The sequence below is a fragment of the Lynx canadensis genome, chromosome B4 (genome assembly GCF_007474595.2).
Source record: "Lynx canadensis isolate LIC74 chromosome B4, mLynCan4.pri.v2, whole genome shotgun sequence".
Classification (NCBI taxonomy): domain Eukaryota; kingdom Metazoa; phylum Chordata; class Mammalia; order Carnivora; family Felidae; genus Lynx; species Lynx canadensis.
Genome location: NC_044309.1, coordinates 118,763,054 through 119,889,885, shown reverse-complemented (window position 1 = coordinate 119,889,885; position 1,126,832 = coordinate 118,763,054). Strand labels below are relative to the sequence as shown.

General features: G+C 37.5%; 6 protein-coding genes, 2 long non-coding RNA genes, 3 other non-coding genes and 1 pseudogene across 22 annotated transcripts; 2 read left to right on the top strand and 10 right to left on the bottom strand.

The window, feature by feature from the left end:
- Window positions 1–96,780: 96,780 nt before the first annotated feature.
- On the bottom strand, window positions 96,781–98,222 carry FAM71C (family with sequence similarity 71 member C). Its single transcript, XM_030323473.1, is given in 12 exon segments — window positions 96,781–96,816; window positions 96,818–96,855; window positions 96,858–96,894; window positions 97,612–97,752; window positions 97,754–97,807; window positions 97,809–97,857; window positions 97,859–97,967; window positions 97,970–98,027; window positions 98,029–98,086; window positions 98,088–98,181; window positions 98,184–98,204; window positions 98,207–98,222. Coding segments are annotated over 12 exon segments (711 nt in total).
- A 32,397-nt stretch (window positions 98,223–130,619) lies between these two features.
- LOC116738173 lies at window positions 130,620–141,376 on the bottom strand (annotated as a pseudogene).
- Window positions 141,377–426,853: 285,477 nt separating this feature from the next.
- On the top strand, window positions 426,854–875,729 carry ANKS1B (ankyrin repeat and sterile alpha motif domain containing 1B). The gene is given in 15 exon segments (XM_032594029.1): window positions 426,854–426,920; window positions 495,427–495,533; window positions 561,366–561,464; window positions 587,875–588,027; window positions 790,437–790,544; window positions 792,625–792,804; window positions 811,800–811,874; window positions 818,083–818,096; window positions 818,098–818,209; window positions 820,321–820,392; window positions 837,179–837,190; window positions 838,084–838,170; window positions 847,238–847,375; window positions 863,382–863,549; window positions 874,558–875,729. Coding segments are annotated over 15 exon segments (1,497 nt in total). The 5' UTR covers window positions 426,854–426,859; the 3' UTR covers window positions 874,669–875,729.
- Window positions 763,960–804,903, bottom strand: LOC115519479. Of its 3 annotated transcripts, XR_003970521.1 has the most exons (5): window positions 803,875–804,903; window positions 791,744–791,883; window positions 776,130–776,240; window positions 770,260–770,346; window positions 763,960–764,076 (listed from the first exon to the last, which is right to left on the bottom strand). It is a non-coding gene; the product is annotated as an uncharacterized LOC115519479 (long non-coding RNA). The 3 variants fall into 3 exon arrangements; XR_003970522.1 differs by lacking the exon at window positions 776,130–776,240; XR_003970523.1 differs by lacking the exons at window positions 770,260–770,346; window positions 776,130–776,240.
- A 1,990-nt stretch (window positions 875,730–877,719) lies between the features above and the next one.
- LOC115519475 lies at window positions 877,720–885,417 on the bottom strand. Its single transcript, XR_003970520.1, has 2 exons — window positions 883,883–885,417; window positions 877,720–877,938 (listed from the first exon to the last, which is right to left on the bottom strand). It is a non-coding gene; the product is annotated as an uncharacterized LOC115519475 (long non-coding RNA).
- Window positions 885,418–887,129: 1,712 nt separating this feature from the next.
- APAF1 (apoptotic peptidase activating factor 1) lies at window positions 887,130–978,891 on the bottom strand. Of its 4 annotated transcripts, XM_030323463.2 has the most exons (27): window positions 978,730–978,887; window positions 974,933–975,105; window positions 974,553–974,745; window positions 973,697–973,894; window positions 960,692–960,875; window positions 957,463–957,575; window positions 956,988–957,119; window positions 954,292–954,530; window positions 953,717–953,884; window positions 952,871–953,002; window positions 949,399–949,512; window positions 948,372–948,556; window positions 943,773–943,899; window positions 942,768–942,893; window positions 934,460–934,591; window positions 930,375–930,500; window positions 922,775–922,936; window positions 918,468–918,596; window positions 916,090–916,215; window positions 913,439–913,558; window positions 910,754–910,870; window positions 908,362–908,487; window positions 899,522–899,641; window positions 898,864–898,989; window positions 897,128–897,253; window positions 894,790–894,936; window positions 887,130–889,624 (listed from the first exon to the last, which is right to left on the bottom strand). In XM_030323463.2, exons 2-27 carry the CDS (start codon window positions 975,068–975,070, stop codon window positions 889,478–889,480), a joined length of 3,753 nt encoding a protein of 1,250 aa, XP_030179323.1. In that variant the 5' UTR covers window positions 975,071–975,105; window positions 978,730–978,887; the 3' UTR covers window positions 887,130–889,477. The 4 variants fall into 4 exon arrangements, with proteins under 4 accessions (XP_030179323.1, XP_030179324.1, XP_030179326.1 ...); XM_030323464.1 differs by lacking the exon at window positions 934,460–934,591 and having other exon boundaries at window positions 889,323–889,624; XM_030323466.1 differs by lacking the exons at window positions 887,130–889,624; window positions 894,790–894,936; window positions 897,128–897,253; ... (8 more) ...; window positions 934,460–934,591; window positions 943,773–943,899 and having other exon boundaries at window positions 930,419–930,500; window positions 978,730–978,891.
- A 161-nt stretch (window positions 978,892–979,052) lies between these two features.
- Window positions 979,053–1,000,558, top strand: LOC115519473 (IKBKB interacting protein). Of its 2 annotated transcripts, none has more exons than XM_030323467.1 (3): window positions 979,053–979,527; window positions 986,680–986,797; window positions 992,219–993,056. In XM_030323467.1, exons 1-3 carry the CDS (start codon window positions 979,352–979,354, stop codon window positions 993,053–993,055), a joined length of 1,131 nt encoding a protein of 376 aa, XP_030179327.1. In that variant the 5' UTR covers window positions 979,053–979,351; the 3' UTR covers window position 993,056. The 2 variants fall into 2 exon arrangements, with proteins under 2 accessions (XP_030179327.1, XP_030179328.1); XM_030323468.1 differs by lacking the exon at window positions 992,219–993,056 and adding an exon at window positions 999,266–1,000,558 and having other exon boundaries at window positions 979,230–979,527.
- Window positions 1,000,559–1,007,576: 7,018 nt separating this feature from the next.
- SLC25A3 (solute carrier family 25 member 3) lies at window positions 1,007,577–1,014,386 on the bottom strand. Of its 2 annotated transcripts, none has more exons than XM_030323469.1 (8): window positions 1,014,282–1,014,386; window positions 1,013,888–1,014,048; window positions 1,012,512–1,012,636; window positions 1,010,230–1,010,409; window positions 1,009,576–1,009,757; window positions 1,008,775–1,008,947; window positions 1,008,001–1,008,111; window positions 1,007,577–1,007,917 (listed from the first exon to the last, which is right to left on the bottom strand). In XM_030323469.1, the coding sequence occupies exons 2-8, from the start codon at window positions 1,014,042–1,014,044 to the stop codon at window positions 1,007,757–1,007,759; spliced, it is 1,089 nt and encodes a 362-aa protein (XP_030179329.1). In that variant the 5' UTR covers window positions 1,014,045–1,014,048; window positions 1,014,282–1,014,386; the 3' UTR covers window positions 1,007,577–1,007,756. The 2 variants fall into 2 exon arrangements, with proteins under 2 accessions (XP_030179329.1, XP_030179331.1); XM_030323471.1 differs by lacking the exon at window positions 1,012,512–1,012,636 and adding an exon at window positions 1,012,221–1,012,342.
- On the bottom strand, window positions 1,009,019–1,009,270 carry LOC115519604. The gene has a single exon (XR_003970599.1). It is a non-coding gene; the product is annotated as a small nucleolar RNA SNORA53 (small nucleolar RNA).
- Window positions 1,014,387–1,051,532: 37,146 nt separating the features above from the next.
- Window positions 1,051,533–1,083,897, bottom strand: TMPO (thymopoietin). 5 transcript variants are annotated; one of them, XM_030323458.2, is made up of 9 exons: window positions 1,083,349–1,083,895; window positions 1,074,599–1,074,725; window positions 1,069,484–1,069,642; window positions 1,063,628–1,063,725; window positions 1,056,739–1,056,858; window positions 1,056,544–1,056,639; window positions 1,056,019–1,056,129; window positions 1,054,874–1,054,962; window positions 1,051,533–1,054,059 (listed from the first exon to the last, which is right to left on the bottom strand). In XM_030323458.2, the coding sequence occupies exons 1-9, from the start codon at window positions 1,083,625–1,083,627 to the stop codon at window positions 1,053,774–1,053,776; spliced, it is 1,365 nt and encodes a 454-aa protein (XP_030179318.1). In that variant the 5' UTR covers window positions 1,083,628–1,083,895; the 3' UTR covers window positions 1,051,533–1,053,773. The 5 variants fall into 5 exon arrangements, with proteins under 5 accessions (XP_030179318.1, XP_030179319.1, XP_030179321.1 ...); XM_030323459.1 differs by lacking the exon at window positions 1,056,739–1,056,858 and having other exon boundaries at window positions 1,083,349–1,083,872; XM_030323461.1 differs by lacking the exons at window positions 1,056,544–1,056,639; window positions 1,056,739–1,056,858 and having other exon boundaries at window positions 1,083,349–1,083,870.
- Window positions 1,083,898–1,094,806: 10,909 nt separating this feature from the next.
- On the bottom strand, window positions 1,094,807–1,094,878 carry TRNAW-CCA. The gene has a single exon. It is a non-coding gene; the product is annotated as a tRNA-Trp (tRNA).
- Window positions 1,094,879–1,095,471: 593 nt separating this feature from the next.
- On the bottom strand, window positions 1,095,472–1,095,543 carry TRNAD-GUC. The gene has a single exon. It is a non-coding gene; the product is annotated as a tRNA-Asp (tRNA).
- Between the last annotated feature and the right edge of the window lie 31,289 nt (window positions 1,095,544–1,126,832).

The following is a 1,126,832-nucleotide window of genomic DNA, read 5'->3' as shown; positions in this document are numbered from 1 at the left end:
ATACTACAAGAGAAATTCAAGTAAGAAGGATACAGAATAAGTGTAAATAGAAGCTCTATTTTTTTTCCTTTTAACTCACTGAGTATCTAGTGCACCCTGGGGTCTGCACTGCACACTTTACTTGGAGACCAGGCTTACAGATTTCATGTAGTGATAGCAAGGATTTTAGTATTACGAAGGTAACATAGTTTAGGGGGACGTGGTCAAATATTTTTTTTGTAAGTCTAAGACTCTATTGTGATAGTAGCAAGAGAGAAATTAATTCTCATAAATTGAACTGAATATCTTACAATTCAAGCATCCTTTCATACAAGAAATCACTCTTTGTTCCTGTGACAAACCTTATATTGTGTTCCTTGAAAGTATTGTCATATTAAATAATAAATGTTACATGAGGCAGAAAAGCAGAGGGTACATATGAGTAAGGCAAGTAGTTTGATTTATCTGAAATTACTGATAGAGTTTATAAAGGGAGAATATGGGAGATAAAATTAGAAGGATAGGTTGAGGTCAGGCCATGGATGATTTTGAATGTCAGGATAAGAATTTTGGTATTTATTTTTTAGAAAGCTAGAGAAATCTAAAGGATTTGGGGCAGATAAAAGACATCATTGGAAGTGTCCTTTCAGAAGATTAATCTAATAAAAACTTGTTATCAATGTTTAAAAAGTAATCTGATTACTTTGACCCTTCTCAATAGTCTGTGTTTCATTTGGGTTCATTTGCATTTGTTGAATATTTCTGTTCATCAAAAATGTTTTTTCAGAGTTTGTCATGAATTGTACTCTCAAATTATGCAAAAAATTAAGTACTTATAGATCACCTAATATAGATGTTTGTTACCATGTTGTAAGTTATAGGGTTTATTTATTTATTTATTTATTTACGTATTTATTTATTTATTTAGAGAGTGTGCATGCACTCACATGTCCACAGTAGGGGGAGGGGCAAAGGGAGAGAGAGAGAACATTTTCAGCAGGTTCTACACCCAGCACAGAGCACAATGTGGGGCTTGATCTTGACCTGAGCTGAAATCAAGAGTTGGACTTATAACCTATTGAGTCACACAGGCACCTTACGTTATAGGATTTATGATAGAAGTAATGAAACATGATTCCTGACTTAAAGGAGTTCAGAATTCCTATTCTAAGAAGGCTTTAGTCACAGTGTACAGTAATAAGATTAACATGCAAAACACCAAATATATATTATGAGTGCTGACATTTATTAGGTGCTTGCTATTCAAATGCTTTATATGAATTAAGCCACTTAATCCTCATAGTAAAGCTAACTGTGGATTTATAGACTGGGGAAATGACTCAGCTGGCAAGTGGCAGATCTAGGATTCAAACTCAGAGCTAATATCTTTAATTTCCAGCTACATTTCTCATAATAAATTACCCGGTGGTCAAAGGAAATTTTTTTTAAAGGGAGAGACTAGTGAAGACTTACTGGTAGTCACTGAAGGCTTCATGGAGGTAGGGAGAGACCAAACTGGGCTCTAGTGGAAGAGGAGATATGTCTTGTACTTGTTTTGGAATGAATGAATGAGTGAAAGGGAAGATTCCAGCTTGCAGAAACAATATATGCAAAAGCAGAGGTGAGACATAGCATATGATTTGAAAAGAATGGTTTATTGTAAGAGTTGATTTTGGAAAGTAGTGGGAAACAAATTTGGGTAAGTAATGATAGTCCCTAACACTTATGGAGCACTTTATTTCTATTAACTGATCTAATCTTCACAATAACCCTATGAGATAGGTAGTATTATTCCTCCCATTTTACAGATGAGAAAATGGAGGCACAGAGGACTTTTATGATTTTCCCACATTTACACAGTAATTGCCAGACCCAGGATCTGAAAACCGGAAGTCTGAGGTTGGTGCTGTATCTGTTACTGCTCAACGGTTTTGTTTTGGGAAGATAATTAGATTTGGGAAGCTAGTCAGAAGTTTAATATTGTTGCTGAGGAGAATATACTCTTGAATAGGAGAGTTCTGTCTTATAGGTGACATTTTGGGAATATAAAAATGGTAATTATAGTCAGATGTTCTGGGAAGAGACTTGGAGATTCTCAGCAATGGATATATGTTAGACTTATCTGGAGAGGCTTCAACATATACTGATACCGTCAGGTACCATGTCCTGACCAAGTAGACCAATGAAATCAGAATTGTTTGAGGTGGCTCTGAGCCTTGTTTATTTAAAAAGCTATCATGCATACTGTTGGTCTACAGGACTAAAAATCTGCAGGGTCTTACTGAAGTAATTGAGGTAATTGAGACCTGAGATACTGAGTCAGAACTGAGATCTTGATAACACTGCAAAATTATAGAATTTTAGAGCTAGAATAAGTCTCATCATAGGTATCCAGCCCAATTCTCCCACTCCCCAGTGTAAGAGCTTCTAAAAAATCTCTTGAATTTGAAACATTTTCAGTTTATCATCAAGGAAAATTCCCAGTATGGTCCAGCCATAGTCCTAAATTAAAATTATTTCTGTGTTATATTGGAATGGTAAATGTGGAATAAGATTTTTGCTTATCATTCACATTATTGGCTGAAAGATGGGCATTTGGGTTCAGTTAAAATTTAATTTTAGGTGATAAGAAATACCCAACTTGTTCATTGTATTATGACAATTCCAAAAGTAATTTAAAAGAAATTAAAATGTAAGTAAAATGTTTTGTAGCATTTATATTATTAATAAATGTATTTTACACATTAATGATGTATTTGAATTTTGGGGATATTTTAACTGTTAGTTCAGTTTAGCTTTCATTGCCTTTTTTTCTTCCAATAGAGGGCACTCTAATTCAGTAATTTAAAATACAAAATCAGCTGTCTTATGTAAGAACTTTTACTTTTGAATAAGAGGTTTCTGGTTTTATTAAAATATTAGCCTTAGGTAGTAGCTTGAACAATTTTACTAATGCAAGTGAATTAAAAGTTAAATTCTTATTATGATTGAATGTATTTGATTGAAGGTTTTACATTTAACGTGGAGGCCAGCTCCAGTTAAAATCATATTTTCTCTTGCATAAATTTTAATTCAAAAGTCAGTCTGTTTTAAATGCTTTTATAATATGCATATGGAGCCATTTTCTAAGTTGAATTAGAACATTATATAATCTAGAATGTAAATTTTTAAGAAATATAAATATCTTCACATTCTTTAGCAACCCATGAAATTCAGAATTTTAAAAGAATATAAAATAATCCGAAAAAATGTTCTATTCCCTTCATTTATTTTCCCAAGTCATATATTCATTGCTTCCTCCATGTGTGTACACAATGTGCACAGCTCTTAAATGTGATTACACTGTGCCACAAAATTTGATTATAGCATACAGGTCATTAGAGCAGACTTCAGAATCTAGATTTTAGGAAAACTTTTTTTAAGATTTAAAATAGAAGAAGCATTATTGCCTCATTAGCTTATGTTTCTAAGAAGTAAATAGGAAGCTTATGGGATGAAATGCTTTATATGGTTTTTCTCCTAAGGGAAACTTGGATACAAACAGCATGTAAAACTTACTGTTTGAAAGGGATTGTATTGGCAGGTTATGTGCATTATAAATCAACCAGTACACTTCTTTTCTGTTCTTTCACTTTTTTTTTCCAATGTAAAATCTTTAATTACAGGTGAACCTTCTGAAGCAAGATGGTTTACTTTAGTATATCAAGATTTTAAGATTCAGCATTTCATTATTTTATACTAAGCTTCTATAATCTGCTTGAGAAAACTCTCAGGGGAGTTGTTGGGGGTTATCTACATAAAATATACTTAATTTGGCGCAAGAATTCATCAGGTCTTAAAGGTTAGTAGAATCAAACTAGGTTGCCTAGAATACAAATGGTGTTTCTAAAATTAAGTTTACTTTCAAAAATATAATTTCTAGAGCTTAATATCAGGAATGTACTAATTTCAGAATTGTGAGAGACTTTGGTGGTTGTGTCATCCAGTTATATTCAGAGCACTTTGGGAAATGAATTTTCTGAAACATAAGATAGAGCGTTCTTGCAGGATTATAATTGACTCTTCAGCACATGAGGTTTTTTTTTTTTTTTATAGTGGAACTGAATCTTAAGCAGCAGTAACTATTAATCTTACAGGGAGTATTCAGAATATTTCTAATTTAAATAATTCATACCTTTTATAGTTGAACAAATTTTTTTGGCAGCAGTGACTCAGGCTGCTCTGTACTAAACCTAGGCTTGGATTGTCCTAACAGATTTTTCAGGATTTAGGGAATGCATAGGTTCTGTTGACTTACATTAATATTTTGAAGTTAATAGTGTTAACTGTATGTGTGTACCATATGTACATACAAGGAGAACTTCGTAATCAGAATGGTAAGTCTTTTATCCCTCCTCTCATCCCAGGAAGAACTTGTACCTGTAGTGAATCTAGGAAGGTCATTGAGATATCCTTGGCTTCTAGAAGAGAAGAGTCATTTTTATGAACTTCCAACACAATTGCTTCTACCTTTCATGACACATCTCTTTGTTCTGCTTTGTGTTGTGTATGTACACATTTTTATATTGCTTCTTACAGACTTCTTGATTGTTGGGTCTATATTTGATTGATATCTATAATCACATCCTGCCTAGCACAGTACCTTGCATGTAGTGATCTATCAGTGAAATTTTATTGAATGAATAATTGCATGAAAAGGCAAACACTGCATGAAAGAGTACATATAAACCCATGTAAATAAACCATTTTTATTGAGAAACATGTTTAATTATTTGGACATGAATTACAGAGTCCAAGGACAGGTTTTTACTGTTCTGCCACTTACTAGGAGGGTGATATTTGAAAGTTGTGGATCTTTCCAAGTTTTAGTTTCCTCCTCAGTTAAAATAAAAAAAGTTTAACACGACTTTCTGTCAGTCACAGAAAAAGAGCTACTCTTTTTGTGCTGCTAAAGACATGCTATTTTTATTTTTGTTTCATAGATTTTTGTCCCAACTTTGTCCACACTTTCAAATAACTACTCAATATCAACATAAAGGGGATTTCTCTAGTGAAATGCGAAATGTTCTATTCTTGGATTGGTCTTCGTCAATATTTTGCCATGAAAAAAAGTCATCTATCATACTTAGGTCTGCAGATGTTAGAGAGGAATAGCAAACATGACAAATAATTGAATTTATATGAAAAATTACTTCAATAAACAGATTCTTGCTTCAAAGTAAAAACAGAATTCAGTGGGAGTTATAATAAAATAAAATCCTATATTTAGATTCCTAAAAATTCTATGGTTTAATTGTAAGATTAGAGAGATTTAATTGGGGAAGAAATGCATACAGAAAGTTCTGGGGTATTTAAATGACCACAGCTACAATGTGAACAGTGAGAAGTGGCTGCTAAAAATTAATAAACACTTTCCAAACTATCATCTCTGCAAATATAATACTAGAAGCTAACATTTATATTGTACTAAGTTTTAACTATGTTTTAGACGTTGTGTTAAGCATGCTAAAATCATTGTCTTTTTTTATTCCTCACAAAAGTGCCATGGGTAGGTTTTGTTATCCTCAGTGTAGAAATCAAGAGTAAAATAACTTGTCTAGGGTTATAGAGCTACCAAAAGGTAAAACTGGGATCTGAATTTAGGTCTGATGTCTTACAAGGTCTTGATCCTAACCCAGTGGTTAGTCATGAAAGTCATGTCATCAATGGTTATTAGTGACAGTCCTTAAGTCATTAATATCTTCCAGATTGACCTACCCTCACCTTTTCATCATGCTTGCCATTTTGCAGGTGCATACTCTTATTACTGCTCACTGAGTTACTTTGAGTCTTTTATTCTGTCCACATGCCTTTAGTGTCTCCTCTTCATTTGCTGCAGCTTTTTCTTAATACTACTGCCAAGTCAGTATGCCTTAAGTGCAGTTCTGATCATGCCAGTCTCCTTCTCAAAGCTAGACCTCGTCCTCACCGTAAAAATTAAATATAGACTTTTAACTCTGGCATTCAAGGCTCCATCTTCTAGCTTCATTATATGTTTCCAGCTTTCTCCCATTAATGTCTTAGAGAAATAGAATGTTTTGATAAAATGGGTGACTCTCCAGCACATCTGTCTTTACTTATCTCTGCCTGTGTTCACAATATTTCATTCATATATGATTCTTTTCTCTAGCTTCTACATATTGAAAACCATCCCTCACAAAACCATTATTAAAAATATTACAAGACCTGTTTTGATCCTCCTATTGAAAGCCAACTATTTGGATTGGATAACATTAACATTTTATTTACAAATGAGTTATGTAAATTTCATCATCTGCTATGTATTATTTATGCATGAATCTGTTTTGGCTTTGCTTATAAACCTCTTGATGACAGGAGAAATACTTATCCCTGTATTTGTGAGGAATTAAGCATAATTCTTCACCCGCACACTTAATAAATATTTGTTGAATTGATTTGATAGGCCATGGACATCAGAAACTGATAACTGAATGTAGATACAGACCTATGGATAAAGCTCTAAGATGGAGTCTTTCTTTTTTTTTTTTTTTTTTTTTTTAAATTTTTTTTTTTTAACGTTTATTTTATTTTTGGGACAGAGAGAGACAGAGCATGAATGGGGGAGGGGCAGAGAGAGAGGGAGACACAGAATCGGAAACAGGCTCCAGGCTCCGAGCCATCAGCCCAGAGCCCGACGCGGGGCTCGAGCTCACGGAGCGTGAGATCGTGACCTGGCTGAAGTCGGACGCTTAACCGACTGCGCCACCCAGGCGCCCCTAAGATGGAGTCTTTCTAATCTCCGAAGAACTCTCTCTATTGGTTATTTCAAATAATGAATGCCTCACCATTTATTTTGAAGATTACACGAAATACTTGGTCAAACTATATTATAAACTTCCTCACTTGGGGCACCTGGGTGGCTCAGTCGGTTGGGCGTACGACGTCGGCTCAGGTCATGATCTCGCGGTCCGTGAGTTCGAGCCCTGCATCGGGCTCTGGGCTGACAGCTCAGAGCCTGGAGCCTGTTTTGGATTCTGTGTCTCCCTCTCTCTCTGACCCTCCCCTGCTCATGCTCTGTCTCTCTCTGTCTCAAAAATAAATGTTAAAAAAATAAAATAAAATAAAATAAAATAAACTTCCTCAAAACATAAAAACACCAACATCTTAGACCAAGTCGTGTCTTCCTTTTGTAGTAATACATTTCTTTCACTGACAATAAGGAAATCTTACATTATAAATACCACATTTGGTTCCTGATAACATATATAATGAAAAATCTATAAGAATACAGGAACATATGTATCATTTATATTTTAATTTTAAAATTCTTTAGTATTCTTTTTTTTTTATACATATTTACTTATTTATTTATTTTTTGAGAGCATAAGAAAGCATATGCGCACAGCGGTAAAGCAGAGGGAGAGGGAAAGAGACAATCTTAAGCAGGCTCCATGCCCAGCACAGAGCCTGATTTAGGGCTCAATCTCAAGACTGTGAGATCATGACCTGAGCTGAAATTGAGTCAGTCACTTGATCAGCTAAGCCACCCAGGCACCCCAAATTCCTCAGTATTCTGTGATAAACATTTTTAAAATTCATCCCTGTTATTCTTTCTGTATGAGTTGAGACAGGCTATTTTTGAAGCAGTTTTTTTCCATTAATAATAAAGAAAAAGTGCCTAAGCAAACACCTTGTTTTTTCCTAATTGTTAATGATTCTTGCTGATTATGATGCACCCAACCAATGCAAAGCATTATTGTGTGCATGCACTTAAGATGTATTTGACACTAAAATATCTCTTAATATTATAAGCATTCTATTAAGGTATCCAAAGGCTGTAAAGTGCCTTCCTAAAGAATTCCTAAAGAAAAATATATTTAGAATATTTGAAATTTATGAAGCTTGTGATATTATCATTGTATTTACTTTGCAGCTGCAACATGTCAGTTTTTATTTCACTAGTTACATTTTCTCTGATCTCTCTCTAAACCAACTGGAATTTAATCTTACTAATAGAAGGGCCTAATTATTATGATTTCCCTAAGAATCTATACTTTACATTCAGGAGATTATTGTCATATTTTCTTGAAAGTTGAATAATGACTTTCTTCTAATCTCACTTTCTGGATAATGATGGTGTTAACTTTTGACAACTTTCAGCCACATGCTACAGTTACCTTGTGCATTTATCATAATGGAACTAATTTGTAATTCTATTTCAAGGTATGCTTTTGAGAATTCTTGATTCTCTTTTGGAGTAAAGGCCTTGGACAGCCTGCCGTTATCAAAGAATCCCATTTTGCTTCCTAATGCCATAGGATATCAGTCTGGAGCCTGAGCTTAAAGAGATATGTCAGTGATGATAATCACTTCAGTGTTCAGGGAAATGTTTTTCACCTTGAAGAGTAAAGTAATTCTAATGGAATTGTGGACTGGTAACCACACCCGCCCCCCCAAATTACTGAAAGCACTCATGCTTTCAGCGTGTTTTTTCATGTGACCATTTGCGATGTGATTACTGAATATTGGAATTCATTCACCCTCTAACAGTTGAAAAATTAAGATTCTCCATTATGCAATCAAAGTGAATAAAAGTAGATAGAAGAGATACTGTGTGGTCTGCTTTAATCTCAGGTCTAGATATTTAAAATTTCTCATGTTATTTTCACTTACCTTTGTCAGAATTTTTGTTTCAACCTTCTATGCTTTTTAAAGTTCAAGTGTTTCAGTTGCTTACAGTTTCACAATGGTTCTATGTAGTTGATAGCTGCCAGTCTATGCTATCAGATAACTAACAGTGAGAAACAAAGTTTGAATTTGGAGAAAGAATAAGGTAGTCAAGAAGATGAATTTGACAGGAAATGAAAAGCTCTAAAATGAACAAAGGTAATGAACCCAGTAAGAATTATGTATTAGTAAAGTGGACATTGCTTGCCCCCAAAATCAATGAGACAAACACTGACATGTTATATCATTTCCTATATTCATCCAATCTGTGTTGCTCAAATAAATCTATTCTTGAAGGCTTTAGAATATTTTCTTTTAGCCTTTACTCCTAGTTTTGTGCCAGTTTCCTGAACATTGGAAGTATCTTTATTGTCATAGTTATTATTATCATCCTCACTGAGACTCTGCATTAAAGCATTATGCTAATTTATTCAATAACATGTATTCATACCTTGTATTGGCATTATAGTATGGAGAACAAGAGTTTTGAACTCAAACAGACTTGTGTTTGAATCTCAATTCTACTTTTTAGATAAATATTACCCTGATCTTTATATTTGTCACTTGAATAATAATGTTTCTATAGTCTTTCTCATCTTGGCCTACTGAATCAGAATGTCTGGAAGTGGGTTATTTTTAATAAACTTCCTCAGTGGTTCTTACATTCAATAGTTTGTGCACTCTTCAATAGAATATTTTTTTAGAAAATTTAAAAAATGTTGGGGTGCCTGGGTGGCTCAGTCGGTTAAGCGTCTGACTTCAGCTCAGGTCACGATCTCGTGGTCCGTGAGTTCAAGCCCCGCGTCGGGCTCTGGGCTGATGGCTCAGAGCCTGGAGCCTGCTTCCGATTCTGTGTCTCCCTCTCTCTCTGCCCCTCCCCCGTTCATGCTCTGTCTCTCTCTGTCTCAAAACTAAATAAACGTTAAAAAAAAATGTTGACATCTTAGATAATCAACTACTCGCAATCATTTTCTTCTTGCCCTCACAAATCTGTGGATCTCAGATTACAGTGATATGACCCTAATTTGTCCTTGCCTTCTTTTTCTGCTCCTATGCATACAAATTTGATTGGTCATCAGGACAAAATAACTTACCTTTAAGGGTTGTTTCTTCTATTTCTATGAAAATTGCCATTGGAATTTTGAAAGAGATTACTTTGTGTAATATGGAACGTTTAATAATATTAATTCTTCCAGTCCATTAGCACAGATTATCTTCCCATTGCTTTGTGTCTTCTTTAATTTTTTCATCAAAGTCTTGTAGTTTTCGGTGTGCAGATCTTTCCCTCCTTGATTAAATTTATCCCTAAGTCTTTTATTTTTTTTTAAAGCTATTGTGAATAGGGTCGTTTCCTTTATTTATTTTTCAAATATTTTATTATTTGTGTATAGAAATGGAATTTATTTCTGCATGTTGGTTTTGCATACTGCAATTTTACTGAATTTGTTGATTAGTTCTAGTTTTTTGGTAGTCTTTAGGATTTTCTATATATAAAATCATATCCTTTGCAAACAAACAATTTTACCTTTTCCTTTTTTGATTTGGGTGACTTTTATTTCTTTTTCTTGCCTCATTGCTCTGGCTAGGACTTCCAGTACTGTGTTGAATAGGAGTGGTGAAGGTAGGCATCCTTGTCTTGTCCCTGCTCTTAGAGGAAAAACTTTCACCCTTTCACCACTGAGTATGATGTTAGCTGTGGACTGGTCATATATGGCCTTTATTCTGTTGAGGTATGTTTCTTCTATACCCAAGTTGTTGAGTGTTTTTATCATGAAAAAGGATATTTTGTCAGATATTTCTTATGCATCTATTGAGATGATCATATGATTTTTACCTTACATTCTATATAACTTAACTTTTAATTAATTCTTTTATACTTTAAATTAAATGACAATGTTGTTAAAGTACCAAATAAAGTATGAAAGTAGTATTTAAAGGGTTATCATTCTTCTCTTACTCTCATTTTCAGTTCTTCAAACCTATATTCACTGTTGCTCACTTGTTCCTTAAAGTTCTGTCTTCTCCCTCACAACCTGCCCCCAATACCTACTTCTCCCTTCTATCTTCATTTAAGTAAAATTCGCTAAGAATTTAATTGTAAACCGAAGAGCAGTGTTTTATTTATTTTTTTATTGTCCATCCCAAGTGCCTGTTATTCCTAGCGTATAGTAAGTGCTTAATAATTGTTTTTTGGTCATTGGACTGCTTTTTAAAAATTTGATAGTACCAGTGTCTTTCATCTCACTTATTATATCTAACCAGAACTCATTTTATCCTCTCACAGCTATGACTTCCAAAGCTCTGGACTATGTAAATTAAGATGAGGTCATTTTACCAACGTAATTTAAAAAAAAAATTTAATGTTTACTTGTGTTTGAAAGAGAGAGAGAAAGAGCATGAGTGAAGGAGGGGTGGAGAGAGGGAGACACAGAATCTGAAGCAGGCTCCAGGCTTCAAGCTGTCAGCACAGAGTCCATCACAGGGCTCAAACTCATGAACCGCGAGATCGTGATCTGAGCCGAAATTGGATGCTTAACTGACTAAGCCACTCAGGCACCCCTTTACCAACATAATTTTAAAAAATTGTATTGGCTCAGTGGCATCCTTCATAAGAGTTAAGCAAAGTGCCAGATGAGGCCTCAGTCAAATATTCTCAGAGTTTGTGTTTCACATTTATAATAACTTATTGTCTTTGTACTGGTGTTATCCCCCTTCTGATAGAATGTATAACCAGCACACCATACAGGACAGAAGTGTGTGTGCATGTGTGCGTGTGTGTGTGTGTGTGTGTGTGTGTGTGTGTGTGTGTATGTGTGTCAAGAAGGAGATAGAAAACAGAAGGGAAAATGGAAGAAGAGGAGAAGGGATCATATTATCATTAGGGGCTTGTGTCTTTGCCCTTTGATTTACAAGTTCGCTAATTTTATCTTATCCTTTGGAGCAAGTGGCATTTTATGGTTTTGGGAATCCAGCCATAAACACTGAAGAAAGTGATCTTTTCTAGACATAGTAATGTCACAGTCTAAAGCATAAAAATTCTAGATCATATACGAGAAGGTATACTTCAGATTTTTTTCTTGATGCTTTGATTGTTCATAAACCTAAAAGCATATTTAGTTAACCAAGATATTCTGATTTATGCTTAGTAATGAGATCAAGTAACTGAGAGTGGGGTGTGGTTGCTTACATATAGTGGATAAAGGAGGCCTCTCTGAGGAGTGTAGTATAAACTGTAATCTGAAGGAAGAGAAAGATTCAGTCACATAGATACCAAGAAAAGAAAATTTGGAATGAAAGGAAATTCTGTTTCCTGAGGTGAGAATGAGCTTGCTATGTTAAGTACCAGAAAAGAGGCCAGAGGCCATTGGTATAGAATGAGTATACTGAACTGGGTAGAGAATAAAATGGAATGAAGTTGGAATCCAGATTAGATAAGGTCTTGTAGGTCATGGAAAGTGGTTTGATTTTTTTTTAAGCAGGAAAGTGATATCATTTGATTTATGGGAGCAAAGTTGGAAAGTCTGTCTCTTCTAAATTCACTGATAATTCTATTTTAATATCAGATATCTGTATGGTATTTATTGCATAATACATTTTATAATATGGTCAGTGGTTATTTATCATATATTGGCTGTGTGCCACATTCTGTGCTAGGCCTTGAGATATATGTAGCAGTCAAGAAGAGTGATAGGGCCCCTATTATCACTGAACTTGTAGTTCAGCAGTGGACATAGACATGGACATAGGCTATTATGAAACAGTGTAGTAAGTAACAGGAAATACAAGGTAGTATTAAACACATGGGAAACATATTGGACTCAGATTTGGGTGATTAGGACAGAGTTTCCAAATTTGCTCATTTTCTCCTTTTTTAAAAAATTTAATTTATTTTTTAAATTTACATCCAAGTTAGTTAGCATATAGTGCAGCAGTGATTTCTGGAGTAGATTCCTTAATGCCCCTTACCCATTTAGCCCATCCCCCCTCCTACAGCCCCTCCAGTAACCCTCTGTTTGTTCTCCATATTTAAGAGTCTCTTATGTTTTGACCTCCCTCCCTGTTTGCTCCTTGAGTCTTCTGTCAACCATGCAACCACTACCTAATTGTTTATGTTCTCCTTAGCTGTCTCCTTTCTTCTCACATTCCCTTGGTTTTCTGTTCTTTCTTGGGCATTCTCTTCCACAGAGGGGGAACTGCTCTTTGAGTTCAGGTAGTAATAACTAAATGCTATTTATTTCCAAATCTGTAATTCTACTTTCAACTTCTCACTGCTCTCCAGTTCTGTATTACAATTGCTGATAAGGCCTCTTTTCCTAAACATCCCTCTGTGATTTAAAACTCAAACTGTGAAAATACACATTAATCATTTTCCCATCCAAATCTATACCTGTGCCCATGTTCCATCTTTATTTCATTCTTCCAGGACAAATAATTTCATATTATGTTTGATTCATTCCTGTTTCTTTCATTTTCCTGGTCTACCAGAGAGTTCCCATTTGTTTATTCTCATCATCCCTACTTGACCCCACTTCACCTTCCAGGAAATGCCACATTTCTTTATTCATTTTTACAATAAAACTCTAGAAGAATGTTTTTCTTTTTCCCGTGTCCCTCCTCTGTTTTCTCTTAAAACCAATTCAATCAGGCTTTCTCCTTCACCAGGTCCCAGAACTGCCTTGCTGAGGTCTACACTGACTTCCACATTGATAATTCCAGTAGACGTTTCTTACCCCTTTTCATACTTGATCTGTGAGGAACATTTGCCAATGCTGACCATGCTCTCCTCCTTCACGTGCATACTTTCTTCACTGGACTTCCTAGATACCACACTCTCCTGATTTTCTTCCTTCTTGGCTGGCTACCCCTTTTTAGTCTCCTTTGCTGGTTCTTCCTCAGCTCCCTGACCACTTAACACTTAAGGGCTCTAAGGCTCATTCCCTGGACATCTCTTTATCTGTACTGACTCTTTTGGCTGAGCATGCTGAATAGTCTCACAGCTTTAAATACCTACCTTGGACTAACATATCCCATGTTTACAGCTACAGCTTAGATGATCTTCTGAACTCCAAACTCTTATACTTAGTTTCCTATTTGACTTCCCCATTCATGTCAAATATCCTTTTCAAACTTAACATGGATAAAAATGAACTTCTGCATTTCATCTCCAAACCATCTGGACTTTCATTTTTCCCATTTCAGTAAATAGTGACTCTGTCCATCCAACTTCTGTCCTCCAAAAGGAGCACTCGCACACTCCTCTTTTTTTCATGCCTCACAAGCACTTGGTTTTGAAATCCTACTCACTCTTCCTTCGTAATATATCTAGAATGCAACCACTTCTTACCAGCCCTACTACTGCCACCGTGTTCTAAGCCACTATCATCCTTTGCCTGGATTATTAAACTGGCATTCCTGTTACCACCATTGTCCCTCCCTACAGTGTATTCTTAAAAAAGCTGCCAAAGAGATCCTATTGGAATGTAGGTTAAATTATGTCACATCTCTACTCAAAACCCTTCTGTGGTTTCTGATCTTGCTCTGAGGAAAAGGCAAAGTCCTTATACTGGCTCAAAAGGCCCTTCATGACCTGCATACCCACCCTTGCCCCATCCTTACCTCTCACACCTAATTTTCACTACTCTGTTCCCTACCCACGCTGTTCTAGCCACATTTGGTTCATTGCCATTGCTGGAAAACACCAGGAACACTGCTGCTTCAATATTCTTGTACTTGCTGGTCTTTCTTTCTGTAGTTATCTTTCCCAGGTATCTTTATGGCGTGTTCTCTCAGGTTTTTAATCAAACATCAACTTCTCAGTGTGGTCTTCCCTGATCACCCTATTCAAAATTAGCCACCTTGGCAATTCCTACCCCTCTTTTCTACTTTTTTTTCTCCACATTACTATCATCATCTAACATACCATGCATTTTACTTACTGTATTTGTTTGGGTCCTTTGGTTAAAATGTAGGCTTTACTGTGAGCAGAAGTTATTTTTTATTTTTGTTGTTGTTGACTATCCAGGGCTTAAAATGATATCTGGAACATAGTATTCAGGTAATAAATTTTATTGAATTAGATAATAAACTCACTCTACTATATGCCCTTAACTTTCTACATTTGGATTATAGTGTCTTGACCTGGTCATCTATAGAGCATAAAAAGCATGTATTTTAGAGTTGTACAAATCAGGATATGTATTTTGATGTTTCCTTTTACTACCTATATGTCTGGTTAGTTGCTTTCTTTGAGCTTCAGTTTCCTCTGCTGTAAAATGAACATAGTAATCCCTGCCTTAAAGAGTTGTCATGAAGACTAATATGTGAGAATGTGTCAAAGTGTTATGACCGATGCCTGTGTAACACTGCCAGATGAGCCTTCCTGAAATGTTTTTATTCTATGGTCTCTGTGGTCAAGAAATAGATGAGGATGTATTTTGACTACTATATAGTGTTGAATTCTTCTTCTTGGATTTCAAGAATGTCAAGATCTTCCCATTCTGTTCCTGTACCTCTTTATGACATTTTTTTTTCTTTTCTTCCTCCTCCCACCAACATACCTTATTCTTTTGTCATTTACCTAAATATATCACAAGCATTTCTTTCTCAGTGTCTCTACTCATTCTCTTTCATTCTTCTATCTTTCCTGTTTTTTTAAATGTTCATTTTCCAAGTTTTTCTTTCTCTATGTAGTAACCTCCTCACTTATTCCAGCTCAGAACAATTTTTGTTTGAACAGGTGGAACATCTCAGAAGAAAAATGGGAACTATTAAAAATTAAACAGAAATTCCAGAATTGAAAAGTATAAATATGTTACATTAAAAAACCCCAATGAACTTCAAATAAATTTGTAATCTGTATACTATGCAATTGCAAAATTTAGTAGCTAATCAGTCGTCATTTTAAAGTATATTATGAAATAGGATGTTGAGTGAAATTGTTCTTTTGCCACAGGATCTGGCTAGAGCTTAAAATTAAAAACAAAGAGAAGTTAATACAGTGTGGAAGGAGAACATTAAAAGGTGGGATGGCGGGGCGCCTGGGTGGCACTGTCGGTTAAGCGTCCGACTTCAGCCAGGTCACGATCTCGCGGTCCGTGAGTTCAAGCCCCGCGTCAGGCTCTGGGCTGATGGCTCAGAGCCTGGAGCCTGTTTCCGATTCTGTGTCTCCCTCTCTCTCTGCCCCTCCCCCGTTCATGCTCTGTCTCTCTCTGTCCCAAAAATAAATAAACATTGAAAAAAAAATTAAAAAAAAAAAAGGTGGGATGGCAATGATCATTTGACTATGAAATAAGGAAACTGAGGGGCATGTCATGAACTGACTTCTGTACAGTTGTGTCTTCTCACTTATTATTTTCCCCACTGACTAGTACTTCTATGAGTTTTCCATGCTCTTTTTTTACCTGTCTTTACATAGTTGAAGTTCTCACTAATTTCGCCATTTTTAATTCTCATCCATCAAACCTAGACCCTTAAAATCCTAGCTTATCCTTAAAACCTCTGCTTGGTCTGAATTAGGGGCTCCCCCAGTGCTTCATATGCTCTGTAAATAATACTTACTGTTACTGTGATTTTAGTAAGTAATTGTGAATTTTGTTGGTTTGTTGTTCTTGAAAATACTAGACAATGAACTCCTAAAAGTGTATCATCTGCACCTTTCATCTTTATATTAGCAGATTCTAATACTATGCCTATCAGAAAAGGAGACTAATATACATTTATTGAATCAGTGAACCAAAGAAAATAGATGGATGGATGGATGGATGGATGGATGGGCAGATGAATGGATGGGTAAATGTTAGAATACAAAATTGAGAAAATTGAGAAAAACTACTACCTCAAGATCTTGTCTAGGAATGGTTTCATTTTATTTTCATCTGTTTTTTTTCTGAATGCATGTTAATTCTTATCAAATGAAAGCTATGCTGATGAGAACATTTTTACTTCTTTTAAAGTTATTCTGGAGTTATTTTCTGGCAGTTTTCTTGAAACATTTTGTTACTTTTGAGATTCTTTATAGGAATGTGATAAAACTGATGACTAGTTTTTATTTTTATTTTTTAGTTTAGTAAAAGAGGCTACATTATTCTTATTAAAACATATATATTTTGGCCAAAAATTCAATTGATCACTAAAGCCATTAATAAGGTTAATGTTAATTCAAATGTTAAAAATTAGGATCTGTTAGGATTAAGCAAAATATAAACTTAAAAAAATTTTTATTTAAAATGTAGACTACTTATGAACATTAAAATATTTCACAATTTGAGGGCACCTGAGTGGCTCAGTCGGTTAAGCCACCGACTTCAGCTCAGGTCATGATCTCACAGTCTAAGTTTGAGCCCTGTGTCGGGCTCTGTGCAGACAGCTTAGTGCCTGGGGCCTGCTTCAGATTCTGTGTCTCCGTCTCTCTCTGCTCCTCCCCCACTCATGCTCTGTCTCTCTCACTCTCAAAAATAAACATAAAAAAATTTTTAAAAATATTTCTCAGTTTGAATTAAGTATTTGTGCTGAGTTTGGGGGATATTAAAATGTTTTAATTAGAGTAACAAAGCAAGTCATGAATATTCGTAGTCATATATTAATGGTATAATAATAAGCTGTGTTAAGGTAATCTAGCTGTTCAAAAAATTTGACAAATCATATAATAGCTCAAATATAATGGAGGTTTATTTATCACTCATTTATAATCCATAATAAGTGTTTTTGATCAGGAAGTGGCTCTCCAGATGTGAAGTCAGGAACCAAGACTCCATCTTTCTAGTGGTTCTGCCATCTTGAGCATAGGCTTCAAAAGGTCACTTGACTCATCTGTAAAAGGTGGCCAAGGGTAAACAAGATAGGGGATACAGATAGGAAGTTTTAGGGGATGGGTCTGAAAACAATAACTTCTCATATTCCATTGACCAGTGACCAGTACTCAGTCGTATAGTCACATGGCCATTCCAGTCTGCAAGGGAAGCTAAGAAATTAGTCTAGCTACATGCCCAAGAAGTAGAGAAAACAGGTTGGTAGTCACTTAACTGGAATTGGCTTCATAATATTTTTTATATTTTAAATAATTTTTATCCATATACATACTGATTTTTATAGTTCTCTGTCATAGAAAATTTTCATATAATTATACGTAGTTTCACATTTAAGCATGCATTTATTAATTAAAATCATCCCCATTAAAATTGTGGAGTATCTTTTAAAATATATTTTTTAATGTTTGTTTATTTACTTATTTATTGAGAGTGAGCATGAGTGACAGGAGGGGAAGAGAGAGAGAATAGAGAGAATACCAGGCAGGCTCTGCACTGACAGTGCAGAGCCCAATGCTGGGCTCCATTCCAAGAACGATGAGATCATGATCTGTGCCTAGATCAAAAATCAGAAGTTTAGCCGAATGAGCCACCCAGGTGCCCTTGGAGTATCTTTTATATAACAAAAATTAGGTCTTTATGTAAGAAAATTTCAAGTTCTAATTAATTCAGAAAGGATATTATAGTTATTTCTGAGCATTGGCTTATTATATAGATAATAGGTCCTTTATTTATAATTTAGAGTGATTATTATGAACACTTATACATAATTTTGATGCATTTATTTACATATCAAGTTATAAATATGTGCTTCATTCACCAATTTACACATTTAAATAAATAAAATCAGCAATTTTAATGTGTTTGAGTGAGAAAGAATCTGAGGTCTTGTTTTCCAAAAAATTAGTGAAAATGACTTGTTTCTTTTTGGCACTAATAAATCCCACTATGAAATAAAATGTTAATGATATTTGGTCTGGTAGAAAAGTCAATAATTACTTTAAACAATCATAATTAAAAGTTGGATTATACACTTGTACATGTGATAGTATTACCTTGATATGCTATTTTTGGATTCCTTCCCTATAGTGAACTATTTTTGCTTTCATTGATCTGCTTTAGAATTCCTCTTATTCTTTATACTGATTCCTCTCCCAAAGTGATATTTTTCATCTATCTGTCAAGATCTTTAAATCCTGAGAAACAGTTTCTGCAACACCAGCTTCTAATGGTCACAAATGTAGCCTTGGGCCTCATTTTGTTTACATTGACTTCCTTAAGGAGGATTAGATTATATTACTTTGAAATGGTTCTATGTTTACACTGTAGATTCATGGTGAAGTTTTCTCTGCTTCCATTGAAGAGAAGTGTCAAGCAGAAGACTGTGCACCCATTCCCAATGCCAGGGGAGGACTCTAACTACATGGAGGATAGCAGAGATTATCACTATGCTAGCCATCAGGAGTAGAAGTCAAACATTTCTGCCCATTACATCTTGATATTGGAGTTGCCAGGGAAGACACAATGTAGTCAAGCAGTGGATTGAACACTTTTACTTACATGGAGAAGAGACAGAGCAAAATCACTTCCAATAGTATGTCAGTCCCTATGGCCAGCAAGTCTCCCACCTGGCAGCCAGTGTAGAACACGAGGCCTACACACATCCCTCTTGTGCAACAGAAGGACCTTGCCACTTCTGTGGAGTCTGAAATACTGGAAGCCGGGGGTGTGCCCAAGGGCTATTGATACAAACACTTAGTAGAACAAGGGAAAACTCTCTGGGCCTGAAACAGGGGAAGATATTGCCTCACAAGGCCATAACTTGGCAGTGTTCCAGGCCCAGGGACCATTCTTATATGAACAAATAGGGGAAGACTGCATATGACTTTGCCTTTCCCAACAAAGTAACACCGATATATACAGATTATACCAGGTCAGTATTGGAAATAGGCGAACAAAATTTTCTAATTTCTGCAATATTTTATTTCTAATTTTCCATGTACCTCTTCAAAACCAATTGAAATTGGCTTAAGCAAAAAAGGAATATATTAGCACATATAAATGAAAAAATCAGGCTTTTATGTTGGCTGGATGAAGTACTCAAAACAGTGTAATCTGTTATCTGTCCCTTTCCATCTCTCAAATCAGTTTTCCCCTTTTTAAACAGAGTAGCATCATAAGCAAGCTTTCCCCACAGAGTGGCAAAGAATGTAATTAGCCCTTGGTTTATTATTTTTTTTCTATTTCATTTATTTTTATTTATTTTTTAAAATTTACATCCAAGTTAGCTAGCATATAGTGCAATAATGATTTCAGGAGTAGAATCCAGTGATTCATTCCCTGCATGAAACACCCAGTGCTCATCCCAACATGTTTCGTCCTTAATATCCCTTGCCCATTTACCCCATCCTCCCCACCCACAACCCTTCCAACAACCCTCAGTTTGTTCTCTTTATAAAGAGTCCCTTATGTTTTGCCCCCCTCCCTGTTTTTATATTATTTTTGCTTTCCTTCCCTTATGTTCATCTGTTTGGTACCTTAAACTCCACATATGAATGAAGTCATATGATATTTGTCTTTCTCTAATTTCGCTAAGCATAATACCCTCTAGTTCCATCCATGTTGTTGCAAATGGCAAGGTTTCATTCTTTTTGATTGCCGAGTAATACTCCATTATATGTATGTATGTATGTGTGTGTATGTATATGTATGTATGTGTATGAAAGAAGATGTGGTATGTATGTGTGGTATGTATGTATATATACATACATACATACCACATCTTTATCCATTCATCCGTCGATGGACATTTGGGCTCTTTCCATACTTTGGCTATTGTCGATAGCATTGGGGTGCATGTGCCCCTTCGAATCAGCACACCCGTATCCTTTGGATGAATGCCTAGTAGTGCAATTGCTGGGTTGTAGGGTAGTTCTATTTTTAACTTTTTGAGGAATCTCCACACTGGTTTCCAGAGTGGCTGCATCAGTTTGCATTCCCACCAGCAGTGCAAAAGTGTTCCTCTTTTCTCATCCTCATTACTATCTGTTGTTGCCTGCTGTTGTTACTTTTAGCCATTCTGACAGGTGTGAGATGGTATCTCATTGTGGTTTTGATTTGTATTTCCCTGATGATGAGTGACGTTGAACATTTTTTCGTGTGTCTATTAGCCATCTGGTTGTCTTTGGAAAAGTGTCTATTCATGTCTTTTGCCCAATAATCTTCACTGGATTATTTTTTTGTGGGGGTGTTGAGTTTGATAAGTTATTTGTAGATTTTGGATGCTAACCCTTTATCTGATATGTCATTTGCAAATATCTTCTCCCATTCTGTTGGTTGCCTTTTAGTTTTGCTGATTGTTTCCTATTCCGGGTAGAAGCTTTTTTATCTTGATGCATCCCAACAGTTCACTCTTCTGTTGTTTCCCTTACCTCCAGAGACATTGTGAGTGAGAAGTTGCTGTGGCTGAGGTCAAAGAGGTTGTTGCCTGTTTTCTCCTCTAGGATTTTGATGGCTTTCTGTCTTACATTTAGATCTTTCATCCATTGAGTTTATTTTTATGTACAGCATAAGAAAGTGGTCCAGTTTTCCAAACGCCATTGCTGAAAAGACTGTTTTTTTTCCATTGGATATTCTTTTCTGCTTTGTCAAAGATTGGTTGGCCATATGTTTGTGGGTCTATTTCTGGGTTCTCTATTCTGTTCCATTGATCTGTGTGTCTGTTTTTGTGCCAGTACCATACTTTCATGATGATTACAGCTTTGTAATACAGCTCGAAGTTCAGAATTGTGATGCCTCCAGCTTTGGTTTTCTTTTTCAGGATAGCTTTGGCTATTTGGGGACCTTTCTGGTTCCATACAAATTTTAGGATTGATTTTTCTATTTCAGTGAATAATTCTGGTGTTATTTTGATAGGGATTGCCTTGAGTGTATATATTTCTTTGGGTAGTGTCAACATTTTAACAATATTTGTTCTTCCAGTCCATGAAAATGGAACATTTTTTCCATTGTTTTGTGTCTTCTTCAGTTTCTTTCATGAGCTTTCTGTAGTTGTCAGTGTATAGATTTTTTACCTCTTTGGTTATTTATTCCTACGGTTTGTGGTGCAATTATAAATGAGATCAATTCCTTGATTTCTCTTTCTGTTGCTTCATTATTGGTATATAGGAATGCAGCCAATTTCTGTGCATTGATTTTATATCCTGCGACTTTGCTGAAATCATGGATCAGTTCTAGCAGTTTTTTTTTGTAGAATCTTTTGGGTGTTCCCATGGTGTTCCATCCATATCATGTCATCTGTGAAGAGTAAAGTTTGACTTCCTCCTGCTGATTTGGATGCCTTTTATTTCTTTGTCTTGTCTGATTGCTGAGGCTAGGACTTTCAATAATATGTTGAGTAACAGTGGTGAGAGTGGACATCCCTGTCTTATTGTTGACCTTAGGGGGAAAGCTCTCAGTTTTTCCCCATTGAGGATGTTATTATTGGTGGGTATTTGTATATGGCTTTTATGATCTTGAGGTATGATCTTTCTTTTTTTTAATTTTTATTTAATTTATATTTTTAATTTATATCCAAGTTAGTTAGCATATAGTGCAACAATGATTTCGGGAGTAGATTCCTTAATACCCTGTACCCATTTAGTCCATCCCCCCTCCCACAACCCTTCCAATAACCCTCTGTTCTCCATATTTAAGAATCTTTTATGTTTCTGTCCCCCTCCCTTTTTTATATTATTTTTGCTTCCCTTCCTTTATGTTCATCTAGTTTGTGTCTTAAAGTCCTCATATGAGTGAAGTCATATGATATTTGTCTTTCTCTGACTACTTTTGTTTAGCATATTACCCTCTAGTTCCATCCATGTAGTTGCAAATGGAAAGATTTCATTCTTTTTGGTTGCTGAGTAATACTCCGTTGTATATATATATACACCACATCTTCTTTATCTATTAATCCATTGATGGACATTTGTGCTCTTTCCATACTTTGGCTATTGTTGATAGTGCTGCCATAAACATTAGGGTGCATATGCCCCTTCAAAACAGCATACTTGTATCCCTTGGATAAATGCCTAGTAGTGCAATTGCTGCATCATAAGGTAGTTCTATTTTTAGTTTTTTGTGGTATTGAGTTATGGTCTTTCTATCCATCTTTTCTTGAAGGTTTTTATCAAGAAAGGATTCTGTATTTTGTCACATGCCTTCTCTGCATCTGTTGGGAGGATCATGTGGTTCTTGTCCTTTTTTTTTTTAAATAAATTATTTTTTAATGTTTATTTATATTTGAGAAAGAGAGAGACAGAGTGTAAGTGGGGCAGGGGCAGAGAGAGTGGGAGACACAGAATCTGAAGCAGGCTCCAGGCTCTGAGTTGTCAGCACAGAGCCTGAAGTGGGGCTTAAACTCACCGACTGCAAGATCACGACCCGAGCCAAAGTTGGACACCCAACCAGCTGAGCCACCCAGGCACCCCTCTTTTTCTTTCTTTTATTAATGTTTTGTCACATTGATTGATTTGCAGATGTTGAATCAGCCCTACATCGTAGGTATAAATCACACTTGATGGTGGTGAATGATTCTTTTAATGTATTGTTGGATATGGTTGGCTACTGTCTTGTTGAGAAATTTTGCATCCATGTTCATCAGGGAAATTGGTCTGTAGTTCTCTTTTTTTTAGTGGGGTCTTTGGTTTTGGAATCAAGGTGATGCTGGCCTCATAGAATGAATTTGCAAGTTTTCCTTCCATTTCTATTTTTCTGGAACAGCTTCAAAAGAATATGTGTTAACTCATCTTGAAATGTTTGATAGAATTTGGGGTGCTTAGGTAGATTAGTTGGTTAAGTGTCCAACTTCAGCTCAGGTCCTGATCTCCTGGTTCATGAGCTTGAGCCCCACATTGGACTCGGTGCTGACAGCTTAGAGCCTGGAGCCTGCTTTGGATTCTGTGTCTCCCTCTCTCTGCCCCCACCCCCCTTGCCCTCTCTCTGTCTCTGAAGAATAAATAAGCATTAAAAAAAAATTTAAATGCTTGATAGAATTCCCCTGGAAAGCCCTCTGGTCCTGGACTCTTGTTTTTTGGGAGATTTTTAATTACTAATTCAATTTCTTTACTGGTTATGGATCTGTTCAGATTTTCTATTTCTTCCCGTTTCAGTTTTGGTAGTTTGTATGTTTCTGGGAATTTGTCCATTTCTTCCAGATTGCCCAATTTATTGGCATATAATTGCTCATAATATTCTCTTATTTTTTGTATTTGTGCACTGTTGGTTGTGATCTCTCCTCTTTCATTCTTCATTTATTTATTTGGGTCCTTTCCTTTTTCTTTTTGATCAAACTGGCTAGGGGTTCTCAATTTTGTTAATTCTTTCAAAGAACCAGCTCCTGGTTTCTTTGGTCTGTTCTATTGGTTTTTTGTTTGTTTGTTTTTGTTTTGTTTTTGTTTTTGTTTTTGATAGCATTGATTTCTGCTCTAATCTTTCTTATTTCCTGTCTTCTGGTTTTGGGTTTTATTTGCTATTTTGATTTTCTAGATCTTTAAGGTGTAAGGTTAGGTTGTGTATCTGAGACCTTTCTTCTTTTTAGGAATTCCTGGATTGCTATATACTTCTCTCTTATGACAGCTTTTGCTGCATTCCAGAGGTTTTGGGCTGTGGTGTTATCATTTTTATTGGCTTCCATGTACTTTTTAATTTCCTCTTTAACTTCTAGGTTAACCCATTCATTCTTTTTTTTTTTTTTTAGTTTTTTTTTTTTTTAATGTGTGTTTTTAACAGAGAGAGAGCAGAGCATGAGCGGGGGAGGGGCAGAGAGAGAGAGGGAGACACAGAATCCGAAGCAGGCTCCAGGCTCTGAGCCGCCAGCACAGAGCCTGATGCGGGGCTCGAACTCACGCTGTGAGATCATGACCTGAGCCGAGGTCGGACGCTCAACCGACTGAGCCACCCAGGCGCCCCAACCCATTCATTCTTTAGTAGGATATTCTTTAATCTCTAAGTATTTGTTGTCTTTCCAAATTTTTTCTTGTGCTTGATTTTGAGTTTCATAGCATTGTGGCCTGAATATATGCATGGTATATCTCAATATTTTTGTACTTGTTGAGGGCTGATTTATGTCCCAGTATGTGATATATTCTGGAGAATGTTCCATGGGCACTCGAGAAGAATGTGTATTCCGCTGCTTTAGGATGAATGTCCTGAATATATCTGTTAAGTACATCCGGACCAGTGTGTCATTCAAAGCCATTATTTCCTTGTTGATTTTCTGTTTTGATGATCTGTCCATTGTTGTAGTTGGGGTGTTGAAGTCCTCTACTCTTATGGTGTTATTATCAGTGAGTTTCTTTATGTTTGTGATTAATTGATTTATATTATTTGGGTGCTTTCACATTTGGAGCATAAATGTTTATAATTGTTAGGTCTTCTTGGTGGATAGACCCATTACTTATGATATGATGCCCTTCTTCATCTCTTGTTACAGTCTTTATTGTAAAATATAGATATAAGTATGGCTACTCCAGCTTTCTTTTGGTTCTCCAAAAGATGGTTCTCCATCCCATTACTTTCAATCTGAAGGTGTTGTTAGGCCTAAAATGGGTCTCTTGAAAACATCATATAGATGGATCTTGTTTTCTTATCCATTCTGTTACCCTGTGTCTTTTGATTGGAGCATTTAGTCCATTGACATTTAGAGTGAGTACTGAAAGATATGAATTTACTGCCATTGTGTTGCTTGCAGAGTTGGAGTTTCTGGTGGTGTTCTCTGGTCCTTTCTTTTGTTGCTTTTGGTCTTTTTTGTTTTGTTTCATCTTTTCTCTCCTCAGAGGGTCCCCCTCAAAATATCTTGCAGAGCTGTTTTAGTGGTCACAAACTCCTTTAATTTTTGTTTGGGAAATTCTTTATCTCTCCTCCTATTTTGAATGACAGCCTTACTGGATAAAGAATTCTTGGCTGCATATTTTTCTGATTCAGCACGTTGAATATATCTTGCCACTCCTCTCTGACCTTACAAGTTTCTGTGTATATGTCTGCTGTGAACCTGATCTCTTTTCCCTCATAGGTTAAGGACTTTTTTTTTTTTTTTACCTCGCTGCTTTTATGATTCTTTCCTTGTCTGAGTATTTTGTGAATTTTACTATGATATGCCATGTTGATGGTCAGTTTTTGTTAAATCTAATGGGAGTCCTCTGTGCTTCCTGGATTTTGATGTCTGTGTCTGTCCCCAGTTTGGGAAAGTTTTCCACTATGATTTGCTCACATAACCCTTCTACCCCTTTTTCTTTCTCTTCATCTTCTGGAACCCCTATGATTCTGATGTTGTTCCTTTTTAATGAGTTAATGAATTCTTTAATTCTTATATCGTGCTCTTTTGCCTTAGTTTCCCTCTTTTTTTCTGCGTCATTCTCCATAATTTTGTCTTCTCTATTGCTAATTCGCTGCTCTGCTTCATCCATCCTTACTGCCATTGCATACGTTTGAGATTGCATTTCAGTTATAGCATTAAAAAATTTTTTTTTAATGTTTATTTATTATTAGTGAGAGAGAGACACAGAGAGTGAGCAGGGGAGGGGTAAAGATAGGGGGAGAACAGAATCTGAAGTAGCCTCCAGGCTCTGAGCTGTCAGCACAGAGCCCGATGTGGGGCTCAAACCCACAAACTGCGAGATCATGACCTGAGCCGAAGTCGGTCGCCTAGCCAACTGAGCCACCCAGATGCCCCTTCAGTTATAGCATTTTAAATTTCGTCCTGACTAGATTTTACTTCTTTTATTTCCACAGAAAGCGATTCTATGTGTTTTTCAGCCCCAGCTAGTATTTTATCATGATTCTAAATTCTAGTTCAAACATCTTGTTTATATCAGTTGATTAAGTCCCTGGTTGTCATTTCTTCCTGTTCTTTCTTTTGGGGTGAATTTCTTATTTTTTTCATTTTTAAGGAAGAAAAAAATTATTTTCAAAACAAAAAGTTAAAATTAAAAAATTAAAAACAACACAAAAAATCAAATAAAGGAAGCTAGATCCTTGGTGTATTTTGGTCTGGTTGGTGAAATAAGCTTGATAGACTAGAGAAAAAAGGGAAAGAAAAGAAAAGGGAAAAAAAAGAAATGTAAGAAAATTAGTAAAAATAAAAAAATATGTATACAATAAAATAGAATAAAATTAAATGAAGAAAGTAAAATAAAATTAAAAATTTTTCAAAACGAAAGTAAAATAATTAAAAACTTTTTTATGATATGAAAACAAATAAAAATTGCTTTTCTTTATCTAAGAATAAGTAAAGTAAAAGAAAAAAATGAACAGATCAGTGAAAGGAATGAAATATGAATGAAATTACATCCAGTTTTCCCTAGAAGTAAAACTATGAAGCACTTTATAGTCCATACACTATGCAGGTGGAGAGACTGTGGTCATTGTCTAGGGCTTGGTTGGAGCAGTTGGATGGGCTTGGTGTAATGGCTCTGTTCTCCACTAGGTGGCGCTTCCTAGCTTATTGGCATGGATCTGTGTGATGCCTGCACGTGTATGCACAGGCACTGGAGAGGTGAAAATGACATCACCCAGCTTCCCATTCTTTTGCCTCAGAACTCTGTGCTCATCGACCTTACATCGGGCAGCCCTCCTTTGTCTCCAGCTTCTCTCCAGTCCCCACTTCTACACTGCAACCAAGTTGTCAGTTTGCCTGGCAGCACCTCTCCCAAATTTTATCTCAGATGGGGCTGTGTTTCCAATCCCCTCACTTATGAGGGCCCTATTGCTAGGGCCTGTTCTGACCCTCTGGGGAGGGTCTTACCAAGCAATGGCTGGTGCCTGCTTTTCCACAGGAACTCGTGTGACTGTGCCACAGCAGAGGCCCAGAGACTACATCTGGGTGCTAGCCTGCCCCAGAAAACGTTCATGTGATCATGCGGCACCAGAGGTTCAGAGATTATGGAAAATCACAACACACAACTGGTGCCAGACTTCACCACACCCTAGTGTCCTTGCTCCAACCCAGCAAACATGGATGTTCTCTGGGGTCCTCTGGGACCTTTTCCTGTGGGGAGGCTGCATGGCCTCTACCAAATGTCCTCCCAAGCAGGGGAACTGCCTCTCCCCATGTGGCCAGAGGACTCCTCAGACCTTGCTGTCTGCTCCTGGGGATTCACGCTTCCCATCAGAGCCACCAGTTACCGAGCTGTGGAATTTCTGACTCTGCACTCCCCTGTTTATAGAGTCCCAGTAGTATTGACACCTTTCTCCCTTTCCTGTTCAGATCCTTATCAGTGTTTCCACTCTTTCTCTCCAGCTGCTTATGGGAGGAGTGCTTTTCCTGTACTCTCCCCACCTCCGCCGCCCCCGCCTCTGTCTTCTCTCTGCAAACAAAAACAGCTCCCTACCCTCTGCGACTTCTCTCTTTCCCAGTTCACCTCTCCGTACCACATACCTCCTGAGTTCTGTGGCTCAAATTATGCAGATTGTTGTGTTAATCCTCAGATCAATTTTCTAGGTGTGTAAAATAGTTTGTTGCTAATCTAGTTGTATTTCAGGGATGAGAGAAGCAGAGAACTTCCATGCTTGCCCATGGTTTATTTTTAAGGGTTTTTTTTGCTCAAAACTCCAGCCAAAAGAAAAAAAGTCTTTCCCTAAATTTCAGCAAAATTTCTAACTTTGGTCACACTTTGACCATGACTCAATTCCAGTGTCCAAAGAGATGGATACAGGATTAGTCAGGTCTGGATTATGTGCCCACATCAGAGCTTGGGTGATGAGGTAATCCTTCCTTGATCAGAAATGTTCAGTTACATATCAGTGGTTCCTTTTGAACTATATCCAGCAGAGTTGAAAATGGGCTTGTGTTGCACATGGTCAAAACAGACTAGCTTTGGGTATGAATCTGTTGCTGCTGAAGAGAGTTTGGAAAGATACAATTCTTGTATCAAGTTACTGAGAGTGACTGCATTTGCTTCTTACTCCTAGGTTTTCATGTTGCTTATTTCAGTAGGACAGAAAATGTTAATGAAATTACTAAGAATCATTAGAGTATCACATCTGTCTTGCCCAAATTTCGACTATGCTAATGTTCCATATTTTATGAGTAGTTGAAGTCATTAAAATCTCTACTCATATCTCGCATTATTGGTGAAGCCTGCCTCACTTCTCTCCCAAGAACTCTAATTTCTACTACACTGCTTTATCTTTCTTCATAGGACTTAGCACCGTTTGATATATTACATATTTGCTTACTTATTTTCTATCTCCTTCCACTAAAATGTAAACTTTTAAGGACAGCAGCTTCAGCTACTTAGTTTATTGCTCTATTCCTAATATCTGGGAAAAGTCTGGTATATAGCATATACTCACTGTGTATTGCTAAACGAATGAATAAATGAAGACTGAAAAGTTAGTTTGAAAGTAAATGGAATCCAAATGGATGATTTCTAATTTCTTAATGCTGAAAAATTAGAAAAGTATTTATTTTCATGGATAATATTTATTCCAAAGTCTAAAGAAAAATCACAGTATTAGAAGAAAGATTTACTTTGTGTTTTTTATAAAATAGTAATATTTAAAGTAACTGATAGTAAAATATTTGATTTCAAATCCAGCTAAATGAAAGCAGATCAGTGGAGCATTCACTTCAGGCTGTTTTTACTTTCACCTGATCATACACATTATCCTTGGTATTCATACTAAGATTTCTGGGAAGGATCAGAGTTGCACCTGATGGCACCCAAATAAAATGAAGTTATCTAGTCCATATGGACATTGAAACTTAACCTTAATACCATAATGCCTTTTCTACTAAGATGAAGTAGCTAGTCACAATAATAGGAAATGCATTGTCAACCTTAAGGGTTGTAGAGAAAATAGAATTAAGTTTCTACCTCTAATAATAGAAAGTGAACACATGGGGGCAAAAGTGCTTTGAGTACAGAAGGAAAAATTGCATTTATACATCATTATTCTTTACTTTGAGACTCTTGGTGTGCCTATGTGTATCTTTTTGATGGATTGTTTAGGAGTTTAGCTATTGTTTCTTGGCAAGCCACATGTGTAAATTTTTACACATGTGTGAAATGAGAGACACTTGAGATAGCAATGCAGTCTTAAAAGACCGGGCTTAGTTAAATGCAGAAGAGGAGAAAGCATTCATTCTAGGCCAAGGGAACTTCTAGAGCAAATCATATAAATGGGCTGCAAATATGTTTGCAGCAATATGACTGAGTTGGATGGCTGATGTACAGAGAGGGAAAGGGTTATAGAGACAGGAATCTGATGAGATTTTGAATACTTGGGTAAGCAGTGTGAAAGATATTTTTAAAATAACGGGGAGCCATTAAAGATTTTTGGAACAGGAGTTTAAGTATGAAATAGTTTGAGGAGAGGGAGGTAGTTTGCACAGAAACCAGTTAAGTGACAATTGCACTTCTTTGGGAAAGAAGATCCAGCTGAGAGTGGGGAGTTATCAGGAAAGAAATTTATGACTTTATTTGCCTGGTGGCTCTAGGATGTAGGAGAGAGGTGGAAGAGAGGAATCAGGGATCACTACCTTCTGCAGCTCAGAAAACCACTGATCTTAGTTTTTGTAGTTTTCTTAGGCAGACCTTATATTTTTTTTGTTCTTGGGATGAGAGTCTTTTCCCATATCTGTAGGCTTACAGTAATAGAAGTCCATTTTGTAGAGATTCTGATAATCATTACTTAATATAATTAAGTGCCTGTTGAGAGAGGTTACTTAAATCAGACACTGTCTGAATAATTAAGGCAAAGTTTCTGCCAGCTAGGTTATGCATTAGGGAAAGCACTTAGGGGAAGCTGATACAGTGTCATGAAGTCAGAGGATTTTGTTATCAAGGCTTCTTGGCCAGTTTAGTGAAAAGAAGACATTGCTAGTCATTGCCTGGAAAAATACAAGAATATGAAGATATGCTTGAAAATAGCTTCTAATATCCATGGTTGAAAAAAAATCAATTCAGAGAGTAAGAACTTAAACACTGGTGTGCATTTCAGTGTATATTTTCCTAGTTTGTTTTTTTTACCAATTTAGTAAACAGCAAGATACTTAGATTCAGCCTTTATACCACAGCCCTTGTCATATTGTTTCCTAAGTTGAATTACAAAATGTAGTTCTTAATGAACTCAGCCTCTTTTGGCACTTTTTTTTCTCTAAATCTGAATGCAGATCAATGGTTAATCTTCTAAATTATCAAATCTATAATAAAATGCATATAAATCCTCATAACAGTTTGTAGAGCCTTGGCTTTCTGATATTTAACAATCAATTTTTAAGTGTGCTGAAGTATCTACTTAGAAAATACATACTTTGCTCAATATTTAAAACTTCAAATTGATCATTTTTTTCAAATAGAACATAGGGAAAGAATAGGTTCAAAAGTAAATAGATTCTAAAATACTTTGTTTTTTACTTGCCATTTAATTTCTGGATTCTCTAACTTTGAGATGAAAACTTAAGAAATTCACCATTTTTGTGACTTTTTAACTTCACTAAATAAACATTTTTCTCTGCAAAGATATGAGTACACATTAGACACTTTGGGGATGCAAGCATTTATAAGATATACTTTCTGAGAACTTGAATTCTCAGCATTGTGTAATGACATACATTCAAATAAATATTTGTGGCCATACTTCTTAGTTACAGAATCTGTTTCCAAGTAGCTGTAATCTTTTGGGGATCACCAGGTTATAAGAGAGACTGGGATGTTTAATGGTTCATTAAATATTTCTGTAAATATTTTTATAAAAAAACTTTCAACAGTGGCTTCCTCTGACAAGGGAGCACGTTTCATTGCATGTAGTTTTTAAAATTCACAATCTTTAAAGAAAAATTGGTTTAAAGAAAAAAAGCATTAGTTGCCGTTTGAATAAACATGTTGAAAATACTGTGCTGGTGGCACATGATATATCCTCAGTTCCTCAGCTTTCACATATGCATGGCACATGCTCATGCTAACTCACTAGCTGCCCATGCCCAGCCTTTTATCTGTAGCTCCCACTATATTCTACAGTATGTTAACAAAAAAATCTGTACCACTCGTGTTTAGATGTTCTGTAATATTTTTGTGATTCTCTCTAAACTTCAAGGAAAATTTAGATATACTTTTGATTGTTACCTTTAGTTTATTCTTCCTTCTTTATATTGAAACTGAGATTTTAGAGGTAAGGATACATCATCCTTGAGACACTCTTTCTATCTACATGGAACAAAACTACCCCTAGAAAAGTGGAGCCAAGAAATGTGGTGTATTGGAGGAAGGTATTTGAACTGGGTCTTGAAAAATGGACATAAATAACTAGAGAATATTGAGAGAGATGGATTGGAGTAGTACATTTAGAAGGAATGACAAAAGAAAAAGAATAAGTTGTATCTGGAGGATGATGAGTGGTTTTTCTGGAACAGAGAATAAATGTAGGGAAATGTAGACAATAGGACTTCTCTCTAGTTCTTATCTAATTGGACTAATTTTTGTTGTTTATTTTTGAAGGTATTTCCTTTAGAAACTTTTGCTTTCTTGTTATCTGTGACACCACAGTTTCTTCTCTTTTTCAAACTACTACTTTTTGAATTATTCTCTAAACTTAGATCCTCTATTTAGACTCCTGATCCCACTTCTCATGGCTTGGACTATCACTTAAATAGCAAAAACCTCCAGTTCTACATCATCAGCCGTAGCCTTCTCTTGAACTTCATATGTACACTTTCGAATTCATCCTGGACATGCTTACCTGAATGTTTTTCAGGCTTTCAGAGTTCAACATTTCTAAAACCTAACTCAGCCTGTCCTGCTTTTCCTTACTTATCTCTTAATTCAAGTAATGTTATCACTATGTGCACAATTATACAAGCCAGAAATCTTACAGTAATCCTGTATTTTCCCTTTTCCCCTGTGTAATCATTTTGCTAAGTCTTATTGATTTTAAAATAGTATTCTCCTTCACTTACTTGGTTTTCTTTGGCAAAAAGCCTGATTTTTGTTCTTTATCTGTGATTTGTATGTGATAATTATCCTTTTGTCAAAATTCAGTCTTTCATTGTTCCCATTCATTATTGCTTATCTTTGTTTAACTCAAACAGTTTTGTCTTTAAATTGGTTTAGAGCACATTATGTGTTCAAATGTTTTCTCCTGTTTCTTGAATTGACTTTATGGGGCAATATTTATCTGACCCTCACATTGTTCCTCTTCTTATGAATTATAGTATGCTTCCACATTAGCTAATGATTTGCTTGTCTGACACACCCTTATGTCTGGTGTGCTGTGTGCAAGCCAGGAACAGTGCTGTGCTGCTGCTGGATATGATTCCTGGAATATTTTACAGAGGTCCTACAGTATAGTATTATAATAATAGCTAATATTTCTTGATAATGTTCTTCATGGAACTTACTTTTAAATGGGAGGAGAGAGAAAATGAAAATAAAAATGTGAAAATAGTATGAGAGAAGATGGTAAGTGCTATGGGGAAAAAATAAAGTATAGAAGGGGTTGAGGTAGAATGAGGGGTTTAAGTTAAACTGGATGCCCAGAGAAGGTCTCATTTCTCAATGAAAGTAATATTTAAGCAAAGACCTGTAAGAGATGGAGTCAGCTGTCCAAGGGATGAGTAGTCCAGGTGGAAGGAAAAGCAACAGCATACATCTTGAGCTGGAACAGGGCCTGACTTGATGAGAGAGACAGTAGTAGGAAAGGACAAGGTCTAAGAGATGTGGAAGAGGAAGTTATTGTAGGGCTTTTGTGGTTGGCTGTAAGTATTTTCAGTTTTTATTTAATCATCTCAGTTACCATAACCCAATGAAGACCTATCATTATTCTCATATCTAATCCCTAATCTCACGTAGAGATTAGAAAACTGAGGCCTAAAGTGCTAAATTACTTCCAAAACCCACACAGCTGTAATTATGAGTCAGGATTTGAATTATCCAGTATAACTTTTGGTGGTGTTTAAAGTTAAAAGGATTGGGGCGCCTGGGTGGCGCAGTCGGTTAAGCGTCCGACTTCAGCCAGGTCACGATCTCGCGGTCCGTGAGTTCGAGCCCCGCGTCTGGCTCTGGGCTGATGGCTTCAGAGCCTGGAGCCTGTTTCCGATTCTGTGTCTCCCTCTCTCTCTGCCCCTCCCCCGTTCAAAATAAATAAACGTTGAAAAAAAATTTAAAAAAAAAAGTTAAAAGGATTTTAGAGAGTTTTTAATCTTACCTTCGTGTAATGAGTGCCTTTTATTTTGTTTTTGGTTGTTCTGGGGGCCAAAAACAAAAACAATGAAAACATTACCCAGAGTATTAAAGTGATGATATTAAATGTAAGTTTCCTTTGAAACTCCAAGATAATGGATGCCATACTCCAAAGTGAAGTTGAAGGCCACAATGATTTAAAATTTATAAAGAAATTATAAATTTATAAAACTTATAAAGAAGTTAGTGTAGAATGGGTTAGACAGTACTTACACTCCTAAAACACATGAAGGGTGTAAATGTCCAGGAGATTGGGGGAGAAATTTTAGGGAGAGATATTGGAGTATGTGAATACTCTCTCCAAATTGGAGGAGGGAAATAGTTGTTATCCTTTGCCTGAAGTCTAGGAAATGGTGGCCTTAGACCACCCAGAGAACTTAATATCTGCCCTTATGGTTTAGAAGACACAGGAATTAGTATGTGATATCTACCTTGGGTTTTCAGTCATGATACTGCCTAGTTTCTGTTCACCCTTTCACCCCCAGCCTCACAGCCAAATTTGAGCATGTTTGAGGGAATCTGCTAGTCTTTACTTGCCTTCCAGATGAGTTATTAACAACCAGTGAGTTTTGGTTTGGGCCAATCCTTCCTTCAATTAAGTCCCATAGCTTACAAAAATTCTATAATTTTTTGATGTGAAATGCCATTCTTTGTAGTTTCTAGTACTAGTTTTACCCTATTAAAAATAGTTTCAGGGGCGCCTGGGTGGCGCAGTCGGTTGAGCGTCCGACTTCAGCCAGGTCACGATCTCGCGGTCCGTGGGTTCGAGCCCCGCGTCGGGCTCTGGGCTGATGGCTCAGAGCCTGGAGCCTGTTTCCGATTCTGTGTCTCCCTCTCTCTCTGCACCTCCCCCGTTCATGCTCTGTCTCTCTCTGTCGCAAAAATAAATAAACGTTGAAAAAAAAAATATTTAAAAAAAAAAAAAATAGTTTCACTGATCATTTTAATAGACATCTTAGGAAGTGGAGAAGGGAATTAATGGGTCTTATTTACTCTGATAGCCATCTTATTCAGAGGTCAGTCAGATGAATTTAGAAAAGAAACTCTGAAGAAATGGAATATAAGTTGCAGGGGACAGAACTGTGGGAAACAATAAGATGGCTATGGTAATACTGCACCAGAGAGACAGTTGTGATTCAAGAGATTTTTCAGACACTGACTGTGGCAAGTTAGAGGAGTTAAAGGTGGCTTGGAAGACGTCTGTATTGTTGCTGATAATAGTAGTGCCATGGATGGAGACAGGAATCATACAAGCAGGAATGATTTGGGTTTAGAAATAATAAAATGAGTGTTGAACTTGTTGATTTGGAGGAGTCTGGTAAGGAGTAGTAAATATTTCAGTGAAATGGTGCTTTCAGTGACCTGGACTTAAATCCCAGCTTCAGTGCCTCCTAACTATATGACTTTGAGCAAATTATGTACATTCTTAAAGGAAATAATTATCTTTACTATATTGTTGTGATGACTGAGAATACATATTAATGGATATGTATTCTGTTATGCATCTAGTACAATTGCTGGCATGTAGCAGTTTTTCAATAAATGAGTTATAATTATTGAGAGCAATAGAATGTCTGTGGAACTGTAATCTTAGATTGGGGTTTGTAGATTATGGACATTATTGGTCAGTAACTTAATTGGAGGTAGTGAAGTGAAAGGATGAGATTGTTCAGGATAGAACTGGTAAAGCTAGAAAAAGAAAAAGCAATGACTTGGGAAGCTGAAAACACTTGAGAAGAAATGCTGAAAGAGATTATACAGATAGCGAGAAAATAGTAAAAGGTGATGATATTAGAGGAACCAAATGTCATGTAAAACTAAAGAGGGCCTCTATTAGGATGACAACTGAGAGGATACCATTGATTTGGGCAATTAGGAAACTATCTTTATTTTTATTTTATTAGAGAGAGAGAGAGGGTGTCCAGGGGAGAGGGACAAAGAGAGAGAAAGAGAGAGAGAGAGGGAGAGAGAATCTTAAGCAGGCTCCATGCTCAGTGAGGAGCCCAAGGCAGGATTTGATCTCATTGACTGCCAGATCATGACCTGAGCCAAAATCAAGAGTTGGATGCTTTACCGACTGAGCCACCCAGGCACCCCTTGGAAAATATCTTATAATAAAAAGTACCTTGAGAGAATAATTTTTATAAAGTTTATAGAAGGGGACGCCAAATCCTAGTATTTCATTAAAGAATGAATTGGAGATGAAAGAGTGAATATAGCTGATACCGACAGTTTTGTCAAATAGTTTTGGTGGTGAAAGCAAGGGGGAAATACGTGTTGTTTGTTTGTGAGGGAATCAGGTTTGTGGAAAGAAAGGGTAGTTTAACATGTGGGAGGAATGAGTATTTAGGTTTTCCAGTAGAGAGAAAAAAGGAAGATGTTAAATAGATACAGTAAGGTAGAAGTAGGAAGAAAGAGTAACAAGAATATGGGGAAGGATTAGTCATCTGAAACATGAGAGTGACGGGTAATGAGAGGTAAAGATGGGTATAAGTCTGAGGGGAGAAAGGTTGATAAATATAATGCCTCATGAAAGATTCTTTATGAAATTGGAAGCAGGTCCTCTGCAAGTGAGGGGTGATACTGAAGTTAGGGCTTACATTGGTGATTAAAGTTAGAAAGCGGTATTGTGGGGAGTGAAAAAAAAGGAATGGACATGAATAGTAACACAAGTGCAAAATAATATGGAAGGCCCCATTAGCATTTTGAATCACATTGTAATGAAATCAAGGCAGTGTCATTTTCTCAGCCATAGACACCTAGAACAGGCTAGAATAAATAGATGGTTGTTCAGATGCAGCTGTAAAGATTGGCAGATTAGGTAGAGGAGAAGGAAGAATATGTGGGAATTAATGAGTATTATTAACCATTAAGGGGAAGGATATAATTATTTATTATTTATTTTAAATTTAATCCAGGTTAGCATATAGTGCAACAGTGATTTCAGGAGTAGATTCCTTAATGTCCCTGACTCATTTAGCCCATCCCCACTCCCACAACCCCTCCAATAAACCCTCTGTTTGTTCTCCATGTTTCAGAGGTCTCTTATGTTTTTTCCCCCTCCCTGTTTTTACATTATTTTTGCTTCCCTTCCCTTATGTTCATCTGTTTTGTATCTTAAAGTCCTCATATGAGTGAAGTCATATATTTGTCTTTCTCTGACTAATTTCATTTAGCATAATACCCTCTAGTTCCATCCATGTAGTTGCAAATGGCAAGATTTCATTCTTTTTGATTGCTGAGTAATACTCCATTGTAACTCCATTGTATATATATACCACATCTTCTTTATCCATTCATCCATCAATGGACATTTGGACTCTTTACATACTTTGGCTATTGTCGATAGTGCTGCTATAAACATTGGGGTGCATGTACCCCTTCGAAACAGCACACTCACATCCCTTGGATAAATACCTAGTAGTGCAATTGCTGGGTCGTAGGGTAGTTCTATTTTTAATTTCTTGAGGGACGTCCATACTGTTTTCCAGAGTAACTCTTCCAGTTTGCATTTCCACCAGCAGTGCAAAAGAGATCCTCTTTCTCTGCATCCTTGCCAACGTCTGTTGTTGCTTGAGTTGTTAATGTTAGCCATCTGACAAGTGTAAGATGATATCTCATTGTGGTTTTGATTTGTATTTCCCTGATGATGAGTGATGTTGAGCATTTTTTCATGTGTCTGTTATCCATCTGGATGTCTTCTTTGGAAAAGTGTCTATTCATGTCTTTGCCCATTTCTTCACTGGATTATTGTTTTTTGGGTGTTGAGTTTGATAAGTTCTTATAGATTTTGGATACCAACCCTTTATCTGTTATGTCATTTGCAGATATCTTCTCCCATTCTGTCGGTTGCCTTTTAGTTTTGTTGGATGTTTCCTTCTCTCTGCAGAAGCTTTTTATTGATGAGGTCCCATTAGTTCGTTTTTGCTTTTATTTCCCTTGCCTCTAGAGACTATGTTGAGTAAGAAGTTGCTGCGGCGGAGGTCAAAGAGGCCTGCTTTCTCCTCTAGGATTTTGATGGCTTCCTGTCTTACATTTAGGTCTTTCACCCATTTTGAGTTTATTTTTGTGTATGGTGTGAGAAAGTCTGCATGTCACTGTCCAGTTTTCCCACAACCGCTTGCTGAAGAGACTGTCTTTATTCCATTGGATATTCTTTCCTGCTTTGTCAAAGATTAGTTGACCATACATTTGTGGGTCCATTTCTGGGTTCTCTATTTTGTCCATTGATCTGAGTGTCCTTTTTTGTGCCAGTACTATACTGTCTTGATGATTATAGCTTTGTAATACATCTTGAAGTGCAGGATTGTGATGCCTCTAGCTTTGGTTTTCTTTTTCAAGATTTTTTTTGGCTATTTGGGGTTTTTCTGGTTCCATACAAATTTAGGATTGTTTGTTCTAGCTCTGTGAAGAATGCTGGTGTTATTTTGATAGGGATTGCAGGATACAATTTTTTAAAACCAACCGGGTCTTGATAGTGCGTTCACTGTGGTCTGATAGCATAATTTTCTTTTCAAATTACTGATAACACTCACTCTACTGCTACATTTTGGGCACTGATTAAATGCTCCATCTAACTAATTGAGCACAATGAATAAGAGTGTGTACTAGAGTTATAACATCCTGGGTTTAAATCCTGCTTGGTTGCTTATGAGCTCTAAGACTTTGGATAATGCAATTATCTTCTTTGTGCTATGGTTTTATCATGTGTTTAAAAAAAGACAATTAAAAATACTCTCTCTTACAGAGTCATTGTGATGATTAAATGGGTAGTACATGTGAAGTTTTTAGCTCAGTGCTGAGAACACTAAATTTTCCACAAGTGTTAGCTATTGCATTAGTCAACTATTGCCACAGTAATATTGTGTAACAAACTTCTGCCAAACTCATTATCATACCAAAGCAAACTTTTAATTTTCTCACTCATAAGTGACTCTTCTTTAGGCTGTGGTTTGTTTCTAGGCTTTGAGACAAGTTTAAGTTTGTTCCTTATCCCACATTGTGAGGTCCAGTTCAAAGGGGCATGGGGTACTTGGATTGTATTCATATGTTGATGTATGAGTTCAAGAGTAAGCCCAACTCTGCAAGCTTATATAAAACTCTTCAAATATCCTGCCTGCTTATATTCCAGTGGCCAAGCAAGTCATGTGGCTGAAGATAAAGGCAATGGGGGTGGGAAGTATACTCTGTTCCAAGGAAGAGAAGTGAATATCTCTGCTTGATAAAATTCCAGCTTAGCTATGACATTTCAATGCTTTTTAAAACAATGTTTATTTACTTATTTTGAAAGAGAGAGAGAGAGGGGTGGGGTGGGAGAGAGAGTAGGGAGGGGCACGGAGAGAGAGAGATCCCAAACAGGCTTCATGATCAGCACAGAGCCTGACATGGGGCTCAATTCCATGACCATGAGACCATGACCTGAGGTGAAAACAAGAGTTGAATGCTTAACTGATTGAGCCACCCAGGTGCCCTATATACCACCCCTCCCCCCTTTTTTTAATTAGCAGGCAAAAATAACACCCAGTTGAGATAATAGATTATTTTTGATGAATTTATTTATTATTATTTTTTACTCAAAGTATAATTGACATACAATGTTATATTAGTTTTAGGCGTACAACATAGTGACTCATTAATAGATGATTATTTTTAAACCTAATTTTCGCAAATCTGGTTTAAGAGAAATGTTGGTTTTATAGTGAAGAAAATGACTAACAAAAGAAATTTCACTTGAAATCTGCTACTATAATTTTAAAATCTTTGATGTTCAGTATATCATCTATTCAGAGTATGAGGACTGAATGCTTCAGTCTCTCTGATCTTTTCTAACTATTAAGCTATTTAATATTTTCATCCTATTGCTCCTTAAAGAAACTTTATTGAGATATAATTTGCATATAATAAAATTATCCACTTTAAGGATATAGTTAGATGAGTTTTGACAGATATATAATGATGTAACTAGAACTGCAGTAGTGATATAGAATATTTCCATCATCCCTCCAAAGATGTCTCATTTCCCTCTGCAGTCAGTTTTTACTCAACAAGTTCACCCCTGGGTGGCCAACAATTTGCTTCTTAATCACTATAATTTTGTCTTCTCTAGAATTTCATATAAATAGAATTGTATAGTCCTTAATGCTTGGCTTTTTCACTTATATATTCATTTTTTTTATTGCTGATTAGTATTCCATTGTATAGATATACCATATATGTTTATTCATATTCCTGTTGATGGACATTTGGCTATAATGGCTATAATGAATAAAGCTGTGAACATTTGCATGCAAGTCTTCGTGTTTTTATTTCTCTTGTAGGAGTGGTAAACCTGTAAGACTGGGATTATTGCATTGTATATTAGATGTTAACATTTAAAGAATTTCCAAAATGGCTGTGCCTTATTAACTTCTTACCAGTAATGTATAAATATTCCAGTTTCTCCCACTCCCGTGCCATGAATAGTATCATCAATCTTTCTAATTTTAGCCATTCTAATAGTGTATAGTAGTATCTTATTGTTGTTTGAATGGGCATTTCTCTGATGACTAATAATATTGAACATCACTTCATTTGCTTATTTGCCATTCATATATCTTCTTTGGTAAAATATCAGTTCAAACTTTTGCCCATTTTTAAATTGTTTATGTTCTTAATATTAAGTTGAAATTGTTCTTTACATATTTTGAAAACAAGTCCCTTATCACATTTATGTTTTCAAAGTTATTTTCACAGTCTTTGGCTTGTCATTCCTTTTTTCTAACAGTGTCTTTTGAAGGACAAGCTTTAATAAATTTTGATGAAGTCTACTTTTACATTTTTTTATGTGTATGATTCATGCTTTTTATATTCTAGTTAAGAAACTGCTTTTCCAAAGTCACAGTCACAAGGAGTTTCTATGTTTTATTCTAAGGTTTTATAGTTTTACATTTTGAGATATGATTTATTTCAAATTATTTTATATCTAGTATAAGGAAGGGGTTAAGTTTAATTTTTTTTCCATATCATTATCCACCACCATTTTTTGAAAAAGACTCTAGTTTCCTTCCTCATTGAACTACCACCTTGCCACTCTTGTTAATCTGTGGACCAGAGGGACTTCTGGTAGGACTGCATGAGGAGCGCAGTGGACTCAGTGCCCAGCATAACTGGTGAAAAAAAGAAAAAAACCACTTAACATCTCTGGAAATGGTCCTAAGGATATACAGTAAATGAAGAAATGTTTATCCAAGGAAATATGTATTTTGATAAAGAAGAGTGAGGCTCTATGGTATCTGAACTGAGACCCACTCCCTCCCTCTTTCATCCCAACTCAGCAAGCTGGAAATTCCACTCTAGTTTGGTGCAAACCAAAACATAGGGCTCCCTTTTCCCACAGTTCCCAGTAATAGGGCTATCTTCTGGCAGGGGCAGAACATCAGCATTTTTCATCCTTCCTCAGCTACCTGTTGCTGAGGCTAAATTCTGAGTGAGTTTAGCCACAAAATAGGGCCCCCTTCTTCTTAGTCATGGGATGAAGTGTATCTTGGGTGTGGCACTGCTGAGAATACTGGGGTCCTGATCAATCTGGACCTGACCTGTAAGATATATAGCTTTATTCTGGGTGGGGTAACTCAAGAAGATTGGAGGCTACTGTCCACCCTTTCCTCTCCTTGTCCCCAGTGAGTACTCAGCTCTTAAGTGCCACTTAGGAAGAAGTGTGCCATTGTCTTTACTCCTACATTCAGAGCCTAGGGTCAGAGATTTTGCCTGGGAGGAGAAGTAGAGAACCTGGGAAAAAGTTAGTTTGGAGGAGCCTGCAGATGTCAGAACAAATCTTAAAAACTGGCTTTGGGAATTACTCCTTCAAAGGAGCCTGTATTTGATTGGAGTAGTCTACAGAGCAATTCAGGTACCGGGGCATTGTTAAAAACAGCTCGATGTTTTCAGAGAAAAGACGAAGTCCTGCTAAAACCACTGCCATACCAAAGAGACTGTGGGCATCATATGTGCAGCTGCACCTCCTTGAGGGGCAGCATCAGAGTTCTGCTTCAGGGGTGAAATAGACTTCACAAAAATAATCCAGCCAATCACTAACAACCATGAAAATAACAATAAAAAGGCCCAGGGTGGGGGTGGTGGTGGTGGTGGTGGAGGAGTACCTAGTTTCTACAATATATTGCCTAACATGTTCAGTTTCCTATTAGAAATTGCAAGACATACAAAGAAGCAGGAAAACATGACTCATACTGGAATGAAGTGGGCAAAATAAACTGCCTGCAAGGGGGATTGTATGACATATTAATAGACAAAGCCTTCAAAATACACATTATAAATATATTCAAATAACTAAAGGAAACTATTATTAAATGCTTAAAGGAAGGTCTGATGACAGTTTCACATCAAATAGAGAGTATCATTAGTGATAGAAATGGTAACAACCAAGTGGAAATTCATGAGTTGAGAAGTTCAAATGCTGAAATTAAAAAAATCACTAGAAAAATTTACTAGAGGGGTTAGAAAGTAGATTTGAACTATCAGACGAAAGAACTAGCAAACTTGAAGATAGATTGATACAGATTATGCAATCTGAAGAGCAGAGAGAAAAGGATGAAGAAAATGAATGGATCCTCAGAGAAATGTGGAATAACACACAACAACGTACATGTAATGGGAATACCGAAATAGAGCGAAGAAAAGAGCAGAAAAGAATTTGAAGACTTTAATGGCTGAAGTTCTCAGATGTATTGAAAAATAATCTACACACCCAGAAAGCTCAACAACTTCAAGTAGTATAAATACAAAGAGATCCACAAACAGACATATCGCTAAAAAACTGAGAGCCAAAGGCAAGGAGAAAATCTTGAAAGCAGCAAGAGAAAAATGACTTGACAATTATAAGGGAAAAATTACAGCTATCTGCTAATGAAAAACATTAGAGGCTAGAAGTCAGTGGGACAATCATATTGAAAGTGTGCCTTAAAACCACAAAAAAAACCTCAGTCAAGAATCCTATCCTAAAGCTATCTTTAAAAATGAAGGTGAAATAGAAACAATTCATGATAAACAGAAAGTGAAAGAATTTGTTGCTACCTACAAGAAAAGATAAGGAAATTCTTCAGCCTGAAAGTAAGTGATCACAGGTATACTGAAGCCACACAAAAAACAAAGAGCACTGGTAAAGGTAATCATATAATTATAAAGGAAGTGTGATTGTAGTTTTTTTCATTTTTACTTTTGACCAATTTTAAAAAACAATTCTGTAAAACAATATACATATATAATGTATTGTTGGGCAGATAGAAGTAATATATTTGCAGTAACACCAGAAGAGGTAGGTGGGAGCAAAGCTATACTGGTCTAAGGAAATTATTTCAGATGTTAACTAGAATCTACAGGAACAAAGGAAAGCCAGAATTAAGCAGGTTACTATGACAAATATAACAAAAAATATGAATACATGCTTGATCTTTTTCTTTTAGTTTATTTAAAAGGTATGAAATTATATAAAGTAATAATTATAACAATGTATTGATGGATTTGTACCAATATGAATTTTAAATGGAGGGAAAGGAAAAGGAGTATCATTTTTTATACAAGTTAACATATCTGATTGGAATTAAGTTAGTGTAAATTTAAAGATGATTTGATAAGATGTAGATGGTAAGCCCTAGAGCAACCATTAAAAATATAATTCTTAAGATAGATAAAAGAATTATTAAAGACATTAAATGCCACATTATAAAAAATATTTGCTTGATGTAAAAGAAAACCATAAAGGCAGAATAAAGAGACAACAACTACAAACATAAGTACGTAGAAATAGAATAAAATGGTTGTCATAAATACACTTGCAAGGAATATTTGGAAAATGAAATGAAGAAAATAATTTCATTAACGGTAGCTTCCAAAGAATAAAATGTATAGGAATAGATTTTTGAAAAGATTCGTACTCTACAAATTCAATCACTTTTATAGATGAAGGGTTTATACATTTATCTATTTTATTGAGTGAGCTTTGGAAATTTATATTCTTTCAAGGAACTTACACTTTTCATCATATTTGTTGATTTATTGGTATAAATTATTCTTGTTTTATAGACTTTTTTAAATCTAGAAGATGTATATTGAGGACCTTTCATCTTGAGCTGCTAATTGGTGTCTCTCTCTCTTTTCTTCTTTGTCAGTCTGGCTTGACATTTAGCATTTTTTTTTCATCTTTTCAAAGAAACAGTTTTTTGATTTCATTGATTTCTTCTATGGGATTTCTGTTTTCTATTTTATTGTTTCATATTCCTTATTTTCTCTTTACCGCTTTAGTTTTACTTTGCTCTTCTTCTGGTTTCTTCATTTGAAGCTTAGAATAACAATTTAAGATATATCTTCTTTCTAATATAAGCATATAATGTGAGTTCCCCATAAGCATGCCTTAGCTGCTACTCACAGATTTTATGCACTGTTTTTTTATTTTCATTCAGTACCTAATGATTTTGAATGTTTTTCTAAACTGTGGGGTGATTTAAAAGCATGTTGTTTAATCTCCGTGTGTTTTATGACTTCTCAAATATTCTTATCATTTTATCTTTATCTAAAATAACCTCCTTAGGTTATTTTATATGTGGTCAGAGAGCATACTCTTTTAAATTTGAGATCTGTTTTATTGAATTACTATGTGTCTACCTTGGTGAATACTACATGAGCACTTAACAGAATACATATTCTGCATTTGTTGGCTAGAGTGCTGTGTAGGTAAATAGTATAACATACATAAAATTCATGTTCCAGTGGAATGGGAAACAAAAATAATATTTGAAGAAAAAAATGACCAAAATTTTTCCAAATTTTATAAAAATTATAAATCCATAGATTCAAGAAGCCCAGTAAACCCTAAGCAGAAGCTGCATAAAGAAAAAATACCTAAAATACCTGAAGGTACATAGTTTTCAATTTATTGAAAATCAGTGATATAGTGAAAAGCTTCCTTGCAAAGACAAACTCCTTAGTCACAGAGAAATGAAAATAAGAATTATAGTGGACTTCTCCACAAACTATGCAAATCAGAAGACAGTGGACTGTCTTTAAAGTGCTAAAAAAATGGCTGATTTTATATTCAGAAAAAATCAAGTATAAAGGCAAAATAAAAACTTTTTCCAAAAAAAATCTGTGAGGGATTTATTTGTATTTTCTCCCCAAGGAGGTTTCATATCTTATTCCCCAGAGAATATGTTACCTTATATAGCAGAAGGGACCTCACAGATATGATTAAGTTAGGTTTTTGAAATCAGGCAATTATCCTGGATTATCTGGGTAGGTCCAATGTAATAACAAGGGCCCTTCTAAGAAGGAGGCAGGAGAGGTATTGTCAGAAAAAAAGAGATATGATGATAGAAGCAGAGATGTGAGTGATGCAGCCATAAGCCATGAAATGTAGTCAGCTTTTTGAAGCAAGAAAAAGCGAGGGATGGGTTCTCCCCTGCCACATCCGGAAGGAATATTTTCTGACACCTTGGTTTTAGCCTTGTAAGACTCATGAATGTCATTATATTTTAAAAGTCATTTTGGATTTCTAACTTCTAGAAAAATACACTGTTGTAGGCCAAGTTTGTTTTAGGCCAATACGTTGTTTTAGGCCAAGTTTGTGGTAATTATTATAACACAAATAGGAAGCAAATGTAGATTTTGGTATCTGGAAGTGAGATGCTGCTGTAACAAATGCCTAAAAATGTGGAAGTGATTTTGTAATTCGGTAGTGGGTAGAACTGGAAGATTTTGAGGACCATGATAGAAAAAGCCTGGATTTCCTTGAACAGATTGTTAGTAGAAATATGGATATTAAAGACTCTGTTAGTGAAGGTTCAGAAGGAAGTGAGAATGTAATCCAAAAGTAATTATAAACAAAATTTTGGTAAAATTATAGGTGTTAAAAGAACTATTTGTGGGAGCTCAGAAGTAAGTGAGGGTCTCTTTGTTATTTAGTGGCAGAAAGCTTAGTGGAATCTTGTCCTATGATTATATAGGCAACAGAATTTGTAAGGTATAAATTTGGCTATTTACCTGAAATTTCAAAGCAAAGTGTTGAAGGTGTGGACTAGTTTCATCTTGCTGCTTGTAGTAAAATGTCAGAGGAAAGAGATAGGTTGAACAGTTAAACAAAAAGCTACCAGGACTTGATGATTTGGGAAATTCTCAGTCTATCCAACTTTTAAAAGATGCTAAAATTGGAAGATTTAATGTCAGGAGAATGTGCTTTGGAGTCAAAGGTGTGGCTCTGCAGTCTTTTTTCTAATGCTTTGGAAAGCCTTTAGTTTAAGTCATAGTTTTAATCACAAAGAGGGCTGTTTGAAGAGACTGACCATATGACTAATGGATCCCTTTACAATTCTCAGCAGAAACCAGAAATAAGGATGGGATCATCCAGTAAATATTTAAGATCTTGTTTAATGGAGTGAATCCTTGTGACAAATCCTGGAGACCCACAAGGTTCATAAGAATGTTACATTCTCAGAAACACTGTCAGTGTGGACTGCAGGGACAGAGAAAGAACAAAATTAGAAAAGGGGCTGTTGGGCTTCCACAAATCTACAGGTAGGAAACAGGCTAATAAAAACTACTGAGCTGCAAACACATGCTATCCTTCATGAAAAAAGGATTTCTCTGAGGTCAACGGGGGCCTATAACGCTGAGCCATGGGCCCACAAGGTGGAGTCTCCAACCACAGAGCTTTATTCTTGAGGCTTGAAACCTAATGGAGTTTGCCTGGTTGGATTTTGAAATTGCTCGGAACCAGTAAGAACCCTTTTCATAGAGAAGACCTCTTTCCATACAGACATAGAAATGTCTGTAATGCTTATTGCCAGATCCACAGAAGGAGAAGTATTTTGCCCCAGGGTAGATTATATTCAGAGCTACACTCATAGACTGATTTAGATGATGAAATTTGGGACTTTTGAGCTGAAAAGACTTAGATGAGATTTTACACTTGAGTTGGGCTATAATGGGTTGAGACTGTTGGGTCCCTTGCCTTCTCATCACCTTATTTGACTCTGACCCTCCTGCCTCCCTCTTATGAGGATCCTTGTGATTGCATTAGGCCATATAATCCAGAATAATCCTCCAATCTCAAGGTCTTTACCTTAATCATATCTGAAAAGTCTCTTTTGCTATATAATGGAAACTATAGGTTCTGGTGATTAAAATGTGGACATTTCCGAGGGTTGTTACTTCAGCCTATTGTAAACTGGCAATAATTTCAAACTGGAAATAATCCCTGTGCCTTTCAACAGAAGAATGGATAAGCAAATGTGATGTTCTACTCAGCATTTAAAGAGAATGGAACATTGACGTATGTAACAACATGGATGAGCCCAAAATTTTTTTTATTTTCAAAATAAGAAGTTAGATGAAATGGAGCATCTGCTATATAATTCCATTTATGTAAAATTCTTGAAAATGGAAACTAATCTATAGTGACAGCAAATCAGTGATTGTGGACTGGGAGTTGGGAGAGGAGTTGGGAGGGAGAGAGGGAGTTATTACAAGGGGGCATGAGGAAACTTTGGGGGTGATTGTTTATTATGTTGATGATAGTGATGATTTATATACATATGTATACATGTGTCAGAACATCAAATTAAACACTGCACATGTGTATTTTTTTATATGTCAATTATCACACAGTAAAAACTATTAATAATAGAGAAAGAAACACAGTCCATAAATTTATTGGCTACCTTTAGAGAATTTGGCATTCTCTCATCTCTAGTTAGATAGTATACACATGGCTAAATTTCACATCCCACAGTAATATCGTATGGCAGATACCATTTAATTACCCTATTTTCTAATTTAATCTTTTAAACAAGAGCTTTAAAAAAAAAGGATTAAATACAGATACAATTGAATTTTCTATTTTATCTTTGTCTCCAAAATCTTTTATATAGAGGAAATCAATAAATACTTTTCAAGTAAATATGAAAATAATAACATAGCATTCCAGTTTATAGGATTGTTTCATTATGCCTATGTTAGCTCTTTTCTTAATTGACCCCCTTTGTCTTTACTATTGATACAAATCCAAATAGACCTGGGAAAGTAGAATAAGGAAGTTAGATATAGATTCTGTTGGATTAGCCATTGGTTATGGGACTTGAAGGAGAGGGGCTTTGTTTGTTGATTCCTATATTTTTCAGCCTGGGTGGTTTGGACAGTGGTAATTTCAATTCTAAGAGAAGGGTTTGGGAGGTTATAAAATAGTAATTAACATAAAGCAAACAATTATACTTGATTGTGATGCACCCCTGAAGGGTACTGATATGAGTGACATTTGTCTCAGATTGCTTTTGGCCTGTATGGGTCTAAAAGTAAATAAACTGAAATATAAACAGGAGTTTTGGGAAACAGTTCTTATTGCATTGTATTTTCAGCTCTTATTAGATGTTGACTGAAAGGACCAGAGATGTATGCTTCCTTATGACTGTGTAGGATATAAAGGGACCATATTTATGAAGGAGGAGACTTGTGCTACTGGAGCATTATAAAGAAAACTTGGTTCTCAGTTCTTTTCATGACACGCCTTTCCTAACCCATTCCTAATGAAACACACATATATACAGATACATAGATTTGAGATCTCAGTCAAGGCTTGGCCTGGATTTATCATTCAAGTCTGTCTCTTTTATCCAGTGAAGTTTAGATTAGTTAAGCTGAATCAAAGTTCAAACAGTCATTTCTTTAAGTGTTCCTGGAGGGAATGGGCCCGAAAGCTTCGGTTGGAGGAATTACCTGTATCTTGATGGTTCTTTCTTCAGATTTCTTCCAAATATCCCATCATTGACAAAGAATGCTGGTCTAAAGTCAAAGGGAAGTCTGGTGAAATGACAGTTATGATGAGACCTTGTCTTTTTGATGGTACAATATCAACATCATAGTAAAATGCTTTCTCACTTTGGTAACGTCTCAGATTCCTGTCAGATCAGTTTTTAGCAGTCATCTCTGTAGTTGCCTGTGTTGGAATATTAGATCTCAGTTGAATCATTTAATTTTTTTTAATGTTTATTCATTTTTGAAAGACAGAGACAGAGCACAAGCAGGGGTGGGGCGGAGAGAGAGGGGGACACAGAATCTGAAGCAGGCTCCAGGCTCTGAGCTGTCAGCAGAGAGCCCGACACGGGGCTCGAAGTCACGAACCGTGAGATCATGACCTGAGGCAAAGTCGGATGCTCAACCAACTGAGCCACCCAGGCGCCCCATCAGTTGAATCATCTTTAGAAAGTAGATACTATAATAGGAAAAAGAAATGCCAGAACCCACAATGGAAAATCCATGCAGTTAATCTCAATTCAATTAAAGATATAAGGCTATGTATGAGATGAAGTGAGAAATTAGGCTGGTTGTAGAATACATTTTATGGGGAGAGATGATCCCATGAATTTTCTGTGTCTAGGCAAGTGGGGAGGGTCAGAACAGTGAAATGGAAACCTAGAAGTGTGAAACACTGTTGATTTAGTGTTATATATTGTGACATCGTCAGTGCAAAGGGTCCAACACATGGTTATTAAGCCATTATGACTACTCCTATTGTCAGTTCATGATTGTGTGAAATATTTCTTAATTTTCCCTTATCTAATCCTTTTTTTGGGTGGGTGGAGGAGCACTTCTGAAAGAACCATTGTTGTTTTCTTGACTCTTGACCTCTTCTGTATCTGTTACAGTATACTGGAAGGCCCATTATGGATTTTTAGATTTCAAGTAATGTAGGATTGAATTTCAGGTATACCATTTGCCAGCTGGCAAACTTGGAGAAATTACCTCATTCTCTCTGGGTATTATTTTCCTTTTCTTTGAATACCTACATCATCTGTTGTTGTGAGCCTTAATTGAATTAACATTAAAATTTGTAAAATCTGTAGCTTTGTGCCTGAGACATAGTACCATTTAATAAAGTGAGTTCCTTCTCCTCTCCACATCCCACACAGTTTTAAACATAGTTACACCCTCAGGTGTCAGAGCAACTGCTTCAAAACCTGCTCGAAGTCTTTTGGATTAAACTTGCCTGATGCTTACGTATATTCTAGCACCTATAGTTGTTATTATACCATGAATCATTCCATGCATACAGTTTGCAGGTATCATTGGAATCCTTCAAGTAGTCACCTCTAGTATGCTTTTATGCAGTACTCATGAGATTTCCAAGACAAAATAGATCCATTAAATTCGCTCTTGTTTTTTTTCCACATTGCACTTAATGTGAATCAGAAATTTTTTCATTTTTGTGCACAAAAATGAATCAGACATTTTTTTAAAGAGTTTGGGAGCCAAAATAATACTGATTTACAATCTCCAATCAGTTCAAATTTTATTGTATTTTGGATGGTTTTGTATGTGAATAATAGCTACCTTACCATGAGCAAAGAGGTTTGTATTAAGATATTTATGAGATAGAACCTGTGTGAGGCTGAACATTGGCTCTCCAAGATATCCAGGTCCTAATTCCTGGAAACTGTGAATGTTAGCTTATATGGCAAAAGGGGTTTGCGGATGTGGTTTCAATTAAGGATGTTAATATGCAGAGATAATGCTGGATTATCTGGATGGGCCTTGAATGGAATCACAACTGTCCTTATAAGAGGGAGGCAGAGAGAGAGCAGACTGCAGAAGACAGAAGGCCATGTGATGATGGAATTAGATACTTACACTGCTGGCTTTGAAGATGAAGGGAGGAACCATGAGCCACAGACAGTAAGGAATTCCTATGGCCTCTAGAAACTGTAAGAGGCAAGGACAGATTCTCCCCTGGAGCCTCCAGGGGAAGCAGCCCTGCCAACACTTTGACATTAGCCCAGTGAGACTGATTTTAGATTTCTGTCCTCCAGAACGGTAAGAGAATAAATTTGCATTGTTTTAAGTCACCAAGTTTGTGGTTATTTATTATAGCAGCAAAGTAAAAATAAGATCTAAATGGTATCTGCTGGGAATAATGTAAACCTATATTAACCCTCAATATAATGTTAAATACGAAGGATATGTATTTAGGTATTTGCTCTTTAGGCTTTATTCATGACAAGAGGTCATGATAGAGAGACTTCCACACTCTGCCTTCTGTCATTGCCAACCCCTTGTCACCAATTTTATTGTGAAACTGTCTAGGTAGAAACGCTGCTGTTGTCAAATTTCAGATTTTTCTTATGAGTGCCACTCAGTTCAATCTGGCTTGCAAGCATTATTTCAGGATGCAGACAGCTTGCCCAATTGTGACAGCTGCAAGAAGCTGACAGAGTCAGACCCCTGTGTTAACCTTCACATTGCTTACAGGAGTTTTTGATAAGTGACAGTCTGTCTCAGTGATTGCCCATTCAGCTCATTGTTCTTCAGGTGAATGATTCACAGCTGTATGTAGATTCTCTTTTGAAAGTTTTCCCACATACACACAATTCTGAGTCAGTGTTGTAAGGACATCTAAACAACAAATGGCCTTAGTTTTTCTTTAACAATGTAGTTATGATGACTCTAAAGCAATGAAGTCTATGAGAGCTAGTAGGTGGAGAGTCAAATGGCTACTGCTGCTTCCCTAGTTGTCACATCATTTTTCTGCTTCTATATTCTAGTTCCCTGCTGGCCCTTTCTTCCTGTACAATAATGTATGTTCTGTAAGCTTCACCAGTTTGCCACCCACATATCACCTTTTATTCTAGATTAAAAGCAAAGGAAAATTCCTTTCCATTCACCCAGAATCCAGGTTTGGATATTAAATCAAATTTAAATATTAATATTTAATATATTATAGAGTGGTATATACTTTTTGGAGGTTTAAGGCATTGCTTTTTAAAGAAATTTTTTTTAATGCTCATTTTATTTTGAGGGAGAGAGAGACAGAGTGTGAGCAGGGGAGGGACAGAGAGAGAGGGAGACACAGAATATGCAGCAGGCTTCAGGGCCGGAGCTGTCAGCACAGACCTAACATGGGGCTCGAACTCACCAACTGTGAGATCATGACCTGAGCTGAAGTCAGATCTTAACTTACTGAGCCACCCAGGTGCCCCAAGACATTGCTTTTTTTTCTTAACTGTTACATTTTATTAAATAGGAAGTTTCTGTCAGGGTTACCTCTTATGGCTTTTTTCCTCTAAAATACTAAAGTGAATATTACTTTATCTTTTGAGTGACATTTGATTGACACTACTAAAAATAGTAATTTGTTTAAATTCTTTAGTATTTAGGAGATAATTTGGTGGCTTCCTGATGATATAGCCCAGAATGAAGTCAACTGTGGTTGCAGTGCTGATCCTGGTGTGTGGAAGTATCAACTTAGGAGGCTGGAGATATAAACAAGCCAGAGGTTTGACCTTCATGATAAGGTTTCATATTTCTCTGACACGCAAAAGTCAACAACCTTTGTTTTATAACCCTAAAAGTTGTTGACATACTGAGGTCATGGTCTCTTCTGGTTAGGTCCTATATTAATCTTTTGCCAAAAATATTACTACAAATTTAGCGGCTTAAAGCAAAAAATAATTATTATCTTACTGTTTTTGTATCTCAGGAATCCAAGCATGGTTTGGGTGTTCTACTTTAGGGTCTCTCACAGGGTGTAATTGAGGTGTCAGTCACGGCTGGAGTTTTGGCTTGACTGGTGAAGGATCCACTTCTAAGCACACACATGTGTTGGCAGTTCCTTGTGGTTTGTCAGCTAAGGGTCTGCACTCCTTGCTGGCTTCCCTTAGTTCCTTGACTAAGGGGCTCGTTTGAAGGCTTCCCTTGTCTTCCAGCCACATGGACCTGTCCATATGACAGTTTACTTCATCAAAGCCAGAAAGGGAAAGAGTCAACAGAGAGAAACTACCAGCAAAATGGAAGTTACAAACTTCTGTAATATAACTGTGGAGGTGGTTCTCACCTTTGCCATATTATGTTGGTTAGAAGCAAATCTCAAGGGGATGGGATTATACAAAGGCATGAATACCACAAGGTAGGGGTAAATGGGGGTCATTTTAGAGTCCGTCTACCACAAGTTCCCAACACAGAAGGAAGTTACAAGGGATTACTGAACATTTCGTGTTTTAGCTTACCCAGGAGTATTCATGAGTAAGAATTGACACTTTAAATTTATGCAAATCATGTCAAAAGGAATAATAATCTTAACCCTGCTCTATATGTGGTAGGCACTCAAATGTTTGAAGAATAAAACTTATGCTATGTTTGTAAATCCATTTATACATAAAAAGCATTAGCTGACATTGTTTCATTTTTTTCCTCACAACATTTCTGTGAGGAAGTAAGACAGGCAGTCTTATGTTAGAGAAGTAGAAAATCATGGTAACAAAACCAGTAGCTGCTTAACACTGGGGTCCACATTTAGTGCCCTTTTTATCATAATTTTACCTTGGGTTCTTGGAGATGTGAGGAGGCTGCCATGCAGTTCTACCAGACCAAAGCCAGGCTGGATTTCTCAAGCCCTTTCTGCCACAGCAGTTATAGAATACTTTTGTCTTTAGTTTTAGGTCAAAATGACCACAGTGCCTTAAAGGACATGATTAAAGTGTCACATATTTCTATACAGTTTATTATTATTGAAAACAACAGTTTCCTGCCCATCTTCCTCTCATCTCCCCGTTACTTTCATCTTTCATATGATGATCCTGATAGTTCTCCTTTATTCTAACCTGTTTATTTTGCCACTTTTTATTTCTGGGTATTATCTTTTGACTTCCCACTGTGGAATATGAGGATTCATTTCCCTCCCCACACATCACATACACATACACATACACGTGTATCCCATTACCATCTTTCCAGTATATTAATTTCATAATTTGAGTTAGATCTTCTCCTTTTACTTTATTATGTTTGTTGAAAAACAGTATAATGTTTCCGTACACTAAACTCTGATTCCTTTTCCTTTCCTTTATAACTTGTTTCTCTAGAGTTAATAATTGTCTTTTTTTCATTGTGATTAGTTTTTTATGTATATATAGTCAATACAAATCCAATCTCATAGCTCCTTAAAATATTCAGATGTATTAGGTGTTCTATACATTTTATATCTCTGAAGAATGCCAACTACCTGTTTCTATTTGCTCAACTCAGGACTGGTCACCTCTTTTCCTTCTGCACAGGAATCTCCCTCAGAGTTCTCTTCATCATTCAGGGATTCCTATCACCTCTCTTGTATGTTGGATTCCTGATTTCTCTATCCCGTGCCTTTTCTTGTTTTTTATTTTTTCTTTTTGTTTTTATTTTAAGTTTACTTATTTATTTTGAGAGAGAGAGAGTACGCACATGTGCATGAGCAAAGGAAGGGCAGAGAGAGAGAGAGAGAGAGAGAGAGAGAGAGAATCCCATGCAGGTGCCTTGCTCTCAGCACAGAGCCCCACACAGGGCTCGATTCTACAAACTGTGGGATCATGACCTGAGCTGAAATCAAGTCAAGAGTTGGCTGCTAAACTGAGCCACCCAGTGTCCCTACTTTTCTTGTTTTGATAGAGCACATCTTCTAGTAATTTCCTGAAAATATCTTTATTCTATTCTTACCCCTGATTGTTACACTGGGTATACAATTCTAGAGTTGGAATTAAATTTCCCTGAAAAATTTAAAGCAGTTATCATACTGTCTTCTAGATACCATTATCACTGTGATTTTTGCTTTAGGTTGATTTAATTGAGCTGTTTTGTTGGGGAAACTGTGATGTTAGTATCTTTAGATCTTTCCTCTTGAGCTGGACGTATATCTTAGAAGGTCACTTTCAAGCTTCTAATGGGAAGTCTTAGAGCCAATTAGGGAAAGAGGACTCAGGAATGTCAGCACTCAATATGTCTGTTTTCTTAATCAACCTGTTTTCAGTACATTACCCTACCTGTAACTGTGACTGGTTTAGACAATTCTTTTACTCTTCCCAGAGAATAAACTTTCAGTCTTTTGCAAGATTGAGGGAGAGGTAGTTATCAGGCTATAAAGAATGAGGAAGGCATATGGCAATATGACTGCTATTTAAATATACTCTCAAATAGTTCTTTAGTTTTTTGCCTTTCTCTTCACCTCTGCTTCCAGACATACCTGGTATGAAATTCATGAGACATTTTGTATTGACAGGATGATTTTAGTTTTTCCTATGGCCTGATTGTGTTTTTCTCAAGTCTGAGTAATCCTTTGTCTACTTTACAGCTTCCAGAATTTTGTTACTATAATTTCCTATCCTGTTCTTGTCTTTAGATTTGTCTTTGCTTTTACATTTCTGTCATTTTAATGGTATTTTGAAAGGAAAGGAAAATAGCTATCTATTTGTGTGTGTGTGTGTGTGTGTGTGTGTGTGTGCGCGCGCCCGTGCATGTGTGAGTTTAATCTGCCATTTTTCCTACTAAGTCTTGGAAACTTACTTTAATTTAAAGGTCTGTCAGAGATGTATTACCCCTCTAGAGATTTAACTGGAGAATATCAGACTGCTTATTAGCTCCCACCTTCTTGGTCTGGCTTAGAATGCCAGTACTAATCTGGAGAACCTCATTTCCTAATGAGGCAGAATTGAAATCTGATTTAGCTTTATTTAGAAATTGGCACAGTTTCCCTTAGAAGGTATATATATATATATATATATATATATATATATATATACACACATATATATAATATTTATAAAGTATATATTTTTTAATATATTACATATGTTTATATTTATATATTATATATTAGCGCCCACCGTTACTGTATGTAGCAGGGTAAGTAGTATAAAAATGTTGAAATGTCTTGTCTTGGGTAAGTTAGTTCTCCCTGGGGATACTCATCTCATTCTATTTTGCAACCTAAGCCAAATACTATACTTTTCCACATGAACCTCCCAATCATGCCTCCTCATTGCATTCTCTGAAACTATGCAGAGGAAAAATGCCTCCATCTGCCTGTGGAGAAAAGAAGCCAAATTATCCTCCCACATTAGCCCATAGAGGACTTTCCTTACTGTTTTATGCATCCCAGCCTCCAACCCACCTGTCAGAGAATTGGGCTGATTATGTTCATACTTTCTGTTCTTATTTACACTTCTATTTTAATATTATTTAACTTCTATTTAGGAACAAGTTATAAACTTTGGGCTTACAGCAAAGTCAAGCTTGAAATTAACTTCTTTAAAGGCTAATTGTGTTACTGATTTAGCAATCCTGTTATTCTTCTTGATCCATTGTCTTTTGTAATTAAAACATTCATACAGTTGACCCTTGAACAACACAGAGGTTAGAGGAACAGACCCCCCTAACACACAGTTGACAGTCCATGTGTAACTTTTAACCCCCCCAAAAGTTAACTATAATAGCCTGTTGAGCAGAAGCCATACTGATAGCATAAACAGTTAACTAACACATATTTTGCATGTTATATGTATTATATATTGTATTCATGTAATAAATTAAGCTATTAAAAGGAGAATGTTATTAAAGTCATAAGGAAGACAACATACATTTACAGTACTGTACTATGGAAAAATTGTAAATAAGTATACCTGCACAGTTCAAACCCATGTTGTTCAAGGGTCAGCTGCAAAAATGTCATTTATAATGGCTATTATTCACAGACTGATCACAGAAATAATAATATAAAATACCTTATGCCAAAACCAAATTAAAAATATTCTTACTTTAGATTTCTTATTCAGTTTTATCAGACTATCATGATGCACTTATATTATGCCAGCTTTGGTAGTTACTGGGAATACAAAGTTTGGCCTGATGGACCTCACGGGATGGTGAGGAGACATAATTGTGAAGAAATTTTGTAATACAGCGTTGCTAAATAAATATAGAAGTGTATCCTGGGAATAGAGTACTAATAAGGAATCTCCCAGTGGGGGAGAGAGGGGTTCAGAATGACTTCACAAAAGTGGTGACTGGACTGAGTTTAAATGAAGAGGGGGATTATGACATATGAATAAGGAGGGAGGGGTAGGAATAGCATATGTGAAGACATGAGGCATGAACAGGATTGTGTGTTCTGGGAATAATGAAGTATAAAGGGAGATGCCCATATACATTACATATACCTATTAAAATATAGAGACATTTTGAGGAGACTCATGGAAGATATTTAGTTAATTTAATTTCTTTTTGAAAGATTTTAAGTACTCTGAACACATTAGACATGTTACATTACCATTACAAATAATCAACTGAAATCTTCTAGGTCAAAGTGTCTGTTAGCTTTTGTTGTGCAACATACCATCCTAAACTTCATAGCTTTATACAGCAACCATTTTTAAGCTTAATACCTACAGTTTGTCTGTCTAGGCTTGGATCAGCTGGGTAGTTCTTCTGGTGTGGGCTAGCTCGGCTGGTCTTAGCTGGCTTCATTTATGTGACTGTAGCCAGCTGGTGTGTCAGCTGAGGCTGCCAAATTAATGATGGCTTCAGCTGAGTGGGAACACCTAGGGTCACTCTCATGTGGTCTTGTGCCCTCCAGCAGGCTAACCAGGGATGGCTTATAATGTGGTCTCAGGTCTTAAGAGAGTGAGGATCTGTCAAAGCTTTCAAGAGGCATGGGCTTGGAACTAACACAGTATTGCTTTCACCACAGTTTTTGGCCAGAACATGTCCCAAGGTCAACCCACACTCAAGGGATAGAGAAATAGACTCCAGTTCTTAATGTAGCTCCAAAGTGCTGTGGCCACTGTGTAATATATCACAGCTTATCAGTAATTTTATCAAATTAGTGGACATCTATGACTTTGTCTATATAGTTATAGGAGCTTCTTACTACCTTGCCTCCCACTCCCTTGTAAACATATATCGACCTCCATACATGACTTAGTATGGCTAACCATCCTGGTTGCCCTGGACTATACAGGTTTTATCCCTGAAAATTCTGTGCTCAAGAAACTCCTTAGTTCCAAGTAGGCAAGAATAGTTGCTCATTATACCTTCTCAATGATAGTATATTTCAGATTGGCCTAATTCTACTCAGATAAGTCAGAATTATTTTCAGAAATTTTAAAACTGGAATTGAGAGAGTTAGTGTATCTTTCTGATGCCTGAATAAACTTTGAAATATAAAACTTATGTTTGTTGGTTATATTTTTTACCTTGTGGAGAAAGAAAATGCACAATAAGAAAGAATGAGCATAAACTGCAAGAAGAAGCAGGAACTTATCTTGTTGATTCATTTTTATTGAGGCTCATCTACATTTTATTGTTTAATCCTTTCCTGGATTCTGAGAGATAGTAAGTTTTGGTTTATGATTAAGCCAGTTCAAATTAGATTTCTGTCACTTGCAAACACAAAGTGTCTCTGTTGGTATCTGGAAGTGGGTAGATAACTGACAAATTCTAAAATAGGGAATAAGCAAAGTGAATCAGGAGCAGGTTCTTGAAGAACGTATTAGTTTGTCCCAGGTTGACAAACTAATAGTCTTGATAACAAAGTTAAACTGCAGCATTATTCTTAGGACTTTGCAGGCCACCAAAGCTCAACTTGTAGGAAATATTCAGAAAGTAGAGTTTGTAATTTCTTGCAGTCCTCATTAGATATTGCAGGTGAGAGATAAGCACCCTGTTCAGGCAGATAGGAGATGGAATTAGCAAACCTTTTCTCCTTCAAGCCAATGATCTGAGACCGTTGAGGGGCAGGTTTGCTGAAGGAAGCAGGTAAATTCTCTAGCATACTCTGAAGTTAGTTTTCTGATTAGGAACTTGGAGCATGGCAATTAGAATGGAAATATCTCAGAAATACTAGGAAAGGGGTGCCTGGGTGACTCAGTCGGTTGAGTGTCTGACTTCAGCTCAGGTCATGATCTTGCGGTCAGTGAGTTTGAGCCCCGCATCGTGCTCTGTTCTGACAGCTCAGAGCCTGGAGTCTGCTTCAGATTCTGTGTCTCCCTCTCTCTGCCCCTCCCTCACTCGTGCTTTGTCTTTTCAAAAATAAATAAACATTAAAAAAGTAAATACCAGAATATCATGGCTTTTGGATTCCCTAAGTTCATTCCAAGCACTTTGATGAGCATGCCCTGCCTGATGGAGGGGGTGCCTTCCTTTGTGAAATGTATCTCTTGGAGGAGTAATAACACAATAGAAAAATTACAGCATTAAAAAATAAAGCATCATTAAATATTTTAACCTTTAAAATATTATCTCCTATAAAACTTTGGTAAACTTACAATACATTGAAAAATTAAACATGAGTTATTTTGTTAGAAGGTTTAACCCTCTAAGCTCAAAATAATTCTATTACATCAGTTTCTTATTTACTAAAGACTGGGAGGGGGGTCTACTTTAGTTTCATTTTAAAGCAGCTGGATTTATAGTCCCTATTAAGAAGATGCTTTCAGGGTTATAATAATCATATGCAGGAAAATGCATACAGTTTATTTTAAATATGCTTGAAGGAGAAGATTTCACTGAATTAAATCTTCAGGTTCCATTTATCAGTGCTGGCACCTGTTTGCTGAAATTAAAATGCAGTAACTTTATCAAAATTCTTTCATTTTACTGTTCTATGTTTCATTTACTTGCATTGATGAATATACACTCTCTCCCTGAAGTGTAAAATCTTGAGCAAGTCTTACCAATTATTTAAATTTTGCATCTTTTAGCAAGTAAAGGGATTTGACCAGAAGTTATAAGATACTTAAAACTGCAACAGGAGGGCCCCTCCTTCAGCATCTTTCAAGGATATTATTTCCTTTCTGCCAGTCAACATTTATTGTGCATCCATTGTGCATAATGCTGCAGCATTATCCATCAAATATTACTGAAAGCCTTCTCAATTACTGGGCTAAGAACTTGGGGAAAGAAAAGGCATATTTTTTACTCTCTAGGATTTTATAGCTTAAGAAAGGCAACACTGAAGAGACAGAGATGAACAGAACTGGGTGAATACATGAATTAAATAAGTAAAATATTTCTCAAAATAATCAGTTGTTCGGGGCACCTGGGTGGCTCAGTCTGTTAAGCATTTAACTTTGGTTCAGGTGGTAATCTCATAGTTCGTGGGTTCAAGCCCCACATTGGGCTCTGTGCTGACAGCTCAAAGCCTGGAGCCTGCTTCAGATCCTGTGTCTCCCTCTCTCTCTGCTCGTCCTCCACTCGTGCTCTGTCTCTCCCTCCAAAAGATGAATAAACATTAAAAAAATTTAAAATAAAAAAAGAATCAGTTGTTTAAGAGGTAGATTCATGGGTACTGCAGTTTTAGTAAAACACACATGGGAAAGATGGTTACTTCTCTTCTGTTAATTAGAGAAGTCTTATGGAACCAGTAGAATTTGAAGACTGTATATATGTATTATGTATTTGTCTATGTGTGTGCATGCATGCGTGCATCCATGGTCAAGGAGGAGCATTGATGCATTTCCAAGTATAGGATGAAACTTGAGAGAATCATTAACACATTGCCGGTGTCGTTGAATGAATTTGAATGAATGAACAAATGAATGCATGATAAATTTTGGGAATAAGTCTGTTTAAAATAGTAAAAAGAACAAAGGCAGTAAGGGGGAAAAAAACAAGCTATATAGATAGTCCAGCAATAATCTGATAATTACCTCTGGGCGATCATGTGTATTTGGGGATCTATTAAATAGTGGGAAACTATCATAAGGCCTTAAATAAGCAATAAATAGATAATCATTTATTACATTCCAGAGTGGTCATATGTAGATGAACCATTGACAATGAATGAGTAAGCATCAAACACGTAAAGAGAGGGAAAAATTTTTCCCAGAAGGGAAGAATATGTTTACCTGCAGGTGGGAGAAGGTTAGGTTCATCAAAATAAGGGCTTAACATAAAAAGGAATTTACAAAAGGGTAGGTACTGAGGAAGTGAGGAAAAAGGAGCTGGAGAGATAAAGAATGACATGGAATCCTTGTGAAGCCATATAAAAAACTGAGACTTAGTTTTGAAGGCATTGGAAGGCACTGTCAGTTATACAACATTATCACATCTAATTTTAGGAACAGCACTCTGGCTGCCTTGTACAGGCTGGAATGGAGTGCGGAGACTAAAGACAAGCAGAGTATTTGGGAAGGCATTGCAGTTATCCAGATGCAAGATGCTGATGGCATCGAATGAAAATCCCAGTGCTGAGGGAAAGAAGTGAGCACATTTAAATAATACCTTAGAGGTTAGACATAGTTTTTGGCAAGAATTCTACATAGATGGACTCTAAATCCAACCAACTACAAATTTTATCTGGTGTTCAAACCAAAGAAATCATGATCTACTCTAACACTGGAGGAAAAAATACTGAGCAGCAATTGCTCATTGACAGTGTATCTATCCCCCATGGGGCCCCTCACAAAGAATGATCTGGACTCTGACTTTAGAACGTTACCTGTAAGACTCAGAAATAACTGTTTTTCTAAAAAATAAATCTCATTGTGTTTGATGTGAGTTTACTTTGTTGGTAGGAGTTCAAGGACAATTCTTATTAGCAAAATATTTTAATTTCTGATAACTCTATAAAAAGAGGTTGAGTCCCTAAAGTATAAATGAAAAAAACTGAGGCTTAAGGAAAAACGGGCAAGGCTAAAATATTTTGCAAAGTAGTAAGATAAAACTATATTTATATAACATATAATGTATAATACATTAGTATTAACAGAACATGGCCTATTCATTATCTGAAATTTATAATTATTTATATTAATATTCTTTGCAGTAACAGCAATTTATTTATCAAATCTTTTGGTATATTTCCTTAATGAGGTATGTGTTATATATAAAAGGATAGAAAATGAAATATGATCTAAATACAAAATAGAATTCTACATAGATTAATGTGTCCTCAAAACATCACTTCAGGTGGCTAGTCTCATCATGATAATGCTGATGTTGATCACTTGCTGACCTTCACTTGTATCTGCCACATTTCTTCATTAAATACTACATCTATACCCTAAGTTATAAAGTAATTTGTGGGAAATCCTTTGAGAAATTGTATGAATATCCTACCCCTCAAGTATTTTCTCCCAGTCTATAGCTTGTCTTTTCATTCTTTTAAGAGCATTTTTACTAGATCAGAACTTTTTCAATTTTAATGAAGTCCAGTGTATTAATTTGTTTCCTTTAATGGACCATGCTTTTAGCATTGTATCTAAAATAGCATCACTAGGGCGCCTGGGTGGCGCAGTCCGTAAGCGTCCGACTTCAGCCAGGTCACGATCTCGCGGTCCGTGAGTTCGAGCCCCGCGTCAGGCTCTGGGCTGATGGCTCGGAGCCTGGAGCCTGTTTCCGATTCTGTGTCTCCCTCTCTCTCTGCCCCTCCCCCGTTCATGCTCTGTCTCTCTCTGTCCCATATAAATAAACGTTGAAAAAAAAATTAAAAAAATAATAAATAAAATAGCATCACTAAGCCCATGGTCACCTAGACTTAATCCTGTTGTCTTCTAGAAGTTTTATAGTTTTATGTTTTACATTTAGTTTTTTAATCCATTTGAGTTAGTTTGTGAAAGGTAAGGCTTGTGTCTAATTTCACTTTTTTGCATGTGTATGTCCAGATGTTACAGCACCATTTGTTCAAAGATTATCCTTTCTCCATCGAATTGCTTTTGTGCTATTGTTCAAAGACTTGTTGACTATATTTGTGTGGGTCTATTTCTCAGCTCTCTATTCTGTTCCACAATTTATTTGTCTATTCTTTCACCAATACCACCACACTGTCTTCATTATTCTAGCTTATCATAAGTCTTAAAGGTGAGTATACATGAGATACATGAGGGTTTGTTTTTTATTTTCACTTAACAGTATATCCTGGAAGTCACTTCATATAATTTATGGATATCTTCTTCATGAAATTTGAAAGTTTTCTAAGAAATTTTACCATGTGATGAACAATGGACCATATATTCATTCATTCATAAATCATGAAATTTATGAAGCTTACTTTTAAATGGCATATCTTATTGAGTGTATGTAGATCTTTAAAAAATAGCTGAATTCATAATTAAATGTCACAAGCCATTTGTTATCTCACAGTTTCTGTAGGTCAGAGTTTAGGCATGGCTTAACTGAGTTTGCTGTTCATGGTCTCACAAGGCTGCAGTCAAGATGTCAGCCAGGACTGTAGTCTCATCTGAAACTCAGGTGTTCTTATCCAAGCTCATGTGTTGTTGGTAGAATTTATTTCTTTACAGTGGTAGGACTAAGATCCATGTTTTCTTATTGTCTGTTAGACTGGAATTGCTCTCACTTCTAGAAGCTGGTCCCAGATTCTAGCCACATGGCCTTCCCACAACACGGAAGCTTACTTTTTCAAAGCAAGTAAATCCTTCTGCTCTTAGGGACACCCCCATTCACTAACTTAAGTAGGTCTGGCCCCAACTAAGATAGTGTCCCCTTTTGGTTAATTCAGAGTCTACTAATTAGAGATCCTAGTTTACATCTACAAAATCATTTTGTTATATGTCATAATCATAGGAGTGATATCTCATTATTATATGATATATAATAATTATATATTAATATATTTATTATTATATAGTAACATAAGATAATACAATACAATATAAGGCTAACACACATTATGGAGGGTAATCTGCTTTACTCAAAGTCTACTGATTTAAGTTAGTCACATCTTAATATTATATGTGTATATTATATATTCATATATATTATATATGTATTATATGTGTGTATATATGTATTACGTGTAATATATATATTATATATAATCTGAAAGTTATACGGGGATATATTAACCAGGGAATGGAAATCTTAGGGGCTATCTTAGATCTGCCTACTACACACACAAAGCTTAGTTCTGTTTTCTCCTTTGCCTTATGTGTCCTTCTGCCTGTTTCTTAGTCTCTACATGGGTGACTCTAACTATTAGTTGGTTTCATCTTAAAAGGAACTTCTTACAGAGTTGTGTCCTAACAATATAATCTAAGGAGGCAATGCAGTCATTTTGAGTTTGGGTTCTCTGCATGAACTTTTAATTATCCGATAGTCTCTTTTATTTATTTACTGGTTTATTTGTCAATTGTTATGCTTTTATCCTCACAACTAGAGTGTAAACTACATTAAAATTAGTGGAGCGTCTATATTATTTACTGTTTTATATTACCTGTAGTCAAGTAGTACCTTCATCAGTATTTACTGCCTAAATGAATAAAATGAATGATGAATAGATGAATGATGTAGTTTAGAGCTTATTGTAGTGGCAGAATTTATTTAATTCCTCTGTAAATTAACTTACTTTGTTTTTGTTGTTGTTTGTTTGAGAGAGAGAGAGGGAGAGAGAGAAAGAGAGAGTGCAAGTCGTGGGGGTGGGAGGAACAGAGAGAGAGAGTGTAAACTGGCTCCGTGCTCAGTGTGAAGCCCAGTGCCAGGCTCCATCCCTGACCCTGGGATCATGATCTGAGCCAAAATCAAGAGTCAGATGCTAATGGACTGAGCCACCCAGGTGGCCCTGAATTACCATACTGTAAAAAAGGTGCACTTAGAGTCCAAATAAAACTTTCAGTTTTCAGATATGTTTTGCTTCATGCAAGGGGGGAAAATGACAGATTATTTCAGTTTCAAGAATTTGTAAATTCACAAAATTTCAGCCATATTCTTCAAAGTTAAAAGGTCTTTGTGTGTTCTCACTTTTGTGTGTATTTATTAGTCATTCTCCATTTGCACTCATATTTTATATTGGTTCATTCATAATAATCATACGTTTTATGTCATGCTTTTTATCTAACTTGCTATAGGCATTTATGTGCTGTTACATAGTTTTAACTAATTATCATCAATAATATTTGAATTGGAAGAAATACCTTTCTATAAGAGCAAGTACAATATAGTAAAAAGAACACTGATTTTGAAATCAAACAGACTTTGACTGAGTCTCATTTTGCCATATATTTATTGTGTGGTATAGGTCAAATTATTTACTTTTTCAATGCCCAGTTTCCTTTTCTGTAAAATGACGTTAATATATCTTGCTTTTGGAGTTGTTACGATAATTCAAGGAGTTATGAAAAATGCCCAGGATGTCATGGCTGCTTACTAGACATTAGTTGCTTTCCCTTTACTTGCCATTGTTTCTTTGATATATATCAATATTTTTATTCATCAATATTTGTATTAATTATGATAGATATAATTCAAGCAATAGTAACACTATGCATTCTTGAGTGTTTGCTATATTTAGGGAACTATACTTGGTACTTTATATATCTTATTAAATCTTGTGACACCCTATAAAAAAGGTATTATTAATCTTCATTTAACAATGACAAACTAAGAGAGAATTTAAGAAACTTGCTTAAGGCAAGTGGTAAGCCAAAATTAAAACACATATGTATAAGTTTCACCTTCTTTTGTATATTCTTAGGATACATTTTTATAAGTATATTCATCAGAGTTCTCAGAAATAGAACCAATAGAACATATGTGTCACACAAGCCTGGAAATTCTGTCAAGAGTTGATGTTGCAGTCTGAGTCTGAAAATAATCTGAAGGCAGAATTCCTTCCTTTTGGAGAGCCTCAGTCTTTTCTCTGAAGGCCTTCAACTGATTGGATGTGGCACACATACATTGTGTAGGAGTAATCTGCTTACTCAAAGTCTACTGATTTAAGTTAATCACATCCAAAACCAAAACAAACAAAAACAAAAAACAAAAGAAAAACAAAAACAGAACAAAACAAAACAAAAACCTTCACAGCACATCTAGGCTCTTTTGACCAAACAGCTGGGTATTATAGCTTAGCCAAGTTGATACACAGAATTAATCATCACAATAAGTATAGTATATCAGTTTTTAAAAAGCTTCATAGTCAGAAAGAACTGGTTTTAAACCTTAGCTTTCTAAAAAGTATTATACTGAATTCTACTGCCACCACCAGATTTTGCATATGTTATTATCATAATCTCACCAGTATATGTTTGTGTGTTTATACATATACATATATAATACAATGCATATATATGTATTAAAATTTGGAAGGAAAGTAGTATTATAAGAATTAAATGGTACTTCATTATTTAATTTCTATTTATTTGACAATTAGCAACCTTAGACATATATTGATATGTATAACAGTTGTATTTTTGTGTGATTTTTTTTCTGTTTTTTTTTTTTTTTTGTCTATTTATCCATTGGAGATATTAGTATTTCCCTTATTGGGTGTGGATTTTATATAAAAATAATTGGCAGCTTATGATAGATGTCTGCTGAAACTGTTTTTTTCCCCAAACTAAACACAATGATTCCAGATTTGTATACATTGCAACTCTATTTATCCAGAAAACATTTATTCACCACTTACTGTGTGTCACACTGGGCCATATACTAATGACATGAAGAAAGTGGCTTAGTTTTACAACTCACAGTAGTGCAAATGATGTACTGTATAATAATATGGAAGCATACAGAAGGACTCCCTTAATTCATCCTGGAGGAGTGAGAGATGAGAAATTTGGACTAAACACTGGCCCAAGGTCACATAGATAAGATTTTTTTTGTACATTGAATCATTAAATATTTTATATTGCTCCTAAGAAATTCATAACTTTTGTAATTTGTGTTTTCTGTAGATTGACATTTTGAAAAAAAAATCATTGTTTTGCCAAGAGAGATTAATTGTTCTGAAAATTACCTTCCCACTGTACAGAATTAGAAAAATGGACACGATCTATAAAACAGCTATTTCAGTTGTTGGATGTTAGGCAGCACAGGTCTGTGATCCCTGAAACAAGAGAAACAAATGAGGTGAGCTGTACCATCTTCCTGCTTTCTGTCTGGAGGCACTTTATGGGCAATAGCAGAGGCAGGAAACCTAAACAGAGCTCAGTGATCTCCATAAGTTGAGAAGACAGAGTTTAGATTTCAGTAGGTCAAAGTTGCCAGGATTCGTAGGATAGTGTACTGTAGAGGTGGGAAGTGTGTACAGTGAGACTTGAACATCTGCAGAAGGGTTCCAAGAGTTCTGGTTGAGTACTGATTTGCACATTCAAGAATGTGGAGAAAGAACAAGAGAGCAATTCTCTTGATTCTAGGAGATCACACAGAGTTGGAAATATTTGTATTTCTACTAGCCAGAAAAAATTTTCATCACTTCTAAGATACAGGGCACCTGATAGAGTACTCAGAAGAGTGTCACTTTAGTAAAGATGATAAAGCAGACTTAGAATAAAGATTGTTCTGGAACCATCCTAACAAAGCTTGAAAGGAAGACTTGAAATAATCAAGCTGATCTGGAAGTGAATTATGTATCAGTAAAAAGGAATATAACAAAATCCAGCACATAACAATGTGAAATTCACAATGTTCATCAAACATAAAAAAATTATTTGCATGCAAAGAAGCCATAACTCAGAGAAAATTAAAAAAGAATCAGTCAGATGGAGAAATGAAAGAGACAATGGATTTACCAGCCGTGGGCTTTAAGACAGCTATTGTATGTATAATAAATATGCTTAAGCATGCAAAGTGTATTCATGAACATGATGAGGAGGAAAACCTCAAATGGAACTTCTTGAGATAATAAATATTATAGACGAGTTGAAAAGTACACTGGATGAGATCGATTAAGTAGGAGTGAAGCAGAAAAGATCAAGAACTTAGAGACACAGTAATAGAAACTAAAATAAAGCACACAAAGTCAAAAAAAAAAAAAAAAAAAAAGACTGGCAAAAACATGACCAGAGCATTGGTGAGCTGTGGGACAATCTCAGGCATCTAAGATATGTATACTTGATGTCTAAGAAAGGGGTTGAAAGATAGAAAAATTAGCAGAGAAAAAAATGTGTGATTTTTTCAAAATTCAGTGAAAACTATAAAACTCATAGTTCCAGAAGCCCAACAAGCCATTAGTAGAGTAAACTTAAGACATACTAAAGTCACACCAAGGCATATAAAAATATAATTTCTGAGGTACCTGGTTGGCTCAGTCAGGTAAGTGTCCATCCAACTCTTAATTTCGACTCATGGGTTCGAGCCCTGTGTTGGGCTCTGCGCTGAAAATGCAGAGCCTGCTTGGGATTCTGTCTCTCTCCTTCTCTGTTCCTCCCCTGCTCATGCTCTCTGTCTCTCAAAATAAATATTAAAAATATAAAATGAAATTACTGAAAACCAGTGATGAAAGGAAAAATCCTAAAAGCATCCAGAGAAAAAAGACACATTAAATAAGAATGAAAGCTGACTTGTTATAAACTATATGACAAGATTGATATTGATGAGTATCAAATGACAAAATGATAAAATGACATCTTTAAAGCACTAAAAGAAATAGCTTCCAACCTAGATTTCTACTCTCAGTGAAAATATCTTTCAGGAATGAAGGTGAAATGAAAACCTTTCAGACAAACAAATAGAAAATTCTCTGTCAACACTCCTCTAGCATGAGAGATTAAAGAAAGTTTTTTAGGTAGAAGGCAAAAAGGTATCAGATGGAAATTTGATCCACCAAAAAATGAAAAGCTCCAGAATGATAAATGTGTGGGAAAACATAGACGGCAATTGTCTAATTATTTTTTGATTTCCTTAAAATATAATTGACCATTTAAAGCAAAGATAATAATGTATTGTGAGCTTTATAACATATGTAGAATTAATCTAGTTCTTTTTTGTCAATAACATGCCTTGTTTTTTTCTCTAGAAAGTAGTAAAATTTTCTGTTTAATTTTAGAGTTGAAACTTTCATCAAGTTACCTTTAAATATGTGTCACTTTTTAATTAATCCTTCTTGGAACTAGTAAACTCTTTTAATCTCAGTGTAAATTTAGACCAGAAAATTTTTTTCTATTATTTCTTTATTATTACATCTTTGTTTTTATTCTGTTGTTTACAAATGCTAAATTTGTGCTTGATACCTTTTAGGTTTTCTTTTTTTTTTTTTTTTTTTTAATTTTTTTTTCTTAAGTTTATTTATTTTTGAGACAGAGAGAGACAGAGCATGAACGGGGGAGGGGCAGAGAGAGAGGGAGACACAGAATCGGAAACAGGCTCCAGGCTCTGAGCTGTCAGCACAGAGCCCGACGCGGGGCTCGAACTCACGGACCGCGAGATCGTGACCTGGCTGAAGTCGGACGCTCAACCGACTGCGCCACCCAGGCGCCCCCCTTTTAGGTTTTCTATTTCTTTTTTATTCTGCATTGTCTCCACTTGGTTTTCTAAAACACTAAATTGCTTTTCGGCAGTGCCCTTTTCTTTTTAATTTTCTTGACTGATTTTTGAAATTCAAGTACCCTTTATTTTAGTTCTAGAGTCTCTTTTACATATTCTAATTGTGTATCCTTAGGGATCACAATAGATTTTTCTTAATTTTTCCCCCTATCCTCCATTATTTTTCTCCTCACTGTCTTGTTGATCATCTAAATTTGCTTCTTTTTAGCTGCATTGTCACTTAAAACGGCTTATTGATCCTTCTCTGCCTATTCATATAATTCAACACCTATACTGCTCAGGCTTTTGGAATCTTTTGGAAAGTGATAATTAAAAAATAGTAGGGCAGGATTTAACACTAGAGTGCTTTTAGTGGAAAAGCTTGTTTAGCTTATAAAGGGAGATCTATATTTTTCAGTGCAATCAGGGGTACATTGAACTTCGCCTAATATGATAATTCCTCTCTAATGAAAATTAACATCTGGCCTTTTTATACAAATAAGCCGGAGAAGCTTCCTTCCTAACCCAGTGATATCCACGGATCTGTGACATTTGTTTTAAGTTTTATGAGAGATGGAAACCTAAAGGCTATTCTCTCTGACTCCTGGCCAGTAAATGTCAAGCCAGAACTGTATTTTCCCTCTTAGGACTTGAGATACTAGGTATTCTAGGTTCTTCTCCGGCCTCCAGAGTAGGCATCAGTTCTTTTTGAGCTTGAGTGGCCCCACCAGGGACTTAGGAAAGAGAAGGAATGGAGAGTATGGACATAGGCTGTCATATTCCAAGAGTCATATTCCTTAACTTTCCAGCAGAAATTAGGTTCTGTCTTATTTGGTTGTCTGGTAAGATACATCACAGAATACTTGCGGAACATACCAAATATCCCTGCCTTTGGGGAAGTGTAACTTTGCCAAGAGAGAGTTGTTTTATTAGGTAGCTTTTAAGTGAACTTTTTTCTTTGGCATATCTATAAAAAAATGGAGAATTTATTCAGAGGAACAGAAGCAGAAGGAGATTTGACTGGGTCATTTTGATTCCCAGTAGGAGTTAACTGCAATTCAACAGTATTCTCAGCAGCAGACTTTCTTTACTTCAAAGTCCTAGCAGTTTCAGAAGAGAATCTAATTATAAGGTATTTTATGGAAAGCGTTTAGAAATTATTTCCCACTGGTGCAGTTTTAAACACAGTAATCACATTCCTTCCACACCCCCACTCCCCAAAAAAGTCCCCACTAAATTATGTATTTTTTAAAGGCTATATTATTTGCTGCTTTCTTGAATACCCTAAGGGTAAAAATATTTTGGGGGAGCAACTGATACTGCTGTTAAGACCTTACTCATACCAATTTTGTCATGATGTATGGCTCTCCTGATCACACTTCCGTTGAGCAGGGCCTGGAAACAGAGATGAGAATGAAAACTAGAAATGGGGTATAGGCCAAGAAAGATAGAGAAGAGGAAAGATTTGTGGAGCAAGGTGTTTTAGAAAAAAGCTAAAGATTCACTTTTATAAGTCCTTTTAAGTATTTTGGAATCTTGTTAAAGAATGTGTTAACATTATTTTTGGATAGATGTTATTAATCTGGACACATGCAGCATTGAGTTTGCTTTGATTCATTTGGCATATATGTTATCAAGATTTACACCTCACTTCTTCCTGTGTCTCACAACACATTTTCCTTCTCCCTTATACTCCTTCTTTTTTAAAAATCAAATTGTGTCATTTTATAATTTACATTTATAGAATAATACTTCTTGCCAACAGTAAGGATTACATTTTCTCATTGTTTTCCAGATTTTGCCTTCAGAGTAGCTAGATGGCACTTTGAAGTGGAAGTATATTTAGTAATCATGTTATTTTAACATTTCCAGAAGTGAAAGACCTAAAAAGAAATGAAAACCAAGAGTACATTTTATAAACTCAAGTTGGAAAGAACATTATTTGAATACTTCAAATTAACACACTTTATTTGATTTCTCTTAACAAGCCTAATGAAATTAAGTCTTGCTTATATTTATAAATTATTTGGAAAATAGAAAATGTGAAGATAAGATATGAAAATTATAAAATTTGCTTAAATTCTTATGATCACCTCTGCTTTCTAATAGACATTTAACCAACTTAGTATCATTACTGGAATAACAAAAGGAGTAATATTCTCTCATTTTTCTTTTTTTAAAAAAAGATACTTATTCTTTCTTACATTTTGGAAAATAGGCAATGTATGAAAATAAAATGAAAATTCACTTGTCATACAGAGATATGTTTTATTTTAATTTTTTTTCACATGTAGGTGACTAAAAATGAAACAGCAATTTAGGTCTTCATTTATCATGAGAATTTTTCCATGCCAATAACTTTTGCAAAAATTTTATTTATAATAATATTCCAGCATATGGAGGTAACATGATTTCATGCTACCTGTGGTTAGGGATTTAGTTTCCTTACAAATTTATTTGATCGTAAATATCCTACATAAATATCCTACCTTTTTTGTGATCAGATTGGTAGAGTTAAAATAAATTGCTAAAGCATATAGTCAGTAATATTTGCTGGCTTGTAAAGTATTTCCAGTTGATTGTAGAAAGTTTGCAAAATTCAGAAAAGTGTAAAGAAAAAATACTTGAATTGGCCATTATTTCACTATTAGAGATAACTTTTATAAAAAAATATTAAAAACCAAAATAATGTGCCCAGTGTTTGTTATACTGTTTTAAAAAATGTATTAAAATGAAAATTGTCCATATTATTAATTTATGAAAATATGTGTAAAGAGTTAAATATTTCATCTTATGAATATAACCTAATTTATTTAACATTGTTTTTTCTGTTACACGTTAGGTTCTTTCAATTATATAATCCTTTAACCTAAATATCACATTTTTCCTCTAGTATAGATACCTAGAAGTGGAATTTTTAAAAGAGATAAAAGAGAAAAAACTGTTTTTTAGGTTCTTTATACACACTGCCAACTTATTTTCAAAAGATTTAATCAATTTATACTCCTAAATGCCTCTCATCAGCATTGCATGTATGCTTAAAAAAAAAAAGTCCCAGTTTGATCAGCGAAAGCTAGCTCTTTGATATTTGAATTTCTGTTTCTCTGAATACTAATAAACACTTTTTATATGATCAGTGGCCAGTTTTATTACTTTTAAAATGATCTTTTCAAGCCTTTTACATGTTTTAAGAATACTATGCTATTTTACTTATTGATTTGTGGGGTCTTTGCATATTAAGGATGCTATTATTTTGTGGCATTTATTGTAAATAATTTTCCATGCTTGTAATTTATCTTAAAATTTTATTAAGAATGTTGTTCAAATACAGGGGTTAAATTTTTTATGAAATGATATCTCTAAATCATTTTTATGGATGTTTTACTATTTTATTAGAAAGTCCTTTAAAAGAAAGTGCTTTTCTTTCCCCTACAAAAGACTTTAATTTATATTGTTTCATTTGCTGTGGTGTGTAAAAAGAAGTTTAAGTTCTTTCCCCCCAGACATTTTAAATTTATTTCCGATCATAGTTTGTTGAGTAATCCACTCATTTTCTGTAGATTTTTGATGCTTCCTTTTCATGTATTAAGTATTTACATAATAAAGATTATGTATTAAGTTCTGAACTAGTGCTATTTTTTCTATCATTCTTGCACAAGTTCTATAGTGTTTACCTTTTATAGTACTTATCTTCTTTTTCATAATTTCCTTAGCTTTTTTCTCTTTATCCTGGTGAATTTTCAGTTCATTTTGCCACCTTTCCCCACAGACCCAACAAAGATCAATTTATTACTTTAACCACTCATCAAAAAGTATTTATTGTTCAACTATGATCTGTTATGTGCAGTTTTAGTCTCATGTAATTATATGTGATACAACTTCAGCCTTCATTTTACTTTAAATTACAGAAAGAGTCTATAGAGATTTTGATTATAATTATAACCAACATGCCTTTATTTGAGGATGATTTGTCAACTTGGGAACATTCAGTCTTCTCAGTCAAGATTATGGTATTTCTCTATTTTAACTAGTTTTCCTTTGTCTCTCAGACATGTAATAATACAATATAAAGGATAACCACGGGATATTTAACTCAAATAAAAATCCTAAGTATAATGTTTTTGTTAATATGGTTATAAAATTGAAAATAAAAGCCAAAAAAAGGTTTAAAGGATTAAAATAATTTTTATATTAAAAGGACTCTAGTCTCAGATCTAATTAACAATAACGTAGGATGGCAAATAAGGCAACTTATTAAAGGAAGCTAAATTTCAACCTAGATGTCTTTATGGAGAAGTGTTTTTTTTTTGTTTTTTGTTGTTGTTGTTGTTGTTTTTTAGTTTTATTAAGTAACTTTTTTGACATCTATTGAGGGAATTTACATTTTATTTGATCAGTCGCATTCCTGGTTTAAATCTATATTGTATTATATTATTATTTTCATTTTATGGGTCAATATTTATTTGACACCAAAACCTGAAAAAAATGCAACAAAAAGGAATTATACATTGTATTATTATTTATACTGCTATTGGGTTTTTCTTTTTTTTTTTTTTTTTTTTCAACGTTTATTTATTTTTGGGACAGAGAGAGACAGAGCATGAACAGGGGAGGGGCAGAGAGAGAGGGAGACACAGAATCGGAAACAGGCTCCAGGCTCTGAGCCATCAGCCCAGAGCCCGACGCGGGGCTCGAACTCACGGACCGCGAGATCGTGACCTGGCTGAAGTCGGACGCTTAACCGACTGCGCCACCCAGGCGCCCCGCTATTGGGTTTTTCATGCTAATATTTTACTTAGGATTTTTAGATGTAAAGTAATTTCATTCTATTTTTTAATAGTAAGATGCTTGATTTAACCTAAATCTATCATTGAGCTTTTCTTTGCAGTTTATTATAGGCTTTAACATACCAACTTCTTATTTTTAATCTTTAAACAATATATAATTATTGTCAGTTTTATCCCTCCCCTTCAGTCCAATAGTTACCACTTAGGTATTTAAAAGAGTGTTTTGAAATCTGCAGTAGGTAGGATTTTTTTTTCCCAAGCTTAATATGTATTAGTAATTTCCAGAGATTTTCTTTTGTTTGTTTTGCTTTGACATCATGATGAGAGGAAATAAAACTTATCCTTTTAAGGAATGGGTTTTTTTTATTGAATATTCTAAGGTAAATTTTTATAAATATTTCATGAATTTTTAAAATATTTTTTAAAATTTATTTATTTTGAGAGAGAGAGAGAGGGAGAGCAAGCATGGGAGAGGGGCAGAGAGAGAAGGAGAGAGAGAATCCCAAGCCGCAATGGAGAGTAGGATGCTTAACCAACTGAGCTACCCAGTTGCTCCTTCCATAAATGTTTAGTTGAGGGTTTTGTTTGCATCTACATCTTTGTTTGCAACAACTATACATGCTGTTAATTTTCATTGTTAATTCTGTTATTCAGTTGTCATATTTTATTTTGTTTGCTTTCTCTATCTTTCCTAGATTGACAGTAGGGTGGAATGCAGAATGGTCTCTCATTATAATTATTTATCTGTTATCTTTGTATTTTCACAATTTTGCTTTATATTTGATGCTGTTATTTGATTAAAATCACAATTTGTAAAAACTGTTACTTCACTTTATTTATAATTAATAATTCCCAATTTATTTTTGCTGTTGGTTTCTTATATACCCTCTGCATTTAAATTGTTGGCCTTTTTTCACTTTCATTACATAGGCAACATTTTATTTATTTTATTTTCAACTTACTACATGTCTTACGTATATTAATCATTCAGTAAATGGCAGTCTTTGGAACCTAATGTTTAGGATTGCTTTTTATAATTTTTAACTGTAGCATACAATAATTAGGCCCACTCTTTTAAAAACTATTTTTAAAGGGGCACCTGGGTGGCTCAGTCGGTTAAGTGTCTGACTTCAGCCCAGTTCATGATCTCACAGTCCGTTAGTTCAAGCCCTGTGTCAGGCTCTGTGCTGAAAGCCCAAGTCTGGAGCCTGCTTTGGATTCTGTGTCTCCCTCTTTCTGTCCCTCCCCTGCTTGCACTCTTTTTCTCTCTCTCTCAAAAATAAATAAACATTACAAAAAAATAAAGAATAAAAACTTTTTAAAAACTGTTATTTCACTTTACTTATAATTAATATTTCTAATTTTTTTTGTTGGTTTCTTTTATACCCTCTGCATTTTATTGTTGACTTTTTTTTTTTGCCTTTCATTACATAGGCAACATTTTATTTATTTTGTTTTTATAGTGAACTAGAATGTAGAAATTCTTATTTTACTTTTAATAGTTATTGGCTTACAGTTTATTCAATACTCTTTTTAAAACATATATTTCCAATTATCAAATTTAAGAACAAAACTAGAAATTTCACTAGGATGAGAAATTTAGCTTCCTTTAACAAGATGCCCTATTTGCCATCCTACATTATTGTTAATTAGATCTGAGACTAGAGTCCTTTTAACATAAAAATTCTTTTAATTCTTTAAACCTTTTTTTGGCTTTTATTTTCAATGTTATAACCATATTAACAAAAATACTATATTTAGAATTTTTATTTGAGTTAAATATTCCATGATTATCCTTATATTGTATTATTACATGTTTTTGATTCTCTAATTTGTATCTTGTTAGGATAGGATTTATTCTCAAATAGTATAAATTTGTTGTCTCAAGAATTACTCATGAGAGGTGAATTTCATAAGCCTTGCTTTTAAGTGCAATGAGTAACTTTGTTAGGTATAAATTCTTGAGTTACAACTCTGCACTCTGAATACTCTGTTAACATTTTCTATCATCTGATGCTTTTAGTAATGAAAATATTGCAAAAAATAAGGTCAGCATGTCCATTGGTAGATATGGTAGATATTGGGTTTTTAAATTTTCTTTGTTTTCTGGGTACTTAGGGTGTAAAGCTTTCCTTTTGGCAAAGATCTCCAAATTGCTTACTACAGTTAAAACAGAGTTGAGATTCCAGGGGTGTCTTCTTGTGCCTGAATTTTTATGCTTCTTATTGATTCTAAAAGCTACCTAAATACATAAATGTATTTTCTGCTTCATTTAACCAGAGTCAGTTTTGTTATTTGTATCCAAGAATTCTCACTAGTACAGTGCGCAGTCTGAATGCTCATTCTGAAAGCCTGAAGAGCTTTAAAAGAATTTTGCCAGAATATGTTCAGGCACAATTCTTCTCCAGGCATCTATAGACACCTGATCTTTCTTGATTCTAGAAAGTTTTCTGATATTCTATTTTTGATGATTTCCTCTGGATCCACTACTGAGATTTATTCATCTAGGATTAGCTGTTCTAGACTGCATTGGGGTTCTTGGTTTTTTTTTGATGCACCAGATTTTCTGACGTATTTTTATTCTTTTTCTGTGGATTTGGGCCAGTTTCTTCACTTTGCTGATCAAAGCACTAATGTGACATTTTGTAACATCAGTTTGGCTCTTAGAGACTTCCCAAAAAGAATATGAATTTTATAATCCATTATTTTCTGTTTTCAACCAGTTTTATTTGTATGTTTGTCTCAACATTAACCTTTTATTTTCTTGTCATTCCCTGCTTAGGTTTTTGTGTTGAAGGTCCCCAGGGTCACCTCCAGGTTTTACTAGGAGGACCTACAGGATTTAGCAAGTAGTTACACTCACAGTTATGATATATTACAGAGAAATATACAAAACAAAGTCAGACAAGGGAAAACATGCATGGGAAAGTTGGGAAGAAAACAAGCACTTGCTTCTAAGGGTTCTCTTCCAGGGAGGTTAGGAAGGATGCATTCAATTTTCCCAGCAGTGAGTTGTGACAGCACTTGTGAGATGTTGCCAGCTAGGGAAGCTCATTAGAGATTCAGATCCCAGATCTCTACTGGGGGCTAGTGATGTAGACACCCTCTGCTTAGCATGTACCACGATCTCACACTCCCAAAAGGAAATCAGATGGTGAGCAGAAATCATTTTTTTCAGTTTAGGCACAGTGAGCCACTCTTGTCAGAGTGATAGGAATTCCTCAGAGATCCAAGATCCCAGCAACCAGCCAAGGGGTGCCCTTGTAAGCAGATTTTCAAAGGATAGTCAGATATGCGATGCTACCTCTTTTATGCACAGTTTCATATGGCTACTTTTAAAAATGTTTTAAAAGATACTAGATCTATTTTTTTTTGTTCCTTATATAAAAGTAATTTCAGAGATAAAAACATATCCTGGAAAATATTTCCTTTGTATGCTGTAGCATGTTTTAATAGTCTCTTCCCATTTGAGAACCTTTTTGCCATTTGCTCATTTTTAAATGAAGTAAAGCTATATAAACCTCGTATTTCCAACTGGTCATTGATGTTATTAATCCCATCTTACTTTTGGGTCTAGTAGGTTCCCATTCTCACATCTAAACTTTAAGAATAGGTTGGTATGAGCACCTAATTTGTGATGTCTAGCAAGCATCCATTTAGAGAGATTATTTTCTAGAATGAAATTAACCTCTTACTCTATCTAGCTTTTGTTAGAATTAGCTAGGGAATCAAATACAGTTTTCTGTCTTTTGAAAAGTGTTGTACTTTAAATCAAATATACTTTGGTGTGAAGAGCTCCAGCTCTTCAGTATGCTTTTAAGTAACTGACTGAATTTTCCAGGATTCAGCACAATTCATTGCTTTCTGCTTTCAACCATGGCACATGCTTGGAGCTATCCTCACATAAAAAGTATTGTTTTAGTCTTAGTCACATTAGGAGACCGATGTCACATAGCAATTCAAACAGGTAAAGCTTAACATAAAAGATTGTAAGACTGGTAGAAGAGTAACTAAAAGATGTAGAACAAATATAAAGGTATTCTATGGCTGAAGGAGAATACCAAGGAAAGACAAACTTGGAAGAGAGGCCCTCTCACAAGATTATTATTCAGACCTCATTGGAGAAAGTAGAGTTGCAGCCCACTGGATGGTCCCTTAAGTCTTGGCCAACATCACAGGGAGCTCGGAAGCTGGGGCGGCCCTTCAGAGTTGTCCTAGGTTGGGAGAAGATGACTGGACTTTATCGACCAGTTATTAGATGCAGGCTGTTCCAGGAAGATACTTTGACTTTAGGCAATGATAGGATGGAACTCTCTGGTTATGTAAGTGACAGCTTTAATCGTACTCAGGCAGATCTGTTTGGAGTAGTTCTTTTTGGCCAGAACTGTGTGTCTCTGAAAGAGTTTTTCAGATGGTGGAAGTCCATAGCTGAGGAGCAGAAAAAAAATTTTTTTTGTAGATGAAATTAGTTCGCCATTAGGGTGAGCAAGGCAGAACACTGGGGGAATGAATCCGCAGTAGCATCTGGTAAATCAAAAATTGCTGATGTTTTTGATTGTCATGGGTACCCCCCACTTTAATATATCAGACAGTTGACTTATCCAGCATGGGTTCAGTGCCAGCTCTAGACAGAATGTGGCTCAGGCATTCCAATTCAGGTGTCTGATCTTGGATCTGGGAGATTCATTAATGCTACCAGATGGCAAAAATGTTGCACAGGTTGAAGGGTATTGCCATATTTTTTTTTAACTTGTCCTGGTGCATCTGGAAAGTTCTCTTTATTTAAAAAAATTACTTCAAGAAAGAGATGGGTTCTTAAAAATGCTCAAGCATTGTTTTATTTTGTTATTTTTTGTTTTGTTTTATTTTAACTATTTGAGAGAGAGAGAGAGAGAGAGAGAGAGAGAGAGAGAGAATATATGCTGGTGGAGGGAGGGGCACAGAGAGAGGAGAGAGAAAATCCTCCAGGCTCTGCTGTCCTGTGATGTGAGGCTCTATTTCACAAACTATGAGATCCTGACCTGAGCTGAAATCGAGTCAGATGCTTAACCGACTGAGCCACTCAGGTTCCCCTTAATTAAGCCCAAGCATTGTTATTCTGATTATTAATTAAAGATAGTTTTGGTGAGGGAGAAAACATTAGTTTTGTTCTTCTTTGCTAGTATAAATTAGTGAAATTTTGCAATAAAAAAATATTTGTTGGGTGCTGCTGAGCACATAGAAGAAGCATATTAAATCCAGCATTCAAATATCCACTCTGTGCCATATACTACTCCAGATCCTCAAAGTAAAACATAAGTAAGATATAGACCTCCCCCTTTACCAGCTGTTACCCCTGGCAAAGGATTCTATTTTAGATAGTATGTTTATGCCTTTAAGTCAACCAGGTAAAAGTTGGGCCTTGAGGTGAAAAATTAACCTCAAGGGTTTGCTTCTGAAGATTTCATTCAGACCCTTTCCTTTCTCCAGTATGCACACTCTCATGTTCACTGTGTTGGGCAGAATTGATGAAAATTCTTTTAGGATTAGAAAATATCCTAAATCTGAAGTTATTTTGAGCATGAGTTTATTATAAACCAAGAACACAGACCTAGAAAATTTCTGTCAAGACAAATGGCTTTAAAACCCTAATAAATAATATAACTTCTCTGCACTGGAAAACAAGCTCACCAGGTGTAATATATATATATATATATATATATATATATATGTATATACGTATATATATATATGTTGATATATATATTTGTATATACGTATTGTGATCTAGATCCAAATTGTAATCTAGATTCCAGTTTTTTACACATCTTTCACCTTTATATGCATACTTCAATCTATGGATTAGCATGATCTGTCTTTGTGTATAAACTGAAAAAATGGAAATAATATCTGTTGTTGAAGATGTTTTGAGATTTATTTTGCTAATATTTGCAAAACTTATGAAGATCCTGTAGGTTGTATGTTCTGATTGGCAAAGGATTATTTGGACATATAGTTGTTGTAACTCTATTATCCATAAAGAAAATTTGACTTGTTCTTTTGTAATTTTTTGAATTTCAGTTTTCATAGTTCTTTATGCAAATTAACTCATTAGGTCTGAAGTTGTGTAAATAAAAGTATTTTAAGTGAAACTGTTTTGCTATTAGAACCCAAAATACCCTACAATAGTAACATCAATTCATAGTAGTTCTCATCAGACATATTATGATTTTATTTCATTATGTTAATAAATATTTAGTAATTGTTAATGAAATCACTTGCAAATAATAAGCATTTTAAAAACATCCTAATTGGGTGTGTTTAAAGAGTCTGTATCGTTGTTCTTTGATCACTTATTGTTTTCTTTTGTTCTCCATGCATTTTTTAACTTCCTAGCTTCCCCCACCCCCACAAGATTTTGTCTATTGTTGTTAAAAGAATATTTTGATCCTGCAGTTCAATTTGCAAACGCTAACATGTCTAACGTATATTGTGTTTTTTTAATAATTTTTTCATGTTTTATTATTTTGAGAAAGAGAGAGAGAGAAAGTACGTCTGTGAGAGAGCAGGGGAGAGGCAAAGAGAGAGGGAGAGAGAGTCCCAAGCAGGCTCCACGCTGCCAGCCCAGAGCCTGATGTGGGGCTCAATCTCATGAACCATGAGACCTGAGACCTGAGAACCATGAGACCTGAGCTGAAATAAAGATTCAGATGCTTAACTGACTGAGCCACCAGGCGCCCCTAGCATCTATTGTATTTTTAAAACATTTAGTATTTTCTTCTTACTTTCTGTGGCTTTCTATTTTTCATGGGCCCAAACTCATTGTATTAGTCTTTTATTTCCATTCTCCTGTGAGATGATAAAGTTAAGAAATTATATTCTCCTGCAGTTAAATGTATTTTCTCATTTTAAGAATAAATTGAAGGCCATTGCTTATTATGTAATTTCCTCCAACCAATAATGTGAATCATGGTAGTTGCCCAATAGTATCAAGTTATTAGTCTAAACCATCTGTTACACATCTCTTAGCCGTGATGTGTCCTTAACCTACCCTTGGCTGTATTAATATTAACAGACTGTGAAAAATCCCTGATTTCTATCCTATTTTATTTACTCTACTTTGATTTAGTGTCATTATGACCTAGAGTTAATCAGTTTTCTGCTCATCTAACAAACTTAATGTCTAATTTGTATTCATTTACTTTTCAATAATGTAAAATGTTTTAGTTGTAAGTTTTGTTGCTTTATGATAGTTTAATTGATATACTTTCGATCACATTCTTTGCTTTTCCAAAATTTTACTTTCATATTACTGAACAACTGCTTCCCCCCCAAAATGGATGAAAATATAGTATAATAAAGTTAACAGTATATATAATATAAATGTGAGGACTAGCAAGTAAATGCTATTACATATGAAATGGTAAAATATTGCTATCTTATGTTTGGTTGTGGGGTTATTAAAAGCCTTTTTGGACCTGTTTCCCTGATCACAACAACCCTTTTATCTTCTGTGTATATGTCCAATGCATATACCACACATACACATGAGCATATACATATTTACTACATGACAGCACATTAGCATTTCTATTTTATAATTGTTCAAAGAAGAAATTAAAAGTGAGAAAGGACCAGAGTTGTTGAGTGAAAAGTGCATACACAGAATATGCCAGAACTGTGCTAGTCATTTTTCAGGTTTACACAAATAATAGGACATATTGGCTCTATAATCATAAGGATAAGATATACTTATGTGACATCTAACAGATAGTTCAAACAATAGATTGAGTTGTCAGGACCGTCTGCACTGTGGAATTCAGAAAAGAGAAATAGTTACTGTATCCTTCATACCTAGCATAGGGGCTTTCTGGTTTATCATCATCAGAGCATTAGTTGTAGAAAATTGTGCCTTGGCAAATGTTGAACTTGTTTTAAACTACCCATCCCTCAATAGAACTTCAATTTATTTTTTCTGTGTCATCATCTCACTATGCACTTCCTCATACCTAATTTGCCAAACAGAGTAAGCACTTGGCACTGCCGTGATCATGCAACCCCTCCACTTCACTCTTATTCCCCCTCTTCCCCTCTTGTCAGTTTTTTATCTCATGAGGTACTACTGCTGCTTAACTGCAAGCAGTTTTTTGAATTCTTTCTTCCACAAATGACTCCTTCTTTATGTTCTGCTAGTACTTTGTTTCTATATCTCTGTAAGGCTCATAATTTTGGCCTACTTTTACGTCTAGTTATTTATATACATATCTCTTTACACCTTGAGTTCTGAGTTGATGACATTTGCCTTTCTCTTTCCTCACCCTCAAGTTTAGCCTTATTGACAGTAGTTGTTGAACAACAGATAGCTTAACAATTAAATGAACATATTTGAAATGGTGGATATAAGCAATGAAATTTGAATTGAATAAATAAGTAATCAATTAATAAAATTGATTGTATACTTATGTAATATAATTACATTTATATACTTATATTAATTAAAATTTACCCACAAGGAAACCATCAGTGAACCATCAGCCTTGGATTGGTTCACTGATGAAAACCCTTTTAGAAAAATAAGGATTAGCATTGTTCCCAAGTATTATATGAAGTCAGCATTACTGCAATACTGAAGACAGGAAGAAAACTTTCTCCACAGGAAGAAAACTTTACAACAATATCACTCAGGAACACAGTACCAAAGATTCTTAACAAAACAGTAATAAATAAGTAATATATTGAAAAGATCATGGACCAAATGAGGTATATACTAGAAAGGTAGAGTTATTTTAACAATCTAAAATCAATTGATGTGATTTATCATATTAATAGAATAAAGAAGAAAATATATGATATATAAACAGTGTAGAAAAAGCATCTATTCCGATACAGACTTTCAGTAAACCAGAGAATAGAAGGACCTTCCTCAGCTTTATAAAGGGCCTCTACAAAAATGCTATAGTTAACATATTCATAATGCTGAAAGACTGAGTGCTTTTCTTTTTAATGAACAGCAGTCCAAAGTTATTAGAGTATAAGATTAGAACTTAAGAATAGTATGAAAGCTCTTTTTACAGAGCGCAGGCATTCAAAAGTGAATACCCAAAAGACTGAACACTTTTAACTTAGATTGGAGATAGGACAAAGATGTTTGCTCTTACCATTTCTATTCAATATTGTACTGGACCTTTTGGACAGTTTAATAAGGCAAAAGCAAGAAAAGCATACAGATTTTAAGGGAAAGGTAATTCACAGATTTTGTGATTGTCTACTTAAAAAATTCTTTAAAAAATATGCAAAAACCAGTCAGAACTAAAATGTATCTTTAGCAGGATGCAAGATCATAATAAAATGAATTCTACTTTTAAATGAATAAGTGAGGTTGAAATTAATCTGATAATGGCATTGAAAATGTTTTCCAAAATGGTGAAATACCTGTTTATTCCATGTGGATTTTAAAAGGTGTGTACAAGAGTAGTACACTGAAGACTATAAAAACACTGTAGATGAAATTAAAGAAGACCTAATTTATGTAGAAGTATATGTATTCTAAACCAGAAGACTAAATAATGTTAGATATCTCTTCCCCCAACTTGTACTGTGGATTTAGTGCAATTCCGATTAAAACCCAAGCAGGACTTTTTTTTTTTCCCAGATATTGACAGGTGCATTGTAATTTTTTTTTTTTTGCAAAGTCAGAGGTAATATAATAGTTAAAACAATTTTGAAAGAGCACAAATTTGGAGGATTCTAATTCAGGCTTACTATAAAGGTATAATAAGTCAATGTGGTATTGGCATGGGGAGAGAATTACAGATCAGTAGAACAGAATATAGAAATTGCAAAAATAGACCCACACATATATGGTCTATTGATTTTCAAAAAAGTTTTGGGGCACTTTAATGGGAAAGAGTAATCTTTTCACCGGGGCTAGAACAACTTGGTCCATATTTTAAAAAATGAATCTCAAACTTTACTTCCTACTCTACATGAATATTAACTCAAGGTGGATCAAAGACCAAAATGTAAAAATATAAACGTTAAATTTACAAAAGAAAATATAGGAGAATATCTTTATGACTTTGGGGTAAGCAAAGATTTCTTAGATATTAAGTAAATAACACAAAGGATATATAGTGAGAATATAGAATATTAAAAAAGCTTACAACTGTGGACGTTCACATGCAAAAAAATTAAGCTAGACACAGACCTTACACTCTTCACAAAGTTTAACTCAAAATGGATCATAGACCTAAACGTAAAACACATAACTATAAAATTCCTAGGTGAAAACATAGAAAATCTAGATGACCTTGGGTATGGTGATTACTTTTTAGATTTAACACTAAAAGTAGGATCCATGAAAGAAATAATTGATCAGCTGGAGTTTCTTAAGTTTAAAAACTTTTGCTCTTAATGAGAGGATAAGCCATAGACAAGGAACAAATATTTGTAAATCATGAATCTGATAAAGGACCATTATCAAAAACATATAAAGAACTCTTTAAGTTCAATGATAAGAAAACAAACAATAGACTAAAAATGGGCCAAAGACCTTCAAAGACAATGAAGATATATAGATGGCAACTAAGCATATGCAAAGATGCTGCACATGTCATCAGGGAAATGCAAAGTAAAACCACAAATCAAATCACCTACTAGAATGGTCAAAATCCAGAAGACTGACAAGGCCAGATGGTAAGTGTGTTGATCAAGAGGAACTCGCATTGTTGGTGGGAATGTGAAATGGTACAACCACTTTGGAAGGTAGTTTTGTAATTTCTTACAACATGAAATATATTCTTATTATATGATCCAGGATTCTCATGCCTTAGTATTTACCCAAAGAGTTGAAAACTTATGTCCACACAAACCTGCACACAGACATTTATAGCAGCTTTATTAATAATTTTCCAAACTTGGAAGAAACCAAGATGTTCTTTAGTAGGTGAATGGATAAATAAACTGTGGTACATCAAGACAGTGGAACATTATTCAGCACTAAAAAGAAATGAGCTGTCAAACCATGAAAAGACAGAAAGTAACCTCAAATATGTGTTACTACATGAAAAAAGCCAACCTGAAAGGGCTACATACCTTATAATTCCAACTATATGACATTCTGGAAAGAGCAAAACTATGGAGACAGTAAAAAACAAAAACAGTGGTTGTAATAGAAGGATGAATAGGTGGAGCACAGAGGATCTTTAGGGCAATGAAAATACTTTGTATGATACCATAATGAGGGATACATGTCATTATAAAAAATGTAATGTAAACTACAGGCTTGGGGGTGATTATGTTGTGTGAATGTAGGTTCATCAACGGTTACAAAGGTACCACTATGGTAGGAGATGTTGATAATGGCAGAAACTATGCATGTGTGAGGGTAGGGGGTATAGGAAATCTCTGTTCCTTTCTTAGTTTTGCTGTGAACCATAAACTTCTCTAAAAAAAAGAACCTCTTAAAATTCAAAATAAGAAATCAAATTACCCAATAAAAATAGGCAAAGGATTTGAAAGGATATTTCACCAAAAAACAAAATAAAAATAAAAAACCAAAAAACTGTATGTATTGCTTCCAAGCACAGAAAAAGACACTTAACATATTAGTAATCACAGAAATGGAAACTAAAACATGTGGTAAGTGTTCCACCCCCATTTCAATGGCTAAAATTCAGTGTTGCTAATAATGTGGAGGCACTTGAACTCTCATATACACCTAATGGGAATGTAAAATGGTACAAACACTTTGGAAAACATTATGACAATTTCTTAAAAAGTTTAAGATATACCATGTGACCTGGCATTTTAGGTATTTACCCAGAGAGAAACAAAAGTTTATGTCCACACACAGACTTTTACATGAAAGTTCACATCAACTTTATACATAATGACCCCAAACTGGAAACAACCTAAACGTCTATCAACAGACAACTGATAGACAACGTCTATCAACAGACAAGTGTAATCAACTTTAACGTATCCATTAAATGGAAAACTATCCATTTAATGGAAAACTACTTTTCATTAAAAGGAATAAACTATAGATACACGAAAAATAGAGATAAATCTCAAAAACGTTATGCTGAGTGAAAGAAGCCAGATATAAATTACATGCTTATGATCCCATTTTTGTGAAGTTTTAGAAAAGATGTGTCTAATTCAGTGACAGAAAAAAGGTTTCTGAGGCTTTACTCTTAGGAATAAAGTAAGTCTCTAAGGTATTTTGGAACCAAGTTTCCAGGACTTTGAGGGGCTAGCTATTGCTAGGGAAACACCATTTCTTACCATTTAATAAAATGTCAGTCATGAGACCCTTTAGATGTACATCAGGGCTCCATAGGCTTAGAGTATGATTGCTAGCATATATCTTGGGGCAGTTGAGATAAAGGAAGTAGATACACAGGATCCTTGAGGCTGGATAATGTTAAGCTTAAGGTTCTCTTTCTCCCCCAGCAAAGTGTCATCCTTGAGGCAGCTGAGCTCCTAGAGGGGGGTCACTCTGCCAGTTTCGAGGACTTGTCAGTGGGCTGTAGGCAGTAAGGGAATTTAATTTTTCATTTGCCCACATTACCATGGCAAGCAGTTAAACTCCTTACCTTTGTTGTTGGGTAGCCAGGAGTGTCCGAGGACTATCACACATATTCCACCTGGGGTGGGGGGGTGATGGGTATTGCCAACCTGTATTTTGCCCTCAGCTTGCCCTAAGGTCCCTCATCAGTATACATTTATTAAAAGTTGTCAAACTGTACATTTAAAATGAGTGCATACTATGGAATACTTTAATAAATTTGATTTTAAAAGGGAAACTCTGAGAATTAGTATTTGTTTCTATAAAATGATCTGTCCTGAAGAATAGTTTAAAAGTTATACATTTTGCTTTTTATGTTAAATCTTGCTGAAAAAACAGAGCTTGACTAAGTTTTTTAAAGTAACCTTAACTTATTTGAACTGTGCATAAACTTGTGCATAAACTTGACATCAGTTTAGACTTCTCTCTAATTTTGCAATAATAAACAGTATCAATTATTAAGCAAGAGACAGATAAGTAAAGTTTCAAGAGATAATAAGAATATGCAAACTGATTGTATGAAAGTAGAATAGCAAACTAAGTGCATTCTTCTTTGAAGCTTTCCAGGTGGCTATGCAAAGGATGTCAACCCTGTAAGCCGGTAGCAGGTAGGGACAAAATTAGCTGGAACTGAGCATTTTAGAAGAATTGCAATGTCTCAAAAAAGGTTAGAGTGGGAGAGAGCCAAAGCATAAGAGACTCTTAAAAACTGAGAACAAACTGAGGGTTGATGGGGGGTGGGAGGGAGGGGAGGGTGGGTGATGGGTTATTGAGGAGGGCACCTTTTGGGATGAGCACTGGGTGTTGTATGGAAACCAATTTGACAATAAATTTCATATATTGGAAAAAAATAAAAATAAAAAGAGAATTGCAATGTCCCATGTCCTATTAAAAAGAGAACAGCTCTCCTTAATCTATTCTTCAGTATTTCTTGCAACTGAAAATAATTGCTTTAATAGTAAGTCCATACTTCAGTAAGTGTGAAATACTTTTGATACTGGCAAATCTCCAAGTTTAAAATACTATTTATTGTACAGAAAAACATCATTTTGGTGTGTGGATACTAGGTGGACTCAGTGTGCTCGTTGGCATAAAGACTTGTTTTTCTTCTTCCTTTCTTTTCCTTGAAGATATAAATGCTATTCAGGATTCCCAGGTAACTCCATATAAATGTGAGAAAAATTTTGTTTTTCAGAGCACTTAAATATTATAGTTTTTGTGAATTTACACTGACCTGGAGTGACTGTGGTGCAAAGCTAGTGTAGGGTAACACTGCAGAGTTATTTTCAGAAAATCAAACAGATGTTTAAGTGTTGATAAGCTAATGAGGATATTTCATTTGACACTAAGTTTCTGAGCATTGCTATATATGAAATTGTAGCAGGTGGTCTCTTTCTCAAGACTGAATTTAAGATACGTGAGTTTGCTCCTTTTTGAGTAATATGATCATTGACCTGTATTTGTTCGATCATTGGCACTGTCATAGTTTTGGTGTAAATAACCAGTTTAACACTTTGCAATTTTCTTTCCTCTCTCAATATCCCAGTAGGCCCTTAGATCCCCAATTTTAAAATTCTATAAAAAAATAAAATATTTTTGATATATCTTTTTCTCTTGTCTTTCAAATTGACAAAAAATAATATTCCCTGTATAAGGTCACTTGTGTAATGGGATTAGTTGTGTAATTTGGAGATAATGTGTATTTCTTGTAGGATGAGTCTTGTCTATTCCATCATCCCATTTCCCCACACACATACCGCTGTCCTATATTCTGGCTAAGTCGAGCCCCTAAGGTCTCCTCCAGGAACATTTGGACAGGACATGGATATCCTTGACCTTTCCCTCCCCCTCTCACCACCATGTTTATAAAGACATGCATTAGAGAGTTGATTGATAAGGATTTAAAGGTCTCTATGAGATCATAACTGGCCCTTAATCCTATATTTTAACTGCATAGATTTATAGAATTTTAGAGTTAAAAAATAATTTAAAGGCCATCAATTACAAACTGTCACATAACAAAGAAATTTCTTTGTGGATATTCTGAACATCTTGAATTGAATATCCCTTGTACCTTTGAAGAGCTCTACTAATTAGGAGCTTGGTTCCATGGTGTGGAAGAAAGATTATAACACCTAGAGTCAAAGGACTTGGATTATAATCTAGCCTCATTTGTAGGATGATCTTGCAAATTGAATAACGTTGCAAGAGCATCAGCTTCTTCACTTGTAAAATAGGGATGGTCCCTACCCTACTTTATTGGACTATTCTGTATCTGAAATCATTTTTAAACTATAAAGCATCATTACAGATATTTAGTACATTATTATGTTTATGCCACAATGAAAAAATATGATTATATATCTATAAATACATATCCTCACCAAGAAATCACATTTCTTTAATGTTAGACTGAAATAATTGTTCAGAAGTATTTTTCTTTGAGTTCAAATTTGTCTTCCCATGGTATTTATGTATTGTGAGTTTGGTCCTTTGTGACAATGTAGAACTGGTCCAATCTTTCATTGACATAATTACTGTGTATTAAACAGGAAAGATAATAGGCTCAAACCATGACAATTTAGGTCTATATTCATGGAGGAATTTCTGGAACTTTAGGAACACAGTTGGATCTCCAATAAAAATATTCAAAGGTATTTGAAATAAAGGAAGCTCCCAAGTTTAAGTGTGTTTATGGGTTTTTTAAATAAATAATTGAAGATTATATTTAGCTTGATAAAAATCTTTTCCAGGCATATTAAATTGTAAAGCAGCAAGCGGAAAATTGTTTTACACAGTTAATTATATACTGTCTTTAGGGGGCAGTACTAAACCACTGATAAATTTTGTTATTTCTGCTAATGCTGCTGGTAATGGTTAATATAAAATAAAACCAAAGTAACTATAACGAGATTTGTGATGCAATTACATATACCCCTTAATATTAGTAAAATTTTCTAGGTAGTTAAATGAAAATGATAGTTTGAAATTCACTGATAATTCATTCAATAAATAATTATTAAATTCTATTATGCATACCCATTGTAGAGATACAAATGTAAGACATGTTTGCTTTCAAATAATTTACAATTGACTAGAGAAATAAGCTGGGGTTTGTGTGTGTGTGTGCGTGTGTGTGTATCTCAGGATAAAGATAATAATAAAATAGCAATATGTATTTATTATTTTTTATTTGCTAATCACTGTCATGCAATTACTTTTATCCTCATACAACCCTATCAAGGAGGAATTACTATTTTTCCTACTTTTCAGATAAGGAAACTAAGATTAATAAGATTACATGATTTGCTTGAAGTCACACAGCTTGGAAATGGCAGAGACAGGATTTAAATATGTATCTATCTGACTTCATAGACACTTGTTTTTGCCACTATGCCATCTATCATCTCAATGTATATGTGAAATATCATAATACTCAAACACAAAGGGCTATAGACATTTACAAAAGAGCCACATCATTTCTCTTTGTGGGAAATCTGGAAAGAAGTGAAATCTGAACTGTATTTAGAGGGATCAGTGTGATTATAGGAAGATATAGCTAAAATCATAGTTAATATTTGTTAAAACTTTATTATGTTTCAAGCACTTCATGTTCATTACCTCATTTAATTATCAGGAAAAAAATCTGAGAGGAGTCCTGCCATATTATTTTACATTGTGCAGATAAGGCAAGTGGGGCTGACAGTGGTCATATCTGATGAAAATCACCCTAATAAGCCAGGCTAATAAGTAGGCAAGTCAAAATTCAGAACTAATTTTAGAGCCTTATATGTTAACAGTACAATATGCTTCCTGGAGACATAAGATGGAAGACATGAATAAATGTATGAGCATGATTAAGGAAGGATAAGCAGTTCCACTTGGTTGGGTCTGGGGTGAGTACAGTAGAGTAAGTAAAGTGTTGAAAAATAGTTTGACCCTATAACCTTGAGGAATTTGGATATTGTTTACTGCACAGTGGGAAATAATTGGAGATGTATAAGTAGGGAAGAGACAAAAAGAGAATTTTTCTCTGGGTAGAGAAAGAGATAGAGGAAGTTCTCAGTAAGATTAGATCAATAAGTAATAGCACCATTAACAAAAATAGAAAAGAACTGATTAATCTGTGAAATGATAATACTATTCTTGCCATGTATATAATGATTTATAGTGCCATGCCATGTCAACATTGATGGCCAAACAAACCAACAACTGATCATGAGTTGGTGAATGAGATGCCTATTGGTTATTTTATTCTGGTTTGTACACAACATTGATCAGACATGATCAGACATTGATCTTGCTAGAATAAAGTTTTAGAGTGCTCGCTTCGGCAGCACATATACTAAAGTTTTAGATGCCCCAGGATTTTCTCACCAGGGTATCTGTAGGATGAAAAATCCCTGTGATAATCATCTTTTATTACTGATTTGAGAAATGTATTTTTATAAAAGTAGGGGCTACTATGTATCAAATTACAGAAAGTTTGGTTGTCACAGATAGCAAATTGCTTTCAGGCATATCCTTATGTAGCAGAAATATATTAACAAATATACTTTTGAAATTTAAACTGCAGTTGCCTCAGCTCAGTTATTCACTAATGTTGCTTTTTACAGCAACATTGTGCTGAATGAGAAGCCACGTAACATAGTGGTCAAGGGGGGGGGTCAGCTCTAGAGTCAGGTAGTCTGGATTAGAATCCTATTCTGCCACTAACAGTTCTGTGATCTTGGTTTTACTTGACCTCTCTGTGCCTTAGTTTGTGTGAATAATATGATCTTATAATGTCACATAGTAAATGTTCAATAGATTATAGCTGTTATTATTATTGTTACCTTATAAACTGTAACTGCTTAAGGAGCTTTTTAAGTTTATGATTTCTCAGTTACTGAAAATTGATGAAGGGAAATTTAAGATGTGAATGTAGAAAAACAAAATCTATATTTAAAGTCATATTTATTGCCTAAGGAACAACTTTTTGAGGGGCAAGTGGGCCATTTATAATTTAGTATATACAGTGTCTTAACTTCAATAATCATGATATATCAGTGTTGTGTCCAACTTTCTGAAGACTTTTACCTTTTTTTTCTTTAATTCAGTTTGCTGAGCATTCACCAGGCTCTTTGAATATGGAATTTTCATCAGTTCTGGCAAAATTCCTTGCATTGTTTCTTTGATAATTTCCTCCCATTATCTACATGGACCTCTTAGTTTGATCCCATAGTTTTCTTAACTTTATTTTCTCCTCATCTTTTGTTCTATCTTCTAGGGAGTTTCTGAAGCCTTATTTTCCATCTCTTCTATTGGGTTTTATGTGTTTATTAGTTTTGTAGCATTGTTCTTATTTGATGGATGCAAAGATCTTCTATTTCTTTGTGAATACTATTTTTTATTTTTTTCTGTATATTTATTTTGGTCTCTATTAAAGGCTTCCTTCAAATGTGTGATGGTGCTTGGATTCTTGTTCATATTTACCTAAAAAATTAGAAACTGTTTATATGAGTGTAGTTTTTTTGAGAGATGGGCTTCATAGTAGGATTTAAGGCATAGACCCCTATCATTTTACTAGGTACCTATAGATCTTTTTTTCTTGGGAGGTCATTTCTACAGAGGGGAGTACATTCTCATCTCCTACCTACTTGGGGATATAAACCTAGCTGCCATGTTCTTTAAGGCAAATGTAGGCAGACCCTGGGGTAGGTTGGGAGTCTACAGCTACTAGATATTCAGTTAATTTATTTGTTTTTAGAGACACCCCTCTGTTCACTGTACATGGATTGTTAGAATTCATAATCCGTTGCTTCAATCTCACCAGAAAATAAAACCTCCAATTTCTTGTTAGTGGTGAAGGTTTAGTTTCTTGGCCATTTGAGAAGATGGGTCTAAGTGTCTCTTTCAAATATAGAATTCTTAAGCCCTTTTAATGGTGTCAAGTCATACCTGGACATGCTTCTTATTCCTCCTCCTTGCCAACATTTTGTTTTCAGTTTTCCTCAAGTTTGCTAAATCAGGTAATACCTACCCATTTCTTTATCATCTCTTAAAATTTTCTTGTTATTGCTCTTCTAATCTTTTTCCTGTTGTCCTTGTCCTTATGCTTTAGACCATTTTTTACAAGCCCTTTTCTGTCATTTTAATGGGATTTGGGAAACAGCAAAAGTAAATATGCAGGTTCAACATGGAAATCCCACTATTAATTTAAAAAATATTACCCTTTATTACACGTATAATATAAAGTTTTATGAAGTTCATTTTTTTGAAAAGAAGACATTGTGAAAAAATGGGCTTTTTAGCAATTCCTGTTTCAGTAATGTATCTTCCTGCTACTCATCTGATTGCATTTAGAAATCATAAGATTTTCTCATTTGTTGCTATTGAGATATTTTCTTGGGTCATTTTCATGTCCTGTTCTTCATTATGAACCTTTTATATCCTATCCTTTTTCATCCGTTTTTTCACTTTCAATTTTTTAAACATTCATGTTGAATTATGCATGGTTTTGCTTAGTCACATGGCATAGCCACATAACTATGGTGAATATTAAGCTGATTTTGCTTGCTGACATACACTATAAGAATTAATATAATTTAATTGATATTAAGATATCTAAATAACATTGATATAATATATTGGTATATATACATTTAATTTCAGAGGACTTCATCTACAATAAATCTGTCACCAGGAGAGTGGAAGAAGATGATGATGATGAAAACACTTGTGGGCCCTCAGGACTCTGGGAAGCATTAACTCCTGTAATGGATGTAGGAACCTTGGCTTCCCAATTCTTGCACAGGTAACAGTTTGCTTTTCTTAAGATATAATAAATCACCAAAATAGTTATGTTTTTAGGGAAATCTTTTCTCTCTTCCTGGAAATCCAATTACTATCTTATTCACCCTGTAATTTTTCTTCGGTTAAAGGTCAGTAAGATGTTTATCTAACTTGCTGTACATGTATGCATATGCAAATACATATTTTACATCATTTTATGTGGTGGTTTTATTTTGATCATGATGCTACATTCCAGAAAAATTGAGTTGTTTATGAGGTTTTTCATATTTATGATCTAGAAACAGCTCATTTTAAGGAATGCTAGTTTTCAAATTATAAGTTTATTAAAATAATAAAAATTATTTACAAGGAAACATATTGGGGCTCTTTAAAAACATTGTCAGTGGTTTTTAATTTTTAGCACAATGAAACATTGTAGAATAATGTTTTCCACTGAAGATTATGTAGTACAATCCAAAATGATACCAGAACACTAAAAACATTGACTATAATTTTGAAATCATCTCATGATTCATTAAGTCAATTTTATTCTATTGTATCACCTTCAAATTCCTATTTATGTTTTGTACCACAAGTATTTGGAGGAATTTGAGAATTAAGTAAAATTAACCAGAGTTAGGAAATTGTAAAGCCACAATGAAAATACGAAAAAACACTTAATACAAAAGACAGTGTAATGGTAAAGGTATGTATGTGTAACTACTTAGTGCGTAGGTGGAAAAACAGTCTAGGACAGAAAATAATTCACAGTAATTGTCCAAGGATAGTGTTAAATTTCAAAAATACTATATTCTATTTGCAATAAGTAGAAGCAATTGTGTCCCAAGAAAAAAATCATATTTTTCATGTCTTATGTCCCAAATTGATCATAGCCACTCAAGTCCCATATGAATTTATTATGGAGATAATCAAATCAGCATATAGTACTTAAAGAATCTCTTCATCTTAACACGAACTATTTATAGGACTTTAAGACAGTATCCTATCCAATATGAATCAGAATTGTTATCAATATATACTGGACTATGAGTTCCATAATGGTAGAGACTATGTATTGCTTAATATCTGTTTCTAAGGCCGTAGTCCCTGACATATTGTCAGTATTAATAATTAGTAAAACAATGAAACAATGTGTATGTTAGATGCTTTCATTTCCTCACTTAAAGATCATATCTATAAAGAGTATAGGAGAAAGAACAGCAAGAAACATTGGTTTTATTTTATTAATATAACCTTATCTGCTTAACGTTTACCAGTAAATTGAGTGCCTTTATCTCTTTTTTTTCTGTTTCATAAAATAAAGTATTAGGGCTCTAAGCCATCAATAATATATGACTAGAATTTCCTTCTCTACCACCTTCCTAAACATTTATTTTTTTCATTTTATTAGGCTTGGTAGTAGGGTTGGTAGTAACTTGATTTTGGTTTACAATTTTTTATTACTGGATACTTTGATTTGGGCCATTTTCCTGTGAAGACTGGCAACTAATATTTAGTAGTTACATTACTACAAATGTTTCCCCAGGCTGTGGCTTTTCCCCCCTTACATTGTGTGTGTGAGTGTATTCTGTGTACTTTTTCAAACTATCAAGTTCATTAAACTTCTTAGTCTTATTTTTTTGTTTAATTCACCTTATCTAGAGATACTCTCATTCCTCTCATTATATCGCATCGTGTTTGGCTTGGGTGTTCTTCTGAAATCTCTTATTTCTGTTGTCCTATTTTTAAAACCACATGACTCAGTTTTGATATTTTTACATATAATGCATGGCAGGAGAATCTTGATTGCATTATTTAGCTGACATGATTGTCTGCTGTTAAAACATTTATATTTTATAAAAGTATCCTTATTGGTATTTTGTTACTGCATCACATCTATAAATTTACTTGAAATGTAGTATCTTTTTTTTTACTGTATTTAATATATATGAATCAAAAGTAGAATTCTTTACTAATATTCTCATCTGGACTTCTAATGTTTTCACTTTGTTGGTGGACTCTTCCTTTAACATATGTTATGTTTTACATAAAATTTAATACCTTTCTCGTGACATTGGAGACATATTCAAATGTAAATTTATCCGACAACTTGCAATAGCTTTGAACTCAGGATTTCCAGGCCAGCTTCAAAATTAAAATCTTCATAAATTTCATGAATAACAGGATTTTATTTTGAAGCTGTTTTTTTTTCAGACCTGAAATATTGTGTGTGTGTGGTGTGGGGTCATTAAAATCAATTTAAATATTTAAATATTTGTGATTTTATAAATAATAAATGATTTAAAATCATTTAAATTATTTAATATAGTGAGGGGTCATCAAAAATGAGGCCTCATATGCACAGTGCTTGGCTTAATGATTTTTAAGGCCTCATGGAAAACCATTACCTTACAGTTTGGTGTAGGAGCCTTTGGGATCAGTGGAATTAGTATGCTGCTATGCAAATTTCCATATACCCCAGACTTTTGGATTCGAATAATATGTAGTTATTTCACATTATAACCCTTAATTTAATTGGATCCAGCACATATGTGTCAAATATCTTCTTCATTCAAAGCATGGTGCTAAGCTTCAGAAACATGAGGATTATGGAAATACAGACTTAATTAAAACTATGTGATGTATTACTTTTAGAGTCTTAAATAGATTTTTTACTTGCAAAAATTAGAACATTGGCTGATCCTGTAGAATCTTACACTTCTAAGATTATCTAATCTCCAGTTTTTTGTCTAGATTTTAAATTGAGCTTTTATTCAGCTCAGTTTTCTGTTTTTCTAGTTTTAATATGGCATTTTATCCTTCCATTGTGACTAGATGTTATTTAGAATTCTAAGTTTTAGAATTTAAAAGGAATTGCTTCTTGTAAAAATTTCAAGAAAATTAGAATTTTAAATAACATCAAGGAATTAAATAAAGACTTATAGAATATGTTGGGTACTTTAGTATAATTTCAAAGCAGTTAAATAATATTTAAGTTGGGCAAAGAACAAGAATAAAGAGACTGAGGAATGAAGTTCTTTCTGTAAAGTATAATTAGTTTTTCAACATGCCTGACAATAATATCATCATCATCATCATCATCATCATCATCATCATCATCACTATCATTTGCTTTTGTTCTGGTTATGTATTTAGTAAATTTTAGACTTTTTTTTGGTGAATACATATTGATGATAATGGAGGAGGGTCTCTGAAAGTAATCTTAAACATTTTATTCTGTCATCTGCATGTAACCACAAATATCAAGTTAAGAGGAAGTTAAAGATAGTTCAGAGCCTGATAATAAATTGCCATTTGTTTTATTACTACCTTTCCCTATTAACAGAGCATATGTCATTAGAGCAAGAATCTGAGTCGAATTGTGTTAGGGTGGGTGATATTTCTTTCCTCCACAGTCTTGGATAAGGTGTCCATCTCTGCACCACGTGCAGTATAGGACTTTGAAGCTATTTCCGAAAGAGTCCAATCCTGCTGAGTGGAGGTCTCTGACTTCCATCCTGTTCACTCATGTAGCCTTCACTCTGCAAGATTGCAATAAAGGGTCCCAATACTGAGCTGTTAGCTGCCTTTGCAATGGGCTTGCCAGTAGTTTCTGTTCTTGGAATCACCATATTTATTCTGCCCTCTGGGAAGAGGCCAGTATCTCCTACTGATGTGCTGGAAGTACCCTCTCAAGACAAGAAAGGCTTGCAGCCCTTGCTAACAATAGTATTAAGACATGTTGAATGCACCCATTGTGGCTATTCTAGCTGTGCTTCCTCCTGGATCTGTAAAGGCTGCTCCTGTCGCCATCCCCTGCCCTTTTATCAAATGCTATAGGCTTTGTGACTGCAGAAGTATGTGAACTCTTGAATGCAGTATGTGTGGGAAGCTTGATGAATTCATTCCTCCCCAGCATAACCATAATAGGTGGTCCACAAACACTGTAGGGTTCATGTGAAGAGTCTTGATGCCACTTGATCTTGATCCCTTCCATAGACATGAATGACATTTGCCTGTGGGGGAAGACAACAAGTGAAATAAAGAAAGTGAGGGCAGAAAGGTCTGTTTCTTTTATTCCTATAGCTAAAGCAACAGGGGCTTATGATAAGAATTTTGAGGTCTCAATCCAATCTCCCATTTGTTGCAGGAATTACCCTCTTTAGTATCTCTACAATGACCATGATGAATCATTCCAGTTTTGCTCATACAATTCCAGTGCCAGTGAGAGCACTGTTATAATTCACCAGTGAATATCCCTCATAGACTACTTTTTATACCCTTATGTTAGTATTTCTTCTGGCCAAGTGGTATGCACTTTAATATTCTGATAGCTACTAAACATGCACACAAACACATCCCTCTGCCACTGATGTATGCAAAATCAGTACATGGCGGTAGAGGCATTACATCCCACAACATATGCAGCCTACCTGGATGTAGCAGTGTATGTTCAAGAATAGATGGTCAGGATGCCACACATGGCGACACAGTATTGGATATGAAATTAGAGTTAAGGAAGCTAAGGAAGCTCTGAAATACAGCCTTGGGGGAACACTCTGGAGCACTCCCCAATGTGACATGGCCTACAAATGGAGGCTCTTGTGGCCCTGAACCATCTACATGCAATGCATTTTCTAGGTAAGCCTCAGTACCAATGGCTCTGCAGGACTTTCATCTCTTCTCCTTCAGCACCTCTGCCCCCATCTTTTAGAGTCTTTGCACAGACTTACCCCTGGGCTCTTGTTCTTCTCTTCAAACCCAGTTATGTCCAGTGTGTTCCCAATTGGGATGGCCTGGGAACCACTGTAAGCCTCTACTGGTGGTCTCAGAATGTAAACGAGATTTTCCCAGTGGACAAAAAGATCTCTTGTTGTTGGAAGGGGGACACAACTGAAGGTAAAAAGAGCGGCCAGTGGCAAGCTTCAGGGTGGAGCTGTTGCTTTTTACCATTATGGATGGATATCGTTACAACTTCAAGGGAAGCACCTGGTTAGCTCTAAGATCTTTGTAGGCTTGTAACCTTTTTCCAGGGTGGCAGGGCCATATCTGTTATAGTCATCACACATAGCAGCTGGTCGGGCCAGCGCATGACATCAGGTAGTGTGAGGTGGGGGCTGGTGCGAACGATGCCCACAGTTACCATTCGGCGCACGGTTGTGCACATCAATCACTTCTCCTTTTTTGCTGACCTGTATAAAGTCCTCTCAAACATTGTGCATACTTGAATATACTATAACTCCCCCTGTACAGTTGTTGCTGCAGTTTCCCCATGGAGGTATTAAACATACCCATCGCAGGCTGCTTTGGGCTGTGTAATGTGGTACTTAAATTGGCTGTTCATGGCTATTTTTGCCACGACAGCTCCTAGGGGTCCTCCACACCTTACCACACTTTGCAGGGTGTCCTCTTTCCCTGGTTTCTCTAGCAAGTGGGCTAGCAGTGGTCTTCTGCAGGCTTTTTGTCTCTGAGCAACTGAGAACAGGGTGGGGGTGCTAATTACCAATTTCTCAGTGCTAGAGACTATTGTATCTGCACCATACTGCGCTCTGCCTAGAGAATGGAGATGTTGGGGTGCACAGATGCCAGGGCCCCAGTAGATGTTACCATATGCAGATGTTGAGGAGTAGAGGTCAGGGCTCCAATAGAATGTCAAGGTGCACAGATGTTTGGGACCCCAGTCGATGTCAGGGGTGCCAGATGTGGAGGCCCACAGAGGTTAGGCCCTAGTAGATGCTACAGTGTGCAGATGTGGAGAAGCAAGAGATCCAGACCCCAGTAGATGTCAGGGTTTGCAGATGCCAAGGCACGTAGATGTTTGGGATTCCAGTAATGTCAGAGTGCACAGATGTTGAGGCATGCAGATGTTGGTATTCACTTGGAGTGGGGAGGGGCCTCCTCTTGAGCCTGACACACTGGTTCACAATACCTTTGCTCTTTTGGATTCCACAACTCACCACCAATTGTATTCGTACTGCTCCTCTCCTCCCAAACCTAAGCCTCCACCTAGGCCTAAACCACCCTGAAGGACCCCTTATGTCCTTTCCTGCCCATTGTGACCTGTGCTTACCCCACACTCCTTTGTCTCTGTCGCCCACAGCCCCTCCCTCAGAGAAAGGACACTGTCCTCTCCACCTCACCCCACCTGTGCTCAGTACCCCCACCCTGCTTGCCACAGCTCAGCACACTTCCCGCCCCCAGGGATCTCCCTCCCCCATCTATGGATCTTAATACATATTGGCAAACTGGTTTCAAAAAGTTTTAGGTAAAGTTTCTGTTATACAGAAAATATACACTTCTCTTATCCAGTTTTGTAGCCAATTAGAACTAATTGTAGACAATTTACTTCAAGAGAGAATCGGACAAGTTGGTAAATAGGTTAGTACAGGGTGTTTATCAGGTTTATTGTTGCAAAAAAAGATTATAAACAAGATTAATATCTTACAATAAGGGTTTAGTTAAATAAATTATGGAGCATTCTATGCTAGAATCTCTGCAGTCATAAAATCATTATGCAGTTCCCTATTTGACATGAAAAGATTTTTTTTTCTTAAAAAGAGCAAAGCAAACATTTCAAACTACATAAATTGTGGTCCAATTATGTAAGATCATCTGTGTGCATGGTTGCATATGAGGGTATGTTCAGTGAAATGTTTAAAGTGCTTATCTCTGGGTGCTGTAATTTTTATTTTCTTTACGCTTTATATTTTTATTAGGATTATTATTTCTATTAGTGGGAAAAATAAAAATATTTTATTAACAATGTCTATTTTTTACAGCCACAATAAATTTTATGTTTGATACACCCTCACATTGCTGATGAGATATTTAAACTTTTTCCTAGACATCTGTATTCTGACTTTACAGTGAAAAGAGCCTTAAAGATTACATTTATGATCTGTCCTTACCCACTATCAGATTGTATGTGTGTGTGTGTATATATATATATGGTGTGTGTGTGTGGTGTGTGTGTGTGTATAAACTCTGAGAATTTTGCCAACTATTATAAATGTTGTCAATTGAATAAGATTAAAATCTCTCTATTGGCATGATGGTGTACATAACAACACACATACACATACATATGAAAAGCCATAGTTTTTGAGACTTTAGTTTTTTCTGTAGGTCAAAACAAACATTTTCTTCCCTTCATATTGAAATATCTGGTTATTTCTGTTAATATGAGTATTTTTACTTTAAAAGAAGATTTCACGTATCAATAACAATGTTTACTGGCCTGTTTAAGGTCTGTATGTCTTAATTTCTACTTTATGTTCATATTACTTATCTTATAATTAGAAAAATCAATAAGCCTAATATACATTTAGTAATCGAACTAACATTTTAAAGATATTGCACTAGTTTTGGTGTTTTTTGAAAAGAATAAGTAACATGGGCACTATATAATTTAATTTAGATGCTTTTAAAAAAATTAAGTGAAGATACACCTGTTTCTTAAAAGCACTTTTATGCCATGCACATGTATTAGCAAGATATTTATCTTAGGGTTCCATTAGAGCATGAGGTTAATTGCTTTGTCTCCAGGGAAATAAGAAACTATAATACTTATAGGGACTATGAACTTTCAGAAAATTTTCCAAACCAGTCATTAGTCCAACAACAGTAGAACTGCTATTAATCATCCTGATGATCATGATGTGTAGCATTCTGGAAAATATCTCTAATTTTCATTAGTCTGATATAGTTTATCAGACCCCCCCTAGCAATTTAGAAAAATACCTTATTAATATTTGCCTCAATATTTAAGAAGTTCAGATGGCTAAATAAAAGCTACCTAAACCTGAGATTAAGGAATTCTTTTTATGAGAATGCATCAGCTTTCTTTTTCTTTTTTTAATGTTTTATTTTTTATTTTAGAGAGAGAGTGAGAGGGGAAAGAGGGAGAGATTAGAGAGAGAGAGGAGAAAGGGAGTGAGAGAGAGAAAGAATCTTAAGCAGCCTCCACAGTCAGGCACAGAGCCCACTGCACTGAGGGTCTTGACTCCGTGACCCTGGGATCATGACCCGAGCCAAAATCAAGAGTCAGATACTCAACTGACTGAGCTACCCAGGTGCCCCAGGAATGCAGTAGCTTTTTTCAGGCTTGCTCTTAGAACAGATTTCCATGCAGTTCAGCATTAGATATTATTAAAATAAGTTTATTCTCACTGTCCTCTACATTAGAGTTTGTGTCATCTAGTAATCATTTAACTTCCCGAGGTCTTATTTTTCTCATCCTTGAAATTGAAATGATTCGTTAGGTATCTTTCAGCTTGAGAATAGTTATGATTTTATTATAGGGGTTTAACTTTTTCTGCCTGTAATGAAGCTTCTATGTACTTTGGAAATACTCCAAACAATAATAATTAGTCGAGGAATTATCAGATCTCAACAGCTCTTGGGAATTGTATGATTCAATATACAATCTTATTCTGTTGCTGAACTTCTTGCTGAAACTTTCAGAAGAATCAACATTCAAAATGTAAAAATGACAAAATATTACCTCAGTAATTTGGGCAGGTGAATGAGGGGAGTACTTAAAACAATGTAATTGAACATACGGGTTAAACATTTTAGATACAATTTAGTTAATGAACATTGTTTATCTGCTGTGGTAGGCAGATTAGTTTCCCAAAAGATTTCACATCTTGATCTTCACAACCTGACTCTGTGACATTACATGGGTAAAGGAGCTTTGCAGATGCAATTAGTTCAGGATCTTGAAATGCGGAGATACCATGGATTACCCACATGGGTCCAGTGTAATCACAATGGTCTTTATAAAAAAAAAAGGGTCAGAGTCAGAAGGATAAGTGATGATGGAAGCAGAGGTTGAGCGATACAACCACAAATCAGTGAATGCAGGTGGCCAAAAAGCAGGAAGTGAATTCTCCTCTGGAGCCTCCAGAAAGAACAAGCTCTGCCCAGTGAAAATCATTTTGGACTTCTAGATGGATTATACTCAGAACTTGACCCATACCTACTTAGATGATGAGATTTGGGACTTTTGAGCTGATAAGATTTAGAGGAGATTCTGAGTTTAAATTGATGCTTCAATGGGTTGAGACTTGGGAGAATGTTGAGATGGGGATGAATGGATTTTGCTGTGGATGAATGTGATCTTTGGGGGGAATGAAATATAATAAATAATAATGTCCCCCTCTCTTTATAAATGTCCATGTTCTAATATCTAGAAACTGTGGATATGTTAAACTTGTGTGGCAAAAGGGACTTTGCAGATGTGACTAAGGATCTTAAAATGGGGAGGATTATCCTGTATTGCCTGGGTGGACCAACATAATCATAAGGGTCCTTAAAATAGGGAAGATAATATGATGAGAAAGAGAAAAAAAATTTAAATATTACGTTGCTAGCTTCAAAGATGGAGGAAGGAGCTATGAGTCAAGGAATGTAGGTGGCGTCTTGAAAATGAAAAAGGCTGGAACAGATTCTCTCCTAGAGCCTCCAGAAGTAATAAGCCCTGCTGACTCCTTGATTTTAGCCCTGTAAAACTCCTTTCAGACTTCCAATCTCAGTAAACTGAGATTAAATTAATATTGTTTTAAGCTACTAAGTTTGTGGTGATTTGTTACAGTGGGTAATGGAGACTATATAGTGACTGTGGAAATTAGGTCAGTAGTAGACTTTTCATCTGTTACATACTCATTCAAATAACAGAAGCATGTTTTTTGTGTCTAGGCAGAAGGCATGAGATGTGGTGGGCATTTACAGAGGAATGTATTTAGCTTTAATATCAAGCATTCATTTGATCTAGGTTTTATGATTTTATGAGTAATTTAAATGACTTAAAATAATTGGACTAAAACTTTACCATTGGAAAGTCTTCATTTGTGTATTTTTAGGAAATTATTATCATACTGATAATGATAATAGTAATGCTAACAGTAGAAGCTAGCATGTGGGGTGCCTGGGTGACTCAGTCTGTTAAGCATCTGACCCTTGATTTCAGCTCAGATTATGATCTCATGGTTTGTGAGATAGAGCCCCACATTGGACTCCTTGCTGACAGTGCAGAGCCTGCTTGGGATTCTCTTTCCCTCTCTCTCTGACTCTCCCATCCCTCTCAAAACAACTAAATAACTTAAAAAAACCAATAATATCTGGCATTTATTGAATGACTAACCCATGCCAGGTATGGTGAGAGGCACTTTACATTCCTATATCTCCTAAATTTCACCACAATTCTATAAAATATTTTCACTTAACCTTGAGAAAATTGAGTTTCAAGAGATTAAGTAACTTCCCCAAGTTTGCATATCTATAATGCTTGATCCAAACCCATGTGAATACTTTGTTAAATTAAAAAAAAAGTTTAAAGGGCCCATTTTCTCACAGTAAGCTAAATCTGCATATTGTCTACTGTTCAGTATTTTCCACTGTAACATTTCTCTGTGAAGAGTATATCAGTAATTACTGATGTCACTCTTTCTAGTGTGTATTCAATTGATTATCATCTTACATTGTGTTTCCAGGTAGTTGATCTGTTAAATATATTTACTATTTATCTTAAAGATTAAAAAATTGTTGGCTTGATAGGAATCTCCGTTCATTTAGAATCCCTCCACATTTTTCTCTTCTTTTATACATTCATCCATGTATTTATTCTATAAATGTTTACTGACCATTTGTTACATGCATGGTATAGAGCACTAAACAATATAACATGCATCATGCCCTCATGGTTGTTTTAAATTTTGTGCCAGGTAACTGTGAATGATATAAAATAAGGATTATTATATATTTCTGCCCTGATTAACCTTAAGATTTAGTTCAGGTCATTATCCTGACTGCTATTTATTGGTTGTATAATCTTAGACAAGTAATTTATGCTTTGCTTCCTATAATTTAAAATGAGAAGGCTAATTTTCTGTTTATAGGATTGTTATAAATATTTTAAAACATAAGTGTAGTTTCTGTATAAATTCCTTCCTATACAAATGCAAACTGATCTTTTTCTGTTCAGTTCTTGGTTTTGAAAATAACAATCTGGCAATTTTAATAGGGTTTGCAGAAGAGTATGTACTAGTGCAAACTAACTTCATAATAAGTGCATTAAGAGAAGAATAATATTTATTTGTGTTTCGACAGCCTGGCAATATGTATACTATGCTAATACTATGTTAGTAGTAGTTATAGTTGTATCTAATAGTTAAATCTAATCCTTAATATTTCGAGGGACTCTAACTTCCTACTTTATATACTTAACATTGTTGGATTATTTATAATAAGCAATCTAATTTTTAATGAATGTTTTATATTTGTGAAAAAAATAAATGCCATGAGTCATGCCAATTCCTTATGTCACCATGAGTCCCCATAGAATAGTTTGAAATACTTGCTTGCATCTGTCCATCCATCTATTTATTCACCAATCCATCCATTCACTCATTCATTAATTAATTTTTCATGTAAATCTATACTTTTCGAGACATTTTTGGTGCAGTTGTCTTTAAATTTAAATTGCTCTTTTGAGAGGATTATGTAGAGACAGCTGGAAGACACTGTGGGATGAATTGTTTGTGGATTGTCTTTGCATAATTTTTATTAATGACATCAATGATTATTTCTCATTGTTTTAAATCACGTTTCCCTGATTATTAGTGAGAAGGAATTTTTTCCCCCAAATATTTTCGGACATTGGTATTCTTTTTGTGTGAATTACATGTTTATTTGGCTTGCCATTTTTAATTTTAATTTTATTTATTTAAAACAATTATTTATTTTGAGGGAGAAAGAGGACAAGTGCATGAACGTGTGTGCTAGCAGGGGAATGGCACAGAGAGGGGGAGGAGAAAGAATCTTAAGCAGGTTCTCCACTGTCAGCACAGAGCCAGACACATGGCTCAATCCATGAACCATGAGATCATGACCTTAGCCAAAATGAAGAGTCAGAAGTTCAATGGACCGAGCTACCCAGGCACCCCTAACATTTTTTATTTTTAAAAGAATTTATTTATAAATGTATTTTAATACAGCTAATCCTTGTTGTTGTGGATTATGTACTTGTGAATGTGCCTACTTGCTGAATTTATTTGTAACCCTCAAGTCAATACTTGTGATGCTTTCAGATCATTCATGGACATGCAGAGAGCACTGAAATTTGAGTCTCTTGCTGCACACATTTCCAGTTGAATAGGTAAAGCTCTGCCTTCTTGTTTCAGCTCTTAAACTGCATAAGCAGTTTTCATTTTCTCAGCCTATTTAGTGCCACTTAAACAATTTTTGTGCTGTTTGGGGGGGATTTCACTGTTTAAAATTACTCTCAGTATGGTGCTGAAGTTGTGCCTAGAGTTTCCCGGATCTCAAGAAGGCTGTGATTGATGTACCTTCTGAGAAAATATGTGTGTCAGATAAGCTTCATTCAGGCATAAGTTGTAGTGCTATTGGCTGTGAGTTGTGTTTATTAATCAAAAAATATATGTTGAATAAATTATCTTTAAATAAAAACACATATCTAACAAATTATATATTGATCAGTTGATGAAAATGCTGTGACCAAAGACTTGCAGGTACCTAACCCTGTATTACCCTAAGAGCAGTGATTCAGTATTTGCTAATTCAGTGGTCATGGTGACTTTGTGAAACAAAACTACTGTGAAAGTGAGAATTCACCTGTATAGTCGGGATATCAAACTTTGTGAAAATATTTCAAACAATGTTTCCTCAATTTGTTGCTTGCCCTTTAACTTTATGTTTCTTTTTTTGTGGTGCAGAAGTTTTCATCTTCATGAAGCCAAGATTTTAAAATACATTTATTTAACACTTCTGCGTTTGTGTCTTGTTTAGGCTGACCTTGACCAACTCCACAATCATAAAAATAGTTTGCCATCTTTTCTTTATGTGAAACCTTGGTTCGTGAGCATAACTCATTCTGGAAACATATTGTAATCCAAAGACTTGTATATCAAAGCAAATTTCAAGAACCATTGGTTCAGTTGTAATCATGTGATGTTTGGTGTCAGGTCTACTCGTATTGCAAGACGTTGCTCATTTATGAAGTTAAAATTTATTAGGAATGCTCATCTTGTGGAACACTCACAGAGCAAGTTACTCACAATCCAAAGTTTTACTGTATATGTGTATATATATATATATATATATCTATATATATACATATATATATATATATATAATATATATATGTATTTACATAGTAGTTTCTTTACCTGTGATTTTGCTTGCTGTGGTTTCAGGTACCCACAGTCAATCACAGTCCAAAAGCAGATGATCCTCTTCAGATGGATTTGTTAGAAGGTCAATAATAGCCTAACACTTATGTCACAATGCCTGCATCATTCACCCCACTTTATTTCATCATGTAGGCATTTTATCATCTCACATCATCACAAGAAGGATGAGGACAGTACAATTAGGTATTTAGACAGAGAGATCACATTCACATACCTTTATTATGGTATGTTGTTAAAATTGCTCGAATTTATTACTGTTGTTAATCTCTCACTGTGCCTAATTTATAAATTAACGTTATTATAGTTATGTATGTATAGCAAAACCATAGTTTATATAGGGTTTGGTACTATCCATGGTTTCAGGCATCCACTGGGCGTTTTGGAACATATGCCCTGTGGATAAAAGGGAACTACTATATGTAGTGTGTGTGTGTGTGTGTGCGTGTGTGTGTGTGTGTGTGTGTGTGTGTGTGTGTGTATATATATATATAATTTGGGGGTGAGGAGGAACCCAAGATAAATTATAGAATTAAAATACATATATATGTATAAATAAATACAATGTATAAATAATATATAATATAAGTGTATAATTATTAACTATAATATAAGTGTATAATTATTAACTTTGGAGAGATATACAAACAAACTTATCTATATAAATAAACACACACACATATATATATGTGTATTTTTAATTCTATAATTTATCTTGGATTCTTCCTCACCCCCAAATTAATAATTAGTTGTACCAGCACCATTTATTAATAGCCTAGCCTTTTGTTTTGATTTTAAATGTTATATTGCATTCATTTCCCTTTTTAAATTTTTTAAAAATTGTGGTAAATACCCATAACAGAGATATGCAATATTAGCCAGACAGTACAGTGATGTTAAGTTTATTAACATCATAGTTTAATCATTCTCTAGAACTTTTCAGTCGTGCAAAGCTGAAATTCTGTGCCCATTAAACAATAACTCCCCATTTCTTCCTACCTGTAGCGCCTGGCAACCACCATTCTGTTTTCTATATCTATGATTTTTACTACTCTACGTATCTCAAGTAAGTGGAATCATCTAGTATTTGTCTTTTTGTGACTCAATTCACTTAGCCTAATGTCCTCAAGATTATCCATGCTTTAGCATGTGTCAAATATCCTTTTTAAAGCTGCATAATATTCCATTGCATGTATATATCACATTATGCTTATCCATTAGTCATCAGTGGATACTTGGGTTACTTCACCGTTTGGCTCTTGCAAATAATGTTGCTGTGAATACGGATGTGCAAATACCTCTTCGAGACCTTGCTTTCAATTATTTTGGACATATACCCTGAAGTGAAATTGCTGGATCATATGGTAATTTTATTTGAAATTTTTTTAGGAACTGACATGCTGTTTTCCATAATGGCTGTAGCATTTCACATTTCCACCAATAGTACCCAGTGCCCAAGGGTTATAATTTTTTCACATCCACATCAATACTTTTATTGTATTTTATGTTCTTTTTTTTTTAAATTGTAGCCATCATAATAGGTGTCAGGTGACATCTCATTATGGTTTTGATTTGCATTTCTCTAATGATTAAGTGATGTTCAGCATCTTTTCATGTGCTTATTTATTGGCCCTTGTATATCTTCTCTGGAGAAATATCTATTTAAATTCTTTATTTTAAAAATTGGACTGTTTCTTTGTTGTTAAGTTGTAGGAGTTTTGGATAGTCTGGATATAATTCCTTGTCAGATATATGATTTGTGAATATTTTGTCCCTTTTCATAGATTGCCTTTTATTCTGTCAATTGTGTCCTTTGAAACACAGAAGTTTTAAATTTTGATGTAGTCCAGTTTATTGCTTTTGCCTTTGTTGCCTATACTTCTGGTTTCATATCCAGGAAATTATTGTCAAATCAAATGTCATGAAGATTTCACCCATTTTTTTCTAAGAGTTTTATAGTTTTAGATCTTACTTCCTGAGTTTTTGCTAGAAAAATGTCAAATTTAGAGATTAATTAGGAGAAAATTGGTGTTTTACAATATTGTATCTTCCCTCTCAGGAGTATAATAAATTTCTATGTTTTCAAGTCCTTTTTTATGTTGTTAAGTAACATCTAGTTTTTTTTATATGTAGTTTTTCTACATTTAATGGTTTATTTTTATTATTTCATATTTGTTTCTATTGTGAATATTTTTCCCATTGTATTTTCTAACTGGTTTCTGCTAGTAGATAGGAAAGCTGTTACTTTTCTACCTTTTTTTTTGTCATCTTAGGAATCACACCATGGTTTATATAAATATTCAAGTTGATTTCTGATTAGGAAATTATATAACCTGCAAATAATAGCCACTATGTCTCTGAATCTTCAATCTTTATGATCTTTTGATTTTTTTTTTCTCTTATTGAATTGATTGGACCCAGCATTACAGCATTAGATAATGATAGTGTGGACTCATCAGTCTAGAAACTAAACACCGCCATATATGTTTAAATAGTATCTCTAATATGACTCCTCTAAGTGTTATTCCATCTCTGTTCTTTCTCCTAGAGTTTTGGTTGTGGGGCATAAGTTTTAGGATCTCAATTTTATTTTGTGTGCACTATATGTTTAGTTTCTATGATAGTAAAGGCCTTTAACATTATTACTAAAATATCACTTGACATATTATGTTAATTTTCTAGTTATATAACTGAGCACTTCTATATTAATGTTTCATATTTGCCTATAAATCTTTGATACCTATCACAATACCTGCTTCATAGCAGGTATTCAATAACTATTGAATGTGTCACACACTAGAGTGAATCTCAAGCTTACCATATTTCTAAATAATATATCTCAATTCCTGATTGATCAGCTTTAAATGATGTATCTTATTCTCTGTGAGTAAGGATTTTAGCTCACTTGTATTATCTCTGTCTCCAATCCTTCTACATATGTTTGTTATTTTTTATGATAAATTTTAGGTGTGTGGTTTTTTGGTTTTTGTTTTTTTTACTGGTTAGCTTGGTGACTTCAAATAATATTATACTTAAAGAAGTTAAATAATACTTTTATATTCTATGTTATGTTTCATCAACTTTAGGCAGTATTTCTTGACTTGTTTAGATAATACTTTTATATTTCTGTGTTATTGTTCATCAACTTTAGGCAGTATTTCTTGACTTCCTATTTTGGAAATTAGATATTAGCTCCTGTGTTCCTTTTTTCCATGTTTCCTCCCCTTCTTCACCTGCTACCTTATAGACTTATAGACTGTCATGCTTGTTCACTTTATGTTCTATCCTGTGTCACTGGCCAAGTTTCCCATATTTTGTTCATAGGCTTACACTACAAAATTTTAGCGAGTGAATCACATTTACATATTTATGTTTACAAATAGCATGCTGAAATTAAATTTACTTTTCTATCAAGACTCAAGGTCCAGAGGAAGGAGAATATATCTAGCATTAATATTGAATGATTTATCTTTCTTCTCCATTCTATCATTTGCCATATCTTGCTATCATGTATATTTTTTTAATCTATTTGACTATGATATTGATTAGATTCACCTCATAAGCTCTATAGATGTTCTGTTGGTCATTTTTTGATCTGCATTTTTTTCTGAAGCCTCGTGGCTTGAATTTCTTATGTCATGCAGGCTGAGTCATATAGCTGATATTTAGAGAGGCTCTAGAGTCCAAAACCTTAGATCCTAGTTTATTTCAGCTGCTCTTTAGGTTGAGGTCTATATGCCATTGCTTGGTTCTGCAAATTGGTACTAGAAATGTGAGCTGAGACCAGAGTGGGTGATTACCTAGTGGTTGCTTTCAATGGGAGTTGCATAAATTGGTACCCTGAAAATCTTGGTACTCAAAATTTAAGTTTTTTTTTTAATTAAAAAATATTTTAGAGAGAGAGAGAGGCAGACTGCAGAGGGAGAGAGAGAAAATCTTAAGTAGGCTCCATGCTCAGCACAGAGCCTGATGTGGGGCTTGATCCATCACTCTGGGATCATGACCTAAGCCAAAATTGAGTTAGACATTCAACCGACTGAGCCACCTAGGTGCCCCTCAAGTTTTAAGTCTTGATAATATCATTTTGTGTAGTTTGTTAAAGTCCTGAATGTGATTTGTTTGATACTCACACTCAGTACCTCTTTTCAACATTTATTAACTCACCCATGCATAGTAGGTACACAGTGAATATTCTTGTCATGCCTTTCAAACCAAAAAGACATATGGAGTCTATATGCAGATTAAGAAAGGGAATGAGTAAGAAAATAATATTTTCTTTTGAAGACCTTCTCTGAGAAAAAATGATTGTATAACTGGGAGAATTCCTTGGGTTGAATGTATTGTAAGGAGGCATACTTGATGCCCTGTACAGCATTTCACACAAGCAGCATTATAGGTGAGAAAACCAAGGTGCAGAGAAGTCAATTAACTTGTTTATGGTGAAAATTATGAAGTAGCAGGGGTAAATATTCCAACTCAGGTCATTTGGACCTAATGCTCAGACCCTCTCCTTTTTTTTTTTTTTTTATCTCTTTAGCATTTGATCATGCCTTCTAAGAAAAGAGTATTGTTCACATTTACGTCTTCAGATGTTCCTTCAACAATAGTGTGGAAATGGGTTGACTGGGACTCTCCTCCCTTGGAAAAAGGGATATCTGATGATGTCAGAGATATCAGCTAAATGTTAATGGATCTTCATTTCTATTAGCAGAAGAATTAATAAAAATTTCCTTTAATGAAGGCTTAGTGTGTCCATCAAATTCTATTTTGACTTATTCTGAGTTTGATCTTAGCTGCAATTAGGAATGAATTCTATATTTATATTTAGAAATATATTTCATATTTCCCTATTTTTCTCTGCTATTTTAATTATATAGGTTATTCTTTCTTACTTTTCCTGCCTGATACTGCATTGTTTAACTAATGAATATCTGCTGCTTTCATTTTTAAAGGTGGTTCCTTTTCATATACGATGGAAGTACAGCTAGGGTTTTTAAAAAATGGAAATAGCTTGAGATAATCAAGAGAGTCAGGTAGAGCTAAGTTTTACTTAGCTTTACAACTTACTAGGTATATGTCTTTGGTAACCTGTCAATAGTTTTTCATTATTTTTAAAAGAGGGAACTTGTACCTACCTTGTAGGGTGATATGAAAATTGGAGAATGGGTTTAAAGCACATAGAACAATGCCAGACCCATATGGTAGTCATTATTATTTTTTTTGCTCTCTTTAAAAAATATAAACTATTATATCTTTTAAGAAGTTATCCAGTCTCTGCTTGAATATCTACATGGATGAAAGCATGTTCTGTAAATTTCCATGTCTAACAAATATAAGCTGTGGAATTTCAGAAATAAATCACCTTGAGTATTAATTTCATCATTTGTAAAATGAGGATAATAATAGTACCTACCCCCTAGGCTTGTGGTGAGGAATAAATGACATATATTGCTTCTATTAAGTGCTTACAATTGGGTCTAGCACTCAATAAATACTCAATAAATGTTAGCTCATAGTATAAATACTAAGAGTAGAGCACTTACAAATATATTACAGCCCGAGTCACCTACTGTATTTTTTTCCACAGCAAAAGTTGTTCAAGTTCTTACTTACATGTGATGATTGACTATAATGTAATGTGAACTTTTAACTTGGTTTGATGAGGCTACAGCCTTATAGGGAGCAACCCATACTAACCACCTACTAGCTTACCTATCCTTGTGGTTCCATAATAAATATTTGCTGAATTAATTGTCTTTGGCAGGGATCTGCACACTCTCTGTAAAGGGTCAGATAATAAATATTTTAAGTTTTAATGCTATATGATCTCCATCACAATTACTCAGTTCTGCCATTGTAGCATGTTTTCACAATATGAAAATTTATGGTCATGGCTGTGTATTAATTAAACCTTATTTATGAAAATGGATAGTAAGCTAGATTTTGCTGAAGTTTACTAATCTCAGGTCTATGCAATAAAGAAATTAGATCCTTAATACTTATAATAAAATTCATATAAAATCGTTCTATTTGGAAATATTTTCAGGTGAGAAAATGTTTTATCCTGTACAGAAAAAAAATGGAAGTGAAGCCTAGAGAAATGGCAAAAATGAACCCACAAAATGCATTCTCTGTGCATATGTAACAAGACTCCAAAGTTTAGCAAGCTAAACTTTTAAGCTCTACAGCACAATTTCACAGAGATTATTTTAGATATTCAGCTTAAACACATTTCTCAGCAACTGAAACCAGATTAGTGTTGGTATAGAACAACTCTGGACTTTTTTAGAAACTATTTTTTTATTTTTTTGAAAGTTTATTTAGTATTTTTGAGAGACAGAAAGAGACAGAGTGCAAGTGGGGGAGAGGCAGAGAGAGAGGGAGACACAGAAGCAGAAGCAGGCTCAGGCTCTGAGCCATCAGCCCAGAGTCCAAAGCGGGGCACGAACCCATGAATGTGAGGTCATGATCTGAGCTGAAGTCGAACACTGAACTGACTGAGTCACCCAGGTGCCTCTAGAAACTAATTTTTAAATGAGATGTATACCTTCTGTGGTATATCAGATGGGTACTTCTTCCAAATGCTAGCATGCAACCCGTTGCTACAAAACTGTTAATTCTATAGGCTTTAAGGTTCAATTTAAATGCCACTTCCTTCCTACAGTTTTATTTAATGCTCCCCTGCCAGAAACAATATCCTTCCTCTTAATATTCAACTAACTTATTTTTGACATCTGTGTTTTTCTTCCTTTTATTATAGTTATTTATATAGTTATCTGGTATCTATTCTTTTAGATTGTGAGCTGCCTGAAGGCAGTATCCATGTCACAAATATTTATGTTTTCCAGCACACTGTGCTTTATGCCTTGCATGCTGTAGGCACTCAGTCTATGCTTGTTTTCTGAATTTTTCTTTCAGTGTCTGTAGGGAGATATGCTGTAATGATGTAAAAAGTATTCTCTCTGGCAATCTGAGTTCTACTTCTGACTTGATCACTTGCTAACAATATACTCAACTTCTCTGAATCAAGGCTCTGTTTCCTCATCTATAAAATAAGGATCATTCCAACACTGCATTATTTTGTGAGGATTAAATGAGTTGACAAAAGTGCCTAAACAGAAAACCTGAGCACATAAAACATTAGCCTTTATTATATCTAATGGATGTATTAAATTTCTTTTTATTTCATTTTATATTATGATATAAATGTTCTAAAAATGAGTAGTTAATACATTAATAAGTAAATGTCAATGATGTGAAAAAGGCAGATAACATCTCTATTGAGTGTGAATTAAAGAGATGTTATTATGTTGTTTTCTGCATGTGTCAACAAATATTTTACCCAGTTCTTTTGACAGTTACCATTGTAGCAAAAATAAAGCTATATTTAATTTGAATGAATTCTTATAAGGAATTTTATTTCTTGCTTTGATTCTGTGGCCAAATTAGGACTTGTTTCTGCTTATTAGGCTCCTGCCTTCTGAAAATAGGTAAAATTAACAGCATTTATAAGAGAATTTATAGAAAAGGAAAAGTGGTGTCCATTATCTTTTTATAGCCTATTAATGACTAGTGCATATTTTATACTGAAAAGGAGAGACAGCCTTAAAGAGATGAAAAATATCACTAACCTTATTCTTTTCTTTATTTCTGGCGTGTTTATGTGTGTAGGTATGATAATGCACCATAACCCTTCTGTGAGACCCTGTAATCCAGCACTGATCAGGCTTAAGAATTTTATTTTTATATTAGTTTCAACATGAATTTTATGATTTCCTAAGTCTAACTTGTTTTCACAGTTTTTTTAAAATTTTTTTTTAACGTTTATTCACTTTTTGAGAGACAGAGATAGAGCACAAGCAGGAGAGAGACAGAGAGAGAGACATAGAATCCAAAGCAGGCTGTAGGCTCTGAGCTGTCAGCACAGAGCCCAAGGCGGGGCTTGAATCACAAACTGTGAGATCATGACCTGAGCTGAAGTTGTAGGCTTAACCAACCGAGCCACCCAGGCGCCCCCACAGTTTTTTAATTTATAGTCACTTTAAAATATATTCTTATATATTTTGTTTTTACTTCATTTAAAAAATTTTTTTTCACTAATTTTAAAAACACTTCCATAATAGCTTGATATTGGGGCACATGGCAAGATTAATTCTAGGGACATTGATCATTGTCCAGTATCCCAAAGGACCTGAGTCTTGTGGACTATAAGAAATGAGTTACACCATTCTGCTTCCTTTTTCATGTGGTTCTGCTTAATAGCATTGCAGACATAGCAGAAAACAAATCATAATATAGTCTGTATAACAGTTTGATAGACCATAAAAAAAGAATCCTTTGACTGAGGACTTTAAATGTCCTAATTTCAGCCATTCCTCTGGAGGTTTGAGTAAGAAGCTGCCTGACATGTGGCAGACCAAAGCATGGAACCAAATATCCACCCTCTGCAAGGAGTCTTTCTGAACTAATCCCATGCTTTAGTCACCACTAGAAACCAGTTCTCTCAGGTCATCTATCATCACCCAAACACTCACCCTTTTGTTGCTGTTATTGAACTGAGCTTCCATTCCTTCTCTACTCCCTACTGCCTGTGATAAACAAAACCCTTATGTTCCCATCATCTCCTTGTGAATGTTTCTTCATTTCTTGGCTTTATTTAGAAGTACTTACCTTTATTTTATACATATTAATTTATATCAGCTGCACCGTTACCATGATATTGGTTAAGACTGGAATCTATATATGTTTGTAAAAAGGGTCCTAAACCAAAATTTGTACCATGGACAATTGATATTCTTATCATTCCCTTTTTTTCAGTAATCATCCCTTCAACATGTATTTATTGTTTTCTTGCTATATATCAGACACTGTTTTAAGTAAGGAGGATACAGTGAGAAAATCTTGTATTCTAGTAAGGGAGTCAAATAATAGCAAGTAAAGAAAGAAGCAAGAACTTTTGATAGTGATAAATGCTGTGTGACAAAAGTTTTAAAGGTGATGGAAATGAGTGATGGGAGTGAGAAATAGATGAAACATTAAATTGTGTAGTCAAGGAAGGGCTCCTTGAGAAGGTGACATTTGAGTTGAAACCTAATGACAGGAAGGGACCAGCCACATGAAGAACTGTGTCAGGCAGGGTGAAGCACAAGTCAAAGGGCAGAGGGCTTCCCTAGAGTGATTTAGGGATGTGTTAGAGATTGAGGTCAAGATTGGGGCCAAATTTTATTGGGCTTTGTAGATCTGGGTAAAAAGTTTTGATTTTATTCTCATTCAAGTCAGATGTCATTAAGAGGGTTTTAAGCAAGGGTTTATATGACTTAATATAAATTTTTTAAAAAAATCAGGTAGTATATGCCTACCTGCTTATATTAAATATGTATCTGTGTTCATATGTATTTGTAAAGGCAAACTACCCAAGCAGAACATTAAATTGTTAGGAAGTTTTGGTTGGTGTTAGGGCTAGATTCAGAGAAATCCCAGTATTTTGGGAGAAAGTGATGTTTTGTTCCCTGCCTTGTAAGTTAATAGCCTACACAGTAAATGTTCTGTTTTTTTTTTATACTTAAAAGTATTATGTGCTTTTTTGGAAAAATGGGAAAATGAAGAAAAGTGTAAAGAAGAAAAAAATTATTGATAGTCATACTGTTCAAACAAAACACTTTTGATGAATTTCTTGATTTTTTTCTATGCAAGTGTGTATATATGTGTCTTTACAAATACATATGAACACAGATACATATTTAATATAATCAGGTAGGCATACATATATACCCATATACATACACATATATATTTGTCATTATATTGTATATACTCTTTGGAGTTCTGCTTTTTTATTGAACAGACATTTTCCATATGTTCATAGTTTTTATAAACCATTATTTCTAATGAGAGTGTATCACTAAGAGATGGAAACATTGCTGAAGAAGTATTTTCAAGATGGAGTACAAGGATAGATAAGAATTCTCCCTTTCATTGAACATCCTTTAGATTTTTTTATATTCATTTCCTAGTAGACTGGGGAAGACCAAACCAAAGCAACATTTTTTTTTCTGAGAAAGAATTCAGAGAACCAAAAAGTATATTTTCAGTCTGTTTTAATTATGGAAAACCTGGAAATATTACTGTTGATTTGAGATGAGGAGATAAATAATGAGACATGGGCAAAACATGATAGTAAACCATAAACATGATCATGTTTCATGTGTAAACATGTGTAGGGAGGTGTGATAGGAGAAAGGTTTCAGTGTAAACATACATGGTAGGGAGGTCAGACAGGAGAGAGCCCACAAAGGTGCTACGTGTAAAAGAAAAATCAATTTTCAAAAAAACGATGGAGCACATGTGTAGGAATAGTTTACCTGTGAATATAAAGTGGATATTCTCCACTGAGAGTGGCTTCCTTACTCAGAGGTAGGGAATTAATTTGGTTAGCTTCACTGAAAAGGAAGTGACTAAATCTACTTAGGAAAGGCAGGTGGTAATGCTACAAAGAGGTTTCTTCAGTTTTAAGGATGCCATGCTTTATTGCAGACACTTCAGTTAAACAGAGGATACATACTTAGTACATTGCTTTTGGCTCTGGGCTATCACTAGACAGAGCTTGTTAATCCATTCCTTGAAGTGCCTCTCTGCTTTTCCTTCTTTTGCAGCCTCACTCATTGAGTAAGCTGCATCCTGAGATATCTCTTTTTCTTATCTGCTTTCCTTCCCATAGCTACTTAATCAAAACAGGCCAGAGAAATATGAAGTGGGCAGCTTTTTCATACTTAAATATTTATGCAATACAGACAATAATGCCCCAACTTAACTTTTCAAATGGAACACAGCTGGTTTTAAATATATTAGAGATCTATTGATAAATTCAGGAATGTAGCCACATATCTTGCAAATGTGTAAATAAAAGAGAAACAAGTTTACAGTTGATTTTATTCTAAAAATAAAGTTAAATAAGCATATCAAAATAAAGTAAGGCAAAGAAGTTAGCATAGTGCTTGGCATATAGTAAGTGCTCAAACATTACAGACTCTGGAGCTAGACCTCTAGGATTCAGGTTCCATCTATATTTGTTTCTTTTCTTTTTTTTTTTTTTTAATTTTTTTTTCAACGTTTATTTATTTTTGGGACAGAGAGAGACAGAGCATGAACGGGGGAGGGGCAGAGAGAGAGGGAGACACAGAATCGGAAACAGGCTCCAGGCTCTGAGCCATCAGCCCAGAGCCTGACGCGGGGCTCGAACTCACGCACCGCGAGATCGTGACCTGGCTGAAGGCGGATGCTTAACCGACTGCGCCACCCAGGCGCCCCTATTTGTTTCTTTTCTTTCTTTTTTTTTTTTTAGCATTTTGACCATTTTTAAAAAATATGAAATTTATTGTCAAATTGGTTTCCATACAACACCCAGTGCTCATCCCAACAGGTGCCCTCCTCAATACCCATCACCCACCCTCCCCTCCCTCCCACCCCCCATCAACATCTATATTTGTTTCTTACTGGCTGTATGACTTTGGGCAAGTTACTAAAACTCCCTATGCCTCAGTTTCAATATCTGTAAAGTGAAGATAATCACAGTACTATCTCATAGGGTTGTTCTGAGAATTAAGTGAGTGACTGTATAGAAGGTATTTAGAATTGCACCTGGTACACAATGAGTCTTAGATGTGTTAGCTATTGTGTTGTAGCAGTAGGTGATATTCAAGAAGTCATAGATCATTTTTGTGACAATGATCTAAAATAAAATGAAGTGAAATACTGTGAAATAGTATTAAAGTGAAAACTATGTCAAATAGAAATATATCAGAAATCTTTTACCTTCATTAAAATGAAAGTTATTCCAAGGTAGAGCATGCGACTCTTGATCTCAAGTTGATGAGTTCAAGCCCAAGTTGGATGTAGAGCTTTAACAAATAAATAAAATGAAAGGTATTCTTACTTGGAATAAGAATTTTTCTCTATGAATTCTGTATTTCTTTCTCTCTTTTTTTTGAATGCATACATTTTATGACTTTACATTCTTTTTAGGCTTGAGAAAAGGAGGTGTTGGACTTCAGATCATGTTCCCCCAATCCAGCTAAATACCACTGGCAGTTTTTTCAGACTGACAAATTTGTTCTAATCATCTTGTTTAAATGAATATCATGAATACTAAATATATAGAATATTTTTCACACTACTGAAGTACAATTGGTTTAGACATTCAGAACATTTAAATGAGAACTCATGTGTGAAAAATTAAGTTACTGATGATAGGAATATCAGTTAAGTTATAAAATGAATTTCTTGTAGAATTTCACAGATTGATACTTCACTAATCTTGCTTTAAATAATAAATTCCTGGGACATACATTAAGTATGATGCATGGCTTCTCCAATCACAGAAACCTTCCTTCTGAATTCATGTTTTCTTGTATATTGCCAAATTAAGGATTCTGCTTCTAATGCCTTCATTAAATCTCTATCATTGTTTTAAAATCTCAAACTGGAATTAAAAATAATTTTATAAGTACTTTGTTATATTAAAATTCATCTGAGATTTTATCTGGATGGACACATCTTAAACCTAGTCTCAGGGGCTTCTGGTGCTGTCCCACTTATCACAAATGTCTCAGGATATTTGCTATCAGATTCAACCTTTTTAATTTTAAAAACAAAAAGAGAAATTTATGCAAAATGATAGATAAACTCTGGGTATGCTTGAAATACATATTAGTGTATGCTTTTTAAAAACTTGCATTTTAGCAGTGATGGAGAGACTTTGAATTGCAAAGTGATGGTTATATTAAATGTGTTTTGTATATATAACAAATGAGGCATGGAGGAAGGGTGGGATTAGGAGACCTGAGTTTGGTTGACTCTGCTGCTCTCCATAGTGTCTCACCTTGACAGCTATTTAACTGCTATGACTCTCATTTAAAAAAACCTATAAAATAAAAGTCTTATACTAGATCAGCATTTTCTAAATAGTATGATGACTAGTTCTGATTTCTAGTCTGTTAGCAGGCATTACTGGTATAAATGTTCCATGATCAAATATATTTCTGAAATTGAAGAGGTTTCTTTGCTTCTGAACTGCTCGCTGTTGTGTATATGCATCTCTAAAAGGGAGAAAAGAACAAGCAGAGTTTCCTAAACTTAGGTAGCTACAGTGTCACTTTTTGTAGTGACACTATTTTGGGAATACCATTTGTGAACTCCTGAGCTAGATTATCTTATACATACCTCCTGATTCTGATTCTATTGCATTTGCTAATATAACTTTAGGTAAGTTGTCGAATATATAAAGGCATAATCATTAATATTCTTGACTTCCTTGAAAATAGTTCTATAATAAAAATCTCTGTTTTCTGTTTTCATTCATTGTCACAAGCCTGTGCCCAGCTGGCATCTCTGATATAAAAAGATTGAATCTTATAAATTAACTTTTCAAATTAGGATGCATTATTTTTTGTGTAAAGCAAATTGTACTTGTAAAGTGCCACAAAAAGCAATCTCTTAGTTACTTTTATGCTTTTCCTAAATGCATTAACATAATGGGATACTGTGACATTAAGCTAAAGATACAATCTTACTCTGAAAAATGATCTTTCTTTTAGAGTAGTTATTAAAGGAAATATAGCAAGGAAGTCTCATTTATGAAAATAAAACTTTATTGGTAGGAAAGAAGTGGAAATTTTAATTGGAAAAGTTTACACAGAATACAAAGTTTGATTAAAAAGATCATCTTCATAGCCTAGAATGAAGGGCTGAAATATATTTTGGAATCTGCTTATAGGTGATCTTTATCATCCTCATTATTGAGACCTATTGGACACTGGTACTACAATAAGATATTATATGCTGACTCTATCCAAAAGGGCTTTACTTTATAGTAGCAATACTAAAGAGGCATTATGACTGATAGCTGACATGTTCCTAGAAAATTTCCAGGAATTAAGTAGAACCTAAGCTGAAGACTGAACTTTGAATGTAAAGACAAGGGAAGACATTTCAGATAGAAGGAGGGATGTGAGAAGGTAGGAAGGCATTCTTATGTCCTAAAGGAAGCAATTCATAAACCACTTTACATTGAGACAAAAGACTTTGTACTTGAAAAATAGAAGTAATAAAAATAGGGCTGAAGATGTAGGTAGGGAATTTGGAGGGAGTTAGAATTCCTTTGATTTTCTTAAACTTTAAATTAGATTAAGAAAACATACTTAGAAGCAATTTTTAACCCAGTTAAGTTTTGAATTCCTTCCGAGTTGTGTGTTGACATGAGTGACTGATGTCCCCTGGGGAAATGGCTGAGGCATTTTTCTCAGAACAGGAATCTCTGGCCCAGAACAACACATCTATGAATAGTGATTTGCTGACCACAGAACCACCTGCTTGTCAAATCCTCATGATCCACAGTCTTCCTGTAGCTTTTTTGTTGTCTGTCTGTGCCTGGTGCTCTTTTTCAACATTTATTGAGTGTACCCTGTGCTCTCATAAAAATGATAATCTCTTTCTTTCCTTCCCAGAAGCACAAAAATACTGCAGTTATGTGATTTGGTTTAAGAGAGAAAAGATGTAGGGATTGGGAAGTCATGGGATAGAAAAATTGTAAGGACCACTGGGCTAAGGTAATTTTTCATCAGTTCCCTAGAGGATTTATGTAAGTGGTAAGTTTTCATTTCCGAAGCCTTTTAGGATTGGTAGTTCTCCTCAGCATTTATGAGATCTCTAGCACCTGGACCCAAAGTACATATCATCAGACATAAATAGAACAATAAATGTTTTGTTTTCTCTGATGTAGACTTTAAGAATAATTTTCCAGAATGGTAGTCAGTATCTAAAGAAAGTTAGCTAATTGGATACAGTCTAGGTGGCCAAAACTCATAGCATAAAAATTATGGAGGAATTGCCTTGAAACACATTGGTACTAGCAATCAAATTCTACTAAAATTGATTATTTACCATTTAATAATTTAAAAATACTCATGGCCAATGATTCCTAAATCTAAGTTTCTAATTTCCAAATATATATGTACACAACTAAAAGTTGAAATCCTTCTCTTGTAATTATTCTAAATTACCCCCTTTTCTCTGCAGTCAGTCAGTGATAGTCATATTTATATCTTATCCATCCCTTCCTTTTATCCCTGAATAATTAAGAATCTTTTTATTCTTTACCCAAATTTTTATTTAAATTCCAGCTAGTTAACATACATAACTAGTAATATTAGTTTTGGGTAGAATTTAGTGATTCATCACTTACATCCAACACCCAGTACTCATCACAAGTGCCATCCTTAATACCCATTACCTATTTGACCCATATACCCTACCTCCCCTCCAGTAGCTCTCAGTTTCAGTTTGTTCTCTATAGTTAAAAGTCTGTTTCTTGATTTGTCTCTCCCCTCCTCTGGTCATTTGTTTTGTTTCTTAAATTCTATATATGAGTGAGATAATATGGTATTTGTCTTTCTCTGACTGACTTATTTCTCTTAGCATAATACACTCTAGTTCCATCCACATCATCGCAAATGGCAAAATTTCATTCTTTTTGATGGCTGAGTAATATTCCATTATATATATATCTTCTTTATTTATTTTTTTTTATGAAATTTATTGACAAATTGGCTTCCATACAACACCCAGTGCTCATCCCAAAAGGTGCCCTCCTCAATACCCATCACCCACCCTCTCCTCCCTCCCACCCCCCATCAACCCTCAGTTTGTTCTCAGTTTTTAACAGTCTCTTATGCTTTGGCTCTCTCCCACTCTAACTTCTTTTTTTTTTTTTTCCTTCCCCTCCCCCATGGGTTCCTGTTAAGTTTCTCAGGATCCACATAAGAGTGAAACCATATGGTATCTGTCTTTCTCTGTATGGCTTATTTCACTTAGCATTACACTCTCCAGTTCCATCCACGTTGCTACAAAGGGCCATATTTCATTTTTTCTCATTGCCATGTAGTACTCCATTGTGTATATATACCACAATTTCTTTATCCATTCATCAGTTGATGGACATTTAGGCTCTTTCCATAATTTGGCTATTGTTGAGAGTGCTGCTGTGAACATTGGGGTACAAGTGCCCCTATGCATCAGTACTCCTGTATCCCTTGGATAAATTCCTAGCAGTGCTATTGCTGGGTCATAGGGTAGGTCTATTTTTAATTTTCTGAGGAACCTCCACACTGTTTTCCAGAGCGGCTGCACCAATTTGCATTCCCACCAACAGTGCAAGAGGGTTCCCATTTCTCCACATCCTCTCCAGCATCTATAGTCTCCTGATTTGTTCATTTTGGCCACTCTGACTGGCGTGAGGTGATACCTGAGTGTGGTTTTGATTTGTATTTCCCTGATAAGGAGCGACGCTGAACATCTTTTCATGTGCCTGTTGGCCATCCGGATGTCTTCTTTAGAGAAGTGTCTATTCATGTTTTCTGCCCATTTCTTCACTGGGTTATTTGTTTTTCGGCTGTGGAGTTTGGTGAGCTCTTTATAGATTTTAGATACTAGCCCTTTGTCCGATATGTCATTTGCAAATATCTTTTCCCATTCCGTTGGTTGCCTTTTAGTTTTGTTGGTTGTTTCCTTTGCTGTGCAGAAGCTTTTTATATTCATAAGGTCCCAGTAATTCACTTTTGCTTTTAATTCCCTTGCCTTTGGGGATGTGTCGAATAAGAGATTGCTACGGCTGAGGTCAGAGAGATCTTTTCCTGCTTTCTCCTCTAAGGTTTTGATGGTTTCCTGTCTCACATTTAGGTCCTTTATCCATTTTGAGTTTATTTTTGTAAATGGTGTGAGAAAGTGGTCTAGTTTCAACCTTCTGCATGTTGCTGTCCAGTTCTCCCAGCACCATTTGTTAAAGAGGCTGTCTTTTTTCCATTGGATGTTCTTTCCTGCTTTGTCAAAGATGAGTTGGCCATACGTTTGTGGGTCTAGTTCTGGGGTTTCTATTCTATTCCATTGGTCTGTGTGTCTGTTTTTGTGCCATATATATCTTGTTTATCCATTCATCAGTCACTGGACAAATATTTGGGCTATTTCCATAATTTGCTATTGTTGATAATGGTGCTATAAGCATCAGGGTGCGTATATCCCTTTGAGTCAGTATTTTTGTGTCCTTTGGATAAATACCTAGTAGGGCAATTGCTGGGCCATAGGGTAGTTCTATTTTTAACTTTCTGAGGAACCTCCATACTGTTTTCCAGAGTGGCTGCACCAGTCTGCATTCTCACCAATAGCGTAAGAGTGTTTGCCTTTCTCCACATCCTTGCCAACACTTGTTTCCTGAGTTGTTAATTTTAGCCATTCTGACACTGTATTTCCCTGGTGATTAGTGATGTTGATTGTTTTTTGGATGTTGAATTTTATGCTTTTTATATATTTTGGCTACTAACCCTTTATCATATATGTCATTTGCAAATATCTTCTCCCATTCCATAGGTTACTTTTAGTTTATTTATTGTTTCCATGGCTGTGCAAAAGCTTTTTATTTTGATGTATTACCAATAGTTTATTTTTGCTTTTTTTCCTTTGCATCAGGAGACATATCTAGAAGGATATGTCAGAGAATTTGGCCAATGTCAGAGAAAGTACTTCCTGTGCTCTCTTCTAAGATTTTTATGGCTTCAGATCTCACATTTAGGTCTTTCATCCATTTTGAACTTATTTTTGTGCATAGTATAATAAAGTGGTCCAGTTTCATTCTTTTGCATGTAGCTGTCCAGTTTTCCCAACATCATTTGTTGAAAAGACTTTTTCCCATTGCATATTCTTGTCTCCTTTGTCAAAGATTAGTTGACCATGTAATTGGGGTTTATTTCTGGTATGTCTATTCTGTTCTTTTGACCTATGTGGCAGTTTTTGTGCCAGTACGATAGTGTTTTGATTAGTACAGCTTTGTAGTATGTCTTGAAATCTGGGATTGTGATTCCTTCAGTTTTTTTCTTTTTCAAGATTGCTTTGGCTATTTGGGGTCTTTTGTGGTTCCATACAAATTTTAGGATTGTTTGTTCTAGCTCTGTGAAGAGTGCTGGTGTTGTTTTGATAAGGAATGCATTGAATGTGTAGATCGGTTTGGGTAGTATAGACATTTTAACATTTGTCTGCTAATCCATGAGCATGGAATGCCTTTCCATTTTTGGATGCCATCTTCAGTTTCTTTCATCAGTGTTTTATAGTTTTCAAAGTACCGGTCTTTCAACTCCTTGGTTAAATTTATTCCAGGTATTTTATTATTTTTGGTGCAGTTGTAAATGGGATTTTCTTAATTTCTCTTTCTGCTACTTTAATATTAGTGTATAGAAATGCAACAGATATTTGTGTATTAATTTTGAGTCATGGAGCCTTACTGATTTCATTTACCTGTGCCAGTAGTTCTTTTGATGGAATCCAGGGTTTTCTATATATGGTATCATGTCATCTGTAAACATTGACAGTTTTATTCTTTACCAATTTGAATGCCTTTTACTTCTTTTTCTTGTCTGATTGCTGTAGCCGGGAACTTCCAGTACTATGTTGAATAAATAAAAGTAGTGAGAGTAGACATCCTTGTTTTGTTCCTGATATGAGGGGAAAAGCTCTCAGATTTTACCATTGAGGATGATGTTAGCCATGGGTTTTTATATATGACCTTTATTATGGTAAGGTATATTCCCTCTACTTGTTGTGGCTTTTTATCATGAATGAATGTTGTACAATGTCACCTGCTTTTTCTGCTTCTATTCCAATGATTGTATGCTTTTTATCCTTCTTGATGTGATGTATCATGTTGATTGATTTCCAAATATTGAAGCATGCTTACATCCTAGGAATGAATTGCAGTTGGTCATGGTGAATGATTTTTTAAATGTATTGTTAGGTTCGGATTGCTAATATTTTGTTCAGGATTTTTGCATTTATGTTCATCAAAGATATTGGCCTGTAGTTCTTGTTTTGTGTAGTATCTTTAATTGATTTTGGAATAAGGGTAATGCTGGCTTCATATAATAAATTCAGAAGTTTTTCTTCTATTTTTTTGGAATAATTTGAGAAGAATAGATATTAACTCTTCTTTAAATGTTTAGTAGAATTCGTCTGTGAAGTCTTCTGACCCTAGACTTTCTTGTTTCTTGAGGGTCTTTTGATTACTGATTCAATTTCATTGCTGGTAATCAATCTGTTCAAATTTTCTATTTCTTCCTGATTCAGTTTTGGGAGGTTATATATTTCTAGAAATTTATTCATTTCCTGTAGGTTGTCCATTCTGTTGGCATATAATTTTTTAATATTCTCTTATAATCATTTAGATTTCTGTGGCATTGGTTGTTATTTCTTCTCTTTCATTTCTGATTCTGAGTCCTCTCCTTTTTTTCATCAGTCTGGCTAAAGTTTTATCAATTTTGTTGATCTTTTCAAAGATCCAACTCCTGTTTTTGTTGATATGTTGTTTTTTTTTTTTTTTTAGTTTCTGTGTTGTTAATTTATGTTTTAATCTTTGTTAAAACATAACATTGCTTTGGAGTTTTAGTCTTTCTTTTTTTTTTTTTTTAGCTTTTTTGGGTATAAGTTTAAGCTGTTTATTTGAGATTTTTCTTGCTTCATGAGGTAGGCCTGTATTGCTATAACCTTCCCTCTTAGTACTGCTTTTGCTCTATCCCAAAGATTTTGGACCATTGTGTTTTCATTTTTATTTGTCTCCATGTATTTTTTTATTTCTTTATTGATTTCTTGTTGACCCATTCACTATTTAGTAGCATGTTATATCACCTCCATGTGTCGGTGTTCTTTCCAGATTTTCCCTTGTGGGTGATTTCTAGTTTCATAGCATTGTGGTCAGAAAACATGCATGGAATGGCTTTGATCTTTTTGGATTTCTTGAGACTGTTTTGTGGACTAACGTGATTTATTCTGGAGAATGTTCTATGTGCACTTGAAAAGAATGTGTATTCTGCTGTTTTAGGATGGAATGTTCTGAATGTATCTGTTATATTCATCTGTTGCAATGTGCCATTCAAAGCCACTCTTTCCTTGTTGATTCTCATTTTGGATGATCTATCCATTGATGTAAGTGAGGTGTTAAAGTCCCCTACTATTATTGTATTACTATTGATTACTTCCTTTATGTTTGTTATTGGGTGCTTTAGGTGTTAGGGTGCCTCCATGTTGGGTGAATAAAATTTACAAATGTTATATCTTCTGGTTGGATTATTCCCATGATAATTAGAGAGTGTTCTTTGTCTCTTACTAAAGTCATTGTTTTATTATATTTTTTAATATTTATTTATTTTGAGAGAGAAAAAGAGAGAGATTAAGAGAGAGCAAGGGAGGGACAGAGAGAATGGGAGAGAGAGAATCCTAAGCAGGCTCCACACTGTAAGTGTAGAGCCTGACATGGGGCTTGAACTGACAAACCACAAGATCATGACCTGAACCAAAATCAACAGTTGGACACTTAACCAACTGAGCCACTGAGGTGCTACTTAAAGTCCTTGTTTTAAAGTCCATTTTGTCCAAAATAAGTACTTCTACCCTGACTTCCTTTTCATTTCCATTTGTGAGATAAGTGCTTTCTCCATCTCTTCAGTTTCAATCTGCATGTGTTTTTAGTTCTGAAATGAGTTTTCTGTAGGCAGCATATACATGGGTGTTGCTTTTTTATCCTTTCCACCATTCTTTGTCTTTTCATTGGAGTGTTTAGTTTATTTACAGTTAAAAGTAATTATTGATGGATATGCATTTATTGCCATTTTGTTACTAGTTGTATGGTTGTTTTTGTAGTTCTCTATTCATTTCTTCTTTTGCTCTCTTCTCTCATCATTTGCCTTTTTTAGTGGTGTACTTGGATTCCTTGTTCTTTATTTTTTGCATATCTATTACTAGTTTTTGAGTTGTGGTTGCCATTAGGCTTATATATAACATCTTATGAATATAGCAGTCTATATTAGGTTGATGGTTGCTTAAATTTAAACCTATTCTAAAAGCACTAAATTTATTCCTCCAACCCTCCCCACCATTTTAGGTATATGGTATCATACTTTAAATTCTTTTATTTTGTGAGTCCCTTGACTGAATTTTATAGATATACTTAATTTTACTGCTTTGTGCTTCCTACTTAATCCTGCTTATGGTCTTTCCTTTCCATTCAAAGAGTTCCATTTAACATTTCTTGTAGGGCTGGTTTCATCATCATGAATTCCTTTAACTTTGTTTCTCTGGGAAAATTTTTTTCTTAAGTGCAAGTTATTTAACATATAGTGTAATGTTTTCAGGAGTAGAATTTAGTGATTCATTACTTACATATAACACCCAGTGCTCCTCCCAACAAGTGCCCTCCTAAATGCTCATCACCAGTTTAGCCCATCCTCCACTCAACCCTGCTTCAGCAACCCTGAGTTTGTTGTCTGGTATTTAAGAGTCTCTTATGGTTTGCCTCCTTCTCTGTTTTTATCTTAGTTTTCTTTCCCTTCCCCTATGTTCATCTGTTTTGTTATATATATATATATATATATATATATATATATATATCACATCTTTTTTATCCATTCATCAGTCCAAATGGACATTTGAGCTATTTTCATAATTTGGCTATCGGCTATTGTTTTTTTTTATTTTTTTAATGTTTATTTATTTTTGAGAGAGATAGAGAGACAGAGTACAAGCAGGAGAGGTGCAGAGACACAGAGAGAGAGAAAGAGAAAGAGAGAGAAAGAGACAGAGAGAGAGAGAGATGCACAAAATCAGAAGCAGGATCCAGGCTCTGAGCTGTCAGCACCTAGCCCAATGAGGGGCTCGAACCCATGAACCATGAGATCATGACCTGAGCCAAAGTCAGATGCTTATCCAACTGAGCCACCCAGGCGCCCCTGGCTATTGTCTATTGTTGATAGCACTCCTATAAATTTGAATCAGAAAGTTCAAATGCAGCCCCTTTGAATCAGCATTTTTATATCTTTTGTATCCTTTAGATATCCTAGTAGTACTATTGCTGGGTCTTAGGGTAGCTCTATTTTTAATTTTTTTAGGAGCCTCCATACTGTTTTCCAGAGTTGCTGCACCAGTTTGCATTCCCACCGGCAGTACAAAAGGGTTCTCCTTTTTCCACATCCTTGCCAACATCTGTTGTTCCTGAGTTGTTAATTTTAGCCATTCTGACAGGTGTGAGGTGGTATCTCATTGTGGTTTTGTATTTCCCTGATGATGCATGATGTTGAGCATCTTTTCATGTGTCTGTTACTTTCTGGATGTCTTCTTTTGAAAAGTGTCTGTTCATGTCTTTTGCACATTTCTTCATTGGATTATTTGGTTTTTGGGTGTTGAGTTTGATAAGTTATAGATTTTGGATAGTAACCCTTTATCTTATATATCATTTACAAATATCTTCTCCAATTCCATTGGTTGCCTTTTAGTTTTATTGATTGTTTCCTTCACTGTACAGATTTTTATCTTGATGTGATCCCAATAGATCATTTTTGTTTTTGTTTCCTTTACCTCCAAGACATGTCTATTAGGAATTTGCTGTGGCCGAATTCAAAGAGGTTGTTGCTTATTTTCTCCTCTAGGATTTTGATGGCTTCCATCTTCTACTTAGATCTTTCATGCATTTTGAGTTTGTTTTTATATATGAGGTAAGAAAGTGGTCTGGGTTCATTCTTCTGCATGTCACTGTCCAGTTTTCCCAACACCTTTTGCTGAAGAGACTGTTTTTTTTCCACTGCATATTCTTTCCTACTTTGCCAAAGATGAGTTGTTTATGTCTTTGTGGGTCCATTTCTGGGTTCTCTATTCTGTTCCACTGATCTGTGTGTTTGTTTTTGTGCCAGTACCATACTGTCTTGATGACTATAGCTTTATAATACAGCTTGAAGTATGGAATTGTGATGCCTCCAGATTTGATTTTCTTCTTCAATATTACTTTGTCTATTTGGGGTCTTTTCTGGTTCCATACAGATTTTAGAATTGTTTGTTGTAGCTCTGTGAAGAATGCTGGTGTTATTTTGATAGGGATTGCATTGAATGTGTAGATTGCTTTTAGGTAGTAAAGACATTTTAACAATATTTTTTCTTCCAATCCAGGAGCATCAATGTTTTTCCATTTCTTTGTGTCTTCTTTAATTTCTTTCAAAAGCATTCTATAGTTTTTAGTGTATAGATATTTTACCTTTTTTGTTAGGTTTATTCCTAGGTATTTTATGGTTTTTGGTGCAATTGTAAATGAGATTGATTCCTTCACTTTCCTTTCTGCTACTTCATTATTGATGTATAGAAATGCAACTGATTTCTATACATTGATTTTATATCCTACAACTTTGCTTAATTCATGTATCAGTTCTAGCAATATTTTGGTGGAGCCTTTCAGGTTTTCCACGTAGAGTATCATGTCGTCTGCAAAGAGTAAAAGTTTGACTTCTTCCTGGCTGACTCGGATGCCTTTTATTTCTTTTTGTTGTCTGATTGCAGAGGCTAGGACTTCCAGTACTATGTTGAACAGCAGTGATGAGAATGGACATCTGTCTGGAAAACTCTATATGTCCCATGTTCTGAATGATAACTTTGCTGGATAGAGTATTCTTGGTTTCTGGGTTTTTCCTTTCAGCACTTTGAATATATCATGAACTCCCTTCTGGCCTGCAAAGTTTCTGCTGAAAAATCAGCTGATAGCCTTATGGGGTTTCCCATGTATATATCTACTTCCTTTACTTTTGATGCTTTTAAAATTCTTTATTACTTTTTTTTTGCCATTTTAATTACTCTGTCTTCATGTGGACCTTCTTGGGTTGATTTTTTTTGGGTGTTCTCTGTGTCTCCTGGATCTGGATTCTGTTTCTTTCCCTAGTTTCAGGAAGTTTTCAGCTATTATTTCTTCAGATACATACTATGTCCCCCTTTCCTCTCTCTTCTCCTTCTGGGATCGCTATAATGTGAATGTTATTACACTTGATTATGTTGCTGAGTTCCCTATTTTCATTTTTCATTATTTATGATTTTTTCTCACTTTTGTTCATATTGATTGCTTTCCATTATTCTTTCTTATGGGTCACTGATTAATTTTTCTGCCTTTTCTAGTCTACTAATTATTCCATCCATTGTATCTTAAATTCAGTTATTGACTTCTTCCTCTTTGGTTGGTTTTGGTTCTTTTTTATATCTCTTTGTTAGGGTCTCAATAACATTGTCCACTGTTTTCTCAAGTCCAGTGAGTATCTTTATGACTATTACTTTAAATTCTCTATCAAGCACCTTACTTATATCTGTTTTGTTTAGCACTCCTGCTGTGATTTTTTCATTCTTTCATTTGAGACATATTCCTCTGTCTCCTCATTTTGGCTAACTTCCTATTGCTGTGTGTTAGGAAAGTCATTTATGTCTCTTACTTTTGAAAATAGTAGCCTCATGAAGAAAAGATCCTGTAGTGAGTGCCCTGTGGTGCAGTGTCCTCTGTTCATCAGAACCTCATGCTTTAAGGGAGTCTCCTGTGTGTATTGCATGCACCTTCGTGTTGTGCTGAGCCACTCTTGCCTTCAGTCTAGTTTTCTGTAATGGCTCTTGTTGTCTGTTGTGGGCAGGGTTTGGTCCCTGTGTTATTAGTGGGCCTGTCTGGGGTTGCCTTGGACTTGAGTTGAGTCAGACCAGGCATTTGCCAGAGATGCAGTAGCATGGAATTTCAGAGCACTTTCCTTGTGTTGTCCCTGAGAAGCTTTAATTGGTGAGCAGGGGTTACAGTCAGACCCAATGTCTGCCCCCTGCCTACTGCTGGGGCCATAGGAAGTGTGATTATCTTTCCCTCTCCTCCGAGCAGGAGTCACTGTGGAGTGGTGATGGCTCCCATTTTGTGGCACCACTTTGGTGATCTCTAACCAAGGAATTTTTGATAGGGACAGGTCCACAGGAGAATACGGGGTTGGAGTGTGGTGGTAGCAAGGTTTCTGCAGGTCTGGAGCCAGTTTAGAAAACTGCCACAGAGGTGTGCCTGGGTAGCTTAGTAGGTTGAGTGTCTGACTTCAGCTCAGGTTATGATCTCGTGGTTTTGGAGTTCCAGCCCTGCATTGGGCTCTGTGCTGACAGCTCAGAGCCTAGAGCCTGCTTCAGATTCTGTGTCTCCCTCTCTTTCTTCCCCTCCCCTACTTGCTCTCTCTCTCTCTTTATCAAAAATAAATAAACATTAAAAAAAAGAAAAAGAAAACTGCCACAGAGCTAGAGGGGATGGATCAGCAGAAGTGAGTCCTTAGGAAGGTGGGTAGGAGAATTTTTACACTGTCCCAGTTATCTGTGTATTTGAGCTGGCTGGCAAGCTAAGAAAATGGTCCCTGCCAACTCTTTTTCCTGGGGATGTCTCCCAATGATTTCAGTTCCTCCATCACCAGCTGTGAAGTTAGTAAGCAGTTTCTCTCCCCATACCCCAGACATATTTTCAAACTGCTGCTTCTATGCTGTATCTCCACAGGTGCTGTTTCTTTTGCTTTTTAAGGGTGGGGAATCAGTTCCTCTCACCCTTTAACTCTTCTAGAGTTGAACCCACTGATTCTTAAAGTTCCAGGTATTAAGCCCTGCCCGTTGTAGGAACTCAAGAAATTAGGCCCCTCTGGTTTTCAAAGCCAAATGTTATGGGGATTCGTCTTTTGTGTTTAGGTTCCCTATGCCTGGTGTGTGTTGTTAGGGTCTGTTTCCTTCTCCTCTCTGAGCCGGTAGCATCCTTCTCCTGTGGTTGGTCCTATGTGTCCCTTTAGCTTCTGACCACGTGTCCACCTTCTGTACCCTCAAATGTGGCCTTTTTCTGTACATTTACCTGTGGAGAGTCTGTTCCATTAGTCTTCACATTGTTTTCTGGATTATTTACACTGATGTGGATATTATCTAGGTGTATTCATGGGACAGGTGACCTTAGAATCTTCCTACTCTGCCATCTTCCCTGGCTTCCAGAACGGAGAATTATTTTTATGCCACATGCCTGTCTAATACTTTGATTAGTACTTAATGGATAAATGAATAAAATGTGTCTTTTGCCATAAGTCTTGCTGTTAAATCATTATTCTCTTACTTGGAACTCTCCACAAGCCTACTTTTGTTTTCTTCATTCTGCAAAGATGTGACCTTGTATTTTATATATACAGAATGTGGCAGTATATTAACTTTCATTTCTAATGGAGTTCCTATGGATATAAGACTCAGATGATAATTCTTATTTCTTGGTAGGGACATTAAGTATATTTTTCAACTTTGTATGTAATTCGAGAGATCCACATTTCCTTACCTCTATTTCACTTTATATTGGGTTCAGAGGTAGGCCATCTGAGGAAATTAAAACAAAAAGTAATTTAACATTTTGTTAAAATTATTCATGTGTACAACTCATTTGTATGGCTTTGAAATCAGAGTATAGAATTATTCAGTTTTATTTAACAGAAGTGTTCTATCATCTGCCTCAATCTCCATTTTATAGGACCCATCTGACTTTTTTAAAGGTCTAGCCAAAATGATTAATACCATTCACTAGAGAAACCTACTATTGTAGAGATCATCTTTCTGGAAATTCTCTTAAAATAATAATGGTCATTTTCCCCTAAGGAAACTTAAATGCAGTATTACTTTGTACTCTATACTATTGCATATGCCTTTCAAAGAAAATGAAGTAGTTGATAGAATGTCTTACATGATTGCTTTAAAGATCAGAAGTATATAGAAAAAATACTTGACAGGCTGATGACTTTAATATAATCTTAGGCTTTGTTTAGTTGAGTCTCCAGAATATTCTTTGTTTTTAAAGGAGTATGTTCAAGTTTCCTAAAACTATTTAGTAAAAAATATGATGTAATGGCATGTGTTCATTTAATGTGCTATTTTATTATCTCTTTACTTCTCTCTCTTTTTCTCTCTGACATTAAATAATGCTTTAAGGTCAGGGATTATGTGTTACTTACTTTTTTATACCTACTACCTAGCAGACTATCTGGCACATCATTATTCACTGGGGGATGCAATAAAAAAGGCAACACTATGTGTTAGCAATATTGTGGAGAAATTGGAACACTCATGCATTGTTGGTAGGAATATAAAATTGTATAGAGAGTTTTCTAAAATAGTTTGGTGGTTTCTTAAAAAGTTAAACATAAATTTACCATATGACCCAGAAACTCTATTCCTGGGAATCTGCCCAAGAGGAATGATCCCATTCTTTGCTGTACAGTATCTTCTCTTGGTTTGTCCTTTGTCCTCCACTTTAATCTCAACAATATAGACACTTTCTTACTTCTACTTTTTGTACTGTCCTGAGGTCAAAGTAATCTAGCTAAAAGATGTACATGAGTAAAGTCTAAAAGCATGAGCAGGTAGTGACATTTTTATATATAAAAACAATTTATTTGCTAATACACATTTTATGAAAAAAATTTGAGAAAATATCCAATGTACATTTTTGTGCTAGACATAGTTTAGTTTGTTTGGTCTCACAATCTCACAGCTGAATCATACTTTAAAGACTAAAATTACATGAAATAAATGTAAAGCTACTATACTGGGTTGAATAGCATTCCCCCCAAGTTTGTGTCTGCTGTAATCTCCAAAATGTGACTTTATTTGGAAATAGGGTCTTTGTAGATGTAATTCGTGGATGTGAAATCATAGTGGAGTAGGATGGACTCTAAAGTCAATATGACTTGTGTTTTTGTAACCAGAGGAGAGGACATAGAGACACACATACAGGAAAGAGGTCCATGTGATTATAGAGGCAGAGATTGGGGTAATGCAGGTATAAGCCAAGGAGCACCAAGGATTGCTGGTATCATGAGAAGTTAGGAAGGAGCAAGGAAGAACCTTTCTGTAAAGCATCTAGAAGAAGCATGGTTCTGCTGACATCTTGACTTCAGATCTGTGAGAGGATAAATTTCTATTGTGTCAAGCAACCCAATTTGTGGTATTTTGTTATGGCATTGCTAAGAAGCAAATATACATTTATTGAAAATAACAATATACATGTGTATTTATATCAAAGAATCTATTAAATGACTTGCTTTAGCATTCAAGTTTCTGGCTTTGAAATTATTTCATAGCTAGCTTTGGAGCCTAGCAACTCATATTACAGAGATGCTGTACATCTATTTAAATTTATGTCATAAACATTTACCAATGAATGAAGCTGGGTTGATCATTGACACTTACAAAAATTTATGCTGTAATTTAGAAATTGAAGAGAAAGTTTTCTAAGATTAATTTAGTGGTAGAATTGAAGGATTACATGTTTATGACTTTCAACACAGTAGAATATGTATGCCATGTACTATGCACAAAGCATATGTAGTTTATCTTAAAAGTATTAAAAGATGTCATATAGGGATACTTGCCTATCCCAGTAGATTTATTTAAAACATTCCTTTAATATGAGTTAATATATGGGATCATATGGTGTAGGGAAGAAAATCTTTTATTTTACCTTTTTAAAGTTTCTTCTAGCTAGTGTAAGAATTAAATTGACATGACACAGATTAAGAAGAGAAAATGAAATTTAATTTAATATGCATGAGAACCCCATATACATGAAGGTTTCACAAACAGAAAGGTAAAATGTGGTATGTATACCATCCTGAGCTAAGGAATGAGATAGGAGCTTGGGGCTTCAAAGGGGAGGATGACAATTCAGAGTACAGTAAGAAGAGCAGACGTTTCTGGTAATTAGATGTTTGGCCTGCCATACAGATGTGTCATTCAGATAAATTATCTCTGATAATAACTCTAATTCTGGGAAAGACCCCCAATTTGGATCCTTCTAAGGAGTTAAGGGAGAGGCAAAAATTTCTCTTGAGTCTGCAGGGTCTCAAATGCCTTTAGCTCAAAATAATCCCCCTGCCAAAGTTGTACATTTTGGGGAGACTTGCTTTGAACCCCAAATCAGTAATTAAAGGAACAGTCTTGGAATGCTTAGCTAGACTATGGCAGTGCTAATTTGTTAAATTGAACATAATTAGATTTGTATTTTCTAAAATGACTTGATATATAATAATATTGATAGGCTTTCTCATTTTCTGAAAAATACATATTGCATATTTCAACATTTAAAATGAGATATTTATCTCATTATTTTTTTCTAGGAAAATAATTTTTAAAATACACAAGCAATGATACTGTTTATCACACAATTTTATTTTTTTAATGTTTATTTATTTTTGAGAGAAAGCACAAGCCAGGGAGGGCCAGAGAGAGAAGGGGACTGAGGATAGGAAGTAGACTCTGCTGTCAGTGTGGAGCCCGATGTGGAGCTTGAACTCACAAACCATGAGATCATGACCTGAGTCAAAGTCAGATGCTTAACCAACTGATCCACCCAGGTGCCCCTCTCACACAATTTTCTAATAAAACCAGAGTAGATACTCATTAGAGTCCACTCATTAGAGTTTCTCAAAAACAGTTTTATCTATTGCAATAGGTAACAAATCTGTTAAAATCCTTCTAATTATATGTCCTATGTTGTGCTGGCAACTGTAACATCATAGGTTTTGGGAACTCTTAATTTAAAATATTTACAGCAAAGCCAAATATTTCAAAGAATCAATTTTCAGTTTATAATGTCCTTCCATTTTGATTTTAGGAAGTTGTCTCATTTAATCCTCATATGACTATATGAATTAGGTATTAATGTCTCTATTTCACAGATAGGTAAAACCAAGGCTAATTGTTATGTGACTTGCCCAAGTAGTTGGAGATATTATTTGAGCCCAAATTTGCACCAAAATCTATGCTCTTTCAAGAATAACATAACCTCATTTGGATTGGGTTAAAGCTTGCTTAAAATCAGGACTTTATGTGAAAGATTACAATTTGAATCCTGACTCTTCTGTTCATTTACTGGGTAGCATTAGGCCAGATCTCTTAACCTCAATTTTATCTGTAGTAATCATAGTAACTTCATTACTTACCACTTATTGTTCTAAGCATTTCACAGTTATTGACTCATTTAATCTTTATAACAACCCTATCAAGCAGATAAAACCCCATTTTACACATGAGGAAAATGAGATTAAGAGAGTTTAAATAACTTGCTCAGTCACAAACTACTCAGTGACAGAGCATCAAAGCCTGTGTTCTGTGCTGCCTCCCTGTGAAGATAGAGGTAAATAATACCCATCATGCAGCCGGTGGTTAGCATAAATGATATGTATGTAGGCATTTTGTAAATGGGAAAGGAGTAAAAAAAATATTAGATATTATGTATAAGAATGCTTTTTATTTTTTTTAACTGGGGAAATGTCAGGGTAGACAGTTTCCTCATAATAAGTTTTATGGAATTTAAATGCTATCATCACATCCTAATTCTAGTGATATATTTCTTGAAATATTCTTTGAAGCAAGTTATGCATTTTGCTTCATTTAACAAATAAAAGTAAATGTAAAAGTTGTCTGCTACTAGGTTAGCAATTCATGTTTTATAATTCTTGATTATTCTACTTGCTTTAACTAAGGATCATTTGCTGAAGTCAATTAGGGTTTTTTTTAAATTAGTATGCTACTAGTATTTGCATAAGAAGAATTCTTAAGTACTTTAAGAGTAAATTATTGCAGAGAACATCTGTTTCTTTTTGATATATTTAATTAATGAGATGATTTTGGGTATTCTTCATAAAGTATCTTATTGGACTTCTGAATTTCAAACATTTTTCAGTAAGACACTAAAATTCTGAATTGTAAAATTCTCACTGCTGTTATCTATATTCAGTCTCTGAGTTAATGTTTTAATTGACTATTATAATGCCACTTTACTTTCTGAGGATTTTCACAGTCTAGTGTCCTTTTTCTTCTTACAATATCATCTTCATCTGTATCTTCTTTTTTCCCTTCTCTTCCTCCAAGCCCCTTCCATGTTTTCTTCTTTGGTTCAAACTTTTGTTAACCTATATTACAAAAGCTCTTTTCTAATTTCTGGCCAAGGATAAAAAAAATATTTTTTTCACTTTTTTTTCACTTCTGATCTCTGTTCATGCACAAGTCAAGTACCCTCTTTGAGGGAGAGACAGCAGAATGAAATTCCCTCACCACTTAGTAGTGAGTTAATAGTTTCCCTCCATTTGGCACTTTGTCATGACAGGATCATTCACTTCAAATTGTAATGCTTTTAGAAATCATATTCACCTGTTTCTAGTTGTCATAGTAAAGGACATTTTCTTTGCTTTATATCATTTACTAAGATAGTTCTAATCATAGTTTCACTAAAATGAACAGAGCTAAGATCTCCTAGGTAGGAAAAGTCTTGCTCGTAGTAACAAAGTCACCATTATATTAGTATGAACAGAGGCAGTCTTAAAGTATAATAACATGCTCTACTTACCCACAGAGGGTTTTTTTGGAAATGTGAACCCATTTTCAATCTATTAGAGTATTAGTTTAAATAACTATACACATAATTTGCTCTATTTATGAAAGGTCATCCTAAATATGAGGATCTGTATTCCATTTGTGTGGAGGAGCAAGACTCATTGGCTTTGACTAAGACTGAACTATGCCTCCTCCCTGATAATTCCTGTTAAATTTGTGCTTCCCTTCATAACTGGTTGTGGAATGGTAACGCTGAAAATTATTACTTACCCTTGAGAGTGGAAAGAACAAGGTTAAAAAGGATTTATGATTTTAATATGACTTAATATTGACTTTAAATATTTAGCAATCCTAAATGTTTTGGAGGCAGGATACTTTTACTCCCTTAAGAGTTCTATACACTATGGAAAAATAATTACTCCTAGAAGGTACTTGTTGTTGGATTGACGAATAATTTTAAGCATTTTGTTGCAGTGTAAAAGGAAGATTCACCAAAACATATTTTATTTCTAAGAATAGATTATTATTTTAACCAACATAAAGTATATGAAAGTAACAGTTATGTGTCTTAAAACTGTAGTCATGGTTACTTTCCATCAGAGTATTTTCTTTTCCTCCACTTTATCCTGGAAAGAAATCAAAACATCTATTTCTGACATTTTAGGATAATAAATATCATTAAGTTTTGTTCCAATGCGAGAATAAAGTATTGTTGATATTAAAAAAAAAACCCAAATCCAGCTATTTTAGCAGCAAAAAGAGTTTATTAAAGAATAGCAGAGGAATTATAATTCAGGGCACGCAAACTGTGGCAAACTATAGGCAAGTTCAGAGAACAGAGAGGGGCTTGCTTTTTTGGAGGAAAGGAGGAAGTTGGGAGGGACTCTTTAGAAGAGTTCAGGGTGGTGATAGCTTCTCATTGGCTTAAGAGTGTAGTGGGCTACTCCTGAGCAAGGAGAAATTTTTTCTTTCTCTTATTGGGGTATGTAAAGTAAGCTTCTTCCTGTTGGGGAATGTCAGATATGCTTTTTACAAGGAGTGATAGTGTACGAGAGCCTCTTCAGGGCTTCCTGACTCCATTTTAAATAAGGTTTTCCTTATTTATTTTCACAGTATTGATATCAAATGAGATTTCCTCAACAAAAATATCTAAAGGGAAATTTAATAGTTCTCTTTGATTCCTCTGGGACTAGTTCTGCAAAGTCATTGGAAAAGTAACTAGTCATTAGATAATAAGATCAGAATTATGGGTTTTGTGTGTTCTCTTACTGTTTATATCTGTATATATGTGTTTTTTAACCAGCTTTTAAATACATATTGGGTACACAATATGGTACCAGTGCTACAGAAGATATAAAAGAAAAGAAAAAAATTATAATTCACCTAAAAGGAGTAGATTCTAGGAGGAAATATAAGATACTCCTAGAAGAGAACATTGAATTTGCAATAATTTCTTCAGTATTGTCTGTTAGGTGCAGAGACTATTGAAAGTAAGAAAATAAATATGTAGAGTCAAGGTGATTTCCAAGAAGTCAGAGATTTTAAATCTCTTTTGTTCAGAATATTGTTTCTCTGATTACCGCAAAAATACATGTTTAGTGAAGAAAATTTGAAAAATAAGTTGACTATAAACATTCACCCAAAATAACTAGTTTGCCTCTATGAATTCAGCTAACACTTTTCCTTTTATCTGTAGCCATTTTCTACCTGGAACAAGTTTCCCAACTCTCTTCACATGACTAATTCTTACTCATCCTTTAGGCTTTAGGCTTTAGGCTGTATGTATGTATGTATGTATGTATATATGTATTTCTTTATAGTTTATTTATTTCTATATTTATTTGAGAGAGAAAGTGTGAGTGGGAAAGGGGCAGAGAGAGAGAGAGAGAGAGGGAAAGAGAGAGAATACCAAGCAGGCTTTACACTTAGTGTGGAGTTCAGCCCACAAACCTTGAGATCATGACCTTAGTCTAAGTCGAATGCTTAACCGACTAAGCCACCCAGATGTCCCTAGGCTTTATTCTAAATGGCACTTGCCTTTAAAAAAGTTTTCAAACCTCCTAAATTATTTTAGGTTCTCCTACTAATGTTATCTTATTTAGTCTTTGGGCTTCCTCTACCTTCATAAAATATTTATGCTCTTGGATTCTGTGGTAGATGCTGGGAATACAGTGATAAACATGGTAAACAGAATGTCTATTACCATGGAGTTGGCAATTATGATGGAGACAGACAAGAAACAAATAAACAAATAAATCAATCTATATGACATTTTGTTCCAATTACTAGTAAATGTACTTCTCTCACTAGACCATCAACTCCATAGGATAAGTACTATGTTTTTTTAAAGAAGTTATCTAAACTAACTAAACACACTGTGTTTGTTTGAAATGAATGATTACTGAAACAATGAATGAATAAGTTGACACTTTTGTGTATTTTTCTCATAAATCACATACATAAACATACACTTTTCATATCTGGTCAAAATTGAAATCTTGTTATAAATACATACTATACATTTTTGACTTAACATATCTTGAACATATTCCTTTGTGAGTAAATGTTTTAATGGTCACATAATATTCCATTATAAGAATGTACCAGGATGATTAGTTAAGCCCCCCCCATTGAGATTCTTATTTTCACTCTTTTCCTGACTCAGAACCATACATGTAGATTTTTTCCAGTAGTTTACTATTACAGATTATGTTCTGATGATAATCTTTATGCATAAATCATTATATTTTTTTTGTTGTTGTTTTAAATCATTATATGTTTAATTATATTTACTCAGACATATTTGAATCACTGGACAGAGGTTATTATCTTTTTTAAGGTTTTTGTATGGATTGTCAAGTTGTATTACAGAAAGGTGAGGGACAATTTATATAATTTCCTTAGGTTTTGAAACTAGCAATGGATATGACCTAATCAAAAGGATGCTGGCTGGCAGGAGCAAGGACACAGAAGTGAGAAGTAGACAATTAAAAAAGAGAGAAGAATCACATGTGTTATGTTGTGTAGTCAAGAGGGATGGGGTTGGAAATCTTGGGACAGGTGAACACTAAATGAAAACTTTCAACTTTTAAAAACAGATAGTTGGAGCTACTGTAGGATCTTGAAAAGGAGTGGGATAAAACACTCTCTGGAGTCAAACATATCATAAGTCAAATTAATAACGTGGTGACTTTAAGCACTTGATTCATTAACTCTTAAATTTCAGCTGTATTTCATTCACCTTTCAAAGGGCTTTGGGAGTCTGGATACCTTTCTGGTTCTTTAAGCTGTCCCACTACAACTGTGGGAGATTTGTGAGGGGCTATTCTATGTTTACTCAGACCCCTCTCTGAACTGTTTTGTATATAGCTTTTCTTTTCTTTTCTTGGTTAAATTTATATTTATTAACAGCATGCATGATTCTGTGAAAAACAAGCTTGACCCCTGGTCATTCTGGCTCTCAAGGGCAATGTGTTCTGAGGACAACTGCCTGAAGTTCTGTCTCTTAAACTCCATTTGTGTCTTCACCTGGTTATACCTAGTATCTGACTCAGGGGGTTGGTAGTTGGACACTGGTGGCATGTAATCTGACCCTTCCCTCTCAAAGGGGAACAGACTGGGGTTAACAGAATGAGATTTGGCTTGATGGCCTTCACATGGAGATCCTAGGACATGAGTCACAGCTCTTACAAAGCTTCCTGCTAGGCCTCAAACATGGACCTGATAGCATCCTTCTCTATCTTGTGCTCTTGCTGCTTGTACCAGTACTTCTTTTTCAGAAGCAGAGTTCTCCTCTGGCCCTTCTCAAAAAGGAGCTCTACCTGGAGATACTCTCTTTAGCCAAGAACCTTACAGGGATAATAATATCTTCAGTGGAAATTAGCTCTTAGCCAGCCTTTTCCAGCCAAGACCTACAGATCCTTTTATTCAGATGGCCTTTTGGTGCTTAGTCTTTTTTAGGATTTACCTTCTTCTTTTGTAGAGGTTCTGATCTCATGAGAATGAGATCCCAGAAGGTCAACAATGAAGCTCACTGGTGGGTGTTCCTCATCTGTGCCTGCCAAGTTCCCAGAGCAGCTATGGCCCCTCTGGCAGCCATCTGGTGAAGAATGCCTTATCTAGCATTTTGTTGAGGAGAGTTTGAAATGTTTCTAGTTTGTGCCAGGGAAGATGAGGAATCAGCTTCACTGTCCAGAGATTTGTCTAATCCTATCTTATAGACTATGTGATAAATTAGGGAAATTCAAGGCATCATAATTCAGGGGAAATGGAAACATATGTACATTGGTTTAATATTTCCAAAATATTGTCTCTGTTACATTATTATTAGATACAGCATTTAAAAAGTTTATCATTTCTTACAGTTCATGGATTCATGCCCCATGTTGGGCTTCCCACTGACAGTGCAGAGCCTGCTTAGCATTCTCTTGTTTTCCCTCTCTCTCTGCCCCATCCCTGCTCACTCTTGCTCTCTCTCTCTCAAAATAAATTAATAAAAACTTAAGAAAAAGTTTATCATGGCACTAAACTCAAGGTGAGCAGAAAGTGTAAAAAGCCTGGAAGCAGGTTACCTGTGCTTACCTCCAGGTAAACATTTAATTAGAGTACAAAATGCTTCATGTAGGAAGGTTCTTAAAAATTCAATATAACTTGTAATTTCTCTGGCAAAAAAACAACTCAAAATATATTTTTTATTGATAGTTGGCCTGAAATATCATCTTTATATATAAAAGATTACATTTTTTTCTCTGAACACAAATTTCTAGAGCCCTCTATTATCATCATAAACTTTCTTCTGGAGTTCAAAAACCCTTTTAGAAAGAAGAGAAAAAAATGGCTATCTTCCCTCTATAGAATATGGATGAATATTTGGTATAAATTATGTGAACTTATATTGAATAACTAGATACTTAATTAATTCTAAGTGTGTTTAGCTCAAAGCATTTTTATGTGCACTATAATTTATCTTGAAGACTTAGTGGTAGCATTCTACTGTTCTTTTTCCATTTCCAGAGCTGAAACCTTCAGATAGTTATTCTTTTGTATGAACCTTGATTGTTTCATTATATTTACCCTTAATATTTCAAGACTTTCTCCACAACAGATAGGCTAGGCAACACACTATAGTATCTGACCCAGTGTACCTTGGACACATAGGCTGAAGATTTAGTTAATTCCAGTCATTCTCTCTCCTCTTTTGGCTCCTTTAATACTTATCTATTTTGGTTTTTTACTTAACTGCTGGACTGCATGCCCACTCTTTATCCTTTTAGTCCCTAAATGTTAATAATTCACTTCAATTCTATCCCGTGTTTTCAACTGTTTTCTACCTAGATCTTTTTCCTGAGCTACAGATACTATTTAAAACTACTTATGCTATCTGCATCTTGGTCTGGATTCTCCAGAAGTGCCTCATATTGCAACATATCCAAATGTGAAACTTCTGTTTCCCCCTAAATTGCCCTAAATGCTCATCATCCACCATCACGAAGCTAGCACACAGCATTTTCTGTGATCTGCCATTTTCATTGCTATTGCTACTGCCCTAATTTTAGGATCCATTTTATCTTTACCGAGGTCATAAATAAATTTAGAAGAGACTTTATTTAATATACAAGTTTGATTTACTAAAATATAACAATAACGACTGAATACTATCTAAACGATTAGAGATGACATATTGTACATTTTAATAATCATTAAGGAGCATGGTAAAATCATTCCATTTGTAATCAGTTGATCAATTAGAAACTTCCTCGCCTTTCTGTTTCACTCAGTTTCAGTGCCATGACTGTACATTTATTTTACTTTTTTGTAGGTAATATTTATGCTAAGAGGTTTTTTTCTGTATATGACCCTTTGTCAAATTCTGATGCTATGACTAGTGATTATTGACTTCCACTCTTCTACCGCGTCGCTGTCACTGTGACCCTTGTAAGATGATCTTTAAATATATTGGAAGCATCCTTCATGTGTTAGCTACCTCTCTTCTCATAAAACAAAAGTAGTAACATTCAATGCAAAAACTTCTTTACCTGCTCTGCCATTTTCTTTACCCCCTTTTTGTATTTCTGTTTCTAGCTCTCACTTTTTCTAATTATTCTTTTTTTTTTTAATTTTTTTTCAACGTTTATTTATTTTTGGGACAGAGAGAGACAGAGCATGAACGGGGGAGGAGCAGAGAGAGAGGGAGACACAGAATCGGAAACAGGCTCCAGGCTCTGAGCCATCAGCCCAGAGCCCGACGCGGGGCTCGAACTCCCGGACCGCGAGATCGTGACCTGGCTGAAGTCGGACGCTTAACCGACTGCGCCACCCAGGCGCCCCTAACTATTCTTAACAGTAACAGCTTAGAGTGCAATTAAAATAATTTTTAGCAAAAAGAAAAATAGTAGTATGTTTTAATTTTAATAACTAGAATTTCAGATAAAAGGAGTTTGAATTTGGAATGCAATACTGTATTTCTCAGGGCTTTGTGTTGTTAACCAAGTTTTCATATGATTATGCCTATGACATAAAATTAAGGTGGTAGTATTCTATTCAAGATAAATTGTTAAATGCCTCATTCACTCCTCTATTCTTTCTGTTTCCTTCCTTCTCTGTCTGCTCTTTTACCTTATTTCTTTGTTAAAGAGCAGAATGATACACTTCATTTTATTTTATTTTTTTTTCAGAGAAGGGGGTCTCAAGACGTCAATCCAAACATTGACAGGTAAATTTTAAACAGCCATGTAGATTTAAGGGAGCTAATTTATGTGCCAGTGTTGTCCTCAAAAAATGGTATTAGTAAGATATACCTGACTCTATGTCTGTGCTTTGTTCCCTCAACTAAAGTTAAAGTCCTTGGGATCCCACAATATTTTTGTCTATCCTCCCATGGAATATAGTGTTATTGAATATAGGTGTTTTATAATCATTTATAATCATGATCTAATTTGTCAGGGAGTTTTAGAAAATGCTGCATTTCCACAAGAAACAATTTGGCATTAATTCGGGAGAAAAAGAACCCTGAATTTATCTGTTGCTTATCTATGATTTACATAGTTTTATAAGTTTCTTCACAGTTATTTAATCTAAAAAGTCATTCATTAATGGAGTAATTCTTGTGAGGGAGAAAATTAGAACTGATCATAAAATAGTGTTATTCATTTATTGGAAATCTAAAGAAGCTAGGTGTAATGGGTTTTAAATCAGCCACATTCATATAGCCACTGTATTATTTATTACCTAGCCCACTGAGAATCTTAAATGTTTATAATTAATTATAGTAATTCTCCTTCCCTATTCAAGACCTACTTTGAAGAAAAGAAATGACAGTTTATATATTTCCATTTATATTATGTTTGTTAGATTTTTTTTATTACTTAGCTCATACACCAAGAATATTCAGTTGTATTTTATTTCTTGCATTGAGAAAAAAAAGCCCTCATAGTTTGGTTGCAATGATTAACTTTGGTGATCCCAAAGTAATGTGGTATACATGTAACAAAAAATTAGTGGTATAATTAATGGTTATACCCATATGTGCCTTAAATCTTAGAGCACTTGGTTCCTGACAAAGCACTATTTTTGGTCATGATATAATAAGCATTTCTCATTTGTGAAATTAAATGTGTCCCTGCAGAGGCTACATGTAAATAAAATCGTATTTAAATACACTAAAGGGGGCCAAATATTTCAGGAAAATGTAGAGTGAAATATTTTGTGAAATATAGCCTTGTCACCTTTCTGAAAATAATTACTAAACATTAATTTTGGTGCTTGATGCTTTCTTTCTGGTTTTTGTATTGACATGTAACTTAGTTACAATGAAATTAATATATTGTAATATATAATTTGATGAGTTTTCACAAGTATGTACTATATTACTACCAACACAATCAAGGTATAGAATATTCCTATCATTTGAATTAGTTTCCTTATGTATATTTGCAGTCAATCCCCTTTGTGCCAAGACTTTAAACGTTCTTTGAGGTTTGCTTTCATTATAGCTAAACATTTTCTAGATTTTCATATGAATAGAATCATATAGTGTGCATTTCTTTGGATCTTGGCTTTATTTAGCATATTGTTTTTGAAATTCACCCATTTGATAGTTGTCCATTCTTTTTGTTACTTGGTAGTGTTATTTTTTATGGGTATAGCACAATTTGGTTTTGTGTGGACCATAAGTTTTTAACTTCCTTAGGTAAATACCAAGGAGCACTATTGCTGGGTCACATGGTAAGAATATGTTTACTTTTATAAGAAACTGCCAAACTGCCTTCCAAAGTGGCTGTACCATTTTGCATTTCCACCAGCAATTAATGAGTGTTCCTATTTGTTCCACATCCTTCTCAGCATTTGGTGTTGTCAGTCTTTTGGATTTTGGCCATTCTAGTAGGTATGTAGTGGTATCTCATTTTTTTACTTTAATGAAATCAGCTTATTAATTCTTTTTTCATGGATTATGCCTCTGGTGTTTATTTGTTTGTTTGAAGTCATGACTGAACCCTAAGTCATTTAGATTTTCTCCTATTTTATCTTCTAGGAGGTTTTTAGTTTTCTGTTTTATATTTAGGTTTATGATCCATCTTGATTTAATTTTTGGAAAGGGTACAAAGTTTGTGTTAGGATTCATTTTTTTGTATGTTGATGTCCATTTGTTCTGGCACAATCTGTTGAAGGGACTACCTTTGCTCTACTCTGTTGCATTTGCTTCTATGTCAAGGATCAGTTGACTATATTTATATGGTTCTATTTCTGGACTTTCTATTCTACTCCATTCTGTTTGTCTTGTTTTCATAGATACCATACTGTCTTCTTCAACTTCTTTACTCTATTAACTTTATAACTTAAAAAAATTTTTTTAATGTTTTATTTATTTTTGAGAGACAGAGAGACAGACAGGCAGAATCCGAAGCAGGCTCCAGGTTCTGAGCTGTCAGTGCAGAGCCTGATGTGGGGCTCAAACTTATGGACCGCGAGATCATGACCTGAGCCAAAGTCGGACACTTTACCGACTGAGCCATGCAGGTGCCCCTAACTTTACAGTAAAACTGTATAATATCAGCCCTCCAATTTTGTTCTTCTCTTTCAATATTGGGTTGACTATTCTGGGTCTTTTGCCCCTTCAATTAAACTTTGGAATCAGTTTATTGATACTCACAAGATAGTTTGATGAAATTTTGATTTGGATTATGTTAAATCTATGGATCAAGCTAGGAAGAACTGATACCTTGTTAATATTGAGTCTTCCTATCCATGAACATAGAATATTTCTCCATTTCTTTAGTTTTTCTTTGATTTTTTCATCAGAGTTTTGTATTTTTTTCTCATACAGATCTTATATGTATTAGGTTTATACCTCAGTATTTCATTTTGGAGAATGCTATTGTAAATGGTTTTGTGTATTTACTTTCAAATTCCACTGTTTATTGCTGCTATATAGGGAAGCAGTTAACTTTTATATATTAACCTTGTATCCTGCAACCTTGCTATAATTATTTATTAGTTCTAGGAGTTTTTTGTCAGTTCTTTTGGATTTTCCACATAGATAATCATGTCATTTGCAAACAAAAATAGTTTTTTTTTTTAACTCAGAACCTGAACTCATGACCTTGAGACCAAGATCTGAGCTGAGATCAAGAGTCGGACACTTAACCAAATGAGCCACCAAGATGCCCACAAAGACAGTTTTAATTCTTCCTTCTAAATCTATATAACTTTATTTTTATTTTCTTGCCTAATTACATTGACAAGGGCTTCTAGTACGATGTTGAAAAACAGTGATGTGAAGGTCTTTCTTGCCTTGTTTGTTACCTTAGTGGGCAAGTTTTGAGTTTTTCATTAAGTGTATTAGCTGTAGGGTTTTTGTAACTATTCATTATAAAGTTGAGGAAGTTTTCTTCCATTTCTACTTTATTGAGAGTTTTTATTAAGAGTGGATGTTGGATTTTATTAAATGCTTTTTCTATATCTATTGATATAATCATCTGATTTTTCTTCCTTAGCCTGTTAATATGATGGATGACATTAATTGCCTTTTGAATGTTGAACTGGCCTTGCCTGGGATAAATACCACTTGGTTATGGTGTATAATTCTTTTTATACATTTTTGCATTTGATTTACTAATATTTTATTGAGGAATTTTGCAACTGTGTTCATGACATTATTGGTCTTTAGCTTTTGTTGTTGTTCTGTTTCTGCCTATTTTTGGTATTAGAACAATGCTAGTCTCATAGAATGAGTTAGATGTATTATCTCTCCTTATGTCTTCTAAAAGAAATTATAGAGAATTGGTTTGATTTCTTCCTAAATATTTGGGAGAATTCATCAATGAACCCATTCTGGGCCTAGTCCTTTAGTTTTGGGATATTATTAATTAGTAATTCAATTTCTTTAATACATACAAGTCTATTCTGATTGTCTATTTCTTCTTTTGTGAGTTTTGGCCAGTTGTGTCTTTCAAAGAGCTGGTCCATTTTATCTACGTTATCAAATTTGTGGGCATAGTGTAATTCATTGTATTCCTTGTTTGTACTTTTGATGTTCCATCTGTAGTGATGTCATCTCTTTCATATATTATTTTAGTAATTTTTTTCCTTTTTTAAAAAAATTGTTAACCAAGCTATAAGCCATATATTTTACTGATTTTTTTTAGAGAACCAGCTTTTGATTTTATTGATTTTCTCTATTGATTTCCTATTTTAATATCCATTGATTTCTGCTCCAGTCTTTATTATATCTTTTCTTTTGCTTACTTTGGCTTTAACTTGCTATTCTTTTTCTAGTTTCCTAGGTGGAATCTTAGATGATTGATTTTATGTCTTTCTTTTTTCTAATGTATGCATTCAATAGTATAAATTTCCCTTTACCTATTGCTTTCACTGAATCCTACAAATTTTGATAAGTTGTATTTTCATTTACATATAGTTCAAAGTATTTTGAAATGTCTCAAGATTTCTTCTTTGATCTATATGTTATTTAAAAGTGTGTTGTATAATTTCCAAATATTTGGAGGATTTTCCACCTATTTTTCTTTTATAGATTTCTAGTTTGAGCCATTGTAATCTTAGAGCAGATATTGTGTGATTTTTATTCTTACAAATTTTTTAAAGTACGTTTTATGGCTAAGAATGTAGTCTGTTTTGATGAAAGTCCATGTGAGCTTGAGAAAAATGTGTATTTTATTGTTGCATGAAGTTGTTTATAGATGTCTGGTATATACAGTTGGTTGATAGTACTATTGAGTTCATCCACTCCTTACTGATTTTCTCCTGCTGACTCTGTCCATTTCTGTTAGAGAGTATTGTGAAGTCTCCATATATAATAGTTAGTGCATTTATTTCTCCTTGTATTTCTATCAGTTTTTACCTCATATATTTTGATACTCTATTTTTAAGTGCATACACAATAAAAAAATTGTTAGGCCTTTTTGGAGAATTGACCCCCTTATCATTGTGTAATGTTCCTCTTTATCCCTGATAATTTTCTTTGCTCTAAAGAGGTTTTATTTTGATTTTATTTTTTTCAATGAAATAATAACATGGCCATTTATTGAGACTGATGTGGGAAATGGTGTGCTGGAGGAAAAAGAAGATGGTATGAAAGAGTCACCTTGAGGAGTGGAAAATAATTTTTCTCCAAACCATGTTAAGTTGCTCTGTTTTGTTTTAGTCAGAGAGCTAGATTTAGCCAGGATAGGGATTTGCCAGGTAAGTACAATAAAGAAAAAAGAGAATGATTGTGACAAGTGAACATCACTATATTATAAATTCTAAATTATTCCTGGATATAGAAAAATATAGTTTTATTGTATGAAACGAGTGTAATACTGACATCTAAACCCAATTAATATAGTGCCAAAATTTTAAACAATGAACTTTTTCACATATCTACACATGTTTAGGTACAATATTACATAAGAGAGTATAGCAGTTTAATCAAAGGATAATGCCTATGACCTAAGTAGCATTTATTCTAGGAATAGAAGGCTAGTTATACACCAGAAAATCAATCAGTATAATCTACTGCATCAATAAATTAAGGATAAGCAAAGCTATATTAGGTAATGAAAATGTATTTGGGCCTAAATATCATTTCAATATCTATTATGATTTATTGGCTAAGATTTCACTCTTTAAGAAAATTTCTTTTATTTGAGTCTAGTTCATATACAGGTGTTACATGCATTTTGGGTATACAACATACTGATTTAACATCTCTCTATATACATTATGCTAAGTTCACCACAAATGTAGCTATTGTCAGTCATCACACACTGTCACCATACCATTGACTCTATTCCCCATGCTGAGGCTTTTATTCCAATGACTTTTATTCCATAACTGGAACCAAAGTCTTCTACTCACCTTCACCCATTTTGCCCATCTACCCACCTCTCTTCCTTCTGGCAACCATCAGTTTGGTCTTGCATTTACAGGTCTGATTCTGCTTTCTGTTTGTTTGTTTGTTTATTCATTGTTTTGTTTTTTAGATTCCACATATATATGAAACCATATGGTGTTTGTCTTTCTCAGTCTGACTTATTTCACTTAGCATAATAAGTTGTTGTTATTGCAGGTAGCAAGATCTTATCCTTTTTTATGGCTGAGTAATATTGTGTGTGTGTGTGTGTGTGTGTGTGTGTGTGTGTGTGTGTACTATACATTACATCTTTATTCATTCATCTATCAATTGACCTTCAAGTTGCTTCCATATCTTGGGTATTGTTAATAATTCTGTAATAAACATAAGGGTGCATATATTTTTTGAATTAGTGTTTTCATTTTCTTTGGGTAAATACCCAGTAGTAGAATTACTAGATCATATGGTATTTCTATTTTTAATTTTTGAAGAACATTCACATTATTTTCCACAGTGGCTGTACCAATTTACATACCTACCAACAGTGCACAAGGATTCCTTTTTCTCCATATCCTCACCAATACTTGTTATTTCTTGTCTTTTTTGTTCTAGCCATTCTAACAGGTGTAAGATATCTCACTGTGGTTTTGATTTGCATTTCCCTGATGATGATTGATGTTGAGCATCTTTTCATGTCTCTGTTTGCCAGCTATATATCTTTGAAATATCTATTCAGGTTCTCTGCCCATTTTTTAAAATTGGATTATTTGGTTTTTGGTGTTGAGTTGTGTAAGTTCTTTATATCTTTTGGTATTAACTCTAATTGATAGATCATTTATAAATAACTTTTCCCCTTCAGTAGGTTATTTTTTCATTTTGCTGATAGTTTCCTTTGCTGTGCAAAGGGTTTTTATTTAGATTTAGTCCCAATAGTTTATTTTTGCTTTTGTTTCCCTTACCTCAGGAGAGATATCTAGAAAACGTTTCTTTGGTTAATGTCAAAGAAATTATTGCCTGTGTTCTCTTCTAGGATTTTTATGGTTTCAGGTTCAGCATCTATATCTCTAATCCATTTTGAGATTATTTTTGTGTATGATGTAAGAAAGTGGCCCAGTTTCATTCTTTTGCATGTAGCTGTCCAGTTTTCCTAGCACCATTTAATGAAGATACTGTCTTTTCCCCATTATATATTCTTGCCTCCCTTTTCATGGATTAACTGACCATATAAGTGTGGGTTTATATCTAACATTTTTATTGTTCATTTATCTCTGTGTCTGTGCCAGTACCATACTGTTTTGATTACTACAGCTGTGCAGTATATTCTGAAATCTGGAATTGTGATACCTTCAACCTTGTTAAATTTTTTTCAAGATTTCTTTGGCTATTTGGGGTCTTTTGTGGTTCCATACAAATTTTGTTATTTGTTCTAGTTCTGTGAAAAAAACGCTGTTGGTATTTTGATAGAGATTGCATTGAATCTGTAGATTGTTTTCGGTAATATGGACATTTTAATAATATTAATTCTTCTAATCCATGAGCATAGACTATCTTTCCATTTATTTGTGTCATCTTCAGTTTCTTTCATCAGTGTTTTATAGTTTTCAGAGTATAGAGCTTTCACCTCCTTGGTTAAGTTTATTCCTAAGTATTTTATTCTTTTTGGTGTAAGTGTAAATGGAATTGTTTTCTTAATTTCTCTTCCTGTTGTTTTGTTCTTAGTTTATAAAACACTACTGATTTCTGGGTGTTAATTTAATATCCTGCAACTTTACTGAGTCCAGTTACTACTATTAATAGTTTTTGGTGGAATCTTTAGGGTTTTCTGTGTATATTGTCATGTCATCTGAAAATAGAAACAGTTTAACTTCTTTACGAGTATGGATGCCTCTTATTTCTTTTTCTGGTCTTATGGCTGTGGCTAGGATTTCCATTACTTTATTGAATAAAAGTGAGAAGAATGGACATACCTGGGGCACCTGGGTGGCTCAGTCAGTTAAGCATCTGACTCTTAGTTTTGGCTCAGCTCGTGATCTCATGATTCTTGGGTTCAAGCCCCAAATTGGGCTCTGCGTTGGCAGTAACAAGACTACTTGGGATTCTCTCTCCCTCTCCCTCTTCTCTCTGCACTCCCCCTGCTGTCTTGCTCTCTCTGTCTCAAAATAAATAAATAAACCTTTTTTTTTTTAAAGTCAGGAGAGTGGACATTCTTGTCTTGTTTCTGATTTTAGAGGAAAAGCTCTTCAGTTTTTCACCATTGAGTATGATGTTAGTTGTGGGTTTGTCATATATGAACTTTATTATATTGAAGTATGTTCCCTCTAAATCTACTTTGTTGAGAGTTTTTATCATGAATGGTTGTTTAATTTTGTAAGGCTTATCTCATGGGAATTTTAGTAAGTATGCTTGATTTGCTTAGCACCATGTTCTCTCTGTCTGGTTAAGGCAACCTACTTGCTGTCTTAAAAGTTTTATATGATCAATTTTCTTATCCATAAATGGAGATTATAATAATGGATGGAGGTAATATGCCTAACTTCTGTTGTTATGACTTAAATGATATAGCATGTTCAAAATATGCTGTAAGAATTAGAGCCTGACACATATTATATATTTGATATATTGGAATGTAATTATTTGTATAAGTTAAAGCTTTACATGTCTATAATTCCTATTATCACAGATATAGGGCTTTTTATAATGTATAACAATAATTACATGTATCTACAGTTATCTTGGATAACTTATCACCTGAATTTTACCATTTTAATGTTACCTCAAAATTATATTACAGTGTAAAATTTTGTATTTATTTTACTAGCCTGCAGTAGTTTCCTTGTTGAGTAAGCCCACAAGTATCTAGAATGCAACACTTCAAGTTTTGTACACTGTGGTTAAAACTGACATTTCTAAGCATTAGAGACTCTGTTAAATTTGACTAATTATACTTTAGAATTATAAAATTGATTTAAATTATAAACTTATGTGACATATTTGAGATATCAAGTTTCTTTAGAGTCAGATTTGCAGAGCACCCATTGAATTGCATGGCATAAGGTCAATATCGTGTTCCTTCAGAAAATTTTAGGAAAATGTAGTATGGAAAACAGAACATATATGTTTGGAAACTTAAACTAATATAATGAATAACATTTATTTTCACATTTTGGAACAATTCCATTGACATTTTTATTTAATTTTTATTGAAGATTATTTTAATCCAATTGCTGAGAAAACATTTTTTAATTTTTATTTGAGAGAGAGAGAGAGAGAGAGAGAGAGAGAGAGAGAGAGAGTTGGGGGGAAAGGAGCAGAGGGAGAGAGAGAAAGAATCTTAAGAAAGCTCCACGCTCAGCACTGAGCCGACACAGGGCTTGATCCCATCACCCTGGGATCATGAGCTGAGCCAAAATTAAATTGGATGCTCAACCTACTGAGCCACTCAGGTGCCCCCAATTGCTGAAAATTTTTATGATTGCTTATTAACATTGTAAGTATAATACTTGAGGGGCACCTGGGTGGTGCAGTCATTTGGGCATGGGAGTCTTGATCTTGTGCATCAGGCTATGTGCTGATGATATGGAGCCTGCTTGGGATTCTGTCTCTAGGTTTTCTCTGCCCCTCCTCTGCTTGTGGTCTCTCACTCTGTCCCTCAAAATGAATAAATAAACTTAATTTTTTTAAAGTATAATACTTGATTCCTAAATCTTAGAATATAATAACTATAAGGAGCCTTCAGTTGGAGGCTGTTGGAGAAACAGAGAGGTAAAAGTGCTCAAGTCATAGAGCTAGTTAGTGATAAATCTAGGATTAGAATCTAATTTTCCTAATTGTCATCTTATCTCATTCTATTTTATTTTATACCAGATTCTCCTCAAATTCATCATGTTCCCTAAGGACTGGGCTCCACGTGGATATATTTTATGCATATTTGGGTATTATTTGCTTACTTGTGGGTAGTCCAAAGAGCTAGGTAAAATGCTGTGAAAATTCAGCTTTCACAGGCTATTAGACTAACTTCTAATTCATACCACTTATGTGTTTATCTGTAGAATGCTCCATTCCCTTCTTTTTGTTTCAGGTCCACCAAATCTTATCATACTTGGATATAATTATAACCTAGCTACAGAAAGCCCTTTGATCAGCTCTATAATTACTGCAATGATCACATCCCTTTGAGAAAAATCATTTTCCGGGTGATGGCATTCCCCTGTGATGGCTCAAATCACCTCAGATAAATGGGACTTCAAAATTCCGAAAGACCGTGAAATGTAAAAGAATACAAAGATAAGAAACATGTTTGTGTAGTATATTTGGGCACTTCTGTGTTTCCTCATCATAGCATACTTAAACATTTGAGACTTAAATAGGAATAATACCACTCCACACAGACTGAATGTGGAGTGATTCAGTCATATAATCATATAATAATATAATAATAATCATATAATCATATAATAACTCACATGTATTGTTTTGAAAAAAGACATTTAGAAAGCTGAGATTTTAGGGGCGCCTCACTGACCTCGGTCGGTTAAGCATCCCACTTCGGCTCAGGTCATTATTTCATGGTTCCTGAGTTTAGGTTCCTGAGTTTGGGCCCCACATCAGGTTCTGCCCTGCTGATTCTAGGGAGCTGGCTTATGATTTTCTCTCTCCCTCTATCTCTGCCCCTCCCCAACTTGCACTCTCTCTCTCTCTCTCTCTCTCTCTCTCTATTTCTCAAAATAGGTAACTAAAAAAATGAAAGTTGAGATTTTATAACTGCAATAATTTGCTATTACATAATAAAGTCTTCATAATCTAAAAGTCTGTACAATGCACGATATATACTGTACTTAAAAATGAAACATAAATTTCTTAAAAATCTCTTAAAATATAAATTTAGTTCGCAATGCCGTATGGGGTTTGCTTTTAAGGAAAGCCTCAGCAATTTTTAAAAATAAATTTGAGAACTACTTGGCAAGATGCCTAACAAGCTCTATTTTATCTACTTTGGAAAATCTAATTTTTTACATATTTTGATAGATTTATTTGCTTAACATAAGAAGAAGAGACTTTAGATATATTATTAAACTTATCTTAAAAATTTATTATTAAAGTATTATGTATTATATGTACTTTTATAAGGCATATTACTTCAATTTTTGTTATTGAAAATTCAAACACATACAGAAGTAGAGAAAATAGTGTAATAAAGTTTCATGTACCAATCATCCAGCTTCATCAGTGATCAACATTTTGCCAATTGTGTTTGATTTATACTCTTTTTTTGAAGCAAATCCCAGACAACAATAATTACTAATTAATATCACTCACTCTACAAATCATATTAAAATTTCCTCAATTGTGAGATAAACAACATTTCCAATGTAATAGGCTGAATCTTTACATGAACTAGTGAGTGAAAGATGTTCAGAAAGAGGAAAATAGATCTATGGCAGAGGGCCCGTACATTTCTGGCTTCTTGGTAAACAACAGCAGAAGTAATTTCATGGTTTAAGAATCCTTACTTTGCAATCCCTGCAAGAGCAATCTAACAGTGTATGGGTGTGTCATGTGTATTTGTGTCCTTATGGGGAATGGTGATGGCAAGGTCCATAGGAGAGGCTGAGCAACATTGTTGATGGGTGAGGCTCCCTGGGAAACCAACTCCCAATAATGACTAAGGAATAGGAGACTTACAGAGAGTACTGTTGAGATCAACACATGTGGAAGTGAAGTGAAAGAAAGGAGACAGGACTGGATAGAGGGAGAAGTTGAGATGGTAAGCTGTCTTAACAGAGACCACAGCCAACCCTCTGGAAAATTGTAATCAGGGATGATGGACCATCTGATCAGTCAGTCACTGGGAGCTAGTGACCCTGGAATCGGGTGGGCAGTGGGTGAGGAGGCTGTCTTCAGCCAAGGCAGTCCTCAGAGGGGCTGACAACAAATAGCTTTACATCAGTAGCACTGTCAACAGGTTGGAGAATAGATCCTTCCTTCCTGAACTGGAATCTGGGCAGCACATAAGAGTATCCACTCCAAACATTTTTTAGCAGGATAGTCTATTCCTATATTTTAGGTTTTTTCTAAGTAGCAAGTTATCAAATGCTTTTATATACCAGGTATTTTACATAAATTAATCTTTACATCAACTCTCTAAGATAGCTCTTATTTTCAGTATAAGGAATCTGAGAGGGTGGTTGGCTGCTCCAAGTTACACAGGTGATGGATGTGGAAGAATTGGGATTTCATCCAAATTCTGACTTCCAGCCCTTTCCACAAGGCAGCACAGGTGCTAGCTGCACTGTTCTGATGGAGTGCTTATAATTAAAGCCCTCAGACAGTACATGTATTATTACTCTGCTTTTTGCTTGTATCTACCAGTTAAGTTAGTGATGTATGTTTTTAAATTTTAAAGTCATGTTTATTTAAGACATTTCAAACCTATTTGAAATTCAACTAAAACAACTCAGGTTTGAGGGGTGCCTGGGTGGCTCAGTTGATTAAATGTCTGACTTTGGCTCAGGTCATGATCTCGCAGTACATGGGTTCGAGCCCTGTGTCAGGCTCTGCGCTAACAGCCTGGCACCTGCTTTGGATTCTGTGTCTCCCTTTCTCTCTGCCCCTCCACCATTCACTCCCTGTCTCTCAAAAATAAATACATAAATGGTAAAAAAAAATCAACAAATTTTGACAACTCAGGTTTGAGTAGATTTCCTGAACAGGTTGGAACATGTTCTCTGTACTTCTTTAAAGCTTTATTGAAATCATGAGATGAAAAACAAAAAACAACACACACACACACACAAAACCCTTCAAGAAAATAGCCAAAGGCATATTAATATCTTTATAATTATTTTTCTTTCTGATTTGCACTGCTTTGGGAAAGAAAACACTAGATAATCACTATGAATCATTGTAACCATTTTTCCTAGCCTTTCTGAATGGAAATAGGGAAAGCTGAGTTCTGTTCATGATCCTCCAGTATTCCTCCCTGAGTGATCTGGGGAAAGCTACTTAACTCATTTTATGCTTTAGTTTTCATACTTGAAAATGACTATAATAAAACTACTTTCCCCTTTATTTTTTTATGCTGAAAATATATGCTTATTTAAAATAAGTGTAAATGTGTGTAGTCTTTCACTCTCCCTTCATTCCAGGGTAGTTAACATACAATGTTTTAATAGTTTCAGGTGTACAAAATGTGATTCAACAATTCTGTATATTACTCAGTACTCATCAAGATAATCTCCTTACCTTAAATGACAAATATATGAATAGATTAGATGCCTTGTGATTGCTTTGAAGCAACTCCTTAAGAACATGATGTTTCTTAACACTTTCTGTTAGCTAATAGAATTTGTTAATTACTATCCCTTTACTAATTTTTTCAGAGAATATAAATATTTGTAGAAATATTTTACAAATGAAACGTTATAAGCAAACTCATTAAGGGGCGCCTGGGTGGCTCAGTCGGTTAAGCGTCCGACTTCAGCTCAGGTCATGATCTCGTGGTTTGTGAGTTTGAGCCCCGCGTCGGGCTCTTTGCTGACAGCTCAGAGCCTGGAGCCTGCTTCAGATTCTGTGTGTATCCCTCTCTCTCTGCCCCTCCTTCACTCACACTCTGTCTCTCTCTCCTTCAAAAATAAATAAACATTATAAGCAAACTCATTAAAACGTTACTGAGCATTTTGTCAGCAGCCAAATGAACTGATCAAATTTGATTATTAAGAAGGCATTTGACAGGTATGGTAAATAGAATAATGGCTCTCAAAGATGTCCACATTATTAATTCTCAAAACCTGTGAAATATTACCTTACATGACAAAAGGGGCTTTGTAGATGTGATTAAGCTAAGGATTTTGAGATGAGAATATCATCCTGGGCTATCTAGGTGGGGCCAATGTAATCACAAATGTCCTTATAAAATGGACATAGGAATATCAGAATGAGAGAGAGATTTGAGGATGCTATGCTGATGGCTTTGAAGGTAGAGGAAGGGACCATGAGCTAAGGAGTGCAGTTCACTTCTAGAAGCTGGAAAAGGCAAGAAAATAAATTCTACTGGAGCCTCCTTAAGGAATACAGCCCTAAGGATACTTTGATTTTAGTCCAGTGAGACTTCTGACAAACAGAACTAAAAATAATATATTTGTGTTTTTAAAGCCAATAAGTTATGGTAGGTTGTCCATAGCAACATTAGGAAACTAATGCAATAGTACTGTCATTCCATTTAACCAGTGGATCTTGGTCTGTATGAATAAGTTGTCCTTGTTGTCAAGTCTGAGAACCACACTTGGAAGAAGGTGGGGGCTCAGGTGTGTGTGCCTCAGGTTGCCTTAAAGGCCTCTGTCCATCTCCAGATTAAGCTCCGTCTCAGTTCATAAGCTTTTTCCTGGAAGGTTTGTCTGATTATCATTTCTTGATGAGTTAAAGTGTAGGATATGAACAGTTATGTTCTCTAATAACATCTTAGGAAAGCCTTCCCATTGAAGTTTCTGTTCCATTAAGACTACAGTTTGATTGGCTGCTCTTTATAGTATGTCAGTGTCTTGGTTCTGATGACTTTATCTATCCATGAGTGTCTGATGAAGACCCCTCCTCTTTTCTGAATGTCTCCTACTACTTCACTGAGAATCTTTTAGACACCTCTTTATCCTCTTTCTTTGGAGTTCTACCACCAACATTCACTGCTCCTAAACCAAGGCTGTTTAGCATCACTTGGAGAAAGTCAGAAAACCATAAAGATGTATTTAAGGAAAACTTTATGATCTACAACTAGATACGTGTTTGTGTATATATGTGTATGAGTGACATGATGGGGGAGAGGGGAGTGACATCATAATTTTCTTCCCAACTCAAAGGTGTATATACATATAAAGGGATTTTCAGATGTGACTAAGGCTCCTAATCAGTTAACTTTAAGTTAATCAAGTAATATTTTACTGGATGAGCTTAACCTAAGCACATAAGCTTTTACAGAGAGCCTCACTCCTAGAGTTGTAAGAAACAAAATTCTTCCAATTACCTGAATGAGCTTAGAAGAGATCCCTAAGCTCTAGATTAGAATCACATAACTGTAGCCCAGCTGATACTTTGAATGCAGTCCTCTGGGCAGAGGACTGATCTAAGTCATGCACGGGCTTCTGAGTCACAAAAACTGGAAGAAAATAATAATTTTGTTATCTTGTAATTTGCTACACAGTAATAGAGAAGTAGTATAGATTTTGGTACCAAGAGAGGCGTGCTGCCATAACATATACCTAAAATGTAGAAGTGACTTTGGGATTGGGCAATAGAGCCTATTGGAAAAAAATTGAGGAGCATAATGAAGAAATTATGAATCACTATCAACACTCTTAGAAACCTAGACTTTGAGAACACTGCCTTAAGGGCTCAGAAGTGAGGAGCATGTTATTAGAAACTGGAGGAAGAGGGATCCTTGTTGTGTCCTGGCAGAAATATTAATGAAATTGTATAATATGTGAAATATTAATTTACATATATAACTGAGGGGACCTCCAAGCAAAGTTTCAAAGATGTGTCTGATTTCCTCTTGTTGCTTATAATAACATGCAAACAGAGAGAGATAGATTAAAGGAAGAAATGTTAAACAAAAGTGAACTTGGACTGAATGATTTTGAAAATTCTCAGCCTCTCCAGATGGCAAAAGATGCTAAAATTCAGAAATGGCTGCCAAAAGTATGGCATTGAGAAACAGTTGAGTGTGTGACCATACAGCTTTTCACTAAAACCTCAGAAACATCAAATGTCAGAGTATTCAGTCACACAAAGACGTCTTTCAAGAAATTAAGGGTGTGCCTCATTGATCTTTTAGATCAAACCAGAGGACCTCTAGAGTCTTAAGGGCATTGTCCTTCAGCCATCCCTGCAGGAGGCCAAGACATAGAAAAGGAACAATCTTGAAAACATTCATGGATATGGCTTTTCTCTACTGGAGTGAATCCCTGGGAAATCCATGGAAGATTCACAAAGTTCTTGAGAAATTTATATCAGCAAAAATTTGCTAGCTTAGTATGAAAGGGACAGAGATAGTACAAAAGGAAAAGATGCTGTTGAATCCCCCAAATTTTACTGGCAGGAAGCAGGCTAATAAATCTACTGGGCAACAAACATGTGCTACCTTTCATAAAAAAGGAAACATGACCCATAAGGCAGAACCAAGAAGGATGAGACTTAAGAGAATAAAAGGGAGAGCCTAGGAGAATTTTTCCCAGTCTCTGAAGCCTAATCAAGAACCCCCCATTTGTTCACTGGATTTCAGAACTGCTTTGGAACAGTGACTCCTTTTTGTTTATCTTACATTCCAGCCCACCAGCCCCACCACCCTTCTGAACTGAAATGTTGATAGCTATTATCCTATACCTATCCCAGTATTATTTGTTATCAGGGTAGGTGAAGACCAGATAACTTGTCTCTTTAGTTCCACAAGTCCATAGATGAAGAGGAATTGTGCTCCAGGAGCTGAGAATAATGTATTATACCCAGAAGTCTCATCCCTACCTGAATTCAGATGACATGGTTTCGGACTTAGAGCTGATGAGATTTTGGACTTTTAGCTTATCTGTCTTATTTACCACAATGTGTTCAATTCCTCACACAGAGTGCCTGGTGAATAGCAGATTATGGAATATGTATAATTCTTTGTGAGCATTATTAGCTTGAATCAGTACCTATCATTCTGATCAATTTTGGAACAATAAGGAGGTTAAGTTTTATGATTCTTTAAGAATTAGAGTCTGATTACTAGATAATGGTTAATTCACCCAAGTAAATGCCAACCTAAGGAAACTTCATTGGGCTTCCACAAATATTTCTCCAGAGCAACTTTTCTATTTTGCTGCATACACCTTTAAACTTCTACAATTATATTTTCTTTACCTGAAATCCCATAATTGGTCTAGAAGGTAATTAGGATCCCAGCCTGAGAAGATGATGTTGTAGTGTCAGAAGGGTTCTTGGTAAAAGCAGTATTAGGAAATGTAATTAATTTTAAATTTGAGAAAGCTCAAGTCATAGCAGGAAGGAGAATGCAGTAATCTAGGTAAGCACAGATTCTGACTGGTTGTGCTAAAACCAGAAATGAGTTAGGAATTAGTGGAAGAAGTAGTTCATGTAAGGAATATTCATGGTCAGAAAATCAAAATGTGCCATTTTCAGGATAAGAATAAATTGTATTTATATATTTATTCTGGTTATAGGCATAGATTAAAATAATGTATACTTAACACTACAGAAATACAAAATAGAGAAAAATATAAGTCCATCTTATATACCATGGATAACCACTAACATGAATTTCCTAAATTGTCCTCTGGTTTTCTTTATATATATATATATATATATATATATATATATATATATTTAAATTTATATATATATTTAAAATTAATTTTTTATTTATTTGCATAAAATTGAGGTAATTTTATACATAGTTTTGTAACTTGATTTTTTTCACTGAGCAATCAATTTGAGGCATCCTTTTATATCAGTACATGTATATCTATCCCATTCTCTTTAGTTGCATTGCATACATATATTAAAATGTATATGTCTGTTCTGTTATTGATAGATACAGTTTGACTATTCCCAATTTTTGGCTTTGTAAACAGTACTGCAGTAAATATTTTTGTATGGGCATTTTGGCGTAATTTTGTGAACTCAGCAATTCTACACTTAGGTATGAATTCTAGAGAAACTTTCATTCAACATGCATAGAAGTATTAATTATAACACTGTACTAGTAAAAAAACCAGTTTGTAACAGTCCAAATTTCCATTTTTAAGGAACTGGATGAATAAATGATCAAATACCAATATCTAGAAAACTAAAAGCATATAAGAGGATATATACATATATATATAATATAAATAATATAAAATATTGTATATGTTATTATATATATAAACATATACCACATCTTCTTTATCCATTTATCAGTCAATGGACATTTGGGGTTTCTCCATAGCTTGGCTATTGTTGATAATGTTGCTATAAACATCAGGGTGCATGTACCCCTTCAAATCTATATTTTTGTATCTTTTGAGTAAATACCTAATAGTGCAATTGCTGGGTCATACAGTATTTCCATTTTTAACTTTCTGAGGAACCTCCATACTGTTTTCCAGAGTGGCTGCACCAGCCAGCATTCCCACTAACAGTGCAAGAGGGTTCCCCTTTCTCCACATCCTTACCAACACCTGTTGTTTCTTTAAGGAGACTTTTATCATGTGCCAGACACTGTGCTGGACAATGGAAATAAAGTGATGAATAAGAAAGAATGGAATCAGTCTTCATTTTGCTTAAAATGTAATTGGAATTAAAGAGCTTCACTCATTAATTTTTACTTGGTCATTAGATCAACAACTATTTATTGACCACTTTCTATGTGCTAGACACTATGATAGATATTGAAGAGGAAGTCATGGAAAAGATTGCTGCCTTGCTTTTTGAAGTTTATAATCTCTTTAGAAGACAGGAATTTCACAAATTGTTATTTCGTTATAACTGTGATAAATATAGGGTGCTGAGAGAGTATATGCTAGGTGACCTGACTTAGTTATTCCCAAGAAGATGATGTAAAAACTGAGTTCCATAGAAACTTATGTAGAAACTGAGTCCAGAAGGAACACTAGGAATTTTACAAGGAAAAATAAGAGTATTCATGGTGGAAAGGGCCAGAGGTAAAAAAAAAAAAAAAAAAATCACATGTGCCAGGAACTCTAAACATATGGTTAAAACACAGTGTTCCAAGTGGGGAGACCTGACTAGTGAATCAGGAGAGGTAAGCAGTAGCCAGTTATGAATAACCTTGCAACTTATAAGAGGCAAGCCATACTCAGATTTTCACTTTAGTAAGTGTGTTTCAGCTAAATTGTAGAAAATGGCTAGGAGACTGAAAATATTGAATGTAGTAAGCCTCAATTGATATCATCATTCAGGTCCAAGATTTTCGTGGTTTGAAAAGGTTACTGGCCATCATGATGGAGAGGAATATCTGTTCTCCCACTTAAGTTCCTCTACTCCATTTTCACTTTTCTGAAATTATTTCCTGCCTTTCTCAGATACTCCCACCTGTGACGTGAACTCCTATAGCATCCATCCATCCATCTTTCCAGCTCATAATAAGTATAAGAATCTGGCACTGTGCTAGCTTATGGGGATATATCATAAATATAGTTTCCTGCCATTATGAGGCTTAATGTTTTATTTATTTAATTTTATTTATTTATTTCTTAAATGTTTTATTTATTTTTGAGAGAGAGAGCATAAGTGGGGAGAGGAAGAGAGAAGAGGGAGACAAAGGATCTGAAGCGGACTCTGTGTTGACAGCAGCAGGCCTGATACAGGGATCAAATTCAGGAACTGTGAGATCATGACCTGAGCCAAAGTCAGACACTAAACTGACTGAGCCACCCAGGTGCCCCTATTTATTTATTTTTAAGTTTATTTATCATTTATTTTTGAGAGAAAGAAGGAGCAGGGGAGAGACTGAGAGAGAATCCTAAGCAGGGTCCACGGTGTCAACATGGAACCTGATGCAGGGCTTGAACTGACGAACTGTGAGATCCTAACCTGAACTGAAACCAAGAGTCAGACACTTAACCAACTGAGCCACCTGGGCCACCCCTCAAGGCTTAACTTTTAGTGGCGATCATAGTTAAGTGTGAAAAATGCTCTGATGGAGACAGAGGTCGCAAAGAAGTACAAATAGAAATTAAGCAGGAATTATAGTTTTCAGGAAAGATTTATTGGATGATATGATGTTATTGAGCATAATGATGCATTTGAAGAACTGCAAATTATTTTATGTGGTAATGAATGTGGAAATGAATGGTAATAGAGGTGGCAGTAGAAATGGTGAGAAAAATTAAAGTAGCCCAAAATTAGGTGTTTTAAGTGTCTGTTTACACCACTGAGGGTGGTATCACAATTATCAGTTTCCATGTGAATTGTCAGATGCCCCCAGAGGCTGAATCACTCAGAGGTAAGGTATTCTGGAGTCTGAGTGGAGCTTGAAGTAGAATACCATTTGGTGTGTGTGTGTGTGTGTGTGTGTGTGCGCGCGCGCGTTCGCGCACACGGGAGCATTAAAAAAACCCAACAACCTTAGAATAGAGGGGTCCTTCTGAACAAATAATATATTGGAGCATAGTATATAAAGTAATAATCAAAGGAACATCACAGAGGAGGTTAAGCAAGGACAAGTAGCAAGACAAAAGGCAACTGCAGGGCAAAAAAATTCCCTGAAACTTTGAGAACTTTTAAAAAAATTTTGTTTTTACATTTATTTATTTTTGAGAGACAGAGAAACAGAGCACACGTGCGGAGGGGCAGAGAGAGAAGGAGATAGAACCCAAAGCAGGCTCCAGTCTCCGAGCTGTCAGCACAGAGCCCAATGTGGGCCTCGAACTCAAACCATGAGATCATGACCTGAGCCGAAGTCAGACGCTTAACCAACTGAGCCACCCAGGTGCCCCTCTTTGAGAACTTTTAGTACTTCTCTGTAGATGCTTTTTTGCTCATGTTTGTTTTTTGAATTGGGCTCCTAGACACATGGGATTAGTGATTGGGGGTAGGGAACATGTCTTGAAGGTAAGGATTCCCAGACCTAAGTGTGCAAAATAATTAATGACACTATTTTTTAAAAAAAGAAACACAGGGGCGCCTGGGTGGCGCAGTCGGTTAAGCGTCCGACTTCAGCCAGGTCACGATCTCGCGGTCCGTGAGTTCGAGCCCCGCGTCAGGCTCTGGGCTGATGGCTCGGAGCCTGGAGCCTGTTTCCGATTCTGTGTCTCCCTCTCTCTCTGCCCCTCCCCCGTTCATGCTCTGTCTCTCTCTGTCCCAAAAATTAATAAACGTTGAAAAAAAAAATTTAAAAAAAGAAACACAGTTTCCTGGGGCACCTGGTGGCTCAGTTGGTTTCTGCCTCTTGATTTCAGCTTAGTCATGTTCTCACAGTCCTGAGACTGAGCCCCCATCCAGTTCCATGCACAGCATGGAGGTTGCTTGGGAGTCTCTCTCTTTCTCTCTTCCTGCCCCTCCCCCACTCATTCTCTCTCTCTCTCTCTCTCTCTCTCTCTCTCTCTCTCTCTGTCTCAAACCAAATAAACTTAACAAAGAAAACAAAACACCTCAACTTCCTATCAAGTAAATCTAGGGAGCAGCTAGGAGTATGATTTTGAGCAAGTATCCCTGGTGATCTCATAAAAGTGCTAGTAATCCTTCCACTGTTTTGTATAACCAATATGTCTATGATTCCTATAATTTTATCACAATGCTAAAAGAAATTATTACACAGAAGCTCAATGGACAGAGCACAATGGAAACCATTAGAGATCTTTATCTTTCATTAGCTAGTGAATGCATGTTCTTCAGACAAATTTGTTTTATCTCACTGCTATTACTAAACTCAATTTCTTCATCTTGTACACAATATTCTTTGTCAGATACTTTGGTTTAGCAAACATCTTGCTTCGTCAAACATTCTGTGTCAAGTATCCCTAGAGGTGTCAGGCACTTTTTGAGTAACAGAAATAAAAGAAGATAAGAATGAAAGAAGGAAGGGAAGAAGGAAAAAGGAAATAAATATCATAGCATAACCCAATTAAGCAAATTCCACTGGTTTTTATGAATACCTGTTTATTTACTAAGACCTTAAAATCCATCTGCCTAACTCAACAAAATTTGGCAGGGACTGATCTCAGACTTCCTACTCTTTGCCTCAAATTCTATTTTAAAAATTGGAATAAAAATTTGCCCATCTCTAGTCTTCTGTTATCTATCACATTCACTGTGATTTCTGAAGAACTACGGAAGATACAGCAATCAGTATATGTAAGTTCTTTTAGTGCACTGAGATATGGTACATGTGGGCTGGAGACTTGGACTTCACTTATGTGGGTTGATGCTCTTTAACTGTTATATGACCTGTCTTGAGTCTCAATTTCTTCTTTATATTAAATGATATTTCCAGTTTGAAGGTCACTCTTCTTCAAACATATGGAAGCAAAATAGGATTTGGTTAACTTTACCTGCTTGCTGTCATTTGTTAAAATCAAATTATTTTTTCCAAGCAGTATAGTTACCATAAGCCTTTCCTGTTCTTATAGCTATGAATATAACAAGAATTACAATGGCAAAGACTTTTTGTCAGACATAGTATTTTTACATCATTTATATAAATAATATAAAGGTTTCAAATTCTTGAGGAAAGTAGTCTAGTTTGGAAGACAGACACAACTATGAATTTGTTTTCAGAATATTTTATAAAACAACCTTAAATGAGCTCTAATAGCAGTTCTACAAAAAGCACTTGTTAACAATGAATTTTGCACTAAATACATTTTTGAAAATTTACATACTATTTTTCTTAAAGAAGTCCTGTTTGACTATGTGATGGTATCTTTTTTAAAAAAGTTATTATTGAAGTATAGTTGACATACAGTGTTATGTTAGTTTCAGGTGTGCAATATAGTGATTCAGCACTTCTCTACATTACACAATGTTCACCACAATAATACTTGTCACCACCTGTCAGAATACAATGTTATTACAATCTTATTCACTGTATTCCCTGTGCTATCCTTTTCATCCATATGATTTATTTATTTTATAACTGGAAGTTTGTAATCTTAATCCTCTTTACCTATTTTGCCCATCTCTCTACACTGACAACTACCAGTTCTTTGTATTTGTGAGTCTGTTTGTTTTTCTATTTGTTCATTTGTTTTGTTTCTTATATTCCACATAGTGAAATCATATGGTATTTGTCTTTCTCTGACTCATTTCACTTTGCATAATATAGTCTAGGTCCATCCATGCTTTTACAGATGGTAAGATTTCATTCTTTTTTGTGGCTGAGTCATATTTCATTATATATATATGATATATATGCAAATGTATACTTATATATGTGTTATATATATGTATATGTATATATCTATATATGTATATGCATATTATATATATGTATGTACATATATATGTATATATGTATGTATTATATATATATATAATTCATCTGTCAGTGGGCACTCAGTTTGCTTCCTTATCTTGGCTAGCATAAATGTTTCTGCAATAAACATAGAGGTTAATTTATCTTTTTAAATTAGTGTTTTTTATTTTCTTTGGGTATACCCAGTAGTGAAATTATTGGATTAAAAATATTTCTATTTTTAATTTTTTTGAGGAACCTCTATACTGGCTTCCACAGTGGCTGCACCAATTTATATTCCCACCAATAGTCCCTGAGGGCTCCCTTTTCTTGCCAACACTTGTTATTTCTTGTTTTGTTTTGTTTACAATAGCCATTCTGACAAGCGTGAAGTGGTAGCTCATTATGGTTTTGATTTGCATTTTTCTGATGATTAGTGATGTTGAGCATCTTTTCATGTGTCTGTGGCCATTTGTGTGTTTTCTTTGGAGAAATGTCTATTCATGTCCTCTGCCCATTTTTAAAACAGAATTAGGTTTTTGTTTTTGTTTGTTTTTGTTTTTGTTTGCTTTTTGGTATTGAGCTCTATATGTTCTTTACATATTTTGGATACTAACTCATTACTGATAGATCATTTATAAATATCTTCTCCCATTTAGTAGGCTGCCTTTTAATTTTGTTGATAGTCGCTTTTGCTGAGCTGTGATGGTATCTTTTTATTTGAAAGATTTTCTCTCTCTTCTCTCTTCTTCCCTTCTTGCCTGCCTGCCTGCCTTCCTTTCTTTCCTTTTCTTCCTTCCTTTCCTTGTTTCTCTTTTCTTTCTCTCTTCTTTCTTTCTTTCTTTCTTTCTTTCTTTCTTTCTTTCTTTCACAGTTAATTAACATATACCGTGGTATTGATTTTAGGAGTAGAATTTAGCGATTCATCACTTATCCCATGCTCATCACAAGTGCCCTCCTTCATGCCCTACACCCATTTACCCCATCTCCCCACCCACCTCCTCTCCAGCAACCCTCAGTTTGTTCTCTGTATGTAAGAGTCTCTTACGGTTTGCCTTCCTCTCTGTTTTTACCTTATTTTTCCTTCCCTTCCCCTGTGTTCATCTGTTTTGTTTCTTAAATTCCACATATAAGTGAAATCCTATGATATTTATCCTTTTCTGACTGACTTATTTCACTTAGTATAATGCCCTCCAGTTCTATCCATGTTGTTGCAAATGGCAAGATTTCATTCTTTTTGATTGCTGGGTAATATTCCATTGTATATATACACTGCATCTTCTTTATTCATTCTTCAGTCAATGGACATTTGGGTTCCTTCCATAATTTGGCTATTGTTGATAGTGCTACTGATTTTTTTCTAAGTAAGAATTTCCTCTTAAAATGAATAGCAAATCTAGATTTGTATATATTTAAATTTTATTTTTACATATTTTTATTTTACATATTGTATCACTCAATTTGGACATGGGCAATCTTATAAGCTATTGTGTAAACTGAAAATTCAGTTACTAATGGGGCAAAAGGAGAGAAATAAGCGGTCAGTTGGTGATGGTGAGCATTTTAAGGAAGGGTTGAAGGATTTGAGTTGATAGACATGACACAATTATGAATAATATCTGGTAAAAAAGATACCAGTAAATTGCTACCTATTAGTGATCTTCTCTGAGCCCCACCCCACCTCCATTTCCCACTATGTTGTCATGGCAGTTCTCCATTATTACACTCATCGCAATTGGAATTATTTATTTAGTGTTTACACTAAACACTAATTATTTATTTAGTGTTTACACTGGACAATCTTGTTCCCTACAGTGATGCACCTGGCATATAATAGGATCCCAATAATATTTGTAGAATGAATACTTTTATAACTTATAATAATCAGATTATGTATCCCTAGTTTATATGGTAACTAATAATTGTTGAATAACTGACCGAAGGAGTAAGTTTAACAAGAATGGAGGAAAAGAGCACTGTCTTTCCCAGAATACTCCCTTTGTGCATTACTTTTTCTCTTCACATATCTATTAGCCTCTCTAGTTTTGGCTCTGAACTTTTTCTTTTGAGCTAATTGGTGAGTAAATTGCTTTACAAATGTTCACCTTCCAAGAATATGTGGTAGAATACATCATTAATGATAAAATTGCATACACTTATCAGAGATGGGAAGAGTATTTTGTGGAATGGAGTGGGGTTCCTATTGTTCCTAAGAAACACATTCATAGTCCTGCCTCTCTTTCTCTTTCTTCCCTTATTTCCACAGATATTTTTTGAGCATCTAATATGCTAAACTGTTGGGGATTAGAAAGCAAAATGTTTTAAAAATTATGTAAGGGAAAGAGAAGGGTTATTTGGTAGAGAACTTTCCAAAACTGGGTGGAGGAATATTGACTTGATATTCCATGCCAAGGAGATACTGCCCTCTTCAGCTGGAGGGTGACAGGAAAATTTCTAGAAGTTATTTAGCCAGTCACTGGAATAAATTCTGATGATATGCCTTTATAATATTTCATGCTTACCTTTTAGAAGGCAAAAAAAATTATATAAGTGAATTGTTTTAGCTAAGCAGTATAAAATTTAATATTTTTCTGCAGTGGTCAGTACAATCAGTTTGGTTATTTTTATTTGATTATTTAAGATATATTTTGTTGCTATTACAAGTTTATAATTCATATATCATGTAACTATGATTTTTGTTTTAGTTCTTTGCAGCATAGGAGAAGATCAGAGAAGGGCAAGAAGTCATAATTTAAGAAGAAAACTAAACTCTCCTACAAACATTTTTGCAATTTGCAATCCCTTATTTATTTTACATGAAGGTATCCACTATAATACATGTAGAATATCCTCTGATACCATCTACTTTTAAGGCTTGCTTTTCTGGAATGTTAAGTGAAAAAGAAAAACAGTATTTGATATTTTAGAATATTTGAACAAGTATTTCTTGCAGACTTTATTTTATGCACATGGGACTTGAAGATAATTCATTTATTTGGTAATACCTGTTCAGTTCAACAAAAATTTAAGTCTAAAATGTTAGTATGTTGAAAAGGTACTTTGCCACTCAATAGAGTAGCTCATATTCCATACCCTAGAGTATAGAATACTCTCAGAGTTACCCATTGCCTCATTAGTAGATTAGAAAAGAGCACCTGTAGGCCTGGTGCCTCATGATCATACTCAGGGCCATTAGGTGTTTAAGTTCCCATGTTCTTCTTGTTTCTTTTTTTATGAAGATGGGGGCTGGGTCATCTCTCCCTGGTAGAAAGATAAACTTCTTAAGGTAAGACCTTATATTTTATATCAAAATTAAAGATAGAATGAATGAATAAATAGTACCAGGCATTTCTCAGTGTTATCTCATATAACCCTCACAAGAGTCCTTTGATGTATGCGTTATTACACAAAATTTAGTGACTAAGAAAATTATGTGTTGTGGTTAGGTGACTTGCCTAAAATAAACAAGGTAAAAAGCAAGTGGACAACTCAGATGCAAGAATACCTGCTGTAGGTTTATTCTGTCATCAAACAGCAAACAACCTTCAATAGCCCACTTACCCCTTTGCCCCCAAATAGTAAATTCACCTAAATCAGCAATCAAAACCCATCTAAACTCACAAGGTGCACACCAGGTGGCATGGTGAGAGAAAGCTTGAATAATTCACAGGAATAGTTTCTGTATTTCATTTCTCTTTTTAGGTTATTTATACCCTTAAGGGAAAATTCAAGAAATGAAAAACAGGAAAAGTTTTGGGCTTTCTTTTAGTCTCTGATGAAATAAGGAATCAATAATGTTGGTTGAATGTTGAATACATTTGCTACACTCCATCATAACTTAGATATGTGATATAACGCTTTAACTTGGGAGAAAGAAAAGAAAAACAGAGTCCAGTTGCTTTTTTAGATGTAGCAATAGAACTAGTCCACAGGTGCCTCGAGTGTCCTGTTTTTTGTCTTTTCAAGAAGAAAGGATCAAATAATTAAAATATCCCAGTGCCTTGGGAGTATGTCAATGGTTTGGTGAATTACAGTAACCTTCCCTCTCACTTCCAGTAAGATCACTTGATGGTAAATGGCGCCACATAATCAAAGAGACAAATAATTCTGCTAATCCTCAAAAGAGAGCTACAAGAATAAACAAATAAATAGAAAATATTTTGCAGAGGAAGGGTTAAAATAGCAAGCTTTTTCAGCTTAGGAAGAAAACAGAGGACTTTTCAGAGCATTTTTGAAAACTGTAAAAGACTTTATGCAGTAGAAGGTTACCAGCATGGACCCATAATGCATCAAAATAAGATGTGGAGTTTTACAAAAATACAGATGCTGAGGTTCCACCCCACCCAAGAGCTACTGAATTCAAATTACAGTGGGGATAGGGAGTGGGTGGGGTTCAGACCTATATGCTTTTTAAAAGCGTCACTGACGTTCCAGATGCACATCTAGGATGGGGAACAATTGCACTTGTTACTTAGTCTGTCATTATAACTAACTAAATATATATGTGCTTTATAACTAACTAAATATATAGGTGCTTGTAGACTCCTTATATTCCAGAAACTCTTGTCATGAAATACTTGGTAATTTGAAATGCTTGAAATGCTTGACTCATATGCAGTGGTAATGGAGTGTTCCTAAAAGGAAGCTCATATAGTGTTCTAGGAGTGGTGTTAGATCTTTTACATGGAATATTTTATTTCATTCTCAAAACAACCTTTTGGAAAGATATCATCTGCATTTTATAAATGAAGAAAAGAAGCTCTTAGGGCTTTTGTGATTTGCCACACATAATAAAGTATAGTAAACAGGATTTGGATCCAGGGGTGCTTGACTTCAAAACCTGATCGAGAAAATGAATGTGAAAATCTAAGGCATATTGGAATAAAAAATTTACCAGATTAATTGTTACTGATACAAGAATTGAGGAGGGAGAATTGAAATTATTGATAACATATGATTTATTGATTTCAATATTTGTTCATGGTAACAAACTATATCCACACTTATTACGATACTATTCAAATTATGGGTGGCATAATCCAAACACATAATGTTTGGGAAAATACTTTGCTTTTTTTCTTTTTCTCATAACATCTTGAATTTCATAGTTATTCCTTTTCTTTTCTTTTCTTTTCTTTTTTTTTTCTTTTCTTTTCTTTTCTTTTCTAAACGTAGTAGCAGCATCTTCAAATTCAGCTTACAAATCTTGGTTTCCAGTGAAATTCTGACTTGACTTTTCTTTTTAGGTCATTTGATCTTGGTCTTGCTAATGCCACAGGTTCCTCTGTGTTTACTGGACTAATAATTTAATTTTAGTGTATCTTGTTGGCTGTGGTGCCCCATAATGGTCTTCCTTTTTTCTACCAAGAGATTGCATGTATTTTTAGTGTCAGGAAAAGGTGAATGCCTAGAGACATTTTCTGACCTGACTGCCATGTCCACTGCAGTCATCATTAGCTATTTTTTTAATTGCTAACACACACATCTACATAAATACACTGAAGAATAATCACCTATATAATGCTTTTGACTAATTAACTACATCTTGTTCAGTTTTGTTGGTACTGAGCCTATTACATTATAACTGCTTTGGAAATACAGTTCAGTGATGAATTTATTGTATCATTGCCATGCTTTTTCTTAAGGGTATGTTGGAGTTACTGTTTTTCATATTCTTTTCTATCAGGGAATTATTGAAGACCTTCCTATTTAGGTGGGGAAGTTTGGCAATAAGTTTGCTTCTATGTTACCAGTGATGGTATTTAACTCTGTGACTATTAGTCTCATATTCTTAGTTTTTGATAGTTTTACCCTTTTAATTTTTAATATTCATCTTTCAGGTACATGATATAGTTTTTTAAAGAAATCTGAGCTCTAAGAAAAACATCTTATGTGGATCCTGAGAAACTAAACAGGAACCCATGGGGGAGGGGAAGGGAAAAAAAAAAAAAAAGAGGTTAGAGTGGGAGAGAGCCAAAGCATAAGAGACTGTTAAAAACTGAGAACAAACTGAGGGTTGATGGGGGGTGGGAGGGAGGGGAGGGTGGGTGATGGATATTGAGGAGGGCACCTTTTGGGATGAGCACTGGGTGTTGTATGGAAACCAATTTGTCAATAAATTTCATATATATAAAAAATAAAAAAAAAATAAAAAAAAAAAAAGAAAAACATCTTAGTTATTTCACAGAGGGTCTTAACTGAATTTTTAACTATCTTTTTTTTTATCATAAAACCAAAGCCGAGTTCAGTTATAATTTATATAGTTGAACTGTCCATGAATAGCTTTGAAAATAAATGTTTCTGTGTTCATATATCTTGAACTTGTAAGTTGTTGAAAAAATGTTTGTCTAGATTCATAAAGAGAAGTAGCTGCTGGTTTTTCCCCCTGATTGCAAGTGACTTTTGGAAGGGAAATTGAGCATTTTAGGATAATATGATTTTGTGATTCTGTAGCATACATGAAACTCAGGTCACTGTTCCAGAGACAATCAGAACAACCCAGAGATTCTAAGTATTATGAAAAAGAATAAAGCAAATTCTTTCACAAAACCATTTGGGAGTTTATAAGACTATTCTCTTTAATAAATTATATGACTTTATATAGAGATCTTATTTTCTGGTATGAATAAAGTTATAATTCTTTGTGTCTAAACTTCATTCTAATAGTTCTTTCTTTCACGGTTTGGGGGAGAAAAGCACGGTTTACTCATATCAGGTTATATAATACATTTAATTCCTCTAATACCCAGTTATGCCAGTCTATGCTCTGTGTCTATAAATGTTTTTTTTTAGATTCCACATATAAGTGTGATCATACAATATTTGTCTTTTGCTGTCTAATTTCACTAGCATAATGCTTTCAAGATCCATCCATGTTGTTGCAAATGGCAGGATTTTCTTTTTTATGGCTGAATGATATTCCATAATATGTATTTATTTAAATTAATTAAACTAAGACTGAGGTAGTTCTAATGCCCTGGAAACCTTTGTAAGCAAACCAAGATCTAAGCCTGTAAATGCCTCAAGGTTATGACATTGATACCTAAGGACAACCAATGACAAATAGCAAACTAGGCTTTAGGCTATAGCTAATCAATAATTTCCTTATTTTTCTTCTTCCTCTTCTCCATGAAAGTCTCCCCAAGTGTTTTTTTAGTGTAGCACTTTTAACAACTTCCAGTTTGGTGCTGCCTGATGATAATTGGTTTTCGGTCAGATAAACTGAAAATGTTTAATATGTGTCAGTTTATCCTTTAACTCATTCTGTATATATATCTCACATGTTCTTTATTCATCTGTCTACAGACACTTAGATGTTTCTATATCTTGACTATTATAAATAATATTGCAATAATCATGGGGATACATATATCTTTTTGGGATTGTGATTTCGTTTTCTTTAGAAAAATATCCAGAAATGAAATTGCTGGGTCGTATGGTAGCTCTATTTTTAATTTTTTTGAGGAACCTCTGTATTGTTTCCATAGTGGCTGAACCAATTTACATTTCCACTAATGTTGTGCAGGGTTTCCCTTTTCTCTAAACCCTCACTAGCCATGTCTCTTGTCTTTCTGATAATAGCCATTCTAACAGGTGTGAGGAACAATCTCATTTTTGTATTTCCCTGATAACTGTTGATGTTGAGCACCTTTTCATGTATCTGTTGGCCATTTGTATATTTTCTTGGGAAAAATGTTTAATCAGATCCTTTGCCCATTAAAAAATGTTTATTTATTTATTTTTGACAGAGATAGAGAGCAAGTGGCGGGGGGGGGGGGATAGAGAGAGAGAGGGAGAGGGAGAGAGAGAGAATCCCAAGCAGGCACTGTGCTGTCAGCACAGAGCCGGCATGGGGCTCGAACTCATGAACCATGAAATCATGACCTGAGCCAAAATCAAGAGTCAGACACTTAACCAACTGAGCCACCCAAGCATGCCTCCTTTGCCCACTTTTGCATTGGGTTATTTGTTTTTTTTCTACTGAGTTGTGTGAGTTTTTTTGTATATTTTGGGTATTAATCTTTCATCAGGTGTTTGTTCTTCTATTCTATGGGTTGCCTTTTCATTTTGCTGATTACTCCTTTTATGTAATTTAAAAGTTTGTGTAGGATTGGTATTAAGTCTTTTTTAAATGATTGATAGACTTCCATCATGAAAGCTATCTGGATCTGGCCTTATTTATATTTATGGGAAATTTTGAAAATTACTAATTATATTTCTTTACTAGATATAGATATGCTCACATTTTCTATTTCTTCTTTAGTCAGTTATGGTAGTTAGTATCTTTCCAGGAATTTGTCCATTTCATCTAGGTTATCTAATTTGTTGACATAGAGTTACTTGTTATTCTCATGTAATCCTATTTATTTCTGTAAGGTTGGTACTGCTGTCTCTTTCCTTTTTCATTCCTGATTTTAGTAATTTGAATCTTCTCTCTTTTATTTTGGGCACTCTAGCTAAAGTATTGTCAATTTTGTTGATCTTCTCAAAGATCCAGCTTTTGGATTTATTGATTTTTTCTATTGTTTTTCTATTCTCTATTTTCATTTCATCTAGTCTAAAGATATTCATCTCATTACTTCTGCATGCTTTGAGTGTCCTTTTTTTGTTTCTAGTTTTTGTATTCTGAAGATTATATCATTGATTTGAGAGTTTTCTTTTTTATTATAAGTTTACAAGTATGAATTTCCCTCCAAGAACTACTTTATCTGCATCCCATGCATTTTGGGATGTTGTGGGCTTTTTATCCCCTCATTTATCTGAAAGTATTTTCTAACTTAACTTGGGCTTTATTCTTTGAATCACTGGTTATTTGTGAATGTGTTTTTCAATTCTCACATATTTGTGAGTTTTCCAATTTCCTTCCATTATCAATTTCTAATTTCATTCTTTCATGGTAAGAGAATATCTTACCATGTATCATTTCAGTCTTTCAAATTTATGGGGACTTATTTTATGGTCTAACATAAAGTCTATTCTGGAGAATATTCTATGTGCGCTTGAGAGAAATATGCATTCTATTGTTTGGTAGAATGTTCTATAGATGTTTGTTAGATGTGGTTAGTTTATGGTACTGTTCAACTCTTTTATTTGCTTATTGATCTTCTGCCCAATTGTTCTATCCATTATTGAAAGTGGAGTATTGGATTCTCTAAGTATTATTGTTGAACTTCTTATTTCTCCCTTTGATTCCATCAGTTTTTATTTCATGTGTTTTGGGGCTCTGTCGTTAGGTGTATATATGTTTACATATGTTGTGTCTTCCTGATGGATTGACCATTTTTTAGAAAAATCTCTAATAACAATTTCTGTCTGAAAGTTTCTTTTGCCCAATATAACAACATGGGTTCGAGCTGCATGGGTCCACTTATCCATGGATTTTTTTACAATATAGTACTGTACATGTTTTTTCTCTGATTTTCTTAATAAAATTTTCTTTTCGTTCACTTTGTTGTAAGAATACAGTGTATGATACATATAACATACAAATATGTGTTTATTGACTATGTTATATCAGTAAGGCTTTTGGTCAACAGCAGACTATTAGTAGTTAAATTTTGGGGAAGTCAAAAGTTATATGCAGATTTTTGACTGCATAGAGAGTTGGCATCTCTAACCCCCACATTGTTCAAGGGTCAACTATATAGCCACTTCAGCTTTCTTTTGCTTACTGTTTTTATGGTGTATCTTTTTCTAACTTTTTACTTTAAACTTATTAGTGTCCTTGAGTGCAAAGTGTATCTCTTATAGGTAGTACATAATTGAATTATTAAAAACAATCTATTATGCCATTCTCTGCCTTTTGTTTGGATTACTAAATCCATTTACAGGTAATATAATAACTATTAAAGTAGGATTTATGTCTGCCATTTTGCTATTTGTTTTCTTATGTCACATCTTTTTTTCCCCTTTACTCATTTATTGCCTTTCTTCGTGCTAAATAGATATTTTTAGTTTATCATTTTAATTCCTTTTGTATTTCTTTTCTATTATTTTAGGGGGTATTCTATGATTACAGTTAACATAATTCCTTTTCCAGAGAGGCTATTAAATCTTGAGAGTTCTCTTTGGATGTGAGATTGCTTTTAATAGTTTGAAACCATTCAGCTTCCCTCTCCTCCCTGGCAATGGCTTGCTGCTGGTTTTAAGATTTACTATTATTATGAGGCTGCTAGTTTTCTCACTGTAGAACCGGGGAAAGGGAAATAGGAATGAGATAAGTTAAAATGTCTTAATGCTTACTGTTTGTACAAAGATTCTACTCATTTTCTGGACTAAGTTCCAAATTTTTTGTAACATGAATTGTCACAAGCTTTTAATTTCCAGAGTTTTATATGAGTTGATTTTGACAATTTTTTTTGTGTGTGTGTATGTGTACGAGTGTTCTTGCTTTTATGGAGGAGTGGACTTTTGGAGATGTTTACTTATTCCAGAAGTGCTTCTTCACTGGCCTTTAAGAGGTGGGGAGTTAGTCAGGTTCAAATTCAGTGTTAAGATGAATAAATAAGCAGATGAACTCAGGTGAAGAAGAGTACTGGCATAGAGTCACCTGGAAGGTGAAATAACATAGGTGAAATTGGTGAGTTGAAGGTTAAGGTGGAGAGTTTTGTTTAGATTAAAAAGCACTTGTAAGATACTTGATTTTTTTGGACCATGAAAAAGGTGAGGATAATGATGTTTGAAGATTATTCTAATCGTTGTACATAGAATGAAGTGAAGCTGTATAAAAACAGAAATGAGTTGAGAGATAATGGCAATAATCTGCATTGTGTGGTTCTGAACCCTGGTTTAACATGGCAGCTAAGGATATAGAAATGCAAGGGTGACTCATGGGATTTACTGATGATAGATGGGTCTGAGGAGTAAGGAACAGAGGAATTTCAAAAGATATAAATGTTGCTACTCTGCTTTGCAGAGATGCTGGTCGAGTAATGGTAATGAGAATAGTGGGAAAGCAGACAAGTGGAAAATTTTTATTTTGACATCTTTAAATTCCTTCATTTAACTAAAAGCCAGGGTTTTATGCTATCAAAGCTAAATATCATCAAGAGGCCTCTTAAATCACATTAATCTAGTAAAAGTAGAAAGAAAGGTTTTTCTTTTTTTTAAGTCTAAAGATATTCCAAAATGTTTATTATGTTAGCTTACTTTTCTAACATGTAATTCTCTGGGAAAGCAGATGTAAGAATTCTAAGGTTTTGTATTAATGGAGTTTAATTATGGTGTATAGAAATGATAGTTTCACAGCTTTGAGTGTGTATTCATAGTACATCTTTTATAAATAAAAGAGTCCTGGGTTCAAGCACTACTTGTACTTAGAACACAAAGGTTTTTTGTCAGCATGTGGATCATCATTATTTTTCAAATGATTTTCCTCCTTTATTTTTCCATAATCCTTGAGGAGAGAAAGCAATAAATGAAAAATGAGATGATTGTTAATGAAATGATCACTTTATATAATTGAAAAATATTATTTCCTGTGTGGGATTAAAGTCTGCTTTCTAAAAAAATTTTTTTTGAATGTTTTATTTATTTTTAAGACAGAGAGAGACAGAGCATGAGTGGGGATGGGGCAGAGAGAGAGGGAGACATAGAATTCTAAGCAGGCTCCAGGCTCTGAGCTGTGAGCACAGAGCCCAACACAGGGCTCAAACTCACGAACTGTGAGATCATGATCTGAACCAAAGTTGGATGCTTAACCAACTGAGCCCCCCGGCAACCCCTAAAGTCAGCTTTCTAGACTCTTCCCTAACCTATTTCTCATTCATTTGTTCACTTCTGTACATACTTCTAATAAGCTTGAACCTGGATATAGCAGTACATATTTCCATATTGCCATTGCACCAGTCTTCTTCAGTATTCTAAATAATTATATTATTCATCAATATGTGTGTTCTTCTAAACTTTTAAAGCATTAAGTCACAGATGTGTATCATTTACCTTTATTTGGAAGCTAAAATAACAAAAGTAAATTATGATGTTATCTTCCTTGTCTCTGTGAGTAGAGAAATAAATGATTACAAAAGCATTTCTTATAATTAAAGTTTCTGTTAAAATAGACGAGATGGGAAGGCTTTGGGAGGCCATTTAAGTTGTCCACCCTATTTTTAAGGCTTAATTTTCTTAATATTGGTTATTTATATTATTTATTTATTAATCCTTTTTAAATTGATCGATTCAGTCATTTAACATAAATAAAACATTTTGAGGGGTGCCTGGGTGGCTCACTCAGTTAAGCATCCGACTTTGGCTCAGGTCATGATCTCATGGTCTGTGGGTTTCAGCCCTGCATCAGGCTCTATGCTGACACTTAAGAGAGCCTGCTTTGGATTCTGTGTCTCCCTCTCTGTTTGCCCCTCCCCTGCTTATTCTCTCTCTCTCTCTCTCTCTCTCTCTCTTTCTCTCTCAAAAATAAATGAAAAACACGTAGGGCCGCCTGAGTGGCTCAGTCAGTTAAGTGTTTGACTTCAGCTCAGATCATGATCTCATGGTTTGTGGGTTCAAGCCTCGTTTGTGGCTCTGTGCTTACAGCTCAGAGCTTGGAGCCTACTTCAGATTCTGTGTGTCTCTCTCTGCCCCTCCCCTGCTCATGCTCTCTCTCTGTCTCTCAAAATAAATAAACTTAAGACATTAATTAAAAACATTTTTAAAAATCTAAAAAAAGTTGAAAATCTACTCTATGCAAGAATTGTGCTGCATTGAGTTCCATGAAATGAACAAAAAAAGCACTATATGGAAGCACTTGCTCTCTGGGAAAAAGAATTTAGAAGTAACTAAGAACATAAACACAAAATATGAATATAAGATCTGAAAACCTAGTGTGTCATGAGATACTGAATTATCTATACAGAATGTTACTGTCGTGTTTAGATTTAGAGAAGAAAGAAAGCCATATAGGCAAGAATAGTCCTGAAATGCTTCATGGACTAAGTAGAATTTTACAATTGGTTGTGAAAGAAAAGCAGTATTTCTTTGGGCCTAGAAGAGCCCCCTGATCCTCAGAAGTGATGTCAACAGCATAAGCAAAAAGGCAAAAGCAGAAGTGTGACATTCAGGATGGGAGCTACTGCACATATCAGCCTTAAGGGAGCAGAGAGTTTGTGTTGAAATGTATTTTTGGGGAGGCATTGAAAGCTTTAAAAGAGAATAATTCTTTAAAAATTCATATTATTTTTTAAAATTTTATTGTTTATTTATTTTTGAGAGAGACAGAGACAGAGACAGAGCACAAATTGGGGAGGGACAGAGAGAGAGGGAGACACAGAATCCGAAGCAGGCTCTAGGCTCCGAGCTGTCAGCACAGAGCCCAACGCAGGGCTCAAATCCACAAACTGTGAGAGATCATGACCTGAGCCGAAGTTGGTCGCTTAACTGACTGAACCAACCAGGCACCCCAAAATTCATATTCTTATTTAAAAAAAATTTATTGGATGATTACTATTGTCTTCTAATAATACTATGTCTGGGCTATAATACCTACTCTTTAGGAATGATATGAGCTATAGATCTCAAACTGGATCCTTTATGGAGATACTCTAAAGGGCTTTCAATTTCATATAGGCACCAAGCTTGTTTGTAGATTGCATCAATAATAGATCTTACATATCCATATCCATATTTATTATTTTCAAAAGTGCATAGTTTTGCTATGATTAATAAAATGGAAATTTATTGTTGCAGTTTGCTCTTGTATTTTTTTCAAATAATGAGATCCTAAAAGTATAAACTTACCTATTGGAGTTGGGCAGATTCTTTCTTTTTGCTTCATATTTTCATGTGGAGAGACTTCGGATTCATTTAACTGGGCTTTTCTCTATTTCTACTTACTCCTCAAGGGAGTTGATTCATTTGTAAATTTGGGAGCAGAAACCGAATATGTGTCACTAATTCTCTTTGTGATCTTCTTACCTGTTGAGAGGATGTTCAGTTAAGCTTAGTAAACAATCTGCTCAGCTTGGGAAACCTGATGCTAGTCTATTTAATTTTGGAAGATAGTGATAGGAAGCCTATATCTTGCATTGCACCTAAACCACATTTTCTAGTATCTGCTCTGTCACTAACCTAGTTGATATTTTAATCCATTGCATGAACCCTTTGTTTTATCCACAGGTTGGCTAACTGTCATCTTTGGGCCAAATTTGACCCAATCCAGGCCAAATCTGGACAAGCTCTTTCAATTACATATTGTGTGTGTTATGTTTTACTGGTACAACAGTAGCACTGGGTAGTTGCAACAGAGATCATATGGCCTGAAAAGCCTAAAATATTTACTCTTTGGCCCTTTACAGAAAAGACTTGTCATCCCAGGACTCTTATCTATAATTTGGTCAGAGGATAAGGAAGTCATTTATTGTACTTCCTAAATTCCTAAATTAATCCTAACATTATCATAGATGGGTTTGTGAACATTTTTACTTTGAGAGCTTGTTTTGCTATTCAAAATGGTAGAAACCCCTTTCCTTTTTTAAAAATGGAGTGGAGTCAGGGATGAGAGTCTGGAAGCTATTAAATAACATAGGTATGAGCCAATGAAGTTTGATACAGCTGGTTAATTACAGAAATAGAAAAGTAATACTGGGCTTAGGAGTTATTATGAAGTGCAGATTTTATAGAAGCTAATGACTGCTTCTTAACAATATTAGTAAGCATGACGGAACAGCATAAAGCAAATGTCTCCAAGAGTTTGAGCCTAGGTGACCAGGTAAAAATCCTGGGAGCAGAATATGGTGTATTTCTGATTCTGTCTGCCTTGCCACTGTTCCTTTAGGCCAATTCGCTAACTTTAGGAATAAAGGCTCCAAGCGTAGTTATAGTACAGTTACCCCTCACAATTATCAGAACTACCAACACTACACATATGTCTGTGCAACATCAACATCAAATCCAGCATTTTGTTCTTATGAACCTGATGATGTCCTTTGTCTTCCCAATACTTAAGTTAATTCTTAGTTATTTTTCTAACAGCTTGACATAGTTTATCTCTTAGTTGTAAAGCCTGTTTATTTACTTATGCTTGAATATTCAATTTTTTAGTTCATTTATTTAGTGTTTATCCATTTTTCTAATAATTTATTGTCTGCCTCTTTCCAAAAAAGAATATGAAGCCTTTGACTCCTCACACTGTAAAGAAAGTCTTTTATTTATATAATTTTGGTTTCTTTCTTTTCTTTTTCTTTTCTTCTCTTTTTAAACTACAAGTAATGCTTTGTGGACAATACACTCCTGTCTTTCAGCTTCAAATTTGCTTCATATGATGCAGTTTTCTCTTTGTCATCTTGTTTTGGTGAAATACATTCTATTTCTTTTGACTTCTTATGTAGATTATCTTGGTCTTTTATCGAGGCTTCGTACTGAGCTGATCCCTATTTAGTTTTGCTGGCATTTGGCGTGTTTTCAGTTGCATTTGTTGATTTATTAAGGAGATTATTCTTGCGATTTCACCATCTTCAATTTCACCTGGGATATGCAAATTTCTACATAATAGTACCAGAAATAAAAATTAAAGTTCATTTATATTTGAACCTTCCTCTGGTGGTATTTAGACATAGAATTTTTTTAATTAAAATAGCATGTATATATAGTTTTAAAAAAAGAGCAAGCAAAGCAAGAGAATATGGTCTCATTCCCCAGTATTGATCACTAAGTTTTAAATCATTCCTTCTGAAATATTCCTCACAAACACAACATATATGTACATACTTTTTGCACAGATATGAACATATATATTGTTCTTTTCTTTGTTTTAGCTCAAAATATCAGTACCTATACATTTATCTCATTGTTTTGAATGCCTAGTAATAATGGTTACATTTATTGAGCAGCTAGGCACTTAGGCACTATACAAAGCATTTTGTAAAATTCATTTCATTTTATTTCAAATTTATTTCATTAATTTTATCATCACATTCATAATCACCAACACTTTTATTTTGTTTTATTTTATTTTATTTTATTATTTTTTATTTTTTCCAACGACACTGTTAAGTAGATACTATTAGTAATGTAATCTTTGCTGAGGCATCTTTGCTGAAACAGACTTGGCCAAGACAACTTTGCTGAAAATGACAGAGCTGGAATTCTATCTTCACACTCTTTAACTACTGTTCCAGTGTTGTTCAAGTCTATTTCACCAACCAATTGCATTAATATGACCAGAGAAACTTGTAAAACGTAGATTTCCAGCTCACTGTCAGAGATTCTGATCATTTAAAAATTTGGAGGAGAGTAAGAACTCTGAACTATTAACAAATGGCCTAAGTAGATTTTATGTAGTCTAAAATCTGTGGATCTCTGCATTAGACTACATTGCCTCCTGTATGAATGATATTTATTAAACAGTCTCTTAATGATAATCTAAAAATAGTTTCCAGTCCTTTAATATTCTAAACAATACTTCAGTACACATCCTTATATGTACATTCTTATTTGTATTTATTGGTTTAATTGTAGGAAAGATTTCTAGAACTAGAATCCCTGGGTCAAAAAGAGCATGTCCATGTAAAATTTTGACACTTTTGGGAATTTTATCAAGAACAGAGATAATCCTCTTTACCTTGCTGTCCTTACTTAATCATTTGTTATTTTCCAAGGAGTAAAAATTTTAGAACACTGAAAAGTATTAAAAGTTTTTTTTTCAACCAGTTCTTTTTATTTATTCTTTTTAACCCTTGTATTAGTTTGTTAGGGCTGCCATAACAAAGTACCACAACCTGCATGGCTTAAGCAACAGAAATCCATTTTCTAGTAGCCCTGGAGGCTAGAAGTCCAAGATCAAGATATCAATAGGGTTTGTTCCTTCTTAGTATTATGAGAGAATCTGTCCTGTGCCATTCCCCTTGTTTCTGGTGGTTTGATGGCAGTCTTTGGTGTTCCTTGGTTGTTAGCAGCACAGCTCCAGTCTTCACATGGTGTTCTCCCTGTGTATGTGTCTGTCTCTAAATTTCCCTTCTTGGGGCACCTGGGTGGCTCAGTTGGTTAAGCATCAGGCTATTGATTTCAGCTCAAGTCATGATCTTATAGTTATGGAAATGGAGCCCTGCATTGTGCCCTGTGCTGTTAGCATGAAGCCTGCTTGGGATTTTCTCTCTTCTTCTCCCCCACTCATGCTCTCTGTCTCTCTCAAAGTAAATAAATAAGCATAAATTTAATTTCCCTTCTTTAGTGGGACACCAGTCATTGGATGAGGGTCTCACCCTAATGACTTCATCTTAATTTAACTAATTGCATCTGCAACAACTTTATTTCCAAATATGATCACATTCGGAGGTAGTGCAGGTTAAGACATTGACCCATGAATTTTGGGGAGACACAACTTACCCCATAATATACCCAAAGTGACATTCTTAGATAGTATCCACACTGGTTTCTCTACACTTTTCTGTTGACATTTCTGCTATGGTTTCAAATGTTTAATCAGCACCTTCAACTTTATTTATTTATTTATTTATTTATTTAATTTTATTTTTTATTTTTAAAAATTTACATACAAATTAGTATATAGTGAAACAATGATTTCAGGAGTAGATTCCTTAATGCCCCTTACCCATTTAGCCCATCCCCCCTCCCGAAACCCCTCCAGTAACCCTCAGTTTGTTCTCCATATTTATGAGTCTTCTGTTTTGTCCCCCTCCCTGTTTTTATATTATTTTTATTTCCCTTCCCTTATGTTCATCTGTTTTGTCTCTTAAAGTCCTCATATGAGTGAAGTCATATCATTTTTGTCTTTCTCTGACTAATTTCACCTAGCATAATACCCTCCAGTTCCATCCACGTAGTTGCAAATGGCAAGATTTCATTCTTTTTGATTGCTGAGTAATACTCCATTGTATATATATATGTACCACATTTTCCTTATCCATTCATCCATCGATGGACATTTGGGCTCTTTCCATACTTTGGCTATTGTTGATAGTGCTGCTATAAACATGGGATAGTGCTGCATATGTCCCTTCGAAACAGCACCCCTGTATCCCGTGGATAATGCCCTAGTAATGCAATTGCTGGGTCGTAGGGTAGTTCTATTTTTAGTTTTTTGAGGAACCTCCATACTGTTTTCCAGAGTGGCTGCACTAGCTTGCATTGCCACCAACAATGCAAAAGAGATCCTCTTTCTCCACATCCTTGCCAACATCTGTTGTTGCCTGCGTTGTTAATGTTAGCCATTCTGACAGGTGTAAGGTGCTATCTCAATGTGGTTTTGATTTGTATCTCCCTGATGATGAGTGATTTTGAGCATTTTTTCATGTGTCGGTTGGCCATCTGGATGTCTTCCTTGGAGAAGTGTCTATTGTCTTTTTCCCATTTCTTCACTGGATTATTTGTTTTGCGGGTGTTGAGTTGATATGTTCTTTATAGATTTTGGATACTAACCCTTTATCTGATATATCATTTGCAAATATCTTCTCCCATTCTGTCAGTTGCCTTTTAGTTTTGCTGATTGTTTCCTTCTCTTTGCAGAAGGTTTTTATTTTGATGAGGTCCCAATAGTTCATTTTTGCTTTTGTTTCCCTTGCCTCTGGAGACGTGTTGAGTTAGAAGTTGATGCGGGCAAGATCAAAGAGGTTTTTGCCTGCTTTCTCCTCAAGGATTTTGATGGCTTCCTGTCATACATTGAGGTCTTGCATCCATTTTGAGTTTATTTTTGTGTCTGGTGTAAGAAAGTGGTCCAGGTTCATTGTTCTGCATGTCACTGTCCAGTTTTCCCAGCACCATTTGCTGAAGAGACTGTCTTTATTCCATTGGATATTCTTTCCCACTTTGTCAAAGATTAGTTGGCCATATGTTTGTGGGTTAATTTCTGGGTTCTCTATTCTGTTCCATTGATCTGAGTGTCTGTTCTTGTGCCAGCACCATACTGTCTTGATGATTACAGCTTTGTAGTATAGCCTGAAGTCTTTGAAGGTATTGTGATGCCTCCTGCTTTGGTTTTCTTTTTCAAGATTGCTTTGGCTATTCGGGGTCTTTTCTGTTTCCATACAAATTTTAGGATTATTTGTTCTAGCTCTCTGAAGAATGCTGGTGTTATTTTGATAGGGATTGCATTGAATATGTAGATTTCTTTGGGTAGTATCGACATTTTCACAATATTTGTTCTTCCTATCTAGGAGCATGGAATCTTTTTCCATTTTTTTATGTCTTCTACAATTTCTTTCATAAGCTTTCTATAGTTTTCAGCATATAGATATTTCACCTCTTTGGTTAAATTTATTCCTAGGTATTTTATGGTTTTTGGTGCAACTGTAAATGGCATCGATTCCTTGATTTCTCTTTCTGTCACTTCATTGTTGGTGTACAGGAATGCAACGGATTTCTGGGCATTGATTTTACATCCTAAAACTTTGCTGAATTCATGAATCAATTCTAGCAGTTTTTGGTGGAATCTTTTGGGTTTTCCATATAAAGTATCATGTCATCTGCCAAGAGTGAAAGTTTGACCTCCTCCTGGCCAATTTGGATGCCTTTTATCTCTTTGTGTCATCTGATTGCAGAGGCTAAGACTTCCAATGCTATGTTGAATAACAGTGTCGAGAGTGGACATCCCTGTCTTGTTCCTGACCTTAGGGGGAAAGCTGTCAGTTTTTCCCCATTGAGGATGATATTAGCGTGGGGTCGTTCATATATGGCTTTTATGCTCCTTCTAGTCCTCCTTTCCTGAGGGTTTTTATCAAGAAAGGATGCTGTATTTTGTCAAATGCTTTCTCTGCATCTATTAAGAGGATCATATGGTTCTTGTCCTTTCTTTTATTGATGTGATAAATCACATTGATTTGTGGGTATTAATCCAGCCCTGCATCCCAGGTATAAATCCTACTTGGTCGTGGTGAATAATTTTTTTAATGTATTGTTGGATCTGGTTGTCTAATATCTTGTTGAGGATTTTTGCATCCATGTTCATCAGGGAAATTGGTCTGTAGGCCTCCTGTTTAGTGGGGTGTTTGTCTGGTTTTGGAATGAAGGTAATGCTGGCTTTATAGAAAGAGTTTGGAAGTTTTCCTTCCATTTCTAATTTTTGGAACAGCTTCAAGAGAATAGGTGTTAACTCTTCCTTAAATGTTTGATAGAATTCTCTTGGAAAGCCATCTGTCCCTGGACTCTTGTTTTTTGGCACATTTTTGATTACTAATTCGATTTCCTTACTGGTTATGGTCTGTTCAAATATTCTATTTCTTCCTGTTTCAGTTTTGGTAGTGTATATATTTCTAGGAATTTGTCCATTTCTTCCAGATTACCCATTTTATTGGCATATAATTTCTCATAATATTCCCTTATTATTGTTTTTATTTCTGTTGTGTTGGTTGTGATCTCTCCCTTTCATGCTTGATTTTATTTATTTGGGTCCTTTCCTTTTTCTTCTTGATCAAACTGTCTAGTGGTTTATCAATTTTGTTAATTCTTTCAAAGAACCAGCTTCTGTTTTCATTGATCTGTTCTACTGTTTTTTTGGTTTCAATAGCATTAATTTCTGCTCCAATCTTTATTATTTCCTGTCTTCTGCTGGTTTTGGGTTTTATTTGCTGTTCTTTTTCCAGCTCATTAAGTTGTATGGTTAGGTTGTGTACCTTAGATCTTTCTTCCTTCTTTAAGAAGGCCTGGATTGCTATCTACTTTCCCCTCATGACTGCCTTTGCTGTGTCCCAGAGGTTTTGGGTTGTGGTGTTATCATTTTCATTGACTTCCATATACTTTTTAATTTCCTCTTTAACTTCTTGGTTAGCCCATCCATTCTTTAGTAGGATGTTCTTCAGTCTCCAAGTATTTGTTACCTTTCCAAATGTTTTCTTGTGGTTGATTTTGAGTTTCATAGCGTTATGGTCTGAAAATATGCTCGGTGTGATCTCTATCTTTTTGTACTTACTTAGGGCTGATTTGTGTCTCAGTATATGGTCTATTCTGGAGAACGTTCCATGTGCACTGGAGAAGAATGTATATTCTGCGGCTTTAGGATGAAATGTTCTGAATGTATCTGTTAAGTCCATCTGGTCCGGTGTGTCATTCAAAGCCATTGTTTTCTTGTTGATTTTTTGATTAGATGATCTGTCCATTGCTGTGAGTGGGGTGTTGAAGTCTCCTACTATTATGGTATTACTATATTACTTTATTATATATTACTATATATATAATATACTATATAATATATATTATACTATATAATATACTATATAATATATATATAATATACTATATAATATATATTACTATATATATTTGGGTGCTCTCACATTTGGCGCATAAATGTTTACAATTGTTAGGTCTTCTTGGTGGATAGACCCCTTGATTATGATATAATGCCCTTCTGCATCTCTTGATACGGTCTTTATTTTAAAGTCTAGATTGTCTGATATAACTATGGCTACTCTGACTTTCTTTTGTTGACCATTAGCATGATAGATGGTTCTTCATCCCCTTATTTTCAATCTGAAGGTGTCTTTAGGTGTAGAGTGGGTCTCTTGTAAACAGCATTGTTTTCTTATCCATTCTGTTACCGTATGTCTTTTGATTGGAGCATTGAGTCCATTGATATTTACAGTGAGTACTGAAAGATAGGAATTTATTGCCATTATGATGCTTGTGGAGTTGGAATTTCTGGTGGTGTTCTCTGGTCCTTTCTAATCCTTTGTTGATTTTGGTGTGTGTGTGTGTGTGTGTGTGTGTGTATGTATGTATATACATATATACATATATGTACATATATATATATATATACACAACTTTTCTCCCCTCAGAAAGTCCCCCTTAAAATTTCTTGCAGGGCTGGTTTAGTGGTCACAACTCTTTAATTTTTGTTTGTCTGGGAAACTTATTATCTGTCCTTCTATTTTGAATGACAGCCTTGCTGGATAAAGAATTCTTGGCTGCATATTTTTCCGATTCAGCACACTGAATATATCCCACCACTCCTTTCTGGTCTGCCACGTTTCTGTGGATAGGTCTGCTGCAAACCTGATCTGTCTTCTCTTGTATGTTAGAGACTTTTTTTCCCTTGCTGCTTTCATGATTCTCTCCTTGCCTGAGTATTTTGTGAATTTGACTATGATATGCCTTGTTGATGGTTGGTTTTTGTTGAATCTAAATGGGGTCCTCTGTGCTTCCTGGATTTTGATGTCTGTGTCTTTCCCCAGGTTAGTTAAGTTTTCCGCTATGATTTGTTCACATAACCCTATTTCTCTCTCTTCCTCTTCTGGGACCCCTATGATTCTAATGTTGTTCCTTTTTAATGAGTCCCTGATTCTTAATTCTTAAATTGTGCTCTTTTGCCTTAATCTTCCTCTTTTTTTCTGCTTTGCTATTCTCTTTAAGTTTGTCCTCTCTATTTTTGATTCTCTGTTCTGCCTCGTCCATCCTTGCTGCCACTGCATCCATCCGTGATTGCAGGCCAGTTATAGCATTTTTAATTTCATTCTAGCTATTTTTTACTTCTTTTATCTCTGCAGGAAGGGATTCTAATCTATTTTTGACTCCAGCTAATATTCTTATTATCGTGATTCTAAATTCTGGTCCAGACATCTTGCTTGTATCTGTGTTGGTTAAATCCCTGGCTGTCATTTCTTCGTGCTCTTTCTTTTGGGGTGAATTCCTTTGTTTTGTCATTTTTAAGGAAGAAAAGGAATTAATGAGATAGAAAAATTGAAATTAAAGAAAATTAAAATAAAAAATATTAAAATTAAAAAAACACACACACATATTGAATAAATGATGCTAGATCTTAGGTGTGTTTTGGTTTGGGTGTTGAAAGTGGTTTGACAGATTAGAGAAAAAAAAGGGCGGGGGGAAAAAAGGAAATCATTTGAGAATTTGAAAAAATGAATAATACACTGCAGTAGACTAAAATGAGATGATGGGGGTAAAATAGAATTTGAAAATATATACACAAAAGTAAAGAATATAGTAGAAATATATTAAAGAAAAATATTTTTAATAAAATAAAAATAAATATGAATTTTTTAGCTTTCTGTATTTAAGAAAAAAGAAAAGAAACGAAAAAGAGAAAAAAGATAAAAAAAAAGGAATCATGTGAAAATTTGAAAAAGTGAATACATTGTAGTAGACTAAAATAAAACGATGGAAGTAAAATGGAATTGGAAAATATATACACAAAAGTAAAGAATATAGTAGAAAAAAATTAAAGAAAAATATTTTTAATAAAATTAAAAATAAATATGAATTTTTTAGTTTTCTGTATTTAAGGAAAAAGAAAAGAAACGAAAAAGAGAAAAAAGATAAAAAATAAAAAAGAAATCGTGAAAATTTGAAAAAGTGAATACATTGTAGTAGACTAAAATAAAATGATGGAAGTAAAATAGAATTTGAAAAAATTTACATAAAAGCAAAAATATAGTAATGACAATTAAATAAGAATATTTTTAATAGAAATTGAAAATAAAAATGAAGTCTTCCTCTTTCTGGATTCAAGAGAAAGAAAAGAAATGAAAAAGAGAAAAAAGAAAAAGAAAGGAAATTGTTTGAAAATTTGAAAAGGTGAATACACTGAAGTAGACTAAAATAAAATGATGGAAGTAAAGTAGAATTTGAAAAAATTTACACAAAAGTAAAAAATATAGTAATAAAAATTAAAGAAAGTTATTTTTAATAATAATTGAAAATAAAAATGAATTTTTTTCTATATTCAAGAAAAAGAAAAGAATTGTAAAAGAGAAAAATAAAAAAGAAAAAAAAAGAAAGAAAATTGAATAGATGAACCTGCTAACAGATTGCAGTAGAACTGAAATTGCTTCGTTTTCCCCTAGAAGTCAGTCTATGTTGCACTTTATAGTCCATAAATTAAGTCAGCGGTGAGACTTGTGTTCTTGAAGAGTGAATTTGGTCCAGTTGGGTGGGGTAACAGCTCTGCTCTCCACCAGATGGTGTTGCTAGCCTACTGGGGTGGATTGTTATGGAGCTCATAGGTGCGTATGCACATGTGTGGGAGTGGTGAAAATGGCGCCACCCATCTACCCAGTCTGTTCTCCCCAATCAGCAATCACGCACCCATCCTCTGTCTTCAGCTGTCGCCCACTCCCCGCTTTTTCACTCTCTGTGACCAGGCCCCAGGTAGTACCTCTCTCCTGAGTTTTGTCTCAGATGCGGCTGTTTTCCCAGCCCCTTATGTCCGAAGGACTGTGGCTTTGACTCGCTCCACCCCTCTGTGGGAGGGTTTCACCGAGCAATGGCCGAATGAACAATAGCCGAATATTGGCTGCACCCACGAATGCCCACTGGACCCTGTTGTTGCCGGTGCCCCGAGACTGTGGCCAGGTGCCAGTCTGTCCCAGAAAATGTTTGTAAGACAGTGTAGCAGCAGCGTTTCAGGGATTATGGAAAATCACAACACACATCAGCGCCAGGCTTCACCCTTAACAACCTTGCCCCAGCACCAGCAACTGTGGCCGCCTTCTGGGGTCAGCTGGGACTGGGTGGCTTCAACAGTCTCTGCCAGGTGTCCTTCCAGCAGTGGAACTGATTTTCCCCGTGTGGCCTGAGAACCTCCTGGACCCCACTCTGTTCCTGCGGATTCCCCTTTCCCACCAGAGCACTGCCAGTTATTGAGCTGCAGAGTTGCAGCCTTTGCGCTCCCCTTGTTTACAGTCTTAATGGAATTTAAACCCTCTCCTTTCTCCTTTCTCCCTTTTTAGTTTAGTCCCTGTGGCTGTTTCCAATTTTCCATTTTCTCTCCAGCTGCTTTTGGGGAGGGGTGCTTTTCCCGTATTCTCCCCCCCCCTCCAGTCTCTGTCCTCTCTCCACTCGCAAAAGCACCTCCCTTCCTGTGCCTTCTCGCTCCCCAAGTTCACCTCTCTGCGCCATGTACCTGCTCAATTCTGCGGTTCAGATTGTGTAGATTGTTGTGTTAATCCTCCAATCAGTTTTCTAGGTGTATAGGATGGTTTAGTGTTGGTCTGGCTGTATTTCAAGGACGTGAGACACACAAAAAACTTCCATACAGTTCTGCCACCTTGGCTCCTCTCCTCAGCACCTTCAACTTTGAAGTGACTGATCAAGAGAGTCTTAACTAAGAATAGATATACATGGACATTAACTGATAACACTTTCCAAAGGGGAACATTATCCTGACATCCTGACAACCATTTACAACTCAAATGATTGCTTCTGATTGCAACTTTTTTCATTCATGAGAGAGGCTTCATAGGAGACAGGGTTCCCTCTACATACCCCCCTACACACACACACACACACACACACACACACACACACACACACTTCATTATTTGATAGATAAAAAGTAGCAAATGTACATAATTTTTTAGAAAGTATAAGTGATAGTTATGCAATTCATATAAATAGTGCCTTATAATATCATGCTTTAGGAATAATAATGGCAGTTTATCAATCCCATCTGTTTCCAGGCAAAGGAAGAAAAATTTCAACATGGCAAAAGTCCAAAAGCTGATGCAATCTAAAGATTTGCTTTCTAAAGGTCTCCTGTAACAATTGACAAATTAGCTGGAAAGAGGTTTTAAGCCAATACAAACTTAAACTAACAGTACCCATTTTTCCAAACCCTCATTAACACTGTGTATTATCTATAGCAATTTGATCAAGAATGGTATACCCTGTGTTACTTTAATTTATATATATTTAATTATAAATTAGATCAAGCTCTTTTCATATAAGAAATTTCTAGCTGTTTCTCAACTACTCTTATCCTTTGTCCACTTTTCCCTAGGTTGATGATCTCTTTCATCTCGATTTGTAACTCTCTTTATATAATAAAGATATTAGCTCTTTATCATATGTGCCAAAGAATTTTCCAAATCTATCATTTGTATCTTAATTGTTTTTATATTTTAGTGCCTTAATAGAAAGTTATTATTTGCATGTACTCAAATTCATCAGTGTTGTTCTCTACAGCTCTGGTTGTATGTCTGGTTATAGCTCCTGTTCAAAGTTCATTCCTATTGTAAGCTTATTATTATAAGGGTATTTACTTATTATTTAAATACTTATCTGGAGTTTATTTTGTTATAAGGAATGAAATATTAATCCAGCTTTATTATTTCTTTTCTAATGACTTGTCAGTTATCTCACTGGCAATTATTAAATAACCCGTTTTTTTCTTGCTGATTTGAAATAACACCTTTGTAACATAATAAAATAAATTTTAACAAGTGTTGCAGCTTTGTTTTTTAAAATTCTCTCCTTTCTTGCATTTCAATTATTGTACAGAACCATTTATAATTTATTTAAATATCTGCTAGAGGCTTATCTCCACCCCCTCCATTACTTTTCTCTTTTCAAATTGATACCTGGCTATTGTCACACATTTATTTTTCCAGATTTACTGTAGGATTACTTGTCAAGATCCAAGATGCAGTAGGAGGAAAACTCTATTGCAATATTACTGCATCACATTTAAGATGAAGTGAAAGTGAAAGAATCACTTGTTAAAATATTGAATCATATCATAATATAACAAGGAGTATTTTTCCATTGGATTTTAGTTTTAATGTATCTCTCTCAATACTTGTTGCCTCCTGTGAGATGCCTTCTGCTAGGTTATTCTATCAGTTTTCCATTGCTGAGTAACAAATTACCATAAACTTAGTGGCTTAAAAAAGCACACAAATTTATTATTTTACATTTCTGGTAGTCCAAGATGGTGCCCACTGGGCTGAATTCAAGGTGTTGGTAAGACTGCATTTCTTTCTAGAGACTCTAAGGAAGAATCTATTTTCTTGCTTTTTCTAGTTTCTGTAAGCTCGCCCATTCCTTGACTCATGGCTGCCTTCCACCTTCAAAGCCAGTAATGGCTAGGCAAGTCTAACACATTGCATCACTCTGACACTGACTCTTTTCTCTTTACAATGACTATAATAATCCAGGATGATCTCTCCATCTCAAGTTTCTTAACTTAATCACATCTGCAAAGTCCCTTTTGCCATGTAATATAATATATTCACAGGTTCCAGGGATTAGGATGTGGCTATCTTTGACAGGCCATTATAGTGCCTACCACAATTATCAATGCTCCTTTTCCTACGGCTGTCCTGCTGTCACTCATTCTTCCCTCCTACCCAAAGATTCTCATTATTATTTTCTTATTATTCCATATTTGTATTGTAGTCTTCCATATTTGAATGTCATTGTAAGTCTCTAAGGGATAATTTTCTTGATAATTGTGAGACATGTCAGAACAGTTAAGACCACTTCCAAAAGCTTTTGCCTACTTTGAGTCATTTGGGATTGTGAGTCATCTCTAACTTTGAAAGAGCCATAAACCCACACTCCCTTGTGTTAGTATTACTGCTCTCATTATTAGAAAAAGGATTCAGAAAGCAGTAAAAGTATGCAGGTAGCTTATTATAATACTAAGCCAACACTTTTATTTTCATTGTCTTATTTACCTAACATCTTAAAACTCATCTAAGTCAAATCACCATTTTCTATTCTCAAGAGATGTCTTGTGTTGATCAGTGTAGGCTTGAAGACTTCCAGTAGCAGAGCTCAGCAGCCAGTTTCATACTGGAAAGCATTAATTGTTAGAAAGCCCATCCTGAGCTGAAATCTGTCTCCTTGTTACCATCTGTCCATCTATAGTCTTTCTACCCTCTCAGTGATAGAGAACAATTCTAATCACTCTTCTTTTCAAATACTTGTGATAAATGTTTTCCTGTACCTTTTCATCTTCAATCTTTTTTTCATATGACATGGGTTTGATACTCAAACTTTTCTTACCCATGTCTAGAGAAAACAGTCCATTTGGTCTTTGTATGTTTTCTAATGTAGGCCCCAGTACCAAATTGAGGGCACCAGGTGTGGTCACACTGAAGTGTTGGTTAAGCTGCTTTCATTTCCTCCATGTGGTTAAGAATAGAATCACATTCACAGAGATGCTGTGCCAAAGTAATCTAGAAAAGCACCTAAGGTGGCCTTATTTCTTTTCTCTCTTTTCTTTTCTTTTCTTTTCTTTTCTTTTCTTTTCTTTTCCCTTACCCTTCTCTTCTCTTCTCTTCTCTTCTCTTCTCTTCTCTTCTCTTCTCTCTTTTCTCTTTTCTTTTCTTTTCCTTTCCTTTCCTTTCCTTTCCTTTCCTTTCCTTTCCTTTCCTTTCCTTTTCTTTTCCTTTAGAGAGAGAGAGAGAGTGAGCAGGGGAGAGGGACAGAAAGAGAGAGAGAGAGACAGAGATGGAGAGGGAGAATCTCTCCACGCTCAGTGCAGAGCCTGATGCTGGGCTCAGTTCCATGATGCTAGGATCATGACCTGAGCCAAAAATCAAGAAATTAAGAGTCAGACGCTCAACTGAATGAGCCACCCACGCACTCTGGGTAGACTTATTTCTGATAAAAAGTCACATGATTGGTGCATTTGAGAAACAATTGTGCCTATATCTGGGTCCCAAGTTGTTGCTAAGGTTCTTCATAAGTCATAAAGTCAAGTATCCCTTTAATCCTTTTGATGAATAAAATCTGCACCACCTAATAAGGATGGTCAACATGATGCAGTTAGCCTGTCTTTTATGAAATTACTGAACAGGATAATTCCCAATTCTAATTAGCACAGATGAAGGAAGGGCTGTCACAATTGCTATCTAAATATCAAACTTGTATTAAATCAGTCAATGTCACATTATCTCTTGAGTATATTATATTGTCATTCATACTGTCAGCTGTACCTCCTAATTACTTTTTTCATGGTATTGCTTATCTATATACCCTCAAGCTAAATTTTTATAACTAATATATGTGCTAAACCAAAAGACTTTATATTTAATCACTAATAAATTTGACTTGTTAGATTTTTTTTTTTTAATTTTTTTTTCCAACGTTTATTTATTTTTTGGGACAGAGAGAGACAGAGCATGAATGGGCGAGGGGCAGAGAGAGAGGGAGACACAGAATCGGAAACAGGCTCCAGGCTCTGAGCCATCAGCCCAGAGCCCGACGCGTGGCTCGAACTCACGGACCGCGAGATCGTGACCTGGCTGAAGTCGGACGCTTAACCGACTGCGCCAGCCAGGCGCCCCTTGACTTGTTAGATTTAGCTTACCACTGGAATTTTGAAACTTTTGGGAGCACAGTGTAAGCAACACATGAAAGCATATTATTTAGGCATTTTATTACTCCTGTTTATTTTTGGGGGGGAGCATATGTTCTATTAATTTATTCAATGCTTATAGTATGCATCTTTTTGAAGAAGTATGGTTGGGTCCACACATTGCACAATCAACTATAGCAGGTACACTGAAGCTGACTAAGTAGACTAAACATGGAAGCCAGACATTCCCTCGGGAGCTGTCAAGTCAGACACTCAGGGCTTTAGGGACCTGTTCAGGATTCAGGGACAGAGCATTTTTAGTCCCTCAAGAGACAGCTGGCAAACACCAAGATAGAGAACACAATCCTAGGTATGCTACTCTTATTTAAAAAAAAACAAAAACAAAAACAAGAAACAAGCACAGAAACAAGTCTGGGATCCTGCAACCAGGCATTAGAATATAATTAGAGGCTAAATATCAAGAAAAAAAACAAAAACTGCTAACCAAATTGGAGCCCAATTATGCTAAATTAACTACAATGGAGCCTTGAAGGTGAGTCACAAATTGTAGGGCCAATTTTTTTAATTCATCTAGTCCATTACCAGGATTTATCATCAAAAGTATGTTGATAATTAGCTTGTATATCAAAGTCCAGGCTTCCCACTGTAAGGAAAAAGGCTTGCAAAGGTTAGGAAGTTGGCAAGGCTATATACTACCTAATAATATATGGAGGTTTTTTCTTTCCCTTAGTTCTGACAATAAAGATCTTGGCATAGTCCTTTTTTAAATCTGTGATACAATAATATGAACACTAAAATAGCTGTCACAAGACCTCAGTTGGAGCCCTGAAACTTCCATTAACCAGATGCTGAATATTGAAGAAGTCACTGAGGAATTCCAAGCCTTATTTTTTGGGTGGAGATACTAATAACATTGGTAGGCTGGTTGTGAGGGCTAATAAGAATCATCTGGGCAAATGAAGTACTATTCACTTTGCAGACTATAAAACAAGTGTAAATTGCTATTCTTACAGTGATTTGCATCTATGATAGTTTCTGAATGACATTGTTTCAGATTTCATTAATTCAACATATATTTATTAAGTGCATACTATATGAAAATCATGGTCATAGTCCTTGCCTCTATGGTTTTTTAATTCCAGTGGAGGATGTTGGCCTTAAAATACTAACTAAAATATTAATTATTTTATATATTCATTTTTAGTATGTATTGACAGAGTCCTAACATGAATATGGTACTTTGCTAGGTGATAGACAAGCATGTCTTTAGAAATTAACCTCACTTATCTTATAGATTAATGGGATTATGTTTAACCTCTGTTTTATTCTCCCAGATCTAGTTATTTCATTTAGCATGCTATCTGGATCATTAATGCATCTAATGAAATCATTTAGTATAGAAACTCTGATATCATGAAAAGCCATGTTAAATATTTAAAAAGAATCAACATGTATTATGACTAGAGCATTTTATGTTCTCTCTAAAAGTTATGATGAAAGTAAATGAGTTGATTTTGACATAATTTACTAGCATAACCTTATGCTAGTGTTTGAAAGTGAATTAATTGGAAGAGGAACAGAGAAGGCAAGGAGACTAGTTAAGAAGTTGTTATAGTAGTTCAAGTGAGATACAGTGGTGACCTGGACTTAGGGTGGTAGCAGGAATGGAGAGAAATGAATGTGTTTGAGGTATAATTCAATGATGAAGTAAGGGACTTGGGGATTGACTGGGTATAGCATTGAGGAAGAATGAGGATGGAAGAACAGCCCCCAAGTTGTTAGAGTGGCTGGTGTATGGCAGTACAATTTACTGACAGGAAACAAAGGAGAGGGAATGATTTGAGGAGAAGTTGACAAAATGTTTAAAGATTGTTTTTTAAAAATAAACATGAGGATAATCGTGAATGTTTTGACAGAGATGAACATGAGGAGAGACTTATCCTACCAGATAGTAAGATTAATTTTAAGGTTTCAGCAATCAAAACAGTGTGATTTTGGTACTAGAATAGATTGACATATGGAACCAATTAGAAAGTCTAGAAACAGATTCAATTAAATGTAAGCATATGGTATATACCTATTGTTACAGGAATTCTATTTCAAAAGAAATAGTTGAATATTTAAACACAGGTATATGCATAAGAATGTTCCCTTAAAATCAAAACATCGAAATTTCAATATGATAAGATTCACTAAAATAAATCATGACCATGTGTATACTGAGACTTAACCTTAAATTTATCATGTAGACACATATTTGTCATTGAAACTTGTTCAGAATGCATTATTAGAAGTAAATACATATCAGAATACAAAGCATTACCTATAATGCATATACATATTTATAGATAACATCTTGATATAAGGATATCTTGATATCAATCTCTAGCACTTAGCATAGTCCTAAGTATATATGATAGATTCCAAGTTAGTATCTGTTGACCAATAATGCCTTGTATATGAAATTAAGGTCTTGTGAAAAATCCCTTGAACCTTCATCCCACTTTGGGTGGGAAAATGCAGTGTCCTCCTCAAGATTTCTGTAGAACCTACAGGATATCCTGTCTTGGTTCTCCTGATCACCTCTTGCTGTAAACTCCTGTATGTGTAGAACTCTTGATTTCATTAATTTTTCTCACCTTGTGTCTGTTCTTGACTCTCTGCCCAATGACTACATACCTTGGTTAATTGTACAAAAAGACTCATTCAGAATGTTAATAGCAAATTGTGCTTAATAATAAAACACCTAGGAAATGTTTAAAAGTCCACTTTCAGGAGAATCTGTAAAGTATTATTGTATACCTATATAGTGAATTCCGTTACCACTTTGAAAACAAATGAAACTCAGAAACTTTATATTGATTGAAAAAGTCATAGAAGAGCAAGAATATTTTATACTATTCTTATGAAAGTCAAAAGCATGTAGTACAAAACAATTTATTCTTTATCAATGCTGCTTACATATATAGTTAAATTTCAACAACAACTCGAGGAACACAAAGTTCAGAACAAATATTAGCCATGGTTGGGGAGGGAGGAGGAGAAATTGGAAAGGGGAGCACAGGTGGGAAGCCTGGGTTTCATGGTAATGTTCTAAACTGAGTAGTGGACACACATAGATTCATCTCATTATTTTATTATATCACATATCCACCCCTCTGTTGAGGGATACTAGTCAGATATTTTGTTGAGTGTGCCTTCTTTAATGAGAAATGATGGCACTTTCTTAGTAAGCAGAAGAGGGTGTATTTCATTGTTGTTTAAAATATTTTTTTAAATATTCCTTTGCACACACTCACATGTCCACACATACATTTACAGAGGGAAGCAGTCTGGGAGGATATACAGCAAAATGTTACTATTAGTTTCCTGAGCATGCTGTGTTTTCATGTGATTTTTTTTCTTTCTTTATATTTTCTAATATTTCTCTAATAAATAATATACTTCATTTTTAAGGAGAAAGCAAAGTAACGCATTCTGTGTGGTTAAATTACAGAGCATTTTTCAAGGCCATTAAATATTCATAATTCTTTATAAACAGAGTAAAATTCATATCTAACTAAATCCATGAAGAATGGGTTGTTCTGATTAATTTGATTTTAAGATGAACTAGGGTTTAAGCTAGGGACTTTTTTCATGACTCTTTGTAATCTTATTATCATAAACTCAGTTTTTACTTTTGACATGTAAAACAGTAAGCAATACCAGTAACGGATAATAATAACCAAACTGAAGAGCAAAGTAATTTATATCTGAACAAGGCATAATCATTTCCCTAATTGATAGTTAGAATTTTTTAAAAAGGACATTAGAGAGTGTTCATTTGATCAGTATATATTTGTTGCCCCTATATGGCAGGACTTGTATTAGAATCTGGGGATAGAGTGGTGAACAAAACAATTTCCAGCCTTCATGGAGTTTACAGTCATCTGATATATTCGCTTTACAATGTGTTTTATAGATAATTTTATCAATACATAGTTCTACTTAAAGATTTCCAGTAATTAGGAGTTTCTTTTGTTGCTTTCTAGTGTATTTTCAGCTATTGTTACATTAGTGCATTTTTGTTTAAAAGAAAAAAAAAGAGGTTAGAGAGGGAGAGAGCCGAAGCATAAGAGACTCTTAAAAAACTGAGAACAAACTGAGGGTTGATGGGGGGTGGGACATATTAAAAATAATAATAAAAAATAAAGGATAAGGAATATTATTAATTCATAGAGCTTTTTTTGTTTTGACTCGGATTTGCCCCTTTTGACTTATAAATGTTGGTCTTTGTTCTGCCTTTAAGAACTCTGGAATAATCTACCATAGCAACTTCTCCCCATCCCCTGCTTTGTGGGAGAGCTCTTTAGGGATAGCCTTTCAAATGTGTTGAGAAAACTATGATGCTGCTGTAAGGCTTCTCCAGGATAGAACATGGCAGTTCCTTTCATCATTTCATCTGTGACATGATTTTCAAATCATATACCAGATTGATTGCTTTCCCCTGGATACTTTCTACTTTGTCACCCTTTGTTGTTACAAATAAATTACTCCCAATTTCCTGCTTTCAATAGAGTAGAGTGAACATAATTGATTCTTTGATGTGTGAGGGTCTGGTATGGTCTGAAAGCAATTACACTGACCTTGAATACTTATTCTACAGCACTGTAAATACCATTATAGAAAAAATAGGAGCTTATACTAAATCTTTACTGACGTTGGGTCATATCTTGGGAGATCTTTTTGAAAATGAGTTTATTTTTTTTCTTGTCTTTTTCTTTTGATAGTGAACTATGCTTTGTAAAAATAACAAACATCAAAAACAAAACATAATTAATAGTGAAATTCATTATGCAGGTATCTGTTTTTCTTCTCTAGTATACTGTGAACTTTCTGAGGGCAAGGATTGTACCTTATTAGGTTTTAAAAATCTCTAGCACTTAGTATAGTCCTAAGTAGATATGATAGATGCCAAATAATATCTGTTGACCAATTAATGCCTTGTATATGAAATTAAGATCTTGTGAAATGAAATGAATTCCTATTTTTAGAATGCTTAAAAGAATCAGTAGTATAGAATTGGACCTTCATTTTATCCTAACCTGAAATGACAAAATAAATAAATAAATAAATAAATAAATAAATAAATAAATAAAATCCCTATTAGCAATGGCTCAAACAACAAGGACTTTTTTATTTAAGAAGTCTGTAGTAACTAACCAGTCCTGGGGCTCTTTCAGTCCTGGGGCTCTTTCAGTAGCTCCGTGATATCATCAAGGTCCTAGGTGTGTTTTATCCTTCTCTTGCCATTCTTAGCCTATTACCTTTTTGATCTTAAGGTTATTACCTTATGGTCACAACACGCCTGTCCTGTGTGCAGACATCAAAATTGCATCCAGAGAGAGGAAACTGAGGGTGGCTAAGGCTCTGAAAGAGCCCCATTGCTTGTTTCTTTCTCTGGGGAAAATATTTTTCCAGAAGCCTCCCTTTTATCTAACTGGCCAAAATTGAGTCACATGGCTGGCTATCCCTAGGAAGCTGGCAAGGGAGTAGAGTCTTGGGAATAACTGTTGATTAAACGACAGTTTATGCCACAACTAGAAAATAGCCATATACTACAAAAAGAGATCATGACAAAGCATCATGAACTTTAGTATGTCAGTGATAAATTCAGGGGAACCGAACTGTCAGGACCCTTCGAAAAAGATCGCTGATAATATTGGGGTTACATGATGATATAACTTATTCAAACAGATGAATCAGCATCTCTTAATCAGTTTTGGAAGAACTGATGAATCTGATTATCTTTTCTAGTTTTTATAAATCAAACAAGCTGTGTCTTTATCACAAAGCTATTTTTATTTTTTCTCCTTCCTTTCAGGAGTCCTATCCAAAGAAGAGGAATTACACTATGGAAATTGTACCATCTGCTTCTCTCGATACATTTCCTTCAGAAAATGAGAACTTTCTATGTGATCTCACGGACATAGCAGTTACAAAGAAACCTTGCTCCTTAGAAATTGCAAGGGCCCCTTCTCCAAGAACTGGTAATATTTCCTTTTCTAATATTAATTTTTTTGTAGAACGGGTAATATTTCTTACATTGGACCAATTCAATTTGCATGCTTGTGTGTGTGAAGAGGCATCATTAATATTTTGATTTTCCACAATATTTTAAACATGAAAGTGCCCCAGTATAGTCACACTAATCATTTTTTGCATTTTGAAGTGAGTCCCAGAAGTCAGAGTTTTTGATACAATGTCTCTTAACTTCCTGACAAGAGTGGTACTGCCTTGGTGAAGGCACTTTGAAACCTTGCAAAAGTGAAAAACCTTTTAGGTCAGATGCAAAACTTGGGGTTCTTTAAGAAAAAAAACCTTGAGGTCCTTTAGAACTTCATAGCAGATTTGGTAGCAAGTCTTTTAATATAGTTTTCTGCATCCTGTTTTCAGTTTATTGAAATGTACTCAGGTACTTTGTATATTTTATATCTTTCATGCTATTTTCAGATCCATTATTTTATTTATTTTCATTATCAATTAGTGTACAAGTTAAGTAAATATTATGCCCATTTTACTGATAAGGAAATTGGAGCTAGTGTCTTATTTAAGATCAATACATAAGGGGGCCTTTCTTGAACATGAGTATTTGACTATCATTATACCTCTGTTACTTCACCACCGCCTCTAAGAAAGAATGCAAGATAGTAACATGAACTCTAATGATGGAGGAATGTTTCAAGTGGGTGGTCAATATATTCAATGCTGCAAAGAAGTTGTAAGAGAAACTTAATAGAGGGATTTTTGGTTTGACAATCCAATTGCTGCTTAATTTTGAAAAGTAAGTTTTATAAGTGATGAAATAAAATTTTCAGATTTCTGGAAGTTAACAGTGAGACACTGGAAAATGGGAGAGTACAGATTACCATTTCAAGAAGATTAGAAGAAGAGATAGGATAGTAACATGAGAAAAAAAGAGGTGCAAGGGAGAAATATCTAGTTTTATTTTAGAATAAGTAAGCCTTGGTCAAGTTCAGAGGTTAAAGCAATTTGCTGGTGGAGAGATTAAAGATAAAAACTAAGAAGAAAGAACACAATGGGTAGAGAAGACCCAGACATTACTTCCCCCAGAGAGAAGATAGACCATTGTTATGAATATAGAGAAATTCTGAACTGTGTATTTCCAAATGGATTACATTTCTGGATTCAGATAAAAAGTCATTGGCTGAAAAGAAGAGGTAGATCTTAAGAAGGATTAAAGTAAAATTCAGAAATGCCATTTTAGATAATAACTGAGAAATTTTATAGAAGTGGACAAATGAGAAAGCATTGAGACAAAGGGTGTTGTATGAATCATAAGCATGCAGAAGGAGGATTTTTAGGATGAGGTAAGAGCATAATAATGAAAATAGTTCAAATTTATTCAGCATTTACTAAGTGCCAGATACTGTTCTAAGTACTTTATATGCCTTATTACATGTAATTGTTACAATGCTATCAGGTAATAATATCATTATTACCATTTTACAAATGAAGAAACTGTAACACTGAAATGTTAGGTAACTTCCCAGAGTTCTTTATTAATAAGGGATAGGTCTTGGACTTGCATTTGGTTGTTCAACCTGTGCTTTTAAATACTATTTTATACTTTATATTGGGGGATGAAGTATAGTTGAAATCGTGAACCACATGCTGAAATTCTCAAGAAATGTGGAGGTATGACTGGAAGTTCACATAAGGTAGCAACAAAATCAGAAAAAGAATGTTATAATAGGATAGCATGATCTTCAGAAAAGCAGCAGATATTTGATAAAAGTGGAATAGTGAGTTATCAGAAGTAGTCACAAAAAGTGAAGTCAGTGCTGATCCCAAACTATGGCAGTTGACAAGAATGAAAACTGTTCCAGGGGCTCCTGGGTGACTCGGTTGGTTAAGCGACCAACTTTGGCTCAGGTCATGATCTCGTGGTTCGTGAGTTCAAGCCCCACTTTGGGCTCTGTGCTGACAGCTCAAAGCCTGGAGCCTGCTTCAGATTCTGTGACTCCCTCTCTCTCTGCCCCTCCCCTGCTCCTGCTCTGTCTCTCTTTCTCAAAAATAAATAAATGTTAAAAAAAAAAATTAAAAAAAAAAAAAGAATGAAAACTCTTCCATAGGAGAGGTAACCAGGAAATACTGGGGAGGTCAGGGCAAAGCTCAGTAAATATAGAAAAATAGAAGGCATACATGTATAAAATGTAAAAGAGCTTTAATTAGGGCACAGAAAATATGGATGTGTTGTGGGTGGTGGAGGCAGGAAAAAAGAGTCAAAGAAGACAGGGATTTATTCATTAAACAATCAAAAACTAATTGAGTTCCTTCATGTGCCAAGCAGTGTTCTATATGCTGAGGATACAGGGGTGAAAAAGACATTGACCCAGGTAACAAGGCTGATTAGGCTTCTCCTGCTAAAAACAATTAAATATGCTAGCTAAAAATACAGAAAAGAAAAACTTAAAAGCACAAAAAAGGTAACAGGAAAATTATAAAAATTGAATAACGTATAAATTAGGAAACTTTTTGGGGTTAGTAGGTTAGTAAGATATAATCAGACCAAAACATTTGTGAAGGTGGGAAACCAGTGGATTACTAAAGCTATTTTGTACTGAGGGAATTTTCTGAACCTGCTGTTGAATTCTGGTGCTTAATGCCTCATAAACCTCAAGGTTTATGTAGAGAAAAAAATCTCTGTGCCTGTCCAGCATGGAGACCCTAATAGGAAAATCTTCCTCCATACAGCTGGGACTCCAGGGGCTATACCTCACAGTAATCAGAAATAAACTTGTCCCATAACCCCCACCCCAAAGAAAGATGATTTGTTGTGAGAAGAACAAAGAGGGAAATTCCTGAGGTGTTATTACCAACAAACTGGTCCTCACACAAATATGTACCACAAATTTCTATCACCTAAATGGTCCAAAAACTGTCAACCCATGAATTTAATTTAAAGTAATACCCTCATTGAGCTCCTGCCCCACATTGGGTGAGCCCTGCTCCTCTCCCTCTCCCTCTCCCTCTCCCTCTCCCTCTCCCTCTCCCTCTCCCTCTCCCTCTCCCTCTCCCTCTCCCTCTCCCCCTTTCTCTCTCCCACTACCCCTCCTGGGATTCTCTCTCTGCCTCTAAAGAGGAATATACTCTTTTTATAGGCCCCAAATACTTTTCTGATTAATATTATCAGTGTACAATAATTAGTCTAAGGAAAGAAACCTTGAAACCAGAATCACAAAAACAAGAAATAAGAGATCCACATGTGAAAAGACTTCAAATATTGGAATTATCAGGTGCAGGCTGAAAAATGACCATGCTACTATAAACACACACACACACACACACACACACACACACACACACACACACAAACTACCTCAGATTTCAAACTCATTGGATAAGTGGAACATCAGATTAGATTCAGCTGAAGGGCGATTTAGTGAGCTGGAAATTAGGGCAGAAGAAGTTTCATAGAATGTTGCACAGAGAGACAGAGATGAAAAATTTAATGTGAAGGTAAGAGACTTGGAGGATACACTAGAAAATTCTAATTTGTTTATTTAAAGCTTCAGAAGGAGAGGAGAGGGAAAATGAGGCAAAAGTAACATATTTGAAGAGCTAATTTTTCCAGAAGGCACAGGCCTGTTCTTGCACTCTCATGGAAGCAGACAAGTGAATAGTTAATTTCAATAGAGTGTAATAAGTTTAAGTCAATGTTATACAAAGTATTTGGGGAACAGACAAAAGGAACTTAACTTCACCTAGGAGCTTGGGGAAGACTTCATGAAGATGATGTCTGTGTCAGTTATCTATTGCTATTTAAAAAGTCACCCCACTCAGTTGGTTAAGCGCCTGACTTCAGCTCAGGTCATGATGCCACAGTCCATGAGTTCGAGTACTGCATTGCATTCTGTGCTCACAGCTCAGAGCCTGGAGCCTGCTTTGAATTCTGTGTCTCCCTCTCTCTCTGCCCCTACCCCACTCATGCTCTGTCTCTGTTTCTCAAAAATGAATAAACGTTAAACAAAGTTTAAAAAGCCATCCCAAACTTACTTAGAGGAACATCAGTCATTTAATTTGTTCACAAACCTGCAAGTTTGGTGAGTTCATTTGACAGGGACAGCTTATCTGTGCCACTTGGTATGAGTTGGGGCTGCTCAAGTGGGGGATAAGGGACCTATTTTCAAGATGGCCCACAAATGGCTGGCAAGTTGGTGATAGCTTAGAGTTTGGCTAGGTTTATGGGCTGGGGACCATTTTTCCTCTCCATGGATTGCTTGGTTTCCTCATGACATACTGGCTAGATTATGAGAACAAGCATCTGAAAAAAAACAGGTGTTATTTTTACTATCTAGCCTTAGAAGTCACAGATAATCACTTATACTATATAATTCCATGTCTACTCAGATTCAAGGGGAGAGAATATGAACCCCACTTCTTAATGGAAGGAGTGTCAATGGTGCTTTGTAATAAAAATGGGAGATACTTTTGCTGTCAATTTTGGAAAATAAAATCTGCCGTCATCTGCCCTTTGGGCACAATAATTTATATCCTTTTCCAAAATGTCTTTTAAAATAATTGTTTTTAAATGTTTATTTATTTTTGAGAGAGAGAGAGAGAGAGAGAGAGAGGGCAAGTGGGGGAGGGGCAGAGAGAGAGACAGAGACAGAGACAGAGACAGAATCTGAGGCAGGCTCCAGACTCTGAGCTGTCAGCACAGAGCCTGATGCGGGGCTTGAACTCACAGAGCATGAGATCATGAGCTGAGCCGAAGTCAGACGCTTAACCGACTGAGCCACCCAGGTGCCCCAATATATCCTTTTCCTATGGAAATTATACTTGTTTATACCTTCAGGATTTCTAAACACTAGCCTATTATTACAAGCTCCAAATCAAGTTTCAGGTGTGCATGCATCTCCCTGGTGTAGTTCTGATGGTGCAGGTTCTTGACTGCCTTTGCTCTTGGCAGTGATGACCTGAGACCAGTTTTCAGTCTTCTTTCCTACATACCCAACATATAGTAGTGAATCAGGCATAGGGAAACCATAATTGATACTCCCATCCAAACACAGGGAGAACAAGGCATACAGTGGTCACTAGCCTGTGGCAATTCTGAATCTAATCAGGCATACACAGTTCCTTGATTAAGACTCAGTCTTGTGGCATAGGAGTTGTTCTCTGTGGCACTGGGTTCCACCCTCTGAATCATTCTTTATTTTCCATATAAAGTAGCCTGTGTTTACAGCTGAGTATCTTTCTTACCTGCTTTTTCTGTCCTTTAAAGATTAGGAGTCAAAGGGGCTCTGTTTTATATTTCTGTTCCTTCCAGTTCAAGCTGATAAAATTTCTCTTAAAACTTTGTGGACTTTTTGTGTTCCAATTGTATTTCACTTCATTAGACAAAAGCTTATGTTCCAGATTAGCTCTTCTCTACCTAGGACTCCTTATGAGAGCTCTGTGTGATAATATCCTTGAGACTCTTAGAAACCCTACTATTGAACAGGGAGAATCTGTGAGTCATGCCCTTAAAAATACTTAGAGGGTTTTTTTGTCCGACTTAAAGATTCTATACAACACCACCTGAGAGCTGTCTCAGGCCTTAATAAATAATCTTGCATCCCACTCAGAATTGGTCATTGGCCTTAATTTGAAAATTGTTTGCCATTTGGAGCAACTGCAAATAAGAAACCCAGAAATTCCTGACTCCTTTGTATTTGGTAGGTTATTCAGTTTTCTCTCTGCTTGCATGTTATCATAGGCAGCCAGACAAAGCCAGGTTGCTCTTTCAATATTCTTCCTGGAAACATCCTTAGATCATAGAGTTCATTTGGTTAATTTTCTATTTTCCATGTTACTTCAGATGTCAATGTTGCCAAACCTGCCACTACTACAACACAAATGATGCCTTACTTTCAGCTTCTGATTACATTTGCTCTCCTTTACACCTTCACCAACAGCTTCCTCATAGTTCTGTGGGCTTCCAGGAACCCTCTCCTTGGCCCTTATGGCTTCCCCAGTCATTCACTTTGAGACCCTTCTAGCTTTTGCCTGCTGCCCAGTCACAAAGTTCATGCCACATGTTTTAGATTTTTGTTATGGCAACACCCATTTCCAAATGTCAGAATCTATTCTGGTTATTGATGGCTGCATAACATCCAACATGTTGAGGTAGTTACCTCAACACTTAGTGAGTTCAAAAAAATTAGCCATTTATTTTGTTTGTAAATCTACAATTTGGGGACAACTCTACAGAGACAGTTTTTTTTCTGCCTCAAGTGATATCAGCTGTGGCAGCTTCAAGGCATGGGTGGGGCTGAAGGATCCATTCTCAATACTGATTCTTATTCATATGTCTGGTATGGCCTATGTAGACTTCCTCATGGTAAGTGATGGCCTTCCAAGAGCAAGTATCTTAAGAGAATGAGGCAGAAGCTGTTTTGCTTTTTGATTTAACTCAGAAGGCAATGTCACTTCTGTGGTATTTAAGGGCCTACATATATTTAAGTGCAAGGGATTTAATCACCTCTATCCTTTATGGAAAAGTGTTACTAAAGTCATGTTATAAGAAGATATTCTTGGGGCGCCTGGGTGGCTCGGTTGAGCCTCCAACTTCGCCTCAGGTCATGGTCTCACGGTCTGTGAGATCTACTGACAGCTCAGAGCCTTGAGCCTGCTTTGGATTCTGTGTCTCCCTCTCTCTCTGACCCTCCCCCATTCATGTTCTGTCTCTCTCTGTCTCAAAAATAAATAAACATTAAAAAAATTAAAAAAAAATAAGAAGATATTCTTATAGCCTCTTTTGGAAAATACAGATTCCCATAATGCCTGAGCTGTTTGTTGCTGTTACTGTTTTAAAAGAAAACAGTACTGTTTTCAAGGGGTAAGAGTTAATTTGCATGACTATATGATTTCCATGATTGTGTTCAGTCATCTGGTTTCAATATAAAAGAATCCAGTTCGCTCAGTTGACCCAGGTTAATTCATAATGATTGGTAGTCTGTACTTTTTACCACGATTGTAAATTCTAGAGGTGAGGGAGTCCAGAATTTAAATTGAAGAATTTTTCTTTTTAATGATAGGAATAGGGGTGAATACAAGTCAGAGCAGTTTCTGTTCTAATTCTAGATAGAACTTTATCAAGTGAAGCACACAAAATTCCCCTCCATAATTAACCTAGCAGGTGGAAGAGAAGATCAACATCACTGTTTGTCTTCTCTCTGGATGAGGACACAGTCTGTGTCATTTTCTTTTGTTGATTCCATTAACCTGTAGCTTAGGTTTTGTATGGATCCAATTACTTCTAGGTCTCAGTCTGCTATCGCTGATTCCTCATGACCCATACCTAGCTTTGCCTTTTCCCCTCAGGACCAACTAACTAAAGCTGATGAACTCAGGGAAGTCATTGACCTCTCTTGATGCCACTGATGTTTCCCATTTTACCAAGTCCTTTACTAATAAAGGGAGGACTTTCAGAATATGGAGACATCTCTTGATGCACATGAGTCTTTTAGAGGCCCTTAAACTGAACTGGGTAGGTAGCTACCCTACAGTTCCTTATCCACTCAGTAAACACTTACTGAGTACTTACAGTGTTCTAGGCATTGTGCTAAATGTTGCCGAAGAAACAGTGAAACTTCTGATATTTTGGAGCTTAAATTTGTGTTAAAATTAAGAGTAATTAAGTGTAATGAGAGAGGTGAGCATAAGTGCTCCAGGAGGATAGAAGGGGAGGGATCTTGTAGAAGCTTACTGTAGGAGTTTGCTGCCTGATCGGAGCCTCAGAGAAAGAGAATCAGATACATGAACAGGAGTTGTATGGTATATGGATGAATGAGAACTGTGTGCAGAGATCCAGAGGCATGGAAGAACACAGTTCATTCAGAGACTATGCCCAACTTAGCATGGTTAAAGTACAGAATGCTACTAAGGAAAAATGCATTAAAAGAACAAGAGGTGACATGCAGAAATTTGGATTTCACCTGACAGCAGAAGTGAACCATTGACAGACTTTAAGTGGGACTTCACGTGATAGGTTTTGTTCTAGAACAGTCTCTCTGGAAGCAATGTGAAGAATAGATTGGAAAGAGATGAAGCTTGAGACAGGAAGATTAATTAGGAGATTGATGTTTAGTTTCAGCAAAACATTATGGTGACCAGTACAAAGGCAATGCCAACAAAGAGGGGAAGGGGGAACAAAGAGGGAGGGTATAGAGGAGCAGTTATCCCTTCTCCCTTTGAAAATTCTACCACTTAGGAAATAAGTCGCCAAGGAAGCTAAATAATTATATTTGAGGGAATGCATTCTATAGTTTTTGGTTAACTGTGCTGGATAACATGGGTTAGGTTTACAGACAAAGTGAGGACTTCTACACACGCAAGAATTTCATTCTGAAGCTATCCTGGAGAGACTGAGAGAGAGGAAGAAATGATTGAGGGATGACTAGGTCTTTAGAGAAACTGGGGACTGTTATGGCTTGAATTATGCCCCCCTCCACTTTTTGTCTTTCAATCACTAGTATTTCAGAATGTGACCTTACTTGAAGAATTTGGAGATGGCATTTATAGAGGTAATCAAGTTAAAATGAAGTCATTAGGTGGGCTCTAATCCATCATGATGGGTATCCTTATAAGAGGAGGAAATTTAGACACAGAGACAGATATGCAAAGAGGGAAGACAATGTGAAAAAACACAGGGGGAAGATGGCCATCCACAAGCCAGAGAGGCCTCGAACAGATCTTTCCTTCACAGCCCACAGAATGAAACCAAACTTGATTTCAGACTTCTAGCCTCCAGACTGTGAGACAATAAATTTCTGTTGTTTAGGGCACCCAGGTAGCAGTACTTTGTTACAGTAGCCCTAAGAACTAATTGCAGGGACTAGAACTGAGCACACAAATTCAATACATAGAAGGGAGGGGCAAATAAGGATCCTGGGCCTCTGTGGGCAGACGTTGGCTACCTGCTCATTTCAGAGGCTATGCGCTTAAGGGTCTTGGCTGTGACTGGCAATGCCATTCATGGATATAGAATATGCATTTTCACAGAAAATCACAGTTAACTATGCATATCAGTTCCCTGTCTGTGGTCTTTTCTATTTATTAACTAGTTAAGCTAGTATAAAGTAGATCTCATTCTGAAAAAAAATTACATCATAGTCACTGGTTTAATTTAAATATGAAAGCAATTTATTAGTAAATCTATATTCAACAAGATTTTACAGTTCAACAAGAAAATGAGTGATACATTTGCAAGGAGCATTTCAGTAATGCTTCAGTGCCTACAGATTTCATATGAAATAAAGAATGCTCTAGTACTAGGCTCATTAAATAAAGATCAACAGAAGTACAGTCCTTGCTTGGTAAATTTGCTAAGACTCATGCTTATGCAGTCAATATTGAATCATGTTTGTTTGCCTTATTGCATCAAGCAAAGGATCTTACATAGTCATAGTGGGGACTCAATTACATAAATGAATGAAAATAAGTGAGTGAATGAATGAGTGAAAGACTGTTATCTTTAAGAGAAAATGGCTGTAATGGCAGAAAAAGTCCTGTGAAATAGTCAGATGCCATCAAAGATAATGTTTTCTTGTCTGCCTTTCATTTAATTTTAACCTTCACAGGGGAATTTTTCCATTTTATGGTAACTAGGCAACCTGTTATTTTGAATCACTTAGTGCAGGCTTTGCACACTATGGATGCCCAATAAATCCATTTTGATTAATGAGCAATTTATAACCACCAGTGAAGACTGTTTCCAATCCTGTTGGAAGAAAATAGATGATCTCTGATAAAAAGGACACAGTCAATAGTTTCATGCCAGGATAGTTTGGGTCTTGCTTACTTCTGTTCAATTTGCTAATGTGCCTACTGGTCTGTGGTCAACCTGAAATGAAGATGTCCTCTGGTGAATAATCCTCCACAACCCCCAACACCTCCCCCAACATCCTGAGAGAGGTAGTAGTGTGCGGGTGAGCCTGTAGCTTATTTATACCAAAATATTTTTTGAAATAGTGGAGCTTCCTTAATTCTAATGCCAAAATTTTGCAATTAAAATAATTCAGACTGGACTAGGACGAATGTTTATCTTTGCTAAGCAAGTAGGTAGTGTCAACATGATTTCTGTGGGTATGTTGAACTCATTTAAGAGAGCAAACTATTTTTAAGCCCCTTGGAAACACTCTTTTACATACAAATACTGGGCTTGCTGATAAGAACCGTTGTTATCAAACAGCAATTATTTGTTTGGCATTTGCTCTGTGCTCAGTGCTGTCTTAGCCATTTATTAAACTAGTAAATTGTAAATTTGTAAGCCACTATTGGTTTATAGAGGGGGCAAAGAGAGAAAACTAGGGCAGCAGTACCTACAGAGAAATCCTGGTAAATTAATTGCTTCCTTCATCCATATGGACAGCTTACCAATTTGAAAATGTAGTCATCTCAATTTGTTCAAATTGGTGGAAGTTGGCTATATTTGGAAAACATCATCTTAAACAAAAAGCAAATTATACTTTTTCTATCAAATCAAGTTTACCTGTACTATTATGAATAACATGAACTGTAGAATAATAAGATATCTAAAGATATAATAAACTCTTATTACAGTAATGATGGGGGGGTCTAGGTTTTTTATTATGTCATTTATTGTATCCTATAGAACAATGTGAGAATATGTATAAAAGGGGGTAAACATTCACTAATTCATAAATTCATGCTCACCACATTCAAGCAGGGCTTTCACACTAGATCACATTCCACTTTTTCTCTGTCGTACTCTCCTCAAACCTCAGATACTTTTTCCTACCTTTGTTTTTTAAAAATTTAATTTATTTATTTTGAGAGAGAGAGAAAGCACAGCAAGGATGGGTTAGAGAAAGAGGGAGAGAGCGAGCTGGCTCTGTGCTGCAAAGTTCCAACTCTGGAACCGTGAGATCATGACCTGAACCAAAATCAAGAGTCAGATGCTTAACTCACCGAGCCATCCAGGTGCCTGACTTTGTCTACCTTGTCTCTCACTGTCAGCAGGTGGCCTCATGTTCTAATTAATAAAGAAAATCGAAGCCATCAGAGGGAACTGTGTTGACATCCTCCACCAAGTCTATAAATACAACCTTTCCTGCACCCTTCTCTTGCTTGTACCTCCTGTTAAAGTGGAGGGATTTTCCTTTTAACAAGTTCCCTTTTCCTGTGCCTTCTCAGGAATGTGACTCTTTCATTAGGTGCTCTCTCCTGTTTTTAATTGTTCTTCTTCACTGGATCATACACATTAAAGATTTAAATCTGCTTAAGCCTTTTTCATCTGAAAAACAAAAACAACAATAGCAGCCATCAGTGAAATAGCAGCCAGCAGCAATTAACAACAACTAAAAAGTTCCCTGACTCCCTTCCCTGGACTCCTCAACTTCTGTCTATCCCTCCACATGCTCAGTACCTTCATTTTCTTCCTTTCCTTTCACTTCTCTGCCTATTTTAGTCAGGTTTCCATTCCTCACTGCTCTTTCCAAATGTACTTTCTAAAGGTACCAGTGACCTTAGTATCACAAAATTGAGAGGACATTTCTCCATCTTCATTTTTCTTAACCTGTCAGCAGCATTCCACAGGTTAGTGACACCTCCATTTTGATACCTTTTCTTCCCTTTGCTGTCCAAAGACAATTTTATCTTATTATGCTATTCCCTGTCTATGTTGACAGCTAACGTTTTTCTGTATGGCTTTAAAAGTTGAGAGTTCCTCAAGGCTCAAAGTCCTCCCTATTCTTTTTACTTTTTCTCTTCCTAAATTGTTTCATCCATAGTATGACTTCTGTTACAATCAACATGCTGAAGACTCCCAAATTTTCCCCCCAGTCGTTACCACTTCTCTCAATTCCACGCTCATCCATTGTTCCATCCATCTGCTGAATATCTCCACCTACATGTCTCAAAGTTGCCTTAACCTTAACATACACAGGACTACACTCATATCTTTCCCCACAAACTTGCTCTTCATGCAGAATTCCTTATCTTAGTAAGTGAGTTAATCATTCATCTGATTGCAGAAACCTGGGTGTCATTCTTGCCATCTCTGTTTCCACTAACTCCTAGATGCACTCAATCACTAGGTGTTATAATTTTTAGTGGCAATAGGTGTTAGGGTGAAGATAATTCTGTAACTTACTCTCTATCCCCAATTAAACCTCAAATCTACCTGTTCCTCTACTATTACCAAGTGCTCTTAGAGATTATTTTAATAAAAAAAATGTTCCTTCCTTGAATTTATTATTTATGTTGTAGCCAAAGTAATTTTAGAAATCATAAATCTGATTGCATCACTAAAACCTTTTAGTGACTTGTCATCGTTCTTAGAAAAATGACCCAAAACCCTAATAAGGTTCATAAGGCCCTGAATGATGTCCTTTTTCTTTCTTTCTTTCTTTCTTCCTTTTTTTTTTTTCATTTCTAGCTTCATCTGTCGTCAGTTTCCACCTTCCCACACTGGCCATTTTTAGTTCCTTTTATTCTTTAATAGAGATGAGCTCCTTCCTATCTGTGGGCTTCACATGCCTAAACCAATGTTGGATCCTACTCTCCCTTTTCCTTCTCTTTCCCCCAAGTAGATAACATCTATACTTCTTCAGGGAGAATCCCTTTACCCCACACACACTCATGCCCCAGACTAAATATATGGATGCCTCTGTTTTCTTCTTTCAACACCTTCTAATTTTCCTTTCTTCTGTAGTCCTTACTTTGAATGAAATTATGTAGTTGAGGTTATGTATTTTAATGTTTCCGTTGTTGTCTTAAAAAGTTCAAAATTTTGCCTGTTTACATTGTAATCAGAGCTTCTAGCAAAATCACTGCCATATAAATATTAATGAAAAAATAATAGTTAATGGTATTGAATACTTACTTACTTTGTACATCTTAGTTTATTTAATCTTAAGCTATATATGACGTAGCTAGTATTGTCATTCCCATTTTACAGATAAGGGAAACAAGTCACAAAAAGTTTAGAGACTGCTAGAAAATGGCAGCTTTGGAATTTGAATACCTGATATTCAGCTCTGGAGACCATATTCTTAACCACATTCACAGTTCATGAATTAATTATTTAATTAGTTAATCATGCCATTTTGGTATTATTTTGAATTTTCCAGGATAAATCTTGAATTTTTCCTTTCAAACAAAATAGGAAGAGTTGGAAACTTGTTCAGTGTTTTGTGATATATCGTGCCCATCTGTGGAATAGTACTAGAGGGTGTTCCAATCAATTTAAAATAAGTGGATGTGTTGGAGACAACCCAAAAGTGAAAACAAGTGAATAATTAAGTAATAATGATAAATTCAAAGAGTAGACTTACCTATAATCATTAATATTTTCAAATAATATCTAATTATTCAATTTTAATAATGGCATTAGTTGCCTCTCAATGAATATCTATTAAATGAATGAATGAATATTTACCATTTGATACAAATTTAGTTGAAAATAATATTAATGTGTATGTGCTTGGGGGAGAAAAAGGATCTTAAAGGTACTCTATAATCACGCTGTCTCTGAATGCTAAGATTACATGTTATTTTTGTTTTCTTCTTCATACTTTTTTGTATTGTCCAAATTTTCTACAACAAACACATATTGCTTTTATAATTAGAAAATAATTAAAAATAGCTTAGTAATTTAGAAAGTTGAAATAAATCATGTCAAAACAATTCATGTTTATCTAATTAATGTTAAATATGTAGGTGATCTTCCTCTTTGAAGAAAGAAAGTTGAATAGGTTAAGAATAGATACTGTCTCTAAAATACTGAACTTCTGCAATAAGACTTTATCTATTAAGGATATAGGTTTTAACTTCTCTTTTTGCTTATACTTCAGAATATTTTAATTTAGATTACCTTGTTTTGTATACTGGTTGAACATTTGACAAGTGTTATTCTCAGTGCTCCTAACAGAGGCAAATCGTTATAGCTCCTGGGAATTTATAGTTGTGTAATTTCAGTCCCTTCTAAAGATTAAGTTATTATTTCCTGGACTCACTCTTACTAATTTTGTTCTCTTTATCAGTTGCTACATACAGCATTAAGTTGAAAATAACATTATACTGAAAGTATAATATTAAAGAAATCTTGTATTAATGCTTGTAGTCTTGTATTTAATCTTTTCTCCCCCTACACTGTTTAGACATGTCAGATACATCAATTGGCACACTCACTAATTTATTTTATATTCTTTTCCATAGATGCTATGTTATTAATGTAATATTATACTAAAACTACTAGTTCTTTCTTTAGGTACTCCTACAGTCTTAATTAAGTAACATTAGCAAAATTAACTAACACCCAACTATAGTCACATTATACATTTAAAAAGTAAAAAAAAAATTGTTACTATATTTTATTCTAGGTTTCATCCAATGTATTACATTTCACATTTATATTAGAATACACATATTCAAGAAACTCATAATAGATTGTTCATTTGCCTCTCAGAGGCAATTTATTAAAAATGAAAAGACAAAAATAGCTTATTCTTAGGTTATTTTTGGGAATTAACAGACTAGGTTTGAATAGTTCAGAAAAATAGAGAATTAAAAGTATTTTCATTATTTAAACTCCACCAAGAATTAATGCACAAAATATTTCTAGATCTATCATTTCATCACATTTATCATCATATCTTCTATTGCAGTTGAGGAAACTAAGTCAGAATAGATGAATAGTTTGTTGAAAGAGATGATAATTCAAAAGTAAATCTGTCATTGAGAAGGGACTGTGATTCATAACTCTTCCTCCTGTGCTCCATCCTACTGTTTAAAACTGTATATTTTTAATAAGATCATTCATTCATTCATTTATTCCACAGCTATTTATTGAGGACTTACTCTTTTCCAAGGCCATAGGTGTATGAGACACAAAGAAAAAGGAGACATTAGGCATAAAGTAATAGGAGAGATTTTATCTACATTACAAAATAAAAGTCTAAAGCATTCTACATACCTCTTGAGTCAATCAGACTCAAATAGACCATTAGTGCATCCAGAATTATATATTTTACTGCCAAACTTGGCCACATCTGTTCTCTGTGGGTTATCGTATTCTGCTATTTATGCACAGAACCCAGAGAAAAAACTGTAGGTGCCGTTTAATCACATAGGTTTTTCTATGCTGTACATTTCTATAGAACCCTTCAATTAATTACTGAATAGTCATCTAGTGTCTTCTGGGTCTCCCACCTGTGAACAGAGGAAGCGAAAAGAAAATAATGGAATGCTAAAAACTGCGCTATAAACAAGTCAAGAGCAGTGAACCAGCTAACATTCTTTTCCTTAGAAAATTTTAAAAGTAAGCAGACATTAAGTCACAGGCAAGTTTGAGGATCCTGGATCATCATTTCAATAGAAGCATACTTAGATTATTGTAACCAAGTGTGGAAAGGAGTGATATGTCTAATTCTGAAACTAGCAACACAGAAATTCTTCTAAACCTCTGAAATCATTTTAATATCTTTTGTTTCCCTTAGGAAAACCTGTTATATTGATGTTATTATTTTTTAGTATAGTATAATAATTTTTAATATAGCTACTAATATAATGCTAATTTTTCTTCTAGTAGCTTTTTAAAAATAAGTTGATCATTATGAACTTATATAGAACTTATTATAATAAGCTCTCATTATAAAACTGAATAAATAATTTTGTTAATTTTGTTCACTATGTGAAAAGTAAAAAAAGTAAAAGTAAAGTATTTTACTGAATCTTACCTATCAGGGTAACTGATGTTAACATCCTGGTTTATTTCTTTCTTGTTTTTTTTTCCTGTGTATAGCTTTATATAAATGTGAATGAACATTAGATGTATACAGACTTGTATTATATTTATTTTTTAAATCAATTATACATTTTTCTGATTATAAAATTATAACATGACCTGTTAACTCAGCAAGGTCTTTCAGGTTTACTTTAAAGCAACTCTTCCCCTATTTTCCAGTGCATCAAAAACAATGATGAGGGTACAATATAAAATGAGAAAGTTACAAATTCTAGCTGTGCTAAAAAAAAAAAGAAAAAAGAAAAAAGAAAATATCTCTATTGTCAACTGGATCAGAGACACAAACTAGAAATTGGAACCTAAATGGCAATCCCACCTGGTGACTGGGCCCCAAAAGGGGCAGGATCCATAGGAAGACTGCATCCTTCAGGGATATGGAATCTAAAAGAGCCCCACTTCAAGAGGGAGCCAGAAATCATGCCTCCTTCTAAAAATGTACAGTCAGGTGTATTAAATTTTCAGACCAAAAAAACAAGGAAGACAGAGGGTTATGATCAGAGAGTAAGTAAAGTGGGCTAAGAAATTAGACAAAGATACTTAATAATTTTTAATTTTTTGTTACAAAATTTCTAGTAAAAATTTTGAGATAAACCAGTAAAAATTAGGAACATAATTTATATCTTCCAAACCAGTAGTATAAAATAAAATAATAAAGAAATTTTTATTAATTAAAATGTCCCTAAATATGGAAAAAAAGAGGCGAAGCCAAGAGTAAGCATGACAAACCAAAACCACAAAATAGAAAATAATTAATAAAAGACAAAGATAATCATACTGGATTCAGTTTTTAAAAATCTTTCTATACTAATTTTCCAGGAATTGAGCATAAGTAAAAATGACACAAAGGGGTTAAGAAACAAAAAATCAAGTGAAAACAACCTAAAGAAAGGCATTAAAGCAATATCATCCGTCCAAATATAGTTGAAACTTAAAACATTAAAAGAGATAAAGAGGGATACTACATAACAATAAAAGAATAAAGCACAGTATAGTAAGAAGTATAAAGTCACAAAATTTTTCAGTCGTTTTCACATACAACATTGCCTTGAAATATTAAAAGCCAAAACTGATAAGAGTTTGACGACAAATTGAAATCCACAATTTGTGAAAGATTTTAATATATCATATTTCACTGAGAATTTTGACAAATGAAGAAGCATAAGAATACACTTTGTTAGGGGCGCCTGAGTAGCTCAGTACGTTAAGTTAACTTCGGCTCAGGTCACCATCTCATGGTTCGTGAGTTCGAGCCTCATGTCAGGCTCTGCTAACAGCTGGGAGCCTGGAACCTGCTTTGGATTCTGTGTCTCCCTGTCTGCCCCAACCCTGCTGGTGCTCGCTCTCTCTCTCTCTCTCTCAAAAATAAATAAACAGTAAAGAAAATTTAAAAAAAAAGGAATATACTTTGTTAGTGGCACCTGGGTGGCTCAGTTGGTTGAGCATCTGTCTTGATTTCAGCTCAGGTCGTGATCTAAGGGTTGTGTAATCAAGCCTTGCGTTGGGCCCCAGGGTAAGATTCTCTCTCTCTCTCTCTCTCTCTCTCACTCTCTCCCTCCCTCCCTCCCTCCCTCCCTCCCTACTCATGCTTTGTCTCTCTAAAAAATACAAAAATAAATTTAAAAAGAATATATTATGTTGAATAATACAACTAACAATCATGATTTAATAGACATATTTAGAACTCTGTACCCATCAGTAGAGAATACATGTATTCTTTCACACATACATAAAGCACTTATAAAAACTGACTACTTAAGTAGGTCACAAGGGCAGTCTTAACATATCAGAGAATCAGGTCTCAATCTCAGATTATAATATAATGAAATTATGAACTAACAACAATAATAATAAATCATAGTATATTTGAAAAAGGTTTTTCCTGTATTGGATGGCTTACAAATGATAAATATATGTGTGTAGTACTGAATTAAAACCTATAATACAATGCATAATTTTATAAGGGCAATACTGATCATTTTCACCATTTTTCCTGACCCAGTTGTGCTAACTTCTTAACCCACCTTCATTTAGACAATGCTAACAGCTCAGTATATATCCTTTAGCTGTCTCCTTACACATACAAGCATAGACAAACATGTATATGTGTATACACATGGGCTTTATTTCTTTTTAAGGAAAATAAAACCAAAATAGAATCATGCCATACCTATTAGTTTGCAATTTTATTTTTTCTTTCATTGTATAAGGATTGTAGTTGTCTGCAAGCAAAGACTGTCCTTTCTGCTGTTGGTAATTAGGTGTAGAAACATGCAGATCCTCCCGATGTAGTTATACAGTTTTGGAGGGCCCCCATGCATAAGTTCCAGCGCACTAAGGAAGGACTGGGATTTTCCTACAATGACTAGGGTTTCCCCAGTTCCCTCACCTCATCTCCTTTTCCACTTTGCACACATTTTATGACTGAAGCATTCTTTTAAATGGAAAAAGGAGAGACTGGAATATGATATGTCACAAATTTCATGATGATGCCAGTTATAATTTGCCATGGCAGAGCAAACTGAAAAAGATGTTTGTTGTCTAAAAAATTTTTTTTTGAGATAATAAAGTGGAAAGTAGTAAGAGGTACATCCAGCAAATGCATAGTAAATTTGGTAAGAAGTTTGCTCTCAACAATGAAAATAGAATCAGTGAAAATTATTTCCTTAAAATTAGAATTAAATGTCCCATAAAACATTTTAAAACATTTTTAGCAGATTCCAAACTTATAATTTAAATGTATGCAATACCTCTTGACTTTTATATTAATAATTCTGACTCAGAGAACTTACTTAACTTGGGTAGATATAATTTTGAAGCTGAAACTATGTCAAAGTCAAATCAATTCTTCCAAAAGCGATGAAATAATTATATGAATGTGGATGCAAACACTAAAGGAAAAATAATTTTTGGCTACTCATTTCAGTTATCTGAAAACTTTTAAGTATGTTTAGACCAAGTTTGTTTACAGTTGAATCTACTTTTCCAAATGTAATTTTATAAAATCTAAATACAGATCATGTATTTCCAGTGAAAGTTTACTACCTGAATTCACAGGCTGAAAGTGTAAATTACACTTCAGATTATGAAGAGCTAGTACATAAAAAGGAAAGTAAAATATAATTATTAATAATTGAAAATGCAATATTTTTGATAAATTGAGAAATGATACATTATTTTTTTTAAATTTTTTTTAACGTTTCATTTATTTTTGAGACAGAGAGTGACAGAGAGAGACAGAGCATGAACGGGGGAGGGGCAGAGAGAGAGGGAGTCACAGCATCCGAAGCAGGCTCCAGGCTCTGAGCCATCAGCCCAGAGCCCGACTCGGGGCTCGAACTCAGGGACCGCGAGATCGTGACCTGAGCTGAAGTCGGACGCCCAACCGACTGAGCCACCCAGGCGCCCCAAATGATACATTATTAAAATTAATTTTATCTATTTTCAAAACTTTTAAAAATGTGGCTACTAGCAAATTTAAAGTTACATATGTGGCTCACATTATAGTTCTTTTAGACAATGCTAACGTAGAGAAAATAAAATAATTCAATCTTTCCTTGTTGAATTTTTTCCTCGTTTAGTATCATTGATCAAAATTAGGGCTTTTTTTTTTTTGTCTGTAGAAAATCTCCTTTCAGCTTTACAATCGCTTACTGGCACTGCCATGCTAGTTTTTAGGATTATTGTCAAATTTGATAAAAACCCTCTTTCATATCTAAGCTATAAGATTTGGAAGAACTTTCCATACACTAACTTCTGTACATACCAAATATTTCTGGTACACAAGTATTTCTAGGCCACACTCTTATCACAATATCACTCATATCATAGTAGTGCTCTAAACCTTATAGTCACATACCAGATGAGTTTGCACAGAAGATGTTAGGAGAATTTCTAGAAGCCATTTTAACATCTGGACTATACAAGGGAGTGACTTAAACCTTGCAAATATGTCCCACTAAACCCAAACTAAATTTATCCGAAACTAATCTTCTCCTTAGCCAGATTCCAAAAATGTCTGCAGCCATTTTAATACTACCAAAAACAAACAGAAGTGTGACATCAAGGAAATTGGAGTTGGAAGAAATTTGAAGAAATCTGAGCTTATTGCAATTAAAATATTTTACTTTTACCAAATTTACAAAAACATTTCCAGAGACCCTCCCAGCATCTTGGAATAGGCCCATGAAAGTTTGGGATCCTGAAGTTCAAGCTTCAGTATTTGCCTCTGAGTGTAAACCTTTTGTTTTACAAAAACGAAAGTCATAATATATTTTCCTGAATATTATTTTTCTCATTCAACAGTATTTCAAAGGACTTCCTTCAAGTCAGTTGTTATCCCTATAATTCACTCTTTTAAAGGTTGCATAAAATTTGATGGTATTATGTATCATGATTTATTCCACCTCTATTGATAAGCATTCACTTTATTTTGCATTATTTTTCCACCATTAAAAGAGTAGTAAACATCATTGTGCACTTGTCTTATATGGAGGTGCTTTTACTTCTATGAGATACATTTCAATGTAGGTCACATGTAAGGATCATATATCCCACTTTCCCTCAATATACTCTTTTATGCTTTTGACCTGGCATAATTGTTATTGGCACTCCCTTTCACTATCAAAAGTGTCCCGGTTTGGATAATAATTGTGTGTATACCCTAGTGAAAGGATATGTATATTTTAATATATTTAATATCATTGGGCACTTTTTATGTGCCATACATTGCTTTAAGCACTTTACATGTATTATCTCATTTAGTTTCCACAAATATGCTATTATTATTTTTATTTTACAGATAAGGAAACTGAGGCACAGAGAAATTAAGTAACTTACCCAAGTTCACATTGCTAGTAAGTGTGGAGTCATGATTTAAACCCCACAGCCTGGCTCCGTAGTAGGGTGACTAACCAAGGCCCAGGACTGAAGGGGTTCCCAGGATGTAGGACTTCCAGGTTTAAAACTGAGAAAGAACCTAGCAAACCAAGGTAAGTTGGCCGTGCTATCAAGAGACACTGATCTTAATGCTATTGCTTTCCAAAATGGCTGTATCCATTTCTGTTGCCATCAGTAGTTTGAGAGTAGCTTTTTCCTGCAGGACTGTGATATTAAGTCTCTAAGATAACTCCTAATTATCTCACCTACTGATATTTATGCCCTTGTGCAATTCCTACCCCCGATATGTGGACTGGACCTAGTGAGTTGTTTCTAATGAGTAGAAGATGGCAAAAATAATAGGTGTCACTTCCAAGATCAGGTTACAAAAGAGCTCTGGCTTCTGTCTTGCTAGTTTTCTCTTGCTCTCTGGCTTAATCACTCTGATGCAAGCCATTGTCCCATTGTGAGCCTCTGTAGAGAGACCCACATGGCAAGGAACAGGGAAGCTTCTAGTCAATAGCCAGAGAGAAAATAAGGCTCTCAGCCCAACAGTTCATGAAAATCCAGTGCTGCCAACAACCATGTGAGTGAAGCCAACTGTTCCCGGTCAAACCTGAGATGAAGCCACAGACCCAGCTGACACTAAATTGCAGCCATCTCTGTTTTTGTTGGGGGATAATTCTTTCCATAAGAACTGATGTCCAAAACTGACATACTTGATTTTATTACTTTCATTTTATGTTTCTTATTTATTTTAGTTTATTTTTTCTCTTTTATTCTTTTTTCTTATTTTTCTGGTTTCATTGACTTATTGGTAATTTTCCCCTTTGTTAGTTAGGATTTTTACCATTTTTTAATTAAAACAATAATGATTACCTTCCCTTATACAATGTCATAATCAAATATAAATTTCACTGGCATCAGATGAAAACAAGATAGCAAATGTTTACCCTGCTAAGACAGTCTACTCCCTCACTGATAGCTCTCTTGACCCATGCATTAGTTAGGATATAAATTTGACTGCTGTTACAGATATCCAAAATAATTATGGCTTTAACACCATAGAACATATTGCTCTCTCATATAACATTCTAGGCATGAGAAGCCCGGGGTTGGCTTGGTGGCTCCATAGCTCAAGGATCCAGTCTTCGAAATTGTTGAAGCTAGCCGTAGTTTGTTGTTCTCACTGACACCTTACTCTTACTGTATCACATCCCAGACAAACAAAAACTAAAGGAGTTCATCGCCACTAAACCAGTCCTACAAGAAATGTTAAAGGGTCTTCTTTAATCAGAAAAGAAAAGGCCCTAATTAGAAATAAGAAAATATATAAAAGAAAAAAATCTCATTGGTCAAGGCAAATATATATAACCACTTAAAAATCTAGTATGAAAATTAAAAGACAAAAATAGCAAAATCAACTACAAGTACATTGAGTAGCTAAGGGATACACAAAATAAAAGATGTAAAATATGATGTCAAAACATAAAATGTTGAGGGGAGGTGAAAAGCAGAAATGTAGTGCTATTAGAATGTGTTTAAGCAACTCTCAGCTTAAAATAGACTACACACACACACACACACACACACATATGCGCACGCACACATACATGCACACATGCTAGTACCTTATGGTAACCACAAACCAAAACCTACAATGGATACAAAAAAAAAATAAAGATAAAGAAACCTAAACATAACACTAAAGAAAACCACCAAATCACAAGGAAGGAGACCAGAAAAAAGAAAAATTGTTTCAAAAACAATTTGAAAACAATTAACAATTAACAAAATGTCAACAAGTACTCATCTATCAATGAATACTTCAAATGTTAATGGACTAAATATTCCAGTCAAAAGACATAAGGTGTCTGAAGGTTAAAAAAAATACCCATCTATATGCTGCCTACAAGAGATGCACTTCAGATCTGAAGGCACACATAGACTGAAAGTGAAGGCATTGAAACAAAAAGAAAGCTGGCATAGCAATACTCATATCACACCAGTCAGATTGGCTATTATTAAAAAGGCAAAAAATAACAAATGTTGCAAGATGTGGATCAATTAATGCAGCCACTATGGAAAACAATACCTCGCAAAGTTCCTCAAAAAATTAAAAATAGAACTGTCATGGAAGCCAGCAATTCCACTTCAGGATATTTGTACAAAGAAAATGAAAACACCAATTCAAATGGATATATGCACCCCTATGTTCATTGTAGCATTATTTACAATAGCCAAGATATGGAAACAACCCTTGGGTTGTGTGTCTGTAGATGAATTGATAAAAATGTATGGTGATAGTTGGTAACTATACTTACTGTGAGGATCATTTCATAATATGTAAAAATATTCAATCACTTTGATGTACACCAAATACTAATGGGGTATTGTATGTCAGTTATACTTCCATTAAAGAATATGGCAGGATTTCAGGTTAGGTTCGTCTGATTTCAAAGCTCAGGTGTGTTGTTTATGACCCTTCCATTTCTTGGTATTTCCTCCATGAATATCCTATTCAAACTGAACTCTTCTTTATTCCTTCCACAAATATGCCTAATTCTTTTCTATCTCTCTACCTTTTACTCATCATACTTCCAACTCTGGAATGCCCTTCCCTCTCATCTCTTCATGTATGAATTTTACTAATCTGTCAGAGACCTCTGCCATGACACTTTTCTTGAATTCCCAGCCAGAAGTAATCTCAGATCTGTTTGTCGGCTGCATACCAATTAGCATGGTTCCTGTGCTTTAACTGCTCAGTACACGCTAGTGAATGACGTTAAATTCTATTCTGTAACATTGTACATGAATTATTTCATATTCACAGAATACTTCTAAAAGCTTGGGGCGCCTAGGTGGCTCAGTTGGTTGAGCGTCCAACTTCGGCTCAGGTCATGATCTCACAGCTCGTGAGTTCAAGCCCCGCGTTAGGCTCTGTGCTGACAGCTCGGAGCCTGGAGCCTGCTTCAGATTCTGTGCCTCCCTTTCTCTGCTCCAGCCCACTCACATTCTGTCTCTGTCTCTCTCAAAAATAAATAAACATTAAAAAAAATTATAATTAAAAAAAATAAAAGCTCAAGTAAGTTAGAAGACTTTTTCTAAGCTTGTTATTTTAGAGAACGTGGACAGTCATAATGCTAATCTATGTGTAGTGAGAGAAACTGACTAAAAGATAGGTCTCTTATTTCAATTTGAAATTGCAGGTATGTTTAGTAATTTTCTCTAAGCAGTTTTTACACAACTCATTTCCTTTTCATCAGCAATGTTTTGTAGCTGCAGGTGTAAAATGTAGGTTGACCATGTAAAACTGTCTTGGATACAGGCTGTCATTTTGCAAATTCCACTGGATAATTGGTATTTTTATAAATTATATAATAAAGGATATATAAATTATGCTTCTCATTTGGATTTTCTCCAAAAAAAAAGCCATGGAATTACAAAAGCCAGATCACCTTTCTCCATTTAATCAAGGGCATTTTTGATGTTTGCCATTGACACACAGGTTTTGCTTTATTCACTTTATTTCATTTAGTATTTTTAAAGGCATTAATCTAAGGGCCATGGAGGGTATAAGGAAAATATAAGTGTCTGCAAAAATATAGCCTAGTCTGAAAGAGATAATGAACAATACAAGGTACTATGAAATCAAATTGTCAGTGTAATGGTACAGATTGTGGATTCAGAAGATGGAGACATTTATAGTCTTTTCTAAATAATTTAGTGCTTGATTACCCACTGTCTTGTACTATGTATTAAATTACTTATAAGAAACATTAAAAATCTTTTGCCTTATAGTCTGCATGAAATACGCCTCAGTTTTTCTGACTTTGTCACAAGGGTAGTCACCAGGACCAGCCCTTGCAGTGAATCATTCCTCAAGGGATTATCTCTTATCCCTGGAATTAAATTCTGTCTCTACCAATTTGTGTTAATAGCTAACAGATATTGGTCTCAAAATCTACCCAAGTAGTCACAGTCTTTACTCTAGATGTATTATCTGTAAAGCATTAGTGTTTAATTTTTTTTTTTTGCTTTTCTTTCTAAATTTTCTTTCCTCTTCTATGTTTTATTTTATTCTTTGATATTTGGCTTCATAGGGAAAAATAAAACCCATGCTATGTGCCTGATAGCATGCTATTTACTTTTCATATGTATTCTCTCATTTTATCTGCACACATAAACAATAACTTTCTTCTAGACAGTTATTAATCATTTTCATTTTTAAAGTTAAGAAAACTGAAGTCCAGAGAGGTTAAATAAATTGTCCAACATTGAGCAGACAAGTTTTCCACAGACTTCAGTATCTGGTATTAGAATGTAGGTTTGTATGCTTTTTTATAGTAGCATTTGCTAAAAGGCAAAGAATTGGATTTAGTGTTGTTTATCTTGTGCTAACAAAAGTTGAGTAGCAAATAGCACAGAATTGAAGATCAGACAGATAATGGAATGAAATACCATGAGTGAGAGCCAGAGATACAGAAACAGATCCATGAAGACTTCAGGTATTGGAATTATCAGGCACAGATTAACAACAACAACGGTAATTGCTTGCTATTTTCCACTAAATAAAAACAAGCTTGAAATTGTCAGGAAACTAGGGGCTCCTGGATGGCTCAGTTGGTTAAGCATCCGACTTCGGCCTAGGTCATGATCTTGCAATTTGTGAGTTCAAGCCCCATGTCAGGCTCTGTGCTGACAGCTCGGAGCCTGGAGCCTGCTTCAGATTCTGTGTCTCCCTCTCTCTCTGCTCCTCCCCTCTTCATGATGTGTCTCTGTCTCTCAAAAATATATAAATGTAAAAAAAAAAATTAAAAAAAAATTGTTAGGAAACTGAAAAATGCCAAATAGTGATGTTGCATATTTGAAAAAGAACCAAATAGAAATTTTAGAAATGTGAAGTATCAGTGAAATTAAGAAAATAGTTTGATAGCAGACTCGACATTGCCGAAAAAGAGCTAATAAACTGGAAAATGAGTATAAAAAGCTATTCAGAATGCAACACAGAAAGACAACAATGAATATACAAAAGAGAGAATAAATAATGAAAATAAAGACTCTGACATTATTTCACTGGAGTTCAGTAAACATTAGCTATTATTATTACTATATCACTTCAGAATTAAATATACACTATATACCAACAAAACTTCCTTTTACTTATTTAAACTTATCTCCAGCTTCTTCCTAACATAAAACAATATCTTTATCTATGCTCTTTTTATCTCCATGCCCTTATGTTTTATGATCTGTCCCAGTTTTCTTGCCTGAAAACTGAAGGCTTTCACAGCCTCTTCCTTCCCAGCCAGTCTGATGATTGTTCCTCCCTTGCTTTTTCATTAAGCTTCATTTATCTGTTATAAAATCTCAAGTTATATGGCATTATACTTTGTCTACAATTCTGATATCACATTTGACTGTATACTTCTTAAGGGCATGGATTTTTAAACATTTTATTAAACTTAATTTTTCAAAGCAGTTTTAGGTTTGTAGAAAAATTGAGCATCGGGTATCGAGGTTTCTCTTGTACTCTGCCCCCACACAAGCACAGCTTCCCCCACTATGGACATGACCCACCATACTGGTACATTTGTTACAATCAGTGAATCTACAATGACCCATCATTATCATCCAATGTCCATAGTTTATGCTAAGATTCACTCTTGATGGGTTTAGGCAAATGTATAATTACATGTATCCACTGTTATCATATCATACAGAATAGTTTTACTGCCCTAAAAGTCCTCTGTGCTCCACCTATCTTTCCCTACCCTCTACCCTCTGCCTAGAGGCTCTTTTCCATTTATCCTTAGAACATAACATAATACCTGATACATAGTTGCCCCCAAATAAATGATTTTAGATGTATGGTTGAATGAATGAAAAGGAGGGACAAATTGGAGAGAATCAGGACTTCTTTTCATTGTCTTGCTGACTGGTATTTTGTCTCTGTTTCAGTAGTTACTCATACCAATTATATCCTAGACAGAAGACCACCCCATATTACTGTCTTTTGGAACTCTGTGTTTCTTGAGATTCTAATTCAGATCTCACCTTATCCATTAAACCTGAGTCAAGAGTAAGCTCTGGACACTGTTAAGACTTATTTAATAAATGATCTATTTAATTCAATATATCACACTTATATATTTTTGTTTCATAAGCCTATGTCTGGACTCCCCATTGAAACTGAATTATGTTTTTATGTGGGTAGAGTTTTCATCCCCTCACTTTTTATGAGCAAGAGGCATCTTCATTACTTACTACTTTTTACTTGGGACTGTAGGCAATGGCCATAGAATACAAAACCTTGCAGGTCCATAAAGAATTGACAGTCTCAGTCTTTGCATCAGTTCAGCTGTCTAGAACAGAAAGTTATTGGGAACTAATTAAAAACATAACAAGGAAGTAATTTGTTTTAGATTTGAGCTTGCAACAGTTTCCAAACAAAGCTATAGAGGATTGTCAAATTGTTGTTAAAATAATATAACTTCTATGTGCTACCAAGAGTTATTTTTGGAACTTTCCCATCCTTTTCCAAGTGTTTTAAACATTATAAAACTGCATCTTTTTTGTTATTTTGTTTCAATAAAAATTTAAGAAGAGAGTTTTATGCATGTTGCTGATTTTAAAGTCATCACTTTATTTTTCCTTTGACCCTCATACTGAGCAAAAGAGAGAAATAATTTTGATTTTTGAAATTTCATTCGATTAGCTTGATTATAGAAGATGTGTTTATCTGGGTGTGATTGTTTTGTGTTAGTCTACATTGTAAAACCATTGTTCACACATGTCAGTTTTTCCTCAATTTTAATTCACCAGGATGGTTCTCTAATAGTTTGAGGGATTTCTGGGGGACGTGTTTCAGGAGGCTTGAATTTGGGTTTTATGACTCAGGAAGATATGAAACTTCCACTTTAATAAATATCAATACCCATTTGAAAGATTATGGGGAGAAGTTAGCCCAATCATATTAAAAAATCTTATTGTTTTTAGTTAAGGTGAAGTTTTGCCCTTTGTATAGTAAACGCAGTCTTAATAGCTGTGTTGGGTATCTATCATGAATTGAATAGTAATACTCTTCCTTTTTGGAATAATACTACAGGGTATGATATTTACCATTCCAAAAGAAAGTAAAGCATTCAGTAAACATTATCTTTAAAATATACTGCTATGCATATTCCTCATTATGATCTTGTAATTGATACCAGTTTTAAGCTGAATTCTCAATTCATGTTCACTAAAGTAATTTCAAGTCTTAAAAGGTAAACTGAGTGATAAGGTTTATGGCAGTTCTATTTTTATTCACAGATAATGCATCTGAGGTAGCAATTACTGCTCCAGGAAGTAGTAACCATAGAAACAGCTCAACAGGCCCAACACCCGACTGCTCACCTCCATCCCCTGACACTGCCCTCAAAAATATTGTAAAAGTTATTCGACCCCAGGTAAGTGCCCAGATGATATCACCTGCAGTAGTGTATTTTGTTTTGGAATCGTTGCATGTATACTGCTTATATTGCAGTGCTTGGACTATTTTATGATATACAAATAGATTTTTAGATTAAAAGAAGAGACTTGGAAGAGGATGTTTCCTAACCTTGGAGTTGATGACAGATACTGAAATCCATACTAGCTTTTGGAAAAATGAATTTATATATCACGTGAAAAAACAAGTGAAACTTAGAAAATTGACTATTTCATATCACTTTTCTCTCACTACATTTTAATAATTATGCTCCAATTATTAAACTATTACATGTTTTCTGGGTTTTCATGCTCCTTTTGTCTTCACTTCTCTCGACATGCTGCATTATTTGTGATCACCTCTCCATCTTCCAACCTAAGTTGTTTTGATATATTTTCTTTAAATTCTCTATTCCTTGTGGTTGCCTTTTGTCCTTGTTTTAAAATTTTCTTTTAATATTTATTTATTTTTGAAAGAGAGAGAGACAGAGTGTGAGAGGAGGAGGGGCAGAGAGAGAGGGAGACACAGAATCCAAAGCAGGCTCCACGTTCTGAGCTGTCAGCACAGAGCCTGATGCAGGGCTTGAACTCACAAACTGCGAGATCATTACTTGAGCTGAAGTCAGACACTTAACCAACTAAGCCACCCAGGCACCCCTCCTTTTGTCCATGTTTAATATTGCACCCCTCATTGCACCTTATTTTTCTCCAGTGCTCACTTTTCTCTAGCTTGTCTCTCTCTACCTTTTGTCCTTTTTTCATTTCTGTCACTTGTATGTATGGTTTCTTTCTCTTCCCTCTTCTCTTTCAGTTGGATTTTCCAGTAGGCGGTTTGCAGGCAAGCTTTAGAAATATCATTGGGACAAGCTGTTCTGTGATATTTCATTGAAAATAGCACTTATAAAGCTGTTTGCATTATATTTTTGCCAACAGATGGACTCAGAACATGGAATTGGTGGTGTTCTCAACCTGGCTCATTCTGAATGGGCCTCATAAAATCCAAGAGAGGGGGACTTTGGATCCAATCAATGCCATTCACCATCCACTTAGATATATAGTATGAGCAAATCCTTTGAGCCAATTTGTAAGACAATGTCTCTTTTTAAGACTGTTTTGGTCTAAATGAGCAATGATTTGCTTAATATCTTACCTTCTTCAGGATGATTTATTTTAGTTTATTTTCATTATAATCATCCTCATCAATAAATAGCATTTTGACCTAAATACTCACTATATTTATAGAACACTTTCATATAAATAGTTTCATTTAACCATCATTAATTTCAAGGGAATGTGATATTGTGTTATGAATAACGCTGTTGACACTACAAAGGGGCTAATTGTGCAACTGATTCAAGTTCCTTTTTTTCCCTTCAGTATAATAGTTGTCTCCTCCTGCTCAGAGGTTAGAAAAATCTTCTTGAGGTTGTACAACATCTGTATGAGGATGGAACTTACAAGTTCATTTTGGCAAGGTAACATTTCACAGTGTCCAACTGTGTGGAAGAGGAAGTGTCTTCAAAGATCCCTTCTTTTCTTCCAGAAAAATTTGATCTACTTCATTTGCTTCAAGACATAAACCTCATTAAAGCCAGATTTAGATGCTAAATGTCACATTTATCTTCACTTGTTCTCTCATTATATGAAGGTGTTTCTAGTGTTATTGTGCAGCCATTACATTTTCAGCATTTTTAATTACTTAGGTAGGAGATTATCTTATATATATGTTAACATCCATTACTAAACACATTTATTTTTACATCAGCATAAACTATCTAATGGAAATGCATTTAGCCACTCAGTGAATAAAAAGCAGATTTTCTTTCTACATATTTGTAATCTAACCAATTCTAAGGGATCTTATTCTGTAAATCCTTCTTTGCATTCTCTATTCTATTTTAGCTTATTTTAGGTAAACTGAAAAAAAGTATTGGTAGTATGAAAGCCAGAAATTCCTTTTGACTCTATTCCTTGGTTCTGTCCATTATTAAATGTTTATGAAGGCAACTGATTCTACCTTCCTTTCTTAGATGTTATAATGATGATTTAGGAAGGAAAAAAAAATGAAGTGAGAAATTCAGGAAACCAATGATGATGGTATTTAAATTTGAACCAGTGCAGCCTGAAAGTATGTATGTAATAGAACAGTAGCAGCTAAGGTGTATAGTTGGAAAATAATATAACCTCACTTGGACTACTCTTACTTTTGTCTCAAAGACTTTGGTGTTTTACTTATTTCTTCTGATCTTCTGGGCTCCATATTCATGGCAGAGAGCAGGAAGTAGAAGATTCAAGTGGAGGTAATTATGAGGGAGTATAGGTCAGACACATGATTTCAAGAAAGGGTTTGGAGACTAGAGGGCATGGATGGGGGATAGCTAGATGGACAGTGTAACAGACTCCCTGGTGTGCTCTGACAAGTCACAGGTGTATCAGAGATGGAACATTGTCAAGAGTTAACTGTTTCAAAGAAAAGATAATTATTGGTTAGCTTATATAAGAGCCTATATTTTGATCACAGATTTAATCCTCTAAAGTGTCTGCTAATTCTGGCTTTATGTGTGGAAATGTAGGAAATGTGAAGTTAGAATGACTTGTGGTAGTATTCAAATACGTTTTTTTATTTACTAATTAGAAATTAATAACATGGTTGAAATGATCATTTCACTCTTGAAACTGTTGATGAGCCTTGGAAACAAAAGTATAAATACAACTGTTATCCATGAATTTACATTTATTTGCCCAGGTGTTAGTAGTAGATGTATTCAGTCTTACTGTAAGAAGAATGAGAAAGAATAAATAGAAATGATAGAATAGATAGAAATGAAAACAGAACTTTCATCTCATTCACTGCAAACAAAGACTGCTTAGATAAAGCAAGTTAGGTTACTTCCCCTTTGCTTCATGCATGCCTTTACCTAACATACTTTCCATAACTACCTATTAATGGAGAATGTCCATTGTAACCAAAGAGTCCTTGCTGTCAAAATGAGGTAGGCCTGATTACACATTGCATGTGTTTCTGGTTGGTGTGTTAATTACTTGGAAGCTACCAACTTGCAGTGCTTTGTTGAGTTTGATTTATTTAGCATATTTATTAACTCACTAAGTCACAGCTGTTAGTTCTGCATCTTGTGTTTGATCTTTTTACCTTTGCCTCTTTGGGCTCTTTCGTATCTTAAAAATGTCCAGATTGGGGCGCCTGGGTGGCGCAGTCGGTTAAGCGTCCAACTTCAGCCAGGTCACCATCTCGCGGTCGGTGAGTTCGAGCCCCGTGTCAGGCTCTGGGCTGATGGCTCGGAGCCTGGAGCCTGTTTCCGATTCTGTGTCTCCCTCTCTCTCTGCCCCTCCCCCGTTCATGCTCTGTCTCTCTCTGTCCCAAAAATAAATAAACGTTGAAAAAAAAAATTAAAAAAAAAATGTCCAGATTATGAAGCATTCTATTTTCAATTAACAGACACTGAAATATTTATATGCTACTGGTTATTCTTTGTTTTTCTCCACTATATTGACCCACAAGGCTGAGTTTTTCTATTTAAATGAATTCACAAGGGTGGGTTTATTTACTTATATTTGAAAATAAAATTATTTTGAAACTCAAAAAAAGGATTTCAAAACACTTGAAAAAATATTGCCGTTGAAAAAAATTTTAGGTAAGTCTGTTGACACACCAAGTTTTCTTCTTTCTACTAATTACATGCTTCTTGCAATAACTTTTCTTCTTTTAAAATGTTTTCTTGGTGAAGCATCTTTTTTTTTTCTCCCCAACTGAAGAATAAAACAAAATTTAATGAATTTTGACCATTGCATATGTAGGTGTAATCACCACTCAAAGCAAGATATTAAAACATTGTCATCATCCCTGAAAGTTGCTTCATGCCCCTTTTCAATCAACTACCCCCATTCCCTCCTTGAAAGCAACTTCTTTCTTTCTTTCTTTTTTAATGTTTATTCATGTTTGAGAGACAGAGAGACACAGAGTGTGAGTGGGGGAGGGGCAGAGAGCGATGGAGACACAGAATCCCAAGCAGGCTCCAGGCTCTGAGCTGTCAGCACAGACTGACATGGGGCTTTAAACTCACAGCAAGAGATCATGACCTGAGTCGAAGTTGGTTCCTTAACCAACTGAGCCATCCAAGTGCCCCGAAAACAACTTCTTTCTGATTATTATTGCCATAGATTAGAATTGTCTATTCTTGGACTTTACATAAATGGAATCCTCCAGTGTGTGTGTGTTTTGTGTATGTCAATGTCTGACTTTTTTCACTCAACATAATGTTTTTGGGATTCACTCATATTGTTCCTTTATTGCTGAGTAGTATTCTCTTGGATTAATATAGTACGATTTGTTTATCCATTTTCCTGTTGATTGATACTTGTGTTGTTTTCCTGCTGTTTGATATTTTGAATGAATGTGCTGTGAATACTCACATTCAAATCCTTTTATGGGCATATGTTTTTGTATACATACCAAAGAGTGGAATTGTTGGGTCATAAAGTAGATGAGTAAATAACTTTATAAGAAACTTCCCAAGAACTTTTCAGAGTAGTTGTTCCATTTTATAATCACAAGAGAAAGGTGTGAGAATTTTAGTTTCTCCACATTCTCTCAGACTTTTGGTGTATTAGACTTTTAAATTTTTTTTACTTTAATCATTCTTATGGGTGTGAAAAGATTTCTCATTATAGTTTTAATTTGCATTTTTCTTGTAACTAATAATATTGAGCACCTTTTCCTGTGGCTATTGACCATTCTTAGATCTTTTGAGGAGTGCCTATTCAAGTTTTTTTTAATGGAGTTGTTTAAATTTCTGGTTGTAGTAATTATTTATAAATTGTCTTGTAATTCCTAAAGATATGAGTCCTTTGTCAGGTTTCTGCACTGCAAATATTTTTCCTCAGTCAGTGATTTACCTAAATATTTTTAATGGTGAATTTGGTGAACAGAATGTTTTAATTTTGGTGATATCCAATTTATCAATTGTCGTCTTTCATGGCTAGTGTTTTTTGGGTCTTGTCCAGGTAGTGAATATGTGCACCTATATTTTTTACAGAAGATTTCTGGTTCTTGCTTTTACATTTAGTTCTGTGATTCATCTCAAATTGTTGTTGTATGGTGTGAGGTAGGAGTTGAGATGCATTACTTTCCTACTCAGAAAAAGACTTTCTTGTCTTCATTGAGTTGATTTAATGCTTTAGTATTGTTTATTACTTTCACTTTCCATTTGTGTTGGTACATAGAAATGCAATTGAATTTTATTTTATCCTTGTATCCTACCACCTGGATAATTTCATTTAAAAGTTATAGTAGTTTCTTTTTAATTTCTTAGAGTTTTTTCTGTCATCGAGAATAATGATGGTTTTACTTCTTTTCTAGTCTTTATACCTTCTTTTTCTTTTTCTTACTGCTGTGACTACAATGCAATGATGTAGAAGTGGTAAAACTAAAAGTCCTTGTCTTGTTCTCTAACTTTGATGGAAAGAATTCAGTATTAAACATAATATCAACTATAAGTTTTTTGTATGTACCCTTATACTCCTATTTTGCTGAGAGTTTATAACATAAAAAGGTATTGATATTTTCTTTTTTTCTGTATATATTTATATAATCATATAATTTTTTTCTTTTGTTCCATCAATGTGATAAGTTACATTCTTTATTTACTAATGTTAATTCAACTTTGCATTTCTGGGATAAATATGACTTGGTTATGATGTTTTATCTTTTTTCTGTAGTATTTGATGCAAAAGACAATTTGGACAAAGCATTAGTGTACGGAGAGATGGATTAGATCTAAGGGAGTCAGAGATGACTAATGACTTGAACCCAGTCGGCTGGGATTTTGGAATGATATTTATAGATATAGGAAAGACTTGAGCAGAAGTTCATTTTGGTGAGGGAGAAGGATGATAAATTTGGTTTTGTAAATGTGTTGAATGTTGGACATGATATGCAAATTGGAAATACTGGAGTAGAGCTCTGGTGAGAGAGGTAGGAGTTTAGGGTAAAGATTTTACAGTCATTTATAGAATTTGCTGGTGAAGGGAGATAGTACCAAAGACAGAATGCTGGGAAATGTTTACACTTAAGGAATATAATATTTGTTGAGCACATAATATAATTTAATTTTCATAAATTTTTGGAATTGATATTATTATTTTAATTTTGTAGATGAGAAAATTGAGAACCAGGAAGTTTAAGTAACTTCTTCACATACACTTCAGGAAGAAGGCCTTAGCAAAAGAGAGAAGGAGCACTGAGAGATATAAAAGAGAAAAGGCCAAACATTATCATGAACATAAAAAGAGAAAAGAAAGTTGAAGAGATTAGTCAACATTGTCAAAACTTATAGGGTGATAAGGTAAGGGAGATCAAAATGTCACTTTATTTGGTGATTTTGAGGGCAAAGGCCTTCAAGAATACAATTTCCTTCAAGTGGAGAAGGTAGAAGCTTATGATATGGAGAGTTGAAGAGTTGGAGAAAAGCAGTACATTGACTGCAGATTAATCTTTTGAATAATTTGCTTGTAAAAGGAAAGAAAGTAGTATGGCAGTATGTTGAAGGAAGGGCAAAATTGATGAAATAGTTTTTCTTTTATTTTTGATGCAAGAAATTGAACTTGGTTGTAGAGAATGAGAAAGAGAAAACTAAAAGTTGATTTGGGAGACGAGTGATGGGGACTAAAATTTTAAATTTCATAATGGGAAGACTGACTAAATGTAATTAGCTTCCGGGGCGCCTGGGTGGCTCAGTTGGTTAAGCGGCCAACTTTGGCTCAGGTCATGATCTCACGGTCTGTGAGTTCGAGCCCCACGTCGGGCTCTGTGCTGACAGCTCAGAGCCTGGAGCCTGTTTCAGATTCTGTGTCTCCCTCTCTCTGACCCTCCCCCGTTCACGCTCTGTCTCTCTCTGTCTCAAAAATAAATAAACGTTAAAAAAAAATAAAAAAAAAATAAATGTAATTAGCTTCCTAATACAAACACTCTTGGCATTGCTGGATGCAAGAAACATGTTAGATAAAGCATTAACTGTCAGAACACTGGATTCTTGAGCTGTGCCCTTGGTGGTGGTTTTAGCCTGATGGGTTTTTCTGTTTCTTTCTCCTGTTTTATAACACACATCAAGTGTAAAATTACAGAGGAGGGCATTTGAGAAGTGGCTGTAGGTGGAGGCAGAAAAAGAGACTTAGTACAATAGTACTGAGATCATCCAAGCATGTACTTAATATTGAACATTATAACATTTTAATGAACATAGGTAGATGCTAACAAGAAGTCAACCTGATCAATATGAAAGTTCTGATCGTCTTGAGGTGTTCCTGGTATTGTCCAGATCCTACCACATAATTTAAATCCCATCCTAAGTAGAATTCAACAGAATGAAATTACTTTAGGCTGCATTCTTCTGTGAATAAGGAGGGACCCTATCAAAAAAAAAGCAAACAGGCCTAGGGATAAAGAAAAGAAAAAGTCAAGGGTCCAGTTCTCACAAGAGACTAAGGGAGATAGATAATTTAAAGAAAGATGAGCTTCTCAGGATCCTGAGAAACTTAACAGAAACCCATGGGGGAGGGGAAGGAAAAAAAAAAAGAGGTTAGAGTGGAAGAGAGCCAAAACTGAGAACAAACTGAGGGTTGATGGGGGGTGGAGGGAGGGGGGGGTGATGGGTACTGAGGAGGGCACCTTTTGGGATGAGCACTGGGTGCTGTATGGAAACCAGTTTGACAATAAACTTCATATATTGAAAAAGAAAACCTAAAAAAAAAAAAAAAGAAAGATGAGCTGCTTCTGAATTCCTGCTTATGATGGACTCTTTAAATCAGGTGATATATCAACCTCAAGGAATTAAATATTTCAGATATTCTTCTTTATTTTCTGTGTGTTTAATGAGGTAGTAATAAATTAATTTAATAATAAGCCATAGTATCTCTCCCTTCCATTATGGGGTTACATAAAATTCCTGCCAAATCTAGAATAACATTTTACTGGGCACTGGGGGTTATAGAATACATATGCTAAATTGTAAAATTAGAAATAAGAGTGGGTATGTAAAAAGCAAAGGCATATAACTCAGAGTACAGAACATTGTATTGGGTTGCCACAAAAATAGATAAAGAATAAAAAGACCTTCAAAGAAATAATCTTTAAATTTTTTTATTGTTGAGTATTGAGCCATTTATTTTTATTATTGTATGTGTGTTCATTTATTTCTTATAAAAACCCTACAAGGTAGGCACTTTTTTTCTTTATTTTACTGATTGGAGCCAAGATTAAGAAGGTCAAATAATTCCCAGGGTTACAAAGCCACTGACTGGAAGAGCTCTGGTCTCCTAAATCCAGTAGTCTATTAATGTTAATTAGCTCATTGTGGAGAAAATGATAAAGGTGGAATATTGATATTCCAGAGACTTGATGAAGTTTAAAAGGAGAATAATAGATTGGAAAAAGGAAGAAGAACAGAAACATAGATGGCAACGGTTTTACCCCAAAATTGGGAAACAAAGAAGACTGTATTTAATAATTTGGAGTCTTGCCACCAAAGCTAAGTGAAAGAAGGTTAAAGGCAGAAAGATAAGAAAATACAGAAAATAATCTTAGATGAAATAAATAACAATTTGGAAAGGGAAAAAAATGAAAAAGAATTTAGTGACCCCAACAATTGGCCAGTAGGCCTTGACAAATTAGAATTTCCTGGGATCTTTTAAAAAAATATCTCGTCCTAATCCCAGACCAATTAAATCAGTATCTCTAAAGGCAAGCATTTTTAACCCAGTATTTTTGGATAGGCTGTAGTTGGTCTATGAAACTCATGGAATCATATATAAAATTTTTCTCAGATATGACTTTTTATGGGAATTAAATTTTAATCACGCTTCTGTCACATACCTGCCTCTTATGTAACCTTTATGACCTCAATTTGTCAGTAAAGTCAGTGATATTTGCCTCATGTGATTACCTAGTAAAACTCAAACCGGATAAAATGTGCCACAGTGTGGTATAAATTGTAAAACCATATAGCAACCCAAATTGTTATTACAGTGGTGGTTAAATCATGTTTGCCCACATTTGAAATACAGCCTTTGACAGACAATCTTTTTACTCCTATGGTCTCATTCACAAATGAGATGATAGCAACTTTGGACTTTAACAAATGTAGGTGGGAGACTTTTAAAGTTTCCCAAGTCATTTGAATCTATCTAGGATGATGCTGGCCAAATATGGGGTAATCACTGACTCCAGAATTTCATTCCTAAGAGTTCTGGATAAGAGAGCAATAGGAAGTATAAACTCCTAAAATTTGGCATGTGAGAGAAGCCAATGAAGATAAATTGGCACAGTGTTGGGTCAGCGTGACCTAATGCAGGAGAGGAAAAAGCCAGAATCTAGAAAGCATCCTCTATGAACTGCATCTTCTATTAATGACTGAAATCACCATCATTCTATATGAAGGTCATGCCATTCATACACCAGTGGAATATTATTCATTTTCGTTTATCTTCTTTTGGTGAAATCCTTCATTATCTATCAGAAAAACAAGGAATTATTTGCTATTGATATTTTCTACATGTAAAAAATAATTTTCATCTCTTTTTCTAAGCAAGAAATGTAATCCTTGAATTTTGTACCCAGAATACCATTGACAGTGACAGCCCTTATTAAATGGGATCTTTCTTTTGTGTTATTCAGGGTTTTTCTTCCACATACATAAAAATCTCAGTGGATTCTATTATTTGACATGTGTTTCTCTAAGCGTCTCTAGGCAGTCTGAATAAGAATACATAGATGAAAAATTCTCTGGGAAAAATTATCTTAAAAATAAAATGCCAGTAATGAAGCAGCAGAAAAACAAATCAAGGAATTCAATCCCGTTTACAGTTACACCAAAAACAATATACCTAGGAATAGACATAACTAAAGAGGTAAAAGATCTTTACTCTGAAAACTATAGAAGACGTATGAAAGAAATTGAAGAGGACATAAAGAAATGGGAAGACATTCCATCCTCATGGATTGTAAGAACAAACATTGTTAAAATGTCTACACTACCCAAAGCAATCTACACATTTAATGCAATCCCTATCAAATACCACCAGCATTCTTCACAGAGCTAGAGCAAACACTTCTAAAAATTTGTATGGAACCACAAAACACACCAAACAGCCAAAGCAATCCTGAAAAAGAAAACAAAACTGGAATCATCATGATTCCGGATTTCAGGCTATATTACAAAGCTGTAGTCATCAAGACAGTATGGTTTTAGCACAAAAACAGACACATAGATCAATGGAACAGAATAGAAAACCCAGAAATGGACCCACAAATATCTGGTCAACTCTTCTGAGACAACGTAGGAAAGAATACCCAAAGGAAAAAAGACAGTCTCTTCAACAAATGGTGTTGGGAAAATTGGACAGTAACATGCAGAAGGATGAAACTGGACTACTTTCTTATACCATACACAAAAATAAGTTCAAAATGGATTGAAGACCTAAATGTGACACAGGAAACCATCAAAATCCTAGAGGAGAACATGAGGCAGCAACCTCTTTGAACTTGGCTGGAGCAACTTCTTACTAGATGTGTCTCTGGAGGCAAGGGAAACGAAAGCAAACATGAACTATTAGGACTTCATCAAGATAAAAAGCTTCTGCACAGTGAAGGAAACAATAAAGCTAAAAGTTAGCCTACAGAATAGGAAAAGATATTTGCAAATAACATCATATAAGGGTTAGTGTCCAAAATCTATAAAGAATTTATCAAACTCATTACCCAAAAAACAACCCAGTTAAGAAATGGGCAGAAGACATGAATAGACACTTTTCCAAAGAAGACATTTAGATGTCTAATAGACACATGAAAAGATGCTCAACATCACTCAACATGAGAGAAATACAAATCAAAATCACGATGAGATACCACCTCACACCTGTCAGAATGGATAAAATTAACAACACAATAAACATCATGTGTTGGCAAGGATGCAGAGAGAGGGTAATCCTTTTGCACTGCTAGTGGGAATGTAAACTGATGTAGTCATTCTGGAGAATAGTATGGAGGTTCCTCAAAAAATTAACAATGCAGATACCTTATGATTCAGCAATTGGACAATTGGGTACATGCACCCCAATGTTTATAGCAGTATTATCAACAACAGCCAAACTATGGCGAAAGCCCAAATGTCCATCAACTGATGAATGGATAAAGAAGACAGGCATATATATACAAAGAATATTACTCAGCCATCAAAAAGAATGAAATCTTGCCACTTGCAATAAAGTGGATGGAACTAGAATGTATTATGCTAAGCAAAATAAGGCAGTCAGAGAAAGACAAATACCATATGATTTCACCCATAGGTGGAATTTAAGAAACAAAATAGATGAACATATAGGAAGGGGAGGGGACAAAGGAGAGAAGGAGAGAAACCACAAGAGATTTGTAATGATAGAGAACAAATTGAGGGTTGATGGAGGGAGGTGGTGGGAGATGGGCTAGATGGGTGATGGGTATTAAGGAGGTCACATGTTATGAGGAACACTGGGTGTTGTATGTAAGTGATGAATCACTGAATTCTACTCCTGAAACCAATATTGCACTGAATATTAACTAAAATTTAAAAATAAATAAATAAATAAATAAATAAATATGTCCAGAAAGTAGAGTTGGTATTATTGCCTAAATGTCTTAAGTGGCAGGCCACAATTTGAATTCTACTCTCATATCTCCTGTTAGGTCACTTGTTACTGACTCACACTGGGTAAAGTTAAAAGCCCCCAGTTACCGCTGCCTCTAAATTCATGGAAACCTATTTGACCACATGAAGAATAGTATACCTGATGTATAAATCTGAAACTAATCACTTCAGTTTCCTAACCTTGTCTGTTCTAATATCATGAAATGTAGCTATGAAAGTACCACAGACTACTCTGTTACTTTATTTATTCATTAATTCAGTAAATATAGTTCAGTGCTTACTATATGCTGGGTGATTTGATTATGAAGATGCATAAAATAACATTTAATCAGTGGAGGGAGACTATGCTCTAAACAGATGTTTGGAATTTCACTGATGGAACTCATTGATTAAATGCCCCAGGGATCATTCTTAGACCTCTTGTTTCAATCTACACTCCCTCCCTATGTACTCACATCCAGTTCCAGAGCTTTAAGTGCTATCTGTATGCTGATTACTCCTAAATTTATATTTCCAGCCTTGACTACTTTCCTGACATCCAGGCCCATATCCAGCCACCTCCTCTAAATCTTAATTGATTGTCTAAAGAGCATTTTAACTTTAACATGGGTAGCACTAAAGTTTGTATTTCAGTTAATGGCAGCCCAGGCTAAAAGACTTGACGCCATCCTTGTTTCTTTTCTTTCTCTCACATCCCACCTCCAATTCTTCAGAAAACCCTATAGACCAGCAATTCCTAAGGTGTGGTTCAGGACTCCCTGATAGTTTCCAAGACCCTTTTAGAAGGTCTGTGAGGTCAAAACTATTTTCTTTTTTTTAAAAATTTTTTTTCAACGTTTATTTATTTTGGGGACACAGAGAGACAGAGCATGAACGGGGGAGGGGCAGAGAGAGAGGGAGACACAGAATCGGAAACAGGCTCCAGGCTCTGAGCCATCAGCCCAGAGCCCGACGCGGGGCTCAAACTCACGGACCGCGAGATCGTGACCTGGCTGAAGTCGGACGCTTAACCGACTGTGCCACCCAGGCGCCCCCAAAACTATTTTCATAGTAATACAAAGACATTTTGTCTTTTTCACTCTTGTTTGCTCCGTGGAGTTTTTCATCATTGTACTATGATGTGCCGTGGTATCATAGCTCTTATAGCTAACAAAATGTGCACTTGTATATTCTTAGGTTTTAAAAGTATCTCAGTTTTAGTTTTTAATATTTTAAGTACTTATGGACATGACCCTCATGAATAAAACCTTTTTAGTATTCTCAATAATTTTTAAGGATGCAAAAGGGTCCTGAAATCAAAAAGTTTAAAAATTGTCCTCTAGTTTTCCTTTCAAAATATTTCCTGACTCAGGACTCTCTTACCATCTCTTCTCTGTCACTCTCATATAAGCTATTAATACCTCTTGCCTGAACTTTTGAAAAAGCCTCTTACCCTGTTCCTGGCATTGAATGTTGTGCCCTTATTGTCCTTTTGCAAATCGGGAGAGTTTTATAAATTAGATCATGTCAATTCACCTGGCTGACCTTCCAATGTTTTCCCCTCTCACTCAGTGTAAAAGCATACAATGTCCTAAATAATTTGACTCTACTTAATCTCCTGATCTCTCTCCTTCCATTCTCTGCCTAGCTTACTTTATGCTGTCCATGCCATCTTGCCTGCATTACCTCAGATAAGCCAAACAGTTCCTGCTTTAGGAATTTTGTCCTCATCATTCACTTGTCTGGAGTGCCTTTCTCCCTGAGGCTTCATGGCTCATTATCTTTCTTTCTTTAGGTCATTATTCAGATGCCACCCTTCTGAGAGAAGCCTTCTCTGACCACTGAATAATTTCTATCGCCTTTATGCTATTTTTCCTTTATAGCATTTTTCACTCCTGAATTAGTATTTATGTGTTGATTTGTTCAGTGTCTTTCTTCCCGATTTGAATGGATGTTCCATGAGGAGAACTGTGTTGGATGATGATGATGATGATGATGATGATGATGTTTAATTAAATGCTCAGTCCCAGCACCTAGAACAATACCTCATACATAATTAATGGTCAATAGATGTATCTGAATAAATTCAGTGAGTATGGTTGGGTAAAGGGCAGTGAAACTATTTTTGGAAGGGAGTACTCAAACTGAACTTACATTTGAATAGGAATTTGTTAGATGACGTGGTAGATCTATGGTCTAGGGATAAGGATAGGAAAAGCAAGGCATTCACAATTTTTTGACTTAATGCTATGCCAAATTCACCAGAATATTCTAATAAATCTAGAAGTTGCCACCAGATATTCTACCTACTCCCCTCAATCATAATATCCTAATCTCTATGGAAACTAATTCTGAATAATAATCTTGAGGGCAAAAAAGATTTCCAAGGTCAAATATATTGGGGAAACACAGGGTTAAATACTTTTCTTCATGAAAGGATTCTTTATAGCCCTCTCCCACTACTACCCCTAGAAACCCATTAATATTTTTCACAACTAGTGATCCACAAAATACAATTTGGGAAACATGATCTAGGTCACTGGGTATGTTTCTTTATAACTTATCCTAGCAATTCTCTTCTGGTTTGGTTTTTCTACTCATTCTGCACAAATTCATGCTGTTGAGAAAGGAAGCCACGCTGACTCAGCAAGAAATATGTGTCATTCATTTAGCATGTTCAGAGTGGTAGCTATATCTCTTAATCTTCTGAGCAACCATGTGAGATAATAGGGCCATTATGATTCCTATCTCATGTATGAGGAAAAGTATAAAATAAGTATACCATATATTGTACCATGCTGAAAAACAAGTTTTAAATCAATGCTATTAAATGATTAAAACTGAAAAGCAAATAATTTGAAGGATCTATATTTTTCACTATAGTTTTCATCTGTATTTTTCAATATAGAAGCGTCTATATTTTCATTCATACTGTAATATAGTATTATTTTAGCATCATCTATCTTACATTGATTGAATTCAATTCAATAAGTTTCAGTCATTATACTAGGCACTATGAGGTATAAAAAAGTTTATGTAATAGGTTTCAGGAGACAAATTGCACTGCTTTCTTTCTCTCCCACATTCAGAACCAGTTGAGAGATGATTGCAGAAGTTGGACAAATTAAAATCAAATCTCATATTTTTTTATTATTACTGATAAAACTGATTTGAACAGTGTGATTCTAGATAAGTGGCCAAGGGTGCTTGCTGTAACTTTGCCCCTGAATTAAACATGCATTTACCCCATCACAGGCAATCTATAAGGTGAATTTGCCATGAAAGAGCAGATAATGTATACATTATGCTGACATATTAGACCTGACATATGCTCTGAGATGAGGCTGGGAAGATGGGGAACCAAGTAGGTCTGCAGATTTTATTCCAAGTACAGCTAGAGGCCAATAAAGAACTGTAAGCAAGGATATGACACGATTTGATTTACATTTTAAAAAGATCACTCTGGTTAGAGAATACTTTATGGAGAGCAATTGAAAGCAGGGGAAATAATTAGGGTTTTGTGGTTTGTTCAGGAGAGAGTGTAGTTGTTTGGATCTGGGGGGTAAAGTGGAGGTACAGAGAGGTAGATGGTTTTGAGACACCTTTTCAAAGTAGAAACCATACTATTTATTATTGAGTTGAATTCAGGGGATATAGGATATGAATCAAGCATGCCTAGGTTTATGGCTTTGAGCCACTGTACAAATTATGGTATCATTTACTGAAATGGCAAGATCTAGTTGAATCTAGGGATTTTTGGTGTGTTTGTTTTGTTTTGGTGTTGCTAGGGATTAGGAGCAAGGATCAAAATTGTGTTTTGGCTATACAAAGTTTGAGATACCTTCTAGGTATCAAGTAGATGGTTAGATGTAAGCATTTCTAGCCCTTCCACTATGTTCCTTAAGCATTATGTGTCTATTTCTATATCATTTTTATATGGGTATTATAAAAGTATATGCATCAAAGAGATGAGAAAATTTATGAAAAGTATATTAATTGTATTACTCTTTATAAAAGCATAAATTGAAAATAATCCCCCACTAGTCTGTGAAATTCCTCTTTTTTGCTTCCTGATGTTTAGTGAAGAACTTCACAATAACTATTTGCTGTGTGAACATAGGGTTAACTGATGTAATTTGACATGACTGCTTAGGAAAGTTGTATGTGACAGCAGGCCATAAATACTAAATTTAATTGAGCCAGGTACCAAATCATATTGCTATTTTAATTGCAATTACTTTTCTCTCACATGTCTCTTAAATATCAGAAAGACACTCTAAAACTGTCTTATATCTTTCATTGTATTCCATTAAAATGCAATAAAGATGCCAACACAAAAAGATATCTATGTAATAATTACAATTATTGAAATAATACATTAAGAGCATCATTAAGTTGATGAGAGACAAGACAAGACAAGACGTAATTTTAAATATGTTAAATTATATAAACAAACATTAGGCAATACACTCTAACAAAATATTGATAAGTGGTTAATAACTCTAAAGAGATATTTTCTATCTTCTCATCCTTATCCTTCCTTTTTCTCTTTTCTGTCAGAACAGTTACAAATGATTAGCTCAGCCATCATTTCTCTATTAACTAACAGAATGTTTGAAATGATAGAGATACCGTCAATATTTCAAACTTAATTTTAGAGACACTAGCATTCACTTAACATAAAAGCTGTGAAAGTAATCTCAAAGGAAAAGATAAATAGCCTTGACTACATAAAAATTGAAGGCTACACTGCATCAAAAAACCCCAATTAAAATAGGAAGCAAGTAAGGCACCTGGGTGGCTCAGTTGGTTATTTGTCCAACTCTTGATTTCATCCCAGGTCATGAAGCCATGGTGGTGAGATCAGCCCTTCATTGGGGTCAGTACAGAGCATGGACTCTGTTTGGGATGCTCTCTCTCTCCTCTGTCCCTCCCCTGCTCATTCTCTATCTCTTTCTCTCTCAAAATAAATAAATAAAGTTAAAAAATGGAAAACAAGTAACAAATGAGTTAGAGATATTTATGATAAATATAAACAATCAAATTGTTATTACTATAATATGCAAAGAGGTCTTGCAAGACCACAAGGAAGGCTAATATGTCCATGGAAAAGAACAGGCAAAAAATAGGAATAAATTATTCATGAAGAAAAAAATTAATATCTAACAAACAAAAGGAGAAATGTTTAGCAGCGCTGTATATCAAAGAAGTTCAAAATAAAATCATAACATTTTAGTTTAAGAAATGATTAAAACTTTTTCTAAAAAAATCCTGTGGTAAGTGTATGATAAAGGCATGGTGATACAGGCATTCAATAGACTGAAGGTGGAAATGTTTCTATAAATCTTCTTGGTAATGTGAATCAAGAACCATAAAAAAATATAGTATTTTATATCTAGTAATTTCTTATCCATGCCAATGAAATGCTCAGAAAGAGGAAAAAAATCTGTAAAATATATCGATCGCAGCACTATTTTTTAAAACTTTTTAAATTGAATTATAGATGACATACAATGTTATATTAGTTTTAGCTGTACAGCGTAGTGATATGACAGTTCCATATATTATACAATGTTCACAATAACTATAGTTATAATCAGTCACCGTTATGATGTCATTACAATGTTATTGACTATATTTCTTATACTATACTTTTTATCCTCATCCTTATTTATTTTATAACTGCACGTGTGTATCTCTTAATCCCCTTCACCTATTTTGCTTGTCCCTTCAGCCCCTTCCCTTCCAGCAAGGAATACCTTTCCATTTATTTGCATCATCTTTCATTTATCAGTACATTTTAGTTTAGTTTTCAGAGTATAGGTATTTTACCTCCTTGATCAGATTTTCTTAGTTCTTTTTCACTGATGCAATTATAACTGGGATTCTTTTAATTTCTCTTTCTGAGAGCTCAATATTAGTGTATAAAATGCAACCAATTTCTGTATGTTTTTTTTTTTATCACTTGTATCTGCTTTTGGTCACTCTCTAGTACCTCCAAATAGTGTTTTTTATATTTATATATTTTGGAGAATTTACAATTATCTAGGGAAAGTTTAGTCTATTATAAACTACTCCCCTTTTGAAAGTCAAATCAATTTGTATCATAAAAATATTTCTAGCTCCTAAAGCTAACCTATAATTAGGAGTAGCTTGTTTTGTGAAGTAGTGAGCTAAGTTAACCTGGAATATTCAAACCTATCACATGGTTATTTAGCACATAAGTATACAGCACATACTGCTAATAGAAATGAGTTTTGTATTAGATTAAAACTGGATGGGGTGTACTATGTATTCATCACTTCAAATTGTGTATGAAGGTCTGGATATTTTAGTCTTACAGTCAGCAAAATATTTTAAGTACTTGTTAGACAATTAAACCTTGGCCTCAATGCCACTAAAAGGTATTAAAAATTTTGCCGAAAGAAGTTGTACTTGTGTATTTTTAAAAAATGGTATGCTGTCCACACATACCTTCGTGGGTTACCTGAAAGTAAACCAGGGACAGCATAGTGTTTGCGTACAGATTATGGGATTACATTACCCAGGTTTGAATATGAACTCCTCTGCTTTCTGCCTAGGTGATCTGAGGCAAAATACTTAAACTTTCTGTATTCAGTTACCTAATTTAGAAAATAAGGATGAGAATAATAATCCTCAGAGTTGTTGTATTCAATGTGTAATACATGATAAGTGCTGGGGAAGTTTTTGGCATCTAGAAATTATTTAAAATGTTACCTATCACAACCAGAGATCTCAATGCCTGAACCCAGTTATGTTCTTGTCTCATAGACCTTCTTTCCATTATACTATCACTTTGCAGTAAGGCTCACTAAACAGTCTTTTTTTTTTTTGTATTTTTTATATGAAATTTATTGTCAATTTGTTTCCATACAACACCCAGTGCTCATCCCAAAAGATGCCCTCTTCAGTGCCCATAACCTACCCTCCCCTCCCTCCCAACCTCCATCAACCCTCAGTTTGTTCTCAGTTTTTAAGAGTCTCTTATGCTTTGGCTCTCTCTCCCACTCTAACCTCTTTTTTTTCTTTTTTTCCTTCCCCTCCCCCATGGGTTTCTGTTAAGTTTCTCAGGATCCACATAAGAGTGAAACCATATGGTATCTGTCTTTCTCTGTATGGCTTATTTCACTTAGCATCACACTCTCCAGTTCATTCCACGTTGCTACAAAGGGCCATATTTCATTCTTTCTCATTGCCATGTAGTACTCCATTGTGTATATAAACCACAATTTCTTTATCCATTCATCAGTTGATGGACATTTAGGCTCTTTCCACAATTTGGCTATTGTTGAGAGTGCTGCTATAAACATTGGGGTACAAGTGCCCCTATGCATCAGTACTCCTGTATCCCTTGGGTAAATTGCTAGCAGTGCTACAGCTGGGTCATAGGGTAGGTCTATTTTTAATTTTTTGAGGAACCTCCAGACTGTTTTCCAGAGTGGCTGCACCAGTTTGCATTCCCACCAACAGTGCAAGAGGGTTCCCATTTCTCCACATCCTCTCCAGCATCTATAGTCTCCTGATTTGTTCATTTTGGCCACTCTGACTGGCGTGAGGTGATATCTGAGTGCGGTTTTGATTTGTATTTCCCTGATGAGGAGCGATGTTGAGCATCTTTTCATGTGCCTGTTGGCCATCCGGATATCTTCTTTACAGAAGTGTCTATTCATGTTTTCTGCCCATTTCTTCACTGGGTTATTTGTTTTTCGGGTGTGGAGTTTGGTGAGATCTTTATAGATTTTGGATACTAGCCCTTTGTACGATATGTCATTTGCAAATATCTTTTCCCATTCTGTTGGTTGCCTTTTAGTTCTGTTGGTTGTTTCCTTTGCTGTGCAGAAGCTTTTTATCTTCATAAGGTCCCAGTAGTTCATTTTTGCTTTTAATTCCCTTGCCTTTGGGGATGTGTCAAGTAAGAGATTGCTACGGCTGAGGTCAGAGAGGTCTTTTCCTGCTTTCTCCTCTAGGGTTTTGATGGTTTCCTGTCTCACATTCAGGTCCTTTATCCATTTTGAGTTTATTTTTGTGAATAGTGTGAGAAAGTGGTCTAGTTTCAATCTTCTGCATGTTGCTGTCCAGTTCTCCCAGCACCATTTGTTAAAGACTGTCTTTGTTCCATTGGATATTTTTTGTCAAAGATTAGCTGGCCATACGTTTGTGGGTCTAGTTCTGGGGTTTCTATTCTATTCCATTGGTCTATGTGTCTGTTTTTGTGCCAGTACCATGCTGTCTTGATGATTACAGCTTTGTAGTAGAGGCTAAAGTCTGGGATTGTGATGCCTCCTGCTTTGGTCTTCTTCTTCAAAATTCCTTTGGCTATTCGGGGCCTTTTGTGGTTCCATATGAATTTTAGGATTGCTTGTTCTAGCTTCGAGAAGAATGCTGGTGCAATTTTGATTGGGATTGCATTGAATGTGTAGATAGCTTTGGATAGTATTGACATTTTGACAAAATTTATTCTTACAATCCATGAGCACGGAATGTTTTTCCATTTCTTTATATCTTCTTCAATTTCCTTCATAAGCTTTCTATAGTTTTCAGCATACAGATCTTGTACATCTTTGGTTAGATTTATCCCTAGGTATTTTATGCTTCTTGGTGCAATTGTGAATGGGATCAGTTTCTTTATTTGTCTTTCTGTTGCTTCATTATTAGTGTGTAAGAATGCAACTGATTTCTGTACATTGATTTTGTATCTTGCAACTTTGCTGAATTCATGTATCAGTTCTAGCAGAACTGTATGTTAATTTTGTATCCTGCAACTTTACTGGATCCATTTATTAGTTCAAATAGTGTTTTGGTGTAGTCTTTACAGTTCTATATATAATATCGTGTTATCTGTAAATAGTGGTGGTTTTACTTCTTCATTACCAATTTGGAAACCTTTTTCTTGCCTAACTGCTGTGACTAGGATTTCCAATATTATGTCAAATAAAAGTGCTGAGAGGAGGCAGCCTTGTCTTATTCCTGAACTTAGAGGAAAAGCTTTCACCTTTTTACCATTGAGTGGGTTTATTTCTGGGCTCTCTGTCCTATTCCATTGATCTCTGTGACTACTCTTTTGTACTGTACTATATTGTTTTGATTTATACAGCTTTGTAGTATATCTTGCAATCCCTGACAGCACTATTTTAATAGTGATAATTGGAGTGGAAATTTTTGTATTCGAATGGAAGATAGGCAATTGAAAAGATTATTTTCAAAAACTAATTAAATCAGATAAGAAACTATAAACTATATGATAGCTTCAAAAATATTAATTTTTTAACTGTAAAATAAACTGGAGTCTGAATATATTATTTGCAAATATGTAATATATAGGTATATATGTATATGTATATATGAGTGTATGTGTATAAAATAGGTGATTTAAATTTCTTGCTGTGTGTATTCATGCATGTGCATGCATGTGTAGGTGTTGTCTAAATCTCCTTCTGGTACCTATACAGGAAGTGAAATTTACTCAAATCAAATAGAACATGTAAAACCCAATTGTTTCTCCAAGTGCTGTACCATTTTTTCTCAGTCTGTTCATTCACTTTTTAAATTTAAAATCCTTAAAGCAGGTTTGATCACTATTGCCTCATCAAACTTAATGCCATTAAACTTACTAGGCCTTATGACTAGGATTCTATTTTTAAAAATTTTTTTTTTCAACGTTTATTTATTTTTGGGACAGAGAGAGACAGCATGAATGGGGGAGGGGCAGAGAGAGAGGGAGACACAGAATCGGAAACAGGCTCCAGGCTCCGAGCCATCAGCCCAGAGCCTGACGCGCGGCTCGAACTCATGGACCGCGAGATCGTGACCTGGCTGAAGTCGGACGCTTAACCGACTGCGCCACCCAGGCGCCCCTAGGATTCTATTTTTAGAGTGACATCTTGAGCCTTTCTCCTCTTCTCTTTTGTATACACTCACACCTTCATCCCAATTTTGAGCTCATTTTATTTTCTCCAAATCACCATGCTCTTTCTAAACGTATGTCAATGTTTCTCTTCCAAACTTTGTCCATACTCCATTTCTAATTCCTTGGTCTGACTATCTTTTATTTATACCTCAGATTCCACTTGAGATATCACTTTCTCAAGGAGACCTTCTCTGATGTCTCCAAACTGTGATACAATGCCCAAACTTACCCCCCCATTCCTACACAAGAAAGAGACTCCACGATTTTTGTAGAAAGAATGACTAAAGAAGTTGGCATAAATAAGTTTTGTGAGCATAAGGATATTTAATATTCAATAAAAAGCTTAAAGAAGTAGATAAATGCAAAGACTATAAATATGACTACAGTCCCTAACGTTTCCTTTAAACAGTTTAAAATGTAATTTAACACCATACCTCTACTCCCTCCTATCACTATGACTCCTTTTCCTGAGTTAACCTTTCCCAGGTACTAGAGTGTTTGTCACCATACTTTTTGAATTTTTAAGAACAAGTAACTTCTCCAAATGACACCCTAAAACTAAGCAGTTTATTATTATTCCTCTTTTCACCTGACACTGAATTTGAAGGTTTGATTTCTTCAAAAATTGTAACTTTTTATCCACTTAATCTGTTTGTTTTGCCCTCCACTTCAATTTATTTTGAAATATATATTTGTTGACTACGTGTATGTCTATTACCGGATATCTGCTGATTTCAATTTCCTCACTTACTTTGCTGCCCATATTTTAAAACTCTTCTGACAAGAGAGCCCCACCAAAATCAAGCAATAGCATCAAGTTACAGAAGAAAATTTTCTGTAAAAATCTAATTTTAACTAGAGAAATAGTCCAAGAAAATTAATATTATCCAATGAATAGTTTGCAACTAAAAGTATTCAGTTTGGTATGATGGAAAGGATAATTATACTCAGAAATGCATAAAGAAAAAAATCATCCCTCAGTTATAGTCATCATTAACAATTAGACTTGTTGCACACATATATATTAAGAAACATATATTATAATGTACATATTGCTTTGTAACTTGTTTTTCCACCTAAAGAATATATTCTCAGATTTATCATGATATATTCTCATATGATATAATTTTTAATACCTGCTTATGTGTCCATGATGTATTAATTCACTAAAATGTTTTAATCTTATGTCAGGAAATAAATATTATTTTCTTTGTTTTTGTTGCTAGATATAATAGTCCATAGTGCATGGTACTGATGATACTGTAAATCCCTTTCCTTTTTTAGGGAGCCTTGGGTAGAAATTGTCAAAGATGGAAATTTTCCACTAAATTGATAAATAAAAATGGGGAGAGACTCCATTGCAGCTAAGGATCTCTCTTTCTTTGGTGTTTTTTCTGAGGTTTGTGTTTCAGGAATCACATGGTTTCTGAAGCCAAATTCATTGCCATTATCAGGAAATAGCTTTAAAAGTAGTCTTTGAGGACAATGTCAGCCACAGAATCTGAGGCAAAAGAGAGGATATTATTATTAAAGTTATGTCACTGGAGACAACTTGGTCTTTAGTTTAGCCCAGGATGTTCCATAAGGGTCCCACTGAGATCTGCTTCACCACCTTCTTGGTGTTATTATATTTAGCAACTTTCTCCAGGTCAAATCCATAACAAACATGTTGACTTTGGGGACATGGAAGGCCATGTCTGTGGACTTTTAGCTCAGGAATCAGCTTACCCATAGCCTTTGCAATGTCAGTGATCAGTAGATACACTGATGATATATTGAGTAGCACTCGGGCCATATACTACAGTTGGCCCTCCATTGTCTTTTATGGGTGGTGATGGCATGCTCTGTGGTCACTGGTACTTACACAATGCTAAAGTTGTCATGGATGACCTTGGCAGAGGAGGAAGGCAAAGCAGTTAGTGATGCAGAAAGCATTGCTATCAATCTTGAGGGAGTTATCACAGTCCTCATAGTTCATTATAATCACAAACATGGGGACATCTGTACAGGGACAGAGATGGTGACCCTTTGACTTTATTCTTTAGGTGAGCCTCAGTCTTCTGTAGGGCATTGAAGGTAGCAGTGAACACGGCCATATATTCAGCACAAGCATTATAGTATTTGCTGCTGGTGGGAACTTGCTGCTAGAAAGAGATGGGTTTCCTATTTGTCACACGCTTTTGATTCTTAACTCGATCATGGTATTCTATTTGTATGGAGGAATCATACTGGGAAATGAAGATCATGTATTTAAAGTCAATAAAAAGGTCACAGGTAGTGACAATAGCCATGGAACATTATGGATATATAGTTTCTAATGTATTTTCCAAATAATCCTTAAGATTATGTTTAATGTCAGTGTTTAATGACATGGGGAAATTTAAAGCCACCATTTTTTTTTGAAATTTATTGTCAAATTGGTTTCCATACAACACCCAGTGCTCATCCCAAAAGGTGCCCTCCTCAATACCCATCACCCACCCTCCCTGCCCTCCCACCCCCATCAACTCTCAATTTGTTCTCAGTTTTTAAGAGTCTCTTATGCTTTTAAAGCCACTATTAATAGCAAAATAATAAGGATATCCAAATCATTTAGGAAAGAAAGAAGAAAGGAGGAAGGAAAGAAAAGGAGGGAAGGAGAAGGAAGAGGAAGGAAACAAAAGGAAAAAGCAAAAAAGGAAAACCAAAAATAATCATTATAAATTAAGAAGAAAGAAGTAAGATTAAACAGGGTAGCTATCACTATAAATGTAAATAAGTTAATCTCACTTTGAAAAAAAGGTTTTTGTATCAAAATGAAAACTCTAACTATGATGTTTACAAGTGACACATATTTTAAAAAGTGAAAGAAAAATGCTGAAAGCTTAATGTGGAAAAAGCATTTATATGCAAAAATGCAATTGTCAAAAATATTTAAAACAAAGTGGAATCCTAGATAAAAAGCATTAGTACAAAAATACTGATTCAAAGAGGCACATGCACTCAATGTTTATAGCAGCATTATCAACAATAGCCTCCAAATCTCCATTGACTGATGAATGGATAAAGATGTAGCATATATACACAGTGGAATATTACTCAGCTATCAAAAAGAATGAAATCTTTCCATCTGCAATGATGTGGATGGAGCTGGAGAGTATTGTGCTAAGTGCAATAAGTCAGAAAAAGACAAATACCATATGACTTCACTCATATGTGGAACTTAAGAAACTAAACAGATGAACATAGGGAAAAAAGAGAGAGAGGCAAACCAAAAAACAGAGAACAAACTGAAGGTTACTGGGAGGGAGGTGGGCAAGGAAATGGGTTTAAATGGGTGATGCATATTAAGGAAGGCACTTGTTGTGATGAACATTAGGTGTTGTATTTAAGTGATAAATCATTAAATTTTACACCTGGAACTAATATTACACTGTGTGTTAACTAGCTGGAATTTAGATAAAAACTTGAAAAATGGGGGAAAAGGCATTAGGAATGAACAGGATTTTTTAATATTAATAAAGTACATAGTCCATAATAAATATATAGTAACTGCAAACCTATTTCCCTGCCTATTACACTGAAAATAAATACAAGAGGAATAAGTTCATTTATATACACTGTTAACTTTAAAAAGTAAAACTGTCAGGGTGCCTGGGTGGCTCAGTTGGTTAGGTGTCTGACTCTTGGTTTCAGCACAGGTCATGATCTCCCAGTTTTGTGAGTTCAAGCCCCGCATCGGGCTCTATGCTGGCGGTGCAGAGCCTGCTTGGGATTCTCTCTCTCTCCCTTACTCTCTGCCCCTCCCCCACTCACTCTGTCTCTGATTCTCTCAAAAATAAATAAACTTAAAAAAAAGTCTACGACCCAGAAATAGCACTGCTAGGAATTTATTCAAGGGATACAGGAGTGCTGATGCATAGGGGCACATGTACCCCCAATGTTTTTAGCAGTGCTTTCAACAATAGCCAGATTATGGAAAGAGCCTAAATGTCCATCATCTGATGAATGGATAAAGAAGATGTGGTTTGTATATACAATGGAATACTACTTGGCAGTGAGAAAGAATGAAATAATGCCATTTGCAGCAATGTGGATGGAACTCGAAGGTATTTTGCTCAGTGAAATAAGTCAGTCAGAGGACAGATATCATGTGTTTCACTCATATGTGGATCTTGAGAAACTTAACAGAAGACCATGGGTGAAGGGAAGGGGAAAAAAATAGTTACAAACAGAGAGGGAGGGAGGCAAACCACAAGAGACTCTTAAATACAGAGAACAAACTGAGGGTGGATGGGAGGGGGGTGGGAGAGAGAAAATGGGTGATGGGCATTGAGGAAGGCACTTATTGGGATGAGCACTGGGTGTTGTTTGTAAGCCAATTTGACAATAAATTATATTAAAAAAATAAAAAGTAAAAAGTGAATTCAAAATCAAAAGAAAAGTAAAACTGTCAAATATTTTACCAGGAAAAATGGGTTTATTCAAGAAAAGCAGAGAATTGCAATTTCGGACATGTGAGCTACAGCAAAACCATTGGCAACTCTGGAGAACAAAGGATAGGAATGCTTTATTTATAGAGGAAAGGGGGAGTTGAGAGGGGCTCTTATAAACAAAAAGTCCATTAGAGTAAACAGTGTTCTAAGTAATAGTGGCTTTTCATTGGCTGAGTTGTGATAGTCTGCCATTGGCTGGGCTACTGCGGGGGTGGGGGTTGGAAGATAAAACATTTCTTCCTTTTGCTGGGGTAATAAAGTAGTATCAAATTGCAAGGTCCCTTTCTTCCTGTTGTTTCTGTAACTGAGGAAGAGTGGTAAGGTGTGAGAATTCCTCTGTTGGCCTCCCAACCCCATATATATATATATATATATATATATATATATATATATATATGTATATATATATGACACAAAATAAGTGAATAAAATACAAGAGTAAATAGTGAGAGACTAACAAGCCATTTTCAGATAAAATAGAAAAAATATCCATATAGAGAAATTAAGTAGATCACTATATATATATACGTACATATATATATATATATATATATATATATATATATATATATGTACGTATATATAGAGAGAGAAATTAAGTAGATCAACACATAATCTTAATTTACTGTTATAAATTTATGGTTCTCAGGCTGAGTTGGGCCCTTAACATTATTCAGCAGACTAAATTTCTCCAGGCAGATTGCAGGCAAACTTTCCCAAAGACTTTGGAGTTCTACTCTCTCAGATACCCAATTTTCCTCCTTGCCTCTTACAGATGGCAGCACCTCCACTTCATAGAGAAATTGGAAGCCATCGATGAGGTATTACCTCAACATTTTGCCAGAAAAAATTATAAAACCTTCCTGAACCCATCATTTCCTCTTCTTTCTTACTAAAATGGAGGTATTCCTCTACCTCTCTGAAGCCAAACTTCTAACATGTTTTTAAAATTACACCCATTGTCTCCCCAGGAAACTTGTACTCTCACTTCCTTTTGGTTCTTGTCTCTTTAACATCTTTTTATCACCTCTTTTCCATCAGCTCAAATCAATGCCATCATAAGAATATCTCTATTGGCCCTGGAGCATACCAATTTTCTTCTATTTTACATCCTGGAAAAAGGTCTCCTCACTCACTCTGCTCCCCACCTTTTTTTGTCTTCCAAACAGACCAACCACCTTCTCATTTCTTATATCTGCTGATTGTATTTTTTCCTGTTTCAGTATCATGGCATATTTATGATGTTCCCTCTGACTTCGACTCTTAATTTCAACCCCACTCATGCTACTTTTACTTAGCTAATTTCTACACCTCCTTCAGGTAGCAGTAGAAATATCACTTCTTTAAAGTTTTCTTATACCCCAAGTTAGGTCAGATCCCTCATTATATGTCTTCCCAGTACCCTCTACTTCGTCATAGCATTTTTCACTTATCCACTCCTTGTCTATCTTTTTCACGAGAATATGAGGCCCATGGAGGAAGGCACTGTGCCTATTTATTATTATTTAGTTATTATTGATTAGTACTCTTTAATCTGGTAAGTGGAGATAACAGAGCCAAGCATGAGCAGCCCTAGCAAGGAAACCATTTTCTACTGATTCTTCTCTGTTTGGTAAGCCAGTATACCAGAGAACAATATGTATTATTTGGGTTCAAAATGTATCTAACGACTAGCTTCTTTCTCCAAAGCTGCAACCTGGTGCCTGCTATTCAAACTCCTAACAACTTCTAACTTTTGCTTTGATAAAGTCATCACAGAGCCTCTTGAACTTCTGAATACCATGCTTTCTAAAATTGTTTATCCACAATGGAGTAATGGAGATTATTTGGAGTGCACATTCTCTTTCTTCTCTCCAGCACTATGGTCCATCATTGCCTTGAGCCATCATCCCTTCAAATCTGAGATGGATGGATGGTTAAAGAGGTTCTTCCAAGGTCTCTGCCACTTATTTTCCATCAGAGGCTCCCCTGACAGTTTTCTGCTGAAGGCAGTCATTACAGTTTTCATGGCCAGCTATTTTAAATACTGGTAAAATAAGTCATTTTGCTGTATTTTTCTCCAAACCTGATTCCCCTTTTCCCTTCAACTCTTACCTCTGCAAATTATAATGTATCAGTGGGATCCTGTCACTGTCTTCTGCACTTAATTTGGTGATTTTTGTCAGTTATCAGGATAGTTGTGTTGTGACTTAACTCACCAGTGCCTTCTTTCAGTCAGGTTCTACTATCCTGCAATAAAGGAAGAGAACGAATATTTTTCAATTATTCACTCTGAAGTACTAGTACTTCATTTACATTATCTCAATCCAGATAACAATTCTACAGGGCACGTTATATTATTCCCCATTTATAGATGCAAATACTGAACTGTAAATACTGGCATTAGGAATTGAATCCAATTCTATCTTGTTCCAAATCCCATTCTGACTTATAAACAGATGTCAATAAATTTTATCCATAGGAACTAAGAGGAAACTTACAGGTGCTTTTGAATTTGGGACACTAATGAATTGAGTGCTCAATTGCTCATTGATATTAAGATGAAGAAAGGGATTTTAGAATTTCAGAATGTTCCACAATTTAATGATTTTATTTCTTCAAGGGAACTTTAAGCAAAATTTATATATAAATCAAACCAATTCTTGATTATTTAGAAATTACTCAGTTTATTATTATTTTTAATATTTGTTTTATATCTGTATATACCTTTCTTTTTAAAAAAATATTTATGTATTTTTGGGAGAGCACCAGCAGGGGAGGGGCAGAAAGAGGGGCAACACAGGATCTGAAGCAGGCTCTGTGTTGACACAGAGCTGACAGCAGCAAGCCCAATGTGGGGTTCAAACTCACAAACTTCGAGATCATGACCTGAGCCAAATGCTCAACCAACTTAGTCACCCAGGTGCCCCCCCTTCCCCGTATATCCCTTTCTGTTAGCCTTTTGAGCATTCCTTTGCCAGAGATGGGACAAGGAAAAAGGAAAAACTTTTATTAAAATGTGTATTCTGGTAAGTGTTTTGGGAAAACACTTAATGGAAAGAGGAGTTGCAATCGTTAGCCAAAACTAATTTGGATACTTATCATCATTAAAAAACAAACAAACAAACAAACAAACAAACAAAAAATCCTTCATTATCCCATGACATAAATTCCTGTGACATGGATTGCATTTTGTTCCAAGGGAAGTTCTATGTATTTATTCTTAAAATGTTACATCATCTTAAATTCATCCATATAAGTAATTATATTGTCACATATTGCTGGTTTAAACCATAACTTCTTTTTTCTGTCTCCAATTTATTTACTTTTTGGTGATAAACTCTTTAAAAATTGCTTTTATAGATTCCCTGGGGAAAATGTTCTTTTAAACCTTCATTTTCTTACCAAACAAAAAAACACCATTATTTTTATCATATAGAAAAACATTTTGGGTAATTATAGAGAAGAGGCAGCATGGTGCAATAGAAAGTGTGTTCACTGTTTTGAAGTGTTGAGAGACTTAGATTCTAAAGCTGTCTTTGAAAGAAGAGTGTACTTTGGGAAGTTTTCTTTCACCCATTTTTAAAATGTGGTATTAACTTTTGCAGAGTTGTTGTGGTATTTATATGAAAAAGTATATATATGTGGGATACCTGGCATATCATGTATTAAATGAGAGATATTTTAGTAAAGTAATGATATAAATTAAGAATTAACTACACTGAATGACTTCTGATCAGTTAAAAAACAGTACACACTTCACCTTTGTTTGTAAAAACTTCCTCTCTCATACACACAATGATGTATGCTTCCTATTTTTGCTGATCAGAACATATCTTCTGTAAATTATTATATAATTACTTCCTACTATTCTTAAACTGAAACTGAAAAGAAAGACACCTAAGAAAGTACCTAAATCAGGAATGAAGCTGAGAATATCACTACAGACTCTGCAGACATCAAAAGGAATGTTGCAAACCACTCTCCCCACATAAATTTGACAATTTAACTTAAATGAACCAATTCTTCTTAAAACACAAACTACCACAATTCACCTAATATGAAAAAGGTAACATTAATAGTCCCATCACTATTAAGGCAATTTAATTCATAATTTAAAATTTTTCTAAAAAAGAAATCTCTAAGCCTATATGGTTTTCCTGGAGAACTGTAATAAGCATTTAAAGAATAGTAACTCCAATAGTAAATAATATTTTCTTGAAACAGAAGAGTAGGGAATATTTTGTAATTCATTTTCTGAAGCTAGCTAGTATTCCCCTGATACTTGAACCAGCTAGTACAAAACCAACCAACCAAAGAAAAAGCCCAACAACACCAAAAGCAACAACTAGAGAGCAGTATCAACTCATGAATATTGACACAAAATTCCTTAACAAAATATTAGTAAATTGAATTCAGCAATATAGAGAAAGAATTACACACCATGACCAAGTGTAATTTATTCCAGGGATACAAGACTGGTTCAATATTTGAAATTTAATAAAGAAAAAAAAAAACGATCACATCAATTGAAGCAGAAACAGAATTCAACAAGAATCAAGATACATTCATGATTAAAAACAAACAAACAAACTCCTAAAAGAATACAAATAAAGGAGAGCTTCCTGAATTTTTTTTTGAGCTTCCTGAATTTGATAAAGAACATCTACAAAAAATCTGCAACTGACATAATAGTTAATGGTGAAAATTTGAATGCATTCCTCCTAAGATTGGAAACAAAGTAAAGATGTCTGATCTCTTCACCACTATTATTCAGCATAGTATGAGAAGTTCTAGATTGTACAATAAGGGGAAAAAAGGAAATAAAAGTATACAGATTGGAAAGGAAGAAAAAAACTGTTTCTGTTTGTAGATGACATGATTGTCCATATAGGAGATACCAACAAATCTACAAACAACAACAACAACAGCTTCCTATAACTAATAAGTAAATTCAGCAAGGTCACAACATGCAAAATAAACATTAAAAAAGCAGTTGTATTGGGGCGCCTGGGTGGCTGAGTTGGTTGAGCATCCGACTTGGGCTCAGGTCATGGTCTCTCGTGAATTCGAGCCCTGCGTTGGGCTCTGTGCTGACAGCTCAGGGCCTGGAGCCTGCTTCGGATTCTATGTCTCCCTCTCTCTCTGCTCCTCCCCTGCTCACACTCTCTCTCTCAAAAATAAATAAAGATTAAAAAATTTTTTAAAAGCAATTGTATTTCCAAGAACTAGCAATGAACATGTAGACAATAAAATTAAAAATACAATACCATTTATAATCACACACAGAAAATTAAAAGAAATACTTAGATCTAAATCTAACATAAAGGACTTGTATGGACTTGTATACTGGAAAGTGCAAAATATTGGTGAGAGAAATAGAAAAAAATGTTAGTGGAAAGATAGTATTCATGAATTAGAAGACTCAGTGTAGTGAAGATGTAAATTCTTTCCAAATTGACGCACAAGTTTAATATAATTCCTGTCAAAATCCAAGCAAGATTTTTTGAAGACATAGTTAAGATTATTCTTGAATATATATGTAAATGTAATGGAACTAGGATAACTAAAACAATTTTGGAAGAGAATAAACTGGGAAGAATTAGTCTACCTAATTTTAAGATTTATAGTTACAATACTGAAGAGTGTATGGTATTATTAGCAGGGGGATAGACACATAGATCAATGGTACAGAAGAGAGAACCTGGAAATACACTCACATAAGTATACTCAATTATTGTTTGACAAAGTTGCAAAAGCAATTCAATGGAGGAAAGATAGCCTTTTCAACAAATGGTGCTAGAGTAATTGGGGATACATAAGCCAAAAAATGAAATTTGGCCTGAGTCTCACACCTTTTACAAAAATTAACTCAAATGGATAACCAACTTAAATGTAAAATGTTAAACTATAAAACTTTTAGAAAAAAAAAACATAGAAGAAAATCTTCAGGATCTAGAGCTAGGCAAAGAGTTCTTATACTTGACACCAGAACCATGATCTATAAAAGTAAAAATTGATAAGTTGTACTTCATCAAAATTAAAAATGTTTGCTCTGTGAAAAACTCTGTTAAGAAATGGAAAGACAAGTGCAGACTGAAGAAAATGTTTGTGAGCCACACCCTGATAAAGAACGAATATCTAGAACATGTAAAGAACATTATAAACAGTATAAAAACAAATAATCCAATTAAAAAATGGACAAAAGCCATGAAGAAACATTTCACTGCAGACGATATACAATGGAAAATAAGCAAATGAAAAGATTTTTGACATTACTAACAATTAGGGAAATACAAATGAAAACCACAATGAAATATCACTACACATCTATGAGAATGGCTAAAATAAAAATTAGTGACTGCATTAGCCAGGACATGGAGAAGCTCATATGTTGCTGGTGGAAATGTAACATGGTACCGCAAATCTGAAAACAGTTGGCAGTTTCTTAAAATATTAAATGCTTTACTACCATATCACCCAGAATTTGTACTCCCGAGAATTTATCCCAACTAAATTAAAATTTAAGTTCACCAAAAAACCTGTACACAAATATTTACAGAAGCATTATTCCTAATAGCTGAAAAATGGAAACAATCTAGATGTCCTTCAATAGCTGAATGTTTAAGTGAACTGTGGTACATTCATACCGTTGAATACTACCCAGCATAAAAAGGAACAAGCTATTGACACACGTAATAGCTTGGATGAATCCCCAGAGAATTATGCTGAGAAAAGCAATTCCAAAAATTGCATACTGTATGATTCTATTTATCATATATCTACTTATCTTATGTAATTTTTGACATGACATAATTATAGAAATAAGAGAACAGATTAGTGGTTGACAGGAGTTAAGGAAGAAGTGGAGACAGGAGACAAGTAGGTGTAACTATTAAAGGGCAATTAGAGGGATCCTTGTGGAATGGAATTATTACGTTTCTTGGCTGTATCAGTGTCAATATCCTGGTTGTGATGTTGTACTGTAGGTTAGTAAGATGATATACCATTAAGAAAACTACAAAAAGAGCACGGGATTTCTCTGTATTATTTTTCACAACTTCACGTTAATCAACAATTATTTCCAAAAAAAAATTTAATTATAAATGTTAAGTTGTAAAAATAAATAAATAAAATGGCAACTTGCACCTTAATTTGTAAAAATTCTTTCTTTCACCCACACAGTGATAAGAACTTCCTGTTTTGGCTGCTGAGAACATATATTCTATAACCCTTTGTATAATTACTTCCTTCTGCTCTTAAACTAAAACAAATTATTTAATTTTTTTTAAAGAACCTAAATGTAGGAAATAAAACTAGTCTTGTTTTTAATTTTACACACATTTGAATTTTACTTAAGCATCTCTGAAATATTAATGCATAAATATTTGAAATGCCTAATTTAAAAAATACTGTTGTGCAAGATAGTTATAAGTAGTTTATTTCTGGGAGAAGGGTCTACAAGAATTATCTTCATAGTCTGGCAGTCAAAGGCTCTCCTGTTCTTCAATATCTTCCTTGGGTCCAGAGCTATTTAACTCTTTTATCAAATAAAACTAGAATAAAAGCCACAGCCTTTATTAATCTCTCAGGGCTATATGTAGTCTTTCCAGTTAATGTTTGAATAACTTGTGTGAAGAAACTAGCTCATATGGAGAAATCTATATTATAGATTTTCCATTTTAAAAGTCTTAGACTCATTCCTATATATGCTACTAGGAATATACTGAGAGTTTTATAAATGTGTATCTTTTAATACAAGATGAATTTATATATTAATCCATAGGCAAATATCTCCATGTAAAAATGAAATAAAATGAAGTGGTAAAAGTAGAAAACATAATTTTTTTTTAATTTCTGCCTTTCTTTTAATTAAACACCTAGTGACTATAAGAGTTTAATATATAGCAGAGTTAGATTCTATTTGTTCCTCTTTTCCACCCATCTGAATTTTCTCCAACACTCTTTATTTTTCATTTTTAAAAATTAGTGTAAATTCAAGTTAGTTAACATACAGTGTAATATTGGTTTCAGTGGTAGAACTCAGTGATTCATCACTTACATATAACAACACTCAGAGTTCATCATAAATGCTCTCCTTCATGCCCATCACCCATTTATCCCATCCCCCTACCCAACTCCCCTCCAGCAACCCTCAGTTTGTTCTCTGTATTTAAGAGTCTCTTAATGTTTGCCTCCCTCTCTGTTTTTATCTTATTTTTCCTTCCCTTCCCCCATGTTCATTTGTTGTGTTTCTTAAATTCCACATATAAGTAAAATCATATGATATTTGTCTTTCTCTACCTGATTTATTTCATTTAGCATAATACACTCTAGTTCTATCCACATTGTAAATAGCAAGAGTTCATTCTTTTTGGTGGCTGAGTAGTATTATATTGTGTTTATATACCACATCTTTATCCATTCATTAGTTGATGGACATTTGAGCTCCTTCCATAATTTAGCTATTGTCAATAGTGCTGCTATAAACATTGGGGTGAATGTGCCCCTTCAAATCAGCATTTTAGTATCCTTTGGATAAATACCTAGTAGTGCAATTGCTGGGTCATAGGTGGTTCTATTTTAATTTTTTTGAGGAACCTCCATACTGTTTCCCAGAGTGGCTGCACCAGTATGCATTCCCACCAACAGTGCAAAAAGGTTCCCCTTTCTCTGCATCCTCACCAGCATCTATGTTTCCTCAGTTGTTAATTTTAGTCATTCTGACAGTTGTGAGGTAATATCTCATTGTAGTTTTGATTTGTATTTTTCTGATAATGAGTAATGGTGAGAATCTTTTCATGTGTCTATTAGCCATCTGGATGTCTTCTTTGGAAAAGTGTCTATTCATGTCTTCTGCCCATTTCTTAACTGGGTTATTTGTTTTTTGGCTGTTGAGTTTGATAAGTCCTTTATAGATTTTGGATACTAACCCTTTATCTGACGTGTCATTTGCAAATATCTTCTCCCATTCTGTCAGTTGTCTTTTAGTTTTGCTGATTATTTCCTTGGCTGTGCAGAAGCTTTTTATTGATGAGGTCCCATTAGTTCATTTTTGCTTTTATTTCCCTTCCCTCCAGAGACATGTATAATAAGAAGTTGCTGCCTGTTTCCTCCTCTAGGATTTTTATGGTTTCCTGTCTTACATTTAGGTCTTTCATTAATTTTGAACTTACTTTTGCGTATGGTGTAAGAAAGTGGTCCAGGTTCATTCTTCTGCATGACACTGTGCTTTTTTCCCAGCACCATTTGGTGAAGAGGCTGCCTTTTCTCCATTGCATATTCTTTCTTGCTTTGTCAAACATTAGTTGGCCATATATTTGTGGGTCCATTTCTGGGTTCTCTATTCTATTTCCATTGATCTATGTGTCTGCTTTTGTGCCGGTACCATACTGTCCTGATGATTATAGCTTTGTAATACAACTTGAAGTCCAGAATTGTGATGCCTCCAGCTTTGGTTTTCTTTTTAAATGTTACTTTGGCTATTCTGGGTCTTTTTTGGTTATATACAAATTTTAGGATTGTTTGTTCTAGCTCTGTGAAGAATGCATTGGGATTCTTGCATTGGGATCCCTTCAATGCAATAGGGATTGCATTGAATGTGTAGATTCCTTTGGGTAGTATAGACATTTTAACTTTGTTCTTCCAACCATAAACATGGACTGTTTTTCCACTTCTTTGTGTCTTCTTCAATTTCCTTCATAAGTATTCTACAGTTTTCAGCGTACAGATCTTTTACCTCTTTGGTTAGGTTTTTTCCTAGGTATCTTATGGGTTTTGGTGCAGTTGTAAATAGGATCAATTCCTTGATTTCTCTTTCTGCTGCTTCATTATTGGTGTATAGAAATGCAACTGATTTCTGTATGTTGATTTTTATATCTCATAACTTTGCCAAATTCATGTATCAGTTCTAGCAGTTTTTTGGTGGTCTTTCAGGTTTTCTATGTAGAGTATCATGTCATCTGCTAAAAGTGAAAGTTTGACTTCTTCTTTGCCAATTTGTATGACTTTTATTTCTTTTTGTTGTCTGATTGCTGAGTGTAGGACTTCCAGTACTATGTTGAACAACAGTGGGGAGAGTGGACTTTGTTGTCATGTTCCTGGCCTTAGGGTAAAAGCTCTCAGTTTTTCCTCATTGAAGATGATATTAGCTGTGGTGGGCCTTTCATATATGGCTTTTATGATCTTGAGGTATGTTCCTTCTATCCCTACTCTCTTGAGGGTTTTTATCAAGAAATATGTTGTATTTTGTCAAATGCTTTTTTTGCATCTATTGAAAGGATCATATGGTTCTTATCCTTTGTTTTATTAATGTGGTGTGTCACAATCATTTACTGGCAAATATTGAACTAGCCCTGCAGCCCAGGAATAAATCCCACTTGATCATGGTGAGTAATTCTTTTAATGTACTGTTGAATTTGATTTTTTAGTATCTTGTTGAGAATTGTTGCATCCAGGTGCATCATGGATATGGCCTGTAATTTTCCTTTTTAGTAGGGTCTTTATCTGGTTTTGGAATCAAGATGATACTGGCTTCATAGAATGAGTTTGGAAGGTTTCCTTCTGTTTCTATGTTTTGAACAGTTTGAGAAGAATAGGTATTAACTCTTCTTTAAATGTCTGATAGAATTCCCCTGGGAAGCCATCTGGCCCCAGACTCTTATTTGTTGGGAGATTTTGATAACTGATTCAATTTCTTTGCTGGAATGGGCCTATTCAAATTTTCTGTTTCTTCTTGTTTGAGTTTTGGTAGTGTGTGGGTGTCTAAGAATTTGTCCATTTCTTCCAAATTGTCCAGTATGTTGGCATATAATTTTTCATAGTACTCTCTTATAATTGTTTGTATTTCTGTAGTGTTGGTTGTGATCTTTCCTCTTTAATTCATGATTTTATCTATTTAGGTCCTCTGTATTTTCTTTTTTATGAGTCTTGCTAGGGGTTTAGTTTCATTGGTCTGTTCTGCTGGTTTTTTGTTTGTTTCTATATCATTTGTTTCCATTCTAATCTTTATTATTTCCCTTTTTTGCTGGCTTTGGGCTTTATTTGCTGCTCCTTTTCTAGCTCCTTTAGGTGTAAGTTTAGGTTGTATATTTGGTACCTTTCTTCAACACTGTTTAAAACAATGACTGTTAAAAAAATGCTTCCAATAGACAGAGTAGAAAAATGCTCATTGATGTAAAGATGAGATACTCGAGAGCTATTTGGTTCTTGGCTTTACTTGTAACTTTATGCTTACTCTTTTTTGCTTTATATGTAGTATGATGTCCTAGGGGAAATGCAATCAATCTGAAATTTCATAGACCATGTTTTAATTTCAGCTCTCCTACTTTTTAAGTGTGAGACTATCTCTAAATCTCAAATACATTGTAAAACAGAAAGAGTTAATAACTACTTCTAATACCAAGATTCTAGGCTTAAATGTGATAACAAATCTCAAGTTCCTAGAAGAATGTATATTCCTCTTAAGCACCTGGTATTTACTCACACCCACTTTATCTCCTTTTTAGTGTCATACTTTTTTTTTCTATGTTTGGCCATAACTGTACAGCAGAGTGGTATTTTGCGTACCTAAAGATAGGAAGCTCTACATTTTTAGAATAAGTCTTAATCATATTAATTATTGTATCCGTGATAAAAACATTTACCTCATTAAAAAGTTTTACTCCTTTAATTGAAAAGAAAAAAATAGGAATTGTTTTCAACTTGCATGACATATGTAATAAAAAGTTTGATAATTTCTACCCCTATTGAGTTATCTGTACTCCCTCAGATCCTTTCTTTTTGCTGTTTTAAAAGTGATCAACACAGAGAAGTATGAGAATTTTAACTCAGGAAGGTGAACTGATCTCAACTTTTTACATCTTCTCTTTCTGTACATGCAACTAAAATAGTAAAATAGATACAAAAATAAGAATAAAGCCATAGCAGTAATGAAGAACAGTGAGTGGTGCTATCAGAAGCATTTAGAACTTCTGAAAGATAAAGACAGATGGCATTGGATTTAGACAGAGATTAATCACAGCAACTGACGAACCTCAGCATCTTATACATGGAAAAATTGACTTTGTTGTTTTCCTACCAGATGTTAATACCTATTTCAGTAAGGGGAAGAGTCCACTGAAGCTCCTCCCTTGGGAATTGGAACAGGAGAGAGAAATTGGGTAGTGTCCTAGGTAATCAAAATGGTTGATGAAGAACACCAGACACTTGACGAAAATGAACAATTAAATGACCTTTGAGAAAACAATTAATGACTGAAAAAGTTGAAAATCAATATCCTTAGAAGATTTGAGAGGTTATGAACTCATAAAGAAGAGGTTACTTTTAAAATTGAATGCTTGGAAAAAAAACCATTTATTGAAAATTAAACAGGATCGTTACACCTAAAGACATAGTAAAATGACTAAAAGTTTTGTGCCTTGTCTTATTTGTTCACTGACATATCCCCAGAGCCTAGAACAGTGTCTAACACATAGCTGATGGTCAGTAGTATTTTTTGAACAGATTAATGAAAGTGCTTTAGAATACCAAATTGTAAAATACTCCCAGAATATAAAACAAAGGGGATCAAAGAGATCCAATATCCATTAACTAAGAGTTCTAGAAGTAGGAGGAGGAGCCAAAATAGTAATTATGAGAATGTGGTATTAGCATAGGAATAGACAGGTAGATCAATGGGAACATAGTTCAGTCCAAAAATGTAAGCCCAGTTTATATTTGGAAATTTAGTATATGATAAAGGTGACATTTCAAATCAGTGAAGAAATGATGCTGTTAAGCAGTAGGTTATCATTTGGGGAAAATGCTTAGAATTAAATTTTTCATTATATACACAAAATATTTCAGACTGATTAAAGTACTGAAAGAAAATACTACTGATCTAGCTTCCCATTTTTATCACCCATCTCATCCTCATTTTAAAAAGTATTTAAGAAGGCACCTAAATTTATTACCACTGACTTGACAGGACTTTGCTTCATATTGATATAATTTATCAATGGGCTAGTGTCTGGAAAGTCTGTCATTTCCACATATTTCTACTGATGTCACTTGCTAATTTACTGACATTCAGCTGTCTTTGGGAACTCATTTTGAATGCTCCTTTTGCTTGGATGATTTAATATAACCACTGACTTTTGCTAGTACTACTTTTTCTTTGTACTGACATCAGAGTATCCCTCTAGTCCTATTTGACATTTTATTAGGAGGTTGATGAGGTTCCTTTATAATTAAGTGCATTCAAATGATTTAAAATCCACTTAGATCTAAGCAAGTGGATTTTTAAAACATACAGTAGTTAACAATAGAAGAGGAAACATAAAAGTGGATATTTGAAACTTAGATTCCAATCTAGAGGATATTTGGAAGTAAATGTACACATTACCTAAATCTCATCCTAGTCAGGAATTATGTGTTCTCATTTAATTCATATGTGAATCACATCTAACTGGGTTGCAGAAATGCCATGAAATTTTTAAAGTTATATCAGAATATGTTATATTCCATTTATATCTTTATAGAGCATACAGATATTCATATGATAATAGTTTCTGATTAAGAGAATCCATAATAAGTGTAGGAAATTCATGCCATCCTGTACATTATATCAGTAAATTTACACATTTTCTTTTAGGGACTAAGATGGCACTGGCTTCATGGATGTGGGACCCCACATGAAGAAGGGTCCCATGCTTAGAGTTTAATGCTTTTGGGTTGCTGTCTAAAATTCTTACTGATTTTTATCTCTGAATTTGTGTTTTGTAAGTGAAGTCTGTGGGAAAATGGAGCCTGGGCTCATCTGTGTTCCCACCTCCTACCATCATCCCACTGTACTAGGTGGGATTCTTAGCCACCTGCTCCCCCAATCCTGGTGTTCCTGGCCAAGCTAGTAATTGCTGATATGGCAGTGAGACCTTGAGCGTGAGGAGGATGGAGGTTGGGTGCATGCACTGATGTGCAGGGCAGAACACCTGTGTGCCTATGAGGATGTGCTTTCACCCTGTGAATGTCCCCACGCCCAAGGGAATAAGATATTAAGTAGCAAATAAGACCATGGAAGACAGGAAAATGTTGTTTTTCCCTGTTTTGTAGAACAAAGGGCATCGCTCATGTTGCCACTGTTTCCAGCAACTCTATGGAGCTGGCTGTGACTATTTCAGTCATTTATGGAGCTGTTCCATTTCACCTCCTCAGAGATATCCTAATCAGTCTATAGAAGGGGTCACTAACTTTTTCTGTTAAAGAGTATAAAATTATTCAGGCTTTGTGGGTCATAAATCTCTGTTGTAACTACTCAACTTGCTATGATAGTGTGAAAACAGCCATAGACCACATGTAAATGAATGGGTGTGCCATTCATATGTTCCAGTAAAACTTTATTTATAGACCCTGAAATTTGAGCTTCATATAATTTTCACCTGTCACTAATGTTATTTTTGTTGTTTTTTTTTCAACCATTAAAAACGTATAAAAGCCATCCTTAGCTCACAGGCTTTACAAAAATAGAAGCCTGGATTTGGCCCATGATCTGTACTTTGCTGGCTCTGGTTAAGTAAATATGTGTGGGAACAAGTCCTTTGGAAAGTAGAGATACAAGTGTTGGACCACATGGGGACGATGTTTTAGAAGAGTAGCCATAGGGAACACAAGTGAAACTCATTTTACACATTGAAACTTGGCAAATTTTATTTGTAATTTCAGTGAATTTGTGAAAACACTTTTCTTTTGTACTGCATGGCTTAGCAAGATTCCATCAGAATAGTTAGAAAAATGGAATGTATTAAAATCTAAGTTTGAGTGAATATTCTAATCTCATCCTCTTTAATCTCCATTTTTAATAGAGCTACCATCTCTTTACTCTTTTTTCCCATTGCTGTTATTTCATTTTCCACATAGATATGTCTTTTTAATCCCACCTCTGTCTTTTGTGCTTTGAGGCACCATCCAATTGTCTCTAGATATGAACACATGAAACCTCCTTCTAATCTAAGCCCTCCTGCTAACTACTTATGTAATCTTGCATAAATTATTTAACCTCTCTGAGCCACTGCATTGTGCTAGTTAGGGTAAGTAATGCTAGCCGCCACAACAGACAAACCCAGAATCTCAGCAGTTTAACCTAAAGGAAATTTATTTCAACTTCTCTTAAAACCCAGTGTGAGGTGAATGACCCTCCTTCATCTTATAGCTACATCTTCTGGAGAGTAAAAGAGAGATAGAGACTAATAGTCATTTGGTCAGAATTAGTTACATGCCCCCAACCTAAATGCACATAGGCTAGGAAACAAATGGGAAGCTATACTTACGGTTTTGTTGACCACTAAAATGATGTGCAAAATGATCCTTTAGAACAGGGGTTTGCCAATTAATGTTTTCTCTAAAGGAAAAGATGGTAAATATTTTAAGAGTTGTGAATACTCTGGCCTCTGTCACAACTTCTCAACACTGCCATTGTAGCATGAGAACAGCCATAGACAATAAATTAATGAATGGACATAGCCGTGTCCCAATAAAACTTTATTTTCAGAAACAAGAGGCAGGTCAGATTGGGGCCAAAGGCCAGAGTTTTATAATCCCATTCTTAAAGCATGACTAACATATAATGATTCTCATTTTTCATCATCTCAGATACTCAGAGAGCTTTGGGTAATAACTCCCCCAATGACTTTTCCTTAAGCTGGCTAATAACCAATAGACAGCTCTGAAGAAGCAAATAATAATGCAGTTAGATGATCACAGATCCATGGTTCCTTCCCTTTGGAATTTCCATTCACCTGTCTCCCTCCCTCCATTTATTTTATTTGAAGCCATGTTACAGTGAGATTATAGCATTCTGCTCAAAGAAAGAAAGGGAAATTTCATGGAGATTTGCATAACCACATATTAAGCAGTCTATACTGAATCCCAATAGTATATCTTACATCTTGTATACTTCTGGCTTAGTATATTTCTGTTTCTCACACACACACAGACACACACACAAACTTGTCTTCCAGCATTCACCCAAGCAGAAATCTGTGAGTCGCCCTAGACTTCTTCCTTAAAATCAACCTTCACATCCAATCAGATGCCAAGACCTAAAGAGCTAACCTCATTAGCATCTCCTAAAAACATCTGCTATCTCCAACACTGTTGTCACTGCTTTACCTCAGGACCTCACTTTGTCTTGGCTGGAACTCTTTAATGTCTTCCTAATTAGTCTCTCTTCCTCTAATCCAGCCCTGACCAATCCATTTTCTAAACTGCTAAAATGAGTTTATTAAGATGCACGCCCAACCATGAAATCAAATCCTCTTGCTTAGAAATCATTCAGTGGTTCCTTAAAATATTCAAGCTAAAGTCAAATTCCTTAACATGGCATTAGAACCCTTTATCATTTGGACCCTGCAACTTGTAATATCTCATGGCTTGTACCTACCACTACCTCACATACTCTGCACTGTAGCCATTATGAACTTTATGCAGTCTGTATTTTTCTTCTCCCCATCCTCTTTTGTCTGCCTACCATCTCTGCTTCATTGAGATTCAACTCAGCCATCAATCACCTGCTTGTGGAAGCCTTTCCTGATCCCCTTTCTAAAGTAGAGACTCACCATTTATATTCTGTGCTTCCACTTACATTAGTCCTTATCACTGTATAGTACTGCACTAATGCATAATCCTTGGGTTGTTTCTTCCCTCATGCACCCTCCTTCTCCCACTTCAACTCTATAATCACCTGGAGAACAAGGACAATGTCTCATTAGTCTTATTCCTATCACACTGCTTGCCAAGGTATCTACAGTTTAGTAATACTAAACAAATATTTTTGGAAGGAATTAATGCAACAACAAAAAATAACCTGTTTGCTTTTGTGATTGCGTAACAAATTCTGATTTTAATATAATTAGAGCTTTGTGTAGTCAAGTTAAGAAACATGTATTTAAGAAACAGAAGTAAAGGGGTGCCTGGATGGCTCACTAGGTTAAACGTCCAACTCTTAGTTCTGGCTCAGGTCATGATCTCATGGTTTGTGAGTTTGAGCCCTGTATCAGGCTCTGTGCTGACAGTGCAGAGCCTGCTTTGGATTCTCTCTCTCCCTCTCTCTCTGCCCCTCCCCTGCTCGCTTGTGCTCTCTCTCTTTCTCTCTCACTCTCAAAATAAATAAATAAATAAACTTTAAAAAAAAGAAACAGCACTAAAGGAGCCATATGTATCAGTTGACTTGATCTTTATAAAGTTTATGAGAAGGAACATCATACAAATTTGGCCCGTTGCTTATATATGAAGTGAAACAAAATCACAACACAACACGATAAAACAAAACCAAGATGATGACCATACCTGAGTTTCCATTGGAGCTAGTGTCATATTTCATGCCTTTTAATTGCTGTTATATAGTCTAGTAGAAAGAACATGAATGTGAAATTGAGATTCAGTAGCCCTAAGGACAGAAATTTTGTGAAAAACCAAGCCTGACATTGTACCCCAATCTTTCATAATTCAAAAGCAACTGAATCCTATGGGAGTACTAATTTGAATTCTACTACTGAATTAATGTGTCATAATAATAAATGACTTGCTTGTATAACAGTGCCTCTAAAACTCTTTCATAAAAGTATTGCAATGATGAGATAATAAAGCATATTGTGATCATTTGTACCCCTTATATTAAAAAAAACTGTAAAATAGAGACCTTTTCATTATCATTGTTTATTTTAAATTATAGACTAAATTAAATGTTAAAAAAAAAACATGATGAGCTGGAAGAGACAGGGTAACTTGAATATTTTGCAGGAAAATAATCTATGGAGTACATTGGTTAAATAAACCAGTATTTGATGGCAGTGATTGAAATAAACCAAAAGTTTATTGTACTTTGGGGATAGTAAAGTACAGTAAAATTTATTGTAAAGAGATTGAAGTTAATCTCTTGTTAATTATTATAGGATATTGTTAATATTTAAGTAATATTAATGAGAATAAAAAGAAAGAAAACTTGGGTTGAATCTTGGGAAATGCACACAATTCTGAGCGCCAAAAAGACTGCCAAGGATAATGTTAGAAGCTCTGCTAGTCAGGAAGAAAAGTGTATGTAATTAAAACTATGGGAAATAAAAACAGAAAACTGCTATAGGGAGCAATTCATTACTGACAAAGGATGTAAATTATATCTATTACTCCATGATTTTAACTTTTATGTTTAAATTGACTTTTCTATTTGGGGATTAATTACAATCCTTAAAAAAGGAAATCAAAGTTCACTACAAATACCAAGTAGATTCTTAAGTCCTGGGAAATGTTCTATATAACTTAATTCTGATGATCAAATTCCAGCATATGGTACTTGGGGAAAATATCTAATGCTATCAATTCTTTGGACTATATAAAGAAGAAGAAGAAGAAGAAGAACAACAACAACAACAACAACAACAACAACAACAAAACAGAACTGCCTTAATTATGCTTCAACGTTTTAAAAGCTCTTTTATTATTAGACTCTATATCCTCAGGGTCTGGAAAAAGCCATATGCTTAATAAATGTTAGTTAAATGAAAGGTGTCTTTAAAATTTCAACTTTCTGAATTGATTATTAAGAAAAAAATTGGGTACTGTATCTGTACAGTCTTCTGGGGAATTCTAACAAAAAGTCTAAGTTATTTAATCAGCTATGCCAAAATATGTTTTCAGTAAACAATTTTTTTTATTATTTAATTAATCAAGGGGTTATTTAGTGTCTCTCTGTAAAGTACAATTATATTTTGAGTATAAAAACCAGATAGTTTGATAAAATCATCAGTTAGATTAAATCAATGGGGAGATTAGGCTGAAGATGAACATGATCATATTAATACTCTCATCATGCCCATTTATTTTAGCCTAAACAACGAACATCTATTGTGTCTTCTCTGGATTTTCATCGAATGAATCACAACCAAGAATATTTTGAAATCAACACATCTGCAGGGTGTGCAAGCTTTACTTCCAGCCCTCCTGTTAGTCCGCCCACCTCTTCTGTGGGAACCACAGAAGTCAAGAACAACGGAACTAGCCATACAGGTAAAGCAGTTCACTTTATGCAGCTATATTTTTGAACTTTTAAAACTAAAGCCTTAATGAGTTCAAGGAATTAAGAGGAATCTTCCTACAAATTGCACTGTGCTTTTCGTTCACCCACATGTATAACAATGTAGGGCATTACAATTTTTGTCAGAGTGTGAATATAATATTCGTGTTGAATACATTAATGGTCTTTCAGGTATTACATATTAAAGGATGATAATTTAATGGTATTATGGCAGTAAAAGAACCAGAGACCTGGAAATGCTTTTCTTCTACTGCTGTTTACCCCTTTCCATACAGTGGTATCAACTCAATATAGGATTTTATTAATAGCTGATTTGAGGCCACAGAACCTGCATCAACCTGGTAAGATTGAGTTGGACGGTTTGGCCTAAGTGCGCTTTCAATCTACTTGAACCAAAGTGAACTTGGAGAGGAGAAGTGTGAGGAAATAAGGCTGGGGGTAAGGAGAAGATTAAGGAAAGTAACCACACCCACTGTTAACACATAACTGGTTCCACCCAATTGGATTTGCAATGTTTCCTTTCTCTGGGGGCAAGAAGCTAATAATTGTAAGTCCAAATGACAGAAATATGAGAAGTGGGACCTAAAGAATTTCCTCCCTTTATATTAAAGTAAGTGAACTATTCTACTTTCCCTCAAAGAGATATGATTTTTAAATCCACTAGATATGATTAATATGGATTTTAGAATCATAAGGTATCATTTATATGGGTATTCCGTATAACCTTTGTTCAAAATGAGTATTGTGTATGTGTATAAATGTATGCACTCTACGTAAGTCCTTTACTCTGACTGTACTTTTAAGAACACTGATACAAAACAGTCCAAAAATATCCAGAAAATTATTTTCCCCTAGGAAAACTAAGATTTAAAAAGTAATGATTAATGAAAGTGGTGACATTGATATTTTATGGAAGCTGTTATCTAATCTTTTCATGGCAACCAGAGTGATATTTATAGAAGGTAAATCAAAGTATGTTATCATCATTAAGCTCAGTGGCTTCTCACTGAACTTTGAATAAAATTCAACTTCTCACCATGGCCAGTGAAGTTCAATATAACCTAGCTCTGACCAGCTCTTTAACCTAAGCTCTAGCAAACTATCTTGGACCACACTGGCCTTCTTTTCTAGGCATTCTAGTTGTGGGGCTTTTGTACATTGGTTCCTGCTGCCTGGAATCTCTGTCTTCAAATTTTCATGTGTCTGAGTGTCATTTGAGTTTTGGCTCAAATACACTTTCTCATAGAGGCCTGCCCAGATCACCTTATTTCGAGTAAGGCCCTCAATGTGATGACAATTATAATAGCAAAGATGCAAAAAGAACAATCATAGTAACATCAATAACCAATAAGTTTCAAGCAAATACTTTAACGTTATGTATCACAGACTATTTTAGGCATTTTATGTGTATTAACTCATTTAAATCTCATAACTGATATGTGAATTAGGTATTATTATGATAGACAAGGAAACACAGATAGAGGATAAATAGCTAACTAGCCCATAATGGCAGACCTGGGATTCAAACTTGGTGGTAGTGTCCATGTTCTTAACCACTTTTCAACGTTGTTTTTGGCACTTCGGTCAAATTTTCCTCTTTCCTTTTTCCAGATTCTTATTTATTACATAAAATTACATCCTTCATTTGTTTATTTCTTTATTATCTTCTCTCCTCTTTCTAGAATTGTAAGCTAAAATGAATGGATCCCTGATACATTGTGGGCACTGAAGTCAGGCTACCTAAGTTTGTTTACTAACCATGAACTAAATATCATACCTAGCTATAAGACTTAACCTCTTTATGCTATTGTGTTCTTAGGTGTAGAATTAAACTACCAATTAATTAATTATATTAACTTACTCTATAGCCTGGTAATGCACATAAGGTAATTAGCACTGTGTCTGGCACATAGTTAATGCTCAATACATGTTAGTAGTAGTCATTATGATATTAATGAAGACTAGCATTAATTCCTTGAACGTGAGCATTTATTGTATGTCTGCCATGCACCAGATTCAACTTTATAGGAGAGGAAGGATGGGATATGATTTGTGAATAAAAATGATATGTGGATCCCAGAAAGTGTCTGTATATATAATTATTACTCAATTAACACTGATTTGAATGACTATTACCAGATTTAAAATTCTAAAATGGGAGAGATGACAAGTACTCTGATTCTTGCTTTAAAAAAATCTCAGCTTCATTTCAGTTAGTACACCAAGTGTTTCTTTGGATGATTAATTTTTGAGTTTTTTCAACAGTCCTTTGAGGTAGATAGAAAATTAATTAATTAATTTATTTATTTATTTACTTAAAAATTAAGACTAAAAGAAATGATAGGTCTATTCCCAAACCTCTGAGCACCAGAGTAAGAAGATAAAAACACACACGTTTTACTGCTTCCAGGACTCCACTGGTACCATCCAAAATGTGTGGAGAAATTGTAATTTGCCACACATTCCAAAATTGGTATTTTCAGGTCTGACCTTTGAACAGAATTGAAATCTAACCTTTTAAAGGTTGAAATGGTTTCAAACAGCATGTTACTATGGTTTCCTAATGTAAGATGTCACCTCCATATTACATTAAAATTTTTAGAATAAACTAATATTTAGTAATAGTGTGGTAGGACAATGCTGATTTGTTTTATATGAAGAGATAAAACTTTGAATTTTATACTAAAACTTTTAAGGTAGACATTCATCAACTTAAAATGTCTTATACATAGATGATTTATTATATTTTGTATTTAAAAACCTGCACATATAGGCACTACCACATAATATGCTTTGAAAGAGAGTGAATTCCAGAGTCAATAGTGTCACTGATTTGCTGGATATTTTTCATCAAATCACCTATCTTCTGTGATCTCCAATTTGCTCATCTGAAAAGGGGAAATAATATCTACTCCTTGAGTACTTGTAGTAATAAATTAGCTTTATTTATGTAAATACATTTTGTAAACTATAGAAACTAATATTCTTCTTTAATACTATCATCATTGTTGTTTAATATTATTATTTTTCTTCCATAGTATTATTGTTTGAAATCTATAGTAACCTTAAGATAGAAATAGCCTAGGTCTGTACATAGGTCTGTACTTATGCCAGGGTAGCTGACCTTTTCTTGAATTAAAAAAATAATCTAAATTATTAGATAAATCTATAGTTTATTTTATAAATGATGACATGCACAAGAATTAATCTTGACAAAATGTTATTTACAGAACAAAGACTAATATACCCTCAAAAAAGGAATTTTATGCTGTAAAAAACACTTTGAATAAATGACCCAATGAGTTTATTATAATAGACATTTCAAAAGTAGCTTGAATTATAACTAAAGCTTTCTACTTGAAAGGCACTGTCTTATATAATCCAAGTATCAATTTATGAATCATCAAAGAAAGTTGTTAGAGTGAAAGACCTTTGGAATTGTACAGACTCGTGAATGATATAAATAGGTTTACATTTAACTAGGAAGATCACTTTAGTATTAAATGTGGTAGATAGATTTGAGATAGATTTGCCTGGAGGTGGGGAGAAACAGTGTCATCAGGAATGGAAAAATGTAAATGGATTTGAAAGATATAGGAAAAGAGTCATCAACAGGGTGTGATAAATGATTGGACGTATGATGGTAAAGGGAAAAAGTTCAAGGAAGCCTCTAAAGTTTCTGATGCTTAAGCACACTTGTCAAATCAAGTTACCATTCCCTGAAATATATAATATTTGTAGGTAAGAAGGGGGTGCAGTTAGATCATGTAGGACTTAATAGACCATTATAAGGACTTTGGCTTTTACTCGGAGTGAAATGAGGAGCACATTCAGGTCTTTGAGAAGAGTGACATTATCTAACTTCAATTTATGAGTTTTATTCTATTGTGTTGAGACTGGATTGAAGAAGGGGAACAGAGTGGAAGCAAGAAGGCCGATTTGGAGGTTATTATAGTGGTAAGTTGAGAGATAAAGCCAACTCAGATCAAAGGTGAAAAGTGGAGGTATAGAGAAATGGGTGGATATTAGTCATGTTTTTAAGGTAAATCCAATAGGATTTCATGATGGAGTGGATGTAGTATATGAGAAACAAAGAAATAAGGAAAACTGCAAGATTTTTATCTAAAACAACTGTCAGAATGGATTTACTATGGTCTGAATGTAAGAGGTTGTCAGAAAAGCAGATTTGGTGAACAGGGAGAAATTTGGTGTACCAGGAGCACACTTTAAGTTTGACTACTTGGTATCTGAATAGATGTGTCAAGTAGGCAGCTGAAGGTCCAGTCTGAAGATACAAATATCAGTATATAGATGATATGGAATGAGTGTAGATAGAAGATCAAAACCCGAACTCGATGAAAGGGGGGATAAAAGGCAATACCAGCAAAGGATACTGAGAAGGAATAACCTGTTAGGTTGGAGGAAATATTTTGATGAGTGTTGTGTTCTGAATTCAGATGAAGAGAGTTATTAAGAAAGAAAGAGTTATCATCTCTGTCAAATGTAGCTAACAAGTTGAATAGGATAAGGACTGGGTCAGAATTGGCTAGCAGGTTTAACAATGTGGAGGTTATTACTGACCTTGACAAGAGCAATTTTATTGAAATTGATGGGGCAAAAGCTGAACATAATTGATTTAAGAGACAACGGGAGGATGAAAAAAAAGTCTTTTCAAAAAGGGGACACCTGGGTGGCTTAGTCGGTTAAACATCCGACTCTATTTTGGCTCAGGTCATGATCTCGCATTCCATAAGATCAAGCTGTCATTGGGCTCCGTGCTGACAGCATGGAGCCTGCTTGGGATTTACTCTCTCCTTCTCCCTCTGCCCCTCCCCTGCCTGCTCTCTCTCTCTCAAGATAAATAAACATGAAAAAAAATTAAGAGGGAATGGGAGGAAAGGACTTCTAGAGCAAATATAAACTGCCTTTTCAAGAAATTTCTTCCAAGGAGAATTATAAAGTTGTGATGAAGGAGGAGAAAGAGAAAATGGGTTCCTAAGAGGAGAGACTGGCTTTAGACAGGAGCATGGGAAACAGGCAGCTGTTTTCAGTGTGAGTACAAATGCTGGACAGGATCCATGTGGTGAGAATCTGAGGAACATGTGTTCTGATAGTTTCTATTTTCTCTATAAAGAGGCAAGCAGCAGTATCAGTTGAGAACAAGGATAGAGAAGAAGATGTGGAGTTTGAGGAAAGAGAAGAGGGAATAAAAGAGTTATTTGGGAGAAAGAGACAGTGAATGGAAAAGGAAGGTGTGGTGTAATTGCCTGGCAGCATTAAGGTCCCATTTGAGGTTCGTGTTCATGAACTCAAAGTTGGATTGGCCAATGTGGTTCTCTGTTTTTCTCCAGTTCAGTTCAGGTGGAGGAGCACAGGTACATCGTTTTTGTAGAGTTGAACTTTACATTATGATTTGTCAAATGGATATATTGAAGTAAAGAACAAGGAAATATGAATGCAAGAAGATGAGAGTAATATTTGACTATAAAATTTAAGATGGAGAAGTAAGAAAAAGAGGACAATAAGGGAACAAGTAACAGTGAAAAATTTAAAGGATCTTTGGATTGGAGATTCCAGTGGGGTCAAAGAATTGCTGGAGTCAAGGTACTAAAGAAGTGGACTGGAATAATAAGAGGGAAATTCAGAGAGGGGGTGCACCAGAAACCAGCAACAATTATAATTACTGGTAATTACAGAGTCTTAGGACTATGAAGGTGAGCACCTGAGTTAGCCTATCCCTCCACAAAATGGCCTTAAATAATGTGATTAAATCAGTACAATTTTTAGATGAAATATTTGATGTATTTTTACATTGATCTGCATGCATAATATTTAAATTAGTCTTTCCATTTGTCTAGGTTCACCTCTTCTGTACTTTTTCCCACCCTTCCCTGAGATGCCAAGACCTCTTATGTTATTCCTTGGCTGCCTAGGCCCCCCTGAGAGTGGTATTCCATTGAGGATTGCTCCTTTAGGGGACTTGTTCTCTTGACCACCATGCATCTTCCTCTCAAATGAAACTTTTGAATGACCTGAGAGCCCATCTGATAAGGTATTTCAGTCTTTGGGGTACTCTTAATAGTTGCCAATGTGTTCTTTTTGCTCAGGTAGCAGGGTTTTTTTTTTTAATAGAGACAGTGAGAGGTGGTAGAATTCTGCATCTATTTTAAAGGTAGAGGCAACATATTTTTTTTTTGATGGATTGGATGTAGAATGTGAGAAAATCAGAGACCAAAGGCGTAACTCAAGTATTTGGGGTGCTTCTGACCATTGGAAGGATGGAGTTTATATTAATTTAGGTATTTAAATTTGAGACACTATTGGGTATCTATGTAGACAAGCCAAGTAGATAGTTGAAACAGTGGGGTAGGGTATGGTGGGAGGAAGCTATGTGATAAATTTATGTTTATCAAGAGTAAAGAGTATCTGTTTTAAAAGATTGAGAAACAGTGCTTTACCTCACAAAGAGTGACCTGTGAGATCTGAGTTCCGCAATGAAGATGTCCTGGACAGGTGGGTTGTGAGTTACTGGGGGAAAAGAAGCTAGGAATTACCAGTCATAAAGATAGTTCCACTTTATGAAAAGTTATATCCAGAAGGCTCTATGTATAAAAAATTTTGTGGGCTAGCCCCTTTGGGGACTTGCTGAGAAAGTTAACAACCCTAGGTAATTAATTAGCTCTAGTTTTGTTAGTAATTTCAAACATCATCTCCTGCTGAAGAAAACCTTTGGGGGGAGGGGATCTAAAAAGAGTAAGGTAAAAAAGTGCTTTAACCCAAATGGAAGAAATAAGAAAAAACAAAAGCTTTTGAGTGCTTAGCAGTTCAGGATGCTTTTCTGCAAGGGAGAAGAAACATTAGAGGAAAACTAAAATTAGAACAGAGAGGGTGGCATGGACCTTTCACGCTGCTCAGGGATTGCCAGAAAGACAAACGAAGGCCTTCCTTTTAATTAGTTCACCAGACTGAAAATAGACCTCCTGAAAGCTGAGACAATGTTATTCCAGGAGCCACTGGACATAGGCAGCTGAGGGGGACTTTGGTCTCCAGCTGGCATGAAGACCAAAGCCAGGCTGCTGAGGTGATTGTTAAGCTCCATGCTGAGATTTAGGGTGAGCTGATACAGAGGAAGTTAAGGGCTAGTGAAAATGATGTGTAATCTTATCTTCGAGGTTTATTTCCTTAAAAATATGCAATAAACAAATTGCTTGAATTATTGATTGTTAAATTCAGTGCTTTCAATACACCATGATTTTAGGTAGCCAAAGGAAAGCTTTTTTTTTCAATATATGAAGTTTATTGTCAAATTGGTTTCATATAAAACCCAGTGCTCATCCCAAAAGGTGCCCTCCCTCCTACCCCCTATCAACCCTCAGTTTGTTCTCAGTTTTTTTTTTTAATTTTTTTTTAACGTTTATTTATTTTTGGGACAGATAGAGACAGAGCATGAACGGGGGAGGGGCAGAGAGAGAGGGAGACACAGAATCGGAAACAGGCTCCAGGCTCCGAGCCATCAGCCCAGAGCCTGACACGGGGCTCGAACTCACGGACCGCGAGATCGTGACCTGGCTGAAGTCGGACGCTTAACCGACTGCGCCACCCAGGCGCCCCTGCTCTCGGTTTTTAAGAGTCTCTTATGCTTTGGCTCTCTCTCCCACTCTAACCTCTTTTTTTTTTCCTTCCCCTCCCCCATGGGTTTCTGTTAAGTTTCTCAGGATCCACATAAGAGTGAAACCATATGGTATCTGTCTTTCTCTGTATGGCTTATTTCACTTAGCATCACACTCTCCAGTTCCATCCATGTTGCTACAAAGGGCCATATTTCATTCTTTCTCATTGCCACGTAGTACTCCATTGTGTATATAAACCACAATTTTTTTTATCCATTCATCAGTTGACGGACATTTAGGCTCTTTCCATAATTTGGCTATTGTTGAGAGTGCTGCTATAAACATTGGGGTACAAGTGTCCCTATGCATCAGGATTCCTGTATCCCTTGGGTAAATTCCTAGCAGTGCTACTGCTGGGTCATAGGGTAGGTCTATTTTTAATTTTCTGAGGAACTTCCACACTGTTTTCCAGAGTGGCTGCACCAGTTTGCATTCCCACCAACAGTGCAAGAGGGTTCCCATTTCTCCACATCCTCTCCAGCATCTATAGTCTCCTGATTTGTTCATTTTGGCCACTCTGCCTGGCGTGAGGTGATACCTGAGTGTGGTTTTGATTTGTATTTCCCTGATGAGGAGCGACGTTGAGCATCTTTTCATGTGCCTGTTGGCCATCTCGATGTCTTCTTTAGAGAAGTGTCTATTCATGTTTTCTGCCCATTTCTTCACTGGGTTATTTGTTTTTCGGGTGTGGAGTTTGGTGAGATCTTTATAGATTTTGGATACTAGCCCTTTGTACGATATGTCATTTGCAAATATCTTTTCCCATTCTGTTGGTTGCCTTTTAGTTCTGTTGGTTGTTTCCTTTGCTGTGCAGAAGCTTTTTATCTTCATAAGGTCCCAGTAGTTCATTTTTGCTTTTAATTCCCTTGCCTTTGGGGATGTGTCAAGTAAGAGATTGCTACGGCTGAGGTCAGAGAGGTCTTTTCCTGCTTTCTCCTCTAGGGTTTTGATGGTTTCCTGTCTCACATTCAGGTCCTTTATCCATTTTGAGTTTATTTTTGTGAATGGTGTGAGAAAGTGGTCTAGTTTCAACCTTCTGCATGTTGCTGTCCAGTTCTCCTAGCACCATTTGTTAAAGAGACTGTCTTTGTTCCATTGGATGTTTTTTGTCAAAGATGAGTTGGCCATACGTTTGTGGGTCTAGTTCTGGGGTTTCTATTCTATTCCATTGGTCTATGTGTCTGTTTTTGTGCCAACACCATGCTGTCTTGATGATTACAGCTTTGTAGTAGAGGCTAAAGTCTGGGATTGTGATGCCTCCTGCTTTGGTCTTCTTCTTCAAAATTCCTTTGGCTATTCAGGGCCTTTTGTGGTTCCATATGAATTTTAGGATTGCTTGTTCTAGCTTCGAGAAGAATGCTGGTGCAATTTTGATTGGGATTGCATTGAATGTGTAGATAGCTTTGGGTAGTATTGACATTTTGACAAAATTTATTCTTCCAATCCATGAGCACGGAATGTTTTCCATTTCTTTATATCTTCTTCAATTTCCTTCATAAGCTTTCTATAGTTTTCAGCATACAGATCTTGTACATCTTTGGTTAGATTTATCCCTAGGTATTTTATGCTTCTTGGTGCAATTGTGAATGGGATCAGTTTCTTTATTTGTCTTTCTGTTGCTTCATTATTAGCGTGTAAGAATGCAACTGATTTCTGTACATTGATTTTGTATCCTGCGACTTTGCTGAATTCATGTATCAGTTCTAGCAGACTTCTGGTGGAGTCTATCGGATTTTCCATGTATAATATCATGTCATCTGCAAAAAGTGAAAGCTTAACTTCATCTTTGCCAATTTTGATGCCTCTGATTTCCTTTTGTTGTCTGATTGCTGATGCTAGAACTTCCAACACTATGTTAAACAACAGTGGTGAGAGTGGGCATCCCTGTCGTGTTCCTGATCTCAGGGAAAAAGCTCTCAGTTTTTCCCCGTTGAGGATGATGTTAGCTGTGGGCTTTTCATAAATGGCTTTTTGATCTCTAAGTATGTTCCTTCTATCCCGACTTTCTGAAGGGTTTTTATTGTTGCTGGATTTTGTCAAAGGCCTTTTCTGCATCGATTGACAGGATCATATGGTTCTTATCTTTTCTTTTATTAATGTGATGTATCACGTTGATTGATTTGTGAATGTTGAACCAGCCCTGCATGCCAGGAATGAATCCCACTTGGTCATGGTGAATAATTCTTTTTATATGCTGTTGAATTCGATTTGCTAGTATCTTATTGAGAATTTTTGCATCCATATTCATCAGGGATATTGGCCTGTAGTTCTCTTTTTTTACTGGGTCTCTGTCTGGTTTAGGAATCAAAGTAATACTGGCTTCATAGAATGAATCTGCAAGTTTTCCTTCGCTTTCTATTTTTTGGAATAGCTTGAGAAGGATAGGTATTATCTCTGCTTTAAACGTCTGGTAGAACTCCCTGGGAAGCCATCTGGTCCTGGACTCTTATTTGTTGGGAGATTTTTGATGACTGATTCAATTTCTTCGCTGGTTATGGGTCTGTTCAAGCTTTCTATTTCCTCCTGTTTGAGTTTTGGAAGCGTGTGGGTGTTTAGGAATTTGTCCATTTCTTCCAGGTTGTCCAGTTTGTTGGCATATAATTTTTCATAGTATTCCCTGATAATTGCTTGTGTCTCTGAGGGATTGGTTGTAATAATTCCATTTTCATTCATGATTTTATCTATTTGGGTCCTCTCCCTTTTCTTTTTGAGAAGCCTGGCTAGAGGTTTATCAATTTTGTTTATTTTTTCAAAAAACCAACTCTTGGTTTCGTTGATCTGCTCTACAGTTTTTTTAGATTCTATATTGTTTATTTCTGCTCTGATCTTTATTATTTCTCTTCTTCTGCTGGGTTTGGGGTGTCTTTTGCTGCTCTGCTTCTATTTCCTTTAGGTGTGCTGTTAGATTTTGTATGTGGGATTTGTCTTGTTTCTTGAGATAGGCCTGGATTGCAATGTATTTTCCTCTCAGGACTGCCCTCGCTGCATCCCAAAGCATTTGGATTGTTGTATTTTCATTTTCATTTGTTTCCATATATTTTTTAATTTCTTCTCTAATTGCCTGGTTGACCCATTCATTCTTTAGTAGGGTGTTCTTTAACCTCCATGCTTTTGGAGGTTTTCCAGACTTTCCTGTGGTGGATTTCAAGCTTCATAGTATTGTGGTCTGAAAGTATGCATGGTATGATTTCAATTCTTGTATACTTATGAAGGGCTGTTTTGTGACCCAGTATGTGATCTATCTTGGAGAATGTTCCATGTGCACTCGAGAAGAAAGTATATGCTGTTGCTTTGGGATGCAGAGTTCTAAATATATCTGTCAAGTCCATCTGATCCAATGTAGCATTCAGGGCCCTTGTTTCTTTATTGACCGTGTGTCTAGATGATCTATCCATTTCTGTAAGTGGAGTGTTAAAGTCCCCTGCAATTACTACATTCTTATCAATAAGGTTGCTTATGTTTATGAGTAATTGTTTTATATATATGGGGCTCCCGTGTTCGGCGCATAGACATTTATAATTGTTAGCTCTTCCTGATGGATAGACCCTGTGATTATTATAGAATCCCCTTCTTCATTTCTTGTTACAGCCTTTAATTTAAAGTCTAGTTTGTCTGAGATAAGTATGGCTACTCCAGCTTTCTTTTGACTTCCAGTGGCATGATAAATAGTTCTCCATCCCCTCGCTCTCAATCTGAAGGTGTCCTCAGGTCTAAAATGAGTCTCTTGTAGATAGCAAATAGATGGGTCTTGTTTTTCTATTCATTCTGATACCCTATGTCTTTTGGTTGGCGCATTTAGTCCATTTACATTCAGTGTTATTATAGAAAGATATGGGTTTAGAGTCATTGTGATGTCCGTAGGTTTCATGCTTGTAGCGATGTCTCTGATACTTTGTCTCACAGGATCCCCCTTAGGATCTCTTGTAGGGCTGGTTTAGTGGTGACAAATTCCTTCAGTTTTTGTTTGTTTGGGAAGACCTTTATCTCTCCTTCTATTCTAAATGACAGACTTGCTGGAGAAGGGATTCTCGGCTGCATATTTTTTCTTTTCATCACATTGAAGATATCCAGCCATTCCTTTCTAGCCTGCCAAGTTTCAGAAGAGAGATCAGTCACAAGTCTTATAGGTCTCCCTGAATATGTTAGGGCACGTTTATCTCTAGCTGCTTTCAGAAGTTTCTCTTTATCCTTGTATTTTGCCAGTTTCACTATGATATATCATGCAGATCGATTCAAGTTATGTCTGAAGGGAGTTCTCTGTGCCTCTTGGATTTCAATGCCTTTTTCCTTCCCCAGATCTTGGAAGTTCTCAGCTATTATTTCTTCAAGTACACCTTCAGCACCTTTTCCTCTCTCTTCCTCCTCTGGAATACCAATTATGCGTAGATTATTTCTCTTTAGTGCATCACTTAGTTCTCTAATTTTCCCTTCATACTCCTGGATTTTTTATCTTCTTCTCAGCTTCTTCTTTTTCCATTATTTTATCTTCTAGTTCACCTATTCTCTCCTCTGCCTCTTCAATCCGAGCTGTAGTTGTCTCCATTTTATTTTGCAGCTCGTTTATCGAATATTTTAGCTTCTCCTGGCTGTTCCTCAGTCCTTGATCTCTGTAGCAAGAGATTCTCTGCTGTCCTCTATACTGTTTTCAAGCCCAGCGATTAATTTTATGACTATTATTCTAAATTCACTTTCTGTTATATTGTTTAAATCTTTTTTGATCAGTTCGTTAGCTGTTGTTATTTCATGGACGTTTTTCTGAGGGGAATTCTTCCGTTTCATCATTTTGGATAGTCCCTAGAGTGGTGCGGTACTGCGGGGCACTTCCCCTGTGCTGTCTTGAATAACTTGCGTTGATGGGCAGGGCCACAGTCCGACCTGATGTCTGCCCCCAGCCCATCGCTGGGGCCACAGTCAGACTGGTGTGTGCCTTCTCTTCCCCTCTCCTAGGGGCAGGATTCACTGTGGGGTGGCGTGGCCCGTCTGGGCTACTTGCACACTGCCAGGCTTGTGGTGCTGGGGATCTGGCGTATTAGCTGGGATGGATCGGCAAGGTGCACAGGGGCGGGAGGGGCAGGTTCAGCTCGCTTTTCCTCCAGAGATCCACTTCGGGGGGGGGGGGGGTTCTGTGGCACCAGGAGGGAGTCCAGCCCGCCGGAGGGATGGATCCGCAGAAGCACAGCTTTGGGTGTTTGCGTGGTGCCAGCAAGTTCCCTGGCAGGAACTGGTTCCCTTTGGGATTTTGGCTGGGGGATGGGCGAGGGAGATGGCGCTGGCAAGCACCTTTGTTCCCCACCAAGCTGAGCTCTGTCGTCTGGGGCTCAACAACTCTCCCTCCCATTGTCCTCCAGCCCTCCCATTCTCTGAGCAGAGCTGTTAGCTTATAACCTTCCAGATGTCAAGTCCTGCTTGCTGTCGGAACACACTCCATCCGGCCCCTCCGCTTTTGCAAGCCAAACTCGGGGGCTCTGCTTGGTCGGCGGGCCACCCCTCTGCCCCGGCTCCCTCCTGCCAGTCTGTGTAGCGCGCTCTGCCTCGCCGCCCTTCCTACCCTCTTCCGTGGGCCTCTCGCCTGTGCTTGGCTCCAGAGACTCCGTTCTGCTAGTCTTCTGGCGGTTTTCTGGATTATTTAGGCAGGTGTAGGTGGAATCGAAGTGATCAGCAGGATGCGCTGTGAGCCCAGCGTCCTCCTACGCCGCCATCTTCCCAGCTGTTATCTCTCGTAAAGCTTTTAATCTCAAACATCATATATATGTAATAGTACAAATATATTCTTATCAGTTTTTGATAAATCATAAAATGCCTCTTCTATACTTACTCTTTTCCTATTTCCCCTCTGGAATCTCATGAATTTTCTCCAGTGCCTTTCTACACACATCACACATCACACAGAAGGCAAGAAATAGAAGTTAGTAGATGCTTGACAAAGAAAATATTGACTGTTTTTTGATACTTAAAAATATGAAAATACCTTACATAGTTAAATGGTGGGGTAATATGGCTTAGTGCAAACTATCAGGTTGGGAACTTATTATTCGCAATAAAATTAGTTGAAAGAAGACTATTGATATATTTGGGCCTCATAAAATAAATATATTAACTCAGAGTGTGGCTGGGAGACTTTCTGAATGACTGATCTCGTACAAGAATCTGCAGAGCTTTGCCAGGAAGAGTTGAGCTCTGAGAGACAAAATAGAATTAACTAGACCAAAGTGGGGTGGGAAGATTATTCTTCAAAGGAGGACTAGCATATTGAAAACAAATCCCTGTGGTAGAAATTAACACGAAACTAGAGGTTCCAGACAAAGGGGAGAGGTGGCAGGAGCTGAGGCCACAGAGGAAGTAAAAGGCCAATCACGCAGCCCTTATAAGCTATGTTCAGAATTTGGGTCTTTATCCTAAGACCAAAAGAGACTTAAAAGAGCAATGACAGCAATGGAAGGCTGATAAGCAGAGAGAAATGATCTAATTTGCATTTTACTGTCTGATGGCTCCTATTTTCTCTATGAACTAGAAGCAAAGTCATCCTTGGTAAGGGGTCAATGAGGGCAAAGATCAGACCATTGAAGAAAGTGGAAAAAGTTTAAATTAGCTTTTTGTTCAGATTCCTAACAAATGGTTAATATGTGGGCCCTGAAGGCAACATAGAAGGGACAGTAGGATGTGAGTATCCCTCCCAGTGTACCTACAGCCTGTGGGTGATATATATAGGCCAAGATCATTGCCACCAGGGCCAGCTCTTTTTGGCTGCTCGCCTCAGCTCATCTCTCACTAGTAAGGTGGAGCCTCTACATCAGCCACATCTGCCATCTGTCTACTCTGGCCTCTGCTGCAGTCTCCTCTCTCCTTGCCAAGCTGGCCCCATGGCAGCCTACTTGGCTTTTAGCCCAGATGCCTCTGAGGCCCCCTTCTGGAGGCCACAGGAACCTCTGAGCTTCATTCAAAGGACACTGAACAGGGCTCAGAAAAATTTATTGTTAAGACCTTGCCAGTCCATACCACCAAGTTTACTCAGAATTGGCCATGCCCAGAATGTAGATGGGATTTGGATTCTAGGTCCCTCTTTCTTCATGTTCTTCCAATACCTATTATATTACAGGCTTTCCAGATAAAGCTTGGAAAGAAAAGTTTAGGACACAAATGTTGAACTATTTTCCTATCCTCCCTATCTCATTCAGCATTTTTCTTCCCAAAATTTTCCAGAAACTTGTATGTCCTTCCTCTTCTGGGCATTAAGTCTCCAGTATAGACTTGGGGGAAGAGAGGTTCACAATGAACAAAATTTAAGAATGGAGACATATCAATATCTTCTTTGAAAAATGCTATTTCTATTACATTGAGCCAGTGCCACTAAATGAGAAAATACATGAATGTAACACATGCTTAATTAATGTAGCTTCATAAAGGCTTAATAACTGTGGCCATTATTATTATTTGTATTGCTGCTATTACTGTATGTTTAGGCAACAAACAGAGCCCAGACTCTAAGAATTCAGTACAAATATAGAGCAGCCAGGTGCTAGGAGTCCAGCCGGCAACCAGAATCTTAAATCCACAAAGTTGCTTGGAACTGGCAGGTTGACCTGCTGAGGCGCAGAATTGGAATTTCTGTTTGTTCTGTTTTATGTGTTCTAGTGTGTGAGGGCAGCAAAAGCTAGAGTTGTGTTACTGCTGGAGAAAGCCAGACTTCTACAAGTGCTAATCTATCCAAAATTACAGCAGAAGCAAGAGAGCAACTGTTCCAGAGTTTTTGTGTTGAAAATATTTTTTTAATTAATCTTTCATTAACTCAATTTTCTCTTGCTTTTACCCTGTGTTAATTCGTGTGAAAATACAACTGTTTTGTTATCTGGAATTTTCTTTGCGATTCAGATCCATTGCTACATAGATCTAATTATCTTGTCTGCTTTAGTTTGCTTGATAGATTTTCTTTACCAGACTGTTTATATCTCTTGAAAAATCTCCCTGCTATCAGTTATATATTATATTATTATATATAATATGGTAGGAAAAAAGGTAATTTTTTTCTTTAATGGAGGGAAAAAGTTATTTCCAGGTCTATGCTATGGAGAATTCCCCTCTCTACCCTCAATTGAAAACAGTTTCCAAACTGCTAGATCTTTTCCTCTATTTACATCTTCTATCTCTACAATCTTCTTTGGGAGAACATTTTCCCTTTTCTTCTCTATACTTTGTCTATTTGGGGTGGTGCCTGTGTGGGATCTACCTGGGCCCTAGCTCCTTAGAGGGAGGCTTCTCTTTCATGCATCGTGACATTGTGAGCAAGCCCATGACGGGGCTTGTTCCACATATTCTCCCAAGTAACTTCCTACCTACTTGATAGACCAGTTGTTCCCTGCCTACCTGGCTCTAGGCTCTAGTAATCTCAACTTTTGTACTTAACTTGTGGAAGCTGTTATTAGGCAGAATTCTAAGATGACCCCGGATTCCTGCTCCCTCTTTGAGTTTGTATGCAGCCCTGGCCAACCCCTGAATTGCAGCCTGATTGAGACCCTTCTCGGAGGACCCATTCATGTGTGCTCAGACTCCTGACTCATGTAAAATGTGAGATAATAAATACATGTTGTTGTAAGAAACTGTTTTTTTATTTGTTATACAGAGGTAGACAACAAATACAATGTCCAGTGTTCCCTTGATTTGGGAGAAAAGAAGACTGTCTCCATCTTCCCTGGCTCCAGAGGAACCTCCCTGATCAGCATCCCTTGCTCTCATTGAAGTCATAAACATGGTTGAGACTGAAAATTTTAATAATTTAATAATAAATTTAATAATTGTCTCTGTCACCTCACATTGAGTCCAACTCAATTAATGCATTTATGTATTATCTGTAATACCATTTTCTAGCTAATAAAATACCGTAGCTTTTATTTTAATCTGTACTAGTTGTGAAGCTACTAAAAGCGAAATCTTATGACATAAGCCAGAGGGTGGGAGACTATATTAGGGATTATACAAACCTGAAGTTCTTAAATTATTGATGTCTCCTCCCAGAGCTAGCTTTTTCTTAAAGCTAGCAGCGTTAATTTTGTAAGCATATCTGACCATGCCACTTCATTGCTTAAGATCATCTTATATCTCATCACTATATAAGAATGTCCAAATGCCTTAGCATGTACAACAGGTCCTTGATAACCTGGCTCTAACTTGAGTTTATTTACCTCTACCCAAATATACTATGTACTCCTAAGTACACTGTTCTTAGAGTTCATGATTCTTTATTCATAGAGTACTTTTCTGTCACCTTGGAATGTCTTCTCATCTAATTTACCTGGTAAACTTTAGTTCCTGTGATGAATTAGGCTAAGGGTTACCTCCTTTGTGAAGTCTTCTCTAATTCCAACAACTCTTTCATCCACGTGCCCCCCTAGCACCCTTCACAAAACTCTGCTAGTAGATATTTTATAGTATTTGTTTAGATGTCTGTGGGCTCCCAAATGAAGGGATTATGTCTCAAATAAGATGTATCTCCAGTGCCTAGCAGAGTGACTGACTTACAATAGTTGCTCCCTAAATGGTAAATGATTGGACAACTGAATGTTTGCTTTGTTGGAATTCTCCTACCTACTATCTACTACTAGGTACCATCTCTATCTCTATAATAAGGCCAGACCAGCTTTTCTTTAACTACATTGCTTTTTCTGAGCCATGGAGACCACCTTTCATTGGTTATTTTATAAAATGCCTCAGAGAGAAATGTCATTTTTAATGTAAATTTTTGTTACATAATTGATCTGATTTCACAGATGAAAAGATAGCAGTTATTTACATTGAGAGGCTATTCAGTTTTCTTATATAATTATAAAGTACTTGACCCGGCATTGTCAAAATCATTAATATCACTCTAGGAAGCAATGCATCTGACAATGTACACTAATTTATAATTTTCTTCCCCTTTTTCTTTTAGTAGGCCAATTTCTAAGGCTTCATGTAAAAAATAACAATAATAACTTTAATGCTCCCTGTTCTTTCACAATGTCAGAGCAAGGCATAGCATGACTTTCCTTTTTCCTTTTCCCAGAACTAATTTTTTCTTCACCATTTCTTGTGCTAGTTTCTTCATTAGCCATGTGTGAGGTTGAGAATATTGTATGAGGACCTGGAGGCTTGAGAATGAGAACTTTCAACATATTAGTGATGATCAGAATCCAGTGTGCAGAATGAATACCACTGACAGAATTCTAACCTCTGGCAAGCAGTTCCCAGGATCTAGAGGGAATTCTTACTTGTGTGTTTATGTGAGTTTTCCATAGCATAGTTCTTAGAAAAGCTAATAGAGTATAGTAGAAGACAAATATGCTGCAAAGAATCAGCATTTCCTCCGGAGTCAAAGATATAATTTTTGTATTATTCACCCTTTTAGATCTAAAACAGGTGTATTATATGTCTGTGTTCTTTGTATTAGCACAGACGTCTATGTTCTTTTTATTAACTCAGATAAACATGCATTGACTATGTAAAGCTAATAATAGATTTCATATTTCCTTCTGGAAAGCACATAGCACACATGAAAGGAAGCATTATCAACCAAACAAACCTTTCAGTTCCTAATGATTAGCATTTTGACAAGCTGTTGTCTCAGATGAAGGATTTATATTACATATTGCATAGCTTCAAAGTATTTTTTTGTATTTCTTCTTGATTTGAGTATTGAGTAAATAGTATTCATCTTCATTTAAATGTAAAGGAAACCTTCAATTCTGTTTTAGTCTCTTAGCCCACTGATGTGCTATCGGCCACTAATTTGCAACTGGGTTTTGTTTCTACTATTATAATCCTCTAGAACAGGATAACATTATAATAAATAATATGTCAAATTCTCTAAGCTAAATAATTTGCTATTTACTAGCAATATATTTGTTTCCTGAAGTTTCCACATAGAAAATTTAAAATAGAGTATCAAATTCAAAGTAAACCTGAATGATTTATCCATACCTCATATTTGATATATTCCCTTTCAGGCAATTATTAGCTTGTCTTTAAAATAGTCTTAGGGGCACCTGGGTGGCTCAGTCGGATAAGCGTCCAACTTCGGCTCAGGTCATGATCTCATAGTTCACGAGTTTGAGCCCTCCATCGGGCTCTGTGCTGACAGCTCAGAGCCTAGAGCCCGCTTCAGATTCTGTCTCCCTCTGTCTCTGCCTCTCCCCCACTCTCACTCTGTATCTCTCTCTCTCTCAAAAACAAATAAAAACATTTAAAAATTCTTTAAATGATCTTAAATATGGACACCTGGGTGGCTCAGTTGGTTGAGTGTTTGACTTTGGCTCAAGTCACCATCCCGCAGTTCATGAGTTCAAGCCCCATGTCAGGCTCTGTGCTGACAGCTCAGAGCCTGGAGCCTGCTTCAGATTCTGTTTCTCTCTCTCTGTACCTCTCCCCTGTTTGTGCTCTGTCTCTCTAAAATAAAAAATAATAATCTTAAATATATTTATCTAAAACCAGATCTTTATGATTTGGTAGGAACTGGTGTCATATGTTTATTACACTATCTTAGCAACCTGAAGCATATGAGCAATTATGGTTGAGAGATTAATATTTGTTGGTTATGTATAAAATGTAAAACTACATATCAACACTAAAGAAAAATTAGTTGTATTATCAAATTTATGAATAATACTAGATAGAGAATGTTCATTTATTCATTTAACCAATACTCATTTAGCACTTACAATGTACTAATGCCCAGTCAAGATACTAGGTATACAACAATGGAAAGATATGGTCCCTTTTCTGAAAAACTTTGTGGTATGCAAATAACCAAAGTATAATGTTATTATATTAGTATACCATGAACTTAGAGATAGGAGCATATAAATCTACCTAAGAGAGTTAGAGATGGTTTCACAGAACAAATAATACTTGTCCTATGAGTTGAAGAATTTATCAATGGATTTTGAAGGAACATGGTGAAGAAGAAAAGGAATAGAGAAAGAGGCAGAGAAAGTAGAGCCTTTAGAACCAGAGAAATTTGGATGTAAGTCCGTGTGTTGCCATTTACTGTGATCTTTAGGTCAATGATAATCTTTTAGAGATTTGCCTTATTTCTTTCGAGATAATGTAAATGGCCATCCTTAGCATAGGACTTTGCACATGGTAGGCACTCAATAAATATTGTCCTTTCTTACCTCCTTCGAGCTTCTTGTAGGTAGATAGGACAGATGGTATTATAGCATTCTAATTATGAGGAAAGTGGGTTTACAATGGTTAAGGAAACCTGCTTAATGTTATACAACTAAGTAGTTAGTGGCAGAGCCAGGATTAAAACCTGTATCTTCTGACAAACTTTCCCCACTATACTGCAACAAGGATTCCAGGTGTTTCCCATGCATTTAATTATTTTTTTGCCCAGTAAATATTTCTCTAACATCTATTAAGTGTCAGACATGTTATTATACATAGAAAATACAGTGGGAAGCAAATAAACAAAGCCTTCCTTCATTGAACAGAGAGTCCATCAGAAAAGGCAGACTTTGTATCAGCAGTTTCAATAAATCCTATTGAGTGTTATGCAAGTGCACATTTAGGTGCTCTAGGAAAGTGTGTGGCAAGAAGACTTATTTTAACAGAGGGGGTCTGGGAAGTCCTATAAAGGAGGGGTAATAGTTTTTCCAAGACCTAAAGAATGAGAAGGTGTTATCTGGACAGAAAGGAGCAGAGTTTTTTTTCTAAACAGTGGAAGGTTTGGCAAAGGTTAAATGAGAATATGGCATGTTCAAGGAACTGAAACTGTTCAAGGATAGCAGGATCAGAGAGCATGAATAAAAGTATGACAAAAGGTGACTCTACAGAGATTGACAGAAACAAGGTTATAGAGGGCTGTACAAACCTTCTTAAAGAGCCTGGATTTTATTCTAAGGACAAAGGGCATCATAGTTTCTGCACTGCATAAAAGCCTGACCAGGGGAGAAAATTGGGTCTGAAATCTAACTCTGCCTATCCCAGAAAGGGAATGATTACCCTTTTCTTTCTTTTTTTTTTTTTTTTCTTTTTTCAAATTCCTCACAAAGGCCCATACAGGCTTGCTGTGGCCCTATTGGGAAACCACCTAAGGTTTTAATCAGCAGGATGGTATCTAATTTCTATTTTTCCTTCCTCAGTCTAGCTGTGCTATAGCTTCTTTTAGAGGGTGCAAGACAGGATAAGTGAGACTTGGCATAGGTGAGTCAGTGGCAGCTTAGATCAGAGCTGTAGCTCTGGGGAAGAAGATAAGTGAGAGATGTTTAAGAAGTAGAATTTATAGGACTTATGATTGACTTTGGAAGCAAGAGGTAGGAGAACAGGAGGAGACAGGGATGCTCCTCACTCTCCTGGCTTGGGCAGAAAACCATAGGAGCCTCCGGTACAGTATCTAAGATTTCAGTGTTGAGGAGAAGCTATTGGAGATATTCCACAGTGGGAAGGTGTCCAAAGAAGCTGAAATAGAGAACACAATAAAAACATTTACAAGTCCTTTGGAGCCAGTGGGCATGACATTACACTTAAAGTAATGGTTCTTTCTTTACTGGAAAAACTGGGTCCCTTTGATATTCTCATTTACTTCTGAGGCCATTGTATATTTCCATTTGGCTAAATTTGTTCTACAGGGACATTAGTTGTTACCTGACTAGTTTTAATTTAAAAGGGGGGAAACCTGTAGTTATGAAGAAGATTGGGCATGTGGGCACCTGATTCATTTCCCTGGGTGGCATCATGACTCACCCTCATTAAAGTAGTTTTGCTGTGCAATGTCTGATGCCTTATCGGTTTTGAATTTTCTCTACCCTGTATGAACAATAAGATAAGTTTCTCTCATGGGTCATTCAGTGCTCTTCATCTCTACTGTGAGTCAGATGTTTTGCATTTCAAAACATTATCCTGCCTACAATTTCCCTCTTTATAAATTATGCAGAAAACTTCTACCAACAACAGATTCCCATTTACTGACTTTTTAGATTTATATCTGTAAAACATGTTCTAGTTGTTTTGCTATAACTTAGTGAGCAGTGTTATGGTCAACAATAAGGTGCCATTCTACTTGTTTTATTATCACTGTCTAAATATCAAGGTGCCTCATTAGAAAAAAGCACAAGCATCTAGAAGTAAACTCAAATACAATTAAAGCATGTGAAAAGACTTTCCTTGATCCTCTGTCTGCATCTAGTTACAGTAGATTTCCTCCCTTTCACCTTCAGCCTCTCAGAAAGAGTTGTCTACACTTCCTGGACTCACTTTTTCATCTCTCAGTGACTCCTCAAAAGCTATTCCACTATTGCACTGGAATCTGTTAGGTCCCTAGGATTATCTCTTCCTAAACATAATGGACAAAGCCTTTATCTTACTTGACCAATCTGCCACACTGAACTTGTGAAGCACCTTCTGCATGAGGCTCTGACACCACACTCTCCTGGTCTTCCTTCTACCTCTCTAGTCTTGGTCTCCCTTTGTAAGTACCTCTATCTCTCTACCCACTAATACAAGGTTACTCTTCTTCAGGGTTCTAGACTAGTTTCTCTTCCCTTACTCTACAGACTGCCCCGGGATGATCTCAGCTACTTATTTATATGTCTTCATTGCTCAATCATATGCTGATGTTCCTCCAAGTTTTGTCTCCAGTCCAAACTTGAGTTCCAAACCTCCAAATTCATCTTCTTCCTTGACCCCTCCACTTAGATGTTCCACAGATACTTCAAAGTCCACATGTCTGTGTCATTTTCCCAGGGCTGCTGCAAAACACTATCACAAACTGGATGGCTTGAAACAGTAGAAATTTATTTTCTCACAGGTATGAATGCTAGAGGTTTGAAATAAAGTTGTCAGCAGGACCATGCTACCTCTGAAGGCTCTCAGGAAGATCCTTCCTTTCCTCTGCAGCTTCCAGGTGTTGCTTGGCTTGTAGCAGCATGAGTCCAGTCTCTGTCCTTATCTCCTTGGGCCCTTCCCTGTGTTTCTATGTCCTTTCCTCTTCTTATAAACACACCAGCCATTGGATGTGGGGTCCCGCCCTAGGTATCTTTATTTATTTGTTTTGTTTGTATTATATCATAAGCTTCATGATTATAGAGATTATGCCTTTCCACTGTATCTCTGGCACCTACTACAGTGTCAGTAAATGAATTGTTACCTAACAAATATTTTTTAAAGAGAAGGATGAAGGAAAGAAGTAAAGCAATTAATCAACAAGAGCTAATAAAAAAAAATGATAAGCAAACCAAAGTAAGTTTAGGTGTGAATTTTTAAAATGTTGCCAAATATTATTTTTTCTAGTCACTGTACTAGCAAAATACATTAAGAATTAGTCAGACCTGAGGTGCCTGGCTGGCTCAGTTGGTTGAGTGTCTGGATCTTGATTTCGGCTCAGGTCATGACCTCATGATTCATGGGTTCAATCTCCATATTGGACTCTGCACTGATAGTGTGGAGCCTGCTTGGGATTCTCTCTCCCTCTTTCTCTGTACCTCCCACACTGTTCTCTCTCAGTCTGTCTCTCTCTCTCTCTCTCTCTCTCTCTGTCTCTCAAAACAAATAAATAAATGTAAAACAATTAAAAACAAAAATAATTAGTCAAACCTTACTTTAAGCTCATTCAATAATTTCTTCTATATTCTAGAAAAAAATGCTGTGGTTACCACAGATGTTGGGAAATACAGTTATATTTCCCACTGACTATTTTTGTAACTGGATCCTTTCACCCCTTCTTTATTAATGAAAAAATTCCTGCTTTTGTTGATAGTACAGGATATGATACTGTTTCCTAAATTTTTCTTGAACATATCTCCAACAAAGACAAGGTTAAGCAATCACTAGCAGTCTAATTACAAAAGAAAAAAAAAAGAAAAGGAAAGAAAAAGAAAGAAAAAAAACCTATTTATATGCTAACAAAATATCTCCAGATGTCAGCCTGAAATAATGACAGAAAGTACCACTTTTAATTTGTATCTGCTTCCTTTTAAAACATTTATCCCTCTCGACATATATAACTGGCAAAGGCTCTTATTGAATATTTAGGTAGCCAAGAAGTTAAAAGGGGTCAGACATGCAGAGTTGTAACCACTTTGCCTACACTAATAAATTTTCTCCCATGGGAGAATCTGTGGTAGACCCCTGTGCTTGTAATTACTGAAAATGCCCTAGGTTCAACTAAATAAGACTCGGTCATATAAGTATTGATGAGAAGAAAAGTAGGAAGTGCTTCACTCTCCCACAGCATTCATTATGTAGGCAAATAAGGATTACTCTAGGGAGTTAATTGTATTCTTTTCAAGAAGACAAGTCCTCAAAAGAAATTCTGTCTTGGTATTTTGCTTTACTTTGCTTTAGTGCTACTTGATGGTATTAAATTCATATAACTTTCAGAGCACATAATTATAATATTCACTAATTAAACAGAACAAGTCAACCAAATTAGATTCAGTTAGGAAAATGTCTTGGCATAACCCAGTGGGTCTGCTTAGATTTATTGTCACTAAATTATCCCAAGTAGACACTAGCATTCACGGCTTAGTATTTATTATTCTCCATCTATTTTTACTTCATTTTGACAAATTCAAGGCAGAGGATTCTAGCTTTACCGTATTGTGTGGGGGCCTCTAGGTACTTATGTAACCACTTCTAAGGCCTGGTATAGCAATTTCCTTCATGCAACAAGATTCATTTTTGAATTCTGAGTAATGTTAGAGTAGTTAAAATGTTTTCCTTCACTTTAGCAATAAAAATTGTCATTTTCAATTAGATTTTTGTAAGCAAATAATCTCTATTATTACTAAGAAATGTTTTACATGTTTTGCATATATTAACTCACTTAATCCTTACAACAGTAGTACCTAGGTAAGTACTATTGACACTATAGTAAGTACTATATATCAAGTATTATTGATTTATAGATAGGGATTTAAAGCATGGAGTCTTTGCCTACCTTTATATGGCCAGAAGAGAATGGAACAGGAATTTGCTTCCATACATTCTGACTTGGGGCCCGTGCTCTTAACCACTGTGTTATCCTGCCTATCAATAATTTTATTATATCATATTTGTGATATACTTTATTAAAATTTTTTTTAGATAGAGCATGTGAGGGGGCAGAGAAAGAGAAAGACAGAGAGAGAGAGGGAGAGAGAGAATCTTAAGCAGGCACCACACATAGTGTGGAGTCAGTGGTGGAGCTCAGTTCCACAACCCTGGGATCGTGACATGAGCTGAATTCAAGAGTTTGACACTTAAACAACTGAGCCACCCAAGTACCCCATATTTCTAATATACTTAAAAAAATACATACCAGTTTTGCTAACTGCAATTATTATTAATTCATGTAAACTTGATCCCTTATTTCAGAATTCTTGAGAGTGTAAGTAGACCTAAAGAAGCAGACCTCTTCTTTTTGATTCCCATAATGCTGGTAGCACCTGAGTATGTTTAGGAAGGAACTTCTAGTTACAGAACTACTTTTTCCTTTATTCAGCCAGTATTTATGGAGCACTTCCTTTGCTTTAGTCACTATTAGGCACTGTGATACAGACATAAAAGTTTAGTCCTTGCCTAAAGGGAATTCAAAGTCCAAGAAGTTTTGCTTACTGGAGAGATGAAATAGCTCATTGCTGACAGAGTGAAGGGAAGAAACGTCTGGTACTTTAAATAAAGGAATAAGATAATATGACAGCTCACTGATGAAGTGCCATTGCCTCTATTCATCTCCCTCCATTGCATATGCCATCTTGATGACATGTGTCTTTTGCCTAGAGATATCCCAGTGGATTGTCACCAGGTAGACCCTAGAACTGAGTCAGGTAGTTATGTGTCAGACACCTTGTAGGGGTCTTTCCCATGTATTAATCAATCAATTTAATCTATATGCTAATTGTCTCTAATAGATGTTACCACCAATTAGCAGATGGGAAAACAAAATATTAAGTAACTTTCTGTGGTCCATGGTAATAACTGATAATAATAAAAAAGAGGATTCAAACCTATTTTGACCTCAAATTTAGAGCTCCTGGTGGCAGATACCTAATTTTTAAAAATCTTACACACAGGCCCAAATAAAGCTGTGTAATGAACATCTAGAATCTACAGGTGTGTTCTCTTATTTTAAAGAAGTGGAATTAAACTTAAAATCTCTTTTTAATTTGGAAGAGGTGTTTCAGTTACCATTGCTATACAATAAATCACCCCCAAAACTTAATAGATTAAAACTACAGGAATTATTATATTATAGTTTCAGGACAGGCTTCACTGGTTGATACAGCTTCAGGGCTCTTATACAGTTGTAATCAGATTGTAACTGGAGCTAAAATGGTGGGGGCCTGGAGAAGCTGGAAACTAGCCATGTATCTCTTTCTTTTAAGTAGTCCACTTCATGAGCTTCTTCATGAGGTCTCTCTGCATATCTCTGCATAGGGGAGCTTGAGTTTCCTCAAGGCATGTTGGTCTCAGGGCAGTTGGACTATGTACATGGTGATGCAGGGCTCCATTGCTAGTGTTCCAGATGCAAGGTGAAGGTAGCATTGCCTTTCTGACTTAACCTCAGAAGTCATACAGCATCACTTCCACCACATTCTACTAGTTCCAAGTGAAGCACAAATCTACCCAGATTCAGTAGGAAAGGAAGTAGACTCTACTTCATAATGGGGGAGTGGCAGGGTTCTAGATGAACATGTGAGGTTGGGGATATAGCTGTGGCTATCACTATAAAATTCAGTTTTCCACAGTATACCCTCTAGACTAACAATTCACATCCCTCCCATAGGCAAAATATGCTCACCTCTTCCCAAGATCTCTCAAAAGTATCATCCCATTTAGCATTAGTCTCAGGCGTGAGATTCATCATCTCAATTGAATCTATATACAGTTGAGTCTCCTTAGGTAAGGTACCTTAAACAAAGCACTTAAGTACCATTCCTCTTGGTCAGAAGACCCGTGAACTAATGAACTAAAGAGCAGGTTTTCCGCCACTGACATATCCATCATAAAGTGATCAGACAAGCATAGATTAACCACAGTAGGCACTTCCATTTAAAAAAATATGGAAAAGTCTCCAGTCCAAAGAAATTCTGAATTCCAGCCAAGTACACATTGCCTGTTCTGTGAATAGGGCTCAGTTCTGCTCCCTGTGAGTTGTTCTCCATGGCTCTTGGCTCTGCTCTCTGGGTTCTTATCCCTTCTTAGTCATTCTTTTTATAATAAATGACCTCTGTATAAAACTAAATAACATTCTCTGTTTGATTCTTGCCCATACTAGTTCTAGGGTCCAAAGACTTCCTTTCATTTTGTACTATCACTATTCCTTTTATGTTTAAAATGACAGTTGGTATCTGAAAAGAAATACATTTTTACCTCCATGCTACTGTTGTCAGTCTTTAGACACTTGTAGAAACACAAAATGAAAATGGCAATGGCAATCTCCTTTATGGACCACTTTAGTTTATTACTTTACTAGTTAGAATAACTATGCAATATCAGCAGAGAAATAAGTCCTTTTTAAAAGTTGTATTATATTTTCAAGGTTGGTCTTTAAGGAATTGCATGACAGTCATTATCATGGTACATTAAGAGAAGGTGAGTTTTCTGTCAAATAAGTACTTGCACCTGACGTACATGACAGCAGACTTTTCTGATTGCTTTAAAAGCTGTCTAAAAAAAATGAAGATGTTTTAAAACTTACTCTTTTATAAAAATGTTACAATGCTTATACTAAAACCTTCTGTGATTTTTAAAAATCAGTATTTAATCAACATACTAATGTTATTCCAAATGAAAAATGACTTATTGCAATTTTTTAAAATTATGATCAGTCCTAATAAGCTTTATTACAGAAAAAGTGACTTGGTTTGTCCATGATTTTCTTGGTTTCAAAACTGAAAGTTCCATCTCCTGGGAATGTCCCCCCAGGCACAGGTCATTTAATACATGTTGCCATAAATACACAAATACAAAACCAAAAATAAGACTGTGAATATGACTCATAAAGTTTAAAATTTAAGTTAAAGGGGGCAACATTGAATTAGTTATACTGGTTATAAGAGTATAGTGTTTGTGCAAAGTCTCTTTAAAAGAAAAAAATTAAGTGCTGCTTAATATAGGTTATAGTAATAATCAAAATTTACCTTAATAAGATACTTACTTCTGTAAAAATTCTTCACAGCCACATATACTTAGGTTATCTTTGGGGAATAGCTGGTAATTTGTGCAAAAATGTAGAATTTATGCAGTTAGGTTATTTTATTGAGCTCACCTGTTTTTACCAGGGTTAGTAAAGTAATACATAAAACCCTGAGAGGGGGGGATGTAAATAAATATGATAATAGATAGATAGGCACACATTACACATATACTTACACTTATATTGATATATTGAAACAGTGTTCTCAAACTTTAATGTGCATACAAGTCACTTGAGTATCTTTTAAATATTCTGGCTTATTAGGTCTGAGCTGGAGCTGAGACTCTGCATTTATAACAAGCTTCTGGGTGATGCTGATACTGATGATCCATAGTTCACATTTCAAGTAGCAAGATATTAGAGGCCAGGGATATTAATGACCTAATAATTTAACCTAGGAGAAATGGATAAATTCCTAGAAACATACAATCTTCCAAAACTGAATCTGGAAGAAATAGAAAATTAGAACAGACCAATTACTAGTAATGAAATTGATTTGTTAATTTAAAAAAAATGTTAATACATCTCCCAACAAACCAAAGTCCAGGACCAGATGGGTTTACAGGTTAATTCTACCAAACACTTAAAAAAGAGTTAATACCTATTATTTTCAATCTACTCCAAAAAATAGACGAGGGAGGAAAACTTCCAAATTCATTCTATGAGGCCAGCATTATCCCAATACCAAAACTAGACAAATATCACAAAAAAGAAAACTACAGGCCAATATCTCTGATGAAAATAGATGTACAAATCTCCAACAAAATATAGGCAAGCCGAACTGACAATACCTTAATAAAATCATTAACTATGATCAAACGGGATTTCTTCCAGGAATGCAAGGGTGGTTCAATATTTGCAAACCAATCAGTGTGATACATCACATTAAAAACAGGAAAGATAAAAAACATATGATCACTGCAACAGATGCAGAAAAAGCATTTGACAATATACAGCATCCCTTCATAATAAAAACTTTCAACAAAGTGAGTTTAGAGAGAACATACCTCAACACAATAAAGTCCATATATAAAAAACCCATAGCTAACATTATATCAATAGTGAAGTGATTTATGGAATTGTTGAATCAATGTTGTGCATCTAAAACTAATGTAACACTGTATGTGAATTATACTTCAATTAAAAAAAAGAATGATATATAAAGAACAATAACAAAGTGCTTTAATCATTTGACACTTCAGCTAAATGAGAAGTTAAGTATCACTAAATTATACACCTGAAACTAATGTAACATTGTGTGTCAACTATAATCGAATGTTTAAAAAGTTAAATAAAGATATATGCATAGGTGGTATATGTGAGATGAAGGATGTCCTAGATTAAATGAATATGTAAACTTTTTTCATCAAATCGATCAATGTGTTTTATGATTTAATCACCAACCCAGAACTGGGATGGGATTCAGGCGTGTGTTTTCTGGACAAACTCTGCAATTAAGTAGCTGTGTGACTTTAAAGATTTTGCAACTTCATTTTAATTTGCTGAATTGAGGGGAGATGGGACTGTCATCAAGAATTGTTTGTTGAATATCTTTTATTTAAAAGGCATCCTTGTGAAATTTAGTGTTTTAGTGTAAAACAAGTTTAATCATGGCACAAGTCATAGTAGGAGAGTAGCACATTACTTGGACCATGAAATTTACTTTCATGGAGAATATTTCTAATATTATTCATTGTTATGTAAAGTCTCAGGTGACTTGTTTCTGAAAGGCCCTATTATTGGTATACTTGCAAGCACAAGGCAAGAATTAGAATTTCTCTTCTCAGCAGAATCTCCTAACAAAATATTTAAGCTTCTCATAGCTTACCCTTTCCACAACCCTCCAAATGAAAGCATTATCTGAACATCCCCAGACAAAGTGAACTTGGAATTAAAAAGGCTATACAACCACCCCTTTAGAACAACCATTTGTTTATGGTTAACAGCTGTACTTACCTGAGTGTGCACCAGAATCCAGGAGGAAAGTATATAAAATTCCCAGATGGTTGAATTTTATGCTAAGGTAATTTAAATTAGCATTTTAAATGTCATTCTACTCGGGATTTTTTTCACAGTCTCAAAACTTGGCATGGAATTGTTGTTTCATGTGCATTAAGTTCTGATGAATGTCTGAGGTCATAAGTGAGTGAAGAAAGGATTTTCTATTGAGCAAAACACTAAAGTTCAGAAGTTTATTTTTGTACAGCAAGTCCTTTGACAATCCATGTATTCATCTGTTATTTCTCTAATTTTGTGGTTGAGAGCATTTGAGGTGCACACATACAAAATTTCTTCATTTAAGTTTTGTCTTTGGTTGTACTTCTTATGTTAGTTCCGTGTGACAATATTCTACATTCTAGTTCTTCATTTTCTTGGTGTCTTTCACTGCTAACACCTAAGGATTTAGAGGAAGAGGAAGGAAATCAAGGTTTTCTTCTTAGGTCCTAGAGCTTTGGTTATACAACTCTTATTCAATTTCCTCTCTCCTAGCTATGCTTTTCCTCAGCAGTCATGTATGGAAAGCAATATTACTCCAGTCATTTCTCTGTATATGGTTTAAAGTTCAAAGAGTTAACTACAAAGGTCATCTGTGTCCTATTTAGGAATTAATTGTATTTAGAGCTTAGTTTACTTATATTAAAGTTTTAGTTCATTATACCTTTATAAAACAACACAATTAAGAATGTGATTAGTCAGGGGCTCCTGGGTGGCTCAGCCAGTTGAGCGTCCGACTTCGACTCAGGTCATGATCTCACACTCATGTGTTTGAGCCCCATCAGGCTCTGTGCTGACAGCTCAGAGCCTGGAGCCTTGCTTTGGATTCTGTGTCTCCCTCTCTCTCTGCTCCTCCCCCACTCATGCTCTGTCTCTCTGTCTCTCAAAAAATAAATAAAGATAATAATAAAAAAATTTTTTAAGAAAATGCAATTAGTCATTATTATGCAGATTTGAGTCAGGGAATTTTTATTTAGGATCAGGAATTATGATATAGGTGCTATTAATGACAATGATTACTTTTATTGAGTTTTTACTATGAGTAAATCACCAAGCTAAGTGCGTTGCCTTATCTCATCCAAGTATTGTAGGAGGTGGCCATACTACAATCAGCATTTCACAAATGCAGAAAATTAGTAATTTCCCAGGTCAACGGTGAACAAGTAGCAGACCTGGGAGTGGAGCTCAGATTTGTCAGGCTCTAAAACCAACATGCTGAACCACCATGAGACACACCAGTGGTTCTCAACTGGGGACAACTTTTCTGTCTCCTCCCAGGGAACATTTGGCAGCTAAGGGGGTTGCTACTGGCATCTAGTGGGTGCAGACCAGGGATACCAGAAAACAGTCTACAGTGCACAAGACAGCCACTCATAGCAAAGAATTATCCAGCTCCAAAAATCAATAGTGCCAAGGTTGAGAAACCCTTATATACCCAAACACTTTTCTAAGTCAACTAACGGATTATCCTGAAACTTTGTCTTTGTTTACTATGTCTTTGTTTACCATGTAAACTTTGTCAAGGTAAAACCTATGTAAATGTATAGGCTACAGGTAAATTTGAATTCTTGGACTCTGGAAAATAGAGTATGTTCCATTGTGAAATAGCCATCTTTATTGTTTGACAACAGAAAATATACTTTTAAATATTTATAAACATATGAGTTGCAGTTTAATCAAGTACAAGAACCCAAGTCAAATTTATATTAAGTTTACATTATAAAACTGTAAAAGACAAAACTGAAAATAGCAGAAAGACAAAGAAGGTATGTGAATTTAGATATTTTAAGATGAAGTTAGGAAAGCTTCCATTGCTATAATTTTTTCAGCTAGAAAATTGTGTTTTCCCCCATTGATTTATATTATTTTCCAAGACTTTCTATACTTAGGTAAATCGTATGATTAGTTCTAAATATTCCAACAAATTTATCAACAGCACATTCTTTGACTTAAAATAAGTTAGTCCAGACCAGAGTTACTGGAACAGAAAATATACAAGGAACTAACAGCATAATGTAAACCCAAACACCTCAGTAAGAACACAGTGCAGCTGGCATATGGCTTTTTTTTTTTTTTTAATTTTTTTTTTCAATGTTTATTTATTTTTGGGACAGAGAGAGACAGAGCATGAACGGGGGAGGGGCAGAGAGAGAGGGAGACACAGAATCGGAAACAGGCTCCAGGCTCCGAGCCATCAGCCCGGAGCCTGACGCGGGGCTCGAACTCACGGACCGCGAGATCGTGACCTGGCTGAAGTCGGACGCTTAACCGACTGCGCCACCCAGGCGCCCCCGGCATATGGCTTTTTTAAAGAAGGAAGCAGAGCATTGATTTACATTCTGGCTTAGTTTTCTTATCTCAAGGTGGACTAGAGGTCCAGTTCATTTCTGGACAAAGTCCTTCCCTACTATTTTACACAACGTCCCCATTCTTTAGTCTACCTTTTATCACAGTTAGTTTTTTTTTTTCTAACTTCTCCATATCACTAAAGAGAACTAGTTTCTTGGTCTGGATGTATCAGTTAGAGATGTAACATTGCAAGCAACAGGCATCAGTAGGATCAAAAAACAAGGCTTCAAAGAGAACAGTAACTAGAGCAACAAGGGATATCTAGGGAATAGACACTGATGGGAAAGTCTCTTAAAAATACTATTGTTGAGATAAGTGAGGTTGAAAAATCTTGCTTCTTCGTGTCCCTAAATTAAAGGAAAATTGAAAAATCTGATTTGCCTTGGTCAGGCCAAATCTGTACTCTTTGCCAGGTGAGAAAAAGGTACTGAAATTGAGACCCTCACCCATCTCATAGGATAGGGGTAGTTTCTCAGAGAAGAATCATGATGTTGTTTCTAGATGAAGGAGGATTCTAGTCAAGCAAAAATACTAGCTGTCCACTATACTGGCATTTTTTTTCCTCTCTTGATTATCTTGAAACTTGTAAAAATATATTTCTGCATCTTCCCATTTTCATACTACACTCCTTTTTTTTTTAGAAGGTTTTTTAATGTTTATTTTTGAGAGAGAGAGCATGAGCAGCGGAGGGGCAGAGAGAGAGAAGGACAGACAGAGAATCGAAAGCAGGCTCTACACTGTCAGTGCAAAGCCTGACGTGGGGCTCAAACCCATGAACCATGAGGTCATGACCTGAGCCTCCCTCAGACATTCAACTGACTGAGCCACCCAGGCACCCCTCATACTACACTTCTTGATGCTTCTACTAGTCTTTTCCTGTCACGTGCACACAGTGATCTATTCCTGTCTTCTCCTTATATTACCCCATGTTCCCTCCTTTTTTCTCACTAGTGGAAATGCCTGGAACCACCTTCTCTGTGGAAATCCAAGGATAGGAATTGGGTATATGTAATACTTATAAAATAAGGGTGAAACTACAGCTGACATTTAATAATTGCCTTTCTAGATATTTGAGAAGGTGTTTTTCACATCATGTTTCATGGTACTTCAAAATTCCATGCTATATGTAGAAGGAATATGTTTAATTTTAACACAAACCCTCACTGTGATATCCATGACTGATTCCAGTATCACAAAGAAATTAGAGAATCAAAGCAGGAAAAATATTGCATCCCAGAGTAATATAGAAGGCACACATCATGAGGGATTGCAGACATTCAAATATTCTGCTGAGATATGATCCTTAATTTCAAAATAACCACTAAAATGAAAAAAACTAAAAGAAGCAATAGTGCACCTGAGACCTTGGCCATGGTACCAAAGTAGAAACGTAAAAAGCTGAGAAAACCTGACACAATGCACTTTTTGCATTAACATCTTATGAAGAGCCAGAAATTGTCATGTATAAAACTAATGTGTGTAAATGCTGTGTATGCATGTATAGAGATGGAAGAGGAAGAAGAAAAGAAAACTAATATGTAGCAATTTTTCAATGTATGATAAAACCATATTTAACAACCTTGTTTAAGATTTGAAATGATGGGAAAACATATTGTAAAATACCATTTACAAAGAAAGGAATTTCAAAAAGCAGAGATAATGAAACATTTTCTCTATATAAACATCTCATTCTTCCTTGAAATCACAAGCAGCTGCAGTATATTCTGACTAATTACAACTGAATCATAAGGAACGCAGCATGATAGGAACCCCAAGTGGTATCAGTATGGTGCAAGTTGATTTTAAACCCTGAAGTTCTATGTAATTCAGCTTTTATTCATACTTGGGTTATCACTTTTAAAAGAATAATACTGGTGTTAATTTGGGTCATTTGCTAATGTGGCTACATGTCTTTAGCACTGTGGAATATTTTAACAAATGGTAAAGCATTATTAATTAAGATGCTGCTTAATAAGAATTTATGGTTACTATATGCTGGTGTATTTTCCTTGCATTATCAGTAGAAATGGAAAAAATTTTTCATAGAAATTCTTGTGTCCTCAATAGTGAGGGCTATTTTCAGTCACGAATTTAGCAGCAAAGATTTGTTCTTTTAGTATAAAACTGAAGACTTTGTAGGGTCCTTACAGATGAGAAAGCTTACCAAGAAGGTAAATTTACTTATCTAATAAATAGACTAGTAACTAACTTATTTGATCCGTAGTCCTTGCCTTTGCAAATACACCTCTCCTCATTAATCTTATCTCTTAAACTATGAATTTACAAGGATCTCTAAGGCTCATGGACCAGGAAAAATCTAGTCCTGCTCTCCCATATTCATCAAGCTATCACCAAGACTCTAGAACTTCCTATGAGCCCAATCTTGTGTTGAAATGTAGATACAACAGGCAGTACAATATGTTACCCTGAACACATATGGTGTCAGACAAAGACAACTAAGTTAAAACCTGGAAAACAATCCAAAGCCCTATATAACTAAGAGGTAAAGTAGGACAGACAGGCTCCAAATGCCACACAGAGCCAGCTAACTCTGAAAAAGAAGCGGGGATAATTTCACAAAGAACAACTTCATCCACCTTCAGATTTTTCCTAGAATCCAAAACAAACTAGACTGCAAAACGTGAAGACAATAGAGAATTTTGAAGCTCAGTTCATTCTTGTCACTTAAACAGAATCTTCTTTTTCACCTAAACTTCAATAAGGGTCCATCTAAGTACTTTCAAGTCTCCTCAACCTAGAATTAGTTATATTCCAATACCTATGCTGTTTCAATACACAGTTTTCCACCAAGATTCTGATAGATTATGGTCATTTAAAAAAGATACTAAAATGTCATGAGACGGGAACCCTCTTGCACTGTTGGTGGGAATGCAAATTGGTGCAGCCGCTCTGGAAAGCAGTGTGGAGGTTCCTCAGAAAATTAAAAATAGACCTACCCTATGACCCAGGAATAGCACTGCTAGGAATTTATCCAAGGGATACAGGAGTACTGATGCATAGGGGCACTTGTACCCCAATGTTCATAGCAGCACTCTCAACAATAGCCAACTTATGGAAAGAGCCTAAATGTCCATCAACTGATGAATGGATAAAGAAATTGTGGTATATATACACAATGGAATACTATGTGGCAATGAGAAAAAATTAAATATGGCCTTTTGTAGCAACGTGGATGGAACTGGAGAGTGTAATGCTAAGTGAAATAAGCCATACAGAGAAAGACAGATACCATATGGTTTCACTCTTATGTGGATCCTGAGAAACTTAACAGGAACCCATGGGGGAGGGGAAGGAAAAAAAAAAGAGGTTAGAGTGGGAGAGAGCCAAAGCATAAGAGACTGTTAAAAACTGAGAACAAACTGAGGGTTGATGGGGGGTGGGAGGGAGGGGAGGGTGGGTGATGGGTATTGAGGAGGGCACCTTTTGGGATGAGCACTGGGTGTTGTATGGAAACCAATTTGTCAATAAATTTCATATATATTAAAAAAAATAAAATAAAATAAAATGTCATGAGAATGTGATATCTTACCTGTACGGTTCTGGCAGGTAGTTAAATTCCAGATACGAAATTTTCAACTAGTCAATTAAACTAATATTTCCTTTTATCCCTGAAACTAATGTGTGATGAAGCCACGTATTTACTAACAAACCATTCATTACCTTTCACCCAGAGGGGAAAAACCATCTGGAACTAGGAAAGTGAACTTTAACTACATAATTTTAAATATACACTTATACAATTAATAAATAATCAATTTAATTATACTACATTATTTTAACAATGAATTAATTGCCTGTATTTTAAAGAGATTCTCAGGACCTATCTGGATCTATCAGCCTTCCTAGGTTTCTATCTAGTTCATTTATACCCTTTGTTTGAATCTCAGCCTAAATCCCTCCAGTGAATAGGTCTCCCAATGACAGTTACTCCCCTCTAGATTTCTTGCTGTTGTTTGCTAGCACTGTGTCCATAAACCATAACAATAGTAGCTAAGGTAGACTCTCCCCTACAAACATGACCACTTACTGCTACCTATTTTTGTAAGTCATTACCAGATGCTCTAGATCCATACATATCTGTCTAATCAGTTTCATTGTCAGCACCAACAGCTAAGACAGCTCCCAGTGCCTTTGTGGCTCTAGAAGCTGAATATAGTGCCACCCTAGCATCTCCATACCATCAGCTGTCTCAGACTAAGTAATTTTTTGTGCCTCTTTTAATAGTCTAGGGATAGAATAATCATGTCCCACTAACCCCCTACACACTCAAGTCTTCTTTGTGTTCAGCCATAGCTCATCCTATATTTGTATGATGTTTTAAACCATATTTGTATTACAAAAATTTTTGAACAGAAAAGCTAAAAAAAAGTAGTACAATGATCATATGCCCACCATCCAACAACCTATATTCAACAGTCAACATTTGCCATATTTGCTTTAGCTATCTAGCTATCATCTATATCTCTCTTGCTGAATCACATGAAACTAAATTTCAGAGGTAATGTTACTCCTAAATATTTCAAAATGCATACAGAAGTGGGGAATTTTCCTACATAAACACAATACTGTGTAGCACATAAGATAATTAGTAATGATTTGTTAATCAACTGATATGTAATCAGTATATCTAATCTACCAGTCTATATAATTTACCCAGTTTCCCCCTCCAAATACCCTTTAAGCTGCTTTTTCAAACCAGGATTCAGTCAAAATTCACATATTTCATTTGGTTGCTACATCACTTTAGTTTCTTTCAGTCTAGAAAAAATCCTCAACATTATTTTTTTTTCAATTTTTTTTAATGTTTCAAGTTTTTACTTAGTTTCATGTGTAGAATTTAGTGATTCATCACTTACATATAATACCCAGTGCTCATCCCAACAAGTGTCCTCCTTAGTACCCATCAACCATCTAGCGCATTCCCCCACCTCCCCTCTAGCAACCCTGTTTGTTCTCTATCTTTAAGAGTCTCTCTTATGGTTTGTCTCTCTCTCTCTCTCTTTTTTATTTTCCCCTATGTTAATCTGTTTTGTTTCTTAAATTCCACATATGAGTGAAATCATATGATATTTGTCTTTCTATGCCTGACCTATTTCACTTAGCATAATAACTCTATCTCCATCCACGTCATTACAAATGGCAAAATATCATTATTTTTGATGGCTGAGTAATATCCCAATACACACACACACACACACACACACACACACACACCACATCTTCTTTATCCATATGGCTCTCTCCATAGTTTGGCTATTGTTGATAATGCTACTATAAACAGTGGGGTGCATATACCTCTTCAAATCAGTATTTTTGTATCCTTTGGGTAAATAACCTAGCAGTGCAATTGCTGGGTCATAGAGTAGTTCTATTTTTAACTTTCTGAGGAACCTCCATACTGTTTTCCAAAGGGGCTGTACCAGTTTGCATTCCACCAATGGTGTAAGAAGATTACCCTGTCTCTGCATTCTGCCAACATCTGTTGTTTCCCGTGTTGTTAATTTTAGCTATTCTGACAGGTGTGAGGTGGTATCTCATTGTAGTTTTGATTTGTATTTCCCTGATGATGAGTGATGTTAAGTATCTTTTCATATGTACATTAGCCATCTGTACGTCTTCTTTGGAAAAATGTCTGTTCATGTCTTCTGCCCATTTCTTAACTGGATTATCTGGTTTTTGTGTACTGAGTTTGTTAAGTTCTTTATAGATTTTTGATACTATTTTTTTTCATGACTTTGACTTAAGTTAATGTTAAGTTCTTAACATTAAAAGTGAACACATGAATGATAAGAAAACAAAACAGCCTTCTTGCTAATACAGAGAAAGTCTGAGTGAGTGGTCTGGATAGAAGATCCAACACCCACAACATTCCCTTAAGCCAAAGCCTAATCCAGAGCAAGACCCCAACTCCCCAATTCTATGAGGGCTGAGAGAGGTGAGGAAGCTGCTGAAGAAAAGTTTGAAGCTAACAGAGAGTTTGGTTTATGAAGTTTAAGGAAAGAAGTTGTCTCCATAATATAAAAGGTGAATAAACAAGTACTGATATAAAAGTTGCAACAAGTTATCCAGAAGATCTAGCTGACTAATGTAGCTATACTAAACAACAGATTGTCAGTGTTGGTAAAACAACCTTTTATTGGAAGAAGAAGCCATCGAGGACTTTAATAAAGAAGTCAATGCCTGGCTTCAAAGCTTCAAAGGACAGACCGACTCTTCTTAGGGGCTAATGCAGCTGGTGACTTTAAGTAAAAACCAATACTCATCTACCACTATGAAAATCCTAAGATCTTAAGAATTATGCTAAATTTTCCCTGTGCTCTATCGCTGGAATAATAAGGCCAGAATGACAGCATATCTGTTTACAACATGGTTTGCTGAATATTTTAAGCCCACTGTTGAGACCTACTGCTCAAGAAAAAAGATTCCTTTCAAATTATTCTGCTCATTGACAATGCATCTGGTCACTCAAGAGTTCTGACACAGATGGATGAGATTAATGTTGTTTTCATGCTGCTAACACAGCATCTATTCTGTAGCCCATGGATCAAGAAATAATTTTGACTTTCAAGTCTTATTATTTAAAAATACATTTTGTAAAGCTGTAACTGCCATATATAGGATTCTTCTGATGGATCTTCACAAAGTAAATTAAAAATCTTCTGCAAAGGATTCACCCTTTAGATGCCTTTAAGAATATGCAAGATTCATGGGAAGAGGTGAAAAAAATTGATATCAATAGAAGTTTGAAAGAAGTTGATTCCAACCCTCATGGGTGACTTTGAGCGGTTCAAGACTTCAGTGGAGGAAGAAACTGCAGATGTGGTAGAAAAAGCAAGAGAACTAGAATTAGAAGTAGAGCCTGAAGATGTGACAAATTGCTGAAATCTCGTGGTAAAACTTTAGTGGATGAGGAGTTGGCTTTTTATGGATGAGCAAAGAAAATGGTTTCTTGAGATAAAATCTATTCCTGCTGATGACATAAAGTTTGTTGAAATGACAACAAAAGATTCAGAACATTACATAAACTTAGTTGATAAAGCAGAGGCAGGGTTTGAGAGGATTGACTCCAATTTTGAACAAAGTTCTGCTGTGAGTAAAAAGGTTTTAAGCACCGTTGTGTGCTACATAGAAATTGTTCGTGAAAGGAAGAGTTGATCAATGTGGCAAACTTCAGTGTTGTTTTATTTTAAGAAATTACCACAGCCACCCCAACCTTCAGCAACCATCACCCTGGTCAGTCTGCAGCCATCGACATCAAGGCAAAACCTTCCACCAGCAAAAAGATTATGACAGCCAGATGATGGCTAGCATTTTTTAGCAATAGAATATTTAGACATAATGCTATTGCACATTTACTAGATCACAGTATCATGTAAACATAACTGTTATATACACTGAGAAACCAAAAAATTCATTTGAATCACTTTTTTGCAATATTCACTTTATTGCAGTGGTCTGGGATGAAATCCGCAGTACCTCAGAGATACTGCGGATTTCATCCCAGACCACTGCAATAAAGTGGCCTGTACTGTATCAAAAGTCACTTGAAATGATTTTTCTAAGTTATATCACTAATTTAAAATAGAGTTACATGTATTTATTTTATTTTTTCTCTCCAATGTTAGGGTTTAACTTTTCCAGGTTTTAAAATCTTTTATATATTTGATATTTAGGTAGTTCAAAATTCAAAAACTGTGAGAAGGAAGATGTACTTAATAAATGCTTGCTTCCTTCCATCTACCCCCTACTTCATTCTTCTCATTCATCTGCTGGAGGTTATTAAAAGTTTTGTTTTTGCAACACAAGAAACACGCTGTTCTGCACCTTTTTTTTCCCATTTAACAATATATCCTGGACCTTATTCTATATCAATACAGAGAGATAGTCTTCGTTTCCTTTAATGTCTGCAGTGTACTTCCTTGGGTGTATATGTCATAGTTTATGATAGTTTGTTAGATATTGTTAAATTCTGTTTCCAAGAGGTTATGCTGTTTTGTACTCCCATCAGTAATCTATGTCTCATCGAGTTGTTTCCAGTGTTTTCATATGTGCCAATCTGATAGGTGAGAAATATCTCAGTGTAGTTTTAATTTGCATTTTTCTTATTATGAGTGAGGTTAAGCATCCTTTCAGGTGCTCAAGAGCCACTTGAGTCATTTTATCCACTATCTATGCCTTTTGTTCAATTTTCTATTAGGATTTTGAGATCTTTTTATATATTATAACAGAGTAGTGATTCTCAACTGGAAATGATTTGCCTCCTTCTTTTCCCCCCTCCCCAGGACATTTGGCTGTGTCTGGAAGCATTTTTGGTTGTTACACCTGGGGAATGGGTACTATTGGCATGTAGAAGATGGAGGCCAAAGAGGCTGGTAAACATTCCACAATGCACAGGATGACCCCCACAACAAAGAATTATGTAGCCCAAATGTCAAAAGTGCTAAGGTTGAAAAACACTGGGTTAGATTTTTGTGATATAAATTGCAAATATTTCCTCTTGATTTGTCCTCTGATTTTGCTTCTACTAGCATGTTTTGTCTTTTTTAAGTAGCTCATTTTCTCACTCTTTTCTTATTCATATTTTAATTATAGTTAGAAGACTTCCCCAACTCTCAGGTAATAATAGAATTCATTATTTTCTTCTTGAACATGTGTAATTTTATATTTATGTAAAATTCATCTTTGAATTAACTTTGAGGTAATATGTGAAGTATGATTCAATTGTTTTTGCTTTTTTAAAATGGCTATCAAGCTGTACCAATACGATTTGCTCTAAAGGTCATCCTTTCCTGCAGTGATTTGAGGTGCCAACTTTATCATATACCCAATTTCCATATATATCTGAGTCTATTTCTGGACTTTTCATTTGTTTCATTGTCCTTCTGTCTACCCATGGAGCAATTCCACACTGTTTTAATTATAGAGGCTTTACAACAGAGGGAATATGAAGCAGAGGACTAGTTATACAGATGATGGAAGAGTAGAGAAGCCAAACAGGTGACCTAGAGGCTAACAAAAGCAGGAAGCCATTAGCAACCCTAGGCTGAGAGACAAAAGGAGTTCAAGGTATTGTCAGAGCCCAGGGACCAACAAAACCAAGGATATAATAATGGAAACGCTGGAAAAGAAACAGTCCTAATGGAGATGCTTCCCAAGGCAGAAAGAGAAGGAAAGAAATATCCCTGGCTTCTCCCTTCCTAAGAGCTTCCCATTGGCTGTTAAATTCTACCCAGAAACCAGCTGATTTGGAATTCTGGGAAAAACAGCCCACAGGGGTCAGCCTCATGTGATACAGAGAACAGAAGAGCAAAGGCAGGTAAGTCCAGGCCCAGCAATATTGGCTTTCTTAGTTCAGAGGCCACTTCTGTGGATATGTGATATATTTTTTTTGTCTGTTTTGTTTTTCTTTCGTGGATTTTTGTGATTATCTTTTGTTAATTTTTTACCTATTTTTATTTCAGTATGCCCCTTCTTTTAATCTTTTCTTTTTCCCCATTTATAACTGAATCTTCAAGGAACACCTGAACTATCTAGAGTGCCACCTTCTCCATCAGGAGAGGTACCTGATAGAGACATCTTCCAATCTTGCCACTGTCTAAGTTCCTTTCTTCCAACTTTCCAGTATTCGGCACTCAGAGCTACCAGATCTCAGTCTTGTTCTGAATATTTCTCACTTAGAATTGGAATTAGAATTCAAAAATTTTCTAAGTTTCTCCTTAGTGCCTTGGATTGACCAGAGCTGACAGTGTCTGACAATGTTATCTGGCCTTGGCTCCCTGAACCAGTGAGCCCTGGTCCCCATTGCTTGCCTTTGAAGCACTCTGTAACTCTCTATTCTGCACATGAAATCATCGGATGCCCCCAAGGAACTCTGGAACTGACATACTTCTGAGTTGTCCCAAGGACCTATGGCCAGTCCCAGTTCTAGGAGAGTGGCCTGGTGAGTGAATCATTCCTGCTTGCCACCACAATGTCTTTTGTGAGGTCACATGAAACTGATCTACCAAAATAGTGCCGACATGCTGATTTAGTTGACAGTCACTCACATCAGACACAGGGCAACTTTTAGAGCTCTGGGCTACCAACTGTCTGTCACTCACCCTTGGGCATGAGCTCTGGTGTGGGTCTGTGCATAAGCTATCATTGGTTTGTGTTTGACCACTGTGCTGCCTCCAGTCCACAGCACTTGGGGACTGGAGGGACTGTAGGAAGAAGCATCCTTGACCCTATGTACTCCTGGCCACTCGCATCCAGTATGCTTACCCCAACTCTGCAGGCTCCATGGCACATGTTAGGTAGCCTTCTGGGGTTGGCCATGCTGCTGTCCCTTGAGACTTTTCCAGATTATCATGGGCCCTTCTGACCAGTGTTCTCCAATTGCAGTGATGTGCTCTTCAGGGACAAGTCTATGCCATGCTGAATGAAGGATGGACATCCCTTTTGCACAAATAGAACTTCTTTTCTCACACTGTCTATAGGCCCCTTGCTTATCTTCACCATTGGTGGCATTTTGTGGAAGATGAGAGTATAGACAATATTGAAAGATACCGTTTTAAGGAATGCAGTGATTTTAGCATAAGCAGTTCAGGAGAAACATAGTTGGAAGATACACTGAATTTATGCTATAAAATTGCAGTCAGTAAGTTTAATATAACTCAAAAACAAACTATCATTCTCATTTTCTGGAATAGCCTGCGAATGCCTTGCATTCATTATCATCATCAGTGAATCACAGTAACAACTTTGAGAGAGTCATTGACGTCAGAATTCACAAATGATGCAGTGTAATGGGTAATGGTATAACCTATATTAAGTAAATGGTGTTATGACTGCATGTGAAAAAGGGTATGTATTGTTTAAATATACACAGACTCTAAAGAGCCATAATGATAACAACCATATTATTACCTTTTCTCATGGTGGGAGATAAGAAATGGTACATATAACAATAAAGAATATGAGGAAATGGTTCCTGGATCTGAACAGAAAGAGGTAATGACCAGACACTATAAAGAATCTTCATGTGCACTGATTATACAATAAATAAGGATGTAAGTACCTCTTCTCTATCCATCATTCTAAATCTTTGTTGATAAATCACTGTAATTTACATGGATCCATGCATTTTTGTAACGCGTTTAAATTAAGCCCTATATATAGACAAGAGCTCCCCCCAGATCTAAAATATTTAACTGAGGCCTTACATACCTTATGGATGGTCCTAATTGGACCTTCTTCTTTTGGGAGAAATGCTTATTGGTGCCTTGTGTTTTACTACTATGGGAAATTGACCTTACTCCCCTCTTGTATGTGCAAATTCCCACCAGGTGAGGACTCTGAAGCTAACATGGTTGGTTTCCGATGATTATTTCTTCCACTTACACATAAGTAGACTCTGTGTCCAAATTATACTCTTGCATGAGTTATGGTGATTTTATTTACTCTCCTTCGTTTGATATAAAAGATTTGTTGTGTAACAGTGGAGTGATCCAGTAAGGCAGCTTATATTATCCTGTGAGAATTGAAACTCAAGTGTAAATTTGGATTTTGTGAGGACTGGAACTTATATAATTTTGAAGGTCCTCTTCAAGAATAAAAATATAAAAAGGAAGAAAATATTACATAAATAACTGGGTACAGGGCTCTGGAAGGTCTTGGTGTAAATCAGAGGCTCTGAAGCGTAAGCATCATGAGCTTCACAGTAAATCTGCCTTTGCTGGAATGACAATTTTGTTTAATTCTCAATCAGTGCAAAATGTTTATCTCTTTGAAATTTCATCTTGAAATCCTGTATCTGTTATACACTATATAATTTATTCCTCTTGGCTTCAGGTCATTTGTAAACTAACATTTCATCTGTGATTTCACTTAAGTCACTATAAAATAACACATACATCTGTTGAATATTTATGGAATAAATTTTATTTAAATATTTGTTATAAGGGAAATAATTTCTTCCTTTTTTCTTCCCCAGTTTTATTTTCTCCTTTAACATCGACCTTCCTACCCTACTATATTTACCTTTTTTACTAAAAGTAGAATTTTGGAACTCTGCTAAAGATTTATTTATGGCAAATTAAAGGAATGTGTCTTTCATCTGCATTGGCCATAGAGAGGGGAGAGGAAAATCCACTTAATCATTGTAAAATATTTGGTGATTTTTAGAGGAGATTTTTAGTAATCTTCCAGGTTCTAGTACTTCTCAGACATCATTGAGATATATAATTTGACTCTAGGGGAATGCATAATTATTTAATCTGAGATAACCTTACTTCGGGCATGTATCTCACAATTTCCTTAATTTAGTAATCAAATATGAATAAAATAACAAAGACATTTTAAGAATTCATTATTTTCATACTCTTAGACTCCTGCTGGGATAAAATGTGTCTGTTAGAGGTTATTGAACTCTTCACAGGATAAATTGTATAAATTAGCAGATAAATTGATTGATTCTATTAAGGTATGTGACTATAAAAATTATATTTAAGCTTGGTAGATAGCATACACATTTAGAAATAAACTTGCAAGACCTTTATAGAAGATACATTCATAAATATGCGATATAATGTGTTAGAAGGCCTTGGAGGGGAATGCCTCATGTTCTTGTTTATTTCTGATTCTAATTACCTGTATAATTTTGGATATGATATTTGGTTATGAATTTTAGGCTTATGACCTTAAAGGACATATTTATTTCTTCCATTCATTAGGATGCGCTTTAACGTGAAGAGTTTGATTCTGATATCATATTTCCTGATCTGCAGCCACTTATTACCTTGAGCAAAGTAGTTTATGTCTCTAAGCTTCCATTGCCTTATCTGTAAAGTAAGGATCTACTTCATAGATGTTTTGGGAGCAGATTAGATGAGATAATATATGTAAAGTGTTTAGCAGAGAGACTGGCAAATAATTGGAGGTCATTCAGTGGTACCAGTTATAAGGTTTTATTGTGTCAGGTTATTTCCTAGGCAGAAATAAAATTGCTAAGGCTATAGCTGCCATTAAATACCCTCTACTTTTGAATGTGCTAATCAGTTTTAGCAATATGCCATTTCATTTCACTGAACTATACAATCAATAGCTTTGTGATGCTTTAGGATATTATCTATAGTGATGTAGAATATTAAGAATTTCCTTATAATTATTTCAGAATGATAACATTCTTAGAAAATGTCTAATTGTTATCTTTCCTATGTAATATATATGTTTGGCTTCACCTTTTTTCCTGTCATTTGGAATGTATAGAATCTTTTGTATATTGACATAGGTACTTAGTCATCTCCTTGGTTACATATGCAAATATAAAGGAAATATGAAGATAAATATATAACACACAATTTACAATTAATATTTTTGGAAATAAGTGAAGTCAAATGCTTAGCATTTCTCTTACTGGCAGTGCTGTTATACAGAATAAACCACCAATTATCCCAAAGATTATATAATTTTAGAGGTTTCACTAATGAATTTCATCCAATTAATTAGAAAAAACTATATAGATATTCAAATTTGACCATTCAGGCAGAGAAAATTCATTAAATCACTAATCACTAAATCACTAAATTTTTCAGCCAAATCATATTGGCTGTATGTTGATAATAGTACTAAATTATTGACACCAAACTTTCTGTTTGTACCATTAACACCTAAATGTTTAAAGAATTAATTCTGAGAAATAGTTTTAGATACATCTGGTAACTTTCCTACAAGTATACCTTTCCTTCCCTTCTTTCCTATGGCTTATTTTAGCTGATACAGTACAATACCAGGCATCAAGGAAGGAACAAAAGCCCTGATAATAAGGAGTTGCTTAATAAAGTGTTAGGAATGAGACTTTCAAAAATAGTTTCTTTTCATTAGTTTAATAAAAAGTACATTTAGCACTTGATCAGTCAGCTTTTATTGTGACAACAAACCACAAAATCTTGACTTACAACAATGAAGATTTATTTCTTGCTCACAGTTTTGCAATTTAGCTGGACTCTACTGGGCAAGGCTAGGCTCAGATGCGTTTGGGTCTGTTTGCGTTGTTCTATTCCACGTGTCTTGACTCAGGGACCTAGGCTGAAAAAGCAACCACTATTTTGGACATGCTGTGCTTATGGCAGAGGGAATAATCTTAAGAGAGTGAGGAGAGGCATGTAGTGCTTCTTAAAGCCTCTCCTTGGATCACTATAATGGCCCTTCTACCACACTCTATAGGTTAAAGCAAGTCACATGGCTAAGCACTAAGTCAGTGGTGCACAGAACTATGGTTTGTACACTGAGAAGTATGCTGAAGGAGGAGATAAATAATTGTGAACAAATACTGCAGTCTTCTGGAGTACCTATATTATGTCACGTAAGACATTTGGTCTTCAGGAACCCCAGATTCAAACTTGAAACATCAGGTCTTTTTATGTACAAGATAGAGTCATAGAATTTTACATTTTGGAGGTGAAGGGACTTTGAAGAGTCTATAATCTTATTGCTTCATTTTATAGATAAAATAGTTGGAGACATTGAAAGACTTTTGCCCATGATTAGATTCTGTTCCTGACAAAGATGGATGTGAAACCCAACTTACCATTACTCACAGTTAATGCATTATGCTGCCAATTGGTTAATTATTTAGTCTAGACCCAGGTACTCTTTGAGAAGTAAAAAAGAATTAAAATTCAAATTCATAGTGGGAAAGCTAAGAGTTTACCAGACCTCCCTTCTCATCCTGGCAAGATTTAACAATTCAATTTCAGTTCTTCTAAAATTAATTGACCACTTAGAGTGAGCTGAATTCTGCACCAAGCTCTCTATACAAGTCAAAAATATAAACTATTGGAAGAATAGAAAAATAAGACAGGATAAAGTACAATTGATATTTATATGACTATCAGGGTTATAAAATAAAAAATAATTAAAAGTTGTTTACATTGAGATTAACTACTATACTGCTTGAAACAAATAAATAAAAAGCAGAGTCTATTAAATGTTGACTGATACTTGGAGAATTAATTTTCTTTGGGAACATTTGGTTAGAGTGGTTAAAACATCATGTTACACATTCCCATTACATAAATTGAGTGCTACCTCTGTGAAAGCAAACAATTTTCAAAGGTACTATAAAGTTGATTATACATAAGGAAAATACTCATTTACAAGCCTTTTAAATCTCTCTTTTAATAGTAAGAAACCATTTTCATAAGCCTCAGAATTTCTATAGCAATAATAATCATATCATTCTGATTGGCTTAATTTTCATGCTCTTGGCACATTTGACTATGAATAATTTTTCAATCTTTTAAAAATGATTATCTGTGATTTCATGCAAGTCACATGGGAAGCAAGCAATAGACTCAGGAGAACAGTGAGGAGTGCAAGACTGCACTCCTATCTAAACAGCACTCTAGGTTAAGTACAACAATAGGAAGATATGGAAAGGGGAGAAAGCATGTAGATGCCATATGTAGAATAGTAGATAAGCTTACTCCAAGTGCCTGAATTGTAGAGGGAACGCATAAAGTTGGATAATAGAGGGGTATTTCATTCTTAGTCTCCAAAACAAAATAAGAAACTGGGTCATCAAAGCATCTTGAATGAGCGGATGGATTAATATGTTTAAGAAAAGTTTTTAAAAGAAGAGAGATCAACTTCATTTTACTAATGTTGACATTTCGCCCAGCCAATTCCTCTTCACACTTTACACCCTTTTGATTTTAGCTTTAATTTTAATTCTTTGGTAAGCTTTTCTTTCTCTCTATGACCAGTTGCTGTCCATAGCATCCTATACTTGCCCTATGATAGCCTATCTGTTATATAATTGCCCACTTGTTTGTCTAGTCCCATATCTACATTCTTTTAGCTCCATAGAGAAGAGACCATGTCAATTTTATCAGCTGTTTTATTCATGGCATTTGACACAATTCCTAGCTACATATAAGGTATTATAAAGTATTTGCTGGATGAATTAAGTGTGATGGAGTGGAACTGTGCATAAGTGTGCACATACTTGTGCACACAAGGGCAGGTGCACACATGCACACAAACATACATGATGAGAGTTAGAGAGTCTCCTACAAGATATTAGAATGAATCAAACTTACCACATTAAAAAATGTGATAGAGTAGAGCCTAGAAATTTATGGAATCTAATAGAATTCAAAGATCTTACTAAAAATAAAAATAGATTGAATTAACCACTTTAAAAATTATGGTACCAGTAAATTGTAGAAATCTATGAAACTTAACAGATAGAATCCAAAGACCTTATTAAATATAAAAAATATAATATTTTATAAGGAAAATGTCAGCATTCCATGAGAAGGATGAATTACTATATAAATAATATTGGTAATAGTCACAATTTAGAGAATTAAAATTGTATTGGATCAAATATTTATGTTCAAAACAACACTGAATGAAGTATGGATGACATTTTTGATTTACATAGGGAAGAATTTCTCATAACAAAAGCAGTAGAGTTAATCACAAATAAAATGATCAATATGTTAGACTACAAAAGTTTGAGATCATTTAGATGCCACAAAGCAACATATGAAAATTAAGAGACAAATGTTTACACTATAAAAATTTTTTTTTTAATTTTTTTTTCAACGTTTTTTATTTTATTTTTGGGACAGAGAGAGACAGAGCATGAACGGGGGAGGGGCAGAGAGAGAGGGAGACACAGAATCGGAAACAGGCTCCAGGCTCTGAGCCATCAGCCCAGAGCCCGACGCGGGGCTCAAACTCACGGACCGCGAGATCGTGACCTGGCTGAAGTCGGACGCTCAACCGACTGCGCCACCCAGGCGCCCCTACACTATAAAAAATTTTAACACATAGTTACTATCTTAATAAAAGGAGTTCTAAAAAATCAGTAAGAAAAATACCTACATGCCAGTAGGAAGTTAGGTTAAAAAAAAAAGACAATTCCACGAATATATTCAATTGGACAAACATATTTCACTTCACTAGTAATTAAATAATTAATAAATACAAATTAAGGCAGCAATATAATATTAAAAATTAGAACAATTTTTTAAATTGTAATAGTGCTGATAGGAGTAGGCTAAGTACTATATTCTTTTCATGTACTATGGTTGGAATAGAAATTGATACTTTTCTGTAATATAATTTAGCAAATGTCAAAATCCTTGAAAATGCTCATATTCTTTGAACTAGCAATTCCACTTTTAGGAATTCATCCTATCACAGCCTAAGATGTGGTTTATAAATGGAAAGTTTTTTTAATGTAATTTGTTGAATAAATTTTTATTAAATTCCAACTATGAATGGGGCAGTGTTAGATGTTAGGGATATAATGGTAAACAAAACAAGGTACTTGCATCACAGACGGCCATCCAGACACATAAACAGATGATAAGTATAATAGCTAATATTTAAATAGGTTAAGTTTTCAGGCACTGTTCTAGGTGCTTTCCACATATTAACTATTTTATCTTCCCAACAACCTGATAAGCAAGTGCTATTACAATCTTATTTAAAGACAGAGGAGTTAAATGATTTTCCTCAAGGTCACTCAGCCTATGCTGGAGATGGGATTTAAATCCAGGAGTATCATTAAACTCACACTGTTAACAGCTATGCAGGGATACATAATGCTACAAAGTTATCCAATAACAGAAAAAAGTTAAAGAGATTAATCTATATTTAAATAATATAATTTTATTCAGCCATGATAAGAAAAAATGACTTAAAGTCTTCTGTGATGTGAGAAATATTTGTAAACAATATTAAATAAAGTTGAATACAAATCAACAGATACAATGAATCCACTTTTATTATTAAAAAGTATTATATAGAGATGTGTATACTATATATATTTATATATTCACAAATAACATTTCGGTATGGATACTCATTTAACATTTGTATCCCACACTAGATTCCGAGTTGATGAGATAGTGCTTGGTTGGTTTACCACTGTCCACCTAACAATTACCACCGTTCCTGGACCTAATAAATAATAAATAGGTTTTAATGGAATGAATGAATAAATGGCCAAAGAAAGCCTAAAAGAATATCCATCTTAAATTGCTAGCAGTAATTCTCTCTAAATTCTGGAATTGTGGCTTAGTATATTTTTCTTTGTTACGCTTCTTAGTATAAATTTCTAAATTAGTATAAAATAAAAACTGTCTAGTGAACATGTATAGAGTTAACTGATTTCGGTTTTTAGAGCAAAGCAGATTCTAAAGAGAACCTGTATTTAAACAGAATTAACAACCATCAGTCTTCCATGGCTTAGGCATCAGTCTGCTCTAAGATAGGAAATTGAAGTAGATGATCCTCTGAGATTTCTGTTAGATACAGGTTGCCTGGTATGCCAGGCATTAATTTATCATCTCTTAGCTGCAAATTCATATCCCATTGGCTGCTCTGCAAAACTGGAGATAAGCCCTTTAAATATTTTTCCTTTGCCAGCCTGCACAGTGTTAGCCTTTGTCAGTTGAGGGCACTGCAGACAGATAATAGGAGAAAGTGGTGGGCTCTCTCTTCCTGGTTTTGTAGAGCTTGCTGAGCCGACTCCTGCAGTGTGAGGATGCTCCAGCATTAGGCCCCTGCAGTGCATGGTAGGCAGCAGCACTCAGCAGCCTGCAGCTTATTACAGCACCCATCTTGGGCAGTTTCAACAGTGGAGTGACTCCAGAAAGATACCTCCCTATGAACAGTTTTGGCTGGCATCCTAGAGAGCAGATTCCCAGCAAGTCCTGGAGCACAGATCTTCAACAACTTACTCTGGCATGGCACCCTATACAGTACCTATTATTCCGTGAGTGATGGCTGTGCCCTTCCTGACAGGTCTGGATCAGCCTTAGGTATTCCATCTCAGCCATAGACTACAGTGGCTGCCCCTTATGTTTGCAATTCCTGTATTCTTTAGATTTCCTTCTCCTCTTCACTAGCCAGTCCTACAATATGCCAATCCCCTGTTACAATAAATCTTTATATATTAAACTTTTCATTTTCAGATTACTGTATAGTTTCTGTCTTCTGATTGGACCATGACTGATACACCTGGATTTTGTAAATTTTGATAATTTTATTGTAATTTTCATTTTCCTCTTTTCGCTAAAAAAACAGGTGAAGGATATCACTAAAACATTGCAAGAGGCATATTTTTTTTAACGTTTATTCATTTTTGAGACAGAGAGAGACAGAGCATGAATGGGGGAGGGTCAGAGAGAGAGGGAGACACAGAATCTGAAACAGGCTCCAGGCTCTGAGCTGTCAGCACAGAGCCCTACGCGGGGCTGGAACTCACGGACCGCGAGATCATGACCTGAGCCCAAGGCGGATGCCCAACCGACTGAGCCACCCAGGCGCCCTGCAAGGGGCATATTTATCACAGAAGTCAAGAACCATAATTATACAAGTATGGAAAAGGAGATATAAAGAAAGTCTCCACAAAGTGTATAAAATTCCAAAGGGGCAAGTACATGGTGTAAGCTGGGTAAATATCTCTTAAGCACGGAGGGAGGAAATATAAGGTATTAAAGAAAAATATTTTCTTCTGCAATGGTAAGCAGCATGAAAACAGAGCTATTAGCAAACAAAGTATTAGAGGGAAGAAACTATCAGAAGACAAAATGATATATGCAAATGAGAAATAAAATCTGAATCTCCATGCAGAGTCCACCAAATCGGAATACCAAGCAAACAAAAGTGAGCTCCTTTTTTGCAGGGCAGTGGTGCTTATCTAATTCTGAATATGATTCTCTCAAATTAGTATTACTCACCTTTTATTTAAAGGAAACTAAAAAGAACAGAATGAACCTGAACTTTTGTTAAGGAATAAATTTGCCACAAGAGAAATAAATAAATAAAATTGCAAATGCAGATCTGAAGTAATTATTGAAATGAATTACACAGAGAAATTTACATAAAAACTAAGGAAATAATTCTAGCACTGTCCTAATCTGCAGTTACCAATTATGAAACCTGAAGCACATTTACCTTATTTCATGGGAGTTATTGTGATAATGTAGAAATTCCACTGGATGAGGCTTCATATGGCCTGGGTTTAAAATTGGGGATTCAAAGAAGTGATTATTTGCAAGGATTTTGAGATAAAATGTTTATCAATTAAAGGAAAAAATATATATGAAACAGTTAACATATTACATTGCATGGAATGTGCACACAATAATATTAAAAATATACTATTGGTAATTAATACAGCCAAAGATCATATTGACCTTTTATTGGCATCACCCATTGTTATTTATTTGTTCAAAATGCCTTTGAGGTTTTTTTCCAATAAAGAAACTGTACTAGGAGTGGTGGAAGACATAAAGATTATATCTTATATCTCCCAACTTCTTTTTTTTTAAGTTTTATTTTAATTCCAGGTAGTTAACATACAGTGTTATATTAGTTTCAGGTGTACAATATAGTGATTCAGTAATTCCATGCATCACCTGGTGCTCATCACAAGCACACTTCTTAATCCCCATTATCTGCTTAATGCATCCCCCCAATCCGTTTCCCTCTAGTAACCATGAATTAGTTCTCTATAATTAAGAGTCTGTTTCTTGATTTGTCTCTCTTTTTCTTTTTTCCCCCTTCGCTCATTTGTTTTGTTTCTTAAATTCTGCATGAGTGAAACCATATGGTATCTGTGTGTCTTTGACTTATTTCATTTAGTGTTATATTCTCTAGCTCCATCCATGTCCATGCAAATGGCAAGATTTCATTCTGTTTTAATCGGGCACTTAGGCTGCTCCCCTATCTTGGCTATTGTAGATAACACTGCTATAAACATAGAGGTGCATGTATCCCTTTGAATTAATGTTTTTAAATCTTTGGGTAAATATCCAGTAGTGTAATTGCTGGATCGTAGGGTAGTTCTACGTTTAACTTTGTGAGGAACCTCTATACTGTTCTCCAGAGTGGCTGCACCAGTTTGCATTCCACCAACAGTTAGAATATTCCCTTTTCTCAACATCCTTATATGTTGTGTTTCTTGCGTTGTTGATTTTAGCCATTCTGACAGGTATGAGGTGATATCTCATTGTAGTTTTGATTTGCATTTTCCTGATGCAACGTGATGATGAATGCCTTTTCACGTGTCTGTTGGCCATCTGTATGTCTTTTTTGGAAAAATGCCTTTTCATGTCTTCTGCCCATTTTTTAAGTGGCTTATTTTGTGTGTGTGTGTTGAGTTTGATAAGTTCTTTATAGATTTTAGATACTAACCCTTTATTGGACAACACATTTGCAAATATCTTCTCCCATTCAGTAGGTTTCTTTTAGTTTTGTAGATTGTTTCATTTGCTGTGCAGCAGCTTTTTATTTTAATGTCGTCCCAATAGTTTATTTTTGCTTTTGCTTCCCTTGCCTCAGGAGGCATATCTGGAAAAACGTTGCTAAGGCTGATGTCAAGGAGGTTACTGCCTGTGTTCTCTTCTAGGACTTTTGTGGTTTCAGGTCTCACATTTAGGTCTTTAATCCATTTTGAATTTATTTTTATGTATGGTGTAATAAAGTGATCCAGTTTCTTGCTTTTGTGGGTTGCTGTCCAATGTTCCTAACACCATTTGTTGAAGAGACTGTCCCTTTCTTGCTTGCTTTGTTGAAGATCACTTGACCATGTAATCGTGATTTTAGGGTTTTCTATGCCATTCTTTTGTTCTATGTGGCTATTTTTGAGCCAGTACCATACTGTTTTGATTACTGCAGCTTTGTAATATAACTTAAAGTCCAGAATTGTGATGCCCCAAGCTTTGCTTTGCTTTTTCAAGATTGTTTTGACTATTTGGGGTCTTTTGTGGTTCCATACACATTTTAGAATTGTTTGTTCTATTTCTGTGAAAAATGATGTTGGTATTTTGGTAGGGATTACATTAAATGTATAGATTACTTTGGGAGGTGTAAACATTTTAAGGATATTTGTTCTTACAATCCATGAGCATGGAATGTCTTTCCATTGCTTTGTGTCATTTTTAATTTCTTTCATCATTGTTTATAGTTTTCAGAGTACAGATCTTTCACTTCTTCAGTTAGATTTATTCTTAGGTATCTTATTATTTTTGATGCAGTTATAAATGAGATTGATTCCTTAATTTCTCTTTCTGCTGCTTCATTATTGGCGTATAGAAATGCAACAGATTTCCGTACAGTGACTTTGTATCCTACAACTTTACTGAATTCATTTATTAGTTCTAGCAGGTTTTTGGTGGAGTCTTTGGGTTTTATATATTTAGTATCATGTCATCAGCAAATAGGGAGTTTTACTTCTTCATTACCAATTTGTATTCATTTTATTTCTTTTTTTTTAAATTTTTTTTTTTTTGAGAGAGAAAGAGAGACAGCATGAGCAGGGGAGGGGAGAGAGAGGGCGAGACACAGAATCCAAAGCAGATTCCAGGCTCTGAACTGTCTGCACAGAGCCTGACGCAGGGCTCGAACCCACAAACCATGAGATCATGACCTGAGCTGAAGTCAGATGCTTAAGCAACTGAGCCACCCAGGCACCTCAGATTCCTTTTATTTCTTTTTGTTGTCTGATTGCTGTGACTAGGACTTCTGGTACTATGTTGAATAAAAGTGATGACAGTGGACATCCTTGTTTTGTTCCTGACCTCAGGAGAAAATCTCTTAGTGTTTTCCCATTGAGGATGATATTAGCTGTGGGATTTTCATGTATGGCCTTTATTATGTTGAGTTATATTCCCTCTAAACCCTACTTTGTTGAGGGTTTTAATCATGAATGGATGTTGTACTTTGTCAAATGCTTCTGTGTCTATTGAAATGATCATATCGTTCTTATCCTTTCTCTTACTACTGTGATTTATCACATGGATTGATTTGCAAATATTTAACCATACTTACATCTCAGTAAAAAATCCCCCTTGATCATGGCAAATGATTTTTTTAATGTATTGTTGAATTCAGTTTGCGAGTATTTTGTTGAGGACTTTTGCATCTATGTTCATCTGAGATATTGGCCTATAGCTCTGTTGTTTAGTGGAGCCTTTATTTGGTTTCCTTCATATATATATATATATATATATATATATATATATATATATATATACAAAAAGTTTATTTATGGGGCGCCTGGGTGGCGCAGTCGGTTAAGCGTCCGACTTCAGCCAGGTCACGATCTCGCGGTCCGTGAGTTTGAGCCCCGCGTCGGGCTCTGGGCTGATGGCTCAGAGCCTGGAGCCTGTTTCCGATTCTGTGTCTCCCTCTCTCTCTGCCCCTCCCCCGTTCATGCTCTGTCTCTCTCTGTCCCAAAAATAAATAAATGTTGAAAAAAAAAATTAAAAAAAAAAAAAAAGAAAGAAAGAAAAAAAAAAGTTTATTTATTTATTTTAAGAGAGAGAGGGAGAGAGCAGGACAGGGGCAAAGAAAGAGGGAAGGAGAGAATCCCAAGCAGCCTCCACAGTGTCAGTGCAGAGCTCGATGTGGGGATTGAGCTCGCAAACCACAAGATTTGACCTGAGCCAAAGTCGGGTACTTAACTGACTGAACCACCCAGGTGCCCCTCCTCCCAACTTCTTAATTCTCTATCCCAGATTATTTGAATCACATACTTCTCTTTCATTCAATTTGAAGTCAACAGAAACAAAAGTTTTGTGGGTTTTTCCTGTACAATGTTGTTACCTCACAGGCCCCCTATCTTCTACTTGTACAGTTGATTTTGCAACCAAAGCCCACTGTCTAATCTTATCCATGTTAATACTGTGGGTGTTTGGCCCAGTGGTCCAGGACTTAAGGTCATTTTGGCATTTGTCGCATTAACTCTCCTTCCCAGTATTGTCACAACCATGAATTTGATAAGTATTTCTTTTGGGTATTCATCCAAATTAGAGAGAAGTGGCTCCTATTTGACAAGTACCTATTATGTGCCAGACACTGTACATTTATCACCTTACTTAATACTCACCATGAAGAAATACTGAGGCTCCGAGAAGTTTTACATCACGTAGAATGAAACAGACTTTAAATCTAGATCTTTTATTTTGAAGAACATGCTTTCCTGTTATATTTATGGTTAATAGTGCATCAGAAGTCACATGAGAAGAAATTATATGTTTCCTAGGCTTTAACCCAAAAATGTCTGATTCATCAGATCTGGAGTAGAAACCAGGAATCTGTATTTGAGAATTGCTGTATTATTTCATGATGTCCCTAATGAACAAGAAAGGGTCTGTGGCTCACATCAGACCCCTGTGGCATAACGAAAGATTTCCTTCCTGGTAGTATAGAATCATTTATTAATATATTCCTGATAAAGTATTTCACATTATGCTATTATATGACTTATATTAGTATCTAGTTCATAAGATTTGTGAGATACTTCTTTTATCTTACATGAGGCAGAGGAGAAACCCATGTGTCAATAAGGAGCTTAGCTGAAATGAAGATAGTCTACATAAACATAAATGCATCTTTTCATTGGACTATAATCCTAGGAACCTCAATGGAAAAGAAAATTATTTTGGTTTTCAAATAGTGGTCTTCTAGCTGATGGATGCCTGAAGTGGTAGTATTACACAGAAAGAAGGCAGTCTCTGATAGGGAAAAGGAGAGTACTTTAGAGACAAATGCCACCAAGTTCCCAGTTCTTTGACAGCTGGCCCTGGGAGCTAGAGAAGAAAGCAGTAGACTACTGTCATCAAGGGACTGTTCTACAGAGGAAATGGATGGGACACGAAGTGAAACTTAAGGAATGGCAGGTCCTGGCATAGGAAGGAGGACATAGCAAGCAAAGTGAAGGAAAAGAACAGTGACAACATCCCGAAATTGACATGCTGAATGAGAGACCAAAAAGAAACTAGGCTGACCAGAGTTATGGTTTATGCTCTGGAATCCTGGGAGAGGAGATGAAATTGGGCCAGAATATAGAAAGCATTAAAAAGCACAACAGAAGAGATTAAATTTAATTTTATATGGCCAGAGGGACTCATAGGCTTTTGAGTATGAAGTGACATGAGAAAGCAGTGTGATAGAAGATGATAATAGTAACAGGCACTACCACTTATTGTGTGTCTACCATATGCCAGGATTTTTATAGGCAGTACATGCATTTACTCTTCGTAAGTTTATGAGATTGGTATTATCTCAGTTTTGCAGATAAGGAAACAGACTTAAGGGAAATAAATTCATCTAAGAGTTCACAATAAAATGGAGTAAAGCAAGCATTTCACCCATATATATCTGACTCTAAAGACTACATCACTCCATGCTGCCTCAAATGAGATTTGTCCGATATCCTTGTAAGATTTATACTGAAGAGAAGCAAAGATTCCAGTTAGGAGAAGGTAACCTGGGCTTGGGTAGTGTGGTTCTGTTTTGTATACACTGAACTTAAGAGGATAAGACCCCTGTGTGGGAGTGGGAGTCAATTTACAGTTGAATTATAAAGCAAATTACAGGGTCAACCCTACCCTTCACATAAATGCCTCATAAAGTAAGTTTTTAAGAATTATTGAGAATCTTTTGCTGTAGCTGTAATACTCTATAAATTAAATATTGAGAAAAAATCTAGATTCTTAACAGAAATATGCTTCATATACATCAGGAAAAGTTTAGGGGACCAATATACAAAACAAAAATGCCATTGATGGTTGGCGAACTCGAATAATCTCTAGATGCTTAATCTTTTAAGTGAATAATTAGTGGACTTTGGAGATCTCTCTAAGATTGTTATAGTGTGATGTTTATTTCCAGCTGAGTCTTTTGCCTGATGGGAGTGGCATCTCAAGATATCTTGATTTTTTGAGAATCTATCCTTTTTATTATATGCAACACAGATTACAAGAGATAATGAAAATAAGAAAGCAAGTTTCATCACATTCATTAAAGACAAAGCTGACTTTTTGGTGGCTGCAAGAAAGTGCTTATGGCAGGCCTCAAGTCTGTGTAGTTTTTCTGAAGTCTTTCAGTATTTCACTGTCTGAGTAAAGATTTTTCCTTTCAGATATTCACCATAATGCTTGATGTTTAGTTCATTCTCATTTATGCTTTTAAGTATTACTTCTCAATAACATTTTAAGAACATACCCATGTTTTAAAATTGAATTATGTAGCATGAGTTATCCAAGTCAGTTGGAAAAATATCTCTCAGCCCAGTGAGGCTCTCAGCCGATTTTACAAACTTTATATAACACTTCATGAATCCATTTCTACCCAGTGATTAAGACAGGTGTGAAATAATTTAAAAGCAAACATGAACTAATTTAATGAAGGTTTATCCATACACAAAAAGAAATTTCACAAAGTACATTTTTCTGGCCTAGCCTGGATACTAACCATTTGGTTCAGCTCTGCAGGTAATGCCAGATTTTTTTTTTAAGGTCTGCATACCTTTTTAAAGGATTTGCGTTTTTGGATCAGAATGAAAAGAGACCCACTTCCTTTCTTCCCTTATATGTTCTTCCCCATCCCCACTGTAGGAACCCACAGACACTATTTTCACTAACTCTCTGTGCAACCTGGGTCAAGTGATTTAACCTTTTTAAAGGTCAGTTTCCTTCTCTTTAAAATGAAAGGGTTTAGCTAAAATGCTGTCTCTTTAAAGTCTTTTATACTCTTCAAATTCCATGATTCCTTCTGACAGAGTTTGGAATCTTTATATTCTTCTGTTCTTTTTCTATATATTTAGCAACTTGAACCTTTAACTATACTAACATCACTTTCCATTGTTCCTCCAAGCTATTTCTTGCATTACAACCCACTTGCTAAACGGTTTTGTCTACTTTCCAATTAATATTACCTCTTCTAAAACATTTCCTACATTTCCTCCTGTTATCAAGTGTTCAGTTGTAGAGAAATCTAGAGAGGAAGAAAGGAGTTATTCCTCAAGCCCCTAGATCTTACCCATCTGACTCTTCAGACTGCTTTACTGAGCCACTGGCACAGTAACCATTAGATAATACCCCAACCAGTGTCACTGGCCAGTACCTTTGAGAGAAGAGGAATTAGGATCATCTTATCTGACACCTAAAAGTGGTTTCATTTTTAGTCACCCCTAAAATTATTAAATTATTTGTTCTTAACGCATAAGTTTCCAGGTTGTCCTTTTCAGAATTGGAAAGGACATGGTCCATAGCTGACAAGTGTCAAAATAAACAGTTTTATCTGTTCTAAGAATTAGCTTAAATGCTTTTCTTATTTTTAGGCAATTTGAAAACAGCAATGATTACCATGAAAAAAGTGCCACCTATTTAAGAGGTAATTATAAGGATATGAAATTGACAACAAAATTAGGGCTCTTAGTTGTTTTTTTAAAATCATATTAGCACTTCCAGAGCAGACTAGATAAATCTCTTTCCTATTGCTTATAGCTAATTAAAATATTAGTACTACTGGAATACAAAAAAAAAGTGACTGATCATATGCAAGTATTATTTTTGTGCATAGAAAATCACCTCTAAAAAAATTAGATACAAAGGATATATAATCATGTAGCTGTTGCCCATACTAATCTTTAAAAACAGTGGTAGGTAAGAGTTTACTGTTTAGAAAGTTATAAACCTTAAATAGCTTTATATTTTATTTCCTTTAAATGAGATTACAGATGTTTTCTTCTTTGCCAGAATCTAATGTTCATGTAAAATTTCACTTATGGGTCCAGTATTTTATCCTTTGAACCTTGTTTAACAAAGCATACCTGCAATTCTTATAATTCCTATATTCCACAAACCCAAGAACCTTATCAAGTGGCAGATATTGTTACAGGTGATGGGAATGCTGCCTAAAATATATGGTGTCTACTCTCAAACAACTTTGATACCATGTTATGAGTGCTACAATGGAGGGATGTCTTAGTCAGCTTAGACTACTATAAAAATGTAACCTGATGGGGCTTAGAAACAAATTTTTTTCTCACAGTGCTAGCGCCTGAGAACTCTAAGATCAAGGTGCCAGCAGATTCAGCGTCTGGTGAAGGTCCTTTTCCTGGTTCATAGATGGCAATCTTAGTGCTATGTCCTCATGGCAGAAGGGATGAAGGAGATTTCTGGGATCTTTATTAAAAGGACACTAATTTCACTCATGAAGACTCTATCCTCACAACACACCTCCCAAAGGTTCTACCTCCACATACCATCGCATTGGGGAATAAGTTTAATGTACTAATTTTGGGGAGATATAAACATTACCCCATAGCAGGGGGTATATGAGGTGCAATGGGAATAAATATGCTTGTCAGGAACGGGAAAACTTTCTCGGATGCTGTAAGGCTAAAAGAGTAAGTATGTCAACAGATAATATGGAAAAAGGAATTAAGAATAGTATGGGCAATAGGGCATGCACACACACATACACACACACACGCATGCATGTAAAGTGTTTTCTGTAGCTGGACCACAGAGTTCATGGAGAGACAGTTGAGACTAATTGGGGAGACCAGATAAGGAATAACCTACTAAGACCCATGTGTTTGTCAGGCAATAATGCTAGGTGCTATAACAATTTGTAAATCCTAGTGGCTTAATACCACATAAATTTATTTCTTGCACACATAATAGTTCAATTGAATGTAAGGTGGGCACGCTTCCATGTGGTAAGTCTGGGAACTTGGCTTGTTCCTCCTCATGAAGCCATCAACTTACAGAAGTATCTGATTAATAATATCAAATGCTGCCTAGAGGTTAACTCCAAAAAACCTCAAAAGTGCCCACTGAGTATGGCAACAAAGCAGTCACTAGTGATGCTTTCAGAGGCAGCTTCATTGGAGCACAGGAGCAGAAGCCACACTTTAGTTGAGGGATGCTAGGAAACAACAACTAATCTTTAAAAATCTTGGATGTGAAGGAAAAGAGAAAACAAGGATTATAGATCAGAGGAGACATATTTGAGGGGCTATTTTATGATTTGTTTTGTCTATTTTTACCATGGGAGAGAATTGAACATGATTATATGCTGAGAGGAAAGAACTACTCTAGAGGAAAAGGTTGCAGATGCTGAGAAGAGAGTGATAATTGAGTAAGTAAAATCCAAAATAGGCAGAAGGCAATGAGATTCAGAGGACAGATAAAAGGAATAGCCTTACAGTAGAGGTCTTAACATTTTGTCCATTGACCTGGGAGAGAAGCCAATGAGAAAAAGAAAAGTAACTTTAGGGCTTTTTCATAAATGTCAAGGACACTGTTTGAGGTTCAAATATATGTCTATGATAACAAATTTCAAATAATAGAGAAATAAACCATCCATTTTTTTAAAATGTTTATTTATTTTTGAGAGAGAGAACATGAAAGGGAGAGGGGCAGAGAGAGAGGGAGAGACAGAATCTGAAGCAGGCTCCGGGCTCTCAGCTGTCAGCACAGAGCACGATGCGGGGCTCAAACTCACGGACCACGAGATCATGACAGACGCTTAACCAACTGAACCACCCAGGTGCCCCAACCATCCATTTAAAAACAATTATGAATCATGAGATACTGAATATATTCTTGAGGAGTCTCAAAGGCTATTTAATTTTCCATTCCTGCTCACTGAATGTGTTTGAAGAGCCAGGTGTTTCATTTATAGACTTAAAAGATACACATCTATAATTTTAGACATTACTTTGAAATATATAACAAGGTAAAGCTCTGAAAGTTTGAAAACTTGTATTAGATATTGGTAGAATAATTTTAAGGACTCTTCCTATATTAAGAAATGAAATATATGAGGTAAGTCAGTCAGAGAAAGACAAATACTATATGATTTCACTCATATGTGGAATTTAAGAAACAAAATAAAAGAACACAGAGGAAGGAGAGAAAGAGAGGGAGGGAAGCTGGGGGAGAGAGAGAGAGAGAGAGAGAGAAGCAAACCAAGAAACAGACTCTTAACTATACAAAACACACTGATGGTTACCAGAAGGGAGGTGAGTGGGGGGGATGAGTGAAATACAAGATGGGGATTAAGGAGTGCACTTGTGATGAGCACTGGGTGTTGTATGAAAGTATTGAATCACTATATTGTACACCTGAAACTAATATTACACTAATTTAAATAAGAACTTTAAAAACATGAAATGCAATTGCATTTTTTTCTGAACAGAAATAGGTCATTTTGGTTTTTTTATTTGATTAAAAATACAGTAAAGAGAAATCACAGTATCCTTTTTTTAAGTTAAATATTTTATTCAAATTCACAAAGCAGTAAGGGGCAGGGCAGAAATTCAGATATAGGTTTGTCTGTTTTTTAATTTAATTTATTATTTTAATTTAACATCCAAGTTAGTTAGCATATAGTGCAACAATGATTTCAGGAGTAGATTCCTTAATGCCCCTTACCCATTTAGCCCATCCTCCCTCCCACAACCACTCCAGTGACCTCTGTTTGTTCTCCATATTTGTCTCTTATATTTCCCCCTCCCTGTTTTTATATTATTTTTGCATTATTTCCCTTATGTTCATCTGTTTTGTATCTTAAGGTCCTCATGTGAGTGAAGTCATATGATATTTGTCTTTCTCTGACTGACTAATTTCACTTAGCATAATACCCTGTAGTCACATCCACGTAGTTGCAAATGGCAAGAATTCATTTTTTTTATTACCGAGTAATAACTCCATTGTATTATTATACCACATCTTTTTTTTAATTTAATTTTTTAACATTTATTTATTGTTGAGAGACAGAGACAGACAGAGCATAAGCAGGGGAGGGGCAGAGAGAGAGAGGGAGACACAGAATCCGAAGCAGTCTCCAGGCTCTGAGCTGTCAGCACAGAGCCAACTTGGGGCTCTAACCCATGAACTGCAAGATCATGACCTGAGCCGAAGTCGGACACCCAACTGACTGAGCCACCCAGGCACCCCTAAATACCACATCTTCTTTATCCATTCATCCATTGATGGACATTTGGGCTCTTTCCATATTTTGGCTATTGTTGATAGTGCTGCTATAAACATTGGGGTGCCTGTGCCCCTTTGAAACAGCATACCTGGAACCATTGGATAAATACCTAGTAGTGCAATTGCTGGGTCATAGGGTAGTTCTATTTTTAATTTTTTGAGGAAACTCCATACTGTTTTCCAGAGTGGCTGCACCAGTTTGCATTCCCATCAACAATGCAAAAGAGATCCTCTTTCTCCACATCCTCGCCAACATCTGTTGTTGCCTGAGTTGTTAATGTTAGCCATTCTGACAGGTGTGAGGTGGTATCTCATTGTGGTTTTGATTTGATCTCCCTGATGATAAGTGATATTGAGCATTTTTTTTTCATGTGTCAGTTGGCCATCTGGATGTCTTCCTTGGAGAAGTGTCTATTCATGTCTTTTGTCCATTTCTTCACTGGATTATTTGTTTTTTGGGTGTTGAGTTTGATAAGTTCTTTATACATTTTGGATACTAACCCTTTATCTGCTATGTCATTTGCAAATGTCTTCTCCCATTCTGTCAGTTGCCTTTTAGTTTTGCTGATTGTTTCCTTCTCTGTGCAGAAGCTTTTTATTTTGATGAGGTCCCAATAGTTCATTTTTGCTTTTGTTTCCCTTGACTCTGGAGACGTGTTGAGTAAGAAGTTGCTGTGGCCAAGGTCAAAGAGGTTTTTGCCTGATTTCTCCTCAAGGATTTTGATGGCTTCCTGTCTTACATTGAGGTCTTTCATCCATTTTGAGTTTATTTTTGTGTCTGGTGTAAGAAAGTGGTCCAGGTTCATCCTTCTGCATGTCGCTGTTCAGTTTTCCCAGCACCACTTGCTGAAGAGACTGTCTTTATTCCATTGGATATTCTTTCCCGCTTTGTCAAAGATTAGTTGGGCATACGTTTATGGGTTCATTTCTGGGTTCTCTATTATGTTCCATTGATCTGAGTGTCCGTTCTTGTGCCAGCACCATACTGTCTTGATGATTACAGCTTTGTAGTGTAGCTTCAAGTCTGGATTGTGATGCCTCCTGCTTTAGTTTTCTTTTTCAAGATTGCTTTGGCTATTTGGGGTCTTTTCTGGTTCCCTACAAATTTTAGGATTATTTGTTCTAGCTCTGTGAAGAATGCTGGTGTTATTTTGATAGGGATTGCATTGAATATGTAGATTTCTTTGGGTAGTATTGACATTTTAACAATATTTGTTCTTCCTATCCAGGAGCATGGAATCTTTTTCCATTTTTTTGTGTCATCTTCAATTTCTTTCATAAGCTTTCTATAGTTTTCAGTGTATAGATTTTTCACCTCTTTGGTTAGATTTATTCCTAGGTATTTTATGTTTTTTAGTACAATTGTAAATGGGATCAATTCCTTGATTTCTCTATTGCTTCATTATTGGTGTATAGGAATGCAACTGATTTCTTGCATTGATTTTATGTCCTGCGACTTTAATGAATTCATGGGTCAGTTCTAGAAGTTTTTTTTTAATATTTATTTATTATTTTTATTTTTTAGTATTTATTTATTTATTTATTTATTTATTTATTTTTGAGACAGAGAGAGACAGAGGATGAATGGGGGAAGGGTCCGAGACAGAGGGAGATACAGAATCGGAAGGAGGCTCCAGCCTCCGAGCTGTCAGCACAGAGCCCGACGCGGGGCTTGAACTTGTGAACCACAAGATCATGACCTGAGCTGAAGTCGGACACTTAACTGACTGAGCCACCCAGGTGCCCCCAGTTCTAGACGTTTTTTGATGGAATCTTTTGGGATTCCCATATAGAGTATCATGTCAACTGTGAAAAGGGAAAGTTTGATCTCCTCCTGGCCGATTTTGATGCCTTTATTTCTTTGTGTTGTCTGATTGCTAAGGCTAATTTTCCAATACTATGTTGAATAACGGTGTCGGGAGTAGACATCCCTGTCTTGTCCCTGACCTTAGGGGGAAAGCTCTCAGTTTTTCCCCATTGAAGATGATATTAGTGTGGGGTCTTTCATATATGGCTTTTAATATCTCGAGGTATGATCCTTCTATCCCTACTTTCTTAAGGGTTTTTATCAAGAAAGGATGCTGTATTTTGTCAAATGCTTTCTCTGCATTTATTGCGAGGATCATGTGGTTCTTGTCCTTTCTTTTATTGATGTGATGAATCACATTGTTTTGCAGATATTGAACCAGCCCTGTGTCCCAGCTATAAATCCCACTTGGTCGTAGTGAATAATTTTTTTAATGTATTGTTGATCTGATTGGCTAATATCTTGTTAAGGATTTTTGCATCCATTTTCATCAGGGAAATTGGTCTATAGGAGAACTATGGGATCTTTGGTTTTGAAATCAAGGTAATGCTGGCTTCATAGAAAGAGTTTGGAAATTTTCCTTCCATTTCTATTTTTTGGAACAGTTTCAAGAGAATAGGTGTTAACTCTTCCTTAAATGTTTGGTAGAATTCCCCTGGAAAGCCATCTGGCCCTGGACTCTTGTTTTTTGGGAGATTTTTGATTACTAATTCAATTTCTTTGCTGGTTATGAGACTGTTCAAATTTTCTATTTCTTCCTGTTTCAGTTTGGTAGTGTATATATTTCTAGGAATTTGTCCATTTCTTCCAGATTGCCCATTTTATTGGCATACAATTGCTTATAATATTCTCTTATTATTGTTTTTATTTCTGCTGTGTTGGTTGTGATCTCTCCCCTTTCATTCTTGATTTTATTTATTTGGGTCCTTTCCTTTTTCTTTTTGATTGAATTGGCTAGAGGTTTATCAATTTTGTTTATTCTTTCAAAGAACGAGCTTCTGGTTTCATTGATCTGTTCTACTACTATTTTTTTGATTTAGATAGCATTGGTTTCTGCTCTAATCTTTATTATTTCCCGTCTTCTGCTGGCTTGGGGTTTTATTTGCTGTTCTTTTTCCAGCTTTTTAAGGTGTAAGGTTAGGTTGTGTATCTGAGACCTTCCTTCTTTGGGAAGGCCTGGATTGCTATATACTTCCCTCTTATGACCACCTTTTCTGCATTCCAGAGGTTTTGGGCTGTGGTGTTATCATTTTCTTTGGTTTTCATGTACTTTTTTTTTTTAATTTTTTTTTTCAACGTTTTTATTTATTTTTGGGACAGAGAGAGACAGAGCATGAACGGGGGAGGGGCAGAGAGAGAGGGAGACACAGAATCGGAAACAGGCTCCAGGCTCCGAGCCATCCGCCCAGAGCCCGACGCGGGGCTCGAACTCACGGACCGCGAGATCGTGACCTGGCTGAAGTCGGACGCTTAACCGACTGCGCCACCCAGGCGCCCCTTTCATGTACTTTTTAATTTCCTCTTTAACTTCTTGGTTAGCTCATTCATTCTTTAGTAGGATGTTCTTTAGTTTCCAAGTATTTGTTATCTTTCCAATTTTTTACTGGTGGTTGATTTTGAATTTCATAGAAACTTGTGGTCTGAAAATATGCATGGTATGATCTTGATCTTTTTGTCCTTATTGTACTTTTTGTACTTGTTGAGGCCTGATTTGTGTCCCAGTATGTGGTCTATTCTGAAGGATGTTCCATGTGCACTGGAGAAGAATGTATATTACACTGCTTTAGGATGAAATGTTCTGAATATATCTGTTAAGTCCATCTGGTCCAGTGTGTCATTCAAAGCCAGTTTCCTTGTTGATTTTCTGTTTAGATGATCTGTGCATTGTTGTAAGTGGGATGTTGAAGTCTGCTAGTATAATGGTATTATTATCAATGAGTTTCTTTATGTTTGTGATTAATTGATTTATATATTTGGGTGCTTCTACATTTGGCGCATAAATGTTTACAATTGTTAGGTCGTCTTGGTGGATAGACCCCGTAATGATGATGTAATGCCTTTCTTCATCTCTTGTTACAGCCTTTATTTTAAAGTCTAGATTGTCTGATATAAGGATAGCTACTCCAGCTTTCTTTTGTTGACCATTAGCATGATAGATGGTTCTCCATCCCCTTACTTTCAATCTGAAGGTGTCTTTAGGTCTAAAGTGGGTCTTTTGTAAACAGCATATAAATGGATCTTGTTTTCTTATCCATTCTGTTACTCTATGTCTTTTGATCAGATCATTAATCCATTGACATTTAGAGTGAGTACTGAAGGATATGAATTTATTGCCATTATGTTTCTTGTAGAATTGGAGTTTCTGGTGTTTTCTGGTCCTTTCTAGTCTTTGTTGCTTTTGGTCTTTTTTTTTTTTTTTTTTTTTTTTTTTTTCTCCCCTCAGAGACTCCCCCTTAAATTTCTTGCAGGGCAGGTTTAGTGGTCATGAACTCCTTTAATTTTTCTTTGTCTGGGAAATTTTTAATCTCTCCTCCTATTTTGAATGACAGCCTTGCTGGATAAAGAATTCTTGGCTGTGTATTTTTCTGATATTGAATATATCACTGCCACTCCTTTCTGGCCTGCCAAGTTTCTGTGGATAGGTCTGCTGCAAAGCTGGTCTGTCTTCCCATGTAGGTTAAGGACTGTTTCTCCCTTGCTGCTTTCATAATTCTTTCCTTGCCTGAGTATTTTGTGAATTAGACTATAATATGCCTTGTTGATGGTCAGTTTTTGTTGAATCTTATGGGAGTCCTCTGTGCTTTCTGGATTTTGATGTCTGTGTCTTTCCCCAGGTTAGGAAAGTTTTCTGCTATGATTTGCTCACATAACACTACTACTCCTTTTTCTCTCTCTTCATCTTCTGGGAGCCCTATGATTATGATGTTGTTCCTTTTTAATGAGTCACTGATTTCTCTAATTCTTAAATCGTGCTTTTTTTTGCCTTAGTCTCCCTCTTTTTTCCTGCTTCATTATTCTCCATAAGTTTGCCCTCTATATTGATTCGCTGCCCTGCCTCATCCATCCTTGCTGCTGTGGCAACCATTCGAGATTGCAGCTCAGTTATACCATTTTTTATTTCATCCTGACTAGCTTTTACTTCTTTTATCTCCACAGAAAGGGATTCTAATCTATTTTCAACCCAAGCTAGTATTCTTATTACCATGATTCTAAATACTGGTTCAGATATCTTGCTTGTATCTGTGTTGTAAGTCCCTGGCTGTCATTTCTTCCTGCTCTTTCTTTTGGGGTTAATTCCTTTGTTTCATCCTTTTGAAGGAAGAAAATGAATTAATAAGGTAAAAAAAAATTAAAATTAAAAAAATTAAAACAACACACACAAACAAATCAAATAAATGATGCTAGATCCTAGGTGTGTTTTGGTCTGGTTACTGAAAGGAGCTTGATATATTAGAGAAGAAAGGGGGGAAGAGAAGATAAAAAAAGAAAAACATGAAAAAAAGAGAAAACATTTGAAAATTTGAGAAAATGAATACAATGAAATAGAATAAAATGAAGTGGTAAGTAAAATAGAATTTTAAAAATTTACAAAGAAATAAAAAATATAGTAGAAAAAAATAAAAAATATTTTTAATAAAAATTGAAAATAAAAATAAATTTTTTTCTCTTTCTGTATTCAAGAAAACAAAAAGAAATGAAAAAGAAAGAAAAAAAAAAGAAAATTGAATAGATGGACCAATGAACAGACTGAAATACAATTGAAATTACATCATTTTCTCCTAGAAGTCAAATTATGAAGCACTTTATAGTCTGCAAACTAAGCAGGTAGAGATATTTGTGGTGTTCCTGAAGAGCGACGTTGGCCCTGTTTGGCGGGGCTTAGTGTAATGACTCCATTCTCCACCAGATGGCGCCACTTAGCTTCCGAGGGTGCATTGTTGTGGTACTTTAGGTGTGTATGCACATGTGCAGGAGGGGTGAAAATGGCGTCACCCAGCTACCCAGTCTCTAGTATCAGAACTCTGTGCTCTCCCCAACCAGCAATCATGCACCTTTGTCTCTGGCTTCCATCCACTCCCTGCTTTTACACTGTCTGTGACCAAGCCGTCAGTTGCCAGGTGGCCCCTCCCTCCTGAGTTTTATCTCAGATGCAGCTGTGTTTCCTGACCCCTCACTTCTGAGGGACTGCAGCTTTGACCCACTCAGATCCTCTGGGGGAGGTTCTCACTGAGCAATGGCCAGGTCCTGGCTGCACCCAGGAATGTTTGGGGGACCATGCTGCTACCGATGCCCAGAGACTGTGGCTGGGTGCCAACCTGCCCCCCAAAAAGATCACGTGATCATGTAGCAACGGTGTGTCAAAGATTATGGAAAATCACAACACACATCTGGCACCAGGCTTCACCGTTAATGACCTTGTTCCAGCACCAGCAAATGTGGTTTTTCTCTGGGGTCTGCTGGGACTGGGTGGCTGCACAGCCTCTACCAAATGTCCTTCCAACAGTGGAACCACTTCTCCCCGTGTGGCCTGAGGACCTCCCGGACCCTACTCTGCTCCTGGGGATTCGCCCTTCCCACCAGAGCACCACCAGATATTGACCTATGGAGTTTCAGACTCTGTGCTCCCCCTGTTTATAGAGTCTTAATGGAATTTAAACTGTCTTCTTTCTCCCTTTTTAGTTCAGTCCCTGCAGCTGTTTCCACTTTTCCACTTTCTCTCCAGCTGCTTTTAGGGGGGATGCTTTTCCCATACTTCCCCCCCCCCCCCGCCATCTATGTCCTCTCTCCACAAGCAAAAACAGCTCCCTGCCCTCTGTGGCTTCTCTCTCCCCCAGTTCACCTCTCTGTGCCATGTACCTGCTGAGTTCTGTGGTTCAGGTTGTGAAGATTGTTTTGTTAATCCTCAAATCAGTTTTCTAGGTGTGTATGATGGTTTAAATGTTGATCTGGCTATATTTCATGGGTGTGAGATGCAAAAAGACTTCCATGCTGTTCTGCCATCTTGGCTCCTCCCTGTAGTATTCTTAATGTAAGCATTTTGTGCATTACACATTGTTTGAAAAGAAACTTTCAGCAAAGTTCTAAAGATTTTTGTATAACCATCAAGACAAAATATTATCTCAAAGGCTATATAAAGAGGAGAAAAAACCATCTGTTTCATTTTAATGATACTAAATTATTCTGTTTTACCATTTTATTTTCAGGTGTTAGATAATTGGGTCCATTCTACTATTCTCCTTATAGAATCCACAGTGTGCAAAAAGTGATTAATTCTAAAGTGTTAAGGTGGACTATCAGTATATTCTAATGAGTTTAGGGCAGTTTGCTACTCTGGCTACTTAATTTTCCCTAACCTACTTCAATATGTCTACAGTACTGTCTTCCCCAACATGTCCCTTACTTTGGCTGATACCTACCCATCTTATAAGTCTCTATAATTTAAGCACTTCCTTAGAGAAAACTTTCTTTGCCTGCTCTCCAAATTTAGCTTAATTCATTCCCCTCATTTAAATGCTCTTATTTCCATATATCTTTCTATCATATTACATGTAATTTGTGTTTAATTAATGTATAATTTTTTATCTAATGACTCTGTCCTACTAAACACTATTCATGGAATCAGAAACCAGACCTGTTTTGTTCACCCCATGTTCCCAAGTCCCTAGAAGAATGCCTGGAACATAGTAGTTATTCAATAAAAAGTTGTTGAATGAATGAAGGAATAATGGCACCCACTGTTTGATACTAAAAAATAGTGAATCAGAAAGAAACCTTGCTCCTTAGAAACTCATACCCTATTAGGGAAGAAGTCATGTAAACATGTAATTATTAAACATCATAGTGGCTAGGAAGGCATATGTTGCATCAGAATGCCTCGGTTGAAATCCTAGCCTTCTTCCCATATAAACTGTTTATCATTAAGCAAAGAACATAATCTCCCTAAGGCCTAGTTTCCTCATCTGTTAAATGGGGGGATTATAGTACCAATCTGTGGCAGATAATTCAGATGACTTTACCCATTTTCGTTCCATTATATCTCTCTTTCCTAACATACAGCCTGAAAAAAAACCCCAAAATGAAAAAACTTCATTTTTAGATTCCCTTGAAGGTAAGTTCTCCTTGGAACTTGGGTCCACTGAGAAAGTTGGAGGCAGAAGGGAGTTGAAAAGGCAGAAGCCACATGTGACAAGCATGGTAGTAGAGATGTCTAGTTCTTCTGGGACCATTCCAGTGAAACGTCTTAAATCTAGGCTTAGGTACTGATCCTCATGGGTGACATCAATGAGTAGGTCTTCTAGAATGGTCAAGAAGTGTGAGTAGTGACTACTACTGTTGGCTTTAACCCTATGTGCCTTATTTCTGATTGTGAAACTCCAAGCTTGACTCTCTAGTTCCCCAAAGATTCTGTGAGTTACTTAATTCCTAGAATAAACTCATTTCTGTTTCAAATAGCTAAATGAGGTTTTGTATGCTGCAGCAATGAAATCTGGAAGATCTAGTCACTAAGTTTGTTCAAAAGATTAAATATAAATGGAAGCTTTGTCCTTGGGATTGAAATGTAAAGACTGTAGCAAATCAAACTAAGACAGCCAATACTACATTAATATTACTTTCTCTGATTTTGTATCAATACACTTCCTCACATTCCTTGAGGAGTGAGTTTCTTAATTGATTAACAGGTACATATAGGTATAGGTAAAGTTTGACAAGTGCTCAGTTAAGCTGCTACTTAAAAACATAAATAGAGATAAATCTGGAGGAATATATTGCTTTATTGTATTATTTTTTCTTCATTTTCATCCATATTTTATTATTTCTAAGAAGTAAACACATATTAGTTATATGTCTTTAAAAAAGGCAAGTCTTTTAGCTACTAATATGTCTCCATTTGTATTGTCCTTTCATTTTTTAAAAACGTTCTCATATGCACTAATCTCATGACAACTCTGCTTGGCATTTGGTAATATTGCCATTATACAATATGCAAACAAAAGCCAAGAGAGAGTAATAATTGGCCTAATCAGAACTTGAATACAGGTCTTCTGACTCTAAGTCATGTGCTTTCTTGTTTTACACTAGCTGATCAGCAGTTCATTGAGAGCAGCTCTCTATAAAATGAAATAAATTTTGATTATCAAGGCCAAATGAAAAACTTGAATTGGAACCTAGACTGTACCATTAGTTAGGTTTGCAACTGGGGGCAAGGTAGTAAGTCTCTTTCAGTTCACTTCTATCTTTAAAGTGAGAATACCATCAGCTTCTGGTCAAGATGGCCCTATGAGTTCACGGTACATACCAATGAGTAATAAAGTATAAGACTAAAAATCAAAAAGACAAGGGCAAGTTGAAAAATGAGGTAAACATTGTAGTGAACCATAAATGGAATAGAAATCCAAGTAGTACAGAAGTTTGAGAACTGGGGGCTCTGACTCTGATCCAGTAGTTCATTTTGTATGGCAAAGGGACTAAAAGTGTTCTATACAAAACTGGAGATAGGATCCAAGCTTACTCTTAAAAGTCAGGGTTGGCAGAAAGGCAGGCAGTAGGAGAATGGGTGCCTGAAAACTAAAATTCAAAAGTACACTAAGAAAAAAAATACATAAAACTAAGAAGTACAGCCTACAAAAATCAACAACCAAAACCTGATTCATTTTGGATAAATTAATGTCATGGAACACTTTCTAACAGATATTTTTAAAAGCCTGAAGAGATTTAAAAAATTAGTTTAGAAAAAGCAAGAAATTATTAATAAGAAAATGAAAGAAATACAACTATAAGAGGTAAAGAGTAAAAAGAAATTAGAGCTGCTAGAAGTAGAAAATCTTTGGTGAAATGGGTCTAACAGTATCTGTTCTCTTAGCTTACAGAATTACAAGACTGTTGTGAGCACTGCACAGGATTATGTGAGCCTCTTTTTTTGAATTAAAAATGTCATGCTATGGGATGGGGAATGGCAAGAATAGTCTGGGAGATCATCAAAGGAGGCTGTAAGCTATGGAGTTGGCAAGGAATTGGGGTAACTTTAAGAAAAGGAAAGACTATAATAAAAGAAAGAATATATTGACAAATTCCACTTTATTCTAGAATTTGCCTAAAGAACCAGTCTTCAGGGACACTTTATGATCTATATGTTAAAGAAGAAAGAATTTATGCTTTTTTTAAGCTGCCCATAAAACACCCCACTTCTATTTCTTATAGAGAAGAAGAATGGAAAAAAAGTACTACATAAATTAAGGCTATCGTTATCTTTCCCTTTTAGGGGAAAAAATCACCTTCTGGGGAGGAAAATGTCTGGACATTGAGAATTTATGCTTTTTCTAAATGTGCATTTCTCTGGGGATATGCATTTGAAATTGGGCATGCAAACCTGAATTTGTGTAAGGTATATTTTCATGCAAATGTGCACATGCATATCGTAATGCTTGCTCTGTTCCACTCAAAAGTGGGTGGAGATATGAATATTATTGAGCAAGTATAATTTTCATACAAGTATTGTGTGGGCAGCTTCCACTCTGGCTGAGCATCTTAACAGAAATGAAAAGCTCAGATAAGAACAGTGGGATTTTGCAAGTGTTAATATTACAGTGTGAATGTTTCTAATCATTTTCTAAGCCTATTGGGTCTTGAATTAGAAAGAATAGAACAATCAGGCCAGAAGGCAAATTGTCACGTGGGGAAAATTGATAGACAGGAAACAGAATATAGTAATTCATCCTATCTTTTTAAATTTTTTTTTTAAAAAATTTTTTTTTCAACGTTTATTTATTTTTGGGACAGAGAGAGACAGAGCATGAATGGGCGAGGGGCAGAGAGAGAGGGAGACACAGAATCAGAAACAGGCTCCAGGCTCTGAGCCATCAGCCCAGAGCCCGACGCGGGGCTCGAACTCACGGACCGCGAGATCGTGACCTGGCTGAAGTCGGACGCTTAACCGACTGCGCCATCCAGGCGCCCCTATCCTATCTTTTTAAACACACACACACACACACACACACACACACACACACACACACACACACATTTTTTTTAAATGAGAAAATGACCATTTGAAATTGTATATTTTGGAAGTCAGACCAAGCATGATGCTTGACTGAGGTTATAAATATTCTATATTGTGAAACTAAAACACTTGTAAAAACTTTCAGAAGGAATTCAGAATAATCTAACACCAACAAAAAGCTCCATAGCCCCAAATCATATGAAAGCTAAGTCTGGCAGTGGTTGAGCTGTCATGTGTATGAAGTTGTGATCGAGTTGTACCTTCCCTACAACTCACACTGTTTTAAAGAAACTGGGAACTGGAAATGTGACTTTGACCTCCCTGTAGTCTAGTGGAATCAGTGATTCTGAAGTGTAAATAAAACAGTGGGAGTAGAAAGGGGCTGGAACTTAGAAAAGGGAGGGACATTTTCTTGATGGTGAGTAAGGAATAACCAAGAAGCCTCCCTAGAAACATAATCAGGGCTGGGAAACAACAAAAAGAGACAGATTGGGAACAAGTCTGTAACAAGATTATGATTCTGAGTTTGGGTAACTTGGTGTGTGCAATTCCCATTTAGAGCTGAACTATGGACTTAGAGCTAAGTCAACAAGAGCTTTTGTTGAATGGAGACCCAAAAAAACTTTAAAAGCATCTCACCCAGTGATTGGAGCAAAAGTAAAAGCTATATTAAGATGTGAAAATGGAGACATTTATAAAAATCTGATTTATGTATAAAATTGTGCCATCCTAAAATGAGTAATGAAATTGTGCTTATAATTATGCACCTGCTTCTATTCCTGTTCTCAGAATCATCAGATTCTTATTACCTCTTGCCTCAATTACTGCAGTAACCTTCTAACTTGGCCTTTAGCCTTCAATTTCTTCCCCATCTAAAGCATTCATTCTACTGCTTGGAACTGTTCAGTGACTTCCCACTGCCTATTAAGCCCAAAACATGGCAGTCATATTTTCTGTGATCTGGAGCCAAACTTAAATTTCCAGCCTTATCTGCCATTACTTTTCTCCATGTACTTTATGCTAAAACCAAGATATCTAATCATCATTCCCCAAACATCCTCCAGAATGGTGTTTCTAAAACACAAGCATAATCCTTTTTTTTATTGCCTACCTGAAAACCCTTCAGGGACTTTCTCTATAGCTGCTCTGTAGGATCAACTTCAATGTTATTAGTCTATAGGACCCTCTAAATCTGGCCCCGTCAAGCTCTCCAGCCTTTCCTCTCAATACCAGACCCCAAATTACCCTCCTCAAAACCTGAAATCCAATCATATGGAGCCACTTAAAACTGTCTGAATAGGCCAAACTGTTTCTTGCCCTGAAGCCTTTATTAAAGTTTTTCCCTCTGCCTTGCACACTTCCTCCTACTTCTACCATCTTCCTGTCTTCAATACCCCCATATTCCACCTGGAAAAAAACCTTATTATTTTTTCCAAGATTCAGCTCATATACAAAAGCCTTTCCATTTCTATAAAACTTGATTACCATCTTCCTCACATACACCCACTACTCTTTCTCCTATAACCCCAGTACCAGGTGCATGTTTTTATCATTAACACTGTAACATTTCTTTTTCATTAACCATTTCCTAACATGTCTACAGTCTCACTAAGGGCAGGGACTATGTCCTATTTACCTTTGCAACCCAAGCACAGCACACAGTCCAGAACACAGAAAAGTGTTCAATAAATGGTAGCAAAGTGCTAACTCCTTCTTGAGAATAGGGCCTGTGCTATACCCATTGTGCTTAATGAATACCTGTTGAGTTAAAGGATAAATGATGGATACTTAAAATCTTTATGTCATCTGTACATGCAACAGTAAAACCTCTCTTACAGAAACAGCACACTGTGTATATTGTAGAACAGTGCTTCTCAAACTTTAATGTGCATACAAATCAACTGCAGATCTTAGAAAAAATGGCATTCTGTTCAGTAGGTCTGTGTTGGAGAGTCACAATTCTAGATTTCTAAGGCAGAACCCATTAGGAAATGCCAGTGCTCCTGGTCCTCGGACCACACTTTATAGAGGACACAGGAGGAAGGGATTTCACCTGAGAGGTTCCGGGGAGAGACAAGCCCCAGAAGGAGCTCAACAGAAGGGAGAACTACTTAGTGGTGCCACAGGGTTTACCCAGTTGTGAACATATCCAGGCAGGCTTTTTGAGAGTCTATGCTAGGGCTTGGGGTTTTATCTTAACTTTCTTTATTTCTCTATCAATGTATCTCTCAGAGTCAGGCTTTTCCTTCATTCACTCCCCTACTATGATTCAGCCTGTATGATTTTCTCTGTATAAGACCTCCCCAGGTTCTGTTTTTAAACTGACCTGAACCTGTTCTCCTATTTACTTTTCATAAACTTAAGTTCTCTCTGTTTCATCGTCCAAACCCTGGAAATCCAATCTTTCCAGTTTTCAGAAGCCTCTCCAGCTGCCTGAATTGTTTTGCCTCCATTTTAATCAGAAACAGCTTTTCCTTTTCCAATATATGAACCAACCTCACCTCTGCAAAGGCCAATTTCCCAGCTGTGGCTGCTGTGATTGATAAGTACAGATCTCATTCTGAAAGACTTGTGGCTCTCCCCACCCCACTTTCAGAAGAACATGAAGAAGTCAGGATTTTAAACTGTAGACTGGCTTAGGAGAATACCAGCATTCTTACTGTTGACTGATCAAATGTCATAAAGGAAAAGCAAATGAAGGAGACAAACTGGAGATTTGGCCGGCAGCTGCAAGGAGATTGTGAATGCATGTAATATCATGGAAACTGCTAGGGCTTTGCTAGTGTCAATTTATAATTAGAGGTGCCATTTTAAGGTGAATTTTGACATTTACTGCTACCAATTGACTTTTCAGTAATATTTATCTCCATATTATAGCATTATCTCTTTTCTTCAAGATATTAAATAATTCCAGAGGTTTCAGATTCAATCCAGGAAACCATGAACATCTTATAAAACCATTTGACATCTTAAATTATAAGCCACTGTTGCCAGAAACACACACAAACACAAGCATATACATGACTAATTTAGTTTACTTACAGAATTTATAAATGTGAAATTATAAAATTTTATTATTTGGAAGAAAGTTAAGTGATTACAAAGCTTTTTTTCCCCCCAGAAATATCCAAGGAGTCATCAGTACCTTGTTTACATAATAACATTCAAATGCATGAAAATAATGTGTTTGAAATCTAAGTCATACACTTTAATATTCCCCTCAATCTATGCATGTAACCTAGACCCTAAGTTAATACTAAGTTAATGCTAGTTAATACTAAGCAATACTAAGTTAAATGATTTACATGCCACTTAAAAATAGAGTTGTTTAGTCAACTTTGCACTGATGGGATGAAAATTGGACCAATTTTTCTATTAGTATTAAGCTGGCACATACTAAAGCTGAGTTTAGAACTTCCACTGACATCAAAGGAGACATTGGTTTCTTTTCGCATCTTGAAGAATGAAAGACCAAACTCACTATATGGATGCTAGAAACTTGTAAATATGCATTTATTTTCTTGAGATTTCAAACCCAGCTATCAGCACAAACAATGTATCTTCAACATCTGTAAAACATCTGCAGCCATTAAAAATTGACCCCTCCCCGCTCCCGGCCTTTCTAAAACAGATACACACAATTTCAGAAGATAATTCTTTGGGGGTAAATGCAATCTTTCTTTTAGAAAACAATCACAAGTTGTAGAATTTCAGAGCTGAAATGAATTCTAAAGCTCATTTAGTTTGATGCTCGTTTTATAACTGGTAAGGAAATGGAGTTCTGGAAGGTGACAGAGCCACGTTGAAACTGCACTTCCTGGTATTCGGGCCAGAAATCTTTCCTTTACCATTATTTATTGAATAAATCTAACAGACTTTAATTAGATATCTAATATACATATTTCAGAAATAAAGCATTAACTTTTGCAAGAATAAGTGTAACTGACAGCTAGCTCTCTGTGTGAAGGAAAATTCCCTTCCATACACAGGCTTTCCCCTGGTCGTTAGCCATTGGATTGAATCTGAACTACTTTTAATTCTCTTATGAGGTGAAAAAGGTTTCTTAGATAAGGTAAGCTGAGAGGTTAAGTAGAGCAGGATTCTATTACAAATGAAAGGACTAAGTACTTTGATTATTAGGTTATTCTACCACCAAAATACCAATACCAGTTTCAAGGAGAAGTGAGCATAAGTCTAGGACTTATGAATAGTGATTAATGTGAACAAAGGTGATAACCCTGGAAATTATGTTATGTGAAGTAAAAATGGAGGCTTAGACTAATGTTTGAAAAATATTCTTAACATATAAAGAGTTCATGCAAACTGATCTAAGAAAAACACTTAAAACTAATAGATAAATGGCCTAAAGACATGAACTAGCATTTACAATGAACACGAAACATATTTAAACTATTAATAATACTAGAAAGGCAGATTTTAGAGGGTTTATATTCTTCACCTATAAAAATAACTCAATTTCTCTCCCTTTTTTCATTGATACCTTTTTTATTTTTTATAATGTTATCTATTGACTATAATGTGGTAAATATACTATAATTTAAAATTTATATACTGTATATGTATAATCTTTCTGAAATATTGTTTTAAAGTATATATTAAGAAACTAAAATGTGTGCAGATCCTTTTACCTAGTAAATCTACTTTAGAGAATGTATATCAAGGATCAGATGCAAATCAATATTTGTGGAGAAAAAGGTTAATTATAGCATCATTTACAATAATGAAAAATGACAATAAACAAACATTTACAAACATAATTAAAGGGCTCGATAAATCATAATATACCCATAAGAGGGAATTTTTATACTCTTTAAGAACCTTGTTTACACATGATATATAGGGACCAAGAAAAATTTTGGCAACATAATGTTGTTTAAAAAAATGAGAACAGTTTTTATCAAATTTGGAAAAATTTTAGCTCTTATTTCTTCAAATACTTACTGTCCTTTCTGTGTTTTATTTTGGGTAGTTTCAGTTGCTATGTCTTTAAGTTTACTAATGTTTTCTTCTGCAATGTCTAATTTTCTCTATACCCTATCCAATGTACTTTTCATCTCAGACTTTGAAGTCTGTCTTCAGTAGTTTGAAGTGCGTGTGTGTGTGTGTGTGTGTGTGTGTGTATTTAACTTTTTAAATATATGGAATAGAATTTCTATAGTATGTGTTAATATTTTAATCTTCTTGTGTGCTAATTCTGACATCTGTCAGTTCTGGGTTAGTTTTAATTGCTTAATTTATCTCTTCAAAAGGTCATATTTCCTCCTTGTTTTCATGCCTGGTAACTTTTATCAGATGCCAGATATTGTGAATTTTTCATTGTCTGATGATGGATATTTTTCTGTTCCAAAAATATTCTTGATCTTTTTCTGGGTGCGAATTACTTTAAAACAGTTTGATCCATTGGGTATTACTGTTTAATTATATTAAGTTAGAATATAGCAGTACTACATCTAAGGCTAATTATTCTCTACTACTAAGCAAGGTCCTTCTGTTTACATTACCTAATTCTAATCTGACTGATGGGAGCAGACATTAGTCCTGCTCTGGGTAAGCACTGGTATTGTTACCACTAATTCTTTTAAGTAGTTCTTTCACCAGCATTGAGTTGTTTCCTTGTATGCCTGTGCTGATCATTACTCAGCTGAATACTCAAAGTTGTCCCTCTAGAGATCTTTGACATTTTGTTTCTGTGCAGCTCTCTCCTTTGCATACTCTTCCCTGACAACTCTAGTCACCATGGTCTTCTCACACTCTCAGGTTCATCTGTTCCTATGCTGGAGTCTACCACTTTGCTAGGTTCCCTTTTCTTGTACAACAACCTGGAAATTATCTCAAGGCAGTAAACTGAATAAGCATAGGACTCACCTTGTTTATTTGTTATCTCTGAGATGTCTGTGCTTCATTCCTCATGTCTTATGTCTTGCAAACCATCATTTCATGTATTCTACCTTTTTTCCTTCTTATTTTAGGCAGGAGGTCAAATCTGGCCTCTTGTCTGGAAGATGTCTATTTTTCCAAAATATTGTTGAAATTGATTATCTGTATATAGTACAGTATAAGGAGAAGCCTCACTATACACAGAAAATTTGAGAGTCTAAATAATCCCAAAATTAGTTTTAAATAAGTATATGCAAGCATTTAACAAAAATCAACATCCGTTCATGATAAAAACTCTTAACAAAGTGGGTTTAGAGGGAACATAGCTCAACATAATAAAGGATAAAAGCCATATAATAAACCCACATCTAACATTATCTTTAATGGTGAAAAACTGAGAGCTTTTCCTCTGAGATCAGGAACAAGACAAGGATGGTCCATTCATAACTTTTATTCAGCATGGTACTAAAAGTCTTAGCTACAATAATAATACAAGAAAAAAGAAATAAAAGGCAACCATACTGGTAAAGAAGAAGTTAAACTCACTATTTGCAGATGACATGATAATATACATAGAAAATCCACCCCAAAACTATTAGAACTGATAAATGAATTCAGTACAGTTGAAGGATACAAAATTAATGCACAGATATCAGTTGCATTTCTATACACTAATCATGAGGTAGCAGAAAGAGAAATTAAAAAAGCAATCCCATTTACAATTGCATCAAAGAAATAAAATACTTAGGAATAACCTTAACCAAGGAGGTGGAAGATCTATACTCTGAAAACTATAAAGCATTGGTGAAAGAAACTAAAGATGATACAAACAAATAGAAAAATATTCCATCTCATGGACTGGAAGAATTAATATTGTTAAAATGTCCATATCACCCAAAGCAATTACAGGTTCAATGCAATGTCTACCAAAATACCAACAACATTTTTCACAGAACTAGAACAAGTAATACTAAGATTGTATGGAACCACGAAAGACACCAAATAGTCAAAGAAATCATGAGAAAGAACAAAGCTGGAGTATCACAATTCCAGATTTCAAAATATACTATAAGACTATACTAACCAATATGGTATGATACTGGCACAAAAATAGACACATAGATTGATAGAACAGAATAGGGAGTCCAGAAATAAACCTATGCTTATGTGGTCAATTAATCTATGACAAAGGAGGCAAGAACATACAAGGGAAAAAGACAGTATCTTCAACAAATGGATGCTGGGAAAACCAAACAACTACATGCAAAAGAATGAAACTGGGCCACTTTCTAATACCATATACAAAAACTCAAAATCCATTAACAATCTATGTGTGATACTTGAAACCATAAAACTCCTAAAAGAAAATATAGGCAGTAATTTTCAATATAGTCTATAATAACATTTTTCTAAATATGTCTCATAAGCTAAGGAAAATAAAGGCCAATATAAACTTCTGGGATTACACCAAAATAAAAAGGTTTTGTACTACAAAGGAAACCATCAACAAAATGAGAAGACAATCTACAGAATGGGATAAGATATTTGCAAATGACACATTTGATAAATGGTTAGTATCAAAAATATATAAAGAACTTATACAATTCAACACCAACAAAGCACAAATAATGTGATTAAAAGTGGGCAGAGGGCCTGAATAGATACTTTTCCAGAGAGGATGTACAGATGGCCAATGGACATGTGAAAAGGTGTTCAGCATCACTAATCATCAGGGACATGCAAATCAAAGCCACAATATTACCTGACACCTGCCAGAATGGCTAGAATAAAAAATAGAGGAAATGACAAGTGTTGGTGAGGGTATGGGGGAAAAGGAACCCTCATGCTTTGTTGATGAGAATGTAATTTGGCGCAGCCACCGTGGAAATCAATATGGAGATTCCTCAAAAAATTAAAAATAGAAATAACATATGATCCAGTAATTCACTATTGGGTATTACCCAAAGAAAATGAAAGCACTAATTTTAAAAGATATATGTACCCTTATGTTTATTGCAGAATTGTTTACAATAGCCAAGATATGGAAGTAATCTAAGTGTCCATTAATAGATGAATGGATAAAGTTGTGGTATGTATATGTATACAATGAAATATTATTCAGCCATAAGAAAGAATGAGATGTTTTCATCCATGACAACATGGACAGACATAGAGTGTATTATGCTAAGTGAAATAAGTCAGAGAAACACAAATAGTGTGTGATTTCATTAAAAAACAAAAATGAATAAACAAACAAACAAAAAACAGAAAGAGACTTATAAAAACAGAGAACAAACTAAGGGTTACCAGAGGGACATGGTTTGGGGGATGGGAAAAATGGGTGAAGGAGAATGCAACATATAGGCTTCTGGTTATGGAATGATTAAGTCGTGGGAATAAAAGATACACCATAGGGAATACAGTCAGTGATATTGTAATAGTGTTGTATGATGACAGATGGTACCTACACTTATAGCAAGCACAGCATAAGGTATAAACTTGTCTAATTACTATGTTGTACACTTGAAACTAATGTAACACTGTGTGTCAACTATATTTCAATAAAATAATAAATAAGTAAATAAATGTATGCAAAAAGTGAGCACATGCTTGCACATTCACATTAAGAGAAGAAAACAATATCAAAATATTAGCAGAAGTGTTAATCCCAGGGATTGCATCTGATTTGTATTCATCTTCATACTTTCTAAATTGTTTTCAAGTATTAAAATGTATTAATTTTACTAAAAGTAAATGTTACATATAAGTATATATAACTTTTGGTAAAAGAAATCAAACTCCTATTTTGAAAATAACACTAAAATCAATGAGTGACATAGACATAAAAGAAAGCATATCTGATTTCATGAAGGGAATGAGGTATACTTACCAGTGAATGAAATACACAATGAAGTAGATAGTGGGTCCTGCTGCTAGAAACGTTTCACCAAAAACTGAACGTCCAGCATTCAGTGAGGCTGGGAAGGGATATATCACTGTTTGGTTTTAGGATCAGATAATATCTAACCTCCTTCCAACTCTGAATTTTTGTGCTTGCTCTTGTTTTGAAAATATCTACATGGTGGTTAAGTCAAGGACTGACTGATTCCCTTGGAAAGAGGTAACTCTATACAGCCTCTTGAAAGTCAAGAATGAATGTTTTCCTATGGAAATGTTAAATAAAATGATTTCTGGGAGTGCAATGAAATTTGACTTTTGCAGTTGTTCATAACTTGTAAGTAAGTAATTTTGTGTAAAGAGATAAAAGATAGTAAAATGGCTAAAAATAAAATACAGTCTAAAATAGAATGAATAAGTCTAAAATAGACTGTATTTGAAAGAAAGCTAAGTAGATAAATAAATGCACTCTTTTTTTTAAATTTTTTAATGTTTATTTATTTTTGAGAGACAGAGCATGAGCAAGGGAGGGGTAGAGAGAGAGGGAAACACAGAATCAAAAGCAGGCTCCAGGCTCTGAACTGTCAGTAGAGACCTGATGTGGGGCTTGAACTCATGAACTGAACTGTGAGATCATGACCTGAGCCGAAGTCAGATGCTTAACTGACTAAGCCATCCAGGCATCCCAATATATAAGTACACTCTTAAGAACTCAGAAGATTGTGCTCCAGAGGAAAGCAAAATCAGTAAGGCATAGTTTTGGAAAGGACCACAGATGTCTTCTAATGCATCGTTTTGCAAGTATGGCCAGAGACTGCCTGGGTTTGAATCCTGGCTCTGTCACCTACAAGCTGCATGACTTTGTGCAAGTTATTAACCCCTCTGACCACAACTTCCACTCTGTAAAATCATAATTAAAATAGTGTTTTGAAGATTATATGAGTTAATGTAAATATAGAGCTTAGAGTACCTGGCACAGAGTAAGCTTTAAAGAAATATTAGCTGTTGTTATTCTAGATGTATATGGATGGAATTTAAAAAGCATTGACCATGTATTTAATGTGTACTCAAAAATATATAACTATATCATTAAACTTGTAATATATAGATAGTGTTCCCTAAGATCATTTATGGTTATGACATAAAGTTAAAAACATTAATTTTTAATTAAGCAAATACCAATATGGTTGCATGTGCATATTGCAAAAATCATACTGCTGGTACACAAGTGACTTAGATATAAAGCCCCTACTTAACAGATGAGGAAAATGAGGCCCAAAGATAAAAAAAAAATTATTATACAGGAAGTTAGAAACAAAGCAAAGTGAGGATTTAAACCAATTGATTCCCATTTCACTGCTTATGCAACCTATTTTTCTAAGCCTTCATTCCCCTTCTTACCCATGTTTGACCTCAGCTTTCATAGAGACATAGTCAATACCTTACTTTATTCAGAGTTCCCTTTCTCCCCGTTCCATGTGACTCATGATATAAAGAAAATTTACTTGCATGGCTTTAATAACTAGCCTTAAGCTTTAACTCTGGCAGACAAAATGAGATAATTTATTTAGTCCAATTGTGACAAATAAGGTAAGTCTCATTCATTAAAGGCTAAAAATAAAGCAAGCAGTATGTTTAAATAAAACATGAAAGAAATAGCTCTACTCAACACATTTCATGCATGAAAAGCATTCAAGTCAATGCCCCTGTTGGGGATAGGAAGAAATCATGTCAGGAATTTATGCTGGTTAAAGGAGTAGAGCTGTAAGAAATGAACATCTTTGGCCATTAAATTCAACTCTTGATAGTGAAATGATAGAAAAGAAATATGGCTACATGAATGTCATGCAAAGATTAATTATTCATAAAGGCTACATATCTTTCATACAAGGAGCTACTCTCTAGTGGAGATAAATAATTATAGTACAGTAACATTGTTATAATAGAAATAGTTAAGGCATGAGGAGATGATTAACTTTTCCAGAGGTTATATAGATGAGCTGACACTTGAGTTGAATCTTAAAGGATAAGTAAAGTCTTCTTGGTGGTTAACCTACAGGAAGTGCAACCCAAGCTGAGGGCAGGGCAAGTGTAAACACAGTGAAATTTGGATGCATTCAGGACACTGCAAATCATTTGGTATGGTTGGATTGCAGGGTACTCATAACAGTGAATAGCAAGACATGAAGAGGTAAAAGTAGATGTGGATACTTATCCGTGCATTCATTAGGTTAGCCATTATTCTTCTGTCTATTGTGTAATTTGCTAATTCATTCAATGTTAATAAAAGATAGGAAGGATCCTTGGTGAAGGTTAAAGTCTATATAGTAATTTTTGAATAGCACCTCATGAAGAGTCAGACAAGCTGATTTACTGGTCTCACTGTAACTTGGAACAGACTGATAAAAAGCAGCAGTTGGAGACAAGCAAACATTAATTTCACCATTTTCTATGTAGGTACCATATAGGGCTTCTTGTTACCAACTCACTATTTGAGAACAGTAGGTAGTAAGAGTGAGCACTTTCATATTATAAAATGAAAGAATCAATACTGTCCACTGCTTATAAAAGTCCCTAGATGTTGCCAATATACTTTGTTGATTAGCCTACGTTTCTGACATCATTTCTTTTAAGATCAAGACTCTTGGTTGCTGGCCCTAACAGCCCTTAGTACAAACAGCTACATCATACAAAGGCAAACCTAATGGCTTAAAAAAATGACTCCTTTAGCCCACAGCCTTCTGCCTAGAAAACTGTAGAAATCATTCTTAAGATATTTTCCCGTGCCATTAGCAAAATCCATTCTGAAAATTCCACCATATATTTCAAGTATTCCTTTCTAATAACTCATTATCATACTTTTTTTTTCTTGTGAAGGGGAGTCAAATAGTAGTTTGCTTTGAGGGAAAAATAATACTTTAAAATTTATACCTGTCAAGAGGGAATCATTGATTTCTGTCATACTAGTTAAACATAAAACTCTTCAATAGTATAAAAAGATGAAATCTATATAATAAAAATACTATATTTCTCTTTCCCTCCCACCCTACTCTTATTATTGGTATGATTCCAACTTGTACATTGCATGCACTTTAAAAATATTTTGTGATTACAAAATATAATGAAAAGTTTCTGCACATTTAAAAAACTTTTAATTCCAGTATAAATAACATAGTATTATATTAGTTGAGCACCTTTTCATGTGTCTGTTGGCTATCTGTATGTCTTCTTTGGAGAAATGTCTGTTCATGTCTTCTGCCCATTTTTAAGTTTGATTATTTGTTTTTATGGTATTGAGTTGTATAAGTTCTTTATATATATTGGATAGTAAGCCATATCAGTTATGCCATTTGTAAATATCTCCCCCATTCTGTAGGTTCTCTCAGCACTGCTGTGCAGAAGCTTTTTATTTTGATGTAGTCCTAATGGTTCATTTTTGCTTTTGTTTCTTCTGCCTCAGAAGACATATCTAGAAAAATATGCTATGGCCAATGTCAAAGAACTCACTTCCTATCCTCTTTTACAGGATTTTTATGGTTTCAGGTCTCACATTTAGATCTTTAATCCATTTTGAGTTTATGAATTTGAATTAATGAATTTGGAAGCTTTCCTTCCTCTTCTATTTTTTTGGAATGGTTTAAGAAGAATAGGTATCAACTCTTCTTTAAATGTTTGGTAGAATCTACCTGTGAAGCTGTCTGGTCCTGGATTTTTTTTTTATTACTCTTTTAATTTCATTGCTGGTAATCAGTCTGTTCAAATTTTCTGTTTCTTCCTGATTCACTTTTGGGAAGTTATATAGATTTCTAAGGCTTCATACATTTCTTCTAGGTTGTCCAGTTTGTTGGCATATATTTTTTCATAAAATTCTTTTATAATCCTTTGTGTGTATATCTTTTATAATCCTCTGTGGTGTCAGTTGTTACTTCTCTTTAATTTCTGATTTTATTTGAGTTCTCTCTCTCTCTCTCTCTCTCTCTCTCTCTCTCTCATGAGTCTGGCTAACAGTTTATCAGTTTTGTTTATCTTTTAAAAAAAAACAGATCCTGCTTTTATTGATCTATGGTTTTTTCAGTTTCTATTTCCTTTATTTCTGCTCTAATTTTTATTATTTCCTTCCTTCTACTGGTTTGAGGCTTGTTGTTCTTCTTCTTCCTTTTTCTAGCTCCTTTAGGTGTTAGGTTAGGTTGTTGGAGATTTTGGTTGTTTCTTGAAGTAAGCCTATAATGCTATAAACTTCCATCTTAGAATTGCTTAGCTGCATCAGAAAGATTTTGGACTGTTGTGTTTTCATTTTCATTTTTCTCCATGTATTTTAAATTTTTTCTTTGATTTCTCTTTTCCCCCTCTTCAATCTCTTGGTGACCCATTTGTTGTTTACTAGTATGTTATTTAACCTCCATGTATTCGTGTTCTTTCCAGACTTTTTCTTGTGATTGATTTCTAGTTTCATAGTGTTGTGGTCAGAAAAGATGATCTTTTTGAGTTTCTTGAGACTTGTTTAGTGGCCTAACATGTGATCTATTCTGGAGAATGTTCTGTGTATACTTGAAAAGAATGTATATTCTGTTGTTTTAGAATAGAATGCTCTGAGTATATCTTTTAGATCCATCTGTTCCGATGGGTCATTTAGAGCCACTGTTTCCTTGATTTTCTGTTTGAATGATCTATCCATTGATATAAGTGGTTGTTAAAATCCCCTACTCTTATTGTGTTATTATTGATTACTTTATTTATGTTTATTATTGGTGCTTTGTGTATTAGGGTGCTCTCATGTTGAGAGCTATATATATATAGCTATATACATATAGTGTTCTTTGTCTCTTATCAAAGTCCTTATTTTAAAGTCTGTTTTGTCCAATATAGGTATTGCTACCCTGGCTTTCTTTTCGCTTCCATTTGCATGATAAATGCTTTTTATAGCCCATCAGTTTCAATCTGCAAGTGATTTTAGTTCTGAAGCGAGTCTCCTGTAGGCAGCATACACATGGGTCTTGCTTTTTTATCCATTCCACCACCTTAGTCTTTTGATTGGAGTGTTTATTTTTATTTATATTTAAAGTAATTAATGATAGATATGTATTTATTGTCATTTTTATTAGTTTTATGGTTATTTTTGTGGTTCTGTGTCCCTTTATTCCCTGGCTCTCTTCTCTCATGGTTTGCTGGCTTTTTTTTAGTGCTATGCTTGGATTCCTTTCTCTTTATTCTTTGCATATCTATTACTAGTTTTTCATTTGTGGTTACCAATAGGTTTATATATAACATTTCCTGCATATAGAAGTCTGTATTAGGTTGATGGTTGCTTAAACTTGAACCCATTTTAAAAGCACTAAATTTATTCCTCCACCATCCTCCCCATGACATTTTAGGTATATGGTATTATAATTTACATTCTTTTGTGAGTCCATTGACTTATTTTTATAGGTATACTTAATTTTATTGCTTTATGCTTCCTACTTTTCTTAATCCTGCCTATGGTCTTTCCTTTCCATTCAAAGAGTCCTCTTTAACATTTCAGGTAGGGCTGGTTTCATGGTCATGAATTCCTTTAACTTTTGTTTGTCTGGGAAACTGTTTATTTCCCCTATTTTGAATGATAGCCTTTCTGGATACAGTATTCTTGGTGGCAGGTTTTTCCCTTTCAGCACTTTGAATATGTCATGCCACTCCCTTCCAGCCTGCAAAGTTTCTACTGAAAAATCAGCTGATAGCATTAGGGGGTTTCCCTTGTATGTAACTATCTTTTCTCCTGCTCCTTTTAAAATTCTCTCTTTATCACCTCTTTTTGCCATTTTAATTACTGTGTGTCTTGATGTGAACCTCCTTGGGTTGATTTTGTTGGGGGCTCTCTGTGTCCTCTGGATCTGGATGTCTTTCTTTTCCCAGATTCAGGAAGTTTTCAGCTATTATTTCCTCAAGTAAATTTTCTGCCCCCTTTTCTCTCTCTTCTCATTTTGGGATCCCTATAATGTGAATTTTATTACTCTTGATGGTGTTGATGAGTTCCCTAAGTCTATTTCCATTTTTTCATATTATTTTTCCCCTTTTTTTCAGCTTAATTCCTTTCCATTACTCTTTCTTCCAGATTGCTGATTCATTTTTCTACCTTCTCTAGTCTACTATTTATTCCATCTAGTGTGTTTTAATTTCAGTTATTGATTTCATCATCTCTGGTTGGTTCTTTGTTATATTTTCTATCTCTTTGTTGAGGGTCTCACTGAGAACCCCCCTATTTTCTCAGCACCAGTGATTATCTTTATGACTATTACTTTAAATTCTCTATAAGGTATATTACTTATCTCTGTTTTGTTTAGCTCTTTTGCTATGATTTTTGTCCCATTCTTTCATTTGGGACATATTCCTCTGTCTCTCATTTTGTCTAACTCTCTCTGTCCGTTTCCATGTGGTAGGAAAGTCAGCGATGTCTTCCTGCTCTTGAAAGTAGTGGCCTTGGGGCGCCTGGGTGGCGCAGTCGGTTAAGCGTCCGACTTCAGCCAGGTCACGATCTCGCGGTCCGTGAGTTCGAGCCCCGCGTCGGGCTCTGGGCTGATGGCTCGGAGCCTGGAGCCTGTTTCCGATTCTGTGTCTCCCTCTCTCTCTGCCCCTCCCCCGTTCATGCTCTGTCTCTCTCTGTCCCAAAAATAAATAAACGTTGAAAAAAAAAAAAAAAGTAGTGGCCTTATAAAGAGGTTCTGTAGTGTCCTGTGGTGCAATGTCCTCTGTTCATCAGAACCTAGTGCTTTCAGGGGTGTTGCATGCACCCTTGTGTTGTGGTTGAGCCACTTTTGACTTCAGTCCAATTGGCTACAATGGCTCTCTTTGTCTTGTGGGTAGGGTTTGGTCCCTGTGTTGTTAGTGGGCCATTCTTGGGTTGCCTTGGACTTGAGTTGAGTCAGACAGGCATTTGCCAGAGATGCGGTAGTGTGAAGTTGCAGGGTACTACTATCCCTGTGATGTCCCCTGAGAAACTTTCACTGGTGGGCAGGGGTTATAGTCAGACCCACTGTCTGCCCCCTGCCCACTGGTGGAGCCACAGTCTGACTTGTGTGTATGGTTACCTTCCCCTCTCCTTGGGTGAAGAGTCACTTTGGAGTGGTAATCACTCCCATCAGGGCTACTTGCACACTGCTAGGCTTTTGACATCACTTTAAATGGACTCCTGCCAAAGGTATGTCAGATTGGGCAGGTCCACAGGAGGATGCAAGAGTGGGTTGCATGGAGCCAGGAAGTCCATTATGGTCCACTGCAAGAGGGAACCTGCAGCCTCCTGGGAAAACTTCTGCTGAGGCAGGGATGTAGGGCACAGGTCCACAAAAGAGTGTTGGGGCAGGATGTGTTGTTAGTAAGCTAAGTCAAGAGTGTTCATGCTGCACTGGTTCCCACAGTTGTCCTGTATCTAGAATGAAGGATGGGGGAGAGAAATAGTTCCCACCAGCTCTTTTGTTCTTGGAGAAGTCTCTCCAAGATCCCTGCCCCTCTAGTACATGCTCTGAGATTAGTAAATAAATCTTCCCATATATTCTGGGAATTTTTGGACTGTAGCTTCATGCTGTATTTCAGTGAGGCTGTTTATTGTGCTGTCTCAAGGATGGGGACTAGTTTCCTATTACTCTTGTAGCTCTCCCAGAGCCAAGCCTGCTTATTTTTAAAGTTCCAGGTGTTAAACCCCACTGGTTGTAAGAACTCATGAAGTTAAGCCCCTCTAGTTTTCAAAACCAAATATTATGGGGATTCGTCTTCCCAGTGAGTCCACCCCCCCACCCCCCCATGGATGGGGTGCCTAGTCTGGAGTCTGTTCCTCTCCCCTCTCTCAGTCTGCAGCATCCCTCTTTCCTGCAAAAAGTCTCACAGGTCCATTTATCTCCTTCTGGACTGTATCTTCACCCTTTCTAACCTCTTGAATGTGGTCTGTTCTTTGCATTTAGCTGTGGAGAGTCTTTTCTTCCAGTTTTCAGGTCATTTTCTGGGTTGTTTACCCTGATGTAGGTATTGTCTTGGTGTATCCATGGGACAGTTGAGCCTAGGATCCTCCAACTCTACCATCTTCCCCACTTCTGAAAATTTTTTGACCGTTCAAAAATGCCTGGCTATTTTTGAAAATGTGGGCAGATTATTAGTCCAACACTCTGAGCACTTTCAAATTTGAGTAATTATATTCTACTTACCTAGGTTCCTCCTAGTGTTTCCAGTTTGCACATATAACTGTTCTTCATTTCCATTTCTAAATTCTGGTGTTATTATTTCTATACTGATACCTGATTATGACATTAGTCTCTCTGCATACTCAACAGTTTTTATGAAGCTGAGAACTATATGCTTTATGTCTTCATATGTAAACTGTTTCTAAAAAGTAAAAACACGTTTAAGAGGCATATCCAGTGGCCCTGTTTACAGTGGTTCCCATTTATTTTTAACTCTGTAGATGTCCCCACTTACCACATAGTCCACATGTGTTTCTTCTTATATTTATAGTTTTCAACTTGAGAGACTTCCTGACAATATTATAGGAATCCTATTTAGCAAAGTGTTGCAAATTCCTCACTAGGCTATCTATCTCTAGATTAACATTTATGAGAGTATATTCGCTTAGAAGTAGTAAGAGTACAAGAAAGTATGGAATTTATGATGATGGTGCTACCTAAAAACACATTCTTTAATTTAAAAATGATAACAGCCACTATAACCACAACGCAATTAGTAGGTAATGTTCACTGAATGCTTACTATGGGGTCAGTCATTCTAGGCATCTTAAATGTAAAAATTTAATTCTCACAAATACCCATTAGATAGGTGCTATTGTTTTTCCTTTTTTAAGGATGAGTGCACTTATTTTGATGAGCCCTGAGGAATGTATGGAATTGTTGAATCATTATATTGTACACCTTAAACTAATTATAATACTGTATGTTAATTATACTTGAATAAAAAAAATAAAAATGAGGAAACCAAGGCACATAGATTTTTAAGTAAATTGCTGAGAGTCACATAAGAAGTAAGCGAGAGAGCTATGATTCAAACCTACATAATCTGGCTATAGAGTTTGTGCTTGTATTAGTTAGGGTTCTGCAGAAAAACCTGAGAGAGAGGGAGAAAGAGAGTGTGGGAAGGGGAGAGGGAGAGAGAGCTGTAAGTAATTAGCCTATAGAATTATGAAGGTGGGCAAATCTCAAGATCTGCAAAGTAAGTTGACAAGCTAGAGACCCAGGAAAATGAATGTCTTAGTTCTAGTTAAAGTCTGAAAACCTGAGAACTAGGAGAGCCAATGATATAATTCCCATTCAAAGGTTGGCAGGCTTATGACCAAGAAGAACAAATAATGTCCCAGTCTGAAGGCATTCAGATAAGAATCATTCTCCCTCCCCTAGGGAGGGTCAGCCTCTTTGTTCTATTCAGATGTTCAGTTGATTGGGTGAGGCCCATCCACATCAGAGAGGGCAATCTGCTTTATTCAGTCTACCAACTTAAATGTTAATCTCATCCAAAAACAAACTCGCAGAAACACCTCGAAAAATATTTGATCAAATATCTAGCCAACCTATGGCCCAGCCAAGTTGATACATAAAATTAACCATCACAATACTCTTAACCACTATTCTATTCTGATATTTCATAGTTATGTAGTAGCCCAATAATTAAATCTACTAGATTGTATATTATCCTATTTCAAACATTAGTTGAAAACAGGTAATTATTTCTTTAGAGATAGTTGATCATAAAATATAAGTATCCAAATATTTTGAAGGCAATTCATCTCTAAACTATCTTAAATCAGATTCCTGACATAAAAATCATGGCCAAAAACAGTAAGAGGTTTGGTTTTCTAGGTTTTCAAATGCTAAGAATCCATGTTCCCTAGCAACACTATGTAGATCCACATAAAGAAATTTCAAATACCATTTATAGTAAGTTTGTTCCCTCCCTACATTGCAACTTTACTCTAAACTCATGATTACTAAAGAGAAAATGAGCTTTAAAATTGTAAGTAATGTTTCTAAGAGGACATCATGGTGTTCAGCCAAAATGAATGTTCATAATATTGCTTAGATTTATTTAAAATTCTATACAGCCTCACTTAATTTTTTCTCACTGCTGTACTAATTTATATATAGTTATTATAAATGGTTATTAGAAATCAATTTTTCTAACAATGAGAACATTAATGATTTTCTTGAAATAAAATGGACAAAGTACAAGTACCTTTATCTATATTCCACTCTATATGTGTGTGTAAATATGTGTATACATACTTGTTTATATATGACTAGATAATATGTGTTTATATAAATCTTTATATATACATATGCACATACACACATACATTAAAATGTACAACTTGATCCCTAATGGCAAGATTCATACTTTGTATAGTCTACTTTGGAAATCCTGTCCCAAGCAAGACATTCAGGTCATAATACCAGATTTCACAGGGCCATAAGAATTAACTGGTTATAGGAATACATGAATGCTTCAACATTTGGAAAACTCTTAATATCAACAGAATAAAGAAGAAAAAAAATAATTATCCAAATAGGTGCTTAAGGTGCATTTGATAAAATTCCATATCCATAAGAATAAAACATAAATCTTTAACAAACTATGAATGGAAGATAATGCCTTTAAACTGATACAAATTTGTCTACAAATATACCAAATATATATCACTGCTTCTATTAAAAAATATTGTTCCTGACCAGTGCAATAAGAAGAAATAAGAGGCATAATGTTTGAAAAGGCAAACATAAACTGACATATGTGGTCTCTCAGTTTGTATCCATAAATATCCAAAAGAAACTACAAACTATTAATTTCAGCAAAGTTGCTAGATATAAGATTGATATACAAAAACCAATGGCATTCCTACGTCCCATCTCACATATATTAAATGCCTTCTTTCACCATATCAACAAATCTATAAATTACCTAGGCATAAACCTAATGAAAGATGTGCAAGATCTTTGTGGAAAAAAAAACTAGAATACAATTTTAATGATATTAAAGATGTGAATAAATGAAGTAGTAGACCATATCCAAAATGGGCTGACTCACTATTGTGGAGATGGCATTTATATTCCAATTAAAGTTCTAAACCACTGTAATATTATAACAGTGTTTTATGAGATTTGATAATCATATACTAAAATTAATGAGGAATAACAAAGAACCAAAATAAGTCAAAATGATTTTGAAAACTATGATAGGATTTGCATTGCCAGATAGTATCTTGAAACTATAGTAATTAAGATGATGTGGAATTGATGAAGAAATAGACAAAGTGGTGATGACATGGAAAAGGAAGCCCAGGAGCATAAATGGAAATTTAAGGACAGACACCTGTGTAGTATCTACTCAGCATAAGAAAGTATTGTTTTACAGTATTTGCTTCATTAAGAAAATAAGTAAATAAAGCTTCTTGTAAACCACTTCACCAATCCAGTCCATGGAAATTAAAAACAACAAATTTAGGAATAGAAATAGATTAGAGAGTGATGCATAGGGAGCTTCAAATGTATCTTTAATATATTGGGTCTTAATAATCTGAAGCAAATTCATAAAGCTGTGTACTGAATGTATTGATTCTTATTCCTTATACTGTTCTATAGAATTTTAATATTTAAATGTTTTCAAGAAGTTAATGTAAAAATGAGTTAAATAGTTACCTTCAAGTGCATATATGGTTAAACAAGGCATAATCATTCATCTGTTCATTCAATCATTTGCTTAATGAACTGCCAGGAGAAGGTAGACTAGGTTGATAAAGAGCAGGGTTTAGTTGATGCTAAGCTATTTGATACTAATCTTGGGATTCTTCCATAGGAAAAAGTACTGAACCAGTGATTAAGAGGATAGATTTTCTAGTCTCAACTCTTCAATAAGCTGGCAATGTGACCTTGGGCAAGAATTAGCCTCTTCAGAACTTGCCTTCCATTAGAGTTAAATAGAAAGGTTGGGCTAGATAATCTCTGAGGTTGCAGTGCCCACTTGCACTTGAGATTGTTGAGGAAAAGTACACAAGAAACAACAGCACAGTGAAAATTAAAGAGCCACTTTATCAGCAGATCCACATGAATACCCAGTAACTTTGGTGAAGAACTTCAGTAGTTCTGCATTGGAGGACAAGACTAAGGCCTCTTGCTCTTCCCACTTTGCCCCACCATGCCTCCCCAAAATCTAAATTATGGGTCTAAAATCTAAATTATGGCTCCAGCAAATACTTGTGTGTAGTCAAATGTTCCATAAAAGTAGAGTCCCCTACAGAATAGTTCAATTGAAGTTATGGAAATAGAAGTTAAAGAGAAATAGATTCTAACTTGACAAGGGAGAGTGTTTTACCAGTTATGTACTCTTTCATTAAAGGAATACACTGCTTTAAGAAGAAATGAGTTCTCCATTACTGAGTCTGAATATTGTATGCAGGGAAGTTGCCCAATGATTCAGGTCTTCAATGGAGAATTAGACTAGTGATTTTTAAGATCCCTTTTAACCCTAGGCTTCTTGATTCTAGGAAACTTGTCTTGGTATTTCAAGCTTTCTTGAGTACTGATGTAGGTCAAGAGAATACCCTAAGACACAGATTTCACTTTTGATTTTAGTTGTAGAATATCACTTAGCTTCCTAAGAAGAATTTTGATAAACAAGAATTCCTTGTTGTGTTTGTATTTCCAAGGACTCTGAGTCAAGCCTATATATTGCATCTCTTTCTCTCTAGAAATATGAACATTTTTCTCTGCCCTTGTGACTGCAAAGAACTACTTTTAGATCTAAGATATTCCCACAGGACTTCATCTTATTGGTAGGAGGCTCCACCATCCTAAGTAAATAGTACTTAGAGACTGTTATATCATCCATAGCTTTTGCAATTAATCTAGTGATAGTCCTTATTATATGAGTCAAGGAACTAGGAAACAATTTAATTTAATATCGGATGAGCACTGGGTGTTGTATGGAAACCAATTTGACAATAAACTTCATATATTGGAAAAAATTAATTAATTAATATCAGAATATATATAACATGTAAAATAGATACATTCATGTTTTTTACTAATGCAAGAGTATGAAACTACAGATTCATTGCTAAAGATTCAAGATTCAAGATTCTAGCAAATTTAGAGATGAACCAATTAAAACTGACTACTAAGCCATAATATTTCATGTATTATAAATGACCAGTGCCAAACATATCCCCAGAGTCTATGACACACTGAGATTACTCAGAAAATCAGGAAACTCTCAATTATCTATTGATACATGAGCTCAGGGTAGCATAGAAAAAGTACATTGTTAGAATCCAAGAATATCTCATTTTATCCATTCTTGTCAGTCTGCTTTTGAACCAAACCTCTCTGTAGAGCTGTCAGCAATAACAATATTGTCACACTCAAGTTTCACCTCCTACCTTTCTCTTTCTCAGAGGCAAAAACTAGTAAAAATAATAGCAGTAGGAAGAGAGAAGAGCCAAGAGTCAGCACTGCACAGGAAGTGCTCAGGGGAGCAAGAATCCTCTCTTCAAATGAAACCTACCAAGATAGGAAGGGCTTCTCTGGCTCTTCTATTTACAATAGTCTCTGTCTCCTCCTACTTTGCTTTCTTTTTCTTCATACAGCTTATCAATACTGAAATTATTAGTTTGATTACTCTCTTATAGTCTATTGACCTCTCTAGACTGAGTACAGGCACCTTGTGTGATTCACTACTGGAACCCCAGGGTTCAGAACAATATAGTATATCCTTAATAAATACTTGTTTTAGATAGATATAGATGATTGGTTAATAGGTGATTGGAGCCCTAAGTAGGAAAGTATATTAAGAAAATATTTAGAATAGGTTGTTTTTCTTCCTGAAACAGAAAACTAATCTGGGATAATGGTTAATGACTGACAGAACCCACATTTCATTCATGATAGGTTTTCTAAATTTAGATTTTTAACACAAGTTCACAACTTTCAATAATGTGCATGTCTTCCTCATGTAACAAATATACTGTTTTAGATTAGCTATAACTGAAATATACATTTTCAATGTATATTCCAATTTTCAATGGCACGGCTCTCTTGGAGTTTGCTCTGTTGCCACATATAAGTATTATGTGACTTTTTTTCAAACATGACCATGCTGACCAGTATGTACATTTGCTAAAATTGCTTGATAACCAAGTTGCCTTTCTGCATATTTCTCAGAAGCAAACATTTGAATCCAATTAGTTAAAGAATATGATAACTAAGCTTCTGTACCTCTTGTGGCACTGTATTTTAAGTCCTTATAAAATTTAGTATTGTAATTTTTAATGTCATCTCTACTTTCAGCATGCTTTGGGTTATATAAAATGTGTTTTATTGATTAGATGACTGACAAGAAGGAGGAAGTCAAAACCAAATCAGATTATAGTCACAACTTTATAATTTGTGTAAGAGAGAAAAAGCCAAATCTATGTTGCCAAATTTGACTCTTTGAGTCACTTAATAAAGTGGCCCTCTTGGTTTGAAATATTTTTTAGGTGACACTAGAAAGCCATGGAATGGAAGGGAATTAGAAAGATTCTTAGATGAAATTATTTTCTTTCAAGCCACTGTAATAATTCATATGCCTGGCACATTAATGAAAAACAATGTCATACTTATTCTTCACTCAATTCCTGTCTAAAAATCTGTGTACAGCCCCCATTGATCTCCAAAGACTGTTTTCAAGGGAACCAGAAAAATCTTATTTTAATCGAGCCTTCTTGACATGTTTATTAATAGTTAAATAATATTAAATGGTAGGGCTGCTGTTGTCTTATTGAAAAGCAAATGGATACATTCTTTTGTATAATACATGTGTTCCCAGGAGAAGAGTGTATTGAACACATTTTAGAAAATAGTTTTATGTTTTTACTATGTAAAAGGAATTTACTTAAATAACACTGTGGCAAATTTCCTTGTAAGTCAAATAATTATTTTGGTATGCAAATAAATAGCACTTCATTTGTTCTAAAAAAAATCTGATTTTTACATAGGAACTCTCTTCACAGTGGAATAAATCTGCATTGTTGTCCCATTGGAAAGAGAATCTCTGCATCGATAAACATGTGAATCTCTTTTGTGTATAGGAACTGACACAGAGTTAAAAACTAATGATATTCTCTGTGTCTGCCAAAAAAATCCTTTCATCACACACATGTCTCCAACCCAAAACTATTTGTCCTGCCTGATATGCCTTTCCCACTCCACTTGAGCAAATTCTGTCTTTTCCCATCTTTTAAATGCCAAATCCTACTTGGCCTTCTCAAACTAACTTCATTTGATCCTTGTCTTTCCAATGCCTTGCTATTGGTTTATATCTTTCTCACGTACAACACTAACTACTTTATACAAGCACTATTTAACAGTTATCAGTGTTTGTATGAATTTTGGTATTTCCTATTGAGTGTAATGGTTATGTTTTCTTTTTGTATTTTTTTTCCCCAAGAGCTTATCTTTTTTGTATCCAGTTTAAAATTCCATCAGGAAGTGGAGTCTCTTCAGTTCACTCAGTGCCTAGCTCATAGTATATACTAAATGTAATTGAATAAATCAATGAATGAGTAAATATATTATACACATTTAATACATAAATGTATTTTAATAAATAAGTGATAAAATCTCTTTTATCACAGGGTTTCCCATCACTCCATTAACATAAGCCTAAAATGGTACACCAAATGCATTACTACAGTACATAATTTCTAACCAATATCCCTTTGTTTCTATATCCCATAAGTGATAATTCTACCCATGCACTCAGAAAAGGACTCAGGTTTTCACTGATTTTTTTTTCTTGTCACCAAGTATCACTTACTTTTTCATTTTTGTTCCAGTCTTCACATCCACATCAAATTCTGACCTAAACTATACAATCAAACTTTACACCTAAACTTTTACATTTGTGCACCAATCAAGACCAAGGCTCACTTGTAGAACAAGCAAAAGTAGAGCTATATACATTTTAACTCCTTTCTGCACCTACTGAGGTTTTTTTTTTTCTTTTTTATTTCATACGAGTTTTGTACACAATGTTTTACTTACTAAAATTCTTCAGAACAGATCGGCATGAGCCTTTTTATTTGTCTCTAGCCTCCTTATAATGGGAAAGTGATTTCTAGATATGTTAACAAAACAAAATGGTACTGCAACCAAAACGTAGATGTTTCAAGGAGTTTATTTTAATAGGCTTAGGTCTGTTTCTTTTTCTTCATTTGCAAATCTGAATCTCTGTGATGTTCTAATCTCAGTAGAGTTTCAATAAGTGGAAAAAACAAAAGGCCCAGTGTAATGTGTCATCCACATCACATTAAGTATTGGAATGACAGTTTACCTGTAATTATTTATAATTTGTATCCTTTGAAAATAATAATGAGCTGTATTTATCATATTAAACAACCACTCATTAGATGATCTGTAGGTCTGTATGAAATCATATAGGTATGATTAGGGATCCACTACTCAGGCCTAACACTCCTGGGATTTTAATCTCTTGATTGGATTTTTAATTTTACTCCTTTTAGTATAGATTTCTTTCCCTCCTAATAAATTAACTAAGACATTTTTATTTTCCTAAAGCATACTGATTGACTAGCTATTGCATAGATTTCATCGTCTGTTATGTTGAACCATTCAAATCAGACTCTCAGCATTCAATATAGCTTATCTCAAAATTGATTTGACTATAGCCATCTGTATTGATTATAAAGACAAGCTCAATAAACAGATTAGAGGAACTGTGATTTGCTCACCAAGGATGGAACAGCAGTATATTTAGATCATTCATTGTCCCTCTCTCGGAGAAGCAAAAAATCAATAAAGCAAGTGCCCACCACTGAAGCTATATGGCCAGGAGGATGTTAACATATAATATCAAAAAGAAAATACAATGTGCTTAACAAAAAAGGGGGGGAGAGATTTTTAGAAAAGTACTTATTAGGAAAATATGTTTTATCAGTTAATTAATCCTTTTTTTTCCTGAATATGGACATGCATATAGATAAGTCCTAAATACAATTGTCAGAGTATGATCTTTGGAAAATTGGGCAACTGTTTACTCTGAAAGTTAGATAACTTAAAGTTATGTTTATATAGTTAAAAACAACCACAAACAAATACAGTATTCAAAAGTAATAGGGTAGAAGCTTATGACCAAGAAAAATTGAAAAGTAATTATAGTTTTCATTTTTGATAGTTTGAAAGGAAAAGAGTAACATAATTTGTATAATGGTTTGCTATGAAATTATGCCTTTATTTCATATGATACTGACAGTTTTATGTTTTATGTTAACTCATAAGCTTTCCTTCCCACTCTTCAGAAGTTATAAACATGAAATAGAATAAATGGCCTATGGTCAAAATTGCAAAAATAACTGAAAGGTCAGCTATAGCTTTGTGTTTCCAGATCCACAGAGGCAAACGTTTTCTACTAACAGCTAGTTTAAAAAAAAAAAGTCTATGAAGATGGAAAACAAGCCATTTTATTCTCATTGCCCTGGTTATTAAAAGCCTGGAAAACAGACTTGCAAAGGATATAGAAATCATTCTTAGTATTTAATACTAGTATTTTCTAACCTTAAAGTATACATTCATGTTCAGATAGTGACTAAGTATATACGTTGTGACTGGACAGGGTTAAGTTAAAATCTTATTCTATACTTGCTGTAATCTGGGTGAAATTTTTCATTTTACTTGGTAAAATGGAGATATAAGAACCCTGACCCCACAGGATTAATGCAAAGATAAAATGAGAGCAGATATGTTGCCTAGTGCCTTCTACATAAGAAATATTCAATAAATGTTAGCTGCTATAATTATACAAGCCATAAGTTATGAGTTGTTATACAAACATGCTATTAGATCTCATCCTGGCAACTTTAACTTTAGAACATGGAGAAGGCGCAGGAAAGAGTATGGGAAAAGGGGAAAACCACCAAGAAGAGCCAAAGGTCTTTATTCAAGAGTCCCTGTCTAACACTTTTGTGTAAAAGAATAGACTCAAATACACACAACACACACACCACACACACGCACACCCACACACACACACCCACACACACCCCTCTTACCCACTAAGTAACCTGAGATCATAAAAATGTAGATTAATAATAATAATAATAATAATAATAACAACAACAATAATAGGAGAGTCTCTAAGCACAGGGAAAGTTGGTTAAAAATTTAGAGATTTAGATTGATCATAGAGAGTTATATTTAAACATGATTACCATGTTGCCAGTGGGAAGCGCTTCTTAGAATAATCAGATTTGAGAAGGCTAATAATAGAACACTAGATCTGTAGTTGCCTCTGAGGTCACTGGCTGAGGAAGGGGAAAGCTAAGCCCACCATGAGGCATAAGTATTGAATGAAGGTCACGTAAGGACCATAATGGAAAGAAATTAATCATTTTCATGATTTTCAGTCTTTTCAATTGTGTTTTCTTTTTCCTTCAGGCAATCAAAGTTATAAAATTTATGACTTCTTGAAGATTTAGGACTCTATTTGTTTTTATCACCATTGCCTAACATGGTTCCTAACACATAGTTGGTGCTTAGTACAAGTTTAGTAGAGTAAATGAATGACAGTTCTGAGTAAGGGAGGTAGTACAGTGAGGAAAGAAAATTCTATGTTTAGACTAGTATACAGCTTTAGGCTGTATACTAGCGTTGTATGAGCTTCTTAAGGATAAAATCCTGTTCATACATTTGAAACATGGATAGGATTCAATAAATTGATTTTGTTGTTTGTTTGTTACTTTAAAAAATCAAGCACATTAATAAATACTTTTATAATTGCTTTCTCTGTTGTATCAAAACTGTGGCTAGTTTCTTTCTTTTTAAATCAAATATTATTTTGCAAATACCTATAATTCTTCATGGACCTGAAACTTTCTACTCTTTATCTGTATAATATTTAGGCAAAGATTTTATTTTTTTCAAGTTTATACATTTTCCTAAAATCGTGTGCATTTTATCTCCCTCTTATATGAGATCTCTTCTAAAATATACTAAAAGAGCTACTGAGCCAAATGAAAGTGTGGTTTAAAAAAATCTATATTTCTGATATGTCATAATCTAGCCCAAAAAGCACAATTGGAAACCTTAAACAGAACTAAAACTTTGAGAAACATTCGTAATCATAACATTCCCCATAATCTGCTCAGATAAATATTTCATTAGTAAGTTAATATGTGCTAGTGAATATTATGATTTTCCATACTAGTTGAATTTTACTTAGAGGCACATTTGTCAAATAGTCAATCACTCATTTGACAAATATTTAGTGTCTGCTTGTCAGAGGCACTTTTCAGCTTTAGAGATACAAACTGCTTGCTTTCAGACAAGCAAGGTCTCTACTCCTAAAACTTACATTCCAAAGGTGTATAGTCAGATAATAAGCAAGTAAATAAACAAATGGAAGAAATTAATTTCAGCTTCTAGTTAATGTTGTGAAGTCAATAAAACAGAATGCTTTGATATAAAGAGATGAGGGGTGTTCATTTAAATTGGGTAGTCAAGGAAAGTTGTCTCTGAGGATATTACTTTTGAACTGAAACTTGAATGGTGCAAAGGACCCAGCCATGTGGAAATCTGTGTAAAGAGAAAACAACAACAACAAATGTAAAGGTCTTAAAGTGATAATAAACTTAATTTTCAGAGACAGACAGATACTACTTTAATCAAAAACGCAGCAGGCTTTTTTGTAGAAATTGGCAGGACTGATCTTCAAATATACATGTAGATGTAAGAATGCAGAATAGTCCCAAAACAACTTTGAAAAAAGTTAAAGTTGCAAGACTCATACTAATTCAAGACTTACTATAAAATCACAATCTCTAATATTGGTATCAGTCTAAAGTTAATAAATAGACCAATGGAACACAATACAGAGTCCAGAAATAAATCCACATTTATATGGCCAAGTGATTTTTATCAAAGATGCAATTACCAGAGAAAAAAAGTCTTTTCAACAAATATTCCTGGTAATATCAGATACCACATAAAAATTACCTCAAGTGAATTATAAATACAAACAAAAGCCTAATAGTCTAAAATTTCTAGAAGCAAACATTAGAGAAAGTTTTTGTAACCTTGGGTTAGGCAAAAAATATGTCTAAAAATGACACCAAATGTATAGTCCATAAAGAAAATGATAAATTTGGACTTGATCAAAATTAAGAATTTCTGCCTTCAGAAAGATGTTGCTAAGAAAACAGTAAGATAAACCACAGACTGGGAGAGTATATTTCCAAATATCATATATGATAAAGGACTTGATCCAAATATATAAAGAATTTTGAGTCCCATAATGAGGAAACAAACAGCTCAATTTAAAAATGAGAAAAGATTTCAACAGACCCTCTCCACAGAAGATATACAGATGTATGGATGGCAAATAAACATAATAAAAGATACTCAACGTCATTAGTCATTAGTGTAATACACATCTATTACAAAGTTTAAAGACTAGTCATACCAAGTGTTGGTGAGAATGTGGAGCAATTGAACTCTCATGTAAAATGGTATAACCTAAGAAGTTTGGCAGTTTATAAAAGTAAACATCTACCTAACCATGTGGCCCAGCCATTTATTCCTAGATATTTACCCAAGAGAAATGAAAGCATATGTCTATACAAAAACCTGTAATTAATGTTCATAGCAGCTTTATTTTCTAACAGCCAAAACTGGAAATAACCCAAATGTTCACCAAAGGTGAATGGATAAACAAATTGTGCTATATCCATTATTTGGCAGTAAAAGGGAATGTACTACTGATAGTGGTGCATTTTAGGGGTCCAGAGCAGACGACCCCAAAATGTGCCACATTGACATACTGATTATTTTGAATTGAAGCTACCTGGGAAACAGCCAGTACAAAGGACACTCAGACCATCCTCTATTCCCCTGAAACCAGGAAATAAAACTTCCATACAAAAGGTACCCTCCCTGTATATAGAAATAAAAACAGATCCCAATCACCAGAGATAGGGACTTTAAAGCCAAGAAGTCTGTAAAAACAGACACTGTTACTTTTTATTAATCTACTACCTCAGCTCAAGTTCTGCTTAGAATTCCTTATGAATTAAAGCTCCTGTCAGTTCCTCACAAATTTATTGTATTTTGTCTAAAATATATAAAAACTGCCTGCCATGGTCATTTCTTTGGATTCTCAATTTCATCATTAGGCCTCCATGAGCACATAACAAACTTTGGATTTTTCTCCTGATAGTCTGTCTCATGTCAACTTAATTCTTAAACCAGCTAGAAGAACCTTGGAGGTAAGAAGTAAAATTTTCCCTCCCCTACAGATGTAACAACATGGATGAACTCAAAATGATTATGCTGGGTAAAAGAAGCTAGACAAAAAAAAAGAGGACACACTGTATTATTTCATTGCATAAAAATCCTAGAAAAGTAACCTATCTATAGTGACAGAAAGCAGGTCATTTGATGCCTTGGGGATTAGAGGACAAAGAGGGGCATGAGGGAGAAATTACAAAGGGCAAAAGAAATTTGGGATAATAGATTTATCTATTATCTTGATTGTGATTATAGTTTCATACATGTATACAAATGTTAAAACTTATCAATGGTATACTTTAAATGTGTTCAGTTTACTATATGCTAATTGAGGATATAGCTTTACTTAATTAGCATATATATATAGCAAAATATATATATATCAATAATATATATATATTATACACACTATATATATATATATATACATATATATATATATATAATGTAACTGGAGAGTAGTGAAGGGGAGAATGGTCCCAGAAAAAATCAGAGAGGTGGTAGGTGACAGGGACTGGATCACATAGAACCTTAAAAGACCATGGGGAGGATTTGGGGCTTCATTCCAAGTACCCTGGGGAGCCACTGGAAGATTTTAAATGTCTGTTGAGGTGAGTGGGAATTTGATTTATATTTTAGAAGGGTCATTCCAGCTGCTACATGAAGAATGAATTATAGATGGGCAGCAGAGACTGATAAAAAGGCTTTGCAGTAGTCCTGGCAAGAGAAGACAATGGTTTGAACTGAGGTGGTAGGTGTGGAGATAGAGAGAAAGATATAGGGAATATAAATCTTACTATATGAATGGTTTTGGATTTAAAAAATTTAATGATGTGTGGTTTGGAGTATTCTTTGCAAAGCACTGTTGTAGTCTGAGCCTTAGCTTACCTGACACATCAGTTCCATTGTCCTATAGTCCACTTTACTAGTAGCCTGTTTTCTAGTTGCTCTATATTGGGCACTCATGTACCAACACTGGGTTAAAGCACCTGGGCCTTACTTTCCTCTTTATTGCTACCCAGTCCTCCTTCCCAAAAAGGCTATGTAGAATTTGAATCTGATTCTGGAAGGGGAGGGAGAGAAGAAGACAGGAATTAAAAAAGAATGTGCTTGAACATGATGCTGGGATCAGAGAGTGCCCTGAGATGCCTTACAGACTACTTAATTACACATCCTAGATACGTTTTGGTGTTGCTCTGCATTTTTTTTCTTCTTTATGAAAAGTATCCCTACTTAGGGATTCTTGTTGTGAAGGATAGATACCAGGGTAACGCAGAACTTATCTATAATTATATAGGAAGATTCTGACAAGAGAAAAACAGAAAATCCATTCATCTATGGATTAGCTCATTCCTTTAGTTTTCCATTCATTCTTTCAATCAGCATTTAGTGATATATGTTGAAAACAGAGAAGTGAAATAAAAGCAAATGATTGTGGCTGAGTATTATTTCAGCTACCCCTGATTTATTCAATAACACTTTCTTACTCATCCTAAGTAAAGCTTCTTTTTTTTTTTTTTAGAGATAAAAGAACCCACATTTGCATCAAAGAAAGCATAGACTTTCTTCAAAGACAGATGATCTTGAATCACTACAAGGTGTCTAGCTACAACAATAGGTTTTAACAGCAGCCGCAAAAGGTCTACTTAACCAAGCTATTTATATACAGATAGTTCTTCCAATAGCACTGAACAAATTCCTCTGAAATTATTGGTGAGCAAGTTAAATGTGAAGTAATGATATGCTAATGCAAACTATTAAAGAATCCATTACCACACCCCATCCCCTGAATCCACCCTCACCCATTCTAGTGATCACAACCTCTTTAACCTTAAATTCACTTATAAAACAAAAGGAGAGAAAAGCAATGACAAAGACCTAATAATAGTGAGCTCTGTGATTGAAAAATCTATAATGAATAATTGAAGAATAATTGAAGCTCTTGCTTGCATGGCCAATACTGTTGTACTACAGGATTCATATTTGAGGATCTTACTACAAGGCAAAAATGGAGGGAAAACGTGAGAAATTTGGCATTTATTCAGAAATTCACCAAAGATCAGGAGCAACCTGGTTTTGTGTTATATTTTTCCCATGCTACCTGTTTCAGTCTTTGGCAACCCTATGACAAAGGGGTTATTATCTGCATTTTTACCTTGTGAACTGAAACTTGGAGAGGTTACATAAGACTGGAGACTTGCACTCAAAATGATATTGCCTCACCAGCTGTTCCTTTCATTCCCTCTGGCTGGTGCTTTGACCCCAAATATCAAATGCCCCAGACTTAGTTCTCAACTGTCTTCTCTCTCTCTGGATGGTATTCATCCTGAAGTTTATTGTCTTAAACATATTGAGGACTCAGGTTGTATCTCTAATCTGGCTCTCTCTCTCTACTTTTGATATTCAGCTGCCTACTTGACATTTCTACTTTAATGTCTAATAGGCATCTTAACATTTTTCATGTCCAGAACTAAACTCCTAATTCTCACAAGTCCCAAAACTTGTGCCCCCTATGCTTTTCCCATCTCAGTTAACGACAGCTCCATCCTTTTCACTTGCTGATAACATCCTTGGACTTCTTTTTCTTCATTGTCCACAACCAGACATTAGCAAAACCTTGTTATTTCTACCTTCATGATATAGCAAAATCTAACCACTTCTCAGAAGCTGCACAATTAATATCCTAGACCAAGCCACAAGCTTCTTCTAACTGGATTATGGCAATAGCCTTTTAATTGATCTGCTTTCTACCTTGTCTTTCCTACAGTCCTCATCTCAACAGAGTAGCTAGAGTGATTGAAAACAGATGTCCCTTCTCTCCCCAAAGTGTTCAAGGTTTTCATCTCATGTATCAATGAAACCAAAGTCCTTGGGGCGCCTGGGTGGCGCAGTCGTTAAGCGTCCGACTTCAGCCAGGTTACGATCTCGCGGTCCGTGAGTTGAGCCCCGCGTCAGGCTCTGGGTGGATGGCTCGGAGCCTGGAGCCTGTTTCCGATTCTGTGTCTCCCTCTCTCTCTGCCCCTCCCCCGTTCATGCTCTGTCTCTCTCTGTCCCAAAATAAAATAAAAACGTTGAAAACCAAAGTCCTTATAAAGTAGTACAAGGTTTACATAAGCTGGCTCTACTAGCTCTCTGACCTTACCTCTTACCACTCTCCCCTTTGCCCACTTTGCTCCAGTCAAGATTGTTTCTTGAACATACTAAGGACGTTTATGCCCCAGGGACTTTGCGTCTCCTATTTCTTCTGTTTAGAATTCTCTTCCTCCTGTTGGCCATATAGTTGACTCTCACTTCCTACAGTTTTGTACCCAAATATTACTTAATCAAAGATTCTTTCCTTGACCACTATAAAGTAGTGACTTCCTCACCTCACAACACCCCATCCTCTTGTCTTCCTTTTCTCTATTGCATTTATCATTACCAGACATAACTATACATTTGTCTTGTTTTCTTTCTGTCTCTCACTGCTAAATCATAAGTTCCATGAGAATAAGGACTTTGTTTTATTCTTACTGAATGCCTAGCACCTACAACAGTGTCTGCCATGTATTAGGTTAAGCCATATGAAACCATTATTTTTCACAGGTAATTAGGATTAAATATTGGTATTCTCATAGTGCAATTTAAACATTAGGTTCTCAATAAAGACTCATTTAATTGATGAATGGATTAAACCTATTTTGAAGCTGATTTATGGTAAAATATGTCCTAATTTTAGGAAGTTCTTTAATTTATTCAAGGTCACAACGTTTGGTATATTAGTTATAGGCATTTGTATAGCTAGAAAAAAAAATGAAAGTATTCTTGAGCTGCTAATTGTTATGGGATTACCTACCAACATATAGGATTTGTTCTTTGTATCTTAAGAAACACCAGAATAGATGAATCAGGTCTGAACTCCAAGTAGTGCCCCTGAATCCTGCTACTTGGGCTAGTCTCATGGCCTTCATGTGAACCAGTAGCTGGCAATGGTAAAGAACTCCTCTACTATCAGTTTATGACTCAGATTTTCCTCATGTGGTAATTTTGAAAGTTCACAAGAAAAAATGTTACTCATTCAACTGAGATAGTTAATGTTTAGTTACATTTTGACTTGGAATGGATTTGCCTTCAGTTCCATAAAAATCCAGCATGCAATGTGTGCTACAGTTAATAATCCTAGCTGCTATAACAGATCGACTCCCCAATCTTAGGGGATCAACTCTAGAAGTGTTTATTTTTCATTCATGTTGCAGTACAGTGCAGGCTAATTGATTGACTCTTTTCTCATTCTGTATTCAGGGAATGAGACACTGTCCATTTTGTGTCCTTACCTTCCCCTAAATCCTTAAAATCCTCTCTATTCATTTAGTGGATTAAAGAAGAAAGCAGGAACTCTCTGTGGGAGGGTTTGTTTTCTGGGCCCATGTATTAGTCTGAGTTCTCCAGAGAAACAGAATATATATGGAAAGAGATGTATTATAAGGAATTGGCTCTTGAGATTATGGGGCTAATAAGTCCCACGGTCTGCATTTGGCACCTGGAGACCCAGGAGAGTCAATGTATGGCTCCCGTCTGAAAGGTGGCAGGTTCAAGACTCAGAAGATCTGCTATTTCAGTTGAGTTCAAAGGCAGGAGAAAAAAAACAATGTGCCAGCTCAAGGCAGTCAGGCAGCAGGAGTACCCTCATACTCAGCCCTTTCGTTCTATTCAGTCCTTCAACTTATTGGATGAGGCTTGCCACATTAGGGTGATATAGATTGTATCTGAATAGCCTTTTTTTCTTATAATAGAGCTAATCTAATTTGCTTAACTTTTCTTATTGATGAAAGCTTTGAGATTACCTCTTAAACTATCAGTTAGCCAGTCACCTAGACAAAAAGACAGTCAATAGACATCAATTGAGGGCCTACACTATTTCAGGAACTTCCTGGGGCCTGGAAATACAAACACAAATAAAACCATGGCCTCTGTCTTCAAGAAGTTCATAATCTAGTAAAGGAGTCAGACTTGTATAAGCACAATGTGCTACATTTTAGATGCTATAATTTAGGTTAATATAAGGTAATATAGAGCAAGAGGAAGGCTTATATACATAAGTATTTTTTAATATTTAAGGCAATTGCATTTTCCACAACTGGTGGATATTTTTACTTCCTTAATTTCAAGAGAGCTTATACTTTCCACATTCATGTTTAAGTCAAAGTATTTCTGTTTCTCCATTTATTTCATTAATTTATATTAATTCAACAAATATATGCCAGTAAAGTTGTTAGATATTCCGAGATGGTCATGTACACAGAGGATTTTAGCCCATCACATGAATTCTGTATTTAGGTTTCAAAGACTTTTTACAGGAGGTGATACCTGTCTTTGGTCTCAAAGGATAAGTAATGATCACAGAAGGGGGTAAACAGCAGAAGAGGGTACATAAAAGGATAAGGAAACAAACTATATTTGAAGAACTTCCTTCTTTCTATGCCTCTTCCATATTAGTTAAGATAAACTGTAGCTTTGAGAACAGATACATCCCCAAAATTTTAGTGGCTTAACATCACAGCAATTTTTTTCTTGCTCATATAAAGTCCAAATAATAGTACCTAGATGCAGGGGTTTATTCAGAGACTTTGAACATATGGCTGCCAAGGTCACCCTGGGTATTGATATCCATTCAATAGATAGGAAAAAGAGTGGAGGTTTACCTGAACCAGGCCTGAATGTAGTCTGCATCACTTCTGCCTGCCTTCTCTTGGCCGTATCTTAATTGCTTGGTTCCATCTAAATGCATGGGGGCTGGGAAAATGTAATTTTTTGATAGGCAGCTGCTTCTTAGCAAGATAACCACCCCATTCCATGGAAGAGAATATAAATCTTGATTTCTGACATTCTCACTTGAATAGTTTTATCTTTTATGTCACGAAGTGTACAGTAACATTAATGGATTATTATTGCTCTCTTCAGTATGCTTGCAGGTTAAATGAATTTGTTGAGAATGACGCACAAAGCATGTTCAAGTTATCTATCTCTTGGGTAAAATATATACACACACACACACACACACACACACACACACACACACACACACACGCATTGTGGAAGCTACTAGATGAGACCTGTTTGGAAGTAGTTTCCAAGGCAAAACTTCACAATGGTCTGTTCCATTCCATAAAATGTGTATTCAGTCTTACAGTGAATTCACTTCTTTATCCATCTGAGTTCATATAAGACCCAGCACCAATAAGTGACAAACCAGTTTTAAGTCATTTAGTGTCATGAACTAGATCCTGCTTGTCTAGGGTCTAGATATGGTTTGCAAGCAAGCTTTTGAACAACACTGAGAACTCATGGATCTTTTGTATGACCTGCTAACCTCAAAAGTAAAGGGAAGAAATTCATTACTAAGTTATAAGTGCATCCTTGGTTCTATCTCCCATGTTCCATGTATTCATGAAGCCTTAGACACCACCCCCATTTTATTACCTTATTTCTCTCCAATAAACGATATTTTAAAAATTCCTTCAGGCTTTTTTCTGCTGGTAAAATTAGTATTTGCTTGGATTCTCAGTGGCTATTTTGTTCAGTGGCATGAAAATTTCTTTAATAATGTAGTTCTTATGTGGTCTGTCAAGGAATCCAGGAATTCTGGTTTTGTTTTTGCTTTTGTATTTAATTCTGGTCAGAGTAAGGATAAGTAGGAGTGATCTTCCTTTCATTGGATGTTCTTGTGGGAAATAAACACTCAAATTTCAAATACTTTGTCATTTACTAAGAACCATAAGGCAGTTAGGAATGAATGAGAGGGGGTGTTGAGACAGAGCCTGGAGATCATCACACCCCTGTTTCTTAACACACCAAAATTAGAGGTTTCTCATTTATATATGAAGATGTCTCAAGAACCCTCCCAAGAAGTGCCTGTGGTCATCAATGGAGGAAGGTCTTCATGACAGATAGGGGAGAAGGAACCTAATAATATTCATCAGGGGAAGGGAATATAGACATAAGCTAGCCAACTTCAAAAAGGAATCCTAGTGTTTATCTGATACAACATTAAGGAACTATAGAGAGATCACATAACTTACCCAGAGAAGTAAAACATTCAAGAACTATGAAAGGGTCTCAGTATTTGTTGAGACTTCAACTTTATTTCTCTAATTTCAGATATGTAGCACAATCTTATCCCAGAGAGGGTGATTTCTTCATCTGTTGCCTGTAGAATGTCAGGCATTGTTTGGTGTTGTATAAATGTCTGATCCAATCATCAGAGCAGCCCTATGAAATAGGCATTATTATCTTCATATTAAAGATAGTGTATCAGTTTGCTAGGGCTGCCATAACAAAATACTGCAGACTGGGTGCCTTAAACAGCAGAATTAATATTTTCTCACCATTCTGGAAGCAGAAGTCCAAGATCAAGATGCTACAGAGCTGCTTTCTTCTAAGGCCTCTGTTTGGGTTGCAGATGGCAACCTTCTTACTGCCTCTTCACATGGTCACTCTGTATGTGTGCTGCTGGTGTCACTAATTCTCAATTTTCTTTCTTGTAAGAACAGCGATCAGATTAGATAAGGCCCCATCTTAATAGCCTCATTTTTATGTGACTACCTTTATAAAGGCCCTAATTCCAAATATAGTCAATATGACTTCAGAACTGGGAGTTTGGGTTTCAGCGTATGAATTTTGGGGGAATATAATTCAGCCCATAACTGATAAGGAAACTGAAGTTCAGATAAATTAATTTTCTCACCTATGGACAGTAACTTATAAATGGAAGAACCAAGATTCCAACTCAAGTACATCTGTCCTTCAGGTCTCTTTCGACTGCACTGCATCACAGTCTAGCAGTCCAGCACATTATATCCAGTACATAGATAGGTGATTTAATGCCCCGAACCTCCTAATGAAATTAAGTATTCACTCTGAGCTTCTTTAAACTTCATCTTTTGTCTACCAAGTAAGGACCCACTGTGATTAATATGGCAAGCATGCTGCATAATTATGGCATAGAGAGCAGGCATTATTTGTATTCTAATTGTTTTGGATCTAGGACAGATTAATCTCTTTAAAAGTTTACTTTTTAAATAAACTAGTTCTAGCACTCTTGTGAAAGCATCATCAAATTCATTTTAACTTTTAAAATGCATTATTGACATAGGATCCAGTGTCACCCAAAATGACTTCTTATCATGAAAAATTAAAATTAAAGATGAATTTAGCAAGTTAGCTATGTCAGCATGTGACAAATTGTATTGTATTGTACTTATTTTTTGTGACAGATTATATTTTAGATGATAACAATATATCTTTCCATCTACACACTCTTCTCACAATATGATATTGACATTTCTTCTATCAAGAGATGTGATCTATATTTCATATATTTGAATATGGTATGGCCAGTAATTATAGCAGAATGACCTCCAAGGCTAGGTCATAAGATACAGCATAGATTCTTCCTGGTTCTTTGGGAGGCTCACACTTAGAATCCAGCCACCATGCTGTGAGGAAGCCAAAAAGCCATGTGGAGAAGCCATCTGTAGATACTCTAGCTGATGGCCCAAGTGAAGTTCCAGCTGAAAACCAACATCACCACTAGACATGTGAGTGAAAAAAACCTTTGAAATGACTCCAGTCCTACCACTGTCCTACTAAAAAAAAAAGCTTATAAAGTTATTATTTTATATACTGTACATAACTAGAAAATATTTTAGTATCTGGAAATATGGTACTATCATCACAAAATCCTAAAATTTATGGCATTAGACTTTGAACCAAATAGCAAGTGGACACTGGAAGAACATTGAAAACCATTAGTGAAAGTCTAAAAGGGCCTCTAGAAAAATCATGGTGAAAGTCTAAAAGGACAAGTGTTAGCAGAAGTCTGAAACACCTTGAGTAGGCTGTCAGTGGGAGTTTAAAGGAAAGTAAAAGAAATTTGATTGTAAGCTGGAGTAAAGGAGACCTTTGTAATATAGTGGGAGAATATCTGGCAACACTGTTGCCTGTAGTAATATGAAAAATAGTAAGTACTTAATAATGATTTTAGTAAGATTTCCATATAGAATATTAAAAGTGTCACCCAGCTACTTCTTGCTGTCTATGATAAAATGTAGAAGGGCAGAGATAAGTGAAAGAATGAACTGTTAAATATAAAGGAGGCAAGACTTTCTGTGTTAAAAAACAAAACTGATTTTTACCCTCAGTCTTTCCAGTTGCCAGATGAATCTAAATTTAATAAATGCCTTCTGGGAAGAGTTCAGATCCAGAGCACGATCAAGGTAGTATAGTCTAGGATGAATCCCAGGGTGTAATTATAAAACCCTTTATTAAGTCCTCCAATAAATCAAAGACAGTGCCTTATAGAAATTTTCAGAAAGGAAGTTCAGGATCTCAAGGGCAAGCCTTGAGGCTCCTCTCCACTAAACAGTGGTACTTCTGAGAATCTTAAGGGCATCATAGGGAGTCACACAGCAGCCTTGCAGGGAAGAGAACCGAAAGGCTCTCTCTAAGAGATGTGTGAATATGGATTTTACCTAGTGGTATGGGTTGCAAATTAATAAATTCAAACTACACAACTTTTAGAGTAATAATTCTGATGGAAGCATCATTACCTTGAGCTAAAAGAGAGAGAATACAATATGTAAAGAGCTTTTCGGGCCCCTAAGCTTTTATGAACAGATAAAAGTCATGTTTTCTTACATGAAAAGGAGAATCATTCAGAGGGAAGTACCAGAACCCAGGGAGTAGAACCAAGAGCAACAGTGAACAAGTCCAATGCAAGAAGACTGAACCCTAATAAAGAATTCGGCAACCCCTATCTGGATGGATTTCAGAATTTCTATGGACCAGAAACTGCTGTGCACCTTCCATTTTCCCCTCTTTTTTTCCATCCAAGATTTTATGTAAATTCAAGCTACTTAATATATAGTATAGTATAGGTTTCAGGGGTAGAATTTAGTGATTCATCACTTACATACAATGCCCAGTGCTCTTCACAGCAGGTGCCCTCCTTAATGCCCATCACCCATCTAGCCAATCCCCCACAACCTCCCCTGCATCAACTCCCATTTTGTTCTCTAGAGTGAAGAATCTCTTATGGTTTGCCCCCCTCTCTTTTTTTTTTTATCTTATTTTATTTTTCCTTCTCTTCCCATAGGTTCATCTGTTTTGTTTCTTAAATTCCACAGGAGTGAAATTGTATGTATTTGTCTTTTTCTGATTGACTTATTTTACTTAACATAATACACTCTACTTCCATCCACATTGTTGCAAATGGAAAGATTTAATTATTTTTTATGGCTGGTAATATTCTGTTGTATTACCACATCTTCTTTATCTGTTCATCAGTTGATGGACATTTGGACACTTTCCATAATTTGGCTATTGTTAATAGTGTTCCTATAAACATTGGGGTGCACGTGCCCCTTCAAATGAGTATTTTTTAATCCTTTGGGTAAGTAACAAGTAGTGCAATTGCTGGGTTGTAAGGTGGCTCTATTTCTAACTCTCTGAGGAACCTCCATACTGTTTTCCAGAGTGGGTGTACCAGTTTGCATTCCCACCAGCAGCATAAGAGGGTTCCCTTTTCTTTGCATCCTCACAACATCTGTTATTTCCTGAGTTGTTAATTTTAGCCATTCTGACAGGTGTGAGGTGATATCTCATTGTGGTTTTGATTTGTATTTCCCTTATGTTCAGTGATTTTGAGCATTTTTTTTCATTTGTCTATTAGCCATTTGTATGTCTTACTTGGGAAAGTGTCTATTCATGTCTTCTGCCCATTTCTTAACTGGATTATTTGCTTCTTGGGTGTTGAGTTTGATAAATTCTTCGTGGATTGTGGATACTAGCCCTTTATTTGATATGTCATTTGCAAATACCTTCTCCTATTCCATTGGTTGCCATTTGTTTCCTTTGCTGTGCAGAAGCTTTTTATCTTGATAAAGTGTTAATAGTTCATTTTTGCTTTTGTTTCTCTTGCCTCCAGAGAATCATCTAGTAAGAAGTTGCTACAGCCAAGGTCAAAGAGTATTTTTATCATTTCCTGTCTCACATTTAGGTCTTTCATTCATTTTGAACTTATTTTTGTGGATGGTATAAGAAAGTGGTCCAGTTTCATTCTTCTGTGTGTCACTGTTAAGTTTTTTCAACACCATTTTTTGAAAAGCCTATCTTTTTTCATTAGATATTCTTTCCTGCTTTGTCAAAGATGAGGTGACCATATGGTTTTGGTCCATTTCTCAGTCCTCTATTCTGTTCCATTGATCTGTGTCTGTTTTTGTGCTAGTACCATACGGTCTTGATGATTACAGCTTTGTAATACACCTTGAGGTCCGGGATTATGATGCCTCCACTTTGCTTTTCCTTTTCAACATTACTTTGGATATCCAGGGTCTTTTCTGGTTCCATACAAATTTTAGAATGGTTTGTTCTAGCTCTATGAAAACTGCTAGTGTTATTTTGATAGAGATTGCATTGAATGTGTATATTGCTTTGAGTATTATAGATATTTTAAGAAAATTAGTTCTTCTAATCCACGAGAATGGAATGTTTTGGAATTTCGTTGTGTTTTCTTCAGTTTCTTTCATAAGTGTTCTATAGTTTCCAGAGTTGAGTTTATTCCTAGGTATGTTACCATTTCTGGTGCAATTGTAAACGGAATCAATTCCTTGATTTCTCTTTATGCTGCTTCATTATTGGTGTATAGAAACACAACCAATTTCTGTATATTGATTTTATATCCTGAGATTTTGCTGAATTCATGTATCACTTCTAGCAAATTTTTGGTACATCTTCCGGGTTTTCCACGTAGAGTATCATATCATCTTCGAAGAATGAAAGTTTGACTTTTTCTTTGCTGATCTGAATGCCTTTTATTTCTTTTGGTTGTCTGATTGCTGAGGCTAGGATTCCCATTACCGTATTGAACAACAGTGGTAACAGTGAACATCCCTGTCATGTTTCTGACCTTAGGGGGAAGGCTCTCAGTTTTTCCATTGAAGATGATATTAACTGTAGGTCTTTCATATATGGCCTTTATGATCTTGAGGTATATTCCTTCTATTCCTACTTTCGTGAGGAATAGATGCTGTGTCAAGAAAGATGCTGAATTTTGTCAAATGCTTTTTTTGCATCTATTCACAGGATCATATGGTTCTTATCCTTTTTTTATTAATGAGTTGTATCACATTGTTCGATTTGTAGATGTTGAACCACCCCTCCAACCTTGTGATAAATCCCACTTGATCAATTTGCTAGTATTTTATTGAGAATTTTTGCATCCGTGGTCATCAGAGATATTGGTCTGTAATTCTCCTTTTAGGTGGGGTCTTTGTCAGGTTTTGGAATCAAGGTAATGCTGGCCTCATAGAATTGGAAGTTTGGAAGTTTTCCTTCCTTTTTATTTTTGGAACAGTTTCAAAGGAGTAAGTATTAACTCTTCTTTAAATGTTTAGTAGAATTCCCCTGGGAAGCCATCAGCCCTGGACTCTTATTTTTGGGAGATTTTTGATTACTGATTCAGTTTCTTTACTGGTTACGGTTCTGTTCAAATTTTATTTCTTTCTGTTTCAGTTTGGTAGTTTATATGTTTCTAGGAATTTATCCATTTCTTCCAGATTGCCCAATTTGTTGGCATATAATTGCTCATAATAGTCTCTTATAATAGTTTGTATTTCTGTAGTGTTGGTTGTGATCTCTTCTCTTTCATTTTTTATTTTATTTATTTGGGTCCCTTCCTTTTTCTTTTTGATAAGTATGGCTAGGGGTTTATCAATTTTGTTAATTCTTTCAAAGAACCAGTTCCTAGTTTTATTGATCTATTCTACTGTTTTGTTTAATGCGTATAATTTATTTTTGCTCTAATCTTTGTTATTTCCCTTCTTCCTTCTGGTTTTGGACCTTATTTACTGTTCTTTTTCTTTACATGTAAGGTTAGGTTTCATATTTGAGACTTTTCTTCCTTCTTTAAGAAGGCCTGGGTTGCTATATGCTCCCCTTTTATGACCACCTTTGCTGCATCCCAAAGATTGTGGACTGTCATGTTTTCATTTTCATTGACTTCCATGTATTTTTTAATTTCTTCTTTAATTTCTTAACTCATTCATTGTTTTGGGGGTGTTTTGTTTTGTTGTATTTTGTTTTGATAGAGAGAGTGAGCTGGGAGAGGGGCAGAGAGAGAGAATCTTAAACAGGCTCCACACTCATCGCAGAGCCCGATATGGGGCTGGAACCCATGACTCTGGGATCATGACCGAAGCCAAAATCAAGAGTCAGACAATCAACTAACTGAGCCACCCAAACACCCCTTACCCATTCATTCTACAGTAAGATGTTCTTTAATCTCCATGTATTGATGGTCTTTCTAAATTTTTTCTTGTGGTTGACTTCAAGTTTCATGATGTTGTGCTCTGAAAGTATGCATGGTATGATCTCAGTATTTTTGTACTGTTTGAGGCCTGATTTGTGACCCAGTATGTGATCTATTCTGATTAATATTCCATGTGCACTTAAAAGAATGTGTATTCTGCTGCTTTAGGGTGAAATGCTCTGAATATATCTGTTAAGTCTATCTGGTCCAGTGTGCCATTCAAAGACATTGTTTCCTTATGGATCTTCTGCTTAGATGATCTGTCCATTGCTCTAAGTGGGGTGTTAAAGCCCCCTACTATTATTGTAGTATTATCAGTGAGTTTCTTAAAAGATTGTTATTAATGGTTTATATATTTGGCTGCTTCCAAGTTGAGGGCATAAATATTTACAGGTGTTAGACCTTCTTGTTGGATAGATCCCTTTATTATGATACAGTGCCCTTCTTCATCTCTTGTTACAGTCTTTGGTTTAAAATCCAGTTTGTCTGATATAAGTATGGCTGCTCCGGCTTTCTTTTGACATCAATTAGCATGATAAATAGTTCTCTGCCCCCTCAATTTCAATCTGGAGGTGTTTTGGGTCTAAAATGAGTCTCTTATAAACAGCATAGCAATGGGCCTTATTTTTATCCATTTTGATACCCTATGTCTTTTGATTGGAGCATTTATTCCATTTGCATTCAGAGTAATAATTGATAGATATGACTTTAGTGCTCTTGTATTACCTGCAAAGTTGCTGTTACTGTAAATGGCCTCTGTTCTTTTCAAAACTTTGTTGCTTTTGGTCTCTCTTTCCTACTCAAAAGGTCCTCTTTAATAATTTTTGCAGCTCTGGTTTTGTGTTCACAAACTCCTTTAGTTTTTGCTTTATGTGTCCTTCTATTCTGAATGACAGCCTTGCTGGATACAGTTTTCTTGGATGCATATTTTTCCCATTTAGCATGTTGAATATCATGCCACTCCCTTCTGGCCTGCCAAATTTCTGTGGACAGGTCTGCTGCTAACCTTATGTGTCTCCCCTTGTTGGTTAAGGACCTTTTGTCCCTAGCTGCTTTCAGAATTCTCTCTTTAAATATGTACTTAGCAAGTTTCAGTATGATATGTCTTGGTGTTGACTTATTTTTATTGATTTTGAGAGAAGCTCTCTGTGCCTCTTAGACTTGAATGCCTATTTCCTACCTCAGATTAAGGAAGTTCTCAGCTATAATTTGTTCAAATAAACATTCTGTCCCTTTTTCCCACTCTTCTTCTGTGACTCCAGTGATACAGATATTATTGTGCTTTATAGAATTGCTGATGTCTCTAAGTCTGTATTTGTGATCTAATAGTTTTCTTAACCTCTTATTTTCAGATTCATTATTTTCCATAATTTTATCTTCTGTATCACCTATTCATTCGTCTTATTCTTCATTTTTTTTTATAAATTTTTTTTTAACGTTTATTTATTTTTGAGACACAGAGAGACACAGCATGAACGGGGGAGGGGCAGAGAGAGAGGGAGACACAGAATCAGAAGCAGGCTCCAGGCTCTGAGCCATCAGCCCAGAGCCCAACACAGGGCTCGAACTCATGGACTGCGAGATCGTGACCTGAGCTGAAGTCGGACGCTCAACCGACTGAGCCACCCAGGCGCCCCAATCTTCCATCTTCATTTTAATTACATCCAGTTGATTTTGCATCTCAGTTATAACATTTTTGTTTTGTTTTGTTTTGTTTTGGCCTGACTAGTTTTTAGGTCTTTTATCCATACAGCAAGGATTTCTCTGATGTCTTCTATGCCTTTTTCAAGTCCAGCTAGTATTCTTAGGACTGTTATTCTAAATTCTTGTTCAGATATATTGCTTAAATCTGTTCTGAGCCAATCCCTGGCTGTGGTTTCTTCCTGATTTTTCTTTTGGGGAGAATTCTTCTATCTTGTCATTTTGTCTAGGTTTCTGTCGTTTGCATGTTACAAAAGCTTGTTATTTTTCCTGCTCCTGAGAGTAATGCTATAATAAGATGGGGTCATACACTGTCCAAGGCCTGGAACTTCAGGAAGTGTTTCTAGTATATGCTGTGTACACTCTACTGTGGTAATTTGACTGCTGTTTCCCTCAGTCAGTCCTCTGCAGAATTCCTCCTTGCTTGCAGTGGGGAGTGTTTGGACCTTTAACTAAGTGTGCTTTGATTTGTTTGTTAAAATAAGCCTGCCACGTTCTCTCTCTCAAATTATGTAGAATGTTCTCTTACTCCTTCAATTGATTTCCTAGGTGTTCAAAATAATTTGAAGTTGCTCTAGCTGTGTTCAAAGGATGAGATTAGCGTGCCCCTGCCACTACACCACCATCTTAACTCCTCCTCCATTTTCCCTCTTTTTTAATTTTAAAATTTTCTTTTTATTTTTTAATATAATTTATTGTCAAATTGGTTTCCATACAACACCCAGTGCTCATCCCAACAGGTGTCCTCCTCAAAGCCCATCACCCACTTTCCTCTCTCCCCCACCCCCTATCAACCCTCAGTTTGTTCTCAGTATTTAAGAGTCTCTTATGGTCTATCTCCCTCCCTCTCTGTAACTTTTTTTCCCCTTCCCCTACCCCATGGTCTTCTGTTAAGTTTCTCAGGACCCACATATGCGTGAAAACATATGGTATCTGTCTTTCACTGACTGACTTATTTCACTCAGCATAATACCTTCCAGTTCCATCCACATTGCTGCAAATAGCCAGATTTCATTCTTTCCCTCTTTTTGAATGTGTCTATAGTGGTTATCCTACACCTGTGAAAAGATAAACGTTTTAGTAGGATATTAAGATAGCAAATAGTACCTAACCATGACTGAAGAAGAGGAAACAAACGTTGAGCTTACTAGAGTTGGTGATCCACGAACTGAGACTTAAGGATGAAAAGAGTTACCCAGGTGATAGTAGAAAAGAAGAGATCAAACCAAGGGCATTCCAGGCCCAGGAGACAGCTGAACTAAAGGCATAGAGGCAATAAATAGTGTGATTAATTGGGAGAAGTTGTGGATATTATGCTAGAGAAGTAGGCAGGGTTGAAGTGACAGAAGACTTTTAGATCAGGATATTCAAAACTCAGTTGAGGACACATTTATTTTTGCAATGTCTGTAAGTGGATTTATACTTTTTTCTTTTTTTTCTCATTTTCAGTAATAATATCTGTGAAATCATGAGCTTAATGTGCTATTTAATGGGTTTATTAGAACTCACATTAAAATAAATTTTTTTAAATATTAAATTTAAATGTTCTTTATGAACTACTTAAAATGATACCACGTACCACTCACTCTGTTTGTTTTGAGAACACTTATCTGGATAATGAGGAATCACCAAAGAGCTGAGTAGTGGGAAGAGATATGATTAGATTTTCATTATAGAGAACAACCCAGCAATAGTGTAGAAAATGGATTTAAAGATGAAACTAATGTCAAGGAGACCAGTTGGGGAACTCTTATAGTTACCCAGGCAAAATATCCTAAATGTCTGAATTAGGACATCCTAAGTAGGTGTTATTTCAACTACATACCAGGTACCAGTTAAGAATCTAGGTACTAAGGATTCAACAGTTGACATGGTTGACAAAGTCCCTGCCTACATAAAGATTATATTCTAGTTGAAGGGGTGGCAAGAGTCAAACAGTAAGCAAGAAAATAAAGATAAGTAATCTCAAGTAAATAAAATAGGAAGATGATGCATTCTAGAGTAGCTGACAGAAGTAGGTAGGGGGCATTGAGGATGGGGAGGATAGAGTAAGGATGGAGGGTTTGGTTATTTTAAATTAGAGACCAGAATTGGCCTCTGAGCTGAGAGATTTGAGCTGAGTCCTCAGTAATAAAAAGGAGCCAACCATGAGTAGGAGAGAGTGAGACTATTAGTCTTTAGAAATATTTAGGAGATAAAGTAAGATGCGCTCAGATACCAACTAGGTAAGAGACAAAGAGGAATCAAGGATTACATAATTTTAAAGTTATGTTATTTATCAGAACTCTGTTGATTGATATAATTGGGGCTTTTTCCAAGTTCTATATTGCTTTACTTTGTTTTCACTCTAATTCTCCATTAACCAACTTGATAATCTGTTACATATTTGAATATTGAAGTTATCTTTTGTGAAGATTTTACTATTCATCACACTTCAGTTTAATGCCAAAAGTTCTTACTGGAAATGTCTGCATATTTTTATCTCACATAAAACAATGGCCCATTTGGTTATCAAGTCCACCCTGATATCAACCATGTAGAATATGCTTTTTGAAACCATGAACAGAGCTTTTGAATTAGTGAATTTAATGAAAACTTTTGACCAAAACAAATCTGCAGATTTCATTCCAAATAAATTAATAAAATCCCCAAGGTTTTGCTTAATGCAGTTTTATGCTAAATATATTCAATATTATGTTGGAGTGATGGCTTCCTTTAGCAGTGTTGGAGGCTGCATACAAAAAGCAATTAATTATGAATGCCGTAATTTGCTCAATTGATGCCTCTCTTTTATCTGCAAACCATAGATAATTTTCCCTAAATAAATGCAACCATGAAAATAATATTTAAAACAGGAAAATAAAAATGTATTTGCTTGATATAAACCAAACACTGCATAATCAAAATTAACTGCCCTAGTGGTAAATAAACATCTCGTAAATTCAAATTGCAAAGGTATCATCTGTTCATTTAGGAGCTATTTCCCACATAAGAATTAGAGGATGTATTTTTATAAATAATGTGGGGATTTTATTTTCAATATGAATCTGATTTTAGAGTAATATTAAAATTCTACTCATCTGTGTATTTTTAATACTTTTCAGCAAGCCTTTGAATAACAACCAATGGCACCTGATTTTATGCACCATAAATTAATAATGAGTATAAATTTCATTCTCCTCCCCAAGCTAGGTTTTATTTCAAAGACTAAGCTCATTGTCTCAAAAGGAGCTCCCCAATGGAAAAGATAATTAAAGTGGAGAATATTTGGAAATTTCAATCCTCCCTTCTTTTTGTCTTGAATGAATCCATACCCTTGACTCTCATAATTGTTGAAGTTTGCACTTCTAAATTTTTACTACTGATGTCAGCTATAGCATAAAACTGGAAAGTGGTTTTTTAAATTTAGAATAAAAATGGGATGTTTTTATATTACATTTTTCATGTTATACCACTACCATATAGGCCATTTTATGACCATTATCTTTGTCTCTAACTCTTCAAAGGTCTGAGTCAGGTAGTGAATACCGATAGAGTCACAAACCACAAGGGGGCAAACTCTGTAATGGCCATCACAGAAGGGGCCAACATGGTACAAACAAAGCAGCTAAACCAACTGTGTACCTTAAACATGAATGGAACTGAGAATGAATGTGATTTGATTTTTACTCAACCAAGATTCCCATTTCCACCTACAATAAAGTAAATAAGATCTACCACAGGATAGCAACTGTTTGAGAACTCAGGGCTTCCTGGCCCTCTTGTCGAAGCTCAAAACAGTTACTTAGTGGTTCTGCTCTGAATCCTAAGTGTTCAGAAAAACGAGTTACTTTTGATATGACATTTACTGAGATTGCTGTCTATAGAAATTCTCCCAACAGTTGCTTTAAAATATACACCTTCAAGGGGTGCCTGGGTGGTTCAATCAGTTAAGCAGTTGACTCTTGATTTCAACTCAGGTCATGATCTCATGGTTTGTGGGATCAAGCCCTGCATCAGGCTCTGCACTAACAGCACAGAGCCTGCTTGGGATTCTCTCTCTCCCTCTCTCTCTCTCTGCCCTTCCCCCTTTCATGCTCACTCTCTCTCTCTCTCTCAAAATAAATAAACATTTTAAAAAATAATAAAATATACACCTTCCAGTTCTTAAATGAAAGATTTACATAGGCAAGTTTCAAAAGCAAGTAAAGAGTTACTTTCATATCTCTATACCTATTATTCAAGCTTATTGAGCTATATATTGTGTTAATAAATTTGGAATATAGTACCAGAAAGTTAATAGACGATGAGAGAAAGACCTCAAACCTCAGAATAAAAGAACCTGGGATCAAGTCCCATTCCTGCTGGTCCCTTGAGTTAGATTACTTACACCTCCAAACATTTCAACTTACCATTGCACCTTATTTTCCACCTTTTTCTCTGGGTACTTTCCCAGCAATCCAAGGATAGCTACTATGTTTTTTCATGCCATCTGGACTTTCTCTATAACTTTGGTTAGGCATGTTTCTTCTGCTTGCAATATCTATCATTCATTTCTACGTAATAAGTTCTACCCATTCTCCAAGTCTCAAATATTTTCTGAAAAAGAGTTTATTTCTCCTTCTCCTGAAGCTCACAAAACTTCTTTAATAGTATATATGTTATAAAGTATCTAGTTACATGTTTTATGACTATAATCTCTTCAGTAGAATAAACCTTATTTGATTAATTTTTACTACTCCAGTGCCTAGGTATGATACATGTATCTGTTAAAAAATTAAATGATGATGAATGAATGAATGAACAAAGAAATCTTTATTTTCTTATTGGTAGAACTGGAGAAATAGTAACTACCTCACAGATTGCCCTGAATATTTATTTATTTAGACATTGTAAATTAGTATCCTCTTTAAACAATAATGTGCTACAAAAATGTAATACTATCTTATGAGAGGAGCTAAAGTAGAACTGACTTATCCTAACAGAGTCAATAGAGAAAATAAATATTAGGAATAAAATTACTCTTCTGTGTAATGAGTCAGACTTTGGTAAGTATCCCTTTGATCATGATGACTATGAGAAGGTGCATTATATGGAAAATTCACTGCTTGGTCAATTGAAAACAGCTTTTCTACCTCTGAATCATTCATATCAATCTGGTCTGGGTAGTAAGAGTAGATACTTGTCCTCAATAGTGATGTATATGTCTAGATGACACTAGACTCCATCTGAAGATGGAGTTCTCTGTTTTAAATTTGCAACTGTAAGGGCACCTGGGTGGCTCAGTCGGTTGAGTGTCCAACGCTTGATTTCAGCTCAGGTCATGATCCCAGGGTTGTGGTACCAAGCCCCATATCAGGCTCACACTGAGATGGAGTATGCTTGAGATTCTCTCTGTCTCTCTCTCCCTCTGCCCCTCTCCCCTGCTCATGTGCATGCTCTCTCTCTCTCTCTCAAATAATAATAAAAAGAAAAGAAAAGAAATAACAAAACATACCACTGTGTGATAAAAGAAGAGATATGAAAAAGCTTTCTGAAAGTAAAGTATTTTCTAAAGTAAATACTCTTTACTTTGCCCATGCCATTTGATTACTCTCCAGCCTAAGAAAACAGTATAGCATAGCCAGTAAGAGCACAGACTGTAAAGTGAGACCAGGGCCTAAAAGTTAGCACTTTTACTGACTAACTGTGTAAGTTGAACAAGTAATTTAACCTCCCTAGGTTTACCCATTATCTGTAAAGTGGAAATAATAATAGCGTAGACCTCATAAGGTTGTCATTACGCTTAAATAAGGTAATGGATATGAAACATTTAATACAATGTTTGATCCATAATAAAGATCCAATAAATGTCAGCCATCACTTTCTGCATATCAGTGACCCTTACAAAGCAGATACTCTACCTATTCCTCTTACATAGATCACTTAAGCCATCCAAGCCTGTTTCCTTATCTGTAAAATAGGAATAATAAAATCCATATCAGAGGAATGCTCTGGGGATTAATTGAGATGATACATTTGAATGATCACTGTAGAATTACATGAAAAAGTAAAGTATCAAGAAGCATACAGGAGGCTTCATTGAAAAGCAGGAGCTTGAATGCACTTTTTCTTGTTTGCTTCCTTTAATATCCCCTCAGAAATTATCAAAAAATATGAAAATAAGGAGGAATAAACCTATATCAGCAAAGGAAACTAGTAATGGGTGACATCCAAATGTCAGTAATTCAAGAGTTTCTGCAAGATAGAAGGCAAAGTGAACAAGATGGAAGACATATACATGCTTCCTTGTATGTGAAGAAACAAGTCGCTAAAGTAGTAAAAGGAGAAGAATTAGGAAATTAAGGGCAAGAATAGAAAACATACATGAGGAGGTTTCATTGGATCCTACCAGGTGCTACTGGGAGCACACCAATTGCCAAAAATCAACAAAAAAGGATCAGATGACAGGATCACTCCACACTTACACTTAGGGGAGATGTTGTCACAGTTGGCTCCTAATGAGGACAACTGTTACAGGTAAAGAACGAGGACACTGTCCCAGTTAATTCCTGGCTGCTAACCTCAAATACAGAAAAGGAACATTGGAACAGAGAGAAAACTCTCTGGTTTGACTGCTGTTAGTTCTGATTCTCTCCTAACTCATGATCAGAGTAGACCAGTGGCTCTTAATTCTTAATGTGCATCAGAATCGCATGGAGCATTTATTTGTTAAAACATAGATTGTTAGGCCTCACCCCAAGATGTTGTAGAGCAGAGCCTAAGAATTTGAATTTCCAATAAGTTACTAGAAAATGATACTGTTGCTAATCTGGGGACCACACTTTGAAAACCACTGCTATAGGGGCGCCTGGGTGGCTCAGTCGGTTAAGTGGCCGACTTCGGCTCAGGTCATGATCTTGCGGTCCGTGAGTTTGAGCCCCATGTCGGGCTCTGTGCTGACAGCTCAGAGCCTGGAGCCCGTTTCAGATTCTGTGTCTCCCTCTCTCTGACCCTCCCCTGTTCATGTTCTGTCTCTCCCTGTCTCAAAAATAAATAAAACGTTAAAAAAAAAAAAAGAAAAAAAAAAAAGAAAACCACTGCTATAGATCTGCTCTGCCCTTAACAATAGCCACTACCACATGTGACTATTAAAATTATATTTGAATTAATAAAATTAAATTCAAAATTCAATTCTTAATTCTCATCAGCTACATTTCAAATGCATAATAGCTCTATGTGGCTAGTAGTTACCATATTGGACAAGACATGGAACATTTCTATCATGGGAAATTCTATTGGACAGCCCTGCACTAGATTAAAAAGTAAAACTTCATTGAGCAGGGCCACGAACATGCACAACTGCAGGAGACATATTTGCACTATGAATGGTGGCCCCAGAGTTGTGCAGTATGGTAGATCTGGCAGTTTATCCAGGATTTTCCATTCTTCCTAAGAGATGGGAAGAAGGACTGCCTCAATCTTTGACAAAACTCATTTTAATTCTCCAAAGTAGACAAGTCAAGACCTCCTTCTATAAGAGTGAACAAGTAGACAAATAACTAGATATATTAAGTGCTACCTCAAAAAAGGGAGCTTGTTCTGAGGAATCAAAACAATGCCATCCTAGAAAATAAAATTACTCTTAAGAAAAAGGAGTTTTCCAAACAACTAATGTCAAAATGGATCTCAACATTATTAGCAGACTAATACTATGTGAAACCAGAATAAGCAGTTATGTATGAACAAGTCAAAATTATAAAATCATAAAGCCTTTAGTTGAATAATATTCAGGTCAAACTAAAACTGTATTGGAAGTAAAAATACATGTATCATGGGAAACCTGTCAGTGGAGAAGAGTAACTCAAGATATTCAGTAGATAGAAGACATTGAATTTTATGGGGTTTTTTAAGGTTTATTAATTTTTGAGAGAGAGAGAGAGAGAATGAGAATGAGCAGGGGGAGGTCAAAGAAAGAAGGGGACAGAGGATCTGAAGCCACCTCTGCACTTACAGCCAGACACAGGGCTCAAATTCACCAATCCTGAAATCATGACCTGAGCCTAAGTTGGACGCTTAACCAACTGAGCCACCCAGGTGCCCCATAGATAGAAGACATTTATAGAGAAAGAAAAATTGTAAGAGACAAGACAAAGCAAAGAAGAAAAATCCAAGAGATCAAGTATGCATATGATATAGAAATTTCAGAAAAGCATTACAATAAAAAGCATCAATAAAAGAAAACTTTCCTGAGCTAAGGAATTTTCAGTACTAAATTGCAGATTTAATAAATATAGTTAAAATTTCTGGAAAAAAAAGCAGATTTATACTGGGAAATTTTGAAATTTCAAGGAGAAGAGGAAAGTCCTATAAGAATCTAGAAAGACATTACCAAAACAAAACAGGTTACCTATTAAAGGAATAAAATGTAATCTGATGTCAAACATTCTTCAATTCTAAACATACAGAAGACAATAGAAAACTGTGTATAGAATTTTAGGACTTGATTCAAGAATTATGTGCCCAGCCAAGGTGTGCAAGATCACAGGGGATAAGTCATTTTCAGATACATACTTTAAAAGATACCCTATCCAGGGTGCCTGAGTGGCTCAGTTGGTTAAACATCTGACTTCCACTCAAGTCATGATCTCACAGTTCTGAGTTTGAGCCCCACATAGGGCTCTCTGGCAGCATGTGGAGCTCTCTTTGGATCCTTTGGTCTCCCTCTCTCTCTCTGCTCCTCCCCAACAAGTGTGTGCATGCACTCTCTCTCTCAAAAATAAACATTAAAAAAATATATTAAAAAAAAAAAATACCCTACCCTTTTGAAATAATTGCTCACACGTATACTTTAGTCAGTTAAGGGTTGAATAATACAAATCTCATTAATGAGTAAGGAAAATATCAGTATAAAAGATTCTGGGATATAAAATGAAACTTGTAAGATAAAGAATATATTTTCAAATAATGATTCTCATTATGATTTTAAAACAATATAAATGTTAAAAATTTTTGAAAAAAGAAAGATACAAAATATAAAAAAGTAGAGACATTTTATTTAAAACTCCAGATTATTTTAATATAAATTGGGAAGGCAGAGAGTTTGGAAAAGTGAGATAAGTATGCTAATCTTCTCATTTTAGGGATGCAAAATGGTTTAGCAGTCAAGAACATAATTATCTGTTTCATAGGCTGCTCTACCAATTAGTGGCTGTGTAACCTTGGGGAGTTATTTAACATTTCTAAGCATTAGGCTCTTCACCTATAAAATGAGAATACCATCATACCCTGGAGTTGTGTAGGAGTGAAATCAGATAATGCATATAAAGTATTTAGCACCTATAAGCACTCAGTGAATATTAGCTATTAACTGAGAAAGAGAAAAATCAAAAGATATTCTTGATAAATGGAGGAAATAGATCTGAAGTTACGTTTTGTAACATTAAAAGTAATAACTAAAAGAACACATACATATAGCCTCCAATAATTACAAAAGATCAAATGACCCTATAAAAAGAAACAAGATTAAGTATATATGTATTTAAATATTTCAAGGATTAATACTATAGGAACATTAAAATAAACATGTTCTCACTGTTTAGGTGACATTTAACTTTAAAAGAAAACATTACAAAAAATATGCAGAGTGATCACAGTTTTGTTGGGGGGAAATATATATGCATAGAAAAAAAGACTGAAAATCTGTATATTCATGTACATAAATGTTAATAATAATCATTGCCGAGTGTTGGAATTATGGGCATTATTTTCTTCTCTCTTTTTCTTATTTTCACTAATACCTATAATGAATATTTATCATTTTTATAAATAGAAAAAATTATTTTATTTTTAAATAGTTTTATTATTAACCACTGCTAACATTGAGGTGGATATTACTTTAGAATTGCTCTTCACATGCCTATATATATATATTTAATTCATTAATTCATTCACAGAATATTTATTATCTACTATGTTCCAATCTTTGTTCTAATCTCTAGATATAGCAGCTAAAAAAAAAGTAGAAGGAGAAGAAGAAAAATCTCTGCCCTCCTGAAGCTTAGTTGGGGAAGAGAAGCATAAATACATAAAATGCCCACTTTTGATATTGATAGGTGGCATGGAGAAAGCATAAAGGAGGGGACAGGATAAGGATAAGTGATTGCCGTTTTAAATAGAGTGATGTATGGAGGCCTCGCTGAGAAGATAATGCAGTAAAGCCTCATTAGTGATAGGCACTTGAAGAAGGTGTTAGAGGGGGCCATGCAGCTTCCTAAGGGAAGATAGTCCCAGGCAGAGGGAACTACAAGTACAAAGTAATAAGATAGTGACACAGAAGAGTGCCTAATGTGTTGAAGGAATAGCAGGGAAACAAGATGGCTAGATGTAAGTAAATGAAAAGGAGAATACTAGGAGCTTAGGTTGCAGAATTGGGGTGAGATGTTGTATGGCCTCATAGACTATTCTAAGTGTTTTGGTCTTATTCAGAGTGAATTGAGGTTCCAGTGGAGAGTTTTGAGCAGAGAGGTGACATAATCTGACTTGGTTTTACCAGGATTACTCAGACTTCTGTGTTGAGGATTGTCTGAAGAGGTACACATGTGGAACCTGGGAAACCAGCTAGAAGCCTATTACAACAATCCAGGGTAAAGACGAGTGGATGGGTTGCAGGTCTATTTTAAAGGTAGAGCCAACAGGATTCACTGTATAATTGGGTATGTGGTGTGAGAGAAAATGAGACATGAGGATGCCTCCAATGTATCCGGATATTCAAGTCTGGAGTTAAGGGAGAAATCAGGTTGAAAATACAAATGTAGGAGTTGTCATTGTTTAGATGATATTTTAAGCCCTGGAACCGAAAAAGGCTAGCAAGGGAATAAATGGACACAGAGAAGGGAAGAGGACCAACTGAGCCATGCCCTGGTGCCCTTCAGTGCCTTGACACTGGGGAGGTCAGGAGGAATGAGCATGAGAAGGAGCAGCCTGTGAGGTAGGATAAAAACCAGAAGAGTGTGGTATCTGAGGACCTAAATGAAAGTGTCTCATACAGGAGGGGTTATTAACTGTGTTAATTGTATAGCTGGCAGATGGAGTAGGATGAGGATTAAGAAATGTTCATTTTAGCAATATGGAGGTTTTGCTGACATTTATGATGGACTTTTCAGTGGAGGAATATGGAACAAAAGCCTATTTGGAATGGATTTAAGAGGCTAGGAGGAGAGAAATTAGAATTACCCTCTTTTCTTCAGAGCTGGAACACTGCTTTCCGTATTTTCTTACTTTAAGTTAATACCTCCCTTTCTGTGTTTAAGTGGCAGAACTTGCAATTTGATTGCATTTCATTTTTTCCTAGTCATGGAAAATTACATGGTGCCCCCATCCTGAAAAATGCAGTGAGATATTTAGCTAATGAATATGCCATCTACCAACACTTCAGCTAAAGTGGATCTCTCCAGCTTCCATGACCATAAGAAACCCTAAAATACATAGATCCTTTGTTTAGGCTCTCTGACTGCTATTTTTGCAGTGTCTTCTTTAGTCAGTTGTGGAATCATGTGAAAGATAGCCATAAATGATCGATTTTCTAGGCTATTTTACATACATTTAAGGCACATCTAGTTCTGTCTGAATCAGATGGAAACATTAGCAGAGTTGAGCAGTACTGCAGTCATCATATCATCGTTGCCATGGCTATAGCACCAAACCCTTATAGAAGATTTTTATTTTACATGAAATATTTCTTGCCATAGCAACAGCAGTGTTGATTTAAAACACAACTCACTAGATATAATTTATCTTTAACATTTCTGTGTATTTTCTATGGTGTGTCTTGTTAATAGGATTACACTTTTGATGACTCTCCTGCTCTTTTAAAATGAGACATCTCTTGAGATGTGTGTGAGAAAAATCTAGGATGCTCATTGCTTGCAGGAATAGAAAACTCAGGGGAACACATTTGAATGCTTTACATTCCAGAGCTTATATTAAAGATGTTTGGGTGACTTTGAGTTCAAATTCAGGATAGATCTTTTGAAAACTGAATCAGAGTGATTATTCATTTTAGAGTAATTAAAAACAATTTCCACCCTTTTTATATTGCAAAATTGCTTTTTTAATTTAAATATTATAAAGCTACTTTTTAATTGTTTTTTTTTTTTTTTTCATTTTTCCAGAGCACTTCTTTGTTTCTCTTTCACAACCAGTTGGGAGAATATAAAAACAGAAGTTGTTTTTAAAATAAGTTAAAACCTAAGGACCTTAAAAACAATGGACTTGAGTTAAAGGGGTTCTTTCCTCTTCCCTCATTATAGTCTTTTTCGTCTACTTAGAAAAATACATGGTTACAGTGATTTCAGTATTACAAAGAAATACATTTTGGTAAGAGAGAAACAAAACCTCTTGGTTCCAAATGTAGTTATTCACTGTAGGCCATTTATTCATCTGGCTCTAGGCTATGGGAATTACTCCTAGCACAGAACTCCCTTTGAAATCCCTAACTCCCTAGGGGATCAGAGATAGATGAGAAACTGCCCCTATGAACTTGGTTTATACACAGGAAACAAAGAAGTTAGTGGTTGATGGTAACAGAGGAAAGGCGTGTGGGAAGGGTGAATGTAGCTAGCTTCCTCTGCTTGCAACAGGAGCTTCTTTCAATGCACAGCGCATGCCAAGACAGATCAGGCACTCTACCAAAAAGATACAATAATTTAGTAATACAGTCTGCCCAGGCAGCTTAGCAGCTGGAAACGAGGGAGCCTTGGGATTTGCTATAAACGGTGGGGAAATTGGCTGATAGCCTCTCTCCTATATTGAGCAAAGGGAGCAAGAGAAAAGATTATAAATGTTTGAAATTCGAGCCAAACAGCCTGGTCTGTTCTGGTCCAGGAGCCGCCAGGACTCTAGCAGCCTCTGGCTTCTGTATTAAATACTGAGTTTGGCAGAGTGTGGGGCTAAAAGGCCAGGAAATAACAGCATTTACATGGATGCATTTTCAGAAAGGCAGTTGCTGATCTTAAGTTGTTTAGAGGAGGGGATTTTATTGCATGCTGGGTCCAACGCTATAGAGCATTTAAGCAGAGCAATGATCTTGGGCTAATTGTGCAATCAGAATAAATACCCAAAGGTCACTGCTGATATCTGAAGAGGGACCCACTGGGTGGTATTCCAACTCCAGTAATACTAAGACAGTGTTTCGGGACCCCAAAGAAGAGGTTCTTGAGTCTCAATGTTACAGAAATGAACACTGAACTCAAGAGAAAGAAAACAGGTAGAGTTTAGTAGAGATAGAATGTATACAAGGGAGCTGGCAAGAAAGAGGAATGTCACTCCCTGAAGGGGTAGCATGCAAGCCTTATAAAGGCACTTTTCCAAAGGGAGGGGTGGGCAGGGCAGGGAGGAAGTGTCCTTCAGTCCCATAGTCATTATCTTATGGTCATTACTTTTTAAAAAATTTGTTTAATATTTATTTATTTTTGAGAGATAGGGCATGAGCTGAGGAGGAGCAGAGGGAGGGAGACACAGAATCCGAAGCAGGCTCCAGCTCTGAGCTGTCAGCACAGAGCCTGATGCGGGGCTTGAGCTCAGGTACCATGAGATCATGACCTGAGCCAAAGTCGGATGCTTAACCATCTGAGCCACCCAGGCACCCCATCTTATGGTCATTACTTTTTAGTGGACGTAAAACAATCACAGGATACCTTTTACAATGGTCAACATTGTTTTAGGGTTCCTGGAAAATAGAAATACTTGTGCAAGCAGGCTTTAAATTGTTATTTTTTTTTTTTAAATAGAGACAGAGCACATGAGTGGGGAAGAGAGAGAGAGACAGAGACAGAATCTCAAGCAGGCCCCCACCCAGTGCAGAGCCTGACATGGGGCTCAATCTTATGACTCCATGAAATCATGACCTGAACCCAAATCAGGAGTCTCATGCTTAACCGACTGAGCCACCCAGATGCCCCTAAAATTGTTACTTCTAATTTTGCCAGACTACCATTACTCCTTGATGGCTGTTATCTCTCATTTGTTCTCTTTCCCAGAAGGAGGTATTTGTCTCTAAGTATGGAAACTTTTAACCCTTGCCTCAGACCAGTGGCTTTATAGGAGTTAAGTCCCTCTTGCTTTCCCTATACTGTCTCAATAGGACATGTGCTGAAGCCATAGGAAATTCTGGGGTAAACCATAAGCACAAAACCTTGTAATTGAATGGAAAGAGGCAGGTTTTGGACTAGCCAGATTTATATCCTACACTGTCTCCTCTGTTTACTAGCTATTCCTTATCAGTTTAAAGGTAATGATAATACCTACTTCAGAGACTTATGTGAGGATTGACCTAATGAAATAGAATAACCTTGAACATAGAAGAGAAATAATAAATGTTGGTTCCCCTTTCCTAGTATGGAATCTTAGCCTTTTTAATTTTTGAAATAAGTGTGGAATTTGTATTTATTTAAATTAATTTCATATATCTTTGGAAACTTTAATTGATTTTGACTTAGGGAATTAAGAGAATATGAGCTCGGGGCGCCTGGGTGGCGCAGTCGGTTAAGCGTCCGACTTCAGCCAGGTCATGATCTCGCGGTCCGTGAGTTCGAGCCCCGCGTCGGGCTCTGGGCTGATGGCTCGGAGCCTGGGGCCTGTTTCAGATTCTGTGTCTCCCTCTCTCTCTCTGCCCCTCCCCCGTTCATGCTCTGTCTCTCTCTGTCCCAAAATCTCCCGCCGTTCCCCCCCCCCTCCCCCCCCCCTTCCCCCCCCCCCCCCTCCCCCCCCTTCCCCCCTTCCCCCCCCCAGCGCTCCGCTCTCTCTATAGTTGCCCTCTGTGGCTTTTTATTATTGTTGGACCTCCTCCTCTCTGTCTTAGTATATATGTAACCTAAAAGACATTCTTTATATTGGATGTAAATGAACATACTACCGCCAGAGCCATGATGCTTAACTAAGAAACAGGCATATAATAAACTACGACAAGGTTTATATAATTAACATTATAAATGAACAAAAACAGGGGGCACCTGGGTGGCTCAGTCCAGTTAGCATCTGACTCTTAATTTCAGTTCAGGTCATGATCCTCAGAGTTATAAAATTGAGCCCTGCATTGGCTCCTTGCTGAGGGGGGAGCCTGCTAAGATTCTCTCTCCCTCCCTCTCTCTGCCCCTCCCCCCACTCTCTCTTAAATAAATAATAAATATACTTTAATAATAAACAAAAAAATAGATACATGTTTCACAAATATTTCTGATAAGACCCAGTACCCCCTTTAAAAGATTGTTGAAACCATATTGACCATATTAACCAAAGTTTAGCTCCTATTCTCTTTAAGGATCTAGGATTCAAATCACAACACACTCTGTGATTATTTTGCATGATTATCTTTTTAAATGAATATCATGGAGTAATTGTCATGGACTAATTGAATGCTTTAAACATTACCAAAACTCCATGATTTCTTTTGTGTTCTTTATAAATACATTTTAGGGGATCTTATTTTAAAAAGGATTTGTTTTATTTGAGTTCATAATTACAGTAAGCTTGTTCTTCATTTGTATAATACTCAGGATATTTATTGACTTATTATGTGTATCACCATTACAAAGTATTAATATGCATGGCAAGGCAATTTATTATTAACTCTACCTATTTAGTAAACTCACAATAAACTGGATCTAATTTTTTGAATTGAAATATTCATGAATGTACATTTTTATGATAAAAATATTTTGCTACAAAGTATTACGGCAGACTAAGTGCTCTGAGACATCTGTCTGCAGCGAACAAATATATTCTGAATAGGACACATTCTTTGAGACATTGCCTGCTCTAACACGCTTTGCTCTCTAAAATATGTTAGAAACAGAGAGTCAATGTTGCTCTGAGTGCAGATGTCAATAACACCATTGCTGTTTGTATACTGTACCCTGTTCAGTGGTGAAGTGGGAAGGCTGAGTCAAGACTATTTAGGGAAATGGAAGGCAAATATAAATTTTCCCTCTGGGGGAATCTCTGATCAGATTGACAAACTTCCATAGATTAAGATCAAGTAATGAGGTAACCAATTAATGCGCCCAATCACCTTAGAAAGTAAATCACTATAAGTGGGTATGATCAAAATAGCAAATACATATCTAATCCCCAGTGACTATAGGTATTGTTACTGAAAATCGGAAGTAAACAATGATAAATTAACAAAACACTATATATGTTTAAAGAAGTAAATTCCCAGGGTGCCTGGGTGGCTCAGTGTTAATCATCTGACTTGGGCTCAGTCATGATCTCGCAGTTTTTGAGTTTGAGCCCCACGTCAGCTCTGTGCTGACAGCTCAGAGCCTGGAGCCTGCTTCAGATTCTGTGCCTTCCCTTTCTTTCTCTGCCCTCCCCTGCTTGTGCTCGGTTCTCTCTCTCTCTCAAAATAAAATAAAACATTAAAAAAAAAAAGAAAAGAAATGCCCAATCATGAGATGAATAAACACAGGACTATCAGTAAATAGCTTGCAATTTGAAAATAAATGGCATTTCTAAATATGAAAATATAACACTTGAAATTATTTTTAAAATTCTGCATGAATAATTATATTTACCAATTAGCATAGGGAAAAGAGAATTGATGAATTGGAAAATAATCTGAGAAATTCTCCACAGTGTAGCACAAAGGGCCAAAGAGCAAAAAATATGGAAAACATGAAGAGATGAAGGTGGATAAGAAGTTAACATGCCCTTAAGCAGAGTCTTGAGAATAAATAAAGAGTATATAGGAAAGGAAATTTGTTGATGGATCTTGGCTGAATTTTTTCCCACAACTAATAAAACATTAAATCATAGGTCCAGGAAACACTGTATTCCAAACAGGATAAAAAAAGAGAAATCCTGGGCGCCTGGGTGGCCAGTCGGTTGAGCATCCAACTTCAGCTCAGGCATGATCTCGCAGTTCGTGAATCGAGCCCCACGTCAAGCTCTGTGCTAACAAACACCCTCAGAGCCTGGACCTGCTTCGGATTCTGTATCTCTCTCTCTCTCTCCTCTCTCTCTCTCCTCTCTCTCCGCTCTCTCTCACTCCCCCCTCTCCTCCCTCCCTCCCCTCTCTCTCTCTCCTCCGCCCCCCTCCCCTGCTCATGCTCTGCCTCTCTCTGGTCTCTCAAAAATAAAAGTGTTAAAAATTTAAAAAAAAAAAGAAGAAATCCACAGTTTCACATTATTGTGAAGTTGAATATACAGAGAAGGTTCTCAAAGCAGGTGGAGAATGAATGATCACTGCAGCAAAAACACAGATATAATGAATGCCAATTTATATCAAGGAAAGATAGAAGCCAAAAAGCACAATATGATCTTCAAGGTATGAGAGAAAACCCTCAGTCTCAAATGGTGAACTTTAAAAGCCTTTTCTTAATAAATAAAGTGTACTAGAAAGTCATTTATATTGAAAACAAAAGGGTTTCACCAAGACATTTTTTCCAAAAGATAATCTCAAGGATTCTTCAAGGGGAAATGATCTTAGGCCTTCTGAGGAAGTAATAATGAATAAATAAAATGGTAACATATATGCAATTAAAATAAAAATAATCTGAATACAATAATAACATCTGATTCAGAAAAGTTATAACAAAATGAAAACACTGACAACAGCATTGTGACAGAACAAGTAGTGAATTCAAGTGACTACAAATCTTAAAACTATTCAGGAAATGAGTGGATAAAGGCTGTTCAACTTTTAGACTTTTAAATTCAAAATGGGGGGGGGGCCTGGGTGGCTCAGTCGGTTAAGCATCCGACTTTGGCTAAGGTCATGATCTCTCGGTATGTGAGTTTGAGCCCCAGGTCAGGCTCTGTGCTGACCGCTCAGAGCCTGGAACTTGCTTTGGATTCTGTGTCCTCCCCCCTCTCTCTGCCCCTCCCCCACTCATGCTCTATCTCTCTCTGTCTCTCAAAAATCAATAAATGTTAAAAAAATTAAAAATTAAAATGTAGGGTAAAATTTTAAGTGTACCAAAAGGATAAAATAAATTATATAAATCCAAGACATGGAAAAAAAGTAGAAAAAAAGAACAAAAAAGGGAATAGAGGTGAAAAAATATGAAAGATAAAAGATATCAAAATGTATAGTAGAACAAAGTCTAAATATGTAATCACTGAAATCAACATAAATTTGCTAATTTCACTAGTTAAAAGGAAGAGATTGTTCAGATAGTAGGAAAACAAATCCAGCTTTATGCTCTTTAAAATAGGTACATCTATAGCTAAGGGCACATCTACACACCCAAAAAAGGTAAAGATGAAAGGAGTTATACCTGAGAAGCATTAGCCCAAAGAAAGTTGGGTAGCTATATCAGTATCAAGCCAAGTAGACTTTAACACTGAAGGCATTTCCAAGATATAGTCACTATGAATATTATAACATTCAATTCACCAAGAAAATATAAAATTCTAAACATGTATGCACTTAAAATTATCCGTATGATATACATCATATATATCAAAAGTCCACTAAAACCAGGAGATTTCAACATACCTCAATTAATGGAATATTTTAACAGCTCAATTAATCAATTTAATGTAGTAAAAGACATACAGCTTGGTACCCAACAATTAGAGAGTACATGTGATTCTCATGAAACATTGATAAAATTTGATTTTGAGTTGGCTGTAAGAAAGTTTCAATACATGTCAAAGACTCAGGTACATATACATTTTCTGACAAGAACTCAATTAAGTTAAAGACTCCCATATATATCCTCATAAATTTGTGTATTTAAATACACACCTCTAAATAACTCATGAAAAATGAGTTGAGACACCATAATTCTAACTTAAAAATGTTTATATTTAAACAAAATGTAAACTAAATATCAAACATGGTGAAAGCAGCATAAGTGGAACTAAGAAATTTTGAATTCTTATGTTAGAAAAGAAGAAATACAGGGCACTTGGGTGGCTCAGTCAGTTAAGTGCCCAATTCTTGGGTTTGGGTCAGGACATGATCTCAGTGTTCATGTCATCGAGCCCTGTATCGGGCTCCGTGCAGCTCCACGGGGATGCTAATAGTACAGAGCCTACTTGGGATTCTCTCTCTCTCCCTCTCTCTCTCCGCCTCTCTCACTCGCTCTCTCTCTCTCAAATAAATAAATAAACTTAAAGAAAGAAGAAATGCTGAAGACTAATTAGCTAAGTGCAAATTTTAAAAATTTTATAATAAATGATAGGAAAAAAAAACAGAAAAGTAGGAAAAAGGAAATGGCAAAGAACAGAAATTAATGAGTAGAACAGAAACTAATATACAAAATCAGGAGCAGAATATTTTATATACTTAAAAGTGAATGTAATTACCACTAAGAACAGTATAGAAGAAAGGAAGACTGTACCAACAAACTATATTAGCAATGAGAAGGAATATAACTACAGTTACATAAAAAGATAATAAAAAAAAAATATGAACAACTTTGTGCCAACAGATATTTAAATTGAGAGAGATGAATAAATTCTAGATAATTATAACCTACCAAAACTTCAAAAAGATATAGAAACCCCAAATAGTCGTATGGCTATTAGAGAAATTGATGAATATGAAAAATCTTTCCACAAAGATATGTTGAGTCAAGATTATTTTAAAAGTAACAAATATAACTGTTAAGAAACAGACCATTCTAATCTTATACAAACCCGTCTAGACAATTGTGAAGAAATGGGAATTTTCCCCATCTAGTTCTATAACACTAATAAGCTTCATAGCAAAACTAGACAGCATAAGAAATAAAAAATTAAAGGCCTTATTTCATTCATGAACATAGATACAAAAATCATAAACCAAATACTAGCAAACCAAATCTAGTGGGACAGCAAAAAAAAATTCATTATGACCATTCATCCCATTAACATCCAGCATGTTTAACATAAGAAAGTGTGTTATTCACACTAATGGATTAAAGGAGAAAAACTACATAATGAACTCAATAGGTGAAGAAAATCATTTGATATAAACCCAATATTCAATCATAACTGAAATTCTCAGTGAAGTTGAAATACAAAAGAACATACTTAATAAATGGTATCTATCCAAAAATTAGAAAAAGCATCATTTTAAAAGGGAATCAGAGGTATTCTGTGGTAGATCTGATTACTGCTCTCAACTCTTCACTCCCTTTTCTGCTATGTTACACTGTACAGCAGGACAGTAGGTGGCCTTTACATCCTCATTCCATTTACATTAGTTTTAGACACATGACTTTATTCCATCAGTAGATGAGAGAATAAGTGATAATGTGCCAGTTCCCACAGTGAGACCTGAAGAGACATCACCCATTTCCACTGTGGAAAGATATATCATGTAGCCTCTGAACACTTATGAGGTAATGAGAGGGGAAAAGGCAAATAGATGCCCTTAGTATTAGTCTGAAAACTGTTTTGACCTCATAGGACCCTTGTGAAAAGATCTCGGGGACCCCAAGCATCCCTGGACAACACTTAGAGAAACATTGTTGTGGGATAGCATTTCCTACAAGCAATTGTACATTCTTGCACAATCTCAATGGAACCAAGTCGGAAAATTAACATTAATACATTACTAACATCTATTCCTCAGACTTGATTCAAGTTTTCTACTCTCTCCAAAATAACCTTCGCGATAAAAGAAACTAGCTCAGGATCCCATGTTGCATTTATAATTGTAATGTCTCTAGTTTCCCTCCATCTGAACAGTTCCTCTGACTTTCCTTGGCATTCATTACCTTGATACTTTTGAAGAATACAAAGCAGTTATTTTGTAGAATATCTCACAAATTATCCTCATCTGATATTTCCGCATGAGTAGATTAAGGTTATGCATCTTCGGCAGAAAAATCCAGAAGTGATTCTGTGTTTTTCTCATTGTATCCTATCAGGTGGGGCAAGATTTTTATTTGCTCTATTACCGGTGATGTTCACCTTGATCATTTGATTAAGGTAGTGCCCCCCGAATTCTTCACCATAGAGTTAGTCTTTATGCTTTGTAATTAATAGGTATCTTGTGGAGAAGTGATTTGAAATTATTTAAATTTCCCATTCCTAATCAAACTTTTGAATCATTCATGTATTTTTATATATTGTTATGGGCTCATGTGTTTCTATTTTTATTATAATAGATTATAATTTATTAACTGTCATTATGTATTTTGTTCCCAAAACTGTCCTCAGTTTAACCAGTTGGCCCATTTGAGCTGGCTTCTGTATCCTCCTAACATGCCTCATCACTCTGAGTACTTCTTTGCTTTCTGGCACAGGGTGTTCCAGGCTCATCTTGCACCTTCCGTGCACTGGCACTGATATCAGTCATTTCTCAATGGATCCTTGTTTATTTGAGTGGAATATATTTAGAAGCAAAATCTAGGCTTTATTTACTGCTAGTGGGATTTCAATTTCCCAGGCCCTCTTAGTAGACAGAGGTAGCTAATATAAGGTAATATATATGTGTTAATACATATATGCACAAATACATATTTACACGTCTTCTGTCTTGAAAATATTGATATCTCCAATTCCAACCCAATATCACAAGGTTCACTCTAGTTTTCTTCCTCTTCATATTTAAAATTCTCTCTTAAACAGTGAGAAATCTGGCTCCCATTATCCTTAATGTAGTTGCTTATTTGATTAACCCTTCTGTATGTAACCAATCTCCCAGATCTACCTCCTCCCCACTCAGGTATCTTTTTACCTTGACTGATATATATTTTTAAAGTTTATTTATTTATTTTGAGAGGATGAGTGGTGGAGCAGCAGAGAGAGAGGGAGAGAGAGAATACCAAGCAGGTTCTGTGCTGTCAACATGGAGCCTGATGTGGGGCTCGAACCCACAAAGCCGTGAGATCATGACCTGAGGTGAAACCAAGAGTTGGAAGCTTACTGACTGAGCCACCCAGGTGCCCCTCACCTTGACTGAGACTTGAGTCTCCTGCCAGTTTATCTCTCTTTGTAAACATCCTGCCTGCACTCCTGGGACAGCACCTTATGGCAGGCCATTGCCACACATGAACATCCTCCTTTGCCTGATTGGGCTTTGACATCCCGTGCTAGGCCACCTCATGGAGGAACACTTTTCTCTTCTGGACATGGACACATTCCTTGCACTGTTTGGGTTTTGATCTCCTTGCTAGGCTACCTCTCGCAGGATATCCTCCTTGCTTTGCTCAGTTTCTGACTCCTTCAGCTAGGCCGTTCCCCTTCCATAGATTACCTCCTTACCTTCACCTGAGCCCTGACACTCCATACCAGGCTACTCCCTGTGTGCACACTCACCAAACACTGTGTGGGCCCCAAGATGCCATGCTGTGTTTACCCCCAAACATAGTCACCACCATTACCCTGCTTGGGTGCTGATTTTCAACTCTGAGTCACTGCAGACCTCCTCTCTCCAATGAAGGCATGGATGCCTTCTCACTCTTTCTCATCTAATGACTTTAGGACTGAATTTCCCCTGGAGTGAATGGGAAAGGAGAAAGGAAATGAGCAGCCATTTCATATCTGAGCTCCTCTGTTTATTGTATAGGTTGTTCCTTCAGAATTTGTATCATTTTCTTTTTCTTTTAAATACTTTTTAATTTTAGTTTACTGTTTTCAAATTCTCTGGGGCTACATTTGTTATTTGTTTTCATTAGCTCTTAAACATTCATTTTCATTTCTTTTTCTTACATGTCTTTAAATGAGGTTTTATTAAAATCCTTTTTTTGTTTGTTTGTTCCCTCATGTTTAATGAGAGGAGATGTCCTGGATTATTCAGCACAAAAGGTTCTTGTATGAGAGTAGGCATGAACCATACCATATGAAAGTAGCTTACCCACTTCACTGTTCAAGGACTTTCTCCTTTGTGGTTACTGTGAAGTATTAAGAAACAGGGGTGCTTCTCTTGATTCAGAAGACTTGCTGCCATTACCTCAGTGTTCTCCAGAGCTCCATGCACTTTGCTTTCCAAAGTAGTACTCTCACAGTTGAATATTATATTTTGCTACTATTATGTCCAAGGCCTCCCTCCTCTAGACCTCTGCCTCCCATACCACTCCTACCTCCCATTCTATAAAGTGTTTTCCCCCTAAGGTCTCTGGTATTTGCACCCTGTTCAATTTGGATTCTGCTCCTGAAAGTTTTTCTCCAGACAGAGTCTCTAGACCTACTAAGAGCACATCTTTATTGAATATTTCTGAGACTCTCAAGGGTATAAACTACTTCTTGTTGTCTTTTTGCAGGATATTTTCAAGTTCTGCTGGTTGTCCTCAGATTCTATCGCTTACCACCCTTCTTAGTGCTGGGCCCTCTCTTTTTGGTAATCAGAGTCTAATGGCAATTTCATGGCTTGCAAGGTCCATCCAATTTCATTTTCTTTTCACCACTACAGCTTCACAGCTTCACAGATCAAGTTCTGGATCTTGCTACTATCACCTGATTTGGCTTTGCCATCCATTTTCCAGGGTCACAGGGATTCCTTGATACCTGCTTTATTAAAGATATCACCCATAGTTGATTTTTTGTTTGTCGCTGTCCTGTGCTCATTTTATCCTTCCATTATCATATGTTTTTATTTAAATACCAGTTAGTTAACATACAGTATATTAGTGTCAGGTGTACATTATAGTGATTCAACCCTTCCATACAACACCCAGTACTCATCACAAGTGTACTCATTAATCCCCATCACCTATTTTTTTTTTAAAATTTTTTTTTTCAACGTTTATTTATTTTTGGGACAGAGAGAGACAGAGCATGAACGGGGGAGGGGCAGAGAGAGAGGGAGACACAGAATCGGAAACAGGCTCCAGGCTCTGAGCCGTCAGCACAGAGCCCGACGCGGGGCTCGAACTCACAGACCGCGAGATCGTGACCTGGCTGAAGTCGGACGCTTAACCGACTGCGCCACCCAGGCGCCCCCCCCATCACCTATTTAACCCATCCCCCACCCACTTCCCTTCTGGTAACCATCAGTTTCTTCTCTGTAGTTAAGAGTCTGCTTCTGGCTTGCCTCTTTCTCTTTTTTCCACCTTTGCTCATTTGTTTTGTTTCTTAAATTCCACATGAGTGAAATCATATGGTATCTGTCTTTCTCTGACTTACTCTTCTTAGCATAATGCTGTCTAGCTCCATCCATGTCATTGCAAATGGAAAGAGTTTATTCTTTTTTATGACTAACATTTTATTATCTCTATATAGATATATATCTATATAGATTATAGGTATAGATACACACACACACACACACACACACACACATACACCACATCTTTTTTTATCCATTCATCAGTCAATGGACACTTGGGCTGTTTCCATAATTTGCCTATTATAAATAATCTTCTATAAACATAGGAGTACATGTATGCCTTTGAATTAGTATTTTTGTATTATTTGGGTAAATACCTAGTAGTGCAATTTCTGGATCATAGAATAGTTCTATTTTTCACTTTTTGAGGAAGCTTCATACTATCTTCCACAGTGCCTGTACCCGTTTGCATTTCTATCAACAGTGTGAGAAGTTTCCTTTTTCTCCACATCCTTGCCAAGACCTGTTTTTTCTTGTGTTGTTGATTTTAGCCATTCTGACAGGTGTGAAGTGATATCTCATTGAAGTTTTGATTTGCATTTCCTGATGATCAGTGATCTTGAGGATGTTTTCATGAGTCTGTTGGCCATCTATATGTCTTCTTTGGAAAAATGTCTATTCATATCTTTGGCCCATTTTTAAAATTCCTTTTTTTGGTGTTTAATTTTATAAGTTCTTTATATATTCTGGATAATACCCTTTATCAAGTATGTCATTTGCAAATATTTTCTCCCATTCCATAGGTTGCCTTTTAGTTTTGTTGATTGTTTCTTTTGCTGTGCAGAAGCTTTCTGTTTTGATGTGGTCCTCATTGTTTATTTTTGCTTTTATTTCCTTTGCTTCAGGAGACACATCTAGAAAGAAGTTACTATGGCCATTGTCAAAGGGGTTACTGCCTGTGTTCTCTAGGATTTTTATGGTTTCAGGTCTCACATTTACATCTTTGATCCATTTTGAGTTTATTTTTGTGCTTTGTGTAAGAAAATGGTCCAGTTTCATTCTTTTGCATGTTGCTGTCCAGTTTCCCCAACACCATTTGTTGAAGAGACTGTCTTTTGTCCATTGGATAATCTTTCTTGCTTTGTTGAAAATTAATTGACCATGTGGTTGTAGGTTCATTTCTGGATTTTCTATTCTGTTCTCTTGATTTATGTGCCTGTTTTTGTGCCAGTACCATACTGTTTTTGTCACTACAGCTTGGTAATATAACTTGAAGTCTGGAATTGTGATACCTCCACCTTTGCTTTTCTTGTTCATGAATGACATATGAGACCAGATGGACTTAATAGATATATTTAGAACATTCCACCCTAAAACAGCAGAATACACATTCCTTTCAAATGAACAGGGAACAGTTTTCAGAATAGATTACATATATGATCACAAAACAGGCCTCAATAAATACAAAAAGATTTAAATCATACCATGCACCTTTTGTGACCACAATGCTATGAAACTAGAAGTCCACCACAAGAAAAATATTGGAAAGACCACAAATACATGGAGATTAAACAATATCCTACTAAACAATGAATGGGTCAACCAGGAAATCAAAGAAGAAGTAAAAACAAATACATGGAAACAAATGAAAATTAAAACACAATGGCCCAAATCCTGTGGGATGCAGCAAAAACAGTTTTGAGAGGGGAGTATATAGCAATACAGGCCTACCTCAAGAAGCAAGTAAAATCTCAAATAAACAACCTACCCTTATATCTAAAGGAGAACAACAAACAAAGCCTAAAGCCAGCAGAAGGAAGGAAATAATAAATATTACAACAGAAATAACTGGTATGGAAACTAAACAAATAATAGATCGATGAAACCAGGATCTGGTTCTTTGAAAAAAATTAATTAAATTGATAAACCTCCAGTCAAATTTATCAAAAAGAAAAGAGAAATGACCCAAATAAATAAGTCACAAATGAGAGAGGAAAAATAACAACCAACATCACAGATTTTCTATTAATATTAGCGCTCAAATCCCTGGAAATGGAGAAATTTTTTATATTCTAAAGAGGAATAAAATGACCCAATAGACAAAAGTTATGATTTATAATATAAGAAAAAAATCACTCATTTTCCATTATTTGTTTTTATCTTAACATGAAATTTGGGATTTTATTGCTATTCAGGTATTTATATGGGTGATAAAGATCAGGGGCAAAAATGGGTAAAAAGAAATTGAACTACTTACTATTTGATACTTTTTCTGACATTTCTTTGAAATGCTAATGATGCTTTAAGTAACTATCAGATTGAAATTCACACATATTTAGTTCTGTACCTTGGCATGAAATATACACTTATCAACAGGGAAGTGTGAAATTAAATAGGACAAGTTATGAAAACAGTTTAATCTATATACTCTGCCTCAATTACATCTAAATAAATAGTAAGAAAATGCAAAAATCCTCTCCAAAGTATATTTTAAAAATACACAAGCATAAACAAAGAAGTAAGTCCCATATATTTGCCATGTCAAAATAACAATCTTTACTGAGTGTTTAATATAATCACTACTACATTTATTTGTAAAAACGAAATCCTTTAGATTAAAAATTGTTGAAATAACATAAGCATACATTTAATGTGTTCTATGCCATTGGCATACTTCTACTATTTTAATAAGTCTTCACAACACTTACAGGTGTACACAATTACTATCTTTGCAGATATGAAAATATAAACACTGCATTGTCAGAATGTATTTTGAACAGTGTATTAATTCTTCTTTGAAAACTGGGTTACAGGCTGAATCATTTATCTATCATTGAATATCAAACCACTCCAAAACTTAATGGCTTAAACTAACAGCCATTTATTTAGCTCATGATTCTAGTGGGTATTTTCTTCTGGTCTGGGTCAGCCTCAGCTAATCTTGGCTGGGTCAATAGGCATACTGGCCTAAGATTGGTTAGTCATGGATGACCTCACTCAAATGTCTGGAAGTAGGCTTACTGTTGTCTAAGATGACAGAAATGGCTGGTGTATTAACCATGCCTTTTTATTTTGCGTGTGTTTTGTTTTGTTTTGGTTTTGGTTTTGATTCTTTGACATCTTGGGACCTTTCTGACCCTGGAGGAACTGCCCTTCCCAAGTTTAGCTAAATCTTAGAGATAGTCAACATGGCCTTCATATGCAAACCAAACAATCCACAGCCATATCCCCACCCCCCACTATCTTTATTAGGCTCTCATGCTCTGGGGCACTTTTCACACCAGGACCAGAAGACTAGGGACAGTTCCTATGCTCTAGAAGCTGCTGAAATGATTCAAACTAGCCACTCCTAAACCTGTTTACCCTGTTTCTCCCACTCCTTCATATAGAAATCACAATAAAGGCTCTTGCTCACCTTTTCCCCACCTCATTCTGCCTCCTAACCAACCCTGGTGTTTCCCCTGTCCTCCTCCTCTTGGGATCTATAACAATTTATCTTTTCAATGGCAATTGTCTCCTGATCTGTTAGCCTTATCAAACTTGGAAAATAATAAAACCTACAATTTCAAATAGCTGAGTAATGTATTTCATCATCCATCAGACAAGTCTGGGCTTATTCACATGGCAGCAAGTTTGCAAGAGCAGCAAGAGAACAAGCCCTAATGCACAAGTGCTTTTCAAGTCTCTGCTTATATTATATGTACAATTGCTCCATTGGCCAAAGCAAGGAATGTGTCCCTACCCAGAGTCAGGTGGGAGGAAAGGATACAGTGTAGGGTGTGGCTTTGGGAGCCATTGCAGATTTGGGCCATGCCATCAGTCTACCAAATACGCTTTTCAGGGGGTTTTATGTCAACTTCTCATTCTCTTTGATTTGAGTAATCCTTAGAGTTTGGCCACTGAAATAAGCAAGTTGCCTTCTGACAACTCTTAGCAAAGATGTTACCAACTATCATGATGCTAAGAACTATTATTCAAAATACAAAGCTTATATGCTAATAACTAAATTTTCTTTTACTTAGGAAAGTCACTGCTTATCACTAGAGGACTTGGACAGTATAAAGCATTTTGGGGTTGTGATTATCATCATTTTGGTGAAACCAGAGAGGGGATGATAACCTAATAATAATATTCACAGAAAACTTTAAATAATATTATGCCCCTAAAACTCTTATTTATCATGAATATGGTCAAAAACCTCTTGACTGAGATTTAAAGAACCTTTTTTCCCCACAATAGGCTGATTATTTTCAATTTTCTTTTCATAATCACACCTTTTAGCCTTCTTCAGCAAGTTTCAAATTAAATTCTAAACTTCCTTATTTCTGAATTCCTCCTTCCTTTCACATTGTTTACCCATTACTGTCATCCAAACCAACCTGTTATGTTGTAAAGGACTATGGATCCAAGTAGCGTAGGAAGAAAAAGAAAATACATTGGAACAGAATGCCAAGTTTTATTTCCTCTTGGTATTATCTTGCTTCATGGTGGTGAAAAAAACCTTTTTTAGTCCACTTATCCAAATTCCAGGAACAGTCATAAACAGAAGAAAACAAGTCCCCTCCCACAAAGGGTTTACTTGCTTGCCTTTGAAATGTAGATTGTTCTTTTATCTGAATGGTAATTTATTTTCCAGGCCATTGGATATGGGAATCTGCTAGATCTTAGTTTGAATCTCAGCTTAACTGTTTACTAGCTAGAAACTTCAGGAACTTAAGTTGCCTAAGTGTTCATTTTTACTTCCAAAAAATGGATATAATAGGCCATAAACTCTAGCCTTTAGAGAGAGTTCAGAGGTGCCTTAACTCACTCTCCATTCATTCACTGTTCTACCTCAGGAAGAGTCTCAGTCGTGAGGGAAGGACAGGAGTTATCAAGGGTATAGTGTTGTTACACTGGAAAGGGATGCAGTTTTTGTGGGAAGACAGAGTGAGTATTATAGCATTGGGTGGGCACAGAGTATTCCTCCTTTAGACTGTTATCTCTTGGACCTCTCTTCCTAGCACTCCTCTCTTCCATCTCAAGATATTGTTGTGATAGGTTGGAGCAGGGGGACATGGTCTGCTTGGAAAAGCCCAGCAGGAAAGAGGGTTAGGTCCAGGGATATTCAAGGCCAGGAGCAAACCTGCTTCATCAGATGGTAGGGATAGAACAGTATAGGGACTTGGGGCCAAGCTACCATAAAGTTGATTTGTATGAGGCATCCTCTGGGCAAATATCTATTGAGACTTAATTATGGTTGCCAATTTGTTTAAATATATGAGTGCAATATTCTGGTTATATCTCTATCAGATACTCATGATTATTATTAATCATTTCACAGAATTGTTATACAGATCAAATGAGATCTTGTAAATATAATCCCTAAGTCAGTGCCTAGTAAATAGCACATACCTGTTAAATGTTACTTATTAATTTATAAAAACTTTGGTGTTTGGGTTTATAATACTAACCAACTTCTTTAAAGTGTAAGTCAGCAAGTCACCTTGGATTGTTGTTATTATCTACCATATTGGCTATTTTGACTCTTCACAGATTGGGTTTATAGGCTTATCAGGTAATTTAACTTTTGATTGTGGTACATATTTAGCTATATGAATTAAAATGACCAATCAAAAAGGTATATTGACTTCCTTTGCTAAGTTATTTGGCCAGGGTTTTACACACTATATCTTTAAAAGACAAATTAGGTCATAAAAAGCATGGATATTTTAAGTCTCAGAGAACATTTATGTTTTATCTTTAAAAACTTACAAAGCAATAAATTCTTCTTTTTTTCTTTTCTGCATTACATTTTCAAAGATCTGAAGAAATTAAAAAATAACTGATGCTATTTCAGAGAAGAAAGAAAAAGATGGCTTTGTGTTAATAACTCAACATCAGTTTATTTTAAAAGCGTCTGGCTTTTTAGTGATATTATGGATTACGTTGTTTGCTTATGTTAAGCCTGAACAATCCTTTTTGTCTAAATTATAATTTATAGAATTATTCTTAATATTATACTTAAAGTGACACTATTAGTTTTATTTACTTTAAATAACTTCTAATTATGTTTCTTTCAAGATTTGTTTCTGAATTTATTTTCTGGGAGAAGGGCAAAGGATATCATTATGTATGATCTTGATTTACCTGCCTGATGTCCTCCTACTGCACAATGATTCGTTTATTGTGAGGGTTTAGACACGGGAATTTTTTCAAATTAAGAAAACTCAGTTTTAGTATTCAATATAAAATATATGCTCTGGGGACAAGGAAGAACAGTATGCAATTACTCAATTAATACTCAATTCATATCTTTGAAATACATCCAAAGGTATGTCAGGAATATCTGGTTCACACACAAACACACACGAATTCGCTTTATACATGGTACTTTGGGGTCGTGGGTGTTTCATAGGGTGAGGATATCATTGTGTAGCAGCAAATTAAATGTCTGGATATTGCACAAATTTAAAAGGCACTGCTATTGTATCAGGGTTTTTGGAGTCTTTATAAACAGCCATCCTGATGCCCTTCTCTTTTGCAGATGACCCTTCTCAACAGGAGGATAGCGATCCTCCAAAAGAATATGATCCTGGGCAATTTGCAGGCCTTCTCCATGGATCCTCTCCAGCCTGTGAGTCCCCTGAAAATCCATTTCATCTCTATGGGAAAAGAGATGAACGTGAAGAAGGACAAAGATGAAGTCAGTTCAGCACAACAGTCCTTTGCCTTTCAGAAGTCTCCAATAGCAAATAACTCAGAACCTTTGGTAAAGAAAATTAAACCCAAAGTGGTCAGTAGAACAATTTTTCACAAAAAAGCAACCAACTTGAAAACCATACTATTGTTGGTGCCAGAACAACTAAGAAGTGGATCCCGGAATGGAGACCAGTGGATTGTGAACACGGGAGGATTTGTGGAAAGAGCCTGTACCCTGGGGAGAATAAGATCATTGCCAAAAGCCCTGATTGACATGCATTTATCAAAAAATGTCTCTAAATCGGATTCTGATCTAATTGCATACCCTTCAAATGAGAAAACACCAAGAGTTAACTGGAGTGAATCTTCACCTGCTGAACATACTTCTAAAGGGAATTCTGAAAGAACACCATCCTTCACTTCTGAATGGGAAGAAGTAAGACTTGTTCTTGTTGTTCTTTATATAAGACTTTGGAGTCAAAGGAGTTTGGGGAAGGGGTTTTAAGTTTTAAGTCTTTCAGAGGCAAAAAAAAAAAAAAAAAAAAGAAAAGAAAAAAAATAGCAGATGCATACAGTTCCAAGTAGAAGGGCAAGGTCTAGGGGTTATACATGATAATTTTGCAGCTAGTGTAAAAACAACAACAATGCCACACATGTGGAGAAATCTATTGTTTCCATAGAAATGATATCAAGCAGAAGTAATAACTAGCTATGAAGTACAAGAGAATGTTCACAGTATGTCCTACCAAGCACTGCAGCTGACAAATTGAGAAGTCTTTGTATTTCTGATGTTCTGTATCATTTTGCTACTTACTAAACTCTTTGTTAGCTCGTCTCCCTTCTTTAAAGTATCTTATATTTTCAGAAGAGCTCCTTATAATCTTAACCTTAATGGTAAATGGAATAGTTCTGGCTCTTCCCCAAGTTCCATACAACAAACCCAAATTACTTAATATTTCCCTTTTACAGCTACCAGAGAGATTAAGGAAAAAGATGTTGAGATCGAGTATCACTAATTTTAAACTCTACTTAGGGGAGCCTTGGTGGCTCAGTCTGGTTGAGCGTCCGACTTCGGCTCAGGTCATGATCTCACAGTGGTGATTTCGAGCCCACATCAGGCTCTGTGCTGACAGCTTAGAGCCTGGAGCCTGCTTCAGATTCTGTGTCTCCCTCTCTCTGACCCTCCCCCGTTCATGCTTTGTCTCTCTCTGTCTCAAAAATAAATACAAACATTTAAAAAAAATTCAAACTGTACTTAAAGGACAAAGTCTTCCATTTTATAGAATTACTCAGAAAGTAAGTGCCCTTGAAAGGTTATGAAATATCATCCTTTGTCCCTAAGGAGGACTACATCATAAAGTAATGAAGTTCCTTGCCTTTTCTTGAATTTCTTCAGAGAATGGACCACATTCCCACTTAGCCTTTCACTCTAATGTTTCACATTTTTTCTCCTCAAAGACTGCGCCAGTGGATTGGGTTTTGAAGCACAATAGGTCACTCTAGTATTCCGAAACCTGAAACCTACAGATGTCTGATATTGACATTCTGAATTGAGCTATTTGGGAAAATCACTTAATTTCTCTGCATCTGTTTCAGGGTGAACAAACTAGGGCACTTAAGTAATGCTTATTGCCCTTTCTGAAACCTGCTGTCTTACACACGTTGCTAGGATGATGAGGAGTGGGATTAAACCGTAAATGACTAAAACTTAGTCATATCTGCCTATAATACGTTCCTACTTGACTGATAGTTTATTCAGTCTCCCATTTCTTATATTTATTAATTCCGTGAATAACATCTGAAATCATTTCTACAATGAAGCAGAATTAATTAACATGGAACTTATCTCTTAGAATTAAGGTGTTTCTACAATTGGATTCTGTGATTGCATGCCATGCCACACATATAAGCTTGTGGCTGGTCAAGCCATTTGGTTCCAATGGCCATACCCACAGATGAAACCCACCCTTTCACCCAGTCAAAAGACATGCAATGCTCTCAATGGAAGAGGAAGAATGCCTGGCAGAATGAACATCTTCACATGAACTTATCCCTTAGCTCCATCACTTTCTGAGTTTAAAGAATACACAGTTCCTAACTTACAGACCCACGAAGGTCCAAAGTTCATTTTAGGAAATATAAAGAAAAGGCAGTCCTGATTTGAAAGTTAAGGAAGGGAAGCATAATTTATATTTTTAAAAGCAATTCAAAAATTGTCTGCTTCCTTTTAAACCTTTCTCAGCCAGACTCTTAATTGTGGTATTGCAAAGGTAATAATATCAAGAATGTATGCTTCTGGAGTTTGGAAATTGTTTTAAAATGTGATGCTAAAAGTGAATTGATAATTTATTTATATGGCTTTTGTTTCTCACAGATTGACAAAATAATGAATTCCATAGATGTTGGAATTAACAGTGAACTTGAGGAAATGAATGGTGAGACCACAAGTAAGGAAACCTTTATCTTCTACATTGTAATTAATAAATGTGCTCAAGAATTATCTAGAAAATGTAGGAAACTTTAGATAATTCCATGTTTTATTATAATGATAGCATCTACAGATTATTTCCTTACACTCACATCAAACAGCCGTGACCTCTAAATATGAGTTGTAAGTGTGATGATTTAGCAACTTGAGAGATTTTTTTCCCCAGGTGCTATGGCAGTTAACATTAATGGAGTTTCCACTTTGTGTAGAGCTAAGTATGCAGCACTTCAAAGTGTTAGAGAGTATGATGACTTAATACACTACGATTTCCCATTCAGTGAAATGTCCCATTCATTCTGGCCAAAGTGATTAACAACTTACCCCCAAGTTACAAGCTCCAGTATGGCAAGAGCTAGGTGTTACTTATCTTCATGTATCCCAGAATACCTAGCAGAATGTTTCACAGTTTTGCAATCGCTGTTTAACATATTGCCCTTGCGAAGTATTATTTTCTTCTTTATAACTAAAGCTCAGAGTGGAATTCCATTTGAAACTTTCTTTGAAGACTTTTTCCTTCATACTGATGGATGATGTCAAATACGAGACAGCTAAACCTAAAAATAACAGTCAAATTCATGCTCAAGAATCTACTATTCTGGATAGATTCAAAAGAACTGGCTTCATTTCTATCCAGCCATTAAGTAGTGGTATAACTGTAGATTATTATACAGGTCTATAAAATTTGGAGTTAAAACAAGTGATTGCTAAGTTCTAGAAGAACTCATGTTTAAGTTAGTAGTGATAGTTGATGGTTTTGTAGAGATAATAGGATTAAGATCTGTAAGAGAGAAGTCCAGATATAGCATAGGATAAACAGCTATGGGATTTTGTAGCCCTTTGGTCACCAGGGCCTTTTAAACAGTATCCCTAGTGACTCTTAAGCACAAGAAAGTTGGAAAATGGCTCTCTTATGATGCACTGGGCCTGGGTGGATAAATAGCAACATTGAAATTTGGGGTTGCAGCCACTGAAAGGAATATTCAGGCCTAGACAAACACCTTACTCATTTCTTCTATGCTGGGACAGGTAAGAAATTTTTCCAATATGGCTGGACCCCATGTTAATTAAGTGATCATTGTTTTAAAAGTTTGGACAATTTTTTTCTGAAATGCATATTTGTTTTAGATTTTAAAAACTGAAAAATTATGAAAAACATAACAAAATTATGTGCATATGTCTAATGACACAAATATGACATTAGCTCTGGGATAGCATGTATAGCCAGGTCTCTCACACAGAAAGGCTGATAAACATTGAGGATTTTTCTAGTATCCAAAGAACTAGCCTAGGAATATATGTTGCCACATAGTTCTTTCAGACATGCTTACAAAATAATTTGAAGAAAGTATAGGAATACAGATTTTTAATTGATATGAAGTTAAGAATTTATTTTTTTTTACCAATAGGAAATTCCCTGATACTGAGAATGTTCAGGCAGAGACATAGTGCTTCTGTATTGGAAGATTTAGGTGACATTGAACATTAATGCTCTAAAATTCTTCAAACAGATAGTATTAGAATTATAAAAAAATAAACATGATTATAATGAAAGATTAATGCTATAATAAGGGTAAGTGTTAATTAAAAATGCCACTCAGGCAAAGCTGCCTTTTAAGGGTACTTTAGTAGTAAACAAATCCACAGATTATTACCCCTAACTCTCCTCTTTCTACTGTTCATACCACCATCCTACACACTGCCTTTATTTATTATTTTTCTACAGTGATAATGAAAATGAAAGTAGAGACTTAGTCCTCAAAGATTCATTACTATTAACAAAGACTGGTTCTGTATGTGCCTTAATTTTTGCCTTTTAATTACATATTAATTATACACTAAGTGATTGTACCATGTGGCATTCCAGTTGTCCTTTAGGTCATTTGTGAATTACAACTTTACTGGGCTGCAGGCTTTTCCCTCTTGAGGCTAGATAGAACTGGAGAGGTGACAACCCCATGAAAATACATTCCATGACTATGTACTGGGTTACCAAGTGTAGTCAGGGAATCACATGGTGAAACAAAAAAATCAAACAAATGTGAATTCAATTTTTTTAAGATTTTTTTTTAAATTTTATTTTTGAGAGAGAGAGAGAGACAGAGAGAGCATGAACAGGGAAGGGGCAGAGAGAGAAGGGTACAGAATCCGAAGCAGGCTCCAGGCTCTGAACCGTCAGCACAGAGCCCAACACAGGGCTCAAACTCATGGACTGTGAGATCATGACCTGAGCGAAGTCAGTGGCTCAACTGATTGAGCCCACCCAGGAGCTCCTGATAGACATGAATTCAAATCTCAGTTCTGCTGTTTACCAAGTGTTTGATCTTAGGCAACTCATTCAGTTTCCCCATTAACAGAAATTAAGATATTAATATAGGAAAATTGTAGAGATGTGTCTAATGGCATATAGGTAGAGTCTGACACATGTAGATATGCATTATATTTCAGCTCCCCACCTTGCCCTACCATGAGAGAGATGTGGTGTTTGACACTGTGGACATATCAAGATAAACACACATTACCCTTCCTTTAAGAACTTCATGATGTCAGCTAGTTTCATAGTCTTTGTGGTTAATTTCCTGTCCTCCCTGGAATAGTGGTGTGTCACTTGTTTTACAGGTAGTAAGAAACCCCACAGTCAATTGGTACCAGAGAAGAGTAATTACTAAAAGAGATTATAAAACTCCATGGTACCCTGGAAAAGAAAAGAGAAAAATCTAGACTTGATTTAATTACTTTTATGAAATCTGGATGTTCTCTATTTTCTTGACAATGGGGAAGAGATTTGCAATGAAATTAACAGGAGGTATATTTAGAATAAGTGAGAGGAAATACTACTTTACTTAGTGTGTGTTGTCAGTGTCTAGATTTTGCTTTGGAAGGCAACTGAACCAAGCCTGGCTTTAACAGAGCTGCACAACTTTATGAGTTTTGTGACATTTGTGGCTAAAAACCTCAGAAGATGATTGGGAGAATAAAATCAGAAGCAGTGATGTATCAAAGATGAGCATTACATTTTCCATGCTCTTTCCTATTTTGTTTCAATGTTCTTGTTTGCCCCTCCCACCACCTGCATGTTTGCAATTTCAGGTATTTTGTAAACAAAATATTTATTGGACCAGTAAGAGATTTGGAACACTTTCATCTTCACGCCTAAAAATAGGAACCAGATCAAAGTTTGAGCAGGCTCTGTGAATCATCAACTAGTTCCACTCATAGAAAACCATTTCCTCTTTTTTTTTTATTTCCTCAGAAATTTTATAGTAGTTTGAAACCTATCTGACAACTCCAGCTATCCAGGACTAAGATAGAAATAACAGTAAATAAAATTTACTCAATCTATGTTTTGTCAGTCTTTTAGATTCTCATTCATAATAATATTAATAGACAATTTTCATGAACATAACTTCTGATTTCCCACTTGAAATCAGATTCAAATGCCAAAGAAATTGGCATTGGCAGTAGGATTCAATTATATTGAATACCTCATATTGTATAGAACATCATGTTCTTTGGTGATGCTGGATACATGATGTGATGATAGTACATTCTACATCATCACATACTCACACATATAGGATTTTCTCAGAGAGCCAGTTTTGAAGTTAGGTGGACTCAGTTTCAGATCCCAGAGTTGCAATTCACTTGCTCTGTGACCTATTTGATCTCAGGTTCCTCCCTTGTAAATTCAGATTTTTAACAACCACCTCATAAGACCTCTGCAAGATTAAATTATGTACTTGTACTACTATAGCCTAGAACATAGCAGGTGGTCAACAAATGTAATTCTCTTGCCTTCTTATCCAAGTATGCATGACTTATCTTTCTAACTAGAATGTATACTACACGGGAAGATACTTAGGAACCCTTGCTTGTCTTTTTGATCAGTGAAGATTTTAGTTCAAATGTAATTACTCATATTCTAAGCTGCTTTCATGAGTCTTTCTTAAAGTTTTATTTCTTAACCATTGTTCTTGTATCACAAGGACTTCCAAAGCAAGTCAACCTTTAACTTAAGGTTAAATTTTATTCAAAGAGAAAAATTCTAGAGTCAGCTTTTAAAAACCTACTTTCGCCAAGATATGAATTCCATCAAGATTTTAATTATAAATGAAAGCTATTAAAATGAATTTGTAAAAGATTTTAGCATCAAATACACTGTCTATATTGGATAGATGAATCATAATTCTGAAGCTATTTTCTGGAGAGTTCATAGCTCTGAAAACCGTCACTAACATTAGTCTGCAACTTCACTTTCTAAGCTTTTGCTCCTCTTCATCCAAGAGTCTGAGGGCCAAGTTACAATTCAGAGTCCCTCATAGGTATAGAGACCCTCCATGGAGAGTTTCTAGGAATTTAGGAACTCACTGAGGCAGAATAAGTGTTCTCTCTACTCCTGATCTAAGCTCCACTGTAGCTCTAGTCTGCAAGAACAGAGAGTGCTCACATGGCCCTTTCCCCAAAGAGGGTCTTTTCTGGGTGGTTAGGGCATAGGTCTCTACAGCCCCAGAAGCTGCTCTTCCATGATGTTTTGGTTGTTCTCAGGCCCTTGATATTTGCTCACATAACTCTAGATAAGCATCAGGTGCAGCTGATAGCTGTTCTTCTGCTGTGGTTGTTGATGGGAATATAATTTCTTAAACTCTAGGAGAACACTTTTTTAAAACAGTATTTACAATTTTCCAGAGTTCTCCTATTAGAGAAATGACAAAGAGGAAAGAAGAATCCCTTCTTAGTGTGTATCAGATACTGTGCACTTTTCTCCTGTGAACATTTTTCATTCAATTCTCAAGATAACTAGGTGAGGTATTATTATACCCATTTGACAGATGAAGAAAAGCTCAGAAAAAGTAACTAATATGTCCAAGTCAACTGCTTCAAAAAGTAAGTTTGCTTCTTCCTGAAATCCGTAATCCTTTCAATGAAGTATGCTACCTACACAGAACAATGGAAGTCAGTCCTTTGCTTCTTTCTCTTTAGCTAAAATTATGCTCATATGCACTAAAGGGAGCCCTAAATTATGCTCATATGCACTAAAGGGAGCACTGAAGCGAGGGTATTTAAGTGTAGAATTAACCACTTCCTCTTAGCAAAGCCTAACTATTGGTATATGGAAAGCTTCAGCTCCACCCCCAAAGCCCTCCCAATGTACACGTGATGTGGTCATATTTAAATGAACCACAGCTCCAAATATCTCCTATGTCCCAAAGTGAATGTATAAATGCTGATAATGACCTGGGCTTTACTTATTTTCAGAGGAAGATTTTTCCTTGCCTCCAGCAATATTCCTTTTCCCATGAACTGTTAAATTGCACATTAAAAACCTCTCTGTGAGAAGCTCTGCAATGGGCAAAATTTATTTTTGATTTTTATTTCTTTTTGCAGCACTATTTTTAATAGAACCAACTGGGGAAGGTGGGTAGTAGAATACGTTAGCATAGAAGCACCCTATTTTGTCCAAATTAAGACAACTTATTTTTATTATGTTTTATATAACACTTCACTAGCTTTTTTCCAGATAGATTAAATCTATGAAATCCCTTAATAATAGAACAGCTATGTAAAAATGTGAATTACAGTAATCATTAGGCTAGCATGAGTTAATCTTTATCAAGAGACAGTATTTAATCAATGAAACAATTGTATTCTTAGCAAAGTAGACACTAAAATTTACTTAACACTATTCATTCTGAATAGTCATTAAAAACTAAAATAACCTACATAATATAGATTTTGATCGATAGAATATGGCTGAGATTTTCTGGTTTTCAAAATTCAAATAATATTCAACTGTGAAATTAGGTTTCTCTGAATTATGAAATAGTTGAGTATTATTCTGTGGCCTAATATTTACCTGTGATATATCAGTAGTTAGAACTGGTACATTGTTTTCAATTCGACAAAATATTTAACCTTCTAGAAGAGACCTAGATAAGTGAGCAAGTACAATCTTTCAGTTTTACTGAAATATTTGCCATAACCTCTTTCGTATATGATCAACCAACATTTGCTCCCACACTTCCCATAATGATGAGCTCACCACTTCCAGAGAAAATATATCCTATCCCTGGGAAGCTCAAATTGTTAAAAACTTTATTTTTTGAGTAAGAAATATGTCACCTATGTAGACATAAGTTTGAATATGCACCCTAACAATCACTAGTATTGTGACTTTTGGAAATCATCTCATCAGCCTAAACATCATTTCTTCATACAGAAGATAACTGTGACAAATAATATCTACCTTCCCTCAGCATCATTGGAAAAATCTAATTAATTACTAAATGAGGATGTAGTTAGCAAAATTTCTAGTACATAGTATACTGTAATAGATGACATCTCCCCTCTTTGATTTCTCTTCTCTCTTCTATCTATATTCTCTTAACTTTTTTCCTAAGAAACAAAGGGTGGATAATGGCCCATTATTTCTAATACATATAAGTATCTTTAAGATATGGATGATATTTTTGATAGGCTATACTTCTTTCACATTCACCATAAAGCTAGAAAACAGCTGCAAAAAATCTTCACTGTAAGACACTTTAAAAATACTAGTTAAGGGGTGACTGGGTGGCTTAGTCAGTTAAGCATTGGACTCTTAATTTTGGGTTAGGTTATGATCTCATGGTTCATGAGTTTGAGCCCCACATTGAGCTCCATGCTGACAGTACAGAGCCTGTTTGGGATTCTCTCTCTCTCTCTCTCTCTCTCTCTCTCTCTCTCTCTCACTCTCTCTCTCTTCTCTTCCCCTGCTTGTGTGCTCTGTCAAAATAAATAAACTTTAAATAAATATTTAAATAAACTAGTTGAACAATTTCTATATAAATATCAGTGCATTTTGCAAAGTCTACCATTAACAACCTCATACTGGTAAAAGAGTAGGAGGCATAGGGAAGGAAAAATTCTTATTCTATCCTTCAAGGTCTTCCAACTGGACTAAGAATTAAATTTACATGAGACAGATTAACAGGAGGAGAAAAATATCAAAGTTTTATTATGTGCATATGGAGGCCCCAAAATGAAACGGAGACCTAAGGCAGACAGTTTTTATACTTCTTAGACAGAGACAATAAATTTGTGAGGAATTGACAAAAGATAAAGAAAACAGATGTTTGAGAGCTTTAATTAGTAAGGGATTCTAAGCAGCATTTCGGCTGAGGGGTTGATTAGTAAAAAAGTAACAAGGTTTGTTTCTACAGTTTTTCTTGGCTTTAAAGTTCCTATCTCTGGTGACGAAGATATGTTTTTATTTCTTCATATAGGGAGGGGTACCTTCCATGTGGGAGATTTATTTCTTGCTCTCAGGGGTACAGGGGATGGTCTGAGTGTTTTTGTACTGGCTGTTTCCCAAGTAGTTTCAATTCAAAATAATCAGTATGCCATTGTGGCACATTTTAGGTAGCCTGCCCTTAGCCTTTACAGAGGTAAAAATAATTAAGAGTAATCTGAAATATAGCTAATAGATATTCATAAATTATGGATCATCATTATTGTTTTTAAATACAAATTTGTCTTGCTAAAATAGAATGAATTAAGTGATAAACATGGGTCACTTACCCATGAAAAAAACTTTATATTTTATACTAGTTGTTTCTATGATACACTGTTATGATAATACAAGGCTTCTCATTTACTTGTGTTTTTGATACTCAAGTATAATCTTCTAGGGAATTAGGAAATGAAATGTTTTATAAGTTTAAGAACAATGGTACCCAACAATATCACTTACAGAAATGTATCCTAAGGAAGCAATAGGACAAGAGCAAAATAAGTGTATATAAAGATGTTCATTTCAACACAGTTTATGATGCTTCAAAAAATAGAATCAAACCAAATGATCATTTATAGAAAATTTATAAAATGAGTTACTGTAATTCCCTATGATGAAATTTTAAATATCTAGTTAAAAATGACATTGTATCTGTATCTATTACCATGGAAATACGGTCATAACTTATTACTAAGTGAAAAGAATAGATAACAAAGTAAATTATAATCCCATCTTTGAATACACATTCATGAAAAAGATCTGGAGGCTGTATGCAAAAAGGTTAACTAGGGATATCCCTGGGTAAACTTAATCAGTGATTATGATCTTCTCTCCTAAATTTTCTGAAATTTTTACAGTGAATATACATTACTTTTATTTTTGTAAAATAAAAAGTTATATGTCAATTTAGCAAATATATACAATCCTAAGCAAATTATCAATGTAATAATTAAAGATTTGCCAAGTGAATACTATTAATGAATACATGATTAAGTCTTTTTTATCAGTTTTGAGTTAAAATAATCTTTTAACTATACAAAATCTTTTAACTATACAAATTTTTAAAATATTCATAACCCAACCCCTGATCAAAATTATTTTTTTATGTCCATTGTCAGTCTGTGTGCATATTCTAGTGAGACTCTAGTCCTTGTCTATGTGCACACTCCATTTCCACATATTAATAATAATTTTATAGATAGAATTTTGCAATCCTCATTTTCAAATATCATTTCACAAAATTCTATTTTCTCACATTTTTTCCCCACTCCTTGCTTTATCCCTCCTATGAATATCCAATATTAGCATGGTATATATGCTTCTACTCTTTTCTCCAATTCCATGCAATCACAAACAGATAAATGATAGGTAGGTAGGTATGTAGGTAGACGATAGATAGATAGATAGATAGATAGATAGATAGATAGATAGATAGATGTTGCTTGTGTTTTAAAAACAAGAAATCACACTTTATACGTTTCTCTGCAACCTATTATTCTCATTCAACAATAAATCATAGCTTTACCTTACTTTTATAATCAGTGAAGTAAACAACCTGTGAAATAAAATTGTACTCATGAATTTCACCCTGAGAGGAAGAAAGCTCTGATTGGTTTGCTATTCCAACCTCTGCACTAACTTGCTCTGTGACTTGGAAAACAACACCTCACAATGAGCCTCAGTTTCCTCATTTGAAAATTAAAATGTAAGACTAGATCTTTTCCAACTCAATAATTCCATGACTCATACTTTCATCTTCTGTTTTAATGGGCTGTGCTTTGGCAGAATGTCCTTCTTTAAAGCTTTCCACTTCTTAATTTCTTAAGGACAAATGGCCAATAAATCTCAAGTATGTGTATTTCAACTAGGTTCTTCTAAGAATGTTGCCAGATCCTCATTTTACACTGCTTTTTAAATATAATAATATAATAAATGCATACTTTAATTGATATAGGTGTGTAAGATATTTAAGTTCTTTGTTTTTATAAGCAAAAGTGATTTTCTCCTAAGCATCTCAGCTCTTTAAAAAAAAAAAACTTCTGCTGATTTGAAAGAGACTTAAATGACTAGCTGAACTCATGTGCACATTAGCTATGTGAATTGGAATAAATGCAGAATTTCTGATACTATACTTTGCCTGCTTCTTGAATCCACTAAGCTTCTTCTAAGAATTTTTATGGCAAAAAAAAGTAGTTAGCATTTCAATAGTGTATACTTTTCATTAGGTTGCAGATACTGACCAAGTGCTCACAATGGCCTATTTCTTACCCAATGACTTGGCCTAACCAGACTGTAGTTGATCATCTCTCTTTTCCACAGGGTGCTGAACTTTGGCTTGCCCCCAAATCTAAGCAAGCACTAAAATGCAGGACATCTTCCCTTAAAAGTCCGTTCAGAATCAGCTGACAGCAGGGAAAAACATTTCCTATTTTACCACATTGTTCATGCTGTTTGCTCAGCTTCACCTGCTTGCTCCATTTCCCCTCGAAGTTCCTACAGTCCTGCTTTATCCCTCCCTATGGAAGAAAAGGCCTTGCAGCACCTGGGTGGCTCAGTCAGTTAAGCGTCTAACTCTTGATTGCAGCTCAGGTCACGATCTCAAGGTTTGTGAATTCAAGCCCTGCGTTGAGCCTGGCATCCGGCTCTGTGCTGACAGCGTGGAGACTGCTTGAGATTCTCTCTGTCTCCCTCTCTTTCTGCCCCTCCCCTGCTTTTGCTCAAAATAAATAAATAAATAAACTTAAAAAAAAAGCTGTTTTCTGTTTGATTTTGAGATGCCTGAAGTCCTGAGGGAGGAACATTCTCCGTATTATAATAATCTTCTTAAGTCTCCACTTGCCTAAGTCTGGATTTGTTCTTATTTGACAGCACTAAAAATTTCATAGGTCTTTCTGGTTCACCTTTTACTTTCTCAACCAGTTTTCTTTTCACCTGTCAGTGTTAAGAACACCATAAATGGTGTCCCCCCAGTGTTGATCCTCAAAGACTATATACTAAATGATATTCTCTGTGTAGCCATTGTTTTGAAAAATGGGTGCATGCTTATATGTGGTTATGTGTGTATGACATGTGGATTATACCTGCAATAATCATAATCATGTATGTGACATAATTATATATGTGAGATATATACAGATTGATTTCTGTATCCATTTGTGATACAATTCTATATCAGTCTTCTAAGAAAATTCCACCATTATCTCTTATATCATACCAAATGTTTATAGTCATAAAATGAAAGTGAAATACTAAAGCTTTTTTTAAAATTTATTTTGAGAGAGAGACAGAAAGAGTGAGTGGGGGAGGGGAAGAGAAAGAGGGAGTGAGAGAATCCCAAGCAGGCTCTGCAACACCGGGCTTGAATTCATGAACCATGAGATCATGACCTGAGCTGAAACTGAGAGTAGGATGACTAGCCAATGAGCCACCCAGGTGCCCCTAATAAAAGTGTAACATACAATACCAAATACCTTATCGCTGTTGCTGACATATGAAATGCTCATTATAGTGACATTGAGCCTTTATTATAAAAATAAAGGAGGGGCGCCTGGGTGGCGCAGTCGGTTAAGCGTCCGACTTCAGCCAGGTCACGATCTCGCGGTCCGTGAGTTTGAGCCCCGCGTCAGGCTCTGGGCTGATGGCTCAGAGCCTGGAGCCTGTTTCTGATTCTGTGTCTCCCTCTCTCTCTGCCCCTCCCCCGTTCATGCTCTGTCTCTCTCTGTCCCAAAAATAAATAAACGTTGAAAAAAAAAAAAAAAGGAAATATTTTCATCTTTTTTTTTTAAAGACTAAATAGTAGGGGGCGCCTGGGTGGCTCGGTCGGTTAAGCGTCCGACTTCAGCTCAGGTCATGATCTCACGGCCCGTGAGTTCGAGCCCCGCGTCGGGCTCTGTGCTGACCGCTCAGAGCCTGCAGCCTGTTTCAGATTCTGTGTCTCCCTCTCTCTCTGCCCCTCCCCTGTTCATGCTCTGTCTCTCTCTGTCTCAAAAATAAATAAACATTGAAAAAAATTTAAAAATAAAATAAAATAAAAAATAAAGACTGAATAGTATTTCATTTTAGGTATATACCACATTTTCTTTATCCATTGATCCATTGATGGGCATTTAGGTTGTTTTCATATCTTGGCTATTGTGAATAATGCTGCAATGAACATGGGAGTACAGACATCTCTTTGAGATCCTGATTTCAATTCTTTTAGATAAATACCCAGAAGTGGGATCACTGGATGCCATGGTAGTTCTATTTTCAGTTTTTTGAGGAACCTCCATACTGTTTTCCATAGCACCTGCACCACTTTACATTCCCACCAATAGTGTACAAAGGTTCCATTTTCTCCACCTCCTCACCACACTTATTATCTTTTTTTAAAATTTTTTTCAACATTTATTTATTTGAGAGAGACAGAGAATGAGTGGGGGAGAGGCAGAGAGAGAGGGAGACACAGAATTTGATGCAGGCCCCAGACTGAGCTGTCAGCACAGAGCCTGATGAGGAGCTCTAACCCATGGACCACAAGATGATGACCTGAGCTGAAGTCAGATGCTTAAGGACAGAGCCACCCAGGCACCCTTTTTTCTTTTTTCTTTTTCTTTCTTTCTTTCTTTCTTTCTTTCTTTCTTTCTTCTTTCTTTCTTTCTTTCTCTTTCTTTCTTTCTTTCTTTCTTTCTTTCTTTCTTCTTTCCTTCCTTCCTTCCTTCCTTCCTTCCTTCCTTCCTTCCTTCCTTTCTTTCTTTCTTTCTTTTTGATAATAGCAATCCTAACAAGTGTGAGGTCATACTTGATTATAGTTTTGATTTGCATTTTCCCAATAAGTGATCTTGAGCATCTTTTTATATACCTCTTTGCCTACAGGACATTATGCTAAGTGAAATAAGCCAGTCACAGAAGGACAAATACTGCATGATTCCACTTACATCATGTCTTAGTCCATTCAGGCCACTCTGATAGAATACTGTAGACTGGATGGCTTATAAACAATTTATTTCTCACAGTTGTGGAGGCTGGGAAGTCCAAGATCAAGGAGTCAACCAATTCGGTGCCTGGTGAGAGCCCACTTCCTATGACATGCAGGGGTCTTTTCACTGTGTCCTCACATGGCAAAAGGGGGCAAGGGAGCTCTCCTCGTGTCTCTTATAAGGGCACTAGTCCCATTCATGAGGGCTCACTTCCCAAAGGTTCCACCTCCAAATACCATCACATTAGGGACTCGACTTCAACATATGAATTTTGGAGGTCACAAATATTCAGTCTATAGCATATGAAGTATATGAAACAGTTAAACTCATAGAAACAAAGGTTAGAATGGTGCTTGCCAGGAGCTTGGGGGAGGGCGACTAGGGAGTTTCTATTCAACAGGTATAAATTTTCATTTTGCAAGGTGCATAAGTTCTAGAGATCTGCTGTGCAACGTTGTGCCCTATAGTTAGCAGTACTGCATTGTGCATTTAAAAATTTGTTAAGAGGGCATAGATCTCATATTAAATGTTCTTACCACAATAAAAAACAAAAACAAAAACAAAGAATACAGGAGAGAAAACAGGACTCTATTACCTCGTGCATTCACAACAAAAATGTCTTCTGTGTGAACTTCTCAAGCATTTAAATAAACCATTTGCACCTGGCATACTTTTGTTACTTTTTTTTTCAATGGAATAAGTGCACATATTCTTGCTGGTGTTACTTCAGAGTGGGACTCTGTATATTTATACTCTGTCTATCTTCAAAAAAGACTTGAGAAGGCTTATAAAAAAAGATATAATTACAGTAAAATAAGACTGCATTAAAGCAATGGTAAAAGATATGAACCAGATAGTTTAAAAGAAAAATTTTAGATGAGAGAAAAAGGAAAGAAAATATTCCAGAAAACCTAAGGAGAATGACTGCAACTAAGCATACAACATGGCTCTAAGCTTCTTAGCAACCAAGACAAAAGTGGGCTACAGAGCAGTCCTTATGAGAGAAATATTATCAAAGTATATAGAGAAAGGAACTCTCCTAGCTTGAAATTCTGGAAGGAAATTCCCCCAAGGGTCGTTTTATAAAAGATAGATAGCTAGATTAGGAACAATCCTATCATTAGGGAAAGGAGGGGTATTCTACCTGTGACTTATACTGCAGTGATAAGGTAGTACCTCTGTGAAGACCTTTCTATGGGGGATTTTTAGCTTTCTCCATGACATAAACAAGCACTAGTTCTAAAATATCAATGTTGTTTTTCTTACTCTTTCAAAAAAGGCCCTCTTTATTTAACCTGTTATGTGGGCCAATGACTTGAGTACCAGGATTTCAGAGGTACTTAATAAAATTACCTCACTAAAATGTCACATGACAGACTGGGAGGCTATTAATTGTATGTGGAAGAATGTGAAATACAGTGTCAGAAAATGTAAGTTAGGGTCACAGCCCCATTTCTTACTGGCTGCATGACCTTGGACAAGTTACTTCATCATGTGAAGCCTTCATTTCCTTATTCTTTACAATGAGAATAAAAGATTTCTTACTTCTTATTATGATTAAGTAAGATAATTTGCATGAAAGCACTTATAAACTGCAAAGGTCTGTTAGTTATTATTATTTTACCTTTCCAGAAGTCTCCTTGCCTTTAAATTAGAGGTCACTGGGTTTTTCTCTCCAAGCAATTGAATGCAGTTAATAAGCACTCAAGGGGCACCTGGGTGGCTCAGTTAGTTAAGCCTCCGACTTTGGCTCAGGTCATGATCTCATGAGTTCGAGCCCCCATGTGGGGCCCTGTACTGACAGCTTAGAGCCTGGAGCCTGCTTCAGATTCTGTGTTTCCATCTCTGTCTCTCTCTCTGCCCCTCCCCTGCTTGCACGCTCTCTCTCTCCCTCTGTCAAAAATAAATAAACATTAAAAAAAATTTATAAGCACTCAATAAAATAGTTGCTTTGTATTCATGCATAGACCATTCACTCTCTGGAAGACTTCTAAAACCAAAACAAAACAAAAAAAAAAAAACACGAAAAAAACAAAAATAGACTTTTCTTCTTGAAGAAGTAACCAGTAAAATAGATTTTCTATTTCATTTTTATATATGAAAGAAAAATTTGTTTACTCTATGAACAAAACAAATAAGGCCATTTTCTCCACTAATAGGAACAGAGAGGATTTCCAGGAGAATGAACAAAGACCAAGTGTGCATGCACACGTACTCTTACAGCGTAATTGTTAGGTTGGACTGTGGTTCAATTTGTAGTACAATCTCTCCTCAACAAATTTGATAAAGTAGACCACAAATTATTTTCAAAAGGTTATGCTGACTGACTGGTTGTATGTATAGTCTGGAGCTCAGAGAGCCTGACAGCAAACAGGCAACTCTGCTGCTGTCACAGTCATCCAGACCCCAGGGAAAGTGACAGCCTAAACATAAGTAATAGCTATAGGAAAAGAGAAAGGGGAGTCTGAGAGATGTCTGTTATTTACTGATATTTAACCCTTTCTGAGTCACCAATTGCTTGGAGAGTCTCCTGGAAACTATAAGGTCTCTTGCAGGAAAAATGCAAATACACTTTAAAAGAAAATAATTTCCAATCCCTCCTACATACATATGTGAACGTATGTATAGATATGTGTGCACACACACACATATCCATCTTGAGAAAAGAAAAATGCTTGCGGGCAAAGGAAATGCAAGCATTAATGAAGAATTATCAATTTCTAAAAGATTTTTCACATTCCTGAGAGTACTCCAAACCCTGGCTTTCTGGAGTTGAAAGTTTTCATACCTATGATTAGTGCTAAAAATATCACCATAGTCTATCAGAGAACCATGTAGAGTCTCTGTTCCATTTGGGAAGATCTGACCATGAAATCAACAATAGTTCATATCTTAAATAAACATCAGCCAGAGGAGATTTGGAAAGGGATTAAATGAAACATTTCAAATTATGAGATGTCAAATAAGAGAGTTTTAGTGTGTGTAGGTGTGGGATATCTAATACAAATTGAAGATACATTTTATTTGCTCACATATTCTTGAATCAAATGTAATTTTGTGCACATTTTTCAATACAGTGATACATAGGGCACGGGGATATGCCAGGCTGACCCTGTGTGCTAACAATGATTTCTATTTCTATAAACCTATGTGTCTCTTATATCTTGAATTTCTTTATTGGCCACATATATTTTCAGCTTTATGATTCTAGACTGGAGAAAACTAAACATGTTCATCATTTTTTACCTTGATTTTTTTTTAATGCTGAGAAATTTTCTCCATATTTTTATTTGATTTTTATAGTAGGTAATGTATTTGATTCATGGTTTATAAATAATAAAGCATAAATGATTGTACAATATTCAGTGAAGAAAATCTCTTTACAGCATCTGTTAACTTGATGGGGTTTTGGGGTGATAGTGGGCATTCGGAGCCAATGGGGCCAACAGGGCTAGCTGTTGTTAAGAAAACGTCATTTATTACTGTTTAGTAAAACTTCAGTCATGAGACCCTTCAGAAGTATATCAGGGGCCATATGCCTAGAGTATAATTGCCAACATATATTTGGGGGCTACAGATAAAGGAGGTTTGCAGAGGAATTTTTATGTGTTTTAGGAGCCCCATAGGATCCTGGAGGGTCAGAAGAATGTTAGGCCAAGATACCCTTTTGCCCCTAGCAAGGTGTCATCATCAAGGTGGCTGGGCTTCTAGAGGAAGGTCACTCTGCCAGTTTCAAGGACTTGTCAATGGGCTGTAGGCAGTAAGAGAATTTAATTTTTCATTTGCCTTTGTTTCCCACATCACCATGGCAAGCACTTAAACCCCCTTACATCTTGATGGGGGTGATATTAGAGCTTTAAGAAACAGAGTCTATAGGTTTCTGGAGATTAGGCTATGGATAAGATTGCCTTTTTCTTGCAGTTTACTAAGTTATCCATAAACTGAAGGAGACTCCTGTCCTGCATGGCTATGATCTCTGTCAATCATTTGTTTTCTTTCCTATCTTTCCTCTTGGGCAGCCAGGAGTGTCCAAGGAATATCACACATATCACACCTGGGGTGGGGGTGGAGAGTGCTGTTAGCCTGTACGTTGAGCTCAGCTTACCTTATGCTCCCCCATCAACCTCAGATTCCCATTTCTCCTCTTTGTATGCAACCACAGTGTCAGATATATCCTTTCAGGGATATTTGATCAAAAGTACAAGCAAATAAGAATATATCTTCTTTTTCCCCTTTACTTCTCCCTTTTAAGCTATTTAAGAGATAGTACCATACTCTACACACTGTTCTTCATCTTGCTTTTTTAACTTATTAATTTACATTAATGGAGATCTTTCCATAACAGCACAGAGAGCACTTCCTGGTATTTAAATGTGTGAATGTACTATAATTTATTTCACTATCTCCCATATTGCTTCTGGTATGTTGCTATTATAAACAATGCTGTAATGAGTAGCCTTGTTTATATTTTACATGTGCAGCCATATATCTGATGTATATTTTCCCAAAAGTTAAATTACTATTCAAGGCACATGTATGCTTGTCCTTTTGACAAGTAATTGCCAAATTGCCCTCCTTAGGGGTTATAATTATTTACCCCATCACTGCCAATATATGGAAAAGTCTTATGTCCTGACCAATACAACATGTTTTCAAACTTTTGGACCTTTGTTTATTTGACAGGTAAAAAATACTATCTCTGTGCCATTTCTTATGTTATGAGTGAAGTTGAGCTTCTTTTCATGTGCTTAAGTTCCATTTGTATTTACATTTCTCTCTGAACCACCTGTTCATATCCTTTGCCCATTTGGGGAATATTATTGGACTATTTTTATTGATTTGAAGTTCTTTATCATTAGGCATATAGCCCTGTGTATATGATATGAGTTACAATGATCTTTCCCCAATTTTGCATTTATCTTGTGACTTAACTTATGGTGATTTTGCCATGCAAAGTTTTTAAATTGTTTTATAGTTGATTTAAATCAAGACTTTTTAAAATTGGCAATTTCAAAGCTTTGTGTTATTATTAGAAAGGCTTCCCTTACCCCCGCATTGTATAAGAATATTCCTGTAGTTTCTTCTAGTACTTTTATCATTTCGTTTTTTTCTAAATTTGCTCTGTATGTAATTTTTTCTTATAGATGATGTACAGATCAAACTTTATTTTTATAGATGACTGCCAAATTGCTTCTACATCAATTAAAGAATTAATAGTCCATGTGGGCTCACTGATTTGAGATGCACAGTTATTATGTATGCTTGATGTCCAATGATACTTTGGTTTTTATCTACTTTCTATTGTGTTCCCCACATGTACCTGTATCTATCCATATGTCAACACCACAGTGTTTAATTATTTACACTTTATAATGTATGTTAGTATCTGTTTTTAGAGTGCGTGTGTTTTCCTACCTAGTAAATTCATGATGACATTCCAATACTTTTTAAGTGTTTGAACACCACCTGATACGGTTTTTGAGTGGTGGGGGTCTGGAGCTGATAGCTAAGAAAGAATCTTGAGACGTCTTCAGTGCAAAAAAGGTGATTTTGTTAAAGCACAGGGACAGGACCTGTGGGCAAAAGGAGCTGTCCAGGGATTGTGAGGAGTAACTGATTATATACTTGGGAGAAGGGGGAGATAAAGGCAAGGGGAAGTTTCCAAAGGGGCTTTCATATGCTAAAGAAGACTCACAGGGTCCTGGAGGCTGAGCTATTGTCAAGCTAAGGTTGTTTTTCCCTCTAGCAAAGCATTAACATTAAGACAGGAGGGAGTTCCTAGAGGAATATTTTACTCTGCGTATTTGTCAATGGGCTTCAGGTTATAGGGAAATTTAATTTTATCTGACATTTTATTCTGCCTTTGTGTCCCATTTCACCATGCACCACCTCTCTGTTTCTTTAAGATGTAAACATGTCTAGTTTATCCTCGAAGTGCAGGTAAATGACCCCAGTTCTGCAGACCCAGACGTTAGCCAGAATTTTCTTTCTAGCTGACAGCTATGCTCAAAGATTGACTTCTTAGAGAGAAGCTTTCTAAGTAGGGGTAAGATCCCAGCACATGTGTCGGGTCTTTAGAGACTGAGATGGCTGGTCTTCACCTGAAACTTTAAAAAAAAAACAAACAAAAAAACAAGGCATCCCCTGTCATGTTTAGAGGAATCATTCTGTGTACTTTCTCACAAAAGTACTTTGGGCCTTTCTCTGGTCTTCTCAAAGCCCAGCCAAACTCTGAGATGAGCATATATTGTGACTTCTCTGTAATAACTATAGTTGATTTTCTGCTTAAATCTGAGCCGCAGTCATCACTCTCTACAACTCAATTCTTTCATACTCCCTTACTTTAAAGCAAAATCTTGGTTATTTGTTTGTTTGTTTGTCCATTTGTTTGTTTGTTGCCTGGCAGGGAAGACAAAAGGCTTCTTTTATCCTTCATTTCCACTTTTATATTGTCACCATTCCTTATGCCTAGAAACATTTGTTTCATGGTTGGATTCCACCTGTTGAAGGTAGTATCAAAGAAAAATCGCACTGAATGGAGTTAAACAGTCAAGGAAGACTTTATTAAAGACTATTGCAATAGGAGAAAGAATAAATTTAACTCCTGAAACAAAGGTGGGAGAGATTTTTACTGCTGGGATGAGCTAGTGGAAAAGTAGAACAGTTATGGGGAAAGGTTGGTCAATGTAATTAGGCCATCTGTGTTTGCTAATTGATGATTATTGAAATTAACTCCTACCCTACCACAAGCCTGGGAGATAGGGGCAATATCATTCTGATGACTGCATTTCACAGGGACCTCTTTGAGGCACTTGGGAAAGACTTGCCTTGGTTGTAAAACCAGCAAGAAACTGGGAGAAGATTTACAGCTCACAGAAGCAGAGAAATAATTTACAATTGTAAATTTTCTGAAGTAAGCACTCTAAGGAAAGGGAGGTTAGGGGCCTATGGTGAGGAAGAAATCTGTCTAAAGTTTAGTCAGGCTAAGGGGACATTAACCCACAGTGAATCTATTCACTAAGTAACTCATTCTGCCTGTACCTCTCAGACCTCTAATGGAGATTCACCCTCTTGTTTGAGAGAATCATCTATATTTGTCAACCAAGCTGAGTTAGAGGAATCACATTGCTAAGTATAGTGGTTTCATGTGATTTCATGTTTATGAGCATTTACATACATAGGCCAGAAAATGTCTAGGCAGTGCAGATACTCATAGAACCCTTCACATGCTATAGTATTTTGTACCATGTTTCATAAGACTTACTCTTAATTATAAGAGTAGTAATTAATTAACTTTTTAGGAGGCACTTAATATGAGCCAGGCACTGTTGTATGCATCTTACTTATGTTAATTCATATTATCCCCACAGATATTCTATGAAGTAATTATTACTCCTACTTTGCAGACTCTAAAACAGAGGAACAAACATTAAGAAACTTGCCCAAGTTCATTTAAATGGGAACAATGGGATTTAAACCCACTCTTGCTGCAGAACCCAAGATTTTAACTTCTATGTTAAATTGCCTTGCTTTCTAATCTTTCAAGAGTTTTGCCCAGGGGGCTAGGGCCTTATTTTCTTTTAAGAATTGTTCAGGAGTTGATATAATAAGGTAAACAGAAAGATCCTGGAGCTTAGCTGGTCTCCAGACTTCTGAGCCTGTGGGCAGCAGGTCAGAACCAGTGACTGTAGAGGCTCCCCAGCCTGAACACCACTGTGGCAACCACTTACCACAGAATCCCTTAATAGTCTGTTGTATGAATTAGGAATCAGATATTTTCCATAAAGCACTGTGAAAGAATTCAATAAAGACAGCTAGGGAAATTAAAATAAGCCATTTTACTCTATAATAATTCAAAGGACTTAGGGAGAAACATCTGTCAAGGTCAGGGAAATAGAAGAATGCTGGGGGAGGAAAGGTGAGAAAAAAGATTTTTTTTTAAAATCCAAAGAGCAGAAGTTAGGAGAGCATCTTTTTTTTTTTTTTTTTTTTTTTTTTTTTTTTCCTGAGCAGCTTTGAAATGTTAATCTTTGCATCCTAGTGTTAATGTGGACCCTAGAGCAGGATGCTGGAGAGTCCCTTCACCTCTCTGAAGTCTGTGTACCTGTGCCAAGATGCAATCATTATAGATTACTTTTTCTTTTTTCTGGTTGAGCCCTCATCTTTGTCCCTTTGTCTTATCACTGGGCTGGGGCAATAATACATAAAGAGGGGAAAATGTAGATTGGATTTTAATTAAAGATCCATAACTTATCAGATAAGGTATCTTATGCAAGACATTTATCCACTCTGAGTCTTAGTTTTCTCATCTGTGTAATGGGGATAACTCTTTTTAGAGTTATAAGGATTGGAGGTAACATCTAAAAAGTGCTACTTATACAATTGTCACTCAACAATTTAGGAATATTAAGTATGCTTCAGTTTCTTCCAGTCATCTTCAGCTGAAGAGCTCAGAGCAAAGCCGGATAAGATTGAAACCAGGGACCAGGTCTGTTTTCTAGGGCTATAGAAACAGCTGTCTGTGGACTTTACGGTGGTAGGTGATGAACAAAAAGGATCACACTGGTAAAGAAAAGATAAGACCACTTATGGTTATAGTCAGTATTGAGTCCAATTTATGTTGGATGTCCAAAGAGTGTTAAAGAATCTTAAGAGGAGACAGGAAGCATAATGGAAAATTCAGGTAGTCAGAGCAAACGTAAACCAGATTTTGAGCAACAATTTCCATAGGTATTAGGGCCCAGACATAAAGCAGGACTCACAAGGGAGGAGGACTAGCAGCTGCAAAGCAACTAGATTTCAAGAAGATTCAGTAGGTCCTCAAAATAGGAGCACAGGAATGTAGATCAAAGGAGCCCCTTTATAAGAGTGGTACACATGTGTGAAAGTCACACTCAGGAAGAGCGGAGAATGAGAGGAACAGGACCTTGAAAGTAGAGAGGTTAACATAACTTTTTTGGCTTCTGTAACCGAGAAACCCAACATAACAGTGGCTTAAACAAGATAAAATTTACTTCTCTCTGGGGTGCCTGGGTGGCTCAGTCAGGTGAGCGTCTGACTCTTGATTTCAGCTCAGGTCATGATCTCATCATTGTGGGATCAAGTCCTGCATCAGACTTTTCACTGAGCATGGAGCCTGCTTAAGATTCTCTCTCTCTCTCTCTCTCTCTCTCTCCCTCTGCCCCTACCCTGTTCGTGCTCTTTCATTCCCCCCCACCACCTCACAAGTAATTTTTTTTAAGGTGTACTTCTCTCACATTAAAGTTGGGCCAGGGGTCTAAGGTGATATGGCAAAAATCATCCAAAACATCAGGGCCCTCATTCTTTCTATCTTGTTGTTCTGCCAACTTTAACACATAGCTTCCATCTTTGACCCAAGATAAGGTCCTCAGCTTTCACCCATTCACTTCGAAATAATGGCAAGAAAAGAGGACTACATTTTCATTTTAAGGACACAACTCAAAGTTGCACACCTCATTTCTCCTGTCATGCTGTTGGCCAGAACTTAGTCACACTGCCATACTAAACTACAAAGGAAGCTAGATGTAGTCTTTGGTTGGGCAGCCATGAGCCCACCAAAAATTCTCTCACTATTAATTAAAATCGCTAAACTTTTTCGTGGACACCAAAACAGAATTCAATGGACCTATGATGTGTCAAATCATGCCTTCTTAAAGGCGATAAGTCAGAGCCTTGCCAGACACTATATCTCCACTAGTATTTAGAGGAAACCTACTGGTCTCCATCAAGACTTGGACTCTACGAAACCTCCTGGACTGTTGTTTTATTCCTATTCTATTAAGTGACAGAAAAATTCATTTCTAACATACACATTACTTTATTGAAACTACAAAATCAACAAAGTAAACTATAGATTTTTTAAAGAAATGTGTATTTTTGACTTCCTAGTAAAAAAAAGTTAAAACTAAAGGTTTACAAAGTCTTGCAAAATGAAAGAAATGATTTAATAAAGCTTGCAGAATACCAAATGTATTCAGAACACCAAAAGTAAAATTTTAAGAATTCTACTCTGTCAGTGAGAGACCTAGTAACATGCCCAGAGTCCTGGAGGTGTTAAAGTGGTAAAACCAGAATTTAAACCCAACCCTATCTAATGCAAAAGTAAAGTTTTTTTCATGTACACTTAAACATTCTTACAAGCTGCATCAGAGAAAAACATCAATTTGTCTATGACACACAGAATTTTATCACTTAGAATTTTTATTCTATATTTATTAAAAGAGCTCTAATATACTTAGACATTTTTTAAAATCATATATCATGTTTGGGCATACATAAAAAGGAAATATAAGCAAGTTAAGTTGCTTCAGATTTTTCTAAAACTTCCTCAGTGTCCAAATATGACTCTTCTGCATAGGTTCAGTTTGACTCAGTCATTAGGGTTCATATTTTCCCGTATAATATTGTCCTCTGTGCTACCAAAAGCTTTGGTGATAAAGCATTTCCTAAAATAAACTATAAAAGAACTAAAAACTTGGGCTTTTAAGTTGGCTTTGCAATTATATAGAGCTAGTCTACCTTTCTCACCCATTCTGCAAATTTTGATGCTGGTGCATTTGATAACTACATAGACAAAGACAATGACAACTATGCTGACTGCTCTTTGCCCAACAATGACTATACAGCTATCAATGTTAAGCCATATTCCAATTACTGAGTGTTCAAATGTTAAAAAGAGAGAAGTGCATCTTAGAATCTATGAGATAATACTTCCATTTGGTTCTTTAACTGTATTCAAGGGGATGCTTTGGTGTTTACAAATAGTTCTGCCTGCTTACTTTAGAGCCTCCCAATCTGTCTCCACACACGTATCCCTATGATGGATCTCCTCAAGCCATTTCTTCATAGGTAGTTCAAAGGTAATCTTCATTAGATGGGTCTCGGTGGAATTTTCCCCACAGCCCAATTAGTAAGCCTGACAATAAGGTTTCTACTCTTCCCTGATGCTTTGAGAGTTGCCACAATTGTGACTTGCAGTCCTCTGAGATAGACTGAGGGGAGGCAAAAGGGGAATTCAGGGCAGGTGAGTGATATATCACAGAAAGGTTTGAAATAAGCAGTTTGGGCTGAGAGGGTAGCAGAACAAGCTGCTGAAATGACCTGCTGCCAGACTGCCAGAGTCTCCCGGGAGCTCTGCTCTGGGCAGAGAGAAGCAGACACTGAAATGGCGCCACAGCCATCGGAAATCCTATTAGAGGAAGCAGGTCACTGGCAGGCGTAATTTGCCTTTTGTGAAGCTGCAGGAGTGGGAAATGAACCTCGGAGAAGTGATAGGAAAATAGCAGAAACTTCCATAGAACCTGCTGTGCCATTCAAAGATGGAACATGGGGGAAAAGCTAGATTTGAAGCCAGACAGACCTGGGTGGGAATCCCGACTCTGGTGCTCACGCTCAGTGAGACTGTGCACAGCAATGCTGATCTTTGAGCACCCTTCATTTGCCTTCTCTAAAAATGAGATAGCCATCATCATCAGTATGTCACCAGGAGAACTAGAGGTGAGAATGGGAAGTGATGTAGCACCAAGTGGGCACTCAGGAAATCCAGCACTTTAATATTATTTAGTGTTACCTGCCTGTAACAGGGAGTATCAAGGTACCCACGTGCAGCACTAGGCCCTGAAAGCATTGAGGGGAGTCCAGAGCCCTCATTCCTTGAAAACTTGGAATTATCATTGACTCTTGAAAATGATGATTTTGAAAAAAAAAGAAAGAAAGAAAATGATGAGTCTGTGTAAATTTTATATTTGATTTCCAAAGCAGCCATCAATGCAAAGACCACATAAGTAGAAATCTATATTCATTCAACAAACATTTACTGAATGCCCATTATGTGCTAGGCACTGGACTAAGTTCTGAGGACTGAACAAACATGAGCCAGACTAGAAAAAATATAAATGCCATGAGCAAACTAATGCTAGCAGAAGGAGGAAATATTTCTGCCAACATGCACAGTCAGAGTAGGTTTGTATTGAGGGGCAAGTGAGCTACTAGAATTTGAAGCATAGCAAGGCTTTTAACTTACAAATGAAGAGGACCCTGTACATATAAGGGCATGGAAAAGCATAGAATAAAACATAGGAGATTGTTGGTTGGCATTTGAAATAATAGGAACAAAAGATGAAAATATAGGTTGGAGCCAAACTGTGGCAAACCTTTCATTCCCAGGCTGCCTTTTTCAGGAGGCAGAGCTAGTACAGTTTCATCATCAGAGCAGTGTTTGTGAAGAATTAATCTGGCAGCAGCATGGAAGAACTGTGGCCGCCCATGTGTGCAAATGCCACGTTAGACAAAATCAGTATGCAGAATGGACTTTTTTCTTTTCTGCTTGCTTGTTTTTCCCTGTAGCATGATGCTCTGTATTGTACTTTATGACATATTAGATTGCCTGGGAACTATGGAGAAAGCCAGCACTTTGCCTTAGGTCTTCTTGGGAAGATGCACATTGGGGTGAATATTTTCTTGTCACTTCACCACAAGGTTTAGGGTTTGCCTGGCAGAAAAAAACAAAACAAAACTGTGTGCCTGGGTTGCTAATCCTTCAGGAAAAGATGAATAATAAGGCAGAAGAGCTCCAGGTCTGCTCTGACCCAAGGCAGTAATTCTGCCTCATTACCACTTCAATGGGCCAGTCAACAAAAATTAGCATGGCTTGCCCTCCACTGGATGTAGTCTGTTCCACTTTGTTCTTATGTTTCAGACAGCTAAAGAATCCAAAGATGAGAATGATCAACTAGTAGGCAGAACTGAGGGATCCTTCCTGGTTAAAATAAGATAGTATCTCTCCTTTGAACTGAACTTAATCCAGCAGAGTCATTTCAACCACAAATATTTCTAAGAATTTAACTGTATGCAAAGAATCTTGAAGGGCAGAAGGAATCTAAGAGAACTTTTCCGTTCTCAGGAAGATTAGGGCTTCATTTAGGAAAAAGACTTGTACCCAAGTAACTGATACAAGATAGTGTTTGACAAATTCTCATGGGTTGAACATAATGGAGCTTTAGGAGTTCAGAGGAGCTAAATTTCACTTATTGATGGTGCTCAATACAGAAAGAGGAAATATGGAACAGATAAAATTTTAAACTGTGACTAGTCATAGGAAGCAGTATAATTGACTTTACAGTCAGAATGACCTGGATACAGCTTTCTGCTAACATTGCTACTAGCAATGTGAGACCGAAAATCATTTAGCTTCTCTATTCTTCATCTATAAAACAGTGATGGCAATCACCTATTTCAGAGAATTCATGTGAGGATTTAAATAAATAATGCATGTAATGTGCTTACTTAATGAAGAGCTTGGCTTATAGTAAATGGTAAATTAACAATAATAGTTGCAGTGTTACTTGTTATAGTTATTGGATAAAGTTCCACAATTTTTCGTAGAGCAATTTTTTCTAGAAACTCGAATCATAGACTTATCAACTACTTATGTGATCCTTGGAAGTCCTGAAGACCCAGATGGTCCTGGGCAACCCAGATACTGGTGGATCTCCTGAAACTAACATGATCTAATATCTTGAGGTTTCCCCTGCCTACTAGAAGTTTCCTTAAACAGCTGTGTAGCCTCAGTCAAATCACACACACAGTCTCTAATGGCTTCAATTACTTCTCTCTTAAAATGAGGAGAAATAGGCCTTTATTTTAGAACCACACGGAACCACAAAGCACACTGAATAACTGAATCATCTTAAGAAAGAAGAATAAAACCAGAGGTATCAAGCTCCTTGATTTCCTTTGTACTATACTACAAAGTATAGTAATCAAAACAATATGGTATTGTCATAAAAACAGAAACACAGATTAATGGAGCAAATAGAGAGTCTAGAAATAAACTCATGCATATATGGTCAATTAATTTAGGACAAAAGAGCCACGAGTATCCAATGGGGAAAGAACAGTCTCTTTAATAAATGGTGATGTGGAAATTGGATACCTACATGCAAAAGAATGAAACTGGACTACTATCATTCAAAAATTAATGGATTAAAGACTTGAATATTAAGACCTGAAACTCCTAGAAGAAAACATAGATACTAAGCAACTTGATATTGGTCTTAATGATATTTTTTTGGATCTGACTCCAAAGGCAAGAGAAGAAAAAGCAAGAATAAACAGATGGGACTACAGCAGACTAAAAAGCTTCTGCATAGCAAAGGAGCCCACCAACAAAATGAAAGGCACACTCCTGAATGGGAGAAGATATTTGCAAATCATATATCCAATAAGAAATTAATATCCAAAATATATAAAGAACTCATATAACTCAATAACAGAAAACAAACTGTCTGTTAAAAAAAATGGGTAGAAGACCTGAATAGACATTTTCCCAAAGAAAACATACAGATGGTCAACATACACATGAAAAGATGCTCAATATCACTAATCATCAGGGAAATGCAAATCAAAACCACAATGGGTATCACCTCACTCCTGTCACAATGGCTAGTATCAAAAAGACAAGAAATAGCAAGTGTTGGTGAGAATATGGAGAAAAGGGAAACCTTATACACTGTTGGTGGGAATGTAAGTTGGGGCTATTTCCACTATGGAAAACAGTATGGAGTTGCTCAAAAATTAAAAATAGAATTATCATATGATCCAGCAATTTTACTACTATGTATCTATCTGAAGAAGAAACCGCTAATTCAAAAAGATGCATGCACCCCTATGTTCATTGCAGCATTATTTACAATAGCCAAGATATGGAACCAACTTAAGTATCCACTGATAGATGAATGAATAAAGAATATGTGGTATATATACAATGGAATATAATTCAGCCATAAAAACAAATGAAATCTTACTATTTGTGATGACATGGATAGATCTTCAGGGTATTAGGCTAAGAAAAATAAAACAGAGAAAGACAAATACTGTGTGACTTTATGTATATGTGGAATCTAAAAACCAAGACAAAACTCAGATTCAGACCCATAGATACAGAGAACAGATCAGTGGTTACCAGAGAGGAGGGAGCTAAGGTGAAGAGGACAAAATCGGTGAAGGGGATCAAGAAGTACAAACTTCCAGTTACAAAATAAGTCATAGGAATGTAATGTATAGCATGGAAAATATAGTCAATATTGATTAACTTTGTGTGATGACATATGGTAATTAGACATTGTGGTAACCATTTTACAATGTATACAAATGTCAAATCACTATGTTGTACACCTAAAACTCAGATAATATTGTAGGTCACTTACACCTCAAAATTAAAAAGATCAAACACAGTCTCTCAGGACTTCAGTTACTCATCTCTTTTTTTTTTTTTTTTTTTAATTTTTTTTTTTCAACATTTATTTATTTTTTTGGGACAGAGAGAGACAGAGCATGAACGGGGGAGGGGCAGAGAGAGAGGGAGACACAGAATCGGAAGCAGGCTCCAGGCTCTGAGCCATCAGCCCAGAGCCTGATGCGGGGCTCGAACTCACGGACCGCGAGATCGTGACCTGGCTGAAGTCGGACGCTTAACCGACTGCGCCACCCAGGCGCCCCACTCATCTCTTAAAATGAGGGAACATAGGCCTTAAGATTCATAGGGGAGACTGTTATGGCTGGTTAAAGGCTTTAGAACATCAAACCCATTCCTTTTATTTGATAGATGAAGAAACTAAAGCCAGATAATTTAAGCAATTGGTCTGTGATTTCCTGACTCCTAATTCAGTTTTTTATAAATTATTACTTCAGGGGCCACAACTGAAGGACAGACTTCATCTGTCAAAGTTACCAGCCAGCAAATCCTAATAACCCAAGTTGTAAGCATGATTTAAAATAATAAAATTCTAAAGTCAATCCTCAGTTATAAAAGGTCCCAGGACCATGGATTGTGGAAAATCAAATATTCTTAAAAGAAAAAACAGTGGACATCTAGGAGATTTTTCTTTTTTCTTTCCAGTGGTATTTTATCAGTGAGGAATCATAAACCCATAGAGGTCAGGTAATTTGTCCAGAGTTAACACAGCTAAGAAATTTCAGAGCCACACTTAAACCCAGTTCTTCTGCCTTCTAATCAAGAGTTCTTACCATTTTATCCCTTCCTCTTAGAGCAACTGATTTTAAAAACAGGAAAAAGATGGTAGCTGTAGAATATGTTTGAGATTTCATTGCCTTGGCAACGGCATATCAAATTCAAGCACTGTGAGTCACCTGGTAATCTAAACCCCTGAAATGTCTTTGCTTTTAGGTTTTAGAAGGGAAAACTGTCAAATACAGGCATACAGCTCACTACAAAGTACTTAAAAGGAAGAGAGGCCAGTAAATGTAGGCATGTGCTTGAGTGATTCTCTGTTGCTATTATATTTATTTAGGGCTTTCAGGTGGCTGAAATCATTGTGTGTAAATCTTTTCCCATATAACACAAAACTAAAAGCTTGATCTATGGGAACGCAATGTAGTTTTAGGATGAAGACTACATTTTACTCACCTCAAAATAACTCCCAGTGTTTGCCTCTGAGACCCATTGATTTATGTTATCTCTTGCTAACAGTTTGGATTTGTCACACTTAGCAAAGTAATTTGGTTTCCTACAGGTTTTATTCTGTTTTATAGAAGCAAGAGAACATTTTTGTGTTTGGTAGCACAAACACATGTCCTCAGAATTTTAGCCAGCATCCTTAGATGGATATGGATTTCTTTTTAGCCATATGCCCCCACCTGAAAGGTTTATGCTTTTAAACACTGGTATTACTTGAAAAGTTATGCCCAAGGCATATTGCTTCTTCGTTCCTAGCTAGGAATTGAAATACTTATAAAGCTTACTGAAAATTTACCAGGTCACTGAAATCAGAATTTATATCTCATATAAAGTAACTAAGAGAATTAGATTTATTTATTCAATCAACCATACAGTTTTATTAAGTCACTAATATGTGCTTTGCATTATTCAAAATAATTTGGTGACCCTGGATAGCACAAGATATACTCCTATGGTTGCAATTCTGTTTTACCAGTGTTACTGGGTACTTACATAGTGAAAGAAATCGCATTAATAAGACTCAACACCTGCCTTCAGGATGTTCATAGTCTATCTGGGCAAACACTCTTAAAACAAATTCACAGACATTTTAATATGGCCTGATTAACATTTGGCAGTATGGTAAGTTCTGTGAAAGAGATAAATATAGGCTATGTTCTAGAAGTTTAGAAGCAAGGACCTAAGAGAATTTGAGACCATCAGGTAGGGCTCCCTGAAGGAGAGTAACCTGAGCTCAAGTTTGAGGAAGGAGAGATTTTGCCAGATGCCAAAAGGAAGGGAAAGTTCTCCCAAAAAAGTGACCAGGATTGTTAAAGGTGATTTCCAGAAAATAAGTACTGCTGGAACCACAAAGTGCAAATCAGGTAGGACCCTGATTATGAAGAATTAATGACACTTTGCTTTGCTAAGGAGGTAACATCTACCATTCTAACATTCTCTCCCAACCTGAATGTATAGTACAGGTTTACAGATTACTCAGTTCAAGGTGGTTGTAGTTGTTATATTAGAGGCCTCCACTGAACCATGCCTTTGAGTATTCACATCCCAGTGTGGTTCCCTCACCTTGAAGCTGGGTTGGCCCTAGGATTCTCACCAATAGAATGTGGTAGAATTGATGTGTTCTAGTTCCAAGGCTAAGCCTTAATATGTCTTAGGACTCTTGAGGGCTCTGAGGTGCTCTGTGAAGAAAGCCATCCAACCTGCAGAGAGACAAATGTAGACAGCACACAGGACACATAGAGAAAGAGAAGCCTGAGACCACAGGTAAACACAAGAAGCACAGTGATCCCCAGGGACACTAGCAGCTGAATACATCCACACCAATGACCTCCAGCAAGACCAGTATAAGAACTGCTTGGCTGAGCCTAGCCCATTTGTAACATAATGATGAAATAAAATGTTTATTGTTTTAATCCTATAAGATTTGGGGTTATTTGTTATATAGAGTAATAGATAACTGAAAACAAAGTGTATTTTAAAAGTCATATAAATACTATACACATTTAGTAGTATGAGAAATGTCTGTGTGCTAGAGAAATTATTACCCTCTCAATTACCATTTTAGTCTACCATTTTGTTAACAATTTAAGAATTTTTACCAGTTAAGGATTCAGTGTAGAATGGATTGCTTCCAAATTGCAAAGCAAGAGTGAACTAATTGCCTGATGTTTAAGTACTGAGGTGAGAGTTAATCATCATTTTAGTCACATGTACTTGCTTTATTAACAGAGAGATAGGGCTTTCCATTAAGTAGTCAGTGGGTGCACACATCCAAAGAACTGCAAAGGGATTATAGATGATAAATCACTGAAGTGAGTTCTGCATCACTTCCAGAGGATGAGCAGAAGGGGACTGACAGTGGTCATCTAAACTGACTGTGAGAATTAGGCACTTGTCCAATCAGATTGTCATTTGATGTATCCAGTTACACTGATAGTCTTAATCACTTTCAAGCAAAGTCAAAGCAGAGAGGGAGCAGAGTAAATCCAAAGAGAGGCTAGGGATTAACAGTCTATTGCCCAGTTGTCATAACTGTGAAGAAATATGCTGACCCTAAATTTATTTAGAATTAGAATTAGAAGAAGCCACTGATAATCTGTTGAGTTCTTACTATGCTATTATTTGTAATTGAAATTAAAATTTTTTCTTCTATGTTTGGCTCCTAGCAAATGCAGGTACATGGTACATGCATGATTGATATCAGTTGATTTGAGCAAATGAATGAATAATAAATGCATGGATGAATGAAGTTCAAAATTTTACAACCTTCCTATTCCACTCAGCAGTGTTTATTTAACCTTATAGTTCTTAGTAAGTACTTGTTTACTGAGTAATTGGAAATAGCCAGCCAAGTTATTGCCTTCAGATAAAAATTTTGGCATAAACTATAGGTAAAGCCTGCCTATCATCCTCTCTTTATCACAGACTTCATGTGATTTAACTATTCTAAATATTTGTTTTCCTTTGTTGAACCCTTTATCAAAGAAGACTATTTATTACTTGGCTTCTTTTGCAGCAAAGGAGAGAGGAGATACACACATGCAGAATTTATTATGCAAATTTTCTACACACTTGACAGATCACCGAAGTGAAAATACCTAAGTAATGGCATAACACTAAAATAACTTTATTTCTAAGGAGTAGGTCTCTGGGAAATATAATAAATTTATTCAACTTCTCCAGAAGTAAGCTTTCTTTAAAGAACTAAATCAATACTCATTATGATAGCTTGAATAAGAACACAGTATGTTCCTTATTAATCATTTTCAAACACATCCACCTACTAGTGAGTTAAGAGTATTTATTCAGTGCTTATGGGATACTTGACTGTATCTTCAGAGTTCCTAGTTTTTCTTTTCTACCAAAAAATAACATGTTGTAAAGACAGTCTGTCACTCTCATGGATTGTGAATACTTATTCCAGCTCTCTGTGTTCTTTAATCAATAACATCTTATCATATTTAGAATATGATAAAATTTTTATAGTGACCTACAGGACTCCACATGATCTGACTCCCACCTACGTCTCCTATCCATTTCCTACTGTTCTGCCTTTCTTTACTCTGCCCCACAACAAAGGCCTTGTTACTGTCTTCAGACTCACTAAGCTCACTGCCACATTGGGCCCTTAACATGCTGCTCCCACTTCCTACAACTCTTCCTCCAGGCAGCCCCATCGCTCAACTTACATTCAAATGTCTTCTCAAATGGCACTTTGGGAGAGGCTGTCCCCTTCTAACTTTCTTTGTTAAGCAATAGCCCTTAACATTTTATGGGTCACAGACTCTTTTGAGAATCTGATGAAAGGTAAGAAATCTCAGAAAAATGTGTGATGGCATATAAAATTTTGCATATCATTTTGGGAGCTTTACTGACCACCTGAAGCCTTTTCATATACCTCTTTAGAATCTGTAGATTCGGGATTAAAACCCTAATCTAGAGGTAATACCAATAAATGTTCTGTTGCTACAAAGTTCAAAAACCAGCCCAGAAGAGGAACCAAGTAGCAATTCCCTGAGCTGTTAAGAGTCCTCACTTCTACAGACGTCACTTCTTCACCTGTTTTCTTCTGAGCATTTCCTAGCACCTTCATGCATTCAACAAATGCTTATTGGATGCATGGATGCTTTGGCTTGATGAAGAAAGAAAAAGAACAAAGACTTCTGCCCTTGTGGAGTTTATATTTATTGCCTGATCCTAAGTATTGTCTAGAATCTCCATTCTATTGTAAAATTGTGCCTCTTTTATTCTACAGCGACTTCCCTGAATTTAAACAACCTGAGGAGATAACACTAGGTCTTAGCTATACCCCATTTATTCCTGCTATCATCCCTGCAGAGGTCAGTAACTTCCCTACCTACATGCAGAACAAGGAAAAAAAATTACTTCTGATAAACACTTATAAAATTAAAGTACTAATGACATGATGACAAAAAAATAATAATTTGAAACCATTTTGCCATTCCTGCTTAGAAAGACTGAATTCTACTACATAGCTCTACTATTAAGTTTCAGGATATTAAAGATAACCACCTAGCCATTCTATTGAAACAGTTTTATAGCAAGGCTACAAAAATTCTCTCATTGACTTGGGAACAATGATTGCAATAAACCTTAGGCTAGGTATTTAGATTCATGTGAAAAAGTTTTTCAGAATCATAAATATTTTATCTAATTCAAAATTTACTTTATAAGAGGAAACATTTCAACTATAATGTGTTAGCTTCTCAGAACTGAATAAATTAAACTAGAATGCAAGTCTTCTTCTAATGTTTGTGCCCCATCTTGCCCTTCTGCAGAAACATCTCTCTTTAGAACTGAAGTGTTTCATTTAATTCCTCATCTTTAGGGCATTAACAAGAGTGCATCTGTGTTAACCCAACAACCAAGGGACACTTCTGGTCTGTGCCTGAACCAGTTCACTGCTTTCTGTTTCCACAGTTAGGTCTGTACTGTTCTTCCCTTGACCTTCATCACTCTCTTTCTCCTCCCCCTTCCCCTCCCTGCCTAAAACATCCTCTCTGATGCTTTAGATGAGATGACATCAAGGCATTTGTTCTGTGATGGTCACACTTAGAGCAGCAATCATAGAGACAGACTGAGTATGTGTCTGTCCACAGACTGTTTAAAATAGGAAAAATAGGATGAGACACAGGAAAATCAGAACTGAAAGTTACCTGCTTTTATGCGTTCTCATTTTTTTTAGGAAAATAAAAAAGCCCAAAAGGTCTATTTCTCTCCTGAACCTTATCAAGAGAAAGACTGACTGTGTGTCATGCTTTTCTCATTTTCTGCAGTCACATTATGAATCTCACCATCTGTATGAGTCAGGTTTCTCCAGAGAAACAGAACCAGTAGAATATACTCACTATATATATATATACATATATATGTATATAGTGATGTTTTATATATTCTATATTTATTATTATATAGAATATGTAGTATATATAATATACATTCTATATTATCATACATGTACAGTTGACCCTTGAACAACATGGGTTTGAACTACACAGGTCCACAAATATGCAGAGTTTTTTTTGATAAATACAATACATTGCTGTAAAGGTATCTTTTCTTTCTTATGATTTTCTTAATATTTTATTTTCTGTAGCTTATTTTATTGTAAGAATACTGTATATAATACATATAACATACAGAATACATGTTCATCGGTAAAGTATGTTATCGGTAAAGTTTCCAGTCAACAGTAGGCTATTAGCAGGTGTTTTTTTTTTAACGTTTATTTATTTTTTGTGAAAGTGCAAGCCAGGAAGGAACAAAGAGAGGAGGACAGAAGATTCAAAGTGGGCTCTGCACTGACAGGCTGACAGCAGCAAGCCCAATGAGGGACTTGAATTTACCAACTGCGAGATCATGACCTGAACCAGAGTCACATGATAAACTGACAGCCACCTAGGTGCCCCAGCAGTTAAGTTTTTGAGGAGTCAAAGTTATATGTGAATTTTTGACTGTCTGGGGGACCAAAACCCTAACCCCCACATTCTTCAAATGCCACATATATATACACATACATACATATGTAGTAGAGTACGTAACATATATAGTGAAGTAGGATGGGTGGATGGATAGTTAGATAGATAGGTAGATAGATGATAGATAGATAGATAGATAGATAGATAGATAGACAGATAGATAGATAGCTTTATTATAAGGGAAGAATTGACTCACACAATTATGGAGGCTGAGAAGTTCAAGAGCTGTAGTTGACAAACAAGAGACCTAGGAGAGTTGATGTGTAGTTTCCAATATGAGTCCAAAGGCAGCAGATTTGAGGCCCCAAAACAGCCAATGTTTCAGTCTAAATCCGAAGGTCGTAAAAGACCTTGAATGTCCCACTCAATAGTCAGGCAGGAGTTCCCTCTTAGACTTTTTGTTTTATTCAAGTCTTGAGTTGATTGGATGAGGTCCACCCACATTAGGAAGGAAAATGTGCTTTATTCAGTCTATTATTAATCCCACCTAGAAACATCCTCAAAGACACACCTAGAATGTTTGGTCTGAGTAATGCCTGGGCACCTTGTGGCCAAGTCAAATTGACACATAAAATTAACCATCACACCATCCAACTTCATGCTTCAGTGGCAGAAAAGAATCTGGAGACAAGGGAAGATGTGATCAGTTCTTGCCACTGACCACTGAGAATTGGCAGTGGAGTGTCAAAGCTGGCACTTTTTTTTTTTTAGTATAAAATCCAGAAGAAATAGATATGCCCTGTAATCTTTCTTCTGCTCTGAGACCGTTCAGTTCAATGGTTTGGAAACCTAAGGCTGGTGGTAAAAGGATAATCACATTTTTTTAATCTGTAGGTAACAACATAAGGAAGTGCTTTATGGTGACTACTGTCTTTATGTTCTCTGTTGCAAGTGGTATAGTAGTTGTCTGTTGCTATGTTAACAAACTATCCCAAAACTTAGTGGCTGAAAACAATAGACTTTTATTATCTCTCACAGCTTCTGGAGATCAGGAATTATGGAGCCATTCAGCTGCGTAATTATTGTCCAGGTCTCTCATGAGGTTGCAGTCAAGAAATTGGCTAGGCAAGCAGTCATCTGAGAGTTGGACTGGGGTTGGGAGATCAGCTTCCATACAGCTGCAGTTTGGTTCCAGTTGCTGCTAGGAGGTCTCAGTCCTTCTGTAATTGGCTCCTCCACAAGACTGCTTGAGCATCCTCATGACATGAAGCTCTTGCCCAAGAATGAGCTATTCAACAGCATTGGGTGGAAGCAGGAATGTCATTTATGATCTAGCCGGAGAAGCTCTACATTGTCACTTTGACAAAGTCCTTTTGTCACATAGGTTAGCCCTATTTAGTCTTGGAGGGGAATACCCAAGGCACTGAATTGCAGGAGGCAAGAATCATTTGGGGGCCATCTTGCAGGCTACCTCTACATAAATGTATTGGCCAGATTCTAGGACACAACATTAGATATTATTAATTAATGCCATTAAAGACCACATTTCCCAAGTTCATTGATGTATGGATTCTATCCAAAGCTTTGCTACATCAAAAAAGATTAATTATAACCAATTTCTTACCCCTAACTTTATTAGTTCAGCCACTGACATAGGAGGATTGTAGTAAGTAATTAAGACAAAATTTTCTTGTAATAAAAATGTGCCTTCTGTCTTCAATGTATTTGAAAATTTTGCTAGTATTGATTGATTTCCAGTATGTTTATGGTGATGGAAGTTAAATCTAGAATGCTGTCTTAATTTTCTCTTTTTATAATACATTGGACATTTTCCAGTTTCCAACTCTTTTGCATGCCTATGTAAATTTCAAAGTAATCAATGCAGTGACTTTTCATGCATTCTCCAACAGTTATTAAAATTTACTATGTACCCAACATTGTTTGACCTGTAGTATCCACTGAGGAAGGTTAAAGTCCCTGGCCTAAAAGAAATTTATAGTACCATGGAAGAGATACATCTATTCTAAGACAATTTCAATACAGTATGGTTAATACTGTAGTAGAAGTATGCACAGAGTACTGTGTGGCCATAGGGAAGAAGAACTCATATCTTCCCAGGGGCTGATACTAAAGAAGGCTTCAGAGAGAGGATAACACCTGAGTTATACTTTGAACATTGCTAGGAATTCACCAAATGGACTGGGTTTGGATGAGATGGTTCAGTAGGGAAGACACTTTGCATGAAATGACCAGATATGCAAAAGCAAGAAAGTGATGGAATTCAGGACACACTATTCCAAACTGTAGTGCCTTGGCATATTGAATATTTTAAGCTGAAAGAGTTTGAGAAAACAACAGAAGTAGGAAGGTCACTGACCTTCTCCCGTCTCACCTTTCTTCTCTGGAACAAGTCATATACCCTCTGGGTATAAGGAGCATCTTAACCTCTGAAGACAAAGGGATATCAAAAAAAATTCCTAACAAATCGGCCTCACTAAATTTCCCCCAGGTTACTACAACTACTACATAACCCTTGATCTATCATATTCCTCCACAACTGTGCACAGGTCTGTTTCTTTGGGTCTTCATTTCCTTATGAAGGCTCCTGTGTCATATAAAATGTATGTTAGATAAACTTTTATGCCCTTCTCCTGTTAATTTTCACTTTGCCAATTTTCAGACCCTGCCATGGACCCTGAGACAGTCAAAGAAAACTTCTTACTCCTCTACCAAAGCTTGATATAGTATGACCTATGTATTAGTTTTCTATAATGCTATAACAAATTACCATAAACGTGGTAGCTTAAACAATATAAATCTATTCTCTTCCTATTAGGTCCAAAGTTTGACACAATTCTCACTAGGCTAAATCAAAATGTCAGTAGGACTGCATTACTTTCTGGAGGCTCTAGGGAAGACTCCATTTACCTACATTTTCCAGCTTCTAGAGGCCACCCACATTCTCTGTGGTTTGTGGTCCTCTCCCCTCATCTTCAAAGCCAGCAATTGTGGGGCAGATCTTTCCCACACTGACATCTCTTTATTTCTCTGATGTGGGAAAAATTCTCTGCTTTTCAGGACTTCTCAGGACTTCTGTGATTATATTGGGCCAAGCTGTATAATCCAGGATAATGTCCCCATCTCAAGATCCTTAAACTTAATCATATCTGCAGCATTCTTTCTGTCCTGTAAGGTAACATATTCAGAGATTCCAAGGATTAGGGTATAGGTAACTTTGGGGGCCACTATTCTGCCTAGTATAGCCTATTTAGAAAAGAGCCAGAAGTGCAGCATAGATAGACTGTAGAGTTCTTGGGAGTAAATGGCAAAAGATTAGGCTAGAAAAGTAGGCAGCAGCAGCCAGCCCAAGAAAATCCAAGAGTGCTAAGCTAAGGGGACTAAATATTACCTTGTGTAGGAGATATTTATGTTTTCATTTGCCCAGCTTTCCTCACCCCTTTCTCTTACTAATAGAGTCCCTGTTTTCCTTTGTAAAACTTCCCCTTGGGCATACCACATACTGTGGTTTTGATCAGGCTGCCAATCATAGTATATTACCCTCTATCCATGGAATTGCATGTGGAACTCAGGCCTGCCTTCTTGGCCTTTGTGTAGACACAATAAACTAAAGACCTTGCCTTGGATGTCATGGATACTGGGAGAGCAAGTATCTCTCTTGGCTTTGAGGTTGCCAGCTGGGATGATGTAAAAGCTTGCAATTATCTGTGGCCTTGCCCTTTCATCCCAGTCACTGAGAGGAAGCTCATCTGCTTGTAAGAGATGCAACTACCTAAGAGACAAACAGAAGCAAAAGATGGAAATCTGATTTAAATTCCTGGACTTGAAACTTTCCTTTTCTTTTCAATGGGTGACTTGCAGCTGAGAGTCCTGAGTAACTTACCTTACATGCTGTGAGAGCTCTAAAAGGGGGGAAAGAGATGTGGCCAGGTTTGCAAAGAACAGAGTAACTTGTGGTAAAGACAGCCATTAAATCTTCCATGTAGCAGCTGATATGTGGTTCAGTTACAGCAGACAAGCCATGGGAGCAGAGAATTCTAGTATGGGGTAGCCAACAATGTCAAATGTTTCAGAGAACAAAAGCAAAAAGCAACCATATGATTTGGCAAAGTGGTGATTATTGGCATCCTTAACCAGAGTTACTTAAATGGGCTAGTAGGAGTTGAACTGTAGGAGGTTGAGGAGTTAATGCATTAAACAATATTTTTATTGCTATGTTTGATTATACAAGTAAATTTTAAATGTAGAATATCCAACAAATGTGTAAATAAAGAAAATAAAAATCACCAATAACCTCATTAGAAATAACTACTGTGGATTTGATCCTTCCCTTCCAGACAGTAATATGATTCTGCATATATTGCTTATTATTATATTGTTAACAGTTCCTCTTGTCATTAAATATCATTGAAAACATGACTTATATTGGTTGTGCATTATACCATCGTATGTGGATGGTCAATTCTTTAGATATCTTTGAGTATATATTACAAAATCATAATAGTAAATTATGTTAGGATAACTTTGTAAAAAGATTGCCCATTTTTGTACCTTAAATTTGTATCCCCCAATCAATGTGCTAGTAACTCTATTTCAAGTTCATCTTTATTTTAAGGAGGATTTTTTGAAATTACCAATTGCATGTGCATCTTTACTATCACGAGCAATTGGCTTTCCCTCTCCCTCTACTGAAGGAGCAAAGTATGTCATTTAGCTTTCTTTTGTTCCTGAAATAGTAAAAGAATTCTTTTTTTCTGTTTCCTTTTATGTCTCTTAGATGTGGCATCCTGTTTCCTACTGAGCTTTTTTGACCCAACTCCTACAAGCTTTTGCTATTTCTCTGTGATCTCCTCAGGAATTTGCCCTACATTCTATGGCATTTCCATTTGTGCTTCATCTCCCTGTTAAGTTCTTTCTTAAGTAACTTTTATAATCCTTGCCAATTTTTTCTCATTGCAAATATAACAGATTGTGCTGCTGCTGCACTTTTGGAAATGTTTTGCTTGATCCAGTCAAAAACAGCGTTTTTCGTGTCAACATTTGACACTATGACATTCAGTTATTAGAAGTTCATGTTTAAAATCACCAAAAGGTAGATGCTCAGAAGAGTTTTATATATATGAGGAAACTAATATTGTTTTTGTTGTGGTATTAGAGTTCCACAACTTGTCTGACTAAATGCTGTATCTATGAGAAGCATACAATTAATAAAAGCAGGAAAATAGAAAATTATTGGCAAATTACAGGTCATGATTCCACCATTTAATATGTTTCCTTAGCCAACTAGGAATTTGCTAATATAGTAAAGATATTTAAATAAAATGCTTCAATTAAAGCATTTAGGGAACAAAGTATGACATCATTTTATTTCATGCCACTTTTTCCCTAAAAGGTTAAAAATCATGTTTCAAAGTTTCTCTTATAGTTTTACCAACATGACTTTTTTTAAAGTTTATTTATTTATTTTAAGAGAAAGAGAGTGAGAGAGCATGGGGGAGGGGCAGAGAGAGAGAATCCCAAGTAGGCTGCACACTGTCAATAAGGAGGCTGATGTGAGATGTGAACTGTGAGATCATGACCTGAGCCGAAATTGAGTCAGACGCTTAACCTACTGAGCCATCCAGGCGCCCCTTCAACACAACTGCTTTTTTTTTTAAGTTTATATATTTATATTTATATTGAGAGTGGGGCAGAGACAGAGAGATGGGGACATGGGATCCAAAGTGGGCTCTGTGCTGACAGCAGAGAATCCTGATGCGGGACTTGAAACCATGAACTATGAGATCGTGACCTGAGCCGAAGTCAGACGTCTTCAACCAACTGAGCCACCCATGCGCCCCAACATGACTTTTTAAAAAGTTTATTTATGGGAAATTTCAAACATATACAAAAGTAAAGAGAATAATATTATGAACACTCATGTACCCATCACTTAGCTTAAAAGCCTATCCAATACATGACCAATCTTGTTTTCCTCTATACCAACCATTCACTCCCTATAAATACCCAGAATTATTTTGAAGAAAATTTCAGAGATTGTATCATCTTATCTGCTATTATGGTATGTATAACTCTGAAAGAGGACTTAAAATATAACAAAAATACCATTACCACACCTAAAGAAAAATCAAAAAATAATTCCTTAACATAATCCAAGACCCACTTGATGTTTCAAAATCCCCACTTGTCTCAGTTTATTTTTTAATCTTTGGTTGTTTGAATCAGGTTGCTGAGGATATAAATATATTACAAGTGATTGATAGGTCTCTTAAGACTCTTTTAATATATAAGTTCACACTATTTATTTTGTTCCTTGGAATTTATTTGTTGATAAATAAAAGGCGTCTCTCAACATGAAACTCAATTTTTAAAATAATTAAATCCCTTTAGTTTAAACTAAAGGCAATGCCATAATAAACTGTGTGAAGGAAAGTGTGGAGTCTCTTCACTTCTGAAATCCTAGCATCTAGCACACTGATGAGCCATTTGAGGTCATCAGAAAATGGTCTAAACTCATTTCTGTTGAGTGTAAAATTCACTCACTCATTCATTCATTCATTAAACAAATATTTATCGAGGATTTGCTTTATGTTAAACCAAAAATGTATTTCTGTGTTTAAGCAATATAGACATCAGTTTCAAATGTAGCTAAAGTCAGTCTTCAAATGGGTATAAGATATATTTTTATGAATAGATATATTCTGGTTAAACTTATCTTTAAAAAAATTATTATATCACATACAGAGCCTGAAATAAATAATAAATGGAAAATCTGTCTTCTTAAACTGGTTTTCCGGAGATTCACTGACTGAATAGAGAGAACTTGAAGGAAGTCAGAAGAGTAATTTTTTCATCTACTATGTACTAAGTATCTACAGTTATTATGTACAAGTATTAAACATATTGAAGATATTTATAATTTATTCTAGGTATAAGATAAGCAATGAGAACCAAAGGAAAAGTAAAATCTGAAGAACTAAGGAAGACATATATGAATTTGATGACAAATTGTCTAAAAGATAAAAGATAGGAAAGAGTAAGGGTTAATTTCAAAGTTTCTAGCTTTCAATATTAAGAGTGGAGTAGTATATGCAATTATTATGTAAAGTAACATGTAAAAACCTTACCAAATATTGCACCCCAATCCTGTTTATTATGTTGCGTAATGAAAACAAGTCAGAAAACTTTTTAATGATTTTGAAGAATAGAACTATTAGAATAATTTGGTAATCTTTTATATAATAGTCACTATAATCTGTAGCCATATAATTTAAGCAGATGCAATTTTATACACAGATGGTTTATGTCACACTTTAGTTTGGGTAAAATATATTTAAATACATTTTCCAATTATTTAAAATGTGATATTACAAGCACTCCTTTCTAGCATGTCTTGTGCAGTGGTTAATCTTTTGTTATTGGAAATGAGCCCATTTATATTTGTAAAATGCTAAAGAAAGAAATAATTATGCACCCAACTCTGGTTTTTAGGAACAGATTTTGTAGCTTTAATAATGTATTGAATAGGACTGAACATATCTTCTTGATAATACAAATTTGTTAATTAGAACGAATCATAAATAATTGAATTGATGGGCTGCCAACAGCTTAATGGCCTGGAGAAATAAATAGACTCTCATTAGATAATCTATATATCTTATTGAGTTATTGAACCCCTCCTTCAAAATACTTCAAAGATAGTAGGAAAATCATAGAAGGAAAATTTCAAGCCATTTTAGGATTTTTAACCATAAAATTCCTATCAAAGTCGATGGATGTTCCTCAGAATCACTGAGTACCATCTCAAATGTCTACTGTTGCTATGATCTTGTTATATAACATTCCCTTTGCTCCCAATAGAACATGAGCCAATTTAAAAATGTATAAAATAATTAACATTATCAATATTATCATCATGAGCGACATCTTCTTTGTGATAAAATGTCAGTTTTAGTTCATCATATTCATTTCTTTGAGGCTTAACATACACTATATATTATATAACATATAATATATAATATTAAAAAATAATATATTATTTTTGAGCTCTGTTTTTATTGCACATTAAAAATTTTTAATTTTTTTATTTGGTCATAATTGACACACAATGTTACATTAGTTTTAGGTGTACAATGTAGTGATTCAACTTCTCTGTATGTTATGCTATGCTTACCACAAGTGTAGCTGCCATCCATCACCATATAATGCCATTACATTATTGTACATATTTTAAAATGACATAATACCTAGGGTCCTTATGAAGAATCAAAGTCAATGACTTCCTTTTTTCTAAACCAACAGTCTTAGTGATGCTATGATGCATTATGTGTCACTGGTCCCATTCTGTTGCAGTTGTTGACAGGTCACACGTCAGGTCACAACTACATATTAGGCATACTACTTACTACTCCTTCTCTTCTATATGATGGTTTTTATTAAAAATATAGTCACTGTACTTTATATCTACTTAGTACTCTTAAGCTGTTCAATTTATAAAATATATGTGTATTAAAAAGTATGTACCAACTACTATGTTGGCTACTATGTAAGCACTTTACATGAATTATCTCCATTTAAATGCAAAACAGTGCTGTGATATAGCATGATTTTTAGCCTTCATCTCCAAGAAAAGGAGCCCAAGGCCCAGGATGGCTAAGTAATTTGACTAAGTTCACACAGCTAGTAAGTGGCAGAAGAGATTCAGGTTTGTCTAATTTCATTCTTCCAGTTATTCTCTTATGAAAAAAATTTTTATTAAGGACACACTGTATGGAATGCTTTGCAGTAAGTCTTGATGGAATTAGAGAGGTGAAATCTCGGAACCCTGAATCTTAACATGATTACTCTGTTGTCTCCTGGTGTTCCTCCCAGTAATACTTTATTTTTTTTAATTCTTTTTTTTTAATGTTTATTTATTTTGAGAGAGAGCAAGCATAAGCAGGGGAGGGCAGAAAGAGGAGAGACAGAATCCCAAGCAGCCTCCACTCTGTCAGCATAAAGCCTGATGTGAGGCTTGATCTCACGAACCATGAGATCATGACCTGAACCAAAATCAAGAGTTGGACACTTAACCAAGGGAGCCCATCCAGGTACCTCATTATATATTTAATTTTCCATTGACTGTTGCCATTAACTACCTTTGGGTAATATCAAGGATAAATTTTCCAAATTGTGCTTCATAGATCATTAGCCTCTCAAGGTGCTCTGATAAAAAAGTGGAGAGTAACTTTTGGTTATATGAGGTCTAGAGATATCAGTGCTATATGCCCCTTCTTTGAGATTGATGATGCAAATCAGTATATCAAGGTCTCATAGAAAATCTTATTATTATCTTAACTATATTAAAGAAACCTGTTTAACTTCTTTTCTCCCTATTTTCCTGATGTTACTTGACCACTGAATCCTCATTTTACATTATTCCTTTTATTATCTCAAACTTTACAAACTTCAACAAACCTTGTGTTAGCCTCTATCCTTGATTCCTTGAAAGAATCATTGTATATGGGTCAGTATCCAAAAATATATAAAGAACTTAACAATTTCAATACCCAAAAAGTAAATAGTCCAGTTAAGAAATGGGCAGAAGACATGAACAGAACTTTTCCAAAGAAAACATCCAGATAGCTAACAGACACATGAAAGGATGCTCAACATCACTCATCATCAGGGAAATACAAATAAAAACCACAATGACATATTACCTGTAGCCTGTCAGAATGGCTAAAATTAACAACACAAGAAACAACAGGTGTTGATAAGAATGCAAAAAAAGGGAAACCGTATCACCCTGCTGGTGGGAATATAAACTGGCACAGCAACTCTGGAAAACAGTATGGAGGTTCCTCAAAAAGTTAAAAATAGAACTACCCTACAACCCAGCAATTGCATTATTAGGTATTTACCCAAAGGATACAAAAATACAGATTCGAAGGGGTACATGCACCCCAATGTTTATAGCAACATTATCAACAATAGCCAAACTCTGGGGGTGGGGGGGCAAATGTCCATCAACTGATGAATTGATGAAGAAGATGTGGTGTATACACGCACACACACACACACACACACACACACACACAGGAATATTACTCAACCATCAAAAGGGTGAAATCTTGCCATTTGCAACGATGTGGATGTAGCTAGAATGTATTATGCTAAGTGAGATAAGTCAATCAGAGAAAGACAAATACCATGTGGTTTCATTCATATGTGGAATTTAAGAAACAAAACAGATGAACATATGGGAAGGGAAAAAGAGGGAGAAGGAAACAACAAGAGATTCTTGATAGAGAACAAACAAGGTTGATGGAGAGAATTGGGTGACAGATGGGGTAGATGGGTGATAGGTATTAAAGAGGGCACTTGTGATGAGCACTGGACGCAGTATGTAAGTGATAAATCACTGAATCCTACTCCTGAAACCAATATTGCACGGTATATATATGTGTTTGAATAAAACAAAAAAATGTGCCCTACTTTGTGCAAGGCACTCTATTAGGTACTACTGGGACAAATAGATGATTAAGACATGACTTCCATCATTTAGGTGTTTGAAGTCTGGTGAAAGACATATACGTAAATACTACACAGCAACTAAAGTGAAACGTACCATGTAAGAGGCACAAATAATGTGCTGTGGGAATTTATAGGAAGAAGAAATTATTCCTACTAGAGTATCCCAGAAGGCCTTAGACAAGACATGGAAGGACCTTGAAGGACCAATAGAATAAAACCATGAGGAAATTGGAAATGAGGAAGAGGGTAGCCACAGTATATAACAGGTAGAGAGGATAGCATGAGCAAAATGAGGGGTGCAAGAAGGCATTCTCTTAATATGGATAGAACGGAATATGGATGAAGTTGGGGCAGATTAAGCCCAAATAATGAAGAGACTTGAAAGCCATATAATGATGATAACTCTAATAATAAATGACAATAGTCATAGTTTTAATATGCTAATACTAATGGTAGTTAACATTTATTGAGGATTTGCCATATGCCAAAGACTATTCTAAGTATTATTTAATTTCTCAATAACCCTATAAGGTAAATACTTATTTTTTTAGATTCTTCTAATTTTATAGGCAAGGAAATGGATCTAAAGACAGGTTTTGCTCATAGTCATATAGGAGTTTCCTCTTTACTTCTTAAACTTAGAAAAATTGCCAGAGCTCATATGCTAAGTAAGCTGTTACAAGGCTCTAAACCATCCTCTAATTACAAAAGGCTATTGAAATCAAGGGCAGGAAGAATGTACAGTTCTATCTTAGAGTATATACTAAGTTAAAATAGACAATTCTACTGAGATTAGGCATATATTCTACTAAACCCATTTATTGTGATGACATTTAGTTAATCCAGAACATGCATTAGATTTAGATGTTCACTGTGGTTGATATAAATGAACGGTACAATCTAAGGTTTATTATATTATTGCTAACCTCTTTTCCTACATTGTCTGTATTTGGGGTGTGTGTGTGTGTGTGTGTGTGTGTCATAATAAAGTATTATTTTTATTATCCTGGTATGAAGTTAGTAATTCAGTATGAATTTAGAGAATCGGGAATGAGTTGAAGAGATATCTGGTTTTGGATCTATAATTGAGCTAGCATTTGGTCTTGACAGGATTTCATAAACTTTGTGTTCCTACTGTTTTACTCAAAGCACATCTAAAACTACAATGATGTTGTTGGTGTTGGTGTTGGTGGTGGTGGTGTTGTTGTTGTTGTTTTATTGTATGCACGGTCCTAAGTTACTTATCTGTGACCCATTAGGTGAACTATGAGTACACAGTTATTCTCAATTAAACCATATTTCATACAGTCCACAGCAGAAAGCCACTTTTGTCAAAACCAATAGAGAAGAAAATAGAAGTTCTAGATAAAATACTACATACACGAAAGAAACAAAATCCATTAAACAAAACATACATATTGAGACTGAAAACATAGATACATTCATGTAAAATTTCAGGCTCTGAACCTAAAAACAGGAAGCACAGGAATATTTTCCCATATTAATACCACTACAATACAATCTGGGCAGACTTTGCTAAATATTCATGGGAACTTAAAGATGTTATTTGACTGCTAGAAGAATCCAACATAGAACAAAGTATTCCGTGGACACAGCAGAAAGCAACATGTTGGAAATTTCATCTGCATGTTATTTTAAAAAACAAAACAAATGGTGACCATAGCAAAACAGTATCACAAAGCAGTGCCAATGTTGGCTGCCAACACAGTGAAGCCTACACCTCCCCAGTGTTACGCGATGGGGAAGGTGGATTAACAAAATTCTCTTGTTTTGAGTTTAACTTTTGTTGTCCTGAATTGGTCATGTGCTCAACCCTGAGTGAAACACACTGGCCAGGGGAGCATAAGTGGCCAGATGTATTAGTTACCTATTACTGTATAGCAAACTACCACAAAGTTTAACAGCTTGAAACAACACACATTTTTTCTATCTGATAGTTTCTGTGGTCAGGAATCTGGGCAAGGCTTAACTGGGTTCTTCACACTTTTACTTTCTCACAAGGTTTCAATCTAATATGTTGGCCAGGGCTGGGGATTTATCTGAGGGAAGATCCACTTTCAAGCTCACTGATATGATTATTGGCAAGATTCAGCTCTTTTGGGGGCCTCAGTTCCTCGCTGGCTGTTGGCCAGCGGTTTTCCTTAATACGTTGCCATGGGCCTCAACATAGCAACTTGCTTCATCAAAACCATCAAGGGAGGGGATTTCCTAGTAAGGTGGAAGTCAGGATTTTTGCAAAGTGACATCGTCGCAGTGTTGAGGTATTCTGTTGGTTAGAAGCAAGCTATTCAAAGGGAGGGACAACTGCATAAAGCCATCAATATCAGGAAAAAATAATCAATGGGGCCAGCTTACAAGCCACCTACCACAACATGTGTCCATCCCTGAAGACAGTGTGCAAGAAATTGTTTCCGAAGCACAGGAACTGGAAGTGAAGGAGGTGGTAAGGGCCCCAAGGAAAACTGGTCATTATCAGAAGGAGATGGATGCTACATGGTGAATGTAGCTGTTCATATCACATTCCCTGGTTTGGTTCTGAGTTGTACAGAAAACAGAAGAGAAAGCTCTTTTTCTACCTCCATGACTCTGAATCTTTATGAATCTCAATGTTTATTTTAAATTACTTAGGGGCGCCTGGGTGGCGCAGTCGGTTAAGCGTCCGACTTCAGCCAGGTCACGATCTCGCGGTCTGTGAGTTCGAGCCCCGCGTCAGGCTCTGGGCTGATGGCTCGGAGCCTGGAGCCTGTTTCCGATTCTGTGTCTCCCTCTCTCTCTGCCCCTCACCCGTTCATGCTCTGTTTCTCTCTGTCCCAAAAATAAAAAAAAAGTTGAAAAAAAAATTTAAATTACTTAATTGTATGTTTGCATTATGGGATAAAGATGTTTTGGTTTGTTAATTCAACATTTCTAGGCCACTTCTATTCCTTTTTTATTTTTGATGTATGTTATAATTTTCAGCCAATGCCTCTATCTGAAATAGATTAAAATTTCTATTATGTGACATTGCTGAGATTATCTTAAATGTGAAGGATTAGACACAGGCTTGAGGTTTAAATTCTTTCAACACCCATCTCACTTTACCTAAAAAAAACATTTTATGGTTGCTGGGAAAATGAAGTAAAACCAAGTCTTTAGTCCTGAATTTTCAGAATTTTAGTAGAAAATGGAAATCAGTGTTAACCTTGAGGTTAGAAATATTTGGGGGCAGGAGGCTTCTGTTTTATAGAAATCATAGATTTAGCAGTTGGCTGTATCAAGAAAGTAAATAAGTCTCCTTCGCAAAAGGTATTTACCCTACCCATGAGATTTCAAAATAGTTAAAATTGTCAGACTAAGATGAAGAGATGAATTCAGTGTCTCATCTGTTTTCATACTTAGTCATAATCATTTGTTAGAGGATGATAGGTGTTAAATCTGACCCAGAGTTTCTTTGAGAGAGATTTATTTCAAAATCATGGATTTCATAGATACAGTACTTGACTGACTCAGCAAGTTAATTTTTTGAAATTTATGTTTGGAGAGTCAATTATTATTAATAATATTAATAACAGTAACAATTATATTAATAAAAGTACAATAGTAAACATAGGTACTATGTTTATTATGGATAAATACTTAATATAGCTAATAATGTATAGCTAATATGTATTATTATAGAAAATGTTTTTATTATTATTTTCATTAATATTTGTTCAGTTCATGCTATATATCAATTATCATTGTAAGCACTTTTCATAATTACCAATACTTTTGATCTTCAGGGCAATTACCTTTAAAAAATAGTGTATTAATTTCCTTTTCACCACTCTGTAATACATGCACAGAACACTTGGAATTTGAGTATTAAGAGTTTATTTGTCATCACTATCAATTAGACAAGAGTTTCTCATTGTGAAGAATCAACCCCATATCTAACGTCTGCAGTTGAGGAATGGCAGGATAAGTTGCTTTCACAAGAAATCCCCTCAGCCATTGAACCAGGGCTTGCTTTGAAAGTTTCTAAGAGACTGAGAATATTTGGAATCTCCTCTACTTATACACTGTCTCTTAAATATTTACTTGGGTCATTTTGTCTCTTTTCTCTATAACAGGGAGAGACTTACAGGCTTCCTGTGTTCCTTCCTTCCAGTTTCCTCCCTGCATTATTCTATCTCTCACATCCTCCCAGATGATGTTTGTGCAATAAAAATTTGATCATATGTCTCTGTTCTTCAGAAAGAAAATAGTTACTCTTTTTCTTGGCAAACAAGTTCCTTGACGACCTACCCCCTGCCTACCTAACTTGCCCTATTTCCTGTGTCATTCTCCTCCTTAGGCATTCATGTATAACTTTTGAATTCCAGCAATAATGAATCATTTCAATCATGTTTTATTCAAACATACTTTTCTCCCATGCTATTTCCTCTGCCTGGATACCACTGTATTAGGATTCTCCAGAGAGGTGCCTGGATGGTTCAGTCGGTTAAGCACGGACTTCAACTCAGGTCATGATCTCACGGATCATGGATTTGAGCCCCACGTCAGGCTCTGTGCTGACAACTCAGAGCCTGGAGCCTGCTTTGGATTCTATGTCTCCATCTCTCTCTGCCCTTCCCCACTCGTGCTCTGTCTCTGTCTCTCTCTCAAAAATAAATAAACATAAAAAATAATTTTAAAAAAGGATTCTCCAGAGAAACAGAATCAATAGGATAGATAGATAAATAGACAGACAGACATAGATATATACAAAAGAGCATATTTAGGGGCACCTGGGTGGCTCAGTTGGTTAAGCATCCGACTTCGGCTCAGGTCACGATCTTATGGTCTGTGAGTTCGAGCCCCGCGTCAGGCTCTGGGCTGATGGCTCAGAGCCTGGAGCCTGCTTCCGATTCTGTGTCTCACTCTCTCTCTGCCTCTCCCCCGTTCATGCTCTGTCTCTCTCTGTCTCAAAAATAAATAAACGTTAAAAAAAATTAAAAAAAAAAGAGCATATTTATTATAGGAATTGGCTCACATGATTATGGAAACTGAGAAGTTCCATAATCTGCTGTCTGCAAATTGGAGAATCAGGAAAGCCAGTGGTATAATTTAGTTCTAGTCTGAAGGCCCAAGACTCTCAGGGACTGTCAGTATAAGTCCTGATCCAATGTCAGAGTGTAGGAGGAGATGACTGTCCCAGTTCAAGTAAATCCACCCCTCTTCTAACTTTTTGTTCTAATAGATCCTCAACAAATTGGCTGATACACACACATGTTGGGCATCTTCTTTATTCTGTCTACAGATTCAAATGTTAATCTCCTCTGGAAACACTGTGACAAACATACACAGAAATAATTGTTTTACCAGCTTCCTGAGCATCCTTAGCCCAGTCAAAATGACACATAAAATTAACCATCAGAACCATCTTCCTTTTATTTGCCTTCCAAGTTCCTGCTAAATATTCAAATCTCACATAAAATGAACTTTTCTGTAAGCTCTCTACCCAAGCAAAATTAAGCATCCTTCCTTGCCTTCTACATTTTTTATATCTTGTACACATCTTCATTATAGCATTCATCATCTGCATGGTAATTTTATCCCTACTATCCTGTAAGATCTTTGAGAGCAGTACAGTTTGCCTTGCCTCCCTGGGCCTAATACAGTGACTGGTGCACAGGAGACCTCAATGACTTAATGCTGTAATTAGCTTCTCCTCAAAGAAGATTCAAACACTTGCCAGAAGCCTTAAAAGAAGGGAAAAAGGAAAGAAATCAACGGAATTACTATTTTTTTCCAATCAGGTATGGCCTATATATATATGTATTTTTTGTTGTCTGCCAGAAGATTTTAGCATTTTAAGCTTAAATTTCACTTCCTATTTTAGATCATACCCCAGCGCGTAAGTTGTCAGATCTGTTTTGTAAAGGCTGGTATTTCTTAAGTGCTTCATGAAGTTTTAGTTCAAAATAAAATTTAAGGTCTTAGGGAAAATTTAATGTAAGCTCCTGACTTCCCTTAGCATTTAAACACCAAAGTATGATCTTGGAGTATTTTCCTATTGAAATCTTGGCTTTATGATCCAGAACGCTATTGACCGACAACATTCCACAATTCCTGAAATGACTAATTCCTTTCCTTCTTCTGTTGTCTTCCACCTCTGCTTTCTATTTCTGTTTTTGTACTTCAGAATGGTTGTCCTTTTATCAGTGGAAGAAGCATTGTTCGTATTGTATTATCTCTGTTCTGCTAATTTTCATTGTCAACTTTTCTCCATAAAGAGATAGATATGTAGTTTATGATTCTTAGCTCAGAGGACATTTAGGATTGGAAAAATGAGATACTGATACTTTTTCGTTAAAAACAGAATTGTTTGTCAGGATCTTTCTTACACTATCCTACAGGAACGAGCACTGTTCACTCCAGTTCCTATACCTGTATTACAGGATATGAAAGACAGGAAAGCAGCTTCATGTGGAGATCAACACTATAGTCATTAGTTGAATGTGCAATTTCTCTCCCAAATGTGGGCCTAGTTTTCTTTTTTTTTTTTTTTAATGTTTTTATTTATTTTTGAGACAGAAGGGCAGAGTGTGAGTGAGGGAGGGGCATAGAGAGAGGGAGACACAGAATCAGAAGCAGGCTCCAGGCTCTGAGCTGTCAGCACAGAGCCCCACACCTGGATGGTACTCACGAACTGAACCATGAGATCATGACCTGAGCGGAAGTCTGACGCTTAACCGAATGAATCACCCAAGCGCCCCTGGGCCTAGTTTTCTTAAGTTCAGTGGGCTTTTTTTTTTTTTTTTTTTTTTTACCAATCTCTTCAAAAATGACCAATCTTTATTTGAAGTGTGTTGGAATAAATAACTAATGATGCCTTTTGTCGATTACAAAGCTGGGAATAAGAATTATCCTTTCTTGCCATTTCTTGCTCCACCTTTCTTCTCTTTTCACTTTTAGCTGCATGTGAGGACAGGCTGCTGGGGGGCTGCAGACCTAGGTGTCGGTGCATATTAGATAAGACAAAGGCCCTAATGAAATCATGGGTCTGGGGATGCTGATCACTTCACAGTGCAGTGAACTTTCCTCTGTTATTTGGCCACACTGCTCACTTCATGCAGTTTATGTGTTTGAAACAAAGAGAAGCACTATGCAAGGAAAAGCACTTTGAGAGACCAAATGAGCAACACAAGTATGTATCCTATTGACAGTATGGATATGCCTAGCATTTCAATAGCTCTTTATAGTTCATACTGACTTTTCTTTTTTTTTTTTAATTTTTTTTTTCAACGTTTATTTATTTTTGGGACAGAGAGAGACAGAGCATGAACAGGGGAGGGGCAGAGAGAGAGGGAGACACAGAATCGGAAACAGGCTCCAGGCTCTGAGCAGTCAGCCCAGAGCCCGACGCGGGGCTCGAATTCACGGACCGCGAGATCGTGACCTGGCTGAAGTCGGACGCTTAACCGACTGCGCCACCCTGGCGCCCCTGACTCTTCACATATATTTCATTTCAACTTCAAACAAAACCATAAAATCGGTGGGGTGAAATGTCACCCTCATTTTGCCGATGAGGAACTAAGCCCCCAAAACTTGCCCACGCAGAACAGCACTCTTTTTACTGTTCCATGCTCCATCTCAAGAATCGAAGCAACACATATTTTCATAGTGGAGAATAGACAGGATTCAAACACAGGCAGACCAGCTCCAGGGCCTGGGCTCTTAATCACCATGCGCACTTCCTCTTGTTGAGGCAGCACCTTCCTAGACCCACACACAGAGACAACCATGCATTGCAGAACAGACAGGCTGAGCACCTGATGTGGAAACAACACTGAAGTTGAAGTCTTTTAGAATCACAGAAAAGCCCTTTGTTAAAGTGAAATAAAAATATCCAAATGATAGGATTTACCCCTTTTCCACCTTTCATTGTTCCATCCCCCTTTTTCTCATTGTTTTTACACTTCAGAAGCCAAGAATAATGAGTGTAAGATGAAGGTGGGGAGGAGAACAAACAGGAAAAAACTGGGAAACCCTTTTAAAACAATCTTGCTGGGATGGGTATGTGTGAATATTCTCCTGAAAAGGGCAAGTTTCCTATCCTTTGCATCTAGAAGAGAGAAGCATGATAGAGTAGCAGCTAAGAGCTTAGGCTCTGGAGCCAGGCTGTCAGGGTACTAGTCTAAAGTTGGGCAACTTTGAAAACACGTAACCTTTCTGTATCTTATTTTCCTTCCCTGTAAAAGTAGACAATAACCATACTAGTTCATGAGGTTGTCATGAAAATAAAATGAGTCAGTACACATAGAACATTTAGAACCTGACCACAGGAGGTCAGGAAATGCATGTTTGCTTTATTTTACATAAGGAAATATTTTAAAGGCCTGACACATGGCAGGTGCTCAATAAATGTTAGCTCCCTTCCTTTATATATGGCTTAGATTGCTGGAAAGACTCACAGTCTTTGAAAAGTATGTACCATACGTCAGTTACCTTGGTGTAAGGATAAATAGGTATTTGTTACATTTTTGAGGGGTTAGTTTCTTTTTTTTTTAACTTTTTTAGGAGGCTCTCCTTTATCCCTTCCTAAATGCCATTTTCCTACTTAACAAATTTGAAAACTACTGTGTCTGCTAAGTCATTTTACCCACCTTATCTCTCTCATCAGTTTCATGGAGTAGCACCTATTGAAACAGATGGTGTATTAGGTTTTTCTTTTGCTCATGGAAACTGCCATCCACTTAAGTGTTTTTTTCTAATTCATTTTTCCTCTCTATTCGGTTACAAGAAGTAGTCATGTTTGTAAGTTTTAATTCTTCTCCTATCAAATGACGTTTTCTAAGTGGCAAATCAGTTTCCCCCCATCCTCTAAATTGCATAAATGCAGGGATGTCCAAAGCTATATCTCCACTTCCTAGAAAAATGCTTGAAACAAGAGGCACTTTATAATATTTACTGAAGAAATCAGTCAATGCTGAAGGAATGAATAAAGTATGGGAAGAAGTATCCTCCTCTCCAATTAACTAGAACCTTATTAAGAGATGTCTGAAATTAATCAGAGTATCAGTTGCCTTCTACTTTGAAAGAGAAAATTAACTTCAGAAACCTAAACTGATATCATGTAATTATTTAATACAATTATAACAGTTTTCAGACTATATCCTGGAGCAAGCACATACTAATCTCAGTCTCCTAGGCCTTCTGTGGCTGTATGATATACAGTCAGAACAGTTAAGAACATGTCAAAATTAAGCTAGTACTCTACCCTGCCAGTATCACTATGCCATTACAATATAGAGAGGACATTAGCCTTTAAATTTACTGCTGCAGGGGCACTTGGGTGGCTCAGTCAGTTAAGCATCCAACTTCAGCTCAGGGCATGATCTCGCAGTCTATGAGTTCGAGCCCCACATCGGGCTCTATGCCGACAACTCAGAGCCTGGAGCCTGCTTCAGATTCTGTGTCTCCTTCTCTCTCTGTCCTTCCCCCACTTGCTCTTTCTCTCTCTCTCTCAAAAATAAATAAACATTAAAAAAATTTAAATTTACTGCCTCAAATTCTCTTTTACTAGGCATCAAACTGTCTCATTCCCTCACTACATTCCAGTCTGTGTCCACATTTCACCTTTTCAGAGGGCATTCTCTGACAATTCTACCTAAAATAAGTAACTTTCCTCATCATCATTCTTTATTTCCTTTCCCTTCCTTATTTTTTCAATTTTTTCAACTAAATTTATTCAGGTATATCTGATCTATAATAAACTGTACAAACTTAAAGTGTATAGTTTGATGTATGGCAAGTGGACGTACCTTGAAACTATTACCATAATCAAGAAAATAAACACCTATCATCTCCAAAAATTTTCTGTCACTTGTTAATCCTTCCCATTCTTCTTTCTCCCATTGCCAGGTAGCCACTGATCGGTTCTCTATCACTAGAGATAATTTTACATTCTCTAGAAATGTATATAAATGGAATCATACAGAATGTAGTCTTTTGGGGAAGTCTGGTTTCTTTTACTCTGTAAAATTATTTAGACTTTCATCCATGTGTTACATTAATGAACTGTTCCATTCTATTGCTGAGTAATATTCTATTATATGAATATGCAACAATTCCTTTATTCACTTGTTTATTGATGAACATTTAGACTGTTTTGAGTTGTTGGCTATTACAAATAAAGCTGCTAGGAACATTCCTGTACAAGTCTCTGTATGGCATATGCTTTCATTTCTCTTGGGTACTACCCAATAGTAGAATGACTGGGCCATATAGTAGATGTATGTTTGACTTTTCAAGAAATTATCAAACTATTTCCCAAAGAGGTTGTACCATTTTACATTCCCACCAAAAGTGCCTGAGAGTCCCACTGATTCACATCATTGTCAACATTTGGTGTGGTCAGCCTTTTTAATTTTAGACATATTAATAAGTGTTTTCACTTGCATTTTCCTAATGTCTAATGATGTTGAGCATCTTTCCATGTGCTTCTGTGACATCTGTATATCTTCTTTGAACAGACAGAGTCTGTTAAAATCTTTTGCCCATTTAAAAAAACAACTTTTGGGGCGCCTGGGTGGCTCAGTCGGTTAAGTGTCCGACTTCAGCTCAGGTCACGATCTCGCGGTCTGTGAGTTCGAGCCCCGCATCAGGCTCTGGGGCTGATGGCTCAGAGCCTGGAGCCTGCTTCCCATTCTGTGTCCCCCCCCTCTCTCTGCCCCTCCCCTGTTCATGCTCTGTCTCAAAAATAAATAAATGTAAAAAAAAATTCAAAAAAATTAAAAAACAACTTTTTATTAGTGAATTTTTAGAGTTCTTTATACATTTGTGATATAGTCTGTTATCAGAGATAATTTGCAAATATTTTTTCTTTAGTCCATAGTTTTGTCTTTTCATTCTCTTAATGTTTCCTTTCAAAGAGCAGAGTTTTAAAATTTTGATTAATTTTAATGATCATTTTCTTTTTTAGAATTGTGATTTTAGTGCCTAACCCAAGTTCAAAATTTTTCTTAATTTTTTTTTCCATATTGTTTCTTGTAGAAGTTTAATGGTTTTAGATTTTACATTTAGGCCTATGGTACATTTTGAGCTAATTTTTATATACGCTGTGAGATATAGATTGAAATCCATTTTTTTGTGTATATAGAATTCCCAATTATTCCAACATCATTCATTAAAAAGTCTCTCCTTTCTCCACAGAATTACCCTTCACTTTTATCAAAAATCAATTGATTCTCTGTCAGTCTGTTTCTAAACCATCTCTTCAGTTCCATTGGCCTATTTATCTGTCTTAACACTAACACCCCCACTGTCCTGATGAGCATGACCATGACTTTATGATAAGTAAAGTCAAGTAGTATACCTTCTCCTACTTTGTTCTTCTTCAAAGTTATTTTGGTTATTTTTGGTCCCTTGTGTTTCTATGTGAATTTTAGAACAAACTTGACAATTTACACATACACACATACAAAGCCTCCTGGGATTTTGACTGGGATTACATTAAATCTATAGATAAATTTGGGAAGAACAGACATGTTAACAATGTTGAGTCCTCTAATCCATGAATACAGTATATCTTTCCATTTATTTAGGTCTTATATGATTTCTTCCAGCAATGCTTTGTAATTTTAAGTGTACAGGTCCAGAACATCTTTTGACAGATTTACTCCTTAGAATTTCAAGTTTTTGATGCTATGATAAATTATGATTTTTAAAATTTCAAGTTCTATGTGCTTATTGATAGTATATACAAATACAGTTGATTTTTGTATATTATATTCTGCAACCTTGAAAAATGCACTTATTCTGGTAGCATTTGTGTGGATCTCATAAGATTTTATACACAGATAATTGTATCATATATAATTATATCAGATAATTATATCATATTATATCATATATATCAACAGAAACTTCTTCCTTTCTAATCTAGATGGATTTTATTTCTTTTTCCAGTCCTATTGTGCTGGCTAGAACCTCCAGTACAATATTAGATGGAAGTGGTGATAGTGGACATCCTTGCCTTGTTTCCTGATCTTAGCAGGAAAGCATCAGTCTTTCACAATTAAGTACGATGCTAGCTGTAGGTTTATAGATGCCTTTTATCGGGTTTGAAAAAATCCTTTCTAGTTTCCTGAGTTTTTATGAGGAATAGTTGTTGACTTTTGTCAAATGATCTTTTTTTCTGCTTTTTCTGCCTCTACTGAGATGATCATGTGGTTTTTCTTTACAAGTTAGTATGGTGAGGTACATTGGTTTTTTTTTTTTAATTTTTTTTTAGCATTTATTTATTTTTGAGACAGAGAGAGAGAGAGCATGAACAGGGGAGGGTCAGAGAAAGAGAGAGACACAGAATCTGAAACAGGCTCCAGGCTCTGAGCTGTTAGCACAGAGCCCGATGCGGGGCTCGAACCCATGGACCGTGAGATCATGACCTGAGCCGAAGTCGGACGCTTAACCGACTGAGCCACCCAGGCGCTCCTTGTTTTTTTAATGTTGAAAAAAAGACTTGTATTATTGAGATTAACTCAACTTGGTCATGTTTCATTATCTTTTATGTATTATTGAATATTATTTTCCAAGATTTTGTTAAGAATTTCTGCCTCTATATCCATAAAAACATTGGTCTATAGTTTTCTTTTCTCAAGATGTCATTGTCTGACTTTGTATCAGAGTAATTATGACCTCATAAAATGAATTGAAAAGTATTCTTTTCAGTTTTCTGGAAGAGTTTGTTTAGAATTGGTATTATTTCTTCCTTATACATTGGGTAGCATTCACCATTGAAGGCATTGATGAGGTTTAGAGTTTTCTTTCTGGAAGGTTTTTTTTTGTTTGTTTGTTTTTTTTCAACGTTTATTTATTTTTGGGACAGAGAGAGACAGAGCATGAACGGGGGAGGGGCAGAGAGAGAGGGAGACACAGAATCGGAAACAGGCTCCAGGCTCTGAGCCATCAGCCCAGAGCCCGATGCGGGGCTCGAACTCACGGACCGCGAGATCGTGACCTGGCTGAAGTCGGACGCTTAACCGACTGCGCCACCCAGGCGCCCCTCTTTCTGGAAGGTTTTAACTAGATTTATGGAAGGGGAAAGAGTTGATATCCTATTTTCAAATAATCCTAGAAAAGTATATATGTCAATAGAGCAGGGAAAGATATAATACCTATGAATAGAGAAGTATCACAAAATCTAGAAGTTAAAAAGAGAAAAATAGAATACAAAGGACTGTCACCAGACCAACAAAGATTCAAAAAAGAAAATGAAGAAACAATAATGTACATAAATGTAAATAGAAAATAAGATGGAATGATTAAAATTAAGCATGACTGTCATTATGCAAAATTGTACTTATCCATTAAAGTGCAAACCACTAGACTAGTTTTTTAAATTCCAGTTTAAAATATAATTACAGTTATAAACTATTTATAACAGTCACATTTTAAAAGTTAAAAATAATGGATAGACACCAAAATCAAGATTCATAAGAGTAAAAATTGATAAATTGAACTTCTTCAAAATTAAAAACTTTAACTCTACAGGAAATTCTGTGAGGAAAATAAAAATATAGACTACAGACTAGGAGAAAATATTTGCAAATCAAAAATATAAGAAATGCCTCTAACTAGAATATATAAAGAACTTTCAAAACTCAACAGTATAAAACCAACCAATCCAATTCAAAAATAGACAAGCGAAATTAGTCAGAGAAAGACAAATATCATATGACTTCACTCATATGAGGACTTTAAGAGACAAAACAGATGAACATAAGGGAAGGGAAACAAAAATAATATAAAAATAGGGAGGGGGATGAAACATAAGAGACTTTTAAATATGGAGAACAAACAGAGGGTTTCTGGAGGGATTGTGGGACGGGGGATGGGCTAAATGGGTAAGGGGCATTAAGGAATCTAATCCTAAAATCATTGTTGCACTATATGCTAACTAATTTGGATGTAAATTTTTAAAAAAATAGACAAAAGACATGCACAGACATTTTACCAAAAAAGATATATAGATGGCAATAAGCACATAAAAATGTTTAACCTTATTAGCCATGAGGAAAATGGAAATTAAAACCACAATGTAGTATTACTATGCATCTATCAGAATAGCTAAAATTTTAAAGAAATAGTGATAACACTAATTCTGGTGAAATGTGAAGAAACTCAATCTTTTGTGCATTGCTGGTGGGAATATAAAATAATACAACCACTCTGGAAAATAATATGACAATTTATTATAAAACTAAACATGTATTTACCATATGAGCAAGTAATTGCACTCTTGAATATTTATCCCAGAGCAATGAAAACTTATGTTCATACAAAAACTTGTACACAGTGTTTATAAGAGCTTTATTTGTAACAACTAAGAAGTAGAAACAACCCAAAGCCCATCAATGGGTGAGTCATTAAGCAAACTGTGGTATATTCATATCATGGAATAGTACTCTGAAACAAAAAGGAATGAGCTATTGATACAAGAATAACTTGTATGGATTTCAAGAAAATTATGCTGAATGAAAAAAGCCAGTCCTGGGATGCCTGGGTGGCTCAGTCCTTTAAGCCTCTGGCTTCAGCTCAGGTCATGATCTCGCAGTTCAGGAGTTCAAGCCCCACGTTGGGCTCTGGGTTGACAGCTCAGAGCCTGGAGCCTGCTTCAGATTGTGTCTCCCTCTCTCTCTGCCCCTCCTCCATTTGTTCTCTCTCTCTCTCTCTCTCTCTCTCAAAAATAAATAAAACATAAAAAAAAAGAAAAAAAAAGCCAGTCCCAAAGTTTCCATACTATATGATTCTATGTATATAACATTCTTGAAATGACAAATTGATAGAGATGGAGAACAGATTGGTAGTTGCCAGAGGTTAAGGAGTGGGAGAGAGAGGGAGACAGCTATGGTCATAAAAGGATAGCAGGAAGGATCCTTATGATGGCACTGTCTTTATCTTGACTGTGGTGATGGTCACACAATTTATGTGTGATAAAATTGTGTAGAACTAAACACATACACACACACACACACACACACAAATGAGTGCATGTAAAACTGGTGAAAAATAACAATATAATAATGCAAATAATATAATAATGCAATATAATAATGCAAATAATACCAATGCATTTTATCAATGCCAATTGCCTGTTTGTGATATTGTACTATAGTTGTAAAAGATATTAAGATTGGGGAAAATCGAATGAAGCCTATACAGAATCTTTCTTTGTTTTTTAAGTTTATTTAGAGAGAGAGAGGCAGACAGACAGACAGACAGCACGCACATGAGTGGGGAAGGGTCAGAGAGAGAATCCCAGGCAGTCTCCATGTCCCAATGCGGGATTCGAACCTGTGAACCGTGAGATCATGACCTGAGCAAAGGTCGGACATTTAACTGACTGAGCCGCCCAGGTGCTTCCAGAATCTCTCTTTCTTATTACTTTTCATAACTACTAGTGAATCTATGATTATCTCAAAATAAAGTTTTAAAAAAGACAATGGAGGGGTGGGTCTAGAGATATCAAAGAACTGAAAAAAGGATGGGGTATCCACCTTATGGACTATTATGTAGATATTTACAAGAATAAATTAGAGCTTATCATTTACTTGTTAGAATTTCCATAAGGCTTTGTTGAATGAAAAAAGTAAGGTTCAGAAAAGCAAGGGTAATATGATTCTAATTTTATGAAACAATATCTGCAAATGTGTGTGTATTTTTACGTATGTACAAGGTTTTTTTTAAGTTTATTTATTTTGAAAGAGAGAAAGCACAAGTTGGAGAGGGGCAGAGAGAGAAGAGAGAGCAAGAATCCCAAGCAGGCTCCGTACACCAGTGCAGAGCCTGATGAGGGGCTCAATGAGGGTCTCGATGAGGGGTTGGAATTCATAAGCCCAAACAGTGAGATCGTGACCTGAGCCAAAGTCAGACGCTTAACCAACTGAGCCGCTCAGGTAGCCCAGTAAATTTTCTTGAATAAGTATTTTTTCGTCCTCTGTATGTTCTTAGAACAATTCACAGATATTGCTTATTATACAATTTCACCAGTTATGTCCATTTTGCTGGGAACAGGTCCACGGAGCTCTTCACATTGCGAATCTGAAAGTAGTACCTCCAGATTATTTTTTTAAAAAGACTGTGCCACCTTTTGGGATGAGCACTGGGTGTTGTATGGAAACCAATTTGACAATAAATGTCATATATTGAAAATAAAATAAAATAAAAAGACTGTGCAAAGGAAATTCCTGCTTTTATCACATTCTCTGAGTTTCAGTTTCCTTATCTGAAACGGGGCTAATAATCCATATCACACTACGTAGGACATAGTATCTCTGAATAACTATTAATTTATTTTTCCCTCCATTTATCTCACTTTGGGGACTTAGAGAAGTTCTATTGAATAAAGGTAATGTGTTGTTATGCTTGAAGAATTTTAAGACTCCAAGAAAGTATTTCAAGTAATACTTGAGGTAAGAAATACACTTAACCACTACACAAAAGTGATCTTTAGACTTGAACCAAGGTTCTTTCATAAGTTTGGCTCATGAGAAAATAACCAAACCACAGACAACACGACTCAAGATCTCTTTTTTCTTCCTCTCTCCCTCACCTCCTCACCCTACCCAACTCTCTCCTGACTCTCTTCCCTCCTGCATTATAGCTTTTCACCAACATATGAGAATTACTGAGTAGAAACTGAATGACTGAATAAAGAATAAAATACAGTCTATACAAAGATTTGTAATGTGATCAGTAACCAGTATTCTCTCCAAGCTTTATTTGTTTTTAAATTGAAGCATAGTGACACACAGAGTTACATTTATTTCAGGTGTACATGTATTTCAGCTATTTGACAACTCTATAAGTTATGCTATGCTCACAAATGTAGCTACCATCTGTCACCATACAATACTATTCCAGTACCATTGACTATATTCCCTATGCTGTAACAAAAGCCTGTATCTCCCATGCTCCTTCACCCATCCCGCCAGCCCCTCCCCTCTGACAACATCAGTTTGTTCTCTGTATTTATGGGTCTGTTTCTGCTTTTTTTGTTTATTTGTTTTTATTTTTATTTTTTTTTAATGTTTTTATTTATTTTTGCGACAGAGAGAGACAGAACATGGGCAGAGGAGGGCCAGAGAGAGAGGGAGACACAGAATCGGAAGCAGGCTCCAGGCTCTGAGCTGTCAGCACAGAGCCCGATGCGGGGCTCAAACCCACAGACTGTGAGATCGTGACCTGAGCCGAAGTCAGACGCTTAACCGACAAGCCACCCAGGCGCCCCTGTTTTGATTTTTAAATTCCACATATAAGTGAAATCCTATACTATTTGACTTTCTCAGGCTTATTTCACTTAGCATAATACCCTCTAGGTCAATCCATGTTGTCACAAATGGCAAGATCTCATTCCTCTTTATGGCTGAGTAATATTCCATTGCACATATGTATATGCGACATCTTCTTTACCCATTCATCTGTCTGTTGACACTGGGATTGCTTCCATATCTTGGCTATTGTAAATAATGCTGCAGTAAACATAGTGGTGCACATATCTTTTTGAATTAGTGTTTTTGTTTTCTTTGGGTACATATCCAGTAGAGGAATTACTGGATCATATGGTAATTCTATTTTTAATTTTTTGAGGAATCTCTATACTGTTTTTCACAGTGGCTATACCAACTTACATTCCCACCAACAGTGTATGAGTGTTCTTTTCCTCCACATCCTTGCCAACACTTGTGTTTTGAGAGACAGAGAGAGACAGAGTACAAGCGGGGGAGGGGCAGAGAGAGAGAGGGAGACACAGAATCTGAAGCAGGCTCCAGGCTCCCAGCTATCAGCACAGAGCCTGATGCGGGCTCGAACTCACAAACCGCGAGATCATGACCTGAACCCAAGTCGGATGCACAACTGACTGAGCCACCCAGGCGTCCCTCCTTGCCAACACTTGTTATTTCTTGTCTTTTGATACTAGCCATTCTGACAGGTGTGAGGTGATATCTCATTGTAGTTTTGATTTACATTTTCCTGATGGTTAGTGATGTGAAGCATCTTTTTATGTGCCTATGACCATCTGTATGTCTTCTCTGGGAAAATATCTATTCAGATTCTCTGCATATTTTTAAACAGATTGTTTTTTTTTAGTGTCGAATTGTTTTAAGTTCTTTATATATTTTGTATATTAACCCCTTATTGGATATATCACTTGCAAATACCTTCTCTCACTGCCTTTTTTGTTGTCTTTTTGTTTTGTGTATGGTTTCCTTTACTGTGCAAAATCTTTTTATTTTGGTGTAGTCGCAATAGTTTGTTTTAGTTTCACTTCCCTAACGAGACATATCTAGAAAAATATTACTAAGGTGAATGCCAAAGAGATTACTATGTTTTATTCTAGGAGTTTTATGGTTTCATGTCTCACACTTAGGTCTTTAATCCATTTTGAGTTTATTTTTGTGTATGGTATAAGTAATGCAGTTTCATTCTTTTGCACCTAGTGTCTAGTTTTCCCAGAACCCATTTGTTGAAGAGACTGTCTTTTCCCCATTGTATATTCTTGCCTTCTTTGTTGTGGATTAATTGACAATATAATTGTGACTTTATTTCTGAGCTTTCTATTCTGTTCCATGATCTGTGGCTATTATTGTGCCAGTACTGTTTTGATTATTATGGCTTTGTAACATATCTTGAAATCTAGGATTGTGACACTTCCAGCTTTGTTCTTCTTTCTCAAGACTGCTTTGGCTATTCAGGTGTTTTGTGGCTCCATACATATTTTTGTATTATTTGTTCTAGTTCTGTGAAAAATGTTATTAGTCTTTTGATAGGGATTACATTAAGTCTATAGATTGCTTTGGATAGTGTGGACCTTTTAACAATATTAATTCTTCCAACCCATGAACATGGAATATCTTTACATTTGTTTGTGTCATCTTCAATTTCTTTCATCTATGTTTTATAGTTTTCAAAGTATAGATCTTTTACTTCCTTGGTTAACTTTATTCCTAGATATTTTATTCTTTTTGGTGCAATTGTAAATGGAATTGCTTTCTTAATTTCTCTTTCTGCTACTTTGTTATTAGTGTATAGAAATGCTACCAATTTCTGGGTATTAATTTTTTATCATGCAACTTTACTGAATTCATTTATTACTACTAATAGTTTTTTGGTGGAATCGTTAAGGTTTTTCTATGTATAATATCAATGTCATCTGCAAATAATGACAGTTTTACTTCTTCCTTACCAATTTGGATGCCTTTGTTTCTTTTCTTTCTGACTGATGTGACTATGCCTTCCAGTACTGGGTTAAATAAAAGTGGCGAGAGTGGACATCCTGGTCTTGTTCCTGATCTTAGGGGAAACGCTCTCAGTTTTTCACAATTGAGTATGACATTAGCTGTGGGTTTGTCATATATGGCCTTTATTATGATGAAGTGTGTTCCCTCTAACCCCATTTTGTTGAGAGTTTTTATCAAGAACAGACATTGTATTTTGTCAAATGGTTTTTCTGCATCTATTGAGATGATCATATGATTTTTATTCTTAATTTCATTAATGGGGTATATCATGTTGATTGGTTTATGGATATTGAACCATCCTTGTGTCCTCAGAATAAATCCCACTTGAGGGTGGTGAATGATCCTTTTAATATATTGTTGAATTCACTTAGCTGATGTTTTGTTGAGGGTTAGTGCATCTATATTCATCAAGGATATTGGCCTGTATGCAAGCAAGTTATGCTTTGGTACAGAAGTCTGGACCTTGAAGTAACTCTCGCATCTCTCTCTCTCTCTCTCTCTCTCTCTCAAGAAATGAAAATCCTATGAAAGCCATTTCCAATGTCATTGATTTGTTTATTTAACAGAACTGATTTAATGCCTAGGTTGTGTGTGTGTGGCACTCTTCTAGGTTCTTGGTCCCTGGGATTAAGAAATGAGATAGGATTTGAGGAGCTGGCCAATAAATATATGCCTTACTAAGCCAAAACATTATTATATTCGCACGATCTTTGTGTAGTTTGTCTACTTGCTCATAGTTCAAAATGATCAGGAGAAACCATGTGACCCTGGGGAAGGCTGTAATTCTTATTTGCCTTTAATTCCACCTCATACCAGTTTTAGAGATGGCAAAAGACAAATAGTGTCTTGTTTTCAACTTCTCATACAGGTAATGTTGAGCAGCCAAAATCCCTTAAAACTGATTCCCAAACTGCAACAAACTTTTTGACCTTAAAAGATCTAGAACCAATCAGAAATAAACTATAATCAAGTAAAAAAGAGAAAGAGGATGTTAAAAATCCAGACCTAAAAATTCTATTTACAAACCTATCATCTTGGGGTACCTGGGTGGCTCAGTTGGTTAAATATTCAGCTCTTAATTTTGGCTCAGGTCATAATAATCAGGGTCATGAGATTGAGCCCCATGCTGGGCTCTGCAGTAAGTGTGGAGCCTGCTTAAAATTCTCTCTCTCTTTCTCTGTAAAATAAATACAGTGAGGGGCGCCTGGGTGGCGCAGTCGGTTAAGTGTCCGACTTCAGTCAGGTCACGATCTGGCGGTCTGTGAGTTCGAGCCCCGCGTCAGGCTCTGGGCTGATGGCTCAGAGCCTGGAGCCTGTTTCCGATTCTGTGTCTCCCTCTTTCTCTGCCCCTCCCCCGTTCATGCTCTGTCTCTCTCTGTCCCAAAAATAAATAAACGTTGAAAAAAATAATAATAAAATAAATAAATAAATAAATAAATAAATAAATAAATACAATGAAAAAAAATTTAAAATAAAATCCTATTATTTTTTAAGTAAAGAATTCAGGGAGCACCTGAGTGGCTCAGTCAGTTGAGCATCTGACTTTGGCTTGGGTCACAATCTCACAGTTTGTGAGTTCGAGCCCCATCTAGGGCTGTGTGCTGACAGCTCAGAACCTGGAGCCTGCTTCGGATTCTGTGTCTCCATCTCTTTCTGCCCCTCCCCTGCTTGCACTCTCTCTCTCTCTCTAAAATAAATAAACATTAAAAAATAAAAAAAAAAAGAATTCAGAGACTTGGGATAGAATTTTTAAATGAAATTTTAAATCTGAAACTAGAAATTTATGTAGTTTGGATTATGACATAAAAATTATATTATTTGGTTTAGCAGGTGCATACTGAGTCCTTACTTCAAGCAGTATTAGCGAGACATAGCTCTACATTGAGAAATAAGTCTTGTACAAAATAACTACAATATTACACAGAAAATATTTGTTCTAATAGAGGATCTAATAATGCCACTTAAAACAGATAAATAAGAGAGTTATTCCTGTTAGGAGGGATTATAAAAGATTTCAGAAAGGAAATGTTATCTGATTCAAAGCCAACGAAGGGGAAAAAATGTAGGGACATAACAAAACCAACCCAAGTATGTTACAGGCTGCCTTTAGAGACCAGCCAGTGATCCTACCTGACTGGAGTACTGGAGAAAAGTAAATAAATGCAGATGATTTGTAGTAGATTGTGGATATCCCCAAATGTTATCACAGGAGCTGTGAGTTTATTTTGAAGCCCACTGAAAACCATGGGGGGGTTTTGAAACAAAGCATAATAACTAAAACTGTCTTAGAGAGATTAGTCTGACACCCATGTATAAAATAGATTTTAAAATATCAGAGATAGAAGACCAACATAGAGGCTTTTGTTTTATTTTATATTTTAAGTTTATTTACTTACTTTGAGAGAAAGAGACAGCAGGGGAAAGGGAGAAAGAGAGGGAGATGGAGAGAATCCCAAGCAGGCTCCATTCTGTCAATACAGAGCTCAACATGGGGCTCAAACTCATGAACTGTGAGATTATGACCCGAGCTGAAGTCAAGAGTCAGTCCCTTAACCACTAAGCCACGAAGGCAGCCCTTGATGCTATTGTTACATTAGGCCACATGGGCCTAAACTAAGATAACAGAATCAAAGTAGATGGCAGTTCCATAAACATGAAACAGGAAATACAATCCAGGGAATGGATGCAGGAGACAGTGGTGAGGGGTAACTAGAACTCGAGAATGCCTGTCAGCAGTGAAAGAGGGAGTACAAGATGTTTTGAAGTTTGATGTCTATGTGCCAGGGAAGCTGACATTGTTCTTAAAAAGAGAAAGATAAGGTTTAGAGAAAGAAGAAAAATAATGTTTAATTTATTTAATAAATATTTATTGAGCACTTATTATGTGCCAGACACTGTTTCTGGGGAGATGAGAATTATGTTTGATTTTTAAAACATTTTATGTAGAAAAGGCACTGTTCCCAGTCTGTGTAACCCAAAAGGCAGAGCTGGAGCCAGTGAGTAGGAGCCAGGTAGGAAGTAAAAAATCTAATAAGTGGAGGCTTCCTGATAAGTAGTGAGAGCTCTGTTCCAGGCAGTATTCAAGCATAAATTGGATGATAATCTTCCGGGCACTCTGTGACAAGGGATTTCTGCCTTAAGAGAGAGGTTAGACTAACCCTTCCACAAGTTCTCTCCCAGTCTTAAGTAAGAACATATATTCTTTCCTATGATCTGGTCCCGTGGGTTCTATTATTAATCTCTGGTTTCTTGTAATTATTAAATAAATTACTCAATCTGTCTGCCATTCAGTAAAACTCACACATTCGCATCTGTTATTCTTGAATTATTTTTGGTTAGGGCTCTTCTTCTTTATTAAAAATCTCTACCCAGTAATGTTACCTTTATAGCTAATTTAGAATGCTAACCCTGGTAGACTGGGTTATAAATATCAGAGGGGAAAGGGATTTCTTGTGCCTAATAATATTTTTGTTTGGAATAAGCCCTGCAAATGAGAAATGAATTATCTTGACTTCAAGATTGCGATGCAGTTTCTGTATTTTGCAGTAATTCAGAAAGGAAAAAAAAAAATATCTCACAGAGGTTCATTTTGATACAGCATGTTAAAGAAAGAGAATAATTATTCTCAAAACCCTGTAAAGCTTTACATCAGAAGCATTTATCTGTGTTGCATTTAGAAAAGAAGAAAGGAAAGAGAAGAAAAGGAGAGGAAAAAAGAAACCTGTAGTGAGCTCCGCTATAAGCTATAGTTAAAGCTTTACATTTCCTGGTGTCTTTTGAAACGTAAAATTCCACAACAAATAGCCCTGTAACGTATAACCAGTATGAAGATTCAATTGAGATTTAAGCACTTTGGTTTGCTTTTGAATCTTGCTATTTTCTGCATTTGTTTTGACTGCTCTCATCATTCAGGATTGACGCTTGGATGGGTGTGTAGGAGGAAGCAGCAGCAGCAGGCTTACAGCTTGCAGACAAAAAAAAATCTGCCTTATCTGATGGCTATTATTGAAAATGCGAGGTGTAGCCTGGGCTGGGTAATGAAGGGGAGCGAGCGAGGGGGAGCAGGGAGCATGGAGCTGCATACTGATGAGTGTAGGAGTACTTGATAAAAAGAATTCTGGCTGCTGGCCGTGCATTGCTCATTGTGGAGTACTCCAACAATCACATAGAACGCAGACCAGCCTAAGCTGACAGCTTGATATGCCTTCTTCTGCTGCCTGGTTTTGGGGGCTGTATGACGTACTGGTCGGTAGTAAAGATTAATATGTAAGAAATGTGGAGCTAGGATCAAGTCATACTCCACAGCCTGCCTGGCAAACTATGTTTTACTTCTGACTTTGCTCTCTCGCTGAGAACATTAATCTGTCAAGCTGGCGGGCTCCTTTGATAGCAACTTTCCCAGGAGCATGATGTGGCAATGCCACCTCTCAGCCCAGGACTACCGCTATTACCCAGTGGACGGCTACTCCCTGCTTAAACGCTTCCCTCTTCATCCTCTTACAGGACCCAGATGCCCCGTCCAAACAGTGGGACAATGGTTGGAAAGCATTGGGCTACCTCAGTACGAGAACCACCTGATGGCTAATGGATTTGACAATGTACAGTTTATGGTAAGACGCTCTCTGTGTCCATGGAGCTGCCTTTTGTCTGTCTTTGCTTCTTATGTGTCTTACACGGCTCAGAGGCAGCCTGATTTGCACCAAAACCGGTCAATTTATATATGTAACTGCATCAGAAAATTGGATGCCCTTAGGACTGAACTTACTGTGTACATATAGACACTTGCTGAAAAATGAGATCTACGGGCATCCATATACATATGTATTATATGAATGAACCGGTGAGAGTACTATTTATAGGCAGTGAAAGAAGATTAACATTTATATTCTCCCTGTCATTCTTTGTGTGCTTTTTATAAATTTGTAATCTCAGAATACCCAGTTAGATTATAGTACTCTTCGGTCAATTCTAGATTCCTAAAACATATTTTTTTTCATTTGAGCATCAGCATTTAATGATTAATTTGACAATCTGTTATGTTTACGGTGTGAAGATTATTTTTTTTTCTGATAATTGTTCGGTAAGCAGTTTAAATTGTGTGGATGACCTTTAATTTGTTAGCAAACTGCTTCAGATGGTCAATTATGGAGAACATTCACTTACTTACATATGCTGATTGAAGAGCACTGAAGTGTTTTTTATTACTTTAGGTAAAAAACAAACACTTCCATCAATTACCTGTCTATTTAGAAAGAGAGGCTGATGGACCAAATACATTCATATACTTCTAAATACTAGTCTGCATGCAGTCTAAACCCGGTGTGTGCAAACTTCTCACTGTGATGAATATAGGCGAGGAAGGAGGGTGGGGAGATGTGCGGACCCATAATACAGCTTTCTAATCATTCATATATCTCCCCCAGTGCTCATCAGTTTCCCTTGTTAAGCTACGTCACAGTCCTTATTACCTTTCCTTGCTTTTAAGTTCCCATCACATATATTACTGATCCCTAAATTTAGAGACAGCTACATACTATAAGCATATAGCACACAAATGGCTTGAAGAAATAATTAATAGCTATTTCTAAATAAAATGCTGGGGCTGACATCTGAAGCTTATTCATAGGAGAACTGGTAACAGAATATGACAGCTAGTTATGTTTTTTTTTTTTTAATTTCCATTTGAGATGACTTTTCTCCGAGCTTAACTTGACTATTATAGATTTAAAAATTGGTCAAATTGTTAAACTTCTGCCTCTTTTCCAAAAAAAGTGTATCCTCCGTGAGCTTTTTTAAAAAGCTACATAAATGCAAGAAGATGTATGAGCTCGAAGTAATTGTATACATAGAACTCTTTATGAACCTGTTTTTTATAATAGGATATGCAGCTACTGTTATTTTTCTCATGTTAAAGAGAACTGTCACTGATTAGACAGACAAGATATTGTGGGTATTGAAACAGGAAAAAAAGTGAAATGTCTTCAGTTGCTATGACAGTCTTAGGACACTGAGAAGATTTAGGACAGGCTTAGGACACTAAACAGAGAATACTAAGCATCTGGGGAACTATCAAACAGGATGGAGATCTTTTCATGGTTATTTATATTTACTGTACATTTTGATGTCTTTATTCTTTCTCTCTGACTCTACCTGTGATAAGACTTTCTCATTCCCATTCTTCATACTCTTGTCCAAATTTATTCTGATCCCATGAGAAGTTAGGTCTTTGGATTCTGGCTACTTCCAAATATTTTAATTCAGCATAATTTTCCTCTGAATATTAAACACATTTGAGCAAATATAACCCCTTTTTGAAAGCCTAAAACTGAAAGGTTAATTAAACAAGTTTCAAATAAGCATTTGGAGGTCTTAAAACAACGTTCAGGAATGAATTATGTATAAGCATTCCAAAGTGTATCTGGGAGGCAAAAATCCTGGGTATATGTGACAAAACCAAGGTTTGAGCTTCTCCATAGATTATTGTCTTATTTTTTCAATTCTAAGTTTTATACATAATTTTCCAGAAAATTAGAAAACAGTTAATGCAAATAAGTCAAATACTTTCTTCATGAGACAATTAATTAAAAAAATAAAAACTTTGATCATTTAGAGGAGTTAATTATGAAAATTGAGCAAATCATAAAATGGTGTCATCAATTGTTGCTTTATCTGCTGCTATACACTATTTACTACTAGTGTCATAAAAAATCAGTTTCTACATTTACAAAATGTATTGATTGATTTCCATAATCAAACTTATTTAATTATGAATTTAGTTAAGTATACCAATATAATCAGCCCACTTTAAGAAACAGATTTCATTAATGGGGTGAAAAATTTGTTAGACCTGTTTAGTCTCCACTCAGTATCATATTCTAGCTTTTATTTTTCTTGAAGCACATTCTGACCTGCATTTATTCATCCTGTTGCCTAAGCAACAAGCACCACACTCCCATTAACTGTGATGTAGTGCAGGTCTTATTAGCTTTTTAGAACAAGACAGTAGAGACATCAAAAGGGTATAATTAATGTTGCTTGAAACTTCATTGTACATCCGCGCATAGTTATACTTTATTTAGGAAACATTCTCAAGAGTTATTTTTTTTATTTAATCAATATTCCATTATTGAATGTTTTCTATATAAGTGACTTCCAAAGTTTTTATTGAAAGCTTAAATATTTTTTACCAACTCTGTTCTACATACTCTCACATGTAAATACAATATATGGATGATTTATCCACATGGCTATGATTAACTGTAATAAAGATTTCTTATATCAATTCCTAGACGTAGTTAGAAAAAGCAAGACTCCCATTTATTTTTGTATCTCTATCAATTATTGCTTCTCCTTTGGGCCCTTAATGCTTATCCATGATTTTATTGATGCATGAATTTTTTTTCAGTGCCTAAAATCAAAATACCAAACTTTTTCTTTATGTACCTGGTCCTGCTTTGCTGACATTTGTGCACATAGTTTTGACTTTCTTGTATCCTTAAATATATAAAATAAATTGAAATTGATCCAATTAAATAACTACAAAACTATATCAGGTGACCTAAGACTTTGGGAGAGTCAGATCTATGTTGCACTCAAAAGCCCCTTTAACACAGAATTTTTCATCTGAAGACTTATCCAAGCCCCACATACCTGCTCATCCCCTCTGAAGTCATACATCATCAGCTCCCCCCTTGTAAGACATATGCTGTTCACTAGCCTCTGGGAATGCTGCCGGGGCCCTAAAATATATGTGTTTCAACGTTACTTTTTTTTTTTAAACCAAGGAGTTTTGATATGAAGTGTTTAATGTACAAAATGTATATGCTTATTTACTTCCTTATTGTGCAAGTTTCTATCATCCTCTCCTTTTTCCAAGTCTGATGACTGCTTGCTAAATTTTAAGACTCAAACTATCTATTTTTATCTTGATGACTGCTCATTTGTACTCTCCTCCCCCCATCCTCTACAGCTATTTCCTCTCCTTTCCCTCTTTCTTTTATCCTCAAAGGTCCAACTCAATCCCTGCCTTGTTTATGTAGCTTTCCTTAATGACGCTAGTCCTTTGGAGCCTCTCATTTCTCTGAACTCATGTAGTGGTTGTATTCAGTATGAAAAATTACATTTGGCATGCCATTATTCACTCTCTAGAATTATAAGTTTTCACTTGTATATATCTTGTCTCTCCCACTAGACTAGAAACTCTTCAAGTCCATGTTCTGTGTGTTCAATTGCCTTGCCTTTATCACAAGTCCTACCATAATGCTGTGTATATAGACATCATCCCATGACAACTAGATACACAGCAGACTGTTGTAGATGGATCACCAGCCTCTTGTTTAAACTGGAAGCCTTGTTTTACCAATGGAACATGAAGTTTTAGCCCCCTTCATTCATTCATTCATTCATGCAACAAACTCTTAAACATCTTGTATGTGCTAGGAACAGTGTTAATTCCTGGGAATGTAACCATGAACAATACATGCTTCTTGACCTCTATTAGGTTACAATATTGCTCTCAGACCTACATATCATTTGCATGCACGTTAGACACTCATTCCGTCATGTGCTCACACACACACATACACTCTATCACAGGGATCTTGCCCTCATTCTTTTATATAATCACCATCCTTCAGCACATTACTTACTAACAATTGCTTTTCCAGAAATAAATTATAGTAGGCAATGGAAGAAATAAAATTTCTCATAGCAGGGGGTAAAGAAAGATAAAGATACTGATAACAACAAAACACTGACAGTGTTATGGTAGATTTATGGTCCAAAAACTGAATCAAGAAGTTTATATTATTGGAGGAGGACTGACTCATATCCTCACCAGGATAACTAGCTAGTAGTTATATTTGTAAACTCTAATCAAAAAAAGGGAAAAAATGAAATTATGCCAACTCATTTTTTTAACACTTCCTATGTTTCTAGCAGTTGCCATCTAGGTTGGCTTAGGATGCTTTGACCATTATTAAAATGTCCAAAATGCAGCCCTTACAGAGTAAAAAATAAAAATAATTCCAGAAGCCCTATGTGGTCTGGCATTTTTGTACACTTGGGTGAGTAGCATTCATAAAGGACTTCCTGAAGGTCAGCATGAGTAGTGCCTATTAGAAACTGAAGTAAAGCCACAAAGCTCTTGGAAGTCATCCATTTGGACAAAAGATTTAAGAAAGAGTCATCTTATAAGTATGTAGTTGAAATTTCCTTCTCCGTTTTGTGGTGCATTTTATATGCTAATGCGCTTACTTCTCTTTTCCTCTTTTACATAACTTTTCTGTAGTAAGAGCACCATTTGCAGTTGACCTGACAAAATGACCTTTCATGTGTCTTAGCAGCATTATGATCCAAAAAAGAAGTTAAACTTGTGAAGCAGAAAAATAAATTGTCCCTAAAGGCCAAGACTAATAACCCCCAGGATGATTTCTTGTTTCAAATATTTCTTAAGAAAATTTTATAAAGTTACTGATATTTCAAGGTCCAAGAGAAAAATACCTGCCACACTCTCCACTTCATCCTGTTTCTGCAACAGTCTAGGCTCTGAAGTGGGTGGCTTTATGGTGAATGTGCAGCTATAATTTTACAAACTCAGTCCAGTAGTTACACATCCACTTCTGCAAAATAAAAAAAAAAAAATTATTCTTTTTTCAACTACAGGCATTTAAAGTCTGTTGGCATCCAAAAGTCAAAGCCAGGAGGGAGTCATTCTTTATCTGGACAACAGCTTAATTACAAATGTAATAGGCAACAGCCTCGCAGTGGTGTGAGAGAGAACTCAAGTAAGACTTCTCATTTCCACTGCCTTGCTTCTCTATGATTCGGTTTACTCATCTGTAAAATCAACCTAATGAGGGATCTAGGAGAAATGTTCTTTGGACTTGTTATTTAATATTTTGAACCATTTAAAGTTTCAGGGTACAATATTGGTGCTGGCAGAGCTGTTAATTGTTTCTGTAGATCTCATTAGCCATGGAAGGACACTGATTGCTTGTGCAGTGGAAAGTCAGAAATGAAGGCATGTTCAGGGATGACCATCTTAGAAGAATGGCTTTCAGAAAAAACATTAGCTAAAAAAAAAAAAAAAAAAAAAAAAAAAAAAAAAAAAAAAAAAAAAAAAAAAAAAAAGAAAAAACATTAGCTGAAATTCTAATCTGGTGATAGTGAGGAGGCCTTTTCTTCCACCTAGATGTTATTGCAGTTACCTTTTTAAGCATTAAAATAAGCTGCCCCATTTTCTAATAATGCAGTACTACGACTCCCATTACTAACTCCTGCTCACATGAATTGGCCTTTAATTTAGTCATGTAGCATATTTGCATAATTTCATCTCCAGTATTGCTTCAAATGACCAGATATTTGGGATGAAGAATTTACTTCATGAATCAGAAAACTTATTCAAACTGCTGAATTACAGACTAATTTTAAGAAATCCAGCCACAATTATATTTTTCGCTTCTTTAAAAAGACAGTTCTCTCAAACATGTGTTCACAGGCAATGACCTCCATTTTCTCACTCCCATCACCTCCTTAACCCCTATAATCCTGCCTGCTTCCCAGATCTTCTGCTAAAATTGTTCTCTTTGAAGTCAGCTGTGACCTGCTTCTTGCCAAATCCCAGCCCCCTTTCTTCTCACTTCATTTCTCTTGCCCTCGTTACAATGTCTTATTTTCAGCACCCACTCTTTATTGACATTTACTCCCTTATTGATATTTGCTAGGGTTCTGTGACATTACACTGCCCTTTCCAATCATTCCTGTTCCTAATCCTCCTCCCACCTCCAAATGTGCACGGTGCTCTACCTGTCCATCCATTAGAGAGATCATTAGTTCTCATGGATCCATAGCTGTCCCTACTCTGCCTCTTTCTACCTGGCTTCCAATACTGTCCAGCTACTCAATAAACATTTCCATATACGTGTATGCATGCAAAGCATTTAGCACAGACTTGGCATAGAACAAATGCCCAACAAATGTTAAGTATTACTGCAGCCAGAGTGCTCTTTCTAAAGCACACGTTTGCTTTAGCACTACTCTGCTTAAAATAATTCAGTGATTCTCAGTTACTTACGGGAGATTATGTTTCCAAAATCCTTAATATGGCTTTCATATTCAGGATCCTTTATGGCCCCAATTTAATTTTCAGCCTCTTCTGTTACCATTTTCTCTCTACAGTTCTAGGGAACCATGTATTTATTTTTCTCTGCCTGGCCTTTGCACCTGCTGCTCTCTGCCAAGAATGACCTTCCTTCCCCTCTTAACTCCTTTTTACCCTTTAGTTCTCAGCCTGGTTGTCACTTCTTTTAGCTGTCACTTCTTCCCTGACCCTCCAAGCATGGGTCAAGAATGCTTCTTCTGTAGTTCCCTTTCTTACAACTTTTTTTACTGTGCCACATTAGCTATTTACATGTCCACCTACCTACACACACAAATAATAGAACAGGGGTCAGCAAACTTGTTTTGTCAAAGGCCAGATAGTAAATATATTTAGGCTTTGATAATCATATGGTCTCTGTTGCAACTATTCACCTCTGCTGTTTTAGTATGAAAAGAGCCATAGACAATATATAAATGATGGATGTGGCTATGTTCCAATAAAGCTTTATTTACAAAAATGCAGATTTGGTCAAAGAGCCATAGTTTGCTGCTTGATTAATGTACTCAATTATTTTTAACTCCTTGAGAATTAGAAATATGTTTTGATCCTCTATATCTCCAGAGACAACCCATGGCTTACACATGTAGGCACAGTAAATGTTTGCTGAAAGGAGGAAGAAAAAAGCAAACAAGGATGAATAAAAGAAAGAGAGAAGGAAAAAGGGAGTAAGGGAATCTGGCAAGTGACTACAGCAAGGTTCCTGAAGGCCTGTTTGGTTTAAAGAGAACCCAGTCAATAGCTGAGGATATTCAGAGCAAAAGCCAGCCTTCAGGAGTCTCATAAGAGCTAGAGAGGGTGTTTTTGCTCTAACCAATCAGATGGGAGTATATTTTCAGCAAGGGAAATGCACAGGCATAGGAACTAGAAAAACACAGCTGCAAAGGGAGCCTGTAGTTCACACTCTTTGGAATTCCTTTATCTTCCTTCTTCACCTAATTGTGCAGCATTGTTCATGATTCAGCTTGAACATCACTTCCTCCAGGAAGTATTTCCTTATACCACCCTGTCATCTGGCTGTCATAATCACTCTGTCCCTGTGCACCCCAGCACCCTGCTCTTAGCCCTATGCTAATCTGTATTATATTGCACTGTAATTATGTTATATGTTCAGATGTCTACCTCCCACCCTAAAACATGAGTTCCTTTAGAGGCAGAGACCAGGTCTTATTTATCTCTGTATTCCTAAAGCCTAGTAGAGTACCTGGCATATAGTGGCTTCTGATAAACATTGATTGGATGGAATTTTAAAGTTCTGTTTGGTTTCGTATAAATTATCCCCTGTAATTCTCACCGTATCCTTTTCAGTAAGTATTAGTATCTCCATAGTTATAAATGAAGTGAATTATTTTAATATTATTATTATTATATTCATAAATGAAACTCAACAAGGTTAAAAAAAATTGCCCAGTACCACCTGGATTTCAAAACCAAACCTTTTTATTCTAAAAGTCCCTGCTCAATTCACTAAGACCACATTTATTTCATCATTCTTCCTATCACTCATTCAGTGACTGTTAAGAGAGCCCCTGTTAAATTGTAGACATGGAACAGGACACCAGCCCTGCCCTTGAAGCACTCCCAGTTTGTTGTACTTCTGGTCCTTTGAGGTACTTCTTTATCTTACTTAATTTTCTACCTCATCCCCACTACTTCTTAAGAGGGCCTCTGCTTTAATCAGACTAGAACACTCACTGCCAAATATATACCTTTACTTTCTTCATAATTTCCCTTCTACCTAACATAGCTTATCTCCTCCAAATTGCCTATTCAAGAAAAACCCATTCCTCAAGGCCCTGCCCCCCACCCCACCCCCTCTGTGGAGACTTCTTCTACTGATTTGGATCCACCTCTGCAGCTTCATCTTTTACCCCTCTTACGCTCTGGCCGTGTTGAATTATTACAATTCTACAACCGAGCCATACCTAATCACACATCCAAGTCTTTGCACACAGCATCTTATACACACTGTTCTCTACTCAGTTCCCTTCCTGCACTCATTCTTAGCCTGGTAACCCTTACTTCAAAAGCCCAGATCAGAGGTTCCTTCTTGGGAGCCTTTTACAAATACTGTTGTGGTATTGCTCAACTACCCTTCGCTGGCTTCCCATGGAACCCTATACACATCCTTGAATGAAGCAGGCTTATCACACAGGCAGAATTATCTGCTTCTTTACCTCTTTCCCCTGAAAGAAAGAACAATGTTTTGGTCAGTATTATTTTCCTAGTACATAATAGGTCCTTATATAGTTTGCTATAGCTGCCTTAACCAACTGCCACAAACTGTGTGCTGTAGACAACAGAAATTTATTGTCACAGTTCTGGAGGCCAGAAGTCCAAGGTCAAGGTGTTGGCAAGACTGGTTCCTCTGAGGGATATGAGAGGAGGCTCTGTTCTAGGCCTTCACTTGCCAGTAGTCTTCTCCCTGTGTTTTCAAATCACAAATGTGTGTGTGTGTGTGTGTGTGTGTGTGTGTGTGTGTGTGTGTCCAAATTTCCTCTTCTTATAAGGGCACCAGTCATATTGGATTAGGTTCCACACTAATGGCCTCATTTTTAACTTGATTACCTCAGTAAAGACCTTATCTCCAAATAAAGTCACATTCTGAGGGACTGGGGGTTATGACTTCAACATATGAATTTATGAGGAACACAATTAAGCCCATAAAAGTTCTTAATAAATATGTGTACATGCATATCCTTTATTATCCTTCATGTTGCCAAGCACAGTCCATAATGGTCACACAATAAGTACTTGATTAATTGAATTAATCTTAATGTACTTGAGGTTTACATGAGATTTAAAATGTTCAAAGAATCTGATGTTATTCTTTCATCAATGATAAATGCAACCTTCCTGATAACTTATAGTTTTGCACGCACGGGTAATCATGTACAAGGTCACACTGCTAGTCAACATGAGAAGCAGCAGGGCCACAGCTGAGAACTTCCTACCTCTCTAGCCCTGCACTCTTTCTATTATACTTTGCAGCTCTGCTGGCCCCTAAATAAATTACATTTATAGGAAATATTCATTTGTTTGCCATCTTTATGATGACTATTGATAACTATTTGGTAGAAAAGCCTAAGGGAATAGATGATTAGATAAGTCATGTTTTATAGGAAGAAAAGAAAATATAACCAATTTAATAAAATAACTACTATTTTATCACAAAATTTTTATATATATTTTTACTACATTCTATTTACCTCTCCCACAAATGTTATGAAGTATGTAGTATTATTCCAGTTTACCAATTACAAAACTTAAAGAGAGCCCAAATATCTGGCCCAAAGCACTCAAGATTCAAACCCTGGTCACAGTCCAAAGGGGAAAAAAATCAAGATTTGCTGGGGAAACATAATGTAGGTGAGCTAAGAAAGGTATGGGTTCTCAACAAACAAAAATAACATAAGCATCCCTTGTTCTTGGAGGGATTATTCAGAGTACCAAGAAGAAAGGTGAGAGAGAAGAAAAACCTTGCCTCATGTAGAGATGAGGAAGTCCAGACTAAGGAATCTCCCACCCTAAATAGGGTTATAAAAATCATGCACCGCCAGGTCAAGTCTGTCCTGAGACTATGAGACTACCTAAGTGGGAGTCATTCCATGCATACATGAGACACCACAGCAAACAGGAGTAGTGTTCATGGAAGCCATGATTTCCTTTCAAATAATCTTTTCTAAAGTGTAATGAGTTGTCATTATGAATTGCTACATATTTTTATCCACCAGAAAACTCAAGCTAAAGAACACAGAAATAACCTTCCAGGTCATTGCCTGGACATGTTACTGACTTCATCCCGGACTTCCTCATCTGGTCTGTACGTACCATGCACATCATAGACATTGGAAACTATCCAGTCACTTAACAGCATATGATCTAAAAGAGTTTTGAGAAACAAGAGTCCTTATAACTCTACTTAGAAGTTATGGAGGCATATTAGGAGAAGAGAAAAATACGATGAATAATTAATAAAGGCCTCTGAATATCAGGTCATTGATTTCTGCCCCTTGAGTCCACAGAATTAAATTTCAGATTGTTAAACTTTTACCTTCTGTCAGACTGAGTAAAGATGATTAGGATTCATATCCAAAGCATTGTGGAACATCTTGGGTTTATAAGCCAATGTCTGTTTAGATGGCTGGCAAGAAGAATTAGGTTTGTCCTTCCAGAATTTTGAAGGATATCTGAGAATAACAGGCCTAGAATCTAAAGTATCTCAAGTTTATTTGACAGGAGTTATATTATACATTCTTTTGTCAGAAAGGAGTAATCCTATAGAGAAGGAGTTGAGCATTTAGTATTCATCAGGCCTATAACTATGTAACCCATCCTGTTATCTGCTAGCTCAGAACAAGTGAACAGAAAATACAGGCTGGCCAATATCTACTCCAGATATCCCCTACTCCTTAAAAAAAAAAAAAAAGCAAGCAGAAGATCATTCATATCAATTCAATCATTTAAGAACTGCTGGATAAATAACAATGAGGTTCTTTTGATGGCTAATGGAATGGAGGGTATGTTATACAGTAAAAAAAATGTAATCCAATTACTTCCTGGTAATTAATTATGAGGTAGTGGAAATGAGGATACCATATTAAGTTCCTGTTGCACTTCATAGTCTTTAAAACTCTTGTACATATATTATCTCAATTAATCTGGGAGACAATATAAATAAATTCTATTTTTAGTTCTAGCATAAATGGTATAACATTAGGCAAGCCTTCTTCTCTGCAATCTCTGAACAAACTCAGATATAACCTAATTTTTTTTCAAAACCCTCCCTCAATCCTATATCTGTTCTGGATGCTACCTGATTTCTCTTCTCTTCACAACCAAGCTTCTCCAAAGAAATGTCTAAATTGCTGGCTTGCACTTCAACTCAATACAATCAAGCCTTGATACAATTAGCCTCTGTCAACATCCTGAAATTATTTATACATGGTGACTAATGAACTTTTAATTCCCCAAGTACAATATATTCTTGCCAATCCTTATTTACTTCATCTTTCTATGGTCTTTGTTTCTGTTGACCACTTGCTTCCTCCTTGGCTTCTGTATCCTCAGCATCTCCTGCCCTGATAGTCACCCCTTCTCTGGCTCCTTTGTAGAACTCTCTGCTTCTACCTCCCTAGGGTTTAGCCCTTTTCCTCTTCTCTCACACTCCACACATTCACCTTAGATTACCTCACTTATACTCAACAAAGGCAAAAATTTTCTACTTCTATTTTGTCTGACACCTCTAACTCAAAGTGTCTAAAAGTGGAAAGATCTTTCCCCCAAAACTTGTTCCATGAGAAAGTGATCAATTGAACAGAATGATGATGAAGGATCAAGTGAAGTGAGACTAGAGAAAGAGCCACCAATCTGGCCACTCAGAGGCCACTAGAAAACTTAACAAGAGCACATGCAGTGGAGTAAGGGGTACAGAAGCCATATTACATTGGGTGTAAGATGTAGTAGAATGGACAACTATTGAAGGAAGTTTTGCTGAGAATGGGAGCACAGAAATTAGCAAGTAAGTGATTTGGAGGACAAAGGAAGATGGTTTTAAACTGGGGAGATTGGAGTCATGTTTTGCAACTAAAAGGAATGATCAGATAGAAAGGGAGATATTGTTGAGGGGTGCCTGGGTGGCTCAGTCAGTTGAGCATCCGACTCTTGGTTTTGGTTCAGGTCATGATCTCATGGTTTATGAGTTCAAGCCCCGCATCGGGCTCTGCACGGACAGTGCAGAGCCTTCCTGGGATTTTTCTCTCCCTCTCTCTCTCTCTGCCCCTCCCTGGCTTGCTCTCTCTTTCAAAAAATAAATAAATAAGCAAAATTTTTTTAAAAAAGAAAGGGAGATATTGATATTGGTGAAGAAAGAAGGATTGAATGAATGAATGAAGGTGAGAGGGGTTGGAATCCAGAGATAAGTAGAGGAATTGTCTTTGATGGGGATGTTCCTATTGTAAAGGAAGGAAGACAGAAGATAGGAACTATAATGATTTTTATAGAGATGAAAATATGGATATATATTTCCTCTAGTGGTTTCTATTTTCTAGCGAATTATGATACAAGGATGTGGATGATTTGAAGATGGAGGAGATATAAAGAGTCACTTTAGAAAATGGGGAAGGGAATTTACTAGGAAAATGAAGTAGAACTATAGGGCTATGTCAAGGGTTTATTTGAGATCTTTCATTATGCTAGTAGGAATTAGAAAGAAGACTACACTTTAAGGTACAGGATGCCTTTCAAAGTCTGGCTGTTTCTCCTACTTGGTGTGAGATCATGGGCTGGTCTCTTAACTTCCATGAGCATCAGTTTCCCAAGTGTAAATAGAAGATAGTACTACCTGGTTCTCAAGGTTGTGGTGAGAATCAGATTAAGGCTAGCTCTGTGCTTTCCGGTAAGCAGTGAATCATGATGGTGACAAGAGTCTTGTTCCATTTAGCTGTTAAGCCACTTTGGAATTACTGACAGCACAATGATACACAGAAATTGCCATAAGGCTTCATTTCTATTGCCTTCATAATACACTGGATATAAGGAAAACGTTTACATGAATTATGCTAGGAACACCAAAATACTTATAGCCCACCTATCTCATGACCTAATATTAACAGGTATTGGAAAGCTATGCCACCTTAATTCACTCTTATTCACCACAGACCTTGATTAATCTAGACTATACATACACTCAAAGAATTGAACCCTTCAGGTTTAGTGGGCATGCAGCAGTGCATGCTGTTGACAGAGTACTATGGGACTTGCAAGGAACCACATTGCATTTAGCGCTTTCCCTAAGAAGCATACTCAAGGACACTCACCTGCTCACAGCAATAAAATGTCCCCTTAATTATGGTTGATCAAATTGTGATAATTTTTAGGAGTATGTTTAAATATTCAAGAGTCTAGTAGCTTTGTCCTCAAGTGTACCTAGCCTAAATTTGCGTCCGGACTATAAAGTATATTAACAAATATTATGAAGTGTATTAACAAACAAAGAATATGAAGACTAAAGCATTTTGAAATATAAATCCATGGTTTTTTAATGTTTATTTTTGAGAGAGAGAGAGAGAGAGAGAGAGAGAGAGAGAGAATGAGTGGGGGAGGGGCAGAGAGTAAGGGAGTCACAGAATCAGAAGCAGACTCAAGGCTCTGAGCTGTCAGCACAGACCCTGTCACTGGGATCGAACCCACAAGCCATGAAATCATGACCTGAGCCAAAGTCAGACACTTAACCGACTAAGCCACCCAGGTACCCCTAAATCAATGTGTTTTAAACCTGAATGTTTTATCCTTTAACATGTGTTAACAATCTAAAGTAGAAGGTAAGCATTTATAAGGGGGTTCCCAGGAAAATCTTTTTGAATGGATTTCCTGGGAGATTTATCCATTCATTCGTAAGGAAATACCTATTGTGTACCTACTATACTCATCAAACTGTGCCAATTGTGGCAGAGACTACAGAGAGGCATAATACAGGCTCCTGTTAAAGATCCTGTGGTCTCCTCAGGGAGCTAAATAGCTGTACACATTCAAATAGCAATAAAGGACAACAGTGTGTTTTCACAGCATAGAACATAACTATGGGAGAAATAAGTGTTACAATCTATGAATTTCTATGAGTCCTGAAAAGGAGGAGAGGTCTATGAGCCAGAGTAGTCAGAGAAGCCTCTCTGAAGGAAGTGAGCTTGGACAGGATTTCTGTAAACAGAGAAGAATGGGACCAGTGATATAAGATTAAACAAAATCATGAACAAAGGTGGAGGATTGCAAAATGCATGTAGGGTGTGAACAAAAGAAATGACTGGTCTGGTACAACCCTAGGGATCATGTAATGCCTCTGTGAAGGAAAGAGTTACCTACCTGTGACATCATGGTTCAGATGCTACTCAGGCTCCATATGGAAAGACAGCTTAATGATCCATCCTATCTGTGCCCAGATAGGCTCACCCAGATGGCAGCACACACGTGCACATCACACATACAGACAGCAAAGGAGGATGAGCATAGAAACATCTGTCTGGCTGATTGACCTTCTATTTCCAGGTAATCCTGAAGAAAACAAAGTTACTTGAGTAGCATTAACTGTTTCTCCAAACAAGCCCATCTTCTGAGGACTAGTATACTATTTCAAAGCCAACAGCAAACCTGTGTTCAATAGTCTCATGTCACCCGAAATACCCTCTTATCCTCCATAACTAACTTTATTCACCTGTTAGATCCTTTGCTTCTTCAAAGGTATTCTCTTCTTTACATTATCGACATTTAAAGAAATCATCCTCACTTTCACTATGGAACCATGACCACTGCCAAGACACCTACCAACCTCCTCATCTCTAAAATTCAGCTTGTTTGAAATGTTCCAATAATTCAAATGAAGAAGGATTTGCTTAGCCACCACTTTCACATGCCGGACATTATGTTGGAGCTCCTAAACACAAAGATTGATCATAATAATGATGATAATAATAACGATAATAATTATAAAAGCTTATATGCTTATATTCTAGGCACTGTTCTAAGTATTTTACATATATTAACTATTTTAATTCTTTTGGAATGAATAATACACCAGTCTTTCCTCTCCTGAAGCTTACAATCTACTAGAGAAACAAACCTGAAAATAGATTACTTCAGCACAATAATGGATTGTAGCTATAATTCAGAGTAGAGTGGAAGCATGAAAACAAGTGGCTCAGGAAGGGCTCCACAGAAGAGTTCAGATTTACACTAACTCTTGATGGATTGAGAAAATTCGCAGCCTGACAAAGGCTGAGTGATAGCGCAGCCTTTCAGGCAAGTAAACAGAATGTAATTAGCATGGAGGCACAGAAGGGGACATCCAGTAGTTTAGGTCCAGCTGGAAGGCAGGGGACAAAAACAAAAGAGGTAATACATAAAATCAGAGAGGTCAACATGGGCCAGATCAGGGAGAATCCATTTTTATTCCAACCCAACTTGGATCTCCAGGGCCCTGTGTGTGTAACTGAGAATATGTTTATTTATTTCTGTCCATTGATATGTGTGAATATCTGTTTTTCTTCCTTGCTCCTCACCCTTGGCTCCTTTTAGTTTGCTGTGCCTTGAAGTAAGATCACTGCAGGGTCTTCTCTTTCCTTGTCACCCCTACAGAACCTCCCAGTGAGCATTCAATGTCAGTTGACTGACCAGCTAATCATCAGCCTGTGGTTGTTGGTGATTATCTGTGCTGCCTGGCAAGGCCAGGGTCTGGAAATAGTAATTACATTGGTGTCTGTGGCAACTTCTGGTGTCAGAGATCCTGTTAGAAATCATTTTATTGATACTAATTCGGAAGATTGTTCTTTAGCTCCAGGAAAACAGTGCACATTAAAAAGCTGTAATCAGAGCTTACTATTTCAATAGCAGTCTTCAGAGCCAAAGTGTAGATGCTAAAAATGAAGGCTCCTCAGCTTCCTGTTACCCCACAACCAAGACAATGACAGGACTAAATAGGGTCTTCCTCGTGTCCTAGAGAGCACTCTTGGAAATGAAAAAGAGGAAGAGGCTTAGAAAATGGATGAATGGATGCCCATGACTGGTTAATTATTTGATTTATTGCCTCACCCTCTTCCAAGAAGGTGGTTTACAATAGACTTAAAAACAATTTAAACAACTCCACTGTAGCAAGGGAATTTGGACAGTAGGATTGGCATAAAAGGACATACTTTTTAAAAATCTTAGAAGGTATAGCTATATATAGATATATACATATATACAAACACACATATATGTATACATATATGTGTATATATATCGAAACAAATGTACAAATGAAACTTAAATGCAAACGATGTCCTATATCTTCTCCCCACTCCTAACCCCAGTTTCCAGAAACAAACATTTCTGTGCTTAGTGCCTCTGGAAATTCTCTCTATATGAGATGCATATATCCTCAGTTCTCACTCTAGACGTCATTTACTGACAGAGTAAACACTATGAGAGGTGAGGATTTAGCTCATTTATACCATCATCTTTTCTCTCTTCTACCTGCCCCATCCCCAGTAGAGTTGTAGATTGAATCTTGGCCCACAAACTCAGGTTTGAAATATAACTTTTTAATGTATTAAATCAACTTAGTTTTGTCTCCATGCTAGAGCTAGTATAAAATTCCACTGCCATCAGTACTGGCTTCTGATAATACTAGAGACCCATGATACTAGAGACCCAAGTGTTGCCAGACAAATAGGGGAATTGTGCTTTGTGGTGGTCCCTGCAAAAGTCTTCATTGTCCAAGCTTACTGTGGTACCATGAAGTATAGTGTTTCTCTGCTTCCATGCCTCTCATGGGGTATGGGAATGCTTAACAGAGCATACCTCGGTTCCTACTCCCACCCTGATGAGGGTGGGCATCAATGATCATGGCCATACACCATTCACACATTGAATGAACTATGAGAATTATCCTAGAACTTACCTTTTATTTTTAATAATTGTTTGCTTTTTCCTGTTATTTATGATTACTTTTCCTTTCTCTTGCATTTCTGCCCTTATTTGTCCTTAGGTTTTTACAGTCTCCATCATAATGTCTATTTTTCTGGCCTACTTTTTCTTAGGGACCCCCTTTCCCCAGTCTTCCTGCCCCAAGCTGCACTTGTTCTCTGGGGCTGCCTCATATTCGTCATTCTGGAACTCTCTTCATTACACTCCTGAATTGAATCCATTGTTTCTTGGATGTTTTCCTCTCTCTTGATTTAATTATTTCATACTACTGGAGCACATACTCAGATAACTTTTTAAAAAAAAGCTCAAAAAGACATGACAAGTGAATTTCTAAGCCCCTGTGACTCTAAAAATGCCTATATTCTGCCCCCATAGTTGATTAATATTGTGGTTTAGTGTGTAATTCCAGGCTGTATCTAATTTTTCTCAGAGCTTAGAGGACATTGCTCCTTTGTCTTGTTGCATTTGATGTGGTTGTGGAAAAATCTGAGGTTGGTTCCTTTATGGGTGACCTTTTTCCCTCTCAGAAGTTTTCAGGATCTTCTCTTTATCCTTGGTGTCCTCATGTGTCACTAACTTGTGACTAAGTGGGTATATTTTTCATCCTGTTTCACACTTGTTTGGCACTTTAAATATAAAGATACATTCTGAGAAATTCTATTATTCCTTTGGTCATTTCTATCCTTTTATTTTCTTATTGCCTTTTTGCAGAATTTTATTAGCCAGATATTAGACTTACTCAGTTGTTCCTTGATTTTGCTTATCTTTTCTCTGACATTTACCATCTCTTTCTATTTTTATCTAATACTGTAAGAGATTGAATGCAATCTTTAAATTGATTTTTTTAACGTTGGCAATAAAATGTTTAATTTCCCAAAGCTCTTTCTTCTTCTCTGTTCCTTTTTCATGGCACCCTTTTCTTTTTCCTTACATGTAACATTGCTTTGAATCTGTCAAAGGATGCCAGTCAGAGGTTATTTTTATTTTGAAATTCTCTCCTTTGAATTATCTGTAGAGTTAGTCTTTCTATTGTGCTTTGTTTTTAGCTTGATCTTTCTCAGTCATACCACAGGCTCTCCTTCAATGACTAGTAGCTTGTGGTTTTCTGTTCATATTTCAGGAAGAAGCAGTGGAAAACCTAACTTGGAAGTTCTGTGCACATAGGCACATTTTTTTACTTCCAGGCTTCACTTTGTAGTGAGCAGGATCAGGGTGTCCCAAATACCACCACACTAACTGTTCTAGTTCTCTGAAGAAAGGTTTTTCAGATGTTTTTAGAGAATAAGCATCCATTTTCTTCTTGGCCTGAGGAGAGAGATAAATGCCTGAAAAGCAGTGGGGGGGGTGGGGTGGGCAATGAGTGTGGGGGTAAGGAGGCAACTATTCTTTACACAGGTAATTAATTTGTCCCCATTTTCTGTCCACTTCTCAGTATCTTCTTTCACTCTACCCTCCTCCTTTTTTCAGGCTGAAACCTCTGGGGTTCCAATGGGCAACTTGGGTTCCTTTTTTTGATTCAGAGAACACCTCAGGCTGAAGCTACCTCCACTTCAGTGCACCATTCAATGCTTTTGCTTTTCCATACTCTTTCTGACCTCTGGAGACTTATTAAAACCTCATATACCTTTTCTCCAGTTATCTTCATTGTTGTAAGATTATGAGATTTTCTTCCTGTTCCAGATTTTTACTGGGACCTAAACCAGGAGGGAGGGGGAGTGGGGGGGGGAGGGAATAAACCAATGGGCTCAGTACACATCTTGAAATGGAAGCCAGGGGGCATAGTCACACATTCTTACTTTATTCATTAAATGATACCAAGTGAGTTAAAAACAGTTGTCTCTAAAAAGCAGTAGTAACAGCATTAAGCCACAGTTCCTAACAGAGCCCAGATATTTCTTCCACGGAGAAGTGGCACAGTGCAGTGATTAAAAGGATAGACTCTGCCTAGATTGCAAGACCAGCCCTGAGACTTACAAGTTATGTTACCTTGAGCAAATTTCATTTGTCTATGTACTTCAGTTTCCACATATGGAAATAGAGATGATACTAACTGCATATTAACCCCATTGGCTCAAGATCAGGATTATTAGTTCTTCCATATAAAGCACTTGGAACAACAAGCTCACGTGTTCGTTATCATTGTTGCTATTATCATCCCAATGTCAGGACAAGGAGGCAGAGAAATAGAGCCACTGCAGTAATATCATGCCTTTCTAAGATAGCACAGTCAGCCTGTTGTATATCGACTTTTAGACATCTCTAGTTAGGCCACAACTTTTCTATCTTTTCTTGCCTTGGAGTCCTGAAGGAAGTGATGGCATGGAAACTCATTCAAAATATCACTCATTCAAAAAATAAACATGACTGTGGACATGGACTATTACCTTTGCAGCAACCTCTTGAAAGAAAAGAAATGAGAAATTATGAGGCTAACAGTACTGTGGCTGTACAGGAAAGGAAATGAGCAAATATCATAAGGAGGATTTTTTAAAAGCTGAGATGAAGTTGTTTGAAGGAAAGGGATGATTCCCGTTTTCATGACTAAAGGGCTAGAACTAAATGTTGCTATGGCACCATGCACTCAGGTTCATATAACCATGATACCTTCAACTTAGGAGATGTGGAAAATTGAAATAAATGCACAAAGAAACCATATAACAATGCTCCGTTTGCAATGAATTTTAGCTTAAATTTCCAACCTCAAATCCTCTTTGAAATACCATTCCTCAACCTCAAACAATGGTTAAAACAAAACAGACCAAACTATCTTATCCACTGTGAGTGGCCATTCAGTATCCTTTGATCCCCATGACTTCCGTAGGTAGATAATAAAAATTCCATTTTTTATGCTTATTTATTCTTTATTTTTGAGAGAGAGAGAGAGAGAGAGAGAGCGAGAGAGAGAGAGAGAGAGAGAGAGCTGGGAGGGGCAGAGAGAAATCCCAAGCAGGCTCCACGATGTCAGTGCAGAGCTTGATGTGGGGCTTTAACCCATGAGCTGTGAGATCATAATCTGAGCAGAAAGCAAGAATCAGACACTTAACTGACTGAGCCACCCAGGCACCCCAATAATAATTCCATTTTAATAGATGAGCAAACAGAGAAGCAAACTCAGGCTCAGGGAAGATAAGTAACCCATGATTGGGCACCCCCATTGGGTAACCCAATGATTAAAGGCACCAATTTACAAGCCCAGGTACATTATCATTGCTTTTATTTTTTACATATTATTATTTAGCTCTAACACCTCCTCTTTTTGCATTATACTTATTGCCTTCCACTACTTGCTTTTGAAATAAAAATCACCTATTCCCAGTGTGATACCTAATCTAACCCCTCAATCATTCACTATATTTAGAATTCTGCATTACTTTTTCCATGTCTTTCTTCCTGTTTCTTCCTCTCAGCTAGAGTTTTTAACCAATGTGATTTCCGCTTGAGCACATTCCTCCTGAGCACATTCCCCTTGAGCACATTCCTCTTGTCTTCCTGTCCTCCAGGCTCCTCACCTGGCTTCTTCCCCTCCTCCCCTGCCCCCACCGCCAGTCACCTGGGTGCTCCCCTTTTCCCCATTCTGCAACCTCCAGAGAGGCCCACATTTCACCTCCTCCTCTCAGCCCCAACACTAGTTGCAGTTCAGCATTTTTGCTTCCCACCAACATTTTCTGTTGCTGTGGAAACCGAGAGGCAGTTCTGGAAGGAGGGGGAGTCTTGGAGCACAGTCACTGCTGGCCTTGGTGTAGGAGGAAGATGGTAGGCAGCTGGGGTGGGAGGGGGAGAAGAGGAGAGCCTAGAGAACTCGGGATCCGAACCCAACCAGTTCCTGATGGAGAAAGGGACTTCTCCGCTCCCTCGATGAGATAAAGAGAAGGCAGGGGGAGAGCAACCCAGTACCAGGCCGGCTTAGCAGCTGCATCTTTCGGATGGTTGAACAGAAGGAGGCTGAGTGGGCGGCCCCCTGTGGTGACAGAGCCTGGTTCCCAGGCTGCTTGTAATCTGTCCTTAATTTGCCACTGAGGAAGTTAACTTTATGTAGGTAGCTAAGAAAAAGGAAGGCTCAGGGGAGCCATCATCACAGAAAATAAATATGCTCCCATTATAAATGAAGTAACAGGATAATGTACGGTCTCAGAAGATGATGAGACGGGGAGAAATGGCCTGTATCTAATGAAAAAGTTTAAGCTAAAAATTAAGAGAAAGAGCTTTACAGAAATGGTTGTTCTGCAGAAACAACTGAGATAAAGTAAAGAACATTTTCACTGGCACAAAGTTTAGTCCATGGCTTCAAGAAGTGTATTATTTGAGCTTGGCAAAAAGCCTGGGACTCTCAGACTTTGTCATATAATTTGAAGACTAGGACTTCAGTATATACTGTGCAATCAATTTTGTGCCAAAGGGGAGAAATGACTGAGAACTGGAATCAAAAAGTCAGTAAAGTAGCCCTGGAAGTGAATTTACCTGAATAAGCATTAAGTTAGTTAAGAAAGCTAAACTAAAGGGACTCATAAAATCCCATGCAATATAATCACTCATTCTTTAAACCGACAAGTTTTTTGGAGTGTCTGGGACCATACTAGACCCTGGAGATTAGAAGAGCAGGTGGGGAAGCAGGAGGAAGCCTAAAAGAAAGATAAATGAGCAATGGCCATTGGAGCTCCCAGCTGAGTGGAAGAGACAGACTCATAAACAAAATGTTACAATGCAGTATAGCTGGTTTTCCACACAGGTGCCCTCCAAATGCTCTCCAGTGTTGTGAAGGTCTTGCTTAGCTCTGACTGTGGGAAGGAGGGAAGACTTCACAGAAGTGAGTCTCTGAACCAGTCCTTAATGGATGAGTTGAAGGTGTCAGCTGGTCAGAAACCCAGGAAGAATTCCTGAGAAGAGGAAACAGCATTAACCAAGAGCCATGAAGATATGACTGTGCAGAGCATGTTGAGAAATACAAGGATGTTGCTAGAGGCTCAGGGTATGTGTGTCAGGGATGGGAAAGGCAGAAAAGGAGGTTAAAAACCTAAATTAGGACCAGATCACCAGCCCCTCAAATGCCATCTGATGGGGTTTAAACTCAATTATGTAAAAAATGCTAGGAGTAGCATAGTGTCCTGATAAGATTATGTGTTAATACTCTGACTTTAGTGGCAATATCAAGGATAGATGGAGAGAAGAGAAGGACTCTAAGCAGGAGGGCTGTTAGGGGGTGTGAAAAGTCATTGCCTTAGTGACAGACAGAAAAGACAGATTCAGAGATATTGTGGCAGAAGAATGGATGGAACATGGTAAAATTTGACCTTGGGAGTAAGAAAGAGGAGTCAAGGATGACTGAGGCTTATGAGTATAAATTCAGCTTGAGCAAGTAAAAGTTCCTTTTACTAAAATATGTTTGCTACCACCTAATCTGGGTTCACATCCTATTTCTTCAAGAGCTGCAGGGGGAAAAAAAGTCAATTAAATTTTACTCTACCAGCATCCCTACCACATGGTTCCTAAATATAAGATTTATCTTTTGTGTTTTACAAAGAAAAATTGCATGCTAAGATATAATAGTGGAACGAATTGCTGAAGATTATTTTTAAAGTTCGTAAGCAAGTGGCAACCATCAGTCTACCTTGAAGTGCCATTTAAACACATCATACTGTGGCAAATGGCAGAGGTCGTACAGCAGCATCAGTAAGACTACATAATAGATTGACAAAATTGATGTAACTGGCCAGAAGATTTTTTAAAAGGAATTATCATGTTCCTCTAAAATTAACCATGACTAAAATCCCAAATTGGGTAGGGCTTATTACTTGTGATTTACTCAAATAATAAACACAGGAATAAATCTTAGGTGGGCAGTCATCCTGTTCTGTTTAAACGTAGAGTTTAAAGTTTTTGCTTTTTTCATTTTTGATGCAGTCATCACTTAAAATCCAAATGTTATACCAACATCTTTTGAAATGCTGAGAATATGGGGCGCCTGGGTGGCTCAGTCAGTTAAGCATCCGACTCTTGGTTTCACCTCAGGTCCTGATCTCATGACTCGTGAGTTCGAGCCCCGCATCAGGCCCTATGCTGACAGCCCGGAGCCTGCTTGGGATTCTCTGTCTCCCTCTCTCTCTCTGCCCCTCCCCCTGCTTGATCTCTCTCTCTCTCTCTCTCTCTCAAACATAAATAAATAAACATTAAAAATTAAAAAATAAATGCTGAGGAGATGAATGATTAAGTGACCTGATCATCACCATTTGAAAGGTTCTTCCCCTATTTAACTAGGCAGTATTACCTTGTTTGTCTCATATGCAAATTAGGCAGATGCACTTAAAAGTATTAAACCAGTTTTTGAGTCTCGGTTTTTGAGACTGACAGCAAGGTAGAGCGTGAGGAGGAGACAGAACTACCTTTCAGCTTGTATGCTCCCCATCTGAGTTCTAAATTTGAGCATACCTCCTCCTCACCACAGGTGGAATCACCACCTCTCCATCTCAAGACCGAGCCTTGCCCCTCCACCCACTCTCAAGTTCAAGCCATACCTAAAGCTGCAGATAACTAAACTCTAACCTACTTTCTATGACTGCATATCAAACCGTTCTCGCTGCTAAGCTGGCCTGGTTGCAGGGCCCCTGTTCTCATCACCACAGGGGCCCTGTGTCATTCATCTGATTCCTGAGCCCTAATCTCAGCTCCCTCCTTGACTCTTGGTCCACCCTCCATGTCACATGGTCCATTTCCTTTTTTCAAAGGTTTTAACCAAGGGCTTACTTTGAGCTAACCCACTGACAGACTGTTGCCCTTCTGTCTGGAACTATGAGTATTGCCTAACACAGAATCCTATATGCCAGTGAAAAGGAAACATCACCCACATGCATGCACTTGAATGCTTCTTTATCTTGGGCTACCATTTGGAACTATCTGCTTGCACTGTGCTCTACTACTGACATACTCCCCTTGGGCACCATGCTCTACCCTTAGACTCAACCTCCTCTAACTACAACTACAACTGAATCAGTTCCTTGGCCCTCTTTCTGTCCCAGGAGGGTTAAGGCTCCCTTTCCTGGCCCTGAAACAACTCTCTCACTGCCCCATCCTGCTGCAGTACCTGATCATGAACAGAAGAATCCAGACATAGGGTGTTCTACTCTTTAACCATCCTCTCAGCCCCCAGCTGAAAAGTGGCTATATTCTCTGGGACATTGCATATTTTGACTTTCTCAGTCACTTCCTACTCCATTTCTCCAGATTACTACTGCGCAATGCCACTTCTCCTAGGCCTCAGAACTTTTTTGTTTGTTTGTTTTCTTGGATCTTGCCTCTGTACTCTCCCTCCCTTCTACCACAAACAGTGGCAGGATTGGATTACTTCCACCCAACAGACTGGAAAATTTCTCATAATGCCAGACCACACGCTGGTGCTGAGTGGCTGAGAACCAGGTCAGAAAATCAAGTGTTGAAGATTTATTTCAACCAATTTAAGAGGAATGTACAGATGAACAGACCAGTTCCTGTTTATTGACTAGAATCTCTGGAGCCATTCAAACAGGTTCAAATAGGCCATCAATTGAGGCTAAGGGCTTCAACACAATTCTAAGCATGCACAACAACATTCTAATAGGAAATAACGAGCTCTTAGATAAAGGCTTCCTTCCCTATTGCCTGGCTGTCTGAATCAGAATTTTAGACAACCTATTCATGGTATGTGTCCTAATTTCACCAACCATGTGGTTGAGATAGGACACTAATGATGCTGTCTCTTCATATGGCAAGCTACAAGACTATTTATAGAATGTTGGCGTTTGAACTAGGTTTTTTCAGAATCCATTACAGTATGCAGCTACTGGGTGGTTTTTAACTAATTAGTACCATGAAGCAAGAAAATATCATGCACATTTTATAGTTGAAGAAATAGATTCAGAGAGTTTAAATGACTAGCCCAAGGTCATTCAACCAACAGATGGAAAGGATTTAGAGTTTCTTTGTAAGTGATGTTAATTTTTAGTTTTCAATGTATGTTTCCAACATAGCATCTTTTTATAATATGTTTTATAAGCATCTTTTCTTTTTTCTTTTTTAAAAAATGTTTATTTTTGAGAGAGAGAGAGAGAGAGAGAGAGAGAGAGTGTGTGTGTGTGTGTGTGTGTGTGTGTGTGTGCAAGTGGGGTAGGAGCAGAGAGAGAGGGAGACAGAGTGGAGAGTAGAGAACCCAGTGCGGGGCTCAAATTCACAAGCTATGAGATCATGACCTGAGCCAAATTCAGACACTTAATCAGATTGAGCCACCCAGGTGCCCCTAAATGTCTTTTCAAATAAATTTTGTTCATCCTTGTGTCAGCAAAAGAAGATTCAGTTTCATAAAAGGAAGTGTGATCTGTGGAGGGAAGTGGTAGACAAGGCCAAAAAAAAGGCTTCTCAACCCTCTGCTGAGAGAAGTATGGCATACACTGTGAGACCTAGAAGACATACAAACATAGTAAGGGATAATTGGACCTTCAAAATTCCTAAGGAGAATGGGAGGCCAGCTAAGTATTTCCAAGACCATGTGGCCCTTTATACAGCCAGGTTTATCGATTGGGCATTGCCAATGAATTCCCTTCAGGCAGGCAATGATTCCTTATGGGAGGCAATCCTTTCAGAGTGATATTATGTTTAAAGGGAACAACGATACTTTTATAAGTCTTCACTGGATAAAGCATCATGTACCCTTTATTTTTCTGATTCTAGGGATTTTCCCCCTAGAAACTCAGAGCTGTTTTCTTTCTTGTGAATGCTGATAAATGACAAGAATCGATTTGGATCATTGTTACTACCCCAGAAGCAGGAAGTATCAGCATTATTGGTGTCAAACTTAAAAAAAAAAAAAATGAGTGAGTGAGAGAAGTACTTGATAATGGGATGGTGCTAGTCGTCCCAGATGTCATTTTGCCATTGCCATCTCCGTGAGCATCTCCAGTGCAGGCCCCCTCCTATGTGAACCTTTTCCCCACCATATTCAGCATATCAATCTCCATGTGATATTTTACAGGCAAAATTATTCAGTCTACTGAGGTGGGAGTTTGCCTGTGGGCTTGCTGAGGGTGCCTTGGAGGATTGATATCTTTCAACAGAAAGTTGCAATTCCATTTCTCAAGAAATAACCTCTTCTTATAGCACCTGTCAAGTATATGAATTCTGTGCTATAATCATCTCCCAAGGTTAAGGTTTTTTTTTAATTCAAAGTTTTCATTATGACTCAAGCAAGCCTTAGCTGAATGTTTATTTTTCCCCCAAATGTTTATTGGATCTACTAATCTACCCATGATGTCATCATCCACTTAACCCCTGTTTCCATTTTGTTTGCACCAAAAGGAGCTAGAATCTTTATCTCTTAGAAATGAATTTAGAGATCATATAAAATAACCCCCTTGTTTTTATAAATAAGGAAACCAAGGCACAGAGTGTTTGTGATTTTCCAAAAGTCACACAGCTACTCCAAACTCCTATTGGAAGTAGTAGTAAATAAAATAAATAAATTCAAAGCTGGGATAGAAGAGCCCAGGCATCCTGAAACTTTGTTCTGTATTCTTTCCCCTTCCCTTGGGCTTCTCAGTGTGCTCTGGGGGGTGTGGCAAGATACAAGGACATAATCAAAGTCATTGGACAAAACATGCCATATCTTTCCAACGCATCAGTTTTGTTCAGTGATTTGAAGTAGGGTCAGTAAGGTGGGAGAAAGAGTAAAATCTATTCTTGCATTAAGGAATGGATATTTTAGGGAATTGAATTTAAAATTTATTTAAATGTTAAAATTAAAATGCCATACTTCAGAGAAATTTCATGTTTGCAACTAGGTGCTTCAGGTTACCCTTTCCTCATCTGTCATCCAGGGGTGCTCATTCTCTTTTTTTTTTTTTTTTTCAACGTTTATTTATTTTTTTTGGGACAGAGAGACAGAGCATGAACGGGGGAGGGGCAGAGAGAGAGGGAGACACAGAATCGGAAACAGGCTCCAGGCTCTGAGCCATCAGCCCAGAGCCTGACGCGGGGCTCGAACTCCCGGACCACGAGATCGTGACCTGGCTGAAGTCGGACGCTTAACCGACTGCGCCACCCAGGCGCCCCCAGGGGTGCTCATTCTCATCCCTCTGGCAATGGGAGCTCCTGAGTGGAAAAATTTGAAAGTACTTGATGCCACCATGAAGCTTACCGCTTAGCAGAATTAACCTGAAAGCAGGCACTTAGGTCAGCCATGCTCTCTTCTCCCCAAACTCCAAGACTACTTACAATGTTTTCATAGGGCTCATAAAGTCTGGGGCCACTGTGAACTGCAACTAGACGTTCCAATTAATTTTCATTGAATTTCTCAAGCTATTCTATGGGGAAAAAAAATAAAGACATCAATTCAGGAGCTCTTTTTTTTTGTCTTTTATGTGGCGTCAAAAAGTATTCTAGACTTTCCTGTCTTTTAGTTTTCTTTTGTGTTTGTGATATTATATAGAGAGCAGTCCTATTTTTTCTCTTTATAGACAGAAATATCTGGCTCCTTTTAAAGCTTTTTGAAAGTATCAGGTAGACATTAAATTTCCTTTTAAAGAAAAGTCCCCAGATTCTTCTTCTCATCCATCACATGCTACCTTTTAATAATTTGTTCCCCAGCAGCCCCACCTCCAGGATCTTAAATATGAGAAAGCTGACATCATCCTTGATTCCCTCTTCTTTATCGTACTCCAGATCAGTTGGTCACCAAGTATTACTGATTTTTACCTCTGAACATTTCTCAGACCATTTCTCTGTGACCATTAATGTTATCTGTGCAGCCACAGCACCAAATCATGCTCAGAACTCAGTAGTTCAATCCAGAAAATGTCAATGCATTGTAACAATGAAGATCTTGAATTAGCTTATAGTTATATGGTAGACCAAGCATGCCGTGATGAAAAGGGTCCAGAGCAGAGCCCTGGGTACATTTCTCAGACATTACCATTGCTACATTAAATGTGAATGGTTAGATTATAAAAGTACTTCTTCCCTCTCTCAAGAAAATGACCCTTTGATAACAGGAAACATATTTTGTTCATTTCTGTGTCCCCTGTACTTAGCTGTAAATCTAGTACATGATAGATGCTCATTTAATTTTTTTGAATGGATAAATGAAATCTATCACATTTAAATGGCTCCTCTCAGGACACCTGGGTGGCTCAGTCAGTTAAGTGTCTGACTTCGGCCAGGTCATGATCTCATGGTTCATGAGTTCAAGACCCACATCAGGCTCTGTGCTGACAACTCAGAGCCTGGAGCCTGCTTCAGATTCTGTGTCTCCCTCTCTCTCTATCTCTCTCTGCCCCTCTCCCACTAACACTCTGTCTCTCTCAAAAAAATGAATAAGCATAAAAAATTTTAAATAAAAATAAAAAAATAAGTGGCTCCTCTTGCTTACTCAAAGGTTTTACTGTTCCTCCTCTGTCCTGTATCATCAAATTCTCCCTCTCTGTTGATTATCCCCATCAGCATACAAGCATGTCTTAATAGATCCTAACTTGAATTTTAAAACCCTTCTTTACCCTACATTGCCCCAGTTACTGCCCCATTTTTCAGCTCCCCTTATAGCAAAATCCCTCAAAAGACCTGCCAGTGGTAACTACCTGCCCTATTGTTCTCTCTTGCACAAGAGATGTATCTCTTTATCATACTACCAAAACTGCTCTAGAAACAGTCTCCAATGACTTCCACATTGCCAATTCTCAGTCCTCATTTTATATGGCTTATCAGTAGTATTGACTCAGCTGATAAGTTCTTGCATCTTGACAGAATTTTCCTCCAATACCTCGTTATGTCTTGATTTTTCTACTTTGCTAGCCATTTCTTCTCATTCTGTCTTGTTAGACATTCCTCATTTTTCCGACTTCTAACATTGGAGTTGTCTAAGTTTCAGTGCTTTGTCTTCTTTTCTCTATCCATGTTCACTCCTATATGAACTCATTCAGCTAGGTGATCTCATTCAGCTCCTATATTCCATCTGTACACTGATGACTCTCAAAATTATATTTTCAGACCAAACTTCTCCTCTGAACTCTGAAATCTATGAAGGAATTTTTTATATATCCAATTGCCTGCTTGACATATTTACTTAGATGTCTCACAAAAACCTCAAAATTAACATGTCCAGAAGTCCACTCTAGTTCTACCTTATACACACACACACACACACACACACACACACACACGCAAATAATTGCTTGTGCTTGCTTTTATTTTTCAGTCTTTCTTGAAAAAAAAATATATTACTTTCACTTTTCTAGTGCTTAAGAAAATCCTTGGAGTTATCCTTGAATTAATTCTTCTACCTCATGTGTATTCCATCACCAATTCCCACTGGCTCTACCTCCAAAGTACATCTAGAGTCTGCTGACTTCTCACCTCTGCTCTAAGCCATCATCGCCTCCCCTTTGTATTATTGCAATAGCCTCCCTCACCCATCTCCCTCCCATCTTGATTTCCTGCAGTCTCTTTTTCACACAGGAGCCAAAGTATTCCTTCCTAAAACATAGATCAGATCATATTCCTCCTCTGCTCATGATCCTCTCTGGTTTCCCATTTTAGACTACAATCTAAAATCCTTAGAGTGGCTTCCAAGATCCTGTGTGAATAGATTCTCTCTTCATTTTCTGATTTCATCACCTATCATTCTTCCCCTGAGCACTCCATTCCAATCACCCAGGCCTCCTCGCTGGTCCAAATCCAGCCTGTACACTTGCTATCCTTCTTATTAAAATGTCTTCCACAAGTTATCTACAACTTTTTTTTAAACAATTTGTCTAAATCTTTGCTCAAATATCACCACATCAAGAGGCCTAAAGTAGCACTTCTCCCTTGTTGCTCTTGCTTTGTCTTCGTGGTACATATTGTCCTACCTATATCCCTACATGTGTATTTATTGTTGCTTGTTTAGTGTCTGTCATCTCCATACCCTTCATACATGATTACAATCACTTTTCATTATTTTTTATTTGTTTTGTTGTTCTTGTTTTACTGTTTTATCCCTTACATGTAGGACAGTCTGGTATATGACAGTCATTCAATAAATATTTTTGAATGAATGAACAAATTGCCTTGGAAGAGGGCCCATGGATGGAATTTTTAAATCCCCTACCTTGGCTTTATTAATACTGTGCTTTAAACAACTGAGCTAACAGGCCCAGACAAGGTAAGAATATTTCTCAGAAAAAAAAATTAAATTAAATAAAAAAATTAAAAAATTAAAAATAAATAAAATTAAAAATTAAAAAATCTCAGAATGCAGCGTGCCAAAGCTGCTCAGAGGACTCCTGGTTGTTATAGCAACTCTTAAAGTCAGGCAAGTTGGCAGGCAGTATGCTTTTACAAAAACATGTTTATAGAGCCTCCTAAACATTTTTCTAAATTGATTAGACATGCATTTTGTTTGTTGTCTCATATTAGAATTTATTCATGTTGCATACACAGTAAAGTTAGGGTACCCTGCAATATACTCTGGAAAGGGATTTTATTAGTTATTCTAAATACTTACATCTCTGCATCATCCAACTAAAAACTGAATGGAAGTTAGGAGAAAATGTGCTGATTAAAAATTCTTGAAGATTCATGTAAAAAAATAAGAAAATTTCTCAGAGTTGTAACAAACTAAGCAAATTGAATAACCCCAACAAAATTTTATAGTTTGTTTCTTAAGGAATTTCCTTCCGTTTTTCCTGTATTGATTTTATTTTTTCAAAGACCTCTAGTTAACAGTCTTGATGAATATTTTGATGCAATTTCAAATATGGAAGGGAACTTACACATATTGTGTGTCTATTAAGTCTCATGCACTGAGTTTTCCATATATTATTTTATGAAGTTTTCACAACATTATCCCCATTTTTCCTAAGGCTTAATTAAAGAGACTATATAATTTTCTCAAGATCACAGAATAGTAGTAATGGCACTCAAACTCTGGTCTGTCTGACTCCAAAGAATATATGTTTTCACTGTTTCACACTACCTTGCAAGTTTTTAAATATTACAGAAATCATCCTGGTTACTTATAGAACCTTGGGTGCCTTTGCTAGGATAGTCCTTACACCTTACCAACTCTTGGTCAAGTCTGAAAATGATATTAAGAACTCCAAGATCAAAGTAACAATGCCTACCATCCATATCAGCTCAGCAGTGACCTCGGGAAGCAAATCACCAAGTAAACCTGTTAGTTACCCTTAGACTTCATAGTTCATTGAGTTTTAAGCACGCCTCATTTGTCAGCATCTCCATAAAGGGAATGAAGGGATAATTCTTTTCATTCACTTCTTGCCGGCCCTTATCAACATGCTCAGTGAACAGCACCATCCATCCTGTGGAGATGGTTGTTATTAACTTTCCTCTCAACTGCCAGGGTACAGCACTGCATGTCTCACTGATCCTGCTTCCACAAAGTTCTTGTAAATAAACTGGGTCATGCCATACACCGAATTTTTCCTCATGACATGTCACTTTTCTCTCTTTCCACATCTGGAGAAAATGCAAGACCTTTAATGCAGAAATAAACATTCAAAGATGTGCCTTTGATACCAATTTTATTTAGTACATTTGGGACATATTCCAGGACCTCATTACCTTTTATCCTACATCATCACATTAACCTTCTAACTAAACTCCTCACCTTCAGTCTTTTCTTTCCAGCATCCATCCTCACAATATCCTGGGTTCACCTTATAAAGCATAGGTATAATCCTATCGTCTCCCTAATCAAAACGCCTATTTATTACTTATGAAAAAAGTCTAAACTTTGAGTCTGGCATTTATGGCCATCCACATTGGAAAGACTTTTTAAGTTGATATATCAGACCCCTTTATCTCAAATGCATTTAGTTATCATTCCCTTCATAAGCCTGTACATGCTTTATGAGCCTGTACATTGAACACAATGTCCAGGGATAATCAGTTCCATCCCTAGGACTTAAATTACCAGCAGTATCCAAATAATTCCGAAATCTCTGTACTGAATCTGTCTTCTTCACACCAGATCCATTTTTCCATGTGCATGTTCCTAGAGGTGGTTCAAGTTCATCACTCTTCCAAAATCTGCTTCTCCTGCAGTTTCCATGTCAGTGAATGGCACCACTATTTTTTTCAGTTATCCAAGCCAGGAACCTGAGTGCCAACGTTGTCTGCATTCTCTCCTCATGGTTTTTCCACACTCTGCTTTTTACTATTTGTGTGACATTATTTCTTTTTATCTCAGCAAGAATGTTCAGTGAGGCCAGGAAATGTGTCTTGTTTACCATTAAATCTCTAGGGCCTGGGTGGTTTAGTCAGTTAAGCACCCAACTCTTGATTTTGGCCCAGGTCATGGTCTCACTGTTGTGAAATCAAGCCCTTGCATCAAGCCCTGCATCAGACTCTGCACCGGGCATGGAGCCTGCTTAAAGTTCTCTCTCTTCCTCTCCCTTGCCCCTCTCCCATTCATGGTCTCTCTGTCTCTCTCAAAAAAAAAAAGTATCTCTAGGGCCTAAATCAAGACTTACACATACAGGTTCTTACAATTTTGCTGGTAAAAAGAAACGATAAACCCATAAATCCATTTCTTATGTATTCTTATGCTTACAGATACTGCTATTTTTTAGATTATTAGTAGGTTAAAAATGTATGAGTGAATGAAATTTAAAAAATAAACAGTGAAATAACAGGATTTGTGATGCTACATTTAAGAAAATGTACTTAGGGAAAAAAACAAGGCATTTACGTCAGACTTTGACTCATTGTACCTCTGTGTCAATTCCAACTTATAAGTAGGTAGAGCTGACAATGGAAGAGATTTTACAAAAATGTCAGCAAGTGATGCTTAACATTGGAAGGATGCTTTAATAGCTCTATTCTCACCTGCAGCAGCCCCCACAGAACAAAAAAAAAAAAAATCAAGAGTTTGGGAGTCTGGTGAAGGAATCTCAGCAGTATTCTGATATTAGTTCTATGGTTGGATCCTTAAAAATCTGTTTCTTGTGGCTGCTGTAACAAATTACCACAAACTGGGGGCTGGGGATGAAAACAGAAACAATTTTTTCACTTAAAGTACTGGAAGCCAGGAGTCTGAAACTAGTATCACTTGGCCAAAAATCAAGGCATGGACAAGGCTTCTCTCTTGCTGGAGGCTCTAGAGGAGGATCTGTTTCTTATCTCTTCTAGCTTCTGGTTCCTGTTGTCATTTTTTTGATCTGTGGCTGCATCACTCCAATTTCTGTCTCTGTGGCCACATTGCCTCCTACTCTTCTGTTTGTCAAATATCCTTCTGCCCCTGTAAAGATATATGTGATTGTATGCAGGGCCCAACCAGATAATCCAGGATAATATCCCCATTCCAAATTCTTAACTTGATCACATCTACAACTTTCTTTTTCCAAATAAGGTAGTATTTGTAGGCTCCAGGGATTAGGACCTGCTACTTTGACAGCCATTATTCAGCCTACTGCAGAAGCCTTATATAAGTGCTGGCTTAAAGTCAATGCCCAGTGAATGGTGGTTGCTGTTATTTTTTTGGTGCTGCTACTGTTGTTATCCTGAGACCAAAAACTTTGATCCAACACTTCTGGACAAACATGAGAATTCCAGGAAATTCTTCACTCCTGCCAGCCCTTGAATCCTAATAGTAAGAGATTAGTTAATTCCAAATTGAGTATTTGTCCAAAATGCCTGATTTAATATTATTAATGTTGACTATAATCATTTTTAGCTGCTCATTCATTTTCTTCTACTCTTTCTTTGTGTGTATATGCCATCACTTTTGATAGTGAGCTAGAAATATGCATAGTACTTAATCTGAACATATGAATAACAGCTCATCAGCAGTCTGATAGGTGGGTGGGCACACAACATTGAAACACATAATATTATATTTTAATTTGCTAAGCAGAATATTAACTTCATTTCTGAAACCTCTTTATGAAAGTGAAAAGACTTGAGTTAGCTACTGAATTTAGCACTAGGCACTGTATAGTCACTCTTTCAGGGAAAGGTGCTATATAAAGCTGCATAATAAAAAAAAATTACTGCATTAAAATGTTCTCATATGCAGTATAACCAACTTCACTCCTTACTGAGATATGCCAACTTACAGAAGAAAATTCTCAAACTTTTTAATGTCAGAAAGTCATCTAAATACTCTTGATTCCTTTTTGGACAAGATAATAGAAATTTTATAATCTAAACCTGATATATTATAAGTTGTATGCATATTATATGCATTCATATTTTCCAGACCACCACCAGATCTATATTGTGTAATAAGTAGAATAGATACTTAAAAATGGCTTTTCCTAGAATTTAATGTTGTTCTTTTGAATCCTACTATATATCAACTTAGAATTTGGGGTTTTCTCTACAAAGATTAAGTTACATTTTTCTACTTAAGTCAAGTTTATTTAAAAGTCCCTGTACCTGAATATTTGGTTTTACTTTTAATATTTTCTTAACATTTACTTATTTTTGAGAGATAGAGAGAGACAGAGCATGAGTTGGGGAGAGGTAGAGGGAGAGGGAGACACAGAATCCAAAGCAGGCTCCAGGCTCAGAGCTGTCAGCAGAAAGCCCGCCACGAGTCCCAAACTTACGGACTGTGAGATCATGACCTGGGCTCAAATCGGACGCTTAACTGACTGAGCCACCCATGTGCCCTTGAATGTTTAGTTTTAAAATTCCACTGCATAGGAAGAATGAAGATAGGAGTAAAGAAAACAACGAAAAAAGTCAGATTCTAACCAGAAGAAGTTCAAAATATTATGGGTGAGATATTTATATGAGCAATAGTTAATATTAGCTAAATTTTATTGAGCACTCGCTCTATTCCAATCACTGAGGGCCTTATGTGCACTAACAGTACAATTGCCATAACCCTTTTACATAAACACTATTGTTCCCACATGGTGAACTGTGACTGGTCCTAATAAGGAGTAGATGTAAGCTCTCTGCATTGATCCTGAGCCAATACCTTACAGCAGCTATAGTGTCCACTACAAAGAAGATACAAACAAGATGCTACTGAATCACCAATAAGGAAGCAATTAATTTTGCTTCTTAAGACCAGGGAACACTCTAAAAAAGAAATTCTTATGCTGTATATTTGAAGGGACCAACAGTCATAACATTTAGGAATATTTGTTATGTATGAGATAATTCTAAGACCACATTTATTAAACTCATTCAACCCTTAGGGCAATTCTGTGCAATAGAGGCTATTGGTATCCCCATTATGATAATAAGTAAATTGAAGGACAAAGAGATCAAGTAACTCATCTAAGGCCACACAGCTAGGAAAGAGTAGAGCCAGGATTCCCACCAAGACAGTTTGGTTTCAGAGCCATCACTGTTAGCCTCCATGATAAAGAGACGAACAAATGTTGAACATTAACATTTTGAAGTCACAGTTGTTATTTTAAATATGTTGATTTAATTATTCTATTATTTAACCATTATCACAGACAAAAATATTTTCCAACCTAATTCTTTTAAAGGTTATGATGAATCATTTAACCACTCTGATTTTTAATTTTCTAATCAGTGAAATTAAATGATATCTACCTACCATAGGGTTATTATGAAGTTTCAACATATACAGAAGTGAATTCTTTACAAATTGCAAAGCATGTGCAAAGTATTATAGAACTATTATCATTTCACTAACTAGGCATGACGGCAAAAACTTCAGAAGTCCAAAAGTGTGTTTAGGGAATTGAAAAGCTAAAAGTCTATGGAGGGAGATGATTATAAATGAAACAGAAGGTCACCTTTTGAAGGATCCCAATTGCCATGCTGAAAGATTTCTTAATTAGAATATATATGAGTATAAATCCAAAATTTCTGACCAGAAGAGATATACATTGTTATTTGTGCTTAAAAAATAACAGTTCAGGCAATAATTTGGAATGGGAGAGCATAAAAAGAGAGAAGTTCAGTCAAGAACCTCCTACAAAAGTCTGGTTGAGAAAGGAGCTGAACAAAGCATGGCATTGAATGGAAAGAAAGGAACAAGTCCAAGACATTACAGAGGTAAAATACACCTGACTCCATGGTATGGAGATTGAGGAAAAAGAAGTAAAGATATTCAGAATTTTTGTCTAGGCAATTGAGTACGTTGCAGGAAAGGAATCCAATCACATTTATTTAGCCCACTCATATTTTAACAAATATTTATTGAGTACCTCCTAATGCTAGCACTATTCCAGGTATTAATATTATGTTTATCATTTTTCATCCTCATTGACAATGTTTTCACTAATCCGTTCACTTAGGAAATATTTTGAGCACTGTGTTTTGTGTCAGATACAAATGAAGACATACGTGGAGAGTGTAAGTAAAACTAACCCAAGCTGACATGTCAGACAGAGTCAGAAGAGTCAGGAGTCCAACCTATCCGTCTGCCTACATCTACTCTACCCCAGCTGTGTAGGGCAGATACTAGGTTTCATTTCAGACATATTAAGTTTGAGGATTCTGTGGTAAGTTGGAAATGGTGATTTCACACTCAAGAAAAAAATCAACAGACAGAATTATTACTTGATCCTATATTGGCAACAGCTCAAGCATGTCTGGTTCTAAAACCTTGTATTAAAGGGGGGAATTAAAATATACTCCGACGATATTTTTTAAGGGGCCAACTAAATTGGGAAATAATCTAATGCATACTCAGTGTTTCATATAAGATTTTATTTTACCTACTTATTCGGGCAGAAAATTACCTGTAATATCTGTGAGTCCCGTGATGGTGAGAACTGTGTCTTACTTATTTTTGTATCCAAGCATCTATAACAGTGCCTGGTATATGAAGTGCAACCAACAAATGTTTCAAGAATGGATGAAAGACTGAATAAAGAAATAAATGAAGGAATAAAGCAAACAGGATAATATGGAAAGAACACATGGCTGTGGTAGTAGAATTAAATTTCCTATCATTACATATGTGACCCCTATTCACTCATTCTTAAAATGGTTGATCATCATACCTGCTTTATCTACCTTCTGGGATTGTGTGAGAGTCAGATGAGTTAACTTTAACAAGCAACAAGCATTTACGGTTCATCTATTATGTACCAGGTAGTATGCCAGGAATAAGGACCTTCCAAGAATAAATATGATTCCTGCCTTCAAGGAACTCACAATGGGAAAATACGTGCAACTAATAATAATTTTTAAAAAGCAAGGCTGTGGTCAGTGAGCAAAGGGAAGCAGAGGCATCTATTTATGTAAACAGTATCAGAGAAGCCTTAAGAGAGAAGGTTGCCATGGGAGATGTAAATAGTATGAAGCATCACCCAAATGTAAAATAGTTGTATTTTCAAACTACATGTAGTTGTTATCATACACACACTTTAACAGTTTTAATTCAGATGCTTCAGGGTCTAACCGGTGCACCTAAGAACATTTCCTAATACCCATCAATTTTCAACATGGGCATAAGGAAAATTGTGATTCTGATGCCAGAGGCCCCAGGTTGAAGTTTTAGCTCCATTGCAGAATTGCTTTGCTACTTTACACAAGCATATTGCATGAGCCTCTATTTCCTCCTCTATAAAATGGGGTTAATAATGTCTATCCTGCCTAATGAAAATCAAAGTAGATACACGATATGAAAGCACTTTACAAATTCTAGAATGCCATAAAATATAAGATGTCATTGTAGGGAAAAATACTAACCTTTGTGAACATGCTTTTATCACCAGTTTAGAGCTATAATTGCTCAATATTTCCAGTAAATCAATCAAATGCTAATAAATCCTAAATCTATAACTAAACTTATTGTCAAAATTATCCTCAAGCATGATGATCTGATGCTATTGACACAAGGCACATGAGATCATATTACAGCCACCATCATCTTGTTGCCATGGTAACCATAGCAGGCTGGCAAGAAAGCTCCCTGACAGTTGAATTGGAAAGAACAAGAAAATTCAGCCCACTTCCTGCATTAAATGAATTACAAGTACGTGTAAAGAAAGAAAAGAAAATTGCTAACCCTTAATCAACTGCTTTTATTTTTTTATACTTATAAGGAATACAGAGCAAGTAGGGGACATCACTTTCCCACACACTGGGTTCCAGCACTTTCATAAGGTTGGAAGGTGGCATTTAGGTACTGGATAAAAAAAAAATAAAAAAAAAACCTTAAAATACACATTAGCTTATATAATAGTCTTCTCTCTCAAGCTTGTGCAGTATTAAGCGGCAGCTGAGTCAAGCCTCTTTCATGTCTCTGAATTCAGAGCCAAAATAGAAAGCTATGAGGACACTAGCAAAAGTATCCTTCCAGCCTGAGAAATAGAAATGATACTTTAAAGAAATACTTTTTAATATTATATAAGCCAAATAGTGAAGACCTGGAAAATAAGACTCACTTTTTTCTTTCTTTTTTTTTTCTTTTGATTAAAAAAAAATTATTATTGAAGTATAGCTGACATACAACTTACTTTTTTCTTTCATTTACAAGCCTTTGATTCCACTAGAAAATGGCGTTTTTAATATACTCAATACACTTGAAATAATGAATTTTATGTGGGTGGAGGGAGTATTTCTATACTCAGGTTGTCATTTTAAAATTCAGTGTTTGTCGGTCAACATTTTCCTAGCTCTGGCTGTGAGCCAAGTGCTGATGATGCCAGGTGAATATAAGACATGATTCTTGTCCTGATCATCTTCTGAGGGCACAGATGTGCAGGCAGATAGCTTCTGTGTGGTGTGCTGTGGGCAGTGATGGATGGTAGTTTGTGCAGAGTGCTCCCGGAGCATAGAAGAAGGACATCTCAATTCTAATGCACAGTGAAAAAAAAAAGGCCACCTGGAGAAAGAGATGCCTGAGTCAAGTCTAGAAGGAAACATGATGTAGTAAGCAGTGCAGTGAGGTAATGGTTTTTATCATTTTTTCCCCCTTCTTGAAATATTCAAGTTGCAGGAAGCTGCCCCCCAAAAAGCAAAATTTCATAACCTACTCAGGTAAATCTAGCATCCTTATTAATGACTAAATTCACATTTCTAAAAAAACATTTTAGAGTTCTAATATTTCTCAGAAATACTATTATTTTTCAAGCCAAAAACAGAGACACTTCCTTCTTTATATTAATGTATAAAAACAAAATAAATTTTTATTCTTGCTTTTAAGCTCGACCCAGTGGCACAAAAGAAATGAGCATTAAAAGGGTAAATGAATAAATGGCCTAGAATGATGATAAATATTTTAGAACTCTTCATAATATAATTCTCCAATCAGTGCTTCCACTTCTGTCTCTACAGCAGAAAATGTCAGTGTTCATCCAAGAAACTCTTGGCACAGTTTCTTGGCTGCCTTTGATATCAGGCAGGATGTATTTCTATGATAGAATTTATTTCCAACTGCAGTAGGCTTATCTGATTTTATAGTGGCAATTTTACACCTTCTTAAAAATCCAATTTGTTTTAACCTGGGCTGATAGCACCACTCAGTAAGAGATAATTGACCAGTATCCCTGTGGTAAGGAGTTCAAATCTACTCATGAACTCATGCTTTCACTTTCGGTTTCCCATCCATCTAAAGATACCTTGCCAAGCTTCAGCTTTGCTATCAGAGAACTTTAAAAGCAATGCAAAAAGACCTAGATAAACATGGATGATGTGGGTACCTATCCTGGACTCAGGGCTGGCTCTCTTTCTTATGTTTACATTCATGGTCATAAATGCTGCACGTAACTTCAGGTTATTACTAATTTCAGGTTATTACTAATCTGTTATATGGGTTTTGGCCAGTGAGTTACTTTCTCTGGGCTTAATTTTCCTCACCTCATGCTACCACAGGGTTGCTGTGAGGGTTAAATGAGATTAGTGAGTATCAAAGTGCTTCACCACTGTGAGGAGCTGTACAAATGGTCATAGTCATGTCACTGTAGGTGGAAGCATCTGTTCACCTGGATGATTAAGTGTGTTGGTTAAGAATATGAAGACAAGGGGCCCCTGGGTGGCTCAGTCGGTTAAGCATCCAACTTCAGCTCAGGTCATGATCCCGAAGTTCGTGAGTTCGAACCCCGTGTTGGGCTCTGTGCTGACAACTCAGAGCTTGGAGCCTGCTTCAGATTCTGTGTCTCCCTCTCTCTCTGCCCCTCCCCTACTCATGCTCTGTCTTTCTTTCTCTAAAAAAAAAAAAAAAAAAAAAAAGAATATGAAGACTTAAATGTGGGGTCTGGAATTTCCCAATTGTATGAACTTAGTCATGCCACCTTACCTCTCTGTGCCTCAGCTTTCCCTTTTTTTTTTTTTTTTTTTTTTTTTTTTTTTTTTTTTTAAAATTTTTTTTTTTTTTTTTTTCAACGTTTATTTATTTTGGGACAGAGAGAGACAGAGCATGAATGGGGGAGGGGCAGAGAGAGAGGGAGACACAGAATTGGAAACAGGCTCCAGGCTCTGAGCCATCAGCCCAGAGCCCGATGCGGGGCTCGAACTCACGGACCGCGAGATCGTGACCTGGCTGAAGTCGGACGCCTAACCGACTGCGCCACCCAGGCGCCCCAGCTTTCCCTTTTTAAAAGAGGGGGTACACAGATTAAGAAATGAATAAACAGTAAATAGCATTATTAACATTTACACATATTTTGAATCCTAAAGACAACCGTACAAAGTAGGCAACATTATCTCTGTTTCATGAAGGATAAAAATCACTTCCTTACAAATAATCAATCAGATAAAGAATTCAAGGTCCAGAGAGAAGAGGATAACTTCCGTAGGCACATAGGCAGGAAATTGTGGATTGGACCTCTGTCTTTGGTGTGTCTGTCTCCAAAGTCCATGTGCTACCTTACCATATTTTGCTACATCTTAGCTTAGGGCCTGGCACACAAGGAATTCCATCTATTCATTTACTTTATGTTAATTCCACTGCACTAGGCAAGGTAAGCAGTAAGATAGCTAAGACTGCAATAGGAATTACTTTACTTGAACCAGTTAGCTTCCTTTGTCTTTTTGTAGAAACAGGTATCCTGAGAGAATAAGATAGAGGCTGGGAAAATTCTGATGGTTGAAAACAAGTAAGGCCCAGAGCTTGGGGAAATTCCTGGCAGCCTGGCCAGTCAGGTTGCAGCCCTGAGAGCAGGTATCAAAGTAAAAGGAAAAAGCTGAAGACAGACCACTCATTCACAGTTGGCCTGGATTTCTGTGTTCATGACAGAAGGAATTTCTTGCTTGATGACAGGCATTTCTGTTTTGAGGCCATTTTCTTCCATTCTTATTTCCCTACAACTGATCATTGCCATACATCTCACATTCCCATCGCTTTTGTCCATTCCATGACTAATTTCTCCACTCTGATCTCTCAACTTCTGAAATTCCCTAGAGTAGTGCCCACAGAATGCCCTCCTAAAAAATTATCCTTTTCTCCTTTCCCTGTCACATATCTTTTCAATTCCCTTCTTACCTTTTTTCCATGTTTTAAACTCTGCTTCCTACTTTTTTTCATGAAAGATTCCTCTACTAACCTACCTTCTTACCTGTTCTCTTTTTAGCTCAAATACTATTACAATGTTTGTATATAAAATTGTGGATTTTAGAAGCAAAAACAAACAAAACAAAATGAACATGACTTCTTTTTTTATTTATAATCTATCTTACGGTATCTGTTCTATTTCATTTTTTCCAGGATTAGTACTCAACTCAATGACCATGATCGTACATTTTCTATCTTCTTTTGCATGCACCTCACTCTTTTTCTCAGAGCCCAATCCCCAAAAGCGAATTTTCCAGATTAGATCATGCTTTCAGTCACTCATTTATTCATTCTTCAATATTTATTGACTGTCTGCTATATGTTGGTTACTGTGCTAACCACTGGAGATATTGGCTAGACTAAGACAGTTTCTATCCCCAAGGCACACAGTCTAGTTGGAGAGATAGAAACCTGGACCACTGGCTAAAATGCATTGTAGTAAGTACATGGAAGCTTGCAGAAAGTGCATTTTCTGTCATAGAGGGTTATCTTCACAAGCTATCTTCACTGAACCTACTGTAGCTATTTAAGAATTATCATCTACCATGATGGTACAATGAAAAAAATATTGGGGCATAAGTCATAGGGGCTATAAATGCTGCTCTTGCAGTTAATGGCTATACAGTTAATGACCTTGCTGAGCCTCACATCTCATCTGTAGGGGAATGAGTCAATTCTTTATTCTCTCTATTTTTCCTGGGAGGACTAAAGAAAGTGTCAATGAGACAGAGATATGGAGATAGAGATAGAGATATCCTGGATCTTAAAGGATGAATTAACTTTAATGTCTCTGTAGTTAATAAATATTTAAGTCTATTATATGTTTTCCTTCTTCTTCTTCTAGCTTCTGTGGTCTAGATATCTATGTTGTTTATCTACTCAGACCTCTCTGTGCCTTTCTGGAAGTACTTTCTTGCAGGAATTCATTTTTTATGGTGGACTCAGAAAGGAAGAAACTGAGTCCCAAGCAGATAATAGCTGGCCTGCACGTGAGCCTGTGTTGGAACTCACTTAAGTGTTCTAGTCTACAAGCTAGGCCTGGCAGGCTCAGTCTTGATGCAAGGCAAATCCTATCTAGTCACTAGCTTCAGTTGAACCCTCTGAGTACAAAAAGTATTAACATTGCATAAGGCATTTCTGTTTCCATTATCCAATACTTTGGTCTAATACTACAAAGAGGAATGCCAGGTGTTCTTTCTATAGAAATAGATATCCCCAAAGACAGAGCTTGTAAAGTTAGGATATGCCAAGAACATCTAGCTAACGTTTTAATGTTTGCTCCATTTATAAGTCTAAAACAACATGGTCAAGGTTCCTAACTTATCATCCGGTACTCCAATTGGCTTCTCTGTGCAGGAATATGCCAGTTTCCCATTCATATCACTTTTATAGGAAGTCATTACTCATATAGTTAGGGTGTAGCAACTACCCCTCAAAAATAAGAAATTGCTCCTGAGAAACATGTCTAAAAGTGGGAGATGGGGTTACTATTCATTATATTTTACAACATGTTAATTTATTTTAATATCTTGAGTTTAAATTTTTTAGCTACAGTCTCCGTCATTATGATATAGTGGAGGTGGAAGGAACACTACAGCAAAAGCAGATATCTGGATCACTATCTTTGCTGTAATAGTTGTTCTTAAGATAATCAGGGCCAAGCCAGTTAACTTAATGGTCTTTGCTACCCAATGAAATAATACAACTGAAGTCTTAATTGAAAAATGCTCTACAGCATATAAGTTATGATTCTGATTATTATTGTCAATGAGTCATTGAGTTCTAACAATTAAAAGACACTTTAGAGGGGCGCCTGGGTGGCTCAGTCGGTTAAGCGTCCGACTTCGGCTCAGGTCATGATCTCACGGTCCATGAGTTCGAGCCCCGCGTCGGGCTCTGTGCTGACAGCTCAGAGCCCGGATCCTGCTTCAGATTCTGTGTCTCCCTCTCTCTCTGACCCTCCCCCATTCATGCTCTGTCTCTCTCTGTCTCAAAAATAAGTAAAACATTAAAAAAATTTAAAAAAAAGACACTTTAGAAACTGGCAACAACTTTAAAGGCACTCTTAACCAGCCCTACCATATATACTATATCTATTGTCTAACTACGTAGGCTCAGCACTTTTAAAATATCATCTGTTAAGACATAATCCAAAATAGGATTTAGAAGCCTACACTGCTTTAGGCCACTTGATGTAGGAGGATGAGTACCCTTGTCCCAATCTTAGATTTTTAACAATGAACCAGTAACCTCTCAATCACTTTCACAATTAGACTTCGGTGCACATAGTGGCTTGTAAGCTATGAATCCTTTTTTTTTTTTTTTTTAAGTTAGTTAACAGACAGTGCAATATTGGTTTCAGGAGTATAATTCAGTGATTCATCACTTACATACAACACCCAGTGCTCATCGCAACAAATACCCTCCTTAATAGCCATCACTTATCTAGCCCATCTCCCACCTACCTCCCTCCATCAACCTTCAGTGTGTTCTCTCTTGTTAGGAGTCTCTTGTGGTTTGTTTTCCTCCCTTCTTTTTTTCCCACCCTACTTTTAATCTAGTCCTTTTTAGCCATTCCAGGATGTATTTTCCATTACACCATGATGGTTGCTGATGATGCTAAAGAAGACAAAGTAGACTTTTGAAGAAACTAGAATCAGGGAAATTTCTTTTTCTGGGAACTAAGGCTACCAGTAGTAATTGATCCCCTTGAAGTGCCTATTGGGAAAATAACAAAAAGTATCTGTATTGAAGTAAAGATCAGAGTTACAGAGACTCCTGGTAATGGATCTGTTAGAGAGAATTCCTCACCCCAACTCACAGCCTATCTCACAGCCCACCCCTGAGATAAGGATGAGTATGTTTGTACAGAGCTGTATTCTCAGAAACCACTCATCTTATTGGGGACCAGTTTCAAAACTGGGTCCTGCTCTGATTCAACCTCTTCAAATCAGGTCACCACCAATTCTTTCATTCCTAGACACTAAGTTCCACGAGAACAAGAGCCATGCCTGATTGTCTTAACACCTCTGTCTCCAGGGCCAAAAATGGTACCAGGCAGTAAAAAGTGAAATGTTATTGTATGACTAAAATAAATGCCCCACACTTGTACCCCAATGTTCATAGCAGCACTCTCAACAATAGCCAAATTATGGAAAGAGCCTAAATGTCCATCGACTGATGAATGGATAAAGAAATTGTGGTTTATATACACAATGGAATACTATGTGGCAATGAGAAAAAATGAAATATGGCCCTTTGTAGCAACATGGATGGAACTGGAGAGTGTAATGCTAAGTGAAATAAGCCATACAGAGAAAGACAGATACCATATGGTTTCACTCTTATGTGGATCCTGAGAAACTTAACAGGAACCCATGGGGGAGGGGAAGGAAAAAAAAAAAAAAAGAGGTTAGAGTGGGAGAGAGCCAAAGCATAAGAGACTGTTAAAAACTGAGAACAAACTGAGGGTTGATGGGGGGTGGGAGGGAGGGGAGGGTGGGTGATGGGTATTGAGGAGGGCACCTTTTGGGATGAGCACTGGGTGTTGTATGGAAACCAATTTGTCAATAAATTTCATAAAAAAAAATAAATAAATAAATAAAAAATAAAATAAAATAAAATAAATGCCCCAGAGCAAAGGATTGTATTGCCTGTGATCTTGAATTGTCTGCAGAACACTACAGCTGCACCTCTGAGGCTTTCTAAAATGGAATCTTGCTTTCTGATTTCTTTGTATTTTGCAGTCACATTTGTTTCCTAATGCTAAAATGATTTATACCCCCAGAGAAACTTACAAACTAAAAATGGTAGTGTGTATACGTGAGAAAATAGGCAACCAAACAGATATTTTGTATGTTCCTGGGGGGTGGTATAGAGAAGTGACCCTTGAGCTGTCTTAGTGTTTTCCCTCCAGAATTATAATTGCAAAAAGTGCTCAAAAATATAATAATCTCTAATTGATTTCTAACTTGATTTAAGAGCATAAAGAATAGGAGCACCTTGGTGGATCAGTCAGTTAGTTAGGCGTCCGACTTGGCTCAGGTCAAGATCTCAGGGCTTGTGAGTTCAAACCCCGCACTTGGCTCTGTGCTGAGAGCTCAGAGCCTGGAGTCTGCTTTGGATTCTGTGTCTCCCTCTCTCTCTCAAAATAAATAAACATTTAAAAAAATAAAAAAACAAAAAATAATTTTAAAAAGAGCATAAAAAGAAAAATACTTTTCTAGATGATCTCTCCCAACACTTTTTTGCATCATGAATCTTGGGCTTTGTATCCAAGTATTTAAAGATTAAAATATGAAAGTGTTCACATTCACAAATAAAAACTACACAAAGCCATCTTTATTTAACAAATATTTACTGAGCCATCACTGTATATGCCAGGCACTGTGCTGAAGCTGGGGATAAAATGATGAGCAAATTACTAAAGGATGCTCTGCCTTTATGGAGCTAACAGGGAGAAAAAGAAGTTAGTAGACAATGCTATTTTGCAAAAGTATTTAACCCAAAGGAAGCAAATCAATCAAGAAATCCTAGAGGAAGTGATGAAAAGGAACTAGTAAAACAAAACTAGGTAAAGATAGTAGAGGGAGAGTGAAGAGAAAGAGAGAAAGGGTTCTAGGCACAGAGAGTAGCATTGCAGGGCCAAAGAGTGTGAGGACATCCAACTTTCAGTAAACCCCAGGGGATACCATTTAATTCAATATAACAACTATTTGTTTGGTCCACTATTTTTCTAACCTTCTTCCAAGTACTATGAAAAGTTAAAAGATGCATACTTATATGTATCCTTCCCTGAAGGATATATGAGCTCATGGGGTGCTCAAAACTTAAGATCTGAAACATTAAGAGAAGAACACTTGGTTGTATTGGATAAATTGCCAAAATCAGGCCTAGGGGATAATATGTGGTGAAGGAGAAATATTGATATTGTCTGGTTCTAGAGAAATGTGTTACCAAATATCCAATAAATTATACTCATTATTGCTGTTGGCCATTTAATATCTTTTAAAAAGTAATATCAACAAATGGTTTCTGGACACGTACTTAACCTTGCTCACTACCTCCTCCCATCAACACACACACACACCATACACACACTCATATTTAATCTGTAACCAAGTTGCCCTTGTTTAACCTTTATCACCTCCAGTTATAAAATAAAATGTCATGGGGATGTGAGGTTCCACATGGTGACTATAGTTAATAATACTGTATTTGAAAATGCATATTTGGAAGTTGCTAAGAGTATATCTTAGAAGTTCTCATCACAAGAAAAAAATTTGAAACCATATACAGTGACTGATGTTAGCTAGACTCATGATGGTGATCATTTTGCAATATATGCAAATATCGAATCATTATGTTGTACACCTGAAACTAATATGTTATTTGTCAGTTTTACCTCAACAAAAAAAAGAACCTTTTCGTAGATCTACTGACCTCGAATCTTCTTTTCAAATTTGCCTTCCATCCTGCTGTCAGTAATCGTTTAAAAGTACATGTTTAATAATATTCTCTGCCTAAACACCTTTAAGAGCTGCCAGGTTTCCTATGGAGTAAATGTACTTTCATCGGTGTGCCATTCAAGCTCTCTCATTCTCTGATTACAGACTGCATTTCTAGCTTTGCCCTCTGCCCATTTCACCCTTTCTTGAGGCCATGGTCTGCCATAGACTTGTGCCTTCTTCCCATTAAAATTCTATTCACACTAAAAGCCCATTCCTAATATTTATTAGTGCTTATGTACTAGTGTTAATCACACACACACACATATATATTAGAATGCCCTACTGGATTTTGCATCATTGGAAGACAGAGACAGTTTTATCTTCATAAAATTGCTTAATTGCTCACAAGTAAGTGTCTATTAGGTATTGGATGCAGTTGATGTACTCTAGAGGATATAAATATTATATATGTGTATCTATCTATCTATCTATCATCTCTCTCTCTCTTTCCATCCTCCAGGAACTTATAATCCATTTATTGCAGTAGGTAGCTATTTACAATGCATTGTTACTGCTAGAACAGATGCAAAAAAAAAAAAAAAAAGAAAAAGAAAAATTCACCTGCCCTTCAGGGATTTAATAGCTTAGTAGAAGAATGATATTAATAAGCCAAAAAGATAAAGAAGACAAAAATGAAGACAAGCTTTTTTAAAAAAGACATCAAGGCAATTGGTTGGATGATTGAATCCCTTTCTTGTTCTAAAAAGTATTTTTTTTATTTTTTTTAATGTTTATTTATTTTTGAGACAGAGAGAGACAGAGCATGAACGGGGGAGGGGCAGAGAGAGGGAGACACACAGAATCGGAAGCAGGCTCCAGGCTCTGAGCCGTCAGCCATCAGCCCAGAGCCTGATGCGGGGTTCGAACTCGCGGACCGCGAGATCGTGACCTGAGCTGAAGTCGGTCGCTTAACCGACTGAGCCACCCAGGCGCCCCTCTAAAAAGTATTTAAAATAGCTTATAAAATAACATAAAAGACACCAAATGACTTAAAAATGTATATGTAAGATGAAAGTAGAACAGAGATAAGGGATATCACATGAGCTGGACTTTGAAAGATCAATAGAATTTTGAATATTATAAGAAAAAATTTGAGATGAAGGTGAAGACATAAGAAATTGAGAAAGAAAGGAGAGATGCTGAAGGCATTCATGACAGATAACCTCAGACCATTTACGATAGATAGCAGGGCATCTTGTAAGACCGAAGGATGTAAAGGTAAGATTAGAGACTTGGAGGATCATCACCAAGGAATTTTTGTAGGAACTCCCAAGAGAAGAAGACTGCCATGCAAGTGCAGTCTATCAGCAGTTAAATGATGTGAATCTTTAGAAAATTCATTCAGCACAGTTTCCTAACTTTCCCCAACAGTTTTGAAGCTCAGTTTGCGTAAGTAGTAAAGACAGCCTGGGGAATTGACATGGGTCAATGGTGGCAGAAGTACCAGCAGTGTAGGCCTGCCGGATCCTCACGTGCCCTCACATCCCTTCCTGCAGGTGCCGAGGATGCACCATCTTACTCAAGGCCTACCCACCACCTTGAGTTTTCCTCCTCCTCTCCTGTATCTCAAACTTCCCCTCCCCACTAGTATTTTCTTCCTTCTGCCTGGAAACTTGCTTAAGTGTCTCCTATTCTTAGGAGAAAAAAGAAAGAAGAAAATAAAGCAACTCTCCCTTGATCTTGCTCCTTTCGCAGCCGTGCTCCAAATTTTCTCCTCCCTTACTCATTCAGACTTCTCAAAAGAGTAGTCTGTATTCACTGTCTCTACTTCTCTTACTTCACAATCCTCTCAGATCTGGTTTTGTTCCCATAGTTGTCCTGAAAAGACTCCTCCTATGATCCCTCACGAGCTGCTCTGTATTGCCAAATCAAAGGAAATTTTCCACTTCTTTTAGGATCTCTTTGCCATATTTAACAGCTGGTTCATGTCCTCATTTGTGACACTCTTTACCCTTTTGGTTTCTGTGGCAACATACTCTCCTTATCCTCATTACCTTTGTCATGTCCTTCTCTCTTTCATGGTGTCTCCAATGCGTGTTTTTGTCCATCGCATAGTTACCACCTAGACTCTGGTCATCTCCAAATCTACAACTCCAGTCCAAACCTCTCCCCAAACTTCAGCCGTGCCTAAATGTCTGTAAATGCCTCCACCTGTCAACTCCATAGCCCCTAACCACATCCAAACAGACCACAGCCTTCTTCCCCACTCCACCTCCAAATTCTGTCTCCTTCTGAGGTCATTCTTCTCTGAGCCCTTAATCATCACCCCAAGCAAGAGACGTGACAATCATCCTTGCTCCTACCTTCCACTCACTCCCATATTTAATCAATAATCAAGTCCAGCCAGTTTTAACTCTCTAGTGTTTCTTTTATTCAGAACCAACCTTGCTACTACTACCCTAATTCAGACCTTCATTGTCTCTTGTTTTATTGCTGTGAGAGCTTTTTAAACAGGCTTCAGCTTCTAATCTCTAATTTTATCCCTTTAAATCCACACTTCAAATAACCACTGGAGTATGCTTTTTAAATTGTAAATCCAACATCTCATTTCTAACTATAAAAGCATTCATTCACCAATTTCCCAGACCTGCAGGATGAAGCCCACTTAGTATCATAGTTTACAAAGGCCGCTACTTGGTCTTTCCTTGAATAACAGTAAACTACTTGCAGATTTTCACTCTCACTACACTGTTATCTCAGTGCCTTTGTTCATGTTGTAACCCATCCGTGCAATTCCCTCTCCTCCCTGCCTCTCCCATTTTCCTATATCCTGGCTAACTTTTATAAAATCGCTTAGTAGGTAACAGACATGGCACCCGCCCCAAAATGTCTTTCTTGATTCATACCTATGTCCTTCAGAAATCTTTTCTTTGGTACAGCTGTAATTATTGCACTTCCTGTCACAGAAAATAATTACCTATGTGCTGTACTCCTCCCTGCCCCCACCCTCATTGGCTGTGCTCCTTTAGGAGAGAGCATCTTAATCGCTTTTGAATTCTCAGTGCCTAACAAAGTGTGTGCAACATGGTAAACATTCAGCACATATTGTGAAATGACAGCATAAATGAATGAGAGAATAAGTGAATGAGTGAATTAATGAATGAGCCCCAGAAGACCAGGCAAATTACAATTATTTTCATAATTTTTAAGCCAATCCCCAGATCTATAAATGGAAATTGTATCTAGTTAATGTCTAGTGAAGCATCATTCTTAGTGAGGATAAATGACCTCCATAGTCTCAAAGGTAATAGTCCCCATTTCTCCTTTTCTGCCTTCTTGAAAAGGTAAAGATAAAGCCACAGATAACTAGATAGAGAGTGAACTGTTCATGGATCAGTCCAGCCATGTTCCCTAGAGCTTACAGACACTACAGGTATGACTGTGGAATGATGCAGCAACCAGGTGATTATGTCGAGCTTGGGTAGGTTGAGTAGGAGATGCCCAACCACATAATTTGTGGGATCTAGTGCAAAATGAAAATGTAGGGCCCCTTATTTAAAAAGTGAGAGTAAAAGTGCCATTAAGATACACAAAGGCTTTTTCCTTTCTTCCTTATGTTCTTTCTGGACTTACCATGGTGTTTTTTATTTACTATTTAATATTCTGAGTAAGGAAAAATTAAAATTTTATGTTATTAGCATGAATTTTGCCATTTGTTTTTATATTGCGACATGCCAATTTTAAACACAAATATCAAAGCATTTAATCCATACACAGAATCACCAAAATCACACAACTTCTGTTTCATAGCTTTAATCCAAAGAGCTTTTGGGCCAGCTAAAAGAGACAAACACAAGGCAAACCCAGGAAGGTTGAAGGTTGGAAGGAAGGAAGGAGAAGATTCCAGGCATGAAACCAGCCAAGGGAGCACTTCCAGGCACAAGATACTGGCAGGGAGTGCAGACACTCATAAGCACCTAGGACCCTGCCTCCTAATGCAGACCAAAGTATCTCACTGCAGAGCCTGATACCTGCTGAGCCCCACCTTCCAACACCCTCTCATCAGTGCACAGCACCTTGAACTGTGCAGGGTCTGGAGAAGTCAAGCCAGACATCTTCCTTTCCTAGGACCCCATCACTTGAGCCTATGGGAGACAGGGGACCCCCAAAGATTTTTAAATCTGTGTCAGAACACGCTTGGTACCTGGATCAGGGGTAAACCTTGGTTCACTGCCCACCAGACATGCCATGGTACTGCCCCTAGGTACCCCCTACCCTACCCCTAGGTGCTATAGAGTATGAATGACTAATCTTAACCCCGCTGTGGATGCCCACAACCATGCTGGGAATAGAGAGCAGAGCAGCAAGAGAGGGGGACAGGCAAGCAGGTCCCAGGGCCAGTGAGCCCAGGAAGCAGTGAAGAGGTTTTCAGTAGAACCCATCTCTGAGAAGTAGTGAGAAACCCCAACACATACTCCATTATTCCATCAGTTCTTCACTTAGAAAATACAAATTCAAAGAAAAAAATTTGAAGAATTTTAAGCAGAAACCACAGAGCATTAAAATCCCAAGCACAGGGCCCTTCTGAGCCTGGGGCCTGGTGGGATGCCCAATTAAGCGACTTGCCCGTGGCCACAAAGCTAAGTAAATGGCAGAGCTAGGAATAAAACCTACATTTTTTTTCCACCACACATGCTGCCTCTTTCAGAATAGACTATTTCTGGCAAAAACAACATGAAACTAGATTTATAGCTCTATGTTCTTAACGAAAAAAAATGGGGGAAAAAGTAGTTCCTAGCAGGCATGCTTTATTTTTAGCAATATTACTTTATAGTTTATAAAGCAATTTCATAAACATTATGTACCACATCCCTAAAAGGGAGGCGTCATTGTTACCTCCATTTTACAGACAAAGAAAGGAAGCTACCTTGCCCAGAGTCACTCAGCTATTAAAAAGCAAAACGGCAATGTGAACCTAGGAGCTCCAAATTCCATCCTCTTTATTAATCTCCAATTCCTTAGTAGAGATTGCAGGAAAGAGGGTTAATGCAGACCACGGGGCTATTAAGAAGAGACTTTCCCCATCTGATCTCTGCGAGGTGATTCCATGGGGAAGACACTTGTCTGGACACTGTGGGATGTGGGGGCATCCAGTTACCTGTTTCCATCATCCCCTTTATTGCCACCTCAGTTGCCACAGCAACTCTACCACTTCCCGTGGGATCTCAGTCAAGTTTCCAGTTATCTCTGAACTTCAGCTTTGCCATCTGTAAAATGGAGATATTAATAGTAATATCTATCTCATGGAATTTTTCTGAAGATTAAAGCAATGTCTGGCCCACGATCAATAGTCAAGGAATGTTGACAGTCATTGTTATTATTATTATTATTATTATTGCTGTTGTTATTATTACTAATTAAGTGGGTGCAATTGGCTGAGCCCAAGTCGTCTCTGTCCTCTCTCATCATTTTATAAATGTACCTTAGTACTCAACACTCATTTAAAGAAAATGACTTCCCCCAAACGAGGAGAAATATGCTTCAAACAATATGGGTATATGAGTAGACTTACTCTCAGCTAGAACCTCCGGAGCAGATGCTGTGTTAAAAAGGAACATCTGGTCCAATTTTATCATTGTTCATCTGAGAAAACTAAGTCCCAAGGAAATTAAAAGACTTTTCCAGGTTTACACAATGAATTAGTGATAAGTCAGGACTCCTAATTCAGTGCTCATTTCCAATGAACGTTGCTTCCACACAACTAAACGTAACTCCATTGCTATCATTGCTTTGAAGTATACCTCTGCTTTTTCACAATGCAGCATGTGTATGAGAAATATATATTCTTCTTATTTTATTCACTGTAATTGACTCTGATGACCATTATAATGATTATTATGCCATCGATAATGATTTAAATTCATTTGTGCTCCTTGTACACAAACCAAAGGCTATACCAGTATTATTTTCACACTGTGTTCTCTTTTTCCTTGTCGGAGAGGAAATATTTTTGAGCCATATGGGATCCTAATTCTCTGAATGCTTTTAGATTATCAGATGTCTCAACTGACAGTCCTGGATGAAAGTCAAATCATAAGAATTTGCAAAACTGAAAAAAATTAAGAACATTTTGGTGTTATCGTGTACCGGAAATTCCATCTTTATCTTTTCTTCAATTAGGAAAAAAAAATCAGACATCCTGAATATTAGAATTTTCAGCCCAAACTTTTCAACCCTTTTGCTACAAACTTAGTGATCTTTAGACTGTATATTTTTATAAATTTATGGTTCGTGTTTCTACTTAGCATTCATTCTTTCAAGTTTTTGTTTTATTCAAAAGTTTGGCAGACTGTAGGTAATAGGGATGATGCAAAGATGCTTAAACCATGATCATTTCTCCCCAAAATTTTGCTATTAAATGAGGAATACAGGACATGTAACACCAAATAGAAAGAAATAAGAAATTCTATGGCCTATTTAGCATCTGCTTTAACTTATACAAAATGGGTCCATTGTTAATAATGCTCAAATTAATATGAAGGAATTTGTAATGGTTGTGGTACCAACTGAATATTTTGGAAATAAAACTCCAAAGCTTCTCTCTTTAATTAGAAAAATTAGACAAGGGGACATTTAATAATATTCATTATGAGAAAGAGTGTCTCCCTTTTCTTTCTCCTATCTCTTCTTCTTATTGAGTAGTATTATTTAGTGAAGAAAATGGTGGGAGAAAATGAGGAAAGATTATTCTTCATAGTATAGATGCCAAAGAAAGAACAGAGGTGTTTGTGTCCCTTGCACAAATTTTCCCTTTGTATTTAACCCAAGGCAAAATGGTGGAGCTAGATAGCTCTGCAACAGCCCAAAGGATTCTTCTTAGTTGTGATCTTGCTCAGCTTTCTTTAGCCCCTTGGTTGGGTTAACCTTCTGCCTGTCTAACCCACAGTGACCATCTCCTCATACTTAATTCCAGTGTTGTTGCATGTCTTCGTCCATTCAGAGTGCTATAACAAAATACCATAGACTGCTTGGCTTGTAAACAGCAGCAGTTTATTTCTCACAGTTCTGGAGGCTGGAAGTCCAAGATCAAGGCACCAGCAGATTTAGTGATTGATAGGGCCCATTTCCTAGTTCACAGAAGGCCATCTTTTCTCTGTGTCCTCACATGGCAGAAAGAGCAAGGATGCTCTCTGAAGCCTCTTTTATACGGCACTAATTCCGTTCAAAGGGGCTCCACCCTCAAGACCTGAGCACCTTCCAAAGGCCCTACCTACACGTACCATCACACTGGGAATTAAGTTTCAACATATGAATTTGGGGGACGGGGGACGCAAACATTCAGTGAGTTTTCCCAACACCACATTTTTTATTTTAGTATTTTATTACTTTTTAAGTTTATTCATTTTGAGAAGACAGAAACAGAGCACATGAGTAGGGGAGGGGCAAAGAGAGAGGAAAGGAGAGAAAATCCCAAGCTGGCAGCACAGAGCTCGACATGGGGCTCAAACCATGTTTGAACCATGAGATCATGACCTGAGCCAAAGTCAAGAGCCAGACGCTCAACCGACAGCCACCCAGGCGTCCCCACCATGCTTTTTTAAATAAAGCAAGCCAAAACAAAGTTTTCATGGGGGAAACAAATACTTTCTACTAAAACATTTCAAGAAAAATGTCTTCAAAACCAAGACTAAAACCAAAAATAAATGTGGAGAAAAGTCAGGATTATTCTGGTCAACTGTTTCAATAGGTAATCACCATTCACTGGCCACCAAAGGCACTCCAAGTTACAAAGGACCTGACCACACACTTTGACATCTCAAGAGTTCAAGGAAAAGTCACACACTGAGGCCAGCCTAACATACCTCCAAATGTTCTCACTGTTTCTGCTCTGTTAAGATTATAATGTGTTCAAGTTTTAAGTGTAAAAATTCTTTCCTATAAAAAATCAAATTTATGTAAAAATGTGCTCCCTTTAGAATCACGATGACTATACAATCTCTAGATGCCTGTCATCTTCAATTAGAAGCTAAAAGCCACTCCCAGACTTAAAATCTGTCAACCCCATGAACACTTTGATAATTTCACATCCACTGAATGTTAACAGAAACCAAAATCCATAGGAAGAAAATCCCTTCAAGTAATTATTTCTGTGAGATTTCATAATTTTAAGTCAAAATTAGAACAGGCAGTTCTGTAGATTGACACACACACACACCCTCCCAATTTTGTTCTCATAACTTTCATTCTTTCTAATATCCTTCTCTGTTCTTCTCTGTGATTATCACACCAGGTCTGTATAAAATAAATTGTGAATACCCTGCTGTCTCCACTATGACCTCTATTACATGCCATAGCCCACATCTTCATCATTATTTTCAAAACAACAGATCAACACTGGCCAGAGGAACTTGTATGCAAATTTGGAGATAGCTTTAAATAACCTTTCTTATTTAGGGACTAGCTTTCCCATAATTCATGCTTGCCCACTTACAGACATCAATAGGATTATTTGGTTTTGGTGGTTAACTGACTGTGAACCCATCTCTGTCACTTTATATGAACAATTGACTCCACTCGTTGGGAGAAAGTCCACAGCCAGTTTCTTATGGACACACTAGGATACCAGATGAATTTCTCCCTTCTAATCAGAAAAGCAACAGCTTTTCCAGAAGTTCCTAACTGGGTAAATTTTGTCACATGCCCACCCATAGCTTCAAGGGAGGCTGAAACATTTAATTTGTCCAAACTCCATGGTAGGAGATTGCAAAGGAGGGGATCAGCCTACCAACAATGTCTACCACAACCTAGTAATACAAATGCTGAGTCCATGGAGTATAGATGTTTACATTTGATTGGTATTATTCAATCTCTATCCATGGTTGTTTTAATTTGGACCCTATGTCAGAAGCAATTATGACTTTTACCTTTACCATCTGACTTTTCTTTTTGATTCAAATGAAAGATTGTATATAGTTTGGAAATTTGACTCTCCAGTGAGACCAGTTCCTGTGGTTCTGAACAGATCATATTTCATCACATTTTCCTCAGATTTCAGTGTCTCCAGGCTATTGATTATTTCAATACAGGCTGTTTACCTCAAGTTCCATGTCACCCAATTCCTCCATCCATTCTTCACACTGTAGCCAGAGTATAGTAAAAAATGTAAGTCAGTTTATGTCCTTCAACATTTTCCATTGCACTTAGAATAAAATCAAAGCCCTTATCAGGGTCTGTGTTATCTATGCCCCTCCAATGTGTTATTTCCCCCTCCAATGTCCTCTTCACCCTCAATCACTAAATTTAGTCTTATTAGCCTTCTATCTGTTCCTAGAATCTACCTGGCTCTTTTCCCACCTCAGTGCCTTTGCACCTGCTCTTCCTTGTACAATGCCTATCTAATGGCTCTTCTCACGGTTGGGTTGCTCCTTTTAATCACTCATGTGTCAATTTACATGTCACTTTCTCAGAGAGGCTTTCCTGACCATTCTTTCTAACATAAGTCTCCTTTGTAATTTTTTCTCTAACCACAGCACTGTATTAATTTTCCTTAAGGCAGATTTTACTAAGCATGTACACTTGGGCAAATTATTAGCTTCTCTGTGCCTTCAATTCTTTATTTGTAAATAAGGGTAATAATTGTACCAACCACAGGGGTTGTTGTAAGCAATAAACAAAATAAAGCCCTTAATAGTTCGTGGCCTATATAAAATTTGGCTAAATAATAATCACTTGTGGGTTTTTTTTTACTTTGTTATTTTCCTGTTTTCGCCACTAGACTATAAGCTCTAAAAGCAAAGGGAGCCTATCTGCTCTGCTCTCGCTGTGTCGGACCTAGCCCAGTGTCTGGCACATAGTAAGTGCTCACAACATATTAGGTGAACAAATATATGTTAAAGGCAGTCCTACATCAGTGGTTGTTTCAATTCTGGACTGGACTCCAGTAGCTCATTTCCAGTGTTCAGTAGCCTCCTCTCTGAAACTGCCAGATTAAGTAAATAAAAATATAAAATCCTAGATAAATTGGAATTTCTATGTTCTATCTGGAAACCCTACTTTCCTCACTACCACCCTCACCCTTAACAAGCAATACTTTTTCTCTTTCTCTCTCTCTCCGCCCCTGCCTTTCTCTTCCTCTTTGCTCTTCTCCTCCTAAGTTTATTTGACTGTTTCTGAATATAGCTCTCAGTATCAGGTGACCTCATCATCTTTAAATCTGGAGATATCTGCTCCTTGAGGACAACCGTTTCTTTAATGGACTAATAAGTAGTCTTTATGATCAGTCTACCAGTTCCCAGAGGACTAAATTATCCACCTTCAGCATCCCAGCCTCCTTCAGTCTGGACAGGCTTCTCAGGAGACTACAACGGATTGCCTTTTCTCCAGATTCAGAACATGTTAAATTAGGGACACAAATGTCCTTTATCCATTCCCAGACATTTTCTACCTTACTGGTTGATTTTCAGAAATCCCCCTCCCTAAATCCTGGCTTTGAAAGAGACCTAAAGAAAAGAAATGCAAACATGGCCTTTCCCAGTTGACCAGCCAGATAGTTTGACAAGGCTCTACAGAAGAGCTGGGAAATGCCAAATTGATGTCATGATGTTATTTCCCACCTACTAGCATAGTCCTGGCTCAGAACATGAGAAGTCACTTGGTGCTTTAGCCACACTCTATCACTTATATTAACATGCTTGGCTCTAGATTACACTAAGGCAGTTGGAAGAACTAACTGCTTAACCTTTCAGAAGGTAAATAATTTATTTGAAATAAAATGTGTTGGAGAAACCATGGCAGTCAATCCCAGTGGTGTGTCAATATATATGTAAGGCTGTGGCTGAAAATAGCATCATGGGAGTTACTTCTTGGCAGTGTTACACATCCTTGACTGGAATCTCCATCTAAAAAGTGTCCTCTACTGAACATTTGGTTCCTTTTCGGTAGTGAAGGAAACATGAGTGTCACAATCCGAAAGAGTAAAACATTGATCTCAGATCCATCATGTACTAACTGTGTGAACTTGCTAAATGGTTTCACAGCTCTGGGGGGCACCTGAGTGGCTCAATCCGTTAAGTGTCTGACTTCAGCTCAGGTCATGATATGGTTTGTGAGTTCGAGCCCCACATTGGGCTCTCTGTTGTCAGCCCAGAAGCTCTTTCAGGTTTCACAGCTGTGGGACTCAGTTTCTTTGTCTGCAGTATGAAGATATTGCCTCCTGTGTTATAACTTAGAACTTAGAACTTATATTGCTTCTCGGCCTTTTGGCTAAGATCAAGTGTAGAACTTAGAACTTACTAAGGTTCTAAATAAGGTAGACAAAGTACCTGGTACTCACTGAATGCTCAATGGCTGCTAGTTAACATTAATCATTTTAGGCACTTTTTTCCTGCTTCATACTGTGTGGCTGTGTTGGTTATACTCAGGACCAAATTCTTGTTGTTTCATCAGAGAGAAGCCTTCCTTTTAGGGCTCTGTATCACCAGTGAGAGATCACTTGAAGAGGACCCTGTTGCAAATATGAAGGTGCCATGTTCCTCTTCTGTTAAGAGCAGGGTGTCCAAGCTAACCTAATTGCTGCTCATTTTTCTCTTGTGAGGCACTGGGGAATGTTCAGCATATTAGATGGAAGAACAAAACTCAGATACCTGCCAAGATTATGTACAGCCTACCCAAGGAAAAAAATTTTTTTAAACTTCACAGCTTATGATTGGAAAAGGACACAGGACAGCTGCTAACTGTTTTCATCTCTACTTTTGGCATGTTCTTCTAATAGCTCTCCTGTCACACTCAGTCTGCAACGCAGTGGGAACTAAAGGAGTAGGACTGAGGTGGCCCTCCAGCCCCCTCCCACCCCCCTGCTCAAATTCAGCTATTGGGAAAGACCATTTAAAACATTTAATATCCTCCCTACCCCTTTGGGAATGGTGTAACCCAGCTAGACACCACGCTTCAAAAGAGAGAGGGAAGTTAAAGCTTTGCAGTTAGTGAGGGAACGTTTAGACAAGAAAACCCCCCAGGTCCCTGCCAACCCTGATTCCATGATTCAGTGAACAGAAAGGACTGGAGCAGAGGAGGGAAGAATAGGTCAGACAGCTTTCCAAATCCTGTTCTATAAAGAAAAAGTCATTGTTACTCAAACGTTGTGAAATCAAACGTAAACTATGTTGGAACACTTGCTTTCAAATGTGAATTTCATATGGCTCTAAAGCAAAATGCAAATGGTTTCGGTCTAGCTACATTTTTGTACTGAACCTTTTCTCTCCTAAACTAACTGCACTGGAGGTGGTACCAGATAATAGTTATAAGAAAGGCTCCCATTAGCTATGGAAGCAAGTTAACTGCCTACCTCAGAGAGCTATGGTGAGAATTAAATACAGTGATATGTCTAAGGCATAAGAAGAGTGCCTGGCACAGAATAAGAACTCAGTAAGTGTGTAATTTACTCTATGCTTACACGAACTGCTATTAGTGTGAAAATCGAAAGAAGACAGTGGGTGTTCATAAGCTTTATATTTTCATATGAATGTATCTGGAAGAAAGTAAGAGCATACAAATACGTTTTGTTCACATCAGCATTTCTTCTTGTAGGACTTGTGGATTAACATCCTTAAAATTGAATAGGCTTTCTCTTGCATCTGTGAAACTTTTGACCAAGACAGTACAAGTTACTGTATAAATGACTTTGAGGTATTTTATATATATGCATAATTCTAAAATCTACATGAAGACATGTCTCAAAGGAATTAGAATTGTAACTAATGATATCATCAAACCTTGCACAATACTTTGAAAATAAATACCTGATTACTTAACTTCCTCCCCCCTCTGTCTTTCCATAGAGTCAGAACAGATGTTTCAAAGGGGATATAGGCCTGAAAGATAAAGAGGGGGAAACTGGTAGCATAAAACGCATTGTAATCACGTTCGCTGCTAAATAGTGATCCTAAAAACTAATTCTAAGATATAAGTTATTTATTAAAATATATACCTTACATATATAAGATGCTCTCTAACTTATTGCTCAGTGATGTGACATTTACTTGAATCAATAATCCATGTGGTCTTAAGAACTTAGAAAACTCTCTTCCTAAGCTAAGAATGTGAAGATTTAGTTAAGTTTTGAGCAAGAAATTCCCTTGCAGTAGACAGAATATTTTCAAATGGAGGGCTAAGGTAAAGAGGTAAAAAATATACACTATTTTCCTCCACTGTCATTTCATTCATGTAAGAGAGGGAATTAAAATTGGAAGAAGCGCGCGCGCACACACACACACACACACAGTTTTTAAATTTTTAAAAATAAAATTGGAAGAAGCACATCATCCATTATCTGATCACTTATGGTACCCGTATTTCTGTCTGATAAACAAAATAAAGCTTTGTTCCAACACTGATAGGGGAATTATAAATCTGGGACTTATCCCAATAGTTACCATCCTAATCATGCAGAAAAGACATGTATTGGGTTTACTTGTAAGTTGATATCAAATTGACTCAAAGCCTTTATAGAGGCTAAGAGGTAGCATTATTCCAAGAATATTATATGTGTGTCTCCATGTGTGAATTTGCAAGATCTTACTATCATTCTATTATACAAATATTCTCTTTTGAATATTTCAGGCCATATAAATTGTGGAGAAGAATCTAGTTTAGTTAATTATAGAGCAAAAGAAATTTTCTCCAATTGACAGCATCCTCTTGATTTTTTTCAGTCTTTGACTAAAGAGAGAGAATAAATAACATCCAACTTAAGCCTATATTAAAAAGAAACAAGTTCCCTATAGTGCTTAAATATGTTTCCCTAGCATTTGTAGGCACTTATTATATATAATATGCAATGTGAAGGAAAGTTTGCTAAATCAATATGATATGATACTGAGGTTATGAAAATAAGAGGAGCTCTGAGAGAAACAAATGATTAATTTAGATATATTTGAGATGATTTCAATAAATAGCTGTTCTATTTCTTATGTAGAATTAAGAACAAAACACTGCTTTTTATTCTGTTTGGTCATCTTCTTTGCTTATCACTGCTGGAAAAAATCTAATACATAAAGTATGCTCCCCAGAGTCAGAGAAATTTCAGTTTTCAGTGCATAAAATATATTATTTTTCCTCATTCCATGACTTAAGAAAGCAATAAAGACCCCCTGGATTAGATATTTCTTGTCAGTAAAAGAACAGCTATTCTAAAAACACTGCCTTGGGCCTTTGATCCTTCTATTAGGTCATTAACTAAGCAACTTTATCTACTCATTATTATTCCCTAAACGCCTTGTGCAATGTGCCTGGTAGCATGCTAACAAAATAATAAATTACTCCTCAATTGGGCTTGTCATTTTGATAGCATATATTTCTAGCCCTGTAATAAAGAAACACTAATGAAAATAGAATGGCTACTATTTTTTCTTAATGGCTGAAAAATCAGAAGAAAATTTGCTAAACGTCCTTAAATTTTATGTTCATGAACTTTGACTAAGAAGCACATCAATTATATCCTAAGGATGACTCATGAGTATTTCTGACTCCCTGTTCTGATTCCCTTGCAATCCCCATTTTTGCCCCATCTCTGTGATTCAACTATAGTTTAAATGCCTTTAATTGTGGAGAAGTACTGTCTAGTAGAATTTTCTAAGATAACAGAAAAATTCTCTGTTTGTGTTGTCCAGTATTGTAGCCACCAGCCACGTGTGGCCAATGCATTTTTTTGAAATCAGGTTTGAAAAGAATCAATTAGATATGGCAATTTAGAAGTCTTTCTTACCATTTGGCAGAGACATTCTATGGAGTTAGTGAGGGCAAAGCCTTATTGTGGTGGGTTGAGAAGTAAATGGGAGATGCAGAAGTAGACACAGCACGCATACTGGTGATGAGGAGGTAGAGAGTGCAGTATAGTAGATGGTTAAGCAGAAGACACACATAATGAAGCTCTACTCCAAAAACCATTGATCTAGCAGTCATGTGAAAAATGAATGGAGGAGGGAGAAAGCTAGAGTTTACATTCAGCTATTATTGAGGGGAAAAAAAGCTGGGATTTTTCTAACATTTAGTGAAGGCAGGTGATAACATGAGAATAAATTCCAGCTCCCCAGGAAGAATGGAAATGTTTATTGTCCTTGATGGCACATCTGTTACCCAAGTGCAAATGAAATGGTTAGTTGCAAGACGTGAAATATTTTATTTTTCTCCAAAAAGCTGTAAGAATCCATGATATTACAAAACTAAGGTATTCTATCATTTATTTTAATAAGAAATCTTATAAATTCCTACCTAGTCCTGAGATTAATTTGTCAAGAAAAGAAGTACATTCTTGCACTTCTCTGTAATTACTGTTGACCCTTGAACAATGCAGGGGTTCAGGGTGCTGACCTCACCCCCCACACCTGCACCGTGCAGCCAAAACTCTGCATATAATTTTTGATTCCCCCAAAGCTTAACTACTAATACCTTCTGTTGACAGGAAGCCTTAGTAATAGCATTAACAGTCAATTTACATAGATTTTGCATGTTATGTGTCATATACTGTATTTTTATAATAAAGTAACAGAGAAAAGAAAATTTTATTAAGAAAGTCATAAGGAAAAGCCAATAGATCTGCAGTACTGTACTGTATTTGTTTTAAAAATCAAGGTTTAAATGGACCCTTGCAGTTCAAACCCATGTTGTTCAAGAGTCAACTGTACTTCTTAAAGCTATCTTTAGGTTGCAAGTTCTGAAACACTAAAATGTAATTGCAATGTAAATGTAACTTCAAATTATACAATCTATATTTATATATAAGGATACTAATCAAAAGTTGGACATGACTGAAATCATACTGCTTTAGAACTGAATGAGTATTCATTGAACTACATTTTACGGGTGAGGACCATGAGGCCTAGAAATAATACATGACTTAACCAAGTTTACCCAAACAAGATTTAGATCCAGATCTTCAGACTCCAAGCCTACTGGTGTTTCAAAAAAAAAAAAAAAAAAAAAAAGACTGGCTAGATGATGCACAGGATATTTCTGGTATCTCTATATATTACAATAAGAGAGAAAATAGAAAATTTCTAACAGCATGCCTCATTGGGGACAGTGAATCCTTTTCTTTATGTTTCCAAAATTAGTACCATTTCCCCTTGGGCACATTCTCACCATTTGCACTGTGCTTCCCAAATTTTCACTCATTTTTCAAAAGTGTTTGGTAATTATTCCATATGCTAGGAAATTTGCCCCAAAGAGATGTCTAACTTCCCTACAATTTTTCAAAAAGGTTCTTCCTACTGAAGATAGAGAAGACAGTATATTGGTAGTTTAGAAGAACAGTGGTTTTAAAGATTTAATTCTTCAAATAATTTCAGTATTCAAACACTAAAAACAAATTCTCAGGATTACCTATAGATACTAGGTATCTATATTTACTGAAACAGAAGACACAGACAGAAGACAAACACAAGACACATCAGAATTCTGGTCTGTTTTGTGTATGCACAAAGAAACCAGTACATTTCGTATGAGCTGAAGTTGTAGGCTGGTAATTTAGCCCATGGAAAACCTGGTAGTGATCTAACACATAGATGGACAATGTTTTTTGTTTCTTATTTTTTGTCTTCTGTTTTTGTTTTTTAAGATCCTTTTAACTCCTTTTGGAAAACCCTTTAGAGACTAAAAGTCAAATATAGAGTGGTATCATATATCCTACTCATGACATGCTAGTCCATTTCTGAAAATAAAAACACTTTCTCAAAATGAAGCCATTTATATTCTTAGCCATGCTCTATTGTGTGCACAGAGTAATTTCTTGAGAGCAATGTTTCCTGTGGCATTTTGCCAAGACTGGCTTTATTTGTTTTTCATTAGGCTTTTCATTATCATGCTGCTATATACCTGGCTTGTTCTGCTTCCTCTGAGAAGGCCAGGGTAGCTTAAGCATAGGAATGATACCATGAGTAGGTGGAATGTTTGTGTCCAGTGAATGCCCACTTTAAATCTCTAACTATGGTACCATTCTTACAGCTTTAATCTTTCTAAGAACAATCAATTATCCATTATAATGTAGTATGATATTAAATTGTTTATATCCATCTGTTCTGTCCCTGTACAGAGAAAGATATTAGTCTCACTTTGTACCACACTAGACTGGCCCATCCTCTTTTATTATCTCAGGAAAAGGCATCATGATCCACCCCCACTGCCCAAGACTAGAACCAATGTGTGTCCTGCGTTTCTCCATCATTCAATATATTCAGTCACTGAATCAAGCTTCTTGATAGTTTTCAAACCCACCCATTTCTTTCTATCTCCCATGGTCACCACCTTGGTCTAAGCCCACATTGTCTCTAGAACAACCACAATAGCCTCCCAAGAGTCTCCATGTTCTGAGGATTGCCCTTTCCAATTCACTCTCTTTTGCTTTAACTGTCTATCAGCACCACCGCTCTCCATAAATATGTGTTCTGTAATTTCTACTCACAAGTGTTTTTGTGTTACACATTAGTAGGACAGTTTGATTTGTTCAGAAGAGTAGTGATCCAATTCTGAGCTTCTCTACAGACCTCTCAATTTAAAGGAAAACTCTAGCTTACAAACTACAAAAGACTAAAATCTTTAGGTACAAAATAAGCAATTTATAAATTTTTGTATTAGAATATTAATCAAAGGCCTAAAAAATCATTGAAATCAGAGAATTTCAGGATTAGGTTGGTCCTTGGAGACCCTGTAGCTCAACTTTGTCATTTTATAGGTAAGGAAACAGAGGCCCAGCCACAGAATCTAAAATTGATCTTTCCAAATTTGAAATATCATCATGTAACTCCTTTTCTTAAAATTTGTCCATGGCTTCCTGTTATGGTCAGGATGAAGTCTGAATTCCTCAGCCTGGTGTACAATGTCTGAACAGTCTGCTTTGGCTTACCTTGCCAGCCTTACCTTTTGTTCCTCTCTCCAACTCAGCCAAGAAGCCAGTGCTTCCAAATGTGCTGTGTTCTTTCTCCCCCATAGGACATTGCACATAATTCCACTTTTGTCCTTCCTCTTTTCAGTGCTAGGTCCTAACCAGGCTTCAGTCATGATCTCCAACTGAAAACACATCCCAGATCCCTTCAGGGCCCCCAAGCACGTGCTACCACCATAGCATATTCACAGCATCTTAACTGAGTTTGAAAATCTGTTTCCATACCTGGAATGGAAAGAATAAAGACAGGGGCCTGCAAATTATTCATTGTTGTATTGCCATATCTTGATCAGAGATGTCTGGCATTCAGTGTTTTAAGATTAATAATTCTCACTTTTAACCTGCCTAGTATGCTATAATTTTTAATCAGTTTTCCTCTCAAAATCTATTTTAAAAATTGTTTTTATTATTTATATATTTTTTGAGACACAGAGAGCACATGCACAAGTGGGGAAGGGGCAGAGAAAGGGGGATAGAGGATCTGAAGCAGGCTCTGCGCCCACAGCGGACAACCCAATGTAGGGCTCAAACTCACGAACTGCAAGATCATGACGTGGGCCAAAGTCGGACACTTAATCAACTGAGCCACCCAGGCGCCCCTCAAAATCTATTTTTAGGGGAAGACAAAACTGATTCATTCATATCAACATATAGGCAGATCACTGATGATCCTAAACAGCAGCTCTTCCTAGAAGCATTTACATTCTTCCAGAAAAAGAGTTTGAAGCCACAGGAATGAATCCCCAATGCAGATAACCCAACCATAAATAGTAAGTCATGAGAGCATTTCTGGGGGGAAGGAAGCTTTCCCAGAACCTTCAACTCAGTCACATAGGTGACCTCTTACTTGCCCTCACCCTCACTGAAGAATGACTGTTTTGTATGTAGAAATCAGATCACTTGTTGGTTATTTTTCTCTGCATTAAATAAATCATTATTTACCCATAGTAAAAATGCCTGAATTAACTTGTAACATTTCTGGCTTTGTTTCAGGGAAGTAATGTTATGGAAGATCAGGATTTATTGGAAATTGGAATCCTTAATTCTGGGCACAGACAAAGAATTCTACAGGCAATCCAGCTCCTTCCAAAGGTAAGCAATGCTTTCTTACCCTGGCCCTATGTACAGCAGTTTTGAGTCCAGATGTGCAAGGGTTATTAGTACTTAGGACAACATTTCTACATTTTGATGCAACTCCCAAAAGCAGTTCTTATTAGGTCCAGCCAAACATTCAGACTCACAAGACTACTACGGGCCATGCTTGGCTTTAGGTTTACCAGAAGGATGTCACAGAGGAAACTCCACTGACCATCAGGGCACCTTCAGAGTTTCTCTTCAGTGAGAGTCCTTTATATTGGCACAAACATCAGCACAGTCCTCTCAGGTGACAGCTCAGGTACAAGAAGACAAGATCAATATTGGATGAGTGTGAGAATGGTCCTGGATTTGAAGTGTCATGTCCCATAAGAGGCAATATCTCTTGTACAATTCTGTAAACTTAGCCTCCAGGGGCAAGGAATCTACCTAATTATAAGCGTCGTCACTCAAGAAAGACCAAAGTATCACATCCCCATCAGGTATTTATAGTTCATGTATAAATCCTCCCAGTCAAGATGCAATTTGCCAACCAAGGTGGCATTTTAACTGTAAGCACTGTTACCTAGCAACAGAGTTGACCTTCTGTTTCCAGATAAGGTTTCATAGGAGCCTAAAGCAAGAGGTAGGATCCTAGCACTGGTCTGCAAGATATGTAGGACTTTAACTGATAAGGAAAGGGAAAACGTTTCAGGGGTCAGCAGAAATCATATAAATATAAATATAAATTGCAAGGAGTATTAGGGGAATAGCAATACTGTGTGATTTAAAATGCAATGGGATTTGCACAACAATGTGAATGTCCTCAGTCATTGCCACTAAATTGTACACTTAAAAATGGTTAAGGGGGTAAATTCTATGTTTTATTATTTCACCACAGTTTAATAATTTTTAAAAAAAATAAAAAAAATCCAGTGTAATTAAAACAATTAGAGAGTAGAGAGTATAGTCAGAGATAAAGCAGTAAAAGTAGGTTGGGTTAGTTTGTGTCAGGCTAAGGAATTTGAAATTTGTTCTGTAGACACTAGGGAACAGACATGACTGGACTGCTTTAGGCCAGTCAATTTGGGAGGCAGTATACAACAGGAATTAGAAGGAGGAAAAGTTGAAGTTGGGTCAACCAGCTGGGAAAAGATTCAGGGGGCAAGACTGAAAGCAGATGAGCAGCAATACTTACACCTAGATATGAGAACTTATATACTTTGTATTCTCCTCTGCTCTTTTCCTTCCTAATGAGGCTATAATTTCTCAGAATGAGAAAGATAAATATTAACCACTGTTTCTAAGGAAGTGATCTGATGAAATTTGCCAACTGACAGTGAACTGAGTTTCTACTGATAGAAAGTTAACACTTTTGCAAATTCAAGGAGAGTTAAGCATACAAAGGAGTTGCATCATACAATATTCTACAGTAAAAGGAAAACAATAAAGCGACCTTAGAACTAATTCCAGAAGTAATTCTTATAAGCGTATTGTTCACCTCACTACTTTTGTATCTTAAAATATTACTTCCTCAGCAAGTTGCTCCTCATTGTCTACAAGGACTTCGGCACTACTGTATCCCCAACACCCAGTCCAGTGTGCAGTGCATCATAGGCACTCAATAAACTAAGTGGCTACCCCCTTGTCACAATGCTACCCATCATTTAAAGTTCAGTTCAAGTAGCTCCATATCACTTCCTTTGTGAAACTTCCCCTAAAAGGGAACCACTCCTCTCACATTGGTAATTATCACCCTAGTCCAAACCAACCACCTCTAACTGGACTAGCATGATGGGTTCTAATCTATCATCTCTAAGTTAGACTACCGGAGTCAATTTCTCATTGGTTCTCTCTAGCTTGGATAATTAATTCATAGACACCTAATCTCTGTACTAGTTACCTTTCTTATGACTCTACATTTGAATTTCCACACAGCATCCAGAATGATCCTTCTCCTTCTCAAATGTAAATCAGATCATGCCACACCCTGTTTAAAATATCCAATGGATTCCCTTCTCACTTAGAATAAAATCCTTATCGTAGCCTACAGAAGTCAATAGGATCTGGCCCGTTCCCACCTCTATGACCTCATCTCTCACTCTCCTATTTCCCTAAACTCTAGTTATGTGGCTTCTTCTTGTTCCAGAATATACCAAGCTCATTTTTGCCTCAAGCCCTTTCCATACTGGTCTCTGTCTGGAAAGCCTTTTATTCAGATTTTCACACTTGCTCCTATATATCATCAAACCTCTATTTGGCTACGATCTCCTCACGGAGGCTTTCAGACCTCAAAGTCACACTCCTCACATACTATCACTGTCCTTCCCATTGCCCTGCATTAGTTTCTCCATGGCACCTATGGCTATCCAAAGTTACATTATTTATTTGTTTGTTTTTTCCTTATTTTTCATCTCTCTCCCAAAATTCAGGACCCATGAGCTTAGGGACCTTGACTATCTTGTTCCCTTCTATATACCCAGCCCTAGAACAGTGCCAATAACATCTAGGTGGTAAATAAAAAAAAAATGTTTGTAGAAGGCAGGAATACACTGCTGTCTCTTTCCTCGGATATTCGATAGCTCTATGCCTGTCCTGAAGGTACTAATAACACTCTACCACTTCTGACGTTAGAAACATCCTGAAGGCAGAGACAGTGTCGCATCCATCCGTGAATTTCCCAGTGTTCTTAGCCCAGTACATGTGCATTAGCAGAGTGAAAGAATGAGTGACTGACTGAATGAATATATTCCTCATGGTATTCAAATATACATTTTTTCAAATCAGTGTGCTCAATAAGATATATCTGTAATAGTGTACAGGCCATTTGATAATGAGAAACAGAAGAACCTGAACTCAGAATTATTTGGAGAATAAATGGAGTGTTTATTTTTAAGACAGAATATCATTCCCATTAGAGAAAACAATGTAACCGAAACAATACAAAATTAAGCTTTTATCAAGAGGCTGATGCGAAAGTGCTTACCATGCACCCAAATGAGTAGAGAATATATAAAAACATCCACACACGTGTTCAGCAGCACAAACAGAATGTTATAATGCTACAAATTGATGCTTTGCCTTCTTAGGTAATGAGCCCAATCTTCAGATGGTTAATAGTGTAATTTTACTGCCAGCACATTCATTTGCATTCACTCTAACTTTGCGCTGCTGCAAAAGGGACACAATGTCTCTTTGTTGTGTTTATGCAATTTTAGTGTTCAGAGTATCTGTTCTTCATCTGTCACGAAAAATATTCCATGATTGCTACCTGAAATCCTTTAATTAACATATTGTGTTTTGGAATCCATGAGATTGTTCCTAAACAGAGAAAAGGTGGTTTGCTAAATGCAATCTTGATCTGTTAGCACACTTCAAAGCATGTTTTTTCATGCTTTATTTGTATTTGTTGTTTCAAGTTTCAAAGACAAAAGTTTATTCCTTTGGTAATAGTGATTTTTCTTTCCTGTATCCTTTTTAATATTGAAATATTGGCCAGTGCAAAGGTCTGCATGTTCTCGAGTACATTTGATACATCAAACACATGGAAAGTATTCCAGTGTTCTAAGCGCAGACATAGAAGAGCATTAAGCACATGAATTCCTCTCTTCCACTCATTATTTCCCTCTGTCTTTTATAATGCTTGACCTTTAGTAGCAAAGCTTAATTATCCAGTTTCACCCAAATCCACTTTCCTCACCAGTTCAGTCTTTTCTTAGGTCTAAAAGTTTCCCAGGACTTCTGAAGATCAAATTCCACCCTTTTTCTCTTTTTAAGAAAGGAACCATAACATGAGAATGTGACTTATTTTTCACTCTCCTAGAAACTGTAAGCATATTGGACTTTTTCTGTCCCCTAGACTTGGGGAAATTATCTGATTACTTATTTTGCAACACATAATTTACCTTTTCTTAGGTAAGAATTCCATGTGACCAAGTATTTGGATAATCCTCTAAAAACCTTTTAAAAAGGCATAATGTCTTTTGTCCTTTGACAATATAACACTTGGAAGTCAGGAATTTAAAAACACTTTCATTTTAAAGGTTTACAAGACTGTCAAAGCCCATATTATGTCAGCTGTCTTAATCTCTGTCATCCTGAATCAAATGTATTCTTGGCACACTAGCAACTTTTATGTCACCTGCCCACTTCTTTTTCAATATTTCCTTTCCTGATATTTTTATGTTTTTTATCTTTTGGATGTTTTGAGTAGTTGTTTATACTCACTATCCCCCCCCCCCTTTTTTTTGCTCCCATTAATTTTTCAACCTTCTTGGGTCTAACTAGTTCCTCTGCTACCACTGCACACAACCAGTGCTAAGGTTACCAGTAGGGAAGAAAGTCCATATACCCCCTTCCACCTTCACTTGCTTTAGCTGTAGTAGATTCTCATACTCATGTTAACTGTCTTATTGTTGTCTTTTGGCTTCTCCAATATCTGGTTATCTTCATGCATCTCTGACACTCCCTCTCCTCCCCTGTGCATTTTCCTCAGTTAAATGTTGTAGTTCCTCAAAACTCCCAACTCAACAATACTGTGACTAGTAAACGTTGTTATCACAGGACTCTTGATCATAGTACATTTTCTGATAGTCACTGTTTGGTTCATCATTGCCATAGCCTACTTCTACTTTACAGCATGACAAATATTTAACATTTCAGCTGCTCATTATCTCTCAGTTCAGTTCAATTTAACCAGTATTTGTTGGGCTACATATTTTCAATTATTTTTTCACGAATGACCCTGAACACCTCTGGTTGGGCTAAAAAACACCTTTCCTATCCTCATTTTAAGATTTTGATTAAAAAAACAACAACAGAGTTATCTGTTATTTCAATAGAAAAACAAGATTCTGTGCTAGTTATCTATTGCTATATAACAAATTACCCAAACCTTAGTGGCATATAAAAACAACATTTATTATTTCAGAGTTTCTGTGGGCCAAGAATCCAGGAGCTGCATAACTGGATCCTTGGTTCTGGGTCTCTCACAGAGCTATAGTCATCTCAAGACCCAAGTGGGAGGGTCCCACTGCCTAGCTCACTCTTGTGGTTGTAGGCAAGTTTCTGTTCCTCAAGGGTTTTTGGACAGAAGTCTTAACACTTCACAAGCTGTTGGCCTCTGTCAATTCCTGTCATATAGGCCTCACCATAAAGTATCTCACTAGGCATCTGGTTCCAACGGTACAGCAAGTGAAAGGACAAGAGAGGGCTAGGGAGATGGAAGTCACGGTCTTTGGAACATGCCATCCTTTTGCCATATTCTATTCATGAGAACCAAGTCACTAGATTAAGCCCACATACAAGACGAAGTGTTTACAGATGCTGTAAATACCTGGAGGTGAGATCACTGGGGGACCACATCAGAAGACTGCTCACTGCAAATATACTTTATACTGATCCACTTTACAGTCTAGTTTCCATGTCTACATTTGTGGTTAAAGTGGAATAACCCATCAGTAATAACAACAAAAAAAGATTCTTTTATTTCCATGGGCCATCTTTTTTTTATATTTGTTTGTTTCTTTGTTTACTAAATGCTTATTTTTTATAATTTTTTATTTTTTAATATAATTTATCTTCATGGGGCTGTGATATTCACAGTTAGATGATTTAGAAGCCACATTTGCAATTGCCTCTCAAAAAAGAGACACATGTCTCTGATCTGTAGAGTCAAGTGTGAAATAGCATCATACAATCATACACAAATCAGAGACCTTGGAGATGAGATGAATACACATAAAGACTTCACAATCTAAACAACACTAATCTAAGTGATAACACACAAATCAGAAATCCCACAAAACATTATAAATTCTTAAAACATGTTTAGTCTTTATTGGTGCCTCACCACTGAAAGGAGCATATTTCCATCTATATTAGGAAAGTGAATTGGTCAAAGTCTATTGGACAAGACGTTAAGGATGCTAGCAAACACATTTTTTAAATTTATTTTGAAACAGAGAGAAAGAGAGAGAGAGAGCAGAGTAGGGGCAGAGAGAGAATCCCAAGCAGGCTCTGTGCTGTCAGTGCAGAGTCCAAGGCAGGGCTCAGTTTCACAACCTGTGAGATCATGCATGACCTGAGCTGAAATCAAAAGTTGGACGCCACCCAGGTGCCCCACATTTTTAAAAACAACCAAAGCTAGAAGTAAAAGGGACCATGTAACCTTAAGCCTGATCAGAACAAATAGAAAAAGGCAACAGTTGACCAAAGAAACCAACCAACCAACCAAACAAACAAACAAACAAACAAACCAGCTGGTGAGCAGGACTGTAGAGATAAACTGGCAGGGACTGAGAACTCAAACACTTTTAAGGACAGGACATAGGGAGTGGTAGAAACTGTGGCGAAATAGAGAACACAAGCCCTGCCCTCCCCCAAAAATACTAGGTTTTTCCCCCGACTTTATAAATAAAACCAAAGTTGGGGGACCAAAGTTGGTTATAGCTGTTACAATGGATTCACAGGTTATTTCAGATATCAAGAGAAGTATTATGGATGTGACATTATCTCAGTTTGGCTTCCTGTCCAAAACTTTTCTCTTAAAGACTCTAGTTCTTTCAAGTACCTTAAAATTCATATGTGTGTTAATTCTAGTCTTGATGGTTGATGAAGATGTGTATAAGCTTTAGGGAAAAAGTGTTTAACCAGTATAATTTCTTTAGAAGTCTAAAATGGAAGGTTCAGTCTTATTTCCCTGACACTTAGAAAAATGACAGACACTTATTCCTGTTTCTTCTGGTATTTTTCAGAAGGGCAATGACAAAATGTAGGCTGCAGGCACAGAAGCTCTCAAGGTACATTTGACAGGGTAACTTTTCATTCTCCCATGCCATCACTCACTTTCCATCTACCCTCATTCTTTTTACTTGCATTTCTTTGTTTTTGCCAGCTGGCATCTTAAACTTTGTGCCACCCAATGTTGACCTACCAGCCTATGAACATCTGGCTGAAAATATACTCTTCAACAAAATCCCACACACATATATGCACCATTAGCATTAGGGGTCTTAACTTAAAGTTAATACACAATTGGACCCAGAGTCTAGAGTATTCTACTTCCTTTAGGTCTGGTGAGACAAACTGTGGTGGTCTGAGAGTCTTTTCAAGTTCTATTTAGTTCTGCAAATGTCTTATGATTCTGGGACAAGCAGATATGCTCACTTAGGTCAGTGTAAAAGCTTACTTACTTCTTAGGAGAAGTGTTGGTGCCATTAGAGAATAGGGAAGGCAGAAAGACTAATTGACCTTAAAGTGAAAAACTTAGGTAATTTTTAGTCTGTAAATCTTAAAGTGAGAGCAAATCATTCAGATCTTTTCTATTACCTCTTACCCCAGCAACTCTGATGTGCTCTGAAGCATTTTCCTCATGCTTCATGCCTTCTGCTCATACATGGAGCCTGTAACTACTCTGTTCTTCAGGGGTACCTTGGGAGAAGGCATGACTGATGTTCCTCAAGTTCTCTGGGCCCTTTCAAATGACAAAGCCCAGTACATACAGTGTATAAAATAACTATAGCTGTTTGGCCTGGACAGATATCCAAAGAGAAGCTGAATGTGAGAGAAGTGCGATTCTAACATGTTTACCGATGTACCAACATCCTTCTGCAGTTTCAGAAGGCAAAATGACAGCTGCAGTCTTCCTAAGCTAAAGCGGGGAGGTCTTTTAACATTCTCTTTTAAATGAATTTATCTTGGAATAGTTCATTATGTAGACCACAGAGCTAAAATATCATTTTTACTCATAATCCCCCCCAATATTTATAGAGAAAAAGTGGAGGACTTCTGTAAGTAAATAGGTTTTGATCTATTGCCATCCCCAGCAACTGTCATCCTTCAATTTTGAGAAATTCACCCCCATTTAATAAAGAACAATGGCTCCCTTGGAATGATGCCAAAATCAGTAGTAATAGAAGAGAAACTCTAATATCTGGGCACTTTCTCTTCCTTACATAATTCTTCCAAGAAGATCACAATTTAGAGCTGCAAAAGACCTTAAAACATCTAGCTCAATATCTCTCCTGAGTCTTTCACAGGTGAGGAAACCAAGCCTGGGTCATATTAAATGACTTGCCCCAAGGCAGATTGTTTCTAAGTGACAAAAGTGGCACCGAATCCCAAGTGTCTGTATTCATGACAATTACCTCCTGGGTGAATACTGTGCTCTATCAGAGACCCAAGGCTCTGAGGATGCTTGTGTATCTGGGACAGAAACTGTAAAAGGACAAGAAAGGACCAAATGACTAAACGTAAGAAAAGGAATTATTTATAATATTGGGCTTTTTTTTAAGTTTTGTGTTTAAAAGGTAGTTTTTACAACCTCCATACATCACTAAACTCCCTTTTCAAGGGTGGAAGGGAAGGATTGTTCCAGGGACCCAAAAGCTCTAGAAAAGCAGGAAGAAAACAGACATGAAAAAGAAGAAAGGCAGACATAGACCATGTCCACTGTCCAGTGGCCCGTGGGAGTCAAACCACTTGTTTATCCCTGAAGGTGGCCTTAGAAAAGCTTTATTAACAGTAGGCATTGCTGTTTCAAAGAAGGAAAAGCATATTGGAATAAAATAAAATAACTGAAATCATTTATTTTCTTCTTTAATCTGGGTAGAAAGGAAGGAAAGGTGGGCAAGATAGAAGGGCACTCTCTAGGGCAATGAAGACACATCTTTAGAGCATTAAGCTCCACGGAGATGACATTTTTATAATAATTGACAGGGAAGCTGCATGGTGTCATGGTTGGGAATATAGCCAGAATCCCCAAGTTTGGTTTTACCTACTTCACCAGGGAGTTGTGAGACTTATGTGAGTCAACATTTATAAAGTACTTAAAGTAGACCCTGGTGTATCATATGTGCTATATTTATGTTTACTAAATAAAATTTTTTAAAAGACTGAAGGTAAACCATGAAAAAGGTGAGGTTCCTTCATCCCATTAATTATGTCCAAAAATTACTAGTCCAGGCATACACAACAAGCAGAGTGAGTCTCCTTTTATTCATTCAATAGATATATTATGAAATACCTACCATATAGGTACTGTTCGAGATGTTGAGGATTTGATGTTAGGAAACAAAACCTACATGGTCACTGTCCCCTTGCAGCTTACATTCTAGAGGGGAGTGCAGACAAAAAGAAGTAAACACACATAATTTCAAGTAATGATAAATGCTATAGAGAATATTAAACAGGGAGTAGACAGAGTGAAGAGGATGTTCAAAATTTTGATTGTAGATGGACAAAGTAGGATTCACACCCAGGCAGTTTACCTGAGGTTCTTTGCCACCTCACCGTGTTGTCTAAATGCTATATTTCAAAGCACAATACGGGTACTAAGGAGATATTGAAATGACCAAGCTAAACAGTCCAAGTCCAGGGCACCTTCAAGGAACTTGGAATTTGGCAAAAATGTACTCTTAGAAGCTTTTGATTTAACCTAATTTAATCTTAGTTTAGCCACCTTCTACTTGTGTGACTTGGGCAAATTATTAAATTCTCCAGTCCACAGTTTCCTCATCAGTAAAATGGGGATGACAGCAGAACCTACCATGTTAGGTTATTGTGCATTGTAAATTTAAAACTCCTTATGAAGTGCCTGGCATTTAGAGGCACTAAATTAATACTAGTTATAGCTACTGTGTTTGTTCGGTAATGCTCATTAAATTAACAAAACTCAAGGAATTATTGCCATTGCTCTTGCCTGGGTCCACATAGAAACAAAATGGACTCACTTCTTGATATAAGCCTATGCCTAAAAATGCCTATGACGGCATTGCATAGTGGGCTTCCCATTCTTATGGATTTCTCATAAGGGCAGATTATTCATTTTCTAGATAAGAAGAAGGCAAAACTTTCAAATCTGATCATCATCCACTAAATTAATTTTTTTACTATATTTAGGATTATTGTTTAACCCACTAGTAACTAGAAGAAAAGGTGTTTAAAGTCATAACTAGGACCTTCCTATTTAAGAAATTAAGTGAATAAACATAGGGCTGAGAGGGCATCCTGACTGCATCTCTTAGAGGTAACGTAATCAGTTCCCAGCACCACATGGAAAGTGGCAGAGGAGTACATATATATGGAGAGTACCTTGAACAGCAAGAGCTCAATAAAGATACGTGGCATAGAATAATAGCACAGAAGTGAACTGAGAAGCTGAGTGGGCGGAACTTGCCAGTGCAGTTCCATTAAATTGCTAAAGGCATTGTGATTTCGTAGAAAAGCAGAACTATGTAAATTTATAGATGAGATCTAAAAGAACATATCCACCATTTTGAATGAGCCATCTTCCCCCTTACTGTATAATTGAATTAAGTGCTAATTTAATAGTTGAATATAATTTGGCTGTATTTCTTATTTTTGATCAGCAGCACTCAAGTGAGAAGTCTGTGTTCAATTTATATCTGCAAATGCAGTGAGCATCTACTTATGTCTCAGACACAGTGCAAGGAGCAAAAAGTTGAGATTATACAGTATCTGCCTTCAGAGAGATTACAGTCTAGCAAAGGAGGTTGAACCAATATCCAAGTGAAAGCAGAGTGTGAACAGCTATAATAGAAGTAAAAATACATGCTCTGAATGTTAAGTGTAAGGGGAGGTCTCTCATGTACAGGAAATCTAGCTCATGGTACTCTGAGCAGAAAGTGACCCGAAGCATTTGCTTACTTGTTCAGGCAGATAGATACGCTATTTGTTTCTCATTTGTAATAACCATCCTCTGAAATACAGCCAGTGCCATCAATCCAGCTATGAATTTCATCCATCACTTTGCCCTTCAAGCTATAATAAGTCAAATACTACTTCAAACCCTAGCAGTTTTCTATACTCGGCTTCAGTGGAGCAGGCTAAACTAGTAACAGAGTTAATATTCTCCCACCCTAAGCTAAGCACTTTTTAATTACCTGGTATTTCTTTGTGCTAATTTTCTTTTTTGGCGGTAAATGGGATTTTAGATTTCTATCTTTTGACTTTAGGTTCTAATCTGATGTTTGATCTGTAGATCCATAGTGAACATGGTAGAACTACATAAGAATCCACGTTCCCCTGGGAGTTTCTAAACATGCTCAGAAAGACACCATAGGCAAACACCTATGTTAATAGCCAACACTTAAACACAAATTTTCTGTGTGCCAGGCACTGTTCTAGGTACTGTTATATTAACTACACATTAACTCATTTAAATCTTAAAATTTATTCTCTTACAGTTGAAGAAACTGTAAGACACAGAAAAGTGAAGTAACATTCCTAAGGTTACACAGTTAGTAAGTGGCAGAGTCGGGATTTGAACCAGGCAGCCTGGCTCCAGAGTCTATGCTTTTAGCTGCTTTCCCCTACTGCTTCTATCACCAGAGTATCACATGTCTGTGCTCTGGGAATAGCCTATCAATGCCTTCACCTTTGAAAAAATGAGTGACTATTTTCATTACCTCCCACAGATCTAGCATCTTCCATTTTAATGAGTAGAAATTTAACTTTTATTTTTTTAACAAATAACTACTGTTCTTATCAGAGAAAATGAGTGCTCAATAAACTATCAGATTCCTTCTTTCGTGTCTTCAAGAGAAAATGCAGTTTAGCTTTACTTGTTCTATGCATTGATAATGGTATAAATGCTAAATAGATAACTTTAAATGATCTTTAAGCTTATAATTTATAAGCCACAGAGTCCCAACAGGTTAAAAGTCTTTTCTTCAATGCATCACCAGATTTAACCCTCAATTCCTTCTTTACTTAGAGACTATTGCTTGTTGGGAAAAGATTGTATTTATAGTTTTACTAATACTAAGAGGTAAATGTATTATAGAAATTTTTGAATGTGAAATTCTCTCCACAAAAGTATAAGAGGTTATTGCATAGATATGGAAAAGATTGATTTCCCTGCCTTTTACCTCTGGGACTCAATTTCATCATCATCTATCAACATTTCTGGTGTCCATTTTTGACAGAGCACTTTTCTAAGTGCTACTGATGTAGATGCAAAGTAACAATTGACCTCACTTCTTAGTATCCCTAGTAAGACTGAGCCAGATGAAAGAGGTCTAGGGCAACTCCAGACACATAATGTATGCAAACACCCACATTCCCAGATGTTCATCAGTGAATCTATGATTCGTACATCCATTCAATCAGTCAGTTCATTTTGGCCCTATGCTAGCTTCGGAGATGAGGATGCAAAAATGGATAACATTTGGTCCCTGTCTCAAGGATTTCTATGTACATTTTGGACACAGATAAATATGTAAAAAGTTAAACTACTGTTTGAGAGGGGAAAGAAGTCCTACTACAGAGGAGGTTAAAGCTAAATACATGAGGGTCAAGGAAGGTTTTCTGGATAGGTAGATGGCACTTGAGCTGAATCTCAAAGAATTAGTATTTTTAGCCAAATAGACCATTGAGTGTGTCAGTCCAGCCAGAAGTTGCTGCCCGTGTTCCTGCTAGGTCTAGAGACAGTAAGGAGAAATGGATGCCCATATTCATCCATTCTCTATCTCTCACTGCATCTCTGTCTCTCTGTCTCCCTCTCTTGTGCATCCATGCTTACTTTCACACACACACACACACACACACACACACACACACAGGGACAGTCACTACCTCCCCCATATATTAACCCCAAGAGAAATTACAGAAGAGACACTTCCCAAATTTCTCCCATCCACTCAAGGTCCTTTTATTTTCTGTAGCTTATAAAAACATTGACACTTAATTTTTTTATATATTCAAATATATACCCAAGGAAATTACATATTCCTGGAAAGAAGGAACCTTAGACCCTTTTACATTTTGATAATGCCTAGGATGATATGACATATATATTTCGTGATTAAAAGTTGTTATTGAAATAAATAAATAATAACTATTAGAACTATTGTTAAGAGCTGACTCTACTGGGGGTTCACATGAGTACAGCTGAAAATTCTAAGTCACTTTAATGTCTGGGTCAGTTAAAACTTCTAAACTGACAAAAAAAAATCCAAGACAATGAGGCTGGGAACATTTTCATAAGGGCCAAGATATTGTTTTTTGTGACTGCTGTTCTCACCTCAATTGTAGTGAAATAGTTCTTAGATTATTCCCTCACCATAAATATAAAAGGTGTTCTCAGCAACTCAGCCAGGGGTTCAAAATGGGGTTACACTTCTCCGTCTTCTAACCCTTCCTGAAATCCCTCCTACTAATTCATTCTGGGTCTCATATCACACATGCACCATTAACCAGACTGCTCACTGACCATGTGGCATCTGCTCTTTTCTGCCTCTCTTGCTCTAGCTTATCACCAAACCTTGAAGTAGTGCCACCAGGACTTACCAAAAGTGCTCTCAATGCTGTTAATACCCACTGAGGGTGCCAAATCTGCTATTAATGACTGCCAAAGGCAGCTTCATAGCTGCAGGTGCCCAAAGTGTCAAAGGTACTGATGTTTCTGCTGCTGGTTACAATGCCCAGTATCTACCCATCAAAAGCACCTTAGCCAGTGCCAACTGAATGTTCTGCCAGTGCCACTGAAGCCTGCCAATGTGGGCACCACCACCAAGTGGCCGGTGCCCAATGGTTGAGGGCACCGATGTCTAAAATATAGCACCATCTCTGCTTGCTGATGAAGTTGTCGGTGCCAATTATGCTGACTCCTTTTGTTCCCGATGTCCCAAAAATGTTCCATGATGCAGCTTTTTTATTGAAGCTTCTTCTTAAGGCTGATCCATTGGAGCTAGGCCAGGGCCTAGTCAGAGCACCAGATCCTGAAATCCATTTGGATTAACGCATTCCCTGTGACACTTGTCTATTGTCCTTTGAATCAAATACATATGCATTGGCCACCTTCTTTGAGCAGAAGAGTCTTTTGAGGACTCTGGATTCCTAATTGAAAGCACACCCGTGCAAGCCCAATCCTGCCAGTTATCCATACATTCCCACACATGATAGATGAACACAGTCCTATTCAAACTGAAATCCATGCACACAGCTGTGGTCATCAAGCTGACAGATTCCCAGTCTATGTTAGAGAACAAGGAACATTCATTTTGTGTTTCAGAAAATCATACAGAATCTGACCTCTTCTCATCACCTCTACTCTAGCTCCCTGTCCAAGCCAAGTAATGTCTTGCATTACTTCCACAGCTTCCCAGCAGGTCTCCCTATTCCTACTCATGCCTCCCTGTGAACGATTCTCAACAAAGCAGCCAGAGTGACTCTACTGAAACAGAAGCTAAACCATGTTATGCATCTGCTCAAATTCTTGGACTGGCTACCTGTTTCTCTCCAAATGAAAGCCAAAGCTTTCCAAGTCCTTCAGAGCTGTACCTTCTCTGGCCCCTGATTACCTCTCTCTGACTTGCTCCCCCCTGCTCTCTTCCTGTACATGCTGCTCTCACCCCTTTGGTTTCCTTGATATTCCTTGAACAGGTACTAGTCTCACTCCTTCCTGAAGGTCTTTGCCTCACCTGTTTCCTCTACTTGGAATCTTCTCCCCCTAATTGCCAGCACAACCACTTTACCATCCTTAAATCTTTTTTCAAATCTTGCCTTGTGAGTGAAGCTTTCCCCAACCACCCTGTGTAATTCCACACCTTCCTTACTCCACAGACACTCCAACATATCCAATCCTCCTACTCTACTTTCTCTTTTTTCACAACATATCACTTATTGATTAATTTCCTTATTTATTATGTGTGTTAGTTATCTGTCTCCCCCACTAGAAGGTAAGCCCCATAAGGACTGGCACTTTTATATGTTTTGTTCATTGATGCATCCAGAACAGTACCTAGAATATAGTAGGGATGCTATAAGTATCTGAGTGAATAAATGAATGACTAGATGAGTGGGTGGATGGATGGATGGATGGTTGGATAGATGGATAGATGGATAGATGGATAGATGGATGGATAGATGGATAGATGGATGGACAGATGGATGAATGTATGGTAGGTCCCCAAATTTGTAATTCCTGTACTAATTTTTGGCCACCATGTGAATGATATCCTTTGTATTTCCTTACCCAGGCAGAACATAAGTTACTCATTTGTATACTGCTAACTTTGGTTTTATGGCACATTTATCTGTTTGAAGTACTTCAGTGGGTGATGTTATTATGCATATGCCTGGAGGCTCTGAGAAAGGACATGGTTTTTAAATATCAAATAAATAGAATTGGTATTCAGAACATTCATTATTTTCTAAAGACTCAAGTTTGGGGAAATTTTTTTGTTGAGATGAATAAGATGCAAACAGTTTTCCTGACTGATAGTAGCATTTAAAATTTCTGTTTTAAGAGCAAAGCAGTGTGCTACATAACCATTAAATATCTACATGAATGTCAGAAGATATGTACCATCAGAGGAAAAAAGTGATCCTGTATCTTTTTCCAAATATAATTCATATCACTGGTGGAGCTTGAAAATGTGAATGATGGTGAGCATTGTTCAGCACCTTACTCTACTTGCAGTAAATCCCCTTCATCTTTAATCTGAGCTTTTGTTTTGTAGAAGAGCTTTGAAGCAAGGAAATACATCAAAATAAATAGTGATGTTTAACAAAAGTATCTAGGGTCAAAATTATCTCCACAAGGATTTTAGAAATGAAAAGATGGTTAAAAAAAACATGTCCTTTCACTGAATTTTTAAAAAAGCTTTTACAAAAAAACTTCATAGTTTTAAAACTATTCAATGATATCATTCAACTCCATAACCATGTTTATGGTGTACTGAATGGTGGCTCTCTTGGTCTCTTCACCACAACCCCACAGATCTTACCTGGCGGATAACTGCCAGGTTGTTGGTGATGCTGCTGATAGCAGTTACTCGATGTGTGCATAGAGATGAAGCTGATGAGGCCAATGTCTGGCTGGCAGCACACACACTGCTTGCAAAGCAATAAAGAGATAGTTGTGTAGTTGTTGCTATTGTTGCCATTGTTTTTTCCTAGCATGATTTGTAGAGGTTGTGTGTTTGGGAAGCTTCACTTCTTAAACTTGTGGTGAGTCCAGTGCCTTTGATCAATAGGGGTGCTAGGGGTACCTGGGTGGTTCAGTCAGATAACCACCCAACTTCTCCTCAAGTCATGATCTCACAGTTCGTGAGTTTGAGCCCCATGTCAGGCTCTGTGCTGACAGCTCAGGGCCTGGAGCCTGCTTTGGATTCTGTCTCCCTCTCTCTCTGCCTCTCCCCAGCTCATGCGCTCTCTCTCTCTCTCTCTCTCTCTCTCTCTCTCTCTGTCTCAAAAATAAGTAAACATTAAAAAAAATTTTTTAATGGGCTGCCCCCTAACCCTGATGGCCAGAGGTAGGACTGGTCTGGCCAATAACATCATTCCCTGAAGTTCACCAGCCTACTATTCTGTGCTACTGGAAGTTGATCACCTCTGTGTCTTGAAAATGTTTTTTAATAACGCATACTTTGTTGTTCATTGCTTCACTTGCAGTTTAGTACACGGTCTAAGGTTTGTCAAAATAAGGGATACCTCAGGCCCTCTCTGGGAAAGACTTTAGTTTGCTTCTTTTATTCCTGAGATAGTAATCAAAGGGCATTAAGAGACCATCCAAAGCACTTTACCTTTACTCCCCCAAAATGTGGTGCCAAGTAATATCCGGATATCACTCCTACACTGCTCCTGCCCTGTGCCTAAAGCAAGGAGTCTTCAATTGTCTGATTACTCAAGAGACCCCATGTTAGCAAGGCTTAGTTGCTGATGGGAAAAAATACAGACGCTACCATTACGTGCAACTGTAAGTGCATGATGACATCCAAACACAATTTGCTTACCTCTGAGGGTTTAAATTTCTTCCTATTCTTCTATAGAAATTATACCCATAACAGAGCCTGATTCTAAACAAAGGGACTGCAAGCCACAGATTTGTACATGTTACATGTCTCCCTCACCTGCTGCATATGTACAACCAGAGACCTGCCACACCTCATTTCTTAACAGTAGTCACAGTGTTTTAATTGTTTTGGTTCCCACAGAAAGAATCTCATTACATGGAGCACCCAGAGTCTCAAACTCTGTAAAGGATATTTTCCTGTAGATTTCCTAAAACCCCTCACAAATGAGATAACGTATGTGAGAGCACTTTGGGGTCTTCAAAGTCTCATATTGTTAGGTGACATTTTCATCATTAATAGTCCTATCCATTCTGCAGACGTATCTCTCCTAGCAAAGTTGCACTGCAATAGCACTTAGATGGCAATGGATAGACTTTTTTCCGGGGCCCTGTGGTCAGTGGATCTACCTTTCTCTTTCATGTTCAGTCAGTCTTTTAAGAGCCACTGATGACACAGCACAGTGATGTCTAAGCCCAAGTCTCAAAGCCTATGGGAGATCTGATCCTCACACTACTTGATGGACCTGCATTTGGACTGGGCAGCACGCACCTGCTAGCCCTGCTTGTCCCAGTTTATTTTCAGGGCTGCTGTTAGTCTGAGTCTTGTGTAGCAGCAGGACAGAGCAAAAGAGGCTAGAACAAGGAGCAGGAATAGAGGGGGGCATTGGACGACATCAGCTGTCTGTATTACAAAAGTCGTATCAGGGAGTCTGTGAGTACAAAGTACATCCAGGTGGGAAAAGAGAAGCCACAGTCCATTGTAGCTTCATAGGCAAGTTTAAGTCTCACTGAGACTGGTCCATTGGGGCTGTTGCAACCAGTAGGTTTACATAAATGATGGTCAGGTTTGTGTGTTTGTTTCCGGGGATGACTGCCCCTGCCCATGGGAGGATCTTTACCAGTATTTCACATACAAGGATCTAGCTCTCACCAAGTCCAAGCCCTTACAACTGTTTTAACACAAAGATTATTAACCCCAAAGTTACTCCAGCTATGTCTCTCATCCTATAATCTCCAAGAAAGGCTAGCAAAATCCCAAAGCAAAAGACAAGCCCTCTATGTCATCTCAATCTCCATAGCACCCTTGGACTTATATTCCCTTGTATTTCAGACTTTCCTCAACCCCGAGTCCTCATTTCTCACTTTTTTCCAATGCCTTTTCCTTGTGCTTTCTCAAACCTTCCATCTCCCTCCTTCTCTTTCCATGCAGACTCCATTTATATAATTCAAATAGCTCTGATTACACTTTCCACTTTCTCATCTCTAACCTATACCTCAACCCAGGGCAGCCTAGCCTCAGGCTAGATCCCATGAACCCTTCTCCGTCCTCATCTTAGTAGACCTTTCTGCAGCATTCCATCACTGCTGACTATACCTTCTTTGAAACTAAATTTCCCCCACCTTCCTTCTTGTCTTGACTATTCCTTTTTTGGCCTCCTGAGTATACTTCTTATCTTTCACTTTGCAAGTGTTGGTTTGTCCTCACACCACTTCTCTTCTCACACTACACACCCTCTGCGGTCTCATCCATGCATGATTTCAGCTCCCACTTATGGTAAAAATAACTAAGATTTATTGAGTGTTTCTGTGTGCCAAGTACGGTGCTAAACTCTACTTGCATTGTTTCACTGAATGCCTATGACTACCCCAAGAGGTAGATGTTAATTTTATCTCTCACATTACTAATCAGAAAATGGATGCTAGGGAAGATTGAGTAGCTTACTCAAGGTCATACAGCTAATAAGTGGAGGAGCCAAGACACCCACCTATACTCTTATGAGGCCCAAAGTTACGTCTCCTCAGACTTCTCCCCCAAATTTAGAGCACAATTCCACAGCATCTATAATTTCTCATATCTCAGAATCATGCACGTCACCTCAGTCTATTTTCTTCTCTTTCTCAGCTAGTAACATCACCATGTACCCAGATACAAGGTGTCAAAGCTAGATACTTGAGGTTTTCCCACAACTTCCCCCTCTTATTGCTTGCATAGTTTATCACAAAGGGATGACAGTGTGATTGACAAAAAGATGCCAACAAACACAGTAAAAGGAAATGAGGTTTCTTTTAATGGCAACGGATGTGAAAATTAATGGCTTCACAAAACAAGAGACAGTGCAACATACTGTCAAATGGAAGTATAGGCTTCCTTAAATGTTATGTATGAAATTCCCTTATTTTCAATTCTGTTTGTATTAGAGGAAAGGCTAAGCTGCTAGAATAGAAACCTCCATAATGTAGTGGTTTAAAGAATAGAACATTTACTTCTCCCACGTAACAATCTTGAAGTAAGCAGTCCAGGTTTACAAGTCGGCTCTGCTCTATGCAATTCTTGAAGAACCAGGACCCTCCATCTGTTGCTCTGTCATCCTCTAAAGCACTGCTACTCAAAGTATGGTCCACGGACTGACAGCATTAGCATTACTGGAAGCTTGTTAGAAATACAGAATCTCAAATTCTCCATCCAACCTATTGAATTAGAACCTGAATGTTAACAAGATTTCCCACATGATTCTTTTGTACATTAAGGTTTGAGAAGCATTTCCCAAACTCTGGGGTATTACTTTGCCTGTATAGTCAAAGCTGGGCTACAGACACTTTATGTTCCAGCTCATGGGAAGACAAAAAAAAAAGGCAACTCTAGAGCAAGGAACCTATTTTTTAGATTGAAGGTGACCTGGAAGCTTCTTTCACTGCTGACTCCAATTTCTGTCCCAGCTTAGATTTTCCCCACACTTTGGGATTCAACGTGTTGAATCAGATGGCCTTGCTGTGACCCTCTGTTAGGAATGCCTACTGCCTACCCACCATTCTGCCTCTCAGATTACAGACTGTGCCTAGCTCCCATTCATATTCAGCAGTTCTGCAGGCCTGGCAGCTACTGGAGCTGTCTCTGTCTAGCTCTGTCCTGCCAGATGTTCCTGCTGGAAAAAGAGTCACAGTGCTCCTTGTGGATGCTTCTGGCGACTCATGAAACAAGTATGGATGCCACCTTATCTTTAGCCTAAATGTCCTGTGTTGTATTTTTTATTTTATTTTATTTTTTTTAGTTTTGCCTTTGGGCTTCTTATTTTCTTTACTGGATAAATAAATCTGACACTAATTTGACATTAACTTACAAAATATAGAATTGCAAGATTTAGGAATTATGTAGGAACTTTGAGATCATTTGCCCAACACCATCATTTTATGGATGAGAATGCTGAAGCTTGGAGAGGTGAGGTAACTTGCCCTCAGTTACACAGCTTGTTAATAGAAGATTTGAGATGCTGGGCTATGGAAACAAAGCCCAATGCATTTTGTAACACAGCATATTACCTGTAATTGGGTCTTGGTTTGTAATCATTTTAAGTAGTTGTGCAACATTAATGTTAGGCATAAATATAGCCCTCATTTTCATAATATGTAGTACAAAATACAAATCTCCTTTACAACTGGATTCCATGCCACTAAAGTTAATTTGTCACTTAATCTTCATGTGTTCATTAAATCACTTAATTTAATAAACATTTGGCAAATACCTGATATGTATGAGATGCTCCACTAGGCACATAAAAGACGACAAAATGGCTAAGACCTCGTTTCTTCATCAAAAGGGTGACAGTCTAATGAAGAAGATGGATGCTCACATCTCTAGCTATAATAGAATTATATGAAAATTACTGCAAAAATCTTGGGGAAGATATGATTAATTTTGACTTGGGAGTAGGAGTAGCATTGGAGAAGCCTTCACAGAAGAAGCAATATTTAAATAAGACCTTTTAAGAATGGGTAGAATTTCAACAGGAGAACAGAGGAGAAACAGTATTCCTGGCAGAGGGAATGGCTTGAGCAAAGGTACAGAGGTATGTGAGCTATAAAATGGATTATGCCCCCTGAAATCATACTCCTAAGATCCAGAATTACTGAGTTTTGGATTAGTAAAGCTGCAGGACATAGATGTTTACTAGATGACAGCCAGAAAGCTTGGGAAGGATGTTGATGTTAGCTCAGCTCTGCATCCCTGGCCTTTCTCAGTCTCATGGAGATGCCTTTGGACTCGTAAATTAAACAATTTGGATCACTTTATGTGTCATCTTGGCTAGGCCATGATATCCAGATGTTTGGTCAAATTCCAGCCTATATGTCACCATGAAAGCATTAGTTAGATGAAATAAACATTTAAATCAGTGGGCTCTGAGTAAAGCAGACTGCCCTCCATTATATGGAGGGACTCCATCCAATCAACTGAATGCCTTACAAGAACCAAGACTGAGGTCTTCCACAGAAAAAGAGGGAATTCTGCTTCCAGACTGTTTTCAGGCTTGGGCTGCAACATCAGCTCTTCCCGGGTCTCCAGTCTGACAGCCTGCCTGCAGATCTCAGACTTGCCAGATTTCGAACTTGTGCATGTGTGTATACACATCCTATTAGCTCTATTTGGAGAACCCTGGCTCATATAAATACCAAGGATTTTGAAATTTAAAAATGACTGTATTAGTTTTCCCTTACATGTCAAAATTTCAAAGCTTTACAGCAACAAAAAAATACATTTATTTTTCTTACAAGTTTGTAGGGCAGCTGTAGTTCATCTAATTTCAGCTGGATTTGCCCAAACTCTAGTGACCCAGGGTAGACTCTAAGCTCTGGGTTACATTTAGGTTTGCTCCACAAGTCTTCATCTTTCTCCTGGGACCAGCAGTTATGTGACTGCTCAGCCACTTGTTATTCTTATACTAGAGCATAAAAACACAAAAGGAGGAGTAGGTCACAGAAGTACAGAGCCTTCCTTACCTATAAATTGTCACACTGACACTTCTACCTGTACCACTGGCCAAGCAAGTACATGGCCAACATCAGTGGATGGAGAAGTGACTCCAATCACAGTGGATACAATGCAGATCCCTTGGCAAAGGGCACAGAGACATAATTCTAATACAGGAAGAAAGTGAGGAATTATAAATAACAATTCAATCTACTTGAGTGGCCTTGTTAGATGAATTTCTGAAAAGTAGCTATCTGCTGGGGGAAGGCAGAGTATAAAGAGGTTAGCAGGCATAAACCCTTTTTAAAACAAGATAGGAAAGGAATGAAGTGAGGAAAAGAGAGGGATGACAGAGGAAAGAAGAATCTTGATTAGAAGTTGAAAGGATTAGCAGCCAAAGGATTCAATATTATGCAGTTTCAAAGCATAGGCTAAAAAAACACACAAATAAATAAATAAATAAAAATAAGCACGAACCTAATTTAGAGCAGTGGTGAGGAAAGAAAACTGAGCTATTGAAGACGTATTATATTCAAAGTACTGTGATAGGCAATTTACATGCCCTATATCATATAATCTTTACAACAACACTTGAAGTAGATATTATTGTCAGGTTCCAAAGTCCACTTTGGAAGGAGGGAACTAAAATCAAATTTATGAGACTTGTTGCCTAATTAAATATGATAGTAAAACAGAAAGAGGAAAGTAAGATGACTCCTGAGCATCTACTTGGGAAATGGTGTAATACTTCCCCCCCTAACTGAGATTGGAAACTGAGAGGGAGGGCCGGTTGTGAGCTGAAGTAGATACATTTTTGACTTGTGTTATGTGATAGCTGTCGGCCCTCTATGTGAGAAATCCTGCAAATTTTTGGAAATTTGTATCTTCAAGCTCAAGAAGAGAAACCAATCCTGAAGAAACACTATAGAAATAGAAGCCAAAGCATTCCAAGCATGGAAAATAATATTAGAAAAAATACAAAAGTGTCTTGCACATGTTCATGGCATGGCTAGCAACTTAATATACTGTTTAGGGTACACATGGCAGAGTAGTATGGGATTAATTTGAAAACATAAGTTTGTACTTGATCGCAATTGTCCTAGAATTCTGGAATAGGACATTTGCATTTTTACCGAGAAGGAGCCACTATAGGTTTTTGTGCAAGCGTTGACTTAAAAGCCTGGCTTTTTGGAAAACTGATGCAGCAGCATGATATAAGCTAAACCAAAAGTGGGAGGCCACGTGGAAGGCTCTTGCGTTAGTTTTTGTAAGCACTAACAAGAACCTAAACAGGGTAGTGACAGTAGGAACAGAAATGAAGGAACAGATGGAAGAATTGCTTCTAAAGAAGTTATTGTGCAGCACAGTAACCACTCTGCATACCATTAAATACGTGTCAAGTTAATTTTGTAACTTCATTTGGCTCTAATGCTTTCCTCTATTCAGGTATGCAGAGCCTTCATAATTGATTGGTTATCTGTTTATATACTTTCTAATTAAGAGTTATTAATTTCCCTGAGGGAGAGACTATGACTGTTTTGTTCTGTACTGTTCCACAACATTCATCAGAACAGACACTGACTAAATATTTATCAAGTCAGTGGCTGGATCAACGCTGCCCCCGTACACATCAGCATGTTCATCTCCAGGTTCTCTTCACTCTTGCTCTCTACCTTGTTCCCATCTCCCATTCTCCCACCAAACACGTTCCTCCCTCTCACCTCCTTAAGGTTGCTTAGGGAGAACTCGCCTCACGGGAGTAACCAGATTACTTAGCAGTCTGCGTTTAGTCAGATACTGACATGATTTATTTTTTTTTCAATCCTACCTTCAACCAAGTTCAGCTGCTCTGTCATTTTTAATGTCATTCAGACATATCCAGTAACTTTCCAGTCATGTAAAATATTGAAAACTCAGTTCCAATCCACTTAAGCCTCTAATTTTATTCCCTTTGACCTTCCCCTTCCCAAGTTTAGGCTTACCCCAAGGGACTGGTACCTCTCTCTTTTCTGATTCTAAATTTGCTGCCACTGGGGCAAGAAGGAGGGATTGGAGGGGAAAACGAACTTTTTTTACACTAATAGGGTTTGCTTTGAAGAGGTCTAGTTGGTATCCCCATCACCACTCTTTGGCCAACTCTGATCATCAACCAACCTCTGTGTAGCAGATGACAAGTAATTGCTCTCTCAAAGGAGTAGTGTGTGTGTGTGTGTGTGTGTGTGTGTGTGTGTGGTGTGGTGTGTGTGTGTGTGTGCGCGCGCGCGCGCTGAGTTCTCTGGTATGGGACATCTGACTCCACCCCAGACTGATTCAAGGCTTCCTAAGTTTATCCCCTGTATCTACTGCTGGAGCCATCAGATCCTGGATGGCTAACAGTAAGACCTTTGCCAAGCTGCTAATTTCAACTCCAATGAGCTTCTCTTCCTTCCTTCTTGCCCTTTCTCCAGTTATTTCCTTCTGTCAACTGGGACAGTCAGGGAGTTTCCTAAGCTGCAGTGAGTAATCAGCATAGTAGCATTGGATCAACCACCTCTTAATAAGTACTGGAGAATATCCCTAGCCCAATGTTTTTATAACTCTATAGAATATGAAGTACTTAATACTTTGTGCCTCTGCTTTGGATCCTAATCTTCAATTTTACACATCACAACATTCAGTTATTTGCAACTGCCACTAAACTTCATTTTACAAACCCTGAGTTGTCATTTACATTTGTAGCTACTGCATAATAAACATTGTGTTAAGTGTTACTGAACATTCAGTGAGTAGTTAAACTGGGTCAGTCCAATGTACAAGTGACATACAAAAAGCCTGATGCAGTTCAGACTGTCATGCAAATGATGAGTTACACCATAACTCCCAATAGAGGACATTTAAGCCTCAAAATGGAAAATAGATTGGGAACGATAGGAAAGAGGAAAGGAGAAAAAGTAATTTAAAAATGATGGAGTAAACATAATCCCAGAAGAATAAAAGAGAAAAAGGCAGAAGAAATCCTTAAAAATATAATTGCCTTGACTTTTGATTGAGCTTGTCCAGAAGGAAAATAAGTTACAAGTTCTATTTGGCATATATGTGGGGAATTTAAATATGGACTGTATATTAGATAATATAACTTTATCAATGATAAACTTCTTGAGTGTGATGCTACTATGGCTATGTAGGAGCATTCCCTTATTCTTGGAAGATGCATACTGAAGCATCAAGGGGTGAAGTTTCATGATGTCTGCAAATAGTGTTAGGTGAAAAAACATCTTTCTAATGGTTCACCTAAAACAAAGTGTGTTGTATGCATGTGAATGAGGAAGTGGGTGTAGAGGAAAAGGTAGAAACCAAATGTGGCAAAACGTTAACCTTAGGTGACTCTGGGTCCAGAATATTCTGGAAAACACGGAAATGCTCCTCCAGGCTCTGTCATCAAGGAAGGACTTGCCCAGCAGCAGGGAGAGTGGTCAGCAGACAGCCTCCAGCTGTCAGCATCTGCAGGGTCTGCCTCTGCTATGGAGAGCAGCCTTGCTAGAGTCATGCTTCTCCCATGGCAGCCATATCCAGCTGAATGATGGGGCACAAAGGCTGCCCAGCACATGACCTCGAATAACATGACCTTTGCCACAGAGGCTTCGCCAGGACCCATCACAATCCATCTCCTCTTCTGCCCAACTCTGCTTCTCATCCCTCCTTTTCACAGGTGTTGATCCCTAATGAACACCTTGAATCCAAAAAAACAAATGGAAGAGTGAGAAGAATCTCCAAAATGAGAATGCTGCATAGTGACAGAAAGCCTACCATGTTTAGGATTAAAATCTGAATCCCTGACAGCCAGACTAATCTTTTCTCTGCTAACAAATCAGAATCATCTAGATTTCCATTAATATTTATCTCCTTGAATCTGAAGGGAGAGGAAAATCTATGTATTTTGCCCAGTTTGCTATTCCCATCATGAATTTCACTGAACGATCACATCCGGTTGCTGAAGCACCACCTGTCCATAATAGCTGAAGTATTAGATACACCGCATGGCATCCAGAGCAACGCCAAGCCTTAGAAGTGAGTTACTTCAAAATCCAAGAACCACAAATTCAACTAAAATTCCAAATAAAAGCTAAAAGACTAGAATAATCATACAAAATTTTAAACCCAGAAGTTTCTCTTGCTTAAATTACTTTCACACTCCAATTTAAACTGAGAAACATTATGCTGCTGTCACACTTCTTTGTTCTCCTAAAGAAAAAAAAAATCTGTATATAGCTGACAAAAAATAGGAACCTGTCTGCCAGCAAGTTCTCTATTCATGTCTAACATACTGTAGAGTCTATGCAGAACACATGGTCTCTAAACACCCAAAAGCCTCTTCTTCACTGCTTCACACGGCAGTATGTTTCTCCAGCGTGTTTGCACTACCTACAATACATGTCTTGCATAAGCATGAATTCCTTTGGATGTTTAAGTCATGCATTATTTTCACATGCTTTGATGTAATACATATGAGAATTATCATCTACATTTTGGGAGCACAGTTTCTTGTGCCTTCAGCATTGAATTTAATACTGCTCAACTGACATGATTTTAAATTCCATCCAACAGAATGTCAATAATGTTTATAACAGAAATTTGACATATTTTGTTTTCTCAAATAGGGAGTGGAGATAGCAACTACATTAGAAATTTCTGGGTGCAGTTTTGAAAACTAATTCAGCGTGAAAATTATCAATGATTTAGAATTGTGCGTAAAGTATTTTGGTTTTCCTTATTTTCTTATCCAAAAAGATCTGTTGCTTCACATCAGATGAATTTCCAAGTGGCAAAATCCATTGTTTGACAGAACACAAAGTAACCTAATCCTAATGTGATTTTTTAAATTACAGATGAGACCCATTGGCCATGATGGCTATCATCCCACTTCTGTTGCTGAGTGGCTGGATTCCATTGAACTAGGTGACTACACCAAAGCCTTTCTAATTAATGGCTACACATCGATGGACCTGTTGAAAAAAATCTGGGAGGTTGAACTTATTAACGTAAGTTGGTCTCTTAAAGACACCTTCTCATTCACCCTTTGTAAATGAACTTCCTGTTGTAGGTGGGTAATTTTTTCTTTCTTTGTTGCTGTTTGGACATCCATCAAGAATTTGCAGATATGCCTTCTGCTTTAAATGTATTCAAGCCCAAAGAGATCAACTAGGTCTGCATAAATAGTTTTAATGCTGATACTTTACTCATTTCATTTTTACTGCTCTTTTATTTCTAATGGCATCAAGGAATGAAAGAAATGAAGAGGTAACATGTAATTATCCTGCCTTCACATTATATTTGGCATCATGAACATTTCTTTGCTAAAGGCAGTGAAAAATCATTTAATCTTTTAGAGAATTTCTTAGATTTAAATTTTATATTCTAAAACTGAAGAAAAACACTCATAAACTGAAAGATAAAGCATATAAATACCTAATCATTCAAAAGAGATTTTTTTCTACTGTTTATACCACTTTCTCTCCAAAAGTCCAGTCTCCACATATTTCATGTCATTAATTATTTTAAATGATCCTTATTAGTAGTAACTAAGTAACTAATTATTCTTTGCTTTTAAAAGTCTGTTTTAAAAATAATATCTTTTCTAGAACATCCACTAAAAACTATTCTTTAATCCAAAAATCACTTTAAATGGACAAATTCTTGGCTGCTTCTTCCAATTTGCCATCAGCTCCTCTTTGCTTTCTGTCCTTACTCCCTCACAAAAGCTATCATTATTTCAGAAGAAACCCATTGTCTGACTAAAAGCCTCTGATTAATTTTGTTCTTAGTCTGTGTGGCAACACAGTGGAACTAACAGAAACTGTATTGCATTTTAGTTGCATCAAGAAGATTTCAGTTCTCCACTGAGAATCCAATATTCATTTGATGACTACTCTTAGCCATTTGTTAAAGAGGCACCTTCCATAGATCAAACAAACATGTTTTCCAATTAAGTGACATTCTAGTCAATGGTAATGATACAACTTGACAAATATCTCTATATATCGTCTTCTGAATACTGTTGTTCCCCACTGAAGAACAAATACTTAGATAGCACATGAGTCACTCACTTAACTGGCATTAGCAGTAATCCCTCATTGAAAAGAAGGGATTCCAATAGAACTCTATTATAAAATGTCTTCTTTGAAGCAAGGATCACTGAAACAGGTTGATAAGTCTCTCAAAATCCAAATGCCAGGGCTAACATTTAAGATGTGAGCTTGAACCACACTTTTCCCAGTGCTGGGAGTGCCAGCAGCCTAGGCATCCTTGTTCAATCACTGTGTCCCTTGAGGATGGCTACAATGACTGTGGGTCAGTGGTGCTCTGAGGCCCCAGGTTTGATGTCAGGGCTCAGAGATTGATCCACCACCACCCATACACCAGCCAACCTTAAGCTGGGACAGAATAATAGCCTTTTCCACCCATACAGAGTCTTTAAGTATTTTCCCTTTGGTTACATTTGCTGTAATACAGTCTGACTTCAATCTGGGGACAAGTGCCTGTCACAAGCATTGTATCAGAATTGGACAACATAGTCACTGTGTCTTACCTCTTGAGGCCAGTTCTTTAGGCCTGGAGTGCATCTGCATCTGACACCAACCCAGTATATTTTCCTTAAGCTGATAGAATTTAAAGTTTACAACATCTATATGGGCAAGTTCATCCCTTGATGAGGAGGCTACGCAAGTCATTTAATTCCATCGATATTTTTATTATAAACAAAAATTGGTCTGCACCTTTAGACTTGGAAATCAGAGAACAAAATTTTTATGCTCACTGGTACTGCTACAAGGGTAGTTCATTTGATGGTTCAGGGTTGTTGGGTTTTCAAATGAAAGAAAGTCACAATGTGTGCCTTCTGGCTTACAAAGCTTTGGTCTCAAATTAAAGACTTTAATTTATCCCAAATAATGAGGGAAGACATCCAAATATAAAATAATCACATATATAATATATGGGCCCAGTAATTCTGTATTAAGTATCCATAATTTGTGGTTTTCTAGCCTGAAGAGAATGTGCAGTTACTTTGATTTAGAGCACAGCTTTTTAGAGAAATTCACATCCTGAATCTTTGTAATGAGTGTTTCATTTTAAAGAAACCAAATGACTTCAGTAACTATTGTTGTGTATAAAGTGAAGAGAAAAGTGCAAGGGTAGGCTGTCTTTGATACAGAGGTCTGTTGGTGGAGGGGAGGAGAGGAAAGGGAGGGGAGACTGGCTGCTGCTATAATTACAAATACCTTCAGCATCATTGAATCGTATCGATTAAGCCTCCAATGCCACATGGTATTTTGCTTGATATTTGAAAACAGTAACTCAGTGAGTATAAGTTTATTTGAAGTATTTCCATGAAAAAATGAAAACCATACAAAATTGTGATTTGAAAACTACAAATACATTTGAAATTGTAATCTTTCAAAAAGACCCCAAAGATCTTTCTTTTGGCAGAGTGCATTATTGCCTTTGAAAAACAAGGTTTTTTGAATAATCTATAGAAGATTTTGGTCACAACACCACCCAAAGTATAGGGATGAGAGAGTAGTGGAACTCCTATTTCTTAATATCAGCATTCTCAGTAATGGGAATCAAGCACAAAGAAACTTTTAAGACGTAAGGTTTTACAGGCCCATGTGTGTCTAGACTTAGAGAATTGAGCAGATGCCAATAATTCTTCCTTTTATTACCTAATCTATGCTTCCTATTCAGAAGCTGTTTGATTAATAGCTCTGTTTTGTCTGTGTCTGCTACTATCATTAATAACATCGTTAATACTACTTTTACTTTTGTATTGATATTTTCATGTTCTATGAATATATGGAGACAATTGTCAGGCAAATTGTTCCCTCTGCAGATGCTAGTGGAATAAATCTCTACCTTGAATTATAGTCTTCTCCAAAGGCTTGTTAAGAGAGCTAAAAACTTGTTAACAGTGCATAAGTACATGAATTTTCTTTACTCAGAAGGTCACTCAGGCCTTGCACAAAGTATTACCAAGTGTACACAACAGTTCCTACTGCTATTGATAACCTTGACAACTCTACATGGCGGTGGGGGGGGGGGTTAGATAAAAGGACTACATATTTCCTCCATGAAATATGTATGGATAATTATGAAATTGATCCATTTCCCAAACAAAAAAAGTATTGCAATTATGAAAAACAACATTAACTTATTTTACCACTGTGTACCTACTAAAGAGATTTGGTTAGATGAAATAAATTTTAACACTGCCCAATTTATTAATGTGTAGGGGCGCCTCAGTAGGTTAAGTGTCCAACTCTTGATTTCAGCTCAGGTCATGATCTCAAGGGTTGTAAGATCAAGCCCTGCATAGGGCTCTGTGATGGGCATGGAGCCTGCTTAAGTTTCTCTCTCCCTAATCTTCTACCCCTGCCCTGCTCATGTGTACACTCACTCTCTAAAAAAAAAAATTAAAATTAAAAATTAAATTTATTAACGTGCGAATTTCAGTGCAGAACGTGTAATTCATTTCTTTCCATTAGCTTTATCATTATTTACTAAGGAAATAATGCTAACCCATGCTTATGATACCCTACAATATTGATAATGATAAAAGTACCCATCAAAAAAATGAATAAATAAAATTCAGCTTTAGAGCATTTTTAATTCTCTGCTCAGAAGTACAAGAATAGCTTTAAAAATCTAACTACAGTGGTTGTGTTTTTTTTTATTTTTTTAATTTTTTTTAATATATGAAATTTGTTGCCAAATTGGTTTCCATACAACACCCAGTGCTCATCCCAAAAGATGCCCTCTTCAATACCCATCACCTACCCTCCCACCCCCATCAACCCTCAGTTTGTTCTCAGTTTTTAAGAGTCTCGTATGCTTTGGCTCTCTCCCACTCTAACCTCTTTTTTTTTTTTTTCCTTCCCCTTCCCCATGGGTTTCTGTTAAGTTTCTCAGGATCCACAGAAGAGTGAAACCATATGGTATCTGTCTTTCTCTGTATGGCTTATTTCACTTAGCATAACACTCTCCAGTTCCATCCACGTTGCTACAAAGGGCCATATTTCATTCTTTCTCATTGCCACGTAGTACTCCATTGTGTATATAAACCACAATTTCTTTATCCATTCATCAGTTGATGGACATTTAGGCTCTTTCCACAATTTGGCTATTGTTGAGAGTGCTGCTATAAACATTGGGGTACAAGTGCCCCTGTGCATCAGTACTCCTGTAGCCCTTGGGTAAATTCCTAGCAGTGCTACTGCTGGGTCACAGGGTAGGTCTATTTTTAATTTTTTGAGGAACCTCCAGACTGTTTTCCAGAGTGGCTGCACCAATTTGCATTCCCACCAACAGTGCAAGAGGGTTCCCGTTTCTCCACATCCTCTCCAGCATCTATAGTCTCCTAATTTGTTCATTTTGGCCACTCTGACTGGCGTGAGGTGATATCTGAGTGTGGTTTTGATTTGTATTTCCCTGATGAGGAGCGACGTTGAGCATCTTTTCATGTGCCTGTTGGCCATCCGGATGTCTTCTTTAGAGAAGTGTCTATTCATGTTTTCTGCCCATTTCTTTACTGGATAATTTGTTTTTCAGGTGTGGAGTTTGGTGAGCTCTTTATAGATTTTGGATACTAGCCCTTTGTCCGATATGTCATTTGCAAATATCTTTTCCCATTCCGTTGGTTGCCTTTTAGTTTTGTTGATTGTTTCCTTTGCTGTGCAGAAGCTTTTTATCTTCATGAGGTCCCAATAGTTCATTTTGCCTTTAATTCCTTTGCCTTTGGAGATGTGTCAAGTAAGAAATTGCTGCGGCTGAGGTCAGAGAGGTCTTTTCCTGCTTTCTCCTCTAGGGTTTTGATGGTTTCCTGTCTCACATTCAGGTCCTTTATCCCAGTGGTTGTGTTTTAAATACCTTTGGGTAGAATCAAAATAATTCAGGTAGCAATACCCATATGTGTCTCTTGAAAATCATTTGACTTATTTTTACAGCAGTAACTTGATTAGAAGATCATTTGCTTCTTGCGTAGTAGCTGCTGAAACTATACTTTCATCATGCTTTTATTTAGGACTGTCCGATTTTTGTTTGTTCAGTTTTTTGGTTTTGGGTTTTGTTTTTGTTTTTGTTTTTGTTGCAGCGTTGTTGATTTATTTCTACTTTTCCAGGGAAATTTCGTAATAATCTAATCACTTGGAGATATACTAAGAATTTTTCAAATTTCATATTCTAATATTGTGTTAAATCTTTACTTTGGTGACTTAATTTGTTTTAAATGCTGTAGAAATATAGTCCCATCAGTATCAAATTTAGACTCATTACTTACTTTGATGTTTTTATTTCATGATCAGCATTATAAACTCTCACTCCTTTCTATCCTACCCTTATTTCTATAACTGCAATTAAATTACTCTTTGAAAGTCTTTTTTGCATCGTATGAGTGTGTGTGTTTGTGTCTGTGTACATGTATTGGGTAAAGGCAAATGGTAACTTATACTCCCAACCAAGAAGAATAATCAGCAAATTCATAAATTGAAGGCGATGTAAAGGGAAGATAAATGTTATAATTCCATTTCCAAACCAATTATTTTAAGTAAAAGGTTATGTCTTCACTATAGGACATTAATCAATGAGAAAAATATTCATATTTCCACACCAGGGAGGCTACATTATTAAACACTTCAAATGTTAACAACTTTAATCAAAGCCAAAGGCTTTAAACTAAATAACTGGATATGAGTATTCAAGTGTAGAACAAACTTTGCAAATTCTCTGTGGATTTAATATTTCACTTACACCCATATATAGTACAGCTTGCTCTTCACAAGACTTCAGGACAGCTAGCTTCAGACTTTATCAGGTCCGTATCGGACAAAGCTCATGAACTCTATTACTCTTACTCCCTGCATCTAAACCGCAAGCTCTTCTAGGAATTCTCTGGAAGCTTCCCTCATTTGGCTCAAGTTTTGGAAAAAGCACCCTTTTCCCTTCCATACATGAGAGGAATAATCGTCTCCCAAATAAATACCCCCGTTCCAGTGGTTTTTAGCCCTTTCATATATGGCCTGGGGGTGGTGATGCGCTATTCTGGCATTATTGGCTCCACTACCTTTCAGCATATTTTGCATATCTGCACCTATTATGCTGCTTTCAACTTTAGAGCCTTGCTCTACACTCAGATTGAATTATACTACAGTAGAATACACTTAAATGTTAAAACTTCACTGGAAGCAATATAGCTTTTGTTTTGAATTCAAAGTAAATTTACAAACTTGCAGTGCCTCGGGGTCAATATTATGGAATAGGCACTACTGAAGTGTTGATGTCAGAATTAGTAAAACACACACACACACACACACACACACACACACACACACACCAGAGAGAGAGAGAGAGAGAGAGAGAAACTAAACAAGGTATTTGGGCCTGAAGAGAGCACTCAGCAAACAAATGAATTTCATGAAGAACTAAAACCCTCTGATCATAGCCATTTATGAACCACCTCTGTACAAAAAAGAAAATCATGTTCTATCTAGAAATGTCTACTGTAAAAAAAGTTATTTTAGTGGACAACTGTTGTTTTTTCCCCACCCAGATTTCATTCACTCTTCTGATTAAAATCAAAACATTCCTAATTTCCTCCAAAGGAGCTTCCTATAGCCTTCCACATTCCACACCTGAACCTATGACCTAAGCCAAGCTCAGCATCCCAGCCTTTCCCCCACTCTCATCTCATGGGCTGCAAAGTATTCTCTTCATTAGGACCATTATTAATTCTTCATAATTTGGGGGTCCCGTGAAATATGAAAATAGGGGACCCATTGTTCAAAACTTATTTGAAACTTTTAACACAATGACAGCAGAACATTAAGCCAAGCATAGACTCCTTGGAAGAACAGGCTCTTGTGTAATCTCACAGGTCACACACCCACAAAGCCATTCCTGCTCTTCATTCCTTTGTTTTATAACTATATTTCCATCTGCTGTCATTCTCCTACCCGAACACCTTCCTTTAACATTTTTTATTCTGTGGGACTGCTGGTAGAAAGACTTTATTTTGCCTTTATTTTAAAGAACTGTTTTTGCTGAATATAGAATTTTAGAGTAACAGTATTTTAGAGATGTAGACCCACCATCCTCTCTCCTGCATTATTTGTGACGAGACATCTGCTGTTATCCTTTCTTTTTTCGGTTTTGTTGTTGTTGCTGTTCCTCTGTATATACTTGTCTTTTTTTCCCCTCTGACTGCACTTAATGGTGTTCTCTTTATTATTGGTTTTGAAAAATTTGATTATGATATATCTTGATATACTGTTTCTCATGTTTCTTGTGTGTAAAGTTTTTTTTTTTGAGCTTTTAGATATGAGGTCTATAGTTTTCACTAACTTTGGAAATTTTGGGGTCATTCTCTTTTTAATTTTTTTGGTTTCCCCTTAAATTCTTATATTTCTCCTTTTCCCTTCAAGTTTTCAAAACGTTTTTTATGGAAGTATAACATACACACAAAAATCCATATACTGTATGTCATTGTATTTTTGCCAAAAATTTACACACATGTAACTAGCACCCAGAACAAGAACTTGAAAATTACCAGCATCCAAAAGGCCCCTCATGGCCCTTTCTAGTCACTAATCTCCCCACAGTCCCCTAAAGCAACTACCCTCCTTACTTTTTAAAAAAAAAATTTTTAACATTTTTATTTATTTTTGAGAGACCGAGATAGAGAGCAAGCAGGGAAGAGGGGTAGAGAGAGAGAGGGAGACAAAGAATCCAAAGCAGGCTCCAGGCTCTGAGCTATCAGCACAGAGCCTGATGCGGGGCTCGAACTCACAAACCATGAGATCATGACCTGAGCTGAAGTCTGACAGTTAACTGACAGAGCCACCCAGGCACCCCTACCCTCCTTACTTTTAACAGCAGAGGTCAGTTTGCTTCATTTTGTATGGTGTGTTCTCGCATGGAGCTTCTTCGTTTACATCACATGGCACGTAGTTGTGGGACTATTTATTCTCTCTCATTACTGTGTAATATCCTGAACTTTTTACAGCGTTATTGATATGTAATCCACATATCATACAGTTTCCTCATTTATAGTGTACAATTCGATCATTTTTAGTATATTCACAGTTATGCAACCATCCCCACAGTCATTTTTGCTGTAGTCAAAAACACATAGAATTTGCCATGTTAACCATTTTTGAGTATAAGTACAGTGGTTTATGCACATTGTTGTGTAACAGATCTCTAGAATTTTCATCTTGTGAAACTGAAACTATATCCATTGAACAAAAATTCCCCTATTCTTTCTCTCCCCATGCCTGCAACCACTATTCTATTTTCTGTTTCTAAGAGTTTGACTACTACATCAGATAACCTCACATAAGTAAAATCATGCAGTATTTGTCTTTTTGTGACTTAATTCCCTCAAAGTTCATCCATGTTATGGCATATAACAGGATTTCCTTCTTTTTTAAGGCTGAATAATATTCCATTGCATGTATATACCACATTTTCTTTATGCATTCATCTGTTGGCAGACATTTAGTTTCTTCCACCTCTTGAATATTATGGATAATGTCTCAATGAACATCAGTGTGCTAATATCTCCTTGAGATCCTGTTTGTAATTCTTTTGGATATACACCTGGAAGTTGGACTGCTGGGTCATATGTAATTCTATTTTTAAATTTTTGTAGACTATCCATACTGTTTTCCATAGTTGCTGCACCATGGTCATTATTTCTTAAAATATTATTTTCTGTCCCACATTCTCTCTCCTCTGCTTTGGAAACTCCAATCATATGTATATTAGGCTATTCGAAGTTGGACCACAGCTCACCAATGCTCTGTTCATTTTCTTCAATATTTTTTTCTCTCTGTGATTCATTTGGATAGTTTCTATTATATGACTTCAAGTTCACTAATCTTTTCTCCTTGTAATATCTAATCTGCCATTATTAACACCCAGTGTATTTTTATCTTAGTTATATAGTTATTATAGTTATATAGTTATTATAGTTTTCATCTCCAGAAGTTAGACATGAGTCTTTTTTATCTTTTTTCATATGTGTATTTAACATGCTCGATCTTTCCTGTAACATATTGAACATATGGAATGCAGTTACAATAACTATTTTAATGCCTTCATCTTCTAACTCCAATATCTCTTATCAGTTTGGGATTGGTTTCAGTTGACTTATTTTTCTCCTCAATTTTTTGGCGTGCCTGATAATTTTTATTGCACGCCAGACATTGTTAATTTTACTTTGTTGGGTGTAGGATATTTTTGTACTCTTGTAAATATTCTTGACCTTTGTTCTGGGACATAGAAAAGCTCCGTGGATGTACTCTGATCCTTTCAGGTCTTGCTTTGAATATTTGTCAAGCAAGCCTAGAGCATCATTAATTTAGTCCATGGCTAATACTTCCATTAATGGGACAAGATGCTTCTGAATATTCTAACAATGTCCTATGAATTTCCAGATTTCCCAGTCTGAATAGTGCAAACTATTACCCACCCCATTTGAACTCTGTCTACTATCCCCATTAATCTTTTCAGGTAGGTATTTTTTTTAATTTGGCCTCAGATAGTTCCCTCATATGCATGTGCTGATCAGTACTTCCTCTGCTCTAATACTCTGCCCAAAACACAGCAGCCACTTCAGTCTCCCTAGACCCTCATCTCCAGCCTCTCAATTCAAAGAGTCTTCCAGGCTCCCTGGACTCCTCCTCCTGCATCATCGCCTGGGAATTCTCTCAAGGTGGTAAACTGGGGCAACTGTAGGTCTCACTATGTTTCTCATCTTTCAGGGATCAAGGCCCTTCATTGCCTCATTCCCACATCTTCAAAATCAATGTTTCAAATATTGTCAGGCTTTTTAGTTGTTTCAGGTGAAAGCAGGGTGCGGATGAATCCAATCCCTGTTACTCCATCTTGGCGGGAAGCCCAAATCCATGCTACTTTGGTTAATCCCCATAAACTAGGGCCCATAGCTAAACAATTGAATTGAAATCATTGATGATGGCATCTGGGCACTTGGAGTCTTTTAAAAGCTCCCCAGGTGATTTTAATGTGCTGCTGGGTTGAAAACCATGGCTATAATCAGTGGAGAGCCATTAAAAAGATTTTAATCAGGAGAATGACATGATCAGAAGAGTAGGCAGGGGCCAGAAGCCAACACTCAAGAAGAACTGACTGGGAGGGAAGGAGCTGAGTCAGCTGATTCTGCCATACAGCTATTTCAAGCCACAAACATATTAGGCGTGACAGCAATAAAATCTGCCTGTCTCCTTAGAACCTGGGAGTATCTCTCAATTGGAAATACATAAATATAGACTCAATTTTCATCATTATATCCCTCATATCAAGCAGAGGGTAAATTATAGTCAGTATTCAAAGAAGGTTAGGACAAATATAAAACATTTCAGAAATGCTTTTCAATAGTGGCTAAAACTTTTCAGGTTTGACCCTTAAAAAGCTAAGCCCTGGTTATGTAAAAAATTTACTTACTGTTTATAAAGTAAAGGTAGGACATGTGGTATGTGTCAGTGTTTCAAATGCACCCTCCCTTCTTTCATCTGTATCTTGAAATCAGGTCACTCAACTTGGAGTGCTACCTCTGCCACTCAGTGTGTGACCTTAAGTCACTTCCAACTCTGGGCCTCCATTAACAGTCTGCAGCCCACTGGCTTCACAGGTTTTCTGTGAGACTCAAAATCATATGAGAGTTTTACCACCCATCCCTTTCTCTTCCCTCTCTATTTTATTTTCTTTTGCCTCAATTTCTCTCTTTCTCTCTTCCTCAGCTCTGTCTCCCAGAGTTAGGCTGGTTGCTGGCCAACTCTCCTGGAGCTTGCATTCACAGCTTAGTTGCCATTTGCTTCTCACTCTCAGTCCTCACCTTCTGGAACCCAGAAAGCCCTGTTTAATATGCAAAGTCCAGTCTCTAAGAATCACTGCTCAACCTCTGTCTTGCCCTCTTCCCAACTCCAGCCCCTTTCTGCTGTGCTGTCCTCTCAGTCTCCCCCTCCCAACAGATAGCATCTTTCCCTACCAGCCCCACCCAAACCCTCACTGCTTAGCACTGCTCAAAATCTGCACTCCAGGAGTGGGTGAATGTCAGGGAGAATGACTCTCAGCTCGTGTAGCAACATTCAGGATAAAGCTGCTGAGGATCTTCCCCCAACTTTTTTTTTTCTGACCACCCTGAGGTACAGAATTGCTAGTTTCTTTTTGTTTTCTCCCCCAACTACATAGCACTGACCCTTGATTCTCAGCCGTTCAGTCCTCTTTATTCTTGAAACAAAACACTGTAGGGCAGAGCAGGGGAGTGGCTCAGAGTATAGGGGTGTACTCATCCTCAACTTATCATCCATAATCTTAAACCTTCTAGAATGTGTTCCAAAGTTTCTGCTTGATGACCCATAGAGTGGGAACTTCTGACTGCTGCTCGAAGTAGTTGATACTTTCTTTACATTGAAATTGCTCCTTGTAAATATACAGTAGTATTAATTATAATGAAGTCCATTAACTTTTTATTCTGCATTTTGCTTAGTTTCTAATATGGTTTGAAGACTTTTATTTCTTTAAGAACTCTTCTCTGGAGATACTTAGCCTGTTGCTAAGGAGATTCATTGATGTTGCAGTTAAATAGGTAAATACAGTAAACTAGCTCTGTGGAGCTTTGAGAGGGGAAAAATTCTAATGAATTATTCCTATAGTGTAGAAAATAAAAAGGAAAAAAATCCTCCATAAAATGCAAATACACTTTTCGTGCTATCCTGATGGAGAAATGCTTTGGGTCTTCCTTGGGAGGAGATCTGAGATCATACTGAAAAGATGAGCCTCTGTCTTCTTAGAGGAAGTGGAAGCCAAAGAGGTATTTTTGTTAAAAGAAAATTATTAAGAATTTTGAAGCCTGACATATAAGCTATGATGAAAGAGATCGACAATAAATAAAGACTCAGAGTAAATCATAAAGATTAACATTTTTACTAAAGTGTGTATATAAGATTTGTGTTAGAATCAGCCCATTATGGAAATAATTTAAAATGCTGAAAAGGAGAGAGATTAGGTAGGTGAATTTGTAGCTTGGGATTTATATCTGCTTTAAAGATGTTTAAGATTGATTTAGAGTTTAAGTCTAGCTATTTTGCTACAGACATGTATTATGTTAAGTTGAATATCTGTGGTCTGAAATTATTTTTGAACTCAAGCAAAAAGCTATTACCTTGAACCTCAGAAAACATGTAAATTCCTTACTGTACAGACCTGCCTGGCACTCTTCCGCCACCTGGTGGCAGCATACCTAAAGTACATTGCAAGTGACAATTATAAAACAATTTCTTAAATACAGAAACTAATTGCAAATTTGATGCCAGTTTTATATCAATCCCTGTTTACAATACTAATATAATAAAACATGAAACAGGAGAGTTTTATTTTTGTAGACATCAAACTCCAAATTCAAACACCATATGCCTAAAGCTGTCCAACAAAATGGGGGGAGGGGGAACCTCTGCTGTGCATTCCACCAATTAGATTGATTGGGATAACAGTGCCATTTTTAAATGTGTGTGTGTGTTTAACATATAAATATATATATTCTCAGAGTCTTACTTCAGTATAAATTGCTTTTGGGAGATAATTAGATTTTCTCAAACTTAAATAAGATCATTATCTTTTTAAAAATTCTATTTCACAGTAGCTATAGGAGAAAATACAGTAAGTATTTTACTTACTCAAAAGAACTTCCAGACTAATGGGGAAGATGGCCATTTACACTAGCTGTAAGAAAGTAGTATTAAGGGCAGCTAAACATAAAAATGGTCTCCGCATCCCAAACTGGAACACAAGATCTTCTCCTGAAGGAGGTGGAGGTGGACAGAAGAAAAGATGAGATGAGGGGACCAGTAACATAAGCAGTAAGCATCTACAGTAAAAGCACAGAGGCTCTAAAAGCAGTGTTCCAGGGTTTAACTGTCCATTTTATTTCCTATCATTTAGCTATATTAGGCAAGTCACTTAACCTTCCCTAAGTTTGCCTCTAAAGTTTCCTTGCCACTAAAATTTGAGTAATATTATCTATCTTCTAGGTAATATTGTTGTCAGGATTAACTAAAATAACCTAATAGAGCATTTTGTACAATGCTTTGCAAATAGAAAGCATTCAATCTTTGTTTCATGGAGGCCAAATGGAGGGGCAGCTTCCAAATTCCCAAGATTTATGGGACACATTATCAGTTATCCATTGCCACAGCAATGCTGTGCAACAATCTGTCTGAAAATGCAGTGGCTTAAAGCAATAAGCATTTGTCTAGCTCACGAGTGTGTGAGTCAGTGATTTAAGCTGGACGTGGCTAGAAATTTCTTCTGATCTCAGTTGGCTCCCTCACATCTGGCAGTTGGCTCTGGTCTGCTGATCTGTGAGCTAAGACAACTGGGCAACTTGGCTCTTCTCCATGTGCCCCATCCTCTAACATGCTTTCCCAGGCATGTCCTATGGCAAAGACAGAAAGAAAGAAACAAAAATGTGCAAGTGTATTTTCAAGCCTCTCCTAACAATTGGCCAAAGGAAGTTACATGACCAACTCAGAATTAAGTTAAGAAGGGAGGCTATAATTCACCTCTTGGGAGGTTGAACTGAAAATGCACATAGTAAATGGCTTGGATGCAATCAGGACAAAAATTGAGACTATTAGTACAATAAACCCATCACAAAATAGAAATTTACAAAATTGAGAAAAGAGAATTTTAGAAGTATGGATTGTCTTATCATTGTTTCTAAGCCTCCAATCAGAATACATGAAATCAAAACCACCTCAGAAAATCTAAAATGATTAGTGGTGTAAAGTGTGGGAACCCACAGGGAAAAAAATGGATAGAGCGCTTAAATGTATGGAAAACTTGGAGACAGAACCTCCCCCCAACATTTAATAAGTAAGGGATAATAACTCAGATGATAAATACCCTGTATAATAATGGATTTGCTAGATCTATAAAAAGCTCAAAATTGGTGAATTAATTGGCCATTACACTAAATTATTTTAGAAAATTAAATGCTAATGTATTTGTCTAATGGAAAATCATTCTCATGTCACTGCTCAAATATTTGTTGCACATCAACTCTTTGCTCAGAGTGGATATGCAACAAGTATTGTGGAGGAGGGAGAAAATTATATATTTAATTTAAAAACATGCCTCTAGAACGTATAAATAACTCTCAAATTCAGTAATAAAAGATAGACAACCAAATAAAATTATGAACTTATGAACACACCCTGGAGTGGTTCCTACGAAGCTTCATCCTTGTATAATCATCTTCCCCTTGAGTGCAGGTATTCTGTCAAGAACAAGCTTGACTTGCTTCTAACCAATAGAACACGGCAAATGTGATGGAATGTCAGTCCTATGATTACCTTACCAACAAATTTATTTTAAGTTTATTTATTTATTTTGAGAGAGAGAGAGAGAATGTGGGTGGAGGAGGGGCAGAGAGAGGCAGGGAGAGAGAGAATCCCAAGCAGACTCCAGTCTGTCAGAGCAGACCCTGACGCGGGGCTCAATCTCACAGTTCGTGCAACCATGACCTGAGCCAAAATCAAGAGTCGGATGCTTAACCAACTGAGCCACCCAGGGGCCCAACAACAAAATTTTTTTAATTGAATGTGGTTCCTTAAGTTAGTTGACTCCTCCAGACAGACACGAGAGTAAGAGCAATAATAACAATAGTATAATAGTAAAAGTTTAGTACCTTCTCCTCCATCTTCCCCTTTATGAAATGTCAGTCTTACTCAAGATTGACAAGTTTTGTCCTCAGATCTCCTCTTTTTCAATGCTAGGCTCTTGGACAATATCACCTATGCAAAGACTTCAGCTGGCACCTTCAAATTGATGGCTGCCAGACACACATCTATGGCTTTATTCCTGAGGTCCTGGCTCTTGGTTCACACAACATCATAAATTTCTCATTCACCTTGTCTCTCTCTCAGTGAATAAGAGGTTCTATGGAGTCATGGAGGAGACAGTGAGCTCTGGTGCTAGATTCAACAGCAAGATTTTCATCCTGGCTCTGTCTTTGTTATCATGATTGTTAACCGCCATGAGCTCCATCAGGGCATAGATGTATTTTGTTTACTCCTCTATCCCTAGCTCCTTGAACAATGCCTAGCACACCGTAGGTGGCATATAATTATTTGCCAACTGACCTAAGGATGCTTATGCATGAAGCAAGGTTCTAACCACTAACATATGCTGACACATTTCATCCCATTTTCATCCTATGAGATGCACACTATTGTCACTCCCATTTAACAGATTGCAGTGAACTGAACGTTTGAGTCCTCCCCTCTCTAAATTTATATGTTGAAACCTTAATCCCAAAGCATTTGGAGGTAGAAGCTTTGGGAGATCATTAGGTCATGAGAGTGAAGCCCTCATAAATGGAATTAGAGCCGTTATAAGATGTCACACAAGAAGCTGGTAGTCTGCAACCCAGAAGAGGGCCCTCACCAGAACCCCACCATGCTGTGCTCTGATCTTCGGCAAGAAATACATTTCTGTTGTTTATGCCATCCACTCTATGATAATTTGTCACAACAGCCTCATCTGACTCAGATGAAGTAGCAAGAAAAGCACTGGTTGAATTTTGATGAAAAAGCCACCAGTCCTTTCTATTTTACATTCACAAGTGTCTTGTGCCCTGACAGGAGCCAGACTACACTCATCTTGAAACAGAGATACATCTAACACAGAATGAACACTCACAATCTTTTCCCTCGTGTTCTCAGCCTTAAAGAGCAATCTTCCAACAATGTTAGTCATGATGGCTGCCTGAGGTAGCTCCCTTTCTTCCCCATGGAGGCCATGCTCAAAATGAACATGGGTGCAATTTTTCAGGTACACTGCCATAAATGATCTCATATCACCACAATATACACTGTGCACACAGATACAGAGGGAGAGAGAGAACAGAGAGGGTGATGTTCCTCTTTTACCACCTCCCAAATGCCAAAATGGAATTGCCCACTCTCCTTCAGAAATTGTACTAAAGAAAAGCCTTTGCCCAACCTACTTCATGCATTGGTCCTTGAAAGCATAGACAGGCAGGACAAGATGGAAAGACTCAAAGTAAGTAAGCAGACCCCAGGTCTTATCCTTTCCTCCACAGTATCCTCCAAAAGTAAAGAGATCATCCCTCCCTTATGTCTCCCTGAGACTGGCTGCAGCAGTGAAGAACAAGTTACAACACAAACGTCAGCTAAGAGAACCAAATCTATAGTCATTCTCACTTACTGTCTCACTTACTGAACTACTGTGACCAGATCATCAGCTAACATATAACTTCACCAAGAAGTGCAGGATTTGGTGCTTTGTAGAAGGGGAGAAGAGAGCTTTAGAGCAAACTTAGAAATATCTGGAAGTACCAGAGGGAAAGCAGGCGTGGATGGCAGAGTGGAAAAGGCTAGACTCAGACTTAGATGGACCAAAATTCAAGTTCTAGTTCCTTATTTCCTCTGGGTTAAGCCACTTAACCTGGTAATAACCCTCTTATTTATTTGGGTTCATCCTTATCGCCCCCACCCCTGCCAGACACCAAACTCTTTGAGGACCTGTAGGCTCAGCTATGTATCTACCCCCAATGCCCTTCAGAAAGAAGGTACTTAAAAATATTCACAGACCACATTGCTTCCAAGGGAAGAGTGGGGAAAAAAAAGAGACAGAAGGAGCCACAGGAAGCAAAGTTGTCAGAGTCCAAACTTCACCTACTTGATTGTGGGGGGCCTAGGAGAGGCAACCATTTGCGGCACATATCATGGAAAAACATAAAGCAGGATAAGAGAACAGAAAGTGACTAGATCTTAAAGAGGCTACTCAGAAATCTTCAAGGAGGTGTCATTTTGGCAGAGATCTGAATGAAATGTGGGAATAAGCCATGCAAAAGATCAGCATTCCAGATGGAGAGAACAGCAAATGCAAACACCCCGAAGCAGGATGATGTTTAGCCTATCTGAGGACCAGTAAGGAAGCCAGTGGGGCTATAATAGCATGAGCACAGGGAAAGCCTGGTAGGAAACGATGCCAAGGAGGACCTGGCCATGTGGGTCATCTAGAAGGATTGAATTGTATTTGAAGTACAGGTAGAAGCCTTCAGAGGGGTTCAGAGTAAGAGAGTGTGACATGTTTTGGTTTATGTTTTAAAGGCTTATTTCACTTCCGTGGGAAGGACAGACCCAGGGTCAGGGGGTTTCAGCAAAGGGAGAGTGAAAATCTAGCTCAGAGACTCTGCCAACAGCAGAGGCAAGATGATGGTTCCTTGCGCCAAAGTTGTGGTGAGGACAACAAATCAGAATGTACAATGGAGACAGAGCTGGTGCATTAGACATTGACTGTAAAATAAATGAGAAGAATTGAGGATAAGCCAAAGGTCCTTGGCCTGAGCTATTTCCCAAGACTGGGAGTATGTGGGAGGAGAAATCAAGAGCTCTGTCAAGCATGGTAAGTTTGAACTACCTACCACACATTCCAAGTAGAATGTCCAGAAGCAATTTTATAGTTATATAAAATATATTTAAATATATAAATTATACATATATTTATTTATTTATAGGAGTATGTAACACTTCAGCTCTTCTTTGCATTTGGAATATATATTTATGATATATGCCTAAGAAAAATCTAGGTGTGGCCAAAACTCATGTCTGCACTCTGCCCCCTACATGAGGCCACACTTTCATGCAGAAGTTTTCTCTCTTTAGAACATGCTATTGCAACAAACACTAGGCCTGGAGTTCTGGGCAGCGGACTGTGCCCTTTCCCCACTACCACACACCAGGTGGCACATCCTCAGCTATTGACCTGCTATTTGTCAAGGAACTTGACTACGTCTTTAAAATGGTATCCTTGAGTAGAAATAAGAGAATGACTGTGGACTCTAAAAACACACACACACCAAAAAACAAAAAAAAAAACACAAAAAAAAAACAAAACAAAACCAAAAACAGAAACAAAAACAGCACAGACTTCGCACACAGTGATTGACAACCTGCCCACAGCAGGGCTGTGAATTGTTTCCTAGCTGTCCAGCTGACTCTCCTCCCAATCTGCCTTCTCACACTGATCTGAGAGCACCGTTAGGCAAAAAGAACTTCAGGGCCTTTAGCCCTGACTTTTCAAAATCAGACATTAAAACACAATGGCCTTCTTATATTAAATTTTAAATGATTGCCTTAGTAAAGTTATCTTTCATTAAGACCATTTATTTCACAGTCATCTGTCTATGCCCCACATCTACCTAAGTACTTAGATGCTTTTCAGTAAATTCAGCTTACTAACCAAGGCTATCAAGTTGCCCTGAGAATGTTTTGTTCAGTCTACCATAGATGTGAGACACAATGGTGAGTTACAAGTTTTCAAGTAGACAGATCTCTGCTAATTTGTAAATGGGCTGCAGGGACACTTTGAACTCAATGAGGCAAGTGGGATCTAGTGTTTGCACAGCACTAGTCATCTGAACATAAAAACATCTGCTGTCTTCTAAATAATCTAAAATGCCTTTTATTATGAGATACACGATTATTTTATGTGTCCCTAAGAAAGAAAATTAATACTAAAAATTGAACGAAGACTCAGTGCCTTATGGTGATTCCATCCAACACACAACTCTGTAGTAACCTTGTATGGCTTTGACGTTTCTTTCAATTAGAGGATTTTGCCAGTTTCTCCTGACTGTTGGGTTCCTTGGCACATAATAGGTGATTTTCTTCATGCAGCACAGTAACAAAGCATAATATGACTTCATGTATTATTTATGGATATCTTCCTTTCTTCAGTTCCCTAATGCACAGGGTTGCTGCTTTTAAATAAAATATGTAATTATATCTCTTCTCCAGTGAAGATATTTGCTTCACAAATATCACAAATCTTTCTTCCCCACTTGTACCTTTCTAAGTACCATATAAATGTTCATGTGAATCCCAAAATCTAGTGTAATCTTTTTTAACACAGCTTAAATGCTAACTATTCTCACCATGTGTAGTTATAACCGTGCAAGTGGACTCAATTGACAATGTGAATAGCTATGACTGAGTCTGCCTGCACAGGTGATGACAGTCATGTCACAGCAATTAGGAGGCGCCACTGATTGTAAGATGCATTACCAGTTCAGAGATGGCAAAAGGAGGGAAAAGCGTGTGTCTTAAAATCAGTGAAATATGATATAAGCAAGGCATTGTGGGAAGAGTGCAAAGTCAATAAAACAGAGTTAGGTCCTGAGTTAATATTTTTCTTTTCTTAGGAAAAAAGTCTCATATTCTTTTTCATTTCCATAGATATGAGATGATATTGTGTTCATTTACGAAGAAAGACCTCAGGTTCTGTCAGGATGTGGCAGTATAAATAAAGTCACTTCAGGAATCTGACTTTTTCGGTCATGATACTTGTCATGGATTGACATCACTGACTTATGCTGCTGCAATTTCTCATGTATCTCCTGCTTTAAAATCACTGTGCATGTAGTGAAACTATCAAAACCACCCTTAGGGAATGGAGGTGCATGTCCTGTGTGATTGGAATATTCCAAGCAAGGCAACTGCAAAACCAACGTGGTACCTCATTACAGCCAGGAGGATAGGATTGCTGCTGTCACGGTGACAGGCTGTCTGTATCAGGACAGCCCTGAGTAGCTTTCCCAGAGGGACTTCAGTCCCTTTCAGACTAGAACAGAAAGACCTGCAGCCTGACCTTTCTAGAAGCCCAGCCACTTGCTCATCATCAAACCCAGTTGCTTTTTCCACTTCTTTCTGACATGCCCGTGCTCTGATTCCAGACTAGTTAGATATCGTCTGATTCTTTGCAAACTCCAAATGTGTTCTCACCTCAGGGCCATTACTGTTGCCATTCCCTCTGCCTGGACACTTTATGTACATCTTCTTCCTCCTTCTGCATCATCTCAGCTCAAGTGTCACCTCCTAGGATCAGTGCCTTCTTTGATCATTCAAACTACTATCTCCCCATTCTCCATCAGTTTTTTTTCAAATTATCCAGAATGTTTGTTTGTTTGTTTGTCTGTCTGTTTTTATAGCCTTGAGTCATTTTTCTATTTGCTAATGGCCCATTTTCATCACTAGAACATATATTCACCTCTGCATCCCCAACACACAGAAGATGCTCAATAAATATTTGATTAATGTATGAATGAATAAACACGACCTGATTCCTATCTCATCAGTAGTTTTTTTAGTATCTGGCTTAATATCTTATTCTCCAGCTCCACTCCTTCTTCCCAGTTTCATCAACAAGACCTCACACCTACATGCCTCCATGACTCCTTAGATTACACTGTCCAGTTCTTTCCTGAAAGCTGACCCACAGGTGTAGACTCCAGATCTACTCTGGTCTCTGCCATAATCTTATGCTCAGGGCCTTCCTGACAAACAGCTTCTCTCTTCCTGTTGCTACTTTGTGTGACGTCACAGTTCTGGTGACCTGTTTGGGAGGTGTCTGTGAATGCCTAAATGGGCAGCAACAGCACCAGTGTCTAACATGAGTTCCTACAAAGCAGTTGCTAATGGGCTGCCAGTCCCTGTCCTCATCCCCCACTGCCATTCCCTTTCATGCTCGCCAGTGTGGACTCAGCACCCCAAGGTTCTTCCCAAGTGACTGGAAGCTGGGAGAATTTCCAGTCCTTGGCATTTCCCTAGGGCATACACAACTTTACTTCTGAAGTTTTTCCTACTAATAGGAATCACTACCAATACTGATTTTTTTTTTAAGTTTATATTGATTTCTACTCTGTGGAAGGGAATCTAACATACATTAAAAGCTCTGACTTTGTAGAAGTTACAGCTGATGACAGTCAAGGATAGGAGTCTTTTCTTGGGCTGATTATTACTAGGCATCTGTGTATGTGCAGGGGAGTTAAAGCAATAATGATACAAGTTACCTTAGTAATGGATTTGAGTTTTGTAAAGTGACGAGGAGATACATTCTCTATAGACATTTGGCCCCTAGACCCTGGAGTATAAATGGCACATTACATTAAAATATCATACACCATGACTACTTAACTGTAAACCTACAGATAAGAAACATGTCTTCTATATCCTTATATTTTCCACAAAGACTTATGCGTTAGAAAGTGCATAATGATTACTTGATTAAATAAATGAATGGTGTTGAAGAATGCAACCATTAACAAGAATCTAGGTCAGTTTTTAATCTTCCCTATGCATAGGAATCACTTTGGGGGCTTTTAAATGCTGTGAATTGCCAGGCTTATCCCCGATATTTGTATTTAACTGGTTGGAGTAGGACCTACATATATATTTTTTAAAGGTCCCTGGGTGATTATAATGTATAAGCAAGGTTAAAAACCACAGATCTAAGTAGAAAGCAATTCATGCCCTAAAAATAATAATGGTAATCCAGTCTATGTTAAAGATTGTGGTTAATAAATCACAAGAAATGTTTTGCCTGGGTGATATTAAATCTGGCAAATACTTTACTGCCATGATGTACTTACCTATCTTAGGCCATCTATTTTGTACCTAACATGAGAAATAAAGTCTAGAATGTAATAATGAATATAATTCTTTACTTTAAAATATGAAATTGTCCTGAGTCCTCGGTCTCGTAAAATATGAAATGCTACACATATTTCAAGAGACAACCTTAAATTCTAATCCAAGATTTAAATCATAAACATTTTTCACATGGGTTAGAAAAATTCAAAGCTAAAGAGACCCATCAAAGAAAAGCAAGACAAAGGAATACTTTTAGAGCAGGGAGGAAGATAATTCTAGTAGGTTGAATTGTGGCCCCCCAAAAGATACATCCACCCAGAGCCTGCGAATTGGAAAAAGAGTCTTTGTGGATGTTATTGAAGGTAAAGATAATCCTGGATTATCTGAGTGGGTTCTAATCAAATAAGTTTCCTTATAAGAAGAAGTAAAGACACAGACAAAAGAGAAGATACAGAGGAAGAAACCACGTGAAGATGAGGCAGAGATGCTGCCACAAGCCGGGGAACACCCGGAGCCACCAGAAGCTGGAAGAGGAAAAGAACAATTCTCCCCCCTACAGACCTCCAAGGGAGAATGGCTCTGCTGAGACCTTGATTTCAGACTTCTGGCCTCCAGAACTGTGAGATAATAAACATCGATTTTAAGCCACCACGTTAGTGGTAACTTGTATAGCAGCCTTAGGAAATGAATTCAATAACGTTCTTGAAGTAGTAGCTATGGTATCTGTTTTAAATGTTATGACCCAGAATTTGTTAAAGGAACTACAAGTTTCAATAGAGCCTACGTTAAATGGAGACTGTCCTCAGTCAACTGTAAATCATGATCCCAATGACAGATGGTACATGACCTCTTCCCCTCCACCATATTGCTGGGCCATAGAAATATGGGCTTTAAAGGAATTGGAGCCAGATACAGAGAGGGGCATACCTGATTGTGGGCATAAAGAGAAATATTTAAGATTCAGTTTGGTAACTATGTTTTGCTTTCCATAGGCAACCAAGCTCAGTTTCATTATTACGGTAATGTTCTTATTTGTGGCTTGAATCAGTCAGGAATGTTTTCAGCTTCAAGTAACTGAAACCTGACCTGTAGCAATTTAAATAATTCTGATATGTATTGCGCCAATCAGTAAGAGGCCTGGAAGTGGACACTTGCCAAGTCCTTTCTGTCTTTTTGCTCTGCTTTCCTTAGTGTGATGGTGCTTTGTCCTCATGCTTTCCTGGTTTTTCACCTCATGATTCCAAGGTGGCAACAGCAGCTCCAGGCATTACACCTGCACACACAGATGGGGGAAGAGGAAAGGGAGCAATGATAGACATATGTGTTCCCTTTTATCAGGAAATCAAACGCTTTTCCAGAAACTTTCCAGCAGACTTGGGTTTACACCCTAATGGCCAGACTGTGCCTGTGTCAATGTCCAACTTTAAGGAGACTGAGAAAGTATTTCCAGCCTCTGTAAGGGAAAGCGGGCAAGGGAGAGAAAATTGAAATGAATTTTGCCCAGCATCTGCCATGGAGCTAAAAAAAACCACTCTCAGAAAACTGTGGGTACCCTGGAAAAGTCTAATCCTATATGTCAATAATATGAATTGAATGAAAAATCCTCAAGCCCTGAATTTCTGAGTAAATGATGCAGAAGAAAAGCAAATTTCTCTAATTAGTTTGACTTGGAATATTTCTAAAAGTTATGAAATGATTTCCAAACTTTCCCTATAACCCCATCAAACTTTAATAATTATTCAAATCCCTTATCCATGTAGAGACTATTTTAGACTAAGAGCACCAGAAAAAGAGAAAAATCTTGAAATTCCTTTCGGAAGTCAGAACAGAAGAGAAATGGAAAAACAAAGAAGGAAGACTTTAATTTGTGGCTGATTTTGTGGCACTTTTGTCCTACTGATTTTGTTCTCTCCTTGGCCCTTCTTGCAGACATATGAGTGATCTAGGTTAGAGGGATACAGAAAGAGACAAGCCAGAAAGCTGGAAAGAAATGTTTATCTTGGTTACATCATGGCCTGAAAATGACCCTTCTTTGCATACGTATGACTGTGAGTCAGTGAGAGTTGGCAGAGGAGAGAGAGTGTGATCAGCCCATTTCATAGCCTTTTACCATCAAGCACTATGCTAAGTCCTGGAGAGACACCAGTGAGTTAAGAGTCATACCAAAGGACCTCCCTTTGAAGAGCTCACATGGTGGGAAGGGAGAAAGTACAACACTGTGCAGAAAGTGCCATGTTCAAGGTCTGCATATGAACACATACAGTATGGACCTTAAAACAAGCCTAGGGCAGGACAAGGATTAAGAATGTTTTCCTGGACGAGGTTTACAGGACTAGAAGGCAGAAAGGAGGATTCTGCTCAGTTGGGAGAAAGCTGTAGCTAGGTTGAATGCTGAGATAGGAATTTAATTCCTTCCTCAGAAGAAGCTGGGAGAGAATGCCAGCGTAGGTAGGGGAGAAAAGGAGGGCAGTGAGCTGTTGACCCAATGCACTTGAAGGACCAGAAATAGAGCATCAGAAACGGGACATGTGGAAGCACCAGCTGCCCCACCAGCATCATGGCCAGAGCAGCATGAGACAACACTAGGTTGCACCAGCTTCTCCTGGAGCCTGCCCAAGGGCAAGGGCAGAGGACATGGTGGAGCTGAGAAGGCTGCCTGCATGGTGACCACAGTCACAGATATGACGTGGTGTCTTTGGAGTATGCCCAGGCTGACAACCACAGTCACCCAACCTCACAAAACAGGAGCAAGCCAGTCATATTAACCCAGAGAAAAGCCCCTCCATTTGAGGCTGAAGGAAAAAAACATAAGAACTGGGAACAACTTTCAGTTCCTTGACTGTCCCCTGAAGCAGGAAGTCAGGATAAATTCCCGTTATTTCCAGAAACATTTTAATGATGCTTTATATTGACAAAGCTTTCACACATCTCAGATGGCTGTTTCTTCAGAACCATCCAGGGAGATAAGTATTATCATTTCCATTTTACTTCAGAGGGAAGGGGACACCAAGGGGCATCTGTACATCTAGAAGGTGGTAGAGCCAGAATCAAGCCAGGTCTAGCTGCATCCAAGTCTCTTTCCAGAAAGCCCCAGCATCCCTATAGTTAATCTTTTCAACTTCACTACATCATATTTAAAGTTGCCTTCTCTCAGAACTTCAGTTAGACATAAGTACACCTCACGTTTCTGGGGTTCTTGCCAAAGATTCAAAGAATAACCTTCTTGCATCTTGCTAGTTTTCTGTTGAAAAGCTTTCCTCTGCTCCATGTTTTCTTACTCTACCTGCTGTAGAATAATTGCCTTCCCCACCACTTACCCTGGCATGTACTTCTCTGTGGATTGTGTTGTTGAAGGAGTGCCTGGGGAGAAAGGAAACTGGGTTCCAAACCATGAGCAATTTACCTTCCTGCCTAGGTAACCAGTCCTGGCCACTTGCTCTACATGATCACCGCCCCCTCTTCTCCCCTGGGATCAAGTGGGTGGTAATGCCCTTCCCCAGTGGAAATGAAGTTGAGTACTTTATTTAATACACAGCCTGTGGCTCAAGATGGGAGCACATGAAAAGAAAAGGTGGTTTTACTGGCTATTTCCCATGTCAACAGCAGATTTCTGTCTTGTACTGTCTGTACCTTGCTAGGGAAATAGGGGTTTTATTTTTCAATTTGGATAATCCCACCTCAGTAGAGAAGCAGCATGAATTAGTACACAGCGGCTTACTTTAATGTCATTTGTAGTATAATTACCTACCATTGGTTAAGCCAGCAAAATGCTTAATTTCTTTTTCATTAAAAAATAATTATGCATATTTACAAGTAGACTTGATTAATTGAGCACGGACAGTAAGTATAACTCCCAGTTTGATTTTCTCTGATTTCTTTACACTGTTTTCTGTCTGCTGCATGAAAATTTTGATTTTAATGAACTTGGTTGCAATCACAGGTACCCACAGTCTCTTTTAAAGATAAAATTTCATTTAGTGTTTGTTAAAAGAGTTATAAAAATCCCAAAGCTGCACCTCTTCTAATTGTTCTTTCTTTAAAAACCAATTGAAGTTCATATCGAAACACCTGTATATCATACAAAAGTTGCTGTCCTGACCATGAACAGGGAGCTATTTACCTACTTCTGAGCTGCCTTACATAGTAAGCAATTTGGAGAATATATGTAAATTTTTGTATCGGATTTAAATTCTGTTTTCCTTTTGTACAGATATGATTAATGTCTTCCTCATCCAACAATTCTTTTTATGTAAGTATAATAATCTTCATAAGTGACCATATTCTGAAATTCAAGATGGAAATAATTCAGTAAGAAAAGGCTTATAATTTTCAATTTAATGACAAAATTTTCTCTCTGAACTTTGGTGTCATCATCTCCCTGGCCTCTGAATCCATAAACAGAATAATGGCCATAGAATGCCTCAGGACTTTTATAAGAGAAGCTACATGGGAAAAATGTATAATACATATGTACATTCAAAAACCACATTGTCGGGGCGCCTGGGTGGCGCAGTCGGTTAAGCGTCCGACTTCAGCCAGGTCACGATCTCGCGGTCCGTGAGTTCGAGCCCCGCGTCAGGCTCCGGGCTGATGGCTCGGAGTCTGGAGCCTGTTTCCGATTCTGTGTCTCCCTCTCACTCTGCCCCTCCCCCGTTCATGCTCTGTCTCTCTCTGTCCCAAAAATAAATAAACATTGAAAAAAAAAAATTAAAAAAAAAAAAAAAAAAAAACCACATTGTCTTTTGAAGCTATAGCAGTCGTCATAAACAATGTTTGCCAAATACATTTACTCCCTAAAGCAACACCTTGTTCTTCCCAGTAGCAAAAATAATGCTTGCATTTCAGCCACCCATATCTTTGTTATCTCAAGCAATAGAGAATGAAATTCAGAGTCTAGAAAATTATGTTCAACTTTCACAATGGAAGGAAAAAGAAAAAAAGTATGAGGATATAAAAAACAATAGCAAATGTTTATCAAACTTCTATTATATGCAAATTGCCCTTCTAATTCCTTTACATTTATTAATCACTTATTAATTATTTAAGTAATCCACTTAGATAAGGGTAAGTATTGCAAATGACACTGGACATCATTTTGAACCATAAAATTTTTTTTTTAATTGTAGTGTAGTTGACACACAATGTTACATTAGTTTCAGATGTACAACGTAGCAATTTGACAACTCTAAACATTATGCTATGCTCAAGTGTAGCTTCCATGTATCATCATACATCACTATTATAATACCTTTGACTATATTCCCTATGCTGTACCTTTCTTCCCCATTACATTCATTTCATAACTGTAAGCCTATATTGCCCACTCCCCTTCATTCATTTTGCCCATCTTCCCACCTGCTCCCCTCTAGCATCCACCAATTTGTTCTCTGTATTTGCAGGTCTGTTTTTTTTTTTTATTTTGTTTTGTTTTGTTTTGTTTTGTTTGAAAAAAAAATTTTAAACTAAACCGTGTCTAGATTTTTCTTCATTACTTCTGAAAAGGGGATTAACAACTTATTCCTTGATTATTCTGCAAAATAAATTTTTTGATGTATATATACTGTAGAGTGGCTATAGCAATAATTATAGCAATTGACATATTAAAAGCATCTTGGAGATTATACAGTAAAGTACATCTCTTATATAATCATATTCATTTCTAACAGTCCCCTTTCAGGAAGAAAGATGAGTGTTAATTTTCTGCTTTGCATATGGGGAAACTGTGGCTCAAGGGAAGTTAAAGAAATGGCCTAAGGCCACTGTGGGAAGTACAGACACAGGCCTGTCTGATCCCATGTCTCTGTGTTTTGCGTCATGCTGCAACTCAGTCTACCGCCCCACAGGAGTGAATCATGGTTCTTTGGCATAAATTTTGCATCCACAGAGTTGAAAACCTCTTTAATTTAATGGAATATTTCCACTCAATTGGAGAAAGCAGTGTAACATGCTTGAAAAGAGCCCTGAACCTGCAGTCCCCTAAGCAGCCGTGAAACCTCCCTAGGTTGCTCATCTGGAAACTAAAGGGTTTTGATACTTGATATCTAAGGACTTCTGACTGATCAGCACATAGAAGCCTTCAGATAATTCTCTAGTAGATTCCACTCTATTATTTCTGACTTTTTTCTTACTATCTCCTTGGCTACTACTAATAAAGCTGAATAAGGAGGGAATTAAAGCTGGAGAGATGTCCAAGCTGCTGTTGAGGGTCAAATAAGAGTCTCCAAGGTGAACAAGGAAGGGAAGTGTAATCCAGGTGGAATGAACAATTAGCTGTACAGACGTATAAAACAGTGTGGGGTATTGAGAGAACACTAAGCTTTCAATATTGCTAAAATGTAAAGTGTAAATAAGTCCTGAGAGTGAAGGAAAGAGAGGAGATACCAGCTACATTCACCTCCCCTGACTAGAGGCTCCCCCTTGCACTGGTCCAAGGTGGAAAGGGGAGAAGTCTCAACTTTAAATCAAGATTGGGGTTTTTTATTGTTACATGGAATGAACATTCATGACGTAAACTGAAATTGCGTTTTCCTATCTAAGGTGATCACAGTATTGCTTCTTAACCTGAGAGCAAGTAAGACTGCCCAAGTTTTTATCCAGCAGCAGGTAGCAACTAGCCCCACTGAAAAAAAAAGGTTTAAAGTAATAGTTGGGGAGAAAAATTGCCTTGTGGGATTACAACCATGAATCACATCTGTTCAATGTACTCATTTTATACCCATATATATGAGTCAACAACACAATAAGTAGATTAAACCAAAATTGAATCTTTGTTATCTATAATGGTAGTAGTACATCAAGGTCAATGTTCTATAGCACTATCTTTGCCTAGCATTGTAAGTGCAGGAGTTTGGAATATAAGGAACCTTGCTTCAGAGCATTCTCAAAAGCAGATTTTAGAATAAATGTCTGATATGAAATTTTAAAGTGACTTTCCCTCTCTTTTAAAAAAGAATTCAGTTCTGCAACCCAGTCTAGCATTCCCTTTCCTCAATGCCAGTTCATTAAGAATTCTGATTAAGTGGGTTTGAGTAATTGAGGTATGACTCTATTAGTGGCTCTCAACTCTGGCTACACATTAGAATCCTAATGCAAGGCTGCACCCTAGAACAATTACATCAAAATCCTTAGAACAGGAGCCAGGCATCAGTATTTTTGAAAGCTCCGCTGGTGATTTCCAAAGTACAGCCCAGCCGGAGAACCAGAGCTACATTCTTTTTAACCAGATAAGCAGTAGTATCAAATTAGCTGCCTGTTTTCCTTAGAACTTGTATACTACATATGCTACCCTATTAAAATACTTAATGATGTATCAAAATAAAACTCTAGAAGCAGAATGAAGACAATGAGATTTTTTTTTTGCAATCATCATATTCAATTTAAATGAAAGTGGAAAATAATTTCATTTTATTCAGCATTTATAGTACTCGTTTTCCAATAAATAGAATAAATAGTGAGGAAAATCCATGTACATACAATGTAGTAACATTTAGTACTCATGATTAATAATTCAACAAATAATGTTGAAAACAGTAAAATAGCAATTATGTTACTGGCCAAGATGTTTTTTACTATGTGTTTAAGTAAATTACATCAAGAGAAATCAATCATTATGTGGAAAATGTGTCTTCAACATATTTCTAATAGCAAAACCCATGGGAAATTATATAGAAATGCATATGTTAAACATTTGAAGTACCTTAAGATTCCACTCTTTAAATGTGCAGGTTGTTTTGATTATTTGATGTTAATATAGGAAAAACACGCTCAGGAGAATTGAACCTGAACTCTCTATATAAATGATTTTTTTGAGATCTCTATTATTAAAGCCAAATTAAAAGACCCAGATAACACAAAGACTCAAACTTACAAACTTGTAAATTAGAGGGTGATCATTCACATTACAAAAAAGATTTCTGTTTTACGGAAAATTCATCTAGCATTTCTTTAACTACAAGCCAGATAGCTTTATACAATACACATTCTACTTAATGCTCTAAATTCTTTATGAGATCCTAGCTATTTTAAGTAGTCCTCTGTGAATCCTTTGTGATTTATCCTATGTAAATTAACCCCTTATTGATCTGTTTGTAGATTTGTAAATTTTTTTCCTGTAAATATGAATTTGCTTAAAGCATCTTTTACTTGTAAAAAGAGTCCTCTGTGTTTAAATTTTTGGTTGCAAAACAATAGATTTCCTGTTCAGGGGACATGGCAGAATAGTTAGCCTGAAAACATCTACTAAAAAAACCATATTTTAAAAATCTAGATAATATAAAACAAATACATATGGCTTTTTAAATATTTTAATGTTTTTTATTTGAGAGAGAGAGTGTGTGTGAGCAGGGGAGAGGGGCAGAGGGAGATAGAGAATCTTAAGCAGTCTCCATGCTCAGCACAGAGCCCAATGTGGAGCTTGATCCCATGGCCCTGGAATCATGACATGACATAAAATCAAGAGTTGGACACTCAACTGACAGAGCCACCCAGGTGCCCCAATATATATGTATTTTTAATGCACTGCAGAGGCCTGAGTCCAGGAAAGAACTGAAAATCAAAGCAATAAAGCCCAGATCTGACTCTATGCCTACTTGGGGGAGTGCCCTTTAGGTAATCTACAGGTTTACACTGAGGGTCAGGAGACAAGGCCTGCTGTCCCTTTGAGGTAGGTAGTTGGAACTGAGTACCCACATAGTCTGGACCCTAGAAGAACTCCACTTTTACTGAAAATATAAATATGGGGGCACCTGGATGGCTCAGTCAGTTAAGCATCTGACTCACTCTTGGTTTCTGCTCAGGTCATGATCTCATGGTTCGTGGGATCAAGCCCCACGTCAGTCTCTGAGCTGATAGTGTGGAGCCTGCTTGGAACTCTCTCTCTCCCTCTCTCTGTCCCTCCCCACTCACACTCTCTCCCTCTCATAATAAGTAGATAAACATTAAAAAACAAACAAAGAAAATATAAATATGGACCAAAAACAATCTGCCTGTTGGCATAAGGAGGTAACAAGGTGTCTTGTCTCCTCAGCCTGGGTTCAGAGTAGGTGAATTTACAGTCTTACTTGAGAACCCAGACCCATGAACAAGTACTTCCTTTTAAATCTGACTTACTAATCTAGAAAGTTCTAAGCTGACAAAATTTACATAAAAATTGATCTAAGGCCAGAAATGCCTCAAGGTGCTAAGGCAAATAAACAAAACACCTCTGAAGGCTCATACATTCAACTAAAGTAGCATAGCATAGTTGCTTTATACCAAATCAACCTAGCTAGATTGGAACTACATTTCTCACAATTCCTTTCCTTTTGTGTTTTGGGATTGGAGTCAACTACTAAGAGAATGAACTTGAGAAATAAAGGGCACAAATGAAGGAGCAGCCATTACACTCTGAAAGTCAGTATAAGACTCCAAATGTTGGCAATTTGCACATGTTGTTGCTCATCCTATTGGTGCTGAGGCCACCTGGGCCCATAGTTCTTCAGTTCCCACTGGATTTCCTTCTTTGGCTTCCCTGAGTCCTGGGTCAAGTGTGGACAACTCTATGGTGAAGGGTGTACCTTTTGCAAGTCATCAGCATCATTAAAGTTGGAGATGGTGAGAGATAGTATCAAGTTCCAATTTGTCCTCATGGATTCTAATCTGACCTTGTGGATTCCTGTTGGTTGCTCTATTCTACTTCAAATGTAGTTCTCCTTCCTGATTGCCTGCCTCGCTGACCTATCTATGTTGGACCTCAGGTCCAACATCACATGCAAAAGCATTAGACTTATACTTCTTAACCAGCTCCTCAAATGTACAAAGTGTAATTTCACCAATAAATCCATTACTCAATTTCATTCATAATGATTTGTTTCCAGATCAGCTCCTGACTGATACACGTAGGATTACTTCAGATGAGCTCAAAACTAATTATAAGCTCACAATCTAAAATTCCAAAGCACACAAGGAGAAAGTTCTGTCTTCTCTTTTTTCAAAGGATCATACCATTCTCATTTGTTTTTCTTTTTTTCCTCATTCTCTCAATCTATTTTTTCAATCAACCAATTTCCTTAATCAGTTAGGTTTTTTTTTAAATACCGTATTAGAGGCAGATAAAGACCTCTTTAAGGCCTATGGGTCCCCTCCAATCAGCTGGCAAATGGTAAAAGGAAATGGATATTTGTATGTGGGAAGTTTTGTGGACTCAGTATAGCACCATTTCTGTCCACGTTACATTTTCTAGAATTCAGTCATGTGGCAGAACACCTACCAAAGAAACTGGGAAATGTAGGGTGTAGCTATATGCCTGGGAAGAAAAGGAAATGAGTTTCATAAGTGTCTCTGTCTCTGCCATACTTTCTGTGCAGTAAGTTCAAGAGAATCTGCACACAAACTTTTACATTTGTTAGAAAACTTCCACAAAATTATATATTATAGAGTGGACATTTGCATAATGTATGAACTTTCAGTTCACAGAAGAGAATACTCAAATGATAAATGTATGAAAATGTGCTTAACATCATTCGTCATTACAAAACTATAAATTAAAACAACAGTATCAAGTGATTTCATGCTCTTCCAATTATGAAAAATTTTAAAGTTTGATAATACCAAGTCAGAATGTGCCACAAGAGCAACTATCTATCATATGTACTTTTGATTGATACATTATTTATTTTGATATATTCATATGAGCAGTCAATGACAGCTATTTTATCTCTTTAATGAAACTTTTTATTTTCTACTCTGCTATATTTTGGTTGATAATAAAATATCACCCTTATTGGGCAATCTCATTTTCCTTATTTCAAAGTTCTCCTGGGAGGTGAAAGTAGTGATACCTTATTATGACCCCTATGATTTGACTATACCTATACAGTACCTCCAGTTTGATTTTCTTGTGAAAGAAGACCCTTACTTTACTAGAAATCACCAATGCTTGTAGGAAGTCTCTAAATGAGAAACAATCTTTAGGTGTTCCTTACCATCACCTGAAAGCCAGCCTCCACAATGTGAAAATTGCTCACAAGATTCCTGTTCTTCTGGAATTTAATTTTCTTATTTTTTATAAATACTTTGAACTCTAGTCTCAAAACAAATGCTTTATAAATTTCTAGTGGCAATAAGATTAGCATATAAATTGTTTTTGATATTGTAGTTTTTATTTTTTGATAAAAATTATATGTATTTAAACCATACAACATGATTTTATACACACACACACACACACACACACACACAAATACATATACTACAGTTGAGCTAACATATCTTCCCCTCACAGAGTTACCATTTTTTGCCTGTAATGAGAGCATCATCTCTCTTAGCAAATTTCCAACATTAAATAAAGTATTATTAACTATAGACATCATTCTGTACATTAAAATTAAATCTCTAGGCTCATTCATCCTACATAAGTGCAACATTGTATCCTTTGACCAACATTTCCCCATTTCCTTCAGATATTGTATTTTTAAGACCAAAAAAAGAAAAAAAAAACAGCCTTCAGAGTCAGTAAAACACATTTTAACAATTTGGTGTAATGGGGAAAACATGAGCTTTGGAACCATCTGGACTTGGAATTTTCTGATACTCACTAGTTTTGTAACCTGGGCAAATTTCTTAACATCTCAGAACTTCAGTTTAGACACTGAAAAAATAGAGATATTATATACTTCAGAGAATTATCGTAAGGATTAAATGCAGCCAATACAAAGTTACTAGCATCATAGGTATCAGTAGATGTTAGTTATGTGTCCTGTTCATATTCACTGACTATTCCACTATTATTACAGTGTATTAAGTCCTATGTTTTTGTAGCTCTGACATGTAGCATGTGGTAGCAACTTTTTGTCTTCCACTCTCCCTTTCCCTATACTTTCCTGCAATGATCTATATTTTATCGATCTCCAAGACTTGGATAAAACCATGTTCTAACAAACCTGCTAATTCACCCTAATAAAACTTTCTGCACTATATACCTTTATATCATTCATTCTTTTTTTAAAAAAACAAACCTAGGATAGTATATAACTGCTATGTGCTGAATCATAATAATGAACAATTAATTCTGCTGTAGATGGAAAAGTAATACATTTTATACAAATTCATTTAATGGATGCTCAGGGTAATCATTGATTACAAGGAAAAATGACAAGAACTGCAATTCAGACCAATGTTATAGTTTTATCAGGTTTTTAATTTTAAACATCGCATTCCATATTTTAGTAAAGCACTTACAGTTGAGCAGTATTTGTCAATTGTAATGTAATTCATTCAATCAAAAATGCTGTCAACATTTCAAGTTTCTGACTAGATAAAATTAATAATAGATAAAATACTTTTGTGTTAATAAAATGGCAGAGGAAATAAGCCTGTTACAAGAGGGCATATATGGTTCCATTTATATGAGGTACCCAGAGTAGCCAAATTCATAGAAACAGAAAGTACAATGGGGATGCCAGGGACTGAGTGGGGGGAAATAGGGAACTGGTGCTTAGTAGCTTCAGAATTTCAGTGGAGGAAGGAATAACAGTTCTGGAGATGAATGATGGTGATGGTTATATAACAATGTGAATGTGCTTAATGCCACAGAACTGTACTCCTAAAAATGATTAAAATAAAAAACTTTATGCTATGTATATTTTACCACAATGGAAAAAAAAAGAAAAGATCGAGAAATGTTCAAAAAGAAAATACAGTCTTTTAAGCCATAACAAATACCAGGCATGTTTGTTTGATTACATCAGCAGCAAAATAATTTTCAATTTGATAATTCTTTCTCAATTCTTTTTCTGCTTTTTCACAATGGTACCACCCAGGATGACAAATCTTACTTTTTGGATATTGTAATTCTATAAGTTCTATTTTAAGAAAAAGAATTTTAAATCTTCAACGTAGTTTTAGGCAAAATCTTTCAAGTATAGCTGAGAATGAGTCATTTGAATGTTTAAGTTTTTTTCCCTCAGTTCTCATGATACTTGTGAAAATGGCTTTTATGTTAGAAAAAGTTAGACATTAATATAAAGGTCATGCAGATAAAGTTTTTGAAGAAAGAGCTCAAGCTGAGAAAATATTTAGTCCCTATTTTGAAAATATGTAGTTTTGTTTTAGGTACCTTGATCTTGTAGCCAAATATCAAAGCTATTATTTCACTTTATTGTTGTATTTTTGTTATATTTAAGTGCGGGATGATGTCAGCTTAAAGCATCCCTTTTGTCAGGGATTTCACATGATGCAGTTCTTCTAAGTGCTTGCTGTGATAATTTGAGTATCATTAGATTCTCCCAAGTACTCAATGACTATGATGACTCGGCTGTCAAATATTGCTGCCCACTAATGCCTTGTATCCTTTTTTTCCAGTTGTTGAACAGTTTTAATTGACTTATTTGGAGTCATCTGTGACTCTAAATTACTTTTTTTATTTTATTTTAGAGCCGGGAGAGAGCGTGAGTGGGGGAGAGGGGCAGAGGGAGAGAAAGAATCTTTTTTTTTTTTTTTTTAATCCAAGTTAGTTGTTAACATACAGTATAGTAATGGTTTCAGGAGTAGAATTTAGTGATTCATCACTTACATATAACATCCAGTGTTCATCCCAACAAGTGCCCTCCTTCACCCATTTAGCCCATCCCCCCACCTAACACCCCTCCAGCAACCCTCAGTTTGTTCTCTGTCTTTAAGAGTCTCTTATGGTTTAGGGGTGCCTGGGTGGTTCAGTCAGTTAAGCATCCGACTTCAGCTCAGGTCATGATCTCATGGTTTGTGAATTCAAGCCCACGTCAGGCTCTATGCTGACAGCTCAGAGCCTGGAGCCTGCTTCAGATTCTGTGTCATTCTCTCTCTGCCCCTCCCCCACTTATGCTCTGTCTCTCTCTGTCTCTCAAAAATAAATAAATGTGAAACAAATTTTTTTAAAAAAGAGTCTCTTATGGTTTGCCACCCTCAGAGAGAGATTGAGAGAGAGAGAGAGAGAGAGAGAGAGAGAGAGAGAATCTTAAGCAGGCTCCATGCTCAGCACAGAGCTTGATACAGGGCTCAATCCCAGGACCCTGGGATCATGATCTGAGCTGAAATCAAGAATTGGGTGCCCAACCAACTGAGTCACTCAGGCACCCACTAAATTACTATTTTTTAACCGTATCAGATACACTAAAATCAGAAGCATACTTATATTTTAAATATATAATATATAAATTTTGAATACGTTTACAGACATTTTAAAAGATGATCACATCTTAGAGAAGCCTATACTGAACAGAAAAGTTACAACAGTACTGAATCTCAATATAAAGTTAAATTAGAGCATACAACCTCAATGTAAAGGTCTAAGCTGGTTTGTTACCAGCACTTGTAACACTCAAAACAAAACAGCACAATGGCACAGTTGACAGATGACACATAATGTTTTCACTGTGATTACACTTAGGCAAGTTTTGTCAACACTTTGTTTCACAACCATATTGCAAAATGTTGCCATATATGAAAATACTCTCAGGTTATCATCAGTAAATACGTTTCTCAAATATAAGTGACAGAGAATCTATACTGAGTTGATTCAATCTAATCCATAACCTAAAACCTAATCATTCCAAAGGCAGTCCATAGAGTATTCACTCCTATACTTTGTCCGGACTGAAGATTATCTCAATTTTAATTTGCTCTTCATGTAAAATATTTCACCAGAGGAACTTGAACCTACTTAGGAGACCAGCAACAAAATATTACCAACTATTCCTTTCTTGGCCAGACCATATTTGATTGTTTTCATCACAAATAAACTAGCCAGCATGTTCTGAAGATCCTTTACATCCCAACAAATTCAGTGCCCAAATGGTATTTAGATATTGCTCCCACCTCTTTCAACCTTCAAGCTGAAAGCGAGACTCTTCAGTAGTGATTCCTGAGCATTGAGCTGGAATTACTCCATTGGTGGTTAGGATCAAATAACAGGGAAAGTACCTGTCACCCTACAGCCAACTCTGTAGGGTCAGACCCAATTCCAGCAAGGAGAGAGGGTGTTCTGGCCCTACTATTATGTTGTCTAAAGCAATATTGTAAACCAATGGTGAAATTAATTATAACTTGTTTCATTTCCATTTTTTCCCCTTATTTAAGATACAAATGTTTAAACAAAGAGGCTTCTAACAAGGTTTTACTTAGGTTATACATTCACTTTCAGCAAATCACAGAAGGTCCATCAACCATGGTTGGTCTACTCTGCTTAAGAAACTCATCTGTTCAGTTGAGAATGAAAAATAACAGCATAGCCATAACAGGTGTGTCATGTGTCCTCATACAGAATTTTCTCAAGGATCATTCATAACAAATACCTAGCAAAATAATGTATTGGCTATACTTTTTTGGTGAGTATAGGGTTGCTCTTCCTGAAAATGAAGTCTTAATTTCTTTGAGGCCATTAATAAAACCCATCCTGAGAAATTTATTAAAATAAACAGGTTAGTTTGTGCACCTGGTTGGTTCAGTCAGTTAAGTTTCTGACTTCAGCTCAGGTCATAATCTTGCGGTTTTGAGTTCGAGCCCCGTGTCAGGCTCTGTGCTGACAGCTCAGAGCCTGGAGCCTGCTTCAGATTCTGTGTCTCCCTCTTCTCTGCCCCTCACCCACTCATGTTCCATCTCTCTCTTTGTCTCCCTCTCAAAAATAAACATTTAAATTTTTTTAAATAAACAGGTTAGCAAGGAATAGAAATCTTCAATAATGTAAAGTCATATAACCTCTTCACCCAGTAACTTATTTAACATTTTTAGTCCTATGATTTTAAAGAAGTTATTCAGTGTCCCAGGTCGAATATCTATAGATCTACAAATTTGGAACCTGTTTGCTTAAGCTCTTAATATCTACCCCCCCCCCAACATCTGGCACAGTTCTTAGGAAATAAATGTTTAATAAATGTATGATAAACAGATTGATAAATTAATAAATTATTCTTGGTTTCTGCTCAGAATTAGGAAAATAAAATTTTGTTGCCAAAATCCTCTGGTGAAATATGCCTCAGTACCTAGGATTGATGACTGCATGATTGTTAGGGTTAGGGTTATTCCTACTTTACCTACCATAAGTCCCAGGATGGCTATTTTGGACAGCTGAAAATCATCATTTTCCCTCACCTTTCCTGAGCCAGTATGTGTTTTCTAGGTTTTTTTTACTCATTCACTTCATAAATATTTGAAAATGAAGTCTGGCCTGCTTTGAGTGCATCTAAAAGTTGTCCCTGAAGAATTTAAGTTAAGCCAGCCAGGGAGGAAGTAAAAGACCTCTACAGGGCTCTTTCTGGCAAGCATAATCCTCTTGCTCCTAGGAACTGAAACTATCCTTTTATACGACTGCGTTTCAACATTCTGAATTGAGCCCTTAAATTACAAAATGAATTTGTGCAAGTGTCTTATAGGTAGTTATCTTTTTTACAAATTGATGAATATCATTATATAATTAATGTAAACATAATCAATAGTTCAAAAATATAACCAAATTACAGGAAAATAAAATGAGATTAATATTGGATGAATGTTGACAGGGCAACTGACTGGCTGAGCAGAGCATGCAACTCTGTCTCAGGGTTGTGAGTTCGAGCCCCACGTTAGGGATAGAAGTTACTAAAAAAGTATGTGTATATATATATATGTATAGGATTAATATGAGAGAAGACTAGAGTAAAAATTTTGAAATCATTTTTGAGTTGCATCATAATTGTATTTTGGAAAATAATTAATAGAAATCTTAAATCTTTTGTAATACACAGTTTTATTTACATTTTCATTAATAAAAATAGAATGTTGTCTTTGGAGGAATTCTCCATGACTGAGAAGATATTACCTTATGGATCAAGATACTTCTAGGGGTTAAAAGAAATTTGTAATTGAAAATATGAAGTATTTTTTATTAAAGTATAATTAACATATATATTAATTTTAGGTGTACAATACAGTGATTCAACAAGTCTATACATTACTTAGTGCTCATCACAATAAGTGTACTCTTGATTCCTTCTTCTGTTTCACCCATTACCTAACCACCTCCCCTCTGGCAACTACCAGCTTGTTCTCTGTTTTTAACAGTCTGGTTTTTGTTCATCTGTTTTTTTCTTTGTTCATTTGTTTTGTTTCTTAAATTCCACATGTAAATGAAATCCTATGGTATTTGTCTTTCTCTGATTGACTTATTTCACTTAGTATAATACCTCTATGTCCATCCATGTTGTTGCAAATATAAAGTCTTAAAAATTGGAGTAAGGAAACGAAAATACCATGCAGATTCCAGACATGCCAGACTGGGGCATTCCTGGAGTGATATGGGAGAAGAACACAGAACCGGAGTCAGAAGATCTCAGTTCAGTCTGGCTTGATTATTTACTAGCTTTGTGTCTGCAGTTCAGTTTCATCTCGAATACCTCCCAATTTCATGCTGTTGTTGTAAGAATCACGTAACATAACGGACAGCCAATTCTGCTATAACCCTTGTTTCAAAGACAAGTGTTTCCAAAATAATTAATGTTATTAGAGAACAATTAGCATAATACAAATTTCATTTTGCTTATGCATTATTTAGACCATGGGAAGCACAAGGTGAACACAGTTGCACCCAGCTGAGCCCAGCCACATAAGAATACACAAAACAGGCATGCACACAGCTCAAACATTTACTGTCTACCTCAGTTCACCACCTGTGTTGGGAACCACACCCATCCACAACTGGTGATACTTTTCCCTTTGATTTCAGATCACCTTTCTTCCACCACTTCACAAAAACTCACAGTCTACAACCCTTCCAACTTCCACACCCACAAGTAAACTTAAGATCTTTTTCAAAGTGTCATAACTATTGTAGTATTCATATATTACTTGTGTGTGTTTGTATTTCTTAACCATCTGACATGTGTAAAACTATGCTACACTTTTTTATCAGGCTATCTTTTTTTTAATGTGTCACTGACAAAGTTTTGAGTATTGTGTCCCTACCCCCAGTTTTCCCAGAAGCTCTGTGGATTTTACTACTTATTTCTAGAACACGGTGACTTTTTGAAATATATAAGTTGCATAATAACAGAAATATCTGCATGTGAAAGTGCTTTGTAATTTCTAATATAATATTTTGACTATGGCAGCACAATGAATAGTATCTGTTGTTTCAAGAAAAGAAAAATACCACTTTTTTTTACAGCTAGAGTTTCAGCTTTTCCTACACTTACAGGAAGTTTTGACACGCTGCAATCAATTGTTATGTCCATAAGCATAGCACTCTTTCAGCCAGCAAGTATTTGAGTAACAGACCTCCAGAATAGCTACTCTGAGGTTATTTCAATCACATTTGATTTTTCATGTGAAAACTCCAAATCTTGCAATGCAAATATACATTTATTCTTTCACTTATGCAACCAATTTTTAATAATTCAGGACTATTTGATAATGATTTAATAATTCAGGATCTATTTTGTTTTTATTGTTGTGTAGCAAATTACTACAAATTTAATATCTTAAAACAACATAAATAGATTTCTCAGTTTCTTTGGGTCCATGTGCTCTGTGAGTCTAGACACAACTAAGCTGAGTTCTCTGCTCAGAGTCTCATAGGCTACAATCGAGGTATCGGCTGGGGCTGAGATCTCATCTGAAGCTCCTTCAGGCTCAAATGTTTGTTGAGAGAATTCAGTTCCTTATAGTTACAGGACAGAGGCTCTCCGCTCCTAGAGACCACTCCTCTCCATAGATAGTTCACAACATAGATGTCTGTTTCTTCTAGGCCAGTGAATAATCTCTCTCATGCCTCATGTTCTTTTTTTTTTTTAATGTTTATTTATTTTTGAGACAGAGAGAGACAGAGCATGAACGGGGGAGGGGCAGCGAGAGAGGGAGACAGAATCAGAAGCAGACTCCAGGCTCAGAGCTGTCAGCACAGAGCCCGACGCGGGGCTCGAACTCACGGACCGCGAGATCGTGACCCGGGCCGAAGTCGGACGCTTAACCGACTGAGCCACCCAGGCGCCCCATGCCTCATGTTCTTTTAAAGATTCACCTGATTAGGTCAGGCCCACCCAGGATAACCTCCCTTTATTTTTTTTTTCTTTTTTATTTTTCTTTTTTTTTTTTAAATATATGAAATTTATTGACAAATTGGTTTCCATACAACACCCAGTGCTCATCCCAAAAGGTGCCCTCCTCAATACCCATCACCCACCCTCCCCTCCCTCCCACCCCCCATCAACCCTCAGTTTGTTCTCAGTTTTTAACAGTCTCTTATGCTTTGGCTCTCTCCCACTCTAACCTCTTTTTCCCTTTAAATTAACCCAAAGTCGACTGATTAAGGATCTTAATTACATCTGAAACGTGTCTTCATCCTTGTCATTTAACCTAATCAAGAGTGACAATCACACCAAATTCACAGATCCTGCCACACTCAAGGGGATTATGCAGGCTGTATGTACCAGGGGCAGGAATCTTAGAGGCTATCTTAGAATTCTGCCTACCACAGTAATTAAATTATCCAGTCTCTTTGCCTCCTCCAAATGTGTGCATACTTATTATTATTAGCATCCTGGCAGAAAGGTACAGTGAGGAAGCACCTTGAAACCCAGTCAGGTTGTTTTTAAAAATCTGAACTGTTTCGGGGCGCCTGGGTGGCTTGGTCGGTTAAAAAAGTTGTGTATAAATACAAGGATTAAAACAATATACATAATATATTTCCATTATTCTTTTAAAAAGAAACAAACCAGGACGCCTAGGTGGCTCAGTCATTTAAGTGTCCGACTCTTGATTTCGGTTCAGGTCATGATCTCACAGCTTGTGAGTTCGAGCCCTACATCTGGCTCCGTGCTGGCCGCACAGAGCCTGCTTGGGATTCTCTCTGCCCCTCCCCTGCTCATGCTCTCTCTCTCTATCTCTCTCTCTCTCTCTCAAAAAAAAAAAAAAAAAAAAAAAACTTAAAAAGAAACATACCAAAAATAAGCTAAAAATGTACCCCCAAATATAACCATCAATATATTAAAATGTACCACACATCATTATATGCTAGTTGCCATTTAAAATTACTAGAAGGCTTTATAACAAACTATTGTTAAGAGATGTTACTTCTTTCTTTAGGGACTGGGATTGGGCAAATAGAGGGCTCAGGTCATGATCTCGCAGTCCGTGAGTTCGAGCCCCGTGTCGAGCTCTGTGCTCACAGCTCAGAGCCTGGAGCCTGTTTCAGATTCTGTGTCTCCCTCTCTCTTTGCCCCTCCCCTATTCATGCTCTGTCTCTCTCTGTGTCAAAACTAAATAAACGTTAAAAAAAATCTGAACTGTTTCAAGCATTTAATTTCCTTTCATAAAGCAGCCTCACCTATTGGATACTCATTGAATTACTTCTAATTAAGTAATAGAGGAAAGGTGCCTTCTTATGTGTATCCAGCCTGGAAATTCAACTCCAAACACACCTCTCTTTCACTATATGGTTTACATTTGTATTTATCTTTACATTTACACAATGAACAGGACTGCTTTCCTCCCTTTTGATGTGTTTCATATAGTGTTCAGTTAATATATATATATATATATATACACACACACATATATATGTGTGTGTGTGTGTGTGTGTGTATACACACACACACACACACACACACAAACTTTCTGGACTAAAAGTCTACTATCTGCTGAAATATTATGCTATAGTTAAGATGGGCGGTGAATGTGAGCATTGTCAGGAAGATAAGGGTTATGAGCATAACTACTATAAAATTTAGTGCCAGAGGTGTTTTTAGCTGCTTATACCATTTACTTACATTTTTATTTCCAAATAGAACTGTGTAAATTATGACATGAGATACCATAGCCAACTTTATCATTTTTTAGCTCTATGGCCTTGGGTCAGAGCTCACCCTCAGAGAGGATGAAACACAATTTTCTCACCTGCAAATTTGGGGCAGTATGTATTTCATAAACATGTGAGGCTTAAATGAAATATTTTACATACAGTATCTGGAGCATGGATACTCAGGATATAGTGGTCCTTACTCCTGCCCTGGTGGCTTCTAAGTGTAAGAGTTCTGACATTAGAAGTACCTTTGTGATACAGAAGAATACTAGTAACAACTAACATTTACTCTATGCCATGTACTCTTCTAAATACTTTGTATGTGTTGACTCATTTAATCCTTACAACTTTATGATGCAGGCACCAATATTATCCTTGTTTTATATATGAAGAAACTGGGGTACAGAGGGACCTACCTTGAGGTTCCTGAGGTAGAATGGGACAGAGCCAAGCTGTAGCCTTTCTGAACCAGCAGGCTAGCTGTAAAGTCCACTGCTCGCCCTCTATCAAGAATAACTGAGAACACCAAATAATGGGCCAGTAAGCTTTCAATTGACAAAGATTGCTCTTGGGGTTCTCCTGCCTCTCTTGAGTTCCCTCCTGTGTTCCTGGCCCCTTGCTTACTGTCTCCTTTGCTGTTACCCCCAACACCTTATTTTTCCTGTACACATTCCCAGTGAGCTTTGCTCTAATTGCTCCTGCTCTTGAGGCAGAAGCTAATAAAGATTTCTAGTTTTAATTCACCCAGTATTTCCTTTGCATAGATGACTCAACTCTTAAACAAAAAAGTGACATAATCCTTTATGAATCAGGGAGCTAATTAGCAAATGGTAGAATAACACGAGGGAGGAAATCTTGACAGGAGATTTCCCAGCATCGTTCAATTCTCTTCACTTATGTCAAGTTCTGCCTAGCATCCCTGACTTCCTGAATACGAGGCCCACTGTGCCCCATGGAGAGCTAGAGTTCTGCAAGGCTAGGAGCTGGGGAAAGGATTAATTAATCCCTGACTACAGGAGACACTGAGCTGGAGAGCTACATAAAATAGAAAATATGCAATAAATAAACATTTTAAAAAATAGAAAATATGCTTGTCCTCTACAGAACAGGGGGTTCAATTGATAAGGGAGAGTCACAATGGATGCTGAGTCTTGGAGGGACCATAACTGAAGAAGGAAGTTTGGGGAACATAGAGCCAGGAGTTCAGAATCAGTTCCTCATCCTGACCCTCTTCTTTTGAACTACAGTCATTATGTCCAGTAACTTCTCTCTGTTTGCTCATCCTTACAAAGATTCCAGTATTTGCAATAGATTCTACTAGGACATTGTGTTCAAATCTCTTAGGTCCAACTAAAAGAAGAACATTTAGATTTCCTTTATTTTTCTCTTACCTCTGAGTGATCTAGATGCCTATGTCAAAAAGGTAGCTGCAAACTGAGGCAGCTGAACAAGTTGTTTTGAACAGATCCTTTTCTTCACCTTTTGTGGTAGCCTGAAGGAAGCTCAGTAACTCCTCCATAAGGAATGGCCATTAGCATCGATCTTCACCATGTCTTCCACCATCTCTTAATGCACCATCCTTTGCAAACGTAAACCATGACTGAACTAACAGTATTCCCCAATTCAGGCCAGTTCTGACATTCAGTGTAATACTTGGGAGTCCAGAGCGGTATAAATATTTTTCACTGCCATCTTTCCTGGTGCTAGCTCTCATCTTCAACCCTGCTACCCTGAGCTTAAGAGCACTGGTAGGTTTCCCATGCAGTCTCTCCTTCCTCAGTGATGAACATCGAGCAAGTTGGCCCTGTCTTCACACCATCTCCTCTAGCATGAAATCTTGCAGGAATTCTTTGATGTTTCTAGCATGTGAACAATATCCTTCCTTAGTTTCTGTAAATTTTTTCTTCTATATTTTTGAAAGCATTTCAATAGCAGTCTGTAAGGAGGAGGATGTGAGTTCAGCATGTCTACTCAAGTTACATTCTTGGACCAGTGATCAAGCATTCAGAACTGGAAAGCTCAGATCCAGACATAATCAGGTTGAGCTCAGAGGGTGATAAAGCCCTTTATCTGCTTTGTCTGGCTGACTGCGATGCCAGCTGGTTTGCAGGAGGCTTCCCAGGCATGGAAAAATACTTTCCAAGATTGGGGCAGGTAGAAATGCCACCAAAGTTCTCAGGAAACTAAAATTGTTTCCTATCTTCTAATATTCCAAATTCCTCTGCTCTGTTAAAGTTCTGTCATTGGCATTAAGACAATACTGATTTTCTCGGCTTTTTTGTCCCTCATATTTTAGTTTATATGGTTGTTGTTTGGAGAAAGGAATGGAGGGAGGGTGGGAGGGAAAGAGAAGGAAGGCTGTGAAGAAAGGGAAGAGGGGGAACAAGGGAAAGGAAGAAGGGAAGGAGGAAGAGGAGAGAAACCTCTTGATGCTTTTTATCCTAAGGCTTTGATCAAAGTTTGTTATTATAATAGGATGTAAAAGAGAATTTTTCTTTTTGTCTAAGAACTGGTTCCTAGGGCTCAAAGCTGGGGGAAAGGGAGTTAAGTATTTAACGTTACAAACAGAGCAGCTACCAGGTAACTTCTTCAGGGCTCACTAAGAAGTGGTGAGACTCTTTCTACTATATCAGTGCTTCTCCTCCCACTGTCCAATGCATGTGCCTGTAAGGTGCCCACCAGACAGGAAAATGCAGGCAGTGTAGTAATAGCTGCTAGTGGCTGAGGTAGCTGAGGGGGACTAAACACATTTGAACCAGAGCCATATCTCTCATGGGACGGACCCCAAAGAGCCCACATATGTCCAGTGCTAACACCTGGACATATGCCTCACAGAGAGTCTCAACAGTTACTGGTGTAAGCCAGAGAAGCAGCAAAAACAATGGAGGGAACAAAGAGATTTTAACCCATCCCATCCTCCCTCCCAGCCTCCAAAATGGGAGGAATTGTGTGTTGCAGGAGGTGGAAGGAGGCATCCTAGAACCAAAGAAGCCCCATGCCACACTCCCAGGTGGAAAAGTCACCCAAACACCCCCATATCAGCCCCTTGAGTCACAAGTCTATCCATCGATGGAACAGTGGGAAATCTTGAAATATGATAGTGGAGTATCCAACTGGACTGGACAGAACTTTCCGTGACTGGGTGTCTTCCCAACGTGTCATCAAGCAGTGGTCATCTAGGAGAGGTGGGAGATTCAACATAGCAGTTAGGAACAGTGACTAGAAAGAAGAGTGTGCCTCTAGCTTGCCCCTCATCATCATCAAACTCCCACATCAGGCTACAGATGTGTAAGAAAAGCTGCCACTGTCTTCATGAAAAGTCTAATGAGCCTAGTATTCGCTGAATCTTTGCATCTGTTTCCATAGAGACATCGCTTCTACCTACATATTTTCTAACTCACCGGGTCTATGGCTGCTCAAGTACTTAGGTGCCAGATTAAATAATAGGATTCTTTCCTAATCAGTTCCTGACCATCTTCCCTTAAAAGCAGCTAATGTGTAGATGGCTCCTACAGCACATCCTTAAGGTGACTATGGATTAAAGAACGGGGCTTATTTGGAGAAAACAGTGAAGCAACAGCAAGAGAAAATCCCTAACTTATTTTGTATACCTTGTTATATCCACTCAGTGTTTGGGATTTTAATGGCATAATATGTCTGTTTCACGTAGCTTTTGGCAGAGTGATTGAGAAGTGGCACAGCCTAATAGTTAAGAATCTGTGTGTCTTCTGGGGTTCACTTGCCTTATAGATGAGCAGTTAAAATTGAGTGGGTTTAAGTCAGTGCTTCAGTTTCCTCATCTGAATAGTGGGGGTAATGTTAGGGTTTATACTAAATGACAGAGGAATAAGTGAAATAAGATATTTAAAGTGCTTAGAACAGTGCCTGGCACATAATAAGAGCACAATATTAGCTTTTTATGTTACCTGATATCATTAGTGTCATGATTATCAAAATCTACAGGCAGATCTCAAAGCATCTTTGAGATTCTTAGCCTCCACTCATTTCTGGGATTTCAGAAGGAGTTTGGGGATGAGGCCACAAATGGCAGGAGTTGCAGCACAAGGGAGGAAGTCTGTTTCTGGTCACGAGTCTGCGGTTTATTGAATCAGACTGTCACCGTTTCACTTGTGTTGCCCCATAGCACTGCACCAGCATAGCCCCCATACAGATGGGCTCCAGGTAAATGCTTAGAGGAATGAGGAGGAAGAGGGAGTAAACCTCTTGTACATACCCACCTGTGGTACTCTACTGTTATTTTAATATGGAATCAAATTTGAATTAATTTCATTACCCAGGGCAGTGCTCTGGTTACCACGAATCCTTCATGGGCAGGAGCTGTACCCACTTTGCCAGTGGTAGACATTCAATAAATATTTGGCGAGTGAATGGACCAGTAAATTGCTCAAAGCGCTGGTGCTATTGGAAGGAGTAAGCTACAGCTAGGGCAAACAAGGCTTCGATAGACAGAGATAAAGCTTTAATTAAAACTCTATGATTTTGAAGGTTTGTGCTTTTTACCCACAGCCCCATGTAGTCTGTGTTAAAGTGTTTCCGAGTTGTAGTACGACCCAAATTATAGGGTCTTACCTAGAAGACTCTATGATGCTCAGATTTAGAAGACCCTCGATTTACAAGGCTCAACCATGGGACCTTGTTTGGAGAGGGTAGAAGAGAAGCTGGTTTCTATGTCTTCAGTCGCTGGAAGAAAACCTTCAGCATCTCATGGTTCATCTCAGCCATCTATTTATTCCCATGAAGAGTTACTGTGCCAACCCCCCTCCCCCAGCTGTACTGAGTGGGCTCACTGTGCGGAATGTCATCAGCAAACCGAGTTCATCAGCATATGTTTTTGACTCACATCTACTTTGAACGGGTGGCATGTGTGTGTGAGTGCGCTCGTGCGTGCGCGCGTGCACGCGCATGTGCGCATGTGAGTATGTGTCCCATCTGCATCAACGTTTTATTATGGGTCTCGTCCTTATAGAGCCCAAGGGCAAAAGCACACCCCTAAACAGAATGCAAGTCCATTCACTATTCAAATGGGGTCTTTCTTTCTGTTTGCTTACTGCATTCAAAAATGCACGCAAAATTCAGGCCAAAGTAATCCAGAGAGAGGAGAGATGAAAACAGGGGATAGGGAAGAAAAAAAAAAAAAAGACAAGATTTGAGGCATCCGTGTCAAGTTGTGATGCAAATAATGTTCAGAAACATGGCCATCAAAGTTAATCCTTCATGCGGAGGCATCCACTTTAAAATCCCATGACTAAGCCTTTTATACGTTTCAGATTCCCATTGCCTTCTGCACGTTTTTAGGAAGGATTAGAAATGCACTGAGCCTCCTCCGAGCCGACCTGGGTGAATGTAGATGCAGAGGAGCTGTTCATATAAGGTGATTCTGACAAGACAGCCTGGCTGTCACGGGGCCAAGGCCAGGAAAGCGATGCTCTTACAAATGCCGCGCGGCCCCAGAGCTTGGGCATGGAGACGGAGACGAGCCGGTCATAACCAAGCTCTAGCATTTGTTCCGTGTTTAATGAACAGCTGGCTCCTGGTGGGAAACTGCAAAGATATGTGCCTATTAGGCGGTGTCTGCTTCTCTTCCATAGGCTCTCCTCTTCATTTTCTCATTTGTTACAGCAAGGGGCTTTTTATGACAACAGAAGACTTTACTCTGTGGGAAATCTGTTCCTTCTGCTTCTGCCCCCACCGGATGTTCTTATCGGCTCCTTGCGAGGGCACAGGCAATTATAGAGCAATGCATCTTCACCCACATAATTTCAGGCAAATATTGTAAAAGGCTCGCAGATGGCACTGGGGAAAAAACCTTCTGTCTCCTCTATCTCTTTAGTTTAAAGGAAGAGATAGCAATTTCTTTTTTAGTGAACACCCTAACAGTTCATTCATTTATTCAGTGAGCCAACAAATGTTTATTCAGTGTCTACTTGACGCTGGTATGCGTGGGTCTTACATTCGATCCTTAGCACCAGCACACCAACCATCCGCCACAGGAGGTTTTTCATGCCATCTCACACCCACACAGCACCCACCTGGCCCCTCTTGGGCTCTCCCTCATTTGCCCCCCCCTCCTTTTCTCAATTTTCTCAAGCAGAAAAGAAAATGAGTCATCACATTGCTTCTTGGATTCATGCTATACCCCTTGGGTCTGATCTTGTACTCTGCTCATTCACTCATTTGACCAAGATGATTGAGAACCCATTGTCAAGATGGTAATAAAAATAACAGCTTACCCTTGTGTAATGCTTGCTTCGTGCTTTTTATGTATATGATCTCATTTAATCTTTGTGACAGTCCTATCAGGAAGATATTGCTATAATCCCTGTTTTCAAATGAGGATATTGAAACAGTAAAGTGACTTGCTTCAAGTCACACAACTGTTAGAACAGGCATGCTTTTTGTAAAAGTAACAGAAAGCCCAACTAGCAGTGATTGAAACCATTAGACATTTATTTTTCTCATATCATGATGAGCTGGGAGGTCATTTGCTCCTAGTGTTGGTTCTGTGGCTCAAAGACGTTAGAGCGAGCATCTCCGAGAACTGCCTGACATTTTCCCTCCCGAGCCCACATGGCTGCCCTGTATACAAGCATCACATCCACATTTATGTGAGGGAGAGAGAAAGGCAGTGACACCTGCACTACCCCTTTCAGCAGGAAGTCAATCTTTCCAGAATCCCTTATCACTTTCTCCTCACCTCTCATTAGCCAGGTCCTGGGAAGAGACCTGGGAAAGTAAAATTCAAGTTTTCTTTCTTTTTTCAAGCCCCTAGAATAGAAGGCAGCAAGGCAAAAAGGGATCTTGGAATGTTTGTTAGGTCAGCCAATTGGCAGGACATATGCCATGGGTAGTGAGGGTTGAGCAGTGGGAGAACCCAGGAGGTCTGTCCTCTAGAGCACACAGCTCTAACCAGCAGGCTCTTCTGCACAATGATGGTGTTGGTTATTCCAAGGATGGTCCTGACTTTATGGAGCCATGAAACAAAGAAGCACAGGTAACTTTAGAATTGCAAGTTCCTGTAACTGCTAAGAGATGGAGTAAGAGGCTTCTCAGAATATTAAAAACAGCTAACAGTCTATTGTTATTCTCCTCATGGGCCCTGAGAAGTCCAGGAGCCTATCTTGGGAAATGAAATTCTTTATATTGAAGCCCTTCACCTTGACTTCTCTGAAGTCCTATCTTCCCCCTCTCTACCCTCCATTTTATTATTGTTGGTGTTGTAATTGTTGGTGTACATCATCTTTTTCTGTCCTTCCAAATTTTTTCTTCCTTTTTTACTTTCTGTTCCTCTTCTTCCTTTTTTCTTCTCCTCACACATTACTTAGCATTTTATTGGATAGTCCAACAAAAAGAGGAATTGGGCTTTATTCTTGTGAACTGAAATTGTTCCTACCTTAGCTTCTAAAGTGTTAGGAAGGGGTCATCACTTTCATAAAAATCAGAGTCTGAAATTTCAGTCCACAGAGAGTGCCCACCTAGCTTCCTTCACACTGTAGGGAATTGTTAGTAGACTAGATGAGTAGCAGTTTCAGCCACTGCCCATGTCTCCTGATGGCAGCCAGCTGCAGCCATGAAGCTTTGGGAGAGCCCAGCCCATCCACGTGCCCTTCACATGTGGTGCCTGGCTGAAAAGCACCCCCTCATAGCCCTAAGCCTACCATCTGCTCAACAGTTAAACTACCCACTCACAGGTTAAAATTGTATCGACTTTCCCAGTCCCCTTACATCCTGGTGTGTTTTTTTCTTTTGATGCATAATAAATTATGATATTTAATTAATCTTTGATGCGGCATCAGAATTTACTAAAATTTGCCATTTTATAACTCTTTGCATTTCACCAAGGTATCTTTTCCCAGAATGTTTGTTATTTGTCTGACCTACCATCCCAAATTCCAATATGGTATATGAAACATCTGTCATCGTCACCAAGACACAGAGGCCCAGCAGGCTCAGTCATGGGATCCAGAATGGCCCGGGCACACTGTAACCGTGTGAGCTACTTTGCTGCAAAACCACAATTGATTATAAGCTCCAGCTTGTGTATCCACAAATTTATATAAAGGTCAAGCTGCTGGTGTAACTCCTTGGCCGTGCTCTGTAGATTTCTCTACTCTCGTTTATCAAAAGGATGACTGTACCATGAACGCAGATGAATTTCCACAGGTTACCTTGCTCATCAATTTTCACCGAAAATTTAAAGCTCCAGGTGCACTTCCTATCGTCTGAACAGCCAAATATTTAACTCTGACAGTGCTTCTAAAAGCAGCAGTGTGTTAGTTAGTGAGTGTTTGGTGGGTAGGGACTTCTCTTCAACTATTCAGGGACAGCTTTTTGTGTTGCAGATTAACAATTACTATTCCTGTTGTAAGCCGCAGAGACATCCTAACCACTGGTTTCACTGTGTGGCTTATCTCAGCCACTACAACCAGTACTAAAGCACAAGGGCTGTGCAGTAAATGAAAACTCCACTAGGTGGTTCTGGTGTTCTTCTAACCAGACGCAACCAGTACTGAATATCTTTCTCCCATCACTTTTTATTCCAAAAAGCGAAATATGAAAGTGAAAATGTTTCGTTGTTGTTATTTAACATTGGTTCTATATTATATGTGAATAGATTAGTATTTGTAGTGCTTGATCAGAGACTAATCCCCTCTAGACTGTTAACAGTTTTTGTCTCTTTTTTTACATAGACACACAGAGGCTACATTTTAATCTTTTAACTTTATTTTTATGGTTAATAAAATGTACTAAGTTATGTAACTATGCTCTTATGACATATATACCACCATTTTCTCACCACCCAGTTGGCCATCTCTCTCGTACACCAACACGACTTCCAAACGATGAAACATATTATCATACGTGCAGCTTTCCTTCAACCCAAAGCAATGATTCTCATTTTTAACATTCTTGGTGATTGTTTTCATTATAATTTTCAGTAACCTTATCTAAGCATGCTCCAGGTTTACGAGTTCCTCTTAGAATCCTTACTAGAAAATCTCTTATGTTTTAGAATATAATAATAAATAGGGGCGCCTGGGTGGCGCAGTCGGTTAAGCGTCCGACTTCAGCCAGGCCACGATCTCGCGGTCCGTGAGTTCGAGCCCCGCGTCAGGCTCTGGGCTGATGGCTCAGAGCCTGGAACCTGTTTCCGATTCTGTGTCTCCCTCTCTCTCTGCCCCTCCCCCGTTCATGCTCTGTCTTTCTCTGTCCCAAAAATAAATAAACGTAGAAAAAAAATTTAAAAAAAAAAAAAAAAAAGAAAAAAAAATAGAATATAATAATAAATAAACCTGACTCTTAAAATATGCTTAGATCAGTCTGGCTCCAAAAATCATATTCTCAAATTCTCAAATTCATAATCCTCTTTGAGATATCCCTTTAACTCTTCCAGTTCCTTCCTTCCAGTGTCTTTCTAGTGTCCAGTTATGATTATCATGAAGTTTCACATCTTTCCCCAAAGCAGCCTCAGTAAATTCCCACAGTGCCAGGCTTTAGGCTGAATCCCCAGGACAGATGACAGCTGTTCCTTCCCTGTGACACTAGAAAAGTGACAAGAGGACAGGTTGCACATAGAACACCAGACAAATATCCATTCACCCTTCAGAAGTTTCCAAACCAGAAGACAGGCCAAGGCAGTACACATGGACATTATCAGTGGCAGTTAAAATTAACATATTTTCTCATTTTAAGAGAAAAGAAATGTGGCCATTTCTTGTGGCCAAGAAATGAATGCAAACTCCAAAGAACTTTGAAATGAACCTTTTTAACAAAAGGAATTAGAGAAATTTCAATAAACATTATATGAATTTATTGAAATGCATTTAAATATCAAAAGATAGAATGTAGTTCTCTGAGATGGTAGGAAAAATAAAAACTAAACATCTTCTAAATGTTTGTTGGTTACTTACCATGTTTGTTGGTTACTTACCACATACATATTTAGAAAATGTGACCAATAGGAATATTGCGATTTTTAATATTTGGTGTTATTTTCAGTGACAAGTAATAATTTTTGCCTCCATTAACTTAAACAACACAGTCATGTATAGAATACAAATGTATAGAATACAAATGGCAAATTCTTGCCATTTTCTTACTCCCTCTATTTGCCCAATCCCAGTCCCTAAAGAAAGAAGTAACATCTCTTAACAATAGTTTGTTATAAAGCCTTCTAGTAATTTTAAATGGCAACTAGCATATAATGATGTGTGGTACATTTTAATATATTGATGGTTATATTTGGGGGTACATTTTTAGCTTATTTTTGGTATGTTTCTTTTTAAGTTTTTTTTTTTTTTTTTTGAGAGAGAGAGAGAGAGATAGAGAGAGAGAGCATGAGCAGGGGAGGGGCAGAGAGAATCCCAAGCAGGCTCTGTGCGGCCAGCACGGAGCCAGATGTAGGGCTCGAACTCACAAGCTGTGAGATCATGACCTGAACCGAAATCAAGAGTCGGACACTTAAATGACTGAGCCACCTAGGCGTCCTGGTTTGTTTCTTTTTAAAAGAATAATGGAAATATATTATGTATATTGTTTTAATCCTTGTATTTATACACAACTTTTTTAACCAAGAAGTATGCCATTATTACATTAATTTTCTCCAGCAGATATTCATTTTTAAAAATTGTTTTTGACATTAAAAAGCCTGTCCATAATTAATGTATACAACTTGATGACGGAGATAAGGTCTACACCCATGAAACTATACCACAGTCTGTGCCATAAACCCATATGTCACTTCCAAAAGTTCCCTCCTGCCTTCATATTATTATTTTTCTTATTTTGTGATAAGAACATGCCACATAAGATTTATCCTCTTTACCAAATCTTTAAGTATACGATACAGTACTGTTAATGATAGGCACTATGCTGAACAGTAGATCTCTAGGACTTATTCATCTAGTATAATTGAAACTTTATACCCTTTACTAATACCTTTCTGTTTCCTCCTCCCACAAGCCATTGGTGACTACCATTCTATTCTGCTTCTATGAGTTTATTTTAGATTCATCATATAAGCGACATCATGTAGCATTTATCCTTTTGTGCCTGCCTTATTTCACTTAGCATCATGTCCTCCACATCCACCCATATTGTCGCAAATGACAGCATTTCCATCTTTTTTAGTCTGAATAATATTTCATTGTATGTATATACCACATTTTCCTTATCCGTTCATCTGCGGATGGACATTTAGTTGCTTCCATGTCTTGGCTATTGTGAATAATGCTGCAATGAACATAGGAGTGCACATATCTCTTTGACATCCTACTTTCAGTTCCTTTGAATACATACCCAAGATTTCTGGATCCTATGGTAGTTCTGTTTTTAATTCTTTGAGGAACTTCCCAAAATTGTGGCTGTGCCAATTAATATTCTTACAATGGTATGCAGTATTCCCTTTTCTCCACATCTTCCCCACCATTTATTATCTTTAGGTTTTTTTGATAAAATAATAGATGTGAGGTGATATCTCATTGTGGTTTTGATTTACATTTCCCTGATGATTAGTGATATTGACCTCTTTTCATAAATCTGTTGGCCATTTGTATCTCTTCTTTTAAGAAATGACTATTTAGGTCCTCTGCCCATTTTTTAATTGGCTTATTTGGTTTTTTGCTGTTGAGTTTAGATGTCTTCATATATTTTGGAGATTAACCCTTTATTAGATATATGGTTTTAAAATATTTTATCCCATTCCATGCGTTGCCTTTTCATTTTGTTGATTATTGCCTTTGCAGCGAAGAAAATTTTTAGTTTGATGTAATCCCAATTATTTATTTTTGCTTTTTGGTACCTGTGCTTTTGGTGTTGTATCTAAGAAATCATTGCCAAGACCAGTGTCATGAAGCTTTTCCCTATGTTTTCTTCTAGGAGTTTATAGTTTCTGGTCTTATGTTTAAGTCTTTAATGACTTTTGAGTTGATTTTTGTGTATCGTCTAAGATAAGGGTCCAATTGCATTCTTTTGCATGTGGATATCCAATTTTCCCAATACCATTAACTGAACAACCTTTTCCCCATTGTGTATTCTTGACAATCTGTTGAAGATTAGTTGACGGTTATTTGCATAGTTTTATTTCTGGGCTCTTTATTCTCTTCCATTGGTCTCTATGCCTGTGTTTATATTAATACTGTACTGTCTTGATTATCGCAGCTTTGTATTATATTTTGAAATCAGGAAGTGTGATACATCCAGCTTTGTTCTACTTGCTCAAAATTGCTTTGGCTACTTAGGGTCTTTTGTGGTTCCATACAAATTTTAGGATTATTTTTCTATTTCTGTAAGAAATGCCATTGAGATTTGATTGGGATTGCAATGAATCTGTAGAATGCCTTGTGTAGTACGAACATTTTAACTATATTAATTCTTCTGATCCATGAACCTGGAATATCTTTCCATTTATTTGTATCTGCTTTAATTTCTTTCACCAGCATCTTATACTTTTCACTGTGTAAGTCTTTCACCTTCTTGGTTAAGTTTATTCCTAAGTATTTTGTCTTTTTAGTGCATTGTAAATAGGATTATTTTCTCAATTTCCTTTTGTCTCATTTGTTTTTACTGCATAGAAGTGCAACTAATTTCTTGTATGTTATTTTGATTACTGAAACTTTGTCAAATTTGTTTCTTAGTTCTAATGGTTTGGTGTGTGTGTGTGTGTGTGTGTGTGTGTAGTCTTTAGAGTTTTCTACATATAAGATCATATCATTTGCAAACACAGATAATTTTACTTCTTCCTTTCCAGTTTGAATACCTCTTATTCCTTTTTCTGCCCCATTACTCTGGCTAAGACTTTGAATACTATGTTGAATAGAAATGGCAAGAATGAGCATCCTTGCATTGTTCCAGATTTTAGAGGAAAAGCTTTCACTTTTTCACCATTGAGTATGATGTTAGCTGTGGGCTTTTCATATATGGCCTTTACTGTATTGAGTTAAGTCCCTTCTATATCTAATTTGTTGAGAACTTTTATCATGAAAGTATATTGAGTTTTGTCAAATGCTTTTTATGCATCTATTGAGATGATCATATTATTTTATCCTTCATTCTGTTAATGTGGTATATCACATTGATTTCTGGGTACTGAACCATTCTTATTTATTTATTTATTTATTTATTTATTTATTTATTTATATTCAAGTTAGTTAACACATAGTGTAGTATTAGTTTCAGGAGTAGAATTTAGTGATTAATCACTTACATATAACACCAAGTGCTGATCCCAACAAGTGCCCTCCTTAATGCCCATCACCCATTTATCCCATCCCCCTACCCAAATCCCCTCCAGCAACCCTCAGTTTGTTCTCTGTCTTTAAGAGTCTCTTATGGTTTGCCTCCCTCTCTGTTTTTATCTTATTTTTCCTTCCCTTCCCGTATGTTCATCTGTTGTGTTTCTTAAATTCCACATATGAGTGAAATCATATGATATTTGTCTTTCTTTTATGATATCTGACTTACTTTTGTCTTTCTTTATAATATCTGACTTAGTTTGCTTAGGATAATACACTCTAGTTCCATCCATGTTGCATGTGTGTGTGTGTGTGTGTGTGTGTGTGTATGCTGGTTTTTTTTTTTACTTTTTTTTACATTTACTTATTTTTGAGAAACAGACAAAGACAAAGCATGAGCGGGGGAGGTGCAGAGAGAGGAGACACAGAATCTGAAGCAGGCTCCAGGCTCTGAGAAAGCTGTCAGCAAAGAGCCTGACACAGGGCTCAAACCCACAAACCATGAGATCATGACCTGAGCCGAAGTTGTATGCTCAACTGACTGAGCCACCCAGGCACCCCTACACTACATCTTCTTTATCCATTCATCAGTCATTGGACATCTGAGCTCTTTCCATAATTTGGCTATTGTTGATAGCACTGCTATTAACATTGGGGTGCATGTACTCCTTCGAATCAGCATTTTTGTATCCTTTGGATAAATACCTAGTAATACAATTGCTGGATCATAGGGTAGTCTATTTTTAATTTTTTAGGAACATCCATACTGTTTTGCAGAGTGACTGCATCACTTTGCGTTCCCACTAACTATGCAAAAGTGCTCCCCTTTCTCCACATCCTTGCCAACATCTGTTGCTTCCTGAATTGTTAATTTTAGCCATTCTGATGTGCTGGCATCCATATATGGTAGGCAGTATGATTATTATCAAAATAATAAAGGTTATCAAATTATTTAAAAGTTAGATAAATAAGAAATTTTATTCAAGATACAAACCATAAATGGTGAGAAATTATTTTCTTGGCTAAAATAGCACATCCTATTTCAGATAGCTTCTTTAATTCATTCCCTCAGAAAAGTTAAAAGAAGTTATGTATTAATTACTGCTTTTTTTCATAATTTACACAAGTATTATGAGTGAAATTGTATTCCCCCCCTTCAAATTCTTATGTTGAAGTCCTAACCCCCAGGACCTCAGAATGTGACTGTATTTGAAGATAGGGTAGTAAAAGTGATAATTAATTTAAAACGAGGTCCTTAAGGTGGGACCTAACCCATTACCTCCAATGTCCTTATAAGAAAAGGAAAGTAGGGCACAGACATGTACAGAGGGAAGACCATGTGAAGACAAGGGAGAATACAACCATCTACAAGCCTCAGAAGAAAAACACTCTGCTGACACTTATTTCAGATGTCTAGTGTGAAGAAATGTGAGAAAATAAATTTCTGTTATTTAAGCCACCCAGTCTGTGACACTTTGCTATGGCGGCCCCAGTAAACTAATACAAGTATCCTAGTAATTAAAACCTGATATTAATAAGGCCACAGTTATTATCTTCATGATCTCCCACTATCATTGTGTTATAAGGCAAATTTTTAAGCCTCACTGATATAGATATATAGCTATATAAATATAGATATAAATCTGTAGAGCTATAGGCCTATATCGGTGAATACATAATTTTATATATTTTATATGTTAATTATGCATACTTTTCAGAAACAGAAGCATATGTAAAAGTAAGATATTATAGGTATTTATGATATTTAATAAATTAGTTTTATATAAAAAGTATTTCATAATTAAAAACCAATATTATTTCAATATAATTATAATTTACTTTGGCATTTCAAATAACATTTTTATGAAGAGGGCTAAAATGAATATAGTAGACTCCAGTAGGAAGATTAAATATCATTTTGCATGTAATTAGTAATGTATTTATTTCACAGGGCAAATTAATAAAGTAAAATTAATGTTAATCGGATTTTTAAACAGAGTTAAAGGTATTCTATATTTCACAGCTCTATCCTGCACAATATTCATCACTTTGCTCTTAGTACTTAACGAAAGAAATGACTCTTTAATTACCAAAATATATCATAAGTGACGAATAAAATCTTTCCTGCAGCTCACTGTTTCCTTGGAGTATTTTAGAAATCCATTTGTGTTCATCTGTTCATAAGAAACAAAGAATTCATTCAATTAAGTTTCAAGAAGCAAGAAAAGCCTCTAATGGCTGATAAATATTTAGAAAAATGAGTGCAAAGGAAATGCCATCAGCACGACCTATAAAGTAGAGAGACATTTCAAAAGAAGCCAACTACAAAGAACCAGCCTTTTCTATTACTCATTGATAACTCCCAAGGATGATGGCAAATCAAAAAACCTTAGGAACCATGTTTCTTCCGTGTTTTGAAAATGTGAGGGAAAGAACAAACACTTAAAAACATCTTATTTTTTACAAATAAATTAGGCCAAAGACATCAAAATAGGTCAAAGAGAAACATTTCCTCATAGCCTTACAAAGGTTTTGTAGTTGAAGTGGGAACTTCAGAAACTATTTGAGGGAAGAAAAAAAACACAAGTACAAGACAAACAAGATCTTGTTTGTGAAGTTTTCACTCTAGCAAAAAGAAACAATAAAATCAGGTAAATAAATAGATGAGATCATTTCATCTCATCTATTGTCGGGAATCAAATAAACAGACTAATGGACTGCAGCAAGATTAGAACAGTATTTCAGGTTGGGTTGTTAAGGGAATTCTCTTTAACAAGAATGCATTTGAGCTGAGTTCATAATGTTAACAAAACAGCCAGCCTTGCCAAGATTTGGAGGAAGAACATTCCAGGCAGAGGGCATAGCAATGTAAAGACCCTTAGATAGGAACAAGCATGACATTTTCAGTAACAAAAAGAAGGTCAAGGGACACCTGGATGGCTCAGTCAGTTAAGGGTCCAACTCTCAGTTTCGGCTCAGGTCATGATTTCATGGTTTCATGAGTGGGAGCCCCATATCAGCCTTTGCACTAACAGTGCGGAGCCTGCTTGGGATTCTCTCTCCCCCCCTCTCTTTCTAGTCCTCCCTCTCTCACACCGTCTCTGTCTCTCTCAAAGTAAATAAGTAAAACTTAAAAAAAACTTTTTAACTAAAAAAATAAAATAAGGTCGATGTGGCTAGAGTTTGGTGGATATCAGGGACATAAGTACAGAGTAGTGGGCAGGAGCCAGATCATACAGTAGGTCTTGTCCATCAGTTTGAGACCATCTGTCTTGTAACCTGCCCCTGGCCCATGCTCCACAACTTCTGTGGCCTGATTTGATTATGCCATCCATCTGTCACTTCATATGTACTCTTTCCTATTGTTATCTTTTTACATGTAAACAGTATATTTTCCCAAACAAATTATAAGTTCTCTAACAGCAAGACTGAATGTTCTTATCTATAGATCCCACAGTGCTTTGTTAATAAGTTGTGTGTGTGTGTGTGTGTGTGTGTGACTGTGTGTGTGAGAAAGAATATACACTATGTAGATAGTATATATACTAGTGGTTTAGAATTTAAGCTCTAGAACCAAACTGCCTAGAATCACTTCCTGGATTTTATTACTTACTAGCTATGTGACTTCAGCAGGTTAATTTCTCAGTGGTTTGGTTTTCTCGTCAATAAATGGGAGAACTGTACTGCCTCACAAGGTGGTTGTGAAGATTAAATAGGTTACCAGATTGCATAGCATGTAGACAATTAAAGATGAAAGGTACAGTGATGAGATTAGAAACTACACCAGCAACAAACCAGCAATAGGACTGTGAACCAATAATTCAATACCTATGTATATAATCTGATTATAGCTTGCATATATGCACCAGGAATTGTACGAAAATTTTCATATAAAACTGAAATTCCAAAGTCCATCAACAATAAATAGATAAATTGTGGTGGTGTTTGGGTGGCTCAGTTGGTTAAGCGTCCAACTTCAGCTCAGGTCATGATCTTGCAGTTTGTGAGTTTGACCCCACATTGAGCTCTGTGCTGACAGCTCAGAGCCTGGAGCCTCCTTCGGTTTCTGTGTCTCCCTCTCTCTCTCTCTGCCCCTCCCCCATTCATACTCTGTTTCTCTCTCTCTCTCTCTCTCTTTCTCAAAAATAAACATTTAAAAAATATAGATAAATTGTGTATAGTCATAAGAAAGAATTCCACACAGCAATTTAAATGGACAAATTTAGCTAACCCACACAATATGAACTAAACTCAGGAATTTAATGTGGTGCCAAAAAAAATTGCAAAAGAATATATACAAATATTCCATTTATGTTAATGTCTTACATTCAAAAATATACAAAACCTAACAACATATATTTAGGGAGACGAGCATATGTGATAAAACTATCAAGAAAAACAAAAAGATAATAACAAAACTAGGAGAGTAGTTACCTTGACGAGAGAGGGAACGGGCTGGGATCAGGGAAGGGCACATAGAAGACAGCAGGGATAATGATAATGTCCTTTTTCTTACACTGGTGGTGGGTACACAGGTGATCATTGTATCAGCAGTACTTTTGCTATTCAAAGGATGGTCTGCTGAGCAGAGAACATTGGCATCGCCTAAGATTTTGTTAGAACTGCAGAAATGGTCCCACCCAGACTGCCTGAATCTGAATCTTCATTTTAACAAGAATCCAGGTGATTTGTTTGAGCATTAAAGTTTGAGAATCACCACTTTGAAATTTAAAATACATGAATTCCGTTAAGTCTTCTTTCGTATTTAATAAAAACTATTTTAAAGTATTCACTCATGTTGGATATCACTTACCAGTTATTTCAGCATCTAGATCTTTGAAATATAGTTTCTTCTTCTTAGAATTACTGCATGCAGTTCTCTATCAAAAATAAGTACAATGATGCCTGCAGCAAAGTACTGTGGCTAGAGCCCAGTTCAGTACCCATCACAGAATAGCTGTTCAATTAATGATTGATGCCTGATGATGATGTCATTTCATTTCAGATGTCCCTTCCTTTGAGGTACTCATTTCAATATCTCAGCTGATTGAAGTAGCCTCTTCTAACGAGATACACATATTATCAAAATCAATTTCCTTAGATTATATTACACTTGACACTAACTGGATAAGACTTTTAATAATTATGATACAATAATTTCTACTGTCTATAGGAATTGTTTGGCCTAAGAGTATTTATAACAGACTAGGGACTTAATATTTTTGGCCATAATGGAGTATCAAGGTCTGGACAACCCCCATTATAAACTGGAGAAAATATATGAAGCACCTGTGTTCAGATACTGGCCTACAGGCAATGTAGGACTATGATCTCTGAAAGAAGGGAAACATATGAAGTGATTTCTCCAATTGCCCTTCACAGTTGTTATGGACCACGTACAGAAGGACCAGAAGAGCTTGGCTTCCTTGCTGACTCAGAAGACAGAGATAGAGTTTGGGGAGACTGAAGCTAGAGGGTTGCAGGACAGATACCTAGAAATAAAAGGCTGTGCAGAAAAAAAAAGCTTCAAAAAATATGCCAGGTAACATGCTAAGTATTAGGCCATACATGAATAGGGTTAAATTCCACAAGCCAGACAAAAAATTGAACCAGAGATTTGCAAGAACAATTCCCAGAATTTGTTCAGGGTGGGAAGACATTAGATCTCTGACCAGTCAGTGTGGAGAGTCTTCTATGATTACCTGGGACATTAAGTGGAGACCCCAAAGGGATCACTTGAATAGTAAGGCTGACTCAATCTAGAGACAAGACTTCTCTCGCCCCACTCTGGCAGAGCTCTCAAAGGGATTTGAAGTAATTAAACTGATTAATACATAATTTAGCTGTCTACCAAGACAAAAATCAACTTTTTTTTAATTTTTTTTAACGTTTATTTATTTTTGAGACAGAGCATGAACAGGGGAGGAGCAGAGAGAGAGGGAGACACAGAATCTGAAACAGGCTCCAGGCTCTGTGCTGTCAGCACAGAGCCCGACGCGGGGCTCGAACTCACAGACCGTGAGATCATGACCTGAGCCGAAGTCGGACGCTTAACCGACCGAGCCACCCAGGCGCCCCAAAATCAACATTTTTAAAGGAAGTCATAACCTAGACAACCAAGAATATAACATTCTTTAAGTTTATTTATTTTCGAGACGGGGGGAGGGGCAGAGAGATAGGGAGACACAGAATCTGAAGCAGGCTCCAGGCTCTGAGCTATCAGCACAGTGCTGGACATGGGCCTCAAACCCATGAACCCTGAGATCATGACCTGAGCCGAAGTCAGATAGTTAACTGACTGATCCACCCAGGTGCCCCAAGAATATACCATTTTTAATCTTTGGCATCCTACCAAAAATCACTATACAAGCCAAGAGGCAAGAAAATGTGGCAAATTACAACCAGGAGAAAAAAAATCATCCAACAGAAACAGACCCAGAAATGACAGAGATGGTGGAACTGGCATACAAGGATGTTAGAATATCTATTATCACTACATGCAAATATTTAAAGAGAAACATAACATGAGGAGAAAAATAGAAGATTTTTTTTTGTAATATCTTCACACACACACCCACCACCACCACCACCAAACCAAGCATAATCAGATCACTAAAAATCTAAAAACATCTGGCGGGGAGGGGGGGTTGGTGGCAGAGGGGAACACATTACAGACAGAGGAACAAAGAAAGAATTCTGCAGGCTTCTGTCATAAATCATACAAACCAGAGAACAATGGAACAAATATCTTTAAAATTCTGAATGAATAAAAGTATAAATTTAGGTGCTATATCCAATAAGTATATCCTTCAAACCAAAAATGAAATGTTTTTAGGCAAACAAAATCTGAGATAATTCATTTCCAGCAGATTATGCTGTTACAAATGTTAAAGGTGTTTCTTTCTGTTAGAAAGAAAATGATACCAGCGACAATAAAACCTACACAAAACAAAATGTTGGAACTAGTAAACATAGCGTGAATATAAAATAATCTTTTCTCATTTTAAAAATTTACAAAGAGATACTTGACAGTTTAAAGCAAAAATAATAACAATGTATCATAAGGTTTAACATACATAGAAGTAAAATGTATGATAGTAATAGCATGAAGGATGGGAGAATGGAATTATAATTATGGTAAAGGTTGTATGTACCACTTCAAGTGGTGTAATATTTGAAGATAGATTATAATAAGTTAAAAACACATATTGTAAACCTCAGGGCAACAATTAAAAATAAATAAACAAACAAAGAGGTATAGTTAATAAGTCAGTAATAGAGATAACACGGAATACTAAAACAAATACTTCATTAATCAACAATAAGGCAGAAACTGAAGGTGAAAGGAACAAGAATAGATGAAATAAATAGAAAGCAAATACCAAGATAATAGATTTAAATTCAACTATATCAATAACTATATTAAGTGTAAATTAAAAGACAAATATTGGATTAAAACATTTAAAAAAAAAAAAAACAATGCCCGGGGCGCCTGGGTGGCTCAGTCGGTTGAGTGTCGACTTCAGCTCAGGTCATGATCTCACAGTCTGTGAGTTCGAGCCCCGCGTCAGGCTCTGTGATGACTGCTCGGAGCCTGGAGCCTGCTTAGGATTCTGTGTCTCCCTCTCTCTTTGCCCGTCCCCTGCTTATGCTCTGTCTCTCCCTCTCTGTCAAAAATAAAAAACATTAAAATATTAAAAAAAAAACAATGCCCAACTATATACTATGAAAAAATTTTAAATATAAAGACATAGATCAAAACAAATTAGGCTCTATTTTTCCTTGTGTGGAAATTTAAGGTCTTTATTGATTTCTTTCCCATTTACCATAATGTATCCTGATATGATAAGCTCATCAGTTATAAAATCTTAAATATTATTGAATCTATATTTATCTATCATCGCTCACCAGGTTCTTTCTTAAGCTACCAATAATGTCTATTGACTATATGCTCATGAAGTTTAAACTGTTATTTGTGATATCTCAATTTTAGTGATTTTAGGAATAAATCTATAAATGATTTTACTCCTATACTTAGATTCTACAATCTCTACTGACCTAGGATATCCATCAAGAATAGTATATTACTTTCCTCAAAGCAGAAGGGTTTTTTGTTCTTCTATGACAACCATTTTTTTTGGGGGGGGTATCAGATCTGATGGTCTCAGCCCCTGTTTTATTTGATTTCTAAATGTGAAATCAGTTTGGCAATCACCTTTCTGAGTTTGCATTATAATATGTGGCATTTAAACATACAGAAGTGAAGCTTACATTTTCATGTTCCACATGAATGGATAAATGCCTTCAGTTTTTTACAACTAAATTTAAACTTTCTGGAATCTTTGCCTTTAGGAATGTGCTAATCATATACCACAAAATGAATCTGACTTCTACAGAAAATAACTCAGCTAAAGATGCTATGTTCCATCTTTACAGTGAAATGCAAATTTCTCAAAAGATTGAATGATATTTTCTTAATAAAATAATTTAGAATTTTACATTTTCGGCACAGAAAGCATACTAAAATATTCACTGAGCTGCTGGAATTTTCAAGTATTAGAAATGATAATTTTCATTCACCTTAAATCTTTTCCTCTCAGAATTTTATTGTACAATAGTGAATACATACTATGAATAGCCAGTGATGCTCTTTTCCTTACATTATTTACTTTCATTGTATTATTGCCAGCTAAAGATGCTCATAAATGTTGACACATTTTCATTGATTGCTTGTTTGAGAAATGTTGGTATTTTCCTTTAACTTTCTTTGCTCACTTCCTTTCCATCCAACCTTGTCTTGACTTTGAAGTCATTTTATACCTGACATGAAAAGAAAATACCTTAGCAGGTCTAATAGCTAACTACTTCAAGGCAAAACAAAAAATAAATAAATAAAAAGCCTTTAAATCCCAAACTACAAATGAACAACTTTTCCAATTGAGAAGTTTTATCAATTTAGACTCTGGTATTGTTTATAAAATGAATATGATTTCATATTGCCTTATGTGCTCCATTTTGACAATAAATGTTTTCCCAAGCTTTGTGCAATTTTTTTTAGTTTTATTTAAATTCCAGTTAGTTAACATACAGTGTAATATTAGTTTCAGGTGTACAGTATAGTGATCCAATACTTCCATATATCACCCAGTGCTCATCACAAAATATGGATTCCTTAATCCCCATCACCTATTCAACCCATCCCCCTACCCACCTCCCTTCTGGTAACCATCAGTTGGTGCTCTATAGTTAAGAGTCTGTTTCTTCAATGGAATGGGAAAGATATTTACAAGTGACATATTGGACAAAGGGCTAGTATCCAAAATCTATAAAGATCTCACCAAACTCCACACCCAAAAAACAAATAATCCAGTGAAGAAATGGGCAGAAAACATGAATAGACACTTCTCTAAAGAAGACATCCAGATGGCCAACAGGCACATGAAAAGATGCTCAACATAGCTCCTCATCAGGGAAATACAAATCAAAACCACACTCAGATATCACCTCACGCCAGTCAGAGTGGCCAAAATGAACAAATCAGGAGACTATAGATGCTGGAGAGGATGTGGAGAAACAGGAACCCTCTTGAACTGTTGGTGGGAATGCAAACTGGTGCAGCCACTCTGGAAAACAGTCTGGAGGTTCCTCAAAAAATTAAAAATAGACCTACCCTATGACCCAGCAGTAGCACTGCTAGGAATTAATCCAAGGGATACAGGAGTACTGATGCATAGGGGCACTTGTACCCCAATGTTTATAGCAGCACTCTCAACAATAGCCAAAATGTGGGAAAAGCCTAAATGTCCATCAACTGATGAATGGATGAAGAAATTGTGGTTTATATACACAATGGAGTACTACGTGGCAATGAGAAAGAATGAAATATGGCTCTTTGTAACAACGTGGATGGAACTGGAGAGTGTGATGCTAAGTGAAATAAGCCATACAGAGAAAGACAGATACCATATGTTTTCACTCTTATGTGGATCCTGAGAAACTTAACAGGAACCCATGGGGGAGGGGAAGGAAAAAAAAAAGAGGTTAGAGTGGAGAGAGCCAAAGCATAAGAGACTCTTAAAACTGAGAACAAACTGAGAGTTGATGGGGGGGTGGGAGGGAGGGAAGGGTAAGTGATGGGCATTGAAGAGGGAATTTTTTGGGATGAGCACTGGGTGTTGTATGGAACCAATTTGACAATAAATTTCATATATTAAAAAAAAGAGTCTGTTTCTTGGTTTGACCCTCTCTTTCCCCCCACCCCCTTTGCTCATTTGTTTGTTTCTTAGATTCCAAATATGTGTGAAATCATATGTTATTTCTCTTTCTCTGGCTGCCTATTTCTCTTAGCATTATGCTCTCTGGTTCCATCCATGTCATTGCAAATGGCAAGATTTCATTATTTTTTATGGCTGCATAATATTCCACTACACACACACACACACACACACACACTATGTCTTCTTTATCTATTCGTCAATCAAGGGACATATGGCCTGTTTCTGTAATTTGGCTATTGTAGGTAATGCTGCTATAAGCATAGGGGTGCATGTAGCCTTACGAATTAGTAATTTTGTATTCTTTGAATAAATACCTAGTAGTGTGATTGCTGGATCATAGAATAGTTCTATTTTTAACTTTTCAAGGAAACTCCGTACTGTTCTCAATAGTGCCCGCACAAGTTTGCATTCCCACCAACAGTGCAAGGTTTTTCTCCACATCTTCACCAACACCTATTGTTTCTTGTGTTGTTGATTTTAGCCATTCTGGCAGGTATGAGGTGATACCTCATTGTAGTTTTGATTTGTATTTCCCTGATGATAAGTGATGTTGAGCATCTTTTCATGCGCCCATTGGTCATCTGTATGTCTTCTTTGGAAAAATGTCTATACATGTCTTCTCTCCATTTTTTAATTGGATTGTTTTTCGGGTGTTCAGTTTATAAGTTCTTCATGTATTTTGAATACTGACCCTTTATCAGATATGTCATTTGCAAATATCTTCTCCTATTCTGTAGGTTGCTTTTAGTTTCATGGATTCTTTCTTTCTCAGTGCAGAAGCTTTTTATTTTGATGTAGTCCCAGTAGTTTATTTTTGCTTTTGTTTTCCTTGCCTGAGGAGACATATCTAGAAAGAAGTTGCTAAGGCCAATGTCAAAAAAATTACTGCCTGTGTTCTCTTCTAGGATTTTTATGGTTTACTGTCTCACATTTATATCTTTCATCCATCTTGAATTTATTTTTGTGTATGATTTAAGAAAGTGGTCCAGTTTCATTCTTCTGCATGTTGCTGTCCAGTTTTCCCAACATCATTTGTTGAAGAAACTGTCTTTTTTTCCATTGGATATTCTTTCCTGCTCTGTTGAATATTAATTGACATATAATTGTGTTTTCATTTCTAGGTTTTCTATTTTGTTCTATTGATCTATGTGTCTGTTTCTGTGACAGTACCATACTGTTCGATTACTATAGCTTTGTAAAATAACTTGAGTCTGGAATTGTGACTCCTCCATAAGCTTTGTGCATTTTTTACCTAGTGAAATTTTGTGGCATTTATATAAACTATGTTCTCCAATCTTTATTTAACAGAAATGTGTCTGCTGGACTGTGAGTTTTCTTTCTATAAGACTTTGCCACTGCGACTTCTTCTCTCCCAACACCTACAGTTTGGTAGTATTATTCAATCAGTATCTTTGTAATCGCAAAAGAAAAAGAGCACCTAGCCAGGCTCAATTTTAGTCCATTTCATACATGCTCTTCTTTGACTCAAAACCCCCTGCCTCGACAGGTCCTTAAGATAATCTTTCACTAAAAAGGTTAGCCTAGGCATCATCTCTTTGTTGCATCTTCTGTAATAAAGTGAAAAAAATCAAGGAGACTCAAGTAACTCTTTTCCCAAGGACCTCCAGAATATATTTAGACTAGACTCAGCATGCCCAGTCCAAGAACTATGCTTCTGGGGAATATCTCTCTGAATGCAGGCCTGCCCTGCTACAACCTTCACTACCCAGGTTACTGCTTTGGGAATAAGTTCCTCAGCTGGAATTAAACAGCACCCAATAATGTGATATGTTTAACATGTTGTTAACATGATGCAAATAACAGGTACATGGAGCATGTCAAATTTATTTCCTTCTTTTTCTCTTATAGCTTCAATTATTTTCACTTTGGGCACATAGAAATTGGCTAATCCATATTCTTTTTTAAAGTGTCATTCATTTGTTTCTACAAAGAAGCAATTGCCAGTGACATACTTTGGAAGTGGGTAGACTACTTAGCATGACCCTCAGTGCACACAGTTGGTGGACCTCCCTATCATTTGTGAAGCTTCCGTGTATAGGCTATGCCTCCATCTACAGGCACTAGGGGATCTGGCCCCTGTCTCCATTCTCTGCTTTCTCTGCTCCAACCACACTGACCATGCTATCCTGCAAATCACATTCAGCTTCCTCACCATAGTTTTGCCTCACTTTCCTCTCAGCCTGGAATATTCTTTCTCCAGACAGTTATTGTTGATTCGTTGACTTCATTCAGGTCTCTGTTCAAATACCACCTCCTCAGAGAGGCACCCTTGCTCACCCTACCTTAAGAAATAGCACCCCCTATGACTTTATACACCTTCATAGACCTTTCCACTATATACATATTTGGATCTTTGTTCTTCATCCATCTCCCCCACTAGAAAGTAAGTTCCATGAGGGTAGAGACTTCATCTTGTGCACCGTTATACTAGTGCCCAGAACACAATAGACATTCAGAACATATTAGGTGCATGGAAGGCAGAAAAGAAAGCAAGCAGGAAGGCAGGGAAGGAGGAAGAGAGGGAAGGTAAAGAATGTTCAAGGTGGAATGTTGTCTAGTTCCTGTCACAGTCTGTCAGGGTGGCTGCTGGTTACACTCCATGGCTTCCTGAGCTATTTCATTGGGATCAGCCTGTGAGGCATACCTACATCTCCCCCTCATGAATTCCTGGGTGCTGAGTCTCTATGGAATTTTCCTCCATGGTTTGTGTTCCATCCCTACTATCTCTACAGGATGCTACTTCATGATGTTTTTAAAGAAGAATTTGCCTTTTTATACTATTTATAATATTTCTCTTTCAGTTCAACCATTCCAGAAGCTTCTATAGTGGGCTTGGGTCTTGGGAGACAAAGTGAGAATTATAACAATACTTGTTAAGTATCTATTATGGGCAAGCACTGATTTAAGCACTTTGCAAATATTAACTCATTTAATTAATCTTATGAAGTACCATTATTTTCATATTACAGTTGAATAACTGAGGTCAAGAGGGGTTGGATAACTTTCCCCAATCATCCAGTTTTTGAACATGGGTAATGTAGCTCTAAGGCCCACATTCTTAACAGTTATCCATACTGATGTAACACAAGTAGCACTGAGCTAGGATTTAGAAGACATAGATGCTTGCTTTCCTCTGTGATCGTAGACAATATTCTTAACTTTCTCAGTTAATAACTCAGAGTTAAGGTATACTCTCCTCACCTATAAAATCAAAGGTTGGACTACACAATCTATAAATGCTCTCCATCTCCAACATTTCATAACAGGCTTACAGTGAGTTGTTTCAACAAAAATATTGTGTTTAGGTATGTTCTACGCTGCTCATATCACCTTCTGTGGCTCTTACCATCTATGTGACAGCATCATAAAATAAAAAACATAATCTGGGTTCAAAGCATAGCTTTGCCACATCTCAACTGTGCAGCTTTCAGTAACTTATTTGACTCTTCTGAATCTGTTTTTTTATTTGTTTGCTTTTTGTTTTTTCTTTTCTAAATTGAATCTAATATTACCCACCTTACAAGATTTTCCCAAGGATTTAAAGAGAGCGAAGTATGTAAACATGGCTGGTAAACATTAAGTACACAATAGAAGTTAATCTCCCCCTCACTTTTGCTCTATCTATACAAGTCTTGGATGTTTTGCACGGATGTCTATCTATCAAACAAAAGAAATGAGTGCCAAGAAATTTTGATACCTGTTTTAAATTTTTATTTGTGACCAGACATTTGCTTTATAAATAAAACAATAAAATCAGGTTCCCCATATTTTCAATTTTACTTTGTTTTCTGTAGATGCTGAAAATGACATAAACTTCATTAGGATCACCAGAGGAGGTTACAAGAAACACCTAGCTGCATTTGGGGAGCAGATGATATTAAAAGACACTTGTATCAGCTAATACCAGCCTTCTTATTACGTAGCATTAAAGGCATTTCTTGGCACATCCAGACTTCCATTTCTTTTTTTTTTTTTTTTTTTTTATTTATTTTATTTTTGGGACAGAGAGAGACAGAGCATGACGGGGGAGGGGCAGAGAGAGAGGGAGACACAGAATCGGAAACAGGCTCCAGGCTCCGAGCCATCAGCCCAGGAGCCTGACGCGGGGCCTCGAACTCCCGGACTGCGAGATCGTGACCTGGCTGAAGTCGGACGCTTAACCGACTGCGCCACCCAGGCGCCCCGAGACTTCCATTTCTAATAATATGTCCTTTCGTATTTTGTTTTGATCTCCTTCTGGCAGCCAGAATACCATTTTTTGAAGTACCATCCTGTTACACAAAATGCACAGCTTTGTAAAATGTAAGAGGAAGTGGGCTCAGAAGCCCTTGGTTTTCTCTTAGCTTACCACTTAACAGCTATGTGCAGTTGAGTAGTGTTCTCAACTTCTCTGAGCCTCTGATTCTTTATTTGATAACTGAAAATCATAATACAGTCAACATGACCACGTTGTTATGAAGCTTAAATGAGATAACGTATGGGCTTGAAACAGAGTAGCCACTTGATGAAAACTGCTCAAATCTGATTCAGGAACACAGACGGGAACATTCATTCTCCAGCCTAATTAAATAAACACATCGGGCTTTCTCCCCAGAAAGATAGAATATATGTTTATTATTTGCACATATTATATAATACATATAATTTCAGGAGGTTAACAGACCTTTTGAAACTCACCCCTAGAGGTCTATGGAGTTTAGATTAACCCTTACTGTTAAGCTGTGTACTATTGTCATAGTGTCTGAAAGTGCTGTCTTCTCAGTAATGGGTAACCTTTCAGGAAGTGGTGACAAATCATGAGTTACATATAAAAGGTAAAAGGTAATCCATTCTTAGTCATTCCATATATATTTATTGGGAATCTTCTCTGTGCCAGGCACTGTTAGAGTCACTGAGCACATAGCAAAGAATGAAACTGATGAAAATATCTGCTCCCCTAGGAGCTTACATCCTAATTACTGATTTTTTATGTGCTTACTCCTCACTCATAAATGGAGTTCCCAAATTTCTTACCTCTCATGTTAAAATCTGGGCACACCTACACCCTACTGTAGTATATATAGACTCAATTTTTATCTACATGAACCAAATTTTTTTTCCATCAGAATAGTTAATTGAAGGAACTTACCTCAACATAATAAAGGTCATAACTAAAAAGCACACAGCCAGCATCTTTACTCAATGAAAAACTGAATGCTTTTCCCCTAAGATCTGGAACAAGGCCAATATGCCCATTCTTGCCACTTTTCAACATAATACTGGAAGTACTGGCCTAAAAATTTAGGCAAGAAAGGAAATGGAAGGCATCCAAATCAGAAAGGGAGAGGTAAAATTATCTGTGTTTGCAGATGACACACACACACACAAACTATTAAATCCATAAGCAAATTCAGCAAAGTTGTAGGATACAGTATCAACAAATGAAAATCAGTTTCATTTCTATACTAAGAACAAATATCCAAAAAGGAATTTTTTTAATTTACAGTGACATTAAAAAGAATAAAATACTTTAAGAACAAACTTAACCAAGGAGGTGGAAGATTTTAAATGAAAACCACTAAAACACTGTTACTGTGTTTTGTGCCAGGCTCAGCTTACTGGTAGTAATGCCATTGGCTATAAATGGCTGGGTGGGGGCACCTGGGTGGCTCACCAGTTGAGCATCCGACTTTGGCTCGGGTCATGATCTTCTGGTTCTTGGGTTGAGCCCCATGTCAGGCTCTGTGCCAACAGCTCAGAGGCTGGAGTCTGCTTCAGATTCTTTGTCTCTCTCTCTCTCCTCCCTCAAAAATAAACATTTTTTTAAAAAAGAAAGAAAAGAAAGAGGCACGAAGGAATCTACTCCTGAAATCATTGTTGCACTATATGCTAACTAATTTGGATGTAAATTAAAAAAAAATTAAAAATAAAACAAGTTAATAAAAAAAAGAAAGAAAGAAAAGAAATGGCTGGGTGCACACACCTAAGCTCCAGTGAGCTTCCCAAAGATAGCTCCCCTTTCTAAACCAATGTTAGAACTGACCTGATCCTTGTGGTCTTTTCTAGATTGCAAGATGCCCTTTAGCAATAACCATTAGGAAACTTTGAAGAAAAAAATAATGTATTATTTACATGTCATAGAACATATAAGGCACACGGAGAGGGCACAAAATAAGGTCTTCAATAGAAAGAGAGACAGAGAGCAGAGACCTGGGATTCTGCTTTTATTGGGGCTATTTTATTTTGTTTTATTTTTATTCTGCTTTTATTGAGGGTGGGGGGTCTAGGGTTTCTTAGACTCACTCTTTATTGGTCAATTTAAAACATGAAGCAGAAATCTGAAATTCAGGAAGAGAAGAGGGGGGGGAAAAGCAGCCCCAAATGGTCAGTTATCAAAATCAGCTAAAATCTCTAAAACAAAGGGGCCTTAGTGTGGGAAGGCAGCCTGGTTCTTGTTCTACGTGTGCCTGGTAGTGTGTTTATTCAAGATAGCCTTTGTTGAAGCAGAGTCCCCTGTGAAGTGGATGCCAGGGCAATCAAAGCTCAAGTCAAGCACTTGCATTTCAAAAGAAAAGCCAACTGTCAAGGCTTAAACTGATGAAAGAAATTAAGAAAGACACAAATAAATGGAAACATATACCGTGTTCATGGATTGGAAGAATTAATATCATCAAAATGTCCATACTACCCAAAGCAATCTACAGAGTCAATCTTTATCAAAATCCAAGTGACCTTTTTTTTTATAAAATTTAAAAAATAGGTTCGTATGGAACCACAGAAGGCACTCAATAGTCAAAGCAGTTTTTAGCAAGAATAACCAAGCTGGAGACCTCATACTTCCTGATTTCAAAATATAATACAAAGCTATAGCAATCAAACAGTATCGTACGGGCATAAGAACAGACACAGAGACAATGGAGTAAAATAGCTCGGATATAAATCCATGCAAATACTTTCAACTGATCTTCAACAAAGGTGCCAAGAATACACGATGGAGAAATGATGGTCTCTTCAATAAAGGGAACACAGGATACTGGATACCCACATGCGTAAGAATGAAATAAGACCCTTATCTTAGACCATACACAAAAATCAACTCTTGGATTAAAGACTTAAACATAATATCTGAAGCCATAAAGCTCCTAGAAGAGAATACAGGGGAGAAGATTCATAATATTCATCTTGGCCATAATTCTTTAGATCTGCCACCAGAAGCGGAGGCAAAAACCCCACAAAAATAGACATGGGGGGGGGGCTACATCAAACTAAAAAGTTCCTGTGCAGCAAAGGAATCAATTAACAAAATGAAAAGGTAACCTATGGAACAGAAGAAAATACTGATAAAGGGTTAATCTCCAAAATATATAATGAACTGTTGCAATCTAAGAGCAAAAAACCAAATAACCCAATTTTAAAAATGGCTAAGGACTTGAGTAGGCATTTCTCCAAAGACGTACAAATGGCCAGCAGGTGTATGGGAAAAAGCTCAAAAATTACTAATCAGCAGACAAACGAAAATCGAATTACAATGAGAAATCACCTCACACCGTCAGAATGGCTATTAGCAATTAAAAAAAAAGTGTTGGCATGGATTTGGAGAAGTTGGAACATCTTGTACACTATTGGTGGAAATGTAAATGGTGCAACTACTACGGATCTACGAAAAACAATGTGGAGATGGAGTTTCCTCAAAATATTAAAAAATAAAGCCTCCATATGATCCAGCAATCCTACTAGTGAATATTTAGCCAAAAGAAATGAAGTCAGGATCTTGAGAGAGATTAGCACTCCCATGTCCATAGCACGCTGTTCATAATGTAGAAACACCTATATATCCACCAACAGATGAACTGATAAAGAAAATGTAATATATACATACAGCAGAATATTATTCAGTCTTAAAAAGAAGGAAATCCTGCCATTTGCAGCAACATGGATGAGACTCAAAGACATTATGCCGAGTGAAATAAGCCAGACACAAAGAAAAAATACTACACGATACACTTGCATGATGACTCTAAAATGGTCAAATTCATAGAAGCAGAGTGATTGTCAGTCACTCTGCAACAGTGGTTGTCAGAGGCTGTGTGGAGGGGGGAAAATGGGGAGATATTAGTCAAAGAATGCAACATTTTAATTATACAAGATGAATAGGGGCTCCTGGGTGGTTCAGCTGGTTGAGCATCCAGCTTCGGCTCAGGTCATGATCTAGCAGTTTGTGAGTTTGAGCCCCACGTTGGGCTCTGTGCTGGCAGCTCAGAGCCTGGAGCCTGCTTCGAATTCTGTGACTCCTTCTCTCTCTGTCCCTCCCCTGCTTGCGCATGCTCTCTCTCTCTCTCAAAATAAACATTAATTAAAAAAATTTTTTTGAAAAGATAAATAAATCCTATATATCTGCTATCCAACATAGTGCCTCTAGTTAATACTGTATTGTGTACCTAAATATTTGCTAAGAGCCTGAATATTATGTTGTGTTTTTATCACACACAAAAAAATAATAAGAAGGGAGGAGGAAACTTTTGGAGGCAATAGGTACATTATGACACAGATTGTGGTGACAGTTCACAGGTGTGTACTTATCTCCAAACTTATCAAATTGTATATATTAAATATGTAGGTTTTTGTATGTCAGTCATACCTCAATAAAGTGGCTTAGCAAAAAAAAAAAAAGACACACATTTGAAGAGGTGGAAGTTATTAGTTTACAATTTTGCTTAAGATTGTAGCAAAAAAAAAAGGGAGGGAATCATTTCTATTTTCATTTATCCAGGCAGTTTATTGAACAGATATGGATTGAGTGCCTCCCAATTTCCAGGTACTGTGCTAGCCCAAACTAGCCTGATATTGGCAAGTTTCTATGGCCCTTTCCATGCCACAGTTGTTTGTATGAATAAAAAAGAAAGATAGGAAATCTAACAGCATTCTAGAGAATAATGTTAAGGGTAGGAGAGATGTCATGGAGGAAAAAAAGGATGAGAATAAAAACATGATGATAAAACAAAGAGGGGTGCCTGGGTGACTCAGTCATTTGAGCATCTCACTCTTGATTTAGTCTCAGGTCATGATCCTAGGGTCCTGGATCAAGCCCCACATCAGGCTCTGCATTGACCATGAAGCCTACTTAAAATTCTCTCTCTCTCTCTCTCTCATCTCTCTCTCTCTCTCCTCTCCACTCCCCCTCTCGTCCAACTCATGCACTCTCTAAAAAAAAAAAAAAAGGAAGATAAAGTGATAGTGATTAAAGAAAAAACATAGTGAAAAGAAAAAAATGATGGAACTTTATGAGGAAATGAAAAAAAACAGAAATATATATGAAGAGTTGCCACTGTCTTGAAAGCAAACCTCCATTAGAGAAACAGAGGACAGTAATTGAACATAGCAGTAATTGGATTGAACAGAACAATGATTAGTACCTGGGAAACTTTTGGAGGCTGGAATACGACTGAACAAAGGAACAGATGTAAGATCAGACGGTCTGAATACCAATTTCAAATTGCTAGTTATGTGCCTGTGTGATGATTCATTGTTTCTCATTTTCTTTCCCCCCAAATCTCATCTTTGTAAATCCAGAAAAGCTGGCTATATAGTTAGATAAAATGAGCCTGGGTCATTGAGGAGCTTCAGTTTAATAACAAGTACAGTGAATAGGATGCCATTTCTCTCTCCAAGCCCAGTAAAGTCCATGTTATAAGCATTGGAAGTATGTCTCTGCACGATAATTCCCAGAAATGCATTGCATAGCCTTTAGTCGAATGAAATTAGCTTATGTACATCCCCAGAAGGCTTACCAGGCATTTCCTCTTAAATGCAATTTGTGCTTAAAATAATGATTCCATGTGGTATTTTTTCATCAAATGAACTTAAAAGTAAGCAAAAAAGATATTTCTGTTCCACAAAAATCAATCCATCCTCTGGGATTTGGTTGAGGTTCTTTCCTTATTTATATAATATGATTCATCTATAATGGTTCATATGGTTTACTTCGATTATTGGTTGGTGAAGGCAGTATAGTTGCAGAGCATATGTGTATGGGGAAGAAAAGACAATTAATAAAATCACAAAGGGTTTGGCCCACATTTGGTAATTAAACTTCTCAGTGTTTCAGCTTAAATTTCATCCTGCCCATTTGCCAGGAGGTGACACTATGAGCCTGTGTGGTTTTCTTTTTCCTTGTTAGGCTGTGGCACCTGACCCTCTTCCCAGTCCCGTGCAGATCACTTTGACATTTCACTTCATCTAGGTGGTTTCTGTCAGTTTCTGCCTGAGAAAATTGAAGGCAGAGAAGCTAAGTGACTTCCCTACACTCTCATCGAAGTCAGCAACAGAGCCAGGCTACATACAGCTCACGGGAAGATCCTTCACCATCCAGGTGGCAACAGCTCAGATTTTCAGCTCTGTTCCAGGTTATTTCACTAGGACCGGAAAGTGTGGGTGCTGCTGGAGAATGTTCTGGGGGCTGGATGTTACTGTGAGAAAAACCAACGCATCATTAGAACATGTTCTTATGCAGTTCTCATCTCGTACTGAAAACTTAGTACAAGGGACATTATTCAATTTTATTAACATATCAGTGCTGTTCCAAAAAAAAAAAAAATGCTTTCATGAAAGGAAAGGAAAAAGTAAAGCAAAGTGCAGTTTTAATGATTTTCTTTTCATTTTAGGTTATTCTTTCCTAGGTTTTGGAAAGCCCTCCCCTTCCCCATTCACTTCCCCTCTTGGTCCAAGGGCCAACTGGTCTTTCTGGTGGTCTGACAGCTTTCCATCATTAGTTTCTGCATTTTATTTAAATTCATATGACCCGGCTGGAACCCAGAGGTCTAGGATTCTTTGCTAGGAGGTTTGAGGAAGATAAAGCTGCAAAGTTAGATCCCCTTTCCTTTCAGAGGCTCTATGGGAATGAAGAGTGTGTGTTTTTAGTTCTTTTCTAGAAGTCCAAAAGGAAACCACTGTGGACTTCCAACTTCAGGCATTTCCGCCTAACTGCCTTCTTGATTTTGTCATCTGATATGACTTATCCAGAACAGTGGTTCTCAAACTTGAGTGAGCATCAGAATCACCTTGGAGACACAGATTGCTGAGTTTCACTTCCAAAGTTTCTGATTCAGTAGGTATGGGTTGGGGCCTGATAATGTGTATTAATTTCTACAAATACCCAGGTGATAATAGTCTGGGGACCATGAGAAGTACTGGCCTCTAAGCAACAGTTTTCATCTCTGGCTACATTAGAATTATCTAGGGGAGGTTTGTTTCTTTGTTTGTTGGTTTGTTTGTTTTGTTTTTAAAGACTAGATCAATGACAATTCAATGCTAGATCCCAGGCCCAGAGATATTCATTTGGTTGGTTTAGGTTAGTTTTTAACGCTTTTCTAGGTGATTCTTCCAACTGTGCTCCAAACCCTAAGAGATGCTATTAAGTGTCAGATTTCCTTTGATAATCAGCTTGTCTCCTGGGATGTCTTTGGAATGCAGCTGAGCAGCACTTTCTATGTTTCCACCATAAGCTCTCTAGTGCCACCTCCTGTTTTCCGAAAAATATCCTCTTAAATAGCCTTCAGAGCTCACCCTACCCCTAGCCTACAGGGGACAGAGTGTGGCAATGCTCTCTGCTGTCTTTCAGATGAGTTCAGCCACTAACATAGGAAAACAATCTGTGCTCCCTGGGACAGCTTGGTGTATGCCATTAACCAATCTCCAGCCTGAACAGGCTTCCAGGCATTTTGATCAAAGAGTACATAATTTAGGTTGTCAGTTTAGTGCCTTCATTTCAACACTTGAAAGTGCCTCATGGTTTTGATGCAACTAACTCAGTTATTAGGTAGCATGACACAGCTCCATGGTTAATTATATTTGACAACCAAACAGGTTCTCTTATCCTTTTCTCAAATTCTTTCAGAATCTGAGAAACCTCTTCTAACATAAGGAAGATTCTACTCTTTAAAATTCCCTGGGCCTTTAATACTACTGCTTAACATTTAAATAAATATTGTCTTGAGGTTTTTTTTTTTCCTTTCCATTTTGTATCTCATACAATGTGTACACAGCTCTTAGAAAAAATTGTCTTCTATTCCTACTTTCAGTGCCCTGAAGGGAAAAGAGTTTGGATATTCATATTCATGTGTGTTTCCTAAAAGGCAAACCTTATTAAGAAGACAATAATAACATTCTAATTGTCATATGGCCATTACTGTATTGTAAGTGATGCTCAGACTAGACTAAAACCATAGAGTCAGTCCTTTAAACTAATAGATCACATTCACAACCAATTAATTAGTGGTAGGAAAATGGTTTGCATTTGACTGTTTCCCCACAATAAAAATAACTGACTCTTCCAATATGCTGGGTACAATGTTGGGTGCTTTATATGAGTCTGGTACAAATTAGGAGACTGAAATTCAGAGAGTAAAACATCTTGCCCAAGGTTAACAGGTAGAGACAGGATTTGAACTTAAGCAATCATTACAATAGAAGTCCCTGAAGACAGGATCACTACTGTATTCCCAGCACCTGGAACTATGCCTGGCACACAGGCACTCAATAAATACCTTTTGAATGACAGAATGAATAAATGAATCTGACTCCAGAGCTCATGTTATCCACTAGATATTACTGTTCAAATGACTGGCCTTGGAGCAGATGTTTAAATCTTGGCTAAGGGGCTGTGGAAGAGGCACATGCCACCCAGACTCTACCAGATAACAGGCAGGACTACCCCACCTTTAGCTTGGCACATTCCTGAGGCACTTACACAAGTCTGCAGCTCAGCTTTCTGAACAGGACAAAGACAGTGAATAAATTTGCAATCTCAGTAGTGAGTCCAAGTCCTAAATGTTGAGCTCTTTCTATGCCCATACTCTGGCATTAAACCTGTCTATTAAACCCAGCCAGTAAAGTCACTAGCATGCAATAATACAGACTGACAACCATGAAAAAATAGCAAGGAAATTTCATACATCAGATCAATAGGAATCTAGTTTAAAGTTCCAAAATTGACACTTTTTCTTGCTCCATTACTACGTACCATACCCATACTATTAAATGTGCAATCTTGTTATAAAGTATAACCACAAAGAGTCATTAAGCCATTGTAATTATTAAGCTAGGCATTCATAATCATCACCTAATCATAAGCCTTTATAATCAGGATATAATCCCCTTACTTGATATGATTTTAATTTATAAAATGTCTCATTAATATATTTAAATGTTGTGACAAATTAATAAACAATCATCTACAAGTAGATGTAACTATATTTTAAGCAATAACAGAACAGGCTTCTCTTTAAATAAATTAAACATATTACCAGTGGCTGTGCTAGCTCTTCTGCACAGCAAATTGGTGTCCTTAATAAATTATTTAAAGTGAAGTTGAAAAATATATTCATATGATTTTATAACTCTGATTGACAATCACTGATGAAATATTACCTTTAAATGTTTGATACAATACAAAAAGCAAAGACTAATCTGGTTATAATGCTTAAATGTGTGCATTTGTGTGTGCATATGTGGGCAAATGTGTGTAACCAAGCATGGGCTAGCAGTCATCATGGAAGGTTCACCCTCCTATAACCAGTTGGGTGGCTATGGTTTTTATCATAGGCAGAATGACTTTATACTACAGTGATAACTTGGTTGTTGACTGCCTAGTTACACCAGAGGTGAGGCAAGAAAGTATCAGATATTTATTGGTTTTTTAAATTTTTTTAAATACGTATTCATTTTTGAGAGAGTGAGTTGGGGAGGGGCAGAGAGAGAGGGGAGACACAGAATCCAAAGCAGGCTCCAGGCTCTGAGCTGTCAGCGCAGAGCCCAATGTGAGACTCAAACCCACAAACCGTGAGATCAGGACCTGAGCTGAAGTCAGACGCTTAACTAACTGAACCACCCAGGTGCCCACAGATATTTATTGTTATTACTTTATTATAAGATATGCCACCATGTACAGCCTAAGTTAGTCAGAGGGAGAGAACCAAGAGTTTTTAGGCTCTTTTACTGGAATACTTGGTTTAGCACTGTTGCATGTTTATAAAATATATTCTCCAATGGAGCTTTCTAAAATTATCTAAATGTGTATATGTCTGCATCCAGAGAGAGGGTGGGGAGGTGAGAAACAGAGAGAACAAGAGAAAGAAGAGAGAAGAGATACAGACAGAGGTTGGGGGCAGAGTTTCTAGGTTTTCTCAGCTTAGGCAAATGCTCACTCCTATACTGAAGCACCTCTTAGGTGATGGGTACAAACAAATGAGGAAGGTTTTACTTCTCTTGATACTCCTCCTCATTACCTACCTCCTTCCCTTATCTCTTTATACATTTCTGAAGCCATATGTATTTTCATTCCCAAGTTGTGTACCCTCTGTAGGAGCTACAAAGAAGGGTAGATCAGGAAGTATGGGCGGCTGTATAAAAGGCAGTATTTCTATACAGTGGTAACACTAATGGATGGCTTAGTTGGGGAACCTGGGTGGCTCAGTCAGTTGAGCCTCTGACTCTTGATTTCAGCTCAGGTCATGATCCCAGGGTCATGGCATCAGGCTCTGTGCTGAGCATGGAGCTTGCTTGGGATTCTCTCTCTCCCTCCCTCTGCCCCTCTCCCCTGCTCATACTCTCTCAATAAGATAAAATAAAAATAAAATAAAATAATAAAAATTTTAAAATAAATAAAGGAGCCTTTAAACACATTTTCATCAGCTACCCACCAAGCTACAAGTTCCCCAGCACCTTTACCAATGTGATCACCACACATAAGGTTTTACTATATAAAATTCTGGAGCAGCCACTGTGTGTGTAATCCAGTGCATTTGGGTTTAGTCACTCTGCAGCAAGTTAACAATTACTTATCCCATTTGTGGAGACCAAGGTCAGAGGGACAAATCCAGAAAAAGGAAGCTTTTCTGCCTCTTAGAATCAAGAAGAAAATCCTATTCTTTGAGCTGTGATCTCCTAGTGTAATATAAAATACAATACTCTGAACTGAACCTAGAATGTATTTAGAGGTATCTTCACTTCCAGAGCTATTAAGTTATTCAATACCTTTTGAGAAAGAAACATTTTTATTTTTTATGTTTTTTTTTTATGAAGTTTATTGACAAATTGGTTTCCATACAACACCCAGTGCTCATCCCAAAAGGTGCCCTCCTCAATACCCATCACCCACCCGCCCCTCCCTCCCACCCCCCATCAACCCTCAGTTTGTTCTCAGTTTTTAACAGTCTCTTATGCTTTGGCTCTCTCCCACTCTAACGTCCTTTTTTTTTTTTTTTTTCCTTCCCCTCCCCCATGGGTTCCTGTTAAGTTTCTCAGGATCCACATAAGAGTGAAACCATATGGTATCTGTCTTTCTCTGTATGGCTTATTTCACTTAGCATCACACTCTCCAGTTCCATCCACGTGCTACAAAAGGCCATATTTCATTTTTTCTCATTGCCACGTAGTATTCCATTGTGTATATAAACCACAATTTCTTTATCCATTCATCAGTTGATGGACATTTAGGCTCTTTCCATAATTTGGCTATTGTTGAGAGTGCTGCTATGAACATTGGGGTACAAGTGCCCCTATGCATCAGTACTCCTGTATCCCTTGGGTAGATTCCTAGCAGTGCTATTGCTGGGTCATAGGGTAGGTCTATTTTTAATTTTCTGAGGAACCTCCACACTGCTTTCCAGAGCGGCCTGCACCAATTTGCATTCCCACCAACAGTGCAAGAGGGTTCCCGTTTCTCCACAAGAAACATTTTTAGAAGAGAATGAGGTTAAGAAAAGTGCTAATACAAGGAAGTGACATGAGCTGAATCTTAAAAGGTGAGTTGGTGTTCTCTAAGTGGTACTCAGGTGCAGGGAGGGGAAGGTAGCAATAAATTCAAGGCAGAGGGATCAAATTGCAAAGGCATGGGAATTAAGAAAGTGTGGTTCCATGAAAGCAAGAACTAAGTTAGCCACATCTAGCAATGTATCCCCAGAGCTTAGCCATAGTTGCTTGTAACATAGGAAGCACTCTCTATATATTTGAATATTGAATGAACAAATCAATTAACTACGGGTAGAACAGTATAGCTAATGCATAGGAGTGATGTGTATGTGTGAGAATAAATCTGAGAGACAAGCAGGGACAGATTATGATGATCCTTGCAGGCCAAGCTCTGAATTTTTTACTTATAGACAGAAGGAGGCCTTTGAGAAATTTTTAAATAGACAAGTAATATGAACACATTTGCATTTCAGAAAATCACTGTGGGAGGTAAGTTAGAGACCGAGAGACCAAGTAGAAGACTGAGATAATCCAGGTAGAGATGATGAGAACCTAATTTTAAAAGGCAACAGTGAAGGTAGATGGGAGAGATGGCTTCTAGAGATGGCATGAAGGCAGGATTGATAAGGTTTGGTGGCCAGCAGACATGGGCATGAGGAAATGAATAGGATCCTTGCATGTCTGGTGGTACCGCTGACTATATTCACAAGAGGAAGACCAGGTTTGGGAGAAAGAGAGTGAGTTTCATTTTAGACATGTTGAGGGTCTAGGGAACATCTAAGGGGAGATGACTAGCAGGTGGTCAGGTCTCTAGGTATGGAATTCAGGCAGGTCTAGTCAGGGAAAATGTTGATTCTGTCTAAGAGGGAGTTAACTACTTGATTAAGATCCTGCTTATTCATTCACTCCACAAATATCCAACTGCCTCCTCAACATCTTCACTTGTCTAAAAGATATGTCAAACTCAACATGGCTCAAGCTAAATTTCCAATATTCCCTGAAAAACTTCACTGACACCCTTCCCCCTGTTTCATCTGAAGGAAACTGCATTTTCCTAGTTGCTCAGACCAAAAAATCATGAATGCGTAGGTCCTGGATGCCTGTCTGCCTCTCATAACTCCAAATCCAATTACCAGCAAATCCTGTTGGCTCTACCCTCTGACTATATTCAGAAATGTGGCCACTCCTCACTTCTTCCACTGCTGCCTCTCTGATAGAAACGAGCATTATCTCTTGTCTGTATTACTGCAGTGGCCTCTTAATTGGTCTCCTGCCTCCACCCTTATTCCCCTCAGGCTTTTCTGCTTAGCAGCCACAGAGATCCTATTAACATGTAAGATCTGACCTCATCTCTCCATTTATGCATCCCTAAGTGCCTTGTATTCCAACCCAAGAAACCTTTCTTGCTGTTCCCAGTTCATACCAGCGCTTGCCTACCTCTTGCCCCTTGCACTTGCTATTCCACTCTTGAGGATCCTCCTTAGCAGGTTAGCTATATATTTCACCTTCTTCTCATCCTTCCATAAATCTCACTTTCTTACAGAGAATCTTTCCTACTCCTTAGTTAAAGGTACACTTCCCCAACATCTTTCTCTAATTTTTTTTCCTACAGTCCATATTGTGATCTAATTATGTATTTCACTTATTTTATTTATTGTCTTTTTTTGCTCCACTAGAATGCAGGCTCTGTGAAGAGAAGGAGTTTTGTTTTGATGAGTGGTTCTTTTCCCTAGCATATATGATAGCACTCAAATAGTATATTCTATTCTATAGGTAGAATATCTCAATATTCCATCTCAATCTCTCAATAAAAAAGTTGCTGGAAGTAAGGAAGGATAGATTAAAGCTGTATGTGCTAACCATTATCAATGATGGACAGAATTATAAAATAAATATCCCTACCTCCTTGCAGTCTTTTGGCAGAAATAAGACACGTTCCCATGCAAAAAGTTAAGAAACTGTACAAATGCATGCTTGGGTCATCTATAACACTACGGTGTTCTTTAAGCTTTTATAACTTAGGCTGATGGAAGACTATAGAAATCTGACACTGTTCTCAGATTTCTCTTTTCTTCAATGATGGACAATATTTGCCAAAAACCAGACATTTCTTTACTAATCTCAGCCAAACCTCATATGTTTTTCAGACACAAAACAAAATTGTGAAATAACATGTACCACCAAGCTACATAAACACCACTTTATTCTGTAGTCATTTACCATATCACTCCTTTTTGTTTGATGAACTTGTTAGAGGAGAACACTTTGTCAGGTGAATATTGAGACATTTATAACTGAAAGGTTCTTTTATTTGGGCTCCCTTTAAGTCATTGTCAGTTGAATGTAAAAGACTCTTCACATAAAATTCTTGCATTTCATTCTTGCTTCTACTTTCAGTCTTCATGTTTCTCATCTTCAGTCCTCAAAAATCGAAATATGGTAGCAATGGGGTGGAAGCAAAGAAGGAGATCTCTAGTTTGGAAAGTCTGTGAATTTACCTGTTGTGTAAAGTATGGTGATAAATGTATATTCTTTGTGTACACTATAGTGAGTAACTATATAGTAATGTAAACTACATTTACTATATAGTTATAGTAAGAAACATCCAGAAGAGGCCTAGATTTTAATCTCTATAATGTATTCATGTAACAAGTTATTCATTCATTATTAATTCAAATCAGTAAACATTTGTTGACTATTGCCATTGATGGGCAAGGTGCTATTGATGAGTTGGTGACTAAGACATGGTTACCTGTCTAAGTGGCAAGAAAGACATGTACACAGAAGTAATGCAAACAGAAAGGTGTCATAATGGGGGTGAATAAGGTGCTACAAGGGTACAAAGAGATCACCACATGAGAAACCTGTCACTGTTTCTTTGCCAACTGTAGATGGACTCATAGCCAAAGCTTGTAGTGTATTCACTTTCTAGGAGTCTTGGGGTTTTTTTTCCCCCTCTTAATAGGACAATTAAGAAAAGGACATTGAAGTTTATTTATTAAGCACCTACTTTGCCATGAAATTGGGTTTGAGAGAGATGCAAAGAAATAAAACAGTTTTCTAGATTTCAAGGGTCTTAAGGAGTACAGATTAGTATACAAATCAATGTATTATTAAGTATTATTTACATGTGCAAGTGGAGTAGACCAGAGTTTCTCAACCTTCATGAATCCCTTCAGGCATCTTGCTAAAATACAGATTCAAATTCAACAGGTCTCACGTGGGTCCCTGAGATTCTATAGTTCCAGGCAGCCTCCAGGTGGTGCCATTGCTGCAAATCATTTGACAACACATTGAATGACAAAGACATAAACAATAAGGGCCCAACAACTTGGAGATGTGGATTTAAATCTTTTGGAAAAACCATATCAAAATATGAGACAGCAGTTGGGCTTTGGATGAAAAAGATGGAAAATAAAAAGAAGTAAACTGAGTACCAAAGCAAGGCAGTAGAAGATAAATTCTGGGAGAGTGAAACAGAAGACTTTGCCCGGGGCGAAGAATTTCTGGGTGGGGGGAGGGAGGGGAAGGGGAGGGCATTAGACTATACTGATGGAATGATCAGTTGGGTCATATTATGGGAGGCTTGGTACACCAAGCTGAAGATTAAGGGTTTATCCTATGATCAAATGAACACCAATGGAATTTGAAAGCAGAGGGGAGAAATAACATAATTCAATTTACATTTTAGAAACATTGATCAGGCAAATATTATTACTGTAGTTTAAGGATAAGGCAGCACCTGCCCTGGCTTAGAAATGTGGTGATGGAAATAGAAAGAAAAGAACGTGTGCAAGGTGAGAGCCTCTAAAGAAAAGATGCAGTCTTTGCCAAAAAACCTCTAGATTCTCTAATGGACATGGTAAATACTTTGAAGGAAAAATTGATAAGACTTAATGAATAAACTATGAAGAATGAAGAAGTTTAAAATAACAATGACTCAAACCTCGATCATTAGAAGGGGTCATTAAACAAATGTATATGGAGGAGGTTAAGTTTGGTCACAGAGGTGATGAGTCTGGATTTAGGTATCAGGAGTTTAAAGTGTTGGGATAACTCCAAGGGGAAACTTCCAGCAACTATAATTGCTGTGAGGTGGAGATCAGGGGAGGGGTCACCACTACAGACAAGGCATTAGATAAGTCAGAGTGGTGATAATTAAAACCATGAAGCAGGGGTAGGTCCCCAGGGTAGATACTGGAGAGGGCTGAAAGCAGAGGGCCAAGGACTAGACTTAAAGGTATGTTCTTATTTAGGGAACAGAAAGACCAAATAAACCAACCATGCCAAAATAGACTTGTAAAAAAAAAAATTGTTTTTATAGTCCATCACCTGTAGTGTCTACACTGAACCAAATTTTTTGACCCATAGGATTGTGACTTTGGCAATGTGCAAACACATTTATGTTCCATTCTTGGCACAGTCAATGCTAAGCTTTTGCTAATGTGTCTTCAGAAGGCCTGGGTTCTAGCCCATTTGTCTCCTGCCTGCAGGCAGCCTTAGACAACTCCCTTAACCTCTCACCTCAGTGTAATCATCACCAGTCAAAAGGGATAAAAATACTGCACTACCGCATCAAGATGAATTTCCAACTCATCAAGAATAAATGTAATTTTAATGCCATACTCAAGACATTGCCCAACTTAGATTACCAGGAAAAAAGACAAATAGAATTATTTCCTAAATTGAAGTAGTCAGATCTAGGTGTTAAATGTATTCACCAGATTTTATTAAGGGCTTATGGTGTGTTCAGTACTGTGACGTCAGCACACCAGATACAGAGTTAAAATCAGCATGGGCCCGGCTTCGAAAGGACTTAGAATCTGGTAAGGAAGAAGAGAAACAGAAATCATGAATGATAAAACATGAACTCATATGTTACAAATGCTGTAAGACCCATATGAACCAAGTCCAACTGATGTTCAGAGAAGAGGAAATTTCTGACAGAGAGAGAGGAAGAGGGCCTTAAATAAGGGTAAAACTGTAACAGATGGAGAGGAAAGGGAGGGCATCCCATTCAGGCCCAGAGGGAAGAGGGTACAGACAGGGCTTGGCAAAGGCAAGTAGCACAGTTAGCTTGGAACATGGAACAATTAGGGGAGCAGCAGGAGACAGTCAGATTGTAAAGGGCACAGATGCCAGGCCAAGCGGTCAGAACTTTGTTCTGTGGACAGTGGAGCATGATGAGGGCAACAAAGGACCTAGAGAAGCAAAATAAAACAATTGGAGCCATGCTTAAGGTGGTTCAGCAAAAAGGGCGGACTTCAAGGAAAAATGGAGACAGTAGAATTACCAAAATGGATGGATGTTTTTTAGTTGCTCTTTAAAGCAGGGGACAGCAGTATTCTATGAAAACTGCTACAAGCATATCCTTTCCCCCAAAATTAATTGCAATAGGAACGTGGAATTCACGCTTCTCTTTTCCTAATAATTCTGTGTTTTATAGTTGAATGTAAAAGTTCCAAAATAGATATACTGTCCACTGAAGTCAGGAAGACTGGCCAGGACAGAAAGCAATGTGCCAAGCTCCAGTGAGTCAAGGAAGAAAGGTGATGGGCAGAACAAGTGAAGCAGTGATTCTAAACCTTTTGGGGACCAGAGATCCTTTGAAACTGCACATAGCTCATATATATGTGAAATTCTGCATACAATTTCAAGTGGTTCACGGACCCCCTGAGCCCTATACATTGAGCCCCAGAAACTCAGATTAAGACTCTCTGAGCTGGGGGGCACCTGGGTGGCTCAGTCAGTTAGGCATCCAACTTCAGCTCAGGTCATGATCACCCAGTTTGTGAGTTTGAGCACCACATCCGGGCTCTCTGATGTCAGCACAGAGTCTGCTTTGGATCCTATGTCTCCCTCTCTCTCCCTCTCTCTCTCTCTCTCTCCCTCCCTCTCAAAATTAAATAAATAAACATTAAAAAAATCTCTGAGCTGGAAAAGACAAAATTAATGATGTCCCAGAAATACCATAAAAAGTAGCACATAAAACTCGTAATTACAGAAGTCAGGATTACCTACCCCAGATGTTCCAAGGAGGTTCCTTGACCTGAAGTTATTCCCATGGGTCAATCAGACTTTTTGGAAGCAGGACTCAAAAAAATCTGAATTTTTAATTAACCAAGGTCATTGTGGTAAGAAAGCAGGTTTGAAATCTCTAATCTAGTTTTTTGGGACAACAGCTAACTATAACCCTTCCTATGCAGGTGCAACACTCTGCTGTTTCTAAAGATCTTAGTAGAGCTCCTTCATATGTCACTAAAGGGCTCAACTGTTAGAGAGTTACTACGTAAACCTGACCTTGAATTCTCAGTGCATCTTCATTCACATCCTTTCATTCAGTATGGTCACCATGTCCTCTTGGGAAGACAACCATTCCTTCCTTCAGCTTTCACAATCCCAACCTTTTCCACTGTGCTTGAAGTTAAAGTGTCTGGCCCCATTACCATCATCATGACTCTTGACTTTTCAGGGCTTACTGCTAATCCCAGTGTTTTAGAGGCTATCTCTTAAGAATGAGGCATACTGGGGTTTCTACTAGATATCCTCCTGCAGTTCAAAGGTGACTCATTCAGAAAACCCCATGGATCAGGAATTAGGCAGATTCCCTTAACTGATCCTGACCTCCATACTATTTCCTGACCTTGATTCTCTATCCATCTTTCTGTCTCTGCAGAAGCAATGGAAATACACTGGATGTGAAACATAGGGGATGAATCACTGGAATCTACTCCTAAAATCATTATTGCACTATATGCTAACTAACTTAGATGTAAATTTAAAAATAATAAATAAGATTTTTTAAAAAAAGAAAGAAGCAATGGAAATAGCTAACGTCTAAAGAACTAAAGAATAAGAAGGCAGTCATTTAATGTATATCTCTGATGTCCAGTGTTCCTGGTTATTTCAGAAAGAGAACCTATTGTAGAGTCAAGCTTTCTTTCTTATTCACCAGCCAAATTGAGCCACTTTGGAGCACCATGGACCAAAAAGACTCAACACACCTCAAAGAGTCAAAACTGAAAATTCGAGTACCGAGCAAATTCTCTGACTTGGTAACTCCTAGTTTTGATTTTCCCGGGTGGGTGGGTTGGGTCGGGTGAATGGTTAGCCAGGTCTGGTTTGCTTGGGACAGAAGAATGGAAGCTGCACAAATCTAGGAAGCAGCAGATATCATGAGGCACAGTCTCCAACACCATCTTCACATTTTCCAAACACTTTAGCTTTCCAAACCACTTAAAGAGTAGCTCCTGCTTGCACCTCAAGCTTTCAGAATATTACCTATTATTCTGTTCCTGATGTAGCAGAAAGAGAAAGGGTGGGAAGTCAGGTAGATCAAGGAGTTACTTATTATGTGCTTTTAATCCTCTTAATCTCCCAAGAGTTTCAATATTTTTTTCCTTTTTCTTTGTTTTTGTTTTAGTCTAGTTTTGTTTGGTTTTTTGTTGTTTGTTTGTTTGTTTGTTTGGTGAAATGGGCATAATCCTACCTTACCAGGTTGTTGTGGATATTAATGTGGTCCATGATACAAAACACCTAGCACAGTGTCTGGCTCAGGAGAAGCACTCAGTGTCACTTCCCTTCCCCTCTCCAGCTCTGTTATCCAGATCATTGGCTAGTCAGTTTACATTGCAAGATGCGAGGACTTAGAATCTATCCCTGAATACATCCATAACTGCTACTGCAGAGCATAATCCAGTAATAAGAAGCTAGGTGATCAACATCAAATTCACTTAACCACTTAAAACCTCAGTTTCTTCATTCTTAAAATGATAAGGTTGTATAAATGATCTCCCTCCAGCTCTTTCCCTCACTGTATCTGCACCAGAGGTAAACCAACCTTCTCTGAGTTATTACAGTGCAACAAGTTTGCTGCAGCTGTGTTCTAGGTTGTAACCAGAGAAAATAGCCCAGTAAGATTCAGAACAGAAGGGAAAGTACTTAAGGATAAACAGCAGGAGACCTAACCATTACAGCCAGGTAGAAAGATACCGAGAAGAGAGATAATGTTAAATTACAATTGAAGTGAAGGTGGAAATTACAGCAACAAAAGCAAGACCAGCACAAGAGGCTAATGGCAGATTCTGTGATGTGAGACGAAATGTCATTTCCAAAGGTTTTTAATAATTGTGCTTCTGCAAGAAGATTTGTAATTACAAACATGAATAATCCGCGGCATATATCATTTCTAAAGATAGAGGCTGTTATTCTGTTCCAGATGAAGAGCTAAAGAATATCTCACACCGGTTGGTACGTGACAAGGCAGTAACAACCAGACAATTAGGATGATGCAGCAGCAGAATTGGAGTCGAAATATCCCATATACAGATGCTGAATCCACTGACAAGGAAGAAACATCACTGTCACATCCAGGAGCGGAAATCTCCAGATAAAGGGAAGCCACGTCACACAAAGGGCGAGGACATTACCTCACAGGGTAGAACTATCACCACTTCAGTCCTACCTGAGTACACTCAAACACAATGAAGGATAATTTTATTTCTAAAAGGCAGCCAAGAAAAACACTTTTAAGTGAAGGAGATGGTGAATAGAAAATGTAAGTCTCTTAATATTGAATTATTGGTCTGCCTGTGAACCCTATGTTTTGTTGGATTTTCCTATGGTTCATAACATTCACTGTTATAGTAGATGATAGGCAAGCCAGGCAAATTTAAGAGAGAATGAATTACATTGCTTCCAGATGGAGTCATCCTTGTAGCTGATTTCTTTCTTCCACATCCTACATATGCTTTGTCAGGAAATCTGTTGGCTCTGTCTTCAAAGCCTATCCAGAATGGAAACCACTCCTCACCACCATCACCACCACACTGAATTAGGACTGTGGGCTCTCTGCATCTTCCCTAAGCCCTCCAAAACCTGTTCCCCAAAATGGCAGCCAGAGTGATGGTTTCTACTCTTCTGCACAAAACCCATCAGTGGCTCCCCATTTCACTCAGAGTAAAAGCCAAAATCCTTCTTCACTGGCCTAGAAGGCCCACAGGGCTCCCTGTTAATTTTTGCCCTCCTTTTCTTCACTCCTACCACATCAGTCTCCTTTCTTCTCCCATACTCCAGGGAAGCCCCCAACTTAAGGAATTGGCCCTTGTCTCCGCCTAGAAATTTCTTCCCCAAATATCCATCCATGCTCACTTCACCTGAGAGTTCACACTGCACCTTTCAATGAGGTGAAACCTGCCCACCCTTAAAATTATAGTTGGCTACTCCCATCTTTCATCTGCTGCTCCTGTTGCTCCCTAGTTCCTTCATCTTTCTTTAATCACTTTCTAACATAAGAATGTTAGAACTCACTAAGAGTGAGTTCCTGATTTATTATATTTATCATTTGCTCTTTTTTTAATCTCTTCATACTAGAGGGCAGGGCCCTTTGTTTTTTCTCCCTGATATAACCCAAATGTCTAGAACAGTGTCTGGTACACGTAGACATTTGTAATTATTTATGGAATGAATGAGTAAATATAACAGAAAATCCAATTCAAACTGGCTTAACCCTAAGGAAACACTATCCATATGACTGGAAGCTCAGAAGTATTTGACAGAGGATCAGGAAGGAGCTCTGCTTCCCTGTGATTCTTCTAGATCAGTTACTTCATCAGGCTGATAACATGGTTGCAAAAGTTCTAGAACCAGTTGGGGTGGTCCATGGGCAGGGGGAGGATGACTCTTCGAAACTTTCTTTTCAGAGTGAGAACACTAACTAGAAGCCTCAGCAAACTTCTACCATCTAATTGGGCCAAACTGAACCACTCTATGTTCCCAGGGGAATGATGTGCAATGCTTTGCCTCACTCAGAAGAGGGATGGAAAGATCAGGATGGATTTAGCTAAAATTAATCAAAACCCACCTCAACCACACGGTCATCTCACAATAGGGGAAGAGGAGTGGGATAGATGGAGAGGAGGAAAACCTTGTGTCCACTTCTCAAAGTTAACCAGATGAGACAGACAGAAGGAATAGGGGAAAGGATTTGGTCAAAAAAGAGATGCTGGAAAACTGAACATTCTAAAAGTATCTCAACTGATTTTACTGGTGGTGATGTTCTGAATTCAGTAGCATATGAGCTTTATGACTTATTGGACTTACTCAGGAATATTGGAAAGGTTGCTGTGGACTGCACAGAAGCCCTGCTCATGTGTGACAGCCTCATACCATCCCAGCTGATCCATATTCACACAGTAAATATGTTTAGGAATGAATATGAAACAAATTTGTTATTGATTCTGGTTTCACTGAAAACCAAATATAACAAATATTGCATAATCTTACAGTCTATAGATGGGGAAAGAGTGACTGAAATATGGAACGCAGCTAACTGTTACTTTTTATTAAATGCACAATGTGGGGTGAGATGGGGACATATGGGACATGAAATCTGATATTTCGGCAGTCTTTTGCTTCTGTATAAACCACTCAGAAAAGCTTATCACTGCTGCTGATTTCCAGTCAGTGATCATTCCTCCTGGGATTTGGCAAGAGTTTATCTTTATGCTATCTGTTGAAAAAGCAGTGGGGAATGAGAAAACCTTGTCTAATCAAATTAGAAAGCTAAACAAAATTTATGAGAGAGGAATGATTAAGAAGAAAAAGTTTAGATATAGTTTGTATGCACAATTTCAGGCAAACAGTGGGCAGATTATGACAAGATTATATCTATTCATACTGTGAGTGGGACTTCATGGAAATAACTTATTAGCAGTTAGATTCCTATACATAAACTCCCACACAAGTGATACAGTGGAGATCTTAATCTCTTAAACCCACATAGCAAAAGAAGAATTTGAAATTTTTAACTCCAAAATTATATCATTCTATGCTTTGACTCTCTGGATTGTTTTGGGTGTTTTTTTAATCTTTTTTTTTTTTTAACCAGTCGGGGGGAACAGAGTTAGGATAGGGACACACAGTTTTTTAAATGACTTACTATAGAGGCACCTGGGTGGCTCAACTGGTTAAGTGTCCGACTTTGGTCATGATCTCACAGCTCATGAGTTTGAGCCCTGTGTCAGGCTCTGTGCTGACAGCTTGGAGCTGAAGCCTGCTTCGGATTTTGCGTCTCCCTGTCTCTCTGCCACTCCCCTGCGCGCTCTCTCTCTCTCTCTCTCCCTCTCTCTCAAAAATAAATAAACTTTAAAAACATTTTTTGATGACTTACTATATTTCCTAGATTGCAGGTATATATAACTGTATACATGCATCTGTGGCAGGCAAAATAATGGCCCCCAAAAGTACGTATATCCTAATCCCTGTAACCTGTAAGTATGTTAAGTAACATGGCAAAGATGTATTAAGGTACAGACAGATGGAAATAACTCTGTTACACAGTTAACTCTAAAATTATCCCAGTGGGCCCAAAATATGCACAAGGGCCCTTAAAATTGAAAGAGACTGTAGGAAGAGGGAACCAGAGGGCACCATGAGAACTCAGTCTGACTTTGGTAGCTTTGAAGATGAAGGAAGATCGATATGAGTCAAGAAAATTGGACAGCCTCTAAAGGTGGAAAATGCAAGAAAGTAGATTCTCTCCTAGAGCCTCCAGGATAGAATGCACCTTTGCTGACACCTTGAGCTTTGCCCAGTAAAATCCATGTCAGACTTCTGAACTACAGAACTGTTAGAAAATAAATTTGTGTTGTTTTAAGCCATTAATTTTGCGGTAACTTGTTACAGCAGCCATAGAAAACTAATACAAATATCATTTTATAGAATCACATATTGTAAATAGAAGGTACTGAAATAGCCTTGAGTTTGGAACATTCTCAGATGCCGAAGGCAATAGATTAAAGGCTGAACAAGATCCAGTCCAATCCACCTTATCAAACCTGAACACATTTCAGGAATTGAGCTCTGCTATCTTTGTTTATGGACACTTCAAGAAATAGCAAGCAGTGTATTCCCCGATAATCAGAAGCCAGAAGACTGCTGAACAGAATGTACAATTGTAAGAATGTAAAAGGAAACAAGAATTTTATTTGCTTTTCATGCAGAGGCAGATTCTTATTTCTATGATCTCTATTTGCCTAAATATAAGAAATCTTGTCCTTTTTTTAGGACTGAAATTTTATCACTTGTACTCCCGTATTTTTGGATGAGTTTTGGCGCTGTCTCTGACACTGACTTTCATATTTAAAGATAACCGACAGGAACCACTCTCTGTTGGGATGCTTGATGCGTAATCATTCCATCTATATTGAACAAATACTCATTTGACCCTCACTGTCCTCAAAGCACTGCCCTAGGCAGCAGAGTATAATAGTGAACCATCTACATTCAGCCCTTGCCTTCCCAGAACTTAAAGTCTAGTTGGGAAATCAGGTACGAGGGTTATCACAACACAGTGTGGGGAGTTCTGTAATAGGACACTTTGCTGTTAGGGGCACCTAACTCAGCCTTGACAGAGAGTAGGGGGTGAATACCCGAAGGCAAGGATTTTTAGAGAAAGCAGGCCCTTTGGTACAGCCATCATCAGATGGCTGATTTATGTTTGCAGGGCTGGGTCTTATTCTTCTGTCTCTTTCTCCTGGTCAGTTTGAATCTCTTGCTCAGGGAGTCACCCTGTTCCTGAATGTAAATGGCACATTGCCCATTCAAACATATATTGTAAGGAGAAATTCAAAACATTCTTCAAAATTATGGCTCGGTATGTTTTTTAAACTACTATATGGATATAGTTTTGGCTTTTTATTTTGAAACTTGTTATGCCAGCCACGGATGGCCAAAAAACCTTTTGCTAACCTTTCCCTGTACATATCTTGCCCATCACATTTTACTAATTCCTAACACAAGAAAAATAGTATTTATTTTTAAGTAAAATTTTATATTTTTCTACTTATAAAAGAATGCAAGTTCATTTTAGGGATGCCTGGGTGGTTCAGTTGGTTTAGCATCCGACTCTTGGTTTCAGCTCAGGCCATGATCACACAGTTGTGGGATTGAGTCCTCCTACATCAAGCTCTGTGCTGACAACACAGAGCTTGCTTGGGATTCTCTCTCCCCCCACTTCTCTGCCCCTCCCTTGCTGATGCGCACACATGCTCTCTCTCAAAATAAATAAATAAACTTAAAAAGAAAAGAATATAAGTTCATTTAAAAAATCTGGGAAAGTGCAGAAAAGAATAAAGAAAAATAGTTTTATCACCATGATTCTACTACTCTGAAGGCATCTCTGCCCTCAGTTTTTTATACAATCAATCCTCATTATTGGCAGACTCCATATTTATTGATTCACCTATTCACTAAAACTTCATTGTAACCCCAAAACCAATACTCTCAGTGCTTTCTCAGTCAGTCAGGGGCCCTTGTATGTGCACAGCAGCAAAAATGTTGAGACCCACCACACATGTTCCCAGCTGAGGGTGCTGAGGTTAATTAAGCAGAGCAATGCTCTGCCTTCTTGTTTCAGCTCTCAGGCTGTAAACAAGTATCCTTTTTGTAGTCTACTTAGTGCCATGTTTTTAGCATTTTTGTGCTTTTCATTGGTGATTTAATTGTTTAAAATGACCCTGAGGAGTGCCTGTGTGGCTCAGTCGATCGAGCGCCTGACTCTTGATTTTAGCTCAGGTTATGATCCCAGGGTCGTGGGATCAAGCCCTATGCCAGGCTCCATGCTTAGTGTGGAGCCTGCCTAAGATTCTCTCTCTCTTTCCCTCTGCCCCTCTGCCCCTCCCCCCTGTTCACACTCCTTCTCTCTCTCTCTCTCTCTGTCTCACAAAAACAAACAAACAGCATAGTGCTGAAGTGTTCTCTTGTGTTCCTAAGCACATGGAGAAAATACATGAATTAGATAAGCTTTGTTCACACTGTTGGCCATGAGCTCAGTGTTAATGAATCAACAACATATATTAAATAAGGTGTCTTTAAATGGAAATACGCATAAAACAATGTTATAATATATTGATCAGTTGACAAAATCATTGTGACCAGAGGTTGCATTTTCCCCAGGAGCAGTGATTCAATATTGGCTACTTCAGTGTTCATATAGAACAAAACTACCACAAATACTAATAATTTTCTGTATTTTCTTTATGCCAAAGAAGAAAAATCATACAATATGTTAATTTTTTATCTGACCTTTTTTTTCATTTAACATACATTCTGAACACCTTTCAATATTATTACATATTTTTAAAATATGGTTTTAATGATTTATTTGACCAAACTATCTCCTTGATTTGTTTCCCTCTTGCTAGATGTTAGGTTACTTCCAAAGATCATTCTTATACATTCATTTTTGTGTTTTTTATTCATTCATCCATTCAACAAACATTTATTGAGGACCAACTATATTCCAGGCCTCATGCATAAGGATACAAAAATAAACAGAATCGGCATCCATCCTCAGGAGTTTCTGTCATCCTGAAGTTTGTGCCCAACTGAGAGGGACAAATAATAAGCATTCACGCAAATAATTCATTAGAATAGTAATAAATGCTAGGGACAAGGACAGGAAGCTACAAGAGGACACAAGAGAGCCTGATCTTGAGGAGGGAGAAATTTCCTGATAAGTAACATATTCAGCTGAGCCCTGAAAGAACTCAGGACCAGACTGTACTAGACTCCTACACTAGAGGTAGAAGGAAAGGTTTTTCTTCTCTCTTCTCTCCCTCCTCACCCTCCCCACAGCACAAGCCAACGGTGCATCAACAGTTCACCCTCATGTGCATGTGACCACAAGGTCAGGCTCCCATCTAGCTGACTGCCCACACCCACTACCCCTTTCTGCCACCCCCCACCCCTAGAGGGGAGAGGAGTAGGAGAGCCATTGGGCTAAGCTAAAGGATATGCCTGCCTGGATGGGATTCAGTATGTAGCAGCCAGCAGACCCCACAGGACCAGGCTGGCAGAAGAGAGGGGCTCTTCTCAACTGCAGGCCTGCCCAGGGTAGGGCCTGGACTCAGCTGCGGGGTAAGGCAAACAGATGCACTGCAGTTTAGCACTGTCTGGGGCCACCACAGATACTGTCAAACCCCACCACCACCATGCCCTTTTTCCCAGTAGAGCAGCTGCTCAAAATCATCCTTTGCTACTGTTTGGAAGATCAAATTCAGAGTGCAAATGGCCATTTATGGGTATTAGGTGTACAATGTGTGAACAAGTCAATAGTATTCAAGTCAAGAACCAATTAAAACCATTAGTTGACCTCATTGCACACCTTAAGAGCCATCTTACTTTAAGAGGTCCAAGTGTCCACTTTGCCAGAAAATCTTTTCAAACCATTTTATTTGAGGATATATCTCCAAGAAATGTGTATACCGAACTGGAGACAATGTGGACATCAAGGAATTTGAACGTGATTATTGGGGGAGTATCAGTCTGAATTATATCATGCAGAATTTAAAAGAAATGAGATTTATACTTTCTAAAAGATTAACACTGTCTTAACTGCTAACTAGCCATTGCCACTAGAGGTCCTGCCTACCCTACTTCAACAAACAGATAAGCGGTCTTTGTAACCAGTCCCTGAGTAGTGTGATTTGTAACACATGCCACTTAAGTGCTTGGACATATTTATTCTCTTAAAATAAGATTAACTGCAGTAATCTTTGGCACATCACGAATTTGCTTAGCAAATTCTCTCAACACGAATGAAACTTCAGCCGGTTACAGGCTAAATTGTCATCAATTCCAAAGCAGCAATGCCCAAATTAGTATACAATGCAAAAAGTAACTTCTATCCTGAAGGCCTTGACATCCAGGATGCATATTAATAGTGACTTATTTACCAGCCATACACTATGATTCTCTAAAACACATTATGTTGACAACATATGCAACAATCCTAATAAGGTTTCTCAAAAACACCTTTACAGAGACTTCAAATCCCATACACTCTGAGCTCATATTAGCTGATGCTCACCTAAAGTTTTCACTCAGAGAAGCAGTTTGAGGCTAATTTGGCACCTCACCCAGCTTTCTAACAGTCTTCAGGTGAAAAAGAGAAGGAGAAAAAAGGTGTTAGTTACAAAATCAGAGTTCATAAACTTTTGCCTCTTTGTTTTCTGTGTAGCCTAGCTGAGACTCACTCTTTCCCAGAGAGTGTGTCAGAAAGAAACCCCCACCCCCACCCTGTCCACCTTCTCACTAAGGTCATTTCCACCTTGCGCAACCCTCAGGTCTTCACAAGGAGTTCCATGCTCCATGACCTCACAGAAAGTTCATCCTCTTTGTCAGTATCTTCAGCCATCCCTGAATCCAAGACATTATTCAGGTTCTGTGACACGATCTATTCTTAGTAACCATGTTGGGGAGTCTTAAACCCTCACATTTTCATCCAAGTGACTCTGTAGTTTGGCGTCAGTAAATAACTGCAATTTGTGTGTGTGTTTTCCTCATGAGGATGGATTTCAACCTTCAAAGCCTGGGTACTAAAGTCTCTTTCACAACTGCATTTGCATTTTTAGGAAAAGCATTCATTCTGTCCCAGGTTTTCCTGAGCCCTTTTCTTTTTCTGTCCATGACACTTGGAGCAGTGGTTCTCAGCCCTACCTGCACATGAAAATCATCTGGAGAGCTTTTAAAAGCACAGAAGCTTGGACTTCATCCCATATCAATTGAATAAAAATTCCTGTGAGGAGGGCATTGATATTTTATATAGCTCCCACGTGAAATGTGCAGGCAGGGTTGAGAACCAGTTCCTAAAAGTATCAGTTAGGATCATTTCACTCATATCACTTGATCAAGATTTTTAAGAAAGAAGGGTGCCTGGGTGGCCCAGTTGGTTGAGCATCCAACTCTTGGTTTTGGCTCAGATCATGATCTCATGGTTCGTGAGTTTGAGCCTGCGTTGACATTACAGAGTCTGCTTGGGATTCTCTCTCTCTTTCTCTCTCTCTCTCTGCCCCTCCCCTGCTTGTGCTCTGTCACTCTCTCTCTCAAAATGAATGAATGAATTAATTAATTAATTAATTAAGAGATTTTTAAGAAAGATATTCCATTTAAATCCATGGGAATTTAATATATATTAATATTAATGACTCTTTGTACTTGCCTAGAGATTTTAACATTTTATAGTACTTTCACAACTCATTTACTATTTGCATAATCAATCAATATTTATGAAATACATATCAGGGGCATACTAGGTGCTAGAACAAAATAGATGAAAAAAACATGACCCTTGTCCTTCAAAAACATACAGAGGAGTAAATGAGATCAAACAGATACACTTCCAGACAAGTTGCAAGTGCCATAGAGTGTGATAAGTCCAAGGAGGGAGTCATCTGGTATATGTGGGAAGTTTGGGAAAGGACTTATGCAGGAGGTTACTCCTTTGCGAGTCTTCAAAGATGAGCAAGGGGTCTCCAAGTGGAAGGTGGGGGTGGGTGGGAGAGATTTCAAGAATTCCAGGCAAAGGGAGCAGTATAAGCAAAGATAATGAAGCTATGAAACATACTGGCATGTTTGGTTAGTTAGGTAAGAGGAGCGGCAGGAGCAAGAAATGGGTCTAGAGAATTCACAGGGGACCTAAATTCTACACTAAAGAATTTGGACTTTATCCTGGAGGCCACTGGACCTCCAACATTTTTTATCACACACCCATCAATAAAAAATTTTAGCAAAACTTCCAACATATGTTTATTCATTTATAATTTACCTATATGTAATGCCATATTAATATACTACAAAACATATGCCAAAGATAGACATTTTTAAAAGGCCAAGATTAAAAGCAACTATAAATGGAAGTTCTAATATTGTCCTCCTTCACTCCAGTAAATCACCTTGCACATCCCTGGATGTGTATACCCCACTTTGAGATCACTACAACAGACTTGGAGAGTCAACAAAGTGACTTAATCTATACTTCACAGAACCTGTAAGGTAGGTAGTGCAAAAACAGAAAAACTAAGCCCCAGAGATATAGAATGACTTCTCGAGGTCATGCAGCTAGTTATAGCATAGAGAGGACTAGGACTCACACTGAAGACACAGGCCAGTGTTCTCCTACTCCCTCAAAGTAGCTCTCCTGAGCTGCACTCCTCACCACAATTTTTGTGAAGTCAAGAGACTTTGGAGAAGATATAGCTGTATTCAATTATGTGATCTTTCTGTCTTACCAGGATATGAGAGAGATTGTTACAAAGGAACCATAAAACATCATTAGGATGAGATCGAATTGGTACCACTATATTGAGATCAAGGAAAGGAGTCATTTATCTGAAATGAATGAGGAATAGAATGGTCTTAGTTAACAAAGAGCTGTCATGTACATGTAAGAATGAATTATCGACATTTAAAGAAGGCGATATGGCATGGCAGATGGAGAGAACACTGATTTTGCAGGCAGGGATCTGAGATTGAATCCTAACTCTGCCACTTAATATGCCTTCCATGAGCTTGGGCAATTTGCTTAAGCTTACTCACCACTCTGGAGCTGGATAATTTCTACCCCCCTAAGACTGATGTGAATATTAAATAAACTTTCAGTAGATGCTCTTTTTTCTCCCATTCCTCAACAAATAGAATACCGTAAATTGTGCTAACCACTAAAATCAGACTGAACATTGGATATAATTCCATCCAACTTGGGTCATGCAGAAGGCATTTTAGAAATTTCTATTATGGGAATGCAAGCTGGTGCAGCCACTCTGGAAAACAGTATGGAGGTTCCTCAAAAAACTAAACATAGAACTACCCTATGACCCAGCAATTGCACTACTAGGCATTTATCCAAGGGATACAGGTGTGCTGTTTTGAAGGGACACATGCACCCCCATGTTTATAGCAGAACTATCAACAATAGACAAAGTATGGAAAGAGCCCAAATGTCCATCGATGGATGAATGGATAAAGAAGATGTCATATATATATATATGGAGTATTACTCGGCAATCAAAAAGAATGAAATCTTGCTATTTGCAACTACATGGATGGAACTGGAGGGTATTATGCTAAGTGAAATTAGTCAGTCAGAGAAAGACAAAAATCCTATGACTTCACTCATATGAGGACTTTAAGAGACAAAACAGATGAACATAAGGGAAGGGAAACAAAAATAATATAAAAACAGGGAGGGGGACAAAACAGAAAAGACTCATAAATATGGAGAACAAACTGAGGGTTACTGGAAGGGGTGTGGGAGGGGGGATGGGCTAAATGGGTAAGGGGCACTAAGGAATCTACTCCTGAAATCATTGTTGCACTATATGCTAACTAATTTGGATGTAAATTTTAAAAAAATAAAAAATAAAACAAGTTAAAAAAAAGAAATTCCAATAAGTGATTATTATAAATTAAAGAAATGATTCTTGTTGGAAAGACTGTTGACACAACTAGTTTTTTGTATACAGAATAATAGCTACAATTGTTTGAAAGCCTACTAGGTGCAAGGATTTCATTAGCTAGTCTACAAGTAATATTTAATTTTCACCACACAATTTGCAGCAAGTATTCTTGTCTTCATTTTACAAATGAAGTTAATTGGTAGAGGGCCCACAACTAGAATCCAGTCCTGTTTGTTCAAAATCTTCTCCATTAACTATTACATTAGATTAAAGAGTATGAATCTAAAACCTCATTTGCAAACTCTTTCACAGAACACTAACTTTTTGAAATATAAACATTCATTCCAGAATGAAGACTCTTTACCGTAGCTGCATCTGAGAAGTTCACAAAAAACACTTTGTATTATTAAAGATTCTGTGAAGCTCTGCAGGGAGGAAACCAATTTATTTTTATTTAACTCAAATTTCACAAATGTATTTGACCATGGAAACCTTTCTTGTTTCCAGGAATACATATTAACATCACCCAGGAACAAATATTCAATAACCACTAGTTTGGGATATGCTTATCTAAAGAAACCACAGGACAACTTCCATTTGACATGTTGATATTATCAGAAAGACAAAGACAGATAAGATACTGTTTTCCTAACCCTTTGGAAGATTTACTAGGTATAGAACAGGGAAGATTATATGGCTCTTTTTCTATAGCAACAGTTCCACACAGATAAGCCTTTCCACTCATCAAGCTTGGTCACTTTCGCAAATATAAAATTTGTTTTGGAAAGACAAAACTAAAGGTATTACAGTCTGAACATTCTGGAATTACACCAGCCTATTCAGGTGAGATTTTTCAGAACAGAGGAATGACTGTACTGCATATCAAACAACTCATGAGAGAAAACATCTCTTCTTATACAAGCGGCTATAACTAAAGAAATCTTGCTCCTTATAGTGAATTCTCAATGCTAGAGCTGCAGGGCTGATTGATGAGTGCTGCCTACCACAGTAGGGAAATTGCAAAGAGAAACTGCACACAAGACTGAGAGGAGCACGCTGTGCTAATCTGCAATTCCCCATGGTCCCCTGGTGAGGTCTGGAGGCTAGAGAGGAAGGACATGACAATGGGGAGAAATCAGAGAGAGATGGGAGGGGGTTGTCACCAGTGAAAGCAAGGAAGGCTGAGGTTGGTGCATTTATGCCTCTATTGCACTGTACTCTGTCCAGCAGCCGCTGAACAACACAATATAGATTTAGAGCTTGTTAAGATTAGATGCACAGGTATGTCCCTTCCCAGTAATCCACAGAGCCTTTGAGAAAGTACAATTGGGGTCATCAATTTCTATCTGGGAAAAGTGCCAACATACACTTTCCTCAAAGAAATGGAATTTTGGTTTAGAATGTTGAAAAACAAATCAGAAAAACAGAGGTGAAGCTGGAGGGGATAGATGCAGTGATAAAGGGCAACATTAATTGAGAAAGCAGCTATGAGTGGTTTTCCCTTCCCGTCACATACAAAAGTGTCTAGGAAATATTTGACAACATAATAAGCTGAGTTTGGGTTCTCCTTTTTTCCCCAGAGACAAAAAAAAAAAAAAAAGTTTGTAGCAAGATATCAGTATAAATTTTAAAACAGTAATATAGGGTGTTCTATCTCAAATTTTAAAGACTTAACCCATCTATCTCTGAAGTATACAGAGCCACTATGTGATGAAGACATGTTATCCCCAAATATAATCCAGTAGAAAAAAAGGAGAATGGAGTCTCTATTAACTTGCTGCTTTGTAACCCAGAACCTTAAATTTGGTTATTTGGTCTTTCCTTTATTCTCATATAAAGAAGTTATTTTCTTGTAATACTAAATAAATTCCCAGATCATAAAAAATGAATTTTCCCCTTTGGCCAGTGACCAGAGGATCTCAAGTTCCTCTAATTTTAAAGTTCTGCTTTAGTTATATTCAAAATAGACTGAGTTTGAAAGATATTGTTGATTAGTCTCTATATTTAAAGTATAACAGGGGATGTTAAACTTTACAGAGCATTTATCAACAACTCAAGTCACCAGTATCCATGATGGACAGAATCAGGTTGGTTTCACTTCCCAGGGTAGGAGAGTAGCCTAACAACTCTGATTATCCTCGGGCTATTGCTCCCAGTGTCTTAAAAGCCATTCCTGAAATGTCATTTGCTGTCACCATCATTTTCTGCCAAAGGTGCCAGCATGGTAGGTTCTGAATTGTCCCACTGGTAAAAAAGAAAAAAAGAAAAAGAAGAGAAAACTACAAGCACCCAAATTTACACCACATCATTTTTCATAATAGCTTTATTTATTAAGATATACTTCACACACCATTAAATTTAATCTTTTAAGGGTTACAATCGAGTAGGTTTTAGTATATTCACAGAATTGTGCAGCCATTGCCACTATCTAATTGGAGAACATTTTCACCATCCCTAAAAAGAACCTTGTACCCATTAACAGTCACTCTCTATTCCTCTTTCCATCCCATATACTGGGCATTTCTCATAAATAGAATCATACAATATGTAGTCTTTCTGACTGTTTTCTTTCACTTAGCATAATGTTTTCCATGTTCATCCAAGTCGTAGCATATGTAATACTTTATGCCCTTTACTGACAAATTTTTATTCCATTGTATAGCTATACCATATTTTATTTATCCATTCATCAGTTCATGGGCATTTAGGCTGTTTTCCACTTTTCAGCTATGATGAATAATGCTGCCAGAAATCTTCATGTACAGATTTATTTAGAGGCATGTTTTCCATTCTCTTGGGTATATACCTAAGAGTGAAATTGCTGGGTCATATGGTGAATCTAAGTTTAATCTGTTGAGGTGCTGCCAAACTATTTTCCAAAGAGGCTGCACCATTTCACAATCCTATCAGCAATGTATGAGGGTTAAATTTCTCCATATCTTTGCCTACACTTGTTATTATCTTTTTTTTTTAATTTTAGTCATCTTAATAGATGCAAAGTGGTATTTCATTATGGTTTTGATTTCCATTTCCCTAATGATTAGTCAGATTGAGCAACTTTTCATGTCTTTATTGGCCATTTGTTTATCTCTTTTGGAGAAATGTCTATTCAAATACTCTAGCCATTTTTTAATTGGGTCATTGTCTTTTTATTATTGACTTATAACAATATATTCTATATTGTAGATAGAAGTCTCTTATCAGATTTATGATTTGAAAATATTTTTTCCATTTCCATGGATTGTCTGTTTACATTCTTAATGATGTCCTTTGAAGTATAAAAGTTTTAAATTTTAATGAAGTCTAATTAATTTATTTTTTCTTTTGTAATTCATGCTTTTGCCATCATATCTAAGAAGCCATTGCCTAATTCGAGGTCATAAGGACTTATTTCTGTGTTTTTCTTTTGTTTTTCTTTTTTTATTGTTTATTTATTCTTGAGAGAGAAAGAGGGACAGAGACTGAGACAAAGCAAGAGTGGAGGAGGGGCAGAGCAAGAGAGGGACACAGAATCTGAAGCAGGCTCCCGGCTCAGAGCTCTCAGCTGAGAGCCTGACAGGAGACTCGAACTCACAAACTGTGAGATCATGACCTGAGCCAAAGTCGGATATTTAACTGACTGAGCCACTCAGGCGCCCCTCTGTGTGTTTCTTCAGAATGTTATAGTGTCAGATCCTTCATTTAGGCTTATGATTTTTTTGAATTAATTTTTGTGTATCATGTGAGATAGGGATCCAACTTTATTCTTTTGAATGTAGATATCCAGTTGTCCCCAATCATTTGTTTACCCTTTTCCCCTTCATTGGGTTGTCTCAGCTCCCTTGTCAAAAATTAATTGACCATTAAGAGTTTACTTCTGGGCTCTTTATTTTATTCCATTGTTCTATATTTCTATCCTCTGCCAGTTCCACATTGTCTTGGTTACAGTAGCTTTGTCATAAGTTTTAAAATTGGGAAGTATGAATTCTCCAATTTTGTTCTTCTTCAAGATTTTTTTTAAATTCTTTGAATTTTGGGGCACCTGGGTGGCTCAGTTGGTTAAGGGTCCGACTTTAGCTCAGATCATGATCTCATAGTTCGTGGATTCAAGCCCCATATTGGGTTCTGTGTCTCTCCCTCTCTCTCTCTGCCCCTCCCCCACTTGTGCTCTGTCTCTCAAAAATAAACATTAAAAAATTTTTTTTAACTCTAAATTTTTCATTTCTTTGTATTTCTATGTGAAATTTAGGATCTCTACAAATAAAGGCAGCTGAAATTTTGATAGGGATTACACTAAATTTATTGACAAATTTTGGAATATTGCCCTCTTAACAACATTGTCTTTTGATACATTGCTATTTATTTAGGCCTTACTTAATTTCTTTTGATGATATTTTATAGTTTTTAGTGTATAAGTCTTTCATTTGTTTTAAAAATTTATTCCTAATTATTTTATTCTTCTTGATGCTATTGTTAAAGAATTATTTCTTAATTTCATTTCTGAGTGAACAATTGACAATATATGGAAATATAACTAATATCTGTATATTCATCTTATATCGGGCAACTTTGCTGAACTTGCTGGTTAGCTCTAATAATGTGTGTGTGTGTGTGTGTGTATGTGTGTGTGTGTGTGTGTGTGTATTCCTTAGGATTTTCTATATAATCATATAATCATATGATCATATAATTTGCAAAGAGATCAGTTTACTTCTTCCTTGTCAATATTGATGCATTTTATTTCTTTATTTCTTTTTCTTGCCTAATTACCCTGACTAGAAACCTATAGTACAATGTTGAATAGAAGTGACAAGAGCATACACCCTTGCCTTGTTTTTGATCTTAGAGGAAAAGCACGCAATTTTTCACCAATAAGAATGATTTTAGCTGCACTGTTTTTGTATATGGCTGGACTTTGTCAGGTTGAGGAAATTCCCTTTTTGTTCTAGTCTGTCAAATTATTTCACTATGAAGGAGTGTTGGACTTAGTCAAATGATTTTCTGCATCTAATGAGAGAATCACATCATTTTTTCCTTTAATCTATTAACATAATAATATTACATTGGTTGAAGTTTGTATGTTGAACAATCTTACATTCCTGGAATACATTCTACTTGCTCATGGTGTATAATCCTCTTAATACATTGCTGGATTCAGTTTTCTTGTGTTTTCTTGAGAATTTTTATATCTGTGTTCAAAAGAGATTATCGGTCCATAGTGTTCTTGTAATGCCTTTGTCTCATTTTGGTAACAGGGTAGTATCAGTCTCATAGAATTACTATGAAAACATTCTCTTCTCTTCTACTTTTTGGGAGAGCTTATGAGGATTGGTGTTAGTTCTTTTTTAAGCATTTGTTAGAATTTCACCAGTGAAGCCATTTTGACCTGGGCTTTCTTTGTGGGAAGTATTTTTATTACTCACCTAATCTCTATACTTGTTATATTCAAATTTTCTATTTTTTTCAGTCCATTTCAATAGTTTGTGCCTCACTAAAAATGTGTCCATTTTATCTAGATTGTCTAATCGGTTGGCATACAATTGTTCATAGATTTCACTTACAATGGTTTTTATTTCTGAAAGGTCAGCATCCTCTCCTTCATTTCTAATTTGGTAATTTCAGTCTTCTCTATTTTACCCTTACTCATCTGAGATAAATATTTGTCAATTTTCTTGATCTTTTCAAAAAATGAACTTTTAATTTTGTTGATTCTATGATAGTATTGTCTGTATTATTTATTTCTAATTAGTGTGTTTTTATTTCTTTTATTCTTCTTGCTTTGGGTTTAGTTTGCTCCTCTGTTTCTAGTATGTTAAGGGAGAAGTTTAAGTTATTGATTTGTTATCTTTCTTCATGTTAATATAGGCATTTATAGCTATGAATTTCTGTCTAATAATTATTTGAGCTGTATCCCATAAACTTTGGTATGATGTATCTTCCTTTTCACTATCTCAAAATATTTCTAATTTCCCTTGTGATTTTTTCTTTGATCCACTGGTTATGAGTGTACCATTTAATGTACCTATATTTTCAAATTTCCCAAAAATCCTTCTGTTGTTAATTTCTAATTTTATTTCATATGGTCAGAGAATTTACTTGGAATGATTTCAATCTTTTTAAACTTATTAAGACTTGTTTTATGACCTAACATATGTCTATCATGAATAATGTCCCATTTGCACTTGGGAAGACTATATATTCTACTATTGTTAAGTGGAATGTTATATAGATGTTGTTACACCTAGTTGTTTTGTTTTGTTCAAGTCTTCTACTTCCTTGTTGATCTTGCGTATTTATTCTTTTCATTCTTGAAAGTAGGATACAGAAGTTTCCAACTATTAGTGTTGAATTATTTATTTTTCCCTTCAATTCTGACATTTTTTGCTTTGTGTATTTTAGGGGTCTGTTAAGTACATGCATATTTATAATTATTATGTCTTCGTAATGGATTGACCCTTGTGTCATTATAAAATTTCCTCCTTTGTCTCTAGCAGCAATTTTGTCCAAACATCTGTTTTGTCTGGTAGAAGAATAGCCATTCTAGGTCACTTTTGGTTAATGCTTCCATGGTATATCTGTTTCCATTCTTTTACTTTCAATTTAATTGTATCTTTCAATCTAAAGTGTATCTCTTAGAGGCAGCATATAGTTGAATTGTTTTTTGAATCTATTATCCCACATTCTGCCTTTTGTTTGGAGTGTTAAGCCTTCACATTTACTGTAATTTCTGGTAAGATTGGATTTATATATGTCATTTTGCTATTTGCTTTCTCTATGTTTTATGTTTTATGTCTTATATCTTTTTGTTCCTCTGTTCCTTGATCTTTTTTGTGTGTTAAATAGATATTTTCTAATGTACCATTTTGTTTCTCTTTTGCTATATTTTAAAATTTATACCCTAGGGATTACAATTAACATGTTAACTTAGAGCAATCTAGTTTAGATAAATACCAACTTACTTTCAATGATATATAAAATATTGCACCAATTCCTGTCCTCCCCCTTTGTGTTATTGTCATATAACTTACATATTCATAATTATAAGTCCATCAATACAGCTTTATAATTATTCTTTTATGCAGTTGTCTTTTAAATTAGATAGAAGAAGAAAATAGTTACAAGCAAAAGATACATTTAGACTATCTTCTATTTTTATAAAATAAAATACCTTTTACTGGCAGTATTTCTTCATAGGCAGTTAAGTTACCATCTAGTGTCCTTTTATTTTATCCTAAAGGTCTCCCTTTACTATTTGCCATAGGGCATGTCTATCAGTAATGACTTCTCTCAGTTTATCTGAGAATTTTGTATTTCTCCTTTGTTTTTTTGAAAAATAGCTTTGCTAGGTATAAAATTTTTCATTGACAGTGTTTTCCTTCAGCATTTTAAATAGCTCATTCCCCTGCCTTTGAGACACTATGGCACTTTTTTTTATGAGAGTCAGCTAATAATCTTATTTAGGATCTCTTAAACTTGGTGAATCACTTATCTCTTGCTATTTTCAAGATTTTGTTTGTTTTTTGGCTTTGGCTTTAGACTGTTTGACTATTGTGTGTCAAGGTGTGGATCCTTTTGACTTTGTCCTACTTGGATTTATTGAGGTTCTTGGATGTGCATATTAATCTTTGCATGAAATTTGGGAAGTTTCCAGCCATTATTTTTTCAGACATTCTCTATGCTCTTTGCTCTTTCCCCTTTCTTCTGAGACTTCATTGTACATATGTTGGTACTGTGATAGCGTTCCACATGTTTCTGACATTCTGTTTATTTTTCTTCATTCTTTTTACCTTCTGTTTCTCAAACTCATTAATCTAAATTGACCTGTTTGCAAGTTTGCTTTTTCTTTCTTTTGTTATTCATGCTTCCAGTGATATTTTCATTTCAGTTATTATAGTGATAAACTCCAAATTTTCTAGTTTGTTCTTTTTATATATAGTTTCTCTTTATGGACATTCTATATTTGGTGAGACTATATTTTCATATTTTCCTTCAATGTTTTAGACGTGGTTTCCTTTAAGTATTTGAATATATTTATAATAGGTGGTTTAAAGTCTTTGTCTATTGGGGTACCTGGGTGGCTCAGTCACTTGAGCGTTTGACTTTGGCTTAGGTCATGATCACCCAGTTTTGTGAGTTTGAGCCCTGCATTGGGCTCTGTGCTGACAGTGCAGAGCCTGGAGCCTGCTTTGGGTTCTCTGTCTCTGTCTGTCTGTCTCTCTCTCTCTCTCTCTCTCTCTCTCTATGTGCCCCTCCCCACTCATGTTCTCTCTACAAAATAAATAAATATTAAAAAAATTCTTTTAAAATCTTTGTCTATTAAGTCCAACATCCAGGGACAGCTCCCCCCTGCCCCCACATCCATGTATAGGCCACATTTTGCTCTTTATTCACATGTCCTGTAACTTTTTGTTAAACTCTACACATTTTAAATAATGTAATGTAACACTATAGAAGATTACTCCTTAGGGTTTGTTGATCTGTGTTGTTGTTGCTGCTGTTTATTTAGCGACTTTTCCGGATTAATTCTTGAAAATCTGTATTTTATGTCAGTTTAGCTGCAGATATCTGTGCTCAGATAGCTGAGTGGCCAACTAACGATTAGACAGCTATTTCCTTAAATGCCTTGAACAAATAAGTCTCAAAGCCACTGCCAAGGGACTGTAGGTGTGTATTGGGCTATGACTTCAATGCTCTAGCAGGCAGTTTACAACTCTGCCTTAGCTTCCACATCCTGCTTGCACAGAGCCTTCAGGTTAGCCAGAGGGAATATATTATGGCCTTCTCAGATCTGTCCTAGGCATGTTCACAGCTCTGCACATTCGCATGGACCTCTATATCAGGAACATGTTGGAGCTTTCCAAAATTCCCTATGGATGTCGTATTCTCCAGTTTTTTCATAAAATTTTTGGTAATCCTCTATTTAGCCCAAACTTGTATCACCACTTCTGGCAGCTGCAATGTTAAACAATTACTGCTGGTTGTTTCAACGAATGTCCTGGGAATGTGACATTTATTATAATAAACATAATAACCAATTTTGATGGAGTTCAGTGCAAAGTATCTGAGGAGATGATGTAAGAGCTGGGCATGACTTATGAGCTGTAATTTGCCACATAGAGAAGGAAGGCAGGAAACCAGGCAAAGACAGCATCCCTAGAGCCCATAAAGTATTGGGACCTGGTAGTACAGGGTGACTAATGCCCAGAAAGAAGTTATGGCTGGAAAAGGAACATAAAGTAAGATGATGAGGGACTTTGGTTAAGGAAAGCCTTGGCCAAGGAAGACTAAGAAGTTTAAACTTTAGTTTTTTAGGTTATGGAGAATCATAGAAAGCTCTTGCAAAGAGAAATCATTTAATTATTAGTTTATTCAACAAATATGCATTTTCTATTGTATGTCAAACACTGTTGTATGCATTGAGGATGAAGTAGTGAACAGGACAATAGTCCTGACCTCATAAAGCTTACAGTCTTGGGAGGGAAGAAATACAATGAGGAAAAAATATTAAATATATAATACAGATTTAGGTTGGGATGAGTACTATGAATTAAAGCAAGGGAAGGTTGGAGACAGCTTTGGAGCCTGAAACATAGGAGGTGGCCATGTAGGGGCAGTCAAGGGAAGCCATCTCTGAGGAGGGAACAATCACTGAAATAAGAGAAAACCATTCAAAACTTTAAGGAGCTGCAAATCCATGGAGGAGCAATGGCAAGTTTGAATAACCTGAGGCAAGAATGGAATTGCATTTTCAAAGAAACATAAGAAAACTTGGGAGTAAAGTAAGGGAGAGAGTGATAAGAGATGAGATCTAACAAAACAGCATGAATTAGATAATGGCCTTGTAGACCAGGGTAAAGAGTTTCAGTTTTACTATACGTCAAGGTAGGAAAGCATTGGAGGAATTTAAGCGGGGAAGTGACATGATGTGATTTACATTTTCTAAAGGTCACTGGTTGACTGAATGAAAAAATGGACAGTAGAAGGACAAGAGTAGAACAATTTATTTGAGAGATTACAGTGGCCTGAAAGATGTGCTTGGATTTAAGATATATTTTAAATATAAAGCTATAGAACTTGGTGAGACATGTTAGGAGAAAGGAAAAAAATAAAGCCAATTCCTAGGTTGTGAGCTTAAGCAACCAAATAAATGGTGGTGCTGATAATGGAAAAGAGGAGGAGGGGCAGAAGGAAAAATCAGGGGTTTGGACTGAGGCATATTAAGTTTGAGATGTTAATTAGCTCTGTTGGTGCAGTTGTCAAGTGGGCAGCTGGATATTTGAGTCTAGTGCTTAGGAGAGAAGTCAGAACTGGGTATAAAAATTTGACAGTATCAAGCTTAGAGATGGAGTTGATGGGTCACTTAGGGAATGCTCATTACAATGAACAAATTTGTCATTATGAATAAAATATCAAGATTAAGTTATATCTTAAGCATCGTTTTTATGTAGCTTGAATGTAGATTTTTATTTTTCCCTTTATATACTCCAATCTCACCATCAGTATTTTCTGCTGCTTCATTATAAACCAATTAGCTTCATATTGTTACTATTAACAGTAATAACCATTAAGTGCCTCCTCAAGGCAAACATTGTATGCAGAACTGTTTAAGAAACGTACTCTCTCTGTTCTTATGCAGAAAGCTTATCAGCTGTGGAGTTCTACATTATGCCATTCTGCTGTAGTTCATTATTCTTAACAAAGAAAGTGTCACTTGCACATAATGGACCATATTTTGTGTGTTATAGGTCACTTTGGTTTGGAAAATTTTTAAGCAAAACTTTTGTGTCTCCTTGTTCTGCTTGGACTTTGAATATTAAATTTTTTGCAATAGGCTCAGCATTTACATTAGCAAATAATGTACTTTGCCTTCCTACTCATTTAACTATGGAAATTAGTCTGCACTATGATTTGATAATCTGTTTCAAAATACTATCTCAGTTTAGGGGTTAGGAGAATAATTTTCCTATATGATGGAAGCTATTTAGTGAATTGATTAAGAAACAAAAGGAACCAGCTTTGATTCTGAATTCCCTTCTAATAGTGCTGAAAGCCTTCTTATAAAAAGAAATTTTCTTCTGACACCATCAGACATTCTTAAGATTTAGCAGGATTGCGTGACCTCAAAATAAAACTATACCAATTCTGTATTTGTGTTTCTAAGGCAATGCATCATCAGGTTGGTCGTGTATAAGAACAAGGTAAAATTGGCCGATAGGGAACAAAATACAAAGGAAATACAGAGGGTGGCTTGGGAGAAGCTACTTGGTTTTCCCAAAGTCAAATATGCTAAAAAACACTTGGAATAAGTATGCATGTTAAAAGTAGATACAGCTTTTTTGTATAGAAGGGAATAGAAAGGGAAAGAAAAAGTCCAATGAGGAAAAAGAAATTATATTCCAAAACCCATTTTATCTACCTTATTGAGAATAGAAATAAATAACAATTAAAGATACTACTTGGAGCTCCTGGGTGCCTCAGTCAATCAGGCATCGAACTCTTGATTACAGATCAGGTCAGGACCTCACATTTCCCGTGAGTTTGAACCCTGTGTTGGGCTTTGCACTATCAATACAGAGCCCACTTGGGATTCTCTCTCTCTCTCTCTCTCTCTCTCTCTCTGTCTCTTGCTCCTCCCCCACTTGCACATCACATGTGTGTGCTCTCTCTCTCTCTCTTAAAAATAAATAATAATAATAATAATAATAATAAATGACACTTCTTTTAAACACTAGAAGGTTATTCTTTGGTAATGTGTGAAAAATAGCAACCTGGAAGGATTATTGGTGCAGTTAATCCTGAAATTATGTTAAGCCTTTTTGTGAAATTGGGGGCTGCATGCCACATCAACACTGCAATGGTGGCTCCCTGCTTTAATTAAAGCACTGCTGTCCACTTTTTTCCTGTCCTGAGGAAAAAATGGGGGAAATAGGGAGAGTCCAGAAATACGTGGTAACATCTATATCTGGGGCCCACCATGCCCAACTACTCAATTGTTTTCATACCTGTTACTTACTTGCAGCCCAAGTAGGAATTGAACAAGAAGGCACAACATAAACTTATTTTTTTTATTAAAGTCATTTAAAAGAATTTTTTTTAATGTTTTTTATTTATTTTTGAGAGAGAGAGGCAGAGAGAAAGACACACACACACAGAATCCGAAGCAGGCTCCAGGCTCTGAGCTGTCAGCACAGCCAGACGCCCCTATTAAAGTCATTATTTTAAGTTTATTTACTCATTTTGAGAGAGAGAGCATAAGCAGGGAAGGAGGAGGGGGGTTGGGGGAAGGGGGAGAGAGAGAATCCCAAGCAGGCTCTGCACCCCCCTACATGGGGCTCGAACTCACGAACTGTTGAGATCATGACTTGAGCTGAAATCAAGAGTGGGACACTTAACCAACTGATCCACCCAGGTACTCCAGCATAAACTTATTTTTAATGAATGCAAAAATAAATGACTTATATGGTGTCCCTTAGAGATATTAAAAACAAAAATGGGCAAGGAGAGGAGAGGCATTAGAAAAAATGCCCTGATAAAAGTAGGGAAAATGAGAAATGAAAAATGGCTCTTATTAGGAAACTAAGTGATAACTCTATTAGGTTCTGTTTCCTCTTGATGCTGCAAGAAATTCCTGCTTCTTCCCCCTGGTCAAAGTAGATGGGGGATTTTTTCTCTTCTCTATCGACTGGTAGCTGCAAGCAGTGATGAAGTGATCAGCAACCATTTTATCAGTTGTCCAAAAAGCGGTTTCTACAAATTCACTCTGTATTTATAGCGTTCCTCCCCTATTAAGGTAAAAAATACGTTTGTTTTTTTTTTGCATTTGTGTGTGAACTATAGAATAAAAGTCATCAGAAACTAAACTTTTAAGAAATGTTGGGTTTATCGACAAAAATTGTGTTATAGCAAGCAAATCAAAGCCTCCCTTCACACATCAGCAGATCAACTTTTGGTATTCAAGCTCTTCTTAGGTGCTGAGAAAGGAAATTCTCAAGGAATGGACTATGATGCATAACACTATTATGTATGTTTCTCCAGGAATTTCTAAGAAAATTTTATTTTTACACAAAAGTCCACAAATAAATCAGAACTGAAGTGTGTAAGTGCAACATTTAGGTTGTGATCTCAAGAGAGAGATATATCAATTTAATTCCTTTTCTTAAGCATGACATATTTATATTTACCTTGCTGATGAAGTAATTAGAACCAATGTACAGGGAGCAGGCATTTATGTTGTCAAAGGAAAACCAACAATGACTAGCAAAAAACCCTTCACTAAAAAGTGTATAGATTCCATTACATTCAGAGTGCTAAAAGAATAAAAGTTAAAGTTATAAAAAGGAACAAGTTGTGTAAACGTGAAAGTTCACAAAGATACCACTTGGGTATGATATTATTAAATATTAACATCACAAAATAAAATTACAGAGAACTCTAAATAATGAAAAATACAGTTCTCAAGCAAAGATGCCACTTGAGGGTAGATATGCCAGCACCAAGCAATTCCAGAGTAATTCTGAAGTGCAAAAGGAAAGGTCTAACTGAATCATTGTTTCTTTGTTGATGTGTTGAAGTAATAAAAATTCTAAGAGCAGAGAGCGCTCACATTTGCTTGAGGTTATAGAAGGAAAATATTTTTGTTCTGCAGATGTTTTTCTTTTCAGATCCATTCTGAAAGGTACAGAAATTTGGTTCAGGCTGTGGAATTTGTTAAAATCTGGGACTTTCACAAACCATAAGAGACTCTTAAATACAGAGAACAAACTGAGGGTTGCTGGGCAGGTGTTCGATGGAGGATGGGCTAAATGGGTGATGGGCATTATGGAGGGCATTTGTTGGGATGAGCACTGGGTGTTATATGTATGGGATGAATCACTAAATTCTATTCCTGAAACCATTACTATATTATATATGTATGGGATGAATCACTAAATTCTATTCCTTAAATCATTATTATACTATAACTAACTTGGATTTAAATTTAAAAAAAGAAAAAGAAAAAAATTGAAATAAAATAAAATCTGGGACTTTAAGCTCACCGAAAGGAAGATTCTATACTAAATGTCAAAAAGTCCCTTCAAATTAATTCTTAAAGTTAGCATCTTTATATATGGAAATATTCTTCATTTATAATCACTTTCCTCAAATTAATTTCTTCAGTGAACATATCCATTAAATAGATTCAACCAAAGCAGGTAAACAAATGATAGCAGTGGGCCATCTAGTGACTCTTAATGCACCCCCACCCTCTCTGCTTTCTGTGTCAGAGGGTAGAAAATGTAGTCACAGTACAATGGGAGTCAGGTGATGTTCCTTTTAGAATGAAGAAGCCCCTAAAGTCAAGCATTTGCTTTAAAACCTCATTTAGAACACAGCAAAAACTGACAGTCTGTAGAAAACACACTGAGCCACTTGAAGGGGCAGTAACATTACAATAGGGCTATTAAGATGAATCCCAGGTGGGAAAAAAAGAGGAAAATCATAGAATGCACTCAAGATAGCCGAGATAATTCCTATCACCCTATACCATAGAAAGAGCACGGTAGGCCTCCCCCATCAGGTAACTTTGCAGTTCTATTAGACCTTGAGTCTGTTGAGGGCAGGAATTATATTATCTCAGGATTTAGGGGTGCATGATGGTATATGTTATAAGCTCTGCCATGCCTTAAGGGCTCCTTAAATATTTGTTGAGTAAATAGAAACCATACAGGGAGAGAATAAGGAAATAAGAAGGGAGGCAGGGAGAGGCGAATTTAAAAAGGAAGGAAAGAGGGAAGAATGGATGGCAGGAGGAGGAAGAAAGAAATACGTTTAACAAGACCTGGTAATTATTTTTTGTCCCCCTGGAATAGCCAAGGATATTATATAAATGTACTAGATCTTGTTTGAAAATTGAAGTTTGTATTCACTTACTGCCATCCACAGCTTCTACCGGGGATGAAATTGCTCGCTAACTCTTGTGGAATTTAATTTACTTAGCACTTAGTAAAGCAGCAGACTTTCAGGTTTAAGGTATGCATTGAGATCGATGGTCTGAAGATACACCTCTAAGGAGAGTTCACTGCCAAGTCAGCCAACTGTTTCATGCTGCAAGCAGCTGATGAGCTAAGTGTTCCGTGTGCTTAGTAATACTCACGGCTTTTTGGAGTAGACACATCTCCACACTCACCCTCAAACAACAGGCCCCAACAGCCCACAGAGTTTTATCCAGATCTAGAAGCCAGCCTTTGAAACACATCTGAAAGCGCTTTCTTCAAACAATCTGAGCGATCTGTGTGGTTTCAGTCTTCTGTTCTTCAAGATGTGATATTTGTAGGGGAGCTAAAACAGAGTAGGCAGACTCAGGCATGATATATCTCACTATGTTACCCGGTATGTATCATAGTCCGACTTTCATTCATCTAGCACTTGGGCCAAGTTAGTGCATATGTCAAAAAAAAAAAAAATATTATAAGGAGGGGCGCCGGGTAGCTCAGTTGGTTAAACGTCTGACTCTTGCTTTCAGCTCAGATCATGATCTCACAGTTTTGTGAATTCGAGCCCCACATCTGGCTCTGTGTTGGTGGTGCTTAGCCTGTTTGGGATTCTCTCTCTCTCTCTCCTGTCTCTCTCCTTCCCTGCTTGTGCAGTCTCTGCCTCTCACAAAATAAATAAACTAACATACATATATGTGTGTGTGTGCGTGTGTGTGTATTTTTTTAAGTTCTTTATTATATATAAGGAAGTCACAGATAACAAAGCATCAAATAGGAAGAAACAGACTTAGTATAAGCAAAAGTGTGGTTAGAAGTGAAGCAGATGTTATGAAATCTCTATCCCTATCCCTGAGAATCCTCTGAAAACAGAACCCATTCAGTAAGTGTGGATTGCTTTGGCCACTTTACATACACTGACTTGAAGCCTAGGGATCAGAGTTTACAGAACCAAGTTTAAATCAGGCTCTACTATGGATTAGATGTATGACCTTGAAAGAGTTCCTTGGCTCCCCGAGATTTAGTCACCTCAACTGTAAAGTGGTAGTATTAATAGAAATACAATCTTTTGGGGCACCTGGGTGGCTCAGTCGGTTGAGCATCCGACTCTTGATTTCAGCTCAGGTCATGATCCCAGGGTTGTGGGATCAAGCCCTGTGTTGCACTCTGTGCTGAGCCTGAAACCTGCTTGAGATTCTCTCTCTCTCTCTCTCTCTCTCTCTCCCTCTCCCTCTCCCTCTCCCTCTCCCTCTCCCTCTCCCTCTCCCTCTCTCCCCTTCCTCTCTCTCCCTCCCTCCATCTACCCCTCCCCTGCTCTCTCTCTCTCAAAAAAGAAAAAGAAATATAATTTTCAATCCACTCATTAGCAACTATTTGCTTGCACATATTCAGAAAGCATCTCACTATGTAAACCATAAACACAAGGGCTTGGTTTTGATCACCATATATTCTCAGTGCCTAGAATAGCACATGGGAAGTCTTCAAAAAATATTGCTGAATGAATTACCCCACCTCTCTTTGCCACAGTTTCCTCATCAGAGAAATGGGATGCTGATAATAGAATCAACTTAACTGGGTTGTGTGACGATTAAATGAGACACCATATATTAAGTACTTAGAATAGTGTCTGGCACTGTGCTCAAAAATTCTAGTTGCTTTAAAAATAATAAGAACCGTTATTATTAGTTATGGCTTCTAACCTCAATGAATTTGCCTACTGGAATATCAAACTAGTGAGCAAAACTGTCAATTACAATACAGATGTAATATCAGCACAATAACAAGTGACTGTGGATTTACAAGCTGGTGCTTCACAACACAATTTGTGGAATGAGTGAGTACTCCTTAGAGAGACTGGCATATGCATCCTACAGTGTTTCAAAAACTAAATCCATTCACCTAATGGAAAAGAAGCCTATACATGGTCATCAGAAATCATTGTCTGCTACAATTTCCAGGAGAATCATAGGACATGTATACCAATGTTGTTCTCTTTCTCTTCCTGTGATTCTTACATTATGATGTCAGATAGGGTGGAGAAGACTTACTTGGTAAGATGCCCTCATTCCTCTACAGATCAAGCTCTAATATAGTGGCTTCAAACTGTGTTCCAATGAACGCTGGGATTCTGCAGCCATCACCTGGGCACAACCCCCTCTAAATCACAGGAAAACCAGACTAAGAAAGGCTCTCCAGAACCTCCACCCTGCATTTTCCATAGATCTAGAAATTTGTGTATGATTTCTTTGGAAAACATCACTCCACTGTGAAAGTTAATAATAATTCTTTAAAGTTTAAAATTCACTGCCCTAGAGATTCTTCTAAGAGACCCTTATCAGGGAAAACAAGATTCCTTGCTCCCAGCAAAGGCAAATGTTTGGTAAAAAGAAATTTTGAAAGGCTTCTAAACAGGGAGTTTTCTACCTGGCATATTTCCCAGCCTTCCATGGAGAATTGAGCAAGATATTTCTTTTTAATGCAATATTGTAGGAAACATGGTTCAGTGAATAAAATATCAAATTTACTGAACAGTGAAATATTACAAATCCTCTTGAAATATTGATTCATGATCTTTCGTTTGGTTTCAAAGTGGATCACATATTACAGAAAGTAAACATAAATGACATAAATAAATTACAGTTATAATTTCATCTATATTAAGAAAAAGACCTGGGTCAATCCATTGAGTCTACTCCATTTGTAGTCATTTTGCATGTCCAGACAATTATTTGTATCTTTGAAAGTTTGGAGAGTCATTAACTGATAAAGGGTTTCCAACTTCCTCCCTCTACAACAGCAAAATATAAAACAAAAACAAAAAACAAATCAAATATATTTTAAAAGCTTACCAAATTGAAATAGTTATATCATAAACATAGAAATACATTCTGTCAATAAAAAATCATTTAATGAAAATAAATACTTCCATTGCTTTCTAATGTCATTCATTAATACTTGGGTTAGTTAACACTATTATCCCTCAGATTATTCTAATAATTCAAGCATGTGTAAGGAGAGAGAAATAACACATGTTGGATGTGTACTATATACTGGGCATTTAACATAGAGTTGAATGCTTAGTGGACAGTCATTTGTTGAATTGATGAATAAACCCTTACCATAATCCAGCTCTTTTTTTTTTACAGTCAAGGAAACAGGTTCAGGGATTTTTCCCAAATTTTCAGATCTAATAAGAGCCAGGACTGAAACTCAATTTGTCTCCTGACATGCCCATATTCTACCCAATATATCAGAGTAATTAGTACAATGGTTATTGTATTACCCATTTGTTGTGGGTTGGATTGTGTTCCCCCAAATTCCTATGTTGATGTCCTAATGTCCAGTACCTCGGAATGTGATCTCATTTGGAGATAGGATCTTCACAGATGTAACTGAGTTAAAATGAGGTAACTGGGATGGGTCCTACTCCAATAAAACTAGTGTTCTTAGAAGAAGTGGAAATTTAGAGACAGACATGCAGAAAGGGAGAATACCATGTGAAGACAAAGGCAGAGGTCAGGGTGACACTTCTACAAACCAAGGAATGCCAGAGATTACCACCAAACCATCAGAAGGTAGGCAGAAGTATGGTGCAGATTTTCAGTCACACCCCTCAGAAGAAACCAATCCTGCCAACACATCACCTTGGACTTCTGGCCTCCAGAATTGTGAGACAATGAACTTCTATTGTGTAAGCCACCCCCCTCAACTTGTGGTCTTTTGCTATGACAGCCCTAGCAAACTAATACACCATTACTTTGAGAGAATTGGGTTGGTTATTGAAATTCATTGATGGTTGCCTCTGCTAGAGAACAAGCATTAACACAACTGAGATCTTTCTGGAACAGGATGACACAATTCTATTTTTTTTAGTTTAAAATTTTTCCTTCATAAAGACTCAAATACACCGAATTAAATCCTAAATGAACAAAAGAGTTAAATGTAAAAACAAAAACATTTTTTTGAAACTAAGAGAAAAAAAAAGAGCCAAGTATTTTCTTGATCTAGAAAGGAGAAAAATATTTTCTGAGAAGAAAGAAAGAAAGAGAACAAAGAAAGAAAGGAGGGAAGGAAGGAAGGAAGGAAAGAAGTTCGTTGACTATATTTGAAAAATATAAAACTTCTGCACTTCAAATAAAAATTAAAAGGCAGGGGCGCCTGGGTGGCGCAGTCGGTTAAGCGTCCGACTTTAGCCAGGTCACGATCTCGCGGTCCGTGAGTTGGAGCCCCGCGTCAGGCTCTGGGCTGATGGCTCAGAGCCTGGAGCCTGTTTCCGATTCTGTGTCTCCCTCTCTCTCTGCCCCTCCCCCGTTCATGCTCTGTCTCTCTCTGTCCCAAAAATAAATAAATAAACGTTGAAAAAAAAATTAAAAAAAAAATTAAAAGGCAAACAGCAAAGTATGGGGAAACATCTGCAAAATATGTCAGTGAGCATTGGTCTTGTTATATGAAAAGTCCTTATAAGTCAATAAGGAAAATATAAATGCTCCAATAGACAAATGAACAAAAGACATGAACAAGCTCAATTCACAAAAGAAGAAATAAAAATGCCCCATAACATATGAAAAATATGCAAATAATTGAGAAAATAAAATTTTTAATGGTTAATTGACCAAGACTCAGTGTTGGTAGAATGTGTTAAAATAGAGCCTTTCATTTATCACTGAAAGGAGTGGGAAATCCTTTCTGTGGAAAAGGATTCATACTGTCATAGGAGCTTTAAAATGTGTATAGCCTTTGATCCAAGAACACACTAAAGGAAACGATCAGAAATGCTACAATTATTGGCGTACAAGGATATTCATCATAGGATTCCTTGTAATACAGAAAAAATTAAAATGATCTAACATTAGGGGGATGGTTTAACAAATTTTGGTACATATATCACACACAGTACACTCTCCTTCGATGCATCCTCTTCCTGTGACCAGTTAGCTTCCTCACACACTACTGGGTGTTTTGTGTGCCTTGCAGCTCCTGTTTACTCATAGCTTCTGTTTACGTAGGACTTCTGCTCGCCCCTGGTCCCACTCGGCCTCCTTCTACTCTGCTTTAGACTCCTTTTTGATTGCCTTCTCTGTTTCTGTCCCTACAACTGAATCTCTGACTTCTTTCTCTGCCTCCAAATGTAAATTCCTAAGGGAGAGATTCTCGCTCACCAAGCCAATTTACCACCTTCTCTGTGAAGAGGTAAGGAAAGCAGCACAGAGGAGCAGTGGTAGTATCACCTAGCTGGGAACACAGCTGCCCCGGCAGGGAAGAGTCCTGTGCAAAGGGGTCATAAACAGGGCCAGTACCACGTTGGCCTGTTTAGTTCCACCGCCTGTGTAGACCCACACCAAACTAACCTCACACTGAACTCAACTGGCTACTCTGCTTGTTTTCTTTCTTCATTTTACTTAGAAGGGCAGGGGACCATGCATTGTTCAACTGGGTAATCCCAGCACAATGCTGGGGCCTGGCACTCAATAAGTGTTTGTTGATGATTGAGTTGTTACGAGAATTAATGGAAATAATGAAGGTCAAGCACCTAGTGTGATGCCTGGCATGAGGTAGCCGCTCAACAAATGCTCATTCTCTCCCTTCTCCCCTTCTCATTCTCCCAAATCTCATCTGTCTTTTGTTCATGCAGGATTTGCTTCACTAAGTGGTCCCCAGACAAGAGCTACTCACTAATCTCAGAGACAGAAGACATTTATGTTACCATGAGATTCATTAACTGGGATAAATAACTCTTCACCCTGAATGCCTAGAGAAGTTCAGTTGATACCAAATAGAAAACAGAACAAAAGCCTCTCAAACTTGTGATATTACCTTTTGTATTAATTTGACTGTGGGTTTTTGTTTGTTTGTTTGTTTTGGGTATTTTTTTACTGTCTTCATGCATATGGGGGCTAAGCAGAGAAAGACAGAAGGGCTAAATTACTGACCACCAGACCGTGATGTACTGTCTACTTTCCTTTAACTGAGACTGAGTCAGTGAAACTTTGGTTTGATTTGCAGGAACACTGGCTTTCTGTAGCATAGAGTGCAAGGGAGAAACTCTGACATTTATGAGTGTAATGTTGGGGAGATTGAGCCCCTGGGATCCAGTCGTGCCATGTGTTAACTATGTGATATTGACAAAGTTGCTTAACCTCCCTATACATCAGTTTCTCCATCTGTAAAATGGCAATAATAATAGTTGAGTCTTAGAGTTGTTTTAGGATTAGATAAATTAGCATTTGCCAATACCTGTTATATAATAAGGACATGTAAATATTTTCTATTATAATTGAAGACTTGATATGTACAAACATTTTCACAAACATACCCTTTTAATCTGTGTAACAACACTGAGACAATGAAGAAGATGTGATGAAGAAACTAAACTGAGGTCCAGAGAGGTTAAGAGCATCTGTGCTATGCTAACTGAGTGAGTTTCACCAAGTACCATGTTCAACTACTATATACTGATAAGGCTTTGCTGGCCATTGATGGCCTATGCTGTCTATATTTTGTTAAATGTCTTTGATATTATGCAACAACCCTCATCAGTTTTCCATGCACGATGTCACACTGTAATTCCTTTCCGGAAAGAAAACACTGCTCCTGACCTGTTGGGTTGAGTGTCCAAATATGTTTGACTTCTTTCAGAATGTTTCTATGTGACTATATTCATTTACTCTATAGCAATTTGAAATCATTTCTTCCTCCATGGAGTATGTTGGATAGATTTCTGCCTCCTGCCACCTCCTTTTATTGCCTCTCCTTAAATGTGGCTGTCAGATTGGAGAGCAGCTCTTCATGGATGTGGAAAAGTGCTCAACAGCAAGCTTATTTAATTGCCATGTTCTTTTGGATCAGCCCACTGAGGTATTTGTATGTTCCGCTGTGACATCATCATGACTTATCTTAGCTGATTGTCTACTCTAAACCTTGGATTGCTCCCTGTGGCTCAGTGGCTCAGCAGTGAATCATTCTTTTTTCTTATATATTATGACTATAACTTTTGTCACTTCCTGAATAATGGAAGAATCATGCACAGGGTTTTCCTCTGGGAGGAAATCAGAACACTTGGCAGACACATCAATAATTGTCCAGCCATGACTTACCCAGGCTATGTGATGATGCAGGGGGTGGTGCTAAGTAGGAAAGCAGAAAGGATGAGACCTAAGATATGGTGAGAGAACTCCAGAGATCTCCTTTGCTCTCAGCAGTGTATTCAATGCACCTGACAGACTGAAGTTTCATCAAGATGTCATGGCTGAGAGCTAGATGGGGAGGTAAGAAAGCTGGATGTGGGTTCTGCCAGTTTAACACCGTGTGCTCCTGGAAAGTTACTTACCCTCACTGGGCTTCAGTTTTTGTTTTTTTTCCCATTGGAAAAATTAATTCACTCATTTATTCATCAAGGGAGTGAGAGTAGATAGAGAGAAGGAACAGTCCAAGGGCTGCACCTTGGGCCATCCAATATTTAGAGGACAAGGATATGAGGAGGAATTAGGGGAGGCAGAGAAAGAAAGGCCAGAGAAGTGGGAGGAAAACCAGGAAAGTATGTTCCTGGAAATCAAGGAGGGGGTACTCAGGTCAGTCCTGGAAACTGGATTTAGCAGCATGGAGGCCACTGGTCATCTTCACACATCAGTGGATGTGACACCTGATTGGAAACAAGTTAATGAGAGAATTGGAGACCACAAGTACAGACTTGAGGAGTTTTACTGTAAAGGGGGTTGAACTAAAATGTGGTATTTCATACTTAAATGCCTCGAAGGATGAGGTAGATGATATAAATACATGAAGTGGTACATTATGATAGGATATAGTGCAGAAGGTGGAGAAATAAAGAGGAAATGTCTTGCCTAAAGGTATTCTAATAAAAATAGAAACAAATAATAGTAAGTGTCAAATAAAACTTATCTCAAGGCCACCAGTTCACAATGCCTGGAATAAATGATCTCCAAGGACCTTTCCAGTCTAGAGTTCTACAGATCTAAGCTGCGAGGAAAAATTAAGTCCAGGTCATGTAATGTTGAGCCCCTAAGCTATAAGTAGTCTTGCTTCTTTCTGAACTGGAGCTAAGCATTTGTCGTGATTCCTCCAGGATTTGTGATAGAATCCTTTTTGTTTTAATCTGATGTAAAAGCTGGAAACCAGTCACAGAATGGAGACTTCTCAGCACAAGTGTCCATCCATCGAACAGAGAAATATTTATTAAGCAACAGTTCTATATATGGCAGGCCCTATGTTATTTATCACATTTCAGACCATCCCCGCCCTCAAAAAGTTTATGGATTAATGGAGAAGATGAACAAGTAAACAGACATGTGGTGTTGTGCTCTAGCACAGAGAAGCACAGTGTGGACAGTGGAGGATGCCCCTCACCCTGCTGAGGAGCAGGATCAGGAAGGCTTAAGGAAAAAAAGAAAATGTTTTCCAGGCTGAGTATTGAAGGATTAATTGAAGTTTGAGAGCACAGAAAGAGGGGAGGGTTGTAAAGATGACTGCAGTGCTATAGTGCTGGGCAGTTAGTTCTCTGGTGGCGAGTGCTGGGCCTACCATGGCAAGTGCTAGGGACTCCTATACTCCGAGTAGTGGTGATGACAGACACTCAGGAGCCTGACTGCCTTGGTTCATAATCTCAGTTCTGCCACTTACCAGTGACCTTGAATAAATTTCTTAACCTCTCTGCCTTTAAGTTTCTCTATCTCAAAGATGGAGATTATAATAGTACCTACTTAGTAGGACTCTGGGGAGAATTAAATGTGCTTAATAAAGCTTTTAGAAGTGTAACCGGTACCAAGTAAGGGCTATGTGTTTGTTGTTATTATCAGGGAAAGCTTTCAGGAGGAGGTAGCACATAAAGGAAGAGAACAGTTCCCAGGTAGAGAACTGATGGAAGGATGTTAAAGGCAGAGAGAGTCCCACAGATGAAACACACACACACACACACACACACACACACACACACCCCAGGCTCTGGAAATGCATCAAATGGTTCAAGTGAGGAGACACCACAGTTTAGGCTGGAGAGGTAGATACGGTCAGGATCATAGGCTTCTTTCTACCTTTGCTGGTAAGAAATGTCTTAGGAAGAACTTAAAGGTTGGCTCTGAACAAACCAGAGGGAGACAGTTTGTGGCAGTGGGTAGGAGGTAAGGGAGTTGCTTTTCTAGGGCAATAACTGGGACCAACCATAGAACAGACTGGTGACCTCATCTGCTTCACACACACAAGACTGTAGGAAGCATTATGGAGAATTCTCATTTGGCATGAATCCAATAGCTCATCGACCCTGGATAAACTGCTGTCTTCTGTTGAAAAGACCACAATCCTGAAATTTATTATAGTCCAGGGTAGTGCATTAATTTCTTACAGCAAAAGTAATCCAACTCATGCTCCTGCTCTTCCTAAGGAAACATTCCCTATGTTTTTAGTCAGCAAATATTTAGGGAGATTTGCTCTCATAATCTCAACATGTAGATTAGCTACTTGGGGCAGCACAGTTTACATTACAGCCAGTACTTCCAAACCTCCCCCTGCTGTTAATGCTTTCTTTAGGTCCCTGAAGATTCTGGAATCATCTCAGTATCATTATCTTGACTCTGATTCTGCAAATACAATGACAGCTGTTCTTTACAAAGGCATAAATTCATTTTTTAACCCCAGAACCAAGCAGTAAATACTCTTATAGTAAGTAATCCAAGGGAACTTTGGCTAGGATCTTGTCATTAATATAAAGCTCATCAGTAAGATATCACAGTTAAAAGAAAATCTACTGCAGGATTTTTATCTCCAGATGGTGGTGATGGGGGTGTCATTGAAATCCCGTAGCCCTTCCTCAATTCTCCATATGTTGACAGAGAGCTCGTGCAGATATCTCCATAAATGTTACCTCTGTGTTTTAAGACTTCTGCCAGCATTCTGCCTTACCATTCTGTATGATTTTCACACTTGGCTACTTCAAGGACTAGGATGCTTCTTTGTTATTTCGTATCTCCAAGTCATGTATTGGCACGCTCCATTGGTGATTATTGGATCCATGATAAAACCACACTAAAGTCAAGAAATATTGAACTGATTAGCTGTAGAATACTTCTCTTTTGTCAATGAAGATATTTGGAATGGTTGTGGTTTCATTGATGGTTACTACTATACTGTTTGACCATTACATTAAAACTAATTTTAGATGCATTATTTATAATAAGTTTCTACAAATTTATTAAAATTAACTGGATTCTTTCCTCTGCTGGTTTATACATTGCTTTATAGTTTGCATTGACACTATTTCTGATGTATTCCATCTCCTAATTAAACTAAGTTTTCTGTTTTTCTGAACATTCCACTGTTTTCTGTATTTTCCACTGAAGCTAATTCTTTTTCTTCTGTTCTTTGGGGATCCTGATAATGAAATGCAGTTTAGGTACCAATAAGCTATATATTTGCTTCTTTACAGTTCAGTCCCATTTTGTCCCTTTTTATTATTTATGCTTTAAATATTATTATCAATAAAGGCAAACATTTATTAAATGACCATTCTGCAGTAATGATGCTATGGTAAGTAAAATGAAGATACATAAAATGGAAAAATCACTGTACATACACTGTGTGTGTGAAAGTTCATTTCCTTTGTTTTGTTAATGTCTCATCTTATTTAAGGCAAACCTATATTTCCTTTTGGCCTCCCTCCTTTGAATTCTAAATGTGTTTTTTTGTTTCTTTGTGGTTCTGCTGATAGTACTTTGTGATCATATCTTGTTCAAAAGCACAGATAGGCACAGAGTCTGTCAGGAAAAGTTAAAAAACCTCTACCTTCCCAGCTAACAGTGGCCCACAGGCTGCTAATTAGCTTGATGGATCAGCACCTGGTCTGGTTATGAATGCTCAGAAGCCCATTGGCTGCTGGCAGCTGATTCCTGACTCCCTGAGGTTTGGAGATGTATCAACCTGAGCAGGGGGAGCTGGCACTTGCTTAAAGGATAGCTGTAGCCAATTATTCATGTGCTCCTTTGGACTTAACTTGGCTGGAGGAAGAACCATGCTTTCAGACACATTTGAGGCAGCCTTTGCTTGCATAAATGTTGCATCTACCTGGCACAGTTTTCCTTTTTGGTGTCATTACAGTACAATGAGTAATATCAGTACAACCCTACAATTATCTACGGGATAACAAAGTTATATATATTTTTTCTTATGTTGTTCTTCCTCCCCTTTTCTACTTTTTATTTGCTAGGAATGTGTTTAAAGTCAATTTGTCTGATTCCTCTGATTTAAATGGGGTTTTAAAATATACACAACGTGTAATGTTTGGTTTATGTGACACGGAAACTCTAGACAGTCTGTTAAAGTTTCATTGACCAGAGAGGCATCAAGTATTAAGCATGGAATTGTACCTCTGCTTTGCCATTTAGTAGTTGTGTGACCCAAGCAAGTTTCTTGGCATCTCTGTGCCTCAGATACCTCATCTGTAAACTGGAAACACCGATTCCTACATCAAAAGGTTGTTGAAATGATCACACTAGCTTACTACTAATATTGATGAGCCCTCAACATTTGAGTGTATATTGTGTGCAGAACTTGGTGATGGGACTCATGGAAAAATATAAACTAAACAAAATATATGTAGCTGCTGTTTTACCCCTCAAAGGGCATGGCCTGAACAAAAAAAATGAAATTATCCAGAGGAAGCAATCAAAGAATAATATTATAACCCAGCACCAATTCTATACTCATCTTCTGGCAAATGCACCCCCATGTGCTGTCTATTTTCATTTGTGCCAACATAGATAAGGACCTCAATACCTCTTTGAGGCTCTCCCCCTATTAATCTAATCATATACAAAAGCATTACTCTGTTACTTAGTCCTTACTGAAGATTTCATGATGATGAGAAGGTGGGGGTGTTTACAGCACAAACCCAGAACAAATGATTTGTTTAAAGCCTCATTCAATATTTCTGATCCCTAAATGGCATATGCTCTCTTTCCCAACAAAGCTTTGCCCTCAGTGACTCTTCTTTATCACCTTCCTCCTGAGAACAATGCAAACTCCATGCAGAAGTTAAGCAACGTCCTTGGGTTCCCTGAGTATGTCTATGGAGAGCTTTCACCCTTTTCCTCACAGAGCTTATCAAAATATTTCTTCCAAACAAATGCAGTGCTATAGTAATGCAGGTGCATACAGGTTTCCCCATCTCTCTATACACACACCATCTTATTCCATTCTCACAATGTCTCTGTGAAGGTAGTCTTGTATCAGTTTTACAGATGAGAAGACTAAAACTCAGAAGTTGGGGACCACCCCAATGTATAAGCCCTAGCTCATACATTTGTTGTGAGGAGTAAATAAGGTGGAATTTTCTTAAATGCTTGCCCCAACACGAGTCACAAGCAAGGAATGGGGACCTCCAGTAACAGAAGTAATAATAGCAAAAAATATAATAGTAGCAATACCCTTGTCCTGACTAGCTTGATGGTAGCATAATGAATGTCAACAGCAGGGTTGGCTGCATAGTTTGCAGGACCCAGTACAAAAGCAAAATGTGAAGCCTGGCCAGGGGTAGGGAAGTCAGGCTCCCCTTTCCACAGGCCCACAACCCCAACCTATGGCAGATGGTCGACCCCCCTCCCGCCAAGGGATAGCAATCTCTAGGCCAGTAGGTGCTTGATATTGGGGTTGGATGCAAGTGAGAGGCCCTTGGGAGTCATCTACCATATTGCCCACCAAACACACCATGAGTTGCAGCTCAAGGCAGGGATGGCTGTTGCCTTGCCTATCCCAAAAGCCACAGGGCGGGTGACCCTCCACACCGAGGCTGCCCACCACCATAAGGGAAGGAGGAGGGTAAGGGCTGAAAGAATGCTAGCCTCACCCTAACCCCATCAATGCCACCTAATTGCTACCCCAGGCAAAGAGCAATGGTGGTTGTGGGGTGAGCCAGAGAGGGCATCAGCAGGCAATGCCCTGGGCAGCAGGGAGCAGACAGCCAAAAATTCATCCCAGGAAGGCAGGACCCCATGTGAGCTGAGGTTCTAAGCCCCACAACATGGTCCATAATAATCCCATCAGACTTCACTTAGAAAACACAAATCCAAAGTTAAAAGTATTTGCAATTACAAAACCCCCAACCATAGAGCATTAAGCCAAGCGCAGGGCCCTTCTGAGAGCCAGACCCTGTAGGATAGCCCTAGTTACATGTCCATGAAGCCAACCCTGATCAACAATGAATATGCAAGTGTTTTAAAAACTTTTAATGCTGTATAAATGTAAAGCATCATTGCTGTTAATCAACATTATGCAAAAAAATAGTATTAAGTCCTAGCAACTCTGTTGGACATTTACTTAGTAACCCCAAACTTGTAAGAGCAAAGGAGAGCTCTGATACATTTGCTCTTCCCCCAGGGAGGAAAAATTTTTTCCAGATCCTTCAACTGAGAGAGGTCACCCATTCTTAGTGATCGGGTGAAATCAGAGATTCCAGGGAACAATCTTGCTCTCCCCACAAACCTCCCTTGTAATAGATATGTCAGGCAGAGACCCTGGCTCCTCCTCAGATCAGAGTCATGGATCCTCCCCTAAGCAGGAAAAAGAAACTCCCACCCTGGAACTTGCCTCAGCATCTGCTTCCCTCCACCCACCACCCCAGCCGTCCAGGAACATGGGGTTCTCTGTCACACACTTCCCATGAGCTCAGAATTTCAATCTCAGGGATGTCCCACTGCCTTGGTCAGTCCTGCAGTCCTCACACCTTCACACCTTATGCATAGATTGAATTCTATACATTTCAATATAGCAGATCTGCAGGGGCATTTTTGATATTTATGAGAGTATCCAGTGATCCAGAATAAACCAGTTATTATACAGCTTCTTGGCCTACATCATAATTGGAAAAAGCAGCTGAGAGAAATGGGAGAAAATGCAAATTAGAACATTCTGATCCTCCATACTCACCAGGGACCCATTTAGAACAAAGTCATAATAACCAAATGGTAGTCTAATGTCCTGAAAGAGTTAATGTTGCTTCCCACCTTACTTCTACCCAGAGAGCCATTTCTGCCCCAAGGGCACTCTGGTTCATCCTATCCTAGGTCCTGAGACCCTGAGAGGGTATATAGACCTAGCAGGAAGAGTGGATTTTCTCAGCACTGCACTACAGATCCTGCCCTAATGTTCAATAGAAAGGGAGTGGCTGAAGTTTCTTTGGGAGCATCCCGCTCCCAACCTCCTTCCTGTCCCCATCAGAAACTTCAGGGAGCCTGCGTTCCTTCTTTCCTAGGGTCTTTCTCTCATGAGCCAGTGAGGGTGGCATTAGACACCAGCACTGAGTGTCAAGCTGAGCATTTTTCTGCAAGGGAGAATGTTTTAGAGCAAAGCTGTTACCAGTCACTGTTCTGACAAAGCCCCACTTCATAGCAGCTTGCCTAATGCAGCAGCTGTAGTGTCATGGGAGAATGCATGAGACTGGGAGTTAGGAATTTTGAATTCTAGCCATGGTTATGCTACTTACCAGCTGTGTGACCTTGAGCAAGTCAACGGACCTCTCAGGGACTCTGTTTCCTCATCTATCAAATAAAAACAATATTAGCAATACCCACCTCTGGTTTATGGTTTCAAAATTAATTAAAATAGCATGTATGTATATTTTGTCAACTAGGAAACATCTTATAACTGTTAATTAACGAAACATCATGGCATAATGAAGAAATCATGGATCTCAGAGCCATACATTCAGATTTAATTCTAGCGTTGTCTGATCTTGGAAAAATATTTAGCCTCTCAGAGCCTCCACAGTTTCTTCATCTGGAAAAAAAAAAAAAAGGTGGTACTAACGTAATAATAAAAGCCCTCCAGCATTGTTCAGGTAATGCATATAAAGGCCTGGTACATAGTAGGTCCACTAGATGGGGCACCTGGCTGGCTTGGTCAGTAGAGCGTGTTTACTCTTGATCTCAAGCTTATGAGTTTGAGCCTCATGTTGGGTGTAAAGATTACTTTAAAAAATATATATCAATATAATTAAAGTAGGTACATGACAAATGTGCTTCTTCCTCCCTTCAAGTCTATCGCATTCCCAGAAGCCTCTTCCACAGGTATTCACTTCTTTTTGGATCCTGGACCTCAAAGTCGGACTCCTGTCACCCAAGGCTCAGGCAAACTCTTCTGCATCCCCATGCTGAGTTCTCTGGCTCCTCTCCTCTGCCTCCCAGGGTGTTGGCAGGAGAAGAGAAGACAAAAACCAGTCTCGAGGGCTGAACATAAGCATGTTATTCTGACATCCACTTGTGTGATAAAGGGCTATGTAAAAAATTGCATATACTTTTAAAATATTTGCTTTTTTTGTGCATCCAGTTCTGTTCTTGATGGTTTCTTAATTAACATTAAACTTGATCCCATTAAAGTATTTTAAAATTTATAGAGCTGCATGCCCCCGTCATTGACCCCGTCAATTTATTGCACCTGTTGAGATAACTAGCAGAAGGTTCATCTTTCCCCACCCAAGTTGTCCTCCCTACTTTCTTCACCACTTATCTGATTTCTGGAGGTCATCCTAGGCTCTGTTTTCTTTCTTGCCCTCATCCTCCATTCAATCACCAAGTCACTGATATGCTACACCTTTATATCTCTGGCCCATCTTCATCCTCTTTATCCCCATCTCCATGGCCCCTTACTTCATCCTGTCCATTATCATTTCTCACCTGGATTTCTGCAGTGGGCTTTCAAAATAATTTTTATACCATAATGTATTGAGAATTAAATGAGATAATAAATTTTACATTTATTAACATAACATTGCACATGGCTGCTGACCCCTGGTAGGTACAAAATAAATGGTAACTATACAAATGTTTCAGAAAAGAAGTTTTGGCTCAATGTACTACTTTTGTGGTAGTAAAAGCCCAAGGATAGGATATGCTTCTTCAATTGGTAATGAGCTTCCCTAATGCTGGAAGAGTCCAAGTCTTGGTTGAGTGACTTTTCATTAAAAGTTGTGGAAGAGGGGCGCCTGGGTGGCGCAGTCGGTTAAGCGTCCGACTTCAGCCAGGTCACGATCTCGCGGTCCGGGAGTTCGAGCCCCGCGTCAGGCTCTGGGCTGATGGCTCAGAGCCTGGAGCCTGTTTCCGATTCTGTGTCTCCCTCTCTCTCTGCCCCTCCCCCGTTCATGCTCTTTCTCTCTCTGTCCCAAAAATAAATAAACGTTGAAAAAAAAAATTAAAAAAAAAAAAAGTTGTGGAAGAGATTCAAACAGCATTAATTGTATTTTAGTTCTCTTCTGAATAAGTCAGGAAGCTTTCAGTTACAAGTGTCAGAAACCCAACTCAAAATGGCTGAAGCGAAACAAGGAATGTATTGGCTCACATAGAAAAAAACCCGGAAGTTTCTTTCAGGCAGAACTAAAAGAGCTTTGAAAGCTATCACTGGACACCCAGTCTCTTGCTCTGTGTCACTGCTCTACTTTCCTCTGCACTGGCTTTACCCTTAGGCAGACCCTCTCCACAAGATGGCCCTTGGTAGCTCCAGGCAGTAAGCCAAGCACCCTGGCAATGTCAGTATCACAACCCAGAAACCTCAGTGAAAAGACGGCTTCTCTTTCCTAGTATTCCAGCAGAGTTATGGTCCTGACCTTCCCTGAAAGATCCCCTGTGACTGAGTGACAAAATCCTTTGACCGGCCAGTGGATCATGGGTCTTCTCCATGGCCAGCTTTTCTAGAATTTTCTAGGATTTCATGGCTGAGGGCTGAAGAAGTGGGTCTCCAATGAAAAAACAGACTATTGCTAACAGAAATAGAAGGGACTAGGTGTCAAGCAAGAAAAACAGTGGACAGTAACCACAACTTCCCATCCTAAGATTCAATTATTCCAACCCAAAATTATTTTTAATATTTATATGTAATTCTTTCTTCCTTTGTCCCTCTAGTATATGTTAACACCCTTAATGGATACTCCTGGGGAATTAGCATAATGATAGACATAATCACCATCAAATGATAGGCTATCTTGTCCTCTACAAAATCCTGTGGAGGAAAAAAAAAAAACTTCTTTTATGAGTCTACATTAGAAAAAGCTTCTGTCTGCTTCTAGGTGCATGAGCTCTTACACAGCTGAGAAGCACACTAGAAGGTACTATGAGAAAGAGCTTTGTTACTCAGTTGAGTTGGTAAGTTGGAGTGGCCTCTTGATTCTAAAGACCTATGAATTAATACCAGGGTGAACTTAATTCTCTGGTTGAATAATTACTGTTACTATGCACCAGGTAGTATGCTAGATTTTTACATAGGTGCACTCATTTAATCCTTAAAGAACAATTATCCCCATTTCACAGATGCAGAAACTGAGGGACAGCAAGATTAAGCAAGCTGTTCAATAAATTAATATTTACCATTGCTCAGTATTAAATGATAAAGTCAAATTTGAACCTAGGTCTGAGCCTATGACCTTTTTCTCTACATCATTCTACCACCTTAAGGACTGTAAGTGCAGTGTCCCAGGTGGTATAAACCATATTTTTCTGAATCAAAATTTGTCTCTCATGGTCTGACTCGCTTAAAAAGGGTTGCCCTGGGAAGTCTGGAATGTAGGCCCACTTAGCGAAACAGACATCCAGATCAGGTTACTGGAGACTTACCTTCTCATGGATAACCTTGTAATTTGCTGTGAGTGTTGAGCACAGCTGTGCTGTTGGTTAAAGGTGTTAGAAGGATGAGGTATTTAACACTTGTGTTGTGTGGCTGGATTGATTCCCAGGACGGGGGGCGGGGGGTGTATAAGTAAAGGCTGCAAGTGAATGTCTTAGCTATGGCTCAGTGGAGCTGTATGTGGCACAGGCCTTGAATGTAGTTAACATCCAAAACAAGTCCCCAGGTCTTAATTCAGAAGACTGAGGCAGAACATTCCTGGCAGATGGGCCTCCCTGTTTACATTCATTCCCCCTGGATTCCAAGCCTGCTTGCCTTCAGGAAAAAGTGTAAATCCCTTCTGCTCACTCTGGGTTGTGTTAGCTTGGTAGTTAGATCTGTAAATATGCCCATGGTTAATAGGCAGTCTATAAACTGTTTTAAATTTGCTATCCAAATAAAGGAATCTTTTCCATAGCAAAAGTATGGTCATGCAATACAAATAATAAAATGTATGACCAGTGGAAGTCAGCCTATACCCTATTTATCTCATTAATGACAAGCAAGCCATGAGGTTAGGGAGAATCTTACTGCATCTATGGCAGACATACCCCATGAATAGCCACACACACATGCCCACTACTCAGAGCCTTCCCTGATGCCTACCTCTTGTAGAACTCCTTGATCCTGTGTCTTCACCAGTACACAGGTTCTGTCTCTCTGGCTTGTGTCCTATGCTCCCTGTCTACACACACCAATATTTTTTCCCAAAATTCAACACTCTGCTTTCTACACATTGAAAAGTAAGTTTCCACAATATCATGATTTTAAATCCATATTCATATCTTTAAAATAGCTTAGTTCTGAAATACCTTTTTATTAGAAACTTGTTCACATGATTGAAAAGATTTATTTGGGTGTGGAGTTTCTAAAATTTCTCTAGCCTAGCAGTGGGTCATGTTTCATCCCACCATGTAAAATGGACAATGTGGGAGCTGTCCAGAGTTCTTTGATAATTCTACACGTAGTTCTAGTTGATGGCATTCCATTTCCAAGCCTTCCAACTACCAGGAAATCAGCTGATAGCAAATCTATATTTCTTGCCCTTATCTCTCTCATGAGCTCCAGATTTATATTCTGTTTAATTTCTGTATGTGTCTATGTGGAGAACAAGTAAAACTTGACATGTCCCAAGCTTTCTTTTACTTGTTCAACAAATATTTTCCTAATGCATATTAGGAGTGAACATAAGTAGAAGATAGTACAAGCAGGATCCTTGACTTCATGATCTCATGGGGAGAGCCATAACTAAACAAGTAATTACCCAAAAATAATAAATGCTATATTAGGGAAAGCAAAGTTACTATGAGAGCAAAAGAATTTTGCCTAGGCCAGTGTAGGACAAGAGATATATAAGCATTTTCCTGGAATAAGGTACATATTTGTTGAAATCCATGAAATAAACTAGAGTTACCTAGAGAAAGAGTTCCACAAAGTCTGAGTCCATCTGTAATCTACCTTCCTATTCCTCAGCTCCCAAATCAAGGTTTGACCTCACATGCATTCACTAAATCTTGACATAATGAGCAAAAGTATTTTTTTAATGTTTATTTATTTTTGAGAGAGACAGAGACAGAATGCAAGTGGGTTAAGGGCAGAGAGAGAGGGAGACACAGAATCTGAAGCAGGCTCCAGGCTCCAGGCTCCAAGTGACACAGGGCTTGAACTCACGAGCTGTAAGATGATGACCTGAACTGAATTCGAATGCTCAACCGACTGAGCCACCCAGGCACCCCTGAGTAGAAGTATTTTTATGTCACTACCTTTAAAAAAATCATTAATATGGTATAAAGGATCATGGGACAGCTCTCTCTAGTGAATACACACACACATACAAGACTTAACATGTGCATTTGTTAAAATGGAATCTAAGTTATCAGAGCTTTAATATAAAGTCAAAAGGTTCTCACTCTCTCTTACTTTCCCATCACCTTTTAATCCTATTTATATCTGGAACTCCTCCCTGCACTTTGTTTACTGACCTGGTCTTTTCCTTTAATATTTTTAAGTATGAGAGTATTTCTTCCTCCAAGAATTCAAAGCAGTTCTCTTAAATGTATAATTCTAGTTGGTTAGAGACCAATAGTCATAAATAAATTTGTATTACACCATGGAATTACATGTTGATCCATGAAAACTGATCTTTTTGGTGTTAGATGCTAAATATATCTGGATCTATTGAGAAAGGAGTGCCTACCTTTTTATTCATTTTTTATTCATTCCTAACCCAGGAAACATCATCGTACTAGGTTTGCATGATTCTCCTACATAGCTCCAGATAAAATAATCAGCCCTGGTTGGTTCATTTCCCTTGTTTTCCTGGAAATTTTACTAAAACATTAAATCTTTTCCTGGTTAGAGTTGCTATCATTGAACGTAACAGGCATCTATCCCTATTTTATTTCAGAACTCTGAGACATTTTTATCAAAGTGCATACCTGGATGCTGTGAATGTGAGGGGTATACAGTAAAGGTTTTTATAAAAAACATTTGAGTTAACATTTTGGGGGTGTTTATTATGTGCCAGATTCTACAGTTAGTACTTTACAAAGTTTATAAGTTAGGGCTTACTCAGAGAAACAAAAACAGTAGTAAGTATATACCAGGAGATTTATTGCAATGAATTAGCCTATGTAATTGTGAGGACTGGCTAGGTAGTCTGAAATCTGTCGGGCAGGCCATCAGGAAGGTCAGGCTGGAACTCTTAGGCAGGGACTGAAATTGCCATTCACTGATAGAGCTGCTTTTTCTTCAGGGAAGCCTCAGTTCTGCTCCTAAGGCCTTTTAGCTGATTGAATCAGATTATCTAGAATAATGTCTCTTACTTAAAGTCAGCTGATTATGGACTTTAATCACACCTACAAAATACTTTCACAGCAACCCCTAGATTAGTGTTTGATTAGGTAAATGGGTACTATAACCAAGCCAAAATGGCACATCAAAAAGAGCACCAAACGTGTGTAATCTCATTTCCTCCTAACAACAGCTCTGCAAAGTAATTTCTGTTATTATCCCATACATTTCACAAGTTGGAAAAATAAGGCTTAAAAAATTTGACTAACTTACTCATGATTATAAAACTGTTAAGTGGAATAGCCATTACTTGAACCCATAGGTCTGATTCCAAAATTGAAATCTTAATTAACCACTGCACAATACTACATCAAAACAAAGGAATCAATTAATGTAATTTTATTCCTCTAAATCTACACAAATGGACTCATATTAGTGTTTTACATATCTCTTTCAGAATATACCACCATCTTTAGACTTTGTGAGACTAAAATATTCAACATGGTCTTCTGGATAATATTTTTTTTTCAACGTTTATTTATTTTTGGGACAGAGAGACAGAGCATGAACGGGCGAGGGGCAGAGAGAGAGGGAGACACAGAATCGGAAACAGGCTCCAGGCTCCGAGCCATCAGCCCAGAGCCTGACGCGGGGCTCGAACTCACGGACCGCGAGATCGTGACCTGGCTGAAGTCGGACGCCTAACCGACTGCGCCACCCAGGCGCCCCTGGATAATATTTTTTAATGCAAAGAAAGAATACAGGAGATTGGGAATCCCAAATATTAGTCCTTTCTGATATAAAATTGCTGTTCTTAAATAAATAGTGTATGTTGGAGAGGGTTGCATTCTTGATGACTTGGGATGGATGCTTTACTTTTCACTAGGATATAAGGAAATTGAGAATTGGTACTATAAGAGTTTTTTTTTTCTAAATTGTCTCATGTTGCAAGGAACAATAAATTACTTAATATAACCAGTGTATTAAAAATGAAATGTAGATCCCCCAAGTAAAAGAACATAAGACTATGTATTATTAACATTTTAAATAACATAAATTGTAAATTTACTGATTTTTAGCAAAAATGTAAAATTCCTGGGAAAAAATAAGTCTGACATTGACTACCCTGGGTCATCATAATATCATGGTAAGCGTGTGAACAAGTGGCAAGAATTCATGGTTTTGCTCCTGTCTCTAGTTAGGGTAGGTCCTTGGGCAAGTGACTTAACCATTCTTGGCCTCAATCTCCTTTTCTACAATATTAGAGGGTTTCAGAAGATGATCTCTTATATTTTTTATGCTGTTCTATAGCATTAAAATGTCTAAAATTTCAACTATGTAAGTAGGGGCTATTTTAGTGCCAAACAGTAAAAAGTCATTCTTCTGTGAATTATTTAATGTTTCTACCCAAACCAGTGGGAGACTACACTGGTAAAACCTTTATATTTTGATATGCATATCTGGAGGTTATTGCCAAATTTCATTAGTGCCAGGATGAAGTTAATTTCCAGGTCTATAGTATTTAATATGTGAGCTGATTTTGCTGAATGGAGCATCAGTACCAGCCACCATGGACAGCAACTTTCTCAGCTCCCTCAAGAGGAGTTTGCACTTAGCCAAGCATAAATGCTAACAGAGAATTAGATTTCCACCATTCTCTTGAGGTGGCACAGACACAAAAAGGCCTTTAGGTCCCAAATGAGTCCAGAGTGCAGAAGACTTGATGATACAAAAATGAGAGCACACCTGTTTTCTAAAGAGCCTGTAGTTCATCGCTAACAAACAGCATCTTTTTGACAGAGCCCAATATTGTTGCTAGAGAAAAATACTCAGAAGAGAATGATGCCCTGGGAAATGTGATTCTTCAGTCATTCACATGATTGGGAAACCAAGAAAACACCTATTCCACCCCAAGTCTCATGTGTTTGGTTGCACAGTGAGAGATAGAACTAAATGGCCTGAATCCCAAACCCACTGAAAGCGTGCTGATCTCCAAAAACCAGAGAGATCCAAACATGCCCCAGTCAAGAAGGTAGATCATGTCCAATCTGTTTCTCTTTCTCTAATATATAACCTATAAAATCAAAAGGCTTCACAAACTCCTTATGTAAATGAGAAACCTTTCTATACACATAAGTGCTCACACTTTGGAGCCTCACAGGCCTGGGGTTTATTATCCTGGCCCTGCCTCTTGCTAGCAGGGTGGCTTCAGAGTATACTATTAATGTGAACTTCACAAAAGCAGACAATGACATGAAAATAGACAAAACGGTAGACATTTAGAGTTTCTTGTTTAAGGAAGTGAATGGTGTCCCATAACTACTAGCTGCAGATCTCTCTAAGCCTGTTATTTTTCATCTGTAAAGTGAAGATAATAATGAAACTGACCTCATAGAGTTCTGAAAATTAAATGAGATAATTCACAGATGGCTGGCGGATCATAGGTGCTCAGTAAGTGTTGCCTATTATTTGAAAATTGATTCACATTTCTATTTTAGTAGCTATTTTTTGCAGTTGATCAAAGTCTTTGTTTTCTTTGGTTTTAAAGCAATAAATGTGCACTTTTAAAGTTCAGAAACTGAAAGCACCCTAAAAAGCAGATTGATTAGTACTGGAGTTCATCATCATGTTATACATTTCCTTAAATACTTAAAGTATCTCATTCCAAACCATTTTTCACAGACAGTGGGGTGCTGTTACTTTGTTTCCAGACGATGGGTATCCTTTGTGGGAATCTGTGGTTCTCATCCCAGACTAAGTGGGCAACTCACACTTTTGGATGGAACGTTGGAACACCAAAGAACTGAAGTGCGTGGGTTGCCAGATATGTTCATTCAAATGTTATGGAATTAAGCAGTCTGTAAACCACACATAATTTTTATTTCTTTATGGCAAGAAAGAACTGTTGGGATTTAAAAAAAAATGGGTGAAAAGCCTTGTCACTTAAGGTAAGGTGTCCTTCTTTTAATTGGCATAATTTTGAGGAGCATAAACGCATACAACTGTTTGTAGTAGTACAATGGTAACTAGTGGAAACGGCGCGGCGGGGGGCGGGGCAGGGATAAAGGGCGAATGTTAACCGTAGCCCTCCAGGTCTACTGGGGGCTGATCATTCCCCTCCGAGAACAGGTGGAACTCTAGTCTCTCTGGTGGTGCCACCAGTCCACACAAGTTGAGGGTTGCTGTGGCTTCTTCTCTTGAGTCGTGAACTCGTAGCAGCTCGGTTGGTGGTAGGAAACCCGAGGTGGCCTCAGGAGTAGAGCAGGACCTTCCTTCTCCCCCTTTCCCTCCTCCTCCTCTCCCCAGCGGCTGCGACGGCAGTGACGGCGGCGGTGGCGGCTGCTGCCACCGCTGCTGCTGCTGCTGCCGCTGCCGAGCTGGTCACCTGGGCGCCTGCGGAGCTGCCTGGCTGCTGCCGCTGCGGCGGCCTCTCGGAGTGCGAGGAGGGGGCGGCGAAGAACGAGAATATCCATAGTAACACAGGATGCGCCCGGCGCCGAGCAGGAGCGAGTGCGGGAGGAGGAAGCCCCCGCGCGCCGGCAGCCCGCGGTGCTAGGCGCCCTGCAGCCCCCGCGCGCCGCGCCCGGGCCCGCGTCGCTCTCGCAGTTAGGGTCCGACTGAGTGGTAAGCCCTCCCCGGCAACTAAGCCGACACCTCCCACCGCCCCAGCCGCCCACCCCCGGGAAGCAGCGGCAGAACAATGGAGAGCGCCGCCAGCAGCCCTGGAGACGGCACTCGGGGGAGGACGCGCCGCCGCCGCCGCAGCTGCCGCTGCCGCTGCCGCCGCCGCCGCCGCCGCCCGGGCTGGCGCGCGCCGCGTGGGGCCGGGCGCGTGCGAGGGCGCGCGGCGGGGTGGGGGGCGCGGCGGGGGGCGCGGCGGGGGGCGCGCGCGCGCGGGCCCGGGGAGCTGGCGGGGAGAGCCCGGCGCTCGGCGCAGCGCGGCGCGGCGCGGCCAGGCTCGGCGCCTCTCCCGCCCCTCCTCGGCGCGCTCGCCCTCGCCTCGCCGCTCGCTTGCGCTGGGGGCGCCCAGAAAGATGCTCAGAGGCAACGGCTAGGGGAGCGGAGGTTCCAGCCACATGTCCGCGTCCACGGGGGCCAGAGCCCGCCAGCCCTCGCGGATCCCGGCTCGCAGCCAAGCCCGCGGCCGCTGCCGTCGCTAGCGCCGACCGGCTCGGGTGAGTAGCGGGGCGGCAGCGGGCGGCGCGGGGCACGGCTTCCCCCGCTGCCCACGGCCCCGGCTCGCCAAGATGCGGTTGTGAGAAGTGGTGCTGCAGCTGGGGCAGGAAAGCAAACGGGAAGCCGGGTCGGAAAATCCGGGAGTGCTGCGGAAAGGGTTTGCAGGGGCATTTGTTGCAGCCCAGGCTAGCGGTCTCTACTGTGTGGGCTTTTTTTTTTTTTTTTCTAACGTGGTTTGGTTATTGGTTTTCCCTTTCCTTTCCTCGTCTTCGCGGTTGCGAGGAGTTTGAAGCGGTAAATTACTGGATGTCTCTCCAAATGGTTTGACTTTCATGAGTATATATTTTCCAAAGGTCATTTGTCTTCAAAATTAAAAAGCCATGTAATTTTCAGGTGCGCTTTGAATCACCTCTGAGGAGTAGCAGGAAGAATAGACACTGGAAGGGTTGATGTTGAGCGTGCCCTCTCCCCTCGTGTTTTTCATACATTGATTAATCGGAGGGGGACGTCGGCATGGACTTTCCAGTGGTACGCCTTGGAGAACAGTAACAGAGCAGCAGAGACCGCAGTTTACTGCTTTCGTCAAGGTCGGGTCAGCATTTCTATTGAAATCCCAATTTCCGTGGTTGTAACTTGGATGTAATTTTACTCCAGGCTAAAACTTGCCAAAGCTAAACAAGGACTTGTTTTTATAAGGATACTGCCACTGCCGCGGTTTTTTGTGTGGCTGGTTGGTTAGTTGTTTCTCTCTCTCTCTCTCTCTCTCCCTCTCTCCAAAACCAGCTGTCTGCAAACATGAGCCCCTAAAACAAATGGGCAGCTCAGGAAGGCTTTGCATTTTCAGAGATTGACCAGGAATGCTAGTCCTCCCTGCAGTTATCATTTCTCCTCCCTGAGCCACTGAGATGTTAGTTTAGAAGACTAAAAATTCAGTCCCAGTGCTGCATATATATACCCAATATGTTGTATCTGTAGAATGAAGGCATAAGAACTTTGAGCTCTATGATTCTTAGACACTTAGGTTAGTATGCATGTTATGGGGACTCTTGAATCTGGAAAGACAGAATTAGAGGCAACAGTGTTGGAAGGGCAACATGAGGAATTAGGTCCAACCGAAGACTTGTCTGAACGTTGACACAAGTTATCAAGGGAGTCTATAATTCTCCTCCGAGAGTCCTGTTGAAGTTTGGAGCCGAAAGGGAAAGAGGAAAGAAAATTAGAAAACGTCTTAGAGGTTGCTTCAAAACCTGTGTTCTTTGTACTCAGCAGATGAGCTTCGGCAAGGAGATGCCAGTGGTGCTTGGTTATTTGAGTCCGTATTGTTGATGGCTGTGTGACAAAATAGGCTATAATGACTTGTGGTGGCATTATTCCACCATAAAGCCTTCTTCAGAAGTGATCCGTTCTGTTGTTCTGTCAGTCCTGAGTAGGACTTGGTGTGATGGCAGTAATCCTCCTGGACTCAGGTGGTGGAGAAAGGCGTAACTGGTCTGGTACAAATGAAATTAAAACAGATGTATGCTACCTGGGAGACCTAGTGACAGTGTCATACAAAAACATTGTTACAAAGAAGCTTCCGAATGCAGGGGAAGATAATGATTTTTGGAAAAAGCAGTGAAGAAGAATTAGAGCTTCGTGTTCAAGGATGGGAACTTAGTCCTGCCTTTGCTGATTGCCAAACTTAATTTTACTGCATTGGAATTACTTTGCTTGATGCACTTTGGCACTTTTAGTAGAAGCAATATTTTTTCCTTAATCAGTGATAGTAAAGTGACCATTCATCGGTATATCAGAAATGAGAGACCCTACATTGTTACAGTTCTGCTAAAGGGAACCAGAGAGAGAACAAAGTGTTTTGCCTCTACTTGGAGATCAAATCTCCATTAGAATAATTTTGAAATATAGCATGGTGCAATATTAAGTAAGATACTTTAGGATAATGAATTTTTAACAAAACTGTATAAATGCATTTATTTGTCAGCAATTTAAAATGATAATCACTGTTATTAACAATCTAAAAGTTTGCAGGTTTAACCAATTTTTCATACATTTCATACATTGATTTCTGATATATTTCTTGTCTATTAATTTACTGCAAATGGTATAGCAGGTATGAAATGTTAAGGAATTGCTTTCTTTAAGATAGTAGTATTTGTTTAAAGTTACTCTACATGCTCCAAATGGAGTATAAATTAGTAGACAGTACATTATACAGGACAGGCATTCCCAGTAATCATTTGTAATGTTATTATCCTCTTGTAAATGTTGGGAGATATTTTACAGTTTATTATCAAGTCATTCTCATTGCAGCATTCATTGAGTAAGCACTTTTGAGTGCCATGGGTTTTAAAGCAGGTTTATCCTTTCTCTAAATGTAAGGCAGACATGTTCTGCAAATGTTATATTGAAATCAATGCTTTGGCATTGTCAGTGTTTATAGCGCTGGCAGAGTCTATAGAGACACAGGGTAGAGTTTATTGATGTCCCTATTTCTGAGCAGATGCTAGTGTCAACACATGTCACAGGAATATCCATCAAGCCACTTAATGTCCCGGGAGGAATGAACAATTAGCAAAATTAATTTGGAGATCTGCTTGATTAAAGTCATTAATGGTCATGGGCAAAACATTTGCATTTCCATAGATATGTTTGATTTTTTACATATTTTGGACCTACAGCAGTAACTCAGACTTACTTAGTATTTACAAGTGCCAATGCCAGTAATCAAAGTACAAGGTCTTTCATAAGCCACCAGTAATTCAGATGTGTGAACAGAATCCAGATTTACCAATTGGCCAGCTATGTTTTCCTTCCATGGACAATAAACAATAACAAAGCATAAATGTTTGCCATTGACTTTAATAGCAGTGTATATCGATAAGCCTTGGGAAAAAATTGTTGCATACATATTTCTTTGAATTAGAGATTACATTAGCTGTGATGTCTTTACACTTGTATTAATATTTGATTTCTTTAAAATGATTGCTTTCAAAGTGCAGTACTGTCAATATATTTAATAATTTGCTTGAGAAAGAACATTTACATGAGTGCATTTATCTTCCCACATAACTGTCAATAATGCATTGTTCCAGAAATCTATTTTTATGTAGATGTAATTTTCATGTAAAAATTAACCTTTCTTATAATTCCAGTGTGAGATGAAAACCATTCTTGTTCATCTGATTTTTCTCTTCATGCCATTGTAAGATTTTTTTTAGAAGTCAAAATATGATTAAGCTGAGTCATTTTTTTTTAATTGTGAGGATATATTAGCTTGTTTAGATGAAAGTCCAAGATTAATTCCCTAAAAATTTTTCCTAAAAATTCCCTAAAAATTCCTAGTTCTGGTATTTACAGAGCAAAGTTTACTGGTAGTAAACTGGCAGTTTTCTTATATGAGAATAGGAGGAAATGCAGAGAAGGTCAGACCAAAACTTGAACTGGAAAAAGCAAAAATGCATTTTCTGCTCCCCCTTGGTTACCGAATACTTGATAATATGTTTTTAGGTAAATCTCAAAACAAAGTTGTTCTATAAATGACTTTTATGGATACATCCTTTGGGGCTTGGAATTAATGTAACTAAACTGAAACTGCTAACCTCCCAGGACTAACCACAAGGATGTGGTCTGGAAAATCAATGACTGCATTGAGATTTTCCTGGAGACACCTCTGTCACTACAGACAACTGCCCTTGCAGTGCATAGAAGACTGTTAGAATCAGCAGGTGCCCCAGAATAATCTCAGTGCTGCTTGGCTGTATGTTTAAACCGTACTTAGTAACATTAGTCAGGTGAGGGTTTTGTGGCCATTTTAAAACCAAGACTCTTGGCAGGAGAAAGTTGTATGTTAAGACTATTTGAGCATCCTCTCATTTTAGCACATTTCAATTAAGGTAATTTTTTGGTTGCCATAAGTTCTGTGGTCTGTTCTTGGTTTTAATTAAGGCTTCGGAGTGACTCGCGTATAGTTGTAGCTGCAACAGGTGGTGAGTTTTGTGTTGTGTGAGCTTCATAAAAGTCTCATTTCCCTGTGTTTAGAAATCACGACCATGTTGTAGTTATTTTTCTAGAAATATAAAATGTAACTGCAAAAATAAGCTGCTTCTCTGTATCTCCATGATTCACTTCTCCAGAAAAGACTTGCAGACCATATGCAGTATCTCTTGGCTCTTAATGCATTTTTTTTTTCTGTCCTAACTGTCAACTTAGTATAAAAATAATTGGTTCAAATTGTTTTCCTGTAGTATAGCTATCCCTCAGGAATGGAAGGTCTGGCATTGCCTCCCCAACATCTCCCAAGGGTTGGTTGATACTCCTGATATGAATGATGCTATTTATTTCACCCTACTGGTAGATTAGTCATAAACACTCATGCCAAACCAAATTTGGGACAAAGCTTCAAATTAAAAATATATAGTCCCTCCCAAGTTTCAACATTGTTTACACACTGGCTCTCCCTTCTTTTACCCACCCTGAAGTTCTCCAGTCAGGGAACCTGTCTTAGATGGTGAAATTTCTTCATCACTAATGGGAGAACCTCTTCTCCCCCATCTTCTCCTGACCACTCATCCCTGACTTTTTCTTTCCTCTCATTCACGGCTCTTAGTTCTGGTATTTTTTCAAATCACACACATTCTTTAATCCTTTTCCTTAGTCCCCTCTCCTAGTACTTCCAGAATACTGCTCTGTTTTTTCCTCTTTTACATTTTTTATAAAAACAGTGACCCAAGGGGCGCCTGGCTCAGTCGGTTAAGCATCCGACTTTGCTCGGGTCATGATCTCACTGTTCATGAGTTCAAGCCCCACATCAGGCTCTGTGCTGACAGTTCAGAGCCTGGAGACTACTTCGGATTCTGTGTCTCCCTCTCTCTCTGCCCCCAACCCACTCACGCTCTCTTTCTCTCTCAAAAATAAACAAACATTAAAAAAAATTTTTTTAAAAAAAACAATGACCCAAGTCATGACTGATGAGCATTCAGGGTCTGATATGTCTGTTAAGAAAGGAGCCAAAAACTATACATTTTATAAGTGAGCTTATATCCAATAAAAAACCAGGACCAGAAAGCTCTAGAGCCCTCAGAATGCCCTGAGGTCCCTTTTAGAATACCCACAAATATCTCCACCCATATGAAAGATAAACAATATTTGTAATTTGTTCACATTTAAATTAATCAAAATATTTCTTTTTATTTGTACATTATGCCAATGATAATTCATCATGTTGATTTGCTTGAATTTTTGTTGCACGTATGCAGAATTTTATTCCATTGTGGGTCTAGTAGACTTTTGTGAGCTAACTTTAATATTTAATTATTATTTATACTGTAGCTTATTTGAAGGAATATGCATTCTGAATTCTAAGCAACTGGCTTAAAAGACAGCTTTGCATATAAAAATCCTTCCTTTTAAGCCAAGAAACAATCTCTGTATGTATTCTTTCACTTGAGAAATATTTATTGGTTGTCTGCTGTCTTCTAGAAATATTTATTGAATGTCTGCTTTCTTGGGGCAGGAGATATAATAGTGAACAAAATAGACAAGGTTCTTGTTCTCTAGAGCAGGTATTTAGTTGAGAAGGAGTGATACAAACAAGTAGATAAATAAATGGAGAAAATAATCTCAGGTAGTAGTAAGTGTTGTGAAGGCCATGTAACAGGTAAAGTGCTTGAGAGTTTCCTGGAGAGGAAGGGTGCTACTTTAAAAACGTGTTCAGAGAAGGTGTCCCTGAGACAGTGCCCCTCAGCCAGAGACCTGAATGCTGAGCAGGAACCAGCCATGCAGAGATTCTGGGGAAAGAGCTTCCCAGGCAGGCAAAGGGAACTGCATGTGGAAAAGCCCTTGAGGGAAGAAATGCAGTGTGTTTAGGCAACCGAGAGCAGTCCTGTGGGGTTGCAGGTCAACCTTATCAGTCATGGCGAAGAGTCTGGGTTTTATTCTAAAAACAGTGTGGAACAAATGGAGAATTTAAAGCAGAAGCGTGATTGCTTTACCTTTGAAAAGAATACACTTGCAGCTCTGTGAAGACTGGATACTACTCGGGCAAGAATAGACACAGAGAAACCACAAGAAGACTGTTAAAGTAGTCCAGGTGAGAAATGATCGTGATTTGGACTGGGTTGTGGCAGTAAACAAAGAAGAGATGTGGAAAGCGTCGCAATTTCAAAGAGTGAAAAGTGTTTTGAAATTCTGCAAGTACAGGAAAATACAAAGAAGGAAATAGCCATTCTCCATAGTTCTCACCATCCAAAGTAACATCTGTTATTATCTTGGCATTTTTAAGGAAAATAATCACTGTATTATTTTTGATATTTTGATATGTGATCATAATTACTCAGGTGATGTGCACAATGCAAATACTAAAATTTTCAAATTACCCTAAATCCCACCACTCAGAAATAACCATCTGTAACATGAGACTGATAATCATGGAAGACATATTTTTTTTATGGCAAGAAGTCTTTATTTTCATACAGGGTGCCACTGCAGGTAACCATCAGAGAATACATGGCTGCTTACAGATACAGAGAACTGAACAAAAGTGTTTTAGCATGCTGTAAACTGTACATACAAAACTGGTGAACAACTTCAGACACTGAAATTAGGAAATAAAGTGGGTTAACACCATCTGTTGATAGGTTTACGAATCCCTCAGCAGTGTTCTAGGCTGTGTTTACCTGCAAGCACAATTACAGTCGCTCTGGTGGTATATATCGCTATGCATATATGCAAAGCGATTGATAAATAGATGCATGAAGGAAAGAAACACTTTTATAACAATGGCAACAGTGGAATTTTACTAGAAATGCTATTTTAAAAGAAGGAGCCTTTTATTTTATTTTATTTTATTTTATTTTATTTTCAACGTTTATTTATTTTTTGGGGGACAGAGAGAGACAGCATGAACGGGGGAGGGGCAGAGAGAGAGGGAGACACAGAATCGGAAACAGGCTCCAGGCTCTGAGCCATCAGCCCAGAGCCTGACGCGGGGCTCCAACTCACGGACCGCGAGATCGTGACCTGGCTGAAGTTGGACGCTTAACCGACTGCGCCACCCAGGCGCCCCAAAGAAGGAGCCTTTTAATTTAATTTCTTATATTTAACAGCAGAAAAAAATGGAGGTAAAAAAAGCTAAATAACTGTTGAACTTCAAATATCTCTTTACCACAAGAATTATTTCCTAAAAGATCTCCCCTGATGGTTAAGAGAAATGGTCATGAAAAATGCTAGGAGGTTTGAGCAAGAGTGAACTGAGCTTTTGTGGGACTTAAGAATTGAGAATTTAGGACTCCTCTTCAAGAAAATGGAGTATATTTCAATGGAACATTACACAGCCATAAAGAAGATGAGATCTTGCCATTTGCAACAACATGGATGGACCTGGGGGTATTATGTTAAGTAAATAAAGCAAGTCAGACTGAGAAAGACAGATACGATTTCATTCTTCTGGAATCTAAAAAACAAAACAAATGAATAATCAAACAAAAAGGAGAATCAGACCTATAAATACAATGAGTAAACTGATGGTTGCCAGAAGGAAGGGGGTGGGGGGTGGGCAAAATGGGTGAAGGGGAGCGGGAGATACAGGCTTCCAGTTATGGAATGAACAAGTCATGGGAATAAAAGGTACAGTATGGGGACTACAGACAATGGTACTGTAATAGCTTTGTATGGTGACAGATGGTAGCTACCCTTGGGGTGAGCACAGCATAAGGTATAGAGACGTTGAATCACTATGTTGTATCCTGAAACTAATGTGACATTGTGTGTCAACTCTACTCAAATTTAAAAAACTAAAAAACAAAAACAACAAAGTCAGTGGTAGGGCTAATACCACTTTGGTTTGTTGCCCAATTCATGGTTTAAAGAATTACTAAGCTTAATTAACGTTAACTAATAAAATGTTTAAAAAGAAAATAGAGTATATTTTACCAATTGTACAAAAGCAAGATCTTATGAAAGCTTTGCTGTGGAAACAACCCCCCTCCCACCGCTGGGGCCCGGGAGAAAGCAAATCACTCAAGTAGATGAAGGGCCTGGAAACTTAAGCTTCAGTAGCCGTACAGTAAACCCACCTCACAGTTGGAATCATTATGTTTTGTAAAACTACATATTCCAATTTTAAATATGTTAAATTGATTCTTTGCAATAAGATAATGCAGTCGCATTATTACCCATCTTCTATTCTCAGCTAATAATTTTAATTACTTTATATTGACCATGTTTATAATACTTTCTTTTCTATAATCATTAGTACTAAGTTTGTTTAGTATAAATTCTTTTATTAAAACAGACCCAGTGTTTCCCCATCCTGTAGTATAAGCTCCTGACTGAATTCTTTGATTCATCTCTTAATTGCCTTAATTGCTTTTTGTTATATTTTAAGAAAGATGAGTGGCTACTGCATTTCTAAGGGCTTTGGTTTGTTCTTGTTTTTGTTTTAATATTTGAGTATATCCTCTTACTACTTTTATAACTGAACAATATGTGCATATTGATATTCAGTATATATTATATGAGTATAATGTTCTTGTATTATGCTTTGTTTCCTTTATAATTTTGCAGCCATTGTTTACTAGCATTCACTATTTCTGTGTGGTCTGAGACCACCCTTTGTAAATGATTTGCCTTTTTTCTGCCTGGATCCCTAAAAATTCTTTCTTCCTCTTCATAGGTCAGTAGCATTGCTAGGATATATCCAGGTGTTGAATGCTCTGTGTCAAAATTTTCTGCATTACAATATGCTCTTTAAATCTGCTGATATTGTGTCCTATCTTTGAATCTACTTTCTATTGCATTTGTATTGTTATCTACTTTAGGGACATCACTTATCCTTATTTTGGATCATCTTTGTCTCTCTTCCACATTTATTAATTTCCTCATAATTTAATTTTTTGTTATTTTCATCTGCATTCACAGTGAGTATGAAAATCCTTTCTCCTGTGTCAGTAATTCCATTTTCAGAACTGTCTACTGTGTTTCCTGATGTTTCTAATTTATTGATTGATTTTGAAATGATGCTCTTTGGTCCCTATTTGTTTCCATCAGTCTGCAGTCTCTCTTTTCATCCCATTTCATTGTTTCATCAATCTGTCTGTAAGCTTCAATTTTTACTGAAACCATTCTTCTAGAATAGAAAGTTTGTGTGAGGATTTCCTTCTTTTTCTCTGAATAAAGTTCTTCTAGATTTAGTTTCTTATGCTGTGACCCATACATTTTATTTTCTTCCCTTCCTCCCTTCTTTCCTCTCTCCCTCCTTCTTTTCATCCTCTCTTCTGCTCTCCTATCCTCCTTCCTTGCAGATTGGCCATAATGTTTTTCTTGCTGATGCTTGGGGAGCTCTGCCTAGACATGGTGTAAAGTAACCTCTTAAATCACTTCCCACTTTTTTGGGGACCAGTTTGCTTTCCTCTTTCAACTATGTTTTACTATCTGGGTCTGTCCACTTTCCTGAAGTCTGAAGAGATTTGAGTGGGTAGAAATTATAGAGAGAGGTAGCTCATGCTCTGTGCAGTTTGGGTTATAGATTTCCTGGGCTGTGCTAGCTCACATTTTGCTCAATGTCCTCATCAGCCTTCTTTTCACCAACTTGGGAGGGGATGGGTGGGAAATACCAAGGGCAGATTTTTATTTATTTATTTATTTATTTATTTATTTATTTATTTATTTGTAATTAACTAAAGGGTTCTGTATGAGCTAGTAGCTACTCTGGAGATAACCTATGATGTCATGCGTTTCCTCATTACTGTGGGCAGCCCTGCCATCTTCAGTTCCATAGAGTCAGCTCTTTGCTCCCTTTCTCCCATTTCACACATTTCCATTAGAGAGAAGAAACCGATAAGGATATTCACTGACTGTACTTTTCTCTAAATTTAGGATTACTAGTGAAAACTTTCAGAATTTTGTTGACTCACCTCTCTAGGGAGTGAGAACAGGATTAAAAACCAAGCAACACTGTGCCTTTTTTTTTTTTTTAAGTCCTGCTCCAGAATCTTCTGTTTCTTTCCTTGGATACTGTTTTTTGAAGTTTGTTCATATGTATATGCCTTTTCTTGATTGGTAATTGTCTGGTTTTTTTGTTTTGTTTACTAATGTTCATTTTCTTCACATTTTGCTAGGCATTTATTTAAGAAGGGAAGTTCTGTGAGGCAATTTAAATTTGTCATCTTAAATCAGACTCTGGTATATATTTTGGAGATAGAACATAGACATCTTGGTGATGAATTAATTTGAAAGATGAAGGAAAGGAAGGAGCTATGAATGACTCCTAAATTTCGGGTCTTAGCAACTGGGAGATGATGAACAGATTGGACTAAGGTGGGAGAAGGAATCAAGAATTCTGTTTTATGCATTTTGAGTTTGAGAAACTTGACATCCAGATGAAAATGTCAAGCAGGTGGTTGGATCAACTAGTCTGAAACTCAGAGGAAAGATGCTCAGCATATAGGTGGTACCTAAAGCCATGTGCCTGGATGAGATCACTTAGGAAGAGAGAATGTAAACATAGGGAATCCTACAATGAATATGTACTAATCAAGGTGTGTTCATGTATGAACTCTTTAGGCTCAGCATAAACTGTTCTTAGTGTAACAAATGTCTGAAATCTTTCAGTATGAACGTATCAGGTTAATGGTTGGCATGAACTAGTGAGAAATGTAGACAAGAGAACGTTTTAGAGATGGGAAATTTTATACTTCTAGATCTACACAGTAACTAGTAACTGAAGTGTTGCCTTTCAAAGATCATTGAGACTTGCTTTTAGCTATTAACACTTCAATGAAATATAATTCAAAGTGATAAAGATTTGATTTTAAACAAAAAGCTATAGACTATTCTTTGTAAAGACACAATTTTTCTGTTTTCAAAGTGAATCTGTATACATTTTTATTTAATAAGTTTTGTAATTAAAATACAGCTTTTGCTCTTAGAAGATGTGCATTGTAAAGAAGTGCTATATTTTGAAGTAATGTGCTTAGTGGAAAGAACACTATTCCAGATTAGGAAACAGATTCCAGATCCAACTCCTCCAGCAAAAATTACAATGATAAAAAAATAACAATATCAAACACACAGAATCCTTTCACTGTGACATGCCCTGTACTAAGCACTTTGCATATATTTACTTTTTTAAGAAGTTGTAGTCACCCTGCCTCCAGCTACTTAATCTCTCTGGACTTTAGGCTCCTCATTTGTAAAGCCAGTCTTCCCTCTAGCTCTAAAATTCAGCATAATGTGTCTTCAGTTATACAATTTATATCAAGAAACATAAAAATGTTTTAGTGATATTATTAACCAAAGCAAATGGAAATAGACTCTTTTATAGTCAGGGGAAGATGAACCATTATATAACAAAGGTTAACTAGCATCAAGAGTAAATTATGGAGGTTTTGGTTGACTAAGAAGACTCCATCACAAACATCTTCCCTCATGCTTTTCCTCATGCTATTTCAGATCCTACCCTTTGTGCCAGGTCATGTCTGCCACTTTTTCCTTGCAGCCTTTCAATTAGAAATAATCCAGCCTCTCTCTGCACACCCAGTTTTTCGTGCCTTGTTTTTGGGTATTTGCATACATATGTTATATTCCCTATGAGACATTAAGCTCTTCGAGAGCAAGGACAATAACCTTTATGACATCATTCATCACTTTTTAAATTCAGTTGTCTATATATGGACAGGGTACATAGAGTGAACAAAATTTAGGCTTATTCTCTACAGAGTGAAATCATTTTATTCAAACTAAAAGCATAATATTTTATGATAGATGTTGATCTGGGAATCAAGACATGGATCCCAGCTCTGTTATTTACCAGCTTCTGTGGCCTTCCAGTGGGTCGCTGTCTTAGCTTGGATTCCCATCAATCAAATGGTGATACTGATATGGATGTTCCCTGTATTACAGAGCTGTGAGCATTGAATGAAATTAATATATGTGAAGTACTTGTGAAAAGAAAAACACCCTGGAGCCTTATAAAACATTTCCATGCTTCTCAAGCAAGATGTGGGGGCATATGACCAGATATCTTCAACCAATTCTCTGAAACATTGGGGTTTATGAACTGCTGCCTTCCCTAAAAACCCACACCTCAAACTCAAACAGATAGTTTTCTGCTTTCATATTGATTTTGAATAAATATGATTTATTTAGCACATTTAATGCAGAGTACTTCTCAAATCAAAGAAGATGATTTTGGTAGTGATGTGAGAATGAGTAAAATCCAATGAAAACAGTTTAGTGGATTTCACTACCAAGTACCTAATTTATAATTTCATTTTTTTTTTCAACGTTTATTTATTTTTGGGACAGAGAGAGACAGATCATGAACGGGCGAGGGGCAGAGAGAGAGGGAGACACAGAATCGGAAACAGGCTCCAGGCTCTGAGCCATCAGCCCAGAGCCTGACGCGGGGCTCGAACTCCCGGACCGCGAGATCGTGACCTGGCTGAAGTCGGACGCTTAACCGACTGCGCCACCCAGGCGCCCCTATAATTTCATTTTTTAAATTATGCATCTTTATGTTAATTCCATGTAATCATTTGAAGAGCTTTTCTGAACTGTGTCTCTGTCCACACAAATATAAATGAAAGCATTGTATGTTATGTCAACACAGGAATGCAGCGTAAGCGGTAGGTTTGAGGTACTATGGAGACATTGGCAGTCACAGCCATATCTGCCCACAGAACGTTCTCTGCTTGTTGCAGAGTCATCAGCACACGGTTTCCTCTCTCTCACATGACCACCATCATGCAGGCCACGGCCAGTCACCTGCATTGTACCCCAGAGGGAATTGCTTCCACTCTGGGGCATGAAGACTGGTCACGTGCTGCATTATGTAGACCCAAGATGTCAAATGATAAAATTGTCCCAATTATCTAGTGCTCTTACAGAGAGATTTTATGTACAGACAGTCCTGGAATCCAGATTTTTAGTAAAATTAAACCAGAACTTAGATTAGCTGGCAAGCCAGACTCCCCCAAATGATATAAATTTAATGCGTTATGCTGCTTTATGAAATGTAAGAGTAATTGGGATCCCTGACAGTGAACTAATTACTCAGAACAGTATTATTTTATTTTAAATAATCAAACATCACCCTTTCAATAAATAGAAATGTGTACATAAGCTCTTGTTGGAATTCCTGTGTCTGTGAAACTACAAATAAAAAATTAGTGATATATGGTGATTCTTAAAAAAAGAAAAAAACAACTGTGCAGAGCATTGTTGTTCATGATCAGTGCAAATACTAGATCTAAATATTGACCATTTTCATTACTGCATGGTATTTCAAAACATAGGCCATGGATGTATCTAAAATAGTTGGCAATGGTACCTTAATGTATACTTTGGCTTTATTAATATCTTTATGTGGAGTCTTATGAACATCCTTTCTCCCTAAAATATGAGGATTTTTTTTTTGCAGTATGGCAGTTACTTGCTCAGTTGCTAGGTAACAAGGCAGATCTCTATAGCTTTATCTGAACACACAGCACATGATTTTTTAGTGACAGTTATTTATATCCAATATATCAAAGTGTGCTGTATTGATAATGATTAGATAAACTGTTGATTTACCAACTGTGCATTGCAACAAAGTGTGCAGTGATTTGCAAAGCTAGTTTTGCTCTAACCTTTTTAAAAAGTGCTCATTAATATTCACCACTAAGAATGATCAGTTTCCTTGCAAAGCCGCAATAGCTAGATTGTTTATTTGATGATCCTTCCAACCGACTGATCACAACCAAAAGCAGCGCCGCACCTTTCTGACTAATTATACTGCACATTCTCTGGGAAGCGGTGCTTTGTTCTTCGATGTTGTCCATTCAGATATTATAAAGTTTGGATTTTTGTGAAAATCGTTATTATTCTTTATACTGCTTGTCATTTCTCATACTATATCTTTCAGGAGATCTGGCTCTACACTGACAGGTAGCAGTTGATTTAGAAGGTGTTCTTATTTTAAAACATTAACAAAATTTGTTGTTTTATTCTTTTGTCTTTTGGCACAGAACTGAGAAATCATAGCAGTGTGGCATCAAGGTTACATAATCAGCAATGGTGTCTTGTTAGAGATCTTTTACAAAAGTTGCCATTAAAGAAAAGATCTGCAATTTAAGAACTGTAACCAGTGGATTTCCATAGTGAACAAGGAAAAAAATAATCCCTTTTCCACTGTGGATTTTGTCCATAATAGTTGCCTTTCATCAACTAGATTCATTTACTTAAACACTTCTTCATGTATGCCAGGAACCATGGGAATTTCTTCCTGTCATTTGTTTTGGTAAATTTAAATCGTATTAGATAGATTGTATATATTGAATTAATAGCCATTTGTCACAGTCTTTTTCAAATAAAAGTCAAAATGCTGTTTTATACTGTAATGGGGAAAAAAGTTATCTATTGAACTTTGCACTTTTGTGGTAGGATGACTGTAATAAGCTCATCAACCATAGGATAATTAGAAATCATGGTACAGTTTCCTTTATAGCATAAGAAATAACACAATAGGTATTGTTGGTATTCAAGTTAGTCTGACAATATTTAGTTTATATAGTCAGCCATAAAATAATGAAATCTTGCCATTTGCAACAACATGGATGGGGCTAGACAGTAGCAAAATAAGCCAGGTAGAGAAAGACAAATATCATATGATCTCACTCATAGGTGGAATTTAAGAAACAAAACATGAGCAAAGGAAAAAAAGAGAGAAAGACAAACCAAGAAATAGACTCTTAACTATAGAGAACAAACTGACAGTTACCAGGCAGGGGGTGGGTGAGGGGATGGGGGAAATAGGGGATGTGGGTCAAAGAGTACACTTACCATGATGAAAAAAATAAAATAAAATGATTTTTTACAAAACATTTAATTTATTGGACAGTAACATAAGAAATATCTTGGAAAGGGGCACCTGGGTGGCTCAGTCAGTTAAGTGTCTCTTCATTTCAGCTTGGGTCATGATCTCACAATTCGTGAGATCGAGTCCCACGTCCAGCTCTGTGCTGACAGCACAGATCTTGCTTAGGATTCTCTCTCTTTCTCTCTCTCTCTGTCCTTCCCCCACTCTCTCTCTCCCTCTCTCTCAAAATAAATAAGCTTAATAAAAAAGAAAAATCTTGGAGAATATTTGTTGAGAAATTATTTTTTGATGACAGCAGAAAGAATGCATTCTTCTATAGAATCAGAAAACAGAGACAAAAATGAGTTATTACCTGTTCTATGAACTGACAATAACCTGTCTTTACAAGTCAGCATCCAGAAAGCTAGTTTATATAGAAAATAGTTTAATGTGGAAAATTGCATTTTACTACTATCTACTAATTAAATGCCTGCATTCAACAAAATACAGTGCTCACTGCCTGGAAAGCTATAAAAAGCCACCTGGAATGATTGATTATTCTGACTTTCTGTGGTCTTGAGTAAACCAGAGACAAGGTATATATTTTATTGACTACAGACTGAAGGCCTAAGTAATTTACAAGGTAATTTACCAATAATTTGTTTGACTCTTTGCACTACAGTGTTCAGTTATCACTATGGCATTTAAATACCAAAAGTAAAATGGAAATCAACCTTCTGGTTTCTTCTCCACTTTTCATATCCATAGTGACATACAGGTTTGCCTTGTTTTTAAAAAATATGCTGTTACACTCTCTCAAAAATAAATAAACATTTTTTTAAATCTAAAAAAAAAAAAAAGAGGGTGCCTGGGTGGGTCAGTTGGTTAAGCCTCCAATTTGCTTTTGGCTCAGGTCATGATCTCACAGTTCATGAGATCCAGCCCCATGTCGGGCTCTGTGCTGACAGCATGGAGCCTGCTTAGGATTCTGTCTCCCTCTCTCTCTGCCCTTCCCCTGCTTGCTCTCTACCTTTCTCTCTCTTAAAAATAAGTAAACATTTTTAAAAAATCTTTAAAAAATAGAAAACATGCTGTTATACAAATCATCATGTATTATACGTTTTTTTTTCATCGTTTCTGTCAGGGAATCAAAGCAGATGTCTGTTTGCCATATAACAGTATTTCTCTCCTTATAAAGGAATTTACTGGAAGATATTAATAGTTTCTCTCTCTTTCTCTCTGTAATTATGGGAGGAAAAAAACTGTATTTATACAGAACTTTTTAGGAACCTATCTATCCTGTGAAGCTAGGTATACTGGGTGTTCCAGTTAAGGTTGATTTACTTTGTATTTCTTATTTCCAGTTGGCACATTGTTAGTGAAACACGGCTCCATGTGACTGCTGCCTTCCTTTGTGTCTTGTTGTAAATGCTTGTTATTTAAGTGGACTTTCATCATCATGTGTGTCTTTTGTGTTTGTTGCTAAATCATTGTAAATGATTCATGGAAATCTTTCTTTTCCCTCTTGATACCTGAGCCTATCCCCTGTAGAGAAACCAAGTAATCCTCTATATGAACTGTTATTGTGTCACGTTTAGGCTCTCCTGTTCTAAAAAGTCTCTATGGCCACAAAAAATACAACTTGCAGATTTGTTGGAAGGTCAGCACCCCAGGATATGAAGTCTGCAAAGCACTGGACATGGTTTTACTTTGTATTATTAACATATATTTTATGCTTTTAATCATTATTTATCATACTGTGCAGAAAAAGAAAATAGCCAAAGAATCTCAGTATTGAACTCCTTTTTAGTTTATACAGACATTGTGGAAATCTTGGCTGAGGTGTGAGTAGTATTGAATAATCATTTCAAAAGCAAATTTCATTTCTGATTGAAAACAAATGATTCTAAGTGTGTGTGTGTGTGTGTGTGTGTGTGTGTGTGTGAAAGAGAGAGAATGAATATGAATATTCCAAGAAAATTTGTCTAATATTCAGGGTGCCTGAAAGCCTAAATATATTTATCCATAATATCAATATTATAGGGAATAAAAATTATTTGTAAGTATTTAAAGATTATTTTATGGCACTTTTTCTCAGAAGACCTGCAGACACTGTTTAAAGAATTTTCAGGTGTGCCTGGGTGGCTCAGTTGGTTGAGCGTCCAACTTTGGCTCAGGTTGTGATCTCATGGTTTGTGAGTTCAAACCCCACATTGGGCTCACTGCAATCAGCGTGGAGCCCGCTTCAGATCCTCTGTCCCCCTTTCTCTGCCTCTCCCCTGCTCACGTTCTCTCTCAAAAATAAATAAACATTAAAAAAAATTTTCAGCTATGGTTTATCAGATGCCACAAAAACACAGGAAGAATAAGAATTGAATTTGGGGTAGTGTGGGGGCAGAAAATAAGTAGGAGAAATACATAAGGTAAAATGAGGAAGAGCAAAAAGGTTAAATTTGTGTAATAGAATACCTAGTACATTTCTTTTTTTTTAATATTTATTTTTGAGGGCAGGGAGAGGCAGAGGGAGACACAGAATCCAAAGCAGGCTCTAGGCTCTGAGCTCTCAGCACACAACTCGATGCAGGGCTCGAACTCCTAGACCATGAGGTCAGGACCTGAGCTGAAGTTGGATGCTTAACTGACCGAGCCACCCAGGCGCCCCCTGGTACATTTCTTCAAAGGAATGGGGAGGAATGGGATTGTCAGACCTCTGGCTGCACCTAAGCCCCACTGTCCATTAGCTTGGCACACTTTGGGAAAAATTACCAATCTGAACCTTTCCGACCCTTGTTTCCCTCATCTGTAAAACGGTGAGGATGTCCATGCTGCACAGTTTGTCTGAGGACTAGATTTAGATAGACTGATGGACCTCTAATGTACAGTAGGTGCTGAATAAACCCTAGCTGCTATTTTTTTTTGATGTTTCCTGTACTCATTACAGACGTTTTTCTTTCATCCTTAGCCTCCAGATATTAATATGTCACCAAAGTTAGGACCATGAATAGTGTTTTCAAACCAACAGATCCACGAATGGTAACCAGGACAAGAACTTAAAGCCTGAAGCAAAGCTGGAGTGGCAGGTTGTCCTCTGCACCTGCCATAGGCCACCACTCCCACAGACAAGATCTACAATATCATGCCTGAGTTATTAGATCTTCGTCAGTCTCTCCTTTTAAAGAAACATAAAAAGGCATGACAATGTTTTCTGTTCTTCTAAAACTACTTACTTAGATTTTGAAAATCCCCTTTATAAATGAGGGTATAAAACAACTTGCTTCCAGATTTATTGGCTAAAGCATCCTTATATGAGCCCTCATCGCTCAAGGCAGTGCTCTGGACAACAGTAGAGTTGATTGAACAATAAAAAATATTGGTCATCATATCAGTTATGTCTCTTCATGCCTCCAGTCTGTTTAATTTTGTTTCACCAAAATGGTTACATTAACTGTTTGGATTTTTTTTTTGAGAGAGAGAGAACCTGAATGGGTGAGTGGGGGAGGGGCAGAGAGCGAGGGAGAGAAAGAATACCAAGCAGGGCTCCACAGAGCCTGATGTAAAGCTCAGTTTCACAAACCGTGAGATCATGACCTGAGCTGAAATTGTGAATTGGATGCTCAACCTACTGAGCCACCCAGGTGCCCCATTAACTGCTAGTTTTAATAAAAGCATCAGAAACATTGGCCTTCAGGTGCACCTGGGTAGCTCAGTCGGTTAAGCATCCAACTTCAGCTCAGGTTGTGATCTTACAGTTCATGAGTTCAAGCCCCGCATCGGGCTTGTACTGACAGCTCAGAGCCTGGAGACTGCTTCGGATTCCGCATCTCCCTTTCTCTCTGCCCCTCCCCTGCTCGCGCTCTGTCTCTCTCTCTCAAAAATAAATAAACATTAAAAAAAAAGAAACGTTTGACTTCAGCCTTTTTCCCTCTCTTCCTCCTCTCTTGTCATTGAGTCTTTTTCCCCACATATTTATCCTGTATCCATGAAGTGCCTCAATCCATATTAGGCATTAGTTCTAACAACAAACAACATAGGGTCCCTGCCCTTAAGGAGCTTCCTCACTGCTGGGGGATAACCAAATAAGTAGATAAGCAACTCTAACAGATTTGGTCATCAACAAAACCCTCGGTTAGCTCTTCCACAGTTTAGGCAGTGGGGCTTTTTAAGTGTCCAAAAGAAGGAGAAGATACAGAGCTGTCCAAATTGGGATTTTCTTCTCGTCTTTTATAAAATAAATTTTTTCTCCTTTTTATGCAAGTAATACATTCTCGTTATTGAAAAAAAAAATGGAAAATACAAAGAAGCAAAAAATATAATTTGCTATCCCTCTACCAGATGACATTTCAGTATGTATCCTTCCAGGTTCTTATGTATGCAATTTTAATTAAAATATTACAATATATTGTATATACTCAAGCCATTTTGAATTGGAAGATAAAGATTGGGTGATGGATTTGGTTCTTCTGGTGGACTGAAAGCTGCTTAGAGACAGGTACTGAGTCTTGACACCCTTTATATTCTCTCTGAGGACTGTTAAATTTATGGTCAGTAAATATGTACAGAATAAGTCATGTTGGGGATTGAGGGATGGGTTTGTGAATAAATAGCTAGATTGTTTTTTGGTTTTTATTTTTTACTTTTGAGAAAGAGGGTAGAGTGAGCCAAGGGCAGAGAGAGAGGGAGCAAAAGAGAATCCCACGTAGGCTCCACACTGTCAGCATGGAGCCCAAAGCAGGGCTCGTGCTCACCCAGCGTGGGGCTCAAAATCATGAACCGTGAGATCATGACCTGAGGTGAAGTCAGATGCTTAACAGACTGAGCCACCCAGGTGTCTAATAGCTACATTGTTTTATTTCTTAAATTTAAGAATAAAAATGTCACATTGGCAAGTATGACATTTGTTGGATTCTTCTTGATAAGAGTAAGGGTAATTTGACAATTCTTAAAGGATTCCTTCCTATTCCTAGCTTGAATCCTTTGAAATGTTTCCATATTTTAAACAAGCAAACAAGACTAAAACCACCCCCCTAAAACAAAACACAATAACAAAAAACTTTGATCATTAAGAAAGAAATAGCATTTCTTGTTTGTGACCTTATTAATTCACTCAAGCTTGCCATATATAAATCATTGAAGAAGAAGGAAGAAAGCAAATTTGGACTTCTCTGTCACTAGTTTCACTTACTAAATATTCCATCTGTTGAATTACCTGGGTGATAGGTCAGAAAGTATTTCTTCAAGTTGACTAAAAATAAGCTCTGATTAATGTTGTTTTCCTATTATTTCTAGTAATGTAAAGTCAACCTGATAATGTTGACAGCAGTATGTTTGTAGAGATTTCCTATCTTTTTAGGAGTTTGGAATAATAAAAATCAAGATGACACCTCAGTTCCTTCTTGGGCAGAATTTCTAGTTAATCTGCCCCATCTGAGACCTCTGTTTCCATTATCTCTGTAGTCACAGGAGAGATTCATTACACTGTAGGTAGACCACAACTCAGTAACCTTGTAGGCTGCCTATCCCTTAACTGTATAATATTTTTGTGAGTCACTCAGACCCAAATTGGCCCCATTAGATTGGCTCTGTTGCTATTCCGGTTGATTACATGTCATCTAATTGCATAATTTATGCTGTATATGCACTTGGCCTTCAGGTCACTATGCATGATTTGCTGTATATGTATAGTGACCTAAAGGCCAAGTGTTTTTCTTTATTGTACAATAAACTCACAGTGAAAATAGAATTTAAATACCTGCTGTAAAATACCACTTCTAAAAGGCTGTTTTAGGCTTTTTACAGTGCTTTGATGCATTTTTAAAGAAAGCAATCTAAAAATATCATATGATTTCTACCTGTACCCTAAAGCCATTAAATATTATTTTCTGTGATTGCCCTTGTTTTCAATTTAATTAACTACAAAAATTGGTATCCCCATAGTTTCTGGTTGTGAAGGTCTTTCTGCACATTCATGATCGTTTTATTTTATTCTAATGATGTTCCCTATTGTCAAGTGAAACAAAAAGATTAACCACCTTAGCTTTTCAGGCTTTAGATCAGTGTTCTCTTCCATGTGAATTCAATGAATTAAGTTCAACATGTAGTTTATTGAGTTCTGGGATGTGCTTTATGCTAGAATCCCAGAATACAAAGATGTGTAAGGCTGCGATGTGAGGAAGGAACAAGCATGTGAACAGACAGTCTGTTCAGTTACATAGTAGATGACAGGTTCATTGGAGGCACTAAGGAAACATACTTAACTTTACCTAGAGAGTTCATGGAAGACTTCTCAGAGGAAGCAACAGTTGAGATGAGACGTTAAGGATGATGAGGAGCTCACCAGGGAAAGCCAACAAGAGGATGGAGAGGAAAGGGCATATTCTGTAGAGAAAATGGCAAATGCAAAGTCAGGTATGCACCATGTGGTGCCTGGTGGGAACCACTAATAGTAGAGCATGGATGGGGGGTGAAGAGGAGGAGGAGACTGATGAGTCTATTGGACGTCAGCCTGCCAGTGAAGAGAAGCCACCGAAGGTATCTTGAACAGAGGTGATGTGATTATATTTGTAGCTGGGAGAGGTCATGTGGTACAACGTGCATTCCTCATCCACTGCTCTATTGTTTGTGTTTAAAGACCACCCCGTCCTTCGGTTTCCATTGTTGTTCCTGCAGGGCTTGATCTAAACTATCACATTTTCTAGGCCAGTGAGCTGAGGAAGGCTGAGTTTAAGGGTCACAGGCCAACAGGTCACCCACTCCTGGCTTGTTATAGCAATGTTTAGGTTGTGTCATAACTGTAGTCCTTTTATGGGCCACTTCTTCCTCCTGAACACTGCTCACAAAACCAACGAGCTGTTGATCATAAGCCTAGACTTGCCTTAACAATGGATGCAGTCCCTGAGTATGTTCATGGTCTGGTGGTGTGGGTCCACTCACTGAGACACCTGTGGGTCTGCTCTGTGTCCCAGGCTGGCATCACAAAAGAGTGAGACGTGCCTGCCACCATCTGCAGACACATAAACAATTCCAAAAGAGTACAATAAATATCACAGTAGAGAAACTAAAGGAACAGAAAGGAGGGAACAGAGACCAGGAAGCCCTCCTGCAGGAGATGGCATCTGTGTCTCCCAAAGGAGGAAGCAAAGAAGGGCAGACAGGGATGTCAAAGTGCAAGGCAAATAGACAAACAAGCTATTGAGAACCACAAGTGCTTCAGGCCCAAGCATGGAGAAGGAGGAGAGAGCTGATAAGGGAAGGAGCCGAAGAGATCGCAGGGGACCTGGGCCTCCAGGGCTTGCACACTGTGCCACCAGAGGGTTTTGAACAGGGAGAGTTAACACAGCCAGCTCCACAGAAAGATTGTCATGAGAGCAGAGTGAGTGTGTTCGAGAGGGACAAGATGGAGACAGGAAAACTACCTCTGTTTCCCTCTCTTACTGAGCTCGGACAGTGATACCAGCAACAAATAAGGAGTGCTGGGGGGCACCTGGGGGGCTCAGTCAGTTGAGTATCTGACCCTCAATTTTGGCTCAGGTCACAATCCCACGATTGTGGGAGCAGGCCCCATGTTGGGCTGTGCTGAGCGTGGAGCCTGCTTAAGATTCTCTCTCTCTCTCTCTCTCTCTCTCTCTCTCTCCCTCTGCCCTTCTTCCTCTCTCTCTAAAATTAGGAAGGGATGAATGGAAGGAAGGAAGGAAGGAAGGAAGGAAGGAAGGAAGGAAGGAAAGAAGGAAGGACTGTAACAAAGTTAACTATGGATCGAGAGACAAAGATGGGTCTAAAGAGAGGCAAAGAGGCAAAATTGCTGGAGGTTGGAGATTCAGTGGATGTGGAGATGTATAAGAGGGTGAAGTCGGGGCGCCTGGGTGGCGCAGTCGGTTAAGCGTCCGACTTCAGCCAGGTCACGATCTTGCGGTCCGTGAGTTCGAGCCCCGCGTCAGGCTCTGGGCTGATGGCTCAGAGCCTGGAGCCTGTTTCCGATTCTGTGTCTCCCTCTCTCTCTGCCCCTCCCCCATTCATGCTCTGTCTCTCTCTGTCCCAAAAATAAATAAACGTTGAAAAAAAAAAAAAAAAAAAGAGGGTGAAGTCAAGGATGAAAAAAGATGGGCCATAGTCCACAGATGGCAGAGTTTTTCAGTGGGTGCCACTGTTGTGAAATGGAGTTACACTTTTGGCTGCATTTGAATGCCACGTTGCTGTTGTATTACCCTCAATGTGCCTTCTGCTCCTTGGCTCATTTTTATACCTGGTCAAAAAAAATGAAACTCCTTTTATAAGCCCTGTGCAGTCCTGCAGATTATTTTCACCTCTTTTTTTCCTTCAGAACCTATGAGGAAGTTTAGACAAGTGGCAACATTCTCGTTTTATAGATACAAATCTGTCATGCACAAAACACAAATCTAGTGTGACCGAGTGGGGTTGGAATCTTCACCCTGTTCCCTGCTTCTAGCCTGCATTGTCGGCTTTGAAGATACGTCATTAGATGATGCTGTTCCCAGCAAAATGGAATTCATTTTTTGGTTTTCAACAAGCAGCCATTGATGACTATCTACGGCCAAATGCAAAGTTTTTCTTGGAAGCTTGTGTCTTTTAAATGTGTTGTCTGCTCACAGTGGCTCTATTTTGGAATAGCTCACATTTATGAAAGGCTCACTGTATGCTTCATGTAGTATTAATCCATTTAACTATTTAATTCTGTGAGATAGCTACTGATGTTATCCCCTTGTTAGACAAGTGAACTAAGGCACTGAAATGGTAAGTAACTTGCCCAAGGTCGCCTGGCCACAGGCGTTTAAGCTGGAGTTTGAACCGAGGCATAATGGCTTCAGAGCTTCTCACTTAGCTTAGAGCAAATACATGAAGAGTGGACAAGTCTAGGACATGATCATTATTTTTCGAAACTGCTCAGGAGCATTTGTTTAAAGGATTTTTTTTTTAACTTTGAAAAGAGATTTCTGAAAGCAGCAACACCTTCACAGTGGCATTCCAGATCCTTTTAGAATCGGTCATGACCACACTGGAGAGAGTTCATTTATACAGAAATAGTTACAGTCAAGTTGGACCTCATTGAAGATGGCATTGGAGAGAGAAAAACGGAGAGAAACTGTCCCTACCCCAGAATAGTTCAACTGTTTTAATAGTTTTATTACTAAATTTGAGGGTTACAGTTCGTTAGGGCAAAATCCAAAGATGAGTAAAAATCAGCCCTTTTGCACCTGAAAAATTATTTTGGGGCAAGGCATATAAGGTCTCTTCATTATGACATGGTATAAGTCATTAAAATCTCTGTTTTGTATCAGTATTACAGTTCAAATATACAGCAAAGGGCTTCTAGGTACTTTTCAGTGTTATTAATTTCTAGATTCTTTCTCCTTTTATGTGTGTATTTTACAAATATTTTCCAAATGTATTTCCTTTTCTAAATATATAGAGTCTTATCGGGGCACCTGGGTGGCTCAGTTGGTTAAGCATCCAACCTTGGCTCAGGTCATGATCTTACAGTTTGTGAGTTCAAGCCCCATGTCAGGCCCTGTGCTGACAGCTCGGAGCCTAGAGCCTGCTTCAGATCCTCTGTCTCCTTCACTCTCTGCCCCTCCCCCCACTCATGCTCTGTCTCTCAAAAATAAGTAAATGTTAAAACACTTTAAATATATAAAAATATTTGTTAGCTTTTATTTTTCTCTGTATACAGATCATTTTAACCAAGTTTCTCATTCCTTTGTCCAATAAATCTCCACGTTTCCTGTCTGCCACTCTCATTCTTCCTTTTTCACACAACATTAAAAAGAATATTCTGTCTACCATAAAAGCGGGAGCCTTTGTGTCACCTCTTGAACACCTTCCTCCTAATGAGATTGATTGCAGTGTATTGTTACCCTTCATTTATTATCTCCTCAGTCCATGTTCAAGCTAAAGTCACTTAGTTTTGTGAAGGAAATTGTGTGAGACATTCTTCCAAATGCTCTAATAAAATTCAAATATATCACATCTGCTTCATTCCCTTAAACTAGTAATCTTGTAATTCCATCAGAAAAGCAATCAAATTTGGCATGCCTTTTTTTTTTTTTCCTTCATAAAGCTCAGCTTCTTATTACTTTTGGGTTTATTTCCTCTGGATGTTAACAGATTTTTTATTACTCTCACGATATTGCAAACTTGCCAAATTACAATTTTCAGGGTCACTTTCATCGTTTGAAAATCAGGGCTCTCTTTTCCTTTTGCCTCATTTTGTGGTGCATAAATATTTGGATTCCTGTTGATTCTACATATCTTATATTAACCAGATCCATTACTTACAGAGGATGGCAGTAAACATGAGGAGAAACAGGCAGAGGATGACCTCCCTGCTGCCAGCTGTCTGAAGCCACCTTCCCACACCATTTCCAAGTCATCCTGGCTGACTTCATCATTTCCCTCTTACTAGCCACCAGGTCTCAGCTCCATTCCTGGGTTCCGTGATCTATACCCTGCTTTCCCCTTTACATGTTCTATTCATATTAGCTCATCTACTTTTGCTGCCCTTTAGAAGAGAACTCACACTAGTTCAATCTGCTTGGTTTTTTTCTCTCATGTTTCTGTTTGTTGACAAGCAAAGTTATTTTTACCTCCAGGACTATGACTGTCTTTCAACCACCCATAGAGTATTATTTGAATTTTTGCTTTTTCTATTTCATGATGCGGACATTATTTTCAAGTTGGATGCTGTAGGGCCTGGTTCAGAACAGCAGCCCCTGTGATTCCTTCTCTTGGGTCTAACCAGGCTACACCCAGGTATAGCCCTACTAGATTGTATTATCTTGTTCTAAGGTCTCTGCTTCTTTTTTTCAATTTTCTCATCCTTAATTACTTTCTTCACTGTTTATAAACTCATCAATAGGTACTTTCTTTCTGTAGATTTTATTATGTTATTTTTTAGCTTTGTATCACTTAATACTTTTCTTCCCTCAACAAATACAACTATACTTCAAACTGTGTTGGGGACTTAATTATCTCATGCTTATTCCTGGAGAGTGGAGATCTTTTTGTTTCATTTATTCATTCATTTGTTCATTTATTAAACCAACATTTTTTTAATGTTTATTTATTTTTGAGAGTGAGAGAGACAGAGTACGAGTAGGGGAGGGGAAGAGAGAGAGGGAGACACAGAATCTGAAGCAGGCTCCAGGCTCTGAGCTATCAGCACAGATGCAGGGTACGAAATCACAAATCGCGAGATCACGTCCTGAGCCAAAGTCGGACGCTCAACCGACTGAGCCACCCAGGTGCCCCTATTAAACCAACATTTAATGAGTAAGTACCTCCTGGTGGTCAAGTGGTCAGATACTGGGCTACAAAATGATGCCTCCTTTGCAAACATTCACAAGATCAGGAAGGAGTCAGCAATGGAAACAATTCTAACGCAGTGTGATGCATACTATGATGGTGGTATATTTACAAGGTCCAATAGGGGTACCACCCTGAAGAGATGAAGGCTCTCAAGAAAAAGAATCTAATTGTAGTTCTGGGGGAATCGGGATGAGTTTCATAGGCAAACAAGAGAGAAGGGAAATGGTGTTTCATGGGAAGATGTAGTCTTTCCAGATGGGTACTCTCAACTTACTCTGATTCCTTTTTCCATATCTGCCCATCTTTATATTATTGGCAGATCAAGAAGAAACTGAAAGTCTGTGGGAAACACAGGCACAGAGGCCGAGGGAAGAAAATAAGTACTACATTTCTGTATGAGTTTATAAGGGCTGCTGTAACAAAATACCACAGACTGGGTGGCTTAAGCAACAGAAATTTATTTTCTGACAATTCTGGAGGCTTAAGATCAAGATTAAGATGACAGAAAGTTTGGTTTCTTATGAGGTTTTCTCCTTGACTTACAAATGGCTACCTTCTTACTGTGTCCTTACATGGCCATTTCTCGGTCTATGATGTTTATGTCCTAATCTTTTCTTCGTATAAGGACATCAGACAAACTGGATGAGGACCATCCTGACAACCCCATTTTTACTTAATTACCTATTTAAAGGCCCTATCTCCAAATACAGTCACATTCAGAGGTACTGAGGATTAGGGCTTCAGCATAGGAATTTGGTGAGGGTTTGGGGAAGAGACACAATTCAGCCCATAACAGTTTGTATTAAGTCTGTAGTAGTGTTTGAACCAATGGTATAACTGGTTTTCAGAATCACTGGACTTAACTAAAAGAATATATGATGAGCTGTTATCTGCTGAGCAAAGCTATTTAAATGTTTTAAATTTATTCTCAGTGTTACTATAAATACCCTAGATTTCCCATGTAGCTCCATTTAGAATTAAAATATTACAGAAGCCATACCTCATTAAACACTAAACTTTGTCCCTAAAGGCCCAAGACACATGACAGTGTATGAACCCTTTCAGTACTGCTGTGGAAGCCATATCACGCTTATAATCACTGATGAAATGACTATGCTTTAAATTGCTTAATCTAGTAATTTGTTCCCACTGTAGAGATAAATTCATTTATCTTTATTTAGATGGATCATTATATAGAATTTCAGTGTAGATAAGAATATAGTTTGAGAAAAAAAACAGCTTCTCAAAAATGTAACTGCTTCTTGGATCTCCTTTATGGAAAAAAAATTATATATATATTTTGTTAGATATGAAAGAATTTGAAATGTCTTTGCATTTTAGACACTCACAATTTTTCTAGTGTTGCCTGTGGTGGTCTGACAGGAAAGCTGTGTAATGATCAGAAGATGTCAATTCTAATTTTCACTGGGCCACTCACTCCTTCATGATTTGTGCAAGGCATTTAATTTTCCTGAGCTTTTGTTTTCTCCTTGGTCAAAAGCATGTGATTATATATATCAAACTTATTTCATATTTTATACTCTTGTGCATTTTTCCAGTGTAGGAATTATGTTGCTGAATTAATATGCAAGACAATGCTTAGATTTTAAACGTTAGAACTTAGTTTTAAACGTTAATATAAATCTTGCATTATGGTAGAAGAGAGAAAATTGTGGATGATAGTATTTATATGGGCAGAAAGTAAGAATGCCTTGCCAAGAAGGAATTGATTTAGAAAAAAATTTGAAATTCAAAAGGTGTCATATAAGAAACCTCACAGATCACCTATATTACATGAAGAAATGGTTTAAAAATTAGACCATTAAAGTCATTCTTAAGGTAAAGTGAAAAAGATGTCTTTGAGGCAAATTTTGAAAGGGAAAAAGACCTAGGCCCAGTTCAAAGAGGTAGGAGGAAATTTAGATCCATTGAGGAAGGAAGAAATGAAATGGTGACACCTTCAGTGCCCTTACCCCAGGTCTGAGTCATCAAAGGAAGGACACAGGTGAGCACAGAGGAAGTGTCCTCTTATAAAATCTCCCATAAGGGACCATTGTTGTTATCGTCATGCACAAGTATTTTGTAACCACCACTGGCTCCAGCACGGAGTTGAGCGCAGCACAAAAGAGGTCAGAGTCCTGCTCCTGCCTCCTGGATGCTGACGCAGATGCTCAAGGGTGTGATGGCTATCCAGACTGGTGGACATGGACAGCCAAGTGTTTGCGTTTGTTGAACAAGCCTTGTTAGTAGTGGGAAGTGGAACTCGGTTAGGGGACCACCACTTCCATTTCCAGTTAATTGGGGAAGATTGAGCGGATGGGGTCGAACAGCAGGGCCTGAGCCTGTTTGCTCATCATCTCACAGCTGGACTCACAGCTGCCCTAACATCTCCTCCCAAGCGCTCCTGAGCTCTGTGGCTTACTTAAATAGGAAAGAAAAAAAGAAGGAAGGATAGAAGGATGGAAGGGAAGGAGAAAAAGAAAATAAAGAACACATATCCCCCAAAAGCTTTTCTGTTTGGTTCCTTTGTGTCTGGCAAATGACTTCTGGGATAGCCACCTTTATTGGATTGTAGACCTGGCTCTGCCCACCCCTCACCCCTGCCTGCCCCTGAGGACAGTTGCCAACAGTCCTTTCTACTGCTGAGGAAGCGTGGAACTGGCTAGAATCAACATTTGTATGCTGACCCTGAAAGCAAGCAATAAAACAGTTAACATTTTTTTTTAGTATTTCTCACATGCTGGGTTTCTTCTAAGCGCTTTAGATGTGTTCTCATTGTATCTCCCTACCACCTCTAGAAGCTGGGGGCATTAGTACCTTTCTGTTACAGATAAGAGAAACAAAGGTGACAGCTCTTATAAACTCCCTGCAGAGCACAGGTGACCAAGCGAGGGCTGGGGCCCAGAGTGTCCTTCTTACTTACCTACACACAAAGTGAAAATGATAGGCAGAGCCCTGCTGTTGACAAGACTACTTTCTGGTTTTCTGGATATTTTAGCATATTCCATCATGAGCTCTTCACATGAAGCAGAAGGTCTCATTATGCCCATTTTACAGAAAGAAGTGATACTCAGAGGAGTTAAATGGCAATGAGTGGCTAACCTGCCAAACTATTAGAAAAGAAGTAATGGACAAGGTTTCTTTTTTGTTTTCAAACTCAAATTTCCCACACAAGACAAAAGTTGGCAAATAACCTATTTATTTGTGTGTGTGCATGTGCATGTGTGTGTGTTATTTTGTGCTATTTGTAGCTCAGAATCAGAATATTGTGGAACTTTAATTGGATTGATGGTTTTTCATCCTATTGAAGATGGTTGTCACAATTCTGGAAACATCTAGATATCTGGGATTTGGGTTATTTTAATTTTTATCAGAACTGGGAATTAAACACCAAAAGATTGGTCCCTGGACGTGTATCTTTGGGACGTAGCTACATCCAGGGATTCACAGCTCCTTTGTCATCCGGGTTGACACAAGTCTTGTCCTGACTCACAGTCCTTAAACTCCTCAGTCAAAAAGTTCTCTTCCCAGGAATGTTTGGATCCGTGACTCTCTCTTGCATGGATGAAAAGTGGGGCCAAAGGCAGAAATCTCCTCCCCCAGGCCTGAGTCTAGTCACTTCTCAGTAAATATTTATTGAGCACCGTGGAAGCCACCGAGGATATAACTAACGATGAAGAAAGCATGAAAATTCTCATCCTCGTGGGCATACACTCTGAGTGTCCTTGGGGACATGCCATGGGAGAAGCGGAAGGTGCAAGAATTACTCTGCAAGAGAACAAGCCACTGGAGCCACTGTGTTGTACACCTGAAACGAAGGTCACGTTGTATGTCAACTATACTTCAATTTTTTTTTTTTTTAAAGAGAGAGAACAAGCCTCTCTGGGACACTCTGAGTGGGGCTCCTAACCAATCATCTTTGTGCCCTTGGACACACTTAACATCTCCAGAGTCTTTGTGTTTTCCTTCTACAAAAGAGGTACACAGTATGTCTCTGAAAGGACTGTGTGGAAGATGAAAGGAAAGCAGCACATCAAGCTGACAGAGTGCCTGAGACATACAGGGTATGGAGTAAAGGTTAGTTCTCTTGCGTCACAAGAATGTTTTTGTTCCAGTACAGAGGACTTTCCTATCACAGTGCTCAGTTGGTAAGAGATTGGATAACTAGCAAGAAGTCATCGTAATAATTGCCCCCATTTGTCAAGCATTTATCATTCAGGACCAGGTCACATGCCAAGTGTGGCTACTATGTCAACCCATTTTGCAGACTTCTGCTCTGCTTGGGTTCTTCTCTTCCTTCCGAAAGATAAGCAGCACATTCAGGGAAGTCTGTTTCCTGTGTATTTGGTATTTTTTTCCCAAGAGACAATTAGTCATGCCATCAGTATTTGAGATAATTTGGGAAGCACTTTGTCTACACAGCCAAAGATTAATATCTGAATGCTCTATGTTCATTTAAAGCCATTAGATGGGGCACCTGGGTGGTTCAGTCAGTTAAGCATCCGACTTCAGCTCAGGTCATGATCTCACAGTTTGTGGGTTCGAGCCCCACATCCAGCTCTGTGCTGACAGCTCAGAGCCTGGAGCCTGCTTTGGATTCTGTGTCTCCCTCTCTGTCTCTGCCCCTCCCCCAATCACGCTCTGTCTCTCTCTTTCTCTCATAAATAAATAAACATTTTTCAAAAAAGCCATTAGAGGGTTTTTTGGTTGTTGTTTTTTGAGGACTTCTTTCCTGACATGTGCATCCTGCAAAAGATTTTGAAACTATGTCTCAGCAATATGCACCATCCATGGATTCTTCCACCTCCAGACAGCTGGATTCCTAGTCTGGAACATGAGGCAAGCCACTCCTGGGACGTTCCAAGCAGCCCACACCTAACACCAGTGTTCCCGTTCCATGTGCAGCCCACACTTGGCGCCTCTCCTCCAGCCCCCTCGGGCCCAGGGTGTGCTCTGCCATGAATTACAGTTTTATTTATCTGAGCCTAGGCCTTTTTCCCTCTAGAATCAGAGCACCCAGAGCTGCTGAAACATCAATGCAGAATGCATTTTAATCAGTGGTGTGAATGGAGACAAAAGGAGAAGACTGTCAAACTGAGGCATCAGGGGAAGATGTTCTAGCAGCTAAGAGAAGGTGGGCCCTCGGGAATAAAACACCCAAGTGGGATTCAGAGTCTGCTTCTAACTCAGGGGATGCAGAGAAGGCTTCACCTCCTGTAAATGGCAGCAGCATTGAGAGGTAATATCCAGAAAGAGAGCTGACTTACAGTCCAGGAGACATAATTTGCTTTACAAAGTTTATGGAAGGAATGAAGATGACAGCTGCCTTTTTCCTACTGGTAGTCGCTGATTGCATTTGGTCGTATTTCATTTTGATTCAGCTCCTTCCTGTCTGTATGATATTACCGTTACATTTTTATGCCATTTCAGATTTTCTTTTGTTGTCACATGTTGGAAATGGATTACATTCTGCTTGTCTGTGAAACCACAGAGATTGTTTTGCAGGGAGATGGTCTCACACTGTGTGGACTGAAGAGTACAAAAGAGATCAGGTGCCAGAAAAGTCTGTTCTTGAGATGAGGTTTATTGTAATGGCTCTAAGAGGGATCAGGGTAATCCATTTGACCCGAAAGCTCATCCTAACCCGTAGTGACAGGAACAGCACAAAACATTACCCGGCTTCTCTGGATGGCTGCCTTGTGGTTACAGATCCTGCTTCTGTAAGAAATCCCTTTTCACAGGAAGTCATATGCAGTTTCTACGTTTATTTTTTTCCTATCTAATCCACCTGTATAACCTCAACTTTCCACATGGGGATTATTCATAAATTCAACAAACGTTTGTGTAGCGCCTCCTATGTGTCTAAGCCAAGTGCTATATAAATATATATAGAAAAAAGCATGCATTCCACCCTTGCTTTAAACCTAGTGGAGAGACCAAGAAATAAAGAGACCATGGAGCCATGGTATGAAATTGCTGCAGCTTTGGTGGAAGCGTAGTGGAGGGGACCTCAACCAGAGAGAGGAGGGTCAGGAGAAACTTTCTGTAGGAAGTGACGCTATAGGGAGAAAGGGAGACAAGGGTGAGCTGGCCAGGCCATACTTCTTCCCAGGAGGAAGGTTGCACCTAGTGGCGAAGGAGGATTGAGAGAATGTTCCAGGCAGAGGAAGCAGCATCCACAAAGGCGCAGGGGCCAGAGAGAACACAGTATGTTCAGTGAATCTCAGGTCACATGGCCAAGCACCGAGCATAGGTGAAGCATGGCAAGAGATGACTCTGGAGCAGTGCACGAGGAGAGGGTCCCTAAAGCCTGCTTGAGGACCGGGCACCTTGTGGAAAAACCATCATAGGTACACTGGGGGAGCATCTCACTGGGGAAGCAGTAAGGCCAGGATAGTTGCTTCCTTTGAGCACCATAGAGTGTGGGGGAAGATACTGGCTTTTATGGCTACCAAAGTGAATAATGCTGATGGTGTAAGCTCAGCATGCTTCCAGGCTACCTCCAAGAATATAGACTTACTTTTATGTTTAAGATAAATCTGGTGCAATGCATGCACGGGTAGGCAATGAGAATATTAAAAGATATTTACCCAACCCTTTTGCATCATCTACATTACAATTAGCTTTCTGTCAAGATGACCATGGAAACAGAATTCACTAACATATGTACCTCAAGAATTTCTCCAGTTACCCATTTAGCATTTTATTCCTCACTTGCTAATGGGCCAATTTGTTTCTGTTCTGGTTTGTTGTCAGTGGTCCATAGTTGATATGAAAAAACAACACATTTTGTTTATCTATCAACCAAGTTGACATGACAAGAAGAATGACAGATTTTATTTATATAGAAGAATGCCCCTTCCCCTCCTCCTCACAATGTTGAACCTATACAACCAACACACTTTGTTCCTCACTTGGCTCATATTCTGAGCCATTTGGGTTTTACAGCCAATAAGGAACGTCGGCACTCTAATTTGCATGGCTTGTGTCTCCTATTCATCTTGCCTGTGGAGAGCCCATTAGCAGCAGAGGTCACAGAGGCTGGGGTCCCGCAGAGCTGCAGGAAAACCCAGCTGTTATGTTCTTCTCAGGTGAGAGAGGACAGAACCTCTTTGTTATGGTTATTATGGTCAATAAATATTTTCTAATAGGACGAGGGGGTGAACTACACTCTCCCGAGCATAAAAACTATTACACAGGGTGAGACTGGAGTTGCTTGTATCCTTGAAGGTCTTTGAAAAAGCATATCTTTATGACGACACAGATAAGTCAAGGACCTAAGAGTTTGGTGAAAACCCGCAATGTCGTGAATGGCTTTCAGACTGCATTGGAGGTCATGTTGAATGATCTGTTGGTTTTCATGTAGGAACTATGTTGGGTCATTAAATGCAACTGTCTGTGGTCAAGGTTATTATTTTGTACTGTGGCCAAAGAAAGGTCTTTGGGAACATATTCCTATCAAAAATCTCAGTTTGCACGTCACATTTCAGAACTCTAAATGAGTCTTGAATGTGTATTACTGTATATAAATAAGATGTAAAGCAAGATTGTTCTGAACGGTTTTTTGGTGGGGAGCGGGAGAGAAGGGGATGTACCTTATTGATTCATGCTTGAGACTGAGAGCCTATACTCTTTGGTTATATATTTTTTTCAATAAACAGGTTTTTTCAGACTGCCAAATTTGTTCCTATTAATCCATTTCCCCCAATATCAAAAAGTCAGTCATTGCTAAATGGCATTATTTGAGCAAAGGATTTTGTGTAAAAGTGTCTGCTCAGTTTTAATGATGAAATTTCATAGTCTTGTGGTTGTAAAGCTGAGTTCCTCCTACTAAAATAAACAACAATTACATAAAATGATCTCTCAGTTTTTCTTTTTGAATAAGGATCATAAGGATAGCTGCTAGCTGTCTTGAGCACTTACTCTGTGCTGCTCACTGTTGAGATGCTTTGCCTGTATCAGCTCATTTGATTCTCCTCCAAACAGTCCTTTGAGCTAGGACTTCTGAGTATTCCCACTTCACAGATGAGAAAACAATAGTACAGAGGGTTCCAGTAACCCTCCCACACTGCTGGGAAGCGGTGGGGCAGAGTCTGAACTCGGTCCGACTGACCCCACGGTCTGTGCTCTTGCACCATGTCAAGACCAAGTCATTAGTCTTACATTAAGAAAAGGAAACTTCGATATCAGCATAACCACCCCAAAATCTTATTACACCAAGGGATGATTCAAGCAATTTAGAATAAAAGAGAACTGACACACATTCTTAACCTTTAGAAATTGATACAGCAAATTTGTCTCTCAAAAATCATTACTGTATTTTTAAAAGAAAATTAAATTTAAAATATTGATAGCATTTTAAACATGTGGAAACAGGAAGGTCAGGATTTTTTTTTTAATCATCTGTCACAGTAGAAAGCTAACCTCAAAATGACATGTTATTTTATGTCACTCTTTTTCAAAGTGTGAATCTCAGATGCTGTGATTTGCAGGAAAAAAAAAAAGTGGCATATCAGAACTCAGAAAACCCAAGATTCACTACTGGCTTTTCTGTTAACTCTGGGTGACCTTGAACACATCACCCTCCGAGTCTCCGTTTCCACAAACTTAAAACCTTTCTCTTCCAGTAATCAACAGAGTTTGTGCCAGCTCTAATATTTTATGAATATCTTCAGACTAGAAATTAGTGCAGAACTTTTACATGCTGTCTTCGAATCAAAACTAATTATGTTCTTTTTTAAGATGATTCTTGTGGGTTTTATTTTTTCTCTTGATGAGATCAACAGCTGGGCAGACATTTTTTTTCAAACATTGTTAATTGGTCACATTAACTCTACCATCACAGTAGATCTTTGGTCATTTGCTGGAGATGGTAAGGTCTTCTCTTCCTCCTCCAGAAGACACTGTCAGATCCCGCACATAGTACAGAGCCATATGGGAACCATTAGAACAACAAGCAACAAGGATGTTCCAAGAAGGTCCTCCCAAAATTAGGCTCCAAGAAGGTCCTCCCAGAAAATTGATAAGAGAAATGCCAAAATCAGGATATGAAGCCTGATACAATTATATTAACAACATCTCCACTGAGAACTGGAAATTATGAAATAGCATAACTCCAAAAGAGAAGCTGTGTTAACCTTACTGAGAATTTTACCATAGCTATAGAAATGTAATGAGACTCTAATGTGAAGATATGGGATCCTTCCCACCTAACCTAACCCTGGAAATGAGAGGGGTTGGGAATGGGAGAAACGGTGAAGTGAGTCAGATCTGTCAGTGATCCTTTTTTTCTAATATTTATTTATTTGTGTGAGACAGAGATTTAGAGTGCCAGCAGGGTAGGGGCAGAGAAGGATGGAGAGAGAATCCCAAGAAGACTCTGCACCATCAGTGTGGAGTCCAACGCAGGGCTCAAACCCATGAACCATGAGATTGTAACTTGAGCTGAAGTCAAGAGTCAGATGTTCAACCAACTGAGCCACCCAGGTGCCCCTGTCAGTAATCCTTTTATGGACTTAAAACCACTCTGTTCCATTGCCCCTTCACCTCTGGAAAAAAATAAAAATAAATAAACAAATAAGTAAACTCATGTCAATGAAAGGGAAATGAAAGCAATTTTCATTGTTAGGCCCTTTAGTGGATAAGCAGCTTGAGGAAGTCTTTGCCAATGCACCATTGACATTGTGGTTTTCTTCTTCCTTTGATAGGCCTACAGCATCCTGCTCTTTCTTTCCCCTTCTAATTCTGTGCACATTTTAAGTGCAGGCTGTAGCATGCTTCTTTATCAAGGTGCAATTAAGACATTAGTATTCATTCAGTTAGCGCAAGGTGTGCCTGTATCTCCGAGGAGCAGAGATAGACAACAAGGGGTCAAACTTACTGAAATAAAAGTATGGCATCTTTTCTTAAATTTCAAAGGCCCTGAGTTTGGCATTTATGTGAAGAGCGGACATAGGACAGCATCAGCATACAATGAGAAATCCATGGTCCCTTTCAACTTCCTTTGTTCATAGACTATATTTCAGTGTGTGTGTTCAGCATCCAGGTGTGTTAGGACACTCAAGACTGTAAAAACTCATAGGTTTTTAAATCTTCAAGATTGCAGAAATTGCATGCATACATTAACAGAACAGGTTTTCAAAATCATCTTGGAATGAAGGAAAACGTGAGTAGCCTACAAGAAACATATGGTTCGAGCTGTTCATTCCATTTGCATTTGTTTCTGAGAGCTGTGCTTATTGCAGCTTATAAAATCAATTCAATTTAGCTTTTGCTTCTCTGTGCAATCAATTATTTTCTTTGTAATAAAGAAAATATGAGCCAAAAATATGGATCTGAAAATGTTTTTATCACAAGTCAAGATGTCAGTATATTGACCTAAATATAAGCAAGACTGAAAAGTCTCCTTACAGAAAATCCAAGATATTAGGGTGCTTTTTCCATTTTGCTTACGCGGATCTTAAGAAAAATGGAATATGTAAATGTCAATTGTTTAGAAGACTACACAGCCTATACTTTTACATCTCCTGGGCTGTATTGATCTAAATGTTGTCTCATACATTATCAATTTGAATTTGGTCAACTACAGTGCATTGCATAAAAGATTTATTTTCCCTATTGTTGCCACTGGAAACATTGAATCAACGTCCAAATTATACTTTTCTGATAAAATTCTTAATCTAACAAGTCTTTTCTGTTTGTTGTCATTCATAGCTTGACTTCTGATTCATGAATAATCACAACTCATGTGTTCAATCGCTATAAACTGTTTGTAATGGCTTCTTTGTAGCTCTTAGGTTTCTCTAATCTCCCCACAGTGAATTACAGTAGAACTCAATTCATTTGTTGGCATTATTAAATAGTTGATTAATGCCAGGTTTTAAATTGTTAGTCTTTTCTTATTTTTATAAAGAACTAAAATCAGGATTTGCTGTTCTTGCCAGAAATCAGTGAAAATTTTCAAAATATTTCTCTTTGAAGCCTTGGGCTCTGATACCCTCACATATGTGAATGTTTTATTGAAGTCATTTTTGGTGGCTTGAGCTCCATTCTTACTTGTCAGGTTAGAAGTTCTGGCATTAGACCCAAAAGCTCTTCCAGAACCCAGCCCTTCTTTTCTTCAGGAACCAAATTAGTTCACAGGAATGAGAATGTCTTCAGCAAAATGTATCACAACAAACTGGACCCAACATTTTTTAGTAAACAGAAAGTCCACGGAAATATGCATTTACTCACTTGCTGGAGATCCCAGAAAGAGATGATAATCCTACAAGAAGCCAGAGTCTTTTTAATATAATTGGGTAATATATGTTCCCCTCTTATTCCATGGGAAACAGATGCTGTGCAAGACTCACTTCCTGCAGGAAAACTAGCAGAAATGCTAACACTGTGTTTCGTTAGATCTGCCAGAGAGCCCAGTTAGATCTGCCAGAGAGCCCAGATAGGACATCGCAGTTTTCAGTGTGAAAGAAAAATCCCATCCCTGTTTTGTGGCTGTTTACTGCCGCGGTAGAGGGAAGGTCGGATTCCCTAGCAAGGATTAAGACAGAGTCCAACCCCAAACTGTTCTAGCCTCACTTCTCAAAGCACTGCTAAAAGAACCCTCTCTTCCATTCAACTGGCCAACTTTTCCTCTAAACACACCATATACAATCCAGCCACTCTCTTTTACTCTGAACTATGCCTTTTTGTTGATCCTGGAGCTTTCTTTCTCAGGCCCTGGGGATGGAGGGAGGAGTGCAGGGAGAAGGTAGGGGAGTGCCTTGAATTACTAACACTGCCCAAAACTGTCTATGCACCAAACACTGTCAGGAATCTGAATACAACTTAAAGTGTAACTATTGTCAGGTAGGTGGTCTATGATATTTTTTAACATTAAGAGGGGAAAAGACCATAGTGTTACATTACAAAATGTAGCTATAAACTTGTTTACCTACGTTTCCATTTGAACACTCTCATTTCATGAACCATTCATTTAACTTTCTGTTTTTAAAATTTGTATGATATTCTCACATATGATGTCCTTACACGTGTCCTCAACTGACTTGCAAATACCTTGAGATCAGAAGCCACACCTTCATTCATTTCCTGTGTACTGATCCCCATAAATAGCTCTTCAGCTTTTATTTTATGCTTACTAACCCTCTACCCTAGTCAGCTTCATTCATCCAATCAATCAGTGGCACCGACTTTCACCACACCAAGACCATGAAGGTAACTAGGCATTTTCTCTTAGAACGTACTGCCAGAGGGTAGGAGGAAACTTTTGGAGGTGATGGATAGGTTTATGGCATAGTTGTGATGATTTCACAAGTGTGTACTTATTTCCAAAGTCATTAAGTTATGTACATTAAATAAGCACAGCTTTTTGTATGTCAATCATGCTTCAATAATGTAGCTTAAAAAGAAAGAACTTACAGTTTCTCTATCTCTAGACATAACCAAGTAGCACCTAGACTTACCTGTGCAGAGAAACGTGTCTCTCCTTCACTCCAAAGCTAACCATTCTGTCTGTGCCCCAGGCCCATCCCCATTCTCCCTCTCCAAAACCAATCTGTTCTTCTCTCCTTGTAGCCTCATGGCTTCCTGCAGTGTCACCCCATCTCCCCGTGGTTGAGATCACTGTGCTTCTGCAGTATCACAATAACGGCAATTGTCTAGGCCTGGCTCACAGTATATCCCATTTCTGACTCATGCAGGTGTGTCAGTACTTAACATGCATCCCTTTTCCCTGTGGACATCGTATTTCACCTCCAAAACCTAGCTTAACATATCCTTGCCTCCAAATGTCCTTGGTCCTCTCAGAAAACTACTTTCCATTCTGTGCTCCCAAGACCTGTTGTCTTTGAATATAGTACCAATCACAGCCTGACAGGGTGGTGTGTTAGGTACACACATGCTTCCCCATTAGATTGAGAACTCATTGCATGCAAGGGTTATGTCACCATGACTCATTCTATCTCCATTGCATGGCTTTCTCATATAATTGACATTTAACAAATGTTTGTGGAATAATTATGCTTTCTTTCCTCTCACCAGGTAGGACTTGATAAAAGTAAATACTCATGTCATATCATGTCATTTGTGTTCTCAGACAGACTTTTTCTCTTGATAATGTGCCTTCCCAATGGTTCTTCTAGACATAGAAGAAAATATGCTTTAATAAGTCTTTTGGCTTTTCTTCTTTGTCCCTAGCTAGTTGCAATCATCTGTCCTCCTAGGCTCACAGAGATTATTCAGTATCTGCCTGTGGCTACCCTTCCCCTTATCCTCATCTTACACCACCCGACCCCATGTAACCTCTAGAAGAAAGAAGCAAATAATTGCACTGGCCACTGACCTCACAGTCATATTCAGTAGTAAAGCATAAGGAAAGGACAATATTTATTAATCCTGCACCAAACACATGCACGCATGTGCATGTTACACACACACATATAAATCATCTCGTTTTGTTAACATCAGTTTATATACATATAGTCAATACACTATGTGCTTTCAGTAGATCTATGAAGGAGGTATTACTATCATGTCCATTTCACAGATGCAGAAATGGAAGCTGGGAAAGGTGAATATCTTCCCCGAGATCCAGCTCTGAATATTGGAGCTAGGAATTAAACTCAGGTCTGCCTTGCATCAAAGCCAATTCATTCTGTTATGCAAACTGCTTCAAAAATAGGGGAAATCGATTAATATTAATGATTGTATGGCTTGTATGTGTGACTGTGTAGATTATTCATAGCTACACTGTATATACATCATAAAAATATAAATTATTTATTAAGCCATGATGTATAAGACCTCACATATGTTCCTAACTGCTGATATATGCACCTCACAGAAGAACATTATTCACTGGGGAGTTATTTATGTTTGTAACCTTCCTCTTAGAGGACACTCCATGATTCAGATAAGAAAATCAAGGCCCAGAGAAGAGCAGACCCTTCCCAAAAGACAGAATTCTAGAGTTCCAGAGCATCACCCCATCCTGGACTTCAAAGTATAGGTCTGACTAACTGCGCTTTTTGAAGAAACACAATACATCAACCAGTTTGTCTTTCAGGAACGAAGTTGACACTCCCCATAAGGATCCCAAACAACAGAGTAATTTGGAAGGGACACCAGGCTCATACAACAATGCCAGTTGTAAAGAGAAGACGGGAAAGACAGCAAAGGCATTTTGCAGATCAAAAATATTTGAAGACCTTGTCTCTGAAAAACTCACGGGCTGAGAGCCAGTTTTGAATTCCATATTCCCCCCTTCCCAAACTTTTCATACTGATTATATATTTATATAAGCAGTCCAAGATTTTAAGCCACTAGAATCCTAGAAATTATATACAGGTAGAATTATGGAGAAAAAAAACTGATTATTTCAGCTTTCCTTAATTTTCTTCATCTAGCAATACTCTACTTACTGAGCACCAGCTATGTGCTAGGTATTTCATATAGTTTGGGTGAAGAACCAGAAGCAATTATTTTCAACATCAAAAAATTAAATATGTTCCAAAATATGCTTCTACTTTCAAAAATTGATGAATAATCACATTAAGCAGCAATAAATGACGTGTGGGGATATTTAAGGCACTGAAGCCCTTCAGAATGAGCAGATCAGCAAAATGCAACACCAGAAGAACAGGTTTGGGTACTATAAATATGGCTACTGCATATTTCACCTCTCTTGACAACCATAGCAAGGATGTAGAATTCATGTACCTATCTTTAGAATTGTCAGAGAAGGTATTTACTGAAAAATAAGTAATTTGCAAGGAGGGAGTCTGTAAAGAGATTGTTTCTAAAGGGTAAGAACTGTTTAGTAGGATTGAAATAACTCAGTGGGAAATGGGTGAAATCCTCAATGACTATCACTTTAGTTAACACTGAGGAAGTAAAACAATTGTTCCCCTCATTCTGTTTCCAAATGGAAAATGCACCCCATCACTTTTAAGCCACCATTTTTACAACGCTCTTGTGCCATCCGAAGTGTATTCCTGATTTCTAAAAGGCGTGTCAGAAATACGTAAGAAAAGCCACTGCAGTATGGAACTTAGAATTCTATTCTAAACAGTCACCTGGCTTTGGCTCCATGGTAAAGAATGTGCAAGTGTTGAAATCTAACAGACCTCGTTGCTTGCATAACCTCCCCGAACCTGTTTCCTCATTTGTGAAATAGGGGATAATATCACTTTCCATACAGGTTGTAAGGATCTGATGTGATAAATTATGCATAAAGCCTGGCCTGTAAACTAGTTTTATATGGCTTTCCAGCCCTATCACTACATATCATCTACTCATTTTAAGTCTTAACAATTTATTTCGGTGGTAGAACTACAGGGAACAAATGCAGTTAAAGCACCTCTCCTGCCCTAAAATATGTAAATTGTTTCCTACAGTACCGTTTCCTGGAGTAGTTTCTCTTCCCACCCCCTGACACATTCCTGATTCCCCTGGCAGTCACACCACCCACTGAATGGTTCAAACACTTTCCTGGTCTACTTTGAGCAACTGTGAGTCCTTCTGTCTGCACAATTATTTTTACATGCCATACATATTTAATTAGGAAAGCACGGAAACTACTCCAGGGCTGAGGAATAGTGATGTTTGTGTGCTTCTCCTGTGGGGCTTGTGTGTGGACCAGTTTGGTTGACGTGTCTTGCTGATGAGACCAAAGAGGTGGCCTCCATCCACATATGAGCAAACCCGTCGCTTCATTCCTGGACCCGGATCGTAACTCAGCCTGCGCGTGGAATGAGATCCGCCAGGTGTTGGGTCTGCTGTCTTCCCGTCACTTGTCTTCACCATCCCCAGGTTGGCATTATCTGTTCGTTAGAACAACAAATAGGTTCTACCAGCCTGCAACATGCCAAGCCAACATGCTAGCGTGCCAGCATGCTAGGTGCTGGGCTGAATCAAGTCAACATGTACCCCTGCCCTCGTGGGGCCTGCAATCTAGTTTGAGAGGGAGACAACAGATAAGTGGACAAGCAAATATAAATTCTAAAAAGAACCATGTGAGAAATGAACAGAGTATGGTAAGGGGAGTGGAGGAAGGACCTACTTAAAGAGGGTGGCCATGAAAGGTCCCTCTGATGAAGCATATCTGGCTGAGTCCTGAGTGTATAGAAGGACCAAGCACTGGGAAGCGTGTAAACAGTGTAAGTTTCAGTGACACACAGGGAGCCCTCCATGCTGGGTGCTGTGGCTACTGTGAGACGTGAGAACGTGGCCTCTGCTCAACGATAGGACCAAGACACATTACCATACTCTCCCCGGGTCCTTGGTGGTATCACAAAGCTTCGCCCAGCACAAGGAGAAAGCACATCCCACCCAGTGACCACTGATGGCGTCACTCTCCATCCAGTGACCACCCCACCCAGTCCCCAAGGGAATTTTGTAGACACAAGTGGTATGAATGTAGGCTTATTCAAGAACCACACCTCTCTGAAAAAGCATTGGAAGCAGTAAAGTTGTAAACTGTGACTTTGGAAGGCAAAATTCATTCTTTCCCATACTTCACATCCAGATCTTCATGTTTTAGGTAAATTGACCCAGAAAGACAGAAAAACAACTCAATAAGCTCTCTCAACCATGGTTGAAAAGATGCCTTTGCCGGTCAAATGGTCCTAATACAGTATCCAGCTCCTATCACCTTTTGCACTTTTCTAGAATTCCTTAACGAGAATCTGACATATTTTCCTCTTGTTTTTTTTTTCTTTTTTTTTCTTTTTTTTTTTCAATATATGAAATTTATTGTCAAATTGGTTTCCATACAACACCCAGTGCTCATCCCAAAAGGTGCCCTCCTCAATACCCATCACCCACCCTCCCCTCCCTTCCACCCCACATCAACCCTCAGTTTGTTCTCAGTTTTTAAGAGTCTCTTATGCTTTGGCTCTCTCCCACTCTAACCTCTTTTCCTCTTGTTTTTTTTTTCTATCACTTTGTTTTTATAGAATGGTTTATATTTTTCAAAAGACTTTCACATCTTTTTTGGTTCCTCATAAAAACTCTGTGAATGAAGAAGACAGGTTTGAAGCATTAATGAAGCAGAAAGTTAACAGAACTTCTGCTTTGGTTTCTTTGCAAAGTATCCCCCCTCCCCAGCCATGAGTTTTCTGTGGAATACAGAATATACCTTTTTTGTTTTTTAATATGGAATATGTCTTACTCCAAATGTTCATTTTAACAGGGTAGGCAATATGATGGAGTGATGAAAGATACAGGCTTTGTGACGAAAAGGGATGGGTGTGTGTGTGCACGAGTGTGCATGTTTAATCAGGGCGCTGCCCCCCAATTAATATGCCATCTTAAGCCTCAGCTTCCGCCACTCACACCCTGCCCCCCTACCCCTGTAAACAGTGATAACAACGCCAAACTTGAAAAGGGTTTTGGGGCAGTAAATGAGGTAACAAGGAAAGCACCCAGCTCAGTGCCTGTGTGAAGGTGCTTTGCCCTCCCTTGGCCACTTTCTTTTTCCTCAACACTCAGGAGAGGCTGAGCCCAGCAGCTGCGTAAAGAGTAGTACTCACAGAGGCTTGCCTTCCCCGCCAAACCCGTTCCTCCGCCTTTCTGCAACACCATTCTCCCAAGCCCAGTTTTCTGGAGTCATCCTTAAAAAACCTCCCTCTCCTTTACCACCTACAAATGATACTCACCATCCCTGCCCTTTCTGCTGCCTAGACAATTCTCAGATCCGCTCCTTCCTCTCATTGCCATTCATTTATTCATTCAATGACTGTTGAGTACCTACTACCTGCAGCCACTACACTGGACTCTGGGAAAACAGGAGGGAACAAGCCTGAATTCCTGGCACTCATCCTCACTCAAATTATTTCAGTTTACTCGCCTACAGACAGTGTCTCCTTACTCCAGTCCATTCTCAGTATTGACATCAAAATTATTGTCCTAAGCAATGCTGATCTCTGATCTCCTCAATTCTGATATCATCCTTTGCCTTCTTTACAACCGTGACTGGTTTCCCAAAGATTTCAACGTGGTCAAAACGGCCCGTATTTACTGAGCCTGTACTATGGGCCAGGCGTTGTTTTAAGCACTTTACATGTATTGTCTAATTCGGTTGGAAGACCAAATTCCTTTAGAATACCCTTAAATCTGGCCACAGCCCACCCCCACCACTTCCTCCCCTGCCACTCACACATCCAGTTCTTCTTGCCAAAATCAATCAGATGTTAAAACCATACACAGACATGTCATGTTCTTATATTCTTGCATGCCTCTGAGCTTTTGCATGGTATTTCCTCTGCCTGGAATTCCCTTCCCTTAGTTTTCTACCTGGAAATCCAGCTCATCCCTGAAAGTCTTCCTCTGACACCATGAAATCATCTGCAGCTCCCCCTGGATCAGGTCACTTCTGACCCTCTGCTTTCATAACACTGTGTGTGCCCTACACAACCTTGCATCACTGACACAGTCAACCCTGGATGTGGATTTCTGATGAATACCTGAACACTACAGTCTGCATTGTTGGGCTCTCACACCACAACGTGACTCTCAGAACAGAACTGCCAGTACAGACCTGGAAGTGCAGGAGTGTAACAATTCTATCAAGGGCACAGGCACCAACTTTTATAAAACGTGCCGTGACTCCTTCATAAGCTTTCTTTCTTTCGTGTTTTGCACTTTAAGTAGCAAAAGTAGTAGAACTCCATGCTTGGTTAACATTGTTCCCTTATTCCGTGGAAGGTTAGGTCTTGGCTAGCCTGGGTGCTATGAAAATGGGGGCATCGGCAAGCCAGGCAGAGAGAGCTGGAGAGAAGCTTTGTTTTTCCCCTAAAATGTTGCCTCTCTGGTGTCCATCACTGCCGTTATGTGAAAGATAACTTACAAGCCTCCAAAGGAAGCCTCCTGCCTAAATTTAATCAAAGATCAAACTGACCTCTTGGAAAAGGAGTATTTGCTAAAGGAAGACCAGGCACTTATAATATTTGATGTTTAATGCCCAATTATCCATCTCCCCAAAAGTCACCAGTTCTGGGAAATATGACAGTCATCAGGAAGTATGGCAATGAGAAGCTCTTCTATTTCCTGAGATGAAATTCAGCAAAGACATAAGCAACAAAAGATGTTTAATGCTGACCTTTTGGAAATTGATTTTTTTTTCATTTAATTAAGATAGGGTTCTAAATAGTAAGTATGTCATGGAGTGTCTGTCTGTCTCATTTGGAAGTCCAGTAAATTTTCTGAAGGCATGAAGATTTAATCATCAAGTAAACTGAACTAATCAGACAAAGCTCATTTGTTCTGTTGTCTTCGTGATGCGTTCAGATTCCCCGGCTTCCTAATAAATTGCTTGGCGGTCAATCCAAATTAACCAGAGACATACATCTGTTTGACCTTGCATATAGACAAGATATTAGCCATGAAGCCATTACAAGTAATATATTCAACTTCCAACTTTAAACACTCTTGAATTTAAGCCCTTTTATATTGAGATGAATAGTTTATAGAACCTTTTCTCCCTGCAAAAATCCTCATAAATGAGGGCATTGTTAACTATTTTAAAATTAAACCCATCTTCTTCAGTTTCTACATGACTAGAGCTTTTGCAAATAGCCATGTAAATGATTACAAAATAGAAAAAAAATGTTTGAAAAGTTGCATTTTATTAAATTTCTAGCTAGATGTGATTATTTTTTCTCTCAAATTCACAATTTAAATTATTCAGTTTTTGGTTTGCCCAAATGCAGTCTTTTTTTAGGAAACAAAAAATAAGCTACACTTATGTAAGATTCAAGTGCTTCATAAACCACTATGTTAATAATACTTGTTTTTTAAATGTTGTGTGTGGAAAGGTAGCGTCTCTTTTCTCCCAGCCTCCTCAATTAGCATTTCTCATACGTGACATTTTCCTAAGAGACACTGCAGTTAAGGAGCAAAGAATCCTGCAATGATTTTTATGTCTGCTCATCGTTTTCCCTCAGGGAGCCTTCAACATGTTCTGTCCATGTTCATGAGATATAAATCTCATTTTTTATGAATCTTGGTAAGAGAAGAGATTAAACCTAAATAAAAACAAATACTGGGGCAAGGAAGCCCCTTTCATCTCAAAGAATTAAAATATGAGGGGCTCCTGGGTGGCTCAGTCGGTTAAGCATCCAACTTCAGCTCAGGTTATGATCTTGTGGTTTGTGAGTTTGAGCCCCGCATCAGGCTCTGTGCTGACAGTTCAGAGCCTGGAGCCTGCTTCAGAGTCTGTGTCTCCCTCTCTCTCTCCCCCTCCCCTGCTCGCTCTCTCTCTCACTCTGTCTCCCTCAAAAGTAAACATTAAAAAATTTTTAAAAAAGTAAAAGAATTAAAATACGAGGCTTTAATAGTTGAAACATCTTGCCTGAAATAAAGTTGGGAAGTTCCTGTAAAAGTTGAGATTAGAAAACAATCATTTTTTATAGACTAGAAGTGAACTTTGGCATTTAAAGTCTTCACTAAAAATCCTAAATTACTTGAATCCTCTAAAAATTGAACCAGGGATTTCAGGAAGATTTAATTTAAGCATGGTCGGGAAAAAAGGTGACATCAATACATATGATAGTAACATTGAGGCATTTTCATCATTAATTATGCATTTCATGGATTTCAAGTGTCCACTGTGTGAATAACATATTAATTAATTAATGATACGCCCATACTCTCATCATTCTAGGGCAGCATAAGAATAAATTACCAATTTTTCATCATATATAGTTTTTGTGTCCAGCTTAATGTTGTAATTATGTTGAAGTAAAAAATGAGTAATTCCTCACTGTGTGAAGGACATTATATGTAGGTAATGAGTTCAGTGACAATTGTACATTAAACTATTTTATATCAAATACTAAATCACTGTTTATTGCTTGATTTTCATTGGAGACTTATAAATTATAATGAATTATATTGGCAAGTGGGGATATTACTTTTGCATTTGATAGTTCATCATCTAGTTTTTAGAAAGCATTGTTCTTTTTTGCTTTTTTGTCTTGAGCTCATAAAATTGATCAACAAGCTTATAAACCTTATACAAAATAAATATACTGTAGTTCATTTTTTATACAGTATACCAAGTAGTTTTTTTTTTCTTGGCGCATCACTAATTTGATGCTATCATTTAAAGGTCTGTTGCTGTTGTTCGTTTTGAGATGTCTTTGTTTTAGTCTGGTCTGGTTTAGTTTTGAACCACCTTGTAATATACTACCTGCTAGGAATACAAAGAGAATAAGGCTTATTGCTGCCTTCAAGGAGATTTTTGCCTAAAGGAAACACATAAACACCTAGCTGTAGCTCAATAAGATAGGTGACAGGGAATAGATGACAAGGGTATTGGTAGAAGTTTCATCTTTCACAAAAGTAGTATTTGACTTGATCTTGAAATATTGAAAGATGTGTAGGGGTTCACCAGATAAAGAAGAGGTGACAGGCATTCAAAAAGAAGGTGTAGCTCATACGCCTTAAAAACCTGAAGGTAGTGTCCCACTTTATCACAGATTAAATGCTCTAATCCCCAAAGAATCCTCCATCCCCAGAAACATCACTTCTTTACATATCTTTACAGACAGCGTACAGCAAAGGTTCTCAGCTTATCCACGGCATGGTCAGCCTGGGCACTCACCATGACCGTTCCTCTTTGTGCCGTATGGGAGGACAGGACCAGCACCATCAGCAGCTAATGACTCCGTCTTTTTAATGACTCTGTTCTCCAGCCTTGCTGATCATGGCTGGCCTAGGCAGGGAGAAAATTAAAAGGAGTTTGCCACCCCCCAAAGGGTGATTTTTTTACAGTAAACACTCCATTAACTGGAACTTTTAGATAGCTGATATTGTCAGCCCTTGCTTTCAGTGTGAGAGACAGTGACAAACAATGACTCCTAGGCATGTATTAAAAAGAGCAAAACCTTCTGGGATGTTGCTGGGGCCAGTGTGCATTCCTCATCCACCTTCTGTGGCAGCACTGTGGCCCAGTGACAAATTGTCTTCACAGAGCCTAACTCAGACACCATGCAATATTCCAAATATCCACAAAAAAATTAAGGACAATCAATAAACTGCACTTAGGCAAGGGAGGAAAAGACTGTGTTTATATATATGTATTAGACATATATATATATTACATATAATATATATTTTATGTAATATTTAGAATTCTTCCTAAATATTTTATATACTATATATAGTGGATATATATATACACATATATACTTAGGAAGAATATATGTTATATATTATGTAATATTTGGAATTACAAATATTATATAATGTATATAAAACATTGTGTGTGTGTGTATGTGTGTATATAGATAGATAGATAGATGAATTCCAATAGGGATTCCAACAACGGTGAGGAAAAAAGTATCATTTGGCAATAAGGTACACTAATTTAAAAAATTGAATTAAGTGAAAATTTTGTATATTCTATATGCATATCATTTTACCAAGGTTACTTAACACACCACCTCATTATCTAAAGGTAATTGCGGCTTTATCTTGTAAATATTGCAGTATTGAACCACTAATGCAGCCCTTGGAAATTACCTTAATTAAAAAAAAAAATGTTTTCATTATGTGGGAATCATTACTGGCTGACACAGGTTTCCAACTGCCCTCAAATTTCCCACTACCTTTTACTGGCCAGAGCTTCCGCTTCTGGCATTAAGGGTTTTGGAACAAGAGTGAGAGAGTGAAAGGAATAGAAGAAAAATAGAATTGTTCCTGTGGTGGGTATATTAATGGATAGACTTGAAAAGACTAAGACAAACCATAGGGCCCATACTGTAATAAATAAAATACCAGTCACTTAGAGAAGCTCACAACCTTATGGCTAAATGAGTCTCTGAGAAAAGATCAACAACTTTTGAGCAGATGTGGGACAAGCACCATGCTAGGCACTTCTATTAAAATTATCTCACTTGGGCCTCATGACAATTCTGGGGGAGAAATGGCAGCCCGATAGAGTGAATATAAGGAGCATGAATTTTTGAAGTTAGAACTGGATTCAGATCCTGGCTTTGTCACCTACTTTGGCAAGTTCTTAAAATTCCTCAGCCTCAGTTTATTCATTTCTAAAATGAAGATAATTACCAACCTTGTAAGACTGAAATGGTAAGGTAAATGGGCTGGTCTGTATTATATGTGTGTTCTCTGACCCTCAGTCTTGTGTTTTCTACCAAACCTCCTCTTGTGTTCAGCTGAAAACTCAGATATTTCTTTGAACTGTGAAAAAGTGTTATCTTCCCCCATCTTGAACTTGCACAGTTGATTTCTTTTGGAACCTTAATGTAGAACATTACAGTTGTCCCTGTTAAGTTGTACCTTTTTTATGTCAGCATGGCCTTTGAGCCTGTTGAGGGAATTTTGAATTTTGCATCAGTCTATTACTGTATTAAATATCCTTCATGGCTTTATGGCATTGAGAAATCTGATAAACGTTCCTCGTATGTCTACATTGATGCCATTAATAAAAATATTGAATAGAGCAGAATCCAGGGGCAGAGCCCTGTGGCATTCAATCAGAGGTCCCCCTACAGACTGTGACAGAGTCATTCATCATGTCTCTTGGGTGTATATGTACAACCAGCTGTGAATCCACTTAATTTTTCTCTCATAGAGCCCACCATCTTATAGATAATGAAAGACTTCATCAAGTGCTTTATTGAAATCAAAGACACTGTGTCCGTGGCATTCTTCTGGTCTGTCAACCTCATACTAATAACCCTGTCAAAAGGGGGAAATTAAAATAGTGCAGCAAAAACTTATTTTCAATGAAACCAATGAGGTTTGGAAAGAAGAGTGGCTGATGGCTCAGGGGTGGGTCCCAGAGGAAGGACACCTGGCCAGCTGCTGCATGTTTCTAGCTGTGGCGTTGCACTGAGGAACTGACCACATGCCAGGAGCCGGCTCAGAAACTGGATTTAATCAAACGCTAAACAAAGTTAGTATTTATTGAGATGCTTTTTTTTTTAATTTTTTTAATGTTTTTTTTTTTTTTATTTTTGAGACAGAGAGAGACAGAGCACGAGCAGGGGAGGGGCAGAGAGAGGGGGAGACGCAGAATCTGAAGCGGGCTCCAGGCTCTGAGCTGTCAGCCCAGAGCCCGACGCGTGGCTCAAACTCACGGAGTGTGAGATCATGACCTGAGCTGAAGTCAGATGCTCAACTGACTGAGCCACCCAGGCACCCCTATTGAGATGCTTTTTATGCCAGACACTGCACTACATGCTTTTCATATATCTCGTTTAATTCCTATATTAAGAGGTAAATACTATTTTTAACCGTATTATTTTGACAAGTTAGTTAAAGCTGAAGGGGTTGAATAGTTGACCCAAAGTCGTAGATAGAAAGTGCCAGAATCAAGGCTCACACCCACATCACCCTGACATCCAATCTTGGCTCTTAATCACTGTGCCCTCTTGAGCAGATTCTTGTGCCTCAGTGGTGGTGATAATTGATGAGAGAACAAAATTTCCAATCTGTTAACCGATGGTGGGAAGAATTCTCTAACTATGATCAAAGTCTCCCCACCACCTATCTTCAGCCCTTCCTTTCCTGGTATCTGGGCATCAAGAAAATGAATTCTGTATATAATTAATTACTTATTTATTTATTTTGAGAGAGAGCAAGCACAGGATGGTGTAGGAGCAGAAAGAAGAAGAGACAGAGACCCAAGCAGGCTCTGCACCATCAGCGCAGAGCCCGATGTGGGGCTTGAACTCACGAACCGTGAGATCATGACCTGACCTGAGACCAAGAGTCAGACGCTTAACCAGGTGCCCGAGAAAACGGATTCTGATTGTGCTTCCTGGTGCATGTGGAGTTGGAGGAAAGGGAGTTTTGAAGGATAGCTCAAGTGATCAAACACGAGGTCTGATGAAATAGCCTCCATCCAGTGGCAGAGAATACCTCTTAGGTAATCAAGGAGCCTGCCTTCTCTGGAGTCAAGCCCTCTCTCCCAACAGTGCTGTCAAGGCTGGGCTTTCTAGTTGTCTTTTGTCCATTGTTTCACTGTTTGAATCTGCCGTCTATGCTTGTTTCCATGCCCTCCCTAATCTGGCACACACCTTCTTTGTTTAGCTGGGTTTCAGTACCAATGATTAAATGATAGTCCAGTTGCCAGTCTATTTCATTGGCTCTTTCTGGGCCAGAAAGCCATTCTGTCTCCATTCACATTGTTGGTGTGATTAATTGAGTGCTTAGAATGCAAGCCTGGTCCCAAGTGCTTGAGGGAATCTCATTATCACCACCTGTTACCCCTACAGAATCTATTTGGGTTCCTAGTGATCACTGCCTTCTTTTCATACCTGCACAAACTCTTGTGGTAACCATTTAGAAAGCATGAGCACTTTTACCAAACTGTCATGACTAGGAGAATTAAGACTCTTAAAATATATGTATGGTAAGTCATAAGTACTAGTGTACTAAACACATATAACAAAGAATATCCTACTCACCAAGCAGCCTATAGGACCAGCCTTGTGGTCACATTTCCTTTGAAATATACTGGACAGCATGCAGTTTCTGTGTTGCCTGCCCTTTAGTCTAACTGGCAACTAGTCTGCTCCAGAAGAACAGTGGTTTCTGTCTGGTGCATTCTGAATTACAGCCTTCAGGAATGGCTTTATTTATATTACACTTATTGAATACTGAATACTGACTGCTTTCTCCCAGTGTTTTTCTTTTTTTAACACCTTTATTGAAATATAATTACAGATCATAAAAGTCACCCATTGGAAGTATACCTTGCAATGAGTTTTAGTAAATTTATACAATTGTCCAACCATCAATGCAATCCAGTTTTAGAATATTTTCATCACTCTAGAAGGTTCTTTCACGGCCATTGCTGTCATCTTCGCTCCTGTTCCTATCATAGGCAACCACCGATCTGCTTTCTTTAGAAACATTATATAAGTGGAGTCATACAACATGTATGCCTTCTTTCACTTAGCATAATGTTTTTTGAGGTTCATCCATACTGTAGCATTATCTGTAGTCTTTTCCTTTTCATTATTGAGTAGTATTCCATTGCATGAATATACTAGATATTACTTACCTGTTGGCTACTTGATGGAATATTTGGATTGCTGGGTTTAGCTATTATGAATAATGCTGGTTAAATTTTCACTTACAAATCTTTGTGTGTACATGTAATTTTCTTTCTCTTGGACTGCTACCTAGGAGTGGACTTGCTGGGTTATATGGTAAGAAACTGGGTCATAATGTGAGATATTGGCAGTTCTCCAAAAAGTAGATGTGTCCCCTTGATATCTCTGCTAGCAATATGAGATTTCTAGTTTATCCACATCCTTACCATCACTTGGTATTGTCAGTCTTTTTTTATTTCAGCCATTCTAGTGGGTATATAGTGATTCCGAGTTGTATTCTGTTATGTGATTCTCTAGGAGATAAGGAAGCAGATGGGGTGAGGTAACAAAGGAAGTAAGTGGATTATTAAAAATCTGTCCCTCACTGTCATCCTGCTTTCTTATCCTGAGCCTGTCTTTGGGACTAATAACATCTGCTTTCCTTAGAAATACTTTTTTAAGCCCCTGACATTCTTTTTCCCTCCACACATGGGCTGAAATACGGCTAACACCTGACTCTAAAGTGCAGTAGTAGCTAGCTGGGCTAAGTAAAATCCATGGATGCACTTTTTAAACCTTAATTTTAGCTAGTTTTCAGTAGATTTTTACCTCCTCCCACACCAAATTCTTTTATCAGAGCTGCTGACAAGAAACAGAATTGATTGCCTTGAATTCATTGCATCTTTCACTATTCTACCTACCCACTGATGTAGGGTGTTATGTCATTAAAGTAGCAAACAGCACAAAGGAGGTAGCAAAAGAGCAGAAAAGAAGACCATTTATAACCCAAAAATTGAATAACCAGGCCCTTACTTACCTAAGATTGTCTCTTGGAATGCAATTTGTCTTAAAGCTTCTGTTTACAAATATGTGTTTAGTCAAGTACTTTGCATATTCCGTTTAATTTACAATATGTGGACATGTTAATAATGAACTTTCTTAAACATAGTATCATTTATAATACTGAGACCATGGGTCATAAGTTTTATGATCTCAAAAACTGAATGAATAAGGTAAGTTGAAAAATACCCTCAGTAGCCATAAATATCCCCCATGGTTAGCAAAAGATAAGCCTAACTGTGGCCTCTCTACTTCTTAAGATGTAGAGTATTTTTATGTATTAATAATACTGCAAAGAGATTTGCGGTTTTCAAATGCTTTTAGCTCATCATCACATCTCCAAGAATAACTTCAGATGTGGGATATAGCGCATATTTCCCATATTCTTCTGCAACAAATTTTTTCTTCAGTAATCCCAACGATTGGGTTATTGAGCAATGCAAACCAAATTTCTCCTATGAAAACCTAATTTGCAGCAAGCTGTACTTTAAAAGTAACTTACAGGGAAATTAGTTAGGAACTGATTGGTTGGTTGGTTGGTTGCTTGCTTGCTTGCTTGCTTGGTTTTAATCTTCTGGAGCAATGTTTATGTGAAAATATAATCAGAAAATTAGTACCTTCATCAAGAGGTAATTCAGAGAGCTTTACAAATAAACCTAAGATTCTCATTGATTACAAAAGAAGGCTTTCTACTTCCAGAACCCTTAAATGCTCAGAAGCAATTATACCATTAAAATCTCTCTTTCCATGCAAAGATTATCTCATTTCCCCCTAATTAGTGTTTCCTGTTTTTTGAGACAGACTGTATTGAGAAAACCTACATTCCCTGGGACCCCCCCTCACTTTCGCACTGTCCTTTGCTCTCTCTGGGGCCATAGAACTTGGAACCTCTTTTCCACCCCATAGGTTAGCACAGTTGTATTTTGGTCACATGTATTATACAAACTGGTGTTTGCTGATTATTTGGTAGTAGTTGCTATGAAAAGTAATAGCAGAAGGAAAAGAAAATGTGGCAAATCTTGTCAGAGGCATTTTTTAAAGTGTTAGAGGTAAAGGGAAAGAGTTACAGATGGTAGGAGGTAAGCCAGTTTTCCATCACTCATGGCAAGACTGTGTAAAGGAATCAGGGGCTAAGACTCAGAAAGAACAGAAAACTAGAGAGTAGAAAGGAAAAAGCAATAGGACATGAGTGTTCTCTTTGCTTTCAGAGATAGTTCTCCTATGTCATTTGTTGCCCACAGCAGAAGTGATCAGATCTGAGATTTTAGGGATACCCCTCTAAAATGTCCTTGTGAGCTAGATGCTATGAGGAACTCTAGGACTCAGTAACACTGTACCTACCTGACTTCCAAAGCCTGCAGTCAGGTGGAACAGGTAAGAGACAGACATGTAAAAAGAGAGCTAGCAGTACAAGCCAAGATACATCCAGTGTTACCAGCCCACGGCAGCCCACAGATAATACAGAAATTCAGAGAGAGAGGTTGCAGTAATCCAAGGTGAGCAAGGAAAACTTTAGGTGGATCTTGACTTCATCCTTCCAAGATTCTAATGAAAAGGAGAGTGTGATATTTATATCCATATTTATAGAATATGCAGAAGTGTTGTATATTTAAGTGAAAGAAATGTCCATGGCACAGTTGGAGACCTGGAGAGATTTGGCTGGAGTTAAAGAAATTTTAGATTAATAGGAGAGAAGGCTGGAAAAGTGAAAGACAGGGTTCTTGATCTAGAATCTACCCAGAGAGGGGCGCCTGGGTGGCTCAGTCGGTTAAGCGTCCAACTTCAGCTCAGGTAATGATCTTGTGGTCCGTGAGCTCGAGCCCCGCATTGGGCTCTGTGCTGACAGCTCAGAGCCTGGAGCCTGTTTCAGATTCTGTGTCTCCCTCTCTCTCTGACCCCTCCCCCGTTCATGCTCTGTCTCTCTGTCTCAAAAATAAATAAACGTTAAAAAAATATTTAGAATCTACCCAGAGATATCTATAGTAACACATTTAAATAACAAAGATAATAGTAAAAATTTTTGCTGGTAGGTTTATTCAAGGATAGGATAAAACAAGTTTAAAGTGTCTGTTATACTTAAAAGAGAAATCATGCCTTAGTTCAATGCTTCATGGTTTCCAGAGCAGCTTCCTAGTCATTCTCATTCAATCCACAGAAACCCTTTTTAGTCTTGGCAGGCTGTGTAGACACATATATTTAGATAGATGGATGGATGATATATAGGTAGATGGATGGATGGATACATGGATACATACATACATACATACATACATACATAATAGACAAGAAGATATACACACCTGTTTTTTAAATTTTTTTTTTCCAACTACTATATTGAGAACCCTAGAGGACTGAATATTTTTTCTTCTTTGTGGCTCACAAATTGCATAACATGGGGGTTACATGTGAAAGACATCCAGTAGTTTGTTGTGTAAGATTATTATTATCCCTTTAATATCACTGCTTAAAGATATTAAAGATCACCTAGCTGGGTCATCAGTGTGGATCAGTCGGTTGAGTGTCCAACTCTTGATTTCAGCTCAAGTCATGATCTCACGGTCATGAGATCGAGCCCTGCGTCAGGCTCTGCACTGGGCATGGAGTCTGCTTGGGATTCTCTCTCTCCCTCTCTCTCTGCCCCTCCCATGCTTGTGCACACATGTACACGTGCTCTCTCCCTCTCCCCCTCTCTCTCAATAATAATAATAATAATATTTAAAAAGATCAGCTAGCTGGAAGAAGAATCAGAGGAAGAACAAAATGTCATGATATTCTGCTTCAGAGGTCCTTCTATCCACCATATTATGCCAGGCATGGATTATTACAGCCCCAAAAATCAGAGAGAACATGTCACAGTCAAAAATCAAATGCAAGTTCAAACGAGGACTTCTGGCATTGTGGGAGTTGAAATTGGATGACACACAGGCACTTTTGCCTTGATGCTTCCAGGTGGAAAGTGTTTAGAAATTACCAGAGAGGGGGGAAAACCTTTCTCATTTAATTGCAGAATTTAGTTCTGCAGATGAGAACAAAGCAGATAAATTTTTAGCTCAACTTCCATTCTGGGTCTTTAAGAACACCAGAACTCCTCAGAACACTTGCAGTTTTGTTAGAAGAGGCCACTGTGAAGCCAGATGCATGCTCTAGAGTTGCATAAAAGCTGCTCTCCGTAGTTAGCAAACATCTAGAAAAGGGAAAGGGGAATTATCTACCTTGTTAAAATGGAAGGAGGGTTCCAAATGCAGGATAAAGCTGTTTCATTTAAGTACCATTTAAATAAAAATCCCTCTCTAAATAAAAAAACTGGAAATAAAAAGGATGCAGTCCCATGGTGGTGATGACTGGAATCGCTTGTGTGCTCAGTGTTGCTGCATGTGTAGTCTCTGGAGTATTCAGCTACATGTGTTATTTCACGTCTGTCAGCTAAATCTGAACTCCAAAATAGAACAAATGCAAAATGTGACACTGAGGAACATTATGTGGATTTGTGATTTTCCCTGGAGGACTTGGTCCAGCCAGCAATAAATGGATTGAGATTTCATGCGGAACATGGAGACAGACTGTCGCTACATGACTTTTCTTTGTGACTCATGCACATTGTCGCAGCTTTTTCCAGTGTTTTTTTTCTATGGTGTCTATGCAAACATGGCAATGAAAATGGAAATTGTAGGATGATAGGATTTTTTTTTTTAGTCCATGGAATATTTGATATCCAGAAAAGAAGCACAATCTAAATTTCCAACAATAAGGGGAATGGTTAGTAAATTATGCCATGCTTCTCTAAAGCAATAATATGGTAATATGGAGTTACTTAAAATGTCTACTGAGAGTTGGATATGTTAGGGAAGTATTTTAGCTTTAATATTGAGTGAAAAAAATTAAGGTGAAAATTGAACTTATGTTACAGCTTCTATAAAATATAATCATGGGGACAAAATGAAAGGAAGCATATCTATATGTTAATAGCCTACAGAGAACTTGTCCCCTTACTCGTTTTTCTGTATTTTCTGTCTCTACAGTGGGAGAGCAGTATTGTTACTACAATCCAAACATTGTTTAATTTTAAAAGCAGATGAAGAAAAAACATTTAATTTAAATCATGTTAAATTTAACGTTTAACATATATCACGTTAAATTTTAAGAGAAAAAAAAAAGAAGTCTAAGTATGCTGACTTTACCTGGTGCTGTGACATATATTCTGATGCGAGCCTATTCAGTGTGAGGGTAATGGCATGACATTGTCTAGCAGAATTCCCACAGCCAGACCCAGAAGCATAAAAGACAGTGACATAACATTGCAGCATTGTCACTCCACAGTTATTCTCCTCTTGCTGGGATCTGTGACAGGATTTCTGAAGATGTCCTGTTCAATTGATGATACTAGAGAAAATTCCTAGAGGCAGCTACTGGTCTGATGAATGGGTCCCAATATGAGGAAAGCTCATGTCGGTTCAACACCACTCCTTGCCTTTGGCTCACATTTCTCATAGTAGTTGTAATAAAAACCATTAAGAAAATATGCAGTAACTTTTATTTCATATCTGTTAGAATTCAGCGGCTGGAACCACATTCTTAGGCTCATATGTATAATAATTTTTTTCTTAGTTAATGGTTTGACTGTGTAGTTATTCATGTCCCGTTTCTCTAAGTTCCCTCTTTGTACTGCCAAATAATCTGTGGCAGAAACTCAATATCAGTGTTTGAATTGAGCGGAATTGGCTCAATATCTTAGAATAACTAAATCCCCAATATATTACCATTACTTTACCTTTTATACCCATGGGGTTTCTTTTATATGCAGTTCACTTCCACCCACACAGGAATGAAACCCGTACAGAGTTTTTCTCTACTACAGTAATCATTGCTCTGGCTTTTTAAAAACCAAAGGTTTGCATACTGACTGGTCATCAGTTATGGTGCCTAAAGTGATAGGATTCCACTACTTCCCTGTCTGCTTCCAATGATGACCATATGTTAGTTAAGTTGTTCTCATCCAAGGCAAACCCACTTGCCTTTGGACTTGACTTTTTCATAGTGACTATCTTTCTTTGGAATATTCTGTTACTGTCTAGCCAATTTGATTTCTTATTGTTGACTTGGGAGTTTTGAAGCCAAACGTCACCCCCCCACCACCACCACCACTCTAATATTAGCCAACTTGGATTGAATCTTGGATTGATGAGGACTTCCTATCCTTTATCTATATATGCATTTCACAAGGAATTCTGTAAGGTACCCACCTGAGCTCTTTTGACCTGAAGCTTTAACACTGCTTTAGCCTTGTCCAGAATTGAAGCTATAGTATTTTAATGTTTTCAGATGATCAAAACCCATTATAAATGTTTTGAACATAACTCAAAATTTACAAAGTACCATTTTAAGAAGCCTCATGACACATGATTTATAGTGTAGCTGAAGCCAGACGGTGTAGAGATTGATAGCAAGAAGAGCCTGATAAGTGGTAAAGAGCAAGTTAAGAATCAGGTGCACATCCATGTCATGATGCCATTAGCAGTGTGACCTTAAACAAGTTACTCAGTATTTGTGTCTCAGGTTGCACCTCTAAAATGAGAATGAGAATGTTATTATAAGGATTAAATGAGATATTTACACATATATAATGTACGTGGCACAGTTTCTAGCACAATTAGACCATAGCAAATGTTAAGTAAATGGTAATCATCAGTATCTTCTGTAATGTGGGATCATTTCTAATAATTGAGAGTTACCCACATGTTTTTGACATGACTCATCACTCTGTGTTAATTTGTTCCATCTATCTATCTGTCTGTCTATCTATCTATCTATCTGGACTCTTCCGGAAGGTTCTGTAGAGGAGGCAGCAGTCGAGCTCCAGTGTAGAGTGCCTCAGCTTACCTCCTTTGGGGATTAAATAATGTGCATGGGAGAATAGCATGCATTCTTTTAGATTAGGTCTAGGAATAAATTTAACAGCTAGAAACCAGACCCCTTCCTACCAGTACATGTCACTTCAGTGGGCACTTTTTCCAAGGTTAGCCAAATCTCTGCATGCAAAGCACCAGCAGACTTGTTTGATGTGATTAACTTTCTGAAAATCACATAGTCCCTGTCTTTCGGGGTCAGGATTTGCATACATCCTTAGAGCCCACTAACTGGAAGAAGCACAGTGTGAAGGTTGTATCTTCTCTACACCAGGCCCTTGCTGGTTATTCTCATAATCTCGCTCTTCATCTTCCCAACATTAGGATTGGCATTAACTTCCTCACTTTATAGGTGAGAAAATGGAGATCAGAGACTCAGGTATCTCGCCCCAAATTGAGTTGTTGGAGAGTAAACTGAAAGCAGCAGTGGAGGGGACACCAGCTCAGTTTTACCACAGTTATTTGTTGTTTAGTGTCAGTTATTTGTCAAAGTAATTCTGAATTCATTTATTATGATAAAAACGTTACTTAGCAGGACCCAGGGGCCCAAGGCAGCAGCAGCAGCAGCAGCAGCAGCAGCAGCAGGTCCAATTAGCTATTGGGAGGAAGGCAGTGGAGATTTTATGGGAGGAATTTATATTCAATAGAAGCATTTGGCAAAGTAATTGAGAATAAGAATAAAAGAGAATGAGAAGAATATAGTGTTTTTTAGACTTGCAAATACATTTGAAAAGGTTAATGTTATATTTCCCTGAAATGGAGGAATTCTTTGATCTTGATACTCTTTAAAAAAAAAAGAAAGAAAGAAAAGAAACAACGCAAAAATATAAGGGCATTTCTCTGGATCGTGTAAACAATATTGCCTGCAAGTCATGGACATTGGGACCATCCTTATTAAGCATACTTCTAAATCATCTGAGGAGTGTATGGTGAAATTCTAGATTTGCAAAACTTGCTAAACTCCTCCAGGTAGTGAAATGCCACACCGGCTAATATACATGCAGGAAGATAACACAGGGTTATGTGAGTATGGAGAAGGAAGGCAGATGGGTTTCTGCATGGACGACTGTAGGATAAGAAATTTAGGGAGAAGTAATACAAGCCCTCCTTCCAAGATTAAAAGGCTTTGAACTATTAGCTGTAACAAAGTTGAGGTTTTACAGCCAGTGTGTATTTTTGCCCCTGGTTTTTCCTCCCGTGGCTGAAAGGCCAGCCAGAATCAGGAGTACTTAGAAAGGGACATTTAAAAGGGTACATTCAAAGCAGAAAATAGTGTACTGCTCAGATGTAAAGCCATGGTTCACTTACACCTGGAATGTTGTAATTTGCTGGACAAACCTTAAGCAGCTGTAAAGGGGTAGGAGAAGGTACAGAAATTGACTAGAATGATCTGTGGGGAAGAGGAGCTGCTTTATGGGGGTGACTGCAAAGATCAGGATGCATCAGCCAGGCAAGATAAAGGTTTACAAAATCATAGGGAGGTGGTGCATGTGATCACTCACCTTGATGAACATTTGCTATCCCCGTCATCAACAGACGTGGATCAGAGAGTAGATGTGAAAGGAATAGAGCATACTGCTGGTTTGAAATCTGAATCAGTGTGGGCAGAAAGTCCAATAGGCTAACTGACAAATAGGCAAATAAAAATTCAAGATAGTGCGGGAGGAATGCCAGAGAATGCCCACCTCTCCTCTTTAAAACTTGAAAAGAGAGATTTTGTTTAGATCACTTACACTATGGGTATTGTACTTGAGGAACTAGTGACCCAAATAGTTCTAGTTCTGTCCTGGGACTACACGTGGGCAGAGAAGAGGTAAATGCATTTCTTATGAATGGATTTATAATATGCTCTTTTAAAACATCAGTAATACTTGGAGATGTGCCCAAACTTTGCAGTTTACCTTCAAGTAAAACAAATTTTGGAGTCAGGCAAACCTCATTCAAATCCCAGAGCCACCACGTACTGGCCCTTAGATAGACTACTTAACCACTCTGAACTTCAGGCTCCTCTTCTGTAAAGCAAGAAGAACCCCTTCCAGAGAGGGATGTTGGGATGGTTGAAAAAGTAGCATTTGCAAAGCTCCAGGAAGAGGTGGGAACTGAGACTGTCTGCAACTCTTGGTTTCCTTTGTCACCTCTTCCACAGTGTGCCTTGTAGGGCCCTCAGACTCAAAATCCCATCCTGGGGAGACTTTGAGTCTTCCCCCAGGTAGGTAGTGCTTGACTCCAACCCTCCTCTGCTACCTTCATCTACATTAAAATTCATTCTTTCATATTCATTGAACCCCTATTATTTCAAGCATTGCTTTAGGCATTTGGGAAATCATAATGATAAAGATACACCAGAGCCTTGCCTGCAGGAAGTTTACCTAGGGGAGATGGGTACACACACACACACACACACACACACACACACACACACTGAACCTATAAATAAAGTTATTTCATAGAATGATAAAAAGAGGATCATGCGGTAGAGTGTGATGGGGGTTGAGGGCATGGTTCTTTTAGTGAGAGGAGGGAGAAGGCTTTTGTGAGGAGATAACACTTGAGCCCCAGAGGGATGAGAAGGCATCGTTTGAAAATCTTGAGGGGACCATTCCAGGCAGATGGACAAAAGGGATAGAGGCCCTAAGGCAAGAATGAGTATGGAATGTTCAAGGAACAGAGAAGGCCAGTGTGGACATCCTGAATGGAGGGACACAGAGGGAGGCAGAGGGCAACCAGCCCTGTTGGGCCTTGGGGCCAGGTCAGGACTCTGATTTTATTCTAAGAGCGATAGGACTCTGTATGGGAGAGTTTTCTGCTGGTGCAGGTTAAAGTGACTTATCCTCTGGAAAGGGTGGTGGTTGATGAGAGGAGATCTAGACTCCAGGGCAGCACCAGCAGGAGGAGCCGTGTCTCTGCTCTCTTTTCCAACCCCCACTCCACAGCCACATTGGACTCTGCCCCTGCCATTCCCATCTTTCTGGACTTGAGAGCCCACCCTGATTTCACACATCTCTCATGTGCAGAGGTAACTGCACAGATCCCTTCATTTTTCATCTTTTAGGACATCTTTTTCTCAGATGAAATATTTAACCCAAATATATGTCGTTTCAGGTTTTAAAAATCAATTTGATTGGCCACAGGAAACGTATTTTGGCATCTCTGGGAGACAGGCTGCACGACGATCCACCACAGAAGCCCCCTCGGTCCATCACCCTCAGGGTAAGTGCCCAGCTTGTTCGTTTCCGCCTCCACTCTTATCCTCAGAAGTTATTGTGTGCAATAAAATGACATGATCGAAGCAATGGATCGAGAAGTACAGGCTGTTTTCCATGTGGTTTACCTTATTTATATAAAAACAATCTCAGTTTTGATTGTGTTTTGTAAGATGAGATTTGTTTCTCTCAATTGGTTAAATGTATACTTTTGAGATTTAGATGTACACATTACAAACCAGCACTTTTAAAGAACCACTCCCTCTGCCCCCTTCCCACATTCCCATCTGCACCAAGTGAGAGGAGATGAGTTTTAGGTCAAACTCCTCAAACCCACAGAACGAAAATCATTCAAGGACCACAGTTAAGGAAAGATAAATTGAAAGTTAACCTTAGGGTCTCCTGTTTTTTTAGGAAGTACAAATTTGTCAGCTTTACTTCCTTCAAAAATTATGAATAGAGAATCCAGAACATCAATAAATGATTGCAGCTATATTTTAGAATTCTGGGGCAGAAAAACTAGAGAGAAAAGTATAGAATGGAGACAAAGATAACGTGGAAGGAGAAGGAAGGCAAGAAGGGCAAAGCAGAGAGAACAAGAAAATGAGAGTTGACTGCTGGCAAAATGGCAGTGGGAAGGAGCAGCCAACAGTCACTGGTTTCCATGAGACCCTGTTGGAACTTCTCAAAAACTCATCGAAAAGCCTGGATCTCCATGACTGGTTAGAGAGTTCCAACTCTGTTCTCTTTATTTCATCCTGCACTGGCTTCTGATCCCTTCTCTGCACGTGTCAGCAAAGGCAGCAATAGCAAACAGTACACCCAAGCATGGCACTTAGATGTAACTGCCAACAATGAAATGCAGTAGAAAGCCTCTTATCAGTGAACTTCAGAAAACAGCAAAACTACTGCCAGGACAGCAGAGGGTCAGGTGGGAGAGAAGCTCGTAAGACTGTGAGTCTGATTCCATTTTAAAGAAGAAGATACACAACGATTTCAGGGAATACAAGAGATGTGGCTGGAGGAGGGAACCAGCAGGAAAATTGAGCACTAGGGAAATTGGGATACACTGGGACATTTGGAGACCAACCAGCTGGGGGCTTTGGGAGCAGTGAAAGTAAAAACAGGACGTGTTTTTCTTCCCAGTAAGGGAAGCCTCAAATAAATTAGGGGGAAAATAAGACTAGAAAGTGATTATTGTCTTACCTTCATTTCGCTACACAAAAGGAGGTAAAGATGTAGGTGCCTTCAGTGTAAACATCCTAAAATGCCTCTTTAGACGAGTAACTTCCTCCTACTTACTCTGCTCTCTTTCCTTCCCCTCCTGAACCTCTCCCTCCGGCTCCCTGGAAGAGATTTAGGAGAACAACAAACAGATCAAAGACAGAGATTCCCAAGAAAAAGTGCAGGATCTTAATCTGTCACAGGAGGCCCAGAACATCTGGGGGAGAAGTGGCCTGGAGACTCAGCACAATCCAACCCTCCTCTGACTTGCAAACCCTAGAGCCCAGCCGTCTGCCACCCCTTATCTGACTTCTGACCAGTTTCCCTCAGCTTGAGTCATCTTTGCCGTTGAAACACGTCCCCTGTCATTATATGCATTGCTCTGCAGTCTGCGTGTGACATGCTGTGTTTCCATACTGTGTCCTCTTCCCTGCCTGATTGCCAGACCACCCTTTGATGGAGAATCAAGACCCATTAGGTCCTACTGGGGCCTTTTTGTCATGTGTCACTACAGTGAGGACACTGTCCACAAGGAGATGCATCTCTTCCCTTGTAAACACACACAATCGCATCAGGGGTGCCCAGCATACGGGTGCCTCTCTCCTGAGCTCCTCCGTAGCACTGGTGTAGGAAAACCGGGCCTGACTCATTATCCTTGAAAACTTTGAGCTGAAATACTTAGGGGGGAAAGTATTGCCTAGATCACGCCATTAATAAAATGGTAGAATGTCACCCATTCCTTAGCAGGTGATTCAGAAATGACTCCCCACCCCTGCAGTGTGTCTTGTCAGTATTTCACAATTGTGAAACCAAAGGTTAGCCACAAGAACATGGTATTTATTTCATGATGTATTTCCATTCAGGATCCCAGTGGTAATCACACTCCTCCTCAGTTGTCTCCATCACTTAGCCAAAGCACTTACACCACTGGTGGCTCCCTAGACGTTCCTCACATTATCATGCAGGGCGATGCAAGGAGGAGAAGAAATGAAAACTACTTTGATGATATTCCCCGATCAAAACTGGAGAGGCAGATGGCCCAGGTAAGGTGTTAAAAGCCTCTGTGATATTTTTGCCTTTCACCCATATCGAGTAATGCATTCTGATATTGAACACTAGCTTGCAGTGAGCCGATGGATGCCTGTTGTCCACCCAGCTGGAATTTTACCGTCTTATGCTATGGCCTTCATTCCCTACTCGCTCAAACCAGACTGAAAACACACCTTCCGGAAATGGCTTGTATACCCAGGTCCTTGTTATCCATTCTTATGGGAGAAGTTGTCTGATCCCATTGCACCCAGAAAGTCTTTGTGCCAAAGGGAATCATCCCGCGTAAGAATGAAATCATAATGAAAATGAATAACAAAAGTCTGGGTTATAAAATGTAAATTGGTTAGATGACAGAGCAGAAGTTGGGGGGAAGTAGTAACTCCTCGTGATGTTGTTAATTTCCTTCCGGGTTAACAAATTTGAACAGTATCACACTGTCAGGACTGGTTGCATCGTCTCACAGTGTCACCTTGAGTAGTTGAAGGTGATGATGCTGCTTGACACAAAGAACTGAAAAGAGAGATCTTTCATGCTTAGCCCTCTCTGTGGTTTTGGTAGAGGTGTCCATGCCTCACCTGCCCTCAGACTGCCGCTCAGAAACATGAGTCAGCCATACCCAACAGTGGAACTGTTCTTAACACACGTCCAGGGGGGCAGCTAAGGCTCTAGCGTTTGTCCTCGAGATTCAAAGATTTGGATTTGTTGACAACAACTGGCAGAATCAACTGTTTTCATCCTCCTTCCAGGTTCAGACCGGTGTGTTAAGAGTTTTCTCTCTGCCTCCCACACCTAAGATGAGAATCTTGAGGTGAAAATTCGACTGTAATTGCTTTGCTTTGCTTGTTAAATATTTTTCTCAACTGTTTGGTGAGATTCTGTTTTGAAAAGCCTTTGGTAAACATTCTGTGCTGCCGCTCATGAAAGAAAAATGTGAAGAGAATATTCTGGAAACCATGACTTTTCTGCTTGCAGAGGCCCTGGAGAGAGAGAGAGTCTGGTATATTGCAACTCCTTTTAGCTCTCTCAATATTGAATTGTTCTCTGGGATCTTTGTGCAGGGAATGGCAATGTTAGGATTACGGAGAATCTTTTCTTGAAGGGAGATGAAAATGTACAAGTTACAAGAAATGAATAATTTTCCTTTCTCTCTTGTTAAGTATTATCTTTTAATCCTTATTCTTGTTTTCACTGATGTTCTTTTAGAGTCTGAAAGCTTTTTTCCCCCAAGCTGTTCATATATTTCCTGCTACTTGTTAGTATTTGTGGATCACATATATGTGGTTAAATTTCTGTAATGACAGCATTTCAGAGACATGATTTGTTTTAAGTTTGACCCATGTAGTCTTTATGTATTAGTACCAACTGGGTATTTTCTGAAACTTTCTATTTCCTGGGTAAAGGAGGATCCTTCCTTAAAGAGCATTAGCTACTGTTGACTATGCCGACTTCAAAAACAAAATCACCTATCTGAGATCCTCCTATAATTTATGACATTTCTGCACACAGCACAGTTTTTTCAAAGAGGAAATTAATTACTCCTCTGCCTGCCTGTGAACACTCAGAGATAATCTAGCAAGATTTCTCCCTTAGGTCCCTCGTGAGATTCAAAGGCTAGTATTTCTTGTTGAATAGCCCAGATGTTTTTCCCATCACTCCGATTGGAAGGCATCCCTTTCAAGAATTGTCCTATCCTTGAGAAAGTTGAATGAACTTGTATCTGGCCAGGTGAGAAAGGCCCAAAAGCAGAGAGAGGATAGATAAAAGGGTGGATGGGACGTGGTGAGCCACAGAGGGTCTGTGTGGATATGCTTGTTTTCCTCACGTGTACTGCTCACAGCAATCGAATGACTGATGTAGACATAGGCCAGGAGCCAGGAGCGTATTAGACCTTTCTGAAATCCTGCTGCTCAATACAGCACTTTGGCTGCAGAGAAAGCAGAGAAAATAGGAGATGGCACTACAAGAAACTAATCAATAAGAAAAAAGAATTCTGGGATTGCAACTCTTTCGGTTGTGTTAATTGCAGTTTTTTGTTTGTTTCTCTTGAGAATGTTTCCTAGTCTAGAAATACCAGAAATCGTGGAGAAATGAATGTGTACCTTTTAAAAATAGTCTCAAAGCTTTAACCTGTCAAAATATGAAATACTCTGTGATTTTGTTGTTGAACAGGTTGTTTTTTTTTTTTTTAAGTGCTTTTCTATCACTCAACCACTCGATTGGTGTTTTTTCTTATCCTTTCTTTTCTGGTCATTTGCTAGGATGATTTTTTAAATCCATTTGCTTTTTTAACAACCTGTCATGCTCTCCCCATGCCACATTTCTTCCCCGAGGCTATGTGCTTAGCCAATAAAGTTGGGTCTTCCTAAAGACTTGGATTAGAAATTAAAATTGCGGTAGGCAAGCAGCTAGTTACACCTCCATCCAACCAGGAGCCTGGTCCCTGAGGTTCTTTCCCAGGACCTTTCTCCCAAGGGGCTTTCGTTGCATGGGTAAGGCTCACCTAACCAAACAACACAAGTCCCTCTTCAGGCTTGCTAATTTACTAAAAGAAAGGAAAATGCAATTAAGAGAAAAATCACCAGGTCAGAAAATCTGTTCTCAGCAGAGACTGCACCAGAGTGATCTGGAATTCTAGTCATAGGCCAGAAACCTCAAGTTCTTGGTGGTTGCAATAATTCATAGGAGTGTTGCCCTCTTAAGATCTACTCAGTAGATGTTTGGAAGTGCTTTGCTTAACCTAGAAAACCAATGCTTACAGTTAAATTGAGATACATTTAATGTCCGTTCCACTATGAAATTTGTTCATTGGCAAATGATTTTCAAAAGTAACACTAGAGTGATGTTTAATTATCGGTGTTCAGGTTGAACTAGTATGAAAAATACCTGTCTTGGAATCCAGTGGCTTTTAAATACTGTGACTGTTGTTTGCTTTTATTCTGATATAAGTAATATTCTGGCATCAAATTGTCTTAAATGAATATGTGAGAGATGGAATTGAGTTCAGTACTAATAACATTTTTTAAACCACTGAACATAATGATATAATCACATCTAGACAATGGGTTTCTGTCATGCTGAAAACATCACTTTTCTGGCCTACAGTTCTAAATTGGACTCATTAGCTCAGAAGCTCTGAAATGCTCCCATATTTCCCTGCCTCTAATAAATGAATGTCACACTCACATTGTATAATAATAACTTAATGCCCATAGAGCTTTTAAATTTTCAAAGTACTTTCACATCTATTATCTCATTTGAGTACAAACGAAGTATCCTACACAATTGCTCATGTGCACATAGCACGTGGCTGATCAGCTTTTCAGTCCGAGTTCTGTAGTGAGTGAAAATAAAGTGAAACTATGGAAAGCCGATCAGAAGGGGGATAAATATTTCCAGTATTTAGGGCCTACTCGCCATCTTTAGAAATGTTCTCAAGTGATATTTATTTAGAAGTCAGAATACTCTGAAAATGAATAATAAAAGAGAGTAATGGGGCTAATCAAGTTAAGGGACCACAGTCTCCAAAGTTACTAAGAAACAAGAAATTCCCAATGTGAAACTTCCTACCATTTATAGAAGGCCTTCATTTACAGAAAATACTTATGGAAAAATGAAATGATGCTTCTAGTTTCACAAAAATAAAAAGGACTCCTAAATAGTAAAAGAAATACATATCTTTGAACAAATTTTAGCTTGATATTAATGAGGAAAATCCATACTGTAGAAGTCGTTAAGGCTCTCATCTAAATAAAAATACCAGTATTTGGGGGCAGTTACCTTATCTGATGCACACAAACCTGAGAAACAGGCATTATCCACATTTTGAAGACAAGGAAACTGAGAAACCACATGACTTGTGTGGTCTGGGTCACATAGCCAGAAAGAAACTGAATCAGAACTCACCTAGGGCGTTATGTAAGGCACTGCAAAGGCTTGGTCTGAATTGCTCCTAAATCAGTACTGTTGATACCGTTGAAATGCCAGTGTTTCTTGATCCAAACAGTATCACTTAATAAGTATGACTAGACCAATTACTTCTTTATTTGAAAGCATTTAACATATTAGTTCTACAAATGTTCATTCTTTTGATATTGTTAAAAGAAGAGAAATGGAAAGGGAGTCAGATAGAAGCCCCACCACAGCCAAATCCGTGCCTGGGATTCCATGTGCTTTATCTTACCTGATCCTCACAATGTCCCTCCTGTACTTGAGGAACCCTGGGTGGGTAAGAGCTGTGCCTCATGGGTTGAGTCAGCACTCAAGCTCTGTCTACCTGACTGTATCCTGGTTCTTCTATGGCTCTTGATACCTTGTGATATCTGTTTTAAATGATATAAGTATTTTTTTAAGTTTATTTATTTTTAGAGAGACAGAGACAGTGTAAGTGGGATAGGGGCAAAGAGAGATGAGAATCCCAAGCTGCCAGCGCAAAGCCCAGTGCAGACCTCGAACTCATGAAACCACAAGATCATGCATGACCTGAGCCGAAACCACGAGTCAGACACTTAATCTGACTGATATAAGCCCCTGAATGGTATAAATATTTTTAATGACATAAAACATTTTCATAACAGTTCAACAAATACAAACTTATATGCTGTAATAGATTATACTTATGTGGGTATAGCAAGAAGAATGACGATAAAATCACTAGTAGTTTAGTGGAAACTTATTGAATCAGGTTTTAATGAATCATCATAAAACCCTTTATGCAAAACTATAATGGTTATTTGTTGAGCCTTTGGTGGAGACCCTCTCTGCACAGCTTGGTAGAACTCTGCCCTGTACACATGTTTGTGAAAGCTTTGTATGTGGGTGGGGTTTACTGTGCATACAGAGAGGTCCTTGTTGTGGTTTCTCCAAACAGTGGATGCTGTTTCCTTAGTGGCTTCTTCATTTGGAGTTCTGATTTGGTTTCTTTCTGGCTGTGTGACCTGTACCAAGTCATGTGGTTCTCTGAACATCAGTTTTCTTTAAATGTGGATAAATCCTGCCTCTGGGATTTGTGTGTATCAGATAAGATAAGTTATGTGAAAGCATATTTGTATGTATCAGGTAAGAAATTTATGTGTAAATACATAGATGATATGACTCTCAATTCAGATGTATCACCCGTGGGTCCCTGGTTCATCAAAGGGCAGTTAATATCAAAGATATCAGAAGGTAAATGCTCACTCAGATGGTTGTAGCATTCTATAAAGGCCATCTTTTTGTTCTAGTATTATCCATGCTTAGAATATATAATATACAATGGAATTGGAATTTTCCTCTTTATTATTTTAATTATATAAATATGAAGGCTCCCAGAAGTGTCTTATGATGGAGAAGGGATCTGTGTAGTGATCACAAAGCCAGGAGAAGCAGAAGATAGATGGAATAATTCTCTACAAATTCAGGTTACAAAAGTAGGTAGCACTCCTTAATCCCCATCACCTGTTTAACCCATTCCCTCACCCCCCCCCCCCCCCCGCCCTTGTGATGAGCACTGGGTGTTGTATAGAAGTGTTGAATCACTATATTGTACAGCTGACACTAATATGTGAACTAGCTGGAATTTAATAAAAACTTAACAGAAAGTATGTAGCAAAGAATATCTTACAGTAATGGCATGTTATTATTATTTTAACATGGTGAGGTAAAAACATTAAGTGACAAAGAAGGGATTATTTTTCTCTTAAATGAAATTTACAACTTGCTTGAAATGTACAGTACACAAAATTAGCTAGAGAGGCATGAATATCTCAAAAAGCCATGAGACAAATGCTTAGCCATCTTTGGGAAAGAAGGAAGATGGTAATTGATTCTATCATACTTTTCCCTGGGAGAGAAAGTCTATTGTTTCTAGAAATACTGCCCACTGCTCTGGCATTATGGGAATTTACAGAATCAGCCTTTAGAAAATAGCACAACTATGTTAAAGGAATAACATTTTACAGAGTGATTTTTCCCTAAAACTAACAAGTTTTCTTATTACTGTGTTAACATCAGATTTTGTTTTAATGCCCATAGGTTAATGGCTAGTTTTTAATTTAGATTCTTATCACCTAGCCGCTACTCAGAAAGGTTCAGCCTGTCCATGACTTCAGAATTTTCTTCCATGAAGGTCTAAAGAGCAACTCCTGATACTTAAGCACAGACAGATAACATATAACCAAAAAAAGAAGGTGAAGAATAACTCGGTAGGCTCTTCCATCAGGAGCTTCCGACTTGACAGCTTGTCGAGTTGACAAGCTGACATACCAGCTTCAGAGATAACTTGGGATGTTGATGGTATCTGTGCCCTGTTTCAAGCCAGGAATTCGAGACCACCAGCCATCTATTCCCAAAGGCATCACACCAAGCAAAAGTGGAAAACATTGCTTTCATAATTGGAATTTAAACCTGTTGTGTGCACCCTTTGTTATTAACGTGGACAGCTAATTGTCTCTTCTCAAAATATATACCGCTCTCCCTGTCACAACTTTGGGATTAGAAATTCCAATGTGCTTAGTGTCTTTTGGGAAATACTGAAGTGTTACCGTCTATCCTATACCTCAATTTAAAAAAAATAATGGGAAGAAGTGGGAAAAGCACTCAGATGGGTTCGTTTTCAGATTTTGGTACTCATCTTACAAGTCTGGATTCTTTCATTCTCTGTCAAGTCCATCAGTGAGGCAAATTAGACGACCAGGAATTTGTTCTGACAGACTCAGTCAGACCTAAATAGCTCCGTTCATTTTGCTAGAGAAGCTTTGATGCCTCCACCTTCCCTCCATGTCCTGGTCCTTAACCAAAGGGAACGTTCCCAATTAAAAACAGACTATGGATTTTTTTTTAAGAGAAAGATCGGTATAAAAGATCCTATTTTCAACTGAAATAAATAAGAAATCTGACACTATTATATAAAAACCCTATTTCAGGGGAATTGACCTCGTGATATTTAGTGTGCCCTTAGGCTTGCTAACAGGAGCAGCTATCACAAAGAGCCACACCAGGCATTTTCCACTTGTTAAATCTTTGGAATGTTTTCATTATATTCATTCCAGTTCTTGGGTCCACAGGTCAGAGTTTGGCTTTTCTGATCTGACCTTGATAAATTTTCAAGGGTAGGAGAATCTTCTTATTCTCCCTCTCCCTCTTCCTTTTCTTTTTCCAATGTAAAAAAAAAAAAATGAAGACAAAATTTTTTAGAAATCTGGCTGATTATGCGGTCCTGTCTCAGTTAATTCCATTTGTATATGACTAAAGTAAAATTCCAGTAGGGACTCTTCTATGTACGTGCAGCTAACAAAAATCCAACTCAAGGTGTCTTCAGTTAAAAAGGGCATGTGTTTGAATTATTTCACTGCCAAGTCCAAGTAGACCTGGGTCCAGATGCTCATATGATGTCTTGCTCTTTGGCTCTTCGTGTCTCAGCTCTGCTTCCTCTGGATTGGCTCTTTTCCCAAACAGTCTTTCTCTGTATGAGGGAGTTTCAAATCCAATTCCTGTTCAACTGGAAACTATGAGAAAGAGGGCTTATCTTTCCAAGAGTTCCCCCCAAAGTCCCGTCATTGGGTCCCATTTGTTCAGATCAGCCTGTTTTGGATCACTTATCTGTCCAAAGCTAATCACAGAAGAAAGTGTGTGTGTGTGTGTGTGTGTGTGTGTGTGAGAGAGAGATGAGAGAGGAGAGATGAGAGGAGTAGAGATGAGAGAGGAGGAGTTTGCCTGGAGGTGGTTTTAGCTCCACATGCACCACACAGATTGAGGGGTGGAAAAGGAGCCCCCTCCCATGGACAGAGTGCCATGACCAGAAATGGGAATGTCTTCTATGCAGGCAGAAATATCAGTAGTAGGCACCTGAATAAACCCATTTTGACATTCTGAGAATGTCTGGCAGAAAAATTGTTTTATTACGTAAGTATTGATTTCAGTGTTTCATACTAACTTGATGAGATTTTTTTTTAATTTTTTTTAACATTATTATTTTTGAGACAGAGAGAGAGCATGAACAGGGGAGGGTCAGAGAAGAGGGAGACACAGATCTGAAACAGGCTCCAGGCTCTAAGCTGTCAGCACAGAGCCCGACGTGGGGCTCGAACCCATGGACCGCGAGATCATGACCTGAGCTGAAGTCAGACGCTTAACCGACTGAGCCACCCAGGCGCCCCCGATGAGATTTTAAAATACCAGATTTGGGGGTGCCTGGCTGGCTCAGTCAGTGGAGCATATGACTCTTTTTTTTTTTTTTTTTTAGTGTTTATTTATTTTTGAGAGAGAGACAGAGAGAGAATGAGCAAGGGAAAGGCAGAGAGAGAGGAAGACAGAGGATCTGAAGCAGGCTCTGTGCTGACAGAAAGCCTGATGCAGGGCTTGAACTCATGAACTGTGAGATCATGACCTGACCTGAAGTCAGATGTCCAAACGATTGAGCCACCCAGGCACCCAGAGCATGCAACTCTTGGTATCAGATTGTGAGTTTGAGCCCACATTGGGTGTAGGGATTTCAAAATAAAATCTTTAGGGGAGGCTGAGTGGCTCTGTCAAGTTAAGTGTCCGACTTCAGCTCAGGTCATGATCTCACAGTTCATGAGTTCAAGCCCCACATCAGACTCTGTGGCTGACAGCTCAGAGCCTGGAGCCTGCTTTAGATTCTCTGTCTCTTCTCTCTCTGCCCCCCTTCTCTCTCTCTCTCTCTCTCTCTCTCTCTCTCTCTCAAAATAAGTAAATGTTAAAAAAATAAAATAAATATATAAAAAATAAATCTTTAATAAACAAATTGGATTTGAAGTCATGAGATCAGGGTTAAAAATCCCATCTCTGTTATCTTTACTTCTGTAACCCTGAACAAGCCTCTTAGCCCTTCAAAGTCTTAGTTTTCTCTTCCTAAATGAAATTAATGCCCATCTCACATTATTGTTGTGAGACATGTAAGTAAAGTGGCAGCTGTCAAAGTATTTAATAAACTCTAAACCTATATGTTGGGGTGGTTTTATTAGAAAGTATCATTATTTTGAGATAACTTCTACACTGTGCTTCTTCAAAACAACTGGGAATAAATGCACTGTAGAGTAAAGCTCATAATATTTAACTTAGTTTTACAAAACTATTTCTATTTTCAACTGCTAAGCCCAAACTGATACCCCTCCAATGATATGGAAACAACAGTGCTTAGTTCGAACAAGAAGTTCCTGTCTATGTTATAACCCATTATTATTGGAGCCCTTTGGAAAGGATTATGGATGATATCCCTATTTAAATACCTTTAAATACTTTATGAGTTAGCATATATTAAAATCTATCATTAGATTTTATATTTTAAAAAATTATTTTCTTTATAATGAAGTGTATGTTGACTGTGTAACAGCAAGCCTGACTCTTCTTTCACCATTTTAAAATTCACTATAATAAGCACTCTGCAAATACTTGTTGCCAGATTAATTTGCACAAGGTTATAGGCACCACAAAGCCGCAGGTTTCTAGGACTCCAGATTAGACACATATTGGGATAGCTTCAAATCTTTTAGAGAGACTGTGTGGAACAGTAGCACGCCTCCTGCCTAGCTTAGATCTGGTAGTTAGCTCATCACTACTATCGTCACAGGCAGTACCAATTAATACAACTTATAATGAGGAGACTGAGGCATGGAGAGCTTATGTTGCTTACCCAAGGCTTCATAGATTGTAAGAAGTACCGGTAGGATTTGGACCCAGTCAGGCTTCACAACCTGTGCTTTAACCACTGTGTTGATTAACACCCTGTGCCGTCTTTAACCAAACTGAGTACCAGCAGACATAACACATTCCAAAGTTCTAGAACCCCAAATGGCTCTAGTCCAATATTTTGAATCCTTGACAAATTCTGTTAATAATATTTAATGTTTTATATAAATGCAAGGTTAGTAGAGAACTGAACCTCTAAGGGGAGCATGGATAAACTTTGTAAAGAAAATCCTTCGCTCTTGACATACATTCTTTACAAATCAGGAGGAGCAAACAGTTGCTTCATGTAAACAGTTATAAAATGACATGACCCCTTTTCTCTCTTTTTAATATTTGTATATTTATTTTGAGAGAGAGAGAGACCCATGTGCAAGCAGGGGAGAGGCAGAGAGAGAGAGGGAGAGAGAGAATCCCAAGAGGCTCCATGCTGTTAACACTGATCCTGACACAGGGCTTGACTCACAAACCATGAGATCATGACCTGAGCTGAAATCAAGAGTCAGACACTAAACCAACTGAACCACATGATGCCCTGACATGATAGGGTCTCTAATGAGGTTTGAATGCAGCATCACAAAAATTTGAAGTAACTTGTGTTAATGGCTAGAAGATTCTTCTGTACTTCTGTTAAAGAAAAACAGAGAAACAGAACGGGAAGGGGCCAGAAAATGTATCTAGTCTTGTAACTTACTACAGCACCCCTCCTAATACATCCTTAATAGACAGCCACAAGTTTCTGCTTAAATTTGTCACTGGAAAGGTGGCCCCCACTTTGTGAAACAGCCCTATCAGCATCGTAAAATTTCTAACTGATAGAACTTTTGCCTTATGCTGAATTGAAATAAGCCTTCCTAAAACTACTACATAGTTAGTTAGTGCTGTCTTCAGAAAACATGAAGGATAAATCTGCTCCCTCTTGCTGAGAATAGCTAAGACTATAGACAATTTGATGTTTTCCCCTTACTCTATTAATCATATCTAGCTCCTTGCCAATATCATTCTGATAGTGGATATGGGCCTCACAGCATCCTGATTCCCCAGCTCTGGGCACATCTGCTTCCTTGATGTTCATGGCTCGACGACATTAACGTATCGTTAACTCCTACTGAGCTTTCCTTCATGAAAATTTCCCAACCTTTACCAATGGCCACGAGCTGAGCCGTGCCTCTTTTCTCAGCCTTCGGTGGTGGTGGTGGTGATGGTGTGTGGGTAACCTTAATGCAGGACTTACATTTACATTACTCCTTTCCAGCAAAAACAGTTTTATCAAGTTGTTTATCCAGTAGTCCTAGAGTATCAATGTTTTGTAAAGCTTGATCAACACTCAGTGTGTCAGTGATCCTTCCCAAGTTTGTAATGTGCTAATTTAAAAACCTTACCTCGAAAAAGTATGCCTTTCAAGTAATTTCTCCAATGTGTTGATTTCAGTGTTGAACAGGCAGAACTGAAGAAAAAAAATGCAGTCTTCTGCCAGGGACCTCTTGGATGGGCATCATTTAAGATAATCATTCAACTAGACCTCGTTTGTCCATGTTTTGCATAAGGATAATATGAGGAGATAGTGGGGTCTCAACGTTGGTGAATGAATGGCTTTATCCAATACATCTTTGTTACCAGATGCAAGAAGCAGTGTTGAGCATCTAGTTAATAAACGGGTTTAAATAAAGAAAATGACAGTGTCAGTTTACGAGAAAGGAGCATAATGTATAAAAGATGTTACAGGCAAAGAACAGTATTACTCTGCAAAATCCAGTTCCTTTGCAGCATTTCCTGTTATGATAAAAAAGCTGATCACTGCTTTTCTGAATGAGTTATTAATATTTCTGGTTTTTAGGTGTTTAGTTGTTCTGAAAAATGTGTCAGTAATGGTGGCATCCAAAGTCTGAGGCAGAACAAATAGCCCATATTGCAATAAGCAGCATGATCCCACTTGACTTAAATTCCCTACAATATCCAGAGAAACTGGGACAATAAGATCTGGACTGTGCAATGTTCCTTTTTTCTTGCCCTGCTTTATTTTTTTTGAAGAGATATCATAAATAATTGTGTATTGTCATTTAGGGCTACAACCATCATATTAGGGAATGCGGGTTATACATTATCTCTACAAATGAATAACAGAAATCATAAAGCCTATAGTTCTCTCCTACTCTGGTAGCTGAGGGCTGATTTTATGTGCTGTCAGTAGCAGAATCAGTTAACAAGGAAGGAAGGGAGGGAGAAAGGAAGGTAGGGGGGGAGGGAAAGAGAGAAACCTGTAAACTTGGGCAAGCAATAGGAATTTATAATCGGAATCTCTATCGTACCAATGGACTTTTGATGGGACCAAAATGGTATTTAGTCCTTCCCACTTTTGCTAGATGGATTAATGCTGACACCAGCAATAGTGGGTCTCACACCGAGAACAACTGTTGGCCTGACTTTTCACTTCCAGCAGGTGATCTGTCCAAGAATTCCCTGTGGACACAGGGGAAGGTCACGGTCACGAAGGTTTGATAGGACTGCTCTTCAGAAAGGTGGAGAAATGACAGGAAGCAGGATTTTCTCGAGTCCAGCGTCCCCTGCAAATGAAACAGTCCATCTGAAAACTTTTAGAACAAGCGTCGGTGGCAAATAAATAGCAAAACAAAACAAAAAAACTTGAACTTGAGACATTCAAGTATAGTTGAAAAAGAAGAATCACATACAGTTGAGGGCCATGTGCATGGGGCAGAGGAGCACCTTTTCTGTATCAACAGCAGAGGGACAGAAGTGATCCGAGGCTGCCTCACGGCCTCTGGACAACTCTGGAGGGACAGAGGGTTCCGGTTTTCTGATTTCCAGGCAGCGTTCCGTTAGTGCCCCTGGAGGAAGGGGCTGCAGGGCTGTCACTGCTGGAAGAAAAGACAGAGGTGTTTGGTGCATTAATCCTTGCCTGAACTGAGTCCCTTTGACTCCGTCTTTTGATGGATCTCATTTTAGTCTCTGCTCAAGGAGCCGCCAAGTCCGCTGGCTGTTGCCCGAGCCTTCCTTTGTTAGGGTGCCCTTTTTTTCTTTTGCCTTTGAAGCTGTTTTGTTCAGTCTTCAAGTTTGTTTTTGTTTTATTTTAGAACTGCTGGCATCCAAGAGAAGGAATGGGCTTCATTATACCTTTAGCTTTCACCCTGAACCTTTCTTATTTCTTGTTGGATTCTTTCTGGTCAATTTCTGAACAACCCGAAGTGTGAAAGAATTATGACAAAAGTAAGGGAGAAACCGAGAAAAAAATGATTTTCTTTTTCAGGGCTAGAACAAGGCAGGAAATTTCATCTCTGGTAGAATCTGACCAGAGGGCTCTATTCACACACTTTTTTTTTTATTATTATTAAACTAACTACACAGTGTTGGCAGGTTGTCAGAGCCTAATTGGTGTTGGTGGGTAGATGGAGCTACTGTCAGCTTGCTCCATTCCAAGACCCACCATCAGCCTCTGAATCCCAGTTTACTACGGGTCCTGACAGTGGAAAAGGGATTGTGTCTGTAACAGTCTGCATTCCATAAACAGTGACAAAAAGCAGAACCGTTTCCTACTTACTTTGTGACCCATGCCTTGCGCTCAGAAGATGCAGTAGCTGTCCTGGAATGATGTCAGGGTGCCAGGGAGACAGATTCCTATGCTATAAACTTTTTTTAAACGTTCAACTTCCGCTTGAAAGAATAATCTGTTTACAGTGTGGGAAACATAGACTTAATTTGGATATAATATGCCAGATGCTCAGGGAAGTCTTCTCTGAGAAGGTGACATTGGAGTAGAGCCTGCGGGAGATAAGGGAGCTAGTCCACAGTAGCTGGAGGAAGAACATCTCAGGCAGAAGGGGAGACACATTCAAAGGCTTGAAGCAGGAGTGTGCTTTGCTGTCCAGAACCAGCAAGAAGAATAATAGGAGCGGAGGGTGGACAGATGAAGCGGAGATGGGTGGCAGAGGACGGAGATGCTTGCAGGCCATCGTTAGGACTCTGGATTTTCCTGTGAGTTAAATGGAGCAGAGCAGCACAATGCAGCTTTCATTTCAAACAGGTCATGGTGGCTGTTGTATTGAGAGTAAGCACTAAGGAGGCAAGGCTGAAAGCAATGAGACCAGTTTGCAAGCTCATGGAATAATCCAAGTGAGAAAAGGTAGTGGCTTGGATCAGGCAGTGATAGGATGAGAAGGCTGTAGAAGTGGATTCAACAGGATTTACTCCTGGATGGGAAATGTGAGCAAAAGGATGATTTCCACTGGAAGGAGGGATTTGCCATTTGCTAAGACAAGAAGGCTTAAAAAGAAGGTGAGGTAAGCAGGAGCTTGGTTTGGACATTTAAGGTTAAGATGCCTATTAATCATCAAAGTAGAGGTGCCAAGAAGGCAACTGGGTGTCTGAGTCTGGAGCTCAGGAGAAAGGTGGACTCAAGTGAGGACAGGAAAAGGGAACATGGAGACGGCATAGGCACCTCTTGGGGTGTTGTGGTTCTTAAAGAAGAGCAGAAATTGAGTAGGTGATCAAGGGAAGGAGTCTGTTGGCTTTTAGTAGAAGATGTTATAGCACTGTTTGAGAATGCTCCGGTAAAGAGGGGGGAAATACATGAGGAGGAAGAGAGAATATACTATAAACTACTGGATTGCTACCAGTTGAGCAGAAAAGAAGTCCACCTTTAGGAAGAAAACCTTGAAGAGAGAGAATGCACTTTCCATTTTGTCAGTATATTTGAATGCAAGTGTGTTGTGTTTTCTGAACTGAATTCCTGGTAACCTGAGATACAGGACGGTGACAAGAATGAGTGAGCTGCGTGTTGTATTTTAAGAAAACATTTCCAGAGTGAGGAGAGAGGTCTACACTAATGATAAAATTATATACCTTCACTTCATCAAGGAAATCAACATTAAATTATTAATTATATCTCAGTTATAAGACTACTACACATCTTTCCTTAATCCCCATTTATTTGGATATCATGGTAATTCAGGTTCAGATAAGCTAAGTTAGCCTGAGAAATAAGCAAATGAACTTGCAGAGGGATGTTTAACGTCCTTTTATAGAATTGTATAAGCTGGCCTTTGACATAGAGGTGTACTAATTACAAATGTTTCTTCTGTCTTCAACGAAGTGAGCAGCCCTTTGTCAGCTTTTATCAGGAAAGATGAGAAGTGTTCTAATAAAAAGTCTGCAAGGTTAATTTCTGGTGCCTTTTACCAGAAATACGTCAGCAGTGACGTCGTTGACGGAAGGCACAAGTGTCAACAACAAAGCGGACCAATTACAAATGGTAACGAGCAGCAGTAATTAATGTTCCTGTAGTGCTTTACTATTTGCCAAGAAACTTTTGAACACATTCTATGATTCCACTGATTCAGTAAATACATTTGACGGCCTTCTACTTTCCAGGTCCTAGAAATTTAGCTGTGAAAAAGTTCCGTCTCTCATGAAGCTTAACGAATTACAGAACAACCTGATGAAATAAGTGGGTCAAATACTATTATTGTTCTTCACAGATGAAGACATTCTAACGCTTAATCGAAGCTTAGATTTAAGTTACTACTGTTCTAGGAATTTGGGCCCTAGATGAAATCTTATCACCAGTATTTTCTTTCTCAGAATTGTTCAAAACTCAGCACTTCAGTACAAGTTGTACCCCGAAATATTATCTTCATCAATGTAGTGAAATTCTGTGGTGGAAACTCTTTTGCATTTAAAAAAATCATTCTGGCACTCAGTCTAATAACCATTGTGTCTAGAAGAAGAGCCATTTATATTATGAAGACACCAGTTACAGCTGATCCCCCTGAAGTAACTGCTCTTTGAGCCTGATGAATTATTTATTGCCAACAGAATTACTGCGGTATCTGAAATTATCAGCTTTTTCTTCAACAACCTCCATAACTAAAACTCAATTAACTGCATCTACTTTCAACTCTTTTTTAAAAGTCTGACTTTTTACCATTTGCATTGAGTCAATTAATTGTTGGAAATTATAGAAGTTCTATTTTTTCTAAGTTTAAGACATAGCTTATACATGAAAATAGTTATTGTAACGTCTTTAAAATGTATATAAACCATATACAAAGTCTCTTCAGTGTATGTAACTAGAGGTAGGTTTTTTTTCTTCATTGAAAAAATTTTTATATGGATTTCTAAAAATAAAATAAGTGATGCATGAGATGGTCTCTTCCCTCCTTAACTGTGGTAACTTTCTGGGACTGTTGGAAGATAATATTCGTGTAACAAGATGTTAAGTGGGAAATTTCATGTAGGTACTAAGTACCAAACATTCTCAAGAGAAAGCTGCTGAGAATGGAGCCAGATACCTTGTTCAGGATTGACCAAGATGTAATGAGTCCTGCCCTGCCCAGTCAGCTACCTGTCTGCACAGGCAGAAGATTGGTGTTGGGAAGGGCTGAGAACTGTCTGAGCCATTGAGGAGAGCATGTGGCAGAGGAGAGAGGTGTCCCCGTGCCCTCTAAGCCTAGTGAGAAGAGCTCTAAGAGGAAGGTCTATCCAGAGTGGGGGAACCTACCAGAAGGGGAAACTGGCATCTCTTTCCACAGTTGGAATTCTGACAAGCAGATACACCAGCCTGAGCTGAAGAAGAGGGAACTGGAGGGACATCTCCTGGCAGAGAGGGGAGTGGTCACAGAGCAAGCCCGTCCTGAGGAGGTTGGGTTATACCCTGTCCCCTGCGTCCCATCCAAGGGGCCAGCATGGACGCTAGGAGGGCTGAGCAGAGGTTAGAGGAAGTCAAGCTGGGGACGTATTTCTCACATCAGGAACTGTGCAGTGGGGACCCACTCCCCTTCCTCAGCAGAGCCCTCCAAAGATCTCACAGGGGTATACAGCAGAACCTGTGTGGGGGTGGGGCAGGGTGGGTGCACCAGCTACACAAGGATGCTGGAAGCCGAGTTAGTGTCACCTGGAGAAGCAGTGCAGCCGACGGAGAATCTAGCCATAGCCAGATAAGAAAAGAGGCCCTTGTCCTTGTCCTGTGCTCTCCTCCCCAACAAAGGGCATGAAGGAGGTAGAGCTTGGGTCCTGGGTTTCCAGGATTGGCCATTCCACCCCACTCCTCCCTGCTCCTACAGGAAGAACAAAGGAGAAGAGGACCAAGTACAAATCAAATCTCTTTTAGCCGCCATGGTTTTTTAAGCCTCAAGACTGGCCTGTGGTAAGGGAAGGCAAAGTTCGAATCAGATGATACTGGAGTTGCATACAAAATGGATTCTTAGTGACTCACAGTGACCAGGAAGTTAGGAGATCTGCCCAAAATGTCAAGTGGCCTGATGCCCATCAGGGAGGGGAGACTGGGCTGGCCCATTTGGGAATAAGGATTGGAAAACAATAAAACATTCAGGTTATTTGAACTCCAATGGAGTTGAGACTCTTCGTTGAACTGGTTACGTTTACAGACACTTGTTCCAGGATCAGTAAAACAATACATATCTCCATATAACTGGAGACTCCCTTTGCCTTCCTTGGCTTCCTGTGAAGTCAGTACCAAGCTGGCACTCCTTCCCAGCCATCCCCACAGGCTGACTTGTGACCCTCCCCTGTGTGACCTGAGCAAGCCACTTACCCTCTCTGAATGTCAGTTCAGCGCCTTCATCTGGCAGATAACAAGCGGTCCCTGGGTTACTTCTAGCACTAAAAGTCTCTGAAAGTTGTAAAAGAATTAGCTCAGAACTGTGGATGATAGTACTGAAAAGGTCAAGGATATCCTAGAAGTATGTTTTATGCCAGTTAAGATGGCAGTCCCACCAAGCATGGAGTTAGTATATTTAAATCAGATGGCAGCTATTGTAGATGAGGCTGGGAGGTTAATGGGCAACACTTAGCTTGCCTAGAGTTTAATTTTTGAAAGGTAGGAAGAGGAAGCTCCCCTGTGGAGGAAATAGCATGGAGTTGAGAGAGGGAGCTGAGAGTAGCAAACCTGGTTAAACCACTTAAAGTGGGAGGTGGTTGAAGTTGCCTTTGGTCAGGCCCCCCAGGGATCTTACTTCCTTAAGGAAATGCCAGTTACCTAACAATCCGTCCCCAGCAAGTTATCCAGATGACAGAAGGGATGGAAAGCAAAGATGTTTGTGTGTGGGTGGGACATGCCTCTGTAACTGGACAGAGAGATGTTAAATTTCTGGTGAGCATTTTTGGGAGGGTGGAGGTAGGGAAGACATTTAGCCAGGGATAAGTTTCTTTTCCATAATTCATTTGCTGATGCGATTGTTCTTTGCCGGGCTTCTAAACCATATTGTGGTTATGTTCTTATCTCCTTCCTGCATGATCTTTGTACGGCCTGCTTGTGAATTCTGGGGATGTTCACAGTGCTTACTGAGTAAGTTTAGGCATGCTGCCATTTTCTGTGATTCAATTTCATGGTGTCTTTTAGAATGATGGAATTCAGGAAAGAACTCTATAAAGATCAAGCCAGGAGTCTCTTCGCTTTATTGGTGGTTCTGCTGTAATTCCCGGGAGGGGACTTAGTTTGGCATTTGGTTCTAAGCAAACATTCTTGCCTTTAATAATTGTTAATTATTTAATTGTTAATGGTGTGGTGGAGAGTTGAGATCACGGAGCTGACTCATTAGGCTCCCCAGTGCTGTTCACCAAAGCGTCGCTTCAGTAACAGACCCCGGCTTCCTGGCCCCAACCCCTCCCTGCTCTAATCTCCTTCCTGCCTCCCCCACCACACACACTTCCACTGCTGAGTGGCAGACTGATGCTTCTTTCCATGTCAACCGCAGTTTTGCCCTTGAGAACTCCGGAGGGAGAAGGATCTTCTAGGTTTATCAAGTGGAGCAATGACTAAGTCAGGAAAGTCATTTTATTGCATTGTTTGCTTTTGGTCATTGAAGATAAGAAAATAAAAACATTTATTCTGCGTTAAAGGCTTTTTTCCCATCTTGAACTTCATGAAACTATTTATCCTCTGAAATGAATGATGTGAAGAGGGAAGATATTTCCGTTCTCTTTGGCAAATGTAAAACAGTTTGCTTTTTCCAAGATGTGCATTTATTGGTAATCTCCCTTGATATAAAACTAATGCATAAGTGGTTTTTTTCTACCCCCCCCCCTTCAGCCAACCCAAAATGCTTTTAAGCAAAAGAATGACTTGGAAGCCAATTATTAAACCTGGGCATCCTAAAACATTTTTTGAGTTTGTGTGTGCGCGTGCACGTGTGTGTGTATGTGCGTGAGTCAGTGTTTAAGAAATGTGATTCTTTGCTTTTTATTATGTTCCTCCTTCCTTTCCTTGATTCTACCATGGTAGCTGCCATGTTCTAAATATTGACAAGATGAGATAGTTTTCTGTTTATATCAGCAGTCGTCTGTCTGTGAGATATGGACGAATCAGAACGCTGGATTTCCTTTCTCAGCCATCCATCAGGTTCATAATGTAAGGTTACAAATGTTATTTTCTTTCCTGAACTTGCGCTCTGTAATGTGTTGCAAAGTGTTGTCAATAGCTACAGGTACTGTGTCCTGGGCAATGCAGAAAATTCGTGATGTCTAATGACTCCTGAGATCTTGTCTATTATATTTCATTCACTGTGCCTTGTGACTAGTTGACGTGCAAACATTGTCCTAAAATGAGAAACATACTTGGTTTTAAAGTCTGCAGTTAAAATCTGTCCCATGTGAGTTTTGACTTTCATCCCAGGTGTCTGTGTTAATTTGCTTTTACAGGAAGAAGGAAAAGGGTAAATTGATATATATTTTTATATATATACACACATATGTATATATCGGTGTTACTCTTCTTCATCTTGTACTTCCCCATGTCCATGGGCTATTCAACCCATTGTGTCTAACAGTTCTCAAAGGTTCGTGTGCTTTACTTGTGAGAAATATTGGAGTATGATTTGCATGATATTCTGTATACATTTTATGCAAGTGTGGGAGTAGTATAGCCAGGAGCTGCACTGTTACGGCTACAAAGTGGTTCTCAGCCTTTTTCCATTTGACGATTCTGAATTGATCTTTGGAAAGTGTTGAAATCATGACCCATTTTACACTGAGCCACCTAATATTCAAATATTCACATTTTACCTTTGCATACTTAAAAAAAATCACTTTTTGTTTGGAAAGTAGACATTTTCATGTTTGGTCTTTTCTGCTTTGTATTTTAAAATACAATCCTGTTTTCACATCCTGTTGAATAAATTTTTGCCATTGGATAGCCTGCTGTCTGAGCTGTCTGAGAGGTTGAGACATTTGGTTGAGAATCACTAAGCAGAGCTCTCAGGGTGGCATGTGAGGGCCTTTTTAGGGGAGCCACATCAGGCACACCCCTCCTGTGCATGGGACTTCTGGCTCTTGGGATCTTGGGGTCTCTACATTGCCTGGTACTGATGCTTCAGTGAACCAGTGGTCCCTCCCGAACCCGTAAATGCTAACCAGTGCTTTTTCATGTTCAGAAGTGGCCATCTCTGCTCTTTATCATCAAAAGGAACAAATTTAGTATAACCAACTGCATTTGACCAAACTAGCATTCTTTATTCCTGAAGATTTTTAAAACAACTGTTGTGGCATCCTCCTTTTATGTGTGTGTGAATGTTTGTAGGAGGCCTTTCTTTGCATTCACATCCAAATATGTATACATATTTATAAGCATAGAGCTCTATGTAACATTCTTCAGAGCCTTAGAGATGACAGAAAATACATGTAATCATGTATAACTTATGAATGTTTGGGTAGCCCATCTCTGATATTTGTCAGAATTATTGAAAGTGAAACCTTAAAATAACAGTTGTCATTTAAAATCATTTTAGTTTTTCATTAAGTGTTCTGAAGAAATAGAGAATAATGTTTGTTAATATTCAGAACTAAATTTATAAGCAGGTAGGTGGAAACAGTTCCTAGTATAAAAGATTTAAAAGCTTCTATTTAAAAAAATCAATTAAATCCTAATTTAAAAAAAATTTTAAAGAATAATACAAGGCTTGGAAAATACTGTACCTTTCTGTTCATGTTTGGAATCTAAGTGATAATAATCTAAGTCGTAATTATTTACTGACATCTTTAGGAAATTTTTTTATCAAGAAGAGAATGAGGATATCGACAGTGTTTCCCTTGTATGCACGGAGCATATAGAATATGGAGTTTCTTCAGTTTCCAGTTTGCAGGGAGAAAGCTACACACTATGATATTTTAGCATTTGCCTTATGAATCCGGTGCATATGAACTAAAAGTCATACGGTTTTACCATCTTTTAAAATAAGGCAAAGTTTAAAAGCTGCGTTTTAGACTCTGCCATCCAATAAAAATCTATCGGTAGACTTCTGTGAGTTTTTTTCTATGGTATATACTACTTAGTATATATAGATACTAAATTCAGTTAGTGGTTTTATACCTTTCAGCTGGTGGTATGAAAGACATTTAAGTATGGCCTACCTGTCCTTCAAACTCGGCCAGTCTATGCACTTTTGGTTCGCAGTTGGTAAATACCCGTTCAACAGAATCAATTTTCCGTTTAAAGCTCTAATCTCAAATTATGTTTTTCCTTTATCTTCAAAGGTTAGTTGAGCTCAAAAGGACACTTAATGATGTTAATTTTCCTTTGTTTTGTTGGTAATATCCTATACATACATACGTACATAGGCACATACATACAAGTAAATGAGGTTTTAAGCCATGACCAAATACTTGGAATATTAAGATCATTCAATACATGAACATAAAGGAAAGGTGTGAGTATTTTCAGCTCAAAAAAAGTAGCCTGAAGACATCTAGTAAGAGTGCCTTGAATCATTTCTCTTCTGTAATTGCTAAAGCCTTTAAAGGTACTGTCAGTCAGTAACAGTTTAAGATGGAATTTTACCCCAACCTTTTCCTCTTGTATTTTTTTATTCTATTTAAATATTGCTGCGTCATTGTTACCTGTGTTCAGATCTGTTCGTTGAGGATAAGGTTTGATTATGTAAGTTTTGATTATAAACCATTTTTTGAGGCAAAACATCTGTTTGATTTTTTTTCATATTAAACGTTTTTAAAAACTGGGAAATTATTAAATTAATTTTATTAATTTACCTGAAGAAATACAGGTTCCATCTTGATATGAGTATACTATTTGGCAAGACCTGACAATGGGCCTCACAGTGTGGAATTATTTTATAGCTAAGGAAGAAACCCTAATTTGCTTTTTGGTTTCTTTTGCTATTCCATACAATATACTGCCCTACTCAGTTCCTCCCTAGCTCATTCCTGCTGCAGTCCAGCCTCCGAGGTGGGTGAGCCCAAAGGCACCCTTGTTCTCGGACCCTTGTACTGTCAGCTGCCAAGTTGAAGCTGGAACAAACCCAGCCAAGCCAAGGCCATTCCTGCCCTTTGTAGTAATGTGTCACCAAGTCTGTCCATTCTCATAAAATTAAACTCCAAAGAGAAAGAATCAACACCTATAATTGCGTCTCAAAATCGTATCTTGAATCCAGTAAAACAACTGTAATCAGTTGATGAATTCGGCAGAAAAGATACATAATTTATTTTTTTATACCTTCAATCTTAACAACACTTTTCCCTCATCTGAAAATGAATTTCTGCAAATGGTCCTAAATGTGACAAACTCAGTGTCTGTTTCCAGAAAGATAGATTCAGTCTGTATAGAGAATTTAAAAATATTTGGACTGGAGCAATGTTTCAAGGCCACAAAAAAATAAAGTAAGGACTGTGTTTATCTTCCCTATAATTTCCTCCCTCCCCCATAGCACGTAGGGGAGGCCCTGTCAGATCATTCTGAATTCAAAGCAGGTGGCTTGTGATTTCTGGACAAAGTGAAGTCATAGAAGAGCAGATGATGGCGCTGCCTAAACAGAGTTAAATGGATGTGCCACGAACTTCTTCAAGTGGTTATCAAATAAGAGGTCGGGATGAATTCCAGACTGAGTTGGTATGTGCTGGGGCTTGTTACTCCCAAAATGGCTGCTACGACTTATGTGGATGATGTAAATTTGGATCAGCATTTGGCTGTAGTTCTGCTTTAAATGTACGGAACTCACATTGAAATTTAGTTATAAACGTGCCTGAGTTAATTCAACAGTTAGAGAATGAGTTTGCATATGATTTGCATGCTTAATGTACTAATACCTGAAATGTCCCCATAACCCCAGCTTCTCCCCACTTCTCCCCACCCCCAGCCCTATTCCCAACCCTTGCCCGCAACCTGTGGTACCCCCATCTCCTGCCATGTCTGTTCAGACTGTTTTGAAAACTGCCTGTTGAGCTCGGCCAAGGTGTACCCAGCTGAACTATGACAGGTCTCATGTGAAGATCTGATGCTTGGTTTAAGTTGTCACCTCAGCAAACACTGGATCGAAGGATCTTATAACATCAACGAGCTCCTCTTTTTGTATCATTCCACGGAGTTGCGTGCAAACTTCTGTTGTTCCATTAACAGTGTTACCTGTGACTTAAATGTACAACACCTGTTTGCTATGTTGTTGTTGCTTTATCGAGGCGGGGGGCGGGAAGCAGGTTAATGGGGCAGATTAGAGGACTTGCCAGATTTGGGGAGAGCTTTTAATTAAGAACTCATAGCTGCATGTTTCCAGAGCTTTAACTATAGGTATTATCACTTAAAGGTTATTACACTCACCTTCAAAATAATATCAAAATCCACATTTCCTACATTTTCAATTTTTACTAGTTTTTTTAAAGAGCAAATTACAGCCCGTTGAATTAAAGACTAGAGACATAATTAAGACCAGATGTTTGAAAGAGAAGGCTAAGAGAAGATCATAATAGGCAGCCAGAGGAAAACTTACTCCTAAAATTAATTGAAGTCAGTCATTGCTTTTACAAAATAAAAGTTCATATAATATAAAGAGAAAACTCAAGAATGAGTCAAGGATGGGTCCTAAGGCACACAAAAATGCTAAAGTAATCATTCCAGGTAAAGTCTTAACTGTATCAACAGACAGGAGACAGGAGAACCGAGCCATCTTCAAGTACAAAGAATAGCTTAGACTAGAGCGTGAGGGAGAGCTCGAGAAAATCTGATAGGTTGCACACTCCAGTGAGAAACTAATGAGCTAGCATGATACTAACGTTGCTCTTCCTGAGATTAGGAGTGACCCATCTCAAAGAGAAGAGCTTCACATTCTCTGCCCCAGTGAAAAGGCATTCTGGAGGGGCTCTAGAATTTTCTTCCATTTTTCCAGAGCCTGTTAGAAACTTCCGAAGGCAAAGCCTATGCCTACCACTTCCCAGCATTAGCAGCCACCTCATGTAAGTCCAGACCGAACAGAGAAAACTGAAATGCTGGTCCTCTTCCCCAAAACACACATCCTATTTAAGCTATTCCTGGAGACTTGTGGTTTTAACCTGTTAGGGTCTCTGATCCTTTCAAAGAATTTAATGAAAGCTGTAGACTTTTTCTTTCCCAAAACATACATCTCCATCCACAATTTTGCATTCTTATCCTAGAGTCCTTGAAAATCTTCCTTAAGAAACCCTACAGCATCAACCTATTTGCTAGTACTTCTATGAAACTTGGTCTCTAACCAAAGTTTTACTTGTTTTTGGAGTTCATGAGACCTATTTGTATTCTTTCAACTCCTGAGAAGAGTAATTCCTTATAATTCTACAAGACCAGCCAAATCCAGGTTAAAAGAGAGTGGCTTTGGAAATCTGCCTGTTGTCTAGTTTTGTTAATGTCCATCTGAGAACAAAGAGCTGAATTTCATGAAATGAGAATCTTCAGGGAAGAGAGTGAGAAATCTCCCATATATAATACCTAAATTGGACTAGAGCCAAGAAAACACCTGCCAGCATGGACCTCTCACTTCATAGATGCTCACACTAAACCGTTATATGAGGCTAACCTCATGGAAAACGGTAAATGAAACTACGGGATGTCCTTCTGTCTCAGGTCTTAGTGGGCATATGCGTTATATGATACGCCATCATATGTGCACGTGCTTGTATTTGTGAATCATTTGCACATATGACCAACTTGGTATTTAAGTGTTTATTATTCATGTGTGCTTTAGGTTTTCTGAGAAAGGTAGCTGAATACATCCAAGACAGTCACAGTGGCATTTTATCAATCCAAATGCATTCAGATGAGGGAAACTTGTCATCCATTCGTAATTTTTCTTCTAAAATTTTGTTTAGAGTCACACTTTTACTACCTTTTCTCCAGAGATATAAAATTATCCCAAGAACACAGTACATGTCACATTTGGAAACTGAAATTCATGGAACTGTGTATCCTGAATGTAAAAGCAGTTCAAACTAAAAATTTCAAATAATCAAGGTTAAAAACAGAAAAGTCTTTTCAAAGTTGTATGTTCTTTTCTGTTGTGACAGAAAACTATGAATTAGTGCCTCATTTATGAAGATCTCTATGTTTTATTTTAAAATTAGCTTAGGGCGTCAATCTAAAAATGGAGTAACTTCTTTCACACCTCAAAAATTAACTCAGCTTTGGGAAATATGATGCTACCACATATAAAACCGTAATAAACAGTAAAGTATTTATGTGCACATAATACACCCGAATGCATTTGCACATCCCAGCACACGTGTATAAGAAGAACTCAGGCTAGCTATAGGGAATGAACTTGGCCAACTGCTCATATTACGTCTAGAATAAATGTGATTTTCAGACAGGAGACTGGGGAACCTTCCATTACCTTGCGACCTCCAAATGAAGCCACAGCCTCCACTCCAGTACAGTACTGGCAACACCACCCAGAAAAGCTCATCTTCCAATCGTGTGATTACAAAGCTTTTGTAAGTTACTATGAATTCAATATTTGGGTTCCAGAGGGGATAGAGGGTTGTTTCTGGCTTGTTTACTTTTATGTTGAAAATATACCAAAATGTCCCCTGCTGAAACTCTTAAAGTATTCTCCCATTCTTATTCTTTTTTTTAATGTCTTATTTATTTACTTACTTATTTACTTATTTATTTATTTTGAGATAGAGAAAGACAGCACGAGCTGGGGAGGAGCAGAGAGAGAGGGAGACGCAGAATCTGAAGCAGGCTCCACGTTCTGAGCTATCAGCATAAAGCCCAACGCAGGGCTCGAACTCATGAACCACAAGGTCAATGACCCAAGCCAAAGTCAGATACTTAACTGACTGAGGCACCCGGGCGCCCTGTCCCTTCTCTTATTCTTAAAGTAGCCTTTTCTGTACAGAGAAAGTCCAAGTAAATAGAGCTTTATAATCCCTTTGAATCTTGTGAGCTTAAGATCTATTTTGTATATAGTTGTATATCTTAAATGAGATAAAGCATGATCTTTAAATGGGTATGAATAGAAGTATAGCACATACAGACATCTCCACTCACTCACTAATGATCTCAAAACATTGGCTCTACTACCAGATTTTTTCACTAGAATTATAATACTGGGTATTTTTTTTCTAATAGAAGAGAGAATCAGGCTTAGCTGAAAATGCAATATAAACAGGGAGGTGTTGAAAAAATACTGTAGGTTTGGGTGGGGGCAGGTGGTGGTTGTCATGACTACAGCTGGAGAAGGAAAATCACCTCTTTTACAAAGAAATGTTTCAATTAGGACAAACTTCACTGATATCTTAAAAAACAAGGATTTCACCAAATTCATTTTTCTTAATTTGATTAAGATGTGGGCATTCTGGTTGCATAGCAATTTGGCCTTTTTTTTTTCATTTTGTTATCTATCCCTCTTTTACTGCCTACTTGTTGTGAAGCACTGGATTTATTTCAGCAGTAATCTTTCCAAAACTGTAGGATTGAAATGCCTCCTTCCTCCTCCAAAGCTCAAACACCAATCCCTGAGCCTTTGGAAACTCTCCTTTCAAGGCCCTTAACCACGCCCTCTGCTCTCCAGCCCTTAAGCGCTCACCCTCTTCCAGTCGGCAATTTCTTGGTTTGCAGGCCTGATTCCCAACTGCGGTTTTGCGGAGTGCCAGCGTTTCTTCAGTCCTGTCAGGAAAATAATTATTTTAATTCACTTTTTTAAAAAAACAACAACAACATAAGAGCTCTTTTTTTTTTTTTGAGGGAGATTAGGGAGGGAAAAAAATGACAAAGGAACCCGACTGAAGCTTCAAAGAGTTGAAGAGGAGTCTATTGGTGGAAAGGCAAAAGAGGCATTTTGCTACAAACTGCCCCGCAGCTAGAACATGGAGCCTGAGTGGCGTTTTGTCCCGAGGCGGTATTGGATCTGATCACCTACCCGCACGGTGGTTAGTCATTCCTGGGAGGAGACTTTTCTCATCTTCCCCTCCCCCATTCAGCCCTCCGTGTGGGTTTGCAGCAGGGACTGAACTCTTTCTGTTCGGGAACAACCGAGATGCCGTTCTCCCTCCCCGCTGGCTCCCATCCCGCGCCCATCCCGTTCTCAGGTGGATCAACCACGGGGCGCGCAGCTGTGAATGAAAAGACCCCAAACTGCGTCTCCGCCCGAGAACAGCCTAACGTTAATTACCTACGCAGCCAAGTCAGCCCAAATGGGGTGCATGTTGCTTAGCTTCTCAGCTGTCTCACACAACCCTGTAATTACGTAGAGAGTAGTGTGATTTATTTTTGCAGACATTGCTGCCTCAAAAAAAAAAAAGGAAAACATTTTTAGATGCCCCCATTTTGCAGTTAAATATGATTTGAAAGATGGCATCTTTAGAGATGCTGCAGTTTTATTATAAAGAGCAATTTACAGCCCTCAGAACTGTAGTTAATTCTACGGCATTCTCTTTCTAAAGGCATTTATTAGGATTAGTTACTCTTAGTTTTTTAAAGTTATTCAGCAACTTTCAGCCAGGAAACCCAGCCAATAGGACTTCCACAGTTTGGTTTCTAAATCGCAACTCATATTTATACTCTTTTTCATAAATCATTGAAATGTTTTGTATTTTAGTATTTAGGTTCTATGCTGATAAAAGAGCTCAGAGGGACAGAATCAACCCAAGATGCCTGTGCAAAAATGAGGGTAAGTTTGCCAAACAATTTTATTTCTAGTCGCTGAAATACTAAATACCGGGTATGGTTACAAATTGCCACTTTTCAAATGACTATTTTCTTCATCTGTTGGTCTGCTGAATCACATTGCTGTTCCATAAAAAGGTGTTTGGGCTTTGTTCATGTTTATACTTGAGTTTATCTCACTGTAGTTTGAGTTGATATCCGTTGGATATATTTATGTATTTGTGCCATATTACATTTATTATTTTTAAAAATTTAAAGTTAATTGTATATACACTGGTCATTCTCCAGATTGAGAAAAATGGTCTTTAGTTGGTTGCAAGAAAATGCTTTAAGCACCTACCTGTCAGTCTGAGAACATTTACTGTAAAGACCACCAGTTAACTAAAAAATTATCAAATGCTAAAGTATTGAGAGCATATTATATAAAGCTAATGTTCTTTATGGGTATTAATTCTTAATTATTCTGGGTTGTTGTTGTTTTTTAGTATAAGAAAAAAAACCATTCAACTCTGAGTTAAATCATGTAAGGGCAGTAAACGTTGACAAAAAGGGCAATTGCAAATGCCTGTGATTGGTGATTGCTGGGTTCCTAGGAAGCTGTATTAGCCAGACCAAGTTTTACTCCTGCTGCACACCCACTTTAGCTTTTGTTTTTTTCTGTATCCTTTATTCTTGCTTCCTCCATAGCAGATATATAGAGGGGTGTGGCGCTGACTGACAGTATAGACTGAGAATAGTAGGCTTACTCCATATAGCAACTAACACTCAAATTTAAGTTTGTCAGCAAGTGAACCCTAACTCTTATTTGCGGCCAGTTTACATCATCATTTATTTTATATGAGCAGTGTTGGGTGGGAAATATTTAAAAGCATTGAATTAAACTAAAACAGTTATGAAGGCAAATATGTAATACTGATTGCTCTTGGAAGGCTGAGGGTGTGTGAATCTTCATGAAACTGAGACCTCAGTATGTGATCACTGATTTAATATTTGGATCAGCTCAGTAACAGAAAGACTGAAAATAGTTATCCTTCTATTTGATGTAGAGTTATACTTCTGTTGTCAGTGCCAAAGAATCTTTATCCCAGGTACTATATTTAGATGAAAAAAGCTGTGGTATGTGTCAGGAACTCTATGTTCTGGTTTTCTTGCTGCTTACATGCTGTGGAAGTCACTCTTAGTCATAATAATAATAACTGCTAATATTTACCAAGTAGGTAAAATGTGCCAGTCTTCTATGCTGGGTGCGTTGTGTGTTTATCCCACTGAATCCTATCACAAACCTAGAGATTAGTAGTGTCCTTACCCCCACTTTACTCTTGAAGAGACTGAGGCTGAGAGAGGTTAAGTAACTTTCCCGAGGTCACATAGTGAATAACTTGCCAATCTGGAACTAGAACGCAGATCTGACTCCAGCATTTAACTACTGCACTTGCCTGCTTCCCCTGGGCCTCGTTTTCTTACTTAGAAAATGAGGACATGGGACGAGGTGCCCTGTAGGGGTCTTGGTTCACGGTTTTATAATTCTGGGAATCTGGTATTCTCAATATATATCCGCTCTAAATTATGTCACCAGTGAACAATAAAATGGGAACATTTTTCAATCATCAAGCCTCATAATGATTTTAGAGCTATTTATGAACGTGTCTAAGAAATTAATTTGGCATCTCTGATTTAATGCTATTAACTCAATTATCTGAGTCCAGCTACTTCGATGCTGTAATCCGCATAAATAGTGCATACAGCACATAGCACCATTTAAAACCAGATTTGTGATTTGAATTTCAATTTCTTGAAATTAAGTGGATCTGAAATTCCATTCTGATAACAGGGAAGCCATTTTAATAGTGTCAGTGGAGAATAATTTAGTTAAATACTCTGTTGCTTAAAATGAAACAGAAAAGGCCTTCTGTTTAGAAGCCATTCTTCTGTTCATTGGGGTTTTTCTGGTTTGCTGCCCTTGGTGTTTATTTGGGGTAGTTTACATGAAAATAGGGACTTCATTGCTTCTTAGAATATCACAAACCCTTATTCCCCATCTTGATTAAATAAATATCAGTCTTTGGTACAGTGGCTGAAGTTGCACTCAGTGGATTTATTAGAGCCTTTCAAAAGGAGAAACTCAGGTTTGCTGTTATCTGGGACTATTGTATTGTGAATTAGAACTCTCACCAACTGAAAATGGTGTGGATCTCAACTGGCAGTTAATTTTCAGTTTGAACTTCAAGACGCTGTTTTATCTGTTTTCAACATGGTAGCATTGCAGTCAAAAGTCCCAGAATGATCAGGTCTACCCAGGGGAAATACTTTAGGACTGGTGATCTTAGAAGTTGATATGTAGTAATATCATTAGGCCAAATTACTGTAGATTAAAACTTTACCTGGTTTTTAACTCTTTGGGTGTAAAAAAAAAAAAAAAGACGTTTTCAATTCAACAGTATGCATTTTAGCTGAAATTAAAATTTCTTTCCCAGTAAGAAGTAAATCAGTACGGTTCTTTATTCTGAGAAATGCTTCCTTAATGTACTTTGTTAACAAAGATGACTAAGATTTGGCTCCTGCTCTCCCTGAGTTCACAGTTCAGTAGAGAAATCCTACAAGTTAACATGTAATTCCCCCAAAGTAGGAGAAGTTTCACTATAGCGTAGTCTTCATGTTTCCATCAACCTGCAGGATCATCACAGATGATCCCCAAAGTGACCTGCAAGCATGGTATCCTAAAATCAGTTTTTCAATACTAATAGCAGTTAACACTTGACAGCTATAGACCAGGCCCTGCACATGTGATTATGTGCATTAATTCATTTAATCATGAGTGAGTATTGCTACTGTCCCCATGTTACATGTGGGGAAACAAAAGCCAGTGAAAGTTAAGTAACTTACCCAAGGTTAGCCAGCAAGCAGTGCAACCAGGATTTGAACCCAGGTGATCTAGCTCCACCACCGAACTCCAAACCCTAGGCTGCACTACCTCTCTAATGAGCCCTTGGAACATTTATTGCCCGGAGTTTGAAAATAGCTGAAAATGTCCCTGCCTGAGTGGCTCAGTTGGTTAAGCATCCAACTCTTGATTTCAGCTCGGTCATGATCTCACCATTTGTGAGTTCAAGCCCCACATCAGGCTCTGTGCTGGCAGTGCAGATCCTGCTTGGGATTCTCTCTCTCCCTCTGTCTCTGCCCTTCCCTCTCTTTCTCTCTGAAGAGAAAGAAATAAACTTAAAAAAATTAAAAACAAAATAAAATAGCTGAAAATGTGGATCATTTATGTTGACAAAGAGCTTTAGGAACCCTCAAAGAATCTGTAAAATTAGCTAAATTAAACCATGTAGGTACAGATATATATAGTAATTTGGGGTACATTCCAATGTGTTAACCTAAATAATTTTAAGAGAGTTTTTCTTGCATCCTAAGCAACTATATTTTTTTTCCATAATACTTAAATACATGTACTTTGCCCCAGCACAAACCAAACATAATGTTCCCCCTTCAGAAACATTTGGAGTGTTTGGTGGTCACAATTGGTTAATTTCTAAGTTTATCTAAGCCTGTTTATTCATCTCTAAGGTCCCCTCCATTTCTGAAACCAAGATAATTCTACACTGATGTCCTGGTATTTTATTATACTCATATTATTTCAGTCAAAAATAGGCCATCATAAGCTAATGTATGTGAGATGGTCGTAATTCACATCATTCTGTTCAGGTCAGCCAGCTTTTTTCCTCTTCAAACTGCCTTATAATTTTTCTAACAGACTTTACTTTTTAGAGCAGTTTTAGGTTAACAGAAAAATTAAGCATAAAGTGAAGTTATTGAACATACCCCCTCCACCATTCACTTCCCAGTTTTGCATATTAACATGCATTGATGTGGTACATTTGTCACAATTACGAACAATATTGTTATTAACTAAAGTCTGTGGTTTCCATTAGAGTTCATTCTCAGTGTTATACAGTGTTTGGGGTTTTGACAAATGCAGCCATTACAGTGTCACAAAGAATTGTTTCATGCCCTAAAAATCCCCTGTGCTCTACCTGTTCATCTCTCCTCTCCCCTGCCCCCAGTCCCTGGCAACCACTAACCTTTTTACTGTCTTCTGTCTTTTCCAGAATGTCAAATAGTTGGAATCATACAGTGTGTACCCTTTTCAGACTGGCCTCTTTCATTTCTTTAGCAATATGCTTTTAAGCTTCCTTCCTCTATGTTTTTTGTGGCTTGATGGCTCTTTTTTTTTTTTAAATGTTTATTTATTTTGAGAGAGAGAGACAGAGACAGCATGAGCAGGGGAGGGGCAGAGAGAGAGGGAGACACAGAATGTGAAGCAGGCTCCAGGCTCTGAGCTGTCAGCCCAGAGCCCGATACAGGGCTCGAACTCATGAACCATGAGATTGTGACCTGAGCCAAAGTCGGATGCTTAACCGACTGAGCCACCCAGGTGCCCAATAGCTCTTTCTTTTTATCACTGAATAATATTCCATCATATGGATGTACCACGTTTGTTCATCCATTTACTTATTGAAGCCATCTTGGTTGCCTCCAGATTTTGGCAATTATGAACAGAGGCGCTATGAATATTTGTATGCAGGTTTTCGTCTTAAGATTTCTTTTTTCCTGGATCCACACCCTCTTAAATTATCTTCTTAATTGTGTTTAGTGAAGAAGAATCAGTAGGAACTTACATTAAACCCTGATCATTTTTTTAAGTAGAATTGCAGTTTTTGTCTTCTCTTTCAGAGTTTTCTTTAATAAAAGCCCAAGAGATTAGATATGCCTTGATATTGAGGCATACTTTTAGGACGAATGATTTCTGTGAATTATTTCGCTCTTCAGTAGTACAACTTGGCTGCCTATTACCTTTACTGTGACAGCTTTACAGGCATTTCTGTTAAAATTAAAGTCTAAAAACATATATTAGTAACATGTGAGAAGTTGTAAGAAGTATCTATTTGATCTGAACATATTCATTTAGTGCTGCCTTTTATGTTACTAGTTAGGTTTTCCAGCTAAATCTGTGCTCGGAGACAGGCTTCATTTCTGAAAGGATCCTGAGGGGAAGCATTAGCTCTGGGATCCTGAATATGATGCCCCCAAAATGCTCCCCATGGAACACAGAACCTTCCTTCTGTCACACCTCATGTCACCACTGTACAAACCTGGTTGCTCATGCCCCGTGCCCCTTAGAGGGCAGGAACCATGTATATTGTCACCCCAGGGCCTGCCATAACATAGCTACCTTTAGGGTGGTTTTGATGGTGATCAATAAAGTGATGCCTGTAAAGGGTCTAGTTCACTAAAACCTCAAAACACATTGACCTCTTCCTCCAAAATGTTTGAACAAGTAAATTGATAGATTTGCTTTGGATTATTTCATTTATTTTTTACTCAACTATAATGTCAGTATTGCAGTCATTACCCTGGTTTTCTGCATTCACAATATGTAAGAAAGTATTCAAAAACTTAGGAATCCTGCACTCTATTATTATTTTTTTAAATGTTTATTTATTTTGTGAGAGAGTGTGTGCATGCGTGGGAGGGGGGGTTGATGGAGGGAACAGAGAGAGAGAATCCCAAGCTGACTCCGTGCTGTCAGCACAGAGCCTGACATGGGACTCAATCTTATGAACCATTGAGAACATGTCCTAAGCCAAAACCAAGAGTCGGACACTTGACTGACTTAGGTGCCCCTTAGTTCCAGTTTTTAAAGGCCATCACCAAGAGGAAGAGAAAATGATGGGAAACTGTTGATAAGATGGTAAATGTAATTTTGCAGTTTTATATTTTGGGGGAAGTAACTTGTTCCTAAATCGATTGGGAGTTAGCTTGCCTCTTTTAAATAATGTGTTCACAGGACTGAACTTTACAAAGCAATAAATAGGTTGCTTTGGCCTTTCAGTGTTCTCTTTGGTATGAGTAATTCCCACTTCAGAGATTCTAAGACGCACAGTGGTTGCTCAAATGAAGGATTTGCTCTGGCCAGATGACGTTCTACTATTCCTTTTTGCCTCCCGAGACTTACACATACCCCATCCCCCAGCCCCGAATTTTGCTTCAGGGTATAATTATCACTAATATACAGTATTCAGTCACTTCCCTAATTAAATATACTTTTAGGAAACATCTGCTACTATAAAAGGTAGGCTATTATATTCAATTTCATACTCTAAAATCTTTCTCTAATCCCATAGTTGATGATGAGTATTGTTCACAGGTGTTTGTGCTCGAGGCAATTTCTCTTTTAAGAAAAGAAAAATACCTGTTTTCAACTACAATCAGGTAGAAATCCGCCTTCTCAATGCAAAATAGGAGTATATATGTTTTGTCAGGAGTAAGCAGATGGGGCAAATTTAAATTAGGGAATCTTTATTTCCCAAAGGGCTTAGATAGTTCAGACACCATAGTTCAGGTTTCTTATTGAGTCCATTCCCCTGACCTTGTCTCATTTTTAAACTTCCAATCTAGAAACAATTCTAAAGTTGAATTTTCAAATCTATAAATTTCCAAATGTACCTTGATTGAAGTGTGAAGACTGTCTTTTTCCTGTGCTTGTCAAAAAAAATAATAATGTTGGAGAATGGATTGGAATGCTTGAAATCAGATTTTAGAATTAGATGGAAATGTTGTCTCTATGCTCTTACAAGAGACTCAAACTGGGGACACCTGGGTAGCTCAGTCGGTTAAGCATTGAGTCTTGATTTCAGCTCTGGTCATGATCTCGTGGTTTGTAAGTCAAGCCCAGCATCAGACTCTATGCTGACAGCATGGAGACTGCTTGGAATTCTTTCTGTGCCCCTCTGCTGTGTGCTCTCTTTCTCTCTCTCTCAAAAGAAATAAAAAGAAGCTTTAAAAAGAAAAAGAAGAGACTCAAAACTTAAGTCATGTTTAGTTCCTTCTACAACTCCGGTCTATTAGGATGGTTTCCAGAAATCATTTCAGGGACTACTACTTAGGAACCAGGCTTGGAAGAAATGTGCAAACAGCTGTTTTTTTAAAAGTCTCCATTTGCCCAAGTTTCAGGGAGGAATAAAATATTTCATTTTTTGCTCCCTCCCAAGTACTGCAGGTCAGTACAGGTCTAAGCCCATAAATATGAGTGTATATTAAAATAACAGTATACACAAGGCAACAGCATTTCTAACTGCTCACTGCTAAGCTTTGCTCACTTGTACTTTTGCTTTGTGAGTGATTTCCTAGGGGTCCTCCCAAAGGAAGACTGAACAATTCTGATCATCTCATCCTATATCATCTTTATACACCCTCACTATTGCACATCACTGAAAGGTTTCATGGTCCTCTTCTGCCTTTAACGCCCACAGAAGCTCTCTTTCTAAACATACTGAGTCCATTGTCATTGGTCCAGATATATTGCTCTGCTGAATATTCATTGTTGGAACCACCATTTCACCACTATCCTAGCATGTAGCCCAGAGATTATTCACTTATGCTCACAGATGTTGACTTTACTTCTACTCTCTCTTGCCAGTGGGAGGATGTACTTTGGAAAGCAGATAAGTGAAAGCATCCATCCTCAGAATAAGAGCAATGGCTAAAATTTGTTGATGCTCACTACATGCTGGGCCCTGGATTATGTAATCCTCACAGCTCTACAAAGTCGATGCTATATTAACATACCCATTTTACAGATGAAATAACTAAGACATAGAGGTTAAATATCTTGACACACAGTGGAGCCAAGACAGGAATCCAAACATGCCCTTCTGTGCTATTATTCACTGTACTGCAGTGTCTCCTGGAGAAGGAGCTTATCAGTGGGTCTCTTCATAAGTTCAACATGACCATACCTATGTGCACACAAACACACTCTTTTTTTAAATTTTTTAAATGTTTTTATTTATTTTTGAGAGACAGAGACACGGCATGAGTGGGGGAGGGGCAGAGAGAGAGAGAGACACAGAATCTGAAGCAGGCTCCAGGCTCTGAGCTGTCAGCATAGAGCCCGACATGGGGCTCGAACTCACAAGCTGTGAGATGTTGACCTGAGCCAAAGTCAGACGCTCAGCCAACTGAGCCACCGAGGCGGCCCCACACAAACACACTCTTAACTTGTTCTTATAAGTGATGGATTGAACTTATCATAAGTGAGAAGTCAGTGTGTTTTTTCACATGTTTACAATTAGCTTTTTTTTAAGTTTTTTAAATTTTATTGTTAATTATTTATTTTTTAATTACATCCCAAGTTAGCATATGGTGCAACAGTGATTTCAGGAGTAGATTCCTTAATGTCCCTAACCCATTTAGCCCATCCCCCCTCCCACAATCCCTCCAGCAACCCTCTGTTTGTTCTCTACACTTAAGAGTCTCTTCTGTTTTGTCCCCCTCCCTGTTTTTATGTTATTTTTGCTTCCCTTCCCTTACGTTCGTCTGTTTTATATCTTAAAGTCCTCATATGAGTGAAGTCATATGATACTTGTCTTTCTCCGACTGAATAATTTCACTTAGCATAATACCCTCTAGTTCCATTCACATAGTTGTAAATGGCAAGATTTCATTCTTTTTGATTGCCGAATAATGCTCCACTGTATATATATACCACATGTTTATCCATTCATCTGTCAATGGACATTTGGGCTCTTTCCATGCTTTGGCTATTGTCAGTAGCGCTGCTAATAAACATTGGGGTACATGTGCCCCTTCGAAACAGCATACCTGTATCCCTTGGATAAATACCTAGTAGTGCAGTTGCTGGGTCTTAGGGTAGTTCTATTTTTAATTTTTTGAGGAACCTCCATTCTGTTTTCCAGAGTGGCTGCACCAGTTTACATTCCCATACAATTAGCTTTTTAACTAAAAAAAATATACATTTTTAAAACTTCTCATTTTATTATTATAAAAGTAATAAACATTCATTGTTATCCAGTTTAAAACATAGATAGGGAAAGGAGAAATAAAAAGGGAGCGCCTGGGTGGCTCAGTAGGTTGAGCAATCTGACTTTATCTCGGCTCAGGTTATGATCTCACATTCATGACATCGAGCCCCACATCGGGCTCTGAGCTGATAGCACAGAGCCTGCTTGGGATTCTCCTTCCTCCCTCACTCACTCTCTCTCTCTCTCTCTCTCTCTCAAAAATCAATAAATAAACATTAAAAAAAATTGTAATTTTATCACACAGAGATGGTAAACACCTCTCTGTTAACACTTTGTTCCTATGTAATCCTCCAAACTAATTAATCATGCATTCATAGGCATCTCTTTTCTACAAAGCAATAGGAATATACTGTGCCTACTGTTTTCTATTTTCTAATCTATTTTAACATAACATATTTTAAAATATTTTTGTTCCAATAAATATTTATCTTCAACATTATTTGTAGTGGTTGAACAATATTCCAATCAATAACTGAACCAAACTCATTTAACCAGTTCCCCTTGTTGGTCATTAGGTCATTTTGAATCTTTTCAAAATATAACCAACACTGTGGGCAACATCCTTACACCTACATCTTTTGCAACGGGTCTGATTGTTTCCTTAGAATTAGCCACTAAATATAGACTGGCTAGGTCAAAAGTATACACATCTTGAAACTCTGGGTAAAAATTGCCAAACTGCCTTCTAAAACCTTGTTCCAGTTGACACTTCTGAAGCAGTACACGAAAGTGTGTTGGTGTTTGCTCGTCACGTCTCTCAAGGTATATACTTAATACCTGGGATGTGCTCCTAGTTGAGGGAGAACTGGGGAACTTTTATGAGAAACCATACATCTTCAGCATTACCCCTGGGCCTGTCAGCTCTGTCTGATCAACATCTATTCTAGAAGTACCTCTAGAATCTATCTTTATGACCTGAACTCTTTATTTTATGTGAAGGATGTTTTTTACTTTCACAGTCCCTGAGAAACCATGGAAGTTTAATAATTCTTGTTATTTGCTCTGAAGACCAAGATCTGTAACTAAGTGCTAACTAAGGATTTTTGGAAATCACTTGTCAAGTGGAGGATAGTGTGTTTTGATAAATTAGCTTCTCTCTGAATTAATGTAGGATGCGGTACAACTGAGTTTACATGCATAGCAGCAGAGAACAGTTCTGACAGTGACTTTCAATCAAAAATCAACTATTTATTTAACTTATTTATTTTGAGAGAGAGAGAGCACGCACAAGCAGGGGAGGGTAGAGAGAAGGAGAGACAGAATTCCAAGCAAGCTCCACACCATCAGCACAGAGCCTGATGCCGGGCTTGAATTCATGAACTGTGAGATCATGACCTGAGCCAAGACAAGGAGTCAGATGCTTAACCACCTGTGCCACCCAGGGGCCCCCAAAATCAACTGTGTTTTTAGAACAGAATTTTTCAAACTGTGGTAACAGCAGTAGCTTCTGGAAATTGTTATAAGTGCAAGTCTTAGGCCTTATCTCAGACTCACTGTCTTAGTTTTTCAGGCTGCTATAATAAAATACCATGTGACTGGGAGAAATTTATTTCTTGTGGTTCTGAAGGCTGAGAAGTCCCCAAGTCAAGACACTGGCCAGCCCTCTTCCTGGCTCATAGATGGCCATCTTCACTGCCCTCTCATGATGGAAGAGGACCCTTTTATACCTTTTATAAGCACACTTAATCCCATTCACAGCTCCACTCTCATGACCTAAGCACCTCCCAAAGGCCCCAACTCCTAATACTTTGGGCATTAGGATTCAACATAAGAAGTTTGGGAGATCACAGACCTTCAGTTCATAACACTTACTGCATCAGAAACTGTAGATGTGGGGCCCAGCGATTTGTTATTTACCAGGCCTTCCATGTGATTCCAATGCCCACGAAAGTTTGAGAACAGCTGCCTTGGTCCACTGGGCATTCCTGTTAAGTCTGCCATGCAGTTAGGTTGCCCTGGTGGAATCATTCTGCCATGGTGCCTGGAAAGCAGCCAGGGCCAGAGGAGTAGAGATAGAGGGCATCGCTTTGCGCTGTACTAGATTTGGCCAGGGTGTGTGAGTTACACTTGGCAGTACAATAGCCGTGTCTTGTGCCAAGGGAGTAGTTAGAATGGCTGCCTGCCCACCGTCTGCTCTTGTCACATGGTCGTACCAGGCTCTGTACTCACCCAGGCCTTGTGTCAGGCTTCTCCTGGCCAGAAAAGCCCTTGAGAGGTCATCTAGCCTCATTTCCCAGCCAAATGAGACTTACCCCTAAGTCATCAGTGACAAATAAGAGTCCAGACTATTTTTAAAGACATCCAGAGGGGAAAACTTCGCAGCTGCCCCTAATAATCCTCCTGCTGTTTCAACGTTTATTTATTTTTGGGACAGAGAGAGACAGAGCATGAACGGGGGAGGGGCAGAGAGAGAGGGAGACACAGAATCGGAAACAGGCTCCAGGCTCCGAGCCATCAGCCCAGAGCCCGACGCGGGGCTCGAACTCACGGACCGCGAGATCGTGACCTGGCTGAAGTCGGACGCTTAACCGACTGCGCCACCCAGGCGCCCCACCTCCTGCTGTTTCAAAAAGTCTTTCCTTCTCAGCACTTGCAATTTGAACCAGTTCCCTATTGCAAAAATGAAGACCTAACCCTTCTCTCCTTGAGGCTGACAAATCACAAGGTCGGTAAGGCTTTCCCATCCCATAGGAATCTCCTGGCTTATCTCTAATCACATCTGTGGTTCTCCTCCAGGTTCTTTCAAGGCCTCCGTGCCTGGCTCTGGGCACCAGGGCTTTCTGAAAAGTCTGCTGAGCTCCTGGTGCACTGAGAGGCTGGCACTGTGGTTCTTCTTTATAAAGCTGACTTTGTGCTCGTTACCATACATTCATTCGTTTGTTCATTCACTTAATAATTATGGATTTCAGCAGCTGTTAGACTGAACCCTATGAAATTGCTGATATTTCGCCATTTTTTTGACCCATAAAAAATGGCAGTGTCATAGGGCTAAACCTGAGACCATGTGCTAGTCATTATGGGGGAGATCAGAGACAAATCAAGAAAGATGTGGGCCATCCTCCAAGAACTCCCTGTATGGTGAGGGAGACAAACCTGAGACCCATGGCAGCGAACCCTAAGGGAGAGCGGCAGAGGTTCACAGGGCATACCTGGGGTTAAGAGGTGGCCATCCTGTCAGGCTGCGAGGCCACACGAGGCTTTCCCAGAAAATGACGTTGAAACTGAGTTCTGAAGGGTAAAGGTGCATTTCAAATAGCCGATCTGTGGTCTGCTTTCTATCTCTTAGAACCTCCGCAACATAATTAGTATCACTAAATACAAAATACAACACTGCTTGTTTTCTACATTTTTTAAATCATTTGAAAGGCACTTAGGGCTACCAAACATAATTGTCTGATCCTATTTTAATTTACTTGCTGAGACTGAATATAATAATTAAGCTTTGAAATGATCTAAAGAAAATATTATATGGCAAAATTAATAGTTACGACTCAGCGCTGAATATCTAACTAGAAAGCATTCTCAGGGTAGCCATGTGTAGGTTAAAAATATACTGTGAGCTGGATGGCAGTAGCCCATCCAGAAATCTGTTCTCCAGTCTGCGTTTAAAATACACTGGAAATGAGCAGGGTATTGTAAGAATGAAGGGTTGGTGATCTCTTCCCCATGGGCCGCCTCACTCTGTTCCCTCTCTGTACTGGTTATGGGGCACAAATGACTCTCATTAGGAACATAAACATCACTCCGGACTCCAACGCAACATTACGGCTCACAGCTGAAGTGCTCCCTGTTGTAAACCTCTTTGCTCTCACTCACACTTACGAAAGCCATGCTCTGAGACCAGAGCATCCCTGCAGTCTCAAAAGGATATTCTCAGACTGTTGACTCTGCATTAGAAAAGGAGAAACTGTCCCTTCTCGGGGCATGCTATAAGGATAAAATAAAAGTACCAACAGCAATCTCTGACTTGATAAAAAGATTAAAAGATGGTATTACTTTCCTTGGTGTGTCCAACAATCCCTCTTAAAAAAAAAAAAAAAAGGTTCTAAAAGTGTTCAGTTACTTTACAGTATCTCAGGTGCCCACCTCCAGATATGACATTACAGTCTGTATTCTGTGTAAATGCTTACAGATAATATAAACCCAAGTGCTAAATGTAAAGCTGGCTTTGCATTTAAGATTCAAAAGTTGCACTTTATTTTGGATTTCAGAAAGGTAGGTATTTTCCCTCTATAACTAAATACTGTTTCTGTTAGAGTAATAAAAGGATGATAATCTTATTTTGGGAAACTGAACAAAATACAATTGAATATCACTGTAATGCTCTTAGCAGGAGAGCAAGATGCTATGAAGGTTAAGTTAATTTTGGGCATTACCCATGAGTATTCAGCTGCTCAGGTATCCAGAGGTCCTCATTACAAGCGAATCTCTCCTATAAAGCTGGTACTGAAGGGGAGGGAACTTGAGGGCTTGAGGGAAGGCTCAGAAAGTCCACCAAGAATATGGTGCAGAAAAAAAAAACAACTGGAAACAAAAGAGAACCATAACATAAGGTTTGCCCTGAGCATTTCACTGGGAAAAGAGCCTGAAGAAGTGAATTCTGTTTATACAGATCAATAAGGCTTGAATGTTTAACATATGTACATATATGGGAGTATTAACTACCAGAATTGCAGCAAAGCTTGCAGATAAGTCATAGAGACCAGTGTCACCTGCAGCTGAGTGCTTTGTAACTTGAGCAGTGATGTCCAGACTAGGTGCCTCCGTCCCTGGGAAGGAGAAGAAAACAATAATTTCAACACGTAAGAGAAAATGGAGATGGCGGGATGTGGGCTGTCTGTGATTGGACTGGAGCCCTGCTCATATTTCAGTATCTGTACGGCCTTCACAAAATGAAGTAGGCGCTTATTGGATTTCTTGCCTGATTATTCTCCCTGAAGACTCGGTATATTAGCTTTCTTCTATGCGTCTTCAACCTTTCATTAAAATAGCGTATGAAAAGACCTCTTTGAAAGCTCTGTCAAAGTACACCAACAGAAAATCCCCTAAAACAGGTTGGATTTCTATCTCCTAGAATTTTAAATGCCTTAAAGAAGGGGCATTACGTTGGAGAGCTCCCAGAGTGACTCTGCAGCCAGCCAGGGTCCATCATCATCTTGTCACGGCGCGCAGTGGGAAAGAAGCTCGGTTTGGGCTCCAGATTGGACTGTGTGGCCACCCCCAGCGCTGCCATCCACACAGCCTGCAGCAGGGGCACACCAGCATGGCCTTCAGCTGGGAGAGCAGGGGCTCTTGGCACCTAGAAAAAATGACCACCTTTTCTCTTGTCTTCTTTGTCCATGTTGTCTGAGCGTATGACGTAGAATCCTTGTATCGGGACAGAAATCATCGCTGATGCCCTCATTTCAGCCTGAGAGCCCGTGTCCCGGCCTGCCTGTTGTCCCAGCCCTCCGCTCCCTCTCGCTGACAATCACTGCACACCCCTCTGTGTTCTTTCCTCCTCGCGCTGCTCTTAATAAAATCAGCAACAAACTTTTTCTAGTTGCTGAAGCCCAGGATTTTGCCCAGAAGACCCAATACATGTAGCAGCCGCTTTGCCTGCCAGCCATGATGTCGGGCTTCAATTTTTAGCTTTTTTCAGCCCTCCTGGTGTCGGGCACGGCTCCCACCTTCTAAGGAATCTGCCCCTTGACTTCTGCCATACTGTGTTCAGGCACCTTCCAACTCTGTTTCAGCTTCATTGACTCTTAATTCCCCACTCCTTAAGGGTTATCTTCCCCAGACAGGAGATTCTTAGCCCTCTTCTTGTTCACTCCTTGAGCCACCTCATCTCCTCAGGCACCCCTGCTGTGCACATGGATTTCCAGATCAGATTCTTACTTCTAATTTCCTACTGGACATCTCCACCTGATGACCAATGTTCAAGGGGTTTTCATGCAAAAGCATGCTCCTGTGTAGTATCCCTTATCTCAGTTGAGGGTCTCTTCATCGGTGACATCTTCTCGCTCACTCATCTTTCGTAGCAGATGGGTTAGCAGAGCCTCTCGAATCTTCTTCCTCAGAGTTATGGCTCCCTCTTCTGTGCTTGCACTTCTGTTTCAGCCCGGGTGCTTAGGGTCTCCTGTTTGAATGTACCTCTCCTTCCAGCCTTGCTGCATTCAGTCTCTAGCTGTTCCAGTGCATCTGGTCACCAGCACTGGCTTTCTGCAACCCAGCTCTGACTGTGTCACTCCCTACTTAAAAGCTTCCAGGGAATTCTAACTTGGCAGAGTAAGTCACAACCTTCCAAACCTACTGTATCAGCCTCATTTTCCACCAATTACCCAAACCCACCCCATTATTTCTCATTTCCAGGCGTGTGTGTATGTTGATTCTTCTGCTAAAAAGCCTCCTTTGTCCTCTTTTGGCCCCTAGAAAATCCCCATTCATCCTCTTGGAACAGCTCAGTCAGCCCTAGCAGGCAGTCACTGCTTGTCAAATGAATAATGAAGACTTGCCCTACTCTCTCCTGCAAAGTGAAGCTCTCTTTGCTCAGTACTCTGGAGGCACTCTGTTTCTCACTGTTGCATTTATCAGCATTTGTGTTGTGGCTTCTCTTTGTGGCAGACCAGGCCAGGAACGTGGTGTGTAGCTAGCTCCTGTGCTGCCTCTTCCTCTCCCTGTCCCATGGCAAACCTCGTTCCCAACCGTCTTTCCCACTGAGCCGAGACACAGGCTCACAATTTTCTCAATACCGCACTCGGGACGCCACTTGCTGCAGACTGTAGTTTGCACACAGCTTGAGGTCTGCTTGACGTGCCCTGAAGTAGACTCTGAGCTTTCCCAGCACAGTGGGCTGCCTGCTATAACCACTCAATTGCTGAATGAATGACAAATGGTTTTGCTCTTTCCCTTTGGGGCTTTCTTAATACTAAATGAAATGTTGATATTTTAATCTTATATTGTTCGATGGTATAGATAGATGTGTCTGAGAGAAATGTATTCATGGCAAGGAATGAGGGAGGTAATTTGTTGAAATCCATTGGTACCCTTTGCAGAGAATTCTTCACACACACATTCAGTCCACCAAGCCACTACCCGTGCCAGCCGGCTATAGCTCTCTCTTTACAGAGCTCAGCCCACAACTTTGTCTTAAAATTGGCACACTGAGCGTTACTTCTTCTAGCTTTGCCTTTGATTTACCTTGCACACTTTTAAAAGTTGGTTGGATAAAGCATTAAAAAGACAAAAGTATCTGCATCTCTTTGGCAAACACAGAAGAAAACTAACAAGCTTGGGTAATTTTAAAACTAGTTAAAAAGCACTTCAAGAGTGGTTTTTTTTTCTATACCGTGTGAAACACTTAATGAATACTAAATAGTAACACTCTTACTGATCCATTTGCTCCATCTTGAAACCAGTACAGTAGCTCTCCAAAAGATGTGTCAAAACAGTCAGGAAAATGTGAAACACCTTTTCCATGGCTCAAGTGAAAGATGTAATGCAATTATGATTTTAGAGTTCAGTGAGTTTCAGTCACTCTATCCAACTAAAAGCCTTTAATTCTGGTCACATTTCAGAATTTTAAAATGGAAAATTGGGTAATGTTTTCTCCCAATTCCCTTAATATCCATAAGACAGGTAGGTGGTTGTGGGACACTGGAAGTGGAGGGTTCTGGTGTGTCGGTCGTGAGGCTAGGCAATGCAGTAAACGGGAATTAGAAAACAAAAGGACAGACGAGGTCTGGAAAAGCCCACAGCCATTCCTAAAACAGTTTCACTGCATCTGTATGTATCGATAAAACCTATTCTCCATTCACTTTTTAATGACTTTATGCTGTTGGTGAATTATTGAAATGGTTTCCTCACATTTTTATGTATTTTCTCTCCTATTTTGTTCCCACCTGTCTTATCTGGAAAACCCATCAGGCTAACTGTCAGGTAGGTTCTTCTTGATGTTTAATGTGATTATTAGGAGGATCCATAGTGGGAAATGAAGTACACAGACTGTTGGTGACCCGTGATGAATGATAAAGCTAAACAGAAAAGACTCATACTAAATTGTGGAGAAACTTTTTGCAGATGCATAAAACTATAGAAGCTGAAGACTCTGGGCACATTAAGCCAGTGTGAACATCCGTCATAAGAACATAGCCTAAGGAAATCTAGCAGCTCTAAATGATAAAGTAGGTTGTTACCTGGACTGTCCAGTTTTGCTGTGGCTCAAAATACAGACTGTTCCTGGAGGGCTTAATTGTTGTAGGGTGGTATTGTTTCCCGCATGGTCACAAGCGATGGTGCTGTAAATATATCAGCTCTTATGGATTTGGCCAGGTTTGAGAAAAATTCACAATGATGTATTTTAAATCCCTATTTTAACCACACATTCAGACATACGTCATGCCTTGAAGAAAGAGTGACTAGAAGGGGGAGCAGTGGCATATATTTTGCTAATGCTAAACTCACCCTTGGAGTTAACACTGACATGGTTTAACTCTAATCAAAGAAGCGTTGCTTGAAATTGCTGTAGGAGACAGAGCTGTCCATTTCTCCCTTTGGTGTCGGGGAAAAGGAGTATTCCTTCACCCATGGGAGGCAGCAGAACAGGCTGTTTTTAGATCCTCAAGTGCAAGACAGATAGTTTAGAACCCCAAACCACAGCTAAGCCCAAGAGAAGGGAGACCTACATTTAAATTAATGTGTTTGGTGTGTGTTTGTGTGTGTGTGTGTTGTTTTTAACTTGGGCTCATTTTTATCTTCCAAGAGGAGAAATTATGTGCTTCAGTTGCCATGCAACACAAACCGCTCTAACAGCTTTCTAATTTTAATTTCAGAAGTCTACAGAGCAAATGAAGAAGGTCCCCACTATTATTCTTTCAGTCTCTTATAAAGGAGTCAAATTCATTGATGCAACAAATAAGGTGAGTAGTGCACCTCTCTTTGCCTTAGACACCAGATACAGCCCTGGGAATGTGACCTAAAATCCTTGTGTCTCGTCACGCCCAGCATCTCTCATTTTATTCACTTCCTGTCCCCACCTGTCTGCTCTCTGCACACCCATAGATACACCCATGCACGTGTGTACACACACACACGCACTCATACATGTATACAGAAGGACAAATTTCATCTGGGGAACTTGATCTAGGATTCCTATACATATTTTGCTTTCTCTGTGGTGCCTTCTCGCATAGACTGTGGCCACTTAGTATATGGCATTTCCCTCTGGCTCTAGAGAACATTACAAGGGGGGGATGTCATGTATAGAATGACAGTGCATTACAAGGTGGGGAGGTGTCCTGTATAGAATGACAATGCATTACAGGGGAGGGGTGTCATATATAGCATGATAATGCATTACAAGGAGGGGGTGTCATGTATAGAATGACAATGCATTAAAGGGGAGGGGTGTCATGAATAGAATGACAATGCACTACGGGGGTGTCATGTATAGAATGACAATGCAACAAAGCCATCACCCCTTCACCAGAGGAACTGTCACTAGCTAAAGGACTAGGATGTTCATCCTCCCATTTGTCTAGAGGTATACATGTCCTTTCTTTCGATATATGTAATGAACACCTGACACAAGAAACACGTTCTCTGACTTTTACATTTTATAATTGCATTTCTTCTCAGCGCTTGAGATGGGACAGAGGGTTTCAGCTGTATTGTTTTCTGAGAAGAAATAATCACAAAGAAGGTCAGGCCACACTGTGACTCTGTTGTGACTTTGTACTCACAGTGGAAACAGTTCATGGGCTCTAAGGTCAAGTGTGAACAGCCGGGTTGCATTTCACTTAAGTGTTCTAGAGCTCCTTTCTTGGCGAAGATGACAGAATGCCGGTGCTAGACTAGAGCTCCTGGGTGTGACCACTGTCACTCCCCACAAACAGTCAAACTTGATGGGCTCCTCCTCACAGAACCCCCAGATGTCCTTGTGTTTTATTCCTGTACCCTCCCAGATGATAAGCTCTAGAAAGAGGGGAAATGAGGTGATCCCCATTGATGAATACCATTTCTTTTCTGGACCCCCTACTGAGTCCCCTCACCTACACCCACTCCACTTTGGAGAAAGGGAACAGAAGTTGTGAAACAGGTGAACTAAACAGTAGTAATTTAGGGCCAGGGCAACTGGATTTAGCCACCAGGGGAAAGTCCCATGGGCAGTGACTCTTGGGTAACTATAATAAACCTGAGCATCTGATTCAACCAGTTCGGATTTTCCTGATTTGTTTTCTGTAACAAAGAAGATTGCTATATCAGCAGTCAGACAAGCCCAGGCTCCCCAGATCTACTTAGGAGAGCAACCTTCCAGTTTTAGAAACAGTTCTGAAACCAGAGCAGAAAGCTTATAACCCAGCATGATTAAGTAGGCTGTGGATCTCCAAAGCACAGAGTCAGTTACCTTACGTGGAATGATAGTTTCAAGTCTGCAATATATTGCTGATAGTTACTATTGTTGGATTACAGCTGTGGAGATTCTAATCAGAAAAATCCAGACCTATTTGCTCTTTTATTAGTTGGAAGCACAAACTTTCTGTATCCTTAAATTATAGTCAGTTGGTTTTTAAAGTTTTGGAACTTTACGGAACTCTCATTGGCGATACCTCATTGCTATCACTGTTTCTAAATTTCAAGAAAGGCTTTGGCATTTGGGTTTTTTCCCCTAACCTAGAGCAACTGTCTCTACCCCATTTGCATTTGAAAACCATGAATAGTAGTCTATTTCTAGTATAAGAGTCTGAAACTCTTAGATTAACAACCTAAGCAGTAGTGGATTCTGAAAATTTCTAAACAAGTGGTATTTGCCCTGAGAAGTTTCCAGAGTCTTAAGGCTATCATTCTGTGAAGCTGGTGGTGTGACTGGATGCATCCGTGTCAGTAGCATCCTCTCTATTCCAGTCTCCATGACCACAGGCAAGAGAGCTCTGTCGGTTCTGTTGCATTTTGCTCACGGACACATCAGTGTTATAGAACTTGATCCCCCCAAACCTAAAGGAGAGACTTCTGCCTCAGTTGCCAGTAACTAGATGAGTTAGCCATAAATCTCTGCCCACTGATGACTGTTGTCTGGAATTATAAGTACTGAAAAATATGCAGAAGATAATTCTGTGTGAATTAGAACACTAAAGAAGGCCAGCATATCTTCCAAGTTCTTGTAGTGTGGTCCTCAGCATATTTTCAGAATCTAGAGCAAAGGCAAAGTGCCTATGTTGGTGGCAGGCAGAGCCAACCTCTCCATGACAACATGTGCCTGGCTTTTTCAGGAATTGGGGGACATTGGCTTTAACACTGACACTTATACAGTGTCCCCATCCCAGTATCCTGCAATGTGACTGATCTACCCCGACCCAGCAGTGGATGGGGAGAGAGTGGATGACTCAGGGCCACGGTCTGATAGTTGGTGTGTGAGAAGCCAAAGGAAAGAGATTGTATTAGAAGTGTAGAAGAAAGAAATAGTGTCAGGCTACATTGGTGGGATTTGACTGCAGAAAGCTGAGAAACACTACCGTCAGCCAGGGCTGAAGGACTGGTTCCAGAAAGCATAGAAGAGCCACTGTTGAAGGACCGTTCTCAAGTTGTGATGTGAAGGGTGCTGTGCTCAGACACCTAGACTCCAGCAGTGTCCTCAGCGCATCTTCGTATGCCACCTTGTTCTGTAGCAAAGGCCAACTTCTGATTAATGCTCATAACAGGACAGGAACAGAGTGATAAACTCCAGAGCCCTGATTGCAGTTTAAGCCAGAGATTTCTCCCATGGGAGGTGTTGTCTCACTGGGCCACTTTGACTTGAAGGACTTGTGGAGACATATTAGAAGACCTCACAACATGAGGTACTAGTGGCCAACTAAGCCTGTAATAAGGCACAACCTAAAGTCACAACCTAATTTTCATATCTGATGCTTCCATTGTGCTTTATTCCTAGACAGTCTCCTCCTGACCATTGCATGTCTCTTACTCTGCCCTAGAGAGGTAGAGGGGGTTGTTCATCCTGCACGGCACAGGGGGAGGAATGGAAGACTTCAGAGTCTCTGTTAAGTGACTGCCCCACAGTCATACAGCCAGCTGGTCGTGGAAAAGGATTGACTTTCTAACACATCTTCTGTTCCTCCACAGCCACCATCCACCAGTTAATTTTGAGTGTGTGCTCCTCTTCCATTCTTATTACCGCCCATTAGACTGTGATAGATGAGCCCTCCAGCAAAGCACTTTCCTTTTACTCCAATGAATAAGTGATTTTGGCCGCTTCATGGGGAAGAGTCAGATGCCTAGGTAGAAACTCGCAAGTGTATTTATTGCCTAGAAACTTAGGAAACAATTTAAACCACTAATCCTGATTTAAGAAGGAAGAAGTAGAAAACAGTCTTGAATTAAAAATAGAACTTAGAGGGGCACCTGGGTGGCTCGGTTGAGCATCTGAATTAGGCTTGGGTCATGATCTTGTGGTCCGTGAGTTCGAGTCCTGCGTCAGGCTCTGTACTGACAGCTCAGAGCCTGGACCCTGCTTTGGATTCTGTGTCTCCTTCTCTCTGCATGTCCCCTGCTTACTTGTGCTTGTTCTCTCTCTCTTTCTCTTTCAAAAATAAAAATAAACATTAAAAAATTTTTTTCTAAATAGAACTTGGAATAGATCTGGTCCTTAAATGTTGTAGATGAAGCACATCAACTTTTTGTAGATCCATAGCCCAGAGATAATTCTAGCATGGCATTTGGCCCAGAGGTCTCTGACTGGTTACAGACCTGTGTTGAGACCAGCAGGGTTTTGCAAGAGGTGACACAGTCCCCATATCCAATGCTTGGCTAAGAATGGGTTGCATTTTGCCTTCCTGTTCTGACCCCCTCCTCAATCTTCCCATCAAGCTAAATTAGGAACAGTGCAGTGCTGGAGTTTGTTTTTTGTTTGTTTGCTTTTTGAATGCCAACTTCAAACAGGGCTTATGCTATTTTTTAAGCACAAAATAATTCAGAACATTTGCCTAAACAAGTGCTCTTTTTTTTTTTTTTAATAGCACATACTTCTCCCTCTAAAAAGCTCAGAGTCAGATTAAGAGCCCATTAAGCATGTGTGCTGTTCTTATCTGCATCAGCTTCTCTACAGGTCCCCTCCAGGCAGCCCTCGGCTGGGGCTGCTCCCTTTATGTCTTACCTCTTCTCTGCAGGGGCACTGCATTCTCTGAAAAGGCCAGGCCTAAGGAAGAGACTCAGGAGAAAGGCCTGCCTGTCATAGCCATGAGTGGGGGGAGGGAGAGGAAGCTGACTTCTTGGCTGTATCACTTCAGCATCACACGCCCTTCTTAGAACCTCTCTGTTAATTGGCTAGACCAGACAATTCTACTCTACACCCACCAGCCAGGCACCTGTTTAGCTGTTTCTCAACATGATGAAAGGCAACAGACCAGAAAAACAATCTCTCCCTGTTGCAAGGGACTGGGCTGCCAAACTTTCTATCCCAAGGAAGGGGCAGGATAAGCCCCTCCTCACTCCTTCTTTTGAGTCTTTTCAAAGTGCTAGTCTCCTTAGAATGTGCTGAGGTATGAAGGCTGAGCAACATAAAAGGAATCCATCTTAAACTGAGGTACATCACCTGTACCTTATGTTGTCGTCTGCTTTTAATTTATGGAGGAGCCACCAACTGATATGTAACAGGAGGTAGAAAAAAATCTGTCCCTCCTAGACATCTTCTCCAAGGAGGAAACCAGCCACCCAGTCTCCATGCTGTCTCCAGCTGTGGTGTCCTACCCTTAGATGCGTCTTACACATGGGGAACTGGCCTCATCATTCTGCAAAGGTAGACCATGCAGAGTGGTGGCAGTGTTTCAACAGTGAGAGCTCGAGCTCACCACATCCTGGCCTTGCAGAAAGATCAGGAAGTTCTGTTCAACAATCCCTCCCTACACAAGCCATCAATGTGAATTCAATTAACAGCATATTTTTAAAGTGCCAGTTAAGATGATTAAACATCGGTTATTCTTAATGAAATATAGAATACATGTATTAGCCACCTTCCCTCTAGATCATAGCAACAGAGTTTCAGTAGTGGGAGAGGAGGCTCATTTGGGAACATGAAGCAACACAGAAGAGGGCAGTCTCAATGGGCAGCTAAAAGACAGCCCTGGGCTCCTGGGAAAAACAGAAGTGGGGGGTTCCAGAAAATTGGGGGAATGGCAAGAAAGGGAAAATGTCTTAGTCCATTTGGGCTGCTATAACAAATTAACATGGCCTGAGTTGCTTAAGTAATATGCATTTATTTCTCACAGTACTGGAGGCAGATTCAGTGTCTGATGAGAATCCATTCCCTGGCTCATAGAGGGCATCCTCCTGCTGTGTCCTCACATGGCAGAGAGAGCTAGCTAGGTCTCTCTTCTTTTGTAAGGGCACTAATTCCATCATGGGGCCCCATCCTCAGGACCTAACCACCTCCCAGAGCCCCCCCACCCCTCCAGATACTATCACATCAAGGCTTAAGATTTCAAGGTTCCTAAGAATTCAAGATATGAATTTGGGAAGGACACAGACATGCAGTCCGTAATAAAGAGAGATCTCCAAAGATATACTTTACCTACTTTATAGTTTTGCCCAGGGTCATGATGCTGTCACACACCACTGAAGACAGTTGAGAAGTGATTCAGGAAATTCAGTACATTGAAAATCAGAGGGCAGGGCTCCTGGGTGGCTCAGTCAGTTGAGCATCCGACTCTTGATTTCAGCTCAGGTTATGATCCCAGGTCATGGAATCAAGCCCCACATCAGGCTCCGAGTTCATCATGGAGATTCTCTCCCTCCCTATTCCTCTGCACCTCCTCCCCACTCATGCTTGCTGGCTTGCTTTCTCTCTCTCTCTTTCTCTCTCTGTCTCAAATAAAAATAACTTTTTTCAAAATGACAGGGAGTTTTTCAGTGTAATACTTTCCCAAGAAGTTGATCTTCCAATCTACCGAATGCTAGTAAAGGATCTCAAGAACACAAAATGCCAATTTAGTTAAAAATCAGAGCGAATGTTCGATTTCTGATGATAGTGGATCTTGGATAGGTGAGACCAAATCCACACTCCCCAAGGTCATGGCAGCCCCCAATTAAAATGATGGTGGAGACTCTCAGCATTTGCAAACATCCCTGTGAAGACTATGTAGATTCTTTTTATTTTTATTTTTTTAATTTTTTATTATTTTTAGAGCATGAGTGGGAGAAAGAGTAAGAGAGAAAGAGAGAGAGTGAGTCTTAAGCAGGCTCCATGCTCAACATGGGGCTCAGTTTCACAACTCCAACATCATGTCCTGGGCCAAAATCGAGAGTCATATGCTTAACCAACTGAACCACCCAGTTGCCCTGACACCATGTAGGTTCTTAAATTCATTTTAAGACTCACTAGCTCCTCATTTAGTTTTCTACTTGAAAACCTATCTGAATGCCAGAAGAAGATCATGGCCTTCTATTTTGAAACTGTATCTTGCAATAGAATGTTATTTGTTTATGGGATTCCAATTTCAAATTGAGTTATTTTTGACAGAGTGCTGCGTGTAGTGTCAACATACAGGGCCACAGTGAAGAATGTCTTAATTTAATTTTCTTTTATGTGTTAATTCTGTAATTGCTTCTCAGCCACACAGCTCAGTAGAGTGGGGGCCATGAAGCACTTGCTGGGGGTGCTGGCAGGGAAGGACATTTTGTAAGCATTTTTAGGCATTGATGGGTATACGCGGAACATTTTATTGCCAACAGGTTATTTAAGACTGTGCAATTAAAAAGTAATTAGCGTAACTAAAGTATTGAGGGTTTTAGATCTATGACAACTGGAAAAAACGTAAATGGGATATTATAAGATAAAAAATGATTGCGCAATTATGGGAATTTTTTTTTTTTTTTTTTTTTGCTTTGAAATACGTCTGTGTATCAAAAGAAATTTCTAGCAGGGTTTGCAGCCAAGATGATGCTCCTTGGTTATTTTGTGCTTTAGGATAATAATACTTAAACCTTTCTTCACTTACCTCCCACCAGTTATTCTTAGAGGCACGTTGGAATGAGGGGGCTGGCAGGGAGATGCCATGAAGAAATGCTAGAGAGAAAAAAATGACATTATGTTAAACCAGTGAGGGAGAGGTGGCAATGAGGGGCCCTACAGTGTGTGAAAGAGCCTGAACTCTACAGTCAGACAACCTTACATTTTAGTCCTAACTCTACCACCTGTCCTGCATAAGGCGCTTACACTGAGTATCAGCTTCCCCACCTGTAAGATAATAATGATAGCCACAGCGCCCACTCATAATTCTGCACAGTGGGTATAGTTAGTAAGGTATTGTCATCCACAGGGCCCTGCATCAAGCAGGGAATCTAAGACCTGAATAATGCAGAGTGGTTGTGTCCCTCATAGTACCTCTACACCTTAGCCTCCACAGAGTCTTCAGGAGGGAGCACCTTGAACTGTTGGTGGGAATGTACATTGCTGCAGCCACTGTGGAAAACAGTGTGGAGTTCCTCAAAAAAATTAACAATAGAAATACCATATGATTCAGTAATTCCACTACTATTTACCCAAAGAAAATGAGAACGCTAATTCAAAAAGATATATGCACCCCTATGTTTATTGCAGTATTAACAATAACCAAGATATAGAAGCAACCTAAGTGTCCATTAATAGAGGATTGAATAAGGAAGATTGTGCACAAACACACACACATACACACACACACACACACACACACACACACAAAATGGAATATTACACAGCCATAAAAAGGATGAGATCTTGCCATTTGCAACAACATGGATGGACCTACAGGGTATTATGCTAAGTGAAATAAGACCAAAAAAGACAAATGGATAGGATTTCACTCATGCGGAATCTACAAAATAAAACAATTGAATAAACAAAAGGCAGAATCAGACCTATAAATACAGAAAACAAACAGAGTTGTCGGAGGGAAGGGGCTGAGGGGATGGGCAACATGGGTGAAGGGGAGTGGGAGGTACAGTCTTCCACTTATGGGATGAGTAATCATGGGGATAAGAGGCACAGCATGGGTAATATAGTCAATTGTGATATAAGGGCTAATGTTTAGACTTAATGACAAATAGGACTATAAGTGGCATAATACCGTAAGTATGTCATTACAAGACTGATTCTGAGTAAGCAATTCAGAATTGTTTATCAGTGTCACATTGTATGGTGACAGATGGTAGCTATACTTGTGAACATAGCATAATGTACAGAGAAGTTGAATCACTACATTGTACATCTGAAACTAATGTAACAGTGTCAACTAAACTCACATTTAAAAAATTAATGTTTATTTATTTTGAGAGAGAGTGAGAGCATGAGTGGGGAGGAGGGGCAGAGAGAGAGAGAGAGAGAGAGAGAGAATATCCCAAGTAGGGTCTCAATCTCACAACCTTGAGATCATGACCTGAGCCGGAATCAAGAATCAGATGCTTAACCAACTAAGCTACCCAGACACCCCCCCCAAAATTTTTTTTTAAAGATAGCACCTTGACATTTCCACCTGCCCGTTTCCTTCTATACCTGCCTTTGCTCTGGGGCAGTAGGAGCAGGGCACAAGACAGCAGCAAGATGGGGAAGAGTTTCTCCCAGCATGCAGAATGTGGCAGGTGATCCTTTCCAGACAGAATTAGCAGAAGGCAGGACTGCCTATCTATAGGTGTATATGGGGAATCAAAACACTAAAATGCTTCATAACTACTATTTTTTTAAGGAGTGTCTGCCACCCAGACTGCTTCTGCTCACAGCACCTGGTGAGAACCACTGCTCCAGGATATGACTATATTAGGTTGTTTTTAATTAAATGAAAACATTCCTTCCAGATCTGGTATTCATTTACCCACAGATAGCGTGTTGGGTCACCTTGAATGTTGCTGGTCTAGAACATTCTAGAAAGGGGGAAGGCAACTGATTCCCAAGTCATTTGCCTTGGTTCTAAAATTTACTGGTTTGCAAAGGAAAATAATGGTCACTTATGTCATTTCTTCCAGAACATAATTGCCGAGCATGAAATTCGTAATATCTCCTGTGCTGCCCAGGACCCAGAAGACCTCTCAACATTTGCTTATATCACAAAAGATTTGAAGTCCAATCACCACTACTGTCATGTGTTTACTGCCTTCGATGTGGTGAGTAACTACCATCTTTGAACAGATTAAATATTTCCCCCAGTACACCTGCATTTTATTGAAAGCTCAACTTACAGTTAAGATACTTGGTTTGTTTATCAAGTGTTCAGATATGCCTAATGTAAGGTATTTTGCAGATTAAGTTTTTCTGAGCTTTTTCTATATTTTCACTCACCCATTAAATTTAGAATTCTATTTCTCCTTGGTATCTGAACTGCTATTGCTCAACTACTAACCTGATTTTTCATATTTGACAAATCCCTTTCTTTCTTTGGTTCCAAAACATAGTAATGTCTGTTGGTTTCTCTGGTGGCCATTTTTAAATAGTAGGGCATAGTAGTCCAGATTTGTTAGGAAGAAAAATAAATTTCAGTGCCTTATACATTATTTGTGGTTTTCTATATTGAAAAGTAGTCAAACAGTTTTTATACCTACAAATTATAATTGAGAACACCAAGGTTTGGTTCATTTGCTTATTCAGAATTAGTCTGGTAATGACATACTTATATTATACCACTTATAGTCCTATTTGTCATTAGACTAAACATTAGACCTTATATTACAAACTTGAAAAATGAAAGCAGTGGTAGAAAACAAGTGTTCCACTAAGATAAATAGATACCCTCAGTATGGTACCAATTCTTGAGGATATCTCTAAGAATCTCTAATACAGTACACTGGCCATTCTGCATTTGAAGCAGCGAGAACAGATATGGTTGCAACCATGAAATAATTTGTAATCAGAAGAATCCTAAAATGTCACTTTAACTTGACAGTTTTGCCCTGTTCAGTGTGTTTGAAATATACATATTTAAATAATTACACAGAAACTGCAATATAATAAATATATTCTTGGGAGGCCGGCCCATAGTTCTGTGTCATGGGTGAAACTTCTTGGAACAATCTTTTTCATCTCTGGCTAACACTGAAGGACCAACGACCACCATAATCCAAAATGTACACCATTCTAAGGTACATCAGGCTCATGCTCAGAGCATTTGCTCAGAGCAAGTGGCACATGTCTTTCAGTTTTTGAAGACCGAAAATAGGAAAGAATGTTCATGTGCTATTAAAAACTTCCCTCTATTTTGGAAGGTATGTGGAAGTGGGATGTGATCATAGTAAGGACTAGAAAGCAAAGCCCTTGAAAGCTGCTTTTGAATATCTCTGGTTGTGTTTGTTTACATGAGATCAATGGTGTTGATTAAAGTTATTTCAGCATTAGATTTCTGGTGCCTTAAACATAATTTCCATTCTTGTGAAATGCAGTTGTTTCTGTAAAGAGCAAAATTCCATTCTATCCACACATATTTTGATTTGCATGAAATACCTTTCACTATGGGAGTTGGATTAGTGTCATAGAAAGAACAGGCAGATCAGGGTTCACACCCCAGCTCTGCTTCCTGCACCCTGGTCTTAGACAAGTTGTAGGACTTTTCTGAGCCTCAATTTCCTTTGTCTATAAACCCGGGTACAGGGATTTGTACCTCACAGGTTTTCATCAGGATTGAAATGAAGGAACATATGGAGAGTGCCTCCTAAATAACAGGTGTTCAATGTTCCTTCCCTACCTCTTCCCTCTCCTTGCCTGTTTACATCACAATTGACAGCCTGGCCCTCTTTCTGCTAAAAGACATAAAATAGATTTGCCAAAAGTGTATTTATGATCCTAGAGTTTTCCCACTGCTGTTATAAAAGAACTGAAAAAATAGAAGTGATAAATAAATAAAATAGAAACAAGAGAAAGAAAATATTGACTCTGCAGGCCTTATAATGGTATATTGCCTTCATGCAATGTTTTCACTAAGTGTCAACATTAATACTGTGATACTCTTCGGGATGAATTCCAGCCTCTCATTGAGTACTGCAGCACTTCTTTCTAAATTAGTTCTTAAAGTAACATATAATTGGCCTTTATGATCATACCCCAAATATTGTCCTATATTCAAACTAAAAATGATACCTATAGGTCATCTGCCCCCTTGAGTTTTTAGCAATTGTATGTGTGATGCCAGAATACCGAGGTGAAATGTGGGGGGAAGATAGGCAACTGTCTAGTTTCAGTTTCATGATGGCCCTGATACATTTGGAAAGCACGCAAAGAATTGCTTGATCTTTTAGCTTTTCACCCAGATGTTTGATTTACTGTAGATATTCACAGGCTTAGGATTCTGGCTGGTATCAGCTCCAAAGGATTTTCATCATCTATCACAAATCCACCATTTTAATCCTCTCTAGGTGAACACAGTTTGTCTAACTTCAAAAATAGTAACAAAGGCCACCAGACTTGACCAGGGCCTTTGAGCAATTTTGAGACACAACAAGCTTTGCTTGCACTAAAAAAAAAAAAAAAAAAAAAAAAAAAAAAGAGCCTCTTTGAGCATGGATTTTGTATCTTTATATAGGGCAGTTCAATATTCAGTCTAGTCTTGGAGCCTTAAAATTTTTTGGTATGAGTCATTCCCCTGGGCTGCTCAAATTGCACACACACAAAAAAGCTGTAAGTATACATTTTATCTTTTAGCTGATATATATGAATACATATACATTTTTATTGCAAAGTTATTGCTGCTTTGACCTTGCAAAGCTTTTACAGGTCAAAACAATGTTTTTATGAGTATCTGCCATCAAGAAAATTCAGTGATGTCTAGAACACTTCAATTTATGGGGAATTAGATTTGAAATTCAGAGTGTTTTCCCATAGAAATCTGGGAAGGAAGGCCCAAGTCCCCCTACAAATCTACCATGTGAGTTTAACATAGTTCACTTACTAAGGGACGTTGTCAAGCCTTTAATACGCTCAGATACCAGGAGGGGGTGGACTGTGCCACGTCTCCCCAGCTCACCTGACCATGGAACTGTTTTCGGAGAGCACTTTGCATGGGTGGTGTTCTACAGAACTTTAGGAAATGTTATACTTTAGGATCTCTAAGCCTGTTTCCATTACTTAGAATCTACTATAGGTAAGAAACAGATATAACCAAGGCCACTTGGAAACTGTCATCTTCTATATACTGTTCACTCATTCTAGATTTCTAAGTAATGAGAGGGGTAAATCAGAAAGATTTCAATGCATTCTCTGTGGAACTATCAGATTTATTGTAAAAATCTAGAAAGGACCTCATTTAATACTTTTAAAATGTGAAAGGGTTTTTTTTTTTTTAATAGAATTAAAAGCCATGACTTGTTAGACACTTGCTAATTCTCATTTCTCTATAAAGAATATATTTGCAGTCTTTGGTATTTTTAACCATGCTCATTTTGCTCTTACGTGCAACTCCCAAATTCTGTAATCTTGAGCATGCAGCACGTGGTATGGCACAGACTGGCTCAGGAATGTGCAGGCAACGTTGGAGTCATGATGCTGGTGGGTGGTGGATGTGGGAGACAAAGCTCCCTCTTTCCTGTGCTTTCTTGGCTGAATGTGGGCCATGAGAGGAACTAAACTGGAGAAGCAGAGATGATGAAATGCAGGCAGACAAGTTTGGCGGACTGTGTGACAGCATCTGATAGTACTGTGCCACCAGTATGTCCCAGCAAACAAAGCATAGACAGAAAAGGACAGTCCAGTCAAGCACACTGTCCTGACCAATGAGACCTATGCCAGCTTCTGACTTCAGCTCTGCAACGAGTTTCTTTCTTGGTTTTCTCATCTGTTTAATGAAATTAAAAGTCCTGAGCCCCCTTTTTTCCAGTTTTATTGAGATATAATTGGCATAGAACCTTATATTCGTTTTAAGTATTCAACATAATGATTTATGTGTATGTTGTGAAATGATCACCACAGTAGCTTTAGTTAATATCCATCCACCTCAAAGTTAAACAGTTTTTCCCCTTGTGATGAGAACTTTAAGATCTACTGTCTTAGCAACTTTCAAATATACAGCATAATATTGTTAACTGTAGTCACTGTGCTAGACTTGACATTCCCGAGAACTTGTGACCGGAAGTTTGTACCTTTTGACCTCCTTCATCCATACTGCCTGTTTGTAAACCGTGAGAATATACAGGGTAGCTCAAAGTTCCTGGCGAGAAGTATTTAGGACTTGTGTTGCAGAGGTTATCCAACAAAGTGGGAACTTGGTGCAGAAAACTGTTGGTGGTAGTGGTGATGATGTTAGTTGACCTCTGACAACTAAGTTAATATTGTGTGTGGAGCCAAGCTGTAGCTGTCATTCTGTTTCTCATTTTCTCCACCTGAAAATGGCCCTCAACCTCTTTGACTATGAGACTATGAAATATGAAAGTACATGGCAATAGAAGGCAACCTTAAAGGGCATAGAGTCCTTTAGATGGAACTCTACCACTTTCCCTGCCTTATTTCCCACTTATGATAGCAACCTAAAGTGAAAGTCTGGTTCTGAAGCCACTGAGACTCCTCGGCAAGTCAGTGTCAGGAGGGATCCTGCTCCCGAGAGCAGTGAGTGGCTCTAATTGAATATAAAAAGGCAGTGTTCCCAGCCCAGTGGTCCCTATGCACCACCACCTGTTCCCTCACCAAAAAAAAAAAAAAAAAAAAAAAGGAATAAATTAACACTGTCAATGTGCATTATATCTGTATCTTTTCTCCATTGGCATAAATCATTGAGAATTAACCAAGTCACAAAGTCAAAGGTGGGTGGATATTCAAAGAATAATAATCACTTTTTTCTCTTCATCCCTATTTTTTGTGGGGGAAGAAGGGATGGATGTTATTAGTGCCTAAAATCAACCCCATTTTTTTGTAAAGTTAGATCTAAGAAAGGCACTCTGAAATTTTTTTCGCAGATTGTCTGGCAGCATTCATACCTGTGTCCATATAGCCTCCCTGCAAAGAACTAAAACTCAGGTGTCCTGTTTAGAAGTGTAGCTTTTAGAATCAGGTCAGCACTTCTTAGACCTATAGTCTGGCCAAGAATTAATCCTATTTCCTCATCTGTAAAACAGAACTAACAATAGTACCCACCACTTACAACTATTGTAAGAATTAAATGAGATAATATGTGTCCACAGGGTGTTCAGCTATTCTCAGCTGCTGAGGAAGGAGAGGGGTAGTAGCAGTTGTATTCTTGTTGTGAGAACCCATATGAAAAACCAGTTTTTCATTTACAGCATGTGTTTGCTGCAGCAGCATTCCACACTTGAGGAACAAAGTCAAAGTCCATTTATTTTTTTTTTTTTCAACGTTTTTATTTATTTTTGGGACAGAGAGAGACAGAGCATGAACGGGGGAGGGGCAGAGAGAGAGGGAGACACAGAATCGGAAACAGGCTCCAGGCTCTGAGCCATCAGCCCAGAGCCTGATGCGGGGCTCGAACTCACGGACCGCGAGATCGTGACCTGGCTGAAGTCGGACGCTTAACCGACTGCGCCACCCAGGCGCCCCCAAAGTCCATTTAAATACATTTATTGAGTGCCTACTATGAGTCAGGCACAGGTCCCTGCTCTCTAGAAGCTCATAGTTCAGTAGGAGAAGTAGGGACATGACAAATAGCTGCCATGAAATCATACCCTTGCTACCCTGGAGTTGTGCCAACACCTAGCAGGGCTGGGGCTCTCAGAGGAGGCGTGCTCGGTCTGGAAGCTGAAGGCTTACTTTGTGTGAACATGTGATAAGTTTGGAGGCATGACAACTCATTAATTCACTTGGGAGTGGAGAGCTCAGAGTATTACACACACCTGCAATAAGCAAGAAGCCATTTATATTTACTGTTTTTATTAAGCTAAGGAAATGGACTTGTCCATTTGAGAAAGATTTTCAATGAGAAGGGTTAAAATAAAAAGGGTTTTGGATTTGGGAAGTGCCCCTTTTCACAGGCATCACAGTTTAGTAAAGGTTTACTATAGCTTCCACTAGGAGCATTTACTTTTGAAAAGTGGGGAGAGGTTGAAATCGGGCAAATCTCTCTTTTGCATACCCTTTCTCCAAGTCCCTGTGGATGCCTGCTATCCAGCCAACTCAGGCTATGGTTTCATGTGGACAGGTGAACACGGGGCACAGGTGCATGATCTCCATGGAGAACCTTGAATGTTACAAGAAAGCAAGTCATGGCTTAAGGAAGGAGGGCCCAGCCTCCTGGCTAATTAGGTCTTTGCTAAGCCAGTGTGCCCTCATGTACTCAGGATGAGGCATGAAGTTAAACCTTAGCGAGTAATGCTGGAATAATGCCCTGCCACCTTTAAAAATCTGATTCTTGAAGAACATTTGGTAGCAGGCAAAAACTATTCATGATTTAATGTTGCATGAGAAAGAAGCTTATGAAACCACATATCAAGTGTGATTTTAATTTTTTTTAATTCACATATGTAAATATTCATATATCATATCAAAGTATTTGTATATATATGAATGCAAAAAGAAAACCAACTAAAACGCAGTATTGGCTATATTCCAGCAGAATTTTACAGGTGATTTTCTATTTTCTTCTTTATATGTTTTCAAAATTGTATACATGTACCCCTGTTATAATTAGGGGGAAATATTAATTTCATGATTCTTTTGGTGAGCTGAAATTACCCCAGAGAGGTTATCTGTATATTGGTCAGTCTGCATGTCAGCCCTGAACCAGATAGACATCTTAGCCAAATGCATAATGTTTATTTCTAAATACTAAAGACTGTGATTGGGCAGTATTTACTTTTACAGATACAATCTATCGAGATTAATTTCTGGCTTGTACTTGAGAGAACTAACTATAGGTGGAGTTAAAGAGATGTCAATGAATTCTGTGAATATGCCCAGAATATTCTCAAGAGTTATTTTTGCTTCAAGATGTGGGTGAAGCAACTTGTAGATGAAGCTTACCCTAGGTCTTAAAAAACAAGAAGTACAAGCAAAATACAGCCAAAAGAGAATTGTGGCTTCCTTCTGGAGACCCTGCTGAGGACCCAAATTGAAAATCACTCTCCTCTGTTTTCAGGGCCCCGATGGCATTGCATGTATTTGTTTGGCCTTTGTTCATCCAGGTCTACCTGCGGGAGAGAAAAGAGAAGGCAAGAATTGGCTCTGGCCATCCATAGTCACCCATATCTAACCCTTAAGGTGCATGTCCTCTGATCTTAGGGACCTACCAGGCAGCTAATGTACCCTAAGCCCTACAGACACAAAGACAAATGAGAGAAAATACTAGTAAATACCATGAAGTAGAGCTGTGTAAAGATGCTGCAGGGCTGTCTGAGAATGTGCACCTTGCTTAGCCAGAGGGTCAGGAAAGGGGATTAAGAGAAGGCTCCTGGAAGATACAGTGCCCTAGGTGAGCATTAACTTACCAGCCAAAGATGAGAGACGGGGAAAGGGTGTTTTGCTAAAAGAGTCATTTTATAATAGACAAAATACTTGAGCATTTGGAATAGTTTTAGGGGTGATTGTTGCAATGAGGACATCCTCTGGGAGGAAGGCCAGCCCCTTGGTTATAGCCTCTCTAAACATTGGCTGGTGGATTGTCAAGGCCTGCAGTCTGGTCTTTGCGTAATATGCTACAATTTAACATGGGGTCAACTATATGTACATCTCTAAACTGAATCCACAGTAAGAGACATCAGCTTCTAATTAGAATCCTGGATCTCTCAGGGTGGAAAGGGACCTAAAGGTCACCTGGACCAGACCCCGTTCTCAGTGTCGTCCCCTCAGTGGCAGTGATTGGTGCCACAGGTAGGTAGCCCATGGTAGCTTTAGCCCATGGAGGTGATGTAGGCATGGTCTTTAGTCACCAGTGCTGGTGTGGCAAACCTCTGAAGCTCCTCATAATGCTTGTGACTCCTCCGCCCTGTCTAGGGCTTCAATGCCCAGAGATAACCCTTTCTTTGAATGTCTCTGTTGGCATCCTCTTCAGGCGTGGGTAACCTTTGCTGACCTCGCAGCTCTGCTGACTCCCAGAGTCCAAAGAATAGCCAGGTATGGGCCCGTAGTTTCCTAGGGCTCTGGAACTAACATTTGTTTGTTCCTTCAATTCCAGTTACTGAAATGTGGTGTTTTTGTGTTTTTTTTAATGCTAGCAGAAAGTGCCAGAAAATAGATCAGAATGGTCTACTTGCAAACAGTAGCTTACCAGCCTGGACCAACAGGGCCCTCTCTCCCTGTGGTGTCCCATCCCTTCTCAGCTCGCTCACTTATTGAGGTGTCACTTTCACCAGGTGATGAGAAGGCCACATATGATGTAGCTTGTCAGCCATTTTGGTAGGAACGGGTTAAACAAAGTGAGCTCGCAAATGTATGCATGAACAAATGGACATCATTTATACCATGCCTTCTTCCATCAAGGATTTAAGGCAACCTACATAAATGGGTATGATAGATCTAAAAATAGAGGTACACACAGATCTGAATTAGGGAAAATACAGACTAAAAGGAAGATCAACACCAAGGTAATAGATTTAACATCAGTATGCAGACCACAGAATTGTATGTAGTTATTAGAGCCAAGCCACAAATTTGGCTCTGAGCTTCCTGGAGGTCAAAGCAAATAGGGAAATACATGTCTCTGTATTGGGGAGTATAGCCCATCCTCTCAGAAAACAAAACTTCAGTGAGACTGAAGTCTGAAAGAACTTTTTGTTCTGAGTCTCTCCATGACACAATATTGTCTGATAGTATCTCACTAACATTCATACAGTGAATCTCCAAAACACAAGTTTCCCTCAGTGAAAGCAGAACACCAGCAGACTCACGAAAAGCAACAAGGCAGGGAGCTGAGTGGCACAAAATACTGGCTCATCTGAGGTCAGATTTGGGTTTGAATCTTGGCTCTGCCCCTTACTAGCAGTGTGAACTTGGCCAGGTTAATCAATCACACTAATCCTGAACCTCTCACACATAAAATTGGGGGCGATAATTCTCCCTCTCTAAGGTAGCTCTGAGAGTTAGGTAATCTACATCAGGTACTTAGCAGGTCCCAGGGACATAGTAAGCAATGTCATGTGCTAGTTGCTGCTAGGTCTGCTTTATCGTCTCTGTGAGATGAAATAGAATGTGGTTCAGGTTCACAGGTGGTCTGACTCGGTACAGCAATAAAACCTAACACAGCTGCAAGAATGTACTGAGTGTGTATCTATAAGTTAATGTCCACATACAACATTTTTCAGCTGAGCTTGATAGAAATTAGACAGTAGAAGGTTCAACTCTTTGTACTTAGAAGAGTAGAAAGAAGTATTGGGGTTCCAGGTTAAAGGAAGAGCTAGGTAGTCTAAAATTCAACTGAGCAGATGTTAGAATTGACATCCAGTGTGAAAACTGAAGAGCCTAAATTAGATTCTTGGCCTAATGGATGGCCAGCCCTACTGGTACATGGAGGTGAGCCACGGTAACATCTGCAGTAGGGCCTGGGTTTTGCTTGGAATAGTTTCCGGCCCTCTCTGCCAGAGAATGCAAAGGCACTCAGAACCCCAAGGTGATGGGTAAAGAATAAGTAAGATTTTTTTGAGCTGTTTCTTTTAAGTATTAAAATTGACAGGCTTTTATTTTTATGACTATAAAATTATTCATCTTCAGTTGAATAAAGTTCAAAACATAAAGAAACATAAAAACTCATTCATCATCTCAACACTCTGTGTTAACCATTAGTAACATCTTAATATATATCCCTGTTTTCTATGCACATAGATACCATCTATGTTTGTATATATCCATATATTTTTGCTTAGAGTCTTTTAACCAGTTTTTTTTAATGACCGAATTTTCATTTTAATTGGCTGCCTAGTGTTCCACTGTGTGGATCTATGCAGTATACCTAATCCGTCCTCTATTTATGAAAATGTTAAATATTATAGTATTCTTGCAAATATGCCACTGAACCCTTCAGCTTAAAAAAATGTTCAAACCCCCACTTTATCTAAAAATGCTTGTTTTTTTTTTTTTCCTTCTAAAAATGAAAGAATGCTTTTGTTTCCAATCCCATCCCAGGCCACCTCCACAGCTGCTCCTCCAGGCCTGGCAGTGGCCTGGCTCTTAGGGATGGAGATAAAGCTTATTGCTAGGACAGAATCAAAAGGCACCCCTGAAACAGGGCATCCCAGACAGAACCCCAAACTAGATAGACGCAGGAGGACATGGTGGATTCCCAGGGCAAGCAAGGTCAGGAACCAGGCTCTTCCTGAATTTGTTTGGAGCTTTTCCAACAAGGAAGGAAGGGTGAACTCTTCATAGGAGGGAGGGGATGCAGGCTGAGGCTGCGCTTACTGGGATAGTCATTTTAGATCCCACCTGCCGATGTTCTGTACATGTGGCAAGAGCATATTTACTGTCCAGTGTGCTTAAACATTTCTAATTTTTGGGCTCCTGGGTGGCTCAGTCCTTAAGCATCAGACTTCGTCTCAGGTCATGATCTCATAGTTTGTGAGTTCAAGTCCCAGATCAGGTGAGTTCCAGCCCCACTTTAGGTGAGCCCCGCTTCTCTCTCTCTTTCACTTTCTCTCTCTCTCTCTCTCTCTCTCTCTCTCCCCCTCCCTCCCTCCCTCCCTCCCTCTCCCCCTCTCTCCCTCTCTCTGCCCCTTGCTCACTTGCTCTCTCTTTTTCTCAAAAAAATTTCTAAGTTTTATGATCTGGTTCTTCCTTTATAAGCTATCTGATGTATTCACTTCTTCCTTTGTTATAATGATATTATGGAAATGATAAGTACTAATTTTTCAAATAAAACACAAATTATAAAGCAGAAAAAAAAATCCTAGTGATGCATCAGTCAATATAAATTAATTACCTGAGTGGCCAGAATTTTTCCTAGGGGACAGATTGTCCATATCTATGCTGAAATTTTTCTAACACCAAACTGATGAATGTGCTAGGCACAGCCTCAGTGACTAGGATGCAGGAGGACAATGGGGACATCTCTTTGTCTCTCCATGAGCCTCCCCTCATCCACGTCATTCAGTGAGCACTTCCTGGACACTTGCTACAGACCAGGCATGGGCTAGGCATCAGGAGCTCAGCCCCTGACACATGGAAGTAGCTCAGTAAGTATCCAAGGTGATGGTCAACTATACTCCTGACTGCCTAGAGCTCACAGTAAATGCAAGCTTGCCTATACATCTCCAGTTTGTGTCCCTTGATTACGGTTAAGATCTGTCCTTAACATACAATGGCTCTGCAAATTCCTCTAATGTAGTAATTCTTAATTCACAGATCAAAGACCCCAGGAGAAACAGGAAGGGGTTTAGAGATTGTGATGTTTCCCTAGGGGTGGTTGTGCCCATTGACTTGGGATTCCCTGCCTTCATCCTAAAGAGCCTCTGCTGGAGAGGGAGTGTTGCTTGGCATCCCTCATCATGAAAGGGACACTTCCACTGGTTGAGAATCCCTGTGATGATGGATCGTGTTAAGTCACAAAGGACACCCTTTGCTGGGAAGCTGCCTGGTTCTGGCATGAGACCCAGGCAAATTGTGTACCTTTAGGTACCCTCATCCCAGCCAACATGCATCAACCACCCGGGAGCTTCTGTATTTAATGTTTTTATGCTTTTTCTTTTTAACAGTTTGTAGAAGTCATTTACCTTAAGTCTAGTTCTAAGGTATAGTGGTCAAGAGCATAGCCTGTCAACACCTGGATTCAAATCCCAGTTCTGCCTGGTGCTAGCTTCATGGCCAAGTTATTTAACTGTTCTGAGCTTAATTCTCTCACATGTAAATTAGGAATAATAATAACCCCAAAGTTATTAATAATGCCCACAGAGTTGCTGTCAGGATTCAATGAGATAGTCCATGTGAAGCATGTCATATAATGTGCATGGCACACAGGAATCATGAGTGTTGGCTGAATTGTCATTGGATAAGTGTAATCATGAGTGATTCTCTAAACAATCCAGCAAGGTAGGTACTGCATATTAAGAAAAATGAGGCTCAGAGCATGCTCTCCCCAGTAATCATTGGCTCAAGGCCAATTGCCACAATATGATTCTGGAAAGAGACTCCTGCTGGAAAAGCCAAGGCAGGTATTTTCCAATAAGCTAGAAGGAGCAGAAAGAGCCAAGGTCAGAGACCAGCCGAGTTACAGCATTTGAAAGGTGTAAGGTAGTGAATGTAAAACTGAAGGAGATTGAATTTATGCTCAAGGGAGTTAGTGGCTAGAGATGAGGACATCGTTGTGCCAACTTAAAAGGACATTCCAGCGCTCTGTGGTTTGGGCTAGCATGTGTGAAGGTACACCTTAGTGCCTACATCTAGCTTCTCCACAGCCAGGGCTGAGGGTAGGTGGCTCCAGGAGTAACTCCCCATGACTACATACTGTTCATCCCAGCTCAAGGCTGGAAGTTCCTCTTCCTGCTACCTGAATGAGGATCGAACCAGCCTTCTGTAGCATTGTGTGGTGTTCCAGTTATCTATTGCTGCTTAACAAACCACTCCGAAACTTAGTGACATAGGAGGACATCCATTTCATTATGTTTATGATTCTGTGAGTTAGGGATTTGGGCAGAATACTGTAGTTCTGCTCTTCTCTTCTGCTTAGCAGTATCTGGGGCCTCCACTGAGGTGGCTCGGATGGGACAGCTCTATTGGGGCATCTGTCTGGGGTCTTGGGCCCTGTCTCTGTGGCATCTCCTAGGGATTGAATGTCCAGTATGACTCCTTCACTGTGTATCTGGAAGCTAGGCTGGGATGACTGCAACTGCTGTTTCTTTCCAGGCAGCCTCTGCCTTTGACCAGCTTGGACATTCACATAGCATGCTGACCTGGGGGTGGTCAGATGTTTTACACATGGCTAGTTTCCCTCAGAGCAAATGTTCCAAGAGGCCTGGGTAGAAACTGTAAGGTTCCTCGTGACTGAATCTCAGAGGTCCCCCTGTGTGTGACTTCTTCCACATTCTGCTAGTTGGGAAAATCAGTAAAGTCAATCTAGATTTAAGGAGGCAGAGAAACAGACTCACCCTCTTAGGAGAAGGTCATGGCATGTACACAGAGGAGAGGAACTGATGGCAGCCATTCTGGAGACAAACCACCACACATGGGTAGGGTTAAGAATATGGGCTTTGAGTCACAAATATTGGTTCCTATCACAACTTTGTAACTTTCTAGCTCTGTGATGTCAGGCAAGTTACTTAACCTCTCTAAGCCTCAATTTCCTTACCTGTAAAATAAGGATAATGATATTTTGCAATAACTGTGATAATACTTAAATGAGATAAATCTAGTGCTTGGCACAGTTGATTCCTAACACCTGTAAAGTCCTCACTTAATAGTAGCTATGCTGCCTATAATAATACCATATTATAGTGTAACTTTAGTGTAACTATAGTAGTGCTATTTCTCTGGTTTGTCCTTTGGATATTCATTCATTCATTCAGCAAGCATTTACTGAGTGCCTGTGGTATGCCAGGCACAGTTTCAGGCACTGGCCTCCCCAACAGTTGCAAAGATAATAATACATTGAAAACAGAGAGTAATTGGGTTGCCAGGTGTTTTGAGCAGCATCGCTGGCTCTTCAGTGCCAGCCAGCATTGCTGGGGTTGGCAAGCCTGGCTTGAAGGAGGAAGCAAGAGATGGCCACCTAAGCCTTTCTGATATTGCAGTATTAATGGCTGCATTATTCTGAATGCTGAAGTATTCTGGCTTCGTCCTAATAGAGACTCCTACTCCCACAGTAACTCTCCTCTGCCATTTAAATAGTGGGAATGTTACTAAGGAGAGGCAGGAGATATGAACCTTCCTCTCCAGTCAAACATGTGTCTGCAGATCCCATCTGATGAGTGTCTGTTCCCTTCAGGGGCCCTGGTATGTCAGTAACATGGCACTCAGCATTCAGAAGCCCCATCAGAACCACTGCTCCTCTGTCTCATGCCCATGGACCCTTCTTGGCTTCCATAATCACCACCTCAAAGATTGAAGTGATAGAAAAGATAGGAAAGGTAACAGTGTCCAACTCTTTACATAATCATAGGAGAATAACTCAGTAAAGCATTCTAAAATGAAATGAAAAGCAAGATGTCAAGAGAATGCAAGCCAAATCAGGAGAGGCCATTTGGCACAGTCTGGTCTCTGTGTCTTATTTGAGCAGTTTCCTAACACCAGGAACTAATTAAAAATGAAAAGGCAGGGCTTCTAACCCAGTACCTTTCAAAATCTTTAGGCTTCCCATAATAGTCATGTGAAAAATCTCACTTGCTCAAATGAGCATCTTCAACTTTGATTTGAAGACACTGGAGCTTTAAGTAAATCTCACTTTCAGGAATTTGTTTTTAGGTTAATGATAAAGGAATTCACACTCATTAAGCTCCACTGTTCCAGGACCTAAAAGCTGAACATTATAGAATTGCTGAATCTGCCATCTTTCCCTCAGTCCATTTGCCCACCCAGAGCATGAATATGTGCTACATGGCCCTGACAGATGGACATCAACCATCTCCACAGTCGTGCTGAACAAGACCAAGAGCCTGTGACTTCACATGGAGACTGCAGAAATCAGAAACCCCAGTCTGCCTTTCAGAGGGGTCCCATCTGCACACAAGGAGGCAAGGCTGACGATGACATGAGTGCCAAGTGTAGGCAGACGAAGGGTTCAGCCCTCTTTGTACAATGATGGCCGGAGCTGTCTGCCAGCCCTCCTCCACTATCATTTGTTGGTGCACTGCTAATTTACTAGTCTGACTCATCCTTGGAGGCAAACACAGGATCAGTGTTCATTGCAGGAAGTGCTCAGTTGGCTGTGCGAGGTTCAGTGTCTCCAGCAAGCACACGTCTGTCTTGTGGGGCCATCATTTCATAACATGTCACTCGAAGAAGAAGAAACCGCTTCTGTCAAAACAGTTTTCAAGCTCGGAGGCATTCTCCCTACTTGGGTCCAAGACCACAACAGTCTGGCATTGATCTGAAACCTGGTCTGTCCAGAAATCCACAGGCTTCTTTCACATGGCCTCTGAAGGCGATCCTGTATCTCCTTCACCATCTTCAAGTGGGAATAGTCCCAAACAGTTCTCACCAGAATCATGGGGATTGAGCTGTTCCATGTGCTTGACTAGAGGGGCTAGAGATGGGCACAGTTGCAAAAGCAGCATAAGCAGAATGCCATTTCTGTGTTTTGAGAAACTATGAATACACATTCCAGGGACACTGATCGGAATGAAAACTTGGAACAAACCATGCCTGCTCTCTGTGCAGTGATTTTAAGAAAGCTCTCTATGACTGATAGGCATCTACCTCTTCGGTGCACTTGTGACCTCAGGGGTGTTGTTGAGACCCTGTCTCCTTGGGGTCACACAACATCATGTTTTCTTAGAGAAGATGGGGTGGAGCTGTGCTGGGAAGAGAAGGTAGAAATCGAAGATACGTATTGGGAGAAGAGAAAAGAAAGCTAGAAGTCATCTTGAAGGAATGATTGAAGGTCTGACGAAAAGAACCTTTCTCCCAGGCACTGCTTGGCATGGCATTCAGGCCTGACACAGTCTCCTGTCTCTTGCTGATTTGATGATAAAATATGGAGTGGACCCACAGGGAGAGCAAGCGCCTCAAGAAATAGATGGATAATTGGCTCTGTTTGCATGCTGGCTGCTGTAACTGTGAGACGCCACACCAGCATGACTAATGCCTCTCCCCTCCGCCTAAATTAGATTTTGATTGTGCTTTAGAGATGTTCACTGAATCACAGATGTTTGAGGTAAAAAGACCCAAACTTCTCAGGAACACCTCCTGTGGAGTGTGTGGGCTAGTCCTCACAGGCACAGCTGAGGCGCTCCCAGAACTAAGATGAAGGACCAGAGTAACCCCTTATCTTCCAAGGCCTGGGAGCAAACCAGCTGCCCATGAGGAGGCTCAGAATGGAGTAGGTTCCTGAGGCCAGTGGGTGGGGGCCTGCTCCCTGTGGGGTGAAGTTGGGGGTCGGCTCCTTAGCATGGCTGAAAGAGAGGCATCTCATTGCTGATTAATGGCATATAGACTCCAAATTGGACCTAGAGTTTCCTGTTTTTCACAGATTTCCACTGACTCACTGCCACAATAGGTAGAGTAGTTCAAGGTCCTTGCTAGTTCACCTCCCACAGTGCTCCTCAGCCACTCAACTTGGCCACCCTGTAGTACAACCTAATAAACACTTTCTCTTTACTCTTGCAGAATTTAGCCTACGAAATCATCCTAACACTGGGACAGGCATTTGAAGTCGCTTACCAGCTTGCACTACAAGCAAGAAAAGGGGGGCATTCCTCTACACTTCCGGAAAGCTTTGAAAACAAACCCTCCAAACCCATCCCCAAGCCCCGTGTCAGCATTCGCAAATCGGTGGTAAGTAGAAAAGATAACAGATGTTCTGAAAATCTTGAGCTAGAGGGAAAGGAGGTTGCTAAGTGGGCCCTGAGTGGTGTGGGACCTGCATTTCTGTCTCCCCTGGCCTCCTCCTGGCATGCATCCTTCATCCTCCCAGCCTGGTTCCTGCAAAGTCTTGGGGGACCGTCTGCCTGAACCTAGAGGCTCCCAAGAAAATTCCACTCTGTCACCTGTGGCAGCCCTGTGAGGGGGGTACTGGGTGTTGCTGCTTCCTTGACGAACCTTTCCTAAAGGTCCAGTAAAGCTTGGGAATGATGTTCCCTGAGGCTCCACTACCATCACAACAGGGGCCAGAGCCTCTTGCAAGCCACTGGCCCTTGGAGAGGTTGGCAGAGGTTCACAGCAAGGTGTCCCAGGTACCCAGCTAAAGGAAGCTAGGTGCACAGGCTGTACGTGCATCACAGCAGAGCAGCCCTCTTCCCCTTCACTGGAGGCCTAGATGCCAGCTTTAGGCAGGCTTTCTCCCAGCAGCTGAGACTTCCTACAGAGTGGTGACTCTTCAGAAGGTGCAGCCCCTCCTTCCTCCTCGTCCTCTGCCTTCCTCCAGGAATTTCCTCCCCCTCCCTCCCACAAGCTCTGTAGACATCCTGTCCTAACAGACTTTTCATGACTTCAAAGCGACCTCCGCTGGTAGTAGCAATACCCAGAAGCTGGAGCATTCCCAACCAGCCTCCCATCTGGCTTCTGCTCCAGCTGCCTTATGGCATCCTAGCAACTCTGTGGCATGGGGCAGGCAGGCGCCCCCAGATGCCCTGCTCTCATATCCATATATCCCTCTAACTCTCTTCTCCCTACCATCTCTGCCCAAGGGGTCACAGGGAAAGTGTAGAATCTTGAAGCTCCTCCCTTTGTGACCATGTGGCTTCTTGTTTACAATCTTCTTTTGGGCCTCTACTCCTGTCACCATTCTTGGCAGCTTCAGCATCCATGGAGACAATCCCTCTAACATCTGGCCTCTCTCCTTGAGGGCTCACTGCCACTCCACCCCAGCCATTAGCTCCCATGCTTATCCTTCATCTGAACATCACCAGTTACTGCATGTCCTCTGAAAATCTTCCCTTCAAACACCATGGTCAAAACACACACACACACACACACACACACACACACACCCATGTTCTCCCTACCTCTGCACCTACCCAGCCCCACTGGCTCCCAATCCTGATGCACTCCCACAAATCCAGATTTGTATGTTCAGTTTCTTCTTTAATATGTAACAGACATCTGAAACTTAGCATGTCCAGAAATAATTATTTTCATTTTAATTCCAGTATAATTAACATACAGTGTTATATTAGTTTCAGGAGTATAGTGTAGTGATTCAACAATTCTGTACACTACTCAGTGCTCATTCAAATACTCCTAATCCCCTTCACCTATTCTCCCCATCTCCCCCCACCCCCAATCCAACTGCCCCTCTGGCAGCCATCAGTTTGTTCTCTATAGTTAAGAGTCTGGTTTTTTTCTTTGTTCATTTGTTTTGTTTCTTAAATTCCACGAGTGAAATCATATGGTATTTGTATTTCTCGGACTTATTTCACTTAACTTTATACGATTTATTTATTTATTAGTGTTTATTTTTAAGAGACAGGGTGTGAGCAGGGGAGGGGCAGAGAGAGAGGGAGACACAGAATCCGAAGCAGGCTCCAGACTCCAAGCTGTCAGCACAGAGCCTGACGCGGGGCTCAAACTCACGAACTGTGAGATCGTGACCTGAGCCGAAGTAGGATGCTCAACCGACTGAGACACCCAGGCACCCCTCTACCCTTTAGATCTATCTATGTTGTTGCAAATAGCAAGATTTCATTATTTTTTATGACTAATATCCCATTGTGTATATATACCACTTTTTCTTTATTCATTCATCCATCAGTGGACACTTGGGTTGCTTCCATAATTTGGCTACTGTAAGTAATGCTGCAATATATATAGGGGTGCATGTATCTTTTCATGTGTCTGTTGGCCATCATGTCTTCTTTGAAGAAATGTCTGTTCATGTTTTCTGCCCATTTTAAATTGCATTTTTGGTTTTGTGTCGAGTTGTGTAAGTTCTTTATATATTTTGGACACTAACCCCTTATCAGATATGTCATTTGCAAATATCTTTTCCCATTCAGTAGGTTGCCTTTTAATTTTGTGAATTGTTTTCTTTGCTATGCAGAAGGTTTTTATTTTTATATACCCCCAATAGTATATTTATGCTTTTGTTTCTCTTGCCTCAGGAGACACCTAGAAAAATACTGCTCTGGCTGCTGTCAGAGAATTACTGCCTGTGCTCTCTTCTAGGATTTTTATGGTTTCAGGTCTCATATCTATGTCTTTAATCCATTTTGACTTTATTTTTGTGTATATATAAGAAAGTGGGCCACTTTGATTCTTTTGCATGTAGCTGTCCAGTTTTCCCAGCACCATTTTTTGAAGAGATTCTTTTCCACATTGCATATTCTTGCTTCCTTTATTGAAGATTAATAGATCATATCATGGGTTTGTTTATAGTCTCCCTCTTCTGTTCCATTGATCTATGTATCTCTGTTTGTGCCAGTACCATACTGTTTTGATTACTACAGCTTTGTAGTATACCTTGAAATTTGGGATTGTGATACCTCCAGTTTTGTTCTTTTTCAAGATTGCTTTGGCTATTCAGGGTCTTTTTTGGTTCCATAGAAATTTTAGGATTATTTCTTCTAGTTCTGTGAAAAATGCTGTTGGCATTTTGATAGAGATTGCATTAAATCTACAGATTATTTTAGGCAGTGTAAACTCCCAGTCTGTGAGCATGGAGTACCTTGCCATTTGTTTATGTCATCTTCAATTTCTTTCATTAGTGTTTTATAGTTCAGGGTATAGATCTTTCACCTACTTGGCTAAGTTTATTATTAGGTATTTTATTATTTTTGGTGCAATTTTAAGTGGGGGTGTTTTCTTAATTTATCTTTCTGCTACTTCATTATTAGTGTATAGAAACGCAGTGGTTTTTTGTATATGGATTTTATTAGTTCTAGTTTTTTGGTGGAGCCTTTAGGGTTTTCTATACATGGTATAATGTCATCTGCAAAAAATGAGTTTTACTTCTTCCATACCAACTTGGATGCCTTTCATTTCTCTTTCTTGTCTGATTGCTCTGAGGCTAAGACTTCCAGTACTGGAATAAAAGTGGTGACAGTGGACATGCTTCTCATTCCTCATCTTAGGGTAATAGCTCTGTTTTTCAACATTGAGTATGATGTTAGCTGTGGGTTTTTCATGTATGGCCTTTATTTTGTTGAGGTATATTCCCTCTAAAACCTACATTGTTCAGAGTTTTTATAATGAATATTGATTTTGCACTTTGTTAGATGCTTTTTCTGCATCTGTTGAGATGATCATATGGTTTTTATCCTTTCTCTTGTTGATGTATCATGTTGATTGATATACAAACATTGAAACATCCTTGCATCCCAGGGGAAAAAATACCACTTGATTGTGGTGAGTGATTTTTTTAAATGTATTATTGAATTCAGTTTGCCAATATCTTGTTCTCGACTTTTTTATCAATGTTCATTATATTGGCCTGTAGGTCTCTTTTTTTATAGTGTCTTTTGGTTTTGGGATCAGCATAATGCAGGTTTCAGAGAATGGATTTGGAAACTTTCCTTCCTCTTCTATTCTTCAGAAAGGTTTAAGAAGAATTGGTAACTAATTCTTCTTTAAATGTTTGGTAGAATTCACCTGTGAAGGTGTCTGGTACTGGACTTTGTTGGGAGTTTTTTGATTACTGATTCAATTTCATTGGTGGTAATTGGTCTGTTCAAATTTTCTGTTTCTTCCTGATTCAGTTTTGGGAGATTATATGTTTCTAGGAATTTATCAATTTCTTCTAGGTTGGCATATAATTTTGTTGGCATATAGTTTTTCATAATATTCTCTTATAATTCTTGTTTATCTCTGTGGTATCCATTGTTATTTCTCCTCTTTCATTTTTTATTTTGAGTCCTCTCTCTTTATTTTTTATTTTTGATGTGTCTGGCTAGAGGCTTATCAATTTTCTTGATCTTTTCAAAGAACTAGCTTCTGGTTTTATTCATCTGCTCTGTTGGTGTTTTAATTTTCTATCTCATTTATTTCTGCTCTCTTTATTATTTCCTTCCTGCTACGGGTTTTAGGTTTTGTTTGTTCTTCTTTTTCAAGCTCCTTTAGGTGTAAGGTTACATTGTTTAGTTGAAATTTTTCTTGCCTTTTGAGTTAGGTCTGTATTGCTATAAACTTCCCTCTTAGAACAGCTTTTGGTGCATCCCAAAGATTTAGAACCACTGTATTTTCATTTTCATATGTATTTTTTTATTTCCTCTTTGACTTCTTGACTGACCCATTCATTATTTAATACCATGTTATTTAACCTCCACATATTTGTGTTCTTTCCAGACTTTTTTTCTTGTGGTTGATTTCTAGTTTCATAGTGCTGTGGTTGGAGAAGATGCATGGTATGACTTCAGTATTTTTTAATTTGTTGAGACTTATCTTGTGGCCTAATATGATCTATTCTGGAAAATGTTCATGTGCACTTGAAAAGAATGTGTATTCTGCTGTTTTAGGATGGAATGTTCTGTATATATCTGTTAAGTCCATCTAGTAAAACCGTTTCCTTATTGATTTTGTTTGGGTGAACCATCCATTGATGTAAGTGAAGCATTAAAGTCCCCTACTACTATTGTATTACTATCATTATGTCCTTTATGTCTGTTATGAGCTTTTATGTTTTTGGGTGCTTCCATGTTGGGTGCATAAATATTTACAATTGTTATATCTTCTTGTTGGAGTGTTCCCTTTATGATTATATAGTGTCCTTCTTTGTCTCTTGTTACAGTATGTTTTGAAGTCAAATTTGTCTGATATAAGTATTGCCACCTCAGCTTTCTTTTCACTTCCATTTGCATGATAAATGCTTTTCCATCCCTTCCCTTTCAATCTCATGTGTCTTTAGGTCTAAAATGAGTCTTTTGTAGGCAGCATATAGATGGGTCTTGCTTCTTTATCCATTCCACCACCCTATGTTTTTTGATTGGAGCAGTTAGTCCGTTTACATTCAAAGTAATTATTGATAGGTATGTACTTATTGCCATTTTGTTACCTGTTGTTTTTGTAGTTCTTCTCTTTTCCTTTCTTCTCTTGCTCTCTTGTCTCATGGTTTGCTGGCTTTCTTTAGTGATATACTTAGATTCTTTTCTCTTTATTTTTTGGATATCTATTACCAGCTTTTGATTTGTGGCTACCATAAGGTTTGTATATAACATCCTGTGCATATAGCAGTCTATATGAAGTAGATGGGTACTTAAGTTTGAACCCATTCTAAAAGCAGTAAAATCTGGGGTGCCTGGGTGGCTCAGTCGGTTAAGCTTCCAACTCTTGATTTTGGCTCAGGTCATGATCTTACGGTTCATGAGATGGAACCCCACATTTTTGGGCTCCATACAGACAGTGCAGAGTCTGGTTGGGATTCTCTCTCTCCCCTTCTCTCTGTCCCTCCCCTGCTCATGCATGTTCTCTCTCAAAATAAATAAACTTTAAAAAATAAAAAAAATAAAGGTAGGACATTTTTACTCCTAAAGAAGGAGTAAAATTTTACTTTCTACTCAGAGTCTCCTTTAACATTTTTTTTAAAATTTTTTTTTTTAACGTTTATTTATTTTTGAGACAAGAGAGAGACAAAGCATGAACGGGGTAGGGTCAGGGAGAGGGAGACACAGAATCCGAAACAGGCTCCAGGCTCTGAGCTGTCAGCACAGAGCCTGACGCGGGGCTCGAACTCACGGACCGCGAGATCATGACCCGAGCCGAAGTCGGCTGCTTAACCGACTGAGCCACCCAGGCACCCCCCCCCTTTAACATTTCTTATAGGGCTGGTTTAGTGATCATGAATTCCTTTTTTTAAAAAAAATTTTTTTAACGTTTATTCATCTTTGAGAGACAGAGACAGAGCATGAGTGGGGAAGGGGCAGAAAGAGGGAGACACAGAATCGGAAGCAGGCTCCAGGCTCTGAGCTGTCAGCACAGAGCCCAACTTGGGGCCTGAACTCACGAACCGCCAGATCATGACCTGAGCCGAAGTTGGATGCTCAACCGACTGAACCACCCAGGCGCCTCGTTATCATGAATTCCTTTAAAAAAATTTTTTTTTTTTTAACGTTTATTCATCTTTGAGAGACAGAGCATGAGCGGGGAAGGGGCAGAGAGAGGGAGACACAGAATCGGAAGCAGGCTCCAGGCTCCAAGCTTTCGGCACAGAGCCCAACGAGATCATGACCTGAGCTGAAGTCGGATGCTCAACTGACTGAGCCACCCAGGTGCCCCGTGATCATGAATTCCTTTAACTTTTGCCTGTGGGAACTCTATCTCTGTCTTTCAATTCTGAATGATAGCCTTGCGATTAGAGTACTCTTGGTTGCGGGCTTTTTTCTTCTTTCAGCACTTTGAATATGTCATGCCACTCCCTTCTGGCCTGAAAAGTTTCTGCTGAAATACCAGCTGATAGCCTTATGGGGCTTCCTTTGTATGTAGCTGTATTCCTTTCTCTTGCTGCTTTAAAAATTCTCTATCACTACTTTTTGCTATTTTAATTACTGTGTGTTTTGGTGTGGCCCTCCTTGGGTTTAGTCGGGGGTGCTCTGTGTCTCCTGGATCTAGATTTCTATTTCATTCTCGATATTGGCCAAGCTTTAAGCTATTATTTCTTCCAATAAGTTTTCTGCCCCTTTTTCTCTCTCTCCTCTTCCTGGGATCCCTATAATGCAGTGTTATTACACTGGATGGTCTCACTGAGTTCCCTTAATCTACTCTCATTTTTTATTAAGCTCTTTTCTTTCTCCTGTTCAGCTTGATTGCTTTCCATTACTCTGTCTTCCAGGTCACACATCCATTCTTCTGCTTCCTTTAGTCTGTTTGTTCCCTCTAATGTACTTTTAATTTCTAATTGCGTTCCTCATCTCTCTGGTTTTTTTATGTTGTCTATCTTTGTTGAGGGTCTCAGGTTCTCTCCTCTTTTTTTTTTTTTTTTTTAAACTTTTATTTATTTTTCAGAGAGAGAGAGAGACAGAGCATGAACAGGGGAGGGGCAGAGAGAGAGAGAAGGAGACACAGAATCTGAAGCAGGCTGCAGGTTCTGAGCAAGCTGTCAGCACAGAGCCTCATGCGGGGCTTGAACCCACAAACTGTGAGATCATGACCTGAGCCGAAGTCGGATGCTCAACCGACTGAGCTTCCCAGGTGCCCCTGAGGTCCTCTACTCTTAAGTCCAGTATCTTTATGACCTTTACTTTAAAGTATTAATCAGGCATATTACTTATCTCCAAGATTTTAGCTATTTTTCTGTAACTTTGTCCTATTAGTTCATTTGGGACCTATTCCTCTGTCTCTTCATTTTGCCTTTGTGTGTCTTGTTTCTATTAGGAAAGTCAGTTATGTCTTCTGCTCTTGAAAGTAGTGACCCTAACAAGAAGAGGTCCTATAGTGCCCTACAGTGTAGTGTCCCCTGTTCACCAGAATCTGGCACTTCTGGGGTGTCTCCTCTCTCTGTTGCATGTGTCTCACTGTTCTGGCTGAGCTGTTTTTGCCTTCAGTCCAGTTGTCTGCTATGGCTCTTTGCCTGCTGTGGGCAGGGTTTGGTCCCCTGTGTTAGGGGGTTAGTCTGGGCTGCCTTGGGCTTAAGTTGGAATAGACCAGGTATTTTCCAGAGCTACAGGAGCACCACACTGCAAGGCACTCTGTGTTGTCTCCTGAGAAGTTTTTGTTGGGGGATGGGGCCTATAGTCAGACTAAATATTCCCAGCACACTCCTGGGGCCACAGACTGCTGTGTGTGGTTTTCTTCCCCTCTCCCCAGGGCAGGAGTTGCTTTGCAGTGGTGCTGACCCCTGTCAGGCCTGCTTGCATACTGCCATGCTTGTGGCATTGCTTTGGATGCACTCAACAAGGCCAGGTTGGGAGGTGGGTCTACAGGAGGCTATGGGGCAGGGCATGCTGTTAGCAAGCTAGGTAGAGTGCTGCTCTGGTTCACACGGGTATACCTGTATGTAGGCTGGGGGTTCGGGGAAGGAAATGGTGCCTGCCAGTTCGTTTGTTCTTAGAGAAGTCTCCCAAAGATCTCTGCGCCTCTAGCGCATGCTCAGAGATTAGTTAATAAATCTCCCTCCCTTCCGTATACTACAGGCATTTTTCAAACTGCTGCTTCTATGCTGTATCTTGGTGGGGCTATTTGTTATGCTGTCTCTTTAAGGGCAGAGACTTAGTTTCCTATCAGTCTCCGGTTCACTGATTTTCAAAGTTAGAGGTGTGTTAAGCCCCTCTGGTTTTCAAACCCAGATGTTATGGGAATTCATCTTCCCCAGGGCAGGTGCCCTGTGCCTGGGTGCCTGGTGTAGGATCTGCTCCTCTCCCCTCTGGGCCCACAGCATCCCTCCCTCAGGTACCACAGGCCCATTTGGCTTCCAACTGCATCTCTGCCTTTCCTCCCTTCTTCAGTGTGGCCTCTTTCCTATATTTAGCCGTGAAAAGTCTGTTCTGCCAGTCTATAGATCATTTTCTGGGTTATTTACACTGATGTGGGTATTATCCAGGTGTATCCATGGGATGAGTTGAGCCTAGGATTCTCCTCGGCCACCATCTTCCCTGGAAGTCCCTGGAATAAAATTCTTGATTTTCCCCTTAAAGCTGTTTACACTCTCAATCTTTCCCAGCTCGGTAAATGGCATAACCATTTACCATATTGTTTAAGCCATAAATCCAGAGGTCATCCTTAATTCCTGTCTTCCTCTCACCACCATGTACAACCATGAGCAGGTTCCATCCACTCAACCCTTAAAACATAGATCTGTCCACTCCTCTCCATTTCCTCACTCTTCTCATCCAGGCTACCACCACTGCTCTCCAGAACTACTGCAGTACATGTCCTAACAGTCTCTCTTCTCCATGCAACCAGAGTGATCCTAAAAAACACATCAGATCATGGCACCACTGCCCCAAGTTCCAAAAGCTAATTCCCACCACACTTCTCTATGATGCTCAGGCCTTCCTATTCCTCAAACAGACCAAAGCTCATTCCTACCCAAGACCTTTGTGCTACCTGTTCCTTCCACCTGGCATAGTATCCCCCATATTTTCTGCACAGCTGACTCCCACTTGTCATTCAGGTCTCCACTACATGAAGCTTTTCCTGGGCCGCCCAATCTGAGGTAGATGCCCAGGCACACTCAAGCATATACCTGCTTTTAATTCTGTGTAGTATTGATGGAGATTTGTTCATAATCTATCTTCCCCCACAGAACTGTAAATTAAATGTCATTTTCAGAATATTTTTTGGATTATCTCTTAGACTGTTGTAATTCATTCTCACATGGGCTGGATAAATCTGTTCAAGGCAGGTGACTCCATCAGACTTTACTCTGGTCCCCAAAGACTTCTTCCAAGAGAGCACAACTGGGATGGATGCCATGGGGGCTCATAGAATATGCATCTAAAACCCTTCACTGAGAAATGATGAAAATATACAGTGAATAATACTGATGTTCTTTAACTGCCTCAGCATCCCATCCCCCTCAGCTGGTGTCCATGTTCCATCTCCCTCAGGTCTATTTGTTTATTACTCAAAAATATTCCATGATTCCTAAGAACATGTGAAGTCCTCCCCACAGCTTTGTGGAGATACAATCAAATCATGCTGGAAGGTAGCCAAAGGGCATGGATCCCACAGCCTTCCAGCAGGCACAAAAGTTCACAATGCAAGAGAAATGAGGCCTTCCCAGGCTACCTTGCTCCAGCACTCCTGAGCCGAACACATAGCCAGGGCCAGGGCAGATGTGGAAAAGATGAGGCAGCAATGTGGGGAAGAACTCCCTGCGAAAGCCCTGCCTGAGAGCATACAGCTCAGGCCTTACCCACGAGTGGCCTTTTTTGACTTTGTATGCACAGGGGCTAAAATGGTTTTAACTGTTTTACAGCTCAGTTCAGTTTGGTCAAGGCTCAGCCTAACTTGGCCCTGCTTACCTATTTACCCTCCAGTCTCCCACTCTGCAAACTGCAAGCTCTCAACCAGCTCTTTCTCCTTGCCTCAGGGGCTTTGCACATGCTATTCCCCCTCTCCCTGCCCCCTTGCCAGGCAAACTCTTGCTCATCCTCCAGCTGTTCAGATATTACCTCATTATTTTATAATATCCAATAAGTATGTATTGTGTGCCCACTATTATTTACTGGGTTGCCAGGAGCTTTTCTAAGTTTGGGGGAAACAGTGCCAAAACAAAATCCTACACTGCAGTGTAGGATGAACTAATAAACATGAGATAATGTAAGTGGCACAAGGATTATAAAGAAAAGAGCAGAAGAAAAGAGCAGAAAAGTTAGGATGCTATTTTGTATGGAGAGAACAGGTGAGGAGGTGGTGTTCGAGCTGCAACCTGAATGACATTAGGGTATAAGACATGCAGGTGTCTGGAGAAAGGCATTCCTGCAGAGCAGATGATGTGAGTAAAGGCCCTGGGTGTAGGCTTGGCATGCAGGGAGAAGCAAAGCCAGAGTGGCTGGGCTTCACCTGAAGGACTTAGGGTTTACTTTGTGATGGAAACCACTGTAGGCTTGAGAGGTGGGGAGTGACATAATCTGGTTCACCTCTTCCAGGAAGTCCCCTGGCTCCTTGACCACAGAGCACCCTCTCTTCCTCCTTCCCCCTTCTCAGTACTGAAGTGCAGAATTCTGTGTTTGCTCTCCATCTGTGTGCCTTCAAGAGCAAAGGCTGAGTCTCATTCACCATCCACCCCTTGAGTGCCTTGCATATAGTCCTTATACAATAAATGTGTATTAAAAGGACAAACACAAGATTCTCATGTATCAATATCCCTGCAGTCCTGTCAGAGCATAGCATTGGTTTCCAAAAAGTTTTAAGAAGCATGTTTGCACCCGAGTACAGGTACCGTATAACAGGCATCAGCCTTTCTGTTTTAAAGCAGATCGACCCCTCTGAACAAAAGACTCTGGCCAATCTGCCGTGGATTGTGGAGCCAGGACAAGAAGCCAAGAGAGGAATTAATACCAAGTATGAAACCACAATTTTCTGATACTCACCATCCTCCTGTCCTCGCGGTGCCTTGCACGCTGAGCAGTCCCGGAGCAGGCTTCCCTTCGCGCCTCCGTTTCCACCCAGCCCAGGAGGAAGACTGCTCTGTTTGTGTGGCCTTGTCACGGGCGAAAGGCCGCTGGCCATTCCTGGGGATGTTCTTTCTGCACCAGTAACAGAAAGTGTGCAACCAAGACTTTCCAGCCGTAACCCCTGAGAGGCACGAGTTGAGGTTTTTTGCTGACTCTCCCGACTCCCCTCCCTACCACCACCCAAGGTATTTCTAATGACTCTGCCCCCAACACTGCTTTGCTGAATTTGGGGATAATACCTTTAAAAAAAAAAGTACAGGGGATCTCTAATACTGCCTAAAAGTATAAAAATCTTGGATTTTTCAGTCAGCAGTTTTAAAGGTAGAATCAGAACAGAACTACCCCCATAAAACACCTGTAAAATCATATCACTGAGCATCATTTCATGCATAAGGACAAAAACCACCCCCATGATTGCCAGGAAATCCTGTTTCCCAATTTCTATATTTGTGGATTTTATATGTAATAAACCATGTCAGATAAAGAAAAACTTTACATCTATGGATTGATTCAAAATTTAAGAATGGTTCAAAACAGGAATTTATTATGCACAGAAAAATGTGTCTTGTATTAAATATTTTTATTAAAAGAATGTTTCATTAATGCACTGATAAGAAAAGTAGGTTAGTTGTGAGGGATGTTTCTGGTTTCATTTCAAATGACTAAATTTTTACTGCTACCACTGAGAGGACTGGCTTGGGTGTGGCAAAGTACTGATGACGCTCCCCAGAGCAGGAGATTAGGGCAAGCAGACTGGCATCCAACCGAAAGTGCTGATGCAGCCATAAGCTGCAAAGATTGTTTTTTTTTTTTTTTTTAACCTTCACAGTGTTTTAAAGAAAACGTTAAAAAAAAAATCTAGGGCTCCTGCTGTCAAGATTTCTGTCATGGAAACCTTGTTTGAGAAAGGTGTTAATAAAATTCTATTGCAAAAATTTTTCTAGAAAAAATACAAAAAAAAAAAAAAAGAGAGAGATTCCAAAGTAATAAAACTCTTTTCTTGAAATAAATGTTTGCTTACTATTTGATTAAATAAAATTTACTTACATTTCTTTAAGGTATTTTAATTTTTTTAATGTCTCTGTGGAGTATTTGTATGATACCATAATGTATATTTATGTAGAATCAAATTATATAAACAGTACCAATATCATTATAGAAAAAAATAACATTTTAATGTATATTGTTCTAACTGATCATATTGTGAATCATTTTGAAGTTCATTATAGCGATATTGATAAATTGTGGGATTGTCTTAATGTTTTTTTTATTAACCAATATTATTTTAAACTTGAGGCTTATCAGTTATTCATCAGTTGGTGAGTTTTAAAGAAGGATAACTAAATTTTGTTTCAAACTGACAAATGTATATGGATTTAGTTCAGTGTTGAAGAATTTTAATACAATATTAAATTACTTGACCTGAACAGTTCCTTGTATATATTTTGCCTATTCACTGTTGATATGTATGTAGTAAATGGAGAATAAAATAACACTGAAATATGGTACCAAAAGGTAATTGTATAGGAGCAAAGTAAATAGTAGCTTTGCTGAAACAGAAACATGTGTAAATATGCTTGGGCTTCCAGTTATAAAATTTTGTAATTTTTGTCATTATTTATATCCTATTAAAAAAAAGCACACAAAATAAAACAGAAATTGTACAGCCACCGGTGCTTGGCATCGTTCTGTGAGCACCTCCCCACTTCCATTTAGAATCAAAACCAAAGGCCTAGTCTCCTCAGCATCCATACTAAAGGTATTTTTTAATTGGCCAAATTGAGAAAACTTGCTCATTTCTAAGTTGAACCAGTCTGATAAGGATACTTTCACCTTTAAAGCTTAAATTTCAGCCAAAACAATCCCCATTGCCTTTAAATATTAAAGTAGGCTATAAAGAGGAATCGCCAAATTTCTAAAAGAGCAAGGGCCACCCAAGTAGATTGCTTGTCTCAGACAATGCAGATAGCACGTTTGGAAAAAATCTACATGTTTATCTCTGTCAGCCCGGGGTACCATAACAAAATACCATAGACTGTGTGGCTAAACAACAAACATATTTTTCACATTGCTGGAGGCTGGAAAGTCCAAGATCAAGGTACCAACAGATAGGTTTCACTCCAAAAGCTCTTCTCTTGGTTTGTAGGCATCTGCCATCTTACTATGTGGTCACATGACCTCTTCTTTTTATGTGTGCAGATAGTGGGGGAGCAGCAAGCTCTCTGGTGTCTACCCTTATAAAGGCACCAATCCCATCCTTGAGGGCCCCACCATCATGACTCCATCTAACCTAATTATCTCCCAAAGGTCCATCTCCTAATACCATCACACTGGAGGATTAGGGCTTCAACATAAGAATTTTGAGAGGACAAAACATTCCATACACTTTATCCATCCTTCCATTTTCCTAAAACATATGTGCCAGCTGCAAGTCAAGTGATATAAGGCCACGCTAGAGAAACTGGAAAGATCAAAGATTCACATTCCATATCCTATGACTTTCAGGAGATCTCCCCTGCACTGCTGGATCTGTTACTCTGAAACACTAAAACAATCTCGGGGTGCTACAAGCCTGCCGTGCTTGTAGCAGACGCATGCACAGGGCTTTGAAAACACTAGAAACAATCTGAGATGGGGTAACATTCAGAGAGGCAGAAAGGACAGGTTTCCTGAAGAAAGATTTGGGCTGGGGTTTTGGATGGTAATGCTTCAGGGTGCCTGGATGGCTCAGTCAGTTAAGCGTCCAACTTTGGCTCAGATCATGATATCGTGGTTTGCGGGTTCGAGCCCCACACTGGGCTCTCTACTGATAGCTCAGAGTCTGTGGCCTGCTTCAGACTGTGTCTCCCCCCTTTCTGCCCCTCCCCCTCCCTCTCTCCCTCTCCCTCAATAATAAACATTAAAACAATTTTTTTAGATGGTAATGCTTCAACTGGGCTAGTTTGCACTCCCCCCCCTCCTTTTTTTTTTTTTTTTTAATCTTTGCTAACTACCAGGTCAGCAGTCCTCCTCTCTCTGTGGATCAAATGCTTATTTGTATCCATTACGGTCCCAGCATGAAGCAGATGGCACACTCCAATTGGGATTATTTTAGAGCTTAATAAATAGAATACTTACATAGGTGTTGGCAGCATGTAGGGAAACAGACGGGTGAACAGTGTCCCTGGGCTGGTAATTGCCTAAGGGAGAATGGGAAGGGAGAAGGCTGTGTGGAGGAGGCTGCCAGACAGGCTGAGGGATATGGCCAGCTGTGGTGGCCCTCTAAGAGGGAGCCAGGAATTAAAACACCCTGATCTCACTCTCCACCCTGCATTACCTGAACCCAGAAGCCCAGGACAAGGAGCCCACTGATATGGTCTACACAGGGCAGGGAAGAGGGAGGAGAGCTCTAAGGGGCAAACAGAAGAGTGCTCACATAATGAAGAAAGGATTTGCAGCTAATTTCTTGAAGGAGAAGTCTGACACATCACTAACTGCAGTATCCATAGGGGATAGGGATCCCTTCCAAAAAAGGACTTAAATAACTCATTTTTTTCTTAAATTCTATTCTATGATAAATTTGGATGAATGAACCCTATAAAAATTATGCCTAGTTAATCCATTAATAAGTTATGGCAGTGATTCTTCTCAAGATATACCAGATTTTCTGTTGGACTAGTTAGGAATATTACTGGTGCATATAATGCTTGGATACAATGGGGCAGAAAACAGTCTTAGATAAAGAACACATGGCCAAAATCTCAAAAATAAAAATTCACAATTGGACCCCAAGTAACTGCTCCTAAACTACTTCTGGAAAGAAATGAAAATCTGATAAGTGGGCTAGCCTCCAGAGTTCATTCTTCTCCCACAGAATTGGAATATAATAACCATGTTCAAAAGTCTATATGGAATAAAGCCTTTTTAAGACATTAAGTTTTTTAGTTCTTTTTATATAAGGTATTCACTGAGTAGGTTTCCTATGAAAATTAAGAGATCAGACAGAACACATTTTCTTAAACTATAATTGGAGAACCAGCCAACATAGGCCAGCAGAGTCTACCTGCACCAATGCTCCACCAGGCTGGGCCCCTACTGCATTCCTGTCTCCCCCAATACCCAGCACACCCCACACTCATTTGCAGCTATCTGTGCCCCAGCTTCCCCCAGAAACCAGCTCCAAAGCAGGCAGAGATTCTCCTTAGGCCTGTTGCCCAATCACTATCCTGCATACTGTGAAATTCCATTAGTATCCAAGAGACAGGACTTATTTTTGTGGTGGTATTAACCCTAAGAATTTGGTGCGGACCTGGGAATGCCAGTTCTACTGTTTCCTCTCTGCATCCCAGGCCAATCTACTTACTGAGAACTTGCTCTGTTAAGCATGGCACCATTTTACTTAGAATTGCTAATGCAAAGATGATCATTCCTGACCCAACATACTGTACTCTGTATGATTCATAAAGAATCAGAACTATAAATTATTTATTATCAAAATAGCTTTTGTTTTACTTCCCAAAACCCCAAAGAACTATGTTTGTAAAAGCTACACGAGCATTTAACTTTCCAAGTTAATGACCAAGGACATAAAGACTTACATCAGACTGAAACAGAGACTCTCCACTTAACAGCTGCAGTAGGGTCACCCCAGCTGAAGGTGGCAGCCATAGCAGCTGAGGTTTTCTCAGGGGTTCAGACAACTGAGGAGCACATGTGTCGCAAAACAGACTTCACAAGCACAATGGAACTAATGCACATCTTCCGAATCCTGCCATTTAGGAAACCTCTAAGTTATGTCTCAGAGGACGTAATGTAAAAGCTGAGCTGGAGTCATTCTTACTCGTGACATGGTAATAAAAGCCATTCAAAAAGCCATTCAAAAGCAATCCATATTCAATACTCAATTTAATTGTCCCCTGGATGTCTCAGTGCCTCAATCAAGCATCCCAACAGCTGCTCCCTGAGGAGCCTGCAGCTCTCCCTCTTACTCCTCAATAAGACATGTGAGAAGGGAAGTCAAGATGCCTCCAAGAAGCAACATCAGCTGTTTTCTGGCATTTGAGAGGTTGATTTCTCTCCAACTCTCAAAAGTGCATGCTAAGTTTTCTGAGAAAAAAAAACAAAAACAAAAACCCCAATGTGCTAAGTGTTGAGTCAAGGGAGATTGGGAAAGGAGAAAGGCACAGAAAATTCAGGAATACCATTTTAACAGGCCATTCCTCGGGTGTGTGGCTGGGTAGGGAGGTGGAAGGTTGCAAACTCAGCTGCCTTCAGGGCCACACAGGTGACATGAGTGAAGGGGGCATTGTGGTGATCCACAGAACACCTGCCTCATCTCAGAGGGCAGCTGCTACTTACTTTCAGTGGATCGTTGCCAGGCAGAAATGACCCTGGGTCAAAAGATTTTCTAAGAAATCAGGATTTATGCAAAATCACCAAGTTTTCAAATGGTGGCAACAAATTCAGGATTATAAAAAACACATGTGGGCCAAATACAATTCATCTGTGGGCTGGGTGTGATCCATGCCTCACTTCTTTGTGACTTTCTGAGATTCCATCAGGTTTCAACAGCCTCACAGCTAGATGTCCAGTTACTTATCAGAGGAGGAACAGTGTGTTTTGTGGCTAGAGTGAGGGGGTGGAGGAGGCAGAGATGCAGAATCACTGACATTTGTTGAACTACTCTTATACACCAGGTTGGTTTATTCAGTAGCAGGAACTGAATTCAGGGACTAGTAGCAAAAACCAGAAATAACAGGCTCTTAAAACATGGAAAGGTTGAATTTTTTTTCTCTGTAGCTTGAATTTCAGATACAGTACAGGGCTGGGATGGCTGGAATGGTAGCTCCACAAGCTACTTCTATATTCCTACTGTATCAATCCTTAGCATATGGCATCCATCTGGAAGGTCACCTCATGATCACAAAATGGCTGCTGGAGGATCATCTAGCACATCCACATTCCAGACAGTAAAAAGAATGGTAAGGACCAAAATTCTCCTCCCTCCCAACTGAGTAAGGCAATCTTTTAGGAGCTTTCCTGGAAGCTTCACCCCACAGCTTCTAATTACATCTCATTGGCCACCCCTACAAAGGCAGCTGGAAAATGTAGCTGTTGATTTTAGCTAAGCACATTGCAGCTCCCAACAATCCAGGAGTTGTTAGTGAGGAAAAGGGAGAGACTGGATATGAGGATGGCCACCAACAGTGCCTGCCATGATGGGAATCATCACATCCCTAGGTAAAAAGTGAAAGCAAGCACACAGAGGTAAGACATCTGGACAGAGAAAGCCATGACTAGAGAAGGAATTGATGGTAATAACCCTATAAGAGTTGCTCTATAAATTAGCCATCAAATCCAAGTAGGAAATATCCTCACATCTGTGTTAATATAATATGCACACCAAACGTCTGTGCTGCCCAGCAACACGCCTGAGAATGTCATGGCAGAGCAGGTGTGAAGGAACACACCATAAGCAGCCATCACAAGTGCAGTGGCAGTTGGACAGGAGTAGAACTAGCGATGGCCTGGTCATCAAGGTTCTCAACCTCCACTGCACTCTGGAATACTGCACTGGGGAATTTTAAGACAATATGGATGCCTGGGTCCCATCTCCAGAGATTCCGAATTAACTGGCCTGGTTAGATAAAGTCCAGGTTTGAGGAAGTTTTTAAGTTTCCCAGGTAATTCTAGGTGCGACAAGTATAAGAAGCTTTACTCCTGGATGGATGAGGCCCTCCTGATCCCCTGAGATGTTGGGCAATCCATGTAAGTCTCCACACCAGAGGCTCCCTAGGAAACAGGTCCTTGAGACAATTAAAACATTTGCTGAAGGTCACACAGCTAGGACATTATTATAGCCAGGATTTGAATTTGGATACACTTGACAGCCAAAGCCAGAGTTCCACCACCCAAGCACCAGCCCAAGCACCAAGCCCAAGGTCTTCCCATTCTCATTCCCAATCCTCTATCACTCACGGGTGCATGCATATCCAAAGAGAAGAAAGTTTGAGACAACTCAGAAGAACGCAGATGACAGCTTTCCTGCTGAGCAAAGTCTGTCTCCTGGGTGCTAATAGCCAAGAAGACAGATCTACCATGAGGTAGAAAAGGATTCCTAGAGAAAGCAAAAGTCATAGGGCCCCACCTTGTAAACCATGGAAATGTGGGCAGCAAAGGAATGGAGTTTTGTAGCTGAGACCAAAGATGATCATGCCATTGAGACCTATGTCAGGTGCTTGACATATTTTTCAAGCTTCACAAAAAACTCTGTAATTAAGTGTTGTGGTCCCTATTTTACAAATAAGGAAACAGACTCTGAGAGGCTACACCTTTTCAGATGAAAGGAAAAGGAGAAAAGGAAATGAAATTAAGGTGACAGGCACATGGATCCACTAACTCCAGGGCTGCCACTAATTTGAAATGAACACCTTAAGAGTTCCAATGTAGAAACAGGCATCTCCAGGGAACAGACCATGGTAGGGCTGCCACCTTCCCTGCTCAATGTCGGAATCATCTGAAAATTGAGACCAGGTTGGGTAGTGGCCAAGTGCCGACAAATCCAAAGCATTCCCCAACCTCTGCCATGCATTTGGCTGTCAAATTCTTTTCAGAGAACAATCTCTATTGACATAGAGATGGGTTAACCAGAATACCAAAAGTAGAAGGTCCTCAAGTACAGGGACCACCTCTGACAGCTCAGGACCTAGGATCAGTCACAATGCATGACGTGAATGGGTGAAATGAATAATGAATTAAAGTGCATAATTGAAATGACGTTCCTGGATCCTCTCACCCAGGGGCTTTGGTGAGGAGGCCAACTACACGGACCAAAACCCTAGCTCCACCACTTTGCTGTGGCTGTTTCCACATCTAGACAACAGAAATAATACCTTACAGCCTTGTTGTGAGGATTCAATTAAATAATATGTATAAAGTGCCTGGCATAGGGCCTGACACAATAAAATGCTGGTAAAAAAATAAATAAATAAAAGCTCCTCCTTGTTTCCTTGAAAAAAAGGATTTATTAGTTCTCAGAAAGTTATTTGACAGAATGGGGCAAATCAACACAAGGTGAAAGGTTTAGAATCACTACTAATTGAAGATGAATCAGAGATGAGAAACACAGATCTCTCAAATCTTCCCCAGCTACTGAAACCTAAACCTTGACCCCTAGGACTGGTGTTCATCTGCCATAAACCCAGGAGGATTCCACCACTTTCAACTGAAACCGCCACTCCACTTGTAGCCCAGTGGATCTGGGTCTCTCCATAAAGTAAAGAAAATCAGATTTGGACTGTGGCCCTGGCTTTGTTGCTGATTAACTGCCTGGGGTGTAGTTCTTCCTCTATAAGCTAGGACTGCACAGTCTGCAAATCCACTCAAAGTACTGTGAAGATAAAATAACAGCTGGGCAGTCCCCTGAGTGGGGACGAAATGGAGATTTGAATGGATGGTGAGAATCTTTGCTCCAACTCACAACAGCCACCCTGTACTAAGCAGGAGGCTTCATTCAGCTGCTGGGTGCTCTCCAGTTTGATCAGCTGCTCATTCGGAACCACCAGATCCAAACCTGGGCCTGGCATTCTCTAGTTATTCTTGCCCTGGGTGATGGGAAATTACAGAGGTAGATTTCTGTTTTAATCTCTGTGATAAGCAGTATTCCCAGTTCTGAAGGCCTGACCTCATAAATGAATTTACAGTGAACACCAGCAGCTCATTTTCCTGAATCATAATTGAAATGCAAACTTCCCAAGTTTTGGTCTTCTTACGTCATCTGGCTTAGAAGTAATACACTATTGATGCCAAATGACTTCAAAGACCTGGTCTCTGATGAGTCCCACGTTTGATGCATATTTTTTTTTTTGCCCCTTCCCTATGAATATACACAACTACACAATAATTCTGTGGTTGTAATTCTATGGTTATACTCATAGCCCCATAGCAGTTGATATTCTAATTCCAGCATTTAAATAACTGTATAGTATCTCCAAAGTCTTAAGGGCAGGGGTTATGAGCAAGGAAATCTATTCAAGTGACAATCTTCAGAGACCAAGACTTATTCGAAAATCATTTTCTCCTTCTCAAAAGGCCGGTAAGTAAATTATACTAACATAATGTTGAATAATAGGTTGCCATACTTACCAACTTAAACACTTCAGGGAAATGTTTATTCATTTCATATAATCTAGGAGCAAATCTTTTATTCAAGTGAAGTTTTACTTTCCTCTAACGATGCTTCACAATAAAATGCCAAACTAAAACAGAAAGATAAAGAAAATGGTAGTGACATGCTACTTTTTAATTAGCCTCTGGATATCCTGGTGCAGAGGGAGGACAGAGAATGTGCTCTGGACATGCAACCGTATACACAAGAATTTCAATCATTCAACAACTATTTACTGAGGCTCCAACTGGAGCCAGGCTTATGTTAAATGTGGTGTAAAAGACACAGACCTGGCTTCATGGAGCTTATGACCTAATCAGGGACTCATAAGTAAACAATACAGGGTGATAAAAAGTCATGGTGGAGAAAAGAAGGTACTATGAGAGGGCAAGACAAACCTTCAGCAAAAGGGTCATCTCAAAATATATGAAGGATAAGAAGGAATTAGGGGAAAAATTAGGCTGGAGAAAGGCAGTATAAGAGAGAGAACAGCATATACAAAGAAGCAAGAGAGCACAGAGCAGGTCCAGGGTTTTAAAGAGAAGCGACAAGATTAAAATGAGCACTTTGGAAAAATAAAGCAGAGTGGCACAAGAGACAGCAGTCAGGGAACTGTTGCCAGGCCAAAGATGACAAGACCCGAATAACACCAAGAAATGTTCATTGAGCACTTTCTTCATCCAAGCATGGAGGTAAGTACCTCATGAGCATTACCTTATTAAATCTTTATGACAACCATGAGAAGGAAGAACAGATACCCATTTTACATATAAGACAACTGCTGATATTTTTTTTTTCATATTATCCATTGTCCTCAATCTCTCCCAACAACTAAAATGTATTTCTTTATTGCCTTGGCTGCTGCTTAAAATAGTTCTTGGCACACACTAGATACCGAAGCCATTCAGGATAGGCCGGTGGCTGAACAGACAAACCACTAAAGAAATTTTGCCCAAGACCACATTAAGAGACTCATGCCCACTGCATTCACTATACTTACCACATCAAGCTGCAATTCTTAGTCTTTCTGGTCCTTCTCAGTCTCCTGTGCTGGTCCTTCATCTCACCAACCTCACACTGTCCTGGACTCCAGCTTAGGACTCCAGTCTTGTCTATCAACACCTGTTTCACTGCTGATCTCATCTGATCCTGTGGTTTTAAATACATTTGATGTATTTAAAGTCACTGATAACTCTCAGATTTGTATCTGCATCACAGATTTTTCCCATGAACTCCAGACCCTTTTATTTAACCACCAATACTCAACATCCCCACTTGGATGCCTAACGGCCATCTCAAACTTGCTATGTCCAAAACCCTGCTCCTTTCATAATCGTTTTCATCTCCATTAAAGGCAATTCTAATCTTCCCATAGTTCAAGCCAAAGAGGCTAAAACCTTGGTATCATTCTTGTCTTTCTCACAACTTTTATCCAATCCACTGGCAAATCCTATTATCTTTAAAATATATGGGGCGCCTGGGTGGCGCAGTCGGTTAAGCGTCCGACTTCAGCCAGGTCACGATCTTGCGGTCCGTGAGTTCGAGCCCCACGTCAGGCTCTGGGCTGATGGCTCGGAGCCTGGAGCCTGTTTCCGATTCTGTGTCTCCCTCTCTCTCTGCCCCTCCCCCGTTCATGCTCTGTCTCTCTCTGTCCCAAAAATAAATAAAAATATTGGAAAAAAAAATTTTTTTTAAATAAAATATATCCAAAATCCAACTGTCACAACCCCTACTGCTGCCACCCTCGTCTGGCTGCCTTCATTTTACCCGAATTATTGCGCAAGCTTCTCACTGATATCCCTGCTTTCACCCTTGTCTGTGCCCCTTTACAACCAATTCTCAATTGGTTTCCACTGCCAGAGGAACCAATTAAATCTTGGGGCACGGGGGTGGCTTAGTTAAGCATCTGACTCTCTTTTTTAATTTTTTTTTTAACATTTATTTATTTTTGAGACAGAGAGAGAGCATGAACAGGGGAGGGTCAGAGAAAGAGGGAGACACAGAATCGGAAACAGGCTCCAGGCTCTGAGCTGTCAGCACAGCGCCCGACGCGGGGCTCAAACCCACGGACCATGAGATCATGACCTGAGCCGAAGTGGGACGCTTAACCGACTGAGCCACCCAGGCACCCCAAGCATCTGACTCTTGATGTTGGCTCAGGTCATGATTCCAGGGTCGTGGGATCAAGCCTTGCATCAGGCTCCATGCTGAGCATGGAGCTTAATTAAGATTCTCTGTCTCTCTCCCCCTCTCCCTCTCTCAGGGCACCTAGATGGCTCAGTTGGTTAAGCATCCAACTCGTGATTTCAGCTCAGGTCATGATCTCACAGTTTGTGAGTTTGAGCCCCATGCTGAGTTCTGCACTGACAGCATGGGACCTGCTTGGGATTTTTGCTCTCCCTCTCTGTCTGCCTCTCTAAATAAACAAAAAAACTTAAAAAAAAATTCTCTTTCTCTTTCTTCCCCTCTCTCCTGCTCACACTCTCTCTAAAAAATAAAATAAAATAAAGCTTAAGTCAGATCACTCCACTACCCAAACTCCTCCAATAGGTCCTATCTCAAAGTAAAAGTACTTACAATGGCCTAGGAGGCCCTACATGGTGATGCACCTCTTGTTACACTCCCCTCACATAGTCTTTGCCAGCCACACCAGCCTCTTGCCAGCTCTGTAACAGACCAACCCATCCACTATTCTGTCTTTGTGCCTAGTGCACTCTGCTTGGGAATCTCTCCAGATTCCTGTATGACTCACTCCTCCATCTTTCAGGTCTGTACTCAAGTGTCACCTTCTCAGTGAGCAACTCCACCTAAAACTGTAACGCTCCCAACCCCCCATTTATACATACCATATATACATACTATAATACACTATAGATTTTACTTTTTGTCTGCCTCTCCCTGGCTCTGAAGTAGGGCAAAGACTCACTTTTTCTGCTCACTTTTATATACCTAATTTCTACAAAAATGCCAGATACATGGTAGATCTCAATAAATATTTACTGAATGAAAAAAAATTAATTCTCTTCTTTACAGATCTTCACCATGCACCATGACAGCCACACCAGGTAGCAATCATCAGAGATAAACTGAGGAGATAAAACTTTAATAAAATTGAATTAGACATAGTTGATAAAGCAATAGAAAGAATGGTAGCTTTAGTTTGAAGAATCTTTCACATCTGTTTTCTAACCAACAAAGGACAAGGAGTCTGAAATAATCTGAAAATGTTTTTCAAAAATATTTTAGGAATTTTATTTTTTATAAAATTTTTTAATTCATGTATTAAAATGTATACCAAGGCAAAAGAAATTGTGTGACTTGTATCATAAATTTATAAAACTAAGAATTTTCAAACCATACAAGACACATACAATGTAAAAAAAAATCCTTATATATACAAAATGCAATGTAATTTCCATTACAAAAAACAAAGCAAGGGAAAATGCTTGAAAATGCTCATCTGCAAGTACAAAACAAAATCCTCCCCTTGACTGACCACTTGAGCTGCCATGAAACATATAGCTCCCTCATATTGGGTTTCTCTTCTTCCCTCAAGTTACCTTGTCTTCTCATCTTTTTGATATTGCCTTTTTGTCATTACCTTTTCTTCCCATTTTTCTTTTTATTTGAAGACAAGGGCCAATCAAAGGTAAAAGCCAAATGTCTTGTTCTATACTTTAACAGTCAAGTGGCTTTTAATTCCAAAAGTTAATACGTTATAGTCTGAGCTATAGTTTCTAAACATTGTATGCAAATCAAACTATGGTTTACTCTAAGTACATCATTTACACAATTTTTTTCATAAAATTAAGATCTTCACATCACATTTGCTGAAATCACAGTAAGCCTATAAATTAGTACCTCAACCCATCATAAAAAAACAAACAGCCGAACCTCCTTAACAATGTAAAAGATTGTATTTGTTATATTTATGACTGCCTCAAATGCTAAATAGTAATATCTAATCTAAAATACATTTGGAGTGGTCTAGGCCCCCTATCAATACCACATCTAATACACACCAACAACAGAAACTGGCTCACTGCTTACCTGTTAATACTAATATTCATTTGATTTACTTTCTGCTGCAGCAGCAAAATTCTTGAATTTTGGTTATTCTTATGTGAACCACATCTATTAATTTATTGCCATTTCCCTTAATAATGTATTGCCAGGCAAAAATGCAGCTTTAATGCAATTAAAATTCCTAATCAGGAAGTCAAAAAAGCTAGTTACTGATGCTGATATACTTTTTCTCTGTTAAGAGCTACCATTCCTGATTAACCTTGGAGGGAGGGAGGGAGGGAAAGAGGGAGGAAGAAAGGGAACAGAAGAGAGGAGAGAAGAATACCAGTTGGAAGACAGACCAGTTTCCAGATTCACGAGGACTCTTCTGTTACTACATAGAAAAGCATAGAGAATTCTCTCGAAATTCATCTGAGTAAACAGATGCCATTCATCTGAGTAAGCAGACTTGGAAGAAAATTATTTTTTACTATTTTATATTTCTTAGAAAAATTCTGCTAGAACATAATGAAAATTGGTCCTCTCCAATTATTCTAATTTACAAAAATTCAACTGTAAAAAAAGAAAAGAAGAAAGTTGAGGATTAAGCAACGTTGAGTTCAGGGGTGTCTGGGTGGCTCAATTGGTTAAGTGACGACTCTTGATTTCAGCTCAGATCATGATCTCACAATTCATGGGACTGAGCGCCTGCATCAGGCTCTGTGCTAAGTGTGGAGCCTGCTTGGGATTCTCTCTCTCCCTGTCTCTCTGCTCCTCCCCTACACACACACATGTGCGTACGCTCACTGGCTCTCTCTCTCTCTCTCTCGCTCTCTCTTGAAATAAAAAAAAAAATTTTATAAAGGAAGGTCAAGTTCAGTCAAGTAACAAGTCTGGTTAAAAACCAGAGCAAGCAAGACAGCACCCAGCTCAAAGATTGACAACTAGAGTCCAGTGGCGGCACAGGGCTGCCATTAGCTAGTGAGAAAAAGGTAATCCTATGATTTTTGCTTCACAAGAACTTTTGAAATCCACTCACTTATCTAGTGAATTTAAGGAAATGCTGCAAACTATGCACACAAACATAATATTTTTAAAGCAAATTTAAGGGGTGCAAATAAGCTCCAAGATTGTAATTGGGAGAACTATATCCCTTGGGGTAATGTGGTTCAGAAAGCAGGCCTGCTACCCTGAGGCACAGCCTGCATAATAATAGCATTAAAATACATATTTCCTTCAAATTATTCTCATTAATTATGTCAACCAATTTGAATGCATTGAGAGAATTTTACCAACAGTATAACAAGGTACATATTTACATTTTCATTTGCATCTTAAGGACAAACTGTTAACAATAATGATGATGATTATGAAAAACAAGATTAAAGGTGTGTTCGTTTGGGAAAAGGCTACATTAATATTATTCACCCAACCACAAACACTTTCATAATGAATGCAGTACTGCAAAACAATTCACAGCTTTATAAAAAGTCGAAATACAGAAGTTTCAATAGAATTTTTTTCCAATTCAAAATTAAAGAGTTCAACTACATTATTCCTTAACTACTTTACTCTAACATCTGTAAAATATATAAAATACCAAGATTATCAACAGTCACATATGTTTTGAAGTCAGGAGACACGTGTATTTTCTTAAGATTGGTTCCATTTGTGTAGAAGGTCTGTGAGGATTCCCCAGTGTCAACACTCCACCACTGTTCAGAGAAAAACAAAATTCTCATTAGACTGGTAATTACTCTGTGTGACAACTGCAGTTAGTGCCAGCCAGGTCCTTCACCCTATCATCTACCCACTCCCAAACTTCGGCAAACTGTAGGAAAAATGTCTGAGGTTTAATATTAACAACCTAGTCACTATTTCCTGATTAATCCTGGTGACTGCCCCACAGTTATGCAACACCTAACCCCACTGCAAGGTATGCTGGAAAAACGTGCAGCCTACAGAAAGCTACAAACACAAGGCTATACAAAGTAAACTATGGCCATGACTGCACTGAACTCTGCCGCCTGCATATCTTTCTCAGTAGAATGAACAGAATAACCCTGTTTTCTTTAAAAATGCCCCTTTGCAGGTGTGCCTGGGTGGCTGAGTCAGTTAAACCTCCGACTTCGACTCAGGTCATGATCTTGCAGGTCATGAGTTCAAGCCCCACATCAGGCTCTGTGCTGACAGTTCAGAGCCTGGAGCCTGCTTCAGAATCTGTCTCCCTCTCTCTCTGGCCCTCCCCCATTTGCACCTTGTCTCTCTCACAAATAAACATTAAAATTAAAAAAATTAAAATGCTCTTTTGCAGACACAGACTGGTATTCTGATAGACACTGAGACTATTTCTTATTATAGGACACCAGACAGAATGTTCTCTCTACTGAATCTTCATTTTTAAATTTTTTTTAATTAAAAAAAATTTTTTTAATGTTTATTTATTTTGAGAGACAGAGCACAAGTGGGGAAGGGGCAGAGAGAGAGGGAGACACAGAATCTGAAGCAGGCTCTGAAATGTCAGCACAGAGCCCAAAGCAGGGCTCAAACTCATGAAACTTGAGATCATGACCTGAGCCAAAGTCGGTGCTTAACCGACAGAGCCACCCAGGAGCCCCAGCTTAATCTTCCTTTTAATCAGGATGATTCAAGAGCCTATGACCATGTTCCTCTATATAAGAGTCTATACATTTATTTGCTAAATAAATATTAAACATCTTAAATGCATGCAGCAGGTGCTCCGGCCAATCCTTCCTTTCTCCTCCCGATCACTGAATTTGCTCAAATTATAACAGTGTTTACAGCTATTTACCAAATGAAGATATTCATAAAGCTTACCCATGTATCTCACAGCTAAAATGAGGGTAAAAGAGACAATGAACATAAACACCTTTTGAAAAGGCGTCAGGTACATCAAGATTCAGAGTATCATGAACAAAATAATGGTGTCACTCATTTTTGTAACTGGGGGCAGTGCCTAACATTCTGTGCTTGACTGGGTAAACTATTAGTGTTTCCTCAGTAATAGTAACTGGTAAAAGTATACCCCATGGACTTTAGTAAACCTCACTAAAGCAACTTGTAGTAACTTGAAATTTTCCAGAAGTGGTGATTTTGCTTTATAAAATAGCAATGTAATCAAGACTGCACAGCACACATTCCACCTACTTGAGAGAAAATTCATTACTTTCCATTCCCCTAGAAACAAATCACACAGATAGTAAGGCCCTTAAAGATCAGCTAGATCAACTGCCTCATTTACAAATACGGAAACCAGGGTTCTTAGAGAAGAAAGGCCTTGTCACCTAAGATGATACTGCTAGCAGGTGGCAGAAGCAGAACTGTTTCTGGTACCTAATCTAGTGCCACTACCTTTCCCTCTACTGAAACAAACCACTCTGCTTAGAAACATTGTATCAAGCCACTAAGTTGAATATTGACTAAAAAACAATGACATTAAAAATAGCTAATGTAGGGGCGCCTGGGTGGCTCAGTCAGTTAAGCATCCGACTTCCGCCCAGGTCATGATCTCACAGTTCGTGAGTTCGAGCCCTGCATCAGGCCCTGTGCTGACAGCTTGGAGCCTGGAGCCTGCTTCGGATTCTGTGTCTCCCTCTCTCTTTGCCCCTCCCCAGCTCATGCTTGCACTCTGTCTCTGTCAAAAATAAATAAACTTAAAAAAATTTTTTTAATAAAAAAAAAAATAGCTAATATAGGGAATTTTTAGGCAATGAAACTATTCTGTATGATACTACAATGGTAGACACATGTCATTATACATTTGTCAAAATTCACAGAATGAACAACACCAAGAGTGGTACTAATGACATGCCAATGTAACTTCATCAACTGTAACAAATGTACCACTCTCTTGATAATCTATGGACAGTGGAGGAAGCCTGTGCATGTGTGGGGGCAGGAGGTATATGAGAACTCTGTACTTTCTGCTCAATTTTGCTGTGAGCCTAAAACTGCTCTAAAAGATAAAGTGAATTTGAGGCGCCTGGGTGGCTCAGTCAGTTAAGCATCCAAGTTGGGCTCAGGTCATGATCTCGTGGCTTGTGAGTTCAAGCCCTGTGTCAGGCTCTGTGCTGACAACTCAGAGCCTGGAGCCTGCTTCAGATTCTGTGTCTCCCTCTCTCTGCCCCTCCCCTGCTTATGCTCTGTCTCTCTCAAAAATAAATAAAACATTAAAAATTTAAAAAAAAGAAATAAAGTGAATTTTAAAAAATATCTAACATTTACTCAAGGTACACTATGTGACTCTATGTAAGAGTGCTTTACATGCATTAACTCCTTTAACCATCCCAACTCTATGAACTAGAGTTTATTATTATACCCATTTTTACAAATAAGAAAATCAAAGCATAGAGAGATTAAATAATCTCATGCAAAATCACAAAGCTAATGGGTGGCAGAGACAGGCTTTGACTTTGGGCAATCTGCCCTGGCTCACTCTCCTGACTATTACATTCTCTTTCCTCTATATAATGGCACACCTGCTTTTATCACCATGTATTCCACATTTCAAACCAGCTTTCTTCTCGGAAGTATGAATTAATGTCGATTTCCTATCATTCTAACTTATGTATTCTATGGCATTACACAAGTAAACAGCTACATTATATTATTTTTTAACTTTATGATAGAAATAATTTTGAAGGCTGCCTGGGTGGCTTAGCTGGTTAACTATACAACTCTTGATCTCGACTCAGGTCATGATCTCATGGTTTGTGAGATCGAACTCCGCATTGGACTCTGGGCTGATAGTGTAGAGCCTGGTTGGGATTCTCTCTGCCCTTCTCCCACTCGTGCTCTCTCTTTCTCAAAATAAATAAACTTTAAAAAAAAAAAAAAAGAAAACATTTTGAAAGTTAAGAGCTTTTTAGCTACTGGATATCTACTTTATCCTACTGACATTCGATTTATATAGCTTAGATTCTTTAGTAAACAGACTCAAAAGACTCATTCCTTTGGACACTACAGCAGCTGTTCCTTTTTACTTCTAATTTGCTCTGTGCTTTTGATAGTCTCATTAACATGCTGAGTAGATGCAGGCTGGGCTATATCATAATCAGTTTAACCATGCTAGTAATCAAACCAGAGGGAAGAACAGCTTGACTGTCATTTAAATATACAGACTGAATGTATGGGCTATGGGTTCTTACTCCCTTAAGACATAGCCTCTACAGTACAGACATCTATTCTGTTGCTCTATTTCAAGGTTCTCCAAGAACTCTGGGAATCCTGTCATTGATTGCTATACACCTTATAAGCCAGATTCATGATTATGAGACAGCCTTCTCTGGGGCCCAGAGTATCAAATGACATGGTCTCTAGAAGCTCAGTGTCAAAGTTGAGCAGTTATGTTTTTCAACAGGTACTGGACTCAAGGCCCCCTGCTTCCAACCCAAAGATCACAATGCTGCTCCTCCAAGCATCATCCTCAGAGCAGACTAAGAGTCTCAGTTTATCTTTACATTAAAGGAAATAGATGGTGACAGTTTCAAGATCCGTCCCAGTAACTAAATAAACTATACCAAAAAGGTATAGTTTAATGCAACATTTTATAAATAGCAGTGCGTTCTCAATGCAACTCAAAAAGTGTTTGTAACAAACATCCTCTCACAGAGCTAAAAACTGTCTTCTTTCTTATAAGGTACACTTTTATGTTGAGTAAAACTGTAATTATGTGGGTCTCATATAACCAAAAAATTAAATTCATTTATTCAAATATTTTTGAACACCTATACTGTGTTAGACAATTAATCAGAATCATTTCCTACACTTGGATTTTTTCAGTAAGAAATAAAAGTAATATAAGATCTAATTTATTAGGGATCTATTTTAAGTGGTCAGTACAATATATAGTATCTTCAACGCTTTCACAAGTGTACCACCATTCAAAAGACTCACTTCAAGCATCCCCCTCTCTACGAAGCCTCTGCTAACTCCATCTTTATGCACACATGTCCCAGAACCCTCCTATATTTTACAGACTATTTATTCACTATCTGCTTTCCCCAGACTATACGTCACTGAAAGGCAAAATCAAGTCTTAAAACACTGTGCCATATAGCGATGTCTTAGCACACAGTGGGCACAGAACACATTCGTACCGAGTGGATAAATACATGCAAGCACCAAAAAAGGACCCGGAGGTACCACAACACACGCAATGAACATCAGTTTCCTCATCTATAAGCCAAGGGTAATGAAATTTAAGCTTACAAAGCTGGCTTATGAGATGATGTAAGTAAAGCATTTTGTAGGCTATAAAATAAAGCAATATACTGTTGCTACTATTATTACAAATGCTACTAGTAGTACCTAAGAGATTTCACAGGGTGTCTGGGTGGCTCAGTCAGTTAACAGTACGACTCTTGGTTTCTGCTCGGGTCATGATCTCGCAGTTCGTGAGTTCAAGCCCCACATTGGGCTTTGCAATGACAGTGTGGAGCCTGCTTGGGATTGTTTCTCTCCCTCTCAAAATAAATAAATAAACTTAAGGGGAAAAAAAGGAAATTTCACAAATTTTTTTCACAAATAATTCAAGACTTTCAACCAAAATAGTTAACCATCAGTGGAAAATAAAATTAAGTTAAACACCCAACTTTCTAGTCATTCTGATCATCTAAGTATGGGGCAGTATGAGAGCTGTGTACAGAGAACATCCCTAACACTATCATCAAAACTTCCAAGAGAACTGAGGAAAGTAGCCTTGCAGATCTGTCTCATCTAGGCCAAATGAGGATAACAGTCACTGCCCTTCCATTCTGCTGGGTTGTATGAGGCCCAACTGAGAAACAGGAAGTGAAAATAGCTTGGAAAGTAGTACACAGGCTGTTCTTTTCTTTCACAGTCTTTGAGGAACTCTTACCTTAAGATATCCTCCAGCAGAGACAAGCATTTTGCTATCTGGTGAAAAGCAAAGGTCAGTCACCCAGCCTCCATGGGTAGCAGCTCCTTCTTCTACTGAAATCGGAGCGCATAAATGAAGCAGCTCACCATTTGAGACATTCCATATCTACACAAACAAAATACACAATGCATTAACAAACAAGGTCACCCAGAAGTTTTATATATCTATCCATCTAATCTGGAACATATTTGGAAATCTTTCTCAAAAATATAATTACAATTCAGTGATACCTTAGGAATTTTTTTAGATTGCATTCTCTCCTGTTCAATTTTTTAAATGCCACTCAGTATAATAAAAATGTACTTATTATTATAAAATAATAAAATATTTATCATTAACCATATTCCAAAAAATAAAACAAGAGAACTTAGAACAATTGGTCAGAATACTGTGATCCTTTTCATTTAATAAGAATAATGGGAGAAGCAAGGAGTAAACAAAAAAGGCTTAACAAACTATTAAAAAAAAAAATAGAATTCTAGGGCAGGATCTACCATGAAAAATGCTGACAGAGGTCATTCAAACACCTAAAGTCATTCAAACATATTTAAACACTAAGTGCCTTAAGGTTTTACGTGTGTGGGTGTGTGTGTGTGTGTGTATACACATACACACATATATAAAGATACAAATATAGATAAAGATTATTTTACTAGATCCTTATGAACAACCCAATCACATATGCTAATATTTCCATTCATTTCCAGTGATAATTAATACATGGGCAGTACTCTAATAAATGCACAACACAATAAGACAAAGAGGCATAAACAGCAAAGGAAAATGACCAAAACCATCATTTGTAAATGTTTTCCTAGAAACATTTGATCCAAGAAAATCAAATGGACAGACTCATTAGAATTTAGTAAGATAGCTAAATATCAGAGATACATATATACAGAGAGAGAAAAAAATTAACAGCTACATTTTAAATAATCAAGGAAAAAAAATTTTGTTTAATGTACTAAAGAAAAAATTTTAAATGACATGCATTTAAAGAAAGAGAATTTGGGGCAGCTAGGTGGTTCAGTGGGTTAAGTGGCCGACTACGGCTCGGGTCGTGATCTTATAGTTCTTGAATTCAAGCCCGAGCCCACATCAGGCTCTGTGCTGACAGCTCAGAGCCTGGAGGCTGCTTTGAATTCTGTGTCTCCTCTCTCTCTCTGCCCTTCCCCCAACACACGCTGTCTCTCTTTCTCTCGAAAATAAAAGTTAAAAAAATTTTTTAATTAAAAAAATTAAAAAATAAATTAAAGAGAATTTGTTTCCTCAAGCGTTTCTGAAAAATGAAATACTCCTTCATAACCAGTAAAGGAGCCCTTTTCATCTGAGATGAGAAGTCAGAGCAAAATGAATGTTCCCAAAGCAGCCCTGCCACTTCAGTTGACATGGCATTTATTAGAACAGTACAGAGAAGATTGGTTACTTAGCCCTCAAGCAGGAGAATCTTAATTTTCCTGGGAAGACCATCTGATAATTCCTCTATTCCTGCAAACTGAATACTCTGTCATGAATTTTAAATCTTCCTTTGTAAAAAAAGAAAAAAAAAAGACGTTCTTCAAATACACTGGTTACTAAAACAGCCATCCCAACACCCAAATTTTTCCCATCAACTGCCCAATCCTTCTAACACAACCAGAGGCAGGCAATCCCATGAGGACTGTAATAGGCCACACTATAAATGTTGACTATCCAATGGATATAGTCCATTAAGTGATTCTTTCAGTGCTCAAAAGAGCAGAATTTGCAATTCATTTATAACCTACTTAATGATTTATAAAATTATTTTATTCAAATTCTGCCACTATAAACAACCTTTGGTTCAGGTCCAACAATCCCAATGAATCATTCTCAAGCTAAAAGCAGACAACCAAGTGCAAACAGCTCAGGAATTTGCATCCTCACATTCAGAGACTGTATTCTTTTTTTCTTCTTCTTTTTTTTTTAAGTAGGCTCCATGCCCAGCACAGAGCCCAACATGGGGCCTGAACTCACGACCCAAAGATCAAGACCCGAGCCGAGATCAAGATTTGGATGCTTAACTGACTGAGCCACCCAGGTGCCCCGACAAACCCTAACTCATACACTTCATTCTAACTAAAACTAATTCTTTCCTGCAGAGAAGCGCAGCTGTGAACACACTGTGCGCAGGAAATAAAGCAAACAAGGTCTCACCCAACCAGAACCCCAGGGCCTGTACTTCTCAGTCACATTAACAAAGTCCCCCCATGTGGTACAGAGCACTAACCAAAGCTACAGAAAGAGCAGCGCTTTTTCATGTCAGCAAACACCCTACCCTGATTTCTCCATTGTCATCTCCAGTCGCCAACAGGGTACTGTCCACAGAGAAGGCAGAGCAGCGCACACAGCCTTTGTGGCCCCTCAGCTCATGAAGAGGGGAAAGAAGTTCAAAACTCCAAATCTGGAAAGCAATTAAGATTGTTTAAGAATAGTAAATACACTCAAAATAAGTACCTGCAAACCCTGTCTTGGGGCTGACTAGCCATAAATTCAATCATATGGAAGTTATAACATTCAACAGTTCAATAAATTTTCATTAGAGGCCCAAGTCTCAACTTGCAACATTGTTTTTTTCCTTATCTTCCCTTTAATTACTTATGTTAACTTAAGCTCAAGGACCAAAATCACAGCTTCTTTAACTTTAGACGTAAAAGGAATAGCAAATCAGTTAAGAACAGTCTACAGAGTAGAGCCAACTTGAGTGTGAGTCCTGGCTCCCTTGTACTGACAACTCATATAAGTTTCTCTAGCTTTCGTTTCTGCACCTGTACAATTGGGTAATAGTACCTATGGTGTGAAGATTAAGTGAGATAATAGTGAAATTCTAGCACAAGGCCTAATATATGACAAGTGTTTTTAAAGATCACTATCTTACTGTCTTGGCAGCCAAAATACTGTTTTTTTCTTTCCAATATTCTTTGTGGTTCAATGTCATCACCATTTAATAAGAATGTACTGTAATTGCCATGTTCCAGACACCGTGAGCTAAGAACTGGTGGTATAAAGATGAACTGGATACCCTCCCTGTCCTTGAAAACTCTATAATCAGGTATATAGACTTACGAATCATTAAGTGAATAGTTACATGAAGTAAATGCTCTAAGAAACTGGAGTAATCTGGAACACTGAAGGTAGAGCAGCTAACCCTGCCTGACAGGCAGGAAAGGGTTCACTGAAAAGCGGACATCAAACCTACCTCTGAAAGAATGAGTCATAATGCTTCGAGGTAAAAAAAGAGAAGTTGTGTCATGCCAAAGTGAACTGAGTGCACAAAAGATGGAGGTAAAAGTAGCCTGGCACAGAAGGAACAATGCAGCAGAAAGAGACGGTCAAGGGCAAAGGAGTCTGGCATAAAAACCATCAAGTCACAGAAGGTATTTCAACAGGAGATTCAGGCAGTAGTAAGAAACATAAACTGGAGGAGGCACAGACCAAAGAAAGGTTCACCAATGAAGGAGGAGACCAAATCTTATGGAGTGGGATAAGGAGAAAAAGAATGAGCCAAGAAACACTGAGAAGTAATCAACAGAACATGAAAGACAGGACAGAGTCCAGCCAATTCCAAGGTTTGTGGTTTGGAAAAATGGGTAATGAGGTCATTAACAAAGATGGATAAAAAAGAAGAGAATGGATAGTCAATGTCCCCAACCAGGCAGCATTTCACTGGAATGTTATTTTCCAAAGTATCAACTTACATTAATTGCATAAACTTTTACAATGGATACGCAATTAAATGTAAATCCCTTTCAGTGCTTTTTCCCACCTATAATATATGGTAGAAATTGCATTTTATCAGTAATAGATAAAAAAGTCATTAGTAAGGCAGAAATCAAAAGTCCTCAATGTTATTCATTTAATCTATTTGACACACTAAATGTCAATGGGCATCTGTCAAAAACCCATAAAACAGGACAGACACATAGACACTTACTATTTTATACATCATTTGGACTCATAATAAATAACCAATACCTAACTTTTATACATGCATATTTCAACTAACTGACCTACCTTTGCAGTCTTGTCAGCAGATGTAGATGAAAACTTAGTAGCATCAGGAGAAATATCACAAGAAAGTACTGTATCTTGGTGACAGACAAAATCTTTTTCTATTCTTCCAGTAATAATACTCCACACCTTCAAAAAGAAATACAGAAGTTGACACTTTTAAGAACATTTTGAGGGCACCTGGGTGTCTCAGTTGGTTAAGCATCTGACATTGGCTCAGGTCATGATCTCACAGCTCGTGAGTTTGAGCCTCGTGTCAGGCTCTGTGCTGACAGCTCAGAGCCTGGAGCCTGCTTTGGATTCTGTGTCTCCCTCTGTCTCTGACCCTCCCCTACTCACACTCTTTCTCTCTCCTTCAAAAATAAATAAACATTAAAAAAAATTAGAAAAAGAAAATTTTGTATTACTGAGCATAATCATCTAGAATATATTATCTATAAAGTAAGAGCTTTAGCACAATGGTTGTTCTGACCTCTTTAAGTGCCCTTAAACACACAGATGAAGGTGATCGCAGTAAACAGAAAACAGCCATGAGAAAATAGAAATTTTAAAATTTAGGTAGTTACTTACCACCCATCTGCTTTTAGCTATCACAATATAATCATTACAATATCAGAATACTTTAAAAACAAAAACAAAAAAACCTTGTGCTTCAAATTACCTTCACTGTTCCATCAAATGACCAGGAAAGCAGTCTTGAATTTTTCAAGAGCCTAAAGTCTTTCACTGTTTCCTGATGGGCTTGTAGAAAGACATATTCCTCTGATTGCCAATTCCACACCTGATTATCAAAGAAGTAAGTCTGTTATAACCCTCTTCCCATGATATCCCATTGGAGGAGTGGGGTAGTATGTGCTCAATAGCCTAACATCTTTTATCCTCATGGCATTTCAGTAAAATAAAGAAGAATACCGCTAAGTGAAATTACTCAGGGAAAGACAAATAAATATCATATGACTTCACTCATATGAGGACTTTAAGATACAAAACAGATGAACATAAGAGAAGGGAAGCTAAAATAATATAAAAACAGGGAAGGGGACAAAACATAAGAGACTCTTAAATATAGAGAACAAATAGGGTTGCTGGAGGGTATGTGGGAGGGGGGATGGGCTAAATGGGTAAGGGGCATTAAGGAATCTACTCCTGAAATCATTGTTACACCATATGCTAACTTAGATGTAAATTAAAAAATACATAAATTATTAATAAAAAAAGAAAACCACAGAAGAATACCAAGAAAAAAATAGGGTGTTCCCATTTTAGAGACTGAGAAGAGAAAAGCTGGGATTAATTAACTTAAGTGACAAAATAAAATACGTTTCCTCCTAAATAAAACTCATTTTCCATGCCTGGGTGGCTCAGTCAGTTGAGCATCTGACTCTTGATTTCAGCTCAGGTCATCCCAGGGTCATGGGATAGAGCCCCATGTTGGACTCTGGGCTGAGTGTGGTGCCTACTTGAGATTCTCTCTCTCTCTCCTCCTGCCCCTCTCCCCTGTTCACACTCTCTCTAAACAAATTAAAATAAATCTTTAGAAAAAAAGATCACTTTCTTCAGTTTCTTGGAGAGCAATTAATTACACCAGAAGATAGAGAAAAGCCGCAATATGCTAGTGAGCTCTCCATCCGATTAAATTTTCCAGAGAAAAGTATCCCCATTACATATTCACAGTTTCCTAAGCCCCGCAAGTTAGGCCAAGACTGAAGATTATAGCTCCACTAACAAACAATCCTAAAGTATATATGGAAGCAGAAAAAGACCCAGAATAGCCAAAGCAATCTTGAAAAAGAAAACCAAAGCTGGAGGGATCACAATCTCAGACTTCAAGCTATACTACAAAGCTGTAATCATCAAGACAGTATGGTACTGGCACAAGAACAGACACTCAGATCAATGGAACAGAATAGAGAACCCAGAAATGGACCTACAAATGTATGGCCAACTAATCTTTGACAAAGCAGGAAAGAGTATCCAATGGAATAAAGACAGTCTGTTCAGCAAGTGGTGCTGGGAAAACTGGACAGTGACATGCAGAAAAATGAACCTGGACCACTCTTACACTATACACAAAAATAAACTCAAAATGGATGAAAGACCTAAATGTAAGACAGGGAGCCATCAAAATCCTCAAGGAGAAAGCAGGCAAAAACATCTCTGACCTTGGCCACAGCAACTTCTTACTCAACACGTCTCCAGTGGCAAGGGAAACAAAAGCAAAAATGAACTATTGGGACCTCATCAAAATAAAAATCTTCTGCACAGCGAAGGAAACAATCAGCAAAACTAAAAGGCAACTGACGGAATGGGAGGAGATATTTGCAAATGACATTATCAGATAAAGGGTTAGTATCCAAACTTTATAAAGAATTTATCAAACTCAACACCCAAAAACCAAATAATCCAGAGAAGAAATGGGCAAAAGACATGAATAGACACTTCTCCAAAGAAGATATCCAGATGGCCAACCGACACATGAAAAAATGCTCAACGTCACTCATCAACGGGGAAATACAAATCAAAACCACAATGAGATACCACCTCACACCTATCAGAATGGCTAACATCAACAACTCAGGCAACGACAGATGTTGGCGAGGATGCAGAGAAAGAGGATCTCTTTTGCGCTGCTGGTGGGAATGCAAACTGGTACAGCTACTCTGGAAAACAGTATGGAGGTTCTCGAAAAATTGAAAATAGAACTACCTTATGATCCAGCAATTGCACTACTAGGTATTTACCCAAGGGATACAGGTATGTTGTTTCAAAGGAGCACATGCACCTCAATGTTTACAGCAGCACTATCAACAATAGCCTAAGTACGGAAAGAGCCCAAATGTCCATCGACAGATGAATGGATAAAGAAGACGTGGTATGTATATGTGTGTATACACAGGCGCGCGCGTGCGCGCACACACACACGAATGGAGTATTACTCGGCAATCAAATAAAATCTTGCCATTTGCAACTACTTGAATGGAACTAAAGGGTATTATGTTAAGCAAAATTAGAGAAAGACAAATATCATACAACTTCATTCATATGAAGAATTTAAGATACAAAACAGATGAACATAGGGAAGGGAAGCAAAAATAATATAAAAACAAGGAGGGGGACAAAACATAAGAGACTCTTAAATATGGAGAACAGAGGGTTGCTGGAGGGATTGTGGGAGGGGGGATGGGCTAAATGGTTAAGGGGCATTAAGGAATCCACTCCTGAAATCACTGTTGCGCTATATGCTAACTAACTTGGATGTAAATACATACATACATACATACATACATACATACATCATACATACATACATACTAGCTCCACTGAAGTTACTGAGTCCTACGGGCCCTAATGCCTGGGAAGGTCAGCTGACTAGAGCAGCTTCAAACCAAGTCACAGAATGTCTAAGTTTTAGAGATATTAAATATCCCCTTAATGCAATCCTCAAATTGACAAAGTGATATAGTACATTATTTTCCATATGGAGCTCCAGGAAGAATTCCTCAAGCACAAAAGGAAGAGAAGAAATTGAAATGATGGAGACAGTGCATTCAAAATAGGCTTGAGATAAGGTATGGGCTGGAAGTATGATTCACAACCTGAGAAGGGCTTTTCAAATAAAGGCAATGAATGCTTAAGTTAAAGCACAGGAACAGGAAAACATGGAAAGATTATGAGGACCAGTTTATAGCTCAATCTAGCTGAAATACAGGATATGCAGAAGAATCAGAAAAATAAGGTTGGGAAGATATTAAAAAAATAATAAGTCCAGTGGGCTTGATGAAGTTGGACTTCTGAGCTGTGGGCAATCAAGTAGACTAGAACGGATTTTTCTTCTAATTTTTAACATCAGGAATAAAAAGATAAAGAAAAATCAGTAACCACCACAGGTATGCACATTAGTGATATTCTGGGTCAAGTTTTTGACTGGTGAAGGTTCAACAGTAGAAATATCTTTAGGCTTTTCCTGTCAGGCTTAGGCAAAACTATAAAAGAAATGACACTTCTCTCATCCCCTTTCTTTACTCCCTCATCCTCCACACTTAAGCAGCCACCCCCCGCCCCCGCCCCTCACCACCGAGCCCTGGCTCTCAGATCTCTATCTCTTCTGTCTCCAAGTGCTCATTCACAGAAGGAGGATATCAGGAGCAGGGTATCTGTATGAGAGCAAGAGGACCCTAGAAGAGGAGTTAGAAATGAGAGGAATTTTAAAGAGAATGTATTAGGAATTTCAGCATTTTAAGAACTCAAGGAGACATGTTGAGGAGGAGGAATAAAGAGAGGTTTCTCTGGCTCCCCAAATCATATCAGAAAAGAAAGGCACCCTGTGTGACTAAGCATAAAATACACCTAGATCATTTCCACTAGGAACTTTCTGGGTTGTTCCTACTTTCTGGGCATTACTGCAATTGAGAATCAGTGACTACTATTAACAGCTCTTCCAGTACAGTGACCAGTACTGCCATTCCCAGCTGTGTCTGATTCAATGTTCAATCTTGAGTTGGGTACTTACGGTTGCCCTCCACATCAAGAAGTCAGAGATCCTTCCTGAGCAGATAGAACAAAAAGTTTGACAACGACTGAGGAAAGATTAAGAACAGCCTTAGCGGTTTGTTGCAAAAGCTTTCTGATAAGGCAGTGATGACAGCGACACCTTTTTTACTGGACTCAAACACATTGTACTAACTGAATTACCTTATATAACAGCTAAACTTTCACCAGCATTAACCAAATGTATTGAGTTTGGGGATGTCCCTACCATGAGCTATAATTTTTGCAATGTATGTACACTACAGAATGTTTTCAGCTATATAAATGGTAAAATTTAAATTTTAAAAATGCTGAAGAATCTTCTTATACCTGTAAGAATTAATATAGTGTCATAGCTCAGGTGAACATGGCTGCTACTTGGGCTATATTTATCTCAAGAAAAAGGATCAAAAACTACCAAAGGTAGACCTCAATTTTTACAACGCTAGGTGCTATAATCAATCAAGTGAATTGATTTTTAAATTTTGGAAATAACTTTGGTTCAGCTCAACAGAGATTTACTGAACTCCTGCTAAATTCTTGGCACTGGGGATACAAAAATGAATCAAATAAACCTCCAAGATGATAACTATGTGACGTGTGTGGATTCATTAAATAACTTGATCATTGTAATTATTTAACAATGTGTATATATCAAATCATAATGTATGTCCAAAACATACAATTTTGTCACACCTCAAGAAAGAGGGCTGGGGCATAAACTTCCAATTAATTATTTATTAAAAAGTTAAAATAAAAACCCAACCAGTCAATTCTTCAAAATACCCAGCAAGAGTTTTGTTACATGAATATATACTAAAACATTTAATTTTTTTTTAATTTTTTTAACGTTTTATTTATTTTTGAGACAGGGAGAGACAGAGCATGAACAAGGAGGGTCAGAGAGAGGAAGACACAGAATCCAAAACAGGCTCCAGGCTCTGAGCTGTCAGCACAGAGCCCAACGTGGGGCTCGAACTCATGGACCATGACGAGATCATGACCTGAGCCAAAGTCGGCCACTTAACCGACTGAGCCACCCAGACGCCCCTACACTAAAACATTTTAAATGTAAGAAGTATTCTGGATAGAGTAAAAAAAGAGGATGAAACACCACTTAACTCATATTTCTAAAATAATCTAACTCTGAACCTAAAAATATTCCTAGAAATTATTTCTCTCTCTGGCTGAGAATACCTGATGTTCAAGCAGGTCATTAAACCTATGATTTTAGCTTCTGACAGAAAAACTATACAGTATACAAGGTCTCAACAGAATCTCATCAGATGTAGTTTAGTTTCACCCATTTCAAAGCAATCTGGAGAGGAAGAAAGGTGAATATTACACTGAGTTTCATAGCTAATGCTAATAACAATATCATGGGAGTCTATAGTAACTTTCTGCACTGAAACCAAATTTCATTCCAATCATATAGAACTCACAAAGACATAACATAAAAATATTTTTTTTCAAAATAGTTTTTATTTATTTAAGTAATCTCTATCCCCGATGTAAGACTTGAACTCATGACCCCGAGATCAACAGTCACATGCTCTTCCAAATGAGCCAACCAGGCACCCTGTCAAAAGTTTTAAATACTGTAAATATTGCTAATGCAAGAAACACATGTTAAATAAAAGAACATACAGTAACTTCTATTGAACATATGTATTTGTATCTCCTTCACTTCTAAAACCCTACTACAATGACAAGCTAAAGGGAATAGGAACAAAAATGTTGGAGCCTGAAAAGCAGAATGATAGAACCAAGAAAAGAGCAGAACCAAGAAATAGAGAATAGCAGAACCAAGAAAACAGAATCCTAAAAGCATTAGAGAAAAACCGAAGCAACAAAACTGACAGTACAGAATTCACCAATTGCTCAGAAACTTAGGTCACTGAGTACACATCCAGAGGTGGGAATGAGGATGGGCATAGGACCAGAACTATTAGGAATTCTGGGAAGATGGCAACAGTGCAGGTGAGTTTTGTTTTTTTTTAATCTCCCTGAAGCCTCCATCAAAAGTGGACAAAGCAACTGCAATACCAAAACCAAAAATGCACAGACAACACTGACAAGACCCTGTTAACTGACAAAGTATTTCCATAAACCCCAAGATACAAGTGAGTAGGGACAAACTGAGAGCTGCAAGACTTGCATCCCAGCATCTATGTGGAAAGTATAGAGAAGTATGGAGAGTCTGACAAACCTAAAAAGAGAATTCCAAAAGAGCCAAGTACATTCACTGGAAAACTCAGTGGACCAATGGGACAGCAGCAGCAGACACTGAATGCGAGGCAACTATGGTCCAGTCTGGAAGGGATGGAGCAGTCTGGGACCTATGAACTCTCAAAATTAACCAGGATAATCCTATACTAATGAGGAGAAACTGCTGGGAATAGAATCCAAATTGAGTGGAACAAGGATTTTGGCAGCAAAGGAAAGTGAAGGTGTAAAAAAAAAAAAAAACAAAGGAAGAGGATAGAGCAAAGCAATCTCATAAGAACAAGGCCATGTTTTTAATGTTTCATGAAAACAACAGAAGGAGAAGCTGTAGAGCTATAAAGCTAGAAACATTGGCCTTACCTACTCCTTCAAAAAGTTCAGGAAAACTAATTTTGTGTAAAAAAGAAAAGAACCATCATTGAATGAAACAAAGTTACTATGAAAAAAAAAAGAGAGAGAGAGAATCAAGTGTAGAAAATGCTCCTACAGACAATGGGAATAGACCAGAAAGAAGACTCTAAATTAAAGGGCACCAGCACAACTGAGGACAGAATTATACTTTTGAGAACAGAGGGATCCAGTGAAGGTTTACACACTAGATGACGAGACCCTACAGCTACCCCCCAGTTCTCCTCCCCACTTAGCTCTAAGAACCTGTCAGCCAGATTTATAACCTCCAGGCAGAAAGACCAGAAGTTTCTTCTCTAGTAATCTGACAAGTACATGACAAAACACCTAAAGATACTGACAACAAAGATTCCCCATCCAGACTACTTTTCAGAAAAGGTCTCAGTCAACATGCAGAGCTTTCAATCAGCCTTTTAGTGTCCACCTCTGGTAGCTAGTATCACCACACAGCTGAGGAAGACATTTAAAATAAGAGGCCAAAGCAACCACACAGAAAAAAAAAAAAAAAAAAAAAACTTGGAAGAAATAGCAACTATGCATGAAAATGCAATTTTGAGGAAAAAATTATGTGTATATATATACATACATATATATATATATATATATATATATATATATACACACACATACATATATACATATATGTGTATTATATGTATAATTTGTACATTATTTATATATCCACCCATCCTCAAAGAAGGTATTACATCTCTGAAACAAGAACACAGTGCTCTTCTAAAGAAATAAGAATGGACTCTTCAGCATTAAAAATAGTAGAAATAAGGAGCGCCTGGGTGGCTCAGTTGGTTGAGCATCCGACTTTGGCTCAAGTCATGATCTCGCAGTCTGTGGGTTCGAGCCCTGCGTCGGGCTCTGTGCTGACAGCTCAGAGCTTGGAGCCTGCTTCCAATTCTGTGTCTCCCTCTCTCTCTGCCCCTCCCCTGCTCATGCTCTGTCTCTCTCTCTCTGTCAAAAATAAACATTTAAAAAAAAAATAGTACACATAAAAAAGTCAATTAAAGGCCTGGAAGATAAAGCTGAAGAAAACTCAGAAAACACAGCATGGTTTAAAATCATGAAATGCAGAAAAAGAAAATTACATGATCAGTCCAGGAGATCCAATATCTGAATAATGGTTGTTAAAGAAAAAGAAAGCATATTGGGGTGGGGAGGAATAAAGAAAAATTTAAGTTTACTTGCATTAAAAAATGTTTCCAAATTGAGAAGGGACCACAAATAGGCAAAACAATGGATAAAACAAATACACACCAAGGCACATCATCATGAAATTTCAAAATTCTAGGGACAAAGAGAAGATCCAAAAATCTTCCAGAGAGAAAGATTGGGAATCAGAATGGCTTCAGACTTCTCAGTATGAGCTTTGGAACCTTGGGAGAAAATGGAACAACGTCTTCAAAGTTTTAGGGTAAAATAATTGCAAACTACATCCAAAGGTAGAACTGTCCTAAATTGCATTAAGGCAGGAAGCACATTCATAGTACACTTAGTCTACTTAGTTCTGATGACACTAATGACCAAAACAAAATTTTATTATAACTGTATTAGAATAATGGGGTGATAAAAAGGGGTGTGCCTATGTCAAAGGTAGCACAGGTGGGAGAAGAAAAAAGCTACATTTTCATCTTAATTTTCAGAAGATAAGTTCTCAAACATAGAAATTAAAAACATTATAAGCTTGAGATATGGGGGCATGAAGGTAAATATCAAAAGAAGTATCTAGAAGCTAACAGAAGTGCTTCTGGAGAATGAGTAATGGGGATGTCTGTTTTCCATAATGAGCTCTGTAATACTATTTAAGTTTTAAAAGTATGTACATTGGAACTTTGATAAAAACAAAGTTAATTTTTAAAGAACATACAATAGGCGTAAGGCCTCCATATCCACAATCCTTCATTATGGCAAACTATTCTTTTTTTAAAGAATTTCATCCCTATAATATACATCTTATTCTTAAAAGAATAAAATTATTTCAGATTTTACAACTTTAAAGAAAAGAGAAACTACATAAATGTGGCAAAAACGTTTATTTATTGAAGCAAATCCAAATATAAGGCAGGTGGGAGAACTCAAATGACTCCTTGATCTTCAAAATAAACAACCTTCCAGTAGAGGGTTCCCAAGTCAAATTGCCTGCCTCACCCACAGAAAAATATGAAACGTGAATGGGTTTTATCTAAATCTATGTACATAATCTGAATGTATCCCCAAAGTAGTATGATCTTAAGGAAATATTTAAAATGCACACCAGATATGAGCCACAACCAAAGTGTTCCTTTGCTAGAGTCAGCATGACATATGTTGGAAGTTAATTCTCCTCACCTGAATTGAAGAATCATCAGAGCTTGAAATAAGAGTTTTCCCATCATCTGTGAACTGGATGTGCCGTACAGTTTTCTTGTGCCCAATCCTGGATTGGAAGATTCTGTTGTTTAGGAGTTCTAAAATCTTCAAAATAGAAAACCACAGAAAATTAGCACCGAGAAATTCAGCAACACCCAGGCATTACACCCCAAAGATATTAAATTTAAATTAGATACAGAAGGGTATAGAATTTCCACCTCATAGTGCTTTCATTTTAATTAAAGACACACAAATGAATGGAACACACATATGCACAAGTGTATCCACACACACACACATGCATGCACACACACACCCTAAAATAAAACTCACTGGAATGACCAGATAGCAGTAGGAACCAGTGGTCCTTCTGAGAACTCAACTACCCAATTCATCAAACAAGTGGCAGCCTGAACTCAGCCTCCAAAAAGAAAAGGACACGTAAGATGGATGAGAGAGAAGAAAAATTCTGGATGACTGACAACACAAGCTCTTTATAAAACACCAGAGACAAGGAAAGAGGGGGGTAATGAGAGAGACAGGAAACAGACAAGAGAATAAAGAATAGGTTTCTAAAGTATATCAAGAACACATAAAGGATCTAAAGATGAATATGCCTAATACAGAGATTAAAAAAGTGGTAACAGAACTCAAAAACTAATGACTATGTCAAAAAGGCTTTCAAGTGAACTGACCAAAAACAAAACAAAAAAAGTAAATATGGTTCTCTTGTCCAAATTAAAATGCCTCAAGGAAGCCTAAGGAAAATAGAAATGATGCTAATATAGGAAATGGTAGAAATTCAAGCCTAACCTGCATGTCTGATAAAATGCTCCTTTTAGAAGGCAAACGGGAACTGTGTGAGAGCGTTCCCCAATGAGCAGAACAATCTTAGAACTGCTGTAGGGAAAAGGCAGGCAAGCATCATAGCACAGCAGCTCAGAGACCAGGGTTAAATCCTAGTTCTGACACTTACTGATTTAATCAAAGTTATGGAAACTTGGAGTTTAGACATCTGTAAAACAGGAATAACAACATCTAACATCCAAGTATTATAATAATTCCATGAGAGAATCTGGTCGATAAATACCTAAAAATGGTAGCCTTTATTACTTGATGATACTAGACTCAACCACATGAAAATGCTATCTTACAAGTTAAATACAGTCAAATATTGGTAATCTCATATGATTCATTTTATATTATTTATATTATTTGATGACTCTGAGGACAGGGATATGGATGAGGTACATGTGTGTTTTGTGAATTATTTCCTTAAACTAAGGTTTATTTCAAGATACTCAGATCGTAAAAACAAAAAGAATGTAGTGCGGGCTTGGCAACAAGGTAAAAATAAAAGAGGAAGCAAGGATCCTTTAAGAATGAATAATAATATACACCAGTTTGAAAGATGAGACCGAGAGGGAAGACTAAGGTGCACTCATAAATGGAGAACCATCCCTTGCTTAAAAAACATTCACAATATACTTTTTTCAAAATAGCACTCATCTTCATGATAAAAAATTTTTCACAATGAAAAAAAACACCTTAACTCTGAATCCATGCCACAATGGCCACGACAAATATATAATAACACTGGCATCACTTTCTAAAAGCTTCTTCCTTCATTTTGTGTGTAAACATATAGTCTCCTCTTTGTGGGGCAATATGGACTAGAGAATATTTGTGTAATTCCTTATGAAAATAAATCCAAAGTAAAATAAATGTGGCTTGTGCCACAATTACTAAATTAAGAAATAATTCCAAAAAGCTTGGATGAGAAAAAGGTGAGAGAAGGAGCAAATGTTCTTTGGAAAACCATTACACAGCTAAAGACAATGTGCTTTGTGATGAAATCATTTTATTACACATTTTTGCATTTTTTAAGTTATTTGGTCTTCTTTAATAAGTTAAGGATTTCAGGTGGTGAAGAGGTATACTTCTAATACCAAAAGAGTATCAGAAGTGTTGGTGAAACAGGTAAGCAAAGGACAACCCTGCACAGACATTTCCAAGGAACCTTATCAGTACCAAAATGGAAACTTACACCAAAGGCTGAGTTGCTAAGGAGAGAAAAAAGTGCTATTTACATGGTCAGCTAAATCTCTGACAGTGTTTGATATTCTTGCAGAATAGCAAAACAACTAGATAGACCATAAGAACACAAAAAGACAAAAAGTATGAGAAACCATAGTAAAGGCAATCTGAAAAATATATCACCAACAGGATTTTAAGATTTTAGCCTAGCAGAAGAATGACTGATATACCACAAAAAGATTTATTTAGTATAAGTCTACAATGCCAGACACACAATTTTAAATAAATAAGTCTCCTGCACAGAAGGATTCTGAAGACTAGAACAGAATAATACCTCAATGGCTCCATCTTCGCCTCCAAATGCAATGTACTCAAGATGTGGACTTAAGCAACAGCAACTAACTTGAGCTTCTGTCAGATAATCAGTCTGACCTGTTTTTCCATTAATGAGCTAATGAAAAATAAGGCACAATCAGTTGTTAGGCTGTAAGAGCAATTTCTGTTCTTTAGAACAGAGACTTCAATTGAAAACATAAAGTGAAACAGAAAACAACCAACAAGATCTCCCAGGGGAACAACAAAGCCCTATCCTAGTCTCAGCAGCTGCATTTAGCACTTCACGCTTTCATTTCATTTCACTTTTGTGGTTCAAATACACTTTCATAAAATAAAATGAGCTTTAAAAGGTTTAAAAAGCAGCTGCTGTGCCCACCACCTGAGACACATGAATTTATAATCCCACAGCTAACTCTGCACCCTGTTTTCCATTTCTTTACAAAGCCCATTTTAGTAAGGCTATCATTTGCTAAAGTATACTTTTCTGATATTTTTCAAGGGGGCTACTGGAATGGGACTGAGATAGACATCATATAAAAAGCCAAATTCAACTTAAAATGAGTTTTAGGAGCACCTGGGTGGCTCAAGCGGTTGGGCAACTGATTTTGGCTCAGGTCATGATCTCACACTTCGTTGAGTTTGGGCCCCACTTCGAGCTCACTGCTGTCAGTGCAGAGCCTGCTTCAGATCCTCTGTCCCTCTTTCTCGATGCCACTCCCTGCTCATGTTCTCTCTCTCTCAAAAATAAAACATTTTTTAAAAAATCTTTAAAATGAGGTTTATATCCCCTAATCACTCACAAAACAGTTTAAATTAAGATTCTTTCCTTTGTTAAGCAGGGGAGAAGGGAGTTTTGGAGAAGAACCCATAAGCATAATATGGGTGACTGGACTTATAATGCTTAATCTAAGATTAGCTAACTTTATAATACGTACCAATGCTAACAATTACTTTAAGTCCTATTAACAAAGATGGCTTATTGCTCAACTAAACCTATTTCTCAAACTTAAATCAATTGTCTGCTACCTCTCTCTCTGACAACCTAAAAGTCTTAAATCACTTTTCACCACCATGAACTAATGGTCATATTTGTTTCAGGCACAAAGATTACAGGGTATCCATCAAGGTAGCCTTTTCTTCACAATGACATTCAAAATAAAGACTGAATTGCTAAAAGCTGAATTTATCTTCTTTCTCTCAAAAATAAATTTCCGTATTTTTCTAATAGTGACTAAAACATGTTTTGTTCACTTAAATGGAACTATATTTGTCAGTTTAACTATCCCCTAAACTCTCCCATAATCACTGACAGAGAATGAAATGATACTTTTATAGCTGTATGACTTTTTTGAAGTCTCACAGTTATGACAACTATTAAAGAAAGGTTGCACAAATTTAATAAAGGTAATATAAGCCTGAGGACACTGAACTTGACAAGAAAACTGCAACAGAAAATATCCCAAGTCTGTTAAAAATCAGTAACGAGGCATGCACATTCAATTTCACACATCAATTTATCCCAGAAATACAGGGCATTAGGAGCTCCCCATCAATATATTAAGGATGATAGTGTAGCTTGTAAAATACAGAACAAGCCATATTAATGGGTGCCTCACACCTTGACTCTGACCCCCGACAGGAGACAAGGAGAAATTACCACATGCCATAGACTGTTTACTCCCAGATATCTGTCTCCTGAATCTGGATTCCACCTTCACCCTATAACCAGCTCAGACTTCTCAAGATAAAAAGGACCATATAGTTGAAGAAAGTGAGGCTCAGAGGAAGTGTATAATTTACTCAAACATCACACAACTGACAATAAAGCCTAAACTGTACGTGGGTCTCCTGAGTGAACAGTCACTGTTCTTTCCATCACATCAAGCTGGGCTTTGCAGCTCCAAAGCTTGTGAAGCTCTGTCTTACCCTCAGTCACTCCATCTCAAGTTCTCCTCCCGGACTCCATGAAAATTAAGGAATGTGATTACAGATACCAACAGGAGAGGAATGAAGTGAGGCAAAGTTCACTTTTTAAAATTCTAAATATTAAGCATATTTAAGCCTCAGCTCAAGACCCACATATTTATTCAACTAATACTTACTGAGCACCTATTAGATATCACACATTTATGCCTGATTCCCAAATTCAAAACTGAACAAGAAAAATGTGAATTGGAAGTTCAACCAAAATTTTTTGGGGCGCCGGGGTGGCTCAGTCAGTTAAGCATTCGACTTCAGCTCAGGTAGAAAACTCATGTTCATCAGTTCGGGCCCCACATCAGGCTCTGCGCTGGCAGCTCAGAGTTTGAAGCCTGCTTCAGACTCTCTGCTTCAGATTCTGTGTCCCCTCTCTCCACCCCTCCCCTGCTTGTGCTCTCTCTCAAAAATAAATGAATAAACAGGTCGCCTGGTTGGCTCAGTCGGTTGAGCATCCAACTTCGGCTCAGGTCATGATCTCACGGCTCATGAGTTCGAGCCCCATGTAGGGCTCTGTGCTGATGGCTCAGAGCCTAGAGACTGCTTCGGATTCTGTGTCTCCTACTCTCTCTGCCAACCCACTCGTATTCTGTTTCTCTCTCTCTCAAAAAAAAAAAATAATAAACATTAAAAAAATAATAATAAATGAATAAACATTAAAACACACACACACAATTTTTCCAATTGTTTTCTAAAAAATACTCACCTGCAGATGTCTTACATTGTCAACTGCAAGAACCATCACTTCATTTTCTTGAAACACAACATCTATGTCTTGCTTTAACACTATAGCAGAGTTCTCACATACTTTCTTTGTCTCCCAGAGCTAAATAAACGATTAAAAAAACTAAAATAAGATAGTCATATCCTTTGAAATATGTAAAGAGAAGCCTTAGTCTTAAAGCAAGATATAAACCATGCTTCACACTCAAAATACATATGATGCCAGGAAATTTTCAATTATTAGATTATAATTCAATAAATACTTATTAATTATATGCTACATGGGAATGCAAGCTGGTATAGCCACTCTGGAAAACAGTATGGAGGTTCCTCAAAAAACTAAAAATAGAAGTACCCTATGACCCAGCAATTGCACTACTAGGCATTTATCCAAGGGATACAGGTGTGTTGTTTCAAAGGGACACATGCACCCCCATGTTTATAGCAGCACTATCAACAATAGCCAAAGTATGGAAAGAGCCCAAATGTCCATCAATGGATGGATGGATAAAGAAGATGTGGTATATATATACAATGGAGTTACAATGGAGTATTACTTGGCAATCAAAAAGAATGAAATCTTGCCATTTGCAACTACGTGGATGGAATTGGAGGGTATTATGCTAAGTGAAACTGGTCAGAGAAAGACAAAAATGATATGACTTCACTCATATGAGGACTTTAAGAGACAAAACATATGAACATAAGGGAAGGTAAACAAAAATAATATAAAAACAGGGAGAGGGACAAAACAGAAGAGACTCATAAATATGGAGAACTGAGGGTTACGGGAGAGGTTGTGGGAGGGGGGGATGGGCCAAATGGGTAAGGGGCATTAAGGATTCTACTCCTGAAATCATTGTTGCACTATATGCTAACTAATTTAGGTGTAAATTTAAAAAAATAAAAAATGAAACAAGATAAAAAAAATCTTTTTTCACTAAAAAAGAAAAAAAAAAATTATATGCTACAGTGAGTAGTAGTTAGTATTAAGAGTAATGAGTGCCCGACCATGAATTCTAGTTCCACCTAAAGTTGTGACTTTGGGAAGGTTACTTAATACAGTGCTTCTCACAATAAGAACTCCTGCCAGTCTTCAAACTGATACCAAGATAAGGAACTGGTACTAGAATTTAAATCAACTATATCACTAACACACCATTAACAGTATGCTTAGTGATATGACTGATCTTTTTTTTAAGAAGACTTCTTGATGAAGAAAGAGGTAAGTTGATTTACATTGTGGCTCAAGTTTATTGAGACTGGCACTATAAGCAAAACTGATTTAACCTTTCTGTGACTGTTTTCTCACCTGCAAAAAGGACTGCTATCAGAACTAGCAAATATAAGAGCAGTACTTCTCACAATGTCTAGCATACAGTAAATACTAAAAAAACTTTAGCTACAATGTATATAAAGTACTATATTAGATGCCACAGGGTCCCTGGCCTCAAAGGTCTTGTAATTTAAGATGTGTAGGGGCGCCTGGGTGGCTCAGTCAGTTGAGCATCCTACTTTGGCTCAGGTCATGGTCTCGCAGTTTGTGAATTCGAGTCCCGCATCGGGCTCTGTGCTGACAGCTCAGAGCCTGGAGCCTCCTTTGGATTCTGTGTCTCCCTCTCTCTCTGCCCCTCACATTCTCATGCTCTATCTCTCTCTCTCAATAATAAATAAACATTAAAAAAAATTAAAAAATAATAAAAAATGTGTGAACAAGTTAGAGGAGCAGTGGAGAACTGAAGGTGAGACATAAAGCAAATCTACTTAACACTCAAAGCAGAATTTGGTTAGTACCATAAGAAAAGGACATAGGGTTATACGGCATTAAAGGGAAGATACATTCTCCCAAATGGATTATTAGGAAGGGCTTTGCAGAAAGCCTGGGGGGAATGTGTAAGACTGTTAGGATTCCAACCAGGAGAGAGACAGGGAAATAGAGTATTCCAAATATAAGAAACCATAAAAGCAAAAGAAGCAGGGAACTACAGGGTGTTGGGAAAATGTGAGCAGTCCAGTATAGGTTACCTGTAGGAATAAACCAAAAGAAAGACTGGAGCAGAATGAAACCATACTGTAGAGAATTTCAATATAAACTTAGGACTACCTACTTACTTTTAGTAGTTTTTAAGCAAAAATGACATGACTGTATTGTACATGAGGAAAATAGCTTGGAAGCAGCATGTAGAAAACCAAGAAAGAAAAGACTGTGGCACACACTAATACATTAAGAGAGACAACATGTAATGATCACCTAAATTTGAAATGAAAAGGTAGAAACAAATGACAGAAAATGGAAAGGCAGAATCCATTAGAATTGGAAATAACTGGATGGGGGAATTTAAGATGGAGGAAAGAGTCAAAAATTAAGTCAATGTATTATCTAGTAATATATTTTTAAATGAATCAAAATAGAGTATAATCAGTGGACTTCAACATTTGGCCCATGATAATACTCAATGAACACATATGGAATGAATGAGACTGTTATAGTCCATGTAATAGCACTTTTCAAGGATAAATATGAATCTAGCAGTTTCTTGTTTTACTGCCCCCAATACTGCCCATCAATTTTCTTAGTTTCTAGGAGGTTTATGATCAGTAAATGTCTAGAATGAAAATGTCAATATTTCTCACCCTGATTGTCTGGTCATCAGAAGATGTCAAAAATGATGATCCATCAGGAGAAAACATCACACAATGAACCCAACTTAAATGTCCTCTGCAGTCAGCCACTTTTAAACACGAGTCCATGTTCCACAACTACAGAATAAATATATAGGAAATCACATTCATAAGCATTTTGAACATATCAAGAATATTGAAAATAGCAAAAGTAAACCAGTATCCACTTCTATGAATATAGTCCAAAATAAACTAGCAAAAATACAGAATGACTTGTGTAAAAATTATTCATTGCATCTTATTTTTAATAGCAAAAATTGCAAACAACCCAAAGGATCATCAATATGGAACGGACTGGGGCGCCTGGGTGGCTCAGTCAGTTGAGTGTCCAACTCTTGATTTTGGCTCAGGTCATGATCTCATGGTTTGTGCATTCAAGCCCTGCATCAGGCTCCGCATGTCAGTCTCTGTCTCTGTCTCCCTCTTTCTCTGCCTTGCCCCTGCTCATTATCTCTAAATAAATAAACACTAAAAAAAAAAAAAAGAGAACTGACTGAATAAACTACATAATGGAATATTATATAGCTATAAAAAACACCCAGACAATGACTAGTCGCCGAGATAGATTTACAGAAAATAAGCAAAGAGCATATATACTTCTATGTAAAAAATATATATATTACACTATATATGTATATGTATATATTCACACACACACACACACACCTGGATACACACACTATACTGTGTAAGAGATGAAAAACAAATACCGATATATACATGGATATAGACACGGAGATTTTGTTTATACAAAATACATACAGATATCTGCTTATATACACAAAAAGAAACATTGGAATGTTAAACCAAAAACAAAAACAGCTACCTATTGGCAGGAGTTAGAAAAAGGGATAGGGATAGAAATGAAAACAAGACTTCTCTGAATATAGCTTATTATAAAACTTTGATTGGAATCATGCATTTTATCTATTTTTTTATAAGTCATCAAAAAAATAGACTATTTTCCACTGTCATCTAATTCTCATTTCAACCAATGGCAAAACCGTACAATAAATGAATACACTAATTGTACATGTACACACTTCTGTTATTCATGGTTATTATCAATTGTAAATGTCTGCCACCCTGGCTATATTTTGTCCTGAGTTCTGCTATAAATTATTCAAATATATTCCAGTCTAATGAAGTACCATATGTGCCCGAGTTCCTCTCATTACACTCTGAATGACAGACCCACTTTACGATTTCAGAATAAGCATGGACAAAACAAGTACTTCATCACATGCCCAGTGGGTTTCAATCAGTGAGTTCTATGGTTACAAATTAATTGTATGAAATTTTCTTTGCCTTATCACTAGAGTCCAAGCTCTTGTGGACATACAAAGCTAAAGGCCACAAATGAAAATGGTTCCATAACTAAGAAATATCCATTGAAAATCCTTCCCTTTTCCCTTCTAGTTCTACCCCATCATTTATTAGAGCCCCCATTTTAGGAAAAAGGACAATGTTTCCTTGAGGTTTCTAATAGGAAAGGGTAAGGATTTTAGAAGTGACAGAAAAGGCTGAAAGAAGAGTTGCTCCTCCACTCCTCCTAAAAATCCTGACAAAAACCCACAAAGAGGAAATTTCCAACCACATCTACCTTGAGGATCTATAGCTAAGGTGAAAGATCTAGCACATCTGAATTTTTCAATTCAAGGACTCCACTGACAAGAACACTGCCACAGCACCCTACTTCTTCCCATCATTTCAAATAGGACTGGAGCCTGCCCACACTCACTGCCTCTGCTTCCAATGGGAAGATTCTCGGCAGGGAAGTTCTTCAGTGTTAGTTGCATTGCTTCTGTACTTGGAGGTAAGTAGACCTTACAGAGCTTACCCACTCACTCTCACCTATTATATCTCCATGCTAAAGATATCTCCATGCTGAAGGGCTATAGCTCAGAAACTCTCCCCAACATCTTCACAGTAAGGGGCAAGATTGTCAAACTCACTAAAAATTGCTGAAATAAGCACAGAACACTAAAGAAGTGCTTGCAGTAGTCAAGCTTCCTTTGAGAAGACCCTGTGAACCAACTGGATTTGTCTATTTTCCAGATAAAAGCCCATACCCACCTTCTTAGACTGTCATCACAAGGGTCTCCAAATTACCTGATGGTAAGACCCACTCAAGAAATAAATAGTAACAAAGCTTGGAAAAACTAATCCATCTTTGGAAAACAAATATAAGGAACTCACTGTTTTTGAAAAAATTAATACAGCCACTCATTTCTCAAACATCCTCAGTAGTTAAAGGTTTAAGTAGCCCATTCTTTGGCATCCTTGTACCTCTGGAGACTCAAACTTCACAGAGTAAGTGAACTACTCACCTCTACACAGCACTGGGACAAAGCCACCACTGCCAAACGATTTTGTGGGGAGAAGTCACAGTACTGGATGGTGCTATGATGGCCTGTATGGATTTCTGCCAACAGGCCACTGGCATGAATGTCAAAAAGCTGTCAACATAAAATAGGTTATCTATGAAAATAAAATACTTTTAAAAATAAGCTATATTCAAACTGAATATAAATTTATAAGTCCTGACAAAACACAATTACTGATAGTTAACAGTCATAAATAAGATATAAATCAATATACACATACTTTTAAAATACTGCTCATCTTGTAACATGTTTCCTATAAAGAAAAATTTATCAGGGCACCTGGGTGGCTTAGTCAGTTAAGCATCAGACTTCAGCTCAGGTCATGATCTCATGGTTCATGAGCTTGAGCCCCGCATCAGGCTCTGTGCTTACAGAAGCCTGGAGCGTGCTTCGGATTCTGTCTCTCTCTCCCTCTGCCCCTCCCCACTCGTTCAAGTTCTCTCTCTCTCTCTCTCTCAAAAAAAAAACATTAAAAAAATAAAAAATAAACATTAAAAAAGAAAAATTTATCATGGATGATGTCTCAAGCTGGCCTAGGGAGAAATAAAACCTTTGTGAATAAATGAATGGACTAGCCAAATTAACATACAGAGAAGTTCTCCTGAATGCTTGTTTATTCAAAAGAGGAAAATGGATACTCATAAATGAAGATGATCAAAATAATATAGAGCAGAGGCTTGCTAAAATTAAATTAGTTCAACCATTTCTATTTCTCTTCAGTGCTATCAAATTATTCCATTTTGATCATTTTCCCATTTTTGAATTAAAAAAAGCTATTTTTGTGTAATGCAAGCTTCAACTTTTGAAAAATTTTTAAATGTTGAATATACTCTTCTGAAGTTTTTGCTAAACGGTAAAAACATTCATAGCAATATACAGTATTGTGATTTAAGACCAAGGTATAGTCTTTAGGAGGGAAAAAAAAAAAAAGCTTCCAGCGGGAGCCATAAATATGCACACAGCCCTGCAAGTATGCACAGATGGTAAGCCAACAACAAAAGATAGTAAACCATATTTAAAATATAGTTTTCCAGGATAGATTGTTCTTAAAAATTAATGGTGGAGGGTGACAGAGGAAACTTAGCATGTATGAAATAGGCATCTGTCCTATTACCACCAATTACTAAGTGGTAAAAAGGTAAAGCCCTAACAATTGGAATAGGCCAACAAAAGAGTTTGAAAGAAACCAGAAGGAGGAGAATGGAGAAACCAGAGAGTAAGAAATAGGGATCTACATGTAATTAAGGGTAATTTTAGGGTAGTTTTATTTTAGCAGGCAAAATAAAAACCTCGTCTAGATTTTTAAAACAAAAACATATTTCATGCAATATAAAGTTGTTTTCTTCTATCACTGGAACAGATCTTTTAAAATGTTCAAATTCTGTTTAACACCACTAGTCATTAAGGAAATGTAAGTCAAACAACCATTAGATACCACCACTTCACACCTAATAGGATGGTTATAATTTTTAAAAAAATGGAAAATAACAAGGTTTGGCAAGAAAAAAGTGGAACCCCCTGTAACACTACTAGCGGGAATACAAAATGGTGCAGGTAGTTTGGTGGTTCTTCAAAAAAGCTAATTTAGAATTACCCAGTAATTCTATGCCTAGGTGTGTACACAAAAGATTTGAAAGTAGAGGCTCAAACAGATACTTGTACACCATGATCACTGTATCATTATTCACAACAGCCAAAAGGTGAAAACACCCAAGTGTCCATCAACAAATGAATGCATAAACAAAATGTGGTATATCCATATGATGGAATATTATTTGACAATAAAAAGGAATGAAGTTTATATATGCTACAACATGGATGAACCTTGAAAATATTACGCTAAATGAAATGAGCCAGATACAGAAGGACCAATATTATATGATTCCACTTATATGAAATATCCAGAACAGGCAAATTCATAGATTAAAGGTTACCAGGGGTTGGGGGCAGAGAGGAATGGGCAGTTACTAGTTTCTGGTTACAGAATTTGTTTGGGGGTGAAGAAAAAGTTTTGCAAACAGTGCTGAGTTACACAACACTGTGAATGTAATTAATATTACTGAATTACACATTTAAAAATGGGCTAAAGTAGCAGATTTTACATATATTTTACAACAAAAAATTTTTTAACCTTCAAATCTTATAAACGCAATGGTTCCTTTTCTGTTCCTACAAATTTTAACAAACTTTAAAAAGTTTGCTATTTTTTTCTTCAATTGCATGCTAAAGGAGTATAAACCAACATGCAACCAAGATCGAAGGGTCACAGATCAATGACTAGATCAAAAACAATATAAATGGGCCCTCAGTCAGCTTTTATGTAAATATACAGTATATTTCAGTTATATTCTTTAAAATTGTACTATCTCAGGGGATTTGAGGAGCTCTCAAGAGACTTAAGGCCTCTTCCTAAGCTAGCACTCTCACCAAGAAGAGTGCAAGTTCAAGAAGAAGAAGAATGCAAGAGTGTTCAGTTCAAGTGCAAAAATCATGAAGCCCAATGGCGAGAAGCTGGACAAATTCAAGTGCGACATCTCCCAGGCTCTCCTTGAGCTGGAGATGGACTCAGACCTCCAAGCCCAGCTAAGGTAGCTGAATATAACAGCAGCCAAGGAAATTGAAGTTAGTAGTTGTCAGAAAGCTATCATCATCTTTGTTCCTGTTCCTCAAATGAAATCTTTCCAGAAAATCTAAGTCTAGCTAGTCTGTGAATTGGAGAAAAAGTTCAGTGAAAGCACACTGTCTTTATTGCTGAGAGAATTCTACCTACGTCAACTCGAAAAAACCATATTAAAAATAAGGAAAAGTGACCCAACAGCCACACTTTGACAGCCATGCATGACACGATCCTGGAGGACTTGATTTTCTCAAGTGAAATTGTGAGCAAGAGAACCATGTGAAATTGGATGACTCATAAAGGTTCATTTGGATAAGGCACAGCAGAACAATGTGGAACACAAGGTTGAAACTTTCTCTGGTGTCTATAAGAAGCTCACACGCAAGGATGTTAATTTAGAATTCCCAGAGTTTCGGTTGTAAACAAAAATGATTAAATAAAACATTCACATAAATAGACAGATAGATAGATAGATAGATAGATAAACAAATGATTAAATTGCACTATCTTGGGTGTGGAGAATAGGAAGAGGTTGGTAAAAGAATACGAACTTTCCATTCAAGATAAATTGATCTGAGAATCTAATGTATAACACGGTAACTACAGTTGATTAACACTGTATGGTATAACTGAAATTTGCTAAGAGTAGAAATTAAATGTTCTCTCACACACACACACACACAGAAGGTAAATACATGAAGTGACAGATATGTTATTTAACTCCATGTGGGGAAAATCCTTTTACAATGCATACACATATTAATTCACACATGTATACCTTAAATATCTTACAATTTCGTCAACTGTACCTCAATAAAGCTGAAAATAGAACTGTTGTATCTCTTATCAAGTCTTTTAAAATTACTATTAGAATGAAATGTCCCTGAGCCATAAATCAGAATATCTATCTTTCCAAATCCATGGTATAACTTGGGACAAATTATTTGGCTGCTCTGAACCTCAGCTGCCTCATTATTAGCATAGGTATATTGTAATCTGCTGCGTCTCTTGGACATTTATATCAAGAGAAACATGTGAGAGCACCCTGAATACAAATGTAAGCTATTACTACATTTCCTTGTCATTCACTATTTTAACATATTGTCCTCATTTACATCATAGAAATCTCACAATATTCTTCAGTTGTTGATAAGTTTTTCTATCACAGTCACCAAATCATAAATTTGAGGAGTAAGGAAGCACTTTGAAAATCACCTAAATCAATGTATTCAAAATTGTAAAAAAAAAAAAAAAAAAAAAAAAAGTGATACAGAAAGTATTCCATATTTTAAATCTATTTGAGAAACACTGGACTAACCAACATAAATTATTTTTGTATTATAGGACTTATGGAGGCCTTAGGTATGCTAGTATACACTGAGTGACTCTAATAAGGAAAGGAATACACATTTCTCAAACCTGTGTGACCATGGAAACCTTTCCGCACAAAGCCAATCCCCAACATCCCCTAGAACACAATTCTGAGAACGAAGAAGTTAGGGAGCCTACCCAAAATCATATAGCTATACGTTATTATTTATATCAATAAACAGTATAAAATGCAAAAATCAATAGATGTTTTCATTTTCTTTAAATCAGGCTAATTTTGGCTTGTTAAAATACGGATACTTACAAAGATCTTATTTTTTGCTGCCACCATTATCCTAGCACCATCAGCAGACCATGAACAACATTTCACTATCACTTCCATATCCTCTTGAGGCTCCTCTGAATTTAGGAAGAATTGTTTCACATTAATGCTTTCCCTCTCGTTTGCTGATTTCACATCCCAAAGCTTCAGATTGTAAAAATTAAAAAAAAAAAAGTTTAAGTTTGTTTTAATCTCAAATCACACATCTAGAATTCTACCGGGATTAAATGTCACACAAATTATTCACTTTTTCTAATGAACTGTTTTCACTTATGTGTGACTTTTTATAAAGCTTTCAAATTAAGTACTCCAGTTTCATTCAGCACCTTCCTAAAAAGAAAAAAAAAACTAGAAGCACTGCCTGAAATGCAAAATGCAGAATGTAAAACTAAATGCTAAAAAACCCTTGCATGGTGTGGAGGAAGCTAAAGATTAGGTGGTGACAATAAGAATGAGAACAGGAAGAAAGGTGAGACTCACGACTTGCCACTGCTGCCCTCTGCTGTGCCAGGCATGAAGTTTGCTTTCCATCTATCTACTGCATGCACAACCTGGACACCACACAAGGCCCAGTCTAAGCTAAGTTATAAACGTAGCAAGAGTATCCAGGGACATAAGGAAGTCCCTGAAAATAAAAACAAAGAATATGCTAAAAGGAAGCAAGGCACCTTATGTGTTTGTGGGGCCATACACTTAAGCGGCACAAAAGACAAAGGCCTTCAAGAAGACCCATCTCCACTCCCCTGGGCCTTAAACAGCAACTGAGCTTCACAGAGTGATAATGACTACCATGCCCAGACCAAGGGTTGGTCAAGGACTACAAAAAAAAAAAAATTTTGTTTAATTAAAAATTAAAACAAAAAAACAAAAAACCTCCTTCTTAGGGTTTAACTCAGCTTCCAAAGAACACCTCCAAAGTAAAACCAGATTTGTTTCACCAAGCACATTTTTAAAGCTCAAGTTTAGAGGGGCGCCTGGGTGGCTCAGTCGGTTAAGCGTCTGACTTCAACTCAGGTCATGATCTCACGGTTTGTGAGTTCGAGCCCCATGTTGGGCTCTGTGCTGACAGCTCAGAGCCTGGAGCCTGCTGCGGATTCTGTGTCTCATTCTCTCTCTGCTCCTACCCAACTTATGCTCTGTCTCTGTTTCTCAAAAATAAATAAATGTAAAAAAAAAAAAATTTAAATCTCAAGTTTAGAGGCACATTATATACACTAAGGAATATAACCAATACCAAAACCTTTACCCTTGCAACAAATGTGGATAAAGTGGATGAAGTAAAAGACATCAGATAATAAAATAGCCTTCCTTGGTACTTAAAGAGGAAAAAAAAAAAGCCTATACATAAATGCCAGAAGTTTCAGTCACATCAACTACATATATGAGAAATCACATTGCTTACCAAGCCACCACTGCTGGGATTTAAAAAAGAAAGAAAGGGGGCACCTGGGTGGCTCAGTCGGTTGAGCGACCGACTTCAGCTCAGATCATTATCTCACAGTTTGTGAGTTCGAGCCCCTGTCAGGCTCTGTGCTGACAGCTCAGAGCCTGGAGCCTGCTTCTGATTCTGTGTGTCTCTCTCTCTCTGCCCCTCCCCCACTCATGCTCTGTCTCTGTCTCAGAAATACACATAAAAAAAAAGAAAAAAGAAAGAAAGAAAGAAAGAACAAACCTAACAAAACCCAATTTCATTAAACCTGTCTAAACTACATTCTGCATCTGGACCTGACTTCAGCTCCTATCCAATGAATGATGAAATTCCACACATCGAGGGACCAAGTAAATACAAGCATTTGATTTTGAGCAAGTCACTATACTGTATCAAGGGCCCATGTGCACCCTGGGCTTTGTGTGGTTTACATGGCAATTTTATTTATTTATTTATTTTTTTTTTTTTTAATTTTTTTTTTTCAACGTTTATTTATTTTCGGGACAGAGAGAGACAGAGCATGAACGGGGGAGGGGCAGAGAGAGAGGGAGACACAGAATCGGAAACAGGCTCCAGGCTCTGAGCCATCAGCCCAGAGCCCGACGCGGGGCTCGAACTCGCGGACGGCGAGATCGTGACCTGGCTGAAGTCGGACGCTTAACCGACATGGCAATTGGGCGCCTGGGTGGCGCAGTCGGTTAAGCGTCCGACTTCAGCCAGGTCACGATCTCGCCGTCCGCGAGTTCGAGCCCCGCGTCGGGCTCTGGGCTGATGGCTCAGAGCCTGGAGCCTGTTTCCGATTCTGTGTCTCCCTCTCTCTCTGCCCCTCCCCCGTTCATGCTCTGTCTCTCTCTGTCCCGAAAATAAATAAACGTTGAAAAAAAAAATAAATAAATAAATAAATAAATAAATAAAAGTGACATTTTGAAACAGTTTATCAACAGGGCCTGAAAAACACATGCTTATCAACATGATACCCTGCAAAATGCTTAAAAGATTACAGAGCCATTTGGGGCAGGAAATAATTTTACAGTTCTTCATCCTCTCAGAAGGCAATGGCTTTGCGAAGACTTTGACCTTGAGATGCTGTTATCCAACATCATTTTACAGGACCTCTGCTTACTACACGTCACTGTATCAGCACGAACTAGCTAACGATACTGTCTTAATAGCACTGTGGGAAAGCTGCCACAAACACGGCAGTTCTCACCAAGAGTGCAATAATGTCTCTCCCCTGCTGCTACTGCTCTGTGCTCTACAATCACATTTTGATACTCACACATGATATCAAAATCCTGTCCCTGAAGACTTTTAACACTTTTTTCTTTCGAGTTTGGAGAAGTCTTACTTTGATTTGAAGGGACACAAAAAAAGTTTATCATCGTGAACACATTAACCGCTATGCTCATCATTTGGAAGATTACATAAATAAATCAGGTATAGATACCTCTCTCTCAAGGAGTTTACAGGCCATTAAAGGAGGTAAGACAAGCCCATAAGTGACTCTAAGACAAAGTACAAAGGATGTGTCATTTAAGAGGAAAAGATAAAGCACAGTGGAAATGCTAGACCCAAGCTGTGGGCTTGAGGGAACAGTTTTTGCAGAGGTGGACATCTCAGTCTCCTCCCTGAAGATTAGCCTACAACTTAGGATGGAGAGATTTTCAACACTAAAAAGACAAGAGGAACACTCTGTGGCCTAGACTCTAGGCTAAAGGGTCAGCATAAGGTAAAGTGACACATAAAATGGGATAACAAAGATCATGAAAAAGGAGAAAAGGTTACAGTTTGGGTGCAGCACCTGGTGCCTGAACACATCTGGACACAACCCTCATCTGTTCTCAGAGCACCTTTACCATTTCCACAGCTTGTCTATTCCCTTACCACTTTCTCCAACTGGAATTTGAACAACTTCAGGCCAGGAAATATTTCATGTTTTGTTTGTTTTTTTCTTTTTAGTATTTAAAACCCAAATGCCTCGTGCAGTGTCTGACACATATTAAGTATTCACTAAATAATCAAAAAATGCATTTTAAGTGAAAAGACAGATTCTTCTCATGTTTCAAGCATAGGTGAGTAGAAACAATAGTGTTACTGAAGGAAATAGGATTCGGATTAAAGATGTAGATAGAATACAAACATTCATCTTCATACCCTCCCAAAACCACACAAAACAACAGTAAAGAGAACTTTTCTTCATAGGCATAGTTCACAAGGCAAAGGAGAAAGGAGGAAGAGATAATAGCAACAAAACTATAAAGGGTAAAAAGCAAAAAGGCAAGCAATAAGGAGACTCCTAAATACTGAGTCCTGAGCCCACCACAGGGAAAGCCAAGAAGCAGCCCAATTGATACCACAGAACTCCTAAAAGGCAAAGGAAGTGTTGCACTGGGTACCTTCTAAGGGTAGAGCTAAATCAAGAGAAATCACTACAAATCCCTTAAAACCCCCTCCCAAACTATGCAATCCAAGTTGCTGTGTCCCTACTTTGGCTGAAGAGTAGAGGTTTTTTCTAGACCCATCACAGTTGAGAGCAAAGTCATCATTCTGAAAATTGGGAAATTAAAAGAAAGTCTATATTCCAAATTTTGAGATCTCTACCTCAACATCGTCTCAGAACTTGCCAACCAGACTTATACCCTAGACGTAGGAGACTAAAGATTTTTCTCTGAATATCCAACGAGATCAAGACGAAAGATCTAAAAAGTCTGACATTAGAAGTTTCCCAGACAACCCTTCAGGGAAACTCATAATAAGCAAGGTTACAATTCCCTATCAGCTTTTTGGTGCTACACTCCTAAATAGGAGCAGGATTTATATATCTAATACATATACAGATCTTCCTCAACTTAACCATGGGGTTATATCCCAATAAACCCATCATAACTTGAAAATATCATAATTTGAAAATGCATTTAATATGCCTAACCTACTGAACACCATAGCTTAGCCTGGCCTACCTTAAATGTGCTCAGAACACTTACATTAGCCAAAAGCTGGCAAAGATCATCTAACAAAACCTATTTTATAATAAAATGTTGAATATCTCCTGTAATTTATTAAATACTGTAGAGAAAGCAAAAAAGAGAATGGCGATACAGATATAGAAAGGCTGTAAGTGTATCACCCTTGTTCACCCTTGTGATCTCATGGCTGACTGGGTGCTGCGGCTCCCTGTCACTGCCCAACATCACCAGTATCAGACTGCGTATCGTTATCCAAGGGAAAGATTAAAATTCAAAATTCGAGGTACAGTTTCTACTGAATGTATATCACTTTTACACCATCATAAAGTTGAAAAATCCTAAGTCAACCATCGTTAAGTCATAAAACATCTGTAGCTATACCCAAGGATCAGATAGCTGACGTATACCTCTAAAATACAGACAGAAACTGAAACCAACAAAGAAAACAGCAACTATACAGGAATATGAAATTAAAAAAAATACTATTCACAAGGGCACCTGGGTGGCTCAGTTGGTTAACATCTAACTCTTGATTTCGGCTCAGGTCATGATATCATGATTCCTGAGATTGAGCCCCACATTGGGCACTGTGCTAACAGTGCAGGGCCTGCTTGGGATTCTCTCTCTCTCCCTCTCTCTCTGTCCCTCCACACTTGTGCACATGCTCTCTCTCTCTCTCTCAAAATAAACAAACTTAAAAAAAAAGATGCAGCTCTTAAAATATATATTTACAAAATAAAAAATAAAAAACTGTTAACACCACAAAAAGATTAAAGAAACTCCATCTATGACATATATAGTATAAAATCAAAAAGGAAACTGATCATAAGAATGAGTACTTTAAGATACGACAAAAGAAATTAAAAATCCAATAGAAGGATTAGAAAATAAAGCTAGAAAATAAAGCTAAAGAAATCTTCCAGAAAGGAGGGCAAATAGACAAAGAGAAGGACAGAAAAATAAGAAAACAACCAAAAAAACAGACAGCCATTCTAAGAAGAAAAAGCAGAGAAAAATTACATCAAATAATTAAGGGAAGACTACAGAACTGAAGTATATGAATTTCCAAATTGAAAGAAGCCACCAAGTGCCAAGCACAATAAATGAAGACAAACCCACACCAACGCAGCACGTTATCATGAAATTTTTAAAAAGAAAAAATACGGGGCATAAAGAGAAGATCTTAAAAGAATCTCTCAGAAAAGGGTTGTCTTAACCCATCCAAATGTGTTCTGAAAAACCTCCTCTGATATGGATTGTCCTAAAGAAAGAGACAGTATTTAGTATTCGTAGATAACATGTCATAGAGGTCAAAATCTATTTACTTGAATATTCTACCTAAGAATGCTCCCAACATCTACTAATAGCTAGAAAATTCTTTAAAGTAGAATTCTAACCAGAAAGGGTTCCTAGATGCCCTGAAGTAATTTCTACAAAACAAGTTATCTTCAACCAACAAAGATAAATCAAAGATTCAACCAGAGAATCACCATCAAGAGATTTCTGTAACTTTCTGTAACTTAGGAGTTACCTATCAGCATTAACAAATCTTCTCTAGTGATTCTAACAAACAAAATAGTGCCCAGGAGGGTTCAAGCATTTCTCTGGAAAAAAATATGTCAAGAAAATTTACTGAGTGTGTGTTTTGAGTACAATTCTGTACTATGAACTGCAGAGAGTACAAGATGCAAGGTCTCTGCAGATCATAAATCTATATGCAATCTTATCAAAGACATATGAAAATGATTGAACTGAACAGCACAACATATTTACAAGTGGAAATGAGAAGATCAACTGAACAGTTCCTATCAATATACATAAATATAGATAGAAGGATGGGTGGTGCACTCAGAACCAGATACATGGATGTTATAAGAGAACACTTTCTGAAGAAGTGAGTTTTTAAATTTTTAAAAAATATGTATTTATTTTTGAAAGAAAGAGACAGCGTGAGCAAGGGAGAGAAGGCCAAGAGAGGAAGACACAGAATCTGAAGCAGGCTCCAGGCTCCGATCTGTCAACACAGAGCCCAACACAGGGCTCGAACTCCAAACCATGAGATCATGACCTGAGCTGAAGTCGGACACTTAACCGACTGAGCCACCCAGGCATCCCTGAAGAAGGTTTTGCATAAAGGTTTAAAGGTCATTAAAAAATATGGTTAGGGGCACCTGGGTGGCTCAGCAGGTTAAGCATCTTTCTCTCTCAAAAATAAATAAACATGTAAAAAAAGGTTTTTTTAAATATGGTTAAATGAATTGGAGGCCAAAATTCTGCCGAAAAACTACTGAAATATATATATGAAAACAGTACCAGACATAAGCCCCCAAATTATCTTGCCCAAAACAATTAGTGTTAAGTGTATTAGAAGAAACAAACTGAACAGGAACACAGGTGGCAGAATGATGAAAGGTAAAGAGACTCAGAGGTGCACCTGATAAGCCTGGTTTATCACAATTTATAATGTGGTACTTTTGTGTTCCAGCTTAAAGTGGCAAGATGAAAACAGAGGTAAAGTTATTCTAGCAGTTCTGTACCAGAATTAGAAGGGATGGAGAATACATCTTAGAAAGCTGCTATCAGACATAAGGAGATGACAGCATGAACCAGAGCAAACACTATAGAATGGGAGGGGGAAAAGTAGACAAAAAGATGAGGAGGTCAAAGATAGATTGGACTTAAGACCAAAGGAAAAAAGGAGAATCAATAAAGAGGAGGCTAGAATGATGGTGGAGACAGGAGTAATAAAGAAAGTAGGATTTGGATCTTATTTGAGAAGGTAAAAATGTAAAGAATTTAGTTTTTTTTAGGACTATAGATTTCAGGAGGCTGAATAAACTTTTTTTCCTAGCTCTCAAAAACAGGAAAATATAAAATAAAAGGGAGAATAAAGAATAAATAAAGCAGGGCCTTTACAAATTCGACCCCACAGGTCTCAATTTTATGAAGTCTTAAATAGAATATATGCTTAAAAAATTAAGATTTCAAATTTTATAAACTTTAAAGCATAAGGCAGTAAACCATTCGTAAACAATCATTATGACAAGCAATTACAGTTATATTAAATATGCTCCTGGAAATTAAAGAAGCTCTTCCTGTAGAAATGAGAAAAACAGAAACCTATCTCTATAACCAAATCATAAAACTACAAAATTACAACCAATTTTAATGATAAACAAAAGCATACCTTTAATGTTCCATCAGCTGAACAACTAGCCAAAAGCTTATCATCTGGTGAAAATCTGCAGTGATTGACTGAATTTGTGTGGCCAAACATGGTATTCCGACACTCTTTTTGGGTCAAATCCCACAGCTATTTGAGAAAGATAAAAAGATAACTACAAAACTAGTACTGAACAAGGAAGTTAGAAACCACATAACATTTTTTCTTCCCTCCCATTTAAGTTTTTTCAATTACAGAAAAATGTTCATAGTAATACAAAGGTATCAAATACAAAGGTGAATTGTGATTACCAAGTAATGGAGCCGCCCTTAGATCAGCACCTTCATCTATTAAAGGACCAAAGGTTATGTAAATAACTAATCACTGCCCATTTTAACAAAGTAGTTTGGAATCATTACTATTTTTACTTAGATCTACAATAAATAATTTGTAAAATAAAATATCCCAAACTTTTTTAGATACTAGGTTACCCAAATGGTCATTTCTAAGATTTCCCCATGCAAACCTTGAGTATACTAGCTAGGCTAAAATCTATTAATGCTCTAAAAAATGACTAAAAAAATTCAAAGATAGCAAAGATAGACATAAATACATTTGACAGGACATGTAACAGGCTTGAAGACCAAGTAAACACCTCTAGGAAGCAACCAACCAAATTCAGAATCCACAGGACAAAAGACTAAAGTTCTCATCAATGGCATAAGAAAAGAGGAGGAGAAGGGAAACTTCTACAGATTAAAAGGGATTTAAGACATAGAACAACTAAATGTCACCTGAAATTTATATTTTGATTCCAACAAACTCATGGTAGAAAGGTATGTTTTTAAGAATAATGGGGAAGGGGCCCCTAACTGGGTCAGTTGATCTTGGGGTTGTGAGTCCAAGCCCACATTGGGTGTTGAGATTACTAAACATAAATAAACTTAAAAAAAGAAAAAGAATAATGGGGAGAAGTAAGCACAAACCAGGTATATTACAAAACCATTGTTAATGTTAGGGGTAATAATGCCATGGTATGTATGTTTAAGACCTCAGATACGCATGCTGAAGGATTTTGGGTGAAATGACATAATACCTGGGATTTGTTGCAACGTGCCCCAGCCACCACCCCACCCCCAAAAATGGGGATGGGGGACCGGGGAGGACAATAAAATAAAATTAGCAAAATACTGATAATAGTACAGTTAGAGCTAAACAATGGATACCACAAGGGTTCATTATTGTACTCTTTCCTTTTGGATATGTTTGAAAAGTATATAAAATGTAAATTAAAAAGGGGCTCCTGGGTGGCTCAGTCGGTTGAGTGTCCGACTTCGGCTCAGGTCATGATCTTGCAGTTTGTGAGTTCGAGCCCCATGTCGGGCTCTGTGCTGACAGCTCAGAGCCCGGAGCCTCCTTCGGATTCTGTGTCTCCCTCTCTCTCTGCCCCTTCCCCACTCATGCTCTGTCTCTGTCTCTCAAAAATGAATAAACATTAAAGAAAAAATGTTTCTTTTTAAATGTAAATAAGAAGGACTAGTCATCTCTGGTGATTTATGCTAACTATATTAAACACAGAAGAAGAACTCATTCATCCCCGTGATTAACCTTGGTAAAAATCCTTTGCAAATGACCAGTGAGATACGTCCTATTCTTCACGTCCATCTCCATCCTAGACTCCTTTTTATCCCAGTCCTAGGTAAATCCAATTTTTCAGATAAGGCAAGTTACATGGGGGCAGCTTCAATTTTACATATTTTTTTTAAAGATTTCATTTTTGGGGCGCCTGGGTGGCTCAGTCGGTTAAGTGGCCGACTTCGGCTCAGGTCATGATCTCGCGGTCCGTGAGTCCGAGCCCCACGTTGGGCTCTGTACTGACAGCTCAGAGCCTGGAGCCTATTTCAGATTCTGGGTCTCCCTCTCTCTGACCCTCCCCTGTTCATGCTCTGTCTCTCCCTGTCTCAAAAATAAATAAATGTTAAAAAAAAAAAATTAAAAAAAAAAAGATTTCATTTTTAAATATTCTCTACACCCAACATGGGGCTCAAACCCACAACCCTGAGATCAAGAGTTGCAAGCTCCACCAACTGAGCCAGCCAGGCACCCCCAGATTTACATATTTTCATTGGCTTCTCTCAGTTCAAGAGACACAAGAAGTGAGTTCTAATTGTCTACATGGTAATACAGGTGTGGTATGGCAGATCTTAAAGCATAACTTGTCCTTAATTAAAACTGTTGACTAACCAATATACCCCATAGATCTCTCTTTGTTCTCACATCCTAGAGGTTTTTGTCTGTAATTAAAATGAGGAAATATTAACTTCTTCACCCTCTAAAATATTAAAAAGAAACATCAAAAATTAGTCATAACAAAAGGTCTTAGGTTTTTACAGCTGGGATTGTTCAAATAGAGCAAAACTTTTCTTAAATAGTACAATAGTCTTATTTTTTAGAGGTGGGTTTATTCAGTAGCGTAAAGCATATCTGAGTAAAAATGAGCTAAGACTGTAAGACTATGTTAGGCTGTTATTTTAACCCAATCCAGTGTTTCAAACTGAGCTGTGCAGGGCCCTGGGGATTCCAGAAACGTGTCTGAAAGGAACTACTGGGGGAAATAACCTGTGGGTATAGGGGGGACAACTTTCAATATTTTCTAAAGTTGTTCAAATACCTTAAACATCAAACAGAATGTATGAGGTTTTCCAAACTGAAATGTTTTGCTGAACCTTCCCAAAAATATAATGTCCCATTACAAAGATAGTGTGACATTAAAAAAAGAAAGGGCGCAGGGCACCTAGGAGGTTCAGTCAGTTAAGCGTCCAACACTTGGTTTCGGCCCAGGTCATGATCTCATGGTTCATGAGTTCAAGCCCCATGTCAAGCTCTGTGCTGACAACATGGAGTCTGCTTAGGATTCTCTCTCCCTGTCTTGCTGCCCTCTCCCGCTCTCCCAAGCTTGTGCACTTGCTCTTTCTCACTCTCTCAAAAATAAACATCAAAAAAAAAAAAAAAAAGGGAGGAGGAGGACAAAGGGCAGAAATCAATCCAAAAAAGACTCTAAAAGAAGTTAGTGAATCTTTCTGGGACCCCAGAAAATTCAATCTAGCTATCTTTAATATGGCACTTAACAGGGGAAAAAAGAGCCTGCCTGGAATTCGCTCTCTCTCCTTTCTCTGCCCCTCCCCTGCTTGCTCGCGCATACGTGCTCTCTCTCTCTCTCAAAATAAGCTCCAAAAAAAGATAAAATCTTTTATAATTTATAATTATAAAGCATTACCAAACATATATGAAATGAGTATGTTTTTGGTTTTAGCTTTTTTTTCCTGTCAGCATCTCTTTTTCTTCCTCCTAATAACAGAACCTCTCTTTTGAATCAAGTCCCTCTTATGTAATTCAGTGGAGCTGACCTCACCTCACTGGTCCCATTTCTACATGGCTACACTTGTGATCCTTGGCCAATCCACGGATTCCATCCTACAGGCGACTAGGATTATTTAACAATGAGCATATAAGCCAAACAAAGTCAAATAGTCTTCTTTAAAATGAAATCTATGGGATCTGGGAAAGAGTAGATCCTATATGTATGTATGTATGTATGTATGTATGTATGTGTGTTGTATATATATAAAATACATATATGTGTATTATATATATCATGTATATATGTATGTGTGTGTGTGTGTATACACACACACACACACACACACACACACACACACACACACACACATATATATATAATATGATTTCCTCTGTGACTATAAACTATAAGACCCATGTAAGCCTGGAGGTGAGAACAGCCATATTTCCTGCCACACTGAAAGAACAACGCCTAAACCAAACAAAGAGGGAAACAAAGTCTAGAGATAAAAGGTAGAGTCTAAGAACATAATTTAAACATCTGGAATCAGCTATGCTTGAAGCCATGCTCCCTCTAGACTCTTCACTTACATAAACCAATAATATCTTTTTTTTTTTTTGCTTAATCTAATATGGAAGTTTCTATCACTGCAACCAAAAGAACCCTGATTAATACATGAGAAAATCAAAAGAAATGTTCTAATGCATCTATCAAATTTGTCTATGTAATTCTCATTATCCACACTTACTTTGAGGAAACAGTCACTTGACGCAGTGGCTAAGAGAAGGTGATGACTGTTGTTGGTAAAGTGGCAGCAATTGACTTGCTCTGAGTGCTCATCATAGATATGTACTAGTTCCCCAGTCATAGAATTCCAAATCTAAAAAGAATAGAGAAAATAAAATTTACAACTACCCCTTCTTTTCTTTTTTTTTTTTTAATTTTTTTTCAACGTTTATTTATTTTTTTGGGGACAGAGAGAGACAGAGCATGAACGGGGGAGGGGCAGAGAGAGAGGGAGACACAGAATCGGAAACAGGCTCCAGGCTCCGAGCCATCAGCCCAGAGCCTGACGCGGGGCTCGAACTCACGGACCGCGAGATCGTGACCTGGCTGAAGTCGGACGCTTAACCGACTGCGCCACCCAGGCGCCCCGCAACTACCCCTTATTTTCAAAGGGAGAACAGAGGAGCAAACAAACATCACCTGTTTTGTGGCAGATTTTCCCAGACATGAGGCTAATGAACACCTCCGCCTTCTCTAAAATACGTATTTTTCCAGGTTTAAAAAAAAAAGTTACTTGCAAGTGTATACATGTGACCTTTCTATAGCATAATTAGAATCTCATGAAAACATTACATTCTTCAAGGGCAAGATTGCACATGTTCATATGAATGACAGCAGGCAGAGATGTAAGTGCTATAAAAACTATGGAAGGTGCACGTGGGTGGCTCAGTCATTTGAGAGTCCTACACTTGATTTCAGCTCAGATCATGATCTCATGGGTTCAGAAGATCAAGACCCAAGTTGGGCTCTGCGCTGACAGCAAAGAGCCTGCTTGGGATTCATTCTCTTTCTCTCTCCTCTCTCTCTCTCTCTCTCTCTCTCTCTCTCTCTCAAAATAAACAAACTTTAAATAAATAAGAAGTATAGAATAATGGACTTTAGATCAGAAGGATTAAGTCCAAGACCTGGCTCTACCATTTATTATTTGTGTGTCCTTAAGTCCTTAATTTATCTGCATCACAGTCCAATCTTCTATAAAATGAGGATACTTATACCTGTCCTACACAATTCAAGGTATCAAATGAGATAAAGGATGGGGAAAACTGAGAGCTTTCCCCTTAAGGTCAGGAACAAGACCAGGATGTCCACTCTCTCCACTGTTATTCAACATCTTTTTGGAAGTCTTAGCCTCAGCAATCAGACAACACAAAGAAACAAAAGGCATCCAAATAGGCCAGGAGGAGGTCAAACTTCCACTCTTTGGGGATGACATGATACTTTATATGAAAAGCCCAAAAGATTCCACCAAAAGACTGCTAGAACCGATCCATAAATTCATCAAAGTTGCAGGATATAAAATCAATGCACAGAAATTGGTTGCATTCCTATACACCAACAATGAAGCAAAAGAAGGAGAATTCAAGGAATTGATCCCATTTACAACTGCATCAAAAACCATAAAATACCTAGGAATAAATCTAACCAAAGAGGTGAAAAATCTATACACTGAAAACTATAGAAAGTTTATGAAAGAAATTGAAGAAGACACAAAGAAATGGAAAAAGATGCCATGCTCCTGGATAGGAAGAACAAATAGTGTTAAAATGTCAACACTACCCAAAGCTATCTACATATTCAATGCAATACCTATCAAAATAACACCAGCATTCTTCACAGAGCTAGAACAAACAATCCTAACATATGTATAGAACCGGAAAAGACCCTGGATAGCCAAAGCAATCTTGAAAAAGAAAACCAAAGCAGGAGGCATCACAATCCTGGACTTCAAGCTGTATAACAAAGTCATAATCATCAAGACAGTATGGTACTGGCACAGAGACACTCAGATCAATGGAACACAATAGAAAACCCAAAAATGGATCCACAAACGTATGGCCAACTAATCTTTGACAAAGCAGGGAAGAATATCCAATGGAATAAAAACAGTCTCTTCAGCAAATGGTGCTGGGAAAACTGGACAGCGACATGCAGAAAAATGAACCTGGACCACTTTCTTATACCATACACAAAAATAAACTCAAAATGGATGAAACACCTAAATGTAAGACAGGAAGCCATCAAAATCCTCAAGGAGAAAGCAGGCAAAAAACCTCTCTGACCTTGGCCACAGTAACTTCTTACTCAGCACGTCTCCAGTGGCAAGGGAAACAAAAGCAAAAATGAACTATTGGGACTTCATCAAAGGGCCTCATCCTTTGCACAGCAAAGGAAACAATCAGCAAAACTAAAAGGCAACAGACGGAATGGGAGAAGATATTTGCAAATGACATATCAGATAAAGGGTTGGTATCCAAAATCTGTAAAGAACTTATCAAACTCAACACCCAAAAAACAAATAATCCAGTGAAGAAATGGGAAAACACATGAATAGACACTTCTCCAAAGAAGACATCCAGATGGCCAATTGACACATGAAAAAAATGCTCAACATCACTCATCATCAGGGAAATTCAAATCAAAACCACAATGAGATACTACCTCACACCTGTCAGAATGGCTAACATTAACAACACAGGCAACAACAGATGTTGGCGAGGATGTGGAAAAAGAGGATCTCTTTTGCATTGTTGGTGGGAACGCAAGCTGATGCAGCAACTCTGGAAAACAGTATGGAGGTTCCTCAAAAACTTAAAAATAGAACTAGCCTACAACCCAGCAATTGCATTACTAGGTATTTATCTAAGGGATACAGGTATGCTGTTTCAAATGGGCACATGCACCCTAATGTTTTTTTTTAGTATGAAATTTATTGTCAAATTGGTTTCCATACAACACCCAGTGCTCATCCCAAAAGGTGCCCTCCTCAATACCCATCATCCACCCTCCCCTCCCTCCCACCCCCCATCAACCCTCAGTTTATTCTCCGTTTTTAAGAGTCTCTTATGGTTTGGCTCTCTCCCTCTCTAACCTTTTTTTTTTTTCTTCCCCTCCCCCATGGACTTCTGTTAAGTTTCTCAGGATCCACATGGAGTGAAAACATATGGTATCTGTCTTTCTCTGTATGACTTATTTCACTTAGCATAACACTCTCCAGTTCCATCCACGTTGTTACAAAAGGCCTTATTTCATTCTTTCTCATTGCCACATAGTATTCCATTGTGTATATAAACCACAATTTCTTTATCCATTTGTCAGCTGATGGACATTTAGGCTCTTTCCATATTTGGCTATTGTTGAAAGCGCTGCTATAAACATTGGGGTACAAGTGCCCCTATACATCAGCACTCCTGTATCCCTTGGGTAAATTCCTAGCAGTGCTATTGCTGGGTCATAGGGTAGATCTATTTTTAATTTTTTTAGGAACCTCCACACTTTTCCAGAGCAGCTGTACCAGTTTGCATTCCCAACAGTGCAAGGGGGTTCCCATTTCTCCACATCCTCGCCAGCATCTATAGTCTCCTGATTTGTTCATTTTAGCCACTCTGACTGGCATGAGGTGATATCTCAGTGTGGTTTTGATTTGTATTTCCCTGATGAGGAGTGACAATGAGCATCTTTACATGTGCCTATTGGCCATCTGGACGTCTTCTTTAGAGAAGTGTCTATTCATGTTTTCTGCCCATTTCTTCACTGAATTATTTGTTTTTCGGGTGTGGAGTTTGGTGAGCTCTTTATAGATTTTGGATACTAGCCTTTTGTCCAATATGTCATTTGCAAATATCTTTTCCCATTCCGTTGGTTGCCTTTTAGTTTTGTTGATTGTTTCCTTTGCTGTGCAGAGGCTTTTTATCTTCATAAGGTCCCAGTAGTTCATTTTTGCTTTTAATTCCCTTGCCTTTGGGGATGTGTCAAGTAAGAAATTGCTACGGTTGAGGTCAGAGAGGTTTTTTCCTGCTTTCTCCTCTAGGGTTTTGATGGTTTCCTGTCTCACATTCAGGTCCTTTATCCACTTTGAGTTTATTTTTGTGAATGGTGTAAGAAACTGGTCTAGTTTCATCCTTCTGCATGTTGCTGTCCAGTTCTCCCAGCACCATTTGTTAAAGAGACTGTCTTTTTTCCATTGGATATTCTTTCCCGCTTTGTCAAAGATTAGTTGGCCATACTTTTGTGGATCTAGTTCTGGGGTTTCTATTCTATTCCGTTGGTCTATGTGTTTTTGTGACAACACCATGCTGTCTTGATGATTACAGCTTTGTAGTAGAGGCTAAAGTCTGGGATTGTGATGCCTCCTGCTTTGGTCTTCTTCTTCAAAATTCCTTTGGCTATTCGGGGCCTTTTGTGGTTCCATACAAATTTTAGGATTGCTTGTTCTAGCTTCGAGAAGAATGCTGGTGCAATTTTGATTGGGATTGCATTGAATGTGTAGATAGCTTTGGGTAGTATTGACATTTTAATAATATTTATTCTTCCAATCCATGAGCACGGAATATTTTTCCATTTCTTTATATTTCTTCAATTTCCTTCATAAGCTTTCTATAGTTTTCACCATACAGATCTTTCACATCTTTGGTTAGGTTTATTCCTAGGTATTTTATGGTTCTTGGTGCAACTGCGAATGGGATCAGTTTATTTGTCTTTCTGTTGCTTCATTATCAGTGTATAAGAATGCAACTGATTTCTGTACATTGATTTTGTAGCCCGCGACTTTGCTGAATTCATGTATCAGTTCTAGCAGACTTCTGGTGTAGTCTATCGGGTTTTCCATGTATAGTATCATGTCATCTGCAAAAAGTGAAAGCTTAACTTCATCTTTGCCAATTTTCATGCCTTTGATTTCCTTTTGTTGTCTGATTGCTGATGCTAGAACTCCCAACACTATGTTAAACAACCACACGCTTCTAAAACTCAAACGGGAAGAAATAGAAAGCTTGAACACACCCATAACCAGCGCAGAAATTGAAATCAGTTGTCAAAAATCTCCCAACAAATAAGAGTCCAGGACCAGATGGCTTCCCAGGGGAATTCTACCAGCCATTTAAAGCAGAGATAATACCTACCCTTCTCAAGCTATTCCAAAAAATAGAAAGGGAAGGAAAACTTCCAGACTCATTCTATGAAATCAGCATTACTTTAATTCCTAAACCAGACCTAGTAAAAAAAGAGAACTACAGGCCAATATCCCTGATGAATATGGATGCAAAAATTCTCAATAAGATACTAGCAAATCGAATTCAACAGCATATAAAAAGAATTATTCGCCATGATCAAGTGGGATTCATTCCTGGGCTGCAGGGCTGGTTCAACATTCGCAAATCAATCAATGTGATACATCACATTAATAAAAAAGATAAGAACCATATGATCCTGTCAATCGACGCAGAAAAAGCATTTGACAAAATTCAGCATCCTTTCTTAATAAAAACCCTTGAGAAAGTCGGGATAGAAGGAACATACTTAAACATTATAAAAGCCATTTATGAAAAGCCCACAGCTAATATCATCCTCAATAGGGAAAAACTGACAGCTTTCTCCCTGAGATCAGGAACACAACAGGGATGTCCACTCACCGCTGTTGTTTAACATGCACCCTAATGTTTATAGCAGCACTATCAACAGCAGCCAAAGTATGGAAAGAGCCCAAATGCCCATCAATGGATGAATGGATAAAGAAGATGTGGTATATACATACAACGGAGAATTACTCAGCAATCAAAAAGAATGAAATCTTGCCATTTGCACATATGTGGATGGAACTAGAGGGTATTATGCTAAGTGAAATTCGAGAAAGACAAATCTCATATGACTTCACTCATAAGAGGACTTTAAGACACAGAACAGATGAACACAAGGGAAGGGAAGCAAAAATAATATAAAAACAGGGAGGGGGACAAAACATAAGAAACTCTTAAATATGGAGAACAAGCAGAGGGTTGGTTACTGGAGGGGTTGTGGGAGAGGAGATGGGCTAAATGGGTAAGGGGCATTAAGGAATCTACTCCTGAAATCATTGTTGCACTATATGCTAACTAACTTGGATGTAAATTTAAAAAAACAAAAAGTTTTTTTTTAATGAGATAAAGGACATGCTAAGATTTCTGACTTGAACTTATAAATAAATAAGTAAAGACAAATAGCTCAGTGAAAAAAATAAAGGCTTCTGATTCTGAGGGAAACCTAAGCTTTCAACCCTGGCTCCATTACTTATCAGTTGATGTGAGCCTGGACAAATGACTTCATCTCTGAACTTGTTGCCTCATCTGTTAAATACTTACTTTACAAGTTGTAGTGAGAAACTGATAATGTAATACAACAAAGTATTCAGTATAAAGCTTCACAAGGTGTTAAATTCCCAAGTAAAAGAATAATCATTTTAGCTACTATGTAAGACAACCAAGCAGTGTGTTCTATCTAACAACAAATGAAAGAAATAAATTATCTAATCTTCACTGGGCTCTGGATTTTTCAGAAGTACTAATTTGCCTCTTATAGCATTTTGTTTTTAATTTTTAAGTAAGCTCCATTCCCAAATAGGGCTCAAACTTACAACCCCGAGATGAAGAATCATGTGCTCTACTGATTGAGTCAGCCAGTCGCCCCACATTTTATCTTGTCAAAGCACTCCCCAGAGGCCCAAAAAGTTTATTTTTATTTAATACACATTTCTGCCTCTTGTTTTGTTTTTGAGTACTTAGAAAGCAGAAACACAGTGTTATTTCCTTTTACTCCATTTGGCTCTGACTGTGGAACTACATGGAATGGCCAACTCCAAGTCTGACTCAGAGTAGAAGCTATGGAGTAAATTAACGAGTTGGTTGTAAAGCCACTTGGAGTCCATTCTATCAAGAAGTAGATTTTTCCAAGGCCTGAATTTAGTCTGAACACTCCAAAGTCTTCAAGTGGATCCAGACCCTAGGAAAACTTCCAAGCCAATTTTCTTGCTCCCAGGTCCACTAAGACCCAGTTACACACCTAACCAGTTACGACATTCTTTAAAAAAAAAAAAAAAAAAAGAAAAAGAAAAAGAGAAAAAGAAAAAGAAAAAGAGAAAAAGAAAAAAAGAAAAAGAAAACGGCTGGGGCTTCTGGGTGGCTCAGTCAGTTAAATGTCCAACTTCGGCTCAGGTCATGACCTCACAGTTCGTGTGTTCTATGCAGACAGCTCAGAGCCTGGAGCCTGCTTCAGATTCTGTGTCTCCTTCTCTCTCTGCCCTACCTCACTCATGCTCTGTCTTTCTCTCTCTCTCAAAAATAAACATAAAAAAAATAAAATTAAATTAAAAAAAAATTTTTTTTAAAGCCTGAAGTGAGGATCCCCCTCCACTTATCAGAAAAAAACATTCCCCTGGACTTCGGTCTCTCCTAAATTCCACATAAATGCTCTAGCAGAAAGCCAAATTTAGGAACAAGAGACAAGAAAGAATAAAAAAAAAAAAAAAGAAAGAAAAAAAAAAGGGGGGAAAAAATAACAAAGATAAAAATTAACCTGTGTTTACTTTTCTCTATTTACTTTGTAGACTAGTAACTGAATTGCTAGTTTGTTCGTGCATCTAGATTTGCAGTGAATGTAGTTCATAAAGGTTAAAAAAAATTTTTTTTTAAAACCTGGGGGGTGCCTGGGGTGCTCAGTTGGTTAGGCGACTGACTTTGGCTCAGGTCATGATCTCACAGTTTGTGAGTTCGAGCCCCACATCGGGCTCTGTGCTGACAGCTCAGAGCCTGAAGCCTACTTCAGATTCTGTGTCTCCCCTCTTTCTATCCCTCCCCTGTTCATGCTCTGTGTCTGTCTCTCAATAATAAATAAACGTTAAAAAAAAAATTTTTTTTAATTAAAAAAAAAAACCTGGGTTGCCCTTCACAGACTAAGCATTTTACAACAGGAATCCAATCTCAGACAATAATTTTGTGCAGCAACACTTCCAATCACAATGCATTCAAAGATTCCAATTGGTATTTATCCCATAGACTGATCAATAAATGGCAGACATATTCATTAATTTGTAATTGTTTCTCTTAGCTGCCTGGTAAATATCTCAGGCTGAGAAACCTAGGCATTTTGCTGGTGCTTAAAAATAAGGACTATTAGGGGCACCTGTTACACATCTGACTTCGACTCAGTTCATGATCTCAAGATTCATGGGCTCAAGCCCCGCATCAGGCTCTGTGCCAACAGCTCAGAGGCTGGAGCCTGCTTCATATTCTGTGTCTGCTTCTCTCTGCCCCTCCCTTGCTCACGCTCTCTCAAAAATAAACAAACATTTAAAAAAAAAAAAAGATTTTTTAGACAGTGTTAATTTACAGTTGAAACTGGTTTGCCTCAAGTTAGTAATCAATAGGCAAGTCTTTTATCCCTACTTACCCTAGTCCCTCTAGTATGGAAAAAGAAAATGAATTCTGTGGTAATTACAACTCAAGCGAAAAATACTTCCCTACCTTCACTTTTTTATCCACTGAGCAGGTTGCTATGAATCTGTCATCTGCAGAGAATGCACAACAAAGCACTTCATCCTCATGAGCCTTGATTTCCAGAAGTTTCTCTCCTGTTTCAGCTTTGAACACCTGCACAAGCAAAAATAAAATCTTTTTACCATAAACCACTGACCACCATTCAATAAAAATCTTTCTTTTAAAGATCTTATTCAGTATTATTTTGCAATAGGAATGAACGTTGGCAAAAACAGTCCAAACAGCAGAAATATCCGTCAGAATTTATATGCCTGAACATAGAGAACTATCCCTTGTTAAATGTTTTTAATATCAATAAAAAGAGCTAGCAGAGTATAGCTTCAGTTCTTGAGATTAGTTTGGCAAATTCTTTTTTTTTAAATAATGAAGTACACATATAAAAATAAGGTTTCCAGTCATAATCTTATAAAGACTAAACCTAGTCTGAAAATCAAAGTTTTAACTAATTTGATCCTGTTTCCTTCCAAACCAAAAGGTACAGTACAGATTTAAAGAAAAGCATTCATTCATGTATTCTGAAAAGAAATGAGAACTTAAGAAATTCCTTCAAGCACCTTAGAAATAATCTAGTCCAATTCCTATTTACAGTCAGAAATCTATGCCTGAGCCTGTACTAAAATAGGTATTTTATTAAATGACTTTTTTAATCAAAGCCCAGTTCACTATGCCAGGGAGTCCTTATGTCTTTTAACAATTTTCATTTCCTCATTACCCCTAGCTGGTACACAGATGAACGGAAACTTATTGCTAGGGTAAAAGGTACTTTCATGCCACTTGGCAAATTTAAAATAATGAAAATGCACAACCCTATCTTTTAAATCTCCAGAGAAAGTTTTCATAAAATATTCCAGAGAGTTAGATTTCTCTATTTCTAATGTACAATTTTCTTCAATTTTAGTATTTAAATATATTCTAATATGCACAGTATCAGGTACATGCCTCTTCCAATTTTTCTCAAGAGATTTGTTTTACCTGTAAGGTTTTATCAACTCCACAAGAAGCTATTCTTTGACCATCCTCAGAAAAGCAAGCATGGTAAACAGCATCTGTATGGGGGCGGACAACTAAGCGGGAAAGATTCTTGTTGTTTTTTTTGTTTCTACATACAAGGAGAAAATGAACAGAAACCCAATAAGTAAAAGTAATTTTTTTCAATAATGAAGTAAACTGTCTTTTAACGTTGTGTTGCCAAAAATACAAAATTCTTAAAATTAAGTTACCAACTTGTAACTGACAGCATAGATCTCCTGAAGGAAAAAAAAGCATAACAAAAGTGGCTTTTTAAGAGAAATTCTACCCTCTATCAAGCAACCTGTCATATGTTGCAAATGACAGAGTTGGGAGAAATCTAATCAAATACATGTTGCTTTCTATTTTCCTTTGATACATTAATGATAACATGTGTAGAGAAAACATTATATAAGAATACTCTCAAAAAAATCTCCATTTTTAAAAGGAAAGAAGCCATACTAAAGTACAACACTACACCCACTGTTAGGATGATGTACTTTAAAACTGTTCTTCTCTAACCACAATTAGGTATAGAGAAAAAAAGATCAAGCAATGTCATTTTATTTATATTTTAGTCTACTGAATACTATTCCACTAGTATAGGTAATATGTTATTTCTCATGGGCTAAAGGGGTAAAAGAACAGTGTCAGAATTTCATACACATATGCCCCAGTCACCCTGAATACAATTAAATGTTAAATGGCATCACGCTTATTTTAATAGTCAGATAAACCTAATGAATAACCCTACTTCTACTACTTATTAAGTGTGTAAACTTAAGCAAATGACCTAATACATTTCCATTTTCTCATATGTACAATGGGAGTAAGGGTACCTGCTCTAAACAGTTTCTGACACATAAGGATGCCATTGTTATTATTCTTTAAAAAAAATTAATCACACAGAAATTAGGCCAAATGAAATAAGGGAACACAAAAGGTAAATCAGATTTAGACCTTACTTAGAAAGTATTATAATTCAGGAGGTGCCTGGGTGGCTCAGTTGATTGAGCGTCTGACTACTGCTCAGGTCATGATCTCATGGTTCGTGGGTTCAAGCCCCACATTGGGCTCGCTGCAGTCAGCGCCCAGCCCATTTCAGATCCTCTGTCCTTCCCTCTTTCTATCCCCTTCTACTCACACTCCCTCTATCAAAAATAAACATTTGAAAAAAAGTATTATAATTTACTAGAAACAACAAAACAAGTAACTGTAATATAATAAGAAGAACTAGAGTAATGAGAACCTGGAAGAAAACCAGGTAAGTTACTAGCAAAGTTTATAGGATTAGATTAAAAATACTCTTCTCTCTCCCCTTGATCTAACTACTCAATTCCCCAAAATAGGGTCAGAAAGTGACCTGTCCCAGTGATGGGCATATAGTGGATGGCCAAAAAGTATTAAAGAAATAACAAATGAATGCATGAACAAATGATTTCTCTGAAAGCTAAAATTAAATTAAATTTAAGCTGCTATCCACCTAAACCGTTCTACAGAAAAAGAAATTTTCTAGTACAGGAATAAGGCATTCTTTAACTATGATCTGGTCAAACCACTTAAAAAATTTAGCTATGAATGACTAACGATTCTATGAGAGAACACCATGGGTTGAAACACAGTTGACAGAATGGGGAAAAAAACCAACAAAAATAAAACAGCAAGAACCATTAAAAAAAACAAACTCAACAACGCAAGAGAACAAGAACTAAACCTATGCCCATTTGATTATCAGACCTTGTATTAAAATTCTATTTCAACCACTCACCAAAACACCAATGCCATCAATCCTCCACAAATTTCTAGTGTGTACCAACTATATGGGCCAGGCAAAATGCTATTCTTAGTAATTAACTATTAGATATTAAACACTTTCTATGAATGAGGTACTGCTCTAAGCAGTGTGTGTGTGTGTGTGTGTGTGTGTGTGTATGCACACAGTCATTTAATCTTCTCAATAATGCTATGAAATAGCAACATTAGGTGAGAGAAGTTGAATAAAATTCCCTGGTTATATACAACTAATAAAGCAGAGCTGCATTTCATGCCTAGGCAATCTAAAGCCAAAGTCTGTTATTTTAACCTCCAAACTATTCCAGAGTACAGAATGTATGGACTAGTAACAGAGAAAAACAGGCAATCACCATAAAGTGAGACAAATGCTATGATAAAGTATGCAAGTATTCTAGAATACAGACAGGTCTACCCTAGCCTCAATGAGTTAAGAGACTGCTTCAAAGAGAGAGTAAACTTCTTCCCAGGAAAGAATTAAAAGAATAGTTAACTCCAGGAAATGGGAAGGTGAGAAAAGATGGGGAGTCTGTCTTTTTTTTTTAAGTTTGTTTATTTTGAGAGCGAGCGAGTATGCGTGCAAGTGGGGGAGGGGCAGAGGGAGAGAGAAAGAATCCCAAGCAGACTCCACACTGCCAGCACAGAGCCAGATGCAGGGCTTACACTCATGAACCGTGAGATCATGACCTGAGTTGAAATCGGACGCTTCAACAACTGAGACACCCAGGCATCCCTGACTTTTCATTTTATATCCCTCTAGTATTATTTGATTTTTAAAAAAAGCAGAAACACTGATTACTTTAAAATAAAAATAAAACCAACAAAAAATTAGTATTTAATTTTAAAAACACTTTTTAATGCTTTTGTGGAAACTTCCCAGAATTCCTCACCAATCCAAGTTAATAACCCACTTCTCAGTTCTATATTATACACATTTCTGTTGTTGCACTCATCACATGTTTAACTATTTGCTTCAACTTTTTTCTTCATTAATAGATTATAAGCTCCTTCAAGAGAGCCTTAGCACCTAGTAACAGTGCTTAATATTAGTACATTAGACAAACTCAAATATTTGTTAAACTAAGCTGAATTAGGGCAATCACCCATGGCAATCTGACTTATTTGGAAAGAGGGCCCAGGACTAATAAATATTGCAGATCAACCTAGAGTTCTATTCAGATATAAATTATACATGTGAAAAGTCAACCATTCACATTCATTATCTCTAGCTATAAGAGAACCATGGCATATAGAAAGTGCATAGAAAATAAAATGAGACAGGGGCACCTGGGTGGCTCAGTCAGTTAAGGGTCCGACTCCTGATTTCATTTCAGGTCATGATCTCACCATCATGAGATAGAGCCCCAAGTGAGTGTGTAGCCTACTTGGGATTCTCTCTCTCCCTACCCCTCCTCCACTCATGCTCACACTCTCTCTTACTCTCTAAAATAAATAAATATTAAAATAAGAAAGCTAAACAGATCCAGGGTTTTTTTATTATTAAATTTTTTTAATGTTTATTTTTGAGAGACAGAGATAGTGTGACAAAGTGCAAATGGGGGAGGGGCAGAGTGAGTGGGGGGGGGAGAGAGAGAGATAGAGGGGGGAGAGAGAGAGGGAGAGAGGGAGGGAGGGAGGGAGGGAGGGAGAGAGAGAGAGAGAGAGAGAGAGAGAGAGAGAATCCGAAGCAGGCTCCAGGCTCCAAGCTGTCAGCACAGAGCCCAACGTGGGGCTCAAACCCATGAACTGCGAGATCATGACCTGAGCCAAAGTCAGACACTTAACCGAGCCATCCAGGCACCCCTAAACAGATCCAGGGTTTAAATCCCATTCAACTAACTACAGGAGCTTAATCAAGTCTCAACATCTCTGCAATTTTCTCATTTGTGAAATAGAGAATATTTATAAGGTTTGAAGATAAGTAATGTGCACATATCATGTGTAACAGGCATTAAATAGATGATAGTTTACCCTTTCATTTTTCTAATTGGTAAGATTAAGGCAAGAGTAAAACTGAACAGCCTCTTTTAGGAATAAGAATCAAAATTCAGTGGAAGTTTTATTAGTGCTATGTGAAAAGCAAGTGTTAATCACTATATATCCAAGATCTCATTTCAATCTTCACAAAAATAATACCTCAAAAAACTGTTATCTCTATTATATATGAAAAAGAAAAGCAACCTGTAACTTATTCAAAATCACACAAACGTACCAGGTTTTATTTTTATTTTTTTTAACATTTATTCATTTTTGAGACAGAGAGAGACAGAGCATGAATGGGGGAAGGTCAGAGAGAGAGGGAGACACAGAATCTGAAACAGGCTCCAGGCTCTGAGCTGTCAGCACAGAGCCCAACGCGGGGCTCGAACTCACAGACTGCGAGATCATGACCTGAGCTGAAGTGGGACACCCAACCGACTGAGCCACCCAGGTGCCCCAAACATATCAGGTTTTAGAACCAATGTCTGCGGTTTCAAAGCCCATATTTTTCACTAATATACTATGTTATAGTAAGTAAACCATTTGATGTTAATATTTAGTATAACTGGTCAAAATGCCTATAGGCAAGCATCTATTTCTATGGACTCTGAAAATAGGTATTTTTCCAATGCTTACTTCTCCAGAACTTTTCAGTAAGTAAGAATGCTTATTAAAAGTTCCAGCTTTTTCCAAAGTAGCTACATCTTCCTGGAGTGAACTTATTCACTACCTGAAAAATAATGACATAATTAGCACTCTGCTCCCCATTGGTTTCTCTCCTAACCTACTTACATCCACTCCAGGTAAAGCATTCCATTATCGACCTCCTGCTTGGCCTGCAGCTTAGCTTGCTGATAAACTTCTGAAGTTTCTGGTTCACAGAGACCCAGTTGAACAATATTAGGAAATGGCTGTCGTCCAAGAAGGTGTCCATTTAATGATAAAAACTCTTGGAAATTTTCACAGACTGCACAATCCTACGAACAAATTGAAATCTCTTAGAAATATAACCAGAACCAAGATCTAAAATTTTTCTGTTTCTGTGATCTTGTCAGTTTAAAAGCTTAAATGAAGATATTCTCTATATGAGCTAAAATTAAATAGCCAACCATTAGGTAATAAATACCTGGTGACCTTCTCTAAACTTTTAAACAAAGTGTAACAATGGAATACTATTTGGCAATGAGAAAGAACGAAATATGGCCTTCTGTAGCAACGTGGATGGAACTGGAGAGTGTCATGTTAAGTGAAATAAGTCATACAGAGAAAGACAGATACCATATGTTTTCACTGTTATGTGAATCCTGAGAAACTTAACAGAAGACCATGGGGGAGGGGAAGGGAAAAAAAAAAAAAAAGGTTAGAGAGGGAGAGAGCCAAACCATAAGAGACTCTTAAAAACTGAGAATAAACTGAGAGTTGATGGGGGGTGGGAGGGAGGGGGAAGTGGGTGATGGGCATTGAGGAGGACACCTGTTGGGATGAGCATTGGGTGTTGTATGGAAACCAATTTGACAATAAATTTCATATTAAAAAAATAAAATAAAGTGTAAAAATCTCATTATCCAACTATTACTTTCTTAATACATTGTTTTGTAAAAAATACCACTAAACACTTCACTTCCCCATCTTTCAAACCTCAATCCCATCCACATTCCCAACAGGCTAGGAAGGAAGCAAAATAATTAGAATCATCAAGGATCAAAAAAAGGAAATTATCTCTGTTTGCCCCCTCTGTGCTGCTCATCCCCACTATTAAAACTAGAATTAAATGACAAAATGAGATGCCCTTTAGGGACTTATTCATACTAATTTATACCTTTTCATCCAATATATGCCTATATTCCACAAACTCATGAATCAGATGGGCAGGGCCTACGAGTTCAGTTTTTGCTTTAATCCAATCCAGGGAAAACATTAAAGCACAAAGTTCCTTTAAAAAAAAAAGTAAGAGAAGGACATTGTTAAAGACATCAAAGAATTCTAACTCTACCACTTTATAACTCTATCCTAACACTACTGAACGAAATTTAGCAGATAACTAGAACTTAAGGACAAAAAAGGAAGTTTTTAAAAAAGAACCAAAGAAACATTAAAAACTTAAATATAAAATAGAAAGCCTCAAAAAATACTACAATATACAGGCAAATATTTTTGTAACCCTAGAATGAAGGAAATGGTTGTAAGCATAACACCAAAGCAAAAATACAAGAAAAAAAAAAAAGAGAGAGAGAGAAAGAAGTGCACTTAACTACCATAAAAATTCAAACCTTTAATACAGTTGTAAACAATATAAAGAAAATTTGACAAAAAATAAAAATATTTATTTATAACACTTATGATGAGGGCTCAATATTATTATTTTATAGAAAATTCTAATAAAATAAGATAAACACCTCACCAGAAAAATCTGGTAAAGGCAATGCACAGAATAAAAAGTCAAATGGCCAAAAACCTCACCAATAATCTAAATGAAACAACAAAGATTCAGCATTTTTTTTTAAACATATTTTTTTTTTTTTATGTTTATTTATTTTTGACACAGAGAGAGACAGAGCATGAACAGGGAAGGGTCAGAGAGAGGGAGACACAGAATCTGAAGCAGGCTCCAGGCTCCAGCTATCAGCACAGAGCCCGATGCGGGGATCGAACCCACGGACTGTGCGATCATGACCTGAGCCGAAGTCAGACGCTCAACCGACTGAGCCACCCAGGCACCCCAATTCAGCATTTTTTTAATAACAAATTTCTAAAGACTAAAAGCAGTAATAAGAGGATTAGCTGGAATCAGAGGAAATGAACACTCTCACATACTGTTGGCAGTGATGTAACTCAGAGCATCCTTCTGGGGGGCAGTTTGGTAATCTATATTAAAATTCAAACTGCAGGGGCATCTGAGTGGTTCAGTCAGTTAAATGTCCGACGTCAGCTCAGGTCATGATCTCATATACGGGTTTGAGCCCCAAACTGGGCTCTGTGCTGACAGTGCAGATACTGCTTGGGATTCTTTCTCTCTCTGTCTCTGTCCCTCCCCCACTTGTATTTTCTCTCTCAAAATAAATAAATAAACTTTAAAAAAAATACAAACTCTACATACCATTTGACCCAGAAACTATGCTTATAAAAATATGTCCTGGGTCACCTGGGTGGCTTAGTCAGTTAAGTATCCGTTCATGAGCTCACGGTTTGTGGGTTTGAGCCCTGAAAATCAGGCTCTGTGCTGACCGCTCACCTGGAGCCTGCTGCAGATTCTGCATCTCCATCTCTCTCTGCCCCTCCCTCACTCTCGCGTTCTCTCAAAAATAAACATTTAAAAAAAAATTTTTTTAAATATGTCCTAAGAAAATAATCAGACAAGTGTCCTTCGGCAATCTATCTATAAGCCAATTGGTCACTATACAATGAAACAGTATGAAGCTTTAAAAATTTTGTCACTCTATGTGGCGCCTGGGTGGCTCAGTCAGTTGAGCATCCGACTTCAGCTCAGGTCATGAACTTGTGGTCCGTGGGTTCGGGCCCCGCGTCAGGCTCTGTGCTGACAGCTCAGAGCCTAGAGCCTGCTTCAGATTCCGTGTATCTCTCTCTCTCTCTGCTCCTGCCCCACTCATGCTCTGTCTCAAAAATGAATAAATGTTTAAAAAAATTTTTGTCACTTACATAAACTGACATAAAAAGATGACCATGAAATGTAGGTTAGTAGAAAAAAAAGATATGACTATTTCATTTTTTTTAATGTTTACTTATTTTGAAAGAGGGAGGGAGAGAGAGAATACCAAGCAAGCTCCACACTGTCAGAGCAGAGCCCAATGTGGGGCTTGATCCCACAAGCTAAAAAAGATCATGACCTGAGCCAAAATCAAGAGTCAGATGTTCAACTGACTAGGCCACTCAGGCTCCCCAAGACTATTTCTATTATGATCCTATTTTGGTTTTAAAGAATAAGTATATGTATCTGAGCAGAACAACTTAGAAAATTATACAAAAAAGCATTAACAATAATTGCCATCTTCATTTTCTTTTTAGTTTTCCTAAAGTTTTCCAATGCAAAACATTAAATATTAGAAATTACCTTTAAAAATCAGGAAAAAAAGTCTAAAATGGTGAGAAAAAACTGAATCCTGTCACACTATCAGACATGCCAAATTTTAAAAAGATGCACTGACCCAATAATCCCACTTCAAAAAAATTTTTGAAGGAAATAACGTAGGTACAAAGACAAGCAAGATTGTTCACTAAAGCATCATAAAGGCAAAAATCTGAAAACCTAAATGTGCAACAATTAAAGCAAATTTGGCACAGATATTTATCAGAATATCTTCATTCCAATGCAGATTATTAAATGTAAACTGTATTTTGCTAGGTGAAAAAAAACAGGGTACAACAATACACCCTTTTTTTAACCAAGAGATAACATACCTAAGCATAGACAAATTACTCAAAGTACATACAGTTTTCCAAAATGTTAACATTTTGAATTAGTTGAAGTAAGGACTTCAAATATCATCTATGTGGTGATAATACCCAAATGTTCGCCATAATGTTATGGATACATTAAATTAAGTTATATTAAAATTATGTTAATCTATAATTTTTCCCCAGAAATTCATATTCATATATCCAACTACATATTCATTATTTCCAGTCAGATGTCTTAAAAGTATAAGAAGCAGTATATTCAAAATGAGTTCCTAACACTCCCTTCAACCCCTGACAGACATCCGAATCTCAGTTCATATCAACTCCATTCTTTCTGTTGTACAAGTCTGGAGTAATCTTATAATACACACCAATTCCATCAACAAATCATGATGATTCTCTACCATCACTTTCTCTTTCCATGTTTTCTTTCTCTGAGCACTTACTACTCCCAAAATAGCATAAATTTATTTGTCCACTATTGGTCTCCCTAGAAAATGTAAACTCAACGAGAGCAGGGACTTTGTGCCTATGGTATATCCTCACAATGAAAAACAATACCAGTACCTAACAGGCACTCAATAAATATTTGCTGAATGAATGAATATACTTTCCCATTCTTCATTCCTCTCAAAGTTTAAAATCCATACTGCCCAAAAAAGATAGCTACTGGTAAGAAAAGAGTGAATTTTTAGGTGGTTCATTTACTAGATTTACTAAGGTACCTTTTTAAATCACTGTAGGTAAAAAGAGTAACAAAAACAAAAATACTTACATAGACTTTAATCTTATTTTTACAGGTAAAAGAAAATTCTAAACATAGGATGAAATAAAAGTGAGATAAAAAATAGTAATTTTTAAGTGGGTCATCTTACTTTGTGCATGTTAGCACTAGCCATGTGGTAAGCCAGAAAATTGTACCAATACATGCAGTCCTCTTGATCTGGTGAAAGAGTATGTGGCTGGTGATGTCTCTGGAACTGAGTGATTAACTTCTTATGTAGATCCTGAAACACAAATGAAACATTTTAGAGGACAGAAACAATTTCATAACCTAAGTATCACTATAGCTTACAAAGCTATTTAAAAATGTGCAGAGAATCAACCAAGAAAATACTTAATTACAAAAGGAAAAGATAGTAGCTTTACACTGGAGAAACTAGCAGGTACCACTTTAACCAAGTGATCAACATTAACATCACTGACAATAAGACATATCGACTTCCTAATATGATGCACTGAAGACACAACATAACTTTTGTGGTATTCTTGACAAAAAAAATATAACCTAAATATAGTCAGGAGAAACAATCAGACAAACCAAACTAAGAGACTCTATACAAAATAACTGAGTAGTACTCTTCAAAAGTGACCATGAAAGATAAAGAAAGCCAAGAAATTTTCATAGATTTGAGGAAACCAGGGAAACATGACAATTATTATGCAATATGGGGTCTTGATCTGAACCACAAGAAGGGCATTAGTGGGAAAGCTGGTGAAATCCAAATAAAATCTGTAGGTTAGCTAACAATATTCTGTGACTGTTAATTTTTTGGTTTTGATAACTTTATTATAGTTACGTAAGATGTTAACACTGGGGGAAGCTAGATGAAGGTACATGCATAAAACTCTCTTTAACCCTAAAGACAGTTTTGCAACTTCTATAACCCTAAAATTTCAAAGTTAAAAATTAAAAAAAAAATGCACAGAGATGCAAGTACCTGAAGCTGGTTGCGATTCTTTTCTATAAGGAAATCTACTTGAAGATCATGTAAATAATAACAAAATGATTTTCCATTCCGATCACAGAATAAGAGAGACTTATTAACAAACTCCTGCAGTATGTCTTCAACTTCTTCGGTTTCCATGTCCCAGAGAATACATAACACCTGGGAATCATTTTAAGCATTTAATGTATCACAAAAATACAATTACCAGGATTGCAGATAAGATGTTAACACACATAAACATACACACAAATCATATCATAAAGCCCTGAATAACAGCATCTCAGTTTCATATGAAGAAGTTCAACTATTTGTCAAGATAGAAAAGAGAAATAACAAAGTCAGATGCTTCTCCAGCTTCACTAGAACTGAGAAATAGGAAACTAATCTGAGTTCAACACCAAGCTCTTGATGGAGACTAAGAGCAGTAGGATTTTTACATCCCCCACACCTCCTCAGTGACATGGGTCTTAACCTTCCAGTATCCTCTATAACAACATCCTTGGTACTATATCAAAAGTTCCATGTCAAAAATACCCAATGATGAGGATTGCTGGTCCTTCTATTACCTTTGTAGGCACCTTAACATCCTTCTGAAGGATGGAAAGATCTGTATAATAATCTTTGATGTCCTCTCTGAGCATTTCAACGCTTATAGACATGGCTTCATCCAGAGCCTCATAATCATAAAATGAAGATTTCCTTATTCTCTTAAATTGCTTATTCTGAAGTTGCCTAAGGTAGTAATCCCAACGGTTGGGAAAATCACGTAAAAGTGCACCAATCAAAGACACTACAAGAGGAGAACCTAAAAATAAAACAAAACAAAAAACAAAGTCACTGGGTTAACACTGTGTCATTTCAAAATTACCACTAAGAGTCACATTATTCTTAAAAAACAATTTCTGCTGCATGTTACCCAAACCCTTAAAATATTTATAAAACTTGGATTCACTTTATGTATTTATTCTAAAGAAGGCATTAGAAATAAGAAATATTTCCTTTAAGGATATCCATCACAGCATTATTTATTTATTTTTTATTTTTCTAATGTTTATTTTTGAGAGAGAGACAGAGTGTGAGCAGGAGGGGGGGGGGGGACGGCAGAGACAGAGGAAGACGCAGAACTCAAAGCAAGCTCCAGGCTCCTCGCTGTCAACACAGAGCCCAATGCAAAGGCTTTGAACTCACAAACCATGAGATCATGACCTGAGCTGAAGTTGGACATTTAACCAACTGAGCCACCCAGGTGTCCCTCAACACAGCATTATTTAAAATAGTGAAAAATCTGGGGCGCCTGGGTGACTCAGTCGGTTAAACTCACGGTTTGTGAGTTTGGGTCTTGCATCAGGCTCTGTGCTAACAGCTCAGGGCCTAGAGCCTGCTTCTGATTCTGTGTCTCCCTCCCCTCAGCTCCTCCCCTGCTCACACTCTATCTCTCTCTCAAAAACAAAGATTTAAAAAAAATTTTTTTAATACTGAAAAATCTTTTTTTTTTTAAATGTATTTATTTATTTGTGGGGGGCAAGGAGGAAGAGAATCCCAAGAAGGCTCCCTCCGCACTATCAGTGCATGCAGCAGATGTGGGACTTGAACTCACAAACCATGAGATAAAGACCTGAGCCGAAATCAAGAGTTGGTCACCTACCCAAATGAGCCACCCAGGTGCACCTGAAATAGTGAAAAATCTTAAACAACAATAGAGAAATGACTGAATAAATTGAAGTTATCACAATATTATGCCACTAATAACTTTTTTCAAAACATACTTAATGACATAATATTCAAGATTTGTTATATGAAAAAAGACAAGATTCAAATTATGTATACCACTGTAACCTGAATTTTTTTTTCAAAGTTTTATATGTCCTAAAAGACTGAAATACTCTCGTGATGATAATAATTATCAGGTTTATGGATAATTTCTCTTTTTTCTTTATCATTTCACACATCTTTTAAATGTTTCAAAATAGGGGCGCCTGGATGGCTCAGTTGGCTGAGCGTCCGACTTGGGCTCAGATCATGATCTCGCAGCTTGTGAGTTCAAGCCCCGCATCAGGCTCTGTGCTGACAGCTCAGAGCCTGGAGCCTGCTTCGGATTCTGTGTCTCCCTCTCTCTCTGTCCCTCCCCTGTTCATGCTCTGTCTCTCTCTGTCTCAAAAATAAATAAATGTTAAAAAAAAAAAAATTAAAAAAAAAATTTTTTTTAAGTCTTGAAAAAAATTTAAAAAATAATAAATGTTTCAAAATGGACAAACATCACCTTCACAATTAGAATACAAATGAAGTATTCTTTTCTAAGATATTTTTTAAAAGTCAATTAGCTCAGGGGCACCTGGGTGACTCAGTCGGTTAAGCGCCCAACTTCAGCTCAGGTCATGATCTCACAGCTCGTGAGTTCGAGCCCCGCGTCAGGCTCTGTGCTGACAGCTCGGAGCCTGCAGCCTGCTTAGGATTCTGTGTCTCCCTCTCTCTCTGCCCCTCCCCTGCTCATGCTCTCTCTCTCTCAAAAATAAATAAATATTCAAAAAAAAATTTTTTTTTAAGTCGATTAGCTCAAAACGAACTATCTATCTGATGGCAGAATGAAAAAACAAGGTCTGTTGAAGCATTAACAACAGTGGAAGAAATAATCTTAAGAACTGATAGGACTATTTAAAATTTTAAATTTCTGTATGTCAAATAAAATACTACAAATGAAATGAAAAAGCAGACAAAAAACTGGGGAAAGTATTTACAAAAAATGGCAAAGAGCTAATAGCTTCAATAGAGTGCCAAAAGTCAATTAAAAATCTGCTATCACAAAGAAAAGTGAGTCAAGGATAATGTCTTAAAATGCAAATAAATATTCAATAAACAAGTAAAAAGTTTAACTTCACTTAACTTCATAAAAAATGCAAATTAAGAGAACTCCATGTTACATACAAAATTAGAATACTATTTTTATAAAATCAACCAAAAAAAATTAAAACTCTGATTCTCATATTTTTTTATTCTTTGACAAAAGTCATGTCTTTAACGTCTCCCACTAACATATCATGAGTGTTCATTAAATATTATTTTAATGAATAAATGAATACCAAAATATTATTATCTATTTAGGGTATCAAAGAAAAACCTAAAATACTCTAGGTTCTAGAATACAATATTCTAGTAAAGTTTCTGGATGTTCATGTGCTAAATTGTCATACTTATTAGCTTAATTTACAAAAGGATAAAATTAGTATCTCTATAACCCTCTCATACACAAAATAAATAACCATACCTTTACATTCTTTTATAATACTGTGAGCTTGTTCTGGCAAATCTGCTTTCTTCATATTAACAAAAAGGGATAAAATTTCAAGTCCTTTTTCTTTTCCTAAGCCACTCTCCACAGAGACTACATATTTAGGACCTGTAACAAAATCACACAATATAAGTAATTTGGTTAAAATATATATAAATCTAACTGAATTAAAACATTGGGGCGCCTGGGTGGCGCAGTCGGTTAAGCGTCCGACTTCAGCCAGGTCACGATCTCACTGTCCGTGAGTTCGAGCCCCGCGTCGGGCTCTGGGCTGATGGCTCAGAGCCTGGAGCCTGTTTCCGATTCTGTGTCTCCCTCTCTCTCTGCCCCTCCCCCGTTCATGCTCTGTCTCTCTCTGTCCCAAAAATAAATAAAAACGTTGAAAAAAAAAATTAAAAAAAAAAATAAATAAATAAAACATAAAGGTAGTAAAAAGCATATTAACCCTTACCCATTACTGAATCTGTAACACTCTTGTCTCTGGTTGTAATAAGAATCTGACACTGATTGTCAAAAGCTTTTAATACCCAAGGATCCCAAACATCATCCAAGATCAACAGAGACCTAATTTTAAAAAAACAAAAACTTGTATTAAGTCACTAATGACATTTATTTAAAGCTTCCTTCTAATGTCTTTTAAAATTTACAAAACAAAAGATATGTATTTCATGGCTCTTCCCCTTTGCTATATTCGTTTCACAATATACTGATACAAATAAGGAAAAAAAATTAGACTTTCCTCTCTTCCAACCCAAAACAATGAATGCATTTTATTATTTTCTTAAGTTTACTTAATTTATTTTGAGAGAGAGAGAGAGTGTGTGTGCGCAGGGGAGAAGGAGAGGCAGAGAGAGGGAGAGAATCTCAAGCAGGCCCCACACTGGCAGGCTCGGTCTCATGAACTGTGAGATCATGACCTGAGCCAAAATCAAGATTGGAAACTTAACTGAGCCATGCAGGCACCCCAATGAATGTATATTAAAGTTAAGAAACCTATAAAAACAGAACCGTGTAGGTATTAAAAAGTGGTTACCAAGTGCCTTAAAAGAAGTTTCCAAGTAATGAGGTTTTTCTTTTTTTTTAATGTTTTCTATTTATTTTTGAGACAGAGAGAGACAGAGCATGAACAGGGGAGGGGCAGAGAGAGGAAACACAGAATCTGAAACAGGCTCCAGGCTCTGAGCTGTCAGCACAGAGCCCGACGCGGGGCTCGAACTCACGGGCCACGAGATCGTGACCTGAGCTGAAGTCGGCCGCTCAACCAACTGAGCCACCCAGGCGCCCCAGTAATGAGGTTTTTCTAATTTAGTCTTTAAGTACCAAAACCAAATGAGAAATGAGCTCAAGGTTAGCATTAGAATCAATCATATAACAATGACCATTTTAGCCTTTTTTTTTTTTACCAACAAAACTAGCAATTTCATATGTTCTAACATAATGCACTAGCAAGAATATTACCTTTCATTTGGTACACTAGTGGGGGTCTTTTCCATCTATAAGTCAGTTTGTTTATTCCTAATGAACCTCTGTGCCAATTCTTAATTGGTTTCTCCAAAAGCTTTTTTGAACTCAGCAGAACATACAGAGAAAAAAATACAACTAAAAGCTGATAGGGTAATTATACACTAGCATTTTTATACTAATGGCACATCACTTCTGTGCATTACAAAAAAAGACTCTGGGTACACACACAGCCTGGCAAATTGCCAAAGCATAAACCACAATGATGTTGATAAACAAAACGAATGACAGGGTGCCTGGGTGTCTCAGTCAGTTAAGCATCCTACACTTGATTTCAGCTTAGACCATGATCTCTCAGTTGGTGAGACTGAGCCTCATGTCAGTCTCTGCACTCACAGTGCAGATCCTGCTTGGGGTTCTCTCTCTCTCTGCCCCTCCCCCACTCATACACATCCACACACACACTTTCTAAAAATTAAATTAAAAAATAAATTTTAAAACAATTTAAAAAATAAACAAATGAATGACTTTATAAGCCATGGCCTGATACATGTGTTAGCATTTACAGTATTCCTAAACAGAAATCACTTTTACTTTCATAGGGAAGGGAAGCAGGACTAGGGAGAAGTTACTACACAAGAAAAGAGTATTAGTTAGTGGTCTCAATCCCATTTCCTCCAGGAAAATAGATACCAGTGACTATCAAGGGAAGGGGGCAATAACAGAGGGATGTGGAAGAGAAAAAAGCCAGAGAGAAGGGAGCTTGTCCTCTGTATTATGCATCCATTAAGAATCAACTACGAGGCTTTTCCCAAATTACTACTCTCACTCAATATTCTGATATTAATCCCCTTACCAATTTAAGAATCACTGCCATACTCACCACTGTTACATATGAAAGTGTACTGCATCATCAGCTACACTTCAGCATTAAAAAAAAGTTCAGCGCCATTACCTAATTCTCACCCAATTTACTGCTGAACTCTCAAGGAAGGCTTTATTCATCATTGTACTTGCAACACTTGACCCAGAACCTGGCAGAACACTCAATGTTGGTTAAATGAACCAATGAAAGAATGGTTGTTAGATCAGGGAAATCAAAGTGATGACTGAATCCCAGCTGGTTAACTATTGATGATTATATTGTTAACATAAGCAGCAACCAAGCTATTGTCTCCCTTCTGGCTAATGAAAATTGCAAAACAGTTGATAACAGCACCTGGCACATAATTATAATCTTATTTATTGAATGAATTATTTAAATAAACAAAACACACTCTTGAAGTACATGAAAGTAGAAAAGTTAGATATACATATATCCAAAATTAATACAACACAACAGAAGGGTCCATTAAATAAATAACCCTTTACCAGGTGCCTATATTTATTCGGTCTCTTGTTCAATGTTATCCATCAGAAACAACAGATTCAGGAGCACCTGGGTAGCTCAGCTGGTTAAGCTTCTGACTCTTGATTTCAGCTCAGGTCATGATGTCATAGTCATGAGATCAAGCCCTGCATCTGGCTCTGTGCTGGGTGTGGAGCCTGCTTGGGATTCTCTCTCTCTTTCTCTCCCTCCCCCTCTCATTGCCCCTCCCCTGCTGGCACACACACTGGGTACACATATGCTCGCTCTCTAAAATAAACATAAAAAATAAAAAGAATGGATTCAAGGTAAGAAGCTTGCATTTTCTTTTTTTTTTTTTTTTTTTTAATTTTTTTTTTTTTTTTCAACTGTTTATTATTTGGGGACAGAGAGAGACAGAGCATGAACGGGGAGGGGCAGAGAGAGAGGGAGACACAGAATCGGAAACAGGCTCCAGGCTCTGAGCCATCAGCCCAGAAGCCCGACGCGGGGCTCGACTCACGGACCGCGAGATCGTGACCTGTCTGAGTCGGACGCTTAACCGATTGCGCCACCCAGGCGCCCCAGAAGCTTGCATTTTCTAGCAAAGATCACTAACCAACTCACCTTCTTAAGAAATACTTCTTGAGCACCCCAGTGGTAGGTAAGAGACATAGTAGGTAGAATGCAAAGAAAAGTAGCAATTTTTGCCCAGTGGCAGCCACCTTTGTTTTAATACAAGACAAAGAACAGCAGAAAAGCAACAGTTCATTCTTAGATCTCTACTGAAGAACAAGAAAAGGGTATGATGTTCTCAAACTGTCAGCAGTTAAGTCTCATTGGGACTTCATACATTAAATTTGTCTATCTGTACCGTGGGTGTTTACGCAGCATCAGAATGCGAAGGCGGTCTTTAGCCTCTTCAATATTGAGTGGAAGCCTCTGGGAGAAACTCTCATCCTGATCCAACCGTGCGCAAAGATTCTGCAGTTTCATCAGAAGCCCAGACTTGTCTTGTTTCCCAACTGAAACCCAGTGCACACCCCCTGGGAAACAACCTAGGAAAATAAATAATAATAATAAACTTAAGGTCTTTGAACAGGTGTCCTCCTTTGAAAGATTTTGGTGATTAGATTTGCTCCAATTTCAACCTCATCCTATCTTTAATTTCTCTTGATTCAGTGTACACATTTCGCTTGTAGAGTACTGTTGAGCTTTATAACCTGAATCTAAGAAGAGCTGAAGATGTGAAGAAACTGAAGTATGAAATAAATCTGTTTATCAGTAAAATCTTACCAAACTAAAATTTAGTTTTTGTCCTATGTCATCAATGATCACTGTAAAACATAATTTCTCAAACTCAGTACTTTTGACATTTTGGGCCAGATAATTCTTTATTGTAAGGAACCTTCCTGGGCATTGTAGGATGTTTAACAGTCTCCCTGGCCTCTACCCACTATATGCTAGTAGCATTCCTCCTCCCTGATTATGACAACCAAAGATATCTCCAAACATTGTCAATGTCCCCTGGGGGCAAAATTGCCTCTGACTGAGAACCACAGATATCCAGGAACACATAACTCACTCATTATGGTTCTCGTATAGAAACTTAAAGTAAGAAGTTAGGTTCAAGTCTGGCTCTACTGCTTACTAGCTATGCTATCTTTAGCAAATCACTTAACCTCACTTTCATTTGTTATACTGACGTATACTAAGGTATTATTTACCTTACCTATTTCAGAGTTACACTGAGAAATTAATAACATGTAAATTTGCTATGTTGTTGACCGTAAGGTACTATAACAGACAGGATTACTAGTGATATGGATCTGAGAGCACCCTGCAAATATTAAGCTTTGAAGTAGTAGGCACCATATAAGAATGGAAATTATTATTACTGTTACTTTCAACTGTTAACATCATTATCATTGTTAATTAAGCCACAGTATATCTTACAATACATATTTTTACTTACATAGGTATCAGGAGCCAAAAATCTTAAGCCTTCATAGACTATATTTAATCAGCTCCATGTATAGATTAAAAAAAAAAAAAATGCAAGAAGGGTTCCTATGTGTAAAATATGGTGAGCAGTAGCATTAGACCATACCAGTGGCATTAACCATAAAGATTTATATTAGGTAATCATAAATAGTATAAGAAAATACAAAAAATAGATAAAGATTAATAAGCTATAACATACCAAAGGGCAATTTTTGTTTACTGGTATTTACAAATAATTAAGTACAAAAATCACTATTATAAAACCTTAACCATCCAAAAGAAAGATCTGTATAAATGCAAAGACCTACTTATGACAGATATTCTAAGGGTTCTACATATTAATCTATTTTTTTTTTTTAATTTTTTTTTTTCAACGTTTATTTATTTTTGGGGCAGAGAGAGAGCATGAACGGGGGAGGGGCAGAGAGAGAGGGAGACACAGAATCGGAAACAGGCTCCAGGCTCTGAGCCATCAGCCCAGAGCCTGACGCGGGGCTCGAAACTCACGGACCGCGAGATCGTGACCTGGCTGAAGTCGGACGCTAACCGACTGCGCCACCCAGGCGCCCCCATATTAATCTATTTTTAATCCACATCGTAAACTATCAGGAAGACACTTATTTTCCCCATTTTATAGATAAGGAAACTGAGGTATAGGAAGATTGAGTAGTTTGTCCAAAGTCACACAGGTTAATAAAGTAGAGCTGGGATTCAAACCTCCAGCACCACTGCTCATTCTAAACTATTCCACCTCCTCAAGGATATTTACTGCAGCACTATTTTCAACAGAAAAAAGCTGGAAACAAACTGCAATGTCCACCCTAACCACCTCTTCCCAAGCCTGAGGCAGGACCAACTGAGGAAAGAGAAAACCTTACATATAAATGAAGTTTGGAATATTAAATAGGCCTTGACATTTTAATTATTGAAATTAGATTGCTGGAATGCAAACTGGTGCAGCCACTATGGAAAACAGTATGGAGATTCCTCAAAAAGTTAAAAACAGAACTATCCCATGGTCCAGCAATGGCACTGAGTATTTACCCAAAAAATACAGAAACACTAATTCAAAGGGATACATAGCAGCATTATCTACAATACCCAAATTATGGAAGCAGCTCAAGTACCCATCGATTAATGAATGGATAAAGATGTATATATACACAATGGAATATTATTCAACCACAAAAAAGAATGAAATCTTGGCATATGCAACGACACGTCTGAAGCTAGAGAGTATAATGCTAAGAGAAATAAATCAGAGAAAAACAAATACCATAGGATTTCACTCATGTGGAATTTAAGAAACAAATGAGCACAGGGAAAAAGAGAGATAACCAAGAAACAGATTCTTAACTATAGAGAACAAACTGATGGTTACCAGAGGAGAGGTGGGAGGGGGGATGGGTTAAATAGGTGATGGGATTTGTTTGGGAGATGTATGGAACTGTTTGAATCACTATACTGCATACCTGAAATAAATGTAACCTTGTAAAGAATAAAGTTACAGGTTACATCAAAAAAGATTTTTAAAAAGTACACTTGTGATGAGCACCAGATGATGCAGAATTGTTGAATAGCTGTATCATATACCTGAAACTAATCCAACACTGTATGCTACCTAACTGGAATAAAATAAAAACTTAAAAAAAAAATTAGATTGTTTTTAAAATTTGAAGTGACCCTGGGACTCTGAACCTGTACAAGGTGAGGGAAAGAATCAGTCCCAGGGAAGTTTTGAACAGGCAACACGGGAAAAAAGTTGTTTTTTGATTACACCCTATAAACTTCAATGCAATAATTACACATCCACTAACTAAACCTAGCAAAATGCCAAGGTTTATGGTCATAAATTTACACTGGAACTAAGTTGGGTGATTTTCTTCAGCAAAGAGGAAGGAAATTATGGTCTGGATGAAGCAATGTGGAATAAGCAAGTAACTGTCTGGATGAAGCAATGGGGACTAAGCAATTAGATCCCATCTCCTAGTAGAGAAGAAGCAATCAGCTTTTACCCAAGTAAGGAGAAACTAAAGAGCCAAGAGCATGTGCTGTGAAGCAACTGAATAATGGGCAATAAAAACTAGGTCTGAGCCTAGGAGGGTGCTAATGGGATAAATAGTGAGGAATTATGGAATCAAAAAGAAATAAGTCTTGATAGATCAGAAAACTGTAGTAGTGAACTGAGAATAGATGGAGGGGGGCAAAAGGTAGAACAGGTTTTAACGTTAAGATTTCAAAAGTAGTATCATTTCCGGTAATTGGCAAGGACAAGGGTCCAGTCTGTGATCAAAGAAGCAAAGGCTAAAGGAAAATAAAGACAATGGTCACTGCAGATAAAGAAATCAAGAAACTGAGAGGCCAAGGTTTTGGATGACTCACTATATAAATGTCAACTGATCTTACTAAGAATGTCAACAGAAGAAGAGCTTAAATTTATAATTAAGAACTCCAATCATCAATGAATGAGAACAATATCATAACTGGGAAGGCATCAGAGAAGTGAACTTCAAAGGGACAAAGACTTTCGCTGGGAAAAGGGAGTATTAATGGTCTGGATGAGGCAACAGAAAGCAAGGACAACATCAAACACTTCCTAGTGCTTAAGTATATAGGGAAAAAAGTTGCCAAACCATGGAAGGTAGCTATGGAGAATGTGGTATGGGGGGGGGGGGAGGGGGGGAACAGTGGGGGAATGCCCAATTTTAGATAAGGCAAGGAAATAAACATTCTCAGAACAGGGTGATAAGATAGAAGAGTTTCCTGATCACAGAGGAGAAAACCTAGGGGATAAGACAGAAAAGCTTGGGAATGAGAGGAGGAAACCTAGATCAGAATTGGCAATGTACTAACTAGTAACCGCATGAGAATCTAAAAGATAACAAATGACCGGGAGATAGAGAATTCTGCAGGGAACTAGGGTAAAGACAGTGCTGTGAAGCATGGTTTAATTATCAGTGAAAGCTTCTGCAAGCTCCCTTAGACTTCCCTCAGTGTAAGTCTACATTTATGAAATAGTAAATCCCTGAGGTTTCCCTTAGTGTTACAACTGCATTCTGTGTGTGCACAGGTTTGTAAATGTACAGGAAAAAAGTTTGGAAAACTTCACTGTAACTGTTACCCACCAATTACCTCTGCTAAGGATTTAGAATTTAGGAGAAGGAAAAAAAAAGCAAGTGAAAAGAATTTTTACTCCTTTTTAAAGAAAATGCTACTTTTGTAATTTTTTTTAAAGATTTTATTTGTAAGTAATCTCTACACCCCATGTGGGACTCAAACTTACAACCCCAAGATCAAGCATTACATGCTCTACTGACTGAGCCAGCCAGGCACCCTACTTTTGTAACATTTAAAACATATTTTAAACTACCTGTTGCTCCTAAGGGTTTTATGTTTTGTTTTGTTTTTTTTTTAATGTGTGCATTCATTTCAAAATTTTCTTAAAAATCGACCGTGGCACCTGAGTGGTTTAGTTGGTTCAGCGGCGGACTCTATTTCAGCTCAAGGCCCATGATCTCAAAGTCCACACTGTCAGCACAGAAGGCCTACTTGGGAAGGATTCATTATTTCTCTCTCTCTCTCTCTCCCCGCACCCCCCCTCCCCCACACGTTGTGTGCATGCACACTCTCCCTCCCTCTCCCCTCTCCCTCTCTCTCTCTCTCTCTCTCTCAGAACAAAGAACTTAGGGGAGAAAAAAAAGTCATCCCAGAGTAAAGACAATGGAAAGTGTCCAGATGTAACTAGCTAATAAATTCCTCAGATTTAAATTTAAGTACTATTACCCTAGACCAAAGGTCTTCTCTCCTAAAGACAATACCATATGATATCACGTAATGTAGAATCTAAAAAACAAATAAACAAACAAAAAGCATAAACAGACCCTAAATACAGAGAACAAACTCATAGAAGGGAGGGGAGTGGAGACACTGGGCAACATGGAATGAAGGGGAAGTGGAGGTACAGGCTTCCAGTTATGGAATGAATAAGTCAAGGAGATGAAAGGGTACAGCATAGGGAATACAGGGAATGGTATTATAATAGCACTGTATGGTGACAGATGGTAGCTCTACGTGGGGTGATAGATAATGTGTACGAGTCCTCAATCACTATGTTGTATACCTGAAACTAATGTAACATTGTGTCAACTATACTTCAATTATAAAACAAAGTTTTTAAAAAATAAAGGCACCAATGTTCAAAAGCAAAAAAAAAAAAAAAAAAAAAAAAAAAAAAAAAAAAAAATCTTTCTCTCCTAAATTTTAAAACAAAAACATTAGGCATTAGAAACATATCCAAGGGGCCCCTGGCTGGCTTAGTCGGTAGAGCATGTGACTCTTGATCTCAGGGTCATGAGTCTCAAGCCCCATGCTGGGTACAGAGTTTAATTAAAAGAGAGAGAGAGAGAGAGAGAGGAGAGAGAGAGAGAGAGAGAGAGGGAGGGAGAGAGGGAGAGAGGCTTAAAAAAAAAGAAAACATACAAGAAAAAATAAAACACTGCTAGCTTTACAAAGAAAAACAAAGAGACCAGATGACCAACTCATCTGCAAATCTACCATCACGGTATAACAGTATTAATTCCACATTTCAGAAAGAATGTAAACATCTTGACTATGGGCACAAGAGGGAGCAAGTCAGCCTTGAATGAGGCTTACACCTGTAATTCATTCAGGGGAACTTATTCACAAAAACACTGCCTTTAATCAGAGAAAAGTAACCCCACCCTACTTTCACATGTGATTTGTCCTGGTAGCAATCAAAAATCTAATAGCATCAAAGAAATCTTAGGAAGGACAGAACGAATAGTAGACAGCCTCCAGATAAAGCTTCCATGCTTTAAAAACTCAGCATATATACACAGCGATATCAATGGTTTATAAACATGTTAACTCCTCCAGGCACCTGGGTAGCTCGGTAGGTTAAAAGTCCGATTCTTGATTTCAGCTCAGGTCATGATCTCACAGTTGTGAGTTCAAGCACCACAGAGTCTGCTTGGGATTCTCTCTCTCCCCCTCTCTCTGTTCCTTGCTCATCACATATGCTCTCTCTACCTCTCTCTCTCAAAATAAATAAATAAACATTAAAAAAAAGGGGGGGGCACCTGGGTGGCTCAGTCGGTTGGGCATCCGACTTCAACTCAGGTCATGATCTCACAGCTTGTGAGTTCAAGCCCTGCATTGGGCTCTGTGCTGACAGCTCAGAGCCTGAAGCCTGCTTTGGATTCTGTGTCTCCCTCACTCTCTGCCCCTTCCCAGCTCACACTTTGTCCCCCTCCCTCTCTCTCTCTCTCAAAAATAAACATTAAAAAAAAATTTTTAAAAACACCTGTGAACTCCTATTTTCCTACCCACACCCAAAATAAATAAAGGGTTGAACATTCGAAAGGATACTGGGTTACTCGGGGCACCTTGGGTGGTTCAGTCAGTTAACCAACTGACTCTTGATTTTGGCTCAGGTCATGATCTCACAGTTGGTGAGTTTAAGCCCCCTGTCAGCTCTGTACTGACAGTGCAGAGGCCTGCTTGGGATTCTCCCTCTCTCTCCTCTCTCTCTTTCCCTCCCCTACTCAAGCTCTCCCAAAATAAATAAACTTTAAAAAAAAGGAAATTGGGTTACCTAAAAATGTATAGGCATAAATAGTTAAGAATCTAATATTCTTTATTAATTTTAATAATTTCTTTAAACACCACCCTAAGACAACAAAAATTCTATAAGAACCAGTTTTTTTTTTAATTTTTTAATGTTTGTTTATTTTGTGACAGAGAGAGAGCATGAGCAAGCATGACCAGGTGAGGGGCAGAGAGGAGACACAGAATCCAAAGCAGGCCCAACTCTGAGCTGTCAGCACAGAGCCCGACATGGGGCTCAAACCCATGAACTGTGAGATCATGACCTGAGCCAAAGTCTGACACTTAGCCAACTGAGCCACCCAGGTGCCCCCAGAACCACAGTGTTAATAAAGTTTGTAAACCTTACAGCTATGGACACTTACAAAAGAAAAAAAAAAAAAGGTTTTATACTACAATTAAATGGCAAAAATCCAAGATTCCTATATTTTAGAATGGAAATGAACTCCAGTGACTAAAGTTTATCTTCAGTAAAGTATCTACTCTTGAATTAGTGGATATACTAAAGCAGACTCCAAAAACATTAATGAACTAAATCTGAATAATAATACCGTATTAGAAGTACTTAAGCAAAATTCAAGAAGCACAAATTAGAAGACACAAAAATTCATTAATTTGACTATATCAGAATTAAAGATTTCTGTTAAAGACATCCAGGGCAAAGTTAATACAGACAAATAAAAAGAAGATATTTACATAATCTAAAACCAACAGCATCAAATATCTAGAATATAAAAGAAACTCCTAGAGAGCAAAGAGAAAAGAAATCTCAATGGATAAACAGACAAATGATAGAAACAAAATTAAAAAAAGGAAACCCAAAAAGCTAAAAAGCTTCCTTAGAAATAGTCAAACTCAAGTTATCAGAGAAATGCAAATTAGAAGATTATACTTGCTGACCTAGCAAAAAATCATAAATCTAGATGATACCTAGTGTCAATAAGGAAGTGAGATTATAGGATCCCTCATACACTACTGGTGGGAACATACAGATTGGAGGGCAATCAAATCTGATGTCACCATTTTCTATAATTTAGTGATTCTGCTCCTAGATACATACACTCAAAAAATTCTCACTTCTGTAAAAGTTCAGCCCAGCTTTAGTGGGGCTGCAAAGAGTTGGAGACCATCTATGTATCTATTAACTAGGGGAATAACAATAAAATGTGCTAGATGCACCCCATGTAGGATAGCAATCAGGTGTAAAATAAGATATATAGCCAGCAACAAAGATAAATCTTAAAAACAGTGTCAAGAGAGGTAAGAAATAGAATAATTAACGCTATAACATTTACGCAAATTTAAAATACCTGCCTACAACAACACGTTTTACAAGAAAACATACATTACAAATATGCTTACAAAGAACATACATTAAATACACTGGAAGGATCACCTATGGGGAGGTGTGATCACCTATGGGGAGGTGATACAGTGATCAATATATTTGGTCTTCATCACTGTTCCTGGCACATAGCTGTAAAACCCTTGTAATTTCCCAAATAAGAGCCATAGGGACACCTTTTATAATATTTAGTTTTGTTCCCAGTTCCTGAAATAATGCCAGAGGTATAAAAGTGAAAATTATTCATATAAGACACTTTCAAACACACCTGAGTTTGTTAATAAAATTACTTTCGAAAAGGCTCAATATAATGGAAAAATGGGGACTGCTGCCAGGGAACCAACCATATAGAGGGTTGGAACTTCCAGCCCCATGCCCCAGATCTTCCAGACCTCTAGAGAGGGAAGAGAGGCTGGAAATTGAACTCAATCACTAATGGCCAATGATTTAATCACCTTCATTTTAATGAAGCCTCCCAAAAGGGGGGTATAGACAGCCTGTTCAATGAAGGTGTAGACAGAGTGGTATACTAGAGTTGTCAGGGAAGCTCAACACCCCTTCCCACATACCTTGCCCCTACTGCATCTCTTCCATCTGGCGGTTCCTCTTTTGTATGCTTTTATAATAAACAAGTAATCTAGTACATAAAATGTTTTCCTTTGAAGCTACACTAGGGACACCTGGGTGGCTCAGTCGGTTAAGCATCCAACTTCAGCTCAGGTCATGATCTCACGGTTCATGGGTTTGAGCCTCACGTGGGACTCTGTGCTGACAGCTCAGAGCTGGAGCCTACTTCAGATCTGTGTCACCCTCTCTCTCTCTCAGAAATAAATAAACATTAAAAATATATATATATTGAAAGTCACTCTAGCAAATTAATCAAATACAAGAAGAGGGAAAGTCCAATCTATAGCCATTTGGTCAGATGCACAGCTAACAACCTGGACTTGTGATTAGCATCTGAAGGATGGGAGGGATGGCAGGAGGGCAGTCTTGCAAGATTAAGCCCTTAACCTGTGGGATCTGCCACTATCTCCAGGTACATAGTGTCAGAATTGAGTTGAACTGTAGAACACCCAGCTGGTCTTAAAGAATTACTGTGGAGGGTGCCTGGGTGGCGCAGTCGGTTAAGCGTCCGACTTCAGCCAGGTCACGATCTCGCGGTCCGGGAGTTCGAGCCCCACGTCAGGCTCTGGGCTGATGGCTCAGAGCCTGGAGCCTGTTTCCGATTCTGTGTCTCCCTCTCTCTCTGCCCCTCTCCCGTTCATGCTCTGTCTCTCTCTGTCCCAAAAATAAATAAACGTTGAAAAAATAAATAAATAAATAAAAATTTAAAAAAAAAAGAAAAAAAAAGAATTACTGTGGAGATGAAACAGAAGAGGAGACACAATAGAAAAGTGTGTATTAAAGGAATGGACGGAAAATGAGAATGGGAATTTTTTTTTAATATATGAAATTTATTGTCAAATTGGTTTCCATACAACACCCAGTGCTCATCCCAAAAGATGCCCTCTTCAATGCCCATCACCTACCCTTCCCTCCCTCCCACACCCCCACCAACCCTCAGTTTGTTCTCAGTTTTTAAGAGTCTCTTATGCTTTGGCTCTCTCCCACTCTAACCTTTTTTTTTTTTCCTTCCCCTCCCCCATGGGTTTCTGTTAAGTTTCTCAGGATCCACCTAAGAGTGAACACATATGGTATCTGTATTTCTCTGCATGGCTTATTTCACCTAGCATCACACTCTCCAGTTCCAACCACGGTGCTACAAAGGGCCATATTTCATTCTTTCTCATTGCCACATAGTACTCCATTGTGTATATAAGCCACAATTTCTTTATCGAGAATGGGAAATTTTTAAAAGAAAACAAACATAGTAGCTAAGAGCTAAGTCTTACACCAAAAAAAAAGAAAGAAAAAGAAAATAAAAAAAGAAAAAGCTAAGTCTTACACAGACCCAATATGAAAACAGGTGTGAACTAAACAATGATTAATTCAATCCTCTATACATCAACATGAAATCTCAAAAAAGTATATGAAAGATATTAACTACATTATACACTGAAATATTGCCAGTATCTTTGACATTTTCTCAAAACAAGGTGGTTAAAACTCTGAGACCACAATTTATACCATCTGATTCCTGGGTAATTAATTCCATAAGTTATTGGTCAATTTTAACCCCTAAAACTGAAAATTCACTTCAGTAATCTAGAGTGATTTAAACTGAGTTGAGCGGCATACTTCTAACCTTTAAATTAGTAAGCTATAAATATGTTTTTAAAGGAAATTCATCATAATATTGTAAGGAAAATGCATTTCTTCACACTAAAAGAACTTAAACCAATTTTTACTCTGAAATACCCTTAGTGATCAACTTTGCAGTAGAGTGAGCGAATGAATAAATAAGTATTCAAATAAAACTTTAGCCATAAGACTTGGATGGAACTGAATCCCACAAACTTCTCTCTAATGACAACAGGGAAAAACCAAGGAATTGGGCATTTTTCTAACAAAAGAAGATCAATACTGCTGACAAGGGCTGTGAAGTGTACACCAAAACAGGGTGAGTACAACAGATGTGCCCTAGCCTTCATCTTTCTAAATCTCTTAAACGCTTACTATTTATTCCATCATTAATTTTGTCATCTCATCATAAACTCTTTTAACTGCTTATTATGTATTATAAACAAAAAAGTTATTAACAACTAGAAGTCAAGCACCATCTTTAAATTCCACTTGAAGTCACTAATGAATGAAGGCAACCAAAGACTGATGGAGCTGTCTAACTATGAATACCTTGAGAACCCACCAGATTCATTAAGGTCAGCAGTATACCTGCGACATGTCCTAAACACTCTTCTGCACAGTATGCCCTTCCCCAGTCTATTCAATACCTTCGCTACTCTCCCAACCCTACCTAGTCTACCTAGCAAACTTCTATTATTCCTCCAAACTCCAGCTAAAATGTCATGTCATTAGAGGAGCCTGTCCTGTTCATCCTCTTCCCCCAGAGAGATAATACTTCCTTCCTTTGTTCTAACTTTGTACCACATACTTGTTTCTACTGCTCCATTTGTCACATATAATTTGTTTACGTGTCTGTCTCCCCTACTTGACTGTGAATAAATTTCTTAGATGCACAGACTGGACCTTCCTTTTTGCCAAGCTCCATAGTAGGCTCTCAAACATTTGCTGAATACATGAATACCTGAAGCAAGAAGTCAGTCACTAGATGTCAAATGAATCTATAAAGCCTATCCACAGGGGCGCCTAGCTGGCTCAGTGAGTCGAGCATGGGACTCTTGTATTTATTTTATTTTTGAGAGAGACAGAGTGCGAGTGGGGGAGGGCAGAGAGGGAGACACAGAATCCAAAGCAGGCCCCAGTCACTGAGCTGTCAGCACAGAGCCTGATGCAGGGCCCAAACTTGTGACCAGTGAGATCATGACCTGAGCCAAAGTTGGACGCCCAAGTGACTGAGTCACCCAGGTGCCCCATGGGACTCTTGATCTCAAGGTTGTGAGTTCAAGCCCCACACTGAGTGTAGTGATTTCTTAAAAAAAAAAAAAAACCTAGGGGTGCCTGGTGGCTCAGTCAGTGAAGCATCTGACATCAGCTCAGGTCACGATCTCATGGTTTATGAATTCAAGCCCCACATGAGGCTCTCTTGCTTTCAGCACGGAACCTGCTTCAGATCCTCTGTCTCCCTCTCTCTCTCTACCTCTCTCTCTCAAAATAAGTAACATTTTTAAAAAAAAAAAAAAGCAAATTAAAAAAAAGGCCTATCTGCAAAAACCCATTGGTTGCCATAGTCAATTCCCATTTTTTCTTTTTCTTGGGGATTACATATAAAATAGACAAGTTACTAAAAATTTTAAGAGAAGCCAGGATTTTTTTTTCCCCTCAAGATTTTTTAAGTAATCTCTATATCGAAAATCCAATATAGGATTCAAACTCCCAACCCTGAGATCTAGAGTTGCATGCTCTACTGACTAAGCCAGCCAGGTGCCCCTAAAGATTTTTAAACATAGACCACTGATGGAAGTAATTACAGAAATGGAATTAATAGTTTAATATAGGATGCCAAATACATGGGAGAATCACCACTAGGAGAATCATTAATGGAAATGAGTTTCCAAAACTCTCCTTCTCTATAGCACTCAAGTGACAGGAACGTGTAAGTCCAATACTGCTTAAAAGACAGGGATATAAAGTGGACAACCTTTCAAAATCCTTTTTCAACTCTACAATCCCCTCAGTTATTAAGATACAAGGGAACTAGATTCAATCCAGTAATAATAAGTGCCATCTAATAATGAATTTATTAGACTGGTTAGCCAAGCCTCTTTGGCTGGCTATTGGAGAATATTGGCCTGGAATTGGAGAATAACAGCTTCTCCAAGATGTTCACATCCTAACCTACAGAACTTGTAATCATAGTACCTTAAATGGCAAAAAAGGACTTTGCAGATGCAATTAAATTAAGGATTTGGGGATGATATTATTCTGGATCATCCAAGGGCCCCTAGAAGAGGGAGGCAAAAAGGTGAGTCAGAGAAAGAGAGGCAGTGACAGAAGCAAAGATCATAAAGAGAGAAAAAGATCTGAAGATGTTATGTACCACCAGCTTTGAAAATGGAAGAAGGAACCATGAGTCCAGGCAATCTCTAGAAGCTGGAAAATGCAAGGGAAAGGATTTTCCCTAGAGCCTCCAAAAGAAACTCAGCCCTGCTGACACCATGACTTTAGCCCAGTAAGAACTACTTTAGACTTCTCACTTCCAGAACTGTACAATAACAAATTTGTGTTGTTTTATGCCACCAAAGTTCTAGTTATTTGCTACAGCAGCAACAGAAAACTAATACCATGCTTCCTTAGCCAGCAACACATGGTAATCAAACTTACCATCTAAGAAAGAATGATCTCGAACAGTTTCTGCAGCTAAAACAGACTTCCCACAACCTGCCATTCCGTATATGATGACCCATCCTGGTTCACCATTTAGTTTGAAGAGGTTCTGCTGAATTGAGTTCACCAGTTTTCTTCCTAGTACAAAGACCACCGGCCTCTGTGGCACTCCACCTTCACACAGGACTGTCCTTACTGAAATCCAAAACAAAACAAGTATGAATGAACAGAACTTTGAAATGGTTACTCAGGTCATACCATAAAAGCCAAAGAAAGCAAGGCTGGGGCTTTAACCTCAGAACTTCCAAGAGAAGATGTGGCTAGCATACTAACCTCAATGTTCTGATTTCTCAGAATATAACAAAAACAAACATAGGCCTTTCAAGATGACTACAGATAATGGAAAGCTCCATCTGCATCTGCCCTTATACACCCTATTCCTCCTTAACTCTCCAATCTCTTTTTCTCATATTAAAGACTGGAAAGGATGGTGTAAAGGAATATGGAGTTCCTTTCAAGAACATAGATTTCTAAAGATTCTTATTCTTTCCTATGCACGAACTCAATAAACACAGAACTGGAGAAGAGCTTAAATAAAAGCCTAAAAATTGTCTTTTTAATCCCTAAAAATGTGTATTGTTCCCTCAGCAGTAGACAGCTCCCTGGGCAAGAGGAAAATGTGAGTAAACATAGGTACAAGTAAATATATTTAAATTGGAAAACCTAACTATAATTTTTTCACATGCATTTTCAGTGAACCAGTCTCTTCAACAGACTCCATTTAAAATACGATAAAACTGCAGCAATGTAGCACTGTCATAGCAACGTGATATAAGATATAATGAATACAAACCATATGAAGTTATTCCACCAACTGAATCTTTGCCACCATTCGAAGAAGAGATGACAGGAATGCCACCATGAAGAAGGCCAGCAAGATCTTTATACCCTTCATGTATTAGAGCATTGTAGAATGATATGTAGGAATAATTATCTTTTTTAAGTATCATTTTAATTAGGAGAGCTGCTCGTTGCTGCTGAGTGGGCTAAAAAAAATAAGTAGTTTAGTATACTACAAAGAGTATGTTGCAACATAAATTAGTGGAGACCAGTGCAAGTTCTGAAATAAATTTAAGAAACTTTTTAAAGTCATCAAATAATTATAGCAAACATTTTAAATAAAAATTGGAAAGAAAAAAACTTTATAGCAAAGACTGCTTCAGAGGGCTTTACCTCATTTTTTACTTTTTCCTCCTCTGATACTGTTAAAACTCCATCATTAATCATACGATCCATGATGTAGGACGTTTTAATGTCCTTTTCCAGGGCTTCTCTATGTTGAAGCAAAGAGTTTCGAGCTTTTGCATCCATCCTCTCAAATTTTTCTCTAAGCTGTCAACCATCAGCTATGGACAAAACATCAAAATTTTTGTCAGGTCAATAAAGATATGAAAAGATGTGCAACATTACTGGTAATCAAGAAATATAAGATTTTTTTTGGCAAAGATTTTTAAAACTGGACAAAACCCAACACTTTCAAAGGTGTGAAAAAATGAGTTTTCATATGCACCACTTGAGAGTACAAAATGGATATAACTTTTCTGGAAGGCGATAAGATATAAAAGCATTTAAGGTAAGTATTGTCTCTAACCCAAAAATCTCACTTCCAGAAATTTACCTTAAGGAGACATTTACATACGTATGCAAAGATATCAAAAAAAAAAAACAAAAAACAAACACAAAACACAAAAAAGAGTTAACAGAGCTGTGAGTTCAAGCCACAAATTGGGTGTGGAGCCTACTTAAAAAAAAAAGTTAAGAGAGAATGTTTGGGTAAGAAAAAAACATGAAAACAAAACAAAATTAAAAACAAAAAGATGAGGGGCACCTGGGTGACTCAGCTGGTTAGACGTCTAAATCCTTGATTTCCACTCAGTTTGTGAGATCGAGCTCTGTGTCAGGTTCTGTGCTGACAGCAAGAAGCCTACTTGGGATTCTCCGTCTCCCTTTCTCTCTACCACTCCCCAACTCGTACTCTCCCTTTCTCTCAAAATAAATAAACATTTTAATAGACACACCAAAAAAATGAAAACAACCTAAATGCCCACCAAGTATGGATTTAAAAAATTAGAGTATGTATGTAAAGTGGTATATTATACAACCATTTAAAACAAAACACATCTCTATGGAGTATCTGGGCGGCTGAGTTGGTTAAGAATCGGACTCTTGATTTCAGCTCAGGTCATGATCTCACAGCTTGTGAGTTCAAGCCCAGCCACCGGCTCCACATTGACAACACAGATGCTGCTTGGGATTCTCTGTCTCCCTCTCTCTCTGCCCCTCCCCTGCTCTGTCTCAAAATAAATAAACATTTAAAAACAAAAAACAAGACACATCTTCACGCACTGACATGTAAAGATGTTCACCACAAACTGATTAAAAAAATGAGAAACATGATCCCCAAAACAGCACAAAATATGTGTTGGTATCATATAAACATATTGGGAGATGTTAGGAAGTCTACTCAACGAAAAACATTTTGGGTTACTTCCAAGTAGCAAGATTTGGTGCGTTTCCCCTTTTTATTTTTTGTACTTTTCTATATAGTCTTAATTTTTTCAATACACATTATCATTTTTACAATTTAAAAAACTTCTTAAAAGGTGCCTGGGTGGCTCAGGTCATGGTCTTGCAGTTCGTGGGTTTGAGACCCACGTCAGGCTCTGTGCTGAAAGTTCAGAGCCTGAAATCTGCTTCAGATTCTGTCTCCCTCTCTGCCCTTCCCCTGCTTGCACTGTCTCAAAAATAAAAATAAAACATTTAAAAAAAGAGTTAAAAAAAAACTTCTTATGATTTTTATAAACAGTGATCGTACTAAAATCCTAGTGTTTAGAAACTTGTATTAAACATTAAGACTAACCACAGCATTGTTGGTATTGAGCATTAGTTCTCACTCAAGGTGAGTGTCAGCTCTAGATCTTCATCTAAAACATATTTCTCACATGCTTACTCCACTGATGTTTTGGCTGTGCTAAGTATGACAAAGCAACAGAAAATATTCTTTGGTGTCATTCCTTGGATTAAGAGGACAGAAAAAAAGAATATTCTTTACAGTATAATATTCTAAGTTCCTACCAACTTTATTTCAGATACAACACTAATTTTTCCAGGGGTATAAAATCCAGATCAGAATGTTTGCAAGTTTTTAAAACATTAACAGAACTCTATCCAATGTAATACAGTGAGTGTCTAAATATATTAATTTATTGATTCAGTAAACATTTGAGCCCCTATGTGCCAAGCCCTGAAGTCTACAGAGATTAAATCATATCCCTGAAGGAATTCACAATCTAGTGGGAGAGAAAAATTTAAAGAGATAATTAAAAGACTCACAGAAGTTTTTTTATTTTTTATGTTTTTATTGTTTATTTATTTCTGAGACAGAGCACGAGTGGGGAGGGGCAGAGAGAGAGGGAGACACAGAATCCGAAGCAGGCTCCAGGCTCTGAGCTGTCAGCACAGAGCCTGACACGGGGCTCCAACTCATGGAATGCGAGATCATGACCTGAGCCCAAGTCGGTCCCTCAACCGACTGAGCCACCCAGGCGCCCCTTAAAGAGATAATTAGAATGTGATGTCCTAAGTGCAAAAATACAGGTAAGTACAAATCATTTGGGGTGCACAGAGAGTTGGGATAATCATTAAGTGTCAACAATGACTATATACTTTTAAAGTCACAACTGTGGCACTTGCAACATAGGGAAATAGAGCATGTGCCTATACTTGGCAAGGTTCACCTTGACATCACATGTCCAGCATGCTAATGTCCAGTATTAGCATGAATCTGAATGATAATACAAAGTTATGATTGGAATAAAGCTATGATATTTTTTAAACATTAATAACATTTTATGATCTCAATTTAAACATAAACGTCCCCTCTGGGGCCTGGGTGGCTTAATCGGTTAAGCCTCCGACTCTTGGTTTTACCTCAGGTCATGATCTCTCGATTTGTTAGCGAGCCCTCATCCAGCTCCACACAGACAATACAGAACCTGCCTGGGATTCTCTCTCCCTCCCTCTCGCTCTCTGCCCCTCCCCTGTGTTCTCTCTCTCTCTCTCAAAATAAATGAACTTTAAAAATTTTTTGAACATAAAACGTCCCTTAATTTTCAGTTAATTTTTTAGGTTATTTCGAATTGCTAAGCAAATTGGTAACCTGAAACTAATTTCCAACTTTACCCATCCCCATTATGTAAATTTTAAACACGTTTTTAAACCCTGCACAAATCATAATATTCTGAAAAAATTCAGTGTCCCACTTTTGTAACCGCATCAAAATGTAAAAACAAACTCTTCAAAGATGTTAAATAAAAAAAAAGTAAAGGGCAATTTCATCCAGGAAACCTGTAATAGTTGGCTACTTCCTCTCTCAGTAATCTCTCTTCCTGGTACAGGAGCAGGATGGTTACTAATTATTCCTTGTCCCAGAATTCTGCGTCCCTGAAATCGGCTACTGAACCTCCAAAGAACCCAGCTCGGGCAGAAAAGCGAGGCACAAACTTACCCAAACCTGTGTACCATGGTCTTACTGGAAAGAGCAGCCCTGCGGGGACAGACTGGGAAGTCAAGGTGGGGGTGGCGGTCTGGGGAGGGAAGCAATGGGGGCTTCCTAAAAGGAATGTAGGGCGCGGCGCGCAGCCCCGGGGCAAGTCCGGGCCTCACAGGTGCCTACCAGAGCCTCCGTAGCCCGGGGCGCCTGAATGAATTTCTCCCCCCCCCCGCCCCATCCCCGGGGACCTCTGACTGGCGGAAAGGTAGATGTCACCCCCGCAGGCCGGCCACACAGGCCCGGGGCGCCGAGGTGAACCCGGGTCCGAGGGCCGCCCTCTGGGTGGACCCCACCCCAGACACAAAGGGAGGAGGGCCACTCGGGCAGTCGCTCTTTCCCTTCAGCGGAGCCTGGCGTCCCTCCGGACGCCGCCGCGGCTTCAAGTCCTCGAGGGTCGCTGATGGCCGAGATTCCTCACCTTCTGCTCCCTCGCCCCCTCAGGCCAAAATACAGCATCAGCGTCCACTTGATAACTCCTCCTCTTCGCCTCAGAAACCGCGGAGCAAAGCCCGCTCCGCCCGCCCAGCCCGGGGACAGCGCGCGCCCGCGCACGCAATAAATAACACTCCGAGCGCCAAGACAGTACGCCTCCGCGCGCGCTCCAGCTGCTGCTAGTGGCCGCGCGCGCCTAAGGATGCGTCCTCCGCCCCACCCCATGGCGGGGGCGTGGCTAAGCCACGGGGGCGCGCCGCCGCCCTCCCTTGACAGGGGAGGGCGGCGGCGCGCTCCACGTGGCGCGCGCTGCCCCTTCCCGCCCCCTCCCTTCGGGGCGCGCCGCGCGCGCCCGGAATCCACGATTTCTTCAGGTTTGTGGCATTAATGCTGAGGAAAGGGGAAATAAGGTCACCAGGTGCCTTAGCTGGAGGAACTATGGGGCGGGAGGCTAGAGGAGTCTGTGAAGCTGGAGAACGGCCGGGAAAGGAGGGGACAGGTTTCTGGGCGGCGCTAAGTCCAGGAGGGGGCGCGGTCACCGCTGAGGCGTCCCGCTCACCCAGGGTGAAGCTACCTCTCTGGGTTTGTCGTCCTCCGGACCTCCAGACATGTTCGAGGTGAAAAGCCGGAAGAAGTCGGGACCCAAGGGAGCCCCCTCGGAGCCGGGGAAGCGGAGCGACGGTGGGAAGAACCCCGAGCCCGGGGCGGGTGGAGGCGGGGGCTGGGCGGACCCCCGGACCGGCGTGAGCCTGCTGTCGCTGGGGACGTGCCTGGGCCTGGCCTGGTAAGTGGACGCGAGGCCGCCTGGGCCCTGGGTCCGGCCTCCGACGGTCGCCCCGCTCTTCCCTGGGCGCCGCGCGGTTCAGCATCCCGCTGACCTCCAAACCTCAGACCTGCGGCTTCGGTTCCTCTGCCTCAAAAAAGGACAGCCCAACTTTTTTTTTTTCTTTTTTTTTTCCTTTTCGCTCGTTTCTTCCAACTCATTTTTACTTTGTATTAGTAATGTGCCCTGATCACTCAACTGGAGTGAAACTAAGGGCCTGGGAACCAGTCGGCCATTTCTTAAGAGATGCAGATTTGGCCAAACTTTATTAAGCGCCTGCTACGCGTCGAAAGCTTTTCCGTTCGTGTAACCCACCATTTCCTGTCCGCTGTACATTATTTGTCTTGGACCGCCGTTGCCCCACCTTCACCCCATAACTGCCTAATGGCAGGGTTTGCAACCGTTAAAGAAGTTATTATGATCTCAGGGCAACAAGCGGTTAATGATAACCTCAGAGTTTGGAGGATTTCTCATGTGTTCATGATCGTTCATGCGTTATGAATTTAAGGTGTATTCCTAAATTCCAGATTGAATTTTACTACCGTGAAATGACAAAAGTGTAGTTCTGGTGTTCACCGAAAACTGAACATCTATAGTTTTTAAACCAAGCAAATAGCCATACATTGTTATAAGAAAAATGAATATTAGAAATAACCTTAAAACCAACTTATTAATTGTATTTTCCCCATTTTCTTGAGGAATAACCTGTTTCATCTTAATAACAGGACTGATGCTTTAAATTAAAATTTCCTCCACTTTTAATTGATTTTTAAAGTATTTAGAAGATAGTTATTCATCTTCAAGAGTAAAAGAATTCTAGAAGGGACCCTGGATGTCCTTTAGACCATTTTTGATGGTACTAAATTTTGAATTATACTCTACTGGTGACTGAGTTGAAGTTAAAAGATTTGTTTACAATAAACTGAATGTTATTGAATGTGCTCTTTAAAAAAAAGACATCTTAGCAATATGATATTTTGTTTATGTAATATTTTGATTTTAAAGACTAAATTTACTCTTGTAGATAAACCGCTCTTATGTCTTAAAATACATGACTCTCCCGCGCCTGGGTGGCTCAGTCAGTTGGGCTTCTGACCACCACTCAGGTCGTGATCCCCCAGACGGTGGGTTCCAGCCCCAGCGTGGACTCTGCTGGCAGCTCAGAGCCTACTTTGGATTCTGTGTCCCCTTTCTCTGTGCTCCTCCTCTCTCTCTCTCTCTCTCTCTCCCTCTCAAAAATAAAAACATTTAAAAAAAATTTAATATAAATAAAATGCATGAATTTCTTTAGGTAAATAAGAATCCTTTTTTACTGAGAAAGCTATTCAGTAATAGGCTAAAAGATACAGATCTTTCTTGACTTAGGATGGGATTACTTCCCAGTGAGCTCATGATAAATTGAAAATATCATAAGATGAAAATGCATTTATATGCATCTCACCTACCAAATATTATAGTTTAGCCTAGCCTGCCTTAAATGTGTTCAGAATGCTTAACATCAGCAGACACTTGAGCAAAATCATCTACAAGCCTTTTTTATAAGAATTGAATATCTTATATAACTTAATACTGAAAGTGAAAAAACACAATGGTTGTACTTGAATCAGTTGTATACTCTCTTAGTCACATGGCAGACAGGGAGCTAAGGCTGCCACTGCCCAGCATCAGGAGAGAGGATCCTACCAAGTCGAGGATCAGGATCACATTGCTAGCCAGGAAAAGGTCAAAATTCAAAGTACAGTTGTATGAATGACCAAAAAGTCAAAAAAATTTAAGTCAAACCATTTTAAGTTGGGGATCATCTGTACATGTTGCTTCCTTCTCTCTGAAACCTAATACAATTGGTTTTAGTTACTGAATTTATTCTCATTAATTATCCAAGACCCATATCATATAAGACAAATTACATCATAAAATGTTCAACTTTTCAGTAATTTGGTTACTATTCTGGGAAAATACACTAACAAATCTATAAAGGAAAACTTGAAAGGTAGACACGTTAGTGCAGGAACTTACTGTCAGTGCTCACAATAAAGACACAAGTTACATTCAAAATTTTCACTAACCTCATTTTTCATCTTTTTTCCGTTGTTTCTTGTTAGTGAAGTTTTATCTGAAAGGGTTATGCTTTAAATGCCTTGATTTTCAAAAATGGAATATGGTTACTATTTTCCTGAACATTCAGTATTATGCCTGTAAATGAAGCTGTAGTATGGAACAGAAGGCTAAGTGGATACTGACCTTAGTGGCCCTGGAACTCCCTTTCTTGCATAAGGTCCATTATAACAGCTTCCTTTGCTTATTTGCCTCTTTTTCATTACTAAGTTGAAACAAAGCCAGAGAAACCCTGTAAGTCCTCAGTCAGCTATCTGCCACCATCTAAGATTACTAAAGGAGCTACATAGAATCAACACCCTAAGGAAATGAACACTGTTTTGTGCTACTGGGCCCTGAATCTGAGGTGTCTGTAGACAACAATAGATAGATGAAGGAGTTGAAGAACCCTTTTGTAAGGCCAACACTAAAGTAGCCAATTAACCTGGGTCCCTTTCTTCTGTATCTTTTCCTATATGATAATGAGAAGAGGCTGAAAACAGTAAGGGTGTTCTTCTCTTCCTGTAAGGGGTCTAATCCATCCATTCCATCTTTCATTTACTATAAACCCAACCCTGGTTTCAACAGTGAACAGATGTGGAACTTTCATCAACTGTAAGCAGTGGAGAAAGCTGATCCTTTATACTACTATAGGCTTGTCATAGGGATGAAAAGCAGCTCCACAAAGCAGTCTGAAAGAAAGGGCCAGCATATAAGAGAATAGCTGAGAGAATGCAGTAGTGTCCTAACTGCATAAATTTATAGAGATTAAATTCTCTACAACAATCTTATGAAGTCACTTTACAGATGAGACTATAACAAAGATAAATAACTTGCCCAAGATGATTATACAGCTAGTAAATAGCAGAGCCAAAGTTGCTCAGCTCCATACCTTTTTTTTTTTTTTTTTTTTTTTCTGAGAGAGAGAGCATGTGTGATCAGGGGAGGGGCAGAGGAGAGGAAGAATCCCAAGCAGCTCTGCCAAGCCTGACATGGGGCTCGAACTCATGAACTGTGAGATCGTGACCTGACCCAAAATCAAAAGCCAGACACTCAACCAACTGAGCTACTGAACCAGCTAGGTGCCCCTCAGCTCCATACTTTTAACCAGTATGATATGCTTCCTCCCTTTGATACTAATCCTTAAGAGGCCAAGATCCTAGAAATAAAAATCCCTAGAAGCTATAGCCCTTAGTAGACCCTGTCTGTCTCATCTAAACTGAGGAAGATTGGGAATAAGGGGTGCCTTGAACTTCTGTTAGAATACGCCTCTGACAAAGCCCTTTGGACACTACTCTGGATGCCAATTTCAAAAATTTAGTTTTTCAGGATTGAAGCTACTTTCTGTCAGCATTGACTTCTAGAAAATCATCCTTCTCCTTAATGTTAAAATGAGTTAATATTTATAAATCATTTTAAATTTTTTAATGTTTTTGTTTTTTGTTTTTTTTGAGAGACAGAGTACAAGTTAGGGAGGGGCAGATAGAGAGGGAGACAGAATCTGAAGCAGGCTTCAGGCTCTGAGCTGTCAACACAGAGCCCGATGCAGGGCTCAAACTCATGAACTGTGATATCATGGCCTAAGCCAGTCAGATGCTGAACCAACTGGGCCATCCAGGCACCCCTATGAATCATTTTAGAATAGTGCCTGGCACATCTAAGTGAAAAATAAAATAAATGTATTTTAACTCAGCACCATTCAAACCACTTTTCATTTTTTTCATTACTAGCACAAAATCAGCTTAAAAAAATTTTTTTTATGTTTTTATTAATTTTTGAAAGAGAGAGAGAAACAGCATGAGTGGGGGAGGAACAGAGAGAGAGGGAGACACAGAATTCGAGGCAGGCTCCAGGCTCTAAGCTGTCAGCACAGAGCCCGATGCAGGGCTCAAACTCACGAACTGTGAGATCATGACCTGAGCTGAAGTCGGACGCTTAACCGACTGAGCCACCCAGGCACCCCATCCTTATGCTTGTTTTTACTTACATGCATTATTATTCATATGTAGCAATGGTCTTTTTTTTTTTAATCCGTTGAAAAGCTAGCCATGAAAAAAAAACCTGCAAATTATCATCAGAGATATTTGCACTAACATGACATAGTTTTCTCCAAGGTTTTGCTTAATATTTTAATGTTAAAGAGAAGTCCAGAAATAGCCAGCATTAAAAGTTTTAATAAAATGAAAAGTGTGTTACAGTAGTGGATCAACCTTCACAAAAGTCTCTTATAATGATTTTATTCTGAATAAACACATGGATCTACAGGACAAATCCCTGTAGTAACACTGGAGTAAAGGATGATAAAACTAATCTCTGAAATTAGACTTATTTCATTAGTGTATTCTCCATCCTTGGTCTCTGATCTCAGTAAGCCTATACTCTGAAAAGAATCTCTTAAAATCCAAGAATGAAACAGCCAATATAAAAAAGAAGTCTATACATTCATCTTTGAAAATTAGGATAATGGCATTTTCTAATAACCAGAAATTTATTTAAGTCCTACTGGGGGGGGGGGTGGGGCGCCTGGGTGGCTCAGTCGGTTAAGCATCCAACTTCGGCTCAGGTCATGATCTTACAGTCTGTGGGTTCGAGCCCCGCATCGGGCTCTGTGCTGACAGCTCAGAGCCTCGGGCTCTGTGCTGACAGCTCAGAGCCTGGAGCCTGCTTCCAAATCTGTGTCTCCCTCTCTCTCTGCCCCTCCCCTGCTCATGCTCTGTCTCTCTCTGTTGCAAACATAAATAAAAACATTATAAAAAAAAAAAATTTTTTTTAAAATGATGAGTCATACTAGGGTGGCTTAGTTGGTTAAGTGTCCAACTTCAGCTCAGGTCATCTCATAGTTTGTGAATTGGAGCCTCACAAACAGAAAGCAGGCTTTCTGCTCTCCCGGTCCATTTTGCATCCTCTGTCCCCTTCTCTCTGCCCCTCCCCCCCATAAACATTTAAATAAATAAATATCATATTAGGGACACTTGGATGGCTCAGTCGGTTGAGCAACCTGCTCTTGATTTCGGCTTAGGTCAGGATCTTACAGTTTCACGGGTTCCAGCCCCATGTTAGGCTCTGCACTGACAGCATGGAGCCTGCTTGGGAGTCTGCCTCTCCTCTGCCCCTCCCCTGCTCGTGCTCTCTCTGGCTCTCTCAAAATAAATAAAAACTTTAAAAAAATAAAAATAAAAATCATATTAGCACATAGGAGGAAAGTCAATCTATACTAATTATGTAACCTGGGCTTACTCAGTTCACTGTTATCTCATAGGACAGAGATTAGCCATCATCAAAAGAAACTTATTTCATTCAGTATTGTAAACATTTGTTCAAAAAGCAAAAAGTACATTTTAGTTTTGGACAGTTTTATAGCAAGTTAGCCTAATAATGACATTTATGAGTCTGAAACATCACCTTAGCAATGGTACGCAAACCTCAGAAGTCTTTCATCTTTCTTTTGAGTTTTGGGATCTTTATTTAAATGTTTGTCTTTCAATGGAAGTCAATTTCATAAAACACTATCAATTAGTAGTTCTCAGCTTGACTGAATACTCAGATAATCTGGGGAGCTTTGAAGATTTCTGATATCCAAGTCACATCCTACACCACATAAGTCAGAATTTCTGTGGGTGGGATCCAGGCATGAGACTTTTTAAAAGCAGACAAGTGACTCCAATATGTAGCAAAGCTTTTGAACCACTGGTCTATGTATTATGATTTAAGTACTTTCTTCATATGGTTCTGCTCCACTGCTTTTTGATGACTCAATAAATAACACAAAGAATTTTAACCGCTGCTTTTTCTGAGCCCAAAGAATTGAGTCAAAGTAGATGAACCAAAATGGTATTAGATCCAAAGCATTTCTTTTGTGTTTGCTTATTTCAAGTCCTATACAAACTCTTTATTGTTTTTAAGATTTGGATAACTTTTTTATGCTTCTACCCTTTGCTACTTTTATCAGATGAAGAATACAATCCAATTTTAAAATGGCATCTGTCTAAAGTACACTTATATAGAAAATAAAGTACACCTATATGACTCGTAGTGTTGAGTATAATTAATTGTAGAGCTTATACTCCCGGCATTGCGTTATATCACCACTTTGACAATGACTTCTGTTTTCATAGTTTTAACTATTGTTATTTTGCGACTTCTAATCATCATCTCTCTGTCCTATTCCAATTTTCTTTTCTTTTCTACATTTTAGTTTAAAAATACCTTTTTGGGGGTTTGTCTGGGTGGCTCAGTCGGTTAAGCGTCCAACTTCAGCTCAGGTCACGATCTCACAGTTCATGAACTCGAGCCCCACGTCGGGCTCTGTGCTGATAGCTGAGAGCCTGGAGCCTGCTTCAGATTCTGTGTCTCACTCTCTCTCTGCCCCTCCCCTGTTCACTCTCTTTCTCTCTCAAAAATAAACATTAAAAAAAATTTTAATACTTTTTTTATACAGGTAACTCTTCTACATTTCAGTATGAAAACACTTATTTTCTAGATATTACCCATATATAGCCTTGAGAAAAATAGTAGGGATCCCATATCTTGTTCTAGATAATTCATCGTTTCTTCCTCCAAAATATTTCTTGTGCATACAACTATCACACCATCTCACTCCTGAACTTAGACTTGAACAGGAATAGTTTTCACTTTCTATTAATTTGTTGAAATAAACTACTAAAGGCTGTCACCACTCATACCAGAATTTATGTTGTCCTTACCAGAAGTATAAAATGTTCCTTCAAAATTCAAACTTGGGGGCCTGGGTGGCTCAGTCAGTTAAGCATACGACTCTTGATATCAGCTCAGGTCATGATCTCAGGGTTCATGGGATCAAGCCCCAAGTCAGGCTCTGACTTGTATGTGCTGACTTGTGCTGACAGTATGGAGCCTACTTGGGATTCTCTCTAACCCTCTCTCTCTCTGCCCCTCCCTCACTTGTGCACACACTCACAATAAATAAATAAACTTTTTTAAAAAATTCTAACTTAAATAGATATAAATTAGGAGGTAGTGAATTTTTTTTTTCTTTTCCAGGTTTGTATTTCAGCAGTCGGAAAAGTTTGCAAAGGTGGAAAGCCAATACCAGTTACTGAAAATAGAAACCAACAAGTTCCAAGGACTTCAAAGTAAAATCAGTTTAATTTCAGAAAAGGTAATTATTAATTGGCTTATTTGGGAAGATTTTTCCCATTTTTCTTCCCTACTACCACACTTCTACCCCAGTTCATAATTTCCTTTTTCCTGCCTTTTAGACCATTACTGTCTTAACTCTCACTGGTTTTCCTACATCTTTACATTCTCCCCTTCAATCCAATTTAGACTCAGATTATTTTGAAAGGAAAGGATTTGTTTTAATGTAATATATGTTACTGTTTAAAAAGACCAATATTCTCATATTGACTCCAAATTTCTATTTAAGTGTCTAGGGCACTGAAAATATAATTGTTCTTTAGGTAGGTACAAAATTAGAATAGGAATGGACTTTTTGGGCAAAGATCCATCAGTTGCTTTTTTTTTTTTCTTCACTTTCCGGCTCGTAAATTTACATACATCTGCATATAATAATGACTAATATAAAAGTAAATATTGATTCTGTAGCCAAATGAAAATTAAAATCCATGTGTATGTTGTGTTTCTTAAACCTGCAAATACAGATGCATTATTGCTGGAATTCTTAGATATGTGAGACAGATAAAAAAATTTTAACTGCCATGCTTCTCAGGAGAAGTCAGCTGCAACCAATAAAGCATCAAGGAGGTCTTGTCTGGCTAACAGAAATCAAGCTATCACTGGGAAACATGCCTTCTTTGTTCATTTATTCATTCACTAAACCTTTACTCATGTCATAAGGTAGACAAGGACTTGTGCTTGGCACCAAGGTGAACAAGGATTTACAAAACAGACAAGTGAAATGGAGGGTCTGAGTTCCTGCAGCCTCGTGCACAGAATTAGTATATAATCCCCCAGAAGAGAAAAGCCATGGATGAAAATTATACACCTCTCACATATGTCAGGGGATTCCGTAGAGGGTAAGCTTAGGGGCCTTGGAAAGAAACTGCATAGGACTGCAAGAATGGGTATTTTTACATAGGGCTCAAGTTGGAATCTGGTTGTACTTGTTGGGGCTATAAAATTATAAAATATGTAATGGGGCTCGAAACCACGAACTGTGATATCATGACTTGAGCCAAAACCAATTAGATGCTCAACCAACTGAGCCAACCAGGCGCCCCTGAAAATTTTATTTTTAAGTAATGTCTACACCCAATGTGGGACTCGAACTTACAACCCCGGGATCGAGAGTTGCATGCTCTATATATGTATATATATATGTATACACACACACACACACAGACACACACACACACACACATACACATATATTTATAGAAAACAATTAGAAAAATTATGGGGAAAAAAATCCCAGGAGATAGGAACTCCATGTACTTAAAAGCTATTGAAAATAAATTTTGAAGAAAGACTTCCTTTTTAAGTGAAAAATTTGGTGGCAATTAAAATGCTTTTTGAGGCAGATTTTTAAAATATCATCATGGGATCCAAGAAATATTCAGTCTTCGCAAAACTCTTTCTCTCCCAGTCTTCCCTAGGAGTAGTTCAACAATAGCTGCCTTTTCGCAAAGCTGGTCCTTAAAGGCCAGCATAATCAGTAGGAGGGGAAAACAACTAGATGTGGGCTCTCATCACAACTGTGTGACCTTGGAAAAATCACTTTAACTTCTCTTGGCCTCTATTTCATCTATTCTCATTAAATGAGAATAACAGGATTTTTATGAGGATCAGATGTGATATAATGTATATGCAAACTTTTATAAACTTTAAATAGTAATAAATTTAAGGTATTAAGCCCTTTTTCAAAAAATATGAAAAAACTATTAGGATACATTGACAGCCTCTAAATGCAAATTATTGTAGCATGCTAAACACCATGTATTTTTAGATTAAATCTTGACACCTTTACTATGGTGAAAAGTTGATCTTGTACTTGGTTGGGGTCTACTGGGATATAGTGCGTCCAGATTACAATGATGGTCTGATAAACAGCCTAAATAGGAAATTACCTTCGGTGAAGATAAGCTTACCTCTTCAAAATGCTGATATTAAGACAACTAACAGTATTACTTATGTACAAATATTTCTCAGAATTAATTTCTAGGGGCGCCTGGGTGGCTCAGTTGGTTAAGTGTCCAACTTCGGCTCAGGTCATGATCTTGCGGTTTGTGAGTTCCAGCCGCGCATCAGGCTCTGGTGCTGACAGCTCAGAGCCTGGAGCCTGCTTCGGATTCTGTGTCTCCCTCTCTCTCCACCCCTCCCCCACTCACGCTCTGTCTCTGTCTCTCAAAAAATGAATAAATGTTAAAAAAAATTAAAAAAAAAATTTCTAAAGGATCTTGTATTATAGCTACATGTGTACATTAAAAATAATTTTTTAGGGGCGCCTGGGTGGCGCAGTCGGTTAAGCGTCCGACTTCAGCCAGGTCACGATCTCGCGGTCCGGGAGTTCGAGCCCCGCGTCAGGCTCTGGGCTGATGGCTCAGAGCCTGGAGCCTGTTTCCGATTCTGTGTCTCCCTCTCTCTCTGCCCCTCCCCCATTCATGCTCTGTCTCTCTCTGTCCCAAAAATAAATAAAAACGTTAAAAAAAAAAAAAAAATTTTTAAAAATAATTTTTTAAAGATCTTATTTTTTTTTTTAAGTTTATTTATTTTGAGATAGAGCATGTGAGCAACAGAGGGGCAGGGAGAGAGGATCCCAAGCAGGTTGTACACTGCCAGCACAAGAGTCCAACATGGGCCTCGAACCCACGAACCGTGATATCATGACTTGAGCCGAAACCAATTAGATGCTCAACCAACTGAGCCACCCAGGCACCCCTGAAGATTTTATTTTATTTTTATTTATTTATTTATTTTTTAATGTTTATTTATTTTTGAGACCGAGAGAGACAGAGCATGAACGGGGGAGGGTCAGAGAGAAAGGGAGACACAGAATCCGAAGCAGGCTCTAGGCTCCGAGCTGTCAGCACAGAGCTCGACGCGGGGTTCGAACTCACAGACTGTGAGATCATAACCTGAACTGAAGTCGGACGCTTAACCAACTGAGCCACCCAGGCGCCCCTGAAAATTTTATTTTTAAGTAATGTCTACACTCAATGTGGGACTCGAACTTACAACCCTGGGATCAAGAGTTGCATGCTCTATTGACTGAACCAGCCAGGCACCCATCAAAATAATTTTTAAACAAGGCTTCAGAATGGTTTTATTATATTTGGTCACACATTGTTCCTAGCTTTCACCTGGGATTGCTTCAGATCTTGACTGGGTAGGCCTAGAAGGTTTATGGCCATTCTTCCTAAATATCAACAAACATGTTTTTTATACCATAAGTTACAGGGGCTACAAAAAAGCATTAGACATGCTCTCTTCCCCAAGGAATTTAGAAGCTTTCATATCTTCACCTAATAACATCAGTCTGTTGAAGAGTCAGATTTCGGAGTCACTTCTAAGCCTTTCCTCATTTCAGACTGCTGATCTCCCCTCAAAGCATCCATTCTCCCCATGCTAATTCTGTCATGACACGAATCATAATCTATTGTCAGTTTTTGTTGTCATTAATTTGCCTCCTTTACTGCTCTTTAGAGCCAACACTGTGTTTTTTATCTCTATACCCCTGATGCCTAATAATGGAACAGAGGATAATCAAGAAATCTTTTATTTTTTAAGTTTATTTATTTATTTTGAGAGAAAGACAGCATGAGCAGGGGAGGAGTAGAGAGAGAGAGAAAATCCCAAGCAGGCTCCGCACTGTCAGCGCAGAGCCCAACGCAGGGCTGAAACTCACAAAACTGTGAGATCATGAGAGCCAAAACTGAGAGTCGGACGCCTAACCGACTGAGGCACCCCGATGATCAATAAATCTTAATAGACCTCCAGAATGTGATGTAAAAGATCCAAAGTGCTGTCTCCTCTGTCCTGTTATAAAGTCAGGAACCATATTATGTCTATATTTTCATACTTAGTGTGTAGCACGAGGTCTGGCACAGAGCGAACGGTCAAAAATTCTTTAATTATGTGTGCTAAGTACCAAACAGGTGTCAAATAAGACAACACAATAAGTGCTCCAGGAGTTTGGGCTGTCAGGGCTAGGGCTGTGGAGGAATGCTGCACTGAGGGGTGAGATCTGGTCTGAACCTTAAAGGAAAGACAGAACTTAGCTAAGCAACAAGGAGGGAAGAATAGCATATAGAGATAAATTTAGGACTTTATCATATTAGAAGTATTAGGAAACATTGTGGGTTTTTTAATGTTGTACCATCATGTTCATGGCAGTTTTTAAAAGCTTAATTTGGCTCTAGTGTGTAGGATGATTTAAAAAAGTAACTAGAAGCAGACATTAGATAATACTTCTGAAATATTTTCCTTGATCATTGAAGTCTGGTTTTGGTGCCCCATGTAAGTGCTTCCATAATTCTTCCCCTGTCATAACACACATAGACTTGGCTTTCTCCTCCATTAAGCTAAGCTGCCTAAGGGCAGAACCATGTCTTTTATAGTATTATGTCTTCAACACTATGCTGAAATATTTAATAAGTTAATGATCATTCTAGACCTTCCTGTAGTCTCTAAGGCTGTTATCTATACGTAAGTTTAGACTAAAAGAGGTCTACAGCTTGACCCATCTCTATTCTAGGCACATATGAGGAGATGCCAGAAACTTTACCGCAATATAGATACTTATTAGCACAGATTACTATTTGATGTGAGTTGCCTCACTGAACATGATTTTTATTCATTTTTGCCTTTGTTATAGCTATAAGATCTGATTCTGGTACCTTCTCTGTAAGAGGTCAGTCAAGAAATTTTCAGGCACAAACTCTTCCAGAATCATAGAACTTAAGAAATAAATCTATGATTAACTAGAATTCTATGATTAACTAGAATTCTGTGATTAACTAGAATTAACTAGGTTACAGTTTTTAAAAAAAGCCAAATAACTTGGGGCGCCTGGGTGGCGCAGTCGGTTAAGCGTCTGACTTCAGCCAGGTCACGATCTCGCGGTATGTGAGTTCGAGCCCCACGTCGGGCTCTGTGCTGACAGCTCAGAGCCTGGAGCCTGTTTCCGATTCTGTGTCTCCCTCTCTCTCTGCCCCTCCCCCGTTCATGCTCTGTCTCTCTCTGTCCCAAAAATAAATAAACGTTGAAAAAAAAAAAAAAAGCCAAATAACTTATAAAAATGACAACTAGGTTGCTCTCCATTGGAGTAAGAAAAGAAGCAAATGTGATATACTTCAGGCTTCTTTGACATTATTTCTTTCTTGAATATCCTTCCATGAAAATGTGGAAATATTTAGATTTATAAATTCAGGTGTATGTTTTTCTACCATAGTGCTAATCTATCGCATTTATTTAAAATGTTTTTCTGTCATTATGCTTCTGATATAATTGGATATCTTAGACATATTCAGAATTTGAACTGGGGGTGTGATTGTTAAAGTGTGTTTCCCTAATATAAAAGTTATTAAGTAGCTTTGGGAATTGTTTTGTGTTATAAATACAGCTTGAGTCTACTGAAAGTATCCTGCAGGAAGCTACATCATCCATGTCCTTGGTGACCCAGTTTGAGCAGGAAGTATCCAGCCTGCAAAGTACCATGCATGACATTCAAAATAGTGAAGAGCTGCTCACCCAAAAGATGCAAAGCCTTAATGAGAAATTCCAGAATGTTTCAGATTTCTGGAAAAGAAGCCTAGATGAAATGAATGTTAATACAGACACTTTCAAATCAGAATCAAAACACATACATTCTCAAGTTACTGTCCAAATTAACTCAGCTGAACAAGAAATAAAATTGCTCACTGAAAGGCTAAAAGATTTGGAAGATAGCACACTAAGAAATATTAGAACAGTAAAAAGACAAGAAGAAGAGGATCTTCTGCGAGTAGAAGAGCAGCTTGGGTCTGATACAAAAGCAGTTGAAAAGTTAGAAGAGGAACAGCATGCTCTCTTTGCCAGAGATGAAGACCTGACTCATAAGCTTTCCAGCTATGAACCCAAAGTTGAAGAATGCAAGACACATTTGCCAGCAATTGAAAGTGCTGTTCGCTCTGTTCTCAGGGTCTCTCAGGATCTGATAGGGACAGAAAAAAAAATAGAAGACTTGACTACTCAGATGTTTAATATGGAAGATGATATGCTGAAAGCAGTATCTGAAATAATGGAGATGCAGAAAACCCTTGAAGGAATTCAGTATGATAATAGCATATTAAAGATGCAAAATGAACTGGATGTTCTAAAAGGAAAAGTTCATGATTTTATGGTATATTCAAATACAAGAGAAAAGGGAACTTTAGAAGAATATAATCTAGAAAATAAAGGAATTGATAATGATTTTTAAATGCACTACATTTATTTTGATGACCATATTGTTATACGTAAACTTATTGTTTCCATGCTTTTATGTTATTTTGATATGCCTCACTTTATCCTACATTACCAGCAAGTAAGTGAGATATTCACACACTTGGATTATCCAGATAATCAAAGCTTACCCTCTTAAGCAATAAAATTTATTTCATTTTGGCCATTTTAAATAGAAATATTTCCAAAATAACTTCTCTACTTTTTTAAAGCAATATACTTAATATTTTTAAATGATTTTCTAATAATTAATGGGCATTACTGTGAATTTCACCTATTATATTGGACCCAAATATATTAACATGGCTAGAAGCTATTGAGTATTTCCCTTCTCACTAAATGACCCTAGTTTGCTATATTTTCAAACCTTATGTCTATTTCTTATACCTTTATTACCACCTAAAGATGCGACCCACTGGCCCAAGGTTGGGTGGGAATGTGCCTGCCCTAATCAGTTCTGCATTTCCTTTGTAATTTACTGCAAGCCAAGATCCAGACCACCAAGTGCATAGGGAATTTGTCTAAAATGAAAAATAAGATGCCCAAGGAGGAACTTAAGGTGCTTTGCTATGGATTAATATGTACTTTTTGAAAACTATGGAGCCTGGGAAACATTTTTACTTTTTTTAAGGTTCTAAAATATGTTACAGATACTTGTAAGAATTTTTAAATAAGAGTAAATATGGGGGTGCCTGGCTGGTTCAGTCCATAGAGTATACAACTCTTGATCTCAAGGTCATGAGTTTAAGCCCCATGTTGGGCATAGGGATTATTTACATTTTTTTTAATTTAAAAAAAAAAAAGTAAAGATGTTTCTATTGAAGTTTTTACCCTATGAATTAAGTGTGTATCCTCTGAAGTATGGACTGTTGGAATATCTTTGTATACCTGGGCTTTGTTTTTTCAAAGGTTCTATCTGTGTTCTAGACTCTTGAGTTTGCTAGATACATGGTCTCTAGATAAATTATTTTATCTACAATAAAAATATACCAATACACCTGTGGCCTATTTTAAAGAGGAAAAAGCAACATAATGAGAAATTATGGTAACTATAAGGTAATTAAGCATATGTCGTTGTTTTAAAGAGCTCCCAAACTACCCATGCCAATTTGTTTTACATAGTGATTTTATTTTATTCTAACTCATATAATGGAGTCATGAGGAATAAGATGTAGACATACTGAGATGTGATTAAGGGGAGATCTAGTCAGATTTTTCAAATAATGATAATCGGAAAATGTTCAGGGTTGGGGGAACACATAAGACTCTTATTGGTGACTGATGTATCAAAGTGTCCAAGCTTGGCATTGAAAACTGAGTCAATTACATATGGAAGGAAGTACTATTCTTGTGTATTCTTGCCAATAACCAACTATAGTCCCAGTTTTATTATGTAATATCAGTGGAATTAAACACAACTTGAGGGGCACCTGGCTGGCTCACTTGAAAGAGCATGTGACTGTTGATCTCGGGATTGCGGGTTTGAGCCCCATGTTTGGTGTAGAGATTTTTTAAATAAATTAAAATATTAAATAAATTTTAAAAAATAAGTTTAAATGCATGATCATAGTTATAAAAAATAAACACAAAGAACTTGAAAGCAGTCAATTGTGAAAAGTAGTTGTGGTCAGGTAGTTTTATTATGTAAATTTGCACATTTTTTTAAAAATCCCAAACAAGTTCTATTTTGGGTTTAGGAGGTCCTATGGTAGACAGCCATGGGTCATAAAGATAAGCCTGAAAGAATGCTACTATTAAAAGCATAGCATTAATTTCTGGAATCTTAACATTAAATTCCTTGACTTCTGAATGTCTTAAGTTCTTATCTGTGTGCACTGACAAAATTGTTTTTGTTTACTTTTATTTTAATGCTAATAAAATAGATTCTGAACTTCACTAGAACTTTGTTATTTCAGCTTCCAACCCAACATGTCAGATGTGATCTTCACTTTTATTTATTTATTTGGCCTATTACCATATTTGATACATCATTATTAACTTGTATATACCATAGTACTGGTTACAGAAAATGAATGGAAACAAGATGGCCATTCTGTTCTATAGTGACAGTTACAAGGGAATCAAAAACTGCCTTTCTCTAAGTATTTCACGAGAAAACTATTGCGTACATGTATATGCATATTATGTACATGTGCATATGTATATTTTCCTTTATTCAGTTTTTCCTCTAAAAACCTGTCAGATTTAGATGTACCTGATTTGTCTTCTGTTTCTTACATTCATTTATATAACACAGATCCTTGAAATTTCAAGAACTTCCTGTGTATCAAATATTAAATTATACTGTTAGTCTTTCCTTTAAGGAAGATTACCATATTCTAAAACACATTTTTGTATCTTTGTAATTGATAACAAATTTTATATCAGTTAATTTCTGATAGAGTACTGGGTCCATTTTTTTAATTTAGTACAAGTAAATCACTTTTACAAAACAAACACCTAATTTTTTTAACTTCTGGATGCAAAGTTTAAAAATCTATTTATGGAGTGCCTGGATGATTCAGTAGGTTAAGCATCCAACTCTTGGTTTCAGCTCAAGGTGTAATCTCATGGTTCATGAGTTCGAGTCCCCTGTCGGGCTCTGTGCTGGCAGTGCAGAACCTGCTTGGGATTCCCGCTCTCCCTCTCTCTCTGCCCTTCCCTCACTTGTGTGTGCTATTTCTGTCTCTCAAAATAAATAAACTTAAAAGAATCTATTTATGTTGGTTAAGCATCCAGCTTTGGCTCAGGTCATGATCTCACAGTCCATGAGTTCGAGCCCTGCGTCGGGCTCTGTGCTGACAGCTCAGAGCCTGGAGCCTACTTCAGATTCTGTGTCTCCCTCTCTCTACCCCTCCCCCATTCATGCTCTGTCTCTGTCTCAAAAATAAATAAACGTCAAAGAAAAAATTAAAAAATATATATTTCCTTAAATTTTGCCTAATGATTGTAAGCTGTTGACTAAGTGTACTTTTATATTTTATAATGAAAAATAAAAATGTTGATTTATTATCCATATGGTTTAATGGAAAACTAGTAAGATACAAAGTCAATGGCATTATTTTTCATCTTAACCTGATTACCTTTCTATGAATCTATAATCATGATCCAAGATTAATATGTCATTAAAAATAATGATACTGCAAATTCACCAAACACATGGAAAAAACTCAGTTCTCTATATACTTACTTCATATTTGCACAGGTGGCAAAAGCTCTGCAAATTTGCCCATCATCTGTTTTGTTTTGTTTTTTTTAGTTCAGCTATAAAGTATTAATTTAATATGAATCAAAATGCTCCATCGCAGCTTTCACAGCAAGGAGGAGAGAACTAGCATTTTGAGTCTATTATGTGTCAAACGCTGCTAGGAAGTCTATGTTCATCATTGTCAACAATAACAGCTCTGTGTATTGAGTACCTACCATGACCCATATTATCACTACTTCCCACTACAACTTTGCTAGCCTTGACGCCCATTATTCAAATGAGGAAATTGGGGCTTACCAAGGTTAGAAAACTTGTAGCCACACTGCTACGTCTGTCTAACTCCAGAGGCTACTGACCTCCCACTATACAATGCAACCTGCTGCTGTTCAATCATGGGGAGAAAATCACAAGAAATCTGCTATCAATAGAACCATCTTGAGAATTCAAAAAACTAATTCTGCCAAATGTGTCTCTTCCATGTCACCATTAAACAAGACTGTAAGTCACCCAAAGGTTGTAACTATGACCTAAAATTGTTTGGGCCTTGGGCACAAGAAGGAACTGATAAATGTTTAGGCAAGAGTGGGAAAGCGAGATGGAGAAAAAGCCTTAGGCCAGAATCTTCCAATCTAGGCTCTGCCGCTAACTGTGTGTTCTTGGGCACTTTATTTGGGGGCTCAGTTTTTTAATTTGTAAAATGAGGGAATTATATCAAAAAATCTCTGGGGCGCCTGGGTGGCTCAGTTGGCTGAGCGTCAGACTTCGGCTCAGGTCATGATCTCACAGCTCGTGAGTTTGAGCCCCGCGTTGGGCTCTGTGCTGACAGCTCAGAGCCTGGAGCCTGCTTCTGCTTCTGCTTCTGCTTCTGTGTCTCCCTCTCTCTCTGCCCCAAACCACTTGCATTCTGTCTCTGTCTCTCTCAAAAATAAATAAACATTTAAAAAAAATTTTTTTTAATCTCTAAGACCCCTTCTGGCTTTACATGGTTTTAAATTTTAGAGATTAATAAAATGTCCAGGTCTTTTAGTTACAGTTCAAAGATCTTTTATCAAAGTTTTTGGAAAACCAGTTGGACCCACATCATTCCCTTGAACCATGTTGCTCCACTTGCAGATTGAGATAATACTGACCATTACAGGACAGCATCTAGCTTAGTACCTTGCATATATGATAGGAATTTGGTAAATATTTAAATTTCTGACTGAATCTTGTGAATCTTTTTGGTAGACTCTCCAACTCTTCTGTCCATTCTAGGCAAATAATTTAAACAAGCCCTAAGTAATTCTAAAAACAATTTGGTGAAACAATTTCAAGACTATTCCTACACTGTGTTCAGTTAATATGTTAGTAAAGATCAATAGAAGTTCATGATAAATTGCTTTTATAAGCTATCAAGTGAAAGAGAGCCTTACTAGCAGTTTCTTAATGATCTGATCCTTATAAAAATAAAGTTCTGGAGCGTCTGGGTGGCTCAGTGGGTTAAGCATTTGACTCCTGATTTTAACTCAAGTCATGATCTCATGGGCTCCTGAATTTGAGCCCCATGTGGAGCCCCTAGGTGGGCTCTTCCCTCACAGGGTGGAGCCTGCTTGGAATTCTCTCTCCCCTCACTCTCTCTCAAAAATAAATAAATAATTAAAAAATAAAGTAGGCTCTTTCTGAGGACTCTTAACTGTGTAATGCTGGTAAGCTACATTTACTCTACCAGAGTAGATATGTTAATAAATAATAACCTAATAATGAAATAGAAGAAATAAGCCATCTACTTTCTTCACCCTTTGGAGGCTCTGTTTCAGCAAATACACTTGCAAAACCTTTCCCTTAAAAAAAAACAGTGCTTTTGCAATCACTACTTGATTTCCTTCCGGTTTGTGGTTACTCTTTAATGTCACACCAATAATAACATTTTCACATTCTAACTTCACTACCAAAAAATATTTTGGGCCATCTCTCCCCACCATTAAATAACATAGCATAAACCTACTGAGGAGAAAAGTCCTAAAATATGTTTTGAAATCAAACATATGGGCAAGGAGGGGGAATCACTACTATGAGTTAACTATTCTACATTTCAGCTTGTCATAGCTGCCAGGCAGTTATGTGGCTCAAAATGTTCATCAACTAGGGGTTGGATGGGATGGGGAAAAAATGTTCAGCAACTAATGTATCCAAGTTAAACCAAAATGACAATTTATAGATATCAGTATTCCAATGGATGGTGGGGAGGGAGGATGGCATGGAAATATACAAAAGTTGAGAACCACTTATATTTGAAATCACAGGATTTTAGAACTTTGGAGATAGTTTTTTTATTCTCTGGTTGTTTTGCTTTTTACATATCTATCCTCTGCTAAACTGAGTTGAGGTCACAACCCAAGCTGTACTCATCTTTATGTCCCTCACACTTGGTATGCCTAAAATACTAGGAATTTAAGAATTAGTTAATTGAATTATTCATGGATAGATACCCCAGGAAATTATTCATAAAAGTAATAGGAGAGGGGAACCTGGCTTTTTCAGTTGGTAGAGCATGTGACTTGATCTCTGGGTTGTAAATCCAACCCATGTTGGGTGTGGAAATTACTTAAAAATAAAATCTTTAAATGTAATAGGACAATAAAGATATGCATATGGAGTCTTGGGCATTGGTCCCTTCATTCTAGCACTTGAAATAGCTACAAACTTATGTTTCAAAAATTATGGAGGCGCATGGGTAGCTCAGTCAGTTAAGCATCTGACTTTAGCTCAGATCATGATCTCGTATTTGGTGAGTTCAAGTCCCGCATAGGGCTCTGTGCTGGGCGTGGAGCCTGCTTCAAATTCTGTGTCTCCCTCTCTGCCCATCCTCACCTCACTCTCTGTCTCTCAAAAATGAATAAACATTAAAAAACAAAATAAATAGCACCTAAAATTTAAGTTGAATTTTAAATATTAAGCTTTTAATCAAGTTAATTATTGTGGTGTTATATTTTCTTATAGTGTCAGAAGTCTGAAGCTATCGTGGAACAGTGGAAGTCTTTTCAAATAATTGCCCATCTAAAGCGTCTACAGGAGGAAATTTATGAAGTGAAAACTTGGTCCAACAGGATAACTGAAAAACAAAATATACTGAACAACAATTTGACAACTCTTTCTCAAGATGTAACAAAAGTAGACCAAAGTACAACTTCCATGGCAAAAGATGTTGGTCTCAAGATTACAACTGTAAAAACAGATATACGACGTATTTCAGGTTTAGTAACTGATGCAACATCATTGACAGATTCTGTGCAAGAATTAGAAAATAAAATAGAAAAAATAGAAAAAGATACAGTAAAAAACATAGGTGATCTTCTTTCAAGTAGCATCGATCGAACAGCAATGCTCCGGAAGACAGCATCTGAAAATTCACAAAAAATTAACTCTATTAAGAAGATACTTTCAGAGCTAAAGAATAATTTCAACAAGCACACAGATAGGTTTTTAAGCTTAGAAAGTGACAGAGCTAAAGTTATGAAGACCGTAACTTTTGCAAATGATCTAAAACCAAAGGTGTATAATCTAAAGAAGGACTTTTCCCGTTTGGAACCATTGGTAAATGATTTAACACTACGCATTGGAAGATTGGTTACTGACTTACTACAACGAGAGAAAGAAATTGCTTTCTTAAATGAAAAAATATCTAATTTAACAATAGTCCGAGCTGAGATTAAGGATATGAAAGATGAAATAACACACATTTCAGATATGGATTAGTTTGAAATTATTTAGATTAAACTGAAATAACTTTTTTAATAACATGACCTTAGTCATGTCATAAAAATACTTATGACTCAGAAATAATGAAATTTTGGAGCAAATATCATTTTGTATTTGATTTGTGAAACTCAATAAAGGAAACCTCATTTAAATGGAGTTGAGAGGCCAGAAGGGGGAGTTCTCATGCCGTACAACTCCTTGCAGCCCTTTGCCAAACAGGAAGAAGCCTATACTTGACTACCCCAGCAGGAGGAAGGAACATTTTCTCCCTGAGGCAGCAGCCCAGCCAGTGAGAGACTGTCACAACTCAATCAATGAGAAGCCACCACATTTCAAACTCCCAGGTTACTCCAATGGACTATTTGTTTATAACAATCCCTCCCAACAGCCCCCCTTCCTCTATAAAAAGTAGTCCTCTCCTTTGTTCTCCAGGATTGCCTACCATTTTGCCATAGCTTGCATGTCCCAAATTGCAATTGTTATTCCTGAATAAACCCATTTTGCTGGTGAAATAGCCGGCTGTTTTAAGGTTAATGGATTCTGTTTTGTACAGTAAAAACAAAATATTTTAAAGGGTTGAGCACTTGATTTTCCAAAATTAATATGCTCATACATATACTTGCAACTTTATATAGCAAGAACCCTATGCATACCCAACACGCGTGCGCCCACACATACACACACATTCAGACAAGTGGGGAGAAAGGATCTGCCAATCTACCACTGGGAAATCTAGATGGGGCAGGATCTGAACCCCACTTGCCCTCATTGACCTTTGACTGCCAGGGAGCATAGTATGTATGGTTTGGGCCCTAACTGGAGAACTGCCTATCAGGATCAGAACTCTAGCATTCATTATCCATTTAGAAGGGAAACTAGAAAGGTCATAGCCAGCGAGCTTCAGGAAAAGAATCATGTAAGCCTTCCTGGGTCTTTCATGGCTTTAAGAAACAAGTAAAGATTATCTAAGATAGAGTAGGGAAGTGGCAGCTAGAGCAGTTTAAGGGAGAGGCATCACAGATTGCAGGGGGTCTGCCAAGCCTCAGATGGAGAGTGCTCCAAAGGAACACAACTCATATGGTGATGATGTGATCAGAGCAGCCTAAGCAGAGAAGAAAATTCTAACATTTAAAACAGCATTATGTAACTCTACTTATATGAAATTCTAGAAAATGCAAACTATAAAGGCAGAAAATAGATCAGTGGTTGCTTAGGGATGGTGAGAGGTACAGATCACAAAGAGGCACAAAGAAATCTTAAGGAGTAAAGGGTATTTATTATGATGATGGTTTCACGGGTATATACATGTGTCAAAATTCATCAAATTGTATTCTTTAAATATGTGTTTATTCTACATTATTCCTCAATAAAGTTGTGAAATAAAGTACAATAATCTTAAAAAAAAAAACCCACATACCATTAGTCCCAGTTTCAAATGCCTGGCATGAAAGGTGTGCAGATGCACAGAACTAGTCAGAGTATGTAGCTAACTTCCATGACAAAAAGCCCAAGGCACAGGGACCAGCCATTCTAGGATAAGAATTCATAAACTCTGAGTTGACTAGCTCATGTCTGATTTAATTTTAGAAACATATACAGTAGAAACATAATAGAAATATAGTAGAAACAACATGAGACTTTGAAATCAGAGAGATCTGGGGTCCAATCTTGGCTCTATCACCACAGAGCTCTGTGGCTTTAAATAAATTTAGTGTATATGAACTTTAATTTCTTCATCTGTAAGTAAAGACAACAATTTCTGCTTCACAAGACTGCTGTGACTATTACCATTAACATACCTTTTTTAAAAGATGTTATTCCTTTTTTTAAGTTTATTTTATTTTGAGAGAGAGAGAAAGAAACACAGGGGAGGTGGGGGAGAGGGAGAGAGAAAGAGAACCCCAAGCAGGCTGCATGCTCAGCACGGAGCCTGAAGCAGGGCTTGATCCCATGACCGCAAGATCATCACCTGAGCCGATTATCAAAAGTCAGATGCTTAACCAACTGACCCACCCAGGAGCCCCACCATTAACATATCTGAAGTGCCTGGCACATCTAATAAAGGACAAAGCCATTAACTAATACAACAAAAGTTACATGGTATGGAACTATTTTTTTGGAAATAGCTCTACACCCCACAGGGTATCACAATAGTACATCCTAATGCAGTACAATACATATAACTTACAAAATATATGTTGACTGTTTCAATAAGGCTTCCTGTCAACAGTAGGGTACTACTAGTTAAGTTTTGGGGAAGTCAAAGCTGTATATGGGATTTTGACAGTGTATGTATGGCGGGGGTGGGGGTGTGGTGGAAATCAGCACCCCTAATACCACCACCCTGAGTTGTTCAACAGTCAACTGTATATAATTTCTTATGCTAAAGAAACAGTATGCAATTCCTAATTTAGCAGCAAGACTGCTATGCACCATGAACATTTTGGACATTTTTTCTATCCCAAAAATGGTATCCCAGAAATGTTAAACTCATTTTTCTAAGTTTGTTTTTTTTTTTTTAATTTTAAATTTTTGTTTAAATCCAAATGGATTAACACACAGTGTAATAGTGATTTCAGGAGTAGAATTTAGTGATTCATCATTTACATATAACACCCAGTGCTCATCCCAACAAGTGCTCTCCTTAATGCCCATCACCTATTTAGCCTGTCCCCCTACCCACATCCCTCCAGCAACCTTTTTTCTCTGTATTTAAGAGTCTCTGGTTTGCCTCTTTTTATCTTATTTTTCCTTCCCTTTCCCTATGTTCATTTGTTTCTTAAATTCCACATGAGTGAAATCATACATGTATCTTTCTCTGACTTATTTCACTTAGCATAATACACTCTAGTTCCATCCACGTTGTTGCAATGGCAAGATTTCTTTTCGATGTCCGAGTAATATTGCATTGTATATATATGCTACATCTTCTTTATCCATTTGTCGTCAGTTGATAGACATTTTGGCTCTTTCCATAATTTGTCTATTGTTGATAGTGCTGCTATACACATCAGGGTGCATGTGCCCCTTCGAATCAGCATTTTTGTATTTTTTGGATAAATAGCTGGCAGTACAATTGCTGGGTCATAGGGTATTCCTATTTTTAATTTTTTGAAGAACCTCCATACTGTTTTCCGGAGTGGCTGCACCAGTTTGCATTCCCACCAGCAGTGCAAGAGCGTTTCCCTTTCTCTGCATCCTCGCCAACACCTGTTGTTTCTTGTGTTGTTAATTTTAGCAATTCTGACAGCTGTGAGGTGGTATCTTATTGTAGTTTTGATTTGTATTTCCCTGATGATAAATGATGTTGAGCATCTTTGTGTGTGTCTCTTAGTCACCTGGATGTCTTCTTTGGAAAAGTGTCCATGTCTTTTGCCCATTTTTTCACTGGATTGTTTTTTGGGTGTTTACTTTGATAAGTTCTTCATAAATTTTGGATAACCTTTTATCAGATGTCATTCGCAAAGTCATTTGCAAATATCTTCTCCCATTCTGTCAGTTGCATTTTAGTTTTGTTGTTTCCTTCACTGTGCAGAAGCTTTTTATCTTGATGAGGACCCAATAGTTCATTTTTGCTTTTATTTCCCTTGCCTCCAGAGACAGGTCTACTAAGAAGTTGCTGTGGCCAAGGTTAAAGAGGTGGTTGCCTGTTTTCTCCTCTAGGATTTTGGTGGTTTCCTGTCTTACATTTAGGTCTTTCATCCATGTTGAGTTTATTTTTGCGTACGGCATAAGAAAGTGGTCCAGTTTTCCCAACACCATTTGTTAAAGAGACTTTATTCCATTGCATGCTCTTTCTTGCTTTCTAAAAGATTAGTTGGCTATACATTTGTGCGTCCATTTCTGGGTTCTCTATTGTTCCATTGATCTATGTGTCTGGTTTTGTGCCAGTACCATACTATCTTGATGATTACAGCTTTGTAATACAGCTTGAAGACCAGAGTTGTGATGTCTCCAGCTTTGGCTTTCTAACATTACTTTGGCATTTGGGGTCTTTTCTGGTTCCATACAAATTTTAGAATTCTTTGTTCTAGCTCTGTGAAAAATGTTGGTGTTATTTTGGTAGGGACTAGTAAACTTGTTTTAAAACATGGTGAAACGTTTCAAGCTTTCACACAATAAAGATGACTTGATTCAGCTGTTACTTCTTCTGTTCAATTTTGTTGTGTCATAAGGTATTCATAATTTAGCAAAAATCAAGTTTTCTCAGTTTTAATTGCTTTTAAAGACAATTTGAAACATATCTGACCCTCCTGGAAACTACTAGGCAATTCTATCTTGTCCTAGCATTACAACATAATTCTATTAAACTAATCACATATACTCATTCCACTGAGTTCTGCTTTATGGAGTGGACATTTTCTTAAACCAAATGTGAAAAACAATGCTCTTAAAATGTCATATTATTTCAGTATGAATAAATTTTAAAATGTAAAATGAGAATCACAAAACTTTAAGTGGGCATTTTTCTTGAATTTCTAGGCTGAAATGGCTTTCTCTCAGAAATAGCTTTGAAATATATCTCTATACAGATAACAAGTGACTCTTAACAAGTTGAACACAGTACACTTGTAAATACCCTCAAATAAAAGCTGTCTTTCTTGAAAATAAAACTCTTGTGGTGCCTGGGTGGCTGTCGGTGAAGTGTCTGACTTTGGTTCAGGTCATGATCTCAGTTCATGAGTTTGAGCCCCACATCCAGCTGTCATCGTGGTTCTCACTTTGGATCCTATCTCCCTCTCTCTCTGCTCCTCTCCTGCTCACGCTCTCTCCCTCTCAAAAATAAACATTAAAAAAATAATAAAATAATAAATAAGCGGCGCCTGCGTGGCTCAGTCGGTAAGTGTCTGTCTTTGGCTCAGGTCATGGTCTCACAGTTCATAGGTTCAAGCCCCGCGTTGGGCTCTGTGCAGCTCAGAGCCTGGGGCCTGCTTCAGATTCTGTGTCTCCCTCTCTGCCCCTGCCCTGCTCATGCTCTCTCAAAATAATCAAACATTGAAAAAAATGTATTTTTAGTAAATAAAAATAAAACTCTTACAGGGAGAGCTGGCTGAACTGCATATCCTGTTTTCAAGTCCAATCTATCTTTGGGTTGGCTTAAAATATGTGTATTTCCATCCCTACAGGTTCTTCTTACATGATTCACACTCCTCCCAACAGAAGCTGGGATTTAGTCTTCTGAGACTTCTGATGTCATGACAGAGTATAGTGAAGTGATGTTATGACTTCCACAGTGCTAAGTACTAAAGAAGATCCAGGTTCTGCCTGGCTCCACCTCAAAGCCCTGAAATTATGTCCAAATGCCCTGGAGCCACCATGCTGTAGATCTTAAGGAAACACTGAGCCAGTAACAGAGAGATGAGATGATGCTTAGAATAGCTCTATAGCCCAGATAAGTTAAAAAAAAATTTTGGGGGGGGGGGCACCTAGGTGGCTCAGTCAGTTGAGCATCCAACTTCGGCTCAGGTCATGATCTCACGGTTCAAGCTCTGCGTCGGGCTCTGTGCTGACAGCTCGGGGCCTGGAGCCTTCTTCAGATGGAAGCTCTCTGCTCCTCCCTGTTTACACTCTGTCTCTCAAAAATAAAGATTAAAAAAATTAAAAAGGAAAAAAAATTTTTAAAGCTCTACATCTAACGTGGGGCTTTAACTCACAACCCTGGGATCAAGGGTTGTATGCTCTACACCATTTGCAACTACATGGATGGAACTAGAGGGTATTATGCTAAGGGAAATTAGTCAAAGACAAATATGACTTTGCTCATATGAGGACTTAAGATACAAAAGATAAACATAAGGGAAGGGAAGCAAAAATAATATAAAAACAGGGAGGGGGGAAAAAACATAAGAGACTCTTAAATATGGAGAACAGGCGAACTGGAGGGATTGTGGGGAGGGTGGATGGGCTAAATGGGTTTGGGGCATTAAGGAATCTACTCCTGAAATCATTGTTGCACTATATGCTGATTTGGATGTAAATTTTAAAAACATATTAAAAAAAAAAAAAAAAAAAAAGAGTTGTATGCTCTACCAAGCCAGCCGGTGTTCAGCGTTAAAGCTTTTAAAAAGGACCTCAGAGCTACCACCTGACTATTTAACTTTATAAGACCCAAAGCAAAGAGTCCAGCAGAGATGCTCCTGAATTCCTGACCTGAGATTTTAAGTCTGAAGCCATTAGATTTCAGCTGATTTGTTACACAGCAATACTAACACACACTGGTGATGCCAGTTATGTGGGTTCAGACTACACCTGTACCTTTTAAGTCTGGCTCACACTGCACCCACAACCCTCTCTCTCTGCAACATTGGTAAAGTAAGTCTATAATCTTAAACAAAACAAGTGATGACATAGAGAAGTTAACACACAACTCAATGTATCTGGTTCCTAAACTTAGTTCACTCACCTTACAACATGGGTTTGTAGTGAAAACATCTCTCTCCCTCAAGACTCCTTATAAGTTTTTTCCTGAGGCCCCATCTATATACTTTACACAAGCGTTGTCAACTCAATCCAGATACTGGAAGCCCCAAGGTAAATTATAATCAGACTTGAAAAATGTTAGATTGGGCTGTTAACACTTCCTAACCAAATATAAGCGGAACCTCAACAGTGGCTTACTTTCTAGGTGCTTTTACAGCTACATTTTTTGTAATTTAGAAAGTCAGGTTTGTATGAAGAGAATTGTTACCTCAAGTAGTTTTGGCTTTCACGTGCTTTGGTCCTTTTAAAAACTATCATTTTAGGGGTGCCTGGCTGGCTCAGTCAGTAGAGCATGTGACTCTTGATCTTGCAGTTGTAAATTTGAGCCCCACACTGGGTGTGGGATTAGAGACTACTTCCAAAAAATAAAATCTTGAAATAAAATTACAAAAAATAACTATCATTCTAACAATCAGTCTAATTTAGATTACTTTCTACACCCAATGTAGGGCTCAAACTCACAACCACTCCTCCAACTCCCCGCCAGGGACCCCTAGATTTACAAATGAGGATTAGTTGGGGTGCCTGGGTGGCTCAACAGTTAAGCTTCCTAACTCTTGATTTTGGCTCAGATCATGATCTCAGTCATGAGACTGAGCCCTGTGACAGACTCAGGGGCTGAGCTTAGAGCCTGCTTAAAATTCTCTCTCCCTCTCCCTTTCCTTGCTCACTTGCACTCTCCCCCAAATAAGATAAATAAATAATAAAATAAAAACAAATGATATTAGCAAACTCATTAGGAGTTTTTAAAGTATAGTACGTGTTGCAAAAATCTGATTATATGCTGAAATTTACTTCTCAAAATATAACCACAAATATTTATCCATATTTCAATTTAACTACAACTAAATCAAGTTTTTTGAAAATTCAGGTATGTTTCTTAAAAATATAGGAACTCTCTTGTTTGACAAAACTTGAAACACATGACAATTTATGAGTAGGGATCAGAGTACTAAACCAACAGTGGTTAATTTGCATTTTTTTCCTTGAGGTTTTAACACTTAATCCTTTCCATTTTAGCATTAAATCTTTAGAAACTAGTTTTCAAAATAACCATCAAGTCACAGACAAATCATGAACAGCTGGGTTTATTTCAACAGTAAGTTTGAAACTCTCGCCTTAGGCAAGAGTACTACAGTAATTCTATCAGGAATAGACAATTTCCTACACTGTCAAATATATAAAAGTTTCTCTTGCACTTTCCTCAACACTGATCAACAAGCAGATCCAGTCCACATTTGCTTTGATCAATCTACTGAGTTAACCCGAGCTTCTTCTTCAGAGACTCTGGCATCTCAGGTGGAGGAGGGCGAGGGAGCCTGAAGTAGACCTTCACAGAGTCATAGATGAACCACTGTAGCGCAGTCAGAGTGCCAATCATGATGATACGGGCAAAGAGTCCCTTCCATACACCTGGTTGAAACATAACACATGGATGAGAAATGAAATATACCTAAGTGTTACTCTTGGTTTAGAGGAGCAAAAAAGAATCCTACCTTTAAATCCAAGTCTCTGGAGGACTTGAGAAGCACTGCTACCTTTCTCTTTATTCAACACAGATACCACAGAATCAGCAGGGTGAGAAACAATTGCACAGAAGACTCCAGCTGAAAAAAGTCAAGATAAATAATCCAGCATGGGATCAATTTAAAAAATTCATTAAGACAACCAACAACCTTTTCCTAATTTTTAGTTATTTAAAAAAAAATGAAATTTAGAGTGAGACTGACAAAAGTTATATGGCAGTCTACCCCATGTAAAACAATCCTCCAAAAGTCTTTATATTCACATTTTAATCAGCACTTTCTTTGTGTTAAAAATGTATTCTTGAGGGGCACCTGGGTGGCTCAGTCAGTTGAAAGTCTGACTCTAGATTTCAGCTCAGGTCATGATCTCGTGGTTCCTGAGATCAAGCCACACGTAGGGCTCTGCACTAGCAGTGTGGAGCCTGCTTGGGATTCTCCCCCTCTCTCTCTGCCCCTCCCCCGCTCACACTCTCAAAATTAAAAAAAAAAAAAAAAAAAGTATTCTTGAAAAACAAACCAAAAACCCAAATGATGAGGGAGTGAAATCAATACATGCCAAAACTTAAGACATGCAAACAAGAAAACAATTCTTTCAGAAGCTAACAAGCATTTATGAATCCTAGAAGGCATATAAAATGCTATGGGAAGACTTCTTTGGAATACTTTTTTCCTCACAAAAAGAGGCCAATAATGGAAATGATTATTTGTTCTTAATTTCATAAACATGCTCTAAATAATTCATACCTATGTAACCTGCCACAAATGTTACAACCAGTTGCTCTGGCTTTGAACATTCACTTCGGGGCTTGGGAACCACAAACTTGTACAATGCTTCAACAGTACGTTCAAAGCACGCAAATTTCATCATGGTGTATGGTATCTGTCTCATCCAGAGAGGAGCAACTCCCTTGTAGAATCTAGGAAATCAGGAGACTTATTTTACTCAGCTGTCTTTATTCACCTAGCAGAGATTTTCATTATTAACAGAAGTGTCCGCACACCAGTCAAGTCCTGATAGCAAAAAAAAAATGGCAGCACAATTGCATGTCATTTCTATCAGAACCTAGGACTAACATGCAGGTATATTTATCTCACATGCCAATGACTCAAGCACCTTTGACTATACAACCGAAGAAGTTGTTGGATGTTTCTCTGACTGGAACTACAAGAAACAGAAAGTTTACAAGTAGAACTCAGTTCAAGATTAGCATCCACAAAGGTGGATCTAAGGAAGCATGTTGTGGCCAGACTATATGCCAATTCTTAGCTGGTAAACACAGATGACAATTCTAACAAGCTCTTCCCAGAAGTTAACAGTTAATGTCAAATATCGAGTTATCTGCAGACTGACCAGTTCTTTCTTAAGAAAAACCTGTAATTCAGGGCTCATGCTATGTATCAACTTGTCCTTGCCCGTTACGTTCTACTTAAGGGAGAAACAGACATTAAATAACATAATAGTTTAAAAAAAAAAGTTTGGTAGGTTTACTGCTAACAAAAGCACTTCCCTTCTTATACTATAACTTTAGACAAATGTTTACTTACGCTTTTAAACCTTCTTCTTTATACATTTTGGGAGCTGCATCCCTCAAAGTGTTGGCATAACCTGGTTGGGTTTGAATTCGAACCTTAGCAGCTTCCATAGGAGCCAGGGCAATGTCAGCAAAGAATTCAGCACTGGCAGAGGCAGCCAAATACAGTGATGTGCGCCAGAGATAGGCATTCTCCTAATTGAAAAGCGTAAGAAGGAACATGTACTGCTGCTGCATTGGCTGTTTTCAATTAAGGGACAATTCAAGGAAATAGTTACATTTCAGGATGAGACTGAAAGTTTATAATCTCTCATAACCTTATCAACCATAGTACAATGTGAATTATTCTTTGAACATCTAGGTGCCAACATCTAGTTGGCCCTTGAACTACACAAGGAATCCGAGACCTCTTTAAAAAAACTCAAAATCCAACTTACTTGGGAATGAGCCCAGTAGAATAAAAACAGCACTGAAATTTTAAAAAATGTATTTTTTCTCATTCGGTCTCTCCTGATTTAAAGCATGTTGCTTACCCTTTTTGAGACCATTTCTTCAGTTCTAAAATAAGGTGAGCAAAACACACACACACAAAAAAAAAAAAGATCCTTTTTGGTCTTAAACTTTAAGTTAAAGCTTAGGACTTCAATTTCAAAGTTAAATTACATACCTCTCCAAGCATGTTGCTATACAAGACTTTGAAAACTTCATAAAAGCCAAACTTGCAGAGCCCCTGCATAGAGTAGCCAATGAAAGTCGGAGCCCATCCTTTAGCCAAACCACGAACACCATCCTCTTTCAGTGTAACTGAGAATCCATTAAATATGCCCTTGTACTTTTGGGGGTCCACCTTTATTTAAAACAAGAAGAAAAAAATTAATTTAACCAAAGAGCTATCACTTCTCATAAATATTAAATTTTGCTATTATTAGTCTTTCCTTTTGGTTCTATAATAAACTTCAGTAACTACACACAAGATAGATAAATACAAGTTCACTGCATGGTATCAACTGAATATCTAGAATTACCTTTGTAAATGTAACTTTATACATTAAGGTCTTTCAGTCAGAATTAATTTGGAGGGTTACTTAAGATGGTAAAATTCCTAGAAAAATACATAAAACTGACTCAGATTTTTCACCATCCAACTCTACCACTTTAAAAAATTTAGTTTTAAAGCTACTGCCTAGGTAATAAGTCTATATCCCTAATGTATGTTAGCCTGTTAAGCAGTTTATACTACGAAGTTTTATGAAGTTAAGACAAATTTAAAAAATACAAGCTGAGGGGCGCCTGGGTGGCTCAGTCGGTTAAGCGTCCGACTTCAGCTCAGGTCACGATCTCGTGGTCCGTGAGTTCAAGCCCCGCGTCGCGCTCTGGGTTGATGGCTCAGAGCCTGGAGCCTGCTTCCGATTCTGTGTCTCCCTCTCTCTCTGCCCCTCCCCTGTTCATGCTCTGTCTCTCTCTGTCTCAAAAATAAATAAACGTTAAAAAAAAAAAATTAAAAAAAAAAAAAGCTGAGAAGGTACATGGACATAATGAGAATTTATCTTTTGACTTAAGAAATTAAATTCACTTCAAGAGACGTGCGTTAAGTTTCAGCAAAGGTATATTTCATATCCATTCTATTAACTAATGGGAAAAGAAAAAAAAAATCTTATTTCACTATATCTGCCAGTACTAAAATGGCTGGTATACATCACCTTCCTGCCTGCTAACATTATTTCACTTTCCTTTACTTCACCTTCCTCTCTCTTTTAGGTAAGTGGACTTCTAATCCTGTTTGGGACAAATAAATTTTTGACGTTTGATTATTTTTTTTCAATAATCCTAATTTAAAATATTCTAATTGCAAAAAACTTTTATGTAAACATATAAGAAGCTATGCCTACATAATTTTAACACTAAAATAATGAGTATTTTTTTAATGTACATAATGTTCTGCCCTGATCTTATCAGTAAACAGGGACATGAAGTTACTTCAAAAATACACAAATGATTACCCACTCTGTCATGTAACTGCTTATAAAATGACAATTTGGGGGCATAAAGAACCGGCAGGCCTTGAAGAGAAACTCTAGTCAAAACAGTCCAGCAGAAAAAAAAAAAAAAAAAAACATTTATAGCCAGGGTTTGGGATCCAAAAATCTGCCTACAATTTTATTTTTCAAAGAGAGGCATTCCAGGGCATCTGGCTGGCTTAGCCTATGGAGCATGCAACTAACTCTTCATTGCAGGGTTAAGTTTGAGCCTCATGTTGGAGGTTACTTAAAAATAAAATCTTGAGGCACACCTGGGTGGCTCAGTCAGTTAAGTGTCTGACTCTTGGTTTTGGCTCAGGTCATGATCTCATAGTTTCACGGGTTCAAGCCTCACATCGGTTTCTGTGCTGGCAGTATGGAACCTGCTTGGGATTCTCTCTCCCTCCTCTGCCCCCCACCCCCTGACTCAAGCAGTCTCTGTCTCTCTCAAAAAATAAACAAAACAAAACAAAACAAACAAAACCAATTAAAATAAAGATCACGAGTTAAGAAAATTTGGGTTTGGTTTCCTGAAGTTTCTAGCAGTTGTAATGTCTTCAAATTTGTGAAGCTCTTTAAAAGTATTTGCAATTAAATCACACATGGAAGATACATTCAATGTTGCCGTCTCAATACAAACCTGCATACGGCATTTCACTAAATCCAGAGGAACGACAGCAGTGTGTGTCAGACCACAACTTAAGACCCCACCAAAGCCACACAGTGCATAAAACTTCATGGAGCCATATTCGCAACTGTACTCTGTAGTAAGACAAGACACACCATGCATTTCAATATAAATCTCATGTTACTGGTTATCAACTTACCTCCTGGACAGTTAGGTTTCCACGCAGCTTGTTAGATGCTTATGTTTTACAACTTAAAAGCCATGCTTCAAAAATACACTTTTAGTCCAGCATGCAAAACAAACCTGCATTCTGCATTTAACCAGATCTAGAGGAACCAATGCTGTATGTGTTGTGCCACAGCTAATAATTCCTCCAAGTCCACAAAGGATAAAGAATCTGCCAGATCCATAGTCACAGCTATACTGCTCTGTTTGGTTGAAAAAAAAAATCAGGTAAATATTTCTTCAGAGATGACTAAGGCCATGGGAATGAAAGAGAACTAAGATTCCCTGGGAGATAATGCTATCACAAATGAACAACTTTGGCCACTGTTTACAATTAAGTTGAAAGATAATTTTCCACCTAGTTTAACAAGACATTTACTACCAAAATCAAAGAATCATTTAGATTATGAAGGTACTATGAGACATTACCTATTACCTATTTTGCCATACTAAATGTTTCCTACAACATTAATAGCTCTTCCAATTAAAATTAAACTTCAAGTTATTAAGTGCTAATAAAAACACACTTCAGAGTACAAACTCAGAGCACTGGACAAGTAAAAAGCTTGCAAACTTCTAAGTATACCCCAGCCACTAACCAATACTATCTCCACCTATGGATTCATATAAGTATAAAACGAAACAAATTCCTGCAGTCAAATACATTTACTACTACACAACAGTATAAGGACTTTTTTATCCACACTAAAGACATAACAAAACACATAAAGGATTTAAAAAGTTTAGATTTTACAGGCACACGATATAGATAACATCTACAGGACTCCTATAATTTGGTGTTTGGATTTCTCTGTACATTACACTCCGCTGGGATTCAAAACACACAACTAAGCTAAAGTTGAGTCTAACCAAAAAGAATCCGGAGAGATAAGACTAAAGGGATCCCTACCAATTACTATGGCCTTTTAATAGCCTATCTGGGGCTGCTGTCACCTCCTCCACCAATTAAATTAAAACAAGAGACCCAATTATCTCTTATACCTTGGGTCAAGGAATATTAGACTTTGGGAATACTTATGAGAGGAAGGAGTATTTTTAATAACCAAAGTCAAATCAAGTAACAGACAATACAATTAGAAAGAACTGCAGGTGGCCTGCAGCTAAGAAGGAGAGTTCACCCAATACTTAGCCCGCTGACCAGGCAGGTTACTGAGGAGAAGATAAGACGCTAGTGACGGCCTCTATAGCTTTACTTTCTCGAGGACGTGGAGGTCACAGAGGGAACTGTGCCTAGGCCGTTCCACGCCCTTGAGAGAGGGCCAAGGATCCGACACACGGCCTAGGGCGGAAAGGGCTGACATCCTAGGGCAAGCAACTGGGCGCCGTCCTGTGGTGCAGAAAACCAAGTGTGTCCTTTTCCGTCCTCTAGGCCACTAAAGCCGAATAAGCCACGACGAACATAACGACCGAATCGGGCTAGGGTCTAAACTCACCTTCCACAGCGGCTGCTGCCAGGTTGCGGGAGCGGCGGGGCGGACCCGGAGGCCCCGCGGGGCTGCTGCGGGGGCCCGCGAGGCCATCGTGTACCAGCTGCAGGTGGGGCGCGTTGAAGGGGTTTGCCCGCGCCAGATGCGCCACAGACGAGAACATCGTCCTAAGGGAACAGGGAGCAGCGGTCAGAAGAAAGGCAAAGAGACCCGTCAGACAGCCAAAGTCACCGGCACCCTAGGACCCCGACACGGGCCTTCCTTCTGCCCGCCTCCGCGCCCTTGAGGAGGTCATGGCGGCCTCCACAAGGGAGGAGGTCGACCAGGCCTGCAGTCTAAGCAGCTCCCCACAGGGATTCCATTCCCCGCACCCACTGGGGGGAAGACCCGGCACACTCACTTCCTAAGATGGCGAACACACTACCGCTCCTTCGGAAAGGCTGCGGCTCACAGAGGCCGAACGTCCTCCTGGCCCTTAGATCTGTGCCCTTCGCGCGTCGTCAGCGTGACGCACGTTACGCGTCACTACAGCTGGGGCACCCATTGGTGGAGAAGAGCGCCGGTGCCGTGGCATCATCACGTTCACCTAGCAACCGTATCCCCGCCCCCGCCTGCCTCGGCACTTCCGGCCCGGCTTCTGCGCCGGAGGATTCGTTCTGCGCAGGCGCACATTCCGGGGCCGGGTTTTTGAGTGGTGTGCGGTAGTGCTCGGTGACCTCCTGTTTTTGTCTGCCTTCACCTTCAAGAGTCTTTCTTTGACGCAGGAATTCCAGACTTTTACATTTAGATGAGTCCCAGGGTGGTAGTCATTTAAACAAACAGAAAAAAAAAAACCCTGAATGATGGATGATACATTATTTCGGTGTTGCAGTTAGAATGTTACTGCAGTATTTTGTGTTAACAACGTCTGCCATTAAGGTACTTTTTTTTAAGTTTCATACATTGACATTACACATAGACATGTCTGCATTTTCCAATAGACCACAGGAAAGTATTTCAAAAGAAAATGTGCAACAAGAACTCTTTAGACAAGACAGCTTGGGGGTTCATCACAATAGTTTATATGACATATTAAAACATTCAATAAATGCATTTTAACACTACTTGATAAACCAGATTGAAAGTGATTAGCAGAAGATTTGTTCAATAAATTTAGAAAACCATCATTAGACTCAGTTAACTGGGGGAGTTGAGTAGTTTAAACTCCTGTTAGAATTCTGGCTCTGACCTTGTCCTGGCTCTTGATAAAGTAACTTTGGGAATTCACTTGATCTCTATAAACCTGTTTCTTTAAAAAAAAAAAAAAAATTTTTTTTTTTTCAACGTTTACTTATTTTTGAGAGACAGAGAGAGACAACACATAAGGAGGGGAGGGACAGAGAGAGAGGGAGACACAGAATCCAAAGCAGGCTCCAGGCTCTAAGCTGTCAGCACAGAGCCCAACGCAGGGCTTAAACCCACAAACCATGAGATCATGACCCAGGCTGAAGTCAGACATTTGACTGAGCCACCCAGGCACCCCTGAACTTGCTTCTTCAAAGTAGCATGGAAGCAGGGAGCAGCCCCATCGGCTTGTACCAAAAGTACAGAGCCTGTGCTTGATTTAATGCTCTGTTGTCACCATTTTGGAATTCTTAATAATTTGTGAACAAGATGCCTTCATTTTGCACTGAAATTACAAATTACAAATTACCTGGTCCTGGGATGAGAGTAACATCCATCTTGCAGAGTTTATGAGAACTCAATGAGACAATGTCTAAATGTGGGGATTTTAGCCAAGAAGCAGAGCTGGTGAAGGGGTCACTGGATGGTAAGTTACTAAGAAGGTAGGGGAAATCTTGCTAAATTGACCTAACAGGATTCTTACTGAAGGCAGGCCAAGATAATCAGATATTACTTGGGGGATGATGAATTTGATAAGGTATTGAGGGTGATCAGATATCATGCCTAGGTGGGGTGCCTGGCTGGCTCAGTTGATGGAGCATGTGACTCTTGATCTCAGGGTTGTAAGTTCATTCCCCATATAGAGTGTAGAGATTACTAAAAGAATAAGTAAATTAAATAGATAACAAGGTTGGGAGATTTTTTGCTAACCTAAGTTACTAAGGTGACAATTCTTTTTTTTTTCCCCATTTTATTTATTTATTTATTCTTCATCATGGTAAGTGTACTCTTTTAAACCCCATCCCTATTTCATCCATCCCCACACACACCTCCCCTCTGGTAACCATCAGTTTGTTCTCTGATGTTAAGAGTCTATGTCTTGGTTGTCCCTCTCTCTCTCTCTCTTTTTTTTCCTTTGCTGATTTGTTTTGTTTCTTAAATTCCACATATGAGTGAAATCCTATGGTATTTGTCTTTCTCTGACTTATTTTGCTTAGCATTATACTCTCCAGCTCCACCCATGTTGTTGCAAATGGAAAGATTTCATTCTTTTTGACAGAATTCTTGCTATAGGTGGGCTCTTGGAGGACATGTCCAAGGACAGTCCTAATTGAAAAGGAAGCTCAGAGGAGCCTAACTAAGGTCTGGTCAAGGAGAGAATCTTTGTCAACACTTTCCTATTCAGGGAGCACCTGGCTGACTCAGTTGGTAGAGCATGTGACTCTTGATGTCAGAATCATGAGTTTGAACCCCACCTTGTGCAAGGAGCCTGCTTATAAAAGGATAATAATTTTAAAAAACCTTTCCTATTCAGTGTACCAAGTCTGGCCTTTTAATTTCATTTAATATGAGCTACCAGTGAATTTAAATTTCAGCTAAACTGTCAAAGTCCCTCTCAGCAATTTGAGCTAAAACGATGGACTGAGACACTGTTTACTGTACCCCATATCAGTAAGTTTGGCTTGGTCTGGGTGCCTGGGTGGCTCAGTCGGTTGAGCGTCTGACTTCGGCTCAGGCCATGACCTCACAGTTCATGAGTTTGAGCCCCACATTGGGCTCGTTGCTGTCAGCCCGGAGCCCGCTTCCGATCCTCTGACCCCCTCTCTCTGTTCCTCCCCCACTTGCGATCTCTCTCAAAAATAAATAAACATTTAAAAAATAAATAAAGTGGGCTTTATCTACCATTATATTCATTCTGTTCCATTTTAGTTATCACTACTTATAAAATTGTCTCCAAATTTAAGAGCATAAAACAATAAACAATTATTATCTTACATTTTCTGAGGGTCAGGAATCTGGGAGAGGCTCAACTGGATGGCCTGGCTCAGGGTGTGTCATGGGTTCGCTGTCAAGTGTTGGTTGGGACTGTGGTCTCTAGGGCTGGAAGACGTAATTCCAAGCCCCCTAACTTGGCCATTGGCAGGACACTCCAGTTCTTTGTCAAATGGACCTCTCCATAGAGCTGCTTATGTCATGGCTCCCCCAGAGTGAGTAATTCAAGGAAGACAGTAGCAACCAAGAGAGAAGCTGCAGTGACCTTTATAACCTAATCTCAGAAATGACACACCAGCACTTCTGTATTTAACTGATCACAGACCAATCCAGATACAATGTGGTAGTGTGGTAGGCATTTTTGGGCCATCCTGGAGGGTGACTACCATGCAGCCAACCCAGCATTCTTTGTCTCCATCCCCATACATGTTGCCCAGGTTTCTGTCAATATAAATTTTGCATACTATTTATCTTCTAGGATCTCCTGCAATGGGTATAAAAGCTGTGAGAGGTGCTGATAATAAATCTTGAGGAGGATCAGCAGACCCTACAAGGCAACTAACTACCTCAGGATGGGTCATTACAGATTTTACAGGTAAGGAGAGACTAAACTCCTCAAGCAAAGGAGGAAGGGCTGTTAATGGCAAAAGAGGTCAGCAAATTTAGAAGTTCACGATCTTAGTGTCATCAATCTGCCCATAGGTGCCCATTACCATTCCAATATTCAGGCTCCCACTGCTGCTCAAAAACAAAAACAAAAACTAATTTTAACATGAGACCTTCAAGATTGGAAATTCAGTTGTAAATCAGGATTAGATTTTGGATTTGGTAAGATTTCTGATCCTTTACTACAACTGAACATTTAAAGCCCTAAGCTCATCACATTTCTTTTCCCGCAGTTATCTAACATAATTAGGATAAACCAACCAACTCCATTGTGTTTCTTATTTTTGTTTAAAAATTTATAGAAGCATCTACATGGTTATCCAAAGCCTTGCCTTATTTAGGCGCTTGATTACAGTTGTCCGTCACCATAGGTGATGATTTAAGAAACTGTTTTTCGTAATGAATCCCATGCACAACCAGTGTCACCTTTATCATTGACAACTGGTCATCAGACCCTTTAAATCCAATCAGATCGGATAACCCAGAACAAATTCATAGAACCCATTTTGAAGGTTTAGTTTTTTCTGGAATTACTTCCAATACCATTGTCTGTATCGGAGTTTGACCAGAGAAGCATAATCACTATGAGTCATATGAAATAAGGTTTATTTTAGAGACTAGGTCTTTAAACTTGTGGGAGCTGGAGAAGAAGTTTCCTCTGTGTCTGGGGTTTCATCTGAAATTGCAATAGATCGATAGAGCGTACAATCAGGCAGGAAAGCTGGACATGAAGTGAGGATGAGCAGGGACAAACTGGAACCCACAAAGACAAACTGGATCTCAAGAGGATAAACTAGACCATGCATCTGTTTCTTACTACCTACAATGTCAAAAATGCAGGTACCTGCAGGAGGCATGCTGCAAGTGCTCATAGGAGCCAAGGTGCTGCACATGCATCTGGGCCAGGGCTCAGAGAAACTGAAGAAGGTCCTGGAGTTGCTGAAAGAGTTCCTCACTTGGCCACTGCTCCACTCCCAGGTAAGCCAGCAGATCAACATGTGTGTGCGTAGGCTGCTGTAGCGCCTCACATCTTACACTGACCTTCAGAGCGTAAGTGCTTCACTTCTGCCTTTGAAATCCTGCACAGATTTCCCTTGTGGCCAATTCTAACACAGAACCATATTTGAGAGATAAACAGAATTGGAGATGCTAGAGAAATAGGACATTCAAGTAGAACTTTCCAACAGGCATTTGTAAACTTACTAGAGGTTAACACTTATCGATTTGAGGATCATCCCTGCATGGGCAAATCACAGAAAATCCTTACATAATTCCTACCACAGCCATCTAATAGAGGGATATAATAAATTATGCAAGGTAGACTGAAGTTCCTTTTCCTAAAAAATAAGCACCTTAGATATTGTCTTTTTTATTAGAAAAATTTTTTAATTTTTTAATGTTTATTTATTTTTGAGAGACAGAGACAGAGCACGAGCAGGGGAGGGACAGATAGAAAGGGAGACACAGAATCTGAAGCAGGCTCCAGGCTCTGAGCTGTCAGCACAGAGCCCAACACAGGGCTCAAACTCACGAACCCCGAGATCATTACCTGAGTCAAAGTCAGACGCTTAATTGACTGAGCCACCCACGTGCTCCTGATTAGAAATCTTGCTTGTTTATTTTCATGTCTCCATAAAGAGAATAGGGAGAAATTTATCTTTTTCTATCTGAAATAAGATAAAATGGACTTCACAATGGGGCTGTAATTTCCATTCTGAAAAGTTTTAAAAGTTCCACTGATCACCATCCTTCTTTGGAAGGGTATCCTAGGTTGAGCCTAGAGTACCGTGGTGTAAGACTGGAGGCTATCCCTTTACCAAAGTACATCCCAAGAATACAAAGTGCGCCCTGAGCTCTGGAGCCCAGGTAAAGACACTTGAAGTTACCCATCTTGGTGCAGGGGAATGAAAACTGTGGCAGTTCTATCTGCATATTCAGGGATATTGTATTTTATAGGAAATAAAGGCAGGGGAATACTCTTACCTAGTCTTTATCACTTGATATTTTGAAATTTCCTTCTTTCTGCAATTAAAAGCATAAAATATGTTTTATCTCAGAGGAGAAGCATACCTAGATATGTCAGACCCTAAAATAGTCCTCATAGAAATTGCACATATAGATGGCAACTTTAGTCACTCAGTGGCTATAATCTACTACCCTGACAACTTTTTAAAAACTTTTTTTTTAAAGTTTATTTTTGAGAGAGAGAGAGAGAGAGAGAGAGCCACAAGTAGGGGAGTGGAGGGGCAGAGAGAGAGGGAGAGAGAGAGAATCCCAGGCAGGCTCAGCATGGAGCCTAGTGCAGGGGTTGAACTCACGAACCAACTTGTGAACCATGAGATCATGACCTGAGCTGAAATCAAGAGTTGGAGGCCTGACTGAGCCACCCAGGTGCCCCTACCCTCACAGCTTTTAAAGTTTATTTATTTATTTTGCAAGAGAGAGAAAGTGCAGGAGCCTGAGCAGGGGAGGGGAGAGGGAGCATGAGAAGAGGAGGGGAGGGGCAGAGGGAGAGAATCTTAAACAGTCTCCTCATGGTCATCATGAGGAGCCCAGCACAGGGCTTGAACACACAAATCCTGAGGTCATGACCTAAGCTGAAATCAAGAGTTGGACGCTAAACGGACTGAGCCACCCAGGTGCCTCCACCCTGACAACTTTTAAGTGAGGCCTTGTGGTCACAAGTTAGAAGTTCCCAACTATGGTTTCTCATCAATGCACCTGGGGGGCTTTTTAGACACAGATGTTCTCAGACCTCAAAAGATTCTACTTACTAAGTCAGATGAGGAGTCCTGGAATCTGCCATTTTTTTAAGATCCCCAGGTGATTCCTATAAACAGCCAGGTTTAGGAACCAATAATCTAAGGAACTCAAAGCGTGAGCCCATAGAACGAGTCTGACACAAGTTTCCTATCCCTAAAATGAGAGAACATCCTGAGTTACCTGGTTTGCCATGGATGTAAAGTGCTCAGTTACTACAAGGGAATCTCCGTAGATCTGGTTTGCTTCAAACCGTTCACATTGTTGTCGCACGCACAAGAACCACGTGCACAGTTGTGGTGTATACCATCAGTGCACCGTACAAAATGGGGCAACTACTTAAGTATAAAAGGAGACAGGGCATATCAGTGGTTCAAAGATGGACAATAGCCACAGGCTTAGTAACAATACAAGAAATTTTAGAGAGAAATATATATACTCAAAGGACAGCAAATATGAAAAGTAGTGAATAGGGGCGCCTGGGTGGCTCAGTTTGTTGGGCCTCCGGCTTTGGCTCAGGTCATGATCTGACAATCTGTGAGTTTGAGCCCCACATCTGGCTGTGTGCTGGCAGCTCAGAGCCTGGAGCCTGCTTCGGATTCTATGTCTCCCTCCCTCTCTCTCTGCCCCCCCTTCCCCTCATACTCTGTCTGTGTGTCTCAGGAATGAATAAACGTTAAAAAAAATTAATAAAAAAAGTAATGAATATAAAATGAAGGAATTAAGCTTTACTGAAAGGAGTAGAAATAGTTCCATTCAGCCTTAGGGATGTAGGACAGAGTATACTTAACACCTAAGTTTATGCAGTAGGTCATCATGAACTGAAATGTGTTGTAGTTTTGTTGTAATTCAAACCTCATGTCACTTATGAAATATTTTTGCTCTAGATAACTAAGGGGACTATTCACAAATGAGTACAGTTGCATTGTAGTCAACCCTAAATGAAATTAACCTAATGTCAACCCCTAAATGAAATTAAAATTTGTAAACATAAAGAAAGTTCAGGGAAAATTCTATTATATCTCTAAACTTGGAAGGGAGTCCATTGGGAATAGCTTTAGGGACTCAAACACATTGTTTAGAGAGCCATAACTTCAAATGTTAGTGGAATTAACTGACTGACTTTATTCTTCTGAAAGAAACTGAATGTTGCTGACTCTTAACACAATTACAGTTAACTTACATAACACTAGCAATTACTCAAATTTTCTATCATTTGTGTTGCTTGGAAATGTGGGAAAGAAACTTTTTTCCTTCTTTTGATTTCAAGAATGTCAATTTGAAAAATATTTAAATCATCTATCACTTAAATTACAAAGTAGGAGAAAATCAAAATAGGGTTTTGTCAACTGCCTAATTTACTTACCTAGGAAATTTATATGGTGGAATAATTTGTTCCTGGGTGTTTGATCAGACTACATGTCTGAAATAAATAATCAATATTATTCACTTCATTATTTAAGTGGTATGGCTGAAGCTTAGGAACCGACTTTTTATTTTTTAAAAAAATATGATAGGGGCACCTGGGTAGTTCAGTCGGTTAAGCGTCCTACTCTTGGTTTCAGCTCAGGTCATGATCTCACAGTTTGAGAGTTCAAGCACCATGTCGGGTTCTGTGATGGTAGCACGGAGCCTTCTTGGGATCCTCTCTCTCCCCTTCTCTCTCTGTCCTACCCTGCACTCTCTCTCTCAAAATAAATAAATAAACATTTTTTAAAAATATGAAAAACACCTGAAGTCTGTGTACATAGAAATATAATTACTCTTAAAATTTTTTTAACTTATTTATTCTTTAAAAATTTACTTATTTATTTGGAGACATGGAAAGAGAAGTGAGGGGAGCAGCAGAGAGAGGGAGGGAGAGGGAGAGAGAGAGAATCCCAGGCAGGCTCCGAACCATCAACCCAGAGCCTGAGTCCGATTTGGGCTCAATCTTACAAACAGTGAGATTATGACCTAAGATGAAATCAAGAGTCAGACACTTACCTGATTAAGCCACCCAGGTGCACCAAATGGTGATTTCCTAACTCTATTAGTCCTATATTTATTATTCTACAGTAAGGAAGTGCTTTACTTCCTCTTTATTTATTTATTTATTTATTTATTTATTTATATTTCTTTCATTTATTTAATTATTTATTTATATCAGTGTGGACTAATGGATTCCTGTCATATTCAATGAGTTATAATCTAATACAAACATTCTTTTGGTGTTTATATTAACACAGATTTGGCCTATAAAACCCCTTTAAGCTGATCCTGTATTCTTTTGATAAGTCCCCATCAGTTTTTGAGCACTTTGTTACTTTGTGGTACAGCAAATGTACCAGATTCCTCCTATTTATTTATTTATTTACATTAAAAAATATTATTTTTAAGTTTTTACTTAAATTCCAGTTAGTTAACAGTGTAATATTAGTTTCTGGTGTACAATATAGTGATTCAACACTTTTATACCATGCCTGGTGCTTATCACAACAAGTACACGTCTTAATCCCCATCACCTATTTCACCCATCCTTCCACCCCTTCCCCCAGACTCATCTACTTTTTTCTCCCCCAGCTCTGGAATCAGCCTTTTCTCCAAAGAGCTCTGGTTCTCTTTAGAGGAGAATAACATTTGATCCGAGACCAAAATGTCCTTATTGCTCTGGGATGTTATTGCTTCTAGGCTCTCTCAGCATATATACATACACACACAAACACATTTAAATCAATCTATCATATTTTCTTTTAAAACCATGAGTTCATGCTAATATCTCCAATTCCAAACCAGAATACCACAGGATTCATTCTAGCCTTTTTTCCTTTCCACATTTATAATTCCCTTCTCTGATAGAGATGAAACCGGTTTTCATTATCTTCAGTATATTGCCTCTTATTCGCTCATTCCCCCTGAATGTAACCAACTTTCCAGTCCTCCTGGCCGCCTCCTTGGCATCAACCTTACAAATCCTGTTGACCCTGGCTATATGAAGTGAAGAAAACACACACACACACACACACACACACACACACACACACACACACACAATTTTATTTATTTTTTTGAGAGAAAGAGAGAAAGGGCGTGTGGAGGAGAGGGTCAGAGGGAGAGAGACTGAGAATCTTAAGCAGGCGCCACACTCAGCAAAGAGCCTGACACAGGGCTCTATCCCATGATGCTGGAATCATGACCTGAGTTGAAATCAAGAATCCAGCGCTTAACTGAGTGAGCCACCCATGTGCCCCTTGCTGCAACCACTTTAAGTTTCTTTTTAATCTATCTATCCATCTATTGATGCCTCTGTCCATCCATTCATCTATATAATCTGAGCCATTTCAGAGTAATTTGCAGACTTATGTTTTACCTCTAATACTTCAGAATACATTTCTTTTTAAAGTTTACTTATTAATTTTGAGAGGGAGTGTGTATGCACACACACACAAGCCAGGGAGGAGCAGAGAGAGGAAGAGAGAATCTCAAGCCTGTGTGGAGCCCAACTCAGGACTCAAACCCACAGACTGTTACATCATGACCTGAGCTAAAACCAAAAGTTTGGATGCTTAACCGACTGAGCCCCCCAGGAGCCCCCCAAATGGATATTTTCTAAATCCTTGTTCCTTCGCATTTTTTGTGGTTGACCATTCCATTCTAACAATGAGCTTTCCTTGTTTATTTATTTACTATTTGTTTTTTGTTGGTTTATTATCAGTGTAGACTCTGGATTCTATTACCATGGATTCTGGTTATAACACATTACTGTTATTTTGATGTTCAGATTATCCCAGTGAGGGCCCCTCCAACCTGGCTTTTGTGTTCTTTTAACATGTTCCATCACTTTCTGAGTACATCCTTACTTTCTGATGCAACGTATTCCTGGCTCACTTGTTCATTTTATGCCCTAGTCCTGGAGTTAGTTATTTCTCCTTGAATCCTACTTATTTTGGGCATTCTCAACTGCAGAACTGAACTCGTTCCATTTGCTGAGGCTGAGAAAGCATTTACCTACTTTTCATTGTCTATGAGCTCATACGTTCTACAAGGGTCTGTTTTGCTCATCAGTGGATTCTCCACACCTAGAGCACCAGCTGTGCATATAAAAAGTGTTCCATAAATATTTGCTGAACAGTTTACATGCTGCCAAGCCTGTCTTAGAGAAGTCTATTAGAGATATGGTTTCAATTTTAAGTTCAAGGATCACTACAGAGTAGTCACATTCTTTGCATTCATTTGTTATAACCACTTGTCATGCGACAGATTCATAGCTTAAAATAGATTATGTGTCTTGCCATTTACCTTGATGTTTTTATATTATTTTTAGAAGCCAACAGTTCAGTCTACAAAAATTTTTCATTGTCCCTTTTTCAAGACTGTCCTGTTTTCAAGATTTTCTAGATAGCTAGGAGTGATTTCAATAAATGTCATTCCTTTTACTGAGAATGAGGCTGTATGGACATTTTATAAAGACTGAAGTGTTCATTCAAAGTGGATGGTTGAGTATTTTATGCTTGTTTTCCTTGATGAACTGAAACTACAGTCATTTTATCATTTAAAAAATCCCACATGAGTTATTTTAACAGAATATTTAATATGGGAATTGGTTAAACAGGCACTGGATAACTGAAAAGGCACAAAAACACCGAAGTCACAGATAATAACCACAGAAAGCATTTACTACCCCTGCTGCTGGAGGAACACAGGAAAGAGGCAGGGGATATTAGAACTTAGCAGCTAGGAGGAGGGGCCTTCTGGAATTGGGACCCAAACCTCTGAGAAGGCACTGCCTGACTGCTGCTGGTGTCTCTGAGGGGACTCAATAAGGCTGGTTCTGGAAATGCTAGAAAAAACTGGGAACAGGAAATAACTATTGCTGTCAGAGTGAAGGAGTGAAGATGTGAAGGATTCTAACGGGAACAACAGCAAACTCCCAACTCCCTAGTCCTGCCTTTCATTCTGTTCTAGCACCCCCTACTGGTGGAACATAAAATAGTTTCTTGCTCCTGTCAGTACTAGGGCTGAGTGAGTGTAGAGAAGTGGATTTAGAGCCAAGAGACAATCACTTGGTAGCACAACAGTTATAGAATCATATTGATACACTTATACTCTGAGATGCTATGCTATCTATAGAACATTTGAATGTGTACTTGATGGATTTTACATATATATTTAAGTAATCTCTATACCCAAAGTGGGGCTAGGCTAGAACTCACGATCAAGAGTTGCCATGCTCAGGGCACCTGGGTGATTCAGTCGGTTAAGCATCCAACTTCGGCTCAGGTCATGATCTTGCAGTTTGTGAATTTGAGCCCCCATCGGGTTTTCTGCTGTCAGCTGAGGAGCCCGCTTGGGATCCTCTGTCTCCCTCTCTCTGCCCTTCCCTTGCTCACACATGCACGCACTCTTTTTCTCTCTCAAAAATAAACATTAAAAAAACATAAAAATAAAAAAAATAAGGTGAATTGATAATCACTGGCTGTTTTTTAAAAAGAAGAATAGCATGCCCTTACGACTGAGGTAGCCAGGCACCCCAATTTGATGTATTTTTAAACTCAACTCTTTGTGTTTAACAATTGTTACAGTCACGTCAAGATATATATGGATTATTTATTTATTTATTAAAAAAAATTTTTTTTAATGTTTATTTACTTTTGAGACAGAGACAGAGCATGAGCAGGGAAGGGGCAGAGAGAGAGGGAGACACAGAATTGGAAGCAGGCTCCAGGCTCCGAGCTGTCAGCACAGAGCCCGACGCGGGGCTCGAATTCACGAACCATGAGATCATGACCTGAGCCGAAGTCGGACCGACTGAGCCACCCAGGCGCCCCTATATGGATAATTTAGAAAGAATATTAAGATATAGAGCTGTCTTACTGTGAAGGAACTACATATAAAAAATCTGAATAACTCAGATTACAGATTCAAAATGAATGTAGAATTCTGATCTCTAATTTGAGAAACAAATTATAAAGTTAATGAATATAGTTTGATCTTGACAGAAACCTAATAAACTTGGAGACTTGCTTTTTAAGCTGCTGAAAGATTAGAAGTGAGAATAGGAGGGGGCAACAGAGAAGCTGTTATACAAGTCAGTTGACAACTACAAGGAGGGACAAATGACAAATAATAGGTAATAAAGGGAAGAACGAGAATAAAACCCATAAACTAAAAATATACAGCTGGCTCCAGTCCCACTTAAGATTAAATGCCTTTGCATGGTACATGGTTACACATACAGTTTGACCCTTGAACAATGTTGGGGTTGGGAATGCTGACCCCACACACAGTCTAAAATGAGAGTATAACTTGTAACTCCCCCAAAACTTAACTACTAATAGCCTTTTGTTGACCAGAAGCCTTACCAATAAAATAGTCATTTAACACATACTTTGTATATGTATTATATACTATCTTCTTACAATAAAGTAAGCTAGAGAAAATATTAAGAAAATTGTAAGGAAGAGAAAGTATATTTACAATACTACCCTGTATTTATTGAAAAAAAAAATCCTCTAAGTAGACCTGAGCAGTTTAAACCCATGTTGTTCAAGGGTCAATTGTTATTTTTGTTTATCTCACAGACATACTACTAAAAGGAGGTGCAGAGAGAGAGAGGAAGAATACCTTAGCTATCAAGACATATCCTGACAATGTCCATCTATTAAAAATCACAAATGCATCTACCTTTTAGTCCAGTCATCTCACTTCTAGGAACAAAACAATGTATGCAACAAGATGATTCATTGTGATATTAGTTATAACTACAACAGATTGGAAACAATGTATAAGTCCACCAATAGGGTTAAATAAGTTCCGGTACAGCCATACATGGAATACTGTGCAACTGTGGATGAATGGAGGGATAGATAGATAGATAGATAGATAGATAGATAGATAGATAGATAGAACTGGAAACTTTTGTACTGATGTAGAAAGATCTCCAAAATACTGTCAAATGAAAAAGTAAGATATATACACAATAACACAATATAGTATCATTTGTGTTAAAGAGGGGTAATTGTGTGTGTGTGTGTGTGTGTGTGTGTGTGTGTATAATGTCTCTGCAAAGATATACACACAGAAACTAATAACATTGGTTGCCTATACAGTAGAAAATTGAATAGCTGGAGGTCATGAGCAAGAGGGAAGCTTTTCACTATATCTTTTTTTTTATATATTTAAACTTTTGAACCATTTATATGTATTAGTTTTTTAAATCTTTAATTTTTTTTTAGAAAAAAACAAAAAAAATGATTACCCTGATGTTTTGGATATTCCAGGATTTACTATATGTAAGTTAGTAATGTAAATGGCTCTGGTTACAGTACACTACTGTATTTATCGAAAAAAAATCCTGTAAGCAGACCTGCGCAGTTCAAACCTGTGTTGTTCAAGGGTCAATTGTATTTTTGTTTATCTCACACCCTAAAAGGGGGTGCAGAGAGGAAAGAGGAAGAATACTTTAGCTATCAAGACATATTGTCCTGGGCCGCTTGGTGGCTCAGTCGGTTAGGCGACGACTTTGGCTCAGGTCATGATCTCTCAGTTTGTGAGTTTGAGCCCCGTGTTGGGCTCTGTGCTGACAGCTCGGAGCCTGGAGCCTGGAGCCTGCTTCGGATTCTGGGTCTCCTTCTTTCTCCGCCCCTCCCCCACTTGTGCTCTGTTTCTATCAAAAATAAATAAATAAATAAATAAATAAATAAATAAATAAATAAATAAATAAAGACATATTGTCCTGATAATGTCCATCTGTCAAAAATCACAAACATAATAAAAGAGTTATGCTGTCATTAGTAAATTATCCTAAATTGATTTTAAAATCTTGATAATCAAGTTATATTATATTGGAAATTACAAGGCATCATTAAGGCTGCTTATTTCCTATTTATTGACTTTCTATTAGTCTACCTTTATGCTCATTTTAGTGTAATGATAATGAACATAATGATTGGAATGTAATAGCTTTGTAAGAAAATTTTAAGTAAATTCCATGCCACAGGTGGGGCTCAAACTCACAACCCCAAGATCAGGACTTGCATGCTCTACTGACTGAGCCAGCCAGGAACTCCCTAACACATTTTTAATCCAGCATGGAATAATAGCAACTCAACATTGTTTTTAAAATCTTATTTTTGGGGCGCCTGGGTGGCTCAGTCGGTTAAGCGTCCAACTTCAGCTCAGGTCAGGATCTCACAGACCATGAGTTCGAGCCCCGCATCGGGCTCTGGGCTGATGGCTCAGAGTCTGGAGCCTGCTTCCGGTTCTGTGTCTCCCTCTCTGTCTGGCCTTCCCCCGTTCATGCTCTGTCTCTCTCTGTCTCAAAAATAAACGTAAAAAAAAAAAAAATTTTTTTTTTAAATCTTATTTTTAAGTAATCTCTACACCCAATGTAAAACTCAAACTTACAAACCAGAGATCAAGAGTCACATGCTTTACCAACTGAGCCAGCCAGGAACCCCTAGCAAATCAACATTTTAAGTGTTATTTACAAGTGACAGACTCTACTTAGTAAAGTTGTCCAATAGTAAGAAATACAGGTTTCCTCCTCTACCCAAAAGTTTGCTTTAGGCCACTTTGCTTTTACAAAATACCTGCCTTTGTGCCTGGTTTTCCCTAATCAAAAGAAATCCAAAGGGGATTTCTGTTTTTACAAAATGGTAATGGCTTCTTCACTTTAAGCCATAATGGTTTATGAAAGGTTTGATAGGAAACCTTTTGGATGGGGTTGGTGGCGTGCAGGAGGCAGGGCAGGGACCTGTATTACAAACTACAGTGAGTTCCACAGCGACATCTAGTGTGTCCTTCTTGTAAAATTGCTTAGTCTTGCATATTTCTGATAGAGTAGCTTGTGGCCTTATGACTAGGCACTATTTTTGAAGTCTTGAAGGAAACAGCCTAACGAAAGTCTGTTTATTAATCCTTATTATCATTTTTTAGATTATAGTACAGAATGTGGTATTGTTTGGGGTTCTCATGGTACATATTGTAGCTGGACTAGAATTTACTACAGCAGGTGACGCTGCAGTGTAAAAGTTATGTTTGATTGTTTTACAAATTTACTGTAAAATTTACATAGTTTATTGGGAAAAAATTAAAGAAGTTTTAATCCATCTGTAAATGTTTAAATTATTAAGAACTGTTCAGTTCAAAGCTGCCTCATTCAAGATACTGTAATAGGAAAATGTTATAAAAGGGACCTCTGTACATTCAACAAAAATTCTATTTGTAGGGGCTCCTGGCCGGCTTAGTCAGTGGAGCATGTGACTCTTGATCTCGGGGTTGTGAGTTTGAGCCCCCTGTTAGGTGTGGAGATTACTTAAAAAAAATATCTTTATATATATTATATATATAATATATATAAATTCTATTTGTAGAATGTTGAGAAGCTTCTAAGAAATCACCTGAGTGACTAGTAAAGGAGTAACAGACAGTAATAGATGTATGCCTTGGCAGTACTAACGTTCTATTTAGTATGATAAAAAGGTCCAAATAGCTCCAAAGTGATTCGTTTACAAAGACAAAATGATCCATAAATGACTATTTACTGATAATGCCATATAACTTTTTCCTGTTATAGTTATTTGGAATAGTCTTAGGAAAAGTGTCGCCGTTACTATGATAACTGAAAAACGAATACCTTAGTGTTACGTGTCCAATCCAATTTAACTGAACAAACTTCCCTTGAAGCCCTTCTGCCCCCTTAACCAAAGAGAAAATTGGATTTATTCTGTTATCTGATTATGGCGGCCCTCATTCTATTAATCAAAGCTATCTACCAAATCCTCACTTAACTAAGGAATTGAGTCTGAATGTTTGGAGTTACTTGGTTGTGCCTGGTTGAACATTCCTTCGTTGTTATCACAAGTAAAAATATAAACCCTTTGGTTAGATTCGCTTTCAAAACTTCAGTCTTGATTAGTAGCTATGTGGCCTCTTGATAATTACTTACTCCATTTGGGCTATAGTTTTCTCAGCAGCTAAATGAGGATTTAATCAGCCTTCCTAGAGATCAACAAGTAGTGATGACAGTAAGCATTCTTATTTAGTTCCTAAAGTAACTATTTAGAAACTATTTTTTAGTTCCTATTGTTTTACTTTTTTTTTTTTTTTTTCAACGTTTATTTATTTTTGGGACAGAGAGAGACAGAGCATGAACGGGGGAGGGGCAGAGAGAGAGGGAGACACAGAATCGGAAGCAGGCTCCAGGCTCTGAGCCATCAGCCCAGAGCCCGACGCGGGGCTCGAACTCACGGACCGCGAGATCGTGACCTGGCTGAAGTCGGACGCTTAACCGACTGCGCCACCCAGGCGCCCCCCTATTGTTTTACTTTTAAGTGTAGTATTTCACTGTGGGTTTTTGTAGGCTTTTGATAGTTAACCTTTATCAGTTAAGGACCCTCCCTTCTTTTGCTAGATTGAAAATTTGTTTTGTTTTTTAAAGTTTTGGTTTTTTTAAAATTTACTTCTGTGGGGGAAGGGGCAGAGAGAGGTAGAGAGAAAGAATCCCAAGCAGGCTCCACACTGTGAGGGCAGAGACTGATGCAGGGCTCGACCTCACAAACCATGAGATCATGACCTGAGCTGAAATCCAGAGTTGGACGCTTAAATGATTGAGCCACCCGTCTCCCCTGGTTTTTGTTTTTTTAAATAATGAGTGGGCAGGGGCGCCTGGGTGGCGCAGTCGGTTAAGCGTCTGACTTCAGCCAGGTCACGATCTCGCGGTCCGTGAGATCGAGCCCCGCGTCAGGCTCTGGGCTGATGGCTCGGAGCCTGGAGGCTGTTTCCGATTCTGTGTCTCCCTCTCTCTCTGCCCCTCGCCCGTTCATGCTCTGTCTCTCTCTGTCCCAAAAATAAATAAACGTTGAAAAAAAAAAAAATAAATAAATAATGAGTGGGCACTGAATTTTATTGAATGGTTTTTCTGTATCTTTTGAGATTGCATAGTTGAAATTATAAGGAGCAACATGCTTAAAAAGATACAGGATTATGAGTTCATGCTTTTTTGGACCAAATAAAAACAACTCACAAAACCGGCCAAACTTTGAAAACATGGTATACCATTTGTAATTAGAACAAAAATTGCACAATTAGCACAGAATAACAAGAGAATATTAAAATAACATCTTCTATGCTTGCCCCACTCATTTTCCTTAGGACACAGTTTCAACATTCATTGATTCAGATGCAACTGATATAGTTTTTTAGAATTTTAATTGTGGTAAAAAAAAAACCCCACATATTTGTGATCTTTTTTTATTTTAGTTTTATTTTTTAAAACCTAACAAGTAGTACTTTTATAATTTTTTTAATGTTTTATTTTTATGTTTTTGAGAGGAGGTTTGGAACAGAGGATCTGAAGCAGGCTCCACGCTGACAGCAGAGAGCCCTATGAGGGGCTCGAACTCATGAACTGTGAGATCATGACCTGAGCCAAAGTCAGATGGTTAACCGACTGAACCACCCAGTGCTCCTTAACCATTTTTAAATGTACAGTTCTGTAGTGTTAGGTATATTCACATTGTTGTGCAATACATCTTCAAAACTGTTTTGTCTTGCAAAATTCTGTATCTGTTAAACAACTCTTCATTACCCTCTCCCCCAAGCAGCTTCTGCAACCACCATTCTACTTTCTGTTTCTATTAATTTGGCTACTTCAGATACCTCATGTAAGTGGAATCATACAGTATTTGTCTTTTTGTGACTGGCTTACTTCACTTTGTACAATGTCCTCAAGTTTCATCCATGTTGTATCGTGTGATGGGATTGCTGGGCTTTTCAAGGTTGAATAATATTCCACTGTATGTACATCACATTTTGTTTATCTATTCATCTATTTTTCTGGATATTTGGGTTGCCCTCTTCTCAAGGCTATTGTGAATAATGCTGTTATGAACATGGGTGTGCAAATATCTTTTCAAGATCCTGCTTTCAATTCTTTTCAATATGTATCCAAAGGTGTTTAGATCATATGGTTAATTCTATTTTTAACTTTATGAGGAATATCCATACTGTTCCATAGTGGTTGTACTATTTTACATTCCTATCAATAGTATACAAGGGTACCAACTTCTCCAAACCCTCACCAACACTTATTACTGTTTTGTTTTCATTTTATTGTTTAAAATTTTTTTAATGTTTATTTTTGAGAGAGAGAGAGACAGAGAATGAATAGGGGAGGAGCAGAGAGAGAGGGAGACACAGAATCTGAAGCGAGTTCTAGGCTCTGTGCTGTCAGCACAGAGCCCAGAGAGGGGCTTGAACAGTGAGATTATGACCTGAACGAAGTCGGACGCTTAACTAACTGCCTGAGCCACCCAGGCACCCCTAATTTTAAGTTTTTTAATTTTAATGCTAGTATAATTAACATACAGTGTCATATTTGTTTCAGGTGTACAATATAGTGATCCAACAGTTCTATACATTCATTACTCAATACTCATCATGATTAGTGTGCTCTTTAATCCCATAACCCTCCCACCTCCCAAACCATCTGTTTGTTCTGTATGGTTAAGAGTCTGTTTCTTGGTTGTCTTTTTCTCCTTTGTTTGTTTGTTTCTTTTTGTTTGTTTTTAAAGTAGTCTCCACACCCAATGTGGGGATCAAACTCATGCCCCTGAGATTAAGAGTGGTACGCTCTACCAACTGAGCCAGCCAGCTGCCCCCGGTTGTTTTGTTTCTTAAATTCCACACTTAATGAAATCATATGGTATTTGTCTTCCTCTGACTATTCCATTTAGGATTATACTTTCTACATCCATCCATGTTGTTGCAAATGGCAAGATTTCAGTCTTTTTTTATGGCTGAATAATATTCCATCATACATATATACCACCTCTTTTTTATCCACTCATTAATCGAGGAACACTTGGGCTGCTGCTATATCTTGGCTATTGTAAATAATGCTGCTGTAAACATAGGGATGCATATATCCTTTCGAATTAATGTTTTCATATGTTTTGAGTAAATACCCGATAGTGTGATACCATGTCACTTTTGTATTTTAAAAACTTTTGAGGAACCTCCATACTGTCTTCCACAGTGGCCACAATAGTTTGCATTCCCATCAACAGTGCACAAGGCTTCCTTTTTTTTCCACATTCATGCCAATACTTGTTATTTTACATAGTGGGGTTTTTTTAAATATATATTTTTTAATATTTATTTATTTTTGAGAAAGAGAGAGACAGACGTGAGCTGGGGAAGGTGAGAGAGAGAGAGGAAGACACAGAATCCAGAGCAGACTCCAGGCTCCGAGCTGTCAGCATGGAGTCCAACATGGGGCTTGAACTCACAAACTATGAGGTCATCAGCTGAGCCAAAGTCAGACGCTTAACCAACTGAGCCCCCCAACATAGTGGGGTTTTTTTGATAATGGTCATCCTGATGGGTGAGAGCTGATATCTCATTAGATTTGCATTTCTGTAGTGATTAGTGATATTGAGCATCTTTTCATATGCTTCTTGTCCATTTATATATCTTTTTTGGAGAAATATCTATTCAAGTTCTTTTCATTTTTAAATTGGGTTACTTGGGGTTTTTTGTTGCTGTTGAGTTGTAGGAGTTTTAAAGATATATATTTTGGACCTTAACTTCTTTCTTTTTATTTTTTTTAATGTTTTATTTTATTTTTTGAAAGACAGAGACAGAGTGTGAGCAGGGGAGGGGCAGAGAGAAAGGGAGACACAGATTCCAAAGCAGGCTCCAGGCTCTGAGCTGTCAGCACAGAGCTCAACGCGGGGCTCGAACCCATGAACGTGAGATCATGACCTGGGTCGAAGTCAGATGCTCAACTGACTGAGCCACCCAGGCACCCTGGACATTAACTTTTTATTAGATGTATGATTGGCAAATATTTTCTCCCATTCTGTAGGCTGCATTTTTACTCTGTTGATTATATCCTTTTGTTTTGTTTTGTTTTGTTTGGAACTGCACCTCTAAAAGACATTGAGATGCTGTTTATTTATTTTTTTTTTTAACATTGATTCATTTTTGAGAGAGAGAGAAAGAATGCGAGCAGGGGAGGGCAGAGAGGGAAAGAGAATTCCAAGCAACTTCCACGCTGTCAGAGCAGAGCCCAACATGGGACTCGAACTGATGAACCATGAGATCATGACCTGAGCCAAAGTCAGATGCTTAACTGCGTGAGCCACCCAGGTGCCCCTGATTATATCCTTTGATGCATAGAAGTTTGAAAGTTTGGTTTAGTCCCGTTTGTATGTTTTTGCCTGTGTTGCCTGTGGTTTTTGGTGTCATTTCCAAGAAATAATTGCTAAATCCAATGTCATGAAGGCTTTCCCATATGTTCTCTTCTAGGATTTTTACAGTTTTATATCTTACATTTAAGTATTTATTTTGAATTATTTTTTATATATGGTGTAAGGTAAGGGTCCACCTTCATTCTTCAGTCATGTGGATACCCAGTTTTCCAAACTCTATTTATTGAAAGGATTTTCACCACTGAGTCGTCTTGGCAACCTTGTTGGCGATCATTTAACTATATGTGTGAGGATTCACTACTGGACTCTACTCTATTCCATTGGTCCATATGTCTGGCTTATGTGGGTACCACACTGTTTTAATTATTGTAGTTTTGTAATATATTTTGCAACCAGCAAGCATGAGACCTCCAACTTTGTTTTTTTTTCAAGATTTTGTTCAGGGTCTAAATTTTAAAAAACCAAGTATGTAACATTTATAATTGCTAAAATCACTTTCTTATGTTTATAATCTCCAGCACTTTTCTTTTTTAATGTTTTATTTATTTTGTTGGTGGGGGGGCGGGGCAGAGAGAAGAGAATCCCAAGCAGGCTCCATGCTGTTAGCACAGAGCCCAGAGCAGGGCTTGATCTCATGAACTGTGAGATCATGACCTGAGCCAAAATCAAGTCAGACACTAAACTGACTGAGCCACCCAGACGCCCTGATCTCTACCACTTTTTAGCTGACTTTGGAAAGCTTTTTGGACTTAAAAGAATATGAACTATACCGTAAAGAAGGTACATACAATAAATAAACAATTTCATGACCATAAAACCACCATTCTCATCAAGAAATACAACACTACCCCCAATTGCTTCCCTGCCTCTGTGTTCTTTCTGGATCACAATCCCCTCCTTCCATAGGAGGTTACCACTATTTAGCCTTTCCTGAAAATTATTTCCTTCTCCTTATAGTTTTAAGACTTAAATATACATCTTTAAACAATGTAATTTTACCTGTTTTTGAACTTTAATTTGAATCATATTATGTATTATTTTAACTTGCATTTTGAATATAAAATTTTTTCTCATTTTATTTGAGAAGGAGAGAGAGAGACAGAGACAGTGTAAGCAGAGGAGAGAAGAAGAGGGAGAGAGAGAGAGAGAGAGAGAGAGAGAGAGAGAGAGAGAGAGAGAATCTTAAGCAGGTTCCAAGTTTGGTTTGGAGCCCGAAGCTGGGCTTGATCTCACGACCCTGGGACCATGACCTGAGCTGAAATCAAGAGTCAGAAGCTCAATGAACTGAGCTACCGAAGCACCCCTTAACTTGCATTTTTGTCTCAACATCGTGAAATTCTTTTGTGCTGTCTAGCTATAGTGCATACATTATAATATTCCATTATATAAATATACCACAATGTATCCATCTATTTTACTACTGACAGACAGTTTTATTGAGTTTCCAGTTTTTGGTAATTACTCTCAGTATTATTTATACACCTTTTTAAAAAAAATTTTTTTTAACGTTTATTTATTTTTGAGACAGAGAGAGACAGAGCATGAATGGGGGAGGGGCAAAGAGAGAGGGAGACACAGAATCGGAAGCAGGCTCCAGGCTCTGAGCCATCAGCCCAGAGCCCGACGCGGGGCTCGAACTCACGGACCGCGAGATCGTGACCTGAGCTGAAGTTGGACGCTCAACCAACTGAGCCACCCAGGCGCCCCTATACACCTTCTTTACATGTATCTTTTTTTTTTTTTTTAAGTAATCTCTATGCCCATCATGAGTCTTGAACTCACAACCCCAAGATCAAGAGTTGCATGCATTACTGACTAAGCCAGCCAGGCACCCCTTCATGCATCTTGATGGTCAAGTGTAAGAGTCTATCCAGGGTATATATTTGAGTAGATTGCTCATTCTTAGGGTACATGTATATTCAACATATGTCAGCTTGTTTTTCAAAGTTGTACCAACTTACAGTCTCATCAGTAGCTCATGGACATTCCCATTATTTCACATGCTTTTTTGGTGTAACACTATTTAATTTTTGGCAGATTGGTGAATGTGTAATAGTATCTGTGGTTTTGCTTTACACGAACCTAATTACTTACCAATGATGCCAAACATCTTTTTATGTTTATTGCTGATGTGTGAACTCCCTGTTAAAGACTTTTGCTCATTTTTGGCAAAAGATGGTCTTTTAATTTATTTGTAGGAATTCTTTATGTTCAGGATTGCCTTTTGTCACCCATGTATGTTGTAAATATTTTCTTTCATGTTTTGTGCTTTCTCTCTTTATGAGGTCTTCTCATGAAATGAAGGTCTTTATTTTAATGTAGTCAAAATTATGTCTTTTTGTTTATGGTTAAAGTCTATATATATATGTATATATATATATATATATATATATATAGTCAATATATATATTAAGTCTTAATATATACACACACACACACATACACACACATAGGAAATTTGGGCATATTGCTTTGTGAAATGCTTGTATTTTGCCCATTTTTCTATTGGTTGCTTTTTTTAATTTTAATTTTTTTAAAGTTTATTTATTTTGAGAGAGAGAAAGAGAGAGTGCAGGCAGTGTGTGCAGGGAGGGGCAGAGAGAGGGAATCCCAGGCTAACAGTGTGGAGCTCAATGCAGGGCTCAAACTCACCAACTGTGAGATCATGACTTGAGCTGAAATCAAGAGTCCAATGCTTAACCGACTGAGCTACCCAGGCACCCCTTGGCTGCTTCTTTTAAAGATAGATCTTTAGGAGCCACCTGGATGACTCAGTCAGCTGAGCATCTGACTTCAGTTCACGTCATGATCTTGCAGTTTGCGAGATCAAGCCCCACATCAGGCTCGCTGCTGGCAGCCTGTTAGCATAGAGCCCACTTCAGATCCGCTGTCCCCCTCTCTGCCCCTCCCCTGCTTGTGCTCTCCCAAAAATAAATAAATATTAAAAAATGTTAAAGGTATGGGAATGCAAGCTGGTGCAGCCACTCTGGAAAACAGTATGGAAGTTCCTCAAAAAACTAAAAATAGAACTACCCTACGACCCAGCAATTGCACTACTAGGTGTTTATCCAAAGGATACAGGTGTGCTGTTTCAAAGGGACACTGGCACCCCCATGTTTATAGCAGCACTATCAACAATAGGCAAAGTATGGAAAGAGCCCAGATGTCCATTGATGGATGAATGGATAAAGAAGATGCTGTATGTGTATACATATATATATATACATAATGGAGTATTACTCGGCAATCAAAAAGAATGAAATCTTGCCATTTACAACTATATGGATGGAACTGGAGGGTATTATCCTAAGTGAAATTAGTCAGTCAGAGAAAGACAAATATCATATGACTTCACTCATATGAGGACTTTAAGAGACAAAACAGATGAACATAAGGGAAGGGAAACAAAAATAATATAAAAACAGGGAGGGAGACAAAGCATAAAAGATTCATAAATATGGAGAACAAACAGAGGGTTACTGGAGGGGTGTGGGAGGGGGGTGGGCTAAATGGGTAAGGAGCACTAAGGAATCTACTCCTGAAATCATTGTTGCACTATATGCTAACTAATTTGGATGTAAATTTAAAAAATAAAATTAATTAAAAATATATATATTTAAAATGATATATTTAATGTATATAAAATTTCTATGTATATATAAAATACTAAAAAAAATTTTAAGGTAGATCTTTAGAAATTCTTCATATACTCCAGATACAAACCCTTTATCAGATGCACATATAGCTAATATATCTTCCACCACTCTCTGGCTTGCCTTTGCCCTCTCTTAATAATGTCTTTTGGTGAACAGAAGTTTTTAATTTTACTAGAGTTCAATTTATCAATTATTTTGTTTATGGTTGGTGCTTTTTATGTCTTATTTAAGAAAGCTTTACCTACTCAAAGTTCATAAATATATTTCCCTATACTTTCTTTTAAAATCTTTATTGCTTTATATTTCTAATTTTAAGGATAACCCATCTAGAATTTTTATAGATTGTGAGGTAGGGATTAAGTTTAATGTTTTTTCCACATGGATATTCAGTTGACCCATACTAAGAAGACCATCCTTTCTGCACTACACAGCAAAATATAGTCTTTGTCATCTATCAGGTGACTGTACTCAACCTGTCTGTGAACTCTGTTCTGTTCCATTGACTTATCTGTCCATTGTTGGAACAAAACCACATGTCTAAATTCCCACAGTTTTTATAATATGCTATATATATATATATATATATATCTTTTATAATAGAACTGTTATTTAGCCGTGTGGTTGTTCAGCTTTGTTCTTCTTTGAAATTGCCATAGCTCTTCTTAGCTCTTTGCATTGCCGTCTAAATATTACAATCAGTGAAATCAAAATTTTGTGTCAATTTTCACATCAAAAAATCTGCTGGGATTTTGAATGGGATTATATTGAATCTATAGATGATTGGGGAAGAACATCTTTGTGTTAACTCTTCCAATCTATGAGCATGGTATTTACTTGGACTTCTATTTAATTTCTCTTAAATAGAGAAGTTAGTAGTTTCCAGTGAAAGGTCTTTTACATTACTTGTTAGATCAAGTTCCATGTTTTTTGATGCTTTCTGTATTATTTTAAGTGGTATTTTTTCAAAATTTCATTTTCAATTTTTTTCTTGTTGATATACAGCAACACAACTGATCTCAGTGCAATAACATTATATTCAGAGGTGTTGTTAAATGAACCTATTAATTCTAATTGTTTTGGTTTTTCTACAATCATGTCATCTGTGAGTAATTAGTTTTCTTTCTTTCCAGCTTTCCCTTTTTATTTATTCTGTCTTCTTGTTATTTAAGAACTCCAGTGCAATGATGAATAAAAATGATGATGGTAGACATTAATTCTTGGTTTCAAATGGAAAGCTTTCAAAATTTTACCTAATCACTGATTATACCTCACAAGTTTTCCTAGTCATATCTTTAATATCACTCAGGTCAAAAATTTTCTAATTTCTATTGTACTCTTTTTTGATTCATAAGTTATTTGAAAGTACATTGTTTAATTTCCAATAACAGATTTTCTCAGTACTGTTCTTTATTGATTTCTAGCTCAAATGCACTATAGTCAGAGAATATGCTATGAAATATTTCAGTCTTTTAAAACTTTGAGGATTTTTGTTTTATGGCCCAACATTATGGTCAATTTTGATTAATGTTCCAGTTCCAGTTGAAAAGAACATGTACAATAGGCAGAATTTTGACTCCTCCTTCACCTCCTCGTGTTAATTTGTGGATATGTTACATTATATGACAAAGGGACTGCGAAGATATAATGATTAAAATAGGGAGATCATCCTGAATTATCCAAATAGGCCTATCATCACATGAGCCCTTAAAAGCAGAACAAGGCAGAGTCAAAATGTGAGGACTCAGCAGTCTTTGCTGGCTTGAGGATGAAGAGGGGCCAGGTGCAAAGCGTAAGAAATTGAATCCTGCCACAATCTTGAAGGTATTTGGATGTAGATTCTTCCCCAGAGACTTCCCCTACTGAATCCTTGATTTTGGTGTTCTGAGACCCTAAGCAGAGAACTCAGCCTGGGCCATGCTGTGCCCATACTTCTGACTCATGGAAACTGAAATAATAAATGGCTATTTTTGTTTAAGTAATCTCTGCATCCAACGTGGGGCTCGAACTCATGACCTGAGATCAAGAGTCACATGCTCTATGGACTGAGCCAGCGGTGCTCAATAGCTATTGTTTTAAGTTGTTTAAACAATAGCTATTGTTTTAAGTTGCTAAATTTATGGTTATTTGTTATGGTAGCAATAGAAAATTAAAGCAACATGCATTCTTTGTTGTAATGAGGTGTTCTATACATATCAGTTATCAACTGTTATACAGTAAAAGAAATATAAAACTTAATTGCTTAAAACAACATAGGGAAGCATTGAGAATACATAAACAGCTCCTACAACTCAGTAAGAAAACAACCCCCCAAATGGGCAAAAGATTTAAACAAACAGTTCATAAAAGACAATATACAAATGCCCAGTAAGAACATCTCATCACACGTGTAGATGTGTCGACTCACCACTGCAGTCAAGAAACATTGGTATTCCATCACCACAGATATCTTCCTTGAGCCTTCAGTCACACTCACTCACTCTCCCCCAGCAGTCTCCCCAACACTAGGTGACTACTAACCTATTTTCCATCTCTACAATTTTGTCATTTATAGTGTTATATAAATTGAATCACATAGTATAAGACCTTTTGAGATTGTCTTTTCACTCAGCATGATCTCTTGAGTTCCATCCAAATTGTGCAATAGTCTGTATTTTTTTTATTGCCAAGGATTCCGTGGTATGAATGGTTTAACCATTCACATATTAAGGGAGTCCCAGGCTTGTTCCATTCAACATGATGTCTGGGCCATTCATCCACATTGTTACATGAAACTGTAGATTACTTATTGCTATCTGATAGTCCACTATGTGCATTCTACATTTACCTATTCTCTGTTGACAGACATGTGAACTATATCCTAGGGGAGATATTATGAATAAAAACTATTACAGGCATCTACCAATGAAGCTAGTATTTTTTGGTGGATATTTTCATGCTTCATGGGTAAATACCTGAATGGAATTGCTATATCATTTATTAACTTTTTCTTACTTTCATTTAAAATGAAAATAGAGGTGCCTGGGTGGCTCAGTCAGTTGTGTGTCTGACTTTGGCTCAGGTCATGATCTCACGGTTCGTGAGTTCAGGCCCCACATCGGGCCCTGTGCTGACAGCTCAGAGCCTGGAGCCTGTTTCAGATTCTGTCTCCCTCTCTCACTGCCCCTCCGCCACTGGTGCTCTGTCTGTCTCTCTCTCAAAAATAAAAGAATTTTAAATGAAAAGATTGTTTTTGAAAATAGATTAATACCCGTGAAAAATGTAATAGAGTATAACCATTTAGATTGTTCACTTTACTGATAAGAAAAAATTTCAGTAAGAAACTTGGCACATTGTTTTTCACCTGCTAAAATGTTATCATCTGGGCACATCTGAAATGCTGGCAGATAGGGGGGCTATAAGGGGTCTATTGGCCAGGGATCTTCATCACTGTCATAGAGGATTTGCGAGAACAGAAGGACAGTATAGGCTGGGAAGAGAGTGTGAACAAAAAGTGCATGGAGAAACACCATGTAGTTTAGTAGGGAGTGGAGTTGGGAAACTCAAAGAAAGGGAACCAAGAAGCTGACAGAGGCCTTATTTCCCCTAGCTGGGCCTTGGTAGTTGTCCTGAGAACAGCAAGGAGCCACTGCAGGTTATTGAGCAAGAGATCTGTCACTTTAGTAGCTAGTGTCAGGGAAGGGAAGATTGCCCTGCCCTGGTTAGCCCTTAAGTCCTAGATACCTCTGTCCCTGAGGCTCGTGGCCCCCATGTAGTATCCACTATCCTCAAGCTATCAGGTATGGGTAGGTGGGGTGTCTGAAGATCAGGGATCAAGAAGGAAAACTGGTCCCTGCTACCCTCTGTCCCCTGCCCACCAGCCCCAAGCTGAATGTAATTGTCCTCGATGAGCCATCATCCTCATCTTCACCCGCCTCCGGGCAGACCCCCTTTCTTGTCCTGGGCAGCAGGCAGTGCTGGTAGCTGGCACAGTATTTGTGGCAGAGGTGGCACTTGGCAGCAAGTGAAACGAGAGGACCACAACCCCCAGCACGCCTACCAGCATAGGCCATGCCCAGGCTCTGAGGGTCCCACGATGCCTTGGTTTGCCTCACTCATGGAGGCAGCTGAAGACATCAGTGAGCCTCAGCTTCTACCAGAACAGCTTTAGCTCCAAGGAGACCCCCAGATGCCAGGCAGCCCTGGAGCAGAGTCCTGTCAAAAGAATAGCTAGCGCTGGAGATGATCTGCACCTGAACCAGAGGAGTACCTGGGGAGGAGTGTCCAGGCTAGAAAAGCACCTATAGGAGCTGTGCAGTCCACGGAGGAAACTTCCAGCTCTGGAACTGCTACATCATTTAGCATTATACGGTACTACCAGATAGTATGCCAAATAGTCATTGTGCTGCAGTTCTAGTTGCTCCATTAGCGGTCTCACACTTGATGTCGTCAGCCTTCAACATTTTCAAATGCTTATTTGGATATTCCTTTTTTAAGGGATTTTCAAGTTTTGTTAGTTTTCATTTGGGTTGTCTTACTGATTTGTGGGACTTTTATGTTCATGTATCCAGAACATCTTCTGCCATTCTTTCATTCGTTTACTTTTTAGCAAGGTCTTTTTGATTTATACTTCTTAAATTGGTCAGTGCTTTTTGGATCCTATTTTTAAAACGTTTGCCAACTCTAAGGTCAAGATGTTACCTTTTTTTTTTTTTTTTTTTTGGAGCTTGACTTAACTTTCACATTTAGGTCAATGATCCACCTCAAATTAATTTTTTGTGCATAATAGGAGTTAGGGGTTAAGTTTTTCCTATGTAGAGACCTTATTTCTCTGACACTGTTTTTTTGTTTTTGTTTTTTTTTACTTAGCAATGATTAGCTTGTATTTACTGAAATAGCATAATGGGCGTGTAGGACCAGCCAACTGAACTTCAGAAGCATAAAACTACACTGCATGTCTGGGTCTGTATTTATGAATACTTTCAATGACTCTAACAGAAGTGTTAAAAGGCTTTGTGATGTGCTGAACACAATACCATGTGGTTCTGTTGATGCTTGGGTGAGAGAATATTTTATTGTATCTGAAATCCCACTGGGGAACTTTCTTCTAAGGCATGTTTTTTATAGTTGACACAGCGTTACATTAGTTTTAGGTGTACAACACAAGTCCATATGTATGCTAAGTTAGCTCAAGTGTAGCTACTGTCTGTCATCATACAACACTATTACCATGTCACTGACTATTCCCTATATTTGTTATTTTTTAAAAAATGTTTATTGGGGCGCCTGGGTGGCTCAGTCGATTGAGCGTCAGACTTTGGCTCAGGTCATGATCTCACCGTTCGTGCGTTCGAGCCCTGTGTTGGGCTCTATGCTGACACCTCGGAGCCTGGAGCCTGCTTCGGATTCTGTGTCTCCCTCTTTCTCTGCCCCTCCCCTTCTCGTTCTCTTTCTCTGTCTCTCAAAAATAAACATTAAAAAAAATTTCTTTTAAGCGTTTATTTTGAGAGAGAGAGAGAGAGAGCATGTGAGTGAGCAGGGGAGGGGCAGATAGGGAGAGAGCGAATCCCAAGCAGTCTCTGCACTGACAGCATGGAGCCCGACATGGGGCTCGATCCCACAAACCATGATATCATGACCTGAGCTGAAATCAAGAGTTGGATGCTTCACCGACTGAGCCACCAGGTGCCCCCTCTATATTTATTTTTAAAAACCATCCTTTCACTGACAAATGCATGAATGAATTATGAAGTGATACATATATTTCTGCTGCCATTGCCATATCCATATTATCTCAAAATTCTTGTTACCTTTTCAGTTACCTAGCTCATAATTTTATGACTGGTTAGTAATTTTTTTAGAAGTAATTTCTGTCCCCAATGTGGGGCTCAAACTCACAACCCTGAGATCAAGAGTCACAAACTCTACTGAGATAGCCAGGTGCCTCTGGTTAGTCATTCTTTAAATTATTTCTGTTCAAATAACTGATGTCATTTCTGCCTCCTGACTAGAATCCGGTATGCTGACAAAGGGCTAGTATCCGGAACATTTAAGAACTACAAATCAATATGAAAGTTGTCATTGGCACATAAGCAGACTCTATAACCCAATAGACAGAAATAGATATATATGTATCCACCAAAGGATACAAAGAAATGTTCATGGCAGCATTTTTTGGTAATAGCCAAAACCTTGGAACAACCCAAATACCCATTAAAAGTTAAATGGATAAATTATACTATATCCATACAATGAAATGCAACATACCAATGACAATAAACAACCTACCACTACATATAATTATATGGATTAATCTCACAATGTTAAGTGAAATCCAAAGGAGTACATACAATTAATGTATGACTTTATTTACAAAGCAACAACAAAAAAATCCATGTTGTTAGCACAGTGGTTACTCTAGGTGGGGTGTTGGGGAGGCATAGAAACTAGAAGGGAGAGGAGTCTGTGGGGGGGTGGGCTTGGTAATACTGTTTCTTGAACTGTGTGGGGCTGTATAGTCTCTCATTTTAGGCACAAACCAAAGCCCTTCCTTAACATATTGCCAAGTCTCAAGCTACTGCCCACTATTCTTAGAACTATCTACACTTCTGCTCCTGCCATAACACTGAAATTTTCACCAAAGTCATCTGATGGTAAATTTAGTAGACATCATTTCTCTGCCCATATTTACTCCACATTACTATGGACCTACTCTTCTTAAAATGCTCTCTTCAGATTCTTAAATCAAACTGAACATTGCTGGAGGGGTGAACACTGGGTGTTATATGTAAGTGATGAATCACTAAATTCTCCTGAAACGCTTACTACACTATATGTTACCTAGCTTGGATTTAAATAAAAATTTTAAAAAATGCTCTTTTCAGTGACAACTGCATGCTTCTAGTCTTCCTTCATCATTCATTCCATTCCTTAAATATGGATAATCATCCTTAGCTCTTTCACACTTCCACATCTGTGGATATTACATTCCCATCACTTGGAATTTATCACTTTCTTTTCTTCTTAAAATTTTTTTAGCATTTATTCAATTTTGAAAGACGAAGAGAGACAGAACATGAGCAGGGGTGACGCAGACATAGGATCTGAAGCAGGCTCCAGACTCTGAGCTGTCGGCACAAAGCCCAACGCGGGACTCGAACTCACAGACCAAGAGACCATGACCTGAGCCAAAGTCGGATGCTCAACCGACCGAGCCACCCAGGTGCCCCAGAATTTATCACTTTCTATGGACCCCCAACTATTCCTAATTTCTCTAAGCTTCAGATCCTAACTGCCAACAGATGATCTTCATCTAGATTTATTCCTATAGTATCTGAGTGCTTACTACGTGTCAAGTATTGTGTTAGATGCTAGTATTTCTCATAGGGTTATCAAATTCAGTATATTCAAACCCAAAATCTATCTTCTTCCTACCTATATGTAGTGTTCTTTTAGAATTCTTTCAGTGACTGGCACCACCTTCCACTAGGCCAACCAAGTAAAACATTTCTAGGTAATTTTAGTCCTCTCTGACCATCTTATTAATCAAGTCTATTGAATTTACCTCTGAGTGATAAATCTACTTCTCTCTCCAGCCTTATTGCTATTCATTCATTTAATTTTATAATCAATTTTTGGAATGATGAACATATGAAACTGAACAAAGAAAACGTCAATATGAATTCCAAAGCAGTATTTAACAGTCTCCAAATGACCAAGTTAAATATTCATATAACTTGTCAGTTTAAGACAGTTGTGGTAGCCAGACCACACAGGATGCACCCTAATCACCCCTGCCTCTTGGTCCTCACTCTTTTGTTAATACTTTCTCTGTATTTTCACTTCTCTGTAAGACCAACAGAATATATAGAAAAAAGTGATGGTGTGTCATTTCCAAGACTAGATTATGTAAATACTGTGGTTTCAATCATGGGTGCACTGTCTCTCTTGGATTGCTCTGGGAGAAGTCAGCGGCCACATCATGAGGGCACTCAGGTAACCTTTGATGTCTCCACCCAACAGCTGGAGGAACTCAGTAAGGAACCTCAGGCCTACCCACTATCCTGTGAGCTTGAGTAAGATTCTGCCCTAATCAAGCTTTTAGATGATACTGCAGCTCTAACTACAAAGTCATGAAACCACACAACCAAGTCACTGCCTGATTTCTGACCCATACAAATGGCAAAAATTGTCTTAAGTTGCTAAGTCTTGAGGTTACATACTAACAGACAACTTATTTCTTCTAATTAAGCCATAACCATGATATGCTAATTTCTGTTACTAAGACAAAACAGATACATTTTACACTGCCTCACAATTTCAAATTATTCAGTCACAAGATCAATATGTTAAATCCTGGACAATAAAGTCCATAGTGATTTAGTATAAAAACATTTGATTAGAATTCTATTTCTTAGGGGCACCTGGGTGGCTCAGTGAGTTAAGCTTCCAACTTTGGCTCAGGTCATGATCTTGCAGTCTGTGAGCTCAAGCCCCACATCGGGCTCTGTGCCGACAGCTCAGAGCCTGGAGCCTGCTTTGGATTCTGTGTCTCCCTCTCTCTCTGCCCTACCACTCTTGCACTCTCTCTCTCTCTCAAAAAATAAACATTAAAAACAATGAAAAAAAAAAAAGAATTGTATTTTCATAATTTATTCCCAATAAGCTCTGACAAATTTTTGGTCCTTTGACTTACAAAGGTTAAACATTACTAATGTCCTTCAATTAGGTAAAGAAAATAGGCAACAATATTGAAACTGCTGATAAACCTATATTGCTATTAGTTGAAACAGTCAAATGGTTTTTTTTTTCTTCTTTTTTAAAACTACTTTTCGGGGCGCCAGAGTGGTTCAGTTGGTTAAGCAGCTGGCTTTGGCTCAGGTCATGATCTCGTGGTTTGTGAGTCTGAGCCCCGCATCAGGCTCTGTGCTGACAGCTCAGAGGCTGGAGCCTGCTTCAGATTCTGTCTCCCTCTCTCTCTGCCCCTCTCCCGCTCATGCTGTCTCTGTCTCTCAAAAAAAAAAAAAAAAAAAAAAAACAAAAACTTAAAAACAAAACTACTTCTCATAAGAGTGCCTAAGACAAGTTCAAAGACATTTCTAAAACTGCATCCTGCAAGCCAAAAATTATACCCGACACAGAGGCATCAAATAAATATTTGCTGAAGTAGGTGATAAAATTTTGCAATCAATTTAAAAACACTGTGAATGTTGGGGCGCCTGGGTGGCTCAGTTGGTTAAGCATCTGACTTTGGCTCAGGTCATGATCTCATGGTTCATGAGTTCCAGCCCTGCATCAGGCTCTGTGCTGACAGCTCAGAGCCTGGAGCCTGCTTCAGATTCTGTGTCTCCCTCTCTCTCTCAAAAATAAATAAACATTAAACAACAACAACAAAAAACCCACTGTGCATGTAGCATAAATGCCATCAAATGTCAGTTAAACTCACGATTCTATACCAGAACAAAACAGAATTGATCTGTTGGGAGTCACCCTGCACTCAAAACTCGGGGTCTCCTTCTCTACCTCCTTCCCAAATCTTTGTGGGAGGAAGATGGTATATAAACTTTGAAAAGCACTCTGTGACTGCTAATTCAAGGTGAAAGACTGATCAAGTTGCCACTTTCTGTTGAGACTATTACTGAAGGGAATTTAAAAATGTTTACAATGATGAAAACCGGGAGAAGTGAGATGTCAAAGACAATATATTTCAAAACCCAGTATGAAAATGGAGAAGATTAAGAAATAGAAAATCTTCAACAAAAAAGGCAAAAATATGCAATGGGAAAAAGTCTCAACAAATAGTGCTGGGAAAACGGGATAGTCATATGCAAAAGAATAAAACTGGACCACTTTCTTACCCTGTGCATAAACTCAAAATGGATTAAGGACCTAACTGTGAAACCTGAAGCCATAAAAATCCTAGAAGAGAGCACAAGCAGTAATTTCACTGACATCAGCCACAGAAACACTTTTCTAGGTGTCTCCTGAGGCAAGGGAAACAAAAGCAAAAATAAACTATTGGGACAACAAAATAAAAAGCTTCTGCACAACAGAAGAAACAATCAACAAAAGACAACCTACTGACAGAAGATATTTGCAAATGACATTACCTGATAAAGGGTTAGCATCAAAAATATATAAAGAGCTTATACAACTCATTATGAAAAAAACCCCCAAGTAATCTAATTAAAAATTGGCAGAAGACATGAACAGACATCTCTTCAAAGACATAGACAACAGACACATGGAAAGATGTTCATCATCACTCACTCATCATCACAGAAATGCATCCCAAAGCACAATGAGATAGCACTTCACACCTGTCCGAATGGCTAAATCAAAAACTCAGTGGGGTGCCTGAGTGGCTCAGTTGGTTGAGTGTCTGACTCTTGATTTTACCTTAGATCATGATCTCACAGTTTGTGGGTTCATGAGTTTGAGCCCCAGGTGGGGCTGCAGTGACAGTGCAGTCTGCTTGGGATTCATTCTTTCCATCTCTCGCTCCTTGCCCCTTCCCTGCTAGTGCTCTCTCTCTCAAAATAAATAAACTTAAAGGGTAGAGGGAGAGAATCTTAATCGGGCTCCACGCTCAGCTCAGCACAGAGCCCAATGTGGGGCTCAATCACGACCAAGAGATCATGACTTGAGCTGAAATCAAGAGTTGGACACTTAACCAACTGAGCACCCAGGCACCCCACAACATGACTTACAATAGTCAAATTATGGAAGCAGCCCAAGTGTCCCCTGATACATAAATGGATAAAGAAGATGTGGTGTGTATATATATGTAGTGTGTGCACACGCACACACACACACTGGAATATTATTCAACCATAGAAAAGAATGAAATCTTAACATTTGCAACAGATGGATGGATCTAGAGTATAATGCTATGTCAAAGTCAAAAATGTGAAAAAAGTGAATGTCAAAAAATACTAAATGAAAGTCAAAGATAAATACCATAGGATTTCATTCATATGTGGAATTTAGGAAATCAACAAGGGAAAAATAAACCAAAAATTAGACTCTTAACCACAGAGAACAAGCAGATGGTTCCCAGAGTGGGTGGGTAGGGGATGGGCGAAATAGGTGAAAGGAATTAAGAGTACACTGATATTTCCCAAGCAGGCTCCACGCCGTCAGCACAGAGCCTGACATGGGGCTCATCCCTACAAAGCGCAAGATCATGACCTGAGCTAAAATCAAGTTGGATGCTTAAGTGAGCCACCTAGGAACTCCATGAGTAAACTTATCTTGATGACCACTGAGAAGGCATAAAACTATCAAATCACTATATTGTACACCTGAAACTATTAACTATACCATAATTAAAATTAAAAAAAAAAAAGAAAATGTGGGTGCCTGGGTGGTTCAGTCAGTTAAGTGTCCAACTTTGGGCTCAGGTCATGCTCTTATGGTTCGTGGGTTCGAGTCCCGTGTCGGGCTCTGTGCTGACGGCTCAGAGCCTAGAGCCTCTTCAGATTCTGTGTCTCCCTCTTTCTCTGCCCCTCCCCTGCTCTCTCTCTTTCAAAACTAAATATTGGGGCACCTAGGTGACTCAGTCAGTTAAGCATCCCACTTTGGCTGAAATCATGATCTCGCAGTTTATGGGTTTGAGCCCATCAGACTCTACTGACAGCTCAGAGCCTGGAGCCTGCTTCAGATTCTGCATCTCCTTCTCTCTCTACTCCTCCCCCACGTGTGCACTCTCTCTCAAAAATAATAAACAATTAATTTAAAAAAATGTGGGCCCCTGGGTGGTTCAGGTGGTTAAGTGTCTGACTTCGGCTCAGGTCATGATCTCAGTTCATGAGTTTGAGCCCCACACTGATGGTACAGAGCTTGCTTGGAATTCTATCTCCCTCTCTCTGCCTCTTCCATGCTCTCCCTCTCCAAAATAAATAAATAAACTTAAAAAAAAAAATAGAAGGGGTATCTGGGTGGCTCAGTCTTGGTTAAGTGTCAGACTTTGGCTCAGGTTGTGGTCTCATGGTCGTGATTGAGCCCACACTATCAGTGTGGAGCCTGCTTGGGATTGTCTCTCTTTCCCTCCACCCCACCCATCCTCGCTTTCTCTCTCTCAAACTAAATACATAAAACCTAAAAAAAACAAAAAAACAAGAAAATGAAACTTAAAAAATGGGGTGTGCAAATATAAATCAGAAAATATGTAAGGAAATTAATAATATAATTTAATCGCAAGAGTTATTTTGAAGTCTTTTATTTAAAAAAAGTCTTTTATTTGAAGTCTTAAGTTTATTTATTTAAGTAATCTGTACATTCAACGTGGAGCTTCAGCTCACAACCCCTGAGATCGAGTCACATGCAATTCCAACTGAGCCAGTCAGGCACCCCTGAGATCTTTGTTTTAAATTTAAGGAGAAAGTGCAATTAAAAGTTGGTATACAATTCATGATAAGGTGACACTGATCAATGTATTTTAAGGTACTATGATTATGATGCCAAACTAAAAATAATTTTCAGCAAACTTTGGACTTTGAATAGAGATTCTATTATTTATGAAGAATGCTTGGTCTTCAGTATAAACAACCATATTGCACCATAATTACATAATGTGATAAATCACTACAACAGCAAGCATATTACAATATATAAATGTATAAAAATAACACATACACATTAAATTTATACAATGTATTATGTCAAATTTATTTTTTTTTTAAAGTAAAAGGGAATGAAACTTAAATGGCTGCAGAGAAAGATTAAAACTAGAAGTGAAGCTTAAAGAATCCCTAATGAAGTTTGCAACTTAGAGGCACCAACACTGTAGAAGCAAGGCTGAACAAGAAAACTGGTATACAGTGTGTATGTAGAGTGTTAGTCTTTCATATCCCCTCTGCCATATATGTAATCAGACCAATTATCGTATGTAATCACATCCCAGCTGTTCAAACTTCAGCAAATTTCTTAACCCCTCTGAGCATTAATTTCTTCATTTGTAATGACAGAGTAAGAAAATATCTACTTCATAGGATTACTATAAAGATTAAGTCAATATCTATCAAGTGCATAAAGCAGTATCTAGCACATGGTATGCATCTAATAAGCATGGTAAGCCTTTAATGCTATGTACTAATTATAGTATGTATATGTATGTGTGTGTATATTCCTTTAAAAATCACTAAATAAAATCACCTTTGGGGAACACATGAATGGAGAGAGAACTTTCATCTTATGATCATAGCTCCATGCTAACTACACCTTGGCAACATCTTTGCTTCATCTCAAAGCAAGACTAACAGTGAGTGTCAGAGATTAAGTACTAACTTAGAAAAGGATGTTATATTGTTCTATATCACTATATTGTAGAGTTGGGGAGGTGCCTCTGGAAGCTTCCCTGTATCATTCTGTGAGTATAATGGCTATACGCTGCTTACCCGTGAACAAACGAGGAGCTGATTATGAAATGATTAGAAGCAAAACATTAAGGAGCAAACTGAAACAAGAACTAAAACTCGACAATCCATAAACATCACATAAGAAATGTTATCAGGCATCTTATAGTTTGTGCTATCTAAAAAGCATTTATTACAATGACAAAACTAGAGGTTAATTACTTTTTTATTATTGAATTATATTGTAAAGTCTACATCTACAATTTAATCAGGAAGAAATGCTTTGCATTTACATCAAGGACACATTTATTCTAGTGGAATAAAACAGACACAGACAAAAGACCAAGTACACATTAAAAAAAAAAAAAAAAAAAAAAAAAGACTAAATATTTTACCTGGTCCTACTTTTTACTATTTTGGACCATACCTTTCCTATTAGAAAATTGATCTTACACACATATAAGTTTGATTATCTTCCCATATTTTTAATCATTAAATGTTTCTCACAATTTCTAATAATAAAAAAAAGATTGAAAACTATATGGGAAGCAAAGTTTAGAAACAAGAAAAACTAGACTGCTATTACTGTACTGTAGAAAAGATGAGTAAAATGTGCCCCCTCTGTGGCTCATTTCAAAGAAACACTTTTACTCAAAGAGGCAAGCATTTCTGATCTAGGAGTAAGTTTTCCACTCCCCTGTGGGACCAGACCTACCAAATGTTTCCGATCAACTGTAAAGTAAGTGAAAAATGTCTACAAGATATTTAGAAGCTAAATATCAGAATACAGCTAATGAAATCAAAATTGTGTGGTCTAAATATACATATTAAGCTTTTTACTTTAAAAGTATCTTTTTATTCCAGATGATATTTAAAATAACTTACATCTTTAGTGTGCTTTATGGTCAATGACTGTGAAGTTGAAATTCAAATGAATTTTTGTTTTACTTGATTCTACTAAAATTTCAATTACCTACTATTTTACTTAACCAAGTTATACATGAGGTAAGTTTTAGCTAAAAAATAAAATAAATCAACCACAAAGATAAGTTAACCATTTCAAGAGTATACAAAAATCATAATGCCCACTTCATATTCAAAGTTTACAAATTTATGTATTAACTACTTTGTATCTAAGAAAAGCTTACTATGTCATTTCAAAGTAAATACTTTCTGCACTTAAATCAAATTTTGTTGGGAAATATTGGGCAAAAAAAACCAGGCAAATTTTGTTTTTGGTTAACAGAAGACAATGCAATAATAAACCCAAATGGAACCTAAGACCAGTGTTTAAAGTTTCTAACTTCTAAACAGACACACACTTATTTATCTAAGAAATATTTGGACAGAATGTCTCACTGTAAATAAAAAGTACAGGTTTCCAATTACAGCCTTATAGCTAGCTAAACAGTTTCTAAAAACATGTACAGCCAGCTAACAGTTCTCTAAAACGTGTATGTTGCGCTAAAGATCCCTGCTAAAATATCAACAGCATTTAAATGGGTCTTACTGAAGTAGGACATTCATGATACTAGAAATCTTTTAAAAAGTGAGTACAATAGGGCTATAATAATTACTATTAATAAAAGTTACAGAAGAGATTATTGCTGTATGTTCCCCCATAAACACATCAAACCTATGGCAATTACAAAAAGTACAACCCAAGTTATGTTTTTTCTTACCAAATTTCATGTTTCACATATCTGTAAAGTTTTTATACAGCAGAGAATTCTTAAAATCTTTTCTGTAAGAATTCAAAGTATTTAAATGTGTAGCTTCACATTATACTATCATGTTTTGCCCTTGTTTCCCAAATACACAAAAACAATATACATTTTTCTCAAAAGTGAAATAAGATGTCCACATTAAAAAAATAAAGCCTACAAAAAAGTTCCAGAGCTAAAAAAGATTATATGGCACGAGGTGATCTCCTACTAGTCCAAAGTCCAAAACATTTAAATGAAGTCCATTTATATATCCTGCTTTGCTTTTCAATGGAATACTACATTTATTCAGGTGAAATCACATTATTTTTAGTTCTCAAGTCAACAAGTATACACAAATTTTTTTTTATACAGTTATTAGAAAAAATAAGGAGACCAAATTGAGTGTGCCAAAGAGATATCATTCAGTTGGATTTTCCAGAGCTATTAGAAAGAAAATTAATGAACGGATTTCCTTGGTTGGTTTCCATAGCTTGATAGACCAAAAACAAAAAAATGGCCACAATAACAAACAGCAAAATTTTTATCCACATGGGAATAGAGCGTCCCTTTTTTGTCTTTTCTGACTTGACATCTGCCAAGGGAACATATTTAGGAATATATTTAGATGAAAAAGATTCTTCCATCCTGAAATCACTGAGTTCTAATGGCCGGCCGGCAGCCCCTTTGATTGGTCTGCGGCAACTAGCACTGTTGGGAGTAAAAGCAGGAAGAAAAAAATAAATTTAGATAAAAGTCATGATTCTGATATGTAATATAAAATCTCATTACCACTTCCTAATTTCAAACACATTTCTTGAGATAAGAGTAGAAAACGGTCACATGTAAACAGTGAGGTCAGCCTATTTAAAATTTCTGTACATTTTTCATTTAAAATGTTGGATGTTCATTCTATTAGAAAATATTCAGAACACTGATATTCACTAAACTTGTTTCCTTAAAGGCTTTTCAGAGCCAATATATTTAGAGGATGAGAGGAAAAAAATAAGGTACTTTGGTGTGATTTGTTCAGTTAGGAAATAATTCAGGAGTTCTCTAAACACAGCCTTTTCAACTAGAAAAGGGAAACTTTTTTACTTCCTTCGAGGTTTCTGTTTATATAACAAACTGAGAATTAGAAAAAGGAGAATTAGATAGTAGGCAAATTATTTATAATACTTCAGCTTATCAAAGTTAATTCTGAAACTGACTCAACTTTCAAGAATATGAACTGGTGACTTGGAATTACACTGCTCTCAAAAGAACAGTTTACTTCTGAAAACATGGGTACAATAACCTTGTGAAGAATAAAAATCATAACTTCCCTATTATATGCTAGCCATATTTCAATTAAAAATAAAAGGTTAAAATTCCTGTAGGTGCATATGAAATAATCATGTTGTATATCCTAAGTAGATATAACTTTTATGTCAACTGCACCTCAATAAAGGTGGGAATAAATAAGTAAATAAATAAAAATACCCTAGTAGAATACACTAATACTTGTTTTAATGTATCTGAATACCTAATTCCTGTTGGTGTAGATGCTTCAAAGGGAAACATTTCCTTAAGAATATCCCTTTCTATTCTTCTTTCCTCTGTTTTTTCTCCCACCTAATAAGAAACAGACAACCACAAGTTAACAGTGTAAATGTGCAATTAAAACACAATTTAAAAAGAAGTTTCAGAGAACAGAATGCATTCAAGTCTGCCCCAGCTTTTATCACTCCCCTTTCTAAATCCATCATTGCTCAAGTATCCATACACTTCCAAAGCTCTCCTCAAATTTCTTCACTGTGGAGATATGTTAATGTGGTAATGGGGGCAGGGGACTGCCACACATTCAAGCTAACAAAACAACAACCCCAAACCACCCTCAAACTAAAATCCAGTATAGTTAATATGGCAGCGTTAAGTTCCCCCCACTGGATTTCCCATGCTTTTCATTAATATTAAGAGTACACTGTTTCTTCTTCCGTTAAGAATTTTGTAATAACTGATGAAATACAGAAGATATCAAATTAACATGGATCCTAAAAAGTTTTAGTATATGTGAGTCGATTCAATCTTCCTAACTTAAAAAACACAAAATGATTTTTTAAATTACCTGCTTATTTTGTTTACCTTTATGCCCAGATCAGAACCACCTTCAGTACAAATTCATTAAAATTATAATGCATCATGCAGTTAGTACTTCAAAGCTTAAGTATACAGGAGTTAATCAATTCAAGCATCATACAAAGTCACTTAAAAGTCCCATTATTTGACCTTTCAGTGAAAAGATAGAATAGCCTCCCCAACAGCCCAGAAACACTTTCAACCCACATCCATAACAAAGAGAACACATTAGAAGCAGCACAAAAATGAATACTCCCTTGAAAGGTAGAACTTAAGAGGCACATGGTAGCAAGCTGATAGTATTAGCATATCATACTATATTAGTTACTTTTGACTGTCACTAATAAAAGTATGTCTTTAAAATAATATATGCATATATATGTATATATATATATATGTATATATATATATATACACACACACACATACACATACACACACACACACACCCAATTAAGAAAGCTCTGCTCCCTCCCACTGCAAAAGACAAATATAAAAAATTTCCTCTTTAAAAGATCAATGATAGCATCGATCTAAATTTTATGCATTTACTTCAGCTCTTGTCAATGGTTTCTTTGGTGTTCTTCTGGGTATGTCTGAGAATTCAGTGATTGGCAGAATAGGAGCTGCATGCTTGAAATTTCCAGTCACCCTATTGACAACCTGCCAAGATTCAAATTATTCAGACTCAGAATTATCCAAACATAACAAAGACACGTAAAAAGAAAAAAAAAGATACTCTATTTCTGTAATATTCAATACTTTCTCTTAATAAAAATTTAGGCAAAAGAACCTAGAAATGAACATATTCAATGCTTCACATGTGAAGCCTTAGCACTTTTTAAATATTTTAGCAAAAAAGTTTCCTTATAATACTTAGGTAGGATTCTTGTACAAATTGATATATTTAAATTGACTATATTGAAAAATTCTGAAATTCAGAATGGGGAAAATGAGTTTAAAATATAATGTTTAAAAACACAAATTTGAGATTTGCCAAATTTACCACCTCCCCAGTTCTAATTAAAGGGTAATTTACAAAGAATACCACTTGTATAGTTTATGAAACATATTTACTAAGGTTTCGTTGCTTGAAGCCATTATAGTTTCAGCTATGGGAGTACTCTCTGAAATTATTGCACCATCTATACGAAAATGCTCTGAAGTTTCCACCTGTTAGTTTGAAAACAAAACAAAAACAATAAATATAAAATAATCACTAAAGCCCTACCAATCTGAAAACCCAATTCTAAGCAATAAGCCTTGCATCACCCTTTTCCTTGGAGTTCTTCTTGACCCTCTTGTGGATTCCCTAGTTAATGCCTGCAGAGGTCCGCCTTTTGAAGATCCACTTGTCCATTCAGTCTCAGTTATTCCAGCTTGAGAATAGCTCTATTCAAGTATCGACACATTAAAAAGTCATATTCTAACATCAAACACCTTAATAATGGCTACATTACCTAGCACAGTGAGAAGTCATGAAAAATCTCCAAATGCCAGCATTTGCAAACAATGCTATGCCCTCAACATATTTCTAAACGTACTGACTAAACCAGTATGTAGGCATTGGAAAATGCTAAAAAGTATGGTAAAATACATTAAAGCATCCAACTATAGGAGCTTACAAATTGTAATATGAGTGAGAAGGAGAAAAGCACATAATTTTATCACTGCTCCTTCTGTGACTTGCTGTTTGCTATTTGGTTCTTGTTTCCTAACTGCACCTCTTTGGCTGTCTAAACAAAAAGCAGGCTGATCATGACTATAATAAAGTCATTTATTATAACAAGCCCATTTCCTTTTAAAACAAAATAAAATTTTATAATTGTTAGCATAAATTAAACATTGTCCTTTTCAAGTAGGATTATTTAAAGGTTCAGTTTAAATTATAATCCACACACAACTATCTGAACGTAAAAGTTCCCAGGTGTCAAACTTTTCTTAGAAACAGATACTAAAATTGAGCAAGAAGAACCTGGTGGTAAGTTACCTCTTTCACAAACACACAAGCCTATAATGTCAAGTGCCAAACCTACACTTCTCACTATAGAGATAGCAGTAGTGATGGACCACTGGTACCTTCCAGTCCCAGATTCCTTTCTCCCTGAAAAGCCAATTGATTTTTCCTCATTTAAAAAATAATTTAGTAGTTCTTACGTAATAGTTTGAAAACCACTAGACTAGTACTTCTCAAACTAATGTGCATATCCATCACCTGGAGCTTTTGTTAAAATACAGATTATTGATTCAGCAGCTCTGGGGCAGGACCTGAGATTCTGCATTCCAAGTAGCAACTTACTCAACTTTGAAGCCACAATTACCAGATGATTCTTTTAAATTAACCACAGAACATCTATCAATGGTTAGTATTATACTAAAGTGTGCTTATATTGTCACTTCTGCTTTCAAGCTAATATTTTATCTAGATAACTGAGGTTTTTATATCCAACTCAGTGCCTATTAATTTTAAAGACAGATGTATTTTACTCTCATCCTGAGACAAGGGCGCTCATCCAGTAAGCATCCTTATTTAGCTGGAAACATTACTACCTAAACCCCACAAGGTACAAACATAGTCTCCTATCTAATTTTTTATTTATCTATATTTGGGATTAGTATTAAAGAGTTTCTCTTTGACTCATAATTAGAAACTCTGGGTTCCTTTTCCTGCTATCAGAAAATATGTGCTGAATGCAAACTTAAGATTGATCAAAAGACAAATGCGTAAACAAATTACACACAAATATGATAAATGTTTATTAACAGTTAAATTCCTGATTATTTGAATAGAAGGGAACAATAGTTTTAATCTGAGGTTCTCAATCCTGGCAGCATAGTATCAAGTGGGGAGCTTCTAAGAGATATCAAATGCCCCCAACCCCACCTTAGTCTAGTTAAGTCAGAATCTCTTCTAGAAGGGGCTTGGGCATAGTTAATTTTTACAGCTCCTGAGGGGATTCTAATGTGCAGCCAGGGTTGAGGACACCCGGTTTAAGATACTATAACTGACTTATGATGCTATCTCAAAGTATTTTCTTAAAACTACTTTCAGTAATGCTTCCTCTTTAATAGTCAATTGCTCAATGCCAATAAAATTAGAACCAGTATTTTAAAAATATTATGGTTTGAGAGTGTATCTGGTATTATCAGTGTATATTAACTATTTTAAAACTCCCCAAAGAATTAAAAATTACATTTCTTGAAAGGGCTAATAAAACTGATAAAATATAAAGACCAGATATTTTATCTACAGCCATGAAGGTGGCATGTGGAAAAATATCCCCTTTCCTTAAAATTGGTTGTCTCCCAAATTCCAGGATTTTCCATTTGTTATATTTTGAACTGAAATAATTTATCAAAAATTTTACCAACATCTACTGAAACTACTATGGTTAATAAAAAAAAATTACATGTTTACATTTCTATTAGTTATCCTTGAATTAAAGGTCAAGTTCCATTTAAATATTCTTTATATTCTTCTGTGGAAAGAAACACAAGAAACACCTTGGTTGCCTGTGGGAATAGCTGGAAAGGGGTGGGAATAGCTGGAAAGGGGTGGGAAAGACACTTCTCACTATAAATCATATATACTTCCTTTTGTCCAGGTTTATTAAATTCTTTGGTTGAGGACTATCAACTAATTTTATTAGTTCTTTGACTATCATCATCTAATTGAGAATTAATCATCTTCACAGAAAACTAATGGAGAACTCTTCACACACCAGAAAAAATATTCTGAAGATTTTTTTCTATCAGAATCCACTATAAACAAGTGACGATTACTGACTGAAAAGAATGAAAAACATTCCTATGTAAAATTAGTAGTTAACGTGATTGCTGTATACTGTTGCCAAAATACTAACTGCAACTTTCATCTACTTTCAGCAAGATGTTCTCCAGCAACTCCTGAATTTATCAGGAGAAAAACAGGAGACAGAAACAAAAACCTTACATTGCCTTTCAATATGCTATCAGGCAAAAAGTTATTTGGAAGACAGTAGGCAGTTGAGGCACAAAAGAATGCAGGAGCTGGGCTATAAAAAAAAGGCTATAGATCTGTCAGTAAAAATACAAGCTCTAAGCAAAAATTTACACAAAACGAAGTTATAAAAAGAAATAGTATTAATTAAAAGCCACCTTACTCTGAATAACTATTAATTTATTAGGTGAAATATGAGTAATATGGTTACTCATATTAATTTAAAAAAAAACACAGAATCCTATTCCTCCATTAGAGAAAGGTACTCTCATACAATGCTGGTGGGAGTGTGAAATGTTTTAACTCTTATGCGGGAGATTTGATAACATCGAGCAAAATTACCCAGTAACTTTACCTCTAGATTTCCCCAAGATAAATTGGCTAAAATATGAAATGATATGTGTAAGGCTGTTCATCAGTTCATCTTTGTATTATCGAAACAGCATAACTGAAAATAATCCAAATATCCACCAAAAGTAAAGTGGCTGAATAAATCCCAGTACATCTATAAAATGTGATAACATGCAGTGGTACAGAGCAATGAGGACGATGGCCATACTGTATTCTGATATGGAGTGATCCTCAGGATATGTGTTTAGATTAACAGGTAGAAATGTGCAAAATTCACTGCCTTTTATGTAAGAAGAGGAGCAAAAATAAATGTATACATCTATACAGTAGGCTTCATGCCTAGCATGGAGCCCTATGCGGGGCTTGAACTCACGACCCTGAAATCAAGACCTGAGCTGAGATCAAGAGTTGGAAGCTTACCCTACTTAGCCACCCAGGCGCTCCCTTAATATTTTCAAAAAGAAAATATTAACCAAAAGTTAACAGAAATAGCTACTTATAAATAAAAGGAACAAAGACAAAGTCCAGATTTCTGACTCTCTTATTTATGCCTAAATAAAACCATATACATTTAAAAATCTGTATGAAAGAAAAAAAATTCACTCGTGACTTTAAGCACAATATTTTGATTTTATGCCCTAACGACAAGAAAAACTGCCCAAACAAACAAACAAACAAACCAAAAACCCAAACTGTGTTTTACCTGCCTTATTATCAAGAGTACTGTATTATTTAGAAACATCTGTATAGTGAAACTAAGTAACTCACGTTTTAAGAACCAAGATACTCAGCATAAAAGAGATACAGATAGAACATCCATAAGTTAGACAGCATTCACAAACTTGACGAATTCATGATTTATGTTTTCCTAAAAAATAAGTACTCCTAGCTCTTCCTAGTAAAAAGGGCTGAAAGCAATGACAACCCAGCAGAAATGCACAACCTAGCATCCACTGTAGGTAGCTTCCAAATGTTTTCAATGAAAAAGATTAGGGTTCTTTGGAAAAAATGTCTGATTTGGTAAAAGGCAGGAAATATACATGAGCCTGGGACATCTTACTGTGCTAGGAAACAAGAAACTATCAAAGACAAACAGCGTCAATAAAAGGACACAGAAACCAACTCAGTAATTCCCACTGAATAAGGATGACACAATTTGAACATGGAAAAAGAATGATGCGTGTAACTGATTCATAAATGAAATATATGAAAACCATGCTAGTTAAGAAATATTTTATTGATCACCTCTCAAAGTGACTAGGGCACTTTAATTTGAAAGTTGGCAAAGTATGCTGGCTCTCTTGTGTGAATTTTATTTCAAAGTAACTATGCAGGTCATGAAAGAAGTTTTTTTTGTTTTTGTTTTTTTTAAGTTTATTTGAGAGACAGCTTGAGTGGGGGAGGGGCAGAGAAAGAGGGAGAGAGAGAATCCCAAGCAGGCTCTGCACTACCAGTACAGAGCCCAACACGGGGCTCGAACCCACAGAGAGGCTAGATCATGACCTGAGCTGAAACCAAGAGTCAAGACGCTTAACCAACTGAGCCACCCAGGAGCCCCATAAAAGTTCTTTATAAAAGAATTCCAGTTTATAGATGTAAAGGAATAAGAGAATAAGAAAAATCACTACCTTATAACCTCAAACAACATAGTGGTTCTAGGCAATAACCATAAATGGCTATCATAACCATTAAATGAAAGGGTGATGTGGAACTTTAAAATGGATGGGTCATGCTTTCAACATCTGAACCTATTACTAATTTAGCATTGTTTTCCTTCTGAAATGATGCAGTATGACAGCCACACCATTTATGAAGTATTCTGGTCAAAGAAACTGAACCTGAATCTATCCAATCCTTTAGTTTGATGCTGTGCAATATGGTAACCACCAGCCACATGTGGCTATTTAAATTTCAGTTAAATAAAATTAAAATTTTAGTTTCTCAACTGCACAAGCCACATTCCAAGTATTCAATAGCCACATGTGGCCAATGGCTACCCCAACGGACAAGAGATATAAAAAACATTTCCATCATCACAGAAAGCCTAGTACACAGCCCTACCACAGGTCTAACTTCCAGTCTACAGGACATATAGGGTTACAGAACAGGAAATTAAATGACAACTGAAGAAGCAATCTGCCAAAACCAGAATATGGGAAATTCTGGAGAACTGACTTGGTTTCTTCACCAAATTAATAGAGGGGAGTGGAGATAGCTACAGGCTTGTGAGATCAAAACAAAACAAAACAAAAATCACCAAATGGTATGTGTAGCTTACTTGGATCCTGATTTGAGTAATTTAATCATAAAAGAGGTATTTCTGAAACTGGAGAAATTTGAACAGATATGAAAAAATTAATGACTTTATTAGGTGTGATAGTATCAGTGTTATATATGTATATATGAAACAGCTATCTTTTCGAGATACATACTGAAAGTACTGACATTTTAATGTATGAAATTATGTTAGAGATTCACTTTAATATATTACAGTAAAAGCAAAATAAAACCAAAAGGAATTTAAAAAGCTAGAGGGTACACGGGAAGATGAACAAAACTGGTAAAACGCTTAAAACAAGTGACACTCTCTGAGTACAGGGTCCTTAAACACTTCCCTCCAATTTTCTTGATGTTTAAGAAGGCCACTATCATCTCCTAAATTTACTCTGTATTTATCCTGTCCCTCAGTTTAGATTCTCCAACTCAATTAAACCATACTTAATACCATCCTCCAACCTGCCTTTTACCTATTATCTGACCAGTCAAGCATTCTTGATGGCACTATACCATCCTGCCTTTATACTGAGAACCAAAATTCTCCATGCTGGTCTATTTCATTGTCCATCACCAGATTCTTCCTAATTTCTCTTTTCATGTTATTTCCTTATTCTTCAGCATGTCCCTGCTGCTAAATAAAAGGGCAATAATATGTTTATTGCAGTACTGGTTTTGTATTAAACAAAATCTTTCATTGAGTGCTCTATACATTCTCTGCAATCCCCAAGCTTATTTCTAACAAATAGTTCTGAAATTCAACTTATCAAGTACATCAAACCAAGGCAGACATAGCTTAAGCAATCAAGAACTTCCTCTGAGGATGTGTGACTTTAAAATGCCAAAGAGAAGATGGAAAAGTTAAATAACCAACTAGACAAATCTTCCAGCTAGACAAATTAAGGATAAGGAAAATGACTCTATGGATAGCTATCTTGTAAAGGTCAGCCAAATCAATGCAAGATTAGAGTCAATAATTTGTTCTCTGTTAGTTCAGTTATACCTGTGCTTATTAGTTCTCTCTTTAGTTTCCTACATTTTCCTTTTGAAAAACTGTACCCTGCCTCACCCACAAATGAAAAAGAATTTTCACCTCAAATAAGGAAAGAAAAGTATGGTTTTAGGAACAGACTAGCTTCAGAGTTGAGGGAAAAGCCACAGAAGACCAGCAAAAGTAGAAGCAAAATTAGAAATCTAGACAAAGATACAATATAAAATCCATCCTTTCCTTTAAAAAAAAAAAAAATGCTTAGGCATTTCCAACCTTTTAAAATATTTCCCTTGAAAGTATGACTGGCTTTGAATCACACTTAGCACAGAATCAAACACAAATGAGACATTTATTAAACACTAGGCTCTTGCAGTTAAGTACAGGCTATGCTACTGACAAAAAACATGAAGTTTAGATTTCTAAGGCCATTTAATGAACAATGGAATGAACACCTCATTGAGGGCTGGAATTTGGGTGTCAACTATTAACCAAAGGCAAGGACATAAGCAAATTAGTGCTGTCAGATTATTTATACCTGAACACAGCGATCAGAAAACTAAAGATACCTGATTGTGTTCAACTCTTCTTTGCTTGAGTGTTACTGGAGTCTTTGCTCTGCCCTTTAGTGGTTCTCTCTTCTCAAGCTTGAGCTCTATTTTAGAGTCTGGAAATAACATCGGAGAAACATTACTCTCGGAACTACACAATAAACTACAATGTCATCCTCACTACTCTGGAACCTTCGTTTTAGACATTCTTATTAAAACAAGTTTACCTACTGGTTATTACCTCAATAGACTACAACTGTTCAACTGTAATTTCTGTCTTTAAAAAGTTTACTTCCCCATTCATATTTTATTCATATTTGTTTATCTCCCCCACTCCTTACGATTTATTCTCCTCTCCTTTTTCTGGATCTAGTAGCCTAAAACATAAAGTGAATTCAAACTGCCCATGGAGGCTTTTCACTCAAAACAGCTTGGATGTGGGAAAAGGACATTAAAACACAGTTGTTACCATTCTTTTGTCCATACAGTGCATAACTACTATATGAATAAAGATTAGCTATTAAAATTTGAAATATGGAAGAACAAAAGCTATAGGGAATTTTAAGGCTGAAAATACCTGCATGGTATCAAGCCTCTAATAATAATAAATAGATGTGGTGACATTAATACTTTAGGGCAGTTTAAAAGTCCTCCCTTCTGATTTGATGTGATTATAAAAAACCTGGGTACAACTGAGGTTAGAAGAATCCCACTTACATAAAATAAAACTCACAGGTCATTTCTCCTCCTCTCCATAATAAAAAACATTTCTTTGAAGAGAAGCTAGTGCATATATATTAGTTAGCATATCACCACGATGCCAACAACTCAAATATATCTTTTATAGTCTTCAATGTTCCATTCACCTAGCCTTCGTTTTTTGTCACCATTTGAAGAGCTAGATTTTTTAAGTTTTATTTATTTAAATAATGTCTACACCCAACATGGGGCTTGAACTCATGACCCCAAGAGTCGCATGCTCTTCCAACTGAGCCAGCCAGGTGCCTCAGAAGAGCTAGACTTTTAAAGACTTGTAAAAATTTTAGTTAACTTCCACATTTTGTGGCCATTTATCAAAGTATAGCAAAATCAATGTCACTGTTACTACTAAAACTTCTATTACCAAAAATTTAAGTTAGATTATTTTCCTACCAGAAACAGAAATGGGAGTCAATTCTTAAACAAAAAGCTTAGTTTTGCATGAACCCAATGCACTGGTGCTAAAAAAAGTAGTCAGGATAGGTATGTTTTTGCTAATTATCTAGTCTGGTACTAGTCAGTCCACAGTCTACTTGCAAGTCTCCCCAAAAATAAACAGTGATTTTTACCATCTTAGCTCAAATAGTTCAATCTTTACTTAGGATTAAGGTACCAACACTACCCCCCAACCCCAAACTTCTATTAAATGGACTTATTAATATATTTATGTTTAGGATAATCCTTAGCATTATAAACCTTATATTTTATTAACTCCGAATCTAAAAATTAGAAATCACAAAGTAACGAACCCAGTAGTAGTTGAGCAGAAATGGATAAAACAATGAAGGTATCTGGTCACAGAGTAATTCTTCTCACAAATTTAAATTCTAACAGCCAATAAAAACATAGTGTTTAACAGAAGAAAAACCACAAAACAATACTTAGAATATTTTCAACTATACCACTGGAATCTCAAGAGAGTTTCAATGAAGAAATGGAAAAGGGATGTTCATCCACAAATACCTAACTTGTTGCAACTCTGAGAATAAAACACACATACAACATGTTTCTGGAGACCACACAATACTGTTCAAATTACAACTTTATTGAATTTGCAGAAGCATTCTACAGTAATACATTTAAAAAAATCACATTGCACTTAGTAGGTACATGTATACATGTACATTCCAGAAGACAAATAACAAACAAAATTACTCCCAAGAAGCTGCAAAGATGGACACGTATAATAAGAATATAGTAATGGCTAGGAGTACCAAAGGGACTATACTTTGCTGATACTTAATACTACTATTTTCAATAAGAATACAAAGAAATTTGATTATCAAATGCCTCTACAGTTAGACTCATCTTACAGTCATAAAAATGAAAACAGAATATACTGCTTTATACAAACAAAGTATAATATGATTTCTTATAAAATTTTTTAAAAACCAGTAACAAATTTGCTTTCAAAATTTAGATTAAGTCTAATCATCCATGAACCACAACATAACTTGAAAGTGTTATTTAAAAAAAAAAGCGCCCCACTTTTCCAGTGTCTAGTTCATCTGACAAACTACAGTGATAGTGAGAATGTACTCTTTTAGAATTTTATTGTTTAGAGCAGTATTTTTAAAAAATGTTTAGTTTTGAAGGAGAGAGTAACAAAGCATGAATGGGGGAAGGGCAGAGAGAGGGAGACACAGAATCTGAGCGGGCCCCCAGGCTCTGAGCTGTTAGCACAGACCCTGATACAGGGCTTGAACTCACAAACTGTGAAATCACGACCTGAGCCAAAGTTGGACACTTAACCAACCGAGCCACCCAGTCACCCTGTTTATAGCAGTATTTTGCAAAGCATGGTCCATGAACTGTTTACTACCAGTCCTTCATAGAAATGAGACACTTGCACTGGAATGTAAATTGGCACACTGTTTCATCAATAAAATTTTGCCACAAAAATAAACCCTGTCATTGATCTAAAAAGCGCCTCTAGATCCAAATTCTGGTGCATACTTATCTTGTCTGTAGATCAGTGACTGTCTGCAGACTGGCACTTTGAATTGCACTGATCTAGAATATTATGAAGGAATACAGAAGTAAAAAAAACAAAAGTGAGAAATAAAAAAAAAAATGTGGACAAGTTCCAGAAAGTGAAAAGATATTTAGTAATATTTAAATCTGTGAAGGGGCGCCTGGGTGGCGCAGTCGGTTAAGCGTCCGACTTCAGCCAGGTCACGATCTCGCGGTCCACGAGTTCGAGCCCCGCGTCGGGCTCTGGGCTGATGGCTCAGAGCCTGGAGCCTGTTTCCGATTCTGTGTCTCCCTCTCTCTCTGCCCCTCGCCCGTTCATGCTCTGTCTCTCTCTGTCCCAAAAATAAATAAACGTTGAAAAAAAAAAATTTAAAAAAAAAAAAAAAAAAAAAAAAAAAAAAAAAAAAAAATAAATAAATCTGTGAAGACTCCACTTATATTCTATTTAGTGGAATTTCCTTAGTTTTGGAGAATTGTAAAATCTTAAGTAAAACAGGAGAGAGTGAACTATATGAGGCAAAGATTCTTTAAATTGTTTATATCAGGCTTTTTCTATCACAGCAACCTAAAAAATAAAAAAGGCAGTACTATGTAGGCAATTTTATACTGTAATTTGATAGGCAGAAGTTTGACTTTGAAAACAGCCCAATCTGGAGACTAAAAAGATCTTTAAAGAAAATCCTGGCAAAAAGCAATTAAAAGTACTTGAACTTCTTAGAAAAGCTGCTATGTTCCCCATATTAAAGATCAAATAAGGTGTCTTTATTCTTAACTTTATTAGTGTTTATTTCCACGCTTTTTAATTACTTTGTATACTTCTCCTCCAAATAATGTTCCACCTTTAAAAGGAGTAACAGCCAGCTTATTCTTAGAAGCTGTATTAATTTTACAGTCCTTCAGCCAGAGATATCGGCGACCTAAAGTGGCAGATCCCATGCTATGGGCAGCCATCTTTACTTCATCAAATGCAGCCTCACAAAGAAATGAGGCTGCATCATATGTTTTGCTCAGAATCCCAAGTGCCTGCTGCATATGACTAGGATCTGAACTAAGGATTTGTGCAGCCTGACTGATGTCTGCCTGCAGAGCCCGAACTACAAAGGCAGTATGGGTTGCAATCTGCAATGCTGATGCTGCAGCTTCATATGTTCTACAAAGTACTAAGTCCAACTGTTTATCACAAGACTCAGTAGAAGCTGCCTGAATACCTACGGGTGGAGCCGCTTCAGAAATAAGCCCCAGTATTTCATCATCTACTTTTGGAACTGATAATATCTGTGCTGCCTCTCTGGAGGAAATTGGATACTTGCATGCCAATGAAGGCAGTTGCCTGTCAATTTGCTGCCACTCCTCTTCAATTACTTTTAAAATAGATTCATGGAAGGGAAAAGATAGTTCTGGGGCATCTATTTTCTCATGTTGTGACTGCTTAGACATTTCTATGCCTAAAGTAGTGAGTGAGTGAGAAACAACAGTTTTGGCAAAAGAAGACATAACTTCAGATCCAGGTGTATTTTGAAATGCCACAAAGGAACCTGAATCCTTTTCGTCTACTGACTTTTCACTGAGTCTAGGGAATTTTCGTGGAGGAGACAGAGATTCGGTTTCTTGAAAATCAGATCGATCAATTCTCTTCCATCTGTTTTCTACATCCAGTGGGGGTGTAGAGTTTGAAGTCCCAGGCAAACTCCCTACCCCACCCTGGGCCAACAGAGAATTGACATAATCTCTGATTGCCTGAGCAAGTGGTGGAGAAATTACTTGTGAGCTCCCAGACTCTTCTAGTGCTTTCCTTTCACTGGAGAGAACTGACTGATCTGAAACATGGGACCTCTCAGTACACAATGGTTGAATTCCACTTTTCTCTCCACGGTAAATATTTTCTACTATATCTTTATAGCAAGTAGTGGTGGTTTCTTTAATCAGTGAAGGAGAAGCTGCAGCAGAGACCAACATGGCAGCGAGTTCATGCTGAAATGATGCCGAAGAACTTTTCTCTAAACATCTATCATGGCTAGACTTGGAGGAAGTAAACAAATTCCCTCCAGAGGCTAACTTCTGCAACTGTTCCCTGCCAGGCAAGGTTGTGGCAATAAGAGGTTCCCTAGGTGGGTCTCCCTTAGAAGTATGAACTTTCTTAGCTGCCTGTAGTTCAGTCCTGCCCAAAGGAGGACAGGTGGAGATTTCAGGAAAAGAAATACCCTGAAAAAATCCACCAGAGGGAGCAGTTGGAAGTTCAGAAAAAGGAACAAAATCCCTAGTGGACTTCACTTTCTTGTGTTCTTTCTTCTTTCCTGTAGAGGCAAAAGAGGCAGGAAGTTTAAGCATTACTTGTGTTTAAGCTGATTTATTTTTTTGCCTCTTTGCTAACATAGTGCTGTTGAAGGAAAAAACTATATTTCATATTCTGAACAACCAATCTGACACTCTGTGCCCTGGCAGGCAATGCTTATGGAGATATAAGCAATTTGGGTCAAATTAAATAATCATGAAATTGACGAACAAGTCATATGAATTAAAACTTTATAAATATCAAGTTGTTCTTATTATAGAAAGGTCATTGTTTCATGTACTAGTTAAAAAAAATACTTAACTATGGTCAAATTTTCTTAAAATAGTCTACTAATAACATGTCAAAATGTTTGCTTTTCATAGTTGCCCTGAGATCACATTATCTAGCAAAAACTATAAATTTAAATGCCTACCAATAGAAAATGGAGATTGTATTCTAAATACTACCACTATATATTAATTGCAAGAAATAAAATGGACATATAAGTAATAAATTAGTAAGATGAGATCTCAATAGTATTAACAGAATGGAGAAAAGCAAGTAATAAGATTTAGCATTATATTTATATACATTTTTAAAAGTTCAAAATAATATCATGTTATTAGATACATATGAAAAAGTATTTAAAAATGGGTTGGAAAGATAAACACCAAATTAATGATAGCGGTTGCTTCTGTGTTGATAATACTTGGAAAGGGTAAGTGGGAAAACTTCACCGTTATTTTTAATACTTTATTCTTAGAAAAATGAAATAAGCAAAAAAATAATTTTATCTTCTTCATGGTTACTGTATCTTAGAAGTCTGAAAAAAATTACATATATTCGATTAATATCATTTAAAATTTTACCTTCTTCATTGTCACTGTATCTGTCCGAGTCATTACTTCCATTCTGTCTCATATTTTCTGCTGATGAAGAAATCGTTGGCAGAGGAGTTGACGATCTTGACTCTGTTCCCTGTTCCCTCAGTTTCAACAGTTTTTTCTCATATAGCTTTCTGGTTGTTCCTGTATGAAGGCAGTACTTGCTTTAATATCTGTATTTTCTTATTTAAGATCCTGCTTATCGTATTTACCAACATTAAAATGTTGCATTCATGCTTAACTTTTTTTTTTTTTAAACGTTTATTCACTTTTGAGAGACAGAGATAGAGTGAGTGGGGGAGGGGTAGAGAGGGAGGGAGACACAAAATCCAAAGCAGGCTTCAGGCTCTGAGCTACCAGCAGAGCCCGACGTGGGGCTCAAACCCCGGGACCGTGAAATCACGACCCAAGCTGAAGTTGGACGCTCAACCGACTGAGCCACCCAGGTGCCCCAACACTTTACTTTTCTAAATTTAAGTGATTAAAAATACCATATAAAGGATTCTTTCCTAAAATAGGTGTTTTGCCGAGATTTTAATACATACATGATTATGTTTCTTTTAGTAGCATGGAATACACAGATTGATATAAATCTTTTTTTTTTTTTAAGTTTGAGAGTAAGCACCCATGTGCGGGAGGGGGGGAGAGAGAGAGAGAGGGAGGGAGGGAGGGAGGGAGGGAAGGAGGGGAGAGAGAATCCCCAACAGACTCCACACTGTCATGGTAGAACCTGTCAAACTCACAAACAGTAAGATCGTGACCTGAGCCAAAATAAAGAGTCAGACACTTAACTGACTGAGCCACCAGGCATCCCTGGTATAATCTTATTATAGATCACCTACTAAAGAGCCATGTATGACTGAGTATTTTTGATTGAAAAGCTTTAGCCTTTGTACATTTTCCAGTACTATGTAAATAGCATTTGCCTTATAGAAAAAAATCATTTTTATAAACAGACTGCATTCCTCTCAATACTATGATAAAAATCCCACAAATCTCAGAGATTAATATGCCTATAAAGAGCCATTCAGTTATGGGTAAAGAAAAGTCATCTACAGTTTTTTAGTCGAATATTATTTTCATATAACATTGTGTAAATTTAAGGTGTTAAATCACATTTAGATGTAAGTACTTTGTGATCAAATGACCTTTTATAGAAAATGTGTGCCACAAAATAGAAATTGTATACCAATTAGACAGCAAAGTAAAATTGATTACGAACACATTTTTAACACATTTCAACATGAATGACAATTTAAAGCCAAAAACAGCTTTTATTTTCTATTTTACACTAACTGTATGTCCCTCTGGTTTCTTTTTCTTTTTTAATGTTTATTTATTTTTGAGAGAGAGAAAGAGTGCGAGTGGGGGAGGGACAGAGAGAGAAGGCAACACAGAATCCGAAGAAGGCTCTAAAATCTGAGCTGTCAGCAGAGTCCGACACAAGGCTCGAACCCACGGACTATGAGATCATGACCCGAGCCAAAGCTGGACACTTAACTGACTGAGCCACCCAGGCACCCCTCTGTGGTTTCTAGAAGATGAACAAAATGATGGGGTGCCTGAGTAGCTCAGTTGGTTGAGCCTCTGGCTCTGTTTCAGCTCAGGTCATGATCTCATGGTTCATGGGACTGAGCCCTGCATCGGGCTCCTCACTGGTAGTGTGGAACCTGCTTGGAATTCCCTCTCTCCCACTCTGCCCCTCCCCCACGCATGTGCGCACACTCGTGCTCTCTCCCTCAAAACAAAGAAATAAACTTAAAAAGAAAAAAAGATGATTAAAATGATAATACACTTTTTTTTAAAGAAACAACACAGATCTCAAAATGTTACATAAGTAGCTGCAAGATGAACAGTTAGCTAGGGAGGGGAAAGTGGAAAGATGTTGTCAAAGGGTACAAAATTTCTGCAAGATGACTAAGTTCTGCAAATCTAATGTACAGAATGGGCTATAGTTAAGAATACACCTGAAACTTGTGAAAAATGTAGACCTTAAGTGCTCTCACTACACATTCAGACACAAAATAAAACAGTGAGGTGATGGATGTTAATTGGCTTGATCATGTTGATCATTTCACAATATATACGTCTACAAAAACATCAAGTTAAACACACACACCATATAATACAACTTTTGTCAAGTATACCTCAATAAAGCTGGGAAACAATGAACAGCTGGTATACCAATATATATAAAACGTACATTGATACACAATACACATATTCGCAGCATCTCCCTTTTGGAATTTTAAATGAAAAAATTAAATATCAAATATCTGTTAGTAGTTATATTCACAGGCTTATTACCAGCTATGTGGAAGTACTATGTTAAATAAAACAAAAGAAAAACATTCTAAATTCTTGTTTGCAACTTTACCTATAGAAAAAAAAAAACAAATCTAGAGGCACCTGGGTGGCTCAGACTCTTGATTTCAGCTCAGGTCATGATCTCATGGGTTTGTGTGATAGAGGCCTGTGTTGGGCTCTACACTAACAGCATGGAGCCTGCTTGGGATTCTTTCCTCTCTCTCCTTCTGCCCCTCCCCTGCTTGCACACATGCTCTCTCGCTTGCTCCAAAAAAAAATTAAATTAAAAAAAAATTCAAATTTCCAGTGTTCAAAACTTTACATAACTTAGAAGACCAAAATACACCTTTCTCATCTTGAGGTTTCTGTCAAGACCCTCCAGAATTAAAGCAAAACCAGCCTTGCAAAATCACTGACAGTAACCAAATGATGGAAATCCAGTATATTATATTAAGTTCCAAGTTTTCTTTTAGTTTGTTCTTTAAGGGATCATTCTTGAATTCCAGTCAAAACAAGACTTTAAAAATGTTATTTAAAAAAAAATTTTTTTTTATTTTATATATGAAATTTATTGTCAAAATGGTTTCCATACAACACCCAGTGCTCATCCCAAAAGGTGCCCTCTTCAATACCCATCACCCACCCTCTCCTCCCTCCCACCCCCCATCAACCCTCAGTTTGTTCTCAGTTTTTAATAGTCTCTTATGCTTTGGCTCTCTCCCACTCTAACCTCTTTTTTTTTTTTTTCCTTCCCCTCCCCCATGGGTTCCTGTTAAGTTTCTCAGGATCCACATAAGAGTGAAACCATATGGTATCTGTCTTTCTCTGTATGGCTTATTTCACTTAGCATCACACTCTCCAGTTCCATCCACGTTGCTACAAAAGGCCATATTTCATTTTTTCTCATTGCCACATAGTATTCCATTGTGTATATAAACCACAATTTCTTAATCCATTCATCAGTTGATGGACATTTAGGCTCTTTCCATAATTTGGCTATTGTTGAGAGTGCTGCTATGAACATTGGGGTACAGGTGCCCCTATGCATCAGTACTCCTGTATCCCTTGGATAAATTCCTAGCAGTGCTATTGCTGGGTCATAGGGTAGGTCTATTTTTAATTTTCTGAGGAACCTCCACACTGCTTTCCAGAGTGGCTGCACCAATTTGCATTCCCACCAACAGTGCAAGAGGGTTCCCATTTCTCCACATCCTCTCCAGCATCTATAGTCTCCTGATTTGTTCATTTTGGCCACTCTGACTGGCGTGAGGTGATACCTGAGTGTGGTTTTGATTTGTATTTCCCTGATAAGGAGCGACGCTGAACATCTTTTCATGTGCCTGTTGGCCATTCGGATGTCTTCTTTAGAGAAGTGTCTATTCATGTTTTCTGCCCATTTCTTCACTGGGTTATTTGTTTTTTCGGGTGTGGAGTTTGGTGAGCTCTTTATAGATTTTGGATACTAGCCCTTTGTCCGATATGTCATTTGCAAATATCTTTTCCCATTCCGTTGGTTGCCTTTTAGTTTTGTTGGTTGTTTCCTTTGCTGTGCAGAAGCTTTTTATCTTCATAAGGTCCCAGTAATTCACTTTTGCTTTTAATTCCCTTGCCTTTGGGGATGTGTCGAGTAAGAGATTGCTACAGCTGAGGTCAGAGAGATCTTTTCCTGCTTTCTCCTCTAAGGTTTTGATGGTTTCCTGTCTCACATACAGGTCCTTTATCCATTTTGAGTTTATTTTTGTGAATGGTGTGAGAAAGTGGTCTAGTTTCAACCTTCTGCATGTTGCTGTCCAGTTCTCCCAGCACCATTTGTTAAAGAGACTGTCTTTTTTCCATTGGATGTTCTTTCCTGCTTTGTCAAAGATGAGTTGGCCATACGTTTGTGGGTCTAGTTCTGGGGTTTCTATTCTATTCCATTGGTCTATGTGTCTGTTTTTGTGCCATAAAAAAAATTTTTTTTAAGGTTTATTCATTTTTCAGAGACAGAGTGTGAGAGGGGGAAGGGCAGAGAGAGAGGGAGACACAGAATCTGAAACAGGGTCCAGACTCTGAGCTATCAGCACAGAGCCTGACGTGGGGCCCGAACTCACTGACAGCGAGTTCATGACCTGAGCCGAAGTTGGAGGTTTAACTGACTGAGCCACCCAGGCGCCCCTAAAAATGTTAATTTTAATGATAACTGAAAATGGGTACTATGCTAGGAATTGATGGAGTTCCTTTTTTTTTTTTTAATGTTTATTTATTTTTGAGAGAGAGAGAGAGAGAGACGGTGGGAACTGGGGAGAGGCAAAGAGAGGGAGACACAGAATCCGAAGCAGGCTCCAGGCTCCGAGCTGTCAGCACAGAGCCCGATGTGGGGCTGGAACTCATGAACGGTGGTGAGACTGTGACCTAAGCTGAAGTCGGATGCCTAACCAAACTAAACCACCCAGGCATCCCTAACTTGAGTTCTATTAACAAGTCCGTCACTAATTTATTAACTTGGATGAATTTGGCCAGCTGTGTCACTTCAAATTTTCTTCAATTGTCATGTAAGACTCCTATGTCTCACCAGGTAGCTGTGACATGAGCACAATATGAAACAATTTCAACAACAGAGGTAATCTTGGAGATTATCTAAGTTCATTTCTCTCATTTTATTTTCCTTATTTATAGTTAAAGAAATTGTGTCCTGGTCATATAAATGATTAATGACACACTGGTCCTTAGAACCCAAACTCTAACTGCTAGACAAGACAGGAAAACAATTTGGGGCACTTACAGAAAACATAACTTGACATTTTACCAACTTACCCACAATAGGACCAGGATTCACTCCATATTTCACAAGCTGATCCAAAAGATCTTCATTAGTGAGCTCTGTTACATCTAGATCATCTTTATCTTCTAGTCTGGGTTTATCAGTTTTCTTTGTGGCTTTCTGTAAACAAAGTCCGGTTATCATTTCCACATGAATTAAAGTGTTCACCTATTTTATAAGTCACACTGTATACAATATAAACATGCAAATTCACCCTCCAATTTATAGCTTTATTAGGCCTTAGCAATTTTATTAAGAACAACTCATTATTTGAAGATATTTTTTAAGTTTAATTGTAACAACTCAAATTTGTAAACATTACTATTAAAAACAGTTTTGGCTAACCTATCTAAAGAGGAGGTGGCGTCATCAAAAATTCAAGAGTAAACAGCAAGGGTTTAAAGACTTTCACCCAGATAATCAGAGATACAATTTACTACTACTGACCACTTAAATAATCCTTAAAAATTTAAATTATTCTATAAGAGCTTATGACTTTACCATAAAGATATTTCTTAGTTATATTTAAAAATGATTTCCTTTAATTTAAACAAGCATATCAGAATCTATGAAACCCAGATGAATATTCAGTAGCTTTAGTAGCCAGTGTCTGACCACGAAGGAAGTCAAACTTTTTGACTATTACCTCTTAGTACAGCTCTGTCAGCACATTTAGTTCTATATGGCTGTTTCACTTAGAAAAGTTCAGAGAACATGGAACAAGCTTTGAGAGAAATTTCAAAGGAAGTTTCCAGCATAACTTAAGCAATGGCAGTATTTGCTGGAAAAATGTAAACATTCCAAGGTTAAACAAGAGAAGAAAGCAGAAGTGTGGGTGTCTTCTAGGGTTATGGCAAATAGCCCTACAAAATGCCTCAGTAACCCCAGAAAGCCTCAGAGAATTGAACAAAAAATAGCTGTTTGAATAATGGCTACAAGTATCAAAGTCAGTTTAGGCCCAAATTTCTATTTTAGGCAAATGAGTCAATACTGTGTCTTTCAACTGCCTGACTCAGGCAGAGTATGTGACTCTTGTTCACGGGGTTGTGAGTTCGAGCCCCACGGTGGGTATAGAGATTAATTAAAAGAAAAAATAATGCATTCTAGGGGTGCCTTGGTGGCTCTGTCAGTTAAGTGTCTGACTTCAGCTCAGGTTGTGATCTCACGGTCCATGAGTTTGAGCCCCACACCAGGCTCTGTGCTAACAGCCCAGAGCCTGAGCCTGCTTTGGGTTCTGTGTCTCCCTCTCTTTGTCCCTCCCCTGCTTGTGCTCTGTCTCTCTCTCTCTCAAAAACAAACATTAAAAAACTAAAAATAAATACTGCATTCTAGAAATATTTTATGCAAAATGGTGAAAACCATAGTTGTATGGACTGCTTACTTTCAATGATGCTGAGGGGGAGAAAGAAAAATCAGGCATGATTTGGCCATGTATTAGAATTTCTATTTTGGGGGTGCCTGGGTGGCTCAGTTGGTTGAGTGGCAGACTTTGGATCAGCTCTTGATCTCATGGTTTTTGAGTTTGAGCCCCACATCAGGCTCTCCGCTGTCAAGACGGAGACTGCTTTGGATCTCCTCTCCCCCTCCCTCTACCCCTCCCCGCTTGTGCTCTGGCACTCTATCTCAAAAATAAACAAACATTAAAAAATAAAAGAATTTCTGAATGAAATCTTGCCATTTGTAACAACATGGATGGAACTAGGATATTACGCTAAGTGAAATAAGTCAGTCAGAGAAAAAGTATCCCATATTTTCAATCATATGTGGAATTTGAGAAACTTAACAGAAGACCATGGGGGAAGGGAAAGGGAAAAAATAATTTCAAACAGAGAGGGAGGCAAACCATAAGAAGACTGTTAAATACAGAGAACTGAGGGTTGATGGAGGAGAGGCAGGGGAGACAGGAAAATGGGTGATGGGTATTGAGGAGGGCACTTGTTGGGAGGAGCACTGGGTGTTGTAGTAAGTGATGAATCATGGGAATCTACTCCCGAAGTCAAGCGCACACTGTGTATTACCTAACTTCACAATAAATTATATTTAAAAATAAATAAAAAAATAAAAAAATAAAGTTATAGGATTTCCAAAAGTAATTTTTTAGCAAAATTAAAATTTGAAATATTTTATATAAAGCAAGATTATGAGAAATTATTTTTTAAAGATAACTGCTAACAAGAATAATGATATCGATTCAAGAGAAATCTTTTAACTAAAAAATGGCTGTGAAACTGATGGTACTTTCAGAAAGCTTTAATACACATATTGTGCTAGTTTAGGATCAGGCTCAAATCTTTAAGCAACTTACACATTGATATCAAAAGTTGCCAAGAATCTAAGAGTTTATACATCATAGCCTTGCATTCTTTAAACACTTTTTAAAAATCAAATAGACCAAATCTTGTGTTAGTGACCTACTTGAATTTTCCAAAAAAGTGTGGACAGGTTGGGAAGAAAAACTTCCTTGTATAACATACTTTTAAATAAAAGAAAATCAAAAAAAAAAATAAATAAAAAAAAATAAATAAATAAAAAAAAGAAAATCACCTCCCACTCTAAGAATGTTCAAATTCTACTATCAACAAAACATTCAAAAATTTTAATTCTTACAGAAGCCTGAGGTTTTCAAGAAATCTCTTTCTTTGGCACTCACCAGTTCCACCTATTTGTTTTTTTTTTTAATTTTTTTTTAACGTTTATTTATTTTTGAGACAAAGAGAGACAGAGCATGAACGGGGGAGGGGCAGAGAGAGAGGGAGACACAGAATCAGAAGCAGGCTCCAGGTTCTGAGCCATCAACCCAGAGCCCGACTCTCAGACCGCGAGCTCACAGACCGCGAGATCGTGACCTGAGCTGAAGTCAGATGCTCAACCGACTGAGGCACCCAGGCGCCCCAGTTCCACCTATTTGTAAACATACTTTATCTTCTCCAGAAAAACTCCTTGAGCAATAGTCCCTAAATCTGGCTTGTTATCAAAACCTCAAAACTTCTGGAAGTTACCCCTATTTTAAAAAGTCTTAACCCCATTCTGAGATCTAATCTTGGGCCTGAGAATCTGTATTTTAATGTGTATCTCAGGTGTTCTGGATGCAGCATTTAAGAGGGTAGCAGAAAGAAGAGGCACTGTCATATTCATAATGTATCCCAAGCATCTAAAATTTAAAAAGGACTGACAAAGGAGTAGGTAGTTGATAGCTGTTTTCTTGAATGAATTAATGAGTGTCATCTGGGGAGGGAAAAATAGGTCATTCTTAAAAACCCATTTGTTATTAAGAAATAACAAAGACTTGGGGTGCTTGGGTGGCTCAGTCGGTTGGGCACCTGGGTGGCTCAGTTAAGTGCCCAACTTGGGCTCAGGTCATGATCTCACAATTTATGGGTTCGGGCCCCGTGTTGGGCTCTGCGCTGACAGCTCAGAGCCTACAGCCTGCTTTGCATTGTGTCTCCCTCTCTGTCTCTCCCCTGCTTGTGCTCTCTCTCAAAAATAAATAAACATTAAAAAAATTTTAAGAATAACAAGGGCTTATCAAATCAAGCAGAAAACCAACTCTTAATATTTTCTTAAAACATAATGAAAGATTACAGCTGTACAAAGAAATCTTGAGGCCAACAAACCAGCTTATGCAAAGTCAAGCAAAGCAGGAGTTCATAACAGGCTACCTGATTTTTATTTTTAATTTGTAGGGAGAAAAGTTCCAGAAATGTAATGCCATTTAGAAAAAAAAATTTTTTTAAACATTTATTCATTTTTGAGAGACTGAGTGCAAGCAGGGGAGGGCAGAGAGAGAGGGAGACACAGAATCCAAAGCAGGCTCCAGGCTCTGAGCTGTCAGCACAGAGCCAGATGCGGGGCTCGAACTCACAAACCATGAGACTACGAGAATTTTATTCCTTTAAGTAAAATCACATACTCTTAGTTTCATTCAGTTAAAAATACTAGGTACCTAGTATGTGCCAGGCACTGTTCTCCAGTTTCTTCCCAACTACCAGATGATCTCTAACATCTTTTTCAACTTTAAAATCCAACAGTTCTTTGATATCACCTATGAGCTACTATTATTTTCATTTTTTTAAGTTTTAAGTAGGCTCTATGAGCAACGAAGGGCTTGAACACATGACCCTGAGATTAATAAAAGTTGCATGCCCTACTGACTGACCCAGCCCGGAGCCCCCAGCTACTCCTATTTTTAAATTTCTACCATTAGTAGCAAGATTAGTATAACAATAATTATTTTTATAAAATAGATTCTACTGAGCACTTAGTATGTACCAAATTGTGTTCTGAGTACCTTCCTTACATGTATTATAGAATCCTAAAGATCCTATGAAATAGATACTAACACCCCCATTTTACAAGAGAGGACACTGAAGTTCAAAGATGCACAGCTAACTCTAGCAATATAGTAACATTTGAACAAAGTATGCATACATCACTTTCACAAAGTTACCTCATCCAATTCTGAAAAAAAAAAATATTATGGTAACATTGTATTGCTCTGGCGCTAAGTAAACACAAAAAATTTCAGAAATCACATGCTTTAATAGGGATCAACTGCTGAGCACTAGACACCTTAACAAATTATCTCTTGTAATCCTCAATTAAGTAGCTACTAGTAGTTACTAGATTATTCCTATTTTCCAGGTGAAAATTGATCTGATAGGCAATGTTCATCTTTCAAGAAGGTCCTCTGAATAAGTGTCAGAGCTGGAAATTTAATGTACTATATAACTCTGATTCAGAAGTCCACACTTAACACCTTATTGTAGACTATGGTAGTCAATTTATGATTTAATTAACATACTTTTTACTGTTGTCCTCCATGTCTTTAAATATTTCTTAAGAATTCATGATCCACTTGATCAGACCATTCAAGAATGCTATGCTCCATTAGATTCTAAATAGCTGCAACTGCTTTGCACCTTAGAACAAAAAGGCAGATTGCCAACTTTTTGAATGTTTATTTTTCTGTCGGCAATCCAGGTAATTTTAACACCTAAAAATGCTGGTGTCATCAAGATGCATAAAATAAAAAGTTTAAAAGAAAACTAAAACCAAAAACCAAATTTTGAATATGCAAGTATTTTTGTCATATCACACCAAATGAATCTAAGAAACCATGGCTATGGCTGAAATGGAAAGTGGTTCTCCTTTAATTAAAAATATTCTGGGGCCCCTGGGTGGCTCAGTCAGTCAGGCATCTGACTCTTGATTTTGGCTCAGGTCATGATCTCTCAGTTCGGTGAGTTTGAGCCCTGTGTTGAGTTCTGTGCTGACACTGCAGAACCTGTTTGGGATTCTCTCTCTCTGCCTCTCGCTGTTCTTCCCCCACTTGTGTGTGCTCTCACAGTCGTGGGATGGAGAACCATGTAGGGCTCCACTCTGGGCATGGAGCCTGCCTGGAATTCTCTCTCCCTCTGCCCCTCTCCCCCACTAGCATTCTGTCTCTTAAAAGAAATGAACATTAAGAAAGAAAGAAAAAAAAAACTCCTCATAAACCCATGTTTAAATGGAAGGCAACTGCTACATCTTTGGTCAAATCCACAGTAATGTTTGATTTATTTTTAAAATGTTAAAAGCTGGGGCACCTGGCGGGCTCAGCCAGTGGAGCACATGACTCAATCTCAGGGTCATGAGTTCAAGCCCCACATGGGGCGGGAGCCTACTTAAAAAAAAAAAAAAAGTTAAAAATTTACCACTTAGGGGCACCTGGGTGGCTCAATCGGTTAAGCATCCAACTCTTGGTTTCAGCTCAGGTTCTGATCTTGCAGTTCATGGGTTCAAGCCTCGCACCAGGCTCTGCACTGACTAAGGAGTGGGCTTGGGATCCTCTTTCTGCTTCTCCCATTCTCTCTCTCAAAAACTAAATAAACTAAAAAAAATTTAGCACTTAAAAAATCTGCCTAATCTACAACTCTCCAACATAATTTGACTTTCTCCTAGGTTATACTCTTTAAAAAACGTAACTATATTGTTATTACATATAAGGCTAACAATTGCCATGATATAAAATTTTGTACAATATAAGAGGAATGTGCCATGGAGAATAATTTCATCTATTATTATAGATACCCTAAGATTCTTTTCCTCTCAACTCAAGATATTTTTCCTATGCCTGGTAAAGTCTATCAGATTCCTAAGTTAAATTATAAGTCACTTTTACTTAATGTGCTTTAAAGCAGAAAACGATGCTACTGACCAAATAATCACTATTAACTTTTTCAATTTGTTCATGCCATTAAGCCTGGCCAAGGCTTGGGTATTTGAGCTTCAAATACCCAAGGCAGAGAAGACTATGGCTTCTATGCCTATGAAATAGTTTTCCTCTATACAGACTAAAACATTAAATGAAATATAAAGGGCTTAGCATGCCACTGGACATTGTAGATTCTATTAAAATGTTAATTCCTTTCACCCAGAATTTATTTGCATGGTGCTGATCAACTCTGATAACACGAGAAATTTGTTGAGATAAAATGTGTAAATAACAAACATGACATGATCGATTAACATACCAAAAAAAAAAAAACCCCAACAAATTTAAATAATTATATGGTTATGGTTGGCAGGGTCTGCAGAAATCAATCTCTGGTTGTTAGAGCACTTGGTAGGAACTCAAAAGTGTTGGATAACTGAAATTTTTACACCCCCAAGAAAACAGGGTAGATTGGGACATACTTTAAAAAAAATTTTTTTTAAGGATTATTTATTTTGGAGAGAGAAAGAGGCACAGTGCAAGCAGAGAGAGAGGGAGAGACAGAATCTGAAGCAGGCTCCAGGCTCTGAGCTGTCAGCACAGATCCCAATGTGGGGCTTGAACCCACGAACCATGAGATCATGACTGAGCCACCCAGGCGGGACATGCTTTTTTAAAAAACTGAAGTATAACTAACGTGGTATTATATTAGTTGGGAAATATTCTCTAAACATCAAAACCAAGATGATGTTTTCTGTTTAAAATGAATCCTAAAAATAAGAACAGGGGTGCCTGGGTGGCTGGGTCAGTTGGGCGTCCAACTTCAGATCGGGTCAGGATCTCAGTTTGTGGGTTCAGCCCCACATCGGGCTCTCTGTTGTCAGCACAGAGCCCGCTTGGAGCCTCTCTCTCCCTACCCCGCTCTCTTCTTCTCTCTCTAAAATAAACATTAAAAAAAAAGAATGAATAATCCTATCATAAACACAACCAAGTACTTCCATGGCTCAAGAATACGTTTGCACAGAGACACTATAGAGTTCTACAGAAGACTTTTTTAAGTGTGCTGATTTAAATGGAAAAGATTGCACTTCCAACAAAATCTTGACTAAAGTCATTTGAATTTCTTTTCCAGAGGGGTTGGAGAAAAACGAGACAATGGATATGCTTTACTTTGAAAGTAAATTTCTCTTTATTATGGAGAAGTTGGCTTTCTTCAAATCCACAAAAACAGACATCTGAAGCAGTAAGATGCAGTTGGTCTTTTATTTAATGAATAAATATTTGACACTACTATGTGCCAGGCACTGACTTAAGACATAAGATTTTCAATTTCTCTAGAGCCCAGGCTAAGATTTTCAGTTAAACCTACATCTATTACATCTTTCTCATTCCCACCTGGGCAGTCCAGAAAAACACAACAGAGTTTTAAAAACTAAAGTTAAACAACACAACTTCGAAAGAAGCAGTACTTTTGAGTTATCAAAACTCAACAACTCTAAACTCCACAATGTCTTACAAAGTTACATCCAATCACTAGTTTCAACTACACCCTCACCATGATTTGAAATGAGAAGTAGGCAGTTCACACAAAGCAGCATATAAAAACTCACAGAAAAGCAATTCTGAAACAAAACATGAGTCTGCCAGAACCAATCTGAGATTTACCTAGATTTAGATATTCCAAATTGCAGTTACTGACATATCAGAATGCCAAGAAATAAGTATCTCCTGGTTCTGAAATCTCTCCTTTTCTCATGCAAAATTTACCAAAAAGGGAAAAAAATACAAAATCCAAGCCCTTAGAAACTAGAATTTCCAAACATCTGAGTGTTTATAACTGCTTAAAGATGTTAAGTGTTCATTTCAATTTAGAGTAACACTGCCCCGCCAAAAGACGGCCTGTTGCTGGACAAACAGTAACAAACAAGAAAAACAAAAACCGTTCAAAAAGCCCTCCATATGCAAAACCATAAAAAGGCGGGAATTTCATTATTTCAAATTTTGGTTAGAAATGAATATGTCACAAATTGCCCTCCAGGGAGCGCTCTGGGCCTCGGTTACCAGTTATTTCAGTTAATAAAGCGGGAAAACGTTCGAACGTAACCTACAGCAGTTTCAGGCTGACCCTCAAGGGCTTTCGAATCCGGCACAGAAGTCGCCGTCGAAATACCAGTCTTGTTGGCGGTCAAGGAACACCAAGGTACCCGCGCGCACCAATCACCCCCGTCACAGAAGAGCAAACGCCAACTTCACACCTTCCAGACACACAGCCGCGAGCCCCGCGACCCCAACTTCGCGATTCTCCCCTCCAGCGACCTCCCCTTCCAGAGCTTGCAAGCCTGCGGCGAAGGAGGCAAAGTAGCCGAACCCTGCGTCCGCAGACCCAAAGGCCAGCCTCCCGGTTGGGCGCTGGGGCAGCCCCGCCGCCGAGGAGGCCCGAGGGGGCGCCAAGGAGGGAGGGCGGCGAGCGCGCGCGGGCGGCGGAGGTGGGGGGAGGAGGGCGACAACCGCCAATCGCCCGCCTTTGTGGCCCCGGCCGGGCGTCCTTACCCTGCCGACGGCGGCTCGGCTGCGGCCTGCGACCGCGGCTCCGGAGCCGAGGACTGGGGTGGGCTCGCGCTCCTCGTCGCTGGAGAAGTCCGGAGGCCCCTTGCTGTTGGCGCCCGCGGCGAGCGGCGGCCGGTTGCGCGCCGTGAGGTGCTGCAGGTAGAGCTGCACGTATACGTCTTTGCGCTGCTCCCCGACCGGGAGCGTCACATTGTTGGCGACCAACTCACTCTTCAACTTCTCTTTCGTCAGGACCGAGGGGTCCTCCAGGAACTCCGGCATCTCTGCGACGAATCCCTTTCCCCGCAGCCTTCACACCCGCCGCTCACGCCGGCGCGCTCGCTCCTTGCCCGGGGGCGGGGGGGACCGCGCTGTCGCCTCTGAGCCTCACGGTTCCCGCCCGGGAGGAGCGCCGCAGAGCAAAGCAAAAACTCCCACACACAAAGCAAAGCAAAAGCCGGACACAAAAGCCCACCGAGCCCAAGTGCGGACCAAGTGCGGCTAAGATAAGAGCCCCCACTAACCCCAGCCCACACACTACACAAGCGAGGAGAGAGCAGCTTGTTTCGCCCACGCCCCAAGAACGCGCGCCGCCATTGGCCCGCGGTGGGAGGAAGCCGAGCGGTGATTGGTGGGAGCCCTCGCGCGGGTTCCATTAGCCACGGCACGGTGCGAGAGGTGGTAGAAACGCAGTTTAAAAGCCGCTCGGGCGGGAGCCCTGGAGGCTTGGCCCGTTTCTGTTTCCCTTTTCTCCACCCTTCCCCTAAGACGCTGATAAGGGACCAGTAGTACTCTTCTGTGTGCGGTTTCCTTCCCCCGCCCTGCTTGAGAAGAACCATTCCTCTCTAGGGTCGATCGCCTTCGAAGGGGCCGAGTTTCACGCCAGCTGCGAGGACCAGGGGCTGGGCCTTTCTCAATCGTAGGACACTGATTTACAGAAGAATGACCGCAGCCTTTCCTTCCCCATACACTCGCCCTGAAGGGAAAGAAAAGGAGCGACGCGTGCTCTTCGGCACTCCTCTTCCTCGATCTGTTTTACCTGTGGGGAGCGAAGGGGAGAGCAAGCAGTTAAATCCCTCTCTCTGCTTGCGAAGGCTTCTTTTGTTCCTGAAATCCAGGAAAAGCAAAAGCTTGACTCCTGGGCACTTTAAAATGCCCCCGAATTTGTGACAAAATTGTATCGTCAGATATTCTATTTGCTTCTTAGCCTACAGGTTGGGACGTTTATAAATTATTTAATTTTGAACAGATGGGGCACAACTGCATTTTTGTTGAGAGCATCTCTGGATTAGATCCTTATACCCATAAGTATCTTACCATAACTTAAACCTAATGTTAAATAATACAGCAAGACGAAGCGAAACATCTAGGAATACTTTAATGGGCAACTTAAGATAACGGAGATGGTGCATACCTAGATTTTAATCACAGAGGACCCTGGTGAGCTATAATCAGCACGGGAATCCTAATCAAACCCATATCACTGATCCATATAAAAAGTCTCAAATTTCATGAAGTTAAAATGTCTTCCTGAAAGCAAATGCCACTGATGACAAATACTTGTGTTTCTTACGAATATAGATGTTCCAAGATGCTTTCTTCCAAGAAAGAAACTGACCTGAATCATTTCCCTAGAATTCTGACCTCCAGACTGCTTTATAAGCTGCTTAAAAAATTTTTTTAAATGTTTATCTGATTTCTGCATGGTTGTTTAAATTTGGGTAAGTTTTTTAAAAATGCCTTCACTAAAAATGTTCCCTGTGAGTTAAGTCATTTTATTTTGCTCAAATTGAGGAGACATTGTTTAATGATGGATTCTTTAGCTAGGGGCAATTTTATATTTATTTTCTAAAACTCAGTTTTTACAGATATTTAAGCAATAGTAATAAGCTCAGTAATACAAATTAAAACATTTTAACTAGCAATTTATTGTGTACATTTTTAGGATGTTTTGTGAAAGTTATCTCATTTTTCTCCCCATGGCTTCCCTGGGCACATAAGCAATTGCATTTATCTTCATAGGTGGAACTGAACTGAGAGGCAAAGGACCATGAGTTTGCACTGACTGGTAACCCCACAAATTAATTAATGCACGTGGGACAGTCCCAGTCTGCATAATCTCAGCAATGATGGGTCTATTCTACCCTAATTGAATTAGCAAATTATCCTGCTATATTGTTAACTTGCTAGGGGAAAAATTTGGCTCTGGCCTGACTGTACTAATAGTTTTTAAGAGGTAGGTTTTGCTGCTGTACCTGAAAAGGGTCAGAGTTACCAGGGCTATATAAGATGTGACCAGGGTGGGACATAGAAGAGTTCTGGGCTCTGACTGCTGCCCTGTCGTCTGAGGATACCTGAGCAGCTTGGTCCCTGAAATAGATCCTTAGAGAAGGAGGCATCACTGATCCCTGAAGATAATATTCTACCTAAATTTTTATGTGAGTAGAATACAATGCTGAAGTCACAGAACCACCTGAGAATGGGGCAATGGCTTTTTTCATAGGGTCCTTGCACCAGATATTTTTCCATTTTCTACGCAGTTTAATCCTTGGAAACAATAATTTTTCCTGCTTTGCAACCACAAACCAAAAAAAAACCCACAAAAAAATCACCTGTTGAGTCTGCAAGGTGTTTGTGTTATCAAGTTGTTTTAAATAGACACAATACTATGCCTTACAGGCCAACATTAAAGAATGTAATTCTCAAAGCACTGCATTCTAGGGGGCATGTGACTCTTGATCTCAGGGCTGTAAATTCAAGCCCAGCGTTGGGTATAGAGATTACTTTAAGAAACAATCTTTAAACAAACAAACAAACAAAAAAACCCACTACATTCCAGATGCTTGAAATGAATATTCCTTGAGCAAAAACAATTTTCATTCCCTTTCATTAATTAACTCTTCTTTCTTATCTCTAGACACTATCAATTGGAGGTTACTTGCAGATTCTACAACCATGTCAGTAGACATGGTTGATATCGTAAGCTATCAGACAGTGAGATTGCCTTTCTACATCACAAAGTCATGACTTGTCAAATTCAGACTTGGAATTGTCCTACACACATCAGGTATATCCCCAGAACTATTAATTTTTTAGTGATGAAGGTAGCTTTTGCTTTTACTCTGCTGTAGGGCTCCTAAGTAGAAGTTATTTTTTTCTTCATACTCCATGTATCTTAAGACCAAGAGGACAGAGCCTGGGTGGCCTCTCTGTTCCCAATGACTACTTCAAAACTATTTCTCCTCTTTCCTCCTTCAAAAACATTTGAAGTTTATACACCTGACTAAATCACCCTTTACCATCTTTATCATTTATCAACCTGACCACTCTCCCTCAGATATTATAGGCTGTTTTTCCTTGCTCTAGGTTTCTCCACCATCCCTGTCTATATTCTCTGTGAATTTAACATTCTTACAGATGGACCATGCAACCAGCACTTGGCCTTTTATTTTTATTTATTTTAAGTTTATTTATTTATTAAAGTAATCTCTATATCCAACATGGGGCTCAAACTCATGACCCCAAGCTCAAGAGTCACATGCTCTTCCAACTGAGCCAGCCAGGCACTCCTAGCACTTGGCCTTTCAGATCTTTGACCTCTTCATCTCCAACAATTTGTTCCTCTATTCTATTTCATCCATCCACTCCAAGTGGTAATATTCTGAACGGTGTCATCAATAACTCTTTTACCTTCTAACTGTCCATTTCAAGCATCCCAGTTGTCAATCACTAGCCTTTTCCCCTCAGCTCATTTAATATACTCTCACTGACCTATTAACACCCTCAATCCATTAAGCCCAACACTTAAACTAAAGTCTATTAATATGCTTCTGACATCATCAATACTTCCAACTCACCCAACGTAGAGTCCTTGATCAATCCTTGTAATTGCTCTTTTGCAAACATTTTCAACTCTCTTACCCCAATGTCTCTATCTTTCTCACTTGGAGGAACCTCAAAGTAGAAACCCAGTCTTGCTTGGACTAAGCCCTGCTGAAACAAACTTTTCCATTCCATTGCTTGCATCCAAGTAGCAAAGATTGCTATAGAAAAATCATACGAAAGGACTGACTGGTTTTAATTTATGACCTCATACCTCATGGGAGCACTTCAACTGGCTGGCAAAACTATTCATTCTCTGGATGAATCATTCATACTTTGACTTCTCTACTCACATCTCTCATATCCTTTCCCCCACCTGTCCTCATTTTCAGCCAGAGAACTTGCATCATATTTGAGAAACTAGAAACCATCTACAGGGAATGCCTCAACTTCAGAAGGTCACATCTGTACCCATTTGCTCTTGCATTTTTCTTGTTTCTTTTTTTTAATTTTCTTTTTTTATTTTTTAAAATTTACATACAAATTAGTTAGCTTATAGTGAAACAATGATTTCAGGAGTAGATTCCTTAATGCCCCTTACCCATTTAGCCCATCCCCCCTCCCACAACCCCTCCAAGCAACCCTCAGTTTGTTCTCTATATATATGAGTCTCTTCTGTTTTGTCCCCTCCCTGTTTTTATATTATTTTTGTTTCCCTTCCCTTATGTTCATCTGTTTTGTCTCTTAAAGTCCTCATATGAGTCAAGTCATATGATTTTTGTCTTTCTCTGACTGACTAATTCCACTTAGCATAAAACTCTCCAGTTCCATCCACGTAGTTGCAAATGGCAAGATTTCATTCTTTTTGATTGCAAGTAATACTCCATTGTATATATATACCACATCTTTATCCATTCATCCATCGACGGACATCTGGGCTCTTTCCATACTTTGATTATTGTTCATAGTGCTGCTATAAACATGGGGGTGCATGTGTCCCTTCGAAACAGCACACCTGCATCCCATGGATAAATGCCTAGTAGTGCAATTGCTGGGTTGTAGGGTAGTTTATTTTTAGTTTTTTGAGGAACCTCCATACTGTTTTCCAGAGTGGCTGCACCAGCTTGTACTGCCACCAACAATACAAAAGAGATCCTCTTTCTCCACATCCTTGCCAACATCTGTTGTTGCCTGCGTTGTTAATGTTAGCCAGTCTGACAGGTGTAAGGTGGTATCTCCTTGTGCTTTTGATTTGTATTTCCCTGATGATTGATGTTGAGCATTTTTTCATGTGTCGGTTGGCCATCTGGATGTCTTCCTTGGAGAAGTGTCTATTCATGTCTTTTACCCATTTCTTCACTGGATTATTTGTTTTTTGGGTGTTGAGTTTGAGAAGTTGTGTATAGATTTTGGATGCTAACCCTTTATCTGATATGTCATTTGTAAATATCTTCTCCCATTATGTCAGTTGCCTTTTAGTTTTGCTGATTGTTTCCTTTGCTGTGCAGAAACTTTTTATTTTGATGAGGTCCCAGTAGTTCATTTTTGCTTTTGTTTCCCTTGTCTCCGGAGATGTGTTGAGTAAGAAGTTGCTGTGGCCAAGATCAAAGAGGTTTTTGCCTGCTTTCTCCTCAAGGATTTTGATGGCTTCCTGTCTTACATTTAGGTCTTTTCCATTTTGAGTTTATTTTTGTGTATGGTGTAAGAAAGTGGTCCAGGTTCATTCTTCTGCATGTTGCTGTCCAGTTTTCCCAGCACCATTTGCTGAAGAGACTGTCTTCATTCTATTGGATATTCTTTCCTGCTTTGTCAAAGATTAGTTGGCCATACATTTGTGGGTCCATTTCTGGGTTCTCTATTCTGTTCCATTGATCTGAGTGTCTGTTCTTGTGCCAGTACCATACTGTCTTGATGATTACAGCTTTGTAGTATAGCTTGAGGTCTGGGATTGTGATGCCTCCTGCTTTGGTTTTCTTTTTCAAGATTGCTTTGGCTATTCGGGGTCTTTGTGGTTCCATACAAATGCATTTTTCGTGTTTCAATGGAAGAGAGAACTATCAGAGAGAACTCTGTCACTTGTACTCTGGATCTCATCCTTCTCTCCTGCTCAAGGACTTGATTTGTTGAGTCATCATCTGTGAAATTTGTTACTTTTTTTTTTTTTAATTTTAAATAGGCTCCATGACCACCATGGGGCTTGAACTCACAACTCTGAGATCAAGAGTCACATGCTGTACTGCCCTGTGAAATTTCTTAATTGGGGAAAAAAAAAAAGACTTGGCATTTTATTTTGTTTTATTCATACAATATAAAAATTTTTTATATTATATTTTCTGTTGAAATTGGTATTAGGTTTATTTATTTATTTATTTATTTATTTATCTTGGTATAGATTACAAAAAATCTTTAAAATTATAGCATTGATACCCAAAACCTACGGAAACAGGAAATATATTCCCATGTGACGCCACAGCTTAAAAAATAAATCAATGGAATTACTTTGTCAGAAAACTGTTCTGAAACTTATGATTTTTTCATAAATCACTTGCATAACTAACTGCCTTCATTTCCCATTTTGAACTTCTTAATGTTATTAACATAGAGCTGACTTTTTTGTTCTTCATTATCTTGTTTTGCTTGGTTCTGAATTTAAAGTGTCACCCTCAAAGCAGATGACAAACATTATTGACTTTTTTTTAATAATATGAGAGGATGGGGTGCCTGGGTGGCTCAGTCAGTTGAATGTCTGACTTTGGTTCAGGTCACAATCTCATGGTTTGTGAGTTTGAGCCCTGCATCAGGCTCTGTGCTGACAGCTCAGAGCCTGGAGCCTGCTTTGGATCCTGTGTCTCCCTCTCTCTCTGTGCCTCCCTGCTCATGCTCTGTCTCTCTCTCTCTCTCAAAAGTAAAAATAAAAACATTAAAAAAATATATACGAGGATGTTCACAGTAGAAAAAAGTAGAGAACCATATCAGAGTAAGATCTCAGTTCTGTAAAAACTGAAGTGTGTAGGGATATGTGTATATTTAAAAATATACACATAGAAAAAAACCTAAATGAACATAGACCAAAAAAAATTTTTTTAATATTTACTTTTGAGAGAGAAAGAGAGAGAGAGAGCATGGGGGAGGGGCAGAGAGAGGGAGAGACACAGAATCTGAAGCAGGCTCCAGGCTCTGAGCTGTCAGCACAGAACCCGATGCAGGGCTCGAACTTGCAAACTGTGAGATCATGACCTGAGCTGAAGTCAGACACTTAACCAACTGAGCCACCCAGGCACCCCTAGACCAAAATTGTTTTTAATGTTTATTTATTTTTTTTTCAACGTTTTTTATTTATTTTTGGGACAGAGAGAGACAGAGCATGAACGGGGGAGGGGCAGAGAGAGAGGGAGACACAGAATCGGAAACAGGCTCCAGGCTCCGAGCCATCAGCCCAGAGCCCGACGCGGGGCTCAAACTCACGGACCGCGAGATCGTGACCTGGCTGAAGTCGGACGCTTAACCGACTGCGCCACCCAGGCGCCCCAATGTTTATTTATTTTTGAGAGAGAGAGATAGAGCACACGCACAGGGGAGGGGCAGAGAGACAAAGAATCCCAAGCAGGCTCTGCGCTGTCAGTGCAGCGCCCAATGCAGGGTGTGAACTCACCAGCCACAAGATCATGACCTGAGCCAAAACCAAGAGTCAGATTTGTAACTGATTGAGCCACCTGAGCTGAAACCAAGAGTTAGATGCTTAACTGACCAAGCCACCCAGGCGCCCCTGGACCAAAATGTTTGTGGTAATTTCATCTAGGTGTTGGGGCACAAATGATTTTTATTTTCTTTCTTATTTTTTCTGTGTTTCTCAAGATTTCCACAATGAACACATGATTTTATAAACATAACTACTTTTCTTTTTGAATTAGTTTGAGAAATTGGAAAATCCCTTGGCTTATCAGAATTCAGAGTCTTTCAGTTTTGTATTTCCAAAGGCTCCATTTTATCAGTTCATCTAGAGTACATGAGTCTTAGGAAACTGATTAAAAACAGTCTCGGGGGGCCTGGGTGGCTCAGTCGGTTGAGCATCAGACTCTTGATTTCAGCTCAGGTCATGGTCTCAGGGTCATGAGATCAAGCCTTGTGTCAGGCTCCATGCTGACGGTGGAGCCTGCTTGAGATTCTCACCCCGACCCCCTCTGCTACTTTCCCCTGCTCACATTCTCTCTAGGAAAAAAAAAAAAAATCTCAAAAGAGAAATGTAACTTATTAAACAGGTGAAATAAATGCTCAGAGCATTCTATGCCAGTGGATAAATTCATTTGGAAGGATAAACGACTGGAACATTTCTAGTGAAACAGAACAAAATCACAGGTCTATTAAGTGGGAATTCAAATATGGATCTGTATTTCAGAGCTTCTTTCCTGCATCATTCCTATATAATGGTTGTAGAAGTTAAAATGAAGTGTTCAACTACATGGTCAACTAATCTTTGACAAAGCAGGGAAGACTTCCAATGGAAAAAAAGACCAGTCTCTTCAACAAATGGTGTTGGGAAACGGGACACAACATGCAGAAGATTGCAACTGGACTACTTTCTTATACCATACACAAAAATAAATGTAAAATGGATAAAGACCTAAATGTGAGAAAGGAAACCATCAAAAATCCTAGAGGAGAACACAGGCAGCGACCTCTTTTAACTTTGCAGGAGCAGTTTCTTACTAGACATGTTGCTGCAGGCAGGGAAACAAAAGCAAAACATGAACTACAGGGACTTCATCAAGATAAAGAGCTTCTGCCAAAAAAAAAAAAAAAAAAAGAAAGAAAGAAAAAAGAAAAAAATCTGCACACTGAAGGAAATAATCAACAAAACTAAAGGTAGCCTACAGAATGGGAGAAGATATTTGCAAATGACATATCTGATAAAGGATTAGTATCCAAAAATCTACAAGAACTTCTCAAAATTCAAACACTCAAAAAACAAAACAACCCAGTTAAGAAATGGGCAGAAGACACAAACACTTTTCCAAAGAAGACATCCAGATGGCTAACGGACACATAAAAGATGCTCAACATCACTCATCATCAAGGAAATACAGATCAAAATCACAATGAGATACCACCTCACACCTGTCAGAATTGCTAAAATTAACACAAGAAACAACAGGTGTTGGCGAGGATGCAGAGAAAGGGAAACCCTCTTGCACTGTTGGTGGGAATGCAAACTGGTGCAGCCACTCTGGAAAACAGTATGGAAGTTCCTCAAAAAACTAAAAATAGAACCACCTTATGATCCAGCAATTGCACTATTCGCTCTATACCCAAAGGATATAAAAATACAGATTTGAAGGGGTATGTGTACCCTGATATTTATAGCAGCATTGTCAACAATAGCCAAACTATGGAGAGAGCCCAAATATCGGTGGTGTATATACAAAGAGGTGGTTTATATATTTACAATGGAATATTACTCGGTGATCAAAAGAATGAAATCTGCCATTGGCAATGACTGGGTGGAGCTAGAATATATTATGCTAAGCAAAATAAGAGAAAGACAAATACCATATGATGTCACTCATATGTGGAATTTAAGAAACAAAACAGATGAGTATATGGGAAGGAGGGGGAAAAGAGAAGAAAGCTAAACAAACCGCAAGAGACTATTAATGATAGAGAACAAACTGAGGGTTGATGGAGGGAGGTGGGTGGGGGATGGGCTAGATGGGTGATGGGTATTAAGGAGGGCACTTCTTGTGGTGAGCACTGGGTGTCATAAGTGATGAATAACTAAATTCTACTCCTGAAACCAATATTGCACTGTATGTTAACTAACTAAAAATTTAAATTAAAAAATAAAGCGTTGGATTTTAAGTTGTTTCAAGGTTATAGCAAGTTAGCAAATGGGCTATTCTAAGAAAGTACAGACGTCCAAACTTGGAAAGAAGCTGGAACCTGTGAAGTGACTGCTTTAGAGCTGTAGCAGTATAAATAATGACGTGTATGTACTGCTTTACAACATTTTTCTGTATTTTATCTTATTTGATTATTTTTAAAAATATTTTTGAGTATAGGTGACACACAGTGTTACATTAGTTTCAGGCGTACAACACAGTGACTCAACTTCTCTTATACCTTATGCTATGCTCACCACAAATGTAGCTACCATCTGTCACCATACAATGCTGTTGTAATATTGCTGACCATATTCCCTATGCTGTGCTTTGATTCTCTTAACAACTCTGTGAGGTAAGTGGGACCTCCATTCTGGCCTTGCTGTATAGGCCAGTGGTTCTTAAACTTTAGGTGGGATCAGAAGGCCTGGAAGGCCTGGTGAACACTGGTGGTTAAATGCTAGGCCCTGTCCCCGGATTTTTCTGAATCTGTAGGTATGGGGTGGGGCCAGAATATTTGCATTTCTAACTTATTCATAGGAAACTGTCTGGAAATAACAGCTCTAAGCCACCTTTTTGGTTTTTTTTTCACTCTTTGTAAAACCAGAGCTGGTCACAGTCTTGAATAATAGCTTTGCATTGCCCTCAGAATAAAATCTAAATTAGAAGGTTCTGAGTGATCTGACTCCTGTTTACCTCTATAGCTTTCTGTCTCTTTCTCTCCAGCCATACTAGAGAACTAGCAGTACTCCAAAGAAGCTGTATCAGTTTGCTAGGGCTGCCATAACAAAATGATTAGCAGGTAACATTACACGTTCACCTTTCAAGAGTATGATTTTGTACAAATAAGATAACATGCTTGATCCAAGCTAAGATCAAGCAAGTATTGTTACAGATATATGATATGTATGCAAAGGTTGCTGGGGGAGAGGGAACATAACTTCTATTATGGACTGAATTGTATACCTTCAAAATTCATATGTTGAAGCCCTAACCCCCAGTACCTCAAAATGTGACGATATTTGGAGACAAGGACTGTTAACAGGTAATTAAGCTAAAACGAGGCCATTAGAGCAGGCCCTAATCCAAACTGACTAGTTTACTTATAAAAGAAAACTTGAACACATAGACATCATCAGAGGTGTGCACATGCAGAGGTATGATCATTGAGGACACAGTGAGAAGGTGGCCATCTATAAGCCAAGAACAGATCTCAGAAGAAAACAGCCCTGCAGCCAGTCTTGTCTGGAAACTTTGGTGACCCTTGGCAGGTCCCTATTCCTGCGTGTGCCAGTTTGTAATAGTAGGCTACTAATCACACGTCGTAAGATTGTTTATTGGCACACAGGCTAAGACATATAAACTGCCATGATATTCAAAGTTAGAAAATTTTACTCTATTGTACTTGCTTTCGAAAGGCAAAGGGTCTAATACCGTTTTGGGAAAAAATGGCTTGTTCATTTCTTGTGAAGGCCGTTGGGCTGATACACCCACTAATGCACAGTAGTAATGGTCCATACATATATTTCTATGTATCATGCACATTAAATGACAGAAAACTCACTTTACAGAGCAAAACAGTACAAAGCCACTAGCCTTAAGGCTCTATAATATAAAGACAGATTTGTCTTTTCGCAGACTAAGGATTACTAGGGTAACATTTGAAGGAGGAAGATTTAATCTTAAAATTAAAGGCATTTTTAAAAAATGGCGGGAATAATCCTGTCTCTAGAGGTTAGTGGCTTAAAAGAGTAAAAGCCTCATGACCCCGACGTGATTCGAACACGCAGCCTTCTGATCTGGAGTCAGACGCGCTACCGTTGCGCCACGAGGTCCTGCTGGGCTGTGGCTCGCGCAGTTTCTTAGGACTCAAGTATCATGGCGCTTCTCCCGGACGCATTTTTTTTTCTTCACGTCTCTCCTTGCCCCTCCACCCAGTACAGATTGGAACTGGAGACTGATCCTTTTGGCACCCAAATTTTACTGACCGCTAATCCTCTACCTAACTTGGGGAGGAACCAAAGGAAGCGGGAGAACGGAGTTTCCCTTTCAGTCGAGCCCCCAGGGTCAAGGGAAACTGTTCCTTCCTCTTCTATAGCAAGCAATTTCCGTTCTTACCCGCCCCTTTAGGCGCGGAACTCCGCCTTCCCTCTCCCCTCCTCCCCGGGTTGAGCGCGCGGAGTTCGTGACCTCCAGTTGGAATTTGTCGGGCGTTTCTGCGCAAGCGCACGTCTTTGCCAGCTAGCCCCTGGTAGCTAGCGCCAGTTGTATAAAGCATTGCTCTCAGGGTATGGTTTTATTTCACCGTGAGTGTTAAGCTTAAAAGTACCATTTTTAAAAGATGCGCTTACAGAGGATATTATGTATTGCATATATCAGCAGGTTTGCACCTCATAGTTGAGCAGTTGGATTAATAAAACTTACCGGCCTCCCCGTCGGGGAATTGAACCCCGGTCTCCCGCGTGACAGGCGGGGATACTAACCACTATACTAACGAGGAGCTGTCGCTTTTGCTCTTCCCAACTATCTCTTCAAAAGTAGAAAAGATTCCCTCCCTAGGCTACTTTTCGTTTCCGCTTGCCACCCGGAAGTGTGACAATCCGGACACCTGGACCTCTGCCTGCTCTCTATCCCCTTTGGGCACCTTGGACTCTTCGTCCGTGGAAAGAGTAAATTATTTACAATAAGTGAAACAAAATGCGCTTCCAGTTTTAGTGGTGGTGAATTGTTGAAAATAATTTTCCGGAGCTCTTTATACTTTCCAGATGACTTAGGTTTCTTGTTGGAGTTTTTTATTTAATAGTGACCAAGAGGATGTGAGTTGAAGCAGAACTTTACCTTCACTTACTTATATTTTCATTCAGAAGTCGAAGTCCAAGGATATCATATGGTTGCCAGATGTCCAGGGCTGCCAGGGTTGTCCCACAGTACAGTGCCTCCTCAAACAATTTGTAAGCTTTTGTTACACCAAAGGGCTCATGCATTGGACCAGCTGAGGCCAGATGAAATCCTGTTAGCTGATTTTTTTTTTTTCTGTATTTCGGTCTCTTTCCTGAGGCTTCTACAGTTTACTCGAAAATGACAAACACGTAAGTGGTAAAATAATAATACATTTAAGTAATTCAAAACAAGGATGTGCCATTAATTAAACATAGGGTTAGGAAGGTGTGCTAATTTGTACCGTCTTTAGCTTTTTCATAAACAGGATCAAACCTGTTCTGAGGAGGACCTTACACATAAACTTTTGACATTATCTTTAATGCAAATTCACAGAGTCGCAAACATGACTGAAAGTTTTCATTGTAGAACTTAAGCTTACATGTCTTAAGGAATCCATTCCTTGTAGTGTACTATGAATTACTACTTTTTTTTCTTTTTTTCTTTTCTTTTTTTTTTTTTTTTTGGTTATAGGTTACAGGGTGTTTTCCATCTGATGAAAGGGATTATTTAATCCAGACTTTTGAAAAATAGCAATTTCTGAGGCCTGTTTTGGCATATTTTTTCCACTTTTAAATACACCAAAAGCCTCAAAAAACTTCCACGGTCTGTGGCCTCCTCCTACTTCTGATTTTCAAATAACTTTTGTGAAGTCCAAAGGGCACTGTGATAACTATGCTGATGGCTTTTTCCTTGTAAGATTGAAGGGATTTGTCCCAGGTCTCTCAGTTGGCAAAACCGCCTGTCTTCACCCCTCCCCCACCTGGTAGAAGAGGCTTAATCCTGTCCCTTCAGAAGAGACATCATCCTCTCCACCTAAGCTGTGATAAAGCTATGCCAGTGTTCACACATTGTGTTCTTACTTTTTTTTTTCCTCCCTAGGGAAATGAAGAAGCAGCCTGAGTCAGCAGAGATCATGGAGCAGGAAACTCAGCACCTGCTGCCCATTTCCCTAAAATGGAAAGGAAGAGAGGATAATTAACCTGAACAGGGTAAGGGAGCTCAGAGATTCCTCACTGTCAGCACTGGTGAAAGTAAAGGTTAAAATCTGACTGGCAGTAGAGAGAGCATAGAACTCTCAGGAGATGAATAGTATGATGACAATCAATGTTATTGAACGTTTCAAATCTTGATCCACCTAAATAACTGGTTGTCTAGCTTATCACAGCTTGTAGAACCATTTGTATTCATCTCTTCAACAGTCCTGTGAGGTCAATAAGGCAGGTGTTTTATCCCTATTTTACAGGTGGATAAAGAGAATTTTGTAGAGTCACACAGATAGGAAGTGGTAATAGGCTAGGAATCACCCAAGCCTTGACAGCAAATCTTGTGCAAAACTCATCCTGCTGTATAGTTCCACATAGTTGTATGTTAATAAATAAGTGTTATGGAGAGAAAATCTTACCACTAGTGTCAACATACGTGTCATGCTTGTTCCTGTATTAATATTCACTAATCTCTAATTGCTTAGGCACTGAGGTTACTCATTTACTATTGAACCTAAAATGTGCCAGACATTGTTTTAGACATATGGGCAGGTTTTAATGGATAAATGTTGTTCTTGGGGAGCTTATATCCTAATAGGAGGAAGACAATAAACAATGAATGTAATAAATGAATATGCTAGATGGTGACAAGGGTGTAAATAGAGAAAAAATAGCATTATAAGGGGGTCTAGAGAGGGGCAAATTAAATACAATGGTCAACAGGCTCCTTTTAATAAGGTAGCATTCGAACAGACTTGAAGTAAGGGGTGTAGTCATATAGCTAGCTACAATGATTGTAGGACCTGAAAGGTTGTTGTAAAGACTTTGGCTTTTATTCTGGGGAGAAATGAGCTGCTGTCGGGTTTTGAACAGAGAAGTGACCTGTTCTGATTTATGTTTTAAAGAGTTTTTGCCTACTGGGTTGAGAATAGACTGTAGGGGGCTAAGAGCAGAAGCAGGGAGACCAATGAGGTCTATTGCAATAATCAATGTGGGAGGTGAGGTAGTTGAAGCCAGTGTGGGAGTCGTGGAGAATGGGACAGGTACTGATAGATTTTGAAAGTGGAGCCTGTAGAATTTCCTGAGACCATGAATTTGAGGTGTAAGAATAAAAGATGAATCAAAGACGCTTCTAAACTTTTTGGCTTGAGCAATTGGAAGAACAGAGTTGCCATCAACTGAAGTGGAGAATAGTGCACAATTTCAGAGGCCACCATATTCATAGTCCACGTGAAGGAAGCAAGAATTCCTGGCCCTTTTAAGGCTCTTCTAGGTAGACCAAGAATCAACTTGACATGAGACATATTAATAGGAAAAAATGAAATTTAATAGCACACACAGGGAATCCATACAGACGTGGAAATTCCAAAGACAGACAAAATGAGGTATATATGTCATTATGAACTGAGGTGAAGGGGGTAAGGGTCTTGGACTTCAAAGAGAAGGGATGCATTCTTCAGGAAGCATGAAAAACAGGAAATATTTGGAAAAAGAGAAAACATTTGGTAAACAAATGTTCGCTGGGCCACTCAGAAACAATGGGACAAAGAGAAGACTTAAACAGGCCTTCCTGGTTTCCTCCCTGTCTACCATATTGTAATGTAGTTACATATATCTCAATTCTTTTAGGCAGTTATAGGGTAGCTAACGAGTCTTTTCTGAAACAGCTATGTTTGTATTGCTTTTTTTTTTTAATTTTTTAAAAATGTTATTTATTTTGAGCTTCCAGCACAGAGCCCGAGAGGGGACTCAAACCCACAAACCATGAGATCATGACCTGAGCTGAAATCAGATGCTTAACTGACTGAGTCACCCAGGTGCCCCTGTATTGCTTTTTTTTAACTCAAAATAATCTTAATGCCAAAGTGGCCCATTTCAGGACAGCCTGCTCTTGGTCCCTAACAAGGGCACCCTGAGGAGGAGGCAGGGCACCATTCACACAGATGTTCTGTGGATGGCACTCCTTGGAAGTGTGCAATATGTCAGCTCTGCACATGGAGCAGTATTTTTAGGGATAATAAGTATTTCAGTTTTGGCTGTGTTAAGGGTGAGACATTGAGTAGGTAGTTGAACATCATGGTTGAATACTCATTGTAGAGGTCGTTGTGCTGGGTGCTGGAGGTGCTATGATGAACAAAGACCCTGAACTCAAGGAACTTTAATTTGAGGGGAGGATACATATCTTTAATCAAAGAATAATTAAACAACAACAAAAAAGTGAAATTACAATTGTGACAGTTACTAAGAAGAAGATGCAGAAGGAAGAGATTTCTTGGTAGATGGTACTGCAAAGGTTATAGGAACTGAAGAAATGTGGTGAGTAGAGGGGTTGAAAGAAGTTGGAAGTGGCTAGAGATCGTGAGGAGGTTCATAGGAGAGATGAGGTTGAAAGGCCAATGGGAGTAGGGTGGGTGATACAGGATCTCTCAAGCTGTGTTAACTTTCCTTGGCCTCTTAATAATTTTTAAAATAAATGTGTTTGGAAGTGCCTGGTTGGCTCAGCTGGTTGAGCACCTGACTCTTGATTTTGACTCAGGTCCTGATCTCAGGGTCATGTGATCAAGCCCCACATGGAGCCCCAGTTCTCTCTCTCTCCCTCTGCCCCTCTCCCCCCACTCATGCTCTCTCTCTAAAAAAATAATAAAAAATGTTTATTTATTATTTTTAGGGTTTATTGAGTTATAGTTTACATATAGTAAAATTCATTCTTTTTTAGGTGTACTGTTTTATGAATTTTGACCATAATCAAATTATAGACTATTTCTTTTTTTTTTTTTTTTTTTTTTTAAGTTATAGACTGTTTCTATTACTCCTATCACTTTCATCACAAACTTCCCTTATGCCCCTTTGCAGTCAATCCCTTCCCTCCAACCCCAGGCACCACTGATATGATTTCCGGTTTCCTGAATTGAATGCCATATTAATGGAAATGTACAGATTGTAACCCTTCAAATATGGCATCTTTGAGTTAGCATGATGCTTTTCAGAGTCATCCACATTGTTTCTTCTATCAGTGGGATTTTTTTTTCCATTGTTGATTAGTGTACCATTGTATGGATGTTTATCCAATCACTAGTTGATAGACATTTGAGTTGTTTCCAGTTTTTGACTATTATAAATATAGCTATTATAAACATTCGTGTTGTTAAAAAGAAACAATAGGCCAAATGGAGTCACTTTGTTATACTCCACAAAGACTTAACCTAGTTGCAGTTTTTCGTGTCTCCCAGGACGTGAAATTTTAAACCAATCAGTCTGGAATTGCCTAATCAGCCCTTGTGAGGTAATCTGCATGTTAAGATCGCCTGCTCTTCCCTTAAGGGAAGGTGAAACTTGCCTGAAACAATCCTTTCCTTTGCTAACAACCTTCCTGTTTCTGTCTATAAAATTTACTTGGTACAGTTCTTTGCAGCTCCTTTCTACTTGCTGGATGGGATGCTTACCAATTTATAAATCGTTGAAAAAAGCCAATTAGATCTTCAAATTTACCGAGGTGATTTTTGTTTTTTTTAACAGTATACAGGTTTTTGCATCTTCATTTCTCTTAGGTCAAAACTAGGAGTGAATAACTAACTGGGTCTTAGGGTGAATGTGTGTTTGCCTTTATAAGAAACTGCCAAACTGTTTCCCTAACTGGAATATTTTACATTCTCACTAACAACAAAGGAACATTCTTATTGTTCCATATCTTTACTAGCACTCACTTGATATTATAAGTATTTTTTTATTTGAGCCATTCTATAAGCAATGTAGTAGGATCTCTCTGTGGTTAATAAAACTTTCCCTAATGATTAATGATGTTGAGCATATTTTAATGGGTTTATTTTAAGCATCTTAATGTTTTGCCTATTTTTCAGTTGGGTGGTTTTCTTATTGAATTTTGAAAGTTTTTTAAATGTATTCTGATTCCTTTTTTTTTTTTTTTTGATTTCTTGTTTTTTAAAATCTGTTATATATCTTGGGATAGATCAACACATATATAATATATCTTGGGAGATGCATTTTCTCCTAAGCTGTGTCTTGTTTTATTTCATTCTCTTAAAGAATTTTTGATTTTATCAGAGCATACATGACTTGGTTTCTTGTATTTCTTCCCTTTTTTCTCTATTATTTTCACTTCCTCAACTCAACCTTTGAACATAATGTAAACAAGAACTTGGGCCAGTACACTACCCAACATTCTCTTTTTCCTTTCCTCTTCCTCTGTAATTAAAGAAAAGCCTAAATTCCTCCTGGGTAGTTTTTGGATTCTATAATCATTCATTCACAGAAACATGATTTCCATTTATTAAAATGCAAAAGTTCCTATGCAAATATTGAACTAACCCTCCATAAATATTAAAATTCAAATTCAAAGGTGAATGTTTATGATTTGGGCCTGGAAGACAGATGTAACTGGGAGCAAGTTGAGAATATTAAGGGAAAAAAAAATTCTATTGAGGATGCTCATACTTCACTGTTTCACAGCCTGACTTATTTAAATAATCCAGAGTTAAAGCTGAGAGGCAAGCATCTTTCTCCCTCCAGTATAATCAAGTTTAGTCTTTTCCTTCTCATTAAAAAGACCAAATAAACAAAAAAACCAACAACAAAAGATACCGTATTGATCTATTCTTTGTGCCAGGCATGGAGTTAGGCATAGGGGACAAAGATATGAGTAATATCACTTCCTGCCCTTGAAGAACTCAGATTTCATGGGGTGGGGTAACTGCTGGACTCTTTTACTAATAGTTTGTTAAGTGCTATAATGGAGGCATAGTCCATGCTTACAAATAGGCTCTCTTTTAAGTGTTTTACATAAGATAACTATTTACTGTTTGTTTCAATCCTGTAAGTTTGGTGCAGTAATTCGTCCACTTTTACAGATGAGACTGAGTCACAAAACAGTTAAGGTCACACAGAAAGAGATGGAAATATGTGCAAAATACTATGGGATTACAGAGAAGGAAGGACTGGCTCTGCCTGGGTTTTTCAAAGAAAACCTACTTTCAGCTCAGCCTTCCAAAGATGATGATGAGGTTTGAAAGAGAAAGGAAGGGGCGCCTGGGTGGCTCAGTTGGTTGAGTGTCTGACTCTTGGTTTCATCTCAGGTTCATTCATCTCATTGTTCATGAGTTTGACCCCTCCATTGGGCTCTACGTTGTCAGTGTGGAGCCTGCTTGGAATTCTCTCTCTCTTCTCTCTGCCCTTCCCCCAGTTATTCTCTCTCTTGCTCTCTCTCTTTAAAAATAAATGAATTTTAAAAAAAGAAAGGAAGAGTATGTGGGGGTTTCATAAAGTAGAGGGGCTGCTGCTGGTGGGATAGGATTGCAGGAGGCAGGAAATGTTTTCAGCATTCATTATAATGCACAGTGGGGATAGGTAAAAATCACAGACTTTGAGGAGCTGGCAGGAACCTTACAGATCTTTTCAATCCTTTCATTTATACAGGTAAGGAAACTGAGGCCCAGAGATCTCCAGTGATTTCCCTAATTCTTAGGGCCAAGAATGTCACCACTTTCCCCTTTATTTGTTGCAGTGATGCAAAGGAATCCAGGGCACCACATCTTGGCATCATCTTCCCTGTGGCTATCTTTCCCTGGGCTGGTCTCAGCTTCTTTTCCTTTGAGGAAAGCACCTGCTGGCATTTGTCTCAAGCCTCGAGGTCATTGACCTTTCTGTTCTGACTTTTTCCTGCCTTGCTGACCACCTACTGGCTTGCCGGTGTTAGTAATTGTGCTCATTGATCTGTCCGACCTTAAGGCAAGCTCTGACCCCACTGGGAAGACCCCTGGGTCCCACTGACCCACACTTTTCCCTAGCCCTTTGGGGTCAGTTTTCAGGCAGCTGGAAGGACAAATCCATTCTGCTTATTTGGGGTGGGGTGAAATAGTGTCTACTTCTTTACTTTAGTCTTTACCTGTTACCTCTTCTAAAAGCAAAGCAACAGAAAAATTCCTACTTTAAATGCACTACTCAGGTCTGGCATTGAAGTGCCATCTTAGGAAACAGCTGCCTGTAGCACTTTTGAAGTTTCTAACTTTTTTTTTTAATTTTTTTTTCAAAGTTTATTTATTTTTGGGACAGAGAGAGACAGAGCATGAACGGGGGAGGGGCAGAGAGAGAGGGAGACACAGAATTGGAAACAGGCTCCAGGCTCTGAGCCATCAGCCCAGAGCATGACGCGGGGCTCGAACTCACGGACCGCGAGATCGTGACCTGGCTGAAGTCGGACGCTTAACCGACTGCGCCACCCAGGCGCCCCATCTAACTTTTATTTGTGAATGACTCATGTGATTAGGAAGGTTATTAGAATTTATTGTTAAAAACGAAGTTGATAGTACAATAAATGAGGGGAAAACTAGCACAAAATAGTATGTGGAGTACTATTTTTATGTGCATTTATAAATATTAAATTTTTTTTAAGTTTATTTATTTAAGTAATCTCTACACCCAACGTGGGGCTCAAACTCACAAACCTGAGATCAAGAGCAGCATGCTTCACAGATTGAGCCAGCCAGGTGCCCTGCATTTATATATATTGAAAGAAGTCTGGAAAGAAATACGTGAAAATATTAAAAATAGTTATATCTGGGTTAGAACATATTGATGATCCCTGTTCTTTTGGCTTTTCTATATTTTCCAAGTTTTCTACTATGTGCATATATTATTCTTGAACATAGAGAAACAGTAACTTTTTTAAGTTACTAATACCAAGGAAAGCAAATAGCTTACATGCACACCTGTGATGGTCTTCCCTAGAACTATGGTGACTATTCTACTCTGATTTTCCTTGTTAGTTGATTTCATTTTGCATTTTACATTGTTTTACTTTCTTAAGGCAGGGAGGTGAAGGGACGAGGAAGCAAACTTAAACGTCAGTAAAACAGGGCGTGCAGCCTTTTCCCCTTGTCCCTTTGTCTTCCGGCCCCTGTGTTCCCAGTCTTTTGTTGTTCGCTGCAAGGATTTTGATTCAGGATTTAAAGAAAAACAAGTGCCGGCCTTCCGTGCTCCCTCTGGTGTCCCAGTGAGGTATAACCAGACAGAACCCACAAACATCACAGCCATTTTCACACAACACTCCCCAAATGGTGATGCCTGGAGAGGAGAATGTCTGGTATTTTACAGGAAGGAATCACACACCAATAAGCTTTGTAGGTTTAGTCTTTGAAACTATAGGTGTGGCTATTGATTTTTAAAAAACACTTAAAATCAGCATCGGCATATTTAAAAGAAATCTAAATAATAAGTCAATTCTGAAAGGATTCAGACAGGTTTCTGGTTTCTAAAACTAAGAAAGTCAAACTTTGTTCTATAATCATAGCAAGTCAATACTTTGGATTCATTGTCAACACATTAGGTGAAAGAGGTCGGGAAACTTAGATTTTAGATTGACTCCTGATAATGATTTCTGCCACTTTGAGCTTTATCAGTATATTATGAGAGTTGATATTGAAAGTCCTTTTATTTTCTTTTAAAGTTTGTTTATGAATGTATGTATGTATGTGAGTAATCTCTACACCCAACATGGGGCTCCAACTCATGACGCTGAGATCAAGAGTCGCATGCCCTTCTGAGCCAGTCAGACACCCCTAAAAGTCCTTTTTGTCTGTAATTTACTTATTTGCATTGCATTTTTAAACATTACGTTTCCACTGAAAAAAATAAAACAACAACAAAAACAACAACAACAACAAAAAGCCCCAGAAAGCAATCCAATGCAGGCAAATAATATTTTTGGTTTAAATATTTATGAATTGATAAGATCCCAGTCTTTTTTTTTTTTTTTTAAACGCTTATTTATTTTTGAGAGAGAGAGAGAGAGAGATAGAGCATGAACGGGGTGGGCCAGAGAGAGAGGGAGACACAGAATCTGAAACAGGCTCCAGGCTCTGAGCTATCAGCACAGAGCCCGACGTGGGGCTCGAACCCACAAACTGGGAGATCGTGACCTGAGCCAAAGTCAGACACTTAGCTGACTGAGCCACCCAGGCGCCCCAAGATCCCACTCTTTAAATTTTATTTGAATAGGTGTTGGGAAGGCAAAACTTTACCACTGTTCTCTTAAGATCTCCACTGGGCCCGAGAATTAAACTTACATAAAACAGATTAACAGGAGAAAAGCATACAGCTTTTACTTGTGCGTGGGGGCCTGCCATAGGGAAATGAAGGCTCAAAAAAGTGGCAAAACCTAAATGCTTATATACCAGGCCAAACAAAAAGAGGTGATTGTGGACAAGGAACCAAAATATATAGGGAGGCTAAAGGAAGATAAGAGTTATTTTAACAAAATCTGTACAGAATTCTGTCAGCCTTGACACTTCATCTCTGGTGACAAACATATTTCTTTCCTTTTGGTGTAGGAAGGATATCTTTCACGGGGGAGTTTTATCTCCTGCTTTTAGGAAGGAAAAAGGAGGTCAGAGCTCCCTTCTCAAACCTGCTGTTTTCCAAATTATTTTTCCAAAATAATTCTTATGCCAAAGTGGCATGTTTTGGGTAGCATATTCTGGTAACTTTCATAGGCAATTCATGCACAAAATATGAAATTAAATAAGTACCAAAGGATATACAGAGGAAAAGTCTCTCTTTCATCCCAAGTGATGTGAAGATTGGTTCAGTGGCTCACCAAGGTCATCAAGAACTCTGGATTCTTCTTTTTGCTCTGGTCTTCCTTCTTGGCAAGCCTATGCAAATTAAAAAACTTTTTTTTTTTAATGTTTATTTATTTTGAGAGACAGAGACAGAGTGTGAGTGGGGAAGGGGCAGAAAGAGAGGGAGACACAGAATTTGAAGCAGTCTCCAGGCTCTGAGCTGTCACCACAGGGGGCTTGAACCCATGAACTGTGAGGTCATGACCTGAGTCGAAGTTGGACGCTTACCTGCTTACCTGACTGAGCCACCCAGGCACCCCAACCCTATGCCCGTTGACTTCTGTTTTCATGATTGTCACTTCATGGTTACAAGATAGCTGTTGCAGCTCCAGGTGTCATAGCTACTTTCAAGGTTGGGGCATGAGGGAGGAGGCAGTTCCAACAAATGCTCCTTTTGAATTTGTCCCTTTTAACAGGAAGAAAGCCATCCTAGAAGCACTCTGGAGGTTGTTTTCCTATGTTTCTTTAGCCACTAGGATATCGCAGGGAGGCCGGGAAAGTGACTGTCTGGCAAAAGGAAATGAGTAGTGGTCACAATATCAGTTTTCAGTATACTAGTCTTCTGTGCTGTTTTTAAGAATTGAAATTTTTTAGCATAATACTTTTTTTCCTTAATTACCAATAATGCTTTAGTCAGTTTTATGCCTGGAGATATGCCCAGAAAATTATAGATTGTATTAACATTTAAATCAAAGGCACATGTTTTGAAAGCCTTCTGACCACATCCTTACTCTTTTTGAGCCTTGAGCCTTGGAAGGCCAAGGCTTCTTACTGTTGATTTAATTTCAATTTTCTCATTATTAAAGAGGTTGAGTATCTTTTCATATTTATCTGTCATTTGTATGTCTCTAAAGCTGGTTTGGGTCCTAATTTTCCTCCAGAGTGGACTGGAGGACTCCTGGGACAGTCATGTTAGAATGGACGGGCATTGTTTAGATCAGCAAATGAGACAGTGGTGGTATCATCCTTTTCTCAGGATTGCTAGAATGACCGTATTTCTCAGTTTTCCTGGAACAATCCTAGTTCACACTTGCTATCCCCGTGTGTTTTTTATTACTAGCACTCTATTCACTCTCAAAACGGCCTCAATTTAGATGAAAATCACACAGTCAGTCACCTCTTATTTGAAATATACATCGAAATATTGCATTTGCCATTTGGCTCTGGAATCTCCATTAGTTGGTGCAGGATTACCACGAAGACTAGGATTTGGTCTCCTTGCTTCACTGTTGTATCCCCAGAGCCTAGAACAGTGCCTAGTACACAGTAAGTGCTTAAGTATGAATGAATCAATAAATAAACTCATTACTTGGAGCTTGGCACATTGCCACCTGAGCAACTGGATTCTGTCAACGAGGAATATGGAGGAGTGATTTTGGGGGTCTACAACTAACGGTGCCTGCCAAAATATGCATTTTAGATTTTGATAGATATTGTCAAATTGTTCTCCATTGGGGTTGAGCCCGTTTACACTCCCACTGGCAGTATGTGAGAGCATCTGTTTTTCTAACCTTCGTCTACATGGTCTTATCAAAATTTTAATCTGACAATCTGGTGGTTTTAATTTGCATTTCTCTTACTATGAAGAAGATTGAGCACAGTTTTCTATGTTTAAAAGCCATTTGGAATACCTTTCCTGGGAACTTTTTGTTCATTTCCTTTGCCCATTTTCGATTAAGTTATGAGTCTTATTTGTAGGAATATAAATTGTTGTTCCTAGTTTTTTATGTCTTTTGAGTTTGTTTATGGGTTTTTTCTTTTTTTTAATGTTTGTTTATTTATTTTGAGAGGGGGGAGGGGCAGAGAGAGAGGGAGACAGAGAATCCCGAGCAGGCTCCATGCTGTCAGCACAGAGCCCAATGTGGGAAACAAACTCACAAATTGTGAGATCATGACCCGAGCCAAAACTGAGAGCCAAATGCTTAACCCACCGAGCCACCCTTGTGTGGCTCTATTTTAATCATATTCTTCATTCTCTTCCTCAAGAGGTAACCACTATCCTGATTTTTTGGGAATTATTCCTTGCTTTGATTTATGCTTTTACCACTTATATATATCCTTGGATAATACCATTGTGTGGATCCTTGACGACTGAGTAGCAAGCACAACCGTAGGCACAGGCTCTTGAAAGAGAAGCTGAGTTGATCTCTGAGTCAAGTTTAGCCCCAGTGTTCTTCAGAGAATCAATGAGCTCCTTCTGGGAGGTCAGGGGTCAGGATCAAGAGTGAGTTCTGGGAAGCACAGGCTATGCCACGGCTGGGACACCTGGTAGAAGTATGGTTTGCATCAGGTAACAGACATCCGCAGAAATATAGTCGGGATAGGCAGCTCTCTGGCTGATGCTTTCTTGCTCTCTGTGACCTCTCCGCTGTTCTTGAGAGGAAATCTAAGCTGACCCCTTCTGTGGGGTGAAGTGAAGTTCTTCATCTCACCCAGACAGCAGGCCCTGGTGGGTATGTTTTCTACTGTCCTGTGACAAATGTAGGAGCTTAAAACAACACCTACTTTTGCCACAGTTTCTGCAGATCAGGGGTTCAGCACATTTTAACTGGCTCTTTTGCCCAGGATATTGCAAGGCAGAAATCAAGGTGTCGATTGGTTGTATCTCATCTGGAGATTTGACTGGGGAAAGCTCTGTTTCCATACTACCTCAGGTTGTTGGCAGAATTCATTTCCTTGCAGCAATAGGATGGAAGTCCCTATTTTCTTGCTGGCTGTCAGTGGGGACCGCTCTCAGCTCTTAAAGGTGGCCCTCAGATCCTTGCGCAGCAGCTGGGACCAAAGGCAGTGGCTCCCCTTACAGTGCTGAGGTGTTCTGTGGCTTGCAGGTGAAGTTCTATGAATCACTTGCTTCGACTGGCTTCTTGCTGACTTTCATACCCTCAACCCTTAGTTGTATAAGTCTCTCATTCCTTCTGTTAAAACCCTTCCAATTTATGTACTAAGAGTGGCTTCTGTTTTCTTGGGCAAACCCTGACTTTTACAGTTGTTTTGGTTTCAGCATTGCTGGTTGGAAATCTGAAGCCATTTTGATTCTTCACATTTTATATGTGATCCCTTTTTCCTATGGGAGGTGGGTGCTAGAATCATCTCTCTGACCCTCAGTGTTTTGAAAGTCTACAGTGACTTTTTCATGAGTGGTTTTGTTTTTGTCCATGGTATATGGCTTCTAGAGAGTCCTTTCAATCTGGTGATTGGTGCCTTGTAGTTCTAGGACATTTTTCTGAATTGATTATTTTCTTCTGTTTCTTTTCTCTGTTTTGGCCTTCTGTAACTCCCGTTATCTGGATGTTGGACTTCTTGGGCTAGTTCTCTAATTTAAGTTTTCTCAGGGCACCTGGCTGGCTCAGTCAGTTAAGCATCTGATTTTGGCTCAGGTCACAATCTCATGGTTTGTGAGTTCGGACCTTGTGTCGAGCTCTGTGGTGACAGCTCAGAGCCTGGATCCTGCCTCAGATTCTGTGTCTGCCTCTCTCTCTGCCCCTCCCCTGCTCATGCTCTGTCTGTCTGTCTGTCTCTCTCTCTCTCTTTGTCAAAAATAAACATTAAAATTTTTCTCATAGGGGCTCCTGGGTGGCTCAGTCAGTTAAGCATCTGACTTTGGCTCAGGTCATGATCTCGTGATTTGTGGGTTCAAGCCCTGCATTGGGCTCACTGCTGGCGGCTCAGAGCCTGGAGCCTGCTTCAGATTCTGTGTCTCCCTCTCTCTGCCCCTTCCCCGCTTGCATTCTGTGGCTCTCTCACTCCCTCAAAAATAAATGAAAAAAACAATAAAAAAATTTCTCATAGCTTTGTCTTTTTGTTCTAATTTTGGGAGATTTCTACAAATTTATCTTCCAACCTTTATTTTGAGTTTTTAATTCTGTTAGCATATTTAAAAATTTTTAATTGCTCATTCTTACACTCAGATTATAGTTTTAGTTAGCTTATTTATTTATTTATTAAAAATGTTTAAATGTTTATTTATTTTTGAGAGAGAGAGAGGGGCAGAGCATGAGCAGGGGAGGGGCAGAGAGAGAGGGAGACAAAGAATCTGAAGCGGGCTCCAGGCTCCGAGCTGTCAGCACGCTTAACCAGCGGAGCCACCTAGGTGCTCCAGTTTGTGTGTGTGTGTGTGTGTGTTTGTTTGTTTGTTTATTTATTTATTTATTTATTTATTTAAGTAAGTTCTATGCGTAATGAGGAGCTTGGACTCAGGACCAGAGATTGAGAGTCAGATGCTCTACTGACTGAACCAGCCAGGCACCTCTCAGATTATACTTTTTAAGTATCGTTTATTTTTTATTTCTTTTTCAAATTTTTATTTAAATTCTAGTTAGCTAACATACAGAGTAATGTTGGGTTTCAGGAATAGAATTTAAGATTCATCACTTACATATAACACCCAATGCTCATCACAAGTGCCCTCCTTAATACCCATCACCCATTCAGCCCATCCCCCCACCTACCTCCCCTCCATCAACCCTCAGTTTGTTCTCTATCATTAAGAGCCGTTATGGTTTGCTTCCCTGTCTCGTTTTTTTCCCCCCTTCCCATATGTTCATCTGTTTTGTTTCCTAAATTCCACCGTGAGTGGAATCATACGGTATTTGTCTTTCTCTGACTTATTTCACTTAGCATAATATAGTCAAGCTCCTTCCACATCATTGCAAACGATTTCATTCTTTTTGATGGCTGAGTAACATTCCATTATATATATATATATATTCATTCTATTGTACATATATATACATACATACACCACATATTCTTCCTACATTCATCAGTCAATAGACATTTGGGCTCTTTCCATAGTCTGGCTATTGTTGATAATGCTGCTATAACCATCAGGGTGTATGTATCCCTTTGAATCTATATTTTTGTATCCTTTGGGTAAATACCCAGTAGTGCAATTGCTGGATCATAGGGTAATTCTATCTTTAACTTTTTGAGGAAGCTTCAAATAAAGTAGCATTTAGTTCCTGTTTTGTGGAAACAAAATATTTTCTTTTGTTTTTTTTAATTTTTTAAAGTTTATTTATTTTTTGAGAGAGATAAAGAGAGAGAACAGGGGAAGAGCAGAGAGACAGGGAGACAGAAAATCCCAAGCAGGCTCCATGCTGTCAGCACAGAACCCGATGTGGAGCTCAACCCCATGAACCAGGAGATCATGACCTGAGCTGAAATCAAGAGTTGGACACTTAACCAATTGACCCACCCAGGTACCCCCAAAACATTTTCTTTTCTAAGAATTTTACTTTATTTTATTTTATTTTTTTAAAAGATTTTTTATTTTTTAAGTAATCTCGACATCCAGTGTGAGGCTTGAATTCACAACTCTGAGATCAAGAGTCGTATGCTCTACGATGGAGGTAGCCAGACACCCCTGTCTCAGAATTTTACAGTCTTTTTGAACTTTTCCTCTCTGTTCTCTTTCTTTAAAGTTGCTTCCTTTCTGTTTGTTTGGTTTTCAGTGTATATGCTACAGGTTTTTCTCAGATGATTGGAAAACCTGGGTTGTCTTCTGATTAAGAGTGAGCACACTGGGCACCTGGGTGACTCAGTCAGTTAAGTGTCTGACTTCAGCTCAAGTCATGATCTCACAGTCGTGGGTTCAAGCCCTGAGTAAGGCTCTGTGCTGACAGAGCCTGGAGCCTGTTTTGGATTCTGTGTTTCTCTCTCTCTGCCCCTCCCCTGTTCATGCTCTGTCTTTCTCTGTCTCTCAAAAATAAACTAATGTTAGAAAAAAAAAAAGACGGAGAACCCAAAAGACAATTTGCACTTTTGAGAGTATAGGTAAATCTTGTTCACTTTGGAAGCCTCACTGTGTATGTGTCCTGAGTGACCATTCTCTATTCTCGTGACTATCTTTAGTTCTTTCCCCTTGAGCTGCTTAGATTACTCAGATCTGGTTGCCAGTGTTTTGGAAGCCAAATAAGGAAAGAGAGCTGAGGGTCTCAGCATTCAGTCTTCAGTGAACACAGTTATTTAACACATCTGATTTCAGTATAGTATCCATGATGTCAACTGTCTTCAACTCTAGAGAACACCATTTTATCTTTTCCAGTGAATAAAGCATCAGTATTCTGCTGGTGTGGAAAATGGACATTGGCCTAGCTATATGAAATGAGTAAAGGTTTTGGGGATTACCTGCTGCCTCCTTATGTTATCATCTTCTCCTACCACTAGTTCTAGAGATCCCTGGTATTACTGAAACTACTTAAAAGCATACAGTTGAACAAAAATCAAAATGGCTGCACTAATGCTTCAGCAAAACTCGATTTTAAAGTAAGTATCTGTTTTGCTCTCTTCCACAAACGTCACCCTCTCCCTTCTCAGCCTTTCAGGTACCACCCTGAAAATGACTAATGGGGTTGGCAGCACTTACACTATTCCTGTCCAAACCTGTATTTCCCTAAAAACCCCCCGGCCCCTTCCTCTGGACAGGCTTGCAAGTTTTGAAGGCCATAGCCTGCTGCTGCCTCCTTTGTTTGCAAAGCAATAAGGTTACTGTTCCTCTTTATCCCAAACTCTGTCTTCATGTTATATTTGGGCTTCAAAGCACAGAGGTCAGTTTTCGACAACCCTACCAGTTCCTAAGACCTTTGAGGATTCTGAAGTGTTAATCAGGTTAGTTCTCAGCTTTCCTCGATGCCAGCTTAGAATTCAGCTTCCCTGAGTCTGCTGTTACTCCTCCTCCATCAGTTTTCTAGTTTCCAACATTCTTGTGATTGTCTTCTCTTTTGTTTTTCAAGACCTTATAGATTTATGTGTTTTTTTTTTTTAAGTCACAAAATGGCTGCTGCAAATCCTGACATCACGTCCACAAGTTACTACATCCAAAACAGGAAGGAAGGAGGTTTTTTAAATTTTTTTATTTTTTATTATTTATTTATTTATTTATTTTTAAAATGTTTATTTATTTTTGAGACACAGAGAGACAGAGCATGAACGGGGGAGGAGCAGAGAGAGAGAGGGAGACACAGAATCCGAAGCAGGCTCCAGGCTCTGAGCTGTCAGCACAGAGCCTGACTCGGGGCTCGAACTCACAGACCATGAGATTGTGACCTGAGCCGAAGTTCGACGCTTAACCGACTGAGCCATCCAGGCGCCCTGGAGTTTTTTTTAATTAAAAATAATTTTTTTTTAACTTTATTTATTTCAAGAGAGAGAGTGAGAGCGAGAGTGCAGGTGGGGGAGGGGCAGAGGGGGGGGGGAGACAGAGAATCCCTAGCAGGTTGCACTGTTAGTGCAGAGCTTGACTCAGGGCTTGATCTATGAATTTTGAGATCATGACCTGAGCCAAAATCAAGAGTCAGTTGCCTGACTGAGCCACCTAGGCTCCCCGGAAAGGAGATTTTATCAGGAAATAAGTTGTTCCAAAGTTAGACCTCCTCTCAGTCTGATGGGTCAGATTTATATGCCTACCACATGCCCACCCCTAGATCAATTACAGCAAAGGGAAAGGGAAACCATTGGGGTTCATAGCTGGGGTTGGGGGAAGAACCCACCACTTTGGGGGCATATGTATCCCTTTTGCCTTCACAAGCTGGGGGCTCCGTGAGTAAGAAATAAGGGGAAATTGGCTGTCAGTAGGCAACCAATATTGTTTGCCAGGTTCCTGATAGAAGCACACCACATGTAAACCCTGAAGACTGTTTATTAGGTGACAACCAGTAGGCAAAATCAGATTAAAAGTATTTTGATTGCAATTTATATGTAATGTCATTTAAGGTGCAATGATGAATCCATCAGTAGAACAGAGGTGGAGGATCAGGATAATATTTTATAAGAATGAAATATCTGGCCAGAATGAGCAAAAGTTTTAGAGCTTGGCTTTAGGAATAAAACTAAGACAGTGGAATAAGAAGTTGATCAAATTCACAGCTAGAACCAGATATATCACATTCATATTAATAGGAAAAAAGCCAAGAGAGAAAATACTTTCAAATGGAAAGAAACCATGTTTGAAGTTTTTTGGGATTTCTACTCAAGAAAGAAATGGCTCTCAGCTGGTGAGAGAGTCAGTGGACTGCTTTGCATAGCTGAGGAGGTTTAGTCCTGCTGCTTTCAATGAATTATTAGAGAACCCATCCACTTTAGAAAAAGCTGTATGCATTCAAAATAAATGGTTAATAATAAAATCGAATGCAGCTTGTGAAAAACAAAACAGACTGTAGTATAGTTCCTTGTGAAATATTTGTTGAATTCTGAAGGGTTTGTGCCAGTTGGGTTCTTAGTCCCATGTAGCCGAACTTACCAGCTAGTTTAAGCAGAAACGTTCTTTGTTAAGGTCTGATAGCTCAGAGAAACTCTGAGAGGGTGTGTCAGGCATGGTGGCCTCACGACGAGAAACAAATGACGTGGTGGCTACACTGAAGACTCCAGGACAGTGTCAGCCACTGAAGACCCTGTTAGAGTGCTCTCTCCTGCTCTCTACAGTAGACACCTCCATTGGAACATGTCACTGCTGCCTCCAGATGTTGGCTACTCCACCTGCACCTTTCCCAGAAGCATGGACTCAGTACACAGCCTGTTTCCTCCTATTGTTGTGCAAGTTGACTTTTCCTATGGATGTGTCTGATTAGTAGAGCCTGTGTCATACATCAGCACCCTAGCTGCAAGAGAGACTGAGAAAGTGTGTCTCTGATTTCTGTCTTTGAGAGTAGGACTCATCATGTGGGAAATTCTCCAACAGGAAGAATGTACAATAAATGCAGCGTCACCATGAAGAGGGCATATGCCAAACGGAAAGAGGACAAAAGTGGCTAAGAGCATGGATTTTAGAGTCAGATGGGCCTTAGTTCAAGACCAGCTCCACAGCTTCCCAGAGTCACTTGGGTCAGGTACTCAGCCTGTTTCCTCCTCTGTAAATTACAGATTCTAAGAGTGGAGATACTGTAGAGGTGCTATTAATATGGAACATGGTAAAGCATAAGCATTTAACCTAGTGCGTGGTATATGGTGAACATTCTCTAATTAGAAGTTCGTATTATTATCTTTGATGTTGTTGGTATTATTATAGCTGATATAAGGACAATCAAAGCTGAGGATATAAAATTGAACCTTTATAGAAACCATTTGATAGTGTATGTCCCAGGAGTTATTTTGGTGATAAATGCAGATGCCTCTTTGTGGGTAAAAAACAAAAAATAGAAGAGGAGTTAGTACCAATATCCTGATAAATGATAAATTTCTGAAGATGGTCATGCCCACCATCTTCCTATATATTCTCCCCACTTTATTTGTCCATCATTACATCACAGAATGGCAGCAATAAGTCAACATATGCCCTTATAAAAATCAAAGTAGAAAAAGAACAACTCCAGTGCATGTTGGCATTGATAATGTTATTTTTGGGGTTCAACTGCAAGAAATTGAATGGAAATGAAATAGTGAATAAAGAAATTGAATGGAAATGAAAATAATTTCCTTTCAGTTTTTTAATATTTTTCTTATATCAAATTCTTATATCACACTTCTAAACTTTATACTATAATTTATAAGATTAAAATTTTTGATCCATGTAATCCACATGTAGAAAATCAAGATATAAAATATGTCAAATAATGCCAGGATAAAATTTCAATTACTACAATATAATAGCACTCAATTAAATACTAGTATGTGTTACCAATGGGATATTTAGGCAGTTTATTTATTTATTTATTTATTTATTTATTTATTTATTTATTATTTTTTAATAGACTATGTATTTTAAAGAATGGTTTTATTTTTAAAATTTTAAAAAATGTTTACTGATTTATTTTGAGAGGTGGGGAGGGGCAGAAAGAAAATACCAAGTAGGCTCTAGGTTGTCAGCACAGAACCCAACATGGGGCTCGATCTCACGAACCATGAGATCATGACCTGAGCTGAAATCAAGAGTCAGATGCTCAACCAGCTGAGCTACTCAGTCACCCTAGACTTTTTAATTAATTAATTAATTAATTAACATCCAAGTTAGTTAGCAATAATGACTTCAGGAGTAGATTCCAATGATTCATCCCCTAGGTATAACACCCAGTGCTTATCCCAACAAGTGTCTTCTTTAATGCCCCTTACCCATTTGGCTCATTCCCATCCCACAACCCTTCCAGTAACCCTCAATTTGTTCTCTGTATTTAAGAGTCTCTTATTAGACTTTACTTTTTAAAGCAGTTTTTGGTTCATAGCATAAATGAGTGGAAAGTACAGATAATGCATAAATCTCTTGCCTTCTGCTGTCCTCCCTCCTTCCTCATATGCACAGTCTCCCGCATTATCAACATCCAACACCAGAGTGGTACATTTTTTTTACAACTGATTAACCCACATGGACATGTCATTATCATCCAAAGTCCATAGTTTACATTAGGGTTCACTCTTGGTGTTGTTGGTGTGTATCCACCATTATAGCACCATATAAAATACTTTTGCTGTAGGGAGTATATTTAGAAGAGTGGAGTTACAACCCACCTGAGTCTCTAATTTTATCAGAGGCTAATTAAGTCATTGGTGGAAGAGTAGATGCTGCTTTAATTCAGAGGCAGCCCCTGGTTTAGGTTAATTTAGGTTGGTGGATGGTAACTTGCCAAATCCTGAGCCATTCCAGGTCAGAAGACTCCTCGGTGCCTGGCCTGGAGCAATTGGTTTGCTCTGGGCTAAAAGTTTGGATCTTGGTCTAGATGACAAATCTGGTTCAGGCTCACTTAGTCCCTGAGGGAAGGGAGATGGGGGTGCTGTTGTTCTTGGCAGTCTTATGGCAGTTGTTCAGCCAGAGCATGTTCTTGCTGCCAGGCTGACGTGCCTGTCCAACATCACCTATGAGGGAGTGCTTGGCATTCCTGGACAACCAAACATAGGGAGAAAAATGAAAAGATTCCCTTGGAGGTGCCAATCTCCTTGAAAATAAATTAGAGTGCCAATCTCCCAGAAAATAAATTTCCAGAGAGCTCTGGAAAAGAGAATGTGTGCGTGTGTGTGTGTGTGTGTGTGTGTATTTGTGGTTTTGATTTTGGTGTTTTAAACCAACTGTAACGCTTGGAAAGCTTAAATAAAGGGAGAGCCAGAGGAAGCCTACAGACTGCGGAAATCAGTACAATATTAGAATTTAAGCCAAAGAAGTCATCTAGATGTGAAACCTTTTAGAGGGGAAAAACAGGTGATGTATTTTTCTTAAATAGACCTGTTGATTCAGTATTTTTTGTTTTTCTAAGAACTTAAGACCTGTCTGCCAACACAAAATTTAAATAGCATTTTGATTTCCAAAGGCTTATGTTCATTGATTGTTTTTTAAGTTTCAATAATGAGGGTAGAATCATTTTCATTCTATAAAAATCAATTGCAAGAAATTCTATTAAAATAATTTCCTTGCAGTTTTTAATATTTTTCTTGTATCAAATTCCTGAAAATGTGAAAACACTATCCAATTTTTATTGTCTCGATAACAAAGGAATAGTATTCTGAATAAGTCTACTGAATTTATACAGAGTTCTAAAGTTTTGATATTATAAGATGAAATGGTATAGCATCAAAACAATTCAATATTTTTTAATACTCATGCACTTCTTAAGCATGCAGTATTGTGGAAACATAAATGAGACAACTGTCTTATGTCAGTGTTTACACTGTAGGCCCCAAGGGGAAATTTCATTGAGATTCCTTGTACTTTGTTAACTGCAAAAGAGCCCCTCTGTTTTCCAGAAGGACAGGGAGTGTCTGCTTTCCTCTGTGGGATAGCTTTAACCCTATTTTTTGAGGTTTATAAAACATGACTCTGAGAGATAAGGGTAACATGGCTTGTGTCAAGTTTGAACATGGAAATTATTTTCTTTTGGCAGACTACTTTCAACTCCTCCAGATGTCCACTAACTCCAGTGTCTCATCATGAGAACAGAATAAACAAATACAACATTTTTTTTTTCTCTACAAGGTCATTGTGGCCTATTCTCACAATGGATTATTGGCAGAAAGTCTTGTGTGAAGAATTATGAATAATGTAACCTATGTGAACGCAGTGATCAGACTTTAAGAGGGAGGTAAAGAACTTCATTAGCTTTAGCATTACTGGAATTAAAAAGAAGTTGTAAATCAAGTGCATTATTTCAAAGAATTTAGAACTGCTTATTGGAATTCAGTGCATTGAACAATGCTTAGATGTCAGCTCTCAGCTGGCTAGGTGAATCATTTATCTTTCATCAGTAGGTCTGGAAGGGAAGGTACCTGAACATAATGAGTAAGGAATATGTCTCTAAACCAAGACCATCAAAACACAGCACACAGCCACTATTACACAAGAAGAGAATTCTATACCGGTCATCTGTATATCACTGTGTTCAAACTCTAAACTCTGAAAAGAGAAAGAGAAAAACAGCTTGGTAATTGTGACTCTTGACTGTCTACTATTTTCTAACTGAATGAAGTTCATGCCATCTTTAAGGATTTTAGCAACATGTTGCTGACTTAAGTGGATTTATTTTGGCAATCAGATCTTGAAGCTCTGATTAGCTTCCTGATTGGTAAGCCTGGCCAGGAAAAAATGCTTCAGGGTATCGAGTGTTTGGGGCTCCCCGTTAACTTTACTTTATGACTTGATATTCTCACTGGTAAAATCGAGATAATAAAGAGGCTGTAGATAGATTAAGTGAGATAATGTAGGAAAAGCACTGTGAAAGAGATTGCTATGTGCTGCCTGAATTATTTCCTCTTCTTTCTGGGCACATACCTGGACCATATTTTCCAGTCTCCTCTGTAGTGAAATGTGGTCATATGTTGAGTTTTGTCCAGTGGAATAAGGGCAGAGGTGATGACCATCACTTGCAGGCCTATTCCGTAAATATCTCCCAGAGACCATTTTCAATACTAGTTTTGTCTTCTGCATGGCTAGTATGGAGACATCCTCCCAGATTGACTTTGGGTGCTATATGTTGAAGATGGTGAAGTCACAAGAAGGAACCCAGTCCCTAGATCACTGGTAGGGGTAACTGCCCCACCAGTTACACTTGCATTGATCTGTGATGTGTGTGACAAATAACCTTTATTATAATACGACTCTGAGATCTTAGGATTTATCTGTTATTGCAGCTACTGTTTAGGTTAAATGATTGCAGTGTCTACCTGCTTGCCTGATAGTAAGCAATAAAAATCCAGGTGAAAAAATGAAAAGAGAGCCTTACTTTTTGTGCTTTGCATCATATCATACTCTTAACCTGTGTAAGGTTGACTCTAGGCTTTAATCTCAGCTGCTACATTTTGATCATGAAGCTCATTCTAGCTCTGGTAAATTCATTGAATGTGTATTCCTGGTACATAAGTAGGTTAGATTTATGGACCTGAATTTAAAAATATCGATATGAGAGTCATCATCCTTTGATGATATATGAAGGCCTAATTGTGGGTAGTATCATCCAGGGAGACTGAGCAAGAACAGAAGGAACCCCGAGGAATCCTGAGGAGCTATAATATTTATGGGAACAAAAGTAAAAAGGGAAGAAAAAAACCAGGTGAGTGTGACATCATGAAAGCCCCGAGAAGAGAGATGGATTTTTCTTGGGAGGTAGGGGAGGTGAGCCCAGGTATAAAGGGTTGAACTAACTGTACTCTCCAGTTCATGGCACACTGTGAACAGTTCATTGGTCTGAGTAAGACCTTGCTCTATTTATTCCTTTTGTCGCCATCACCACAGGGGAACCATTCTAATTTTTTTGAAAAAATGTATATTGATACTTTGTGTATATATTTTTAGTTTATGTAAATAATGTGTTAGAGATCTCTTTTCATTTCTTACTTTTCTCACTGAACATTAGGTTTCATAATCCACCCATGTCTGCTGTGACATATATATATATATATATATATGTATATATGTATATGTATATGTATATATATAGCCAATAGTTCTTAATTGCTGTAAACACTCCATGATGTGTATTGTTAGAGGGAGAGCTTTTTTTTTTTTAAGTTTATTTATTTATGAGAGAGAGAGAGAGAGAGAGAGAAAGCATGCTTGTGCATGTGCACAATTGGGAGAGGGGCAGAGAGACTGAGGATCTGAAGCAGGCTCTGTGCTGAAAGCAGAGAGCCCCATGTGGGGCTTGAACTCACAAACTGTGAGATCATGACCTGAGGGGAAGTTGGATGCACAACAGACTGAGCCACCCAGGTCCCCAAGAGGGAGAGCTTTTTTTTTTTTTAATACAAAATTTATTGTCAAATTGGTTTCCATACAACACCCAGTGCTCCTCCCAACAGGTTCCCTCCTCAGTGCCCATCACCCACCCTCCCCTCCCTCCCACTCCCATTAACCCTCAGTTTATTCTCCGTTTTTAAGAGTCTCTTATGATTTGGTTCTCTCCCTCTCTTTTTTTTTTTTCCTCCCCCTCCCCCATGGTCTTCTGTTAAGTTTCTCAGGATCCACAAAAGAGTGAAAATATATGGTATCTGTCTTTCTCTGTATGACTTATTTCACTTAGCATAATACTCTCCAGTTCCATCCACGTTGCTACAAAAGGCCGTATTTCATTCTTTTTCATTGCCAAGTGGTATTCCATTGTGTATATAAACCACAATTTCTTAATCCGTTCATCAGTTGATGGACATTTAGGCGCTTTCCATAATTTGGCTATTGTTGAAAGTGCTTTTATAAACATTGGAGTACAAGTGCCCCTATGCATCAAGCACTCCTGTATCTCTTGGGTAAATTCCTAGCAGTGCTATTGCTGGGTCATAGGGTAGATCTGTTTTTAATTTTTTGAGGAACCTCCACACTGTTTTCCAGAGTGGCTGCACCAGTTTGCATTCCCACCAACAGTGCAAGAGGGTTCCCGTTTTTCCATATCCTCTCCAACATCTATGGTCTCCTGATTTGTTCACTTTAGCCACTCTGACTGGTGTGAGGTGGTATCTCAGTGTGGTTTTGATTTGTATTTGAGGGAGAGCTTTTTAAGAAGGCAAGAATATTTGACAGATGTGTCAGAGATAGCCAATAAGAAAGTTAAAAATTGGGGGATTTAGCAGCATGGAGACTTTGCTGGGGGCAGTTTCATTGGGCTGGTGGGGGCAGAAGCCAGAGCAGTGGGTAGATTGAGAAGTGTTTGAGAGGAGAGCAAATAGAGACAGTGAGATAGACAACCTTGTGGGAAGGGAAGGAGCAAGGGGGTGTAGGATCAATTTTTAACCTTTTGTTGTCCAAATAATCCATGTTGATTATAGAAAAATTAGAAAATTCAGATGAGCAAGAAGAAAAATAAGCAAATGGGAAGTGTATTGGTTTCCTAGGGGGTACCATAACAAATTACCACAAACCGGGTGCCTTCAAACAACAGAAATTTATTCATGTAGTTCCGGAGGCTAGAAGCCTGAAATCAAGGTGTTGGTGCGGCCACACTTTCTCTGAAGGCTCTAGAGGAGGATCCTTTCTTGCTTCTTCCTAGCTTCCAGTGGTTGCTGGCAATCTTTGACATTCCTTGAGCATCCCTCCAATTTTTGCCTGTGTCTCACATGATATTCTCCCTGTGTGTATCCTCTGGGCCTCTGTTTTCTCTTATAAGTATACTAGTTATTAGATTAGGGCTCCCTCTGATCCAGTATGACCTCATCTTAATGTAACTAATTATATCTGCAAAGACCCTGTTTCCAAATAAGGTCACATTCTGAAGTTCTAGGTAGAGGTTCTAGGTAGACATGAATTTGCGGGGGCAGGGGGGGCACTATTCAATCTGTATGGGAGGGTCTTTTCTTTTTAAATATATATTAAAGTTTATTTATTTATTTTGGAGGTGGGGGAAAGGCACGAGGAGAGGAGGGGCAGAGAGAGAGAGGGAGAGAGAGAGTCCCAAGCAGGCTCCATGATGTCAGCACTGAGCCTGACTCAGGGCTCAGACTCATGAACCACGAGATCATGGCCTGAGCCAAAATCAAGAGTCAGATGCTTAACCCATTGAGCCACCCAAGCGCCCCTAGGAGGATTATCTTTTCTATTTTTCTCCCTCCCTTTTCCCCCTCCTCTCTTTTCTTTCCTTTGGAGGGGAGCAATTTGAGCATGTTTATAGATTAAATGGAAGAGTCAGGAGAAAAGAAGAAGTTGGAAATAAGGGGGAAATCACAGATACTATTTGGATCAAGGTCCCAGCAGAGAATGGAAAGATGAGCTGGAGGGCGCTGGTGAAGGGAATGGAACCAGGGCTGGATGGATAAAAGGCCTGCCTGGGTTCTGAGAGCCTTGCCCAGTCTCTGCACAGCCTGATGCAGCATCACTCTCCTCAAGTGGTCACTAGGTACAACCTTTCATGAGGCCAACTTTATCAAAGGCTGTGATGCAGGGAAAGTGGAACACACCCAGAGAGGGATCAAATGCAGGTCTGTGGGAGAGAGTTCACTAGAAGGACACACGCATTCTACCTTGCTTCCAGCTTGCTGGGATTTCAGGAAAACAAATGACTTTGTTTATTTTCCTATAGTGCTGAAATTCTTTTTTTTTTTTTTTTTTTTTTTTTTCTCCTAAAAAACTCCCTTCCCCAAACTGGACAAACCCAAGATACTCCTAAATTCTCTATAGTTCAGTAGAAGGTAGTAGCCTCTGTTAGTTCCCAGCAATTAAATTTGGAAGTAAATTCAGCTAGTAAATTTTTATTGGCTTTAAATAAAGCATACTAGATGTGGCAACTTTAAATATAGCCCAAATTACAAGGCATTTTTTTGCTGTTAAGCTTTAGAGTTATTATACGCATTTCAGCTATTCTATGAGTTTCTGTCAACTCTGGGGTTCTAAGTCCACCCTTTTAAAACCAGTGGGTTTTTACCTACTGAGGAGCAGGGCTGAGAGACTGTGAAAAAGTTCTTTCTTTAGTAGAAGACCATCTTTATGGTTCTGCCCAGAACTTTGCATGTGGTGATTGCTAGTTAGCCCTCATGTTCATACTTTTTAGAGTTTAAGTATCAGAAAACTGAACTCAAAATGTAACCTCTTAGAGTTTATTGGCTTATGAAACTCAAAGTCCAGAGGTAGAATGGGCTTCCAGATTAATTTGAGCTAGGAGCTCAAAGATGTCACCCAGGACAGCTTGTTTTCTTTTTTTTCTTTAGTTTTCTTTTCTTTTCTTTTTTTTAAGTAAACTCTACCCCCAGCGTGGAGCCCCTACTTCAGGACCCTGAGATCAAGAATCGAATGCTCAACTGACTGAGCCAGCCAGCCACCTCTTCCCCAGTTCATTTTCATTTTCAACTCCACCTTTCATGGTGCCAGCTTTACCCAAAGTTTGCCTGCCCTCAGGGGTGCAGGATGGCTGCCAACAGCTTCTGGGTGTACATATTTCTTTCATGTCAGAGAAAGATAGATTTTCTCCTCCAAATACCAAAGAAAATGCTGGGCTTCATTCTGATTATAGCAGTTTAGGTTATGTGCTCATCAGTTGCTGTGACAGAGAAATGCCACATGATGATAGATCACTGAGGTAAGAGGTGATTGGCTCAGGCTTTTTGGATCTGGAGCTAAAGAGGTATCAATTCCATCCTTAGCTAAGCACAGAGGAGCAGCAGCTCCCAAGAGGAAACTCTGGGTTCTTTTAGAAACAGGAGAAAATGGAGAATGAATTTTTGGTGGTCAATTCAACAATTGACTTTGCTTCTTTTTCCTCTGTTAGCCACAACTTCTTAGGTTCTCTTCTTGTAATTGAAGTTCCTGAACTTGATTTATAATCCCCATGTTCTTTTCCATTCTCCACCAACTCTTCTTTTTCTATTCATATACAAGATCTGTTCTCAGAGAGATGGTTCTATTAAAGGTGGAAATTTCCCTGAAACTCATTGTTTCCCATCAAAAGCAATGAGGTGATGCTAACAAGCAAAGACCAGAGGAATAATAAGACCTAAGAATCAGAGCCTGCTGGAACCATGACATTGTCAGGATAAAACCAGCTTTGGCCATGGAAACCATCTGGTCAGAATGGTTCTAGCTTAGCATAGATGAGATGGACAGTAAAAACAGGATGAAAGTACTGGTGACCCTGGGCATGAAGTAAAGGTAAAGCTTCTTGGATTATGGGAGGTCTGGGATCTCTAGTATCTAAAATGCATCCTTGATCAGGGATGTGATGTACTGCCTACAAACTACTCATTGGTCCCTATAGCTGACAGCACAGGGAGAACCAAGGCCAGGACAGAGGAGTTCAGGGCCTTGAAGACAGGAGAGTAAAGACAATTAATATTTACCCATCTAGGTGGGAAGAAGAACATCTCCCACTGAGTTCAGTGAGCTTTAGTCATTCATGAAATACAGTATTTAGTGAGTTCCGACTGTGTAGTAGGGCTGTGCTGGCTTTGGAGATACGATGGTGAACAAGTGGTGCCTGCTCACATGGAGACTGCAGTAGGTGAGGGCATGTATTCATGAAGTTTCTTTTGACTTTAGGAAGCCAAATGACTTTGTAAGCTTGTTGGAAGAATACTAGAGGTTCTTAGAGAATTCACAGAAGAGATGGGGACTAAGGCTGCTCGGGGCACTTTACCTGCTGGTTAACCACCTTCTCTGAGAGTACTCTTGCTAGTGTGAAGGGGTTTCTATGTCCAGTCTCTGTGGGTATCAGTTCCAAATTCATAGAGGGAGAATCTGATTGGTCCACCCTGAGTAAATCAACTCCGGTTCAGGGCCCAAGATTATGAGATACAGACGTGATTGTCAGATTCCTACCCTGTCTTTTGAGTGCAGTTTCCAGAGAAGGGCAGAATGCTGTGAACTTGAACATCACTCTCTGTGGACAGGAAGGTAGATAAGCAATAGCAATTACAGCCCAGTGTTACCAGTGCTGTGTTAGTAAAGCATGAAGTTATGTGGGAATATCAGTCAAGATTCTTGGAAAGATTCTGGAAAAAAAAAAAGATTCTTTTGGAGGCATAGTTTAGAAAATCAACTTAAATCAACTTAGGCAAAAAGGGAATTTATTGGAAGGCTCACAATGAGAAGGGTGAGGGGCAGGTAATATCAGTGGTCACTGGAACTAGGGACCAAAATTCTTGTGGGTAATTTTTTCTCAATCTCTCAACCCCACTTCACTCTGTGTTGCTGAATTCTTTCTCTTAGAAAAGCTGTCTCTACACAGCATGAAATATGGCCACTGGCAGCTCCTGAGTCTCATATCTCTTGGCCTTACTACCAGAGAATAAATCTCTTTGTTCAGCTTCAGTTACAGAAATCCTAAGGAATGACTCTGATTGGCTTGGCTTTAGGTATGAGTCTATTCTTAAGCAATTAACTATGTCTAGAGAGGTAGAATAATGTACAAACATATTCCACACTACAGCTTCATGCTGATTAAATGACAAACCAAAATGATTGATACCAAATGCTTTATGTTAATACTCCCTGTACTAGTTATCTATTGCTGCATAACAAGTTATCCCCAAACTTAGTGGCTTAAACAGCAAAAAATTGTTTATGATACCTTATAGTCTCTGTGGTTTGAAATTCAGGACTGGCTTGGCTGGGCGCTTCTGGGTCAGGGTCCCTCCTGTGGTTGCAGTCAAGTTGTCAGTTGGGCCTGGAGTCATCTGAGGTCTTGACTGGGACTGCAGGATTCACTTCCAAGATGGCTTGCTCACATGGTGCTCAGTTCCTCCACATGTGGGCATCTCCACAGGCAGCTTGTGTGTCCTCATGACATGATGGCTGGCTTTTCCCAGAGTGAGCAATCCAAGTGAATGCAAGGTGAAGGCTGCAATGTCTTTAATGGCCCAGCCTCAAAAGTTATGCTCTATCATTTCTGCAATATCATTTTCATTATACAAGTTGACTCTATTAAATGTGGGAGGAGACTACACAAAGATGGGAGTGCCAGAAGGTGAGAATCACTGGGGACCACCTTGCAGCTGTCTTAGGCTACTGTATTCCCAAAACGCATCCTGTAGAATTGGGATGTTGAAGGTTGCTACATGGAGAAGGGGATTTGCAATCAAGTCAGTTTGAGAAAGGATATGTTAAACCAAGTTAAATAAGTTCCTTTCCTGCAGTGTATCCATACAACTTTTAGTACATTGATACCTGCTTTGAATCCCTGAAAGGGAAGTAGAGTAAATAACACCACAATTTCTTTCTCATTCTCTAAGTTTGTGATTAATTGATTTATATATTTGGGTGCTTCCACATTTGGCGCATAAATGCTTACAATTGTTAGGTCTTCTTCCCATTCCCAATTTTTCCTCCAGTGGGCTCCTCTCCCTACCCCCACTCCCACCCCCCACTTCTTTCCCTCTAAAAGCTTATCAGAATGCTGCCTGTCTCCTATTAAAAATGTACATTTCTTGGCTGGCTCAGTTGGAAGAGCATGTGACTCGATCTCGCGGTTGTGAGTTTGAGCCTCACATAGGGTGTAGAGATTACTAAAAAAAATAAATAAACTTAAAAAAAATGTACATTTCTAGCAAAGCAATATTTTCATTTGGAGATGTTTGTCTTTGACTCTCCAAAGCCTTCCTAATCATTTAGGCAATTCACCTCTTGAAAGCCTGGGAGTGATTAAAAAGTAAAGGAACACATGTTCTTGTGAGGTGAGTGGTCAGTCTCTAAGGAAATTCTGCAAAGGAAGTTTCACAAAGCTCTTGGTGTCGGCGATAGTGCTGGCTGAGGTTGAGTCATATAGTGACAAATACTGTTTGAAGGCCAGCAACCATTTATATGTGACAATTTATGTTGTATCTTTAAGATATATTTGTTAGTGGAAACAGAAGGTATAGGTTAGTAACATCTTGGAATTTGAGTTTTTGCCAACAAATACTGAACCTTTCAGTTTGAGGACCTCCTCCACCTTCTCTTGTCTCAGTGGGTTTTATTGGTGTTGTTTCTTTTGCTTAGGTTATTTGTCATGGCAAGAATCCAATTTATTGGAAGTGTTTTTATCACATTTCTGTAAGCTGGTTACACCATCTTGAATTATTTAACTTGGTACAAACACTGAGGTATGTGTATGAGAGCTCCTACACCATATGTGTTTATGGAAATGTGCTTATTTAGGTGTTTCAGGGACAGCATCTGCCCTTATGCATCTTTTATAATATTTTGCATGGAGCCCATATAATAATTGATTTTCACCATCTGATAATTGTTCATTAAAGACAGTTTACCCTCTTATGTTTTTGATAAATGTAATGTTTATTATTTTGGAGAAAAAAAAGGATCTAAATTAAAAATAAGTATGATTAATAAAAAAGGCTTTCCTGATACCTTTAATTTCTATTGTTCAATGCATACTTTTTATAGAAAGTGCATTTAGCAGAGTAAGGTC

What these genes read in the sequence shown, in the direction of transcription:
- LOC115519473 (XM_030323467.1), top strand. Translation starts at nt 979,352, where the DNA reads ATGTTCGAGGTGAAAAGCCGGAAGAAGTCGGGACCCAAGGGAGCCCCC. An exon ending in ACGTGCCTGGGCCTGGCCTG is followed by an intron (nt 979,528 to 986,679) that starts GTAAGTGGACGC and finishes TTTCTTTTCCAG; the next exon opens with GTTTGTATTTCAGCAGTCGG. An exon ending in TCAGTTTAATTTCAGAAAAG is followed by an intron (nt 986,798 to 992,218) that starts GTAATTATTAAT and finishes TTATAAATACAG; the next exon opens with CTTGAGTCTACTGAAAGTAT.
- APAF1 (XM_030323463.2), bottom strand. Translation starts at nt 975,070, where the DNA reads ATGGATGCAAAAGCTCGAAACTCTTTGCTTCAACATAGAGAAGCCCTG. An exon ending in CAAGTGACTGTTTCCTCAAA is followed by an intron (nt 930,501 to 934,459) that starts GTAAGTGTGGAT and finishes TTTCTCAAATAG; the next exon opens with CTGTGGGATTTGACCCAAAA. An exon ending in CTGATGACCAGACAATCAGG is followed by an intron (nt 913,559 to 916,089) that starts GTGAGAAATATT and finishes TCGTTTATTTAG; the next exon opens with CTCTGGGAGACAAAGAAAGT.
- TMPO (XM_030323457.1), bottom strand. Translation starts at nt 1,083,627, where the DNA reads ATGCCGGAGTTCCTGGAGGACCCCTCGGTCCTGACGAAAGAGAAGTTG. An exon ending in GCCGAGCCGCCGTCGGCAGG is followed by an intron (nt 1,074,726 to 1,083,348) that starts GTAAGGACGCCC and finishes CTTTGTTTACAG; the next exon opens with AAAGCCACAAAGAAAACTGA. An exon ending in ATACAGTGACAATGAAGAAG is followed by an intron (nt 1,068,637 to 1,069,483) that starts GTAAAATTTTAA and finishes TTGCCTCTACAG; the next exon opens with GAAAGAAGAAAGAACACAAG.
- SLC25A3 (XM_030323469.1), bottom strand. Translation starts at nt 1,014,044, where the DNA reads ATGTTCTCGTCTGTGGCGCATCTGGCGCGGGCAAACCCCTTCAACGCG. An exon ending in ATAGCAACATGCTTGGAGAG is followed by an intron (nt 1,009,758 to 1,010,229) that starts GTATGTAATTTA and finishes CTTTTCAATTAG; the next exon opens with GAGAATGCCTATCTCTGGCG. An exon ending in CCAGAGACTTGGATTTAAAG is followed by an intron (nt 1,007,918 to 1,008,000) that starts GTAGGATTCTTT and finishes TGTTTCAACCAG; the next exon opens with GTGTATGGAAGGGACTCTTT.